Source organism: Lepidochelys kempii, chromosome 2 (genome assembly GCF_965140285.1).
Source record: "Lepidochelys kempii isolate rLepKem1 chromosome 2, rLepKem1.hap1, whole genome shotgun sequence".
NCBI classification, from domain to species: domain Eukaryota; kingdom Metazoa; phylum Chordata; order Testudines; family Cheloniidae; genus Lepidochelys; species Lepidochelys kempii.
The window spans coordinates 185,855,737-187,009,169 of NC_136381.1; the positions used below are offsets into that span (position 1 = coordinate 185,855,737).

Below are 1,153,433 nucleotides of genomic sequence, written 5' to 3' on the forward strand. Positions count from 1 at the left end.
TTCCTGGATTGTCTATGCACCGTTGTATTGCTCTCCCAGCAGATATCAGGAAAATTAAAGTCACCCATGAGAACCACGGCATGCGATCTAGTAGCTTCTGCGAGTTGCTGGAAGAAAGCCTCATCCACCTCATCCCCCTGGTCCGGTGGTCTATAGCAGACTCCCACCACTACATCACTCTTGTTGCTCACACTTCTAAACTTAATCCAGAGACACTCAGGTTTTTCTGCAGTTTTGTACCGGAGCTCTGAACAGTCATACTGCTCCCTTACATACATTGCTACTCCCCCACCTTTTATGCCCTGCCTGTCCTTCCTGAACAGTTTATAACCATCCATGACAATACTCCAGTCATGTGAGTTATCCCACCAAGTCTCTGTTATTCCAATCATGTCATAATTCCTTGACATCACCAGGACCTCCAGTTCTCCCTGCTTGTTTCCAAGGCTTTGTGCATTCGTATATAAGCACTTGAGATAACCTGCTGATCGCCCCTCATTCTCAGTATGAGGCAGGAGCCCTCCCCTCACAGACGTTCCTGCCTGTGCTTCCTCACGGTATCCCGCTTGCCCACTTACCTCAGGGCTTTGGTCTCCTTCCCCCGGTGAACCTAGTTTAAAGCCCTCCTCACTAGGTTAGCCAGCCTGCTTGCAAAGATGCTCTTCCCTCTCTTCGTAAGGTGGAGCCCGTCTCTGCCCAGCACTCCTCCTTCATGGAACACCATCCCATGGTCAAAGAATCCAAAGCCTTCTCTCCAACACCTGCATAGCCATACTTTGACTTCCACAATTCGATGGTCTCTACCCAGGCCTTTTCCTTCCACAGGGAGGATGGAGGAGAACACCACTTGCGCCTCAAACTCCTTTATCTTTCTTCCCAGAGCCACGTAGTCCACAGTGATCCACTCAAGGTCATTCTTGGCAGTATCATTGGTGCCCACGTGGAGAAGCAGGAAGGGGTAGCGATCCGAGGGCTTGATGAGTCTCGGCAGTCTCTCTGTCACATCGTGAATCTTAGCCCCTGGCAAGCAGCAGACTTCTCGGTTTTCCCGGTCAGGGCAGCAGATAGATGACTCAGTCCCCCGGAGGAGAGAGTCCCCGACCACCACCACCCGCCTCCTTCTCTTGGGAGTGGTGGTCGTGGAACCCCCAATCTCAGGACAGTGCATCTCATGCCTTCCAACCAGAGGAGTCTCCTTCTGCTTTCTCCCCCCAGACATATCATCTGGTCCACTCTCCGCAATGGTACCTGTGGAGAGAACATGAAAGTGGTTAGTTACCTGTGCCTGTGTTGCTGGAACCTGGACATTCCCCCTTCTTCTTCTGGAGGTCACATGTTGCCAAGCTTCTTCACTGGCCTCTTGGCTCCGCTGTGCAACTTGCTCTAAATCTTTAGAGCTTTGTGCCCGTAGAAGCATATCCTGACTTTTGTCCAGAAAACCCTCAGATTCTCGTATGCAATGCAGGGTCGTTATCTGTTGCTCCAGACCTTCAATCTTCTCTTCCAATATGGAGACCAGTTTGCACTTTGTACAGACAAAGTTGCTTCTGTCCTGTGGAAGAAAGACAAACATAGCACATCCAGTGCAGGTCACAACAGTTGAACCCCTCCCTTCCATATCACCTTCCTACTATGAGCTTCCTCAGAGAAGTTGGCAAGATGTAAGCCTCAGTGGGCTCACTCCAGGCGAACTCCCAGGCAAACTCCTGCTGTGTGCTGCTTTGCTGGTTCGCTGCCGCTCAGCTGGTTCACGAAGCTCTGGCTATTTTTAAACAGCCAGGCTTCCCTGAGACAAACAAACAGACAGCCCCAATGCCTCCTCCTCCTCCTCCCACATGCTTCCTCTCTTTTTCCTTCTTCTCCAGTTCTTTGGCCCTTGCCTCCATAGCTCTCCTGTGGGCAGCCTCTTGTTTTTTTTCTGCCTCTTTCGCTGCCTCCATTTCTCACCTGTGGGCAGCTTCTAGGGCTTTTTCTGCCTCTTTCTCTGCCTCCAGTCTGGCTAACTCCAATTTGTTTTGTGTCTTGGTTTCTGTCATCTTTGCCTCTCTGTTTTTAACTAACTTTACACCCGAGAGTTAGAAAAAAGACAAACAAACAAACAAAAAACTTGGCTTGTAAAATTTGGCTGTGCTGTAATATGATACCTATATTCTCTGATAGTGATTGTCAGCCTACAGAAAAATCCTAAAAAAACCAACAAAACAAAACAAAAAAAAACCCCAAAACCCCCTAACACCTTTGTCTCCAGGCAAATAGGCAGAAAACCCCTCTAGTTGCTCTTAGGTAAAAAAACTTCTTCAGGTCTGTGAAGACTGGTGAATTTCCCTGCAGGAGGTTAACTACTGTGCCTTTAGGTAGAGAAAACTCCAGCTCACAAAAGACAGTTTCCTTTTGTCTCTTCTCTGGCCCCCAAGCAGAGAAAAAAAAAAACCTCTAACTGCTTTCAGCTTAAAACCTACTTTCCAGCAGCTCAAAGGAAAAAAAATTCCTTTTCAAATCTATGTTTCTGGTTCAAAAAATCTCAAATTGATCTCAAAATTATTTCAAGTTAATCCCATCACTCTGCCACCATGTCAAGGTTCCTTCCCCACTCTGAACGCTAGGGTACAGATGTGGGGACCTGCATGAGAACCTCCTAAGCTTACTTTTACCAGCTTAGGTTAAAACTTCCCCAAGGTACAAACTATTTTACTTTTTGCCCTTGGACTTTATCGCTGCCACCACCAAACGTCTAACAGGTATATAACTGGGAAAGAGCCCATTTGGAAACATCTTTCCCCCCAAAATCCTCCCAAACCTTACATCCCCTTTCCTGGAGAAGGTTTGATAAAAATCCTCACCAATTTGCATAGGTGAACATAGACCCAAACCCTTGGATCTTAAGAATAATGAAAAAGCATTCAGATTCTTAAAAGAAGAATTTTAATAGAAGAAAAAGTAAAAAGAATCACCTCTGTAAAATCAGGATGGTAAATACCTGACAGAGTAATCAGATTCAAAACATAGAGAATCCCTCTAGGCAAAACCTTAAGTTACAAAAAGACACAAAAACAGGAATCTACATTCCATTCAGCACAGCTTATTTTCTCAGCCATTTAAAGAAATCAGAATCTAACGCATATCTAGCTAGATTACTTACTAAGTTCTAAGACTCCATTCCTGTTCTGTCCCCGGCAAAAGCATCACACAGACAGAGAGAGACCTTTGTTTCTCCCTCCCCCCAGCTTTTGAAAGTATCTTGTCTCCTCAATGGTCCTTTTGGTCAGGTGCCAGTGAGGTTATCGTAGCTTCTTAACCCTTTACAGGTGAAAGAGTTTTTCCTCTGGCCAGGAGGGATTTTAAAGGTGTTTACCCTTCTCTTTATATTTATGACACCCTTAATTCTGTATTTACATTTTGTTAATAATTTCGGCCCTGCTCCCATTCTCACTGGCCAATGGCAAAACTCCCATGGCCTTCAGTGGAAGCAGGATCTGCCCCTTGCATCTTAAAGAGTTACAAGATTAAAAAAACCAACAACAAAAAACTACCACCTTATCATTTCACCCGAAACATCTGTTTGTCAAAAGTGCTCAGTGTTGATTTAACTTTGCTCCCACTGAAGTCAGTGGGAGTTTTACTATTTACTTCAATGGCAACAGAGATAGACTCCTACTGAGCACTTTGGAAAATACCATGCTCAAGCTATGATGTACTAAGCAACTCAATTCCCACTGACACCAACAGGAGTTAAAGATACTCAGCATCTCACAGGATGACTGGTATAAAAATCCCCTATTTATCATTCCCCTAACCTCAGTCTACTTGTCTATGTCCTTAGATATGTCCTAAGGTGAGCACCTTAGATGAGGGGCAGTCCTTTCTTAAATGCCTGGGAAGCTCTTAGCACATGGTCGGTGCTATCATAAAAGATGATGATAATAATAGGCTCTTATTGATTAGAAACTCAAAAAGATCCTGGCATGGTGGCTTTCAAAGCTGCTTTCTTATTTTTTATTATATTGTCTTCACAAAGCACTCGACGTGTGTTTTAGCCCCACAGAAGATTAGAAGACCTGTGGTTGTTATTTTGCAGCAGACAGGACTGCTAAGCTTTTTTTCTTCCTCTTTCTTTTTTGGAAGAGATATTTTTGGACGCAGAAGTTGGACTGTCAGTGTGAATCAATGCCATTACTTAAAGCTAAGAGAGATCTCTCAGGCACTGTGGAAGAATCAGCTGGGTTTTAAATTGATAAGTTACCTCTGACATTTATAAACACCCTTTAGAATCAGAACATTATTTTAAAACATTTAGTATCATTTTGTGAGGACGGTTCATCCTTTAAAATCTCTCTTTGCTCCTCCTGAGAACTAATTCAATGTAATAGACTGCAGTTTCAGCTAGATCATTCAAGAGGAAAAAAAACTTTTAAAAAATGATTGACTTAACCTCACTGTAAATATTCTATTGTTATTGGTTCTATTAACCTTTTTGCCCCTTCTCTCTTTCCCACAATGGCTCATAAAAGGCTCCTTTTTCAATGCAGAAAGTGCTTTGCTAATGAGAGCAACCCCTCAAGGCTAAAAATAGACCTAGAGAAAGAAGAGAGGAGGTCCGCAGATTTTAAGGCCAGAAGGGACCATTGTGATCCCTTGCATAAGACAGGCCAAGAAACCTCACCCAGTAATTCCCGCATCAAGGTGTAGGTATTGCTTCCAGCACAGTGAGTGTGGACAGCTCAGGAGAAGAAAAGTCGAACATATCAGCAAAGGCTATCTGCACACACAGAAAGCTGTGGAGACCCATCAGCCCCATCTTACCGAGAGGTGGCATTTAGTGGATACAGAGTGACAACTATTGACCTATATACCAGTTAGAAAGATCAGCCATAGAACTGAGAAAAACTTGTAAAACTTGGCACTAGCTTATTGCTTTAAGAGTAATAGGGGCCTATTGTCTTTCCTCAGATTAGAACAATACTCCAACCTTTTGGAGACTGCAGATATATACTGCACAGGAATCCTCCTAAATGTTTGTTTGTCTTCGACTCTGGCCAGCGAGGAAGGATGGTCCAGTGGTTAGGATACTAGCCTGGGATTTTGGAGAGTATCCAATACTAATAAGGGTATGTATCTCTGCACACTGCAATCAAAGGTGTGATTTGTAGCTCAGGTGGGCATTCCAAAATGAAGTTGCAGCAGCACAGGGTTCAGCATGGCCTGTACAAGGCCACAGGTCCCCCTGAGGATGTATGTGCCTTGCTAGCCCACAATGAAGCCTGTTCCACCACATCTTCACCGCTATTTGTAGCTGTGCTAGCTAAATTAAAGCTAACACAGGTGTACCGACCCAGGCTGCAATCATACCTCCAGTTGCAGTGTAGACATACTTTAAGTCTAAAAAGTCTACCATGGACTGCAAGGGAGATGCCATCTATAATTAATCCTTGGCTATAGTAGTATTACAATAAAGTAGAATTTGGAAGGTATAAGACGTAGTCTATACACCTCTCCCACGCTATCAGCACTTTTTAGACAGCGAGGGCCTTAAGTTTTCTGGATTTGTCATGCAGAGCTAGCTATCCAGTGCAATCAAACTTTTCTTAAGAATCCCAATAAAACTACATTTATCAGAGTCCATTTGATGCCTTCATGGACAGCACTGTGTGCTGTTGCCATGCAAAAGACTAGGGTTTGAGATTCTCACTGCTCTGGGAGTACTATAGTGGTGATGCCTTCTGTCTGTGCTGGAGGGTGAGCCAGTACCCTGCAAAGATCTTCTTTGCATTACACCAGGAGGCACAGACTCACTGACACTATTAAGCAAGCACTCCTAACACGTGGAATGAAAATGTTTGCTTTTTGCGGAGAATCCCAAACCAATCTCTTATTTTCTGTGATAATAAATCTGGCCATCATCTGCTCGAGAAGATCCAAGATGAAAAAGGTATCCAGTGATGTGAACTTTGTAATAGATCCAGCTGTATGAATGTGTAAACTTGCTTTTCTGAAACACAGGCTGACAAAGCCAAGTGACTCACTTCTTCTGGCAAGATGGAATCGGATGTTAAATTTCCTTGCTCCATCTGTGGTGTAATACGGCAAGTAAAATATTTCCATTGCTTCTGATATTAGAATGCTATGTGGATATTCTAGGATGGCTGTGAAGGCCCGTAATTTGTTAACAAGGATGTTTTGGGGAGAACCAAGTACCCGCTTGTTATACAAAAGCCAAATAGTTCAAGGACTGTTGCTGTCAAATCTTTGTATATTTGATAGCGTAATAGTTTCATCCTTCCCATTTTGGGTTCTTCTCTATGAAGGGTTATAATATTACAACTGTTTATACTCTAAAATCAAGTAAATGAGCACTTCTTTTCTTCCTCCTCCATCTTCATAGAGGATGGAATAGATTCATAAATTGCAAGGCCAGAAGGGACCATTTTGATCATCTAATCTGACTTCCTCTATAACAGAACATAGAACTTCCCCAAAATCATTCCTAAAAGAGCAGCTCTCGTAGAAAAACATCCAATCTTGATTTTTAAATGGCAAGTGATGGAGACTCTACCAAGATTCTTGGTAAATTGTTCCAGTGGTTAATAACCCTCACTGTTAAAAAAATTATACCTTATTTCCAGTCGGAATTTGTCTAGTTTCAATTTCCAGCCACTGGATTGTGTTATACCTTCTCTGCTAGATTGAAGAGCTCATTATCAAATATTTGTTCCCCATGTAGTTACTTGTAGACTGTGATCAAGTCACCTCTTTACCTTCTCTTGTCAAGCTAACTAGATGGAACTCCTGGAATCAATAATATTTTCTAATCCTTTAATCATTCTCGTGGTTATTTTCTGAACCATCTCCAATTTATCAACACATTTTCTTGAACTGTGGGCATCAGAACATAAGACTGGCCATACTGGGTCAGATCAAATATCCATCTAGCCCAGTATCCTGTCTTCTGACAGTGGCCAATTCCAGGTGCCCCAGAGGGAATGAAAAGAACAGCTAATAATCAAGTGATCCATCCCCTGTCAAACAAAGGCTAGAGACACCACCCCTGCCCATCCTAGCTAATACCCATTGATGGACCTATCCTCCATGAATTTATCTAGTTCTTTTTTGACCCCTATTAGAGACTTGGCCTTCACAACATCCTCTGGCAAAGAGTTGTACAAGTTGACTGTGCATTGTGTGAAGAAATACTTCCTTTTGTTTGTTTTAAACCTGCTGTCTATTAATTTCATTTGATGATCCCTAGTTCTGGTGTTATGAGGAGGAGTAAATAACACTTCCTTATTTGCTTTCTCCACACCAGTCATGATTTTATAGACCTCTATCATATCCCCCCTTAGTCATCTCTTTTCCAAGCTGAAAAGTCTAGTCTTATTAATCTCTCTTCATATGGAAGCTGTTCCATACCCCTAATAATTTTTGGTGCCCTTTTCTGAACCTTTTCCAATTCCAATATACAATTTCATTACAGAACACAGTATTCCAGCAGTCGTCACACCAGTGTCAAATTCAGAAGTTGTGACGTTATCTGATTAAAATATGACCATGTAGATCATTGTTGCTACCACTGTTATATAATTGCAACAAATCTTGTAGAAAGGCTGTCAAGTAAGATGTCTATGGTAAGGTTATGAATTGCTGAATACGATTATGCTATTTGTATGCATGTATCATTTTTGTATTTGAAGTTATGAGTATTGGCTCTATACCTGGATTTCAAATGTTTGCTCCTATGGTAATGCCCACAAGGTATTTAGCCTGCACATCTTGAAGGGACTATTCAAATTTAGTGGCTCATCACGGAACATTTAACTCACAATGGAAGACCCCCATTTACACTGAACGGACTTTCCTGTGAACATTCTGTCTGGTGTATAGGTAATGGCTTCTCATGTGACTTGCCCGTGTAACTCCAAACTCCATCTTTACCTGTAATTTTCAATGACCTGTGCTGAGAGCTTGAAACAATAGATTTCGCTCCACATGGTAGAAGATATAAAAGGCACTGGAAACATCTCCATTTTGCCTCTTTCTTGCTCCAGCCTCTGCACTATGGACTTATACTAATGGGAGCATTCTAACCAAGGGATTGAGGACCTTCCAATGATTTAGAAACAACCAGAGACTTGACTTAAGCCAGCAGTTTATTCCATCACTGCTTCAAGCCGGATCCAAGAACTTTGCAATTATTGTAGATATTTGATTTCTTTAACCAATTGTAACTCTCATCTTTCTTTTTGTAAATAAACCTTTAGATTTTAGATACTAAAGGATTGGCAACAGCATAATTATTGGGTAAGAGCTGAGTTATACATTGACCTGGGTGTATGGCTGATCCTTTGAGATCAGAAGAATCTTTCATTGGATGAAATTGGTTGCAAAGAACCACTCATCTTAAAGTCTAGTGGTTTTTGTGGCAATACAAGGATTGGAATGCCTAAGGAAACTGCTGTTCTGACTTCTTGTTAGCCAGTGAGGTGAAATAGAAGTTTACTTTTGTTGGTGGTTTAGTAAATCTCATGGGAGAATAACCATCAGTCTTGGGCTTTGTCTGCCCTATTTCTCAGCAGTTTGTCCTAAATTTGGTATTCTCAGTTGTGACCCACTCAGACACAGTTACAGAAGTAAAATAAGCTCTCTACTCCTACTTCAGAATCTCCTGTTTATGCGTCCAAGGATTGAATTAGCCCTTTTGGTCACAGCATCACACTGGGAGCTCATGTTCAGCTGATTATCCACCACTAGCCAAATCATTTTCAGAGTCAATAATTGTGTCTAGGAGGGGTAAAAGACAGAAATATTTCTGTAATTATTTAGGTACTAATTACTTACGAAATTCTATTAAAAATGTCATTGTACTGTCGCTATTTGCTAATATATATTCATAATATATTAATATGCAATATATTTAGGCTTGGACTTTTATCAGTAAATGTCAATTTCAGCATACACACACAAACCAGTAAAGAAATATTTCCATTGATAATAGATAAGCAAAGAAAGAAAAATGCTGCTTGAGAACTTATTCGTTTGATTTCAAGAAGTTTACTTTGTATATTTTGACATGTGAGGTTGTGGTTGTGGCACAATTTGTGGTTTAGTGGTTACCAAGCTTTAACACAATGAATATCAACATCTGTTATTAAATAATTATTGTCTGGCATCTCTCCCCATAATTTACCACAACAGTGAAAAAGTGATTGATAAAAATAGAAAAAATGCTTAAAACATTATTTTTGCAACTGTGAAAATTTAAAATTTCTAAAAAAAATGTTTAAAAACATATCCATTAAAAACATAAAAAAATCTGCCAAGTCTAAATACGTTCAAAGTCCTGAGCAAGGCTTAGGGAGGAAAGCAATAAAAACCAATTAGCAATAACCAGGAGAGACAAACACACAGACAAGGCCAACAACTATTTACTGCAATGTTCATTCAATATCAGGCTCCACAAAGAGAGTGCTAAAGCACTGAAATGGGTAGTTTAAGAGGGAGGAAGTTAATGTCTGAGAGAGGCCTGCTACAAGTGTGTAGACTGGCTGTTAGAACAGAAGACTATGAAGCAGGAGATTCTGAGCCAAGCTCTGACAATGTGGCCTTAACAAGTCACTTAAGAATTCAATTTGTTAGAACTTGGGACGGATTCAGATGAGCACGGCTTGCTGTATTGGGTCCTGAGTCCCGCCGTTTCAGATTCCAACAGATTATAAAATAAGGATAATTAAGCTTACGTACCTCCCAGGGATGTTGTGAATATTAATAAGCTAATGTGTTTAAAGCATTTTGAAGATGAGAAGTTTTCAGTGTTACTGCTTACCACTGTCTTTATACATACCGAAAAAAATGAGAAAGATTAATTTTTAAAGCTATAGGAGGAAAAGATGAGAAATCCCAAGGAAATAAACTTTCTCCTAATGCAGATTTTCAGAATGATATCAAGAAGTTGGGGGTGCAACAACTGTGTATTATTGATGCATTCATTATGAAGAACTGCAATGCTGTAAATCTGAAATGATGTATAGGTAGGGTTGCCAAGCATCCAGTTTTCAACCGGAACACCCCATTGAAAAGGGACCCTGGCAGCTCCAATTGGCACTGTCGGCTGGGCCCTTAAAAGTCCAGTTGGTGGTGCAGCAGGGGCCCAGGGCTAAGGCAGGTTCCCTTCCTGCCCTGGCTCCACATGGCTCCCGGAAGCGGCCGCCACCTCCTAGCAACCCCTAGGTGTATGGTGGGCCAGGGAGGTTCCACGCACTTTCCCCGCCCTAAGTGTTGGCTCCGCAGCTCCCATTGGCCAGGAACTGTGACCAATGGGAGCTGCAGGGGCGGCACCTGTGGGTACGAGGGCAGTGTGTGGAGCCTCCCTGGCTGCCCATGCGCCTAAGGGCTGCCCATGCGCCTAAGGGCTGCCCATGCGCCTAAGGGCTGCCAGGACCTGACAGCTGCTTTCTGGGAGCTGTGGTAAGGACTGCCAGGACCCCACACCCTGAGCCCCCTCCTGCACCCCAACCCCATGCCTCAGCCCAAATTCCCTCCTGGAGCCCGCACCCCAACAACACCCCAACCCTCTGCCCCAGTATGGAGCCCCCTCCTTCACCCCAAACCTCTCATCCCTGGCCCCACCCCAGAGCCCTTAGCCCCAGCCAGAGCCCGCACTGCCTCCTGCACTCCGAACCCCTCGGCCCTAGTCCAGAGCTCCCTTCTGCATCCCAAACCCCTCATTCCCAGCCCCATCCCAGAGCCTGCACCCCCAGCCAGAGTCCTAAGTGCCCACACACCATTCTCTTGCCCCAGCCTGGAGAAAGTGAGTTGGGGGGGGAAGAGTGTGCAATGAAGGGAGGGGGGATGGAGCAAGCGGGGGCGGGGCCTCATGGCAGGGGCAGGGCCTCAGGGCTGGGGTGTTTGGTTTTGTGCAATTAAAAAACTGGCAACCCTATATACAGGAGTTGGTAAAAATAGCAACACAAGTCAAATGAAACTTCAGAGTGATAATCAGCTACAGTTTTTATTCCAGCACAGAAAACCTTCCTTCTCACTTTTCTACCTAGTGTAGTACATGTGATGCTAAAGAAATATCTTTCAAAATATTCAGCTCTAGAGCTGAGCAAATAAGTCACAACAAATATGTATCCAATGATTTAAGTTTATTCTTCTGTGCAAGGAATAGCTACAAGCAGATCATGGTTTCTTTTATTTCATTATTTAAATTATTGTTCAAGAACTCATTAACATTCATAGAGCGTGAACCCAAAAAACCTGGGTTCCTATGCTCCTGAAGTACTCATTTTAAAATGAAAGGAATTGAAGGAAATATTCATGGAATACCTTTGCATTTACTAATTTTGCAGTATTGATTCAGTTCTGCATAGCACTTATATAAGACTTCACAAAGAGTTATTCCATAAAACGTTCATGTGAAGGTGGTGAGTATATTATACATGTATAGGGAAACAGAGTTTAACAACCCATGGTAACATTTTCAAAAGCACCTCAGTGATTTAGTAGGCTAAATCCTATTTCAAAAGTGACTTTGGCCCAGATTTTTAAAGGTATTTGGGTATTGTTGCGCTCAGCGTCACAACACCTAGCTGATTCAGGAGCCTAAATCTCATTTTCAAAAGGAATTTAGCACTTAGGAATCTACATTCCATTGACTCTTGATAGAATTTAGACTCCTAAGTGCATAAATCCCTTTTGAAGATGAGATTTAAGCTCCTAAATCAGTTAGGCATTGCAATGTTGAGCGTAGCAATGCCCAAGAATCTTTAAAAAATCTGGGCTTTAAGCATGGACTTTCAAGGAGACTTAGGCTCTCAAGTGCCTAAATCACTTTTGAAAATGGGACTTAGCCACTTTTTGAAAATTTAACCTGAAATCCTGCAAAATGCTGAGTATCTTATCTGAGTTGCTCAGCATCATCAACTCCCTCTGAAGTCATATGAACTGAAAGCACCTAGCACATTATGGAGCATTCAGCTGCTGGCAGGATTGGCCCTAAAATAATTTGGCCAAAGCCATATTGTGAACCAATAGCCAAGCCAGAATTACAGTTCAGGAGTTCCTGATTCTCAATTCAATATGAAAACGCACCCAATCACACGGCCTTCCTTCAAAGGTCTCTACTGCCTCTTGGCCCTGAAACAGTATCGCACTGCCAGAAAGCATTACTTGAGCTGACCTGCATAAGACAGAACAAAGAACCTCACACAGTAATTTCTGCATCAAGCCCATAATTTCTGTTTGAGCTACAGTATATCTTGTATAGAGACATCTAACCTTGATTTAAAGACTTAAGTGATTGAGACTCCACCATGTCCTAGGTAAGCTGGTCCAATGGTTAATTACTCTCATATTCTAAATTATTCTCTATAACATGTCAATAACATTAGAATTTGTATGCATCTGAACACCTCATTCAGGGCACCAAATGACTACCGCTCTTAGGGAATTCAAGGAGCACTGAGGGGGCTCAGCATTTTGTAGAATTGGACCCAGGGGCCCCTCTACTTGACTTGAAGCACAACCTGAAGCAGTTGAAAAATAAATTTATTTCAGTAAGACCAACGGTAATCCATCACAATAGGCCATTCCTGTACAAAACAGCCAGAAACCTATAAATGCCTGATTGAAACAGGTCATTCTGAAAGGGTTTGATGATTCACAGCATCAAAGGCCTTATTAAGGTCCATAAATAGCCCAAGCAGAGTTTAAAAAAAAAATCTTTATCTAATGGAGCAAGAAAAATATGTCATTATGAGTGTTAATGTCACCAGCAGCACTGTGCACTTAGTAGGAGCCTGATTGGAGAAGGCTCCAAGAAGAAAGCCAGGTTGATTTAATCCTTGTATGCCAGCGCAATATATCCTGTGGGTAACTGCCACAAGGACACTGCCAGCCTCACAGAATTCAATACATTTCAAGTTGTTTTTGTGTCAAAAGCCTGCATTTAGACATGCTGTGTTGACTCAAAATTGGGAAGCTTGGATTGTGTTTTGAGACACTTGAAATTTCTAAATGGATTTTTTTTAAAGCAATGACCCCCTCCTTGAAATAGGATATTCATGAAGCTTCATTAAACTCTTTGCGTGTGGGGGGTGCAGGTGGATGTGGATGTGGGTGGGTGTCAGTTGTGGTGTCTTTATATTAACCTTTCATGATATAAACAATGTTCTAAAATGTTTAACTGTCTTTAGAACTGATCAGGTTGGACTTCTTGCCCAGAAATCATTTTTTTTTAATTTTATGGTAGCATTTAGAGATCCCAACAGAGATTGGGGCCCCATTGTGCGAGGCACCGTACAAATACATTATGAGAGACCGTCGGCACTCCGAAGAGCTTACAGTCTAAACAGACAATAATGCCAACAGGTGGGATGAGAAACAGAGGCGCAGGCAAGTGAATAGACTTGCCCATGGTCACACAGCAGGTCAGAGGCAAATCCAGGAATAGAATCCAAAACTCCGGACTCCCACAACAAGGCCCCCTCCCAATTTTAACTCCCATATCCTGGGTGCTAGAACATGAGGCATTACCACATAGCCTTACCCTTATCTCGTATCTTAAGAGATGAAAATGCAATAAGCTCAATTAAGCCATTATTAATGTGGACTTCATACCAACAGATGGTTTCCAGTACTTTGCAAATTGCCTGATTTGTCTTGTGTCTTAGTGTGAAATTTACAATGTCTCTGGCATCAGCTAGTATGGTGGGAACAATAGAGGTGACGACTGCATAGAATAAAGCTATATATTCTGGCTATGTCCCTGGTCAGTTATTTGTCTAGCAGGACCAAGCCCATAGTAGACCAACAGAGCTGCTTTGCCTAACAGTTGCACAATAGCCAGTTTTAATTTACTTTTATAGAATGAAGTTTCCTCTGAAAATTATGCTCAAAATATAGTTCTGCAGATCATAGACTAGAATCATAGAATATCAGGGTTGGAAGAGACCTCAGCAAGTCATTTAGTCCAACCCCCTGCTCCAAGCAGGACCAATCCCCAACTAAATCATCCCAGCCAGGGTTTTGTCAAGCTGGGGCTTAAAAATCTCTAAGGACGGGAGATAACTCATCGCCAGCGAGGATATAGTCTCAGGGAATGTCGGAGATTAATATTGTAACTGTTGCCACCACTTTATAACCTGTTTTTCTCATCTTCGGCTTGTCTTGCAATACACATGTATCCTTTGTTTATAAAAAGGTGAAATATGCATAAAGAATGTGTACCTTAAATTCTGACTTAAACTTTAATTCTTTGGAAGGGATGAAAGTTATTAACATTCCTGATCTGGAGAGGTACTGAGCCATGTCCAGTTTCTCCTGGGTGACACACATATATAGTTCCAACAGTTCCAACCAACTCTCCATTCCGTGCAGCCAAATCATAGCATCGCTAGTCCCCAGCGTTCACATACCATGAGTCAGTCCTCTAAAAATTGAGATTGACTTAAAAATCATGAGTTTTTAAAATGTTTAATTTTTTTTTGAGGCGTTAGGGTTGTGTTTTCAAACTTTTCTTCACAACTATGAGGACTAGAAACTTCCATTTTTTAAATAAAACCTGGGAGTCTCAAACAATGACATGACTTCAGGGGCTGGAGGTTTCAGAAAAAAAAACAAAAAGGTATCATAAGAATTGGTAACACAGAAATGGTGAGGGGAGGAGGGGTCAGAATTCATGTAGTTCTAATTAGCAGCTTTTTAAGAGTTTCCTCAGTTCCCTTTATAGTCTGCTCATGTCTAAATACGGAACCCTTCAATGCTGTTTTTTTACAATCACTTTTCAGGACAGGACTACAATAAGTTCTGCCAATATCTGAACAGGCACAAAGATACAGAAATAAAGCTCAAACCGTTTTAGGTTCAGAAACCTATATAAAACTGATCTGTCCCAGATTTAGGCCCTGATCCTGCAAGTTGATTCACCTGGGTACAGGGCCATCCCAGGCCTTAGAAACCTTAAACCACTCCACAAGACTGCACCTTTCACTAACACAAAGTAAAACTACTCTGCTCAGTTGGGAGGTGTATGTTAGAACCAAATTTGCAGAACCTTTACAGAAGCTCTCTTGTAATTTTATCACCAATAACTTCTTAAATGAAAACAAAATATTAGAAAAAAAATGTTAATTTCCTTAATGTTTGCATCTCTGATATGGAAGACTGGGGTGCCCAGAGGCACTGCAATGTGCTAGATTTATGAGCCGCTAAAAAGCTTTCTTAGCAGGTTTTTTTTTTTAGCCTCTTTTTCTCACCGCAAGTCTCAGTATATTTTAGAGAAAGTCTGTTACAAAGAAAGCTCTAATGGATTAGTTTGTTTCCTGCAGCGATTAGGCACTTTATTAATATTAAAAGTTGGCTGAGTCAATGAAAGTCTGTCTATAAAACTCAGATCTGTTCCCAGATAAAAAAACTTTAAGGTTATGCACATGTACCACCAAGTTTTTAAAAAGGCATAAACAAGTGTTATAAGTTCCTTTGAAATCCTACATTCTTTAAAAGGATGGAAAGTCAAAGCTAAGGTGCTACGTATAAAAAACAAAACAAAACAAAACAAAAACTGCAATCTCTGGAAATTATGAAAAAGCAAAGTTTGATCCACAATAATTTCCATGTTTCAGAGTAGCAGCCGTGTTAGTCTGTATCTGCAAAAAGAAAAGGAGGACTTGTGGCACTTGAGAGACTAACAAATTTATTTGAGCATAAGTTTTTGTGAGCTACAGCTCCATGTACACTCAATGTCACATACATACACACTTACATGCTCAATCATTTGCATACTTTAATACACAGATTCACAGTCATATACATAGCTATGGCTATTGCTTTTACATGAAAGGCACTCAGATACTACATGATGGGCAGAAGTGTAAAACGCTAATATAGATACATATTCATTGACACACACACAGGCTTATACAAAGGCACACTCACATAACTTTTAGAGATGCAAGCAGTTCGCCCCTATAGCAATTGTTGGAATGAGACATGAGTTTGGATGCTTTGAGCATTTATTTTATTGCATTTTTAGCATTTGAAATGTGGCTAGTGAAAGCTGTCCTGTTAGGAACGGGGACGGGGGGTGACCCTTTATTGTGTTAGAGACAAAGACCTGTGTGTAGAAGATTTTGCTTGTGTGTCCAGAGAGTGGAAGACTCTGCCTGTGTCAGATGCAAATGGGTCAGAATTTGGTTTAATAAACTTATCTGTCCATAAAGCAAGCCTCATTCTTGAAGATACAACATTAGCACTGCACTTTTGAGGGACTGGATGCCTCGGGGCATTGCTCATGAGCTCAGAGTTTTTCACCTGTAGATCACCAGTTTGACTCCAACCCAGCTCAGGGCTTGCCAACACAAAAAAATTGTACTGTTTAACTACAACACCACAGGTAAAGCAGTACAACTCCCTAGTGTGGACTTAGTTATACAGGTAAAGTGCTTAGACCTGTAGAGTTTATTCCTGTATAGGAAGGGGAAGAAGATACAACAACAATGGCACTTTTATACTGGTATAATTGCATCTACACTAGATGATATGCCAATATATGTATGTCAGAAAAATGTACACCCTTAACCAACATATTTATACAAGTATAAGAACTGCCTGCAGACCAGGCCCCAGTAGAGATTAAAAATTGTTTCCATCAAACGCATGTTGGGTAAGCCCTATAGTAGGTGACTTTGTCAGTCCCCATTCCAACTCCCATGTTTTATTGACATACTATACTTTGCACTAGAATGTAAGTCCTTTGGGGCAGGAAAAGTCTCTTACTGTAAGTTTGTACAGTGCATAGTCTAGCCATGATCTCAGCTGGGCCTTCTACCAAGAGCTCTGACAGCACAAAGCAAATACATAGAATCATAGAAATGTAGGGTTGGAAGGAACCTTGAGAGGTCATCTTGTCCAACTCCCAAAATGAGGCAGGACTAAGTATATCTAGACCATCCCTGAGAGGTGCTTTTGTCTAAACGGTTCTTAAAAATTTACACTGATATGGATTCCACAGCCTCCCTTGATAACCTATTCCACTACTTAATTATCTGTGTAGTTGGAAAGTTTTTTCCTAATAACTGAAATCTTCCTTGCTGCAGATTAAACTGATTACTTCGTGTCCTCCCCTCGATGATAATGGAGAACAATTGATTACGGGCCTCTTTATAACTGCCCTTAACATATCTGAAGACTTCTCAGGTTCTTCCCCCACCCCCTGGTCTTCTTTTTCTCAAGACTAAACATGCCCAGTTTTTTTAACCTTTCCACATTGGTGAGGTTCTCTCTTATATTTGGTGCTCTCCTCTGGACTGTCTTCAGTTTATCCACATCTTTCTTTAAGTGTGGCACCCAAAACTGGACACAAAACTCCAGCTGAGGCCTCACCAGTGCCAAGTAGAGCAGGACAATTATCTCCAGAGACTTACACACAACACTCCTGTTAATACACCCCAGAATATTTGCTCTTTTCGCAACTGCATCACACTGTTGACTCATTCAATTTGTGATCCATTCTAACACCCCACATCCTTTTCTGCATTACCACTGTCTAACCAGTTATTCCCCATTTTGTATTTGATTTTTCCTTCCTAAGTACAGCACTTTGCACTTGTCTTTATTGAATTTCATGTTACTGATTTCAGACTAATTCTCCAGGATATGAAGGACCTTTTGAATTCTAATCTTCTCCTCCAAATGCTTGCGAACCATAAATATGTCCTCCCAGTTTGGCAACGAGCCACTGATAATGATTGAGTATGTCGTGAACCCACCTTTTAGTAATTTTATCTAGACCACATTTTCCCAGCTTGCTTATGAGAATGTCACATGGAATTGTGTCAAAAGCCTTACTAAAATCAAGACATATTACTTCTACTTCTATTCACTAGGCCAGTAACCTAGTCAAAGAAGGACGTTGATCAAGACAGATCAAAAAAATATTTTACTCGTTTATTTTTAATCTGATATCTTGGCCACTCATAATTTTTGACCATTCACAGTTGGCAATACTGGAGATATGCATTATGTATCTGAAAGTCCTGGGTTCAAACCCAAGTAATGACCCATGAAAAAGATATAGGTTATCATGTAATTAGAGATTGTAACATGATGCATTTGTGCAAGGTGAAAGAGTTAAGGTTGCATGAATAACCTTATTTCTCGCATTTCCTAACTTTTGAATGTTTGGCTTTGCAACATTAACAGTCCTGAAAGCATATGCAGTAGAGCCTCAGAGTTATGAACACATCAGGAATGGAGATTGTTCATAACTCTGACATGTTTGTAACTCTGAACAAAAGGTTATGGTTGTTCTTTCAAAACTTTACAGCTGAACATTGACTTAATACAGCTTTGAAACTTCGCTATGCAGAAGTAAAATGCTGCTTTCCATTTTCCCCTTTATTTTTGTAGTAGTTTACCTTTAACAGTACTGTACTTGCTGTTGCTGCTTCTTTTTTTTTTTTTATTTTGGTCTCTGCTGCTGCCTGATTGTATACTTCTGGTTCCAAATGAGGTGTGTGGTTGACTGGTCAGTTCGTAACTGAGGTTCTACTCTGTGTGTGTGTGTATATATATATATATAAAATCACACACACACACACAGTTAGAAGAACATTACTGAGCTTGCAAAGTAAAGCACTCAAACTAGGCAATGCCAGGATTAGGGTTGCTTGTGCAGCCTTAATTCAGCTCCCTTCTAGATATGCATTGTGATACAGTCTTTAATTAGACAATCACGTACTATTTTCCACACAAGATCCCTGCCTCATTGATGGACAGTGCTCACTTAATGAGCTGCTATTCAATATTTTATTACCTCCTTATTGTTCAATGTGTGGCCCATGCCTTATTTACTGCACACTATTCAAACCCCGCTCTGAATACAGAATCATTAAATTTCCTCATAGGTTTCCTCTGCAACTCATCAATGTAGTAGCCAACTGCTTATCAAACCTTGATTTATTTTCACAACACCCCAGTGAAGTGAGGTGGTGGTTTAAACCCAATTTTACACCTGGGGAACTGAGGCACAGAGATTAAAGTCAAAAGTGTCTAATTTGGGATGCCCAATTTGAGATAACTAGAGCTTGAGTTTTCAGAGTATCAAGCCTTGTAAAGAACTTTATATATTCAAGCATAGCTCCCACTGATTTTGGTTACAGCTGAGTGCGCTTAGCACTTCTGCAAATCAGATCTGAGGGTCTTAAATTGGACACCCAAAAGATGAGAAATTCACAATCCATGACCACCTGTCAAAAGTTTGGTGCAAATGATTTACCTAGCATCACATAGAAACTCTGTGGAAGAAGCAGGGATAGAATCGAGTTCTCCAGGGCAGCATTCAGCCGTCACAAACATGAGCTCATCCTTTATTTTCCTGCAATCCCCTTCCTCATTCACTACACACCTTCCAACTTCTGCAACAATAAGGCAGGGGTCTCACAGACAAGAATATCCTTCATTACACAACCCTGATTCATTCCCACTGCAGGGTAGAAGTAATAATATTTGACTATGTAATTAAAGACTATCATAATTAGGCTTGGAAGGATTAGATTTGTATTGATAAATGTTGATAATCAATTTCACTGCACACACTCAAACTGACTAAAAATATTTCAATCAACAATAATAAAAAAATGTACATACAGTAAAGTAAGAAAGATGCTACTTGAGAACTTATGAAAATTTTTATTAGAGTTTGATTTAAGGGTATTTACTTTGTATATTTTGATATATGGTGTTGACAATTTATGTTTTAACAGTTAGCAAGTTTCAACTTTTTGAATCTCAACATCTATTGTCATTAAACTACTGTCTGACACTCTCCCCCCCACCCATGATTTCCCACAATTGTGACCATTTAAATAGAGAAAAGTCCAAAAAATGCTTAAAAGTAAACATTGATATTCTCTTTTGAAATGATAAAAAAAATTCTGCCAAGCCTAATCATGATGCATATGGACAAGGGGACCAACTGAGGTACTAAATCCTCACATTTATTTAAAAACGGAAGGAATGTGGTTTAGGTGAAAAAATATTTTACAAATATGCACGCTAGCTCATTCAATAATTTGCATAAAACATCCCCCGTGGAGCCGCACAAAGCTTGGCAGCTATGTAAACAAGCTGGTGGAGCTGCTGTTTCAGGCTTCAAGCTGTGGCTGAGCTGTCCGGTTGCAACACACTGCCTTCTGTGGCTCAGCCCAGCCCATCAGCCATGGCTGCAGCAGCAGCCTAGAGCCCTCAGCTCTGCACTCATGTGATCTCCATCTGTTTGGATAGCACAGAATCTCCCTTGGCTTTGTTGACAGAGACTTTCACAGATTTTTTTAATTCAGCGTAAATAGCTTAAAGATTTTACTACTGCTGCCCTCAAAAACTAGCTCTTGCAATAGCCAGAGCAAAAATCTACCCCCTGTTGTAAAACATGAAACTACCACAGAGAACTCAGAAGAAACCAAAATAAAACAATAGAAGCCACCCAAGAAGATTGGCTGGAACACACCCACAAATAATACTTACCGGGGCATCAGCACCATTATATTTGGCGGGGCCGGGGGGGTTGAATGGCATTACTTAAGCACAGGTTGCAGTGTGTCTGGGATCAGAAGGACTCACATAAGGAGTGTCTAAAATCCAGAGTGATAAAACATGGGAAATAGATTTGATACATAGGGTTCCAGGCAGGCTTCCATATCCACTGTAATCAGGACTCAGTTGCTACAAATGTAATGCTTTGTCTGTTCTTATGTTTGAAGTTAATTTAGCAGTTATGAAACCCTGTGAAAATCATTCAGGTCTATTACCCCTACCCAGGGATCGCATTGGATCCCCAGCACAAACAGTCGGAGGTTGTTTTTAAAAGTTACAGAAAACAGGCTCAGGCTTAGTCATTATTTGGCTCGGAGGTTTCCAAGGAAGACTCACAAGGGCATAATTCTGCACTGCACCTCTGAAAGGCACGGGATAGAATTCACACCCCAGGGAAAAGTAGGTGAAGGCAGTGTACCACCTTTGTGCTTTTCCAATCCTGGGCTGCTCCAGGGACTGCCAAGGTCTGTTATGGCAGCCTCCTGGGGCTGCCCTACAAGCCACAGTGCTGCCCAGAATTTCTGCGAAGCTATAGGCTACCACCACCCAGGATGTTCCCTATGTTAGGGCTTGTGAGAGGCACCTCAGAAGGACTGTCTTACAACTCTCCTCCCCAGTATCTGGGGCTTGGGAAATCCTCTTCCAGACGCAACTGGGGCTTTTAGGACCCCTTTATGCCTCTCCAGCCCTTTAACTCAGCATAAAGGAGATGGCGTGGGGGTGAGGCTCTCATCCAGGACACTGACGAAACAGATGGCAGTAATTCAGCTGGACGCGCTCTTCCCTCTGAGTCAGTGCTGCAAAGGCACAAGACAAAGTCACTGGCAATGCAGTACCTACAGCACAGAGTGGGGGACTCCCTTCTGTGGATCAGTCCTATACCCCTGAGAAGCCCCATTACCTGTGATGGAGGCCTGCTTGTGCCTACAGGATCAAATTTACAGGATCAAATCATGAATTGGGGCCTTTGTGTTGCAGAAAAGAAGTGAGCATATGGCAACACGGTGAGCAAGGGGTTAAATGAACAGAAAATACAATTAAGCTGAAACATTGTTCCAGGAGGCTAAAATACTTATTCTAAAGTCCTTCACGTTGTTCTGTAGCCGCACATCAGAGAGTCACCGTTTCTTTTCTTTTTTTAGTTAGAGATGACAGACAATTAGTTTAACAGACGCTTAAAGTGATTCCTTCAAAGCTTCATTTAATTCTCTATGACTGAACAGTTTCATTGCCCACTTTTTAATTGCTGCTTCTAATGGAGATGGGAAGGTAAATCAAAAATTCTAAGCTGTATGAGACATTAAAGACTGCACAGATAAGTAATTTCTATTGTTTTTCCATTTATTTCCATACTGTGGAAAATTCCATTATTTGTGTATCCCTTTCTGCTACCTGCATTTGGAACCATTTTCTTTAACTGTACTATTGTAATGCCACTAAGAGGACACACTTATATTTTTTAATATTTTGCTCACTGTTGCTTATGATAATAAATCTTGGAATAGTTTGAGACTGAAATCTTTCTCTACAAAATTAGGTCCCAATCCTGAAAATTGTGGACTTTTAAGCTCACAGTGAACCTCACTAAAGCCAACGGACGACCCAAACACAACTTGACCATTTTCAGGATTGGGGCCTTTTATTTCCCATTATGATATACATCTGCGGGTTTGCTCATCATTTTTGATAGCCAGCACCGGTTTTCTTGGAACTGCATGCTGGTTATGTTAACAATTTTTTTTTAAAAAAAAGAGTAATAACAAACATACATTAGGTTAGGGGAATGGCTCTAAAGAATTTTGGGGTTGACAAAAAAGACCCAGGTTTTTCACATGTGGGTGTTTAAATTAGGAATACATGGAGTGGGATTTTCCAAAAGTGCCTAGACCATCTGGGAACCACATGCCATGGAACTTTTAAAAATCCCATCCATCAATTTATGATGAGACTTGGGCTTTTAAGTCATTTAGCGTACTTGGAATTCCACACACCCATATTAGGCACCTAAATAAGTGACCAGAGTTTCCAAAGTGAGGAGTATCTGGCAGTTTCCATTGACTTCTGTATAACCAAGGATTTGACCCTGCGATAATTATGGCTCTAATGGCCCCCTAAATTGGATGATGCTTCCAAACAGCTGGGCATTGGCTTCAGGCAGGTACTAATATATAGAGCTCCACAGCCACAAATCCTTCTGTTTATTCAGCAGGATTGTCTGTTTAGTTTATTGATTGATTCACTCACCAGGGAAGGAAGGATTCCCAGGAAGCTACACAGCTGAGGCAATGGCAGAGTGGCCCATCTTTCCATGTGCTTGACTTTTGTTTGGTCAGGGAACCCAAGAAAGGGAACTCCATTCTTTCTCCTCTTCAAGAGACTGAGGCTGTGTCCTTTTCAGTTTTTTCGTTCCAACAATGCAATGAACATTTATTTTTTCATGCTATATGTGCTATGGGTGCTTTGTTAAAGCTCTTTTGTGCTTTTTTTTTTCTTCCTATCAGCTGTGACATTCTATTTTTCCATCCTTTCTCAGTACAGGAGAGAGTCCAATTGCCTTTATTTCTTGCTTGAACACATTAAGGGTGGAACAGCATGCCTGCAGCTCCACAACAGTTCAGCAAACAATACTAGGTATAAAAAGCAATCCCTTAATCCAGTTTAGCTTGTTTCTCCTTTTCTTCCACAGCACATGATGAAAGCTATCACCTTGGGAAGAGAATAATTAGTTTAATAATCCCAGTTTAGTCCTAGGGAGGAGAATGAGTCTGTAAGCAGCTTCCTGTCAACTGGATGCTATTAGGCCACAGGCAGCCAACCTGGGACTAATGTAAAGAATCACAGGTGTAGCAATCAGCAAGCAGGCACTATGGGTATTCTGCTCTATAAAAGTTCTGCAGCAGATACTTGAATCACTTCAGGTATTTGCTTTTAAGGAGGCAGGATGGTGGAAAGAACGTTCCACAGAAACTAAATCTTCGCAGTCATATCTCACTTATGCCTGGCTGTCTTCTGATCTCTGGGGAGACTATACTCTATGTTTATGGTACTTTCTTTTTTTCTTTTAATAAATACTGCTCGTTCACACATTTGATTTTTTCTGGTCCACAGTTATTGTTTGGGATGCCACTCTGGTCACTCGGTGGCTGATGTGCAGTCTTAGGCCTTGATCCTACCACTGCCTCTGCAGGCTTTACCCACCCAAAACCACACTGGAGTCTGTGGGGTTCCATGTGGGTCCACATCTGCAGAGGAAGCAAAGGGCTCCTGCAGTACCTAATTGAATCATGTCTGCTGAAGTGTTTAGACAAAACCAGACCTGCATACTAGTAGCAGACTGAGTATTGTGCCAAAGCCATGAAGGGACACACTCCAGTCCTCTTATAATTTTTAATGTGTGCATTTTGCCTTCCACCATTTGCAACACCTTTTATGGAACATGAGAATAAATTTCTCCCTTAGTTTCCCCATGCCCTTTCATTTGACAAACACTATTCCAAACCTGCAACCCTCCCCCACAATACACCCCACCATCACCCATTTCTCATTCAGTGCAAGCCAACACAATATTGCTAGCCCCAAGTGTTTAAAAAAAAAAATCACAAGACTGGTTTAAAATTCACGACATTTACAAAATCATCAATAGGGCAGGGGTGGCAAGACTTTTTGCCAGCATGACCCCATTTTAATGAATTACTTCCTTGTAGAACCCCAGACAGCAGGGAGGATGTCATTTTGTAGAGCAAAATGGAGTTCTCTCCACAGCATGACCTTGCACACATGGTACCTATACGGTCATGCCACAGGGAGGAAGCCATTTTGGTCTAAAATGGCCTCCTTCACAATGTGACCTTGTACATATGATGTGTGTGAGATCATGCTGTGCGGTGGACATTTTGTAGAGCAAAATGGCATCCTTCATGCACTGTGACCATGCAGGCACTGTACATGCGAGGTTGCACTGTGTGGAGTGAAATGGTGTCCTCAGCACACTAGGGATCGCTTCTACCCCATCTGCTGATGGTGTGACTCCATTTGGGGTCATGACCCAGAGTTTGGGAACAACTGATATAAGGGGGGGGGGGGTTCTTGTTATTTGCTTCCTGGGTTTTGAGCCTCTAGAGTTTCACATTTTCAAGTTTTTCTCTGCAACTGTAAGAGCTAGGAATGTTGTTGTTTTTAAATCAAAGCTGAGATTTTCACAATCCTCTGGCGCTAGGAGCAGAACCTTTAAGAAAAACCATCATGAGATTTGTGATGAAAATCACAAGCTGACAACATGGCTCCACCCCCTTTGTTCTCATCAGCATCACTAATGAGACGATGGAGTTGGGAGTTACCATCTGTGCAGGCTGGCTTTGCAGATTCTAAGTAAAAACACTGCAGAGTCATAAAGAAACAATGACTGCTGTTTGGAGGAGATTATGGGGTTTCAAGGTTCTTAATGAGAGAATGATACAAGGAAGAAAGAAAGAGCCCTTTTAGGATATTTTCTGCCAGTTTATAACAAATTCACCTTTAATCAAATTGTGTACCTAAGTTACTTGACAGTGTCCCTTTAGCATTATTTAAAAATAGTCATTTTAGCATTTTGTGTATTAATAGTTTGATTTCTCACCAATTATCTCTGTGTAGAAAATTTGCATGTAAATGCTCACAGTAGAGTACCAAAAGTGACTTTTTTAAAATTCACTTAAAGGGATAGCAGAGGGATGTCATTCAAATTGTTGAAAAAGATTGAAAAAAAAAATCACTTTTCTTACCCACAAATAAGTATACATTCGTTTTATTGACTACACTCAAAGGTCACTCTTAAAAATGTTTAAGAAACCAAATAACTAAACTTAGCCAAAATTTATTGTCTAAAGACAAAACAGTACAGTACAAAATGATAATTTACATACCCTCCTTCCAGGAAGCAATTCTTATCTTGCAGCATGTTCACCTTACACAGAAGGCATGCTTCCAAGATACACCAGTGGTGTTTATAATATGCTTTTGCAGGTTACAAAACTTTCTATATCACTACAATAGACCCCATCAATTCATAACAGTTCCTGAACTTGTTTTGTTTTTAATTCTCTCATTTCCATCTTGGATACTACATTCCAAACCAGTTGTTGTAGAGGTACATCCCAGCCATTCATGTGTCTTGGCTTTGACAGGTTTCCTATTTTCTAATGCCAAAGCTGCTTTCAGCTTTGCAAAGTGTTGTGGGATACTTGAAATGGGCGAAAAGAATTGTGTGGAGATTATTATATATTCTGCTAATATAACTTCCTAACACTTATACATTATATATGTAATGTATATTTTATTAACATAATACCCATTAATGTGGTATGCCTAACATATAGGTATTGGCTAACAGTTTTCTGTCAAAAATTGATGCCTTTTTCAAGCTTTGTGCAAAAGTCAGTTTAGGAAAGTGAAACAGTGTTGTCTGCTAATTACAGCAGAGGATCTGCTAGGTTTGCTTCCTGGCTTTTACACTAACTCTGTATAACCTTGGGTAAATCACTTAAGTGCAAAGTATTTTTAATGAAAAGAAGGACTATGATGTTCGGTTTGCTCCAGTTGGGAGGATTAGGTTAGATGCAGAATGTTATACATCAATGCAGAATCTTTTTTTCCCTATCATGTTTTGATGAAGTTTGTACATATGGGAATGTGTAATAAGAAAGCTGTATAGCTGCTTCTATAACTGATGTATAAGCTAGTACGCAGTGATAAAAGTCTTTATTCACATTCATTTCCACTGACAATCAAAAAAAAAAGAGGAAAAATGTTTTTCTTCTGTGAACCAAAGGTCTTTCAAGTCATATTTTCATAACATTTTTCAGGTCTTAAAAAAAAAAAAGAAAACAAAACAAATGATGTCTCTGACTACATTTGGCTCACCAGAGATGAACTTTTGCTGTAAGAGCTTGGAACCAGAGAAGTTGACTAGCTGAGAGTTCTACCTCTCTACCTTGTGACTATCATACCCACTTCTGGGGAAGGGAGTTGAAACTCTAACAATAAAGAGAGACAAATCCCATCACTCTCTTTTTTGGGGGTTGACCATCACAGATTAGGCACTTTAGTCCTTAGAATGCAAATTGAAGCCTTTGTCACCATGGTCTCATCATCACAAAGCCAACTAGGGCTGGCCTTACCATGAGATGAACTGAGGCGACCGCCTCAGGTGCCAGACTGTGGGGGCAGGGGAGGTGCCACTAGGACCCGGAGTGTAGTAAATTGTTTCTGCTGCTGGTGCGTATGTATTCTCTCTGCTCTAGGTGCACAGAGATGGTGGAGTGCTGTGCTGGAGGAAGGAGGGCACAAGAGACATAACAGGCAGGCAGGAGGAAAGGTGAGAGGGGATAACAAAAAGCAGCAGGAGCTGCAGGGAGAGAGAGGAGGAGGAGCCTCTTATGTACCTCTCTATGTACCTCAGGAGCCCGGACTGATTAACACCAGCTTCTCAGGGAGCTTTCTGTTTCCTGCTGCTTCCCTTAACCCACTTGAGGAGAACAGGCAGTCAACTGAAGTAGTAGGAGCCAGTTAGGCCCTTAAGACACTGATATCTTCCCTCACTCAGGCCCTGCTACCAGCCTGCTTATTTGTCCCCTTCAACTGAGTGTTGAGAGCCACTAGAGCTGGCACAGGAGAGCAGTCATGAGTGAAAGAAGAAAACGCCCCTCTGGGACAGCATTCAGAAAAAGAAAGCAAGCAAAGGAAGCTTTTCTATCTAAGCAGGAAGGAGCTCTCCTGAGATACATAGACTCAAATGTTCACGGTGAGCCTTCCGGCCCCAGTGGGGATGTGATCCCTGATCTTCCAGTTAGTCAGAGTGCAGGTGACCTGGCAGCTACTGCCGCATCCATATCTCCATCTCAAATGGATGTAACCATGCCCATTCCTGAAGAAAAGTGTAGATCAGAGAAGAGTGTGGTGGAGGCGCAAGAAACAGCTGCTGCTGAGTTTAGTTCCTTAAGTCTAGATGATCCGGGACTGTGGACCCACTTGAACAGTAGCCTGAGGGACTTTCTTGTACTGCATGGGCTACAGCAAGTGAAAAACTTCATATTCCCCAAAGACAATGACAATAGAAGTTTCCATCCAACACATTACTGGCATGAAATCCCCAATGGTGACAAAGTGGAGAGGCCATGGCTTATGTACTCAAAAAGCCCAGAATGCTGCATACTGTTTTTGTTACAAACTCTCCCAATCTAATGTTCCAGCCACATTGGATTCTACAGAAGCAAAGGACTGGAAAAATCTGGCTAGAAATCAGGTATGCCATGAGAAGGCAGCAAATCACCAGACAGCATTCCATAGGTGGAAAGAGCTTGAGACGAAACTAAAGTTAAAGGCCACCATAGATGATCAGCATCAAGAGAAGATTGCATCAGAGTCTCTTTACCGGCCAAATGTTCTGAAAAGGCTCACTGCCATTGTGAGAATGCTTGCTACCCAAAACTTAGCACTGCATGGCACTTCAGATGAGCTTATGTGCCAAACAATGGAAACTTCCTTAAAATTGTGGAGCTGATGGCTAAGTTTGATGCTGTACTCCAGGAGCATCTAAGAAGAGTCACCATCCAAGAAATATACACACACCACTACCTTGGAAAAACAATTCAAAATGAGATCACACAGTTACTGGCAACAAAAGTCAAGCAGAAGATTGTGGCAGATCTGAAGTCAGCAAGATATTACTCTGTTATTCTGGACTGCACACCTGACATCAGCCGTATGGAACAAATGACTTTAATCGTGCGTTTTGAAACAACAACAACAGAACCTAGTGAAAATGTCCCTGCAATGGTGACTGTTAGAGCATTTTCTAGAATTTATTGACATTGATGATACTACAGGAGCTGGTATGACAAATGTGCTTCTTAAAAAGCTGGAAGATATGGGAATTGCAATAGCTGACATGAGAGGTCAGGGCTACGATAATGGTGCCAACATGAGAGGAAAGAACAGAGGAGTGCAGACACGGATCCAAGAGTTAAACCCTCACATGTTTTTTGTCCCATGCAGTTCTCATTCATTGAACTTGGTGGTCAGTGATGCAACATCAGCTTCTGGTGAGGCTGCTGAATTTTTTAATGTAATTCAAAGCATCTGTGTATTTTTCTCTGCATCAACTCATTGATTGCAAATTTTGAAGCAACACCTGAGAACATCCTCTCTGACACTGAAACCACTGAGTACCACATGATGGGAAAGTCAAGTGGAGGCGATAAAGCCTATCAAACACCAAATTGGGAAGATAGATGATGCCACAGTTGCCATTATGGAGGATAATGCTATGACAGGAACTGTTCGTGGGAGAACAGTGGCAGAGGGAAATGGAATCACCACAAACATATATAACTTCAAATTTCTGTGTGGCTTAGTGTTGTGACATGACATACTGTTTGAAATAAATGTTCAAAGCAAGAGATTCCAAGGTGTTGACCTTGATATATCTGGAGCAATGGAACAAAGCAAAGTCATACCTACAGTCTTACTGGTCAGATGAGGGATTTCAAAACTTTCTGAAGAGTGCACAGAAGTTGACAGAGGAACTTCACACTGAAGCTATTTTCCCACCCATTCAAGAATACAAGAGTCACCAGAGACGACATTTTGATTACAAGGCACGGAATAATCCCGTAAGAGACCCCAAACAACAATTCAAAGTTGAATTCTTTAGCCAAGTGCTAGATTGTGCAATACAGTCAGTTGAAGAATGTTTCATGCAGCTCAGGGAACACAGCAGTATATTTGGGATGTTGTATGATATTCCAAAACTCCTCACTATACCTGAAGACGACCTACATCAGCAATGCAGGGCACTAGAGACCGTGTTGACACATGATGACATGAGCGATATTGATGCAAGTGATTCAGGTGATGAACTGAAAGCCCTTTCAAGATACATTTCAGCAGGATCAACTCCAAAGGCTGTTCTGGAATATATGTGCCCAAATAAGATGACCACCCTCTTTCCAAATGCTTTTGTTGCTCTGCGCATACTTCTAACACTTCCTGTAACCGTTGCCAGTGGAGAATGCAGCTTTGCCAAGCTGAAGTTAATAAACACATCTATGCTCCACAATGAGCTGGTTGGCCTTGCAACCATCTCAGTAGAGCATGAGCTGGCCCAGACTGTGGACCTTCAGCAGGAAGCAGTTCAAATCTTTGCAACCAAGAAGGCACGGAAAGCACCCCTTTGATTATTCAAACAGATAAAAATGCCAGTGTTTACTATGCAGACAAGAAAAGTTAACTTTCAAACACCTGAACAGCAAATGTAAGTGTTACTTAAAATTTTTTAACAAGGCATTTTAAGTTGTTAGTTCTCCTTTATTGGGGTAGGTAGCAGAGCAGTACCATAAGAGGAGTAGAACAGGAAGAAGGAAGAATTGAGACCTTTCAAAATTTTGGGCCAAGCGAGGGGATATGGGGGCGTCATTTGAGCTCCCCGCCTCAGGTGCCAAAATGTTGTGGACCTGCCCTTAAGCCAAATGTTCTTTCAAACTGAAATGCACTACAAGTGTCATGCACTCAGGACCCAAGCTGACTCTCATTGATTTCAATGGCAGCTAGATCAGGCCCTTTATGTTACTGTGTTTTTGTGGGGATGAGAGAGAGAACAAGAGAGAGCATTAATTAAGTTGCAATATTCTTTAGGACGAGGACCCATCTATTCTCTGTTTGTACTGCACCTAGCACAGTTGGATCCTGGTTCATTACTGGGGCCCAAGAGGCACTTTCATTAATGCAAATAAGAAATAAGATTTATGGATAGCAGTAAGCAAAAGCATGAACTTTCAGCTCCACTTGTTTCTGTGACAGAATGTGTAAATTACAATAGGTGACACCAGCCTGAATTTAAGAAAAGGATAATTAGTTTAATTACACTGATATTTTTAAATCCTACTTGAGAACAATTTCACACAATTACTAGCATGACTACAGTATTACTTCATCTCCCCTACAACCATAAATCAGGGTAAAGAATAGTGTAAGACAAAAATGTCAAGATTTTCTTAACTCTATTGTTTTCCAAGCTTCTAATTATATTGGTCCTTTTGCTGACCACGTGTTATCAAATTGGAATAAAGAAAATCTTTTATTTTATATTTCCACTTCGGATCTCTTTTGTGACTTCTTGAAGGAGAGTAAAATATGTTGCTACCTTCTTGCACAAGGAAATGAGAAGTTTGCTGTGTAGACCCTTGTCTCTCCTAATAAAATTTCATGTGCAAAGATCTTAAAAGTGTTTTACACACCAGCTATGCCACACACTAAGTCTCTGAGGCAAGTATTGGCTCTATTTTATACATGAACAAACTGCAGAGCAGGCAGATTAAAGGCCAACATTTTCAAAAGAGGCCTCTGACTTGAAATGCCTTAGTTCTGAGACAACTTGGCCCTATTATCAGTGGTGTTCAGCACCAAAAATCCAGCTGCAGTAAGCTGGAACTGTGGGTGTTCCCTGGAAATCAGGTCTGTGGGCTCTCAAAAACTGTGTCAGTAGCCAGGCTGCCAAAGGGCAGCTGCCTCGTCCTTCATTGAGGTAGCAGCACCTAGACATCCAGAGGCTGGATTCAATGAACACCTCAAAGACTTGTGGTGTAGCGAGGACTCTGTTGGAATTGCAAGCTATCATTTTAAGGCGGCGGGGAGGGGGGAGGGAATTTTCCTGGCTTTGCTTGCAGGCTACAGGGCACTGTAGCAAAGCATGCCAGCGCTGCCAGAAGTCGTCAGTCAGTTGTTTTGCCTTGTTGTTGTAGGGAGCAGCCTGTCTTCCCGGCCCCGTTTTGAGGTTCTTGTTCTGCATCCTAAAAAATAAAGCAGTATTATATTGCAACTTTCCAGCAAGAGCTTTTATCTAATTTCTCTGTGCATATGCTGTGAGCATAACAGATCTCGGTCCTGATGCAGGAATAACAGCCGCTGCCTTGGAAGCAGGGTTACGTGAGTGCTTCAGGTAGGAAGCTAAACCTGCTGAAACCAACAGTGTTGTAGATACCAAATCAAATCCAAATCCCTTCAAGTTCCAGGGGTGGCCTAGCAGATCAGCCTAGAAAGCCCAGCCAGTTTTTAGGGAATGTTGGAAAAGATTTTAGATTCAGAACAGATGCTGAATTCAAGGTCAAGTCTGAAGAGTTCTGGTTGGCTGCCAAACTTGAAGCCAGAGCTACACACATCTCTAGGTCAGCCAGCTGCATGAAAAAAAGCCTATGGGAGTAGGAAAGAGGAGTAAGGAGAGCTGGACGTCGACTTTCATTGGTAAAGATAACTATCTAATGTTAAGACGCTATTTTAATTTATGGAGTTATTATTCACCTTTGGCAAAGAGCTTTTGCCTTTTAAAAAGTCTCCAATATATCTGTCTTGCCCCCGCTTTTTTTATTGTCTTTTCTTCCTGTTAGTATGATGTGACCCTTCAGAGGAGCTACCAGAGTCCAACATGGCACATGAATGGGCCTTTGTATTAAACAAAAGCTTTGCTTTTGAATCTGCCCCTTTTTGTTAGTCAGCAGTGGCCAAACTGCAGCCTTCCAGGTCTTCCAATATGCCCTTGGAAAATGCTTGGCTTTGCAAAAGAAACGCTCACGTATGGCTCCCTCTCTACAACAGCTGTTCCACCATGTGGCAGCCAAGCAGAAAAATGCACCAGCTTCCTTTGGTTTCGGCTTTTGCCACGGGTTAATAGGGACAGAAAGTGGAGAAAAGCCCAGCTCAACGTGGAATTAATGGAGTGTGTTATGCTAAAAAGGATTGCAAGACAAAACTACGGTGGTTGGGCAAGCAAAAGATTCAGCAGGTAAGGGGCCAAGGGAGCTTGCTTGGAGGCTAATCTCTGAGCTAAAACGTAATCTTCAATCATTTTGAAAGGGGAACTAGAAGCCTGGAGGGGCGATTGAGAGAGGAATCTGGCTTTTCGGAGCTATTATTCTTCTGTCTTTTCATGAGGCAAGGGGCCAGATCTTCCGCTAGTGTAAACTGGACTAGCTCCACTAGAGTCAAGGGAGTTATACCAATTTACACCAGGCAAAGATATGGCCTCTCGGTTGTTTCCAGCCTGCCACATCTCTGCCTACAGTAGAGCCTTTATTATGTTCATGATGAATGCACATCACTGTGGTATGGGCAGGAATCCATACATCACCAGCAACACTGGGCAAGGTGGGGGTGGGAAGGAACATTTCAATTCCTCTTATGCCCACTGGTTTTGAAAACATTTGTACTGAAATAATTATTGTTTTATTTAATAACGCACTTAGATAATTACAACTTTGAAAGCAACGCATTTATCCTCCAGTGAGTCAGAAAAACATGTATAAATCCATGTAATATCCAGACATGTCTCCGATGGGACCGAAGAAAGCAGAAGAGGAAAATATCAATGGATTTTTTAACCATTTTGCAAAGGGAGAACAACAACAAAAACCTCTGACGCACAATGAACAGCAATAAAAGTTAGCTCTTCTGGACTGCAACACGATGCCCCCGGATGAGTTATTGGCAATAGGAATTAAACCCAGGCTCTGACTCTGAAAGCATGTGACCCTACTACCTGAGATAATGAACCCTGGCCCCATAGCTTAAAGGCTGTAGACAACTCATAAATCTCCATATGGGGACTAATCAATGGAGGGACACAAAGAGCCATCACATGGGAGCAGTTGATATATGCAAAGAACCGGAATTCATTCATACACACTGTGGTAGTCATGTATTATTAGCCCACCTTATATGCTGCGAAACAAAGTGCAGAGAGTTGTCTTGGGTCACTCAGGCTATGTCTACACCACGGAGCTTACAGCGGCACAGCTGCACCAATGCTTCTGCACCGCTGTAAGCTCTCTAGTGTAGCTGGTGTAAGCAGATGGGAGAGAGCTCTCCTGTGAACTTAATCCACCCCCAACAAGCCGCCAATGTGGCACTGTCCACACTAGCGCGTAGGTCAGTGTAAATCATGTCACTCAGGAGTGACTTATTCACACCCCTGAGCGACATAAGTTATACCAACATAAGTGGTAGTGTAGACACAGCCTAAGTCAGACACAAAGCCAATATTAGAAGTCAGCAGTTTCCTGGCACTCCCCCCAACCCTGTGTCCATCCCCATAAATCACAATCTCCTACTCTACACTCAAGGCCTGATCCAAAGCCCCCTAAAGTCAATAGAAAGACTCCCATCAATTTCAGTGGGCTTTAGATCAGGGCCTTAGTGTTCTGCTGATGTTAAAGGAAGCTCAGATCTATGAAGTGAATGCAGAATCTGTATTAAAGGTCTGCACTGAGAACTGGAGAAGAAATGCTTATGTGATTAGTTAGTTTTGAGATGTAGGTTCTTTGGTGCAGGGAGAAGAACTACTGCACAACAGCTAGAGAGTTTGCTCTCCATCTTATTCTTTCTAAGTAGAGTCAGTTCTTGAGGCAGTTCCTCTCCCTAAGAATTAGGCTTTGATGCTGAACTGAGATACCTGAAAGAGGGGGAGTGGCCTTGATGCTGTTTAACTATCTGTTCCAGGCCTAGCATATATAGAGTAAATAAAGAAAAATACCTACTCTCCATGTCCCAGAATTTCCCTTCAATGGGAAACCAGGCGAGAAGGTTTCTCGGTTACACTTACCTGGACTTAAGAAAATGTCTTCTCGAACTTAGAGTATTATACCTCTACTATAGAATTCTATTTGTTGGCTTTAAAAAATAATGAAAGAGAGTTCATTCTCTATCAAATTCTAAATGTGTTTAGAGTAATGTCTACATAACCCACTATATTTCTGTAAAACCTGCTTGGTTTCCTCCCTATTAAACTTTATAGGACTTTTCCATGAGGGTTGTTTCCCCAAAAGTTCCCTCACTGTCTTCTTTTCATTAGTGACTTCTGCCTTGAAGCCCAGCAGAGGTATTTCTTCCTCCCTCAACTCCATCCCCCCAAAAGGGAAGTATAAACAAAGTCTCTGTTCCTTCCCACGCCTTGCCATCTTTTCACCACACACTCCCTCCCTGAGTCCAGTTGGGCTTTTCCTTTCCCCATATTATTTGAGTGAGGGAGGAGCATTTCTTTTCCTCATGCTTTCCCATTTAAACATGAGGAGCTGTAGCGTATGTCTACACTACAATTAAAATCCATGGCTGGTCAATGCCAGCTGACTCAGGCTCATAGGGCTGTTTAATTGCAGTGTAGACGTTCGGGCTCAGACTAGAGCCTCAACTCTAGGATCCTGTGAGGTAGGAGGGCCCCAGAGCTCAGGCTTGAGCCTGAGCCCAAACATCTACTCAGCCATTAAACAGCCCCTTAGCCCAAATCCCACAAGACTGAGTCAAATGGTACAGGCCAGCCGCAGGTGTCTTAACTGCAGCGTAGACATACCCATAGGAGGCCGGTCTTTCCCTGCCCTCTTCAGACAAAATGGTTGTAGCTGTTTAGTCTGGCAACCAAACTTGGCACAGCTGGGCTAGGCCTGGAAGCAAAAGCACAAATTAGTGCTCTGCGAACTGCGCCTGGCCTTTGGCTGGACAACGTTAGTGGTGCGCGTGTCAGTCATTCCATGCACTCTCAACAGTAGTAGATTCTTGATATAACTGAGGCTGGTGCTGTCAGCTGTGGTTGGGGGCCTGCTCCTAAATTCATCTCTGAGGGTTAAGCAGTGCTGGAAAACTTGAACCAGCTTCATTTCCCCCAGGTACTGCGTCTGACAACAAGAATTGACTTACTCTACTATTGTTATTTCCGTCATTATTGTAAATACATCCGGTCCAGTGACAACACATTCAGTGAACAGATCGATCTTTTCCTTGGATGATTGTGTATAATTGATTCCCTAGTTCAACACCTGTGCCCATGCTTCAGCCCCACCCTCACCCCCAATTCAGAAGGCAAAAGAATATGTGCATGGAGTGGTTATTTAGTCTAGTGTCTGAGGCACCCCAGTTGCTATGGGGGGGATAGGAGAGAGTTGTGCATCGGGAGGTGGTTCGCCGGACTAACTGAAAGCAATCAGGTAGTCAGTGAACCACAGTACACTGTCTGCCAGCTCATGCATACCATAGGTGGTGTCTCAAATTATCCACTACATCTATCCATAGCATCTCTCATTTATACCATCACATCGCATTATGTCAGATTACATCGTGTCAAGTCACTTCATTTTCTCTAAAGGAAACTCATGTCAGACAGACTCGCAGAAGATAGATAAAACACCACAGAAATTATATTTAATATGAACAGCGTGGCTGCTGTGGGATTCCCGCAATAGTATCAGTGATCGCAAAGATCTCTCTTATTTCAAATACTGGATTCAAATGTCTAATTTCTTATGTTAAATGTATGTTGCTGGTTTAATAAAGGCCCCGTTATCTAGTCCCACAGAAAAGGCTGTTTACTTTCAAATCCATAACAATATTTTCTATTCTACAGTGTTTTTCAGCCAAATCTCAAAAGACATCTGTGCAAACATTAACCATTTAAACAATCAATTCTCAATATAGAATCGTAGGAATGGAAAGGACCTTGAAAGGTCAGCTAGTCCAGCTCCCTGCACTCATGGCAGGACTACGTATTATCAAACACCCTGACAGGCGTCTGTCTAACCTGCTCTTAAAAATCTCCAATGATGGAGATTCCACAACCTCCCTAGGCAGTTTATTCCAGTGCTTAACTACCCTGACAGTTAGGAATTTTCCCTAAAGCCCAACTTAAACCGCCCTTACCGTGATTTAAGCCCATTGCTTCTTGTCCTGTCCTCAGGAGGTTAATGAGAACATTTTTTCTCCCTCCTCCTTGTAGCAACCTTTAACGTACCTGAAAGCTGTTATGTCCCATCTCAGTCTTCTCTTCTCCAGACTAAACAAACCCAATTTTTTCAATCTTCCCACATATATCATGTATTCTAGACCTTTAATAATTTTTGTTGCTCTTCTCTGGACTTTCTCCAAATTTGTCCACATCTTTCCTGAAATGTGGTGCCCAGAACTGGATACAATACTCCAGTTGAAGCCTAATCAGCATGGAATAGAGTGAAAAAATTACTTCTCATGTCTTGCTTGTAATACTGCTGCTAATACATCCCAGAATGATGTTCACTTTTTTTGCAACAGCATTACACTTTTGACTCATATTTAGCTTGTGATCCACTATGACCCTCAGATCCCTATCTGCAGTACTCCTTCCTAGGCAGTCATTTCCCATTTTGTATGTGTGCAACTAATTGTTCCTTCCTAAGTGGAGTACTTTGCATTTGTCCTTATTGAATTTCATCCTATTTACTTCAGACCATTTCTCCAGTTTGTCCAGATCAATTTGAATTTTAATCCTATCCTCCAAAGCACTTGCAACCCCTCCCATCTTGGTATCATCCACAAACATTATAAGTGTACTCTCTATGCCATTATCTAAATCATTGATGAAGATATTGAACAGAACTGGACCTGGAACTAATCCCTGAGGGACCCCCACTTGATTTTCCCTTCCAGCTTGACTGTGAACCACTAATTACTCTCTGGGAATGATTTTCCAACCAATTATGCACCTACCTTTTGATAGCCCCTTCTAGGTTTTGTTTCCCTAGTTTGTTTATGAGAAGGTCATGCAAGACAGTATCAAAAACCTTACTAAAGTCAAGATATACCACATCTACTGCTCTCCCCCATCCACAAGGCTTGTTACCCTGTCAAAGAAGGCTATTAGGTTGGTTTGACATGATTTGTTCTTGACAAATCATGCTGACCATTACGTATCACCTCATTATCTTCTAGGTGTTTGCAAATTGATTGCTTAATTATTTTCTCCATTATCTTTCCGGGTACTGAAGTTAAGCTGACTGGTCTGTAATTCCCTGGGTTGCCCTTATTTCCATTTTTATAGATGGGCACTATATTTGCCCCTTTCCAGCCATCTGGAGTCTCTCCCGTCTTCCATGACTTTTTGAAGATAATCACTAACGTCTCATATCTCCTTAGTCAGGTCCTTGAATATTCTAACGTATTTCATCAGACTCTTCATATATATAGTTCATTATATAGTTTAGTTTGAAAATACTTCGGGGCTGCAGCCCTACTTGTTTCCATTGGAACAATGCTGGAAGTATAAATGCTGACCATTAAAGCTACTTGGATGGGCTCGAAGTGTGGGTTGGTTTACTTAGGGACCCAAGAATATTCCACCCCTGCCAACATTTCATTCCACCCTACCTACATTCTGCTATATTTTATTTCTATTTCCCATGTTATGCCCTATGTAGGCTGAAAGTGCTCTCCCTTACTCAGAGACTGTAAGGCTAGAAGGGACCCATCATGATCATCTAGTCTGTCCTCTGCCACATTGCAGGCCACAGAACCTCACCCACCCACTTCTGTGTACACACAGCACAGCAAGCACAATGAGGCTTGATCTCAGCTGGGCAATTAGGGTATGACTACATGGCAAAAAACAAACAAACAAAAAAAAAAAACCAACCCTGCAGCGAGTCTTCAAGTCCAAGACTTGGGCTAGCTAAACATAGCAGTTGACATTCCCACTCAGGCTGGAAAACAGGCTCTGAGACCCACCCCCTTGCTGGGTTTCAGAGCCCAGGCTCCAGCCTGGGTGGGAATGTCTACATTGCTATTTTCAGTGCCTTGGCACAAATCCCCAAGCCCGAGTCTGTAGTCCCAGGCTCTGAGACTCCCTGCCACAGGTGTTTTTGTTAGTGTAGACATACCCTTATGCATCAAATGCAATACAAATAATATGCCATGTCAGACTGTCACAGCTGCAGTGAGGGTAGGAGCTCAGAGTACCAGAGGGGGCTGATGACAGAGCATTCTCTAGGAGGTCGCCTTGATTCTGAAACTTATGCCAAAATAGCCCAGACATGTTAACCTTTTGGGCTTGCTGCAAAAGCCATCTTTTGATAGGGCTTTTGGGGAGGGCTGACGATCTGAAATGTTCGGGGGAGGTGAGATAGGAGCATTTCTGCTGCTTTGATGCACTAATTGCTTATGTTAATCTATTTCTTTGCAAGTTGCTATTGTTATTTTGCTGATTTGTTCTGATGGCTGAACTTAACCTGGATTTAGGTGGTGCATGGGACCAGTGATGACCCTTACCAAAGGAGTCAGTTCCACCCTATGTAAATTCTGAGTTTACTTAATTTGCAGAGCACTCACAGCTGTACACGAGCATTTTTATTGTATTTAAAACTAATCAAATACTATTCTACTTTAATATAATTTTTCAATAATCCACAAATTTCACCCATCATGAAGTGATACTGTGAAGGATTAACCAAAGCCCTAAAAGCAGAAGTTAACTTCTACTTTTATTTAGCTATAATATGATGTAACAATACTCATGTGAAAAACAGATTTTATTCCCTTCAGGATACTGGAGGAATTTAATTTCTCATACCAACTTCATTCTCCAGCTTTAATTAAGGCCCTGTTGTTTATTGATCCAGAAGGTACAATGATTTCTCTTGGAGCACCAAAAAAAAAAAAGAAAAGAAAAGAAAAATCTGATTTGTTGTGCACAATAAGAATCTTTGCTAGTTATAAAGGATCAGAGAAACATGGGATATTTGCTCAAATAGAATATTAGACAGGTAACTTCGCAAAACGAATAGCAGTGACTGTGTCTTTCACTTCCTGGTACTTGTATGTAATAAATTAAAAGCATTTGCTGCCCACAGAAATCACTTTCCATTTCTAAGAAAAATACAAGGCATAAAACATAAAAATGATTTATTTTTAATGTAAACTGTGAGGAGGAATTTTGTATGGTTCCTGCTCCCTCTCCCCCCACACCTCATACGTACACAGCTCTTCTCAATGAAGATTTGAGTTCAAAACCTGTTTGTAAACTATTAAAATCCAGCAGATCAAGATCTAACTTCCATTATACATATGCACATGAAACCCCACTGAAATCAAAAGACATTCACACAAGTATAATGGAGGATATAATCTGGCCCAGAGTCCACATGGACAATTTCACCAATGGGTGTGATTTTGAAATCACACCAAAGCCAAAAAAACAAAAAAAAAACCCTGCTGTGCTTTGCCTCTTACAAGGATTAAATGTCTGCTTAAGAGAACCCAGGAGAACACACTAGGTATAATTTTACAACATTGCTGTGTTCATTTAGTCCTTGTTCCTGCAATGTGCGCTTTGCCATTGACTTCAGTGGCATAAGCAGAATGCTTACAAGATGGCAACGCACAGGATGTTCCTGTGATTTAATAAAATCATCAGTGCATGTTGGCTCCTTAAAAATAACCCAGAGAGAAAAACAACAGCTTCACATGGGAGAATCTCAAAAGGTTCAGATTAAGCACCCAAAATTTGGCTATTTATTACAAGTTTAGATTAATATATTAAACCTTTTAGATCTGCAAATCTGGCCTATTCTGTTGAGATTTCCAGCACCTACTGCTGGAAAGATTGGTCAACAACCCAGAAATATACAAAACTCACTAAATGAAAATAAGGGGAAAAAGTTAACTGAACATTTTCCAGACACAAAAAAATAATACACATGAATACATAAAATTAAATAGAGTTTTGAGTGGAGGTTTGAGGGAGAGTGTTCTTATTTTGTCTAGCCTAAATCATAACAACAATCTCGATAACCCCAAGAAATACTGCTGTTGCAAGTCCTGTTACATATATCATCAACATTCCAAAATCAAGTAAGAATCAGGACTCAGCTATTCACATAATTGGATCTGACTATCCCTTCTTCTGCCATAGAGTTCCTACGTGATGCTGAGTATGTCACTTAAACCAAAATGTTCACAGGTGCCACAGATTGTGTGTTCCTCATTTTCTGAGTGCCAAATGTGAGGGACCTGGAGACAGATTTGCAGAACTCTTGGGCACTCACAGCTACAACTAAAGGTGATTGGAGCTGTGATGGACACAAAGTGCTATAAAAATCAAAAATAAGGCTCTAAATGTTTCAAGTTGGGTATCCAAAGTTAGTGACATTTACCAGTTTTGGCCTCAATCTCTCTGTCCCTCAATTCCACAGCTGCTTAAATGGAGAGAATACCATCTCGTCTCCCAGGAGTGTTGTGAAGATAAATTCACTAATATTTGTGAAACTGTGGTGGAACACCATTGAAATGCCATGAGGAAATTAAGAATTTGGCATTCAGTGCAGGGTTTGGATGGTGTGTGCTAAATAAGGGCTGGGCCACACATTCAGTGTGGAGGATAAAAAGAAATATTGAACAAGTGCCCATGTCAAGGTTCCTCCCCCACTCTGAACTCTAGGGTACAGATGTGGGGACCTGCATGAAAAACCTCCTAAGCTTATCTTTACCAGCTTAGGTCAAAACTTCCCCAAGGTACAAAATATTACACCCGTTATCCTTGGAATGGCCGCTACCACCACCAAACAATTACTGGTTACTGGGGAAGAGCTGTTTGGACACATCTGTCCCCCCAAAATACTTCCCAAAACCTTGCACCCCACTTCCTGGACAAGGTTTGGTAAAAAGCCTCACCAATTTGCCTAGGTGACTACAGACCCAGACCCTTGGATCTTAAGAACAATGAACAATCCTCCCAACACTTGCACCCCCCCTTTCCTGGGAAATGTTGGATAAAAAGCCTCACCAATTTGCATAGGTGACCACAGACCCAAACCCTTGTATCTGAGAACAATGAAAAAGCATTCAGTGTTTTACAAGAAGACTTTTAATAAAAAATAGAAGTAAATAGAAATAAAGAAATCCCCCCTGTAAAATCAGGATGGTATATATCTTACAGGGTAATTAGATTCAAAAACAGAGAACCCCTCTAGGCAAAACCTTAAGTTACAAAAAAGATACACAGACAGAAATAGTTATTCTATTCAGCACAATTCTTTTCTCAGCCATTTAAAGAAATCATAATCTAACACATACCTAGCTAGATTACTTACTAAAAGTTCTAAGACTCCATTCCTGTTCTGTCCCCGGCCAAGACGACTACAGACAGACCCTTTGTTCCTCTCCCTCCTCCCAGCTTTTGAAAGTATCTTGTCTCCTCATTGGTCATTTTGGTCAGGTGCCAGCGAGGTTACCTTTAGCTTCTTAACCCTTTACAGGTGAGAGGAGCTTTCCCCTGGCCAGGAGGGATTTCAAAGGGGTTTACCCTTCCCTTTATATTTATGACACGCCCCCCAAATCTCAGCTAGGGTGAAACACTGGCTGGGATTTCTTCCTGGAGCTCTAGGAAAACAGAGTTAATAAGACACATGCATCTCTAAATATACTACCAAGTACATAAAGACTAACAATATTTTCCACATCTCAAGGACGATTTTAACCAGTTGATTCTGGGAAACTTTCACGGGAGAGTGCATCAGCCACTTTGTTAGAAGCTCCTGAGATGTGTTGGATGTCGAAATCAAAATCTTGGAGAGTTAAACTCCACCGAAGAAGTTTTTTGTTAGTTTCTTTGACAGTGTGAAGCCACTTTAGTGCAGCATGGTCGGTTTGCAGGTGGAAACGCCGTCCCCAAACATATGGGCGTAGCTTTTCCAGAGCGTAGACAATGGCATAACATTCTTTTTCAGTGACTGACCAGTTGCTTTCCCTCTCAGACAGTTTTTTGCTGAGAAACACTACAGGGTGGAATTCTTGATCAGGTCCTTTCTGCATTAAAACTGCTCCCACACCACGCTCGGATGCATCTGTGGTTACTAGGAACGGTTTGTCAAAGTCTGGGGCCCTTAGTACAGGGTCAGACATGAGTGTCGCTTTAAGCTTGTTAAAGGCCTGCTGACACTTTCCGGTCCACTGAACAGCATTTGGCTGTTTCTTTTTGGTTAGGTCTGTCAGTGGGGCAGCGATTTGGCTGTAGTGCGGTACAAATCGTCTGTAATAACCGGCCAAGCCTAAGAAGGATTGAACCTGTTTCTTTGACTTTGGGACAGGCCACTTTTGGATAGCATCCACTTTGGCCTGTAGGGGGCTGATAGTTCCTTGACCCACCTGGTGTCCAAGGTAAGTCACTCTGTTTAGGCCTATTTGACACTTCTTAGCCTTAACAGTTAGTCCTGCCTCCCTTATGCGCTCAAGGACTTTTTGTAGATGTTCCAGGTGGTCTGCCCAGGAATCCGAAAATATGGCCACATCGTCAAGGTAGGCGACTGCATATTCTCCTAATCCCGCTAGGAGACCATCTACAAGTCTTTGGAAAGTGGCGGGTGCATTTCGCAGCCCGAAAGGGAGTACATTAAATTCATACAGCCCGAGATGTGTGATGAAGGCTGACCTTTCCTTGGCAGATTCATCTAGCGGTACCTGCCAGTACCCCTTGGTTAAGTCCAAGGTAGAGATTCATAGATTCATAGATTCATAGATATTTAGGTCAGAAGGGACCATTATGATCATCTAGTCTGACCTCCTGCACAATGCAGGCCACAGAATTTCACCCACCACTCCTAAAAAAGACCTCACACCTATATCTGTGCTATTGAAGTCCTCAAATTGTAGTTTGAAGACCTCAAGGAGCAGAGAATCCTCCAGCAAGTGACCCGTGCCCCATGCTACAGAGGAAGGCGAAAAACCTCCAGGGCCTTCCAATCTGCCCTGGAGGAAAATTCCTTCCCAACCCCAAATATGGCGATCAGCTAAACCCTGAGCATATGGGCAAGATTCATCAGCCAGATACTACAGAAAATTCTTTCCCGGGTAACTTGGATCTTACCCCATCTAAAAACCCATCACAGGCCATTGGGCCTATTTACCATGAATATTTAATTACCAAAACCATGTTATCCCATCATACCATCTCCTCCATAAACTTATCGAGTTTAATCTTAAAGCAAGATAGATCTTTTGCCCCCACTACTTCCCTCGGAAGGCTATTCCAAAACTTCACTCCTCTGATGGTTAGAAACCTTCGTCTAATTTCTAATCTAAATTTCCTAGTGGCCAGTTTATATCCATTTGTTCTTGTGTCCACATTGGTATTGAGTTTAAATAATTCCTCTCCCTCTCTGGTATTTATCCCTCTGATATATTTATAGAGAGCAATCATATCTCCCCTCAACCTTCTTTTAGTTAGGCTAAACAAGCCAAGCTCCCTGAGTCTCCTTTCATAAGACAAGTTTTCCATTCCTCGGATCATCCTAGTAGCCCTTCTCTGTACCTGTTCCAGTTTGAATTCATCCTTCTTAAACATGGGAGACCAGAACTGCACACAGTATTCCAGGTGAGGTCTCACCAGTGCCTTATATAACGGTACTAAAACCTCCTTATCCCTACTGGAAATACCTCTCCTGATGCATCCCAAGACGACATTAGCTTTTTTCACAGCCATATCACATTGGCAGCTCATAGTCAACCTATGATCAACCAATACTCCAAGGTCCTTTTCCTCCTCCGTTACTTCTAGTTGATGCGTCCCTAGCTTATAACTAAAATTCTTGTTATTAATCCCTAAATGCATGACCTTACACTTCTCACTATTAAATTTCATCCTATTCCTATTACTCCAGTTTACAAGGTCATCCAGATCCTCCTGTAGGGTATCCCTGTCCTTCTCTAAATTAGCAATACCTCCCAGCTTTGTATCATCTGCAAACTTTATTAGCACACTCCCACTTTTTGTGCCCAGGTCAGTAATAAAAAGATTAAATAAGATTGGTCCCAAAACTGATCCTTGAGGAACTCCACTGGTAACCTCCCTCCAACTTGACAGTTCACCTTTCAGTAGGACCTGTTGTAGTCTCCCCTTTAACCAATTCCCTATCCACCTTTCAATTTTCCTATTGATGCCCATCTTATCCAATTTAACTAATAATTCCCCATGTGGCACAGTATCAAACGCCTTACTAAAATCTAAATAAATTAGATCCACTGCGTTTCCTTTATCTAAAAAATCTGTTACTCTCTCAAAGAAGGAAATCAGGTTGGTTTGGCACGATCTACCTTTTGTAAAACCATGTTGTATTTTGTCCCATTTACCATTGACTTCAATGTCCTTAACTACCTTCTCCTTCAAAATTTTTTCCAAGACCTTGCATACTACAGATGTCAAACTAACAGGCCTATAATTACTTGGATCACTTTTTTTCCCTTTCTTAAAAATAGGAACTATGTTAGCAATTCTCCAATCATATGGTACAACCCCTGAATTTACAGATTCATTAAAAATTCTTGCTAATGGGCTTGCAATTTCTTGTGCCAATTCTTTTAATATTCTTGGATGAAGATTATCTGGGCCCCCCGATTTAGCCCCATTAAGCTGTTTGAGTTTCGCTTCTACCTCAGATATGGTGATGTCTACCTCCATATCCTCATTCCCATTTATCATGCTACCATTATCCCTAAGATCCTCTTTAGTCTTATTAAAGACTGAGGCAAAGTATTTGTTTAGATATTGGGCCATGCCTAGATTATCCTTGACCTCCACTCCATCCTCAGTTTTTAGCGGTCCCACTTCTTCTTTCTTTGTTTTTTTCCTATTTATATGACTATAGAACCTTTTACTATTGGTTTTAATTCCCTTTGCAAGGTCCAACTCTACTTGACTTTTAGCCTGTCTCACTTTATCCCTACATATTCTGACCTCAATAAGGTAGCTTTCCTTACTGATCCCTCCCTTCTTCCACTCCCTATATGCTTTCTGCTTTTTCTTAATTACCTCTCTAAGATGCTTGCTCATCCAGCTTGGTCTACAACTCCTGCCTATGAATTTTTTCCCCTTTCTTGGGATGCAGGCTTCCGATAGCTTCTGCAGCTTTAATTTAAAATAATCCCAGGCCTCCTCTACCTTTAAACCCATAAATTCTTCAGTCCAATCCACTTCCCTAACTAATTTCCTTAATTTTTGAAAGTCAGCCCTTTTGAAATCAAAAACCCTAGTTGCAGATTTATTTTTGTTAATCCTTCCATTCAGTTTGAACTGAATTAGCTCATGATCACTTGAGCCAAGATTATCCCCTACAACCATTTCCTCTATGAGATCCTCATTACTCGCCAAGACCAGATCTAAAATGGCATCCCCTCTAGTCGGTTCAGCAACTACTTGTTGAAGGAATCCATCAGCTATCGCATCTAGGAAAATCTGAGCCCTATTATTATTACTAGCACTCATCCTCCAGTCTATATCTGGGAAGTTAAAGTCTCCCATGATCACACAGTTTCCATTAGTATTTACTTTATTAAAAACATTAAAAAGGGCTCTATCCATATCCAAATTAGATCCCGGTGGTCTATAGCACACCCCAAGCACTATCCTAGGGGAGGCTCTAATAGTTTTCTTCCCCAATTTAATTATTGCCCAGACAGACTCAGTCATATCCATTTCATCGCTTCTTATTTCTTTACATTCTATCTCATCATTGATATACAGTGCTACTCCACCACCTTTACCTTTATTTCGGTCTTTCCTAAACAGCACATACCCTTCAATACCTGTAGCCCAGTCATGACTACTATTCCACCAGGTCTCTGTTATACCTATAATATCTGGTTTCACTTCCTGCACCAGTAACTCTAGTTCCTCCATTTTGTTACCTAGGCTCCTTGCATTAGTGTACAAACATCTTAATTTTTGCTGTTTGGCCTCACTCACATTCTGTACCCTATTAGGCACGGTTATTTTACTACCAGTATAACCTATTAGACTTGTATCTACACTGCCCTTCCTCCTACCTACAGCTGTATCCACTCTTACTTCATTTTCTTTCCACTCTATGCTAAATTCTGGCGTGGAGATTACCTGGACATCTCCCAACCATCTCCCCCAAATTCCTAGTTTAAAGCTCTCTTAATCAGTTGTGCCAGCCTCCATCCTAGAAGTCTATTTCCTTCCCTACTCAGATGAAGTCCATCCCGAGAGAACTGTCCTCTATCCATGAATGCCTCCCAATGGCCATACATCCCAAAGCCCTCCTTATAGCACCACTGCCTAAGCCATCTATTGATAGTCATAATCTTGTCACACCTTTGTTGCCCTTCTCTAGGAACAGGCAAAATCCCACTAAAGATCACCTGAGCCTCAATTTCCTTAAGCGTCCTCCCCAGCCTAACATAGTCTCCCTTAATACTTTCCAGTGAGAATCTAGCCGTATCATTTGTTCCCACATGAAGGATAATTAGGGGATTCTTTCCCGCTCCCTTTAGAATCCTTTTTAACCTCAGGTCTACATCCCGTATCTTAGCACCTGGAAGACAGCACACCCTCCTATTTTCTGGATCAGCTCTGGTTACAGGCCTATCTATTCTTCTCAATAAAGAGTCCCCAATCACATAGACCTGCCTTTTCCTAGTGACAGTGCTATTCTCCAGTCTATCCCCTGTTCCCTCTGGCTGCAAGTTTTTTCCATTCCCATTCTCCCTTGTAATCCTTTTTAACCCATCCTGTATCCTCCTGGGGCTCATATTTGGTGTAATCTCCATTAACTCTTCCCCTTTTCCTATAGGACTAACCGCTCTTCTCTTCTTCCTTGCCCTGTCACCTTCAGTGACTACCTGCTGAGCCCCTTCTTCATTTTCCAACTCTGCAAACCTATTCTGAAGCTCTATTTCTCCTTCACTAGCCCGTCTTTTCCTCTGCCTAGTTCTTTTAGTCACATGCTTCCACTGACCACTTTCCTCACCCAGTCTCCCCTCAAAATTCCCTAGTCCTGCTTCCATCTGCAAGTCTGAGCTTTTCCCTTCAGATACCTCATGTCTTTGCTCCATAATCTGCTCAAACCCCTTCCTAAACTCTACCAGACTTTCCACCTGCATCTCCAAACCTCTGATCTTTTCCTCCATCAGCTCTATCAGACGGCATTTCATGCAGACAAAACTCTTACCAGGTGCCCCCTCCAGGATCATGTACATACCACAGCTTCCACATCCAGTCATCTTCATTGTGTCATCTGCTACATGGGTCACTCCCACTGCCACCTCTGAATCTGTCATAGCCTTCCCACCTAAATCCTGTTAATCTGGGAAACACAAACCACACCAAAACACCACCACCCACAGCAAAACCAAACCCCACACAAGCACCACAAGACAAACTCCGCTTTCAAACTCCCACTCAAACTCCCCTGTTTACAGCTCTGTTTGCTAGCTCCTGTGCTGCTGCAGCTGTCTGTGCTGCTGCCTGACTGGCTGCTACCTTTATAGGACCCCTAGTCAGTGAAGCCCCGCCCCCTAATCAGGGCTCAGCTTCTCTTCCAGCACAAAGCCCCTACAAGCCTCTACACATACAAATACTACCAATACAAAGCCAAACAAACACAAATACCTTCTCCTCCAACAGAACTCCCACTCAAACTCCCCTGTTTACAGCTCTGTTTGCTAGCTCCTGTGCTGCTGCAGCTGTCTGTGCTGCTGCCTGACTGGCTGCTACCTTTATAGGACCCCTAGTCAGTGAAGCCCCGCCCCCTAATCAGGGCTCAGCTTCTCTTCCAGCACAAAGCCCCTACAAGCCTCTACACATACAAATACTACCAATACAAAGCCAAACAAACACAAATACCTTCTCCTCCAACAGAACTCCCACTCAAACTCCCCTGTTTACAGCTCTGTTTGCTAGCTCCTGTGCTGCTGCAGCTGTCTGTGCTGCTGCCTGACTGGCTGCTACCTTTATAGGACCCCTAGTCAGTGAAGCCCCGCCCCCTAATCAGGGCTCAGCTTCTCTTCCAGCACAAAGCCCCTACAAGCCTCTACACATACAAATACTACCAATACAAAGCCAAACAAACACAAATACCTTCTCCTCCAACAGAACTCCCACTCAAACTCCCCTGTTTACAGCTCTGTTTGCTAGCTCCTGTGCTGCTGCAGCTGTCTGTGCTGCTGCCTGACTGGCTGCTACCTTTATAGGACCCCTAGTCAGTGAAGCCCCGCCCCCTAATCAGGGCTCAGCTTCTCTTCCAGCACAAAGCCCCTACAAGCCTCTACACATACAAATACTACCAATACAAAGCCAAACAAACACAAATACCTTCTCCTCCAACAGAACTCCCACTCAAACTCCCCTGTTTACAGCTCTGTTTGCTAGCTCCTGTGCTGCTGCAGCTGTCTGTGCTGCTGCCTGACTGGCTGCTACCTTTATAGGACCCCTAGTCAGTGAAGCCCCGCCCCCTAATCAGGGCTCAGCTTCTCTTCCAGCACAAAGCCCCTACAAGCCTCTACACATACAAATACTACCAATACAAAGCCAAACAAACACAAATACCTTCTCCTCCAACAGAACTCCCACTCAAACTCCCCTGTTTACAGCTCTGTTTGCTAGCTCCTGTGCTGCTGCAGCTGTCTGTGCTGCTGCCTGACTGGCTGCTACCTTTATAGGACCCCTAGTCAGTGAAGCCCCGCCCCCTAATCAGGGCTCAGCTTCTCTTCCAGCACAAAGCCCCTACAAGCCTCTACACATACAAATACTACCAATACAAAGCCAAACAAACACAAATACCTTCTCCTCCAACAGAACTCCCACTCAAACTCCCCTGTTTACAGCTCTGTTTGCTAGCTCCTGTGCTGCTGCAGCTGTCTGTGCTGCTGCCTGACTGGCTGCTACCTTTATAGGACCCCTAGTCAGTGAAGCCCCGCCCCCTAATCAGGGCTCAGCTTCTCTTCCAGCACAAAGCCCCTACAAGCCTCTACACATACAAATACTACCAATACAAAGCCAAACAAACACAAATACCTTCTCCTCCAACAGAACTCCCACTCAAACTCCCCTGTTTACAGCTCTGTTTGCTAGCTCCTGTGCTGCTGCAGCTGTCTGTGCTGCTGCCTGACTGGCTGCTACCTTTATAGGACCCCTAGTCAGTGAAGCCCCGCCCCCTAATCAGGGCTCAGCTTCTCTTCCAGCACAAAGCCCCTACAAGCCTCTACACATACAAATACTACCAATACAAAGCCAAACAAACACAAATACCTTCTCCTCCAACAGAACTCCCACTCAAACTCCCCTGTTTACAGCTCTGTTTGCTAGCTCCTGTGCTGCTGCAGCTGTCTGTGCTGCTGCCTGACTGGCTGCTACCTTTATAGGACCCCTAGTCAGTGAAGCCCCGCCCCCTAATCAGGGCTCAGCTTCTCTTCCAGCACAAAGCCCCTACAAGCCTCTACACATACAAATACTACCAATACAAAGCCAAACAAACACAAATACCTTCTCCTCCAACAGAACTCCCACTCAAACTCCCCTGTTTACAGCTCTGTTTGCTAGCTCCTGTGCTGCTGCAGCTGTCTGTGCTGCTGCCTGACTGGCTGCTACCTTTATAGGACCCCTAGTCAGTGAAGCCCCGCCCCCTAATCAGGGCTCAGCTTCTCTTCCAGCACAAAGCCCCTACAAGCCTCTACACATACAAATACTACCAATACAAAGCCAAACAAACACAAATACCTTCTCCTCCAACAGAACTCCCACTCAAACTCCCCTGTTTACAGCTCTGTTTGCTAGCTCCTGTGCTGCTGCAGCTGTCTGTGCTGCTGCCTGACTGGCTGCTACCTTTATAGGACCCCTAGTCAGTGAAGCCCCGCCCCCTAATCAGGGCTCAGCTTCTCTTCCAGCACAAAGCCCCTACAAGCCTCTACACATACAAATACTACCAATACAAAGCCAAACAAACACAAATACCTTCTCCTCCAACAGAACTCCCACTCAAACTCCCCTGTTTACAGCTCTGTTTGCTAGCTCCTGTGCTGCTGCAGCTGTCTGTGCTGCTGCCTGACTGGCTGCTACCTTTATAGGACCCCTAGTCAGTGAAGCCCCGCCCCCTAATCAGGGCTCAGCTTCTCTTCCAGCACAAAGCCCCTACAAGCCTCTACACATACAAATACTACCAATACAAAGCCAAACAAACACAAATACCTTCTCCTCCAACAGAACTCCCACTCAAACTCCCCTGTTTACAGCTCTGTTTGCTAGCTCCTGTGCTGCTGCAGCTGTCTGTGCTGCTGCCTGACTGGCTGCTACCTTTATAGGACCCCTAGTCAGTGAAGCCCCGCCCCCTAATCAGGGCTCAGCTTCTCTTCCAGCACAAAGCCCCTACAAGCCTCTACACATACAAATACTACCAATACAAAGCCAAACAAACACAAATACCTTCTCCTCCAACAGAACTCCCACTCAAACTCCCCTGTTTACAGCTCTGTTTGCTAGCTCCTGTGCTGCTGCAGCTGTCTGTGCTGCTGCCTGACTGGCTGCTACCTTTATAGGACCCCTAGTCAGTGAAGCCCCGCCCCCTAATCAGGGCTCAGCTTCTCTTCCAGCACAAAGCCCCTACAAGCCTCTACACATACAAATACTACCAATACAAAGCCAAACAAACACAAATACCTTCTCCTCCAACAGAACTCCCACTCAAACTCCCCTGTTTACAGCTCTGTTTGCTAGCTCCTGTGCTGCTGCAGCTGTCTGTGCTGCTGCCTGACTGGCTGCTACCTTTATAGGACCCCTAGTCAGTGAAGCCCCGCCCCCTAATCAGGGCTCAGCTTCTCTTCCAGCACAAAGCCCCTACAAGCCTCTACACATACAAATACTACCAATACAAAGCCAAACAAACACAAATACCTTCTCCTCCAACAGAACTCCCACTCAAACTCCCCTGTTTACAGCTCTGTTTGCTAGCTCCTGTGCTGCTGCAGCTGCCCTTCCCAGTTTCTCTAATAGTTCATCTGTGCGTGGCATGGGATAGTTGTCTGGGCGAGTTACAGCATTTAGCTTACGGTAGTCCACGCAAAAACGTATTTCCCCATCTGGTTTGGGAACTAGAACCACTGGAGATGCCCATGCACTTTCAGAGGGGCGGATTACACCCATCTGTAACATATCCTGGATCTCCCGTTCTATAGCAGTTTTAGCTTGAGGAGACACCCGGTAAGGTTGGACCCTAATTGGGTGAGCATTACCTGTGTCAATGGAGTGGTATGCCCATTCAGTCAGTCCTGGGGTGGCTGAGAACGTTGGCGCGTAGCTAGTGCACAGCTCCTGGATCTGTCGCTGCATACGCCCAAGGGTCATGGAGAGGTTCACCTTTTCCACACCACCAGCACATTTCCCTTCGTAGTAGACACCTTCAGGCCACTCAGCGTCGTCTCCTCCCTGGGCTGTAAACTGACAAACCTTTAATTCTCTGGAATAAAAGGGCTTTAGAGAATTAATATGATACACCTTAGGCTTTCGGTTGGAGGTGGGGAATGCTATGAGATAATTAACAGCTCCCAGGCGCTCCTGGACCACGAATGGCCCTTCCCACGATGCTTCCATTTTATGGGCCTGGAGCGCCTTTAAGACCATGACCTGGTCTCCTACTTTGAAGGAACGCTCTCTGGCATGTTTATCATACCAGGCTTTTTGCTCTTTTTGAGCATCCTGTAAGTTTTCTCTAGCAAGGGCTAAAGAGGTTCGGAGGGTGTTTTGTAGGTTGGTTACAAAGTCCAGAATGTTAGTTCCTGGAGAAGGTGTAAATCCCTCCCATTGCTGCTTCACCAACTGCAATGGCCCCTTAACCTCACGGCCATATACAAGTTCAAATGGGGAAAACCCTAAACTGGGATGTGGTACAGCTCTGTAGGCAAAGAGCAACTGCTGCAATACTAGGTCCCAATCATTGGAGTGCTCATTTACGAATTTACGTATCATGGCCCCCAAAGTTCCATTAAACTTCTCCACCATGCCATTTGTTTGATGATGGTAAGGAGTGGCAACCAAGTGATTTACCCCATGAGCTTCCCAAAGGTTTTTCATAGTTCCTGCCAGGAAATTAGTCCCTGCATCTGTGAGGATGTCGGAGGGCCAACCTACCCTGGCAAAAATGTCTGCTAGTGCCTGGCACACACTTTTAGCCCTGGTGTTGCTTAGAGCTACTGCTTCCGGCCATCGGGTGGCAAAATCCATGAAAGTCAGTATGTACTGCTTTCCTCTGGGTGTCTTTTTCGGAAAAGGACCCAGAATATCCACAGCTACTCGCTGAAATGGAACTTCAATGATGGGGAGTGGCTGGAGAGGAGCTTTGACCTGGTCTTGGGGTTTTCCCACTCTTTGGCACACCTCACAAGACTGGACATAGGTAGAAACATCCTTGCCCATTCCCTCCCAGTGGAATGACCCCCCCAAACAGTCTTTGGTCCTGTTCACCCCAGCATGGCCACTAGGGTGATCATGGGCTAAGCTCAAGAGCTTGGCCCGGTATTTAGTTGGAACTACCAACTGTCTCTGAGGATGCCAGTCTTCCTGGTGTCCCCCAGAAAGAGTTTCCTTGTATAAAAGTCCTCTTTCTACAACAAACCTGGATCGATTAGAAGAGCTGAGAGGCGGTGGGTTGCTCCGTGCCGCCGTCCAAGCTCTCTGGAGGCTTTCATCTGCTTCCTGTTCGGTCTGGAACTGTTCCCTTGATGCTGGAGACATCAGTTCCTCATGGGATTGTGGACCTAGGCTTGGTCCCTCTGGAAGCGATATAGGGGATGGAGCTGTTTCTGTTGACTGTGAACCGCTCTCCGCTGGTGTACTATGTTGGGATTCAGGCTCCGGCTGAGCCTCTTGTGTAGGGTTATCGGCTGCTGCCAGTTCAGGTTTGGTGGGGCCCTCTGGTGTTGAGGTTGCAAGTACTGGATTCAGTGCTGACACGGGGTCTGGTGTTGGTTGTTTGGCTGGTTCCGGTTCTGGGACTGGTTCCGTCTGGGTCTCTGGGACTGGATCCACTACTGCTGTTGCAGACATTGGCCTGGGGTCCAGGTCCATCACCTCTGACTGGGTCCTGATAGAAGTTTCCGGAACAGAGCTAGGCCTCACGGCTTGTTTAGCCTGGTTGCGGGTGACCGTTCCCACCCTCTTGGCCTGCTTCACATGATTGGCCAAGTCTTCCCCCAACAGCATGGGGATGGGATAATCATCATAGACTGCAAAAGTCCACATTCCTGACCAGCCCTTGTACTGGACAGGCAACTTGGCTGTAGGCAAATTGAAAGAGTTGGACTTGAAGGGTTGAATCGTCACTTGGATCTCTGGGTTGATTAAATTGGGGTCCACTAAGGAAGCATGGATAGCTGACACTTGTGCTCCGGTGTCCCTCCACGCGGTGACCTTCTTCCCACCCACACTCACAGTTTCCCTCCGCTCCAAGGGTATCTGGGAGGTATCTGGGCCTGTGGACCTCTGGTGTGATTCCGGTGCAATGAACTGTAATCTGTTGGGGTTCTTGGGGCATTTGGCCTTCACATGCCCCAGCTCGTTACACTTAAAACATCGTCCAGCTGACGGGTCACTGGGGCGAGGAGGGTTGCTGGAGAACGGGGTGGTGGGACGATAAGGGGTCTGGAGGGTTCTTTGGGAGGTAGGTGGGGCTTTGGGCGGCCCCCGGTAATAGGGTGTGGTCTGGGGTGGTCCCTTCTGGTCTCCGCTCCAACTGCGACCAGTTTTCTTCTTCTCTGCCACCTCCACCCATCTGGCTCCAATCTCTCCTGCCTCAATTACAGTTTTGGGTTTCCCATCTAGGATGTATCTTTCTATTTCCTCAGGAACACCCTCTAAGAATTGTTCCATTTGCATTAGGAAGGGCAAATTTACTGGAGATTCAACACTTGCTCCTGATATCCAGGCATCCCAATGTTTTACAATGTGGTAGGCATGTCGGGTAAATGACATGACATGGTTTCCACCTTAGGGCTCTGAACCTCCGACGAGACTGTTCGGGTGTTATCCCCATTCTGACTCTCGCCTTGGATTTAAACAGTTCATACTTGTTCATGTGTTCTTTAGGCATTTCAGCTGCCACCTCAGCTAAGGGTCCACTGAGCTGCGGCCTCAGCTCTACCATGTATTGGTCAGTAGAGATGTTGTACCCAAGGCAGGCCCTTTCGAAGTTTTCTAAGAAGGCCTCAGTATCATCACCTGCCTTGTAGGTGGGGAACTTTCTGGGATGGGAAGTGGTACCTGGAGAAGGATTGCTAGGGTTTGTTGGTATATTCTGCTGGGCCTTTATCCTCTCCATCTCCTCCACATGCTTCCTCTCTTTTTCCTTCTCCTCCTCCACATGCTTCCTCTCTTTTTCCCTCTCCTCCTCCACATGCTTCCTTGCCTCCATTTCCCTCTTGTGGGCAGCCTCTTGGTGTTGTTCTGCCTCCCTTTCTTGTTCCTTCTTCAGCTGCATGAGTTCTATCTGTCTTTCATGTTCCCTTTGTTTTTCCTCAGCCTGAAATTTGGCTAATTCCAGCTGTAGTCGAGCTGAGGATTTGGCCATTCTAATCTCTCTGTTTTTAACTAACTTTACACCCGAGGTTTAGAAATAAACAAACAAAACTTGGCTGTAAAATTTTGCTGTGCTGGAATAGAATACCTATTCTCTGATAGTGATTGTCAGCCTACAGAAAAAGACAATTCCCTTGTCTCTGCTCTGGGCCCAAATTAAAGCAAAAAACCTCCAACTACTTGGAAACCTGCTTACCCAGCCCAAAGAAGAAAAAAATTTCTTTTCAAACCTGTGCTCCTTGTAAAACAAAAAAAAAAATCAAAATCCTAAAAAAAACCCTGCCACTTTTGTCTCCAGGCAAATGGGTAGAGCACACACCCCCTATTTACTTTTAGGAAGAAAAGAGAAAAAAAAAAAAAACCTCTGGGTTGGAAGACTGTGAATTTCCCTGCAGGAGTTAAGTACCCTGCCTCCAGGCAAAGAAAACCTGCAATTCACAAGATAATCCCCTTTTGTCTCTGCTTGGCCACAAAGCAGAGAGAAACCAAGCTGCTTTCAGTTTCAAAGCTGCCTTCTGGACTTCCTAAAAATTCCTTTTTAAAATCTGTATTTCTAGTTCAAAAAATCTCAACTGGATCTCAAAATGATTTCAGGTTAATCCCACCACTGTGCCACCATGTCAAGGTTCCTCCCCCACTCTGAACTCTAGGGTACAGATGTGGGGACCTGCATGAAAAACCTCCTAAGCTTATCTTTACCAGCTTAGGTCAAAACTTCCCCAAGGTACAAAATATTACACCCGTTATCCTTGGAATGGCCGCTACCACCACCAAACAATTACTGGTTACTGGGGAAGAGCTGTTTGGACACGTCTGTCCCCCCAAAATACTTCCCAAAACCTTGCACCCCACTTCCTGGACAAGGTTTGGTAAAAAGCCTCACCAATTTGCCTAGGTGACTACAGACCCAGACCCTTGGATCTTAAGAACAATGAACAATCCTCCCAACACTTGCACCCCCCCTTTCCTGGGAAATGTTGGATAAAAAGCCTCACCAATTTGCATAGGTGACCACAGACCCAAACCCTTGGATCTGAGAACAATGAAAAAGCATTCAGTGTTTTACAAGAAGACTTTTAATAAAAAATAGAAGTAAATAGAAATAAAGAAATCCCCCCTGTAAAATCAGGATGGTATATATCTTACAGGGTAATTAGATTCAAAAACATAGAGAACCCCTCTAGGCAAAACCTTAAGTTACAAAAAAGATACACAGACAGAAATAGTTATTCTATTCAGCACAATTCTTTTCTCAGCCATTTAAAGAAATCATAATCTAACACATACCTAGCTAGATTACTTACTAAAAGTTCTAAGACTCCATTCCTGTTCTGTCCCCGGCCAAGACGACTACAGACAGACCCTTTGTTCCTCTCCCTCCTCCCAGCTTTTGAAAGTATCTTGTCTCCTCATTGGTCATTTTGGTCAGGTGCCAGCGAGGTTACCTTTAGCTTCTTAACCCTTTACAGGTGAGAGGAGCTTTCCCCTGGCCAGGAGGGATTTCAAAGGGGTTTACCCTTCCCTTTATATTTATGACAGCCCATTAATTGAATGAGGCAGGGGTCCTGTGGAAAAAGTATTCTGTTACAGTAATTAATGTCTCTGTCATAAAGCATATGCACAAGTGAGCTGAATTAAGAGTGTACAGACAATTTTTGGAGGCTTGTAACCTTGCCAAGATTGGACACATTTTCACAGGAAACAGCAAAAGGTAAATCCCTAATAGATGCAGTAGATATTCTCAACAAAACAGTTGTATGAATTGTTTTTTTAACATGAGCAAAACTACGTATTTCCCTCCCCTCCCTACTTGTTCTCAGAAGCAACTGGACCTTTCCAGAAAAATTAAGCCCAAGATTGAGACCTGGCTGACATGAAAAACTTCAGCCCAAATTCTTAAAGTTTGCCAAGGTTATAAACAGGAAAAAGGGTTTTATAATGGAAAATGTTGGATAATATTAACTATAAGCATCACTACTAGCTTCTCCATAGAATATAAAGGCTGGGGAACAAATTCATCTCAGTGTGAAGGGATACACAAAGCCCTAGGCTCTCTTAATTCCCACATAATAACTCACCACAAAGTGCCCTAATGTTAATGTCACACCTGGTGAAACTCCACAAACTTAATGAAGTTACTCCTGATTTGTACCAGTCTAAGCGAGAGAAGAACCAAGCCGTGTATGTCTGGGTTTGTTTATGATTCAGCTATCCCAGGAAATGCATCAAAATGTCAAGAACACATCAGCCTGTCAGCTTTATTTTTTCACAAGCCAAAATGGTGTATTGAACCACAAGGAGCTTACGGCTTAGCAAAGCTCTCTTCTGCCATGCAGGCTTTGATTCCTTCCTAGTCTCCTCATTAGAGTGGAGCGCCTTATTCGTCTGGCTGTTGTTTATACCAATAAGACATGTAATAAAATGTGAGTCCCAGGGTGCCAAGTATTGGAAACAGAGAGAGGAAGAAATATGCAGTGGAGGCTTTTCTCTGTTGTTGCTGGTTTCCCCCTCCCACTCTTCTCCCCTGCTCATCCTACTGAAAATTATTGCTCAGCAGCCCTTTGCATCATGATCTCACTAACAGAAGCCCCAAATTTTCTTATTCAGATAAGTTGTCCAGATGCAAAGGATGTGCTTATCACAAAACAACAATGCGACACTTAGGCTAATAGAACATCTCCCTCACCCACTCCAGAATTCCAACACAAGCTGTTTCCATTCACTGGTAGATTATTTGTGTGCACGCGCATGTGCAAGAGAGAGAGAAAAGGTCACAGACCCACCATTGCATTTATTACAACTTTTCTTTTGGAGCTGGCAAATTTAATTTCAGTTCTAGCCAAGGTGTCTAGAGAGAAGAGTTAATAAGGAAAAATCTGAGTTATGTGAGAAATAGGGGAAGAACCCAGCTTTGAATATATGCCAGGGGAGTTTGTATGTGGATGGGTTTTTTGTTTTTTAATTTTCAGACACATTGACTTTTTATGATATCTCTTGGAAAAGTGTGGTTAAAAAGAAAATTGTAATAAAAAATATAGCTGCATTATCTTCCCAGGAATATATTGGATTTCTTCTGCAACAATGTGTAAATTTCTGTTCCCCAAAATGTAAGATACCATATAATCTTTAAAGATCATTTTTATATCATAATGTGAAAAAATAATACATGGTGAGATTCTCTAACGATGCTTTATATCCATGAGTTCAGGTTTTAACCTCCCCGCACCTCCATTAGAACTCAGTAAAACCTAAATGTGGATATAGGTAAATATACGAGACAGACCCTTAGCTGAAAATCAGCATAGCTCCACTGACTTCAATGGAGCTACACCAATTTATACCTGGTGAGGATCTGGTCCCAAGTTATTAAGTATTTTAAACCATTCAGTATTTTAAACCAATTGGATATGCCCATTCTTGACTAGCCACAGACTTTTCCTTAAATAGCATGACATGGAAAGTTGAATCCCTATTCACCAATGCCCTGTGCTCCTTAGAATCATTAGTAAGCGGAAGTAATGGAACCAGAACAGACCTCTTGGCCTTAGCTTATGCTCACAATTCTAACAGATTGTGCCAGAGCCTACCTAGGTGCGGTGCAAGCTGGAGGGCAGTAGTCGACATCGTCACAACACTAGCCCATGCACACCCAAAGACTTTGCACAACATGGTGGCAAATTCCTCACATAATAGTGCCCAGAGAGATAGCCTGACGTCTTCCAAGCTAGAAGATTGCTCCAAAATTATTGGTTTTTTTTTTACTGTAGCGATCTATTTTATGCCTTAAATATGTATTCTCATAACGATCTAATCCCCCTATCTAGGCATCTATACTGCACTCATCACAATGATATCTGAGCTCTGAGGTTGTTGGGTCTTTTGCACTTGAATATTTATCTGCATAAAGTATTCAGTGCATAAAAAATATCCTAAAGGGTCTGGACAGCCCATTCTTAAGGGAAAGTTAAATTCCAGATACAAACTTCACAGTTAGCCCCTTTCCCAATAAAGGGCTGAATTAAACTGCTGGATCCTAATTACCCATGAATTTGAAAAATTTTGGATTGGTCCAAACTTTATAGCTCAGGCCTATCTCAAACTTTGAGGCAAACTGTCAAAATAAGGAATCTGGGTTATTTAAGCAGCTGAAACATATCCTCCAATTTGAGCCTCTAGACTTGCCCAAACCTCATCTGAGAACACATTGTATGATGGCAGCAAGATCATTTCCCCCACAGTAATATCAGACTGCATTTCAGAGCTAATTTTAGTGCTAAACATCTTTCATGATTGTCCCAGTGCCGTTTTGCTCCTGTGCTAAAAATCAGAGAAACAAATGAACCTCAAACAGAAACAAGACAGGCTTCAACTGAACGAGAAAATTGTATGCGAGTTTGAAATCAGACCTAGGTGGAACTGAGCGCATAAGATTACTTCTCTGACCTGTGTCTGTAATTGGGTAATAGTAACTGTAACTGCTGAGTTTCAGCTCTCCATCCTCATCTAAATTTAATCTCACTCTCCAGGGTGCTTGCTATAGTGCTGAAAATCCATGCTAATGGGAAACTTTACAGACCACACACAATATATTGAATGCTAAAACTGAAAGCAGAAGCACAGAGTGAACTCAAAGAGAGGGAGAGAACAAGGTAGAAGCTGCGTGATGATGGTCAGTTGGCTCACTGAGTTCTGCTAGTTCTAGGGTCAGCCCAGTGAGTTACTGCAATTGCAAAGCATGTTCTCACATACTGCATACTTGCTACTAGAAGTACTGCAGGTGGGCACCTTCACCTGAGCATTGAAGAGTTAAACACACCAGAAGGAAAACACTTTAGAATAGAGCCAGGTGAATACTGAAAAGAGATACTTGGAAAAAATTTCCACTAATTTTATCATGAGCCATTCTCACACCTCTTTAGTTCTTGCACATTCATCCAATTAGGGACCAGAGATAATACAGGCCAGATTCCCTGCTGGATTAAATTGGCACAGCTCTATGGTCTTCCATTTACACCAGCAGATAATTTGGCCCAATGGTTCTTGTCTGCCAACATGGGACTTTTCTGACATACACAGCAAGCCAACACAGTTGGAATACTGTACACTAGCAGAGAACTGTTTATAAAAAATTTACAGTGTTAAAAAGAACTGTAAACAATTTGGTCAAGAATTTCTAATAAATCTGAGGAAACCAAGATCTCTTTGTGAATATCTACAAACAAAATAATGAGACAGAATTTATTGGCTACATTGTGACATTTGTTGTTGTTGTTTTTTTTTTCTTTTTCACTTAGCTCTGCACTGGAATGTGATCCATGCTTACAGCATTTGCAGCTCATAGACTTTAAATCCAGAAGGGACCTTCTGACCTTCTGCACATTACAGGCCACAGAACCTCACCCACCCACTCTTGTAATAGACCCCTAACCTCTGGCTGAGTTACTGAAGTCCTCAAATCATGATTTCAAGGCTTCAAGTTGTAGTGAATCCACCATTTACACTAATTTAAGCCTGCAAGTGACCCAAGTGACTCTGTGCTACAGAGTAAGGTGAAAAAACCCAGGTCTGCCAGTCTGACCCAGGGGAAAATTCTTTCCAACCCCAAATATGGCAGTCAGTTGGACCCTTAGCATGGGGGCAAGATCCAGCAGCCAGACACCAGGGAAAGAATTCTCTGTAGTAACCAATGTTCCCTCTCATTTTTGACAGGCCGTGTGCGCAAAAAATTTCTTCTGTGCAAATTTTTGTGCATGTGGTGTTTCGCTGTGTGCGCGGGGTTTAGGATCTGTGTGTGCTCGCACACACGCACAGCTTAGAGGGAACAGTGGTAGTAACTCAGAGTTACTCTGTAGTAACTCCCCATCTAGTGTCTCATCATTAGCCATTGGAGATATTTGCTATTAGCTTCCTATGCTTCTATTTCACTGAAAATGATAGCTCAGAGGTTCAACACTGAAGGCGTAAGCTACAAGCACAGATTTTTCTCTTCACTGAGGGCCATTTTCTGACACACTTTCTCATGCTGAGTACTCCAACAAGTAGTCCTGTCAAAGTGAATGGGACTACTTGTATGGCCCGGTCCATAGCTCATGTGAATTGGCTTAACTATATTGAAGTCAATGGGTCTATGCAGAGCCCCACCAGCTGAGAACATGGCCCATGGAATAAAATGCTATTTAGTGTGAGTAAAGGAATCATCTGATGACCCTGAATAAGCAGGAGGTTTGTGAAAGATGAAAAAGAGTGGGAGAGGAGTAAGGAAGCTATAAACTCATGTTACCCAGGTAATTTCAGAATTTAAAAATAATTTCCAATCCCATGTAAACCACAAACTGGTTCAAAGAAATTCATATGAAGCTGAGAAGGATGATGATCTTGTGGTTAAGGTACTGGCCTGGATCTTAGGAGATCTATGTTCAATTCCCAGCCCTGACAAAGGCTCTCTGTATGACCTTATGCTTAATTTCTCCATACCTCTTTATAGAGTAGAGATAATGGTACTTTCTTTCTCCCACACTTTCTCTGTCTTGTCTATTTACAGTATTAGATTAGGTATGGACCATCTCTGACTATGTGGATGTACAGTGCCTTGCACACATAGTTTTGTCTGGGTCTTCTGAGCATTGCTGTCATTTAAATAAAGTTTGATCTAGCAATATGAATGAATACATTAATTCCAGCAACTATGGAAATATTAACCCTCATTACTCCAGGTGATAGTTTTCTCTGTGTTTTTCCCACAGTCATTGCATGGAATCTTTAACTTTTTAATCAAGGGCTCTGTAGAAATTTAACACAAAACTGTAAAAATATGATATTTGTAAAAATATAAAGATGTGAGACCCATGCCCTTCATCATCCAACAAACAACAGCTGGACACAAAGTGAAGCTGAGAATTAAAATGCTCTTCTTTTGCCTCTGACGGTGGGAAAATGAGAAAAGGGTGGATGTAGATTTTGCTGTTGGAACAAATCTTCCAGATAGTTATACCTGTTGGCTCTTTTCATCCTACACAACAGCTGTCCTCCCTGTCATCTGTGCTAGTAGTACCATGAGAGATTATATAGATTCATCCTGAATCTTTCCCTCAGAAGTTAGGACCTCTTCATTTGTGACAGAACACAGTCTCTCTCCTTCACACCCACTCTGCCTCTCTGCTCTCTCTCAGACCTCTACTGACTGCGTTCTGCCTCATTTACTGGAGAAACTGACTGTAGGGGAGAACACTGACAAAAAATAATGGTATACATAGGTACTCTACATAGTTCCCAACTTACATAAGCACGATTTCCCCAATAGCAAAGGATAGGCAGGACTGACAGAGTAACAGCCAGAGAGAAAGGTAATTCACTGGAAAAAAAGGAAGTGAGTCTGTGAAATTATATGGAGAGACATTTTTAGTTCTCCACGGGTGCGAACAGGCTAAAAACAAGTTTGGTGGTGGTAGCAGGGTGATTCTGAACTGACCCTTTTTGTGAAGTCTAATAAAGTCTATATAAAATATAGTCTATAAACAGTTTCATAGCAGGAAGCCCTGAAGAGGCCTAGAAGTTTAAACCAGGACCTAATTATAGAACTTATATTGCCCCATGCAAAGGCTTAAGTTCAATATTAATAGAGTAATAATAATGGTTTGCATCAATAGATGCTGCTCCTCACTTATCTCTTATAAAGATCTCAGGATTTGCTCAGCCAGGGTCAAATTACAGTTCTCTCTTGCTCCAAGCTCTTGAACAAACAGTCTCATACAAAAACATAGCAGAAAACATAGTATTGGCATCAGTAGGGTTGAGACCAGACTAGGGGACTCAATGGGAATGGGGTAGGCGTCTATGTGTCAGAGAGATTTTTAAAAAATTGGAGGCCCACACCGTGCCTGGAAAATATGCACATTCATATACAAATAGGAGATTGTGTAGACCAATTGGGCTGCCTATTAATTTCATTAGGTGACTCCTGGTTATAACATTTCCCTATTCATTTTCTCCACACCATTCATGATTTTATAGACCTCTAGTATGTTCCCCTTTAGTTGTCTCTTTTCTAAGATGATCAGTCCAAATCTTTTTAATCTCTCCTTATATGGAAGCTGTTTGATAATCGTAATTTTTTTTTGCCCTTCTCTGTACCTTTTCAAATTATAATTTTTTTAAAAAATGGGACAACAAAAACTACATGCAAGTTGTGGGTGTACCATAGATTTTATATAGTAGCATTATGATATTTTCTGACTTATTTATCCCTGCCACTGCATATTGAGTAAAATGTTTTCAGAGTACTATTCGCAATGACTCCAAGATCTCTTTCTTGGGTGGTAACAACTAAGTTAAACCCCATCATTCTGTATTTTAGCTAGGATTACTTTTTTTCCAATGTGTATTACTTTGCATTTATCAACACCAAATTTCATCTGCCATTTTGTTGCCCAGTCACCTTTGTGAGATTCCTTTGTTACTCTTCACAGTCACCTTTGGACTTATCTCGAGTAATTTAGTGTCATTAGCAAACTTTGCCACCTCACTGTTTACCTCCTTTTCCAGATCATTTTTGAGGATGTTGAATAACAGTCCAGGTACAGATCCTTGGGGGACCCCGCTATTTACCTCTTCCCATTGTGAATACTGACCATTTATTCCTACCCTGTGTCTTTTAACCAGTTACTGATTCAGTTACTGAGAGACTTCTAAGGATACAAAATCCAAATTGACATTTTGTCAAAAAAATAACAAACATCTGAAAACCAAAATTTGTGATTTAGACTTCATTCTCTGGACTTGGTTCCTTATCTGGACTACATTTCCTGTGATGCACAGGAGTAGTTCAGCCAGAGAAGAGTGTGCACCACAGCATGAAAAATGTGGTCCAATCAGAGAGCCTGGACCATAGAGGAGAAGGGGATCACAAGACACCTGGCACTACAATTCCCATGAACCCCATGGCGGTAACTCTGAATTCAAATGTTCAGATATGTTTTAAATTTTTCACCAAAAATTTGACATTTTCCATAAAAAAAATATGCATTTTCTGATCAGCTCTAGTATTGACATCAGAAATTTCCCCTTGATTAATCCTAAACTTAAGACTTTCTTCTTTCCATCCTTTTGCAGTTTTTCTCTGCTGTGGAATACCATTTTTATTTTAATACTGTGATATGATAAGGCATTTTGGGATGCCTCAACATAATAGTGTACTGTACTGGATAAGTTGTTGATACTCTTGTAATTGTGGTGTTAATAAAAGGTAGCTGCACACTGAAAGACCAAATGGACTGAAACAGGACGAAGGATGTAGTTAATGAAGGGTACGTCTTGCATGCACAGGAACAAAGTCACATTTTATATTCTTCACTATTCTTTCAATGGTTTATCTTATTGTTGGGTGGAATCATGCCACAACTGAACTGTGGAAACAAGCAATGGACAATGCTGCAAAAGTCTGAATCTCTGTCATCTCAAATGGATAGATTTAAGGCTGCTACGCTAAGTTTTCTTCTCTGAAGGAACACGTAATAGGTACTTGGATCAGATAATCATAGCGTAAGTTGCCATAACCTACTAACCAACCATAGCAGTGTTAGTAGCACTGATTCTGTCTGAGAGATGTTCAGCTATTTAAGGGTCAGATTCTGATACTTTCAGTATCAATAAGGGTCTTACTCCACATGTGATTCTACTGAAGCACTGAGTAATTTCAGTGGATTAATACTATCCCTCTTTGTAGCATTCTTTCGCTTTACAGTAAGATTTCCTGTAGTGAATTAATAGACTTGTTATGGTTCTACTCTGACACTGTTGCTTCTCATTGCATTTTTAAATTAAAATGACCAAAACGTGTTCTTTGGGAAGAGTCCTTTTGATGTAAATTGGAAAATGGACTTATGTTTGATTTGCCCTTTTGCTGCCACTCTAAAGTATATTTAAATGGTGCCCGCTCATTGCAACAGACAAAGTAATTTTACAGATTTCATCTGAGCTTTTTGACTTTGCTGTTTATACAGCCACAGCATATCCTCCAGAAATACATATCTGTGGAACAGCAAGTTGTTTAGTTGCCCATCCCTGAGAAGCTAGGAACTACAAACAGAAAGAGTTGCAAACTCAGTTTAAAACAGCTGGACACCCTAGATCCGAGTCACACATTCAACAGGTACAAAACTTCTGGCACTGCTTTGGCTCTCAATCTGTCACTCTTTCAAAAATAGTTATTTTTTAAATACTCAGCACAGAATACTCAGGAGACACTGAATTCAAACTTATTAGCAAAATATCTAGAGTCAGATTCAGAATCATACAGACATTCCCAAAAAAAGAGGATACTTTAAAGTTATAAAAGCAGAAGACACTTCTGTCATGGCTTACTCATGCAGAAGCATTAAATTCAGCAATAGGGATAAAAGTAGAACTTTTAAGGGACTTGGTTACAGCAGCAGAAAGAATACTACAGAGAATCTTCTGAGGAAATCAAACCAAGGGAGTAACAAGTTCTAAATGACAATCTTGTTATTAATGATCAACTATGACCCTGATCCAAAGCGCGTTAAAGTTAACTGAAAGACTCACACTGACTTTAGTCTTCAGAGTGGTAGCTGTGTTAGTCTGTGTCAGCAAAAAAAATGAGGAGTACTTGTGGCTTCTTAGAGACTAACAAATTTATTTGGGCATAAACTTTAGTGGGCTAAAACCCACTTCATCGGATGCATGCAGTGGAAAATACAGTAGGAAGATTGTGTGGAGGTATATATATATACACACACACACACACACACACGACATGAAAAAATGGGTGTTACCATACTGTAACGAGAGTGATCAGGTAAGGTGAGCTACTACCAGCAGGAGAGGGGAAAAAAAACCTTTTGTAGTGATAATCAGGATGGCCCATTTCAAACAGTTGACAAGAAAGTGTGAGTAACAGAAGGGGTGAAAAAAATTAGCATGGGGAAATAGTTTTTACTTTGTGTAATGACCCATCCACCCACAGTCTTTATTCAGGCCTAAGTTAATGGTGTCCAGTTTGCAAATTAATTCCGGTTCTGCAGTTTCTCGTTGGAGTCTGTTTTTGACGTTTTTTTGTTGGAGAATTGCAACCTTTAGGTCTGAAATTTCAGACCTAGAAGTCTGAAGCTTTTTTCCCCCCTACAGTTCCTCACACCTTCTTGTCAACTGCTTGAAATGGGCCATCCTGATTATCACTGCAAAAGGGTTTTTTTTCTCCTGCTGATAATAGCCCTCCTTAATTAATTGGTCTCATTACAGTGTGTATGGCAACACCCATTTTTTCATGTTCTCTGTGTGTATATATATACATATATATCTTCCTACTGTATTTTCCACTGCATGCATCCGATAAAGTGGGTTTTAGCCCACTAAAGTTTATGCTCCAGTAAACTTGTTAGTCTCTAAGGTGCCACAAGTAATCCTCGTTTTGTTTTGTTTTTTACTGACTTTAGTGAGATTTGGTCAGGCCCTAAATGCAATTCTCTACTCCCTCCATGGAACCATTCTGTTGGGAAGTGTGGGTGGGGGAAGAGAGGGGAAATACACTGGGGACCCTGAGCCATTGTTGGGGAACCCAGGGGATGCTCCAGGTATGGGGATGAGCTCTGTAGCTCATTCCAATGGAGGGCAAATTTCACCCATCCCTAATGGATCCCACTATTGATGACTCCATGGGTAAAAGAAATTGAGAGTCAGCCACAAAAATCATGAGATGGGCTTGGAAATCATTAGGTTTTAAAACAAATGCTAGGTTATTTTTATTTAGTTCTGGATTCTGAGCATTTGGGGGTCATATTTTCAGGCTTTTTCCACAACCACGAGGGACAGAATCTTGCTTTAAAAAAAATCAAATCTGAGATTATTCCATGATCAGGACTCCAGGAACTGGAGCTTGCTGGAAAACATTAAATATTGTGACAAAAGTCACAAGAGTTGGCAAAACTGGGATCCTCACAGAATCATCCTTTTCCTTTACCCTTTCCTATCCAGGCCTTATATTATTTACATGTAAGGCTTCAGTGTGTACATTTCCTCTTAATTTAGGAACAATAGCTGAAATTTTTCTCTCATGCAGTTGGCGTGATATAATACCTGGAGTTATAGAAATTGCTCCTTTTAGAAGATTAACTCATTTAGAGATTGATCCTCCCACTCTTAGGGTATGTCTACACTACGGAATAAGGTCGAATTTATAGAAGTCGGTTTTTTAGAAATCGGTTTTATATATTCGAGTGTGTGTGTCCCCACAGAAAATGCTCTAAGTGTATTAAGTGCATTAACTTGGCGGAGCGCTTCCACAGTAGAGGCTAGAGTCGACTTCCGGAGTGTTGCACTGTGGGTAGCTATCCCACAGTTCCCGCAGTCTCCGCTGCCCATTGGAATTCTGGGTTGAGATCCCAATGCCTGATGGGGCTAAAACATTGTCACGGGTGGTTCTGGGTACATATCGTCAGGCCCCCGTTCCCTCCCTCCCTCCATGAAAGCAAGGGCAGACAATCGTTTCACGCCTTTTTTCCTGAGTTACCTGTGCAGACGCCATACCACGGCAAGCATGGAGCCCGCTCAGGTAACCGTCACCGTATGTCTCCTGGGTGCTGGCAGACGTGGTACTGCATTGCTACACAGTAGCAGCAACCCCTTGCCTTGTGGCAGCAGACGATACAGTACGACTGGTAGCTGTCATCGTCATGTCCAAGGTGCTCCTGGCCATGTCGGCCACGAGCACCTGGGCAGACATCGGCGCAGGGACTAAATTTGGAGTGACTTAGAATCATAGAATCATAGAATATCAGGGTTGGAAGGGACCCCAGAAGGTCATCTAGTCCAACCCCCTGCTCAAAGCAGGACCAATTCCCAGTTAAATCATCCCAGCCAGGGCTTTGTCAAGCCTGACCTTAAAAACCTCTAAGGAAGGAGATTCTACCACCTCCCTAGGTAACGCATTCCAGTGTTTCACCACCCTCTTAGTGAAAAAGTTTTTCCTAATATCCAATCTAAACCTCCCCCACTGCAACTTGAGACCATTACTCCTCGTTCTGTCATCTGCTACCATTGAGAACAGTCTAGAGCCATCCTCTTTGGAACCCCCTTTCAGGTAGTTGAAAGCAGTTATCAAATCCCCCCTCATTCTTCTCTTCTGCAGGCTAAACAATCCCAGCTCCCTCAGCCTCTCCTCATAACTCATGTGTTCCAGTCCCCTAATCATTTTTGTTGCCCTTCGCTGGACTCTCTCCAATTTATCCACATCCTTCTTGAAGTGTGGGGCCCAAAACTGGACACAGTACTCCAGATGAGGCCTCACCAATGTCGAATAGAGGGGAACGATCACATCCCTCGATCTGCTCGCTATGCCCCTACTTATACATCCCAAAATGCCATTGGCCTTCTTGGCAACAAGGGCACACTGCTGACTCATATCCAGCTTCTCGTCCACTGTCACCCCTAGGTCCTTTTCCGCAGAACTGCTGCCTAGCCATTCGGTCCCTAGTCTGTAGCTGTGCATTGGGTTCTTCCATCCTAAGTGCAGGACCCTGCACTTATCCTTATTGAACCTCATCAGATTTCTTTTGGCCCAATCCTCCAATTTGTCTAGGTCTTTCTGTATTCTATCCCTCCCCTCCAGCGTATCTACCACTCCTCCCAGTTTAGTATCATCCGCAAATTTGCTGAGAGTGCAATCCACACCATCCTCCAGATCATTTATGAAGATATTGAACAAAACTGGCCCCAGGACCTACCCTTGGGGTACTCCACTTGATACCGGCTGCCAACTAGATATGGAGCCATTGATCACTACCCGTTGAGCCCGACAATCTAGCCAGCTTTCTACCCACCTTGTAGTGCATTCATCCAGCCCATACTTCCTTAACTTGCTGACAAGAATACTGTGGGAGACCGTGTCAAAAGCTTTGCTAAAGTCAAGAAACAATACATCCACTGCTTTCCCTTCATCCACAGAACCAGTAATCTCATCATAAAAGGCAATTAGATTAGTCAGGCATGACCTTCCCTTGGTGAATCCATGCTGGCTGTTCCTGATCACTTTCCTCTCATGCACTTTCCTCTCATGACTTGACCAGGTCATTCTCTTTAGTCCTGCAGTCAGTCCTATTGAACCGTCTTATGGTGAGCAGGCAGGCGATACGGAGCAGCCATGAGATGTGGATGGCATGCAGTCCTTCTGCACCGTCTGCTGCCAGCCAAAGGTGTAAAAGATAGATGGAGTGGATCAAAACAAGAAATAGACCAGATTTGTTTTGTATTCATTTGCCTCCTCCCCCATCTAGGGGACTCATTCCTCTAGGCCACACTGCAGTCACTCACAGGGAAGGTGCAGCGAGGTAAATCTAGCCATGTATCAATCAGAGGCCAGGCTAACCTCCTTGTTCCAATAAGAACAATAACTTAGGTGCACCATTTCTTATTGGAACCCTCTGTGAAGTCCTGCCTGAATTACTCCTTGATGTAAAGCCACCCCTTTTGTTGATTTTAGCTCCCTGAAGCCAACCCTGTAAGCCATGTCGTCAGTCGCCCCTCCCTCCGTCAGAGCAACGGCAGACAATCGTTCCGCGCTTTTTTTCTGTGCGGACGCCATACCAAGGCAAGCATGGAGGCCGCTCAGCTCACTTTGGCAATTAGGAGCACATTAAACACCACACGCATTATCCAGCAGTATATGCAGCACCAGAACCTGGCAAAGCGATACCGGGCGAGGAGGCGACGTCAGCGCGGTCACGTGAGTGATCAGGACATGGACACAGATTTCTCTGAAAGCATGGGCCCTGCCAATGCATGCATCATGGTGCTAATGGGGCAGGTTCATGCTGTGGAACGCCAGTTCTGGGCTCGGGAAACAAGCACAGACTGGTGGGACCGCATAGTGTTGCAGGTCTGGGACGATTCCCAGTGGCTGCGAAACTTTCGCATGCGTAAGGGCACTTTCATGGAACTTTGTGACTTGCTTTCCCCTGCCCTGAGGTGCATGAATACCAAGATGAGAGCAGCCCTCACAGTTGAGAAGTGAGTGGCGATAGCCCTGTGGAAGCTTGCAACGCCAGACAGCTACCGGTCATTTGGGAATCAATTTGGAGTGGGCAAATCTACTGTTGAGGCTGCTGTGATGCAAGTAGCCCACGCAATCAAAGATCTGCTGATATCAAGGGTAGTGACCCTGGGAAATGTGCAGGTCATAGTGGATGGCTTTGCTGCAATGGGATTCCCTAACTGTGGTGGGGCCATAGATGGAACCCATATCCCTATCTTGGCACCGGAGCACCAAGCCACCAAGTACATAAACCGCAAGGGGTACTTTTCAATAGTGCTGCAAGCTCTGGTGGATCACAAGGGACGTTTCACCAACATCAAAGTGGGATGGCCGTGAAAAGTACATGACGCTCGCATCTTCAGGAACTCTGATCTGTTTCAAAAGCTGCAGGAAGGGTCTTTATTCCCAGACCAGAAAATAACTGTTGGGGATGTTGAAATGCCTATATGTATCCTTGGGGATCCAGCCTACCCCTTAATGCCATAGCTCATGAAGCCGTACACAGGCAGCCTGGAGAGTAGTCAGGAGCTGTTCAACTACAGGCTGAGCAAGTGCAGAATGGTGGTAGAATGTGCATTTGGACGTTTAAAGGCGCGCTGGTGCAGTTTACTGACTCGCTTAGACCTCAGCGAAGCCAATATTCCCACTGTTATTACTGCTTGCTGTGTGCTCCACAATATCTGTGAAAGTAACGGGGAAGACGTTTATGGCGGGGTGGGAGGTTGAGGCAAATCGCCTTGCTGCTGATTAGACGCAGCCAGACACCAGGGCTGTTAGAAGAGCACAGGAGGGCGCGGTACGCATCAGAGAAGCTTTGAAAACCAGTTTCATGACTGGCCATGCTACGGTGTGAAAGTTCTGTTTGTTTCTCCTTGATGAAACCCCCCGCCCCTTGGTTCACTCTACTTCCCTGTAAGCTAACCACCCTCCCCTCCTCCCTTTATTGCCTCTGCAAGCGGTGATCAAAGTCATTGTTGCTTCACATTCACGCATTCTTTATTCATTCATCACACAAATAGGGGGATGACTACCAAGGTAGCCCAGGAGGGGTGGTGTAGGAGGGAAGGAAAATGCCATACAGCACTTTAAAAGTTTACAACTTTAAAATTTATTGAATGCCAGCCTTCTTTTTTTTGGGCAATCCTCTGTGGCGGAGTGGCTGGTTGGCCGGTGGCCCCCCCACCACGTTCTTGGGCGTCTGGGTGTGGAGGCTATGGAACTTGGGGAGGAGGGCGGTTGGTTACACAGGGGCTGTAGTGGCAGTCTGTGCTCCAGCTGCCTTTGCTGCAGCTCAACCATACACTGGAGCATACTGGTTTGGTCCTCCAGCAGCCTCAGCCTTGAATCCTGCCTCCTCTCATCACACTGCCGCCACATTTGAGCTTCAGCCCTGTCTTCAGCCCACCACCTCTCCTCCTGGTTATTTTGTGCTTTCCTGCACTCTGACATTATTTGCCTCCACGCATTCGTCTGTGCTCTGTCAGTGCGGGAGGACAGCATGAGCTCAGAGAACATTTCATCTCGAGTGCGTTTTTTTCTTTCTAATCTTCACTAGCCTCTGGGAAGGAGAAGATCCTGTGATCCTTGAAACACATGCAGCTGGTGGAGAAAAAAAAAGGGACAGCGGTATTTAAAAAGACACATTTTATAAAACAGTGGCTACACGCTTTCAGGGTAAACCTTGCTGTTAACATTACATACACAGCACATGTGCTTTCGTTACAAGGTCGCATTTTGCCTCCCCCCACTGCGTGGCTACCCCCTCAACCCTCCCCCCTCCCCGTGGCTAACAGCGGGGAACATTTCTGTTTAGCCACAGGCAAACAGCCCAGCAGGAACGGGCTCCTCTGAGTGTCCCCTGAAGAAAAGCACTCTATTTCAACCAGGTGACCATGAATTATATCTCACTCTCCTGAGGATAACACAGAGAGATAAAGAACGGATGTTGTTTGAACACCAGCAAACATACACTGCAATGCTTTGTTGTACAATGATTCCCAAGTATGTGTTACTGGCCTGGAGTGGTAAAGTGTCCTACCATGAAGGACGCAATAAGGCTGCCCTCCCCAGAAACCTTTTGCAAAGGCTTTGGGAGTACATCCAGGAGAGCCGCGAATGCCAGGACAAAGCAATCCTTTCACATGCTTGCTTTTAAACCATGTATAGTATTTTAAAAGGTACACTCACCAGAGGTCCCTTCTCCGCCTGCCGGGTCCAGGAAGCAGCCTTGGGTGGGTTCAGGGGGTACTGGCTCCAGGTCCAGGGTGAGAAACAGTTCCTGGCTTTCGGGAAAACCGGTTTCTCCGCTTGCTTGCTGTGAGCTATTTACAACCTCATCATCATCATCATCTTCTTCATCTCCAAATCCTGCTTCCGTGTTGCCTCCATCTCCATTGAAGGAGTCAAACAACACGGCTGGGGTAGTGGTGGCTGAACCCCCTAAAATGGCATGCAGCTCATCATAGAAGCGGCATGTTTGGGGCTCTGACCCGGAGCAGCCATTCGCCTCTCTGGTTTTCTGGTAGGCTTGCCTCAGCTCCTTCAGTTTCACACGGCACTGCTTCGGGTCCCTGTTATGGCCTCTGTCCTTCATGCCCTGGGAGATTTTCACAAAGGTTTTGGCATTTCGAAAACTGGAACGGAGTTCTGATAGCACGGACTCCTCTCCCCATACAGCGATCAGATCCCGTACCTCCCGTTCGGTCCATGCTGGAGCTCTTTTGCGATTCTGGGACTCCATCATGGTCACCTCTGCTGATGAGCTCTGCATGGTCACCTGCAGCTTGCCACGCTGGCCAAACAGGAAATGAGATTCAAAAGTGCGCAGTTCTTTTCCTGTCTACCTGGCCAGTGCATCTGAGTTGAGAGTGCTCTCCAGAGCGGTCACATTGGAGCACTCTGGGATAGCTCCCGGAGGCCAATACCGTCGAATTGTGTCCACAGTACCCCAAATTTGAGCCAGCAAGACCGATTTAAGCGCTAATCCACTTGTCAGGGGTGGAGTAAGGAAATCGATTTTAAGAGCCCTTTAAGTTGAAATAAAGGGCTTCATGGTGTGGACAGGTGCAGGTTTACATCAATTTAACGCTGCTAAATTCGACCTAAAGTCCTAGTGTTACTCATGAAAGTTAGTCTAACTGAAAATCATCGGGACTATCAGTCTAGACTAGAATAGAGTATATTCCATCTGTCTGTTTATCCGAGGTATTTATAGGGTGCCCAGCCAACACCATTGCATCTAGGTGCCAACTAGTCACATAAGGACTCCAGGATCAGGGTCCTAATTTTGGGAGTGGCATTTAAAAAGTAGGAAGATGCTAGCCAGAGCCTCAGTTTTTCTGTTGCTTTTGTCCAGCAGAACCAGAGAATCACTCAACCCCAGTTTAAATGTGACATTTAAACGGGGTTAGTTTTGACTCAACATCTGGTCCACAGTTACGTGCATGGTTCTTTTAAAATCATTGGCAGATGCAAATCTTCTGTGACACTTCACAACACTATTTCACCACAAATTACCCTAATTCTGAATTTACAACTGCAGGCACAAAGAGGGGAATGTGTTGTGATGATTTCTTCTGTCCTCGGTTAATTGCCACGTGGAAAGATTGTCAACCCTAGGGCGGGATGGCTGGTGTCTGTGAAGCAATCAGATTGTCTAAGCAAGTCCAGCTGCAGATGGGCCAGATTAATTTTTCTTTGACAGCCAATAAAAAGAGGGAGTCAAAGAGCTGCATTGTTTACAGATGGCTCATATGTGAAGGTCTGCAGCACTCACAATAAAGCTGATACAGAACATGTAGCTCATACAGGGCGACAGCTTCTTAATGTCTTTGGACACCATTAATATACACAATTAGCGCTGCTGACAGGCAGCTCCTCCATTACTTCATTAAAAATACCAGGACATGCCAACGTGCAAATTTTATAGCATCACTCTTCTTGACGTGGGCAAGTAGGTACTGAAATAACACCACAAGACTAGGGTGCCACCGAATATCCCACAAGCAGTCAGGTATTCCATGCACCATAGCATGAAATAGGGGGACAATTCAAGAGGGCAAATGCTCCCTTTAACAAATATAAACATGTGGAAGGGAAGCACAAGCATACAGAGAGAGACAGTCCCTTTTGAAATCCACCACATCTCCTCTGGGGGGTGGGGCCTTTGGCAGAGCAGACTGGTCAGAGTGTGGGGGCACTGACTCTTACAAAAATAAGAATCATCCCAAAGGTTTCAGCCTATTTGTGATCTCTTTAGGCTTCCCAGCTGGGGTAATAGCCGCATGGGTTTTATCCCCTGCCATACTGATCTGGTTGGGCCCATGCCATTCAGTCACCCATACTCCCTTGCAGTCTGTTCAGCCTATAGATGGGGAGTTATTGCTACTCATGACAGCAGTAATTTCTGTATTGCTCTTTGCAATCATGAAGCTTCTTTGCCCTGCGAAGTGATCATGCCATGCAAAATGCTCAGACTCGCCTCCATAATGCAAACAACACTGTATCTTGGAATAACACCTACTGAATACACAACATATTAGAGAGCAGGAATGAGCCCTAAGGGACACGTTTTCCAATGTAAATACAACAGCTGGATTTGAAACACACAGACCTTTGCTTGTTTAAGCAACAAGGGTATCTTTAGAATTTGGGAACCCCATCATGGTTATGCTTGGGGACCTTCCATTATGTACACTGGAAATTCTCCCACTCTGTGTTTGTACAGCACCTAGAAAAATGGGACCCTGATCTTATTTGGTATCTAAGTGCTACCATACTAAGAGTAAACAATATAATCCGATCAACCTCTCATTTCTTCCCCCAATCCTCTCAATCTTTCTTCCCTCCTCTACTTTCTCTCTCTGCTAAGAGTACATACAGCCAGCAGACTGCCAATTAATGCATTCCAACATCAGCAGCACCCACAGTCAACAAGCTGAATGTCACAGTCACATGCCATTAACTGAGAAGCCCCCATGGGATTTGGATCTGACCCGTCCCATAAACTGATTCTGACAAATGGATATCAGTATATGCAAACTGGCTAACTGAGCACCTAACTAGCCATTACTGATTTCACTACACTCATTTTTGTGGGTGCTGTCTACTAGAGAGAGTACAGGGCTGGAAGTTGGGAGACCACTTTCTAATCCCAGCTCTGCCACTGAGCTGCTGTAGGATCTTGGGCAAATTCCTTCACCGCTCTGTGGCTGTTTACCCTCTCACCAGAGGTCTTTCTTGTCTATTTAGACTGTAAATGCTTCTGAGCAGGGTTGGTCTTTACAATGTGTTTGTACTGTGCCTAGTATAATGGTCCCACCAGAGTCAGCTGGGGACCCTAGGTGCGAGTGTAATACAAATCCTCGGTAACGATAGTAATAATACACCCATATTTTAAAAAATTGGCCCTGTTGATATGTTACAGGTAACTAGTGTGTATAATTTATTACTTCCAGCAGCGTATCCGTATTTCAAAATATAGCCAAAAAATTACACAATTTGCAGCACTTAATGCAAAGACCTAGTGTATTGGCTTATTTTCCTCTCTTTATACTAATTTTATACTCTGACTTCAAAGGAGTGGTTTTGGATTTACACCAGAGTGAGTGAAAGGAGAATCAGACCCATTGTCTCTAAAAGTGATGCAGCCAGTATAAAATTCTGCAATTTCTATGGCAACAAGAAGGAAACTGCTAGCTGTCTGGGATTTGCTCGCTCACATGCGAGAGAGAGAAAGAATATTTAACATGCATAACCAATTTAGCTTCACCAAGGGACAAATCAGTTGTATAGAAACATCACCTTGGCTTCTTCCATGAATTCTCTTTCTCATGAACTCACAGGGTACCTGCTTGTTTTCTATAACGAATGATTATGTGAGACATCAGTATTCTTCATGTGAATGAATGGTAAAAATGGACTTGCCATTGATTAGATCATTTGGTCACGTTTCCAGATTGCCGTGGCACTGATCCTCACACAACCCTAGCCCAGTACAGTACTAACCTCAGGTCTGAGCCCGCAAACACTTACTGACAAGCATACATTCTGCCTGGCCCTTTATGTGGGTGCACAGGGGCAAGAGCTAGAGGGGGAGGGGAAACAGAGCCGTCTCTGACCTGTACAGCTCACATAAGGTTAGGGCCAAGCAGAATTCCATTCCTACGCTCAGGAGAGTTCCACTGAGTTTGTTTCATCCCGACTCTCCTGTGCGCATGCAGTGCCCCAATGGAGGCAGGGAATGATGAGGGGCGGGCAGGGCCACAGCTCCACCCTCTTATTCAGCCAGCAGAGCCTATTGACCATGTGGATGGAGGAAGATGCCCCTCACAAAGGCATTCCTTGGGGCAGAATGCAACCCAATGCTCCGTCTGGGATGGTGCAGCTCCACGCCACACCCAAACTGAGCCTACCGTGTCCAATCCAAGGCCCACTGAATAGAGAGACTCCCATTGACTTCAATGGGCTGTAGGTCAAGCCCACAGTGTTGTTACTGTAGTACTATTGCTCTGAGTAAGCAGAGCACTTAGGTGTGTGAGAAGACCAATTGACTATTCGTGTGCTTAAAGTTAAGCACAAGCTGAAGAGCCTAAGCACACAGTAAGTGCAGGGTTAGATCCTCACACTGTACAAACTCCTCGTGCAATACAGTCATTACAGTTAAATGACGTGGGTATATGAATAATTTTTTAAAAGGCAGGGAAAGGGCCTGATACTGCAGAACTCATTTGCACAAGTCACTGGAGTTTTGCACAAGTAGAAGCAGTCCAGCTCAAAACTAATCTCTTGACTGAGTCTAATTCATATTGTGTAAAGAAGAAATACTCCCCTTTCCTCAGTCAAGCACCCTGAACACTTAAATGATACGTAATACTCTCTAAACGTGAATGAATTCAGGGCTACTATATAGTACATATCATATAGCATCGTCTTTTAAAACTGCACACTTGCTGGATGAGCAAGATGGCTATTTTACTAGTAGGTATTTTACAATACTACCAGGATGTGAACATAACATAATGTAAATAATTCATCCAAAAACTGAGATAAGGTTTCAGAATTTTGTGGCACATCACTCACATGCTTTAATTTTATTTAATTTTTTTGGCTGCAATGTGCCACCTAGGCGGTGCCACCTGGCAGCAGTTTCAAGGCACAGCCTGCATATTATAAAACTTACCAGAGCCAAAAAACATATGTGTGACAAACATATGTGTGACAATCCATTGTTAAGCAGGCAGCATGCCACAAAATGCTATCATCCCTACAGCACAGTCCTGAAATGCATTGTAGTTGAGTATTTTGGACTATTAGGATATATACACCTGTATGTGGTCAGAAACGTAATTATCTGATGTAACTATCTCTGTGTAAATGAAGTGCTTTACACAATATTCTTAATAAATAATAATAATGCTGAGAATATGGATAGATTGCTATAGGGATAGAGGAAACATCTGACATCCCCACATTTTTACATTACTTTTACCATAATAGTGATGCTGCAAAAGGTGCACTTCCTATTACATTACTGAGTTGGGTACTGAGTGAACACTGACAATATTGGGCCAGACTCTCAACCGGTGTAAATCAGTTTAAAATGGGACCTTCAAGGGAGCTAAAAAGATTTTCTTGGCCATGCTTTTTCCAAAATATAAATAGGCTGCAAATGGTGATGGGTGAATCTCAAAAGCCTTGGAATTCGGAGCAGGCAAACTGCAAGCTTCAGATGTGGAGATATAAAGTGGATGAGTGTATATAGTTCAGTACTACAAATATCTGATCAGGCAGCATGCTCTAACAAACAGAGTGAGATGGAGTCTAGAATTCCTATATTCGAATCCTAGTGCTTCCAGAAGGTCACAGTGTGGGTTTGAGCAACTCATTTAATCACTCTGTAAAATGAGGACGCTAGTTTTATTTATCTCCCTTAAGTAGGTAATTTTTGTACTGTTCTTTGAAGATGCAAAAATATTTGCAACAGGCTGTGATTCTGAAGTCAGGCCTTCAAGATATTTTAGTTTGTGTGTGTACATTTTTGATGCTGGTGCTCTTTATCTGATGTGCCTTACCCTCTAGCAGTAGATGTGTGTTGCACTAGAATCCACTGCAACCAAAAGGTGTCTGTAATCCATATTACTATTATTTATACTGCAATAGCACTGAGAGGCCCCTCTCCAGGCTCTGTAGTGCTAGGCACTGTCCAGACATGCAGTGAAAGGGGGCGTGGTAGGGGAGAGGAGAGAGAAATAAGTTACTGTACATTAAGCAGAGGCCTCAGCTCACTAGCTGCATAGCTGCTGTCAGCTGGTTGTACCTTGTAAGCATTGCAACAATATTGTTTCAGGAGGAACTATTACTATGGTATCTGCACAAGTACTAAGACAGAGGCTGACAAGGGAATAGATAGTGTCGCCTTCCTGTGGGTTCTGCTAGCTTATGCAATGGAAATAGGAAAGAAAAAAAATCAGATTCCCACATTAAGATTCAGAGATGCCAACTCACAGCACAAGCCAGGAATGCACCGTAAAAGTGGCCGGTTTATTGATTGCTGTTCTTTTCATTACCTGGTGTACACAGCTGATTAGATCTCAATAGAATCAAATTTCAGGCTCAAGTTCAGGAAGCAGGTCAGCCTCCTGCACAAAGAGAAAATACAGTGACGGTCTGCTGAAGCTGGGCAAATGGGAAACAGACAAATAGCTGGTGTTATATGAACCAGACTTAAGAGAGCATTATATTTGGAGTCTCATGCAAAGTTAAAGCACTTCTTACACTTGAGCTTTATTAAGGCAGAATTGGGCTTAAGATTTTCAAAAATGGCTGCCTACAGTTGGCCTCCCATGTCAATATTTAAGTGACCTCCTTTTCAGAAGTGCTGAGCATTCAGCACCTCCCCCAGACTCCAACCTGGTTGTGGAAGCTCCACACCTCTGAAAATCATGCCACTTACTAATATGAATATAAATGCCCAAGTTGTAAAGAATTGTATGTTAATTAAATATAACCTTTAGAGTCATTATAACAAAAGCATTTGAAGTGAAGTGTAAGACCCATATTTCCTCTGCCCATCCAGTTCTGTTGCATCATGTGACAAAATGGCCAATCTTGGTATGGTGAGTCCTGTGCTTTTCTTGGCAGGGGAGCTAGGATGCCACCCCTTGCCCCTACTCTTGGGGTGCCAAGGGCCCCACTAGTGGCCCAGGAAGGTGGTAGAGGAGGGAACCAGGGAAGCAGTCTGGGTTTGTACCTCACCCTGAGCCCCAGCCCCTCTCTACCCCTGTGGGTTTCTTACCCTCTTTGGTAGAGTTACCCTTAGTCCTTGACACTGGGGAGGTAGTCTCCCTTCCTCCAGTTCTCTGGACTTTCAATTCTCAGTAATACAGCTCCAATCCTCTCTCCTTCCTCACTCCCCCACTATCTACCTGAGGCAGGAGGTTTTATTAGGTTCCTGACAGGGCCTTAATTGGCTACAGGTGTTCCATTAACCTGTAGTAACCTTCCCTAGTCTACAGGGAACCACACCTTAATTAGCCTAGGGTTTATATATCTCCCCTCTCCCTGGCCCCACTGTATCACAATATGAAATGCACCACTACAGTCCTTCATTGTATAAAAATGATATATGTTAAACCTACTCTTCTCTCCTGTATCAGACAACAGGGATCTCTCAGCTCAGGATTGTGAGTGTAAGATATTGGAATGTTAAGGCCTGCATAGGCTAAACACAAATATTTGGGAGGATGAAAGGTTTCCCCACCCATAGCAGGATGGTGGATGAGGCACAGTATGTGAAGTGTGTAAGCTGCTCTCTCGCCCATTCCAGGTGGCCAGGGAAGGTAGTACTTTGGGCCATAGAAGATGAGATTATAGATTGCAGGTCACTTAATTAGATACCACTTATGGACAGAGGTGGTTTGTGGCAAATATCTGGCTATTAGATGGAGAAATGCAGCCAAGGATAGTGAGGCTGAATGAATGTTTGGTGAAGGCACCTAAATTATGGATTGTGTCGCTTTTAAATATTTGGTGGCTATTTTGTTTGCTTTATGAGAATTTTCAGTTTCTAAAACGGTTACTGTACATTAATAAATAATTACCACCTTAATCAACTCTTAAGTATGCTCATTTGTGAATATCCTTAGGTTATATATTTTCTGATATATAGATTTTTAAAAATACATTTATACTATGAACTATCAGGACATATAGTTACAACCAATCTAAACCTAAAAATCTTCAAAGTGGTTGCATTGGGGAAGATAAAATCCTAAATTACTGCTACAGATCTCAGGGTACATCTATACTTTTCTAGTAGAGTAATTTTCCAGATCAAACGTTGATTGAGCTAGTGCACTAAAATCACCAGCATGGCGCTGCCTACGCGGGTCGTGGCACAGTCTAGCTGCCCCATGTACAATTCCACCCAACTCCCCCGAGTATGTACTCTGGCAGCTAGCCCGTGCTGCCACCCTGGTGGCCATGGCATGCTTGCTCAATCAAAGCTATTGTGAGTACATTTGCCCCAGGGGGAAGTTACACCTCCTGCCGCAGCATAGACCTTAAAAACCACAGTAGCGTCAGTTTAGAGTTTGGTTACTCCAAGCAGTCACCCTGGATCTCCCCATCTTCACTCTGTAGCATTAGGCACAGACTGCCTCTATAAACTTTGTAGTGCATGGTGTGGGCATTTATAGCTCTTGCATATCCCAGACTGTGCTTGCAGGCCTTGTAAACATCATAGTTGTAAGCTTACAAAATATACAGGGTGAAATTCTGCCCCATAGAAATCAATGGAAATTTTGCCATTGACTTCTGTGGGTTCAGGCTTTCACCCTATGTCTCCTAACTACTAGGCTTATGGCTAATACTCCAAGGTGCACGTCAACTCTTCAAGCCTCAGTTTCCCTTTACTATTCCCCCATGTTTACCACTCTTGAACAAATTACTTAGGCCCTGATTCAGAAAAGTAAGTACCTAAGCACATGCCTAACTTTAAGTATATCAATTGTACCATTGACTTCAATGGAACTACTTACATATGTAAAGTTATAGTTAAGGTTGGTGTATAAGTATCTTCTTGAATCAGGGCTAATGTGTGGCCCTGCATAACTCCAGAATCATACACATAAAGAGCAGGATATACAATTTGTACAGTTCCAATGTACTCATAAGCACCATGCACATAACTCTAGTGACCTGACATATCCAAGATTTGTCAGCCCTTTGTTACATTTTAATATATTCAGTAGATTATACCCAGGGACAATTTGTCTATTTCTAATCTGATTGTAAATGTTTTCCTATAAGGAACATTTTAATGTCTGGTTTCAGAGTAGCAGCTGTGTTAGTCTGTGTCTGCAAAAAGAAAAGGAGTACTTGTGGCACCTTAGAGACTAACAAGTTTATTTGAGCATAAGCTTTCGTGAGCTACAGCTCACTTCATTGGATGCATTCAGTGGAAAATACAGCGGCGAGATTTATATACGTAGAGAACATGAAACAATGGTGTTACCATACACACTGTAACGAGAGCAATCAGGTAAGATGATCTATTAACAGCAGGAGAGGAGGGGGGTGAACCATTTGTAATGATAATCAAGGTGGGCCATTTCCAGCAGTTGACAAGAACGTCTGAGGAACAGCGGGGGAGGGGGAGGGAATAAACATGAGGAAATCGTTTTACTTTGTGTAATAACCCATCCACTCCCAGTCTTTATTCAAGTCTAAGTTAATTGTATCCAGTTTGCAAATTAATTCCAATTCAGCAGTCTCTCGGAGTCTATTTTTGAAGTTTTTTTGTTGAAGAATTGCCACTTTTAGGTCTGTAATCGAATGACCAAAGAGATTGAAGTGTTCTCCAACTGGTTTTTGAATGTTATAATTCTTGACATCTGATTTGTGTCCATTTATTCTTTTACGTAGAGACTGTCCAGTTTGACCAATGTACATGGCAGAGGGGCATTGCTGGCACATGATGGCATATATCACACTGGTAGATGTGCAGGTGAACGAGCCTCTGATAGTGTGGCTGATGTGATTAGGCCCTATGATGGTGTCCCCTGAATAGATATGTGGGCACAGTTGGCAACGGGCTTTGTTGCAAGGATAGGTTCCTGGATTAGTGGTTCTGGTGTGTGGTTGCTGGTGAGTATTTGCTTCAGGTTGGGGGGCTGTCTGTAAGCAAGGACTGGCCTTGTCTCCCAAGATCTGTGAGAGTGATGGGTCGTCCTTCAGGATAGGTTGTACATCCTTGATGATGTGCTGGAGAGGATTTAGTTGGGGGCTGAAGGTGATGGTGGCGTTCTGTTATTTTCTTTGTTGGGCCTGTCCTGTAGTAGGTGACTTCTGGGTACTCTTCTGGCTCTGTCAATCTGTTTCTTCACTTCAGCAGGTGGGTATTGTAGTTGTAAGAATGCTTGATAGAGATCTTGTAGGTGTTTGTCTCTGTCTGAGGGGTTGGAGCAAATGTGGTTGTATCGTAGAGCTTGGCTGTAGACGATGGATCGTGTAGTGTGGTCTGGATGAAAGCTGGAGGCATGTAGGTAGGCATAGCGGTCAGTAGGTTTCTGGTGTAGGGTGGTGTTTATGTGACCATTGCTTATTAGCACCATAGTGCCCAGGAAGTGGATCTCTTGTGTGGACTGGTCCAGGCTGAGGTTGATGGTGGGACCTAAAAGTGGCAATTCTTCAACAAAAAACTTCAAAAACAGACTCCAATGAGAGACTGCTGAATTGGAATTAATTTGCAAACTGGATACAATTAACTTAGGCTTGAATAAAGACTGGGAGTGGATGGGTCTTTACACAAAGTAAAACGATTTCCCCATGTTTATTCCCCCACCACTACCACCACCGTTCCTCAGACATTCTTGTCATCTGCTGGAAATTGCCCACCTTGATTATCACTACAAAAGGTCGTCCGTCCCCTGCCCGCTCTCCTGCTGGTAATAGCTCACCTTACCTGATCACTCTTGTTACAGTGTGTATGGTAACACCCATTGTTTCATGTTCTCTATGTATATAAATCTCCCCCACTGTATTTTCTACTGCATGCATCCGATGAAGTGAGTTGTAGCTCACGAAAGCTTATGGTCAAATAAATTTGTTAGTCTCTAAGGTGCCACAAGTCCTCCTTTTCTATTTTGACGGCTGTGTGTCATAATATTTTAGCTGCCAAAAAAGCCATCGCCAGACATCTTCATTCCATACTTACTGTCCCAGTGTCAGTAAATCAGTAGGCTTAGGTCTATGAATGAATGTTTTAGAATTAGACCCAAATGGATTGTACCTAGTTCTCTTCCCCTTATAGACAAGGAGTTGACATGCTGCTTAAATTTTGAATTAAAAAATGAAAACATTCTGTACTTTTGTCAGATGCTTGAGCTATGGACAGCCCTGCTAGGGTTAAAGTCTGAAAAACTAAAACAAAACACACAAATGTTTTCTAAACGTTTTAATTGACTTATTAAGAGCCTTCATAAAAAAAACAATCAAAAACAGACTCCTCCCTTGAACAACAGCTGAACAGATCTCATACACATGAACAGTCATTGACTCAGTATAGTCCACAATAATAATACATTCCAATCTCTGTGCTGAGAGTGCTCCAACTGCTTAGGCCACATGGATTCTTAGCTTTTATCTGCTGTATTTCAGCTTGATTTTGGACAAAATGATACAATAGAAGGATAAGAGACTCCTTCCTCATTGTGGGCTCCACCTGTAAGGTGCTTGAGCACTGTGGCACCAGTCCTGCAAAGCACACGGACACAAATGCTTTGCTGATTGGGACCAGAGCATTTAGTACTCTACAAGATTGACCCCATATTCCCAGTCCTCTTCTCTAGCAGTTGCTATATCTGCCTCTTACCTGTTCTGCCAGTTCCACTTCCTAAACAGGTAACACAAGTGAAAAGTTGGGCTATATTAATAGTGCAGACACTGGCTTCCCACAAGGACGAGAAACCTCACATTAGTGATGCCCTTAATATTTGTCTCAGTCTCCAAGAAAAGGACCTGACCCTGCAAGCTTTATCCCATTGACTTCAAATGAGTTTCTCCTTATTTTACTATTTTACCAGCCTACTCAAAACTGCCAGCACAAACACTGGAGAAGGCTTTACACCTACACATTGAAATTTGCAATGGGAAAGGCTTATTAAATCATCTGGTCCATGCCCATGTCAATGCAGTACTGTCACCAACAATATATTCCAGCTTTAAATAACTACTGTGATTGGGTTTTCTCTGCTTTCTTTTTGAATTTATTCCACAGTCTAACAAACCTCCTTGTTAATCAGTCACTTGATATTCAAGCTACATTTTCCTTTGGTCATTTGCATCATATACCAGTTATATAAGGCCAGAATGTGAAGTTACTGCTTGTCACTGTTAGTAAGATGCCACAGAGCTCAAGCACAGTCTGGCCCTCAATGTTTTGAGCCTGCTGTGCAATTTCTCATGATGCTTCCTACATATTAACTTGCTTGGCCCATCAATCATATTGTCATTAGAGCATCCCCAAGACCTCAATCCTTTTGCCCAGAGCTATGTGAAACAATTCATTTTCACTTTCCGTTATTAGTTATTGAACACTGTGTGTACAAAGTAAGGTTTTTGCACAGAGAGAATTCACAAGCTTGATCAAGCCTACATTTCATCATTACTATTGACACATTTCTTCTCCCTTCAACCAAAATGATGAATATCCAACTATGAAACTCACACGTGCATCACAAGTAAAGGTTGGCCACCGTCACTGAGAAATGTCACCATCTTGTAGCAAGAGACAGGTTTGCACCTGCAGAAAAACCGATAAAACAAAAAACACCTTTCTCCATTGAAATCAGAATAAATAAGTAAATAAAGGCCAATACCACAGTGAAAATAAGATTCTTCATTGGCAGTGCAAATTCTTACTTCACAGCTCTGTTACTATATCTTCTGTTTGAAGGAGAATAAAATAACTCTGACCTGGTTTTTGCCTCTTTTATCTCAGTAGTGCAGCAGGTTATAGAAACATCACTGGAAGCTGTCAAGAGGTCTAAAGAGAAGACTTTAACCTTCTTATTACAAAAAGTGTTCTTTTCCCTGTGCATTCTTGACCTCATGCAGCAAATCATTCCCAAATCAATCTCCCCTTCATGTCAGAAATCATTTGTAGAATTAAGTGTACAGAACTATTGTAGAGGATTCTGAGTCTATCCATCCATCCATCTGCTGCATCCATCCCAAGAGGCAATGGGTATTTAGTTAGTTATCAGTAATTGTTCTAATATTTTAACAGAGCAGCCATGATGATGAAAGCCACAAACAAACAGAGATAGAGGAGGTATAAAAAGGTTACTGAGGTGTGCTTATCCAAAGTCAAAAAGTGATGAACATTATAAAATTCATACAAATCATTTTAGGACTATCCAAAGATTGAGAGGGCTTCCCTCCTCTCCGTTATTTAAAAAATGGTAGATAGAAATGTTCCATCTCAGTTTGTTGCAAATCTAAAAACACAGCAAAGCCTGTACAGATATATATCAACACCAGGTTCAGTGAAAGGTATCACTGCCAGCAGAGATGAATTCAAACTGCAAACTAATAATACTGATCATTCAAACTTTGACTTTTCAATGTAATTTTTCATTGGGAATTCAAATTCCAACAACTGGGGGGGGGGGGGAAAACTCTCCAAAATGTTCATCAATATTTTTGGGTGATGGACCATGTGGTCAATTTTTTTCTAATTTTTGAAAAGTGTCATCAAAAATTAAAAACTAGTAAAAAGATTTCAAGAAGTATTTGAATTATTTTTAAACCAGTTCTACTTTCAGATAACCCTATGTCTGTGATTGTTCAGATCAAGAACATTTGGTTTGGCCCATTAGGATGATAGTGGCTGTTTGCAAAATTTAAATCCACGTTCAGATTTGGATTTTGCTGTTGTCGATAGCTGTTGTGAGTGTTCCTCTGACCTGGATGCTGTGGTTGTGATTGGGGGAAGGCTAGAGTTTTAGCACCCACTGTTCAAAAAAGGATCATTTGCAAAACCCATTTTGTAACAGATAAGGCTCGGGTGAGAACTGTGTCTCGGTCTATATATCGCTAAAGCTAACGTGAGAGAGCTGAAACTTGGCACTGGTGTCAGTGGTTTATTGCTGGCCCACCTGACTGAAGGGGTGAGACAAAAATAAATGCAAAGGAAAGAGCTAGGTGCTAGAGCTAAGAGCTAGGTAGACTTGAACCTACTGGGGAGGGGGTTAATCCCCCTCAACTCATTTTTAAGTTAGTCTCTTGTTACATTTAAGATTCTTTAGTGCCCAGCTCTCTGCACCTCTCTGCTGAGAAAAAGGCACATGACTCACATCCACTGAGGGTGAAATTATCAAAGTAGATTCCTCAGACCACTTAGAAAAATTTTGACCAAATGACACAAGGAACACTACTGTGTGTGTGTGTGTTTGGTGAAGGGGAAGAGGAACTGTGCAAAGGGGATCTGCTTTTTATTATAGTTTAGGAGATTTTTTCCCCCTCCCCTTCTTTTCAGCAGCAGTTAGTTGCTATTTTCACCACCTGCTAATTACTTAGCGCTGGTTTGTGGGAGGATTCTGCTTCGCACAGCATCCCACACAGGTTGTCATTTTGTCAAGAATTCCTTCATTAACGAGCTGTCAATACACTGCCAACAGCCACCATTTGGTTTATTCAGGGAACGGGGGCGCTCTGGGGTGGAGAGTTGGCCCCATGCGGTTTTAAAATAAAATAAAATAAAATAAATAAATAAGGGAAGAGGCAGATGTCTGACAATCTGTTCCTCTGTGACATGTTGCAGCCATTTATTTTAAAGAACCAGGCAGAAGGGGGAGGAGATAATTGTACAGATTGTGCAGGTTGTACATCAAGCCATTCCTTCCCTCTTGCACCGCTTCCGAAAGAATTTCTGGGTACCAGGAGTTCTTCCCACCCATCCTCTAACTTTAAAATAATACTACCAGAGAAAAGCTTCTACAGCAAAAAGGCACAGTTTGCCGGTAACCTTTGAGAGGAGTCATCCAAAATGAAATATGACGAAAGCCTGCCAGTCGCATAGGTGTTTTCAAAGGAGTTTGTCCTTTCCCACTAATTAAATGGATTAACACAGAGGCTGACAGGCTTTGCCATGTCTTCCTATCACCATTCTGTGCAGATACTAATGATTTAGAATGGCTTTCGGGAAGGGAGAGGCACAAAGCCATGCTGTATTTGCACAGTCATCTTTTCTCATCTATTAGCCCGAGATCAAATCCCAGCTTGGTTTTACTGATTAGTTTTTGATTGTACTGTGCCTACTGGGTAGGCTTTTAAGGTTAGCACAGCTGCTGAGAGAATTAGTGCATTTGTCCATTCTATTGGGTATTTCTGAGAACCTGTGATGCTGCTATTAAGATCAAGGTTTGGTTCCAAAATGTCAAGCTGGATCTTAGCTGTGTTGGTATTGATAACTGGAAATGAAAAGGGAAGTGGGGAGAAAGAAAGAGAAATCTATGGAGTTTCCAGCAACCAAGGAAATAAAGCATCATTTGGATTTCCAAGTGTGAAGAACATTGTTTCTTTTCCCAAGAGGCATCTCTGTAAATGCTAGGCAGGTTCTCGAACGGTGAGACTGGCTACTTCAGGAAGGCTTCAGTTATGTCCAGGGAAGATTCAAGACAGCTTAGGGGAAATGAAAGAGAAATGTATTTTGTTCCTGCATAATTATTTTCCCTTAGGCCCCAAGAAAAACAGGCCCCTGTTTTCACCTGTCAAATATGCCCACAAAACCCACATATGAACACACAAAATGGGTAATTGCCCACACAACACTCCTATTTTTATGTATATGCCATTACCATATTTGCATATGCAAATATAGAATTGTAGGCCAATGTAACTGCAAATATTGGACTTATAATGGAAACTCATTTCCAACTTTAAGGTGGATCAAAAATTATTTAGGCAAGTAGATTTCTCTAAGACAAGACCCATGAATCTTTGCTTCATCATTACAAGAACTTTTGCTCTAGGTCCAGCAAATAGAGAAGAAGTCTTCATGTCAAAATGACTGCATGACTGAGGAAGGAGGTAGAATAGGTCACCTGCAATTCTATTACAGAAAGCATGTTTAAACTGATGTCAAAGGCAGCACAACAATTGCTTCAAAACATTCAAGTGCAATTTAAAATGTTGCTGTTTGGATGAAAAAGCCACTTCCCCTCACAATTGGAAATACCTCCCAAAAACTCACTTCCATGAAGCCTTTGTGAGTGGAGTGGAGGACAGATAGCAGTAAGACAAAAATGGAACTGGTACAACATGTCTCAGTTATCCTCCACTTTGCAAATATGTTGCATCTTTTCCTTTCCTTCTTCATTTTTCCCTTATTTTGTTGTTCGTCTACTCAGATTGTAAGCTCTCCGGGACAGAGTTCTTCCTATACAACTGTACTACACCAAGCATATTTTGGGCACTACCATCAGTGCTTAATTTGTCATGAAAGAGGTGCTGGGGCTCAAGCATTTATTTATTTTTTTTACATTCACAACTGATGCACCAAGCCCAGAGGTGCCGGGGCGATGAACTGCCAAGCCTAGAGGTGCTGGGGCTCAACCGTGGCACAAATGAAGCCCTGATTACCATATTACAAATCAAAAACAGCTGTTCCTGACATGCTTAAACTCATCCACACCGAATCCTCCCATTTTTCCATGAAACTTCTCATTCAGAAGTATTCAGGACTAAATGTAGGAGCACCGGAGCTTTTATAAGTGTAGCCATGGAGAGACCCCAGAGTATTTTTTCATTGAAGATAAATTAGGCAAAGGAGTTTAAACACAAGTGATCCTCACCTCTCTTCTCACATTAATCCTTTAAAAAACTGCAGAATAATTCTCAATGAAAAAACTTAAAATGACACATCTGTAATCCGTTTGTTCAAAAAGAAAAGGATAAGTTTGCATTTCAGAACAATTCACAGCATGCAAATGAAAGAATCCCCACTGTTTGCAAACATTTACCTGGCTACTCTCTTCAGGGGGCAAGGTGGAGGAAATATTGTAGGCAGAAAACTCATGAGCAAAGCTAAAGCTTCAAATAAATAACGTTTATAATGATGCTCTGCTATATCTTTACAACGTACAAGGTGACACACTGTTAGAAGAACTTCTCCAGAAGACCCATCTCCACAGTAGTTTGAAATCTAAAACAGTGGGACCAGGATTTGACCCACAATTTGGCCTTGTATATCACTTTTTTCCCCCACAGTAATCTTCATTAGTTAAATGCAGAAATAACCGATTGAGAAGAGGTTTGAAAAAGAAGTACTGAACAGTGTTTTCAGCATCTCTTAGCCTGTTGCCCAAACAATCGTCTACACTTTTAAAGTGGTGCTTAGGGAGGGAGCTGTGTGGTTCCGATCTACTTTCATGGGAGTCACACCGCTAAATCCCTGAGGTAACACTTTGAAAATGTAGGAAAATATGTCAAGCTAACCCGCCCAAACCAGTCGCTGTTCCTGGCTGTAGAGCAGAGAACATTAACATAAACCATTGAATCAAAAGGAAAAACCTACCGGGCTTTAAATTTGACTATTATACAAATATTTCTTCATCAGACTAAATGGGAGAGAGAGAGAGAGAGAGAGAAATCATCAACAGAGGTAGTACCATGACAGAACACAGCAATTACGGATGGCAGATATCATCATTGTTACTTAAACACTGGCGATGTGCGTGGCGTTGCTCACGACAGAATAGTCTGTCCTTACCAAGAAGAGCTTAAAATAGGATAATGAGATGATCCCTCTGGCAGAGGTAAGGGATCAGGAATATTTTTATAACATATTCATCAGGATGAATTTAATGGCATTGGGCTATTGCTTCTATTTTTCAGCTGCTCAGGAAGGGTGCCGGATGGAGTCTAATTACAGCATTCACTTTCTGGTGTGGAAGTCAGGTAAAAGCTATTGTTGCTCCCACGCAATCAGGATCCACTAGAGCTGAAATATTCTGAGATTGGAATGGTGCCAGTGCTGAGTGACACTGCTCTAAGAGCCGGCTCCTCAGCTGGTGTAAAAAAGCTCAGTCCCATTGACTTCTAAATAGCTATGCCAGTTTACAGCAGTTTAGGATATGGCTGTAAGTGTCTATTTCATTAGTACATTGTCTGTTTAAATAATATGGGAACAAAAGCGTCACAGCCAGCTTAGCCCTTGACATAGCAACTGAGTGTCATTTTAAGTTGAAACGTGCACATTTAGGATATTCAAAATGTTTTTTAAATAAATGATAAAAGAGACAGCCTGGTTTCTTGGAAGTGCGATTAAACAGTGAATCGGATGAGATCTGAAACCTATGTAATTAACTTCTGCACACAAGTCTGGAGTTAATTTTCTGTGCATCATATGTTTCTGTAGAGTGGCTCTGTTTTGATGTTTAGCTGTGATGTTTTATTTGTACTGTTTTATTGTTCACAAAATAATAAAATATATTACATAATAAAATATATTACATACATAAAAGGCAGTCAACATAAGGCCATATTATGCCATTGAATCTTAAGCAGTTCTCACCATTTGTTTCAAAGGAGGAGTTTGGCTCAGAAAATTTTGGTACGATAAAATTTATTGGAGACAATCAGGGCCAACTCTCCCCTCACACTGTTTTTAGATTGGTAGGATACCACTGACTTCAGCAGAGATGATTCTGACTTACACTGATGTGAAAAGAGAGTCAGGTTCTCATTTTGCAGCCCTCACAAAGGCAAACTTCTGTTGAAATCCAAGGGGGGATTTACCGGCCTGAGAAGGTCCTATATACACACACATATACATACACACACACACACATATAATTGCATTTGCAATATGACCATAATGAAGAATCATAGTGAGTCACTTTCTTCTTACACTGAATAAGAAGTCTTTATTATCGAGGAAAATGGTATTACCCCATAGATACTTTTGTCTCTTTCTGCCACTGTAAAACTTTGCCAAGCCGTCTCCTTCCTGGCTTCGTACTATAGATTTAAAGAAACAGTGCCTATATATCATCACATCATTTAGTCTAAGGACAAACTAGAAATTTAGGGACAAATAATCAAATACAATGTAAAAATGGTAGGGCTTTTGGTTCTTCAGTAGCAACTCACTCCTTGGAAGTCGGAAGGTTCAGTATTCAGATGATTGTCATTTAGAAACACAGAACAATCCAGGATGTGTGTTTGAAGATAAGAGAGTAAACATAAGTGAATATTCATAACAACAAAAGCACATTCTGGAAGCTATTGCAGCACAGGCTTAGCAAATAGAATCTATTGCAAAACCCTAGGATCTCTGCCCTGCAGCCCAAGCTGTAAATAAGACACTTACAATGGTTCATTAGGTAGGTAGCTGTGTGAATCGTTATTATTCGTGCTGCTGTCAAAACTACAATGGGATGGAGAAAGTTACATTTGTGACAGGTTTTGGAAATCGTGATATGAGTCATTTGCCACAAGAAGCTAAAATAGGATTTTTTTCCACAGAGGACAAAAATGTCATGATGTTATTTGCATAGTCTGCCAATTAACTTTATCCTGGACTATATCGCCTCCTGGCTCCCTTCATAGTTCTTCCAGTGTGCTGCAGTCCTAATCTATAGTGCCTCTTAAAGGTGACCTGCAAACGAAAGGGGAGGGGGGAAGGAGAGCTTTTTGCTTCTTTGACATGGATAGAGGTAGCCCGAAAAGTTTTGATTTTGATTTTTAAAAAGTTGTTTTTCCCTCCAGTTTTTACAATCAAAATTCAGGTCTTGAGTAAAAATTTCAAAAGCAGCTAAGGGTACTGTGACAGCTTTGCCCACCCCATCTCCAGGGTGCCACCTGATGTACTGGGGTACTACTGAGCTCGCCGGTTCCACCACACTGCCCTGCTGAGCCAGGCCTTCAAGCCCCCTCCAGCACACACACAGGTAGGGCCACACCCAGCTGCAGAAAGAAAGACTCAGCTCGGGAATTGCCCAGCACTCAATTACACCCCTCTGGAGCGTAAACTCAAAATTGTATTGTCTTGCATGGCACAGAAATCTATACAGCATAAGCTCATGAAATCCACCCCTTCCCTCAATGTGGAGGAAGATATGCACAGCTTTTTGCCTCTCTCTCCCCATTATGAGTTCCAAAAACTGGTTTTAGAATAAACCAAAACAAGTTTATTAACTACAAATGGTAGTTTTTAAATGATTATAAGGGATAGCAAACAGATCAAAGCAGATTACTGAGCAAACAAAACAAACATGCAAACTAAGCTTAATATATTAAAGAGACTGGTTACAAGTAGTAATTTCTCAACCGTAATGTTGCTTTAGGCAGGATGCAGAGGTTCCTGAAGACAAGCTGCTCTTACCTGAAGCTTAAAACTCCTCGTATTTCTCTCAAAGGCCAGACACCTTTTCCAGCCTGGGCTCAGTCCTTTCCCCCCACCCTCTTTGTCTTTGTTTCTTAGATGTTTCCAGCAGTCATCCTGGGAGGGGATTCAATGAAGATGAACCTTGATTAACTCACTTCCCTGCCTTAAATAAGATTTACACATGGCGGAAATCCTTTGTTTCCCAGTTTGATCCCCACCCCCATTACTGGAAAAATACTAGTAGTCCAAGATGAAGTCCAATACCAAGTGACATGATCACATGACCCTGCAGTGTCAAAGCAGCATCCCAGGAAAGTGGGAAATTAGCATCTTCAAAGTCCTATTGTTCTCCCTAATGGCCCATCCAGGCTGATTGCATTCTGTCTGGTGAGCATTCCCCAGGTGTAAACCCACTTGTCATTATTACATAGTCAATATTCCTAACTTCAGATACAGAAATGATATATGCATACAAATAGGATAACTATATTCAGTGAATCATAACCTTTCCAATGATACCTCACACGACCTATCTTGCACAGAACACATCTTAGTTATGCCATATTCATATCATAATATCTCTATGAAGAATATGGGCCGTAGTGTCACAGGTACCTCTACACTGCAGTAAAAAACCCTGTGTCTCCACATCTCAGGTCAATTGACTCGGGCTTGCAGGGCTAAAAATTGCAGTGTAGATGTTTGGGCTTGGGCTGGAGCCTGGGCTCTAAGACCCTCCCCACTCATGGGGCTTCAGCACCCAGATGCCAGCCTGAACCCGAGCATCTACAGTGCAATTTTTAGCCCTGCAGCCTAAATCCGGCAATCCCAAATCAGATGACTCAGGCCAGCCACAGCTGAGCCTTGGGTCTTTTATTGCAGTATAAATGTACCCTAAGTAACTTACAAGAGGGTAAATTCCATTTTCAAAAATGACAATCTCTAAGGAGCCTAAAGATCATTGAGTTTCAATGGAACTTAGGGCCAGCTTTTCAATGGTATTTAGTCTCCTAAAAATGCACAGAGGCACCTAGTGGGATTTTCAAAAGTATCTGAGCAGGTTAGATGTATAACTCCCATTTATTTCAGTGTTTTAATATTGTATTTGTGTGTGTCAGATTTTCTTTTTTTAGATGAGAGCTTTTGTAACGTGGTCTGGAAAAAAATAACATGGTTAGAAATTGGATTTCTTAGATTTATGCTTTCAATGGGAGTTAGGCTTCTAACCTGATTAGGCACTTGTCAAAATCCCAGCAGGTGCCTATCTGCATCTTTAGGAACCTAAATACATTCCCAAATCTGCCCCGTAGGCACTTGGAAAAATTTTATTCCTTGTCAGCTCTGGAAGATTCAATGGCCAAATGGAGAACTAACCAGATGATGATATAAGAACCATGGACATGAAACCTGATTAATGAGAGGGGAAAGCCATTTTTATTCTGACTGTTAAACACTTTGATTTTTAGCGAGTGGTCTGTTTGTTGTTGTTGTTGTTGTTGTTGTTAACGATATCCCTGTTAACTATCAGAGCTGGGAGAAAATCTCTGCTAAGAATTCACCACCCCAGTGCACATTTGAGTTGTCCAACAAAAAAAGGAAAGCCAAGACTTGGGCTTGCTGATACTTGGAAGGTGAAAAACAAACAGAATTTTAAAAAGAAACAAATCCCCCAACCCTTCAGGCCTTCTTTATACAGTATATAGAATCAAAAGGGCATCCTGCCACAGGGTTTTTTCCCTTTGCAGGTCACATTTAACAACTTAGTCCTCACATAGCTCTGCAAAGCACCTCAATTTCTTGAGCTGCCTATGCACTCTGATGCTGACCTGCTCTTCCAGCTGTGACAGTCACCTGTTGAGCTTAGGCTGCCAGCTGTGCCAAATTGTGTAGTGGGGTGTGAAGTGACATATGGGGACCACGATGAGGCCAGAGTCATTTGGGGCCAGATTTTCAAAGGTATTTAGGTGCCTGAAGATGCAGATAGGTGCCTCGTGGGATTTTGAAAAGCATCAAGGCGCTGAACTCCCATTGATGTCAATGGGACCCACAGACCCAGTTAAACCCTTTATAAACATCCTCAACTTTGGAAAAGAAAGGGTGTAGCAAAAGAAAAAATAAATAAAATTTTATAACATTACCATTCTGTTGCATTTTAAAAGTTACTGAAGTTAATAAAGTTCCAGAGAGAGAAAAGGACACATTTTTAAACAGGAAAAAGCAAAATAAAAGACATGAACCTGGACATTATTCATTTTCTTGCACTCAGTGACAGAAGAGGGAAGACAAATTTTAAAAAAATTACCTTCCAAAAAATATACTTAGTGAAAAGTTTTGAAAAAAACAAAAATTGGTTCCATTTCAAACCCTACAAGATGGAAACAACTTCAAAACACTGAATTTTTTGTAAAAACATTTTTTTCCTTTTCCCACCTGTTCTAGTACTAATATTCTACAATTTCACAGCATAATCAGGGGGATGTCCTTATGCAATCCCACTCATAATCAGACTGCCCCAGTATTTATGAACTTACTTATCCTCACAATACCCCACAGAGGTAGGGAGGTATTGTTCCCATTTTACAGATTGGAAAATGCAGCACAGAAACAGAATGGGACAGTTGCATGGTTTAAGGCTGCAGAACATGTCTCACACTTAGAAAAGGAATTTCTTTACACTCAGGTTTCACAGGAACAGACTGCTTTTTTTGCCTTAGAGAACTGTATTCTTCAGGATCACTGGGACACATCAATAGGACTGTACTGCTTATAAATCAGGTCAGAAGAATGCAAACTCAGCCTCCTTATTTTGTGTGCCATGCTCCCTACTCCTGTTATAGACTGTGTCTTAGCAGTGTACCCTCAGTGGTATCTTACTGTATTTGATAGAGCTGATTACACATATTCCCTTGCAACAATGTAATATAGATCAGATTCTTCAGCTCCAGTAGTCATATATGCTATCCCATGATACGACACTCAATACTTCCATTCACCTACACCTGCCACTAGTAACACCAATCACACAAGTGTAGCACTGGCAGGCCAGATGCCAGCTCTTCCCCAGGCTGCAGGCATTAGCTAAGAACTGACAACCTTATACCTGGAGACCAGACCAGTGCACGTCTATGTCAGTTTTGCTCAAAATACTTTTACACACAAATGAGTTATCACCTTAGTCTTAGTCTTATAAGAATGTATTTAGACTCTATGAAATGCATGTAAATTGCTGCATCCATTAATCTCACTTGTAATGTCGGGATTCCATGCTGTAAGGAAATATGTAAGTTTTGCTTTATAACTTTGAAAACGTTTGCTCAGAATTTGTGAATCCAGGCACGGGAATCGTCCTCCTCACCCATCCAGAAGGAACTATCAAAAATCAGATTGGCCGTCAAGGAACATCGCAATACAAAGGATTGGTTGATGGCCATATTGTACCTTGGACATTCTACATGCCAGGAACCCCGTTCTGTAGACTTGGAAGCTGATTGAAGGAAATAAAACAAAGGGTATGTCTTCACTAGCAACGTTAAAGCGCTGCCATGGGGAGGGGAATAGCTACCAGTGCTAGCAGCGCAGCTCCCAGCATTGTCTACACTGCTACATTACAGTGCTGAAACTTGCAGCGCTCAGGGGGGTGTTTTTTCACACCCCTGAGCGAGAAAGTTGCAGCACTGTAAAGTGGCAGTGTAGACCAGGCTAAAATCACAGGAAAATTTTCCATCTCCCTCTTCAATGTTATAACTCTGACAGGGCCAGCAACTCTAAACTGAGGTAGAAATCCCCAGGGGTTACCCTGTGTTCGCCTTGAAAGATGTTTTGAATTGACAGATCACTACAACTCTGTCACTCTTAGGATTTAGATGATAACTCACTTGTGTGCATATGTTTACTTGCTTTAACCTGTGAATAACTCTATTTCTTTTTCCTAGTTAATAAACCTTTAGATAGTTTATTACAGGATTGGCTACAGGCATTGTCTTTGCTGTAAGATCTAAGGTACCAGTGGATCTGGAGTGAGTAACTGGTCTCTTGGTACTGGAGTGATTTTTGGTGTAACTGACCATTTATCACAAGTCCATTAGCCTGGGTGGCAAGTTAGTCTGGGGAGCCTAAGGAGACTGTTTGTGACTCCATGGTAAGACTGTTACAGTGATCCAGGAGTTCACATTTGTTACTGATTTGGTGAAATCTAAATATAGAACACACCACCAGTTTGTGGTGTCTGCCCTGTTTTTGACAATCTGTCCTGACCCTGATGTAGGCCCTCACAGTTGTGAGCCACTCCAGACACTGTGAACAACAAGAAAGAAAGAGTTACTGTGGAAAGAAAGTGGGGCTTCTCTGTAATAATTTATTAATGCTATACATTGACCAGGTTATTGGAATATGTACTGTATGGCTATACTGGTTTAGTTATCTAGCAGACTGTTGGAAAAACAAGCAAACCGGGACAATGACTCCAGATAAGATATCCCTCAAACACTTGGGAGGATGTTACTAAACTATGGGAGAACTATGGCCCAAAAGAGGTTGACTTAACCTCCAAGGAGTTCGCCAAACTGAATTTGGGAAGTGGATCCAAGCCCAGGAAACAAAGACAAAAGACATCTGGATAAAAGTCTCTCTCTCAACAGGGGAGAAAGCTGTCTGTGGGGAGCAGATTGAAACACACAGACCCAGCTGCAGGGGCTGAAGAAGCTAGACCTTCCTAGGCTCCCTTCACAGACGTGAAAGGGCTTAGGTAGATGGACACATATTTAGACCTGTTCTTGTTTTTAAATCCACTCTCTCTTATGTGATGCTTTGATCCTATAGTTAAGATTAAACAATACTTTGGTTTTAGGAAGAATGGTCACTAAACTTAGCACTGGTCACAGACTCCCAAAGGGAAGAACCACAGGTTCTGAACCCAGGCAGACCTGGTGGGGAAGCATGATCAATACACAGAGTATTGCAACCCAGGACCAGTCTAAGGCCTTGTCTACACTACACAGTTTTATAGAAAAAGTCAGCTGTCGTTGACAAAACAACAAAGGCATACACACTACAATGCTCCTCCTGCTGATGTAACTCTCCTGCTATGCCAACAAAATAAAACCACCTCAACAAGAGGTGTAGAGATTTTTGCAGCAAAGTTAGATTGACACAGTGTCAGTGTAGATACTGCACTTGATTATGCACTAGATTATGTTGCTGTAAATGGCCTCCAGGAGGTGTCCCACAATGCCCATCCTAACCGCTCTGGTCAGCAGTTTGAACTCCAATGCCCTGCACCCAGGTACGCAGGCATCCACCCTTCCGCCTTTAAAGGATCGGGAATTTTTGAATTCCACTTCTTGTTTTCTTGGCATAGGCTGCTCACATCGCATCTTTTAAGCGAACCATGCCGGCTCCAGGCAACAAATTCTGTCCCGTGTGGAGTACACTGGAGTTGGTGAGTCTGCTGGCTCTGTGGGGAGAGGCGGTTGTGTAGTTCCAGCTCCACTCCAGCTGTAGGAACTTCGATACCTACAGGAAGATTTCTCGTGACATGTTGGATAAGGGCTACAAACAGGACGCACATCAGAGCCGTATGAAGATCAAGGAGCTGAGGCAAGCATACTAGAAGGCAAGGGAGTCAAACCGTCGCTCTGGTGCTGCGCCAAATATCTGCCACTTCAAAAAGGAGCTAGACACCATCCTTGGTGGCAATGCCACCTTGGTGCCAAGAGCGCCATGGATACTTTGGGGGGGGGGCTGGAAACAGCAGCCAGCAGACTCAACCCCAAGAACAAAGTGATGGACAAGGAAGTGGAGTCAGATGATGAGCTGGGACAAGCAACAGGGTCATCTGATATCGTGGCTCCTCTTCTTGACTCCGGAGGGTTTAAGCCAGTCCCAGCACTCTGGCTCTGGTGTGCATGATGCAGGAGAGCTCTGGTAAGTGCTCATTTTGAGCAGCTACTGCTAGGTTATATGAGGTAGAGCTGTCCTTTGCTTTGTTACATGCTAGAAGTGGGTTAAGGGATAGAAATGTACAAGTCTAGCTGTGTCTGCTTCACATTACCCCGTGCAGCTACCAGTGGAAAAGTGTGTTAATGCACATCAAGATTTCATGGGAATCCTCGAGGGGCTGAACTCACCATGTTTAGGGCATTCACCGAGTTGTGTGCTTGCCAAGGGACGGTGAGAAAGAGGTCTGTTTTATTATTATGATTCAATGCTGTGCATGCGCTAACAATCATGCCTTTGTTTATTGTTTCTTGTGGTTCTGCAGATGTGGCCTTGAGGGAAACCCCCTACACACCAGCGGAGCATCTCTGCCAGATAAGGAAGTGACCCAGAAGGAGCAAGGATGACATGTTTCAGGAGGTGCTCCAATCCTCTGATGGCAGGCATAGAGAGAGATAATTAATGAAAAATTAAAAATAGATATCCAGGAGAGGAAGCAGATGACAAAAGTGATGGAGGACCAAACAGAGATATTGAAGCCCCTAATCAAGCTACAGGCAGAACACATGCGTGTTCTTCCCCCCACCCCACCCCCCCGCAGCCCATCAGAAATGCTTGCCATACTCTCCCCAACCTCCTCCCACACATTCCTTGCCACAACCTCCTCCCACACATTCGTTGCCTCTTCCCAGCCCATCACAGCACCCCATTCACTCTACCCCTTCGGACAGCTTCCAAAATGACAGCTGGACTCACACACAACTTTGAGAGCCTCCATCAAGAGATTGCTCCACTCAGTGCTATGTCCCTTTCAAGAAAGCATTTTCTGTGTATTGGTTAATGCTGTTTAATTAAAAAAATACTCTCTGAAAGATAATCAATTTTTATTTGCCTCTTGCATGCGGTGCTTGCTGCTGAAATTAATACACAGTGGCAACTGGCACATTTGCAGACTACAAATCACGGTCAGGAAGCAATCATCAAAGCTTCCATGCTAGGCAGCAAGTTAACAAAGCCTGGCAGAATGCTTTATAGAAAGACACATTACTGGTTCTCACTATCAACATGGTGCCTCAAAGCCTCCCTGATTTGACTAGCCCCGCATTGTGCTGCTCTAATAGCCCTGGTATCTGGCTGCTCAAAATCTGTCTCCATGCTCCACCCCAGGGAAACTTTTCACCCTTCGCCTCACAAATGTGATGCAGTGCACAGCAGGCTGCTAAAACCATGGGAATATTTTTCTCATTGGGGTCTAATTTACCATATAGGCAGCACCAGCAAATTTTTAATCTGTGAAACACACATTTAATGGTCATTCTGCAGCTGCTCAGCCTATTGTTGAAGCTGCTGTCCAGGTCCTTGCTGTCATCCAGATTGCTGGTGTATGGTTTCATGAGCCACGGGAGCAAAGGGTATGCTGGGTCTCCTAGGATCACTATGGGCATATCAACATCCCCCACTGGAATCTTCTGGTCTGGAAAGAAATTCCCTGCTTGCAGCTTTCTACATGGGCCAGTGTTCCTGAAGATGCATGCATCATGCACCTTCCCTGGCCATCCCACATTGATATCAGTGAAACAATCCCAGTGACCCACAAGCACCTGCAATACCATAGAGAAGTACCCCTTTCTATTGATGTACTCTGTCACAAGATGGTCTGGGGCCAAAATTGGGATATGCTTGCCATCTACCACCCTGCCACAGTTAGGGAGTCCCATTGCTGCAAATCCGTCCACTATTTCATGCACATTTCTGGAGTTGCCAGCTTCCACACAGTGATCTCCATGCACTTCTCCACTGAAAGGGCAGCTATCATTTTGGTGTCCTTCCAGCGTATTGCTGGGATGAGCGCCGCACACAGTTCCAGGAAGGTGGCTTTCCACAACTGAAAATTCTGCAGCCACTGCTCGTCATCCCAGACCTGCATAAGGATATGATCTGACCACTCAGTGCTTGTTTCACAAGCCCAAAAGTGACAGTCCACCATGTGCAGCTGCTCCATGAATGCCAAAAGTAATCCATGGCACACAACAGGGCCAGTAGCACAGATTCCTGTTCAGATTCAAAGCTCATGAAACACTGCATGATCCACCAGATTATGTTCATAACATTGACCACAAGATTAGAGAGCAGTGAAGGATTCATGCTTTCAGGCAGAGATGGCAGGTGCAAAGTATACAGGGGCTGTTGAAAAATGGTGTGAAACTTCATCTGAAGCCCACGGAATGATGGGACAGAAAAAACTGCATCATGGGACATTGATGAGCCCACACCCACAATACACTGCAATCCACTCCACCTTCCCATAACTCCCAGCTGCAGAAGATGGCAAGTAGCACACTGGGCTAGCTACCCACGGTACACTGCTCTCACTATCTCACCAACTGTGGATGTGCTCCACCGACACAAGGAGCGTCGTGTGAACATGCACAAGCAACATAATTCTAGTAGTTTGCGATCGTTCGCATAACTTGAGTCGGCTTACCTCTGTAGTGTAGACATAGCTGCAGAGTGAGAGAATTATGAGATTCCGCCCCAGGAGATGTAAAAACATGGAGGCCTCAGGGCTGTGGGGCTGCAGTCAGAGAGACTAGAGAAGGGGTCAGAGGTGCAGCTAGCCCTGTACCCAGGACATCTTAGACCAGTCATTTTCCTTGTTTTTCATTCGTTTGATATTTTCTGAAACACAATCATCCCCATGTAGGGCTTCCCCCCCCCCTCCCCTGCAGCTTATTTTATAGATAGAGAACAACATGTCATGAGATTATACGCTCAATTAAAATTTAGAAGAAACATATATTGGAATGGCATAAGATTGATATGAGGTGCCATTCACTTCAGCTGTCTTTGTATCTCTAAGGAGATTGAGTTGTCTATTATAGCCTGTGTTACTATACACCTGTCTACTGTCCAGTGGTATGGGACACTTGGACTTGCCATCTTCCTGTCAGCAAAACTTATTAAAGGTTTAGGGGAAGAGAACTGCTGAGCCCTGCCTTGAAGTTTCTTCAATGCAGGAAATTCTCTTTTTGTATCTGCTTTTTTCAGAGATAAAAGCTTTTAGCTACAAAAGCTGCTCCCTTGAACTAAATGCCCTTTTGCTGTTGGCAATGCCAAAAATAAGACTTTTACATGTAAAAAATATTTTTCAAAGTCCTATCACTCAGATATTATAATTTAATAACTTCAATTAGTTACTTCTCTGCTTATGTGAGTACATAGCCTGCCTTTCTCTTGTTTGAGTTTTGGGAAGTTTCGAATTAGAAGGATCATGCCTTAGAGAATATTGCAGAGAAAAACACAGAGATTGGGGCTTTGAAAGAAATAGGTGTTAAAGAGGATATACAATTGTAGTTGCAGTCATGTCTATAAAAAGGATGTCGAGGGCCCTGCTATGAATGTTCATTTACAAAGTTTCAAGCTGTGAATTTCATTTTACTATTTTCAAAATGCCACATTCATAATCTGTGAGAATGGATGACTAACTACATATGAAGTTACAAGATCATCAGGCTAAATATAATATATATACATTCCTCTCTTATTTCCCTGCAATGCATGACAGGTTATGAAGTACAGAGCTGTGGAAAAAAGTGGAAGTGCCATTATCATGATTTAGAACTGGAACCAGAGTCCTACACCTTGACCTTCTTTGTGCTATTCAAGGAGCTTTTAGCACTGCAGGAAGGCCCTGTTTGCAACATATTACTCAGCAAATACTTTGGGGACTACCAGGTGTTCAGAAGTATCAGCTCATGCAGCTGTATTTGCAATGTATGCTTCCCAGGGGAGCAGAATCACCAACTGGAAGAGAGATTGTGGAAGCTCTTAATAATATCATAGGACATATCATGATGTAACATGACATGACACACAGCATGACAGATTGTAACTTGATAAAATGGCAAATATTTGGAAGGAAAGAAATTTCAACTCACCAAAAACCCAGATTGCAAATATCTGCTATAAATTCCCATAATTTGGTAGAGATGTTGTTGATAAATTTTCATTATCGTCTTATTGCAACAGCTGTGAATCAGTTGCCCTCTAGGCACTACTGTAATACAAATAATATATTATAATAATTTTGACACAGGCTATTTTCAGATGGGCCTTTTTAATAGATGCATCATTAGAGCTCTTCAGACAAGTTATCAGCATGGGTGGTAAATGCAGGTGAAAGATCATGAAGCTATAAATGCCCTTGGTCCCAGGTTTAGCTGGTCCCTTTTCCCTGGGTACGGAAACAGGGGCAGTTCCAGAACAATCAGGAACTTGCTGGAACCAGTTAAGGCAGACAGGCTAATTAGGACACCTGGAGCCAATTAAGAAGCTGCTAGAATCAATTAAGACACGCAGGCTAATCAGGGCACCTGGTTTAAAAAAGACCTCATTTCCCTCAGTGAGGGGTATACAAGGTGTGAGAAGGTGTGCTGCTGGAGGATTGAGAAGTACAAATGCTAGCTGGCGTCAGGAGGCAGGTCCTGTGGTGAAGATCCAGAAGATGTTGGGAGGAGGCTATGGGGAAGTAGCCCAGGGAGTTGTAGCTGTCACACAAGCGTTACATGAAACAGTGTAGACAGCTGTGATCCACAGGACCCTAGGCTGGAACCCGCAGTAGAGGGCGGGCCTGGGTTCCCCCCTTTGCTCCCCCACAACTCCCTATTGGATACAGCAGGTGTTGACCTGGACTGTGGGTCCCACCAGAGGGGAAGGTCCCTGGCCTGTCCCCCAACCCACTAGGTGGACCAGCAGAGACTGTGGGGATTGCTCTCCTTCTTTTTCCCCATGTTGGCTAGTGATGAGGTTAGTTGAGTGAATGGCAAGTTTGAGCCACTAGCAAAAGTGGCCAAACTGAGGGCTGCCGTGAATCTCTGAAGCGAGCAAATCCACCAATAAGCACAGGACCCACCAAGGCAGAGGTAGAACTTTGTCTATATATATATATATAAAAAATAATGCATTTGATTAAGTGTGGCTTGGTTTGTGCACACAAACAGGGTGGGGGAGGGACTATAATGCCACCTGCTACAATGCCACTAACAACAGGACAGTGGGTGTATCATGAAAAGTCATCTGCTTGAAAACACATGGTTTCTTCCCCCAATGCTGCATATACTTCTGCCAAACCTATTTAGCACATGGAGTCAAATGTATCATATACATGAAAAGTATTCCTATTTTAGAGGGCAGCCCCTGGGATTATAGTTACTGAAACCTATTAACATGTACAGTGAAACTATCCTGGCAAGCAGAAATCGTGTCATTTACTTAATTGTTCCATAAAACAATCACATTTCATTGCAAGAATGTGCATGTACTTAATCAGCCTGAGCCACCTCCCACTGAAGTGAATAATTCCCTCTGAAGTCATTGGGAGTATTTCCACTGACTTCATTGGCCTTGGATTAAGCCCTAAAGGATTAGAGAATTTTTAGACCTCAGTATCACTAAGAGTAATGAAGAGCTGCATTTGGCCCCAATCTTGCAATGACTATGTGAGCAGATTCCAGTGCCTGCACAAAGCTCTACTGAAATCAATGCAATAGGATTGCTGGAGTGGGGCCTTATTTGGGACACAAACTGGTCAGTGAAGTTAGGAAGTCACTTGTGCCAGGAATGTGACCATTAAAGAGCTTGACCCTGACGTAGCAGACTCCTGTGTGAAATTATTAGGCAGGTGAAGGATAGGCTGTTCAGGTCACCTTCATAAAAAAAATCTAGTTATTAGTTCTTCCAGCTATGCAGCAGCCAGATCTAGAAGATCCTATGAAACAGCGTGGACTCCCTTTGCTTAGGCTTATGGCTTCATGCAACATTCTTGCAATGATGAAAATAATTAGTTATTGGGAAGATTTTTTTCCCCTAGACATCACAAAGAATTGTCTGGGACAAAAATCAAACAGAACAGTTTTAGAGTTTGCCTTTCCAGAAAAGCCTATGCTCACACTTGGATAGTAAAGTTGCTTTGGGACCACTGATGAATTCTGTTCTTTTATGGGTCATCTAGGAGATCTGTGTGTAAAATCTAGGGCAGGGCTGTACATTAAACAGCACCATTTTCATCCTGCTCCCTCTGTACCTCAGCAGCCACTCTTTTCCTCTTGCTTTAACGAAACAGAGTTAACAAGCCATTCAGAAACTGCTCAGCCACTTCTCTAGACACTTATTTTTTAAACCTCTAATGCTGTACACCTGTATGTAACCCTTCTGCCAGGTGTTGTCAGCAGCACAGACATGTTATCGAGGGGTTCCTTCTGAAAGCTTAATAACACCATCTCGAGTCCTCACCAAGAAACCTGGAAAAATCAAATATCTTCCAGAGTGCAGTACTTCCTCTGAACAACCACTGATGTTGTACCAAGAAAAGTTTATTGGGGGGAAGAGGGTCACAGAATAAATTTTGGAAAGCCAATAATAATTGATCTGTATTTGTCTATTAAGACTCCCCCCCCACTCAAAGCATCTTGCCAATTGTCTTAACTAAGGTCTCCGCTCGGGGTTCTAAGCATCCAACACAGACAATGTGTTCCTGCAGTAGCCACTTCTTCCCTGCTCCCCTTCACCCCTCACTCACTGTTTGCTGTATCATGTGTTTTCAGAGTCCAGAGTTCATGCAGGTCCGTCCCCAGCACCTAAGGGAAGTGCTGCATAGTCTACTACATAGGATCTAACCCAGCTGTAGTGATTACAGCCTTTATTGATTGGAGGAGGGGGGCAGGCACCTCACTGGAATTCTTCAGCTATGCTGCTGCCCTCTGCATCTTCAGCAAAAGTCCCTTTGATCACCACTGCCTGTCTCAAAGCCATCTCGCTCACGAAAGCTGTCTTGTCACAAAATCTTCAGAGGGGGATGGAGCTGACCAGTTCTTGGCACTAGAGATGTACTCCCACCAGGAGATAAACACCCCTTTCCAAACTCTCTCTCACTAGTGCCCAGGCCCACTCAGTGAAATCAATTCCCCTTGCTCATCAACAGCTGCCAGCAAAAAATGTCCTTCCCCTCCATGGAGCCTCTGTCCAGCTGGAGTTCTCAAACGGCTCTAGGCTGCTCTCCTCCCTATTCACCAGCAGGTGTCAATAGTGAGCTCTCTAGTTCCTACTACAGGCACAAGGGATTGTATTATATATGCTTTACATGTCGCTCATTTTCTAGTGTTTTTTTTTCTTTCCCCCCAGTCACTATTAAAGGAATTAATACCTTTAACCCCATTTAACGTTTCTGGATTCCCAATCTGAGAAACTGAAACCTCAGACAGCAGCCTGAACATCATACAAAGTAATCAGACTGGCAGAAAGAAAGCCAGGGGGAGCATCAAGGGTAGTTTTTTATAAGGGACAGAAGCAATAGAAGCAGCATCCGGGTTAATGCATGCAAACTACACCTCAGACCCCTTTTCGTGCCTCTCAAGTAAACCCCTCCGGTGAAAGTGACCTGCCCCTCACTCCAGATGGAACCCGGTGGTCCAACAATTCTGGGAATAGATTTCTGGGCTGCCGCCCACCTGTTTTCCAACTCTGTTTAACATGACACGCCCATCTTCCTTGGGTAGCTGTAAACCCTTTCACTACAGTAGGGTTGCCACCAGTCCAGATTATCCCTTTTTTGAGGTAATTGTCCTGGGAAATCTGTAAGGGGGCTCAGTACACATGTCCAGCTGTACGGTTTTGTGGGCTCAGCATCAACCCGGATGTCCCAGTTTATTGTACATTAGAGGTAATTATAACAGATAGGGCAATTTCCTGAATAAGCCATGTTGTATTAAGTATCTTAGGAGCTCATAATACTTCTCTAGGAGATATAGCTAATGTAACCTTGGGACACATTAGGAGCGTCTAAGGACTCTGAAACAATGTGCTAGGCAAACAAAGTGGCATTGCTAAGAAATACTTGGGAGGAAGTGAAGGCAACTTCTCACCTCCAGACCCCATCCTTTGAAACCTGCACCATGAGGAGAAACCCAGTGTCCGCTGATCACCTGTTACATAAGGCCAAGACCAGACACCCAAACTGGATAAGAGTGTGACTCTCAGATTCATGGGTGTGTTTGTTCTGAGCCCAAGCAGTTGTGAACGCATAACCACAGAAAAACACCATGGGTAAGGTTTAAAGGACTGTTCCACTACAGAAGCCCTCATTGGAGGGGGGATGATCTTTGGTGAGCTTATTAGCATGCATATAGCTTCTTTTATTGTTTTTAAATATGATTTTGCTGTAATGCTACCTTAAGGATAAGTGTGCTTGCCTAGAGACAGCTGGGCGGTAACTTACTGCAGGCCATCATGCTGTTTGCAGTCTCTGAAGAGAAGGGAAAGCAGGCCTGCTGGGGCAGCTTGCCTTTTTAGGGATTCACAGTGTAGGCAAGGAACCGTAAAGCCTGGAAATATGCAGGTCAGAAGGGAGAAACATGTCATCAGGAGGTGACAGCTGGGGAGCTGAAAGCCTCAGAGTGGGTGCCCTTGCAGGACCATAGAGGAGGAATACGGGTGCAGTTGCCCTGAACTGTGACAGCAGCAACCCTACCCTCCAGGGACCTATGACCAGTAAGCTGAGTAAACTGACTCAATAACAGTCTCTCAAAATAAAGCATTATTTATTCAGCGCCCTCAAAAGGTGCACAACAAGTAGGACACATAATAAGAGGCCTATACTCATGAGTCTAACTTATACCTTAATCTTTTGCATCTTATCCTCAGCATAGCCAAGCCCCACCTCTGGCTAGGAGAAACTTACTGTCTTGTTTACAACAGGCTCTCTCTGGGTTTATCTACAACCTTTATTTTTCAGCAAGCTGGGGTGTAAATCTACCCCATACTAGCCTGCAGCATACTAAGCATCCACATGGACCCTGCTGCCACACACTAACAGTTCCATAGTACACTACACTCTGATACTCCCTTTCAAAGCCACAAGGGTCAAAAAGCACTAGGGAGCTGTTACTGAACGGTAGCAGGGTTCCTGGGGATACGGTGCACAGCCAGATAACACAGGGCAGAGTTATACCCAAACTTACCATGAACTAAGTATGTCTGTGTGCCCCCTTCCCGCAGTGAACTTTCACTGACTCTCCCCCGGCTGTGTCTGGCCACAGGGTATGTCTACACTGCAATCGAAAACCCATGGCTGGCTCATGCCAGCTGACACAGTCTCATGGGTGGTTTAAAAGCCATGAGGAGTTGTGGGGGGAGAAAATGATTGACACAAACAAAGGATGTTGTATTGTAGGTAGGAGCTATTGAAAAGGGAGGGGACGTTGTTGCACAAGAATATTAGATAGCAAAATCAAAAAGTGCATCTTATAACTCGCATATATAACTCGCATATTCCTCCCAAAGGTTCAGACACTTGGGCTCTGGGACCCTCCCACCTTGCAGGGTCCTAGAGCCCAGGTGCCAGCCCAAACCCAAATATCTACACTGCAATTAAATAGCCCCTTTGCCCAAGTCAGCTGGCATGGGCCAACCATGGGTTTTTAATTGCAGTGTAGACATACCTTCACTCAACCTCCACCCTTTCCTACATCAAGAGTCCTGTAATGTTTCAGTGCCCCCTTTGAGCTCTCTCTCCCCCTCAGCCTTGGTAAAACAGCTCTGTGAAGAGGTCATCCCCTGGTAATAACTATAAATGATTGCATTTAAACTATTGCAACTGAGTGTGTGTTAGGCTGTACCTTATCCATGCCATTGTTTTGTCTTTTCTGCTTAGGTCCTTTAACAACTCCTTTTGATCTAATTCCATAGCAAGTAACACATAATAAACACACAGACATACACCAGATTAATAAACAATACAGATACCTCTCCATTTGTTTTAGCCAGGTATATTAAAAAAAAAAAACTTATTTAAACATACAGGATTTATTTATTTATTTTGGAAGGATGAGAAAAGTAATAAAGAAAAACTATTCACTGCTGTGTTTAAATGGCCTAACATACATTTGAGGTAGCTAAGTACATTAAATGTACTGATCAAGAATTATTTCTCTATAGCGTGGGCAGGGTCTAAAGCTATTGCCGTTGATGGAAGATTTGCCAGAGTAAGCATTTACCCTAGAGACACCTGCATTTTAGCTTAGTCTGAATGTCTGTGAGTTTAGTGTTAATGGCTTCAGGCTTCCAACATTGAGCTCTTATTACTTTGTGGTTTAAGTGCAATTATTTATACAGAGGAAAATATTGGCTTGTTTAAGTGTCTGTATCAAGAAATACCTTAAGATACCTGCAGAACAGGTTAATAGAGCCCAAATGAGAATTTAGCACAATCACTACTTACCCTACTAAAAAAAATGTCTTCTCCTGAATCAATCATTTCCCCCAGCTCATAGCCCTATCTCCTTTTGTCTCAGGAGGTCTGTAGCTCTTACTGATTTTTGAGCTTTTTTATTCACACCATCTGAGAAATATTATGGCTTTCATGCTAGTCCTACTAGCACAGTATTTAAACATGCACCTAACTTCAAGATAACAGAACTACTCCCATGATTAATGTTAGACGTGGTTAACGATCTTCTGAATCAGGACCTTAATGCTACCTATGGCCAGAGGCAAATAACCCCCCAGCTTACTCCCACCCCCTATAGTATATGATGTTGGTACCATACTATGAAAACAAAAGGCTTTTGTGCTAATAAAATATATGAAGATATATTGGTTTGTTAGTACTGTCTGTTATTCTTGCTGTCTCTACGTATCCACATAATTATATGGCCCTCATCCTCATAATATATGAACACTTGTCTAACTGCTTTTCTTTAAAAAGAAAAGGAGGACTTGTGGCACCTTAGAGACTAACCAGTTTATTAGAGCATAAGCTTTCGTGAGCTACAGCTCACTTCCTCAGATGCATATCTGAGGAAGTGAGCTGTAGCTCACGAAAGCTTATGCTCTAATAAACTGGTTAGTCTCTAAGGTGCCACAAGTCCTCCTTTTCTTTTTGCGAATACAGACTCACACGGCTGCTACTCTGAAACCTGCTTTTCTTTAGAAAATCTTCCGAGGTGAGGAACTATTAGAAGAACACTTGACTTTCTTGTTCAAGGTTAGTTGCAATTATCTTCACTGCCTCATTTTCTTTAATTTAGCCCATTGTTACGGCTCTTCTTCTGGAGGAAGGAATCAGCCAAGCTGATATACCTGCTGCTCTGTGCGGACAGATGTCTCAGCTATTATTATAGGCTTAATCATAATTCAGAAGCATACAGCACGCTACCAACTCTTGTGCTGAAGCTAACGAAGCTGTGGATGTACTGAAAAAAATTAAGTGTTCCACAGGTAGGTAGGTTAGGTATCATAAAATATCCACTGTGGGAGTTTTGGAAACGGATGAGCAAACTATGGAATTATAAAGAAATGCTGAACCATGGTGTGATACATGAAGGAACACCAGAAACACAGAAAGTTAAGAGTGAAATACTTATCTGTACTGTGTGTTAGTTAAGCAGTTGGGCCAGTTTCCTTGAGCTGCTCATTATTAACCTGTTGCCCTGCATGACCTCGTCCAATTCCCATCTAAGCTGAGATGAGAAATGCAACAGAAGGTCAGATTCTGCCTCATCACTCAGCATATAGATGGAGGCTTTCTGCTGCAGAATGCGTCAATTTGGAGGGATGTTTTGTATGTTATAAGGCAATCACTGAGGGGAAATTAAGTGGGTTATGCAATTGTGGAGGGCGTAATGACCTGGATGGATGTAGTAAGGTCTCCAAGCAGCAAAGCTGGAGAAGTTGCTTTTATGGCTCACCTGGGTGGAAATTTAAGGCCACATTGTGGTTGTTAAACCACAGCTTGCAGCGTGCCACTCATTCTAGCTAACTCAGCCAGAATTTCTCTGAGAAACCTGAGGGAATGCACCACTTTTTAAAAAGCCACATGTGTTTCCACCACACACACCATGGCGCACTCTTCTTGTACCCCGGTACAGGACTAGACACAATCTGAAACTTTATATAGCTAGATAAACAGAGGAAGTCATAAAATCCTCCTTTTTTTGCTACTTTCCTGTGGAACATTGCTAACTATGCACTGGAAAATAAAACAAGCTGAAGCTTTATCTGAAACAGTCTCATGAAGAACTTAAAAGCTACATAATAAAACTAAACCACCACAACACAGGGAGTTAAGATATCTTAGGCTATGCAATTAAAAGTTTTTGAACCTCCAAAAGCTATTTATTACTAACCAGAGCAACTGTGCGATATTACCGCTGTAAACCTTGCCCTTCCCTCCTCCTCCTCCTGTGTTCATCATCCTCCTCCGCTCTCATCACATTCTACCTTTCTTCCATTGAAATTAGTGGGAGAGGGAAAGCAATTTCCATTGAAGTTAATGGGCGCTCAGAAAGATTTGGAGCAGGGACCATGGCTGGGATTTCTAAAAGGAACTTGGCACCCAACTCCAATTGATTTACAGTGAGTCAGGTGCCTAACTCCCTTATGACCCTTGTAAAATCCCATCCAGGGGAAAATTGAAACTCTCCCTTATGGACCATGTAGGGGATAGCCTGGGTGATATGTCCCCTGAAACCCTTCCCCAGTACTACATCAGATTGTTCCCTGATCATTTGAGCCTGATTTCAAATAACTTCTGCTGCTGTAAAGGCACGCTTCATTCACTGGGTGGGCAGAGCTAGAATGTTTTCCTTGTACAAAAATGGCGCTAACTGCATCTGTTACCACGCTAATCCCCATGGAGAAACAGATTTGTGTATGTGCCACCATAATGTGATAACATTGCCATGCTATTGACTGATGGAGACATTTTTAGGATGTGTAGTATCAATTTCTCTTTAAGATTGGTGGATTTCAGAGGCCGGAAACATTCATCTCCATCCCTCAAGTCAAAGTTTGCTCAGAAACTAGACTCATCTAACATAATTAACTCCATACAGAGTTAATTGTGATGAAGTTAACATAATAGAGAAAGAATTACTGCAGTTTATGACATACCAAAGCAATTGTGTTGCTAATTTTTTCTTAGTTTGATTATTGATTCTAGCAGAGGCAGCCTGGTAGAGCTCTTTCCCCTTGCTCCCTTCTGCCTTCCCACCCGCCCCCCGCAAAACATTGACTAAAAAGGTGTTTTTAAAAGTCTTATTCTACACTTAAGGAAAGACTGAAGGCAAACTGAAAATAGAACATTGCCAAAAAGAAGGGAAAGTCAATAAATGATACTAAACAAAAGTTAATGCTGTTTTGCAACAAAATGGCCAATCCCAAGTGTTAAAAAAATGCCAGGCACCCCCAAAAACATGCAATTGTTTTACAAGTCATGAGAGCTAAAAAAAAAAATAAACAAACTTTTGGATTCTTTTTACTTGCCTCTTGATTTGAGTCCTTAGGGTTCAAATTTCCAAGCTTTCTACACAACCATGAGGGCTAGAAACTTACTTTTTGAAAGCTTTTTGTTTCTCACTGTAATGGCCTGGAGGCAGGGGTGAAAGTAAGGCAGTACGGGCTGGTACAGTGTACTGGTAAAAAGTGGCTGCCGGTACTGACCCATACTGCTGACTTTAACATTGTTGCCCCTTTTGCCCTCCTCCCGGGCCACCAACAGCAGGGGGCAAAAAGAGCCGCTTCCCCAGGGCCGGTGATTTAAAAGGGCCCGGGGCTCCTAGCCACCACCTCGGCAGCAGCCATAGCCCCGGGCCCTTTAAATCGCCACTGCAGCCCTGGGCAGCACGGGCCAGGCAGTGCGGATGGGCTGGCTAGTGGACGCCCCTTCTGCCTGAGGCTCCGCCCCTTCCGGGGAGGCCCGGAGCCAGCCCCCATACCAGTAAGAGTTCAATTTTACTTTCACCCCTGCCTGGAGGTCTCCCAAGTGCCCCACAAATGAGCCCTGCCTCACTTCCTTCACCCACACAAACCTGTTTATCAAAGAGCACCCCTCTTTCTTAAAGGTCTAATTTGTTAACACCAGCCATAAGTACTGTATAAGTATGAGCCTACTCAGACACACCCAGCAACAGCCACCATCTCAGGCTCAGCCCCACGAGCAATCTCTGGCTCTTTCTTTCAGGAGACTCTTCTTTCTCATGCCCATACACAGTCTCTGCTTTTAAAACCTATCCTGGTTTCTTCTCTGGGCTACTTCTTTTCAGTCCCTCCGTAAGCAGCAGCTCTCCTCTCTGGAGCTGAGATGTTAGTCTGCTCGCTGTCGGGCCTTGCACAGCTTCTCCCTCAGCTACCCCCTCTTTCTTAATTAGCCCTCAGACTTCAGTGTACACAGGAGCCCAGCCTACCCCTACTGACATCTCCTAGTGCCTCCCCACTGTGAGAGAGGAGGCAGCTTTTATGTTGGTCCCCTTCTCCCAGCTCCTCCCCAGTTGGTTGGGGGAAGAGAGACAAGCAAGATGACTGGTACCTGCTGAGAGTGAGAGGCACAATTTAAAGAATTGCGCTCCCCCCCCCCCCAACAGCTTGAGTCACTCTCTCCCAGGCACGGCCCCCTTCTCTGGCCTCAGAAGCCCCTTCCTGCCGCACAGGGAGGGGGCCAGGCTGGCAAACTTTGGCAGAAATCTGGGAGGGCATATTACTCCACATTCCCACCCCCGTGTGTTGCCTCTGCCTACTGCATCCTCACTACAAAGCTCCTGGCCTCAGGCTCTTAAAGAGAGAATGACAGAGTTTCCTCCCAAGCACCACTTATTCCCAGAACCTTTTCCTCTCTATCCATATACCCCTCAGATCCATATATATATATATATATATATATATATATATTGGACCTTTCAGGTCCTTTGAGGGCTATGGCACATGACAGGGTGGGCTAACCATAAGCCCTACTACCCCTAAGGGCAGACTACCCCATCATACTCATATATCATAAAGGAATAAGAGATTTAAGAAAAGCATCTAACTTCAGGAGACTCATGACAGAATCATGAGAGTTGGCCACACTGCTTCAGCTGTTGTGGAAGAAACACATAGCAAGCACTAGTGCCTGCATAGAGGAAGATCTGGTACAAACCCAAATCCGTTTCTGGGCTAGTATGCTCTGCATTTTGAGGGGTCAGAAAGGGTACACCAGCCATGAGGAGTTGTGGGGGGAGAAAATGATTGACACAAACAAAGGATGTTGTATTGTAGGTAGGAGCTATTGAAAAGGGAGGGGACGTTGTTGCACAAGAATATTAGATAGCAAAATCAAAAAGTGCATCTTATAACTCGCATATGTAACGAAATATTCTCAGAATCAGAGACTTTCAGAGCATGAGTGGGGCCCAGGACACCAAGAGATTGGGCCCCAATGCTCAGTGTGTGCTTCTAATGGCCTAGCAGATTAAGATGCATCTAGTTTCCTTACCAGTTAACCCAAATGATTACTGACCTATGTTTACTGCTGTTTACTAACCTTTTCTGTAGACTTTCATCTCAGATGTGCCATTTCCATAAAATTATGGGTTCCATATTTACTGTTTCTTTTTCTACAGTATTTTTCTGAATTATAGTACATGTGAGAAACATTTAATAAAAAAAATCCTCCACTTGGGGGGGAGTGTAGGGCTAGGAGTCTGAACATGGGTGTCAGGCTTTTTACCTCAAAGTTGTTGGTCACAATCCAGACCAGATCTATAATGACTGACAGTTGTTTCCACAGGCTGCCAGATTAGTGGTATATATTAAATAAGTTTACCAATTCAGTCTAGATCATGATGGACAATTGTTCATAACTCAGAAAACAGTACCACAACTGGGAATAATTCTATAGCTTTGGCTCTAAGCAATATAACTTAAACAGAAGTTATGGGCTAGATTCAGTGATTGCTGGGTGAGTTTGTCTGGCCTCTGTTATGCTGGAGCTTAGACTAGCTGATCATATTTTTTCCTTCTGGCCTTAAAATCTATGACTCTAGCATTGGCAGCATTGTTGGCAGTTTCAACAGAGAGGTCTATGAGTGAAGTGAACACTGGTAGAAAAGAAGAATAATTCAGTCATTCAAATATAAAGGCAATCTAGAATCATTGGTGGACACTTTTTCTAAGCCCTGGTCTACCCTAGGACTTTAGGTTGAATTTAGCAGCATTAAATCAATGTGAACCTGCACCTGTCCACACCATGAAGCCCTTTATTTCGACTTAAAGGGCTCTTAAAATCGATTTCCTTATTCCACCCCTGACAAGCGGATTAGCGCTTAAATCGGCCTTGCCGGCTCGAATTTGGGGTACTGTGGACACAATTCGACGGTATTGGCCTCCGGGAGCTATCCCAGAGTGCTCCATTGTGACCGCTCTGGACAGCACTCTCAACTCAGATGCACTGGCCAGGTAAACAGGAAAAGAACCGCAAACTTTTGAATCTCATTTCCTGTTTGGCCAGCGTGGCAAGCTGCAGGTGACCATGCAGAGGTGACCATCAGCAGAGGTGACCATGATGGAGTCCCAGAATCGCAAAAGAGCTCCAGCATGGACCGAACGGGAGGTACGGGATCTGATCGCTGTATGGGGAGAGGAGTCCGTGCTATCAGAACTCCGTTCCAGTTTTCGAAATGCCAAAACCTTTGTGAAAATCTCCCAGGGCATGAAGGACAGAGGCCATAACAGGGACCCGAAGCAGTGCCGTGTGAAACTGAAGGAGCTGAGGCAAGCCTACCAGAAAACCAGAGAGGCGAACGGCCGCTCCGGGTCAGAGCCCCAAACATGCCGCTTCTATGATGAGCTGCATGCCATTTTAGGGGGTCAGCCACCACTACCCCAGCCGTGTTGTTTGACTCCTTCAATGGAGATGGAGGCAACACGGAAGCAGGATTTGGAGATGAAGAAGATGATGATGAGGAGGAGGTTGTAAATAGCTCACAGCAAGCAAGCGGAGAAACCGGTTTTCCTGAAAGCCAGGAACTGTTTCTCACCCTGGGATCTGGAGCCAGTACCCCCCAAACCCACCCAAGGCTGCCTCCTGGACCCAGCAGGCGGAGAAGGGACCTCCGGTGAGTGTACCTTTTAAAATACTATACATGGTTTAAAAGCAAGCATGTGAAAGGATTACTTTGCCCTGGCATTTGCGGCTCTCCTGGATGTACTCCCAAAGCCTTTGCAAAAGGTTTCTGGGGAGGGCAGCCTTATTGCGTCCTTCATGGTAGGACACTTTACCACTCCAGGCCAGTAACACGTACTTGGGAATCATTGTACAACAAAGCATTGCAGTGTATGTTTGCTGGTGTTCAAACAACATCCGTTCTTTATCTCTCTGTGTTATCCTCAGGAGAGTGAGATATAATTCATGGTCACCTGGTTGAAATAGAGTGCTTTTCTTCAGGGGACACTCAGAGGAGCCCATTCCTGCTAGGCTGTTTGCCTGTGGCCAAACAGAAATGTTCCCCGCTGTTAGCCACAGGGAGGGGGGAGGGTTGAGGGGGTAGCCACGTGGTGGGGGAAGGCAAAATGTGACCTTGTAACAAAAGCACATGTGCTATGTATGTAATGTTAACAGCAAGGTTTACCCTGAAAGAGTGTAGCCACTGTTTTATAAAATGTGTCTTTTTAAATACCGCTGTCCCTTTTTTTTTCTCCACCAGCTGCATGTGTTTCAATGATCACAGGATCTTCTCCTTCCCAGAGGCTAGCGAAGCTTAGAAAGAAAAAAAAACGCACTCGAGATGAAATGTGCTCCGAGCTCATGCTGTCCTCCCACACTGACAGAGCACAGACGAATGTGTGGAGGCAAATAATGTCAGAGTGCAGGAAAGCACAAAATGACCGGGAGGAGAGGTGGTGGGCTGAAGAGAGTAAGTGGCGGGCTGAAGACAGGGCTGAAGCTCAAATGTGGCAGCAGTGTGATGAGAGGAGGCAGGATTCAATGCTGAGGCTGCTGGAGGACCAAACCAGTATGCTCCAGTGTATGGTTGAGCTGCAGCAAAGGCAGCTGGAGCACAGACTGCCACTACAGCCCCTGTGTAACCAACCGCCCTCCTCCCCAAGTTCCATAGCCTCCACACCCAGACGCCCAAGAACGCGGTGGGGGGCCACCGGCCAACCAGCCACTCCGCCACAGAGGATTGCCCAAAACAAAGAAGGCTGGCATTCAATAAATTTTAAAGTTGTAAACTTTTAAAGTGCTGTGTGGCATTTTCCTTCCCTCCTCCACCACCCCTCCTGGGCTACCTTGGTAGTCATCCCCCTATTTGTGTGATGAATGAATAAAGAATGCATGAATGTGAAGCAACAATGACTTTATTGCTTCTGCAAGCGGTGATCGAAGGGAGGAGGGGAGGGTGGTTAGCTTACAGGGAAGTAGAGTGAACCAAGGGGCGGGGGGTTTCATCAAGGAGAAACAAACAGAACTTTCACACCGTAGCCTGGCCAGTCATGTAACTGGTTTTCAAAGCTTCTCTGATGCGTACCGTGCCCTCCTGTGCTCTTCTAACCGCCCTAGTGTCTGGCTGCGCGTAACCAGCAGCCAGGCGATTTGCCTCAACCTCCCACCCCGCCATAAACGTCTCCCCCTTACTCTCACAGATATTGTGGAGCACACAGCAAGCAGTAATAACAGTGGGAATATTGGTTTTGCTGAGGTCTAAGCGAGTCAGTAAACTGCGCCAGCGCGCCTTTAAATGTCCAAATGCACATTCTACCACCATTCTGCACTTGCTCAGCCTGTAGTTGAACAGCTCCTGACTACTGTCCAGGCTGCCTGTGTACGGCTTCATGAGCCATGACATTAAGGGGTAGGCTGGGTCCCCAAGGTTACATATAGGCATTTCAACATCCCCAAGAGTTATTTTCTGGTCTGGGAATAAAGTCCCTTCCTGCAGCTTTTGAAACAGACCACAGTTCCTGAAGATGCGAGCGTCATGTACCTCTCCCGGCCATCCCACGTTGATGTTGGTGAAACATCCCTTGTGATCCACCAGAGCTTGCAGCACTATTGAAAAGTACCCCTTGCGGTTTATGTACTCGCCGGCTTGGTGCTCCGGTGCCAAGATAGGGATATGGGTTCCGTCTGTGGCCCCACCACAATTAGGGAATCCCATTGCAGCAAAGCCATCCACTATGACCTGCACATTTCCCAAGGTCACTACCCTTGATATCAGCAGATCTTTGATTGTGTTGGCTACTTGCATCACAGCAGCCCCCACAGTAGATTTGCCCACTCCAAATTGATTCCCAACTGACTGATAGCTGTCTGGCGTTGCAAGCTTCCACAGGGCTATCGCCACTCGCTTCTCAACTGTGAGGGCTGCTCTCATCTTGGTATTCATGCACCTCAGGGCAAGGGAAAGCAAGTCACAAAGTTCCATGAAAGTGCCCTTACGCATGCGAAAGTTTCGTAGCCACTGAGAATCGTCCCAGACCTGCAACACTATGCGGTCCCACCAGTCTGTGCTTGTTTTCTGAGCCCAGAATCGGCGTTCCAGAGCATGAACCTGCCCCATTAGCACCATGATGCATGCATTGGCAGGGCCCATGCTTTCAGAGAAATCTGTGTCCATGTCCTGATCGCTCACGTGACCGCGCTGACGTTGCCTCCTCGCCCGGTATCGCTTTGCCAGGTTCTGGTGCTGCATATACTGCTGGATAATGCGTATGGTGTTTAATGTGCTCCGAATTGCCAAAGTGAGCTGAGCGGCCTCCATGCTTGCCTTGGTATGGCGTCCGCACAGAAAAAAGGCACGAAACGATTGTCTGCCGTTGCTCTGACAGAGGGAGGGGCGACTGACGACACGGCTTACAGGGTTGGCTTCAGGGAGCTAAAATCAACAAAGGGGGTGGCTTTACATCAAGGAGTATTTCAGGAAGGACTTCACGGAGGGTTCCAATAAGAAATGGTGCACTTTAGTTATTGTTCTTATTGGAACAAGAGGTTAGCCTGGCCTCTGATTGATACATGGCTAGATTTACCTCGCTGCACCTTCTCTGTGGGTGACTGCAGTGTGACCTAGAGGAATGAATCCCCTAGATGGGGGAGGAGGCAAATGAGTACAAAACAAATCTGGTCTATTTCTTGTTTTGATCCACTCCATCTATCTTTTACATCTTTGGCTGGCAGCAGATGGTGCAGAAGGACTGCATGCCATCCACATCTCATGGCTGCTCGGCAGAAGATGGTACAGTACGACTGCTAGCCATCCTCATCTCTTGCCTGCCCAGCAGAAGATGGTACAGTACGACTGCTAGCCATCCTCATCTCTTGCCTGCCCGGCAGAAGATGGTACAATATGACTGCTAGCCATCCTCATCTCTTGCCTGCCCGGCAGAAGATGGTACAGTACGACTGCTAGCAATCTGTATCGCCTGCCTGCTCACCATAAGACGGTTCGATAGGACTGACTGCAGGACTAAAGAGAATGACCTGGTCAAGTCACTCCAAATTTAGTCCCTGCGCCCATGTCTGCCTAGGCGCTCCCAGCCGATGTGGCCAGGAGCACCTCGGACATGACGAGGACGGCTACCAGTCGTATTGCACCGTCTGCTGCCAGAAGGCAATGGGTTGCTGCTACTGTGTAGCAATGCCGTACCGCGTCTGCCAGCACCCAGGAGACATACGGTGACGGTTACCTGAGCGGGCTCCATGCTTGCCGTGGTATGGTGTCTGCACAGGTAACTGAGGAAAAAAGGCGCGAAACGATTGTCTGCCCTTGCTTTCACGGAGGGAGGGAGGGAAGGGGGGCCTGACGATATGTACCCAGAACCACCCATGACAATGTTTTAGCCCCATCAGGCATTGGGATCTCAACCCAGAATTCCAATGGGCAGCGGAGACTGCGGGAACTGTGGGATAGCTACCCACAGTGCAACGCTCTGGAAGTCGACTCTAGCCTCAGTTCTGTGGAAGCACTCCACCGAGTTAATGCACTTAGAGCATTTTCTGTGGGGACACACACACTCGAATATATAAAACCGATTTCTAAAAAACCGACTTCTATAAATTCAACCTTATTCCGTAGTGTAGACATACCCTAAGTCAATTAAAGGCTCTAGAACAAAATCAATAACATGTTTGATTACCCCATGGTAATTTTTTCATCTAAAATGTTATCCAAGAAATAATTAACTGAATATTTTTTTCAAAATTTAATCAATATCTCCATGGGGACTGGCTGGCTCAGATCATTTCTGGCAATGGGACACAAAGCCTTTCCAGGTTTGAACTGAGCCCACATCAGTAATGATTGAGAACTGTCATACTCAGAAGCTTGAGTGACCTAAAGCAGATGGAACAAGTCAGTGGTCTCAGTCCAGCCCCTAAGGAACGTGCATCCCCCATGTGCATACACCATGCCCGAGCACTCCGCTGTCGCAGGGTGGAGGAAAGCGTTAGGGCACAGGGAGGTGGTTAAGGCTCCCTGAACCAACTGTGGCTAGTCCCAGCAAAAGCTAGAGGAACTGAAGGGACCTTTCACTAATGGAAGCTAGGCATAGCAGAGTTCTGTTCCATCACTCCTCCGACACAAAGGAAATCTTCTGCTGGCCTCTAATGGTCAGATTCTGACTGGAGCAAAGTGGTTTGATTGCAATTGAGAATCTGGCCTGCTATTCCTGATAGGATAGCACTCAGATACATGATTTTTACTGCTGCTTCGCAACCAATATAGAAACTTACACTAATTGTGTCTGCCTGGCCTTGGCTGCATCTTGTTCACAACAGACATAGCTATCTGTGCTCAAAAGGATTTGATTTGAGGATGGGAGCAGCATTACCATAAAGGGCAACAAGCCTGGGACTCTGCTTCATTGCCTCAAACTGGAGATTACAGCAGATCCACTGCATTGTAGGAAGGATGCATGTAGCTCTCTAGTAACCCCTGCATCTGATTCAAATGCATCATTGGTGATCTCCCTCAGAAGCCATATCCAGCTTTCTTTGGGACAGGAGATCAGACAGTGTGAAGTGCTGTTTAAGGATTGGGGGGAAGGAAAGAAGGGGAGGGGAATGACAGAGCTCCTTGATGCTCTGAATGGCCGGGAGGAAAAATAAAATTATGTGCTCAATGTTGTTTGAATTCCACTATGGTCATCCTTCCATGTATACATTTTCTCACATATACACCCAAACAGCAAAATTACTATAATTAGTTATTATTAATATTGATACACCACCACGAGATGGCATGGTGCTTGACAGACAAATTAAAGATCATTCCCTCCCTGAAGAATTTACAGGCACCAGCCCTGATCCCGCAATTTGTTCCACTCAAGGGGGCCCTCCTGTGCCTGCGCAGAACAAATTGTAGCATCAGGAGCTTAACTTCTGAGATCAAGACAAAATGTGGGTGAAGCCTGTTGTAATGTAACTTGGTAGGAGGCACCAAAAGCTACACAGTATCCAAATATACTAAAATACGGAAATATTTCTGTAATTTGTTGTAATTTCTACGGTCATAAATGACTGGTATTTCTCTGCCTACCATATGCTTAAATGCTGTATCTCTGGCACGCTACATAATGCTCGACACTCACAGAACAGTAGGGGAAAGGAAAAGAATGAGGTTGTACCTAGCAGTAGCATGGTTGTTATTAGTGTTTAAAAAACATTGTTAAATTAATGAGCGCACAGGAGGGAATAAGTGATGCCTGAAGTTATAACAGTGTTGATGCTATACTTTTGTTTTGTTTTCTGTACTAGCTGGGGAGCCTCCCATGGGGAGGGCAACCTGGCACAGCACAGAATGTTTGGGACTGGCAAATAAAACCTCCATGGTCATTCAGGTGAATTTGAGAGTAGGAATAAATTAGCAGGAGGTTTTTGAAGGAGAATTGGATTATTTATTGGTAGTTCTCAATGTGGAAGCCCCATCACTGGGGCTGGGAAAGCAACTCAGACTCAAAGAATAAAAATGAGAGAGAGCTGCCACAAACCCTAGCTCCCCCTCCACCACCAACTCCTCAACCCACCCTGCCAACCAAATCCTTCCTTTAAATGTTATTGGTAACTATCATAATCTCATACAGCTCTAAATTGCACCCAGTCATTTGCCCAGGGGCCAGATCATAACTTGATATAGTGCAGAAGAATACAGTGGAACAAATATGGGGAGAAGAAATACCTATTTCTAGATTGCATAGCCACGATCTAAACTGGTAGCAGGTATCAGAACTGAGGGGTTTTTTTAAATGATTTTTCCCTCCGCCCCCACCCTCCTCCACATTCTTTTCTAGGGATCTGGGTTTTATTCCACAAACAGCTGAGAGAGATGATATTTCACGGCCCACATTTCTCAACAAAGAACCCTGCAACTGTGCATTTAATGAGGAGGAGTTTTATTAAAAGGATAGAGCAGTTATATTGGCTAACATAAAAAAGAAAGAGATAAGAGAATGAGCATGTTTCCATAGAAACAAAGCCGCAGCCTATAATATTCTTGATCATTTTTGTCTATATTGGTTTTTTAAGCTGTAAAAACAGATACTGTTCACAGGATCATATAGGCAAGTATATTCTATTTTTTATTTTTAAATCCTCAGTTGGGGTGAGTCAGGCTCGTTGCACTGATGTCAGCATGGCTGGTGGAACTATGTTGTTCTACACCAGCTGAGAGGATCAACCCAGAATCTTTATGGAGAAATGAAATGTGTGGCCATTGAATGTTTGACAATGTATTAGTTGTTGCGTTACAACAATAAGATATCAAAGACCTGATTGTGCCTTTATGACACGGGCCTGTTTAAAATCATGCAGAGGAACACTGTCACAAGGGGGAGCCCTGGAAAACACATCTTAGAAAGACACCTGTGTGTGCCTAGCCACGCTACTGGTATGTGTAGAATGAGGGAGATGGGACCAAAGACTGCTAGCTGGAATTAGTCCCTGCACTCAAGAGGACTGCAATTGTGTCAATCTGTCACTGATGCTAGATGGTATTTCATCAGGAGCACTGTATAATTTACCCATGCAGTCAATAAAGCATCGCCATAGACCGGCACTGTCTAAATAGACTTTGAAATCTGCTGCAGCCAGATGCTGAGTTAAGCAGGCCTTATTTCCCCCTCCACCAGCACTAGAAAAAAAGAAAACATATCTGCTAGTGTTAGGCTTCCACTAAAAATCTCAGTTCAGAAAACCCCTACAGTTGGGGTGGAGGAAGGGACTTCAAACCCTGGTCTGAGTGGTGCAGCTGACCCCATTTTTCTAGTCAGCCCAAACTAAAACCCCAAAGCCTCTAAGATCCCTGAATTTGGGGTCATTCAAAACCTAGATCCAGCTCTGAATGGTCTGAGGGCTGGCTCTCAGCCTTGTGTGAATGCTTTGACCATGGTGGGTGATGCTGTGCAAAGGACACGAACACTGAGGAGATTTAGGAGGAATCTCTATGAGAGGGAACCCTTCCTCCCACTTCCCCGCGCTTTACATCAGACTTCATCGATTTCTTTGTGTATGGAAAACATATCAAGAACAGGACCCTTATTTAGAGCTTTTCCACCTCCATTTATCTGGCAGAACTAGGAGAGGTGGTGTGATCTGAAAAAGAATATCACACACTTTTGAGTCATCTCTTCATGAAGGAGGAAAAGGGATTTCTAACAGAATGGCAGAATTAGAGATGGATATATGTCCCAATATCATAACTTCAAGACCTAGCTGCTTTCTCCAGTAGCACAATTCATCCTTCCTATAGCAGTGACTGTGTGTCAAGACTGAGGTACTCACTTATAAACGAAGAGTCACTGCAGAACAGACCCTAAAAGAGCATCGGGCCCATTAAACGCCTAGTCATAAAGGTAATGAGTGTGCAGCACCCTGTCATTCAGCCTGTGTGTCCGCTACGGGTTGGTGAAAGAGACCACCCTGACAGCGCAGTTTGCTCAGACAGCAGAGCAAGATGACACACTCTGCTCCTCTCCAAGGAGTGAGCCCACTCCTCCCTCAGATGGCTCTGCTCTCTTTCTGTCCCACATCCCTTTGACAGGGGCTGGTGAGTCTAGCTTTTCCAATAGTAACACTGTTCCACTTCCTTCCCAACAGCCTGGCTATTAGTACCATTCATTTAACAAGCCCCTCCCAGTGCTCCTTGCACTTTACAAACAGATAAGACATGATGCCTGCCCCAGCGAGGCTTCAATCTAGATCAGAGATGGACACAACGGACCGGACATAAATAGCACAAGTTGTGCTGGTATGAGTCAGAGGTGGCATCGGTCAGCTTTAATAGGCTTCTGAAGAAGCACAATGTTTTAAAGTTCCCCCTGGCACCATCCTCACTGCAGGATTCCCATGCTCCTGTGGGCACTCCCTTGAACTCCACTTACCTCTGGCAGGGTTGCAAGGCCCCCTCCATCATAGGTCGATGAAAGCCATAATTGCTAGCTAGGGAGGATGTGGCTCAGAGTTCTACTGTGGAGGGGTCAGTCAGAGAGAGGTTCAGTACTCCTGAGCTAAGAGATCTTCCTTGGCTGCCATGTTATCGGAATGTCATTGTATTTTACCTCTGCCAGATGGCCAAGCAGGCAGGCAACACTACAGGACAGCCTCAGAAAAATAAAAGGAAGAGACAGAGGGCCCTTTGCTATCCTCCTGGGGAAAGGATTTGACGTGCTTCTCACTTCATGAGGATGAAAATGAAAACATCAGTGACTCTGAAAAGGTGGAACCATTCTCCCATACAGAGGAGGAGTTATCAGCCTCACAGAAAGGTCTCAAAGCACATCCCACATCAGGCAGAGCCCCAGGATCTCTTGGGCCCATCTCCATGGATAGCTATCAAAGCCTTTGTCCACGGGTCCTGCCTGCATGGCTCCTTGAGGAGCCATGGGTGCAATGGATGAACACTCCCAGCTATGCAGTAGAAGGAGACACCATGGGAGTCCATGCTGCTTTTATAACTTTGATCATTTTTCATACAGAAATCCATGGGGTCCTGAAGGAAGCATGCTGTAAAGAATTGCTGCCACCTACCTCCACTCATGAGAACCCCCTGGAGAACTGAACATGGAAGAAATTCAGAGGGGCATCTGGGGGCTTAAGAGAAGCAGTAGCAGCGTGCCATGTTGGCTCCTCTCCCTCCAAGCACTTAGAGGCTGGACAGTTTGCCTCTCGATTCCCTGGTCTTTGGGCCATGCATGGGAAGATAGCATAAAACTCAATTGAAAATTTTAAAAAATACTTTGCATTAATGGACCTAAACCTGAGGCCCTCCCTTACTCTAGTGTTCAAAGCCATCACTGTAGAATACTGCGGTATTATTTTATAAAGGAAAAATAATAGGTTTTTATTTCATTTCCCTTTTAGAGCTTGAGTTTTAAGAAACAGTTTCTGATGTAATTTCTTAACTTTCCTTGTGGAGGGCAAAGTCTCTGCCTGTGTCTAGAGTAGCTGCTGCCAAAAGGCAATTTGGTTCTTTGACCAATTTGACACTTCATGCCAGCAAACAAAGGAAAAGGATCCATTTGTTAGGATGTGAAGGTGCATTTTACCACGTATCCCTTCCTTCCCCTCCACAACATTCATTGATTCGCTTGGTATGAATGCAACCCATGCAACCCCTGGGCAGCCGTGATGGACTCGACTTCCTTTATGAGCTTCTAGGTACGTTCACCTGCCTCAGTACAATAGCTCCACAAGCAGCAGTAACAATGAGAACCTAAAATACATAATAGCTGTATATGTGCACCTTGGGGTGAGTGTATTATGGATACAGAGCCATCAGAAAATCCCCGTTTCTCAAAAGCAAATTTGCACCTGTTCATGCAGTGTACATCTGTGGTGCCGTTGGCAGTCAACTTGGGTGCAATATGGGAGACTCCCTGTGTTGAAAGCTGGCCGGCTTGCATCCACTGGCTCCATTTATTATGTGAGTGTAAGTGTGTTTATTCCCCGGTCTCTTCACGGCTCCAGTGTGTAATGCTCTTACTCTTAAGATTTAGACCAGAACGGACATTAAATATTTTCTCCTCCCCCCTTCTTGTGTCTGATGTGCTGAATATTAAATAAGAAAACAAACACATATATCATCTGGAGAAGGGAAGGAAGCACAGGTGCACCTAGCAGGCGATGCGCAAAAACAAAACAATTCATTTCAGAGGCTTGGATTCACTATTGTATCTTGAAGCTTTATCTGACAGCCCAACGTGATACCACTAGCCCACCTACACACGCACACACACACACACACACACACACAGAGCTAGGAACTGAGGCATATTCTTGACTCCTGAACGTTGTGAATTTTCACAACAGCTTGGCTTAAAGTTATGCAGTACATGTGTTTCTTCAAGTGTTTTATTGTGGGGGGCAGGGAGAGGAACTCAGGTCTCAGTGGCCCTCTCCCTCATATTGTACATCCTCGTGCAATGGAGGCGGGGAGGATGATGCTCTGAACATACACAGTGGATCAAGAAGGGCTTCACATTTTATTCCCGCACTCATTGCTTCTTTGCTTATCTAGATGTGTTCCCTTGTTTCTGCAGCCCTTCCTGAAACAAAGACCTGATCAGCTGTGATCCCCTGAACAATGGCTGGAGATGTAATGAACCGCAGCATTGCTCTCGTTCGTTCCCCAGGGGTGTCTCCATCTTTTATTTCATTTGCACATGGCCCAGATGTTGTAACCACAGTTTATGCCTTTCCATTTTACATTGCCTTTCATTTACTTTTCCAGGTCTGTAGGCCTCAGCACAGACAGCTTTTGGGGAATGAGCAACACACCTGTGCACTCATTTTCAAGCATTAGCATGCGTGTTGGCACATGCACAGCAGTGTGGGCTATCGGACAGGGCACAGGAATTAAGATACCTGGGTTCTGCTCCTAGTTTTGCTACAGATCTATTCTGTGACCTTGGCCAAGTCACTTCACCTCTCTGTGCCTCTGTTTCCTGTTGAAATAATTGGGCCTACAAATTTACCCAAATTGTGAGCTCAACTGTGGGAAAGTAGATAAAAGTTTACAAATGCTTTAGACACATATAATGATAATTGTTGAGGGGGAAAGGTGCCAAAGGGAGACAGACAAACAAAAAGCCCTCCTGATATAATTCAAGGACCACGTTAAGATCATGTTGGTAAACAAGGGAAGTGTAGGACTGGAACTAAATGAACAAAAACAAGTGGGTCAGAAATTAGGTTTAATTTATGGACCAAATAATGAGAGGATGACCTATTCCACCCATTACTCTCTTTTGAGGTCCTGAAAAGAAAGGATTTTGGGGGAAAAATAAGAAGGCAAAGTGAATGCAACACTAGCTTACTGAAAGAAAGTGAAGGAGCAGGCTTCATCATCGTAGTTGCCACCCACACCTGAGACCCTGGATTCTAGCACAACACCATTAGGCCTATGTCCTCCTGATCCTGAGAGATGTCCTGACCAGACTGGACCAAGTGAGGGACCAGATGACATCACCACCTCTCCTGGTTGTGGCTAAATCCCAAACACAACCTGGGATGTGAGACTTTGTCTCTACCTCCCATGTCCTTGTCCTTCCTCGCTTTATTTTTTTTATTTCATAAGAGTCTGGCTTAGCCTGCCAAGACTGCCTATTTTGCAACACTGCTGTGAGCCTGTGACCAGAGAGGCACCAAAAGCAATGCCCTAAACCACCCTATGCTGGTACAAGTTTGCCAGGTCTTGGCGTGGCAGATAAGACCGTGTGCCATGCCTGTGTTTTTCCAGCCATGAGATTGCAACACCAGAGACAGAAACTGGATTGTCTGTTTTAGCTGTTATTTTCTTTTCCCTTTTGTGCATGTTTGTCTAGTTTTGTCTTCTAGGAAACTGGAACAGACTTCAACGACAACAACAGCTCCAGCCCAATTCAATTAACTTTTCTCTTTTGCCCCAAAAGGACAGCTATTATTATCTATAATATCATCTAAAAACTGTCATATAGGAGGGTTTCTCCATATAAAGACTTTCTACAACTAACGGGAAAGGGTACAAGGGTTATGGTTAAAGTGAAAGGCTTATTTAGTTTCAAATGCTTCAGCTGTTTTTGCCTTTTATTTCCTCTGTATCTTTAATAAAAGACTAAAAGGATATTTAATGATGTGTTTGCCATAGTACTAAGCAGGCTGAGGTGTCTACACCAAACCCCGAACCTTGTTTAAAACGGTTTAATGTGGGACAGTTTCAGGGTCATGTTAACACCTTTGACTCTTTAGGCTCATATATTCCATCCAGATTAACACACCATTCCCCTCCCAACCTTTCGACTTTGTCTATTTAGAGTGTAAGCTCTTTGGGTCACAAACTGTCTCTTACTAGGTGTTTGTACAGTACCTAGCACAAATGGGGACCTGGTCTCTATTGAGGCCTCTCTAATATAAATAACAACAGCATGAGGGCAGAATCCACAATTAGAATCTATGAGCTACATGCACAGGTGTTTGGAAAAGTGTATGAGCCGATATTTGAGCAGCCAAAGCAGGGAAAGGGAGGGGATGTCTCCTCATGCCCTCACCCACTGTGCACCCATGTAGTGATTCAGCAGATCCTGGTACTTGGCACCATTTCAGCTGAGGCAGCAGGAAGAATAATTCAACTGACATGACAGGAAACGCAATGTATACAAAGAAATAAAACATTCTATCGAGTTAGCTCTGTTTTTTCCATTAGCAGAGGGCCCGATCCTGCTATCTTGACTCAGGTGAAGTAAGTTCCAGTAGAAGCTTTACCTGAGTAGGGACTTCAGGATTTGGCTCACTGAGAAGGACATTAGTAACCTAATAAACTGCACATTGCTTTCAAGAGGGGAATTTTCTTGTTATTATTTTGCCCAAATTAAAATATTCTAGGCAGATTCTTGAAATTATACAAAAGTGAGGCTTTTGACCTCAAACCCCTAAACATTATAACAAATAAAAGGGTAACTAAAATAAAGCAAGGGAAAGACTGATATTAATAGGAAGGGCACAGATGAGTGGCAGATGCGCTTTGAAAACTCTGTAGGACACTAAGTCAAAGACCTAGCCATTGTTTCAAGACTTTGTTTTCATACACACTAAGACTCAAGTTAATTAATCCTTTCACAGCAGGAATCCCTGTAACACATCTAATCCACTACGGGCATGGATTTTTTTTTTAAGAGTTTGAATAAGGGTCTCCCTATTAATATGAAAAGCTCATGATTTATGACTTTCTGTGTGTCCAGACTTAAAGGTGGGAGAGAGGGAGAAGAGAAAGAAAGAACTGAGTAAACTAACTCTGGAGGCTAAATGAATTAGGACAGAGCTGTACTCTAAATGAAATGCTGGCAGTGTTTTTGGACTATATAAAAAGGCATGACGATTTAGAAATAGCAGAATTATCACTGTTCAACTGGGAATGAACTGTAAGTGAAAACTGTGCCCTTCAGCACTATGCCGTGTTAAAATGGAAATTGCTAATTATAAAACTGCTCTCTGGGCTAATTAACCAGAAATACTGTGCAAGCTGGCTAAGGACACTGGGTAAGAGGGCTGCTCTCAGGACACTGGTGGTAGCTGACCTTCAATGTTTTTGTCCATTATACAAGGGAAGCTTTTGTCAGGGAATGATGTTCCAACTTTTGGAGGCTGCCCTCTATTGATATATCATATTCCCCTGGTGCAAAAGTGGCCTTGGAGCTTTTGGTGACCCAAGAAAGATGAGATTACAGTCCAGTAACAAAATATGAGGTCAGAGATGACAGAGTGTGTAGCAAGGATTTTCTCACTAACAAAATGAAAGCTTCAATATTTCAGTTCAGAGAGCAGGGGCCAATAGAAGCACATCCTTTCTTTATCACTTCTGTAGGCAGAGATATTAAGGTCACTCAGGTGTAATGATAGGAAGCTGGAGGCCTGAAACCAGGCCTCTGCATACTTAAAAATGCAACAAGGAGTCCGGTGGCACCTTAAAGACTAACAGATTTATTTGAGCATAAGCTTTCGTGGGTAAAAACCCCACTTCTTCGGATGCAAAAATGCAGGCACTTAAAGCAGCACCAGCAGGTAGCAGCTGTTTTAAATTCAGAAAGGACCGGTGCAAGAAGTGATTATTTAAAGAGAGACATCAGATCAGCCCAGAACAGGAATGCCCCTTCCACCTTGGAACTCCGTGCAAACGTTCGTTTCAAGTGCCCCCAAGTCCGTTCACACCATTACACGGTAATTTGTAAGGAGATCTAAAAATAATTGTTTTGGGTTTGAGAGTGCAGTAGCCTCTGTACTGTCCAGCTGAAACTGCTTGATCTTTCTCTCCCTCTCTGGGTCTATCTGGCTATGTGAGTCAGTTGTTTACATAATACTCTCACTCCAACTATTCTTTTGACTCTCACAGAACGAACAGGCTTACACACAACACTTATGACAAAAACTGTTCAAATCCTGTTGATGGGCTTTTGTTCAAAGGCTATTAATATCTGTCTCACACCATGAATAAATTCTCATCACTTCAACCTTCTTCTAAAACAAAACCAAGCATAAAGTCTAATCTTATTTAAAAAATTGACACATCCAAGAACAGGCAACTTGTTGATGGAGCATGTTACCTTTTTTCTTTTCTTTTTTTTTTTTTTTTTTTTTTTTTTAAGCTAAAGAATCTGCTATTCAGTATTCTGGCAGTTTACGTGATTCATTTGGACAACAAGACTTGGGATAATGGATATGACATTTCAGACATTAGTTGAGGGTGCTGCCTACATGCAGCTGCTGATACTGAAAAGAACAGATGGGACAGTTTCCCGGGCCTTGACTTTCATTGATCCCAAAGTATATGCGATCCTTAGAATGAGACCCTTAAATTCTTGAAACTTCAAAAGACAATAATCCTTTTCTCTGTTTATTTGAAATATTTTTTTCATCCCGTGCTTCTTAGGTAGCAGAGCATCCACCTCTGAGATAGAGTAGACCACAAGGAGGGTAACATAACAAATCTTTCAGTTATGCAGTCACATGCCCTCTCTACTCCTAATGATGGGAATCAGTGGGAAAAGTTTGCAGCATACACTTTTTGTGGCTCCTTTGAAATCGATGACTTAGGAAGGAGATACTGACGACCAGCCAGAGGGCTGCTTTACCTCAGAGTCATTTTAGAAGCCTTCTGTGCCAAGTCAGACTTAGAAAGCTTCATCAGAGGCTAGGAGCAACTTAAGCTTATCCTCTTCCAGGTTTTAGGCACATCTTTCTGTTGTACAAAGAAAACTGCCTTCTTTTTGTCCTTTACACCAGACACCACAGAAAAACACAGCTTTCCACCAGGTAGAATTAAGAATTACTTAGCTCAGTAATCAGGTTCTCTTCCTTTGCTAGGCCACACACTGGTCTCTCGCTCACTCCCCCTTGCTTCCAATATCTGTATGTTTCTGCCACTCCTCCATCTTCCCCTTCATATTTTCCTTCTTTTTCACCTCTTACTTCCTTTTTCTGTCTCCTCACTCTACTCCATTCTTCCCATGATACTGCAGCTGCCAACTCAGCCTATGATGTCAGAGTGCTGCTCATAGAATTTATACCAAAGAGCCTGCTTTTTAATACCTCATTGTGGATCTCAGCTCTGCCTATTTATACTGATTAGAAGTCCCGAGTAAGCAGACTGGGTACATGAGAGTGGCATTAGCAATGCTTCCACAACATTGCATGGGCCCCACTGTGTCCAAACACACCAGAGGACCTCCTTGAAAACTGGAGACTAGAAACCAAAAGACGATGGAACTCTTTAGGTAGGACCCTAAATAAATTCTTGGCGTGACACACCCTGGACCTTACATCATCTCTTTGATAGGCAGTTAATTAGTTACTTTTTGACCTTCATTCTCACCTGAAGAATCTTCTCAAATTAATTCCATCATGAGCTTGTGTAGCTCACATATACATAACCGCTAAATTGTGGAACAGAGCAGAGAGGATCAGGAATAAACTGTTCCAGAGCTGATTTTGTGAACTAGATCAAAACTGCAACAACTTCAAAGACAAGATTTGTCAGAAACTTGTGAATGGATTAACATACTGTAAGAGGGTAAATTAAAGGAACTCAATATGTATAGCTTGGCTGAACAATGACTAAGGTGAGATATAACTACCTACAAAGATCTGAATAAAATTCAGCGATAAAAAGAAATTATTCAGAACCATATCCTGGGTTTTAATATAAAGTTACCCCCCTCATTACCTCCAAACCATTCTACATATCACTCTCACAAGAATTACCTTAGTTAGAGTTTGTAGCCTGTGGACAAATTCTCAGCTGACTTACACACCCAGGTGCCCCTACTGATTTAGTACCATAAATTGTTCTGCACAGTTAATGAGGTTGCAAAGGGCATGCATTAGCAAAGAATTTAATTCACAGGCCACACAGAGTTTCAAGTCTTCTTCACTGATATTCAGAAAATTTATCAAAATAAGTCATTGATGGTGCACAGGGTGCAAATAGTTAGACCCCAGAACATAGTAAGAACTCAGCTTCTATGAAAAAAAAAATAGGCTATGTGTTTTGATCCTCCTTTATCTACAAAAGTTGTTTCAGGGACGGGCAAATGGTTCATTTTAAAACTAGAAACTCCCACCCTTTTATCCTGCAAGGTTCATTGAAAACACATCCAGTGAATCCACCCACTATAATTTGTCCTTACGGATTTTTCCACATAGATGAAAATACTGCAAGAAGCTTGTTTTTACAATGTTTCCAAATATATACTGAAAGAACATGCTGTTCCAACAATATTTCCAATGAGGTTTACCTTGCAAGGGAAAATATTAAGAGAAGAAGCAAAAGTGGAGAGATAAAGGGGCAGAAGGAAAAGGGAGAGGGAGAGAAATCATGGCATTAAACCACTATGTGTGTTGCATTAGCAATGAAATGAATACAATGCAAAATACAAAGAAAATGGTAAGTGCATACAAGATGCATTTAGCCCCATAGGAGCTTAAGAAGCCACCGGCCACAAAGGCCCAGCTTCTCAAAGGTATTTAGGTTCCTAATTCCCATTAGGCATTGAACACTTACATACCTTTGAGGAACTGAGTCAGAATTCTCACACCCTGACAGGGAGGCATGGTCATCTGGAAAGGAGGAGGAGAATGGGCATGCCCTTAGAAACACTGTCAGTCTGGCATTATTCCCCTAGGAAGATGCCTATAAAAGAGACCCCAACGGACACACAAATTAAAGCCACCCCAAATATGTTGAGCTTCAACTTCCAGCCATTGGACCGTGGTGTATCTTTCTCTACAAGGCTGAAGAGCCCATTATTAATTATTTGTTCCCCAGATAGATACTTATAGATTGAATTCAACCTTTGTCTTTGTTAGGTGAAATAGATTGTTAGGTGAGCTCCTGGAGTCTATCACTATAAGACTGTTTTCTAATCCTTTAATCATTCTCATGGCTCTTCTCTGAACTCTTTTGAATTTATAACATCCTTCTTGAATTGCAGAATGCAGAACTGGACACAGTATTCTAGCCACAGTCACACTAATACCAAATGTAAAAGGTAAAATAACCTCTCTACACTTACTTCAGATTCCCCTGTTTATGCACCCCAGGATCTCATTAGCTCTTTTGGCTACCTTGTCACACTGAGAGCTCATGTTCAAGCACCCCAATATTTTTCTGAGTCACTGTTCCTAGAATAGGAATCCCCATCCTATAAGTATGGCCTACATTCTTTGTTCCTATATATTGTGATACAGCATGGCCAAAGGGCAGCAGGAGAGTGTTAGAAGGGAGCTTTTATTCCCTGTAGAGGGAAGAGAGTTTGCTATAGATTAATTAAAGCACCTGAAGCCAGTCACCTGATAAACCCCCCCTGCTTCAATCAGACAGGAGAAGAAGTTGAAGCAGAGTGGATTGGTGTTAGAGTAGAGAGTAGTTTGGAGGAGTTGAAGCAGAGTGGATTGGCGTTGGAGCACAAAGCAGTTTGGAGGGAAGCAGAGGAGAGTTTGGAGAAGTACTGCAGTGGCTTACCAAGGCCAAGACCCTAGGTAAAGGGACACCTGGTTTGTGCAGAGGGAGGGTAGGAAGCCCCACAAGCTGAAGGGCAGGAGAGGGAAGTAGCCCAGGGGAAGGAACTGCTAGTTCAAGCCGTTTACCACTATCCCTAGGGCCCCTGGGCTCGGACCCGGAGTAGAGAGCAGGCCTGGGTCCGTCCCTCCCTCTCCACTCCACTCCTTTAGGACTAGTGGGGAAGTTAATACCCCAGTTCAGGAGCGAGAAATGGTGCCCTGAACGCCCCCCCACCCCCAAGAAGAGAAAGTGTGAGACCCATCAAAGTAGTGCTGGCAATTTGCCACAATATATAGGCATATTAAAATGCATATGGTTTGCTTGAACCCAGTTTACACAGCGATCCAGATTGCTTTGAATTGGTGACCTTTCCACTTAGTTATTTACCACTTCCCCAATTTTTGTGTCATCTGCATACTTTGTCAGTGATAAATATTATTTTGTCCTTGATAAAAATATTAAATGAAACTGATTTCTGTCAGATCCCACTGGAAACACACCTCCTTGATGATGATTCCCTATTTACATCTTGAGAACTATCTGTTAGCCAATTTTTAATCCACTTAATGTGTTCCATGTTAGTTTTATACCATTCTAGTTCTTAATCAAAAGGTCATGCAGTACCAAGTCAAAAGCCTTATAAAAATCTAAGTATATTATATCAGCACTATTACCTTTATCAACCAAACTTGTAATCTCCTCAAAAAATGTATCAGGTTAGTCTGACAGGAGCTATTTTCCATTAACCCATGTTGATTCGCATTAATTATATTACCCTCCTTTAATTTCTTTATTAACTCAGTCCCATATCAGTCACTCCATTATATTTCCTGGGATTAATGTCAGGCTGGCAGGTCTACACATTACTTGGGCCATCCCGTATAACATTTTTAAAACTGGCACAATGTTATCTATCTTCCTGTCTTCTGGAACTTCTCCAGTGCTCCAACACTTATTGAAAATCATCATTAACTGTCCAGTGAGCTCCTCAACTTTAATCCAAGAGTTTTAAAACATCTGGCTATCTGGACCTGCTGATTTTAAAATGTCTACCTTTTAGTAGCTTCAGTTTAATATCCTCTAGAGACACTAGTGGAATGGAAGGAGTGTTATCATCACCATATGATGAGACTATATAATCTGTTTTTCCCCCAAATACAGAATAAAAATATTTATTGAACAATTCTGCCTTTGCATTATTATTGATAATTGTATATTTCCTTCTAGTATTGGACCAGTACCATTGCCAGGATTCTTTTTGTTCTTAATATATTTCAAATATATTTCTTATTACCCTTAATTCTGCTGGTCATAGATTTTTTCCGTGTGTTCCTTTGCTTCCCTTATCAATTTTCTACAATTCCTAACTTCTGACTTATATTTATGATCATTGACTTCCCATTTGTTCTGTTTGTTATATATATATTTTTACTTCACTTCCCCTCTTAACCAGGTTGTTTTTTTAACCAGTATGCCCTTCTTGATTGTGGGATTGTGATTTTGGGGGCATCTAGTAAAGCATTCTTAAACAATTCCCAATTATCATTCACACTTTTCTGATTCCTTAGAGACTAACCAATTTATTTGAGCATAAGCTTTCGTGAGCTACAGCTCACCTCATAGGAAGTGAAGCTCATGCCACAAGTCCTCCTTTTCTTTTTGCGGATACAGACTAACACGGCTGTTACTCTGAAACTTTTCTGATTAAATTCTTTCTCCCAGCTGATTTGCCTCATAACTGTTTTCAGCTTCATGCAATTGGCCCTATTAAAGCCCCAAGTATATATGCCACTGCTCTGTAGTTTATTCTGCTTGCACATTGTAAATGTAATCAAGTCATGATCACTTGTACTTAAGCTCCCATTAATTTTTAGTTCTCTGATCAGTTCCTCTTTATCTGTTAAGACAAGGTCTAAGAAGTCCCTCATATAGGCTGCAACACCTTCTGAATTAAGAAATTGTCATCTACAACATTTAGAAATAGCAAGGATTGTTTAATACTGGCAGCATGAGACCTCCAGGATATGTTACTCAAATTGAAGTCCCCCATGACCAAGCATTTTTTTCCCCTGCAATGTAGGTATATACATAAGGAAGTGGTTATCCTGGTCCCTCGTGTCATTTGGTGGTCTTTATCTGTTAGACATTGATCTATAAGCATTCAAGATCATTTTCTTCTGAGCGATCAGTGATTCAGAGAAGGTAGTGCAATTTTGACATAGATAGCCACCACTCCTCCCTTTTGCCCACTCAATCCTTCCAAAATAGGTTATAAGCACTGATTTTAACATTCCAGTTATGTGACTCATCCCATCAGGTGTCAGTAATACCATCTGAAGCAAATGTATGCTCATAAACGAGCAATTCCCATTCCTCTTGTTTATTACCCAGGGTCCTAGCACCAATGAATAGCAAATTCAGTAATTTCTTCTCTTCATGTCCTTTGGTTCCTGGATTAATTTTGTTCTCAACATCCCTTTTTACCCTCCCATTTTGCTATTAGTTTAATGCTGTCCCATAGGAGATTGGTTCCTCTTCTACTGAGATGGAGGTCATTCAAACTATATAGCCACCATTCCCCATAGAAGGTGGACTAATGTTCCACAAAACCAAAGCCCTGCACCCTACACCACTTACCTAGCCAGCGGTTCACTTCCAGAATCTTCTGCCTGCTGTCTTTTTTTTTTTTTTTAACTCATGGGACAGGAATAATCTCAGAGAAAATCATTTGAACATTATTTTTTTTCAACATACTTCCAAGTTCCCTGAAGTCATTTATTATCTTCAAGATATCCCATGAACAGTGTCATTAGTGCTGACATGAACCATCACCAATGGATCCTTTCCCATTGACTTAAGAAGACTATCCAATCTTAGAGTGACATCTTGTGTCTTGGCTCAAGGAAAGTAGCGCACTGTCCTGTTGTCTGCCTGTCCCTTGCAGAATGTTCTTTCAATTCTTCTGCGTATTGACTCTCCATGTTTGTCATCCTTGGATGGTTAGAGAACTCTTTGTGGGAAAGCTTGATTTTTCTTACAGGTTTGGGCTGAACTGCCATCCAGGTGTCCCCGATACATCTCTCCATTCCCTTGGACCTGCTGGATCTCAAGAGCTATCTTTCATAGTTTTAACACTGAGGACCTGGTATCAATTTGAAACTTCTAGCTGTGTGGTATTCCTCCTGTTTCTCTTCACTCTAGAGACCACATCCTGCCCATCCTAATCTGTCTCCAGCCATGTAAAATGCCACCTTTACCTCTTGCCTCTGGTGGATACAAGCCACCAGTCCTCCTCTCTGACTTCCTTTCTCTTCAATTCCTTGCTGGCCAGTTCCATTTTATCTTGAACCTGGGGTACTGGTGTTTCCCAAACCTGGCTGTCTGGGAACTCCTCAGCTTCTCTGAATGTCAGTTGCATCTCAGCTTGTCCCTCCAATCCATGAATCTTCATGCCCAGGAAATCCCTTCTGGCTGTAGTAGCTTTGCACACTTTCTACAGGCTGTTGGCATTTCATCTAGCAGTTCAACACCAGCAGGCAAACGTTAAAGGGACACTGATGCTGCTGACCAATATTTTTAGTTTTCATTGTTTGTTCTTACTTTTTTCTGTTTGCAGTACCCTATGAAGCCTGGAAATAACACTTCTCCCTTGACAGATTTTGTCCTTTTCCATTTGGCCAGTAATAGTTCTATTCTAAGCCAACTAGTTTTGGTTGCTTCCTTGTTTATGCACTGGTATCACTGATGTCAGCAAGAATGTGCCCACCTCTGCTTGTAATTCAGTTGGTCCACAATGCCAGCAGACAAATATCAGGGGTTAGCTGTGTGTTAGTCTGTATCCACAAAAACAACAAGGAGTCCGGTGGTACCTTAAAGACTATTTGAGCACAACCTTTCGTAGGTAAAAACCCCACTTCTTCAGATACATGGAGTGAAAATTACAGATGCAGACATAAATATTCAGACACGTGAAGAGAAGAGAGTTACCTCACAAGTGGAAAACCAGTGTTGACAGGGCCAATTCGATCAGGGTGGATGTAGTCCATTCCCAGTAATAGATGAGGATGTGTCAATTCCAGGAGAGGCAAAGCTGCTTCTGTAATGAGCCAGCCACTCCCAGTCCCTATTTAAGCCCAAATTAATGGTGTTAAATTTGCAAATGAATTTTAGTTCTGCAGTTTCTCTTTGAAGTCTGTTTCTGAAGGGGGTTTGTTTGTTTGTTTGTTTGTTTTTATTCAAGTATAGCTTCTTTCAAATCTGTTATAGAATATCCAGGAAGATTGAAGTGTTCTCCCCCTGGCTTTTGTGTCTTACCATTCCTGATGTCCGATTTGCGTCCAACACTGGTTCTCCATTTGTGAGGTAACTCCCTTCTCTTCATGTGTCCGAATATTTGTCTGCATCTGTAATTTTCACTCCATGCATCTGAAGAAGTGGGGTTTTTACCCACAAAAGCTTATGCTCAAATAAATCTGTTTGTATTTTTATACTTTCTCTGCTGGCATTATAAACTAAGAGGGACCTTTTTGTGTGCATTTCCCACATACAGTAAAGGGAAATTCTTTACAATTTCTTGGCAATAAAATAATTTGTATAGCTGAGCAAAAGTCTGTTCATAGGTTTCATGACAGCTTCATTGCAAGCACATGTAAACCACCATTGGTGAGTATGTGTGTTACAGGTCCCCCAGTGCCAATCTAGATGATATGCGTAGTTACAACCGCCAGCTACAGAGGTTTGTTTCTTTAGCTCAAGTTGTAACAGCTCGTGCTTTTAGCTCTGGATGTCCCTGGTTCAATCCCTAATGTGCTGGCAAAAGGGTGCCTGTCACACACACAATTAACGTGTGGAAGTCACTGCTGCAAGATGTTATCAACTCAAAGATCTTTGTAGAGCTCAAGCAAGAATTAGAAATTGACATGAATATTAAGAATGCTATCCATAAATTATAAAGGCTATGAATAGTCATGCTTCAGGACACAAGCCAACCATTAACTGCCTGAAGTTAGAAAGGAATTCCCCTCCAGACACATTATTACAAAATTATCCATTATGGAGTTTTTACATCCTCCTCTGAAAGATTTGCTATTGGCTACTATGGAAGACAAGGGTAATGGACTAAATGCATCATTGGTCTGACCCTGTGTGGTGCGCTTTGTATGTTCCCAAAACAACACTGTGAAAAGTTCACCAGTTCAGTCAAGTTTTTTGTTAAATTTGTCTGTTTCATTTATTATAGATCCAAACCTACATCTGGTTAGTTGGTTGGTTGCCTTTTGATATACAGAAGGAGGACTATGGTTTTGGGGGTGATCTAATGCCTAGCGAAGCCAATGGGTGTTTCCATTGATTTCAATGGGCTCTGAGTCAGACCATGAGTTAATAAACTGAGAATCATTCACATCTCCAATTCAAGACACTGAGAGCCTGGGAAAGCAAAAAACTAGTAATATCTCTGATTCTGGAGAAGAATCACCTGTATTCCCCTCTCTAATCTCAACCCTAATCTTCCAACAGGGATTGACTGAAAAAAGACAAGTGACCCAGATCAGTCAGAAACAGAGTGCCCCAAAAACATTTGCAGAGGACATTCAAAGGGCAGGGGGGAGGATTTTCTCCCCCAGGTTCCATAGGGTATACAGTGAGGTCAGATTTAGTAGGCACCATGAGAGTGTTTCTATCCTGGCTTCAATTGTAGGCCTACATCTCAGCTGATGACATGAAATAAATTGAAAAGAAATGAAACTACTGCAAAGGAAGTTAGTCCCCAGCCAGCTTTAGAAGACTCCTTGAGGAGTTATAAACTTTAATTTTTCAAGGAGGGAGAGGAGGGGTTGTTCTCAAACTACAAGAATTAGCATATTTTCTTCAATGAAAAGCTCCTCTTGCAGCATTATAACTTTATACCAAGGCTACATTAAAACTCCATGTAGAATTTATTCACGGTTCACTTTTTTCTGGCTAAAAGTCCTTTTTTTCTTAACGTAATAGAATTTTATAATGAGACCATCACAAGAACTTACTTTTTCATTAATTCATTTTCAGACACCAAAGTCTTTACTTAAAACTAAAAAAGAAGGAATGAAGGTGGTTGAGTCTTTACAATTATAAACTTAGGGTTTGATCCTCCCCTGCCTTGTGCAGTTATTTACATGCATGCAAAGGGGGATGTAAAAAGCCAGGCAAAATGAGAACAGTGCTCCTTTTGCAAAGGTGTGAATGACTACATAAGGGACAAGGCAAAGGAGAATTAAGTCGCTGGGGCTTAAATACCTACAGTTGACTAAGATGGGTTTGAACCAGAACCCCAGATCCAAATACACCTCAGACTTTAAAAATGTTCCGATCTTGAGCCAAACTTTGCCACATAGGTGCATTATTGCAATTTGTCCAAACTCCAACACACACACACAACTGTAAAGAAGATGGCAAGTAACCAATGGACACTATTTTCTTTACATCTTTTTTCTTCTACCCTCCCAAATCAGGCTGGTTATTTTTCATGCTTGTCCACATTGCTTACATTACCTATAATCCAAACAGAATCCCTCGTTTCCCATATATGTAATATCAGTGCATAGCCAGCTCTTTCTTTCCAGCAAACAGCCTACTTCTCTTGTAAAATATAGACAGCTACTGATGGTATTTCATTGCAGCTGGCCCCAGACACAGATTCATTTTCAATTTAGTGAACTGCAAGGATTAGACCTTATGGATTCAATCCAAGGAGAGAACTGGGTAGGTGACTTCATTCCATTACTTTCAGTGGAACTGTGTCTGTCCTGTTCTATAAAACAGCACAAATGTAAACAAGGTGTGAACTGCTTTCACATCTCATTTAGGTAACAGATTAGGCATGAAATGCATTTCACAGCCACAAGTACCAGAGTGGTACTGACTGCTAAGACTTGTAACAATGAAGGACTCCCCACACCCCAGCTCTGGATTAGTTCTGAAAGTGGTTACTATATGGAGGGGGTGAAATACCAACATAAGATGGCATGTTAGCTATTTTTATTAGCTGTCTCAAAATATTTTGATAGTAATCAAAATTCCTAGGGTCTCCTATTGCTCAGAAGATTGATATAATTTCTAGCTCAGACAATAAACCACATCCCAATAGCACCAAACAATGGGAGGGGGGTAGGAGAGGAGGGGAAATGTGTGTGTTTAATAATGAGCATTTGAGCTAACTCTTCAGAGGACTGGATTTGCTTCTCCTGCAAGGAGGAGTATTTAAGGTGTCAGACAAGTTACTGTCCTCTATCGCCCTCCAAAATACTGTACATAGTTGGGTTCTGCATACACTTGCCACTCACAGAATACACTGTAACATCAGCATTCTCCAGTCTTATAAAAAGTACAGATAAATACTGTTATAGAGGACACATTACTGATGTTTAACGATAAATGCACTTGGCTGCAAAACAGGTTGTGTAAATGCAGAATGCAGAAATGCAGTGTTTGTTCATAAATGGAGTTAGGAAATGACTGTCTATTGTGTGGTATCCTAAATAAACAGGAATCCATGGGGAATAACACAGCTCCTCAACACTGTCTCATATTTTAAGGAAATTTGATAGGATGGGGAAAGAGTTAAACTGAATTTTGAAATGTATTTAGATGCCAGTGGCACAGTTGAAAAGTTCAGCAAAGGACAAAATCATGATGACTACTTCGTATGTATAGGACAGTAGAGATTGACACATCCACCTGGAAAGAGGGGAAAAGATGCAGAGGATCTTTATCGTAATACCCAAGAAGTCTGAAGTTTTGCAAGTTGTGATGCAACTCAACAAAAAGTCACTCTGTCTTCTCTTGTGTATCAGTTTGTTAGATCAAAAAGGTTTTAATGTTTGCATTTACATTTATGCATTTTGCATTTATGCATTTTGCATTTATGTTTAATATATAAATAATTAGTATGTACGTCTTACACAGTGCTTTTCATCAGTAAATCTCAAAGTCCTTTGCAAAATTGATCCCGGTGCTGTTGAATGGGCTCTGGTATTACAATTTACTACCCCGTGTCTTTATTTTTTTTAAGTAGGTAGAGCCAAATTCAGGTGCATAGATCAATTATCTGATGGATCTGTAGTACTTAACTAAGTGTAAGTCTACACAGTAATGTAAGCCAGGGGTAGTGGGACTCGAGTCAGCTGACCCGTGTCAGGGAACCTTGAGCATCTACACTGCATTTTAACCCTAGGCTAAGAATGTTCTGACCCTTGCTCAAACTTAGGGTTCTTGCATCCACACTGCAGTGCACAGACCCAAGTGAAAATAACCATATCCTAGCGTGCCTAGCACCCCCTCTCCCCCTGCTAATGTCGACACTCTAGCCTTAGGAACATAGAGCACTGTGGGAAAACTCTACTGCCCACCCTGTTTCCTCACTGTGATGGTGCTAGGCACTCAGGTGCCCATAAGAAGCACATGAAGTGCATTACTAACTCCTTTAGTGGCTGGCTGAGTAGAATGACTTCAGTTGGAAAAGGCTTTACACTGAACTACCATCTAATCTGAGAATTGGGTTCTCCACCTCTAGGCTCAGTTACGTTGGCAGGACATTGTCCATGTGCACCTGTTCTGAGGATAATTAGGACATCAGTCTCCAGGGTTGTCAAACTGTTAAAATGAAACTGCAATTCTGAATTGGTAAACTGGGATGTTCAATGAAGGGGTTTTTAGTTGGTCGGTTTTTCATTTTTTTTTTTCTGTTTTTGAAGTTTGAAATAAATGTAGATTTCAAAGGAAAACCACACCCACCCCAGCCCAGCCGCCTCTGGCAGCAGAGCAGTGAAGTGCATCCCCAGGGCTTGGGGTGCAGTGTGCTCCAGTGCCCCCTGGGGATCCCTTATCTCTGCCCCTACCGCAGCCCAGAAGGCAGGGAGGCAGGGGGAGGTTTTGAGGCTGGCTTCCACTCACCGCCATCACAATGCACACTGCATGAGGCCTCAGAGGGTAGGATTACATGTGAAACTGAAACTTGAAGCCTAAAATGGCAGCTCATATTCTGCATGAGGCTCAGATAACGGCATTCCTCCAGGAAGGTGTAAACACCAACCCTCCTCCTGTCTATGAGTTGCTATTAATTCTACCGGTACTATCATAAACACTCACCAAAAGGCCACGGCCTGAACTGGTAATGTTGTCCTCCAATAGCAAAGTGTAGGAATGATGTTTGAGACTGTCGAATTGGGATATTTGGGAATTAGGCATCCTTCCAATCTACTGATGTCATGAAATCCCCTTTATTGATGCCTGCAAGCCATAGACAGTAGGTCTGAATAATTCTGAATTAGTCATTGTGATGATTGGGGGAATCTTTCTTTATAAGCTGAGAATTCTGATTGATGCTATTAAGTTATTATAAAGCTACTGTATCAGGGAATGTTTCTGTGTGTGTGTGAAATCCACCTTTTGCTAACATGGGCTGAACAACAGCCTGGTGAGTGTCCAGGAGAGGGAGCTAGTTCAGATCTGTGGTATTCATTGTTTTAAAGAAACTTGTTCTAATGAATTTACATAATATACAAAGTATGATGAATACCAATAGATAACAGAGTAAAGAATTAATTCCACAGGACTAGAATATTGTCATAGGATAATGGTTTCCCACTGATAGATAAATTTGCTGCTGCATTTATGGACAAATAAATATTAATGTGAAACAGTGTCATTTATTGTCTTTTATAGTAAAAGCCTCTGTTATTGTGATAATGCTCTGTAACTTCTATTGTACCAAATCCTCAGCATAGACAATTGTTCTGTTTCTAATAGATCTATCGGGGCAGCAGCGTGACAGTTGCTGAATGTACCATTGCTTACCTGTTGTTTTCTTATCATCTTAGTGCCCTTTATGTGAGATGCTGAGCACTTCTTGACTCAGGAAATCAGTGGGAGTGGATGGTGTTTAGCACCTCAAAAGGAATACATCCTTTGAGACAGATCTGTTCTGTGCTTGTCAGAGACCAGTTTATCCATAAAGGTATGGGCAGGAGAGTATTTCAGTTATGTAAATACCTTTTCTGAATACCTGATTTGTCTTTTTAAATGTTATCAGTCAATGATGGTCAGGAATTGTGCTGTTAGATTAGTTACTGATAGCAGTTAGCAGAGCTTAAAACAAAGACTAATGTCTTTGATTCTAGACATCTCCTAATTATTTACTTCATGATAGAAAACAAAAATTAAACAAGAAACAATCACATTATTCTCATTTTATTATCCATCAATGGTATTTCATTCTCCCTAATTCTTGTCTCTCATTTCCCCGCTTTTTTCTCTTCCTTTCCTGCCTTTCCCCCTGAGTCTCTAAAGTTATGTGTCAGTTGTAAAACCAACAAAAGTCTTTAATCACAAAGTCAGATTATATTAAGAGATGCCTATTCTTTCCAAAGATTTATTTCTAGATGTTCAGGGAATGGAGGTGTTCTTTTCATTTCTGTAAGGGTCTTAGTGGACTTTTCTTTTTTTTTTTTTTTGGCTAAGTAAAATAAATAGAGACATCAAAAAACACTTAAGGCCAGAGTTTTCATACTTGGGTGCTTAATAAACTCATAAATGCCTAGCAGCTCCCATTGACTTCCATGTTCATTTTGGTTTCTTCAGCACCACTGAAAATCAGGTCACTTATTTAAAAAAAAAAGGAGGACTTGTGGCACCTTAGAGACTAACAAATTTATTTGAGCATAAGCTTTTGTGAGCTACATGCATCCGATGAAGTGAGCTGTAGCTCACGAAAGCTTATGCTCAAATAAATTTGTTAGTCTCTAAGGTGCCACAAGTCCTCCTTTTCTTTTTGCGGATACAGACTAACACGGCTGCTACTCTGAAACCTGTCACTTATTTAGGAGCAGCTCCTCCAAGACATTTAGGCATCTAATTCCCAAGAAATCAAGGACAATTTTAAGATCTGGGCCTTGGTGCCTATCTTTAGACATCCACATTTTATAGCTTTGGCTTTATGATTAAGATAGTGAGAAACAGCTACATTAATTTAAGAAATGAAAAATGTAAAAAAAAGATTATGGGCTTCATTTACACATACTGGGAGAGACATAAGGAAATTATGTCTGCAATACCTTGTACAGTGCTGAGCATACCAAGATGTGGTATTGCAACACTATGCATACCAGCCCAGGGACTTTAAAAGACAACTAGCCATATTTAATGGAATCTGCCTATATAGACCTTGTATAATTGTTGAAGGCAATAAGGTGGCTGGTGAAGCACTAGAATGGGTTACCTAGGGAGGAGGTGGCATCTCCCTCCTTTGAAGTTTTTAAGGCCTGGCTTGACAAAGCCCTGGCTGGGATGATTTAGCTGGTGTTGGTCCTGCTTTGAGCAGGGGATTGGACTAGAAGACCTCCTGAGGTCTCATCCAATCCTAATATTCTATGATTCTAAGGTTGCTAATGAACGCCGATTATTTCAAACATATCCAGGCCAGCAAATTCTGAGATATCACCTACACATTTTCTCACCCATATGGACACAATAAATCTGTCTGTATACCAAAGCTACAATTAATTTTATTTCAGAGTCATTGGAGGGAATCGTAGGAATGCAGCACATTCAATTGGCCCTGGTTCTGTGACCCTTACTCATGCAAGTAAGTAATCCCTTTACTTCAGTGAGATTATTCACATGAATACAGTTTGAAGGTTCAGTTTCCCTGTATTTGGTTTGTTCATTGCCTTTCAAATGTTTTACACTTTATATAATCTAGCAAAATCTGGGATTAAAATGGAGATGTTGAGACCGAGAATTATAAAAGAAAAATTGTTTCCCCTCTCCCCCTCTCTCCTTCCTCCCACCCACACACACTGCATGGCAGCATCTGGTCATCATTAAAGTCTCAGATCCTGCTCTGATTGATATCAATGGCAAAGCTCCCATTGTGGTCAGTGGTGCAGGATCAGACCCCAGAATAGGAGAACCAGGAGGGAGTCCTACATCTAGAGTTTGTGGGGGCAGGATGGTGGAAAAAAAGGTACCTTGAAAACCTCACATATGTTTTATAAGAGAATTATCACAACAAATGCAAAGATACAGCAATGATGGACCAGTCTGATTACCGTTAACTACCAATTTTACGGAACCGAAGGGGCTGGTGGTTAAAAAATTTCTCAAGTAACTGTAGTATCTTCTGGTTTAAGCTAAATTTAACACTTACAGAGTCGCAAATACAGAACAATGTTTACTCAGGAGTGCTATTAGCCATGGGCTCTCAGCTCTAATTGTTAAACAACATTCATTACCAGAATCTCGTATAAAAATGGCGAGAAGAAAGCATCTATGACTAAACAATGTTCTTGGTGTTTCTTATGTAACTGCCTCTTGGGGCTAATTAGAGCGGCTTTTGTAATTCACAAGCTATAAATTCTTTCAGATGTTTTCCAAAACAGTGTGATCTCCTCGGTGAGATTCTGGTTTGTGCTGATACTGCAAGTCAGCTAAACATCCCAAAGCATGTAACAATCCGTTAGATTAATAGCGAGTGGAAAGCTGAGCAGAAACTGAATAATGGCCACTGATTTGTTAATTTGCTGTTTCTCTTCCTCACTCATTTAAGGTTAATTGTACATCCTGTACAAGGCTGCAGTCTATTGTTTTGCTAGACTTTTTAATTAGCTTGATAAACACTATCTTTTTTTAATGACTGACCATAGCTAAAAAAATGTAACTAACTACTCCAGTACAACAGAGCAGTTTGGTTTTTCTTTCTTTCTGGGGGACATGAGGGAGGAATTGCCTTATTTTTTTAAACTGGTAGGGAAAATAATGAACAGCAGATGCTTTAAGAAATATTCTAGTCTGACAGATCTACAGATTCTCAGATGTGTTCTGAGACTACAAGGATTGGCACCAATATAAAAACCTGGATATACAGACAGGTATTTTCTCTCTTTAAATACTTCCAGTTCTACTGAAGTGTTTGTGGTCCGGTCATGCTGAAAGGAAGAGAGTGGGAAGAGAGGTGCCTCTCAGTAGAGCTGTTCAGAAACTTTTTGACAAAAAACAGGTTTTGTTGGGTTTTTTCCCCCAAAAAAATGCTATTTTTGTCAAAATTAAAATATTTCAGAAAACATACAGATGAAGTTTCATTTACAAAATCTAAACAAAGTGTTTCAATAAAATCCTGTTTCAGAACAGAACATTTATGACTTTTTTTTGGTTCAAAACCATTTTTGGTGTGTATATATAATATATAAAAAACATTTTGTAAAGCTGTCAAGTTTAAAAGGTCAAAATGAGAACAAAAATGTTTTAATTTTATCAAAGCAATATTGGGATCGACCAGGAATTTTTTTCTGAATAACATTTCATGGGACATTTCAAAAAAATTTCATTTTTTTCCATTTCAGAATGTGGCATTTCCCATATAACAGAAAATCCAGTTCCTGGCCAACTCTAGGTCTGAGACACTGTTCTGCTCCCCTAATTCTGGACCAGTTTGGGGCCAAAACAGCCTTTAATGTAACTTAGAGCAAACCAAAGTTTTCCCAGCATAGAAACCTGCATGGGAGAAAGCGGAGAAGATAGTTGTGGCAGGAGTAATGGAACTGCCAACAATGGCAGAACAGAGGGGACAGAGTGGTAATTGCATTAGATACGGTTATGGATAAACGGGGAAGGATAGTGTTCTATAGGACCATGCAGGTGATCACAGAAAATTTGAGCTGGATGAAGTGGAGAAGATGGAGGCAGTATAAGGATTCAAAGAGGGCACTGGTCAGATGGACAGGCAAAGACAACAGTCTTAACAACTTTTGTGTGGACTGGAGGTTGGTGACGTGGGTACCAGGGAGACAAATGAGGAGAATGTTACATTAATCAAAATGGCAGATGATGAAGGCCTTCATGAGAGTTTTAGCTGTATGGCCAGGAGAAAAGGTCAGATCTTAAAGCATTAGAGTGTTTAGCAACTGTTCTAATAATACACAGAATTAAAAGAATGAAAGGATATTAAACTTCTGCTTCCATGCCAGTTCCTGGTTCATGAACAGTGTAACAAACAGTGGTTTTTCTTTGTATCTGATCCAAGTCTGGAAGAAATAAATAAAAAGTTTTAAAAAAATGAAAAAGAAAAATGTTTGGAAGGGAGAATCATTCATTAGAGGATAATGCAAGCAAATTAATAGCAAGATGTCTCCCTCTCCACAGCTACAATAAAAACAAATTGTATTATGCTAACAAAACCAAATTGACAAATATAGAATTACAATTTGGCTTAATATACCATTGCACCTTGTGTACTAAAAGTATTCCAAAGTGCCTTGTAATAGGAAAAAATATTGTATGTGTATTTGTTTTCTTGATCAACTAAACTCTACATGGAACCTTTCTCTCTCTTACACATTTATCCAAGTAGTTTGTTCTTATTTTCCTCCCAGAAAGAGAACACTGGACCCAAATTCTGAAATTCTTACCAAGCTTTGGCTTAGTCCTGATGTAAGCAGAGTCAGGATGAGCTCCACCCTGACACCTGGTGGTGAGGTGTGGCAAGTTGTGGAAAAGAACTTCAGAGGCCTATCTCATTTGCATAGGCACACCCACCCCGCCGAGAATGAGGCCATAGCTGCCCAAATGGTCACTTTGGCTGCTGTGGGATCCCCAGTGTCTCTGTTATTGGGAAAGGCAGAATAAATTGTTATTACCCTGATTATGGGAACTGTGCTTGGAACTGTACTTGGCCTTTTGTTATGATGGAGGGACTCACCATCAACTAAGTAGCACTCGCTAGGCAAGGGTCATGGGTTCCAAAACTCTGTGAATGGAGAAAGGCTGGGAACAGGTATTAATACTTGGTGGTATGGGACCCCTGGTGATTACATGCTAATTGCACTTTCTCCTCTCTCCACTGTGGAATATCAGAGCTAATTTTGATTCCATTAGGAGTTTAGTTAAAGCTGCTGAGCTCACTTTGGGCTAATGGTGCACCAGCACTGAGGCTCCCCTACTACAAGCTGAATTCACAAAAGAGCTGAACTGACTAAGAGCTGAAATCACTGAGTGTTGTGTTAAGTAGTGGGGGAGCCTGAAGATATATTGTGGAGCAGTTCATGGGACGGCAGGAGCTGCTTGTGGGACACGGAGCAGTTCGTGGACCGGCTCGTGGAGGAGTTCATGGGGACAGCGGGAGCTGCTTGTGGGCCCTGGAGCAGAGCTGAGCGAAGCAGTTCGTGGGGGGGCTGGTGGAGCGGCGCAAAGCCCTATGGAGCTGCGGGGCGGTCAGCTTCAGATCATGTAAGGTGCCCCTTACCTCTCTCTTCCCCCCCCGCAATCTCCACCCAGGTTGGGAGGTAAAGCTCTGCAGATAAACTTTTGAACTCTGGGGCTGCCCTGACCAGGGACAGAGACTTTTGGGTTGTTGGACTTCTGGAACTTTGGGTGATTTGGGGTTGCTGGACTCAAGAACCAAAGGAAAAGGGCATGCCCCAATTTGCTTGGAGTGGGTTTTTTGCTCATGGGTCATGTTATGAATCCTGTTGGTGGTGTTTCCCCAACATAATGCCACATTGTTTCTCTCTGTTATTAAAAGGCTTTTTGCTACACTCAGACTCTGTGCTTCCGAGAGGGGAAGTATTGCCTCTTGGAGGCACCCAGTGGGGGTGGTATATATTTGTCCCAGGTCACTGGGTGGGGGCTCGAGCCGGTTTTGCATTGTCTTATTGGAATGGAACCCCTAGATACTGAACCCGGCCCTTGTTGCTGCCAACTCTGACGGGCAGAAGGGTTACACTTACGCTCAGGCTCAGTGCACACTAGAAAATTAGGTCAGTATAACTATGTTGCTCATGGATGTGAAAAACCCACACCCCTGAGCAATGCAGTTAAACAGACTTAAGCCCTGGTGTAGACGGTGCTAGGTTGACAGGAGAATTCTCCCGTTGACCTGGCTGCTGCCTTTCAGGAGGTGGGTTAATTACGCTACCTTGGGAGAATCACTCCCGTCAGCATAGGTGGTGTCTTCACTGAAGTGCTACAGCAGCGCAGCAGCTGCCGTGCACCTGCGCCGCTGTAGCATTTTAAGTGTAGACAAGCCGGCCTTGCTCGAAGTTTGGCCTGAAGAGTCATGACTGAGCAAAAACTGAGTTAGGATTCCCTCTGTATTTTCCATACATTAAAGGCCAGATTTTCATAAGAGCTCAGCTCCCATTTATACACCAAATAAGTAGCCAGATTTTCAGAAGATTCACCGTCTTGCATGCTGAGCAGTTTTGAAAAATCTGGCTTCTTCATTTAGGTGCCTAAATAGGAGCAGAGTTCTTTTGAAAATCTGGCCTCCACATGCGCTAGAGATAACTGCAAGTGGAACAATAAAAAGATTTCATTTGGAGTGGAATATTTATCCAACTTTGACGTGAACTACCTAACCTCTCTCACAATCTGCAAAATGGAGCTCAAAATCTCCCAGGCACAGGCTCTCATAAAAGATTTCTGATACATCCAGCTTCTGGATAAGCTGAAAATACTGTGAGAACCACTTTCCTCATGATATTCAGGATTTCTGATTCTGTTTGCACTGAGATCCAGGAAGCACAGGGGGGTGTGAAAATGCAAAATAGTGGAGAAAGAAATTAACTGTATTTTTTCACACTCCCCAAAATGCTTCATTTTAAGTTTTAATCTATTTTTATTTTATCCAAATCACTTCCTGTCATGCACAGATATAGGGGATGCACTTGAACGCATTCTGGATCTAGAGATATCACCAGTTTCTAGCAATGTTCTCTATTTTAAGCAAAGGAAATAACTCTGCGAACCTGCAGTAGCTGTAACACCAGAATGAATTTTTAAGTGTGCTCACTCGAGGGACAGGTTCAAATTATGGAAGGTCAGTAAGTGTGAACAACACAGCCAAAACATGATCATGGCAGAAACAGCACTGTTTCTAACCATGCTAGCAACAGCTATATAAAAGCAGAGTTGTTTGGCTTGGAATTAACATGGTTACTATAGTCACCCTTACTCTGGGATTAAAATCAAGGGCCTAATCCTGTGAGGTGCTGAGTACCCTCAATTCCATTACTTCATTGGGATCGAAGGGTACACAACATTTTTCAGGATTGGACTCTTAAAGCTCTAATCCTACTAACTAATCGATATGGGCAGACCTCAGTCATTGACTACAACGGGGCAGTGGTCCACATGACAGATCAGTTTATAGGATCAGGGCCTTACTCTGATACTTCTGATGTCCTTTCACTTTCTAAATTTACACACACACTATGGAATTTCAGAGGGAAAACAGCTACCCTCACTTGTGTGCAGTGTACTGACCCAGGGCTGGCTCTAGGCACCAGCTAAGCAAGCTGGGGCCTGGGGCAGCGCTGCTGAAGGGGCGGCACTCCGGCAGCAGCCCCGGAGGCAATTTGGCAGTGACTCTTCTGACTTGGGTCTCGCTGTCGGCAGCAATTCAACCGCAGCTCCCTCCGATGTTCCTGTTCTCTCCGGCGGCAGCATATTTGGCAGGGGTGGTTTTTTTGTTTTTTTTTTTCCCCGCTGTTGCTTGGGGCAGCAAAAAACGGAGAGCCGACCGTGTACTGACCCCAGCACACTCCAGCCCTCAGGACAGAATTTTTCCCAGAGTTTTCACTCCTGCTGTCTTCAGCTTATTCCAAACTAATCATTATGGCACAGAACAGAAAGCTTTTCCTCTAAAGTTCTGACAGATTTCCTCAGAGAGGTTTAAAAGAAAAAAAACACAAGGAAACCAACTCTGGTTCTAAAATCTGTGAGTGCCCTAAATAGAGGTTGGAGAGGGGGTGTTGGGTTTTTATTTCCTTTTGACTCAAAATCAAAATAGGGTTATTTTCTTAATCGCTTGTACCAGCTTGTTTTCTTTTTCTAGCAGCACTTTGAGTTGAGCTCACACTGTAATAATTTCCTTGAGGAGAACAGATGGGGTTGTGGGGGGAGCTTTATATGAGCTTTGACTTTTTTTTCCTTTGTTATTTCATTTGACTATTTAATCAATACAGCCAGCGGTATTTCTTAAAGACAAAAAGGATCTGAAGCTAAAGCTAACATATTGCTTAGCAAACACATTAGGAATAAGCTGAGAAGACATTCCATACGGTGTTTTCTTAATTGAGTCATAGGACCAGATTCTTACTTATAGCCAAAGAGCACAGAGCAAAAGTGGTGGGAAAACTTTTCACGCACAATTCCCCGATTCTGGGCCTTCTGAGTACCCTGGCTGGTCCCCCATATATGATATAGCACCCTGAAGGCTGCTCTTCATTACACTGGCTGCCAACAGCTCCAAGGAGCTGAAACCACAGCCAGAGATTAGAGGGTACAGGGCCACGTCAGCAGAAAAGTAAGGGTACTGTGGAAGCTGATACACTGACTCTGTGCTACTAAAGCATTCTCCCCTACACTGAAGTCCTCGTTTAGCCAGTTATACTTACTCCATAGTCAAATTCTGCCAACAATAGAGTGTAAAGCAGCTGTACAGCACCGAGAGTCCAGACTAGAATTTGTACAGCTTTGTCTTTACGTCTACCTCGCAGTTCTCACCTGCCCTTCTGTAGATTACCAAAAAGTTCCAAACTTTATAGGTTTTGTCTGCTCAGCCACCAGGCATCCTAAGACATAAAATGTATATTCCCTGTCCTTTTGTGTTTTAGGATGCCTTCAAGTTTCTAAAGTTTGAATTTGAAAAAGCGAACCATATATGACTTTTGTATAAGCATAATTCATGGGTGGCAATGGATCAGAGAAAACAATCAGACTAATAAACACAGATATATTCAGCACATTTAAAGTTGGACAGGCTTGTTATATCACAGACACTAACACAACATTATATTTGAGAGCTTGATTCTCTGCTGCCTTGCTCCTTAGGTGATCATTTATCTTTGTGTAAAGTAGATATAAAGAACTGCCTTTCCGATTTGATAGCATTTTACTCCTACTTTGCACTGGTATAAATGATCACACAAGGAGCAAGGCAGTGGAGAGTCAGACCCTGAGATTGCAATGCACAAAGACCAAGAAAATTAGGATTCCCAAGCCAGAAGGTAAACAATACCCCGGTAATGGTGCTAGTTAGAATTGTTAAAAGGCTTCCCAGAAGAAATATGAAGAAAAAGAGGGAAATCATTTGATACATGAACAGATGAAGAAAAATGTTTTCCTCTCTTCTTGTTACATTTCCAGCTTAGCTTTGCAGATGCAAAGGGTTTGGACAAACATATGCATGCAAAGTTTTGGATATTTCTCCAGAATGTATCCAAACTGTGTATCTTCTGAGGTCTGGCCATCCCTGGTGTGTGTATCTGTATGTATCCATCTATATTATCTGTCTTTTATTTTTTGTGTGAGTAAAAACAAAAAAGAAAAAGACTAGCAGAAGAGCATAGTTTCTGGATTTAAAAGCTGCATTTGGTTGTTATGGTAACTTGACTTTTGTAAAGCTGTCTTTGTGACAAAATAGAAGTCCTCTGCTTTAGCAGAGATCCTAGTGAGAAAGGATGCAAAATTATACGTACAAGATATATAATTTTAAAACTTACAAAAATCCACACTGTTTTCTTTCTAATCAAAATAAGCCAGCAGCCAGTTCTTGAGTCGCAGTGACAAAGTAACAAAGCATGTTAGCCTAAAAATTCTTTTCATCTGAACATAGGTTGGAAAGTACAGAGATTTTTGCCTTCAGCACATAAATAAATAAATAAAATGAGCAGCTTAGGTCTTGGGAGATTACATTCTCTCACACACACACACACACCTGCCAGCCTCACTCTTTCATGCTGCCCTTTCTGCACAGTTCTGAGAGGGGAGGGGGAAAAAAAGACTACACATTTTGTCAAAAAGGTTGGTGACAGAGGCCATTGTCCCTTTGGTTACGTTTTCCTTGCAACCTCTCTTTACGAGTTTAGGTGCCTCCTTCACCATCTCTCCCCATTCCCACCATCAGTTACTTACAGATGGGGAAGTTTAACACACCTATGCAGACACATGCACACAGTTGTTAAAGGCCTGTCAACTGCTGACAAAGTGCCAAGTTGCAGACATTAATTTGCACAGTGCACTTTTCTGAGAAGATCAGAGTTTCACACATGTCCTGCTTATTTTTCCTTGACCTTTGAGGGCTGATTCAACATGTAGGTTTGACTAATTTCATTATTCCATCCAATCTGTAGGAAGTGCTGTGTTTGAACATCAGTAATTAGCCATCCTTTCACCATTATATTCATATAGTCTGTCCATAATGAGGTATGTAATGCTTTGCTAATGTGCTACACATCTTACTTTAAAAAAAAAAAAAAAAACCTGTCACATTGAATATACAGTAGCAACAAATCAACAGAAGAATTGATTCATTCTCTCAGCATTCAAGATATTATTCCAGATTCAGTGAAACACACACACATTATGTGTAGCACCAGCCTATAATGCATATGTATCCATAAGTTAAATGTTTTTGCCTACAATGATATTTGTGTTAAAAGCAAGCCAAACTCTTAACTCAAATTTTTATTCCCCAGCCTCTGATTTTGCACACCTCCTTTCATATGCACAACCGTTTGTGTGAGAGTTCCATTTTGAGCCAACACGTTGGGCATTTGGGCATCCTAGTGTATAGCATGCAAAAGCAGATTTTGCCTGAGAAGACTAAATCCCGATTTTTGAGGACTCAGTTAGTTGCACACATACAAAATCACAGGTCAGGACTGAAAATGTGTCATTGGATGGCTTGTCCATAACTGGTTGTCATATTTTCCTCTAGCATGAGATACAGAGCGACAAAGTTCCAGTTTTCAGAGTAACAGCCGTGTTAGTCTGTATTCGCAAAAAGAAAAGGAGTACTTGTGGCACCTTAGAGACTAACCAATTTATTTGAGCATGAGCTTTTGTGAGCTACAGCTCACTTCATCGGATGCATGCCGTGGAAACTGCAGCAGACTTTATATACACACAGAGATCATGAAACAATACCTCCTCCCACCCCACTGTCCTGCAGGTAATAGCTTATCTAAAGTGATCATCAAGTTGGGCCATTTCCAGCACAAATCCAGGTTTTCTCACCCTCCACCCCCCTGACACACAAACTCACTCTCCTGCTGGTAATAGCCCATCCAAAGTGACAACTCTCTACACAATGTGCATGATAATCAAGGTGGGCCATTTCCTGCACAAATCCAGGTTCTCTCACCCCCCCTCCAAAAATCACACACACAAACTCACTATCCTGCTGGTAATAGCTCATCCAAAGTGACCACTCTCCCTACAATGTGCATGGTAATCAAGGTGGGCCATGTCCAGCACAAATCCAGGCTCTCTCACCCCCTGCCCCTTTTTTCCCCGGGGACACACACACACACACACACACACACACACAAACTCACTCTCCTGCTGGCAATAGCTCATCCAAACTGACCACTCTCCAAGTTTAAATCCAAGTTTAACCAGAACGTCTGGCAGGGGGGGTAGGAAAAAACAAGGGGAAATAGGCTACCTTGCATAATGACTCAGCCACTCCCAGTCTCTATTTAAGCCTAAATTAATAGTATCCAATTTGCAAATGAATTCGAATTCAGCAGTTTCTCGCTGGAGTCTGGATTTGAAGTTTTTTTGTTTTAAGATAGCGACCTTCATGTCTGTGATTGCGTGACCAGAGAGATTGAAGTGTTCTCCGACTGGTTTATGAATGTTATAATTCTTGACATCTGATTTGTGTCCATTTATTCTTTTACGTAGAGACTGTCCAGTTTGACCAATGTAAATGGCAGAGGGGCATTGCTGGCATATGATGGCATATATCACATTGGTGGATGTGCAGGTGAATGAGCCTCTGATAGCGTGGCTGATGTTATTAGGCCCTGTGATGGTGTCCCCTGAATAGATATGTGGGCACAGTTGGCAACTGGCTTTGTTGCAAGGATAAGTTCCTGGGTTAGTGGTTCTGTTGTGTGGTATGTGGTTGTTGGTGAGTATTTGCTTCAGGTTGGGGGGCTGTCTGTAGGCAAGGACTGGCCTGTCTCCCAAGATTTGTGAGAGTGTTGGGTCATCCTTTAGGATAGGTTGTACATCCTTAATAATGCGTTGGAGGGGTTTTAGTTGGGGGCTGAAGGTGACGGCTAGTGGCGTTCTGTTATTTTCTTTGTTAGGCCTGTCCTGTAGTAGGTGACTTCTGGGAACTCTTCTGGCTCGATCAATCAGTTTCTTTACTTCTGCAGGTGGGTATTGTAGTTGTAAGAAAGCTTGACAGAGATCTTGTAGGTGTTTGTCTCTGTCTGAGGGGAGAGTTGTCACTTTGGATGGGCTATTACCAGCAGGAGAGTGAGTTTGTGTGTAGGGGGGTGGAGGGTGAGAAAACCTGGATTTGTGCTGGAAATGGCCCAACTTGATGATCACTTTAGATAAGCTATTACCAAGCAGGACAGTGGGGTGGGAGGAGGTATTGTTTCATGATCTCTGTGTGTATATAAAGTCTGCTGCAGTTTCCACGGCATGCATCCGATGAAGTGAGCTGCAGCTCACGAAAGCTCATGCTCAAATAAAGTTCCAGTTGAGGAAAGCTCGGCCCAGCCCCACCTAAATACACCAGACAGAGGCTCCCTTTTGGTTCACATGGTAGAATTCCTGCCTTTGGACAATGGTTCAAATCTCAGTTACAATAATGTGCAGGATGCCCATGCACTGTGAGACCAGTCATCATGTGGGGGATTCTGCACAATGGGGAGATGTGATCATCAGTGATGAGATCTCTTTCCCCCATTCTAACAAGAATCTTGGTTGAAACCTAACAGTGTCAGAGCAGCTAGTAGAACTAAGAGCCCCAGTGACTGTCTGAAGGCCTTGCAGAGGGGAGATAATAGCAGAGCCATGGGAATTCACAACACCGTGCTGAAAGCTAAAGCAAGACTCGCTATAGCAATCCCTGCAAGAGTGGCGACAAGAAATTTAAAATAAATATTTAGCTTTGAAAGGCCCCAGTTTGTCAAGCACTTCTGCAGACGTGAGCTGTCCCGTTCTTTGCATGCTATTCATAACGTTTGTAGAGTCTGCGTCCTACAAACGTTAGGTAAATATTATTATGTCCACTGTAAGGGTCATGAAATTGAGGCACAGACAGGAGTGACTTGCCCAAGATTACCCAGCAGGTCCAGGACAGAGGCAGGACTAGAACACAGATCTCTTAACACTCAGTCCAGTGTGCTAACCACGGGGAGATGCTGCTTCCCATCTGCCTATTTGCATTTAACTGTAAAGACTTTAACTGTACGTAATATTCCCCCATGGCTTATACTGCTGGTGACTGTAATCTTGCTGAAAAGTGACATCATTTGCGACACAGGCAATGCAGGAACTTAATGAAAGAGACTGTAAATAAATTTCCATCCCCTGTACTAATGGTTCAGCAATCAGAAGACAGATGTTCTAGCTTAATATTTAAACAAAATGGTTCATGTTCAATCAATAAAATCCTTTGTCTGATTCTGAAATCAACATCAAAGCAAAGAAAACTGCTGTACAATTCTTTACTCTGAATTCCCACACCGCTTATGTTACTAACAATCTACTCTTCAGCAAAATTAAAACAGAGCAATTGTGTAGTAGTCTGAGCACAGGACTGGGAGCCAGAAACTCCTGTCTCTCTATCTCTGACAAACTCCTTCTGTGATCTTGGGAAAGTCACAACTACTTTGCTTCACTTTAGGCTCTGTAAAATGGTGATTATATTTACTTACCTATCTCACACAGAAGACCAAGAGCTCTGGAGATGTTAAATGCTAAGTTAATGAATTATGGTCATCCCCAACAATAAATGCATAAATGTTGTTTTTCTTTTTAAAAGTCTATTTTCAAATACTTTTCACATTTTGAAGAAAGAAATGCTGATCAGGAGGGCTGGGTAAACTTCATGGATTTTGAAGACTGACAAACTATCTGAAATATGTTTAGGGCTTGCAGTGTGCAAACCTAGATAGTGAACCTTTTACTTCTTTAAATACAAAACCATTTTTTTCCAAAAAAGGTTTAATTTACATAAAAATTCCAGCTAAGTGTCATGCTTTATAGCTAGAACCTCCTCATCTTCAAAAGCCAGGCTGGCACAAGTGGTTTATATACTTGTAACTGACTGTCAGGACACAAAAAGAACGAGGAGTACTTGTGGCACCTTAGAGACTAACAGTACACAAAATCTTGTACAGAGAGGAGAGGGGTTGCAGAGCTATTCTGCTGACTCACCCTGGTAGCTAGACCACGAAGGTCTCATTAGCTCCACTTAAACATGGATGCAAAAAGGAAGTCTCCCTCAGGCAAGAGAGAGCTAGAGGAAAAGGCTAGAGGTCCTACAGGTAGAAATGCTAAATATTCCAAGTCAGAAGGGATATTTTGAATTAAGGCTTATGTTTTTAAATACACTACAGTCCTGCTTCCTTCAGGCTTTGTTATTTTCATTACAAATAAAAGTAAATCCCCAGGAAAAGGTGGGAGGGCAGCATGAGTTTAGCCAACCCCCGCAGTCGATATGCTGTGTTAGAAGAAGGACGGGGACACCACAAATTTACAATACTGTTTATATCTTTCATGAGTTCATGCCTTTCTACACCTTTTTCAGTCTTTGTTTTTACTTTCTCCCCTCCCTACTCCTTTTCGTCTTTCACCTTCGCCATGCTCTTCCTTCCATTCACCCTAGGCACCTCTCACCACATTTGCCTAAGAGAAATGCAAATCCAATAACATCGTTTGAGTGAGTCTGAAATTAGGCAAAATGAGCTTGCCCAGCCCTGCCATTGCCATGTGATCTTTCAGATTTCTGTACTGAGAAGGCAGCGGTAGGATAACTTTAATTCAGCGATGTGCTGTCACTGGGCCGTGCTTCTCCCCAGCTCCAAAGCACGTATTGCCACGTCCAGTCTCAGTCAAGGAGGTTTATTTTCTTAACAGAGGTTAACAAACAAATGAAAAACAGTCTCAACTCCATTCTTAGCCCCAAGCTGCAGGGCTACTCTTCCCAGGGGTCTCCTCCTGGCAGCCTCCCAAGCTCAGTCAGCTCTACTCCCTTCCCTTGCTCCAGGGACCCATCACAGCAGCCAGCTCCATGCCACTGTAGCTTTCCCTCCTCTCAGTCCTTCCTCCCTAGCTGCCTGCGAGCAGCCCTTTATAGGCCCAGGGGTAGCCTAGCCTTTTTAATTAGCTGGATTGGGGCTCACCTGCTCCAGTACAGGGACCCTGGGCTTAATCTATCCCCAGGGACCAGCTACTCTGGGACACGTGGGTAAGTTTAGATGGTCTACAAAAGCACGACCATAGTATAATGGCACCATCATCCTCTACCGTCAGACTGTGGAAAAGAGACCACAAATAATCCTGGTAGATCTAGGTTATATTCAGAGATGTAGATTTGCTGGTTTGCATCTGCAACTTTTAACTCAAGGGCACCCCAAACCCTCTCATTTTAGGACCATATTGGCAAATTCATAAGGAGCCAGACAAATACACCAATTTGCATAAAATGGAACATTTTGAAGCTGCCCTGATCTTAACTAGAGTTAGGCCTGTAATCCACACAACCCTTAAATTTGCAGGCATTTGCATCCAGATTTGCCTCTGGATCTAAACTTTGCAGGCAGCCCATCTCTAAAATGGGCCAAGTCCAAACTCCAGTTTTGACCCCACCACATGCTGGAGAATTTGCATATGGATCTGAGCTTTGCATCTTGGGCCCATCTCTAGGCCAGAATCCCCTTTCATGCTGTTTTTCACTCCAATGCAATTCCATTGACTTTAGTACAGTTACTGCTATTTTACCAGTGTGAGAGCAGAATCAAGCCCACCCTCAGACATGGTGGTGCAGTCCACAGAACTCCAGGTCCCAGCATGCAATGCTCTTTCACGCTCAAAGTGCCCTAGTTGCTGAAGCATGCAGTCTTTGCGGGCCACAGGTAGTCTCATTTGGTTAATCTCTATTTTAGTTAATCTTTTCTATACTAACTGTGCTTGTTTCTGAGACTCTTCAGTTAAGTTCCAGCTATAGAATATTTTCATTTCATAAGCTGATTCCATTTCTTAAGTAAAATTCTTGTTTTCTGGATTTGCGCATGTTGGCTGCTTTATTGCTTTTGTTTGACATTTCCACAAATTCTCTTTTGTATGTGACATGAAATCTGCTTAATTCTCCCTTTGTTTTCTTCTGAGCTATACAAAAAAAAAATACAATGCAAGCTGCTGCATCTCTCTGAACACTTTCTCTCTGTGCAGTGCCAAGGAGACACACTAGAGGGGCAAAAAAAATCCCTTTACAGAACAAGATAGGGCAAGTGAAAAAAGCTGCAACAGTAAATGACACATGCCTGGGCAGCTGGTTTCTTCAGGACCCAGATAAGGACAAAATGTTTTCTTTTGTGAAACCCTGTAAATGTGATTTCACAGCCCCAGAATCGAGTTGTTCACTTTGACACAATGAGAGATGAGGATCCAGAAAAACACCAAAACGAGTATAAAGCATGCAGGGGGGGAAAGTTGGCTCACTCCTTTGCTTTACAAGATACAATAAAGATATCTGAAGCAGAGGTAGATTGTCGTCATCTCAGCAGTGGAACCCAACTTGTGGTCATGCCTTGGGACACCTATTATGAAGTTTATTGAAGAGTATTATCCTAAGGTGGTTGTGACTGTGAGGATGGTGTGACCTCCCATAGGCAAAGTTCACTGCTTGCGATCTGTTGGGAACAGGCTAGTTAGAAAAACAATATTTTTCTGCAGCAAGCATGCTGAACGCCAAGGACTTACAGAGAGAGACCAAGCCCTTTACATATTATGGGATCCGCAAGCCTGAGCTGTGAGGGAAAGAGAGAGATGGAGCACCGTTTGCTTGGGTTCCTGTTTGCACTATCTTGCAGAAGGCAGGAATAGGCATAGTGTGTCTCTGGGTCCCAACACCCCTTCAGTACTCGTTACATGTATTTTTTTTAGATGGAACATGCCCTCCCCTCATCACTTCTCTATGTCAGTGCTGACCAGTTTCCCACTTGCATTCCTCAGCCCTTTGCAACCAAATTCTAAAGTGCTTATTACCATAGCGTGTAGGAACTTCCCAGGGGTTACACAAAACAGTGGAATGTAACCGGAAGGGAAAGCCAGTTCTCTGTCCAACTCTGTTTTAAACACCGGGTTCTAATTTTATGCACACTGCCAAGTTTTCTTCTATTCTGGTACTTTGGGGGAAATTTTAATCGAACAGGACAGTCTTGCAACCAGATCAGAAGGTGCGAAGAGCATAACTCTTTCTGACCTCCATTGGGGGAGTGTTTCAGGGCCTTGGAACTACAGTTGGGAAGATTCTTCTTCTGGCTCCCTCAAGTACATATCTGGGCTCTGATCGTACTTGTACTGGTGGGTTGCAGAAGGAAAGAAAGAGGGTCCCTGCAATAACATGGGCTTGCTTTATTAAAGGCTTTGTAGATTGGCACTGAAGTGGATCTAGTAATGAATAGAGAAAGAGATGAATGCTGGTGTTATGCACAAGCTATAGCTTGTTTTTCAGCTTCTTGTTAGGAGCCAAAGAGAGTGAATTCGGGGAGTGGGGGGCAAAAAGGTAAAAACTACTGTGACCTGGTCATTGTCCAAGAGGAATGGACAGATTCTGCTTGCTAGCTAAAGATGGACGGCATCAAGCTTTGATGGCTGTTGCTGATTGCATACCCAGAGTTAGCAATGAGCCCAGCATGATCAAGGCTACACTGCCTTATCTACCAGAGGATCGATGTTCTTCATTTAGGCTCCAATTTCCTCTTTGCACTGAGATAGCCGAGAAGCAACGCTGTCAGAGCAGGCTGAAAAAAAAAAAAAAAAAAAAAAAGAGAAACCTGTGTGTCACCAGTATATTGCAAGCCATATTGTCCACTATATCCCCTAACACTGATATGGTATAAGATCAATGACTGAAATGAGATGATGTGATGTCCATGCCCTTGGAATGTGTTTCAGGAAATGCTATTTCAAGCTCACTACATCAGCAGTTTCTGCACTGAAACATCATTATTTCAAGCTGTATGGAAAAATGGCAATTGTACATGGACTGAAGAGGAGAATGGTATAATAATATCTGTAAAATTGGGGCCCGAGAAGACAGGTCTCCTACAGTGGTCTTACATTGTTCATTTCCCAGTTAACATCTACTGGATGTTAAAAAGCAGTGCTCAAAAGAATCAGTGGGAGTGGAATGTCGGTCATGCAAGAATTTTACATTCCGAAGTTTACTGTTTACATGGACTGTTGGTACAACCAACACAATTTCAGGAGGAGGAGGAGCTGGTGCATTCCTGTACAAAGGGACTTACGTCTACTAACAATAAGAGCAAAATCATTGCCTTCTCAGTCTTGTTGCTGGAAAAGGAAAGGATTGGATATTTATATTTCGAGTGAAAACATCTACTGTTACATAAGATAGGATAAGCAATGTTTATAAGAAATGTAAATCTTCATGGTCCAGGGCAAAGGACAACCACTAACTGATGGGGGTCAGGAAGAATTGCTCCTATGGACAGGTTATTCCTTAAACTTGCCCACTCCAGCATCTCTTGCTTTTTCCATGGAAGAATCGGGTTTTGTCCACTATCAGATACCACTGGTCTGATCCAGTACAGCAGTTCTTATGTTCCTAAGAATCATTATCTTCTGTATTCCAAGTGACTCAACTAGACCTTTCCTTGATTATATGAAAAGCATTTTCATGTGGTTTCTTATCAACCTGACAAGCACATGGGTCACTGTAGAATAGTCCAAGTCCTGCATTCCTTCTGACATCTGAGCCTTATTTCACAGCAGCAGCTGTCAGCTCCTATGGCAGAGCAGATAAAAACACTTCCACTATTGTGCCAGGCTCAGGAAAATGCCTCGCTCATGCTGCATTTGTTTGCAGAGGTTAATCAGATTCAGAAGGTTTCTAGAATTTTGAAGAGAAAGTGCTGAAGAGCTGAGATGTTTATGCAATGGGTGAAACCCCTAAAGAGCGCAGAGAAACAAGGGGTGAAGCAGAATTACTCTGTGTCCAGGGAATAGTCCCACAACAAGCTTTCAACTACACTTACCTACACTAGACTATCAAGGAACCTGATAACATCTGTATAAAAAGTACATCCTCTGCCTATAGGAAAACAAAGTGTTTTACTTTCCACATCTACAGGAGCAGACAGTCAACACATTCTTCTCACACCCCCATAAGCAATTTCAGGGGCCATTTCCCTATCCCCTACCTTGTGTCAAGCAAGAGGCATCTCTATTCTGTTTCTCTTTCATTCTCCTTCCCCATCTTTCTCTCTCCCTCCCCTTTGTCCCTTCTATCTGCCTTTGAGGTCTCTTTGTTTTGTACCCAAACCCCACCCCACCCCAGTCTTTTACTCTCTGCCATTATTTTCTACCTCCCCAAAAGTCCTGACCCCTCTTGCTCGTCTTCCAAGATCACTAGACAAAGGAAGAATGTGGCTGCCATCACCTCTGGGTGCTGTGTTGCTGTCTCTCAGCTGCTTGCAGCATTCTTTCAGCTCCCCAGCTCCTCTGCTGCAAACACAGCACTGCAGTGAAAGGCAGTGGGGCACAGCCAGGAGGATGAGAAGGAGCTTAGAGACAGAAGGCACTCGGAGTGGTTATGGAGAAAATGTTTGAGCTACTGATCTGCCTCCCACAGGCCCTACAGCAGCTGGGCAAGCAGCCCTCAGTGGCAGGCAAGTGTTGAAGATTTTTTTCTTTTTTGCACGTGCGTGCGTGCACACACACACACACAGATATAGCTATAAACAGCTAACCAGGAAGCCAGATCCAGATTCCAGAGAAAAGGGAGCAAAATGCTTGATCCTTCAGCTAAAAGCTGGAGGTCAGGTAGGTCTGCTTTCAACCTATCAGTTGGGTTACATTTTGAAAACTCCCTCTACAATGGTAAGGGCTAGAAACTCTCTTTTGAAAACAACACTTTGCTCTGTGTTTTTTCTAGATTTCAGAGTAGCAGCTGTGTTAGTCTGTATCCTCAAAAAAGAAAAGGAGGACTTGTGGCACCTTAGAGACTAACAAATTTATTTGAGCATGAGCTTTCATGGGCTACAGCTCACTTCATCGGATGCAGAGAATGGAACATATAGTAAGAAGATATTGTGACAGGCTGGTTAGAACACCTGCAGCCAATCAAGAAGCTGCTAGAATCAATTAAGGCAGGCTAATCAAGGCACCTGGGTTTAAAGAGGAGCTCACTTCAGTTTGTGGTGTGCATGTGAGGAGCTGGGAGCAAGAGGAGCCGAGAGTGAGAACGTGGACTGTTGGAGGACTGAGGTGTACAAGCATTATCAGACACCAGGAGGAAGGTCCTAGAGTGAGGATAAAGAAGGTGTTGGGAGGAGGCCATGGGGAAGTAGCCCAGGGAGTTGTAGCAGTCGCACAGCTGTTCCAGGAGGCACTCTAGACAGCTGCATTCCACAGGGCCCTGGGCTGGAACCCGGAGTAGAGGGCGGGCCCGGGTTCCCCCCAAATCCTCCCAACTCCTGGTTAGACACAGGAGGAGTTGACCTGGACTGTGGGTTCAGAAAAACGGCCAAGCTGAGGGCTGCCATGAAGCTCCAAGGCGAGCAAATCCGCCAATAAGCGCAAGACCCACCAAGGTAGAGGAGGAACTTTGTCACTATATATATATATATATATACACACATATATATATATATACACACACACACACACAGAACATGAAAAGGTGGAACATGAAAATCTTAATTAGCCTCTTACTCAGCCTTTTCACGTTCTCTGTGTGTGTGTGTGTGTGTGTGTGTGTGTGTGTGTATATATATATATATATATATATATATTATATACACAATCTTCTTACTATATGTTCCATTCTATGCATCCGATGAAGTGGACTGTAGCCCATGAAAGCTTATGCTCAAATAAATTTTTTAGTCTCTAAGGTGCCACAAGTACTCCTGTTCTTTTTTTCCTAGAGAGTTTAGCAATGATACTAAAGAAGCCAAAAACTATGGTGGAGGCTGATATCCCTGGAGCAGCCAGGAGGGAGCCAGTGACAGGGGAAATGGCTAGCTCTGAAATTCTGCAGGAGACAACCAGGCATCAGACCAGGAGCCCAGAGCTCCCAACAAATACGAGAGGAGAGCTGCTAACTATTAGGTGCAGTACACCCCTCCTACATTTTATTTTTGCTATGTCTACGATCAGCTAAGGTCTTATGATTTTAAAAGGACTCACCCCTGATACCATTGCTGATTTAAACTTCAGGTGGAGTCAATTAAGAAGAAGCAGAGATTAGAGGGGCTGGACATGCAGGCATGAGATGGAGAAGCAGAACCATAGCCAGCAGTTTTAATTTCACATTTTCAGAGTTTTTAGATTTTTCACTTGATTTTTTTTTGTTTTTGCTTTATACACTGAGTGTTACAAAAAAACACACACACGCTAACTGCACCTTGGCATTTGCTTTGTAGGAACAATTTTTCTGAGCCTAAGTATAGAAAACACCACAGTAAATTCAAATACTGTAGTAAATGTTCAGGTTATCTTTTTTTAAAAAAGAGGCAACCACTGTGTTTAATTCAAGGCTTGGATTTAAACTAACCTTACCCTCCATATACATATTACACAGGGCCAGATTCCAATACCTTTACTCATAAGAAGTCTTATTGACATAAATGGGATTATTCATTTAGGGTCTGATTTAAAGACTATTAAAATCACTGGTGATCTTCCCATTGACTTCAAATGGCTTTGGATCAGGCCCACAGTAAAGTTGTCTTCTGGGTGAGTAAGAATATTAGAATCTGGCCCATAGTGAGATGGTGTTACAGAAGACAGTGTAAAAACAACCGTTAGGGCCTGTCATCCTTCTCAACCTTCAATACCATTGAAGTCAGTGTTGTTACACTGGGGTACAGGCTGTGTGCAGTGAGAATCAAGCCCCGTCTGGGGCTACATATACTTGTCTGAAGCATGGCGGCTCTAAAGTGAATGCTTTGAAATGCTGCAAGTTTTAAGTAGTTTGAAGTGCTTAGTCTGCATTTTCATAGCCTGTGTCAGAGGGAGTTTGTTTTATTTAGTCTAAATGCCAAAATGAAGTGTGGATTAAAAAATAAAACACCTCCAGTCCTCGGAAGTGTTATTATGCATGCCTGCATCTCAACAGCTTTTCACAGTTTTCCAGCATAGGAGGAAAGTGTTTGCCACTAGAGTTCCAAATATGTCTTTTAGAGCCGGCTCCTGCTATTTTTTGGCCTACACACACTTGAGAAACACAGTGAAATGCTCTTGTATTGAATTTATACAAAGGCCTTCTTAAGAATATGAAACAAGAAAGATTGTTAGATTTCAACATCTATAATCCAAATGAACCACTAGAAGTGGCACAGACATGGATTCCCTGCTATCAGCATAAAGGGATGTTTAAACTAGGTGGAAAGACTAAGAGGGTATTAATTCAGAAGAGAAGTAAAAGGAAAAAAAAGTCAAATTTCCATCTACTTTAGCTACAGAAGCACTGCATCGAAACAGCAGCACAAGTTGGTGGATAGAAAGCTGGCTAGATCGTCGGGCTCAATGGGTAGTGATCAATGGCTCCATGTCTAGTTGACAGTCAGTATCAAGCGGAGTGCCCCAAGGGTCAGTCCTGGGGCCGGTTTTGTTCAATAACTTCATTAATGATCTGGAGGATGGTGTGGATTGCACCCTCAGCAAGTTTGCAGATGACACTAAACTGGGAGGAGAGGTAGATATGCTGGAGGGTATGGATAGGATACAGAGGGACCTAGACAAATTGGAGGATTGGGCCAAAAGAAATCTGATGAGGTTCAACAAGGACAAGTGCAGAGTCCTTGCACTCAGGACGGAAGAATCCCATGCACCGCTACAGACTAGGGACCGAATGGCTCGGCAGCAGTTCTGCAGAAAAGGACCTAGGGGTTACAGTGGATGAGAAGCTGGATATGAATCAGTGTGTCCGTGTTGCCAAGAAGGACAACGGCATTTTGGGCTCTATAAGTAGGGACATTGCCAGCAGATCGAGGGACATGATCATTCCCCTCTATTTGACATTGGTGAGGCCTCATCTGGAGTACTGTGTCCCGTTTTGGGCCCCACACTACAAGAAGGATGTGGAAAAATTGGAAAGCGTCCAGCAGAGGGCAACAAAAATGATTAGGGGACTGGAACACATGACTTATGAGGAGAGGATGAGGGAACTGGGATTGTTTAGTCTGCAGAAGAGAAGAATGAGGGGGCATTTGATAGCTGCTTTCAACTACCTGAAAGGGGGTTCCAAAGAGGATGGATCTAGACTGTACTCAGTGGTAGCAGATGACAGAACAAGGAGTAATGGTCTCAAATTGCAGTGGGGGAGGTTTAGGTTGGATATTAGGAAAAACTTTCACTAGGAGGGTGGTGAAGCACTGGAATGCGTTAACTAGGGAGGTGGTGGAATCTTCTTCCTTTGAGGTTTTTAAGGTCAGGCTTGACAAAGCCCTGACTGGAATGGTTTAGTTGGGGATTGGTCCTCCTTTGAGCAGGGGGTTGGACTAGATGACCTCCTGAGGTCCCTTCCAACCCTGATATTCTATGAAATTGTAATTTTGTGTTGTCTTGTATTCCATGCGAAGATTTCAACTGTGGCTGGCTTACAATAAGGAAAAACTGGCAGCAGGTATCATAAGCTGGGGAAGGCTGTGGCTCCCCCTATGTGATGGCCCCAGCTTGGGCTGCACAACCTACTATCCCGGCGCTGGGAGCTGGGGGGCTAGCCTGGGCAGGGGCTGGCGGCCATGGTGTGGGAGCTCGGGGCTCTGGCGGGAGGTGAAAGGGGTGGGGCCTTGGGTGGAAGGGGTGGGGCTGGGGGCTAGCCTTCCCCAGCCAGCAGTTCATATGCCGCCCATAGGAAGAAGGCCTGAAAATATAACTAATTCTTAGAGGGGGTTGCAAAAACGTGTGTGGAAGGTGCCAGTTCAACAGCACTAAAGGCCGAAGTCTTCTGCTCCGCCACATCATAAGGATGGCACAGAGAGGGGCAGCACAAGCCACTCCATTCTGACTCAGTCTTGTCCTGGAGGGAACACTCGCTATGCCCAATAAGTCCTTAGCCTCTCTGCTAGCACTACCAACTAGATGGCTGAGTTTGGGCCTGTCCACTCGGAAGGGGGTTGAGACCACCAGCTCATTTCCTAGAACCCACCAAATAGCCATCACTACCAGCCGTGGCAAGATTCTAACCAGTGGCCTAGAGGTGGAAATCCCATTGTCAATCCCCTGTCCTATCCAATGTATCTTCTTTTAAAAGTTAGTAGCCCCAATCTGCCCTCAACTTCACCTTCAGTTATACAGTATAACCTTATTTAAGTGCATAAAACTGATTGCATGTAACAGAAAGCAGAATATAGCCTGTGTGTCTATGTGACCTACTATTATTCATGTTCGAGGTACAAAGCTTTCAGAGCAAAAATGCTGTTGATAATCTGGAGCTCAGCACAGCCTCAACACTGCAGAATGAATGTGACCTCTCTTCTGCATCAAACCTAATATATTATAAAGGAAAAAGGAGAAATTAGCCAAGTTCTTGAATGTAGGTTTTGTCTTTCATTTTAATTTAAATCTTAATACGTGGTGGGGCTTTTAAAAAAAATAATGTTGAGAGCTCTGTATCACGACTGTGTCATTCTCTTCAATCATTCGGTTTCCTTTTGAGAACAAAATGACACCGAAAAGCATGAGAGCTATGTGGGTAGTGATACTAGTGAAGAACCTGCTGCTTGAGTCTGCCCACTAAGATACCAAAAGAAACTGCCTGCTTCTCACGGAGAGCATCACCTACTACTTCCCTAACACAAAAATGCTGCAGTATTTTACAACAGAGCTCAAGGTTGCTATTACAGGCTGTAACGCTGTAGACAATTACTGTAGAATGCTCAGATGCTCTTAGAAAAGCCTATTTTAACATTTGTAAAATCCTGCATGTAATTTTTCACAACCCAGTCTGCACCCTCAAATCTGGCCCCACCATGAGTAAGAAATAAGACATGGTGAGGCTGATTTATCACCACACATTTTCACATAAAATTAACACAGGCATATTTAGTACATATTATTCTCAAATCTAACACCATGGAATGGTGTCCTAGTACCCATACCTTTGCAGTACAGGGTCCATATCAGAGTTGTTTTCTATGCATGGTTTTTTGTTTAGCTAGAATGTCCCTTTGCTCTTGCATCCACCATATGTTCCCCACATTTTAAAGAAAAGGACAATTGGTTTATCTTTGTTCATTACCACAAGGAGTGACATAAGGCTCTGATTTGGTAAAGAGAACTATGCAAGAGTTCCCTTGTGCCCCCAAACAGCCTCATTGGCTTTGGGGTGCATGGGTCTGTTTACACCGCTCTCTTTGCGGGGCTCATGCCTAAACCAGTAAGTGAGAATCCTAGGACCTCCCAATCTAGTAGTCTCTTAATCTGCATTCTGAGGCATTACCAAGAGCCATAACAGAGTATAATCATATGAGCTGGTGAAAACAACAACATATGATCACCAGAGACTGACGACAAACTATGGCCATATTGTACTTATCCAAATGCACAGATTCAGCAGTTGCAAATACAGGTGTTTTCAATTAGCACTTTTCAAGATACCAAAGGAGGTGAGCCATGTTCTTTCTTAAAACCACACTGGGGGGAGGGGGTGAATTAACAAACTGAGGAACTATGAAGGGGCAGAATTGGGGTGACAAACTCAGCATGAATGAAAGCATTGAGTGTTGTGGGAGGCATATAAATAGAGCGCTTGGGACCCTATTAATGGCCAGCAAGTCTTGTCTCAGGTATATATTGTAGCTGCATCTTTTCATTCTTTTATGTCTGCGATATCCTTAAATGAATTATATAATTGTGGGGGAGGGTAATACAATTTCAAAAATAAAAATTAAAAACCAATGTGGGGAATATTTAAATTTAAATAAAGTGCACAAGGGTATGTTTAGTGATAGTCACTACCATGGTAAAAAAAGGGGGAAGATTTTACAAAATTGGTAATGGACCAGTTAAACATCAGCAAATGAGAACCACAAGCTGCATTCAGTGGCAATTTAGGGTATAGCAGAGCGATAGGATCAAACCTTGAGATGGCACATTTAGCTAATCTGGAGAAAGCCATTTAAAAATAGACATCTGAAAGAATGGATTCTGAGACATGGTCACATTTCCCATCATCCTGTGATGTAGGATTTAAGCTACTGTAGCAGCAGCAATACAGTAGATTCACTAATCTGCAGTTCATTGAACCACCACCTGTGTACTCTGCACAAAATATGAGCATTTTTTCCCCAACCTCACAGCAAAGATGTGATAGCAGATTCTGTAGTGAGGTCTCCTATTACACATCCCTTTTTTAAATTCATCCAGAAAAAGATAAGGGGGAGGGGCAACCAGTCCTCCATCTGACTTTTTTCCCCATCTCAGTTGCACCTTAGGGTTGCACCATATTAGGTTGGCATATTCTCTTTGATGATTAAACTGTACTGTATATACAGTGGAGCTGGACTAATTAATCACGTCTTAGAGAGACCCTGGCTGGTGACACTAGGCAGAACAGGTTTGTCTTATTCTGGAAGCTAGAGCCAGGGAGAATTACAGAGTCTGTCTGTATCGATTGGTCTCAACAAAGAATCCGGTATTTGTTAATTACAACCAAGCTCTCTCTCTGCTCTATCACAAGGGACATTACATTGGCATGGTGGACACGTGTCTCATACATGGAGGCAGCAGCCAGCAGAGCAGAAAATCATCATCAGGTACATCCAGCACAAAAGCTGCCAGAAATGAGGTAAAGGCAAACATGAAATCCAACGTCAATAAGCTGCTGGTTTCCCTCTGTTCTGAAGGGGTTACATCATCCCGCCGACACTTTGCTTCTTTGATCCTGTTACATCAAAGCCCTGCAGGAGAAATCTGAATTGGAGTAACCCCTGCAAAAAAGGGTATTTTCCTGAAGCTGGCACCATCAAATATGTTCCTCTTATCTGCTCTGCCATAGGAGCTGACAGCTGCTGTGAACTAAGGTGCTGCATGGCCCGACAAGGAAGCATGCTAATTGTGGTGTGACAAGGCAGGTAACACAATAAAACTTTATACCTCTGAAGCTGGATGGATTACTGCCAGCTCTTCAAGTACAGCTCAAGAGGTTCACTAATAGGGCTGTTTAGAACTATTTTTCAGAAACACCTCTGCTTTGGCTGAGGTTGTATCCACGAGATTTGCTTTTACGCCATTCCCAGGGTTTGCCTCTTGCCCCAAGCCTTCAATAGATGATTTCTTGCCTTTAGATATGAAGTGTTATTGTCTGTCCAATTAACACTAATAAAAAAAAATCCACACACACGCAAAGCGGAATAGCTACAAGGAAAAATATACAAGGATTCTGAAAGACTTTGGGAAGCATGGTAAGAAACAGAAACCCAAACACTGAACCCCCTGCATGATGGTATAAGTTGCCCATGAGAAATAATCCCTTCAGTAAGTCAACAGTGCCAATTTTCTCTCATTATATAGCATCTGACATGAATTTCTACTCTGAATGCCACCGAAACAGAAAACCTCCAATATATGCAGAGATTAGCTGACATATGCTGCTGGAGATGTGACATACATTAAGCTTGTCCTATGGGCAAGATTCTGGGTTCGCAATGGACAGCTGGATAGCACAGCTCTAGCAGATGAGCAGATGTGGCTTGAAGCATTCTACCTCCACAGGGCAGACTCAGGCAGAATACCTCAGGATGGCACTATGGGAATGAAGCATCAGGAGGTAGCCATGTTAGTCTGTATCCACAAAAACAACAAGGAGTCTGGTGGCACCTTAAAGACTAACAGATTTATTTGGGCATATGCTTTCGTGGGTAAAAACCACTTCTTCAGATGCATGGAGTGAAAATTACAGATGCAGGCATTATATAATGACACATGAAGGGAAGGGAGTTACCTCACACGTAAAGAACCAGTGTTGACAGGGCCAATTGATCAGGGTGGATGTAGTCCACTCCCAATAATAGATGAGGAGGTATCAATTCCAGGAGAGGCAAAGCTGCTTGTGTAATGAGCCAGCCACTCCCAGGCCCTATTCAAGCCCAAATTAATGGTGTTAAATTTGCAAATTAATTTTAGTTCTGCAGTTTCTCTTTGAAGTCTGTTTCTGAAGTTTTTTGTTCAAGTATAGCTACTTTCAAATCGCTTATAAAATGTCCAGGAAGATTGAAGGGTTCTCCTACTGGCTTTTTGTATGTTACATACATACATACTTTCCGCAGTACCCCTTCCTAGGCAGTCATTTCCCATTTTGTATGTGTGCAACTGATTGTTCCTTCCTAAGTGGAGTACTTTGCATTTGTACTTATTGAATTTCATCCTACTTACTTCAGCCCATTTCTCCAGTTTGTCCAGATCAATTTGAATTTTAATCCTATCCTCCAAAGCATTTGCAACCCCTCCCCGCTTGGTATCATCCGCAAACTTTATATCTAAATCATTGATGATGTTCTCTCTGCCACTTTTAGTGTGCCCACCTTTGACCCTATGGTGTATTGAGGACTATGTTGGAATTGCAAGCTACCACTTTAAGGATAGGGGAGTTTTCCTGATCCTTCTTGCAGGCAAGAGGGCTCTGTAGCAAAGTGTGCAATCTGAGTCAGCTAGAAAGAGCCAACCTAAAGCAAGGTGGAATGAGTTTTGCCCCTCTGCCACAGGGAGCAGCCTGTTTTTCCCTCTCTCTGGCTTTGGGTTCTTGTGTGTTACCACTCTGAACGCTAAGAATTAAAGTAGTGCTACATTGCAACCTTCCAGCAAGAGTATTTGTTTTTTCATCTAACTTCTCTTCATATGCCATGAACGTAACATCATTCAATGGTGTTCCCCTCCTGTCCTCCCAATCTGGTGCTGCAAAAAAAAACAACAACAAAAAAAAAACACACAACAGACAACTACTACATAAATTAAGCATACCTGAGATGCCATGGTAGAACCCTGGTCTGTAATAGGATGAGAGGGACTGGAGAAAGAGGGTCAAGTTTCAGGAGGGACATAGTTTGATGGGACAGGAATGCAAGCTGGTGGCTGGATTGCTACCAGACAAACACAGGCTTCCCAGGTTGTTATGCATGCTCTCTATGCATGCTCAACAATAACCTCTTTCTTACAATGCTGCCTGACCACCACATCATTTATTGCTAGTTAAATATGGTCCTTCAGTTGCAAAGATATGGCCTCTTGCACTTAAGCTAAAGGAGAACTTCCTTAGCTAGCAAAAGGGTTCAAAAAGGTGTGAGCAGGAGACAGTTAATCAAATACAGGAAAAGAATTCAAATTGAAGCTAGCTAAAAATAAAGTAAAGAACTCCCTAAAACATTTCAATATTTTGGCCAAAGCAGAGGTTTGGGGATTTTTTTTCCACCTCCTTGTCTTTAAAACTGCTACAAACTTTGCTGGTTCCAATTTGTAAGTTTACCTCTTGAAATCTAGCATGAAAGGGCAACACTCTGCAAAATCTAGCACTAACAATGGTACATGCATGGGAAGGGGGAGTTGGTGCATAAGTCAACCATTATCATGTCAGCACTAATATCATGGCTCACACATCTGAGGGCACACCTGTTGCAACTACCACAAATGTAATCACTTCCTATTATTTTTCTTTCTACATATACTCTCACTGAAAAGCTTATTTTCTTTACAGACAATACACTACTTCACTTAGCCCAGCATATGAAAGGAGAAAAGTGGAGATGATTATTGAGATGACCCTTCCGTCAGTCCTTTGATGATAGCTCCTCAAATCCAGACAAAAAAATAAGGTTACCCAGCAGCTTTAATGAACTAACTATATTTAATTGATGTCTGACATTAACTAACTCTCATGAGAAAGGTTATACTTTTGTCCCAGACAGACATCATTCATATCCTCACATAAATCTAGTGTTTATTGAGTAGGACAATTTATATCATCTTACAAAATGTCAAATAGATTGACTCTTGCTCCAGTTTCTAATTTCCTGATATAATGAATATGTACATTCATTGTTTGCTAGAAAGTGGATCTCAGATAAAGTCTCAGATTATACTTCCTGACTTTAAAATTAATTACTGACAGATTAAAAAATATTAATTAGGAACAGCAAGATCCATCTATTGTCATTTATACAGTAGCAGTCATCATAGTATCTGAACACTAGGATTGCCCAGTGCAGCAGGAGAAGGAAAACATTTGCAAAAGCACGTCTGCAAATTATTTGAGGTCAGGATTTGCAAAGGAGCTTCTGGTAGCAGGGTTCCAATTCCATGTGGACTCTAACTCCCACATGTGCCTTTGAAAATCTCAATACAAAACGCTACATGGAGTAAATTGCCAGCTATTTCTTGTGATTTTTAATCAAATGGCACCTGATTTTCACTCAGTGATAAGCCATTTTAAAATATGATCCAAACTTGGGACAAATTATATGCTCACACAGCCCCATTGACTTAATGTTTTTGAAGTTGTCTAGGCTTTTGTTTGCTCTCAGATCTAGTTTTATTATGTTTGCCTATATCTAGTCTATTTTTATACATGCTTATACAAGGGAGAGCTCACTACCTGTGCAAATCAAGGACTGACTGGAAGGTGCAGCAGGGCTGAAGCACACGAAGGAAAGTGGAAGGGAAGGGAAACTCATCTTTAATTACCAGTGCCTTAAAAGGGCCAAAACACTTAGTGCTATGAAAGTTCTAAAACAAGAGAAGCTGGAAACTCCCCGTCATAACCATACTGCTAAGGGCAGCCTAGAATTCCTCCTTACCTGTAAGGGGTTAAGAAGCTCAAATAACCTTGTTGGCACCTGAACAAAAGGACCAATGGGGAAAGAAGATACTTTCAAATCTGGGGTGGGGGGAAGGCTTTGTTTGTGCTCTTTGTTTTGTGTGTTCTCTGGGGAAGCAGAGAAGCATCAGGTCAGAAAACTCCTTCTCCTAAAATCATCCTAAAATGAGTCTCAATATTGCAAAAAGAGTAAGTAAGTAAGGTGCCAGCTTCAGGAAAACACAGCCACACTCCTGGAGACTAAAGAATACGGGGTTGTCTCCATAGATGTAAATCTTAGTATATGCTACTATTAAAAACGTTTAAAATTTAAGCCACTCCTGGGAGTGGCTTTTCACCATTATTAAACTGGTGAAAAAAAAGCAATTCTCTCTCACATTATTTGCAAAATGAAATTTAAAAAAAACGAAAAAAAACCTTTGAGAGAGATGATGAAATTCTCACTCCATCAACACTAAAAACAATTACTATTAAACTGCATCTCATGAATATGTAATGAAAGCGCAAGATGCATTTCTCTGCTGGTACTGTTTCAAACAGCTGCCTTTTGGTAGTAGGAACACCATTTACACACACATCAAGGTCTCTTGCTGGTAAATGTCTGCCTAAACCAGAACCTTCTCTCGAGAAGGTATCATGATTTACTGCCTGGAAAATGACTGTGTTGTCACAAACACAACTTTGCTTCCATGGGCATGATCAGGATGCAGCAGGTTAGGATAGTCAACGTTTGTCCGTATACCATTCACTCAAACCACTTCAATGCCTAGGAGAAACAGCAACCCAAATATATCTTGGGGACCAGCATTCCTTGTGCACCAACACTGCAGTTCACATGAAGAAGAAAGTTTCCTCTAGCTTTGTACATAAAGGGCCTAGGGACAGAGCACTCAGGGAATGTCTCTTGATTCTGTTTGTTTTCACCAGCAGTCTAACTAGTTTCTTAACCAGGCCCATTTACCACGGTATGTGTGATACATGAAGGGGCGGGGGGATGAAGGGGGAAGTAGCTCCCTTTGATGGGCACCCAGCCAGCCAGTTAGCTGTAAAATCCTTCTTGGTCTGTTCTCTGCTTGCCTTACCTGTAAAAGGTTAACAAGCCCACAGGTAAAAGAAAAGGAATAGACACCTGACCAAAAGAGCCAATGGGAAGGTAGAACTTTTTATAATTGGGAAAGAAACTTTCCCTTTGTCTGTTGTTCTCTGGGCTGCAGGGACACGGAGCAGCAATGCTATCAGCAAAAATGCTGTATAAGGTTTGAACCAGGTATGAAAAAGTATCTTCCATACCTAAAAGAAATAATTTGAATAGGGAATGTTTAGTTAGACGCTATCAGGTTTATTTCTTATTTTGGCTTGTGGATTTCCTCTGTGCTAACCCCTGATTCTTTTGTTTGCTTGTAACCTTTAAGCTGAACCCCCAAGAAAGCTATTTTGGGTGCATAATTTTTGTAATTGTTTCTTTTAAGATCTAGCAAAAAGCCTAAATTCCAGATGTATTTTTTTCCTTTTTGTTTTTAATAAAATTTACCTTTTTTAAGAACATGATTGGATTTTTGGTGTCCTAAGAGGTTTGTGCATGTTGTTTGATTAGCTGGTAGCCACAGCTAATTTTCCTTTGTTTTCTTTTTCAGCTCTTCCCCGGGAAGGGGGCGGTGAAAGGGCTTGAGGGTACCCCACAGGGAGGAATTCCCAACTGCTCCTTCCTGGGTCCAAGGGGTTTTTTTTTGCATTTGGGTAGTGGCAGTGTTTACCAAGCCAAGGTCAGAGAAAAGCTGTAACCTTGGGAGTTTAATACAAGCCTAGAGTGACCAGTATTAATTTTTAGAATCCTTGCGGGCCCTGACCTTCTGCACTCAAAGTAAGGATTCAGCCTTGACAGTATGTGAGTGGCTCCATTCAGAAAGCCAGAGATGGTTGGCCTTCAAGGCACACTGTGTTCTGCATATTTGCTCAGGCTTTTCTCTGAAGGGTAGCTTGAGGAACTGTGGGAGGCTTTCTTGCAGTTTGGGGAGTTCTGACTAACTGACTTTGTGTCTATCTAGTTTGTTCTGAAGCATGTGGTTGAATGTTTTCTGCGCAGGCACCTATCCCTTGCGATGGGGGACGTTTTACTGACAACAGACCCAATCCTACAAAGTGCTGAGCATCTCCTGCAAGGTGCTGAAGGCCTTCAACACTCTTTTACATCAGTGGGAGCTGAGAGACACTCAGCATGCCAGAGGAATCGCTCAGCACTTTGCAGGGTATGATCCTGACAAAATAAATTAAATGAGAGAAATGTGGGAGAGGGAGGCTGAATGTCTTCTCTCTCCTGGGTGGGATTAATCTTCTTTCATCATCCCCTCTTTCATTTTCAAAGCACTAGAGCACACCATTTTTCCAGACTAAAGTGTTTTAATCTGCAGCCAAATAAAAACATTTCCATCATTCATATTCTCTAGGTCTGTAGGGGCCCATACAAAACAGTGAGATATTCCGATCATTAAAAGTGACAATACATATGTGCATTACCATCCATTATGTAGGACCAGAAATATTGTTACAACACTAGCATTATATTAGGGGGGGAAAACTGTAGCCAAAAGCTCATCCACATTTGGATTAATAGTGCAAATATCCAACTGTCTGATTATTGTATATGTCCTTGTGTAGATGTTTTCAAACTCATGCTGTCTCTATAATTGTGACTAAAAAGGCCATCAGATTCAGAACATTGTTTCCCATATTTCTGAGTTACATTTATGGGCTAAGACACGCCAGGGTACACTGTGCTGTTGCCTTGTAGTAATTCAAAACATGACAGGGGAACTGCAATTCTAGACTAAAGATGCATTAGCAGGGCTGTCTGAGGGCAACTTGCACAACACCTGCTCATTCTTAGCTTAGCTCTAGTCTGCTAGGAGACCCTCAATTTCCTGAGCAATACATTTTGCACAGCTATACCAGCAAAAAAAAAAACAAAAAACCACCCTTTGCTGAAGCTGGAATTGTAAACAAATATCAGTAAGTTAAGTTGAAAAAGCCTTAATAGAATGCAACAGTTGAAACGCTGAACGGCCCAAAAGCCCGGGAATTTAAAGTTAAGGTTACACATTAAAAAGACAAAAACAACAAGGAGTCTGGTGGCACCTTCAGAAATTAATCTGTTAGTCTTAAAATGCATCTGAAGTGGTTTTTTACCCATGAAAGTTTATGCCCAAATAAATCTGTTAGTCTTTAAGGTGTCACCGGACTCCTTGTTGTTTTTGTGGACACAGACTAACACACGGCTACCCCTGATATTAAAAAGACAAAAATTCAGGCACAGGAAAATATGGTAATGCCAGTGATGCCAAATCTTAACAACCGGTTCCCTCCTCACCCCATGAGAGGGTTGTGGCCCACCCCCGGCGACTCCTGCCCCATCCAACCCACCGCATTCCTTGACACCCCCCACCACAGACCCCTGCCCCATGCTCCCCTGACCTCTGACTGCCCCCAGAACTGGGCAGGAGGGTCTCATGAGCCACCATAGTGGGTGCCAACCCCACCCCTAAGAGCCAGAGGGACCTGCCGGGGGGCAAGGTGCGGAGTCCTGGTGGTGCTTACCTGGGGCAGCTCCCAGGAGCGGGGGAGCGTAACTGAGAGGAAGCAGGGGGAGCGGCTGCTCCCCCACTGATCACATCAAAAGTGGCGCCTTAGGCGCCGACTCCATGGGTGCTCCGGGGGAAGAGGTGGAGCGGAGTAGAGCGGGAAGCACCCACAGGGAAAATTTGGTGGGTGCAGAGCACCCACCAGCAGCTCCCCGCCCTGCACCCTGCCCCAGCTCGCCTCTATCTCCTCCCCTGAATGCACCACCGCGTTCTGCTTCTCCGCCTTCCCGCGAATCAGCTGTTTGCATGGGAAGCCTGGGAGGGCTGAGAAGCAGGCGGTGGCTTTGCACTCAGGCCCAGGGAGGTGGAGGCGAGCTGGGGCGAGGAGCAGTTCCCCTGCGCCACCCCGGGTTACCTGCTGCGGCACGGGTGGCCCTCCTCGCGCCCCCCCGCCTCAGCTCGCCTCCGCCTCCCTGGGCCTGAGCGCAAAGCCACCGCCTGCTTCTCAGCCCTCCCAGGCTTCCTGCACGAACAGCTGATTCGCGGGAAGCTGGGGGGTGGGGGCGGAGAAGCAGAGTGGGATGACGTGTTCAGGGGCGGAGGTGGAGCGGAAGTGAGCTGGGGCCAGGCACGGGACGGGAAGCTGCTGGTGGGTGCTCTGCACCCATCAAATTTTCCCTGTGGGTGCTCCAGACCCAGAGCACCCATGGAGTCAGTGCCTAAGGTGCCACTTTTGGCCGGTTGTTAAATTTAGAAGCTCTTTTAGAAGCTCTTTTAGAACCGGTTGTCCCATGAGGGACAACCGGTTCTAAAAGGGCTTCTAAATTTAACTGGTTCTAGCGAACCAGTGCGAACCGGCTCCAGCTCACCACTGGGTAATGCTGAGTTAAGATACAGCAAACAGTCATGTTGCTGAGGTGCACAGATACTAGGATATGGTCCATAAAAGCACATAGATATATCAGAAATTTTGCATCTAGTGATGCCCATTTCCTAAAGACCATTAAAACTGGCATATAGAATTCCTAATCCATGGATAAACTCTTCTAATCCCCAAAAGCTAGCCAATGGTACTGTGATAAATGAAGGGGGTGGGTAGCTTCCTTTTATGGGCAGCCAGCCAGCCATAAAATTCCTGTTAGTAGCTGTTCTCTACTTGCTTTACCTTTAAAGGGTTAAAAAAGCCCATAGGTAAAAGGATGGGAGTGGGCATCTGACCGAAAGAGCCAATGGGAGGGCTAGAACTTTTTAAAATTGGGAAAAAACTTTCCCTTTGTGTCTGTCTGTCTATTGTTCTCTGGAGAGAGGAGACACAGAGCAGGAACAGGGCTGAACTATGCTATAGGAAGCTTTAAGACAGGTATGAAAAACCATCAGATCATACCTAGAGACTACTTCTTTGAAACCCCCAGATATACAAGTAGATCAGGGAATGTCTAGGAAGATGCGATTATATTTATCTCTTTTTTTTTCCCTTCTTCTTATTGGCTCGTGGACTCCTCTGTGCTAACCCACAAATGCTTTTGTTTTGCTTGTAACCGTTAAGCTGGATCTCAAGAAAGCCATTCTTGATGCTTAATTATTATATTTGCGCTTTTTAAATCTTGCAATAACCTAAATTTCAGATGTATTTTCTTTCTTTTTGTTTTTAATATTTCCCTTTTTAAGAACAGGATGGGGGTGTGTGTCCTAAGAGGTTTGTGCATATGTTGTTTAATTAGGTGGTGGCAACAGCTGCTTTCCTTTTTTTTTTTCAGCTCTTCCCCAGAGGGGTGTGTGAAAGGGCTTGAGGGTACCCCACAGGGAGGAATTCCCAAGTGCACCTTCCTGGGTCCAAAGGGGTTTTTTGCACTTGGGTGGTGGCAGCATCTACCCATCCAAGATCAGAGAGAAGCTGTGATCTTGGGAGTTTAATACCAGCCCGGAGCGGCCAGTATTAAATTTTCAGAATCCTTGTGGGCCCCCTTGTGGGACCTTCTGCACTCAAACTGCCAGAGTGGGGAATCAGCCTTGACAGGTACCAATCAAATTTTTAGACCAGGAGAGAGTAAAATCCGAAGATGTAGCTATTTCAAGCCATCTGTACATTTTTGGGTTATGACAAGGCAGAAGATGGGAGACTTCTAAAAGCATTCAAACACTTCATTTTGATAACTCGTCATTCACAAATGCCTTATTTGCTTTAGACTTTCCAGAAGAATTCTACATGTAAAATTTCAATGAGATTGGTTTAGTTTTGGTAAATTACAGGAGGTATTAAAAAGGGGGGGTTATTGGGGAAACTTAGCTTCAAGCTTAAATGTGGACAGATTACTATCCTTCAAAATTACATACACTCAGAGGACACTTCTTTACTGTAGTGGAACATAGCATAGCAAAGAAAATGAAAATAGACTACAGAATGCATACAGCAAAGCAAAAGTGATATAAATTATGGTGACAAGAATATAACTGGTAAAAACACTGAAGTAAAGAAACCATATCATGTTAAATGTGAAGTATCCTATCATATATCATACTTCAGCATGAATATATGAACTTACTGGAATGAGTACATCACTCCTGTAGCATGACTAATACAATCAGCTTGTTCATGTGACCCTGATGAGAGCTTCCTGTATGTGAGATTTTAAGGTGAGAATTTAATTATGTCATCTGGCACTTTAAATCTCTCAAATGAAAAGTTATCAGCAGATAAAAACCTTTTGCTGAGTTCAGTCAGTGATTCAGAGAGGTGAGTTTGCAGAAATGGCACAACTAAATCTAAAGGTAATGTTAACATTTATTCTTTTGGAATAAAGAACAAATTTAGGAGCTCATGAAGTATTGTGCTGAGAGCACTCAACAAAGCCAGGCACAGCATGGGGAGACACTGTTAAAACTTGCCCTTTTAGCTCCATAGTTCACTGCTTCAGAATAACCTGCTGCTAGTTCACCACTGGTCTCTGCTACCCAGACACTCCCAGTAATGGCCCCCCCAGTTATCTGGTGGTACTTTGATATAGACAAATATCCATGTGGTACTAGAATAAAATCACCAAACTCACTTCATCTTGTGACTTAAGCAGTGCTTAAACTTCTAGAAATAGAAGAATTGAGCTCTTACCTCCTATGCCACTATTTTTATTCAGAACAGTCATGACCCTGAGTTTTCCCCAAGCCTGCATTTGTTAAAGGGGCTACATGGATTCACCCGCTTGCTGCTAAATCTTCATCAAACTATCAGAAACAGAAGAAAGAAAAACCATTACTAGTACTTCACGACTTAGAGACGGCTCTTTGAAATGAAGGGCTGGAATCTCTTTCCAGGAAACATTCAGATCTGTATCTGATGCCAGCAGCAGTATCCAACTGAGAGGAGCTACAAACCAAGCATGTGTTAGTACCCCAGGGCACAGTTTGGGCAGCAACATAAAATGAACAAGACAAGGTAGTAGCAAGATAAGAATGGACTGAAGGTTCTTTGAAAGGCTTTAAATGATGCTGATATTTTTAACAGCTTTTAAACCCTTTTTAAAGAGCTCCTCTGCTAAATGTTACAACTAATACATTAGAAGGTTTGTTTAGAATTTTTCCCTCCTCTTAAAACCAGTTTTCTTCTCTCCTATTTCCTTCCTATCTTGCATTCCCAAACCAAATAGTAGCATTTAGTCTTTTTTGGTTTTGTGGTGCCGGTGGATGTTTGAATATACAGAGGCACATTTTTAGAAGGGTGGCAGCCTCTCTTTCATATAGGGACTTGCGTGTATGTGTGCGCACGCATGCCCTCACTTATGGCCAGAAAGGCATTTGAGATTATGAATCAGATTGGAAGAAATTGCTTTAATTTTCTTTGATGTTCCAAAGGCAGGAAAGAATTTCACACCTTTGAGAGTGCCTTTCGTCTGCAAGAACATTATAGCTTGTGGGGGTGCCAATCAGAGCCAATTATAACTGGATTGGCCTCTGTTAGCATAAATCTTTCCTTCTCAAACTTGCTTTTGTGGTAAGCTCACAGTTTCTCAGATCTGTATGTAGTGAGATGTATAGAGATGAAACATGCATTTGCACTTTGTATTAACGTTTCAGACATAATGACTAAAAGGAGTAGGAAGGTGTCCAAATCAGCTTTATTACAAATATCCACTTCTTCAAGTAGGAAAAATATTCAGATCTATGAGCAGCAGGCAACATGCTAGGATTCACTAATACATAGCACAAAAAAGATTCCAGTGGTGCAGAATTGTGGGGTCAGGGAGGAGAGGGGCCTGGTCCCCCTCTCACTTACATCATTGAAAAACAGCAGGAACTCCACTAAAGCTAAAGCATGAAAAGAGAATCCAACCCCAGAACTTGGAATTCTACTAGAGTGCAATAAATTGCACACACCTATCACCACACCAAGAGCGTTCCTGAATGCTCAAAACCCTCCCTGAAGAAATGAGGCTTGCAGTGGCACAGAAACTTATTCTACCGGCTCAGTAGCTAGGCTTTAGGCCAGAGGTGGGCAAACTGCGGCCTGCAGGCCACATCCAGCCCGCGGAACCATCCTGCCCAGCCCCTAAGCTCCTTGCCTGGGAGGCTCGCCCCCGCTGTTCCCCCACCCACGCAGGTGTGCCACCGCATGGGCAGCAGGGCTGCGAGCTCCTGCCGCTCTGAACGGCATGGTAAGGGGGTGGTGGCGGCGGCGCCGTGCACAGCACTTAGGGGATTGGGTAGGGGGTCCCGGGGGGCAGTCAGGGGACAAGGAGCAGGGGGGTTGGATGCAGAGCATGCCTCTTCAACATTGTGGTGTCACATCATGGCCGGTTTTGCTTCCCCTTCTATCAATTTTAAATCAGTTTGTGTTTTCATGAATGTTACATGGGAAGAATAAAGACTGTAGGGTACAAGTCACAATGGGGCCTGGAGTGTTGTCCTGCTGAGCACTGGACTGCCTGCTGCCAGGTAGAATTTGCAGCCCTGAGTTAGGTGTCCAGACTCCCTATCCAAGGCATGGGAGCGTGAGGTGCCTAAGAATGGGATTCATAGAAGCTGGTACATTGAGCAGGGAAGATGCCTAACTAGCCAATAGGAAATGCTGAGGAGAGGGATGTGACCTGAGCCCTATTCCTCAGTGGGAGTTAGGTGCCCATCTCCATTTGGGATTCACAGCTATGAGCTCTGTCCTGGAGTTAGGTGCCTAAACCAGCCAGATTAGTCCTTTGTCAAGAAAGACTAAGGCAGACGAGCCTTCCCACTCTCCCCCAACCATTACCCCTGTGGTTAGAGACCCCAGTTCAATTCTCTCCTCCTCCTGTCATGGAACAGAGACTTGAACTTAGGGCTTCCCCCTTTCAGGGGAGGGCCTTAACCACTCGGCAGTGGTCTCTCAAGCTCTCCTTTTGAAGCCATTCTACTGTGTCTAAATAATTAAACATTCATTGAAGGAGGGGGACCAGAACCTGGCTCTCCCACCTCCCAGATGAGCACCTTAACCACTGGGGTTTGGAATCATTCTGAGTCACTCTCTCCAGCCCAATGACTATTCAACTACTTCTACAATGTGGACCAGCTTCAACAGGAGAGATTGAGAGTGCCCTGTTCCAGAGAACCATGCACCCCAGAGGTCACTGCTGGGACATAGCAGACACTTATGCATGTCAAGCAGCGTGGGGGTGGATTAAACCTGGGTTTGCCGCATCCTCAGCGAGTGCTCTAACCACTGGGCTAAAGTTGTGGGTGGGGGCACCTCTCCCATCTGTTTTGTGTGGATGTGGATGTGCTCTGAGCATGTCTACCAGATTGGCCCCAAAAGCAAGATAGGTGGGAGAACACCTAGTCTCTGAATCTTGCAGTGGCTTAGGCGTGAGTTAGATATTGAGCCACCGGTCAGTGTCAGGATTCGGCTGCGCACATGTCCAGCCACAGAAATACAGGCAAGTTGGGAACTTCAACAGCAGAAACCGAAGGGCTTAGGGATTTTGGCACATGCAGGGTTAGGTGACCATTGAGTAGTGGTTTTGTGAATGCCAATGACACTAAATGTTGGACTTAGGCACCTAATGTGTAGTTAGGTGCCTAAATCCCCCTTGTGAATCCCACTCAATGTCCAGAGTTTTTTTATTTAGGGCCTGATCCTGCACCACTGAAGTCAATAGGTAGGTGCAGGATCAAATCCTTAAGGCCAAAAATAGGTTGCTAATTTATACACATATGTAGAAGCATAATCGGGACAGTGTGTTACAAATGGCATAGCTCTTAATTGTTCTTAACTAAACAAAATTCATATTGATGTCCATGGGCTTTTCACAGAGTAAGAACTTTAGGAGCTGGTTTTGTGCATGCAAAGCACATTGGTTGCAACAGCATATTTGGCACATATAGTTATCAAGAAACCACCACCACTTATATTTTGCAAATTAAGGCCCCAAACCCTACAATGAGCTGCAATGGGGCAGACGTCTGTGCCCACACAGTGTTCCATTGAAGTCCATGGCGCCCAGTGTGGGCAGAGGGTCTGACAGGTGCACACATTGCAGGAACTGAGTCTCATTGCCTATTTTTTTTTTTCCAAATTTGACCTACCAAGTACAGATCATACATCTGTGAGGGGTAGGATACGAGAGAATCATTTGTCTCGATATGTCAAAGAGTGAATCATCTACTCCAGGAAGAATGGCGCGTGAACTGGCAAGATGCAATTCATGTTGACAGGACAAACCTACTAGAATAGTTTCTGCATGCTGAAGGATAATAGCATCTATTGTGGGACTCTTGTGTTTCTGAAGGAGATTGTTTGCGGGTGCTAAGTTAAATTTAAGTCTTTATGTTACTGTAACAGACAGAAAAAAACAAAAAGGTAGTTTCTTCCTCTTAAAACCCCCTCAATTCAAGCTTCTGACCCGGATCCTTGGCTCCAGCTGAGGAGTGCCCAGCGCATCTTTACATTATCTTTGTAGTCCCCCACCCAATCCTGGGGCAGTTCTATGTCCAACTGGAGCTCCAGCACAAATGAAAGTAGCCCCCAGACTTTGCTCTATCATCGATACAGGACCAGAGAATGAAAAAAGAATCTGTTAAATCTATTCATTAATCAACATTTCTTGTTTAAAATAAAAACATAAATCAGCATGATACTTTGTGGTTGCAGTCTCCTAGCAACGGAACTTTCTCTTAAGTTGTCCGCTCACGGAGGGGGTGTTTAAGTCTTTAACCACCTTCCTGTACAGCTATACTGAAACCGCTAATCAACTCCTTTCTTAATATCAGTTGGATTTTCCATCAAGAGTGGTTGTTTAGGCTAGTTCTCTAATCTGCCAACTGCACTGGCGGAGGAGTAGCCAGTGCAAGTGCACAGGGTCCCATCTAACTCAGAGGAGCCCAGGAGCGCTGGTGGCTCTAGGCAGGGTTCAGTGGTACAATTGCATCCACAGAAATGAGGCCCAGATGTGCACTGCTCACCTGGATGAGAGATGGCACCCAGGTCCCACTCTGCTGGCCGGGCGCTCCTGCCAGAACCTGCAGCACCTTCTCTCAGCACCAGGGACTTACAGGAAGCCTTGAGCCGGGGAAGGGGGGGGGGAAGTATGCACGCCACCGCCACTGGAACAGGGGCACCTGGTATGTGTGCTCCTGCCCACTGCAGATTGTGATGGCAACTCCCGCCCAGAGACCCCAGGTACAGGAGCGGGAGCTGGGCTGGATTGAGGGTGGGAGTAAGACTGGATGTGGACTGGGGAAGGTGGGCAGCAATCCTGTATGTGGGGCATACAGGACAGGGGAGAGGAGCAGGGCTAGATGGAGGACAGAGAGGAAGAGGGAGAGGAGCAGGACTGGCTATGGGGGTGCAGAGTGTGGGGAATGGAGCAGAATTAAATGTTCTGACATATTGAAAAGTTGAATTAGCACACTTGATGAGTACAAATAAGTGTTACCCTCATCAGAATTTGAGGGAGGGGACCCATCTTTCTGTTCTTCCACCACTGAACACTGTCTCATATAATACAGGTGTCTTCAATCTTCACAGCATTAAGATTTTCAATCAATTTAAACCATACTGTGAAATATCTTTCCTTCATAAATACACCAGAGGCTAGATCGTCAAGGTGATGAGCACTTTAGGCCTCACCCAGCAATGCTCTTAAGAATGCTCTTAACTTTACACATGTGAGTAATGCCCTGAAGGTAATGGGACGTCTCGAATGCTTCATGGTAAGCATGTACTTCGCTGGATCCAGTACACGGTACTCAACACCTCACAGGATAAAGCACCAAGAGGTTGGGGCTAGTAAACTAGAAGTAGTTCAGACTGTTTGAAAGCTCATCTTCTGTGGCCTTCTCTCTACTTCTGGCAGCACGTAGGGTATGTGTAGCTACGCGCCACAGGGAAAAGCAGGCCTCACTCATACTGTAGTGTGTAGCTCCATGCAGCAGTGATGCAGGGAGGAGGCAGTGGAGAGCCAGCAGAGCCTTTTCCCGCTGCCTCCTCCCTGCCAGAGCCCTTCCTCACTGCTGGAGTCTCCCTCTACAGTAGGGAAAGGCTCCAGGAGTGGGGTGACAGCAGGACACTACACTCCTAAAAACAGCAGTGTAGACCCAAGAGACACTGCTTGGGCATGTAGAGAGCTATGTAGGGGACATTCCCTAAGGCTCAGGTGTGTGTCTTAATTCACCTAAGCAGTGCCTCGCTGTTTACAGAGCTATTTATACCGATGATAGGGAGGCATGCATGCAGTGTATGTGCTCTACATACTGCCGTAAGTGTAGACGTAGCCTATGAACCACAGGAACTGCCTCTGTTTGTGTATCAGGGGATCAAGCCTCTATCATCATTAATGATACGTCTAGTGTTATTAACAAAAATCCATACTTTGACTCTCTTGTGCATATGCAATATGCCCAGATTTTAACATTAGATTTGTGTTTTATTTATTTCTTCTATTGAAGATTTCACTTAATCTGTACATGGGTTTTTGTAAGCCCTTCTAATTAGATCAGAAGCATTTCAAAGTCCTGCAATATGTTGCAGTGTTCCTACTGTAAGTGCAGCAGGAAATGGACACAGCAACCTATCTGGCATATGACTAGTACTGCCTAAAAAGAAGGTTTTAATGATGCCTTGAGCCAGATTCCTGATTCCCTACATGTTTTATAGTGCAGCAAAATGAGCAGCCTCTAGGCAACCCCATGACAGGTTAGAAATGAGAAATTTTAAGGGCTATTAAACTTTCTAAAGTGTTCCCAGTGGATCAGCATAAACTCACTTAGTGCCTGTATTTCTGTAATTGTAATACAGTGGGAACATTCACGGTGTTCAATGGCTTATTCAAGGAACTAATACTTCCAGCTCTGTGGTATTGCAGAGGGAGTGGGTTAAAGCTGTGATGCAAGGGGAAAAAAGTGCAGTGGAATGGTAGTTGAAGACATGCTGCAGGTGTTTTACTTATGCATCCTCTTCTTCTTTGGGTCTAGATTCACATGGGGGACTTGGGCACCTACCTGCCACTTCAGGTGTTCCACACCCGCATCTCACCTGCGGTGAGATCCAGTCAGCATGCTCAGAGGCCATCTAAGAACATGCCTCCCAGTTGGGCTGTGCACAAAACACAGTGGTGGTGGTTCTGACCCTTACACCCAATAGCCCTGGGCTGGAGCACATGCCTTAGGATGTGGGAGATCCAGCTCCAAGTCCCTCCTCTACCTGATTCAGAGCAGGGACTTGAACACAGAACACATCCTAGGTGAGCACCCTCTCCACCGAGCGATAGGAGTGACATTCTGAGGTGGAAAGAGAACAGGAGGACTTGTGGCACCTTAGAGACGAACCAATTTATTTGAGCATCAGCATTCGTGAGCTACCGCCCACTTCATCGGATGCATACTGTCATTCGGAGGTGGGAATCTCTCCCGTTGAAGCTGTTTGAGTGTGTAAGAAATGCTTAAATAGTCATTGGGAAAGAGTACGAATGACTATAAAATGAGTGTATTCACCCAGTGGAAAGGAATGAGTGAATGGTGCAAAGACAGGAAATACACAGAATAAGGAATTAGAGCCTCTTCCTAGACCTTTGAGTTTTGTATGAACTTTTGGACAGAGATGACATCCATAAAACATGTCTCAGAGTCTTGGTATATGCGTATAGTCTGAGAGCACAGTCTAGCCCTTTACTGTGAAACAGATTTCTTGAGACATATCCCAGGGTAGCATATAGTGACAGTCTGTATCATAAGAGCGGTTTCGACATTAACATGGATAAGCACTGTACATTAAGTACTATAAATTCATCTGTGTTATGACTATATATGGGTAAAAAGGGGCGAATGACTATGTATGGGTAAAAAGAAAAGGAGTACTTGTGACACCTTAGAGACTAAAATTCATTTGAGCATAAGCTTTCCTGAGCTACAGCACACTTCATCAGGTGCATGCAGTGGAAAATACAGTGGGGAGATTTTATATACACAGAGAACATGAAACAATGGGTGTTACCATACACACTGTAACGAGAGTGATCAGGTAAGATGAGCTATTACCAGCAGGAGAGAGAAAAAAAAAAACAACCTTTTGTAGTGATAATCAAGGTGGGTCATTTCCAGCAGTTGACAAGAATGTGTGAGGAACAGTGGGGGGAGAAGGGAGGGGAACTGGGGGGGAGGGGGAAATAAACATGGGGAAATAGTTTTACTTTGTGTAATGACACATCCACTCCCAGTCCTTATTCAAGCCTAATGTAATGGTGGCCAGTTTGTAAATTAATTCCAATTCAGCAGTATCTCATTGGAGTCTGTTTTTGAAGTTTTTTTTGTTGAAGAATTGCCACTTTTAGGTCTGTAATCGAGTGACCAGAGAGATTGAAATGGATGCCAAGTAAGGTTACGCTGCCAGAGTGGCATGAAGGGGCCTTTGTGTCCAGGAGAATCAGAGCCAGAAGAGTACCCAGAAGTTACCTGCTACAGGACAGGCCCAACAAAGAAAATAACAGAACGCCACTAGCCATCACCTTCAGCCCCCAACTAAATCCTCTCCAGCGCATCATCAAGGATGTACAACCTATCCTGAAGGACGACCCATCACTCTCACAGATCTTGGGAGACAGGCCAGTCCTTGTTTACAGACAGCCCCCCAACCTGAAGCAAATACTCACCAGCAACCACATGCCACACAACAAAAACACTAACCCAGGAACCTATCCTTGCAACAAAGCCCATTGCCAACCGTGTCCACATATCTATTCAGGGGACACCATCATAGGACCTAATCACATCAGCCACACTATCAGAGGCTCGTTCACCTGCACATCCACCAATGTGATATATGCCAACATGTGCCAGCAATGCCCCTCTACCATGTACATTGGCCAAACCGGACAGTCTCTACATAAAAGAATAAATGGACACAAATCAGACGTCAAGAAATATAACATTCAAAAACCAGTCGGAGAACACTTCAGTCTCTCTGGTCACTCGATTACAGACCTACAAGTCGCAATTCTTCATCCAAAAAAACCCTTCAAAAACAGACTCCAACTGGTAATAGCTCACCTTACCTGATCACTCTCGTTACAGTGTGTATGGTAACACCCATTGTTTGATGTTCTCTGTGTATATAAATCTCCCTACTGTATTTTCCACTGAATGCATCCAATGAAGTGAGCTGTAGCGCACGAAAGCTTATGCTCAAATAAATGTGTTAGTCTCTAAGGTGCCACAGGTACTCCTTTTCTTTTTGTGGATACAGACTAACACAGCTGCTACTCTGAGATCTGTATATATGGGTAGTAGTCAATTTTTAATTTAGCATCTCTAACATTTTGCATTAAGAGGAAAACCTAAAAGGCTTGGATCCAGATGTCAGGAAAATCACATACTCCCAGCATCCTCCTGGGCCTAGGTCTGACCATTGTTTTTTTACAGAGAACTCAGATATCAAATCATATCCCAGACTCTTTAGTACTGTATAAGCAGATACTCCAAGCGACTCTTTTGAAAGGGAACTTGGGAGAAGTTTCTCTGTATCCCACCCTCATCTTTTCCTGTTATGGTGGTAGAAGATGCAAAGTTAATGCAGGAGTAGCTGTCTACTGAATGCAGACAAGACTGGAAAAGAACAGAATTAATTTGTTGGTGCCTCTGTAAATAATACAGCTGAGAGTGGATATTGTTTCAACTCAGATTGTGGGCCATATTCTTGGCCACAACCTTATTATCTATTATTATTTCTATTGCCGAAGTGCTTATGAGCCCCCGTCACAAAGGGACCATAAAGCCACCTTAATTGCAAGTTAAAGATTCCCTTACGTGGCAAGGCAGGCAACACCAGCTCTACACCACCCCATCTGTCTGCACAGGAGGTGTAGAGGGAGTGTGGCAGGCAAAGTGGGGAAACAGAGCATCACAGTAATCTCAAGCTGGTGGCACAAACTCTTTGAGTCACTGGCAACCAGGCACAGCTCAGAGCAAGCATGAGATAGCTTTAAATTGTGCCAAAGGCTCTGTCCGGCTCAACCATCAACAGTCTGTAAAGGTGGCATAAAGCTAGTCTTATGCCACTCAAGCCCTGTGCCTGTCAGTTTCCTTTTCTTTTAAAAAAAGAAAAGAATCCCTGCACCTTAAACCCCCTTCAGATTCCCAAGGAAATCCCGGATGCAGGTTAACTTCTCAAGAGGACACCATTATAACGTGATTACAATGGCTACTGCTGAAGATGTGCAATGAACAGGTCTTTCTTGGGAGAGCTATATTTTTCCCGTTACCAGAACTTCAGGCCACCTTCTTATTTCATTGGTAATATAGACATAAATCTTCCAAAGAGACTTCCAGTACTGTGGACACTGTCATTTTATCCAGCTATTGCCCCGGCTTAGTCACAAGTTCATTTGATTTTATTGATGCAGCCTCAAACTCGTCAGTCAAAGGAAACATTTGAGTGAAATCTGTATGTTTTTAATAGGGTAACGATTCTGAAAGCCCTCAGACAGAGCTTTCTTGGGACAAGAGAAAAACAAGAAGCCTACTACAATGAGCCCTTCAATACAGGATTTTTCACTACGAAAGCAGCATTATCTAATTGTTTTAGCATCGGCTTGGAAGTCAAGAGATCACGGTTTTAATAGACTCTATCCGTGCCTCACTTATTAATCTCCCTAGCTATTATTACTCAATAATACATCCTAGCATACCAGGGATGTTGTGAGGCTTAATCATTGAATATACGTGAAGCACTTTAAAATCCTTGGATGCAGGTGCTATTCTGACAGCAGACATTTGGACCAACACACACAGGATCGAACAAGGGACTGCCAGTTCTAAAGCCTGGGCTGCTACAACTTGATCCAAAACTCCACGAGTGGGGTTGTTCACAGACTCATATCTCCTGAGGATCAGGCGCAGAGGGGAACACACATCCGCCAGTGGGTTACACTATATTGGGGTGCTCAATAGTACTATTTTAGTTTTATTTTTACAAGTAGTACCAAGAATGGTGTATTGGCTCTCTGTTTCTTATGAAATTTTATGAAACCTTGGTCCGAAGGTTCCTTGCTTTAAAGTACAGGAATGGTTTGGCTTCTACTGATAGGAAACATTGAAAAGGAAACAGTGCAAATCTCTCCAGAAGAACATGAGATGTGGATGTGTACATGCCTGTCATAAACATACAGCCAAGGGTAGCATAAAATACCTCCTTTACCTGTAAGGGTTAATCAGTTCCATTAACCTAGTTGGCACCTGACCAGAAGGACCAATGGGGAAAGAAGATACTTTCAAATCTGGGGAGGGTTTTTTGTTTGTGCTCTTTGTTCTCTCCAAGACAAAGAGAGAAACCAAACAAGTAATCCAGCTCCTACTGAATGATACATCTAAAATTACAGAAATAGTAATAGCAAGGAAATGCATTAGAGTATCTTTTGTTTTAGCTTGTGAATTTTCCCTATACTAAGAGGAAGGTTTATTCCTATTTTTTGTAACTTTAAAGTTTTGCCTAGAGGGGAATCCTCTGTGTTTTAAATCTTATTACCCTGAAAAATTACCTTCCATCCTGATTTTACAGAGGTGCTTCTTTTAGTTTTTTTCTTTATAATAAAGTTCTGTTTTTAAGAATCTGACTGGGGGTTTTTGTGTCCTAAAAACCCAAGGGTCTGGTCTGTGCTCACCTTGTTTACTCTCAAGCCTCCTCAGGAAAGGGGGTGAAGGGGCTTGGGGGGATATTTTGGGGAAACAGGAACTCCAAGTGCTCCTTTTCCTAAATCTTTGTCTAACTCACTTGGTGGTGGCAGCGATACCGTCCAAGGACAAGGAAGAATTTGTGCCTTGGGGAAGTTTTTAACTTAAGCTGGTAGAAATAAGCTTAGGGGGTCTTTCGTGCAGGTCCCCACGTCTGTACCCTAGAGTTCAGAGTGGGGAGGGAACCCCAACAACCCCCCATACTCTCAGGGAACACAGAACCTTTTTAGTAGCATCCTTTAAACACATGGACAATGACAGCATCTCTGTTTTCCTTTCACACTAGCCTATTTCCATTTAAGAACCACTTAAAAGCTATCCACAGAACATTCTCAGCACAAATAATGAGTCCATGTTTATTAAGTCCTCGATGAAAACAATTAAGAAAGGAGAATTAACTATTTTTCTAGTTTCCTTTGGCTTTCTTTGAGCCATGAATTTGCAGATTCTTACCTGTATGGAGTTATCAAGACTGCATACATGAGATAAGTTACATAGGTGCATTAACATTTATAAAGACAGGGCCTGTCAGGCTGTGTCATCTCTGCCAAAATAAGAAAGCAAAACCCAGCAGGAGCTAAGAACACTTACCATCTGGACAACTGGGAGATGCAGACAACAGCATTCTCTTGCAAAATGGCTACTTCACAGCTGCAGCCTCTTGTCTCTGTCACAGTTAGAGGAACCAGGCCCCAGAAAAGCCTTCTGGGAAATAGTTCCCATAAGAGGCCAACCCCCAGCACAGAGGAAGGCAATTCTAGAGAAGGGGTTGTTTCTGCATCATGATGATTGCCACACTTGCTTAGGACACCTGGAAGAGATCAATAAGGAGATCAGCCTCCCCCCTTTGAAGAGCCCTTATTTAATATATTTGAGGCAGTATATTTATCAACCTCAAACTGTAAATATATGGAAATGTATTACTAACAATGTGTTACAGAAATGCTTAGAGGCCCCAGCTGAGACTGCGCTCCCCCGCCTCATTGTTGTAGGGACTGTGCAAACATATAGTAAATGCAGTCCTTGCCCAAAAGAGTGTACAATCTAAAAGAAAAGATGACCTTTGATAAGTCACTTAATCTCTCCATACCATCTATGAAATTAAGATAAACACTTTTCCCCCCTACCCTTTGTCTGTCTCGTCTATTGGTTTGTAAGCTTTTTGAGGCAGGGTATGTTTCTTACTATGTTTGTATACCCAATGGGGCTCTGGCGTGCTTGGCCTCATGAGACTATGACCATTCAAATGATAAATAATAATACACAAAGTCTGTGGTAGAGCCAGGAAATGAATCTAAATCTCATCAAATCTAGACCAATACATGAACCATAAGACAATCCTTCTTTAAAAAAAAAAGTCTCAAAACAATTAAAATATCCATAAACAACTGGAAATAGCTTGATCTGTAGTAGTAAGGAAAACAGAAAGCAGGCTATTGAATAAGAAAGAGCTTGAGTCTCACAGAAACACATTGAGTGTTTTGAAGTATCCAGTGTGGACTCGGAAAAATGGATTGCAAAAGTCAGAAAATCCTTGACTCAGAAATCTATGTCACTAGCAAATGGGAATTAAATTCTAATTATCAGTCTGACATGTTTCAAAAACTAAAAAACATTCTCTGCAACTGTCACAGAGTCAAAACAATTATTTGCATGCATGAGCAGATGTCAGATATTGTAGGGGCGTATATGTACTTGCAAATTTAAAACAGAAAATTTTCTAAAATTGGAGGTATAATCTGTTACCCTAATTGCAACATATACACAAATCTTGCGTGGAGGGAAAAGTGCTGATTTAGTCTTTCTATTTTTCTCTAACACAGAAGCTGACTTCTGAGCACAAATAAACTGAAGTAGAATAGAGAATCAATCACATCTTTAGACAGATCCAAAAACCTCTCCAGTTTTCCAGCCTCATCTTTGAATTCTGTTGTTTTGCCTTCTGTCCTGTTACTGTTATTTGCAAACTGGAAGAGAAAATTGTATTTTGATTGTATTTGTACTGTATTTAATGGTAATAGTAGCTTGCACTGACAATATACAATGCCTCTTATACCCAACTATATCCAGAGTACTTTACAAATGTAGGCCCAGCATCTGCAAATAATTCTCATGTAAGGATGGTTACTGTTTTTTATTTTTATCCCAGAGCATCCAAAATGTAAAAAGAAAAGGAGGACTTGTGGCACCTTAGAGACTAACACATTTATTTGAGCATAAATTTTCGTGAGCTACAGCTCACTAGTACTTGTGGCACCTTAGAGACTAACCAATTTATTTGAGCAAACTGCTGTAGCGTACGAAAGCTCATGCTCAAATAAATTGGTTAGTCTCTAAGGTGCCACAAGTCCTCCTTTTCTTTTTGTGGATACAGACTAACACGGCTGCTACTCTGAAACCCATCCAAAGTGTGTTTTCCATCCAGAATCCATTATCCCACCCCCAAGATCTGACAGTCTAAAGATTGACATGTATGCAAACCAAGCAGATGGGGGGAGCAAATACATGTGTAAAAATGCTGTAAATTATACCTAGATTGTTCTTTCAGGTGTGACACTATCAATTTTCTTGTAGGCATCATGACAGAAATTGGTCTTCGGGAGAGACTTCAATGTGGAGAAACTTAGGGCCTCACCCCAGATTTGTTCAGGAAAAATTTTCCATGCACCCTCACCCAAGTTCAGGTCATAGAATTAGACCATTAAACTAAATACAAGCGACATACTTTTTCACCAAACATTCACATGTAACCATCTCCAGGGTGGAGTGCAATGACTGCTTAACAGCATCCAGCTACACTACAAGGCTTAAAATTGTAGGGGAAGTTGAGGTAAATAAAACTACGTTCCCATCACCCCATCATACAGAAAACAGGAGAGTTATGTCTGCTTTTATTTATCATAGTTCTTTGCACATCGTAAAGAATAATTGCCATGGTTATGTTAAACAACTAGATTCAAAGGAGTCCAATCTGTTCTCCTCTAGATTCCACTGCGGAGATCCCTAATCTGGTGGTATAACCTGGTGTAGATCCACTGAAGTCAATGGAACTATGCCACTTTCATACCAGTACCTGGCCCGATGCGTGTACTGACCAGTTAATAAGCTGTCAAATAATGATTTGCAGTGAAAGGTTCTGCACTATAATTTTCCTGGTTTGGTATGGTGGCAGCAACCTCTCCAACAAGAGCACACGCATGAGACTCAGGAGTTCCATACATCCCCACGGCAACACATTAGGATGCAATTCAGAAAAGCACTTAAAGCCACGCTTAAATTGGAGATCATATTTAAGTCTCATTGGGACTTAGGCAGATGCTGAAGGGCTTTCTTGAACAGGGTGTTTTCCTGAATTGGAGCCTGTGTTTCTTCCGGTGTTCGTGTCAATGTCTCTGCACTACGAAGCCGTCACTTTTCATGACTGTTTTCTCGGGTTATAGCGACATTTGATTACCTGGCTCTGCTGCCATAGCAGCTTGTCAAAGTTAGACTGAGTATGCGTCTTTGTGATTTAATTAAGTTGAGAAAGAAATCTACTCTTAGAGTTGATCGTTGTTGTTATTATCTGAGTTTGTGTCAGCAAGAAGGATTTTATCATCTAACAGGGAACAAAAACAGTTTTGTCCATAACGCTTATTTAGTATGCATGTAATAACTATATTTTTATTTTGCTATCACATTCAGTTTGAGCAAGATAGGGATGATGCTAATGTCTCCAGGGATTTTCTTGGAAAAAAATGTATTCATAAACAAGTGTGAATGAGTCTAAAGTATATTTTTATTTATTAAGTTCACTGACTGCTTTCCATTCAGAAGATATGGAACTAGAATAAATTAGGACCTTGGGGAATTTGTGCATTCAATGAAGCTAATGACTAACACTTTGGTCATGTTTTCTGTTATGTAATAATATATCCTGTAGCCTTTTGGACTAATCAAGTGAAATAAGGGGATTTATGTACCAATGTGCTTTAAGAAGAGGGCTTAAGCAGATTCCCAAAGTAATTTCATTTGACATTCAAAGCTATTTGATTGCAATATTTGAACACTTCTAGCCACATTTGTATTCAGCATGTGGAAATCCGAGTTTTGTAATGCTTTGAAGTTGACTAATACATGCTGTTGGTTTCTTTTCCTTTTCTGCAGTGCTGATTGATTTCATATCACCCTGGCAAAAACACTGAGAGTACATTCCAAATTGCTAGCGTTATAAAATCCCAGAGTCACTGGCATACTGTGGACTATTATGTGGTATTTGGGGACATGATATTCAAGAGGAAGAAATGGAAGCCTTATTGTATATTAATGACTAACAATTTTTCTCCAGTGTGAATTTTGCTAAGATGGTAGACAATAAAAATCTAATGTAAATATATTTGTAAGAATGTGTTATTTGTGAGAATTTTATTAATATGATATGGTTTCACCTTAACCCAAGGGCTGGGATTCTTGGAAGACACAAAGGCAATGGTGACATGTACACATAATCCTCCTCTTTCCCCATCATTCTTCCTGTTCTTCCTCCTCACTTTTCTGTCCTTTTATACTTACTGTATATAGGTCACATTCTGCTTTAAAACTTGACTGCAGAGGAAGCTAGCAGCTTGGGCTATTTATATTTGAATTATGGGCATTTTTGCAGTAAATTGAGTTAGAATATCAGCTATAAGGATGGAGGAAGACGGGATCTATGACAAAGATAAATACAAGAGTGTGCCACTTGTAGACAGAACATACACTTGGAATGAATCCCCGGGCATGAAGCATCTTAAAGTTCCTATAGCCATTCCACTCATTTTGCTTAGAACACTTTAGTTCTTTGCTGTCCAAAAAAGTTGCCACGTGCCGATTACACGAATGTCACTATGCATGTACACTTTAATATAGAGTTCTCACTTACATTAGGATATTAACAAGAGCATTGAAGATCCCTTTCTTGCAATCACACACACAAATGCCAGTTCTGTTTTTGGTCCACCAATGACTTCCACCTGACATTCAATCCAAACACTGCCCTCAAGTAATTAACATAGTAAAAAGTCAACAAACAAAAAACTCCAGAAGCTGCCTGAAAAGCAGAGTTTATGACCTTTCACTAATAATACCCCCAGCTTGCCACAACCCCAGCTCCACCAGTATTGCTAGTCCTTGCTGCACAAGGGCCCTCGGCAACTAGAAGAGGGTTCTGGCCCTCTTGATGGTATGGATAATAAATTAAATATAGTAATAAGTAAGAATCACATAGTTCTGACCTGATTTGTAGCTATAGGGAACACATGGGAAAGAATTCACCTTTTTTAGGTAAGGGGGAATAAAGACGACACCTAAGAACTAAATCTTGTTTACTCACTTGTGCACTCCTCCTTGGAGTGAGTAGTTCCACTTCAACTGCTCATGTGGGTCTGGTAAGGTTTGCCAGATCCAGTCCTACCAAATAGTGAAAGAACTTGGAGATAAACAGCTCAGTGTTTCTCTATTCTGGCTACCTTTTAAGAAACATGTTCATACAGTCCCCTTAATTTGTATGTTATGCTGCTTTCTCCCTCACCCTTCCAAAATGCAGCACCATGGAGGTTGCTAAGCAACATTCTTGATAAGGTCTCAGCATCCATCAGTGAAATGCTACATTCTTCCACGCTCTGCTCCATCTCAGAACTGAGGAGGGTGTCATTCAAAGAACATCAGTAAATGCTGGCTTCTGAGGTAGGAAACAGAGGCCTTGACAGCTGGAGAAGAAAGAGGCTACTATTTTTAAATAACTAACTGGTTTTGAGAGAGAGAGATTACAGAACTCTGATTTTGCAGTCAGTGAAATAGGAGGTCTTTGGCAGGTCAGAAAGCCTTCTTAATTTAGTATGGATTTTTGGTTTGAACTAAGGGTTTGGTTGTTGTTTTTTTAGCACTCCTCTACCTAGGTACACAGCAGTTTAGTGCTCTCTCTAATGAAGAAAACATTTTAAAGCTATTAAACTAAATGAGGGAGAAAAAGCCAGTATAACCATTTGCTACCACTCATGTTTATCTAGTGGCCAAAACTAAAATGTGGTTAAGAGTTTTCCACGTAGCAGATTCAAACCCATCAGTCTTATGTGAGGCTATAATTAAAATAGGCAGTATTCCCTAAGAAGTGTGCTTGTGATGTATTTCCATGTAGCTGTGTGTGCATGTGTGTGTGTGAGATGCCAGCTACCAGATGGATCAGACCAGCACTTTTCAGAACCTAATTATTTTTCTACCTACTCTGTTATAATTAGAGTTGGGTGAATAATTCATAATGAATAATTTATTTGCTTAATTTCACCTTTTTCCCCCTATCAATAGCTGTCCACAGGCTGTGGAATTCTTGAATTTATTCATAATTCAAAATTTCTTCAGTGATTAATTCTTGGTCTACAGATCAAGTAACAACTGCAAATTGCAAATACTCACAATTCAAAATTCATGCTGGCTACTGGTATGGTTCATAAGTTGCTGGGAATTGCTTCTGTTTCCCTCTTTGGATGATCAGCCAATGAGGCACTGATTGCAATTTGTGGGGGGGTTTACAACTGAATATGCAATTTGATATTTTCCTGTGGTGAATATTAGCTAAAATTCACTTTTTGCAAGTATTTGCACTGGTAAACCAAAATGTTCATGGAAAATGAACATAAAAATGTAGCAAACAGCTGAATCTAAATTTGCTTTCAAATATTTATAAAATAATTTTTTCCTCTACTGTTTGCTCAGATCTAGTTAAAATCACACCAGACATTGTTGATCCAACCCCTTTATTGTCTACCTGAATATGTCAGTCAGACCTCCATCAGAGTTGTCTATTCTGTTATAGCTGGGATCACCAGGTGGTGTTGTTACACATAGTCTTAGCAGTTCTTTTTTTTTTTTTAGCATTTGAGCAAATTTTTAGTCTTGGAAGAAAATGCTGTGTTACTTTTGTTTTCCTTATGTTGTTTTTCTGATGCAGATTCTTTGGGGGAGCTGTGGCAAGCAGCAAGGTAGTTTTCTCTCTGCCCTAATCTCTCTAACTAAAGTCAATTCTTGCAAAGGAGTGCTCCATAGGATCCAAGCATTGGTGTTTCAGTTAAGTTCCTGACAGAAGATATTTCTTGTGCATTCTTTGTGATAACTTCTGTTCTAGAAGAGGTGCATATGTGGAAATAAAACAAAGTCACACTAAGCATATACCCAGACTCTGTGTCACTGATCTCTCCTTCAGCAGGGGGCAACTCTGCAAAGCCCCAGGCATCTACTACTGCTCAGCACAGGGGGTGACAATATCAAGTAAGTAATGACAGCATTACATAATAACTAACATCATGAATACAACAGAGGTTCCCAAACTCTTGTCTATGGATCATTGGTAGTCTACAGAGAGTTGCTTAGTCACACAGGACTTGATCCAAGGCCTATTGGAATCAATGGGAGCATTTTCATAGACTTCAATGGGCTTTGGTGCTGGCACATCGCCTTTTTGCATCAAAGAGAAATAGAAGAGATGGGTGGGAGAGATTAAATGAAAAGCAAAAAGCAAACACAGTGCAACTAATTTTTTTCCAAAAAGCACAACACACTTATCACATTCAAATCAACTAAAAAGGCATTAAATACTCTCCTGTGTAATTACTGAAGTTGCAACAGGGGTCTTGTGTGACGAGGAATGCGAGAGTGTGGGGCCCATGCAGTCACAAAGAAGAGAGGTAGGTGGTCCACAGTACAATCCTTTTAGTCCACCAGACAATCTCTTTAAAATGTGGCCCACAATATGAAAAAACTGGTCTAGATCTAGCATAAACACTTGTCTCAGTATAACAGTTATTCTAAAGCAGGCAAAACTCTGGCCAGCTTGGTGGCCTAGAAGTATGGCTCATCATGACTGTGATGAAGTGAAAATTTTCTGTAACATTTTTATGAACGCTATGCATGGCAATGACTGACTTGACTAGGAATTGCTACCCAGCAAGTGAAAAAGAATTCAAAATCTGCTTTGGGGGTAGAATTGGAAACATGAGGTAATTGTGTTGTGTAACTGTCTGTGGCGGTATGAATGAATCGTTAAAGACCGGCTGAAACCCACCCATATTGATGGAGCAGACAAAACCAATTGGAACCCTAACGACCAAACAACTGACACCTAACAATAGGAAACTTCAGCATATGAACATGTGAATTCAGCAGGGGTCTGCAGGAGGAGGACAAGGGACAGAGAAGTGACAGGCAGCTGGGATAAGACCGGGTCTCTGGAGAGCCAAAGGAATTCAGCTGGGACTGGGAGACAGAGACACAGAGAGGAAGTCAAGATGCTTTCACGGTAGCATGGCTCAGGGAAGCCCTGACTTGGCCAATATGGACTATGTCTTCACCTTTGCTTCTCCGTGCTAACCTAAGGACTTCCCGATGCTGTGTTCCAGTTGGCTAATAAACCCTACTCTTCTTTGAAAAGGCTGCCTGGTGTCACTGCACATACTGGCAGAGATGCATTGATCCCTGAAGAGGGCAAACATTCTCTGAAGAAGAATATCTCAGTTGGACTCATTGGGCAGAGCTCACAGTGTGAAACAGGAGTGCTGGAGTCTAGAGGCTCAGTCTCTGAGGCACTGTGGCCATATGGCCTATGCTTAAAGAAGAGCAGGACCCTTTGGGGGTCTGTCACACTGAAGGGACTCCAAGGACCCATTTAAAAACTGAGGAGTGGCACACAACCTTTGAGTCCATGACATTTACCATACAGGAGATATAGGTTTAGTCTTTGTCTTGGTCTCTTGTCGTATGTGCCAGCCATCTCACGGTGACAGAAGGCCCAGTTCACCATCACCCTGCATTCGCATGACTACAAAGTGGATGTAAAATGCCACCAGATCCATTTCACACACACATTACACTGAAATGGCTCCATTTCACACACACATTACACTGTGAGTACACAAGGTGGAGAGCAGTGATGAGTACACAAGGTGGAGGGCAGTGATGAATCAGGCCCAGCACCTTTATCCCCTTAGAGAGAAGTAGGGCTTTATGTCACTCAAAGCTTGAACCATTTAGATTGTAAATGGAACTGTGCCCATTCCTCTGATCAGAAAGAAGCTTGCTAGTGCCTGTGATGTGGAGACTTGGTGGTGATTAGTGTAAAAACTGTGGGAGGATGGAGGGGACCTTTACAGCACTGAAAGAAATCCAAAAAGTGCCCTGGAAAGAGAATAAGTTCCTGAAAATTGAAACTAGAATTCTGTGCAGACTTGAACCACAAGAGGCCTGAAGACACAATTAGGAGGGGTCTGAGTTTGGAAATATTGGAAAATATTAGCTAGCCACTTGTCTACAGCGATTTGTTTTTCTAAAGACATATTATCCAATAGTCCTACCCTTTAATTTATAGAAAGGTATATTCACTGCCCATTTATATCTGGAAATGGGAACAGAACCATCCTCAATTGTATGTCTCCATCTTAGTCACGGAGGATGAGTGACAATTTTTGTTTCGCTATTGTAACTCACTAATAATATATGGGTTTGTCACCAAAAAAGCCACTACCCTAAAAAAATTTCAAATGAGATAAAAGTTATCCAGTCCCGAGACATAAACCTTATTTTCCTAAGGCTCAATGGACCATCCATACATAGCACTGTCTGTTTGTCTGTCTCCATACTTAGCACTGTCCATTTGTTGGCTGGTAATCTTATCTGTAAAATCTACCACAAATATTAATAAACAGCTGCAGAAGTCTTGCTTGGAAAGAAAATAAAATGTGATTCAAGTAATATTAAATGGTGAAAGATGCTCAGAATTAACATAGTTTTATTTCTTGAAAGAACAAGGAATTTTGGGTGTCTCAGAATTATTTGGAGCTCTTAAAAGAAATTAGTGATTTTAAGGGTAGTACCTCAGTTATGACATGGACTCAGGAGTTAGGAAAGCCAGCTTCTCTTCCTGCCTCTGCCACAGACATGTTGAGTAAACTTGGGCAAGTCACTTAGGCCCTGACCCACAAACATTTAGGCACAGAGAGTATGTCTACACTGCAATAAAATGCCCTTGGCTGGCCCATGTCCACTGACTCAGGCTTGTGGCACTTGGGCTGCTGGGCTATAAAATTGCAGTGTAGATGTTTGGACTCAGGCTGGAGACTGAGCTCTGGACCGCATGAGTGGGGAGGGTCCCAGATACTGTGCCCCTCAAAATCCGTTCATGGAAAGGATCCTCTGTGTGTGAATCTTCCCTCACTACATAATCTCACAGCCACTTCTCCACAGTATCAACTTCTTCTCAAGACCTCATGGAAGGTGTTCCCTGGGGTTGGGATATAAACAGGCAGGACCTGGCAGGCTGCAGTGGGGTGTGGGCAGTATTTGTGTTGGAGGAGATGCTGAGTTTGGACAGTGAAGATTTCCTCTAAGGACGATTCAAAGGGCAATGTTCAAGAGAAGTCTCTGATACAAAACTTCCTTACAGCCCTGTTGCCACAGAGCAGGACAGAGATTGCTGTGGGCCCAAAGTGGCTATGAATGGTCCGGTTCCCCAGTGGATTCCCCCAGGATCTTTGCAGTTTGTTGGCAGCTTCCACAGCTCATCTCCTGAGGAGCAAATCTCCTGACAGAACAATCAGGACGAAACTATGGAAGAGGACCCTCATGAAATTTTCCTCCCACATGGCTCCCTTCCCACAAGTTCCATGAGATGGATTAAAGCTACAACATTTCAATCCCACCCTAATCATTCCCAGAGTTTGAGGGTTGGATCAGCCCACTGTAGCAATAAGGATCTGTTGCAGAGCCAGATCCAAACTTCCCCAAAGTTTGGGAGTGTTCCAATCCAGAGAGTTCTTCAAATACTTCCTAAAATGAAGGTCAATTCCTACCTACCTGTTCTTCTGTAAGCCACCTGACAGATCTCTTGGTCATGTCGAGAGACAACATAGTTGTCCATATTAACCTCTCTGTTCTTCCGGATCAGCCAGGAGGGGGTGCTCATGTAAACAGATGTTGAAATCTCCCCTTTTCCCAGTGAGAGAAATGATAATTATCAGTCCTCCTTATACTAGACCTTGCTTGTCTAGAGCCCTGTAGCCTATATTTTAAGTCACATCTCATGCTAACTAAATCACCTCCCCTGCTACCCACCAACCTTCTTAACCCCATAATCTTTTGAAACTACAACCCAAACAGAAGCAGCAAGCAAAACAATACAAAGAATCCCTTGCATCTGCAGCAAACTGAGTACAGTTTCACTTTCAATAGCTTTCCTTTTTTTTTTTTTTTTTTTATTCCAAATGCCGCTCAAACAAAGGGACATGCTTTTGGGGCTATTTGAGTAATAAAAAAGACCTTAAGATAGCAGTCAAAAATATGTGCAGTAATAATGAAGGAATTTTTCCAGCCCTGCACTTAATTTAAAATTGCCAAGATTAGCATATGCACTTTACTCTGGGCACTCTAGGAGTTCAGACCTCTCTCTCTCTCTCTCTTTCTCTCTGTGCATCTCTTTTTCTGTGCTGCTCTCACACCTGCAGCAGCTGATAATCATATGCAGTTCCAAATGAGCTCAGAAAATGAAAATTACCTTCAAAAGGCAGGAAAGTGCATTTGACATCCCTCTTGTTCCAGCACTTGTGAGACTGATATAATTACCACTGTGAGCATGCAGGCAGATGGCAAACTCGGCAGCACCTTGTATTCAGTCAGCAAGACACTGCAGAAATGTTCTCAGTAACATTTTGTTCAAGATGTCTCAACTCACAAATCTAAACACTGGCAACTAGGATAGAACTACTGATTATTAGTTAGCCTGAAATAATGAGAATATTACACCCCACTGGTCTACATGTCTATACAGCTACAGAGCACTAACTATGGCTTATGGGTCATAGCTGTGTGTGGTCAGCTCTGAGCAACATGTAAACAAACACTAAGGAAAAAAATCAACCTTAAAAATATAACTGCAGTGAATCAAAAGGAAAGGGCTAGATCCTGCTCTGAGTTACACCAGGAAAAATTAGAAGTATCTCCACTGAAGTCACGAGAATGAAGGCTGGCGGAATTTTGAATCTATTAATAGATTTCAAACCATGTAGTGTCACAATCTCACCACACCTGTTGGTTTCCAGCTGTGTGAGCAGTATTGGGAAGCTCATGTAGCACCAGGAGGACGTGGCAAGACTGAATCAAGCAGATACCCACCTGCCTTGGTGATCTGTTTTTATTTTTAAAGAATCTACCTGGATCCTTGCTCTTGAGCTGGGGGGATTGGGACTGTCCCCTAATGAAAGGGGTCTGTTCTTGGGAGCTGTACCAATCAGGAGGAACGGGGCATGCTGCAAGGGAGAAGATGCTCACATGGCCGGGAAGCATTGCAGACCAAGCTCGATGATCCCACTGCAATAATAGAGGCAGTCGGTTAGGAAAGGGCTCGCCACATTCAAGACCAAATCTGATCTCTCTCTCTCCCCTATTACTCCAGAAGAATTCACATATATACAGGAGCTTTCATTTTAAATTTACTTCTTGAAATATGGAAAACTTCAAATATAGATTGTATTTCAACATAGAGTGGGGCTGCTTATATGTATGTACAGCACTTTGAACATGAATGGATGGATTCCCAGTGGGTCAAAATCAACATATCTCCAGTGAAGTCACTGGGGCTGTGTTGATTTACACCAGTTGAGGATTTGGCCCATAAAGTGCTATATAAATGCTATTATTATGTGCAAGGATGGATTGATTAGATGGACCATTTTTCAATACCTTGCCTTGGCTTAGCCTCCGTTTACTGGAATTCTTTAGTCTATACTATTTATGCTGCGTTCTCTATGGGTAATTTAAAAATATAATTGAAGAGTGATATTTTATTATTAAGGTAGACTATTTTGTATTGTTAACTATTTGTGCTCATGTAATGCTAGATCTTTAAAAACCATAACATGAGATTTATTGTTCTATCAATCAATATGTGATACTAGATATAAGAGTTAATGCTTCTGATTCTGATCTCAGTTATGCAATTGTAAATCAGGATTATCTCTACTGAAGTCCATACATTTTCACCAATATAAAACCAATGTAAGTGAAATCAGAATCAGGCCCACTATTTCTGAAAGGTATAATGTAGGATTTTCATAATTCAGCCATCTCATGCGAAAAAAATCATGTTTCCCTCCTATTTTATCGTCTCTTCTGACTTTCAAATGAGAGAAAAATCCTTCAGAATCTCCTAGCATTTTACACACACAGGGCCAGATACTGCTCTCAGTTGCACCAGTCAGGGCCGGCTCTCGGTTTTTCGCAGGGGCTCGTTGGTTGACGGAGTGGGGCTGGAGGGAAAAAAAGGATGGCCGGAATGCCGCCCCTGGAAATGTGCCACTCCAAGCACATGCTTGCTTTGTTGGTGCCTAGAGCCAGTCCTGGTACCAGTGTGAATCCAGAGTAACTATTGTTTTAAATTGATGCTGTCTCAGGTGGAATAACTGAAAACAGAACACAATTCATAGTTCATATACTGAGAGATAAAAGTTCTGTTTCAGTGAACAAAGTTCATGAACTGAGGCGCCTAGCAAGTTAGAAAGTTCTGCTTCCTGCATATTTAACTGGAAAACAGTCAGCACGCTATGTTGACTGTGTTTTTGTTGATGCTGAAATGGAGTTGGCTTTCGTTCTTGAACATTCTTAGTGCTTGTCTCTTTCTCACTCTCTTTCTCAGACTGCTTGGTTGTGAATGAGTTTGTACAGAAATACAGTAGCAATTTAATTTTGATTGACAAGCAATGCTGTACTGTTGAGAAAATACTGAGACAGCGGTAGTAATGATACTGTGTTTGACACCAACACCTTCAACAGTACGCTTTACAGGCAAATGCATCCTTTGCTGCAAATATCAGCTTCAGTGCAGCCATGAAGTGGGGCTGGCAGACAGTAAGGGTATCTACACTAGGCTTTTTTAACTACAGTAGTTGCTGATTAACATGAAGTACTTAACACATCTGTAAAGGCTAGCATGGACACTCACTAAGCGTTTGTTCCAAGATGCAAACATTTATGCTTGTTCCAGGGCTCAGATCTTACTTCACTTTTTAAAAAAAGAGGCATTTTTTACCTCTGGGTAACTAACACACATGAGCTATCCCAAGGTTTAAAAAAACACAGTGAAGAGAAACACTTGAATTTTACTATGAGGTAAACTAGGCAAGGTCAGCACTCTGCCCCTGCCTGGAGTTGATCTTCCCTAGTTTACCCTTAAGGTAAAATTAAAGTGCCTTGTCTTTGCCATGTTTTTACTAAGGCTAGCCAGAAAACAAGAATTCCATTTTGTGAAAAATTTCAAAGTGTTAGCATTTGGTTTTGTTCCCCACACACAGACTGAGACCTTCCAAAATTTTTCATGAAAAATAAGAGAGAGAAACAGACAGACAGACCCCAGAATAGTAATAGACCAGTGGTTAGGGCACTCAGCTGGGATGTGGGAGACACAGGTTACGGAGCATGGACTTGCACCTGACCACTGTTGGTTATTCAGGGCTCTCACAAACATTTTCTCTCTCTTTCTCTGATTTTGATCAGAAATTCCATCCTGGACCCGGGAAACATCCCCAGTGAAAGTTTTATCAAAGTCAATATATTTCCACAAAAAGTTTCAGTTTCAACAAATTGCCATTTGCCAACAAAAAAAATTTGTCAAAAAAATTCTTCACCAGCTCTAGTTTTTATTTCGGGATAGCTCATGCGCATTAGTTACCCAAAGACAAAAAACATACCTTTGTTTGGCAAGGAGAATAATGCCTCAGCTTACCTACTGACACAAAACCTTTGGGAAATGTCCACACAGATATATTAACTATCTTGAGTTAATTGGCATCAAAAAGTCTAGTATAGAGAAACGTATGTGACTCAGCAGGGATGGCTGCCACTATATGAGAATGTCAGTCCCTTGTCCTGACAACTTTGAAAATGTCAAGGGAGAGAAGCTGTTATTAGTTTTCTGTCAGTTCAATATCTGTTTATTCGTGTATATGATGGAAAGGAGAGAAGAAAGAAACAGAGAGTTTCCAATGCTGAATATATATTGCAGTAACCTACATAGATTTATAGTACAGGACAAACCAAAATTTCTGGCATAAACAAAAGCTGATTAGTATATAAGGAATATACAGTCTATATCTCAGCCAGAGGTCACTAGAATAACATAGGAGAAACAGAGGGAAAAAAGTTTCCACATTTTAACAAGCTTTGCATAATACTGTGACAAGAACTACAGTGAACAAAATTCACTGCACATAGATCAAGAACCCACAGGCACCTACACAGCATACAGAACAGAACAAGGATGTTCAACAAGCACAAAAGCTGCTGATCAAAGCCCAACGTCCTCCTCATCACAAACAATATCATTCCCCTGCTAAAAGCCCTTTAACACAATGTAACAGAAAGCCCGCACTTTGAACAGGAATGAACTTAGAAGACAAACAAAAAAAAGCAACACATTTTCGAGCAATTAATACTGAGAAACAAATTCTGCTTCCTGCTCAGCCTTTTTGCCATCAAATATGCAGCCTATAGAGGATCAAGGAAAAAAACTCTGAAAGGTCACAGACCTTTACTATATATACTAACAGACCTGAAGGCAAGAATAAACTTTAACATTATGTATAGACTTTGGACCCAGGTCTGGCCTCACTTTCACCAATGTTACATTAGTGCACCTCGCTGACAATAATAGACTTTTCCCCTGATCCACACCGATATGAAATAAAATCAGACTCTTGGCTTTTCTATTCTTGAAAATATTCATACTCTATGTATTCTCATACTCATCCAAATAATAAGTATGCCTGTTTTGCATTGTTTAAGTACCCACTAGCTTTCATTAAAGAATACTTTAGCCTTCTCAGTTTTGAGGCGTTAATAATGATAATACATTATTTTATATCTTCAAAGTGTGATCAATCCAAGTATTTATATCTCCTTTTTTAAGATGGATAAACTGAGGCGCAGCGTGGTTATGTGGCTTGTCCATGACCCAATGGCAGAGCTGGCAACAAAAGCCAGATTAGAATAAAATTAAGTGAGAATGATTAAAAATTAAACTATGCCCGGAAATGAAGTGGAGGCTGGTGACAGCTCAAGGAGGGTAGGAAAAAATGAGACAAAGGCATCCTCAGAGCCAATTAACAGCACTGAGTAAAAATCATACTGAATCTAACTAAAATACGGTAGGCAAAAAGCTTCCTTGCATACCAATAAAAAGTCACTAAAATAATGTTGAACTGAACAGTCAGCTGGAGACTTATTTTGTGCTAGAGTGTTCCATAATGTGAATCAAAACATCCACAGACACTATAATAGTCCACTATGTGACAAAGAGAGAAAACATTTTTGCTACCACCTTTGTTAAGAGCACTAACTAAAGCAGTGTTTCTCAAATTTCATTGCACAGTGCCTCCCCTTTCTGACAACAAAAATTACTACATGACCCCAGGAAGGAGGACCAAAGCCTGAGCCCCACTACCCCATCAGGAGGGCCAAAGCCCAAGTCCAAGACCAGCCACCTGTGGGGGCAGGCGAAGCCAAAGCTCAAGGGCTTAAGCCATGGACAGGGGGCTGTAACCTGAGCCCTGCTGCGCAGGGCTGAAGCCCTTGGACTTCGGCTTCAGCCCTGAGCAGTGTAGCTCAGACTTTGGCTTCAGAGTTTGGGGTCCCAACCCACAGTCTGAGTACCGCTGATCTAAAGGATATAACTTGCACAGCTCTTATATCTTTATGTTTTAAAAGCAAATCTTGCAAAAATATATTGAAATCTTCCTTCAGTATGTTGCCAACAGAAAATTACATCTGTGGGCCAAAATAATTTTGTGTAGTAGACATATACGCTGTTAGGACACACAGTATATCATTTATATTTCTGGAGATCTTAGTCACTCTGAAAAATAATGTGGCAGTCAGGCTCAGAAATGAATGCACAAGATTACTGCTGCATCTGTCACACAATGCTGCAAAAATCAGAGCCACACATAAACATGGTGTTAAAGACTCTCATATGGAGCCTGATTCTAATTTCCTTTTGCACTGCTGAAACTCTGTTGACTTCAGTAAAGAATCAAGTTGCTTCTGATTTACACTGATAGAAATCAGAACAAAATCAGGTCCATAGGGTCTTGATGCCATAGTAGAATTTGCATTAACTGTGTAATACTGTGCCAGGGGATCCATGAAATATTTGTAATGGTTGTTTACCTGAAGCTGATTCCTCAGCTGAAGTCAACTGATTTACAACAGCTGGTGATCTGTATTTGTATTTAGATGACAAGCAAAAATAAGTTTTCTGGTCTTAGGTTAATATCTATTTGAGCACATCACAAAACGGCCAACCTTTTCTCAAAAAGAATCCATGACTGGAATACCAAGGGATGCTGCAAGTCAGCAACAAGGGACATTGGCAGAGTTGTGCAAGGGAAGATTTCATTTCACAACTTTCATTCTGCCTGGCTCAAGTCAATGTTGTACAGCACGTTCCCTGCATTTTGGAGCACCACGTTTACTCAGAAGCTTGTCCAAGAAAAAAAAAAGGAACTAAAAGTACAAGTTGTGATATATTTCACCTGTATCCTCTAAGAGAGAATTTTATTTATTTATTTTTTTTTAGGTTATATCTGGCAGTTGTATTGCAAAAGTTCCAGATCCAATAACCAGGTAATTTATAGACACACAACTGAAAATGTCAAAGAGAAAAATAAGTGGAAATGAAAATATTATTAAAAAGACCAAACTAGGACTTGAAAATACTTCACAGGGGACAAAAAAAGTAGTTGCTGAACCCACTAGAGGGGATGCCATTTTAGATTTGGTTTTGGTGAGTAGTGAGGACCTCATAGAAGAAATGGTTGTAGGGGATAATCTTGGCTCAAGTGATCATGAGCTAATTCAGTTCAAACTGAATGGAAGGATTAATAAAAATAAATCTGCAGCTAGGGTTTTTGATTTCAAAAGGGCTGACTTTCAAAAATTAAGGAAATTAGTTAGGGAAGTGGATTGGACTGAAGAATTTATGGATCTAAAGGTAGAGGAGGCCTGGGATTATTTTAAATCAAAGCTGCAGAAGCTATCGGAAGCCTGCATCCCAAGTAAGGGGAAAAAAATCATAGGCAGGAGTTGTAGACCAAGCTGGATGAGCAAGCATCTCAGAGAGGTGATTAAGAAAAAGCAGAAAGCATACAGGGAGTGGAAGAAGGGAAGGATCAGCAAGGAAAGCTACCTTATTGAGGTCAGAACATGTAGGGATAAAGTGAGACAGGCTAAAAGTCAAGTAGAGTTGGACCTTGCAAAGGGAATTAAAACCAATAGTAAAAGGTTCTATAGCCATATAAATAAGAAGAAAACAAAGAAAGAAGAAGTGGGACTGCTAAACACTGAGGATGGAGTGGAGGTCAAAGATAATCTAGGCATGGCCCAATATCTAAACAAATACTTTGCCTCAGTCTTTAATAAGACTAAAGAGGATCTTAGGGATAATGGTAGCATGACAAATGGGAATGAGGATATGGAAGTAGACATCACTATGTTTGAGGTACAAGCGAAACTCAAACAGCTTAATGGGACTAAATCGGGGGGCCCAGATAATCTTCATCCAAAAATATTAAAGGAATTGGCACAAGAAATTGCAAGCCCATTAGCAAGAATTTTTAATGAATCTGTAAACTCAGGGGTTGTACCGTATGATTGGAGAATTGCTAACATAGTTCCTATTTTTAAGAAAGGGAAAAAAAGTGATCCGGGTAATTATAGGCCTGTTAGTTTGACATCTGTAGTATGCAATGTCTTGGAAAAAAATTTTGAAGGAGAAGGTAGTTAAGACATTGAAGTCAATGGTAAATGGAACAAAATACAACATGGTTTTACAAAAGATAGACCGTGCCAACCAACCTGATCTCCTTCTTTGAGAAAGTAACGGATTTTTTAGACAAAGGAAACGCAGTGGATCTAATTTACCTGGATTTTAGTAAGGCATTTGATACCGTGCCACATTGGGAATTATTAGTTAAATTGGATAAGATGGGGATCAATAGGAAAATTGAAAGGTGGATAAGGAATTGGTTAAAGGGGAGACTACAACGGGTCCTACTGAAAGGTGAAATGTCAGGCTGGAGGGAGGTTACCAGTGGAGTGCCTCAAGGATCGGTTTTGGGACCAATCTTATTTAATCTTTTTATTACTGACCTTGGCACAAAAAGTGGGAGCGTGCTAATAAAGTCTGCAGATGATACAAAGCTGGGAGGTATTGCCAATTTAGAGAAGGACAGGGATACTCTACAGGAGGAACTGGATGACCTTGTAAACTGGAGTAATAGTAATAGGATGAAATTTAATAGTGAGAAGTGTAATGTCATGCATTTAGGGATTAATAACAAGAATTTTAGTTATAAACTAGGGATGCATCAATTAGAAGTAATGGAGGAGGAAAAGGACTTTGGATTATTGGTTGATCATAGGATGACTATGAGCTGCCAATGTGATATGGCTGTGAAAAAAGCTAATGCAGTCTTTGGATGCATCAGGAGAGGTATTTCCAGTAGGGATAAGGAGGTTTTAGTACCGTTATACAAGGCACTGGTGAGACCTCACCTGGAATACTGTGTGCAGTTCTGGTCTCCCATGTTTAAGAAGGATGAATTCAAACTGGAACAGGTACAGAGAAGGGCTACTAGGATGATCCGAGGAATGGAAAACTTGTCTTATGAAAGGAGACTTAGGGAGCTTGGCTTGTTTAGCCTAACTAAAAGAAGGTTGAGGGGAGATATGATGTCTCTCTATAAATATATCAGAGGGATAAATACCAGAGAGGGAGAGGAATTATTTAAGCTCAGTACCAATGGGACACAAGAACAAATGGATATAAACTGGCCACCAGGAAATTTAGACTAGAAATTAGACAAAGGTTTTTAACCATCAGAGGAGTGAAGTTTTGGAATAGCCTTCCAAGGGAAGCAGTGGGGACAAAAGATCTATCTGGCTTTAAGATTAAACTCGATAAGTTTATGGAGGAGATGGTATGATGGGATAACATGGTTTTGGTAATTAAATATTCATAAATAGGCCCAATGGCCTGTGATGGGCTATTAGATGGGGTGAGATCCGAGTTACCCAGGAAAGCATTTTCTGTAGTATCTGGCTGATGAATCTTGCCCATATGCTCAGGGTTTAGCTGATTTCCATGTTTGGGGTCGGGAAGGAATTTTCCTCCAGGGCAAATTGGAAGAGGCCCTGGAGGTTTTTCGCCTTCCTCTACAGCATGGGGCACGGGTCACTTGCTGGAGGATTCTCTGCTCCTTGAAGTCTTTAAACTGTGATTTGAGGACTTCAATAGCACAGATATAGGTGTGAGGTGGGTTTTTTTGTAGGAGTGGTGGGTGAAATTCTGTGGCCTGCATTATGCAGGAGGTCAGACTAGATGATCATAATGGTCCCCTCTGACCTAAATATCTATCAATCTATGAATCTGTGAAAACTGAAGGTTGCTTGGCTAGGTGGAGGTGTCAGATTAGTAGACAATATGACTTGATGATTACAAGCAAATGGCAGGCCAGAAGGGTTCCATTCACATTTTGGCTGAATTACCGACCCAATGAGAGGCTTTGGCAGAGTAAGTTGATATCCAGGTGCCTCAAGAGGTCAGCCCAGTGTACTAAAAAATGAGTGTGACATTGCACTCTATATGATTTTATGGAAATATGCTTATGAAAGTAAATATAACTGGAACATGTTTTATGCTAGATATGCCATGTAACATATCTCTGCAAAGGTTATGATCTACTGGATATATTCATCCTATTTGTATGCATGTATCATTTTTGTATTCAAAGTTATGAATATTGGCTATGTACTTGTTTAATTTTAAGTAGCCTCAGTGAAGCAGTTGGTCAGCTTCCTGAGAAAAGACTATTCTCAGTAAGTGCCCAATCAAGAAACACTTAAGCTAACAATGAACTTGGAGATGCCAATCCACATCTGAGCTTTCCCGAGAATGTGGCCCTGCTGGTAAGGAACTCAGTCATGCATGGACATGAGACTTGCCCATGTGACCCCAAAACTCCATCTTGGAGCTGGATTCTGGATAGGAGAGAGGAGGGGGGTCTCCACCCACAAGAGAAAGTCTATTTAAGCCCCTGGAAGACCCCTCCATTTTGTCTTCAGCTGGCTCAAGAGATAGCCTCTCCACCCCAAAGGATACCTGAAAGAAACTGGAACAAAGGACAGTAACTGAAGGGGTGTGAGTGATTGCTGGACCCAGACTAGAAGGAGGTTAGTCTGTAAAAGAAGCTTATTGGAACATCTCTGAGGGTGAGATTTCATCTGTAATCATTTTCTTACTGTATTAGGTTTAGACTTGCGTGTTTTATTTTATTTTATTTAATCTTGGTAATTCATTTTGTTCTGTCTGTTATTACTTGGAACCACTTAAATCCTACTTTTTGTATTTAATAAAATCACTTTTTACTTATTAATTAACGCAGAGTGTGTATTAATACCTGGGGGGGGCAAACAGCTGTACATATCTCTCTATCAGTGTTATAGAGGGTGAACAATTTATGAATTTACCCTGTATAAGCTTTATACAGGGTAAAACTGATTTATTTGGGGTTTGGACCCCTATTGGGAGCTGGGTACCTGAGTGTTGGAGACAGGAGCACTTCTTGAGCTGTTTTCAGTTAAGCCTGCAGTTTGTGGGACGTAGTTCAGACCTGGGTCTGTTTTTGAAGCAGGCTAGTGTGTCTGGCTCAAACCAGGCAGGGCACTGAAGTCCCAAGCTGCCAGGGAAAACAGGGTCAGAAGTAGTCTAGGCACATCAGGTGGCATTTCCCAAGGGGGTTTCTATGATCCAACCCATCACAGTGAGGACCTGGAAATTATATTTGAACCCAGCTGCTCTGGGGAAAAATTGTTTTTAAAGGTGTTAAAAATGTACATTATGGTTGCGCTGGGTACCTAAATTTAGGCACCACAGATCAGTACTTAGATGCTTATCACAAGTAATTAAATGCCTATAGATTTAAGGACCAATTTTGAAAATTGAATGCCCCATGCAGATGGGAGAGATGGTTAGGGAGATAGATCATTGCATATGTTCCTATAAATCCAAAACACAGGAAGAAAATTACAGCCATGTTTGATGGGTGGACCGAAGGGTGGGGAATAAACTGGGCAGAGGAAGAGAGATGTGTGGTAAAGAGAAGAAGAAAAGAAAAACAAGGAGGAATGAGTAATAAAGAGTGAGAGGAAACACAGCAAGAGAGAAAGATGAAGCAAAAGCATCAATGAAAGTTATCAGGTTTGCATATATTATCAAATAGGAAAAACTGCAGAATTTTCAAAATGGATCTTGGAGTTCTCACTCAGTCTAAACTCTCAGTGGGAATTTTGACTAAGTAAGCACTTCAGAAATAACTTATGGGCTCTACTTGTTTGCTAACTGCATATCTGGCCAGGTGGTGTAAAATCCATTGACTTTATTAAAAACAGTGAGAGTTGCACCTGTGTAATTGTGAGGAAAATTTGGCTCAGTGTCTTGTTACATTATACCCTGTGTGTGAATTCACTCCATTTCGTTCCTATGGAAAATGCTGAATATGATGGACAACTAACTTCCGCAGATTAGCATATTTCCTATTGGCATCTAAGGTAAAAGATCTTTCAAGCACCTGAATTTTAGATTCTAGTCAGACATTCACCTCCCAACATAGGAGTCATTCTCATTATTATGCAAATGTCATCTTTTACCTGAAGGCAAATTCTTGCTTCTTCATATTTAAATTCCATCTAGTTTTCTTTGATCTCTAAACAACATCACATCTTTGAACTTTTCTTAGGAACATTTTAAGGGACAAAAAGTCTCACTTTTTTCTCCTCTTCTAATAATGGGATTATTGGCTAATTTCACTGGAGCAGAGAATGTTCTTTCTCTCAGTACAGAGAGCTGATGAAATCTCAGTTTAAATGTTAGAGAAATTACAATGTCATTTACATCTAGTTTGCTTTCTTAAACAAAGAAATATTCAATAAAAGACTACTAGCAGATGCAAAAGCAGCAGTAGAAGCACTCTCTTCAGTATTCAATAAAGCCATACAGCAAATGAGTTGAAATTTAAATTTAAATCAACAGTTTTCTGCAGTTGTATGACCAAGAAGGTTATAGATATTTTTTCAGGATAAATGTTTTATTTTGAAGAGAACATGCTAAGCACCCAGAGCTAATTTCACCTTAAACCTATCTACAAACTTCATCCTTGGACTATGTAAACAGTTTCCAAGATAAGGATAATCTTAATTCTTGAGGAAAGCAGATGGAATGTCTCTATCAAGTATCCTTAGATATTGGTCTTTGTCAGGTTGATATATCCCTGCCCAGTGCAAAAGCCATTGGAGTAAATTCCTCCATTAGGGAAAGTTCAGCAGTTGTTGAAAACTTATTGGCAGAGAGTCCTCTGCAGACATTCAGGTTTTAGAACATAGTACTAAAAGCAGCACCGGGCAAGGACTGAGATGTCAAAATCTTTTTCTTTGTTAATTATCTCCTGCACAAATGTATCTGCTGGATATATGGCCCTGAACATCTGCTACCCTTAGGCAGTGCCAAGGATTTAACTTTTCTTTGGGGAAAAATGAGGTTTGTCAAGTGTTTATATTTTTGTCATCTCATCACTTTGGCATTTTTTTCCCTTTTTTTTTCTTTTTTCCTTTTTTTGTGATGCCATTGAAAGGCGTGGCTGTTTTGAAGCTGCCAGAAAAAAATACTAAGACTTCCCTGGCTATTTTGTTTTTGAATCAGAATATGGAAGAACAGGACATAACACAGAGCCATGAGTAATAATTAGGAAGAGCTGGGTAATAAAGCAAGAATAGATAGTTCTTTAAAATGATAATAAAATTTCTTATATGTGCCAGCGCTATTATGCAAGAACTGTCTGTTACAACTGCAGTAATGGGCCAAATTCAGACCTCAGATAAAGGACACAAGCTGCAACTCCCTTTGACTTCAGTTGGGCTCAGTGGGCCATATTCTAGTCTCAGTCACACCTGTATTATCTCCAGATTTACAGATTTGGCCCCCATGAGCTCCATTCTTGATCACACTCTGGTGAAAATCATAATTACATTGGAGTGGTCCACTGATGTAAACAGATGCAGTGCCAGCCTGTGGAGATCCTATGCAGTTATATTTTGGCCTCACACACACACACAACACCTAATAAAAAGCGAATTGGGGTCCCCCCCTTGAACTGCTCAGGGCCCTAAGCAATTGCTCAGTCAGCTTATACCTTGTGCTGGTTCTGGGTGTAAAGCCAATGTAAGTTAGGCCACATCTACACTACCCACCGGATTGGCGGGCAGTGATTGATCTATCGGGGATCGATTTATCACGTCTAGTGTAGACGCGATAAATCGATCCCCGATCGCTCTGCCGTCGACTCTGGAACTCCACCATGGCGAGAGGCAGAAGCGAAGTCGACGGGGGAGCAGTGGCCGTCGATCCCGTGACGCGAGGACACGAAGTAAGTGATTGTAAGTCGATCTAAGATACGTTGACTTCAGCTACGCTATTCTCGTAGCTGAAGTTATGTATCTTAGATCGATCCCCCCCACACACACACAGTGTAGACCAGGCCCATTGTTTCTTTTACTGAGGTTAAATAGAATAACAAACTTCTCCGCAGTGAGACTGAATCAAGAACTGCTGTTGCTACAGTTGGTGGTGCACAGGACACTGCCTTTCAGTAGGGTAGGAGCTGCCAGCTGCATTATCTTTAGAATGATCACTTTAAAAAAGGAGTCCTTTATTGAAATTAATATACAAAGAGTATCAGCAGGGCTTTGATTTTACAAACATAGGAGCCCAGTTCTTCCAGACCAGCTAAGTTGTGCTCAGTGCAAATGTGGATCATGCCACATTTTAAGTCCCCTGATCCTGGGACCACTGGATACTAGACCAGTCTCCAGAACACAGTAGTGCAGCCTCTATTTTACTCCAGCTGCCAACCACTCAGCAGGGTTATTCTAGCATATGGGCACAGGGATACCACAAGTCATTCCCTTTTTGCCATGGTCATGCTCCCTGTGCCAACGACTGTGTGCTACAGTCCGCTAGCCCATTAAACAGAGTTAGACCGCTCTGGACCACCAGTATGGTGCAAGAAGCCATGAGCAACCAGAGAATCCTGTCAGTGGATTACAATGTTTGATGCCATTTTATCTAACAAAAGATTCCATTTTAAAAAAAAAATCTTATTCCTCAACCTATAAACCAGTTTTTCATTGGTGGAACGTTATATGATCCATTCCTGTATCATCTTGTCTTTGACTTTAGGCACGAAAAAGAAAAAATGCAAGTCAGTGGGATCACTCGGGGGGGGTGTATAGATTAGAATTTGCCCCTTAGCTTGATCACTTCCAGAGACAAGAATAACAAAAATTAAAGTTCCTTTTAGATTTTCGTAGTGACTAACACCTTTCTTTCCTTCCAGTTTAATCTTGGAAGCCTCATCTTACCCTATTGGAAACTCTGCTCAGGATTGACCTTTCCTGCCAGGAAATAATGTTTGTGGGAATCTTCAAATGGAAAGAAGCATGTCTGTGCTGTTTAGACTCAAAGTTTTTTTTAAGAGTGGTAGGAAAACTAATTACCAGCAAAATTAGCTCAGATCCACTGAGCAGTTTTAGACTGATATTATGCTCGCTTTATATATACAGAGCTTCCATTGGTATCAATAGGAGTTTTGACAACATTGAGAGCAAAGGAAATCAGTTGAGCTCCATCATGTGGATCTCAGAGAAAAATTTTACCTGTTGTGTGAGGTTTTCAGTTTGTTTTGATTTTAGACCTATGTAAAGAAAGTCCTGACAACATACAGCCAGTAAGGAATAATCTAATTGTTTTTCTTGTGATCAGTTTTTAACCAGCATTCATATTTGGGTAAGTGGGCACTCAGCAAAAATCACACACAGTCATTTAGCAAATCTACATGACTTGGCTACTCCATTGTTTTATCAGCAGCTAAATTACTTCGGCATTTACTGCCAGATATCAGAGCTTCAAGGCAGTTGAAAAAAGGAACAGAACAGTGGGCAAAAACAACTGGTTGAAAATTGGATGATGGAATAGCAAAGAGACACAAATAGAGGGGGAGGAGAGAGTTTATAGAGAAAATTGATAAAAGAGGATTCATTAGACCCTAAAAAATTCTTCCTAGGGAACCCCATACCCTTGGGTTGGGAAAAGTAGATTGGTGAATCCGTCTAGCTCCTGGACATACTATGATAATTCTTCAGTCTTGAAAAGCAGACATGTGGAGAGTAGGCAAGGGGAAAAGTTATTTAAGATATGCCAAGTAGTTCACAGAGATGCCAAGTCACGCCATCTGCGAGCATGACAGAGTATTCTGGGATTTCTCTCAAGATCACAGGCTTAGATGAAGTAATTATGCTGTGACTTGTATGTCATTACACACACCAAAAAAAAAAAAAAAAGCACCTTCACGTTGGGCCCAGTTGTTCTATATCCTTAAGGGAGTAGATCCCAGCTATTACAATTGCCATTCTGACAGTGTTTCTGTTCCTTATTCACCTTCCTTTGCTTCAGACTGTACCTTATCCTGCACTCTTTTCAAACCATTTTTTCTAGGCATTTATTTTCAGGTACACACTCGGAAAAAAGGCCAACAGCAAGTGTATTTTAACTCTCACATTTAAGTGGTTACAAAGTTTCATCACGTTAACAACAATTACTTTGCCCACTACCTAGGAAAATATGCTTCCTAAGCCTAGCATTGTCTCTTAGGTAAGAGACCAACATATCTTTGTCATTTACCTTTGAACTTGAGCAGAATCTAATTGGTATTTCTTTGTCTATCTGTGTGGAGAAAAATATATTCTGCAAACAAAAATACTTGCTCTATTTCATTTCTTGTTTACTTTAGAAAGATCAGATGAGAATCTGCGGCGCCTCACACAACACAGATCTCACAGTCCTGGGGGAGGGAAGGCAAATGTGGCTTTGTGCCATGTTTGCAACCTCCTGATTCCAAGCTACTTTGGAGGCAAAATCAGCCCCAATTGTATCTTAGGCATTAGGGGTCTTTCCTAAATGACAGCAGCCTCCCCAGAATGCCTAATAAGTTCTGGCACCTCTGGGAAGGCCCACAGTCCTATGCATTCCAAGCCCACATCCTCCTGCCCTCTGTCCCAGCCATAGCACACTCCATACAACAGGGCTTGCAGAAGAGAGGGGCCCTTACATGCCTGCACTGGGGAAATTCTCTCCCGGTAGCTCCAAGGCTTTGTTAATGGCCCTGTATGCTGCTGCAGCTTATTCCAGTTGCCCCACAGCTCTGGGGTTTGACAACAGATGCAGAAGAGGGGTTAAAATCCTGCATATCATTTTGACCTGACATAGTTTTTTAAACAATAAAGCAAAATATTAAAGAGTTACCTAACTGACCCAATTTTCAAATATAATTATATTTAACAAGCTGTGAATGTGGTAATCTTTGTGGGCTCAGTCCTGCTCCTACTGAAATCAATGGATTTACCAATGAGTTCAGAATCAGGCCCAATGTAATGTCAACTGTATATGAATATATTATACATGTTGTATGTTCAGGGAACATATGTATTATATCTGTCTATCTCAACTCCCATCACTACAGTATCTGAGCCCTTCACAGACTTTAGTTTATTTATCCCCAGAACATACCTGTGAGGTAGGGAAGTACCATTATTCCCATTTTACAGATGGGGAACTGAGGCACATAAGAAATTTGTGACAGAGCAGGGAACTGAATCCAGGTCTCACAAATCCTAGGCTAGCACAGGACCATCCTTGCTCTCGATGAAGTATTTACCTATAATTTTTTCCCAATCTATAGCTATATTTTTAGGAGAGCTCAACACATGGGATGCTGAGCACTTTAGAAAATCTGAACCCAGCTGTGGATGATGATAGCCTGTAAATCTAGCCCTGATCTCTTTTAAGAATCTGGTCCATTATGTCACATATTGACCTGAGTACCTTCTTCAGTTTTATCTGTGGGGCAGGGTTATAGTGGGGATGCCACAGCGTAAATGAGAACTGAATTTGGCCCCATAGGTATACCAAAAGCTAGGATGATATTCCATACAACAGAGAGGTTTGCAAGGCTTTTACTACCTTTAAAAGTATCCAGTTCTATACTTCCATATTTCAGAAGTATTTGAATGTATGCACTGTACCTACAGTGCATGAAATGTAAACATATATGCAACTAGCAAAACTAAAAGAGATCTGGTTGAAGCGACATAATGCTGTATTTAATTGAAAAACGTTTATTAAAATTATATTTCAGAAATTCCAAGTTCAAAACAGCACTGTTAGAATTGGAGATGGAAGGGCAGATTCTTTGGCCCAAACTGCTCTCCTCCTGTCCCTCAGGCAGCATAAAGCTGCCACATGTCACCAGCTGGGAAACTCTTGGCATGGGCCAGCAGAGCGTCTTCCCATAGTGCCCAGCAAAAGGACATGTTGTCAGCAGGGAAGCCCCCGTGGGGCCTTACCCCAGTTGGTATCATTTAAAGCAGCTCCCAAACTTCTCTAACCTGCACTGCCACTGGGCCAGCGAATCAGGGAGCTGTAACTGGCTCCAACAGGCTGTCTCCCCACTTCACTCCACTGTGCCCAGCACAAGCTGGACATCACAAGAATCTGCCCCAGTCTCTGTAGTTAAAGTCTCTTTGTATGCATTGTTTGTGCTTGTCTGTCCTTCTTAGGGGCAGATTCCTCTATGCCCTTTCTTTACGCTTCCCTCTGGCTCTGACTGTGGGAGTACAGCAGTTCATGCTGGGTAGCCATGAGTTAGGCAAGGAGTCTCTCCTCCTCTTAACATCAATAATTTGTTCCTGTGGTACCTGAGCTTGGGTTTGTTGCGTGTTTGTGGCCTTCATCCCAACAGACTCGAACTACATTATTCAGACTCAGAGATTTCAAGTCTGAGACGTTCAGAGGAGGGGGGTTAGTTCCTCCAGCTACAGCCGCAGGGCAAAATTCAGCCCTTCTTTGGCACCTCTGTTCCACCACATTCCTCCAAAGTTCAAAGCTATTCAGATCTGGGGTCCTGGTTTGGGTCTCCTTTAGTCATAATAAGATAGAGGTTGTAGTGAGGCAAAGTGGGGATTGGGGATTGGTCCTGCTTTGAGCAGGGGGTTGGACTAGATGACCTCCTGAGGTCCCTTTCAACCCTGATATTCTATGATTCTATGAGAGTGGCCTACCTCCGAGGCTGACCAGGAAGAACCACTCCATGCGCCGTGGTGGGTGGAGCCAGGCCAGGCCCATCCCCTGCACTGGAAGCAGGAGGAGCCAGAAAGTATAAGAGGCTGGGCCTTCAGCTTAGCTGGGCTGGAGCCAGTGAAGGAGGCAGACATCCCTGCTCTGCTGCCATCCGCTGAATACCCAGAGGAGCTGCTGGGACTGCCATCCGCCGAGTACCCCAAGAAGATGGAGAACCCAAGAATGAAGGAGCCCTATGAACAGACTGGGGTAGGAAAGAGCCCAAGGAAACCAGACATTAGTCCAGTTGTGGTGCCAGGAGTTGAGTCAGCATGTTGCAGTGGGCTCCCCGTTAACCCAGTGGTGGGATCACTCACCACTGCTAGGTCCCTGGGCTAGAATCCAGAGGAGTAGGGTGAGACTAGGTCTCCCTACCCCTGGCCGCCAACCCCATCCCTGGGGAGCAGCCTACCCACCCGAGGCTGTAAGGCCTGTGTTTGCTGCCTGCCCCAGCTAGGGAGGCTGAGCTAAAGACTGCTAACTGCTCTGCCCCACCCAGAGGGCTAAAGCCTGATGGTGGTTGCCTCTGCCCAAGCAAGGGAGCTGAGGTGCCAGACTGCTAGTTATCAGACCCCATCACAAAGGGCCGGGGCCCTAGACCATTGACTACTAGTCTACCTTGCTAATCCCTTGCCAATTGATTATTGATAGCTTGCTAAGTAATGTAGTGAGACAGAGTGGCCTCCCTCCAAGGCTGACTACTCGAAGCCACTACAGAGGTATAACAGCTTCAGACTGTGCAATTTGTATCTTTATTTTATAAGCAAAAATGCAATGCAAGTTGCATTTATCAACAGAATCTTTTTGATCTACAATTAACATCAGAGTTGTATATAAAACATCTCAGTCTTAAATGTCTCTACTTATCACAGCAGTCTACGCTGTTTATATTTGTGGAGCAATTTGCACAAATGCCTTTCGATTGACGTAGGTTTAGTGTTTCTCTCTTACAAATGATCATATTTATATAATATTTTTTAACCTCTTGGTACCTTGTGCTTTTCTTCCTCTTACACTGCCTCTTTGTCAGGAAATAGCTTCATTCATTTCTCAGACACAATTGCTTTAGAATAGGCAGATGGAGAACATGAAGAGTGAAACAAGAAAACCATCTCTACGTGACATAACAATGTCCCCTGGGTGCTAGTGTGTATAATACTTTAAAAGAGGCGTGTTTTACCTTAGAGATAAAATCAATTACTTTTAATTGTGGTTCTCAGCATGAAAAAGTTAGAAAATCATATGTTTCAGTTATCCACATAGTTACACCAATATGTTCAAAACAGAAAGACACAGATAAATATTTACTAGAAGAAATAGAAACTTATTTCTACTGGGAGCACACTGAAGTGTTTTTTATGCATGTCTGAGTGAAGATGATATGTTACGTCTCAAAGTTGTCTTGGGTCTGTCTCAGTCATGATAGATTTAAAGTGTCCAGAACCAAATCCAAATGCACAGTTTATTTTTTAATTACTCTAAAGCTTGGTGTTTCTCTAAGTCACCAAATCATAGCAGTGTTTCACAAAATGACTATAACTTCATTAATAATCTCTTTCTTATATAGTTGTCAGTGATATAAACAAGTATTAAAATTCCACAGGGATACGACACTTTAAAGATGAATCATACACACACACACACACACACACACACAAACACAAAAGTATTCAGACATTATGTAGGTAACTCATCTGAGACCATGGAATCACTCCTTTGTCCCACAGAACAATTGCAAGGCTTCAATGGACCCTCCAGCCCTGCCACTCCCTTCATATAGGGGGCTCGGGCACTAGGATCACATAAGTACGGATCCAGTAGCCCCTCTTCCAGCTAGTCCCTGTCCTGCCTTAGTGTCCTTGACCTCTACATTGACCTGTTTGGTGCTGGCACACAGCCTCACTGAGTGACATCATACAGACTCTCTTGCATGGCTGCTCCATAACCTCCCTCCCCTCTGTTCAGGCCAATGCAGGCCTAGGCAGCCCCTGGCACATGGTGAATTTCACACTAAAAGAATAACAAGGAGTCCGGGGGCACCTTAAAGACTAACAGATTTATTTGAGCAAAAACTTTCGTGGGTAAAAACCCCACTTCTTCAGATGCATGGAGTGAAAATTACAGATGCAGACATGTATATATATATATATATAGACACATGAAGAGAAGGGAGTTACCTCACAAGTGGAGAACCAGGGTTGACAGGGCCAATTCGATCAGGGTGGATGTGGTCTACTCCCAATAATAGATGAGGAGGTGTCAATTCCAGGAGAGACAAAGCTGCTTCTGTAATGAGCCAGCCACTCCCAGTCCCTATTCAAGCCCAAATTAATGATGTCAAATTTGCAAATGAATTTTAGTTCTGCAGTTTCTCTTTGCCGTCTGTTTCCCCATTAGCTGAAATGGTGCAAAACCCATCTTGACTTTTTTATGCTTATGAGTCAGCACCAGTTCAGCTACACCAAAGGTATTAGAAAGGGAAAATGTAAGCTGAATAACCAAAAATATTTCCTATGGTCAAGTGTATTATGCTGTGGAATAGTTTCCCAACTGAAGTGATGGAAACCTCATTACTGGGGGCATATAAAACTAACTGGCAATACACTAGAAACTGTACTGTAGAGTTGGCAGGGAAATGGACTTGGATGATAGTCTAATAGCTCTTTTCCATCTGTAATGTATCCAGGAGATGCACACATCCCATTCCTTCAGATCACAGTGTTACATTTTTAGTTGGAACTCAGATTGTTGTTGTTATCCTAATACAAGGACAAGGTTGATGTTATGTGGGGCCAGACTCTCAGGGTTGTTATTATGGAACAAATTCTACACATGTAGCACTCACTCTGATTTCAATGGAAAACCTGAACCTGCATACAGACAGAATTTGGCTACACTGGCATTAATGGCTGGCCCCCATCTACCTTGTTATATTCATTTTTTTCTCCTGTAGAGCAATCATTTCCCACTGTGATTCTGACTGAAGAAAAATTTGACACCTAAATTCATAATCCAGTTCACAGAAAGCATATCCTTGGATTACAAAACCTTACTGAAGTCTCCAGCCAGACACCAGAGGCAAACTGCTGCTCTGAAGACCTAGCAGGAGATTTTCCTAAATTTGTCAAACATGACTGGAAAGAAAGAATTATAAAGTCTAATGCTGTCTACCACACTCAGACATGAAAGGCCAGAAGGAAGAAGTTTCTGAATCTAGGACCCAAGAGACTCCGAGATTTTGCTTTTCAAAAAGGATCCAGCTGTTCTAGAATTCAAGTTTACCAAAGCTTGGAGCAAGAGGTAGACAGGGATTCTTAACAGCCAAGGCCAATGCAGTGTCAGAATAATCAGAAATCAGGAATGAGCAGATGCCAGGAACCCCAGCTGTCCTTCTTGGCAAATGATCCATACATCCCCTTCTGCATTTCTGAATCCACAATATTATGGGATTTAATTAAAAAAAAAGATAACCAAGAAGGAAAATAACATCCGTACAGGCACATGTTTTAGTTAAAAGAACACTGGTGTTTAGAAAGAGTCTGAGCTATTGCATCTTTCCTGATGGAAAAACACTGCAGAGCTGGAGTAATTCCCACAGAATACAAGGAACAAAGTCACAGAAAATTATAAAGACTCCTAAGGGCAAGTGCCTACTTGGTTTTGAGTTAGATGTAGTGCCCTAAAGCTCCATTGACTTCCATTAGAATCTGGGGTGTGCAAAGGATGCAGGATCAAAAGCCTAGAGTGGGCTCTTACCTATTGCTGTAAGATAGCCCTGAGTCAGTCTCATGTTTGAAAACCCACTTTCACATGTCACCTGCCTCGACTAGGACCAAGGAGAGGGAGTAATGAATGTGTGGAAGGTAGGTAAGTACATTTGCTTGAGCTCTCTTCCCTTCATCAGCTCTGCTGCTCCCTATTGTACAACATGTCTCATGGCCTGTTATGGCAAATCAAACTGGCACCTGAATAGGAACAAATATCTCTGACCTTCTACATACTCTGCAGCTGGGAACACCACAGAGATATTTGGATTTATTAACTGAATTAACTGAAGCCAAAGAGAATCCCTGAGAAACATTCCCATGATAAAAAATTATAGCCACCAAAGATTATGGACAAAGGCTGCAGCTGCTTGCCTTTGCCAGATCTAAAGGGATAGCACTTCTTAATTTTCAACCATTAACCATTTGAAATTAGCAGCTTATGTTACTTTTCCTAAGTTTTACTGAAGCTTGTCCATTCATCTTTAACAATAGTGAATAATTTACTAACGTGAAATAAAACCAAGATGTTAGCCTGCTTCTCCTCTCTCACAGCGATGCGTATCAGGAGACGTATTGAAATCCAATCCATGGTGTTAAGCAACTGTAAAACAACATTTAATATGCCAATATTAAAAACAAAAAACCACAATCCAATATTTGCCATGTCTTCTTCATAGTTTATTTCATCTGAATGCTGCAGTACGTCACCGGAGTGTGATTTAATGTGTAGATTTAGTACAATTAAGCATCACCCTGGTAGTTCTCTTTCTTTTGTCTCCTGCCCTTGCTACATGTAGTCATCAGGAAGACTAAAGTTTGCTCATGAAGTCAAATAAATTTCCTAGCTTTAGATTTAAGTACAGCAAATGTAAAGTAGCATTTTAAAAACCTGAACCTATTAGCTTTCTATTAATAATTGTTACTCTAAATATATATATCACAAAGAGAGAGAGAGAATATATATATATATAAACACAAGGCCAAATCCTGTTTGCCTGCCTTATGCAAGTAAGCCCAATGAGGTCAATCAGCCAAATTCTGCTTTCATTTACACTGGTGTTAGTCTAAAATAATTCCATTGGTTTCAGTGGGACTTCTCACACAGGAAGGTGAGCAGGATTTGGCTCCCAAGATCGAATTCACATAAACTATCTGACTTTGTGTTTTTCTCATTGAGATGGGTAAGAAATTTTCACTCTGGCCTGAATGTGTCCAACTGTACTTTTTCTTCTTTTGCAAAAGTCCTCTCATATCCACCTTTTCATAGCAGGCACACTGCTCAGCTCAGTGAGAGGCTAATTAAAATACGTTTCTTTTCTTTATTCTGCATAGTGGTATATTAAAATCGTGTATGCATGCGCACATGCCCAGGTGCACATTTCCTTTTTCACTCTAAAGCTCTTTCTTGAAAACGTGCCAGTGCTATGAGCCTTTCTTTCCTGAAGCGTGCATTTGCATCGAGCAGTTGCATATTCTACAGTTGCTGGCATATGCTTGCAACCCCACCACGTGCACTTGTTTTGGGCATTGTTCACATATGCTCTTAAAACTTTGAGAGATTTTCTTTTAAGCCCTGTGATAATGAGGGTAGTTGACACTTCTTGTGCTTAAGGAATTGTGTGCTGTGATGGCTATGCTCATGTATTGTTTTATAATACTCTTCTCTTTCCAATGTGCTGGGCTAACCACAGGCCAAATTCTCAGCTAGTAAAGTAAATCAGCATGGCTCCATTGACTTCAATTAAGCTACCCCATTTTATACCCATTGAAGATCTGGCCCATTTTGTTTTTCCCCCCAGAGACCAGGTGTTTGTTTTTATTGTACTACGGTTCTGTGTATATTTAATGGCATGATCAGAAAGGTTCCCCCAGAATTTACTTATATAGGTGATTTTACTGGAACTCAGCATTAATAGTCTATTGGGAGGGAGGATTTGGGGTAAAAATACACAAGGCAACAAGTCAAGTTATGCATCCCTGAAAATATCATTTATGTGGAAGTGTTTCATTTGACTTCAATGGCACCAGGATCAAAGCTTAAGAATAGTTTCAGAAAACACATTCATATTACAAGGAATGGAAAGAGGGAGGAAGAGGACAGTACTAGTACAGTACTGGTACACCATGAATGAAATCCATCCCAAAGGCCTACACAACACTTAAGTTCCACGTAAGCCTTCAAATTAGAGATGAAGTGGAACATATGTTTTTTCTAAAGGATTGGTGCGGATCCTCTTGCATAGAGGAAAATTATACCACTTGTGAGCACTGTTATGTCACTGCAATTGTATCCCTAGTACCCAGGTTGCAGAGGGGTGACTTCAGTCTGGACATTTCAGATATACAGTTCCTGTTCCAAGGCCTGATCCAAATGCCATTGAAGTCAATGGAAAAACTCATGGACTTCACTGAGAGTTAGGATAGGCCCCAAATGAACAGAAATGGAAAGGGGAAAGGAGATATATAATAGTACCACAATGAAATCACCACAATCATGTGAGATCCAGCATGCTAGGGTTTCCACCTGTGATGGGGTGTGCAACCCACACGAGCCGGAAAAGAGTTAATGAGGCTCAGAGCAGGGTTGAGTAACCTGGTAGGCCACACCTGAAGGAGAGTTAGGCTTGATAGGCAAACACTGATTGAGGGTGGAGCCCAACCAGGTAGGAGCAGGCGGGGCTTATATAAATCCAGGAAATGAGAGCAGAAAGGGCTTTAGTGTGGATGCCTGCAGTCACTCTTTGAGGTTAGAGAGGGAAAGGAGGGAACCTAGAGGGAAATTTGAGCCCCAGGATCCAAGCCCTGAAGGAAGGGTTTGCATAGGGGGGTGGTGGAGAGAGAAGCCTGGTAGAGGTAGAATAGGAAGCAGCCAGGAGAAAGGTGGCAGGGTTTAGGGATGGTGCAGACCTTGGCTGCTGATTGTATGGTTCCTGGGCTGTAGAGTAGAGGGTTGGCCCAGGTTCCCCACCAGACACAAGGAAGTGGCATAGGCTTGAATTAGAGGACTGCTGAGAACAAGACCTCGTCAGCCAGTCTAGTGATCCTTTGATATCGTGAAAGGATAAAATTACAGTGACCTAGCTGGAGGTCCAAGCCATGAAGAAGCACCATGAGCCGCAAAGAAGGAACAATTGAGTCCAGAGAGAGTGACCACAAGGCAAGCAACTGTAGGGGTCGTCAGGCTGGTTGACAACTAATCCCCAGATGAGTAACAAGGAGTCACCCCAGTAGTGAGCAGAAAACCCTGTGACACCACCTGTTGAAGTTTTCCCAGGATTATCCATTTTTTTAGGTAGCTGTCTTGGGAAATCTGTAAAGGTGCTCAGTACACACTCCCATCTGTCCAGTTTTATAGGCTCAGGATCATCCCAGCTGTCCTGGATTTTTGTACCTCAGGGGTTTAAACCCTACAAACGCTGAGCCTCAGATTGGGTGGAAGCAGCAGCTCTCCTCGATCAACTGCTGCCGTTTCTACTACTACTATCCAAAACAACCCTAATATGTTGGTGGTAATGTCTATGATTCACACAGCATGCTATGTGCTTCCACACAGCACTAGTGTGGTTAATATACTAGCCTTTAATCAGCCATAATTTCCCAGACCCATTCTTTATTTAGTCTGTCTAGGGATCTATGGTATGATCTAAGATATATCAGCTCAGGTATAAATGCTACAGGTGGACACAGGCACCTTAAATCTGTTATCAGTACTAGCATGGAAGTAAAGATAAGTGTAATATTTAAATCTAAGTGTCAAACTACTACTATAGTAAATCAAGATGAACACTTCCTTGCAGTCTCTCACGTTATGTCACAAGTTATATCACCTTTTTTCTTAAGCAAGCTGGGCCTCACCAGCAGGAGACTCAGAAACGCCAATTATGATGAGAAAAAGTATGTTAATTTTTTTATTCAAATAAACCTAACAAGGTATGTAATGGAGTGAAATGCTTTCTGGTTTGTGAACTTACAAACTGTCATTCTGAGGAGAGTATTACAGACCAACCTCATTCTAGATTGGCTTGTGACCCCTACCCATCATTTGCATTGAAAAGTCCCCTATTTACCCAAATAAATTGAATATCCCCATTCTAGCCACACACACAGGAATCTGCTGGGATTTTGGTTTGGGTTGGATTCTCTTATGTTGCCCTCATTTATTTTTAAACATCCACAAACCAAAGTGTAGAAGGCTGAAGATCTATGGTATGTGGTAAACTCAACCCTCTAACTCACCAAGCTTAGTTTTGAGTCAAAGAATTTTGAGTCTTAGAAAAGGTTCCTGGTCATAACCTCATGCAAGAGATAAAACAGCTGAGCCTGGATAACAGCACTAATTCCTTCCTCTCCTTTTTCTGCCTTTCAGGTCAGTCAGTATTTCCCATTCCCAGCACAGTCAGCTGTGTTTTTCTGTCTGCTTTAAGCAACATTAGCAGCAGCCACATCAGAAAAAAGAAAACGTCCCTATTAAGGATGTTGGGCCAAAGCTAATCTTGGTCTTCATTTGCTTCTAAAATATGGGGCCAGATTCTATCCTGCACCAAGATCCACTTGGCACAGGAGAGAACATAAGAATAATCATACTGGGTCAGACCAATGGTCCGTCTAGCCCAGTGTCCTGTCTTCTGACACTGGCCAATGCCAGGTGCTTCAGAGGGAATGAACAGAACAAGGCAATGATCAAGTGATCTATCCCGTCATCCAGTTGCAGCATCTGGCAGTCAGAAATTTAAGAATACTCACAGCATGGGGTTGCATCACTGACCATCTTGGCTACTCATTATTAATGGACCTTGCAGCTAGCAAGGGATGTGAAGGGTAACAAGAAGGATTTCTACAGGTATGTTAACAACAAGAAGAAGGTCAGGGAAAGTGTGGGACCCTTACTGAATGGGGGAGGCAACCTAGTGACAGATGATGTGGAAAAAGGTGAAGTACTCAATGCTTTTTTTGCCTCATTCTTCACAGACAAGGTCAGCTCCCAGACTGCTGCACTGGGCAGCACAGTATGGGGAGGAGGTGAGCAGCCCCCAGTGGTGAAAGAACAGGTTAAGGACCATTTAGAAAATCTGGACATGCACAAGTCCATGGGTCTGGATCTAATCCATCAGAGGGTGTTGAGGGAGTTGGCTGATGTGATTGCAGAGCCATTGGCCATTATCTTTGAAAACTCATGGTGACTGAGGGAGGTCCCAAACAATTGGAAAAAGGCAAATATAGTGCCCATCTTTGAAAAAGGGAAGAAGGAGAATCTGGGGAACTACAGACTGGTCAGCCTCACCTCAGTCCAGGAAAAATCATGGAGCAGGTCCTCAAGAATCCATTTTAAAGCACTTGGAGGAGAGGAAAGTGATCAGGAACAGTCAACATGGATTCACCAAGGGCAACTCATGCCTGACCAACTTAATTGCCTTTTATGATGAGATGGGGAAAGCAGTGGAAGTGATTTATCTTGACTTTAGCAAAGCTTTTGATACGGTCTCCCACAGTATTGTTGCCAGCAAGTTAAAAAAGTATGGATTGGATGAATAGACTATAAGGTGGATAGGAAGCTGGCTAGATTGTCGGGCTCAACAGGTAGTGATCAACAGCTCGATTTCTAATTGGCAGCTAGTATCAAGTGGAGTGCCTCAGGGGTTAGTCCTGGGGCCAGTTTTGTTCAATATCTTCATTAATGATCTCAATGATGGGATGGATTGCACCCTCAGCAAGTTCATGGATGACACTAAGATGGGGGGAGAGGTAGATACGCTGGAGCATAGAGATAGGGTCCAGAGTGACCTAGACAAATTGGAGGATTGGGCCAAAAGAAATCTGATGTGGTTCAACAAAGACAAGTGCAGAGTCCTGCACTTAGGACGGAAGAATCCCATGCACCGCTACAGGCTGGGGACCGACTGGCTAAGCAGCAGGTCTGCAGAAAAGCACCTGGGGATTACAGTGGACGAGAACCTGGATATGAGTCAACAGTGTGCCCTTGTTGCCAAGAAGGCCAATGGCATTTTGGGATGTATATGTAGGGGCATTGCCAGCAGATCGAGGGACGTAATCATTCCCCTCTATTCGACATTGGTGAGGCCTCATCTGGAGTACTCTGTCCAGTTTTGGGCCCCACACTACAAGAAGGATGTGGAAAAATTGGAAAGCATCCAGCAGAGGGCAACAAAAATGATTAGGGGACTGGAACACATGACTTATGAGGAGAGGCTGAGGGAACTGGGATTGTTTAGGATGCAGAAGAGAAGAATCAGGGGGCATTTGATAGCTGCTTTCAACTGTCTGAAAGGGGGTTCCAAAGAGGATGGAGCTAGGCTGTCCTCAGTGGTGGCAGATGACAGAACAAAGAGCAATGGTCTCAAGTAAGAATGATGCAAAGAATATATTTAGCTTCTCCTCAATGGCCTTGTCTTCCTTGAATGATCCTTTAGCCCCTCAATTATCCACTGATGGTTTTACAGGCTTCCTGCTTCTGATATACTTTTTAAAAATTGCTGATAATTTTTGAGTCATTTGCTAGTTGCTCTTCAAATTCTTTTTTGTCCATCTAACTATCCATTTACACTTGACTTGCCAGAGTTTATGTTCCTTTCTATTTTCCTCAGGAGGATTTGACTTCCAATTTTTAAAGGATGCCCTTTTGCTTTTAATCACCTCTTTTACAGTGTTGTTTAGCCATGGTTGCATTTTTTATTCCTCTTACTATTTTTTTAATTTGCAGTAAACATTTTAATTTGAGCCTCTGTTATGGTGTGTTTAAATGCCTGCAAGCTGTATGGAAACTTTTTCACTTTTGTGACTATTCCTTTTAACTAGCTTCCTCATTTTTGTGCAGTTCCCCTTTCTGAAGTTAAATACTACTCTGCCAGGCTTCTTTAGTATTTTCCCTCCCCCTGAATGTTAAATTTAATTGATATTATGGTCACTGTACCCAGCAGTTCAGCTATATTCACGTCTTGGACCAGATCCTGTGCACCACGTAGGGCTAAATCAAGAATTGCCTCTCCTCTTGTGGGTTCCAGGACTAGCTGCTACAAGAATCAGTCATTAATGGAGTCTGGAAACGTTATCTCTGCATCCTGTCCTGGGGTGACATGTACCTAGTCAATTTGGGGATAGCTGAAATCCCCCATTATTATTGAGTTTTCTATGTTTATAGCCTCTCTAATCACCCTGAGCATTTCACAGTCACCATCATCACCCTAGTATATTCCTACTGCTATACTCTTATTACTCAAGCATGGAAATTCTATCCACAGAGATTCTATGGTACTATGGTTTGTTTCATTTAAGATTTTTACTGTATTTGACTCTAGGCTTCCTTTTACATACAGTGTCACTCCTCCATCAGCACAAGCTACTCTGTCATCCCTATATATTTTGTAACCTGGTATTAACGTGTTCCAGTGATTGTCATCATCCCACCAAGTTTCTATGATGCCTAGTATATTAATATCCTCATTTGATACCAGGCACTCGAGTTCACCCATCGTAGTATTTAGACTTCTAGCATTTCTACACAAGCACTGATAAAATTTGTTACTTTTTAGTCATCTGCCTTCATGTGAGAGGAGGAGGATTCTCAGAGAGATGGTTACAGCTCCCTGATTTTCAAGCTCCAGCTGCCCCTACTAAGTTAACGTAGCATATGGGCTGATTTAATTTACAACAGCTGGCTATATGCCTAAGGGACCACATGCTAGCTAGGAATTTGTAGTGCACTATCACAGTCCTCCTCACCCTTATATTTCCTCCTCAGCCATACCTCCCGATATACACTCTATGCCAGGGTTTAAGTTGGGGGGGGAGTTGACAAAGGAGCTGGCTCTCCTGGCTTTACACCATATGAGGTTGATTCCATCATCCATACATACCTCATTCACACATCTAAACTACACTAATAAGATTACATCAGGGTTTTGCAAAATGAAGGTTGCAGCAGGGTTTACAAAATGGAGTGAGCATTTTAAAATGGAGTTTTTGAGGTACAATATGGACAAGTGTAAGGCATGGCAAACAGTGAACAGAAGTTACAAAATAGACAAGGATAATGAATGACAAACAGTGAGCAGAAGTTACAATGTTGAAATAATGTAAGTTTCAGTGATTTAAGCAGCAATTGGATTGAAAGTGAAATTTACAAGGGCAGCTGGCTGAACAGCTATGGCTCTTAACAAGCATCTTAATTGTCAATTAGCTAGTTATTGGGGTGACCGGTTTTTATGAATGAATGTTGTTTCCTTCATAAAGCTTTACTTATGAACAATTTCATTTATCAGTTCTACACCAGCATACAATATTATCAAGGATAATGGCTCTATTATTTAAAAAGTGCCATTCACTATTGGTCATTGGTCTATTCATAACTTAAAATAAATAGCAAGAATGTCAGAATGGTTATTCAGAACAGTCCCACTAGGAAGGACAAAGAACAGCAAGAAGAAAATATACAAAACAGGAAGGTTTGCTTTAGTTTAATTGAATCTGAACTGTGTGTAGATGGTGACTGCTTGGGGGAAAAAATAATAAAGTGCATAAGCATCAATGGCATACTCACTTAAGAAGAAGGGACCAAGGTCAAAGTAATTGAATATGAAGTTGGAATGCACTATAGGATGCAAAAGAAGAAAAGCACAATGGAAAAGCCTGGGAGATCTGTCATATCATAACATGACATAATATACCAGAGATGACTCTCAGAAGATAAAAGCCCTACTACTACATATAACAACAAGAACAAATAAAGGAGGATTTTCCTTTAGCATAAATGATAGGGAGGCCTGTATTTTAGGAGATGATCATCTTGGGTTCTATCCCACATGCTGCATGTGAGTAGAATAGCTGATAACCATAATGGCTATACAAGGCAAGTCATAGATTTGTTGCAGTAAGAATGTAGAAGATATTCCTCTGGTGTCAAAGAGACTACACCGCTAAAGATACCAGCCACCACACCAGTTGGAGAGAAGATAGGCCAAAAGCACTGAGATGGCTTCAAGGAAAAATAAAAACCCATCAGGATTGTGCCCAGTGGAATCTTATCAAGGTCTGTAGCAGCACTAAAAATCTCTTCCTGGGAACAGTCAAGAGCAGAAGCCTGACAAATTTTGATGTGCTGGGTCCATTGCAAATGTGGATCTCTGACAGATGGTCAAAATTACAACTACGCTTATGTCAGTTGAGAAGGGCAACATTAGTGGACAGATCAATGTTCAAGTAATGACTCTTTCTTCTTGACAATGTCCACCAGAGATTCCACCTCTTACAGAAATCAAAATCAAATAATATCCTACTACATTAAAATAAAGAGGAAAAAGGAATCCTGAAAATAACATTATCCCATAAGATTTCTCACATGCACAACAGAATTCAGGAAAATAAGACTTGTTAGTATCTTCCTCCTCTGACAAAATAGCCATAGCTACTGCTGCTGCTTCTCTTTGTTCCTGGGGCGCTAGTGAAACTGTGGTTAATTATAGCCACGGCAATCCAAAACTTCTCAGGGTAAAACACTGGAGCTTTTGTACCAATATTGGAAGTCAGATATTAAATCAATTTTTTCCTTCTCTGACTCCACAGTCAAATAGGACACATCAGGAAAATTATGTGTGTGTTTACAAGAGAAGCAAACTTTTTGTTTTTAAGTTTCATTGAAAGCAAAACCTATTCTGTTGTTCGAGTGTAAATGAGATTATGAAAATACTTAAGACTTCCATGGCACTTCACTTCTTCAGAGCACTGTAATTAATTATTATCTTCTGATTTAGGTCGGTGTCATTACACTAGCTGTTTCTCAGTTCTACATAGCAGATCTTAATTCCTTAATTGCAATGGACTAGTTCCTCTGCTGGTCTAAATTGGTGTTGCTCTGTCGCAGTATTTTGTTCTCCCAACATCCACAGGCCTGTTACGGAGTTGTCTGAAAGAAGAATTTTGTCCCCAATTAAAATTGTTCTTTTTATTAATATGTTTAAACATGTTTGATTTTAGATTCCAGAATATATGGGAAGAATAGTCCTGTACAAAACCCTGACAGGACAGAAATGGTGGGTTAGTGACTGGAATTTATTAGTTTGTTTGATTGTTCCCATTGAAAACTTTAGAAAATAAGATTTTTTTTTAAAACGTGATGTTCCAAAGGGAGCCAAACAAAGAAAAACACAGAATAGCTTCTGGACTAATAGCAATGGTGTATGTGGAAATTTCTGCAAATCAACTGCTGATGATTCAAAGATGGCTTTATGAGGAAATCATAAATGTCATCTACATGGACTAATCCTCCAAAGAATATATCAGATAACCACTTCTTATTCTTTTTAATTCAGTGTACGTAAGTCAATAGTCACAAAATCTTCTGTACTAACAAACAATTTCTGTTTCTTATTAAGGTATTAAAACTTAGTTTCAAACTCTATTGAGGGAATTGCGATGTCATATTGTTAGCTATTCATGTGAAACATTAACATTCCAATCTGAAGGGAAACATTAAAATAATTGGATAATCTAAGGTGCTATAGATGATGCCATCTCTACTGTGTGATGGCATCCCAGGCCAACTAGTCACCAAGCCATCCAATTGTTAGGCAATGACCATCCTAGTTAGTTACAGAGCTAGGAAATACTTCAGATTATTCCAGATATCTGCTATATTTCTCTCCCTGTTTTCCCTTCACTAGAGGATATTTCTAAGAAAACAGATTTTTGTATCTGATTCTGATTTCATTTATAGTTGTGTAATTCAATTGTCTTAGTAGAAAGCCCATTGATTTATATCAGGATAAGTGGGATGAGAATCAGGTCCTTTCTTTCTTAAAATACTCATCCACTCCTGCTCTTTCTTCTGGGAATTAAAGGATCAGTTATTGTATTTGGACTTCCATCTCATGCATCCCCTCTGATGTCAATGGTGTAAATCAGGGCAGAATTTGCCTCAGTCCTCAGTGACATATAACTGTGGAAATTATGTCACAGAAAATGTCATAGTGACTTCAGATGGTGATTCCATTTTTACTAGCTGTCCTAATGAAGGAAAAGACATATGGAAATGAGTGTGGCACATATGGAGCATAGTTTCTAAAAAAGAATGTTTTTAAAGGCTAGCATGTCAGCAGACAGCAACTCTTTAAGACAAACCACTTATAGGATCAAGTATAAGTGGTGATAAACAAAAGAAGCTTCCCTAATACAAATAAAGCCTTTTTTAAGATGTACTTGACTGCTCATTGGAAATAAGATTCTCTGTATCTAGCAGGGAAAGAGTAAATTCCCCATAATTGTTACTGTTGTATCTTTTTTTTTTTTGTTGTTCTGTTTTTAGCCACTCTTGACATCTTCTGGCTTAGATGAAAGTTCTCGTCAACTCAACTCAGCCCTCCTCCTATTCTTTATCAGTACTGCAAAGATGGGCCACCTCCTGAGAAAGAAGGTAGGAAAATATATCTGAAAAGTTGCTGAAATACTTATTGGCCCCATGGGAAGGTCCCCAAGCTTGCAACCATCCCAGGCAAAATTATCTCCTTAGGGCTGAAGCTGTCCATTTCACCCCACTTTTAAAGGGCCAGCTGCCAAGGAAGCATACTGAGAAAGGGCTCCTAAAAAATGATAAACCCAAAGTGGGGAGTGCAGTAGTGGTCAGACAGTAAAAATGGCTGGAGCTCTCAGGGAAAAAGGGCTGAATTCTGCCTCTCTAACAACTAATGATCTGGATGAAAGAGAGTCTGAGCTATCCCGAATTGTACCCCGGTGTGCACCATATCTGAGCTAGTGGTGTCTTCTGCTTCTTTTGTGCTGACAGTACAACTCCTCAGGGGACTCAAGACTTGCCTGTGCTGAAGCCCATAATGCCACGTCTTCAGTAATATTTTTATCCATGCTAGCGCAAATAAAGCTAGCATAGGTATACATACCCACGCTACAGTCACACCTTAAATTGCCGTGTAGACCTGTCCTGAGCTCTCCCAGGCAAGAAAATCTTTGGCTGAGTTACAAAATCAGTGCATGAAGCTCCTCTCCTTCCCTTTATATCCTCACAGTTATTGTCATCCCCTCTCTTTTTCCTACTGGCTCCCTCAAAGATTTCCCTTTGAGCCACAGCTTGATAGAGGCACCCTCTGGTTCTGTAGGAGTATGTAAAAGGGATGTCACACCAGAGGCATGCCACAGGCACGTTCCATGTCTCTAAGGGTAGGTCTACATTGTAATTAGACAGCCAGAGCTGGCCTGTGCCAACTGATTTGGGCTCAGGCTGAGGGGCTGTTTAATTGCGCTGTAGACGTTTGGGCTGCAGCCCAGGCTCTGGGTCCCTTCCATCTCATAGGGCCCTAGAGCCCAGGTACCAGCACAAGCCTGAACTTCTACACTGCAGTTAAACAGCCCCTTTAGCCCGAGTCAGCTGGCATGGACCCGGCATGGGCTTTTAATTGCAATGTAGACATACCCGAAGTGAAAGTTCAGAATGCCTTCCACTCCAGGAGGGAACAGGAATATTACCACCTCTGCAGCACCAAGAAATTGGAGAGCAATCATTTTGTGATTATTACTGGGAAAAGTGCTCAGTTAATAGTGAGCTTCAGTCCTCCGTTGGAACTGCACTATTGTGTCTATTGCCATTTCATTTTACCAATGTATAAAAAACACAGACATTCTAATACACATTCTAAAAGGGGAAAGGCTTCCAGAAAAACATACTAAGAGAAGATTGTCCTGAATTTAGTCTCAAGCTGGAAAAATAACACTTCATATTTATATTGTGCTTTGCATTTTAATCCTCAGCCTGCATTAGTCAGAAGTATTATTGTCCTCATTTTACAGATGGGAAAAGCCAACAGAGAGGCTGTATGAGTTGCCCCAGACTAAACACCACACCAGTCATGGAGGCAGAATAAGAACTCAGGAATACCTATCTCTGAGCCCTCAGTTCAGCAGAGCATGCTGGTACTCATCTTTTGTGCATTTGAAATTGCCCAATATTATGGTTTGGCTATAAATTGCAAATCTTCCCAGCTATAGGGCTTGGAGAAGAAGAGCCACTGTTTAATTTCCCTTCCTGTTACTAGATGGCCTTCTTCCCTTAAATACTGTTGTGGACTGAAGTATTAAATGTATCCTGGAATATCAGGCTTATGCTTAAAAAAATAGCCACACATTTTAAATTTTCTACCTCTGGCTACTAGCATTGATTCATAGACTTTAAGGTCCAAAAGGACCATTACATCATCTTGTCTGACCTCCTGTACATCACGGGTGGTTACATTTCACCCAGTTACTCCTATATGGAGATCCATAACTGCCATAGCACTTTTGTTCTGTTATGTTCCTGAGATATATAGATATATATATGTATGTAGAAAGAAACAGAGACCTTGGTCAAAAATTGGAATTGTTACTATGTTTGACAAAAGTAGTATGATTAAAATGCACTGAAGCTGAAATAACAACTGCGCTCTATCAAGATTAACACTTGCCATCCTATACATGCTGCATTTCTAATGAAAGTAATAGCATCTAAAATTCATCCTGCCTCAGAATATGCCTTATACGCAGAAACAAATCCACCCAACTATGGCTCATATGCATGCAGTGGACAGAATGACATATCAATGTATCTTCAGCAACAAGAAGGAATTCCAACCACAACAGCAAAATCAACACACAGTTATTTGTCACCTTGCTGGAGCAACTTTCCCACCAGGCAGGGTCAGAAATTTTCAGAAGGAACAGTTTTCCATCAGGAAATACTGATTCCATGGATCCGAAACATCCTGCAGGCCGTTTGATTCAAAGTGTCAAACTGTGTCATAACAACATCAACCAGAAGACAATTTGAAGAAGAAAATAGAAGATGTTTCACTCAATACTAATCTGAGCAGTTGTTTTTAATCATTTTTTTTAAATTAAATATAAAATGAAATTTAAAAATATGCAGATAAAATACTAAATTCAAAAGTTTCATTTTGAAAAATTTAAACACTTTGTTTTAAACATTTTTCTTCAAAATGAAACTTTTGAATTCAGTATTTTATTTGCATACTTATTTTATATTTCATTTTATTTCCACCAGAAAAATTTCAATTTTTTTGTTCCAATTAGTAACAAAACATTTTTCAAAATCTTGGAATTTCCCAAGAAATGGGTATTCTGAGTTTTGACCAGCTCTATTTCCCACCATCAGTGGGAGGTCTAAAATGCCAGCTAAATTCAGAATTGGCTACAGTGTTTTGCTAATGAAGATAGCAATGATCATTGCCATTTTACAATTACCAATGGTAGTTAAACAAGTGAAAATCTAGGCTGCATATCAGGAAATGTCTCCTAACAGAGAAGTCTATTAGATTTTGAAAGATGTCCCCCAAGGCAAGTAGTGGAAGCTCTGTCACTTGACTCAATTAAACTAGACGAAACACTAGAAAATACATTATAGGAAACAATCATGAACTAGCCAAGCAGATGGACTAGATTACCTAATTGGTCCTTTCCATCACTAAATTCTGTGGGCCAAATCCTGCTCCAGTCAGTGCTGCTAAAGGGAACCAGGATGCCAGCAGATGCATCCTGTGCTCTAGGACTCCTGCCAGAAGAAAATGTTCTGTTGAGTAGGCACTAAGAGTTTTGCAGAGAGATGCAGTTTGGGACTGTTATGAAGTGGAGAAGCATACACCTTCAGCTAGAGCACATGTGACTCACTGGTCAATGTGTGTTACATGTCTTCCCCTGTGACCGATCCACAGAGGATGAGAATACTACCTAGATACTTATAAGTCTGAAGAAGCTGCCTATGCTCTTTCCCCCATGTTTCAGAAGCACAGAGCAAAATCTAGAATCTATGCAATGCATCTGATTCTGTCAATGGTAATTTTGCACTTACCTTAAACAGAGGCAGAATTAGGCCTTATGATGAGGTTGTTCTAGCTATCTAGATTCTAACACAGTGCCCATCCTCATGTTAACCTGAAGCATCTCAAAATCATGGTCTGTGCTCATGAAATATATTTTCAATATAACCTTCCCATGAAACTCTCTCAGGCTATCAGAAATAAAACCCATCATCCCTGTCTTCCAACAACGGAAAGCTTTCAGAACTTTACACAGTTGGTCAGAAATGCCATGTGATCTAATATTTCCCTTACCAATACTATGTACACAGCTGTATTCAAAACCTCCATTTTTTATAATCTACAATAGTATCCATAGAACTGCTAATTGAATGCTGATCTTCATTTATCTTCCACCTCACTCCTTCCAAACACTAGAGCAAATTTCTTGATCAAAAGATAACCTGGATCTTCTTTTATTGCTACAAGGTTCTGAACACCTGCTCTTTATAAAAGCATAGAAATGTAGGGCTAGAAGGGACCTGCACTGAGGCAGGACCAAGTGTTTCAGTTCTTAAAAACCTTCAGTGATGGGGATTCCATAACCTTCCTTGAAAGCCTTTTCCAGAGCTTAACTATCCTGTAGTGGGAGGGCTGCCCCACTCCTGCAGGCAGGGGTTAAAAGTGGTCAAGCTAGGATGAGTGGAGAAGCAGCCACAGCTGGGGCCATGCCCAATCAGGCCACAGCTGGTCCTATAAAAGGGCTGTGAGCCCAGAAGCTGGGGGAAAATCTCACTCTAGCCCTGGAGGTGGAAGGGCTAGCTACCTGAGAGACAGTACCTGAAGTGGAACAGAGCTAGGGAGCTCCCCAGCCTGGTAAACCCTCAGGCTACAGGCCTTGTTAAGGGCCCAAAAGGTACTGGGGCTGTAGAGGGACAGCTTGAGGATAAGCAAAGGCAGCAGGTCCTAATCCATTGCCAATGATGAGTGGCCATTACTGACTGCAGTCTGCTCCAGTGAGTGGGGGCTAGATGATGACTGGCAGTAGCTACTGAGGCAAAGTGGGGATAGAGGCTGGGGGTTCCCCTGGGGAGGGAGACCCAGATTGTGGATTACTGCTGGGGGCAGAACCCTGAGATAAAGGGCACTGGGATCTGGGAGGGACAAGGGTGCCTGAGGCAGATGAATCACTGGCTGGAAGAGGGCACTCCGTATGCTGGAAAAAGAGCTTATTGCCAGCTGACCAGCAGGAGGTGCTGCACCAGTGAGTTGTTGCTTTGCTACATACCCATACAGCTAGAAAGGTTTTTTTTTAATGTCATACGCAAAATATTAGACAATTAAACTTCTAGAGAACTAGATAAAACTAAGCTAGTCTGTACAGAGGAAATTAGACACTATATAGTAATGGCAATCACTACATTGCATCACTGAGTAAGCTATTAATTTGTGTGTGTTCAATGCAAAATTTTTAAGAAAAAATCAAAGTGCTGGGACTTTTAAGTTTAGGATTTAAACCCACGGAGTTGGGATATTCAGAAGAAGCTGCCAATGCAACCTTAGTTCTAGTCACCTTGCCCTGTGATGCAGTGTCCACTACATGATTACATAATCCTGGGCAAGATTAAGTCCCTTCGATGATGTGAAACAAGGTTAAAAGAACTTTTACAGTTAATAAATAGTCATTAAGTAATTGTGTAAAATATCTATTAAAAGTGTCGAAAATCATAGTTTCAAACAACAGATTTCCTCACCTTTTGTTAGTAACATCATTTTAGACGATAATTAAATAATTTTCAGCCTCTCCATTACTCTTTACTAGTCATGGCATTTACTTTTTACACTTCTCTCAATTTGACCAATGAAAATAGATCAGTCAGTTTCACTTTCTGTATCTCCTACTCTAACAGAATGCCACAATACTTGTCTTGCAAATGTTGCAGAGGAATATTCAAAAAGCTAGCTTTTAATGGAATTTGTATTTATTATTTTATTAGGATTACACTAATTTTGTAAAAATTTGATCTGACCGCATCAAACTGCAAATTGCTTGATGTTGTTGAAAAGAAATGGATGAGATGTACTTCATTAACTGTTTTTTTTGTCTAATAAATATTGTGTAGGGTGGTACTGTAGCTGTCATGGTGGCATTCTCCTCAAAGTATAGCTGGGGAAAGTGTCCTGCTGTAACTTCAGTAAAAGTCTCTCTCACTACTGCACTCTACCTCAGAATTATCTTTGTGATATCTCCCAGTGCAAAGTCCTTTGCAACAGTGTAGGATCCACTGCAGATAGGGAACCAATGGTATATAAGACCCTGCAACAGATCCCAATCCACAAGATAGACACTCTCATCCCTTTCTTAATTTGGTTTCTCTACCCAACCAATTCTGAGTTTGTGTATAGTTATGGTGACTCCCAAATTGGGACTGGAGGAATTCTGGGTAGAAAGCTTGTGCAAATAAAACTCTCTCTGTGGTTATATTTCCCCTGTTTACCAATAGCTGGAGCAGAGAATTCCTTCCCCTCTGAAGCTCATGTCCATCTGGAGTTCTGGATAAATAGCTTATGCACATGAAGCAGCCCTGTGGCCATTCTTCCTTGTTCATCAACAGCTGCAAACAGAGAACCCCCTCGAGCTTTTGGCCAGAAGACTTACACACAATGAGTGCCATAAGAGGGCTCTCAAACCATTTAAAGGCATACTACTACACACCTAAAACAGTTCTGTATCTTTCTGCTTCACTGGAGAGTTTCTGCTTGGAACTTTCCTCATCCCTACTCCTGCCTGGCTTCCTGCTATCAGTTTAAAAAAATCGCTCACAGATCCCTATAACCCCCACTGGCACAACTTGCACTAAACCCTACAACAATTATAGTCCTGTGCTCAGAGAAGCCTGGGAACTTCTCCCTCAGTGTTCCCCAAAAGGGACTAGGAGGAGGCAGAGCCATAGCCAATCCTCCTCCTAGAACATTGTCTATAGGGAGCAGGCTGCACCATTCTAAAGAATGGTTCAGCCTGTGCTGTCCCATACACCCAAGACTACTGTGAAGGGATTGACTCGATGCTTTCCTCTACCCCAGCCAGTGGTGAATACCACAGCTTGTCCCAAAATGAGAGAAGCTCTGCTGGAGTCTGTTGCAGTAGAGCAACACCAAGAAACTTTTGGATATGTGTGACAGGAGGATTGCTGGGACCCTACTGGGAATGGAGGCTGCATGAAGTCTAGCGCCTGTCCACGTGTTCATAGGGAGGAAGAGCCACATGTTGCCAGGAGTCTAGGTTGGGTGACTAGAACAACAAATAGGAGAGTTCTCAGAACCAGTTGGGGGGTTAAAGCTAGGGCCACTAAGTGCGGGGACCTTGTGAGAGACCAGAAGGTGAGTCACCAAGTGCCAGGACTGACTCTTGGCAGATCAGTTGGGAAGGCAGGCCACATGGCAGAAGAAGTTGAAAGGAGCATGTAACAGGGGAAATTCAAATTATTTAAATTGGGATAAGCAGCAGAATTGTTCTATGCTTAATTGAATGGAACCCAATCCCCACCTCTTTTGTAGTTTACCCCTCCCTGTCCAGGAGTTCTCTGCCACATACACATTGTCTTTCTCATTGGGGTGTTCAAAGAATTCTGAGCATTCGAGAGGACACATTTTCCATACCAAAATTCAGAAATTATATTGCACCAGATGATACAGAACTCTGAGCACAACTTTCTTTGGATTCTGTACATTAGCAGGTTGTCAGATTCAAAGGGGCAGATTTCACAGTGGTAGCAACATTCCTTCAGCAACAGCCACATTCTTCCGAGACATTTTGTTCTAATTTGAAAAAGGGTCATGCCTCTGGCAGCTTTGATTGGAGCAATGCACTGAGCTGTGTGCACAACACCCACTCTCTCATTTGAGAAGCAGCACTTTCCAAAAACAGCCTATGGAAGGGAAGCTCATGCATCTTCTCCACTAACCATATAGTTGGCCTATAAAACTCAACCACAGCTGTTAGGTTAGCTGCAGCCCATTATTCTAAACTTCTAATAAAGAAAGCATTGCATATTAAGAGAAATGTCCTGCAGATGAGGTAGCTCTGAAGGGGGTCGCCTTGATTAAACTAGGTTGTTCTACTGAGAAATCCTCAATGTGCTCTCTTGGTTATGGCTGTTAGTGCGGCAGCAGGGTGACATGAATTGCCTTTTATCTAATTGGAAAACTCCCACAGAGTTTAGAAGTACTCATTTAGACAGGCAAATCAATAAAGGAAATGGTAAGCATGAGAATATAGAGGGACTATAGAGTCTGTGCTGGGCCTATAGGCATCCACCTAATGAAGATTAACTCTTGCCAGTTTGCTGCGATTCCTGGTTTTGGGTTACAGTGAGAGGCTGTTCCATTTCATCCTGCGATAGCATTTCAGAGGAAAAAGCAAAATGCTGATGTTTGAAGAGATAGTCTAGCCTTAGATATATTTGAGGGAAGAGGCCAAGTAACCAGATCAGAAATTAATCTTCCCTCATTCCATTAAAAGGAAAACAGAGAAAAACTAACTTGAGGAAATAGCATGAGCTGTGGCAGTGTTTCCAGAATGCTGTAATGTTGAAAGTTGGATTGTAATCTAGGGCTCCTTCGGATTTGGAACAACCACTAGGGAGCAATGAAGGGTGCTCATTTCCCGCACCCTCAACTTTTTACAGTCCTTTATGTGTGTGTCATGCCCCCCGCCCATTGTAGTGCTAGGATTCATGTATTTTCTCTCTCTCTCTCACACACACACACACCACTTTTAAAAATGAGATTGCACCACTGCTTCAAAACTGTTAAACAATTCTTGGCTTCAAAAAAAAAATCTAAAAATTCCTATAGTTATTTGGTTTGAGATTGTTTTTTCTCTCTCCTGTTCCTTTTTTGCCATTTCTTCTCCTAAATCTTTAATAATATGCCGTATGCTCACTGACTTCAGGCATCAGAGAGAAAGCCCTGTTTAATAATGTAAATATCTGTTCCCCCAGTGATGCTAATGAGGAGTTCTATGCATAAATCACTGCATGCATTGATGGGAGATGAGATCCTGATGCCTACTTGCTTTCTTTACCCACTGAAATGAGGGCCTGATTTTCCCTCTTGTTTACACCAGCATTACACCCAGGTAATTCCGTTGACCTTAGTGGGGTTACTCCAGATTTGCATTGGCATAAGTCAGAGGAGAACCAGGCCCATTGTGCGAGAATGGGGGACTTTTCACAGTGCTGCTATGATCACAATCATTCTCCAGACTAGCTTTTAGGCCCCTACTGAAATGACTTGTTTCCTTTTTGGGGGCAGGCAGCAGTTTGGTTTGGTTTGTTTTTTTGTTTTGTTTTGTTTTTGTTGGTTGGTTGGTTGGTTTTGGTTTTTTACAGTAACTCTCAGTGAAATTTGGTGGAATATCATTCACCTTTCCAGCCAGGTCAGGATACTGAAGGCTCATTGTTTGTCCATGTAGTTCATGTGAATTTGTATTTTAAGCTAGAAACTTGGGTGGAGCTACACCAGTTGAAAATTTGGCCTTTTTTTTTTTAACCTACTGTCTGCCACGCCAGCAAACTGTAGAGGAATAGCAACTTCAACTCCTATTGAAGTGACTGGGACAATGATTGGAGCTTAGAGATTCAGAATTGCGCCTTCAACATAAAAAGTATCCTTTAAGCTAGCACACAACAAATATAACATTTTAAAATGAGGGAGGGGACCATAATAGAAAGGCCTTGTGTTATTCTCTGCCATGCAGTAGAACTGGGATCAAAAGAGACCTTAGGACTCTCACCCCTTGGGCACATCTGTGACAGTCTTGATCTCCAGGAACATGGCTCCGCGCTGTAACAGAATGGGGAGCCATCTGCCCAGCAAGCCTGTTGCCCATGTTGTTTCCACATTGGCCATTATTGTTGTCATCACAAAAAATCTTTAAGAGGCCTGCACAATCTCCACTCTGTCCGAATGTTCATCTCTCCTTCCTGTTCCCATGTAAGTGTCTAATGCTGCATCTCATCAGCCACCATAACAAATACACATTTGGAGCAGATGCACCAGCAAGGGCAGGTAGGTGAAATTGTACTCCCAACAGAACAGCCCCAGTTTGTTTGATCACAGCTTTCTCGTATTAACTTCAAAACAAAGCAACTGAAAGCAGTCTCGGTGCCCCCTTACAGCCTTGTCTAGTTTTTCTTCCAGAGCTCCACAGTCCTTGCAGCTTTTCTTTCAGAGCTTCACAACCAGCCCTAGCTCAGACGTCCTCCCAGCCAACTGCTATTCCTGCAAGCGTCTCCCTCTTAGGCCTTCCACCGGACAGGTGCAGAGAGAGCCCTTCCCTTCCCTGATCCTGAGTCTCTCTCTACAGAGTGATACGGCTTCTGTTTATAGCAGGTGCTGCTTTCAGCCTGCAGTCACTTTTCAGCCTTAAGAAACCACGCCTTGGAAGAGGGGATTGGAATATGCACTCATGTCCAAGAGCAGCACCACATTACAGGGCCCAACTGTGCAATTCTGACTCTCCGAGAGTAAAATTCACCCCTGTGCAGAGAGCCCATGCAAGGTTTATGCACCATTTAAGTGCCACCTATTTTGAGTACTTAAGTGGGGCATAGTCTTTGCGTGACCCATTTGTGCCAGTGTGAATTTCACGCATTGAATATTTTTTTTTACAAGCAGTCTCATTGACCTTAACAGAACTACTTGTGTGAGTAAGTACAACTCAATAGAAGAAAAAGCTGCACAATCAGGCCCTTAAACAAATTATTGAATAAATCGTTGCTGCATTGCCTTTTAGTTCATATCTCCCACAGCCATCAAAACCAAAGTCTGAACAATCAAAACCAACAAACAAAAGACAAATGATCCTTTAAAGGGGGTACTTTCATTTGCACTAGTGCTAACTTGGAAAGGAGAATGAATAATAAAATTAATGGATTTTTTATGAGTTCCCTTTACTCTTATTGACAAAGTATGTGTTTTAATAAGGACTTTATATCCTCCTGCTTGATCCCACACTGAAGTCATGGTCCTGTGCTTTGGACATCAGTCTGTTGCCATGGAAATGATTGTAATATCACAAATAACACAGCACTATGATTTCACTGAAGGATCAAAGAGGAAGCAAAAGGCAGGCTAGGAGGGAACAAGTCTTTAAATACAAGTAGCTTTGGCTATTAGCAAAGAAAGGAAGAGCAATTATGAAAAATATGTCTAAGGCAAATGAATGTATACCTTACTGAGATAATTATGAATGCTTTCCCTGCAAGGAAAGTCGCTCTAAGTCATGATGTGAAGGATTTCATGTATACCACTGTCTATCCCATCAGTGTGTCAAACCACTCCTCATTTGAAACATTTCCCTCTCCAGGCGTACAGTATTTTTACTGGAGCTGCCCGTTTTGAATTCTGTTTCTCACTCATGCCCCTTAATGAGTTCACGTACAGGATTTGTTTAGACTTAAGTCTGTGGCCGTGTTTAAATTTGAGTTAATGGCCAATTTACTCACTGTAGCTAACGCAATAGTAAATGATGGGCTCGACATTACACAAACGTTTGTACCAGGACACAAACATTAGTGATTTACCCTTAGACTGAGGCCACAGGAGTAGACTCAGCTCACAGGAGAGGACATTCCAGAGAATCACATTTATGTTTACTTTCGGCCATTTTCTCTCTGTACTTCTTGATTTCAATCAGGACCCGGAGTACAGTACATCAGTGCAACAAGAAATTTTGTTGGTGTAGCATTACCAGCCAGCTCATATGAAATTCCTAGGCCAGCTTTAAGAGTTTCACATAAAGTCTAAGAACTTTATCTTAGACTTTTGGGTGCTTATCTGAACCAAAATTCCAAACCTCTTGAGTCACACCTCAGTAAAGACAACTCCTAACACATCTAGTGTCAACAAATGTATTTTGAAATATTCATAAGAAAAGTTGTGACCTCCAGAATTTGCTTTTATGCCTTGCTGTATGTTCTTGTGAGCTCTGCTTCAGGATCTTTGGGGTGGCCTTGAACTAAAGAATGAGAGAGGAGTTAATATTCAGTTCAGTTTTAGACTTGCAGCTTTAATGAGCATGACTTTCTCCTGAAGGCTGCCAGATCTGGCAGGTCTTTACAAGCTCTCTTCCACATATCTCACTGCAAATGGTGTCCACCTGCTACCCTGTCAAGCATTAGGACGAAAAGAGGCTGCATGGTGTTCACAAGACAATACAAAGAGAGTAGGCAGAGTGATTGAGGGGGATACAAAACAAAAGGAGAAATGTCTGCAATGGATCATTAAAACGTAAGTGTGGTTCTTGGTAGACTCTCCACCATCCTTTGAGCTTATAGACTTATGTTTCTTCTGAATGCCAAGACACACACACAATAAACTTGTAATTGCTTTATACGCATTTACCTGTGTACACTCATGTTTCCTAACACTACTATTTCATCTAAGCAAGAGAGCCTAAAGTAGCTGTACTACTTACCAAAAAACTATCCAGAATTTACAGGCTTTTTGCCTCCAGATGTGTTTTAACCTGTTGGGAAGCCTCAGAATTCAGCAGATTAATGTATTTGGAATGTCATTCTTTAAAGGGCATCGCTACCAATGGTTCATTCACACTGCCAAGATTTAATTATCTAAATGAAGCGCCCTCCAAGAAAAGTGTCAGGTATTTTCTTTTTCCAGCTCCACTTCTGTTTGTACTTTTCCCCTTCTAATTGAAATTAATTTCCCTGGCTGTTTTATTTTAGAAAACACCTGGAATGCAGTTATTATTTCAAAGAGGTAATTATGAAATTAGAAAGATAACAATGATATTTGTTTCTTTAATTGCAGATATAAATAGGGACTAGAATGCAGAAATTGCTTACAGAGATCTTGCGGGATTCTGCCACAGGAAAACTGTAGAACTAGCTGCTGTTCTGGCATATTTCATTACAAAGAGACATAGATCAAGAGGTAATGCTTCATGGTAAGCATGGTTTGGTTAAAGTTCAACTCTCTGAACCTAGAATTGAATCAGACCTGAAACTTTGATGAGGCCATTCCACAGCTGAGCCATTTTTGCAATGCCACATCAATGGCACAGTGTGCAGGGTAAGTATGAGAAAACCTTCTGAAGTTTAATATGGCAAATCAGTGGGACCTGGCAGAAGATTACTGGGTCCTGCTGCTGATTAGACTGGATGTCTCTGATAATGACAGAGTAAGCCGGATAGAGCAAGGGATGTCCCAGATGAGGCTGAAAGCACAGGAGCAGAGCTAAGTGGGGAACCCTGGCCATTGCCTGCCAATGCTGTGCTCTGCCCTTGCCAGCAGTGTTTCTCTTATTCTCATGAGCTGTAAAATTTACTCCTAAATTATAATTCACACACACACACACAAAGTCCAAGATGCTGCAACAGCAGTGGCAGCGGTTCAGGTTGCTGCACAAAGATCAAGAGATCAAGGAAGGAAAATACTTAGATTTTTTTTAAGTTCTACAGAACAGGTCATGTCTTTGTTCTATACCGTGCATAATCATAAGGGGCTGGGGCCTCTAGGTGCTGCCACAATACAAATAATGAATAGCAACAACCGGCTGGATACCTACAATAAGAACAAGATGGGATTAGTCACCAACTCTTCCAGAAACACTCCATTATTTTAAATAATTGTAGGCCTTCGTGAAAGCTCTAATTAAGTGCATGTACAGTCTGAGGCTCTTTAGAAAGGCACTTCCTCCTCCTCCTCCTCCTCCTCCCTGGAGATTGAGGCCAAGGGGCAGGTACCACATGAGTTGCCTGCTGATCCTGTTGTTCACATGACTTCATCACTTTCAGGTATTGATCTAAGCCCCTTTACAAGCCATGACTCCTGTGCTTCCGACTGTGTAATAAAAATCTGCATCAAAATGCATGGCACACAGGTCGCAGTGGGCTAGAAACAACATTTTTCTTACAGAACAGGAAACCTGACCGTGTCAATGGAGGCTAGTTATCACAGTGTTGTTTTGATCCCTCTGCTGCAGTTGTAAATAACTTGCATGGGGCTTGTAACAGGGAATCAGCATGAATCCATCGCATTAGCAATAAAAGCAAAGAGCTGTGTGTGCCTCTGTTGGTGGTAGAAGTCAAACAGCCCCTGTACCTTAAAAACTCTATGCCTCCCTAAGTGTAAAAGGCAGGGGGATAAAATGCTGAGTTATTCTAGAATGATCATTAATTATGGCTTTTTTTCTTCTAGTTTTAGTTATCAGTCAAGATTTTTGTTAATGAAGCAAGATAATGATACATCACATTCCTCTTGGGGCCGGCCCCATAAGCTGAGGAATTTATGTGTCCCCACTGCAAATGGCACGATAGGATTTAAGGGGGCTGTGCAAGTGAGCTCACACTCTCTTCCAACTCCTTTGAAATATGGAGCTCAGATTTCACAGCCATGCATGGGATAGACAGGGAAATATATGAATCATGGCTTATGAGTCACCATTCCGTTACACCAGTTTTACATTTAAATCAATGCAGTCACCCTGGCATAATATTGGTTTAAAGGTGATGGGGAATCAGGGACAATATTTATACCCAGGCATTCTGTAAAAGGTATTATGTAATTTACAGCTCTGAATGTGACTTCATTTTTCTTCATATTTAGGTCCATCATTTCCCAGCCTTGGGCACAAAGGAACTAAGAGGAGTCAGAAAAGGATAGGAAAGAGGGGAAAAAATGGATATAAAACAGAGAGAAAATATGACAACAGTTGTGCTTAAGCATGGTACATGAGGTCATAAGAGGTGGTGTTGGTATTATGGTGAGTGGAACTGGAGAAAAAGGCTCAGGCTTCAAGAGGGATCCAGTTTAGTGGGGCACATGAGGCTCTGGGGCTAGTCTGCTATGAGACAAACCCAGGCCTATCAGGATATAATGCTGACCTCTGCATAATCAATAAAGATCTCGTTCCTATAACTCTGCCTGCCTACTGCATCCATTATTGTTAATAAAACGGTATCCCCCCAACATGCCATCTCAAGTGGGGGTGGAAAGCTCCACCAAAAAAATTGTATGGAACAACTGATGATGCCCACTCAGCTGTTGCTGCTTTCCAAAGCAGCAGCGATATTGTGGAACATTTGGTACCTAATTTCCTAAATTAAGAAGGGAGAGGATTTGTCACCTTCACAGAGGTCTGCTGCAATAACTGTAAGGTCAGAGTGTGAAGGACTTTTATGTGTTCCTTTCATTCCTCAAAAAGACATATTAAATTTAGGCAGAGACCATGATTAAATTTTTATTGCAAACACACGGGCTGGCACTGAGGGATTGGTAATAAGATACAGAGACTCTCATCTTGAGTTCACGGGGTTCAAACATGGCCATTGTCGGTAGTCATAAAAGATTACCATCGTTTGAGAGGTTTTTTGAGGTAACCTGCATGAAATGAGCTAGTGGTCTCAATCCAATTCTTTGTATACAAGTGTCCTTACCACAGGAGGCAGACTCAGTCCAGAGGCCAAGACTTGAGAGACAGAATGAACTATTCTTTCATCCTGCGTGGTGGTCCCTCCATGTCAGTGCTGAAGCACATTGATGGAGTCATGTAACAGATGTGCCCAGGCTGTACTTTTTGTATTGATAAATGCAGGATGTCCGTTTCCAGTCCTGTCAACCCAGCACCTTTAGCAAACCTTAAAAACCATTTCTTAAAATAATCTTTGTTCCCGCTATATTGTTCATGGCTCTGTTTCATTAGAACTTCCTATTTATCATCTTCCTTCTAATATGTGCATGGTACATGCACAAATGGTGTTATGTTTCGAGGCAACTCTATACATAATTTCACTCTTAGTTTTGATAGAGGGCACAAAATATATAGCTATTTTAATCAAAAAATGTGCTAGAAAAAATAAAAACAGGCACACAGAGAAGATCTAGCATGCTGCTTTACTGGATCACAGAATAATTTGGTCTGGATTAGAAAGAGCTTCTAACTGATCATCTACACCTTCAATCCTAATGCAGTAGAGACATTACCTTCCAAATGAATATTCTCATACATTTTAGACTTTTCTTACTGAAGTGTTCTGTTTCACTTATTATATCAGTACAACTGCAAATTGTTTTGCAAGGCTAGAGTCAAGGGGCCCAATTCTCCTCTCAGTTACAGAAGTGTAAATCAGGATTAACTCCAATTATAAGAGGTTTATGAAACTGGCTGAATCATACTAAACAAATTCCTAACTTTGGGGCGAAGTTGTTCTTTTTAAAATATTAATAATTTAGTGGGGTTCTTTGTTTGGGGGGGTTGGTTTTGGGAGTGTGTTTATTTTTAAGATCTGGAGATTTCAAAGGGATATTTTACAAGATCATGGTTGGGGGTTTTTTGGGGTTTGGTTGGTTTTTTTTGACCAGAGGGAGTGTTATTTTCATGAAGCAAATTTGTGTAGACATGCAGGATAGATCATTACTATCAGATCTATATGTGATTCAGTCTGAAAAGTTATTTAGGACGACTGAAGTGGGCTGAAATACTCAAATGGTGCATGTTGTTGCAGGGGTGCTGGAACAATGTGTATAATGGGGGTGCTGAGAGCCACTGAACCAAATGTAAACCCTGTATATTATGGAAACCACTTCAAGTCAGGGGATGTAGCAGCACCCCTAGTTCCAGCACCTATGCATTGTTGTACCAACAACACATCTGTAGTGTAGATATTGTATCTAACTTGGTCAGACAGCTACCACAGTTTGTGTTTGTAAGTTTCTTCCTAGGTGGTTCCTGTAGCCTCTGGTCCAGATACGACAATTCCCAGGATGCACCAAGGGAAGAGGTGGTGAGAGAGGAGAAGGAAAAGAAGAGTGTGAGCTGTGTGAAAGACTGAGAGGAATAAGCCTTACCTTTGCTGTTATCAAGCTTCCTGTGTCTTCCTCAAAGGATTCAGATACAAAAGTTATCAGAGGAGAAACTGGGAATGTTAGTAGCTGCTTAGGGGACAATCAGGGCTTTTGGCGTCAGGAAGTTATGAGATGCAGTTAGAGATTGTGAGATAAGCATATCACCTGGATGTTAGTGCTAAAATGATCAGCGGTGACATAATTAACAAGGCTGACATATAAACTGTACTCATGAGGCTTCAGAGTTAATGACCTATGGCTTCCATTCCCCGTCCCCTTCAGTTATAACAGGTGCAGAACTGGCATGGGTGAGGATCTGGCATAAATAATTCCCTATAAACAATGTTTCACTATAGCTTCAACCCAGCTTTTCAATGCTGCATTCTCTCTTCCCTTTCCCACAAGCATCAGGCATAATGGACAGGGTCTCTTCATCTCACCCTCTGACAGTCATGTTCTAAGCTGGAGACTATACTAGTCCCAATAGATGTATGGGGAACCAACATCATGATCTCTTTATCTGTCACAGGCACAGAAAAAAGCCAAGATGTGGCTTCCACTCCACGGGTGGAAGCTGAAAATGTCAACTTTTTGCCCCACCATCTCCAATCCCTGGGGTGTGTGGAGTTGAAGACTAGCAACAACTTGTTGATAAATTGTATAGTTAATTGCTTGCCCACACTTTGGTTCATTATTAAATATACTCAGGGAAGCAAATAACTAATATCAGTCAGGTTCATTGTTCTGAGCCAATAATAATATAGTACAGGACAAAGTTTCTCCACAATACCAGTCTCTGAAAAATGATCTCATGGATTGGTCACCTTACGCAAAAAGTGTGCTCCCAACATTACACATTTCAGCTGCTAGTATTTATAGGATGATTTTACAAGTTACACATTTCTTTACAAGTCACTAAAATTCAACCCATCAGTTTGTCCCAGTTCCTTTACTTGTTGTTCTGTTCCTTTCCTTACCTTTGTTTTGGATATTAACATTCCAGATACAAAGCCATGAAGGCAACTCCCTACCTGTTGCTATGGTAAAAATCTCATATGTCTTGAACCTGACAGCTTTCCTATCTACTTAAGCCAGAGCTTACTTCAGCTAATGCAAGGTGTTATGGGATATTTATCGCAAGTGAACAGGATTGTACTAAAGGTATAGGGCAATCTAGGCTACATAACTGCTATAATATTTGTACTTAATGCTGAGGATAATATATATTATCAGCATATATTGGTCAACAAACTTTTCTTCTCCCACTGTTTTCATTGAGCAAACGAGGAGACCTAACCAGTTTGTAGTGCAGCACTTCACAGTGGAGCCTGCTTATGGCTAAAGAAAATATTTGAGATAAGTAGAGTTTACCTTCATAATACATAGAACGAAAGTCCACTGAAATAAAATGAAGCAATTTGTGACTTTCATTCCATTTCACACTGAGTCCAATCTATATAGTAATGTAAAGTGAACTCTTGAACTATGTATTATATAGTATCAAAGACCATTCTGGTTTCATGAAAGAACTTCTAACTGTCCCATTGTATAAGGTCTACAAATCTTTCAGGTCTGATGTAATTTCAATAGATATCGTTAAGCGTCAAGACAATACAACCTACTACATCTAGACATATTACATGTAAGTGGGGGTACTTTAGTTGGATAACTGTTGCTAGCATACTGATCTTTGTATTTGAAACTATTTCCTATTATCACTCATGCCAAGAAACACCGACACAAAGATAAGAGCTCAAATTCCTTTTGTTCAACTTTTCCTTTTGATGGATCTTGTCATTAGTGCTTATTGTATTTAGTATAGAAATATAGAATGCTACGCACTGACACTTGCATTCAAATTGGACCCCTTAAGAATTCAAAGACATTGTCTCATGTACTACCACAAAGACTGTGAGGCAGATTCAGTACTGTAGCAGTTTTATTAAAATTCTGTCAAGTTCAACAGCGATTCAGAGCCAAGACGATATTAGCAAAAGATTCATTCTCTCTCTCACACACACCTACCACTTCTTTTTAAAACTACTTTTGATTTTTAAAGACATTTTAAAAATCCATTAAATCCCTCTCTTAAAATTTGTAGTTGTGACACAAACTGACAAAAGCAAAAAAAAATAAAGTTAAAGCTGTTGTTCCATCCTTAGTTCACAGCATTGTGACTATAATAATTCACAGGTCAGAAAACTGTGCCTTTGTACCCTTTTGAAGGTCCAGGAAGTAAAGTTGTCAGTTTACCAGCATGCCTCTGTGTCACACCATTCTTGCAGAACTGACAGCCTTATCAGTGAAATTCCTGGAATTTCCAGGTTTGTGTCTGGACATTAATGCTAGTATATTAATATGTTTTTATGTATTTGTTAATTTTAGTGCCCTTCCTTTTTAAACAATGTTTATAATGAAAACCAAGAGGACAAAGTTTTTCTCCTTTAGTGAAACTAACATTGCTTTTTGTGTAATTCAGTAACCCCAGAATTGCTAATTCTGCTGATTTGATTTCCCACAGTAGCTGCCTCCCTATTTACCACACAGCAGAGGTCTGATACCTTCCTACTGAGACAAGTACCTTTGCCTTCTCCTTTGGGCTCCTAGTATTCTTCCAAATTATTCTGATTGATATAGACCTCGATCCATGCTAATTGTGTATCGCTTCTCTTATAAAGTGTGGTTTCCATGGTAACAGCATTGGGAGAACAGGTGCATGGAAAGCTGTGATATATTAAATGACAGTTACCCTCTGCCTCTGCTATGCAGATTGCCGTTCTCAGAGTTTATTTATAGCAGGTAGTAATTAATCTGTGTGAATCTCATTTCATTGAGGAGGAAAAAAACTGCAGAATGATTAACAAGAGGCCTAATTATCCCCATACCTTTGAGTCTGAAAATTTTGTCACCAGCAAATAATTCTAACATAAAATTGTTGAATTATCATTTATATAGAGGTGTCATTATAGGAAACTCTAGGCTAATGTCTGTAACAAATACCCTGCATTCTTCTCAAATTGATTCTACTGAATCTTGCACTAGTGTCACTGCATTTGAGATAGAGCAACAACATATACCCATTGACTCTCAAAAAAGATATAAATAATTTGGGCTTTTCACTGCAACCTAATGTTCATAGCTCTTAATCAGCCAAGGATCAAATGCATGACACTGGCCTTTACAACCTATGACAAAGACTCTTGACTGCTTATTTCAGCTCTCATACTGACTCCCTCTGTGGCCTTGAGAAAGTCACTTAGCCTCTCCATTTCAGTTTCTCAGTCTATTACAGATATAATAATACTTGTTTACCTCCCTCTCTGAAGTGTTATGAGGATTAATAAATGAATGTTTATAAAATACTTAAAGATTAAAAGTACTTATTAAACTCTTGGAAGAGAATTCTCACATAGGCGCTGTTACCTAAGTGAACAGTAAATTCTGTGTAGTAGATTCATGGGAAGTATTCACTACCAGATTAAAAACATTTATGTCCCTAGTTCAACCTTATGGTTTTAGAATTGCTTAAACATAATTGATAGGTTTTTTGATAGTCCAGCCAGAGAAGAAAGAAAAATACTGTAATGTTTTGCTGGTCAGAATCATGATTCACATTGTGATGCAACGCTGATGCCAGATGGAATTTTTAGATATGTCTCCTGGCTGTTATGGTTTTGTTTTCTTTTTGTTGTTGTTTTTGTTTTCTTCTTTTTTTAAAACTAATAAATTTGATCATGCTTGGCAGAGAAAGCTTGCGGAAAAAAACCCAACAACAGAAAATGAACACAAGATCAAAATAGCCTCACAAAAATCAATACACATAACTCAGATGAAAGACTATAGTTTGGAGCATAGTGCAGCTAAAGAAAATATCCTCAGTTGCTTTTACAGATGCCATCTGAAACATTTTGTAAATGCAACTATTAAATTCCTAATTACTGCAAACCATACATATGTTGGAGGACTTTTTACAGCTAGGAAAAGTTAAACAAGGAGAGAAAGTGAGCAACATCATTCAAATACAATATAAACTCCATTTATTCAAAAGCCTCAGGGGCATCAGAAACCTTCCGATAAACAGGGTTACAGAAGTAGTGGCAGGGCAGCCAGTTGGAGGGCACTGAGGGCATGTCTACATTACAGCCCTAAGTCAATGTATGTTAGGTTGATTTACAGCCACTGCAGTAATTACTGCAGTGGCTGATTTCCACACTGCCCTTCTTCTGTGGGTGATGTGTGTCCACACCAGAAGCGCTTTCACTGACTGATGAGGGACAGTGTGGGGGACTGACAGCCAGGGCTCTCAGCTCTGCGCAGGTCCCCTCCTGGAACCCAGCTGTCGGGGTCAGGGGGATGGCCACCAAGACTTTTCGCCTCCCTGAGTGGAGAGGGAGGATCTGGGGGCAGGTGGGCTCTAGCTGCCTAGCTTTCTTGTCAATTTCACGGTGAAATTGACAGGACAGCCAACAGCAGAAGTAAGTAACATCTACACAGACACTGTGTTGCCCTAATTACATCAACATAAGCCCTACACCTCTTGTGGAGGTGGAGTTGTTATGTCAGTGCAGTAGGGCACTTACATTGGTGGGACAAGGCTGTAGTGTGTACACTGACGTAATTAGATTGACATACGCTGCCTTACGTCAATCTAACTGTGTAGTGTAGACCAGGCCTGAAAATGCTTCATTCAGCTCCCCAACCCGGAGTGTAGGCTTTGCAAGCTAAACAGCTTTAAAATGGTAGGGCTTGGAGAGCATCCCTTTCAAAGTTGCTGTTTCATATGCAAAGAGTGAAGATGAGTGCAGGTTAAATTGAACAAGTGGAACTTTATGAAATCCTGTGCACTACTCTGTCCATATTTCTGAGATGTTTCCATCCTATCTCCCTTCCTTCCCTGTTTTCCTTGTGTCCCATCAATAATAGTCCATTCAGCTCCAGGGAACATGGATCATGTTACAGTGGCTACACTGAAAAGGCAGCCAGTGTTTTCATTCCGGGGTATGGTACAACCTGAGGATACATAAATAAATGTCATTTAAGTAGGAGTTCCTTCTAAACAGAGTTCAGACAACCAGGTTTGCACAATAATTGGTTCATTTTTTGTATAAGGGCCTTGCTGCGGTAACTTGCCCCTTCAGACAACTTGCCAGAACCACAGTTTAGGAGCAGTCAGGTCACATTATAAGGTGTATCGGTTTAGGCAAGCTTTTGGATGAACTTTGGACGAATGTGGCTTCGAAAAACTGGTGATTATAGCCACTGAATTAAGTAACCGTGGTAATTTGGTCACCCTGCATGGGTGCCATTGTTTATTTTGAATGTATATTTTAAAAAATGCAAGATCCAATCTGCATCCAAATTCCTATGAAGACCATTTTCTTATTTTGTCACATTTGAAACAGCACATTCCAGACAAAGGAAAAATATGCAAAACTCACACAGAACAAAATTCACAACAACAACAGCATAACAATTATTCATTTCCTGCCCAGACCCAGTTAAATGACTACATGAAAAATGAAGGATGCATATATGCATACACAGGTGGTAAACTGTACTGTGGTGCAATTCCTCAATTTACATGCTATCTCAGAGGTATAAACGTTGCACAATCAGCCTTTGGTCACATATGATTTGTACCTTACTGTAAATCATTGCTTACTCACTGAGACCCAGACTTGATCTCAGTTACACTGGTGTACAGCTGGAGTATGTTCAATGAATTAAACTGAATTATTTCCTATTTACTCCCGCAAATGGACCCTCAGAACATGATATTCAGTGAACAAAGTTTGTTAAATTATTCTTAATAGACCAGATTCAATTCTGCACAAAAGATCTGCTTGGTACAGGAGACAGGGGTGAGGCTGGTCATGGAGCCAATTATGGTTCCTTGATTCCCTGGGCTGATCTGCATCAGCCTTAGCCCCAGAGCTGCTCTAACATACACCAACAGGCAATACCAAGGGATGGCATGCTATCCTGGGATAGCTGGAGCACACTGCATTCTAGCTACACACCCTACTGCACCTGACACACCCCCTATGCCAAGCCAGATGAGGCATGGTTGAGATGTTGGCTACACATCTCTGTGCCAGCTGTCCAGATCATGCTGTTTTCTGGCCTATTTTTTGTGCTATTAGAAGGGCTGGAACGCAGGGACAATCAAGCCCAATGTTAGTTTTACAAACATTTATACTGGAGCTGTTCCCAAACCTAAAAATAAGATCCAAACACCCCCAAACTTTGGGGCTGTTCAAAATCCAAACCCCAAACCAAATTCAAATTTTCTATCTTCATAATAAACCAAACCAAACCAAACCTCCAGTTCTAAACCCCCAGAGTTCCCTCCTGTACCCTGTACTTTGGGATGTTTGGAATTTGAATGCAGATGCAAACTTTGTGTCTAGGGCTCATGTCAACCATACATTAACACGCAAACTAGATCAGATAATTTAAAGTCACAGTCCTATCCTCCTTCAAATTCCTCCTCAAGACTGACTTCTACCTGCCGATGGCTAGATAGAGTCTAGTGGGGACTTCTGATATTTGTCTTATAATGTATTTGTTATTCTTGTTTTTAAAGAAATTGACGCTAAACAATCTAATTGTATGCACAGCTTCACTATGTAAACGCATGTTCTTATTATTGTTATTTTGTCCTCACTCCCCTTAAACCTTCTCATTTTTTGTTACATTCATCTATTGAGTCTTGTCTCAGATTAGACTGTAAACTCTCCAGGGTAGGGACGATCTCTTATTGTGTCTCTGTACACGGCTAGCATGATGCAAGTAATAAATAGTAATAATTTATATCTCTTATATCAAGCATTTTAAGATCTTGGTTAACTCCTATTTACATAAGATCTGCAAATAAAGTGGGCATCTATAAATCATACATAAATCAGTGTAATCGTTAGTTTAAACACACACGCAGAGCAATCCTTTGTGCATGTAATATCAGAAGGTTGGCCAAGGATCCTAGCTAGACCCTCAGTTCCATTAGTAATAGCAATTATAGTTTTTACCCCAGCAACAGTGAAAAAAATTTCAAATGCCATCTACAGCTGCTTCTAATTCAACCTTCCTTTACATTAAGCATACACAAATTTCTAGTTTTTGCAATGATTTTCCAAGTTTTCCTCTCTAAACAACATCAAGTCATACTTCACAAATGAGGATATAATTCCCTTCAGCAACTCACATGATGCATTTAAAAGTCCTTGTTGCTTACTCATGGTTTGTATACACTGTTGCAGAACTTAACAAAACTAAACTAAACTAACAAACAAAACAAAACCAAACTAACAAAATGTTTATTTTTTACCATTCAGCAATTCTTCATCTTTATATTTTAATACCACAATTCAGTATATATGTATCATCATAACCTTTAATTAAGTTACGGAAAAAACCATAACCTTCAATGTCAACATTTCTTTTTGTTCTCCAAACATAGGTTTTCAGGAAACTTTTTATTCAAAGTCCAGCATTATGTTTGTAAAGCATTAAAAAGCCTTGTCAGTAATTTCAATTTTTAAGGGCGTTTTAGTTTAGTTTAAAATATTCAGTTGTAATCAATTGTCCCCCAACGCTGTATATCTTGAACCTCCATCCTAATCCATACCAACCCTGGGAATAAAAGGCAGGGATCAAGAAATTAATTCATATATTGTGCATAGCAACTACTTCCACTGTACATCCCTGGACTGGCTGAACCAACTGAGTCTAGAAGTGACAAATGACAGAAGAATACTAATCATCTCAGCATAAATAACTATTAAAACTTTGGAAAGTCTTAGCTCCACAGTGTAGTAACAGCATGCAATACTTATACCATTATGATTACTGCACAGAAATGGTTGCACTCCCAGTTACATTAAATTGATTTTTAAAGACATATTAGATTTTTTTGGTCATTTGTGTTACTACAGGGTGGAGTCAAAGTTGATTGGGTTCCTTAAATGTGTATTTCCATATCTTTGCATGTTTGGCTTTATTTTATGTTTAACTTTAACTCTTGAATTTCCTGGGTTTGTTATGCTTGGTTTTGGAAAATTACAGCATCCCCGCGTCAGGTTACTGAAATGTACTTTCAACATTAAGTCCTGTTTAACATCCTTTTTATCTAGGAATTTCCTTTTTTTAAAATATGATACATGAGCAGTAAATAAGGAACCCAAATAGAATGTTACCATGTGATATTTCTAATGATTTGATCATATGTAGACTCAATCAGAAATCTTCTTTTAATTTTACCTTTAGGGTCAAATTCAGAAGTACACTCCAGCTGCTTTATCCCACTTTGGGGTAGTGCAAAGCTGACACTGTACTATCTAGTTTCCCCCAGCTTGTGATGTTTACATTCCTAGGCACTCACATACACACCAGTTCTCCCCCTCACTCCCTCATATTCCCTTGCACACATGTACACGTGCACACCTGCACACACTGGTTTCCGGAGTATGCTGTCAGGTGCCACTATCTTCCTTAAGGTAGCTTGGCTTCACTCTAAATGGGAGCAATGGGAGTTGGTGGCCATTTTGAAAGAGAGCATATTTTGCTAAGAGCAGCTTGTAGCCTCCCTACAGTCATTTTGAAAAGCAGTCATTTTTCCTGAAGTTCTCTACAGCAGAATATTATTCATTGGATTCTGCTGAAGAAGAAACTTTCATGTAGGAAACATAGGAGCAAAAATTACCATTAATCTCAAAAATAATTTCTTCAGATGTAGCCAGTGCATAAGTCAGTTAGTATTAACCACATGGGAAATGAAGTATTTGCATTATTCTATTATTAAGATCACTCAAGACAAAATAATGGTCTGACACTTGGGGCTATATTTCTTAAATGACCCATTTTTAACTAGTTTTAACTCATTTACTTGTAAATTCACTGGAAATTCATTCCGTACTCATGCTGTAATCTTGGGGAGAACGTTCTGCATTCTTCGTATGTAATAAAGTAGTTGAATCTCCATTTTACATTCAAAACTCAGACTTAACTATAGAGTCACGAGTGGCACTTTTATACTACTGACTGCCCTCTGTGTAGAGAAATTCTGCCTGAATTCCATATTGCCTCTAAAAAATCCATGGTATACCCACATCTTGAACACTGCATGCACATGTGATCATCCCATCTCAAAAAAGATGTATTGGAATTGGAAAAGGTACCGAAAAGGGCAACAAAAATGATTAGGGGTATGGAACATCTTCCATATGAGGAGAGATTAATAAGACTGAGAATTTTCAGCTTGGAAAAAAGACGAGTAAGAGGGGAAATGATAGAGGTCTATAAAATCATGACTGGTGTAGAGAAAGTAAATAAGGGGGTGTTATTTACTCCTTCTCATAACACAAGAACTAGGCATCACCCAACGAAATTAATAGGCAGCAGGTTTAAAACAAACAAAAGGAAGTATTTTTTCACACAACACATAGTCAACCTGTGGAACTCTTTGTCAGAGGTTGCTGTGAAGGCCAATACTATAACAGGGCTCAAAAAAGAACTAGATAAATTCATGGAGGATAGGTCCATCAGTGGCTATTAGCCAGGATGGGAAGAGATGTAAAACCATGCTCTGAAGAGTCCCTAGCCTCTGTTTGCCAGACACTGGGAATGGGGGACAGGGGACGGATCACTTGATGATGACCTGTTCTGTTCATTCCCTCTGGGACACCTGGCATTGCCCACTGTTGGAAGACAGGATACTGGGCTAGATGGACCTTTTGGTCTGACCTAATATGGTTGAATTTGTGCACTCTAGTTCTTCTATGTGACCTAATCCAAAATAGTTTCTCTTGCGTCCAGCATAGACACTTTTCACTTTATCATCTTCAAAACAGTGTATGCTGTACATTAGAGGTACCTTCTTAGCCACTTCTTTCCCAAAGATCTTGCTTCTGTAGCTTTCTGTTTGGCTAAGTTGCCAATGTTCCTGAATCATTTTGGTTGCATACCACTATATCCATATAGTCACCATCCCTGTAATAATCTATCACTTTCATAACAAAACAACCAGAACCATTCCCTTTAGAGCATAATACAGATGCCCCCAACTACCGCAATTGTTCCGTTCCAGAAAGCCTTGCGTAACTTGAATTTTGCGTAAGTCGGAAACATATACCCGTATGTTACGCAAAAATTTCCGCAACTCGAAAATCCTATTTCTGGCTTATGGAACTTTTTCTGTAAGAGCGAATTTGTGTAAATTGGGTCTTGCATAACCCGGGGAGCATCTGTAATCATTAATCCAATTCCTTTGCCAGTTCATACTCAGGAAAAATCATCATTATAAAATGATCAGAATTGAGCATTATGTCCCAAATGAGGCCTCATTAATTCCTTTACAACAGTATAATCATCAGGTCAAAACCTTTTTCAGTCAAAAATCTCATTTAAATCAATGAGAATTTCACCTGAGTGAGAAGTGAATAAAAACTAATTAAGAACTTTGGGATTTAACATATTATTATTATTTGCCATAATATGTTCTAGTAACTGTGTGATCATGGGAGACTTTAACTTCCCAGATATAGACTGGAGGACAAGTGCTAGTAATAATATGGCTCAGATTTTCCTAGATGCGATAGCTGATGGATTCCTTCATCAAGTAGTTGCTGAACCGACTAGAGGGGATGCCATTTTAGATTTGGTTTTGGTGAGTAGTGAGGACCTCACAGAAGAAATGGTTGTAGGGGATAAACTTAGCTCAAGTGATCATGAGCTAATTCAGTTCAAACCGAACGGAAGGATTAACAAAAATAAATCTGCAATTAGGGGTTTTGATTTCAAAAGGGCTGACTTTCAAAAATTAAGGAAATTAGTTAGGGAAGTGGATTGGACTGAAGAACTTATGAATCTAAAAGTAGAGGAGGCCTGGGATTATTTTAAATCAAAGCTGCAGAAGCTATCGGAAGCCTGCATCCCAAGAAAGGGGAAAAAATTCAGAAGTTGTAGACCAAGCTGGATGAGCAAACATCTCAGAGAGGTGATTAAGAAAAAGCAGAAAGCATACAGGAAGTGGAAAAAGGGAGGGATCAGCAAGTAAAGCTACCTTATTGAGGTCAGAACATGTAGGGATAAAGTGAGACAGGCTAAAAGTCAAGTAGAGTTGGACCTTGCAAAGGGAATTAAAACCAATAGTAAAAGGTTCTATAGCCAGATAAATAAGAAGAAAACAAAGAAAGAAGAAGTGGGACCACTAAACACTGAGGATGGAGTGGAGGTCAAGGATAATCTAGCATGGCCCAATATCTAAACAAATACTTTGCCTCAGTCTTTAATAAGACTAAAGAGGATCTTAGGGATAATGGTAGCATGATAAATGGGAATGAGGATATGGAGGTAGACATTACCATATTTGAGGTAGAAGCGAAACTCAAACAGCTTAATGGGACAAAATCGGGGGGCCCAGATAATCTTCATCCAAGAATATTAAAGAAATTGGCACATGAAATTGCAAACCCATTAGCAAGAATTTTTAATGAATCTGTAAACTCAGGGGTTGTACCGTGTGATTGGAGAATTGCTAACATATTTCCTATTTTTAAGAAAGGGAAAAAAAGTGATCTGGGTAATTATAGGCCTGTTAGTTTGACATCTGTAGTATGCAAGGACTTGGAAAAAAATTTGAAGGAGAAGGTAGTTAAGGACATTGAAGTCAATGGTAAATGGGACAAAATACAACATGGTTTTACAAAAGGTAGATCGTTCCAAACCAACCCGATCTCCTTCTCTGAGAAAGTAACAGATTTTTTAGACAAAGGAAACGCAGTGGATCTAATTTACCTAGATTTCAGTAAGGCATTTGATACCGTGCCACATGGGGAATTATTAGCTAAATTGGATAAGATGGGGATCAATAGGAAAATTGAAAGGTGGATAAGGAATTGGTTAAAGGGGAGACTACAACGGGTCCTACTGAAAGGTGAACTGTCAGGCTGGAGGGAGGTTACCAGTGGAGTTCCTCAAGGATCGGTTTTGGGACCAATCTTATTTAATCTTTTTATTACTGACCTTGGCACAAAAAGTGGGAGTGTGCTAATAAAGTTTGCGGATGATACAAAGCTGGGAGGTATTGCCAATTTAGAGAAGGACAGGGATATCCTACAGGAGGATCTGGATGACCTTGTAAACTGGAGTAATAGCAATAGGATGAAATTTAATAGTGAGAAGTGTAAGGTCATGCATTTAGGGATTAATAACAAGAATTTTAGTTATAAGCTAGGGACGCATCAATTAGAAGTAACGGAGGAGGAGAAGAACCTTGGAGTACTGGTTCATCATGGGATGACTATGAGCTGCCAATGGGATATGGCCGTCAAAAAAGCTAATGCGGTCTTGGGATGCATCAGGAGAGGTATTTCCAGTAGGGATAAGGAGGTTTTAGTACCGTTATACAAGGCACTGGTGAGACCTCACCTGGAATACTGTGTGCAGTTCTGGTCTCCCATGTTTAAGAAGGATGAATTCAAACTGGAACAGGTACAGAGAAGGGCTACTAGGATGATCCGAGGAATGGAAAACTTGTCTTATGAAAGGAGACTCAAGGAGCTTGGCTTGTTTAGTCTAACTAAAAGAAGGTTGAGTGGAGATATGATGTCTCTCTATAAATATATCAGAGGGATAAATGCCAGAGAGGGAGAGGAATTATTTAAGCTCAGTACCAATGTGGACACAAGAACAAAAGGATATAAACTGGCCACCAGGAAATTTAGACTAGAAATTAGACGAAGGTTTCTAACCATCAGAGGAGTGAAGTTTTGGAATAGCCTTCCAAGGGAAGCAGTGGGGGCAAAAGATCTATCTGGCTTTAAGATTAAAGTCGATAAGTTTATGGAGGAGATGGTATGATTGGATAACATGGTTTTGGTAATTAAATATTCATGGTAAATAGGCCCAATGGCCTGTGATGGGATATTAGATGGGGTGGGATCTGAGTTACCCAGGAAAGAATTTTCTGTAGTATCTGGCTGATGAATCTTGCCCATATGCTCAGGGTTTAGCTGCTCGCCATCTTTGGGGTTGGGGAGGAATTTTCCTCCAGGGCAGATTGGAAGAGGCCCTGGAGGTTTTTCACCTTTCTCTGTAGCATGGGGCACGGGTCACTTGCTGGAGGATTCTCTGCTCCTCGAAGTCTTTAAACTACGATCTGAGGACTTCAATAGCACAGATATAGGTGTGAGGTTTTTTGCAGGAGTGGTGGGTGAAATTCTGTGGTCTGTGTTGTGCAGGAGGTCAGACTAGATGATCAAAATGGTCCCTTCTGACCTACGTATCTATGAATCTGTGAACTTTAAGACTCTAAATACCCATTTTCACCCTCATCTCATTGATTAATGCATTTCTTGGCTGACTTTCATAAGGACTGTCGTTGAACTAGTCTCTCCCTGAGCCATTCTAGATTTTGTGTCTGCTGTAACTCAGATTTTCAGACACTTCCTCCCCTTACCAGATTGGTGTCAGGTGCAAATTTTGTCTCCTTACTTCACTTCCCCCCTTTCAGATCACCAATAAAGGGAACTAAATGGTTCCTCCTACTGATGCTTGTGACACTGCATGTCACCTCCATCCAAAAGGAGTCCCTCTCATAAGTCCTGTTGCTGCCCTCAGACTTTGATCCAGTCTCTTATCCATTTAAATAGCTCAACTCCATGTTGATCTCATATATGGGTCCACAAGATCCACTCCTAACAACAGATTACGAAGAGAGAAAATGACACTCTTTAAGGACCCAGTTCTCCACCTATAAAATATGAAAAACTCCCATTATCTTCAGTCCTTAATTCAGATTTTACTAAGGATGGAGGGGATATAAGGGGAGGCACAACCACCAGGAGATCAGGTCCTCCCCGACCTTCTTTTCCCTTGGTGTTGTCCCCAGTGTTCCCCCACCTCCCTCTTGACTCATCTACAGTGCTGCTCCTCCCCACTTAATGCCTCCCACCCTAGCTCTTGTTGGTGCCAGAAGGTTCCTGGATTGCTGCAGCAGGCAGAGCCTGCAGGGGGAGGAGGGAGAACAGATATGATAGTACTTCTTCCTCCTGCCCTGCAATAGGCTCCCTTCATCCACTCAGAGGACCAGCACTGGGGACTAGGGATCCAGAGGGAGTGCTGCTGGAGCGGCCCGGAGCAGCCCTCCAGCACCTGAAATCCAGCATGGAGCTCTGCTCTGGCACTTTGGAAATAAAAATCTGGGTCGATAATGAATGTTTTTCAAATCACAAGGGTCATTGCTCACATGCCCATTGATACAGCCTGGCAGCTGGCTCCACGGCAGTGCAGCACTGCACTGCTCCACTCACTCTCTGTCTCTGCCAGGGCTATCAGTGCTGTGCCTCGGTCACCATCCTGGGCACACAGCTCCCTGAGCACCCTGTCTGCTGGCCAGGGCGGGGGCAGAGTGCCTGGGCCCGGTAGCAGGTTTTGCCGACGCACTAACCATGCGGCTGGCAGATCAATGGGGCGTCTTCACCCTGCCAGGGATCAGGATTGAGCAGGGTGGCAGCAGCTTGCCAGCAATTTGTTCCCCTGCACTCCGGTGGGGAAGCTGGGCTCGGGGAGGGGAACAAGGTCTCCTGGGAGAGAAGATGGGGCTAGAGAAGGGATGGGAGCATTGCTGGGTTGGGGCCACCTCACAGCCAGGCCAGTCCTTGTCTCCTGTAGCTGAGAAGGCTCCCAGAGCCAGGAGCTGGCACTTCCAGACAGACCCCATCGGGCACAGGCTGTGCCCTGAGTTGGGAGCAGGAATGGCAGCTCCTCCAGAGACACTGTGGCTCAGCTGTGCAGCTGGCAGTGAAGCAGGTGCTGCCGACCAAGCTCCTGGACCCACACTGAGTCGTGCTGCTGGAAGGCTTCACCAGCTACCCCCAACTGGCTGCTTTTCGAAGCACTAATGGGCCTGCATGGTCCGGATCCCAGTAACCAAATTGACCACACTTCCATCTCCCACCCACCCCATGGGTCCATCCCCCCATCTATCCGTGACTGGTTAACCCTAAGGGCCCATCCCTGCCCTCTGAACTCATCCAACAGACCTACCCTCTTTCCCACCCCATGTCCCTTCTTCTCTCCTCCCGCAACCCCATGCTTGAATCAGAAGCCATTCCCGCCTCCCTGCAGGTCAGCATTGGCCATGTTCAGCGGAGGAGGGAAGGGAAAAGGTCCCTGAGGGTGCCTGGCACTGTGTCTCCAGCAGGCAACACATGGCACTGTGCCTCGTCTACTCCTTTGAGTGGATTCCCTGTGGGGATGACCTGGCGGACATAATTTCATCTAGAGAAATACAGGCCATAGAATTTCACCCAGTAATTCCTGCATTAGAATCATAGAATATCATGGTTGGGAGGGACCTCAGAAGGTCATCTAGTCCAACCCCCTGCTCAAAGCAGGATCAAACCCCAATTTTTGCCCCAGATCCCTAAATGGCCCCCCCAATGATTGAACTCACAACCCTGGCTTTAGCAGGCCAACGCTCCCGCAAGCTCAACAACCTGTGGTTGAACTGGAGTCTATCTTTTAGATAAACATCCCATCTTAATTCAGAGATCTCAAGTGATGGAGAATCCAGCACATCCTCTTGGTTACTTGTTCTTATGGTTAATAGCTTTCACTAAAACTTGCACCTTTTTTCCAATTTTTCAACATCCTTTCTGAAGTATGAACACCAAAATTGGACTCAGTATTCCAGCAGCGATCTCACAAGTGGCATAAGCACCGTCCTTACTCCTATTTGCACATCCACAGATTGCATTAGCCCTTTTGGGCATAGCATCACACTGGGAGCTCAAGTTCAGATGGTTGTTTAGCTTACCAGCAAATGCAACAGCTGTAACTCCCAGGCCAACTGTCTGTTCTGGCCTGCTGCCTTTCAGGAGAGATCTATCCCAGGCCTTATCTGTGCTGCCATTGTAGTGGTGCTGCCATTGTCCCATGGTGTAAAGCAGCCAGGCAAGCCCCTGGTGTGGTTTGCTACCTCTGCTGCAGGTGAGGGCATTGCTGCTACGGGGTGTTGGGGTGATGGATTGTAAGTGTCCCCCTACCAGTCTGTGGAGTATTACCAGGTGCTGTGAGCCACAGGGATCCCCATGCAATGAATCTCTGCCCCATGCACTGCATGCTGGGCTGCCCCTGCCTTGGACAGGGCACTGCGCCCAAGCAATGATGCGCAGTATGGTGACAAAATTACCAACTTGAGATCATTTTGTCAGGGCTCCGTCACTATAAAATTTAGCGCTATGTCACTGTAGGAATCACCAGGAGATAAAGGGGAAGGGGAGGAGAGAGAAGAAGTCAGAGGAGGAGAAAGAGGGTGCAAGTCTGACTCTGGGGAAGGGAGGGGGGATAGATTCTAGGTAGAGGGAAATGGAGACAGAAGCAGAGTCTGAGGAGAGGATAAAGAAAGAGGGAGAGAGTCTGTGGAGGGGAACAGGAAGAGAAAGTGATGAGAGAGGGCCTGGGGAGAAGGGGAGGAAAAAGAGAGGGGGACAGTGTGTATATATGAGAGTGAGGGGTGTGAAGGGGAAAGAATGAAACCTCTGTGTAGGGGAAGGAGAAAACTAGGGGAGAGAAAGCTGCATATATGCTGGGAGCGAGGGGTAGAGCAGGGGAAACTGCATGGGTCAGGAATGTGAGGGTGTGTGTACACACATGTTGGGACAGGGTAGAGGGAAGGGACAGTGCAGCAAGTCCTCTGTGTGTACAGATTGGGACTGGGGGAGCCTACATGTATGAGTGTGAGTAGATTTGTTTCGGAAGGAACCTGCATGGAGAAGCAGATTCTGCGGGGAGCATCATGTGCTAAAATGATATTGAAGGGGAAATGGTCTAATAAAGACAGTAAAAGATATAGGGTAGAGAAAAGGATTAAAAGAGAATGGAAAAGAACAAATGTAAGGAAGGCAAAGTAAATTTAAAAGTCTTCACTTAATAGAAAGGATATATGCACAATTATAAAATAAATAGCCATTTTTTAACTTTCTTAAAAATAAAATATGTTTTTGGGATAAAGACAGAAACTGACATAGGTCCAGCCCTTGTGAGCTACCCTCATTCTCTCCTGATTAAGTCATTTTTACCTAGAATAAAATTCTCTCTTTTGGTCAACCTATTCCTCACAATTTTCTTCTGTGGTTGCATCTGTTGCCTTTGGCATCGAAATCTCCTAATGGCTTCAATGAGAGTTGCACATGGGCTGAGAGAGGAGAATTGGGACCCTTGAATTTCACACATAAGATGATTAATAGCTTTTGAGACCAGAAGGGACCATTATGATCATCTAGCCTGAGCTCCTGCATAACACAGGCCTCAGAATTTCACTCACTGATTCCTGCTGCAAGCCATCTTCTGGATGAGTTAGAGCGCTGAAGTGGAGCAAAGTTAAAAATCCTGCTGCCTGCAATAAACATTAGAAGAGAAGTATCATTGTTCTTCATCCAAATTTGGGTGAAGACTGAGAAAAAGGAAGAGAAATATGAATATTCGTTATTGTAAAAAAAATGGAATTTTCTCTTAGGAGAAAGAAAAGGAGGACTTGTGGCACCTTAGAGACTAACCAATTTATTTGAGCATAAGCTTTCGTGAGCTACAGCTCACTTCATCAGATGCATCCGATGAAGTGAGCTGTAGCTCACGAAAGCTTATGCTCAAATAAATTGGTTAGTCTCTAAGGTGCCACAAGTCCTCCTTTTCTTTTTGCGAATACAGACTAACACGGCTGCTACTCTGAAACCCATCTTTAGCTCAGACTCCCTGGATGTTCATGCCAAAAAGTTCCTAGCTCATAAATTCCTGAAAGAACAAAGAGATTGGTTTTCTCACTCTATTATTTATATATTACTTTTTTCTATTTAAAAATTGCTAAGTGAATTTAGAGCTCAAAAAATGCTGGACTGACAACCCTGTGGTCTCAAGTCATCTGTATATCCACAGAACAGATACTGCATGGACAACAGCTCAACAGGCTACCCCATCCTGCCTTATGAGCGTACCTCAACACGGTCGTACAGAAACCACCTCCACACATCAGAATGTAGTATAGTCTCCGTACCCATTCATTCCTCGGCCACTCAGCTGAGAGTGCCAAGAACTGCGAGTAGTTTTTGTGATATTGAGAGCTGCGTAAATAAAGGCCCCAAACTGATGCTAAACAGCCATCAGGTGGAAAGGACTTTCCATTACTACCAACTTGATCCAGCTTTGAATTGGTTACCTAAAGATACAAGGGCTCATATCCTATTATTAAGTCCCAGACCCTGCCAATCCCCCATTCCATAGACATAATTTAAAGTTAAGACCATGTCCTAAAGACTGCTTTGTTTTTGCTGGGTAGCTTTTAGTAATGCAGTATTCTACAAAGTTTGAATACTGTATTTTAGTATTAAGGAATTCTGATGTTGAGGCACAAATCTATCTACTCATGGAAGACCCTGAATCTTAGAATTTTATTTATGTAACACGATGTTGAGGGTGTTTTCTATGAGAACTACTTTGTATTGACACCACAAGTGTTTCCTTACGTAACCCAGGGAGGCAATTTCAGAGCAGATTAGAGGCCAGGATGATGTGACTTTCAAAGCCCCTGCTGCATAAGGGAGGGTACAGAAACAACTGCACCAGCAGGACTGGCTGGTGGCATTCTTTCTATGTTTGCCTCATGCTGTCAGATTCTCTGCATGGGTGTACAGAAAAGGAGTAACTGGTACACCTTCCTACAGGCTCCAGTGTTTGCTCCCACAAGTACTCACTGGCTGGTGAACCAGAGAAGAACAGGAAGTGGGATTATGACCCCATGTTAACCTCACCCCCATCAGAATATGCAGTGACACTGCCCATGCTTTACATTCCCATTGGACTGAAGCCTCCACTGTAGATTCAGCTGGGACATATGTTTTCTTGATGTCATGCCTGTTAATTATTGAAAAACACAATAATGTTTGTAAAGTAGCTCAGCGTGTGGATGGAAAGCCTAGAAGTTCACATAAAATCACACTGATTTTTTTATAGTTTCTTTTTTTCTATAAGTGGCCATAAGGAAACATAAATATTCAAAGTTTAAAGGACTGAAAAGGCATTGCAGTGATCTGCTCTTTCACTGGGAAACTGGGGAATATATGCAAGATGTTTTTGTCTATTGGGATCGCAGGTGATAAGAGGAGCATAACTGAGAAGACATTGGAGAGCACTTCCTGGGCAGTAGTCTTTGAAACACTATTGTTGTTATAAATAACAAAACTGTGAAAAAGGAAAGCTATCAAGCCCAGGCACATCCACATGCAGAGGGGTTACCTAACCATCATAACACAATCATAAAGTCAGTCATTTAAATTACAAGATGGGCCTAAAGCAAAAATCCAGAGCCAAACACCTCTGAACTTTGTAGAAATTCAGATCCAGATCCTGATCCCTACATCTGTAACAAACCAAATTAAAAATCAAGATCCAAACACCATCAAATGTTGTGGAAATTCAATCCAGACCTGAATTTTGGAGCTCAGACTCATCTCTAAAAATATAAGGGGGACGGAGAACAAAGATATTAATGAAATCTAATCTGCAGTAAGAAATTTTTCTTGGAAGTTAATTTGCACCACATCAGACCAAACCAAAAGACAAGAAAGAAAGGCAGTGTCAGGAAGATGTGCATGCAGATTAAAGCCTCAGTTCAGCAAAGCAAGTAGTTATATACCATTGACTTCAAAAGGATTTAAGCCAGTATTTAAGTATATTGCTGAATCAGGGCTAAGCTTGAAGCAATGGACTCTCAGCTGCACAATAACAAACAATCATTTGGGTTAATAAATCTGTATCCACTTCACACAAGAAGCAATAACATCTGATTGGAGTCATTTTCAAATTCTCTTTAATTTAGGAGAATTTGATAACCTCTTCAGGTAATACAGTTGTAAAGAGAATAGCCCATGGGTAATCTGGTATTGCAACAATTGAAAAACACCACTGCTTGAAGATACAGTCTTATTCACATTATTCTCTACCGGGTATAAACGGAAATAGTCAGAAGCTTAAACAGAAGCTATTTTGTGTTTCAGTTAAGAAACAATTCAAGTCAAACAAACAGCCAGTTCATTTACTCATAAGAGGATATGTTTTCAGCCAGCCTCCACTTATGCAACCCCAAAATGGGTTTTGTGCATTCAGAGAAGTAGCTGTGCACGTCAAGCAGGTATCTGCATGCTTAAATGCCCAATGTGCATACACAAATACCTATTTTGTGCACACAAACATGGGGCTTGTGCCTGGAAATAACATGCACCTACCAATTTTGCAGAGACTTTTTGAGAATATGCCCCTAGTGATTCACTGTGATGCCAAACTATCAAGGTTTGTTTGCATCCATGTCTCCTTCGTCTCAAGTTTATTCATAGTGAAGGCATAACAATCCTCTGTCTGTTATAAATACAAAAAATATATACCTCACTTTGGAGATTACAAACAAATCCTCTTCTTTATTCACAAGTGCAAGGCAGTTAGAGAAACAACAAATATCTTTTTCCACTGAGCTGAAATAGCAACATTATATAATAAGCAGAGCCAAGGATTGGGAGTGAGGAGAGCTGGAGTCTGTTCACAACTCTGCCACTGATTTGCTCTGGGGAAGCAGGGGAATAGTCCCGCTATTGTGGGGAACTTTCCTGGCTTCTTGCCCTACCCCGGTGGAGTGGGCTAGTGAAAGGATCTGAGTCCTCGCTCCAACTTTCTTTACCCAGTGGCCTCCCTGCCCTTGAGGATGCCCCTTCCACTCTCCTGTCTGGCAGAGTCCTCGTAACCCGAACAAGGCTGGGCCCAGGATTCCTGGGGGGCTCGACCTCCAACCCTGCTGTGGTCACCTAGGACAGGGGCTAGGGTGCCCCACTCCGGGGTACTCTCTCTGCACTGGGCACTTCTCTGACCCACTGACCATTACATACAAGTTAAAGTTATTTAATCAACAATTAATTTTAAAAAGAATAAGGAAAAATGGGAAAGGTTAAAGGAAACACATCAACCCGCTCTGTGGCAGGGAACATCACAAACAGTGTCTCTGGAATGTCAGGGCAGTTCACAGTCTGTTCCTTGTAAGTCCCAGGCCTCCTTCTCAGGCCCTGGCTTTGCTGGAGGGATGCTGTGGGTTGGGCACTTACTCTGATGGTGGCCACACGCTCTTAGGCTCTAAGTGGTAGGACCCTTCTTCCCAGTGTCGCCCCTGCCCTGTCGGGGTTACGATCCAAGCCTGGCCTGCAGAGCCTCTTGGCTGAGGTGTCTCCCTGTGCTGGGCCTGCTGTCCAGGGTCCCCCTCAGTCTCCCCAGCTGCTCACTGCACCCAGCTCCGGACTGCTCCAGCCACAGCTCCACAACTCTGTTTCAGCACTGCTGCTGCTCTGCCTCCAGCTCCCTGGGCTGCTTCTTTGGCCCCTTTGGCTCTGGTTGCTGCAGCTCTGCTCCCAGAACTGGTCTGCTCTTCAGGCTGCTTCTGTGACTCTGCTCCCAGCACTGACCTGCTTCCTGGGCTGCTTTTCTGGACCCCCTGGCTCTGGTTGCTGCAGCTCTGCTCCCAGGACAAGTCTGCTCTCTCTGGGCTGTGCCTCTGGCTTTGGGGCTGCAGCTCTGCTTCCAGGACAGGGTCTGTTCTCTCTGGATCTGGCACAGCTCTGCTCCCCAGCTCAGCTTGGGCCCCTGCTTTCTCCTTAGCTCGGCCCCACTCTGTCTGACCCAGGCAATTCCAGCTCACACGGAGGACAGGACCTCCCTGGCCTCCTGACTCCCTGATTAGCCTGCCCGCCCTGTCATTCAGGCTGACCTGGAGCATTGGCCTCTCCCCATTGTTCCTGGGGTCTATCAGTCTCAGGGTCCTGATTTTCCATAGACCCTTCCCCTTTTAGTACTGGGAGCTAGCCAACCAAACACCCCCACTGAATGTTAGTAAGGGGGCAACAGTCCCCTTACATCTGGAACCTAGACCAGCATTTCTCAAACTGGGGTCCTTAAACGTTTTGTGCCTTAGTTTTCCCATCTGTAAAATGAGGCTAATAATACTTCCATACATTTCTAAGCATTTTGAAATCCTCAGAGAAAGAAATAAGGCCAAAGTATTGTTTTTATGAAAGCTCTATAATAGGTCCTTAGAAAACCTTTAGAATTCAACACATCTACTTGTGTTCATGTACAAACATAAGATACATAAAATATTTATTCCTAGTGAGGAGGGCTTTAAACTAGGTTCACCGGGGGAAGGAGACCAAAGCCCTGAGGTAAGTGGGCAAGCGGGATACCGGGAGGAAGCACAGGCAGGAACGTCTGTGAGGGGAGGGATCCTACCTCATACTGAGAATGAGGGGCGATCAGCAGGTTATCTCAAGTGCCTATATACAAATTCACAAAGCCTTAGAAACAAGCAGGGAGAACTGGAGGTCCTGGTGATGTCAAGGAATTATGACGTGATTGGAATAACAGAGACTTGGTGGGATAACTCACATGACTGGAGTAGTCATGGATGGTTATAAACTGTTCAGGAAGGACAGGCAGGGCAGAAAAGGTGGGGGAGTAGCACTGTATGTAAGGGAGCAGTATGACTGCTCAGAGCTCCGGTATGAAACTGCAGAAAAACCTGAGTGTCTCTGGATTAAGTTTAGAAGTGTGAGCAACAAGAGTGATGTAGTGGTGGGAGTCTGCTATCGACCACCGGATCAGGGGGATGAGGTGGATGAGGCTTTCTTCCGGCAATTCGCAGAAGCTACTAGATCGCACACCCTGGTTCTCATGGGCGACTTTAATCATCCTGATATCTGCTGGGAGAGCACTACAGCGGTGCATAGACAATCCAGGAAGTTTTTGGAAAATGTAGGGGACAATTTCCTGGTGCAAGTGCTGGAGGAGCCAACTAGGGGGGGAGCTTTTCTTGACCTGCTGCTCACAAACCAGGAAGTATTAGTAGGGGAAGCAAAAGTGGATGGGAATCTGGGAGGCAGTGACCATGAGTTGGTCGAGTTCAGGATCCTGACACAGGGAAGAAAGGTAAGCAGCAGAATACGGACCCTGGACTTCAGGAAAGCAGACTTAGACTCCCTCAGGGAACTGATGGGTAGGATCCCCTGGGGGAATAACATGGGGGGGAAAGGAGTCCAGGAGAGCTGGCTGTATTTCAAGGAATCCCTATTGAGGTTACAGGGACAAACCATCCCGATGTGTCGAAAGAATAGTAAATATGGCAGGCGACCAGCTTGGCTTAACAGTGAAATCCTTGCGGATCTTAAACATAAAAAAGAAGCTTACAAGAAGTGGAAGATTGGACAAATGACCAGGGAAGAGTATAAAAATATTGCTCGGACATGTAGGAATGAAATCAGGAAGGCCAAATCACACCTGGAGCTGCAGCTAGTAAGAGATGTTAAGAGTAATAAGAAGGGTTTCTTCAGGTATGTTGGCAACAAGAAGAAAGCCAAGGAAAGTATGGGCCCCTTACTGAATGAGGGAGGCAACCTAGTGACAGAGGATGTGGAAAAAGCTAATGTACTCAATGCTTTCTTTGCCTCTGTCTTCACGACCAAGGTCAGCTCCCAGACTGCTGCGCTGGGCAACATAGCATGGGGAGTAGGTGGCCAGCCCTCTGTGGAGAAAGAGGTGGTTAGGGACTATTTAGAAAAGCTGGACATGCACAAGTCCATGGGGCCAGATGCGTTGCATCCGAGAGTGCTAAAGGAATTGGCGGCTGTGATTGCAGAGCCATTGGCCATTATCTTTGAAAACTCGTGGCGAACGGGGGAAGTCCCAGATGACTGGAAAAAGGCTAATGTAGTGCCAATCTTTAAAAAAGGGAAGAAGGAGGATCCTGGGAACTACAGGCCAGTCAGCCTCACCTCAGTTCCCGGAAAAATCATGGAGCAGGTCCTCAAGGAATCTATCCTGAAGCACTTACATGAGAGGAAAGTGATCAGGAACAGTCAGCATGGATTCACCAAGGGAAGGTCATGCCCGACTAATCTAATCGCCTTCTATGATGAGATTACTGGTTCTGTGGATGAAGGGAAAGCAGTGGATGTATTGTTTCTTGACTTTAGCAAAGCTTTTGACACGGTCTCCCACAGTATTCTTGTCAGCAAGTTAAAGAAGTATGGGCTGGATGAATGCACTATAAGATGGGTAGAAAGTTGGCTAGATTGTCGGGCTTAACGGGTAGTGATCAATGGCTCCATGTCTAGTTGGCAGCCAGCATCAAGTGGAGTGCCCCAAGGGTCGGTCCTGAGGCCGGTTTTGTTCAATATCTTCATAAATGATCTGGAGGATGGTGTGGATTGCACTCTCAGCAAATTTGCGGATGATACTAAACTAGGAGGAGTGGTAGATACGGTGTCAGGTAGGGATAGGATACAGAGGGACTTAGACAAATTGGAGGATTGGGCCAAAAGAAATCTGATGAGGTTCAACAAGGATAAGTGCAGGGTCCTGCACTTAGGATGGAAGAATCCAATGCACCGCTACAGACTAGGGACCTATTGCCAGCAGGAAAGTGAGTTTGTGTGTGTATGGAGGTGTGGGGGGTGAGAAGGCCTGGATTTGTGCTGGGGGTGGCCACCTTGATTATCATGCGCATTGTGGGGAGAGTGGTCACTTTGGATGAGCTATTGCCAGCGGGATAGTGAGTTTGTGTGTGTGGTTTTTGGGAGGGGGGTGGGGGGGTGAGAGAACCTGGATTTGTGTAGGAAATGGCCCAACTTGATTGTCATGCACATTGTGTGGAGAGTTGTCACTTTGGATGGGCTATCACCAGCAGGAGAGTGAATTTGTGTGGGGGGGTGGAGGGCGAGAAAACCTGGATTTGTGCTGGAAATGGCCCAACTTGATGATCACTTTAGATAAGCTATTACCAGCAGGACAGTGGGGTGGGAGGAGGTATTGTTTCATATTCTCTGTGTGTATATAAAGTCTGCTGCAGTTTCCACGGTATGCATCCGATGAAGTGAGCTATAGCTCACGAAAGCTCATGCTCAAATAAATTGGTTAGTCTCTAAGGTGCCACAAGTCCTCCTTTTCTTTTTGCGAATACAGACTAACACGGCTGTTACTCTGAAACCTGTTCCAGGCCTGTGGAGATCAGCATCCAGAGAAGCAGAGACCAGGCCTGCTGCCTGCTAAATACGGTCAGCTGAGACCACCAATCCAGACCAAGGAGCCAGGAGAGGCCCCTGCCCCCCTCAGGGTGCAAACACTCTAAAAGGGGCCCCTTCAATACTCTTTAACCCAACCAACATTTGCAGCACTGCTACACGCCTCTCTGGACTCATCCTAAATATCCCATCTGCCTGGGAATGTGCTAAGGAGGGAGATGGGGGTTGGAGAACTGTTGTGAATCTTGAGAGATAGGCAATTTTATTATTTCATTAATATTTTTAGCATGTCTTAGTTAACCTTAACCCCTTCCTTCCCGATAGCCTCTGTTTCCTGCCCTCCTTTGTTAGCTTGTTGGTTTTAGTTGTGGCATTTCATTTGTTGGGTTTGTATTATTGCATTTTTTTTCTTGTGCACTGGGTTATACTCCTTGTTCAGAGTAGTGGTATTAGTCATTTTCCCAAGGAATGGCAGCCCTTGTGTCCTAGGCACAGAGAGGAACCACCTTGGGTGGAGACGCCAGCCGTTACAACAAAAGAAGCCAGGACTCACCTACCCCATGCAAGGAGCGGGGAGAAGTTGTTCTGATTAGCAAGCTGCAGGGAGGAGCCTTGAGCCATGCCTCAGGGGAGGAGCTACAGACAATATGCTAGAATAAGGAACTATTAAGGTTGTATTCAACCTGGGTTCCATTGGTATATCACAGAGCTGGAGGAGAACATCTGTCTGGAGAGCAGTGAATGGCACAAGGCACCTGCAACTTCCAAATTAATGAAGGGCTCAGAGCCAGCTAGCACAGCCCCAAAGTGGGCAGGCTCTGGCCAGCGACCTAGCACAGTTGACTCATCATACCTTCCAGAAAACCTTCGCCAGTGGTGATCCTATTCGCCCCGTCCCGCCCCCCACACACACACAAATTAAACCTGCCCTTCTCTGGTGAAACCTCCGTGGGAGTTTGACCATGCAAATGCCTCCTGCCCTCCAATCTCCCTGAGTATCTGACTCCCTGAAGCAGGGGTATAATTTGCCAAGTTCCCTCTTTCTCCATACTCGTGAAGGTGAATCTAGCCCCTAATACACAACTTTTGGATTAGGACATGCTTGAGTATATTCAACAAAGTACTGTATGCTAACTTACAGTCTGTGTGTGTTTAACAAAGCATTTTTGTGATTCTATCTCTATTTGTAAGCTTGCTCAACATTTTCAAACTTTATGTATACTATTAGCATCTGAAAAATATGCTCCATAATAAGTATAAAGTAAGGCCATGAACTGCTCTTAAACTGCGCACACCCCTCACTCTGATCTTAAGAATACTGAATGGACCTAAGTCTTCACTTGAAAGCGAAGGTGCGATTGTAGCATGGGTAGCATAGCCATGCTAGCTTTAATTTAGCTGGCATAAGTAATAAATAATAGCAGTGAAGGCATGGCATCATGGGCTAGCCAACCAGGAACCCTAGTTAGGTATTTGGCCATCTAGCGGATGCTAAAGCCCAGGCCACCACATCTACACCACTATTGTTACCTATGCTGCTGGATTAAAGCTAGCAAGGGCATGTCTACCCAGGCTGCAATCACACCTTCACTTTGTAGTGAAGTCAGAACCCTAGAGTCGATCTTGTGTATTGGACCGCAATAATGGGCTTCAAGCCTGCCAGAGCTGCACAGCCCAGGCTGGATCACCCAAACTTGCTGAATGTTAATCAAGTCACAAACAAAAAACTTCATTAGTTAGTTAAGGTTGCACTCATCAATAAACCAAACCATAAAAAATTAGGAAACAGAAAGTTAAAGATTACAAGATTACAAAGTCAAGCACTCTTAGGTTAGGAAATACCAAAATGAATGTTGTCCAGGCAAGCTTAATTCAACCCTCTTGTGCATGTGTACCATGATGCTGTCTTTAATTAGATGCAGAAGCTGTGAAAAGTTGGGTGTAAGTGACTTGGCCAGAATCACATAGAAACTCAGGGGCAGAGACAGGGATAGCATCAAGTTCTCCAGAACAGAATTCAACTCCCCTAACCAGGAGACCATCCTTTCTCTTCCTGGAGTCCACTTCCCCCAGTACTGCAACTAGTACAAGCCCCCCACCCAACCTCTGCAACAAATGAGGCAGAGGTCCTACAGACAGTTGCAGATTAATTCATCGACCCACAGGGCCCTGCAGGAGCACCAGAACTCTGACCCTGCCTCCTGCCTCTCTCCTCCCCCCAGGACCTCACTGCCCTTCTCCTCCTCTTCCCCCCAGGCTCAGCCATGCTCCTCCTCTTCATCCCTGAGACCCCACCCCCGACCAGGTCAAAAGCCAGAGCCCAGCTGTGATACGGTGAACATATTTTTCATGCACACGCAGAGGAGCTGGCCTGAGCCCCTCTTCCTTCCCCGTGTGTGGAGGAGTTGGCCTGATCGTTATGAATTTACTTTGTTTTTAATAAAAAGATAATATTTTATATTGCTATTTAAATAATAAAGCACTTATGCATTTGTTGTCTTCAATGTGTACTTTGTTACCACTGTTATCTTTGTGAAGCTTCATATTTCACCACTCAGTGCCATGTTGATCAATCTACTGAAAATAATTAAACTGTAGTCATACCAAACATTTTTAATGCAACTTCCTCTTAACTGCAAGTTCTAAATGATATTCTCACTTAATGACATTTCCCATTTTTTTAAAAAGGTGAATATTCAGAAAGCAATAGCCCCAAATTTGTAACAATCATTTAAATACCATATATCAAACGGAGCTGGAATTTTGCATCTTATTTTCATGTAACCCTTTTTGAGGAAAGTAACAAACAATTTCCCTTTGACAAGAAGCAGTGTAACCTACCACAGTACAAACCCAGAGAAGCACAACAGGAGCTTATAAAAACCCAGCACAGCTTCCATTGCAATTCCTCATGTGACTTTTGTTTGCAACAATGTGATGGTCCTCTGAGGTAAATCAGTTACCAAAAGCAGCAGTTGCCATGACAACCAGGGTCATAGTGATTCTCCCCAAGTATGCAAATAAACTGGAGGGAGGGAGCACTGAGTGGCTGATTATCACTGATGTGACAATGTTTCTACTCAGGCACCGTGAGGAGGCAGCAAATGTGCACCAAGCGGGAAAAAAATCAGCCTTTTCTAGTGTTCTGGTTTTTCCAAATTTCCTAAACAACCAACAACGTATAAACACAAACTACACAGCGGAGATAATTCCACATAAGTTAATTAGTGGTTGAAATTTGGTTCAAATTCCCCCTGGCCTGTTTACCAGAAAGGCTTCTGAACAAATATGAGACCCTGTGAAACAGAAGTTCTGACACAATCTTACCTAAGGTCTCACTACTGTGAGATCATAAAATAGTGATGTCTCCATCATTCTTAGGGGTAGCTAACTAAAGGTTATGTCTACACTATGAAATTAGGTCAAATTTATAGAAGTCATTTTTTTTTTAGAAATCGTTTTTATATAGTTGATTGTGTGTGTCCCTACACAAAATGCTGTAAGTGCATTAAGTGCATTAACTCGGTGGAGTGCTTCCACAGTACCAAGGCTAGCGTCAACTTCTGGAGCGTTGCACTGTGGGTAGCTATCCCACAGTTCCCGCAGTCTCCGCCACCCTTTGGAATTCTGGGTTGAGATCCCAATGCCTGATGGGGCAAAAACATTGTCACGGGTGGTTCTGGGTTCATGTTGTCAGGCCCTTCCTCCCTCCCTCCCTCCGTGAAAGCAATGGCAGACAATCATTTTGCACCTTTTTTCCTGAGTTACCTGTGCAGACACCATACCATGGCAAGCATGGAGACCGCTCAGCTCACTGTCACCCTACATCTCCTGGGTGCTGGCAGACGCGGTACTGCGTTGCTACACAGCAGCAGCTCATTGCCTTGTGGCAGCAGACAGTGCAATAGGCCTGATAACCATCATCATCATGTCTGAGGTGCTCCTGGCCACCATGGTAAGGTCAGTCAGGAGCACCTGGGCAGACATGGGCACAGGGACTGAAATAGGAGTGACTTGACCAGGTCACTCTCTTTAATCCTGCTGGCAGTCCTATTGCACTGTCTTCTGGTGAGCAGCCAGGAAATAAGGATGGCTAGTAGACCTATTGCATCATCTTCTGCCAAGCAGGCAGGAGATGAGGATGGCTAGCAGTCCTATTGCACTATCTGCTGCCAGCCAAAGATGTAAACAATAGATGGAGTGGATCAAAACAAGAAATAGACCAGATTTGTTTTATATTCATTTGCTCCCCTCTCCCTCTGTGAAATCAACAGCCGACAATCATTTCAGTGAGATCTGTCAGGGGCACCTTGAAAAGTTTAATGGAGATTCAGTCCTGCCTGAAATACCAGGGAAAGGGATAGCTCAGTGGGTTGAACATTGGGTTGAGCATTGACCTGCTAAACCCAGGGTTTTGAGTTCAATCCTTGAGGGGGCCATTCTGTGTGACACTTGCTTTTGTTTCTCCTTGATGTAAAGCCACCCCCTTTGTTGATTTTAATTCCCTGCAAGCCAACCCTGTAAGCCATGTCATCAGTCGCCCCTCCCTCCATCAGAGTAACAGCAGACAATCGTTCTGCACCTTTTTTCTGGGCAGATGCCACACCACGGCAAGCATGGAGCCTGCTCAGATCACTTTGGCAATTAGGAGCACATTAAACACCACGTGCATTATCCAGCAGTATATGTAGCACCAGAACCTGGCAAAGCGAAACTGGGCAAGTAGGTGACGTCAGCGCAGTGACGAGAGTGATGAGGATATGGACACAGACTTCTCTCAAAGCACGGTCCCTGGCAATGTGGGCATCATGGTGCTAATGGGGCAGGTTCATGTGGTGGAACGCCAATTCTGGGCCTGGGAAACGAGCACAGACTGGTGGGACTGCATAGTGTTGCAGGTCTGGGATGATTCCCAGTGGCTGCGAAACTTTCGCATGCATAAGGGCACTTTCATGAAACTTTGTAACTTGCTTTCCCCTACCCTGAGGCGCAAGAATACCAAGATAAGAGCAGCCCTCACAGTTGAGAAGCAAGTGGCAATAGCCCTGTGGAAGCTTGCAATGCCAGACAGCTACCAGTCAGTCAGGAATCAATTTGGAGTGGGCAAATCTACTGTGGGGGCTGCTGTGATGCAAGTAGCCAACGCAATCAAAGATCTGCTGATATCAAGGGTAGCGACCCTGGGAAATGTGCAGGTCATAGTGGACGGCTTTGCTGCAATGGGATTCCCTAACTGTGGTGGGGCCATAGATGGAACCCATATCCCTATCTTGGCACTGGAGCACCAAGCCGGTGAGTACATAAACTGCAAGGGGCACTTTTCAATAGTGCTGCAAGCACTGGTGGATCACAAGGGACGTTTCACCAACATCAACGTGGGATGGCTGGGAAAGGTACATGACGCTCACATCTTCAGGAACTCTGGTCTGTTTCAAAAGCTGCAGGAAGGGACAGAAAATAACTGTTGGGGATGTTGAAATGCCCGTAGTTATCCTTGGGGACCCAGCCTACCTCTTAATGCCATGGCTCATGAAGCCATACATAGGCAACCTGGACAGTAGTCAGGAGCTGTTCAACTACAGGCTGAGCAAGTGCAGAATGGTGGTAGAAGTGCATTTGGAAATTTAAAAGCGCGCTGGCGCAGTTTACTGACTCACTTAGACCTCAGCAAAACCAATATTCCCATTTTTATTACTGCTTGCTGTGTGCTCCACAATATCTGTGAGAGTAAGGGGGAGACATTTATGGCAGGGTGGGAGGTTGAGGCAAATTGCCTGGCCACTGGTTATGTGTAGGGAGGTTAGAAGAGCACAGGAGGGTGCGGTGAGCATCAGAGAAGCTTTGAAAACCAGTTTCATGACTGGCCAGGCTATAGTGTGAAAGTTCTGTTTGTTTCTCTTGATGAAACCCCCCCACCTCCTTAGTTCACTCTACTTCCCTGTAAGCTAATCACCCTACCCTCCCCCCTTCGACCACCATTTGCAGAGGCAATAAAGTCATTGTTGCTTCACATTCATGCATTCTTTATTAATTCATCACACAAATAGGGGGATAACTGCCAAGGTAGCCCGGGAGGGGTGGTGGAGGAGGGAAGCACCGGGTGGGGTGTTGGAGGAGGGAAGGACAAGGCCACACAGCACTTTAAAAGTTTAAAACTTTAAAACTTATTGAATGCCAGCCTTCTGTTGCTTGGGCAATCCTCTGGGGTGGAGTGGCTGGGTGGCAGGAGGCCCCCCACTGCGTTCTTGGGCATCTGGGTGAGGAGGCTATGGAACTTGGGGAGGAGGGTGGCTGGTTACACAGAGGTTGTAGAAGCGGTCTGTTCTCCAGCTGCCTTTCCTGTGGTCAACCATATGCTGGAGCATATTAGTTTGATCCTCCAGCAGCCTCACCATTGAATCCTGCCTCCTCTCATCATGTTGCTGCCACCTATCAGCTTCAGCCCTCTCTTCAGCCCGCCACCTCTCCTCCTGGTCATTTTGTGCTTTCCTGCACTCTGACATTGTCTGCCTCTACACATTCGTCTGTGCTCTGTCAGCGTGGGAGGACAGCATGAGCTCAGAGAACATTTAATCACGAGTGCATTTTTTTCACCTTCTAATCTTCGCTAGCCTCTGGGAAGGAGAAGATCCTGTGATCCTTGAAACACATGCAGCTGGTGGAGAAAAAAAAGGGACAGTGGTATTTAAAAAGACACATTTTATAGAACGATGGGTACACTCATTCACAGTAAACCTTGCTGTTAACATTACATACATAGCACATGTGCTTTCGTTACAAGGTTGCATTTTGCCTCCCCACACCGCATGGTTAACCCCTCCCTCCTCCCCGTGGCTAACAGCAGGGAACATTTCTGTTCAGCCACAGGCAAACGGCCCAGCAGGAACGGGCACCTCTGAATGTCCCCTTAAGAAAAGCACCCTATTTCAACTAGGTGACCATGAATGATATCACTCTCCTGAGGATAACACAGAGAGATAAAGAACGGAAGTTGTTTGAACGCCAGCAAACATACGCTGCAATGCTTTGTTCTGCAATGATTCCTGACTACATGCTACTGGCCTGGCATGGTAAAGTGTCCTACCATGGTGGACGGAATAAGGTTGCTCTCCCCAGAAACCTTTTGCAAAGGCTTTGGGAGTACATCCAGGAGAGCTTTATGGAGATGTCCCTGGAGGATTTCCGCTCCATCCCCAGACACGTTAACAGACTTTTCCAGTAGCTTTACTCGCCGCGAATGCCAGGGCAAATTAATCATTAAACATGCTTGCTTTTAAACCATGTATACTATTTAAAAATGTACACTCACCAGAGGTCCCTTCTCTGCCTGGTGGATCCGGGAGGCAGCCTTGGGTGGGTTCAGGGGGTACTGGCTCCAGGTCCAGGGTGAGAAACAGTTCCTGGCTGTCGGGAAAACCGGTTTCTCTGCTTGCTTGCTGTGAGCTATCTACAACCTCATCATCATCATCATCTTCCTCGTTCCCCAAACCTGCTTCCATGTTGCCTCCCTCTCCATTGAAGGAGTCAAAGCACATGGTTGGGGTAGTGGTGGCTGAACCCCCTAAAATGGCATGCAGCTCATCATAGAAGCAGCATGTTTGGGGCTCTAACCTGGAGTGGCTGTTTGCCTCTCTGGTTTTCTGGTAGGCTTGCCTCAGCTCCTTAAGTTTCATGCAGCACTGCTTCAGGTCCCTGTTATGGCCTCTGTCCTTCATGCCCTGGGAGATTTTGACAAATGTTTTGGCATTTCAAAAACTGGAACGGATTCCTCTCCCCATACAGCGATCAGATCCCATACCTCCCATTCGGTCCATGCTGGAGCTCTTTTGCAATTCTGGGACTCCATCATGGTCACCTCTGCTGATGAGCTCTGCATGGTCACCTGTGCGGATGAGCTCTGCACTCACCTGCAGCTTGCCACGCTGGCCAAACAGGAAATGAAATTCAAAAGTTTGCGGGTCTTTTCCCTGTCTACCTGGCCAGTGATTCTGAGTTGAGAGTGCTGTCCAGAGCGGTCACAATGGAGCACTCTGGGATAGCTCCCGGAGGCCAATACCGTCTAATTGTATCCACAGTTCCCCAAATTCGACCCGGCAAGACCGATTTCAGCGCTAATCCCCTTGTCAGGGGTGGAGTAAGGAAATCGATTTTAAGAGCCCTTTAAGTAAAAAGAAAGGGCTTCGTCGTGTGGACAGGTGCAGGATTAAATCGATTTAACGCTGCTAAATTCGACCTCAACTCCTAGTGTAGACCAAGGCTAATACTTCTAGGGCTGCTCAGCTCCACACAACAGAGAAATCCATGACTCTGTCTCACCCAAGGGAAAAGGAATGATGTCTCTCATGCACTGAGCATGCATGCCCCAGGCCCAGTTCACATACCAGCACTTCCTCAGCTGCCAATCATTCATGGAGACTGAACAAGTCAGGTGGTCAAAGAGAAAGGGCCCATCAGGTTCCAGGGCTATATGGGGGTGGAGAATTCAGCTGCATAAACTCCCCAACTACCTGAAAATTCTGCATGTCCTGAGTGCAGAGCAGGCACAAAGATCCTTCACCCCCTACCGCCACCCTTCTATCCCTCCATCCTTAAGACTGGTCAGGCCAGTGGCCAGTGTAAAACTGGCAAAAGCAGTGGTCAAGAGCTAATATGCCTCCACACTATAACATACAGCTCCACCAGCATTTGGCCCAAAATGTAATTTATCTTTGGCTATAAAATGATCTTAAAGGGCTACTCTTTGCTCTCTGCTGTACCTGTGCAGCCTTAGTGGAGCTACTGCCTCCTTACACTAACGCCGCTTAACATTGCTAGAGTGGTGTAAAGGGGCCTTAATGTAAACTAGTGTCTACCCCCTGGTCATCAGATTTTGCCCATAACTTTTTGTTTTGTTGTATATGTAATCTGATTGCATTACCTAAACAGCTGTTAAACAGCTACTGTGTTCCACCCTATCCATCGCTTAAGTGCTCCTTACATATCCCTTTCCCCTCTTCACTCCAGTGTTGTGAAGTTTAATTTAATCCAGTATAAATTTATAAATATGATATTTTTCTAGACAAAGTATTTGGAATGTCACTGAGACTCTCATTCCTGTACACCAGAATTTGATCTTCCTCTGATTTTAATGTGAGAGATTAAAGATGTATGTTGAAGATAAACTGTAATAAGCTTTTTCCTTCTGAGTGGTTTAATGTAATTCTGAGTGGTTTAGGAAGCAGATTATTGACCTGCCTGCCAGGTCACACACATCAAAGTTTATTATCGTTGCTTGACCAAATACAAAAGAGTTTATTAAGACAATTTATCTTGACTCCATGTGCTCCTACACACTGTACAGTATTTGCCATGTAATACTTAAGCCAGCTAGGGCTACTGCTGCCATAACAACCTGTAGTGCACAAATTATTTTCCTCAAAATCTATTACACTCCATACACTGAATTTCACTACTTCTAAAGGCCAGAATATTCCTGCACATTTTTAAGCAATAATACTAAGTGCTCTAAACAGACAGAGACAAGAGTTTTATATGGGGGAGAGGTGTGGATATGAGACAAAGGAGCTGCAGCTCTGTTCTTCTACACTGTAATTGGAAAAGCTGTATAAATCATTCATAACAAATAACCCCACAAAGGGACCCTGATTGTGACCTGTCTCTGAGCGGGATTAGAAGCAAACACCACCTGCTGTATTCATTATGTAGTGTCCTAAGAAGTTTTTATAGTTCATACAACTTTACTTTAGAGTGATTTCCATTATACAGATTGTATCTGCTAATGTTTCACAGTTAAATTATACAGCTCAGCTAAACAATAAATAACAGCAGAGGACTTGAGCCATAGACAAAGGGAAAAATTCTATGTTTTTAGATGAGATTTGAAAAGAGATTGAAAAAGTCAGTTAGCCAAAGAGTTACATGCAAGCTGTGCCAGATGAAAAAGCTGCAAAGGAGAAGACTCTACTACCCTCTAAAGCTGACCGCTTTAGAGTTCAAAATGTTTCCCATGAATATATGGCTAATAATCCTGCATTTCAATGGATTATCCTATTGTTCGTGGATACTTTATAAGCCTAACAGAAAAATATAGTATCTTGATCACATTACATGCTTCAGTTCTTACAGGATTTGGGGGTAGTTCCAGTTAGATCTTCTCCAATTCCCATGTAGTCAGACCCATCTCCCTAAAGACCTGCTCTGACTGCTACGTAGATGTTTATGTGTAAGTATGTTGTGTACCTAATTATCCTTTCCTGAGAAACAAAGGAGACAAGACAGATTTTAGTGGTCATTTTTTCAAAGGAAAGAACAATTAGTGCACTTGGGAAAATATGCATACTATCATAAAACCCATATAAACCAAAATTTGCAAATGTAAAATAGCATTTGCCCATGCACTAGGTAATTTGTATGGCTAACTACCTATCTGCATATACAATTACTCTGTTTTCCAAAGTTTGGGGGTATTTGGGTCTACAGTTAAGCTCGGCTCCATTTCTGGTTTTAAAGACAAAACCGTTATGAGAAGGTGAATCTATTGTAAAAATAGAGGCACTTTCAAAGTCACATTTAGCTGTTCTGGTTTTGAATGTAATGGTTTTCCACTGCATTACCTTCAAGTCAATTTTCAGGCTCGTGGTGGGATACCTGTAATGCAATATAATCTCTTTATGCATAATCATATCTTTGGATGATATCTTACATGCCACTGACACTTGACAGTCAGTTTGGTCAAAGACAGTTAAAAGGTTGTAAAAGTCAAAATAACATTTTTTAAAAAACCTCTTTAAATTGCAAACACTGTCATACAATCATGGGGCCAGATCCCTCCCCTGCCTTTCACCTTATGTAGTCATTTACACCAGTATAAAATGGGTGTAATACACTACCAGTTTGATAAAGTAGATGCACAGGTGTGAATGACCCACTGATTCTGTCAATGTTCCTAAAGACTTCCAGATTGCTAGGAAAATCTGAGTCTGAGAATGGAGTGTGTCAGGAGTGACAAAGAAGAGTGGAATGGTTTTCACTGAAGGAGAAAAGGATGCAACATACACTTTTCAGAGCACTTCTTTGTTTCCCTGGTAAATGATTTCTAGGACCAAATATGCTTTTAGCACTCATTACACAGAATACTATACTCATCTCACACTTTCCTTCACCCTCTACTTATTTAAAGTACATAATTGTAAGCACACAGTTGATCACAGTTTGTCACTTATAAACATAAACTACACACATGTGAATACAGTATAAGGCCTTAGTAAAGAAAACCAGATATGGATTTAGCACAAGGCCTGGTCTACACTACAAAGTTAGGTCAACGTTAGTCTTGTTGTGTCAACTTCATTGTGTACATGTCTACATTCAAATTTCTCTGTGATAGATGTAAGCACCTCATTAAGGCAACACATAAACCACCCCCCCAAGCAGTACTGAGCCATGATCCACCTACTGAGGTCGACACAGTGCAAGTGTAAACACTGCATGACCTATGTCGACCTTAACAACAGTCCTCCAGCAACTGTTCCACGATGCCGAATGGTGAACACCATACAGGGATCACGGAGACCGGAAGCCACCCAAGCCCCCTTATAACACCCCCATCTTTCTGAAATATCTCTTCTTGATTGCCTATCTTGGCAACCACACCTAGCCGCTCTCCTTTGTTGTGTGCAAACTGCCCAACCCACCATGCTGGCTCCATGCACTAGACATACTCTGGCCTAGAGTAGAGAGGCCATATTGGATTTCCTGGGCCTGTGGAGAGAAAAGACTGCAGGTACAGCTACGGACCACCACAGAAACATGGACACCTATGACAAGACTGCCCAGGGGATGCAGGGGGAAGGGTACAACAGGGATCAGCAGCCGTGCTCCATGAAAGCAAAGGACCTGAGCCAGGCGCATTACAAGGCCATGGAGGTCAACCATGGATCTGGTGCTGCACCGCAGACCTGCCTCTTTTACAATGAGCTGCTGCATGCCACACTTGGTGGATCCCCCTCCAGAACCCCACACAGCACTGTGGGTACCTCAGGAGAGCCCACGACACAGACCCCTGCCATGAACAGTGAGGCAGCAGAGCCGGGGGGGGAGACAAAGTTGGGGGAATGAGCCGCCAGGATCTGTTTGATACTCCACCACAGCTTAGCTAGTCCTGCCAGCCACGCATGGATGAGTCCAATGAAGAGGAAGGAACCTTGGGTACGTGTGCATGTATTTTCCCTTTCAATGCTTAAATGTAAAGATGGTGCCCAACCCGTGCCCAGGTTAACAAGACACAGGCATCAACTTTTCATTGTTTTACTCACTTACACGAAGTAGAGACGGCATCTGCTTTCCATTCCCCTGGGTGTTGGGGAGGGGGGCATGTAGAGCAATTTTTTTAATGTATATCGTTCCTTATATGAACGTTCCTTAATGTTCCTTATATCCTCCTGAGAGATCTCAGTGAACCTTCCATGCAGATACTGGGCAATCCTCTCCCAAAGGTTTCTAGGGATGGCAGCTGTAGTTCTTCTTCCATGGTAGGACATTTCCCCACACCACTCTGCGATGAGTTTGGTTGTCAGCATGGCAGTAAATAGGCTAGCGGCATACGGGACTAGGCAGTTTCAGGATGCTAGTAGCAGCTCAGTGCCATCGCCCTATATTTATAGCCATGGAAATAGGCACCAAAATTTTATTGTTTCATGCAACCAAAAATTTTAATGCCCTCCTCCTTCCACTCCCCACCCCCGCCCCCCTCACCCTCGGCAGGCCACACTCACCATGGCTGGGACTGGAGAGCAGTGCTGACACAGCCAAAGTGTCAATAAGCATGTCTTTTTTAAAAAAAATTATAGGATAAGGGAAGGGAGTTTTGAAACTTTTCCTTCCCTTTCCCTTGTGTCTGTATATCCAATGGTACATCTGTCTGTTTTATCTGTAGCTGCTGCCATTACTTGAGGCAGTACTTGAGGGGTGCCTTCTACACACCAGCAGAATGCCTGACCCTGAGTAGGAGGTGAAAGAAGAGGACTAGGAAGGATAGATTCAGTGAGATCCTGCAAGCCAGCATTGCATCAGACTGCAAACAAAGGGCCTGGTGGGCCAACATGGCAGATGGCATGGAGAGGGACAGTGTGGACAGGAGAAAATGGAGAAAGATCCAGGAATCCCAGCAAGAGAAGAAGGAGAAGGCAAGTGAGATGCACCAGGACAAAATGGGGCTTCTCAGGCAGCAAACACAAAATCTGCACACGCTGGTTGACCTGCAGGTCCAACAGTCTTGGACTCTCCACCCTTTGCAATACCTAGAGAACTCTGTGGTGGTAGCTCCCTACACCCACACAACATTCCACTTGGCATCATAGGTTTCATCCCTTCCCTACCACTCCATGCCAGGAGATAGCAAGGACAACCACAGCTTTATCTACACTGACCTGTGAGAGGCATGGTCAGTGCATCTGTAGCAGTAATAGACCGTGCACTGAAATGGACAGAAAGGTTTGCTGCCTGTCTAATTTTAAAGTTTCATTCCATTTATTTATGTTAGAAGTTTGTATTATATTGTCCTTTTTCACTTGTAACTTTTTGCACTGGTTTTTGTCACTCAATAAAATTCTATTTTTTAAATAAACTCATCCTTATTAGTTCATCACACATGCTACAGAATGTGTCACATACTCAAAAGCTACTTATAAGTGTACAGCACCACAGAACTCATACAGTCAACAGAGCACCCACTCATGTGGACCAACTCAAAATGTACAACTAGCGTCACGTAATTCAGTGTGTCAATTTAAGATAGTAGAATAATTATAAATGTACAGCAAGCACTACACAGTTCCTAACAGACCCCCACCCTGCAGGGCCAGAGTGCAGTCCAGCACAGCACACTAATGTGGCTGACCGTCAAAGTGCTCTTTCCAAGCCTCCCACAACTACATAGATTCACATTGAGCTCTTGTGTCTGGCTGTTCAAACTCAGCAGACAGCTGCTCCACCTCCACCCTGGTGGCAATTTTCCCCCCTTTGCCTCACAGATATTATGCAGGACACAACAAGCAGCTATAACCACTTGGCTCTTTTTCCAACTCTGAGATCCAGTCTGTGAGTAAACACTACCAGCATCGCTATAATCTACCAAAAGCACATTCAAATGTCAATCTGCACCTGCTGAGCCAATAGTTGAATCTTTCCTTGGTGCTTTCCAGGTGGCGTGTGTACAGCTTCATGAGCCAAGGGAGCAAGGCATAGGCCGGGTCTCCCATGGTCACAATTGGCATTTCCGTATCGCCAATGGTAATCTGCTGGTCGGGAAAGAATGTCCCTGCTTGTAACTTTCTGAACAGTTCTGTGTTCTGTGACAGGGTCGGACCAGATGGCTATGGGAGAGTAATAGAAGGCAGATATATTAGCCCCAGGCTAAGTAGGTCCCTTTTCCCTGAGTAAGGTAACAGGGAAGGTTCCAGAACAATCAAGAACCTTCTGGAGACAATTAAGACAGGCTGATTAGAACACCTGCAGCCAATCAAAAAGCTGCTAGAATCAATTAAGGAAGGCTAATCAGGGCACCTGGGTTTTAAAAAGGAGCTCACTTCAGTTTGTGGTGTGCGTGTTCAGAGCTGGGAGCAAGAGGCACATGGAGCTGAGAGAGAGAACACGGACTGTTGGAGGACTGAGGAGTACAAGCATTATCAGACACCAGGAGGAAGGTCCTATGGTGAGGGTAAAGAAGGTGTTGGGAGGAGGCCATGGGGAAGTAGCCCAGGGAGTTGTAGCTGTCGCACAGCTATTCCAGCACACTAGACAGCTGCATTCCACAGGGCCCTGGGCTGGAACCCGGAGTAGAGGGTGGGCCTGGGTTCCCCCCAAATCCTCCCAACTCCTGGTCAGACACAGGAGGAGTCGACCTGGACTGTGGGTTCAGAAAAACAGCCAAGCTGAGGGCTGCCATGAAGCTCCCAGGCGAGCAAATCCTCCAATAAGCGCAAGACCCACCAAGGTAGAGCAGGAACTTTGTCACAGTTCTTAAAGAGGTGAGCATCATGCACCTTCCCTGACCAGCTCACATTGATATCAGTGAATTGTCCCCAGTGACCCACCAACATTTGCATAGCCATAGAAAAAGTAACCCTTTCTGTTGATGTACTCTGTGGCCAGATGGACGGTGCCAAAATTGGGACATGCATGCCATCTGTAGCCCCTTTGCAGTTCAGGAACCCAATAGCTGCAAATCCATCCACTATGTCCTGCACATTGCCGAGAGTCACAGTCCTGCGTCACAGGAGACAATTAATGGCCCTGCACGCTTGCGTGACAACAGCCCCCACTGTGGATTTCCCAACTCCAAAATGATTTCCCACTGATCAGTAGCAATCCAGCATTGCAAGCTTCCAGATTGTGATTGCCACTCGCTTCTCCACTGTCAGTGCGGATCTCATTTGGTGGCCCTGCACTGGAGGGCTGGAACGAGCCAGGCACACAGATGAAGGAATGTGGCCTTTCACACCCAGAAGTTCTGCAGCCACTGCTTATCATCCCAAACTTGCATTGCAATGTGATTCCCACCAGTCAGTGCTTGTTTTGCAGGCCCAGAAGCAGCGCTCCACTTTCTGCAGCTGCTCTGGGAACACCAACAACAACCTTGAATTGTTTTTCATTATGTCCTTTAACAATCTCTCCTCAAAGAAATCATCATGTCCCCCATTGTCGTGATTCCTCCTGCAGGTCTGCAAATACTGGAGGATCATGTGTCCTGTATTTGGAAAGTTCTTGAGAACAGTGCAGAGCTGTGTGGGCTCCATGCTTCTGTCAGAGATGGTGGACACCCAGAAGTGCCTTGTGGGTTTGCGTGATTTTTTTTTAAAATGATGCAAAAATTATGGGCTGTGGATGGCCTTATGGGCTGGGAACTTGACCCCTAGCTCCCAGAGATCCCTGCATGACTCATTTTTGCCCCCCAACACATTACGAAAACTTCCCAAAAGGCATTGTGTCAGACAGCAGCATGTGGCACTTTGGGATACCTACCCATGGTGCACTGTACTTTGCATGGATACAAGCACTCTTGGTGAGTATGTGCAGTACCAATGCTAGCAGCCAAGTATATACATGCACAAGCAATATGCTAACTTTGGCAGCTGAATGCTGACATAACTTGTGTTGACAAAATATTGTAATGAGACATGGCCCAAGTATGCGCATGGGCAAAGAGCACAGATGTCAAAGGTAGAGTTTATGTGGTTTACATGACCTCTGTGTGAATTCTGTATGCGTGGCTTATGTTTCCTCAAAGCATGTAATGGATATGTAAGCCATGCATGTGTCATATCACCACATAACGTCCAATTGAATATCTGTAAAGCAGATGAGCCAAATGAAGAGATTCTGGTTCTCATCAGGCTTAACTGATCCAGTGGTAAAAATGCCAGAGATCACCACCACTTTGCCTATGCTAGAATTAGTGATAAGTAAAATTATCTGGTGTCGACATGGCCTATGATGACTAAAAAACCAGTGACACCAGAAAAGCCAAGAGGAAGTTGAGCAGTTGAGAAGGAAAGGGAGTCTTTGGCCTTGTCTGTACAAGAAAATTGTGTGCATTCCCCTAAGGGGAAGACTCTTCTTTCAATTTAAGAGTGCTTTAGCTCACAATTGTCTAATGCAGACAAGGGCTTAGACTGTTTAAAACTTTGATTTCGAATTTTGTTTGTTGTGTTTGTTAACACTTATCAAATCATACTGCATATAGCTGTTTGGATTCTGACACTGGGTGGTTCATTTGTTTTTTGTGAGTGTGTGAGCTACTCATTCAAGCTTTTTGCAATGCATTTGCTCTGTGTGGATCTCAGCAGACTGTTTGAGGCTGTTGTTCACTGCACATTTCAAATCTGTGCCATGTGCTCAGAAGTCATAGAGCAGGTCACGCTCTATGGTCACTAGTCCTACACAAAAAGAAGCAGTAAACCAGAGAAAACAAGCATGAACCTGAGCCTTGCTCATGTGCTAGCAATGCGATTTGACCGTAAAGAAACAATTTTCTAATCGCAGGGCTTGCAAGCCCTCACTAATTAATTCTGACAAAAAATATCATGAAGCACTTTTGAATCAAACTTTCAACGACTTCTGTAGACTCACTCGTTACTCGTACTCTCCACATCACAGAATGAGATTAACTGATGCACGTTTCACATCAACACCACCAAATTGGGTAATTTGGATGATGACTTTCCTGCTCAATACACACCTGCTTTGTGGAATTAATCACCAACGGACATCAGGAATGTCCTTAACCACCCCGCTGTGTTTCAGTCTAAACTTCAGGTCTTTGTTTTCACCAACTTTTTACTGATTTTAACTGCTAATGCTGTGCAACCCAATGGTCCACATTTATTACGTATCCTCATCCGTTCCCAAACCAGAAAGAATGTGAATCTGTTACATGTCCCCATCAGTTTTGCGGCTTCTTTAGCTCTAGCTGCTGAGACTAATGCTTTTAGTTCCAGAGGTGCCTGGTTCAATTCTGCCAATATGGCAGCCATTACAACTGTGTGATGCATTTGCTTTATATTTCTAAGTTTATTGTTAAATCCCTTCTGATTCGTCACAGTAAGACAACACCAGAAAAGTTTGCATTGTTATACTGAGTCTCTTTTATGAGCTGAGTGGCGCACCAAATTAGTTCATCACCCTGGGATTCAGTGGCAGATTAGCCACTGGGGCCAAAGGGGCCTATGCCTAGGGGCCCCGGCCAATTGGGGGCCCCTGACAAAAAGGGGGTCCCTGTGCCTCTACCTGCTCTGTCCACGCAGTGGTCCTGCTGGAGAGCGGGGTCGGGGTGCAGGGGCTTGCCCCGCTTGGCCTGCCCAGCGCTCCTGCCAGGGAGCAGGTGAAGCCCCTGCGCCCTGACCCACTCCCCAGAAGAAGCACCGGGTGGGCGGAGGGGGCAAGCCCCTGACCCCGCTCTCCGACAGGAGTGCTCAGGGTGGGGGGCCTCCTCTTGCCCTGGCCCAGGGCCCCACGAAACAGTAATCTGCCTCTGCTGGGAATGTATTATTTGAATCTTCTTTTAGGTTACAAATATAGATCAGTTTGTATCCTCAACCTATTCCCTGGTTAGCCATATCACAAGATGATAGTCTCAGGGAAGGCCAATAACGGAAATACTGGGGATATGGCGGATTAGGACTGTGGTACTTAGGCAGAACTCTGGGTAGGAAGCTTGCTTAGTATCTACACCAGCTTAGGTGAAATTCATCCTATGCACAGGGCCTGCCCACACTAGGCTCTATAACACATTAGTCCCAGTTAAGACTTATTTTGAAATCCATTCTGCAGGATAAGAGAAGAAGAGATGCTAAATGATCGATGGGAGTCAGTTAAATTGATTTCTAGGATATATTATGTATTAATAAATCAAAGAGAGCGTTTTCAACAAAAGAGGTGTAGAAGGCATATTAAAAACATGTATAGGAGTAAGGAAAAAAGTTAAACATATTATATTTCAAAAGAACCAACAGGAAGATTAGCACTAAGATTTTTTTTTTTAATGAATACTAATGATTAGCCCTTAGATTAAGATAAAAAATGTAGTCACCTTCCCAGGAACTCTGGTTCACGCTCCTGAAAGTTATTTTGTTTAGAAGGCAAGGCTATTTCTCCCCATACATAACCACCACCCTATGCTATCCCTGCATCACTATTGCCCACCCAGCAGTAAGGCTCTTAGTTCTAATCAGCAATCTCTTATCACACAACCCCAAAATATCTTCTGTTTTTAATGAAAGAACTGAGGGACTTCCAGTAAGTTCTGGCAAACTAGAGAAATTGTGCACTGAAAACAAAGATTTTCAAACTTGGATGCCTAAAGTTAGGCTCCTAAAGGTGGGATTTTCAACAGTCACTTAAGCAATTTAGGATTTGGAGGACCTGGGCTCCTAGATCATTTAGGTGTTGTTGAAAATCCCACTCCTAAATCCACATTTGGACACCTAAATAAAAATTTTCTGTTTTTCCAAGGTGACTTCAATGGGATTTGTGGGTGCTGTGCTCCTTTGAAAACAATCAAGCCACTTTTATTCAGGTACCTGAGTATGGATTTAGGAACCTAACTTTATGCTCCCAAGTTTGAAAATGTTGACTATGTCTTGATTTTGCTGTGAATTTCAATTGAAGCAAAGTGCAGAGTTTTCACAGATCCAGCCAGTATTGAGACCTGCTGTTACTAATACATTGAAAGTCATTGTTATATGTTACAATATCAAATGTATAAGCAGGCCAGAAGACAGCTGTGTGCATGGGAAGCAACATTTCAGCAGATAAAATAAGATTTCAGTGAAGGCTCTGAGCTCAGAGCACTGTTGTATTTATGAACTCTTGCTTCTGTTTTCTCTTTTGTTCCACTTCCAATTCTAATGTAAACTCTTTGAGAAGGTAGATTGTGTTAGAGTGCTCACCTACTGGTAAGCTAAGCTAATTGGGCTCAGTCTGGCTCTATTTCATCCATTCAACCTCAGTGATTTTAGTGGGTTGGAACAAGCACAACCAAGGGCAGAATGTGGCCTGTACATTCATTCAGAACAATGCAACTGCATTTACAATCCATCTTTCATTCAACTAGCTCAAAACATTAGATTAGTTACAACAATGGGCAGGTTACAATATGGAAGAAGACATATTAATAGAATTTATTCTTGCAACAAAGGAATAATGCAACTACAAAAAGAGATTGAAATGACCCTATGTGTTTCAACCAAACCATATGCATTGTTCATACATTCTATAGTACTTAGAAAAAAATATTTCCTAGAATGCAACAAAATAAGGATTTAATCTAAGATGAAGGGCACATTATTCAGTGACCACACAAAAACAGCCATATTATATAACAACAAATTAGGAGGAATGTGGAAATAACTTGTAAGGTGCCTAAATAATTGAAGAGAGACTGTTCCAGGTATTGATGGGTCATAAAAGCTAATTTTAGAAGGTTATGAAATTATTTCAATTAAACTGAATAAATGTCACCACTAAAACCATAAGCATCTTAAAGAGATCATCTGTAACATGGTGATGCATGCTGAGGCAGAAAGCTAACGTGTTAACATATATACATGGATATTTAAAGAGATACATTTGGACAATATTGGAAACTTTTTCCCCCTCAGAGTAGGGAAAACCCTTGAAAGAGGATTGGCAAGAGTCCCTGATACCCCCCTAACATTAGGGCTTGAAGAAGATCAGCATGCAACAAGGGAAGGAAGAAAACTATTTCTTCAAATCTGGGTCCAAACTCAATAAATTAATTTACTCTGGGTAGTTTGAATGGTCTCCTGGGAGAAACAACTCTGATCTGATCCTGATGACATGCAGAGTAGCTTTGCAACAGTAATACTCCACTAATTTACATTAAGTTATTCTTGATTTCCTTCACCAGTGTAAGGGAGAACAGAATTAGGCTGCCTTCATGCAATGTAACCAATTAGTTTTTATGAAATGATGATGGTGAACAAGGTATGTAAAACAATGAATAGAACAGAGAAGGTGAATCAGACACTAAAACTGAGTCTCTCCTAATACACAACAAGGAGCCATTGAACAAAATTGACAGGCAACAAATTTAAAACTGATAGAAGAAAATAGTACTTCACACAATAAATAATTTACCTGTTAAACTCATTGCCACAAAATCCTGGAGGCCAAGCACTAAGTGGGATTCAAAAAAAGTTGATGAGAGCATCCACAGTTACATTGGATAATTTTTTTATAAGGGATAGAGAGCCTCCTCTCTATCCCTTATATACACACCTCAAGCTTCAGAACCTGGGTCAGGAAACAGGAAATCCTCTATGGTTATTTCATTACTGTCCCTTACAAGGTTTATTGTACCTTCCTCTGAAGCATCTGGTGCTGGTCACAGTCAGAGATGGGATATTGAACTAGATCAGGGGTGGGCAAACTTTTTGGCCCGACGGCCACATCTGGAAATAGAAATTGTATGGCGGACCATTAATGCTCACAAAATAGGGGTTGCGGTGCGGGAGGGAGTGAGGGCTCTAGTTGGGGGTGCGGGCTCCAGGGTGGGGCCATAAATGAGGAGTTCAGGGTTTTGGAGGGGGCTCCGGGCTGGGGAGTGGGGTGAAGGGGGGTGAGGGCTCTGGGGTGCAGGAAGGTGCTCTGGGCTGGGACTGAGGGGTTTGGAGGGCAGGAGGGGGATCAGGGCTGGAGCAGGGGGTTGGGGTGCAAGAAGGGGTGCAGGCTCTAGCTGGGGTGCAGGCTCTGGGGTGGGGCTGGGAATGAGGGATTTGGAGAGCAGGAGGGTGCTATGGGCTGGGATCGAGGGGTTCGGAGGGCAGGAGGGGGATCAGGGCTGAGGCAGAGGGTTGGAGCATGGGGTGCAGGCTCAGGGAGGCACTTACCTCAAGCAGCTCCTGGAAGCAGTGGCATGTCCCTTTTCCAGCTCCTATGCAGAGGCAAAGCCAGGTGGCTCTGCACGCTGCTCTGTCCCCAGGCACCACCCCTGCAGCTCGCATTGGAGCACTAGAGAGGGTCATTGGAGCGGGGCCATTGACACACACAGGAGCCAGAGGGGGGCCATGCCACGGCTTCCAGGAGCTGTGTGGAGTGGCCCCGACCCTGCTCCCCGGTTGAAGGACTAGACTGGGGCAAGCCCCAGACCCCACTCCCCAGTGGGAGTTCAAGGGCCGCTTAAAATGGCTGGTGGGCCAGATCCAGCCACGGTTTGTAGTTTGCCCACCCCTAAATGAGATAAACTTTATAAACTTGTCTGATCTAGTATTGTAATTCTATGTTCCTGGGAATATATAACCAATTATTTCAAATAAGACTGATCAAACTGATCAAAAATTCACACTCATGGCACCTAAGAAGAGCATTGAGCTTATGAACAATCCATGCATGTATTGTTCAGGAGCTTGTTCAATCCAAAATTAAAGTTTACAGACCATGTACCTAATGGTATAGTCATTCTGTTCAAGAAAGAAGCAAGCACAGAAGCTAAAGACCCATTACGTGCTAAAGACCCATTACGTTTTATGAAATTTGCTTCTCTTTTTCTCAAAAAGAGTCTTCTGCATGATACCTGCTGTAAGCAGTGTCATGATGAGCCCCACCCTGACATCTGGTGGTGAGGTGTGGCAAGTTGTGGAAAAGAACTTCAGGGGCCGATCTCATTTGCATAGGCACACCCACCCCGCCTAGAATGAGGCCATAGCTGCCCAAATGGTCACTTTGGCTGCTGTGGGATCCCCAGTGTCTCTGTTACTGGGGCAGAAAGAATAAATTGTTATTACCCTGATTATGGGAACTGTGCTTGGAACTGTACTTGACCTTTTGTTATGCTGGAGGGACTCACCATCAACTAAGTAGCACTCGCTAGGCAAGGGTCATGGGTTCCAAAACTCTGTGAATTGAGAGAGGCTGGGGATGAGTATTAACGCTTGGTGGTATGGGCCCCTTGGTGAGGACCTTACATGCTAATTGCACTTCCTCCTCTCTCCACTGTGGAATATCAGAGCTAATTTTGATTTCATTAGGAGTCTAGTTACATGCTGCTGAGCTCACTTTGGGCTAATGGTGCACAAGCACTGAGGCTCCTCTACTACAAGCTGAATTCACCAAAGAGCTGAACTGACTAAGAGCTGAAATCACTGAGCGTTGTGTTAAGTAGTGGGGGAGCCTGAAGATATATTGTGGAGCAGTTTGCGGGACGGCTAGAGTGCCTTGTGGACAGGCTGGTGGAGCAGTTCATGGGACGGCGGGAGCTGCTGGTGGGACACGGAGCGGAGCAGTTCGTGGACCAGCTGGTGGAGCAGTTCGTGGGACCGTAGGAGCTGCTTGTGGGCCGCAAAGTGGAGCGGAGCAGAGCGGAGCTGAGCGAAGCAGTTTGTGGGGTGGCTGGTGGAGTGGAGCGGAGCGAAGGCCTATGGAGCTGTGGGGCGGTCAGCTTCAGATCATGTAAGGTGCCTTTTACCCCCGCCCCCATCTCCACCCAGGTTGGGAGGTAAAGGTCTGCAGATAAACTTTTGAACTCTGGGGCTGCCCTGACCAGGGACAGAGACTTTTGGGTCATTGGACTTTTGGGGATTTGAGTGATTTGGGGTTGCTGGATTCAAGAACCAAAGGGAAAGGGCATACCCCAATTTGCTTGGGGTGGGTTTTTTTTTGTTCATGGGTTGTTGGTGGTGTTTCCCCAACATAATGCCACATTGTTTCTCTCTGTTATTAAAAGGCTTTTTGCTACACTCAGACTAGGTGCTTGCGAGAGGGGAAGTATTGCCTCTGGGAGGCGCCCAGAGGGGGTGGTATATATTTGTCCCAGGTCACTGGGTGGGGGCTCGAGCCGGTTTGCATTGTGTTATTGGAATGGATCCCCTAGATATTGAACCCGGCCCTTGTTGCTGCCAACTCTGACGGGCAGAAGGGTTACACTGCCATTAAGAAACTGCTTTCATGGGCTTGTAAGAAATCCAAATTCTGTTCCACTGTCCTTCAGACACATTGGGAGAGATGAGTGTGAATGACAGCTTTCTGTAAAGCTCTTTTGGCAGGTGCATGATCTACCAAGATGTCATTCTCAGGAAGGCACAAGGGAAGAATTTATAATATGAAATTGTCAGATGAAAGATAGCACATGCTCCCATGTGAGTGGGCATGCTGAGAATGAGCTCTGTCCTTTTCCAGACTTCTCATGGAATGGCTTGAATATCAAAGACTATAAAGTATGAGAAAATTGAATCCAGTGAACAAAGAACAGACAAAAAATGAGGGAATGGTGAGAACTAGTGTGGGGGAGAGGGAAAGAAACACAAAAAGAAAGAAAGACAAGCACTGCCTGGTTATCTGATGATTCATAAGAAATTCTAGGCTCTGCAACTACTTCCACTAAAGAAGGCGAATTTAGACAAAAAGAATTACTGATGGACCTTACAAATTGAAAAGCAAAGTCTTGATTCCAAGATTCAAGTGGTGAATGTATCGGTCAAACCTTTGAGAAAGAAACTAGGAGGTTTCATAGGTGCACAGATGGTGAAACAAACTGGGATATTTAAAAAGCAAGTAGCCATGATGACTGCAGAAAACTGAGACCCCAAAAAAAAGATCTGTGAACAATGAAAGACCAGGCCAAAGAATGAAAAAATGGAATCAGAAAAAATAAAGTAGAGAATATTTATCACAGAAACACAAGTAGCAGGTGGTTGCGTATGTGGAAATAGAACTTCATTCTCCACTCTGTAGCACCTCATGTAGTCATTTACATCTGTGCAAAGAGGATGTAAAATTCTACCAAACCAGAATGGTCATCATTTTACGTGTAGTTTGCACAGATGTAAATGACTACACAAGCTGCAAGATACTCCAGTGTGTTGAGCATAGCATTTAGCCATCCAGAAACCAATTATACAACTCATTGATTTTATTAAAAACGAGATTAATTCATATGCACTTAACAGAACTGATGGGCAAACTGGAGGGGAAGAATTCTATTGGTTTCTTCTTCCACAGGAATTCTGGACAAGTTCTTACCCTAGATAGGATCCCTTTGTATCATCTGAGTTCGTATGAAGGGCCGGAATATCTGGCCCACTGAAAATTTCCCCAGGAGGCTGGAGCTTTTGGTGGGAGTAAAACTCCAATTGCCACCATGACCACCAGTCCCAGAGTAGGGAGTTTGCTGAAGATGAGAGGAACCATGCCCAGAATGCTGCTGCATTCCACCAATTCTCAGATGGTGGGTGGTCCTGTGCAGTTTGGAGTTTCACCAGAACTGAAGCTGTGTAGGTCAGACGATCAGCAAGTCATAATCAGCTCTGGGTTCAAGAGATAGTCTAGACCTCTATAACCAGCACCAAAGCTCTCAGCAAGCATTACATCATATAACAAAATTCTTGATCGTACCCTGAGGAGGTGACACTGTTGCCAGCATCTTTTGGAAGCCTGATAATAAATAATATTAAGTACTTTTTCTCCATTCATCTCAAGGCATTTTATGACGCTGAGCAAGCATTGCATTTCCCATTTTATAGATGGAGAAAGGTACAAACAGATTAACTGACCTCCCCAATGTCACGCAGCAACTCAGTACAAGAGGTCTCACGCCCTATGCACTGGACCATGCTACCTTCCTGCAGATTAACCCTCTGATGAGTATACCAGAGAGCACCCCACAGATAACTAGCAAATATGACATAAATGTAAAACACTTCACTGCTGGTGATAAAAACATCAAAAACAAATACTGAAAATTTGAGTGCCCTAGCAGACACCATACTCTAGTTTTGCTGGTTAACACCTTTGGGACGACTGAAAAATCAGTCAGTGGCATGCAAATCATAGACTCATAGAGCTGGAAGGGACCTCGAGAGGTCATCTAGTTCAGTCCCCTGAGCTCATGGCAGGACTAGCTATTATCTAGACCACTCCTGTCAAGTGTTTGTCTAACCTGCTCTTAAAAATCTCCACTAATGGAGATTCCACAACCTCTCTAGGCAATTTATTCCAGTGCTTAACCGCCCTGACAGTTAGGAAGTTTTTCCTAATGTCCAACCTAAACCACCCTTGCTGTAATTTAAGCCCATTGCTTCTTGTCCTACCCTCAGAGGTTAAGAAGAACAATTTTTCTCCCTCCTCCATGTAACAACCTTTTATGTACTTGAAAACTGTTATCATGTCCCCGCTCAGTCTTCTCTTGTCCAGACTAAACAAACCCAATTTTTTTCAATCTTCCCTCAGAGGTCATGTTTTCTAGACCTTTAATAATTTTTGTTGCTCTTCTCTGGACTTTCTCCAAATTAGTCCACATCTTTCCTGAAATGTGGTGCCCAGAACTGGACACAATACTCCAGTTGAGGCCTAATCAGCGCGGAGTAGAGCGGAAGAATTACTTCTTGTGTCTTGCTTACAACACTCCTGCTAATACCTCCCAGAATGATGTTCGCTTTTTTGCAATAGTGTTACATTGTTGACTCATATTTAGCTTGTGGTCCTCTATGACCCACAGATCCCTTTCCGCAATACTCCTTAGGCAGTCATTTCCCATTTTGTATGTGTGCAACTGATTGTTCCTTCCTAAGTGGAGTACTTTGCATTTGTCCTTATTGAATTTCATCCTATTTACTTCAGACCATTTCTCCAGTTTGTCCAGATCATTTTGAATTATAATCCTACCCTCCAAAGCACTTGCAACCCCTCCCAGCTTGGTATCATCCACAAACTTTATAAGTGTACTCTCTATGCCATTATCTAAATCACTGATGAAGATATTGAACAGAATCTGTTACCTCAATTTCACTAGAAACCAACCCAGGGTTACGCTTATATTGGTTTTATTAAATGCTGCTTTTGGATCAAACAGAAAAGGGACGGAGCTTTACACAACAGAATCGGACCCAGAACTGATCCATGTGGGACCCCACTTATTATGCCTTTCCAGCATGACTGTGAACCACTGATAACTACTCTCTCAGAATGGTTTTCCAACCAGTTATGCACCCACCTTGTAGTAGATCCATCTAGGTTGCATTTCCCTAGCTTGTTTATGAGAAGGTCATGTGAGACCGTATCAAAAGCTTTACTAAAGTCAAGATATATCACATCTACCGCTTCCACCCTATCCCCAAGGCGTGTTACCCTGTCAAAGAAAGCTATCGGGTTGGTTTGACAAGATTTGTTCTTGACAGATCCATGCTGACTGTTACTTATCACTTATTATCTTCTAGATGTTTGCAAATTGATTGCTTTATTATTTGTAAATTATCTTTCTGGGTACAGAAGTTAAGCTGACTGGTCTATAATTTCCCAAGTTGTCTTTATTTCCCTTTTTATAGATTGGCACTATATTTGAAATCTCTCCCATCTTCCATGACTTCCCAAAGATAATCCCTAGTGGCTCAGATATCTCCTCAGTCAGCTCCTTGAGTATTCTAGGATGTATTTCATCAGGTCCTGGTGACTTGAAGACGTCTAACTTGTCTAAGGGCAAGTCTACACTTGCAAAGTTACAGTGCCGGCAGTTACAGCTCAGAGAGCACAGAAGGGAAACCGCTGTTGTGTGTTCACACTGTCAGCTGCCTGCGCAATAGCGTGTTCACACTTGCGGCACTTGTAGCGCTATTCAGAGCGGTGCCCTCTGGGCAGCTACCCCACAGAGCACCTCTTCCTCTTCTTCCTCTACGACTTGTGGGAAGGCAGAGGGGGTTGCAGGGCATCTTGGGTCCAGTCCCAGTGCCCGTGATGCATTGCTTCACACCCCATCAATCCCTGGGCTTCCGTCTGCATTTGGTGCCATCTTTCAACGGTTTGTGTACTGTGCGCCCTGCCTCTTTCGGGCTGCAGGAACAGATCGTGAACTGCTGACCAGTCTGCTTTTCGCTCTGACCAACACATCACGAGGGGCAGTGGAGTTATTCCTTAAACTACAAAGGCAAGAGGAGTGCGATATTGATCTTGCCATGCGTAGTAGCTACGACACGAGATTGCTTGTGGCATTCATGGAGGTGCTGACCACTTTTGGGCTCGGGAAACAAGCACTGGGTGGTGGGATCACATTGTCATGCATGTCTGGGATGGTGAGGAGTGGCTGCAGAACTTTCGCATGAGGAAAGCCACATTCATGGGACGGTGTGATGAGCCTGCCCCAGCCCTGCGGTGCAAGGACATGAGAAGGAGAGCTGCCCTGTCACTGGAGAAGTGTGTGGTGATCGAACTGTGGAAGCTGGCTACTCCAGACTGCTACCAATCAGTCGCTAACCAGTTTGGAGTGGGAAAGTCGACCACTGGATTCGTGTTGACAGAAGTGTGCAGAGCCATTAATCGCACCTGCGCCGAAAGACCATGACTCTGGGCAATGTGCGTGACATTGTGGATGGCTTTGCACAAATGGCTTTCCCTAACTGCAGAAGGGTGATAGATGGTGCACACACTCCAATTCTGGCACCAGACCACCTAGCCACTGAGTACATTAATCACAAGGGGTATTTCTCAATGGTTCTCCAGGCGCTTGTGGATCACCGTGGGCATTTCACAGACATTAACGCAGGCTGGTCCAGAAAGGTGCATGACACATGCATCTTTCAGAACACTGGCCTGTTCAAGAAGCTGCAATCCAGGACTTTCTTCCCAGACCAGAAGATCACCGTAGGGGAAGTCAAAATGCCCACTGTGATCCTGGGAGACCCTGCCTACCCCCTAATGCCGTGGCTCATGAAGCCATACATGGGGCACCTTGACAGCAGCAAGGAGTGGTTCAACAACAGGCTGAGAAAGTGCAGAATGACTGTTGAGTGTGCGTTTGGCCATTTAAAAGCCTGCTGGTGCTGCCTCTATGGGAAGCTGGACAGGGCCGATGACAATATTCCTATGCTTATAGCCGCATGCTGTACGCTCCATAATATTTGTGAAGGGAAGGGTGAAAGCTTCACTTGGAGCTGGACCGCAGAGCCTCAGCACCTGGAGGCTGAACAGCCAGAGACCAGGGCTATTAGAGGGGCACAGCGTGGGGCCATAAGAATCAGGGATGCCTTGAGACAGCAATTTGAAGCTGAAAGCCACTAATATTTGTTGCTATGCTTGGGATTGCAGTGCTTGTAATGCTAGGAGGTGATTGGTGCACAAGATGCATGAAGGGGCCTTAACATTATTGTATGTTGCTTTGCAGTGCTATTTTGCTTTCACTTAATAGAATAGAGATTGCTTCCAAACAAACACAATTCTTTTATTAAAAGAAAAGAACAGGAGGAGAGAATCAAATGAAAAAAATTATCATCAGGGAAGGGGAGGGGCTATGGGGGGAAGGGAAGTTCTCAAGGGGAGGAGGGGTCCCAGGAGAGCTACAGATTTGTGTATGTCCAGGGATCATACCAAACCTTCTCCTTTGGAGTACAATGCACCCGGTGCTGTACTCCAGAGGAGTGGAATACTGTGGGTAGAGAGTGGAGCCAGGAGGTTGATAAGAGTGTGTTGGCGGTGTGCAGGGGGCTCATGGGAAAGTTTTGCGACAGCGGCTGCAGGGGAGGGCGGGCGTGGAGCTGCTCGGTTTGAAGAGCTAGTATCTCCTGGAGCATGTCCACTTGGCACTCCATAACTGTTATGAGCCACTCTGTGGCTTCTTTCTGGTGTGCTGTGTTCTCCTTTCGGTCCTTCTTCTCACTGTCCCACCACTCCTTCAATTCCTGTTTCTCGGAGGCCAAGTACATCATAACCTCACACAGAAAGTCCTCCTTAGTTCTTCCTGGATGCTTTCCAATTCTGCACAGCCATTCTGCCACCAGTATGGGAGGCTGGCCTCCCACAGTCATCTCTGTGAAGTTTAAATGCAGCATTTTACAGAAGCAGTATTGTTTGCAACACAGACAACAGTGATTCGGTGCTTTAAAACAGCCAGTACTCACACACCTGTCACTAACTGGCTAACCCCAGGCAAGCACACGTGAGCCACAAGACCCCCAGAATGGTGAGTAGGGTAAATCACTATTCCCAGACCCTGCTGTACACTTGGCACGAGGCTTTTGGGGAAAGCCAGCACTGTAGGGTGGGCCTGATAATAATTTCTGTCCCCACACTTTCCATAGGAGGTGATCATTATGGAAGATATCTTTCTGCTGAGGGTGAGCAGGGAATCAAGGGAGGGTCTTCTCCAAGACTGCGGCTTACGCCCTGGCACTTATGCAGCTAGCCTGTGTGCAGCAATGGTCCCCCCCGCACATCATGGCAAAGTGGCGCGGGAAAGTAATCATTAATGGAGCAAGAAACAAAGCAGCTCTTCCGAGGAACCTCTGGTAGTGGATTGCCCAGTATCTCCATGAGAGTTTCCTGGAGATCTCTGAGGGAGATTCCTGTGAAGTGAGGGAGTTTATCAACAGCCTGTTCCGCCACTCAGACTAGGCATGCGGTGGGAGACAAGCCACCCAACAACTCGCTTCGTCAGTTCCCAAAATCAGATCCACTTACCGGGGCCTCCTCTCCTGTTTACGCTTCACTAAGCTCTGACTGCTGCGACTGGCTAGGCTCCTCCAGGGTAGAAAAGAGCTCCTGACTGCATGCAACTCTGACATCCGAGTCATCCTTTGCCTCTGGGTCCCCTTCCCCCTCTTCATCCAAGATTTCGTCCTCCTGACTCAGTCCACTCTCGACTGGCATGTGAGCCAACGAAGTATCCACAGGGGCCTTCGCAGTGGAGGTGGGATCGCCACCGCATATCGTGTCCAGCTCTTTGTAGAACCGGCAGCTCGTGGGTGCAGCACAGGAGTGGCGGGTTACCTCCCACACCTTCACTTTTACCCTACACTGCAATGAGTCCCAGTCATGGCCCATTTCTAGCATGCATCATGAAATCTGTCTGTAGGTATCATAATTCCTACGGCTGGAGAGCAGCTGGGACTGCTCAGCCTCCTCTCCCCAAATGCCAATTAGGTCCAGCAGCTTGGCCTGGTGCGTGGAGCAGGCATGGACACTTGGAAAGATGTGATGCAACCACTGCACGCATCAAACAGGAAGGGGACTTTCAAATTTGCAAAGGAATGTACTTGGTGGGGCTGACAGTTGGTCACCTACAGGCAGGGCAGTAGAGTTCAAACCGATGACCAGAGAGGTGAGTACAGGCATTGTGGGATACCTCCTGGAGGCCAATCGCAGCGCTGTAATCGACCAGGGTGTCTACACTGGCACCGTGGTGCTGTAGCCCCAGCGCAGAAAGCCGTACGCCTCTCGTCGGGGTGGTTTTTTTATAGCACAGCAGTTTCTGCGCACTAAGTGACTTGGCAGTGTGTGCACCTCGGGAGTTACAGTGCTCAAAGCTGCTTTAGTGTGCAGAAACTTGCCAGTGTAGATGGGGCCTAAGTAATTTTTAACTTGTTCTTTCCCTATTTTAGCCTCTGATCCTACCTCATTTTCATTGGCATTCACTATGTTAGACATCCAATCAGCTCCACCCTTCTTGGTGAAAACCGAAATAAAGAAGTCACTAAGCACCTCTGCCAATTCCATATTTTCTGTTATTTCCCACCCTCCCCCTCATTACATAATGGGCCTACCCTGTCCTTGGTCTTCCTCTTGTTTCTAATGTATTTGTAGAATGTTTTCTTGTTACCCTTTATGTCTCTGGCTAGTTTGATCTCATTTTGCGCCTTAGCCTTTCTAATTTTGTCCCTACATACTTGTGTTGTTTGTTTATATTCATCCTTTGTAACTGGACCTAGTTTCCACTTTTTGTCGGACTCTTTTTTGAATTTCAGACCACTGAAGATCTCCTGGTTAAGCCAGGGTGGTCTCTTGCCATACTTCCTATCTTTCCTATGCAGTGGGATAGTTTGCTCTTGCGCCCTTAATAATGTCGCTTTGAAAAACTGCCAACTGTCTTCTATTGTTCTAAACTTGCTTCCCATGGGACCTTACTTACTAACTCCCTGAGTTTGCTAAAATCTGCCTTCTTGAAATCCATTGTCTTTATTTTGCTGTTCTCCCTCCTTACCATTTCTTAAAATCATGAACTCTACCATTTCATGATCGCTTTCATCCAGGCTGCCTTCCACTTTCAAAATCTCAATCAGTTCCTCCTTATTTGTCAAAATCACATCTAGAACAACCTCTCCCCTAATAGCTGTCTCCACCTTCTGAGATATAAAATTGTCTCCAATTCATTCCAAGAACTTATTGGATAATCTGTGCCCTGCTGTGTTAGTACAATGTCTTAGTACATATTGATCTGGAATTTCATTAGACAGAGAGAAAAATTATAGAAGAATTTATTAGAGTAAGTGGCAATGGGTAGTGCTGTCTGATTTAACATGAGATACTCTAGAGGTGGTCAGAAGAGGGGAAGTTATTCCATACCAGGCCTGCAATCGTTTTTTTTAAAAAGCCATAAATTGTATAGGTTAATAATATGTACAGAGAAAATGCTCCAGGGGCCACAAAGTATCCTTGCAAAATTCCACTCATCCAAGGGAGAGGGGGTTGTTTGTTTTGGTTTTGCACAGGCAAATGAAATATCATTTGTTTCCTCACTATCCTCATGATAGAGTGAGCAGACTTTATGACCAGGCTGGTAGATTTTCATGACAATTTTGCAATGCTGACTTATAGACATGAAGAAAGAACTGGACTGTGGCATATCTTCTTCCAGTGGAGAATGATGGATATTTTGAAGTTTATATGATTCCCTAAGAGTCTATGTGCCAGATTCTCAGTGTAATATGCCATAGTTCCGTCCAAGTCAGTTAAATCAATTTACACCTCTGAGTACCTGATCCATTGTTTATTACATATGACCCCTCCAATCCATCTAAGAATATGATTTTATGGATTTAGAGTGCTTAGATGTTCCTGTGGGGAAATTAAAAGATCAAGGATCTCTACTAATGTATTACAAGCTGGAAAAGGTAAGACTGGAGTACATGCACCGAATTCTTCTTTATTTTAATGTCACAAACCACACAAAATACCCTGCTGCGCTAAGCCAGCCAAACAAAAGAAGATGAATTAAAAGAGGAAGAAAAAAGAAAGATGAAATATAATCTCCAAACAGAAGAAAACTATAAATATAGTCATGCTGTGGAATACCTCTAAAACAATGTAGCTGCATTTGGATGAGTTCACCTTTTTCATATTGCAATAGAGGTCAAAACCACCACCTTAAGATTAAATACTGTAAACAATATGCCACTGGGGGAATAGTCAGCTGATTAGAAGCAGAAAGGATTATTTACATAAAACAACTACATTTACTGTATGATTTGTATAATACTTTTTGCAAGTCTCAAAGTTAACAAATTATAAACTACTATGTACATTTAGGGTTCATTTTCTTTTTCTACCACTGAAATGTAGCTACCAAGGAACTGCAATGTTGCCTAGTCTCACAATTTTATTGAGAGATTTACAATTTTGTGTGTTTTTCATAAAGTCCCAGCTATCAGATTCAATTATTATGTGAGAATCTCAACTTTCATTTTAATGAAAAGAAGTTTCTATCCTTCATGGTTGCAGGGAAAAGCTTGAAAACAGGGACCCTAAATGCACCAACACCAGCAGCCAAATAAAAAGAATCCCAACATTCTTTTAAATCTCAATCTCATGATTTTGGGGGCTTGGCTCATGTTTTTTTTAATGCTTGCAGTGAGAGGTACTGGCAGCCAGTATTGTTGTACGGTGCCACCAACACAACGGTCTAGGACCTTTTCTTCTTCAGCCCTTTTGTGGAGAACAGGACTGCTAGCAGTTATATTCTTGTGAAATCCTCATTCTTGCTGAGTGCAAGGACCCCCACTCTTGTATCCAGCCCTTTGTGCTCTCTCACGCCCTTTCAGGAGTCTGCCACTATCTAACTCTGTATGTTTATAGCAGAATTTTGAACAAGAAGAAGATTTCTGATACAAACCCTAAAAGACCAAAAAAGGTCCCAGGATAGGACACATACAACATTTAGAGACTTTCAGGTTTTCACTTTTCAAAGGAAATGAGTATGTCTAGTAAACAAATAGTATCAGATTGCTGATAGATTATTTCAAACTGGAACAGGTACAGAGACAGGCTACTAGGACGACTGGAAAAAGGCTAATGTAGTGCCCATCTTTAAAAAAGGGAAGAAGGAGGATCCTGGGAACTACAGGCCGGTCAGCCTCACCTCAGTCCCTGGAAAAATCATGGAGCAGGTCCTCAAGGAATCAATTCTGAAGCACTTAGAGGAGAGGAAAGTGATCAGGAACAGTCAGCATGGATTCACCAAGGGCAAGTCATGCCTGTCTAATCTAATTGCCTTCTATGACGAGATAACTGGCTCTGTGGATGAAGGGAAAGCAGTGGACGTGTTGTTCCTTGATTTTAGCAAAGCTTTTGACATGGTCTCCCACAGTATTCTTGCCAGCAAGTTAAAGAAGTAAGGACTGGATGAATGGACTATAAGGTGGATAGAAAGCTGGCTAGATTGTCGGGCTCAGCAGGTAGTGATCAATGGCTCCATGTCTAGTTGGCAGCCAGCATCAAGTGGAGTGCCCCAAGGGTCGGTCCTGGGGCCGGTTTTTTTCAATATCTTCATAAATGATCTGGAGGATGGTGTGCATTGCACCCTCAGCAAGTTTGCAGATGACACTAAACTGGGAGGAGAGGTAGATACGCTGGAGGGTAGGGATAGGATACAGAGGGACCTAGACAAATTGGAGGATTGGGCCAAAAGAAATCTGATGAGGTTCAACAAGGACAAGTGCAGAGTCCTGCACTTAGGACGGAAGAATCCAATGCACCGCTACAGACTAGGGACCGAATGGCTCGACAGCAGTTCTGCAGAAAAGGACCTAGGGGTTACAGTGGACAAGAAGCTGGATATGAGTCAACAGTGTGACCTTGTTGCCAAGAAGGCCAATGGCATTTTGGGATGTATAAGTAGGGGCATTGCCAGCAGATCGAGGGACATGATCATTCCCCTCTATTCGACACTGGTGAGGCCTCATCTGGGGTACTGTGTCCAGTTTTGGGCCCCACACTACAAGAAGGATGTGGAAAAATTGGAAAGAGTCCAGCAGAGGGCAACAAAAATGATTAGGGGACTGGAACACATGAGTTATGAGGAGAGGCTGAGGGAACTGGGGATGTTTAGTCTACAGAAGAGTAGAATGAGGGGGGATTTGATAGCTGCTTTCAATTACCTGAAAGGGGGTTCCAAAGAGGATGGCTCTAGACTGTTCTCAGTGGTAGCAGATGACAGAACAAGGAGTAATGGTCTCAAGTTGCAATGGGGGAGATTTAGGTTGGATATTAGGAAAAACTTTTTCACTAGGAGGGTGGTGAAACACTGGAAAGCATTACGTAGGGAGGTGGTGGAATCTCCTTCCTTAGAAGTTTTTAAGGTCAGGCTTGACAAAGCCCTGGCTGGGATGATTTAATTGGGGATCGGTCCTGCTTTGAGCAGGGGGTTGGACTAGATGACCTCCTGAGGTCCCTTCCAACCCTGATATTCTATGATTCTATGATCCGAGGAATGGAAAACCTGTCTTATGAAAGGAGACTCAAGGAGCTTGGCTTGTTTAGCCTAACTAAAAGAAGATTGAGGGGAGATATGATTGCTCTCTATAAATATATCAGAGGGATAAATACCGGAGAGGGAGAGGAATTATTTAAGCTCAGTACCAATGTGGACACAAGAAGAAATGGTTATAAACTGGTCATTGGGAAGTTTAGACTTGAAATTAGATGAAGGTTTCTAACCCTCAGAGGAGTGAAGTTTTGGAACTGCCTTCCAAGGGAAGCAGTGGGGGCAAAAGATTGATCTGGCTTTAAGATTAAACTCGATAAGTTTATGGAGGAGATGGTATGATGGGATAACATGATTTTGGTAATTAAATATTCATGGTAAATAGGCCTAATGGCCTGTGATGGGATGTTAGATGGGGTGGGATCTGAGTTACCCAGGAAAGAATTTTCTGTAGTATCTGGCTGGTGAATCTTGCCCATGTGCTCAGGGTTAGCTGATGGCCATATTTGGGGTCAGGAAGGAATTTTCCTCCAGGGCAGATTGGAAGAGGCCCTGGAGGTTTTTCGCCTTCCTCTGTAGCATGGGGCACGGGTCACTTGCTGGAGGATTCTTTGCTCCTTGAAATCTTTAAACCACGATTTGAGGACTTCAATAACTCAGACATAGGTGAGAGGTTTTTCGCAGGAGTGGGTGGGTGAAATTCTGTGGCCTGCGTCGTGCAGGAGGTCAGACTAGATGATCATAATGGTCCCTTCTGTCCTTAGTATCTATGAATCTATGAAAATTGCAACACTGGGCCAACTTTCTGGTTCTAGTTTGGATAGAGATGCCACCCCACAAAATAACCATTCTTGCAAGCATTTAGAAAAGATGATAAAAATGTGTCACTGATCTGACAATTTCTACCAGTCAAAATAACAGAAATCTAGCTGTATCAGCTATTCAAATGATGTTTCCACCCTTTAGGGCAGTGGTTTTCAAACTCTGGGTCACGACCCAGTACTAGGTCATGGAATGTAAGGCACCAGGTTGCGGCAGCTCTGGTCAGCACCACCGACTGGGCCGTTAAAAGTCCCATTGGCGGTGCTGCCTGGCTAAGGCAGACTAGTCCCTACCTGCTCCAACACTATTCTGCGCCCCAGAAGCGGCCAGGAGCAGATCTGGATTCTAGGCAGGGTGGGGCCCCGGGCCTCTGCGTGCTGCCCCGAGCACCAGCTCCTGGCCAATGGGATCGGGGTGGTGGGGGGCGGTGCCCACGGGAGAGATCCACACAGAGCTGCTTGCGTGCCTCCGCCTAGGAGCCGGACCTGCTGCTGGATGCTTCTGGGATGCAGCGCAGTCCATGGTGCCAGGACAGACGGGAAGCCTGCCTCTGCACCCCAGCTGCGCCACTGACCAGGAGCCGCCAGAGGTAAGCCCACACCCCAATTCCCTGCCCCAGCCCAGAGCCCCTTCCTGCACCCCAAACCCCTCATCCCCGGCCCCAGCCCAGAGCCTGCACCCCCAGCCCAGAGCCCTGACTACCTTCCACACCCCAACCCCCTGCCCAACCCCAGAGACCCCTCCCACACCCTGAACTCCTCATTCCCGGCCCCACCCACCGCACCGCAACCCTCTGCCCCAGCCCTGAGCCCCTCCCACACCCCAAGCTCCTCATCCCTAGCTCCATTGGCATCAACAATTTTCTTCAACTGGGTCGCCAGAAAAAAAGTTTGAAAACCACGGCTTTAGGGCAATCATCTCTCAAGAACAGCTTGTGATGATTCAAAGCAATCAGATCCAAACCTAACCTCTACCCCTAATTCCACCTCAAATCCAAACTTTGACTCCCACTAAAAATCTACTCCAAAGAAACATTCCTCAGCCCATCTCTAATTACCATACAGAACTGTTATCGGAAGAGCAAACTAATAGTCAGGTACAGGTGAGTGAAGCCAAAGCATTAGGTTGACTTATCAAGTATTTAACAGAGTATAACATATCTGTAAAACTGACTTATAAGAAATGAGGCCTCTGAAAGAGATTGGAGAGGAAGCATTCTAGAGGGTTCCCTAAAGCACATTAATACTCGGAAATCAGTTCTTAAAATAAATTGGTTCCAGGTTCACATGAAAAGGACTGGGGATTTTCAAGTGGAAAGAGCTCTACTTTATGCGAATCAGTTTTCATTTCAATCACTCCACCCTTCCCCACATCTTTGAGAAATGCCATTTTGACACCAAGCTTCTGACTTAATTCACAGGGTATAGAAGACAAGAGATGGAATGTTGGGCTTTTAGAGAGCTTCTACTAAAGTTGTGAAACTTAGTGAAAAATGGTATGGATTTTCCTTTTTGATAGGTTTGAGGATTATCTTCCATCACTGGAAAAAGTTATAAAATGATATTCTGAGAGAATACCTGGAATTGATTTTTCAAAGGGTTTCTTTTGAAAGGATGATTTATAGATCACAAGACCAATGGGTCTTTTATCAAAGAAAATGGATTCCTTTTCTGCACTATTGAGAAAAGATTGATAGCATCCTATAGCATAGTGCTACTTGTGTAAGTTGTTTAGTGCTGGTAGATTACTACAGTTATATCAACTCACAACCTATTACACTGCACACAATACAATGCACATACTAAATTGCAGATGAAGTAAGTTCTTTCTGGTATATTTCAGGTTCCCTGAATGCAAGATTCTAGTACAATGCTATCTGTCATGATTTATCTTATTCTACTTTAGTCTATTGATCAGAGTCTAATTAGTTGTAGGATATGTGGCATGATAAATTGACACACATGTGTCCCATATATAGTTTTATTTTCTTTCCATGATTAAAAAGATGTGTATATGCAAGTATGTATGTAAATATGTGTGTACACATATATAAATATTAAATATTTGATGCATTATAGTCTGATCCCATTCCCATTCAAGCCCATGATTAAATTCCCATTGACTTTAGTGTGAGCAAAAATGAGTGGGGGATTTGTGTGGGGATACCTTGCAAAACTATATCCAGACAAGGGGAAATAGTTGGTGGTTTGTTTTGTTTTTTTAAGGACAAAAAATATCCCATTAGCTTTTTCATTATCATCATCAACTCTTCAAGGAGACGTTTTCCCCCAAGGGTTAGTCACTAAGATGTTAACAACCAGAAGAGAGTCTTAAACAATCTGACCAAAATTTACTTCCCATCTCAATTAAACCAGTTAATTTTATGTGGCATCTGTGATTTTATATTCCTATCAGACCCCCTGTCATCTAGACACACTTCCAAAATAGATGAATTGAAAAAATAAACAGAACATTTTCTTAATTCTTTTTAATTTGTACATAATAGAGAAACAAAAAATTGTGATTTGTTTGGTCTCTTGTGCAGGTTACCGTTAAATGGTAAGTTGCAATTCTTGCCTAAGATCATCCAAGACTACACAAGAATCTGCCCACTCTTATGCAGAAGTTGGGAAAAGGGGGAAGACAGCCATCTGCTTCTGTACCATTCCCTTCCCTGCACTTCCCTCTCACCCACCCCCCAACACAAACACACACAGGCACGCGCACACACACAAAACTCTGAGGAAGGCATTCCATCAATCTGGGCGTCCACATGGAAGAAGATGGTAGAGACCGGGGAACAGTGTATGAGACAGGGGTGATGCAAATCATTTCCCCGCAACCACCCATTTTATAGAGCCTAAACTAAAAAATCTCAGGCTGTAATAATTCCCCAAAACCCTCCCTCATGGCCAGCAACAGGCAAGGGTGATTCCTGCTAGTGTTGGTCCAATGGGACCATTCTCCTTATGAACACAGAAGAGAGGGGTTTCCAGGGGCCAGAGTCAGCATCAAAACACAGGGTCTCGACAAAAATGGACTCCCACAGCTCTCCTGACCTACTGTCACCTCTTTTTGGACCCAGCAGTTAGTCAACATTTGGTGCCTTGCCAGGTTGTTGCTGTTGGTTAGAGAAATTGATTATAGCATCAGGTATATTCTTATGCAATCCTGTTTATTTACAAAGAAGGTACAGTCGAACCTCAGTGTTACAAACACCTCAGGAATGGAGGTTGTTCATAACTCTGAACAAAACGTTATGGTTGTTCTTTCAAAAGTTTACAACTGAACATTGAATTCATACAGCTTCAAAACTTTACTATGCAGAAGAAAAATGCTGCTCCCCCCCTTTTTTTTTAGTAGTTTACATTTAACACAGTACTGTACTGTATTTGCACAGGGTTGTTTTGTCTCTGCTGCTGCCTGATTGTGTACTTCTGGTTCCAAATGAGGTGTGTGGCTGACTGGTCAGTTCGTAACTCGGTGTTCATAACTCTGAGGTTCTACTGTACAGAGTCCTGTTTCCCTGAGCACAGTAAAACAAACACCAAAAAACAAACAGAAGCAAATAGATTCCTTGTTCACAATTTTCAGTTCTGCTCCTCTGATTAGTTCTGTGCCCCAAGTAGTTCTGTCTCTCTGCTCCCACTCAGGGCTCTCTCAGGGCTCCATTCATGACTGCTTCTCTTTCTGTCTGCAGGCTCTCTCTTTACTTTCTGCTGGCTTCCTTCCTCTCACTCACACACAGCTTGCCAGACAATCCCCAAGCCCTTGTGTTTGCACGCAGGGAATCCCCTCATGCTTAGCTTCTGATCAGGCCTTGCCATACAGCCCATTGCCTTGGGCAGTAGCCTCCTCTTGGTTCCAGCTCTCTTGCTACATAAGGGTGCATTTAATTGCTCTTCCATTGATCCTGAAAGAACAGAGCTTAAACACATCCATTGGCTTTAACTCAGCCTGTGATTGTTTACAGATCAAAGACTTACTTGATGGCAGTCATTAATACCTTCCACCTAATATATTCTATGGGGATTAGCTACAGTATTGCCAACCCCAAGTGTTCAAAAATCATAGCAACACCCCAGAAAAGCACATTTGGCTTAAAAATCATGAGATATTTTAAAAAATACATTTGAACATAAGAACAGCCATACTGGGTCAGATCAATGATCCATCTAGGCCAGTAGCCTGTCTTCCAACAGTGGCCAATGACAGCTGCTTCACAGGGAAGAACAGAACAATTATTAAGTTATCTTTTTATTTGCCTTCTGGTTTCTCAGAAACATGTTTTCAGGCTTTTTCTTCACAAGCATAAAGACTAGAAACTTTTTTTTTTTTAATGAAAACTGAGATTCTCTTGTCATGACTCGACTCCAGGAGCCAGGGACATAAGAACACCAAATATCACAAGTCTGTGAATAAACCTGGGCAGCATTGACACTGTGCCTTCTAAAGGAGAGATAGGAGAGAAACTCCACACGCTGATCACTCTTATGAAAAATATCATGTGTTGTATTGTAATAATGTGTTACAGAGTGGATTGGCATTTTACTTATTTGTGTTTGTTATCCTAAATCAATTGGACACTGTGATAAGGATGAGGATAAAGTCAGAACTAAATCTCCCACAGAAGTTGCTCTTTAATGGAATAGGCTCCTCTCTAATATACTTCAAGGACAGCTCTAGTTTTTTGTGTTTTATATTTCTCTAGTTCCATAGCAGCTAATAAGAGTTTTATTTCTCCAATGTTTTTGCTGTTGTCTATGTGCTTTGTTCTGTTGGGTTAATGTGGCATATCTCCAACACAGCCTTGGAAAATAATAATGTGATTTGGGTTTAGTATGATCATTAAACCTGATTAGCAAACTGTGCTCACAAAAATCCATAATTAGCTTGGAAGACAAGAAGATGGGGTTTTTTTGGCCAAGAAACAGAGAGGACCTTGCCTCAGTTAACTGGATGTTGTTGTTGTTGTAAACATTACTTTACCCTTTGCATTTTCATGCACGCTGTAAACATGTTTTTATAAAATATACCAAATCTGCTAAAACACTAAATTTTCCCTTAAAGTGATCTGTAAGTTTTTTTAAACAATCAATTTTTTTTTATGTTGCTGAACACACAAATAAGTGTAGAGCATCTTAGAGGTGAAGAATGGTTTCATGATTAGGGCACTAACCTAGTACTTAGGCTATCTAACTTCAATTCCCTGTTCTACTTCTTTTGTCCTTATGCACAGTGGTGGATTGCTGCATGGGCCAATGGGCTCTTGGCCGGGGCCTCCAGGAGTGCCAGAACTTTGACCACACACATTGCTCCTCTGCTCCCCTGCCCTGGGAACCCCACTCCCTAGCCAGGCCAGAAGCCAGAGCTGCCCAGGGAGCTCAGGTCACTGTGGGGAGCCCCAGACTCCCCACCTGCCCTTGGCAGGGGGGTGTGGTGCCTGAGAGCAGCTCCCAGCCCATATCCCTACACTTCCCCCCCCACCCCCTCCCAGGGGAAGAGGATAGTCCAGGGGCAAAGGGGTTGGGGGGAGAGCATAGCCCTTTTAATAAAAGAAACCAGCTTTAGGGACAGGTGACAGTGGGGAGCACCTCATCATCAGCACCAGCCCCTGCTCAGCCAGGGCCAGCAGACTTTGTGTGTGGCTGCAGCTCCCAGGCCCGGCTCATAGGTGGCAGGTGAGGCCCGTTCTGGGTAGAGGGAGCCCGACTTAGGGGAGGGGGAGGTTGCAATGTCAGGAGTCGGGGAGGGGACGGGGCAAGGTGTGGAGGATGAACATGGGGTCATGTGTCACTCTCCCTCCCATTTCTGCCTGCGCTGAGCAGCTCTGCTCAGCCTGAGGTTGCCAACTTTCTAATTGCTGAAAACTGGACACCCCTGCCCCGGCCCTTCCCCCAGAGGTCCCACGCCAGCCTTGTCCCTCAGGCCCCACCCCCCGCTCACTCCTCCCCGCAGCTCCCGCCGTCGTTCGCTCCCCCTCCGCCCCATCGCTCGCTCGCTCCCTCCTGTCCCGGGACTCACCTGCCAAGCCAGGCTGGAAGGAGCTGAGGTGGAGCCTGCCTGCCCAATCATGGCATGGCAGGGCAGAGGAGGGGGTCAGTCCCTGAAGCGAGAGGCTGAGGCGGGGACGCAGCAGGGCGGGAGGGGGCAGTTCCCAGAGCAAGGAGCGGGGGCAGGAAGGTGGACAGGATCCCCCCCGACCCAGGCAGTGGCAGCGCGAGTGCTGGCACCTACCTCTGTGCCGGAGAGGCTGGAGCTGGGTCTGGGAGCCAGCCAGCCACTTCTCTCCCCCAGCAGCTGAGCAGGGGGCAGCTCCTCCAGGCTCCAGCAGCAGCTGCTGCTCTTCTGCCCTCTTGGCGAGGAGCTGCTTGAGGTTACTCTGGTAACCAGACTTTTAGTGTCCGCACTGCTGACTGGACACTGCCAGGTCCCCTTTTCAACTGGACTTTCCGGTCCAATGGGGAAGGGAAGGGGAATGGGGGAGGAGGGGATGGGGGGAAGAAGCAGTGGGAAAGTGAGGCGGGGAAGAGGCAGTGGGGAAGGTGGGAGGAGGGGGAAGAGGCAGTGGGGAAGGGAATGGGGTTGGGGGTAGAGAAAAGGAATGGGGAGAGGAGCAGGGCCCCATGGCAAGGGGAGTATAGGGGGGTCCCAAAAATGCTTTCTGCCCAGGGCCCTAAAATCTTAATCCACCTCTACTTATGCATAGCACTTAATCTCTCTGCACCTCAGTTCCCCATCTGTAGAATGGGGATAATAGTACTTCCCTACCTCAGAGGGGTCTTGTGAGGATAGTTGGAGGGGATGGTATGATGGGACAGCCGATGATGGCATGTGGCCCATGGCAACTACCAGTAGCAAATATCCTCAGCTGCTGGAGACAGGACAATAGATGGGGAGGGCTCTGAGTTACTACAGAGAATTATTTCCCAGGTATCTGCCTGGTGAGTCTTGCCCACATGCTCAAGGTCTAACTGATCGCCATATTTGGGGTCAGGAAGGAAATTTTACCCCCATGTCAGACTGGCAGAGACCCTGGAGGGGTTTCGCCTTCCCCGCACCATGGGGCATGGGTCACTTGTAGGTTTAAACTAGCGTAAATGGTGAATTCTCTGTAACTTGAAGTCTTTAAATCATGATTTTAGAACTTCTGTAACTCAGCCAGAAGTTAGGGGTCTATTACAGGAGTGGGTGGGTGAGGTTCTGTGGCCTGCGATGTGCAGAAGGTCAAACTAGATAATCATAATGGTCCCTTCTGACCTTAAAGGCTATGAGTAAAATATACTAGAGAGTCTGGGATGCTCAGATGCTTTGGTAGTGGAAGCTATGCAAATAGCAAAAATCAGTACATTTTCCAATATAAATAATTCGGACTTACCTATTTTTTCTGTTTCTCAGGTACATGCCCCTGTGGCTAACAAACTCTTATTCCATTACATCCCAACATGTGCTGCTCCAGCAAAGTCACCATTACCATTCAGCATTGTTGGGTCATAGAGTCTTCCCATGGGGATTTAGGTCTGTCTGTGGCAGATTAAGTTGGGATCAATGTTTGGATCAATCTGGCCCTGACCTCTGAATAAAGATATTTTCCAGCAACACACCCCTGCCGCCCCCACAACTCCACTCCGCCTCCTGCAAACACAGATGCACACCCCTCTCTACATGGATTTAGGGAGTTTTCAATGGAGATCCCACTTGATTTTTTCCAGTCACATCACCCCAGAGAGTGGTTTTAAGGCCCTGCATTTTTGGATGATGGAGACCATATGTAGCTTTATTTTGTTGTCTTACCAAGAGTTTGAAGATCTGTAACAAAGCCTTTCCCCTCCCCAATGTGGCAGGATAACAGAGCATCAAAGGGTATGTCAAGGCTGATTCCCCACTCTGGGCACTTTGAGTGCAGAAGGTGGGGATCTGCGAGGATTCTAAAAATTAATACTGGCCACTCCAGGCAGGTATTAAATTGCCAAGGTCACAGCTTCTCTCTGACCTTCGATGGGTAGATGCTGCCACCAGCCAAATGCAAAATCCCTTGGAACCCAGGAAGGGACACTTGGGAATTCCTTCCTGTGGGATACCCTCAAGCCCTTTCACACACACACCCCGCCCCTCCAGGAAAGAACGGAGAAAGGAAAACAAAGAAATCAGCTATTGTCACCAGCTAACTAAAAAACCTGTGCACAACCTCTTAAGACACAAAAACCCAAATCCTGATCTTAAAAAAAGGTAAATTTTATTAAAAACAAAAAGAAAATATATCTGAAAACTCAGATTATTGCTAGATTTTTAAAAGAGCAATTCCAAAAATTAAGCACCCAAAATAGTTTTCTGGGGGTTCAGTTTAAAGGTTACAAGCAACGAAAGCATCTGGGGTTAGCACAGAGGAATCCACAAGCCATAAGAAATAAACAAACTAAACCTAATCATGTCTTCCTACACATTTTCTGATCTACTTACATATTTGGGTTCCAAATAAGCAATTCTAGGTATGATTCTGATGATTTTCATACCTGGCCTTCAGCTTCTCACAACATAACTGCTACCCTGCTTCCCTCTTCCCCGGAGAACCACAACACACAACAAAGGGGAGTCTTGTTTCAATTTTAAAAAGTTCTAGCCCTCCCATTGGCTTTTTTGGTCAGGTGCCCACTCCCTTTCCTTTTACCTGTGGACTTGTTAACCCTTTACAGGTAAAGCAAGTAGAGAACTATCAAAAGGGATTCTATAGCTAACTGGCTGGCTGGGTGTCCACAAAAGAGAGATACCCCCCCCCCCCGCCCTTTCATTTATCATAGGGTAAAATTCACCCCTGTGCAGAGGAGTAGAACAACAAAGCCTATGCAACACTTAAGTGCTATTTGTACACTGAACTCAGTTCAGAGACTTGGGTTATATCCTTCATGACTGAATGATGTTAAGGTTTGAAAAGTTGCTGTTTAAATATTGTTGTAATGTGGTGGAAATGTTAAGGAAATTTGCAAATGTGAACGTAAACATATGCTCATTATAAAAATGACACATGCAGGACCATACATCTCTAGGGAGTAAAGATGGAAATAGATGATCCCTACTTAAATATGAGAAATAAAGAGCTCACTTCAAAGAAACCCACACTGGCCTCTTTTGTGCATATGTACAGGCTTAGCACCAGTATATGCATGTGCAATTGATAGAATTTACTTGTGCAAAATCCATTGGGACAGGGTTTTTCCACCCCAGCACCAGGCTTTAATCAGATGGATAAAATAATCTGCATTAACGTATCCTGACATTTTTCACTTGTAGAGTGGAAGGGTAGGTATATCGTCATATAACTGAAGACCATACTATTGGCATTTATATACTCAACAGAGCAGACAAACTGCATGTGTCAAGTGGTGATGGTCTCAAATCATAAGATGCGAAGAATCTATAGGGGGCAGAGTTAAGGTTAGCATATGAAGCCACTATCTGGAGTTTAACAACAGATATTTAGGCCATCAGCTACCTTCCATTGACGTGAATAGAAAGACTCCAAATGATTTGGAGGAGTTGGATCAGGTACTATAAATACCTTATGAAATTTAAATATGTATTGCAAAACTATACAACTACATCATACAAACCAAATCAATGGAAACGTTCTTTACCTTCCTCTTTTCACACTTACATGAATTGCCACTTCCCTGTCATTTAATAGTTTAAAAACAAATGAAAAAAGAGTCAGACACCAAATTAATGATGAACAGAGAGAAGCGATGATTTCCTATTTTAGAAGCAACAAAAAGTTTAGAATAACCTTCAAGTGTCATCAGGAAAGGCAATGCAGAAATTCTCCCTCTTTCATGACACAATTCTGTCAATTAGTTGAATATAGCAATTAACAACCCTTTTCTTTATTATTTGTGAAGAACCAAAACTTTCTAAGGATGATAAATGACTCCTTGGAAAATGCAATGCTGAGTTCTGCTAAATTTGCACTTTTCTTTTCTCCCTCCCACCCCCCACCAATTCTTTCACATAATCAATGGGGGGAAAACATCCCAAGGAAGAAAACACCAAGGAGTGATCTAAATGAAAATAAAGTGCCTTTCCATTCTGCAAATGACCAGTTTGAGGACACATTCCTACCCACAGTAATTAACGGAAAAGCTAACATTGTTAGCAAAATTAGGAACTGAACCTCATTTTAATTGTTTTGAAACTAAATAAAAAATACCCAGTGTATTCAGATTATGACCTTTGAGAATTCTGGCTTCATTAGCATTTCAAACAGCACAGCACAAAATTAAGATAGGAAATAGACTTACAATGTTCCTTCATCTAAAGTGGTATGTATCATTAATGTGCATATAATTAAGAGCTGCCAATGTTTGTCCATTTGTCTCTACTAATAATGGCATATTATGCAAATAGCATTTTTTCCCACTGATATTTATTTGGGGGTTATTCTTTCAGTTTATTTCAAGTGTATTGATTAAGGCAAATTATTCTTCTCCCGCAATCCGGAGCAGAGAGAGAGGGGCATTGCATTGCCCCATCAGCCTGGGATAAAATAATCACACAAGTCAGAGACAGCATGCAGTTATACCACACTGTGCTGTGATCCTTTCAAATCTCACAGGGCTAGGCTAACTGGGAGACCACAAGGAACCATCTAGGTGCTCCAGGCAGTGGTGCTGATGCTTCAGTAGGTGGCACATCTCTCTCTGAGGTATACCTTGTTGCTAGAAGATACTAGCCTGCTGAAGGGGACATCCTTTTTTTGTTGTTTTTCTCTTTTTAATGAGACATGAAAACAACGTTCTGACCATTTGCCATCATTACAGGTACCTAATTGTTATGTACGTTACTAAACAGCTGCCGCATTCCACCCAAGAGAGAGCTGCATTTCAGTGGTGAGTGAAGTTTTTCCTATATACCTCTTACCTAATTCAGAGGAATGCAACTTAATACATACCGAAAAGCACTTCTGAATCTTTAGATGAAAAATGCTATAGAAAAATAAGCCTTTACTGACAGGTCTATTGATCATATCAAATGCAGCCTCCTGCCAGTGCAGGATTTTTCTTTGTAGCATTAGGGGCAATGGGCCTGTTTCACCACTGCATAACTTCAGTTTACACCATGGTAACTCCATTGAAATCAATGGAGTTATGCTGGCATAAAATTGGAGTAAACATTTTAGTGGATCAGGCCCAGTGTCGAGTGGTAAGAACAAAGGCTTAGAAGTCAGGACACCTGGCTTCTATTCCTCAATTCCTTCTAAATTTCCTTGTAGCCTTGGGCAAGTTACAGACTCTGTAAACCTCAGGCTCCTGATCTATCAAATGGTGATAATATCCACCTCTGTAAATATTTTTAGATCCTTCCATGGAAAGTGATAAAACACCTTATCTAAAATATCATTCGTTGGCATGACTCATCAAGACGCTACATCTGCTTTGTGCTGCTCCACTGGCAAAACCAGCAAAGCCAGGGTTACAGCTGCTTTGGGTTGCCAGAGCAGCACAAAGCAGATGGAACATCCTGGTGAATGTGGTCGTTTATCATTACGAAGAATTACATTCTCCAGTACATTCTCTGTTTACATGTCTCGAGCAGTGGCGCTTCCACCACTCTCCCCCGGAGAATATTCCACATTCTAATAGACCTCAATGTTAGGAATTTTTTCCTGATATTCCGCCTAAATTATCCATTACTTAATTTCATCCCATGACTCCTAGACATATACCTCCTTGGATGATCCTGAACTACCCTCTTGATGTTTATAACCTTAAAATACAATACCTGCAGGCAGTTATACTGCCTCTGTCATCAGCTGATTAAGCCCTATGATGTGTTCTTTTTATTCTTTTCTGTTTAGACAGGCCTGACTGACAGCCTCATAAGACTATGCAAGAAACACAGAGGTAAGACGCCATTGGACCAGGAAGTTCATGAACAGTTGATTGGTTGCTTGGTGGTCTTGGCTCCTCCTCCGTATTTCTATATGCTATCCTGCATTAAATGACAGCTAAAGCACACCCATCTACTCTCCTAATGTTACTTTTCCATGTACTTGCCAGAGTGATGTTAAATGACCACAAATGGAGGGGAAAGTGGTCTGCTCTAGGACAAATGGGAGGGGAGGAGTCCACAAGACCACCTTTATATTAAAATGTTGTGCATACTATAAATAAGTTTAAGAACCACTGGAGAAGGTAGACAGACATTTGTCTGGTTGGTTCACATAATGAAACTGAGTAAAAACGAGGATCGTTAGGCTGCTGTGCAATTGTCTCACTATCACAGATTAAAGTATCAACCTCCTAAGGGTTAAAGAAATAATTATTATGGGGCTAGGAGATTTATTAAACAGGAATAGCTCAAAGATTAACCAGATTTGCTGATCCCAGCAGAGAACTAAAATTAAGATATAATATTTTCTTTTTTCCTACCTGTTTATCAATGTTAAAAAAACAATTTATACTTTGAAGTTCTCTAGCTTGGCCAGTGTACTTCACAGCAGGCAGGTAATATTAAACTGTCTATCACAACACACTGCCCTTTCCCAGTTGTTATATTATCAAAGCCTATTGAGATTAGAGCCATGGGAACCTGAAGAAAATTCTTTCATTCCCTTTTTGCTCAGTGGCTGATAAAGTTAGAAGCCTGCGCTCCTGTTGTCATCTTTAATGGGGGAAAGTGAAATCCTAAAGGGTCCCCCAACAATACTCAATGCAATCAAGATTGGGAAATGTTACAAAAGTCCAATGAACTCACGTACACAGGTGTCACACAATATCTTCCTGGGATGCCATAACAAAGTGGGCAAATTAGCCAGGCAGGTACCAAAAGCCATTGTTTCCACTCAAAAACATTGGGGTAATCTGTTCAAAGATTACAGCCATCTATCACTTATGGCATGGATGAGAAAAAGATGTCTGAAGTTAAATCCTAACGAGAAGGAAGGGGAAAAAACTTTGAATAGCTTGCAACCACAGAACTGTCTCCATTAGCCAAAGACTTATGTCCACAAATCATCAAGATGGCCTGCAGTTCAAAGGTGTTTTTTTAGATGCCTTGCTGGCTCTGGACTCACACATACCATCATTCAAGAAAAAATGCATCCTACCACTTCTGGATAGTACACAACAATACATCCTTACTGATCATGACCCGATCTTGATCATACATGCTCCAGTTACTCCTGGATTAGACTTTTGCAGTGCTGTTTATATAGGCTTCAGAGCATCAGCCCAGAGAAAACTGCTACTGGTGCATAATACATCAACATTTCTGCTCCACCTCTTTAGCCTAGAATCACTTGCAAACCACATTCTCCACTCTCCTCACTATCTCCCTGCAGAACACTGCATCAAGTTTAAAGTTAATCTCTAAATTCATATTTTCAAGGCTCTAAATGCTCTGGGACCAGGATACCTAAAAGACCACTTCTCTCTTGACAGCTCCACTCCTCAGAAACCATTTAACTGTCTATTGAAAGAATGAAATTTGTATGTGCAGGTGACAGGTCTTTCTTGGGTGATAGCCCAAGACTGTAGAAGTCACTCGCACAGGAGCTAAGGGTATGTCTATACTAGAGTTTTTAACTCAAGATTTAGTCATCTAACACCTCTGTACACACTAGTCTGGAACTCCACAAACATTTGTTCCAAGACACAAGCATCTGTGGTGTACACTAGGGCTCAACCCAGAGAAAACTGGTACAGCATATCTAGGGTAAACTACTAACAATTCTGTCCTGGGACAAACCATCCAGACAGCACATACAAAAGTGTTAACTGACATGAGTTACTTGGCGGTCAAACAAGTTAAAAATCTCTAATGTAGACAACCCAAAGTATGACAAGGTATCTCACCATACGCTGGCTTCACTTCTCCATCTTTGTTTTTCCATGAAGTAGGGCATGGCACAGTAGATAACATATATTTATTTCAAAGAAAAAGAAAGCATATCCACCTCATCTTTCCCTCTGAGCAGAGGAATGGAGAGAAAACCTCATAACAGAGGCTAGTCTCCATGTTTATTTTAACTCCGGCAGGCATTTGGATGCCATGATGATGGGCACAATCCAAGAAATGGAACAGAATAGAATAAATGTTTTTTCAAAGAAAATTGTATTTCCACTGTATTTCCACGTATCTATAGCTGTGTGAGATCCCAGTTACACTTAACATTATTCTATATGTAGTGTAAATGAGGTATGATTCTTTGACCAGCCACAGCTGCTGATTCTCTCTGTAGCTATGGTCAAAAACAAAAAAGTGGCCCTTCTAAATTAAGAAGAGGACATGAAAAAAAAAAGCGTCTGAGAAGGCCACGTATTTTATTCCAACGGTCTCCAAGGTCCAATTTCTTCCTAGGGATGCCTGTATGTGACTCCCACTGCATTAGCAAACCCCATTAGCACACAATTGAAAACATTTAAAATAGGGGAGATTTCTTCCTAGCTGCTTTCACCAGACTTGTCCTTTATCACGCCTTGTCAAGAACACCTTTCTTCCACTTGCTAAGGCCCCCTGCTACTTAAAAAGGAAAACTGCCTCCGGACAGGCATGTCCCTAAAAAGAAACCACAGAACACAAACTTCCTGTCCATCCTCTGGCTGCCGATTCACATCCTCGGGGATGACAGTCAGTGCAGAAAACTTCAAACGCCTCCACAGTTCAGAGAATGGAAGCGGGGGGGAGGAGGAGGAGGGGCACACACTTCCCACATCGATTGATTTTTTAATCTGTTTTACCCTCAAAAAATGTCAGTATGAAATCCTGCAATATCAAAGCATGCTTTTGATAGGTGTTCATCGTTTATCCCCAAATCACTGTTAAATCCAGAGGAGAGGATACTGTAGAGGGTACCTAGGTATGGGTTCTCTTTCCAGGTCCACCACTGACTCATTGTTTGGCTTTGGGCAAGACATTTAACCTTGCTGTGGCTCAGTTTTCCATTTGTTAAATGGTGATACCATTATTTACACTTTCTTGAAGCCCTCCGAGTTGAACTTTCCCCAAACACCTGACTCACCTCTGGCCACAAGCAGAAGTGTGTCTGTGTCAGCCTCTCTGAAAGCACTATAAACCAGATCTTCCGCTTGCGTAAACCAGCATAGCTCTAGCTGGGGATCTTGTCCTATTTATGCCCCAAGTGCTGTGGTTGTCAGTATTTTTGGGAATAGGGTCTATAGATGGGTCCCCAGGGGCTAAGGTGTGTGTATTTTTAAAATGTTACACACAACAAACGTGAAAGTTCAGGTTTGCCAGTGTGCCCTTCACCCCACAGTGTCTACAGGCAAAGATATGAGTTGCAGGCTTGGAACCCAATTCACATGCAGGCACAAAACACTCTCCATCTTACCCTGAACTCATTATTTTTGTTGTAACACAGACATTTATCCATGAGGGAAAAAAATCCACCCAACAACCACCCTGCAATCCCCAAATACAGCAGTTTCTCTATATTGCGATAAAAACATTCAGTGGATCTTGTAAGATGCTTGGCTACACATCTCCTCCTCCAGGTACCAGCTGCTTTCTTCAGACATTTTGATTCTTTAAAACCTCAGTCAGGAAGATTTGGCCCAGTGGTGCCAAATCACCAGCAGTGATAAAGAAGTTCTGAACTGGAATTGGTTCCACCCAATTGCAGTCACTTTTTCTGAACAGATAACAGTTTTGTCCAGTCCACACTAGCTCAGACTTAAACCAGTTTTCAATACTGGCTCAGCAGGATCCATTTTCCAAAACCATTTTCATCAAAGGTTCCATTTCCTGGAGTAGACAAGTCTGAAATACATAGTAGCCACCCATGTAATGGAAAGCACAAGCAAAGGGAAAAGTATTTTTTCTGGCCTGGGCTAAATGGTCAGCTAGTTGAAATGCTCACACTGCATGCATCCGGCGAAGTGGGTTTTAGCCCACGAAGCTTATGCTCAAATAAATTTGTTAATCTCTAAGGTGCCACAATACTCCTGTTCTTTTCACAGTATAGATGTAATCTCTTATGAAAAGTACAAACAAAACAGCTGATGCAAGGTCATGAAGTCCCAAACAGACCATAACATAAACTAAGCAGGGGACATGTTTGAATTTAAAAGAGAAACCCATTTACTAATACTCTAGCTCATACCTAACAAACAGAAGTAGCTGAACAGTGATAACCCCTATCAAATTGCAATATGCATGTACAGTATTCCAGAGGTTCTGATCACTGACTATGAATGCCAGTCCTCCAGGGCAGAATTTTAGTAATTTGTAAGACCTATCAGTTTGTGCAAATTAATTCTATCTATTTATCTGGGGGTTTTTTCATAGCACCTATCACTATTGTAACTAAGCTTGTCCCCAAAATACCTGCAGAGTAACAGGATGGCCGAAAGAGCTACTTAGCTAGTGAAAAATAGTGTTAAGAAAGCTCAACATAGCAGCAAAGATCTGTATCTAGCCCTGTCGAATCTTAAATACACCAAGCAAAGGACTGTCTTCCCTAGCACAAAGTTAATAGACAGACAAGCTAGGATTTTAATTTCCACTAGACTTCAGTTTCTCAAAGATAATCAAATACCCTACTTACTCAAATAGCTTAAGAAATGGGAAAGAAAAATATTGTATTATTACAGACATTCAAAGTCCCTCGCCAGGCTCACAGCTGGACACAAGTCCACCCAAGGACAGAAGATAACAGCTGGAAGACAGCAAGACTTGTCATCCTACAGCAATGCCGCAATCATCTATTGTGGAAACAGACAGTCTGAGGTACTAGAGAAATCATCAAGATTTACTTGAAACACTTGAGACTTCCCAGATATCTTTTGATACAGTAGAAAAAGCTTGATTTCTCAGATGAAGAACAGCTGGGGATAAAAGAGGATCAGTATGAGCACCTGCAGACTCCACTATCTCCACAGTCACCAGGTCCAAGTAATACTTAGATGAAGCCACAAATTAATCAACTGGGAATGAGTCATCTTAGTGGCTGCATCCTGAGAATATCAGCCAGATATACACAGCATTGAAATACACTATAAATTAACTAAGTAAGGTCCAGATTACACCACCATTACTGGCATTGCCTAGCATCTTACTCTGTGAATGGTCCCATTGATTTCAATTAGTTACTATGGTGATGAGTGCTCATTAGATAGAAGATAATGTGCTCAAACTGGTGGGTCTTAGTGAATTTCTAAAACACTGCCTTACTCTATGAGTATTCCCATTGAAACCCTTTGCTATTTCAAAGTTACAGACTTAAAGTAGCTAACTTCAGCAGTGGGGCATAAATATAGGTATTGAGTTAATAGTCTCAGAGGGCTCATTTGTGCAACACTTACTCATGTGATGACCACATACCCATGTAGTCCTATTGATTTCAGTGGGACTGCTCCTGTGAGTGAATGCTCACCAATGTGTGGCTTGCAAAATCAGACCCATAGTGACTATTCTAATGAAATCATGTAACATTAGTATGGTCGTGACTTTGGGCCAGATTCTGCTCCCTGTACTCATGTTGAGTAGTCCTTACTCCTCAAGTAATCTCATTGATTTAGCTGAAAAATCAAATGTTCATTTTTTCTCCTGCATCAGTTGGATTACTATTCAAGGAGTAAACCCCTACTTGACATGAGTACAAGTAGCAGAATCTAGCCCCATGCTAATACCTGAATTATATGTCTGAGCATGCCCAGTACAAACTAGATGTTTCCAAAAGCCACAGCAGACTCAGACTGAGCTGAATGCTTGTGTAGTTCATAGAAGTGCTGTGCCTTGTCTCTTGACAAGCTCTACTAAAAACAATCATTTCTTCAGATTTGCCAGTATGTGGACAATCTCATTTAAACCTACCAAAGGACCAGCTGCTATCACATATAAACAAACCTGAACCATTACAAATAGGGAAACCGCCAATGCATGCTGAGGAACTATAATAGATTTTTTTTAATATTAACTTTGTATTTATCATTTTAAAATAGAGCGGTATATACAAAAGGGCGAAATACACCTTGGGACAGAGGGGCACCACAGAGCCTGTACAACACCTAAGTCTTACCTGAGCCCTCAAATTATGGATTTAGGTGGTGCATTATTCTTGCATTCGCCCACTGCCCAGGGATGAGTGAATTCCAACCAACAGGCCAAAAAGGTGTGTGATAATTATCAACTATCAATAGGAAACAACTAAGTATACGAATTGACCAATTTTTCACCTGAAAGTCTTCAAATAACTTTGGCAAAGAAATAAACAGGGCAATCTCTGTTTAAGAGCTCGTATAAGCTTATTAAACCTAGGTTGCTGAGTCTGGATTTATCCTCCAGCACTTCTAACCTACAAAACAATATGACACATTTATTTAGGTCCAATTTAATTTGAACTCATTCCTTAACAATAGCAGATTGACTTTAATGCATCAGTTTCATAGAACTTCACATTTTTTTATTTTAGATAAAAGTTTACTAATTTTCTAATCAATTTTTCCCTAATTTGTAGCTATAAAGTATTTGAAGTGACATCTTTCTCTCCCAATGCCAAAGAAGTCAAACCTATAGGATGGAGAGAGTACATCCTAGGAGGTATCAACATCTGAGGAGATTCCACTTTCTTCTCTAGTTTTAAGGTGAATAAATTGATCAAATTGCTTCGGTCACCTCAATTGCTCCAGGGAACTTTGCGTCTTTGGGCCCAGAGGCCCAGATCCACAAAAGTATTTAGACTCCTAACTTCCACTGAAACTACTGTGAGTTAGGCTCCCCAATGCCATCGAGGATCCGGGCCAAAGTGCCGAGAAGAAAAAGTTACACAAGAAGTCAAAGCTAAGCCACAGCAGTAACCACTAATACAGAGATCTTCAAAAGTTGTTCCATGGAGAACTTGCTGGTGATCTGTGGAGAGCAGGCTGATGTCCTGTTGTTAGCTCCTTCTTTTCATCCGCTATGTTGAACTAAAAGAAGCTTAAAAATACACTAAATAGTTTCCTAATATGCTTCCATATGAGTAATTGCTGTAGTTGACACAGAAGGGTATGTGGTCTACATGATTGTCAAAAAAGTATCACATATGACAAATGTCAAATCCTTCTTTCTGATTTTTCAGAGAGAGATGTTGAAAAAAATCACACTGCCTGAAGTTTGTCCATTTAAACTACCACAGGACAAGAAATTAGACCTTGTTTACACTAATGTTTTTTCTTCAGATTCCCACCTTTACAGCTCCACCATTGGTAGCCACAGTAGGATAGCTACTGTAGACAGGCAGCTGGTATTTTAACCACGCTGGCATCTAGACCAGGGGTTCTCAAACTTCTGTACTGGTGACCCTTTTCACACAGAAAGCCTCTGAGTGCGACCCGCCCCTTATAAATTAAAAACATGTTTTTATATATTTAACACCATTATAAATGCTGGAAGCAAAGCAGGCTTTGGGGTGGAGGCTGACCGCTCGCGACCCCCCATGTAATAACCTCATGATCCCCTGAGGGGTCCCGACCCCCAGTTTGAGAACCCCTGATCTAGACCAACTCAGAATAGGATTAGCTGGCATAGAAGTGGAAATGCTGGTGGCCGATATACACTATTATCCTCACCATTGAAACCGCCTGGTGGTAGTGCAACGCAAGGAAATCTAAAGAAAAATGTTAGTATAGCTACAACTACAAAAGATTATCAGAAGCTGATGAAAACACAAAGCTACACTACCTAAATTCATGGAAGGTGACCAAGTACTTGTAAAGCAGCCAATCAATTAAATAAATGCCCATGTTGAAGTCAAGGAGAAGAAAGGAAGTCTTCTTACAGATGAGACTGTAAACCATATAATCACCCAGAACTCATCATTCATCAAAAGCAATTGGCTAGCTCAGTTCCGAGTTGAACTTTCCCCAAACACCTGACTCACCTATGGCCACAAGCAGAAGTGTGTCTGTGTCAGCCTCTCTGAAAGACTTGTTATGTTCATATACACGTATCATGAACAGTATATCACAATTGAGTAGTACAAGTAAAATGTGTTCTCCTTGCGTGTAATGCTTTCTTCCAAGTTTACCTCATGCTTGAAAAGTTGATAAAGCTGGATAAGCACATTAAGTATTTTCCTAATTTATTACAAAATATTAGAAGTCTCAATTACTATTTTTTTTTAAGGAAAAGGGAGTGTTGTTTTATAGATTCACAGATTCCACAGCCAGAAGGGACCACTGTGGTAATCTACTCTGACCTCCTGCATAACACAGGCCTTAGAACTTCCCCACAATAATTCATAGAGCACATTTGTTAGAAAAAAAAATCCAATCTTGATCTAAAAATTGTCAGTGATGGTGAATCCACTGCAACACGTGGAAAAATTGTAATTGTAATGGTAATTACTCTCACCATTAACATTTGTTGTTGTGTTTATAAAAGAGCTGATGTCATTCAAACAGCTCCTAGAAGGACTATACAATCAGCAAGTACACCACTATGTAGAGTATGTTTTCCCACCAGATAGTTCATGATGTATCTGTGCATGCTTAATAAAACTGAAAACATATGCATAGATGTAGGAGGCCAAAATACCAACTCTGGATTTAACAGTTGGAGTTCCCTGTTTATTTTCCTTGCATGCCTGGAACACCCACAAAACACCCCAGAAGGCTTTGAGCAAAGCCTTCTAGGGTTCACTGTCATGGCCTCAGGCTCAGAAGAGAAAATAAATGGCTTCAGATGCTCTGGGAGATTAGTGGTGCTGCAGGCCGTGGAAAATAAATACAGCTAAACAGTAGGATGTAGATTACTTTTGCTCCTTTAAGCTTTACACTGAGGAGGTGGATGGCAAAGGCAAGTCTGGAAAGGGGTTCCCACTGTTAATGATGCCCCTGCCTGAGGAAATGATCACACTGCTTTTTAACTCTGTCAGCCACATTATCCTGAAGAGGAGAAAGTCTTGTGATTGTAAATGGCAATACCACTTCTACCACCCCTACCAGAACTCAAAACTCAAACCAGACCCCTAAAATCGGCGGTCTGGAAAGCTTCTAAAGTTTTGTTTTTAATTCCCATGAACCTTTGCACTCCCTTTTTGAAGAACAAAAAGATTGGAAGAAAAACCTGGTCCAGAGTGAGAAACAAAATTATGAGTCATAACTCACATAGCCAAGTCTAATACCGTTCAGCTTGCAAGGTGAAAAAGCAGCACATGAAGACTTCTGTTTGTGATGTTGACTCTGAGGAGACTTAACTTGCAGTGAGACATGGATGCACTGGTCTTATCCTTCAGAACCACCCAGGCTATCTAATATCCAGCTACTGCAGTTCCATATGGTAGCATGGCAAGCCAACAACGCCTAGAATTTCATCTCTCTTCCACATTGCTTTCCCCCTCATGTTTGGCCTCACGACACTGTTTAGATACAGCAGGGATCGGCAACCTTTGGCATGCGGCTCGTCAGGGAAATCCACTGGCAGGCTGGGATAGTTTGTTCACCAGCATCGTCTGCAGGTTTGGCCACTCGCAGCTCCCACTGGCCACGGTTCGCCGTCCCAGGCCAATGGGGGCTGCGGGAAGGGCAGCCAGCACATCCCTCAGCCCGCACCACTTCCAGCAGCCCCCATTGGGCTGGGACGGCGAACTGTGGCCAGTGGGAGCCACAATCAGCCAAACCTGCGGACGCATCAGCTAAACAAACTGGCCCGGCCCACCAGGGGCTCTCCCTGGCATGCCATGAGCCAAAGGTTGCCGATCCCTGAGATACAGTCTCCATGCTGTATGTATTCGTATCTTCCAAGGGCAGGGATCTTATTAGCTCTCTCTCATTACTACTGGAGTTCTTCCTCAGGGGCTTCAGCTGACAGCTGATTCAGACAGCTTCAGGTAACTTCTTGAAGAGCTCAAAGCAAAGAAGGGGTAAATTAGGGACTACCTAAAGCACCAAAAATAGAAAGCCCTCCTCCACCTGGCAGGTCCTTCCAAGTTATGTTAACTCTAAAAGCCTCACTGGCACTGTATTAGTGTGGAGTGAGATTTCAAAGGCACAAATGGCAGTTTCGGCACCCAACTCCCATTGGCTGTTGGTGATATTCGTAAAAGCTGAACTCCACCTGTCATTCTAACCCCTCTACTCAGTTGCTCATAACTTTCTCAAATTGTGGGAGATTAAATTTATTATATTTGATCTCAAACCATAAGTGCTTTTAAAAAAAAGTTAGAACAAAGTTAGTTCAACCACTTTTCAGTTACAGAAGCATGGGGAAAAAGTCAGGCCCTGATCCTGCAGTCTACTCTTTGCAGGTTCAATGACCTATCCATGTGGATCTGACTGTAGGATCAGGGCCTAAGTTCCCTACATGCTCTGATCAGAATTTTTTTTTTCTCAGATGGCTGAAGCTAGAAACTTCAAACTTGTCTCCTATGAGACTTAAAAATCAAACTGAAAACTGGGTCAGTATTTTTAAACTACTAATGCATAAAGATGGCAATTTCTGCATGTTCACTAGAGCTTTTCTATCTGTATTTCAATTTTTAAATGCATCCTAATGATGTTAAGAATGTTCTCATTCAGTGCACCCTCCTGCACAGACACAGCTGATGGAGTCTGTAAGCTTTACAAACTGAATATTTCCAGTTCAAGGAATGTATTTCACTTAAGGGTAGCTTGTAATTTCTGTAGACTGAATAGCTCCATATCAAAGGACTTGCAACAGCAGTTAAGGATTGCTAAATTAAGAATAGGTTTTAAAAGCCACTAGAACTGTGAAGTCTTCTGAAGATTTTGTGCACTGAAATCCTATCTATCTAAAGTGCCCAATCACTGTGGTATCTATTTGTGAAGTACTTCTATACACAAGGACTTTACCACATAAAGACATCCCTAACAAAAATATTTCTTATCCATACACTATGACATAGGCGCCGACTTCTACTAGCGCCGGTGGGTGCTCGACCCGCCTCTGCCCCCAGCCCTGCCCCTACTCCACCCCTGTGCAGAGGACCAGCAAAAGGATAAGTCACTGCTTAAGCCATATAACTTGTTCTGAAGGTTTAAGTGGTGCCTACATATTGGGCTTCTACACAGGAGCAAATTTCATGCTATTTGAATACACACCCACATGAGATCAAGAAAACACATATATGTACATACATAGCTATAATTTTAAGCTGATGCACTAGTATTTTGCTCAGTAACAATGCATTCTTCTTTCATTTTAGGTGAAGCTGAATTATTTACATATAATATATTGACTCATTTGCAGCTTTTATAACTGGTATTGCTTTTTTTAAAAAGTGTGTTTTTTTATTTAGCTATCCCATTTCATGAGCTGAAAACTCTCATTGTGTTACTGAGTGTCTTGTGGGATTTGGTTTTTTTCTTAGAGCTTCTGGTAGCTGTGAGAATCTCATTTTTTAAAAAATTAGCGAGATTCTAGCCCTCATGGTTGCAGATAAAAGCTTGAAAATAAGGCTCAAGTGAACCTTAAAGACTCAAAATCAGAAGGCAAATAAAAAAACCCATATTTATATATATATTTTTAAATTTCATTATTTCTTGCAGCCCAACTCATGATTTTTGCATGTCTGGAGGTGACAATGTGGATGTGAGTCATTCACTTTTAAGCAATTTGTTGGAAGAAATGTAATTAAATATACCATGTTATTTTAGTCATATGTAAGGTGAACTGTTTCCAATCATTCAGCATAAAATGAACATTTAGTTTGCTGGATTACATTTAGGCAGACATGGGTGAAATTACAGCATCGCAAGGATGTCTTAAACGTTTCACCATGGTGTAAAATATGTATGTCCCCAGGTATCCATGGAAGACATTTAAATGCTGTATAGTAATACAGGGACTATATCTAATTGTAAAAGGAGAGGATTGAAAATCAGGAGTGCTCATATGCTTTTATATTAATTATGTCAACAGATCAGGCATATCTGATTGTCACACAGTCCGTGCATCGGGAAGTTTTTCTGCATTAGTGCTGCTGAAGTAACTGTTAAGGTTTTGCATTAGAGGGCAAGTTTGATGAAGCTGGTGTAGGTATTGCTTTTAGGATTTGTTGGAGATGGAAGTGAAAGCATCAGGGAGCACTGGAGTGTGTTTTCGACAGTATTTTAGGCAATATGAAGAAAAGCAAAAATCTTTCCCCTTACATTATTTCCCTGCATTTAAGGTTTTGGGTGATTGAAGTTGTGCCCACTCATGCTATCACTGTTCCATAATACAGTAGAGCTTACCTATTAAAAATATGGAACACATAATACAGCAGTAAGCTGTATTAATTGTTACAAGTTAATTTTTCATAGATTTTTTTAAAAAGTCAAATGACACAAAATACATTTTTTGCAGTGTTGTTTTAGCCTGGTTGGTCCCAGGATATATGAGAGTCAAGGTGGGTGAGGTTAAATCTGTTATTGGACCATTCACAAACTACTCACCATACAAAGGGCCAGCTTCCTCCAGGACACAACCAACTTCTTCCAGAAACTCCACAATATTAACAACCTCCCTCAGAACACCTTCCTTTCATCACGGGGTGCCACCTCCCTATACAACAACACTCTTCATAATAGTGGCATCTCTGCCTGCCTCAAATATCTACAAGACAATGGACAACACTCAGATGTCCTCCCCAAACACATTGCCAGACTCATCCATTTTATCCTCACCCAAACCAATTTTACATTCAACGATCTCTTTGTCCAAACTATGGGAAAAGCCCTGGGTAGTAGGATGGCTCCCCAATGTCAACCTCTTGAGGAAGAATCTCTGAACAAATGCACCACAAAACCAGTGATATACCAGAGATATGTCAATGCTATTTTCATGCTCTGGACAGATGACCTAACCACCCTCAGAGATTTACACTACAATTTCAATAATGACCATCCATCCATCAAACTCTCTCTACAATACACACACCCCAGCTTCCTGGACACCATGATCAACTTCCAAAAACGGAACGCTACATACAAATATTTACAAGAAACCCACAGATCACCACATTTACCTTCTCGTACCCAGTAACCACCCCAAACATATCAAGAAATCTGTTATCTACAGTAGGCATTCAGAATATGTTCTCAGGAGAAAGTCCAGGATACGCACCATAACACACTTAAAACCGCTTTCATTAAACAAGGACACTCCACAAGAGAAGTAGATTTCATCATGGAACAGGACATGCAAATACCCTGAAAGAACCTGCTTCAATACAGAAATAAAACCCCCTCCAATTACACACCTCTAGTTGTTATCTACCACTCCACACTGGAACCCATAAGAGGTATCATTAAACAATTAAAATCCATGCTCTATGGGCACCACATCCTGAAAAAAAATCTTTCCCAAACCCCTTCTTCTGGCTTTCAAACAACCCCCCAGCCTTGCTACAAGTTCATTATCATAAGCAAACTGCTCACCAGGACACACCAACTCAAAGCAGTACCAGACCCTGCTAGAGCAACAGAAGCAAAACTGCAGACATATCTCCATTGCTGTGATGATCAATACCCTCTCCCTCACCCCGCAACACAACTTTATAGATCCAGGCGTCCTACATATGCCTGTCACAACATGTGGCGTACTTCATCCAATGCACTAAATGCCCCAATAATAACTACGTGGGTGAAACTAGACAATCACTACACTGTTGAATGAACTCACACAGAAAAACACTTTTCACAAAATGATCACTCCATATCTGATCTCTCAATCCTTGTCCTCAAAGGAAATCTGCACAACACCTTCAAAAGATGAGCCTGGAAGCTTAAATTTATAACTTTGCTAGACACTAAAAATCATGGGCTTAATAAAGACACTGGATTTATGGCATATTACAAGAATCTGTAACCCACTCTGACAGGGTGCATCAACCCCACACCGGTGAGGTGAGGGTTAAGGAGCTGGTCTGGACGAGGGAAACTACACCCCCTCACCACTGCTGGGCATGCTTCCTGTGACAGGAGCATTCAAAAGGGAGCAGCTCAGCTCAGTCTGGGCTGACCCAGGAGAAAAGCAGTGGAGTGCAGCAACATCCTGCCAGAAAGCCACCAGGATTCCATGCCACCAAGACCAAGTCTCGCAGCCAAGCCACGGGAGGCCCTTCAGCCATGTGAATGGAGGGTGATGACTCAGTGTTGTCAGCGGAGGAGACTCCAGAGACAGACCAGAGAGAACACAGGAAGGAACCCCCAGTATAACCCATGACAATGCCAGAGGGACCGGAACAAGGGTAGGAAGCAACCTAGGAAACACGCTTAATGGTACCAGACCCTACGCCCAACACAGGGACTACTCTGTTTTGAAGGGCCCTCGGACGGAACCTGGTGGAGTAGGGTGGACCTGGGTTCCCCTACACCTCCCCCTCCCCCCACACATCCAGAACTGTAATCACTAGGTGAAGTGGCTTTTGGACTTTCGCCACTGGCTGACACATCCTGAACTGTACCGGCTAGGTAAAGCAGCCTTTGGACTCTAGCATTACACCCCAGAGTATCACCATTTGGTGGTAATGCTCGCCCAGAGCACACAGTCAGCTCTCCACACCCACTAACAATCTTTTTTGTCTTATGATTGCAGATGTGTTAACAAGCCACTTCATCTTGGGACTTGTCTCTTAGAATATGTGTTAACTATTTATGTTAAACAATCTGTTCCACCTTGTATTTACCTGTGACTGTCTGAGCACCTTTCCCAGACCTGAGGTAGAGCTCTGTATAGTTCAAAAGCTTGTCTCTTTCACCAGCAGAAATTGGTCCAAAAACAGATATTACCTCACCCACAAAATAAGACCATACTTTACAAAAATTCCTTACTGAGTAACAAATTATATTGTTAAAATTGAATGAATGTTAAAACTCCAAATTTACTTTTAATTATTTTTGCTTTGTATTTACTTTTTTGCATTTCTCTGAGCTTGGTGTCGTCCTATGTAGAATACACAGAATCAGTGCAGTGGGAGGATGGCAAAGGCATGGATGGCCATGGCAACGTTCAAATCCATCTGAAGGGGGAAAAAAAGGTTGCACCCTTGTTGACAAGTGCCAATGGTAAATGCACTCCTGGCATCTGCTGTTACCTGTATGACGCTGGCAAGCCAGATGCCATCTCTTGCCAAGACTGCAGGCGTTCGCTAAGAACGAACAAACTGCTAGCTTGAGACCAGACCAGTTCACCTATATGTTAGTTTTGCTCAGAATAAGTATTAGTCTGATAAGAAAGTATTTAATGTTTAGACTCTATGAAATGCTTGTAAGTTGCTGCATGCATTAATCTCATGTGTGATGTTGGTATTCCATGCTATAAGAAAATATGTTAGTTTTGCTTTATAACTTTGGAAATGTTTTCTCTGAACTTTTGAACCCAGACACAGGTATCACCCTCCCACCCCAACCCCCATCCCCACATCCAGAATGACTATCAAAATAAAATGGGCTAATAAGGAAAATTAGAATACAAAGGATTGGTTAATGGCCATATCGCACCTGGGAAATGCTACATGAAAGGAAGCTCGTCCTGTGGACTTGGAAGCTGAATGAAGGAAATAAAGCCACAGAAAAATTTTCCATCTCTTTCTCTTTGCTGTTTGAACTCCGACAGGGCCAGAGACTCTAAACTGAGGCAGAGATCCCCAGGGCTTACCCCTGGGTCTGCCTAGAAAGACACTTTGAATTGACAGAACACTACAACTCTGTCACTCTTAGGATTTAGATGATAACACATTTGTGCGTATATGTTTGCTTGCTTTAACCTGTAAATAACTATTTATTTTTCCTAGTTAATAAACCTTTAGATAGTTTATTATAGGATTCTTCTTAGTATATGCACAACATGCCTCAGGTGGCATTTGATCAGGATTCCTCATCGAATTTGGTCCACTGGTTGGATCATTAGCTTCCCCGGCTTGAGCCAGGTACTGACGGGGAGTGAGACATGAACGCTGATACATGCCCCCCATTACAGGATTGGCTACAGGCATTGTCTTTGGTGTAAGATCTGGGGTACCAGTTGATCTGGGGGTAAGCGACTGGTCTCTTGGGACTGGAAGCAATCTGAATATTGTGTGATTTTCGGGGGGCATAAGTAATCATTTATCACTAAATGCAGTTTGTCTGGGTGGCAAGATAGACTGGAGAGTCTAAGAGGAATGTCTGTGACCGTTAAGACTGTTATAGTGATCCAGGAGTTCACATTTGTTACTGACTTAATGAAATCTAATTACAGAACACAACACCATTTTGGGATGTCTGTCTTGTTCTGACAGGCTGCCCTGAGGTAGGCACTCACAGTTATAAGCCAGAACATCTAAGGCTCCAATCAGACCCTAAGCTGCAAATATGAATGACAAACTGTGGCCATACCACTCTCTCTCTCTCAGTGTCTCTGACTAACTTGCCCAGTTCCTTCCATCTGGGTTGAGAGCCAATTAGCTCTCATCCATGCCCCAACCTTTATTCAGAACTAAGACATTACTAATTTGTACAGGATGAGTTTGATGAGATAGAGATACATAGAGGAATACCACTGAAAACACTGTAGCCCGTACTTCTTCCTAACAGTCTTCCTAACAGCCCTGACCTTGAAAAGAGAGGGTGACCAAACAGAACCCAGTTTGAAAGTGCATTTAGAGCAGATGAGCAATTGCCCAGTATTACCCTTGCAGTTCTCTCAGAATGAAAGGAATAGAGCCCTTCAAGAGTGACTGATGATCTCTACTAGAATCCACAGGTATATTAAAACCAATGTTATCAAAAGGTAGATGACAGATATTAAAGACTCAGCATGGACAGATTTGGCCAGATCTTCAACTGGCATAGCTCACTTTAAATGAATGGCGCTATGCCTGCTTACATGAGCTGAGCCCTAATTTTCTCCTGCCAGGAGATCAGCAATTAACACAACCAGCACCATCTCCATGCTAAAATTAGGTTAAAAAACTGAATTGAATTGGGTCTAAAAGACAGAGGGAATGTCTACACAGCAATGTAAGACCAGGATTAGTGGGATTGAGTCCAGCTGACCCTGGACTAGAGAACCTAGATCTTGAGCGCCTACACTGATTGTTAACCCTACGTTAAGAATTTTCCAGCCTGGGCTCAAATCTGCAGCTCTGGTGTCCACACTGCAACATGCCAACCCAAGTCAAACCAACCATATCCCAGACTCCCTAGTGCCTTCCTTAAATGTGGCCGCTCGAGCCTTCTGACTGTCATGCACTGTGGGAGAACTTGACTGTCCACCTCACATGTCACACGCAGTTTGAACAGCCCTCCAACACATTCTGTGGAGCCATCATTTTGGTCGGTGTGCTACCAACTACCAAAGCTAGCAGTATGGAGGAGACGCTTTCTGAAAAACTTCTCTTACTTGTACTTTCACTCCTATGTCAAGAAATGGGCAGAGCTTCTATGAGATGCTGGTGGATGTTTTGGTGGCATTTTCTGATCCACCAAAGATGGAGCTAGTGATGGAGGAGGCAGAGGAGGACACCGACATGGCAGACTCAAACGGGCTGAGGTGGCTCATGACACTCGGTACAGCCTCCGATGCCCCCTGTGTAGACTGGCACTTCTGGAACAGGGTCACAAGCACAAACAGGTGGGACCACATTGTCATGCAGACCTGGGATGAGCAGCAGTGAGTCCAGAACTTTTGTATGAAAAAAGCTACATTTCTGGAACTCTGTGAGGAGCTTGTCCCAACCCTCCAGCATAAAGACACAACCAAGGGCAACCAGGCCTGTCCTGAAGTAGATTGCTATCACCCTTTGGAAGCCAGCTACTTCTGACTGCAACAGGTCCATTACCAACTAGTTTTGTATTGGAAAGTTGACTGTGGGTAAAGTGGTGGCAGAGGTTTCTGAGGCAATCAGGTGTGTAGTGTACCCCAATCTGGTGAGCATAAAAGCTATTTCAGAAATATTTGCTGGCTTTGAGAGAGCGGGGTTTCCAAACTGTGCTGGGGCCATTGATGGGCCTTACATGCCCCCAGTTTGCCCTCCTCCAGGAGCACTAGAGTACACAAACCGCAAAGGGTACTACCCCATTGTTATGCAGGCCCTCGTGGAACCACAGAGACCAATTTATGAATGTCATTATGGGCTGCACTGAAAAGTTCATGATGGCAAGGTTTTTTGCCAATTGGGAATCTACATTCATGGACAGGCTAGGACATGATTCCCATTAAATGCCATTGTCATAAATGGAATTACTGTCCCCACCATTTTTCTGGAGGACCCCACATACTCCCTTTTGCCTTGATTTATAAAACCATATCCTGATTTCAACGGCCCTGGAAAAAGAAGGTTAAATTACACTCTCAGCAGGTGTGGTCTTAATGCTTGTTGAATGTGCTTTTGGCAGAACGAAATCCCATTGGCGGTATCTACAGACCCGTTTGGATTCCAGTCTTATCAGTGTTGTCCACATTACTAGGGCTTGCTGTGCTCTTCACAATCTTTGTGAAGCCAGAGGTGAGCCATTTCCCTTGGAACGGACGTACGACAGCAAGGGGTTGCTGAATCAGTATCCTCAGCCAGAAAGTGCAGCTCCCGCGGCTGGAGCTGGATGCACTCAGACAACAGAAGTCAGCTTTGTGCTCCCGCCTTATGGACTTGCATAGCCCAATGGAAGAGGGAGAACAATACCTTTACGAATATGCTTGTGGGGGAGGGGAAAGAGGGCTGATTCATTATGGGGCGGGGGGTGTCAGTGCTTGGGGAGTGGAGAGGGGGTTGACTGCCCTGCAATGACTTATGAAAGACTTGACCACTTATCAAATGCTGGCAGGGTTGAATCACAGTATGGATTAACGTACAGAAGCAACTGAAGTATGGACTGATGTAGCTAACTATACTGAGAAATATAGTTTGTATACTAATTCCTAATTGCCCCATATCATGTCTTAGTTTACCTTTGTTATTTTAATTACACATTTTGTATGAGGTGATGCAGTGATAGCAATAAACTTTTTTGATAAAATAAAAGGCTTTATTTATAAACATGTATTGAAAAAGTACAACATTCACCCATTGCCACACAGGCCAGCTGCCATTACCACACAAAAACACCAGTAACAACAGAATCTTAAAAAAAATAAAATAAAAATCAAAGTGCATAAACAAGGGTAAACAGTGATACCATGTACAAGACAGAACCCCACTACTGTTGCATGTTGCCTGGCCCCAGGGGACAGGGATGGAGGAATCCACAGGGGAAGGGATCAATATTGAGAACTGCCTGGGGCAAAGTTGCCCTCTCTCGTCACTCCTGGGGCCTGATTGCATGGGCCACTTAGCCACTGACTTTTCCAAACTGTTTCTCAACTCCATCACAGGGGATGCAGGTTGTGATGTGAGTGATGCAGCAGGAGCCGGTACTCTTGCAGCCATTAGTGTCACCAGCTGCTCATACAGTTCTTTCTGCTGAGCTCTGTCCTCCTCCCATAGCTGTCACTCCTGTTCCAGGAATTATGAAGCAAATGCCTCTTCCCATGTTGAACCTTGTCCTCAAGCTGTTCAGCCAATCTGAGTCTTTCCTCTTGCTATGACTTTCCTCTAGCTGTAAGTCCCCATCTTTGGTCCTCAACCTGCTTGTTGGCCCTGTCCAGAACTTCACCATAAGTTCATCATGGAAACGCTATCTCTTGGAACAGTCCATGAAGGCCGAGTCTTCTGCTGCACTGTGGGCAAGTTGTGGGGGTACTGCAGGCTGTAGAAGTTAAGGGGCCTGGAATAGGACAAGACACAGCGTGTTATTGTCTCAAATAGCTCAGTGCAGGAGCACAGAAAATATCCTTGTGGAATTTCAAGGACATAAAATGTTACTTTTCCAAACTGAACTTCAATATATTGAATATATCTCTATTGAGATGGCCCTGGAGAATATGCCCTTCCCATCCTCCTCAACTTTCTTCTCCCCCAGCACATTGCTGGACAAAATTTCAAACTCCAGTCAAATTTGGGACATATGAATGTGTCACCTATGGACTGCATGGACTACATTTAACTGAAACGAACCCCCTCCCGACCATCACCATTTTGAACTGCACATGGGAGCCAAGCCATTGGGAGACAATCCATCATTAGCAGATACATGCTGCCAGTTAGGGTTTCTAATAACTTTTGCCTTAGTTCACAGAAGGAAAATCCCTCTTGTTCTGAAATTAAAAAACATTAAAATAGAGCCAGAAACTTACCAGGCTCTGGGGCAGCTTCTCTCCCTTCTGTCTCTCCTGCAGGCTCTCCAGCAGGCTGTTCCTCTGAGGGGACACCTAAAAGCTCCTTCAAGTATGACTCCAAAATGTGCTTCTGCGGCTGCTCCTGTGGCAAAACCTCCTCAGGGACCAGTTTCAGCAACAGAGTCACTTTGCGGGACTCATTCAGAGCCTGCTGCTGGTTCCCATCAGTCCCCATGCTGGATTCTGGGGCCAGCAGGGCACCATTCCGGGTGACTGGGTCATCATGCACCACTGTCGGCTCCTTGCTCAGAATAGGACCCAGCACACAGGTCAAACTCCTCATAAAACAGTCTTGATGTCAGCAGGTTACTCAAGGTGCAGTTCTCATCCCTGGTTCTCCTGTATTAAGTCTTGAATTGCTTAAACCGCTCCCTGCACTGGTCACTGGTCCAGCAAATTTGCAATGCTGCCAGCTTCTTCACTATTTGCTGGTATGCATGATCACTCCTGCTACTCTTACTAAAGTCCACTGGTTTACTGGCCTCTCAGCAGACATTTACCAAAATCTGGCTGTGCTCCTGTGACCATGAAGCCGCACTCTTGGCAAAAGACTTCTTCTGTTCAGTCTCCATTGCAAACACCGAAGGTTCTCTGATTATGTGTTTGCAGCTCAGCGGTTAGAAGACAATGGAAGGGTTAAATGCTGACTCACCAAGCTGCTGCATTACTCAAATGGGGGTTGCTTCTGTTTCCCTGCAGTTGATTGATGATTCTTGGCATAGAGAGGACAAAGTTGGCCCATGGGACTGTAGGGCACTTCTGGCAGACTCCCAGGAGTCTGTGTCTACACTTTAAAGCAATAGGGCTCAAACTCTGGGTCCCAGCTTGACTGAGGCTCAAATCTTCCACCCCCTCAGGGTCCTAGGACCCCTAGATCCGAGTCTGAAAGATTTGTGTGCAGATGGAAGGGGATGGGTTGGGCTCAAGCCTGAGTCTGAGCCCAGACGTACACTGCAGTGTAGACATACCTTCACAGACCCCAAATATTTCTGGAATTAACTTACTACACCCACCTCAATAAATTTCCTCCAAACAAGAAGGATCTGAGATAGTCCTGGTAACTAATCCGATTATCCCCCTGAGGAATGATTTCATCAATGAGGGTAACACAACTGTTTCTTTAACAGAAGCTGGCATCTCTTCCTCCACATGGAGGTGTTGATCAGAGTGGCATCTATCAAACTCACATGTTACAGCCCACACATCTCTCCACATTTACAGAACCTCAGTGAGCGACAACACCCCAGCAAAAAAGACTCTGACTCCTCTAGGCACATTTCTGCTAGCAGAGTCTCAGAGTCTGCAAATTCCTCACAGCAATAAATATCCAGCTCTCATCAGATAAAAACTACTGGAACAGTTCCTGCTTATCAGGGCTTTGCTGGTGCTGTGATGGAAGTGAGGAAACCCATCTTTGCTTTTTGCACAGCCATGGCACAAGCTTTCAAAAATGATGTTGCAGCTGGTCAGATAGAGACAAAGACTTCCACCAGTTGGTGCTCTATTGTTCTGCTTCACCTGTCACAGATCATGTGTATATTACAGTGAACTAGAAAGCCACCGATAGAGAAGAGGGCATTTTGGTGCCATTGTACTCATCAAAAATAAGATACAACTTTTGGAACCCATCTGCCATGAGCAAGGGCCAGGTTCAAATAGTTTTAGGAGCGACCCTTAGTTAATAAACATTACCAGCTCGAGCCCCCGCACTCAGAATTTCTGAGAGCACTGCCTGTTCCTTGAGTCATGCAAGGTTTGGTGCCAATATGGAAATAAACTTGTTAAAAAAATACTGTGAATCCATTAAATTAAGTTATGCTGTATATAGTTTAACCCCTCCAAGGCAGGGGGACGTGCCCCACAGTTTGAAAACCAATAGTTTAACTGGTATGTATCTCGACTCCGACCTAATCTGCTCCATACAACTGAAATATATCATGCTAGTTAGTGCAGATTGCTTGTTACTACTATAAGTTAGTACAATAATAAAAGATAGACCCACACCAAAGCACTAAAATACAAATATCCCCAATTTGGGAAAGGTCAGAGGAATCAGAGTCTGGATTTTGCACCTCAGACTCATTTCTAGCAATGATTCACGATCATAAAGAGCCTCATCGAGAACTTAGCAGCTCTTGGAAAACATCCAGCTGATTCAAAAATAATTGTATTGAATCACCTTGTGCAGAGCAAGCGATATGCTGTACTGGTGCATGGTTATACAGCTAGCAGCGCATAAAGAAATGCCTAAAATACCTGTCTTGAGAAGACAGATTTAACAAGTTTCCTGTTTATTGTCTTTATCTTCAGATTTCCCTGAACCATTGTCCTAAATTCTGATAAAGCTGATATATCCAAATTAAGAGGAAAATTGAGATTTCCCACCCTCCCTCCGTTTCTCCAAACTGGCAAAAATTGAACACCTGCAGAGACAATTCTGTCTTCAGAGAAGAGTGCTCACTGACGTGCTCATACAGCACCCCCTACTGACCATACAGTATTTTACTGTAATCGTATTCCCTTTGTTCATGGCTCTTACTCCGCAGGAAACGTCATGCAGAGAAAAATCAAATCTTTCCTTGGACAGCTTATTTAAAAATAAAGTACCTGATTTTTTTCAAGAGAGGACGATATTACAACAATTGATACTACAGTAATTTGAAGTTCTATTGCATTGTGCTGCAGTATGCAGTGTCTTGAGGGTGCATGCTGTATATTTCTCCAAAGATGTATGGTACCAAATATTCAGTACAGACAGCATCGCGTGTACAGGCAGCATCCCTCCCAAGATCTTGAAAAATAAGTGAATGGCCCAAGAGGATTATCATGGCATTAACTACTCTGATTGTATTCCCTACAGTTTAATAACAAGATAACTATTATTGCAGTTGTATCAGCAGAACTGTAGATTCTTGGAGCAAGAAGAATTGGGGATTATTAACAGAATGTGAGAAAAGAAAAGGTCACTTGTTGAACTGTGCATCTAAGGATGCAGTAGACCTAAGTTCTGTGGGGCATAAATAACCTGCTTTCCTAACACAGTTCTCAGGAGATTCATGACACTAACAGTGACTCTCTTGGGGTGGCCCTAGATTTATTTCATCTTATTATGACAGTGTTTTGGCTGAGAGCTTAAAACCATAAGTCTGGCGACAAAAATTTGCAGTATCGGTCTCTTTTAAATATTATACTAATTGCTGGAACATAGTTTGTTAAATTACATTTTATCTGTAGATAGCTGTAACAATTGTACATGGCTCACTCTTTGATGTTTCCAAAACATCAATAACAGAAAGAATAATATATGTTTATGGAAATGAAAATGGGATCTGAGCAAAGTAGTTGCTATTAACTGCATTGTTCTTCCTTCTTTTTAAATGTTTTCCCACAGGAAATGTTCTCTCTCCATAGGAGTTTTTAGGTTTGTAGTATTTTATGCGAGAGAGAGAGAGAGAGAAAAGAGGTAATGGAACAAACTTACAGCTAAAATTACAAGCTACCAATGAGATTAAACATCTCCTTCCTAGGCACATTTACTGAAGATAATACAGAAGTTTCCAGTTCTGTTGTTCCAGCTCCCTGGGCTTGTTAAAGCGCAAAAGACAATCTGTACTTGCTTATTTTGTATCTAAGCAACTGTCAGACTCCATATCTACTAATAAGAAAGGGTATAATTATATGCTGCTACTTTAATTAGTAGCAGATGCCTATGTTTATGAAATAAAATGTAAGATTTTCTGCAGTGCAGAATCTTACTTATATGCAAATTGCAAATGCACTTTTGCAAGTTTTAAAAGCGTTGCATGACCCTGGCTATATGCATCTGTTGTTTATGATAGATTATGGGTTCAATACTCAATTGCACTGAGCAACTGATCGATGGAGCTGAGGGGTGGGACAGGTAAAGGTGGCTCTACATTATTTTTCTTCCTCCCCCAATCCTGGGGCTAGCTGGAGGTCTATGGACTGGCCCCCTAAAGACCATTATGCCAGCAAGGATTGCCAGAGCACACTGCACTCTGGCCCCACCTCCTTTGGTTCCAAAACACTTCCTCTGAGGGCTGGCTGGGGCATGAGGTGTAATGCAGAGCTGATTACACCAGCTTTACACTAATTGAGGATTCTCCCATGCAGAAGGAATCCTTAACTGCCCACTTAGGGAAGTTTTAAGGCTTCTGTGCTGTTCTAGCAGTGCAAAATGATGTTAGCAAGGCTGAAGATTTGGCAAGAGCTCTTTTATAACATTTTTCTTTAGGAGAAATAGCAAAGACAGGGCCTAGTGCAAAGGTTTGTTCTTCGTTTATCAAAGCAAACCATGACTAAATTAAAAATGAAAGCCACAGCCTTCTTCACAAAGCAATGTAAATGTATATACAAAAGATACTGTATGGGGCAATCCGGCACTGGTAGGAGCCTGGAAAGGATAGTCTAAAAAAGTATATTCCACCTCTAACTTCTATGATTCTACACTTTTTTTATTAGAAGACAATATCTAACACCAAAAATGGTATGCCCATTTACTGAGATTTCTAGTTAATAACTGCAAATTGCAAGCCTCCATGCTTGCAAATTAGAGATGCCAACAGAATAATTGATTGTTCTGTCTTTATTGGCTGTCAGTCCTTTTTCTTGTCCTACCCTGACATTTATAACTGCCATTCATACAACTAATCAGGAATTTTGTTAAAACCAAACCAATTAGACTGGTCAGCAAATGTTGTCTTCTTTGCTCTTCCATAATTGGCTACTTGTTACATACTCTATGTCTTAGAATTTATGTGGATTAAGTAATGATTACTGATCAAGATTAGGGATGTCTTACATGAATCCTGAATGTCTCTCTGTTGCTGTACTTCATACTTCCTAGTCCTTTAGCATTTCTTTGCACTCACAAATTGCTCCTCTAGTCCCATTACTCGTTAATCAAATTACAAGAATGAAACTTTGTTACACTGCACCTCAATAGTCTATAATGGCGAGTGACTGTATAATTTTTGCCTTTGTATTCTTTTTACTTCTCCTTTAAATCTGCAGGGAGTGGCAACCATTTTTGTGTTCGCTGCCCTGCAGCCTATCAGAGAAGAGACACATGGAGCACTTTCCCCTGGAGACTTGATTTTCGTTCTTTCTTGTTTTGTGGTTCTCAGTTGAAAGTCAAGGCCATTCTGACTGAAAATACCGGTTTGCATTTTGTGTGTGGAAAACCATGACAACAAAGCATGCACAGTAACACCACCATAATGATTATTTCTAAGAACATGTGTGGAGGCAGAAATGGTCTTGTTGAATGAGACACCTGGTAAGAATTTGGAACACAAGTAGTTAATCAAAACCTTTAGTAACTAGTTTATGAGCTGGGATATTTGCCACCAAGACAGTAATACTTGCTGTATACATACTTCAAAAAGCCAAATGTCTCACTGCCTCTATCACCTAGTTCAGCCATATAAAACCACTACAAGGTGCACGAGCCAGTATTTTAGGAAAGTAAACAGTAACTTTATTTAAACCTATGATAATTTTTAAGTGATTGTCGCTGGTGTTTAGCAATACTTTAAAACTCTCCTCTATGAGAAAAAAGACTTTGTACCTTCTGCTACACACTCAGCCATTTCTTAGGATCCATGCACAAGCAACACTCAATTAGACACTAAGAATTCATGAGTTTATACTAAATATCAGCACATTTTTGCTACATTACAGCTATTATAATACACAGACACTGTCCTCCCTCCCACCCCCCGCCCATGCACAGAAGGTAGATCCCTCAGGTAATCCCAAAATATGCAAAACACAAGTGGTGTTGTGCAAAACTGACATAACCTTTCACTTACATTGCCTTGATCTGATGGCTGCTCTGTACATGCCCTGCTCTATGTTGTATTAGAAAAGCTCTAAATTATACCAGCCTATACTTCAACAAGAGGCCAAATCCTAGGCCAGGATTTGCATCATGTAAATTCACCCTAACCACGTCCCCTCTTCAGTAACCACACCCACTTTCCTGCTACATCACCGAAAAAGATGGAATATAAAAGTCCCAATACCAGCTGAACACTGCTGCAGCAATCAATCAGCTTCCATTGGTGTGATCTTTGTGGGGCCACTTACTTAGGTTTTGTGGACAAAGTTCATTAGTGGAGTGGCACTGTGCCCAAAGAGCTGGCCCACAGGGTATGTAAGAAAGATGGCATAGGGGATAAGACAATTTATATATGAAGAACTGCCTTTTCTATAGAGATTAAGATGAATGCCCTACCCTCTAATATGCAGACTTGTATTAACTGATGCCACAGGAATACTGCTACAGTATATCAGTATTTCAACCTAGCTATAATTCTTCTGCTCTTCTGTGTCAGTTGGTGAGCTATTGGGTTGGGTATTTTTCTCCATTAGATTTTTATATATATAAATTCCCACAGACGTAGCTGCTAACAATCCTGTGGTGAGGTACCACGTATTTAAAATAGCCAGAGGCAAAAAGTAAAACAATTGCCAAAGCCCAAATATCTCATTCTGCAAAACTAGCTTCTATAGATTTATAGGTTGTGTCCAGGTTTTGCTAATATATTCCCAACAATCTCCTTTTATAGCCTTTATTTTTCTTCCTTAAGCCTATATCATTTCATCTTGACCCTTAACAACACTGTTCAAATTTTTCCACACAACCAGTGATGCTACTGAGATAGAGGTTTAACAGCAGTGCAGTATATGCTGGACAACTCGGTATAATAATCAGCCCATTTCTTTCCATATAATGCCACCTAGTGTTAGCAAATTACCAATTACCCATAGGAATGAAAAGGCTCTTTCCTATGTATATAAAAACAGGGGGTCGGGCACTGAAAAAAGTTGTTTTTATTTTACTGAACTGAAAATAATTGGTTAAAGTTGGCAATATGCACACACTGGAAACCAGCACAGCAGTCTGGCAGCTTAGTCACCATGTTCTCATCTGCTAACGAAAACCTTGAGTAGATTCATTTCCCTTTCTGCTTAGGGAACTAAACAATTGCAGGCATCTGCAGACTAATGGAGAATTAATTGACAGATGATGCTGAAGCAGCGTTCTGTGGATTATCAAAAATATAATTAGTAACAATAGGTAGGGTGCATAAAGAAATGTGAAGAAAAATCTCCATCACACTCTTCTTTATGTTGTTGTCATCTACCACCAGTCCCTACGCTCCCCCATTATCACCTGGCTTTTAGATTTTGATATCTGGACACACACACCTCTTTCCCTCTCCTCACAGACTTAAAATTTCATATTGCTCCTAGTCCCTGGCCTCCTTGCCCCCAACTTTACTTACTGATGATGTTCAAGACTGGGTTACTTTCCCCACTCACCATGGTAGCTGACTCCTTGGACATTCCCATTCCTTATTTTCAAACTCTGATTCCCTCCTAAAACCCACCTCCATGCCATTTGTTTCAAATAGAAACTGATGTGATATGTTGTGATCATCTTTCCTTCCAAGACCATTCCTCCTTTGCCTGTCACTAGTTCCAAGGTTTTTTACCACCCATTTGATCCTACCCCTTCAGCTGCTAACTTCCTTTGGCCGTCACTTTCACCCCCCTCCCTCCCCAGTAGCCTCACTTTCTTCTGACTCTTTCACATCAAAATAAAACGGTGTGCCCATTTTCCCTCACCCTCAAAAGGCTACCTGTGAACCCTACCTCTCCAGCTACCGCCCCGTCTCCCTGCTTCCCTGTATCTCTAATTTCACTGAAAGAGCCATTTACAACCATTGCCTCAAATTCCTCTCCTCCAGGTACATCCTTAAACTGGTTGAACCTCGATTCTGCCCTCCTCACACCACTGGAAACTTTCCCAATGTGGTTTCTTATTATGTATTACTATTGGAGAATAAGTCTGAAATCAGCGAGATAAAATTCAATAAAGAAAGGCAGGTGCAATGTACCTGGCAGAAAGAAAGGCAGGTGCAATGTACAGGTTGGGCAAACACCTCTCAGGGATGGTGTAGGTTTACCTCAGTGCCTCATCACAGGGAACTGAACTTCATGACCTCTCAAAGTCCCTTCTAACCCGACATTTCTATGATTCTATTATTCTCCTTGGCCAAATCTCAGGATCCCTACTCCATCCTCATCCTACTCCACCTCTCTGCTACTTCCATACTGTTGATCACACCCTTCGCATCCTGTCCTCCCTCAGCTTTCATGCCATTGCCCTCTCCTGGTTCTCCTCCTATCTCTCTAACCACTCACTCCTTCACTGGGTCTTCCTCTCCCCAGTCTCTGTCCTTAGTCCCATCCTTCTCTCTCTCTTTTCACCCTTTCCCTGTATTGTATCATCTGCTCACATGGTTTGAACTGCCATCTCTACACTGACAACACACTCCTTACTTCTGACAGTCCCACATCTCTGCCGGTCCGCCATCTCCTCCTGGATAGCTCACTAACAACCCAAACATGGCCAAAACTGACCTCCATATCTTTCCTCTGAAACACTCTCCTTTCCCCTCCCTGCCACTGTCAACATTACCACTACTGCATTTCCCATTTTAGCAGTCTCCAGTTTTTTGAGCACTTCAAATCCATCAAATGTTTTGCAAAAGCCTCTTGGTAGTGGGATGCAGAGCTTTTCAAGAGGTTAAGGATGAGCATGAAGACTGATCATTCCTCTCGTCTACAGAGGATAATGCTCCAGGTCAGGCTTCCTGCGCACTGGTAGAGTGGAGCTGGGAAGTTTAAACGGGTTCCTGTGCTGTAGCTGTTCTGTGGATAAACCAGAGGTGAAAGTAAGCTGGTATGCCTGGTACAGCAGAGCAGTGGCTGGAGCCCCAGGCCTTTTAAATTGCCTCCAGAACCCCGCTGCTGGAGCCCTGGGGTAGCAGCTGCGGGGCTCCGGCGGCTATTTAAAGGGCTCAGGGCTCCCCTGCTTCTACCGCCCCGGCCCTTTAAATAGCTGCCGGAGCCCCGCCACCGCTACTCCAGGGCTCCAGGGGCTATTTAAAGGACCAGGGTGGTAGAAGCAGGGGAGCCACAGGCCCTTTAAATAGCCCCCAGAGCCCTGAGGTAGCGGGGGCCCCAGGGGCTATTTAAAAGGCCGGGGCTCCAGCTGCCTCTGCCGCCCTGGTCCTTTAAATAGCCGCTGGAGCCCTGCTGCATCCCCAGGGCTCCAGCGGCTATTTAAAGGACCGGGGCAGTAGAAGCAGGGGAGCCCCGGGCCCTTTAAATAGTCCCCATAGCCCTGGGCTGCTACTGCCGTTGCTACCCCAGTGGGGAAGAAAGGGAGGAGGAGAAGAAGAAGGAGGGGGCACTTACCTTACAGGGTGGGCTGGGGCTGGCTCGGATGCCCTCAGCCCCGCCCCTTCCGCCCTAGGCCCCAACCCTTCCAGGGGCCAGAGCTGGCCCCAACGTACCGGTAAGTCATTCGACTTAACTTGCACCCCTGGGATAAACAGACAATTCTCCAGGGCCATCAATCTGGCAGCTTCCCTGAGCACGACACATTCATTTAAATAAAACTTGGCATTGCTTAATTAAAGGTGATAGTCCCTCCTTTCCACCTCCTTAAATCATACAAAGCTGCCCCTTTTATGCATACATCAAGCCAAAAAGACCAGTTGATAATGTGCAGCAGTTTTCATTGTTAAATGATACCAGACTGCCCTCTACTGTAGATACAGTACTTAGCATCTTTCCAAGTGAAAAACTTCTGTTGTGGTTCATTATCTGTTAAACGCCAAGTATTTGAAAATTTCTAGTAACTATCGAGACTAGCTCTTATCTAACATGTATAAATATGACCCTTCTTCATAGATTTCCAGACAGAAACTTTTGTGGTCGGCATAATTGTAAGACATAATACAGAAATAAATTTCTTTTAGTGAAATGATCTGTTTGCAGACTAAGAAAAACTCCAAAATAGGTTAATTTACACAGATAAAAAAGGTCCTGCATGGCCTGACAACACTGAGACTTAGAAATCCTTTGTGAACACATAACAGAACAACAAATGGGAGCTGTAATGATCCGTAGCCACATCCATAGACTGATAACACAGTCATTAGCTGCCAGGTTATAACAGCACCTTCCATTTATATGGCACTTTCCATCCAAACTGCTTGTATTAGCTTTCAAGGCCCTTTACAATCTATCCCCACCCTTTCATCTCTCATTCACTACCGATGCTCACCTCCAATCAGACATCATGCCAGCCTCCACTGCCTGCTTTTAAAATTTTCAAACAAGCACCATCATTCTTTCTCCTATGCTGCCTCACAAACTTGAAGGCTCTCTGTAAAAATCCACAAAGCTACCTCATTACTTACTTTCAAATCCCTCCTCAAAACTCTTCTTTGCCGTGATGCCTTCAAAACACTTGTATTGTAGGCTGCTGATGGGCAGATACCACTCTGTATCGCAGATACACAGCATGATTGTCTGATTGTTTTCTTGTACTCCTCTGTTTGTGTCTGTCTGTTGCCTCTTGTTTTATAGTTAGATTGTAAGCTCCTTGGGGCAGGGACTGTCTTTTTGTTCTGTATTTGTACAGCACCTAGCACAATGGTGTCCTGCTCCCAGGTGCTATTGTAATACAAACAAACTTTGTATTGTAGCTTTTTTAATTTAAATTGAATTTAGTAATTTTGTACTAAACTACTATGGGTTCAGCTCCTGTTGCTACAGTTTCAAGCTTAACAGAGTGAAAATCACCTCTAGTGCTTTTTTCAAATTTGGAGATGCCAGGAACCCATGAAGACCAAGGTTAGCCACCACAGACACAATCACAAGTGCAAAGTCTTATTTGTACTACAAGTGTTATTAAAGCAATAAGTTACCATTACCCATGCATATATAAATCATACAAAAATCCACACTGGGACTAAGACTGTATTCATACTCCCATCTTCAAAGATATTCAAGGGTCTGATGGATCTCTCAGTAAATGATCAACAGAGGGAAGGTTCCTGCTGGGGTTTCCAGTGGGGTCATTTTTTGGGGTCTTCCACTTTTACCCAATCAGGGAACTTTTCTTATATTGTTGTTCTGATCATACCTCACACCTTATGCATATGCATGAGGTTTTCAACCCTCTTTTCCTTATCTGTTCTTCCACAGCCCATTAATATTGGGGTGTCCCATTTTTATAGCTTGTTTCTTAGTTCCTCTTATTCTCATTAGCATTTACGCACAACATGTAACCTGCGGTCAGGACAGGACAAAGTTCCATGATGTTACAATTAGGTGTCTTGTGATCTTGGACAATACATGAGCTGTAGCTCACGAAAGCTCATGCTCAAATAAATTGGTTAGTCTCTAAGGTGCCACAAGTCCTCCTTTTCTTTTTGCGAATACAGACTAACACGGCTGTTACTCTGAAACCTATTGCAATCTAGTTTCTTATAACATCACCTAAACTGTGACTTTACTGGCATAGGGTTCTTTCTAGGTCACCCACTCAGGTCAAGTATTCTTAAATCTATGGCTTAATATGGATAAGCTAAAATCTTACAGGCCTCAGCATGTGGACTTTGCATTCCAGCCATGGTTTACTTATATTCCTAATACACACTTATCACTCCTAATTTCTTCTCAATCTTATACTTCTTTAATCCTACAATTTAAATCTATTGAGTTTACATTAATTATAAGGATAGGTCCATCAATGGCTATTAGCCAGGGTGGGCAGGAATGGTGTCCCTAGCCTCTGTCTGCCAGAAGCTAGCAATGAATGACAGGGGATGGATCACTTGATGATCACTGTTCATTCCCTCTGGGGCACCTGGCACTGGCCACTGTCAGAAGACAGGATACTGGGCTAGATTGACCTTTGGTCTGACCCAGTAGGGTCATTCTTATGTTTTTATATATGAAATAGCATATGAATTGACAATAACACGATGATAAATGGATGATAAAATGAACTAACTGGCTACAAATCGAACAACTAGGTTTTGCACACAGCAAATCACTTTATCTGCCACTGGAATGCAGGCTCTTAGCATCTTATTAGAATAAACAGAATCTTATTAGAATAAAATAAAAAATAATTAGCACTTTTCTTCCATTCATTTCAAAGTACTTTATAAGGTGCGTGTGCCTTATCCCCGTTTTACAGGTGGGGAAACTGAGACAAATAGGTTGATTGATCACATCAAAACTCAAATTTACTTCCATATATTCCTGCCATTAAATTAATTAAGAGTGTACAGTGATCACACTAGTGCAGGGGTGGGCCAACTTTTTGGCCTGAGGGCAGCATCAGGTTTCAGAAATTGTATGGAGGGCCGGTTAGGGGAGGCTGTGCCTCCCCAAACAGCTAGGCATGGCCCGGCCCCCACCTTCTATCTGACCCCCCCTCCTTCTCGCCCCCTGACACCCCCCCCAGGACCCCTGCCCCATCCACTTCCCCTGCTCTCTGTCCCCTGACCGCCCCCAACTGCCCCCCGCCGCCCCATCGAACCCCCCCCTTCCCGACTGCCCCCCCGGGACCCCTACCCCATCCCAACCACCTCTTCTCCCTGACAGCCCCCAGACCCCACACCCCAAATGTCCCCCACTGCTGCCCCCCACTACCCCATCCAACCACCCCTCCTTCCTGACTGGCCCCCCCAGACGCCTGCCCCATCCAACCACCCCTTCTCCCTGTCCCCTGATCACCCCCAGAGCCCCCACCTGACTGCCCCCTGCTGCCCCATCCAACCCCTTCTCTCATTTCTGACTGCTCCCCCAAGGACCCCTGCCCCATCCACCCGCCCCACTCCTTGACTGCCCCCCGCTGCCCCATCCAACCCCTCCTCTCCTTCCTGACTGCCCCCCGGGACCCCTGCCCCATCCAACCACCCCTTCTCCCTGACCATCCCCAGAACCCCTGCCCCCATTCAACCCCCCTGTTCCACACCCTCTGACCACCCCGACCCCTAGCCACACCCCCAGCCCCTGACCACCCCCCAAACTCCCCTGCCCTCTATCCAACCCCCCTCCCCTGCTCCCTGCCCCCTTACTGCGCTCCCGCGCCAGCCACACCGCCCAGCTGGAACCAGCCATGCACTGCACAGCAGAGCCCCGGGTCAGGCTGGGCTCTGCAGCCCCGCTGCCCACAGCATTGCGCCCGTGGCGCAGTGGGCTGAGGCTGTGGGGGAGGGGCCGGGGGCTAACCTCCCAGGCCAGGAGCTCAGGGGCCAGGCAGGAGGGTCCTGCGGGCCAGATGTGGCCCCACGGGCCGTAGTTTGCCCTCCTCTACACTAGTGCAGAGATTCAGCACATTCATTTCAAAAGGCACTGTGGATAAGAATTGAGTGTGCTATATAAGAGATCTGATTAAATTATTAAATTAAATTATTTTTTAAAAATAGGTGAATGATGCATGCTTCCTAGGATAGCAGTGTGGCACCTTACTAAGTAAGGGCTACGAAGTGCACAGAATTAACACTAGTCAGTAGAAGAGTTGAGATTAGACTTCGTTGCTTCCAGTCCAACACACATTTTTCTAAGTCAAAGGGGGCAGAGACTGTACTTCCGGTCTAGAGTTCTGGTTTTGTGCCTGCCAGGTATGAGAGTCAGTGTGGGTTGAAAGACCATGCACTGCTGTTGACTCATAAGAAGCACTTGGAGGCTGGAGAATGCTCAGTGCAGATGAAATGTTTGGATATTTTAACAGCAAGACTCTAACCAACTACTGAGCATGTACAAGTGACAATTTTCAGAGGCTTATGAATCAACAAAATCTGAGCAGATTTTCACTGGGACAGGCAAAGGTACCCTCCTGTTCACCCAGCCCTACCCATCCTCCAAATTTCATGTTCTCGCTTCAAAGTATGGAGGTGCTAGAGCTCTCCAATGAAACCACTAGGAAAAAATGTTAACATTGGAAAAAATTCTATTTTTCCTTAACCTCATTCTTGAAATTAGCTAAACAATTTTTGCTGATGAAGAGGTACAGAAAACAGCTAAAGTCTGGTAAAGTTATAAGCAATTGAAAAGAGGGGCTTATAATTAAAATTGTTAAGCAACTTTTATGATGGGTATAACTATCTTGCTCTGCCGATAATGCTGATTTAAATAGTTTTTCAGAAAGAGTTTCCCAAATCAGTTATTTCATATCCACAGGAACAGAAGTCTGTAAGGAGTCAATGTGTGATCTCACAGCACCAGAATTCCATAATAACTTTACTTGGGAAAAAGGCCTTAACATTCAAATCTAATGTAACTATTATTGTAAGACTATTTGGAAAAATGTATGTGCGTATGTCACATTACAGTAGCAGCGGTGTCAAATCTTTGTATTTTATGTTCAGAGAAATTCTTTACTAACAGAAACACTAGTTTCCCTTAATTTAGCAATAATACTTCACTTAATAAACAGCACTGACTAAATGGAAATACTACACAGAAGCCTTAGCAATAAATGAACAACATGACTAACTGGTGGAGTTCTTGTTAAAACTATGAAAAAAATCAATTGGCAGTCATACTTAAGGTGACCAGATGACAAGAACAAAATATCGGGACACAAGGGGGAACAGCCACAGGCTCACCCCCCAACCAGGGCCGGTGAAGCAAAAAAAAATAAAAGCCAGAGTGTCGCTGACATCGGTCGGGACGCGGGACAAACAACTAAATATCGGGACAGTCGATTTTATCGCGACGTCTGGTCACCCTAGTCCTACTAGACAGTGGTGACTAATATGTAACAGCTCTGTTTCAGAAGCCTTTTCTAGCTGTACTCTTGTTTGATTCAATGCCATTTTGGGAGGTGAGGGAGAAATCTATGGAAAATTAGTGTGTAAAGAAATATTTTAAGTGATAGTAAGGCAAAACAACCAATGTTAATTATATGGAAAGTAACTTACATATGCATATACACTGTTTGTAGATAGACATACCTTTTTGCTGGTTTTATGAGTGGCAAGATTGTAAGATCTTCGGACAAGGACCATGTTATCCTATGCATTTGTACAAAAGGTTCCATAGCTGACTGGGGCCCCTGGGCACTATCACTATAGCAAACTGAGCAGTTTATAACCCAGAATTAAGTTAATTTCCTTGAGTTTATGGATCAAGACAATTATGTGATGTTGCCTTTCAAAATATTTACCACTAACGAATTGTAAGTATGTAAGTATAAAGTTAATATCACAATGTAAGAATTGAGATAGATGCCGAATTTGAGCATTTATTACTCTTGGTAGAAGACTAATTTCTTTCTCATGACAAACTGTGCTGTTAGACTTCTCAGCAGGAAAATTGAAATGAATGAGACCAAGATATTAATAGTTTTCCCCATGATACCTTGAGATAGCTGTAAATGATAGCTGTGTTGATTAAATTTGTACCCCCAGAATGAACTGAAAGATCACAGAATAAATACTGCAAGTGATTAGTCTCAGCCAACCTTGTACTGACCCTGCTACTGGCAGTAAAGTCTCATCTGTTTCCTTTTCCTTTTGAAACTGCCAGTAAAAGGAACTAACTTTTGCGGACATTTTTCTGACACCCCAGTGACTACTGAACTGTGGAGCAAGTTCACTTCCATGAGATTGTTAGGAAATGTTCTCCCTCTAATCTTCTTACAAGGACTTAAAAACACAGTCCCCTTTTTAATCACTTTTCTCCACTGACATACCACTGGCTAGCAATGAAAAACTATTAAGTGTAGCAATGGTGTCATAATCAGTTTTTTCCAATTCTATTGTAATAGTATTATATCCACTGATTGTAACAAGAAGGTAAACTTTAGGAGCCAAGACCTATCCTGGGAAGCCTGCATGCAGCCACTGATGCCAATAGTATGCACAAACTTGTATCAAACAGTATAATTTGGCCCTAATTATAAAGTTTATGGTGATTATTTTGCCATAAATAAGCTACACCAAGGCACAAAATGAACCATTTAACACAAATGAAAGAGTCTGCTTTAAAACATAAGAAACCACTATCACAGTTAAAGGCAACTGCACTTGTATTCCCCATCTATGGTAACCAGGGGACTGTCAGGTCTCTGGCTCCCCAACTGTCACCTCTCTTGGGTGGAGACACATGTCTCTCTCTCCCTTCTGATCAGGCTGCACAGTTCCCTGTCTTCACTATTATCCCCAGCAGAGCTAGGCCTGCTTGCTTTCTCTTCAGAGATGGTTAACAGTGTGAACCCCCATAGTTATAATTACCACACCGCTCATTTTATGCGCTACAGAGAAAACATAAAAAACAATAAAAACGTATGTGCAATAAGCTTCCCAGACATCACCCCAATCCTAACATGAGCTCTGGCAGTAGCAGTTCTTCAACACCCAACGCAAGGGGTTTCCTTGTAGTTTCAAGTTCATCACAGCTTCAACTCAGAACAAGCATACAGTTTTAGGGGGCCCAGTCCTTCCAATCCTTCCCTAAGGATTGGGGCCCTCTGTGGACCACAGGTCCTGTCCGATTGCTGGATCAGGAAAAAGGCATTTTAAAACCAGGCTATTTATTCAAAATCCTTTCTTTGTCTATGGGTACCTGGAGAATCCAGTCTGAACTACTATATGCAGACCTCACTGGGTGTCGGGGGTGGCTTCAAAGGGACTGATATCCAGAGGAATTACATTAGCATCCCCCTCCTCCATCTCCCTGACCACTGCCACATCAGCATGGTTCAATTTGTGTTCTGAAGGTTAGTATCTGTTGTGATAAGAAAATTCCAGGCTCCCTGTCCGTTCAAGTCTTTGCCCTTTTGCCCAGCTTAACAACATTTCCCTCTATTTACGTCAACACCTGCCCACCAAGAGCTATTGAAACAACTTCATTTTGATAGGACATTTCTACTAGCAATAAAAGGGTCTTACTGGATTTATAAGAGAGAAGTACTTCACAAAATAGCTGAGGGGATATTCCAAATCAACCACTTTGAACTGCAACAAAGTAGCTCTAGGCTGACGCACAAGTACAGATGATAAAAGTATTGGGTTGTTGTTGTTTTTTAAATAAACTACACCGGAGCAAAGTAACATTTAACCAACAAGAAAAGGCGTACTAGTGGCACCTTAGAGACTAACCAATTTATTTGAGCATGAGCTTTCGTGAGCTACAGCTCACTTCATCGGATGCATACTGTGGAAAATACAGTGAGGATATTTATATACACACAGAACATGAAAAAATGGGTGTTTATCATGCACACTGTAAGGAGAGTGATCACTTAAGATGAGCTATTACCAGCAGAAGTGGGGGGGAAACCTTTGTAGTGATAATCAAGATGGGCCATTTCCAGCAGTGAACAAGAATGTCTGAGGAACAGTGTGGGGGGGGATAACAAGGGGAAATAGTTTTACTTTGTGTAATGACTCAACCACTCCCAGTCTCTATTCAAGCCTAAGTTAATTGTATCCAATTTGCAAATTAATTCCAATTCAGCAGTCTCTCCTTGGAGTCTGTTTTTGAAGTTTTTTTGTTGAAGAAGAATAGCCACTTTTAGGTCAGAAATCCTAATTTAGTGACCAGAGAGATTGAAGTGTTCTCCGACTGGTTTATGAATGTTAAAATTCTTGCCATCTGATTTGTGTCCATTTATTCTTTTACGTAGAGACTGTCCAGTTTGACCAACGTACATGGCAGAGGGGCATTGCTGGCACATGATGGCATATATCACATTGGTAGATGTGCAGGTGAACGAGCCTCTGATAGTGTGGCTGATGTGATTAGGCCCTATGATGGTGTCCCCTGAATAGATATGTGGACACAATTGGCAACGGGCTTTGTTGCAAGGATAGGTTCCTGGGTTAGTTGTTCTGTTGTATGCTGTGTGGTTGCTGGTGAGTATTTGCTTCAGGTTGGGGGGCTGTCTGTAGGCAAGGACTGGCCTGTCTCCCAAGATTTGTGAGAGCGATGGGTCGTCCTTCAGCATAGGTTGTAGATCCTTGATGATGAGTTGGAGAGGTTTTAGTTGGGGGCTGAAGGTGACGGCTAGTGGTGTTCTGTTATTTTCTTTGTTGGGCCTGTCCTGTAGTAGGTGACTTCTGGGTACTCTTCTGGCTCTGTCAATCTGTTTCTTCACTTCAGCAGGTGGGTATTGTAGTTGTAAGAATGCTTGACAGAGATCTTGTAGGCGTTTGTCTCTGTCTGAGGGGTTGGACCAAATGCGGTTGTATCGTAGAGCTTGGCTGTAGACGATGGATCGTGTGGTGTGGTCAGGGTGAAAGCTGGAGGCATGTAGGTAGGAATAGCGGTCAGTAGGTTTCCGGTATAGGGTGGTGTTTATGTGACCATCGCTTATTAGCACCATAGTCTCCAGGAAGTGGATCTCTTGTGTGGACTGGTCCAGGCTGAGGTTGATGGTGGGATGGAAATTGTTGAAATCATGGTGGAATTCCTCAAGGGCTTCTTTTCCATGGGTCCAGATGATGAAGATGTCATCAATATAGCGCAAGTAGAGTAGGGGCATTAGGGACGAGAGCTGAGGAAGCGGTGTTCTAAATCAGCCATAAAAATGTTGGCATACTGTGGGGCCATGCGGGTACCCATAGCAGTGCCGCTGATCTGAAGGTATACATTGTCCCCAAATGTGAAATCAACCATTATTTTCTAGTGGAACCAGGATTAGGCCCTAATTGTTGGTTTAAAAATGCAGTTATCTACTCTACTTTTTTCTGGTCTATAAAGAGCCTGTGCCAACCAGATATGAGACATTGCCCTCCCTTTCGCCTTATACTGTATATTCATTAGAAAATCTAAATTCAGGAATCATGTTCCTCTCCATTCAACTGTGTTTGTGGAGAAAAAACACAAAGCGCCCATCTTAAACTCAGGTGTGTGGGAAGTGTGATTTTCACTTATATTCTACTTTTCCTGTTGCCCATCAGCGTCTGAGCATCTGCAAGTGGTGCTTCCTGTAGTTGAAACCCAATTCACATTTAACTTTTACACTTTCCCTTGGTAACAGCTAGGCAAAAAGGACACAGAAATTCAGATTTTCTAGACAGACTCATAGATTTTAAGGCCAGAAGTGACCATCATGATCATCTAGTCTGACCTCCTGCACATTTCAGGCCACAGAACCTCCTCGCCCACCCACTCCTGCAATAGGCTCATAACCTCTGACTGAATTACTAAAGTCCTCAAATCCTGATGTAAAGACTTCAAGTTACAGAGAATCCACCATTTACTCTAGTTCAAACCAGCAAGTTGCCTGTTCCCCATGCTGCAGAGGAAGGCAAAAAACCCAAAGGGGTCCCAGCCAATCCGACCTGGGGGAAAATTCCTTCCCAACCCCAAATATGGTGATCAGTTAGACCCTGAGCATGTAGGTCAGACCCACCAGCCAGATACCTGGGAAAGGTGAAGTAACTCAAAGTCCTCCCCATCTAGCGTCCCATTTCCAGCAGCGAGAGATATTTGCTAATAGCAGTCATGGAACAGACCATGTGCCATTGTAGACAGTATCATCATACCATTCCCTCCATAAACTTATCAAGTTCAGTTTTGAAACAAGTTAGGTTTTTTACCCCCACTACACCCCTTGGAAGGCTGTTCCAGAACTTCACTCCTTTGATGGATAGATGTCTAATTTCTAGCCTAAACTTGTTGATGGCCAGTTTGTATTCATTTGTTCTTGTGCCCTCTCTCTAATGGAAATACTTCACCTCATACGTCCTACGACTGTATCAGCCTTTTTCATGGCCACATCACATTGGCAGCTCATAGGCATCTCATGATCAACCAATACACCTAGCTCTTTTTCCTCTGTTGCTTCCAAATGATACGTCCCCAGTTTATAGTAAAAATTCTTGTTGTGAGTCCCTAAATGCATGCCCTTAACTATTACATTTCATCCCATTTCTATTACTCCAATTTTCAAGGTAATTCAAATCTTCTTGTATGATATTCCTGTCCTCTTCTGTATTGGCAATACCTCCCAATTTTGTCATCTGCAAATTTTATTAGCACACTTCCACTTTTTGTACCAGTCATTTGTTCTCCAATCTATATATGGAAAATTAAAGTCTCCCATAATCACACAATTCCCCATAGTATTTATTTCATTAGTCTCTCTCGAAATCAGATGCTGGGGTTCTGTAGGCAACCCCAAAGCATTTTTCTAGTGGAACCGTTACCTTTCATCCCCCTCAGTAAAACAGATTCCATTTTATCCATTCTGTCACTTCTAATTTTTTTACTCTACCTAGTCATTAATATACAACACTATTCCCCAACCTTTACCTTTATTTCTTTCCTGAACAGCACATACCCTTCAATACCTGTACTCTAGTCATGACTGCTATTCCACCATGTTTTTGTTATCTCTGTAACATCTGGTTTCACTTCCTGCACCACTCATTTTAATTCACCCTTTTTGTTATCCAGGCTCTTTGCATTGGTGTTCAGACATCTTAGTGGTTGCTGATTGGCTTTGCCCAGATTCCTTGATGCAGCATAGTGGGAGCGTTTGCACACAATATATGAACCTTGCAGGGAGAGAGAGAGAGAGCAAGCGCGCGAGCACGGGGTGGGGGGGAAGCATACATGCATATAACAGGGGTGGCCAAACTTAGTAACCCTCTGAGCCACATATGGCAATCTTCAGAAGTTCAAGAGCTGGGGCGTGCCTGCCAGGGCTTCAGCCCTGTTCCTGCTGAAGCCCAAGACCACAGGCACTGATTTTTGTTTTTGCTGGTGGATCCTTTCCACCTTCTAGTTTCACTGTGTGTCATGTACATGCTCCTGCCACCTCCCCGTGGTTTGTGTATGCTGACCATCCTCTACTGTTTTCAGTGGGTGCTTGAGCCCCCAAGCACCCACGGAGTCAGTGCCTATTTCCAAGACCCCCCTCCCCATGGGGCAGAAGCCAGAGGTGATACATGGGGGCAGGACATGTGGCTCTCATGCCCCTCCCCCTGCAGATTTTTGCCAGGGTTTGCTAGTCCTGCTTGGTCACATGGTGCCACTAAGGCCCCTCCCTGCACAGCCACTGCTGGAGCTGGTAAGCTAGGAGCTGCAGCCATGGGGAAAGGAAACTGCAAACAGTTGAGAGCTGGAGGAAGAGCCACTGCTTTTGCTGCTGCCTCTCCCCATGGAGCTAAAGCAGTAGCCCCTCACTGCAGCTTCCAGCTGTTTGCCACTGCTTCTCTACCCAGAGAGAACGCTTGGGAGCTGCAGGGAGGGGCCGCTGAGGTTAAGAGGGAGACATGACTCATTGTGTTGCAAGGTAGAGGAAAGGGAACGAACTTTTAAATTGTGTCCTCCCACTCTCAGCAGGCATCAGTCCTCCCTGGCAGAAGCCCTGAGATGCCTCCCCCCTGCCTGTCTGGTAGGTGGAGAATGGGGGTGAGGAATGTAGGAGGGCGCAGCATGCCACACTAACTGTAGAAGAGCCACATGTGGCTCGCGGTTTGGTCACCCCGGCATATAATTTACTCAGAAAAAAAAAAGTTTAGGAAAGATTTAAGATGTTTGCACTCAGATGGCATGGTGACTGGTACTCTCAAAGGCAATAAGGTTTTAATTAAAACATGCCTTAATATTTTAATCATGTGTTTATATCAGATATTTAATTTGAAAAAGTGGTAAGTTATAAAAAGTGGCAATAGAAAGATCTGCGTTAGAAGGGATACATTGTGTGAGGCAGTTCAGAAAATCTAAAATAAGTTGAGCCATGGCACTATTGCAGGATATTGTCATACTGTGGACTAAACAACAACAATACAGATTATCCAATCCCTTATCAAACATACCTCTAGAAATGCAGGCTGTCCCAAAGACATGGTTAATAGATGTTTCACAAAAACCATGAACCACAATCAACTTCCTCATACAAAATGAAATGTAAGCCTACATATATCATTGCTGGGGAAGGAAACTGAGAGTGCTGCTTCCCTTGTGTGTTCCCGCCTTGCTTCAAAGCCTACAGAAGCCTCTCAGGTCTCAGTTATGTGGCTTTAGACGGGTAGGTGAGAACACTGCAAGTAGGCCAAGCTCTACAGGAATATTCCCTAACCCAAAACCATGAGCCAAGAACAGCACATTACTATAGATTTACACTTGCCCCTTGGGAAGATCATTCCAGGTGCAGATGGCTGGAGAACCTCGAGAGGGAGCAAAGGACTGAAGAAGAATGCAGCTCAGCAGGGAATTGAGGACTGTCAAGCAAGCTCACTTTTTAAAAGTCTCCTCTTTTCTCATGCTAAAACAAGTGTTATAAAAATAATCTGTGGTGACCATTCTTATTTTTAAGATGTCTTAATTTACGAAGTTTTTCCACAAAAACTGCATTGATGACAAGCTCCCATAGGGAACTGTTTAGCCTTTTTCTTTGCTGAGAGACCTCAAAATGTAAATGGTAGAGTCTTTTTATAAAATATGGAAGATGAGTACAGTAGTCATCAGATCCCTATTTTAAGCCTGGAGTAGATGAGCCATGAAACATTGACTATCTTGTTTTGAGAAGTTGATTCTGATCAGCCCATCTTTGGTCCTATGCCCATGCCCCTGACCTTGAATAGGTGAATGCAGTGAGCAGCTAGCTCTCCTGACTTTCTGGAGGTTTAGGGGTGGAGGGGGCAGGAGGGAAGTGAGGAGGCCCTGAAGTGGCAAAAACTTCAATTCAAAAAGTATCTTAAACAACTATTTTGAGTGTGTCCTAACTCAAATCCCTTGCCAATTTCACTTCATGTTTGGTAGACAGATTCTACTAGACTTAGTCTAACCAATGCTGAGCTGGTTGTTCCTTGGTTTGCTGATTAGCAGGTGGAATAAATGGAAACTCAGTTGCAATCTTAACTATGGAACAGCTGCTTCAGTTTCGTAGACCAGCAGAAGTCAAAGGACAAATTCACAACAGTCACACAAAACATCTTTTTTATAGTAATGAGAATAGCAAAATGTTTAACAAATTTTAAACTATTCTTACCTCATTTATTTTTTATTTACTTATATGATTTACAAGGCCTTGATTAGACAAAATAGCAACTTGGTAACTAAACTCAAAACCAAAAAGAGATACAAACCAACAGAATATAGAAGGAAACCCCATGTAGTTCTGTAAAATATATCACACCCAATGCACGCACTGTTCAAATATTCCCATTACTATTGAAATGAAGATTTTTGTAAAGAAACATTTTGGTTTAGTTCAAGTGCAGTTACAGTTGAATTATGCTGTAATTTAATTCTGATCACATCGGGCCTAGTGTTTGGACTGCAGCAGCAGCAAATCTCTCAAGAGGTTTAGTGCAGTCAGAAACTGGAATACAGCTTTGAGTATTTAACAGACAGGAGCTATAGACTGCATTCAGTAGAGTATGATACATTAATTGGAGCTAAAGTTTTAGTATGCTTATTGCAAGTTTCTCTCATTTTTAACGAGCAGAACTTCTTTGCAGACATGTTATTGCTGTGGGTAATAAGGCTGTTGAGGGTAAGGGTATCCAGGTTGCTGAGGTCCTGGGTATGGTACTTGTCCAGGGTTCTGATACATTTGTGGTGCATATGGCAGATTATACTGGCCATAGGTGTAAGGATTGTAGCCCATTGGCATTGGCATCTGGCAATACCTGTGGAAAACAGCACCCATTAATTGCAAAAATTACAAGTTAAATACTGAGGTAGCAATAAAATGCAGCATGAGAGAGAAAGCTAAAAAGGCAAGGAACCCACGGCAGACAGTTGCAACTTGTTTCCCCCTTTACAGCATTTACTACTGCACATAAACCTCTAGGAAGCATGTATTAAACCAGCACAATACCTTGAAGTGAAATTCAGCAAAAGGAGAAAAACAGCAGCTTTTCATAACTAGGAAGACCATGACCCTGCTCTAAACCAATTCCCCCCCCCCCTTCTTAGAAACAATGTTGAATATAATTGTATTTATTAAGTATTTTTAGACTGTGCCAACTCACCTGGTTAAGACAAGGTCTGCCTGGATAGCACTGTGTTCAATCAGGGGCAGTACTCAATGCAACAACAAAGGTGACTAATAGGAAGAGAGTCTGCCTCGGAAAGGGAGATATCCCATTCGATCTACTGGCTACAACAAGGTGGAAGAGAGACAGGAGTGGGAAAAGTCCACAGGGAGATAGGCAGGCATTAGCAGGAGCTGCAGCTGACAAATGACTCCCAATTCTGGCTATGCTCCTAGGGTGCAGGGGAAAAAAGTCTCATCTCGTGAGGTCATCCAGATGTTTGAATAGGATTCCCTTACTAGCCTCTTCTCCCCAGTGTCGGCTCTAGTTGCTACTTAATTCTCCATTCTTCCTTTTACATTTGTGTCTGGGGCAGTTAGAGGATATACAGGACATACATAGCAGCAGGTACCAGAGGAAAGGCTGACAAGAGGTCATATATATATACTGCTGGTGATGACCACAGGAAAAGTAAGGGGTTCTTGGATGATGAAGACTCCTTCCCTTTGCTCTCCTGGCAGCTTTGCAGAGTGCCAGAACAAGCTATCAAAGGCTCCCTCCTGCTCTTGCTAGAGTCTTCACAGTTCTCCCCAACAAGACTCAGTCCCCACCCTGAGAGAGGCCACATGCCATCTTTAAGAAGCAGGATCACAAAGACTCTTCCTGACAGTTGACCCAGAACTGCTAATGCTGCACTCTATAGGCAGACTGTATGTCAACCAGAAAGCCAAGATAGAATCTGAAAAAGCTAAATACAATTGCAAAATTAAAAGAAATTTATGTTTTTTAAAAGAGGCTCTCTGGGATTTTAAGAGTGTAGGGTGTTGCCAATTATATAAGTGTGCTGTCATTAAGGGAGTGGCAATACCAATTCTTCAGTTCTTATGCAAAACGTACTACTTGCAAGAGCTAAATGAAAAGATGATTTTTTCTTCACGAATCTTCCCTTAGCATGTAGCAATACAAAACTCACTACATAGCTCTCATGTCAGGAGGACAGAATTGAAGGCTATAAGCTACATTTATCCATCCTGCACTCAAATCAAGTAAGGGTATTTCAGGAGGTTCCCACAGTATAGCTACTAGTCTTAAAGAGAGAAGGGACATAAGATATAAAAATGAATACCCAATACTAATTATAGAACAAGAAGCCAATATTGCACACGGAAGAGAGATCCGTAAAATTCTATTAATGCTTCTTCAAATAAGCCTTTACAAGAGCATTTCAAACTCTTCCCATCTCCCCCCTCAAAAAGTGCATTAATCAAGTCTAAAGCAGCATCGTAGACCATCATGAGTCCTCACATTTGCAACTACATGACATTGCTCTAGCAATCATTATATGTTTTAGCAGTCTTTAATACGATGCAAGAACTAGAAGCAAGGAGATCAAGCACTTTGTGACTAGTCAGTTAAGCAAGGACCCCACAGCAGTCCACAGACCAGTTTAAGAATTGCTGTCCTATACTAACATGTATCTGAACTGTAGACGTGACAAATCGAAGAAATGTCAGATCTTAACACAGAAAAGGAAACCCCAGTGTCCACTAAAAGCAGCTTATTTAAATTCAATTCACATTTAACAAAATAGGCATTTTTTGGTGTTGTAAATTAGATTATCTATGAAGTACTTAAGCATTCTGATAGTTTACCCTGGGTATCCTGGATAGGTTGGGTAAGGGGGTCCCTGTGCCTGTGATGGTCCAGTGCTAGCTACAGATGAACCAACTGGAGAAGCAGTAGCTCCAGTGGCTGTTGATACAGGAGGGGAGAGAGTATTTGCTGTAGAAATCACTGGTGGTGGAGGGCGTGCTGGTGGTTGTGGTTTACTAGACTTTAAAAAAAAAAAAAAATCAATTAGACCAAGTTTTTCAAGGCAAGCACCAGGTTCAATTCTATAATTTTTTTTTTGGTTTTACACAATGTTATACATTTATGTTGCTGTATAATTGCTTAATTCAAACTTTTTAGAAAGTTTGAGACAAAATGAAAGATGATAAAATGGAAACAAAGTTAACTATAAACCTTATTACTTGCAACCACTGACATTTCCTGAATGCTTTCCCGGCCCCCCCGCCCCTCCTTGATTTGGCAATAGATATTAAAATATAATACAGTAGAACCTCAGAGTTATAGACACCTCGGGAATGGACGTTGTCCATAACTCTGAACAAAGTGCAGTTCAGGCTCCAGATCCAGCAGCTGAGACTCCAGGCCAGGTTTCAACAGCAGCTGAGCTCCCTACTCAGGCCTGGAATGCATGATTGTCTCCATTCAGGCCTGCAGAGCTGTGTGTGTGTGTGGGAGGGGAAATGGGGGGGGGGGGGGAGAGAACAGTGTGTCCCCCTCTCAGTGTGGGGAAGGGTAAAAATGGGGGGGGGGGGGGTGTGTGAGAGAGAGAACCCAGTGCAAACCCCAGCTGCTTCTGCTCTGCTGGCTGGCTCTGGCTGCCTTGGGTTAGCAGCCCCAGCGTCTTGCTGTGAGTGGGTGCCCCGTGCATGTGAGGGTGGGGTCAGGCCCAGATGTGCCTACCTTTAGATGCAATTCAGGCACAGTACAGTAGCGTGTGTGCGCGCTGCCTGAGTGATTACTTCCAGTTTCATTTTGTGTCCAGTTGATCGGGCAGTCCATGACTGGTGTTTCTATCTTTAAGGTTCTACTGTACCCCAATACATTAGAGAGACTGATATGCAAAAGTTCTGATAATCAAATACTGTTACAAACCATGGCCTATCTGTAATCAACTTGTATATAACACAAGCCTTTACTTACCACCATGGTTCTGGGTGCTGGAGTTGGAGTAGTTGATGCAGCAGGTTTACTTCCTCCAGCTGCTGCAGTTTGGTATGCAGGCTGTGAAGGAACAGAGGGAGCACTGGGTTCTCTAGCAATGCTTTGTTGTAAGTCTCTGTTAAAAAGAGTAAAAGTATAGTTTAGATTTTAGCTGATTTTATATTTCTGTTCACTAACAACCTGAGGCAAGACAACTCAGGATCTGGCAGTGTCAATCTTATTTTAAAGCGTAACACTTAATATTGGACCCACTTTTGACTGGAGAACGATCTCACCTTGTTCAGTCCTTCCTCCAGCCAATCCTTTTAACAACTTGCACAGCTATTTCCTCTTCGGGCCCTTACTCAAGCTCCAAATCCACCCAGAATATAGTTTATTAAGTGAGCCAAGCTTTAGGAAAAATATACTCCTAGAAAAATCAGGAACGTTTCAGCAACTTTGAGAGTCTCTGAAAGTATGTCTACAGCCTATCTCCTAGCCCAGGCAGACAGACGCGCACAACCTTGGCTCAAGCTAGCTCATTAAAAACAGCAGTGTGGATTGCAGCAGTGGCTAAGGCTAGCTGCTCAAACTCAGACACCACCACTCCCCACCATCTTCCGTCCAAACTGGGTAGCTAGCCCACCAAGTCCAAAACTCCTATTTTTAAACATACTAGTTCAAGCTAAGCTACTGAGAATCTCTCTACCAGTGTAGATGTACTCTTGGGTTACAAAAGGTACCTCAAGACTAGGACATACTGATAAAAAAAATCTTAAGCTCTTTACTCTGCAAAGTGATTGTTTCACATACAGAGGACAAATAATTTCAGATGACATACATTTTTATTTAATTTAGGGCAAGACCGACCATGTTTCAGGGTACGATGGAAAAGTTAGTCTGCTAGATACTCCAGTGGATATGATCTTCTGCACTAAAATGAACAGTCCAAGGTTCATTGTCTACACTGGTAATTTACAGCACTGCACCTTTCTCGCTCAGGGGTGTGGAAAACACTCTTCTGAGCGCAGCAAGTTTCAGTGCTGTAATGCGCCAGTGTAGACAGTGCACCAGCTGGCAGCTAGATCCAGACAGTGCTGGGTAGCTACACCCCTCGTGGACGTTTCTTTAAAAAAAAAAAAGTCCTGCCACAGCGCTCTGCCATGACGACACAAGCCACGTTAAAGCACTGCCTGTGTAAACTAGCCCTAAGAAAACTGGGGCAGTGGGAAAACACTTGAATAATGCAAACTGCCAGAAACTCGCAGCTCTCAGAACACTTGTTCTCACGTTCTTCAGCATGCAATCTCTATTTCTTGAGTTAAACTTTACTAAGCAAGCATCTTAAAAAGATACATAGAGAGTTCAGAAACTATAACATACTAAAAGAAACACCAAACAACTACCCTTTTCTTAGGATATCAGAGTTCCTGGGAATTCCAGCCAGAAATTTGGGGATTGAAGTCAGGTATTCTAAGAAATGTAGCATATTCAAAGATGTTGGGATAATGCTAAATATTTGAGATTTGGCCAATTCTACTGAGAGACTTTAGGAACCATTTAACATTTAAGGGAAGTCTACTTCACATAAAAGTATGTTAAATTAGGTAAAATCCAAAAGTGTCACAGCTGGAAATTTGTACGTGGCATTTTGAAACAGAAAACTGAAAAAGAAAAATGTATCATTCTCTCCAATCTCGCTAATAATAAACTAGAGTTTCATACTATAACAAATATGAATGTCAACTCAGAAGAGAGATAAAACTGGCCAACTATTGGTCTTGCTGGTTAAGTGAGAAAGAAAATTGTCATTGGAGTTAATGGAATGAGAGATCTCTTGTGAACAAGAGATCAATACTGTCTTGGTGGGTTTTTATAAAAAAAGGTTATATGAACAGCCAAACTCAATTTGCTGCAGACAGTGGAACTACTATTTATTAAATACCACATCCCAAAAGTGTCACAAACAGAATGCAACATCTTAGGTGAAGGGATTTCTAGGGGAGAAATCCAACAACTAACTAGCATTTCTTCTCTAAAGTTAAGCCCTGCACATCTGCAGCTTAACTTTATGCTTAAAAGAATTTAGGATATTTTAGCCATCTTAAAAACAATTTAAAGACTAAAAACTAGCCTTTCAAACTACAAAGTTCTTACAGTGCTAAAAGTAAAATCCATTTTAATGTTCCTCCTATACCCTGATTAACATGAAAATGAAAACTGTCAAATTATGGCTCCAAAGGTTCCAATGCCAAACAAGAAACTACCTGGGGATTTTGCGGGGTGGGTGGTGGTGGTAGGTGTTTTACTGACAACTAGGAATTTAGATTTTGCATAATGCAGAAGAGTTTTTAGTAGAGATGTACTACAAACATCCTGAAAAGTCTGATCATCTTACCCTGTCCTACTACAACTTTCTGATGGCGATCAATTCTTAGTACAAGCAACAACAATGCTAGTGACACTAACCAACTACTGACAGAATGGTAATATTTTGTTTGCACTAATTTTATAGCTTTAACCGTACACTGAGAAAGTGAGACTGTCAGACTTAAGAGGGAATTTGGTAATCCTCACCTCAAATATACCACAGTGGAGAGAGAGACTTTAGGTTTCTCTTTGTTGGCTTGATGGTGTGGGCAGGCAAGCAAACTCCACTATTAAATGTTAAGATTTACTTTACAAGCACAATTTCCACATAAAGCACTTCTTAAAAAAAAGGATAGGATAGGATTTGGGGATTAAGTGTTAACAGGGCATGTGTATTGATTAAAGTAATACATTCCCCAAGTAGTTTCAGTATCAAGCAGCCTTCACCAATGCTTTGGTGAATAAGATGATTTGGTTAGAAAAAGATAGAACATATGTGGCTTTGATAAGCTTTCTTAAGCAAGAAAAAGGCCAAGTGATTATGACCCTCAAAAAGCATATTACTGCACTAGCCTTATCCATGTACATAGCACTGTTGCAGCATGATACTGTCACCCTACATATGAAGGCTGAAAAGCTGTGCTGTTGCCAACTGTTCATGGTGTGCTTGATTAAGCTACATAACATAACTGTCACAAGATCAAACGGCAGTCCACCCTGGTACTTGGGTCTCAAGCACTTGACAATGCTAGCTTATTCACCGGAAGGAGAGAGATTAAGGCAAAGAGTCAGTCAAGGATTCTGTGATTTTTATGAGACCTCTAAAACTTCCTCAAAATTCCATTAATACAAACCTGGGGGGGGGGGGGGGGGGGAGCACTCCTTAGTTTCTGCCCTGGATCCCAGACAGTCTAATGCCTGACCTGGTTGTTGCTTATCCAATAAGGTTTTTTTTAACTGAGCAGTAAATCATGAGGAGCACATGTGTCAAGGTTCCTTCCCCACTCTGAACTCTAGGGTACAGATGTGGGGACCCGCATGAAAGACCCCCTAAACTTATTTTTACCAACTTAGGTTAAAAATTCCCCAAGGCATAAAGTCTTTGCCCTTGGATTAGATAAAACACTGCCACCACCAAATGATTTAAACAAAAAAACAAAACAATCAGGGAAAGGACCACTTGGATTTCCTATTTCCCCAAAATATCCCCACAAGCCGTTATACCGCCTTTCCTGGGGAGGCTTGAGAATAAACAAGGTGAGCACAGACCAGTCGGATTTTTAAGACCCAAAAAACCCAATCAGATTCTTAAAAAACAAAAAACTATTAGAAGAACAAAAAAAAAAAAAAAGATAAGAACTCTAAGATCAGAATGGAAGATAATCTTACAGGCAGTCAGATTCAAAATAGAGAAACCCTCTAGGCAAAACTAAGTTACAAAAAGACAAAACCAGGAATACACATTTCCTCCAGCACAGCGAATTTCACAAGCCAAAACAAAAAAACCCTAATGCATTTTCTAGCTAGATTACTTACTAACTTTACAGAAGTTGGAGGGCTTGCATCCTTGATCTGTTCCCAGGAAAGGTACCACACAAACAGACAAAAGCCTTTCCCCCCCGCTCCAGATTTAGAAGTATCTTGTCCCCTCATTGGTCATTTTGGGTCAGGTGCCAGCCAGGTTACCTGAGCTTCTTAACCCTGAGCTTCTTAACCCTTTACAGGTAAAAGGACTTTGCCTCTGGCCAGGAGGGATTTTATAGCAATGTATACAGAAAGGTGGTTACCCTTCCCTTTATATTTATGACAACATGCGTGAGCTTTAGTTGAGTGAGAGAAAAAATGGCAACGCTAAAGTACACTGAGGAGCAAAATGAACAAAACTGCTAAGCAGAGAAGGAGTAAAATACCCAAATGGAACATTTCATGAAAGTGGCGGATTGATGTTTTGTACCGCATGCAACATTCTTGTAGATTACATGCGAAAAGCAAGCTGTGACAAACATACAGAAAGTGCTTTGCATAAACATACGGTACAAGGCCTTGAATCGGGTCTGGGCAAGAAAGCTCAACTATGAAAAATAACGAGTGACCTGTTTACTGTAAAGACCAAAGAACAGATGCATCGTAGGACAGTTGTTAACAGAGGGTTTCTGCACTGCTAACATTCTGCTACGTGTCTTAGACAACTCTGCTAAGAAAAGCTATCTGGAAAGCTCTATGAAGACTATACCTACCTTGGATCATCTCCAAAAAACATACTTGCCAAAGCTTTTTGAAAGACATGTAAATGACCTGAAAACTGCTGAATCAAAGTTTTGGAATTGGTCTCATAGCAGGTGAAACTACTGATGTAGAAGGGTGCTACATAGCGAATATCCCGGTTTGTCTTTTGCAGACACTTCAAGCCGACAAGGGGAAGGTAGTTTGGAATTGAAGTCTTTACTAATAGGGTGTGTTTGAAGATTTAACTTTAAAACTGAGTCACACAGTGGTGGAAACAGTTCAGAAATATGGAGTTCTTTTTGAAAAAGTCACTGCTTTTTGTCACTGACAATGCTGCATATATGAAGAAAACCTTGGAACAGTCAAAGCACTTTTTCCAAATGCAATGCACGTAACATGCACAGCACATCTTCTCAACTTAGTGGGCAAAACCTAGATAAAATCATTTGGAAAAAGTAAATGAAGTTGTCATTGCCATAAAAAGGGCATTTTATTCCTGCCCTGTGCACAAAACATGGTTCAGTCAATCGTTGCAGCAAAAGGAAAGTGCCTGCAATTCCAACTTCACTGGTAACCATATGGTGGAACAGCTGGTTTGAAGCTGTCCACTTTCATACCAGCCACCTGCAGGATTAGGTGGATTTTTTTTTTTTTTTTTTTTTGGAGGAATAGGAGTGAAGCTGTAATTCATCTGTTGAAGATGTGGTCACGCAGTAAAATCAATGGAAATAAAAGCAGCTATTGTAGCATTAGAACTGTTTGCACCAAGAATAATGGCAACTTGCACTGCTTATGAAAAACCAGAAATCAGATCACGTAAAGTGGCAAATGACTTGGCTGATCTTGCCAGTTGGCAAAGTCCTTCAGTGGCATGACTGACAACCTGTTAGCTAAGAAAGCCTACATGACTGGTACTAAATGGTTTTGTCAACCAGCTGCAGTTTTTTTAAAGCCTGCCGAGTGTTTGACCCCCATCAGACCACACTTCTTGATGTTGCATCACTAAATGTACTTGAGTCTATTCCCATGTTTGAAAACGAGTTGGCAAAAGCAGAGTTTTATAGCTACAGCAGTGCAGTTTCTGAAATGAAGTGCCCTGACGTAAAATTTTGGTGCAACTTAAGATCATTTTCCAAGTTTGGCCATAATAGCTCTGAGAAGTTTGTTGGTGCCCGATAACAGTGCGGACTGCTAGAGATCATTTTTGTCTCAAAGATATCTTGAGAGATGACAGACACTCAAAGATGACAGCCTGGAGAAATACAACAAGCTGTTTCAGAAACATGGAAAGCTCTAACTGTTAGTAAACTACCATTTTACACTAACAATCTTGTCAGTAGTCAAAGTTATATATGGTTTAACAGGAAATTTAAAAGCTTCTGTATTCTTGTAGTGAAAACTGCATTACTGTGTACATATTTGTTTATGGCTGGCATCCTGTCCATGACTTAAAAATACCCATGACAAAATCTTAGCCTTACATAAGATCACCAGAATGAATTAGACTGAATGGGGAGCATTAGGTTTACATTAATGGGCACACAGGGGGCAGGAGGATTTCCTGATGCCAGCTGATGATCACCTTATGACCTGACGCTTTCAGCTTGAATACTTCCCTTCAGAAGCATAGCAAAAATAAAAAGATCCAGAGAAAGGAAGGAAAAACCACTAGAGGCAACAGAGGGGTTGTGGAAGAAGCAGTGTTCTGAAAGTGAACAAAGTTAGTTTAAGAGTATATGGAATAGCAGTGTATCAAGTGACTAGTACAGAGAAGTCCAATTGGGTTATCATAGAACAAAGGTCACTTAAAGTTAAAAGGCAACACGACAGAATTTTCTCAGGGGCTGGTCCAAGATCATGGCATCAACTCCCCAGGAATCCCCTCATCACCTTTTACCCCAAGTGTGAGGGGCATTTCTTTGATCTTGCTTTCTCTAACATAAATACATAGCAACATGCATATTAAAAAATATCTGTAAACAAGACACTCCATTGCACATGCTTCTCACCATGGGGAGAGGATGAGAGCACAAAGATATGACAGAAAGGTAGTCAACGCTTAATGCGCTACTGGAATGTGCACAAACACTATGATGAGGGTGGTAAAAACAATCTATACAAAAGTAGAGCATGAAACAGATTATAGGAAACACTTTTTCATTTTACAAAGTACCGCTTGAGAATTCCCTTCAACAGGATACATTGAGAAAAATTGTTTCGTACAAGTGAACTCCAAATATCTGTCAGAGGACATCCAAAGTATTAGGACAACTGTCGTTTCTGACAAACAAATAATGAATTCTGGGGCAATGATCTTCAGCTTTAAATGGTATTTATCTGAAAATTTTAAAAAAGGGGTGGATACCAATATGAATAAGGCTAAATTATGCAGACAATAGCTAGGATAAAATGATAAACAGCATCTTGTGAAGAGATTTCTGGAAGTTTCATAATTTGTTCAACTGCCCTCCCTTTACCATCCTTTTGATGATCCTTTCAAATAATTTTAATGTGTTAGAAAGGCACAACTTATTCTTGTGAGAACTGTACTTTATCCAGAGAGCCATCCTTCCTTTCTTCCTACTCTCAGTTAAGTACCACAGTAAGCACAACCGTTGTACTTGTTATGACTAATATAGATTATTTTCGTTAATGCTTAAACAAAATACTAGATTCTTACTTTAGAAGTTCATCTCTTTCAGTCTTACGGGCAAAAACGATGTCACTGCATTTGTTTTGGAATTTCAGCAAGATTTCTGTCAATTCATTGTAAAACTATCAAAGAAAAAGTGAACACATTGCAATGAATACAGTCTTAAGAGCTGCATAAGCATAATTCACACCCCATTTAAAAAACAAGTTAATGTTTAACATTATGCATGTTTTTATAAATTGACTCAGTTATGAAGAGACATTTCATAGCCCAATCTTCTGATTCTAGTAAAACGACAACACAGAAATACATCTGCTCTCTGTTTGGAAAGCACTAGATCAATGGTTCTCAATCTACTTGAATACCACTGCAGGCCCTGCCTGAAGGCCCCTATGCCCAGTGCCCTCTCTGAGACCCCTTCAAAGAGTGGGGCCAGGAGAGGACCCCACTGCAGGGTGGGGCAGTTCATGGCAGCCCTGGACCCTGCTGCGCTGGGTGGGGCATGGCAGCCAGGGCCTGGGCTGCACCAGGGGCCCAAGATCCCGCCATGCCAGCTGGGCATCCTGGCAGCGCAGACACCAGCCACGCAGACCCTGCAGCCTTTAGCACACAGCTGGGCCACAGCTGTATGTTAATTGGGCCACGTGTTGAGAACTGCTGCACTAGATTAATCAACTAGTCTCGGCAACTGCAAATATATTATATAAATGGAAGACAAATTTGTTTCCGCTCAGAGATCAGAATATTTAAACAGGAGGTACTAGTTTAATAAAATTTTAAAAGCAGACTATTACATAACACTAGTAGTCAATACTATAGTGTTAATCTCTTACTGGTAAGCAAGCAAGACAAATTGTCCAGGAGACAACTTTCCAGTACCAAAAGTCAATATAAAAGACAATTGAGTATGGCCTTCCTGATCTCTCTCTAGACTACACAGAGAGCAATGCATACAAATAAAAGTTATATAAAGTGACCTGACATCACTTTAGATGGAGGGAAAAAAATGCCCCAAATACTAGGGCTGGTCTACAGTCTTGCACTGAATTAACTAAATCTAACTAAAAAAGATGTAATTCACACCTTTTGTTATTCTGGCACAAGTCTGTGTGTGTTAGTCTTTATACAAACATGACAAAAAAGTTTTACAACTGCAGCAATTCAAAGTTATACAGATACACATTTTAGAGAAAAGACTAAACAGTAAGCCAAAGAAAGGAATGCATCTGACAAAACTGAAAAGTTTGCTGTCATTTATTGCTTAGGTACAGTTTTGCATGGACACAGCAATGTACCCTTTCTGGCTCCGTAAGGGTTACTATACCTTTGTGCCTTCTTTTAAATTAGCTACAAGTTCCACAAAGTTGTCATTTGCTACAGCTAAATTCTTCAGAACTTCTTCTCTTAAATTAGATTCACTGTTTGATTGTTTCATCTTTGAAAATTCCTGATGTGCATTCTGCAAAAAAAGAACGAACAGTTTTGGTCCCACAGGATGCCTAAAATTCCTGAAATTTAAAATCCAAGGCATTCAAACACAGCAGTATCTCTGAGGATTAAAGGCAATTATGTGTGTTGTATTTAAGAGACTTTTGCATTTAAAATATTGGATAAAACGTTTTTGTGGAGAGATGATACAAAGAACATGACAGAGGTTCAAAATGAGGGTCCATTAAGGACATCAGCATTGCACTGAAATCCCATGTAGGAAAGGGCTCTTCAAATTGGGAGAAACAAATGAATTAATCCCTTCAGAAATTTGGAAATGGTTGGGGAGCAGGGAGGTGAGAAGAACCTGAAGGTGACAGAGATAGTGCCAATTGACAGACCCAAATATTGTAGGGACAATAAATAATCCAGAACAGAATACTCCACCAACTGAGTATGACTGATTAGCCCCTAGTGAGGTGGGTTTCCTTTTACCCCCGTGCCAGTCCCATAGCTGGATCAAAAGCTCTTGAGGATTCAGATTAGCCAGATAATTTTCTTGTTGTGAGCTGTGGAGATTTTAGCTCCAGGTGTAGCACCAGGCCTCGGTTCTGTGAAATGATGTCCAGGAGGACTGGAAGCAGACAAGGTTGTCAGATAAGGTGAATTAGGTCAGAGAACGAAAACGGATACGCCCACACAGGTGCTATCAGTGTCATTTGAATCTTGTCTTGACCTATCTTCCTGAAGACTTTGGGACTAAACAGTGTGTGTGGGGGAAGCATAAAGCAGCTTCTAACGCCCACCAGATCAGAAATGCATCTGAAGAGCCCAGACGGACTCTTCATAAAGAACGAAATATGGGACACTTCTTGGTCACATCCGTGGCAAATAGGTCTCATAGGAACCCCCAATCCCAAAATACTTACCCATGAGTTTGGACAAATGAATTCAGTGATTAAGTAAGCCCCTCCTGCTTAGGTGACCCTCTAAATTGTTCTGGACCATGGCAGATAAAGGCCTTGGAGGAACTTCTACCGATAAGTCTAAGCTGCACCTGGTTGAGTGACAAACCAGTCTGAATCATCCCTGAAGAGGGCAGAGGTGCCATCTTGCATATGGAGTCATGGAAGTACAAGTTGTCATGTGAGCCAGAATGCTTAGGCACACTTTCACTGAGGTCTTTCGTTGTGTACATAAGTTTGAAATATGAGTCACAGTGCACAGCCTGTCCTGAGGAAGGTATGTACTGACTGATACAGAATCCAACTCTGCCCTTATAAACTGTAGATTGAGATGGGGGGGGGGGGAATGGACTTCTAGCTGATTAGGAGACCTAGATGGACAGAGAAGTGAACACCACTGTGAATCTCTGACAACTTGCTGAGCAGAGTGATCTCAAAACTCAAGCATCAAAATAGGGGTATTATTTGAAAGTCTTGCCTCTCAGGTAGTAGCAACACTCCTGAGACAACTGGCAACCATCCTTGAGGAAGTTAAGATCAAAAGGTCAAACTCTGAATTGGTAATGATGTCCACTGCGCACAACTGACCTCATTCTTCTTAATGAACCCTTCTGATAACACCTTGATGCAGGCAGAGACAGATTCTCTCCTTCAGCGACTGCAATCAACATGGTGCCTCCAGAGTACTGCAACTGAGGGCTCTATTCCCAATACTTCCTCATTCCAAAAAGGAGAACAGAAGTTGGTGTCCAATACTGGACTTCAGACCTCTCAATATATTCATCCATTGGACAAAGTTTCAGATGTTTACCCTTTCCATCATTAATTCCATCCCTAGAGCCTATGAATTGGTTCACAATTCTTATTACAGGACACTTATTTCCATGGTGCAATCCACTCAAATTCTGGATGTGACTATTTCTTTTTAAACCCCCATAGCGGAATTTGGTGTTTTCAGTTTGCTTTTTTAGAAGTTGCCAAGATCAATGCAGGGCTCTGTCACATATCTTTAGAGGATTTGAGGGCATTCATTGGCACAGCCCAGTGGTCTTATGAGACTAGATGTAAAAATGTCAAAATGTGCAAGATGTTTTTGAGTAACTTCAAAAAGTATCTCCACCATTCGTTTAAGAAAATCCTGAAATGCCTTAAAGTCAACTATTGTGCAAAGAGTAGATGGAATAATTGCTTCATCTATGAATGAAGATGCAACACCCCAGACAATTGACCCAAGGATGCTAAGCCAGTTTCCAAGAAGAATGAAGTGTCTTAAGAGATAGGAGACCTGCTACTTCCCAGAACAGCATTTCTGGTAGCCAGAGCACTGGTAGACATCAGTTTTAAAACAGGTTGTTTCCGATGAGGAACTTGAGAGTCTGACACTCCTCATTGACTTCTCTATCAAGGATACTTTTTAAAACAGGCATCATGAACTTGCTGTGTACATTTAGAGAAAGATTTACAAACTGAACATTTGCCTGCAATATGCGACTACCCTAAACAAAGACATTTAGTATGTCAATCACTTGCAGACAAAGGCGATTTGAAAGTAGGGCATATTTTAAAGCCCAGAGACCAAGACTCAGCCATGACGTACACCTTGGTACCAAGAGGAGAGCCAGAAAACAGGGTGTTTTTTTTTTTTAAACCAACAGGCACAAATAAAATAGAAACACTAACTAGAAAGAAGTATCTTAACACTATTTAAGATACAACAGGGAAATAGATGGACACTATGTAACTCTGTCTCAGTCATGGGCACTAAGATGGAAATGCGTGGCAGCTGGGGCTGCTCTGCCCTTTATGACTTGGGAGTGGAGGTGCGAGGACATACAGGGCATATGCGCTGACTCAACAGACGCTGCTGGCTAAAATATTCTCGACACACATGAGGTATATCCACCTACAACTGGAACCCACGTGGAAAAATGCTCGAAGAACGTAGTTTCTACATGGGACGTAGTCAAGAAAACAACTGTCACGGGCTCGAGAGACATGTTTCCTTCTGCTTGTTTTACCAGTTCTGCTTCCGGCACCACCTGCTTTTTGATGTATGAAACTAGGATGGAATTGTCAGAGTGAATTACAGTTTGAAAGTTATGAACTCTAATTTGCATATGACTGGTGCAACTTTATACCTTGGTGGGCTTCAAGAGTCTGATGATGAAGTGTCTAACTATAGCTGCTGGTTAGAAGGGGTGAGCTGTACCTCAGAGCCCAAATGTGTCTCTCTTACCAGATAGGATGAGACAGTGTAAGTGACAGTAGAGGCAGAACAGCCCTGTTACAGTAGGCTTCTTCCTTTAAGGAGCCATCACAATGCTGCTGAACTGGAGCAAGGGAAGGCCTTGAAGAGTTCGCAACGGAAACCTGTGGCACAGGCTGCTGGAAAACACCTATATTTTTCCCCCATTCTCATTGGGAACTATTTATCAGTCAAAGATCACTTGATCAGCTATTATTCCAGCATAGTGGGAGTCCTGAGCAGGAAAGAGCAAAGAATAAAAGGTTAAGGTATCTGCGGTCCTGCTATCTGAGAAGGTCCTGTGGGTCTGGGAAAGCAAATGAGCTAGTACTGCCAAGTTTATAAAAAAAGTCACACGGAGAAACCTACTGTTAATGTTTTGTACCTGAATGTCTTTGAGAAGTTCATCCTGCTTTTTCAGGGTCTCTTGCACTTTGTGTGTTAAACTTCCATATATCCGGTCCAATTCGGTGACAGAGATGGCTTCCTCATTTATAGCACCATCCTGTGCAAGTGCAGTCAGAAATTTGCTTGTCATGTCAAAATTTACAGATTTTAGGTCGTTCTCAAGTTGTTCTCTCTCCTTCTTCACCTCATCCAGGCGAGCTAGTAGAGATCTTAAGACACTAACAACCTATGAAAAAATTAAATTAAGTTAATATTTGGACTTAGTTTTGAAGCAATTTTGGCAAGCTGTACTCCATTACTCATCTTGCATTTCTCACAGATTATTCAATATTGGTGACCTCTGATATTCAGTTTACATTCTGAAACAACTTTCGCTACTATATCCAGTTAATGGGGGAAGCCAGCTCACTTGTGCAATACTTCATTTTCCTTTAGAAGTCTTCTCCATGATTGACAGGAGTGAGAATTTCAACATGGATCAAATGGCTTGACTAACAACCTTAGTTATTCCATAGCATATTAAATTTAAGTTATGACACTACAGCCACGAGAGTAATATCAGGTTACATGGACATTATGTATTGAATGAGGTTTTACTTTCAAAGCATGAGCTACCAGGATAGAATACTTTAATATTTTTGTTTCTTTGTATATTTAAAGCAACATTCTCCTTTAAACATAAATATCAAAGTACTAGGAAGGATTTTTAAGGATCTATCAAATAGCAGCAAACATTTGCAAAAATGCTGTCACACATACTGCATTCAAACTGCTCCATAGTAGGCAACTGATCATATTGATACAGTTGAAATATGGCTATTCTGGAAATAGAATTAATCCAATTGCTTAATACTTTATGTTGGGGGCTCTCAAGTGTTTCCATACCATGGTCATCTTAATAAACATACTGCGGATCACCTCTGTTCCCACATGCTGTCAAACAGATCACTTTTGGAACTTTTGATTTTAGGTAAACAAAAAAGAGTGAGCAAAATAAAAATGAGATCCGCAGGTTACTAGACGATAATTTCTGTAGTCATTTCTGGGAGCAAAACTTCCTTGATTTTAGTACCAGCTGTTTAACTTCCTTTTACACTCTAGAGAGGAATTAGTCTGGGAAGGAAGCAGGTCAGTTCTAGCAGTCCCTTTTCCTAACCCTTAAGGGGAACCCCAAATACTGTAAAATAGTGCAGTTTCATACACCATACCAGTGTTATCCTGTGCAAGGCAACTTATTCTAAATGTTGTCGAGATAATTGTCGATTTAGTTTCGTATAGATCCACTTTTTTTTTCCCCTTTAAGAAACTATAGACAGTCTCTAAATAACTGTTGTCCCAATGCACTGCCATTCAGTGTAGCCACTAATGTGCAACCTTCAATTTTCTTGCCTTACCTCACTTCCCTGCATCGTTTTTGCTGGATTGGCAGAAGGAATGGCTGCATTCAATTCTGGCTCTGGTTTACAAAGAAGTGAAATTGTATCCCGATGAGTCTGATAGCGTTCTTTAACATGTCCATCTGCCTGTATAGCTTTATCCAAAATATTACTGAAATTGGCTCCCTCTGGCAATAAAACAAAGGAAATATTTAGACTACTACAAAGCCGTGATTTAATCCAAGTCTTATACTACAGCAACATTTGTACCTATCAGCAATTCATTATAAATTTTCACAGAACAACATTCAAACAGAAGTCCTGTTCATGCAATGAACGTTTAAAATATCTAAATTAAAATCCCCATTTGTTGATTATTTAAGGAATTACTAAGAAAGCACATCAAAAAGTTCTGTGGTGTGAATTGCACATCAAATTTTAAACCTTGCATGTCAGTTCAAAGTTCCAAAATAATACAAATCAGGACTCAGAACATGGTGATGGGTGATAAGTGCAGTGTAAGGAACAGCTGTTTAAAAATTGGATTTTTACTGACAAAATTCCTTCAGAAAAGGGCAACAAGTGACTTTTTATAATCCATCCTAAATTTAATAAAAAGCAGCAAACAGTTATTAAAACCTGAAACATGAAGTCCGTTATACTCAAGAGTACAGACTATGTAAGTGACACAATAAGCCAGATATTCTGTCAGAAGGCCAGCCTCTTTTCACACCGCTAGTGGGATCTGGCTATACAACTAGCACATACAGACAGATAATTAATAGTGCCTTGTGTGGATACAAAATTTGCATCAGCATCTGATCCACAAAAATGATCCACGGAGATAAAGTGGATATCCGCAGATTTGCAGGGCTCTATGAATTAACGTTGTGCAAAGAGAGTGGGGGGTGTGAGGAAAATCAATCCTCTGGTGGCACAGAACCAGCAAAGAGGCTCCTATGGCTACACCCCCAATCTTGGTTCTAGTGGAGTAATGAGAGCAGACAGACCTTTCTTCAACTGAATTGATCTTGTTGGAACTAGCAGTCCCAGGACCAGAGAAGTGAAAAGGTGAGATTTACCTGCCCTCAAAGGTTTGTAGAGTTCACTGGATGGTGTTCTTTGCCAACGCTCTTTGAATTTTGTTCTTAGATCATTGTCTGTGGCTTCCTCTTCACCCAATAATCTTAGTGACTTAAAGAATTAAAAATGTGTTACATACAATATAATTTTTCCTAACTATGAAACGGCTTTACAACTATAAATTGTAAAGATAAATTTTAGAACCTAGAATAAAGTTGAAAAAAAGACTTACTAAACCTAACAGTCCAACAGTTATTTCAGTGAATAAAACTGAAAAGAGGTTACTCACCCTGGGCAGTAACTGTGGTTCTTCGAGATGTATCCCACTATGGGTACTCCACTCAAGGTGTACTTCCGCTCCATGTACCTCAGATCAGAGATTTTAGGTAGCAGCGTCCACGTGGCCTGCACATACATCCCCCGCAGTTTCGTGCCCTGCACCAAGGCTATATGCAGCTGCGCAGGCAAACTGCCCTCAGTTCCTTCTCTACTATGGAGCTCGTTGAAGAGCTCTGAAGCAGAGCGGAAGAGGACGGGCAGGGGAGCATCCATGGGGGACATCTCGAATAACTACAGTTACTGCACAGAGTAAGCTTCTTTTCTTCTTCAAGTAGTGTCCCTGTGGGTGCTCCACTCTAAGTGACTATGGAGCAGTACCCTCTGTGGAAGGGTGGGGCTTTCTTCAATCCTAGACTTGACTTCAAAGAATAGTAGAGCCAAATATGGCATCAGAGGATGAGGCATGAGTGACTGCACACTATTCAGCAAAACTATGAATGAATGTACAACTCTACATATTTCTGTGATGGGAACATTCTAAGAACTGCTACTGAAGTAGAGAGAGATCTTGTGGAGTGAGTTAATAATCTAGAGGAAGGTTGAAGATCCTAAGACTGATAGCAGAAGGTAAGGCAGCCAGATATCCATCTAGAGTCTTTGCTTGGAAATTGGAGATCATTTAGTTCCACCCGCAATGGAGACAAATCTGGGAGATTTCCTAAAGGGCTTAATCCTGTCTAAGTAAAAGGCTAATGCCTTCCTGACAGAGTATGTAAATGTCGCATCTCCTTTATATTGGTGTGGCTTAGGGAAGAAAACTGGAAGTTGATGAACAGTTGATTTATGTGGAAGATCAAAGATACCTTCGTCATGAACTTGGGATGCGGCTGCAGTGTGACTTTATTCTGTTGCGGGGGGGGAGGGGGCGGAAATGCCATGAGAGCTCCATCTCACCCATTCTTCAGAAGTCATGGCTACTAGAAATGCAGCTTTCATAAACAGGTGTAAAAGTGAGCAGGTGACCATAAGTTCAAAGGGAGGCCTTATAAGACATCAGAGTGCCAAGTTAGGTTCCATTCCGGTATAGGGCATCTGATTTGTGGGAGAGATTTCCAGTCCCTTAAGAAACCTTGTAGGATAAACGAAGACTGAAAAAACTACCATATGTTGGAAGGTCATAACAGCTGCCAAATGCTATTTTTCAGAGCTTAAAGATAATCCTATCACTTTTAGCTCTGAAATGTAAACTATTACAAAACAATAATGGAAATAATGTAGTTGAAAGATGTTTCAGGTCACACCAGTGTTTGAATATAATCCACTTTTGGTATACATGTCACGTTGTAGATTGTTTGCTGCTATGTAGCAGCACTCTCTTCACCCTCAGAACAGTTTGTTTCTAACCCTGCCCTGCAACCCATCTACAAGCCATGCCTTGAACTGAAGAACTGCAAGGTTGAGCTGACTGATTTGATTGGCATCCTGAGAGAGAAGATGGGAGACGGTCCAGAGAGTGATTAGTTGACAAAAACAACACCACGCTGAGTGAGGTAAGGCAACCACATTTGTCTTGGCCATGTTGGAACTACAAGAATAACCTTGGCTTTGTTTTTCTTTATCTTGAACAGCATGGGAAATGCAAACAGAAGGCCTGTACTCCGAAGAAGAAAGGCATCTCCCAGGAAGTGGTGACCCAGACCATTTCTCAAGCAGAACTGGGAGTACTTCTTGGCTGTGGTGACAAGTTCTATCTGTGGGACACCCCAACATTGAAGTATGCAGGGAAGTATAGTGGGATCCATCTCCCACTTGTAATCTTGCAAGAAGCATCTGCAGTGGTGTTTTGTATATCCAGAATGTAAGCTACTGATATTGATCTGGTTTTGTTTGCACCAATTCCGAAGTCTCACTGTTTCAGTGCAAGGGAATGTGATCTTATTCCCCCTTGGCAGTTTATGTAAAACATGCATTACATGTTGTCTGTCATTATCTTTATGTATTTGCCCCAAATAAGTGTGACGGAATGGATACAGGCCTGCTCTAAAGTTCAAGCAAGCTGATATGTAAGGTGGACTCAAGAGACCACCACCTTCAACAGTGAGTGTGTCTAGGTGAGCCTTCCTCATCGCAGGAGGGATGCATCTGTTATTACTGACTGAAATGGTTGAGCAAAGGGTACCCCTGTGCAAAACAGTGTGTTCTTCCACCAGAAGAGGGATTTTTTTTTTTTTTGACTACCAAAGGCATGGACAGTAGTTTGTTTAAACTTTGTTTGCTTGGTGAGAAAACAGTTCTGAGACTCCCTTGGAGGCAGCGCATGTGAAGTTTCGAGTGATCCATTACCAAGGTGCCAGTTGCTATTTGTCCCAATAATTGAAGACAATTTCTGGCCAACGTCTGAGGGCTAACTTGGACTACAGTGACTAAACTAGGTAGGGTTATGAACCTGTGTGAAGGGAGCAGTGCTTCAGCCACAACTGTATCGAGGTCAACTCTTACGAACTCCAGACTTTGTACTAGGGCTAAGGTGGACTTTTGAATGTTTAACTGTAGTCTGAGAAATAGATGTACTGCCCTCTGGGCGGCCACTAAAGCTCTGTTGAAGGACCATCCTTTGAGCAACCAATTGTCAAGGTATGGGAAAATTAGAGTTCCTTGTTTGTGAAGATGAGCCGCAATCACAGAAAGAACTTCGGAAAACACTTTGGGTGCAGACAAGAGACTGAATGGGAGCATCATGTTTTTAAGTGCTCTTGAAGCGTAGGAGGGATGGATCGCTATATGGAAGTAAACTTCTTGAAGGTCAATGGCTAAGAACCAATCCTCTTCGTCCAATGATGACACTGCTACAAGAGTTACCATTTTGAACCTCTGAATCTTTTATAAATCTGTGAGTAACATTAGATCTAGAATAGTTCTCCAACTGCTATTCTTTTTCGGAACCACAAAGTACCTGGAGTAAAATCCCCTACCTATCTGTTGGCTCTTTGGCACTTAGATTCCGGACAATTGATTTCCTGTTGCAAAAGGCGGTCATGAGAGGGCTCCCTGAAGAGTGATGGGAAAAGGAGAGAGGCAAGGTGAATGGATTATCCTGTTGAAATGATCTCCAACACCCATTTGTCCATAGTGATATGTTCCCAGTTCTGACAGAAATGAGAAAACAGTCTCCAGAGCAAGGGAGACATGCAGACTGTTGCAGCAGATAAGAATGGGTATGGTAACTCAGTACCTCAACTAACCCATCCAAATTGGTGTTTCAGAGTTGTGGGTTGCGAGGTCGATGTTTGACAAGCCACTGGTCTCTTCTTCTGGAGTGTTGTCATTTACACTGGGGTTTGTAATGTCTCTGGGAGGCAGGAAACTGGGTGGGATGAGACCGCTGTGCTGTCTAGGACTCAATGAAATTTTTTGTGCAAGGGTGTACATTCCCAAAAAGCACAAGGTGGCTCTAGAGTCAAAGTATGCAGGGATTCATCTGTTTTTTTTCTGCAAACAACTCTGAACCATCAAAAGAAAGGTCCTCAACTACGTTTTGGACTTTCCTTGAAAAACCCAAGGGCTGAATCTAGAAGGCTCTACCAGTGGTGTCCAAAAAGGCCTGCAGAGATGTTCTTGTGAGCACAGTTGGCCCGCAATGATGATCACCTGAACTACTCCCTCTGCCTGTTATTCAACTTTGAATAGTTAGGATGTCTGCATTTCACCAGGAGGGCTTGATAATTGACAAATCTAAGTTGTTAGGTATCCTATGAGCATGACTTATGGCCAAAAAAAAAATCAAGATACTTTAAAATTTTTATCATATGGAATCGATTTAACATGATTCTGTCTGCCATGTTCGTGCACAACGTCAACCAAAAGGGAGTTGGGGGAATGTATGCAAAAATAAAAATTCGGAGTCCTTGGAGGGGATGCAATATTTTTTGTCCACCTCTTACAGGTCCCTCCTCACTTGGTAGAGGTGGAGCAGTCAGAGATAGGTGGAGATAGGCCTGTCAGAACTAGGCAAATCTCCAGGGAACAAGAGATGGTCAGTACCAAGAACTCATCAGGAGAGATTCAGGCTTTTCTGTTACTGCCAAGTCCACGGAAATCAAAACTGTTGCATATTGGAACAGTGGGTGGTACTGATGAGGCAAGGTGAGTAGCGGTAACAGTGGCAGAAGACACCTACGGTACTGAATGATCAGTAGGCGTCAGTTTGGTCTTTTGCAGAACCAAAGTGCTGGGTACTGAGATCCTTGTAGACTCAGTTGGTACAGATGTAGAAGAGCTGGTCTTCTCTCTATTGCTCTGACTTGATAGTCCTGATCTTCAAGAGCCAGAATCCTTAGTCCCTTGCTGATGGTCATGGTACTTGAGGAACCTGCAGACTCGTGGGTACTGAGTTGGATATCAGTAGGTGGCGAAACAGGTGTTTGAATTGGATACTGTCTTTGAGATAGATTCTCTACCATAGGACTTGAAGATTGCTTTCTAGGGTCTTTTTGAGAGGATTCCAGAGTCTTCCTCTTGATTCTCATGGGGACTGCTGCATCAAGCCGACCTGTTCGGAGACTGTTGTACAGCAGGGGCCGCTGCCTGGGGTCAGAAGCTGGTTGGCACAAACCCTCCATCATAAAACGGCATAGTTTAAGTTCCCAGTTCTTTCTTGTCCTCAACTTTAATTTCAGGCAGAAATTACACTTTGTAGGGAAGTGCGACTCCATAAGGCAGTGGACACACTAGGAGTATCCATCATGGACCAGGATAGCCTCTTGGCAAAAAAGGCAATGTTTAAACCCAGGAGAACTGGGAAGACCCTCCCAGAATTTCAGTTCCCCTGAGGCGAAGAAACACAGAAAAATAGGTGAAGGGACAATGGTCCTTAAGCTAAAAACGTAAGTAAAAAAATTTCTGAAGATTTTTTTTTTAAACGGTAAGAATTACTATAGCTAGCTAACAAAGGAAACTAAGAGCTAACGCTTTAAGAATCAGGAAAATACAGTTGAGTTAAGCTCACCTTTGACTCTGAGGCTCTGTCTCAGGCTGAGGCAGCTGAGAAGGAATGAGGGTGGTTTGCCCACGCAGCTCTATATACCCTTGGTGCAGGGCATGAGGCTCTGGGGAGAGCATGCGTGGGGTTGAACAGACACAGCTACCTAAAATCTCCGATCTGAGGCACACTGGGTGCAAGAGCCCCTAGAATGGAGCACCCATAGAGACACTACTTGAAGTAGCAGTAGTAGTAGTAGTGACTATAATAGGAAACATGTTCTTACTTTTACCAGTTTCCCTCCCCACCATAATCACAAACTGAAAAAAATCTGTCAAGACAATACCACCTTGACACAGGACAATTGCAGATAAAGTGTCTACCAACCTCCAAGCACATCTTTGGACTTCACACTTAACAGATAAAACCTTCACAAAATCAAGCGCTTTTATCATGTCACTAAAGTGACAAATTACTTTAGACAAATGCAAGTTAAAAAAAATTAACTATTAGAACATGCACGCTTTACTATTTAAAGAAGCTGAGTTAGATTCATAAAGTTGCACATTTTAAAGACTATTTCAGTTGTTTCCAAGCTTACTTCATCTAAGATCTCTCTGTTTCTCTGTAGCAGTTCTGGTAGATCTTTGATCAGCTGATCAATGGTCTGGATGCCTCCCTGTTCAACAACAGACTTAGACTTCTGCAGAATAGACTGAGGAACACTATCACCAGACACATCTTCAATGGCAGCAGGCAGATTGAGAGAAGCCAATACTCTGAGAAGGTCCACGTATTGCATTACAATTAGTACACCACAAAAATCACAGCATCAAAAGAATAATTTTGGTATCCAAATTAAACAGGCCATAAGAACAAGAAAATAAAGGAAACAGGGGCATAATGTAATCTTGGATAACAATTTAAAAACTGGAAAAGTTTAAAGATTATTCAAAGAACATACTTACCCAAAAAAAGCAATAGTTTTAACATTTTTAAAAAGGTAACTTAACTTGTCTATCATTTTTCCTTTGTATTTTAGTGCTTATAAAGCCATTTTAAGCAATATACAACAGTTTAGAACACAAACTGTTTATCTACTTTCATCCAGAACCTTGGCTTTATATTTAACTTATATTTACTTTTTAAGGCAAATTCTTGTTTCAAGGCATTGAAACAATATTCAAGGGCTTGAAATATTAATTTATGCAGGGGAATAGTAGGGACTTTTCCTGAGCAAGCAACATCAGCCTCTAAGAACCTAAGTTTAATTTTAAAAAAATGAAATCTTTAGTCTCATGCTTTGTTCACGAAGAAAGCCTTTAAAACCATGAGTTAAATGTAAAACTGCTCTTTTCTTATGTCTGCAGAGAAAAAATGCTAATGACTCTGATGCTTCTCATAGTTTTGCCAAACTACTGCAGAGTGCTTGCCAATCACTACTGTGATTCAGATGCCTGCAGGAAGTAGGGAGACTAAAGAATTAGGTCAATTTCACTTCAACTTTGCTCTGGAAAACAGAAGCAGAGACAGACACATTGGAACTATTTAATGGGGAGGTTTACCAAACACAGATTTGGGAAAGGGATAATGTATTGGAGACTCCCGCCTTGCAGCAATCAGAAAAAGTGGTTCTCTGGTTAATGCAAAAATTAAGGTGTCCCTACTGCTATATCCCTCTTCAGCCAAGCCATATAGCACAGAGCTGCCACTAGGAGTCTTTGAGGTGACAAGGATGAGAGAGAGAGAGAGAATGTTCCTCTTAACAGCCACAGGTGGTGGGTGGGGGCTTCAGTTTACAAGACACCTACTAACAAGACAAATACAAAATCAATGGTGCTCACAAACAGAATGTAAGGACAGCACTATGGAAGGTTACTGAGTTTCTGCCATTTCCCAGAAGCTTAGGAGGGGAAGGAAGTGGCTTCACACTTGGATGTTGCCCCTAAAACAGTGGAGCCCTCAATCTTTTTGTATCCATATGTGGCTAATGGGATTTTAGTACTCCACGCCCTATTGAGTGGCAACCTGGTTTACCTCCTACAACAGAAGAAGTCTAACTATTACAGTATTTACTGGCCCAGTCCTGTCAGATGCTTACTGCGAAGTGCTGAGCCAACAGAAATTAGAAGTGATTAATAACTTTGCGTGACTGGAACTTTATTTTAAATTAGTATTCACATATTCCCCTCCATCACCTAATTTTTGTCTAAACCAGAGATTTAAAAAATCTGAACAAAATACTTAAATAAATCTTCACTGAAGTGGATAAAAGTAAGGTTTTGATTATTACAGACAGACAGACATGATTAAAAAATGTTTTGTAAAAGATTAGAAGTCTGAATAACCAATACTCACCCATTTGCCAGATTGGTGGCTTCTCTCATCTGGGCTATGGATCTATTTACCAAGTCTGCCTTTCTCTGGTTGTAGAGGCTCAGAGACTGCTGCACTGCCAAAGGAACCATCTTCTCAAACAAATCTGTGATTAAGGCAGTATAATTATTTTAATGCAACTATAAAGGTGACCAAAAAACATGCAGCTTCTTTATATCTTTTGCTGTATCCTTAGAGAAATTTCACAAATCCAAGTTTCTAAACTGAGTGGGAAATGTTGGATCATATTAAAGAAGTTCTGTATTAAAATCACAAATGAGTTTGATTCCCCATAGTTCAAATCCCAGGGTATTACTAATTAAGAGGTCTCTTGGTTTTTGGTACTGTTTCTCTCCCTCTATGTGTGAAACTTGCAAGCTGCTAATTGTGTTAGTACATTCTAAGACAGAGTCTGTTCTCAAAGCAATTCACAGAGAGAGAGACTCAAAGCAATACTCTAACAACAGAAACAGCACCCAGAGACTCCCCACCCTTTTGTTGTATTAACAATTGTGATTAAAATAGAGATAGAGGATGTATGTGGATGGATGCTTGGTGTAGATAATAACTGAATGATCAGGGAGGTGCCAGCCTAAGAATCCAGTGTCCATCGGCTGAAGAAGGCGTCAAGTGGAAATAATCAGAGGACCCCCCCCGGAGGGCAGACTGGAATCCACCCAACAGCCTCAAGAATGGGAGAACCAAAGAACAAGATAACATCTTGGAGCCGTCAGGAATGTGCTATCTGCTGATTGATTCAGCAACAGCATGATGAAGCAATTCCCATAGACTGGCATAGGAAGAAATTCCTATAAAAATAGACTCTAAAAAGTGAGAACTTTGGGGTCTGATTCTGCAAACCAACTTCCAGGAGCATCAGATGAGCATCTGACAAGGCCCTGCTCCCTCCTCATATCCAGGCCACCTGGCCAGTGACTTGGCATGAGCAACTCTAAGACTGGTAACTATGATAACAACCTTGCAGAACCTGTGTGTGTGTCTGTGTGTGTTTGTATGAATGAATGTGTGACTAAATATGAGATTGAATGGAATGTTATAGCTATAACTAACTAACTGCTTACTATGATTCTTTCTGTATTCACAATAAATGTGGTATTTTGCCTTTTTCCCTTTAATAAGATCCTGCTGGTTTTTATTTTATTGGTACAACATTTTGGTGGAGAATTGCGAAAGGGGGAATATTGGTAAAAAACCTCAGTTATTGTAAATATTGGTGTGCACACCGCCAGCTCTAGTGAGCTAGGCATTTCTATTAGATTAAACCAGACCTGCTGGCCTCCGGGAAGGTAGCAGGGGACCTGCTGGCCTCCGGGAAGGTAGCAGGGGACCTGCTGGCCTCCGGGAAGGTAGCAGGGGACCTGCTGGCCTCCGGGAAGGTAGCAGGGGACCTGCTGGCCTCCGGGAAGGTAGCAGGGGACCTGCTGGCCTCCGGGAAGGTAGCAGGGGACCTGCTGGCCTCCGGGAAGGTAGCAGGGGACCTGCTGGCCTCCGGGAAGGTAGCAGGGGACCTGCTGGCCTCCGGGAAGGTAGCAGGGGACCTGCTGGCCTCCGGGAAGGTAGCAGGGGACCTGCTGGCCTCCGGGAAGGTAGCAGGGGACCTGCTGGCCTCCGGGAAGGTAGCAGGGGACCTGCTGGCCTCCGGGAAGGTAGCAGGGGACCTGCTGGCCTCCGGGAAGGTAGCAGGGGACCTGCTGGCCTCCGGGAAGGTAGCAGGGGACCTGCTGGCCTCCGGGAAGGTAGCAGGGGACCTGCTGGCCTCCGGGAAGGTAGCAGGGGACCTGCTGGCCTCCGGGAAGGTAGCAGGGGACCTGCTGGCCTCCGGGAAGGTAGCAGGGGACCTGCTGGCCTCCGGGAAGGTAGCAGGGGACCTGCTGGCCTCCGGGAAGGTAGCAGGGGACCTGCTGGCCTCCGGGAAGGTAGCAGGGGACCTGCTGGCCTCCGGGAAGGTAGCAGGGGACCTGCTGGCCTCCGGGAAGGTAGCAGGGGACCTGCTGGCCTCCGGGAAGGTAGCAGGGGACCTGCTGGCCTCCGGGAAGGTAGCAGGGGACCTGCTGGCCTCCGGGAAGGTAGCAGGGGACCTGCTGGCCTCCGGGAAGGTAGCAGGGGACCTGCTGGCCTCCGGGAAGGTAGCAGGGGACCTGCTGGCCTCCGGGAAGGTAGCAGGGGACCTGCTGGCCTCCGGGAAGGTAGCAGGGGACCTGCTGGCCTCCGGGAAGGTAGCAGGGGACCTGCTGGCCTCCGGGAAGGTAGCAGGGGACCTGCTGGCCTCCGGGAAGGTAGCAGGGGACCTGCTGGCCTCCGGGAAGGTAGCAGGGGACCTGCTGGCCTCCGGGAAGGTAGCAGGGGACCTGCTGGCCTCCGGGAAGGTAGCAGGGGACCTGCTGGCCTCCGGGAAGGTAGCAGGGGACCTGCTGGCCTCCGGGAAGGTAGCAGGGGACCTGCTGGCCTCCGGGAAGGTAGCAGGGGACCTGCTGGCCTCCGGGAAGGTAGCAGGGGACCTGCTGGCCTCCGGGAAGGTAGCAGGGGACCTGCTGGCCTCCGGGAAGGTAGCAGGGGACCTGCTGGCCTCCGGGAAGGTAGCAGGGGACCTGCTGGCCTCCGGGAAGGTAGCAGGGGACCTGCTGGCCTCCGGGAAGGTAGCAGGGGACCTGCTGGCCTCCGGGAAGGTAGCAGGGGACCTGCTGGCCTCCGGGAAGGTAGCAGGGGACCTGCTGGCCTCCGGGAAGGTAGCAGGGGACCTGCTGGCCTCCGGGAAGGTAGCAGGGGACCTGCTGGCCTCCGGGAAGGTAGCAGGGGACCTGCTGGCCTCCGGGAAGGTAGCAGGGGACCTGCTGGCCTCCGGGAAGGTAGCAGGGGACCTGCTGGCCTCCGGGAAGGTAGCAGGGGACCTGCTGGCCTCCGGGAAGGTAGCAGGGGACCTGCTGGCCTCCGGGAAGGTAGCAGGGGACCTGCTGGCCTCCGGGAAGGTAGCAGGGGACCTGCTGGCCTCCGGGAAGGTAGCAGGGGACCTGCTGGCCTCCGGGAAGGTAGCAGGGGACCTGCTGGCCTCCGGGAAGGTAGCAGGGGACCTGCTGGCCTCCGGGAAGGTAGCAGGGGACCTGCTGGCCTCCGGGAAGGTAGCAGGGGACCTGCTGGCCTCCGGGAAGGTAGCAGGGGACCTGCTGGCCTCCGGGAAGGTAGCAGGGGACCTGCTGGCCTCCGGGAAGGTAGCAGGGGACCTGCTGGCCTCCGGGAAGGTAGCAGGGGACCTGCTGGCCTCCGGGAAGGTAGCAGGGGACCTGCTGGCCTCCGGGAAGGTAGCAGGGGACCTGCTGGCCTCCGGGAAGGTAGCAGGGGACCTGCTGGCCTCCGGGAAGGTAGCAGGGGACCTGCTGGCCTCCGGGAAGGTAGCAGGGGACCTGCTGGCCTCCGGGAAGGTAGCAGGGGACCTGCTGGCCTCCGGGAAGGTAGCAGGGGACCTGCTGGCCTCCGGGAAGGTAGCAGGGGACCTGCTGGCCTCCGGGAAGGTAGCAGGGGACCTGCTGGCCTCCGGGAAGGTAGCAGGGGACCTGCTGGCCTCCGGGAAGGTAGCAGGGGACCTGCTGGCCTCCGGGAAGGTAGCAGGGGACCTGCTGGCCTCCGGGAAGGTAGCAGGGGACCTGCTGGCCTCCGGGAAGGTAGCAGGGGACCTGCTGGCCTCCGGGAAGGTAGCAGGGGACCTGCTGGCCTCCGGGAAGGTAGCAGGGGACCTGCTGGCCTCCGGGAAGGTAGCAGGGGACCTGCTGGCCTCCGGGAAGGTAGCAGGGGACCTGCTGGCCTCCGGGAAGGTAGCAGGGGACCTGCTGGCCTCCGGGAAGGTAGCAGGGGACCTGCTGGCCTCCGGGAAGGTAGCAGGGGACCTGCTGGCCTCCGGGAAGGTAGCAGGGGACCTGCTGGCCTCCGGGAAGGTAGCAGGGGACCTGCTGGCCTCCGGGAAGGTAGCAGGGGACCTGCTGGCCTCCGGGAAGGTAGCAGGGGACCTGCTGGCCTCCGGGAAGGTAGCAGGGGACCTGCTGGCCTCCGGGAAGGTAGCAGGGGACCTGCTGGCCTCCGGGAAGGTAGCAGGGGACCTGCTGGCCTCCGGGAAGGTAGCAGGGGACCTGCTGGCCTCCGGGAAGGTAGCAGGGGACCTGCTGGCCTCCGGGAAGGTAGCAGGGGACCTGCTGGCCTCCGGGAAGGTAGCAGGGGACCTGCTGGCCTCCGGGAAGGTAGCAGGGGACCTGCTGGCCTCCGGGAAGGTAGCAGGGGACCTGCTGGCCTCCGGGAAGGTAGCAGGGGACCTGCTGGCCTCCGGGAAGGTAGCAGGGGACCTGCTGGCCTCCGGGAAGGTAGCAGGGGACCTGCTGGCCTCCGGGAAGGTAGCAGGGGACCTGCTGGCCTCCGGGAAGGTAGCAGGGGAAAAACGCATAGATTAAGCTATGATTTCAGAATCTAGGCTGTGTCACTTGCTAAGTAAAACCAGCAGTGACAAAGAGATTGAAATATCCATGTTAAGATGTTTAAAAGAAAACAGGGTAAGCCAGTACCAGAGGGAGGAATGGAGTCAGAAGGAACTCCAACCTTACCTTTTGTTAAAGAAATTACACCTTTTAAACAAATCCTTCAAAAATGTGGGCACAGTCCTTGGACTAAACAAGCCCTAGCTGATGTCTGCACTATTTCGGACTTAGAGGATAGATTGGCTCAGTATATCCTCATATACAAACCTTCTAGTGCTGCCAAAAGAGATGCAGCAGCAATTTGGTTGTTGTGGGAGGCATGTAAGGCTTCTTCCCTCCGCTTGTCTTCATGTAAAGAGGAAAAGGCACAAATGGAAAAGGGAGCAGACAATTGGAAGGTGCTGGCTACAAATATCCAAAGCCAGCTGAAAATAGTGAAAGAGGCACTCCAGGAATACAAAAAGAGTGAAAAAGTTAACTCTGCAGAGGCTGGAGGGAGGCAGGTAAAGGGGGAGAAGGTCCTATGTAGGGCACCCCCAGGCATAATTACAAAGAGAAAAGAGAGTAAAAAAAAAAAAAGTTAACTCTGCAGAGGCTGGAGGGAATTAAGCAGTTAAACTTTGTATTTCACCCAAACAACTTTTAACTGAAAATGTTAAAAAGGAAAAGTGTTAGAGCATTCTTGGTTTCTTTGCAGCCATTCTGAAAGAAAAATGGGCCCTTTTCCAAAGGAATGTCTGTAAATTAGCCAGGCAAAAATAAACTGATTAAAATCATTTGACTGGACAATTTAGTCAAATTTGCTAAAAGAACATAAGAGGGTTCTATTGGAACTTAACTGCCTCAAATGTATAAAGGGACTGTAAGATGTAAAAAACAGAGCAGTGTGGAAGGGATGTTAAGGAAAAGAAAATGTGTATGTATCTGTCTGAGTGTGTGTAAATATGTAAAGTTCTAAGGACCAGTTAGTTTTGTTTTTGTTTTAAATAATGCCACTAAAAATCCATTTGACTCTTTAATTCAAAGTTGCAAAACTGACAGACCTTTTTGCTAGACACAGGTAATTAGTGTTGTTTGGCTTTGGGATTTGGCATTTAACCCTTAAAAGGTAACTCAATGCTTTACAAAATTTAAAATGTTTTTAAGTTGTGGCTGCAGCAGGGCAGTCAAAATCCGGAGAATATAAAAAAAAATATTTTGGATTCTTTTTGTTTGTTTTTTGTTTGTTTGTTTTTGTAACAAAATAGCAGATGAGAGTTGTAGTAAAAAAAAAAATTAAAAAAAAGACAGTGCCTCTCTGAAGCAACAGCAGGGGTGAGGTGCACAAAACAAAAAGAAGCAATGTTAGAAACACTGAGTCTTAAAATGGCTCTGAGTAATCAGACTGTCACTTTGATAAAGGTACATGAAAACTCTGTAAGCAAAAAAAAGAAATAGTGACACCTTATGTAAAAATGGATCTGGATAATGTTATAGAAGTTAAACTATGGAAGGAATGTGCATTTGCCCCAGAACATGTGCAGGGTATATTGTAGAAGGGGCAAAAGAAATGCAAACATACCATGCTACTTAATTAAAATGCTATTAGGGCTCCAAAGGGAGCCACAATAGGTTGGGTTTTCTTTTTCAGATTGCTGTGTGTTTTGGAAGCAGAAGTTAAAAGTAATCAAAACTCTGGTGAAAGTTGATTGTGTCCCTTTTAAGATAGACTCTCTGAGCTGCTGATGGCTTTAAATCCAAAAGCAGGAAGTTTCTGTGAAAATGCAAATTACCTAAATGATAAAGGAAGGAAAGAACTAGCAGCACAAAGGAGCTGCAGATAAAGGACATACCTGGTCAGCAAACAAATTGTCTAAATAAAAGGCATGGGATAACAAGATAATTTTAATAAATTTAATGATAATAAGTATCCCTGTAACAACGTATAGTGTGTATGATTTTTGGAAAAATCCTTTAAGGTCGTATGGTAATGATGCTTCTCAGTTATTACCTGTAAATAAAACTTAAAGCTTAACACAGCAGGAAAAACATTATAAACTTGGTCTGCTGTATAAGAAGGAAAACTCAGGGATTTAATGACTAAACAGTGGGATAATTTCCCCATAACCCTTAAAAGATAAAAGCCATTGAAACCTGGCCTGCCTATAGAACAAAAACAGGAAAATATGGGGGCAATTTATCTGTTTTGCCTGCAATCAGCAAGGGTATTTGTAAAAGCCAGGAGCATCAGATGAGCATCTGACAAGGCCCTGCTCCCTCCTCATATCCAGGCCACCTGGCCAGTGACTTGGCATGAGCAACTCTAAGACTGGTAACTATGATAACAACCTTGCAGAACCTGTGTGTGTGTGTGTGTGTGTGTTTGTATGAATGAATGTGTGACTAAATATGAGATTGAATGGAATGTTATAGCTATAACTAACTAACTGCTTACTATGATTCTTTCTGTATTCACAATAAATGTGGTATTTTGCCTTTTTCCCTTTAATAAGATCCTGCTGGTTTTTATTTTATTGGTACAACAGAAATACCACTGAGGAAAGTTAACATCTCCATAGGCCTGGTACCAACATTCAAAACTTGCAACTTCAGATTTATCACTTAAGACTCATGGTAGAGGACTGTATAGGATTTCAACATATTGTGTTAGGCAAGCTGTAAGATTAACAGTAGGGGCTGTCTTCTAGTTAAATCTGTACAAGAGCTCTTCAACAAAACTCCTTCAGAGACCAGATTGTGCTTCATTCAAACATTTTGAGATAGAACTAGCGCAGATTTGAATAACTAAATTGAAATTGCAGATTTACCCTTTACAGGGGCCTGTCAGTAATCTTTTTGACACTAAAACCAATGGCTTAAGGCACAATACAACCTTTGCTTAACTGTTGTTCTTAGAGATGTATTGCTCATGTCCATTCCATTCTAGGTGTGTGCGCCCACGTGCACAGTCGGAGATTTTTGCCTTAGCGGTATCCATAGGGTTGGCTGTTGCACCTTTGAGTGCCACGCTCATGCACTGGTATATTAGGCACTACCGATCCTACGCCCCCTCAGTTCCTTCTTGCCAGCAATTCTGACAAGAGGGGTAGGAGGGCAGGTAATGAAATGGACACGAGCAACGAATCTTGAACAGTTAGAAAAAGCAATTACCTACCTTTTCATTCAAGTGCTTGCTCATGTCGATTCCATTCTAGGAGACTCACAAGCAGTATCCTCAGAGGTGGGCTCGGAGTTCACAGTCTACCGGCTTGCAGTACTGCTCTACCAAAACCAGAATCATCCCGTGCCTGTTGCGTAAGTGCATAATGGGACGTGAACGTGTGGACGGACATCCTGGATAGGCACTTGGGCTAGGAAAGCTGCTAAGGAGGCTTGCGTCCTAGTTGAATGGGTAGTTACAATCACCAGAAGTGGCATCTTTGCCTGCATTCGCTGCTGTTACGATCAGGCAGTGATCCAAGAAGAAATTTGAGCAGGCACTGGACAACTTTTCATCCTGTCGGCCACCACAACGAACAATTGTGTCAACTTGTCTTTGTAGAAGACTGTATAGGGTGGTTCCGAGGTAAGCACCCTAAAATCTCGGAGACCTGGCGGGCGGATATTATTGCAACTAGGAATGCAACCTTTCAGGATAGGAGAAAGAGCAGGAAGCCAGAGGCTCAAAGGGGGGGTCCCGTGAGCTGTGACAGCACAAGATTCAGGTCCCATGATAGAATGGGGCCCCTGATGTGCAAGCGGGGGGCGGGGGTGGAAGGGAGGGTTGGCCATGAACTACAGGATGTAGCCTGAAGATATGTCAAGCACCCAACGGTCCGAGATCAGCCGCAACCAAGCTCACTGGAAGGGGTGCAGGTGATTGAGGAAAGAGCAGGGGAGTGGATCATGGAAAGTGACTGGGGCGCTGTCCTCAAGATGCCTGCTTCTGGCTTTCTTGGCCGCTGGAAGAACCAGACTAGGTGGAGGAATGGGAAGATGAAGGGTGATGCAGTTTAAATCCTGTGTCTCGGTCCTTCTTTCTGTAGGAGCTGTACCAGGGACAAACCCAGGGCCTTGATGAAGGTGGACAGAAAGGCTTTCTAGCCTGCTGAGTGGTGTGAAGGCCCAATGAATGAAGAAGTGTTTAAGACCATGGAGCTGTGCAACAGTCAGCTCTGAAAAGAGCCTTGGTCCCTCAAATGGAAGGTCCTGAAGGGTAGTCTGCATCTCCGGGGACAGCCCAGAGGACAGCGCCTCATGGCCACCACAGAGGCGACTATCCTGGCCGCCAAGTCCGTAGCATCCGAGGCCATCTGGAGGGAGTCTCTCACCACTGCTTTGCCCTTGTCCACCAAGGCGGCAAACTCCTGGCCACAGTCCTGTGGGAGGCCCTCCTTAAAAACTTGCTGATGGAGTTCCACAGGTAGAAGTTGTACCTGCCTAGCAGGGCCTGTTGGTTAGACACCCAAAATTGCAGGCTGGCCAAATAAATTTTCCTGCCAAACAAGTCCAGCCTCTTGGCATCTATTTTTCGGTGTGCTGCTCACCTAGCCCTGCCTGGCCTTTTCACTGATGGTGGACACGACCAGGGATCCCGCTGGAGGGTGACAGGTACTCAAACCCCTTTGCAGGGACACAGTACTTCTCTTCTGCCTTTTAGAGGTAGGCGGAATGGAGGAGGGTGTTTACCACACAGACTTGGCAATTTTAAGGACCTCTGGGTGGATGGGCCCTGTGACCTGGGCTGAGGTGGAGGAGGGAATAACATTAAAGAGGTTGGACTCCTCCGCTAGCTCCTTGACCTCCAAGTCCTCCTTGAGCCTGGCCTGGTGCTCCTTGAAGTTGTCAAGGGAGATGCTCGTTTGCAAGGGGCCTGCCACCACTTCATCCAGAGACAATCAAGATCCTGCACAACAGGGGGAGGGGCGTCTTCCCCTTGCTCACTGGGGACAGCTCCTTGGGCATCAGGGCCTGCTGTGTTGCCCGGCGTGGGTTTCGATACCGTGCTCCAACTTGGATGCCGGCCATGCCAGGGCAGCTTGTCCGATGCGACCTGGGAGGAATGGTGGGAGCACAGGACCAGCATAACAGGTAAACTCCAAGGGTTCCAGTACTGCCACTGAGTGGGCCATTGACCCTGCCTCCACACCGCTGCTGCAGAAGCCACCCCAGTCTCAGAGGCCGGTGGCTATTTGCCTTTTATAGGCGAAGGGCTGAACTCCCCTTCAAGCTTGGACCATTGCCTTTTTGGTGACCAGGGAGGAGCTGTAGATACCCAAGTCTGCTGAATGATGCTCATCAGCAACCAGTAAGGAGAAGGACTGGACTGGTTCTTGCCCGAAGTTTGTACCAGGGAGCCGGAGACTGGTGCTGTGACCAGGAACGATCCTGCACTGGGGCAGAATTGATGCCTGGGAGACCACCTAGGAGATAGTGATCTGCGCTGTGGTGAACTTTGGCGGGAGGCCAGACGGTACCATGGGTACGGGGATCAGCGTCGCGACTCAGGTATCCCATGCCATGTAGGTGAAGACCTTGGCATCAGGGACCTGTGTCTTCTAATCAGGGACCGAGGCCACAGTGATGGAGACCAACACCTGTGGTCTGGAGATCGGGTATGCTCTGCTGTTTTAGGGGGCGGTCCCATAACCGGCTTGCCCGTAGATGCTGGAGCCTTGGTGGAGTCTGTTGCTTGGCTTTGTGTCTGCAGTGCTGGTTGGCCTGCTTGAGGCACAGATGACCCTACTGGGGCCAGTACCCCCTACCACTCCCATGAGTCAGATTCTGACTCTAGTGGTACGCTCAAGGAGCTTCAGTGCGGGCACATGGCTTGACACAGGTCTTTTGCCCGACGTACCCTTTTTCTGCAGTGCCACCGGGCCTGTTGACTTCGACCGCTTCTTCAGCACTGGGGAGGTGGAACGGTACCGGGAGGGTTCTGGTGCTGGTGGTGTGCTGCATGCTGACATACCAGGTGTGGAGTCCAATCGAGAGGGCTCCGAGATAGGACAAAGCACAGCCTCCATAAGGAGAGCCCTCAAGCGGATAACTCGCTCCTTCTAATTTCAAGGGTGAAAGTTTTTGCAGATCCTGCACTTGTCCTTTCTGTGGGATTCCCCCAAACACTTTAAACAGCTCTCCTGGGGGTCACTAATGGGCATTGACCAGCTGCACGATTAACACGGCTTAAAGCCTGAAGAACAGGCTATGCCCCGCTCAGAGTTTAAGTCCCAGCCAGGACTCTTAACTCCTAAACAACTACTCCAACTAAGGTCTAACTAAGTATCTATCAACTAACAACAAAGGAGACAGAACAGTGGACTGTTAGAACCCCTAACCTTCTTGCGATGCAAGACAAGGCACTCCAACCAACCACCATGGGCAGTAAGAAGGAACTGAGAGGGCATAGGGTTGGCAGTGCCTAATATATCAATGCATTAACGCAGCACTAAAGAGGGCTCCACAGCCGACCCTACGGATACCCGCTAAGGCAAAAATCTGACAACTGGGCATGTGGACAAGCACACACCTAGAATGGAATCAACATGAGCAAGCACTTGGAAAAAAAACACTATTGGAAAATGAACATTAACTTTAATATTGTACATCTAAATCACTTAGAGCTACGGTTGAACTTTGGAGCCCATATTAATATGATATACAGGTAAGATACATTTCACCTCTAAATCTTCTCTGAATATTTTGCTTACCAGTGAACTTCTGGCTGATAGGGACAACAACTGAGGTAGATTTCACAAGACTGGCTTTGCCAATGGGATCTAGATCTTTCAAGTCAGGAACCCGGTCATGATAAATGAAGTCATTGTCCTTCTTCGCAGCTGTAAGAGCGCGGTTGATTTTGTCAGACAAATCTTTTACATTTATGTATTCATCATAACGAGATGCCACTGTTTTTACCAAGTCTGATGCATGCTAAAAATCAAAATACACACAATTACAACTCAAATAGTCTCTCCACCGAGCCCTCTTCCCAGCAGCACTCCATGTCTTTAACACAAACAATATATAAGAAAACAGCCAATTGTCTTAGTTAGCCAACTAAGGTTACTGCAAAGGCATAGGATTCAGCATTAGCAGCTCCCTGCCTACTAAGGGAATGTCCCCGTCGAAGGGTTTTGAGAAGGATCAGCACAATTAGTCCTTGCAATAAACTCACTGACCTTATATACAGTACTGTCATTACTGGGATCATGAATCCTCTGCAGTTTATACTAAGGCCTCGTCTACACTGCCACTTTACAGCGCTGCAACTTTCTTGTTCAGGGGCGTGAAAAAAACTTCCAAAGATCTGACTGAAACATATACTTTGGAATACAGACATTTCTCACCATTCCAATATAGAAGTTCAAAGAACTTTTCAAGAAGTATTTAATGTGTGGGGTTTGGGGTTTTTTTTTAGGAAACCTGTCAATCTTAACTATCTGAGTTTTGCAACTCAGAGTATATTAGATTTGTCATAGGTAGAAATTTTAAAAAAAAAGTCTTCCTACATTTAAGAGGTCTGCCCCAACCCACCTGTAGTCTCCCAATTTCTTCACCAAATTTCTTCTGCTGCTTTGCCAGGATAGACTGGTGATACTCTGCATTGGCCTGCATAATGCAGTGCTTTGCAGCCAGAACAGGAAACACCTCCTGGAAATAAAAATACTGACCAGGGGAAAGTCCAACCACATAAACCACCACAGACAACATGGGATGCAGGAAGGAAAAGGAAGAAGAAAAGGAAATTAGAATCACCCAATTAATGGTTTAGATAGGTTAAAACATTAGAAGTAAATGTTAGAGACATGTGACTGCATGGGTTGAATTCAGTCAAAATAAAAATATTGCTCTGGTAAAATTATTTCAATTGTTTAATGTTGATTTGGGGATTGCACTTCATTTAATTAAAGCCATGAAGTCACAACATTTACTTTACAAAGATTAGAAATTCAAATATGCATTAGCAAGAATAGTAGAGAAGACACCAAAGATCCCAAGACAAAGTACTTTCAAAAAGTATGAAAGAATATTTAGACCACTTCATTAACCAAGCCAGCATACTTTAGATGTAGAACTATCACTTCAACATCTACTTTTTACCCCAATGACCATTAATAAGGATAAGAAAACAATTATCCAGCAGAAAACAATGCAATAAGTTTTCATTTACAGTGACCCAAGAGTACTTAAATTATCAGTAGACCCACAAAAATAATAGTTCTTTTAAACCCCATTAGAAAGCATTAGTTTGAAAAACAAATTTAGTAAGATGTTAAACAAGCCATCCCTAAATACGCTGTCACAAGCTAACCCAAAGTAACAGTTTAATAAAATAGTATTTCAAAATAGAGTTATTTTAATACTAAAGTGATTAGCTTTCAATGAAAACTGAAGTGTGCTTCTGACAGCTGACAATACTTGAACTGGAAAGTTTTTTTCCTGGAGTCTTACAGTTACTCAAGAATTCCCAGGGTTTTTTCCCCCCCTCTTGCTACAAAAGTGTGATCATAAAAATGCTTGAGAAACCATCTTAGAGACATTTATAGAATATAATACTCTGAACTAAAGTTATGTTAGTGTATTTTGTATTTTTTTATTAGCATTACTAACCTTGGGCAAAGTGTCCTTATATTGACACTGTTTGAAAGCATCACCATAATAATCTGCAGCTTGATTAGCCAGTTTAGCTATGATAGCATCTTTCATTTTATCTGGAATTAAAAACAACAAAAACACAAAAAACATTAATATCATGAAAGGAAAGGTTACTTACCTGTAAGTGGAGCTCCGGAAGGACTCTGCACATTCACACTCACAGGATGTGGTGGCAGTGCAGCTCTGACAATAAAATACTTCATAGCAATCTCCACTAGGGACAGAAGGGGCATTGCTATGAATACGATTAAGTAGACATGCTCCGGACCAAGTTTTCAAGTTCAGAATATTCAAATAAGTTTAAAATCGCAATTGAAAGAGGCAATATTGCTAGTTTAAATTCCATTTAGTGCTGTGTTGGAAGTGAATGCTACACAGAGGTCTTCTAATGAGATTATTTAGCTAGAACATCTATTTGAACCAATGTTGTATGCAGTGCAGTTATAGCTTTATCAGTCCCAGAATATTAGAGACACAAGGTGGGTGAGGTAATATCTTTTATTGGACCAACTTGTCTCTCTCACCAACAGAAGAGGGTCCAAAAAAAAGCTACTATGTCACTTTGTCGCTTTGTTTTAGAGAAAGCATGAAAGCTTATGCTCAAATAAATTTGTTAGTCACTAAGGTGCCACAAGTACTCCTTTTCTTTTTTGATAATAGAAAGAATGATTGCTTAAATTATAATGATGCATCTTGGATACTTTTCAGACAGTTCTTTGTTAAAATCTCCTTTATGTATGAGGTTGCCGACAAACGCTCTAACTACCATGAAAGACAACATCTTTACTGTACAGAGGTCAGAAAGGAATCCATGCCTGTAAACCAGATTTCTCAGGAAGAAAGTCAGTCTCACCAAGACCTACAAATCCCAATGTGATTTGTCGCTGCCTGTGATCAGGAGGAAGATTATACATGAACATTTTGGTTCAAACGTGGGTCAGGAATATAGGTGGGAAAAATTTTGGGGGGAAAACATTAAATTGCACAAAAATATGCATATTTTCACAGGCTGTATTTGGCAAAGAGACCATTTTGCAACAGCATTTTGTTTCAACTTTTACTTTTGAAACGCATTGTGATTTGAAATTTAGGACACCCAAAAAAAAATTTAACACCTGATGACCCAAAACCAAAAAGGATTTAGTAGTTTCAAAACTTTTTGTTTGACTCAAAACTTAGTTTTTGTTTCAGCAAGAGGAAAACCCAAAAATTCAGTTTGGGTTCAAACCAATTATTCTCTTTCCCCCCCCATTTCGGTCCCCATATTGAAAAAATAATTTGTTCACCTTTAGTGAAGAATGTACTGGTAAGTTTTTGGGTGTATTCTACACAATGCACCCAAGACCCCTAGGTTATACTGTCAGTAGTTATGAGTGTAGCAAGACTGAGAGGCATCCCTACTTATTTTTGGGAAGCACCATTCTGGTCACCCCGCTTCTCACTGCAAGGAAGTGCTGCAGACCCAACGTGAGCAGAGTCTGCTCTAGCAACATACTTTAACACTGTAAATTCTTCATTTGAACATTCCTGACAGATGTTATAAAAACTTAGTTTTGCAGTTTACTAGCTGATACTTACATTATTTTCAGTATCTCATAAGATGTTATTAGTTGTTTTCCTTCAACTCTGCCTCTCTGCAATATCCAGTTTTTTAAAAAAAAGCTAGCACAACGTCATTCCTGTAGATTCAGGGCACTGAAGCATTTTGAGAAGTGAAATGTACCATTTCATCATCCCTTCTTTCTCTTCCTGAGTCTTACCAGGACTGAGCATGCTGCCTGAGAAGTGACCATGTTCATGCTGGAAATCTATCCAAGGTTTTGCATGTGGCATGGAGCACGATTTACTAGATTACTGGATGACTTGAATTCTGTTTTTCAATTTAATTTTCCTTGATAAAAATCACAACCTGACAACTGATATTCACTATGACAAGGGGTATCAGAAGGAGGAAGAATTAAAGAGAAATGTTAAGTTTTCACACAATCAGTATTTCCATTACAGTGAAAAGAACAGTTCAGGGATGAATGAGGAAGTCCTGAAAAGCCCACATAATACTAAACTTCATTTATCAAATTAATAAGTCAAAAATCAAAACATTTGTGGAAGTTGTGAAGAACACTTAAGTACATTTGTAAAATGTAAAGTTATACCTCTTGTTGCTTTTAAGAAAAAAACCTCTTGAGCTTGAGCCAACATAATAAGACTAAGGGTTCCAACTGTATCTGGAGAGATGTCCACTGTAGGCTCTCTATTCAATGCAGACAAGACCGTGTCTTTAATGTGTTGGAAGGCACCACTAGCAAACTGAACCAAAACAAAAACGAACACATTATTCTTTCTGTATTTCAAACAAACTTGTGCTTATAGAAAAGGTACAGCACAAACAGATGTCAGAGAAACAAGCTTACTTTTATAGTTAACAGCAATGTAGAGGCCAGAAAGGACAAAATTTAGAATATGGGTGTTAACTCTTGAGATCCCACCTGTACTAAGACAGCTGAACAAGGCTGACTGAGAGGATATAAACCAAAGCTATAAAGGAGAAGAGTATATAAATATGGAAGATATAATGGACTCAACTGAGGGTATGTCTACATTATAAACTTAAGTCAACCCATGTTGGGTTGACTTACACCGCTGTAATTATTGCGGTGGTTCATGTGCACACTGCCCTTCTTCTGTTGATGGTGTGCACCACCACCAGGAGTGCTTCCACCAACTTAAGAGGGGCAGGGGGTGGGGGGGAAGGGCTGAGAGACAGGGCTCTCAGCTCCATGGGCAGCTCTTCACCAGCAGCTGAGCTCCCCGCCAGCAACAGAGCAGACGCAACGGGCTTCTCGGCTCCTCACTAGGAATGTGGCAGCTGACTGGACACCAGGCATCAATCCCCCTGCCGGGAGCCCAGGTTCCCACCCCAGCCACCCCTGGCTCTCTACTCCTCACTTCTCACCAGAAGCACAGGTGCGCCCGGCGTGGACCAGGGAGCCAAGTGCCTGGGCAGCAGCCATGAAATTGACAAGAATGACAGCCAATAGATATAAGTAATGCAATGTCTAAAGGGACACTGTGTCGCCTTAACTACACAGACATAAACCCTATGCCTCTCGTGGAAGTAAAGTTATGTCAGTGTAGCTGGCCACTTACAGCGGCAGAAGCAAGGCTATAGAGTGTATACTGCCATAATTAGGTCAACGTACGCTGCCCTATGTCGAACTAACGCTGTAGTGTAGACCAGGCCTAAGTCAAATGAAGAGGAAAGTTAGGATTAATATGAATTATATTAAGAGCATGGAGATACTGGCTAAGACACAGACTATTAAACCTCCAGGTGCAGGTTATAAAGGTAAAAGTTTGCTGTCATGGTATTGTATTCCATAGTTATGGGCATTCTATGGACATGAATAACTTCCTCTGAAGCATCTGGTCATGATCAAATAGGATACTGGTGTAAGTGGACTATTGGTCTGTTCTGACACCGCAAAGTCAACGCTTCTAAATGAAACTACTGACATGGAATTAAGGTGGCCTTACAGCAATGCTAGAGATATATGAAATAAGCAGTAAAAACAAAAGGTTCTCATGGTTGTACATAATTGAGTTTGCATTACAGCAGCATGGTATAATAAACCATGACTGAAAAATTACCTAGAGGGCTACCATCAGAAAGGAAATGAGGTGGTATAATAAGAGACAGATGCATGTAAATACTGAAGCAGGAGGGAAGGAAGCATGAAAATTAATGGATTAGCTCTGTTAGAAGTATCAACAACAGTCTGGGGAGAAGAGTTCCAAAATACAAATAACATTAAAACTGGGTTACCTAAACAGACTTTTCTGAATCTATTGTCTCTTAAAATGATTCTATGAATAAGACCATTTAAGACCCAGAAGATATACACTATCCGTAATCATGGTAATAGACAAATTGAAGTGGCTGCAGGGTTTGTTTGTTTTTTGTTGCTGAGGTGATTCAATTGCCAGGTTAACTATTTACAAACTATTGAACATGTATATATCAATTTCAGTACAAGTATAGGTTGACAAAACAGCATATACCTTTTGTCTAATGTGTACATCATCCACAATACATGCACATCTAGAGAAAGCTGTGTACATTTGACATGAATTTCAGAAAAGTTACCTATGCTTTCCACATTATGATAAAGATCTTGAGAAATACAGTTTAAGTGTTATTACACAATTTTTTTTGTACTGACAATACAGCTATAGAAGACAGGAGTACTGAGTAGTTAATGTTTTGCCTGCTGCTTTCCAACATGAAAATTCTTCAGAATTTACATACAAACTTTCAGACCAGTTGTCACCTCTCTCATGTTACTTTAAGTATTCCTCATGCACATTAGAGAAGGCACTTCTCAGTCTAGAGGCAGTGTGGAATTCTAGATATTGGGGTTCTATAGCCCCAAATTGGTCAGGGACCTACTGAGTGACTCTGGACAAGTCATGCCTCCATCTCTGTGCATCTCTTCCTTCTTCCACCCTTAGAATGGTTTTATCTTCTTAGAGAACAAGCTCTTTGGAATTGCAACTGTCTGCTGAGTTTTCACAAATGGGGCCCCGATATCTGGCTGACACGTTAGCAATGGTACTACAAATAAACTTCAAAATCAGAGTTGCACTCCTTTGAAATACTGATGACTGTACTCTGTTATCACTCCATACCTCCCAAAAAAGGGCTGTCTGAACTAAGAATAACTGACGAAACAAGTTATGAAAAATCTAATGTTTTTTTACAGCTGTTATACTTTTAGGAGAATTTTTTTTTTAAATGGGCAGTAAATTGGTATTTTAAGATGTTGGAGAACACAAAACTACATTTTTCTTAACCCTTGCTTCCCAGACACCATTTTTATGCCCCACCTCAGCTTTCTATTATAATTCACCACCTACAGTTCCAGCCCTTTGACAGGTCATTACTGTGTTACAAAACATTCTAAGGCTGACCCTAGCTGGAAGCAACACTGTATTTTTGCTGAAGATATCCTCCAGTATCCCAAACTTCCTTGTTTGACCCAAAACCAGGCAAAGTTTAATAAAGAATTCTCTTACCACAGCCAGCAAACCCAGTATTTTGACAGAACACTTGAGATGGCCCATATATTTTCATAACAGTAAAAGCAAGTCCTCAAAAATACTACTACAGATTCAAAGTTCTGGATGTGGTGGGGAATTAAACATTGTTGCAATAAACAGATTTCTTTGGACTCCTAATTTTGGAGAGGGGAGATGTGACAAACTCAATTTACAGATTTTGAAGAACTTATTACTAAGGACATAGCCAATATAGTTCAAAGGCTTCAGCAAACACAAAGATAGTTTGCCATCTATTTAGGATTCTCAAGGAACTTGCAAACGTAACTTATTCAACATAGCATTAAATCATACTTTAAAAAAAAAAGGAGTAAATATCAGTAAAGATCAGCTGCTCAACAGACCATTTAATGAAAGGCAGGGACTGGGGGTGGGGTAGAGTCATGTTTACAGGTTAAAATAGAAGATGTTTATTTGGGGTGTTCCGAGTTTGGCCAATTACAGTTCTGGTATTCAGTCAGAGGTCAACAGTTTCAAGCTTTTCTTAATGGGAGGTTAAGATATTATTTTCTTACCTGGATATTTTTAATTTTAAACATTTATAGTTACAATGTTTTGAGTCAGTACAGAGAGACTTTCACACCTGATAATGTTTAGCAGCAGTTTTCAATCCTTCATCATTATCCAGATTCTGCTCTGTTGCAATCTGACTAGCTAATGATCCACAGTTGAACAAAACGCAAGTCTTCTCATATCCCAAACTTGCCAGAGCTGAAACCAAAAAAGCCAGAGTGAGCATTCTGTACGGAAAATAAGCTTCAGCATTTTGCCCTCCTAAAGACAAGAAGGCCAACACTTAAAGAGGGTAAGGACCTTCCAAATTTGGAGACACCACCAGTAGTTTCAAACAAGAAGCTAAGGAAGCAACTGTATGGAACTTTTAACACTCAAATCACTCTGATCCTGCATGTTAAAGAGAACCACAATGGAATAAGAGTCCTTGTTTATCCAGAGAAGGCTGAACCTTGCATCTAGCACAGCATTTCCCCAACTTTTGAAAGATAAGCCCACCATTAGGAAAAATGAAGTCACAAATCTTCAGTTCCAGCATGCATTACTGTTGAAGTCCTGCTCAAAGTGAGCAGTTGCTTAAGAGTAGATTGTGTAGCTGTGCATGATACTTCCTCTTGGATGCTTTAAACAATCAGTGAAATAGTCAATTATTAACATTTAAACTATCATCACTGACATTTAAGTTAGCACCTACTGAAATGAATGGAGCATTTCAGACCCAAGAGCTATTGTTTCACGATCACTGCAAATTCTGGCAGATCTCTTTGCATTAGTTGCACTGGTTTCATGTTGTCTAGATTCTCTTTACAACCATAACAGCTAGAGACTTAGGGTATGTCTACACTGCAGCTGAGAGGTATGATTCTCAGCACAGACAGTTACTCGCACTAGCTTTGCTTGAGCTAGAATGATAAAAATGGCAATGTGGACATTGCAGCGCAGGCAGAGGCTTGGGCTGGCCACCTGAGCTCTGACCCAGAGGGTTGGTGAGTTTGTACTTGGGCAGCTAGCTTGAGATGCTGCTTGTGTCACAATATCTACGCTGCCTTTTTTTAGTGCATTAGTTTGAGCAAAACTAGCATGAGGGACACCACGCCCCAAGCGTTCCTAATCTCGAACTGTGAGTGGCTGGGACTGGATGATGGGACACATCACTCCAAATTGCCTTGTTCTATTCATTTCCTCTGAAATATCTGGTCTCTGACAGTGGCCAATGCAAGATGCTGGACTGGATGGACCATTGGTCTGACTCAGTATGGCCACTCATGAGTCAGTCATCGGAGTTGGGTATTGTACCTCCCAGCCACAGGGTAGACACATCCTTATTTAAATTAAACCTTCACTCTGGAGAACTGAGAGGCCTGTCCAACCCCCAGCAGTTCTTCACAGCCCAAGAGGATGTACCTAATCCACACATTGGGAAACACTTGGCTCTGAATATCAAGCAGCCAAGCCCATTAGTAGCCTTGGAGAAGTTATTAGTCATATGCTGCTGCTTTGTGATGTGAGATAGGGTAAACTCACTGCTGCTGGAAGTGCTTTCTCCCACCCACTTGCACTGCGCTCTTCTCTGCTCTGAACAAGACTTTCCCTTTCCCACACAATAGAACATTTTATAAACTGGGGCAGGACGGAGAAGAGGAAAGAAAGGGGAGAGAGGTCCAAAGTGATAAGGTTAGAACAACGCAGCGGCAGGAGGGAGTATATTGTTCCTTTCTTCCCCTCCCTTCTAGTAGTGACCACGAGATTTAAAATGTTTCCTCTCCATCAACTGGTGAAGTATGGCCCACCAGGACACCCCTAACAGTGAGAAGTACTGTAATAACTGCATCTGTAGGGCTTCAGTAATAAACCAAAAGTAACATACTGAGGAAGAGAGGAAGTCAGTCTTATTAATCCAGCTGAACACGGTGACTGCACGTAATGCCAAGTGGAATGGGGAAAACTTTTGTATTTTATGAAAAAATGTGAGACTTGGTTTCACTTTTGTAATATGACCTTCTAGGACTGAAGGGTTTAAATTCTTCTCTAGGACAGGGGAATAAAAGATGGGTGTTGGTCATGTACATACATCTGGGTTGGTAAGAATGGACCCCCAAGAACTGTCAAACACACTGAATTACCTCGAAGAAAAAGTGGAGGGCCAACTGCCAGACAACTTTCAACAACTACCTCCCTTGGCCAGCAGAACACAGGAAAAAAGCAAGAGTAGAGCTGGAAACAAAGAACTGATGTGTCAGGAGCTGTAAAAAGTATTCTGCTGCCCACTGCAGACACACAATCCTGGATAGTGGGGGCCAGAGAGGAAGGTAGTGCTGCCAACATGGTAACACATACAAGCTTGGCTTTTTTTTTTTTTTTAAATGAAAAAAGGACCCCAAAAATACTGTATTCCAATCAGTTAATAAAAGCTGCCTTGTTTTGAAAAGACTGTCCTGCATTGCTGCAAACACCTGCTAGTTGCATAGCTCCAAAGGGATAAAATCTCCAAGGGGAGTTCTAGTGCCTGGACTCACTGAAACAGCCACACAGTGAGAAATGGAGATGTTGAAAAGCAGGACACCATCAATATATGAATATTTTCAAAATTCATTATTAGAATTACCTACCAAGTTTGACAGATCCTCCAAAAAGCGACCCTTTATCAAAGGCATCTTTCCATGTAAAGGTCACACAGATCTGAAAAAAGGGAAGGAGAATGCACTGCATTTCATTTTAGAAAGACTTATTTTAAGAAGACATCCAGCACACAGTTTTATCTGTTTCATTCTAATTAAAGCAATGTTACAAAAATTCTATGAACCTTAAGACAGTCTTAAGTTTCACTTATACATTTTCCTACTCAACTTTCTATCGGAGCTTACAAAAATTTCTTCAATAAGCAAGGTTCACAGATTCTCACAACAGGTTTTAATGCTCACATTTTGGAAGCAGAATTATACCTGTGAATGACAGGGCAGAACCTCCTTCCCCTGAAGAAAGAAAAGGAGTACTTGTGGCACCTTAAGAGACTAACGAATTTATGTGAGCATAAGCTTTCGTGAGCTACAGCTCACTTCATCGGATGCATTCAGTGGAAAATACAGTGGGGAGATTTATATACATAGAGAACACGAAACAATGGGTGTTACCATACACACTGTAACGAGAGTGATCACTTAAAGGTGAGCTATTACCAGCAGGAGAGCGAGAGTGCCAATGTGAGAAATTTCCAAAGCTACAAGGAAACCTAACCATTCTCCAAAGTAAAGTACACTGACTTTTCTTTTTATTTAAAGACCTGTGATGGATTTGAAGATGCTCTACAATAATTTATGAATATCATATCTTGCCTGGATGATTGTGCTGCTTATGCGTGCATACACTGATTTAACTCAATAGTAGGATTGTTTGGAAATGCACCCAGGAAGGAATGTGTATGTGTGAATCCTGATACACGCTTCCCAGCAAACAAACACAAGAGCCATTCACTTTGAATTTCCACTTCTGAAACTCTACTGCACTCAACTGGTTTTGCGAAGCAGATCCAAGATCAAGGAAAAGAAAACTAAAACTATCTGGATTTTAAAAGGACACTCCCTCAACAGCAGGGGGAGAGAGAGTTAGGAGACTGAGATGCAGACACTCAGAGGTTAGGGGCCTGGGGCAAACTAGGCCTGCCTAGGAGTCTGAGTGTAAGAGACCTGTGTCTCGACCGTTTGTTGTTTTAATAAATCCTTTTTTCTTATGTTAATGTTTTGTTCCTACTGTTAAGAACAAAAAATACTTTGTTATAGGAAGGATTGTTGTTTGGATCCCTATTCACAACTGGTCAGACTCCCACAAAGAACCACCACTGGCTGCCAGCTCTGACTGAAGCTATTCTGGGAGATTCCCCCCCCGCAACAGGACATAATTTCATTTTCTTAAAATATCCTATTAAAATCTCCTGGATTGCTTTCAATAGCCACTGGGATATCAGTGCCGATTCCAGGAGACTCCCAGCCAATCCTGGAGGGTTGCCAACTCTACTGGTACCTGTATCTAGTTGGACCTGCCAGGAAAGCAGAGTCAGTACATAGGGCCTATATCCTAGTACCCAGTCTAAAAGAGAGAGAACCATAGGATTCCATCCCAGGAAAGGCCAAGTAGGAAGCCTTAGTCCTAATGGAGGTGCTCTCAGAGAGAGCAGAGAAAGGGTCAGAGGTGTAGCTAGCCTTGTAACCATGACAAAAATTACTAATACAAAATCTTTGAGAATTTCCCACTCTGAGCAAGTACTGAGAGTGTTGGATCATATTAAAGAAGTTCTGTATTAAAATCACAAATGAGTTTGATTCCCCAGAGTTTAAATTCCAGGGTATTACTAATTAAGAGGTCTCTTGGTTTTTGGTACTGTTTCTCTCCCTCTATGTGTGAAACTTGCAAGCTGCTAATTGTGTTAGTACATTCTAAGACAGAGTCTGTTCTCAAAGCAATTCACAAGAGAGAGAGACTCAAAGCAATACTCTAACAACAGAAACAGCACCCAGAGACTCCCCACCCTTTTGTTGTATTAACCATTGTGATTAAAATAGAGATAGAGGATGTATGTGGATGGATGCTTGGTGTGGATAATAACTGAATGATCAGGGAGGTGCCAGCCTAAGAATCCAGTGTCCATCTGCTGAAGAAGGCGTCAAGTGGAAATAACCAGAGGACCCCCCCCCACCCCCGGAGGGCAGACTGGAATCCACCCAACAGCCTCAAGAATGGGAGAACCAAAGAACAAGATAACATCTTGGAGCCGTCAGGAATGTGCTATCTGCTGATTGATTCAGCAACAGCATGATGAAGCAATTCCCATAGACTGGCATAGGAAGAAATTCCTATAAAAATAGACTCTAAAAAGTGAGAACTTTGGGGTCTGATTCTGCAAACCAACTTCCAGGAGCATCAGATGAGCATCTGACAAGGCCCTGCTCCCTCCTCATGTCCAGGCCACCTGGCCAGTGGCTTGGCATGGGCAACTCTAAGGCTGGTAACTATGATAACAACCTTGCAGAACCTGTGTGTGTGTGTGTGTTTGTATGAATGAATCTGAGAATAAATTTGAGATTGAATGGAATGTTATAACTATAACTAACTGCTTACTATGATTCTTTCTGTATTCACAATAAATGTGGTATTTTGCCTTTTTCCCTTTAATAAGATCCTGCTGGTTTTTATTTTATTGGTACAACAAGAGCAGAAAAGGGTACCTGCCATATTTTATCCCCATGGAGTGTGGGATTTGTAGGCCTTGCTTCTTGAAGAGAAGAAGGTTTGAGAAACTCAGATAAAGTTCTTCAATTCTTCAGCATGGCAAAGTGCGAAGATCATCACAACAGAATTTATCATAGAGGGCAGTCCCATGCCAGAAGTTGCACTATATACAAAAATATATTCTCCCCTGGGTTCTCTTTACCATCACTTCCAATTATTTCCCCTTTACTGAGCCATCCTACCTTAGAGCACCCTTTACAGACGTCAGTAGATGCTCTCTTTGAATAAACCTTGTAGAACTTAGAACTTTTAAAAGAAGGATTAAGTTGCTGTCATACAAATCTCTTTGTAAGAAGTATGTCAGTCTTTTTGTCAAAGACATCACTGTCCAAAAGGAGCAGGCCTTGAAAGAAGCAGAAATGGTGACTTTTGCCCTAGACACTGGTACAGCCAACTCGAAATGGAGGACTGATGTCTTCTTACACCTCAAAGACTGATGTAGACCAAACAGAGCTAAAAGAACTCAAGATCTCTTTGCTCATAAAGAAAGAATTTGCAACCCTTATTAAAAATAAATCAGGTTTAAATACAGAATTTAAAATAGCGTACACTAGCAAATAAGGTGATTGCAAATGAACCCTATAGCCCAGGGGTAGGCAACCTATGGCATGCGTTCCAAAGATGGCACACGAGCTGATTTTCATTGGCACTCACACTGCCCGGGTCCTGGCCACTGGTCCAGGGACTCTGCATTTTAATTTAAATTTTAAATGAAGCTTCTTAAACATTTTAAAAACCTTATTTACTTTACATACAACAGTTCAGTTATATATTGAAGACTTATAGAAAGAGACCTTCTAAAAACGTTAAAATGTATTACTGGCCCGTGAAACTTTAAATTAGAGTGAATAAATGAAGACTCAGCACACCACTTCTGAAAGGTTGCTGACCCCTGCTCTAGCTGAATAAGTGCCACTGTTATTGATGGACCAGATCACAGTGACCTCCAGAAAAATCACATTTTTTCTGAGCCTGCATTTGGGCATCTGTAAAATGAGAGCAATGATAGCTACCACAGGTGAAATCTCAAAGTATCAAGATTAAACATATCTACAACCACAAGTAAGGAGACAGAGAGAGAGAGATTAATGTCTTTCCTGGGAGAAGCACTGCCTTAGACATAGGCCTAAAAGGAGTAGAAATAATATTAAAAAAAGAAGACATCCTGGTTTCCATGAACCATTGTCCCAATATAGTATATGTGAAGCCAATGCAAGTCTTTTACACCTTACCTGATTTTCAGAAAATGGAAATTTTGGCTCTATGGAACATAGCTGATCGTAGTATCTAGAGCAACAGACAAAAAAGCTGAGTTAAATACCAGATTAAGAGTTGTACTGGTTTTGTTTACATTGAGGAAGAAGGGAGGGTTGCCTCCATACCTAAATAATGGAACTCCCCCACTAATTCTGCAACATCTTGGGAGAGATAACTAGAACATGCAATGTGCCTCCAATGTGGCAGCAGCCACCATGGATCTAGGAGGGGAGGTGGATGGAAGGCAAGGGATACAGAGGACAATGTGTCTTTTCCATCCCTTCCTACATGTGGTAGGAGGAGGAAAGAGATCCTTATGCAAAGGGTCCACTGTAGGAACATATGACAGATAAGGAAACAAATTTCCCCTTGACATTCATGATCATGTTACAGAGAATTAAATTAAATTTAAAAGATCATAACATTTCATAACCATCACCATGCCGATTCAACTTGTATGTTCTCTCTCTACCTGCAACCATTTGTCTATTTTGATTGCAAGCTCTTTGGTCACTATGTTTGCCTAGCACAACGGAGCCCCATTCTCTGCTGGCCTCCCAGAACTACTTTCGTAATGAAAATAAACTAGAGTGTTGCACACTTCTATACACGGAGCTCACTGGACACACCAAGGGCTCCTTGTTTCCTTCCAGTCACCCCCGCAAGCTCCATGTGTGCCACACTCACATTCTCCTCTACTTAAGGGATTCCTTGAAAAACCCTCCACCTCCTTCCCTCATAACAAGGCCTCTGTCTCTCTCTCCCCGCCCCCTTTTTCTTCCCCTCTAATGTACCCATCTTTTCCTTGAACTGGAAGGGAGGCGCCCTCTCCTTCTCACCCCTCCACTCCAACCGAACAGGGTTTGGTGAGGCAGGGCATTAGAAAAGAAGAAATAAAGACTCTTATTCTCCACTCCCTCTGCTGGCTAAGCATCCACCCCACAGCTGTGCAAGCCTCTTTTCTAGTTTACCCAATTTTCACCAAAATCTATAGGGTTCTGCCCACTCATGCCTAGAACACTCCCTGAAGGAACTAATTTGAAACAGTGTTCAGAAGTTATGTTACACCAACAAACAAATGTCATCACTTTTGAGTAGGGCCTCACTTAGCCAATAAATACTGGATCACGGTATGGGACTTGGTTTATTTAGTACTAAGCTAAAGCAAGGAAGACAATTCTAAAATGAGGGACTCACAAATGTAAGACACTAGATTTCATGATCCACAAATTCTAGAAACACACCTTACACAAGTGGAAAGGGTAGAAATTAGCTTCTCTCTCTCGATATTTCCCTCTTGGCAGGTGACAAAACTTAAAACCAAGTCACTCAGAACAATGGCTTCCTTCTTTCCCTCAGTAACACCTCCATTATTATAGGAATGTAACAGGCTCTCTAAAAGTGCTAGTTAGAGATTAATGCTGTATACCATTTGCAAACTGGACTTCCAGGTGGATTGCAGATGACAAAGCAAGTTATTTCTAGCATTTCAAGATTGCAGTTACTAAAAATATCTTTAAGTCAAAGTAGCTAGTGATGACAGAAGTGATTTTAAAGTTCCAAAATCACACAGCCTGCTGAAGTATTTGTACTTAATTCCTGTTCACTTCTAGGTGCAATTCAAAGCGTTAGCAATTAATTTATATTACATCCTTAAAAAATACAAGCCTAGTCTACACATAAAAATTAGATTGACCTAGCTACATTGCTCAGGGCTGTGAAAAAGTTTGCACCTTCTGTGGAGTAGTTATGACAACCTAAGCCCAGTGCAGACTCAACTGGGCTGTCAGAAAAATTCTTCCCTAGACCGAGCTACCACTTCTCGGAGAGGTGGATTTCCTAAAATAGATGGAAAAACCCCTTCCATCACTGTAGGAAGCAGCTACACTACAGTGGACAGCTGCAGCACTGTAGCTGTGCCACTGCAGGGTTGATATATCACCTAGCTACCCTTATCTTTAAGTCCCTAAATGTCCTACAACCTGGCACCTAAAGTCAACTGGCCAACTCTCACCATCTTTGAATCAAATACTCTGGGAATGGCTGTGGTAGATCTCTCAGTCTATGACCCTTACACTCCCTTTGGAATTCCACAGATATACCCCTTTTTATGGGCTTCTAGAGCCTAAATCTAATCAACTACACAGCGGAGTGGGATGTGAATTTATTTAAATTTAGCAAAAAGAAAAGGAGTACTTGTGGCACCCTTAGAGACTAACAAATTTGAGCATAAGCTTTTGTGAGCTACATCTCACTTCATCGGATGCATTCAGATGAATGCTTCCGATGAACTGAGCTGTAGCTCACGAAAGCTTATGCTCAGATAAATTGGTTAGTCTCTAAGGTGCCACAAGTACTCCTTTTCTTTTTGCGAATACAGACTAACACGGCTGCTACTCTGAAACCTTTAAATTTAGCTTCTGTCAGATAGCCCGCTTTATTTCCCTACAAAATGTTGATGAATATAGTATGAAAATTGTTATATTAAAAAGGGATACAGTCAACTTGATTTTTTAAAATTAACTTAAAGAAATTCCAGTTTGATAGAAATAGGCATGTCCTTTTTTAAAATTCCTATTGAAAGAATTATTCTTTCTGCCTCCATGTTGATGTTTATAAACATTTTTTCAAGCAAAGTCAATGCTATACAGTGAAAACACTATGACTATAGATATACACAAAATCAACTGGAAAAAAAAGATTTCCTTCCCTTTCTATATTCTTCAGTTATAGTAATCGTAAGTGTTACCAAAGTAGGCACAAAATTCTCAGACAAATGAGAATCTCAAATTGTTGTGTCCCTGGCAGAGAGTTGGTGGCTCCTTTAAGGCAAGCATAGGCCCAGGCTACCCTTGCAAGACTCATTCCTCTTAAATTTGCTATTCAATTAACTGCCTAGATAAGCTAACACCAGAGCCTGTTAAAAAGCCATCAGGGCTAAGCTGCAGGATGGTGCTTGTGACACATATTGCCGTGCCATGCAGTATCTCTGGAGACCATGATGTACCAAGTGTGTGTATCACTGTTGGCCAGGAATTGTATGCAACTCCAGAGGATAAGGTTTCACAGCTCCCCGCAAGAACCAAAAGCAACCAAAAGCAGTGTGGGGGGAGGATGATTAATCTGAATCATTTTGATTGTAAACACCTCCAGAGAGATGCCAACCCATAGGGAGGCTTGCATACACTGGCTCAAACTGGGTTTTCCAGAGACCAACACAAAGAAACATGGACTTTTGGGACAAAAAGGCTGCATTGTGGACAGTCTGGAAAAACTCTGGCCTACAAAGGCCCCATAAGACTGATGTGCAACCTCTGGAAAGCTTTTAGCATGCAAATAGGAACTTTTGTTGTTATTATGTTTTCTCTGTTATGTTTTTACCTAAAGAATAAATGTGCTTCCTTAGAGAGAGCTTGTGGTAAGCGGTAACTGCTGATAATACGCAGTTCATAGCCCTTGTAGAGAAAGTTTCCCTTGGTGTGATCTTTGTGGGGTCACTTAGGTTTTGTGGACAAAGTTCATTGGTGGAGTGGCACTGTGCCCAAAGATCTGTAAGAAAGGTGGCACAGGGGATAAGAATTTATATAGGAAGAAATGCCTTTTCTATAGAGATTAAGATGAATGTCCTAAACTTTAATATGCAGGTTTGTATTAACAGATGCCACAGGAATAGTGCTACCGTTTTTCAGTATTTCAACCTAGCTATAATTCTTCTGCTCTTCTATGTGAGTTGGGAAGCTATTGGGTTTTTTTGTGTGGCTAAGTTAAAGCATCAGTGTAGACACTACCATTCATTATATTGCCAGATCTGGCCTCCTCCAGCATCCCACAACACACACCATAACTGCTCTGCTCACTGTTTTGCACTCAGCTGCCCTACAGGCCTGCTGACCTGGGGGTGGGGAGGGGGAAGAATTGCCAAGGGGCCCAGGCCATTTGAAAAGGCCAGAGGGCCCCGAGCCACTGCCACAGTAGCAGCAGGCCCTTCTAAATCGCCCAGCCCGGCTGCCCTAGGAGCTCACGGTGTGGTACCAGCAGCAGTGAAGGCAGCCAGGGCAGACATGTAGAAGCCCAGCCATGCCGGCAGCAGCTTGCTGGGCACCAGCAAGCGCAGGCGGCAGCACCGCCCAAATGTCAGACAGGCTGTTCAGGCCTGGCCCCTCCCCTTTCAAAGCTCTGGGAAGTCCTGACAGCTGAGCATACAATTCAAGCAGCAAACAGCAAATCATTACCATGGAATTTCAGCTCCCCCGCCCACTAGGAACACAACAGCAGGCATTAAGGGGGAAGGTGGGGACTGATGAACTCAGCTGCCCTGCATCTAGCTATGTATACATGCACCCCTCCCCTTTCAAAGCTCTAGGAAGCTCTGACATTTCTCAGAGTGGAGAGCTCACAGAGCTGCTGAGGATGTTGCTCCCAGCAGCTGAGGACACTGTGGGAGAACTCAGAGGGAATCACAGAACCACAGGCAAGCAGGCAGAGAGGGATGCTGCTAGGGGGAGAAGTGTCCACATACTGTTTCTGTCTCTCCCCACACACACCAGTCCCTGTCACACTCTCCCCACATACACTTCAGTTGAAAAGCAGCTGGCAATCTACTAGGATGCCCATGGAAGGATGGGATTGAGAAACCTGCATCATGTGATGCGGTACCTTCCCCAGGAGGCATTGCACACCCTTCCCAAAGCACCCTGCGGCCCCCTTGCACAGTGGGATAACTACCCACAGTGCACCTCTCTTGTGTTAATGCAAAAGCTGTTAGTGGGGATGCACTCTGTGGACACAAGGAACATAGTGTGGACGTGCAACAGTAGTTTAATTCAAGACATTTAATTAAAGCGGTATAACTTTTGTCGACAAACTCTGTAGTGTAGACAAGGCCTAAAAAGTTAGTATCTTCAAATTCTGACCATTTGTGTGGTATGTTTTACTGCGTATACCTGGTTACTTTCAACATTAAAGCATCATGTAGAAGACACTGGTTTTCAAATAATGTTTTCCATTACCACCTTCATGAGAGTCTGGTGAGTTAAAGACTCAGGTTCTTTCATTTACTTCCCTCCCTCTGAGATTTCATAGGGTACTTTCAGAACGAAGTATACAAAACACTTTGGGGTACTGATTTCTCCTTTACTATTTTGTAGTGTAAGCCTTAGGTTGGTCTAATTCACATTTCAGAGGTCTGTACCTCATATAGGCCCTTTTACAATACCTTTCGCCTGTGTAACTAGACTTGCTCTCCTGGCTGTCAAAGGAGCTTACTATTTGTGATATTTCCGAGATCTTAAAACAGGGATTTTGCACCATTAATGCAGTACTAACAATTTGCCAAAGGGCTTCACGCCATTCCTTCAATTTAGCAATACCTGTGTTACAAACTACAAGTCCCAGCATGCATGGTATCATTTGGCACGCTGAAACCTGTAATCAACCCCCACCTCGGTGTTTCCCAAGCAAACTGTGCCTAATCCAGGGGGGGATGGAGCGCTTCCACGGGTAAAGGCGCAGGTGGGCGGCACGGCATCCCCAACAGTTGGCACAGAAGCAACTCAGGTGTACAGCGCTGCAGGGTAGAGGCAGCACCACAACTGCCCACGGTTCCTGTTTCTCCTTCGCCGCTCACCTAGAGTGCAAGAGTCGCGGCACAACAGGGCCAGACTCCCCTCACACCCAGCAGCGCCCACAGGCGCGCGCTGCTTGGGAAGCCGGGAAGGGGCGCAACACACACAAGATAACAACGAAAAGTTAAGAAGCAACAAACGCGACAGAAGCGAGGAGCAGGAAAACAGGAGGCGGCGACGTGAAAACCGCTCAGCTCACGGCACGAGAGGATGCGGGCCGGGGGGGAGCTGCAAGCCACAGGAAGGGGGCAGTAAGGTCCGGGACTACCGCCCGGGGCAACGGGCCGGAGACAGTGGGCGGAGAGCGGCGCCGCCAGCGCCCACGGGCTGCCCCGCTCAGGCCACCGGCGCGACGCGACGCCGCCTCGCCTCCCAGCACGGCCAGGGTGCCCCGGCGAGATGGGCAGGCCCCTGACGTCACGCAGAAGACGCCCAGGCGGCGCGAGCACATCCCAGGTAAGAAACCGCCGCTCTGTGAACGCAGCCGGGGTGGGGGCAGAAACCCCGCCAGCCCACGGCGGGGGGGGGGGGGGGGGGGCGACGCGCGGGGCCTCGCGGGGAAACACCGGGTCCGCTCTGCAAGGGCTTCCCACCGGTAACCCTACCGCCTGCCACCCCCCACCCGTCCCTTGCAGTTCCTGCCCGCCCGGCTGGCGCCCAGCGCCGACCTCTCCGGACGGGGCCGGGCGTCGCTCTCCTCCCCCGCTACAGTGGAGCCCGCGCGCGCTCCCCGCCTCACCGCATCAGCGTCTCGAGCGAGCTCTCGTGCTTGTCGAGCGGGCGGCCGACCGCGCTCTTGCGCAGCTTGTTGAGCTCCTCGGCGGCGCGGCAGTGCTCGGCCTGCGCGTCCCCGGCCGGGTAGGTCTGCTGGATAAACTTGCAGAGCGGCTTGGCCAAGTCCACCTCGGAGGCCTTCTTCGACTGCACCGAGATAAAGGTCGCCATGTTTCCTTCCTGCTGCCTGCGCTTGATGGGCCTGTCTGTCCGCCCGCAGCAGTACAGAGAACTGCCCGCGCCCACCCGCTGCACTTCCGGGATCTGCGCAAACTCTGACCTCAGCACGTCACGTCAGTCACGCGCCTTCCCCCTCCCTAACTCCACCCGGTTCTCCTTAGCCCCGCCCCGCCCCGTCATCGTCGAGCTCTCTCTCCCGGCCCCGCCCACTTCCCCTCCTTGCTCGCCCCGCCCCCGCCCCTCAAATTCTTCTCCCTCCCTCTATAGCCCCGCCTCTCTGTCCTTGCTGGCCTCCCGCCCCAACCACTCAATGGTCATTCAGCGCTAGGTGCCTGCGCAGTGACGCGTCCCTTCTGCTCACCTGTTTTCCGGAAGCCAGGGCGGGCGGAGCTGAGCTGAGCTGAGCAGAGCCACGCAGGCTGCGTAGCTTTTTTGTGAGCCAAAGGAAAGCTGGACCCTGGCATTATTCTTACACGGCTGTTCTCATGCCCTCCCCATGCCCCTATGTTGTTTGTTTCATCTACTTTTATGTTTCTTAAATAAGATTGCAAGCTGAGTGTTTCTTACTAGATGGGCCTTGGTCTGTTGAGTGCTAGTGTAATGCAACTAATAAAACTGAAGGTATTTTTATTTTAAAATTTGTTTTTCTACGTTATTTACTATATTAGAGAAGGAGCTGGTAATGACTTATATTTAGATTGTCTAACATTTTTCATTAAAAATATTCTTGCAATCTTTTTTTGAGACGCTCTAACAACTCCGTCCATTGTTTGCAGTTGGCTTCAAAATTCAGCAGGGAAACAAAGCCTCAAGTTAGAAATGTGCCTTCCCACTACCCCCACCCTTTGAAATTTCATTCTGGTTTGGCTGAGTTATAAACTTTTGAAAATCGCCATTTCACTTCTGTCTTTCAGAACATTTGGACACCACACTAAAATAACAACAGAAACATTTTACCCTGTCTACCCAGCACACTAAACTGTGAACACCTGGAAGCTGCTGGAGCAGCAAATGGTGGGGGAAAGAACCCAAATGGGCTCTCAGAACCCAACCCCAGCCTGTGATTCCAGCATCCCATCACATTCCATCCCCTCCGCTTGAGACACCACATGAATCAATGTCTCCTAGCTCCCATCAGGAGAGACAGCTGGGTCAGGCTCCCCTAACATAACCCCCAGGACCTCGCATGTAGTCCCACCAGTTCATCTCCATTCAGGGAACATCATATGGATCAGGATGTCTCCTATTATTTAGTTGAAGGGAAGGGAAATACTGGGCTGGGTTGGGCTTCCCTTAACCACCACTGAATGGAGTATATGGCACCAGTAGCTCACCCCCAGCTCCCACTGGGATAGTAGTCTTCTTCTGCTCCCAGCTAATAGTCCTGTAGCTTGAGTAGTAGCTATCTGTGCTGAAGGTTCATGGTTTAAATACTGCTGATAGGGGAAGGGGGGAGACTGTTACAGTGATATGTAACATAATTTTTTGTTATATTTTTCTTTTTAAAAAAAACTATAAAATTACATGTAAAATTAAAAGAAAGTTATTTAAAGCTGCAAAGTCAAGCACTCAAAAGATAGGAAATACCAGAATTCCAGTTGCTCATGCAACTTTAATTTGCTTTCCTTGTGCATATGCACTATTATACAATCTTTAACTACATGATCACATGCAGTTTTTTCCACAGGACTCCTGCCTAATTCAGTGCAAAGGTTGGACACATGATGAGGCAGAATTAAGTATGCACAAGCAATCAGAAATCTGGCATTTTCTAATTTAACATCACTTGACTTTACAATCTAAATAACTTTATTTTAACATATGTTTTGTATGCAATTATTATTAGTTATTTATCCAGCACCATAAGTGGGCATGATGCTTTCTTTACAGACAAGTAAAAGACAATGGGCCCAATCCTGCATCTACTGAATTCAGTGTGAACTGTGATACTGATGTGATGCTGGCAGACCAGGTGCCAGTTCATGCCAAGGCCCAGGCATGACAAATGCATAAATGGTTTACCTGTGGGTTAGTATTAGGGCTGTCAAGCGATTAAAAAAATTAATCGTGATTAATCGCACTGTTAAACAATAATAGAATATTATTGGATGTTTTCTACATTTTCAAATATATTGATTTCAATTACAACACAATACAAAAAGAAAAGGAGTACTTGTGGCAGCTTAGAGACTAACCAATTTATCTGAGCATTTAGTCTCTAAGCTGCCACAAGTACTCCTTTTCTTTTTGCGAATACAGACTAACACGGCTGTTACTCTGAAATACAATACAAAGTGTACAATGCTCACTTTGTTTTTTATTACAAATATTTGCACTGTAAAAAACAAAAGAAAGAGTATTTTCAAATCACCTAATATAAGTACTGTAGTGCAATCTTTTTATCATGAAAACTGAACTTACAAATGCTGAATTACACCTCTACCCCGATTATAACGTGGTCTTCGGGAGACAAAACTGACTTTGGCCCCCCCGTTCCTTGTTCCCTGACCGCCCCCTCCAGAGACCCCCATCCCTAATCATCCCCAGGACCCCACCCCATACCCAACCCCCCTGCTCCCTGTCCCCTGACTGCTCTGACCCCTATTCACACCCCCCGTGGTGGAGTGGAGCAGGCTGGGGCTGGGCTGGGCTGCTCTGCTTCCGCTGCTGCCGGTGAGTGTGGGCGGGGATCCCTTCCCCGAAACCCTCTCCCCCGAGCGACACGGCTGGGGCCGGGGCGAGGGAAGAGGAGCGGGCTGCTCCCAGGCCTCCGCTAATCCCCCAGGCCACTCTGGGACTGTGGGGCCCCAAAAGTGCCCCCCCTAGCTTCTGCCTCCCAGACCTTGTGGGGGGGAGCCCCTGACCACTCCCGAGACCCTCTGCCCCTTATCCAACCCCTCACCCCGGCCTGGCACCCTTAACACGCTGCTCAGAGCAGCGTGTCGGAGCTTTACCGCGTTGTATGCGAACCCGCGTTATATCGGGTCATGTTATATAGGGGTAGACGTGTATGTACAAAAAAAAATGCATTAAAAATAAAACAATTTAAAACTTTAGAGACTACAAGTCCACTCAGTCCTACTTCAGCCAATCACTCAGACAAACAAGTTGGTTACATTTCCAGGAGATAATGCTGCCCGCTTCTTGTTTATGTCAACTGAAAGTGAGAACAGACGTTTGCATGGCACTGTTGTAACCGGCGTCACAAGATATTTACATGCCAGATGCATTAAACATTCATATGTCCCTTCATGCTTCAACCACCATTCCAGAGGATATGCATCCATGCTGATGATGGTTTCTGCTTGATAACAATCCAAAGCAGAGCAGACCGATGCATGTTCATTTTCATCCACCACAGAAGGTTGATGCCACCAGCAGAAGGTTGATTTTCTTTTTTGGTGGTTCAGGTTCTGTAGTTTCCACATCTGGGTGTTGCTCTTTTAAGACTTCTGAAAGCATGCTCCACATCTCGTCCCTTTCAGACTTTGGAAGACACTTCAGATTCTTAAACCATGGGTCGAGTGCTGTAGCTACTTTTAGAAATCTCACATTGGTACCTTCTTTGCATTTTGTCAAATCTTCAGTGAAAGTGTTTGTAAATCAAACAACATGTGCTGAGTCATCATCCGAGACTGCTGTAACATAAAATATATGGCAGATTGCAGGTAAAACAGAACAAGGGACATACAATCTCCCCCAAGGAGTTCAGTCACAAATTTAATTAATTTTTTTAACGAACATCAGCATGTCTTCCAAAATGTTGGCTGAGCCATGAAGGGGCATACAAATGTTTAGCATATCTGGAACATAAATAACGTGCAACGCCGGCTACAGAAGTGCCATGTGAATGCCTATTCTCACTTTCAGGTGTCGTAAATAAGAAGCAGGCAGCAGTATCTCCAGTAAACGAACTCGTTTCTCTTTGCAATTGGCTGAACAAGGTGTAGGACTGAGTGGATTTGTAGGCACTAAAGTTTTGCATTGTTTTGTTTTTGAGTGCAGTTATGTAACAAAAAAAATTTACATTTGTAACTTACACTCTCATAATAGAGATTGCCCTATAGTACTTGTATGAGGTGAATTGCAAAATATTATTTATTTTATAATTTTTACAGTGCAAATATTTGTAATAAAAATAATATAAAGTGAGCACTGTACACTTTGTATTCTGTGTTGTAATAGAAATCAATATATTCAAAAATCTATAAAAACATCCAAAAATATTTAATACATTAATACAGGAAAAACAACATTAATTAAGGTAAAGTGCTGGTCCTGCACACAAGATGGACCACTGAAGGCAAATGAGGCATTGTGTAGCATTAAAGGACAGAGACCTTATTGATTGTATTTCCTACTCCCCATGCCATCAGCTTAGATTCTGGGCTGAAGGGGATAAAAATCTCCGACAAGGAGAAACTGGGATCTTTATGCTGTCTGAACTCTGGGGGCAAAGATTCCAAAACGTAAGCAAGAGATCCCCATGGTGCATGGGTCAGCCCTAAAGGACATACAGAGCTGCTTATAAAACAACTTATATTACCTTTTTAAATCTAAGACTACTCATTTGTATGTGTATGGTTCCTGTTTTAACCTTGTAAATAACTTCCTTATTTATTTTCTTATTGTTAATAAATTTTTAGTTAGGTTATTACAGGATTGACTGTAGACATTGTCTTTGGTTTGAGATCTGAGTACAATTGATCTGGGGAAAGTGACTCGTCCTTTGGGACTGGGAGTAACCTGAATATTGTTTTGGTTTGTGGTGTAAAGTGACTGTCTGTCACACAGTCCAGCTTGCTTGGGTGGCAAGATAAACTGGAAAGCCCAAGGGGACTGTCTGTGACCCCATGGTAAGACTGTTATTGGGTTGGTGAAGTCTAATTGTAGAAAGAAGGGACAACTGGTTTGGAGTTTCTGTCCTGCTTTTTGACTGTGTCCCTTGAGGATTGCATTCACAGTCATGAGCCACTCCCGACAGTGTGACAACTGACTTCAGTGGGAGTAGGATTAAGCCAAATGTCCCTGCCTCAAAGAGTTTGCTATCTAAGTCCCCAGTCCTGCAAATGCTCATAATGTGCCTTATTACTGACAGTAGCTTTATTGGAATCAGTGGGACTACTCATGGTAATGTAGCTCTCTACGCTCAGTAGTAAGTTTTTCCAGGACTGGGACTTAAATTAGTATATGCCATGATGAAGAAAAATAAATGTTGAAAGGGCATGGAGGGCAAAGGGCAAAAACTACAGCAATGAGATCATGCATTGCTTTCGAGCCCTAGTGACCTTTTGCTGGACATTGCTTGACTAATCCATTCAGTGGTTAGTATTCCTAAATCCCTCCTGACAGAACCACATAAATTATATTAGATGATAGTATAAATCACTAGAGCTTCAGACAAACCTATATACCGACACATGATTTGCTCCCTTGCCATGGATTTATTAATACTTCTTTACACTTCTGTAGTGCATTCTTTCTCAAAGAATTTCAAAAATCTCAAAGAATTTTACAAACAATTATTTGCCAATTGCCTCCTAACACCCCTGAAACTATAAGTTTCAGAGTAGCAGCCGTGTTAGTCTGTATTTGCAAAAAGAAAAGGAGTACTTGTGGCACCTTAGAGACTAACCAATTTATTTGAGCATAAGCTTTTGTGAGCTACAGCTCACTTCATCGGATGCATTCAGTAGAAAAAAAAAAACGTGTTATATAAGTGTTATTCCCAATTTCCAGATGGTTAAGCAAGACACAGGGGGTACATCTACACAGAAGCTGGGAGGTGTAATTCCTAGCTCAGGTAGACATTCACATGCTAGCTCTGCTTTAGCTAGCACCCTAAAATGGTAATTTGACCATGGAAGTGCAGGCAGCAACTCAGTGTAGCCACGCAAGTACAATCCTGTCTGAGACCGTAGGTATGTACTCAGGCAGCAAGCCTATGCCACCAATCATGCTACCATGGCTGTGCTTTTGCTATTTTTAGGCACTAGTTCAAGCACTAATTACAACTCCCAGCTGCTGGGTAGACATACCCTGGGAGATTAAGAACTTTCCCAAAGCCACTCATTTACAAACAGAATTCAGATCTTCTGACTCAGAGTCTTATGCTTTAAACAATAGACCATATTTCCTTTTTTTAAAAGATTATATGTACTAGAATTAAATGCAAATTTATCATGGGACCTGGTTACAACACAGTCTTTTCCTAAAATAATTAAAAACTGTGCTGGTTTTTTGCAGCACAAACAGGATTTAAACATGTTTTTAGCATTATGCCAGAGCCATGGATACAGTGAATTTTAGTGTAGATCAATCATTAGATGTCCCCAGATCTCCTGTCTTCCTCCCCCAACCTAAATTATGTATAAAGAGACCACAGACCAAAGTGGTCTCAAGTGTTCTGTCCTTTTTGAAAGACAGATTTGGTTCTCATCTGAAGAAGTGTTTTTTTTACCCATGAAAGCTTATGCCCAAATAAATCTGTTAGTCTTTAAGGTGCCACCGGACTCCTTGTTGTTTTTGTGGATACAGACTAACACGGCTACCCCCTGCTACAAGAGAAATAAGGCATCAAGACTGGCACATTTCCACCGTACAAGGGGGTCCTAGCTGCAGACAGGATAGATTGGGGGATTGTGACAAGTCTGTCACGTTAGATTCAGATTCATTCCAGTATCCCAGAATTAATGGGTGCATGAAGCCTTTGGGAGCTTGGTCACAATAACCAAAATGAGCTACCCATAGTCAGACTCTACGCTGAGTATTCTAAAAAGCTGTGAAAATAAATGAAAATAGGGTGGGGTGCTTTTTACATAAGAGTCTTCCTGGTATTTTCTTGCCTTCTCCCAGCAAAGAGCATATGTCTTCTACTGCACATTATTCAATAATTCATGATAGCCTGCCCAGCCGTACTATATTGACAGTTCCTGCATTTAGAGCACATCTCTCTCTTCCTTCTGCTCAGAGTGAAAGAATGTTTAAACCTGTCCCTGACAATCCTAAAATGGCATCTATACATTACATAGGGACCTTGTTCCCCCCTTCTATACTACCATACAACTGGTATTTGAAGGAAGCTGGGTGGATAGGGGAAGGGGATGTGGCTAGTGGAATTGTAACTATGAAGATCTATTGACCAAAACATTTGTGGAAGATGGGTGTGGGGATTGTGTCTGAAGCTGCAGAAGCATAAGAACATAGGAATTGCCATATTGGATCTGACTACCATGGCCCATCTACACCAGATGTTTCAGAGGAAGGTGTAAAATTCTCATAGTGTATGAGTGCAATTTATTTCTAACCCCAGGAGGTTACTGTCCTGTAGCATGAGGGACCTGTAGCCCAGAGGAAGAGTCTATCACTTCTTCTTGCACAAAGCCCGTTTACTTATGGTTTTCACAGAACACAAGATTTGCCCATAAGGAATTATAAATCCTCTTTCACTGCATTTTAATTGATATTTATTATTGTTTTATAGTACTCAAATGTATGCTCAGCACTTAACAGGAGACAATAAGATTGCAAGCTCTTCAAGGCAGGGACCATGCCTACCTGCGTTTGTACAGAACCTAGCATAATGGGTATGTCTACACTGCAATTAAACATCCATGGCTGGCCCGTGTCAGCTGACTCAGGTTCACAGGGCTCAGGCTATGAGGCTGTAAAGTAGTGATCTAGACACACAGGCTCAGGCTGGAGTGGAGACTGAGCTCTGGAACCTCGCAAGGAGGGAGAGTCCTAAAGCCCAGGCTGCAGTCTCAGCCCAAACATCTATAACACAGTTAAACAGCTCCGCAGCCTGAGTCCCGCTAGCCTGAGTCCCGCTAGCCTGAGTCAGCTGACATGAGTCAGCCACAGGTGCTTAATTGCAGTGTAGGTATACCCGATGAGGCCCCAATTCTCCGTACTACCACCATAGAAATGCTAAATAATAAGGCATGTTCCCTTTTCCAAAGGGAAAGGAGTACTTGTGGCACCTTAGAGACTAACCAATTTATTTGAGCATGAGCTTTCGTGAGCTACAGCTCACTTCATCGGATGCATACAATGGAAACTGCAGCAGACTTTATATATACACAGAGATCATGAAACAATACCTCCTCCCACCCCACTGTCCTGCTGGTAATAGCTTATCTAAAGTGATCATCAAGTTGGGCCATTTCCAGCACAAATCCAGGTTTTCTCACCCTCCACCCCCCCACACGCAAACTCACTCTCCTGCTGGTAATAGCCCATCCAAAGTGACAACTCTCTACACAATGTGCATGATAATCCAGGTGGGCCATTTCCTGCACAAATCCAGGTTCTCTCACCCCCTCACCCCCCTCCAAAAAACACACACACACACACAAACTCACTATCCTGCTGGTAATAGCTCATCCAAAGTGACCACTCTCCCTACAATGTGCACGATAATCAAGGTGGGCCATTTCCAGCACAAATCCAGGTTTTCTCACCCCTCCACCCCCATACACACACAAACTCACTCTCCTGCTGGTAATAGCTCATCCAAAGTGACCACTCTCCCTACAATGTGCATGGTAATCAAGGTGGGCCATGTCCTGCACAAATCCAGGCTTTCTCACCCCCCCCCTTTTTTTTTTTTCCCGGGGACACACACACACACACAAACTCACTCTCCTGCTGAGCTATTACCACCAGGATAGTGAGTTTGTGTGTATGTGTTTTTTGGAGGGGGGTGAGGGGATGAGAGAACCTGGATTTGTGCAGGAAATGGCCCACCTTGATTATCATGCACATTGTGTAGAGAGTTGTCACTTTGGATGGGCTATTACCAGCAGGAGAGTGAGTTTGTGTGTCAGGGGGGTGGAGGGTGAGAAAACCTGGATTTGTGCTGGAAATGGCCCAACTTGATGATCACTTTAGATAAGCTATTACCAGCAGGACAGTGGGGTGGGAGGAGGTATTGTTTCATGATCTCTGTGTGTATATAAAGTCTGCTGCAGTTTCCACGGTATGCATCCGATGAAGTGAGCTTTAGCTCACGAAAGCTCATGCTCAAATAAATTGGTTAGTCTCTAAGGTGCCACAAGTACTCCTTTTCTTTTTGCGAATACAGACTAACACGGCTGTTACTCTGAAACTTTTCCAAAGGGTTTCCAGTCTAAATACAGGATGTGATCTGAGTCAGGAAAACAAGTTGGAGAGACAGGGGTGTAGCAAAATAGGGAACAGAGCAGTATGATCACGTGGTTACTTAGGTTAAGCACACATACAACATGGTAGTTCAGATAAGTTTTTCTTTTTTATACGATTCAAAACTAAAAAAGGTAATAAATATTCTTGACATGTTTATTGTGAGCATTGCACAAAAGGCAAATTTTCAGGATAGATTTAAATGAGGAGAGGCTGCTGACTTTGTGAACTGGAATACGAAGGGCATTGCAGGTATAGGGTATGATGTGAAAAAAAGGTGCAGAGATGCTTGTTGGAGATATAAATGAAGGGGAGCAAAGTGGACTGGAGAATGAAGCAATAAAAAACTAGATCAGGTAGGGAGGAAGAGGTGGAGTTATACAGCACCTTAAAAGTCAGGATAAGATGTATATATTTGATACAATGGAGCCATTGGAATAATTCAAAAAACAGGGATGATCTGGTACAGATAGATGGGTTAGGAAAATAATTTTATCTGCTGCATTTTGAATGGAGTGGAGCAGGAATCAAAGAGTCATACATTGACAATGATATTTACATGAAATAATTAAAAAATATTAGCTATAAACAGAATTGTTTCTAAACAGAATGTTGCTCAAAGTGTTCTATGAGGTGTCAGTAGCCTCCAGAGGCAGGCAGTATTACTGATTAGGTTACCGCAATGCCTGCATTTGTTATTCAAATTCGCTATGTACTGCGGATTCAAAAATACAGGAAAAGTAGCTCTTCATTAAATCACAATGCCAGCTGTAATCTTGGGTCTCTGTAAACTAATACAATCTAATTTATTTTTAAAATACTTAAAAAGAACAACCTATTCAAAAGATTTGTAGTGAAACAGTGTCAAACTCAGGTTTTTTTAATTTGTTTTTGTTTTGTTTTGCATACTCTTAAACAGCAACAAAGTAAGTACTGTACTCTTTACTGTTCTGATACAGTATTTCATACAGTCTCCATATTTTCATACAAAATTTACAAACCAAAAACCTGGTGGAGGACAGCAACAGTTTTCAGCTTAATTAGAAATAATTCAGGCAGGTACTGTCAAACACAGCGTAGTTTTTTGCAAATGTCCATATAAAATGCAAATCTGTTTCTTAAAACAAAGGATTTGGATAAACCTATTTGTAATTAGTTGTACTGATCTGATCTGATATTTGCTCCATACTAGTGAAGGATCACATTCTTCTCTCTGATACGCATGTCCAACTTAAATGGAGTCAATGAAGGACTTGTCTACATGGGGAGTATTCAGGAAGTTATACTAGCATAAGGCAAGGTGTGAATCTATACTGCAGGAGTTATACTGGTATAAATTCAAGTTAATTAATTAAACTGTAAAAAGGCCACTTTTATTCCGAAAGAGAGCATCCACATGGGGAGTAGTACACCAATAACTACTGCAGTATAGATTGACTGCTGGCATAACCCCGTAGTGTAGACTGAACCTACAATGATGGAAGGGGTTTTTCCATCACTTGAGAGAAACAAACTCCCCAGGGATAATAGTGTTATTCGACTGACCTAGCCACATCTACACTGGGGATTAGGTTGGCAGAGCTATGGTGCTCAAGGTTGTGGATTTTTCACAGGCCTGAGCATTCTAGCTATTTCAACCTAATTTTTAAGTGTAGACCAGGCCCTTGCCGTATACCAGTATGACTTCCTGATAACTTCCAGTGTAAAGAAGCCTGAAGTCATTCATAAGTATCTGGGCTTGAAATCTCTGCAGTCAACATGTATTTAGGATGTGAGCCCACATTTCTGGTACACCTAATCTCTTACATTAGTGGAAGTTTTGACTGCAAAAGGTTCAGGGCATTGGAATGTAAGTTCCTTAGAGAAGGAAAAAAGTCATCTATGTTTATTGATTGCTGAACATGCTGAAGGCCCTCAATAAACCATGAATGCTGCTACTTTGCATATATAAATTATATGTTTTAAAAAATACAGGTTTACCCATAGGACTAACTGGGAGATAAGAGACCTGTCATATTGCAATGAGGCACATGAAAAGTAAACAAACAAACAAAAACCCAACTTCCTGTGATAGTGTACTCAAAATTGCCTTACAATTCTCTTATTCTTTCTACGAACATTTCCTTGAAATATCACATAATTTCAGCAGCCCCAAACAGGGGATGAATATTATAATCCCTTTGTTATTGTTCAAATGCTATACATCTTCAAGTAAAAGTTACAAAAATAAAAGATTAATGGCACTAAGGAGATGCAACCTTTTTTAGTGTACTGTTTGGAAAATCTAGTTCCTATAATTTTGCTGTATTTTTAGGGTTGATCAATGCATCTGAAAAAATGAAAGACTGCAGTGTTTTAGTACATAGTCATTTATTCATTCAATTAAAGAGATGAATTTTTGATTTTACTAAATGCTCTATCAAACTCAGCTAATACCCCTTGAGATTACCTGTCAAATAGCTACTTTGAAAGTCAGAAAGTGTCCACTTCAAATTCCCTTGTCCATGTTTTTAACAATGCTTATGTATTAATAACTGTAAGTCACTTTTTACAATAATTGCGAAGCAATACCCCTTTGACTCTCTTAATTGTTGCACTATGGGATGTATTTAAAGCAACAGCTACATTGGACACTGTGGGACACATTTAAAGCAACAGAAAGATCCCTTTATAGACCCTATAAGGCATTTGTCAAAATGCACCAGCAATTCAACTCAAATGTTTCCTACTAAAGTTTAGGGTGACCTCCAAAGAGATGGAATGAGTTTGTTCCCTTTTTTCTTTCTTTATGAAATATAAAGAATGTCTGAGGAATTTTTCTTTGTTTGATTTAAGAAAAAAAAATTTCCCCTGTTTATATTAGAATTTCAAGGAGAACTAGGAGGGTTATGACATCAAAGATACCAACAAAATTAAACCTGATTAATAGTGAGAGGTCCTTTACAGGTCACCATTAACCCAAACTCTCATTTTAATAATATTTTACATTTATACATACAGTAATTTTCATCCCAAAATATTTTGCAAGGTATACATATAAGAATCACTTCACCCACACTAAAATACAGCCGGCATGGGGGTCAGCAACCTGCAATCAGCCTTTACATAGCTCACTACTCAATGGTTGGAGAGGAGGAATCTTGGCTAAGGACTCTTCTGAAAAATGGCACATGATGCAGACTGGAGGTCCCAGCAAAAATACCTTCACACATTAAATTACATGGAACTCAGAAGGATCAATCTCAACACTGCATGAGATTCAGTCCTGTGGTTCCAAGGAATCTGTATTGAAAACCAGAGTTTTGGGCAACTAAGCAGTCTGACCATTGGTAGTGAACTATTTCATTTTCAGCATTTTAAATAGAGATGGGTATGAAGTAAACCCCAGCTCCAAATATCCACTGCCTGCCGCTTCACTGCATGAAGCAGTCTTGTGTCCTGAAACCACAGTAATAAACATTGGTCTTCCTGTGGGTTGCACATATTTGCCCTGACTGAAACAAGCATGTTGTTTATGTACACAAGCCAAGAAGCATCTGTCCTGCAGTGGGAGTGGGAGTGCCAATATCCTTGTTTGGTCAAACATACAATCCACATTTTGGCTGTTGCTAGGTTGCCTTCCTCCCAGTCATGATAAACAGTGAAAGACTGTAGTCTGTCCACTCAGTAAGGCATTTTGTAGGGTAAAGGTAGAGTGCTTGAACAGAGAGAGTATTTTCAAAGGCACACAAGCAATTGTCCTTGGAGCACAGTCCTTGGGTCCACCCCCCAACAGCCTCATTTGTGCAAGGTTTGCTTTATGTCCATTGATAACTTAGGTTCACAACTTGACAACCCCACCTCTCAATGAAAAAAGAGAAAAGGAGAGAGAAAGTTGTCATTACAAGTAATTATTTACATGTAAAATCTTTACAATAAAATTAATACGCATTTATAGATGCTTCCCTGCATGTAGCATTTGCTGTCTTTCTCTACAGGTATAACAGGTTGGACTTGGTCTGTAGTTTAGCAAACGTTTTAAACATATGTTTTAGGAAGCAAGAAAAACATCATGACTCAGCCATTAATTGGGGCAAGTTAGAGAGTAACTACATGAGCCATCCAATGCTGTGACATTTCACTGTAGTTAATGACTTCGCAAGATATGTCAGGCCAGAATTTGGCTTATTAGTGTTCACACATGACTCATCCATGTGATGTAGTTGCTAAAAAGGCTACTATCATTCCTGGACGTATTAACAGGAGTGTCAGATGCAAGACACAGGATTTAGTTGTCCTGCTCCACTGAGCACTGGTGAGGCCTCAGCTGGAGTACTGTTTCCAGTTCTGGATGCCAAACTTTAGGAAAAATGTGGACAAATTGGAGAGAGTCCAGAGGAGAGCTACAAAAATGATAAAAGGTTTAGAAAACCTGATCTGTCAAAAAAGGTTAAAATAACTGGGTATATTTAATCATGAGAAAAGAAGGCTGGCGGCGGGGGGTAGGGGTGGGGTGGGGGTGGCCTGGTAACTGTCTTTACATATGTTAAAGGCTAATATAAAGAGGAGAATGATCAATTGTTCTCCATGTCTTCTGAAGATAGGACAAGAAGTAGTGGGCTTAATCTGCAGCAAGGGAGATTTAGGTTAGATGTTAGGAAAAACTTTCTAAACTACAAGGATTGTTAAACTCTGGAATAGGCTTCCAAGGGAGATTGTGGAATCCCTGTCTTTAGAGGTTTTTAAAAATAGGTTAGACAAACAGCTGTCAGGGATGGTTTAGGTATACTTGATCCAGTATGTGTATGTTTGTGTGTGTGTGTTTGGGGAGGGGCTGGACCAAATAACTTATTGAGGTCCTTTCCAGACCTGCATGTCTATGATTCTATGATCCTGGCCTATAAACATCATATGAAACATCTCAATGGGGCTTGGCTAATATTAGCAATGTTAGTGCAAGGAAGCTAGGATGCAAATTGTTCTATGAGCTTGGAAGGCTATGCCTGTACCTACTGCATCTACTCACAGCAGTCTGACCTGCCCTGGTTTTGTTTTGTTTTAAGCTGAACTTTCAGTATGCTACATAGCGTCTTATATGTGCCCTAAGATTTCTTAAATGAGTAACCTTTAAAGGAAAATATTTCAATTTTCTTATCTGAGATGTGAGCTTCTCCTGAATCTAAAGGAGCGACATGATTTGTTTATACAAAGACTTCTTTTGTTTCCAGTGAGTAACATACAAAGCTCCAATATGGCACTCCTTTTAATACGGAACTAGCAATTCTTAGTCAACTGTCACACTCATCTACATTGTCTACACTACATTGGTCTACACTACAAAGTTAGGTCGACATAAGCTGCCTTGCATCGACCTAGTTGTGCGTGTGTCTACTCTTAAATTTGTCTCCTACGTATGTAAGTGCCATGTTACAGCAACTCAGTAATACCACTTCCCTGAGCAGCATTGAGCCATGGTCAATCGACTAAGGTCAATGCAGCACGAATGTAGATGCTACATTACTTATGTCAACCCTAACAGTCCTCCAACAGCTGTCCTGCAATGGCTGATACTGACTACTCTGGTCACATTTGTGAACTCCACTGCCCAGAGGTCACAGAGAGTGGAAGGCACCCTTCCCCTTTAAAGCCCCATAAATTTTTTAAATTCCTTTTTCTGATTGTCCATCTTGGCAAGCACACCAAACAGCTGCCCAGCTGAGCATGCTGGCTATACACTCCACACATGCTCCAGCCTGGAGTGGACAAGAGATATTGTATTTCCTGGGCCTGTGGGGAAAAGAGGCTATTCAAACACAATTACGGACTAGTAACGGAAATGTGGACATCTACAAACAGATTGCCAGGGGGACGCAGGAGAAGGGGACCAGCAGTAGTGCTGCATGAAAGCAAATGAACTGCATTGGGCATATCAGAACTAGGGAAGTCAACAGTGCTGAGCCACAGACTTTTACGAGGAGCTGCATGTCATACTTGGCAGAGACCCCACCACCACCCCTCAGACCACCGTGGCTATCTCTGAGGAGCCCAAGTCACAGGCCTCCGGTGTGAAAAGTGAGGAGGAGAAGGTTGGGGGACATGCAATCAGTGGGTCCAGCTATGCTGCGGACCAGGACATGTTTGAGACTCCATCACAGTGCAGTCAGTCCCAGCAGTCAAGCATGGGTTAGTTGGAGGCAGGGGAAGGAATCTCGACTAAGTGTGTAATTGTATTTCCTGTGACAAAGATGTACAAATGGCACCTCCAGCTTAACAGGACACAGCTATCGACTTTTCATTAATTTACTTGTTCTTGAAGAGGTAGCAGTACAACAAAGAGAGGTGGCTTGTTATCTGCTTTTCATTCCCCTGTAGAGTTAGGCAGGAGGGGGGCATGCAGAGCAGTTTGTTTATGTACACAGCCAGGGCCAGATTAACTTTTTGTTACAACAACAAAACCAAACTCAAGATTTATCAGAGCTGCGTACTTTCAACGCTACTTTTTTATAGTCCAGAATACTGGGAAATGAGAAAGTATGACAAATCCAAACAGTCTACATTCCCTACAACCTGCCTCAGAAAAATCCTCCCTATCTTTTGGCCCAAAACAATCTCAAACCAAGATCTATTCACACAGTGCAGCCAAAAAGATATGGGCACCATCATTGCCAGGAGGCGTTGGAGATGTATTGGCCAACTGGTAAAAGTGCCAGGAACTTCATTTTTTAGCTACAGGATAAAGCTAAAATAATATACTTCATGCTGTGCCTTTGATGTAGTTCCAACTCCAGCTCCGGAGCACGCACAGAGTCGGCGCCTATGTATATATATATTTTAATTTATACTAGTGAACTGACTTGAAGTTTATATGCCATTACTGTATGTAATTGATTCCATTTAACCAATTCTAGCTGTCATCTATATCTTTTTCCTTTTATGAATAAACCTTTAGATTTTAGATTCTAAAGGATTGGCAACAGCATGATTTGTGGGTAAGATCTGATTTGTATATTGACCTGGGTCTGGGGCTTGGTCCTTCGGGATCGAGAGAACCTTTTTTCTTTTACTGGGGTATTGGTTTTCATAACCATTTGTCCCCATAACGAGTGGCACTGGTGGTGATACTGGGAAACTGGAGTGTCTAAGGGAATTGCTTGTGTGACTTGTGGTTAGCCATGGGGGTAAAACCAAAGTCTTCTCTGTTTGGTTGGTTGGTTTGGTTTGCCTTGGTGTGCATAGAAACCCCAGCCTTGGGCTGTAACTGCCTTGCTTTAAGCAATTTGTCCTGAATTGGCACTCTCAGTTGGGTCTCGCCAGAACCAGCATCGTTACAACAGGTTACGTGCAATAAACAATAATTCAAGGAAACCCGTGACCTTGTCCCTGACTTTCACTAAAAATATCCCTGACAAAATGGGGAGGTGGGTTCAGCACTCACTGCTACTGGGGCTCCTGGGTTCCCCACTACTGCGGTGAGTGGGAGCTCTGGGGTCTCCCTGCCGATCAGGGCTGGGCTGCTGTGGGATCCCCTCATACTCCAGGGTAGCTGGGCGCTGAGGGGGGTCCCCCGCCGCTCACTGTGGCTGGTAGCTGCAGGGTTCCCACCTCCGCCTGCCACGGCTGGGCAGCTGCAGGGAGTTCCCCCGCTGCAGCTGGGCATCTGTGGGTGGTTCCCCTGCCGCCTCCCTTGGCTGGGCAGCTGCAGGGTCCCTCCACCAGCATGGGGTCTGGGAGCTGTGGAGGGGCTGGCGGAGAGCTCCAGCCCCCAGGGCAGAAAATTTCATGGAGGTCAATGGAAGTCATGGATTCTGTGACTTCCATGACATAATTGTAACCTTAGGTATGGGCCCATTGTGGTTGGTTTAAACAATTCTATTTGACTAACCATTTAAAAATTTTACTATTACAAAAGCAGCCAATATAAAGCCTAAAACAAACACCATTCATTCAAGTATATATAATTTTAAAAAAACATCTTGGAACCAACAAAATACATGCAAACAGCAATCCCATGATCTTCCATTATAACCTTTGTTACCCCTTCTCATCCCTTTTCCTGATGTTAAAATGATAACTGTGCTATTAATGTTACCAGAGCCGTGCCTTGGGTATGGCGAATCAGGGCGACCGCCCTGGGCCCTGCACTTTGGGGGGCCCTGCACCTCGATAAAATCATGAGAAGGCAGGCAGGGAGGGGTGGCGGGAGGCGGGCGGGTGAGCGGAGTGAGGAGGCGAACTGGGAGGCGAGCGGCAGGTGGGCAGGGGGTGTTTGAAGGAGCCCCCCTACCAGAACCTCCCCCTCCCCCCCCAGCGCCTCCTGCCTGCCAGCGGGCCCCGCAAACCAGCACTTCCACTTCCCCCTCAGTGCCTACCACCTGCCGTGGATCAGATGTTTTGTGGTGTCAGGAGGCGCTGGGGAGATGGGAGAGGAGTGAGGGTGCAGCATGCTCATGGGAGGGGGCGGAACTGGGTGGAGAAGAGGGAGGGTGGAGGTAGGAAGAGGCGGGGCAGGGGTGAGGCCTTGGGGGAAAGGGTGGAGGGGGGGCAGGGCCTGGGCAGAGCTGGGGGGAGCATCCACCGGCAGATTAGAAACTCAGTGCCTATGTCCCTGGCCCTGCACCCTCCTAGGAGTGGCCCTGAATGTTACACTAAACTCTGGGGTCTTTATTTATTTATTTAGCATTTACAGCAATATGCTGGACATTCAAATATCTTATGTTTTAACTTTTATTCCTAATGTTTAAAATTCACCTCGTGGCAGAGGGTCAGCACAGATGCTGTACAATAACTTAAATTTAATCCCTTGGGCCCTGATCCACAAAGGGACTTAGAGAGTGTGACACTGAGCATCTGAGAGCTTAACTTTTAGGGACCTAGAACAGGGGTGGACAAACTACGGCCCGTGGGCCATGTCCAGCCCATCAGCTGTTTTAATCTGGCCCTCAAGCTCCAGCTGGGGAGTGGGGTCAGGGGCTTGCCCTACTCTGTGCATGCTGTGGCTCTGCGCGGCTCCTGGAAGCAGCGGCATGTCCCCCCTCCAGCTCCTACGCGTAGAGGTAGCCAGGGGGCTCCACATGCTGCCCCTGCCCCAAGCGCTGCCCCCGCAGCTCTCATTGGCCAGGAACTGTGGCCAATGGGAGCTGCAGAGGCGGCGCCTGCGGACAGGGCAGTGCGCAGAGCTGCCTGGCTGCACCTCCATGTAGGAGCCGGAGGAGGGACATTCCGCTGCTTCCGTGAGCTGCTTGAAGTAAGTGCCGCCCAGACCCTGCACTCCTGACCCCCTCCCAGGCCCCAACCCCCTGCCCAAGCCCCGATCCCCCTTCTGCACCCCAAACCCCTCATCCCCAGCCCCACCCCAGAGTCTGCACCCCCAGCCAGAGTCCTCCTCCAGACACCCCAACCCCCTGCCCCAGCCCTGATCGCCCTCCTGCCCTCTGAACCCCTCGGTCCCAGCCCAGAGCACCCTCCTGCACCCCAAACCACTCATCCCTGGCCCCACCCCAGAGCCCACACCCCCAGTCAGAGCCCTCATTCCCACACCCACTGCGCCCCAACCCCTGTCCCAGTCCTGTTCCCCCTCCCGCACCTTGAACTCCTCATTTCTCACCGCAACCCCAATTTTGTAAGTATTCATGGCCCACCATACAATTTTCATACCCAGATGTGGCCCTCGGGCCAAAACATTTACCCACCCCTGACCAACTAGATCACAAGAACAACACTCTGATCCACAAAACTTGAGTGAGATGCCTACGCTTCTGTACAATGAATGGGGAAATATATGTGTCTTAGACTGTGATCCACAAAGTTTGAAACCATGTCTCTCTCATCAACAGAAGTTGGTCCAATAAAGGAGATTACCTCACCCACCTTGTCTCTCTAATATCCACAAAGCCAGCATGCTAGGCAGGGGGCTGCCTAAACTAGCCAATAAGCGATGCTGCCCTGGGGGGGAGGGGGTGCTAAGCCACGCCCCTCTCTTAGAGATAGGTACCTAAATCTGGCTGCAGGGAAGCTCTTATCTCTGCTTGCAATCCATTAACTGGGGGAAGGTATGCATTTGGCTGCCTAAGTTGTGGGCAGAGTCTGAAACAAAACAGCCCAGTGTGGAGGGAGGCAGGTCCTCCCTTATAACATCCAGCCTAATGGATAGGGTACTCATTGTGGATGGAGGAGGCATCCAGTTCAAGTTCTGTGCCTCCTAAGAGGGAGAAGGGATTTGTTACCATTCAGGGAGTACCCTAATCACTGGACTACCAGATAGTCTGATATAGATCTCCTGCAATGTCTCCTGTTGAACTTGTTTCACTTTAATTTAACAATTAAATATTAATTGGGCCAGAGAAAGAGTTAGAATGACTCTATAGCCTAGTAGTTAGTGCATTCACCTGTGAGGTAACGATTCTCTTTTCAAATCCCTTGTTCCCCTCAAGAGAAGGGTGGACTTGAACTGAGGGCCTCCAACATGCTGGGTGAGTACCCTATCCACTGGCTAAAGGTTATAAGAAAGGGTCCCTTGCCCCAGGCTGTTTTGTGTGATCTTACCCAAGGGGTCTGATCTGCTACCTACTAGATCAGGCCCCTGCATATGACATATGTCCAAACACCTGTCTTCCCTGGTTTGCGAATTGCTCTGGGGCTTACGGAGGAGGGAGGCAGCAGTAGGCATGCCCAGAGGAGGCAGAAAAATTTAGGCATTCAGTGAATTTAGGTGCTTACAGGTTTAGGTAGCTGCCAAGCAGTTTTGTGGATTGCAGTGGTGCCTAAAAACATGATGTAGGTGCCTAACTACCTTTGTGGATTGAACCTGAGGGCTAAGAGCCTGTGATCCTCCTCCAGCTGCAAAAACTGTCTCTGCACTATCTGACATTGAGTAGAGGGAAGTATAGCAATATGTGTGGGCCAGCGGTGAGGCACGGGATTTTGTGTTCAGGTAAATCCCAGTGCCCCCACTGTGTTACACAAAGGGCTCCCATGAGTTATGGCTGCTACATCAGTCCACCGGCACTGTGGCATCACACTGCTGGCCAGGAGGTGGGAGTGACTCTCACTTCCCCTCCCCATCTGTACTTCTCCCACACAGAGTGAGGTTGCATGGGTAAAGTGGGTTTCACTCAAGCTTAATGTAACTGAATTTTAAATTGAGTTTTTTCCCTGAAAAGTGACTGCAAAAATAGCACTTTCTTACTCAGCAGATCTGCCCCTTGTCTGTATTCAGTCACATCTGCTTATGTGTGAAGGAGCAGAGAGATGGCTGCCAGGCACAGCAGGGGTTAAAGAAAACCTGTGGGTTCAGCTAGCCCCGCCCCATTATACCTGCAGCCAATGCCAGGCCTGGAAGAGGGAGAAAAGAAGGGAGCCCGGGTCAGTCAGGGGTTGGCTGGTGAAGAGGTAGGAGCTCTCTCTGTGTGTGCTGAAGGCAGGGATGCAACCTGCCTACCAATGCAGCCACTGCAAGCAAGCAAGCAAGTCAGTCTTCCTCAGCAAAGGGGAATCTACTGCCAAGCCCCAACTGTGGGGAAACTAGACTATCAGGGCCGTGCCCCAAACTAAAGGACTTATGTAGGGAGCAGCTCAGACAACAGGTCCTGAGTCTCCTCCATGCCCCCCACGATTGGGAGCAAGATCCATCTCCCCTGTCTAGGGGTGAGAGTGGCCCAGGACTCTTGAGCCAGGAGCTAAGGTAAAGGAGGGCAGGTCCCCCCTAACCAGTGATCGAGCCCCTAGGCTGCCCAGGCATTGAAGGCCCTACCACATTATGTCCATGACAAAATAGGTTTTTTACTGCAATTAGCTCCTGTTTGTCCTGCGGAGCCAACCCAGCTGAAAGTGTGAACTGGACACAAAGCTCTTTAGCGCAGAGATTGTTTCATTTACTATGTTTGTGGAGCACCTAGTAAAATGGGTCCATGATCTAGTTGACCTCTAGGGACTAATGCAATGTTTGTATTAAATAATACAATCTTGTGTACAAAGTTGTTGACTAAATTCCCGTTACAAGACTAATTAACTGCACTTTTGTGAAATCTCATTGAATGCCATGGGAGTCCATGTTTATTGTCTGTTTCCATGTCAAATGAGGCATTTACAAGCAAAAAGGTTATTTTTCTTTCAACTGCCAGCCCTGCAAACTCTGACTGGATTCTTTCATTCTCCTACATCAACAGCAGTAATAGACTGCAGGTCAAACTCTGCCCTCATTTTGCCATGCAGGCTGTAAAAGTTGTACAGTTACAGTAGCCAGTAGAGGGAGCTCTCATACAGCCAGATAAATTGAACACGAATGTTGAAAGCGTCAAGGAAAAGAATATAAAAGTTATGTAAGTCCCAAAGAATTCACTGTCAGCTTAAATTCAGTGCAAGATGTTAATGCACATGAAGCTTAAAGCAAAATTCTGCTAAATTTATTATATATATATTGCTTCAACAATAGAATTAGAGCAAAAACCTTTTTCTCTCATTGGGACTCATCCTGCAACCCATGCTCACCTGAGTAATCCTTTCTCAAACAGTACTGTTCCTGTAAAGATTACTCAGGTGAGCAAGGGTTGTAGAATCTGGCCCTGTATAACAAGTAAAGCGATGGTATTGGCCCACGAGACTGATTACACACACACTTCCCCCGCCACTCTTATTTCTCAGCAATGGGGAGACTTGGTCATGTTGGATAAATCTCTCTACTCTGTTTCAAGAACTGCATAAGTATCAGTATCATGCATGCTAATGCACGCTCATTGGTTTCAGAAAACAGCAGATACATAATTAAGAATGTATAATCCCATATCACTTTGTATGTTAGTCATCACATACTGTACAAATGATGTACGCAAGACCTTAAAAACTAACATCCTGAATGTTTTATATAGATCAGAGATTCTCAAACTGAGGTCCGCAAGCTTCATTCAGGTGGTCTCCGGATAGTTCTCTCTAAGGTGCACACCTCGACGGCTACACACAAGAGACTGAAGGGCCGCCCATCTAATTAGTGGCTCCAATCAGATGCCTGGACCCTGGAGAAGATGGACATGTAAGGTGAGGAGGTGACCGGGGGGGCGCAGTGGGTGAGAAGACGGGGTGGGGGGGAATTTAGAATGTGCAGGACTATGGCACCAGAGAAAGAGGCAACTTTCCCCAGCTCTAGGGCTGTGGCTGCCGGGCAGAGACCTGCCCCCTGCTTCCCAGCTTGGGGGCTGCCGCAATGGGGGAGAGAGCCCCATCATCGCATTCGAAAGGTAAGACTACTGGTATTAAAATATGAGTTGTGTGCTTTTATTTATAGAACAAAAAAAGTTAATTATTACTTTTTTTTAATACATGGTGCTTTTATCAAAAGCAGTCCAGGGGTGGGACGGGGGAGTTTGAGAACAACTGATATAGATGTTAAAGATTCCATGATACTTTTTGCAAGCATAGGGGTTTTGCTGGAGTCCTTGATGAAATTTTTAACTTCCCCTAATGCTGTGCCGCATAGTGACTACTGACTGGCTCGTGCCTTTCACCCCTCAGATTGTAGTAGTAGGATTTTATGTTTGTATTTTGTCTAATTTAGAGTGAAGTCTTCTGCATTGTAATTTGATGTTCCTGTTCAAAATGTTCTGTGTAAATTAATTCTGTTTTGTGTGTGAATGAGGAATGGGTGTTAAGAGAAGTGTGAAGGCCATCACTGAACCAGATGTTCTAGGGAGCACTGGAGACAGACGCAAGGGCACCAGGAGGCTGCAACGCACCCCTATAGAAATGTCTGAGGAAGGCAGATTGACGACTCTAAAGATGAGACAGGCACCTATCAATGGGGACAAGATAGCTGTGATCAAAACCAGCCTGGGATAACTCCCTGAGAGACTTGATGAAAGAACAAGATAAACGATGAGAAGGACAATTTAAGAAAACAAGCACTTGTCAAACAACAATTGATTACAGCATAATGGTGCAAAACTCATCAGTCCCAATGAAGGAAAATCACTATATAAACAAAAAGAAAAGGAGTACTTGTGGCACCTTAGAGACTAACCAATTTATTTGAGCATAAGCTTTCGTGAGCTACAGCTCACTTCATTGGATGCATACTGTGGAAAATACAGAAGATGTTTGTTTTTATATACACACAAATCATGAAAAAATGGGTGTTTATCACTACAAAAGGTTTTCTCTCCCCCCACCCCACTCTCCTGCTGGTAATAGCTTATGTAAAGTGATCACTCTCCTTACAATGTGTATGATAATCAAGGTGGGCCATTTCCAGCACAAATCCAGGTTTTCCCCTCCCCCTCCACACACCCACTCTCCTGTTGGTAATAGCTTAACTAAAGTGATCACTCTCCTTACAATGTGTATGATAATCAAGGTGGGCCATTTCCAGCACAAATCCAGGTTTTCTTCCCCCCCCCCCAAACAAACCCACTCTCCTGTGGGTAATAGCTTATCTAAAGTGATCACTCTCCTTACAATGTGTATGGTGTTCTGTTATTTTCTTTGTTAGGCCTGTCCTGTAGTAGGTGACTTCTGGGAACTCTTCTGGCTCTATCAATCTGTTTCTTCACTTCCGCAGGCGGGTATTGTAGTTGTAAGAATGCTTGATAGAGATCTTGTAGGTGTTTGTCTGAGGGGTTGGAGCAAATGCGGTTGTATCGCAGAGCTTGGCTGTAGACAATGGATCGTGTGGTGTGGTCAGGGTGAAAGTTGGAGGCATGTAGGTAGGAATAGCGGTCAGTAGGTTTCCGGTATAGGGTGGTGTTTATGTGGCCATCATTTATTAGCACTGTAGTGTCCAGGAAGTGGATCTCTTGTGTGGACTGGACCAGGCTGAGGTTGATTGTGGGATGGAAATTGTTGAAATCATGGTGGAATTCCTCAAGAGCTTCTTTTCCATGGGTCCAGATGATGAAGATGTCATCAATATAGCGCAAGTCACCGACTACAGGACAGGCCTAACAAAGAAAATAACAGAACGCCACTAGCCGTCACCTTCAGCCCCCAACTAAAACCCCTCCAATGCATTATCAAGGATCTACAACCTATCCTGAAGGACGACCCAACACTCTCACAAATCTTGGGAGACAGGCCAGTCCTTGTCTACAGACAGCCCCCCAGCCTGAAGCAAATACTCACCAGCAACCACATACCACACAACAGAACCACTAACCCAGGAACTTATCCTTGCAACAAAGCCCATTGCCAACTGTGCCCACATATCTATTCAGGGGACACCATCACAGGGCCTAATAACATCAGCCACGCTATCAGAGGCTCGTTCACCTGCACATCTACCAATGTGATATATGCCATCATGTGCCAGCAATGCCCCTCTGCCATGTACATTGGTCAAACTGGACAGTCTCTACGTAAAAGAATAAATGGACACAAATCAGATGGCAAGAATTATAACATTCATAAACCAGTTGGAGAACACTTCAATCTCTCTGGTCACGTGATTACAGACATGAAAGTTGCGATATTACAACAGCAAAACTTCAAATCCAGACTCCAGCGAGAGACTGCTGAATTGGAATTAATTTGCAAATTGGATACAATTAACTTAGGCTTGAATAGAGACTGGGAGTGGCTAAGTCATTATGCAAGGTAAGATGAAGTGAGCTGTAGCTCACAAAAGCTTATGCTCAAATAAATTTGTTAGTCTCTAAGGTGCCACAAGTCCTCCTTTTCTTTTTCTCACAGTAAACTAAGTGATGCACAGCATTATTTACATATACAATACCCTGAACAATGAATATGTAAAGATAGAACAGAGTGAATTCATAAACAAGTAACCACTTGACATTGTTTTCTTTTTGCTCTATATATTTGTGTCTGTAACAAATGTATATTGCTCTTCTTTACCCAGAACTTTGTGATGAGAGTTTCCTGAACCATTGTAAAAAGAATCTGACATGTATATGAGAAATCAGAAAAGCAAATAATTAAAGGTACCTCAAAACCAAGTTTGTATCATTATAATTGTGTACATGTCTAAAAATGTTTGACACTAAGGGCCAAATTCATGCATGAAGTAATCCACTGAAAACAGGGGAGTTATACCAGATATTAATCTGTCCCCAAATATTTAAATTAAATTTATTTAATGCAACAGGGGAAAAATATCAGACTACAAGTTTGAATTTTTGAACATTTCACAAGCAAGCATTCGTGTTCAAAAATGTCAAAACATCTATAATATGAGTTTCAATTCAAGAGACAAAGTGAGTGAGGTAATATCTTTTATTGGACCAATTTCTGTTGGTGGAAGAGACAAGCTTTCAGATTTAATAATTTTATTAAGATAATGTTGAAATAAGAAATGGTACAGAGTTCAAGCATAGAAGTTTCTGGTTGTCAGGGGATAAGGTACAGATTATCAAGGGGTACGAAATTCGATTTAGAAGCTGGTGGAGTAAGGATTACATAATAATCTGCAATCTCCCTGACTGGGGTAAAAGTTTAACCGGTCAGAGTACAGACATTGAGATATGGGGGTAAGTTATCCACATAACGGCTATGTTCAGGTGCGGAGTATAGTGAGTGGATATGATGGTGGGGATGGGTCTACCCTCATTTGGTGGGATTTAATGTTCAGTGGGTTTATGGTTCCAGTTCATACGGTCCAATGGGGAAAGCCTCTCAGTCCCTTTCCCACAGTGGGTACACAATGTCGTACCGGCTCACTCCTCCTGGTACTGTCGGTGGCTGGTGATGTGCTCGATGTAGATGTCCCTGGACCATCGGATGGTGTCCAAGACCATGAGGCGCCGCATGAGCCATGCGTAGCGTCTACCGATCCCGCAGGTCCACAGCACACGCTCGTTGCAGGGGTCCCAAGTGCCCAGGGCTCCGACGATCAGGGCGTCCAGCTGCACCTCGTAGCCCTTCGCTCTCAGGGTGTCGGCCAGAGGGGCGTATTTTTCCAGTTTCCGAGCTTGGGCTTCTCGGAAGGCCGGGATCCTGTTCTCGAAGGGGACTGTGATGTCGACGAGGATGAACTTTTTCTGGGCCTTGTTGGTGACGACCACGTCGGGTCACAGCGGGCTGTCGGTACCGGGGATGGCGCAGTTCACGGCGACCTCCCCCAGGCGCGGTGCGATGGCTTTCACCAGGCGGTTCTGGATGGCATTGTGGCGCAGCTGCCAGGCTCTGGAGTGGGGCTTGCAGCTGCACAGGACGTGGGGCAGGGTCTCGTTGGAGTAGCCACACTTCTTGCAACGCTTGTCTCGGTTCCCGTGGCAGACGGCTCCGTTGAGCGGGACGCAGTTGAGCCAGGCGTGGTGAATGAACCGCCAGTCGGCGAAACGGGTGAAGCCGCCCCCGGCGAGGAAGTAGTTGCTGGTGTCCCACTTGCTGGTCAGTTCGAAGGCTTTTCCCTGGTCTGGCTTACGCTTCACGGCTTCTATGTACAGCGAGTGGATGGCTGCCTTCAGGGTCCTCTCCAGCAGGCCCCTGGCGCTCAGGGTGACGATGGTGTTGTCCTCAGACCTGATCTGCGGCACCAGGACTCCCAGCTCCTGGCGCTCCTCACACCACTCCCAGCGGCAGCCGATGCGCTTCCCTAGGCGGTGCGTGGTATTGTGGGCGTGGGACCACAGTGAAGCGATGTTGCCCCCATCTCGGCCAAATTCACCATCCAGGGAACTGCTCAGGAAGCTGGCGGTGTCTTGGTTGGAGGGGGCTCTACTGATCCGCTTTTGTGTTGCGTCATGGAGGGCTTTTGCTGCGATGCTCCTTACCATGGCGTCGGGACATGTCAGCAGGCGGAAGGCGTGGGTGATCACCGCGATGTCACACAGGTCACCCATGCAGGGGACATTGGCACCGCCATGCCTGTGGGTGATATAGACTAGCTCGTTGCTGGCTCTCTGGGGAAGGAATAACCATTTCTTCACCAGCTGCCGGATGATCTTGTCTGCCTTGTTGAGGGGTACCTTTGCCACAGCGGATCCCCTTAGGACAAACGAGATGCGGGGGATCAGGAAGGTGTTCAGGGCGTTTATCTTTTGCCACGGTGCTAGCAGTGAGGTGTCGATCTTGGAGGCATCCTGTAAGATCTCTTGGATGGTGTCCTCGGGTGTCTGTTGGACACAGAAACCCATCGGTGTGCTGAGATGTCGGTAGGCCTGCCCCTCTGCCAGGGGTTACACAGAGCTCTTCTTCAGATCTGGGAAAGGTACTCAGAGTGTCACAGCTAAATACAAGGTGGAACAGATTGTTTAGCATAAGGAGTTAACACATGTTGCAAGAGACCATTTAAGGGAAGTGGGCAGTTAACACCTCTGCCGTTCTAGGACAAAGGAGTGTTAGTAGGTTACAGATTGTTGTAATAACCCATAAATCCAGTGTCTTTATTGAGTTCATGATTTTTAGTGTCTAGCAAAGTTACGAGAATCTCTCAGGCTCATCTTTTTAAGCTGTTGTGCAGGTTTCCTTCGAAGATGAGGACTGAGAAGTCAGATATCAAGTGCCCATTTTGTGAAAAGTATTCACCCACAGGTGACATGGCATTTTTGTCTTATCATTTTTCTGTGTGATTATATTTTGAGAGCATAGTGATTGCCTTGTTTCACATGGTTGTTATTGGGCATAAAATGCCCCAACTGAGGTACACTACATGTTGTGACAGGCATGTGTAGGATCCATGGATCTTGAAAAATATATTGTGGGAGGTATGGATCATCCTTAAGACTATGATTGTCACGGAAGTCATGGAATCCGTGACTTCCAGAGACCTCTGTGACATTTTTCACTTCAGCCCTGGGGCAACGGGGCTGGAGCTGTCAGCCTCACCCCACCCCCACCGCCGCAGTTCACAGCCACCAGGCAGCAGGAGGACCCCAGCAGCTGCCCAGCCACCAGGGGTGGGGGTCCCCTAGCCGCTGCCCAGCCCCCACTTTGGCAGGGATATTTTGAGTAAAAGTCAGGGACAGGTCACGGGGTTCTGTGAATTTTGGTTTATTGTCTGTGACCTCTCCCTGACTTTAACTAAAAATATCAGTGACAAAATCTTAGCCCTAATCACCGTAGTAGTGGAGATGCATCTACAGATTTTGCATCTGTTTTTCTGACAGGGCCTGGTGCCACTTTGAGTTGGTATGTCCTATTCTGGGGGAGCTTGCTTCTGATGAGCTTGGAGAGGTTCGGGTGTTACTCCCGGAGGAATTCTGCGCATGCGCAGAATTCTTGTCGTCTGCAGATTTCTTTGCTTCCCTGCAGAAAAATGACTTTCTGACAGGGAAGCTGGCAGAGCAGTCACGCACCACTCCTTAGCTGCGCAGGTACATTATTTCAGGCACCTGGAGCAGCCAGTGGAGAGGTAAATCACCATAGAGCTGGGGACACCTCAGCCAGTAGCTCCTACCCTGAGCCGGGATCAGCTGCTAGTCCCAGCTGGGCTGGAGGCAGGAGAGGATGGGACTTTCTCTTCCCCTGCAAGGAAGCTCAGCATCCTGCCCTGCTTCCTGCCCCCACTGCGCCTCAGCTGCGGGGGGAGGGGTCACTGTACAGGGAGCTGCTCCCCCATCTGCCCAATCCCTGTGTACCCAGACACTGGTGCCAAGCCTCACCCCATACACTCAGAAACCCCCTTGCCCTCCACACCTGAACCCCAGCCCCACTGAACCTCAACCCCTTCATCTGGACAGATCCCGTGCCTCCAGACCCCCACTGAGCTCCCTGCACTCAAAACCTGACCCTGATAAGTTCCAGCCCCCTGCACCACCCTGAGCCCCCACTTCCAGACCCCCATGCTACTGACCCCCAACTAGCTGCACCCAAACCCCCACTCCCCCAGCACCCCTGTTGATACCCCCACACCCAGACCCCTCTGCTGAGCCCCAACCACCTTCACCTGGAAGCCCCTGCAGTCCCATTGCACCTAGAACCTCCACACATACACGCACAAGCCTCTGTGCATCCAGATCCCCTCACACCTAGACCCCACACTGCGCTGCCTGCACCCAGATTGTCCCACACAGAATCCTCTCACCCCACACCTGGATCCCCCCACAATGAGCCCCTCTGCACTTGAATCCTGCCGGGTTGAACCTGTCTGCCCCACACCCGGTACACAGAGGGGCAGGCCCAGGCCTTGTGCTGTGTCAGGGTCAGGTGCAACCTCACCACTGAGTCCGTGCCCTGGCAGTGAGGGGTGGAGGGGCTGCAGGGTGATCTCCCACCTTTATGGAGCCAGTGGCCTGTGCTCCCCACTGCCATGCTGAAGCCTCTGCATTAATTTACTGAAAAATAAAACCTGCAGAATTTTCAAGTACGGGGTGCAGAATTTTAATTTTTTGGTGCAGAATGCCCTCAAGAGTAGTTGTTTGAAGGCCAAAAGAGGGAGTTCAGGAAAGATTTCTTTCAGGATATGGTTCCCATCCAGTATGGGTTCCAGTGTGGGATAATAGGGGGCAACTAGGGGTGTGCGGTTGGAGGGTTCTTCTCCTTCCTTCCCCATACTGAAGCAAAAAGAAAAGAAGTACTTGTGGCACCTTAGAGACTAACCAATTTATTTGAGCATGAGCTTTCTACAGCTCATGCTCAAATAAATTGGTTAGTCTCTAAGGTGCCACAAGTACTCCTTTTCTTTTTGCAAATACAGACTAACACGGCTGTTACTCTGAATACTGAAACAGGTGCTTTTGTGATATTTGGGTGGCATGCAGGGTGTAAACCTCTGTTCAGAAGGTGGAGTTAGAAATCAGAGCATGAACCCTTAGTGATGATATATCAACAGCTGAAAACACAATTTCAGCTCAATTCATGCTGAACATTTTGTGAAGGAATTGGCAGTCTTTTAACTAGCTTGAAACACTATCCAAAGAACTTTCCTTGGCACATTGATTTTGAAATTATACTCAAGACAGCATTAACCAATTCTCTATTATGTCCCTCCTCATTTTAAAATGAGAATATCAAACGGTGTTTTTAAACTAAATATCTCCAACACAGATAAAATAGTCTGAAGTCATCCAACTTTATCCTGTTACAAATGATGAAAGAAAAGAGCAACTAGTAGGAAAAGCTGCTAAGTAAGATGGTACTCAATGAGAGAAACACAGATCAAATACAGAGATGAGTAAAAAGTATTACTGAATACATTCAAGCTACCGAGAGAGGCTATCACATGGGCTCATATCATGCTGTCAGTTTTTAAGCAGAACTCTTGACTAATTTCTGCTTAAAACCTAATAGCACAATATTCCCATGGTACTTTACATCATGAAATCAGGGTGAGAAAGGATGCCTGAATTCAGATAGTACTCTTTGCTTTATCTAACTAAAATAATAAAAGAATGTGATAAATGTTTCCAGGATACCATCTGAGATATTAAATAAGCAGTTTGTCACATCATTATGAGTAAGAGACTCTTGTATGTTACCATCACAATTGCTCATGAATCTGAGAGGAAAGTGGGGGAAAAAGAAAACATGCTCATAGATCACTGTAAGCTTAGTGTCAAGTATTGTATCTGCTTAAAATTATGAGAAATTTACGAATACAGTGATTCTAAGTTATCGTCTGTCAGCACCTTCAAATACAGATTATCAGGATTTTAATTTGGTATTACCGAATGAAGACTAAGCTCTTCCTAAATATGACAGAATGATTCTTTCATAGACTGGGTTAGAAGTACTGTAAATGGCTGCTTGTTGGAAGGAATTGCCTGGCTTGTCAAAGGAGACAGGATGTCAATGGAAGTAGTTGGATTGTTGGAAAGATTATGACAGGCCCAATGGAAGGACTGAGTTGAAGTTTAAGAGCTAGTTTGCACAAGGTTTCAGGCTACTTAATCTATTGCTAGTAAGGAAAGTATGATAAAACTGAGTATGAAGTATGAAACACCCTTGACACTGGATGTCATACTGCACCCCAGTGTCAAGGGGTGACACTGCACCCCATATTCTTCACAGTGATATTATATGATTATGGCATGGTTATGATGTATTTTATGCAAGATAAGTTATGTGAGATGTCATTGGAAAGATTATGATTAGCTGAATGATTATTCTATTTGCATGCATGCATACTTTGTATATCCAAAGTTATGAATATTGACTATGTTAGTCTCTAAGGTGCCACAAGAACTCCTTTTCTTTTTACAGATACAGACTAACAGGGCTCCTACTCTGAAACCTATCTTTCACATGTAGCTCCTTCTGGGCAACAGGCTCTGAGTCTAGATGGCTGGCTGGGAAGGGCCCATTGAAGTTAAAGGGCCATTAGGAAAACAATAAGCCTTAGGAGAAGCTTATCTCTCACCTGGGGAGCCTTCCTGAGAAAGCTACAACCAGCCTCCAAGTAATGGCTGCTGTGGCACTACAGGGACATGTGACCAGATCACCTGGTGCTGGACTCCATCTTGGGATATCAGTATTTTTTCACTGGCTGGCATGGGAACCAAGTTCTGAAACAAAGGGTTCCTGCCATATGCAAAAGCTCTAGAAGGCAGGGGAGTGATGTCATTTGGGTTCTTTACTGACTTCCCCCACTCAAGAAGACTCCTGGAAACATCTGAGGAACAAAGACTGAACTGGGGGGAAGTGCTAGACTCAGGCTAAAGGGATTTTTAGCCTGCAAAAGGAACATCTGGAGATTCCAAGCTGTAAACAAATGCAGCGTGCCCCTTAAGAATATACAGCCTGCTTGTATCATCACTGAGGGTGAGAGTTTGCTATTCATATCCAATATATGAAGTATATTAAGCTTAGTTTGGGATTTTTGTTTATTTGCCTTGATCTGTTTGCTATTCCTTATCACTTAATCTATTTTTTTGTAGTTAATAAACTTGGTTTTGTTTTCTCTAAAACCAGTGTGTGGAAGTCATAACTCAGGCAGAAAATTGTTGCATATTCTTCTCCACATTGAGGGAGGGGCGTGAATTTCCTGACTTACGCCGTACAGTTCCCTGTGCTGCGCAAGACTGTATAATTTTGGGTTTACACTCCAGAGGGGGTGCGTGCCTGAGTAGCTGGGAAATACCATAGCTGGAGCCTTCCCATGCAGTAGCTGGTCATAGGGGCTGCATGTAACTGCAGCTGGGTGTGTCCCTACCTGTATGTGTGCTGGTGAAAGTGCAGTCTGGAGCCTGGAAAGAGCTTGGCAGCTTGTCTCAGTGTAAAAGGGAGCTCAGGCTGGGTCAGGGGGGCTCAGAGGTACCCCAGTGCCAGGTGGTACCTCAGGGAGAACCCTCTTGTCCCAAACTAAGAAAGAGTACAAAATTTACTGTTCCCACCCCCAGAATATTTTTCTATACGTTTTCTGCCTTTTTTTAGGACATGCTGTGGTTCTGTAACACACTTGTATGGGATGGGGGTGGGTACAGTAGGAGAATAGATGTGCAATTCAGGTTGGAAATCCACCTCATAGGGTTAGTGTGGTTTACCTAATGATTTTAAACTTCTGGCTGTTGTAGTAATGTTCTTCATCTGTACCTCCAATCCAAAAGAAAGACTGACTGAGAATTTGATCTTGAACTCAGGTGCATGGGACAAGTGTTTTCTAAAAAAGCTATGCTGCATGGATGCATAAATGCATCAGGTTTTACCACAGTTTGCATATCAAAAGGCAGATTCAAGTTCAAAGATGACAATCACCTGACTGAGAATGAGACCCTTTCACAGGGCCCTGAACTGAACAAACTGAACACAGAAGGCTTCTCTTGGGAGGCAAGCTAATACTTTCAGCTATGAAAACAACTTGGCTCCTGTGAGACTATAATGAAAGTTGAGTTTCAAACTCTGCTTTTTCCAAAAATTTGTCTGATGGACTGAAACATTCTACAAGTAGTGGTAGCCCAACAGTGCATTTTTGGAAAATTAAGCAAAATCTAGTCATCTAATCTTTTAAAACATCTGGAAAAAATAAGGAATGTACTATTTTTACTTACTTTATTATGTGTAGCACTATGGAACTTCACAACTCCCAAGTACTGCACTGAGGAATATCCTAGTTCAGGAGCTGTTTTTTTTTTTTCTTGTTTGTATATTTATTTTATCCACTGATAAGATGCACCTATCAATTAGTCTCTCAAGGCTCATTTATAATAAAAGCAATTTAAAAACTGCACCAAAAGTTTTCATAACCTAGTTAATCTTAGCTAATACAAACTCCACAGCTAGGATAGCAAACACCCAGTCACACCAAAATTAGGCGCTACTTAAAACCGCATGAAACTGTGAAGCTATTTTGATGGGGAGATCATAGTCTTCTCAAATTTAGAATTACAATCAGCTTTAATTTAAACAAATGAACTTACCCTATTTTTATTTGTGTTTATGATGATCATGCTTAGCAACCAACCAAGAACAGAGGACCATTATGCTAGGCATTGTACCCTCTGCCCCAAAGAATGTACCATAGAAGTAGACAAGACAGACAAAGGATAGGAATGAACCCATAACCAGAGTGAACTATGTGGTGACAGCAACTGTCATGTTTATTCCTGCTTTTTTTTTGGCGGGAGGGGAGAGTGTCCTTCAATCCTTATGGGTGTAGACAACTCGGGGTTGGGGAGTGACTATGGTTTGCATTAATAAATAAAGGAAACACTGAGTTTGGAACAGAAGTTCATTTATCTCACTTTAATAAAGTGGACAAGTTTAGTCATGGTACAAACTTACTCATTAAAGCAATATGCAACAGCTCTTTTTTTTATTACTTTTTAATGCTCACCCCTCCCACCCAATAAAAAAGTGTCCATGCCCCTGTCTTTCAGTGGGGTTCTACTGGGAGGGAATTAGCTATCGGTTCTCAAACTGTGAGTTGAGACCCTGTTTTAATAGGGTGACCAGGGCTGGTATTAGACTTTCTGGGACCCAGGTTTGCAGCAGAAGCCTGAGCCCCACTGTCCAGAGCTGAAGCCAAAGCCCGGGGGGTTATAGCCCCCCCCCCCAGCCTAGAAATGAAGACAAGCCCTTGGACTTCAGCATCCCCCCCACTGCAGCGGGCCTCCCCTCCTGGGGTCGACAAGGGGGTAGCAGTGCAAGGAAGTTTGAGAACCGCTGGATGGAAAGAACGACAAAAGGAGGGGATGAGAGCCCATCAGCACTGGGGAGAGAGCTCTGCAATCTGTTTGATATAAAACGTCAGTGAGACAAGGTGAGGTAATAGCTTTTCTTGGACTAGTATTACCTCACCCAGCTTGCGTCTCTAATATCCTGGGACTGCCAGGGCGACAACTGCACCGCATCCATAAAACATCAGGGTCACCTCCCCGCTTGCACTGCTCCGGCACCGGGGCTGGCCCAGATTTTTCCTTGTAGCTTCTTTTCCCCCCGCCGGCAATGCTGCTCGTCCCCAGGGTGGCGGTGGTGGAGAGCGGAAATCTCAGCTCTGGGGCCAGGGGACTGTCTGGACCCCATCTGACCCCTGGCCGCGCTCCATGACTTTGGCTTTGCGGCTGGAGAACGTGTCCGCCGAGCCGGCGGTAGGGCCGCCAGAGTGCAGCTCACTCAGCCCGCCTCTCGAGGGACTCTCTGCTCATGCAAACTTATCCCTCGGTCCCCCGCTCGCCCATGGGGGGGTGGGGGAGTAGGGGATTGCTGCTGCTGCTGCTGCTGCTACCGCCCCCCCCCTTTCGCTGGCGTGCGCTGCCCTCTTATCACGCCTCCGCCCGGCCCCAGGGGACTGCAGCAATGAGCGCACAGCTGCCGCAGGGAAGCTAGCTGCGCGCCGGGGCTTTTAAAGCAGCCGCAGGACCCCTCCCCAGGGGTGTCTCCTGCACTGCCTGACAGCCACGGCCGCTTTCAGACCGTTTCATCTCGGTCCGGCCGGCTTTATCCTCCGCGATTTCTCTCTTCCCCGACTCAGCCCGCCCGCTGATTATTGAGGAAAAGGGCGGTACACAGGCCCTGCGGAGGCACGTAACGAAAGGGAAGGACCTTCGCTCCTCTGCCTGGGGAGGTGGTGGCCGAACAGTCGCAAGCTCAGCAGCCCACAAGCGCATGCGCCTGCTGACGGCTGTAAAGGTGGAGCCGCAAGACCACGCGCTCGCCCTGCCGCGCGAGTCGGGGAGAGGGCGGAGCGTGCGCACGCTGCAGCGCGAGGCGGGAAAAGAGGCGGAGGTCAGGCAGGGGACGCTGTATCGCGCGCACGCGGGTTTCTGTGGGTTGGACTTGTGCCAGCGCAGGGCGCGCGGGCGGCCGGCGGCGCGGGGAGCGAGCCGGGCTCGGTACTGGGAGCTGCCGCCGTCGCAGGGGTGCGCGCGGGCGGGTCGCGCGCCCTGAGAGCAGCCCGGCGGCGCGGAGGAGCTGGCGGCGGCTCGGGGAGGAGCGGGGCGGGGCCCGGAGGGTGAGTGACACCCGGAGGCGGGCGCCGGCTGGGCCGGGCCGGGGCGGGGGCCGCAACCTTCCACGGGCCCGAGGAACCGCCGCAGGCAGGAGACGCGACTGAGCGAGCCCGCGGGGTGCCGCGGCTGCCGCCCCCCCACCCTCTCAGCGAAGACCGAGCAGAGGACGCGCCAGGGCCGCTGCGGGGCGAGTCCGGAGCGGCTGAAGTTTAGACCGGGCGCGGAGCCGCATCCATCCTCGGGCCAGGGAGCATGAAAGTTCCGCTCCGGCCCCGCCGCTGCTTCCGGCTGCGATCGGCGACGGGGAGCCGCTGCCCACTGCGCTGAGAAGCGGCGGCGGCGGGTCCGTGCCGGGCCTGCGGGCTGGGGAGAGACGCCAGCAGCTCCACCGCCGGCCTCTGGGGATCTCCTCAGAAAGTGCCCGTGGCGCTGACGCCCCCAGTTGGAACTTCGCAAGAAAGGAAACTTGGGGGGGAAATCGTGAAAAACACTGAAAACTTGAATAAAAAGCAGTTCCCCGAAATCAGAGGATCCTGCAAACATCCCCTCCCCGACTGCGTCACCAGCAGCCTCACAAGGGAATCACTGGAGATTTAATTTAATGCATTTGAAAGGATTTTTGTTTGTGTGTTTCTTGGTTAAGGGCCTTGTCTTCACCTGGCGGGTTTGTCTGCGGAGAAGAACAGGAGAAAACCTCCTTTTTGCTGGGCAGGACTTGGAGGTGAAACGGTGGTGGCTACTTTTCCAGCTGGGCACTTCTCCCCACGCCACTCCTCACTTTGTGTGTGTGTGTCTTGTTTTTGGTATTGAAGCAGTTTGATTCTTCTCCTAATAAACTTTTTCGTTCAAATCCACGATGGAGTCTGGCAATATGGACTATTTCTGTGATCAGGTACAGCAGAAAGATGTGAGCCGCAGGATGCAAATCGGCCAAGAATTGCTGGAGTATCTGGCTGACCCCAGTAGATCCACTGACATAGAGCAGGATCAGCAGCGCCTTGATAAAATGATTGACGAATTAACAGGATGGGTCAACTCTAGTAATTTTAAGGTAAGAATGTTTTGTGCAGTGGTTGTAACAGGATTTTTCATGTTAAAAAGGGTTGGTGCTCTTAATTATCTTTGAATCATAAATGAGCAGAACAGGACCCCAGTTTTTCTTGCCTAACATATCTCGTTTCTTTCTTCCTTCCACACAGAGAGGTTTTTCAGAAAAGTGGATTTTGTTGGTTGGAAAGATTGTTTTACAGCGTATTTCTGGCCTATAAGAGGTGTTCCTATTTTCTGCTTTCATGTTGGATAAAAATAGTACTAGCATTTGTCATTTAAAATATTGCAGTAAGAAAAGTAATTTATGGAGAGATGTTTTGATGCATCTTTTTTTGTGTGTGTGTGGTTCTTGATTATGTTTTTCTCACATTTTATGTCATCCTGTTTTTTGACCCCTCCCATTCCATACGCCCTATATTCACTCAGGTACATATTTTATGGGGTTGCCTTTATTTTTTGTGGGCCATACAAGTGATCTTTCACTAAATGTGTATTTTATAGGGGTTAACTAGTGATTGCTGTTTCAGGGTCCATGTGTAAATTTGAGTTTATCTATGCCATCTTTTGTATAGTTTTCTCAGTATGAATAGTTATGTTGTATCTTTCTGGAGGTCTGTGATGACTCATGTTTCAGATTTTTCTTTATGTATCTTTAGCTAAAGTGTACAAGAAAGTGCTAATTCTGGGTGCATGGAGTGAATGTAGTCAATTCTCTTGCTTTTGGATACCCAGGAGAAACACTGGCAACATCGTCATATTGTCCACTTGGGCGACTATTTAACTGCAGGTTTCAGAGTAGCAGCTGTGTTAGTCTGTATTTGCAAAAAGAAAAGGAGTATTTGTGGCACCTTAGAGACTAACCAATTTATTTGAGTATAAGCTTTCATGAGCTACAGCTCAGTTCATCGGATGCATGAAGTGAGCTGTACTCACGAAAGCTTATGCTCAAATAAATTGGTTAGTCTCTAGTGTGCCACAAATACTCCTTTTCTATTTAACTGCAGTTGCTTTGCGCTTCAACTGGTGGCAGTGTTGGTCTGTAGTGCTGGACTCAAGTCTGTTAAGGGAGCATCAGGATTTTTTGTTTTTGTTTGCAGGGGTAGTTCCATATAAAAAAATTGATTGCTGTGTACTTACGACTTTATCAGTCATTTTGAAGTGCCTCTCAAATTATTTCTGTTGCTTCAATAGTTCTCTGAAGATTACAGCTCAACAGGCAAATATCAGAGCAGTTTGTACAGTATTGTAGTACATGTTTGTGATGGTGGCACAGTAATTAAACTTTTTTTTAGCATTTATGGATGTTACAGATCTGTGAATTATTTTATAACATTTACGCCTGTTTTTTAGGATTGAGCTCTGAACACTATCAGTTTCAGCTATTTTCACAAGCACATCAATTATTACAGGTCATGTTAGTGTAGAGATGGCTCCTTATTAAATATTTAGCATAATTGTGTGTTCTTGGCCTTAAATTGCTTATTTTAGGGTAGAGCTATTTCATATAGGCACATAGCAAAATTGGGTAGGTTTGAAAGAGATAATACTTTCAGTTTGGATGATGAGCAGCTGATAACATTTTTCTTAGCAGGATGGTAGTTTAAAAAAAGTGTACACTTAAGATAGGCAACAAAGACAAGCATCACCTCTGTGTGTTCTATATAAAAGCTCATAAAAGATACCATTAGCTACAGATAAATAATGCTCTTTTCAAAGTGTAATTTCTTTCTCACATCAGAATGTTCTGTTTCCTTTAGATGTAAAGATGACTGGGTGCCTTGTTTAAGACTGGTAGAAAGGCAAGAAATATGTAGTATTTTAAATGATCAAATACTGTACTGTACAAATAGGGCTCTTACAGAGCTTAATAGACTTTAATAATGTAAAAGGCTTGCAAGCTAATTAGAATTCAGTTTTGCTTTCCCTAAGTGCACATTACTCCTATTGACATTGAGTTTTATACACACAAAGGGCAGAATTCCCTCCCCACTCGACCTTTCAGAAACAAAATAAAACAAGTATGCTACATCAACACAAGGGTAGTAGGAATGTAGGAATTGCAATACTGGGCTAGTCCAATTGCTCAGTTAATCCAGTAGCCTCTGTCTATGATGATGGTCACCACAAGATGCTTTAAAGGAAGATTAAGAATTTTCTCCTTGAGCTTGAGGAGTTTGTGTCTTCTATACTTATTTTATCTGATGCAACAGCGGAAGTTATCCATTTAACTGTTTTAAGTTTATTTTAATCATACTAGACTCTTGGCTTGAATGATAGTCCTGTGTTAATGAATTCCACAGGCTAATTGTGTAAGAATATGCTTTTATTCATTTTCCAAGGGACTGTCATCTTGATTCTTTCAATGTTGAATGCATTTAAAAAATCTTAATCCTTCTGTACAAAGTCATTTAAAGTGTGCCCTTCATGACCTTTTGAGCTGTGAACTGAATGTAAACTGATAAGGTGTTGGATTCATGAGACCACAGATACACAATTTCAGTGTGGTTGCTGCTGCATCAGTAGAGTGAATTGCCAAGACACTAGTCATCTTCCTTGCAGCAGTGAAACTGAGGGGAAAAAAAACCTCCTATTTATATTAATTCTTATGGGGAAATTGGATTCGCTTAACATCGTTTCGCTTAAAGTAGCATTTTTCAGGAACATAACTGCAACGTTAAATAAGGAGTTACTGTACCCCGATTTAATTTTTTTGTGGAGAAGCCTGTGGCCTCAGCTGCATGTGTGTGGGGAAGCCCCCGAGCTGCGGCTTCTGCCGTTGCTCCTGGGGCCAGCCGCATTCGCTGCTGCTCGGAGGGTTCCTAGAGCCAGCTGCGCAGTGCAGCTGGCTGAGGGGCTGCCCGAGCAGCTGGCTGCAGAGCCTCTCCCAACAGTGTCTGGTGTGGCTGTCCCCAGGACCAGCTGCTTGGGCTGTCCTCAGGTCAGTCACGCTGGCTGCTGTAGAAGTCACCGAGGGTCGCAGGAAGTCATGGCATCTTTGACTTCCGCAACCTCTGTGGCAAACACGGAGCCCTAATGATGATGCAGAAAAGGCAGAAGTGTTCAGTAAATATCTGTCTTGTATGTGGAAAGAAGCAGGATGAGGTACTCCTATCATATGATAAAGTGCTTTCCAGTCCATTAGTAATTGAGAATGTTAGTTAACATCTAATAGGGATATACATTTTTAAATCAGCAGGGCCAGATAACTTGCACCAAAGAATCCTAAGAGTTGGCTGCAGTCTTTGGTCTGATGATTTTTAATAAATTTTGGAATATGGGGGAAATTTCAGAAGACTGGAAGAATGCTAAATGTTGTGTCAGTATTCAAAAAGGGCAAGTGGGATGACCCAGGAAACTGGAGGCCAGTTAGCCTGACATAAATCCTGGGCAAAATGATGGAAAAGCTGATAACGGATTAAACTGATAAAGTATTCAAGGATAGGAATATAGTTAATGCCAGTCAACAACATAGTTTTACGGAAAATAGGAGTTGTCAAACTTGATTTCATGTTTTGATGAGATGACAAATTTAGTTGAGAAAGGTAGCTGCATGGACGTAATATACTTACTTTTGTAATGCATTTGACTTAGTATCACACGATATTCTAATTAAAATGTTAGGAGAATATCAATAGAGCACAAGTTAAATAGATAAAGAACTGGCCAACTCACATCTCAAAAGTAGTTGTCAAAGGGGAACTATCATTGAATGAGGGTGTTTCTAGTGGGCATCCACAGGGATCTGAAGCTATTCATCATTTACATCTGTGATCTGAAGTAACTATAAAGTTAGTGAAGTTAAAATTTGCAGATTATGTAATGTTGGCAGAATGGTAAATGATGATGCCAGGCAGTCATGCAGAGCTGGAACCATACAGCTGAATGTAAAGTTACACATTTAGGAACAAGAAATGCAGGCCAAACCTACAAAAGGGGGGAATGCATCCTGGTAAGCAAGAACTATGAAAAGGATTTAGGGATCATAGTGAACAAGCAACTGAATGTAAGTTCCCACTCAGATGCTATGGCAAAAAAGGCTAATGCTACATTTGGATGTGTAACAGGGGTGTAGCGAACAGGAATAGGGAGAAGATTTAGTCTTTATGGCATTGGTGAGACAGTTCTGGTATCCATGTTTTAAAAAGCATGTTGACAAATTTGAAGAGGGTGCAGAAAAGAGCCACAAAAGATTTGAGGGCTGGAAAAAATTCCTTAGTTACTTGATTAGTGTGTAGGTACCTTCACGGGGAGAAAATATCAAGCACCAAAGGGCTCTTTAATCTAACAGAGAGAGACAACAAGAACCAATGTCTGGAAGCCATAGTCAGACACATTCTAACTGAAAATAAGGCACAGTTTTGTAGCAATTATGGTAATTGACCATTGGATCAGATTATCAAGGATCTCTTGACGTAGTCATATAAAGATATACTTTAGCCAAACACAAGTTTTTGGGTTCCAATACAGGAGTAACTGGGTGAAATGTAATGGACTGTGTGATATACAGGAGATCAGACTAGATGATCTTATTATCCTTTCTTGTCTTAAACTCTACAGATCTCTGATAAAATAGTTTCCCTTGGTTCTGCCTCATGTCCATTGTATGAAGTGCCTCTTCTGGAACCAGAATAAGCGTTCAATACTGGGGTTACTGAATCATTTGTAGATTCTAGCCTCAATCGAGGGGCAAAAACAAGTAGTCTTTTTGTTTCTGTAAAAGTAATCCTAGAGTTCCTGATACAAGGTTTTTTCACAAAGTCTAAAAAGCTTTACTTCAGTTTGTCTCAGTACCGTATTGTGCCATGCACCCTGTTTTCTCCTATTGCCATGTTCAGTTGTATTTTTCACTCCTTTGTAATTTTGGCTCTTATCTTTCACTAATAGTTGTGGAGTTAGGATGTTCTAAAGTGACACTTCAGGTCTTTAGACCTGCTGTAATAGCTGTCTGGTGTCTTCCCGTTTTCTGACACTCGAGGTAATCTTCCTGCCAGAGTGAAAGCCATGAGAAAGGATTGTAGACTTTCTGTTTCATTGTAGATTCTTATTTTCACTTTTGTAGGTAAAGTGATCTCTACAGACCATTTCTGCACTAAGCCCAGTTTAGAATACTGAACTTTGCAAAAAGCAATTGATCTCTTTTCCTTTATTTGGGTCATAAGCCTTTTGACCAGTGAGAAATATATTTTCATTTTCTGTGAGTAACCTGCACTGTAGCCTTCATATTAACTATGCTAATTTGTGGAAGTTCTGCCTTGTGTTTTAAGCCCCATGGAAGGACCACAAAACGCTTCAACTTCTCTTTTGCCAGGTGGATCAAATTATTCTATTTTTCAGCTAGATAAGTAATCTAGGAATCTGCTTTGAGATTTTGGTACTCATTCTGTCAAAGATAGTGTAATGTTTTGAGGGAGAAATGTCAGCTCTTACGAAAAACTGCAAGGATGTTTCCCGGTGATCAGTGTTTTTTCTAAACATTTAGAAATTTGAGTTGCTATCCTCTTAGGATATAATTTTTGGGTAACAAAGCCTGTTGTCTTTTCTTGCTGTCTGTTGGGATGAAGCTGTACATTGTATATACATTAAAAACAAATCCTTTAATTGTTGAGTTCAAAACAATGTGAGTAGCTTTTGAAGCATCTTTTAAATCTCAGGCTAATTCTAGTATGAGGGGGTTAATCAGTGGATATGTTTTGATCCACAGTTGCTTCTTGACTTCCTGTATTTTTACTGGTTATTTTTGTTTTGACAATTTTGTTATCTTCTCTCTATTGTTGATGGATAAATGGGCACTGCTGATCCAAGACAGGTGAGAATCTAGGGAGAATTCTGTAAGGGGTAGTAGGACAAGACATGATACTCTGAGAGCATTCCTCTTGGTACCCCTCTTATTTGTTCCCCACTTTAGTACTCCTATCCTTAGCAGTGTTGGCCTTACTGGATGCCCTGGGTTGTACAGCCTTATGTACACAATCCTACATCATCTGTTGTCCCCAGGATTAGATCCTCCTCCTCCCCAAAGAGGCAATATAGACCATTCCAGCTAAGTGAATTAGTGTAGTCTCAGATCCTGAAAAGACAGGAGAAAAAGGCATTCCAGGACCTCATCAGATGCCTTGCAGAGGCTGTGTGCGTTTCTTTGCTCAGCAGGTCTGCTATGCCAATAAATGAAGGACTTTTGGAGCCTGCATATAACCTATTGCATATTCCATCATCAATACTGGCCACATGCAAGTGAGTAGACCAAATGTCTCTTCCAAGGGGTTTGAATAGTTTAATTCCCACTCAGTACTAGGTTTGCTTATAGTGGCTGTGGCCAAGGCGTGTTCAAAACAGCAAGGACCTCCCGTGTCCACATCCAGGAAGAAGGACCTGAAGAAACTAGGCCTCTTTAGGAGCAAGGTTTACTCACTGGCCAGCCTCCAGATGTGCATGGATAATTATCGAGCCCTATTCTCCAAGGATACATTTACGTTGCAGCCAGAAGTGTGCATCCCAGGTTGCATAGACAGACAAGCTCACAGCTAGCACAAGATAGTAATAACAGTGTAGCCTTGTGTGGCAGCTTGGGTTAGCCTCCTGTGTACATAATGAGCGGGTCCAGACGGATTCAACTACTTGAACTGGGAAAAGCTGTCTCAATTCATAGACAAGCCACCACAGGAACATTGAGAGGAATTGAAAGCCATTGTAACTGAGGGTCACTTGATAGGCCGCACTTTCCTACGGGCTGTGTTGTATGTGCCTGATATGGTGATACATACTATGACAACATTGGTGGCCATGAGGTCTTCCTCGTTCCAGGTGTCGGGGATCCTCAGCATGGTCCAAATTACAGTCAAGGACTTTCCTTTTGAGGGCAGTGAACCCTGTAACAAATGAGGTCCACTGATCGTTAAAGGACTCCATGGCTACTTCATGTTCACTGACCCTAAATGTTCCAGCGCCAAGGACAGTAATCTTGCTTCAGGCAACGTCCCTCTGCCCAGTACTATTACCAAACCCAGAAGACCTTAGAGCCACCGAGAAAGAAAGTTCAGTGTAGGTGACCCTTTAGTTTATTCCTCTGAAGATGCAGCTCTTCAGCCAGGCAGTAGGTTCGATACCTGTGTTGAGAGTCGAGCAGAATCTCTTGAGGATTGATTCCCTTCTCTCCCCTCCTCACCCAACCAGCAGCTGCCTTTTATTTTTCGGAAGTCTGGACTTGATCATTTATGACCAGTGTGTCCTGGAAATTGTAAACAAGGGCTATTCTATCCAATTTCAGTCCTTTCAAGTCCCTTACCCTCTTCCGCATCCCTTTTCAGGGACTTTTTTCACAGGATACTGTTACAAAAAGAGGTGGACGCCCTTCTTAAACTTAGAGCAGTAAAGGAGGTGCCTTTAGAATTCAGGGGCAAAGGTTTTTATTCCCATTATTTTCTCATCCCAAGAAAAAAAGGGTGGGCAGCGCATTCTGGACCTTTCACATCTCAACAAATTATCCACTGTTTCAAGTTCAGGATTGTGAACTCATTCCCTCATTAGATCCTTATGACTGGCTTGTGGCTCTCAACCCACAAGCTCCTGTTTTTACAACTCCATTCATCCAGCCAAATGGAAATATCTCCAATTATTAGTAAGAACATCTCACTAGCAATACAGTCTCTGATCTTTCCACAGCACAGAGTATTCACCAAGTGCTTGGCAGTCATGGCAGCTTGTCTAAGGAGACAAGAAATCCGGGTCTACCCATGTGTCAACAACTAACTGATTTGAGGAAGACCACCTCAGCAAGTGACCAACTTGATCCAAGAACTCTTAAAACTCCTCACTGCCCTGGGCTTTAAAATCAACAGAGACGTTCATGCTTACTCTGACTCAAAGCATAGTTCATTGGAGCAGTGTTAGATTCCAGATCAGTGAGTTTACCATAAGAAAGATTCCAAATGATGATGAACCTCATCAACCAACTTAAAGATTACCCCAAGACACTAGGAGTAATGCCTCTCTCTTGGGACGCATGGCCTGATACACCTGTGTGATGAGATTTGCCAGACCTCACCTATGCTCCATTCAGGAGCAGTTGAAATCATTGTGTCTGTCCAGCAGGCATCACATGAACAATGATACTCACAGACCAGGAAGAACTCCTCATAAAACTGGTGGAAAGACCTCTTCAGGTGTGGAATGGAATACCTGTACTTACTAAGAAGCTGGTGACACACACTTCCATTTAGGGATAGGGAGTTCCTCTAGATCACCTTCAAACTCAAGATACATAAAGTAAACATAGGTCCTCCCTCTGCTTCTAATCCACCTACAGCTCAGAGCCATCCACCTGGCATGCAAAGCATTCCTATCCGAACTCCATAGATCCATGTAACTTCATTATAACTAGGCATTATGCCAGCTGATGAGACAGCAAGATTGTCTCTACTCTGTTAGGAGGCCATTTTGACTTTGGGATTGGTGCACTCTGAATTGGATCACACCAGTGGCTCTGTACCTTCCCAGTGTTCAGAATATGTTGGCAGATCAGATCATCAGGCAGTTCTCAGGCAACCATGAGTGGCCCCCAAAGACAGTCCTACAGAACATGTTTCATAAGTGGGGGTGTCTATCAATATACCTCTTTGCCCCGTAGACCAGAACAAATGTCACATTTTATTTCAGAGGGCGTGCAAGTCCAGGGCTCCTTGACAGACATTTTCTCATCTCTCAGACATCTAAGCTAATTGTATGCCTTTCCACCAATCCCTATGATACTGAGGGTTCTGAGGAAGATATTACATAGCACAGGAATGATGATTATGATTATAGCCCAAGGTAGTTCTGATATTCAGATCTGACGATCATTTCAATACAGCCCCTCTTCATCTTATCTGCCCTGCCTGTGTCTCACAGAACAATGTTCAGATGAAGTTGGATAGCTGACATGCTGGCTGGATGATGTCCACCACAAGAAGCTGTTGAGCTGAAGGTCAGAACATTTTGCTCCAAAGCAGAAAAGTCTTAGCTGGTGGGAAAGGAATATAGTGGCCCCTTTAAGGGGTCACCCTCTTGGTGTGGCTGCAGACTAGGGATGGTTAGGGCAGGACGTAATCATCTGACTAGGTGGGTAGGCTGGTGGGACTCATGTAACCCATTGGCCCCATTGGGGGAAGGTACATAAACTCTGTTCCTCCATCTTGAACCAATGTCACACCCAAATTAGCAGCACCCACCATCCCACCCTGTTTTTTTGGTCTGGTGAGGAAGTTGTGCTAGTTTCCTTTTTTGGGATTGCGGAGAAGTTTTTCTCACTGCTGGATGGCTGGTTTTCACCTTCCTAGCAGAAGCTCAGTGATCCTATGGTGTACGTCAGAAGGTAATGTTAGTGTTGTCATAGTTTAGCACATGTCAGGTGTCCAGTGCGGGTACTGATTTCATGGGTGGTCTGGTTCCTTGATAAATTGGAAGTGAACTAGAGTGGAAGGCATCCTGCAAAGAGGCTGTGTAATGGATTTGGGGCTCCTAATATCTGGTACTCTGAAGAGACAACTCCCTTTCTCTTGCTTCTTGACCATCGTATTAGAGGAGGGTGTTTTGGGGTCCAAGCAACAGGTTGGGGATCAGTTTTGTGTGTGTCTGAAGGCTGACTGCAGCTCTTCATCTGGAAACGGTTAGAAAGGAATCATGACCCACACTGTGAATTATTGCTGGATAGTTCCCAGAATAGTTAAATTAATAAAGATGCAGCCTAATAAAATATCCCTTACATCTTGACTGTTACATGTCCAGGACAGTATTTTCTTTGTATCTGCGGAAGAGACTACTGATGTCAAAAGCTGGTTTAGCGCTTCAGTAAAATCTGATTCCAGGTGCATAACAAATTACTTACACCAGTTCAGTGCCTTAACTTTTTAAAACTTCAGCAGCAAACATATACCACTTGAATGGTTCAACTCCAACCTTGAAAATAATTATGGGTGATGTGATTTGATAGCTGAGTGTAGATGTCCATGTTATAATAGCATCTTCCTCTTCAGGAGTTAGGCATCTACCCTGGTAATTTGTGTTGAGGATATTGGCAAGAAAATGAGGTGGGTAAGTGCTTGCTCCATTTGCTTCTTCACTGCCTGAAATTTAACTTTGTTTAGTGTTGCTTCCTGCAGCGTTGCTTAAAATTATTTCCAAATTTCAACAGCATCAGCAATAGAGCAGCTATATTTCTGTAGATTGTACAAAGCTTTGGAAACAGGTTTCAGTATATTAAGCTTATCTTCTACATTTCACTTAAGTCCTATGTTGACTACTTTTGCTGTGTGTGATGAGTTCCCCGGAGTGCAACCTGCAACTGGGGTACTGCTGAGCCTTCTGGTGTACCAACCTGGGCGCTCTCTCACACTGTGATGCTGTGACAAGCTGCCAACCTCTCCAGCTACTGTACATACACAGCCATCTAAAGGCAGGGATACACCCAGCTGAGTTAAATGAATGTTTCTCCTACCCGCTCATGAACTAACAATAAAGAGAGTCCAGAGAATTCCCACAGATCCCCAGCCCAGGACCCCAGAGCTGTATCATCCTGCCTTGGTCAGAAGCCTGACCAGTGTAAGTTTGTACCCATTCTGCCCATCCCTCAATGTGGAGAGGATGTGCACCAGCTTTTGCATGCTGCACAGATTTCCCAAGCACTTCAACCAAAACACACTGTTTTAGGTAAAATATTAAACAGATTTAGTAACTACAGAAAGATAATTTTTTTTTTAAGTGATCATAAGTAATAAACATACAGATCAATTGGTTACCTAAGAAATAAAAGTTAAAATTGCAATCTGAGTTCTATAAACTAGACAAGATTTGAATCAAAGAGTGTCTCACCCTGATGGTATAGTGCCTTAATACAAGCTAGGATTCTCCTTTCCAGGCTGGGACCATCTCCGCCATTCCAAATCTTTCTCTACCAGACGTGCTTTCACGGAGTTGGTGGGGGAGAGAGGCCAAATGATGATATCGCTTCTCCTTCTTTATAGGTTCTTCCAGCTTGCTGAAGCAAAGTGATTGTTAGAGAAATATTTTATAATTTGAATGTTTTACCTTACTCCTGGCATCCCTGAGTGTTTGGCTAAATTTTTTTAATTGCATGATTACTCACAATTAATTTTTTTAATTGCGTGATTAATTTTAAGATTGGGAAACAGGAATAGAAATAATCTTAAAAGTACTTGAAAGTTCTGGCAAGTACAATAAGATATTACTAAGTGATCTTCATGGTTAAAGATAGGATGTCCACGTGTGCTTTCAACTGCATAGTGAAATGCCTACGCAGCTGGCCAGAATGCTTTTAAAAATGACCTCTTTAGTCCACAGGTCATGTGACCTAGAGTGATCATAGGGCTGGGAACCTTACATCAATTATGTTTCTACGTCTGCTACTGACTGTATCTGTTGTTCCTTTAGCAAATTAATTTTAAGTAAATCATTGTCAATTACAAATGCAAAAATTAGATGACTCATTTGAGTTTAAATCCATTCTAGGTGAAAATATGAAAATGTTGCATTCCTAAAAATTGCTCCCTTTTGGCTGAAGAATGCAAAAGGTACTGAAAAATCCAAAGTGCAGCATATTATGTAAACATACTAGATCGAGCCTAAATATAGTATTAAAATTATTCACCTTATATAAAACCTTTAGAAAGTAATTGTCAGCTCTCTAATTCGAATATTGATCTGATGATTCAACATGGGTGACTACATCAGTTGCCAGTTAAGGTATTTATAGACAGATTAGAATATATTTTAAAGAACTGTCTAGTGATATACTATATATATCTAATACTTTCTTTTATTTTCTACAGGTGGCGTTAGTTGGATTAGATGTCCTAGGTGCCTTTGTTGACAGACTATCAGGACACTTTAAATCCTATGTACCAACTGGTGAGTGAAGTACCAGTCAATTCTCCTTTTCCTTCAAAGAAAAATGTAGGAAAAAAGTGTTGTTTTCTTAGTAAACATTCTTATTTCAGTAACTATGTCTGACACATGGCTGAGAACTTTTGGAGGTAACTATCACACTAATCAGGTAAACACACACTCACACTAAAAAGCATATATCTGCAGGATGAGGGCCTATATGCCCCATTAGGGGTTGACTTATACATACATAATATTGACAAGTTAATATAAGTATGTACTTTACCTTAATATTTTAAGACAGCTATATCGTGATTCTTCAAGATTCCAAGAATTTTTTGGCATCAATTTCTTGCTACACAGTTGTTTACTCTTCTCCATTATCTAAAGTTGTGTAACAACTTGATTGTATTACTTTAAAATTGCATTAATAAATTGCAGTTTCTATTTGTACAAGCCTGTGTATGGCTTCATGAGCCATGGCATTAAGGGGTAGGCTGGGTCCCCAAGGATAACTATAGGCATTTCAACATCCCCAGCAGTTATTTACTGGTCTGGGAAGTAAGTCCCTTCCTGCAGCTGTTCAAACAGACCAGAGTTCTAAAGATGCGAGCGTCATGTACCTTTCCCGGCCATCCCACGTTGATGTCGGTGAAACGTCCCTTGTGATCCACCAGTGCTTGCAGCACCATTGAAAAGTACCCCTTGTGGTTTACGTACTGGCTGCCAGGGTGGTCCAGTCCCAAGATAGGGATATGCGTTCTATCGCCCCACGACAGTTAGGGAATCCCATTGCAGCAAAGCCATCTACTATGACCTGCACCAGAGTCACCACCCTTGATAGCAGCAGCTCAGTGATTGCATCAGCTACTTGCATCACAGCAACCCCCACAGTAGATTTGCCCACTCCAAATTGATTTCCCGCTGACCGGTAGCTGTCTGGCGTTGCAAGCTTCCAGAGGGCTATCGCCACTTGCTTCTGAACTCTGAGGGCTGCTCTCATCTTGGTATTCTTGTGCTTCAGGGCAGGGGAAAGCAAGTCACAGAGTTCCATGAAAGTGCCCTTACGCATGTGAAAGTTTCGCAGCCACTGGGAATCATCCCAGACCCACAACACTGTGCGGTCCCACCAGTCTGTGCTTGTTTCCCGAGCCCAGAATCGGCATTCCACAGCATGAGCCTGCCCCATTGCCACCAGGATGTCCAAATTGCTGGGGCTCGTGCTTTGAGAGAAGTCTGTATCCATGTCCTCATCGCTCTCGTCATCGCGGTGCCGTCTCCTCCTCGCCTGCTTTTTCAGGTTCTGGTTCTGTACATGCTGCAGGATAATGCGTGAGGTGTTTACAATGCTCATAACTGCTGTGGTGATCTGAGCGGGCTCCATGCTTGCCGTGGTATGACTTCTGCGGGAGAGCAGAGTTGCAGTGGAAGTGGTGGCTAAAGACGGATGCCACGAGAATAGATATTTATAGAGAACGACGAGAGGACCTGCGAGGTGGATTCATGAGAGCAGAGTTTCAGTGGAAGAGGTGGAGGATGACATTTCCAGAGGAAGAACACATGTACCCGGGAGCCCATGACAGACAACACGGAGAAATTCACTATTGAGACAATAGCAGGAGAGCAGAGTTGCAGCGGAAGCGGTGTATGACGATGATTAGCAGCACCCGGGAGGATCAGAATGGATCCCCTGAGCTGCAGGAGAGCAGAGTTGCAGGGGAAGTGGTGGATGACAGTGGTTAGCAGACCTACTGTACCGTCTGCTGCCAGCAGCACCCAGGACACAACAGCGGTGGTGTCGGTGAGCTGAGCTGAGCAGGCTGCACGCTTGCCGTGGTATGGCATCTGCTCGGAAAAAAGGCGCGAAACAATTGTCTGCCTCTCCTTTCACGGAGGGAGGGGTGACTAATGACATGTACCCAACACCATCCACAACAATGTGTTTGCCCCATCAGGCACTGGGAGCTTAACCCAGAATTCCAGTGGGTGGCAGAGTCTGCGGGAACTGTGGGATAGCTACCCACAGTGCACCTCTCCATCAGTCGATGCTAGCCACGGTAGTGAGGACGCACTCCGCCGACTTAATGTGCTTAGTGTGGACATACGCAATCAACTGTATAAAATCGTTTTCTAAAAATCAACTTCTATAATATCGACCTAATTTCATAGTGTAGACATACCCTTAGTTGGTAGCTCTCATCTCTGGGCCAGAAGGTCAGGAGCTCAATGTCGCACTAAGATTTTGAGTCGTTGCCGATTTTGACAATGCAGAACAGTAAATAGTATAAATATTAATTTGTAGATGCCTATAAGTACATGCATCTGGGAGCTTTAAAATATAATTGAAAACATGATAAAAAGGCAGCTTTCTAAATCCTAGAGCATGAACACCTTCCATCATACAATAAGACAACACACAATATACTTAATATAAGAAACATGCTTAATGTAAGAAATGAGTATCAGATGTATTTGTCTTACATTTAGGGAGCGTTCTGGAGTTATGCAATAAATCTTCATTGGAGAAGGCCTTGCTTTCCATCATCTCAGGATTAAACCTGGGCTTTAATGTGATTTTTATTTTTTTTATTTATTTTTATATCCTACTTTTGGTGTGCACAGTTGAACAGATATGTAAGTCAAGTCTTTGCTCAGAAGAGTTTACAATTTAAATATTTTACTATGTTGGTGTTGGAATAAAAATAATGCCACTCTACCCTAAGCTGTGAACCCTGCATATCTGCTCGGTGCAAACAGCATAAGTAGATGCTGATAAGTTTTCCCCAGCCCACCTGTGATGCATTTTATCCAAGTTGAGCATGAGAGCTTGTCTAAACTTAACTTTCACCGGTTTAATTCCACTTAAAATGGCAGCTTCAGTTAAACCGCTTCTACTTTATGTAGAGCAGGTCTTAAATTGCCAAGTGAAATCTGCTTTGGGAGAACCATGGGAATTCCAGGAGAGGACAGAACTTTTGCCTTTATGTGTATTCACTGTTTATATGCCAGGTTGATGAGAAATAAGTTTAACCAAGAGCCAGTTTTTCTCCAGTCCATCCATGTGCAAAATCACTTCTGTGGTTGTTAATGAAGAAGGAAAGAGACCTGAATTACATGACCCTAGTAACAGGTTTCAGAGTATCAGTAGTAGTTTCTCTTTTCAGCCATCTCTCTGTAAAACACTGCTATGTTGTTGCACTGTATATTCAGTGTTAAAAGCTTCTTGCACACTTGTGCATAACTAAGCCTGAACTAGTCAAATAATGCTCTCTTGGGTGTGACCATACTGTGTTTAAACAGTCTGGGTTATAGAAGAAAATATTTCAAATCCATATCTCGGCTCTATGAATAGCAGTACTGCTTATTTGAGAGGGTGTAGGACTAGGAAATCATCCTATAAACTTTGTGGCTGAACCCAAAGCTCCCATGGTCAAGCAGTGGGAAAGAATCAAAATTATGATTCTTTGCAAACTCCAGCTGTGACATTTTAACAGATATGGCACTGCCTGTTATGGTCATAGTTCATGATGTGTGCTGATGGCCAGTTGTGTATTGCAGATTTACACTTCAGGCTGGCAGTGTGATATGGGGAGTGAGGAAGGGCTTCTATTACTAGACAGGAGAATATTAAGGGAGAGAGAAGAGCATAAGATCTCCAAATAGAAGACAAGATGGCTATAGCAACATTGAGTCTTTTTCTTAGCAAATGTGTATGTTCTCTAATATGCCTCTTTCAGTCTATGACTTTGCTGGATCTCATCATACATATAGATTAGAGATGGAGAGAGCTTTTCCAATCAACTCTTAAATATTACTTTGAAAATTGAAAATGCTGATGCAAACCATTAACTTCCCCCTCTCCTTTTTCTTCATATATATACTCCAGGACGTAGTCTTTGTGGTTTGCCATTCTTACTCGAAAACAGTGTCACGGTCTTAATGTACTCAAGTATGATCACTTATTATATTAAGCACCATTCTGTCCCATTATTGTGAGATTAAATTGGTACTATTTTTTATATAATAGTGTTGGGTATTTTTTTAAATCCACCTTATCCCAACTGGAAATTTCAGTCTGCTTTTTTGGTGTATATTATTTTGTTTAATGAAATAAGAAATTGAAGGGTTTGTCATCTGCCAAAAAAAAAAAAAAAAATCCTGCATTTTCTCACTTCATGCCTTGTGTTTTTGAGATATTGGAATGTTCCTATGCATGATACTTACACTCCCAGTAATAACTGACCTAACGCATTACCTAAGCATAACCTGTCAAAACATGGGCCTGCAGTTACATTGGAATGTAGTTCTTTAAAGGTGGGGCAAGGGGAATAACTGTCATTTAAGACATTTGCTCACTTAAGAATAAACAAGGGTTTTGCTGAGGAGTGAAAGCAAAACAAATGCATTGTTACCTATATAGCTTTATGAACTACCTATATCCCATAAATTAGTTTTAGCCAGGGTCACTAACATAGGCATTTTAATATGACCTGAATTGCACATTAGTAACCTTTGTATGGAGTTATACCATAGGGTAAAGGAGAATGAATTCAGTTTCCTAGGCAACAATCTTGCATTGTAGAGAGTGTGTTTTACCCTTTCTTTTCAGATTAACCATATTACACATTCTTTGCAGCTATCATTAATATTGATATTTCTGGGAGTTTTGAGAGAGATGAAATGCTGAAATGATTTTTATAAATACCTTCATTGAAGGTGATTGAACTGTTTCACTACCAAAGAAATTATTGTAGAAGTCTAAGGATACCTGGTAATAAGAACAGAGAGGTATGTTCTGGAGAAATGAAGCAAATTAAGCAGCATTTTTTAAGAAGTGTCTGTCTTTGAAACAGTGTAGGGCTCTATTGTAATTTAACAACTACTTCATGAAGATGTGATTAAAACAAAATGCAGAGATTACATAAACATGCATTTCTGTTTTTTCCACCACATTCCATGGCTTGCAAAAATGATTGAAGTATTTTTAAAGGAGTGGTACATAAGAGGACAAAAAATAAGAATAAATGTATGGAGAAATGTCACAAAAATAGTGCTTTGAAACTCTGTATAAGTCCTCGTTCACCAGAGTTAACTCTGTTTTTTCTATGCTGCACTGCTCACAGCCAAAGATCAAATAAGAGTCCCAACATCTGTGAACTGCTGAGATTCTTCAGTACAGTGATTATGGTTAGAGGAAGGGGTAAGAATTAATTTGAGGGATGAGGTTAACGGTTTTGCCTCCTTTTGGGGGGAAAAAAATGTTCTTCTGAGAGTACTTAATGAAGACTATAGCTTTCTAACATACCGTCAAAGTTAAGACTAAGGTGTGCAGAAGTGACTAGTGATTCTGGGTGCCTCAATTTTTCTGTAACCAACTTGAGACGTATGAAAGGGGCCTGATTTTCAGAGAGAAGGTTCTCAGAAAATTGAGGCTTCCAGAATTGCTAGCCATTTTTTAAAATCTTGGCCTAAATCATATCCTGCTTGAATGTCGCTTTTCCTCACCTAGTAGTTCAATATTTGTTAATATGGAACCAACGTAACATCAAAATATAGTTAGGAAACAATTTCTGGTTAGGAATTCTTTTGTTGTTGCCACAGATAATGGAGAGAGTAAAGAATAACAATAGAGGACTAATTAATATATCCAACCTTTCTTAGTAAATATGAAACCCTGCCTTGAACAAACTTCTTCACTTGCATTCCAGAATCTGTTAGATTATTTCAGCTTTAATTTACAAGAGACTTTTCTGTGTTTATTAAATTGTTCTTGAGGCTGTGATATGATATTTCCTGTTAAATTCCATGTGCAGCCTTACAAGACTTGTCATGAAATACGTCTTAAGAATCTGCAAACTGAGTAAGGGAGAAACAGAATGAACCAGAAATCATTTTAAGCACTGTGTAAAAACCTCATTTTATTATAACAGCTTGAAAATTTATATATTTTACCATCCCAGGTACCATATCTACTTGTTAACATTTTACTTATAATTCTGATTAAAAAAAAAGTCTTAATACTTTTTAATGAAAAGGAAATGTTTAATATGGGCTAGTAGATGAGAATAATCCTTTTAGGTTATATATAATTGTTGCTTGCTTCAGAGTGAGACAGCAGATGCTGGATATTTAAGTTTTCTGTAACATGTTGTAGGATAAGCAGTCATTGGATAAGAGGGAAGGTCCTCCCACGTATTGATAACTGGTTAAAAGATAGAAAACAAAGCGTAAGAATAAATGGACAGTTCTCAGAATGGAGAGAGGTAAATTTTGGTGTCCCCCAGGAGTCTGTACTGGGACCAGTGCTGTTCAACATATTTATGAATGATGTGGAAAAAGGGGTAAATGGTAAGGTGGAAAATTTGCAGATGGTACAAAATTACTCAAGATAGTGGAGTCCAAAGCAGACTGTGAAGAATTACAAAGGGATCTCACAACACAGCGGCAGATGAAATTCAGTGTGGATAAAGGCAAAGTAATGCACCTTAGAAAACATAATCCGAACTATCCGTACAAAATGGTGGGGTATAAATTAGCTGTTACCACTCAAGAAAGAGATCTTGCAGTCACTGGATAGTTCTCTGAAAACATCTACTCAACATGCAGCAACGGTCAAAAGTAACAATGTTAGGAACTGTTAAGAAAGGGATAGATAAAACAGAAATATCATAATGCCACTGTATAAATCCATGGTATGCCCAAATCTTGAATATTGCATGTAGATCTGGTCTCCCCAACTCAAAAAAGATGTATTAGAATTGGAAAAGGTACAGAGAAGAGCAACAAAAATTATTAGAGGTATGGAACGGCTTCCATATGAGGAGAGATTAAAAAGACTGGGACTTTTCATCTTGGAAAAGAGATGAATCAGAGAAGATATCATAGAGGTCTATAAATTCTTGACTGGTGCAGAGAAAGTGAATAAGGAAATGTTATTTACTCCTTCACATAACACAAGAACTAGGGGTCACTTAATGAAATTAATAGGCAGCAGGTTTAAAACATACGAAAGGAAGTATTTCACACCACATAGTCAACTTGTGGAACTTGTTGTTGGAGATGTTATGAAGGCCAAAACTGTAACAGAATTCAAAAAGGTTTCAGAGTAGCAGCCATGTTAGTCTATATTCTCAAAAAGAAAAGGAGTACTTGTGGCACCTTAGAGACTAACAATTAAGGTGCCACAAGTACTCCTTTTCTTTTTGAGAATTCAAAAAAGAACTAGATAAGTTCATGGAGGATCAGTAGAGCCCTGCACAGATACAAAATTTATATCTGCAGATATAAATTTTGTATCTGTGTGGCGCTGTAGGGATCTACTGGGAACCACAGTGGCGAAAGCAGCAGCCTATCAGGCTAACAATTAAGGTGCCACAAGTACTCCTTTTCTTTTTGAGAATTCAAAAAAGAACTAGATAAGTTCATGGAGGATCAGTAGAGCCCTGCACAGATACAAAATTTATATCTGCAGATATAAATTTTGTATCTGTGTGGCGCTGTAGGGATCTACTGGGAACCACAGTGGCGAAAGCAGCAGCCTATCAGGCCGCCACTCCCAGGAGCCAGCGCCCCGAGCCGGCAGCTCCTCCGGCATGGCTGTACTGGCCCCAACCCTGCTCACTGGCAGCTGTCCCTGGTTGTGTTAGTGCATTGGGTCGGGCTGGGGGCAGTATAGCCATGCTGGAGGAGCTGCTGGCATGGGGTGCTGAGTCCTGGGTGTGGCAGCAGGCTGCTACTTTGGAAATTGTGGTTCCCAGTACAGCCCTGCAACTCCAGGGATGCTGATTTATATCTGCGGATATCTGCATCTGTGGACATAAATTTTGTATCCGTGCAGGGCTCTAAGGATAAGTCCATCAGTGGCTGTTAGGCTAAGATTTAGTCAGGGTATTTATAGTACAAATCATGGACAGATAATGGGAAATAAAACAAAAATTCACATCCTGTGACCTGTCCATGACTTGTACTAAAAATACCTGTGGCTAAATCTTAGGTGGTCTGGGGGGGCCCTTTATGGTTGATGCTGCTCCGGGGCAGGAGGGGAGCAGCCTGGGGGACTGCTGCTGCTTTCTATTTTTTACTGTGTTGTTTTAAAGCTCTTAGAGTCCTACACTTGCCAGTCAGGTGTCTCTTACTGTTGAGAATCAGTTTTTCTTGAAATGCTTCCTTCCAGAATGATAGGTTCTCAGCTAACTTCATCTGCTTTTAGATCTGTTGTGGATGAACAGCTCAGTGAAGACATCTGCCCAAATGATGTAGTGATAATTAAAAAAACAAATATGATGCATAAAAACGTATGACATCAAATAAAATGTTCTTAAATGACTTTCTTGATTTTGATTTGATTCTAAACACCATTATTGCTTGAAATATTTCTGCAATAGTTTAAGGGCTTGTCTATACTACCGCACAGGGTTAATCTAAGATATGCAGCTTCAGCTACATGAATAGCCTAGCTTACGTGATGTACTTAGATCTGCTTACCACGGTGTTTTCACTGCGGTAAGTCGACAGCTGATACTCTCCCGTCGACTCTGCTTGCCCTTTTCATTCTGGTGGAGTACTGGAGTCAACGGGAGAGCGCTCAGCGGTCAATTTCTTGCATCTATACTAGACATGATAAATCGACCCCTGGTGGATCGATCACTGCCCGCTGATCTGGCTAGTAGTGTAGACAAGCCCTAAGCCTAGTCAAAAAGCTGACATTTACTTGTGCCCTGCGCTGTGTCCCCCTTCTTTCTAGTCTCCTGCTGGTAAGATACATGCTCATCAACTTTATGGTTGAAGACCTTGCTCTTGTGCTGGCTAACCCTGTGTCTTCCCAAAGGCCACACATCCATTACTTAATACATTAATCCTCCCTTCCCCCCAAATAGTGCTAGGCAGTGTCCTCCCCAAAAATGGATTTATGCTTATACCACAGAGTCTGCTGCTGCAATGGAAGGAGGCCTTATGCACATAGTACCCTCTGCTGAGGTGTCATGAAGCTGAGATTTCAGTCTTCCGGTCCCAGCCCCTATTTTCCAAAAGAAGAGCAGTGGGCTAAGGAGCAGTTATGTCCTGGGCAGTCTGAAGACCTGTGAGAAGCTCCCTGCTACGTTGTTGGTCTTTTGTATTGGGTGGCCTTGCCAAGATCAGTCTGCCAAGCAGAAGGTTAAGTGTATTGGCCCCTGCCATCAGCCACCCCAGCAGACCCTGTGGTGGGGTAGTGGGATCTTTGCAGTACAGAGCCCTCTGTGAGCCCTCCCCTCTTCCCATGCATCTTACTCAGAATAGCAGTAGCTGCTCAAGGTGAAGAGGCAGCTGGCAATCTCCCCTCTTTCTAGTAATAACAGTCATCTCCCACTGTTGTATGCAGCATTGTTGTAACCCTCTTGGTCCCAGGATGTTAGAGAGACCAGCTTCTGTTGGTCATAGAGATAAACTTGGGCTTGCACAGAGCTCTCTTTCAGGTCTGGGCTGAAGAACAACTCTGGGTGAGGTTCTGTGGCCTGAATTATGCAAAAGGTAAGGCTAGATCATAATGGTTTCTTTTAGCCTCATCTATTCTTTAGCTCAGAAACTGAAGTTGGCACAGAAGCAGCAGTATAACTCGCCAGGTACCCATAGTAGATTTTAGATCACAGTGACTTCCAGGTGGAGTTCCAGGAGTTGGATATGAACTAAAAAGCACTAGATGACTTGGTAGCTGCTTAACTGAGAGACTGGCTCTCTCTCAATCATACCACCACAGCTGTGATCAGCACTCTTGAGAGAGAGCTGCAGGCAGAGCCTTCTATGTGTTAGCCCCTTTGACTTTGAAGAAGTTGCTGAGACCATTGGATAGGAGAAAATGAGTCTGCTACAGAACACATTTAGGTTATGAACAGAGTACTGGGAATCGGCATAGCAAGATAACTTGCATAGTTTTGGTCTAGCAGTTCACCCAGGAGGTTGCTGCATAATCTTAAAACTCTGTTGTGTTGCTGCCTTTTAATCAAGTGTAAGTTGCAATTTGGTAACACAGCTAATCAAAGATTTTACAGGTCTGATATTTATTTCCATTACAGCTTGTTGAATTTAGGACTTGAAGATAGTCACATTAGTTCAATTAAATAGTAGTAAGGATGCTTGTGCTTAATATTGTGCCTTCTTGTACCCTGATTCTTGTGGGAGATAGAACCTTATTTCAATAATACATTTTGTCATTCTGTATAGATTTTAGAATTACTGAAAATGGCATGCATAATTAGAAGAAAACCGCATCTAAAAACAATTTCCAAGCTAGCTTTTTGAGGTCTGGCAAAGTGTTCTATTTCTGAAGCGTTACCTGCACACCTTAGGGCACCCCACCTCTTCCCAGTCTGTAGGGCTCCAGTCAAAAAGCACCTACCCTTACCCAATTCATAGGGCTCAGGGTGTAACTAACTTGGTCAATTTTAAGTACCCACACCCTTTCCCAATACGTTGAGCTCTGGGTGTATACTACTTCTCCAGGTGTGCAGGACCTTTTACCAGTGAAAGAGCCTTACCCAGTAATATGCTACATAACCTCTCTATATTAACAGTCACCAAAACAGACTGCACACGCTACATACACAATTCTCACCACTCCCAATAAGACAGATGAACTTTTCTTGATGGTCAGTCAGGATCAGGTCCATCTGGGGGACTCCAGTTTCTGCACGCTGTCATTGGCAGATTGTTGAGGTCTGGCAGTTCTGATCTTTGGGGCTGTGTCCTGGAGTTGGTGTCTCGGGTTTGGTCACAGAGACTCCCTGCGGACTGTCACCTGATGTGCTGAGACTACCTCTAAGCCCCTTTTCTCTGCCTGTTTGGGCCTCCAGAACCCTGTCTTGTTGAGCTAGATAAGTTAATCTGCTGCAACACAGACTCAGACAAGCTGCAGACTTAACTGAAAACGGCTTAGCAAGTGCTCGTGTTTCCAGCACCAAGACACCCAGCTCCCAATGGGATCCGAACCCCAAATGAATCCGTTTTACTGTGTATAAATCTTATACAGGGTAAATTCGTAAATTGTCCGCCCTCTATAACACTGATAGAGATATGCACAGCTGTTTGCTCCCCCAGGTATTAATTACTCACTGTGGGTTAATTTAATAAGCAAAAGTGATTTTATTAAACATAAAAAGTAGGATTTAAGTGGTTCCAAGTAATAACAGACAGAACAAAGGAAGTTCCCAAGCAAAATTAAAACAAAACATGCAAGTCTAAGCCTAATACATTAAGAAACTGATTACAGAGAAAATCTCACACTCAGAGGTGTTCCAATAAGCTTCTTTCACAGACTGGAATCCTTCCTAGTCTGGGCCCAATCCTTTCCCCGGTACGGTTCTTGTTAGCCTCACCTCAGGTGGTAACTAGGGGATTTCCCATGACTGGAACTTCCTTTTTTCTGTTCCACCTGCTTATATAGCTTTGGCACAAGGCGGGAATCTTTTTTGTGTCTCTGGATCCCCATCTCTCCTTCTAAATGGAAAAGCACCAGGTTTAAGATGAATTCCAGTACCAGGTGCCATAGTCACATCCTAGAATCATAGAATATCAGGGTTGGAAGGGACCTCAGGAGGTCTTCTAGTCCAACCCCCTGCTCAAAAGCAGGACCCATACCCAATTAAATCATCCCAGCCAGGGCTTTGTCAAGCCTGACCTTAAAAACTTCTAAGGAAGGAGATTCCACCACCTCCCTAGGCAACGCATTCCAGTGTTTCACCACCTTCCTAGTGAAAAAGTTTTTCCTAATATCCAACCTAAACCTCCCACACTGCAACTTGAGACCATTACTCCTTGTCCTGTCCTCTTCCACCACTGAGAATAGTCTAGAACCATCCTCTCTGGAACTACCTCTCAGGTAGTTGAAAGCAGCTATCAAATCCCCCCTCATTCTTCTCTTCTGCAGACTAAACAATCCCAGTTCCCTCAGCCTCTCCTCATAAGTCATGTGTTCCAGACCCCTAATCATTTTTGTTGCCCTTCGCTGGACTCTCTCCAATTTATCCACATCCTTCTTGTAGTGTGGGGCCCAAAACTGGACACAGTACTCCAGATGAGTCCTCACCAATGTCGAATAGAGGGGAACGATCACGTCCCTCGATCTGCTCGCTATGCCCCTACTTATACATCCCAAAATGCCATTGGCCTTCTTGGCAACAAGGGCACACTGCTGACTCATATCCAGCTTCTCGTCCACTGTCACCCCTAGGTCCTTTTCCGCAGAACTGCTGCCTAGCCATTCGGTCCCTAGTCTGTAGCGGTGCATTGGATTCTTCCATCCTAAGTGCAGGACCCTGCACTTATCCTTATGGAACCTCATCAGATTTCTTTTGGCCCAATCCTCCAATTTGTCTAGGTCCCTCTGTATCCTATCCCTGCTCTCCAGCGTATCTACCACTCCTCTCAGTTTAGTATCATCCACAAATTTGCTGAGAGTGCAATCCACACCATCCTCCAGATCATTTATGAAGATATTGAACAAAACCGGCCCCAGGACCGACCCCTGGGGCACTCCACTTGACACCGGCTGCCAACTAGACATGAGACATGACATCCTATGAGACCCAAAGCCTTCATTCTTTCTGGCCTGACTCACAGGAAGTCTTGCAAGTAAACAGTCATTTACAACCAGTTGCCGTAGTTGCTGGGAGCCATCAAGATTCCAGACCACCATTAATGACCCACACTTTGGATAATTACAATAGGACCTCAGAGTTATATTTCATATTTCTAGTTTCAGATACAAGAATGATACATTTATACAAATAGGATGACCACACTCAGTAGATAAGATTTGTAGTGATAACTTATAAGAGAGATTTTGCATGAAGCATATTCCAGTTACATTATATTCACACTCATTATCATGTTTTCATAAAATCATATGGAGTCCAACATCACAGTTGGTTCCCAAAGAACTTCCTTTTGGACCCCAGTTTAAATAGTGAAATTTGAGTCCTTTTTAGCTGTACCTTAACCAATCATTATACTACAATTTTACTAACCAGTTCTAACATAGTGTAACAAAATTCTCTAACCAATCCTACCCCACCACCGTAATTAATTTACACCTAGCAAAAATGATTATGTAACAGACAGAAACAATTAAAGAACCAGACACATACCATACAGATAAACAATAGGGGAGTAGGGACCATAATGACAAAACAATAAAGAAATGAGGATTTCACAACCACAACTATTGATAAAAGAAAAGGAGGACTTGTGGCTCCTGAGCATAAGCTTTCGTGAGCTACAGCTCTCATCAGATGAAGTGAGCTGTAGCTCACGAAAGCTTATGCTCAAATAAATTTGTTAGTCTCGAAGGTGCCACAAGTCCTCCTTTTCTTTTTGCAGACACAGACTAACACGGCTGCTACTCTGAAAACTATTGATAAGTGATTTCTTGACAGGATGCTATCAGACTAAGTTTTCTTTAACCATCTTAAGATCTGTTTCTTTATCTGGTGATAGTGGGTGCTACTAGGACAGGGTCTCCTTCTTAACAGCCTGATATCACATTGCTTTAATGTAATATAGATGTAATGTGAGGATGTGACTTCCTACTTCTCAGCTAATGACTGCTGCTTGGCTGCTCTTTTAATCTGGTTGCAGACGGATACCTTTGGCACCAGGCCTTACAATATGGCTGCAGACAAAGGCCTTATCCTTATAAAGTAATATCGGCTGAGAAGCCTTTGTCTGACATTCTTTTTGAAGATCAAACTGAAGTAATGTATATAGTTGGCAAGAAGGGAAATATTATCTGTGGCTTAGTTATTTTGATAGCATTCTGCTTCTTAATTCCAGTCCAACTCATTGTTCTTAAACATGTGACAGAAAACTGATTAGCGACTCATTTAAATAATTTTTTTTTAAAAATCTTTCTTTAAAATATTTTGGACTTGTTTTGGACTTGTTTTCAGTCGTGTCTTGATTTTTGAACTAGAAAAATCTTAATTGTTCTCTAAGAAACATTTCTTAGAAACTTGTTAGTCTTAAATTGATTAATACATATTTTGTTAATCCTTTTTTTGGTCCTCTAGTTCTTCTAGCATTGATTGATCGAATGGGAGATGCCAAAGACCAAGTTCGAGAGCAAGCACAGACGCTTATATTGAAATTAATGGACCAGGCAGCACCACCAATGGTATGAACACTTCTGGAAATTCAGAGTTAGGCTCTGATCTTACAAACATTTACATGTGATCTTAACTTGAAACACAAGTCATTCCAATGAAGTCAGTTGTTAAGTGTGTGTGCAAGTTTTAGCTGGATCATTGTTTTAATGTGTAAACAATATTGGATTGTTTTGCATTAACTGAATATACAACTCTGACACTAAACATACTGTTTTTACGTTATATAAATCAAAAGCAGATGTTTTCGTACTAGGATGGCAGAAGTATTTTAATTAAACATGTTTGAAACTTCCAGATGGGCTTGAATTTTAATTAATACAATGGAAATAAGCTTGACCGTCAACTTTCCCAAAATCAAATTAATTAAAAGCCTATAGGGTGAATAATACATCCACATAAGGATAGTCTTGTGGTTAAGACGCTGGATTACAGCTCAGAAAATCTGGGTTCCTGGATCTGCCACATACTTCCTGCCTGACCTTGGGCAAAGCAGTTAATCTCCCTGAGCTTCAGTTCCCCACGTATAAAATGGGCTAAAAATACTTTCCATCTTTTGTCTGTCTTGTGTACTTAAGCTATGTCTACACTGTGCACCTTACAGTGGCATGGCTGTGCTGCTACAGCCGTGCCTCTGTAAGGTACACAGTATGGCTGCTCTTTGTCAGCAGGAGAACTCTTGCCTGCCGACAAAATAAAACGACCCCCAACAAGGATAAGTAGTTTTGTCGGCAGGAGAGCATCACCTGCCAACAAAGCACTGTCTACACAGGTGATTTTTGTCAGTCAAACTTTTGTTGGTCGGGGGTGTTTTTTCACACCCCTTAGTGACAAAAAGCTTTACAGATGAAGGTGCAGTGTAGACATAGCCATAGACTGTAAGTTCCTTGAGTCAGAAACTGTCTTTTACTATGTGTTTATGCAGTGCCTTGCACAATGGGACTCTGTTTATGGTTGGGTTTCTGGGTGGTTCTGTAAGACTCCTATTAATGTAAGTCTGAAAAATGAAAGATTGCCTAATAGGATTTATCACTTAAGCAGTATTATTGTGGAGTCTTGGAACAGGGGTCATCAATAGGAATGCTATTGTTACTCAACTACTACTAATTCCCTCTTAAGGAAATCCTCTTTATAAGTTTAGATATGGAGATGAATAGGGAGACTCGTTTAGTTTTGCAAACCAGAGCAAGGTACTTTAAACCTCTAAAACTGGCATATGTTTGTTCAGAGATGTGGGGATGAATGTGCAGGGAACTTGGATCTACAAATCGCATCCACAACTAGAGATAATGTTTGAAAATTTGTGAGACAAAAAGTATTCTGGTGTAATTTAAGCAACCTTAAAAATGCATAGTTCTCTCCTGCACTCCTCCTGTCCCTTTTCCTCAACCAAAAAAGACTTAGTCGCATGTGTTTCTTACTGAGCATTTAATCACTTCTATAATAGCCTGTTCCCAAGGATCTGTTGAGTTGCTTGCTGGTAAACTTCCTTTTCTTACATTGAGATGTTGAGGATGCTTATTTCTGAAAAGTAAATAAAATACAAAAAACCCAAAAGCAATAAAACACAGAACAAAACATGGGAAGATATAGTAGCATAATTTTAAAAATACAGCAAGTAAATGCATGGGTTTGGTAAACCAAATACGAGAAGGAGATGTTAACTATTGCTAGAGAGCAGATTTCTCAGAGACCTATGTGATTAAGTCCCTTTTTGGAGGGATGAGTGGTAGTGGAGGGGGTAGCCTAAATAATCCTAAATTTCTGTTTGAAGATGTTTGTTTTACTACCCTACAATGTCTTGCAGTTACTTCTCTGCCTATTTCTTGTCTGTCTGTCTGTCTGGCAAGAAGACTTCCTTATTTTCTCTCTTACCTCAGAAGATGGGCTAGTTGGAGATGGATGTTTTCTTTCTTGCCAGCGTATGCTTTATTGTTCACCTGTGCTATTTTGGCAAGGAAGTAGTGCTTGTCTTCTCTAGTTTGTTCTCTTTACAATTTATACAAGGTAAAATGTAAAATTTGTCAAGTGAAAATTTATTTAAAAATTTTGATTACTGTAACCTTCTTATAGCTATTTTAAAATGTGCTACATAATAATGAAAAAGGATGTTATCTAGTGTTTAGTACTTCTTACACTACCTCTTTTTGATTAGCATTGTTGCTTTCAGTAACATGAATGCAATTTGAATAGTTTACATAGGTATGCCACAGTGTGCTGTTTGGTGCAACTATGCTACATCAGAATTGTGGTACTTGGAGAGGCTTAATTATAGAATGCTGCATACACTGAAAAATATGCTATTCCTCAGGCAGTGTGCAGTCGTTGCTAGGCGACATTCTCAGATGCCTGCTCAAAGATGGCAGCATTGCAGCTGAAGGGGCTTGCAGTTTGTGTCTATGCACTTGCTTTTAAATATCACTGGAATTCCAGAGTTTTGTAAGCTCCAAGTTGCAGCATTAACAGATGATGTAGAGCTCCAGAACTCCTGGAAAATGGAGAATTAAAAAAGATAAAACGAGAAGGGAATTAATAAAGACAGATAAGACACTGAAAAATAACATGCAGGAGAGCAGATGAGGGATTGTTTAGTGTAAGAAATTCAGTGTAAGAAATTCAGTGTAAGAAAGTAAAAGAAATGGCAAGAGATCAACGCAAAGCATACTGAGAAGAAGAGACAAATGGAATTGGAGAGAAAAATAGAACCAAGATAAATGAATGGGGAAAAAATTAAAATATAAAATGAAGAAATGCAGAAGAAATTTAATGCAAGTGTAGAAGAATGAGTACTGGAAGAGACTAAAAACTGGGAATGGGAGGAGATTTTGATCGGGAAATAAGTAAACTATTGGACAAAATAAATAAAGAAAAACCTTTGCTTTAAGCCACAGTAGTAAGTTTTAAAGTTTTGCGTTGGCTTTGCAGTTGAGTTACAAAAGGAAAAATATTTCAAAATATATAGAATTAGGGGAATGAAATATTGGGAGTGTATAAAGACAAACCATTTTAGAAATGTTTCTGGTGTGAGATATTTTCTGTTGCTTATTGTAAATAATCCAATGATTGGGAGAGGAGGCGGAGTTGGTTAGTGTTCCATGTTGTAAAGCCTGTTTTAAAAAAACCCCCAAAACCTCATTTTTGTTCAAAACTTTCCTCTACTTTACAAAACAAAACTTCAGAATATTATCATCATATCAATAGTTTCTGATGAAGTTTCGATTTAAACATTATAGACGGTGAACAGGTTGTATTGTGCTACTAGTGATTCAAAGCAATTGTTTTTGTTTTAATAGTGTATTTGGGACCGTCTTGCTGTTGGTTTTAAACACAAGAACTACCGATCCCGAGAAGGAGTGTGTTTGTGTCTTGTTGCAACCTTAAATATGTAAGTTTTTTGTTTTTATGGAGACATAAAATATTAAAATTAGCATTCTATCCTGTTTTGTTTCTGAATGACTTTTCCATCTGACTGTATACTGTAAGGTGCCTAATGCATTTAAAAAATGCTCTTACTAAATTGGATGATCTGAGCAATTGACTCGTCCAAGCTTTCTGGAGTTAGCTGAAAGAATGTTCTTTTGGCGCGTGCGTGCATATGTGTATGTATACTGTGACAAAGTTCCTGCTCTACCTTGGTGGGTCTTGCACTTATTGGCGGATTTGGTCGCCTGGGAGCTTCACAGCAGCCCTCAGCTTGGCCGTTTTTCTGAACCCACAGTCCAGGTCGACTCCTCCTGTGTCTGACCAGGAGTTGGGAGGATTTGGGGGGAACCCGGGCCCGCCCTCTACTCCGGGTTCCAGCCCAGAGCCCTGTGGAATGCAGCTGTCTAGAGTGCCTCCTGGAGCAGCTGTGCGACAGCTACAACTCCCTGGGCTACTTCCCCATGGCCTCCTTCCAATACCTTCTTTATCCTCACCCTAGGACCTTCCTCCTGGTGTCTGATAATGCTTGTACTCCTCAGTCCTCCAACAGTCCGTGTTCTCACTCTCAGTACTTAGTGCCTCTTGCTCCCAGCTCCTCACATGCACACCGCAAACTGAAGTGCGCCCCTTTTTAAAACCCAGGTGCCTTGATTAGCCTGCCTTAATTGATTCTAGCAGCTTCTTGATTGGCTGCAGGTGTTCTAATCAGCCTGTCTTAATTGTCTCCAGAAGGTTTGTGATGGTTCTGGATCCTTCCCTGTTACCTTACTCAGGGAAAAGGGACCTACTTAGCCTGGGGCTAATATATCTGCCTACTGTTACTCTCCTGTAGCCATCTGGCCTGACCCTGTCACAATACATCTATCTATCTATCTATCTATAATACACACACACACAGTGTGTGTGTATAAATATATATACACACTCTGTGTGTGTGTGTGTGTATATATATATATATATATATATGCGCACCAAGAGCTGGCGATCCATGAAAATGTTTACTTTAGCAATGCTAAGCTACAAAGTAAAACTTCTGTTTTGGTGTGTAAAAAGTGTTTTTCTCTTTCTTAATTGATTTATTTCATTTTTAGTTATGGTGCACAACCACTAATCCTCAGTAAGTTGGTACCACACTTATGCATCTTGTCTGGAGACTCCAATAGTCAGGTAAGGATTTTATTGCTATATATTACTTGTACAGTGTGCATTTTGATATTAAAAAAACATGGTAAATTGATGTTATGTCCTGAAAGAAAAATCTTTATGGATCTTTTTTATGCTGTCTTTTAATTCCACCTATTCAAGCCTTACCTGTTGGCTTTTTCTCCCTGAGCCTTATGTGTTGCCAGATGGACACAGTGTTGTGGGAGAACCGTTACGGTGTGCCTGCCTCCGTGGGGCCTGTTGGCTCTCTCATCTCATTTGTTTCCTGTCTCCAGTAGCTTAAATCAAATCACTGTTCGATAGTCATTTTCTGTAGAACATATTCAGAGAAAAGCAACAAAAATAATTGAATGACAGGAAGGATTAACCTCAGATGGAAGATTAAAATGAAATTTGTATAGCTTGACTAAGGAAACATAACAAGTACAAAGTGAACACATCTTGCAGAATGCAGACAGGTGAGGCGAGATATTTAGGGAGGTATAAGGACTATAGCCAAGGCTAAGATTTTGTCAGGGTTATTTTTAATAAAAGTCATGGACATGTTGCAGGTAATAAACAAAAATTTGCAGAAGCCATGACCTGTCTGTGACTTTTGCTGCTGCGGCTCAGTGGTTTCCCCCCTGGAAGCTTCAGGGAGTCCCCTCTCCACCTACTGCGGCTGGAAGCTGCAGGGGTGACCATATTTCCCAAAGAGAAAACTGGACACCCCCAGCTGCTCGCCCGAGACGTTCCCCCTCCCTGTGCTAGGCTCTCGCTCGTTGCTGGAACCCTGAGGAGGGCCCCCTCAGGTGCATGTCACCTGTTGCTGGAACCTTGAAGGGGGCCCTGTTGCCTGTCGTTGGTGTTGTCTGTCCTGGAGCCCTGCCAGGGCATCGCTGGCTACCAGCTCTAGAATCCTGCAGCCCCAGAGAATGTCACAGAGATTTCTGAAGTCACGGATTTCATGACCTCCATGACATAAACATAGCTTTAACTACAGCTAGTAAGGAGATGAAATTAAGCAAAGAGATCGCTAAAATGAAAATGAGGAGAAAAGTTCTGAATAGTGACATCTGCACTATTGAATAGCCTTCAGATTGAAGTGGTTGAAGCCTCACTTGTGGTTTGTTTAAAATAGGACTTGAGAAAGCACTAGAAAATACAGTAAGAAAAAAAGTTTTGATAGGGTACCGACTAGATTAGAGGTGGGCAAACTACAGCCTGCGGGCCACATCCGGCCAGTGGGACCGTTCTGCCTGGCCCCTGAGCTCCTGGCCTGGGAGGCTAGCCCCCGGCCCCTCCCCCACACAGCATCAGCTCACTGCGCCAATGCTGTGGGCAGCAGGGCTGTGAGCTCCTGGGGCAGCGCAGCTGCAGAGCCTGGCCTGACCCGGTGCTCTGTGCTGTGCGGTGCGTGGCTGGCTCCAGTTGGGCGACGCAGCTGCCTGTCCTGGTGTAGCCGTGCCGCCAGCCACCAGTGCTCCAGGCAGCGTGGTGAGGGGGGTTGGATAGAGGGCAGGGGAGTTTGGGGGGTGGTCAGGAGCTGGGGACGGTCAGGGAGAAGGGGTGGTTGGATGGGGCAGGGGTCCCTGGAGGGGGTGCAGTGAGGAAGGATGGAGGTTGGATGGGGAGGCAGGGGGCAGTTAGAGAGAAGAGGTGGTTGGATGGGGCGGGGGGGGGGCAGTTAGGAGTGGGGGGTCCAGGGGCAGTCAGGGGGACAGAGAGCAGGGGGTGTGGATGGGGCAGGGGTCCCGGGTGGGCTGTCGGGGTGAAAAGCATGGGGGGGGGGGGCTGGGCTACGCCTGGCTGTTAGCGGAGGCACAGCCTCCTCTAACCTGCCCTCCATACAATTTCTGAAACCCAATGCAGCCCTAAGGCCAAAAAGTTTGCCCTCCCCTGGACTAGGTAATGGGTCTTCCATCTAATTTATATGCTTTTGCTTTCAATTAGGCTGGATTCCTGTCTCCTAATAGCATAGGGAGTTGTTTTGAAGTCTGAAAGAAGCTCTGGCATTTTGTGGCTCCTTTTTTTTTTTTTAAACAAGTCATGGTATGGGATATATCTTAATAAAGTGAGTGTGTTGTGGACCGCCTGCTTTTCTGTTCACCGATCAATAGGGTTCCTGAACCAAGTACATTAAAACTTTACATGGAATAGTAATACAGTATTAAGGAATTGTTTGTTTTTAGCTATCTTTAATATGATAGGTATGATGTAGTTTTTGGAGATACTCTTTCTTCTTTCTCTTCCCCCACTCCTTCTCTGCATATATTTCTCTACTAGCTGGTCCCCTTATTCTTTCCCTACCTGTGATTCTTTGTGGTGGTGCTATTAGTGGAGGCAGGAAGGCTGGCTCTTGCTTGTTTCTGGCTGCTTTTTCAGGCAATCAGGTTCTTATTTATGGTGAAAAGCAAAACTGGATTAGAAGCAGCTGGCAACAGAGGAACCAGCACTATTTGATCAGAATATATGGAATAATGTTTGGGATTGTTGATCTAGTGTAATAGGACTTTGAAGAAATTACTTCCCCCACCCCGCCCGTTTGATATCTGTGTCATCCCCTCCAGTGTTTCTGTTTGTAGTGTCACTGGGATGGCCACCTCCCCAGTGCCCCCTCTTGGCTAGAGGTCACTCTGCAGGTGGGCCTGCCTCAGTCTCCTCCTTCCCCTTCCCCCTTTCAAGGGGGTTTCTTGGCTTTTTGAGAGTCCAGTGAAACAACCCTGCTTAGGGTATGGGTTTATTAACTTAGAGTTCAAAACTGAACACAAAAGCCTTCCCCCAGCTTTAAGCTGGCCACAGCCTCAAACTCCCCTGGTGTCTCAGTGTCATTCCTTCCTTAGCAGGCTACTTCCAGCCTTCCTGCCCCCATAACTGAAGCGACTTCCCTGGTCTCAAGATCTTCTCTGCAGAAGCCTTTCTCACTCTTTTTGTAGTCTTTCTAAGCATTCCCCCATCTTTGCTGCTTCCTGCTGCTCTTTATAGGAGAATCAACTTCTTCATAGCCAGTTGGTTCTACTAATTAACCCCAGGCCGCATTCCAGGTGTGGTAGGCTAATTGAATGGGGAATGGCTGGAAAGGTCCTTGAAATAGCTTTTTGTTAGCCACCTCTTCCATCCTCATGCGTCCAACTATTTGTGGGGCAAACCTGCATGTTTGGTTGTCATAGGGGCTCTGGAAGATTGCTTATTCATTGTGTTACATCAAATATGATCTTCTATAATTTTTTAAAAATCTTAATTAAATATGCATTCACAGGTGAGAGATGCTGCATTATTGGCAATTGTGGAGATTTATAGACATGTAGGAGAGAAAGTAAGAGCAGACCTTAATAAGAGGGGAATTCCCTCTGCAAGGTAAGTAATTTTTTTTAATTTTGACCACTTAATTATTTTGATCAGTGCCTAGAATGCATTAAAATCCTGCTGCTGTTAAATATGCAGTGCCATTTTTTACACTGTCTGACAATTCCTTTTGTTTATATTATAACATCATTGCTGTTCCTAATTCTGCTTGTTATGTAACAAATTATATGTAACCAGAATTGAAAACTCCTTACTTACTTTTCTGCTGGAAGATGCATGGCCTATATGATGCAAACAGCTTTACATCCAACAATCAAATCAGATTTTTTTTAAAGTAGACCTGGGCAAATAATGGGGAAAAATCCTTTAATGTAATAAAAAAAATCATAATGAACTTTGAACAAATTATTCAAATATATTGTGTCCAACTGTAAATTTGGGTGAATAGTTGTGTGAGAAATTATTCATTGGAAAATATTTGGAAATCATCCAGTAACCTATTCTACAAATATTATTTAACCTGTTCTAATTCTAACATATTAGCAGAAGGATTTCTTTCTTAAGGATTAAGAGTACAAAAACTGGAGAGATTTGAAAGAGTTGCTTAATTCATATTCCCAAACAGTTCAAAAGTTGATATTTAACTATCCAAAGTCACAGCTTGTCCGCACCAGGTAATTGGAATAGGTAGGAGCAAGACATGGCTCAACTAAACCCCTTCCTGTGTCAAGACAGGATTCAAGGCATCCCCATTCTGATAGAAAGGATAAGCATAAGCTAATAGGTGACAGTTAAGACCATGCTGCAAATGGTGGATCTGATGACTGCAGCTATATTCCTAGTACCCGTCTCCTCCACATTTTCATGAGAGGCAACCTAAGTGGACCTTAAGTTCCAAGTGGAAGCAAACATCAAAGGGACTTACGTTTTATCTGGGTGATAAATTATCTTTTGGTCTCTCTATCCTGGTGACAGTCCAGGGACAAACTGCAATTAGGAACGTATTTCCGAATTCCTACCTTTTAAATTGTAGTGACTATGGATGTGTCCATTTTGAAATGGGTAAACCACACACAAATATTCCACTCTCAGGGAACTTGGTTTCTCCAGGAGCAGCATCTGCATGTAAATGTACCTGAGATGAGTGGATGCACATAGGACCAATAGCTTCCTGTTTTCCCAAAAGGTTTTCCTGGTTCAAACGGGCAGTTGGACCATCATGTTTTGCAAAAACTAGCAGAGAAGTACTGGTGCTTCTTATGAAGCCCTTCAGGGGAGGGGAGTTGGCTCTGTTCCACAAAACATTTTACAGCCATTCTGTATCTGGCATGCAAGGAGAATACAGTAGTAGCTCTTGCAAGTGGTCGCTGGATCAAAGAGGGGTAGATGAAATCATTCCCCTCAACATAAAGCTATCATTTTCTGCTCTGGTACTGACAAAAAGCAAAACTTCTGTGTGCCTGTCTATTCCAGTAGCAAAACTCAGGAAAGACAAACGTTAAATAATCCTGGTAAGTTCTATGCTGGTTTAGACTGACATGGTTCTCGGTTCTGTTTGTAAATGGTGAAGGCCGATCTTCATCATATTGAGAGTCTGACAGCTGATCATTACTCTTATAGAAACTTATTTTTACTGCTGTGTGGATGATTAACTTTCATTATTTTAAAGTACTATAGATGGTCTACAGTTTGAATACAACTACTTTAAATTGACTCATTCAGAGCTTCTCAACTATTCCTTTATGACAGTGACTTACAAAGTGGATCATGAAGTTGTAAAGTTAATACGTAACTGAAAATGTTTCCCTTTAGTATTTGTACACATATATAGTTTAGAATGTCCGTATTGTTTTAGTGTGTGTGTGTACCTGCTTAGTTTGCATAAAAAATTATTCATGTAAAATCTTACAGATGATGCTTCAGTTCACTCTGCTCTAAAGCACTGGCAAAGCAATGCTTGCGTCCTAAGTTGAGGAAGGCAGAAAAGTTAATTAAGCGCAGTTTGTAAGAAATTTTGTGTAACTTCATTAATATACGGGGCATATCACATGTAGATAATGCCAAACAAAGTTTGTAACACTTCTAATTAAGATTCCACTAGGTTTAAAAGGTCCAGTAATCTGTGTTTTGGGGTTTGTTTTATGTCTGTCTGGTGGTTCATTTTTGCATTAAATATGGAGGGGCTTTATAAAAACTTAAAAATTTTCACGTAAAGTACAGCTCTCGGTTGTTGCAGGGTAATTTGTATACAAGGTTGTTTGCACCTTCTGCCAGGCTGGATCTAAATTCTGTGTTAAGACTCTGGTTTCTAAGGCAAATGGGAAAGTCTGCAACGTTTTCATTGAAATGAAGTAATGGAGATTTTTATTGAATTAAACCTGAAGACCAATACAGTCAGTACAGTACACCTTCTTGTGTTTGTTGTAATACGAAATGCAGTTTATTGTACTAATCCATCACAGATTTCTGCATGCCACAGATTTTTGTATTGGCAACTCATAATTGTATCCAAGAAGTTGAAGGGAAGCTGGGAATTTTGACAGATGTGTTGAGGGCATTGTTGGGGCTTTTGACACACACAAAAAAAAGGCTTGGGTGGTTTCAGTTATGAGGTAAACACATAGGTTGGGTACTTTGCTGAAATAATTTTGTTTTTAAATTTCCACCATTCAGGCTTCAGAGATTACCCCACTGAAATAAATGACACAGCTTAAACCTTTCAGAGCTCTGTTTCAGGCCGTCTGCATACTTGGGAGGACAGCTCAGTATAAGTTTGCATTGAGAGTTATCTTCTCACCCATGAATGAAAGAGAGCCACTTTTTAAAAATGAAGGCTGTAAATTGTGGCGCAAGCTTAATTGTGGAATATAGTGTCCTGTTCATGTATAGAATTGGTCAGGGTGGATTTGATTTAAATCACTAGTCAGAAAGACTCAATTTAATCATGGATTTCTACATAAAAGTGCATTCTTGTTGGTTGTTATAACCTTAATACATATTCTTCACAACTCCGAGATAGATGTAGGTTTCATTTTTAGAAGGTACTCATTATATATTTTTTAAGTGATTTATTCTGAAAACTTTTCAGATTGGTTTTACAGCTATATCAGAAAATGAATGATTGTTTGGTTATTTCATTTACCAAATGTAATTGAAGCAGATATTTATGAAGTCATTGGGAGGTGAACTATCTCCAATTCAACAGGTTAATCATTAATATTTGGAGGATTTTCTTGCCATGCTGTATTAGGAGGAGAACATCACCAGACAGACATTTAAATTTGTTTAACTAAAACAACAAAGTTATGTATTCTGGATTTTTTTCTTCAACAGCAAACCTTAAAATATTAACCAAAGAAGCATATGAATTTTTGAATTTAGTTAAACATTCACGTTTTTTAAAATCAGGTTTGTTTTTGTTAAAATTCTTTTAAACTAAAATAGTTAAATGAAATTTAAAAAACAAAAATCAACATCAGCCAGGTCAACATAAGAAACTTAAAATATTGGCTTCTGCAGCTAACTCAGTCATCTTCACCTTCATTTTCTTGTTTGTTCATAATCTGGAAAGAAAATCAAGATTTCCTGCTTTTTCAGGTTCCCAGTGATTTCTGAATTTGGCATGAATTAGTCCAAAGGAAGAAAATATTCTTTCTACATCAGCAGAAGAAACTACTGCTGTTAAAAGTGAGATTATCACTTCAGCGGTCTCTAAATCCAAGTGCTTAAGTGAATTCCACCAGTTCACTGGTGTGACTTCCTTTAAAACATCAGCAAACATATATTTCTTGAATGGTTCACCCTTAGCTCTGAAGTTTATTATAGTTTGCATTATGGAGGGATGACGGCAGTTAAGGTTTGACCCTGGTACCAAGTGTTGAGAATATTTGTAAGACAATGAGCTGGAGATAGTGCTTGTCCCATTTGTTTTTTTAATACTTGTAATTTAACTCTGTCATTGCATATTTCTCTTTTTAAGATCTCACTCAGTGCCTTCCAAATTTCAACAGCATCAGTAATAAAACAGCTATTTCCCTGCATTTTGTTCAAGGCTCCGGAAATAGGCTTCAGGTTACTCAGCATGTGTTCAGCATTTCTCTTAAGCCCAATGTTGAGAACTTTGGGTGTGACCGTGCCATCTGTTTTTTCACAATTTTGTTCGCAAACTGTCATCAGATTAGGCCAGTTCTTGATCTAGTGCTCAAAGCAGTCCACTGCTGAGTTCCATCTCACATCTTGTGGGAGAGTTAGCTTCGTTCTTTCCACTTTTTTCAGAACAGCTGCTGCAAAGTAGTTGTTGTGGAAGTATTTTGCAATTTTAACGTTAGCCTTTATTTCTGGAACACTGAAGTCTTTGGTTAGGAGGTGCATCAAATGAGCACTGCAACCATATGTTAGCTTGGGACTCTCTTCTAAATAATTTCTTCTCATCTTGGATACATTTGTAGCATTGTCTGTGACCAAGCTGTGTACTAGACATTTGAATTTTTTTTTCACAGTTTGTTATAGCTCTTACTGCTGCTACTTGTAAGTATTCTGCTTTGTGAGCATTTCCTGACATATTGATGTTTCTGTAAGGAAGACATTCCCTTCTTCTGTGGTCACACAAGCACATACAACTGGATCATTGTGGACGTTGCTCCACCCATCAAGACTCAGGTTAACAATTTTACCCTCTAGACCTTTTGCACACTGCTCAATTTCTCTTTCATACACTTTATCCAGCAATTTGCCTGTGACATCTGTTCTGTTGGATGGCCTGTATCCTGGTTTTCATGACTGAATCATGTTAATGAAGTGTGGGTTATCAATCATCTGGAAAGGAGAGTTTGTAGCATAAACAAACCGGGCAATTTTTTCATCAATTACCTCTTTTAGTAGTCTGCGGTTCTTGTCACAAACTTATCTGTGGTTGTTTCTGAATGATGGAGATTTTTTTTTTTTTTTTTTTTTTGCTACAGGTGATACACTGTGGCTATGTGACATACATGATGTGACTGAAACACTATCATTGGTAGATAACTCTGAAACTGTAGAAAATGATGGTGATCTTGAAGGTGGATAGTCTTCAGAATCCTGTATGTTGAGGATGGATTCTCTTAAACAAAATAAGTCAATGCAGTTATTTAATTATTATTCCCATACTGCTCATTTAGTATTACTCAGTACTACTTTAAAGGTGAAATTATAAAAGGAAGATTTGCCTATTTCAGCTATTTTTTTATCACAACTGCATCTAAAATGATAGTACCATAGAGTAACAACTATATTTTTTGCTCAAACATGAGAATTCAAGAGTAGTCCAGAAGGAAGACAGCCAGTCCTTAAGGAAGAAGTATGGAATAAAAAAGTTTACCAACCTGAAGATCCTGCATGTTCAGACATGTTCCTTTCATCATCTTCAACACAGCTTCCTCCTGAGAAGGAACGCTTCTCATGATGTTTCATTCGGGCAACCAGGCCTTGCATTTCTTTGTTGCACTGTTTGCATTTTGCACGCATGCCTGTCTCATCCACAGGTAGAGGAACTTCATTAAAATATTCCCAAACTGGGTCTCTTTTACGGTAGGCTACCATTATAGGTTTTCCCTTCTGGTGAGAAAAGGGTATGGTAGATCTCAAATCCAATGAAGGCTACATTCAGAAAGACCTCAAGACTTCTGAAATATGCTGCTCAAACAGTGTCACTTTTGTTTATACTGCCTGTCCCTCCGTTCTCACTTTTATCTCCAGACTTCTCATTGTCCAGATCTCTTTCACCCCAACAATCTTCTATTCATTGAACTTTTTGAAACTTTGCACTTTTAGGGAGAGGTAAGGGATTGACTCTGTGTACACAAATTTGCAGAGGGACAGTAGGGTTGAGGTCTGTTATTTCTTACCTCTAGCTAGTTATTTATTTATTTATTTTAAAACTTTTTTTTGCTGTAAACAAGCATGTTATGTCGGGAGACACAAATCCACAGTTTGAAAACTGCAAAACTAAACATCTCTGATGGTATCTTCCAGACTGAGCACTGAGTCCCATTGGGTAGATAGAAAGATTAACCTAAATAATCTATACAGAAGCCTCTGGAACCCGATAAGATTGGTTCCTAATCCATAAACTATTGGAACTCATTTACAAAACTTTTCGTCAACATTACATGAATATATTGTCTCATACTATAGAATTAGAATTTATAATCCCTATTCCATGATGATATATCTTTGAGCTATAATGTATCTTAATTGAAACTATCTTTAGATTGGATTTTTTTGATAAAACGCTTTTTGACGAAAAAACCTATTTTAAATAAAAAAAAATTGATTTTTATCCACCCTGGAATGGGTTATAGTAACATTAGCATGTGAACTTTCTGTGCTAGAAATATAGACAAAAAAAATAACCAGCACGTACATGATGAAGGGAAAGACCGATGTAAAATGCAAGAGGTGGCAATAATTGACCCTTCAGCACTGAAGTATTAAATTACATCTTTCTTAGCAAGAGTTGCTGCCAAATCTAGGATAAATTTTCATTCCAGTATAGCCTGCCAGAGGTGAGATTAGGGATATTTCAGGGTTTATCTATCTGGGGATATTAATCAACAGAATTCTAGCAATATAATTATTACTCTAGCTATGTTGGTGTAACTCCCCATGTAGACACTCTTCTTAAACCCAAAAGAAAATAGAATAGTTGTGTCAGTGCATGTATGTAAAGAGAATCTTGGAAAAAACACTTGCTTAAAAATTATTGCATAGGTGGTTGAACCAACATGAAAAGAATTGAATGTAGTTATTCTGTATAGTGTATTAATTTTTTTATGAACTTGCAGCTTGAAATGCTTTCGTAAAAATTTCTTTGAGGTCACACTGTGACCTAATTAAAAATGTGAGGTTCAAAATTAAAACAGCATAATGTATGGTTTTTGTGAATTACTGTTGTCTCAAACATATTGTTCTTGTTCTGATGATTACAGTGAAGTGACTGTTCCAAAATGAAGAGTTGTGCGAATAAATCAGAAAAACTGTGCAAACCTACTGCAAAAGAAAAATTAGATAAAATTTTGGATGAGGTGGAGTTAAGGTCGTAAAACACACACAACCTTTCCCGCCCCCCAAGAATATTGGATATGGAACACTGCCTAATATAATATAATATAATATAATTAATATACGTGAAGAACTGTATGAAATGTGGCAGGTCTCTACCTCATTCTGTGTAATCTTATATTGTGCCTTCTCAGTGAGTACACATGGAGAGCAGGACAGAGTGGAGCATTCCACTGCTGTATAGTAAATAGTTCAATATAAAAATATTAATAGTTATTTGATTTTTTTTAAAAGGTTTATTCTAGGTTAAAAAAACGTTAAGATTGCAAAGTCAGAAAATGCTGAAGTTAAGGTTTTCCACGTGCTGATAACTTTGTCCTTGGTTCTTTATACACCATGAATATGTTCTTTGAGTATATGAATACTTTTTTTAACCACGTGATTTATTCATTATTCAGTGTGCAGGTTGGATGGTGAATGAAATGGGTATGCGATGAATGAGGTGAGGGTCGAAAGGCAACTTTCGTCATGAATTACAGAGGTTGAATTGTGTACAGTGAATGGGCCCACATGTTGAACAGTGAGGAAAAGTGATGCATTCATAAGTCAGGAAATGCCAAGTTAAGTTTGCTCCTGCAGTGTTAATTCTGCCTTCATGTGTGTATGCAAGGTAATAGTTTTCAATTACATGATAAAATACTGTTTTTTAAATAAGACTGCCTCATTCAATGCACAAATGGATTGATGACTAGGAAGTATTTATTCTTTTAACATACGTTTTGTATGAAGTAATATGTTGTTGGGAACTGTTGACATTTGGCCGTAACTGAGTTGTGCAAATGTACAGCTGCACAAGGTGTCATGTAAGTTGTGGTTGTGCTTAAAACTAGGATTCAAGGTAACCAGTATTACATCTAAAATTGAGGCTTATGTTAGACTCAGTTACCATATTGAGACTAGACCATTGATCCATTTAGTTGGGTATACTGTGTCTAACAGTGGCTATCAGTATGAAGAATGATTCAGAGAAAGGCATAAAAATCAGTCTCCAGTTGTGCAATGTTATTCCATGGAGGCAGATTTCTTCCGAAACCCATCTAGCCATCAGTTTCTGTCCTGAAGTATAAGGACTAATAAACCATTGAAGTTTTATTCTAGAATAGATATACAAGTCTCTTCTGTTTTGCATAAACATCTCACCCTTATTTAATCTTAGTAAGTTTTAGAGGGTGAGTAATACCGTGTGGCATTAAATTTCACAAGAAGGTTGCCAGCATTTCCGTAGGGATATCTAAATTTACTAATTGCTAGTAAGGTCAAATGGTACATGTGAAAATTCCATAAAAGGTATGATACTATCATGGGTAGTAACTCAGGGTTTTGTCTCATTCTTTCATATATACCTGACATTTGTCACTGCTATACTTTTAGTAATGTCACTTAAGTGTATATGTAGTCTGAGATTTATGTGCATAACAGGGTAGATGACCATGTACACACCCATACGTGTTCTTCATACCCACACCAAATGTCCACGTATGCTGTGCTGGATATGGGCAGAATGCTTTCTAAACACATATTCCCACATTCACACTGCTGCTTTCGCTAGCCAATGTTAGCGCTGTCATTTCAGGGCCAGTATTCCGGGATACTGTGCATCGCAGGAGATGCTCTAGGAACCACATGGCTGTGTGGTCTTGGTACTGGCTACCTCCTTCACACATTGGCCAGTGGCAATTCCTGCTCACCTTTCCCTCCTGCCAAACTATATGGAAGAGATGGAGCAACTGAATGATCATCTGGCTCTACTCTTGCTCCTTATTGTGGGACTAATGTTTATGCAACAGCATAGGTGACCAGCAAGATGCTGGGTGGAATCTAGGCAGAACTTTCTGACACGCCAAAGATGGGAGGCCATGAAGTTGAGTGACATTCCGTTCAGGTCCCTTGAAACAGATATGGTGATTTCCAGTATTTCCCACAGATTGCTTCTGGTACAGGAGAATCACCACAGTGTAATAGGATCAAATTGTTTTGGAAACCTGGGATGACAAGCAGTGGCTTCAGAACTTCTGAATGAGGAAACAGACCTTCGTGGAGCTGTGTGAGGAGCTTGTACCACACTTCCAGTGCTAGAACATTTGATTGAGGAAAGCCATACCAGTGCAGACAGGCTGGGAAGTCCACTGTTGGGGTCGTGATTGTGCAGGTTTGCAAGGCTAGTAATGGTGTGATCCCATGAGTGGCTCCCATAAGCAGAGTTCTTCCAGTGATTGCACATGTGCATTCTTCTCTAGGTGTGCGCATGCCCACCCACAGTTACCGTAATTTTTCCCTCTGTGGTACCGGTCTCGGTGGTTCAAGTGTCCTCTGTTGCCATGCAACTTTAGTACCGGTATAAAGCACCCAGCTGACCCCGCATCCTCTCAGTTCCTTCTTACTGCCTGTGATGGTCACTGGAACTACTCTCCTTGCATTCACAAGTTCTTTCAGTGGACTTCCTTTGTTGTACATAGTTTTAGTGAAGTTTAATAAATTAGTTACCATGTTTTTCGGGGTTTTTTTGTCTGTTTCCTGGTGCTAGAGAATGCCTTGGTCACCAGGAGTCAAGCTCTGCACCTCTTGCAACAAGGCTATGCCCCTGTGTGACCCACACTCAAGCTATTTGAAGTGCCTGGGGGAAGGTCATATTGGGGACTATTGCCAGATTTGCAAGGACTTTAAGCCTTGCACAAAGGAGGATTGGGAGGCCAGGCTGATGTTCCTGCTCTTTGAGGTGGCACTGAGACCTCCATCTGAGCCAGGCCAGTCAGACTCGGCACCAAGTGCCTCTGTGCTAGTCAGAAGTGCTGCTTCTATTGTACCGGAGTCCTGTCACTGATCACCATGCATAGTGCCTGAAAAAGGCATAAGAAACAGCCTGCCAAAAGGCGGCGATTCCTGGCACCAAATATTGCCAGTTACAGGGGTCAGAGTAGAATAATATCTAAGCCAAAGCACTTCTTTGCCTTGGTACTACAGAAGCAGAAATGGAGAAAGAGCACCCACATCTAGTGCTGGCCTCCTCCTAACAAGACAGTCTCCTCGGATGACTAAAGGGCGTACCAACAGTTAGAGAGTGGCCTTAGATCTGGGCATACAGATGGAGGTAGTGAGAGTGTCTGTCTTCCCGGAGCCTGGTTGACATGTTAGCCACTGTGGGCCCTTCAAAAGTGAGGGTGTTGTAGATTCAATTAAGTCTCTTGCATCCCTTTCCCCTACTTCAAAAAGGGCTGAACAAAAATACTATGTTCCCCAAGGTTGAGTTCCTTTACACCTCCTCTTCCCTCCCTCCCCCCCGAGATCCCTGTTGGCATCGGCTGTCAGTGAGAGAGGGTCCTTAGGGTACCACCACGAACTCAACAAATTAGACTTGTTCAATAGGAAAGTTTATTCTATCATGGGGTTATAACTCAAAATTACAAACCAGCAGTAGCTGCTGGGCAGGTACGATTTTAATGTGGGACTCCATGCAAAACTTCAAAGACTTGCTCCCACAAGAGGCCAGGCAAGAGTCCTCCTCACTAGTGGACAAGGAACAATCATGGCGAGGGCCTCATAGCTGGTCCAACAAGACTATTCAGGATCCGCCTTTCGAAGGAGCTTTGCACTTTTTGTAGCAGACGGATTTGAAGCTTCATGGACAAAGACTCAAGAGCAACCGTTAAGTCCCTTGGGTTGTATACCAAGCACAGTAGAAGTGGGATACACCCTCCAGTTTATTTCTAATCCTCCTTCCACTCTCCCTCATCGTTCATCTTCAGGGACCCCTCTCATGAAGAACTTTTGGTCCAGGAGGTTCAGTCTCTTCTTTGGGTGGGAGCCATGGAAGAGGTGCTGTGGAATTTGAGGAAGGGGGTTCTACTCCCATTATTTCCTAATTCCGAAAGACAAGACCTATATTATACCTTCAGCAAGTCAACCACTATGTTAACAAGCTAAAGTTCCACATGGTCACCCTGGCATACATTATCCCCGCTCAGGATCTCGGAGGCTGGTTTGCCACCCTCAGTTTGAGATGTTAATTTTCATGTGTCGATATACCATAGTGAACCACTCACACTGCCAATTCATGGTACCCCTGTTCGGCCTGTCTGCAGCTCCTTGGGTGTTCACAAAATGTATGGCAGTAGTGGTAGCTTTCTTGAGGACCTTAAGGGTGCAGGTCTACCCTTATCTACGTGACTGGCTAGTCAAGGGCTGCTCCAGGGCTTAGGTAGGGTCCAACGTTCGACTTATCCAGTTGACATTCAAGGTAATAGGCCTTCTGATAATTGAAGTCTACCCTCTTTCCAGTGCAAAGGATAGAGTTTGTTTGGGCTGTGCTGTGCTGTACTCTACCCAGGCCAGGGCCTACCTCCCAGAGATTCAATTCCAACCAATCCAATCCTTGGTAGCGCATCTCAAATGTCATCCAATCACAATAGCCTGAAATTGTATTAGGCTCCTAGGTCATATGGCCTTGTGCACATATGTGGTACAATATGCAAGGCTGCATCCCAGATCCCTCCGGATCAGTGTATTCACCAAGCTATAGCCATCTGGACAGTGTACTTGCATACCTCCACATGTTCTCCTGTCCCTAAATTGATGGTTGGATCATCTTCTAGTTTGTGTGGACATTCCCTTTATACGCCCAAAACTGTCAATGAGTTTGGTCTCAGATGTGTCAGTGTTAGGATGGGGAGCTCACCTACAGCCCCTCGGAACTCAGGGCCTTTGGTCTTTGTTAGAACTTTCCCTTCACATAAACATCAGGGAACTCGGAGAGGTTTGCCTTGCCAGACAGGCCTTTCTGCCCCACATTAGGGGTAGAAACTTTTGTCTCACAGACAACACTGCAGCCATGTTTTATGTCAACAGGCAAGGAGGCGCTTGCTCTTCCCTCCTTTATCAGGAAGCAGTGCAGCTATGGGAATTTTGCATAGCCTATTCAATCAATCTTGAGACCTCTTATCTTTCAGAGGCACAGACTGAGCTAGCAGATCACCTCAGCAGGTATTTCTCCGGTAACAATGAGTGTTCTGTTTTTCCGGATGTGGCGAGAGTCATTTTCCAGCAGTGGGACACTCCCCAAATAGACTTATTTGCAAACAGATACAACAGAAAGTGTCAGCAATTCTGCTCCCTACAAGGCCACAGTATGGGTTCCATCACAGATGTGTTCCTGCAACCTTGGATGGGGCAATTTTGATTTGCTTTTCCACCTGTCTTACTCATGCACAGAGTACCGCTAAAGATCAAGCGGGACCAGGCCTGGGGTATTTTGATTAGTTCCAGCATGGCCCCACCAACACTGATATGCCACTCTGCTAGACCTCTCAGTGGCGACTCCATTCCCATTTCTGTTGCACCCAGACCTGATCTCCCAGGACTATGGTCAGCTGCTCTACTCGAACCTGAGCTCCTTTCATATGAGGGCCTGGAAGCTTCATGGCTCAGTCTCAGAGAGCAAGCTTGATCAGAGCAAGTTTATAAGGTTCTTTTAGGCAGTAGAAAGCCCTCCACCAGAGCTACTTACCTCTTGAAATGAAAGCGGTTCTCTGTCTGGGCATCCCAGTGTTGAGTCTCGCTTATGCGTTAAGCCATATAAGACATACATAAATATTTATTGCACCTGAAACAGCAAGACTTAGCAGTCTCTTCTGTCAAGATTATTCTGGCAGCAATATCCACTTTCCACCCTCAGATGGATAACCAAGCTGTTTTTTCAAATGACTGATTCCTCGAAGGCTTAGAAAGGTTTTTACCTTCAAGTAAGGAAGCTGGTTCCTCCTTGGGACCTGATCCTGGCCTTGTCAAAACTTGTGGGACCACTGTTTGGGCCTTTAGCAACATGCTTCTTCTTATGCCTCTCCTGGAAGGTGGTGTTCTTTGTTGCTATCGCTTTGGCCAGAAGAGTGTCAGAACTTCGTGTTCTGACATCAGAGTCACCGTACACAGTCTTCTTTAAAGATAAGATGTATTTACGTCCTCACCCCAATTTTCTCCTGAAAATGGTTTTACATTTTCAAAGCAATCAGGCAATTTACCTATGTGTCTTTTACATGAAACCCCATGCAAATAGGAGTGAATAATGTCTTCACTCATTGGATGTTAGACAGATTCTAACTTTCTACATAAAAAGAACTAAACCATTCTGGAGGTCCACCCAACTGTTTGTGGTCATAGAAGACAGGATGAAAGGTCTCCCAATATCTTCACAGACAGTTTTGTCCTGGATAATTTCATGCGTTTTTTATGTTCAGGCAGGTGTTTTGCTGCCAACTAACCTGACTGATCATTCCACAAGATTGCAAGCATCCTTGGAAGCATTTTTTAGTGCAGAGCTCTATTCAGGAAATGTGTAAAACAGCAACCTGTCTTTAGTGCACACCCTCTCATTACGCCATCAGTCAGCATTCAAGAGATGAAGCCAGATTTGGTCGAGCTGTACTGCTGTCTTTGTGTATGTGAATTCTGATTCCTCCGCCTGTTTAACTGCTTGGAAGTCACCTAGAGTGGAATGCGATTATTAACCTTTTGTAACGGTTGTGCTTCAAGATGTGTTCCACTTGTTCATTTCACAACCCACCCTCCTACCCCTGTACATAGAATCATAGGACTGGAAAGGACCTCAAGAGGTCATCTAGTCCAGTTCCTTGCACTCATAACAAGACTAAAGATTAGTCGCATAACACTCATCTAGACCATCCATGACAGGTGTTTGTCTAGCCTGCTCGTAAAAATCTCCAATGATGGAGATTCCACAATCTCCCTACGCAATTTATTCCAGTGCTTACCTACCCTGACAGGAAGTGTTTTCCTGATGTCCAACCTTAACCTCCTTTGCTGCAATTTAAGCCCATTGCTTCTTGTCCTATCCTCAGAGGTTAAGAGAACAATTTTTCTCTCTCCTCCTTGTAACAACCTTTTATATACTTGAAAACAGTTATCATGTCCCCTCTCAGTCTTCTCTTTTCCAGACTAAACAAACCCAGTTTTTTTTCAGTCTTCCCTCATAGGTCATGTTTTCTAGACTTTTAATCATTTTTGTCGCTCTTCTCTGGACTCTCTCCAATTTGTCCACATCCTTCTTGAAATGTGGCTCCCAGAACAGGACACACTACTCCAGTTGAGGCCTAATCAGTGTGGACTAGAGCAGAAGAATTACTTCTCGTGTCTTGCTTACAACACTCCTACTAATACATTCCAGAACGATGTTTGCTTTTTTTTGCAACAGCATTACAGTGTTGACTCATATTTAGCTTGTGGTCTAGTATGACCCCCAGATCCCTTTCCACAGTACTCCTTCCTAGGCAGTCATTTCCCATTTTGTATGTGTGCAACTGATTGTTCCTTCCTAAGTGGAGTACTTTGCATTTGTCCTTCTTGAATTTCATCTCATTTACTTCAGACCATTTCTCCAGTTTGTCCAGATCATTTTGAATGATAATCCTATCCTCCAAAACACTTGCAAGTCTTCCCAACTTGGTGTCATCCGCAGACTTTATAAGTGTACTCTCTATGCCATAATCTAAATCATTAATGAAAATATTGAACAGAACTGGACCCAGAACTGATCCCTGAGGGATCCCGCTTGTTACGTCCTTCCAGCATGACTGTGAACCACTGATAACTTTCTGGGAACAGTTTTTCCAACCAGTTTTGCTCTCACCTTATAGTAGCTCCATCTAGCTTACATTTCCCTAGTTTGTTTGAGAAGATCATGTGAGACTTAACTGAAGTCAAGATATACCACGTCTACTGCTTCCCCCCATCCACAAGGCTTGTTTCCCGTCAAAGAAAACTTATCAGGTTGGTTTGACACGATTTGTTCTTGACAAATCCATGCTGACTGTTACTTATGTTATCTTCTAGACATTTGCACATCGATTGTTTAATTATTTGCTCCATTATCTTTCCAGGTACAGAAGTTAAGCTGACTGGTCTGTAATTTCCTGGGTTGTCCTTTTTCCCCTTTTTATAGATTGGCACTATATTTGCCCTTTTCCAGTCTTCCATGACTTTTCAAAGATGATCGCTTATGGCTCAGATATCCCCTCAGTCAGCTCCTTAAGTATACTAGGGTGCATTTCATCAGGCCCTGGTGACTTGAAGACATCTAATTTGTCCAAGTAATTTTTAACTTGTTCTTCCCCTATTTTAGCCTCTGATCTACCTCATTTTGACTGGCATTCACTGTTACATGTCCAGTCACCAGCAACCTTCTTGGTGAAATCTGAAACAAAGAAGTCATTAAGCACTTCTGCCATTTCCACATTTTCTGTTATTGTTTCCCTCCCCCCCTCGCCCCATTGAGTAATGGTCCTCCTCTGTCTTTGGTCCTCCTCTTGCTTCTAATGTATTTGTAGAATGTTTTCTTGTTACCCTTTACGACTCTCACAGCCAAGGCATGTACTTACCCCTCAGGTGTACTAGTTTACTGTCCTCTACTCCCCTTGCTCCCTTCTACTTACATGATTCTGGGGTTGAGATGTGACCGTAAGGGGATTATGACACAGCTAGGTGTATGGATAAGTGTACAGTCACTAGTTTAGATGTACCTAATTATTCTGTGCTCTATTCTTTTTGTAAAAGGTTGACATATTATACTGATATATTCCAAGCCTGGAAAATGTAAATATGATTTTAATTATTTTATATTAAACTGCAATTGCCATCCATTGCGTTCACGTTTGTCTGTTTCAGTAATACATAGATACAAGTACATTTTATCTCATAGCACTTTGGACTAAATGAGGAATATGGACGATACTAACTGAATAGAGTAAAAATTTTGTTATCCGGCATGTTGCAGAAATGGGGGTGCCGATAAGTCAGAAATTCCAGTTAGTTACTAGGGAAGGAATTTGGGCCTGGGCGGGAGCTCTGGGCTGGGGGCTGGGGCACGGGAGGGGCTGTGAGGTGCTAGATCTGGGTGGCGCTCGCTGCAAACGGCGACATGTCCCTGCTGCTCTTAGTCGGAGGTGCAGCTAGGCTGCTTTGCTTGCTGCTTCCACCTGCAGGCGCTGCCCCCGCAGCTCCCGCTGGCCTTAGTTCCCGGCCAATGGGAGCTGTGGAGCCACTGCTTGGGACTGGGGCAGTCCCAGGAGCAGTAGGGACACGTTGCTGCATGCGGGGAGTTGCCGAAGGTGAGCACCACCCGGTCCAGCACCCCGAAACCCCTCCTGCGCACCAGCCCCCTGCCCTGAGCCCCCCTCCTGCACCCAAACTCCCTCCCAAAATGCACGCCCCTTCTCACCCCCTACCCCCCCGTGAACCCCTCGTGGCCGTTCCTCCACCTAGGAGCAGCAGGGACATGTCTCTGCTTTTGAGGAACCACATGGAGCCAGACAGGGAGCCTTCTGGCCCCACGCCAACTGGACTATAAACTGGGGTTTCAATGAAGATCAGAAATGCTCGTTTATAGAGCTTTCCGGTTGGTAAAGTGCCGGATAACAGAGCTTTTACTGTAGTTTCTTTTACTGTCTATTTACATGCACTTAGAGCACTCAGCATATTTCTGTTATTTTTGTAATCCTACATAAAATATTGTTACCTTTTACTTTAATAAGAGTAAAATGTTTAGTATGTTTTGAATGTGAAATATAACTACTTTTTTCCTACTACTGGAAAGCAAAACTACTCTTACGAACAATAGTTTTATTAAAATAAAACAGATTTTTGAGAAATCTGTTAATTGCCTCCAAATAAATTCAATCTTATCCTTAATTTTTACAGTATACCCCCTACTTTAAAATAATTACTTTTTAGAGCTTTACATAAATATGCTAGTATGTTCACATAAAGCCTAATGTATGCCATTAATATAAATGTAATGTAGTAATAGACTTCTATTTTTTTTAATCATGTTATTTGGAATATACAATGTTAATTGCTAAGTGAATTTTGTTTTTGTTTGAATATGTTGAATTTATTCAAGAGGAAAAGTTGTTCAGATGTTGTTTCCATAGATTTCTGCTGGCTGGAATGATAAACAGCTTTAGTTTTAACCATTCATCTATAAATCTGCTCATGAAGAAAACACAGTTAGAGCTGAGTTGGAGTTTTTAGTTTTTATTTTTCATTTTGGGGGTTGGGGAAATATCCCTACTTCATTCACATAGACGTTAAAATTGATCTTTTCCCTTATTTCCAGATTACAAACAATATTTGCAAAATTTGATGAAGTGAGAGACTCTGGAAATATGATTTTAAGTAACATCAGTGGTAAGTATGCACCTATATATTGCTATTCAAAGTCGTAGGTTAATGTAACTCAGATTTAACCTTTGTTAAGCACTGTAATCTGTTTTGTGGAACAACTAGCATTATAAAAGTGAAGTTCAGGTTAATCTGTTGTAGAAATATGCGTTTAAGCCACAATCTTAAAGTTAGACATTAGTGTAATTCTAACAAATGCTTACTCTCTCATACTGATGGTCTTTTCTTGAAGTCATTGTTTAATATCTTTTTCTGCACAGCACTCTTGTACCCCACTATGTGAATGGTTAAAATGTCTGGCAGTGGTAGCAATAATTTCATTACTTACTTCTCTGCACCATTGCAGTGTGAAGTTGGTAAAAATGGTTAATTTGCAGCACCACTAAAAGCAATTTATGTCCTCAAAATATGTTCAGAATAATTACTTTTGTGCTCAGTAAGGGGTAATGAGAAGATTTCAGAATAGCGATCTAAATAAGTGTGTGTAATTCCTTATTACATTTTCATACATTACATATATTTAACTTAGATCATGTCTCTCTCCAGGAATTAAACATAAATGTATGGACAGTTTTTTTTTCTTTAAAAGAAAAATATTTCAGTGTCTATAAACAATTGTAAGAGCATTTTGAAACTGTTGTAGCTATTAGAAAACTTGGCGTGTGTTGAAGTAAGGACTCTGTGATGTTACTCAAGTTCACTGTACTAGCAATTTACTTCACTACTTCACTGTTAGTTTTGATTCAGTTCAGTGAAGCAAACTGGTGTGCATTGAATTCCAGTTGTAAATTCCACATTGTGGTTCTAGTATAGTGTTTGGTTGTAGTGAAAGAACAGAAGCATCACTCATTGTTTTAATTAACAAATTACTTTGAGCTTTGTGTTTTAAGTGAAAGCCAATTTATAAAAATTAATACTGCAACTAAAAAGGTGCTGCATCAGTGGCTTCAATAAAACTGTTTTTTGTAGCTTTTAACATTCTTGTTGTGTCTCATATGAAAGAAAATCCTGATTTATATTTATAGGATTTTTCTGATCGTTTTTTGTGACAAACCTAGATTGCTTTAAGAGGGCATTCTAATATAATTTTAAAAAGTAAAGAAATTAGAGTTAATTTCACCCTGTTTTATTATATATAAATACATTTTCCAAAAAGTAGTATTGTGATACAGCAGGGCCAGGGAGCAGTGAGAGAGTGGTAGACGGGAGATAAATAAGCTGTAGGCTAATTAAGGTGTGGTTCCCTGTGGACTAGGAAAGGTTACTACAGGCTAATTGGAGCACCTGTAGTCAATTAAGGTCCTGTCAGGAACCTAATAAAAAAAACCCTGCTTCAGGCAGTCAGGGTTGGTACAAGGAAGGAGAAAGGATCCAGGGTAACCCTACCCAAGGGGGCAGAGGGTAAGAAACCCGTAGGGGTTGAGAGGGGCTGGGCTCAGAGTGAGGAGCAAACCCAGACCCCTTCCCCGCTTCCCTTCTCTACCACCTTCCCGGGTCACTAGCAGGGCCTTAGGCGCCCAAAGACCAGGGACAAGGCGTGGCGTCCTAGCCCCCCACCAAGAAAAGCGCACGACTCCTCATACCAACATTGGCCATTTTGCCACACGATGTATTCACTTCTGAAATTACCGTATCTAGTCTAAATGAAAGCAGAAGACTTCAGAAAACCTGCCTCCCTATGAATTGTATCTACATCTTTTCCCTCTGCCCCTTATTCTCTATTGCCCAGGGGTTTAGGTGTGCTACATCATGAGATGAACCTAAATCTTAAAGGTCTTGTAGAACAGTAAAAGATATTCTCTAGAGAGGAATCACTTAATTTGTTTTCAACAAATCCCTGTTGGAAAACTTCTTTTCCATAAACTGTATTGTAAAAGCAGGCCTATAAATGACCACTAATGTGGTAAACAAATTTATTTTGCTATGAAATAGATACCGCTTGAGAAGTTTTCAGAGTTACATTTTGCATATCTTTTTTTTAATATATATGGAGAAAATGTCAACCTTTCTGAGGAGAGCTGTAGTCTAGTAGATTGAGCACTTGAGTGAGACTGATATATATATCAATACATTTAGGATATGTCTACACTGCAGTGTAAGCCTAGCATTCAAACGAAGCTCCAGTCTTCACCAGCCTTCTGTCGACATACAAATCGCGCTGACCCATGGTCGTCCCCCCCACCTTCCCCAGGGGCCACAGGGATGTGGTGCCAGCCGCTTCCGGGAGTGGCAGGGCCAGGACAAGCAGGGAGCCCTCCTTAGCCCTGCTGTGCGCCGCTGCCACCCCGGAGCCTCCACCCTGAACCCATCCTGCACCCCAACCCCCTGCCCTGAGTCCCCTGCTGCACCCTGCAGCTTCCTGCACTCCAACCCCTTGCCCTGAGCCCCCTGCTCTGAGCACCCTCCTGCACCCCAACCTCCTTCTCTGAGCCCCTTCGTACACCCCACACCCCTCTTGCTCTCCAACCCCTTGCCCTGAGCCCCTTCCTGCATACTGCACCCCCTCTCACACCCCACACTCCCTTCCCCACCCCAGCCCTCTGCCCCAGTCCTACATTCATGACCCTGCATGCAATTTCCCCACCCAGATGTGGCCCTCGGGCCAAAAAGTTTGCCCACTCCTGGTTTAACAGTTCCTAACCTGGAGTTAGAAATAAGTCTAGATGCCGAAGCCCCAGGTTAACAAAACCCATGGTCTGCTAATTTGAGTTCTTCTAACCCTGGGCTTACATTGCAGCGTATACATAACCTTAGGGCTCAGACGCCTCCTGGGGTCATGCCTTTACAGCGCCGGTTATAGGGCCTTGCTGACCCGCCACGCCCTCATTTCCTTCTTACCTCCCATGATGGTTAGCCGGAATGCTTGCTCTTACTTTGGTAGGCATCTCTCTAGTAGTTGAAGTTTCATTCTTGTATATAGTTAGTTGATATAGTAGAGGGTAGTTTTACATACAAGTTTCATTTGGAGGTTTGCCTCCACTTTCTTCCTGGTACCAGGGCATGCCTCGGTCTCTGGGTTGTAAACCCTGCGAAGCCAGTGGCCAGCTTATGCCCAAGAGGGACCCCCCGTTCTTCTTGTTTAAAGTGTTTCGGGGAAGCTCATCAAAAAGAATGCTGCAAAATTTGCAGAAGTTTCTGTCCAAGGACACGGAAGGGGAGAGATCAGTGTCTCAAGTTAATCCTCACGGAGGCAGCTCTCCGTCTGCAATTGGAGCCAACCCCGAGCATCTCATCATCTGTGTGGAGCGCACTGGCCCTGCTGACGTGTGAATCGGTGCCGAGGAAGGACTCGAGTAGAGACCCTCGGCACCGACAGGACAGGAGCTAGCACTGCTCACATTCACCGGTGCCTCATAAGAAAAATAGACCTGAAAGGGGTTGCTGCCCTATGCCCAGACGGGCGCAAAAGGAGCCCGCCGCCCTGAGACCCATGTCGGGCTGCACGACTTCGGTCTCGGCTTCAAGGGTCACGTCGACTCCTGCCCCTACGTGGGACCAGTCGAGTCCAGGCCCCCAATCTTTCACTGGTCAGTGAGGGCTGTGATCTATGGATACTATACATGCCGGAGGCATTCAAGGTGGCAAGAGACCTTATCGCCCTCACGGTGCTGCCCTCCTCCCCTTCCTGGTCTGAAATGGGACAGGGCGTGAGGTCCCCGGTGCCCTCCAGGGGTAAACCCACAACGATTCTGCGCCAGTTGCCATTCCCTCGGCCCCAGTCTCCGGTGCCATTGACGAGCACATGCACGGCAGAGCCTCATCGGTCACCTAACCCTAGATGACGTTTTCCGGAACGGAGTGGCACCGCTCCTCCCTGGTCCTCCTGTACAGAGTCCTCACAACTGGAAGTGGAGTCCTTTCAATCCATATCCAGGAGAAGCAGGAGCTCCAGATTGGACAGGCGGAGATGACACCAGCTGGCTCCGTGGCCGAATCAGTGGTAGCCCCCTGCTCAGTGGCCTTTTTGGACCCCCGGGGCTTTCCGCCAGAGCCAACAGTCCTACTTCAAGTCGGCTTCCGTTGCGTCAGCTGCTTTTTCTGCTCCACCATCCCGGCGCGACCAGGATATTACTGCACTGGCACCAACGCAGTTGGCAACGCCTACATTGATACCAGCGTCCCCATCAACCAAGCTGGCTCGGACGTCGTTGCCATCAACTGCGCCAGCTCTGGCACGAGGGGCCGCACCGGAACACTGAGTGCCCCGAGATCCCCTCGGTGCCTAGGGCAGGGAACAGGACCCGCTTGTAGCCAGCGCCTCGTCCTCTCCCGATGAGGCAGTTGCAGGAATGTCAACGGCCCCTGCTCTGGAGGATAGCAGAGTGCTCCAGCAACTTCTCAGGAGGGTGGCACAGAACCTGGCAATGCAGGCTGAGGAAGTGGTGGAGGCATCGGACACTGTGGTCGACAAACTGGCCTTTTTGGGTCCCTCCTGTTATGAAAACAATTAGTGACAGCACTAAAACTCTCTGGCAGACTCCTGCCTCTTTGCAAAGAGAAATGAGTGAAAGTACTTTGTTCCCTCTAGAGCAGTGGTCGCCAACCCTTCAAGTGCGACCAGCTGGTCTTTCATGGGGAGTCTCCCAGTTGATCGTGATCTCTGGCTGCGGCAGTGCAGTGGGGCTGCCAGTAAGGCAGGCTCCGTGCCTGCCATGGCCCTACGCTGCTCCTGGAAGCAGCCAGCACACCCCATGGCAGGGGTCTCCCTACGCTGCTCCTGCATGCAAGCACTAACCCCGCAGCTCCCGTTGGCTGGGAATGGGGAACTGTGGCCAATGGGAGCTTTGGGGGCGGTGCCTGCAAAGAGGGGCAGTGCGCAGAGCCCCTTGTCCCCCACTCTTCTCTCCCCCGGGACCTCAGGGGCGCGTTGGCCTCTTCCGGGAGCAGTGTGGGGCCGGGGCAGGCAGGGAGCCTGCCTTAGCCTCACTGCGCTGCTGACAGGGAACTGCCCGAGGTAAGTGCCGCCCGGCGGGAGGCTGCACCCCAACCCTGAGCGCCCTCCCAGATCCAGCACCCCATACCCCCTTTTGTACTCTGAACCCCCTCCTGCACCTTGAGCCTCCTCCCAGAGCCAGCACATCTCCTGCACCCTGACCTCACTGCCCCAGCCTTGACCCCATACCTCCTCCTGCACCCTGACCTTGCTGCCCCAGCCTTGACCCTTCTTCACCTTTGCCCCAGCACCCCCTCCTGCACCCAAACACCCTCCCAGAGTTTGCACCCCATACCCCCTTCTGCACCCAGAACCCCCTCCCATACTGCAAACCCCTAGGGCCCCAGCCCAGAGCCCACGACGCCTCCCAAACTCCACCCCCCTGCCCCAGCCTGGTGAAAGTGAGTGAGGGTGGGGGTGAGCGAGCGATGGGAAGAGGGAAGGATTGAATGGGCGGGGCCTCAGGGAAGGGGAAGGGTAGATCCTGGGTTGCCCTTAAATTGAAAAAGCGATCTGGGGCGTAAAAAGGTTGGAGACCACTGTTCTAGAGGCTGTGAGTACCTTTATACCCACCTACCCTGCCGGCGATGTTCCCTCTAATTTTTTCCATCCATGTGTGGAATACATTTTATGTGCATCAAGGTATGTCCAGATGTGCGACACCAGTAGAAACAAAAACCCTAGAATTAATGTATATTTTAAAAAAGTTGCCATTGGGATAATTACTCTAGCCAGGACAGGTTAGGTATTTTAGAACTTACTACTGAAAATTAAATTTAAGTGTAAAAGAAATAAAAATTATGAAATGCATAGACCAGTCAAAACACGGAAGTAACACACTTCGAAAGAATAAAATTACAAAGAATATTTGTGCATTGCAGGAAGTACCGAGAAGTAACAACGATAATAATACAAGTATGTGGTTGGAGGTGAGTGTGAAAGAAACTCTGTGTGGTGGGTGTGTATGTGCGTGTGGTGGGTGTGTATGTGCAGAGACCCTGTGTGCGTGCGTGACCCAGAGACTGTGTGGGCACGCTACTGGGGAAATCTCAAACAGTGCACTGCCTCTTTAAGAAAGGCGCTCAGTCACTCAGCATTCACCACAGCAGCTCTGAGTCTTGAGCCAGGCTGTCCCCTCTCCCTGCCCTGCAGAGATAGGGTGCAGGGGTGGGGGAAGAAGGACACACTGACATCAGTGCCTCCCCTCTACTTCCCCCACTGTGCACAGCCAGCAGGAAGGTCCTGGGAGCAGCTGCAGGACAGAGGAATGTGGGGGGAAGAAGCACCTGAACACATGGTGCCAGCTGTGTGTGCTCTGCTAATCAGCTGGGCGGCATTTGACTCTCTCATGGGCAGCGGCCCAAGCATGCAGCTTACAGGGAACACAACCGGCCGGACTCCCTAGTGGTGACTGCGGCAAATGAGAGGGAGTGCGAACACCTGTCCACAAAAAATTGGGAAGCAAAAAAATTGGACCTCTTTGGGACGAAAATGTATCCAGCTCCATATATCTAACCGCCGCGCTGTCCTCAGCAGGTACACCTACAACACCTGCAGAGCGATGGCCAAGTTTGCGGAGCTGTTACCAGAGGACTCTAGGGTGGAGTTTTCCTCACTCGTGGAGGAAGGGTAACTGGTTGCCCATGCTTTGCTGCAGGCAGCCCTTGATGTGGCTGACTCAGCATCCCACACTGTGGCCTCAGGGATAGCCATGAAAAGGAGCTCCTGTCTCCAGGTCTCTAGTCTCCCTTACGAGGTCCAGCAGACAATACAGGACCTCCTCTTTGGGGGTTCGGCCCTGATTTCAGAGAAAACAGACTCCTGGCTCCATAACCTGAAGGACTTGGGTCACCCTCAAGTTCCTCGGCCTTCATACTCCGGCTAATCAAAGGAAACACTTTAAGCCGCAGTCCCTGCCTCATTTTTACCAGCAGCAAAATAGGCAAGACTTCTTCCACAGGAGGAATAGAAACAATAGAAGGAGGCCTCATCCTTTGTCAGGCCAGGGCTCTGGTCAGACAAAGCAGTCCTCTGGCCAGAAGCAGAACTTTTGAAGATGTGCCCAGGGGCGACGTGCCAGTCTGGATACTGGATCCATCCCGCCTTACCTTTTTGTGCCAGCTGTCCCCTTTCTACCCTGCGTGGGCCCGTATTACATCAGATCGCTGGGTACTCTGCACAGTAGAAAGGGAATAGTCCCTCCAATTCTATACCCTTCTGCCCTTCCACCCCTACTTCCCCGTCCCTCTTCAGGGACCCTTCTCACGAGCAACTCCTTGCGCAGGAGGTGCACTCACTTCCAATGCTGGGGGCAGTGGCAGAGTTTCCTCAGGCGCTAAGGGGCAAGGGCTTCTATTCCCAGTTTTTCTTAATACCGAAAGCCAAAGGCAGCCTCAGGCCCATCCTAGACGTGCAACATCTCAACAGGTTCATGGAGAAACTGAAGTTCCGCATGGTTTCTTTGGTCTCCATTATCCCTTCCTTGGATCCAGGGACTGGTATGCTGCCCTCGACTTGAAGGATGCTTACTTTCATATTTCAATCATGCCGTCCCACAGAAGGTACCTTAGGTTCATGGTGAACCACAATCATTACCAGTTCAGTCATCCCTTTCAGCCTGTTGGTGGCTCCTCAAGTATTTATCAAGTGCATGGCAGTTGTGGCTGTGTTCCTGTACAAGCGTTGTGTGGAAATCTTCCGTACCTCAATGACTGGTTAATCAAGGGCCGCTCCAGGGCATAAGTGCAGGCACAAGTCAGCTTCATAAGGGCTACTTTCTATGACTTGTGCCGCCTTCTGAATGTACAAAAATCAACCCTATACCCTGTGCAGCAGATAGAGTTTATAGGGGCCGTATTGGACTTTACACAGGCCGTGGGGTACCTCCCGGAATTGTGATTCCCATCCCTGGGTGACATCATTCAAAGCCTCAGGCAGTTCTCTACCACCACAGGAAGGAATTGCCTAAAGCTTCTGGGTCACATGGCTGCTTATAGCTATGTAGTAGAACACGCCAGGCTGAGATTCCGGCCTCTTCAGGCGTGGCTGGTCTCGGTGTATTGCCTGGTTCGGGATGGTCTAGACGAGGCTGTCACTCTACCATGTCCTGTCCTCGAATCCCTCCTGCAGTGGCTTGAATCACAAGCCATGTGCGCCTGGGTTCCCTTCACCAGACCACAACCAGCCCTCTCACTGGTGATGGACGTGTCAGCGTTGGGGTGGGATGCACTCTTGGGAGACCTCAGGACACAGGGCCTCTGGTCTCAGGCAGAGCTCTCACTTCACATCAACATCAGGGAGCTGAGAGCGGTCCACCTAGCATGCCAAACATTCCAAGTTCATCTGGAAGGGAAGTGTGTATCGGTTATGACAAACAATACAACAGCAATTTTTTATATAAACAGACTGGAATGCACGTTCCTCTCCCCTGTGCTAGGAAGCCCTCAGACTGTGGGACTTTTGTATAACTCACTCAATACACCTGGAGGCATTGTACCTCCCCGAAGTACAGAACGAGTTGGCGGACTGTCTCAGCAGGTCCTTTCATGGCCACAAATCTGTCCTTACGCCTGGATGTCGTGAACACTGTCTTCCAAGAGTGGGGGTTTCCCCAGATAGACTTGTTTGCCATGCAACGCAACAGGAAGGTCCTGAAGTTTTGCTCCTTCTTGAATGACAGCCCAAGCTCCATCATGGACACGTTCCTCCTTCTCTGGAACGGACATCTCTTGTACACGTTTCCTCCCCAATTTCTGGTTCGCAAAGTGCTCCTCAAGGTTTGGAGGGACAAGGCCTCGGTGATATTAATAGCTCCATCCTGGGCCCGTCAACACTGGTACATGTCTTTCCTGGAAATGTCCATGGAAGCCCCAATCACCTTGCCATTCTTCCCGGATTTGATAAGTCAGGATCATGGCTGTCTCCAGCACCTGAACCTTGAATTGCTGCACCTAATGGCTTGGAAGCTCCATTGCTGAATCCAACGAAGCTTGTATGTTCGGACCCAGCCAAACAAGTCCTCCTTGGTAGTAGGAAACCTGGCCAAGTGGAAGAGATTCTCAGTTTGGTCTTCACAATACCTTCCATCTTCAATTCTAGCATCTATACCTATCATTAGATTACCTTCTCCACCTCAAACAGAAAGGGCTTACCCTGTCATTATTAAAGGTACACTTGCCCGCTACCTCGGCCTTCCATTCAGGCGTGGAGGGTCGGTCGGACTTTGTCAACCCGATGGTGAGTTGTTTCCTAACGTTTCCTACTCTCATGCACAACAGCCTGTCCCAGCCTGGGACCTTAACCTGGTCCTTTCCAGACTGATGGGGCTGCCCTTTGAACCGCTGGAGCCATGTTCCTTGCTGTATCTCTCATACAAGATGACATTCCTGGTAGCGATAACATCAGTCAGCAGAGTGTTGGAGCTCAAGGCACTAACTTCTGAGCTTCTGTACACGGTGTTCTATAAGGACTAGGTTAAGCTCAGACCTTATCCGGCAGAGTACTGAATCCTGCTAAACTGAGAAGAAAACATTTGGGCATGACCAGAAATATGCTGAAGTACATATTTAATGCAGAGATTTTGCCTCCATGATGACAGAGTTGAAAGGAATGTAATAATTTGCACTCATATAGCATTTGCTATCCATAGGATCTCAAAATCCTTCACCAAGGTGCATAAGCATTAAAAAACGGTTACTTACCTTCTCGTAACTGTTCTTTGAGTGTTCATGTGGTGGTCATGTACATTCCAATTAGGTATGCATGCACCACGTGCACAGCAGCCAGAAAGTTTTTCCCCTAGCACTATACATTGGCTCAGGCACCCCCTGGGGTTGCGCCTTTATGGCGCTGGATATAGGACCCTGTCAACCCGCCATCCCCTCAGTTCCTTCTTGCTGGCTGCTCCAACAGGGGGGTAGAAGGATGGGTATTGGAATGACATGAACACCACATCTTAAAGAACAAAGTAGAATTAAATTTGCTTTAAGAACCTCTGAACTTTTTTTCAAAAATGTTACAGGCCTTCTTTATCAAACCGTAAACAAGCCAAATAAATAACCCCAGTCTTTTCCCTTTTAAAACCTTAGGGGCTGTGTTTCTACCAAATAACATCTCTGTTGCATTGAATAAGAAAAAACAGAGTTAGAGCTGACATAAAATAATTTTGCTGTGGATGTGAACTCTCTTTCATCTCCTGCCCTATCACGTTGTTTCCCTGTCCTTCCAAAAAAAGAACAAAAAACAAAGCAAAAATCTGATAACATCAGTTTCAACCACCCTAACCCAAATACTAGCCTAAAAAAGTAATCTGAGGCCTGGTCTACACAAAAATTTGCACCAGAATAACAAAAGGTGTGAAATTACTTAGTTATTTCAGTACTAGTCTGTGTTGACACGAGCCACTCTGATTCCAGCATAAGTGTTCTCACATGCCCTTGCACTGAATAACCTATATAATTTCAATCCACATCTTTTCTACTTCAAGGATGGGTGTTGTGGTGAAGTCAATGGTAAAGAGAGGCAGAGAGAGTTTTGTGGATAAATGAAGTTCTGGTTTTGTCAACTTTAAATTGATGCTATGATTCAGAAGAATTATATAGAAGCCAAGACAGGGGCTTTTGGAAAGAGAGAGTTAGGAGGATGATGACAAGTTTAATGACATAAAGGCAACAATCAGACATGTGACGAGGTGAAATCACTAAGGGAAAGGATGTAGCAGGAGAAGAGGAGTGGACCACGGACAGAATTATGTGGCATCCTCGTGAGGTGAGAGAGCTGAGGAGGACCCACTGAAATGGGAAGTGAAGCAGCAATAATTGGAACGGAGTCTCAAAAGCCAAGGGAAGGAAGGGAAGAATGAAAGGTCTTGCATAGGCAAGAGAGCCAAGGCAGAGATATATAGTGTTTTTGCTTTTATCAAGGGTCTTGATCCCACTTGTCTCCAACCTTAACTGATGTTGTACCATTCATTCTGTCTTCAACTGAGCTTTTCTTTTCCTGGCTATGCCTCCAGTAGTACTGCAATCATTCAGTGGTTTCTTTCCTGTCTTCTGTCAGTCAGCTATTTGGTAGGTGATAGAAATAGGCATCTTTTCTGCAGCATGTATAATAAGGATGAATTAGCTACTATGAAAACCTTTACCTTTGTGATTTGGGTTTTTGTTTACATTTGTAGTATTAATATTGCAGTTTTGTGCTTAATACTATGGTGGTATAAATTTTTGTCAGTTATACCAACTCATAGGTTTACTGCCAGCTTTTACTCTCCTTCATTCCCATGGAAATCGATGTTGTATCGCTTCAAGCTGGAGAAGGTGATTTAAAGCACCTCCCCATTTTCAGCGAATAATTGACCATTTCCATGGAAACAGGAGCGACAGCCAACACTAGAGCTGTTAGAACACTTGTTCTGCTGGCTTAGGTTTGTAAATGTGATTTCTTTGAGGATCTGACAGACTTCTAGTTGGGAAATGTAAATGCTGAGAAGAGGGAATTAAAGTAAAAGTAATTTAAAAAAAAACAACCCCAAACTTAACGTTCTTTATTTCTTTCTCCTCTTCAGTGGGCGAAAAGATTTGAGGGTAATCTGAATTGGCTGTCTAGACACAATCTTTGCAGTTATCCCACTTAAGAGCATGTCTCCACTCATAATGCCCATTTTATAAAAATAAAATGTGATAGTATGAGGTGGTGTGTTTAAAGCTTTCTGTATTACAATTTTAGGACAGATATGAGTGGAGAGGCGATGGATGAGTTTATATAGGTTTTTCCAAACAAGTGTCAATAAAAACTTTATAGTATCCCACATCACAAATATGTTTGTTTTGCCACTTATTTTGATTATTTTTAATCTTTTCCTGTGTTTCTCTCTATTGTCTCCATGTAAGTATAGTTGCTGTGGAAGCATTGATGTTACTGATATTTGCAAAGCTCCCAAATGTGGTACAAAATGCATTTATATAAAGGTTTGGGAAATATAGGCATTTGCTGAGACTGCCATGGCTATATGTGTGGTATAAATTATTACATTCATTTTATGACTAGCAAACACAATCCAAGTGGCCAAGAGGTAGTCATGTGATTTTTAGTATTCATTGTTGTTGTCCTAGCTAGCTAATAGTTTTAGGCATCAAAAACTATTGATCAGCAAGACATTAGCTGAGACAGGTTAATGTAACCCTGTGACAAAATATAAAAAAAGACTCTTGGTCTGAATTTTTTTTCTTCCAGAGTTGCTGAATACCTGCATCTCTCACTGATGTAATTTTAATTAAAATTGTTCAGAACTGTCCTTAGTAAATCAGTGCCCCTCCCTTCATATTTGAGATATTTAAAATTATTCCACAGTTAAATGCATATTACACTTGAAGCACCTCTTCTTTCAGGTTTGTCTGCCATGCCATAGGAAACAAATTGGGTGTTGGGGTCAGTTTTTGTTTAAAAAAATATAGGGAATGTACCTTTTAACTACTTACACATTTATTACTTTTTTACAATATTACACTCTTTATACCTGTATTCTTATATTATGTAATATGGAATGTAAGAATATTAAAAAATAACTAAGGACAATAAGTGGAAATAACTCACTTTTCCAGTAGACTTCTTTGGTAGATACGACACCGTTGTAGTCTATATGTATCAAGTGGGAGCGAGCAATCTGTTGCAGGTCTCATTTGAAAAGAAAGGGAAAGATTTTCTTAAGTTTCAAGTAGATTTGAATGCCCCAAATTAAATTATTGTGCATATATCTCTTAAAGCAGTTTGCTTTAAAAAAAAAAAAAAAAAGTTTGCAAGTTGTCATCTTAAAAATGCCTATTTTAATAAAGGGACTTCAATATCAAATTAGAAGAACCTTGTATCACTTTTTTGGGCACAAATTTTATATAAAAATCAGATTGTTTTTTCTTTGTATGTAGTTGAGTAGCATGAAGTGGCGTCCTTGTAAATAAGGAAACAAATAGCTATGTTCTTCCTGCATGGAGGCAGATTTGTATGCATTTTTGATCTTTTCTGCTACGAAGCACTTGTCTGTCTGTATGGTACTGGAAAATAAAACTGTTTTGTTTCTTTTTGACAAAAGGTATATTACAGACTCTCTGCAGCTGCATGGTTAATTGAATTTCTGTCTGTCTCCACCAGAAGCAATTCTTGCTTAATGTGACACAGCTTTTGTGCACACAGAAAAGCCTTTGACAAACTGCCTTTGACGTGATTTGTTTACAGCAACCAAAATATTTTTACACAATAAGAGGTTAATTGAGAAGATTTGGAATATTATTTGTGTGCTTCTTGTTTTCTATTTGTAAATAGTAAAAAATAATTATAAAGGCATAAGAATGCCTTTTAAAAGCTGCAAATCAGATAATCCATCAGATCATGTGATGGTCATTGACTGCAAAGGCATCTTTAGGGAGTAGATGCAGAAAGTGATTACTGAACACATGCCTTGTGTTTTGATGATTGCATTAAATGCTTTCTATGGGACAACGTTCATTGGCTATGAGAGATTTATTTAAATAAAAAACAGGCCAGACCCTTCGTATAGTGGAGGAAAAAAAGAACCGAAATCTACCAGTCTGTGCACCATTATTGTTTAAGATAGAATGATAGTGGATATGCTAGTTTGAAAGCGGTTTTCTGCAAGAGATAGGACTTGTATTTTGAAATGGTGTAGCAGCTGTTGGCTATTGCAGCATAGAGCTGCAGATCTGACAGGGTCACACAGTACTCTGTCTTTATGCTGCACTGGATTGAGGGTGGCGCAGGCACCTACAGTCACTCAGATAGTTGCCGTTACCTGATCTGTTGGTTCATTCAGAAAGCTCCAAGTAGCATCTAAATTGTATAATGGCTGTTGGGGATGGTGAGTAAGATTTTATGGTTATACATGTCCACTTTTTGTGTATGCTTATGTGAGCTGAAACCACCTTTTAATCTTTAAAATATTTTGGACAAATACTAATGTATGTTTTCTGTGGACTGATTGTTTTTTGTAGCTTTGCCATTTTTAGTATATTTAAACTGATAAAATAGAGAATAACCATTTGATTTGCAAGCCAAATACTTAAGTATGTCATTATTTTGTGTGGTGGTTGGGGGGAATGGGGCTGAAGAGGATGTGTTGTGTGTATGTAAATGATGGGGAAATATCCAAATGCTTTATAGTGAGAAGACAGCTTCTGAAGCAAAACCCGATTCTTTTGAAGCAAGGTTTGACCGTATTAAGTGCATCAAAGTCTTCAGTATGCAGGTTGACATCTTATCCTGATGTGCTTAGCATCAGCTGAAGTCCCATCATGCAGGATAATACAAACACCTAAAGGGTTTCTTTAGACACTAAAAATTTTAACCTTAATAAAATATTTTGGTAAATTCTTATTGTAAAATCAGGTCTTTGGACTTTTGTGGCATTTTCTGTAATTGGAATAGTTATTTTAAATAGGTTAAATGTTTCCCATGTGCATTTTGTGTTGACAGTTCTGTTCAACAAATAGAAAAAATGCTACTACCTAAGTGTTTATCTTAACAGAACTGGGTGACATCTGCTGAATCTACTGTGTTAATAAAAAACATGTAAAAGGAGAAGAAAAAAACGTAACCAAACCAATGGTTTACTTTTAGAGCTAAGATATAAATACAGGAAATAAGTGGCAAGGGCTGCTGTATTTTCTTCAGCTACAATAGCATTGTTACATAAACCATTATGAATGGACCAGTATTACAAGAAAGATGCAATAAGTTGGTTATACTTTGATTTGATATAGTGCATGTGGATAAAAATGTGGCATTGCTTGGCTTTGTTTACTTTTGCAGTTTTTCCTCAGGTGCTTGTATAATTGGATAGCCTTGGTAACCTTCTTCTGATTGTTCAGACAGACTTTTAAAAGGCTTATCTGACTTACAATAGATTTTTATATCTCAATACTCAAATTTAATTTAATTTAAATATTTATGTGCTTCTATGTGTGAATATGCATATGTATACTTTTAAAAAATCGTCTTAGAAGACAAGCTTATACTTTAACCTTGCTAAAACATCTACATGTGAATCCTGAAAGAGATGTTCTCCTTTTCTAAGTCACCCTGAAAGTTTTCTGTAGAATTTGAGCTTTTTGATATTCACCTTTTCAGCTAGTACAGTATTGCAATCAGAATAGTAATTAAAATGGCTGTATTATATTTCTAGAAATATTGTCTATTACTTATTAACATAAAAGAAAAACTATTCCAGTTACACTTGTTAGATTTTTTTTTCTTGAGCATGAGGGACACTTCCTCTCCCTCGGTCCCCACACCATTGATTCAAATTGATTTTGACCTTTAAACACTGTTGTTTTACTTCTTCTCTGTAACACCGGCAAGCTCCATTATTTTCCTCAGAAAAAGACCATGGTTTTATTTATGGAACTCAGATTGTAAACAGTTTCACTCAGGTTTTTATATGATGTACCTTTAATTATATTTGTTTTTCATGTAAGGTATCTCTCATGCATATTATAAAAATGGTTTGTGGTAACTTATAGTTCAAGGGCACAAGCCGGAGCATGTTAACAAATAACCATATTCCCTCAACAAGGCTACAGGATTTTTGCAGCTCTATGATGAATGCAGGTTTATAGAGTTGGGGGTTGTTGTGGAGCTCTTTTCTGTATAAATTCATTAGTCATTAACACAAGAACTAAGAACAAAGTACTGTTCAAGCAGGCAGCTGACATTCTGTGTAGGAGCTTTGAACAATAATGTCAGATACAATTAACAATGTGTAGGATGATTATGTAGCAGTTTGTCTTGCTTAAATCTACTGCTTCATACGTTTATGAGGAATTCAGTCTTCTGATATTGCATAGTGGAATGATTAGGATAAAGAAAACATTAGTAACTGTGCAGTCAACTTGATCCTTTTTAATAATTTAAATTTAGATTTTGCCATGTTGATTTTGTGTGTTCTAGATAACTTGTGCCTACGGGCTAGTAAACACTTCGAATATATTTTTAAGAAACTAAATGTAATCCTGGTTTTAAATCCTCATGCTACAGAATATAAACTTTTTTTCTTTTGCAAGAAAGAGAAGGAAATATATTTCACTAAGTCAGTTGGAATATTGATTTTGTTTATTTGAAATTTGTGAAGATCTATGTTAAAATTCTGGAAAATGTTCTACAAATACAGAGAATATTTATTAAATTCACTGTCCTGAATTTGTACTGTTGAATCAGCTTCAAATTGGATTAAAAGCAAACCCTGCGATATCTGATATTAAAGTTCAGCTATAGATACATTGTAAAGATAAGGTGATTATCTTACAAATTTTATTTGGGATACTGGTATTTCAGAAATGAATCTTTGGTGGGCAGTCTGGCTTATTGCAGTAGGTTTTTGGCAATTCTGCAGTTTTGCCCAGAATACAGACAGAAAGGTATATTTAAAATATGTGATTACTAAATTTTGAGCTATAATCTTATTTGCATTTACAGTTTTAATCACCGTAATGGATGTGGGGGAGAGTTAGGGGTTTTTATTTATTTTCAAGTCAGTTGTCTCAAGCTCTCCAGTGTTTTGTTTGTATGCAAATCTAAAAAAAAAAATTACAGTATATCTCAGACAACATAAATGTTTCAATTTTCAGTGTATGGAAAGAGTGCCAACATGACAATAACGTGTCTTATTTCTGAAGGCATTTCACATATTTAGGTGATTGTAGGTGCATGATTGCTTTGCAAATCAGATTCTGAGGCTGCTGAGGAGAATAAGTCAAGAACTGTTTTTGGCACTGGATTTCTTGTGAGCTGTTGCTTGAAGAGGATAATACAGCTGTCTTTATCTGCTGGTAACCAGATTAGGGCTTTTAGTATGTAGCTAATATACTTGTTGTGTACTACATCATCAATTTAGGGTGGTACACACCCTTCTTCCTAGTTTGTACTTCAGTGGTTTCGTCAAGATTTTGTCACAATATTGGCTGCTAATTAGTGCAGTAGTTTTTGTCATTTCAAAGGCACTGGGCTGCCTTGCTCAGATTTGAACAGAAAAATTGGGATATGGATAAAAATTCATTCACAGATAAAATTAGATCTGTGAAAGCGGGGAGGGGATTAGAGCCACACTCTGATTTTCCTCAGATAATAGGTCAAACATATTGTACTGACAGACCTAGGGCATTGAGGACTATCTAAAAACATAATCAGATTTGTGAGAGAACGCATTTGTCCACTCTAATGTATTTTTATTATACTTTACTTTTGTTGTGCTACACAACAGAATTAAAATATAAGGGGAAATGTATCTGCTGATCAATGGGATTTCTTAGTAGAATTCCATCTTACTTACAAGATACTTCAGTGTTAACTTTTGTCAGTTGTCACATGCCAGAATGTATGAACTCTGAGTATAAAGTAAGTTCATGCACAATTGGTTTGGGGAATATGGAAATTTACCTTTAAATCTAACTAAATATACTTGAAATATATGTAACAATTTATGCTTTCCCCTACTTTCAAAAATATTATTGTATTAATACATACGTAATCCTAGAGCACAAGTGCACTTACCTCTTATCTTACTGTATCCTGATATTCTTTCTTAAACAGCAGTGACTTTAGTAAGTCCTTAATCTTATTTACTGCTTTCTGTAAAACTTGGATGCTGTACAGTTTAATGATATTTTATTTCTGGTTGTAAATATTTTACATTAAAGATTTATGTAGCTTTACATATATTTGAAGATTTTATTGGAATTTTTAAAAAGCATCCAATGGGAATGCACATCAAAAATGGACATAGCCTAGAAGTTATTTCATTGGGAGAGAAGTCAGTTCCCAGACAACGGAGTTCACTTTATGTGAAAGAGGGGTGTAATAATCTCTTCTTCATGCTTGTACTAAAGTATATTTATGGGACATAGCTATGTTGCTAAGGACCAGCCCCAGCTCACTTTCTAAAAAAAATATTGCAGATAATGGAAATAAATCAGAAAATTCCCACTTCAGTTCAGTTCTTTTATAAACATGATGTTCCCTACCCCGCTCTCCGCCGCCACCCCGCCCCACACGTGTTAATTGTGCTTACACACTAGTATTTTCCCTAAAATATCCTTCCATTGCTACCACTGCTGCAGCTCCCTCAGTGTTAGCAATGCTGGAAGCACTAACGTTGTAAAAGGCTCCAAGGTGGCTGGCATTTTAACCATCCTGTCTGGAGCTGCAGGGCAAGTCTGGATGACATCAGGTTTGATCCTGCTCGAGTACAAGTTAGAAGAAAAACTCCCATTGACTCTAATGGAACAAGGATCTTATGATGATTGGAATGCTGGTTGCTGCTGGCACCTTGACTATACTAGGGCACCTACAATTGCTGCCAGCAATGTAGCTGCACAGGGGTTAGCAACAGTGTAAGAACTTGAAGGAAAAAAGTGTGGTGTAAACGAGACCAAAGGGAGTATGAAGATTTATTGAGCTAAAATTTTAGTTAGAAATAATTATTGAACAAATAAGCATATCCATTTACAAATATTAATATGAATGTAACTTCTTCCTTTTTCTAATTTTTTATGTGTAATTAATAATTATACCCTGAGTAGCAAAGTAACTGGAAGAAAAAGGAAAATGTATTCTGACAAGTTCCCATAGCTCCAGGCTTAAAACATTTGTATTTCATGATACAGTGAGGGAAATTATTCAGAATATTATAAAAGTGTAAACAATCTTTGTGGAATTAGACTAATTCAAAATTATTGATTTTGGTGTGTATATGTAATGTTTTAAATATAAGATTTCTTGATGAGTGAATTAAACGCTTAATTCTTTATCACAAATTCTACTTATTCCTATCTATGGAAACACTAAGTTGCACAGGAATTGTACTTAAATAAATAAAAAGGATAAAAATAGGGGGGAAATCCCTCAGTTAATTCTGTGGCTTTGTTGGAAAATTTCCCCTATTCTCAAGTCCTTAACTGTCTCATTCAGAGGGTAAATTTACAAGTTGTGTAGCAAGAAGAACACTTACCAGTATGTATGTTGAGAGAAAGGCCGGTGGGACAGAACGGCATGTGCTGAGGAACCTCTCTTCTAGAAATGTTGCAAAGAGCACAGGGCTAGAATATAAGAGTAGTCAGCATCTTTCTTATTCCTAAGTGTTTTGTTTTGTTTTTTTAAACACAGTGGAACCTGACCGAACTAGAGGTTTCTAAAATACTCTGGCAAATCCTTGTTTCTGCTGTCAGTTTTCTAGTCTGCCTTTTCATTGCGCTGAACACTCATCCTCTGAAAATCAGGCCACATTAAGGTGAGTCTAGTTGGGCATTGAAAAGTACTAGTCACTTCTGAAAATTTAGGCCAAATTATATGGGGAGAAAATTTTTTAATTTCTGCCTCACCTTATTTAGCATCTTTTCTAGCCTTAAAACATCCATGTTTATTTCAAAGCTTTAATTTTCAAAAACTTTGAAAAAATCTGTTTCGCTCTGCATCTCACTCTTTTAATTAAAAAAAAAATAGTTGAGGATATTAGAGCAGAATAGGAAATGGTTCACACAAAATACATCTCCTATAGGTAGGGCCTACTTAATTTTTAAGCTTTTATCTATTATAATTGGAGCCGTTTAATTATTCTCTCTAGTACAGTATGTAAGGGGTGATATAAAACTAGGGCAACTGGAATTGGGTGAAATCTGCAGCATTTTTAAAGCGAATTAACTCAAAGCACATACGAAAAACTACTTCCTTCAAAAACTATGTATTTGAATAACTTCTAAATAAAATTTATATATTTTGATCTTGTCGTTTTTTAAAAAAACAAACAACCTCAACCCTGACAGCTTTTGTTTTCCTCCTCAAAATTTTCCTGCAGAGACCTTGTAATTCCTGTACCTCTTTCCATCCCCTCCTTCTGGCAAGTTTATAGTGCTCTTAGATGATCATCTTCCTTTCCAGAGTACTTGGGGGGAATGGGGATTGAGGGCACACCATGTACATGTTACAGCATTCTCTATATTTGTATTTTAAAATTTACCTTATTCCAGAGAAACATTTTTTTCAATTAATTTAGCCACACTGATGCATACCATCTAGATACCTCTAGCAGAGATTACCAGCAGTGAAATAGCTAATTTTGAGTTTTAAATGGTTATTATGAGGTAACAAAGTCAACACTCATTATGTAAAATGGGGCAGTTCAGACTTTTCTAGAGCTAGTGTTTCTACCTGCAATCTCACCAAGGCAGAATGTAAATCCTGTTTAATAGTCCTTTTTAGGACTGACAAGAAACTTAGATTTTAAGTGCAAAATAACAGTCAAAATGGTGTTTGGGGCATTGCTGTTTCTTTTAGTGACTTTCATATGAAATTTACTCTGTTTTCAAAATATAATCTGATTATTTTGAATAGCTAACCCTGCAAACTCAATATGAGATCTGAAAGTTGACAGCTATTGTTTGATGCATGTATAATCTACAGCAATTGTTTCTATGAGCCATGTTCTGCCCTCAAAAAGAAAAGGAGTACTTGTGGCACCTTAGAGACTAACCAATTTATTTGAGCATGAGCTTTCGTGAGCTACAGCTCACTTCATCGGATTATATTTGTGGAACCCCAATGGGATGAGAGAAGTCTGGCCCAGCTCAGTCTCCAATAGCTTTCTAGCTGTACAGAACTAAGGAGCAAATCTGTTGAGGAAGAAATTGCTGTTGATATTAAATAACATTTTAGGATAGGAACATAGGTTAAATTTTGAAGAAAACATGGGGAATTCCACAAATCTATGGAGAGAGAACCCACATCCACACGCTAGCATGGATTTTCTGTGACACTTGTTTCAAGTGGCCTTGCTTCTGACCAGCTGTGTAGTTGCTGTGTAAAGGCAAGGCTGGTCGTTTATGATCTAAGAAATAAGAGTAGCTCACAAGCCTCCCCATTATTATACAGTGTCCCAGTTATCGAATAATCAGATGGTAAGACCCCTTAGTCCTTATTGATATAGGTCAATTTAGAATACCTTGTTTAGGTGTGAAAGTTCTTTACAACTTTGCCTGTCTGAGCCATAAACTCCACTGAACATACCACATGATTACTTTAGAAGTATTTTAGCTTTAAAGGATTGAGTACAGGATTTTGTATGGCTTTTATAGAATATCCCCACCACCCCCAAACAGACAAAATAGCATACAAGTTGCTATGGGGAAAGCAAAAATGGTCCATTCTGTAATAGCTTCCTTTGAAGAACAAGTCCTTGTAGTCTCTTAAGACACATTTTTTAAAAAAGACTGTGTGTGTGTCTAAAACAAGTATTTGTAATTTGTGAACCAATAAATATTTAAATAGTCTCAAGTTTGCAACACGTATGGTGGCATTTTTGCGGCCATTGGCATGTTTTCTTCTGTCTGTTAGCTTTCATTTTTAAAAATAATGGTAATATGTGTTAACCAAAAAAGTCTTTACAAATAATTAAAAAATTACACATTTAAAATGTTTTCTATTCATTTAAACAAACAAACCCAGAGAAGCTTAGACTATTGATGGTTTTTGGGAAGAGGGACTGGGTTTGGGAATAGTTAACTAGAGCCTGAACTGTTCGGCATCTTTCAGTGGGAATTGTACTGGTGTGCATTAGGCCAGGTCTAGACTAGAAACTTTTGCTGGCATAACAATGTTAGCTAGAGGTGTGAGGGTTTTTTGCAAAATTTGTATGTTGGCAAAAGCCTTCGTGTAGATGCAGATATACTGGTTTAAAGGTGCTTTAGTCGGCGTAGTTTATTTTGCTTACCAAACTGGTATAATCTGTATTGGCAAAAACACTTTTTTTTTTTTTTGGCCAGTATCAGCTTTACCTACACTTGGAGGGTTTTGCCAGATATCCATAAGGCCAAACTTTTTAGTGTAGATTAGGCCTGAGTCTGAAAACCCCTGTATATAGAGTGGTATAAGAAAGATAAGGTATGAAACAAACCTTCATTAAGCAACTGCTTAACTGATGGCCCATATCACCTTTCTTACGGGTCTTTTAATTTTGACTGCTTAACTCCTGGGAAAAAAAGGAGTTGAAAATTTAATTTAGTTCTATAGTTTTATGTTTTGTGTTTACAAAGGTGAAGTTTTATCCTTAACAGAGCTAATAGTATAGGATGTATAAGAAGACAAAAATAGTATTGGTCTATGATTCAGTAAACAGAAAAGCAGAACAGTTGGTCATATTAGCCATTCAGGTTTTCAGAATTAAATTACACAACCACAATAGAAAATAACACTTATACTCAGTTGCTGTCTGGGGAAGGTGACTTTGTTTAGATTTTTGACCAAGAGTTCCTCAGAATAGGGGCTCACTTGTGCCAACTGATCATCATCTCTGGTGGTGTTAACACAACAGAGAAAAAACAATTCAGGCCAGCTCACAAGACGGTTTGGTTAATTACTTACATGCCAATTTACCAAGGTCTCCTTCCCAATGGATTTATAATAGTCAAACCTTTTAACTTATTTTCCAATTATATTAGCCCCAGGATTAGATTAAAACTAACTACCGGAGACACACTCCTGCATTTGACAGACTGCATAGACTGAGGACAGTTCAAGAAGCTTACACACTTGGTGTCCTCTTATATTTGTATACACCTACACCTTGAAAGGAAGCTTGAAATCATTAACTATGATACACATGTACAGTGTTCTAAAATCTTAGTTAACAATAACCTGTTCTGCTTCATAGCTACAATCTTGATTGGAACCTGTTACAAAACAAGGTCATACACTGTAACTCTTTGACAGTCTTTAAAACACAAGCATGTGTGCTTCCTTACTAGTTAAGAACCCAGTTTCAGGGAGTAATCAGTTGACTGATTTGGGTCATTACTCAAGAGAAGGTCTCTGTGTTACTTATTGCCAGAACTTTCTCCAGCCATCAGCTTTTAGCTCAGTTGTTGTTCACAGCAGGAGTTGATACTGCAGACACGGGTGGAGCAACGGATGGACACGACTGTAGTCTTTTTCTTGTGCACTAGCCGGCAATGTGAATTGCTGGAAAATAGAAAGAGCCAGTTAAAGGTGTCTGTCTGAGATAGGTACTTGGTGTCGCAAGGAGGACTCCCAGGTGGCCACCCAGGACTGTAGTCTTCTCCTTTCCAGGTGTCTTCAGCTTTTGGAAAGTGATCTGCTGAAGGAGACAGGTTGTTTTATCCTATTTCGTTTTGGTGGTTTCATAGTTGTTCCTTTTCTTGGAGGTGCTGGTGTGAACCGGTGAGATGGTGATCCATACTTACAAAGGTTTAAGATGTCTAGCTAAAATGAGTCATCCTCTCTCACTATCCAGTCAGGGAATGAGACATTAATTTTTGGGTTCTTGCAGCTGGGACTGGAATTTTCCAGTGTCTGTGCAATACATCTTTTCACACTAGCTTGTGTAAGGCAAATTAGGCCATAACTGTTGGTACAGCCATATTGTAATATATCTTGAACACCATAGCAATCTGCCCTTCCCTCTATATGATATTCATATTTTGGTATTCCAATACTGAATAAAAATATTTATCCCATCCCTAAGTTAAAGTGAATTAAAACGAATAAAAATAAATTGGCTTCCTTCCTTCTCCTCTTCCCAACTATCTGCCACATTGATCAAAGGAAGTTAACAATTTTTAACATGTACATGACTGTTCATTGTGGCATGACTTCAAACTGCCAATTAGATTACTCTTCAAGCTTGTTCGTTCTTCTTCTTTTTTTTTTAGCATGCCGTGTATGTTAAAAAATCTCATACTATAATATCCCTTTAAAATAAGGGAAACAAAAACATTCATTTTGTTACTAGAGGAATGCTTTTACTCATAAATTGATATGCTAGTTCACACTTTCAGCATCTGTGCAAACTTGAGTTTGATTTTATTTAACTTCTCCTTTGAAATGGTCCATAATTACTCTATTAATTGAGGCTGTGAAAGATCAATTTAGCCTGTCTGCACAGATATTGTTGAAAACATCTTGTAATTTTAGTAATAAAAAAAATGATTTATGGAAGCTGTGTTTGTAAATATTAACACTGATTTTATCATGAGATATTTTGTCAGGGTAACAAGCCAGAAAGATTCTTAGCAGTGTTTTGAATAAAGTTGCTGTGGCTGGATTGCATTTGGCAAAGCAAGAGAGGAGGAGATCACATTGGTCAAGATGCAAAAGGAATTTTAGCTTTGGGGACTGAGGAAAGGCAGGACTGTAAAGATGTTTTGTGGAAGGATTTGGAGACAAGGTAGGTGTGTGTGTGTGTGTGTGTGTTGAAAGTGCTGAGTGAAAGAACCCCCAGATTAGACCGAATGAAAGTAATAGTATTGTCTATTGTGATGAAGAAAGGAGAACACAGTACATAACTGTTTTGTCATAAAATTGCAGTGGGTTTAACTTTTTGTTGCTTGGGAATGTAGTGCACGTGCTTCACTCTCTTTACCAGGCTTAATAATTGGGGTTGTAGGTGTGTGGTAAACTTGTAAGCAATGACATGGAGAAAGACTTCTTTGGTAGGAATAGAGAGGAAAGGTTATCTTTTTGCCAGGGTTATAGAGGGAAAAGTGATGGAATGTTGAAGCTTGGATGTGTAGGAGGAAGAAGAGATGATGTGTTTAATGCTAATAAGCATGTGGTACTGGTAAGGTGCTTATGAGTTTGGGAGGAAGATGCGATTCAGCATGCCAGGTCCTGTTATTGACACTTGGATTTAATCTCACCAAGTTCCTGTTGTCTGTGTAACTACTCTGTGGCAACCACTTCTCCAAATTTGCATCCTGGTTATCAGGCAAAGCATATTTTTACTGCATTCCGTCAAAATCAACTGAAGTATGGTGAAAGAGGCATGTGTCAGCCATGCTTATCTTTATGTGAAATCTGAATCCAGGTTTATCAGAGTAGTTTGGAATATGGCAAAGAAATACTCGAGGAGGAGATGGGGATATATTTATTAAAGATATACTGTGGGAGGGGGGAGAGAACATATTTACTATAGTGTGTTACCAAATCTATTACAAACCAACCAAAGTAAAGTTGCCCCAAAGAACTGGGTTAAGAATCTTTGATAAACTGTGTTTCCAGCAGTGGTATTGTAATTTGTCATTCTCCCTCAAGAACTCCAAGCAAGAATGAACATGGCAAGGTGAAGTTCAGGAAAAATGTACATTGTATTTCATCAGCAATTTCCCAGAGCCTGTAATTAACAATGGGTGAAAAATCCATTTGTGCATTGAACTCCAGATCTGCAGCACATAGACAGTCAAAGCCATACTTTAACTCCCCCCTCCATTTTTGATATGATTTTTCAGTAGGCCATGCTGAGACAGATATTGTGCTCAATGCATCAAATGAAAAGGATAGTAACCTCTCTTCAGTGCCTTGTACTGGACCAAGGCAAAACAGGGCAGAGCCCTTTAACTACTGTAGGAATATGCCATAGGAAAAATATTCATTAAACTATCCAGGGGAAGAGAAACTGACAATGAAGATGCAGTTGGAAAACAGAGAGAATGCAGGAATATTATATTGAGACAACTCCTTTGTGTTCTCAGCCTACTCATGGTCCCCCATGCACATGCTTCCTATTCCAATCGTCCTCATATTGTTAGGACCCCACAGACCTCCGTGACGTTTATGTAATAGAATATTTCTTCTGTTAAACCCACTGTGATTTTTCTTCTTTACTGGGATTGTTACAAAATTGTGTAATTTTGACAGATCAACAGAAAATGCTTTCATACATGAAATGTTTTTATAACTGTCAAAGCAGTGCAAGAATTATACCATTCTCTTGCTCCCACACTCTTCTTCATATGAGAATTAAACATAATCAGGAAGCTGGTGATAAATTAATACAGACACCTGCTTAACTTATGTCCCACAACAGCTATGGCTTGCAATGGATATCAGTTTTTCTTCTTTGAGGAGTGTCCTTGTGGGTGCTCCATTTTAGGTGTCTTGACGCCCTGCACTCGTAATCGTAGATTTGTAGTAGCAGTGCCCGGTTGGGTCGCGCACATGGTGTAGCCATCTCGCGCCACTCAGAGCGGTTACATAGTGGTGCGCAGCCAGCCGTCCCCCAGTTCCTTCTCTACTGTCTTTGGCTTGAGTTGGAGCGATTAGCAGAGCCCTCTCTTAACCTCTGATAAGATTTATAATAGGTGGTTCATACTGATAGTTTTAGCTTAGTTGTAGTTAGTTTCGCTATCCACTTGCCTTACCATAATTTCTTTAAAAAATTTTTTTTAAAAAAAATCCCTTTACAATCCCTATCTACCCCTACCTCTCTAGCAGGTGTACATCCTTAGCCTCAAACAGAGTTTATCCCTTTTTCTCCTCTGAGACTGACTCTCTCATGCACGGTCGGCTCACCTGGCTTTAAATGCTGCCTGACTTGCAGACTCTCCATACCAGTCTCTGACAGTCACACTCAGTGTCTGCTGCCTTGGCGAGACGCACGTTACTCAAAAGTGCCCACACTGCAGAAAACTAACAGCTAGGACAAGAAAAGCCAGGGATCTCCAAGTGAAGCTCCTCATGCTGGGGAAATCCCTCAGACCAGCCTCTGACCCAAAGTTTGAGTCACCCCCTGGCCAATGGTCACCAGCAGCAGACTCTGACAGGGGTGTTTCACTTGAACAATGGCTGCCAAAGAGCCTACTTCTAGAAAAGCTACCAAAAGTGGTCGCAGACATCCCTGCACTGAGAATCGCCTAAAAGAAAGTGATCTCCAACTGAAAAATCTGCCCTGGTACTGACCGCTCCGAGAGCTTGACTGTGAGGCACTGTGAACGTCCGATGCTGACAGTTCCCAAAAAGCTAAAGACCCTATGCAGGCAAGCTCTAATGAAGGTTCACACACTAAAGTTAAATCTTCCAGCTTGGCACCCAAGGAGCTGAAGAAGATCTTGGCACGGAGCACTACAATGGCACCACCTGCTGTACCTATGCCTCACAGCTTCAACTGATGCTCCTGGTCTGTCCACAAAGCTGTATCTGGCACTGAGCTTCATGGTTCTGCAGCAATTCATGAGGCATGCGGACCTGATAATGGCCTCAACACCTGAATCTCCTTTACTCAGCATGGAGGATACCCCATCCAGATCAGTACCAACCCAGATGACTGCTCCCCTTTCATTACTGCAGATCAGCCCCCCCCAATCTCCAGCGATGAGGAAGAGGATGATGATGCAGTAATATATACTCCTCACCTCTCTTCACCCAAGCCAGGACCATCTCATCACCAACCATCTGCAGATATACGACGATGATATGATCACCCCGAGGCACCGTCCCCCATACTATTCCCACCTAACTGGTCATACTGGGATACATGGGCAATATATAGGGCCCAAAACTGCAGGCTCCCTAACCCACCTAAGTCCAGAACATCCCCGTCCCCTTCGCTAACTGTCCCGGCACCCTCAGAAACACAAGAGGAAGACGCTGAGGAACCTGACGCCACAGCTGAACATGAGACTTTGTCACCTACTCACCTCTCATCTTTGTCACCGGACAAAACCACAATGCGACCACCATGGGGGATGATTTCAAATCCTTTCAGGACCTCTTCAAAAGGGTTGCTGAATCCATGGACGTTTTGTTGGCTCAGCTACCAGAAGCTCAGTACAAGCTCACAGACATACTCCAGACATCCCCATCGGCAAAGATAGCTCTGCCAATTAATGATGCAATCATGGAACCTGCAAAAATAATCTGGCAGACACTTGCTACAGTACCACCCTCATGTAAAAGATACGACAAAAATTGTTACATGCCCGCAAAAGGGGCTGAGTTCCTATTTACACACCCTGCACCAAACTCTTTAGTAGTAGAGGTGGTCAATCAAAGGGGGAAACAACACCACTCTCGAATGACCCCATATAAGGAGGACTGGAAAAAGCGACACGTTTTCGGGCAGATAGCTTACTCCTCTGCTATACTTCAGTTCCGCATAGCCAACTATGTGGCCCTTCTAGCCAAATATACACACAATCTGTACTCCAAAATGTCAACTTTCATTGAAAATTTACCAGATGTCAAAAAAGAAAAGTGCAAACCTTTCCGAAGGGGGTCTCATCAACAGGATGGCCCTCCAGGCCTTCCTTGACTCCGCAGACATGGCAGCACAATCCATTGCGACATCTGTGGTCACGTGCCATGCATCGTGGCTCCACCTCTCACCCCAAGGGAGGTCCAGGCAACAGTCAAGGACTTACCCTTCGAGGGGAAGAAAGTATTTCCAGATAAAAACTGATGTCTTGTTACACACCCTAAAAGACTCAAGGGTGACCTTAAAAACCCTTGGGATTTACCTACTTGCAAACAAAGAAACAGAGGAGCTTTTACAATCAGAGATTCCGGTGTATGCCATACTCTCAGCCCCAAAGACAGTACAACCTATGGTGTAAACAAAGACCGAACAGACACTGGCAGAACCAAGATCAGACTTTGATGTGTCAACTATCCACTTCTAGACAATCATTTTGAAGCGTGGTCGAGGGCATGAGACCTCCACACTCTCCTACTCCAGAACCAGAAACGGTCCCCCGCCCATTTGGAGATGGTCTTTCACCATACTATCCAGTCTGGCACACCATCGTGACAGACAAGTGGGTTTTAGAGATTATCCAGAAGGGCTACTCCATCCCCTTTATTTCTGTCCCACCTACCCACCCACATGCCGCGTCCATCTTCAGGGACCCATCTCATGAGTACCTGTTACAACAGGAAATAAATGACTTCATACAATTAATTGCCGTGGAACCCGTACCATCACAACACAGGGGGAGAGGTTTTTATTCACATTACTTTCTAATGCAGAAAAAGACTGGCAGGTGGAGACCCATCCTGGATTTAAGAAAATTCAGCAGATTCATGAGAACACATTTCAAAATGGTGACTCTAACCACAATAATTCCGGCATTAGAGAAGGGAGATTGGCTCTCAGCCCTTGACCTTCAGGACTCTTATTTTCATCTTACCATCCAACCGTCTCACAAGATTCCTGAGATTCACCCTAGGGAAACAGCATTTCCAATACAGAGTACTACCTTTCAGCCTATCCACTGCCCCAAGGGTTTTTTCCAAGGTTCTCGCTGCTGTTGCAGTTCACCTACGCAGTCAGAGTAATGATATTTCCATACTTGGCCAACTGCCTCATACAAACACCAACATGGCAAGAAGCTATAAACGCCACGCAGAGCACAATAACCCTTTTCACAAACCTAGGGTTGCAAATAAATGTGCAAATGTCCACACTGGTTCCTGTCCAAAAGTTGGAAGGCATAGGAGCCTGTCTCAACTGTCTAACAGGAACACTACCCCAACAGCACATCCTCACCCTAGTCAGCCTAATTTCAAAAGTGAGGAATAGCCAACAAACATCCGTCAGAGCATGTTTACAGCTCTTGGGGCACATGTAGGCAACTACGTTTGTTGTCAAACATGCCAGATTCCACATGAGATGCTTGCAGGCCTGGCTTTGAACAGTGTATATACCTCACAGACACACACTCACCAGACGCCTCACAATGCCACGCAGAGTAAAAGACTCATTAACATGGTGGACAAAACCAAAGAATGTCTGCTCAGGAGTCCCTTTCCAACAAAGAACTTCAACCATGACAATCACAAAGGTGCTTCTCTAATAGGTTGGAGGGTGGGGGGGGTGCACATCTACTCAACAATACGGTCAAGCGGAGTCCAACCTGCATGTAAACTTACTGGAACTAAGGGAAGTTCGAAATGGATGTGAGCACTTTTGCCGTCTAATCAAGAACAATGCCATTAAGATCTTCATGGACAATATAGCATGTATGTTTTATATAAACTACCAATGGGGAGTACGATCATACTCCGTATGTACAGAGGCACTATGCTTTTGGAATTGGTGCATCACCAACAATATACAGATATCAGCATCCTATCTGCCCGGAAGCCAGAATACAACAGTAGATGTACTAAGCAGGGATTTCTCAAAAACCCACAAGTGGGAGATGGATCCCGGAATTCTCAAATTCATATCCAAACTATGGGGGTTGCCCAACATAGGTCTATTTGCAACTCAGAACGCCAGTTGCCCACAGTATTGCTCCAGAGCGGGATTGGGACACCACTCCCTAGGCGACACCCTCCTCATAAAATAGGAGGCGCTACTGATGTATGCATTTCCTCTGACCCCACTCCTAAGACGAATCATTCACAAGATTATGCAGGACAAATCCAAGGTTACTCTCATAGCGCCCACATGGCACAGACAAACATGGTTCCCATACTTGCATCACATGGCAGTGAAACTGCCTCAAACCCTTCTCTTAGTACCTCACCTTCTATCACAAGATGCGGGACGTGTCCGTCACCCAAACCTCGCAGTACTGCACCTCAAGGCCTGGTTACTCCATGGTTGACTTGGGTCGAGAAGGCCTGTTTTGAGGAAGTAAAAGATATATTACTTAGCGGTCGGAAACTAAGTACAAGTAAGACACATATCTATAAGTGGAAATGATTCTGCACCTGGTGCCAAGATAAACAGATCTTGCCACAATCATCCCCCCTACCACAGATCCTGGACTATGTACAAGGACTTAAAAAAGTGGGGCTATCCACAAGCTCCATCAGAGTACACTTGGCTGCTGTTATCTCCTTCCATGACAAGATGGACGGGGTCACTGTTTGCTCACCCGATGATTAAATGCTTCTTTAAAGGCATTGAATACACTTATCCCACAATAAGAAACCCTACACCCATGTGGGACTTCAACCTTGTTCTACGTAGACTCATGGGAAAGCTATTTGAACACCTTGCAACCTGCTTTTTGTTGCACTTAACCATGAAGGTGGCTTTCCTCATTGCCATCACATCTGCCAGACGGGAGGGAGAATTAGGTGCCCTAATGGCACACCCACCTTATATAACATTCTTTAAAAATAAAGTAATCCTATGACTGCATCCTAACTTCATACCCAAAGTCGCCTCCCCCTTTCATTTAAACCAACCTATTTTACTTACCGGTATTTTTTCCTAAGCCACATGTGGATGGGAAAGAGGCCTCACTCCACACATTAGATGTTCGCAGAGCATTGAAAGAACAAAAACATTTAGAAAATCACCTAGACCAAACCATCTCAAAACAGAAACTATCCAAATGGATATCAGGATACCAAAACAACGATAAAGGGTGGGGTGGACTGACTGCATCCCCAGTTCCTTCTCACAGCTGCATGGTCTGGTTGGAACTTTCAGTGATCATGTCTGTGACACATTTCAAAAAGATCATAGTTGTCGTTAGTTTTACCAGTTTTATCTGCAGTTTTTTACTAGTTTGTCTTTCCTAGTTAATAGTTACGTTAGTTTTAAAATAGCTTTGGGTTTTTTCCCCTACACTGAACCTGAGTGTGGGTGCTGGACTATGCCCAGTATCCCAGGCTTGAAACTTTGTGCCTCATGCCCACCATCTTTTTTGGTCAGCGACAAGCATCAGCGCTGCCTCTACCGCCTGGGAGAAGCTCACATCGTGGCTAGGGGTAGTATTTGCTAATCCTTTCCGAGACGAACCCGAGAAGGCTGAGACCTTCATCTCTGAAGAGCTGGCCATGAGACTGCATGTGGACTTAGACCAGGGAACCCCTTGCGTACATCGGCTTGATTCAGTGAGGAGCTTGCTTCCTGCTACTACATCCAATTCCAGTGCTGGTAAGATCACCCCCACTGACCCCAGGGTGGGGGCTTAATCAGGAAGTTTGAAAGCACTCCTACAAGCATGTAGCTACATCTTCATCTAAGTCCAAGAAAATGGACATTCCCTCCACTAGCTCAGGGATTGAGCTCATTCCAACTGCCACAGGCATGAGAAGAAGACTCAGAAACTATGGGAGCCAACTGTCCCAGGCATTGAACCGCCAGTACTGCCATCACTGGCACCCCACAAGGCATGAGAACTTCAGGGAAAGTCATTAGTGCCAGTACTAATGTCTGGGAAGGAAAGAGTGCCCCTCACACTGGGAAGATCCTGATCCATGGCTGAATCCCAAGAGGTCTTTGCCTTATCTGACCCAGTGTCCCTCCTTTGTTGGCTCCCTCCCTTCCAAGGAGATCATATCTCCTCCATGGGATGTGCCTGGGGCAGGAGTGGGAAAACTATGGCCCACGGGCCAGATCTGTCTTGCCAGCCATTTTAATCTGGTCCGCAAGCTCCCCCTGGAGAGCGGGATCTGGTGCTTGCCCCGCTCTGGCACTTCAGCTGTGGAGCAGGGTTGGGGGCTGCTCCATGCGGCTCCTGGAAGCAGAGGCATGGCCCCGCTCCACCTCCTATGCATAGGAGCAGCCAGGGGGCTCTGCTCTGCACATTGCACAGCCAGTGGGAGCTGCAGGGGCGGTGCCTGCAGACAGGGCAGCATGCAGAGCCGCCTGGCTGCGCTTCCGCATAGGAGCCAGAAAAGGGACATGCCACTGCTTCCGGGAGCCACTTGAGGTAAGCACTGCCCGGAACCTGCACCCCACGCCCCAACCCCTTGCCCCAGCCCTGATCCTCCTCCTGACTTCTGAACCCCTCGATCCCAGCTCGGAGCACTCTCCTGCATGCCAGAGCCTGCACCCCTTCCTGCTCCCCAGCCCCTTCCCCAGCCCTGATCCCCTCCCACCTGCTGAAATCCTTGGTCCCAGCCCAAAGCCCCCTCCTATACCCCAAACTCCTCATCCCCAGAGCCTGCATCCCCAGCTGGAACCTGCACCCACCCTGAACCTCACTCCCCCACCCCAGCGCCCCCTTCTGCACCCTGAACTCCTAATTTATGGCCCCACCCTGGAGCCTGCACCCCCAACCAGAGCCCTTATCCCCTTCTGCACCTGAACCCCAATTTTGTGAGCATTCATGGCCCGCCATACAATTTCTATTCCCAGATGTGGCCTTTGGGCCACAAAGTTTGCCCACCACTAGCCCAGGATATAGCATCTCTTGCCCTCCTCACAGGTACTATATTCGGTTCCATCGGCTCCAACAGCGCCGCCATTAGAACCAGAGTCCGCCTTCTCCCCTTCTGATGAATCAGAACCAGGAGAAGAACAACCTCTTCCATACTGCTCCTATACGCCATCACTGAGACATGCACATCCGAGGGAACTGCTACCCCCATATCCTCCTCGGAACCACTGTTACCCCATGCCATGGGGCCCTCTGCAACCTCTGGTGGATCTGGTTTACTGACCATATTAGGGGCACTGGGCACAGTATCCTCTCTCAGAACCTGCCTGACCTGCAAGAGAATCATTTCCTGCTTCCCCCCCCAAAGGGAACTATCAGACAGGTTCATAAATCCAATAGCGGAGGAAGAATTTTACACCCTGGCCTGGCAGTTCTACTGGAGCCGACTAGGGTTCCCATCCTCCTCACCGGATGAAACGGTAACTACATTATCTCCCTCCCCACCAGGTGACTTCCTAGAGTTCCAGGAGCTTCTAAGGAGAGTTGAGGGAGAATTACACATCCCACTGGAGGACATTCAAGACTCTGTGTAAGCTCCTGGATATCCTACACACCTCAGCACCTGCAAGAATAGTGCTCCCAACTAACAATGCCATATTGGTTCCAGCCAGAGCTGGATGGCATACTCTAGCCACATGTTCTAGCCTAAAGGAACTAAGAAATGTTACTGTTACCAACCAAGGGGTCAGAATTCCTCTTCTCTCACCTTGCTCTGAACTTGCGGATGGTTCAGACTGCTTCAGAGAGGACCAAGCAGCAACACCCTCCATCTACTGGGGGCAAGGAATGGAAGTGCCTCAATCTTCTGGGGAGGAAAATCTTCTCTTCCTCCAGTTTGCAATTCTTGATTGGCAATTATCAAGCACTATAGGCTAATATGCCCTAGTATAACCTGCTTCCAAACCCTTGTCAAGGAAGGGAAACTCAAAGCTAGAACTGCCCTCCATTCGACAATAGTCACTGCTGATACCTCCTCTGGGGCCATGGCCACAGCTGTCATGATGCATAGGGAATCCTGGCTTCATGCTTCTGGTTTTCCTAGGGAGATCCAGAACACCATCAAGTACCTCCCCTTTGAGAAATCCCATCTTTACAACCACAAGACAGATGAGTCTTTACATACATTGAAAGATTCTCTGGCTGCCCTCTGCTGGTTGGGCATATGCACTCATGCCCCAAAAAGGAAGTTCCACTCCCCGTCATCCACACACAGGTACAGGTCTCCTCAGTTCTATCACTAGAGGCCTTACAAACCACCACAAAAATGCCATCTTGCCTCGTTGGCTTCCTCGTCTCAAACCCAGCCTGAGGCCAAGAAGTATTTTTGATACAAGCTCAAGAGCTGCCAGCCACAGACCTAACACCTTGTGACCCCTCTCTCTTTTATCACTCGTGGAGTGCAATACTAATGGACAGATGGGTGCTTAATGTCATCCGCCACGGCCATACAATCAAGTTTGTCACACTATCTCCTCCAAACCCTCCCTCCCTCATCCCCCTTTGGGGACCACTGTCATGACAGTATTCTCGCCCAAGAAGTGCATTGGGGAGCAATTGCATTAGGGAGCAATAGAGCACATTGCTCTGGAATTTCAAGGAACAGGGTTCTACTCCACTTACTTCCTGCCCCCCTCCCCCCCCAAAAGGGCAGTTGGAGACCAATCACCAACCTCTGCCACCTCAATTGCTTCATCTGCAAACTCAGGTTTCACATGGTACTGCTGGCAGTTATAATTCCATTCCTAGAAAAAGGCATGTGGTTTACGGCTCTCGATATGAAGGACACTTACTTCCATGTTGACATTCATCCCACCCACAGACGTTTTCTCAGATTTATGGCGTGTGCTGATTTCCAGTACTGAGTACTTTCCTTCGGAATAATTACCGCTCCCAGAGTCTTCACCAAAGTATTTTCCATAGCAGCAGCTCACATCAGGTGTTATGGTTTTCTTGTTTTTCCATACCCCGACAACTGGCTCCTGTCAGCCAAGCCCTGCCGGGAAGCCCTTGTATCAACCTCCAAACTACTCGACTTCCTCGCTTCACTTGGAGTCAGCGTCAACATTGAAAAATTGATCCTTAACACTATGCAGTCACTAGACTTGATTAGGGCTACCATAAATTCTATCATGGCGCTGGCGTACCTGCCCACAGACAGGTTTGGGGTGATGAACACCATCATATCTCACATCATGAACAACCTACATATACCAGTCAGGACTTGCCTGTCTCTTTTGGGCTACGTGGCTTGCACCTACATGATTCCTTTTTGCAAGACTTCATTTTTGCTGCCTTCAGACGTGGCTCCAGTCTGTGCACTTGCTGAACTGCCACTCTGTGGACCTCAGGCTTGACATTTCTGGCCAAGGTACTGTCATCCCTTCTGTCATGGACAGACCCACATCACATGCTCCTGGGAGTTCCCTTTCTTTCCTTCTCTCAGAGCAGAATTATCACCAACATGACCCTGGTAGGCTGGGGAGCTTGTATGGACAACCACACGGGGCAAGGCATGTGAATGCATTGTGAATCCAGGATGCACATCAATATCCTGAATCTTTGAGCAGTGTGAAAGGCATGCAAATCCTCTCTCCCACTCATTCACTCTCATCATGTCCTCATCTTGTCAGACACCACCACCACGATTTTCTATATCAAGAAACAAGAGGGAAGGGAGATCTTCGGCTCTCTGCACAGAAGAGATCAATCTCTGCAAAGCTATAGTGATTGTTACAAGATATATCAAATAATATGAATTTAAGGCCAACTAGAATAGTTTATATTTTGGTAACAGCTGAGTAGCCCTGTCGTCCTTGTCCGTTCCCTTTGACAAAACAGTGTTGATACTTTATTCTGTTATTAAAAGATTTCATTATTCTGCTGTCCCCAGACTTCTACATATCCCTCATCGTTTTATAATGAAAACATCATCTTGCTCTGTGTAATAATGTTACTTTGAAAACAATAGATTTTGGAAAAGATCTTGAATTATTTGTGAATATCAAGGTCAATTGTAGCTGCTTATTTTCTGGTATATCTGAATGCCTTTTAAATCACATGTTGCATGTTCAAAATTTGGCAGTTTAAAAGCTCACAAGTACCACTACCTCAAGATTACAGCATATTAGTCTTATTTTAAAAACTTTCCATTGATTTCTATCAGTCACATTGATTTTTTTTTTAAATTTGAATTGGTGTTTAAGACTTCATATGGACTTGGTCTGTAACATTTGCTCTGATCTTTTTTCAGTTTATTTTCAAAATTGGCCTGTAAGATCCAACTTGACCAATGACCGCAACACACCTTAAGTGGGGGAAGGGCATTGTCTGACTTGCTGGGGAAAGGGGTATACCTCTTTAAGGGCAGGGGCATAAATGTTGCTTGAGGATGCTGACTCATCCCTCCCAGCTGACTGAAAGAGGGCGGAGAGTACTAGGTGCAAGCAGGGCAGGGGAAGCCCTCTTTTACTTGGACCAAGCAGAGCAGCACCCATCCTCTGAACCTTGAAAGTGGTAAAATACCAGATTTGGTCAGGATCTGCTGTAGGCACTCTGCTACCTACTCCTTTCTTGTGGGGGCTAGGAAGGAATTTTTCCCTCACCGCCAGGTTGGCTAAGGAAAAATGGGGGGATTATTTTCCCCACTGTGAGTTTGGGTGGGGCTTATTTGTGGCGAGCATGGAATGGAGGTCAGACTATGATGTCGCAACTCATTCTGTAAACGAGGGGCAGATATCCAGTGCAGGTGCTCCGTAGGGAAGGGAAACAGTGATCAGATAAATGGTTTGGTGAAGGATTTAAAGGAGGTGTTTGTTAAAGGGGCAGAAACATGGAGGTTTGTGGCTTCTATAACTGGAACGGCAGGGAGACTACCTTCCCCTCCTCCTTTATAGCCCACCTTACCCTTCATTTGAAGGGGTGGGAATGGTAAGGGCCCAGCAGTGTGTTGGGTGGGACCAGGTTGGAAAAAAGGGGGGCACTGATGGAAGCCCCCCGGGTAGATATTGAAATGATCATGGAGTTACTGACACTGTGTGTACACTCTTTATCTGCCAGGTACTCCCAGACAGTTGTTAATAATGTTGCAGCCTCATTAAACCACATCTAGTGTCTCCTGGCCTTCTTTCGGTATAGTCAGACAATTGCCTATTTACTTTGCCCTGAATTTAATCTCATGATGATAGAAGCTAGTGTTCTGTGATTATGTGCTTGATCTGTGGCATACTCTTCTTCCAGCTATTAGAAACTGTCAAACTCATTCTGTGCTTGTTGTTGCTTTCAGTTGTTCAGCCTGTATTGTAGAAATATACAGGACTTCACAGGTGCCAGGTGACTCATTACATACTGTGTATGGTATAATAGTCATGGGCAGCAAGAACAACTCAGGACAGTCAGTCCATGCTAATTGCCATGTCTGGATTTTAATTAGGTACCCAACTGTCACTGAATTTCAATGGGGTGTTGGGTGCCTAAAGGCTTGTCTACATGATGGGGTAATGCACTGTATGGGAATGTAATTTCTAAAGCGTACTAACACGTTGCCCATGAATTGATCCATGTCGATACTGCTAGTGTGCTTTAATGTGGTGTTTGAAGTAGTACGTTAATGCACTGTAATGAACCTTTAGTGCACACCAGCAGGGTCTACATTAACCTACTCTGCATAACACATTATTGCGCTTTAGAAATCATACCTTCCTAGAGTGCATTACCCCACTGTATAGACAAGCCTTGACTCCCTTTCTCTTTAAATAGCTCACCTGTATTGATTTAAAATAAAGTTGCTGAGTCACCAAACTGCAGTGAGAGAAATGACTGAAATTTGAATTCTTTCAACCCATTAATTCTCCATTTCCTTTGCAACTTAATTCTATTCATTGCTTGCTTCCTGAAAATTTGATACCTTGTACAAATGAATTGAACATGTGTATTATTATAGAATATCAGGGTTGGAAGGGACCTCAGGAGGTCATCTAGTCCAACCCCCTGATCAAAGCAGAACCAATCCCCATTTTTTTTTTGCCCCAGATCTTTAAATGGATCACTCAAGGATTGAACTCACAACCCTGGGTTTAGCAGGCCAATGCTCAAAACCACTGAGCTATCCCTCTGTACGCTACTCTATGTTATGGCAACATTCTCTATTTAAAGTTATGGATCAGCTTGCATAACTCCTGCTTTCAGTAACCTCCAAGTTTCTGGAAAAAATATTATTTAGGGTTCTGGTTTCTTGGTCCCAAAATGAATTGTGTGTGTGTGGTATTTTGTGTGTGAAAATTGTTTGGCTGTTTTGTGGTATCCCAGAATGGAAGAGCTGTTTTTGTTTTGTCCGTTGTCCACCTCCCCCCCTTCACATCCTGAGGTAATTTTTCAAACAATTTAACTTTAAAACTTCATATATACTTTAGATATTATCCCCAGTTATTGCAAGTTCCTATACTTAGTGAAGAAATTTTACTTGGAAATAGTGAAATTAATTTAAAAATGAAAAATAATAAAATAAATTTGAAAACTGCATGCATAGACATGACTCCACCAGGGCTGCTAATCTCAAGATGACCAGATGCAGTGTTTCAGCTGTACGCAGTAGGCTAAATTATGGCCAGGAGTAAGTGGATTCAACTCAGCTGATTTTTGTGGAATTATACCCTGCTGAAAAAGGTGCCCAAATCCAGAGTGTTGCAGATGGAAATATATACAGGTGTATTTATTTTCATGATTCGGTACTCAAATGTCTGTGTATATATACGTGTGAAAAATGTGAATTTTACATAATACTTGAAGTAAATGTAATACATTTATAGAAGCCTTGACAATTTCTGTAAACACAGATTTGAAGCTTTGGATATATGCAAATGCTGTTGTATGTCTTTCTAGAACTGGAGCCTCCCTAAAGATCAGTGGGGGTTATATTGTTAATAAATTCCAAAGACACAAAAGCATAAATACACAAAAGGCTGGGGGAAAGTTGCAATTCCTATAAAAAACTATAATTAAATTTTGACTTCATATATTATAAAATCTTAAATGTAATTATTTTATCTGAGATTTAAAATTTCTTATTAAACTAGGTATTGTTTCATATTCAGTTTATGTATTTGTAAGATTATAGAGTAATTTGTGTGCATTTTTAGTAGAAATCTGTCCAATATTCTTTTTAAAGTCCTTGCAGCTTCATATATACCCTGGAATAAGAACCTTTACAAATGTAAAATCTTACTATTACTTTTTAATTGCACTGGAAACAGTTTTATTTTTTATAAAAATTGCTTTCTCATACAATATTTGCAACTCAGACTGCAGTATTGTTCTTTTGACTGACAATATGAAAGTCTAGCCTGTTTTCACAGTCAAAGCTGAAAAAAATGCAGTCTGTATGTATTAACAGTGGAAAATTTAGAGTTAAATTTTAATAATCAGCTACTTCTGGTATCATAATTTAAGAAATTTTAGGTGGCTATTCATCGTATTGTTTTAAAAAAGACGTTAAAAATTGGCTTCATCTACAGCCTGTTTTTAATACTATTTTGAAGTTACGTTGTTTCCCTGAGTCAGAATCCTCAGTGTTAATCGCTACCATTAACATTTATTTCATGCAGCATTAAGTTTATAAAACTTAATCATGTGATTAGATTAATGGATGTAAAAGGTTTTTTTTTTAAATGGTGATGTTTACAATTACATTTTTAAGACACTAAGAGTTAAATCAGTGTCTTTTCTTAGTTAGAACTGAAGTGTATTCTCCCAGTTCTTGTGTGAGGACTGAGTACTGTTTCCATGGAAACTCCTGGAATAGTGTGTGTTTCTTCACTGCCCTTCCTCTTGCATTCTGATTTGCTTACATATCCATACACAGAAGTATTCTTAATCACATTCTCTTAAATGGTGGTTGAAAGGAAACAAGCATGTTGGAGAAAATTTTCAGATACACAGTTACTGATATTTTCTAGGTTTTTGATTGTAAATGAAAGTAGAGGTTTAATAGTGCTATAAGTTGTTTTGGTTAAACAAAAATATTTCTGAAGTCATACTGTTGTTAGGAAACTAAAGTAAACCCCAGAATGTTCAGTGTTTTTACATCAGCTGTCGCTATAAATGCCATTTGGAAAAACATGTTTGCTTTGATATGATAGTGAATGTGTCTTCCCCCAGGAGATTCTTTTTAAATATAGTTCATTTTATAGGGAACAGTTTGCCATTCAGTGTACACCAAGGTTAAATAAACATTAAAATTCCTGAAATAAAAGCAGTGCTGTGATATTTTTTAGAAATGGCAGATTACAGTGAAGAAATATTTGCTAAATTGGCTTATATCATTGTTATGCAGCTGCGTGTCAGCCTCACCCATCTTGTTTATGATATGAACTACAGGTTTGTTTTTACGTGCATTGCAGGGCTCTAGATAAATCCAACTTTTTCTACTAAATTAATTACAAAATGGTCCCAGTTTGCTTCTGGAATTCTTTTTTATTAAAAAATTAATTTAAAAACCAAGTGCAGCACATCCTTTTGAGAATATTTTAACTGTTAGCTGGAGATGAGTTTCTGACTTGACTGAACAAAAGACAAGCCCTTGTATTTTTGGGGTACGTGTGAAAACCCTTGAGCAAAGTATGGGTATGAAATTTTTAAAGGGTTGAAATTGTGGCTGCAAATATTGTGTGTGGGGGAATGAATTTATATGTATGAAGAATTTTCACCTTTTCATCTGGCAGTGGCTACCAGAAAATGATGTCACCTTGAAGCTGATTGGTTGTTTCAGCACCTAGTGCAGGGAAGAGAGAGGAAGATGCCGGCACAAATCTCAGTGGTGGAGCTATGGTGTTTTCTGACAGTTTTGGATAGAATCTTTGATTGGTATTGAGAATCTATTGTGTGTGGCCATGTGAGGTATTGGGAGCATCCTGGTGTGAGGGGAATTAAGAGCTATCAGAGGAATGAGGCGGTTGATCTGCAAGCGGATCTGTGATTGTAAGTTGCAAGATCTGGGTGGAAGGAATAAGACGGAGTGTTGGTAGACACATTATGGGAGGATGTGTAGCAGAAAATGCATGCATGAGTAGAGGAAAAGGGAGAAGCATTGCTCTTGGATAGCCTGGAATGAACTGAAAATTATATTCATTTTTGGGAAGATGATGGACAGGACACATTTAAACTGTGCAGAGAATTTTTCTTTTTGTGATGTTGAATATGTAGGATTCATTTTTGTGTTTAATACTGTAATAATTGCGAATCCAAAGGCAGTATTGTATAAAATCTTGTGGTGTTAAAATGCTTTTTATTTTTCTTTGTCATCTGTTTCCCATGCCATAGACAAAGGGCAAAATAATTAGTATTAAATTTTATTTGATCTTTTGGTAAATTTCTGTGAAAAGTGCAGCAGAGCAATTTTTAAAAAAAACCCTCTGTTCTCCTAAGTAAATTTCTTTTATGCATCCTTTTGTAGATAAAAGCTTTGATGATGAGGAGTCAGTGGATGGAAATAGGCCATCGTCAGCTGCTTCAGCTTTCAAGGTTCCTGCACCTAAAAAACTCGGGAATCCTTCAAACAGTGCAAGAAAACCAGGTTCAGCTGGTGGGCCTAAGGTTGGAGGTAATATAAATCTACTCACACTCTGATATGCTTTTCCTCCAATCCTGACATAGCGAGCACAAATCAAATAACTTTGGAGGGTGATTGTTTATATACAATTAACAAAGCTTTATTAATGAATTCTTGGTTTTGCTTATTCAATGGATGCAGTACTTTAGCTGCTATATATGTGGGTATATAAGCATACAGTTAACACATAAAGGGCTACAAATGTTTATCTGTCATAGAATGGGTGTCATAAATCAAATGAACATGTTGAAGGTGGAAATCAGATTGATGAAAGCTCTGAATAGATGTGTGGGTCTCTGTTAACTCCCAGGACAACCAATTATTGCAAAAAACATGCTTATAAAATCTGCAATAGATTTGTAGAATTCAAGTTGTAATGGAGGCCCACACCTTTTTCAAATGGTTGAAGAACCTTCATGTACCTCAACAAAACAGAGGGGCGTGTGTATCTAGTACACCTTTAGAGTTTTTTGCCTTCTTAAACTGGCTACGATAACTATGAAGTATATTGAAAAACAGAAAAAGCTGGGCAATATACAAAACTGTTATCATGATTTATGTGTAATAGAAGTAAGCAGTACATAGCTTGTTCTTATTATGTATGGAAGTTAATCATTTTGGTTAGAGAAATGTGTTTGTGATCTGTGGTATCAGACTCATTGCATGGAGTTCATTCCAATTCTGTATCTAAGATCTAACCAGAAACATAATTATTACTTTTTTTCAACCATTTTACGTAAGAATAAAAGTGAATATTTACTGCTAGAAGGATGACAGTTGTCATATTTGCCCACTCATGTATTCAGTAAATGATATAGTTTGGGAAAACATTTTCCATTTCTGCTTTGAAGTACCTGAAAATTAAAAGGATCTGATTTCAGCCTGCTGAGAGTGAAATTTTTTAATATGCCAGTTTTTAGATATTAAAAGCTATGAATAGCTAATTATTTTTAAGTGTTGGTTTTTTCAGATAAGCATCACTGTTTTGTTTGCTACAACCTGTCTGCAAGATTTTTTTTCAATTCTAGGTTGCTCATCTAACATTGTTAAATGTGAACTGCCCAGTGAAAATGAATTAGCACTGATATATGATTTACATGTACTCACCAACCAAGTTGTGAGGTTCATTAGCATACCAATAAGATACAACTAATGTATATATTTTCTCCCTTCCAATATAATCTTAGTACTTTCTTGTTCACTGAAGATATTCCCAAAAGATGACCTCATATGTACTGGCATAACAGTTCAATTTACGATGATGTCAGAGTGAACCAGGAAGTACGTAAACAAAAGGATTTCACACTTGTTTTATTTTTTAAAGTTGCTTAATATTTACCTTTTTTTGCTGAATACCTTTCTCATGCTGGTTCTTGTGGACATTTCGTATGGGTATCTAGACTTAATTAAAAATTTAGTTTTTTAGGTCCTTTATAGGTCCTTTTTATGATAAACTGATTTTTAAAAGGAACAGGTTTGTACATTAAGAGCATTGGACTATTTTTTTTTCTTTTCAAATGTTACACAGATGTGGTACTAGAACTGAAGTTTTAAGATCCAAATTCCCTCCGTTGCAAAGTTCTTACCAAGCTTTTAAAACTGTAATTCTATTAACTATAGCCACTCTACTAGTATAGTAAACAGTTAACCACTCTACTAAACTATCTAAAACTTCATCACAGAAGAAATATTAACTATAAAATAATAAATTTTAAATCGCTGAAACTTTATTTTGCTTTCTTCCTTTTCCTGATTGACTGCCACACTTTAAAAAACAAGTTACAGGAAATTAGACTGTACAAAAGTAATAGCACTAATTTATCAAAATTGAGACATGTCAAAAATAAATGTAACAGTTACTTTGCTTTATATATTTGCCTTTTCTATTGGTCTTCCTTTTTCAGTTCTGGGAACCGTAAAGGTGTTTCTTCTCTCTCTTTCTGTATAGAATCATAGAATAGAATAGAATATCAGGGTTGGAAAGGACCTCAGGAGGTCATCTAGTCTAACCCCCTGCTCAAAGCAGGACCAGTCCCCAATTTTTGCCCCATCCCTAAATGGCCCCCTTGAGGATTGAACTCTCAAACCTGGGTTGAGCAGGCCACTGCTCAAATCACTGAGCTATCCCCCCTCCGAGCTATCCCCCTCATACCTATAGTCAAGGTTTTGAATATGTTTTTAAAAAACTGTAGGCTGGCATATCTGATGGAATAACTTAGTCTTCTCTCAGAGAAAGATTATACAGTTACTGGTTTCAGAGTAGCAGCCGTGTTAGTCTGTATCCGCAAAAATTAAAGGAGGACATGTGGCACCTTACAGACTAACAAATCTATTTGAGCATAAGCTTTCGTGAGCTACAGCTTCATGGATGAAGTGAGCTGTAGCTCACGAAAGCTTATGCTCAAATAGATTTGTTAGTCTCTAAGGTGCCACAAGTCCTCCTTTTCTTTATACAATTACTGTGAATGCAAAAATATTCCTAGTACACACATACTGTTCCCATTCATTTCAGGCTGCTAAAGATGACAGAGGTTCTTGGCTTTTTTTGGTTTTGTTTTGGTTGTGTCTTTTTTACTGTAATCAGGCTAAGGATTTTTTGTCACCTTGGTCATGCGAAAAGGAAGTGTTGCCTCTAAAAGAAGAAAATTAGCCCTGGTCTACACTACAGAATTAGATTGATGCAAGGCAGTTTACATCAACCTATGTCTGTAAGCGTCTACACTAAAATGTTGCTCCCGCCAATGTAACTCAACCATTATGCCGACTTAATAACTTGACCTCCACAAGAGGCGTAGCACTTAGGTCGATGTAGTTAAATTCCATTACCTGTTTGCACTGCGTGGAGAGCTCACATAGCAACTGCCCAGCTGACCATGCCAGCGCCACGTAGCAAACGCCCTCCTACCTGGAGTACACAGAGGTAGTGGATCTCCTGGGTTTGTGGGGAAAAAGACTGTGCAGGCATAGCTCTGATCCAGCAGTAGAAATGCCAATATCTACGAGCAGATCGCTCAGGATATGGGGAGAATGGCTACAACAGGGATATGCAGCAGTGCACATGAAAATCAAAGAGCTGCAGCAGGTGTACCAGAAGGCAAAGGAGGCTAACAGTCACTCTGGAGCAGAGCTGAAAACATGTTGCTTCTACAAGAGACTGCATACCATCCTTTGGGGAGGCCCAACTGCCAAGAGCCCTTGGATACTTCGGGGGGGCCCCTGTATTGCACAGTGACGAGGAGGTATTGGATGAGGAAACGGAGGAGGAGTATGGGGAACAGGTGACTGGAGGATTCAGTGGTGTGGCAAGCCAGGAACTCTTTCTGATGCTGGAGCACTCGAGCCAGTCCCTACCGTACAGCACTGGCAAGCCTGATGTAGGGGAAGGAACTTCTGGTAAGCATGCAGTTTGCTTTGATATTGCAGTTCATTTACTACTTTTTAATCAGGGTAGAAGATGTAGTGAAATAATCAATAGAGGTAGACTTGCTATCTGCTTCTCGTTCTCCGATATAGTGAGGTAGAGGGGGTCCTGGAAAATAGTTTGTTTATGCGCACCAGGATGTCCCATGAATCCTCAAGGAAACTTTCCTGGAGGTAGTCTGCAATCCTCTGCTGAAGGTTTTGGGGAGGGCTGTCTTATTTTTTCCACCATGGTAGGACACTTTCCCAAGCCAGTCAGTAATTACTTCAGCTAGCACCATTTCAGCACACAGGCTAGCAGCATATGGACCCGGTCTGCGGCCAGATGCGTGCAGGGGGTGTTCCCTTTCAGGAGTTACCCTTAGGAGTGAGATACCAGCTAAAATCACCACCACCTGTGGAAAACGGTGCCAGGATTCAGTTCAGTTGCCCTATTCCACATATGCTGGTGCCCATGTGCTCCCCCACACTTACTGTCCCAAATTGCCCCCTTCTCCCTGAGCTGTACTCACTATGGCTGCAGCTGCCACCGTGCTCTATGAATCCCAAGTGCAAGTGAGACTGTAGTACTTGTAACTTTTGTGGATCAAGGGGAGTGAAAACACTCTAAATAGTACCTCTGTGCATTGTGTCTTTTTTAGCTGGAAATGTGGCTTTGAGGGGTCTCGCCATCCACACCAGTGGAGTGGTTCAGCCAGATAAGGAGGAAAAGAAAGAGAGCATGGGATGATATGTTCCAAGAGATCCTGCTTGGAGGAGCACCCTTCTGGACAGAATGGGAAAGGAGAGTGCGGAGAGGAGAAACGTGCTGCAAAAGGACAGATGCAGCAAGATGTGACAGTGCTTCTCAAGACCGGACGGACATGCTGGAGACTCTTACAGACCTTCTGGTCTAAGTGACCTGTGGTGGTCATCTCCCACTGCAGCCTATCGATAACTGCATTCTGGGACCTCCCTATCCATCCCACCCGCCCCATATGTTCCAGGGCCGCTGCAGTACCACTACCCCTCCATCCTGAGGAAAGAGTACAGACAATCACAGCCACACGTACTCTGACCTGAGAGAGAGACTGTTGGTGTATTGTTTGAAATGAGAACGAATGTTCTTTCCCTTTCAAAGGTTCTTTTCCCTGTATTTACATAGTTTCGTTCAGTTACAATTGTTTTTGTTTGCATATGTTTGGAATAAAAGTTGGTTTATGGAAAATTAATTCATCTTTATTAGTTGACAGCATAAGGTGGCGGGGGCTGACCTCATTAAAAGATAATAGCAATAGGTGCATTCACAATATTATGTTATCACACACAGAGCACTTTTTACAAGGTTTGTACCAGGGTTCTAAAAAACAATGCCCAGCAAAGCACACTACAACAACAACACATTACTGTGGCTCACTATTGAAATCATCTTTCAAAGCCTCCCTGAGCTTTATAGCTCCCTGTTGAGCTCCTCTTATAACCCTAATATCTGGCTGCTCAAAATCAGCAGCCAGGCATTCCACGTCTGTGCTCCACCCTGGTGGAAACATTGCTTCACAGTTATTATGACACACACAGCAGGCAGCTATAACCATGGGGATATTTTTTTCACTAAAGTCTAATAGCGTGAGTAGACAGTGCCAGTGCCCTTAAAAACGGCCAAAGGCACATTCAACAGCCATTCTGTACCTGCTGAGCGTGTAGTTGAAGCGTTCCTTGCTGCTGTCGAGGTGGCTGGTGTACGGCTTTGTGAGCCACGGGAATGAGGGGTAGGTTGGATCTCCAAGGATCACTATTGGTGTTTCCATATCCCCAATGGAAATCCGCCAGTCTGGAAAGAAAGTCTCTGGTTGCATCTTTCTGAATAGCCCTATGTTTTTAAAAATCATGTGTAATGCACCATCCCTGCCCATCCCACATTGGTGCTGGTAAAACATCTCTGGTGATCCACCAGTGCTTGCAATGCCATAGAAAAGTTGCTCTTTCTGTTGATGTACTCGTTGGCAAGGTTGTCTGATGCCAAAATAGGGATAAACATGCCATCTATCGCCCCATCACAGTTCAGAAACCCCATTGCTGCAGAACCACTCAGAATGTACTACACTTTAAGTGTTACAGTCCTTTGCAGCAAGACCCAATTAATGGGCCTGCACATTTGCATCACAGCAACCCCCACGATGGATTTCCCAACTCCAAATTGATTCCGGACTGATCGTTAGCTATCTTGCGTGGCCAGCTTTCACACAGCGATTGCTTCTTCACCGTGAGTGCAGCTCTTTTTGGTATCTCTGTGCCGGAGGGTGGGGGCAAGCTCTGCACACAGTTCCTTAATGTGTCCTTGTGCATCCAAAAGTTCTGCAGCCACTACTCGTCATCCCAGACCTGCATAATGATGCGATCGCACCAGTCTGTGCTTATTTCTCGGGCCCAGAACCAGTGCTCCACCATCTGCAACTGCTCCAAATGCCAACAACAACCTTGAATTGTTTCTTTCTATATCTGTCAGCAAGGCAGCCTGCAAGGCATTGTCATAGCCCTCGCGGCTTCTCTGGCAACTCTTAAAATGCTGAAGGACCAGGCGTGTTGTGTTCGTAACGGTCAACAAACCACTGAAGAGCAGTGCTGGATCCATGCTTCTCACAGAGATGGCAGATGCATGGGTTTGTGGGGCTTTTGAAAGAAGATGCAAAACATTATGGGATGCAGATAATATGGGATGGAGAAAACAGCAACATTGGCTGTTGAAACCGAGTTCCTAGTCACCCTTGCGTGACTCATTTGCCACCATGAGGCTTTGCAAACCATTCTCAAAGCAGCCTATGCCAGATAGTGGCAACTTGCATAGTGGGATAGCTACCCATGGTGCACTGCTCTCTGCTTCGCTGCAAGTGCTGCTTGTGAGGATGCACACGACCGGCAAAAGGACCTTAGCATGGATATGCAAAAGCAATTTAATTATTGCGGTGGCTGTGTGTCGACGCAGCTTAGGGTGACTTAATTTTGTCGTGCAGACTTACCCTTAGTAATAGTAGAAGATTTAATCTGAGGATATGTGTAACTGTCTCCTTTTTCTTTATTCTTTGGTGACATGAAAAAGAGCTAAATTTGTCACACAATATCTGAGCAGTAGCCATAGTCTCTTTTCTGCAGCCCACTCTCTCCCACAATTTTGAGACATATGAGCTGTTGCCCTCCTTTCTACAGTTTGTAATGTTCTAATGTACCCCATGTCGGCTGCGCCTCCTCCTCCAGCTTGCCATCAAATCTTCTGCCTTTATGGCAGTAGTTAGTGTTGGTTTGCTTTGCTTCTGACCACTTCTTTTGCGAGCTTACTTCTATATTCATTTTTGCTTCTCATCCTCCTCTCCTGGATGGGGTAATTAGCAGTGTGGGGGTTGTCAGCCCACTGATTCTGGCACGGCAACCCCTCCCTTTCAAGATTCTTCAGCCCGTCCCCCTTCAGCATGGCTGAGCTCTCCTGCGAACACCAAGCTAAATCAAAGTGGTGGTCCGTATGTGAGGCAGCATTCACCAGCTCTTCAGTAGGCAAACTATGTCCTATCTGTTCACAGAAGAGCCCTGCAACAGGACTGGGATCCCGCAGGAACCACTACCATAACAATGGGAGCGGGTAAAATCTACTTTGTTGCAGGTGGGATAGGGTAGAAAAAATAGACTGAGGTAATTTGCGGGAAAACACCTTAAAACTTTGTAATACTTAAATTCAGATGAGGGCTAAAAAGAAATTTTATGTCTATTATAACAGGAGTTATATTTTTTACATAGTTTTTTTTACATAGTTTAAACACGATTTGTTTCATTTTTTAGTGGTAAAAATTGTGTCTGAATTCAGTGTGTGTGTGCGCGCGTATGTATGTGTAATTATATATATAAAAATAAAAAGACTCCTGGGATTTTTTTTTAGCAACCTCTAGCAAGAGCACTTGAGTTTTTATGCCCGTGACCTGACTCTTGTCCCAGCAAGTTATGTCTTTTATTGGAACCAGTGGCAATAGGTTTCTTTACTACTTCCAATTGATTCATTTTGTGTCTTCACTTGGTTGTAATCAAAGGCTGCATGTCTAATGCCCCATAAGTAACTTGTTTTTCATGTGGTAAAGCTGTGAGATCTCTTGGACCCAAGTCATCTCTCTGTGCCTTAGTTTTTCTACTAAGAAAATGAAGTTCATACACTTACTCACTGTGCTTGACTTTCCAACCTTAACATTCTTATAATGTAGCTTTTTAATGTGATCACGTGCAGTACTTGAGTTTTACACTACTTAATTTCTAATCTTAAACTGGATGGGATCAGCTGAATACCAGTGGGGGCATTCAGAGCACAGGATAGACAGAGCCCCTGCTCTCAGGTTCTGTGCCCAGTGCCACAGCTTCCTGCAGCAGCTGGGATGAACAGTTGCAGGAAAAGTCCTACTCAGCCTCTGCTGCCCTGGGATTCAAGATGCTCAGTCACTTGGTGGGGATGGTGCATGCACAGTGTGGTTGGCACATGGGAACTGTGAGGGAACAGGGCATGTCCAGTGCAAGCGGAGTCTTTAGAGAAGTTAGTTGACAACCTCTAAAGTCTCTGCACAGCATGAGTGAAATCAGATTTTTCAGAGGCTTATATTTGAGAGGCATTTCACAGGAACAGCAAAAAGCACACCTCTGTCACAAAGGCAGCCAATTACCTGCCAAATTTTCAAGTCTATGCTTCAAAGCATGAAAGTGCGTGAGCTTCTCAGTAAAAATGTAAGATTTTTTTTTTAACATGGAGAAAATATATTTGTCTACAATCTTATTCTCAGAAACAGCTGAACCATTTTAGCTGAAACCTATATCAGCCGTAGGCAGACATCCAGCATGGTAAATCTCAGCCCAAATGGTTCAAATTTGGCAAAGTTATAAGGAACTGAAAATAGTCTTACAGTGAGCAGTGTTGGGCAACCTTAATAGGTGTTGCTACCTGCATTGCCTATAGTAATCAAGATTACAAAATTGGGGAAGAAATGCGTATAAACTCAGCTCAACAAGTTCTTGCTATTTAATTTTATTTCACTTAAGTTTAAGGGTGGTTGATTTTAGTTAAGTTTGATTTTTTCTTAGAGAATTAAACCAGAGTGTAAAAAGTGTTTTACACAACACTTTAACAACATTGATTTAAAACTGTACCTTTAGCTAATCCAGTGCTAGCTTGTTCTTAAGCAAGGCTTTAGACAAACATAAAGGCTAGTCTACCAGTGTAACTTTCTTGGGTATAAATTGAACTGGCTTTTAAACCAATACAAAAGATTCTCTGGACACTCCTGTATCAGTCTGAATGACTTACTAGGTTTATCTTAAAACCATTCCTTACTGACTTATACTAAACTGAAGTAATGGCAGGTTTCAGAGTAGCAGCCGTGTTAGTCTGTATCCGCAAAAAGAAAAGGAGTACTTGTGGCACCTTAGAGACTAACCAATTTATTTGAGCATAAGCTTTCGTGAGCTACAGCTCACTTCATCGGATGCATGCAGTGGAAAATACAGTGGGGAGATTTTGTATACACAGAGAACATGGAACAATGGGTGTTACCATACACACTGTGACGAGAGTGATGAGGTAAGGGGAGCTATTACCAGCAGGAAAGAAAAAAAACCTTTTGTAGTGATAATCAAGGTGGGTCATTTCCAGCAGTTGACAAGAACGTCTGAGGAACAGTGGAGGGGGAAGGGGGAATAAATATGGGGAAATAGTTTTACTTTGTGTAATGACACATCCACTCCCAGTCTTTATTCAAGCCTAATGTAATGGTGTCCAGTTTGCAAATTAATTCCAATTCAGCAGTCTCTCATTGGAGTCTGTTTTTGAAGTTTTTTTGTTGAAGAATTGCCACTTTTAGGTCTGTAATCGAGTGACCAGGGAGATTGAAGTGTTCTCCGATGGTTTTTGAATGTTATAATGCTTGAGGTCTGATTTGTGTCCCTTTATTCTTTTACGTAGAGACTGTCCAGTTTGTCCAATGTACATGGCAGAGGGGCATTGCTGGCACACGATGGCATATATCACATTGGTAGATGTGCAGGTGAACAAGCCTCTGATAGTGTGGCTGATGTGATTAGGCCCACCTATGATGGTGTCCCCTGAATAGATATGTGGACATAGTTGGAAACAGGCTTTGTTGCAATCCACAGCCTCAGAAACAACTCTGACATCATAATCAAAAAGGCTGACAAAGGAGGTGCTGTCGTCATCATCATGAATAGGTCAGAATATTAATAAGAGGCTGCTAGGCAACTCTCCAACACCACATTCTACAAGCCATTACCTTCTGATCCCACTGAGGGTTACCAAAAGAAACTACAACATCTGCTCAAGAAACTCCCTGAAAAAGCACAAGAACAAATCCACACAGACACACCCCTAGAACCTGAGACTGAAGCACATTTGTTGTTTTTGTCATGTATCCTGTCATTAATGCCATATTCTGCCATTTTATGTTTTTAAATGCAGGGCCACAGATCATCTTTAAGTACATTTTACAACAGTATGTCAGATGTGGTGGCTACGTACTTCTCCTTCTGGTGGGCCTGGTAACATCATCTCCGTCTTTTAAGATTGCAAGACACTTCCCATTATAAGACCCCATATTCAGTTGCTTATAACTTTGCCAAACTTCAATAATTTGGGCTGAAATTTTCTATGCCAGTTGCCTGCTTCAGGCTGATTGGTTTTTTGTTTTTTTTTGCGGGGAGGGGGGGTCAGCCAGAATGGTTCAGCTGCTTCCGAGAATGATGGTGGGGTAAAAACAATAGGGAAAACTTTTGTTTTTTTAAAATATTTTTTTAAAAGATCTGGTGTCTGCCTTTGGAAAGCTCCAGGGCCCCCATGCTTTGGAACAGGAGCTTGAAATTTGGCATTGGGGTGGCCTCTGTCAGGGTTGTATGATTTACCATCCCTGTGAAATCTACCCAGACCTGGCCAAATTACAAGCCTTTGAAAAATTGCAGTTAGCATTTGCTCAGTAGATATTTTCTAGAGCTTAAAAGTAAAAATCTCTGTAGAGTCTAGCCTCATTGAGCATGCTTCATCCCCTCACTGCTCCTAGTGTGAACCGGACAGTGCATGCAACACCCCCCTGGATAGAGTAAGTGAGCATGCTTTAGCCCAGGGCTACAGGGGTAAAGCCTTACTTCTAAGTAATGGCTGCTCTCTGCTGGATTGGGGCCAGACACCAGAATTGAGAGCAGGGAGCTTTTATCTCACAGAAGCACCCCAGTTGTTGGGATCCTACCTTGTTTGTGGAGTCAGCAGGCATCCATCACTGTGCTGTCAGTGATCCCCACTGTTGGTAACCAGGCAGTGTGGAAGAGGAAGCAGTCTGATTCAAATGCTAAAGAGACAAGAGCTCGACATAAGGCATTATAAGGAAGGGCCGGGGAGTAGATTGGAATAAGGTGCCCGGGGGCAGGGGTGAAAACTGGGACTGGAAGCTGGTGGGGGGCAGATTCTAGGTCTGGAGGCCAGGGAGGGAAATGAGGGGAGACAATGTGTGGAAGGGGAAAATTAATTGAGAGCAGCTGAGGAGCTAGGGAGGAAACTGGGACTGGGAACCAGTATTGGGAGGGAGGGAGACTGATCTGACAAGGAGCCATGGTCCAAGGGGGAACTGGGACTGGCAGGGAAAAGAGACAAGGAGCTGGGGGAGGTGAAGAGACAGAGATTGGATGAGAAGCCCTCAGAGGGAGACTGAGAGAGTGCGTGTCCTTAATTACATGTTCACATGCTATTTTTTCTACCCTGCTTTGGGGATGAATCACAGTAGTGTACTGAAAGAGACTGTTGTCTGTAGGATCCCTGCCTCAGTTGTTGCAGAAGTTGGAAGATGTAAGGTGAATGAGGCACAGGATTGCATGAAAAGAAGGGATGGTCTTATAGCTTTGTCAGTTGAATACCATCCTGGAGAATGTAATTCTATTCCTGCCTCTGCCACATATAACTTTTGTGATTCTGGGCAAGTCACTTAAAGCGAACTTCTCACAAGTGATCGCTAATTGCATGATAATTTTTAATTGCTCAACTTAGGACTCTAGGGTCTGATTTGCAGACATGTTGATCATTCACAGCTGCAGTTGAAGTCAATGGAAGCTGTACTTTGAATATATTAAGGTCCTAAGTGTCTGAAGTTGTGCACCCAAAATTAATAGATACTTTTGACACTGATCTTTGTGTGTCTCAGTTTGCCATCTGTAAAATGGAGCTAATACCCAGTCATCTCACAGGTGAGTTGTGAAGATAAATTAATGTTTGGGAAGCACTCAAATACTGTGGTGATGAGAACTGTAGCAAAAGCCTATTAAGAAATTAATAGATCTGTTTACAGCCCACCGTTAGTTACTGCACGCTATTCAAAGGCATTGAGCCACATATGGAATGTCGAAGATGAAGCAAAATATTGAACAACTTCTCATTAAATGGGCACTGTCTGTTTTGAGGACTGAAGGAGGCAGGGGTTCTATTGAAAAAATAGTATGTAATGATGTAATTAGACTATATAAAAATGCATATGTACAAGAGTACTAAATTAAGGTTGCACAGGTAACCTTAATTCTGGCATTTCTCAATTTTTGAGTGCTTAACTGTCATAAATATAAAGGGAAGGGTAAACCCCTTTAAAATCCCTTCTGGCCAGAGGAAAAATCCTCTTACCTGTAAAGGGTTAAGAAGCTAAAGGTAACCTCAATGGCACCTGACCAAAATGACCAATGAGGAGCCAAGATACTTTCAAAAGCTGGGAGGAGGGAGAAAAACAAAGGGTCTGTATCTGTCTGTATGCTGCTTTTGACGGGGACAGAACAGGAATGGAGTCGTAGAACTTTTAGTAAGTAATCTAGCTAGGTATGTGTTAGATTATGATTTCTTTAAATAGCTGAATAGAATGACTATTGCTGTCTGTGTGTCTTTTTGTAACTTAAGGTTTTGCCTAGAAGGATTCTCTGTTTTGAATCTAATTACCCTGTAAGGAATCTACCATTCTGATTTTACAGAGGTGATTCCTTTACTTCTATTAAAAGTCGTCTTGTAAGAAAACTGAATGCTTTTTCATTGTTCTAAGATCCAAGGGTTTGGGTCTGTGGTCACCTATGCAAATTGGTGAGGATTTTTACCAAACCTTCCCCAGGAAGTGGGGTGCAAGGGCTGGGAGGATTTTGGGGGGGAAGACGTGTCCAAACTACGTTTTCCCAGTAAACCCAGATAAAGTTTGGTGGTGGCAGTGGAAATCCAAGGGTAAAATAATTTTGTACCTTGGGGAAGTTTTAACCTAAGCTGGTAAAAGTAAGCTTAGGAGGTTTTCATGCAGGTCCCCACATCTCTACCCTAGAGTTCAGAGTGGGGAAGGAACCTTGACATTAACTTTGCAACTTCAATAATGTTCTTTGAAAGTTGTGTTCTTGCATGTAATTTATGTGAATATGCCAAGCCCTTTACGTATATCAAGTTGATTTAGCTGATTCAGTGGTTATTTAAGAGAAGACTGAAAAGTTTTGAAAATATGAAATCTGTGTTCAGTATAAACTTTACTCCATACTTCCCAAAAGCCTGTGAAATAGGCTTGCAGTTTGTTCTAAAAGTCTACAAATTTGGTGTATTTCAGACCAATGGAGAATGTAACTCCAGAGCCTCCATTAATTGTATCTGTGGTGGTTTGGCATCTGGAAATGGGAGTTTCTCTCGAGCAGGCAAAACTTAAGCCATTTAGAACTTTATAGGCCAAAACCAACATCTTAACTTCCACTCTGGAATCAAAAGGCAGCCAGTTCAGATCATGAGAAACTTGTGATGTATGTTAGAATCATAGAAGATGAGGATTGGAAGAGACCTCAGAAGGTCATCTAGTTCAACCCCCTGCTCAAAGCAGGATCAACCCCAACTAAATCATCCCAGCCAGGGCTTTGTCAAGCCAGGCCTTAAAAACCTCTAGTGCTGGAGATTCCATCACCTCCTAGGGTAACCCATTCCAGTGCTTCATCACCCTCCTAGTGAAATAGATTTTCCTAATATCCAACATAGACCTACCCCACTACAACTTGAGGCCATTGCTCCTTGTTCTGTTATCTGCCACCACTGAGAACAGCCAAGCTCCATCCTCTTTGGAACCCCCCTTCAGGTAGTTGAAGGCTGCTATAAAATCCCCCCTCACTCTTCTCTTCTGCAGACTAAATAAGCCCAGTTCCCTTCGCCTCTCCTCATAAGTCATGTGCCTCAGCCCCCTAATCATTTTTGTTGCCCTCCACTGGACACTCTCCAATTTTTCCACATCCTTTCTGTAGTGGGGGCCCCAAAACTGGATACAGTACTCTAGATGTGGACTCACAAGTGCCGAATAGAGGGGAATAATCACTTCCCTGGATCCACTGGCAGTGCTCCTACGAGTGCAGCCCAATATGCCATTAGCCTTCTTGGCAACAAGGGCACACTGTTGACTCATATCGAGCTTCTCATCCACTGTAATCCCCAGATCCTTTTCTGCAGAACTATCACTGAGCCAGTCGGTTCCCAGCCTGTAGCAGTGCATGGGATTCTTCCATCCTAAGTGCAGGTCTCTGCACTTGTCCTTGTTGAACCTCAACAGATTTCTTTTTGGCCCAATCCTCCAATTTGTCTAGGTCACCCTGGACCCTATCCCTACCCTTCAGCGTATCTACCTCTCCCCCCAGCTTAGTGTCATCTGCAAACTTGCTGAGGGTGAAATCCATACCATCATCCAGGTCATTAATGAAAATGTGGAACAAAACTGACCCCTGGGGCACGCCGCTTGATTCTGGCTGCCAGCTAGACATCGAGCCGTTGCAACTGACAGAAACTATTTAATACGTTGGCTGTTGTGTTCTTCAACCAGTTTTTAAGTGTATTTAAGGTGTGTTATTTAGAGTGTATTGCGGTTCTAGTGAGATGAGGAAGGCATGAATTCCAGTAGCAAGGTCTCCATATGAAAGAAATAGGTACAATTTCCAAGTCAGACAAGATGGAAAAAAACATTCTTGTCATTGCTTCTGTGTGATTGTCTAATGGCAGCTAGGAATGAAGTAATTCCTAAACTGCAAACTACTGACAAATGGCAGGCACATAAATTCAGTCAGAAGATTAGATATGCTCTTTGCCATATCTTCCTGTTGCTTCATCCCAACTGCTAGTATCACCACAGTCTTGGCCAGATGGAGCTTCAGACAGACAAAGCCTTCACTCCCATTCCAGTCTCTGGGCCAGATGTTTGACAGCAGTTGTTCAGTTAGGTGAGATACAGTTAGAGAGCTGGGTGTTTTCAAGGGTACTGAAAACACTGGAGCCCACACCTTACTAACCTTCTCCAAGTACATGTTGAAGAAAGGGGGCAAAATAAGATGTGGAACTACGGAACCTTTAGGGATGAAGAGCTATTGTCCAATACCACTCTCTGGCAAAGTTCATTGGCATATTTATCTCTGCATTTGGGAATTACATTTTGGATTGAACATATTTCTGATTCCGGGAACTCTGTTTTTTAGGGTGACCATTTAAGAGGGAAAAAATGAGTTAGAAGTAGTTTAAAGGACTACAGCTGCCCTAAATTCCGCTACCAATTTTTGTGTGTTTTTTCAGTGACATTTTCCTATTTTAAAAAAATGATTTTTTCACGGATGCATCCATTCAAAGAGGAGATATTGAAGAAAGGGGATACTGTGAAACTAATATCCAGTGGTGGTATATATGCAAATTAAAAACAACTTTTTTCTCACTTTTATTACAGTACTCATAGGTATTGTAACAATAGTAAACTATTTTCAGTCAGAAGTGTGGTTTTAAATTGACTCTATGCATTTATTCAAAACAAAAATGTTACCAAAAAAGTCATTTATGGATTGACATGTCCACTGACCTTTTCTCATGTATTGAGCTCCATTTCTGAAGTCTTTAGAAGCAGCTAGAGCTATGAAGACATGATGGCAAAAATAATAGAACTCATTCCAGTACTTAGTAATCAGAGGTTCCTTTCTCTGCAGGAACTGGGGATAGCAACTCTAGAACTCCAATTTTATTTGGACTGTATTTGCTTTTGGAAGAACTCAAGAGACTCCTTCCCACTTCTTTTCTCCTTCTCCTCCTCTGTACTGTTGTCTTCTTCCCTCTCTTTCACTTCACAGCAGGGAGTCTCTGTCTGGGGAAGCTGTATAGCCAGCATCAGGTTGGTAGAGAATGGACAGTCTTATCAAAGGCAGCTTTTATATAACAGAAGCACCCAATTTGTTGAGATCCTACCTTGTTTGTGGAGTCAGCAGGCATCCTTCTCACAAAAGGTTCAGAAATTCCTGCATAACACTTGGCACATTTTTGTACACTGAGTCTTTGAAAAATAGTATGTAAACTCAGAGCCTTCCATGTTGATGGCAGAACACGTGAAACATACTTCAAAGGAAGAGTCCTAGAGACACACAGAAGGCAAGAAATCTGGTAACTTGAAGATTGCTCTTCTAGTACTGTCCAGGAAGTAAGACTTGTTTTCCTCGGCCCTGTGTCAGATCCCAAGCACCTCAGGAGCCATCTTCATTCCTAAACGACAGCCTAAATTATGCTGTCAAACCTTTATGGCAAAAGCAGGATTTGTTCCTGGTGCTTCAGCCTGCTCTTCAAATGCTACCAATATGTAATTTGGGTTAGAGTTGATCCATCATTACTAGGGCTAATGAATTCCTTAAAATACCAAATGCTAAAACCCCCTTAGAGCTAGTCTACACTGGCAACGCTGAAGCGCTGCCATGGCAGTGCTTTAATGTGGCTTGTGTGGTCACGGCTCTCTCCCAGTGCTCTTAAAAAACCACCTCCATGAGGGGTGACGCTACCAGAACTAGGAGCTTGGCTCCCAGCGCTGGTGCTCTGTCTACATTGGTGCTTTACAGCACTGAAACTTGCTGTGCTCAGGGGGGTGTTTTTTCACACCCTTAAGCAAGAAAGTTGCAGTGCTGTAAATTGCCATTGTAGACAAGCCCTTAAAGGCAAGGGATTCTTATTCTGAATAAACTTATTTTCCTAAATCTAAAAAAACCCAACCTCCATACACACATGAAGTGCAGCAAGAAATTCAAGATGCATAGGACCTCCATCTCTAGTTCTTCACTTCTGAATTAAAGAAATTGTCCATTTTCAGGCACTGAATAATCTGGAGCTAATGCTTAGAACAGGCATTCTCGTTCCCCAGTAAGAATGAAGATGACCAGCCAAGTCGCCCTGGTCTTGGGTGTGAACCAACCGCTGAGCAAAATTCAAACAAATTCCTCCAACCAGGATTACTTTCCCTGAAGGAACAAGAATGATCCAAGGAAAGCAATCAAATCAGAATGGGAGCAACCAGCAAAGGGTAGGCAAATGAATAAAGTAGTGATGAAGTTTTACTCAAATATAGCACTGTCCCTGACCTAACTTACAAAATTACATGTTGCTCTGGCAGCATCAAGCATGGAAATTGTTACTCTTGGGAGGAGAATTCTTGCCAAAATAGTTTTGACTTGGTTTTCTTTTATGAGGCACCTGCTAAGTGTGTGCAAGCCTCATCAGATATTTTCTAAGTAGGGGTAATCATGATCTAGTTTGAGAATCTAAAAGAACTATTGCTGCCCAAGGACAAGCTTTTAGGCCATCCTTAATAAAATCTCAATCACAGCATAATATGTAATGAATGCCACAATGGATTCTGTCAGGTTTTCCTCCATGGTTTTGGTTTTTAACACACTAACTAGGAGATGCTTGTGGCTCCAGGCATGAAAGAGAAACTACTTGTCTGGATAATTAGTGAGCTCCACTCCATTTCTGGGAGGGACTCTTCTTGGGAGTCCTTCTTAGACAAAGTGGTAAGGGGGAAATTCAGGAAAAAATATTTGATATGATGTCCCCTATTACCAATACTGAACAAGGAAGAGTACAGTTCATGAATAAGAACTGTTATAATTTTCTGCCTGCACATTCTCAGGATTCAACAGAAAGACTAGACTCCCACTGGAGGAAGATCAGGAAATGTGGATATTATTAGAGGAAGGCTGAAGACAATCAGTTTTCACCCTCAATAGCCTCCAACCATTTGGCATAGCTACTGTGCTCTTAGTAAGGACCCTTCTCACAGTTGGTCCAGCATACCAGCTATTGTTATCCAGAAAAATTAAAGTGGAAATAAGAATCACAGTCATTAACCAGTCTCCAACTCTCTTCTTAAGCTAGTAGAAAATTGTTCATCCCATTTAAAGAAAGGTGAAACTTCTTGTATCTTAATGCAGTTCTGCCAAACACTTAATTGCAACTCATGCTAAATACAGTGATCTGATGCTTTTGTCAGCCAATAACATCATCACACCAATATTGGTCAGTAGGGTAGGACCAAGGGAACCACACTGCACCAATAAAGTATGTACATTTTCCAAAGGGCCTTTGACTGCCTGGCTGAAAAAGGGATGGCGCAATTTCAGTATCTCTATTGCTTTTCAGTTACAAGTAGCAAAATAATAATACTTACTTTTTATGTGTAAACTATTGAGTCTATGCTGCTTTTCTGCTCGATATCAGATATTGTCTCTGCTGTTAAAACAATATTTGTTGCATAATTCTGAAAAAGAATGTTGATAGGAACCTTATAGAGTTACTGTTTGAAAGTGTTACTGAATAATTTTATTTTGGTAACAAACTACAGAAGCCCTCTATAAACTATGGTACCATGTGATCTTTAAAATTTTATTTCAGAAGTACAAGTAGATAAGCTCAGACAGCCTTTTGAGCACATGGTTAGATTGTTAGTTTTAGCTTGTTTCTTAAACTTTTTTTGTTTGTTTTCACTTGTGTGTGTTATTGCTGTGTATTGAAATGATCACAATTAGTCTAGTCTTTCTACATGCAGCTTTCCCTTGACTTCAGTGGGCATTGTGGAATGGCTGCAAGATCGGCCCTATATTTTGAATCTTCATAACAGGGGAATTACTTAAAATGAAAAGTTTCAGAGTAGCAGCCGTGTTAGTCTGTATTCGCATAAAGAAAAGGAGTACTTGTGGCACCTTAGAGACTAACCAATTTATTTGAGCATAAGCTTTCGTGAGCTACAGCTCACTTCATCAGATGCATACTGTGGAAAATACGGAAGATGTTTTTATACACACAGACCATGAAAAATTGGGTGTTTATCACTACAAAAGGTTTACTCTTCCTCCACCCCACTCTCCTGCTGGTAATAGCTTATCTAAAGCGATCACTCTCCTTACAATATGTATGATAATCAAGGTAGGCCATTTCCAGCACAAATCCAGTGTTTAACAAGAATGTATGAGGAACAGTGGGGGGTGGAGGGAGGTGAAGGAATAAACAAGGGGAAATAGATTACTTTTTATAATGAATCAACCATTCCCAGTCTCTATTCAAGCCTAAGTTAATTGTATCCAATTTACAAATTAATTCCAATTCAACAGTCTCTTGCTGGAGTCTGTTTTCGAAGTTTTTTTGTTGAAGGATAGTCACTTTGAGATCAGAAATCAAGTGACCCCAGAGATTGAGGTGTTTTCCGACTGGTTTATGAATGTTATAATTCTTGCCATCTGATTTGTGTCCATTTATTCTTTTACGTAGAGACTGTCCAGTTTGTCCAATGTACATGGCAGAGGGGCATTGCTGGCACATGATGGCATATATCACATTGGTGGATGTGCAGGTGAACGAGCCTCTGATAGTGTGGCTGATGTTATTAGGCCCTGTGATGGTGTCCCCTGAATAGATATGTGGGCACAGTTGGCAACGGGCTTTGTTGCAAGGATAGGTTCCTGGGTTAGTGGTTCTGTTGTGTGGTATGTGGTTGCTGGTGAGTATTCACTTCAGGCTGGGGGGCTGTCTGTAGGCAAGGACTGGCCTGTCTCCCAGGATATGTGTGCCCACATATCTATTCAGGGGACACCATCACAGGGCCTAATAACATCAGCCACGCTATCAGAGGCTCGTTCACCTGCACATCTACCAATGTGATATATGCCATCATGTGCCAGCAAGGCCCCTCTGCCATGTACATTGGGCAAACTGGACAGTCTCTGCGTAAAAGAATAAATGGACACAAATCAGATGTCAAGAATTATAACATTCATAAACCAGTTGGAGAACACTTCAGTCTCTGTGGTCACTCTATTTCTGATCTCAAAGTGACTATCCTTCAACAAAAAAACTTCAGACTCCAGCGAGAGACTGCTGAATTGGAATTAATTTGTAAATTGGATACAATTAACTTAGGCTTGAATAGAGACTGGGAATGGTTGATTCATTATAAAAAGTAACCTATTTCCCCTTGTTTATTCCTTCACCCCCCCCCCCACTGTTCCTCATACGTTCTTGTTAAACCCTGGATTTGTGCTGGAAATGGCCCACCTTGATTATCATACACATTGTAAGGAGAGTGATCACTTTAGATAAGCTATTGCCAGCAGGAGGGTGGGGTGGAGGGGAGAGAAAACCTTTTGTAGTGATAAACACCCAATTTTTCATGGTCTGTGTGTATAAAAATATCTTCTGTATTTTCCACAGTATGCATCTGATGAAGTGAGCTGTAGCTCACGAAAGCTTATGCTCAAATAAATTGGTTAGTTTCTAAGGTGCCACAAGTACTCCTTTTCTTAGAGACTAACAAATTTAAATAGGATTTTTAAATCCACTGTTAGTTTATTGTGTGATACATGTTCAAGGAAAACCTCTTTTATTTCAGTAGATAGTGGAGGCATTCTGTACAAGCATGTTGTATGGTGATGGGTGTTCTAGGGATTAAATATTAGAGCAGGTTGGAAATGTTCAGGGGAATTTTTTGGCAGAAAATGTGGTTTCAGCAAAAATGAACGTTTTCACTGTAAAATGTTGACTTTTGTGGGGAAATTTTTTTCTATGGTAAAATGGAAAAAATATTTTATATTCGGTTAACAAATCTAAATGTCTCAGTTTGAGGATGTTGAAATATTTTGTTTTGGTTGAAAATGTCAGAAATTTGACATTCCCACATCAAAATGTTTTTTAACTTAGTATTTTATGAAAAGTTTTGGTATTTTGATTCTGTCCAGATTAAAGATGAAAACAGATGTTAGAATATTAAAATTTCCTATATAGTAGAAATTCCGTGTTTATCAGTTCTATGAAATTTTTCACCTTGCCTTACCAGGTACTAAAGATTACACTATAACTAAAGTTAAATATAAATTGAATATATTTGAACTGGAAAATCTTTGTAAATTTGAAATGTATTAGACAATATTAAGCAGTTTTTTGTTTTAAAACTTACATAGGTGCATCTAAAGAAGGAGGAGCTGGAGCCGTCGATGAGGATGATTTTATTAGGGCATTTACAGATGTTCCTTCTGTACAGGTAAGACATTGTCATTCGTACTCAATTTTATTTTCAGAAGAAATGTCTTATTTTTATGTGTTTTGATTTGCAATACTGTATGTCAAAAAGCCTCTTTAATCGTTAATTTTTTTCTAATTATGCTTTGTTGTCATGAAATGATCCGCCTTAGCTGGGTATTGTTAACATTTCCCCTTCAAATTATTGCAAGTGCCTGCACATACATACTAAAAATGGGTGTTGGCTTCCATTATATTTTTAGGCTAGAATTAGAAGTTAGCTATAAGATTTGTTCTGCACTGAACTTTGGTATATTGGTCTGGTCTAGGGAATTAATATTATTTCTAACATAGGCACAGGACAGTTTGTCCTGAGTGTATTAAAAAACCTAAAATAGGTTTGTTTGTATTTTTGTTAACAGCTTTCTTGTGTAATTTGAGTCATGGAGGGTTTGATTTTTAAAATAAGTTGACAAGAGGTTTGATTCACATTGCTAGTTTCCTTTCTGTTCTTCGTGAATAGTGGATTACAATTTACCCAGACATTAACTTTAGGAATTGTTTAATACACTCATACAATGCCTGTGTTTACATATGTCTGTCATTACTTGCATTCAAAATGAACATGTAAACGTTCTGTGTCACGATCCCTATCATATGAATACAGGTACCCTCTTTTTTTAAAAAAAAAAGTGAAAATATGTATTTTTTGGATACAGCAGCTAATCATGGAAATATTCGCTTTGGGAATAAGTGCAGATGTATAATTGAGTCCAGTTTTGCGTCCTAGTAGGATCGATTCCATCATCATTGCATTGTTCCTCGTAAATAGTGTCAAATTAGTCCTTAAGTTTTCCATTGATGGTTATTTCCTAGCCTCTCTTGGAAACTGTTTGTTTCAACTATTAGTTACTAATTAACCTTTATTTTTCCTTTTCAGGTTCAAGCCCATTGTTGTTTTACTAATCTTTTCCCAGTAACTGCTGAGAGAAGTGACCTTGTTCTCATTGAAGTGTTACTTTACATGTTTAATGCCGATACATGATGTGAATGAAAGACAGACATGATTTTATGGAAAACCTAGGGTTGTAACTTTATTAAATGCTGAACTAGACAAATGGTTTAAAAAAGCAAGGCTAATGTTTTCCAAGTTGGGTGTCTAAAATTTGGGACCTGAATCTAGCACACACAGACAGATTGTCAAAAGTGCTCATCTCTAACAGAACTCTTTTGAAAAGTCTAGCCTCTTACCTGAGTGCCTAAATTAGGGGTACTGAGTTCTTTCTAATATCTGACCTTTAATTAAGTGTTCTGAATTATCAGAGTGCTGAACTATGGGTATTTGGTGCTTTTTGTGGTTGGGCCATTTGTTAAGTGCACTCTTGTTGGAAAAAAATTATCTAAACCCCCAACGTATAGTAGAACACTGAGAACTCATTGCTGGTTGTGTCCACCGTAAAGGATCCTCTGTATGACCGACCCACAGTGGTGTACAGTGTTCCTTCCATATGACAACACAGCTGTTTGTTAGGTATGCTTCTGGGAATATCTGTAGGCAAAGATGCAGCTGCCCATTTTTGTGAAGGGAATAGTTTATTGCAGGTATCTCCATAACACTCTGACCCCACCCGTAAGCAAATCTTTGCAGAATTTCAACCCTTATGCTGCAAGAGTGTTTTGTTTTTGTATCTCCCCCCTGCCTCCCCCATTTACATCTTGCTACTGCATGGATGATTTTGAATGCAAATACACCACTCTTTCTTACTAGCATTTATCCCCACTGTGTTGGAAAGGGCCATGCTCTGCAGCACAGGGTTTGGTCAGTCTGTATTGGTTCTATAACACTTACTATCCTAGACAGATTCTTCTAATGACTCAAGAGTATCCAAATGGTAAATATCAGAATCTAATTGAAACAGATCATCCTCTCTGGGTTGTATAGGTCGGGATAGCGGTTCATGATGTTAGCATGGCAAATGAGATGGTCTCCCTGCCAAAAGACAAAGTGTCATGTGTATTGACCATTTCCCACAACTGCATAGTGTGACTGGAATGAGGATGCCTCTCTAAATGTAATATGGTAGCAGGCAGACTAAATAAGAATATTTTCTCCTGCAAGTGCTTGTTGGAGAGTTTTAGGGTTTATCTACACTGCAGCTGGGAGTGAGCATCCTGGCTGAGGTAGAAAGACTCCGGTTAGTGGAGCTTGTTCTAGCGTGCTAAAAATAGCTGTGTGGACATTCCAACACTGGCAGAGGCTCTGGCTAGCCACCCAAGCATGGATCCATGAGGTAAGGTAGGCTTGGTTTGAGTTCGGGTGGCTAGCCAGTCTCGTCCAGTTCCATCATATCCTCAGCTATTTTTAGTGCATTAGAGTGAACCCCGCTAACACTAGTCTGTCTGCCTCAGCTGGGCGGCTCACTCCCACCTGCAGCATAGACATACCTTTAGCAAGCAGTACATGTTGGGACGGTAGTGTTAAACAAGGTTTGATATACATAGACCTCAGCCTGTTTAGTACCATTGCAAACACTCCGTTAAAAATCCTTTTAACCTTTTATTAAATATACAGAAAAGAAGGAAAAATAGTTAAAGCATTTGAAATGTAAAGCATTAAATAAAGCTATAATTTTAACAACATGCCCTGTTCCCTTTCCCATTAGCTGGAGATAGTCTTCAGAAGGAAAAACCCTGTTTGACAGTCTCTTCGATCAGGGGTGGGCAGAATACGGCTCCGGGCCGGATCCGGCCTGTCGAACATTTCTCTCCGGCCCGCCAGCTCTTTGGCTGCCCCCTTGTGATCTCCATGCTGCTATAAGTCCCACGGCGCAGTGGGGCGCTCAGGCAGGCTGCCACACCATTCCCAGAAGTGGCAAGCTGCTGCTGATGGCATGTCTTTGCGGGCCCCTGGTGGGAGGCAGGGAGGGGAGGTGGCTCTGTGCTCTGTGCCAGCTCCCAGCACTGTCCTCACAAAAGTGGCCAATGGGAGCTGCGGGGGCATTGCTTGTGGGCGCAGGCAGCTCACGGAGACCCGCTGCTCCCCTTCCCCCAAGGGACGCACAGAGACGTGACATGGTGCTAGCAACCGGCCGCTTCCAGGAGTGGCATGGGGCCACGGCAGGCACTTAAGCGGCTGCCGGCTGGGAGCTGCCTGTGGTAAGTGCCTCCCCGCCAGAGCCTGCACCTCGCACCCCCTCTTGCACCACAGACCCCTGCCCCTGGTCAGAACCCCCTCCTGCATCCCAAGCCCCTGCCTCAGCCTGGAGCCCCCTCCTGCACCAAACTCCCTCCCAGAGCCCACACCCCTCACTCTCTCCTGCACCCCAACACTCTGCACCAGCCTGGAGCTCCCTCCTGTACCCAAACTCCCTCCCAGACCCCACACTCCCTCCATTAATATAGTAGAAATGTGCGGCCCATGACGACTTCGTGGAGTGGTCCCTCTGCAAAATTTATTGCCCACCCATGTCTCAGCTGGTATTAAAGATGGTAGTAATAACTGTCCTTTTGGAGAAAGGAGAAGTTGAGTGAGAGAGACTGGAGCTGTTGCTGCTTTTCTAAAAGTCCAACCCTGTTTCCTAAAACACAGAACAAGACAAATGCACACAAAACGTAAGAGAAATGAACAGCAAAGCTAGACAATGCAGCCTCTGTCTCTGGTGTAGGCTCACGGCTTGATCTCTCCACTAGACTTTACTGACCTTGGGCCAGGCTGTTTTGGTTCATCCTTATCCAAAGGTTGACTCCCCTTTCAGATTTGTCCACAATGTCAGCCTCCATCACCCGTTGGTTAGTTTTTGAAACAAGCACCTTTCTCCCATCCTGCCTCTTGTGCCTGGGAAATGCTTCCCATAAGAATCTGCTAAACTTACTCATTATCTTTCATGAAAATACTTGTTAAAATTCTCCTTTGCTGAGAGGCCTACAAAAAACTTGACAACAGTTAGGTGCTGAGACCACATGATGCTGACCAATATTGTCTCATTGTTTCGTTGTACTTTTCCGTTGGTCTGTCTGTATCTCGTGTCTTATGCTTAAAACATCAGCTCTTTGGGGCAGGAACTGTTTTTTTCATTCTGTGTTGTACAGTGCTTAGCACAGTGGGATCCTGGTCCATGACTAGGGCTCCTCAGTGCTACAGTAATACAAATAATAATGTTGATCACTCTATATTTCTGTTCTCTAGAAGAAATTAGCTTTGTTTTTTGTTCCGTATCTCACCTAAAGAACAGTTGTAAACTCATGTATGCTTCTGTGTGAATTTTGCTGATTTTTTTTTTTTTTTTACAGTGAAGCCAGGTTGACTATGTTGTTAGAGCCAGTTGGAAAACAGTGATTTCATTTCACAAAGGATTTTGAAATTTTTTGTTTCAATATGGAACAAAACCAAGGCACTTTGAACTTTTTCATGAAGAAACTTGAGAGAGCACCCATCCCTCCCTAACATCGCCTGTAGCCACCCAGGTGGTTAGGACACTCATTTTGGATGCGAATGACCCATGTTCAGGTCCCTTCCCTTTCTGATTTGAGGCAGGGACTGGAATCTGGGGCTCGCAAATGCAGTTTCTGCCACTCCTTCACTCCTTGAACTCGTGAGAGACAAGAGCTCCATATATGGAAGCACCTCGTGGAGCAGGCTATGAGGCTGTATTCGTATCTGGGCCAGTAGACCTCCTGTATAGTGGCCTTAGATTGCAAGCAGTGCTGCTCCGAGCATGATCTCTGGAGTAGACAGTAAGACTGTTAAGCCTAGAAATCCTCACGTGAGAGCAGGCAACATGACCATAGATATAAGGACAGATCCCCATCCAGATCTGCCTCTTAAGAAAAAGGATCCTTCCCCATCTCAGTCCAAGGTTGAGTCCTCGTGCGCAGCTCCTAGGGAGTTAGGTCTGCATAAACCTGCCATTCAGGTTTGCCTAAGAAGGCGAAGTGCGAAGGAAGAAAGATCTGACCGTCCCAGTTTTGGCTTCTTCCCACAAGCCAAAAGGCGGGTACCAACCAGACCCATCTGGGAGTTCCACCTTGGGACTCCATTCAATGGTTCCGACATACTCTGTGTGGGATCCTTTGAGTACTAGACCTGGATCTCCCAATCCACTTCTCAGGGGTTCCCCAGACATCAGGGAGGACCAAAACCTTTACCTCATTTGAGGATATTTTCACTCTGTTGTATCCACAATATCCTCTTTTGTTGGTCCTGGATCTCCTTGGAGAGATCCCTACACCTGAAGAAATCACCTTGAGAGGAAGAGGCTCCTTTCCTAATGTGTCCACAACTCACATTTTCCTCCCATTGGTATCGATGTCACCTCCAGTAGAGCAGGAGCCTATTATTTCATCAAGAAAATCTGTCGTTCCAGATGATGCTTCCCTCCCACTCTGAGGAAAACAACCATAGATAGAACCCACAAGAGGTATTAGATCAGTCTGCCTCCTTCAGAATACAGCTACCCAGAGAACCACTTCCCAGCAGGGAAGTCTGGCCGGCAACTCTATTCCGATTCAGTCTTCTTGCTTCCTGAACCTGTTGTCAATCACAAAAAGTCTACTTTAATGCCCACAAGATCCATAGATTTATTAGGAGCCACCTAGACTCGACTACAGTAAGAGCCTATTTCCCCCTTGGGAGATTTGATGCCATTAATGATCTGATAAAGCAGGTCACTGGAGAAATTCAGGTAGGAGTTCCTTTCCTCACACCTTCACCTGAGAAGACTGTTGTTACCCCTGGGAAGCCCAGATGAACAATCATACTGCAGAAGGCAGGTGGACTCTTCAGGAGACCAGGGTGCATATTAATTTACTAGAATTCAGAGCGGTCCATTGGGCCAGCAACACTTTGGATGTCACTCATCCAATCCTGGCATATCCAAGTAATGCTGGATAATATGATGGCTGTCTTCTACATAAACAAACAAGGGAGAGCAAGATCCCTCTGTGTGTAGAGATTGACTATCGGAAGCCACATAACCCTCTCAGCAGTATACCTATCATGTGCATGGAACTCACTAGCACTCAGTCTCAGTAGGCATTTTTTCACAGGCCACAAATGGGAGATTCATGATTCTGTTCTGAACAAGATCCCCAACCAGTGGGAAACACCATTTTGGGATCTTTTCGTCTTGCAAAAGTACAAGGAACTGCTCCTGTATTGCGCTAGAGCAACTCTGGGCTGCAGCTCAAAGGACGATGCCCTGTCACTACCCTGGACAGACCACCTCTGATACTTTTCCTCCCATCCCCCTAATATAGGAAGCCCTGTAGAAGAACTGGGCTTGGGTAAGCCTCGTTGTGCCCAATTGGCCAAGACAGTTCTGGTTCTTGGAACTCCTGAGATTTTCACCCCCATCCTCCCATTAACATCTGACCACTTCCAGGTCTGCTGACACAACGACAATGCTATAGTCAGGCACCTCAGCCCAGTACACTACATCTCAAGGCGTAGTCTTTGAATAGGGATCAGATGCAGAGCATACATGTTCAGTGGCAGTTCAATCCATTCTTAACCAGAGGAAGGTCTCTACCAAGAGAAGTTCTTTGACCAAATGGAAGTACTTCTCTTCTTCGTTACAACAACACCAGCCATCTCCAGATCCTCTGGAATCCCTGTTTTTGTAAAATACCTACTTACCTGTAAGACATCAGACCTCTCTATCAGTTCCCTTCAGGTACACCTGCAGCAATCAGAGCTTTTCATCCTCTAATTGAGGATTATCTGTACTCAGCCCATGATGACTAGATTCCTGAAGAGACTTATTAGAACTTTTCCAGCAATGGTGAAACCAACACTTCTGTGGGACCTCAACCTCATCTTTCTGGTTCTCATCAAATCTCACTTCGAACCATTAGCCACCTGTTCTTTGTCCCATCTCTGGATGAAAGTTGTCTTCCTAGTCACCATCACATCAGCCAGGAGGATGAGCAAGCTGGGAGCACTCATGATAGATCCACCATAGACCATCTTCCATAAAGTCTTTCTTTGCCTCCATTCCTAAAGTCATTTCAAAGTTTCACATGTATCAGACTATTCACTTATCAGAATTTTTTCCCCAAACCACATGCCTCTGATGCAGAGAGAAGGCTTCAATCCCTAGATGTCTGATGGCCTTTTATCTGCAAAGAACAAAAGAAATTAGAAAAACACCTAGGCTTTTTATTACCGTAGTAGAGTGATCGAGGTGTAAAGGTCTGTCTGTGCAGAGACTCTTTAAATGGATCTCAGGCTGCATGGAGGAGGTGAAAGTCCATTCAATTAGCGCTCAAGCAACCTCTGCAGCATCTCTGTAAGACGTACTTTTACTAGATGTATGTAGGGATGTAACCTGGAGCTCCATACATGCCTTTACAAGACATTATGCATTAGTCTAGACCGGGGTGGCCAAACTGGCTCGTGAGCTGCGTACGGCTCTTTTACAGTTAGTGTGGCTCCTCCTCTCTCCGCCCTCCCCCCCCCCCCCGCCTTTTCTGCCTACCAGACTGAGGGGGTGGGGGGAGCTTGGGGCTTCTGACAGAAATGACTGGTGCCTGTTGGGGGGAGGGCACAATTAAAAGGTTTGGCCCTCCCAATATCTTGAGTCACACACCCCCAGTTTCACCTTCCTCTTTCGCTCAGCGTCCCTTCCCTTCCGCTCCCAGATGTTAGCTCTGTGTGGAAAGGTAGCGGCAAACAGCTGGGAGCTGCACGGAGGGGCCTCTGCTTTAGCTCCTTGGGGAGAGGCAGCAGCAAAAGAAGCATCTCTCTCTGCAGCTCCCAGCTGTTTCCCGTTACCTCTACCCAAGGCAAAGCCCCCAGCTTGCCAGCTCCAGTAGCTGCAGTGCAGGGAGGGGGCCTGGCAGCACATGACCCCACATGTCCTCCTCACACATCTCCAGAGGCGGGCCTCAGCTCTCAAACTTCTGAAGATGGTCATATGCGGCTCGGAGGGTCAGTAAATTTGGCCATCCCGGTCTAGACTTTTACTACAGTAAACGACCTCAGTTTTCAACATACTACCACTTTCCAGCAACAACAAAATTTGTCAAAAAATTATTGCAAGTTGCTTAAGAGGAACTTACTCAGAGCTCTGTCTCTGACCTACTTCCCTCTGTTGTCTGGAGAAAAACCTGAACTTCAATTTAGCATGTTTCATGAAGGTAGAAAGCAGCATGTTCTGGTTAGATCTGGGGAGCAGAGAAGGGTATGTGAGTGTAGGGGATGGAGTAGAGCAGCGTTTCCCAAACTTTTTTGGCCATGGAACACTTTTTAGCCTATTACGGAACACTTATTATTTTGTAGTCTTTTTTCAAATAAATTGCGTTATTTATGCTCAAATATATTTTATTTTATAAAACAAAGCAAAAATACAAATTTAAAATAACTTGAACTAACAATTTCTAACTGGAAAGCACATATAAAGTAGTACAAAAGTGCAAGAGTCAAAATTAAATTCTAGATTCTTTCGCGGAATACCTATTCACATCGTGTGGAACACCAGTGTTCTGTGGAACACAGTTTGGGAACAGCTGGAGTAGAGAAATCAGAAGGACTTCGTTAACTTGGTTGTATATGAAAGTGGGTGCTTTCATCACAAAAATTTTCTTAAGCTTCTAATTTTCCTCCTTGTGAAATCTTCCTTATACGTGAACTCTGGAATTGACAGCGTTAATTAACAAGTTGATTTTTGTTTTGTCGAGTTGTTGATTTGTTGGTCAGTCAAACCTTTTTTTTTTAAAGGTGAAAAGGTAACCCAAACTGAAAATAGAGGCCTTCTTCAAAATGTATTTTTAAAAAATGTAATACATGTACTAAATGCATTTATTAAAGGAATGTACAAAAGGAACATTGAAAAAAACCCAATTCTAGCTAAGCATCACTAATATACATATTCCTCACATAGATGTGACTGAGATTCTTAAAGTATTTTTCAAACAAATTGTTGGTTTTATTTGTGTCGTAGAGTGCCTAACAATTCAGTCAGGGCTCTATATGTGTACTATATACACATAATGACAGGTTTCAGAGTAACAGCCATGTTAGTCTGTATTCGGAAAAAGAAAAGGAGTACTTGTGGCATCTTAGAGACTAACCAATTTATTTGAGCATAAGCGTTCGTGAGCTACAGCTCACTTCATCGGATGCAAACTGTGGAAAGTGTAGAAGATCTTTTATACACACAAAGCATGAAAAAAAACCTCCCCCCACCCCACTCTCCTGCTGGCAATAGCTTATCTAAAGTGATCACTCTGCTTACAGTGTGAATGATAATCAAGTTGGGCTGTATCCAGCCCAAATCCAGGTTTTCTCACCCCTCCTCCCCCCAACACACACACACAAACCCACTCTCCTGCTGGTAATAGCTTATCTAAAGTGACCACTCTCCTTACAATGTGTATGATAATCAAGGTGGGCCATTTCCAGCACAAATCCAGGGTTTAACAAGAACGTCTTGGGGGGGGGGGGGGTTAGGAAAAAACAAGGGGAAATAGGTTACCTTGCATAATGACTTAGCCACTCCCAGTCTCTATTCAAGCCTAAGTTAATTGTATCCAATTTGCAAATGAATTCCAATTCAACAGTTTCTCGCTAGAGTCTAGATTTGAAGTTTTTTTGTTGAAGAATTGCAACTTTCATGTCTGTAATCGCGTGACCAGAGAGATTGAAGTGTTCTCCGACTGGTTTATGAATGTTGTTATTCTTGACATCTGATTTGTGTCCATTTATTCTTTTACGTAGAGACTGTCCAGTTTGACCAATGTACATGGCAGAGGGGCACTGCTGGCACATGATGGCATATATCACATTGGTGGATGTGCAGGTGAACGAGCCTCTGATAGTGTGGCTGATGTTATTAGGCCCTGTGATGGTGTCCCCTGAATAGATATGTGGGCACAGTTGGCAACGGGCTTTGTTGCAAGGATAGGTTCCTGGGTTAGTGGTTCTGTTGTGTGGTATGTGGTTGCTGGTGAGTATTCACTTCAGGCTGGGGGCCTGTCTGTAGGCAAGGACTGGCCTGTCTCCCAGGATTTGTGAGAGTGTTGGGTCATCCTTCAGGATAGGTTGTAGATCCTTAATAATGCGTTGGAGGGGTTTTAGTTGGGGGTTGAAGGTGACGGCTAGTGGCGTTCTGTTATTTTCTTTGTTGGGCCTGTCCTGTAGTAGGTGACTTCTGGGAACTCTTCTGGCTCTATCAATCTGTTTCTTCACTTCCGCAGGTGGGTATCGTAGTTGTAAGAATACTTGATAGAGATCTTGTAGGTGTTTGTCTTTGTCTGAGGGGTTGGAGCAAATGCGGTTGTATCGCAGAGCTTGGCTGTAGACGATGGATCGTGTGGTGTGGTCAGGGTGAAAGCTGGAGGCATGTAGGTAGGAATAGCGGTCAGTAGGTTTCCGGTATAGGGTGGTGTTTATGTGACCATCGTTTATTAGCACTGTAGTGTCCAGGAAGTGGATCTCTTGTGTGGACTGGACCAGGCTGAGGTTGATGGTGGGATGGAAATTGTTGAAATCATGGTGGAATTCCTCAAGGGCTTCTTTTCCATGGGTCCAGATGATGAAGATGTCATCAGTGTAGCGCAAGTAGAGTAGGGGCGTTAGGGGACGAGAGCTGAGGAAGCGTTGTTCTAAGTCAGCCATAAAAATTTTGGCATACTGTGGGGCCATGTGGGTACCCATAGCAGTGCCACTGATCTGAAGGTATACATTGTCCCCAAATGTAAAATAGTTATGGGTAAGGACAAAGTCACAAAGTTCAGCCACCAGGTTAGCCGTGACATTATCGGGGATAGTGTTCTTGATGGCTTGTAGTCCATCTTTGTGTGGAATGATGGTGTAGGGGCTTCTGCATCCATAGTGGCCAGGATGGTGTTATCAGGAAGATCACCGATGGATTGAAGTTTCCTCAGGAATTCAGTGGTGTCTCGAAGGTAGCTGGGAGTGCTGGTAGCGTAGGGCCTGAGGAGGGAGTCCACATAGCCAGACAATCCTGCTGTCAGGGTGCCAATGCCTGAGATGATGGGGTGCCCAGGATTTCCAGGTTTATGGATCTTGGGTAGTAGATAGAATATCCCAGGTCGGGGCTCCAGGGGTGTGTCTGTGCGGATTTGATCTTGTGCTTTTTCAGGGAGTTTCTTGAGCAAATGCTGTAGTTTCTTTTGGTAACTCTCAGTGGGATCAGAGGGTAATGGCTTGTAGAAAGTGGTGTTGGAGAGCTGCCGAGCAGCCTCTTGTTCGTATTCCGACCTATTCATGATGACAACAGCACCTCCTTTGTCAGCCTTTTTGATTATGATGTCAGAGTTGTTTCTGAGGCTGTGGATGGCATTGTGTTCCGCACGGCTGAGGTTATGGGGCAAGTGATGCGGCTTTTCCACAATTTCAGCCCGTGCACATCAGCGGAAGCACTCTATTTAGAAGTCCAGTCTGCTGTTTCGACCTTCCTCAGACATTCTTGTTAAACCCTGGATTTGTGCTGGAAATGGCCCACCTTGATTATCATACACATTGTAAGGAGAGTGGTCACTTTAGATAAGCTATTACTAGCAGGAGAGTGGGTTTGTGTGTGTGTGTTAACCTGGATTTGGGCTGGAAATGGCCCAACTTGATTATCATTCACACTGTAAGGAGAGTGATCACTTTAGATAAGCTATTGCCAGCAGGAGAGTGGTGTGGGGGGAAGTATTTTTTCATGCTTTGTGTGTATAAAAGATCTTCTATACTTTCCACAGTATGCATCCGATGAAGTGAGCTGGAGCTCAGAAAGCTTATGCTCAAATAAATTGGTTAGTCTCTAAGATGCCACAAGTACTCCTTTTCTTTTTGTATATACACATAAGAAAAAGAAGTCCCTGCCCCAATATTATTTCCATAGTAGAACAATTTTATATTCATACTGGGAAATTAGATTGAAATTTAAACACAATATCATATTGACCTACTGCCTAAACATTTCACTCATGTTGAATTGTAGCTGAATCAAAAAATTAAATTACTAAAATTAGTAAGTCACTGGGGTTGGTGATTTACTTGTTCTATAGACTGAGACTGAAATCTTTCCTGAGATAAAATGTTTATTACAAAATCAATGTTAAACGTTTGTATTAGAAGGCCTTGAATTACAGTTATGTATATAAATAAAAATTTGTGCTAAAATGGACACTGCATTACAAGCTGCCTATGTGAAATTTTGTCCTTAATGTTTTCAAAATTATAGTTCAATTGTTGTCTCTCTCCTCAGGTAAACATGGAAATATTAAGTATCAGGGGATAGCTGATACAGTGTTAGTCTGTATCCACAAAAACAACAAGGAGTCCGGTGGCACCTTAAAGTCTAACAGATTTATTTGAGCGTAAGCTTTCATGGGTAAAAACCCCACTTCTTCAGATGCATGGAGTGAAAATTACAGATGCAGACATAAATATACTGACACATGAAGAGATGAGGAGGTGTCAATTCCAGGAGAGGCAAAACTGTTTTTGTAATGAGCCAGCCACTCCCAGTCCCTATTCCGGCCCAAATTAATGGTGTTAAATTTGCAAATGAATTTTAGTTCTTCTGTTTCTCTTTGAAGTCTGTTTTGTTCAAGTGTAGCTACTTTCAAATCTGTTATAGAATGTCCAGGAAGATTGAAGTGTTCTCCCCCTGGCTTTTGTATGTTACCATTCCTGATGTCTGATTTGTGTCCATTTATTTTTTTACGCAGGGACTGTCATTTGCAAATTTAACACCATTAATTTGGGCTTGAATAGGGACTGGGAGTGGCTGGCTCATTTCAAAAGCAGTTTTGCCTCTTCTGGAATTGACACCTCCTCATCTGTTATTGGGAGTGGATTACATCCACCCTGATCAAATTGGACCTGTCAGCACTGGTTCTCCACTCGTGAGGTAACTCCCTTTTCTTCATGTGTCAGTGTATTTATGTCTGCATCTGTATTTTTCACTCCATGCTTCTGAAGAAGTGGGGTTTTTAGCCATGAAAGCTTATGCTCAAATAAATCTGTTAGTCTTTAAGGTGCCACTGGACTCCTTGTTGTTTTTATGGAAATATTAAGTCTACACTTTATTTGTTTTTAAACAGATCTATTCTAGTCGGGAGCTTGAAGAAACATTAAACAAAATCAGGGAAATTCTCTCAGATGATAAACATGACTGGGATCAGCGAGCCAGTGCGGTATGTTTTTTATCCAAATAGATTGTCCAAACATTGTTCTAAAAAAGCTTTCACAAAATGGTGAAGTATTGACAATTAAGATTAATTCAAGAATTTTTCATGTTAGATACACTTTTAAAGATTGAATTGTTTCTCATATTTTTAAATGGTGTTTGTGTATTCTTACAATATCAGTTTGAAAAAAATAGCCAGACTATATATAGAAATATATTTCTAATGGTGTTTAAGTGGTAATTTTTCCAAAGGACCTCTTCTGAGTCTGTGTGTGTATGCACAAAATTATGTGCACACACATATGTATATGTGCCTTGCAGGTAGCGACACTTGCCTGTAGGCTTTACATATTTTAAAACCTCTGTGTCTGTGCAGTCAGGATAACTGTCTTAATTTTGTTGTAGCTCAAGAAGGTTCGGTCGCTGCTTGTTGCTGGAGCTGCACAGTATGACTGCTTTTTCCAGCATCTACGGTTGTTGGATGGAGCTTTTAAATTATCAGCTAAGGATCTCAGATCCCAGGTGGTTAGAGAAGCATGCATTACTGTAGCGTAAGTACTTGCTTAGTTTTGTATGACCTCAGTTTCAAATGGCACTAGATCTAAATAAGGTATATGGTTAATAACATCAAGATTTAAAAAAAAAAAAAAGTCTCAGCTGTGCCAATGCACCATCAGCTAAATATCTGTGTTGAGTTCCTGTGTACAATACCTGTTTGGAGAGTGAAGTCAGGATCTGAAGCTGTAGAAAAATGCATATAATCTAAAGCAGCACTCTTCATTGTAACTGTGGGTATATTCCATGATGTAGAAGATATGCTATACCGTGGCTGAATAAGACATCAGCTTGAAAGGAGAGGGTTTATATAGAAGAGCAGGGGAATATTTTAGTAAATGAAATATTTTTACACTTAGTAATTTACTAAAGCTGTTCTGAAAAGGTGCATGAATGTATTGTGAATTAAGCATATTAATAGTCATGTTAGCGTTTCATTTGAATTTTCTATTGAGAATAATTCATGTGCTTTATATTTGGATAATGCCTTGTCAAAATGATTTTTTTTGAACAGCAGATGAAGTGTTGCGTGACCTTCAGTGTATATTCACTTAGGTTGGGACAAAGTTTATGTTCTCTTTAGATCATAAGTGCAATTCTTTCATAGAAAAGAAAATCACTTATACCAAAACAAATGAGCCATCATTTGAGTTATGCATTTCAGTCCTTTTGATAACCAAAGTGGATGTGTTTACACATTACAGTCATCACTGTTTACTCATAAAGTTGGGTTCCAAGCCTGAAAACACTTACTCCTGCGTGCTTGTTACCATGACTTCAGTGCGACCTCTCATGGTAACAAGCACTATGCCCAGTAGCATTTTCAGGAGCAGGCTCTTACATTTAATAGTCTAGTCAATTGATTGAAAATAGAAGTAAAATGAGGAACTTCAATATCATATCATATACATGTAAGTGGTCAAATATATTTAATGTAGAGCTGTCAGTTAATCACAGTTAACTCACACCATTAACTCAAAAAATTAATCGCAATTTAAAAAATTAATCACAATTAATCGCACTAAATAGAATACCAATTGAAATGTATTAAATATTTTTGGATGTTTTTCTACATTTTCAATATTGATTTCAGTTACAACACCAAATACAAAGTGCACAGTGCTCACTTTATATTATGATTTTTTTAATTACAAATATATGCACTGTAAAAATGATAAACCAAAGAAATAGTATTTTTCAATTCACCTCATACAAGTACTGAAATACAATCTCTTTATTGTGAAAGTGTAACTTACAAATGCAGATTTTTTTTATTATATAACTGCACTCAAAAACAAAATAGTGTAAAACTTTAGAGCCTACAAGTCCATTCAGTGCTGCTACTTGTTCTGCCAATCACAAAAACAAACAAGTTTGTTTACATTGACGGGAGATACTGCTGCCTATTTCTTATTTACAGTGTCACCTGAAAGTGAGAACAGGCGTTTGCATGGCACTTTCATAGCCAGCGTCACAAGGTATTTACATGTCAGATATGCTAAACATTTGTATGCCCCTTCCATGCTTCGGCCTCCATTCCAGAGGACATGCTTCCTTGTTGATGATGCTCATTAAAAAAATACTGCATGAATTAAATTTGTGACTGTACTGCTTGGGAGGAGAATTATATGTCTCCTGCTCTGTTTTACCCGCATTCTGCATATATTTCATGGTATAGCAGTCTCGGATGATGACCCAGCACGTTATTCATTTTAAGAACACTTTCACAGCAGATTTGACAAAACATGAAGAAGGTACCAATGTGAGATTTCTAAAAATAACTACAGCACTCAACCCAAGGTTTAAGAGTCTGAAGTGCCTTCCAAAATCTGAGCGGGATGAGGTGTGGAGCATGCTTTTAGAAGTCTTTAAAAAGAAAAAAGAAAAAGAGTACTTGTGGCACCTTAGAGACTAACCAATTTATTTGAGCATAAGCTTTCGTGAGCTACAGCTCACTTCATCGGATGCATACTGTGGAAACTGCAGAAGACATTATATACACAGAGACCATGAAACAATACCTCCTCCCACCCCACTCTCCTGCTGGTAATAGCTTATCTAAAGTGATCACTCTCCTTACAATGTGTATGATACACATACAGTCATACACACTGTAAGCTATTACCAGCAGGAGAGTAGGGTGGGAGGAGGTATTGTTTCATGGTCTCTGTGTATATAATGTCTTCTGCAGTTTCCACAGTATGCATCCGATGAAGTGAGCTGTAGCTCACGAAAGCTTATGCTCAGATAAATTGGTTAGTCTCTAAGGTGCCACAAGTACTCCTTTAAAAAGCAACACTCTGATGCGGAAACTACAGAACCCAACCACCAACAAAGAAAATCAACCTTCTGCTGGTGGCATCTGACTCAGATGATGAAAATGAACATGCGTCAGTCCGTACTGCTTTGGATCATTATCAAGCAGAACCCATCATCGGCATGGAAACATGTCCTATGGAATGATGGTTGAAGCATGAAAGGACATATGAATCTTTAGTGCATCTGGCATGTAAATATCTTGCAACGCCAGCTACAACACTGCCATGCGAATGCCTGTTCTCACTTTCAGGTGACATTGTAAACAAGAAGCAGGCAGCATTATCTCCTGCAAATTGTAACCAACCTTGTTTGTCTTAGTGATTGGCTGACCAAGAAGTAGGACTGAGTGGACTTGTAGGCTCTAAAGTTTTACATTGTTTTATTTTTGAATGCAGTTATTTTTTGGTACATAAGTCTACATCTGTAAGTTTAACTTTCATGGTAAAGAGATTGCACTACAGTACTTGTATGCGGTGAATTGAAAAATTTCTGTTTTTTTTACAGTGCAAATATTTGTATTCAAAAATAAAGTGAGCACTGTACACTTTGTTTTGTGTTGTAATTGAGATTAATATATTTGAAGATGTAGTAAACATCCGAAAATATTTAAAATAAATATTGTTGTTTAATAGTGCGATTAATCACAATTAATTTTTTTAATTGCTTGACAGCCCTAATTTAATGTTCATGGTATTCTCAGAGATGCACAAACAGAAATAAACATTTTTTTCTATGGTGCTGGGGGCTTTCCCTCAACAAATTAAGAAAAAAAAATCCATATTTTACCACAGAGTAGACAGACACACTTCCTTTTAAATGCGTCTTCACAAAATACATTATTTAACCCTTTGGTACTCAGCATGTCACTTGCTTCTGATTACAAGCGCATCTTGCATTTGCTCTGCACTGGTGAAACCTTTGCTCTGAGCAGTGGAGAGTTAAATTGCTATGAGTATGGAAATCATCATCTACTCTGAACTTATGGCCACAACCCTTGAATAAATGAGATGGGGAGGGACTGCAGATTTCATGCATGGGTAACTATGACACATTTTATAGTTTGCCTGTGGCAGGATAAATTATTATGTGAACTCAAAATGTCACTTAATGTCATTAGAATAAATACTGTGTTAAATTACTTTTAGATTTCAATTTTAATATATTGCATTTACAATGAATGCTTTATGTCCTTGAGAATAGTCACATGAATGTTTTGTTTTCCAAGTTATACTGTCATGGTATGGTGAGAAACAAAAATAACACTGTAAGTCCTAAGTAACTGTACACATTTAAACTTCAAGTTTTTAAAATGTGATATTTTATATGTAATCTTAATTGTGAGGAAGCCTAAGTCTGAGAGAGAAAATTACTTATTAATGTTTAAACTTTCAAGTTGTCTGCAAGGTAAACAATGTGGTGTTCATGAATTCCATTGTTTGGAAAAATCAGTCTTTAAAATGTGTGATTAACTTTCCATTTCTTATTTTGAGGCCATAAAATTATTTTTATTAACTAATTTTATTTCATTTCCTGAACAGTCATCTTTCAACAGTTTTGGGAAACAAGTTTGACCATGGGGCTGAAGCCATTGTGCCTACTCTTTTTAATCTGGTCCCTAACAGCGCCAAAGTTATGGCAACTTCTGGCTGTGCTGCAATCAGATTTGTCATTCGTGTAGGTATTCCTCTGATGGTATTTTATGGATTTGTTTGATAAAAAGTAACTCTACTCAGCTAGTCACTCCTAGCAAAAATCTGTTGCCAGTTTAATATATATTCCATATTTACATAGTCATTGTTTTAAAGACTGAACTGTAAGTTTTGCCCTGGACAAGTAATTTTTTTGACAGATGAACAAAATGTCTTTATTCATCATCCATCACCACCATCATGGTAAAGGGAGGGCGAGGAGATATTGTGAAGGGCAAGTGCATTTTCATGACTGTTTTGCGAGGCTGGGCTATCTGTTAAGTGTATACCAAGAAATAACATTATCTTGAGGGAATGGCAAAGTGAATTAAACTGTGGATTCGCTAGTAATCAAAACATCCATTTTATTTAAATAAAAAAAATCGGACTGTCTGTAGTTTATATATAAAAAGCTCTGACCCTCTTTAGCTTTTACAAGTAGTACTTACTATTTTACACTGAGCTTATCCACACTACAGCTGGAGCTGGGGTTGTTTGTTTTTGTAAACTGTTAGAGATCCACTCAGCTTAACTAGCTACAAGTGCTTCTGTGGCATCCACACCTAGTACTCTTCCTAACCATGGAGTATTCTGGGACATCCTGGGCAGCTGTCTGTTAGAACCCAAGGAACAACTGCTTGTGCTAAGGACCATGGGTGGTGGTCTTCCAGAGCATTCTGGGATGTCTAACTGCACAATTGGGAGAGGAGGAGGGAGTAGTTTTTCCAGTTACAATGGCATGAGTTGGGGTGTCTGTACACCCCAAAATAATTATTTCTGGTTGCTCACAGAAGCCAAACTATATATCAGGCTAGTTAGGTGTCAGGGGGTAAGATACAAAAAGTGAATATAACCAATGATTTGCTTATAGCAATTTAATGGGGGAAAAAGCTTATGACCGTGCTTAAACTTACGTCCACATAAGAATAACAGATGATAACATACCAGGTAATAAATTTGACAGTCAGATAATTCCCATCCCAGTGTGCCCCTAAGCCTTATCAAACAGATAGCTTTTGCAGTGTGCCTTTAAGGTCAGCAAATTTGAGCTCTTTTGTACCAGACACTGGAAATGAGCCAAAGGACCCTCACAGAAAACACCCTACCCTCTGGCTTGTCTCTGTAATCACGAAGGGTCAAGCACCTTGACTGATATTATTCATGGCGGTAGGGTACGGGGGGGTGGGGGGAGGTGATCTGTCGGGGCAGGTCCCAGGCTATTTTGGACTTAATAGGTCAAAGCTAACACTTCGAACACCTCCTAAAAACCAGCTGGCTGCCAGCGTAGATGCTGGGGTACTGGTGTCTTGTGCTGTTAGTGAGAGATCCCACTTATTCTGCAGCAGCTTCAGTCACTGAATGGGCTTAAGGAGATTTACTCCCACCTCCAGTCTTGTTTGCCCTTTCATTGTGTTTCCTGTTCTCTGCCTTGTCAGTGCTTAGTGTAGTCTGTTTTCCCTTTGAAAACCAGTAGAAGCAGATCATGGCAAGAGTGGACATCAGGGTGAGGAATCTTTTCCACCACCAGAGAGGTGGGACTTAGCTCAGGCAGTTGAGCACTGGCTCCAGTGTTTAAGCTGTTGAAGTGGGATTCTGTTAAAAATAAATGTATCTGTGGACAACATTAAAGTTGTCTTATTAATGCAATCTTGAAGTCCAATTTAAAGGAAGCCCTAGGCCAATGTTCCATGTATTTCAGAAATATTTGATTACCTAAATAATTTTGTGCATTTTTCTAATTCCTCTGTAATGCATTTTTCTGAAAGGCCTGTGTCATGATGTAAATAGCTCTAGAGACCAAATATTGTAAAACAAGGTTGTTGCCTCTATTTAAAACATCGTGTTCCTTCCCCAGTAGGGTCTCATTACCACATGCCTTATATGTTGATCACATGCCCTTATTCATTGATGAAAACAGTACAAAGTACTAATGAATTGATATTAATTTTTAAAAGTCAATGTTAAGTGAAAAATACAACAAATCAGTTGCTGTTCTGGAATTTTCTATGTCTGTGTAATTTTCTATATTTTTAATGTTGAAAGTAGGCAGTGCATTGAAAACTGAGAAGAATCCTGCTGTTATGAGAGGTTCACATGGTCATGTGTCACATTCACAAGCTATGGGGAAAAAAATACCATGCACTGAATGGGTTGCTGATAATACAGTTTAAAAAAGGCCATGCAGTCTTTATATTATTTATAACAGTTTACTTTTTATGCTACACTTCTGCATGCTTTACTAGGCACTGCCTTGAATATTTTCATATGCATTTAATAGGTTAATTTACTTTTACATAGGATGTATTTACAACCCTACCAAATTCATGGTCCATTCTGATCAGTTTCATGGGCAGAGGGTTTTAAATTGTTCAGTTTCACGTTTTCACTGTTTACATCTGAAATGTCATGGTGTTGTAACTGGGGTGTCCCGACCCAAAAGAGGGTTGTGTGTGTGTGTGGGGGGGGGTCGCAAAGCTGATGTAGGGGGATCATCGGATTGCCACCATCACTTCTGCCCTTCTTTCAAAACTGGTCTCTGAAGGCAGCAGCCATGCAGCTTGCTGCAGCTGGGGGAGATTCCTGGACGTCGAGGTGGTGCTGGGAGCACCCATGCTGTGGGCTCCTAGCTGCTAGACCTGGCCAGGCTGGAGAGGACTTCCTCTAGCTCTGCACAGCTGCTCTAGGGGGGAGATCAGACCCACCTTTGGGTTACCTCCCCCAGCTGCAGGAAGCTCCACGACTGCGCTGCTTTCAGAGTCCAGCTCTGAAGGCAGCAGCCACCTAGCTTTCTGCAGCTGGGGGAAATTTGTGGAGGTGGGTCTGATCTGCCCTGTGCTGCTGGCAGCAGCCACAGAGCTTCCTACAGCTGGGTAAGATACCGGAAGGTGTGTCTGATCTCCCCCCGAGAGCGGCCATGCAGGCGAAGAGGAAGTCCCGTGCCCTCCCTGGCTTGGTGGACTAGCAGCTGGAGCCTGGTGAATGGTAGGAGCTCCCGGCTGGGGCACCCCTAGCCCTGCCATTCCCCCACCCCCTCCAATAGCTAGATTTCACAGGGGAGGGTCTGATTTCATGGTCCTTGACATGTTTTTCACAGCCATGAATTTGGTAGGGCTCTAGATATATTACATGTAGTTATTACTTCAGTTATATATTTGGCAATGAGGTAAATTCAATCTTTTAACAGAATGACCTCTCTTGATTCTAGCAAAATGATACCCATAAAACGTTCCAAAGTACCTTCATTTACTTTTCTGCTTTAATGTTTTACTTGTATACCTCACTGTCGTATCTGTTGCTGTTTCATTAAAGGTGTTGATTAGAATAATATCTGAAATTGTATGGAAGCAACATCAATTTAGATTTTCTCTGGAGAAACAGATATGGTACATTTGAGCCTTTAAAGGTTTCTTTTGGTGGCTAAATGTTACATAAATGAGAAAATTGGGTTATGGTCAAAAATGTTTTTCCTTAGATTTTTTTTATATCTTAATTTTACATATGTTCATGACCTAGTTAGGAAAGTGTACTTTTACAGACATTCTAAATTTGGATTAAACAATTAACATTTAAAATCCTATATTTTATTATCATTATTTTATCTGTTGCTGAAAAACTATTTACTATGTTCATTTGAAATTTAGCACTCTGATTTCAGGAATGTTTTTGGCATTGGCTATGTTGTGTTATAACATTTATGGATTTTTTTCAGCATACCCATGTGCCCAGACTCATACCTTTAATAACGAGCAACTGTACTTCAAAATCAGTTGCTGTCAGGAGGTAAGTATTTTATAAATAACAAATTGTTAAAACTGTTAGTTTGTATTCCTTAATTTTATAATAGACTACTAGCAAAATTATCTTCAAAATGGTATATTTTTATTGCAGTCACTGTAGATATAATGTGAAAATCTGTTATCTAATATGCTACCACGCACTACAGATAATTGAGATTCAACAAAGTAAGCCACTTGTCCACATGCTGATAATGAGTGAAAAACTTTCCCTAGCAAATATGTGAGGGGGCCTCAACTTTCAATTTCTGCAGAATTGAAGCTTTCATTTTTTTTTTTAAGTTTCAAGCTTATTTTACGCAAAAGTAACCTTCCAAATGGAACCTAAATGTAAATAAATAAAGTTTTTTCCAAAACTGCAGAGCTCCAGTGCTTTTGCTGCCATAGATTTCCTAAGCAGCAGTAGACTGAAATTAACATTACTCTGGTCAGTTTTGCTGCTGCGGTTCAGAACCCACTGAGCAACCGTGAATGTGTCAAATTTATGTCACTTTTGTGCTAATGCCACTACTTTCTAAATCTGTGAACAGCAGCAGAGGCAGACACAGAGGTTATTCATGGGGGAAGGGACAGCTTAGAAGCATTATAGATTTTTGCCTCCCACTCTTACAGCTCCCTGAAGGGCTTCAATGGAGTAGTGAGACCTGCCCTTCTGTGGAACAGGGGAGGGATAGAGTAGCAGAGACCCTCCTCCACTTGAAGCAGTCAGAAGTTTATGCAGGGGGACAAAAAGATGGAAAGTTCCTTGCATCTTTCAGTGCGTTGGTGATTGGACTTTTAAATTTATAAGACACCAGCTAGCTACAGACTGTTACAAAAGATGATCCTACCAAGCAAGGAACAGGACTTGCTGTCTTGTCAAAAACCCACCAACCTCCTTCTCCTCAACAGGTTTGGTGTGGTTGATTTTTCTCACTGGGGAATTGCCATTTGACTTAGCTGGTGGGCCTTTTGTGCTAAACATGTTAAAGCAGATGTATTTGTAGTAACGCCTGTTGAACGTCAAGTGGTCATATGAACCATTTCTGCTTTTTAAAATGTAATGTGATTGCATATAAAGTGGTAAAATATAAACAGTGTGCAAAGTAATAACATTTTCTACCATTACAACATAAGAAGCCAAACAATTTCCTAGTATGCTAAGTGTGAGATATTTTATTATATGCAGTTATTATTTTCCAGGAGGAAAAAGAACAAAGCTATCACCTATTATTTCAGCAAAGTAGAGAACTGCAGGTTTAAAAAAAATTTTTTTTCTATTTTGTTTTAGACGCTCCTTCGAATTTTTAGACCTGTTACTGCAGGAGTGGCAAACTCATTCACTGGAAAGGTAGGAGCAGAGTGTTCCTTTTTGTCATCTAGAAAAGTTTTCAATGAATTTCAAAAGAAAAATCCCTTCATTTGAATCCTACAACTAGACCACTTAACTAATTTGTGAAATAGTATAGTTATACAGAGTAAAAGTCTATTTGCTCTTATGAGTTGTCCTATCAGTGTTTTATTGCTGCTGTTTAAACTTACCTTGGGATTTAGAACTGGTATACAAATACTTACCTGAAATTAAAAGGTTTGTTTAAATTTTGTATTCATAGATTCATAGATACTAAGGTCAGAAGGGACCATTATGATCATCTAGTCCAACCTCCTGCACAATGCAGGCCACAGAATCTCACCCACCCACTCCTGCGAAAAACCTCTCACCTATGTCCCGGCTATTGTTTCTCTTAGCATTAATGTGATGAAAACATCAATTTATGCTCCAGTAAAACAACTGTATTTTGAAGAGAACCTATTTTTCTTCAAGTTATTGTCCCTAGAGGTGTTGTATGTCATATGTGTGCACACCCATGCACTTTACATCAAATTTTTTGTCAGCATGCCCTCATGACCATGCCTTTGACCTACTCATCTGTATGCTCCATTACAAGTATATATAGGGAGTGATGGTCCTCCTCAACTGCTTGCAGCTTGAGACAGTGTTGTGGTATCTGCTATATAGCTACACAGCTTGTTTATTATTTTATGAAGTATTTCTTTTTGTTAGTTAGCTTTTCATTTATTTTATAGTCCAAACGTGTGCTTGGCGGGTGGGGGGTGTTCCCTCTTCCTTTTTTGTGGTCGGGGCCTCTGTTGCCCTCAGCCCATGTTTTTTTGTAGCCTTTCCTACACGGATTATGAAAACTCAGGACGTCCATTAGTGTTTGTATTAATCAGTGTTCTAGTGATTTTAATTGTAATTTGGTTGTTGAGATGTTAGCTATGTTTTTTTTTTTTGGGGGGGGGGGGGGAGGGGGGATGCAAGAAGGACCTGTAATCTCTTTAAAACATTATTACTATTCCTTCAATAAATAATGGTTACAAATTAAGTTCTGATGATACAGTGTCTCTGGAATTTTAATCCTAACCTTAGAAAGAAAAGAAAATAATACAAAATTCAATCTTGTTATTACCAGAAGTGCTTTCCAGATTGGTATTGTTGTACAATCTGTGTGTTTGGCTGCATAGATGCAAGATTGTTCTATCTTCTCTCCCAATAAACTAAACAGTTACACAACTTTTTTGTATAGAGCGCAAAATAGGATCATGATGTTGGAAATACTGTGACTGAATATTTTTTCTAAGGAAAAGTATGTTACGCACCAGTGGCCTAGATTAGTCTACAGTAAAATGAGCTGGAAAATATTTTACACTTTACTCAGTGATACACAATAGACTATGTATTGCTAGCATGTTGAATCAGAGAGGTAAAAATATATCTCAGTTCCCTAAGAAAAGACAAAATCACTATTTTGCTGTGACAGTATTTGATAGGTATTATACTGACTGACAATATTCAGTGATTTTAAATCCAGTCAGAAAAGGATGTAAATAAAACATATTAAGCTAGGTACTTAATCACCATAATCACAGTAGTATCTGAGCATCTACAGACTTAAATGTATTTAACCTCATTAACACTCTGGTGAGGTAGGAAAAGTAGTATTTGTCACAGATGGGGAGCTGAGGTACAGAGCGATTAAATGATTTGCCTAAGGTCACATAGGAAGTCTGTAGCAGAGCTGGGAACTGAACCTAACCTCCTAAATCCTTGTCCAATAACTTAAATGCAAGATCATCCTTTCCTAATACTGTGGTGATAACTTATAAGTAATGAGAATTCTTTGCTTTCAACTAGTAGTACAGTATTTTTGAGTAAATAATCATTTTCAATCCAGTAGTATGGTATTTTTATTCTGCAGTAATTGATTGATTGATTCAAAAGACTGATTATTCAAAAACTAATTTTTAGGGAATACAATGGACAGACACTTTATCTTTGTACTTATTCAAGATAAGAGAAGGGTTTATTAGCCTATTTTCTATCACTGTTCAATATATTGACTTCTTTACTATACATGCATCTCCTTAAAATTGAAAGGTACTTTCAAGCATACCTGTCTTTAACAATGAGCCCTAGTCAGCAAGCAGGCACAGATTCCATCTTCCGAAGCAGGAATAGCTGGGGCCTGACAGCCTACCTGTGCATCTTAAAAAGGGATTGTTATGTCATTATGGCTCTGATGCCTTTCGTGACTTGCATCTGCGAGAAGGAAGGTCCAGGCCCAATATCAGGATCACTGTGGGTTGGTCTACAGTATAATAAAAGACCTTTGGCACAGCCGCAGCAGGTCCAGGTCAGTTGACTCATGCTGTGGGGCTAAAAATTGCAGTGTAGATGTTTGGGCTTAGGCTGGAGCCTGGGCTCTGAGTCCCCGCGAGGGGGACAGGTCTCAGAGCTCAGACTCTAGCCCGAGCCTAAATGTCTATACTGCAATTTTTAGCCCTACAGCTTGAGCCCCTTCAGCCTAAGTTATTTGACCCAGCTCCGAAACTTGGTGCTGTGTGTTTTTAATTGCAATGTATATGTACTCTGTATGACTTAGAGAAAATGAATTTACAAGTATGTAATTACTTTGATATAATTAAATTTGTAATAGTAAAAACTAGTATGAGATATGTTTGTCTTCTAGGCATGCAACTGTCTTGGTTGAAACCATCAAGAAGGGCATTCATGATGCTGATGCTGAGGCAAGAGTGGAGGCAAGAAAGTAAGAATTTTGAGTGAACTTGTAACCTTGGTTGAAAGATTCGACATTTTATGCCAAGGGGACGGAAGTCTATGTATTGTAGTATTCTTAAGGTATTTAACTGTTAATCTCTGAATAATCTGGTTGAAATTGATCATTTAATATAATACCAAAATGAACATTTGTTTCCATGCAAAGCTCCCTACCTAATTTAGTAAAGCTTAGAACAGTTACTGGTTTTTGTTTTCGAAAATCTGATGACTTCAGTAAAATAGGAGTATTGTGGATCAGTATTTCTGCCTAATCGGTCCCTTACATCCATTAGTACAAAAAATCATTGAACAACTAACAGTTCTTCTGTTAAAACAGAAAATAATTCTGCTCATCCTCCTATGCCTGTTTTCTGCAGGGACAAGAAAATAAAATAAATTATACCCATCTATATTTTGTCAATAAAGGTAACGAACAGTTCTTTGAAATATAATAAGGAAGCATATAAGTAGCATGAAAATGACCATTTAACATTGGTACCTTTTTTCATGCAAGGTTTTAACTTGGAATCTGCCCTTCTTTGTGACAAGAATGCTTTTTATTTTCTGTTATAAAAGATGCTTTTTTCTATAGGTGGTTCACTGCTTGTCACATATGGAGTCATACAGTTACACAAGAATAAAACACAAGTATAAGAAGTAAAACTGAAAATTAATGGATAAGGCTAGTGTTCAACCCCTACTCTTTTCATAATCTGTTTCAAATACATTAAAACCAAATGCACAAAAATACCCTTCATCAGATACTAAATTTACAGATTTAAATGCTCAAAGTTTAGTAAGTGAAAAAGTTAAAATCCTTATTGCAGCACTACCTCACATAGCACACACTTTTAATTTCTAGTTACTGTTAAATATAAACTGAAAAATGTACGGTGTGTGCAATGTGAGAGTTTCTTAAAGAACCATAAGTTTATTTTCTTTTGGTAGATTAAATCTGTGAACATAATGTGTATCAACATAGCTTTGTGACATTTAATTTCCTTGCTTTCATTTCAAGAACACTGAGCAGGGAAGACAAAATTACTCCTACTTTGCCTGTCAGCCGGTGGTGGTACAGACCCATGGAACATGTGTGATTGGCACAATTTTCACAAACTAGCTGGCCAGGCCTGACAGACCATTTGGTTTGAAATCAGAGTTTTCCTTCTCCTAGGTGAACTGCCTGTGCTGGGGGATGAGCTCCATCTGCCTGATAGAGGCACAGAGAGGTGAAGTGACTTGCCCAAGGTTACCCATCAGGTCAGTGGCAGAGCCAGGAATAGAACCCAGGTGTCCTGAGTGCAGTCCTGTAGCCTCTCCACTGTACCACCTTGCCTAGCAGTGAAAATAAAACTTCCAGTACTTATTGTTAGCATTCAAATGGTCCCAGTTAGGATTTGAAATCCTCACCTGATTGTGATAAATGGAACTGGGGATGGCTAAATTCACTTCTGATGGCTGCTTTAGTTTGGCTGTAGACCGTTAAGGCAGACCACTGCTGCAATGCCACGAGGCCAGTCTTTTACATTTGGGTAATGTGCAATGAATTCTGAATTACATGAAAAGTACATCTGTTTAAAATGCAGAATCAATATCTAGTATTTCTCAATGTTATTTCTCAAGCAGCTTCTGTTTTCCAAAATAATAATTTACTTCAAAGGCAAACTCTGAAGCAAAATTAAATCACCATAAATCTTAACTAACATTTAAAAAAAAATTCCCTTTTGAGAAAAGCCCTTTATATTCTGCTGGTTCACTGAAAGTTTCTTAAACTGGATCATTCTGTGACATCATAGATACTATTGACTGCTAATATTTGATGGTGTATTCTGGGGTATCTTCAGTGAGCAGGAAATATCAAAAGAGTTTCACAGAGAATGTGATGGGAGGACAGAAGTTATTTTGGAAAGATTAGTTCAGACTTTCGTGCTAGATGCCTCCATAACCTGGCTAGTGGGGAAGCATTCAGCACATATTTCAGTGCTGGTGTGACTGGGGTCCCGGGGGAGCCACTCTGAGATTGCTCAATTAGGGCAAACTGCAAAGAATGGGGCAGAGAATCCCCAAGACTGGTGGTTATTCTGATACTTAGATTTACCAACCCAACAACAGAACAGCTTCTGCAGTACCTTACTGGTTACCCAGAAGCCAAAAACAGTTCCCTAAAAGCAACCCAGTCTTTGGGCTCCCAACCAGACAGCCAAGTCAAATATGATGAGGTGTATTGAAAATCTTGTACATCATCTGAAAAGTTCTACGATTCCCAAAAGATCGGACACATTACCCACCAAGTTAATGAATATTTCAGATCTTACCCAAATACATGCTTGTAGCCCATTTCTTATTAACTAAACTAAAATTTACTAACAAAGAAAAGAGAGACTACTGATTTAAAAGATCATTATACATACAGACATGAATGTTGTTGTTAGGTCAATTTCGTAGTGGAGATGGTGAGCTTTAGAGTTGTACAGAGTTCTTTTAGAATTAGTCCATAGGTTCAGTCCAATGTTCAACGTCAGGGTGATCCAGATTGCACTGGAGATCTCAGTCTTGTGGTCCAAACTCCCCCAATGAAGCATAAGCAAATTTGAGATGAAAGGATCAGGTCCCAAGAGTTTTTATAGAGATTTTTTGCAGCCTCTTGCCAGCCTGCAGTCCTTGTGTGAACAACAGTCTTTTGAAGTAACCTTCTCTTTCCTAAGCATCACTGGTTGTTGGCTACATTGATTAGTATAAGATAATTATTAATTAAGCAGTTCATAGAAGGTTTACTACTAACTTCAAAGTGAAATATAGGCAATGACGTTGTCACATCCAAGTTTCATCTAAATGTTAATACTCCCTTTTGATCTCTGAATCAATAGAAACTGTCTGTTTACATGGTTAACATTAGCAAGATATAAGTAAACACATTCAATTAGTATTACCTCTAATTCTCTAACAATACAGGTTTCCATTTCAAAGCTCTAGTCTATATAACATGAAATGGCCCTAATTACCATTTACATACTTTTTTAATGTGTTTCTAAAGGTTGAATTTGGGTCAGTTAGCCTACTAGTTGTGTAACCCTTTCTAGCCTGTGTCACAGCTGGATTTTCATTTTTTCTTAGTAGTTTAAAAAAAAAATTAACAAACAAAAAACAAACCCTGTAACAATTCTACCTGGCTATTCTTTTATTTTGTAGGACTTACCTGGGTCTTAGAAGTCACTTTCCTGGTGAAGCAGAGGCCCTGTACAATAACCTTGAGCCATCATATCAAAGAAGTCTCCAGACTTACTTGAAGAATTCTGGCAGTGTAGCATCTCTCCCTCAGTCAGACAGGTCATCTTCAAGTTCACAGGAGAGCCTCAAGTAAGTGTCAAATGATTCCCAGTTTGAAAGAATAAAAATTGTCTGGTTCTAATGTGCCTACACTTCATCTGAACAGTGGAGTAGTGAGAGTTCCATGATGAACAAAAATGAGTTAATTTTATCTTCTCAAGTACTGCTTCAGTTTTCTTTTTCAGTATTGTTCTAATTGCCAAAATGAAGTTGAAATTGGCACTTAGCTGAAATTGACACAGTACTGCTATCCTCAATAGGTACACCTTCTCTTCATTTAGAAGCCTCATGGGAAAAGGACTGGCCTTGCTTCATAAATAGAAGCTGCATGTGGTGATGGAAAGAGTAGTATGTGGTGGTTCTATCCTTCAAATTATGGAAGACATCCCGAACATATGAGGTTCTGTTCTTAGATCACATCTTCTATAGGCTACAAAAGAAATCTGTATGGAAAACAAATATACCATTTCAGTTCTCAGAACCAATCTGCTAATGGTGCCAAATTTTGGGAAAACGAAACTGTCAAGACCTTAGTCTAGATAAGTGATTTCCTAAATGAGTTAACTTGATTTCACTGATTTTGTTTGTGGGCCAAAGGGGAGTAGAAAACATGCCCACCCAAACACTGAAACGTTAATTTTTTGGCAGCAATACTTTTGACTGGTAGCCTTAAAAATTGAGTTCCTTCCCTTTATCCATTCCAAATTTTAGCTGCAATATGTCATTTGTAATTATCTAAACATTTTTAAATAGAAATTTATAGGAAATGGTGTTGGCAACACTGTATCTTCAACAATGAATATGTACATTCACAGATGGTTTGCTTACCCTTTGCTTAAGCTAATGCATAATCACTACTAGGAACTTCATTAGTAATTAGTTCATGAAACTTGAAGGGTTGCATGTGGACTGAATATTAAATTATGGATAAGATGGAATCTTATCAAAGGACTTACCCTTGCTGGGTAGTAGCTTTACATCTGTGTTTTGGAAGCCATGTAACTCCCAAACTATTTAAGGTAAATTGTGTAGGAATGTTGGGAGCTGGAGGAGGAAATACGAATATTAAAAGCAGTTGAAATAAAAACAAATGAGTGATTTTTTTACCTTTTTACCCTGAAGTTACTACTCTGGCTTTTATTGTGATTGTTCACTTCCCTCTTCCCTACACTGAGCTTGGGAGTCTGCCAAATCAGTATGTCACCTTTTACCAGTATATGTGATTCTCTGTGGTTTTCAACATTATTAACTTACAAGAATCTTAAATAAATATAAATCTTACAGATCCTTTGGGCCCAAGATTAATTGTACAGTATACTGTGGGCACTATTGTTCTGTGAATAAGTGATATTACTTCTGCCAGCATCCTTACTAAAATAGATTCGCAAGATTGTAAAGTAAATTTTTGATGTGAAATTTTGATTACCTACAAAAGGAGAATTTTAAAAGTTAGAAGGATTTTTAGTTTTAAATGTCACATTTCTCCCCGCCCGCCCCATTTAATTAATAGCCTCTAGTATTAATGTTATAATTTTTTGTCATGGAAAAAATGTCCTGTGTAGTTCATCCAGTAGCCAAAGGAGTTGAGAACTAAATATTTTCTTTTTTTCAGTTATCATGTCTCTTATTATAGAAGCTTTACAAAGCTTGGTAAATGGATTCCTTCAATCTTACAAGGAAACTGATTTGAATTAAATTAATTAGATCACTTCAGAAAGGGAAGATCTGCAACATACTAATCAAGCTACTCCGAGACCAGCACTTACCTAGATTACCTTCCTGACTATGCTGTTTTAACTTTTATGATCGTGGCAGTTAGGGGTAGAATTGTGTGGGGAGTTGCAGAGAGTACTCTTCTGAGTTCTGCTCACAAAATAAGCTTCACCCATGTGAGTCATTTAAAAAAAAAAAAGACATTAAATTAGATTGTGCAAGTGTTCAAAATAAAATTGGGCCTCCTGACTAAACTCCACTGGGCTTCCTGAGCTTGGCTCCCCCTCACTGGGGCTGAATATGCCCATATGCTCTGCTTGGCTCCTTAAGTTTAGTTGGCTAAAATAAATGGCAGTATCTTCCAAACACCACCTAGCTATGTCACAAAAATGAGATGTCACTTCCAGTAAATTGTGCAGATCTGCGATCTCCATTTCCTTTCTCACATGAGGAATGAAATAGTTAATTCTGACATTTAAATTATCACTGGACATCTGAATTATCTCCTGAATCAAATGTATGGGTCAATTCACAACCTTTCAGAGCTATTATTCCAGGCTCTGCGCACTTGCATAGAAATCTCTGCATCACTTTAAATACTTGCATATTTGAGGTTTTCTTTGCAACCAAAACAGTTAAAGATTTTCTTATAAAAGCAATATAGCAACTTTACACAGGTGTCAGTACACCATACTGTCATGTACCAGCACAATACAAGCCCTACCATACTGCCAGCCAGCTTAAAGCTTAGGAGCTGTATATATTTGTCTTGAGTAATAGAATATTCATAGAATCATAGAATATCAGGGTTGGAAGGGACCTCAGGAGGTCATCTAGTCCAAACCCCTGCTCAAAGCAGGACCAATCCCCAATTAAATCATCCCAGCCAGGGCTTTGTCAAGCCTGACCTTAAAAACTTCTAAGGATGGAGATTCTACCACCTCCCTAGGTAACGCATTCCAGTGTTTCACCACCCTCCTACTGAAAAAGTTTTTCCTAATATCCAACCTAAACCTCCCCCACTGCAACTTGAGACCATTACTCCTCGTTCTGTCATCTTCTACCACTGAGAATAGTCTAGAACCATCCTCTTTGGAACCACCTCTCAGGTAGTTGAAAGCAGCTATCAAATCCCCCCTCATTCTTCTCTTCTGCAGATTAAACAATCCCAGTTCCCTCAGCCTCTCCTCATAAGTCATGTGTTCCAGACCCCTAATCATTTTTGTTGCCCTTCGCTGGACTCTCTCCAATTTTTCCACATCCTTCTTGTAGTGTGGGGCCCAAAACTGGACACAGTACTCCAGATGAGGCCTCACCAATGTCGAATAGAGGGGGACGATCACGTCCCTCGATCTGCTGGCAGTGCCCCTACTTATACATCCCAAAATGCCATTGGCCTTCTTGGCAACAAGGTCACGCTGTTGACTCATATCCAGCTTCTCGTCCACTGTCACCCCTAGGTCCTTTTCCGCAGAACTGCTGCCTAGCCATTCGGTCCCTAGTCTGTAGCGGTGCATTGGATTCTTCCGTCCTAAGTGCAGGACCCTGCACTTATCCTTGTTGAACCTCATCAGATTATTGTTTGTGTTTTTCTCCGCCAAGCTGTGTCCTAACATAGAAATGGTTATAGATGAATCAATGAACAAATATCCTGCCATCAGATGTCGTCTCATTTTGTTAGTGTTCTACTAGTCTCCTTTTGTCTTTTAGTCTCTCCTTTTCTCACTTGTGAAGCATATAGCCAGAACTGGAGGCTGAGCACTAATAAAGGGAGTGTTCCTTGCTCTTGAGAACAAGAGAACTGGTTTTTGGCTCCTTACTCTGTGCCTGTGTGCCTCAGGGAGAGGAGAGAGTTGACAATTAGTGATTGAGGGAGAGGAGTGCACCAGAAAATTTTGTTTGTGCAGAACTACTCACCAAGGCAGGATTGGAAGAAAATGTGGAACAAGAGTTGGAGCAGGGAGTAGGTTCAGAAGAGATTTTTTTTTTTAAAAAAAAGTGGGGTTTATGTGTGAGGAGGTGTGGAAAGCAAAGCAAGAGAAACCGAATCGAGCCACCTTCAGCACCCAACATATTTTCCTCAAGCTTCTGGATGGATCTTGATAGTTCTGTATGCCTGCCGTTTATATTAAAGGGTTTATATTATGTCTGCAGTCACCAAAGTATTAAATAATACTATAGCAAGGAATTAATTTTGTAATGTGCAAAAGCAGATGATGTATTAGGATGAGCATGCTTTATGCGTCGTTCTATATAGTATGTGTGTTACACGAAAACACTCCAGAAAGTAGAAACAGAAAATGGAGGTAAAAAGATGAAGGACTGAAAAGTGTTTTCGTAATTTTCATTTCTTACTAATATAGTTATTGTTTGCTTTTCTTTCAGTCGTCCTTTATCTTCTAAATGGTCCACAGCCAGCCCAGCAAGTATAGCTGGCAGAGGTATGCTCTCATTGCTATACAATTCACACAAATAGACTTGTCTTATAAATTGACCATCTAGAAAGTTATGTTCCTATTTTAAATTAGACTTAGCTGTAATTTAAGATTTTTTTTGTATTTTTCTGTTTATTCGAATACAGAATTGCATTATTATATGCATTGATGCCAGTTCCACCTGTAGTTTAGACTGCTATCATTTTTCGTAAGACTCTATTTTTTCTGTAATAGAAAAATGAACACATCAATTATCTATGTACCCAGCAAAAATAGACCCTTAGATATGTGGCTACCATATTCAATGCTTAAAGTATGTTTGCCTGCCAAAAAAATGCACACCTGCCAATTGTCTTAATATTAATGTTTGATAGACATGCCTGATTTGATAAATATGAGCAATTGGTAGTTTCGCTCAGTTTAATAAAGTTACCAGAAATATCACATCCTGGATTGTGTAAGGAGGCTCACTCTGTAATAAGGTAACATTCTGTTAGTGAGATTTGAGGATTATATTGCTGCGTAATTTTTCTCTAAACAAAAAAAATAAACTCACTGTTGTAATTATCCATTTGTTTCTGATATTTGCATGACTGTGATTTGTAAACCTGTTAAACTTTCTAAATAAATAAATAGATTTAAAAAAAACCACCACCCCCCCATATTAGGTTGAAACTGTAAAGTTCAAAGGGTGGTTAAATGCAAGAATTTAAGTTACCTCTGCTACCTTAGTTTACCATCTTGTGTGTATGCGTTGATAAGAATCTCATACTATTCTTTTATGCAGGACCACTGCGTCATTCAGTGAGCAAGATGGACCTGATCAGGGAATGAGTCAGGGTTGTGTAGTGAATGAGACTGTTGTTGTCTGTAGGACTTTTGCTTAATCTAATGCAGAAATTGGAAGAGTGTTTTGAGTGAGGCAGGAGACTACAGGAAGAGAAAGGATAGTCTCATAGGCAAGGTAGTTGAATTGTGCCCTAGAAAATCAAATTCTATCCCTGTTTCTGTCACAGAGATCCTATTTGATGCTGTCTAAGTTACTTAAACCACACTTTTTTACCGGTGGCCATTATGTCTCTCATTTTCTGGATGCCAAACTTGAGACCCAGTGGTCTGATTTGCAGAAATGCTGAACACTCACAGCCATACCTGAAGTGAACTAGAGCTGTGCTGTGAATATATAAAGTGCTAGAAAAATGCTAAGTACTCTTAAAAATCTGGTCCTAGTTGTATCAAGTTGCGCGTTTTAAATCAGTGGACAAATTTGTCCTTCTCTCTTTGCCTCAGTTCTTCAGTTGGAAACTGGAGATGATAATATCACCTAATCTCACAGATAATGTGAAGATAAATTAATGTTTATGAAGCACTTGGATACTATGATGAATGGACCACAGAACTGCTTATGTGGAAATTAGTGCTTTTGTACTTCGTGCACAGGGCAGGAAGATGGAATGGTGTGTATTAAATAAGGCCTGTGACAGTGCATTGAATGAGGAAGATAAAATAAATGAATGATCCCCCTTCCGTGAGCACTGTCTATTCTATGCACTGAATAAGGCAGGGATCCTACTGGAAAAAATAGTATGTGATTCTGTAATTAAAGATTATATCGTAATACAGGCACACAGAGGGGCCGAATTAAGGGTGCACAGGCAACCACAATTCTGTCATTTTAGTACCTTTTGTGGGCTTGATTTTGCAACCTTAGCCTTCTCTTAATATAGTTACTTTTTATATTATTTAGGATTGTATTGAATGTATTGAATCAAGTTAACCGTATGGTTTATAAGACCATATACTGGATAGAGATGGAAAATCTTAACCTAACTTTTGATAATAAGTGGGCTTAATTTAGATTTAATTTTACCATCTTTACCCTTTTTAGTTTCAGGAAGTAGCAGCAAGACTGCTCCAAGTCCAGGAACACTGCAGAGGTCCCGCAGTGACATTGATGTTAATGCTGCTGCAGGTGCAAAGGCACGCCATGCTGCTGGACAGCCAACAGGAGCTGGGCGCTTGTCTGCTGCTGGTCTACCTCCTGGATCCTATGCTTCACTAGGTGAGAGATTCTGTTTTACTGTAAACTATTTCTTGGAGTTCATAGAAAGCAAATGGTAATGAAAAAATACTTCCGTTATTGGAAAGTACTGTGTATGGATATTTGGTGCACGCATAATAGTAGTACCTAGGCACCAAGTGCTTGAATTAAGAGACATCAATATTGTCTGACTAGGAGTTATTGTCTTGGCTCCATTTTTTGATTAAACTGGGTTTCTATGGATGATTTTAAGGGAGAGCTAATTTTGAGGCATGGAAGTGTTCTTGATGCTTTAGAGCAGTGTTTCCCAAACTTGGGACGCCACTTGTACAGGTAAAGACCCTGGCGCGTCGGGCTGGTTTGTTTACCTGCCACGTCCGCAAGTTTGGCAGATCGCGGCTCCCACTGGCCATGGTTCGCTGCAGCAGGCCAATGAGGGCTGCAGGAAGCAGCGTGGGCCGAGGGACATCCCAGCCACCGCTTCCTGCAGCCCCCATTGGCCTGGAGCAGCGAACCACGGCCAGTGGGAGCTGCGATCGGCTGAACCTGCTGACACGGCAAGTAAACAAACTGGCCGGCCTGCCAGGGGCTTTCCCTGAACAAACAGTGTCCCAAGTTTGGGAAACACTGCTTTAGAGCTTCCATTATCGAAGAAGGTCAGTGCAAAGAGTGTTTTCATTATGTTCTTAAAGTATATGAGACACTCTCATTCTGATCTCCAGCGACAGATAAATGGACTGCAAAAGCTTTCAGTAGAAGGGAGCAGTCATGGTTTCTGTCAAATTTTAGAGGCAATATATCAATCACTGTTAGAAATCTCAAATTCCCATTTTATTTAAAAAAAAAATCTAAAATACTTTTGTAACTAAGGCATGGTGAAATGTTTCAAGCTGTATTCCATATTTTTCACTGTTCTGTACAATTGTGTACAGTGTTGGTTTGGAAGAGTTGGTTTTCCAGCACTTCTGTGTATATTTTCACCTAAGTTGCATTTTTGTCAATGAGTAACACTACTTCTGTCTGTTAGACGTAAGAAGTGCTACCATGATATCTTTCTGAGGAGAGGTCTATCACTGATAGCACTTCTGGTGTTGGATGCTAGAAGTGTTGCGAACTCCAAACATGAACTCTGAGTCATAATCTGTCCATGATCTGCTCCTGGATGCAACAACAACACATTCTTCTTCAGGGCTCAAGGCAAGGCCGAGATTTAGCCTTACTCTACAAGCATTGTGGGAGGGAAGAGCAAAGGAAAGAGGCATGGTAGAGACAGAAGAAAGAAAAAGAAAAGGTCAAATTAAAATAGTGTTGGAGGAAGAGATACAGAAGAATGACGTTATCCTGCCTATGATAAAGTGAAAGGATTACTTTGGTCTTTTGCTAAATTAAATAGAAAAAATAAATTTTTTGGTTAGAACAGTGTTGTGCTTTCAGAACATATAAAGGACTACATTTTTCATTCCCAACACCACCTAGATAGGAGTTTAAAAGAACACACAAATTTTCAAGAGGGTAAATGCTGGAAGTTGTATGCAGGGGAATGACTAGGAGGAGGATTTACTCGTGCTGTTAGTTTCATAGCTATTCTTTTAGTGGATATATTCGGGATCCGTTCTAACATATTCTTTAAATCTTGCTTTGATTAGCTGGAAAGTATTGTCTCGCTGGCAACTGTCATTTGGAGTCTTTTTAGAAAAACAAACCAACCTATCCCTTTGTGACACACCTGGGGCACATTCCAGACTAATGAGTAGCTGTGTTACCCTCTAACCTGGGGTGCCCTTTACAATGGTTTGCTGCTGTAGCCTCCAGCTTAGAGACTGCTCACAATCAGCCTCCAGCATGTAAGTCACTCCCAGCTATGTCTGTCTGTCTACTGCAGCCAGTCTGCCACACCTTGGCTCTTACCAGCCTGGGTTATACTGCAGGGTTTCCCCAACACACTCCTAGTCTTAGATTTCCCCCCAGAAATGTATGCCCTGAACTGCCCAGTCTTCTCCTGGACCATACATATTTATATAAAGTCCATTATTTCTTTAATAGAAATAATATGCACAAAACCTGCCACCCCAAATGGAATTTCCCAGACACTTCATTTTAAACACATTGGATTAGATTAAAAAAAAAACAACCCCACAAGTTTATTAAGTACAAAGATAGAGATTTTAAGTGAGTACAAGTAATGAAGCATAAAAGTCAGAAATGTTTACAAGAAAAATAAGATAAAATGCAACTAGTGCCTAACTTAACAAACTATGTTAAATTCAAAGCCAAGTTTTCTCACCACATGCCTTCAGCAGTCTCACTGACAAAACTTCTTAGGTCAGCATCCCATCTCCCAGTGTCCAACAAATGCTTCTTTCGTCACTTCTGGTGCTGTGAATGTGATGGGCAGGGAGAGAAAGAGGGGTGCCTGGGGGTGTTTGTCCCTCCTTTTTGGAGTTGCGGTTCCCCTCTTGAAAACCATTTTTCGCTGGGTAACAGGAGACAAAAGACTATGGGGAAGCTTTTCAGTTTCCTTTGTTTCACTTCCTGCTTGATGGCTCTGTTTACTGCGTAAATGAAAATTAAGTAGAGCACACGTTCCTTTGTTTGAGACAGACCTGTTTGCCAACCTTAGTTTGGAACATGTTAATAACACCACACGGTGGAATCTTATAACTTCACATGCAGTGTTGCCACAAACATTTTATGATAATAATGACCACCAAATTGAGTTTTCAAATGATACTTCACAAGGCGTACATTCTACAAAGATTATTACAATGGTGTGTAGGGTGTGGACACGAGTACATTCTGTCACACCTTCTTAGATTAAAATGGAAAAAATGAACATTGAGATGTATGTTTGATGGAAGAATTCCGATAATACTGTTCGTGACATTGGTCTAGGGGGTTAAAGGTAAAACAGAATATGAATGTACATTAGTCCAAATGGAATAGCTATTATTTTGTCTTATTCTCTTTCTCTGAATGATTAGTGTTAACTAGTAATGCAAATTAGAAAGTGTTCTTATAATCAAGCAATAATTGTAAAAAGGTTGTTTCAGCCCTTTCTTTGTGTTCTGGTAGTGCCAAACAATAGATTCAATTAATAGAGAAATCTTACACAAGAAATATAATTTAAAATTCTACATATTTTTATTTTTGTCTATGGTATGACATTCTTATTTATGGTGTGTCTGAATCTGTGTAGTATCGTAATAGCACTAATAGGCTGAGGTATTTGAGTTTATTATGGTATCCTTGTACTTTTAAAAATATAGTGTTTATAAACTGAAAATGTAGAAGTCTTAGAATTGTGAAGGAAAGAAGGGATGAGGGGAGAGTAAGAAAAATGTACCACATACTGCAAAATATTTTTTCTTTATTGTTCTCAGCATATAATTACGATTATACATTTTTTTTATTTTCCTTGCCACATGTGGGTTCCTTGTAAATAGGTCTTAAACTATGTTCAGAATAGCTGGCAGCTTCTCATAGAGAGAATATTAAATGCATAATGCCAACTATACTGATGTGAAGGAAAGATAGGAATAATAATGAGAGGCCAGTATGGCTCCATCAGGAGCTCTTTAATGACTTGAAAACTAAAAGGAATCCTTCAATAAATGGATTTGTCAAGAACAAATCATGCCAAACCAATGTAATTTCCTTGTTTGACAGGGTTACTGGTGTAGCTGATAAGCAGGAAGCAGTAGACAAGATCTTGATTTTAGTAAGGCTTTTGATACAGTCCCACATGATGGTCTCATAAGCAGACTAGGGAAATGTGATCTAGATGAGGGTAGGTGCACAGGCTGGTGAATAAACCATATTCAAAATATAGTTCTCAATGGTTCTCAGTCAAATTGGGGAGGATGTATCTAGTGGTGTCCCGCAGGGATAGTCCTGCATCTGGTCCTATTCAATATTTTCACTAATGACCGTGATAATGTTATGGAGTGTGTGCTTATAGAATTTGTAGGTGACACAAGGCTGGGAGGGGTTGCAAGCACTTTGAAGGAAAGGATTAGAATTCAAAGTAACCTTGACAAATTAGAGAATTGGCCTAAAATCAGCAAGATGAAATTCAGTAAAGTCAAGTGCTGAGTATTACACTTGAGAGCTCTGGGATCCTTCCAGACCACAGGGTCCAGCCTGAGCCTGACAGTCCACATAGCAGTTAAATAGGTCCGCATCCTAAGCTCCATGAGCCTGAGTTGGCTAGCATGGTCCAGCCCTGGGTGTCTAGTTGCTGTGTAGATGTATCATATAAGGGTAGTTAAACCCTGGAATTAGGTTTCTAAGGGTGGTTGTGGAAGCCATGCCTTTGGAGGTTTTTAAGAACAGGTTGGTCAGGGACACCTGTCAGGGATGGTCTAGGTTTACTTAGGCCTTCCTCAGTGCAGGGGATGGATTTGATAGCCTCTCAAAATCCCCTTTTCTATGTTTCTGTAAAATATTAAGAGAATACTGTCTACTTTTTATGTTTTAAATTTATTTCATCGTACTTTTTTTTTTTTTTTTTACAATAACCTCTTAAAATAAAATGTTTTTCAAGAAATTACCATTTCTGGGTCTATGCTTGCAGCATGACTGATAGGAATTTCTGAAGATTCAGAATTCTAAAACTTAGTAAACTACTGCAACAGTGGGTGGTATGTGCCTGCCCCTTCTAAAGATGTGTGACCTGGGATCCATATATTTGCTGGCTGTGGATTCACCGTAGGATCTGCCTTGCAGGAAGGTGCTCCAGAGTCTCAGCTCTTGAAAATAAATAAATAATTTAGTACTCTTAGTTAAGAAGATACCCTTGAAAATATGAACTGAGTGTAAACTGAAGCAATGTAGCATGCCAGAATGTGCTGGAAGCATGAAACAGTACTGAGTAAACTGTCCCTTTCATCTCAGTGGGGTGGTTGAAACCTAAAATGACTGTTTAAATGGGCAAATTTGTTAATTATTTCATTGCTGAGCATCTTACCAGAAATGTCCTACAAATGTGCTTATCCTGCTTCCAGTTTGGTTTCTGTGTCTTTCCATGTGGAGAGTTTAATATAAAAATAAATACCAGGGCCACTGTACTGACAGTGTTGTTCGTGTACATATTTAATTATTTAATTAGAATCTTTTTTTAAAATTTAAAGTAGCTGTAGAAATCAGGACCAACTTACCGGAGCACACAGGTCTCTACTTACCTCTACCTGTCATTGCTTGTTGATTATTGATGAAAAAGGATCTCCCCTGTGCTGTTACTGCATTAGAACATATGTTTGTTTTTGTAGCTGTAGAATCAGGAAGACATTCTCTGCCAGACTTTAGCCATTTTGAGGTTAGTTCTGCTGTGAGGCCTGAAATTACTAGCATCCTTATAAGCAACATTTAGCGGATTATACATATCTCACTTGTACAGGGGTTCTCACAACAAATTTTTTGGCAGCCTCTGAGTGCAGCCACCAACTCTGGTTGGTGGACAGTCTGACAATTTATTTCCTAAAATACTTAAGTAACTTCAGGAAAAACAAATAAATATGCATATTTATGTGTCCAAATCATTGTAATTGATTGTTGTAGGGTTTTTTGTAGACTCAATAGTAAAAATAATTTACAGTTATAATTTGGTGCCCCTGGCCCCCTGCTGCCTTCCTGGCCCCATTGCTTCCCCCCCTCCCGCATTGCCTTAGGCTCCCTTCCATGGTCTCAGACCCCAGGCTCACCCCATTTTTTGCCTCTGGACCACAGCGCCCGGTAAGGCCGGCCCTGCAGAAGCCCAGAGCCAGAGCCCCATGGGTGGAGTCGGGGATGGGCTGAAGCTCCAAACCCACGGGCAGAGCCCTGCTACTGTGGGGAGGCTGAAACCCAAAGCCCTGAAGTTGGTGGGGGGGGGGGGCGCTGAAGCCCACCTCAGGAGGCCTGCAGCTGAAGCCCGCTGCCAGAGTCCTACCCTGTAGCCAGGTGACGGGGGACTATGGCCTGTCGCCCGAGCCTCTGGCTGAACCGGGGGGGAGGCTGAATTCCACCCCTGAGCACTTCAGGGTGGGGCTACTGCTTTTCCTCCTCCCCCATCTCTTCACAAGAGGCTGTTGTGGCCGCAGGAAAAAAACTCTGGTGGCTGCATGCAGTCATAGTGACCACATTTGAGAAACACTGCACTAGTAAGTATTGTAGTGGTACTCAGCCTTTATTTTGCTTATATTATACTCAAAATCTGGGTGCTCCTTTTTTGCAATACACCACACTCCATGCCAAATGAGTAGAAAAATCTTTAATTGCTTTTAAGCTGTATGTACTAGTCGACCTTCCTTTTTTTCTTCCTTTACTGTGCTGGCCTGTTTTTTCTTAAATTTCTACTGCCTCCCCTTCTGAGGTTTCAAGTTAAGTGGCAGAATTTCAGAAGTGGGGTCACTGTGGTTCAGTAACACTATAAATGTATGTAAATTTGAATTCTCATTGACTGTTGAGCACCAAGCAGTTGATGTATCCTGAAAAAGTTCATAAAATTTGCTTCCAGAGTTTGCTCAAATCTAGATAATGCAAATAGGTTCCACATCTTTTTGAGGGGGTCTTGTACCCTATCTTATATTTTTGCATACATTAGGTTGGGAACCACTGACTTTTCTAGAGTTTACACACATGAATTAGATCTACAGATGTTCGCAGTGTTTACTATTAATATAGTTTCTTTAATGAATGTTTTATGACTCTGTGTTATGAAAGTCTTCATTCTAACACACTAAGTTTTCCCTGTTTCTTTGCCTGCTCTATCAACAAAGAGGATACTTCTGACAAGATGGATGGTAAGAACTTGTTTTGTCTGCCCTCTTCTAATGCTACTAAAACATTTTTGGAAATTGCATTTAATGTAAAGTTCTTGATGTTTGTACTGCACAGCTCTATTGATTAATATGCAAAATGTCTTCATTAACCCCTCTGTACACTAATTTTAGTCTTAAGGTGGTTGTCTTTCGTATTATTACTGTATTTGTCAATATATCTTGACGTTATGGATGTCAGGTGTCCAGCTTTAAAAGAAACTTCGTTTATCTTAAATCTGATGTTATTTCTGTAATGACCAATCATTGTGAATAGAAGCTTTTGTCCTTCTTTATTTAGATGCTGACTTTACCAGCTAGGGTACCATCAACTTGAAAACTTAATCTTTAAAGTTTTGTATATGGTACTGTGAAAAGTTTGTGTATTTGGCAGTACCTTGTGTTTCAGAGGTTCAGGGGTTTCACAATTTCTCCTGTATTGTCAGTCAGTTTCTTTTTTGTGAAGAAGACCTTTATAAACATCAATAAGGGAGCAGAAAATTATTGTAAAATATTTTAGATCTTTTAAAAATCAGATGTATTATGTAAAGAATGCTCTGTCCATACCTATATTTTAAAATAATCAAATTAGGAGACGTTTAACAAGACACTGTCAACTTTAATTAAATTAATTCTTTTTAAAGATAATTATTGCTGAGTAGGCCTACATTCATGGATTACGTAGCCTCCAGCATGTTTAACAGAATGTTTTAAAGGTTTATAGACTTTCCCTCAAATTGCATTTTAGTATTTATTTGTTCTAGCTATGTATTAAACCGTCTTTAGCTAGTTGTCCGCTATATCTCCTGTCATAATTGAAAAGGCCTTCTGAGAAGCAGAATTCTTCTAGCAATTGTTACTATGCTACAGCTAGATGCTTCCAATAAGTAGCTAGAACTAGTGCTTCATCTGTTTCCTGCCTTGCCATAATAGCTGAGTTTGATATTTGTTCAAGGATGTTACCATTGGCCATGTTGGCTTGAAAGATGCTGAAAACTCTTTATATAAACTTTTGCCACATGTATTGTAACTATATCCCAGTGTTTAGAAAAATGAGGAACAATAGCTACTATCAACAAAGCAGGCACCATTCCCTACCGTCATCCCTATCTTTTCATCCATTATTGAGTCAGATGAGCAAATAATCATATTAAATACACACTCATTTTGAACCACATCGTAAAGGCCATCAGAGTCTAGCAGACTTCAAGAGGGATTGAATTCCAGAACCAAGGTCTCCATTGAAAATGCAGTTAGGTGGCACACAGGAGAAGAGATTAGTAAAATACCAGAATCCCAAACCATTTGAAGAATTATGGATAACGAGCATGGTGAATTGCACTTTGCAGCTAATTGTAAGCCAGTAAAGATCATGGAGTACAAATGATGTTCTTCAAGTGGCTTTGCATATTCCTATTTACGGGTGTTGCACCCATTTGTGTTGCCTTGCGGTAGAATCCACCTGCAGAAATATCAGCTAGAGTGCTCTTGCACCCCATCCCTCCACTTGGCATCCTGATGCACCGAAGGTGGAGGCTATAAAAGGGGTGGAATGCCCTTCTCGCCTCTGTTCCTTCCAATTACATGCCAGGATGGATGTGAACTCTCCAGTTCCTTGAAGCCAAGAGTTTTCTCCTCAAAATTAGTTAGTGTTAGCTTTCAGTTAGCTACTAACAGTTAGGGTACTTCCCCAGTTCTGAATAATGGTGGAATCGAGGAAGCCAAAGGAACCTGATTTAAGAGATACGCTTTCTGTCCAGCCATTTTCCTGGTATCAGATGATGACATGTCCCTAAAGTGTCTATGTGAAGGTCACTCGCCATCTGGGTGTTTTGATTTGCTGGACCCTTACCCCCAGAGCCCTCCAGGATGGAACGATTCATCTCCAACTACTGCTTTAAGGAGGCCCTTAAGGTTAGACCCTCTTAAGGTCAGACTTTGCTTCCAAGGACTACCAACCTCTGTGCTGGTGGTCTCTGGAGGTTCCAGCAGACTGCAGGGTTTCAAAAAGCCACGTCATCTGACAGGGCTGGATTGGTTCCTGTGCCTCTCCCCTTCAAACCTTCAAGGACATGTGTGTCCAAATCAAGGCCTATGTGATCACATCCCTCCACCTCGGTTATAGAGAAAATGTCAAGGACCAGTCTGGCCGCCCTCACCAGTGCAGTATTTCATGTCTTACAATGGTCCAACTCTGACTGGGCCCCCACAGCTGCAGAATTGGCTCCGACTGCATCCTCCAGGATCTGGAAGATGGACATGAGTGGTACCTCTGAACAAGGATCGTCAGCCTGAGATGCTGTGGCACTGAGGAAAAAGAAGCACAGGACAAAGACTGCCAATGTTAGCAGTGCCAGTTCCCATGCATCAGAGTTATTGGTTCTGCTTATTTCAGCTAGCACTGCTATGGTTCCTAAGTGGAGATCAGCCCCATCCCCAGTCACAGCAGTGAGGGAGATTAGCCCATGTGGACCATTGGATTCAGTGTCACAGCCAGATCTTGCTCCTGTCTTGACCCCAAGTACCTTCCTAGTTCCAAAGAGTTCCGCCACGGTGATGGCCCTAGTCCACCCTCTAGCTCCGGAGCAGGTCTCGGATTTTTGAAGTGCATGGCACGCAAGAGGGGAGGCATGTGCCTTCAGTTCATGGATCCTCCCCTTCATCCCCAGTTATGAATTTGAGAAATTAGGCAGGGTAGCTCCAGCAGCTTGCAAACTGCCCCAAGTAAGTGCAGGTGCCATTGCTGCAGAGTTGATTGCCAGCTCCCATGTGCCGATGGATAAAGACATAAGGCAGCAAGTCCACAAACAACTTTACTGCTCAATAAAGTAGTGCCAGTTGTATTCACCCCTTTCTGCCCCTTAACAGTAGATTAAACGGACAAAGGTCTCTTCAACACTAAGCCCAGGAAAGCAGTAGGTTTGGATGGATTCCTGAAGAACCTGGGCCGGGTACTGGCCTTAACCAGCTGCATAGAATCTGTGAAATCTATCAGTTAAAATTAAAAACAGCTGCAGGATTAATTGACCTTTCTTCCGCAAATAATACTGTATGGCTCAAAGGTCTCTGGCTGAAGTTGGCATGAGAAAGCTAATGATAATCAACAATACTCTCCTCATTAAGATGCCGAGTAATAGAAGATTCACTGTACATGTTGGTGAATCTGCTAGCAAATCACAGAGATTGAACAGTGGCCTTCCACAAGGATCTGTTTTAGCACCTGCACTATTCAGTCTCTATACCAGCGACATTCTGGTCACATAATCCTGTAAATTCATCTATGCAGATGATATTGCACATTGCTCATGATGCCCCAGAACATTATAACCTCACTAGACTGGTTGTCAGACAGGACCAACGAGCTCAAAGGTATACAGTTCAATCCCTCGGATCCATCCCAGACAGTGATTTCATATGGATCATCCAAAAGTTATGGGGACATAGAACCACTTAATGGTTTAAGGACATTTGTCTTCTCAAGAACGTTTCACATCAACGTACTGGAACTAAGAGCTGTTCATCTGACCCTCAGATTGTTCCTCCCTCACTTTCAAGGGAAGGTCACGCAAGTAGTAGCGGACAATATGTCAGCAGTGTATTATATCGTCAGACAGGTGGGTGCTCACACCACCCCTTCTGCGTGGGCGGTAAAACTATGGAATTGGTGCATCCGCCATGACGTTTGCGTAGCAATACATTTGTCCGGGAAAGACACTGTAAAGTCAGGCCTCGATTTACACTGTGGTTATGTTCTTAAAAAAACAGCGTGCAAATAGAAATCATGTAAAAAAGATACCAAGGGTCTATGGGAAATAAGGGTTTAGGTTTTAGGCTCACAAGATGACCTCCCTAATTTATACAATACAGTACAGTACTACAGGTTTTATTTAAAAAATTTAATGAAATTCAAACTTACTACAGTACAGGTACTAACCTTTATTCATGTTGAGGATGAACTTGATACAGTATCAGCATTATCATCATGTTATTGAAGTCAGAACTCTGAGGGTTCATCTGGGAAGGTTGGGGAGTGTGGCGCATTGGGATGGGCAATGACGGGATGGAGGAGGGGAGGCAGGAAGGATCGGGGATGCCTCCACTCACCACCTCCAGGCAGCTGTGTGGGGGGCCATGGACACTCTGGCAAGGAACCCCCCAGGCATGCTCCTGGGGCAGAGGGTTGGAGCGCAGGGGTTTGCACTGCTCTGCCCAACCGACTGGCTCTCCTGCCAGAGAGTGGGGTTGGGGGCTTGCCCCACTCCTCCTGTCCACCTGGCGCTCCAGCCAGGGAGTGGGGTTGGAGGCTTACACTGCTCCACCCGGTGTTCTAGCTGGGGAGTGGGCTCAAGGGCTTGCCCCTCTCCACCTGTCTGGCGCTCCAGCCAGGGAGTAGGCTTGGGGCGTGGAGTCTTGTCTGCTTCCCAGCTGGAAGGCCAGGCGGATGGAATGGGGTAAGGCCCCCGAACCTGCTCCCCAGCTAGAGCGCCGGGCAGGCAGACTGGGGCAAGCTCCCAACCCCGCTCCCTGGCAGATGTGCTGGGCAGAGTGGGGCAAGCCCTGGACTCCACTCCTTGGCTGGAGCGCCAGGTGAGTGGAGCGGTTCAAGCCCCTGCACCTTGACCCCACACCTGGGGCCCCAGGCCAGCATTTCAATGGCCCCCACAAGGCTGGCTGAAGAGGGGGAGGGGGAGGTGCCCCATCCCTCCTGCCTTCCCTCCCCCACCCCCATCATTGCCCACCCACCCGAAGTTGGGGCCCACCCGGTGTAGGGTCCTGGCTAGGCCACTGATTTGTGCATCTTGGTAACAGCACTGCACCATGTAAACGTGAATCTCTACTGTGTACATATATAAAGGGTCACAATTAATTGACCGTGCGTAAATGAAACCTTGCCAAAACAAAACAAAAAAAATATGTAAATCGCGGCCTGACTGTAGTTGCAGATTGCTTCAGCAGGAATGCCTTCCTGAAGGACCAGTTAGTTCAGACCCTTTTTTCCAGATGGTGTCAACCAATTGTGTATCGGTTCATGACAAGATTAATCAGAAAAAGTGTCATCTTTTCTGTTCTTGAGTAATTAGGGATAGTCTGTCTTTCTTGGGTGCTTTTCTTCTGCACTGTTGGAGGGGTTTGATATATGCCTCCTTTTCCCGGATACAAAAGGTGACAAGGAAGATACATCTGGACAGAGCAAGGAATAATACTGATTGCCCTGGCTTGGCCACATCTGCAGTGGTCCACAGCTGTCCGGCAAAGTCTTTATACGTCTCCCCCTGTCTCCAGATCTTCTGTGCAAGAAAGGGAGCAGGATTTTTCACCTGGACCTGCAGACCCTTCATCCGATGGGATGGGTGAACAGACTTTGACTCTGTCTGCACTTGAGCAGTCGTGTTCTTCATCTGTGCAGTATATAGTGGTTAAATCCAGGAAACAGTCTACAGGAAACTGACTGTCCCAAATGGTCTAGATTTCAGGCATGGATGAAGAGGAAGCCTGATCCTATCTAATTCACTGATAAAGGTTCCTTTGGCGTCCATCTCCACATATCATATTTGAGCTGATGATAGATTGCTGTTTGTTCATGCTTCACGTAAAAAGGTTTGTCAAATGTGTACCCTTCTGCTAAAAAACGCATCCCTTCTTGGGACCTCGGTTTGGTCTTCACCACTTCGATGAAATCCCTCTTTGAGCCCATAGCTGAAGTATTCGTTGCATCATTTATTCCTGAAAGCTGCTTTAATTATTGCCTTTACATCAGCCAGTAGAGTGAGTGAACTGAATGCACTCATGTCTGATCCACCTTTTACTCTAGTTTCAGAAGGAAAAGGTAGTCTTTAGACATGGTCCTTAGTTCTTGCATAAGCTGGTAGCTGATTTCCACATTTAAAACTTCTAGACTGTTCTTCTCAATATTATGAGGCATTATGAGTTCTTCCCAGACTATTTCATGGTGAATCAAGCTTCTGTATCTTTTAGTGATATGCTAGTGAGAGTTCCCGTGCCTGTTTCAATCAGAAGACATTATGCTACAGCTGTGGCTACTTCCTTTGCTTGACTGAGGCTGATGCCAGTTGCTGAAATCTTCAGAGCTGCAACCCAGATATTTGTACACACCTTCACCAAGCATTGGCCTCTGAATTTAGTTTCTAGAGCGGATGCTGGGTTTGGCAAGGTGATACTTCAGTCTTTATTCAACTAGGACTCTGTTCCCATCTCCAGACTCTGCGCGGGTCTCAGCACTGCTTATCAATCTATCCTATAAGTTGGAATATGCGGAGCCACTCAAAGAAGAAATGAAGGTTACTTACCTGTCACTGGAGTTCTTTGAGATGGCGCTGCATATTCACAATTCCCACCCTCTTTCCCCTCTCTGTCAGAGTTCTTGTAATTATCTTCTCTGGCTGTATGGTGGAAGGAACTAAGGAGCAAAGGGTGCTCTGTCCCCTTTATAGCCTTTCCCTCTGTCCTTTGGGACGCCAAGTGGAGGGGGGATGCGAGAACACTCTAGCTGATACAGCTGAAAAAGGCTGCCGCCGCAAGGTGGTTCAATACCTATAACTGGGAATATGTAGAGCCCACTTGAACTCCAGTTACAGGTAAGTAACTGTCACTTTTTGCTTATAGCAGTCCAAATTCCATAAGGTATTGGTCTGCCCTATTAAACAATATTGGACGGTTCTGTATTCTTTTCTCTGATTTCCAAATCAAAATTTGATTAGGTTGCATATAACTTTTATAATTAGCAGCATCCCATATTCACCCTGAACTCTTGCGGTCAAGCTGTTTTTTTTGTTTGTTTGTTTTTTCCATTTTGTGTATCATCACAAGTAATCTGGGCTCTGCAGGCCAAGTTCTGCTGTCAGGTAGACCTGTGCAACCCTTTGGTCTTTAGTGGATTTTCAAAGGTGTCTGGAAGAGAATGGGACTTCAGATATATCTGAAGACATAATGTGCTCTTCAGGACTTCTGTTACTTGTGATGATTTGCAAGATGGAATAAACACAACTTGATAAAAGTCCAGGATGAATTTGCAGCACTGGCAATTTTTTTAAAAAATATTTATATGCAAACTGGGCAGACTTGATTTGGAAAACTGAGAGACACTCCCAAAACTCGATTTAAAAAAAGTCATTATTAGGATAGGGTGGCACTTTAAAAGACCAGGAGGGTTGCAGTTTGTACTAGCTGTAGCTTCTGAGGCTTCAGTGGTGATCCTGCTGTGAATAAAGTGTATAGAGTAGCTCAGTCTAGAAACAGCAAAAGCATGCACAGTCCTAGCAAGGTTTGCAGAGAGGGTTAACCTCCCACAACCTCTAGATGAGGTGAAGATGCTGAATGGCTTTTTTGATTACTATAGTCATCTCAGTATTCAGAAACAGCATTGGATTAGAAAAAAATTACCAACCAATAGCGGGAATATTTTTACAAATCCTGTCACTTCCCGAATATATTCACCCAGAATCTGCAGACCATGGTTTCAAGGGAGCCTCAGTGCAGGGTGGAGAAATGGTGCTTCCACAGCTTTTCTCCTCTTCCCACGCTTTGGTTTTTAGGGCATTGATGTGTGTTTTACCTCAGATTTTGTCTTAACTGTCATGTATGGGTATACTTTGCCTCATTAAACTAGCATACACACTCCAACTGTGACCCATTTTCAGTAACCTTGTTTTTCTCACAGCTCACTCTTCCAGGCAGGACTTGGTCTAAAAGGGTGTACATTTTTTGAGGCATCAGATTGAATTTTGTTGGAATGAATCTTCCTTTCTAACATCTTCCATCAGCTTCTCTCTGCCCAATGTTTAATGCACTGGGTCTGTATTGCTTACTTCAACCTGGAGCTTGTATTGGAATTCTATATGCAAATGTGCACCATGTGCATATGTCACCGACTTTCCTTAGCAGTTGCTTATGATAGTATGCTTGATATCAAAGTCTGTTCTTGATATGCTACTTAATTGTCTTAAACTCATATGCATGATTAAAACTTCAATTTTTCTTCAATATTCCATGTTTTTTCAAAGAAAGTTTGGCGTCTAGCAGTGCATTATGTATTTCTACAATCAGCTCACAATGTAGCCTTTGGCTTTCCATTGTAGTTTAATGATGGAGTTGTAGTGCAAGAGAGCAGAGGTTAAGATCCATTCTTACATAAACATATTTTGTCAAGGTACTCTAATTTCATATAAGTAGGAATGAAAAGGAATTGAATCAAAGAATAGTGCTGTTTGGAATATCATTGTTTTATTATTTTTTCTATTAGGAACAGCTTCTGAAGATGGTAAGAAAAATTAATCTTTTGTTAGAATAGCAAATACTTTCATCTTCATGCTTTCATTTATACGAACTAAGTTCTAGAAGTAGAATTAGCTCATTGTGGTGGTTGGGGGTCATTCCATTTGGCTTACACATCTAATATTTGGTTATTGAAGTATATTTTTGTAAATTCTTTTACATTGTGATTTTGGTTCTCAGGCAATCATTTTCAATAAAAATGTCATTGCTTAACATTTTACTATAAAATTACAGGAGTATTATGTTTTGATCTTTTAAATTATAAGCTAATTAGGAAAAACTCATCTGTTGAACAGATGTGCTCACACTCAGGAAGCAGGTGCTATTATTAATTATCTATTTGGAACATGGAAGAACATATTAAAATGTATTGTTAAAACCCTTCTAAGCTAGCGCCAGAAAACATTGCCTCATAACATTCAAAAAGATTTTTGTTTTTTATTTTAATGGAAATTACATCAGGCCTTTAGTGATAATTCAGCATCAACCAAATTGGTGGTGCACTATATTCCTAAACTCTCTGGGCCAGATTCTGCACAGAAACCCTGAAACCTCATTACAATTAGTGGGGAAAATATTGTCAATGCATGGGGTGACTGAGGGTAGAGTTTGTCTCAGTCAATTTAACCAGTAATGGTAATACATTGCTTTCTAGTAGCTAAGTGAATAACCTCCTTTATCCTGGCTCTCTTCCCATAGACTTTCTTCTGTGGACTGTTCCCTCTACTTGGATGAATAATATTAACTTGGCTGGTCTTGAAATCCTGCTGTGGAAAGCCTAAAGGGGCTGGAAACTAGATATAATGAGCCTGTGTGCCTAATTCTTCTGGGTCAAGGATTGACCCTATATGTCTGCAAAACTTTTTTATTGTTAAAGTTAATGCAGTCTTAAAGTGAATAAATTGTTGTGCTAGAATGTCACTTCTCAAGCAGTTTCCTCTTGCAACCTTCCAAAATTGTGTCCAACTTGTTGTTTCTAGGTTTTGTTTTTGTGTAGCGCTGTCATGTTGGTTTAGGACCTGTATACAGAATTCTGGCTATTCACTTTTAAGAGTAATCTGCCTAATAACTGTCATTCATACTGTTGGAATCCTCCCTTCTTTGGTAATTTCATTGTGTTGTCTAAACGTTGAGGAGTAGAGATGATGTCACACAAAAGATGATCTTATCGGTTGGCAGTCTGGAGAGAGCTGAATTCTATTTGAGTTCTGCCATAGACTTCCTGAGTAACTTCAGACAAGTCCTTAAAATCTCTGGGTCTCAGTTCTTCGTTCTGTAAAACAAGGGTAGTATTTCTCTACCTCATATGGATGTTGAGACTTATTCATTAGTCTTTGCAAAGTTCTTTTGAAAACCTTGTATGGAAGGTGCTATAAAGTATAAAGAATTACTTTTGTGTCCACATCCATGGCCATGAGTATAGTGGTATCCTGAGGTACAGAGAAATTAGATGGCAGGTCTCTGAAAAACGGAGCAGTGCTGCTCAGAATTGTTGGCAAGAATCCTCAGTGGCTTGTTCAAAAGATAGCCAGGGATGGTTTTGTTACCTAGAGGACGAAAAAGGAAAGTTAGTAAAATTATAGCTTTCAAGTAGTAGTGAGTAGAGTTTGATATTTGTTACATTAGGTACTTCTCTCCTCTTAAATTATAAAATATTTTCCTTGACTCTCACTTCATAAGCTTTACTTTTAAAAAATATAAAATCAGTGTATTTCTGGAGAAAACTAGAGTTATCTAATTTGGTGTTGATGAAGACGAATTAGTTTTAATTTTAAAAATTGATTGTATATAAATTCTTTATTGAAGTACTTACAGTCAAAAAGAAAAGTGTTCGTTTCTTAACTTGCAGTTAAATCTATTGCGGTATTTAATTTTCTACTCTGAATTGTTTTTTTTCAAGTGAGGTTTGGATAATTGAGTTTTCCAGTATGTAAATCTTCAGTTTTCAACTACAGCAACGTAATAAAATATTCATTTACACTATGAGGTCTCTGTTCATGACGAAGACTATTTTCTTAATGTCATTTTTACTTTATAGGTCGTATACGAACAAAGCTTTCAACACCTTCTGTTGGAATTGGAAATTCAAAGACCGATTCTAGAGGACGTAGTCGAACGAAAGTGGTCTCTCAGTCTCAGCGTATGTATTGTTCATTTGTCAGTAATATTTGATCAAAAGATAGGCCATATGCTTAGCATACATTCATTGACCAATGGCTATGGTCAAAGCTTATTTAAAAAACATAAGCCGCATACTGAGTTGTTGTTCTGTGCCTTAGGTTCATCATCGCCAGACAAAAATGAAGGTATTTTTTTTTTCGGTGTTTTGGGTCAGTAGTATTTGCATGCTTTTGAAATAAATCTTTGATGATTTGTGTTGTCATACTCTTTTGGAGAAAAATTAGGGCTAATGGGAAATAGGTTGTGTAACAGGAAATTAAATCTACCACTGAGGCCAGTTTGTAGTCTTAAAAAATCCTCAACAAAATCTTCTGTACTAACTATCTACAAATCTTAGAAATGTAATATCAGAAATTAGGTAAAGTGGGGGGTGTCTTTTTGTACTTATAGATGACCTGAAAATCCTAGTTCTTCGGTACCCAAATCCTCTTTTTTTTTAGTTAATAATAGTCTAAAAGTATAATTCAGTAATTGTGTTTTCCCCTCCACCTTTCACGATAAAGTAGACACTGCCATTCTCACATGAGTGCACTCTAGTTTCCCAAGTATCGCCAGTATCTTTACTCCTCAAATTTCCTGTTGTTTTGCATTTAATATTTCTTTTTAAATTCTTCACTGAGGGTTTTTCACTGGGACTTTTTTCTACCTCAGCAGCAATAGAAATAGTTTAATTTTGGAGCGAAGATGCTGGTTGTTTAAAATATACAATGTTTAAAAGTGATTTATGCTATCTAGGCTTTAAATGATTTCTAAAATTGTGAAATGACAGTGCATTCTTCAGGTTTGAAACTGACAATATGTGTAGGTTTGGAAGGATTAGATATTTATCAGTAAATGTCTATTTCGCTGTATACATATAAACCAATGAAAAAATATTTCTACTGATGATGATTAAAACTTACAGACAGACACTAAGAAAAATGCTATTTGAGAATTTATTAGTGTTTGACTTAAGGATATTTACTTTGCATATTTTGACATGTGATGTTGACAGTTTGTTTTTTAACAGTTATAAATATTTAACTTCTTCGAGTGATGGTCTCTGTTGTATTCCACTGAGGGTTTACGCATGCATCCAGAGCCAGAGAATTTGAAAGTAGTGTCCATTGGTCCATGCGTGAACCCTGGTTTGCCTCATGGTTTTGTCAGAGGTGATAAAAGGCGAGGCGGAGCAACTTCGTCTTCAGTTCCTTCTCATCACCACCTGATCCAGATCAGAACTTTCAGTGTCCTTGTCTCTGAAGCACCTTTAAAAATATTGTTGTACGTAGTTTTAGAATTTTACAATTTATAGTGTTTTTAGCTGTTTTGTCATAGTTTATCGTAATGTTTGTGATTAGGATAGATAGTTTAGGGGGGTGTTTTCCCTACCGTCCCTCCTGCTCTTCCCTGTACTCTCACGCAGGTACAATGCCTAAGATGCTGGGCTTCAAATTCTGTGCCTCCTGCCCATGTTCCTTCTCAGCCAGTGACAAACACCAGTGCTGCCTCTACTGCTTGGGAGAAGCTCACATTGCATCACGGTGCAATATTTGCCAGTCTTTCTGCAGCTGTACCCGAAAAGGTTGGGGCCTTTTCCTCTGGAAGCACCTTATGGAAGTCTCCATGAGGCCTCGCTTGGACTCTGGCTGGGGAAATCTGCCCCGCCCCACCCTAGTGCATCGGCCTGAAACAGCTAGGGGTGCATCTCCTGCTACTGAGTCCAGATCCGCCACTATGGACCCCACACCAGGGACTAGTCTGGAGGTAAGGAAGCATTCCCATAAGCGTGGCGTTAAGTCTTCCTTGAAAACAAAGAAAGGGGATGCTGCTTCCATGAGCTTGAGTCATGGAGAGGGCGCGCATTCTAAAGTGCATAAACAAGAAAAGAAGTCCCAGAATCAAGGGGATCAGATGGTCTCAGGTATCAAACTGCAGGTACTGTCAACATTGGCACCCCATAAAGTGTGGGACCCGTTCAGTCCAGGGAAGTCCACTACTCCACCACCACTTACCCCGAACATCAGGGAGATTGGGAAGAGCACGCGAGCCCCAGGATATCTTTATTTTAGAGGAACCGAGATTGCCTTGCATGATGGGACCCTCAACCTCTAGGGAGACTCTTTCTCCCCCTCATGACATGCCACCCCTTGCCTCCTGCTCCAACGGTCTACACACGTCTGCCGACTCCGATGGTATCACTGAAGAAACTGTAGTCCACCTTCTCATCTTTGGAAGAGTTGGATGATGGAAAGGGACCATCAATCCCCTATAGCAGTACGGGTATTCGAGAAGGCAGTCTGGATCGTGCAATACCATACAATGCAACCACCATGGACCCACTGGTTACCCATGCCAGGGGATCTGCCTCAATTCCCTCCAGACTGAGCATACTGGCCTTATTGGGGGCCATGATCCCAATACTTCCCTCTCAGAACTCACCTGGTCCACAAGGGAGACTTTACCTGTCTCCCTGTTAAAGGGGCCGTTGAGTAGAAGCTCAGATCCAATCTTGGAAGAGAAGCCCTTCAGCCCGGTTCCGACAGTGCCACTGGAATCAGAGAGATTCCCTTCCTCTTCCTGAGACAAGGCAATGACTTCAGCGTCCCCTTTGCCTTTAGGTAATTCCGGGATCTCCTGGTGGGGGAGCTTCACATCACCTTGGAGGAAATCCAGCATATACAGCATAAACTCCTGGATATTCTCCATTCATCTGCACCAACTAGTGTCACACTGCCCATCGATGCCGTCCTTGAACCCTTTAGGATGGTATGGCACACAATAGCCACATGCACACCTACCTCCAAGGGGGCAGAAAACCAATGTTATGTTCCAGCGAAGGGGTCTTAGTTTCTTTTCTCACCCACCCCCCCCAAACCCATTTGTGGTTCAAGCAGCAACTGAACAATCCAGGCAACAACACCCACCTTCCACATCATCCATCAGAGAGGGCAAGCAATTGGACCTTTTGGGCTGTAAGGTCTTTTCCTTTGTCAGTCTCCAATTCAGGATTTTGAACTATCAAGTATTACTAGCCAAATATGTTTTCCCGAATTATGGCAAACTGGAGGCATTTGCTGACAAACATCCTCCGCAAGACTGGGCTCATTTCCAGGTGATCATAGAGAAAGGGAAGCGGGTGGCAAGAACAATGCTCCAGTCAGTGGTGGTTGTGGCAGATACTACTACTAGGACTATTGCTGCTAGCATAGTCATGTGGAGGGGATCTTGGCTCCACTCCTGTGTTTTCCCTCAGGAGGTACAGAACACTATAGAAGACTTCCCTTTTAATGAATCCCATCTTTTTAATCAAAAGACAGATGATTCCCTTCATACTCTCAAAGACTCCAGAACAACACTATGTTCACTGGCTATGTTTATGTCTGCTCTGAAGTATAAGCTCCACTGCCTGCCACCCGCACAATGCTACAGGTTCTCCCAGTTTTTCCACCAGAGGCCTTATGGGCCTCCACTGACAAGACAAAAGACAGAGATCCCACCCTCTGGGACCACCTTCACAGGAGATGCAACCCCCAGCTAAAAGGTATTTCTAAGATATTCTAGAGAGCCGTCAGCCATTTTGCGTACTGCCATGCAACCATCTTACCCCCTTCAGAGGCACTCTTTTTCTAAGCTTGGAGTGCAATAACAGACATGGGTGCTAAATGTCGTCCACCATGGCTGTATGATCGAATTCATCATGCTACCTCCTCCACAGCCCCCCAATCCCTCCTTGGGGACTACTCTTACAACAGCATCCTCACCCAAGAAGTGAACTTCTTTCTACAACGGGGAGTGATAGATTGTGTTTCCCTGGAATATCACAGGACCGTATTCTATTCAGTTTACTTCCTGATACCCGAGAAGAAAGGCGGACAGAGACTAATTCTAGACCTCCAGCTTTTCAGTCACTTCATTCGCAAGCCCAAGTTTTGTATGGCCACACTAGCAGCAATCATCCCATCTCTGGAAAAAGGCACGTGGGCTCTCAGTATGCAAGACACTCTCACATAGACATCCATCCAGCCCAGAGATGATTCCTGATGTTCACGGTCTGTTCTATTTCCAAAACAGGGTTCTCCCTTTCATGCTAACGACTGCTTCCAGCATTGTCGTCAAGGTTTTTGCAGTCATGGTGGCCTACATCAGACGTCATGGAGTCCTGGTAGTCCCATATTTCAACAACTGGCTCCTGGCTGCTCAGTCCAGATGCAAAGCCTAAGTTTGAACCTCCATGTTGTTCAGCCTTCTTTCGTCCCTTGGGGTCAGTCTCAATGTTGAAAAATCAATCTTGGACCCCACACAATCCCCAGATTTTATAGAGGTCCCATCAACTCAGCCATAGCACAGGCCTACCTATCAAAGGGTAGGTTCCATACACTGAGAGAACTCATAACTTGCATCGCTAACAATCCTTATGTCCCTGCCAGGACTCGTTTGTCTCTCCTTGGCCACATGGCTTCTTGTACATATGTCACCGCCTTCACTCAACTCCACCTTCGCTGCCTCCAGATTTGGCTTCAGACTGTTTACTTGCCCAGCCATGACGCCATGGACCTCGTGCTGACAGTTCCTCCAGGATACTCTCAGCCCTCCAGTGGTGGATGGAACCACATCGTGTCTGCATAGCTGTTCCCCTCCTTCCCAGACAAGATGATCATCACCAATGCATCCCTCATAGACTGGGGAGCACACACCCAGGCTGTAAGAAAAGCCTTTCTCCCTTTTATCTGTTCCCATCATGTTCTTATCATGTCGGACAACACTGCCACTGTTTTCCACATCAACAAACGGAGGCAAAGGTCAGCTGTTCTACGTGTAGAAGCAGTCAACCTCTGGAATTGGTGCATCACCCTCTTGTCTGTAGACTCTTTTCCAGGGACACACAACATGATTGCGGACTTGATTATCAGGCAGTTTGCAATCGACCACAAGTGGGAACGCCACATCTGCATAACTCACTACATCTTCAACCAATGAGGGATGCTGACCAGAGACCTCTTCACCTCTCACATAAACAGCAAATGCAACATGTATTGCTCTGGGGAGGTCTCAGTCACCATTCTCAGTGCAATGCTCTCATACTGTCCTGGTCAGACCAAAATAACTGTTCCTCACCTCCTCTATTGCTCCTACCACAAGTGTTCCACAAGATCAGACAAGACAGAGCAACAGTCATTCTGATAGCCCCCTGCTGACCCAGGCAATTCTAGTTTCCCAACCACCCATCCATCAATTCCCATCCCCACCGTCCCTGATCTGCTGATGCACTACAACAGCTAGATAGACATCCCAATCCATAGGTGCTCCACCTCACAGCGTTTTATTTGATTGGGCATCTTCTCTAGAACCGGCCTGTTCCGCAGACGTGCAAAACATCCTCTCCAGCAGCAGGAAAGAATGCAGTAGACACTGTTACTGGGCCAAGCAGAAATGTTTTGCCTGCTGGGCCTAGCAAAAGGAACTTCCCCCAGAATTGGTGGAGATCCCCCTCCTCCTGGATTACCTCCTGTCCTTGAAGGCATCGGATCTCACCCTCATCTCTCTAGAAGTCCACCTAGCTGCGATTAGCACCTTCCACTCTCCTCCCTCCCCCAATGGAAGGGCACTCCGTCATTACACACCCGTTAGCTGTTAGTTTCTGGAAGGGCCTCATCAGAACCTTCCCGTCCATCAAACCCTTCGCTCCCCAGTGGGATCTTAACCTAGTTCTATTTGTACAACAAAACCACCCTTTGAACCGTTGGCATCGTGTTCTGTGGTCCTCCTTTCAATGAAAGTCGCCTTTCTTGTTGCTATCACTTTTGCGAAAAGGGTCAGTGAACTTGGGTCCACGATTGTGGAACCCCCTTTCATGATTTTCCATAAAGATGGAGTCTCCCTGCATCCCAAATTTCTACCAATGGTCGTCTCCCAGTTTCGCATTAATCCATTCACTTACCTGTTTTCTTCCCGAAGCCACACACATCTGCAGAGGAAGGATGATTCTACTCCCTAGACATCCAATGGGTCTTGGCCTTCTACCTACAGAGGACAAGCCTCATCAGGAAGTCCCCCAGACTGTTGGTGGCAGTAGCAGAAAAACTCAAGGTCAGGACTTGACAGCAGATTCCTCCTTCAGCACAGCAATCCTCTGCTCAACAGTTCTATCTTCATCCTTGCATCCTCCTCCGATTTAGGTCCTCCTTATTATTCACCCTCAGTTGAATACAATAGGGACCATCACTCAAAGAAGAGGAGGAAGTTATTTACTTGTAACTGGCGGTTCTTTGAGATGTGTGGTCCCTATCTGTATTCCACTTTCCACCCTCCTTCCCCTCTGCTATGTATCTGTTGGATTCGTGGTGGAGAAGGAATTGGAGCTGCTGTAGATCCACCTTACCCTTTTATCACCTTGGATGAAACTATGAGGTGAACCAAGGCACATGCGCGGACCAACGGATACTACTTCCAAAGTCTTCGGCTCCAGACACATGGTGCACATGCAAAACCCTCAGTGGAGTACAGATAGAGAACACACATCTCGAAGCCCGTCCAGTTACAGGTAAGTAACCATCTCTTTTTGGAATCTCAGCGTCTGTTGTAGTTAAATTATTGTCTGACTCCCCATTGTCTTACACACCCCCCCTTAATTTCCCACAATTGTAAACATTTAAAATTGATAAAAAATAAAAAATGCTTGAAACCCATATTTATGCACAACTATGAAAACATAATTTGATAAAATAATGCTTAAAAATAAACAATATTATCCATGAAAATTATTAAAAAAATCAGATTCTGCCACACCTAAATATATGTGGTCATTAAATGGGCGGGGGGTCTTTTTACATTATCAGTTTTGATTTAAAAAATGTTATCCCATTCCACTCCATATGCATTTTTGTACTAAACATTTTTTTAAATTAACAATTTGGGGCCTGATTTTCAAACATGCACCTGCACTTATATATGGCTAATTACTATGCAGTAATCAGGACAGCAAAAACAAATACTGGTCAGGTGTCAGTAGTCAGTATGTAAACTTTTTGTGAGTAAAGTTGGCAAGCTTGTTATGAAAATGGTGAGACGTACGACATCCCCCCATATACTTTTAACCACTTCTCAGAGTAGAAGGATGCTTTAAAATGCACAGAAAGTGTAGTAACTTTGAAAGGTCATTAGTCCATAACATACCCTTCTTTAGATAGTTATGGAATAGACTAAATTAAAAGCGAACAAATTCATTTGATTATCAAATCTTCCTTACTATAAGTTTGCATTAATTTTTCAGTAACAATTTCCTGAAGGCCTTTTTATTTTCAAAGGGATGCTGGTCAAACTTGGCCCAGAATTTGCAGATTCTGTGAAAACAAGCTTTTACAAAATCTAAAGACCAACAGACATATGCATTATACTTCTAATAAATTCCCATAATAGAGCTTTATTAATTAAGAAATTTTGATGGGAAATTACTCAAAATAAATGGCAAAAAAGGGTTATGCCTAAATCATTGATGGATATTCAGTTTCTACAGAGGTGGTCACTGTTAAGAGGTTTGTATTCTAATTCAGTTTTAGATAATTAATTCTTCACGTTCAATAAAATGTAAACTTAAGCATTTAAATTGTATTTTACTGGTGATAGTGGTGGTATGCAAAAGAACTCACTTTCTGTCTGGATCAGAGCCTGAAGGGATGAGTTGGGTAGAACTCCCTGATGTTCTACTGAAATAATTGGATGGTTTTACATATGGTGGTATAGAAAAGTAAATCCCCCCCCCGACTGGCAGCCGTCCTTCCACTCGGAGCTTAATCCTTCAGCAGAGCTCATTGTTTACAAATCTCAGGAGTGTGACAAATAAGAATTCCTAGACAATGTAAAAGAGGACTAGTAAAGCAAATAAACATAAGAACATAACTTAAGAACGGCCATACTGGGTCAGACCAAAGGTCCATCCAGCCCAATATCCTGTCTTTCGACAGTGGCCAATGCCAGGTGCCCCAGAGGGAATGAATAGAACAGCTCATCATCAAATGATCCATTCCCATTGTTGCCCATTCTTCACTTCTGGCAAACAGAGGCTAGGGACACCATCCCTGCCCATCCTGGCTAATAGCCATTGATGGACCTATCCTCCATGAATTTCTCGTTCTTTTTTGAACCCTGTTATAGTCTTGGCCGTCACAACATCCTCTGGCAAAGAGTTCCACAAGTTGACTGTACTTTGTGTGAAGAAATACTTCCTTTTGTTTGTTTTAAACCTGCTGCCTATTCATTTAATTTGGTGACCCCTAATTCTTGTGTTATGAGAAGGAGTAAATAATTCTTTCTTATTTACTTTGTTCACACCAGTCATGATTTTATAGACCTCTATCATATCCCCCCTGCTTTGTCGTCGTCTTTTCCAAGCTGAAAAATCCCAGACTTATTAATCTCTCCTCATATGAAAGCCGTTACAGACCCCTAATAATTTTTGTTGTCCTTTTCTGAACCTTTTCCAATTCCAATATAAATAAAAGTTCACAGGAGAGGGGCAACTGAAGCACAAGTGTGCCTGATGTTTTGTGGCATAATTTTTCTAAAATTCTAATTTAAATGAGAATTATTGACATGAAACTGTGAGTGAAAAGTTCCAGACTAGTCAGACCATTTTATAATGGGTTACATATTAGACTTAGATTCCCACCTTTTACAAACAATTGTAGTACAGCGTTCCCCTTCTGTTGTCTTAGACCAAGTGTCCATATTTTAAAAATAGGTCATTTTAAAACAATACATTGTCTCATCTGGCGGGATAAGTTTTTTTGAAACCAAAACCATTGTGCAAATTTAGGGGTAGAGATGTACTTCAAGTTTCAAGGATATGGGTTTAAAGGCTACGATATTTGACTCATACTTGCACTCGCAAGGTTGGGTAGTTTTGGGGGGGAGGGCAATACATAATTGTAACTAGGGATTTTGGAGGAACTTTCCTCCTACTCCCACCCTCAGAGTTATTTGTAAATAGACAGTCGTATTAAATACATGTATACAGATCTGTACTGCGGTTAAGTCATGAATAGAAAAGTGGCTACTCTTGTTTTCAGTTTGGTTCCGGCTAATTTATGAGGGTTTGCATGGTGTTACTATGTTTATCTCTATTAGAGAAAAAGAATAAATTTTCTGATTTGAAAAATTGCTTTTAACCCTCAGACGGATTATCATAAAGGAAATAATAGAAAGTTAGAATGACAACATTTAGTTAAGTTTAAACTTTTTGACTTATTTTATAATTATCTGAAAGTGTCTTGTCAGATTACAAATGTGTACCTGTGCTTCCCCTTTTGGAGCACCCCACTCCCAGCCAAATTTTCCATCACTGTTTTTGTCTTGAATAAGAAAATATTTGTGGCCTTTCATGAAAATTGCTTTCTTCAGTTTTTAAATCTTTATTTTTTTTTGCTGTCTAATAATACTTGAAAATATTCTGAAAGTTGAGTTCATATTTAATTGAAAATAATGTAATTCTTTAGTATTATGCAGTTAGAAAGATGGAAACTTGTAATTTGCTTTTGCAGCTTTGCTTCATCTGATTTATACACAAGCATCTGAACCTAATTCTTTAGTTATGGAAGCTACTAAAATGCCTTGCTTTTTGCATAACACTTTTGTGGCTTTTTTCTCCTGTGTGAACTGACTAAAGCTTTCTTGTTTCCATTTGCCATCCATTTTTAATCTGCTCTGCTCCCTCCCTCTTCATGGATTATAAACCTTTACCCTAATCCTGCCTTTTACACTTGTTCAGGATCACAGTCTGCTAACCCCATTGGTGGTAAGACTCAAAATTTGTGTGTGCATTGTTGTTTGATCATTTGTCTACATATCCTTAACATAGAACCCTATTCAGCAGAAATTCCAGCTCACTTTCCATGGTCCTACGACTACTTAATTTAATGTAATTCTTAGAAGGAAAAAACATTTCTTCTTTGTAACTGTGGAGTATCATCTTTGTAACTTTTTTCTTCCACTATCAAAATAGCACTGATTGCTTAAATCTGCAACTGCTCATGCTACTGTGTGTAAGGTGGACAGTTCTGAAGATACCAGACTTCGCTGAACATGTTAGGAGAGTCCAGTGTACCACACAGTAGTGGTCAAGCAGATGTAACAAACATCTATACACAGCAGAGTGATGTATATAACTTTATATTGATCGAGCACATTTTTTGCATTTAGCGAAGGGGAAGGGTAAAGGATTATCAGGTTTTGCAAGCTACTTCAGGGAATCTGCTGGAAATTCTCTAGTACAGAAGACCGTTATTCTGTATTCTGCCAGGTCTTTCTGAATCAATTGGGATGGTCTGAATGATATGCAGAGGCTCTGCATGAGCTCTTAATTCTCACAAAACTACACAAAGCTGGTAGAAATGTCGTCTGTTCATCTCAGTAACAGAAGCTAGAAATATCATCTGTTCATCTCAGTAACAGAAGCTAGGTTCGTGACTTCGTGCTGCACAATATTGCATGTCTCATTTTTGCTGAATAGGCCCATAGATAGAAAAGGGCATTTTGCTAAATAATCATTTCAAGTCTCAATTCAACCAACAAATCATATAGTTTATGCATGGTGCATTGTTTTCAGTCCCCTCCCCCCGCCACACACATTTTTTCAGTCATTTCTTGCTATCAAGCTTTAATCATCTTGTGGTCCTAAAATATGCCTGTGGACTTTTTATTGTTATAGCATCTTTGCTTTTTGGTTGACACTGGTAGTCCTTGTAATGTAAGAGTACTATGAAACGTACTTAAGCTAATAGACATCTTATAGCGTTCCTATGCTTACACTGTTTTCTTCTTTTAAACAGGGCTAGAAAAATTATTATAGGCTTCATTTCACTAAGCTAATTTTGGTTAAAAATAGCTTTGCTTTTTAATTAAGATTTTTAGGTGAAATTGTTTTTATTCTGCATTTGGCAACAATGACATATAATTAAACTGATTATTGCTATAAAATACAGTTTTAATTAGAGTATCAGTAAGGGATATGAATGGACCATTTGTTAGGTATTAAAATGTAAGTTCCCCACAGCTGAAACTTCGAAGGATGAAGATAGTCTAGGTAAAAGTGACCAATTTCTTCCAGTGGATGCAATATGTTAAAATCAAAGATCAAATTTCTAATAAATGTATAATTTTTATGAATAACGTTTGCTAAGACACTTCAACAAAGAATTTTAACATCTTGATCAGGTGTGTTTTTTCATAATGTGTTCCAAAGGTTGAAAATCTTAGTTTTAAAAAAGCTTTCTAAATTAAATTTTTAGAATAACTTCCATGGAAGTCAGTGGGATTCTTTCCATTGTCTACAGTCAGTGTTAGATGATTGGGCTCCAAGAGAGTAGGATTTGAAGAAATACCAGGGCCTACTTCATCTTTTACATGTTTAAAAAATACAATAGTTATTCGTTGTGTTGTGAAAACCAAGGTGATCAGTCCAGGGATGTTACAGAACAAAATTATCTATTTGGTTTAACTGTTGGTAGTTCAGAAAACAGCAATATGTGACCAACCATCCCATATAATTTTAAAAATGAACACACAGTTGTTGTTCTACTATATGATCCCTCTGGGTGCCCCACCATAGGATGGGCATATGCCTGTGCACTCTCAGTCAAAGACTGTGAAGCGTCCATGGGCATGCGCAGAGAGATGCCTCGTGCTTTAAACAGGGAACGTAAGGAGTTGCAAGCCTGCCACCACAAAGTTCCTTTTCAGCCACTTGTGACTCAAAAGAGTCTGCTGTATTCAGCTTCCTACCTTCACTTTGTGAATTCTTTACTTTGTTTATTTGTTTCAGTAATTCCTTTTAGTTATCTATTTTCATTGTTACCTTTATTTTGCATAGCAACTGTTGCGTTGGTTGGGGGCAGGAGAACTTCTTCCCCTCTTCTTCCATCTTCTGTTTTGTGTTGGAGCACAATTTGTTATGCCCCAAACCCCAGGGGTTGAGACTTGCCACAAGCCCTTTCCCCATATTGATGGACACTTGAGCTGCCTGCGGTGTTTGGGGGGACTCTCACAAGTCACAACCCTTCTAAATGCAAGGTTTGTCTGGATTTCAAAGGCAGATCCAAGAGGACAGGAAGACTAGACTAGGACTAGACTTAAGCTCCTGTTAGTAGGACTTGCCCTAGCTCTGGAGGTGTATGCTTCTCCCCCTCCAAGTCCCAGTACCTTAGCTTCTATGTTGCAGACTGCCTCAGTCACAGTTGCTTTACAGCCCTGGACAATAAAAAAAGTGTACAGGAGGAGCAAGAGTCTCAGGCTGAGGAGATCTCACCTCCATCTCCAAAGTCCTCTTCATCTCCAAATGAGGTGCTGTTGCCACCACTGCCCTCCTATGCTGATGATTTTGGCTTTCCTGGATCTCATGAAAAGGCTAGTGGATTCACTTCAAATCCCACTAGAGGAAGTCTAAGAATTGGTGAACAGAGGTCCAGGCAGCAATGTCCAGTCCATTAAACACTATTCCCATCTTTGGGACTCCGCATCAACCACAAAAAATACACACTATCTGCAGTACAGAGAGGAGACTTTATAGGAGTTACTCTGGACTTCACAACAGCAAGATCCTACCTACTGAGGAGAGATTCTTCACCCTATCCAACCAAATCTCAACATTGCAGTGTAGCCTGCAAACAACAGTGAGAATTTGTCTGTAGGTCTTAGGCCACATGTCAGCCCCCAGGCATGTGACACCCCATGTGAGGATGCACCTCAGGTTGCTTCTATACATGGATAAGGACAGCATATATTCCAGACTGACATAGCCTTTCCTAAAGTATCACAATGTCTTAGAAGGTGTTGGACTGTCTTACATGATGGAGGGTCTGTATTGGAACCCCATTCTTTGTATCCAGCACCTTTGAAGACCCTCACAATATATGTATCTTTGGGATGGGAGCTCATCTACAGGGAGACTTAGCACAGAAATCAGTGCTCCAAATCAGTGTTCTGGAGTTAAAAACTGATCGATATGCTTGCCAACATTTCTCTCTCACCATACAAAGTCACTCAGTCATGCTGGAGTAATGCTGGACAAAGGGGCACCGATGTATTATGTCAATTGCCAGGGCAGAGCAAGACCCCAGTCCTTATGTGCATAGTCATTATGGCTGGAATCTGGTCTCTCTCTCATCAGATAGAAATATCGGCAGCCTGTTTACCAGGTCTGCACAATACAATCGCAGACTCCTTGAGCAGCCACTTCTGGCAAGATCATGAATGGAAACTCAAGGACTCTGTCTTCCACAGGATCTGCCAGACCTGAGGTATACCGGTCGGTAGACCTCTTTGCTACCCTGAACAAAATGAAATGTTTCCTGTTCTACTCCAATGGAAGTTACAGCCATGACTCTCTGGGGAGTTATGATAACAACATGGCCTTGTTCCCTTCTTCGTGCTTCCTACCTATATCATTAATCCTCAAGACTCCTCTCAAGGAGTGAGAGCTAGCTTCGTATTATCTGCTTGGCTGAGACAGGTGTGGTACTCAAACCTCATCCACCTCTTGGAGGTAACATTGCTCAGATTTCCTATTACAAAAGACCTATTGACAGAGGTCTTCATCCATCCCATCCCCTTCTCCCTGAATCTGAAAACCTGGCTGCTCAGTGACTCTCAAGTATGGAATTGACCTTTTTGGATAGAGTTTAGTCAGTTTTCTTATCTAGTAGAAAGCCTAATACTCATAAAACTTGCTTGCAAAGGTGCAAGCACTTCCAATCATTGTGCTCCCTCATATCTTCTAAAGCCTAGAAAGTTCTGCTTTCTAAAATGCTGGGCTACCTATTTGAATTAAAAACATAGGGTTTCTCAATGAGCTCTATCAGAGTACATCTGTCATCATCACAGCCTTCCACTCACCTATTCAGGGCTTCTCAGTCTTTGGCCCACCCTACAGAAACCAGATTTCTTCAAGGCATATACAGCTTGTTTCTGCCCATTCGACACCAGGCTCCCAAGTGGGATTTCAACCTGATTTTGAGTGCCCTAAAAAAATCCCCCTTCAAACCAATGGCAGCCTGCTCTCTCACCCCAAAATTTTGTACCTAATTGCCTTCACCTCAGGAAGGTGAATGGGTGAGTGGGAAGATCTCCTGGTGGACCCACCATATACCACCTTCTACAAAGACAAGATTATATTACATCCCCATCCTTGCTTCCTCCCAGACGTTATATTCCTCCCTTGGAATATGACATTAACCAGGAAATTCGCCTACCAGTTTTCTGCTCAAACCTTGTGCCTCCAGAGAAGAATCAAGCCTTTGTCTGCTGAATGTCAGGAGGGCCCTTTCTTTCTATCTAAACCATTCCGGGTATCTCCCAGACTATTTGTATCAATTGCAGATAGGATGAAGGGTCAACCGATTTCCACACAGACTGTCTAAGTGGGTTTTGAATGCATCCTGACCTGCTCTGAAAATGCTGGTGTTCACAGAGTAACAGCACATTCCATTAGTGCTCAGTCCAGATCTGTAACTCCACTGAAGGATGTTGCCAGAGCAGAAATCTGCAGGACTGCTATTTGGTCTTCTGTACATGGCTTTACCAAACACTACTTCATCTTATCTGCTTCCCGAGATAACTCATTCAGTAATGCAGTTTTTTTGTATGTCCTGGACCTACCTCTTCACTGAGCTTCTGCTTGGGTGTCTCCTACAATGGAGCACCCATAGGGACATATTCTCGAAGAAGGAAAGGTTACTTCCTTACAGTAACTTGAGTTCTTTGGGATATTTTGTCCTTAAATGTGCTCCACCTCTGGTCTTCCTTCCCCTCTGCTGTGGAATTCAGCTTCGCTTTCAAGGTAACTGAGTGGTGGCAGGCTGACGTCTCCCTAAATGCACTTGTTCAGAGCAGGAGGAAACACTCTGTAGAGGCGGGGTTCACAGACACTACTTTGCAGTCTCCAATCGAGAGTGCATGGGCTTGCATATGTCCTAGGGTGGAGCACCCATAGGGACAAAACTTCTTGAACTCAAATTGCTGTAAGGTAGGTAACCTCTCAATCTTCGGATTCAGGAATATTGGATGCTTTTGAAAATACTAGTGAAAAGAATAATTTTTTTTTTTTTTTTTGGTGTGCGGTTACAATTGCTTGCTATGGTGCTCATATAGTCCTAAATACCGTGATAAAGTTTTCAGACTTGCACAGATATTTTTATCTATACCTTGTGAGAGGTGCTTTATTTTTAAGACTAGATGTAGATCTTACAGATTTTCTCAAATTTTACATTTTATCTTGGAAGTTCTTCCAAACTCTTTTTTCGAACCATTTCAAACATGTTGTTTTTCTGTCTTTTTATCCTTGCTATTTATCTGAAGTTATTTATTTTTACTTATTTTGCCTTCAGCTGGTAGTCGATCTGGATCTCCTGGAAGAGTTTTGACTACAACTGCACTTTCAACTATGAACACAGGGGTTCAGAGAGTGTTAGTCAATCCAGCAACAGCACAAAAACGGAGCAAGATCCCACGAAGCCAAGGATGCAGTAGAGAAGCAAGTCCTTCTAGATTGTCAGTAGGTAAGAACGATCAAGTAACATTCTTTACAGATGATGTTACTTTATGCATTTAGTGCCTAGTTACAGATGGTGGGGCTGGAAAACCCATAATTGAAACTCTAAAATCTGACTGGGGACCTGCAGAGCCAACTCCCAAGGGAGGCCTACGATTTGCAACACACTTCATATTTAAGGTGGGACTATGAAGTTTGCTGTTCTCGAAATGCACTGATCTATGCCTCCATGCTTACTCTTAAACTCCTCCCAAAAAGAGGAAGGAGCAAGTGAATCGGGCCCCTATAAATATTCAGCATTGTTGGGAACCCTCAAAATCTTTATGGCAGCCTGGAAACACTGAAAACTGGGAAGAAGACATCAAGACAGTTAGCATCCTTGAAATACTTGTTTTATATTGTGTGTGTGGTGTAAAAATGAATGTATTATGCTTAATATTTCCCCCAAGTACAGCCTCATGGTATAACTCAATTATCTATACTCTCTTGAAATATGTCAATAAATAAAACTGAGGTTACTGCTATCCGTAACCTGATTTTCTGTAGTATTTTTATTTAATTTTACCTTACCTTTACCTTAAACTGAATTATTTTCCCCTTTTTAAATAGATTGTTGTACTGTACTTTAGTGTAGCAAAAGCAATATTTATTTCCACATTAAAAAAGAAAGATTAGCTGGAACTAAACTGAGTAAGTTCTGAATGAACTACTGTTTGTATGCTCTTCACAGGCTGTACTGATCAATGTTTCAACTATAATCTGAAAAAAGTTACCATTCTTTTAAAGCATTTTTCAATTTTCTTTAGAGAGATTCCAAATTCATGTTAGTTTATGTTGTGGAGAAGATACTTTCATCTGAACTGGCTTCATTTAGTGCAATTTGTCAAATTCATAGAATGTCAGAAGATAATACTGTAATGCTACATGAATAGAGGCAACGTCTGTTCTTAGAAATACATAATTGATCTGATTTATTGCACAAACAAAATTACATTAAAACTACAACTTTTCTTGTGTCTTCTCCCTTTCTGTGCTGCTGTTTCTCTGTACACTGAATCATACTAGCACGAGGCAGCCGCATTCCTCGACCTAGTGTGAGTCAGGGGTGCAGTCGGGAGGCCAGCCGTGAAAGTAGCAGGGACACAAGCCCTGTCCGCTCTTTTCCACCCCTTGGTAAGTACTTGGAGACTTTGTTGTGCCTATTTATGCCTTTCATTATCTGCATCTAATGAACCCATGCCTTCTTCGTTTAGCTTATAGTAGGTAACCATTATTTTCCCTTCCTTTGGACTCATTTGCCATTTACTTTGCTAGAGTATCAATCAACACGTGAATGAAATGCACATTAAAAAAGTAAATGTCACACTGGTGTTAGTCTTATCCTTTACACCAAGAACCCGGGAAGATAACCTCGCCACACAGTTCCTAGATTGAGACTTTAGAAAGAGCAGTTCTGCTCAGAAAAGTGACAGTAAAAATGGCATTGTAAGATTATAGGTTTTTGTCTTGATTTCAATATCAAATGCTTACATATAAATAAAAACCTTACTGTGACTCTGTTTTCTTGTGCTCAAAACCTGGGGTTTTCTTCCTGGTCCCTGGATCAGATAGAGTGGATTGATAACTGGTTTTATATTACAGGAATAATAGGAATTATAGTGCAGTTACTAAACAATTCTGTTGATGGAAAAGAAAAAAATATTGCTATATTGTCACTCTAGTGCTAATAGAAATAAAACAAAAAAATTAAAATTCTATTTTTTGTCACTAAAGTAAGTCAGTATGAATCTCTGTGCAAATTGGTAACAGATCCATTGAGTTAGAAGATGCCAGTTTCATGCAATCATTTTTCAAAACAGACTTTTACTGTAAGAATAGTCTCTACATTTTTTGGAAATAAATGGAAGCAAATAGTAAGGGCTCTTGCCAGAGTGGGTGAACCTAAATCCAGTTTTGAAACCTACCTTCAGCGTCTCAAAAACAGCATAATGCACAATTAACATAGGTCGCTACATGGGGGAGAGGAGGCTGGCAACTTCTTTACATTTCAGATTTGCACAACCACAGATACTTCAGACTTCTTTCCTAGAGCTACTGTAAACAATGACACAGCTTTCACATGTAATACTGCAATTTACTGGCCTGACACTTAAAATATTTGCAAGTGTCAAACTGACATCTCTTTACAAAACCCAAATGGAAGTACGGGAAGCACATAGTTGGCTTTAAAAAAAAAATCAGTAGATTCTAATCATAAATCATTACATCTGGATGAAAGTTGCTATGATTTAGGTAGCAAAATTTTCTTCAAAAGATTATTTTAGTTGGTTTTGGGCTCCTTCTGTAAGGTAGAAAATGTATCACTTGAAGGTTCTATTTGAAATTTACCTACTTTGTATGAATTTATAATAGATTTTTAGTTCCTTTTTAATTTCTTCCCAGTTCAGTATAGTCTATAGCAAAGATACCTTGCTTCCAATTCCTCAGCTCACTCCCAAAATAAGATCTTTACTCTATTTTCAACCTCAAATTGAGGCACCCCAGTATGTTCCTTATTAGCATCTGAAAGTCTGATCCTTATTTTGGGCTGTTAAGGCAATTTGCTCCTGTCAGCTGTATTTTTACTGGCAAAGAGTTGGGTAAATAAATGGAAGCTGTCTCAGTATCTGATGCTAATTTAACCAGATGCTATTTAATCAGGAAACCTAATGAATGGCAAGTTATATAGGATCCACTAGTCAACTCTTCATTAAAATGCAACTGATAGGTTCTGTGGTGCATTACATATATGTTTTCAAAAAGCAGAGTGTTTTCAGATACTTCTGTGCTGCTTTTGCTACTCCGCAGCTTGAATTTGAACAGTTTAATTGCTTGCATGTTGTATATAATTGACATGTTATGCCAAGCCAAATACTCCATATTTTTAAGACATCGTTATTAAAATAACTCCATAATGTTGTTAGACATTGGGTTACTGGGAGAGCTGTTACTTGAAATGTTATTTCTGTTGTTGTTAATGAAGTTTTTAACCTCTGTGTTCAGATGCCAAATACCACGAGTAGGTTGTATCTATTGCTTGTATCAAGAATGTAGAATAACCTCTATGGAAATCAAGATTTAGTAAAAATGTCTGTTCCTGAAATAAATATCACAGGACTTCTTACCTTTCTATTTCCTGATTTTTGTTTTCAAATTTCCCTAGTGATTAGTTAAGCCAGTTTGTCTTCTTCCATATAATTAGTCTGTTGTCAAAAATGTATTTCTTTAAATAATTCTGCAGACCTTAGTCTCTCGAAGTTTCCACTGATTCCAATGGAACGTAGATTTAAGTAATCAATTGTCTCAGTGATTAGTTTTCTTTTATAATGTATGTGACAGTTTTACATATAACCCTTCTACAACTGTACAGTGTTGTTAATGGCTCCCAAAAAAGAATATTTTGTTTGTGTAATGTCCCAAGTTTATGCCATCTCTATGTATAAACCTTTTTGTAATCCCACATCACGGTGGGATTACAGATGCTGATATCAAAGAAGTGAGGGGGGGCACCTATTTTAATTCACTGCTCTGAGAAACAAGTGATTATTGATTTATTATATACAGTTAATTTTAAAGGTTTATGTTTTTCAAGATTGCCTTCTAACTTCTTTTGACCAGAAAGTACATTATTTTTTAGTCCTTTTCAACATTTATCATTATAACAAATCTTTAAAAATTTGGTAGAATAATAACCAAATTGAGTAATTCGAGATGGTCCATTATAATATCAGGAGTACAAAGAACACTCTTGAAGAAGAGATCGTGGAATAAAGTCACCTTTACCTGTTATAATAGGTTACAGCCATATTTTAGCATATTTTTGGCTTGCTTGTTTGATGTATTTGTGGAGAGAGAGGTTGTTTTAAATAGAATTCCTAGTGATATTACGAACTCTTAATTCATATCCTGAGTGGAAGAATTGAATTTTCAGTGGAAGATTGTAGAGAAATTGGTCCCAATATTGCATGTGTTCAAAGCCCTGCAGATAGCATGTGTCGCTGCCATTGATTTTTTGTTGTCTTTTGTACTGCTGAGTGTCTAGTCAAGTATGCTGGCATATGATTGCCAAAGAACCAAGCATACAATAATATAGTTAGTGGGGGAGAAGAAACCATACTTCATAGTTAAATAACATAAGCATATTTATGTTGATGCAAAATATATTAATCATTGCTTAGTGGATTACAAAAAATATAATGAAAAAATGTCATCTATTGCATACTAAGGAGGCTTGTCTTCACTGTAAAGTTATAAGTGGAATGTTACCCATAACTCGAGTCCTGTCCATACCAGGACTGATTGATTTAAATAACAGATTTTATTCATTATTTAAATCAGCGAGCAGGGAGGGAGGGGCGCCTGTGAGGGGATGTGGATAGGGGTTGGGGCAGTCGGGGGAGAGGGTGGTTGGATTGGGGTGGGAGTCCCAGGGAGGTTGTTGGGGATGGACAGGGGTCGGGGCAGTCAGGGGACAGGGAGCAGGGGGGGTTGGATAGGGGGTGGCATTCCGGGGCGGGGGCAGTCAGGGGATAAGGAGCAGGGGGGGTTGGATGAGTTGGGTTTCTGAAGGGGGCAGTTAGGGGGCAGGAAGTGGGAGGGGTGGATAGGGGGCGGGGGCCAGGCTGTTTGGAGAGGCACAGCCTTCCCTACCCTGCCCTCCATACAGTTTCACAACCCCAATGTGGCCCTTGGGCCAAAAAGTTTGCCCACCCCATCCCAGCCCCTAGCCCCTCGCCCGGGGTCCTAGTCTCCGACCCCAGGTCCTCCCCATCCTTCCTGAAGCTTGAACGTTCTGAATCAGCTGTTTGTGGCATTCCGTCAGCACTGGGAGGGAGGAGGAGGAGGAGTTGGTAAGGGTGGGGCCACCAGCATGCAAGAGGGGAGCGGGGGAGCTTGGCGCTTGGCATTGATGAATGCTCCGCTCCCACTAATTTTTCCTTGTGGGTGCTCCAGCCCCGGAGCACCCATGGAGTTGGTGCCTTTGCCGGACCACGGATGTTGCTGGACCAGGGAGTGCCGGATTAGAGAGGTTCAACCTGTACCAATATGCACTCCATTGTAAAGACTGAAAATAATACAGATCCTTAATGTAATACGTGACATTGTGACGTATTTATAAAACTTGAGTTGACTTCAGAAATTAAAGAAATTTTCACCTGATTCTAAATGTAATTTAAAAAGCAGCACTCTTTAATCTCATTAAAGTTTGAAGAGACTAATTGATTTAGCATATATTTATTTATTTAAGTAGAATAATTGTAAATTTAGGCCTTAATAGAGGTTTTATTTTCAAATTTAATTTTAGAAAGGTTTATTTTTAATACTTTATTTTTTAAAATTAAATTAAAAGTGATTTATTAAAAAAAACCCCACAACACTTTTTAAATCATTTTTTTTATCCAGGCACCAAAAAAACATTAATTTGAGCCTAGTGGTAATTTTAACTTGAGTTAGCTAGCCTTTTCAGGGTATAGGCTACAGCTCAAGCTAGCACAACTTGTCAGCTGTTAATACAATAACTCTGTGCAGTAATCTAATTAATCTGTGCAGCTCTAGTATTATTTTGCAGTGTGGCTGCTGTCATTCAAGCTAGGCCCTCCAGGGTAGACAAGTCAAGTTAACTTTGCAGTTAAGATACAGACTTAGTGAGCTGTTTTGAAAGGTTCGTATGGGGTGTATATGTGCGTTTTGCTTTGAATTAAAAAAAGGAATGTTGGCTTTTAATTTTCTTCAGCATGAATTGGCTTCTGTACAATAAGCCACTGTTATGTAGTTGAAGGACTTGTTTTCTGAAACTTTATTTCATGTTTTCTCTGTTAATTTGTTCTATTTCATGCACTATTGCTACATCTGTTTCCTAAAAAGTATTCTCTTTTATCTATACAGTTATCACTGTATCTTGCTTCCATAATAATAGATAGGGTTTATATGATCCTGTTATTGCAGCTTCCAGGCATCACTCCAGATCTACTGGTGCCCTCTACACTCCAGAAGTATATGGGGCTACAGGTGAAGGATGAGTACACTTTGCTGTCATCTGTGCAGTCATCCTGGATATTTTTTCCCATTTGGTTTTCCTTACAATCCATTTTTAAAAACCATTATTTACATTAATTTGAGTTCTGTGTTTTTGATAATGAAGGTAGATGTGTACGTATTGCAAGTTTTTCTTTCCCAAGGTCAACCCTCCGCGCCCCCCACCCCCCCAACTCCCCACAATAATGTATTTATAGTTATTTTTACTGGCAGATGTATTTTATTTTAGTTTCTTATTATTTGGTATTTGTAGCACTTTTTATGCATGTAGTTCTCTAACATAGCACTGTTGGTAGACCTCCTTTTATATTTGCTTTTTATTTAAAAAAATAATTAAAAAAACCCAAAATGATTAATATATTTTGACAGGTGCTCTTCAAAAGAAAAATAGCTCTGTAGTGCAGTCCCGACACCTCAGTTGAGTCTCTTGATTCCTTTCTCTCATAGTACAAATATTTATCAAATATTCTATTTAATCATTGATTAATTTTAGTTTATTTTTCCCATTCTTTTGCTGCAGAAATACAAATCAAGTAATTGCCACATAATTTCATTTAACTGAAAATTTAAAAAAAGAATTGAAGTAGATCAGAGCACTTGTCATTTACTATCCTTCTGGTTGGGTTTTTTTAAGTGACTAAAATTCTATTTTCCATGTTGCTTTTCAGATTGAAATTTTTATTATTTTCTTATTCTGTTATGACAGGTACAGGTTTTGGGATCAGTCAGTCAAGTAGATTGTCATCATCGGTTAGTGCTATGAGAGTTCTGAACACAGGTTCTGATGTAGAAGAAGCAGTAGCAGATGCATTGGTAAGAATCCTCCATTTATCATTTTAAGTAGACTATAAACTTTGAATTATGTGATCACTTATGTAGATATATATATAATATACAATTTATAGTGTTTATATGCATTCTGAACTGTGAAGCAGGTTTAGTTCCTTAGGTTTGAAATTACATTTGTTTACCTGAGCTAGCTCATTGAAGTGGAATTTTGATTAAATGATAGCATGAACAGCTAGTGTAATAAAAGACGAGTGATTGAAATTTGTTTCTCGTTGAATAAAAACTAAAGCTCTGAACAAGCAAATTAGTGATGTGTCCAAAATCTGAAACTGTTCCAATATCTTCTCTAGATTGTAGATTCTTTGGGTCTGGTTTCCATTTTCTGTGTCTTGGCTCAGAATTATGTTAACTACAGAAATTTAAAAAATAAAAACAAATGTTGAAAGTTAAGTTGCTCTGCCATTGTAACTCTGTAGAACAAAAGGCAGACTTGTTATTCGAAGACAGACTTGGCTATAGTTTGATATCCCAGCTATTGTCAAGTTTACCGATCCACATGGTACTCAGTCTGCAAGGAGATCCGTTTGGAATTTGCCATGATAATGACTGTCAAATTGATACCACAACTTTAAACTTATTAAAACATGGATAATAGGACACCTGTTTACCTTGTAGATCAGCACAATACAACCGGAAAATAAATATATATGCATATAAATTTGGTAACGTCATATTTATCGTATGCTTTCTAGTATCTAAATGTATTTTGCCTGTTATACAAAAAATGAAGAACCTGTTTACTGGAGCTAAGCAGCATTGAGATTTTTGTTCCATGAAGAATTCTAGATTTTGAAAAAATTTCCATTCTGTAGCAGAATCGAGTAAAAAAACTTAAAATATTTTGTGGGGAGCTGGCCAGGGGGTGAATCAGTCAGACAGGGAACTGGCAGCTCACCTCCTCAAGAGGCCCCAGCTCTGCAGTGCCCGATTAGGCAAGCTAGCGGGAGCTGCCAAAGAGCTGCAAGCCTGGGAGCCAGGGGCATGGAAGTCTGGGCTCCACAATTATCTCCAGCTGGGCTGCCAAGGAGCCCAGCAAACAAGCTGGCAGAAAAACAGGTAGGTGGGTTTCTGTTGGAAACGTGCCTGATTTTCCATCGGAATGTTAACAAAATGGACACAGTCCCACAGATGTCTCAATTTCAACTAATTGACGCTTTCTGATGAAAGAAGTTCCATTAGTGAATTTCCAACTAGTCCTACTTATTTACCTTTCTTCGATATCTTTAACCACCCAAAAATAAGAAGTTGATTTAATATTTTGAAGGGATTTTCTTTACTTTCTTCCTCTGTTAAATCAAGTCAGGTCTAGGCATATTTTACTTTTTTGTTGTTTCTGTATTTTGTTAGCCTTAATTTCACATTAGCAAATGTTCAAATTCAGATTAACCTGAAATCAAAGGAGGTCTACTGTGTTTTGTCTCAAGTTGGTATTTAGCATGTTACGTATTTAAGGCACCTGTTGCCAAGGTATCTAACTGCTGTGTGGAACTTCCACAGTTTTATGGCAGACAGATTGGTGTTGTTTTTTTTAAATAGTGTTTTAAACAATGTGCAAACAAACTGCAAGCATTTAAATACTGTTGGATCCAGTTTTGAGTTCTCAAAGGAAAAGTAATTTGCATTGAAATCCCATTCTGTCGAGGGCCTGTAGTACGCCACTTATATTCATAAAATCATCAGTTAAATGACTCCTTGCTTTGTTTCTTTCCTATCCATTACTTTCATCGGTCATTGTGCTTTATAGATTAAATGTTTGGAGGACATAGGTTGGCAGAAACCACTCTGAGTCAAAGTTATTGTATCATAGCTTTTTAAAACTCCTATACCTGTACCTTGGCTGAGATAGAAGTCAAGAAAATTTTCTCCCCTTCCTCCATTGCATCTGAAATCCTGTCAAGCAAAACTGTTCAGAGTGTGACTGACAGTTTGGTAAATCCTGGCTACCTGCACTCAGAAACTGTCCAGTACCTCTGATAGTGCAGAACTTTCTGTCAGCTTCATGGATAAGAACAATTAAGATTCGGTTTGTCCGTGTGTGTGATGGGAGGGTGGTGTCTTGCAGGGAGTCAGGTTTATGAATGTCTGTTCCTGAATTTTGTCTTCTGCTACTGTTTCACTCACTGAGGTTTTAGAAGGCTGCCCACCTGAATGAGAAACTTCCAGTTTTGTGCTTCTGGTACTAGGAGATCACACTAATAAGGAATGCCTCTCCAGCCACTGGAGAAGGAAATGTCATCTGTACGTCTATCCACCATAACTTCTTGTAGCAATGCCCCGGTATGGGTGGTCCCCAGTCTTGCTCTGATTGGTAGTGACTATCCATTTGGATGAGAATCTGGCTTTGAGTTTATTTTGCTCTGATGCAGTACAGGAGTCTATCCCTCTTCAGGTTCTTGAAAAGGTAGAACTCCAATGTCATGACATCTATTTGTAAATATAAAATATTTGTAATGTAAATGGACCTAATTCACTCCCCCACCCCACAGAACTGCTACACTACCATTTCAATTGCGAGGCAGATTTATTGCATTGCCGTTTATTTGGCAACTTTTTTGGGCTATCATGGATCAGTTGAATTTAAAGAAGTATCTCTGCAGAGCTTGATCATGTGATTCACGTGGCTCTTTAACAAGTTATTTCTAACATGTAATTAATAAGCCCCCCTCCCCCCCCAAAAAAAATACCAGGTTTCTTTTGCAGAGGTGTGGTTTTTTTCCTCTAGGGTGATAAGTCTGTTTTTCTTAATCCCTTGGCCTGTTTGGGTTTCATGTTTTTGGTTATTTTTGGGGGGGAGGAGGGTGTTTATTGTTTTTTGTTTTTGTTTTTTTGTATTTTAAAATTACTTCTTATAAGGCATTCTAGTAATTTGCTTCTATAGGGAGTCTTTGCAATTCCAGAATTGGGTGGAAGTTTCCAGATGCTGAGAGCAGAGCTGGTCAGAAAACTTCCACAATAAAAAAAAGGGGGGAAAACATTTTGACAAAAAATTCCAAAACCAGGAACATTGGTTTTGTTGGTGCTGAGATAGTTGACTGTACATAACAGGGTCCTCAAGATGAATTACCATTTTATAAGAGAGCCAGAAAGCTTTAAGCAGGGAAGTTTGTGTCTTATCTTGGTTTGTGAAGACCTAAAAAATTATATTATGATGTATTTTTCTGGAAAAGTATACATGGGGTAAAATTTCTTATTGGTAATGCATGATATGGCAGTGTTACATATTTTATATCAGCGATAGTGAGGACAAAGAATAAATAAAGTTGCATGCTAATAGCCATTGTCTTCAATATATTTAAAAAAAAAAACTGTTTCTACTGACAGGTGATACCATAATGAAAATTAGTTATAGTTCTAATACATGGCAATTATCCTCAATGTTCTCAATTTCTCTGTTTCTCTTTAATAATTTACTGCTATCAGCTCTTAGGAGACATACGGACTAAGGTATAGAAATCCACTGTTTTCCCCTTACTTCTGATAGTTTAACATTTTAATATAGTATGTACTAAGATTGTACAAAACTAAATATAAATAAAGAAGTAATAGAAAATGTCATTTTAAACTCAATATTGTTTGAAGTTGTGTAAGGTTGAGTGACATGACTAAATTTCAATATCTCTGTTCTCCCTCTATTATGATAAATATTCGTATTTTTCACAAGTAAAACTTATGCAGAAGAAAATTGATTAGGTGGATAACCTGTCATGTGCTATTTGCTTCATTTTTACTTTTGGAATTCTATATAATCAATCTGGCGTTAAGATATTAATGTTGCTTGACTTGTAGAACAATGAAATTGGAGCCATAACGTCAATGCAGGTGATCAGTGAAGGTGTTAGCCTTTGTATAGATCTAAGTTTGTGCAAATACAAAGTTTGACACCTCTTTGTGATCATTGCTAATCTGGGAGTCTGTATGTGATAGAAAAAGCCTGTACGAAGGAGGTACGAGTCGTATGGAATGTACTCCGATGATGATGCCAACAGTGATGCATCCAGTGCCTGTTCAGAAAGATCATACAGCTCTCGCAATGGCAGCATACCTACATATATGCGGCAGACAGAAGATGTGGCAGAGGTCCTCAATCGCTGTGCTAGTTCCAACTGGTCAGAAAGAAAAGAAGGTCTTTTAGGTCTACAGAATTTATTAAAAAATCAGAGGACTTTAAGGTAAGAAAATGTCTTTTACACAAGAACAGTTTTCCTGCGGGGGCGGGGAGGAGCAGGGCCACTGTTTTGCAGCTGACGCTCATTTTCTCAGTCAGCTTTGTGTTGATGTAGCCTTCATTGTATTACAAGTAGAATTGGAATTTCAAATTACTGAAATAAGCAAAGTAGTATATTCTTCTGAATAAATAATGCAGATTGCAGTGTTTCTGTGAGATCTCTTTGCATTATCCTGTAAATGGACAAAAATGATTATGATCAGTTTCTTGGCATGTATTATAAGATTAGGTGCATCACTTATCACCATGTAAAAAAAAGTATCTAATTTCTTGCTTTCTTGGGACAATTTTTCAGAAACACAGCTAAAAACCTAAAGTTTTTACTTGCTGAAAATGTTGACTTTATCCAAAGTAAGGTTTCCTTAGCTGTTACTTTCCTGGCATACACATTTGTGGATGCCCAGAGCAAGGTCCATGTCTTTCATTGACGTAGCCTGGAGGAACCTGTGAATGTAGATCTAGATATTAGATTCACACAAATCAAACTGTATGAACTGTGTAAAATTCACCAGTGACAAATTCTTTTAGCAAGGAGGAGGACAAGGTACTTGCAGACACAGAAGAAACTGCAAAAACTGGCCTCAAACCAGGGAGGAAACATGCTTAAACCCTTTTACCTGTACAATAAGTACCAGAGATCCTTGTCCCTCATCCCAATACTCTTAGGCTATCGAGAGTTGAAATTCTGGAAATTACCATCATCTCCCATTGCTCAGAATGGAGAGTTAAGCCAAGCTACCCTCACAGAAGAGTGAGGATTCTTATGTGTTGGGATTCCCTCTGAAAGTGTTTCCACTTGGCTTATCCAGAACACCTTGTCTAGTTCTGGGAGAACACTTCATCCAGTTCTCTGGGATCCAAATCACTCAGTTTGACACCAGATTTTGTCGTTCAGGTTCCTGTATTTGTCATACAGCAAAGCTACACCGCGTTAATCAGACTCAAACATAGGGCTTGGATTTAGGGCGTACCACACATCCAGAGTTGCACAGAAAACCTCTTTTTATATACATTTACACGTTACATTGCATTTTCTATACATTACATCACATCACATATTTTTGGATTGGCTTGGTTATTTTGCAGGAACCAATCCCTGTGCAGCATGTTCTGTCCATGTGCTGTTCATGCAGAACATGATCTTCACATTCCAGGTTTATCTTGTCCATTGTCACTATCATTAAGGTTTTGCTGCTTATTTTAGCTAGTACAGACATCCCGACTCCAGCATACTGCTTGTCAAGCCTCTGTTTACAACTTAACTTTCCATTCACCTTCCCAATCATGCCCAGTAAGAAATGAGGCAAGTTACTTCTGTCAAGCTAGGCCTACACTATACTATTTTCAGGGAGCTAGTGGTTACTTCAAAAAGGCAGCTTAGGACAGCTGTGGCTGTTGTTTCATTGAGTCCAATAGAAGATGGGAGCCATTTTGAAAAGGGCATATCTTGAAGAAATTATTTGTAGAAGAACACTATTCTTTAGCTCCTGTTAAAGAAGAAATGCTCAGTTATGAAAAATAATGGCAAAAGTGACTGTTAGTCTTAAAAAAAAATTTTTTTAAGTACCCTTGTACCAGATTTACTCAACAAGGAGAGCAGGAGGGGAAGTATTGAGGGGCGATGTGCAGGGGAATTTGGAGCATAGGAGAAAGGGGAAATTGGGGAAGGGACAGGAAGGAGGGAAAAGCTGGTATGTATGTTCTGTCTGTTTTGTGCTCCTCCAAAGTGAGTAAGTCATCCAGCGCATGCTGGTTAATCTGGTCAGAAAAGTTTAAATAAAATATAGATCTTGGGGTTATGCTGCAGATCTTCAAATCAATAGAAATACCACATGGTTAACACTATTCGTGGGATTTTTTGTTTAGTGAGCAAGTATGAAGGTTTTTTTTAAAAGTGAATCATAGATAAGAACTTAGATTAAATTGTAGTTAAGTTTGACTGTATATTAGTAAGGTGAGGAAAAACATTACATGTAAGTATCCCAGAAAACAAGCAGTAGAAACATAAGAGATTCAGATTTAAGATTAAATTTAAAAAAAATCCAAACATGTTAAAATATGTAAATACAAAGTTAAGGCACCCAAAGAACCTTATCTCTGCCTTGTAATGACACCATGATGGAAACATTTAAAAAAAATGATCAGATGTCTTTAAAAATCAGTTTAGTTTAATCTGGGACTGTAATGCAGTATTCATAATTGTTAGTCATCACAATGATATCTTTACAAAGCAGAGTTAAGGTTTTTTTGTTTACTTAACAGCATTCCCATACCTTAACATGTTTCGATTTCTTTTAAATTTACTCTTCACTCTTATTTTTCTGGGTTTGTATTGCTTATATGGGGGATAATTACAACATCCCGGTAATATTTTTATCTTTAAGTTACTGATATATGTTCTAGTTTAACATAATTTTTATCTGGGAACCTTGTACGGTGTTGAAATTATTGGTGGCACTAAAGAAATAATAAATAGGGGTAGAAGTCCTTATTTAATAGCATTAGAGACCAAATTTAAACCAAGAGCTCCACAAGACAGAAAAATTCCTAATCTGTGGAGTCCTAATTTGTGTCAACTGGAGATGCAATCCTGTGTTCAGCAGAAACTATTTGATACTTCTAGGGTATATCTACACAGCTGCTGAGAGGGTGCTTCCCAGCACAGGTAGACAGACATACACCAGCTCCGCTCAAGGTAGAGCACTAAAAATAGCAGTGTGGTCACAGCGGGCCAGGCTGTGGCTTGGACTCGCCACTTGAGTACAGTACAATGCCACCTGTCCCTCTGGGTGTGTAGAATGGATAGCCTGAGCCTCCACCAATTGCTTTCATGGCTACACTGCTATTTTTAGCATGCTAGCTCAAGCAGAACTAGTTCATGTCTGTCTACTTGCTTTGGGAAGCACCTTCCTAGCTGCTTTGTAGACATATCCCTAAAGACTAAGAATGTCTCTAAATATACCCTGTTTCATATTTTAGTTGTCATAAGTGGAAATTTAAACAATGTTTTGGTTATATAACGTTTTATAAGTGTTACTATAAAGGGACATTATTGGATTGTCATATTTAAAAATAAATTTTATCTGTATTAACATTAGATTATTAAAACTGAAAATTTTAAAATGACCTGTATTATTTGAGATGTTTAATAGCTACCACTTTCACTTGGGCTTGTAGTCCGTTTCACTGGTTGTTCTGTGCTAGTACAATGCTGTGTTGTTTTGGTTGCAAATAGTGCTTAAGAATATTTAAACTGAAGTTAAACTTCATATTAGATTTTAAGCAAAAATGAAATATTTCTATTGAAAAGGTATTTTTCAAAACCTCTTAACCTGAACTTTGGGCTTGAAGTATCCAGTCTGTGTCCTTTTAAAAGAATTCCTTACAGTAGCCCATAGTTGACTAATTGTTACATCATTTTAACAGTCGCGTTGAATTGAAAAGATTGTGTGAAATCTTCACAAGGATGTTTGCTGACCCTCATAGCAAGGTATGTTTTATTTTTTTCTTTTGATATTCCTCTGTTTACTTGTAGTCAGCACATTGAAATCTCGTAGATTAATACTACAGAACAATTTCTGTAAATGATATTAGTAAGTATTCATTTGCACACTTAAAATATTTGCCATAAAGGTATATTATAAGCATTGAATTGTGAGAGGTAGTCATATGAGTTATTTAGGAGCTCTTTGCAAACAGGTGGTGAGGCATAGGTATGTGTTCTTAATTTTCACTGATAGTGTTAATTGGTAGAATGTAAGGAAACTGGTGCTTTGATCCACTTAATTTGAGATTTGAAACAAGTTCTTTTTCTTTTATTGATACAGGATAATTGAGATAAAGTAAATACTAATTTATTGTATGTAAATAGAAATTTATTCAACATTTAGAGAGTGTTCAACATTCTTAAATATTCTTATAAGCTCATAGTGTTTCTTGCAAAGGTAAAATGAAAAGTGATTCTCACTCAGGTATATATTGAGTTGATCTGATGCAAGAAATATTTCAGTTAAATTGTACAAAATGAGGCAGATTAGGAACCCCAAGTGTATATTTCAGATGCTTTCTAGCTTATATGTTTTTGAGTGATAATGCATTATAGTGTGTGTCTTCCTTTATTCTCATTGATAAATGACTGGTTGGAAATTAAGGCTCTACAGATAGTTTATATGGTTATTAATATTTAGTAAAATACACGTAAAGAATATATTGCTATCAATAATAAAACAATATCATGTTTTGTTCACATTATATGACTTTTTACCAGGCAAATATGAACCAGTACCTCATAAATCAGGATGACATTGTAACAATTATAATATTCTTTTGGGTTTCTAAGAGCAATTTTAACTAGCTTATTTTACTGAATCTCCACTTGTGCGTTATATTTTCAGTTTTGGTTGTTTGCCCTCTCTCTCTCTCTTTCTTTCTCTCTCTCTGTCTCTCAAGTAGATGGACCACTGTGCCTTATTTAATGCTCCATTAAAGAACTTAAAGTGAAATGTCTCAGACAACTGGGCACAGCAGTACAGTTGCTGATATGAAATAAATATAAAACATTTTTAAAACTTCATGTTTATTTATAATTTAGGGCTTATCTTGAATTGTAGGTATTCTGCCTATTGAAAGTAATAGGTACTCATTTTGTCTGAGATAACTTCTGTCAATCTGTCAGTATTGATTAAGTGATAGCAAAACACTCATAAAGTTTCACAGCAAAACAGAAAGTAGTTCATCTCAGTATTTTACAACTCTACTATAAATGTGTCAACTGATGGCTGCTGCTAATAGAATACTGAAAAATGCCCATAAAAATGTTAATGTACACTTGATAAACCTTCAGAACTGGGTGATATGTTAACTGTACTGAAATCCTGACTAATTTAAAGTAACAGTAAAGCACCAAATTAACTTGTCAAATTTTGTCTGCTGTTTGCCCTTTTTACGGATAAGGCAGAGTAGTAGCCACCTGTGGCAAGATTAGAAATTTGGGAGTTTTGGGGTACACATGAGAACAGAGGCCTGAACATGAAGCGTAAAGGCCTTGAGGATCATAGGAAGTCAAGAGAGGAGGAAGCAGTGAAAAGGGAAAAAGTTGAAGAACAGATGCCCCAGAGAGATCAGGTGAACAGCCGGAAGTAGAAGAGGGGAGAAAGAGAGAATGACCCCCCCAAAAAAGTACTGAAAAATATAGAATTCCAGGAGATGGATAATGGTGGTGGGTACTGCTGAAGCAAAGCAGTAAATGTATGAGATAAGCATCTTGTGTAAACTTAAGCATTATTTTGCTTGGTCATGCATATACAGTTTTCTTTTAGCAATATCGATCTCTAGAGCATTTATGTAGATTCCATAAATATACCAATGTTGATGAAATGGCATATTGCTGATTTTTTGTCACTATTTGACTTGGAAGCTAGTTAATAAGAGTTTGGATTCTGGATTACAAACATTACATCAGTTCGTATATTGAACTAATGTGTGAAAATTTTCTTTATATTAAAAACTTTCTTTCCTTTGCAAAATATGCAGAATTAAAAGTATTCCAGCTTGAAATTGTATATGCGAAATATAGCATTTAAATTATTTCATGACAAGAATGTACAAAAAAACCAGAAGTGACATTATAAGCATGCATGACATCTTTTTTGGAATGAAGATTACTTTAAAATAGACACTGAGATGTCATAAAGAATTATCGCATTCCATATGTATATAATATGTCTCTTCTTTTCATGTTTACTGGACACATTGATATAACACGTTTTGTTTTGTAAACTGAGGTATCATCCATATTATAACTAAACCAAAGTTTGTAACTGTACAGTAGTGATTTTAAAATATTTACAATTAGCTCCTAGTTCCAGTCACTGACTGTGTTGCCACCACTGGATATTACCAACCATTAATTGTCCAGCAGCGCATTTCACAGCAGGATACCCCAACTTTAAGCATCAAAGAGTTAATGGACAATTAGGTTTTTATATTTATGTGTGAGGTGACCATATAAAATCTTTTCCAAGAGTTTTTCTCCCAGCTTCTACAGGAATTATTATGACTACAGTATGTAAAGGTGTGAATGTCTAATTTTTTTTAATGTGTTCCAGTACGTCTTTAACCTAAGTACAGTAACTCCTCGTTTAACATTGTAGTTATGTTCCTGAAAAAGGCGACTTTAAGCGAAACGATGTTAAGCGAATCCAGTTTCCCCATAAGAATTAATGTCAATAGGAGGGGTTACGTTCCAGGGAAATTTTTTCACCAGACAAAAAACTACACACAGTATAAGTTTTAAACAAACAATTTAATACTGTACACAGCAATGATGATTGTGCAGCTTGGTTGAGGTGGTGAATTTAGAGGGTGGTATATTTCCCAGCGAATGCCTTACTACTAAATGAAGAACTAGCAATCAGCTGAGTCCTCAAGGGTTAATACATTGTTGTTAATGTAGCCTCACACTCTACAACAGGGGTCTCAAACCCGCGGGCTGGGCTATTTTCTCCGGTCCGCCAGCTCCCCATGGCCCCCCCACCCCCTCCAGCATTTACCTAGAGTGGCTCCGGCTCGGCGCACACCGGGGACAGGGCAGGCTCCCTCCCTCCCTGCCTGCCTGCCCTGCCTCTGTCCTGCTCCAGGAAGCGACCGGGACCTGGGAGGGTGGAGGGGGGGGCACAGGGGTCTGTGTGTTACCCTGGCTGCTCTTCCAGGTACTTCCCCCGAAGCTCCCATTGGCCACGGTTCCCTGTTCCTGGCCAATGGGAGCTTATGGGGAGGTACTTGAAGGAGCTGCCAGGGCGACACACAGACCCCTGTGGCACCCCCTCCCCCAGGTCCCGGCTGCTTCCCAGAGTGGCTGGCCCGCACCCGCCCCCCAAACTCCTCCTGTAGCTGAGCCCCCTGCTGCACCCCACACCCCGACCCCCTTCCCTGAGCCCCCTGCCACACCCTGCACCCCTCCTGCACCCCAACCCCCTGCCCTGAGCCTCCTGCTGCATCCTGCACCCCTCCTGCACCCCCTGGGGGCAGGGAGGGGATGGAGTTGGGGTGGGGATTTCAGGGAAGGGGTTGGAATGGGGGCAGGGAAGAGGTGGGGAAGGAGTGGAGTGGGGGCAGGGCCAGGGCAGCAGGGGGGTGTGGTCAGTGGCACGGCCCTTGGGCCAGTGTGGCCCTCGTGGTCATTTGAGTTTGAGACCGCTGCTCTACAAGGCAGCACGAATGGAGGGAGGAGAGATAGCATGGCGGACAGAGATACACACCCTGAGTGTGGGAGAGAGAGATGCGCATTGCCCCTTTAAGTATGCTGACCCGACTCTAAGTACATTCCCTTTAAAAAGATCCGAAAGTTGAGACAGCAGATGCGGTCCTTCCATCCTGAGCCCTGTCCTGTCCCCACCCTGCTCCATATGGAGAAGGGGTAAGCGGGGGGCAGGAGTAGGGGGAAGAGGGACTCCCTGACATTAGCCCCCCTCTGCACAGCAAGCAGGAGGCTCCCAGGAGCAGCACATGGCAGTGGCGGGGGGGGGGGGGAGGGAGGGAGGGACAGCTGAACTGCTGGCAATTGGTAGCCTGCTGAGCAGCTGCTGCACAGAGAACTTAGGGGAGTGGTGAGCTGATAAGGGGGCTGCCAGTCCACCCTGGTTCCAGGCCCCACTAGCTAGCTGCAACTGGCTTGCTCTTCCTGCAAGCAGTGGACAAATCAGGCAACTGTCAAACAACATTGTAAGGGAGCATTGTACAGTTTTAAATGAGCATATTCCCTAATTGATCAGCAGGTAACAACGTTAACCGGGACGACTTTAAGTGAGGAGTTACTGTACAAGGAATTGCATAGGGAAAAATTAATGTTGTGGTGTTCTTCTGGAAAAAAAAATTGGTTTTAAGGAGAAAAATAAACGGGAGCAAACCAACTACTTATTTCCAAACTATTCTAAGAACAGTTAGAAACATAATTTTAAATTTACTGTGCAAGTTTGAAATACCTTTTTTATTTTTTGTGTTTTTTTCTTCCATACAGGAACTTTGCATTGATGGCAACTAATTTGTGTGTTTTTATCTTTTTCCCCCTTTTTTCTTTTTGCATGCTGTCCCCTGTGTTGGAACTCTCTTTAGAGAGTAAGTTGGATCAATATTTGCTGGAAACCTAACCTTATTGCATGATTGTGAAATTAACGCTTTTTCTCTATTTTTTTCCTCCCCCAAAGAGTTCATGCAGTGTCAAGCCTTTCGCAATTCATATAGAATTATGCGTGGTAATGTTTTGAGATGTGTTTTTTCTACTAATGAACTGACCTTATTTGGTTATGCACTCCTGTTCTACATTGTGGTGATTGGCGCATCTGAAACTTAATTCATTTTAAAGAAAGATCTCAATTATACTTATTTTTTCTTACAGTATCTGTTTATTTCTCCACTATCAACATGTGATTAAGATGACTGATTTCAGAATTTAAAATTGAATCATGAAAACAAAGACTGTATCTAGAGAAACTATAGCATGTGTGGATTGTTCCCACTATAATTAAAGTTTGAATTCTAGCTTCCACTCTAATCTCACTCTTTTGTTTTGATGCTCATAAAAGTTTCTCAAACAAATTGTCCATGCTTTGTCTCAGATTCAGAGGTGTGTGGGTTTTTAGTTTTAGGGTTTTTTGGGAGCCTTGGGGGGGAGACTTAGACAAGACAAGGTTTGAAGATAATTCATTAAATTTAATATGAACATTTATTTTGGGCAATCTGAGGTGCTCTATGAGCATATAAATGTTTAACCAACTTATTCAGCCTGCAGATTTCAGTATAAGAGGTACCAAACCAAATAACTCCAGATCAAGAAATTTATGAACTCCTGTGACAAAGAAGGCAGAGTTTGTCAGCTCCTGGCTCAATTTCTTAATCTTTAAAAACCACAAAAAAAAAATCCACAATTAATTGTTATGATGGAGTATCAAGCACTCAGAAGTTAAGGTTTCCCATAATAGTTGTCTGTGCTTTATATGTGTTGTGTTTCATATTTCTGTTTGCATTGTTAAATGTAAATATTAGAATATTATTCTTATTAACAACTACTATTCTATAGGGAGATCTGGTAGTGACCGCTGTATTTAATTTGCGTTAAACTTCTCATTATAATAGATACTTGTGACCTTTTTGTTAAGAAGCTCATAACACTTCCATTGTTTGCTGCAGGCCTTTGAAAGCCTTTGTGTAGAGAAGTCTGGCTTTGGCCCTGCACCTGCCTCAGTTTTCCCTTCTGTCATGTGTCAAACAAAACACCGTATCTCATGTTTTCACAATACTGCTTCCTCTTCTGGGTGTGGCTTAGTACCATAAAATAATATACACAATCTTCTAGCCTTCTTTTATGGGTTCATTTAGTCCATTCAGTTTATAATGGGCTTTGAGATCCACATAACCCTCCATCTTGGCTTAAAAGTTCTTCCTGTCCTTTACCCGGGCTTCCCCTTCCTAACAGACCTCAACGTTCTAAATCCTTTACATTTCTTTCTCCCTGCAGGTCCCTCAGCTGACGCTTGTCCCTCAACAAGCTGGTACTGTTCTTGCAGTTCTCTCTTCTAGGCCTTTTGTCTGGGAGCTCTGAAGAGTTGTCACCTCCCCAGCAAGCTTTTTTTCCATACTCTGACTGAATTCAGGCTGCCCTGATATTCCCCAGAAAACCTAGTTTCTAGTCAGATTCTCCCCTAATGGTGACCCCTTATGCCTTTCTCTTAGGGGAGGTAACCTAAGCCTAGCACAGTTGAGGCTGAGTCAGAATCCTCTTAAAGGGCCAGCGTACCCTGTGACAGTATTATAGTATGCAAATTTAGATTCTGCTAACTGGTAGCAAAAGAGGTATCTACCAAAACAGTAATTTTGACTTTTTTCCAGTAGTCCCTTATAAAATTAATTTCTTACTTTTCTATGACGTCCAACAAACTGAAATATGCATCTTGTCCTTATGAAAGGACATTTGATGTAACAGTGTGCTTGATTTTAAACTTAATTGTGTGTGTACATATATGTATTTACAAGTAGTAAGACAGAGCAAATAATTTTGTGACTATCTTTACATTATTTCTTCAACTTCAGAATAACTGAACTTGAAAATTCACATGCACTGTACGACATGGATCTTGCTTCACAAAGATCAGTCACAATTTTCTTTGAGTTTTCCCCCCCAACCAAGCTTCTTCTTTTTTTTTTTTTTTTTTAAGGAAGGAAACTCAGACAAAACACTTAATGTAATGTCATGGTTGAGAATTGAAAATGTACAAAAGCCAAGAAATTGAAAGCTATAATTTCCCCAGCAATTCTAACTCTATCACACTGCATGTATATAATGGTATAGATGTGTACACAGCAGTACAAAATATTAAGTATGTGCTGGTGTCAGATTTATAGTTGATGTGGAAACCATAACTTCATAAACTCCTTTTGTACATTTAATTCTCAAGCATGACATTAGCAGAGTTTTCCCCTTCCCTCACATTTAATAAATTGGGCTAGATGAATTCTCCATTGGTAAAAGGAGAGGTAAATTTCACCTCCCTTCATCATGAAGGGCCATACCAGCAACAGGAAAATTCATCCCCTTGGAAAGGACATAAGAATTGCCATACTGCATTAGACCTGAGGTCCATTTAGTCCAGAAACCTTTCTATGAGGGTGATCAATGAGCTTCAGAGGAAGGTATTAGAACCATGCAGTGGGCAGATGTGTGGTAATCTTTCTCCAACATTAGGTTTCATCCTTTTCTATAGTTAGATACTGGCTTAAGTCCTGAAAAATGTTATTTAATATCCCTTCTGTAATTTATCATAAACTATGACAATTCCAGATATTCTTGCTGTCTGTAGCAATGTCCAGTATCCTTTCCTTTTTTCAGTCTTGCTAAATTCTTGCCCTCAACAGTTTTGTGTGGCAATGAGGAAAGGCAGGCAGTGTTTCCATGGAAGCACTCCCTCCTTTAGGGAACAATAGTTTTAACCTGTGCTGTGTTCCTTATTTATTCCCCTGGCTATAGTGGGAATGCACCAAATCAATAAATGCCCAAATCATAGTGTCTAATACCTGGTCTACAACGTCAACACACCTTTTTGGGGTTGGCTGTGTTTCCCCTAGCAAAAAAAAAGTTGTGTTCAACCATTGCTGTTAAACCATTTTCTGAGACCAATGGAAGCTGGTGTAGACTAATGAATTTCTACAATGCAAAACAAAAAAAAAGGTAGTGTTAACATACGGTTAAGTTTGAGAAACAAACATTCAGAAGTCAGGTAGTTCCAAATATTACAGCTGAGAGAACAATCTTAATTCAGCCATGTTGCACATCCTATCTATATATAGATATTTATATTTACAAACAGAAATGCTACTTTAAGGGTGTTATTTAGATTCCAAAGTTAAATGCTCAAAAGTTAGGAAATGCCTGATGTAAGGTTAACCATAACCCCTTAATTTTTCCTCCTTGGGCATCCATCCTGTGCACTGAGGCAGGGGTCCTGGGGGTCGGGGGAGTGGAGTATGGGATCAAGTAATAAAGGACTGTGGATAAAATTTTCAAAAGCACCCGAGTCCCATTTTCTAGAGTTTTTATAAGTCTATGTAGAAATTTAAGGCCCATGGATTATCAAAATTTCAAATTACAATTTTACCCTTACTATAATGTACATGTACAGGGAGCAGAATTCCCCAATTGATGTTAAATATCACATTTCTGAACTTTTGCATGCTCAACTTTGCAGTTGAAGTAACACTCTTTAAAATAGTTTTTTGTAGTAATTTTCTAGGTTTGTTGTTTTGTGTTTAAAGAGGAAAAAGGTAAAGATGGGCAACTGGAGCTCTGTGTTGGGCCTGGGGGGAGACCAGCTTGGCCCTCTTACCACCCTTTTCCCCACTATAGCTATTTTGACAGCTATTTTGGTATTCCCAGGGATGTGTGCACTGCTGCAGTGGTAGCATGGGTCCAGCTCTTTAGAATGCTCATGTTCTGTTATTTTGACATGTTGCCAAAATATTCCTGAAGAATGCAAGTGACAGCAGGGAAATAGTGATATTTTAACGGTTGGTATTTCAGCCAAATCTAATGGAGTTTCTGGGACAAAGAAAAGGCACTTGGAAAGCCCTGTTACAAATCCAGTTTGCTTATAGTTATATGTAACTCAGACAGATTAATTGACATAATTTGATCATTTGACTTTCCAGTACTACTGTTTGGAGATTTGTATATCCAGATACAATAATTCTACAAAACACATTTAGAATGGCCTACACAGAAATCTGTGTGCTATTGCTTATGTGGAATCAGAGTTAAAGTCTTGAGCTTGATAGCTTATTTTCTTGTTTTCAGAGCCCTGGAATTATCAGTGGGTAGGAGTGCTGGGTGTGGGGATCTTCTAATGTGGTTCTTGAGTAACTGCCCGACCAGGAGCAGCACTGGAGTAATGTTCAGCCTTCACCCAGTGAGAGAAACATCAAGGACAATAGATGGAAGGGAGGAGAATATACCCTACAATATTTCATTTTAGAGTGGGAAGAAAATGTTTTCTCTTGAGGAACCTTTTACCTATTTGGGACAGGAAGATGGTTTTTAATAGTTAAAATATTTAAAGTAGTCCTGAAGATTATACTGTTTGGTGTCTGTAGGATCCTGAGAGAATTTGAATGTATATGGCATCCAGTGCCTATTAATCAAGTGCCAGCCTCAAATACCTAATAACGGACACTTGTAAACTAATCATATGGATTTGCACCTTTAGTGTGTTGGGCATATTTACCTTAATGACCTTATGACATCGGTGTTAAAAGTAATTTTAGTGAACTTATGCAGCAGTATGTGTTATGGCCTAGATTAGGCTGGAATTCTGGCAGAATACATACCTTTGAAATTGTATATCTAGAATATGTATGTTCCACTCCAGCATAAGCACACACAAATCCAAAAGCTAGTGAAAGATCCTAAAAAGAAAAATAATGCCACCTAGCGGTAAATTTTATATACAGACACTTAAAAAAAAACAAAAAAACCCAACCCTAAAATACTTCTTGATCTTAAGGTTGTACTATAAGTTTAGAAATTTGTAAAAAAAAAAAAAAAAAAAAAATTGTCATCCACACTCACATTTGGTGCAGTTTGCAATGTACAAATTGACAGAGGGTACATCTACACTGGATAAAAAAGTGCAGCAGCAATTCTCAGCCCGGGTCAACTGACTTAGGCTCATAGGTCTTGGGCTAGTAGAGCTGAAAATAGTGTAGATGTTCCCACTCAGTCTGGAGCCCAGGCTCTGAGATCCTGGCTGAGTTTCAGAGCCCAGGCCCCAGCCCAAGTGGGAACATCTGTGCTGCTATTTTTAGACTCAGAGCATGAGCCCCACAAGCCCAAGTCAGTTGACCTGGACTCTGAGAATTGCTGCTATGGGGGGGTGGGAGGGGCACCATGCAGCATAAATGTACTCATAGATCATTTTCATGAATATTTGCTTCCCAACACCACTCTTCCAAAATGTCATAGATAGTAGCTAATATGTTTTTAGAAAGATTAACATTCCATATATTTCCAAAGGACATCATAATCAGAAATGTACTGCCGTTTTTCCTCTACTGGTGTGAATAATTTGTTTCAGAATGCTGCAAGAACAGAGGAGCCTGTTCCATTCTCCAAATCTTCTGTGGAAAGGAACAAGCATTCTCTTGATGCAGATCTCCACAGCTCATATTTTAATTAAGCTTTCTGTGGCCTCTTTGCTTTTTTTAAAAAGAGAAGCCAATTTTATTGTCAACGTAGAACTGACTTAATTACATAAAGCTTGAAGTGGAAAGAATTTTAAAATTAAAAAATAAAGTTGTGCCAGCCATCACAGTAAACATTTCTTTACCCAATGATACTGCATGGAATAGCTAATTGTCAAACTTCAGCTGAAGTTGAATAGCAATATTCTCTTGTATCACGGAGACCAATGAAAAGCAAGACAGATTGTTTTCCTGCTTGGCTGCAAATCACTGCCTCTGTTTGCCTTTGATTCCCCTACTGCTTTCTTCATCATTTGTGAGTTCAACACAGGTCAATGTCATTTCCTTTTCTTCCCCCCACCCCTCTCTCTTTTTTCCCTTCTCTGCCTCCTTTAGGTGTTCAGCATGTTTTTGGAGACCTTGGTCGACTTCATCCAGGTCCATAAAGAAGATCTACAGGATTGGCTGTTTGTGTTGTTGACACAGCTGTTGAAGAAAATGGGTGCTGATTTGCTTGGGTCTGTACAAGCAAAAGTTCAAAAGGCACTTGATGTCACAAGGTAATACATTGCTGACAAAAATGTGCATGCAATTTTGATTGGCACCAGAGTATATTCCCACACCTCTCTTACTGTACTGTAAGGATATTGGCCCCAAAACAGAATCTGTTGATGGCTTTAAAATGTAACAAATGTAATAATGGTGGTTTTCTAAATATCAGCTAATTTAAAGAATTCAGATTGTCCCGGCCGTTTTGAATGCTCAACATTGAAAGATGAATACAGAATCAGTTTTGTAGATTATGAAATGCACATCCTAGCAGGATTGGATTTAATAAGCCATACTCTCTTCAGAGAGTTTTAGTTTGTCTTACATGTTATCACATGTAATTGCTTGAAAGAAGTAGGATCTTTTGATATATGTTCTTTCTACGTTAGCTGAATATTTCTGAAAGTATGATATAGCATATCTACCCAGTGATTAAAACAAGTAGGCGTATATTGTAGTTTGAAAGGGAGATGAAGTTTTGATTAGTTAATATAGAGAGAGCCTTTAAGTTAGAGCGACCACCTCTACAGTTACTAAATGCATGCCCTGTGCAAGTAATGCATTTTGCCTGATTTCTTTATTTTGCAGGGAATCTTTTCCAAACGATCTCCAATTCAGTATTTTAATGAGATTCACTGTCGACCAGACCCAAACACCCAGCTTGAAGGTAAGAATTTACAAGTCTAAATTGCAAATGAAATATTTGTTGATAGAAATTTGCTTTCTCTTACTATTTGAATTTGTATTGTAAAAAAGGTTTTCACTTGGTGGATTTTGTTTTTATAAACTTTCAGACAGTCAAGCCAGTGCTGCAGGACCAGCTTCGCTCTTTTTGGAGCTCCAAGGTTTTTTGTCTGCATTATTGCCTTTTTTAACCCTATGTAAAAACTTTACAATGTTTGATAATTTTTATTTGTATGCATCTGTCTATGGCTACTAACCTTTGCAAGAAACTTTAAGCATGCAGATATTCAAGTTCAAATGATATACTAGTGTCAGAGCATTTGTTGCAAAAACAGCCCTGATAAGACCACACTTCAGTGAATACAGAAGCAACAAAAATATGGCCGCCTAACACCAAGCTGGTTATGCGAACTCACTCTATCAAGTCTTTTCTCATTTTATGTTTGTGATTTCCCAATCTTCTTTTCTGGATGTAGTTCTGACAATGAAGGTTTTTCCCTAAACTACTTTCATCTTGTAGGTTATGGGCATATTTAAAATTTAAATGTTAATATTAACACATGTACCTAAATTTTCATTCAAAACATATTACTTTTATATTTAGTGCATTATTTTATTTGTTAAGCTTTTCTAAAAGTAATGTGTTGCATTATATATGCACGCATTTTCACAGCTTAAGAATATGTTGACATAGAAATGGTGGTACAACCTAAAATTAACTGATTTCTGTAGGACGTGTACAATTAGAGAAAAGGTTGACTTTGGTATAAATGCTGTAAATCCTAATAAGATTTACAAATAAGGCAAATTGGGGAAATAACAAGCATATACGAAACTGGAATTTTCTGCTCTATCCTGCACGAAATTTTTTTACACAATTTGGAATGTTATGCAACATAACAATGCACAAGATTACACTTTTTTCCTGTACACAGTGGGGCTGAAGTCACATGCAAATACCTCATTTTTTTGTTTTTGTTTTTGTTTTTTGTTTGCAGCACAGTAAAATGTATACTATTACTCACTCTGAGGACAGTTCATACTTTGACTACTATTACTTTGTGGTGGTGTATTAAACAGCGGGTGCTATCTCATGATCTGATTAGAGTTGTTGAAGAAAACAGATGAAGTAGTAATGAAATCACACAATTTGTTCTGTAACATGTCCTTAAGACAGAGGTTTATTGCAAGAAGATTAATGCGTCGATTGCTGAGAGTTACTTTCTCCATAAAATTCTGATGTAATTACTAAAGCACGATATGCTCCCTTTTGTGAAGCTTATGCTGTAGATTTGAAAGAAAGCATGGACTTCCGGTATGAGGATGAGGTCCAAAGAGTGGAATTCCTTAAAGAATTGGAGCCAGAGCTTAAGACTGAGGAAGCCAAGGCCAAGACCATTCTCCTGATGACAGAGAAGAAAGTTTAAAAAAAAAGACTGATTTAGGGAACCAATATTGAGCAGTTATCATAAAGATTCATCAGTGTTAGAGAAATCTTATATTTCTCTAATAGAAGTTGGCTGGAGAAGCCACCTCTTTCTTAGAGCTGTGGCTTCAAATGATTGTCTCAATAGGAGTAGTTTCAAACAGATTTTTAAAGAATTTTTTAAATATTGCCTTTTTTGTAAAGTGTGCCATTAACAGGCAATAATCTTGTCTTCAAAAATCCAAGAACTTATCATACCCCATTCCCTACCCCTCAACTTCTTCCTAAAACTTACTACTATCACTGAAGAGCCAGAGAACATACTTATTAGAAGTAATCAAAAATGTAATATAGTAATAGTGTTAAGGATTCTACCTACCTGTGTTAGTATTTTGTACTGGTACCGATCCCCATAGTACCAGAGTGCTTCCTAGGGTTAACTGGATTGGCATAGCAAGATTCCTTTTGAACTTGATGGAGTCCAGCTCTTCTCCCTTCTCTGGTTTTCAGAAACTCTTCTTGAAGGGATGGTTATGTACCGGTGAGAGGGAGTGGACTTTGTTGGAAATATCATTCTTGTTATGATGGCAAAACTATATCCAAGAGGAAAGTCTTTTAGCATGACCTACTTGTGATCAGATTCTGGATAGCTCATCTCTTCTGGAATTTGTTTTACAGCCATATCTCCCTGAGCCAAGAGTGCCTTGACTGGCTCACACACCGTGTGTCCTGGACTTTGTGTTCTGTGTTTTGTTCAAAGGAGCACAGCTGTCTCCATGGTTCATAGCTATATGGTTTCTGTTGAAGCTGGGACATGACCCATTAATGGCTTTGAAAATTAGAAGCAGGACCTTGAACTGGCCTCAGAGGTAGACTTGGCAGCCAGTGGGAGATCCAGAAAACAGGAATGATGTGCTTCTGCAGACTCAGTCCAAGTAGGAGGCAAACAGCCAGGTTTTGTACCAGCTAGTGTCTTTACAGTATTTTCACATTCAGCTTCACATACAATGAATTAAAGAAATACAGTTTGAAGGTGACAGATACATAAAAAATACTGGCCAGGTCTGGAAGGAAAAAATTAAGGTTTTTAGCAAATATTACTTGATCAGGGACAGTGATAAATCATGTAGGACCATTTTGGCAAATGCATCATGCTTATGTAGTAGTTTGAATAGGATTTTAATCAAATAAATAAAATGCATGACCAGGACTACTCAGTGTATTTACTTTACCTCTAAGTAAGTTGTTTTCCCAGATTGAAGTTTTGAGAGAGGAGCCATTCTAGTATGCTTTTATGGATTTATTACAAAAATAAGAAAACAAATACAAATAAGTGATATATGTTACTAATTAATTTACTTCCTATTTCTCTAAACTAATCTAATCTAACACAGTGCAATGATCAGCTCAAGATTACAATTGAAATACAGTCAATAAATCAGTGGTTCAATTTATCTGGCTCCTCCCCAGTTACTATAATGATTAATTAAATCAATGTATAAGATTAATAAAAGAATAACTTCAGTACTTCACAAGAAAATTAAAGACAAAAACCTTTCTTAAATCCAATCAATTGAGCTAAGAGCTTGCTAAAGACAGAGGCGGACTCTTGTTTTAAGGAAGTATAGCACTTAGAATGATTTCTGTGTAGTTTCCCACTTTAGTGTTCCACCTTAAGTTTCTCTGAACGTACAACCTGTGTTAAAAACTATTTACTTAGCTTATTCCCCTTTCTACACTAATAGTGTCTGTTGTCTTCCTGACACTGTTACATAAATGCAAAAGTGATTCTTAAATCAAGCACTTAGCAGTTTTGGAGCTTGTAACCCAAACTAACTTTTTGTACTAATAAGATTTGTGTTTTTTAGTGTCTACCTGTAGAAACTGCTAGTGACACACACATACAACCCTGTCTTTACTGGAAAGTTGGAGAATTCAGACATTTCTAAAAATCTAAACGAAAACACTTTCACATCATTGGCGTCTTAGAGTCTCTAAATCATGTGGTTGATTTTAGTTGAGAATTAGTTGTTGCAAATAACTTCAGCTTGTTTTGCATGTGGGGAAGTAACTTCAGGCTTTGTTTAACTCAGGGGTCTTAAAGACGTGGCTGCCCGCAGAGTTATTTCCTGCGGCCTGCCATAGGCACCGACTCCACCGGCAGCCAAGCTCTCCTCCCTGCCCCCTGTTTGGCAGCACTTAAGACTTTCCAGGAGGGAGGAGCGGGGATTCGGCACACTCAGGGGAGGAGACAGGGCTGGGGTGGAGATTTGGGGAAGGGGTTGGAATGGGGGTGGGAAAAGGTGGGTCAGGGGCAGGGCCTCATAGACTAGATGAGCAGTCTGAGGTATGAAGTTCAGCATGTTTGATTCTTTGCTGTGAGTAGTTGGGAAGAATGTTCGTTAAAAGTGGCAACGTATTTTATATGAAAAGTTACTTTAAAAAGTTCCTGCCATTACAGCTATGTTGATAGACTGTTAGTGTAGATCATCATCAGTGTTACAGACCACATAAGGAATAGTTACAGCTGTTTATATTTTATTAAAACCCCTCTTCGCATTACAGTTTTAAAAAAATTAATACAGTGACTTTTAATAACATACTATATTATTCTTCATTTTTTTCATTTTTGACTATACTTTTGTATCGTTGTATGAAGAGGTTTCAGTGATGCAGCCCTCGGGTCAATATACTCGTCCTCATGTGACCCTCATGGTGATTTGAGTTTGAGAACCCTGGTTTAACTGATTATTAGGGTCTTTCTCTTCCCCTTGTCTGGTCCAAGGAAGAGAGCAGGATACAACTTCAGGTGTCGTTCGTGTGAGAGCCTCCACCCCTCCCTTTCTTTCCATATTCTTAGTCTTTTGAGGGTTCAATGTCCGCTTGCTTCGCCTCAGGGACAATCCATGTTCAGTTAGAGATTTTAACATGTTGGCTGTACTCATCATGGACCAATAATTTTTCTCAATCGGAGGTCAGAGTACAAGATTCCAGTCTGAGGTGAATGCTTTCTTGCAAAATTTCTTGGTGACCACAATCAGATGTCCTCTTCGTGAGCAGGACATGTAGAGGACCACATGAGAAGGGATTGGTAACATATTTCCACTTAAGCCAGACATAAGTGTGTTAATTGTTTAAAAATAAGTAATGGCTAGTCAGCATTACACATTCCCACATATTGTCATTATAGTAAGCATAGTGAGGGGAAAGGGGCTCTGAGAGGTAGGGGCTCAGTCTAGGGTTGAGTTTCAGCCAGCTACTCTTTATCCAAGAACTGATCTCTTGTGTAGGTATTGTGACATATAAATAATGGCATTTTTTGAATCTGTAGAAAGAGATACACAACTTAGTGCTGCCAGTATTTAGTTGGCAACAGAGCCAATGACATCTCATCTGTGGCCTCATGTGGAACGCTATTTGTTAAATGCTCTACAATAGTTTAAAATGCAGCTTGTTTATGTATGAGTAATTACAATATTATGGAGGTGCTGGTAACAGCTTCCTGATTATTATTATTTATTTGTATTACCATAGTGCCTAGGAGCATTAGTCATGGGCCAGGATCCCATTGTGCTAGATTCTGTACAAAGAACAAGAATATGGTCTCTGCCCTAATGAGCTTACAATCCAAATATAAGACAGGAGACAACAGATGGATACGGACAGATCATGGGGGAGCACAAGGAAACAATAAGACAATATTGGTCATTGTGATAGGCGGTGGTCTTAGAATACCAGTAATAGTTGTCAAGTTTTTTGTAGGCATCACATCAAAGGAGAGTTTTAAGGGGGAATTTGAAGGAAGATAATGAGGCAGCTTTGCATACAGGGAGTGTCTACCACAATTGAGAGGTGGCATGGTAAAAAGCATGAAGGTACTTGTTCGGGGGGGCGGGGGAAGTATTTAAATTTGAGTTGAGCTTTGTACTTAAAGCAAGCATGTGAGGAATACACTGTCTTCCCCAAACCTACAGTATATAATTCTTTCAATACTGAATGAATTATCTGAGAATAAAATTTAATTTGAAATTGGGTTCTTTACAAAATGTAGCACTCTTATATACGTGTGCATACATTTTTTGGGAGGGGTGGGGGGGGTCCAGAATGATCTCATGTCAGGAGTTGTATGTCTATCAAAAATTGGAAGAGAGGTGAATATTGCATAGATATGGTACAATGGGTAGTATGTTTTTTTTTCTTCAATAAAATTTTAGATTCTTCTTCAGGTGATGTCCCTATGGGTGCTCCACTTCAGATTCATATGCCTGAACATGGAGCCCCTGTGCTGATGAGTGAGAAAAGACTCTTGGTACAAGAACCTTGCCTGTCTCTAGTATCACATCACCCCTTGGTAATGGGACGTTCTCTGGTACACTCTAGGGCAGACATACTCCATATTTCAATGCCCCGTCTTCTTCCTCCCCTCTAGAGCAGCAGTTCTTAACCGGGGGTCCATGGCCCCCTTCGGGGGCTGTGAGCAGGGCCACATGAGACTGGTTCGGCCCAGGGCAGAAAGCCAAAGCCTGAGCCTTGCTGCAGTGGGGCTGAAAAATAGTTGTGACGCAGGTGGGCCCTGGAGTTTTTATACCATGTTAGGGAAGGGGCTCAGAAAGAAAAAGGTTGAGAACCCCTTCTCTAGTAAATGACGAGGGCAGCTCCTCTGACCCTCCAATTACTGTCCAGTGTTTGCTCAGTTATCAACCTAGAGCTCAGTCTCTTGACACTTGGTCTGTGAGGGAAACTTCAAGGCATGGGTCACCTTGCACTCTTCCTGGTTTGAACAACCATGAGTTACTCTCCCTGCCCCCTCCCTTTCCTATATAGGGAAATAGTCGTTTTAGGATCTGTGGGCAGCCTATATGGAGCAACTCTCCAGAGCACCCAGTCCCACTTGTGGGGAGCATCAGAGAAGACATCATGTATTCTTCTCTGTCAGCCTCTCCAGGAATAATCCTTTGAGGATCAGGAAAAAAGGGCTAATGAGGAAGCTGCAGTACAGACTAACATCTCTTCCTCTCCACCCTGTGATGCAATAATGCTTTCACCGGCATCGTATGCAGATAATGTCAAGCAGTTCCAGGAACTGATGGGGAAAAAATTCATATCCCTTTGGACTCGTGAGATCGAACACAAACTAAGAGTTGTTCTCCATACTGCCTCCTCTGGTAGGTTAGCCTTATCTGTAAACATGGCTTTGCTGGAACCAGCCAAAATCACTTGGTAAACCCCAGCTATTGTACTCCCAACTTGTAAGAGGACAGATGAGAAATACTATGTTCCTGCCAAGGGTTATGCGCTCCTGTTCATGCACCCAGCCCTGAACTCACTGGTGATCGATGGTGTGAACGAATGAAATAGACAGCACTGCTCTAGATCCACACCACAGGACAAGGATCAATAACAGCTAGACTTGTTTGGCTCCAAATGTTGCTCTTCTGTGTTGTTACAATTTAGAATAGTCAATTATCAAGCCATACTCACAAAATATAATTACATTAATTATGGAAAGATCAATTTTTTTATTGACCACTTACCACAGAAGCAGTGAGAGCAATTTCAAGTGATCATCACAGAGGTACAACTGTTGGCAAGGACTTCGTTGCAAGCCTCCCTGGATACATCTGGTATCTCGATACATAGTGCCTCGATCTAGATGTATGGTGATTATAGATACTCACGGTATCTCGCATCAAGCTAGCTCAAGTATAAATAGTAGTATAGCCACGATAGCATGGGCAGTGGAAACAGAAGCACAGCTAAGCCATGCCAAGTACAAACCCATCTAAAAAAAGTGGATATGTACTTGGCAGGGCTCAGCCATGCATCTCCTGTTGCTACCCGTGCTGCCGCGGGTACACTAATGTTTATACTTGCACTATCTCAGTGAGAGCTAGCTTAAATACGTGTACACAAGCAGGGGAATCACTCCCCTAGCCTTAGCATCGATCCCTTGAAAGGACTTAAAACCACTAGATTGGTGGAAAGTTCCATACGTGGTCTGCACAGGAGTCCCCTTCACACTGCCTCCCCCCACAGTGACCATAGAAATAGATGCACACACTAATAGGATGGGCAGCGCATCTTCATTCATACCATTGAAGACAAATATACTGCTTAGGAATCTACTCTCCATATCAACTTGGTGAAGCTCAAAGCAGTCAAATATGCATGCAAATATTATCCAGCTATGATCAAGAGGCAATCCATCAGAATTATGACAGACCAACAGGACCAGCATTGACTACATAAGTCACCAGGGAGGAGCAAGATCCTCTTTTTATGTAGAAGCTCTAAAGCTGTGGAACTGGTGGGAACTGGTGCATTGCCCATCAAATCTTCATCTCAGCCATACTTACCAGGTCTCCAGAATACTATAACAGACAAACTGAGCAGGTACTTCTGCCAGGATCACAAATGGGAACTCACTTAAGGGGGAGATAACTTATTTGGGGCTATCTGGGAATAGATCTCTTCACCACTGCCACCAACAGAAAATGTTTGCATCATCATGGCCAAGACAAATATTGTTCCTGTACTTTGGTTCCCTTCCTCTCTCATCCACCATTACACTTAATAATGACTTGCTGGCTCAAGACTTGGGGAAAATTAATCTCAACCTCGCAGCACTCACCTTAAGGGCTGGCTTCTAAATGGCTCTTACCTTTTTGAAAGAAGTACAGGAGGTGTTGCTGAACAGTAGGAGGGCTCGTACTAGGAAAACATACCTGCAGAAATGGAAGAGATTCCACCAGTGGCATACCCAGTGGCATCTGTCCCCTGTTGACTATTCCCTATTACACATTCTGGATTATCTTTTGCTTTGAAGAACTCGGGTGTCTCTCTGAGTTCCATCCATTTAACAGTTGTCACAGCTTTCCATTGCCCAGTTGAAGGGTTTTCAACATTTGCTCACCATACCACATCTTGATTCATCAGAGGGTTAATGAACCTTTTTCCCCATGTCACTGAACCCACCCAAATATGGGATTTGAATCAGTTCTCTAATGAAACCACCCTTTGAGTCACTAGCTAGGTGTTCCTTTCACCACTTGTCCATGAAGAGTGCCATTTTGGTGGCTATTACCTCGTTTGGCAGAATCGAGCTAGGGACTCGTATGTCTGAGCCCGCCACACCATTTTTTGTTTTTATAAAGAAAAGGTACTTCTCTGGCCACAGCCTTAGTTTTTACCTATGGTAACCTTGGATTTCCATATCAGTCAGGATGTTTAGCTGCCACTTTTTATGCTAAGCCTCACCAGACTAGAGAATAAGGCACGCTTTACACCTTAGATGTCAAGAGAACATATAGTTTTTTTTATTTGGACAGGACTAAACCCTTTAGGGTCTCCCCAAGATTATTTGTCTCTTTCATGGACAGAGTTAAAGGGACCCCACTCTCACCCCAAAGACTGAGTGGTTTCTGGTTGAATTCTTTCTTTCTATGAGGTGACTAATGTCTGTCCTCCTCCTCAGATTATAGTCCTTTCTACAAAATCAGTGTTTGTCGCTATCTCTATTAAATGTTCCCATTGCAGAAATCTGCAAAGCTGCCATATGGGCTTTGATTCGCACCTTCTCAAAACATTACACTTTCATGCATGCCTTTAGGGCAGATGCTGCTTTTGGTACTGCTGTTCTTCAGCAGTTGTTGACTGCACTCCAAAGCACCCATCTCCTTTAGGGAGTACTGCTCAGGAATCACCTAAAGTGGAGCACCCATAGGGACATTACTCAAGGAAGAAGTTACTTACCTTACACAGTAACTGGAGTTCAAGTCATTTGTCTTTTGTCCTCGACTACCTGCCATATTTCCCCTCTGCTTTGGAGTCTTTGCTTTTGCGGGACTTTGTGGTAGAGAAGGAATTGAGGGTAGCTCGTCTGACACTGTCCTATATACCCTCAATAGAGGGCACAAGGTTAGCTAGGGCACATGTGCGGACTGAATTGGCACTACCAAAAGTCCCCAATCAAAAGGCTCAAAGGGAGCATGCCTGCCTGAAGTGGAGCACCCATAGAGACAAACATCTTGAAGAACTCCAGTCACTGTACAATGTAAGTAACTTATCTCTAATGGTCATCTTTTCTTGTTCTTCAACATAGAAAGTTTCCAGACACCAAAGAATAATGTTCTCTTTCAAAAAAAAAATTCATGAAGAACTAACCTCTTTCAAAATGACTGCCATCTTTTATTGTTCATAATGGGACTGAGGTCACAAGCTGCCCTTTCGATGGTTCCTACTTCTGCTCACCTGCTATTCAGTACTCCTCCCGGTCTGTAGACCACATAGGGGCCACCATCTTTCCTGGAGACAGTTTGACTCTACTTCCATTGGGAGTGCTTTTCTTCACAGTTTTTAACTGTTAGTAAACCTTATATCTTGTTCTTAGGAATTTTTGTGTACAGATAGCTGGGTGCATTTTTGCACCGTGTTATCATTGGTTTCTAATTGCAGCATCTGGTTTTAAAGGTATATATACATTTAAGATATCATTAGCAGATGGACACAGCAATGTCACAAAAATGCTCATTAGCCTTGTGGGGGAGGAAACAGTATATGCACACAATTATATTTGATTGGATATTAGAACGGAGATGTTTTGTTTTTAGTATGTGTTTTGAAATCTACATTTTGCAAAATATAAGTAGTTTTAAGATTTGTATCTCAAAAGGAAAAAATTTTAGCTGCCAGGTTCTCAACAGTATTTTCCTTTGATTTATGTATCAGAAAAAGCTTCAATTCTTGGGTTATGTGTAACTTCAAAGAAGGCAAGACTTAACAGCCAGCATGAGGGAGAAAAAATTAATATGGCTAAATTACATCTAGTTTCATTGCCTGCCACTAACATATTTGTCACTCAGTGCATTGACACACTTTATTTTTTATATATCTGAAATATTAGGATGACCAAGGGAAGCTTTTAAATGATCCAAGTTTATTCAGAACAGTTATCAGTGCAAGCCATAAACACATTTTTTAAAAAAATCTTTCAGATTTTACTGTGCACAATCTCAGATCTAGCACCAGAATTAATGGAGATAGAAACAGCTAAAAAGTTAAACCAGATCATCCAAATAATCACCCACCCCGTTTCCTTGTCTCATTTTTGCCTATTCATAAACACACTGGCATTCATTAATGTAATGAATTCCGTCAAAGAAAAGTGTGTGTACTGATTGCCATGTGTATTGTTGCTTGCTTACTGGCACTGCTTTATTGTAACAGTTATATTTCCCTTATGGTTTATTTTTAATAGGAAGATGTTTTACAAAATTTATCCCCTAACAAAGATGTTTAATGCTCAGCATAGATTTCTGCTGCTAAAGGGACTGCCAGGGGATTCTGAGTGCAAATTATATACCGTTTACTGGAGGAAGCCAATTACATCTGTATATATCCTCTCCAATTCATCAGGTGGTGCTCCCTATGCCAAATATAAACAAACTAAATACAAAGTGAATGGCTAAACACTTGCACATGCAGTATGCTAGTATTTTTATTTAATGTTAGTGAGAATTAAGATGTCTGTTAGTACAGAAGACTCGTTTACAGATTATAGATATGATATGGATATTAAACAAAAACATTGACTCCAGGTAATTGGTTTTAAAATCAGCTAAAAGACTTCTGATAAAATTGCCAATATTTAATTCACTTTAAAAAAGTATCTCATTTTGTCCCATTATATTAGCCATTCTGGATTATTTGTTCTAAATAACTAGAACCCTGTTTCTTGAGTACACTCACATTTGCAGCATACTTTTGTTTTTATCTATTTACCTGACTCTGCTTACCGTTGCAGGTTAAAGTTGCAATTCTTAAATACATAGAGACTCTTGCACAGCAGATGGACCCAGGGGATTTCGTAAATTCAAGTGAAACTAGGCTGGCGGTATCTCGGATCATCACCTGGACAACAGAACCGAAAAGTTCAGATGTTAGGAAGGTATGTCCATTCATGCTAAAATATGTAGTTAGTCTTTCACAGTTTTTCTTCAGTAGTTTTTAAAGCTGAAACTTATTCTGATTGTCCTATCAGAGTTAGGAGGTATTTGTATGTGGGTTGTTACCATATTCTTAACTAATGCTTTAACAAAAAAAATTTCTTAGGGTTTTGTAGTTTGACAATTTTTCCAACAAAAGACTCCTACAAAAAATTCTTTGTAGGTTCATTCTTCAAAAGTATGGAGAACCTACTCCATTTCACGATACACAGATTACATTAAAGCATGTCGTGTCAAAATAGATAAATTAAAGCCATGTCTAGACTAAGATAAAGGTGTGGTTTTTAAAATATTTGAGCTTAAATGTCATACAGTTTAAAGCTCTAGACAGTACTAGTTATATTTTAGGTGGTTGGGAGGAACCTATCTTAGGGTAAAAGGAATACTATTGTTTAAAACACTTTGTATGACAGTTAAATTTACTTAAGTGGCCGTCTCTAGACAGCTTTAACTAATATTACTGCAACAAAGGCCACCTTCTAGCCCGGTAATAATACATTGATCACAGGAGGGGTGAGTAAGAAACTAAAATTATAGTTCATCTGGTTGAATGTTTGCATCTGGTTTTGCACATTCTTTGTATTTGACAAAAGGATCTAAGGAGTAATTGTTGAGTTGGTGACAATAGGAAGCTGACATTTTAATAAAACTACTACTTTGGCATCAAAGAACTCTTCATACAAAAGCTACTGTTGGTAACATTTGCTGTGGAAAACTAAAATACACATTCTACAGAGATTTTTTGCAGGAAGTGAGAGGGGGTTGTGTTTCCCAGTAAAAAATTGATTAAAAAGAAGAGATTTGGTTTTCACTAACAGATTATTCTGTGTTGTTTATCTTTTTGGGTGACCCCTTTCTTCTTGAGATTTTATGCCAACTTCCCACCACCAGACTTCAGAGACTTCTCTGACTGCTCCTTTGACAGTTTCTCCATCCCTTAGAGCTTGGCACCTCTCTCTCTTTTTTTTTTTTTTTGTCTTTTGCTGGGGAGACATAATCTGATCACATGATTACAATTATCTGGTCTTTGCTGATCATTTGTAGATCTACCTCTGCTCTTTCTCGCTTTTTCTTCATGGCGGACCTATTACTAACCTACATTAAAATAATTTCTCCTCAACCTACCCTTTTCTATTCCTGTTAGAAACTCCACTATCATCGTTGTCCCTCTGGCGCTGACTGTCTTAGTATCATTTTTCTCCCATAAGCATGTAAAAGTATACAAATTTACAAAAAGAGCAGATTTCACAAAGTCTGTAAAAAGAGACTTCATTCGTTGTGTGCAAACAAAAATTGGTGCTGAACTTTAGGAAACTTGGTACATTTCTCTGTGAACTAGATCATCATTTAGCAAGAAAATGGAAAGTAACTTTTTTAAAAGGCGAGTATTGTATTAGCGTATAGGTTTATGATATTCAATTATGTTCTTAATTTCGGTGTCCTCTTTCAATCATTTTTTCCACTTCTTCCCCCCTTTCCACTTACAGTAACTGTTGAATCCTATTTTTCCTCAACTGCTCAAAAAAGTCCATCATTCCGTGCCATTCCCATTGTTGAGTCTTGTCCAAGGCTTTATCACCTCAACTGAACAATCCCTACTTGCCTAACTCTAGCCTTATTGTCCATCAGTCCATCCAAAACACTGCTCCCAAAATCATGTACTTTGCCTGTTGCACCAGCTCTGTCCAGACTCTTCTTCAGATCCCTTTTCTTAGCTTTCCTTGTCCTCCCAGGTCATGCTGAAACTCCTAGTCTGTTAAGCTACTGAGAATCTGGAGATATTGAAAACAAAGGATGTGGGGGAGTCTAACAAAATGCTCCTGCTTACTGGACAATCAGCTGAATTAAACTGCTCATTAAAATAGTGAGGAGGATCTCATCAGTCTACTCAGTCATCAAAATATATAGCAGTATATGGCAAAAAGTTGGTCAAGCAGGCGTTCTCCAGACAAGCATAATATTCTTTAACCATTAAGACTTCATTGAAGTTGCTTATCACTCCCCCCACCTTTTTTTAACTAACTTTATAAAAGGGGAGGGAGTCATTTTAGTAAAAGATGAGGTATTTGAATCCTTTTCTAATTTTGTATGATATATGCTGATATCCAGCAGTTGTTTTTAAATGAACTACATGTAAACCCTTTTTGTCTGTTACAGTTTTAAATCTTTTTTCAAACATTTTCAGAAATTTATTCTCCTGTAACTTGGTTGCATAATAACACTAGCTAGAGCCCATTAAAGAACACTAATAATAAATAACAATCAGTTTGAAAACTTAACCCAAACCTACAAGTCCAAGGATGAAACATACTAACCATGTGAAAAATACTTATGCTACCATACCTCCTGAAATTTAAAAGAAATAAAAGTTTGTTTTGTCCTTCGTTTAATTGTAATGGATTGTCGGTCAACTTTCTTATTTATATAGACTTTCAAGAAATCTTTGGCAAGGTTTCTCACAAGAGGCTACCAAAAAACTAACTAGTCTTGGGATGAGAGGCTAAACAGTACCATGGTCAAAAATTATCTAAGAGACAGGGAAAAAATTATAGGAATAGATGGTCAGTTTTCTTCATGGTAAAAAGTTAACAATGGGCCTCAAGATTCCATATTAGTTTCAGTGTTTTAATATGTTTAGTAATGACTTAGAAAGAGTGTATTTAAAAAAAAAATGAGGTGACACAAAGTTAATCAGTTATTCAAGTCTAGAGAAGGTTGAAGAACTTCAGAGTGTGACTTAACCAAGTTTGATGAATGGTCAACATGATGGCAAATGAAGTTCAGTGTTAACAAATGCAAAGCAGTGCACACTGGCGGGAAGACGTAAACTACTTTTACACCTCACAAGGTTCTCAATTAACAGTATCAACTCAAGAAAGGGACTGGCAATCATTATGTAAAGCTTAACGAAGACTTCTGTTTAATGTGTAGCTGTGGTCAAAAAAGCAAGCATTATGTTAGGGTGCATAAGAAATGGCATGTTGAATAATGTGGAAAATATTGTAATGCCATGATACAAATCAGTGGTACAGCCTCATCTGGAATACTGTGTGCCATTCTGGTCACCCCTTCTCATAAAGGATATTGCAGAATTATAAGTGGTTCAGAGAATAACAAATAGTTAGAGGTATGGATAAATTCCTATGAAGAAAATGAAAAAAATTGGGATTGTTTACCTTAAAAGAAAGAGATTATTAGGGGGGAATATGATAAAAGTAGCTGGAAACAAATTCTGTTATTAAAGATTCCTAACATTTCCTGCCCCAGCGCCCTGTTTTAAGTTGCTTATAAATTTGCCAAGCTTTGAGTTTTTGGACTGAAATTTTACATGCTGGGTGTCTTCCTCAGGCTGAATATTTTTGGAAAAATTCAGCCAAAACTGTTCAGCCATTTCCAAGAATGAGGTAATGCAGAAATACATTTTGCCCATGTTAAAAATTTCTGGTGACCATTTCCTTGAACAACATTAGTGTCCATGGGCTTTGGAGCAGGGGCTTGAAATTTGGCAGAGGCGTTTGTTTGTGTCAGGGATATGCCTTTCGCTGTCCCTGTGAAAATCTGCCCAAATTTGGCCAAGTTATAAGCCTTTGAAAATTGTAGTTTGCACATGGCTGATTTTGGCAGCTAAAATCTCCAAAGATTCCATCCTCGCTGAGCATGCTTAAGCAGCTCACAGCTCCTCGTGCTCACCAGACTGAGCATGCACCATCCTCACAGAAAGAGAATGTGCTCCAGCCCAGGGCTGTGGGGATTTAAAAGGACTTTTCTTGTAATTGCTATTCCCAGGTGGTCCATTCCAGGGTGGTGTTGGGCATTAGAATCAAGAGCAGAGATGTCACAGCTTGGTTGGATGCCCAGCTTGAGACTCTGTGATCTGATATGCTGAAGTGTTGAGCACTAACAGCAATGTTTAATTCTGTGGAAAGCTGTGTTTTGACCATATAAAGTGCTTAATACTGTGAAAAATCAGGGTCCAATCTTCTCAGATTAGTGGTAACTTTTTACCTTAATCTTGCTGCCTTAGTTCCCCATCTGTAAAATGGGAGTAATACCCCCTCATCTCAACGGAGTGTTGTGAAGTTAAAATTAATGTTTATGTGAAGCACTCATCACTATAGTGTCTAAGTGCCATAGAAAAGCTCATGAGGAAATTAATAATTCTGTCTTGAGAGCAGTTCGAATAGTGTGCAGTAAAAGCATGGGGCCACACATTGAGCAATGACTAGAAAGCAAAATACTGAATAGCTCCTCATTAAGTGAACACTATCCATCATGTGTACTGAATGAGGCATGGGCCTTGTGGAAAAAATAGTATGTGACCATGTAATTAAAGATTGTGTCATAATACATGTGCACTGGGGGGCAGAATTAAGATTGTGCTGGCATTTCCTTACTTTTGAGTACTTGACTTTGTAACACTGATGTTCTTTTAACATAGTTTTTTGTGTGTAACATATAATAAGAAATGGCATAGAGAAAGTAGGTTGGGAGCTTCTGCTCTCTGTCTCATAACACAAGAATAAAAGGACATTCAATTAAACTAAAAAGTACGAAATTTAAAAAATGCTAAAAGTAAATGCTTTTTCATTCAGCATGTAGTAAGACAGTAATACTCATTACCACAAGATGTTGTTAGGCCTGATATTAGAGAGTTTCAAAGAGTTTAAAAAGTATGGATTGGATGAATGGACTGTAAGGTGGATAGAAAGCTGGCTAGATCATCGGGCTCAACGGGTAGTTATCAACGGCTCACTGTCAAAGTTGGCAGCCGGTATCAAGCAGAGTACCCCAGGGGTCAGTCCTTTGGCCGGTTTTGTCAAACATCGTCATTAATGATCTGGATGATGGGATGGATTGCACCCTCAGCATGTTCATGGATGACACTAAACTGGGGGGAGAGGTAGATATGCTGGAGGGTAGGGATCGGGTCCAGTGTGACCTAGACAAATTGGAGGATTGGGCCAAAAGAAATCTGATGAGGTTCAACAAGGACAAGTGCAGAGTCCTGCATTTAGGATGGAAGAATTCCATGCACTGCTACCGGCTGGGGACCGACTGGCTCAGCGGCAGTTCTGCAGAAAAGCACCTGGGGATTACTGTGGACGAGAAGCTGGATATGAGTCAACAATGTGCCCTTGTTGCCAAGAAGGCTAACAACATATTGGGCTGCATTAGTAGGAGCATTGCCAGCAGATTGAGGGAAGTGATTATTCCCCTCTATTCGGCACTGGTGAGGCCACATCTGGAGTATTGCGTCCAGTTTTGGGTCCCCCACTCCAGAAAGGATGTGGACAAATTGGAGAGTCCAGCAGCGGACAAGGAAAATGATTAGGGGGCTGGGGCACATGACTTATGAGGAGAGGCTGAGGGATCTGGGCTTATTTAGTCTGCAGAAGAGAAGAATGAGGGGGGATTTGATAACTGCTTTCAACTACCTGAAGGGCATTCCAAAGAGGATGGAGCTTGGCTGTTCTCACTGGTGACAGATGACAGAACAAGGAGCAATGATCTCAAGTTGCAGTGGGGAAAGTCTAGGTTGGATATTAGGGAAAACTATTTCACTAAGAGGGTGGTGAACCACTGGAATGGGTTACTTAGGGAGGTGGTGGAATCTCCATCCTTAGAAATTTTTAAGGCCTGGCTTGACAAAGCCCTGGCTGGGATGATTTAGTTGGGGTTGGTCCTGCTTTAAGAAGGGGGTTGGACTAGATGACCTCCTGAGGTCTCTTCCAACCCTGATATTCTATGATTCTATGACTTGGGCATTTATATGGATAACAAGAATATCCAGAATTATTACATTTAATGCTAACACATTTTGGAAGGAATACAATTAATAGAAAAACATTTTTAAACAATGTTTGGCAAGTTTCAGTGGTATTTTTCAAAGACTATATTTGCAAGAGTAGTTTGACACACAGTATATTTGTCAAATAAATTATTTGGCAAATACTAGTGAAATGCAAATACAGTAATATAATCTCCAAGTATTCAGCAAGTCTACTTTTTTCGTCTCACTTGTTTTGGTTCCTGTCTTATTTCCATTCCTGGTTAAACTTCGCTTTTTCTTACTATAGTAGATCATACTGTTTCTAATCTTGCGTTATCTTTATTGTTTACTTTTTTTGTCCTCCGCAACTGTCTCTCTCCCTTTACCTCCTCTTCAGTATTTTTCTCTCACCACGTTTCTTCTGCTTCTCTCTCTCTCTCCAGAATCTTGCTGCAGTATTTCTCTGTTCTGATTTCTCATGTTTGAAAATGTCAGATATCTACTAGCCACAAACTAATGTAAAACACTGGGGGTCTTACTGCCCATAGGCAGTGCCCAAATGAGAAACCAGTCCCTCTAGCATCTTGGAAGGGGGAAGTTGAGGATTGTATTCCTCCTGGGTGGTGTCTCATAATGCTAATTATTGTTCAGATTTGCCTCTGTTTAGGTGTTAGAGCTGCTTAGGTTTTCAGTCATTGAACACCGCAGGCTGCTGGAAGGGAAGAGGAGACATGCGTACTCTGGTTCTCTTCCCCCACGCTGTCCTTCCTCCCCAAAACCTTAGTTGTTACAAGGCTAGGTGGGATTCTGCAGTACTTGACTCCATCTCAGTCTCCTTTTTTGATTCCTCGCCTGCATCAGCTAGCTCCAGTGCTTGCCTCTGCTTCTGCTCAGAGCTTTCAAGCACCAGCAGAATGAAGTATGACCCTATGCTTGTAGATCTCAGAGCTGCACACAGGACTCTTAATAACATTAATGAAAACTGATCAGACTCTGGTCAATTTTCATTCTGCTTTCGCTTGGCAAAGTTTTAAGCATGGGAGGTACAGGAGCAGACTGCTGACTAAGGGAGACAGCATTAATTCACTTTGCGCTTGGTTTGCATTTGGGATTTTAACTTCAAAACCGCCGAAGCCTAGAAACATAAGCCAATCATTTCAGAATCGGGTGCCTGAAGTTAGGTTCCTATGTTCATATTTTAGGCACCTAAAGTGCCTGATTTTTTTGAGGAGTAGTGACCATCCAGTAGATCCATAAATAATTATTTAGAAACCTAACTTTAGGCATCATTTTTGAAAAACCTGGACTTTATCTTTTTTTAAATGAAAGCTTAAGATTCTGTAGGGTTTGGTGGCACTTGCCCAGAGAAGTTTCATATTCACCCTGAGCTAGTGAATTTTTCACGACCTGATAACACTTTTCTAGAGCTTTATATTCAGGGGTCTCTTTCACCTAAATCAGTAAAGTTTAAGTCGTAAGGCACGTGGCATTCTATCTGATCTGATGATTAAAATCTCTCGTATGGGTTCTTATGTCAATAGTTAACTGAATCATGGAGGAGCTGCCAATGAGCTTTATCATCTGGAACACTACCTAGTTTTTGTTACCATCAGAGAGCCACTTGCAATAGCCAGTTGCCCTGAGCTTCAAGATTACACCAATAAATATTTGAAAGTGATATCCTGACATTATTAAACTATGGTTTTTAAATGCTTTTCACTTAAATAGATTTGAATGAAAAATTAGATATATCATATCATAAACATTCACAGCAACTTTCTCTATTTTTAATAGGTGGTAACTTTTTTAATGAACTTTTCTATTATATTAAAACAAAGCAGCTTTTTTTCCACCTACTTTGTACAAATGACCTTTTCCCAGTGTGAGCATTTCCAAAGGACCATTTGCTATTGGTCGTTGAACTGGGACTTTTCTCTGGAGGCTAGCATTCAGTGCTCCAGAATCTCAGTTGTGTTTTGAGTTTTATTTTGGGTTTGTTTTTGTTTTTTTTAATGAAAAGTCTCTAGCAACCTAGTTTCTAAGGTCAAATTTTTAAGGGCTATAGTACATAAACCAAAGCAGTGATATGTGCATCAATATACAGCCAGCCTGAAACAATAGTTGCGAGAGGGGTGGTTTACTATGAAGCAAAATAATGATTAATTAAACATCAAAATTGATAACTCTTTGATTGGTGGTCAAAGCATGTAAGAAAAAAAACAGACAATCACATTATGAAAATCTGCTGTGAATGTAGCTCCACTTGAGACACCAAAATAAAACTTCATTTGTGGGGAGACCTTGGGAATATCATTTTTATTTCCCAATTTGACCCCCGATTATAGGAACATGTTGACACATGCTACTTCTCAAAGTCGCCTTCAGTAGCCAAATGTGCATAATTAGAAGCCACACTACCTCGAGATGGCAGGATATGAGCCTTATAGTGATGGGCTCTGTACAAGTACAAAATACAGTTCTACCCCAGAAAGCTAAAATTCTAAATCATTTTGAATGATGCCTGGGGGTAAGGGCTTAGAATACAACAGAGAAGAGAGAGAAGATAAGAGTGACAGTGATAACACAAGGTTACATATAAGATTAGCAACAGGTACAATCTGGAAACTTTAAAGTTCTGGGGGGATTTATGTCTCAACTGGCAGAGAGATCAGTGAATCACTTCTATTCTAACCAGTTAGGAGTTGATGAATCTGTCAGTTTCCCTTTGTTTTTTATTAACTCAAATTGCATTGAAGTGAAGAGACTAGGACAGGAATGAGAAAGAGATTTAAACATGTAGCAATTCACCAGTGAAGAGCAGTTGTTCACAGCAAATTTATGTTTAAGATTTTAATGTTTTACTTAATTATATTTAAACACAACCATGAATATGTGCTGATGTATGTTTTCAATGTTAGCTTTCCACTTAATTTAAAGTTACTACAGTTCATTACTCTGGAGAGAAAAAGAGAGAAATAAATATCTGAAAGAATTTTCTAAATTACTTGTTTAAATATTTTGGTACTTAAGCAAGTTGTCTATCATTTTTTCAAACATTAGGCGCTTGTTCTGTCCAGTGCATGGCAGACCTTGTTGGTGAGCTGATAGATTTAAGTAGTTAATCTGGAATCAGCTTCATACCAGAATTAAAATATTAAATAAGTCTGTGTAATTCAACAATATCCTGCCTTTCATTGATATGTGACTGGCCTCTTGCCACACTGACAAACCTTTTGGCCTCTCTAATCAGCACTGACTAAATTGTGTAAATGACACTAAATCAGCTAAAAAAAAGTTAGCTAAAAATACACTGCATAACTAATTACATTCTACTGTCATTAAAGAGATGTGCTTTTGATACAAGACAAGGAAAACAATTTTAAAACACCAGTTTAAAACCAAGTATTTACTCTCTAAATGGGGGGAGGATCTATAAATTGCCTAACTAATAAAAACTTAAAATCAGAAAAATTATGCAGCAAGGCAGATGCTCTAATATTAATATTTCAAATTTTACTTTTAATCTTCAAAGTGTTTTCCAATTTGCTAAATTAATTCTAATGACATTTACCTCACAAGGTTATTGTTCATTTTTTATAGATAAGGGAAACTGAGGAAGAAAGAGTTTAAATGACTCCCCATGTGATCTTGGGGGAGTCTGTGTAAGTTAAAGACCTATGATCAGACCACAGAACTATGCCTACTGTACTCCAGGTTAACACATCTATTTGCTAAATTTTAAAATAAAAAATAAGGATTCTCAGTTGATAAACTTGTGGGTCACAACCACTTGAGAGCTCACCAGAAAGTTTCTGGGGAAGAGGCAGATATAGCAAGCTGGCTCCCATCATGTCTGAGGTATACTGCTAAATATGAGTCTTCTGTCATTTGGAAATGATTCTGTTTTAATGCCAAAATCACTTATAAGTCATTATGCCATTTTCTTTGTCATTTCATTTGTCTGTTGTTACGAGCACAAAGCACTCTGGGAGAATATCTCAAAATGACTTGTTGCTAGGAGGATCATGGGAAGTAAAAGGCTGAGGATTCCTGACCAGAATCATCAGTGTGTGACCAGCAAATGTCCATTGTTGGTTTTTTAATCCTGTCTGCCGATACCTTTATTCTTGAAGTTTTTATCTAATTAAAATAGGTAATCAACATTGCATTTCTTCCATCATTTTTGATTACTCCTTTCTCTGGAATCCATACTGGTCAAATAAAGCAATTTTCAATATCTAACATTTTTAAAACAAAAATTCACATATAGTTTTCATTAATATTTTTTTGCTCTAGGCTGCACAGTCAGTGCTGATTGCCCTATTTGAACTCAATACCCCAGAGTTCACAATGTTACTGGGTGCTTTACCAAAAACATTTCAGGATGGAGCAACAAAGCTTCTCCACAACCATCTCCGGAATACGGGCAATGGTGGTCAGGTATTTACACTTTTTTTTTTTTGGCTCTGAAGTTACTAATACATACTTTCATCTTCGTCTTAATATAGGTTGTTCTTCTTCCTGGGCTTGCTCATATCAATTCCAAGTAGGTGTGCGTGCGCTGCGTAGAGTCATCAGAAGACTTTCCTCTAGCCATACCCGTTGGGTCGGCTGTGGAGCCCCCTGGAGTTGTGCCTTCGTGGTGGTGTATATAGGTCCCTGCCAACCCGCCGTCTCTTCAGTTCCTTCTTACCGCCCATGACAGTCTTTGGAGCTGCGTTTTTCTCAATCCTCTAGTGGTCTTTCTCTTTGTATCTGTAAATAGTTAACTTAGTGTTAGTGTTTCAAGTAGTTTTTATAGTTAGATATGTTTCTGTTGGGGTTTCCCCTACTCCAGGTCCTGCCAGAAGCCTATGCCCATGGTGACCCCAACAACTCTTGCTTAAAGTGCTTGGGGAAGGCCCAACAGACCAACAGGTACAAGATTTGCGAAGATTTCTGCCCAAGAACCAAAAAGGAGAGAGACTTTAGGTTAAAACTACTCCTCATAGAGTCATCTCTCCATCCTCAGCCGGCACAGCCCACATCGGACTCAAAATCTAAGGAGGCAAAGAAGCTGAACCTCTTTGGCTAAAAGGTCTACTCTAACAGAGGGCTCCAGCTTCAGATTTCCAGCCAGCCACTACAATTTCAATTCTTGGAACACTCTCTGACTAAGTTTAAAGAGTTGCTTCCAGCTGAATCCCGGTCAGAGTTTAGGGTCATCATCAAAGAGGGCAAGGTTATAGCAAGGACCTCATTGCAAGCCACACTTGACTCAGCAGACTCGGCAACCCGCACGAAGTCAACCAGTATAGCCATGTGAAGGAGCTCGTGGCTGCATAGTTCAGGCCTCCCACATGAGGTCCAAAAAACAATTCAGGACTTGCCCTTCAATGGATCAGGGCTGTTCTTGGAGCAAATGGACTCTAAGCTCCAGTCTCAGACTTGCAAGTGACATTAAAATCTCTTGGCACCATACACTAGCCCCACAAAGGAAGCATTTCAAACCTCAGCGTCCCCTATGCTTCTGCCCAACTCATCCTAGACAGGATTACAACAGGAGGCAGGGCAGAAATAATAGGAGGAGGCCACCTCAGCCCTCTTCCACCCAGAGCCAGGGCTCGGTGAGGCAGTCTTCTGACCCCAAGCAAAACTTTTGAAGGCGCACCTGGGGGCGACCAGGCAAAATCCCGGATACTTTCCTCCATTTCATGAACTGTCTATCCCATTTCTACCATGCCTGGGCCCAGATCACCTTGGATCAATCTGTCGTATGCATGGTCGAATTGGGATATTCTCTCAAATTCTGTTCCATCCCTCCCACCCATTCCCCTTCCCTCTTCAGAGACCCTTCTCACAAGCAACTTTTCATACAGGAATTACAAACGCTCCTATAAGCTGGAACAGTAGAGGAGGTCCCTCAGAATTTCTGGGGCAAGGGGTTTTATTCCCAATATTTCCTAATCCCGAAAGCAAGGGCAGGCTCAGGCCTATTCTAGACCTGTGAAACCTCAACAGATTCATGAAAAAGTTAGTTTTTCATGGTCTCCCTGGCTTCCATTATCTCCTCCCTGGATCTGGAGGACTGGTACACCCCCCCTCAACTTGAAGGACACATACTTTCATGTGTCGATATTCCTGTCCCACAGGCGGTTCCTCCAGTTTGTGGTCAACACCACCCATTATTTGTTTATGGTTCTCCCCTTCGAGCTATTGGCGGCCCGTTGGGTGTTCACCAAATGCATGTAGGTCGTAGATGCCTTCTTGAGGAGGCAACAGATACAAGTATTCCCATACCTAGATGACCTGCTAATCAAGTGCCGCACCAGAGCTCAGGTGGAGGAGCATGTGAACCTCGTACGGTTAACTTTTGACAGGCTCTGGCTGATCCTGAATGTGACCCAGTCAACTCTAACCCACACTCAGAGGATAGAGTTCATTGGAGCTCTCCTAGACTCGGGTCAAGCCACAGCAGTCCTTCCGGAATTACGTTTTCTGACCATGGGTGCCATTAGGGGGCTTACAATGATACCCCACTACTATGGCAAGAAATTGCCTGAAGCTGCTCGGTCATGTGGCTGCTTGTACGTATGTAGTTCAGCACGCAAGAAGACACTGGCTCTACAGGCCTGGCTGGCCTCAGTATACAGGCCAAACCGAGACCACCTAGATACAATAGTCAGCATTCCTCCTTCAGTTATTGAGTCCCTCCTGTGGTGGCTCAACCCGCAAGCGGTGTGTGCAGGAGTACCCTTCTCCAGGCTCCAACCCTTGCTGTCTCTAGTCATGGAGGCATCAGCAATGGGATCGGGGGGCGGGGGGGGGGGCAATACACTCCAGGCTCTCGGAACAAGCTGGCTGATCATCTCAGCAGGTCCCTTCATAATCATGAATAGTCTGTCCTTCCAAATGTCGTGATCAACATCTTCCAACGATGGGGGTTTCCCCAGATAGACTTGTTCTCAACAAGGCACAACAGAAAGTGTCAGCAGTTTTTTTCCTACCTGAATCACACCCAGGGCTCACTCACGGACGCTTTTCCCCTCACTTAGAAGGATCACCTGCTGTATGCATTCCCACCCTTCCCACTTGTATACAAGGTCCTGCAAAAGGTCAATGATCTTAATAGCACCAGCATGGCCACATCAACACTGGTTCACCTTGCTCCTAGGCCTGTCAGTGGACACGCCCATAACCTTGCCCCTGGTCCCAGTCTTGATCACGCAGGACCACAGCCGCCTCCAGCATCCCAATCTAGAGTCTCTCCATCTCATGGCTTGGAAACTCCGTGGCTAAACCCCTGGGAGCTCACATGTTCAGACCTTGTTGGGGAGGTTCTCTTTGCTAGTAGGAAACCATCCACTAGAGCCACTTATTTGGCTAAGTGGAAGAGATTATCTATTTGGTCATTACAAAAGGAAACTCCGCCTTTACAGTCATCAGTTCCCTTTATCCTGGACTATTTACTACATTCGAAACAGCAGAGCCTGTCAGTATCGTCAATAAAGGTGCACCTGGCCGCTATCTCGGTTTTCCATCCCGATTTGGCTGGCCGGTCGGTTTTCGCTAATCCTATGGTTGGCTGCTTCCTCAAAGGACTAGATAGACTGTACCCTCCAGACAGCCAATCTCACCATGGGATCTCAACCTGGTACTCTCAAGACTGATGGGTCCTCCTTTGAGCCCCTAGCAACGTGATCTCTTCTCTACCTTTCCTGGAAAGTAGTGTTCTTGGTGGCTATAACTTCAGCTAGGAGAGTTTCTGAGCTTAAGACCTTAACTTCTGAGCTCCCATATACTGTCTTCTATAAGGACAAGCTGCAGTTGCACCCCACCCACCTTTTCTCCCAAAGTTAGTTTCACAATTCCACATGAACCAGGATATATTTCTTCCAGTGTTCTTTCCTAAGCCACATGCTAGCAACTGGGAGTGAATGTTTCACTCCCTGGATGTCAGACAAGTGTTAGCCTTTTACATCAAAAGAATGAAACCATTTGGGAAATCAAGATAACTCTTCATTGAGATTGTAAAGCAAATGAAGGGGCTTCCAGTGTCTTCCCAAAGAATCTCTTCATGAATCACGGCCTGCATCAGGGCATGCTACGACCTGGCAAAGATACCTGCCCCCGCGCTGATGGCATATTCCACATGGGCCAGGCATCCTCAGTGGCGTTCCTAGCACAAGTCCCTATTCAAGATATCTGCAGGGCAGCGACGTGGTTATCGATCCACACCTTTACATTGCACTGCGCCATGACGCAGCAGGCCAGAGACAATGCCGCATTTGGCAGAGCAGTCCTGCAGTCTGCAATCTGCTAAACTCTGCCCCCTTCTCCTAGGAGATGCTTGGGAGTCACCTATTTGGAATCGACATGAGCGAGCACTTGAAGAAGAAAAAACAGTTAGCTACCTTCTCGTAACTGTTGTTCTTTGAGATGTTGCTCATGTCCGTTCCAAGGAGCACCTGCCTGCCCCTCTATCAGAGTACTCCGAAGAAACTGAAGAGGCGATGGATTCACAGGGACCTATATATACCGCCCTGAAAGCACAACTCCAGCAAGCTTCACAGCCAACCCGATGGGTACTGCTAGGGGAAACTCCTTCTGTCAACTGTGCACATGGCATGCGCACACCTCCTTGGAATGAACAAGAGCAACGCATCTCGAAGAACAGTTATGCAAAGGTAGGTAACTAGTTTTTTTTATTATAATAATAATAATAATTATTATTTTGTTAAGTTTGGTTTTATTTATTTGCAAGTGGCTTCTAATTTGGAGTCTCCTTTAATTTATAGTTAACAATGTTATTTTAAAAAGAGGTGTGTATATATATATTTCAAAAAGTTGAGAATTCTCAGCATTATTACTTTTAAGTAAACTGATCATGTTAGCTCTTGGTGCTCTTAACTTTCACAAACAGTAATATATCTCATGCCTATTTCTTTAGTTACTGAAATTACTTATATCTCGCTAGGTTTCAGGGTGGTATCCATGTTAGTCTCTACCAGCAAAAACGAGGAGTCCTTGTGGCACCTTAGAGACTAACAAATTTATTTGGGCAGAAGCTTTCATGGGTTAAAACCCACTTCATCAGATGCATGGAGTGGAAAATACAGTAGAGAAGTATAAATACACAGCATAGGAAAAGATGGGAGTTGCCTTACCAAGTGAGGGATCAGTGCTAGGGAGAAAATTCAATTGAGGTGGAAGTGGGCTATTCTCAACTGTTGACAAGAAGGGGTGGAAATCGCTTTTGTAGTGCTAATGAGGCCAGTGTAATCAAGGTGGCCCATTTTAACAGTTAACAAGAAGGTATGAGTATCAGCAGGGAGAAATTAGTTTTTGTAGTGACCAATCCACTCCCAGTCTTTACTCAGGCCTAATTTGATAGTGTCCAATTTGCAAATTAATTCCAGTTCTGCAGTTTCTCGTTGGAGTCTGTTTTTGAAGTTTTTTTGTTGAAGAATTGCCACTTTTAAGTCTGCTATTGAGTGTCCAGGGAGACTGAAGTGTTCTCCTACTGGTTTTTTAATGTTATAATTCTTGATGTCAGATTTGTGTCCATTTATTCTTTTGCATAGAGACTGTCCGATTTGGGCAATGTACATGGCAGAGGGGCATTGCTGGCACATGATGGCATATATCCCTGGACACTCAATAACAAACTTGCTGATACTAACACCTTCTTGTTAACTGTTTGAAATGGGCCACCTTGATTACATTGGCCTCATTAGCACTACAGAAGTGATTTCCACCTCTTCTTGTTAACTTTTGAGAATAGCCCACTTCCAACTTATTTGAATTGGCTCGTTAGCACTGACCCCTCCACATGGTAAGGCAACTCCCATCTTTTCATATGCTGTATATTTATACCTCTCTACTGTATTTTCCACTCCATGCATCTGATGAAGTGGGTTTTAGCCCACGAAAGCTTATGTCCAAATAAATTTGTTAGTCTCTAAGGTGCCACAAGGGCTCCTCGTTGTTTTTATATCTAGCTAGCTAATCTCAGAACTTTTCTGGTGTTAAAAATTAAATATAACATAAATTTAAAAGGAAATATTATTTTTTACTAGAATACCATTTTTTCATAGGGGTCAATGGGAAGTCCTTTAACAAGACCTACGCCACGTTCACCAGCCAGTTGGTCCAGTCCTCTCACTTCCCCAACCAATACATCACAGAATACTTTGTCACCAAGGTAATATAAAGCTACGTTATAACTTTACATGATAACTTGGTGTTATGGGTTTTTTGTGTGTTCTCCTGAATTCCAAACCCATCAAAAAGTGCAGAAAGACTTTTACCCAGTTAAATCAACCACTGGATACTTAGAATAATCACTTATTAAAAACTATTAACTCGGACTAATCACCAGACAACTTAAAATTCTGGAGGGTAAAAGGCACTAACCAATGAAATGCTCTACAGCTTAACTGCCATTTCTACCAGTCTAGAGGATTTCATAGGTCATGTTTTTGATGGTGATGGATTTAGTAGTTTGACGTTTTAAATGTTAAAATTGTAGGCAAGTTCACTATAGTAGTTTATACTTTATATTTAATAGAGAAACTCTGCAGAAGCTCAAGGCATTAATACTTTCAGCAGTAGAGAATGGAGCAACAGTCTGCTTCCTCCTGCTGTTGTTCCTAAATAAGCAGACCCCTTGTTGGCCATTCAGTTCCACCACTTGAAGAAGTCCCAAGTATCAGTCATTGGTGATCTCCTTGTCAAAGGAGGGGAGGGGTGCCATTGAGAGGCAGCCACCACAGATCACACAGGAGTGTGGTTCCACTCCTGTGGCCTCACTCTCAGTAAAATACCAGAAAATAAATTGAACCTTTTATCCCCTTCTTCCATGTTTCCCTGGATCTACAGTGCATTCGATTATGACACAGAAAACATGAATTCTGAAGATATTTATAGTTCTCTTCGTGGAGTCACTGAAGCCATTCAGAACTTCAGTTTCCGTAGTCAGGAAGATATGAATGAGCCTGTGAAACGGGATTCCAAAAAGGACGATGGTGATTCAGTGAGTGTTTGAATGACAGCCAACGCGAGGAGCTGATTTAGTACAGCTGAATTATCTTTTTAAATGGATTTGTATATCAAGGGTAGAATTTTCAGAGCACCTAAGTACCATTTTCAAAAGTGCCGTAGGCCTTTAGGATCCTAAATCCTGTTGACTTTCAGTGAGACTCAAGCTCTTAAATGCCTATCCATGCTTATCAACCTTTTGAAAATGGGACTAAGGCTACTTAAGTGACTTAGGTGCTTTTGAAAATTGTGCTCCTGGTCTTAAAGTAAAGTAACCTGTTTATGTTAGAGATGTCAAATTTTAATTACAAAAAGCCATGCTGCTAATCAAGTCTATGTAGAATGCCAGCACTTTAAAGCCTGTTGGACTATGGCTTTAGTTTTAACTTGCAGCTGCTTATTAGTGTTACCTGTTTTAGACAGAACGGTCTGCTTTATATTCTTGCTGTTGTACTGGAAGGAGACTGTATGATTTCTGTCCCTGAATAATGTCATTTGAATAAAATATGTCTTCATTAAATCTCTTCCAGAGAGCAAAACTTTGAGGAAAAAGAATTCTAGACACCTTTTGATGTGTGTCCCTCAAAAGGAGCAAGTCCAAACAAATGCTTTATAGTGTCTAAAAGCTGTGGGCAAAATTTTCAAACTTGGATGTCTATGGTTCTGAAACTCAGGCTCAATAGAACTGAAAATCAGGCTAATTATTTAGGTGCTTAAATATGGATTTAAGTCCCTAACTTTAGGCTTCCGCTATGAAAATGTTGCTGTTTTTGTGTTCAGTTCAAACACCTAAGTCCGTTTTAGGCAATGTTCATACTCACCATTTGAGACAAAAGCTAAGCTTTCTGAGAATGAACACTTATTCTCATTTCTCAGTTCACAGCAAAGTAGCATTTAAAGCTATCCTGCACTAGCGTGCTGTGGATCTAGGAGTTTGTTTGGACCCTACTTCTGTGCACTAAAAGTTCCCTAGGGCAGTGGTTCTCAAACTTTTTTTTTTTGTGGATCACTTGAAAATTGCTGAGGGTCTCGGCAGACCACTTAATGATCTTTCCAAATGTTGTTTGTACCAATAGCTAACTATTGTAAAGAGCTTTGGATAAAAGCACTATATAAGAAAAAAACTTAATAATAATTAGCCATTTACTGTTCTACAAATAAAAGCACACAACTCATATTTTAATATCAGTAGTCTTACCTTTCTAATGTGATGAATGTGCCCTCTCTCCCCTGCTGTGGCAGCCCCCGAGCAGGGGCTGGGAAGGAGTGGGGGGGTCTCTCCCCCACCACAGCAGCCCCCAAGCAGGGGCTGGGAAGGAGGGCTGTCTCTCCCCGACAGCCGCAGCCCTGGAGCTGGGGAAAGTCACCTCTTTCTCTGGCCGCTGCAGCTCTGCACATCCCAAATTCCCCTCACCCCTTCTTCTCACCCCACTTCCCCCTCCCACCTATGCCAGATTCCCCCCCCCCAAAGCCACCACTTCACCAAACGTGCATCTTCTCCAGGGTCCAAGCACCTAATTAGCGGAGCCATGCCTGAGCGGCTCCACTAATTTGGTAGATGGCTCTTCATTCTCTTGTGTGCGGCCGCCCAGGCATGCATCTTAGAGGGAACTATCCACGGACCACCTGAATGGAGCTTGCGGACCACTGGTGGTCCATGGACCACAGGTTGAGAACCTCTGCCCTAGGGTGCTCAATGCATGGCAACAGGGTTCAGATGGACACTTAGTGAACGGCAAAGTAGTATAGGGTAGGTTTACAACTCAACCTGCTGCAATCTAAGTGTTCATTTACATAAGCCATAAGTGTTGAGAAACAATGAGCCAATTTGAGATGTATGTTAGTACTCTGTGGCACCAGTGGAACCTTGCAAACTTTGTAGCTTGTCTTTGATATTGTCTACATGAGAACTTAGCACACAGCAATTTTAGGGTGTGCATTTACAGCACACTGCCTACTCTGTACAACCCCCACATGTGGACACTGTTACTGTGTGCTAAGAGGGCCATCAAGCGCTTTAGCTTACTACCGTTTAGTGTACTGGATTTTAAAGTATAAAGAGCACTTTTAGTGCACAATAGGAGTCTCCACAAAAGAATTAGTGTAGAGTAGCCAGAGTGTGGTAAATTGACACCCAGCTTGCTGCACACTAACTTCCCTATGTAGAGAAGACTATTATTTGCTACTGTTAACCTAAGAGGAACAGTGAACTACAAAGTGAGTGAGATATTAAATATGTTTATGGGGAGGGGTGTTTTTATTTTTTCCTGGCAGATTTGCAGTGGCTCTGGAATAGCGGATCTAAGAGCAGGAGGTGGTGCAATTGATACAGGCCGAACAGCTCTTGATAACAAAACATCATTACTTAACACAATGCCTCCCCACTCTTCTCCACGTTCACGAGATTATAACCCGTACAATTACTCGGATAATATCAGTTCTTTTAACAAATCTGCTTTGAAAGAAGCTATGTTTGATGATGATGCAGAGCAATTTCCTGATGGTAAGTTCTAGATTACATTCTTTGTTAGAGGGAAAATCATAAGATTTGTCTACATTTGTTGCGTATAGTCTTTAAGGTTTTTATGTAGTAAATAGAGGCTGAGCTAAATTAGCTATACATAAAAGTATCTGAAGGAACCAGACTGCTGATGCAGTAAATCATGTTTTTCGGACTAGGTTTATTGAATTGCAAATCCTATCTGAATATTGTGAAAAGCAAGCAGTGTTACAAAAGCTATCAGACAGAATTGCAATGTAATGGAATATTCCAGCATTAATGTTCTTCCTCATAAATACAAAATTATAGGAAAAGTAAGGGACTGGAATAAGAGAATTGCTAACTGTAGCGTATACTGTATATTTGGACTTAAGTTGTAGTAAGTATATTTTAGTGTATGACAGTCCAAAAAGAAAAAAAAAATTTGTAGATATGTTGCTTTATCTAATTTTTTTCAGTTTGTCAAGGGAAGAAAAGATCTTTGTGATTACCCAGTTTCTTTTTTCATTATGTAAAACTAGTTTTGGCTACAGATGAAAGATTAACAGCACAGAGTTTTGGTGGTGAAATATTTTTATTTGAAACACAAGTCTGGGATATTTTGTGTTGACTAAACATTTTTTTAAATGCAAATGCTGAAAAAGGAGGCTGTAGTCAGACCATTTTGACATAGTTATTCAACTTGCTGCTTTATAAGCTTGTTAAGCTAAATTTTAATCTTTTCCAGTGTATTTTCTTGTAATGTTTATAACCAAATGTTTTATTTTGCATTTGTTTCCTTCACTTATTCTTTCTTGCTCATTTTTCTTCTCCAATTCTGTAGCTTATAATAACGTTTTCTAGAGATATGGTACTGGCTGTGAACTTTATGTTCCCAATTATTAACTAGTCTGAATTGAGGCAAAACACTGATGACCAGCTGAGGATCTGGCCCCACATTCTTGAAACAAAAAGATGATGACCATTAAGTTATCATCCTATTGAGAGTTTGGTTTGAAGCATGTCCATATGTCCCCAGGATTATGCAGCACTGCTTTGTCTACCTTGCCTTCTCTTAATCACTACTTTTTCATCCATGTCAATCAGTACAGTATCCTCTGTTATTTATTTATATTGATATTATATTCAATTTATTTTACATTACCCCCAGATATTCAGTGTGCCCATTTTTGTATTGAAGTTGCTTGGGTTGGGGGGAATGGTGGTTTAACAACTGGATAGGGAACAGTTGTGGCTTTTGGTATTCCGTTCCAGTGTAGAATATGCACAGCTCAATGGTAGATGGGCGATAGCAGTGGATTGTGGACCAGTGGAGAGATTCCTCTTTAAGTAAAGGAGAAGGAAGCTTGTAGTACATGTACAAGTTTACTAGTGGCTGGCAAACAATCTTTACTGTCCTACCAAGTAGACCTGAGACACTTAAGTAAAATTATAAATGATTTGAATTACTCTTTCCTTTTGATCAATACCTCATGTTCATTAAAAATAAATTTATAAAAGCTTTAAAAGTCTAATTCTAATGGTGTTTACCTTATAAACTGCTATCCATGCTCAGAAACAAATTCAAGTAGGTAGAAAAGTTATTTTGTGAAATTTGTTCATGATGAAATTATTTCATATTAAGTTGAATACACAGATTTGTAATGAAGTCATAACTTTTCACTTTTCTTTAACGTTGAGCATACACCAGCAAAAGTCCGCTGGCCTCTTGACACTCCCAGTTGTACATGCTGTACACCTTACTGAAAATCTCAAGGAAACCTTGAAAAAGGTGATGGCAATGCAGAAAAACTGGTAGGGGGGATTGTTACTGTATTGCTTCAGAGATAGCGAATATTTTGAAATGAGTATTCAGTTATAGTCTAATCTTTATTATGTTGTTAGAGCCTGGTGAGAAGGGAATTCTTGCTTCTGTCTCAACTGTAGTTCTGTTATTAAGCAATGATTTGCCATAGGAACTACCTGAAAGAAAACAATACACTCTCTGGCATTGTTTGTATGCAGATTTAGTAATTGCACTCAGAGTGAGATTTACGAGATTCTCTACTTGAAAAATTTACTCTTATTCAGCTTTATTTTCTTGAAACGTCACCATTTATATAGCTAGTTGTCAGCATTAAGAGCCACTGTCAGTCTTCAATTATATTTTATGTAAGATAAAAAGATATGATATGTACTGGATCTAACCTAAGTGCAGTTCTACTTATTGACATAGCTTTTTGCCAAGTGATGTTTGGGGTAAGTAAATGGCCAATGTTCATGTTTTACTATTTACATGGCCAAATACAATTTTATTAATTATGGGAAACCCAGTATGTTTCTGGAACATTACTGGAAATACAAAAAGAACAGATTCAGACCATTCTTAGAGACAGTCAATTAATGGCCAGACTGATCCTAGAGACACCACTGGATGTAGCTGTTACAGCTGCCCGCCCGGTCTCCATGACAGTGGTACTGAGGTGGATTGTGGGGTTTTTTTTGTTGGCTACGCCTCTCTAGATTGCCCAAAGAGCTACAGACTTCCAGTTTGAAGGGCCATAGTCTTTGCGGAAAAGATAGATTTTTCTCTCCACATCCTGAAGGATTCTCGGACCATGTTATGCTCCTTAGGAATCTACACTATGGGACAGAAGAGAAGATGTACCTCTCAACCACACCACAGGTCACAATCTTCTCAATACCCACCATCTCAGTGCTGTTATGAGCCACAGTGTAAGAGGCCCAGGGCTCAAAAGTAGGAACAGTCTGCACCCCAGTCCATGACCTCTCAAACTGCCTCTTATAAGCACTTCTGATGAGCTGGTTGAGGTCCTGAACAATGATACCTTACGGCATCAGCTGCTATCTATACACCTGTCACGCCACTCAGTGCAATCTATAGAGCAACGACTTGGGCCTCTGCCCATACTTTCGCAGAACATTATGCGATCACTGAAGATTTGGCCGCTGACATCATCTTCAACTCCACAGTACTCTCTGTAGTAAAAGATTCCACTTCAAAGTTCCAGCCTCCAGTGGTGGGTACTGCTTGGGAGTCCCCTAATGTGGAGCACCCATTGGGACACTACTCAAAGAAGAAACAACGCAACTTGTGCAGTAACAATGGTTCTTAGAGATGTGTGTCCCTATGGGTGCTCCACAGCCCACCCTCCTCTCCTCTACTTCGGAGTTCTCTATAGGGGTGTGTGGTAGAGAAGGAAGTGAGGGGGGTTCGCCCATGCAGTGCTAAATAGCCTTAAGGCAGACCATGAGGGAGGAAGAGCACATGTGCGGGATCAACAGGACACTGCTGCCAAAAATCTCGATTAGAGGTGCAAGGGCACACAGGCACCTAAAGTGAAGAACCATCGTTACTGCACAAGGGAGTAACTTCCTCTTCTGATTGTCCTGACATTTTATTGACTGCTTGGTAAACATTTTATTTGTCCTCAAAGTCCTTTTTTTTTCTTTTTTTTTTTTTTTTTTGTGGGTAAGTAAAATATATCCTGAGCTGTAATCTAATCCCATTGTGCCACTTTGGCACAGGAAAAATGTGAGAAGGCACATAGATCTTCCTAGCTGATTCCCTTACTGTCATTTATAAGGCTTTACATCACTGTGGCAATGTAAGGTCCTTAAAACATTTACAGGTTTTATGCTCCTGGAGGAATGGACTAAGAATGGGAACAGTTAACGAACAATCGGAACATTAACAGTGTTACTATGCAGGCAGGCTGCTACATTTCTGACTCAGAGAATGAGATCTGTTAACTAGCAGGCAGGCTGCTATTTTCTGGCTCGGGGAAAGAGCCTTCCTCCTCCATAATAAAAAGACCTACCCCTGCACACCCCTGGTGAGCCGCAGTAGCTAGCAAGAGGGACAGAGTCTATCTCGTTTGTTGGCAGGCATGCACGCCCAGCTCTGCCCCCGACAGATATCATCTTCCCCACAGGGACGCACGCCCAGCCCCTCTCCCCCTGCAGTGATTTGCATCTCTGAGGCTGCTCTGGGTACTCTGGAACAGAAGTGCTGCCTGGGCTGCTGGGGAAGAGGCGCGTATCCCACCGCAGATTTGCATTTTTCTGCACGGGGGGCACAGAAATATGCGGGCCATACGAATTCTGCACCCCCACAGGGGCACGGAATTCTGTCAGAAGTAAAAATCATCAAATCTCTCTGTTTAGCAGGATGTTACCGTATTACAGAGTGAGCCTCTTTCACCACTCAGGACATGGTGTTTCTGGTAATTTTAGTAAATTGAATGAAACTACTGACTTGACTTGCATTGATCATTCCAGGCTTTACTTGTATTGATCATTCCATCATAGTAACATTGTTAATGTTCCTAATGTCTGTCAAACATTAGTATTCCAAAAAATTGGACAGGCATGCTGGATTTTTTTTAGCATAACATAAGAATGGCCATACTGGTATGGTGGCAGGGAGGAGAGGAGGCATTGGTAGGATAAGACTGAACTCTTTTCAGGGGATGGGAGATTGATTACATTTGCCTGGTGGCCAGTTTCTCATGAGAATGGGACTGGGGATTTGGTTCCTTCACCCCTGGGGATATAGGATCTGCTGGTCTGGTCCATACATCTGGCACCACCATGCTGCCTCAGTAGGACTTTTTGCCGCTTTGGTTCTGTGAGCTAAGCGGGTTTTATTGTTTTTAAAGTAGCAGTGAGCTTTTACTTTACTTCCAGGATTCATCTCTAGCTGCAGCAGCCACTCCTCTTGGCAGTTCTTATTCATTGCCTGAGGTGCTTACTGCTGTTTAAACAATAAACATAGGAACTGCTCAAACTTGTTTGTGTGAAGAAGTGAAAATGGGGTGGCAGATTTTGCAGTCTGATTCCTGCCATTTTCTTCCTGTCAGGGTGAAAAAGCCAACTGAGAGTCAGGACTGACACCTTGTTTTATTGTGTGAAAAAAGGACAGAGATTTCTCAATTAGCTTTAACTGCTGCTTGCCATTATATGTTTTCCAGGATCCATGAGGGGGTCAGGGCACTTGAAAAGGCCGTTTTGCGGGCTGCCTGCATGTCAGCTATCAGGGTATATCAAAAAACCTGTGACTGACATTTTTTATTCCCAAGTTTAATGATTTTAATTAGGTACCGTTTGCATGTTCAAACACCATCTGGCACACAGTGGAAAACATGCTCCATTTTCTTTAGAAAGAAATTGCAGAAAAGTGAAGGGCTTTTTTCAAATACGTTGTTTTTTTCATTTGCTTGGTTTCAGGGATTTGGCTGGAAGGGGATGCGTGCGTGGTGAGCAGGGAGGGTGAGGGAAGAGAGGAGAGAGACAGTGGGGAGGGGGTGGGGCTTGGGGGAGAGCAGGGGTGGAGTATGGGTGGGGCCACAGGCAGAAGAGGCTGTCTGGGGAGCTACTGCCTCTCCAAGTGGAAGCTTCACCCACCGCCCATGTTCTTTACTATAGTTTCAACCATTTTGCCTGGTACTGAAGTTATGCTTAGCGCCCTGTAATTTGCATGATCGCCTCTGGAGCCTTTTAAAAAAATTAGCGTTGCATTAGCTACCAATTCATACTATGCATTTAATTTATTTGTTTGGTACCCAGAGCAGTATTATACAATGTCAGTCCTTCAAAAACTGCTAAATTTTTTAGGACATGAACTTATGCAATAACCTTTGAATGTGTGACATCAGCAAGGTTGATGAGAATATCATGCTGATGAAATTTATACTGTGGAATTAACCTGTCAGGGCAGAGTATATGCCTCATTTCCCTAATATAATGTCAATATGTTTTCCCAGTAATAAAATTTATCATGGGAACTTATCTTCAGTGTGTGTGGTAGGACTTGCTGTAGCTCACGAAAGCTTATGCTCAAATAAATTGGTTAGTCTCTAAGGTGCCACAAGTACTCCTTTTCTTTTTGCGAATACAGACTAACACGGCTGTTACTCTGAAAAATGTAATAATAAACTCAGACTGATTAACATGTGATTTATCTGTATGTGATGTCATAACAAATTTTGTTGCAGAAATATTTCACTTGTAGCTTAGTGTCAACATAAAATAGTCCTAGAGAAAGGTACAAGACTGTCTCTGCTTAATCGCCATGTTTTGCAGATGTGAGAAAATTTGACTCCTTCCATTATGTGCCTTGTAAAATAGAAGTTTATTTGAGAGAGAGATTTTTTTGTTTGTATCTTTTACCTTTTTTCCTTCAAAAGTACTGTGAGGTTCTTAATCTTCTACCTGGACAGCAAGACACAGGCAGAAGAGTTCCCTTTTCAAAGGCCAGAGATGTTTTACTATTTGGTAACGAAGTAAAGACAACAACTTGATGTTTGAATTTACATTGGAGACCAGGTTTTATTGAAGTTTTGCAGGCATCTTGGGTTGACTGCCCAGTCTGTATAAGTATCAATCTAGTTATTCATGCCTTGCTCATCATTATGGTATCCCTCCCGTATATTTTTTAGATTCTCCTACACAGAGAGAGCTTGTCCTAGGGTCAGCAGCGGCAGCCCTGTGGAATTCTTAGTCTAATCAGCTTCACGTACCTGTTCAGTCATTGGAAGATTCAAGCTGCAGTCAGTTCATTTACAAGTTGTTTTTTGCCATGATGCCAGACATTTGTTGCTCAGGAATGCTGACCACACTGAAAATACAGTATTTGTGTTCATTTTGAGAGTAAAAATGTCCTTGCAGACAGAGCTGAGAAAAAGAAAATAGTTTTAAGGCCTGTCAGCCTAGAAAGTATCACTGCATTATGTGATAGGAGTTACTTTTTATCAACTCTACAGTTTGAGGAATATGTCCATTTATTCCTTTTTAATAGAGCCTCCCATGGACCATTCTGATCTGGTTGCAGAGTTACTGAAGGAATTGTCAAACCATAATGAGAGAGTTGAAGAAAGAAAGGCTGCTTTGTATGAGCTTATGAAATTGACTCAAGAAGAGTCCTTTGGTGTTTGGGATGAGCACTTCAAAACGATACTACTTCTGTTACTTGAAACTCTTGGGGACAAAGAGGTAAGTTCAGACTAACCCAAAGTTGACCATGCACGGAAATTGCTTTTGACATTAGGATCCATTCTTCAATAACACTTCACATGGATGAAATTCATATTGCGTTTAAATGGTATCTCTAGGAGGGGATAGACAAGTATCAGGTAGCAGTAAAATGCTTTTTAATGACAATCTACAAATGGCACTAAGAAAATGCCATTAAATTTCAAATAATCTCAGTGCCCCAAAAAGTAAAAAGAGGCAGTCCTCATGTTTACTTTACAGGGTTTTTTTGTCTTTTGGGTTCTCCCAGTGTCCAGTCTTGTTGACTCCAACTCTGTCCAGTGTTCTGTGCATTAGGCATATACAATCTAGCATCTGGTAATGGACTGGATAGGGGTCAGGTACATGGCTTTTTCTCCATACTACATATTTATGTTGAGCTAGCAATTTAAAAAAATAAAATAAAAAATAACTGAAAAATATACACCCTTTCGTATCAAAAGGGCATTTCTCTGGTTCTCCCTCCCCTGCTTCCTATACTGGCTTCATGTTTCAGGTGATTTTTGTGGTGGATGACAGTATAATGCATATTATGCACAGTGGGTACTATTCATTTGAACTGTGGGATGGGAGTTATGGAAGCTTAAAATTGGTTGCTCATCCTTTTTTTACCTTAGGGTTGGGGATATTCAGCTAATTACTATGAAATTCAAAGTATTCTTATTTGTAGATCACCTTCTAAGTGGGCCATGCAAAGCTTGCCTTTAAAGAATGTCTAAATAAGAAGTGTGTGTATAATACGGACGTAAATATCGTTTAGAAAGATCACCATTTAAACTATAAAATTATATTGTTTAACCGGATAGCCAATTAAAAGGAGAGGGGACCAGGTACCTAGTTTGTCCCGATGCAGCCAACACAGTCACTCCATGCCACCCCAGCAGCAGCTTTCCTTCCCTTCACTGACCAGTGCGCCATCCGCCTCCGCAGCCGAACCCTTCCAGTGGCACTGGGAGGCCGGGGACTACTTTACACACCCCTTCTTCCCCCCCCCCCCCCGACTGGGCTGGGGGCCGCTGCTGCCAGCACAGCTGGGGCTTGGGTCAGTCTCTGTTGCAGGAGAATTGGTTGAAGACCTGCACGAAGCGGATTAACGGTTACGGTGGGTTAATGGTAAGACTAACACTTACCAGTTAACCATTTAACCATTGAATATTTTACATCCCTAGTGTATACATCTCCCTCCTATCCCATATTCTCCTCTTTTGGAAAGGAGGTTTCCCTAGCTTTCTGGGAGGATACGAAACAGCTTTTGCTGGCCCCTGCTATGTTCCAAGGTATAAAATCCTAAAACACGTACAACATTATGTATAGAAAATAAATTTTAAGTACTTTTGGAGGTTTCTAAAATGTAGTTGTTATAATTGGCAAGTCCCTTTCAGTCTTGTATAATTAGACTTACTATAATTAGTATGCCATAGTTAGACTTGTAAGTAGACATGTCTTCTCAATCAGAGGTACTCAAAAATTGCAATAACATTTTTGAAAACTAAAATATTTCTAAGCCATTTTTTGGTAAAATAAGTGGTTTAGACAAAATATGGCGGTAATGTTGTGTAAAGGTTTTATTAGCACTCGCTTGGGATGATCTGCATATGTTGCTTGTGATTTTGCAGGCATGCATTGTATCTACATATATTGCTTAGTAAAAACTTCATAACTCCATGTAAGATATATGTATAGAGAGGGGGTGAGAATATGGGTTGGGATGCTGTAAAGATTTTTCTGAGAGTTCCATGTGCTTCGAGCTTGAATGAATAGGCTTGTACTGTATGCATTTGGGGGGAGCTTATTATAATTTACATTATATTTCCACTATCAAACATGTTTGTGTCCAATTGCTGAGCTAATATTAAAAGCACATTGTCTGTTCAAAGAGAAATAACTCAATTATATACAATATTTAACCTTTAGCATGCAATCAGAGCTTTGGCATTGAAAGTTTTAAGAGAAATTCTAAGGAACCAACCAGCAAGATTTAAAAATTATGCAGAGCTTACAATTATGAAGACACTAGAAGCTCATAAGGATCCTCATAAGGAGGTTAGTAAGTGGCTCTGTGTGTTTTGTGTATTTGAGGATATGACACATGTCAAAGCACAAATCAAATGTAATGTTCAAAGAATATGCTTGATAAATGATTCAAATGCCAGTGGGGAAGTAATTGGTTTGATAGTCAAGGATTCAGTAAATATTGGTTAATAAAGGCATGTTATAGTAGGAAGAATTACTGATTTATGGACCCTGAAATGCACAATTTCAACCCAAATAAAATGGATACCTACTTAGCTATTGTCCCCAAATGAGAGACACATGCACCCAACTCTGAGCATCAGATGGATCACTTTCAGGACTACTAGAAGGATAAAGAAGATTACCTTCCTTTTAAGCTATAGGTCCTGGAAGAAATGTGTACACAGGGAAACATTTTTATATTGTATCATCACCATCATGTTTTTGCTTTTCAAAGTGTATTTCTCAGAAAAGCAGAAGCATTAAATGTATGCTACATCTAGTTCAACAGAGGGAAAGGTGAAAAAAGATACATCTTGATATAATTTTTGTAAACAGAAGAAAAGGAGTAAATATCATGGTTGTCATCATTTTGGTATGTCTCTAAAACAACTAAATTAATCTGACAGCAAGTTGTGTCTAATATGCCACCTGGAGATGTAACTGCTCTTTAAAAGTAAATGAAAGGTGTCAATGGAAAACCCTATGAGAATCTACTTGTATGGCATGGTGTTGTTGCAAACATCATATATGATGATCAGAGATAGAAGAATTACCAGGTTCTATGTCCATTGATGAATTCTAAAATGTTTTGTAGCAACATGGTTAATCCAGAGCCTGGTAATCCATTGATAATCCGTTTTAATAATATACAGAAATGCTCTCAATTATGCATAAAAATACCAACACTTTAGAAATTCCTTGACATGTTGTTTGCTGTAACATAGTGCTGTGAATAGTGCAACTTCATAGTTTTAAACTGTTTGTGCAGTCCCGGGGGTCATGCAGCTTTAAACATGCCCCTTCAAACAGAAGAACGCTGCCCTGCCACTGGAATCAGTGCGGCATGGGACCTCAGCTTTTTCCCTACCTAGTATCTTTGGCCAATTAGTGGCTGGGTAGAGTGTTGGGGGAGACAAGTAATTTCAGGGGGACTCTGCACGCTGCCCCGGCCCTGAGCGCTGGCTCCACAGCTTCCACTGGCCGGGAACCGCAGCCAATGGGAGAGGCGGGGGAGGCCCCAGTGGGCAGAGGTAGTGCACAGAGCCACCTGTGCCTAGGAGCTGAGGGACATGTCACCACTTCTGGGGAGTCGCCTGAGGTAAGCGCCACCCGGAGCCTGCACCCTGAACCTGCTGCCCAAACACTGAGGCCTCCCCCACATCCAAACTCCCTCCTGGAGCCCGCACCCTGGCCCCACCCAAGAACCCTCACCTCAACCCATTGCTCCAGCCCGGTGAAAGTGAGCAAGGGTGGGTGAGAGCAAGCGACAGAGGGATGGGGATGAAGTGAGTGGGGAGGATGGCCTCAGAGAAGGGGTGGGGCCTCGGGATGGGGGCAGGGCAAGGGTGTTCAGTTTTGTGTGATTAGAAAGTTGGCAACCCTACATAAAATTAAGCAATTCACATAAATATTGCTTTTGAGGTCGGCAGACAAAGAAAGAAGTAAACATTCCTCTCATTTTTTAAAACTTAACTTTCACCAGTGTTTTTTTTCCAAATTTTTTTTACACTGTGTGGAACTAATTGATTGCCTGAGCTCAAGTTTTTGAAACTTGTGACTGCAATCTCTCCCACGCCCCTGCCCTCTCACATTAGTCTCTCATTGTTTCCTCTTTTTCTTCCCTCCCCATTTATTCCATACAGTATATTCATTATTACATTCTCTCCATCACTTGTTTTCACTTCCCCATTCCACACCCTTTCCCTAGCTGTGTTCATGAAAGAGAGAAACAAAGGGAGAAAGGGGGCAGAGTTGGGGACAGAACGAGAGCTTTGTAGACTCTTCCTCCTCACCACTCCCGTGAGTCCCCGCACACAATCGCCAGAAGTGGCAGGGAGAGTATTGGTGCATTCACCCCTCCTACTTCCCTGGAAGTGGACAGGGAAAGTGCAAGCCCTGGCATGTGAGTTCAAACTCACCCTACCCCCTCCCAGAAGCAACCAGTGAAGGGGGACGTTCTAGAGCTTCACGTAGCAAGCAGCACTCTGTACATCACAAACCTGGCTGTGTGTAGTGCCATCCAGCAGGGAGCACAGTTGCAGAAGCATGCCTTTTAGGGTAGAAACCTGTCCAATATCCACATTTGTATCCACATCCTCTTGATCTGCAAGCTGTTAGCACACAACTAATTACTGTTTTGTTCCCTTACTAAATCCTCTATTAGTTGAAGATTCTGGTGCTAATTTTTGCTATTTTTTTCTAACTTTTATGCCTAACTTCTAGACTTAATTTCTAACTTTTATGCGTAACTTCTAGACTTCTAGCCAACGTAAAAATATATGTGCTGTTATCTAAAATAATTTTCTTGAATGAATGGAAAATCTGTCTCTCTGATCAGCAAGGACCTACAAGAAGTAGAGACTAGCAGCTGTGTTAGTCTGTATCCGCAAAAAGAAAAGGAGTACTTGTGGCACCTTAGAGACTAAGCTTATGCTTAAATAAATTAGTTAGTCTCTAAGGCCATGTCTACACTACGAAATAAGGTCGAATTTATAGAATTCGGTTTTGTAGAAAGCGTTTTTATACAGTCGATTGTGTGTGACCCCACACAAATGCTCTAAGTGCATTTAGTCGGCAGAGTGCTTCCACAGTACTGAGGCAACCGTCGACTTCCAGAGTGTTGCACTGTGGGTAGCTATCCCACAGTTCCCACTGCCCATTTGAATTCTGGGTAGAAATCGCAATGCCTGATGGGGCAAAAACATTGTCGCGGGTGGTTCTAGGTACATATCATCAGGCCCCCCCTTCCCTCCCTTCCTCCATCTGTGAAAGCAATGGCAGACAATCGTTTCGCGCCTTTTTTCCTGGGTTACCTGTGCAGACGCCATACCACGGCAAGCATGGAGCCCACTCAGCTCACAGTCACCGTATGTCTCCTGGGTGCTGGCAGACGCGGTACTGCATTGCTACACAGTAGCAGCTCATTGCCTTTTGGCAGCAGACAGTGCAGTATGACTGGTAGCCATCGTTGCCATACTCCAGGGTGCTCTTTTAGCCGACCTCAGTGAGGTCGGTCAGGGGCGACTGGGCAAACATGGGAGTGACTCAGCCGGCCATTTCCCTTTTAAGTTTCGTCTCATGGCAATTCAGTTCTGCCGGCCGTCCTACTGCACCGTCTTCTAATGAGCAGCCAGGAGATGACCGATGGCTAGCAGTTGTACTGCACCGTCTGCTGCCAGCAAGATGTATAAAGATAGATGAAGTGGATCAAAACAAGAAATAGACCAGATTTGTTTTGTATTCATTTTCTCCTCCCTTTCTTCCTCCTTCCGTGAAATCAACGGCCTGCTAAACCCAGGGTTTTGAGTTCTATCCTTGAGGGGGCCATTCTGTTTCTCCTTGATGCAAAGCCACCGCCTTTGTTGATTTGAATTCCCTGTAAGCCATGTTGTCAGTTGCCCCTCCCTCCGTCAGAGCAACAGCAGACAATTGTTTTGCTCCCTTTTCCCTGGATTGCCCAAGCAGACGCCATAGCACAGCAAGCATGGAGCCCGTTCAGCTCACCGCAGCAGTTATGACCATTGTAAACACCTCGCGCATTATCATGCAGTTGTGCGGAACCAGCACCTGAAAAACCAGGCGAGAAGGCAACGGCAGCGCAGTGATGAGGACATGAACACAGATTTCTCTAAAACAGCGGTCCCCAGCAATTTGGAGATCATGGTGTTACTGGGGCAGGCTCATGCCGTGGAACGCTGATTTTGGGCCTGGGAAACAAGCACAGAGTGGTGGGACCGCATAGGGTTGCAGGTATGGGATGATTCCCAGTGGCTGCGAAACTTTTGCATGTGTAAGGGCACTTCCTTGGAACTTTGTGACCTGCTTTCCCCTACCCTGAAGCGCAAGAATACCGAGATGGGAGCAGCCCGCACAGTTCACAAGCGAGTGGTAATAGCCCTGTGGAAGCTTGCAACGCCAGACGGCTACCGGTCAGTTGGTAATCAATTTGGAGTGGACAAATCTACTGTGGGGGTTGCTGTGATGCAAGTAGCTAACGCAATCATTGAGCTGCTGCTATCAAAGGTAGTGACTCTGGGAAATGTGCAGGTCATACTAGATGGCTTTGTTGCAATGGGATTCCCTAACTGTGGTGGGGTTATAGATGGAATGCATATTCCTATCTTGGGACCAGACCACCAGGGCAGCCAGTACATAAACCGCAAGAGGTATTTTTCAATGGTGCTGCAAGCACTGCTGGATCACAAGGGACGTTTCACCGACATCAACATGGGATGGCCGGGAAAGGTTCATGATGCTCGTGTCTTCAGGAACTCTGGTCTGTTTAAATGGCTGCAGGAAGGGATTTACTTCCCAGACCAGAAAATAACTCTTGGGGATGTTGAAATGCCTGTAGTTATCCTTGGGGACCCAGCCTACCCCTTAATGCCCTGGCTCATGAAGCCGTACACAGGCACGCTGGACAGTAGTAAGGAGCTGTTCAACTATAGGCTGAGCAAGTGCAGAATGGTGGTAGAGTGTGCATTTGGACGTTTAAAGGCGCGCTGGCGCAGTTTACTGACTCGCTCAGACCTCAGCGAAACCAGTATTCCCATTGTTATTGCTGCTTGCTGTGTGCTCCACAATCTCTGTGAGAGTAAGGGGGAGACGTTTATGGCGGGATGGGAGGTTGATGCAAATTGCCTGGCTCCTGAATACGCGCAGCCAGACACCAGGGCGGTTAGAAGAGCACAGCAGGAAGCGCTGTGCATCAGAGAAGCTTTGAAAACCCAGTTGCATGACTGGCCAAGGTACTGTGTGACACTTCTGTTTGTTTCTCCTTGATGAAAACCCGCCCCCTTGGTTGCCTCTAAATTCTCTGTAAGCCACCCACCCTCTCCGCTTCGATCACAGCTTGCTTGCAAAGGAAATAAAGTCACTATAGTTTAAAAAACATGTATTCTTTATTAATTGATTATAAAAATAGGGAGATAACTCACAGGGTAGCCCAGGTGGGGTGTGGGAGGAGGGAAGGAAAAGGCCACTTTAAAACTTGTTGAATGCCAGCCTTCTGTTGCTTGGGCTGTCCACTGGGGTGGAGTGGTTGGGTGCCCGGAGCCTCCACCCCCGCGTTCTTGGGCGTCTGGGTGAGGAGGCTATGGAACTTGGGGAGGAGGGAGGTCGGTTAAACAGGGGTTGCAGCGGCAGTCTGTGATCCTGCTGCCGTTCATGAACCTCCACCAGATGCTGGAGCATGTCCGTTTGATCCCACAGTAGCCCCAGCGTTACCTCATGCCACCACCTCTCCTCACGTTCATCGGCCACTTTCCTGTACTCTGCTATTGTGTACCTCCACACATTCTGCTGAGCTCTGTCAGTGCCAGATGACTGCATGAGCTCAGAGAACATTTAATCACACTTGCGTTTTTTTTCACCGCCTGATCTGAGATAGCCTTTGGGACAGAGGAGGGAGGCTTGAAACATTTGCAGCTGCTGGAGGAAAAAAGGGGAGTGAAGTATTTTAAAAGATACATTTTACAGAACAATGGGTATACTCTTTCACGGTGAACAACACTATTCACATTACGTAGCACATGTGATTTTTGGTACAAGGTCGCATTTTGCATCTTATATTGAGTGCCTGCGGCTTTGGTGTTAGAGATCTCACACACACAGTGCTAGGCAACAGAATTCGACTTGCAGGCGGCCAGGGTAAGCCATAGTCTTTCGGCTTCTGTAACCTTCATAACAGGAGCGCCCTCCTCTCCCATACCAAGCAAAGCACGTTGAGTTGGCCATTTAGTGCTGCAGTTTTCCTGTTAACGTGCAGCAGCAGAAACCAAACTAACCCCCCCCACCCATCCAACTTTCTGGGATGATCGCTTTACCCCTCCCCCCACCGCGTGGCTGGTATCAGGGAAGATCCCTGCTAGCCAAATGCGAACAGCTCAGCGCCAGTGCCACGCCCCCGCCCCCCCGGCGTGGCTGACTGCGGGGAGGATTTCTTTTCAGCCACAGGCCACCTCTGAATGTTCCCTTAATTCCCCTATTTCAACCAGGTTAACATGAACGATATCACTCTCCTGAGGATAATACAGACAGATAAAGAACGGATGTTGCTTGAATGCCAGCTAACACCGGGACCATACGCTGCCAGGCTCTGTCATGCAATGATACCAGATTACTTGCTACTAGCATGATGTGGTAAAGTGTCCTACCATGGAGGACGGAAGAAGGCTGCTCTCTCCAGAAACCTTCTGCAAAGGCTTGTAGAGTACCTCCAGGAGAGCTTCATGGAGATGTCCCTAGAGGATTTCCGCTCCCTCCCCAGACACGTTAACTGACTTTTCCAGTAGCTGTACTGGCCACGAATGCATCCCAAGTCCTCAGGACTACTTAATCATTAAAAAACGCTTGCTTTTATAACATGTATTATATTTAAAAAGGTACACTCACCAGAGGTCCCTTCTCCAGCTTCGTTGGGTTGGGAGGGTATTTCAGTCAGGGTGAGAAAAAGATCCTGGCTGTTGGGGAGAATGGTGTGCAGTGTGCTCTCCTCAAGCTCGTCCTCCTCCTCATCTTCCCCATCGCAAAGTCCTCAGGCATGGCGGAGAGAACCCCATCATCAGAATCCACGGACAGGGGTGGGGTAGTGGTGGTGGCCCCCCTAGAATTGCATGCAGCTCAGCGTAGAAGTGGCATGTCTGGGGCTCTGTCCCAGAGCATCTGTTTGATTCTTTGGTTTTCTGCTAGGTTTGTTTGAGCTCCTTAAGTTTCACGCAGCACTGTGTTGCGTCCCTGCTGTAGCCTCTGTCCCTCATGGCCTCGGAGGTTTTTTTAAATGTTTTGGCATTTCGTCTTTTGGAACGTAGTCCTGATAGCACGGATTTCTCTCCCCATACAGTGATCAGATCCAGTACATCCCGTTCGGTCCATGCTGGGGCTCTTTTTCGTTTCTGGGACTGTATGGTCACCTGTACTGATGAGCTCGCCTGGCCAAACAGGAAATGAGAGTCAAAAGTTCTCGGGGCTTTTCCTGTACACCTGGCCAGTGCATCCAAGTTCAGAGCGCTGTCCAGAGTGGTCACAATGGTGCACTGTGGGATAGCTCCCAGAGGCCAATACCTTCGAATTGCGTCCACACTAACCCTAATTCGAAACGGCGATTTCAGCGCTAATCCCCTCGTTGGGGAGGAGTATGGAAATCAGTTTTAAGAGCCCTTTATGTCGAAAAAAATGGCTTTGTTGTGTGGATGAGTGCAGGGTTAATTTGATGTAATGCTGCTAAATCCGACATAAACTCGAAGTTTAGACCAGGCCTAAGGTGCCACAAGTACTTCTTTTCTTTTTGAAGAAGTAGAGAGTTACAGTAGGGAAATTGTGTGTTAAAAATATTAACTGAGACTTCAGCAGTCTGTCAAGGGTGAATGTGGAATAGCAATCACTAAAGAGATTCCAGGCTTGACTCAGCACCTATTGCCAGGGAGACGTGGGGAATGTTGATGTCTGTATTGCCACAATGCAGAAGTTAGGCCTAGATTATTACCCACATTTTCAGAAGAGCTGCTTCCATTTAGGAACTGCTGGGTGCTGAGGATTTTTGAAAATTTGTTTCCAATGGTCTCTTCCAGTCCAGATCATTTTACAGTACTGTAGAGCTGTAAATAAAACTAAATAAAAATATATTGATTTCACTGCAAGGTTCAAGAGCAGAACTGTCAGAATTTAGACTGCACAAGCTTTTTTTAAAACTATTTTCTCCATTGTTTTATTTAATCTTTTTTTAGGTGGTGAGATCTGCTGAAGAAGCTGCTTCAATGCTGGCGACTTCCATTAGCCCAGATCAGTGCATCAAAGTACTTTGTCCTATTATCCAAACTGCAGATTACCCCATTAATCTGGCTGCAATCAAAATGCAGACAAAAGTGATAGAGAGAGTATCTAAAGAAACGCTTGCTCAGCTTTTACCAGAGATTGTGCCAGGTCTAATACAGGTAAGAAACCATAGCAGATGTAAAGAATTAAGCAGAAGTTTAAATCTCTTTAGCATATCACTTAGCTCTCATGGAAAACTTTGATCCGATGAAGTGAGCTGTAGCTCACGAAAGCTTATGCTCAGATAAATTTGTTAGTCTCTAAGATGCCACAAGTACTCCTTTTCTTTTTGATTTGGGTAGTAGATGGTTGCATTTGTGGCCCTGTGATGGGGTATACAAAGCCCACGCTGGCCCAGGAATGGTTAGAGAGAGCTTGAGAGCTCCATCTGGTATACCTGGAGAGGGTGTAGTCAGGTTGAGGGAGGAACTCGAAAGAGTGTGACACAATCTCGTGGGAGGAGAGGCTGTATAAGGAAGGGTGGGGAGTGGGAGAAAGGTATAGTTGCAGGAGACAGCATTAGCTATGTAGTGAGCCCAGTGAAGGGGTAGTACTCGCAGGAAGTTTCTCTCAGGAGATTGAGTCACAGGGAAGAACAGAGAAATGGAGAGGCAGAAACTTCAAGCCCAGCAGAGGTGAGACAGGTCCAGTGGTATTTATAGTGTAGACTCTATTTTTGTTGGAAAGGCGGACCAAAGGGAAGCCTTTGGGGTTTGCTGTATTTGTTTCAATGCTGGTGTAGGACATTATTGCCCTGGCAAAAGCAGCACTTTAGAGGAATCTGCCAGAAGCCCAGGTCCCAAACACAGGAGACCCTCAGAAAAAAAACCACAATGGGGTGCTCAGAGATAGGTCCAAAATATCTTTGTTGTTTGGAGCAACGTCATTCTGATTCTCAGTCAGCTAAAATTAATGATAACTGTCTAGGATTTTAAGAAGATACATTAAAATTTAATGTGTTCCTAAAGAATAAAACTATTAAATTAAATTTCAGCTTTTGGGGCTGCTATTAGATTACTTTTAAGTAGTGGTTCTCTTTGTGTTTCAAAACTGCCCTGTAAAGCTCTCGCTTCATTTCTTAAAATTAAATATTTTAAGAACGAGGGGGGCAGGATTCGGTTTTTGGAAAGAGAGTCTACTAGGTGACTTTTTTTGTGTAAAGTTGACCAAAGAATGAAAACATTGGAGAATCTGTTTTGGGGCAACTGAAGTCTGGTTTTGTATTGATGTGCAGAATAATCTAGCAGTCATTTTACCAAATTTAGTTATTTGCAGTTTTTAATTGTGCCGTTGATTAGAAATGGCTCTCATTTACTTCAACAGACCACAATGCATGGAAGCCCTAAGATCTTAGAAACATTAAAAAACATTTATCTAGATGCAACACGTTTTCAGCCTTTAGAATAGATTAGATGATTTGAAACCGTTTTAGTGATACTTTATTTTCAGGAAGATTTCACATTTCTTAATCTAGTGGCCGGTGATGATATACATTGAAATTAACATTTGAGAAGTCCTGGTTCATGTTAAATAAATAATATTATGCAGTCATCATATTTATGGTTCACATGCTGATCTCTGCTAAATCATTAAGAATCTTGATCCAGTGAGGTTCTGAGTATCACCTATTAGATGCTCAGCACATTGCAGGATCTTATCCTACATTTGGGTGACTTAAATTGGCTCTACTAATTCAGTTTAAATGCTTTGTATATTTAAATACCATGTAATATTTTTCCCTGTTCCTTTAAAATAATTTTTATTTTCTTTTTTATAAAATCCACTGTTTTAAAAATGAGAAAGAAAAGAGAAGACAGGGCCCCAAAGCATGTGTCTACACTGCAATAAAACATCTGTGGCTGGCCTGTGTCACCTGACTCAGGCTCTGAGATCCCATGACGGGGAGGGGCCCAGACTCCAGCCTGAGCCCAAACATCTATACAGCAATTTTATAGCCCTCCCAGCCCAAGCCCCTGTGAGTCCCAAGTCAGCTGACACAGGCCAGCCATGGATATTTTATTGCACTGTAGACATACCCAAATGGTCTCATAGCCGAGCTGAGGTTTGGATAGGGCAGAGCTGAGGTTTGGATAGGGCAGACTGAAGTATAGCTTAAATGTTTTTAAACTTTGCTTTATGTTAACCTGTGTATTAAAATGGAAAATATTGTACCAGTTCAGCTGTGCTTCTTTCCAATATTACTTTTTTGGCACAAAAGATACTTTTACAGTGCCATCATAACCCTCCTTATAGGAAGTGCAGAAAATGTTGCCACAGGTAAGGTTGCCAGATACTTTCCATTATAAGAACCTGTTTTCAGTTACTTATAATTTTGCTAAACTTAAAAGTTTGGACTGAAATTTTCCGTGCTAAGTGTCTCAGGCATGTGTGTGTGTTTGTTTTTTGTCTTTGTTTTTTTGGTCAGGGAGGGGAGTTTTAGTAAAAATGATTCAGCGGTTTCCAAGAAATAGATTAGGGAAAAGTGCATTGTTTTGCCCATTTAAAAAAAAAATCCTGTAACTGTTTTGCTCCATGCTTTGGACCAAGGACTTTAAATTTGGTCCTGTTGAGACGGGAGGAGTCGCCCTCTTGTGAGGGATCCTTTTTTTGCTATCCCCATAAAAACTTGCCCATATATGGACAGGTTCTGAACCTCAGAACACTTCTATTTGCTCATGATCTGGAGAAGCTTGTTAGACTTTAGCTAAATTCTCCAAAGATTCCACCAATACTCGGTATATTCTAGCCCAGCTCCGCAGGAAGATAGAAGTGAAGAGCGGGATACAGACAGCGGGAGCTGGGGAAGGGCAGGAATAGAGGAATGGGGGTAAGAGCAGGAGCCAGGGAAGGAATAAGAGCAGAATTGGGGGATAGGAGCCAGATGGGGATGGGGGGGAAGAAGCTGGAGAAGAGAGGCTAAGAACAGAAGAGGACAGGGAGAGGCTGAGTGAAACGGGGAAAAGGGTCTCTAACCACTAGCAAACACTCCCTTCAGAACCTGGAACTTAATCTGGTAGTCCTGAGTCTGCATTCTTCTGCTGTCAGCTGTGAAACCTACTGGCAAAGTGTGTGTGTCATCCTACTCTAGTGTTGGTCCACATGGAGGATGTCAACCTGCTGCTGCTGCCAGTTACTCCGTGAGCTCAAGTAGTAGATATCTGTGGACCAAATGGTCCAAACTCTGTTGATGAGTTAAGTTGGGGGTCAGTCTGATTCCACAATATTTGGTGGGGAGTGTTTAAAAGAATTAGAAAGTTACATTTTAAAGAAACATACATTTAAATGGGCATTACAGTTAATAGATTCATAGATATTAAGGTCAGAAGGGACCATTATGATCATCTAGTCTGACCTCCTGCACAATGCAGGCCACAGAATCTCACCCACCCACTCCTGCAATAAACCTCTCACCTATGTCTGAGCTATTGAAGTCCTTCCTTACTCTTTTCATCCCCCTTCTACTGAATATTTGCATTTAACTCATTGCTTATATGTAATACCAATTATTTTAGTATCAGGAATGAAGACTGATCTTTACACAGGCAAATATAAATGTCAGAACAGTAAGCCATAGCATCAATCTTCTAACTTTTGAGTGCAAGATTTTACCACCTTAAAAATGTGGAGGTTTTTTTATATATATAATACCACTTTTTATTAATGTGCCTATTCTCCAATAGAGAAAATCAGAATGGCTGAGCTCCAAAGAGCTTGAATATTTGCTTCAAGCAAACAATGCCCAACTTTATGCTTCAGACAATTTTGTCTTCACATCCTTCCCACAGTGACCTCTATCTTCTTCTATGCCAGCCCTACACCTGGAAACGTCTTCCTTGCGTGGTCCACAAGGTCATCTCCCTTTCCAAATACAAATCCCTTCTGAACTACTTCCTCTGTGAAGAAAACAACTGTCTGCCAAGGCCACAGAGCAGTTGGGGAGTTGTCATATTTATATAAACAAAAAATCATTTTATCAAGAATTTTATCATCAAAAGTGACTCTTTATAGCTGACCACTCTTAATTTTGTGTTTTAGATCAAACCATCTTTTCAAGCATCACTTTTTATGTAGTATGCAGTGCATTGATATCCAGCTTGTAGTCCAGAGGTCACTTGTGGCCTTTGGGGCTCTAAATTGTGACTTCTGAGGGTGAATGTATGTATTAATGAGTATTTGATAAGGTAAAACTTGTGCTCCCACAGCCAAGCTCTGCAATGTTAAAATAGTTGTGACGTCAAGCTCTCAAAGGTTAGGAAATTCCAGAAGTAGGGTTGCACAAGCAACCATGTGGTTACCTCCCTCTTTGGGGACCTCTCATAGGAGAGAATCCCTTTGTAAGATGCTGATTCCCTTCTTAAGAAGAGAGCCAAAGTTGAGGTTCCTTCATAACACCAAGGGAAAGGATTTTACATCTATTTCCTGATCCCCAAGAAGAATGACCGTCTGACACCCATTCTGGACCTCAGAAACCTCAACAAGTACATAAGAAAATTCAAGCTCATGACGCTAACTCCAGGGGACGCTATCCTTTCCTTGTTCCAGGGAGATTAGTGTGTGACTGTCAACTTAAAGAGTGCTTACTTTCATGTGGCAGACAACATTTGCTTCAAGGGCCTGAGGCACTGTGTGGAGATGTGATTTATTAGTTCAGTCTTTCCTGTTGGCTTGTCCACAACACTGAAAGTCTTCACGAAGCACCTTCTGGTAGTTGATGTGCTCCTCAGACATCAGGGGAAATTGTGGTCTGTACCAGTTGTTTTCTGAGAGTAGTCACTGAGGAAAAGCCCTGTTGTGAGCGGTGCTTAGCAGCCAGTTGTCCCAATATAGGTAGACAAATATTCCGAAGGCTATTAGAGCTGATAGCCTTTTTGACCAACATCTCATTCTTTGCTTGCGTGAATATGAACAGATCATTACACACCAAATATACATGACCTTTGAAGGAGACTGTTCCTCCTAGAGTGCTCAACAGCTTGATTGATGAGAAAACAAGGACAACAGCCACTGGGGGCGGGGGAGAGGTATCCTTTGCTCCCCACATCAGTCGCCATCATTGCCTCCAGCCTAGACTGGTGTGTGCATTTTGCCAAAACCAGAAGTTCTCAAACTTCATGGCACCGCGACCCCCTTTGGACAATGAAAATTACTCCCCCCTGGTTGAAGCCTGAGCCAGCCCAAGCTCCCAGATGGGCGGGGAGGGCAAAGCCCAAAGACTTCAGCCCCAGGCAGGGGGCCTGTAACTTGAGTCCTGATGCCCAGGGCTGAAGCCCTCAGGCTTTGGTTCTGGGCCCCAGAAAGTCTAAGTCAGCCCTGGCAACCCCAATAAAATGGGGTCCCGACCCACAATTTGAGAACTGCTGGCCTAGACCATCAGGTATGTGGCCTTTAGAACACCTGGGAGTCCAGACTTCATATGAGTGTACTGGAACTCAGTGCACTGCAGTGATCCCTCAAAGCTTTTCAGCTATCTCTGCATCATCATGTAGTACAGGTGCTTACAGACAACACCACGGCCACATACTTCAGCAATAAACAGGGAAGAATGCATTCTTAGTGGAGGTAAGAAAATTTTGGATGTGGTGCATGCAGGTCCAAATCCACCCAGTAGCTCTTGCATCTTGCTGGGCAGAACACGAAGGCAGACTTCCTCAGCAGGAGGTCTCAGGATCAACTTGAGTGGTCCTTGAAACCACCACTAACCAGTGCCATATTTTGCAGAAGGAGCTACAGGGTAATAGTCCGGTATGCTTGCAAACAGAACAAATGGCAAGCATATTGCACAAATGCACACAGATAAGTGCTGTCTCTGAAATGTTTCCGCTGGACAGCACCAACTTCCTATTAATAGCCCCAAAAGGTATGTCTACACTGCAATTAAAAACCCACGACTGGCCCAGGTTTGGGCTTTGGGGCTGTTTAATTGCAGTGTAGCCTTCTGGGCTTGGGCTGGAGCCCAGGCTCTAGGACCCAGAGTGGTGGGAGGGTCTCAGAGCTTGGGTTGCAGCCTGAGCCCCACAAGCCTGAGTCAGCTGGCATAGGCCTCACAATGGGGCCTTGTGATCGCTAGTATTCTGATCCCCTGAAGCTAGTCAGAGAAACCCTGTACTTATTGCCTCTGTCTTCAGCCCTCCTGTCTCAACCGCAAGAAAGGATTGTGCAAGCCAACCCAGACACTCCCCTTACAGTGTGGAGGATAACCTGTTGACTTATGTGGATCATTTCTCCTCTTGGAGGATGCAGGCCATCCTCCTACAATCCATGAACGGTTCTACCATAAAATGCTGTAAACAAAAATGGAAAAGGTTTAGAATCTGGGCCACTGGTAGAGGACTCACGCCATCCTGAGCTGGAGTTCCTGCACAGCTAGAGTTCTGTACCTGATGTCTCAGGGCTTATCCTTAGCCTCTTTAAGGTATCTGCTTGCCGCGATTACGTTAAGGATAAACATCTTCTTTCATCTTGTTGTCGCTAATTTACTTATGAGCATGGTAAATGCATTTGCCCCCATTAGGCAGCCCCCACCTTCATGGAACATAAATCTTGCCTTAACAGAACTGATGGTTTGACCCTCTTGCTTAAGCGTCTCTTGAACATTTATTGATCAAAATGGCCTTTCTTACAGCAATTACATCTGCTCGGAAGGGGACTGAGCTTAGTGCTTTTGTGTCTGCTACATAATGAAGCCCCATCCAAGTTTTGTGCCTAAAGTGGTCTCAGATTGCCACCAATCTCAGTATATTTCTCTCACTGCGTTCTTCCCCATTTCCACCCTGGGAAAACTTTTTCTCCATACCCTAGATGTAAAGAGGGTGCTCTGTTTTTTACCTGTAAAAGATCAAGCCCTTTAGAAAATCCAGTAGGTTATGGGTAGCATATGGGAAGAAATGTCAGGAAGTACTCATTACCAAACAGACTTTCACATTGGATTCGGAGATGTAAGGAACACTGCTACATTTTATCTGGAAAATCAGTATCCTGTGGTTTTAAGTCCCTGTCCATGAGAACCAACACAGCTTCTATGGCGTGCCTTAGTAAGGATCCCCTCATGGAGACTTGTAAAGCAGCAAGTTGGAGTTGAGTGCACACTTTCACAAAGCACTGCTCCTCAGGCTTAGGCCTGGTCTACACTGTGGGGGCGTGAGCTAAATCGGTCTAAGTTACACAACTTCAGCTACGAAAATAGCATAGCTGAAGTCGACGTACTTAGAGCTACTTACCGCGGTGTCTTCACTGCAGTAGGTCGACTGCTGCCGCTCCCCCGTCGACTCTGCCTATGCGTCTCACTCTGGTGGAGTACCGGAGTCGACGGGAGAGCGCTCGGCGGTTGATTTATTGCGTCTTCACTGGACACGATAAATTGACCCCCGCTGGATCGTTCACTCCAGAGGTAAGTGTAGACATGCCCTTAGAGTTGCATTCAGATGCTCAGTTTGGGAGAGTAGCACAACAGTCCATATTTAACTAAGAACTCCTCACCCACCAACATCCTGCTGATATCCCACAAGTGGGAGTTTACAGAGACTCTTGATGAAGAAAGAGATTACTAACCAGTAACTATTGTTCTTCAGAAGTCACCTCTGTATATTTATACTACGTACTCCCTTCCTCTCTACCTCAGAGTTCTATATAACATCCAGACTCAACAGTTAGAGAGAAGGAATTGAGGTGGTTGGTGGACGCATTCTTGTCGAGTAGGGAGATGATGTTGCACGCATGCAAGATCTCTCATGCTTCTCAATGGACAAGAAGAAAAGGAGTACTTGTGGCACCTTAGAGGCTAACAAATTTATTTGAGCATAAGCTTCCATGAGCTATAGCTCACTTCATCGGATGCGCTCACGAAAGGTTATGCTCAAATAAATTTGTTAGTCTCTAAGGTGCCACAAGAACGCCTTTTCTTTTTGCGGTTACAGACTAACACGGCTGCTACTCTGAAACCTGTCAATGGACAAGGATTTTCAAGGCAGTTCCACAGTTCTATGCTTGGGGCACCATATTCCACAAGTGTAAATGCACGGAGGTGACTCTCAAAGAACAACAGTTACTGATAAATAACCTCTCTTTATCTGGGCAAGTTTAATTTTGGCATTTTCTAACTTTGGAGTGCTTCTCTTAGTAACCTTACCGTTCATTTAGTGTGATTTATTTTTTGGGGGGAATGTATCTATAAAAAGAAACCTCTCTTGGAATTTTAATCATATGCTAGCTATTAATGTTAATTTTCTTGCTTTCCAGGGTTATGATAATTCGGAGAGCAGTGTTCGTAAGGCTTGTGTTTTCTGCCTTGTAGCTATTCATGCAGTAATTGGTGATGAACTAAAACCACATCTCAGTCAACTCACAGGCAGTAAAGTAAGTGGAGGATGCCATTTACAGAAATCCTAGTCCCTAATTGCATGTATATGTTTACAGTGTGAGCAACTATTAAAATATTTAATATTTAATATTTAAATAACAACTAAGAAAATATATATCTGAAGGAATAATAACCCAGGTTGCTGAAGCTACAAGCAAGCAGAGAGGATCAAGGTGACTTTCATACGTGAGACTTAAAAATATGCGAGACTCAAAAATATGCAAACCATAAATCCAGTCTTCATGCAAGTGAAGTTCTCATTGATTTATAAGAAATGCTGAATTAGGTCCCATGTTTTGCTGTGTTAGATTAGATTTGGTTATATTATAAATTAGCTCAAAAGCACAACTGTGCCTCAAAATATAAAAAAAAAAAATCTCCTTGAAAAATTAGATTAAGGAACCTTTGCATAAACATCCTTAAGATGGTTGAGAGTACACCTTCAAAATCAGTGTATTGACTTAATGTTGTGTATATATTATACGAGATGGTAGGTAATTCCACAGTGAACATAATCAGTGTGCTGACTTTCATCTCCACCATTGCTCCATATGGTGGTTTGCCTTTTGAAAATTTCATTGTTTAGTGGGAGATAAATACACATTAGAAGTAAATAAACCAATTATGCTTCTCTCTGTTCTCCTTAATTAATTTGCATGCCACAACCTTTTTAGTACATTTTATTTTTGTATTACTTGAAAAACAGAAAATTTTTACTGCATCTTTTTGGATGGCTGCACATTTGCAGAAAATTTTAATTTAAAAAGAGACAATGGAACATTAATTATATATGATCTTGTCCTCAGAAATACATAAGATGACTCACTTTTATGCATTATGATGCATGATAAGATCCAAAACTTCAACTGTGTGGATATTGCCTGCTTTTATTTTACATGGTTTTACCTAGGGTGACCCAAAACAGAGGATTTTTTAGGGAATAGAAAACCCCACTTACCCTGAGCATTAAGGGCTCCCAACACCCTACCAGTGACTAGAATCAAAATGGGTTTTCTCCGATACAGATAACACCAACTTATTCACAGTGCCTCTAAAATTGAGGAATAAACAACATTAACCCCAGCTCAACTACTTCAGCTCCCCTTTTTTGTGTGCGTTTAATATAACTTGAGCAATATAACTCCTTGTGAAGAATGTTGGTCTGTTTTGAGGTTTTCATTTGCAGGTACATAAAAAGATACTTCTTCCTTTATTTTAAATTCACCACCTAAAGATGTTTACTTTCAGTGAAGGGAAAACAGCTCAGTTATTAAAGTTGGATGAATATTTTTGGTTACTTAGACCTCCCTTATAATCTTTAGCTTAATGGTTTAGGGTACTGTGCTGAGTGTGGGAAACTCAGGTTCAATTCCCTCTACCTCATGAGGATCAGTGACTTGTACTTGGATCTCTCACATCCTAGGTTGGGTGCCCTAACCACCACACAAGAGTCGTTCTCACGCTCTTTCCCTGGCAAAATGACTATCTATTGTCATAAATGACCATGAATATCTATTATAAATGACAATGGGTAATCATTGGGCCAGGGAGAGAGTGTGAGAATTACTCTATAGCCAGGTAGTTAGGTCATCCACCTTGGATGTGGGAGACCCCCAGTTCAAGTTCCTGTTCCACATCAGGAGAATTGAACCTGGGTCTCCCATGTCTCAGGAGAGACCCTAACCACTCCGCTACTCCTGGGGGAATTCTGTGCCACTGTGCAACGCAGAATGTTGCAGAAAATAATGTTGTGGACACAGAATTTCCTTCCGCCCCCCACAGAAATAGGCTCAGAGCTGTTGGCCACCACTAGGGGCTGCTGGACCGGGCAGAGCCCAGCTCACAAATAGAAGACAAGGCTGGGGGAGAGGGAGGAAGAGGGAATTGGAGGGTTACCAGCAGCTGCAGTTCCCAGAACACCCTGAAGGAAAGAAGTAGTGGCGCGTGGAAAACTCCATCCAAGCCTAGGACCCAGCATCAGGCTGTTTCTCCCTCTGGATTCCTGGACTCTAGGGGGTAGGGGGTGTGAGTGTCATGGGGGGGGGGGGGGCTCAAGGTGGAGGAAGTATGGGTGTCTTGGCTGGTAGGAGGCATGGCTGGGCTCTGGGGGACGGGGGAAGTTGTGAGTGTCTGGCCCCCCGGCTGGGCTCTGGAGGGAGGAGGGGGCAGAGGAACTGGGTTATTGTAGGGTGTCTTGGCTGGGAGGAGGCATGGCTGGGCTCTGGGGGGCGGGGGAAGGTGTGAGTGTCTGGCCCCCCGGCTGGGCTCTGGAGGGAGGAGAGGGCAGAGAAACTGGAATTGGGTTATTGTAGGGTGTCTTGGCTGGGAGGAGGCATGGCTGGGCTCTGTGGGGGAGGAGGTGTGAGTGTCTGGCCCCCGGCTGGGCCTGGGAGGGAGGAGGGGGTGGAGAAACAGGAAGTGGGTTATTGTAGGGGTTTCTTGAACACTCTACTTCTGGGGGAAATTTTGTGTGTGTCTGTATTGTTACACACATACTTGCTGACAGCTGTTCTGAAACAAATTACCAGTTGAAACTGGCATGATTATATAGTGTTGTTCTGAAAAATAAAATTTGCAGAATTTTAAAATATTGTGGGCAGAATTTTTTGGTGCAGAACTCCCCAAGGAGTACACTGGGCTAGAGGTTATAAAAGAGGTCCTCTTCTCCCCTCTCCTCTCCCCCAGGCATTTTGTGATTCTAGTCCTTTATTTTTGTAAAACTGCCCAAAACTGAAATGAAAAATGTTGGGTTAAACTGAAACGTTTTGTTTCAACTTTACTCTAAATTTTTCAGACTTTTTGATTCGCCAAAAAAATTCATTTTCAGTTTGACCTGAAACAAAATTTTTTTGGGTGTTTCAGAATTACCAGCGAAGCAAAAAGGCCATTATTCACTCAGCTTTAGTTAGAACTTTCTTCACTGTATTCTTACCCATGCTGATAGACTGTTTTAGAATTTTTACTATTAAACTGTTTCTGATAAATGTTAAACGAATGCATTTCTGAATTAAATCTGCAGATGAAATTATTGAACCTTTACATCAAACGTGCACAAACAGGCTCTGGAGCAGGTGACACAGTAGCAGATGTTTCTGGACAAAGCTAATGAAACTGACGACAGTGAACCAGGTCTCCTAAAGAAAGGACAGGCACTCTGATATCAGTGAAAGGAAAATTCTCACACACGTCTTTGGAACTCTTTTTTTTTTTTTTTTCCCCCCTTCCCAGTTTGTTTTTTGTTTTGTTTTGGGTTGTTTTTTTTTTTTTAAACTGATGGCTACCCCTCAGCCTGCATGCAACTGTTGCAGTAGAATGATTCAAATCCAAAGAGAAAACAGTATTAATATCAGCTGGTCAAAACACAATAAATTTTAAAAATCTAATCCATCACTTTTCCTGTTCGCACTCCTCTGTGTGTCTTCCCATTAACTTTTACCAGTGTTATGACTGTATTTAAAAAGAATTTTTAAAAATGCTAATTAAACAGGAATGCTTTAAGCTTTAAAAGTTAAAATCTAAATTCTTTTGCTTTTTTATTTTTGGCTGCAGAATAACATGCCATTTTTATTGCAGTTTTGTTTAAATATCCTATCCTTTCCTAGAAAGCAGAAATTATATGAAACAAGGCAGGACTAGTCTGAACTGGAACTAGACTCAGTCACTCTGTGGGTGGTACATTATCATATTTGCATCTTGTTTGGGATATTCTGGAATATGAGAATTATACCCATAAAAAAACTGGATTGATCCAGTTCTTTGAAAGTGATATTGTTCATTGGTTGTATGTTCGTCCCATAAATAAGAATTTAGTGTGAGCAATAGAGGACTAGTACAGCTAGCACATCCTAATGTGGAAGACAGCCCAGTTCAGGGTCCAGTGTTGCAGAACTGGTGATAGTGTGACAACCTGCTTTCTAGCAGCAGAGAAAACAATTACTTGATGGACCTGAAGCATCCTTGTCACCATCCTTTCTTTAAGCAGGATGCCTCAGAGTGGAGTGCTCTGCCCAAGCATGCTCAGTATGTATTTATCTTTATCACTAGAATGTTTCCTCTCAACCTAGTTGCTGGAACCAGTAGTGTTGTATTGTAACTCACATGGGGGGGTATATGACAACAGTGCAGTTCATTGGTTGTCTTTTTAAAAGCACTACAACATTCTGCACTGAATTTTTAGGGTTGGGGGAGAATCACAAGCACTATGAATCTTGCCACTTTTTCAAAAAAAAAAAAAAATGTTTTGGATGAATTGGGAAAGATGCACCAAATTATTTGCATGGTTTTCTTGAATAGCATCATCAAGACCCATCTGGATTTAAGGCGTGAAAATGTTTTCAAGTTGTTGTTTTATTTTTCAAATTTTAGTTTATTGTTAATAATGCTTCTTTGTATTTATAATAACGGAAAGAGAGAACAAAAATCAAGTAAATATATGTCCTTGAATGTCTTCTGTTTCTCAGATGTAATCAACAAGCTACTTAGCTGAGAGATGGGGTAAAACAGCACCCTGTCCAGGAATGATGGAACCTGGGTTTTTTTACTATGGTATGGTCTAGTTTTAGGAAATGTGTCCTGGTAAGAGAGAAAATAGCAGTGCCAAGGATGATGTTCTGTGCTAGACTAAAATTCTCTCTACTTCTTCAGGGTGATTACTTTTGACTGAGCTGCTGCCCATAGTGTCTTGTGGAAAAACTGTCTATAGAAATCTTTTTTTAATTATTTTTTCAAATCACCATTTGCTACTGTGTATTCGAAGCCCTGTTCTTTATCATGTAGCCAAATATAAGGAACTGCTAGTGTACTTCAATTGCTAGTTACCTTGAAAGACAAAACTGAATAAAAGTGGAGCTGGATACTTGCAATTACATTCTTTGAGAGGTCATTTTCACTTAATCAGAAGTGAAACTGACAGAGAAAGTTGAGACATGGTTATTAAAGAAGCAGTTTGCTGTTGTTGCAGAGATTTGTTTTCTTTGGGCAGGGGGAAATGTAGAAATGTATGTAAAAACTTTAAAAAAGGAAAATTCTCATGATTTGTCACTGGCCCTTTTTTTTAGCAGCTGCATCAGGAAAGTAGTGTCTCCCCTTTCTCTCCTCCCTTGTGTGCAACATTCTCTTTGTTTTCTACTGTTTAACTACATTGTGTATTTATAGTTCTTTGCTTACCATTGTGCATATACTGGCAATAAAATGTACATAACATTACTTGAAAAAAAATTAACAATGTATACGGGCTATTTTTCTGTTTTATTTAATCATGTTATATGAAAGATTATAGATGTCATAGGCACCAATATTGGTTTCAAAAGATTCTGCATAATTGCTGTGTGTGCGGAATGCTGCTTTTTTAGACATTCTAAGTATCCCATTTTTTATAAAGGATTTTGCTATCTTTATTTCAGTGGTACAGAAAACCCCTCTTTTTTAAAATTGTCACTCAGATTACAGTTTAACAGCTCTACTTTAACCCTTCTTCATAAGTGTGCATGTATAAGGTCTTAATTCTGTTTGTTCTGAAGATTGTTCTTTTAAGGCTTGACCTCAGGAGGACTTTGCTGTTTCCATTCTTTCCGAACATGGAGTCTGTCCTATTTACACTACAAAAATAACCCTCTTTAAATATGTTTATGGCCTAATGTTATAACTCTTTTTTTCCTTAATGGTGTGGACAGGGAAAAAAAAATAAAAATCAGTCCCTTTGAGAGAGAGAGAGAGATGTTATCTTCGGTACACAGATAGCAAGGCTAAAAGTTGGTTCTTTACTTTTTTGGCGGTGGGGAGGAATTGTTTATCTTCACAGAGACAAAGAAATCTTGTTTTTATAAGAAGCTTGGACCACAGTCATGTGTCACACCATATTTAAACATCCCATGTCCTAAAAAAACTAAACATAAATTTAAAATTTTTTAAACATTTTAAATTTATCAATAGTGACCTGATATCAACTTGACCATATCTGCTAATCACAGGGAACAGATTGCTGAGCATGCACTTTCCTGTGAAAAGCATTTTTTATATTCATTTAATCATAGGATAGGAGTGTGGAAGTTTACAATAAAAATGCATGCTGCTCCCATTAACATTGGACAAACTACAATAATCCTTTACTTGGGCTTTATTTCCTATATTGTAAATAAAAGCTAGCTTGGTTTAATTGCAACTGTAATCAATGGTGTCTTATACATGTTAAACTGGAGATCTTTAATGAATGCACATAAAGATGTAGTGCAGTGAAAAGAAATTTTACAGTGTTGTTGGTCAGCAAAAAGTTCAGATAGTTCTAAGGATGATGTCATCTCTTAATAGCCTTTCTTTCCTTGTAAGGTGATAATGCAAAACTTTTAAGCTGGAAGACATTGTATTGTACCTGTGGTTCTTAAAAAGTTTGATTTTGGGGGTAGAATATCTATATTTTGCAGTTGAATGTAAAAATGAAACCACAATATATCCAGAGTCAGAATAATAAATGTAAAGGTCATTTGACATGCCAATTGTCTTAAAATAAAATTTGATTGTTGTGTTGTGCTCAACCTAAGCCCCAGCCAGGAAGTTGGGGTAATTAGTTGAAGGCACACTGTAAACTTAAATTGTGTTGATTTTTAATTTTGTTTATAATGTTCCTTTAAAAACTACAGACTACAGATTTGTTTTCAGTGTTTTAAGGGCTGAGTCCTAGGATAAGGATTAAATACTTGTGTTCTGGGAAAAAATATTTCAGGAATATCCATGCTAGCCTTTACACACGTGTTAGTTACCTTGAATTAATTGGCAATAAATTAATTCAAGGTAAAAAGTCTATTGAAGACAAACCCCAACTGTCAATTTTCAGTAAAGGAAGCATTTTAAAAGAATTCTCAATTATAAATTTCAAATATAATGTTTTCCTTTTGAAAACAAATACATGCAAGGCAAAGCCAGACTGAGGAGTAAGTCTGGTGAATTACGCAGCAATAATTGTATTTGATGCTTAATGGTAACAGGAATTTTCTGTTTGTTGTGGTAATGTTGTTGTGGCGAGGTCAAATCTTTTGAGCCATAGACTTAGAATATGGTAAACATTAAACTAAGCAAGAAGGAAATAAAGTGGGGAATTTGTGACCAGCAAGGTTATCAGGAGAATGAAAACTAGTGTTTTTCCATTTTAGCAAACTCTTACCAGTTTTGCAATTGCAACTATCATAAAATAGTCTAGTGCCACTGAATTTTTAATTAGTTTGTTTTCATAAAAATTTTCTTCTAAATAAATTGTAAATAAATACCTTTCTAATTGTCCAGTGTAAATTTTGCCCCCAACCTTTCCAGGCATGCAACTTTGTAGACTGAAAAGATGTACCTCATTGATCAAAAATGTTCTCTTAAAATTCATTGAATGATATATAATTTTAAAAAGTTTGTCTACCTAAATACAGGGAAGATTTTCAGAAGGACTTATAGGATATACAAGCCCCATTTGAATCTTTATGCTTCTTAATACCTTATACACTGAATATTTCACTACACACCTTTAATAAATGTTTGTCATTTACAAATGCCCCAAATACATGTTTCTGGACTGTTTCAGTCTCATGTAAACCTTCCAAAACTATGGAAGTTAATGTTGAGTTCAGGATGAACTCAGCCTAAAACTGTTGAAAATAGCCAAAACATCACTGTTTCATAGATTAGGGGACTGGTAATGCAATACAGAGCCTAGGTTGCCAGTCAAAGTCCACTCCAGGTTAATGATGAGAGATTGATAGAAATAAATTAATAGTCTATCTCCTACATATAAATATTTATATTTCAAAAAATGCTGTCTGCATCACATTGAGCTCCTGTGCTGATAATTTCTGTACACATGCCATGGACTGAATGGGTAGAAATTGCAATATCCTCTCACCATTAGAGATCATTTCTTCAAGTCAGTCTGAGGCATTTTGATGTAGTCATGTGGGAACATTTGAGGCTGCCCAGGCCTTATTTGTTTTATAGATTAACAGAGCATTTCACATTGGCTTCTTTCCCTGACACAAGCTCTAATTTGGTACCCACGTTAACAAGTGCCATTTTTCTCCACAAGTCCTTTTCGCCAGGTTTGTCTCCCTCTGCAGTGGATTAGGAGATAGCACAGCCAGTCTCTTCCTCTTACCATCCATACCTCTTCTGGAGACCCCATCCTGAATTTGGAAAGATGGAACAGATAATTGACAGGCAAGCAAGAAGAAATCCTTTTCCTCTTACTTTTGTTATAAGTATAAAGCATTTCTGTATGTATATTTGTGAAAACACTGTCCCAAAGAAAGTTTTACATGTTGGCTAACCTCAGCTATGTAAACAGTTTCAGAAGAATGATTGGGACAGTAATGCTTACTCCCTGTTAAGTACTGAAGCAAATTTCCAGGTGGGAAACTTCCAAGTTTATTAAGACTGTGACTGCCACATTATTTAACTACCGTAAGACAAAGCTGAACAATTATTTTAATACTGTCAGATTTCAAAGAGGTTTGTAATCAAGCTAGATCCTCTGAGAAACTATTGCAAGAGTATACACTTTTTATAACTAGTTTTAGAGTTCTTAAATGATTAATTCTGAAACTTTGATCAGAGACCACCGTCAAAAAATCACCAGTGAAAATTGATTGTATTCACAAGTTTTAGTAAAATATATATTATGGGATGATTTAGTTGGAAAATTCCTATAGTGATATTTACAAAAGCATTCTTTAAAAAACTATCAGTGGTCTGTTACTGTTAAGCAGTAGTGACTGATAAGAACATAAGAATGGCCGTGGTGGGTAAGACCAATGGTCCATCTAGCCCAGTATCCCAGCTTCCAACAGTGGCCGATGCTAGATGCTTCAGAGGGCGTGAACAGAACAGGGCAATTACCAAGTGATCCATCCCCTGTTGTCCAGTCTCAGCATCTAGTAGGCAGAGGTTTAGGGACACAGAGAGCATGGGGTTTTGTCCATGATGACCATCTTGGCTAAGAGCCTTTGATGGACCTATTCTCCATGAACTTCTTGTTCTTTTCTGAACCCAGTTATATTTGTGGGCTTCACAACATCCCCTGGCAACAAGTTCCACAGGTTGACTGTGCATTGTGTGAAGAAGTACTTCCTTATGTTTGTTTTAAATCTGCTACCTATTAATTTCATTGGGAGACTCCTGGTTTATGTGAAGTGGTAATTAACACTTTCTAATCACTTTCTCCGCACCATTATTTTATAGACCTTTATCATACCCACTCTTAATCTCTTTTCTAAGATGAATAGTTCCAGTCTTTTTAATCTCTCCTCATATGGAAGCTGTTCCATACTCCTAATAATTTTTATTGGCCCTCTGTATTTTTTCCAATTCTAATAGATTTTTAAGATGGACCAACCAGAACTGCACACAGTATTCAAAAAGTGGGTGTACTATGGATTTATATAGTAGCATTATGGTATATTCTGTCTTACTTTCTATCCCCTTCCTAATAGTTCCTCACAGTCCTAGCTTTTTTGACTTCCGCTGCACATTGAGCAGATATTTTCAGAGAACCATCCATGACGACCTGAAGATCTTTCTGGAGTAGTAACTGCTAATTTGTAACGCTTCGCAGTCAGCTGTGGACTTAACTATCTTGAGTAGGTTAGAACTGTCTGCAAAATTTGCCACCTCACTGTTTACCTTTTTTTCCAGATAATTTAAGAGTATGTTGAATAGCACTTGTCCCAGTACAGATCCTTGTGGGACCCCAATCTTTATCTCTCTCCTCTGTGAAAACTGACCATTTATTCATGCCCTTTGTTTTCCTACCGTAACCAGTTACTGATCCATGAGAGGAGCTGCCCTATTATCCCATAATTGCTTACGAGCCTTTGGTGTGGGACCTTGTCCAAAGACTTTCTGAAAGTCCAAGTACAGTATATCCACTGGATCACCTTTGTCCACGTTTGTTGACATCCTCAAAGAATTCTAATAGATTAGTGATGCATGATTTCCCTTAACAAAAGCTGTGTTGACTCTTCACCGACATCGTGTTCATCTGTGTGTCTGATAATTCTGTTCTTTACTATAGTTTCAGCCAGTTTGCGTGGTACTGAAGTTAGGCTTACTAGTCTGTAATTGCCAGGTTCACCTCTGGAGCCTTTTTTAAACATGAGTGTTATATTAGCTATTCTCCAGTCATCTGGTACAGAGGCTGATTTAAGCAATAGGCTACATACCATAGTTAGTAGTTCTACAATTGCATATTTGAGCTCTTTCAGAATGTTTGGGTGAATACCATCACCTCCTGGTGACTTATTACTGTTTAATTTATCAATTTGTTCCAAAAACTCCTCTATCAACACCTTAATCTGGGACAGTTCTCAGATTTGTCACCTAAAAAGAATGGCTCAGGTGTGGGAATCTCCCTCACATCCTCTGCAGTGAAGACTGATGCAAAAAATTCATTTAGCATCTTTGCAAGGCCTTGTCTTCCTTGAGTGCTCCTTTAGCACCTCAATTGTCCAGCGGCTCCACTGATGGTTTGGCAGACTTCCTTCTTCTGTTGTACTTTAAAAAAAATTTTCAGTTAGTTTTTGTGTCTTTTGCTAGTTGCTCTTCAAATACTTTGAGAAAATATTATAAAAGGTATAGTATGCTAAATGTGCTAATGTTTAGAGGCACAGAGATAAAGTATTAAACACTTGTGTAATTTCCATCAAGTATAAAGTTTCTGCAGATCTTAGTGTGTTTAGAAACCTTTGTATCTGTGTTTGAACTGAGCCTGTTTCAGGGAAGTGGCAATGGAATAAATAAAGGGAATGTAGAGAGTTCTGGGGAATATCCTTCTGGAGGGGAAAAAAGTAAAATACGTGCCACTTTTGGTGCAAATTGGCATGTTCTACATACAAAAAATTTGCTTATCAAATGTACCCTTATAATCTAAGAATGAGTCCTCACTGGCAAGGGATTAGAAAGGCAACTGAAGTCCATCAGAGACTTAGAAAGTTCCTACGTACTCCATCTGCTTCATTTTGAACATTGCTTTGTAAATAAGCACTATGTACAGTTGATTGTTTTATGTTCTTATGTATCCAGTTATTATTCGAGTGCTTGCTCATGTTGATTTCATTCTAGGTGTGCGCCCGCCCACATGCACGGCCGTCAGCTTGCCTCAGCATGACCCATAGGGCCGACTGTAGTGCCCTCTACAGTGCTGTGCTCATGCCGCGGTATCCAGATGCTGCCAGCCCACGCACTCTCAGTTCCTTCTTACAGTCCATGGTGTCAGTCAGAGCGCCTCTCTTGCTTGTCAAGAGCTAGCGGTTTCTCCTATTGGACTTCAGGCCTTTGTTCGATTGTAGTTAGTGTTAAGTAGTTGTTAAGTGCATAGTTAGCTGATAGTTAAGGTCCCAGCGGGCACTTTGCCCCAAGCTCCCGAATTTAAGCCCTGCTCAGTCTGTGGCAGGCCTATGCCTGTGAGTGACCCCCAAAATAGCTGCTTTAAGTGCTTGGGGGAATCACAAATCAAGGAGCGTTGCCAGATCTGGAAGAACTTTCGGTGTCTCATCCAGAAGAAGAGGGACATTTGCCTCAGGGATCTCCTGGTGAAATCTGCTCTCCTCCTAGCTTCCGAGCCCTCTATGCAGGCTGCACCGAGTACTTTGGCCTCCGTGTGCAGTGCACCATGGCACCCGCACCTCTTGGTGCCAGCACCAGTGCTGAAGAAGAAGGCGAAGAAGTACTTGCCAGCACCAGGCAAGAAGGACGCTGGGGTCATCCAGTAGAGGGATTGGGCCTGTCCACCAACCTTCTCCAGAGTATGCCTCCCTGGCTGGGGCTCTTAGCACTCTTAAAGGTCTGTCACTGATTCTGGTGAGCAGTATGGGACCCACCATCCTGCCTGCACCATCGTCCTCGCAAGCCCAGGCGCAGGAGCACAGGTCTCCATCATCTCCTGTGATGTCTCCGTTGCCACAGGACCAAGCTAAGGCGCCCTGAGAAGGCAAGCCAGCTGTTAAGACCCCTCTAGGGGTGGGGGAGCGCTGTAGGTCGCTGGACAAGCAATCCTGTGGCAGGTTGCAACCGTGCCACCAGTCGCCCAAACTCTCCCACCCCGGATGCCGAGACGTTATTCCCCAGTGCGAAGTTGATGCTCCCCATATTATGATGGGCACCGTTCGCCTTCTCACGGATCCACATCTAGAGGTTGGTCTCGATCGCCAACACCGTGGAACAACTCGCCCCTCATGTTACCGGTCTCCGCAGCACCGTTCCCACTGATGCCGATGTCCCTGGCACGGGGACCGTTCTCCCCAGAATAGCCACTGATCACACCTGGTCAGCGCTCACCACTAGCCACAACCAGTAAGCAGACCCAGGCGTCGATGGCTCCTCCCTGGTCACTGGAGAGTGGTTCCTCTGAGGCAGAGGCCCAGTTCAGCCCATCGCTCTGGTCTCTGTGATCGGACTGGGCACCAGAAATTATTCTGCCATCCACAGTACCGCAGTGGCAGCAAGGCCAGTGGCCAACACCATGGCTGTATTGAGGCGCATGGGGCGTTCCGGTGTGCCAGCCAAAGGTTTTGAGTACTTGTATACCCACACTCCCTCGGGCTCGCTGGTTGCGTTGGCAGCCAACAAGAAGGATAAGCAGGTCCCCACCGCCTCTACCCCCAAGTACAAAGAAGCCGAGAAACTTAATTTATTTGGCAGAAAAATGTATTCAACAGCCAGCTTACGATTCTGGGTGGCGAATCATCAGGCCCTGCTGGGCCAATACAATTTTAACCTCTGGGACAGCCTCCAGAAGTTCCAGGACTCCCTCCCTCAGGGTCAGGCTCAGAAGTGTGGTACCCTGTGTGACAGGGTCAGGCCAGATGGCTACAGGAGAGTGATAGAAGGCAGATATATTAGCCCCAGGTTAAGTAGGTCCCTTTTCCCTGGGTAAGGTAGCAGGGAAGGAGCCAGAACAATCAGGAACTTTCTGGAAAAAATTAAGGCAGACAGGCTGATTAGAGCACCTGCAGCCAATCAAGAAGCTGTAAGAATCAATTAAGACAGGCAGGATAATCAGGGCACCTGGGTTTTAAAAAGGAGCTCACTTCAGTTTGTGGTGTGCATGTGAGGAGCTGAGAGCAAGAGGTGCAAGAAGCTGAGAGTGCGAAAGCATACTACTGGAAGACTGAGAAGTACAAGCATTATCAGACATCAGGAGGAAGGTCCTGTGGTGAGAATAAAGAAGGTGTTGGGAGGAGGCCAGGAGCTGTAGCTGTCACGCAGCTGTTACAGGAGCCACTGTAGACAGCTGCAATCCACAGGGCCCTGGGCTGGAACCCGGAGTAGAGGGCGGGCCCGGGTTCCCCCCATCCCTCCGACTCCCTATTTGATACCGGAGGAGTTGAACTGGACTGTGGGTTCCACCAGAGGGGAAGATCTCTGGCCTGTTCCCCGATTCACTAGGTCCACAGCAGAGACTGCGGGGATTGTTCTTCCTTTTCCCCATGCTGGCCAGCGATGAGGCTAAGTGAGTGAACAGCAGTTTTGAGCCATGAAAGTGGCCAAACTGAGGGCTGCCGCGAACCTCTGAGGCAAGCAAATCCGCCAATAAGCACAGGACCCACCAAGGCAGAGGAAGAACTTTGTCACACCTGGTAGAGGAAGGGACCTCGGCAGCCATATGTTCCCTGCAAATGGCTTGGGACTCGGCAATGAGGGCGGTCACATTGGCAGTGGTTATGCGACGAAGCTCCTGGCTCCAAGCAGCGGGCCTTTACCAGGAGGTGAAGGCCTCAATTCAGGACCTTGCCTTTGACAGAGTTGGGCTCTTCTCCAATCAAACGGATGCCAGGCTACACAGGTTGAAGGACACTAGAGCTATGTTTTGCTCATTGGGCATGCATACCCTGCAGTCTGCCAGAAAGCCATTCTGGCTTCCACCACCATCGAGGCCTTGGCAAGCACATCAGGTATCTGCAAGGAGAAGGGACACCAGGTTTAGCAGTCACTGCCCTTCCTTCTCTTGCTTGCCAACCCAGCCTGGACCCGCTAAGCACCCAGGGGGCCAAAAGAGATTGTTTTGAGGGTGCGCTTGAGAGCCCCAGTCAGCTGGCCAGATCCTTCCCATCCTTTCCTCAACTGCCTTTCTCTCTACTGCTTGGCCTGGTTGTGGGTTACCTCAGACCCCTGGGTCCTGGACACAGTAGCTTGGGGCTATACCCTACAGTTTGTGGATACCCCACCTTTCTGCTCCCCTGCTTCCCTGTCCCTCTTCAGAGACCCTTCTCACAAGCAACTCCTGGTTCAGGAGGTCAACAGGCTCCTGCAGTTGGGGGTTGTGAAGCCAGTTCCTTGGGACATGGAAGAGGATTCTACTCCCAATACTTCCTAATCCCAAAGACCAAGTGGGGCCTCAGACCCATCCTGGACTTGCGTGGCCTCAACAAATCTCCCAAGAAGTTGAAGTTCCACATGATCTCCTGGCTCTATTATCCCTTCCCTGGATCCAGGGGACTTGTACATCACTCTCGACTTAAAGGACGCTTACTTCCATGTTTCCATATTTCCAGAACACAGATGGTTCTTGCGTTTCTTCGTGACAGGGCGCCACTTCCAGTTCATGGCACTACCCTTTGGCCTCGGCCCCCAAGGCATTAAAAAAATGCATGGCGCCTGTAACGGCTTACCTCAGACGCCGGGGGGGGGTCCAGATCTTTCCGTACCTTGGGGAAAGATACCGGAGACCTGGTTCATCAAGGGCAGGTCTCCGGTACAGGTGCAGAGAAACCTCGATATGGTACGCTCCCTTTGCAATGACCTGGGCCTGTTGATAAGCACGGAAAAATCCACGTTAACGCCGGTCCAGCGCATAGAGTTTATCAAAGTGGTTCTCGATTCCACGTGAGCCAGGGCCTATCTTCCGGAAGCACGCTTTCAGGCCATGGTGTATCTCATTGCCCACGTGAGGAGACATCCGATCACTGTAGCCCACACTTGCCTATGGCTGATGGGCCACATGGCAGTGTGAACGTACATGGTCAGGCACGCCCGGCTTCATCAAATGGTTCAGGACTGTTTAGAAAAGCTGGATGAGCACAAGTCCATGGAGCTGGATGCACTGCATCTGAGGGTGCTAAAGGACTTGGCGGATGTGATTGCAGAGCCATTGGCCATTATCTTTGAAAACTCATGGCGATCGGGGAGGTCCCAGATGACCGGAAAAACGCTAATATAGTGCCCATGTTTAAAAAAGGGAAGAAGGAGGATCCGGGAAACTACAGGCCAGTCAGCCTCACCTCAGACCCTGGAAAAATAATGGAGCAGGTCCTCAACGAATCAATTTTGAAGCACTTCAAGTTGAGGAAAGTGATCAGGAACAGTCAGCATGGATTCACCAAGACCAAGTCATGCCTGACTAACCTAATTGCCTTCTATGATAAGATAACTGGCTCTGTGGATGAGGAGAAAGCAGTGGACTTGTTATTCCTTGACTTTAGCAAAGCTTTTGATATGTTCTCCCACAGTATTCTTGCCAGCAAGTTAAAGTAGTATGGGCTGGATGAATGGACTATAAGGTGGATAGAAAGCTAGCTAGAAAGATGGCTAGATCATCGGGCTCAATGGGTAGTGATCAATGGCTCCATGTCTAGTTGGCAGCCAGTATCAAGCGGAGTGCCCCAAGGGTTGGTCCTGGGACCAGTTTTGTTCAATATCTTCATTAATGATCTGGAGGATGGCGTGGATTGCACCCTCAGCAAGTTTGCAGATGACACTAAACTGGGAGGAGTGGTAGATATGCTGGAGGGTAGGGATAGGATACAGAAGGACCTAGACAAATCAGAGGATTGGGCCAAAAGAAATCTGATGAGGTTCAACAAGGACAAGTGCAGAGTCCTGCACTTAGGATGGAAGAACCCCGTGCACCGCTACAGACTAGGGACCGAATGGGTCTGCTGCAGTTCTGCAGAAAAGGATCTAGGGGTTACAGTGGACGAGAAGCTGGATATGAGTCCACAGTGTGCCCTTGTTGCCAAGAAGGCTAACAGCATTTGGGGCTGTATAAGTAGGAGCACTGCCAGCAGATCGAGGGATGTGATCATTCCCCTTTATTCGTCATTGGTGAGGACTCATCTGGAGTACTGTGTCCAGTTGTGGGCTCCACACTGCAAGAAGGATGTGGAAAAATTGGAAAGAGTCCAGCGGAGGGCAACAAAAATGATTAGTGGGCTGGAGCATATGACTTGAGAGGCTGAGGGAACTAGGATTATCTAGTCTGCAGAAGAGAAGAATGAGGAGGGATTTGATAGTTGCTTTCAACTTCCTGAAAGGGGGTTCCAAAGAGGATGGCTCTAGACTGTTCTCAGTGGTAGCAGATGATAGAACAAGGAGTAATGGTCTCAAGTTGCAGTGGGGGAGGTTTAGGTTGGATATTAGGAAAAACTTTTTCACTAGGAGGCTGGTGAAGCACTGGAATGGGTTACCTAGGGATGTGGTGGAATCTCCTTCCTTAGAGGTTTTTAAGGTCAGGCTTGGCAAAACCCTGGCTGGGATGAGTTAGTTTGGGATTGGTCCTGCTTTGAGCAGGGGCTTGGACTAGATGACCTCTTGAGGTCCCTTCCAACCCTGATATTCTGTGATTCTATGATCTGCGACCCCTGCAAACGTGGCTAGCAACGGTCTACTTTCCCAGTGGGCACCCCCTAGACTGAGCGGTTATGGTGCTGACCTCGTCCTCTTGTCCTTGAACTGGTGGCTAGACCCCAAGTCAGTGCTGTGGGGAGTTCCTTTTGTGTCCCCCATCTCCATCACTCACCCTGGTCTCGGACATGTCCAATCTGGGCTGGGGAGGCCACCTGGGTGAGCTCAGCATCCAAGGTTGCTGGATGGAGCATGACCTAGCTCTTCATATGAACGTCAGGGAGCTCAAGGCAGTGCACCTGGCCTGTCAGGCGTTTTTGCCCCACCTGAAAGGCAAGGTGGTGCAGGTCCTCACAGATAACACGGTCACAATATATTACATCAACAGACAGGGCAGCGCTTGATCCTTGGCCCTGTGTCAAGGGGCACTCAGCCTCTGGGACCTTTGTGTGCAGAATGCCATCCACCTCGTGCCACTTACTTACCTGGAACCAGGAACGTCCTGGCAGATCACCTCAGCAGGACTTTCTTCTCTCATCACGAGTGGTCACTCCATCCAGAGATGGCCAACCTGATCTTCCGATGGCAGAACAAGGAAGTGCCACATGTTCTGCTTCCTATACAGCAAGGACAAGGGTTCCCTGTCGGATGCCTTCCCGCTCCCATGGTTGGAAGCGCTGATGTATGCCTTTCTGCCAGTGCCACTTATCCACAGAGTCCTGCTAAAGGTGAAGCAAGACACAGCGAGGGTCATTCTCATTGCCCCAGCGTGGCCTTACCAGTACTGGTTCAGCATGCTGCTGAGTCTTTCCGTGGCCAACCCACTGCAGTTACCCTCTCCAACCTGATCTGCTGTCCCAGAACCACAGCAATCTGCTGCACCTGAACCTGGCATCACTGCACCTAACAGCATGGCTGCTCCACGGCTAAGCACGGACAAGCAAGAGTGCTCCACGGTGGTCCAACAGGTCCTGCTGGGCGGCAGGAAGCCTTCCACCAGGGCTACCTATGTGGCCAAGTGGAAACGCTTTGCATGTTGGACCTTCAACAAGGTTCGTCCTGAGGACATTGCCCGACATCCTGGACTATTTGCTGCATCTAAAGCTCCAGGGCTTGTCGCTGTCTTCGGTCAAGGTGCACCTGGCGGCCATTTCTGCATTTTATCCGCCGCTTCAGGGCCGGTCTGTCTTTGCCCATCCCATGATGGCATGATTCCTGAAAGGTCTATAGCACCTATACCCGCATGTCCGAGACCTGGTTCCCGCGTGGGACCTGAATCTGGTGTTCTCAAAGCTCATCGTCCCTCCTTTTGAATTCCTGCTCCCTCCTGCTCCTTTCCTGGAAGGTGTTCTTCTTGGTCACTGTAACATCAGCACAGCAGGTGTCCAAGATCAGGGCATTCACCTGAAGCTCTATATTGTCTTCCATAGGGACAAGGTCCAGCTGCGCCCGCATCTGGCTTTTCTGCCCAAGGTTGTTTCCCAGTTCCACACAGGCCTGGACATTTACTTACCAGTTCTGTGTCTGAAGCCTCACGCATCAGATGAGGAGCTCAGGTTCTATATGCTGGACATCAGATGGGCGCTGGCCTTCTACATTAATAGAATGCGACTATTCAGTAAGTCAACATAGTTCCCCGCCCTCCTGCCCCTCTGTTGGAGCTGTCAGCAAAAAGGAACTGAGAGAGTGTAGGGCCGGCAGTGCCTGATATACCGTTGCATGAGTGCAGCACTCTGGAGGGTGCTACAGCCGGCCCTACAGGTACCGCTAGGGCAAAACTCTTGATGGCTGTGCACGTGCGTGTGCGCACACCTAGAATGGAATTGACATGAGCAAGCACTCAAAGAATAACTGGATACATAAGAACATAAAATAATCAATTGTACATAGTGCTTATTCACAAAGCAGTGTTCAAAATGAAGGAGATGGAGTGCATGGGAACTTTCTAATCCCTTGCCAGATAAAGATATGTTTGAGAAGCAAATTTTTTCTCTGTAGGATGTGCCAATTTGTACCAAAAGAGGCATGTATTTTATTTTTTTCCCTCCAGGATATTCCCCAGAACGCTCTACATAGCCTTTATTTATTCCATTGCCACTTCTCTGAAACAGGCTCAGTTCATACACAGATACAAAGGTTTCTAAACACACTAACATCTGCAGAAACTTTATACTTGATGGAAATTACACAAGTGTTTAGAACACAGTGTCCAATACTTTCTCTCTGTGCCGCTAAAGATTAACATACCTAGAATGGAATGGACATGAGCAACAAATCTCAAAGAACAATTACGAAAGGTAGGTAACCGTTTTTTTAAATTGTTCATTTCCTAAATGGATATAGCATAATTAGGGTCACAGATTTATTTTCTTAGCTCTCAGTCTTGTATTGGGATCCACAAGCATGGACCCCTGTACATGCATGAAGTCCTACTGAAGTTAGGGTTCTGTGGTGGTAGATCCTGACACATGGCTGGGGACTTAGGGCTTGTCTACACAGGAAAATTAAACTAGTATAACCTAAGGTGTGAATTTAAACTGATATAGTTATGCTTGTATAATACCCCCTGTGGACACTTATTCTGGTATAAGTGGACCTTTATTCCAGTATAAGAGGGGCTTTTCCAATTGAGCCTATGCCACTTGGGAAGGGTTTTAGCAAAACTGAAAAAATTCACTCTTACAGCAGGTTATAACTTTCCTATATAGACAAGCCCTTAGTTTCTTCATCCCTCAAATAACAAATGTAACCATACCTGAAACCATTAAGTGAAACCTTTTTGAACCCACCAATCCTAATTGTTCCCTTAAAGGAGGTTCCATAAAACACTATATACCCTATATTACCATGAGAGAGAAAGAGAGGGGGAAAATGTTATCAACTGTTATATGGAGTTTAATTGTTAAACTTGAATTTTTTTAAACATTTTATTCAGACCCTAATGAATCTCATTAAGTTTATTATCCTTTTGATAGGTACCTAACATTCCTACTTGGGGGAAATAGACCCCACATCTTGAAAGAACCAAAATTTGACATTTTATATGCACTATTCATTGTCTTATAATTCTGCTTGAGAACTAAGTACTTTTATGCTGCAAAAATGTACTTCTGTCCAAGTCAGAAACTAAACTAAACTATCATTCTAAGTTGGTATTGTAAAAAGCAAATTATAGATGTTACGTAGCTATTTCACATTTGTATAGTTCATAATGTATTTTTTCATATCTTTTTTTCAATATAAATTAAGTCAAGGTACAAATATTGTTTCTATGTACTTAAATTTTCACTTCTGCATTTACAGGCTGTGTTGTACTCATTTATGTTTTGTATTTGGCATTGTTAATTTTGCACTTTCTAATTTTCTTTGGAAACAGTATTGCTGCAAATGATTTCAGTCAGTATTCTGTTTTGAAAATAGCTTATTATTATTTTTTTATTAGTTACTACTGTAGGAATTTTCTCCATTGTTTCCTTAAAATATCATTAAATGGAAGAAGGGAGGGCAGGAGAAATGGGGATAGAGTTCTCTTCTATCTCATCATTCTGTGTTTTTCCCCTTCACCTGCCCCTATCCTCCTCCATGCAATATTCAGCCCTTCTTTGACACAGAGCAATCGCTTGGTGGCTTGTTGCAGTCTAAGGGTATGTCTACATGACAACTACTTTCCCAAATTCTCTCAACACGTAATTTCAATTAACGCTATTATCAAGGATCTGTATAGATTTCTTATTAAATTGTTGCTGATAATAAACAGAGATCCACCTACAAGTAACAGTGTAACATAGAACCTAAACATTCACCTCTGTAAGTGAATCATGGTACTTGTGTAATCTGTAATTAATGTGTCTGCCAATTCCATCTAAATTCTGGAAATGTTTTGCCTACAAACAGGAATTTTGCCTCACTTCTTGCTGGAAACCTCCTCTCTTGGTCATGATCTGTCTGTCAGACTTTTTCAGCTGCACCTCTTTTCCTGAAAATACTGCAGGCAGTCCAGACTTGTCCATGAGCCTCCAGCAATACAAACAGCAATGGTTCGGAGCTCTTGCCTTATCCATTGCAAATCTTACTTAAAACAAGCAGAACCTCTCCTCTTCTCTCTCACCCTCGCTCTGAATAAGTTTCCTGGCTGAACACCTCTCTGTTCACCCCCTGCCCCATGCTCCTCTCAGCAACAGAAACAGAGCAAGCTAAAAGTCAAAAGATGCTCCAGTTGCAAAGAGACCTTTCAGGAGCCAAAGAAATGGAGTTGTGTCATAACTGCTCCCAGCCCATGAGCACTTGCTGTGCCATGGGAAGGTGCTCAGATGGCTCATTGTAGCTTCTGCTTCCCCCAACTGACACACACTCCCCCCCAGAGGGGAGTCTGTCAGTCATCTTCAGTGATTAAGACTCAGAAAGTAGGACCATCTTCACTAACTGGTAGGACATATCAGGGGTAAATCCCAAACTCCCTCTGAATCCTCAAATCCAATAAAAGCCAGTTTCCTATGCTAGGTTATTAAATGGATAATTGAGTTACCTGGAGCAGGATCTGACATAAAGGACTGAGTGGCCCAATTGCCACTCAGTTCCTTCACTATTGCAGAATCTGGAATTATAGGACTCCAAAGTAGCAGGGAAGGAGAGCAGGTTGTAGGATACACAGACAACACATCTTAAAAGAACTCCAGTTACTGTAAGTGAAGTAACTTTTTTCTCTTCATTTCATGCTTGTCTGTAAATTCTCCATTCTTGCAGAATCCTAGAAAGGATGGAAAGGAGGGTGATGGAAAGGAGGGTGGGTTGGGGTGCTTGGAGTCCACTTAGATCGTGGCACAGTTCTGGCAAAAGAAGCATCAGGCCTCAATGATTCTACCCAGGAGCAGTGTTTTAGTAAAAGTGTGTATTGAACTGCAAGCGGATGTCTGATAGGTATGCTTGTCAAGGAAGCCACAGAAAATGCCTGGGACCTACTGGAGTAAGCCCTAAACTGATCTGGGAATCTAAACAAGCTAATTTTTAGCAGATTTTAATGCATCCCAAAACCCATTTGGGTGACCCCTGGGCTAATGTCATTTGACCCTTCATTTTGTCCACAAATGTTACAAATAGTTTAAGTGAAGAGCTAAAGGATTTGATCCACAGAGCCCTATGAACATCCGAAGCATGCCGTCTAACCTCCCCTGGGTGAGAGTGCAGGTTAGGGAAGAATATCGGTAGAGCAATCATTTTGATTTAAATGACAGTCCATAACTACCTGACGTAAGAACTTGGGATAGAGTCTGAGTAATAATTCAACCCTGTGAAATATAGTATAGGGAGGCCTGCCAAAAGATCTGTAGCTTTCAGCAGGAGAGGATGATATGCCGAAATGGCTGCTAGGTGCACTCTCTTAGAGCTAACTGATAGTCCAGAGCTTTTTAGTGACCATAAATAGTCCAAGACAGCAAGATTTTGAGAGTCATCCCATGGTAGTTGATACTGACCACACCAGATCCCAAATTATATCCAATTGGCAACATAGACTTGTCTAGTTTGAATCTTTTCTACTTTGCAGTGGAATGTTTTGGACATCACCTTAATACAATCTCTCTGTCTGACATCCATCCAGTAACCAGGCCATGAGATGGAGGGAGAATGCAAGATATTCCCATGGCCATTAGATGTTAAGTCTGGCGGAAGGAGTAATGGGTTCAGTGGACAACTTGATAAGATCATCAACTCCAGGTACCACAAGGGGCTCAACCAGGCAGGAGCTATCATGACCCTGCCAGCATTTTTTCTGACCTTTCTGAGTACTTTGGAGAATTAAGAATTGGAGGGACACATGCTTCCTCTAAACAAAAGAGGCATTTAGTGTGCCTCTCATTTACTGGAATCGCCACCTCATAGGCGTGTATCAATACTTAAATCCAGGAGACTTAAGGTGGGGCATTAATAAATCCCAGTACCAGAAAACTCCATCAGAAAACAAACAAAATAAAATAAGGAAGTAAAAACTTCCAAAAGTAGTGAGAAAAAAACATCTGCCATTGGGCAGTTATGGCTCAATATATTCACAGTTATTTACAGGTAAGAACAAATAGGAATGTGAGAAGATGCAGACCCTGAGGAGCCCCATCTTGCTGCCACAGGCAGTGAGAAGAGACTGATTGGTGGTTGGGCCACTTTGGCCATTGTACCCGCAATATAGGAGCATGAGGACACTGTGTGCATGTGTGCACCCCCAACAGACACTGCTGGCCAAATGACTGATCTCAGGCACATGTGGTGCGTGGAATACATATGGACAAGCACTTGGAGAAGAAGCCACTCTTACACGAGATATCTGAATCTTCTTCAGCAGCCCTTAGAGTCTCCCTGGCTGTCACATGCTTTGCGTAGGCCATAATGTTGTGATGCAATTACCTAAAAAGCATTGACCTCCAGAACCATGATGAATTCAAGTTTGTAGTAAATCAGATGTCCCTAAGCACTGTATTAGTGGCTGGTTGATCTGTGGATTTCAGGAGGCTGGCAGCAAGAGCCAAGGCAGCTAATTCAATGGCTGGGCACCAGCTCTGGCTTTCACCCTAGACAACAGTTAATTCTTCAGAGAAATCATGTATGTCTCAAAATTCTCTTGTAAAAAATTAAGGGGGAAACATGATTACACATGAACAGAGACAAGCCAAAGCATTTGTTCCTCACTCTAACAAAGCTGCAGTCCATCCAAGAAAGCTTCTATTCTTAGTGGACCTGGCAGAAGCTTATTAGTGGGTTTTATGCAAGCTATGTCAGTGGGTGAATCTTTGGTTCACTAATGCAGTGGTTCTCAAATATATTTGATCGCGGCCCCTTTCTTTGTATCTGTAATTCTTTATGCCCCTAGTGCCTGGCCGGCAGCCGCTGCTCTCTGACTGCCCAGCACTGAAGGCAGAGTGGAGAGTAGTGGGTGCTCCGGGGCTGGAGCACCCACGGGGAAAAATTAGTGGGTGCTCTGCAGCCACCGGCAGCTTGCCCCCGTGCCCCAGCTCACCTCTGCCTCCGCTCCACTCCACCGCCTCCTTCCCTGAGCACGCCACTGGGTCCTGCTCCTCCCCCCTCCCTCCCCGCGCTTGCACCACGAAATAGTTGTTTCATGTGGCAAGCCTGGGAGGGAGCGGGGAGGAGGGGAAATGCGGTGTGCTTGGGGGAGGAGGCAGGGATTTGGGGAGGGATCCAGTGGGGCAGGTGGGGGTCAGGGGGTGAGCACCCACAAGTGCTGCCAAAAGTTGCCACCTGTGGCTGCCTTCAGAGGTGAGCGCCCTGCCAGCAGCCGCTGCTCTTCAGCCGCCCAGTTCTGAATGTGCACAGTAAGTTATTTTTTTTCCTAATGCATCTCACACCCCTTTCCCCCCCAAAATATATGTTGAACCCCCCAATTTGAGAACCTCTGCGCTAATGGAAATCACCCCTTTAAAAATATTACTTCTGAGTTTGTCCCGACTTATATGTTCACAAAAGAGAAATGTTTTAAAGCTTTCTTGAACTTTGAACCCTTATGGCTAAAGATTCAGAATCCTCCATATGAAAAGAGAAATGGGAGCTCTGTTTATAAAGACATACATCTTCCAGATGGACTTTCTGCATTTTTCAGTAGTGAAGAACAGAGTACCATCTAACTACATTAGCAAAATGTTATGTGGTAGAGACATTTCAGTTACTGAGAAAGGACTACATCATTCACATATCCAGAAATACATTAATTGAGGGACTGGATGTTTCAGGCCACTAGGAATAAGCTACAATCCCATTTACTTCTGTGTATTCCCAATTCAAATCCAGTCTAGGCTAATGCCTAATATCATGATTACCTGATGGTTATTCAGTAGCATATGTGAAATTAGACCATAGTCTCAAACCAGTGCCTAACTGATAGGTATCTCCATCCCAAAACTGCCATCATAATTGGCAGTAGTTTCGGACAATTTCAAGAAAAAGCCCAAAGACTGAATGGGGACAGACAGAAATAGAACTACTTCCTCACCTCCAGGCCTGGTCCACCCCACATTACAGTTGAAGAACTGTGCCACACTGCTGTTGCCCGTGCATACCAGTTCTGTGTTTAAATAGAACTGAAGTTTCTAGGACTGTCAGTCCAACATCTTTCCATTGCAGTAAAAGTTGCTTAAATTACAATTAAGTAAATTGTAAAAATAAGCTTCAAAATGTCTGCATCATCCAGCCACAGCTAGATGGATTATAAACTGCTCTTGACTGGTTTAATGATGGAAATTTACATAATTTCCTAAGCTCTTCAATGTGGTGTGAATATAGTAATTGTTATAAATATTCAGTTTTAAATCTCAGTGAGTATTTAGTGTCCAAACCTCCAACTGCCAGAAGCTGGATCACTCAAAATTGCCCTGTTGTTTTCGTTCCCTCTGAAGGATCTGGTGCTGGCCACTGTTGGAAGACAAGATACTGGGCTAGATGGACCATTGGTCTGACCCAGTATGGCTGTTCTTATGTTCTAACTGTCGTTTCATAAAAAAGAGCAATCTAATAATCAGCTGAAGACTGTGATCAGTCTACTGGTTCCACATACAAATGGATTCCACAGACTCAGTATGACACATAGGTACGGCTACAGTTCTGTCAAAGTGGTCACGGATTCCATGACTTTCCAGGATCTCCATGAGTTCTTCTGGGGCAGGGCTGGAGCAACTGTCAGCCCTGGGGGCTGCTGGAGCAGCAGCTGACTGAACAGCTGACTGGCGGCCAGCGTCAGGGCTGCCGGAATAGCAGTCCACGGCCAGCAGGAGCAGCAGCTGAGGTTGGATGAGTGCTCCTGGGGCTGGAAAAGCTGCTGTCAGCCCCTGCCACAGGAGCAGCTGCAAACCCCGGCGGCACTGTTTGTCCCCCATCACTCCCACCCAGGGTATTTTTAGTAAAAGTCCGGGATAGGTGAATATTTTTCTGTGAATTTTTGTTTGTTGCCTCTGACCTGTCCCTAACTTTTACTAAAAATAACTGACAAAATCTTAGCCTTACACATAAGTAGACAGCAACACATTTGAGTCAAACTCCTGGGGAAAAATCCAGCCATTAAAACTTTCATACACTGTCACTGAAGCACGTACAGAACTACATGTCCACCTATTCACAAAACATTCTCACATCTTGGATCTGAATCTTTGTTTACAAAACATAAGCTTTATAGTTAAAGGTGTTTTAAATAAACAATGCTTCGTTGTTGATGTATACAGTGCTCCTTTGAAGAAATGTATGTGGTTTATAGCCTTCCCAAGAAGTGCTATAAAACAAGAAAAGTCCTCAAACAGTAAACAGGACAAAGCTAAGAACTTACTGTATGTTCATTCTTATTTGTCTCCAAACATCAGGACAGGCAAGAATGAAAGTTGTTAAAAAAAAAAAAAAATAGCAGCTTTCCTTTATGTTTAGAGGTTAGTCGAGCAATAGGAAGTGTGTGCAGTTTTTCATACCGCAGTACTCCAAAGAGGAGTAAATAAATTAAAGTTGGAGGCAGAATAGTTTATCCCAATACAAAGTAACTAACATTTTGTTGGCGATAAGTGCTGATATATTGTTATGCTATTTTGCTATAACAATGAGTCAAAACAGAGGAATTTTAATTAGAAGAAAGTATTGAAATAGTAACCACTGATCAGCTAGACTGTTCCATATGCTATTGCTCAGTGTTCTGTTGTACCACAATAGCATTTTACTTTGCAGTTTTTATAGTACCTTTCCTCTGAGGATCTTAATACACTATGAACAATGAATCAATACTCTCAACACCCCTGTGAGCTAAAGAAGAATTATTCCCATTTTACAAAGGATTACACAGGCTGGGAATTGGAAACTAAATATTCTGAGTCCCAGGTTTCATACTATAATCTCTAGACAATACTCCTCTAATTTTAGACCATCATATTATGTATCAATGGTACTCTTTAGGTTTTCATGTGTATTTTAAAAAGACTAAACATATAATGGTTCACTGAATTGTAATATACGTAAATAATACAGTCTGAAGCATCTATTCCTTTATTGACTTGAATGGGAGTTGGGGTCATAGTATTTGAAATTTTTACCTACACTGGCTCATTGCCCCCCCCCCTTGTAATATACATGCACACTGCTACATATCGTGTAACCACAGAGGCCCTGATGCAACCAAACATTTAAGTGCCAGCATATTAGCAGTCTCATTGAAGTATGTTGTTTTACCACATGGTTAAAGTTGGCATGTGCATAAATGCTTGCCTATGACATGATTATATGAAGTGCTGATGAGCACCTCTGAGTTCTGTTGAAGTCAGAATCAAGGTCTTACACAGTGGTGCAGATAGATCTAGCCTGGTATTAATACAGGGCTCAATTAATATCTGCGGGCAGTTAAAACTGTACATCATGGTTAGGCTTGGGAAGGATTAGATTTTTATTGGTAAATGCTGATAAATTTTGAATTCACCAGACACACACAAACTGATGAAAAAATAGTTCCATCAGTAATAATTGAAATGTATACATAAGAAATGAAAGAAAAATGCTGCTTGAGAGCTTATTAGATTTTGATTTAAGGTTGGTTTCTTTGTATATTTTGACATGTGATGTTGACAATTTGTGTTTTTGATGGCTTATAAAGCTTTAGCTTTTTTACTCTCAACATCTACTGTCATTAAATAATTGTCGGACACCCCCACAGTTGCCTGACCTCCCCCCATAATTTCCTGTAACTGTGAAGGAGGGAAGAAGACGAAATGCTTAATTTCCATAATTTTGTGCAAATTTGAACATTTAAATCGATAAAAATAAAAAGCTTAAAAATAAGCATCATATATATTGGTCAAACTTATTAAAAATAAAAATTGAATTCTGCCAAGCCTCATCGTGGTGCTTGGCTGTCTACACCTTTGGCTAGAATATTTTGCGTCTAATACAGGAGTTCTAAACTATATTTGTGAAAAAGAGGAATAAGAAAAAGGCATTAGAGGTAGAGACTAGCAATGTAGATCCAAAGAGAGGGAGAACCACTAAAATCAATGCATAAAGAGATTGAAACAAGAGACTTTTCATGTTCCAAATAGGAACTATTTTGTTAAATAATCAGAAATAATAACTTTTGATTAAAAAAAAATATGCTTAACCCTAGGGGAGAGGAAAGAGATGGTAGAATTGTGTTACACTATGTAGTAGCCTGCCATTGAAACATGTAGACAGTGAATAGATACAAGGGATAAAGTATCAAACACTATAGAGAAGGCAGATCCTAGGCAAATATTCGGTGCATTCTATCTGCCTCAGATACCTAAGGCTTCCCATTTCTCTCATTTCAGCAGTATTTTTGTTGCTTATGTTGATCAAGTATTTTTAGTGGACTGCACAAAGGGAGAGCTGCAGCTATAACACTGGGGTCTGCAGCTTCCCATGCCTTGTTGGGGAGAGATCAAAAGCTACTTTCATTTTTCCTTTATCCTCATCCGTAGTGAAGTGGCAGCAACTTTGCACAGGGAAGCACTGAGAGTGAGGAATAGAGGGGAGGAGATCAGTAGCTGGATGCTGCTGACGTCTGGGCTGCACCTGATGACAGCATAGCTAGTAATAAAACGTGGCAGCTGAGAGCAAAACAAACTGGTGGAGAGCGGGGGGGAGGGGGGGGGTAGAAGGGTAGAGGGAGAAACGGCTGTCGCACTACTGCTGCCTGCCTTCCTGCCCCAGAGACAGTGACCCCTGGCAAACTCACTAGCAACAGCTGAATTTAACAGTGTAAGAGGAAATCAGCCAACAGCTTTAATCTGAATTTATTTCTGACTTTGCTTTTCTTCTTCCTCATCACAGCAGTGACCATCTCTTAGTAGAGCACAGTGCATCATCTCATCCTAAAATGCTTTTCTGGCACAACCAGCCTGAACACTATCATCATCACCAGTATCCCACCAGTAACAGCAACTCTCTGTGGTAAGGAAACAATGGACAGGGGTTCTTCATTTTTAAAAAATGAGGGTTTTTTTTCCAAAAAAGTACATGTATAGAAGAAAGTGAAATATATACTAAAAGAACCCTCCAAATCCAGTAATTCATATAAGAAATCAGGTGGCTTTATTCCATTTACCAGAAAAGATTTAATAGCAGTCTTTGTAGTGGAGTCTTTCATTACTAGAACTTCATTGTTTTTGCAAACCATACCACAATACATATGCTAGTAACAGGAATATCGATATTTTGCCACTAAATATATTTATAAATATTTATGTGTGTGTGTGTATATATATATATAACTAATCGTAAAATTTAATTTACAACAATTGAAACATACAATATGGGCTAATTCCATATCCAGTTTATATGAAGTGTGTGGGTTTTTATGTATATGGAATAACCCTATAAATTCATAAAAACACTGAGATTTCATGTGTACTGTGGAAGTGCATATTATTTATTGAAATTCAATTGATCTGCAGCAAAAGTATGTGTGGGAGGGTATAATGTAAAGTTCAACACATGCCAATGGAAATTGTACATAGTGAAATTCTGATGCAATATATAGCCAGTTTCATCAGAATCCTTCCACAGGCTATGAATTTGCTTTACCTGTTCAGAAATTAAATATTTTCTGGTATTCAAGCTGTTTAAAACTAAAAATTAATATTTCTAATAAAAGGAGTAAAAGCTTTTAGAAGAACTCAGATAAGTTCCTTTTTATGCAACAGACTTCCTGTGTGATTGTGGGAAAATCCCTTTGCTCATCTGTAAAATGGGGATAATATTCCTATTCTCTTCCACCTTTGCCTGTCATGTCTATTTAAATTGTAAGCTCTTTGGGGCCATGAGTGTGTCTTACTATGTGTATGTAAAGCATCTTGCACTGTGAGTCCTCGTTCTTGGTTGGGGCCTCTAGATGCCACTCGAATACAAACAGCTTGTATTAGACAGGCAGTGGAGAGCTCATGCTGCCCAAAGACTTGTATTGGGCTAGTTTGGCAAGGAACAGATGGTAGAATTGAAAAGAAACAAGGAGGTGGAATAAATGCTGAAAGGCGCCCTGAAAACTAATTCTGTTTTAGTTCGTGTAATGGCGATGATGGTGACAACATATCTGGTTGCTCCATTCTTGTTATGTAATACATACGGTATGTGGAACAGATCACCTGTATGTGAGGTTCTCCTTCTCGTATGTTTCAGTCTGGATCCTACTGCAGGTGCACATATGCCTCGTGCCCGTGAGATTGGATTTTTTTTTAATAGCAGTATTCATTGGGGCGGCTTAGGCACCTCGTGTCACCTCGTGCTCCTGTGTGAGGGCGTAAAGGACAGAGCAGGTGAAACTGTCCCTCAGTTCCCTCTTGCCACCCATGGCAGCGAGATGGAACCCACCGAGTGTCCCACCCTCCTATTTTTCTCGGAGGTTCAAACTCGTCTTCTAGATTAAAGGGGAAGGGAGGACTTGTGGCACCTTGGAGACGGGCCAATTTGTTTGAGCGTGGGCTTTCGTGGGCTACAGCATCCGATGAAGTGCGCTGTGGCTCGCGAAAGCTCATGCTCAGGTGGATTGGTTGGTCTCTTGGGGTGCCACGGGTCCTCCTTTTCTTTTTGCGAATACAGACTAACACGGCTGCTACTCTGAAACCTGTCTTCTAGATTAGTTTGTGAAGAAATACTTCACCCATCATACCTTTGTTAATTTTTAAAATTTGGATTCCTTAAAAGAGCCATCTAAACAGAAATATATCTCCCTGTGAAACGGGGCAAGGTGCCTTGTGCCAACCTCCATGGTGGATTCTAAATCAGACCCAGAGGAGACATGCACCTCCAAGGAACCAAAAGGGTTGTCTGTGAGGATGACCCCATAGGGTGCTGGTCTAGTTAGGGTCCAGCAGCAGAAGGAAGTCAGGGAAGAAAACACAGTTGAAATTGATTTCTGGTCACATTGATGCTGATCACCCTGGCACCAGGGCATTCAGCACTAGTGCTGGCAACCACTTCAGTACCAGAACTAGAACACTTGGCACTGACCATGTGTCATTGGAGCCAGCACCACCACCCCAATCTTGGGGCAATGCCAAGAGGAAGGGCTGAATGAAGACCAGAGATGGCTCTGAGCATAGAAAGGCACCGCCTCTGAGAGAGGAAAAGAGGCATCACTCCTCTAACGATAGGTGTCTACATCCAGTGCCAAAGGAGTGGTGCAAAGTATGCTGACACTGCTGGCATCAGCACTTGTAAAGACATCAGCACCAACCTTCAGCTTGCTCCAATTATGGGACCAAGGTATGCCTTAACAAAACTGTCAAGATCCCCGCTGGGGACAGCATTGGCATGGGAACTGGAGCAAAGATATTATTGAGACATCATGCTCAAGGAGACACACATCATCTATTTCCTGTGTCATCCATGCTTGACTGTCATCCAGTTGGGAGCCAGTCTTTGGTAGCTACCTTGCCCCTTTCCATCAGGCTTGGTCCGATATCTCCTCAAACAAATGATGGTTTGAATGTAGTTGCCCATGGATGTTCCAGTCATTTCCACAACCTTCTTCCTGCCTAATCCCTTTCCCTATCTCTTCAGAAACCCTTCTTACAAGAAACTCTTACAAAAAGAAGTGGCCTTGTCACTTCATCTAGGATGTTCCTCAGGAGTACAGGGAAGAGGCTTCCACTCCTAATATTTTTTTTTTCCTGAAGATGAAAGGAGATCTTCATCCTATCCTAGACCTGCGAAGACCAAACAAATATATACACCACCGCAGATTCAGTGCTTGCCTCCCTCATTGCATCTCTGCAGGCTGAAGACTGGTTTGTGTCATTTGACTTACAATATATATATCTTCATATAGTCATCCACCTGGCCTACAGGAAATACTTGATATTCATGATGGGATCAAATCATTACCAGTATAAGGTACTGCCATTTGGACTCTTCATGGCACCAAGGGTTTTTATGAAATGCCTAGCAGTGGTGGCAGCCCTCCTGAGAAGGCAGGGCATTCATCATACTTGGCTGTTGAGGGCAGATTGTAGTGGGAAATGGTGGCAAGCTGGAATGTACGCTAGTCTTATTCACCCATCTGGGCCTAGTGAACTACAAAAAATTGTCACTCACACCATTCAAGATGATAGAGTTCATAGGTACTGTGATTGACTGGAAATTGGAAAAGGCACACCTTCCCAATTTAGTGCTTCTGAGGCTCATGGAGCCTGTCTTCGAACCACTCTCAAAATGTTCTTTTCATCACCTTCCTCAGAAGTCAGTCTTCTTAGTGACTATCACTTCAGCAAGGAGAGTGAGTGAGCTTCAGGCATTTATAGCCTGAAAGACAGAGTAGTGCTGCAGCCCCACCCAAAGTTCGTTCCTAAAGAGGTCTCTGATTTTCATCAGAACCAGTCAAATCGCCCGACTTTCCTTTTCCCCAGAGACACAGTCAGCATAAGGAAAAAAGAAATTACACACATTAAATATATCCAGGACTTTGCTTTATTATAGTGACAGGGCCAAACCATTCAGTGTGTTGCCTTGTCTGTTTATAGCTATAGCCAGACAAAGCCCTGGCTGGGATGATTTAATTGGGGATTGGTCCTGCTTTGAGCAGGGGGTTGGACTAGATGACCTCCTGAGGTCCCTTCCAACCCTGATATTCTATGATTCTATGATTCTAAGTACAGTGTCTCAGGATAGTCTTGCCTATTGTATTTGAATCACAATTTATAACTTGGTTTACTTTTATTCGGAATAAACTTTAATTTACAGTGGTGTTGAATATAGTGTTCCTTTACTAAAGGTTTATATTATATACATATCTTAAAATATGTTTCTGAAAATTCTCAGACCATGTAAAATGCTATTTTATATCACAACAATTTTACCCTTATCCTTTTTGGACTATTGAATAAGATGTTTCTATTAGAAATGTGTTTATAAATTTACATGATTAGAAATGTAAAAAAGAAACCCATATTTGGATCCTGATAACAAAAAAGTGGAATTCAGATGGTCTGTTACAGAATCACCAGAATCATTCAGTGAGATTTTATATAATCAAAATTCATTTCAATACAAAAATTTCAGGGGATCTGAAATTCAGGTAATAGGAATTTGGCTAATAAGAGTTTTCCTGTACTATATTAATAAACATACAATGTAATGGGTGAGGAGGTCCTGTACAGAAGGGCTACTCACATGTGTTAAAGAAAGCACATGCATAGATCTTTTCAGAAACAGGGCCTAAGCTGCAGCGTTAAGTACTCAAAATAGTCCGGAAATGAAAAAGTCAAGGCAGCCTGCTCAAATTTAGGTTACAGTCCTGCAAGTTGCTCTGCACTGGCAGGCCCCTGCTGAATTGTTGGGCCCCAGTCCTGGAACTGGAAGTCAACAGGGTTCCCTGAGGAAGCAGCGGTGCAGCTACACAGACTCGATTGAAAGTTCAGGCTGCTCCCATGTGAGAATGCATTATGAAAGTCTGTAACTACATGATCCACATTATTTCTCAATTATATTTCATAAAATCTTTTCTTTGACCTTAGGGATACATATGTAGCAATCTGTTATATTACTAAACTCTGTGCGGGTGGGTGGTGATGGTGTTGTATACTTATGCTATCTACTTTATCAGTATATCTTAAATTATTACTACTTTTTATATAAATAGTCCTCTCTCTTATGTTAATAATCAGTGGTCTGATCCTGAAACCAGTGGCAATAGGATCAGGCCTTTAGGCAACAACCAGATACTCTCTACATTTTCTTTTCATGCAGGAGCAGAGCACAGCTTTCCTTAGGGCAACTGATGAGCTGAAGTAGTTAATTATACAGCTATCAGACCTTGACTAGATGGCAGCGGTATGTAGGGTTTGTGTAGCTACCTGTCACACTGCAAGGAAAAGCTGCATCCGTGCTCACTGTGCTACATAGCTACACGTGGCAGTGAAAGGCTCCGGCAGTGGGGAGGCAGCAGGATACTACACTGCTAAAAATAGCACTTAGACGTGGGAGGCCCTGCTTGGCTGTGTAGAGAGCCATGTAGTGTGTATACTCTAGAGTTCAGGCATGTAGGACACTCTACTTCACTTGCCTAAGCCATGCCTCACTATCAAAGCTGCTATTTATACCCAGGCTAGCTGAGCGTGCAGGTCTGTACTCTACATGCTGCTGTAAGTGTAGACGTACCTTTAGATGTAAACTCAGATGGCCTATGTATACTAGCAATTTTTCACTATTACTCTTGATTGTTACCCTTAATCTGTATATTACTGACCTCAGTTTGGTGGGGAGCAGGGTATGAATCCTGCACCTTCACAATAAAAAGCATGAGCCTCTGGCACTTAAGCTAAAGGACTAAGTCCTGTAGTGGAAAGCTCATAAACCTCTTATATAGGCAAACCATTAGAGTGGGACAAAGACCCGTGTTCTCCTAGTATGTGTTTTATGTAATAAGTGATGTAGGTAGTGTTCGCTGTGTGCTGTTCCTAAATATTTTTTACTGATTCACTGGCATACACATTACATCTAAAGTTGTAGGGGAAAAAAGTATGTTTGAGAAATAGTATGTGATCATGTAATTAAAGACTGAATTGTAATGGCTATGCATAAGGAGGCAGAGTTCAGCTTGAGTGTGCAATTTCCCAACTCCATGCTTAATTGTGCAACCTCAATGCTCTCTTAATCATAGAAGCATAGGACTGGAAGGGACCTCAGCAGATCATCTAGTCCAGTCCCCTGCACTCAAGGCAGGACTAAGTAATAACTAAACCATTCCTGTTTGTCTAACCTGTTCTTAAAACCCTCTAATGACAGAGAGTCCACAACCTCCCTAGGCAATTTATTCTAGTGCTTAACCCCACACTGACGGGAAGTTTTTCCTAATGTCCAACCTAAACTTCCTTTACTGTAATTTAAGCCCATTGCTTCTTGTCCTATTCTCAGAGGTTAACAAGAAAATGTTTTCACCCTCCTCCTTGTAACAACCTTTTATGTACTTGAAAACTGTTACCATGTCACCCCCTCAATCTTCTCTTCTCCAGACTAAACAAACCCAGTTTTTTTCAATCTTTCCTCATAGGTCATGTTTTCTAGACCTTTACTCATTTTTGTTGCTCTCCTCTGGATTTTCTCCAGTTTGTCCACATCTCTCCTTAAATGTGGTGCCCAGAATTGGACACACTACTCCAGTTGAGGCCTAATCAGCATGGAGTAGAGCGGAAGAATTACTTCTCGTGCCTTGCTTATAACACTCTTGCTAATACATCCCAGAATGATGTTCGCATTTTTTGCAGTGGTGTTACACTGTTGACTCATATTTAACTTCTGATCCACTATAACCCCCAGATCCCTTTCTGCAGTACTCCTTCCCAGGCAGTCATTTCCCATTTTGTATGTGTGCAATGGATTAAGTGGAGTACTTTCCATTTGTCCATACTCAATGTCATTCTGTTCACTTCAGACCATTTCTCCAGTTTGTCCAGATCATTTTGAATTTTGTTCCTATCCTCCAAAGTACTTGCAACCCCTCCCAGCTTGGTATCGTCCGCAAACTTTATAAGTGTACTCTCTATACTATTACCTAAATCATTTATGAAGATGTTGAACAGAACTGGGCCCAGGACCAATCCCTGTGTTTTTCCATGTGGAATTTATTATTTTTTTTTTTAAGAAATGAGATGTGGGGCAAATATAAACATATAAAGGAATTTCGTTCTTACACATTTTTTTTCATAATGTGAATAAATTCTGGTCTGGTACTGCTAAACTGTCATCACCAGAACACCCTGATTCCTGGGCCACAGGAGGTCTGGAAGAGAGAGCTCCTCTCCTGTGAATTGTAGGTGCTGCAGAGTTCTAAAGATGTATCCAAGAGTGGAGTTCCCTCCTGCGCACCTTATAAAGTACATAGAACCCTCCCTCGACCCCTTTGTTCCTGTTCTTAGCCTCACTGAGTACTTTGAGTTTAGACTCCAATCGTGCAATATGATTTAGTTCAGACCCCTCCTGTGTCACAAATTTAGTGGGACTCTGTCTCGGTATAAGAGTTAGATTGTAGGACTGAGATCTTATGAGGAAATGCACACAAAATGTGCTACATGTGCACAGTATATGATTTCCTAAATTTTGTAATTTAGTTAAATCAAATCCAGTTTTCATTGGAACACTCAGTCACTTCTAAATTATGACTATTTACATACTAAGCTTAAACTTTCTACTCCATCCCCCCATTCTAGCTGCAGAGCCAGTCCCCTGTTAACCAGTGTGCACTCAGTGCACTTGCACAAGATCCCCCTCTCAGTCCGTTTGTGTCTGAGCCTGCGGAGCCACATGTCCACTTGCACACAAGAGGTCAAGTTCACCAGGTTGCGCGTGCGCCTTCTTGAGATGTGGCTCAGGATGGTTTACTCCTCTGCCCTGCATTACCTGGACAGATTGATTCACCTTCCTCAACCAGTCCTAAATTCCTTGTGCTGGTGGGAGTCCCCATGCAATGTGTGCCAAGGAGTCCCCTTCACTCTGCCCTCTCTGACTAAGTCAGTGGTTACTGATATTTCCCTTCTGGGTTAGCGGGCGCATCTGGACTCATGGAGGGTGCAGGGCTTGTGGCTGGAAGAGGAAGCCTCACTTCATATCAATATGCTGGAACTTCGGGCCATCCACAATGCATGTTGTGCCTTCCAGGACCGCATCAGACACTCATTGGTTCACATACTCACTGACAATACTACCATGATGTACTATGTGAACAAGCAAGAGGCGGTGCATTCCAGGTTACTCTGCCTGAAGGTGATCAACCTGTTGAAATTTTGCATCAAAGAAGACATCATCCCAATAGCAATCCATTTTCCAGGGGTTCAAAATAGTCTCATGGACCATCTCAGCAGGGTTTTCTCCCTGTGCCACGAGTAAAGGACAGTATTCTCCAGGTCATCTTTGCAACATGGGGCAGCCTCACAATCAATCTGTTTGTGACGAGGGAAAACAGGAAACGTCGACTATTCTGCTCTCAAGAGGGCCTCAGCTGGGGCTCCCTCTCAGATACCTTTCACTGCAGCTGGTTGTCTGAATCTTTTGTATGCCTTTCCACTTTCTCCAGTCATTCCTGAGGTCGTCCTAAAGCTCAAAGCAGATTGGGTCAAGCTCATCCTCATTGCTCCAGCATGGCGAAGACAGTGCTGGTTCTCAGATCTCCTTCCTCTGTCAATTCAGCCTCCCATATTGCTTCCTCTCCATCCCTATCTGCTCACTCAGAACCACTGCTGCACCCTCCATCCTGCAATCAGCTCCCTGCACCTCACAGTATGGCTGCTGCATGGCTAAATGAAGAGGAAGAACAGTGCTCGGGGACTGTCCAAAAAGTCCTACTCAACAGTAGGAAGTCCTTCACTAGCACGGTCCAGTTAGCAAAATGGAAGAGGTTTTTGGTGTGGTCATTGGCCCATGGGACCCAACCAACAGACGGTTCCATCCAGGACATCTTGGAGTACCTGTAACATCTTCAGAAATCAGGCCTTGTGCTCACTGAAGGTGCATTTGGCAGCAATATCAGTGTTCCATCCGCTGATACAAGGGAAGTCAGTTTTTTCCAATGCCATGGTGATCAGATTTCTGAAAGGGCTTCTCCACTTACATCCTCCGGTCCAAAAACATGGTTCTGTTTTGGGACCTATACAAAGTTCTTGCAGCTCTGATGGGCCCTCTGTTAGAGCCCCTTGCATCCTACCCACTGCCCCTCCTGTCTCAGAAAATCATGTTCCCGATAGCCATCATATCAGCAAGAAGAGTATGAGAGTTGCAGGCCCTAATGGCTGAGCCACCTTACACTCAGTTCTCCAAGGATAAGCAATGCTGTGATCACACCCACAGCTTGTGTTCGTGTCTTATGCGGACCGCATAAAGGGACCAAGAGGTCTCTGCACAGACCATCTCTAGAGGGATAACATCCTGTATCAAAGCTGTGTATGAGATAGCTTTGGCTACGCCTCCTTGGTGGATACGGGCTCTCTCCACGAGGGCAGAAGCAACATCAACAGTGACATCCTCGGTGACATTTCCATATTGGACATATGCAGGGCAGCCATGTGGTTGTCCATACATACATTTACAGACCATTATGCTATTACCGCATCTTCCAGAGCGGACACAGACCTTGGAAGGGTGGTCCTGTGATCCCTATTGCAGTAGACTCCAAGCCCTGCCTCCAGACTGGGGAATCCTCATGAGTCACTTGACTACACAGCTAAGTGGACTACACATCTGCATCGACTCAAAGAAGAAACCATTACTTACTGTAACTGTAGCTCTTTGAGATGTGATGCAAATGTGTATTCCATGACACATCCTCTGTCCTCTCCGCATCAGAGTCTCCTCTCAGGGGCTTTTGTTGCAGAGGAACTGAGTGGGGTCGGGATGGTGCTGCCTCATATATAGTCAGGGGAAGGGAGACGGCCATGAGGCGCAAGTGCCATAAGTGCTGACTCTGTGGGTACTCTGGGGCTGGAGCTGGTGAAAATTAGCTGGTGCCCCGCACCCACCGGCAGCCAAGCTCCCCCCTCGCCGCCTCCTCCCCCACTGAATGCACCGTGTCCCTGCTCCTCCCCCTCCTTTCCACCCACGCCACCAAACAGCTCTGTGGCGGCACTTAGGATTTTCTGGAAGGGAGGGGGAAGAGCAGGGATGCGGCACGCTCAGGGGAGGAGTCGGGGCAGGGGATGGGAACTTTGGGGAAGGGGTGGAATGGGGTTAGGGCGAGTCAAGCACCCACCGGGCAGAGGGGAAGTCGGCGCCTACGGCAAGTGCCACCCCTCTGTAGGTATTGCTCAGCAAAAGTCTCTGGCTCTGGCACACTGGGCGCACGCACACCTAAGTGGAGTATGTGTCTGCATCACATCTTGAAGAAGCACAGTTACAGTGAGTAACAATTTCTTTGTCTGAATGCTGTTTATTTTTGCAGTAAGAAAACAATAATAGTATTGCCAATCCCAGGCATTCATAAATCATGCATCAGGCCCCCAAAAATCATGAGATGGGTTTACAAATTCTAGATTTTTTTTAATGGGTTATTTTTATTTGCCTTTTGAACCATTAGAGTTCATGTTTTCAAACTTTTCTCCACAACAAGGGCTAGAAACTTATTTTTTCTTTGTGAGAATCTCAGCTTTCTTTAAAATCATATAATTTGAGTAGCTAAGGATTTAAGAAACACACCAGGTATCATAAGCATTACAGTAACATTACAAGAATTGGCCACATTGAAATACAATATGTGAGAGAACAGAAGTAAAGTCTCCAGGAGAAAGACCACAGTGTGTCTTGTTTGAAAGTCTGGTCTGAGCTCTAAAAAACAAAACGGCTGCTGCTCACTATTCTCAGAGCGGGGATGATATACACATAGGCGCCAACTTCCTCTCTTTCCCGTGGGTGCTCAATGCCTCCTCTTCCCCAGGCACTGCCTCCACTCCACCCTTTCCATGAGGCCCCGCCTCTTCCTGCCCCGCCCCCATTCCAACCCTGTCCCCAAATCCCTGCCCCGGCCCTGCCTCCTCCCCAAGTGTGCCACTCCTTCCCCACCCTCCCAGAGCTTGCTAATGCTGCCAAACAGCTGTTTGGCAGTGGCCGGGCAGGAAACTCTGGGAGCGGGAGGTAGGCGGAGGAGCGGGGATGCGGCATGCTCAGGGGAGGAGGAGGTGGGGGTGGGGTTGAAGGTGAGGGGAGCTTGGCTGCCAGGGGGTGCAGAGCACCCACTAATTTTTCCCTTTTGGTACTCCAGCCCCGGAGCACCCACGGAGTCTGTGTCTATGGATATACATTTAAATTAGCAATACACAGAAAACAAAAGGCATCACAGTTTCATAGCTACATACATCACATAGGTAACCAACCATTAGGGATGCACGAGGAGTCACTAGGGTCCCTAAGCTGTGTCAGCCACATGCCTTTAACGGTTGGGAAAAAATTAATGTTGGTATCAGAAGGTTTCATAGATGACATCTGGAACTGAGCAGTTGGTGAGTGAGAAATCTAAAGTATAGTGATAGCTGCAGGACCTCCCTGAGAAGGAGAGTCAGGAAAGTGTAAATGCAGTGAAAGTGAAAAATAAAGACTGAGTGAGCAAAAGAAGAAACTAAGAGAATAATAGAGGGAAAAGCAAGATGAGAAATTCTCCTGACAGGATACAGTGAATGAGCTCCTGGTGTGTGTGCTTGCTCTTGTTGCCCTGAATTAAGAGTTTGAGTTATATAATGAATTAATGAGGTGAATCTGCTAATGTCAGACAAGATTCTGCAACTGCCCCTGACCTCCTGACCAAGGGATGATGGATCACCAGCGAGGAAGAGCTCCATGGTAGTTGGGAGAGGGCGGTCACAGAGGCAGACAGTCTGGAGCCCTGCAGAGAGCCCCTGAAAGCAACTGGGGAAGGGCATATTTGGACCCACTAGGTGTTCAGGCCAATGAAGCCTTAGCTGCTTAAGCACCCCTACAAGACTTCCTCAGCTGTGGTACACTTGGCTTTCAAGACAAGACCCGGTGTGTATCCGGGCTCTTGAGACCCTGCAAGAGGCCGACGCTTACAGCTGTTTGACCCATCTTTTGTGTAAATTTTGAAATGAAAACTACTTTGTTTACTGTAGTGAGTAAATGCTTACAAGTGCCTTCTGTAAGGCTGTAATTCTGCTGAGAGGGGTCAAGAGGTTGAGGGGATAAAACTATTAGTACTGAGGTACTGATACATTATGGTTTGGGATAAAGAGTTGCAGCCCTAACTACCAAAATCGAGTACTCCTCCTCATATATGTTGAGTTACAACTTGGTGTAGTGCTCTTGGTGATATCTGGACTTAGGGACTGAAATTGATGTGGGGATAGGAGAGGAACAAGTTTCTGCAACCTGAAGAGAGAAACCCACAGTACATCTGAATGCATGTCCCTCTCCCATTCCCACCCTCCTTCCCCATCCCTCTTCAGGGACTCTTCTCACAAGAACTGACTTCACCAGGAAACAGATCATCTGTTATGCCTACTGGCCATAGAACCAGTCCCTGCACAACTCAGGGGCAAAGGGTTTTACTCCTGTTATTTCCTGATTCCCAAGGCAAAGGAAGGCTGGAGGCCCATTCTAGATTTAAAAGCATTAAATAAATATGTGAAGGTGCAGAAGTTCAAGATGGTCATGCAGCAGCCATTATTCCAGCTCTAGAGCAAGATTGGTTTTTGGCCCTCAACCTACAAGATGGCTACTTCCACATTTTGATATGACCATAGCACAGGAGATTCCTGTGGTTTACCTTTGGGCAGGACCATTGTCAGTACAGAGTGCTCCCATTCAACCTCTCGTCTGCATCCAGAGCATTCTCCAAGGTTCTCTCTGTTGTAGCTGCACACCTGAAAACATTGGTCATTGTGATTTTCCCGTGCTTAGATGACTGCCTCCTCAGGCCTCCCTCATCTCAGGATGCCATATGAGCCACTCAGGTGACCACGCACACATTTGTGCAGCTGGGTCTACAGCTCAACTTACAGAAATCAACACTGACCCCAGTACAGTGACTGGAGTTTATCAGAACTGACCTCGACGTTGTACAAGTGAGAGCATTCCTCCCACTACACAGACTAACCGCCCTTACGAGTCCCATCCAGGTTGGCCCTCAAACATCAGCCAGGAACTGCCTGCAGCTGCTAGGTCATATGGAAGCATGCAACTTCATCACCCCAAATGCCCGGATGTTCATGAGGTGTGTTCAGATGTGGCTCACTTCTCTCTATTCCCCAAATAGGGACAGACTAACCAGACTGCTATCACTGCACTCCACAGTAAGGCACTCCCTGGACTGCTGGAAAGACCCATCCAATGTTAGAGCAGGCGTTCCATTCGTGCAGCCATCACCGACGCGGACTCTGAGGGATGCCTCTCTAAAAGGATGGGAAGCTGACCTACACGACTGCAAGGTTCAAGGCAAGTGGACTCCCACAAAATCAACCCTCCACATCAATCTTTTGGAGCTAAGGGCCATCAGAAACATCTTTGCACACTTTCTGCCTTTCATCAAGAACACCCACACAAAGTTCATGATAAATAATATGCTCTTTATGTTTTATATAAATTGCCATGAGGGTGTCTGACAATGTTCTCTCTAATTTTTTACATCCATGCGTGGAATGAATTTTGTTATGTACACAGATATGGAGGTAATGTGTGGCGGTGTTGGGGCTGAGGGGTTTGGGGAGCAGGAGGGGGCTCAGGGCTGGGGCAGAGGGTTGGGATGTGGGGGGATGAGGGCTCTGGCTGGGGCACGGGTTTGGGGTGTGGGAGGGGGCTGGGGCAGGGGTTTGGGGTGCAGCAGGTGAGGGCTCCGGCTGGGGATGAAGGCTCTGGGGTGGGGCCAGGGATGAGGGGTTCAGGGTGTGGGATGGGGCTCAGGACTGGGGCAGAGGGTTAGGGTGCAGGGGCGTGGGGGGTGAGGGCTCTGGCTGGGGAGTCCAGGGATGAGAGGTTTGGGGTGCAGGCTGCCCCAGGGCTGTGGCAGGGAGAGAGGACTCCCCCCAGCCCTCTCTTGCTGCAGCAGCCTGGGGCCGGGGGAGCGGCGCCTCTCCCCACCTGTGCGGCCCTTGATTGCCGGCTGCACAGCTTAGAGGGAACTTAGGTAGCTGATGTCCTTCCCTCTGCGAAGAAGCATTCAAACTTTGGAATTGGTGCAACCATCGCAATGTGCTCATCTCAGCTGTCTGTCTACTAGGAATACAGAAGATGACAGCCAACAGTCTCAGTTGGAACTTTTCTCATGACTACAAATAGGAACTGGACTCAGAGGTGCTTCAAGACATATTTGCCATTTGGGGAACCCCAACTACAGATCTCTTTGCTATTTACCGGAACAAGAAATGTCCTCATTACTGTTCCAGGGCCAGCCTGGGGAAACATTCACTGGGTGACGCTCTCATCTTCCTATGGAACAGGGACCTCTTGTGTGTCTTTCTTCCATTTCCTCTTCTATCCAAGATCCTGTTGAAAATTTGACGAGCCAAAGTGAGAGTTATTCTGATAGCCCCCTTCTGGCCAAGACATGTCTGGTTCCTTTAACTGACACAGATAGCAATATGTCCTCTGGTTCCTCTTTGGCACATTCCCGACATGCACTTTCAAAGTGACGGGCTGATCCTTCACCCCTGTCTGCATCCTCCATCTCTAAGCCTGGCTCCTTCTTTGTTCCAAGACTTAGAGATAGAATGCTCTGATGAGGAGAAAGACGTGTTGCTGTACAGACTAAAGTTGATCACTGATGTACTTATCTACAAAAATGGGAATGATTAAAAGTTTGGTGTCATTCTAAGCATCCAACCTCATCTTCCCTCCCTCTTACTTTACACTACATTTTAGACCTCAAAAGGTCAGAACTCTCACTCAGCACCTTTACAGTACATCTTGTGGCCATAATGGCTTTCCACCATCAGATAGACGGATACTCTGTTGTTTGCTTACCCGCTGATGCGTAGATTCCTTAAGGGCATTGGAAATCTCTTCCTGCACATGAGACCACCTGCTCCAACCTATGATCTTAACCTAGTTCTCAGAGTTTTGACTAGACCTCCGTTTGAGCCCATGGCAACTTTCTCTCTCTTACACCTGTCCGTTAAGACAGCATTTCTAATTGCCATCACCTCAGATAGGTGCATAGGAAAAATGGGGGCCCTAATGGCACACCCACCATACATGGTCTTTTTTAAAGAAAAAGTAACCGAGGCTGCATCCCAAGTTTCTCCCTAAAGTTGCCTCCACTTTCTATATGAATCAACAGAAGCATCTTCCTGTTTTTTTTTCCCCTAAAGCCACATCGTGACAACAGGGAGGCAATTCTGCATATGCTAGATGTTAGAAGAGCACTAGCATTCTACGTGGACAGGACTAAGAACTTCAGGAAGTCCCCATAACTCTTCCTTTTGTTCACAGAAAGATCCAAAAGCTCTGCAATATCAGCTCAAAAACTATCCAAATGGGTCTCTGTGACGTTCCTCTCTGCTGTTATCTGGACCGGTGATCTGCTAGGTCACGCCAATCCTCAACTCTGGAAGCCAGCCTTACCTTACTCTGCTTTGAGAACCCCCACTGCTGGGCTGTTCACACACAGCCTCTGGCATGTAAACTGCTCCCAGCTACTTGCAACCGAAAGACACTAGCCGATATCTCCGGTCCCAGACACAACCTTAGGAACCTCCGTCTTGCAGTGTCCAGTTATGCCTGCTGGACTCTGCAAGTTTATATTAGATCGTAAATTTAACAAAGAAATTGATACGTAGCAGGCTTGTTACACAGTTCTTTCTCAAAACTTGGGTCACAGGCTGAGTGCCTGGGTGCACAGATGCTGACTCAGCCATCCTCACAGTGTCCTGGGCATCCTGCCCCAAGTGACTAGTGAGGAGACATTCCTGTACCCCCATTATTCCTTCCCCAGTTTCCTCCTCTGGGCCACCTCCTAAGACACATTTCTCTGTGCTCCCTTGGAAGGGTTCTGTCTCTTGTTCATCTGCAAAACTCTGCCAGCTAAGAACTGGGACAGTTTCCTTAATCACTGACAACACCTCTCCTGCCCCTGTGCCTAAGGGCACGTTGGCTTCTGCTAGAAAGAAGCTGGTCTCAGCCCCTCCCATACTTGGAAGCACACTGCTTCCCTGTGGTACAGAGTCGCAGGAATCCTCACCCACCTCAGTTATTTCTGAGATCCCCTGCCCCTTCTCTGGGTTCTCCTCTGGGACACATTTCTCTATGCTCCCTAGAGCTGGGTTTATCTCCAGTTCAGCTGTGACCTGCGGGCAGCCAATAACCTGGACACTTCCCTCCCTGGCAGACATTACACCCCCGTCCCTTCCTGAGGTGGTGTTGCCTCAAGCTTATATTAGTTTGTCAATTTAACAAAGAAATTAATATATACCAGGCTTGTTATGGACACTGCAAGTCTCTGACACTCCTCAAACCAAACGCACTGCTTCAGGTAGAATAAACAAATTTATTAAGTAAAAAGATAGATCTTAAGTGATTATAAGTTAAAGCCCAACGAGTCAGATTTGGTCAGATCAGCATTCTAAACTGATCTCAACACTTTCAGTGCCCTTTACAAACTTAAAGATGCTTCTCACAACCTGTCTGAAGGGCTGGCTGGTTTGATCAGTGCTTCAATCGCTTTGGTTGTGATGTCTGTAGATGGAGGTGGGAGAGAGAGGAAGAGCATGGCAAATGTCTCTGCCTTTTATCATGTCCTTTCTTCCCTCTTGGCTTTGCCCCCCCTTCAGAGTCAGGTGAGCATTACCTCATCGCAGCCCCAAACTGACCAAAGGGATGGGGGTGACTCACTTGAGAGCCCAACAGATCCTTTGTTTCTCTGAGGCTGGACTGGGTTTGTCCCATACATGCCCTGATGAGGTGTGAACTTCCCCTCTGCTCTTGGAGAGTTTTTGCTTGGGCTTGCTTTAAGCCATGAGGACACATTTTCAGCCTCATAATTATATACATGAAATTACAACCTATAACATTACTATAACAACTATTACTATGACAACAATGCTCAGTGCATTATGAGCCTTCCGAAGACACCCGACATGACAAACTTTGCATTGAATACTACACAATCATATTATAAGGATGAACACGGGGGTGTTCGGTGTTCCCCCGAGGTACAGAGCATGTCAGTCTCAGTTTGCATTAATCAGTGTTATGAAGGGCACAAACCTGTTGCCTCCATCTGGAATCTGTACACATTGCACAAGGTTAATTTCTACTTCTGTTGCATTCCTTAAACCTGTCCCTATCTTGGAAATCTGCAGAGCAGCGACGTGGGCCTCTGCCCACACTTTCGCAGAACATTATGCGATCACTGGAGATTCGGCCTCTGATGTCATCTTTGGCTCCCTAGTACTCTCTCTAGTAACAGACTCCACTCCCAAGCCCCAGCCCTCCATGGGTAATACTGCTGTGAAATCACCTACAGTAAAGCACCCATAGGGATACTACTTGAAGAAGAGGAATTTACCTTGTGTAGTAATAATGGTTCTTAGAGATGTCCCCCTATGGGTGCTCCACAACCTGTCCTACTCCCCTCTACTTCAGAGTTCTCCATAAGGGGTTTTGCAGTAGAGAAGGAACTGAGGGGGGTTTGCCTGTGCACTGCTAGATAGCCTCAAGGCAGATCATGAGAGAGGAGAACACGAGTGGGCTGAAGGGACACTGCTACCTAAAATCTACTGTGGCGCTTCCTAAGGAGGACACATCTCAAAGAACCATTGTTACTGCATGAGGTAAGTAACTTTCTCTTGTGTCATACTACAGAGTCGGCAATGAATTATCCGCCGGTGATCATGCCTGAATGTGGCAAGATGCCTCTAGCAGAGGAACTGGAACCATAGAGATATAACTTGAACAAAATAGTGGCAGAGCATGTAGACCAACTCGAGTTACAGACTTTACTTTTCAAGCATGCGGATGCCTTTGCCAAACACAAACTTGACTGTGGATGTATGACCGTCATTATTGTTGTGGAAGGAGGAAATGTACCAGTCCCAAAACAATATCTTTACCAGATCAAGCCAACGATACATAGACAAGACTATTAAGTCCTTTCTGACCCAGCAAGTTCTACATCGATGTACTTACTCTGCCAATTCCCCTATTTGGCCTGTTAAGAAACCAGATGGTTCCTGGCATCTAACCATTGATTAGGGATGCCTAAATCAGGTCACCTACTTGTGCCCCTACGGTGGGCAAGCTGCCAGATCTCATTAAGTCCTTTGATCCAGAGGCCACAGCGTTTACTTTCCTCAACATCAGCAATAACTTTTGGATGTTATACTGGCCAACGTTTCCTAGTACTGGTTTGTGTTTAGTTTTCAGGGGGTCCAATATTCCTGGAACCATTTATACCAGGGGTACAAAAATTCCCCTGCGTTATTTCATGCTCAAATTAGGCAGGTACTGTCACAATTTTCTAAACCAATAATGGTTCTATTCTAGTACGTAGATTCTGTCTAGTGACCCATCCCAAGAAGTAGTATCTGGAAAGGCTTGAGGAGCTGTTGCGGATCATAAAGAAAGTAGGCTTGAAGTGCAATCCTGCTAAGGCACAGTTAGTGGCCTCTCGTGTCTCTTTCTTAGGTCTCACCCTGACAAAATGGGGTAGAACCTCAGTGCAACAGAAAGTGGACACAATCCAAAAATTGCCTCAACTGAAGGATCCAGTGGCTTTAAGATCCTTTCTGGGTTTGACTGGGTACCACAGAGATTTCATTCCCAATTTTGCTTCCACTTAGGTACCTTGTACCAAGTGCTGCAGAAGTGTGTTCAATGGGAATGGACTGAGCAATGCACAGAAGCAGTGTCCCCGTTGAAACAGGCCATTGTTGTGGCTCCAGTGTTGATCACTCCAAATCCTCACACTTTATCAGCTGGAGCTGGCGGTGAATGTTAATGGGTTGGCAGTTGTGGCTTCACAAGAGAGAGGCATGGGAAAATCAGACCTGTGGCCTATGCCTCACAGTTAATGTCACTAGTAGAGCTCAATATGACAATTGTGAAAAGTTACTTACTGGCCACTAATTGGGTCATACAACATTTTTCTTTCCTGATTAACCTCAGCCCAATCCTATTACACTCATCACACACTCCCTGTTAGAACACCATAGGTGTTACCAACTGACCTTCTGCACCAAGGACAGCCACGTATGTCTGGATACTGACCAATTGAGTTTAAGGGGGAAGGCGAAAAGGAAGCTTTTTCTACCATTGATTCAGTAGAAAGATTCCTTCAAAAGGTATCATTTCTTTGTAGATGGCTCTAGTTATTACAATCAAGAGAAACCTTATTTTGGGTTTGGGATCTATACCGTTCCACCTGAGGGAAAAAGGAGAGCCTTAATGTAATGTAATTATATATTTTTTTTCTTTCTAGACGAACACACATTTACAGAGTTATCTGGAAAATGAATATTGTATCCCAAGCCATCACAACCTCTCTCCCTCGATAAAAATTTGCATTTTCTGTTTTATTTCTGTTCTCTTCAAGGATTCTGAATCTGGTATCTGTGTAAGGCCTCATGACTTCAGTATACTGTGATATTTTAACATTCCTACCTCTTTTGCCATGTTTCTCTGTCCTTACTATTTTTAGAAGTCATTCCTTAAACCCAGCACAATATTCCAAAGCTCTCCAAAGGCTTGCTGTCAGTTCAGCTTCTTTTTACAGCTTATGTATTAGTTGGCTTTAGAACTACCCTTTCTCTTGATTGTTGAATAGTATTTTATCCAGTATATTTTAGTAGTACCTCAGCAGTAGGCTGTCAGTGGTTTTCAGTAAACTAATACGTAGTGAGCTGACCTAGCTCTAAATAAGCATTTGTTTCTTATTGTTAATTTGCTTCCTTTTATTTATATATATATATAAAACTGTTTACACTTTTTATTCTAGAGTGGATAATAGCTGCCTGTACCTAGTTGACCATTGCCGGAGATGAAGATGCCCAGACGTTCTGATTTTACAGGGACAGTTCAATATTTGGTGCTTTGTCTTTTTAGGTGCCTATTGTCCGCCCGCCCGGCTCTTTGGTCATCCTAGGGGAGACGAGGAGGAGGCGGCACATCCCTGCACCAGACCCAAGGCACAGCCCTCCCTGCGGGGGGGAGAATGACACGCTGCCTCCCCCGTGCACTGAACTGGACGCGCTCTCAGCCCCGCCCTTGCTGTAGCCCACAGGCGCCCTGGTTGCCAGGCCCTGCCCCACGCAATGACTTACCCAAGCTGCTCTGCGGAGCTTCCTTTGCACGTCGCCCTACTGCCGCCCGTTTCTTTTCCAGCATGGATTGGTTTCTGCAGCGGTCAGTCTTAGGCTCCAACCAATAGCGAGGGCAGGGTTAACGCAAGCGCTGTCCGTGCATATACGTCACAAATCAGCGTCGTCAATGAGGGCGGGCTGTAATACTGGTCACCATGGCGACAACAGTTCCCTGCACGCCCCGAAGGCTTATCGCGAGGCGTGGGGCACTGCCTTTTGATTGGCTACCGTCAAGTTTGCCTTTCTTGGAGGTCCCAATTGGACAGTCCTGCTGCCCGCCAACAAGCTCTAGCCAATCTTCCCTCTCGCTATGGCTAAGCCCCGCCCGGGGACCTGAACGGGGAAGGGGAAGTAGCCAACCGCCATGTTAGTATAGGTTCTGTAGCCGCGCTGGAGCGGAGACCCCAGAAGAGCCCAGTCCCCCGAGCGCCTGACAGGGAGCAGGGCCGCCTCTCGGAGCCCGGCCCGGGACGCGGGGACAGCGGCAGCGGGGCCGGGTCCCCGCAAGGGCTGTAGCCGGCGGCGGGTCCCCGGGCGGGGGGCGGTGCTGCTGCCTCTTCTCCCGTGAACGATGCGGCACCAGCCGCTGGGCTGGGTCGGAGCTCGGCCGGCGGCGGCCCCTTGCTGTGTCCGGGCCGAGGCCGCTGGGCCTTGGGCCCCACGCGGCGGCCGGGCGAGCGCAGGATGCTGAGAGCGGCCCCGCGCCCTGGTGCTGCTGCCGCGGGGAAAGGGCCCCCGCGGGGCTGAACGCGGACTCTCCCCTTCCTCTCCCGGGCTCTCGGCGCCTCCCCCGGGCCCTACCCGCCCCCGCCGAGTCACCGCCTCCCACAGGAGTAACAGCGGCGGTGGGTCTGCTCCTCCCCTCCGGCCGCGCCGAGCGGCGGAAGATGGCGTGGGTGCTGAAGATGGATGAAGTGATCGAGTCCGGGCTGGCGCACGACTTCGATGCCAGCCTCTCCGGCATTGGGCAGGAGCTGGGAGCCAGCGCCTACAGCATGAGGTACCCGCCCCGCTGCGCTCCCCGGCCCGTCGCGGCCAGGCAGGCCCCGCTCCGCAGTCAGTGTTGTACCTACCGCTGCTGCGGCGCTCCCGGTGACTGGCCACATGTTAGCGTATGCTGGGGTGGGGACGCGGACGGGCAGATGGCACCTTCTAGAGTAGCCCATGTTTGCAGAGACTAGTATAGGGTTGCTCTTGTGCAGCTTAGCTTTAAACGTTTCCAGGGATGGGACTTCTGTAACCTGGGAACATTTCCTATTAAGAAGTCTTTCCAAAGTGAAGTTTTAGATCTGTGGTCTACCGTAAATCTACCTTTCTTGGTTTTTTGCATCCTTCAGAGTGGTAGTCCGTCATGTTTCCCAGAATAGGTGTTACTCAGTTAAGCTGTTGTTTAGTGTTTCATTAACTGTCTTTTCCAGTTCCCTAATAACTTTTATTGCTCTTCAATGAGCTCTGTAATAGCATTTTTTTCAGCATAGTATCTAGTTGTACTTTTATTAGGTAGCTCATCTTTTACTTGATGATAGTGACTGTCTCTGTGCAACCTAAAATAGTGATGGCTTTTATTGTTTGTTTTTTCTACCAAGTCACTTTTCCAATTCATACCCAGTTTTACAGTCTGTTCTCATTAGGTATATTTCCCCATTATGGGCTTCTAGGTGTTGTTTTCCTCTGAAAGTGTTTAAGGTGCCCATCACGATGGCATCTGGGTGCACTTCAAATTTAAATGTTTATTTAGAATAAATAGGTTATATTCCATCTTCCCTCCTTTACTAGTAACACCAATCTAGCCAACCTTGAAGGGCAAAGATGGAGTAGTGGAAAACCAAGCCATAGGCTCAGTGCCAAGAGGTTCCAGAACTTGGTTGGGAAAGCTTAGACAGAGACAGATCTCATATTGGTCAGTAAAGGCAACCAGGCGTGGACATGTATCCAATAAGACCTAATTTCAGAGCTGAGGGCCTCCTGTTGAGAATGCTGTCCTCCTGTGCATATCATCTTTGGACCAGACAAAGTATTTTGATAAAAACAGATTACGTACTGGTGCATATGTGATAACTGGATTTTATTCAGTTTAAGGTTTTGTCAAGTAACAAGTACCTTGAATTTAATCTACGATAGAATTGGTATCGAATACAGTATGTAAAGCACAGGTGTTTATATACTCTTGGTAGCTTACCCTAATCAGAAGGTGTGTGGCAAAACTGAACATTAGCTGAAGCTTCTGAGTGGTCTTCAAAGTCCAGGTATTCTAGTGTGTATACCTTTTAAGGTGATTTTCATTTAACTCACTTATCTGCACTTTTAAATAGCAATTTTTGTTAAAGGTCTGCCAATCTGAAAAATTAGATACTTTTTTTTTTTTATCATCAAATTCACAGGTAGCTCCTTTCCACTTGAGGTTGTTGGTATTTATTCACTCAGCTCTCCTGTGTAGTAGCCCATTTTTCTGTCAAGATCTGAGATGTTTCATTTCATGGGGATGAAGTTGTGTGCCAAGTGGTGCAGGGCCTGCAGCGCTTGCCTGAGCTGTTTTTGTAATAAATTATTTCTGTGAGGTCTATTTTCTTATTGTCCATCTGTTTATTTTTCTTAGTTAAATTATTTTTTTTAATCATTTATTTCCTGAAGCTTATTAGTTGTTTGGTTGCTCTTCTCTCAGGTATGTTTTTAAACACTTCTTATTCCCTGTAACCAGTCTGGCTAGCATTAACTCATTCTCCTTTTTCTTTATTTTTTAAGATTATTGTTCATGCTTCCTCTCAAATGTCAGCTGATTTTATATGCCCATTTTTTGGTGCATTTTCTTGTTTTGTTTGAAAGAAAAGGTGTGTTATAGGTTTAAAAAACAGACTTTTGAGTAGTCATGTTAAAATGCGTTCTCTTCTGGTTCTTTGTATTATCTTTCTGAGGAATTCTGATCTGAGCGTTGTTTATGATGCCTCTCCTTCCATGCTTATAGATTTTAATACTTCATATTGAATGGTATTGTTTTTTAGCTCCAGTACTGCTGCATCCTGTGAATCTATTCCTTACTATGCTAATGCTCCTCTTTTCCCAGCCACATCTTCCTTAAATTATTTAATAAATTATTTCTGTGAGGTCTATTTTCTTATTGTCCATCTGTTTATTTTTCTTAGTTAAATTATTTTTTTTAATCATTTATTTCCTGAAGCTTATTAGTTGTTTGGTTGCTCTTCTCTCAGGTATGTTTTTAAACACTTCTTATTCCCTGTAACCAGTCTGGCTAGCATTAACTCATTCTCCTTTTTCTTTATTTTTTAAGATTATTGTTCATGCTTCCTCTCAAATGTCAGCTGATTTTATATGCCCATTTTTTGGTGCATTTTCTTGTTTTGTTTGAAAGAAAAGGTGTGTTATAGGTTTAAAAAACAGACTTTTGAGTAGTCATGTTAAAATGCGTTCTCTTCTGGTTCTTTGTATTATCTTTCTGAGGAATTCTGATCTGAGCGTTGTTTATGATGCCTCTCCTTCCATGCTTATAGATTTTAATACTTCATATTGAATGGTATTGTTTTTTAGCTCCAGTACTGCTGCATCCTGTGAATCTATTCCTTACTATGCTAATGCTCCTCTTTTCCCAGCCACATCTTCCTTTGTGTTGGGTACCCATCCTTAGATTTTGCTGTTTATAGATGATATAAATCATGATCTCATAAGAAGTTATCACTCAAATAGTAGCCATAGCAGCAGCACTTAAAACATTTTAAAATTAAAAATGTGTGAGTTGTATGTAAGAATTTAAAGTCAATATTGCATATATTTTTAGGGTTTCAATAAAGCACAAACTAAGTATTTTTGGATAACCTATGGGCAAAAATATTAGCATTATTTTGCAATTTTCATCCGTAAGCATATGATCAAAGGAATTATCTAATTGTATTATTCTTTGGGTAAAGTTCAGAGTCAGTTACCCAAATATGCTGGGTTTTTAGGTACCAACAACAGATATGTTAGGTGTTGTACCTGCAGTAGGACATAGGGTATGATTTGGGTTAATGATGGTGACATAAATGGAAAAATAAAAGCAAGTGATGGAATGTAAAGAATGTGACCATATGAGTCTCATTCTGTTGTGCCTGTTTTCTTATGAGAAGTCCAATATTTCCTGTAATCTCCGGAAGGAAGTGACAAAAGAATGTATTCATCTTCTGAAAAATAGGCTTGCTATATAGAAGTAAGCCTCTAGATCATATGTCCATGCTCTGCACCTCTAAAGGAAGACTAGCATGGGCTTCCTGCCCCATTGCCAGTCTTCATTATATATTTGGTTTCAGAGTAACAGCCGTGTTAGTCTGTATTCGCAAAAAGAGAAGGAGTACTTGTGGCACCTTAGAGACTAACAAATCTATTTGAGCATAAGCTTTCGTGAGCTACAGCTTATGCTCAAATAGATTTGTTAGTCTCTAAGGTGCCACAAGTACTCCTTTTCTTTTTGCGAATACAAACTAACACGGCTGTTACTCTGAAACCTGTCATTATGCAAGGCACTGCATTTAGCCGTATGGAGTGGAAATCTATCAACCGCATGAAAAAGCTTGTACAGATATAGACAGACATCTTCCTTTCCAGCAAACAGATAGACATCGTACCAAAAGGACTGAAGGTAAAAAATCCATTACAACCTGTATACCACACAGACTATGCTGACAGCTTGTGCCACCGCTCTCAAAGAAACTGCGGAACCACCTGATCAACATCCTCTATAGCAAACAGGGAAAGATAAAGAATGAGCTCTCAAAAATGGATACTCTCATAAAAAAACAACCTTCCACACAAACTTCCTCATGGCTGGACATTATATATTTGGTCAACTGAACACTATTTTTCTGTGTGGGGATTCTCACCCAAGTTGATGGTCAGTTTATGTCCATAAGTATAAGTTGTCAGCCAGTCCAGCATTTATCCAAATATAATAAATGTGGATGTCTATTGATCAATGACAGTAGGTTTTAAAGAGATGTTGTCAACCTGAAATTGACTAATTTTAAGAATTTCCAGGTTTTAATGATACTCTTTAAATAGTAGATCATGAAATTTAAAAATATATTTAAATATCTTTTTCTGATCATCTGTTTAAGCATCTTTTATGCTACAGAGAAACTGACTCTACATATGAAACAGTGACACTTGATATGTACCTAGTGCTGTTAAATGTGCGCGCGCACGCGCACACACGCGCACACACACCCTACCCCTGAACTGGGGGACGGAATCAAATATTTTTTGCTAAGTTCTTTCAGTGATGATAATTTTGCCTGTTACAAGTAACTATACTAGGTATGATACTCTCACAGAAACATGACTTAACTGATTTTAAAGCAGGTCCTGTCAAAGTTCATGACCAAAACCAGTATAGTTCTGCAGCCCTATGAAAACTGTATAACCTCTGTAAATGCTTAATAATCTGAAAGAGGGATAATGTAATCCAGATGTAAAAAATTTGGTTCTTTTGGGGTAAATGAGGTATTTTTTTGTTGTTGGGTTTTTCTGTTTTGTTTTTTTTTTTAATAAGGTATCAGGTAGTGAAGGCTGTGTCAAGAGAGAAAATGTTTATCTAAGAAACTACTCACTGTTTCTGTGGTGGAATGAGAATTTTTTTCTTTCCATATCATAAGAGCCTTGAGCCTTCATTTAAATTAAATCAGAGTGCTAATATAGTTTTTTTTTTTTTTTTCATGTTTTATACTTAGTTTTTTCATAACTGGCTAATTCTGTTTAAAAACTACAGTTTTCAGTATTCATAACTTACCTGCCAAAATATGGCCTACCATTTGGGGATTTGTATATTTAAATGCTTTAACTGAGAGCCAACTATAGCCATTAACAGTGGGCTAGAAAAAGAAATCACGTAAATTCATGTGGGAAGTGTAATGCTTGTCAGTTAAATTGCTACTATTCAAAACTTTGTGTGTGGTAGAGAAACTAAGGTTTTGTCTACCTTTGGAAATTTACCAGAACAGATATTCTGAAATAGTTACTTTGCTATAAACCCCATGTGCAGATCTTTATTCTAGAAATGGATTATGCTAAATCAGGAAAAAGTACTCTTACTCTGGAACAAGAGTCTTCCCACCAGAGTTTATACCAAAATAACTATTCTGGTACAGCTATTTCAGTGTATTTCCAATTGTAGACAAGCCCTTAAAGGATCTGTTCATCTTGACTTTGCTGCAGCTTGGGAAAGTTAGGAGTGGCCTTGGGGTTGGAACTGGGTCTCTTCTTGGGAATAAGAACCAAAACAAAGAATGGAGGTTGAGGAGCTTAAATTAACAGTCACTCTTTCACCCTGACAGTATCTGAGGGAGCTCCTTACAGCCTGGGGTGTTGGAGATTTGTGGAACTTCAAAAATAATCTATTCCCTTGCTAAGCAGAGGCCTTGCAATTGAACAAGATCCATGGACGCTAGCTGGCTAGGACTCCCAGTCCAATTCCCCACTAATAGTGTGTGTGTGTGTGTTTGGATCTCACAGTTGGGGGTCCACCCTCCCCTTGTCGGTTATGTTGGTGCCTGATAAACTTTTCAAGCTCTGCACTAACAAAATAAAAAATATAGGCAAGTGATTCAGTCCACTCTTCTCCTATGTATTTGCAGGCACTGTTACTTTTGACAGATCAAATTACTGTTTAATATAGTTCCTATAACATTACATCTCTTTCTAAACAATCTTGAATCTTTGTCCAGACTTGTATAGTTACTCACACCAAATTTTCTAAGTCAGCAATTCTCAAGCTTTAGCAACCCGAGGACCCCCATTTTGATTTTAAATTTTTCGAGGACCCTCAAGCCCCTCACTAATCCCCAGGCCCCGCCCCCATTCTGCCCCTTCCCCCAAGGCTCCACCCCATCTGTCCCTCTTCCCCTTTCTTTCCGCCCCCTTGCCCAGTGCACCCTGTCCCCACTTCTCCCCCTCCCACCCGGCGCCTCCTGCATGCCTCTGAACAGCTGTTCCCCAGCATGCAGGAGGCGTGGGGGTGGGGGTGGGGGTGGGGGGAGTTGATCAGTGTGGCCCACGGACCCCAGTTTGAGAAACAACTTTTGCACTTCTTTTCTTTAAATATTATTTTTTGTGTTTGGCTATTTTCTTCCACATACAAATGTAAAGCACAATTTATATGAATATAACCTTATTTTTATTGTGGTAGAGCCAAAAAGTCCTGCTCCAATTAGGATTGCAGTTTCGTTATACTGGGTGCTGGCAAAACATAGACACAATCCATGTCCTGAAGAACTTACGATCTAAAAATGTATAGTATAAAAATGTCATACATAAAACAATATTCATTACATATTACAAATACCTTTTTTATAGAATGATAAATTTGTTTACATCTTTTGTTCTGTTGTACATTTTTATTTATGGTAAAGACACCTGTGTTCTAGATCAGTGGTGTCCAACCTTTTCAGCCTGATGGCTGAACACATTTCTAAAAGGCTCAGGAGACACAGCTAGTACTTTAAGACAGATTCTGTTGAGCTTGCCTAGCTAGCTCCTATGCCTCCCTCCTTACAACCCCTGATGAAAGGTGTGTGTGGGGAGCAGAGTGGCTGTTGCATACTGCTTTTCAGTATCCCCAGATGGCATTGATCCCATGACCATAACCAGCTGGCACAAGTTGGGGCAGCCAACTGGTTTCTCTAACCTGTGCTGAGATGGGCAGAGAACAAGGGAGATTTAACTGGTGGCTGATTCTCAAATTCTCCTTGCTCCTTTTCTTGGGTTGCTATGGGTTGTATGAGAAAGGGGAGCCATCCTTTGCTAGGTGCTCTCCTTGGCTCAGGCTCATAGCCAGTTGAGTTTCCATCCTGCTGTCTCTGAAGCTCCCGCAGCCTGTCAGGGAAGAAGGCAGTGGAGTAGCCAGTGTTATTGTCCTCTCCTCTATAATGCAGCAGGGGACTTTCTCAGCAGCTGCTACAGGGAAGGGCTAGGGGCTGCTTACTCTGAGTGCTCCCAACTCTCATCAGAGCTGTTCCTTGGGCTGCAGGGAAAGAAGCTTTGGGAGGATTTGGGGATGTGATGCTTTCTACCTCCTTCTCGTAGTTATGTGGCTGATTCAAGCACTTATTTTAACATTGCAGAGCTTGGCTGTGGGAGCACAAGTTTTACCTTATCAAATACTCATTAATACATACATTCACCCTCAGAAGTCACAATTTAGAGCCCCAAAGGCCACAAGTGACCTCTGGACTACAAGCTGGATATCAATGCACTGCATACTACATAAAAAGTGATGCTTGAAAAGATGGTTTGATCTAAAACACAAAATTAAGAGTGGTCAGCTATAAAGAGTCACTTTTGATGATAAAATTCTTGATAAAATGATTTTTTGTTTATATAAATATGACAACTCCCCAACTGCTCTGTGGCCTTGGCAGACAGTTGTTTTCTTCACAGAGGAAGTAGTTCAGAAGGGATTTGTATTTGGAAAGGGAGATGACCTTGTGGACCACGCAAGGAAGACGTTTCCAGGTGTAGGGCTGGCATAGAAGAAGATAGAGGTCACTGTGGGAAGGATGTGAAGACAAAATTGTCTGAAGCATAAAGTTGGGCATTGTTTGCTTGAAGCAAATATTCAAGCTCTTTGGAGCTCAGCCATTCTGATTTTCTCTATTGGAGAATAGGCACATTAATAAAAAGTGGTATTATATATATAAAAAAACCTCCACATTTTTAAGGTGGTAAAATCTTGCACTCAAAAGTTAGAAGATTGATGCTATGGCTTACTGTTCTGACATTTATATTTGCCTGTGTAAAGATCAGTCTTCATTCCTGATACTAAAATAATTGGTATTACATATAAGCAATGAGTTAAATGCAAATATTCAGTAGAAGGGGGATGAAAAGAGTAAGGAAGGACTTCAATAGCTCAGACATAGGTGAGAGGTTTATTGCAGGAGTGGGTGGGTGAGATTCTGTGGCCTGCATTGTGCAGGAGGTCAGACTAGATGATCATAATGGTCCCTTCTGACCTTAATATCTATGAATCTATGTCAGAATTAAGGTTGCCTGTAAAATGAGAGTTTTCTTGGCAAAAAGTAGAGATTATGACTGCCACCTGTGTGAAAAGTGTAGAGTGTCCAGAGTGGTTAAAAAAACCTATGCTTTTTATTGAAATCAGATTTTTTTGTTTTATTTTCTTTAAAAAAATAAGCTTGTTTAAAATTAAATTTGAAATTTTGACTTAGGTGCTAAGCTTATGGTAATGTATAAATAAAAATATGTTGAATTAAGGTAAGAAACCTAGAAGAGGATAATAAAGTGAACCTGAAACCTGTAATAGATGGGTGTAGGGTCAAACATGTACATAGTCCAGGAATAAAACAAATTTTTGAAATTGTAAAATACTTCTGCAAGTCACTTTGCTTCTGCTTCACTGAAGACAGGAGGAGGATCAAAACTAATTCTCCCCAATGATGCAAGATGGAATTCAGAGGTTGACTATTTTGAGCTGTTTATTAAAAACTTGCCTATGCAGATGAAAATTTGTGAAGAAAAGCAGGGCAAAATAGACGGAACTATAGCAGCCAAAAGTAATCAACGTAAGACTGAACATAAGACTACAGAGAAATGTAGAAGATATGCTAAATATACTGAAACCTGTTTCTGTAGCCTTGGACAAATTGCAGAAAGATAGTTGATCTATTGCTGATGCTGTTGAAATTTGGAAAGACCTTCAAGCAACACTGCAGGATATCCAACAACAAATTTAAATTTTGTAGTCAGTGAGCAAGCAGATGGAGCAAGCATTTATTCCACCTAATTTTCTTGCTAGTATGCACAACACAAAGTACCAGGGTAGATGCCTAACAGCCAAAGAGGAAGATACTGTCATAGATCTGAGCATCTTATAGTCATCCATCCATCCATCTTGCCATCCATAATAAATACCAGGGGTGGAAGGGACCAGTGTTCAAGCAGTACATGTATACTACTGAAGTTCTAAATTGTATTTAGAAATACATTGTATCCTGGTTAGCAAAAAGCATAAAACTTAGTGTGAAGTTAGTTAAATTTAATTGCAAAGCAAGGTTTTAATGATTAACAAATGAGAATGAACTTTTCTTTAGAAAAATTAAAAAGTGCAAATGTAAAAAGAGATTAAAAATGAAGGCTTATATCAAGGTTTCTGCTTGCCGGTTTAAATCATTATTATAATTGGCAATTTAAATCACTTTGATTTAAACCAGTCCATTCTAAAAGCTTTAGCAATTTTTTTTTTTTTTTTTAGCCAGACTCTTACAAATTGTAACTGAGGTTTACTGGTCTATGAAGTTATGGATTCTTTCCATGTGGGCATGGTTTCCAACCCCGTCTCTGCGTTAAATAAAACCTGTGGGAATATTCAGTCATAAAAACTGTGAGTAGTAAATAGCATTGCTTCCTCAATTATTGTGGAGAAAAATTTGAATAGCAGCTAGCCTTAAAGGCGATTTGTAAAGCTAAAACAAAAACAATTCATGCATGGATGCATACTGAATGCCATCACTAACCAGAGTATGGAAGGCTTATATAAGGACATTAATTTAATTTACCTTGGGGGGGTGGGAGAAGGAGCTTCCTTCTAAGTATCTTCTGTGTTTTGTTTTTAAAGCTAAGCTATTAACCTACATCTGTACTGTCTGGCTGCTGGAGGCATTCAGTTTGTATTTTCTGGGCTTAACTAAATTTTCATTGGATTTATCCAGTTCACCTTTAATTATTGACAAGCTCTTTGCCACTGATAAGCATTAGTCCCTGGATTCTGACATTGTCAGCACCAAATGCCAGATTCTCGGCTTCTGATAATTCCTCAGCACAAAAAACAATGTAGTACATATTAAATGAATTTTAAAAAGTTGCTAACTGATAGATCTCAAACAGTAATTGTATATTGTTAATCGCCATCTCTTGGAGGTAGAAAAAAAGACATGTTTAAGTGATGGTAATTATCTATTTGAACAAATAACTGAAAGTGTAGTGGATTCTCCGTCACTTGAAGTCTTTAAAATGAAATTGTCTTTTTAAAAAAGAAACTGTGGCTTAATCAGAAGTTATGGCTTTGTTGCAAGAATTATGGAGTAAATTTCTGAGACCTGTGTTGTGCAGCAGATCAGAGTAGAGTATCATAAATGGGCCCTTCTGGCCTTCAACATATTTGAATTAATACATCTTTTCCTAAAAGGTGCTTTCCACTATATGTAGACCATGTGTATGTAAGCAATATTTTAACAATGGCACAAGTTGCTACCTTGCAACAATAATTTTTTTTAATATGGCACCTCTAGATTCTAAAATTATCTGAACTTTTTTCAGTTCTGAGTGTGAGGTTACTGTTACCTGGGTATTGTTGTTTTTGCCTTCCATTTCCCCTCAAAAGGATTGTATGCCTTATGGGATATCCTTGTGGATTGTGGGGCAGATGGCATTTCTCCATCTGTCTTCAGCTTTTAAACTAATGGTCTAAAGATATCTTGAGTTAAACACTTTCCATTACAGTAGAACCTCAAAGTTATGAACACCTCAGATATGGAGGTTGTTCACAACTCTGAACAAAATGTTGTGGCTTTTCTTTCAAAAACTTTTACAACTGAACATTGATTTAATACAGCTTTGAAACTCTACTATGCAGAAGAAAATGCTGCTTTCCTTTTTTAGTAGTTCACGTTTAACACAGTACTGTACTGTATTTGCCTTTTTTTTTTTTTTTTGGTCCCTGCTGCTTGATTATATACTTCTGGTTCCAAATGAGGTGTGTGATTGACTGGTCAGTTTGCAGTTCTGGTGTTTGTAATTCTGAGGTTCTAATGTATTTTCTTTCATCACTTCCTGTTCCTTTTCTTGATCTGGGAAAGCCTTTATATACCTAGAGTTGACTGTTTTAGACAAGAATCAGCAGAATTTACTAAACACTTAAATGAAAATACATGCTTGGTAGCTGCATCCATATTGAAGGTGGCCTGAGTAGGAAGATTCACCTAGATGTGTGTAAGTGACTGCCATCAACCTTTGTTCAAAATTATGGGCGGAAAAGGAGCCTTCAGTTGGATTCTTTTGTATTTTCTGAGCCGTATTGTCTGTGATTGCCACACTGGCAAGGTAAATCATCTTACCAATTTAGTGTATGTACAGTAAAGCAGGCCACAAACTTCTTTCTTTCTTGATGTTCACTTTGAAGCTTGGCGTCCTAACTTCCTCCAGTAATCCTTCTTACTGTCTTTGGCTGCTGAAGTTTCACTCATTACTTGTCCCTTTAAACCTTGTCTATGCTGTACTTCTAATAGAACCTCCAGGAACTTGGTTACAGCCTGTTTCCAATTTATAATGTAGATAGTTTCTGTTTGTCTCTGTCTGTTTGGCAGTAATTTCACTAGGAAAGGGACTGTTGGTTTAGGTGCTTGAGATAACAAGTTGCATTGTAGGCGCTGTGACAACACTCTTCTTATTGCAACTATAATGGCTTTAGAAATTTGAACTTAGAGTTTTTTCACCTAGGAGTGTGAACCCATAAGCAGTATATCTTATAGAACCATTCAAGTAGGCATAATCTCTTAACCTTGCTTCCCAGATGGAGAAACTGAAGCAGAGCAGTCCAGTGACTTCAGAAGGCCAAAGTATATTAGTGGCAGATGAAAGAATAGAAACCATGTCTCGTGACTCCCTCCCCAGTTCTAGACCTAGTCTTATCTGCATTGGTAGTTTTGGGGAAAGCTTCCTGTGTCTCACTTCCATCTGTCCAGCTCCACCAGAGTCTAAAACTAGCAGATCTCATTCTTCTATACACCTCAGTTTTATTCATACATTGGAAGGGGAAAACAAGTTTTTCCACTGGATCAGCTCTCTTTAGTTTCTTAACTTTGAATGATCCTAGTCCAGGGGTGGCCAACCTGAGGCTGAGAAGGAGCCAGAATTTACCAATGTACATTGCCGAAGAGCCACAATAATACGTCAGCAGCCCCACATCAGCTCCACCCCCTCCCCCCCCATGCCTCCTGCCTGCTGTGATCAGCTATTTTGCATGCGCAGGAGGCCCTGGAGGGTATAGCGGAGGAGGGAGAGTACAGCATGTTTGGGGGAAGGGGCGGGGGCGTTGGAGGAAGGGGTAGAGTGGGGGCAAGGCCTGGGGCAGAGCAGGGAGTTGAACAGTGAGCACTCCCAGGCACACTGGAAAGTTGGTGTCTGTAGCTCCAGTCCCGGAGTCAGCGCCTATGCAAGCAGCCGCATAATTAACCTCTGAAGAACCACATGTAGCTCCGGAGCCACAGGTTGGCCACCCCGATCTAGTCAGTGACTAGTTAAATGAACTGCAATGAAGAATGACAGGTTTCAGAGTAACAGCCGTGTTAGTCTGTATTCGCAAAAAGAAAAGGAGTACTTGTGGCTGTTTCATATTCTCTGTGTATATATAAAGCCTGCTGCAGTTTCCACGATATGCATCTGAGGAAGTGAGCTGTAGCTCACGAAAGCTCATGCTCAAATAAATTGGTTAGTCTCTAAGGTGCCACAAGTACTCCTTTTCTTTTTGCAATGAAGAAAACATTCTCACTAAACCTGCACAAGAGGCTACTGCTATCAAAAGCTGATTTAGCACTTCAGCAAACTCTGGTTCCTGGGGCTTGGCCAGTAACTTCAATCAGTTGAGTGGTTTGACTTTCTTTAAAACTTTGCAGCAGACATGTATGGCTTAATATTTTTTAATTTTAATTTAAATTATTAGATTATGCTAAATGTGGGCCTCATAATAGATTATCATTTAAATAGATTTATTTTTAAAAATTTAATCTCTATTTAATTTTTAAAAAATCTGATTTAAGTATATTTCTGATTTTTTTAATTGATTTTTATCCACTCAGCTTTTTGAAAATATTTTTCCTAAGGTGGTGGTGGTTCTAATTTTGCCTTTGTTTTGTAAGATAAATGCTTCTTTCAGACTGACATTGTCGGGTTTTTGTTTCAGTGATGTTTTGGCACTGCCAATTTTCAAGCAGGAAGATTCCAGCCTTCCACCAGACAGTGAGACCAAACATCCACCGTTTCAATATGTTATGTGTGCTGCAACATCTCCAGCAGTAAAATTGCATGATGAAACTCTTACTTACTTGAACCAAGGTTAGTATGCGTCTTCTGCATATGTTTACCGTGGATGTAGCTTGATGAATGTTGGGATGCTGGAAAGTATAGGGATGGTATCTTCATCTTTAGAATTTCCATGTGAAAATGAAAGACCAAGAGTGCTGGGGGAGGTTTCTGCTTACAGCTTATAGCTTTGGCTGTCAATTTCAGTGACATCTAGCAGTGCTCATGGTATTCCTCTTATGTCTTTCCTGACTGGCATGCATGCCAGTATGTCCGACCCTTGTGACATAGGTCCATTTCAGCAACTTACCATGGTCTAAGGGCAATATGTAAATATGCATTTTTTTAATTAAAAAAATAAATGTGCATTGCATCATATTTGCTTTTATCTACATATTCCTTGATAGTTTAATACAAATTGCTTGAATTTACCAACAATAAAAACGTACAGTTGGATCATTTCTTTGGTCTGCAGTTATATGATGAAAGTGGCCTGCGGCTGTATTCCATCACTTTTGTTATGACATTACTAAAAAGTTACAGCATGTCTAATGTTCAAGTTGACTTCAATGGGAGCTGCTTGGTGCTTCACACTGTAGAAAATGAGGTAGGTAGGCAGGCATCTAACTACAGGCACCCAATTATGAAAATCTTGATATTGATGTCACAGATATCTGATTCGTCATTCTGCGTTTCTGCTTGTGGAGGGATACATAAGCAAATCCTCATTAGATGAGTAACTCTCAAGACTGCACAGGATGCTACTAAAATAAGGCTTTCGCAACCGCTACATAGGGATCAGATAGGACTTGCCACTACCGATCGTATTTTAATGTTCTGTTCCCCATTGGCTTCCTAGGAAGTCTCCTTCTACCTTAAACTTAAAGCCCAAGCACTAGACCACTGGGACAATCTAAGAACAGGTAAGAAGAGGTGGTAACAAAATGCATCATGAAATTTCAGGGTTGGGGGCAGAGGAGTTGGAGAAGCCAGCATATATGCAGAGGGTAGTAACTAAACGTCCAGAAGGTTAAAAGTGCACCCAAAACAGTAAAGTAATCTTTTAGGTATTACTCTACAAAAGTATTTTGGTAGCTACAAAGCAGTAGGAGCACCTAAAACCAGAGAAATCTAAAAATTTAATATTAATTTAAGTTTAAAGGCGGAGGGAATCCTTCTGGGAGGGGAATGTGTAGGGATAGAAGAAATACCACTACTAAGAGGAGACTCTGCAAGTTATTGGAAAAAGATACTGAAATTATTTTGCTTCATGGAAAACAAAGGTCAAGCTTACTTATATGTAATGAACTAGATAATCAAGCTTAAAAGACCTGCTACCGTACTAATATGACAGTGAAGTGTTATTTCACATTTTAAAAGATACTGTGAATTTTTTTGTACCTGCAGGTAGCACTCAAAATGAATATAAATAGAAAGATTTGGTATAGGTGGGATACTTCACAATTTTTTTTAACTTCATTCATTTGACAACATTTTATATATAATAGGTTTACTTGTCTCCCCTTTTTAGCTGATCAGTTTCTCTTTGTGTGGTTTTTCACCCAACAATAAAGGAAAGAGACATCATTTTTAAGAGTATGAAAATGTGATTTGTAAATGCCCTCAAATGGGGAAGGAGACATAGGGACAGATGTTACTATCTGAAACTAATTTTAATTAAAATTGAAAAAATTGACTAGACTTTAAGGTGGTGTCCTTTTTTATATACGGTTGGTTAGGTTAGTTACTTGGCTTTTTGTATTGAGTGTTTGTTTTTTGAGATACTTCAAAAGTTAAAATCATTGTGATCTTAAATGGCAGTTAGCCAGGGCTCAAACATCTGTGTAACAATGTAGGTTACTGTCAAGTCTTGGAAAGCTATTTATGTCTAACGTATATTTGAAAGGTAAATGCAGAATGTTCTATCTGGGCAAATGTTTACACAATAACACCAAAATAAAGTACTTTACTGTCTGTCTCACTTATAGGAAGCCAGTTAGATTATTTGTCATGCGAGTCTCGCCATTTTATCTAGTAGCCTATGATAGAAAGATCTGGGGAAGGCCTTTCCACTAAACTTCACCAGTGAGTAGACAAATTTGGGAAGTTTTTCTCTTGCTGAGCTTAAGGGAAGAAATGCTGCCATAGTGGGTAAGTTAAAAATAAAACCTATAAGCCAGAGGTTCTCAAACTGTGGTCCGTGAGCTCCATTCCCTCTAAGGTGCGTGTCTGGGCGGCTGCACATAAGAGAATGAAGGGCCACCCACTTAATTAGTGGAGCTGCACAGACATGGCTCCACTAATCAGGTGCCTGGACCCTGGAGAAGAGACACGTGTAAGGTGAGGTGGTGGCCTTGGAGGGCAATAAAGGGCAGGTGGGAGGGGGCAGTGGGGTGAGAAGAGGGGGGGGGGGAAATTTGGGACATGCAGGGCTGTGGCGGCCAGAGAAAGAGGCAACTTTCCCCAGCTCCAGGGCTGTGGTGCCAGGGAGAGACTGTCTCCTTCCCAGCCCCAGCTCAGGGGCTGCTGCAGTGGGGGAGAGCGGGCACATCCGTTGCATTAGAAAGGTAAGACTACTGATAATAAAATATGAGTTGTGTGCTTTTATTTGTAGAACAAAAAAGTTGTTTATTATAAAGTTGTTTTATATATATATATATATATATATATATATATATATATATATATATATATATATATATATATATATAGCGCTTTTATCCAAAGCGCTTTACAATAGTTAGCCAACATTATAAACAGCATTTGGAAAGATCAGTAGGTGGTCCGCCGAGACCCTCGGCAATTTTCAAGTGGTCCGTGAAAAAAAAGTTTGAGAACCACTGATATAAGCCATTAGCAGTCTACTAATACCTTATGCTTTTTGCTGCAAGAAGGTAGCCTTTTGCATTTTGTTATTTCCACGTCATATGATGGTTTGGTGCTTATTGTTTTGATTAAAAGAAAAGGCAAGGAGAATTAGATTTCTTTCCAGTGATATTCCCATTTTTTTGCTGTTTGTTGGTTTTGCAGTTTTGGTCCAATATTCTGCGTGAATACAGGTACAGGCTTTAAATCTGTGAACAAATTGTCAGAGTTCAGCATTTCTATATAAATAAAATGTCTTGACTTTTTTTTTGGCCATTCACTGATACCAGCCTTCTGTGTTTGATTGTGAGACAGTTTTACTGTTACTAAATTCTTCTGTGTAGTCAGTTTATCTTTGTATGCTATCTATTAAAATTTAAAAAGGGTAATAGAACAACCAAGCAGGGTTAGGAAGTTTCCTTTGGTGTGAGGTCTAAGTAAACTGTTGGTTTTACTCTTGCAGTTTTCGGAAAGGGTGAAGGTAAATTTTTCTGAGTGGTGGTTCACCTTCACAATATCTTGTAAGTTCCAAGGTTATTCCCTTTCCTCCCCTCAAGTTCGTCTCTTCAGGAACCCTTTTTAGTGTACCTAAAGTTATCCTTTCATGATCTTTCTAGTAGGCTATTAAAAGACCTTGATAAATGCAGTAAACTTATTTTGAAACCTTATTTGAAGTGAATGACTGATACAACCACCACTGTGCTCCTCCGTGTTCTCCTTTTTTTGATATTTGCCTTCATCCCCTGCTCCAGTTCTTCTTATTCCTGCTATGTCTGTTAGTTGATCTTAGTGCTTGTGTTAGGACATGTTTAAGTAGCATGAGACTGTGCTGTTGAAATTCAAGTTAGTAGATGGAAATGTTTTTAACTGTCTGAGGCCCAGAATCTATGTATGCAGACTGTACCTACATTTAATACTGGCATGATGACAGATGATATCTTCGGATTTCCACATGAATAAGGTCACTGTGGATCTCATCTTGTGGTGTTTATATTTATAACCTACTTTCTCTGTATTTGTTTTAAGCACCTTGAGAGTAATAGCAGTTTTTACGTGATTTGAATACAAGACCATAATATATTCTCTGTGTTATGTAAGAGGTCTGATTAGATCATAATGCTCCCTTCTGACCTTACAATATTTGGAGTGGGGTATGTGTGTACTGCATGTATTTGTTTTGGATCTTCCAAGATGGAAGGGGCCACATATAATCAAGAAGGATTTAACTGAAATAAATGCTTCTAAGAAAATATTTTACATGTAAGTACATTGTTTGGGTTCTAAGTACAGAATGTGAAAGGGAATTTGTGTGGGACTATCCTGTCTGGGTCTTTCAGATTGCATTTCCATCACTGGTATCTCAATGAAGAATATATGTAATTTTTTTATGAATAGTTCAGGAAAATACCTAAATTTATTATAAAAGCAATGGGCAATATTATGAAGGGGCTGTGTTGTGCTAGGTGTTGCACAAGGTTAGTAGATATGAGGTCCTTGCCCTAAAGAGCTTAGTCTAAAAGAAATATAAATTGTTACAGCTTTGTGTAGTTTTGTAAATAGCTTTGTTGGCTAGTCATACATTTCTTTTGATCCTCTAAGCTAGTGTTTTGGAATCCAAATGTTTAAAGTTATTTGTCTTTATAAATACTTGATTAAAGTTTCTGGGATAGACCAACCACTAATTGAAAGGGTTCAGAGAAAACTTCCTCCGTAATTGTCCATTGCAATGTTCTTACATTTTCCTTTGAAGCGTCTGGTACTGGCCACAGTCAGTGTCTCAGTATTTGATAACATGGTCTGATTTTCTGTGTAACAACATTCAAGCACTAAAAGCTTTGCTCCTGGACTTCTTTGGAGTAAATGTAGTAACGTTTAATGTTTGATTAGATTACTGGGTGTGAGTATACATTAAAACTTTCAGTGATTTTAATCTAAGTGAATTCTATGCATCTTGGGTATTAATATGGTACCAGTCACTGTAGTATCTAAGCAAAGGAACTGAGCTGTGAATTTAGCTGATTGTCAGTTATGTCTTAGTTTCATACATCACTGGTTGTCCTGAATATGTGGTTAGGAAATGCCAAAGCATGGTAAGTTTTTTGCCCTGAATCTGCTAGATATGGCATCTGCTAACGTAATCCTTAGATAAACCCAGACTTTACTCTTAATTACATAATGCTTCATCCAACCCGACCAGCTGACAAGGTGATATAGGCAAGTCTGATTCTCAGTTGGTGCTGACTGAAACCTCTCCGGGCTTGCCTACACTGCAAAGTTAAGGCAACGTAAGGCAGCCTACGTCGACATAACTATGGAGTTGTACAAACTGCTATGTTCCTCCCGCTATTTTTACTGTTCTACTGTGCCGACATAATAAAACCACCTTGACAAGAGGCGAAGCACTTAGGATGACATAGTGTCAGTGTAGACACTGCGTTGCTTATGTCACCCTATGTGGCCTCCAGGAGGTGTCCCACAATGCTCACTGTGACCGTTCTGGTCACCATTTTGAACTCCGCTGCTCTGCAGCCAGTATACAGGCATGCACCCCTATCCTTTTAAAGCCACAGGAAGCTTTGAAATTGCTCTCTTTGCTTGGTGTGGAGAGCTCATATAGCTACTGCCCAGCTAAGCATGCCAGCTCCACACAGCAAATGTGCTCCTGCCAGGAGTATACAGGAGGTGCTGGATCCCCTGGGTCTGTGGGGAGAGGCGGCGCTGCAGGCAGAGCTCCGCTCCAGCCGCAGGAACTTGTTCGGGGACTGGAGGAGAAGCCCTACAATCGGGACATGCAGCGGTGCTGTGTAAAAAGTCAGAGCTGCAGCAGGCATAGCAGAAGGCAAATAGTCACTGTGGTGCAGAGCTGCAGACGTGCCGCTTCTACAAGGAGGGGTCTGGGATCAGGATTGTGGAGTTGATGGGAGGAGCAGTCGGGGTGCTTAACCTCTGCCTCTGGGAAAAGAGGCATGGTTTTAAGGAAGAATGAAAAGAAACAGAATTAACATTCCCTGGACAAGTAAAAACAGACATCACTGGCATTCACGTTTTCAAACAGATGTCAATTGCATAGGGTTAACTTTCTGATGGATGGAGGAGGTAACACAATGCAAACAAACAATACCAGACTCAGCACCCTACAGCAACACACATTACTGTGGTTCATTGTTAAAATGCTCCTTCAAAACCTCCCTCAGCCAAATAGGTCCCTGCTGAGCTCCTCTTTTATAGCCTGGTGTTCATAACACTCAACAAAATACTTAAGAACAGTGCAGGATCCATACTTTCTGGCAGAGATGGCTGGCCCGCAGGTTACCAGAGCAGTTGAAAATCAGCTGGAAACCTAGTAGGATGCCCATGGAATGATGGGATTGAGAAACCTGCATCATGTGACATTGAGCCTGTCCCCATGAGGCATTGCAAACCCTTCCCAAAACAACCTGCGGCCAGTTGCACAGTGGGATAGCTACCCACGGTGCACTGCTCTGTGTCAGTGCAAGAGTTGCTACTGTGGATGCGCTTCACTGACATAAGGAGCATAGTGTGGACATGCAACAGCAGTTTAATTACAGCGGTGGCTGTACGTCAACATAACTAAGGTCAACTTAACTTTGTATTGTAGACATAACCTCAGATATTGAAACAGTCCTGGTTATTGCCTCCTGGGATTTTGAAAGGCTCAGATGAAAGAGGTAAAATTAAGATCTACTGAGTAAATCTGTTAGGGTAGTGGCTTAGAGGTGTAGGTGGGAATTTTCTGAGTTGTGTGCTTTGCAATAGGATGTGGGCTGGATGGATAGACTCCAGAATGTTGTTTGATCCACAGATTTCATGTGAATGCTATGAAGGGTAAGCATACTGCATGAACACAAAGTTCTTTGGCTTCCTTAACACTGCTTGCCTAATAGCTTCTGTGAAGGCAAAGGAAGGTTTGATTTTTGTGTGTTTATGATAGACCCAGGGACTTCTTGTTATGTTGCCTTTACTCTGGTGGTATGAAGAGTGGAGATGGAGTACAGGGAGGGGCAGCCAGTAAGACCAGTGCTCCTCCCAGTGCCCTTCTAACTATACGAGTGGATGTGTGCCCAAAACACTCTATATAAAATTCCCCCAGTATAGGTACAGCTGCACCATTGCAGTGCTGTATGTGTAGACGTGGCCTTAAATTTTGTTAGAACAAAGTAAAAGATACATTTGACTTCGATTTCAACAAAAAATAGACTACTAGGTGTGATTGAAAGAAGAGGTAGCAAAGGGTATTTAAGAAAGAAAGGAAATTGTTTTTAGGAATAGTATGGATTCATTTTCCAATTTACTGAATACTGTAACATTTTAAACTACTAGATTTACTGTAACAAATGCTTGATCTGCTTCTCTGGTACACATAACATCATAAAGTGCTTACAATGTGAAAGACCACCAGTGTGTGTGTGTGTAGAATATATATATAAAATAAAAAAAAATACAGGGTTCTGGTGTACACTAAGTGTCACGCTTTTTTAACTGGAAACTCATAGTGGGGAGTAATTTCTTCCTAAAAGTTACGGAGCAGCGGCATGAGTGTGGGATGAGGAATTGATTCTCGAATTACTTGTTCTGCTCTTTCACTGTTTATGAAGGATGTAAAGCTGATGCTTTTCGCTTATAGCCTTTGCTGGTGGTATCTGGTAAAACAAGCCAGTAAATATGATGTTTGTGCAGTTGATGTTGGGGAATAAAGAAAGTTTAGGAGAACTCAAAATGGTGGAATAAATCCAGTGCATCCAAGTGAACCTTTTAAGATCTCTGTTTACTCCTGCCTCCTTGAATAGGAACAAATTTAGCCTTGCCAAATATGTAGTGTTTCAGTCTAGGAGGAAAAATGCTCCTTATCAGTTTTAGATAAATTGCTCCTAGCTTCTTTTGTACTGAGAAAAACTCAGTAAAGCACAGCATGACTCATCAAGCTCTTGCTTATTGAAATAACTCTTTTAAAGACTGCCACTTTTAGAAAGTTATAGGAAGGGATTTTACCCCATAGGCAGCATGTGTTTAAGGCAAGTTAAAATACAGGCAATCAGTACATAAATGCAGCTGTAAACAGTATACATGGTACTTGTGAGAATATTCTATTTTGTGATCAACATACTGCCTTTCAGCTATTTCAGATAAAAAGGAATTCAGCTTTCGGTGTGGTCTATGTTCTTTTCTTCCAAATAGGAATAAACACTTGCACTAGACATAAAGTAGGATACCTAGGGTTTGGAAGTATCAGTAGTTTCAGCAATATTGTAAAAGTTTCACTTTATTCTTATGCAACCAGCTAGAAACTGAAAACTCCCTATGAGAGTTCCTTAACCTTATGTTACTACAACATGCTGAATATAAACCAAATGTTCTCTGCGTTAAACAGAGAGAGAAGCTTTGTATGTCACCATATCATTGATACAAACTTTTTTCTCTAAAGGTCAGTCCTATGAAATACGGATGCTAGATAATCGGAAGATTGGAGACATGCCGGAGACCAGTGGAAAGCTAGTGAAGGTGAAGTAGAGTTGTTCTCTAGATAATAGTAATGAGATTGCTGCTGGTTGCCAAGTTAGTCCATGGTTTTCAACTTTTTTTCTACTCTTACTCCACATTGCAACAGGAAAAAAATTTGGAACCCTTTCTCCCCCAAACCTCTTAACCTAACCATAAAGAAAGTAGAAGCAGTCACAACCTGCAGGTTGAAAACCTCATAGCTTACTCTGGTTGGGAGCCAGGGAATATTAAAGGAAAATTAAGTATTTTCCTTCTAGTTAACATGGCTGGATAAAATCAAATCTGAGTGACTTGACATAACAACACTTAAGTGGTATCTTAAATCCATGGTGTGCACGCATGTTTCATACTCTGTCCACTTATAGTCGCCCCATCTCAAAGGATATAGTGGAACTGGAAAAGGTTCAGAGAAGAGCAACAAAGATGATCAGGGTTATGGAAGCTGTTCCGTTGTGGGAAAGGGAAAATAACATTTGTCTATTCACTTTTTCCACTCTAGTCATATTTGTTTAGACTGCTATCATATCCCATTTTAGTTGCCTGTCTTTTTTTCTAAACTAAACAGTCCTAATCTTTGTAGTCTCCCCTGGTATGGAAGCTGTTCATATTTTGAAGGAATGCTATCAAGATGGTGGTTCTAAAAATCAGATATTCTTTTGGTCTGCATATTTGGTTTTTACCTTCAACTGACCTGCCCTGCTGACAGAAGAGAAGAACATCCTATATGTATATAGGAAGGCCCATAAGAAGGCAGTTTTAAAAAACCCTAAATGGTGTCTCACCTCTTAGATTTCCATTGCAACCCATCTTCTATCTTGCAGGATTCAGTCTCTTTGGGATAGAGACTTCATTATTTTGATTACTGTGATCGTGACTGTACATTGTCTGCTCTGAATAACAAATAATTTTTTTAATCACAGTTGAGCATTATTAGGGAGAACGGTAGCTGCTCCATAGTTAAGATTGAAGACTTGTTTTCTATTATAAGCCAGTTAAAGGGCTTTGGAATTTGCAAAGTGCAAGGTAGCAGGCATCAGCAGGAGCCCAGCATAGGTAGCTTACAGAGCTCTGCATACTTTTTCTGGCACCAGAGGATCAATCAGTCGTGCAGGTCTCTGGACCTAATTCCCAGATGGCTTCCATGAGCCCCTACTTCCCTTTTACTTAGAAGCTTTGCAGGGTGTTCTCCTCCTTACCTCCCTGTAGCTGTCATAAATATTTAAAAAGAAAACAATGAGGAAACCAGACACAATCATTGTTTGTTTAAAATTAATATTGAGAGTATGTCATAACATACTGTTTTGGTTTTTTTTATGTACAAGACTGTTGTAGTTTAAACAAAAAAACAGACAAAAGCCCTTTGGAATTCAGAACTGAAGTTAAACTTCAAGAAACCTAAACGTCTGAAAGTATGAAATTAGCACTTTGACTCTGTCCCGTATAAAGCTTTGTGTTTTGCTGTCAGTTATCGCATTTTGCAGATAGAGGAAGCTGAAGCACAAAGATTTATGGGCTTGATTTTTTTCAGAAGTGCTAAACACCTGCAACTTCAGTTGAAGTCAGTTGGAAGCTGTGAGTACTCATCACCTTAGAAAAACAGATCCTAAGTGTCTTGCCGAAGGTAACGCAAGGCAAGGATATGAATTAAACCAAAACACCGTATTTGAGTGCTTTGTGCATTTGGCAGCCCTTTGTGAACCGGCAATTTCTCTTTCCCCCGTATAGTAACTTTCCCTGTTCCTGTACATGTTCACACAACTGGGTAGAGAGAGACTTTTGTATTTTTTGAGAGAGAGAAGATGTGGTTGTAAAACCACAGAATTTAGCAGGGCTACTCAGGGGCATGCATAGTATTTGAAACCTATTTTTAACTTCTTAAAAAATTGTCTAGATTTCAAAGTCATGGTGTCCTTTTGTAATCTTTTAGGTGAATATTGTATCTAGAAGAGTGGGAATAGTTCTAGAATTGGCAGTTTGTCAGTGCTAACTATAAATTGAAGTCCTCCTTGTGTAGTACAAGGTCTTAATGTTTATCTAGTAATACATCTTTTTTACACAAACACATTGATTTATCCATTTATTAATTTTCTGAACTGTTGGAGTCACAATTATACTTTAAATATTTCAACTAATGCACTCCTGTTTAGAAATTGTACAAAACACTTCTTTGCAGATTTTTAGGTGACTCATTTAAGTTTAAATATTGAATTTTGTGGATTACTGCAGGATTTTACCTTTATTTCTGATTTTTCCAGCAAATTCTTCTATAAATTTGGTTCAAACCATAGATTAGTGCTATTCAGAGTGAGTGAGTGAAACTGAAGTTATAACCTTTCTGGTTGACCTGTTCTATGATTTTCCTAATGCTTGCCTCACTCTATCCATGTAATTTGGCCACTGCGCTGTGTGAGAGCCTTATCCTCTGCAGTTCACATAATCTGTAACAGCCTTTTCGGGCAGTGTCTGCCTCAGCTCTCCATTTCACTTTATATTGCAGCTGAACCATACTCTGTTTCTTGTCCCTTCTTTACACCTTTTGTTTCTGTATTACTTAGTCTAAAGTGTTCTGAGACTTTATACTAAATAAAGTTGGATTAGGTGCTTCCCATGGATTTTGTTCTACAAGTGTGTGGTATTTATCACTGGTACGTATTTCAATCTCCTCTTTAATGTGTACAGATTCTAAGACTAATCTTTAACTTTCTTCCTCTGACTAGAGTATCATAAGAGTTGTGTTCCATGACAGAAGGTTGCAATATACAGAGCACCAGCAACTGGAAGGTTGGAAGTGGAATCGCCCTGGGGACAGACTTCTTGACTTAGGTACGTCTCTCAGTTCCCTTATTATCTAGGGTTAAAATAAGAGACTCAGTCTTTATATGAATAGCATCAATTTATATATCAACAGTGGGGATAGCAAAAGCATACATACCAATGTCTGTATGCTGCTTGTTGTGTTAGGATACTTGAGATTTATATAAATGTTTTCAATAATGTTACATTGTGAATTTTCCATGAAAACCTCTAATGGCCTTCATCTAACATTACAGAAAACAACAGCAACACTAAATAATTCAATTAATAACCCTTTTGTTCTTTGAGAGCAAAATGTGTTCTGGTAGTCAGGGGAACACGAGAAAAATCTCTTTATTGCTAATATACTGTAAAAATGTAATTATTGTAATTTCATAAGATTTACAGTAAAACCCATGAGACCACCTCACATTATTCCCCAGAAATTAAGTACACATCTCCATCTTTATCAGAAAATCACTGTCATTAAACAACCAATTTTTGTCATCCCTTGTGTGGTAATTTACAGTACATTTCACTGTAGATGAGTTTGCAGATTAATGGGTTTTTATTCGAAACAAACCATTCAAATCCTCGCTGTGTTCCTATAGCATATACTTTCATTTTTATGTAGATATTCCAATGTCTGTTGGAGTAATTGATCTAAAGACAAATCCAAGCCAGCTCAATGCAGTCGAATTTCTGTGGGATCCTGGAAAGCGTACATCTGCCTTTATTCAGGTTTGAGATTTTGCTTTACTGGATGTGTACTGATTTGGTCTTTGTCAGGTCATGAATGTGATGGTAGTTGTGCTATGTGATTCTTTCCTTTATAGATCCATCATTTTTGGAAACTTAGATCCATGCAACTGCTTCTTCTGTAGGTGATGCTAGCTGAGTTTTCATCTTGATATGAGAGTTTTAAACATAGCTTAGAACAGAAGCAGCTTTTTAAAACCGATCAATAAAATGAATATGAAAGTGTGTTTTAACTGAAAATTAATGATTAGCTCTTGCATCTTGTATGGATAAATATTTAGGGAGGTGTATTTTCAAAGCAGTTTTTGTAAATAACTGTTGTTACTTCAGTTCCAGTTAATAGGGCTCCTGTATGAGGACACAAACAGAACTGAATCTGCTTTAACAATAGAGAAAGCATTTGAAATCACTGGATTTCAAAGCAGATTTTCAGTTCTCTTATTTACCTGATTGATAAGATGTTAGCTTCTTGACAGATTGTTTATTATATTCAAGACAGGTTTTTTTTCTAAGTGATTTATTCCATGGAATTAGATTTCATTAGAATCCTTTGTATTATGCTATAGTCTTCCTTCTGGATAATTTTATCTCAAAAATCAGGCATTGGTATGAAGAAAAGTACAAAGCGAGAGGTGGCAATATTCCTTAGCCTGCTAAATCAGGTAGATTGTTTCCACGTTGGCAGTAGATAATGTTGTGCTACTGTACCTTGACAGTAATAATTCTTCCTTTTGTCAAGGAATTACACAATTGTTACAATGTCTGCTTCCATGTCAGGCTTTGCTGCAAGGGAGTAAAGAGTGTGTAATGAGCCATCCATTTTATGTTTGTTTGTACAGTTATATTTTCAACCATTCAGGATGTGCTAACAGCATGAAGAAAAGCTTAGTCAACTCTTACTGTTTGGAAGGTGGGAGTGCGCAGTGTGGTGGCATTGGTGATATACTAAGTATTTAATGCCCTACAACATTGTAACTGTTGTATTGTTTCCTAGTATAGCACTCTGTTCTTATTGGACCTTTTTACTGCCATGGTATTCACATGTCTCATTAAACCCAATGCCTTTATTCTGGTATTTTCAAAAAGCTGTAGGGAGTTGGGTATCAATTCCCACTGCCATTCATTGACACTTGGGCACCTACCTCCATTAGCATCCTTTTTGAAAATCCCAGCCTCAAATCAGATTTAAAAATCGTTCCAGTAAATGGTTTTGATAGAAATTGCAAGACATTATATTAAAGAAAATATACTTACTGTTCAGGCTAGCTAAATTATACCATTGTATACTGGAAAAATCTTTGAATTTATTCATCATGATTCATGTAGTTGTTCTGCTCTTATATTTGTCTTAAAATCTTGTATGAGAACTTGAGAGGGATTATTTTAGTTACATTTGATGAGGATCCACAACAGTTCTTTAATTTTGTGAAAGATATAGGAGTTAAAGTATTACTTTTTTGGGATTATATAGGTGATGTATTGATAGGTTTAAACCTGTCCCTATTTACTGACTTCCAAGCCTGTGCGGCTGGCAAAGATACAGGAATTTGTTCTTACCTGCCTTGGATTTCCAGTTTCATTTCCTGGATAAGCCATAAATTGTTGCTCACCCTGTCAGAGAAATTTATATAATGATGGTGGCAAAAGAATTAAGAATATGCCCAGAATGGAATACAGGTTCACTTTGTTTTTCAGGTACATTGCATCAGCACTGAATTTACCCCACGTAAACATGGAGGTGAAAAAGGAGTTCCTTTTAGGATTCAGGTTGACACTTTTAAGCAGACTGAAAATGGAGAATACACAGATCATTTGCATTCAGCCAGCTGCCAAATTAAAGTTTTTAAGGTAATAGTTGTAAATAATGGTCCCAAATAAATTTTTTGTTTACATTATAATGGCTGATTTTTAGGCCCATATTTCAGTTGCAAAGCTGTTTTCTGTCTGCTTGCTCATGTAACTATTCATTTTTAGCCAAAAGGAGCAGACAGGAAACAGAAAACAGACAGAGAAAAGATGGAGAAGCGAACTGCACATGAAAAAGAAAAGTATCAACCTTCGTATGACACCACAATCCTCACAGAGGTAACAAGATGGAACTGCATGTATTTATGAAGAAAATTTATCTAGATACAATATAAGAAATATTAGCAGTAAATTATATTCTTAAAAAGGGGGGAGAATTACAGCATAAACATATAGACAGAGGTAGGCTTTTTAATATAACAAACTTGTCCCAAAGAAAAACACAAGTAACCTTTAAGATTCTGCTGATAAATTTCACTTGGCTGTATAGCAGATATGGTACTCAAATACCCTTGGCTAGAGCACTGTTTGTGCTAAATTCTAAAACAAGTCTCATGTACAGATCTAAAAACCTTGCAGCTAAAAAACAAAACCTGGGGTTTAGGATTTATTTATACATGTCAAATCTGAGCTCAAAACCCTACTTTTAGAGACTACTGAGTTTATGGCTAGAGCCTCACTGGGTTTTTGCATTTTCTTTTTATTTAAACACCAGTGAGTTCTATACAGTTTTCTAAAGATTGCAAAAGTTTTTAAAAGGCTTTTAGATCTTTCCTCACTGTATAATGAAAAGAAATTGATCCAAATCTTTGGTGTTTGTCCAGATGAGGCTTGAGCCTATAATTGAAGATGCAGTTGAACATGAGCAGAAAAAGTCCAGCAAGCGGACTTTGCCAGCAGACTGCGGTGATTCTCTGGCAAAGCGAGGCACTGTAAGGGACTTCTGCTTACCTTTTCATTGTGCAAGATACCTTGTGCAGTGTTAGATATAGGAGAAACTTCCATGATCAAAAATAAAAACATATTTTGACTGCCTTGGCTTAATTTCATTCACTCTCGTTTACACCAATTACTCTGTTTCAGTGAGGAATGCTTCCTAAATCTAACACTTAAGACAAATTGTTGCAGAGGGACTGCGTGACTCTTTTTAAAAAAACCCAAGAGCTTTCAGTTTACACCTGCATTTCTTTATTGAAATAGCTAGATGTTTTTTAAAAGCTATTTGCTTTCTTTATATATATGTAATCAGTGAAAGTAAAGGTAATAGCAAAATTTAGTTAAAGCATGTATGTTTTGTCCCATATTTCCACCTGTGTTTAATGTAAGTTTCCATATACATCTGTACTTTTAAAGCCCTATGTATTGTTGCAGAGAGGTTGTCTATAGTGATATTACTTTGTTTCCTTTGGCCATTTGCATCTTGTTCTCCTCATGCTTAAGTCAGATACAGCGAGGCTTAATGTTATTGAGCACTACTTTTCTCACAGAATGTGGACCCTCTGTTTAATCCTGTATCTATCTGCTTTAAAGAGGCAAATATGTATATTTTACACCTTCCCTATCAAGTTTTAACCTGCCAGGTGTTTAAAATGACACTTATGGTGAAAGATAAATATTTTCCGATATCTTTATTTCTAAGGTAGATCTTAGCAACTTATTTGTTTGGGCAAGTCATGGTCCTGCATCTGCCTCTTGGTGAATTTGGTCATATGTTAATGTCCACCCGTGAAAGTCAATTATTTGACTTAATTCACTGAACAAGCAAGTTTTGTTCGTATTTCCTTGACCCCTCTTCTTCAAAATCACTTATGTGACAATTAGCTGACTTTTGTCTATCAGTATTCCCTTCCCCACTTTGTCATCCCTTTGTGTGCTATTCAGAATTCAGCTTGTACATTTCTCAAGGCAAGGGACCTGTTCATTCTTTCATTATGAAATGCCACTCACAACTGAGGCACTATAATAAAGCGAACACTGTAAACAGTAGGATGAATTCTTTGGAGAATTTTGTTTTACTTGATGCTGTAGTAAACACTGGGCTGTCTGGAATTACTTAAAGTTCATAGTAAAATACTGGCAACCTGGAATATGTAGTTCCTTAGCTGAAACTGTTACATTTCTTCTGCAGTATCCTTGTCAACCCAGACATTCTTCTGCTGTTGGGCAGGATGTCCATCAGCAGATGTATATAGGGAAAAAAAAATTGGTGCTCAACATGTGTCTCTCCTTATAAAGCATGTTAACATTTCTAATTAGGTGGAGGCAGCTCTTCAGATGGCAAGGCTCAACTTCCAGTGTGTGTTTGTTTTTCATCTTTTTCCTTTCTGACTAAATTAGGCATTTTAGAGTATGGTAATGCCCAGGGAGTTTTTTCTGCCTGTACTCAGCAGGTGCTAAGTGCATGTTGCTGCTGCTGCTAGTTGTCAGGCAGGTGTCGTCCTGTGGGAAGGAGCTCTCCAGTTTGCATCCCTCTTAAGTGTTGGAAAGCCAGAGCTTAGTCTCTAGAAGAGAAAGACAGAACTTTCCTTACATTTGGCAAGAATAGACCTAGCCCTTTTCATAATGATTTCATTAGGTCTTCACTGCCCTCTTTCTTCCCTTGTAGTCAACACTCTTTAAGCCCAGGAGACACTTCTTGTTTTAATCCTTCAACTCATGTCCTCTCTGTCTCAAGGGAGGTCATGTAGAACTACGGGCTGAAGGCTTTCAATGATTAAAGGGCTCTATATTATGAGCCATACTCCTCGAACTTTATAATCTTTGCAAATGTGGAGTTTATAATATGCTGAACGTTAAGTTTTGCAGGTGTAAGGCTTGTACTGTACAGAGCTTAATTCTTTTAAACAAAAGTTAATTGAAATACAAAATTAGACTACAAAAACTTCAGTTCATAGTACGCTTCACTTTTTGACTTGGTGTTTATGTAATGGGGAACATGGGCTGCTCATGCAATATTGTGTCTAACTATACTGCACCTCAGCTTAGCTCTTTGCTGAAGCCCAGGCTAGAGTTCTGTCTTTTAATGACTTCAAAAAACATGACTGTTAAAATTCAGGGCTATTTTATGTAAACCTTGATAAATGGATGCGAATAGTTCCCAGTCAGCTTCAGAGAGAGCACCATACCTTTTCTTAGTAAAACAAACATTTAATGTGCATAACATGGTAAATAGTATTTGGAATGCTGTGAATAATTTTTAAATAAAAGCTATTAAACCGTAGTCTGCTGGTGTTCCTTATACAGACTTCCCCCTTTTATTTCTGTTACAAACATTCAAATACAAGGTTTTAACATAATGTTTTCTGTACATTAGTGCACCTATCAAAACACATTCCCCTCTGATCTTCAAACAGGTGCTTTCTCGCTCTTTGTAGTGTGACCACAGTATGTCACCTGGACTCTTCAGAGCTTGAGAAATGGCAGCATTTCAGTCCTTTCAAACACTTCAGAACCCTGTCAGCAAACAGTGGGGGCCTCAACAGCTAGCAGCATTGTAAGCCTTGGGTTAATAGCTGACAGGTGCTCTCAGTTGTGAGGAAACGGAAATCTGCAGCCCATGTCCAAAGTGGATCAGGGCTTGGGACCTAGCCCTCACAGCAGATAGTCTCTTGGTTCTGTGTCAGTCACCTGTTGAGTCCATGGGGCCACTTTTAGCACCTCTGTTTATGACCACCTCATCTAATGCTTTATGATTGGCTCAGCTCTCCAAGGGTGACTAAAGTATGATTGCTGGTGAGTAGCCCACAGTGAAAACTTCCTATACAGCCTCAGAACAGCAACCGAGTGTCTGATATCTACTACTCTGTTCTGGAAGTTTCTGGGTCTTTCTGAGTTACTATGCCGTACTCTCTGCACATGTGCAGACACTCAGTATCCAAGTAAGATCCTCCATGTTACCATATCTCCTTCCTCCACACTGCTGCATTCTCTTCTGCTCCTCTGGAGAAACAAAGCCAAATGATGCAGTATAAAGCATATGTGTGGGTTACACTTAATTTTAAGGTTATCATAGTAACCTTTGGTTGGCTCTATCGCATGTACCTCGTACTTCTTTGTGTTTGTTTCTTCTTAAATGTATCTTTTAATATATCCAAGTTAAATGCCAAAAGTACAGGATGTGCAGCATAGCTGATTTAGCATTATGGGGACAGTAACTTCCTCATTTTCTGGCTCTGTGTTTAAAGTAACTTACAACACAAACAGAATTTTTACTTTTATATGGTCATGTTAGACTAAAAGCTATTTGGGACAGGAACCCTATATTTTTATATGTTCTTTGACATGCCATTATGGGGGCTCTATAAATAGTCATGCTGATCAAGCAGCACACACTCTTAAATCTGAAAAGTGACTTTGTTCCTGAGAATAAGGATCTTATTTAGGGTAGTCATAAAAAGGCCTCTAATTCTTTTTTCATTCATTGCTGTAGTTATGATACTTCGGATAGGGAGTGGACTTCTCCCAGGACCCACAATCTTTGACTTTTTAGGTAACTTTGTACCTTCTCAAAACACAAATTCAGAGTGAATTTCAGTGTTTTGGGAGTAGGGAGAAAACAGCTCTGGGAAGTGGCTCCAAAGGACCTGATGAACTAGAAGGTATCTGCAGTGCTTAAGAGTTTGTGTTCAGGGGCATCTGTGTGCAAATGGCTCTCTGACACATCCTGGACCTTTAAAAAGGTAGTTACAAACCTTGGAAGATGATGTTGAGCCTTCTTTCTCCAAGGCTGTCTTCATTTTAGATCAGATGGCAACTTCTCAAGACCCTAACTGAGGTATTTGGGGCTTCCCACTGTAGTATGGCAGCATCTCTAAGTACTTACTGTTTGTTTGTTTTTCTGACAATGGATTTGGTCCAGATTTTGTCAAGAGCAGTCTTTCTATTTTCTCTGAGCAGAATACTACTTTTGGGGAATTACTTAGCTCAGATTATGAAATTTAAGAATCTGAGCATGGGCTTTTAGGTCCTCTTAAGGTTAATCCTTTTGTCCATGGTCTGAGCCATGATATAATGAAGGGAACCAGAGTCTTAGTCATGTTCCTTCTCATTTGCAAATGTATCTTTGTGCATTGCCTAAGTCAAAGGGGAATTCCAGCATCCTTATTCCAAGGCTGCAATAAATCCATCAGAATATGATCTCCAAATTTGTACAGCAGTATCCTCTCTGTAATCCTGAGTTCAGACAGCACTGCTGTCAGGGTCACTTCAGTGCTGCTTGCTTTTTATTTTTTTTTTTTTTTTTTTTAGAAATTTCACTTTCTATAGCATGGAGGCGTTTCATTTGGCAAAAACCTCAGTTCTTAACCAAAACATTTGAAACGTTTATTCTTTTGATATAATACGAAAGGTGCCTTCTTACTTGGCATCCCTTTGAGTCTCATCTTGTAAGTTGGTCTCCAAGCACCTGGGACTTCAGATCTTGGTTAACTATTTCATCATGTTCCTGCCAAAGCTGTTCAGCTAACTTCAGTTTCAGTTAATATTTCAGAATGCCCGTGTAGTTCTGAATTTGCATAATTCTGTAATGCAAGCAAATGGTAAGAAAATGACCGAAGAAAGCTGTGAACCCATCACCCCAGGTCTTTAGGAAACTGAAGGACTGATTAATCTGGAAGACCTCAGGGGGGCCCTCCAGCTGCAGTGGGAAGCCCTTACTGACCAATATTCTCCTCCTATTACCTTACCTTATCTATTGTGGAGGGCAGCCTGCTATGGCACAAGGGTTTATCTGTTGAAGGGTTAAATAAACAAACTATGTCTGTATTACGATCCCTTTGAGTTGAACATTCCAAGGAAGGTTAGGAAAAGAGAACCTACCTTCAGGGTGCACGCTACAGAGTTGGTTTTTCTTGTCCATTCAGTTGCCCTTATTTTAGAGATCTGAGCATTCTTTTAAGTGTTGATTAAAAGAGGGGGAGGGATAGCTCAGTGGTTTGAGCATTGGCCTGCTAAACCCAGGGTTGAGAGTTCAATCCTTGAGCGGGCCATTTAGGGATCTGGGGCAAAAATTGGGGACTGGCCCTGCTTTGAGCAGGGGGTTGGACTAGATCTCCTGAGGTACCTTCCAAACCTGATATTGTATGATTCTATTTGTATAGTATTATCTGGTAACAGGAACGAAGGCAGCTCTGCAGCTGCCCATTGGAAGACTGGAAAATAGTTAAATTGTCTAATTCTGGCTTTTAGTTATTTGCTGATGGTTAATTGGTGGCACCTTTATTCATGGTATGGGCAGTAAGGTGTGTTAATTAGGGGCGGAGCAAAGGGAGGAAATGTATACATAAGAGAAGCTGCGGGGGGCGGGGGAGGGCGGGTGCTTACACTTGGTTGGAATATTCTGCCCTCTCCCAGGAGTGAATTTAAAAGGTTTGCAGTCAGACCTCTAGCTGGGACCGAGCAACATTTGAATGCAACTGGTGCCTTGGAGTGGTTCAGAAGTTTATTAAGACAAGACCAGGCACAGGACAAGTTCAGGTTCTGCCAAATTACCTCTTAAAGTACCTTTTAAAATCTACATTTATTCTTCAATATGTAGATTGTCTTCTTTAACCTACTAGAGAAAATGAAAGAGGCAGAACATGCTAATGCCGCATTCCATGCAACTCTCGAAAATTTTTGTGCAATAGCTGGGAATAAACAGAAAACATACTCCACACTGCTTCTAGAAGCCCTCATTATGAATGGGAATTATGAATGGTCACTTAATAGACCACAATTCCCAAGAGAAAAAACAGAGCTCTTAGCAAAGGGCAACAGAGAAGATGAGAGTTCGATCATTTGCAAAATTATGCAATTATCACCGTATGTGTATCTCAACAATTTTCATCCCTCAGAATGATGAGCTGCTGAAGCTTCAGACTGCAAAAACTTGAACAAAATTTCACTAGCAACTTTAGTTGCTGAGATTAACTATATGGAGCAGAATTTGGGTTTGATTGCTGGAATGAGACTCCAAACTAGAGATTTACAACAAACTACTGCTTGGGTGGGAAAAGAACTCAAAATGACTAATGGTCTTTCTCTCCTTGCACAGACTGGATCACTATAACAGAATATCTTTTCTGTTTGGGGAGAATTCTTATCAACATCCCAACCCTGTAATTTGTAAAATTCTCTGTAATGCTGCTTGGTTATCATGTCCTTTGATATTTAAACTGTATTTAAAAGAAATACGGTCAACCAAGCAGCTTTATTTCTGATAGCCTTATTCAACAGGACCTGATGTTCTTGTGAAGGAAATTGAGGCTCTTTGGTCAGGCATACTTGGACCCCAGAATCTCAAAAATTAAAGCATGCTCTTGCAATTCTATTTCCAAGCAACTGAGAATGAGTCTTAACAGGGTGGATTTGATTTAAATCCTGATTTAAATCACTAGTCAGGAAGACTCGATTGAATCATGGATTTCCACATAAAAGTACATTCTTGTTGGTTGTTATACATACCTTAATACATATTTTTCACAACTCAGAGATAGATGTAGGTCTCATTTTTAGAAGGTACACACTATACATTTTTAAGTGATTTATTTTGAAAACTTTTCAGATTAGTTTTACAGCTATATCAGAAAATGATTGTTTATTTCATTTACCAAAAGTAATTGATGCAGATAGTTCACCTCCCAATGACTTCATAAATATCTCCAATTCAACAGGTTAATCATTAATATTTGGAGGATTTTCTTGCCATGTTGTATTAGGAGGAGAACATCACCAGACAGACATTTAAATTGTTTTCTTTAACTAAAACAATAGTGTTATGTATTCTGCATTTTTTTCTTCAACATCAAACCTATAATATTTTAACAAAACAAGCATATGAATTTTTGAATTTTAGTTAAACATTCAAGTTTTTTTAAAGTCAGGTTTGTTTTTGTTAAAATTGTTTTTAACTAAAATAGTTAAATGAAATATTTTAAAAAAAAAATTAAATAGACTGTCAGCCAGGTCAACATGAGAAAATATTGACTTCTGCAGCTGACTCAGTTGCCTTCACCCTCATTTTCCTGTTTGTTCATAATCTGGAAAAGTAAAGCAAGCTTTCCTGCTTTTTCAGTTCCCAAACGATTTCTCAATTTGGAATGAATTAGTCCAAAGGAAGAAAAGTATTCTTTCTACACTGGCAGAAGAAGCTACAGCTGTTAAAAGTGAGATGATCACTTCAACAGTCTCTGAATCCAAGTGCTTAAGTTATTTCCACCAGTTCACTGGTGTGACTGTCTTTAAAACGTCATCAGCAAACCTATATTTCTTGAATGGTTCACCCTTAGCTCTGAAATTTATTATTGTTGGCATTATGGAGGGATGATGGCTGGATGTCCATGTCAGAGCCAACTCCTCTTCTTCAGCAGTTAAGGTTTGACCCTGGTACCGAATATTGAGAATATTTACAAGAAAATGAGCTGGAGATAGTGCTTGTCCCATTTGTTTTTTTAATGCATGTAATTTAACTCTATCATTGCATATTTCTCTTTTTAAGATCTCACTCAGTGCCTTCCAAATTTCAACAGCATCAGCAATAAAACAGCTATTTCCCTGCAATTTGTTCAAGGCTTCAGAAAAAGTTTTCAGGGTACTCGGCATGTGTTCAGCATTTCTCTGAAGCCTAATGTTGAGAACTTTGGCTGTGAGAGTGCCATCTTATTTTTTCCCGTTTTTGTTCACAAACTCTCATCAGATTAGGCCATTCTTGATATAGTGCTCAAAACAGTCCCCTACTAAGTTCCAGCACATGTCTTGTGGGAGAGTTAGCTTGGTTCCTCCCACTTTTTTCAGAGCGGCTGCTGTAAAGTGGTTGTTAAGGAAGTATTTTGCAATTTCAACAACATTAGCCTTCATTTCTGGAACACTGAAGTCTTTGGCTAGGAGGTGTATCAAATGAGCACTGCAACCGTATGTTGTTAGCTTGGGACTCCCTTCTAAATTTCTTCTCATATTGGATATATTTGCAGCCTTGTCTGTGACCAAGCTGCGTACTAGACATTTTGAGGTTTTTTTCCACAGTTTGTTACAGCTTTTACTGCTACTTCTTGTAAGTATTCTGCTGTGTGTGCATTTCCTGATGTATCAGTTGTTTGGAAGGAAGACATTCCCTTCTTCTGTTGTCACACAAGCACATACAACTGGATCATGGTGGACATTGCTCCACCCATCAAGACTCAGGTTAACAATTTCACCCTCTAGACCTTTTGCACACTGATCTATTTCTCTTTCATACACTTTATCCAGCAATTTGCCTGTGACATCTGTTCTGTTGGGTGGCTTATATCCTGGTCTTGATGACTGAACCATGTTAATGAAGTGTGGGTTCTCAATCATACAGAAAGGAGAGTTTGTTGCATAAACAAACCGGGCAATTTTTTCATCAATTACCTCTTTTTGTAATCTGCTGGTTCTTATCACAAACTTATCTATGGTTGTTTCTGGATGATGGAGATTTTTTGCTACAAGTGATATACTGTGGCTGTGTGACATATATGATGTGACTGAAACACTATCATTGGCAGATAACTCTGAAACTATAGAAAATGGTGGTGATCGTGAAGGTGGATAGTCTTCAGAATCCTGTATGTTGAGGATAGATTCTCCTAAACAAAATAAGTCAATGCAGTTATTTAATTATTATTCCCATACTGCTCATTTAGTATTACTCATTGCACTGACACTCAGTACTACTTTAAAGGTGAGATAGGCAGATCTTCCTTTTACAATGTCCGCTTTTTATTTTTTATCACAACTGCATCTAACTGTACTGTAGAGTAACAACTATATATTTTGCACAAACATGAGAATTCAAGAATAGTCCAGAAGGAAGACAGCCAGTCCTTAGGAAAGAAGTATGAAATAAAAGTTTACCAACCTGAAGATCCTGCATGTTCAGACATGTTCCTTTCATCATCTTCAACGCAGCTTCCTCCTGAGAAGGAACGCTTCTCATGATGTTGTTTCATTCGGGCAACCAGGCCTTGCATTTCTTTGTTGCACTGTTTGCATTTTGCACGCATGCCTGTCTCATCCACAGGTAGAGGAACTTCATTAAAATATTCCCAAACTGGGTCTCTTTTTCGGCAGGCTACCATTATAGGTTTTCCCTTCTGGATCTCAAATCCAATGAAGGCTATACTCGGAAAGACCTCAAGACTTCTGGTATATGCTGCTCAAACAGTTTCACTTTTGTTTTTACTGCCTGTCCCTCCGTCCTCACATTTCTCTCCAGACTTCTCATTGTTCAGATCTCTTTTGCCCCAATAATCTTCTATTCATTGAACTTTTTGAAGCTTTGCACTTTTAGGGAGAGGTAAGGGATTGACTCTGTGTACACAAATTTGCAGAGGGACAATAGGGTTGAGGTCTGTTATTTCTCACCTCTAGTTATTTATTTATTTTAAAACATTTTTTGCTGTTAACAAGCGTGTTGTCTCTGGAGACACAAATCCACAGTTTGAAAACTGCAAAACTAAGCATCTCTGATGGTATCTTCCAGACTGAGCACTGAGTCCCATTGGGTAGATAGAAAGATTACCCTAAATAATCTATACAGACCCGATAAGATTGGGTCCCTAATCCATGAACTATCGGAACTCATTTACAAAACTTTTCTTCAACATTACATGAATATATCTCATACTATAGAATTAGAATTTATAATCCCTATACCATGACGAGATATCTTTGAGCTATAATGTATCTTAGTTAAAACTATCTTTAGATGCTTTTTGAGGGGGAAAAAACTATTTTATCCAAAAAATTCGATTTTTCTTTTAATAATTGATTTTTATCCACCCTGGGATATTACAAAATGGAATAATGAAGGATTGTTCCATGGATAACATTTTTAGTTATTGCAGATATGATTAAAGCAACTCTGACTTGTTGGAAAATATTTCTGGTTCTTCTGCAAGACGACACAGTTGTATATAACAATGCTGACCTCTATCTTGCTGTTGTCATGTAATATTAATCCATTCTGATACAAAAAAAACTTTCTATAAACAAGGCTTTTTAAAGAGAAATGAAGTTCATGTGAGACTCTATAGTCTGAAGTCAGTGGCTTAAGAGAAAGTAAGGGTGAATAAATATTAGGCCACTGAAAGGTTGAGAATGTTTAATTGGTTGAAATTAGGGATATCATTTGTTTTACTATTTTGATATCAAATAGAAGATGTTTAATAAGTAGCAACCACTTTACTGTGCAGTGGTGGACACAAATATCCTTGTCTTGCCTCTGACTGGCTGTCTCATTTATTCATTTTCTTGATCATCTTAATATATTATGAACAGTAATTGCAGCATGGCTTAATGTAAAGTGCTACAGTGAGAGCAGCATACAACTCTTAATGTGCATATTGTGTAACTATTAGGGCTGTCAATCACAGTTAACTCATGCAATTAACTCAAAAAAATTAATCTTGATGAATCGCACTGTTAAACAATAGAATACTAATTGAAATTTATTAAATATTTTTGGACGTTTTTCTACATTTTCAGATATATTGATTTCTATTAGAACAGAATGCAAAGTATACAATGCTCACTTCATATTTTTTATTACAAATATTTGCACTGTAAAAATGATAAACAATAGTATATTTCAATTCACCTAATACAAGTACTAATGCAGTCTCTTTATCATGAAAGTTGAACTTACAAATGAAGAATTATGTACAAAAAATAACAATGTAAGACTTCAGAGCCTACAAGTCCACTCAGTCCTACATCAGCAAATCGCTCAGACAAACAAGTTTGGTTACAATTTGCAGGAGATAATGCTGCCCACTTCTTGTTTACAATGTCACTTGAAAGTGAGAACAGCATGGTGCAGTTGTAGCCGGCGTCACAAGATATTTATATGCCAAATGCACTAAAGATTCATGTCCCTTCCTGCTACAACCACCATTCCAGAAAACATATGTCCATGCTGATGACGGGTTTTGTTCAATAACGATCCAAAACAGAGCAGACCAATGCATGTTCATTTTCATCATCTGAGTCAAATGTCACCAGCAGAAGGTTGATTTTTCTTTTTCGATGGTTCGGGTTCTGTAGTTTCTGTATCTGAGTGTTGCTCTTTTCAGACTTCTGAAAGCATGCTCCACACCTCGTCCTGCTCAGATTTTGGAAGGCACTTCAGATTCTGAAACCTTGGATCGAGTGCTGGATCTATCCTTAGAAATCTCACATTGGTACCTTCTTTGGATTTTGTCAAATCTGCTGTGAAAGTGTTCTTAAAGCAAACATATGCTTGATCATCATCTGAGACAACTATAATGTGGCAGAATGTGGGTAAAACAGAACAGGAGGCATACAATTCTCCCCCAAGGAGTTCAGTCAAAAATTTAATTAACACTTTTTTTTTTTTAAGGAACATCATCAGTATGGAAGCATGTCCTCTGGAATGGTGGCCGAAGCATGAAGGGGCATATGAATGTTTAGCATATCTGGCACTGTCCTTGCAACGCTGGCTACAAAAGAGCCACGCGAACACCTGTTCTTACTTTCAGGTGACATTGTCAATAAGAAGCAGTCAACAGTATCTTCCGTAAATGTAAACAAACTTGTTTCTCTAAGCGATTGGCTGAGCAAGAAATAGGACTGAGTGGACTTGCAGGTTCTAAAGTTTTACATTGTTTTGTTTTTGAGTGCAATTATGTAACATAAAAAAAAATCTACATTTGTAAGTTGTGCTTTCACGATAGAGATTGCACTACAGTACTTGTATGTGGTGAATTGAAAAATGCTATTTCTTTTCATTTTTACAATGCATATATCTAATAAAATAATATAAAGTGAGCACTGTACACTTTGTATTCTGTGTAATAGAAATCAATATATTTGAAAATGTAGAAAACATCCAAAAATATTTAAATAAACGTTATTTTATTGTTTAACAGTGCGATTAATCGAGCGATTAATTTTTTTTAATCACTTGACTAAATATTCCTCATTTTGTGGGGGGAACCTTGAAAATTTAAGCAAAACAAATATGTTGTAACTATGTTCAGAGTACTGGAAAAAGACTGAGTAAGCATTATCACTAGTGCCCTACCAAATTCACAGCTGCGAAAACATGTCACAGACCCTGAAATCTGGTGTTTTGTGCACTTTTACCCTATACTATACAGATTTCACAGGGGAGGCCAGCATTTCTCAGATTGGGGGTCCTGACCCAAAAGCGAGTTGCAGCAGGGTTACAAGGTTATTTTAGGGGGGGTCCTGGCATTGCCACCCTTGTGCACTGCCTTCAGAGCTGGGTAGCTGGAGAGCAGTGGCTGTTGGCTGGGCACCCAGCTCTAAAGGCAGCGCCCTGCCAGCAGCAGCGCAGAAGTAAGTGTGGCAATACCATACATATAATCTTTACTTCTGTGCTACTGCCTTCAGAGCTGAGTGGCTGGAGAGTGGCAACTGCTGACTGAGGACCCAACTCTGAAGGTAGCACCGCCGCCAGCAGCAGCACAGAAGTAAGGGTGGCAGTACTGCAATCCCCCCTACAATACTTTGCAACACCCCCCCACCACCACCACCACCCTGCCTCCATAACTCCTTTTTGGGTCAGGATCCCTACAATTACCACACTATGAAATTTCAGATTTAAAGAGCTGAAATCATGAAATTTTAGATTTTTAAAATCCTGTGGCCCTGAAATTGACCAAAATGGACCACGAATTTGGTAGGGCCCTATCATATAGTATTTTATCACAAATTATGGTGTCAGAAAATTCAGGTTTTTTGAACAATAACTCTTCAGGAAAGCAGCCAAAGAGTAAGACAGATGTAATTCTTGTCTTATTTGTAGTGGAGTCTCTTGGACTTTGGAGGTTGAGAATTTGAGAATCTTCAAAGGAAATTACCCCACTGTCCCAACTGAACTGAGTGGTTTTTTTATTTCTCCTTAAAGTTAGTCAAAAGCCCACTGTGCAGTGTTACTTCCAGAACTCCAGAGTCTCAGGGTATTCTGATTTGGTGTAAATGCTAAAAAGTTAAAATTAAAAAATCTTTGGCAGCTTTAACTGAAGAAATTCACTATAAGCTGTATTAAAATCAAAACCGTTCAAAAGACAATGTCCCAGTGGTAAGTATATACAGAAAATTGCCTCACTAGAGCACAGGCAGGAGGTAGTATCCTGGCCGTGTGATGTTTTAGGGATGTCAGAAACCTTCCACCCTCTAAACTTTCCTCTTAGTGCTAGAGAAATAGATGGCTCGTTAGTTTTATTATTTGTATTGTGGTCGTACCTAGAGCTCACCATTAGAGATCAAAGCCCCATTGTGTTAGGTACTGTACACGCATATAATGGAGTCCTTGTCCCTGAGAGCTTAGAGTCTTAGTTTATGATGAGAGGCGTCAGGTAGATATGACAGAATGGGTGGGGGAGTACTGGGTAACAGTGAACGATCATGTTTAGTATGAGTGAAGTCGCAGTCTAGTATGCCAGCATTGGCTATATCTGTACACGGTAACAATGTGACATTCTTTGTATTAATAAAATGATAAGATCACAAATCCACCTCTAGAGTGAGTCCACTTTATATGCGATTTCCAAGTTTTCCAGCTTTTGAGGCCCCAAGCCAGTGTCTCTAGGAACGTTAACCGGTTTTAGGATTTTTGGTGTACCCATTGCTGGCAAGTGAAAGCCAGACTTCTCGTACAAAACCATTAATAAGCATGTCAAAAAAATGTGCAGGCAGCATAAGATTTTTCTCATGTTATTGTGGTTCCTAGTCGATAAAAGGACCTTTCAGTACTCAAACCTATGAGGCATTTCAAGTTCACTGAATCTTCCATTTTGAAGTGTAGACTCCTGTTAAATTCTGGGACTCACTGTTTAGCTCTTGCTTCTCAACAAATAGCTTTAAAAACTGCCTTAGAGAAACTTTAGCTGATATTTGGGTTAACAGACAATCTTGGAGAGTGTATCAGAAACCTGTGTTGGCATGTCTAGCATGGTCTTGACCTTCAGTTCATTTAATCTCTCTTTGGCTGCTTGTTTTAGAGTTTATCCATTTGTCCTTGCACGTTTCTTTATTAAAACCTAAATCTTTTTTAAAAATTAATTTAATTTTTAATAGATTATGATAAAGCATTTGGAGCACTAAAACCAGTGTAATTTTAAAGGGCCTTTATCCTGGCTGGTAGATTTTTTTAAAAAATTGACCTAACTTGACAGTGGGTTTATCAGTAAATGCTTGTGATGAGTTACTTCATGAATGAAACTCCCAGCTTAGCATGAAACTTAAGAGAAAGCAAAACTGCATGGGGGCATCAATTTAGTCATATACTAAATAACTTTTAAATTTCAGTCCAAAGAATGATAGTCTGAAAAAGAAATACTGCTAGACATCTCAGAGTAACAGCTGATGTAAGCACTGTCAGGGTAGGCACATTTTAAGCTTATTGACTGAGTGCCATTTTGAAATCTAGTTTCTCCGCTTTGCTTATACTCACTATTCCTGAACCTTCTGTAGCCATTTGCAGCCGACTGGGGTTGTTTTGTGCAGATTTCAGATGTGTTCATTTTTAAAAAATTTTTTTATTAACTGAATAATCTCTGCAGTCCTTCCATCAGCTCCATCATCACCACCTTCATTGTGTCATTAGAAAGCAATAATCAAGTTGTTAATAAATAGGAATTTCCTTCATGGAACAAGGAAAAAAAAAAAAAAGCTTTGTTTTAGTTAAAATTCCTGGTCAGGATCAGATAGATGCATGGAACAAGTGGGGTGGAGGAAACTTAATTAAAATTAAGGTTAAAATTCTACAAGAGTGAATTTAGGGCTTTTGAGTGTAAGACTACATGCCAAAGTGACATAGGTTTTAGGATAAATGTATTGTTTAATTCTTTTCTGTATCATCAGTGCTCACCATGGCCTGATACTCCTACAGCATTTGTAAACAACAGCCCTACCCCAACACCAACTTTTACCTCTGCTCAACATAGTACCTACAGTGTCCCAGACAGGTAAGTTTCTTTTCTGTAGTTTAATCTGAGGTATTTTTAAAAAAATCAATCTTATGCTTAAAGCATTTTCCTTTAATTTGAATGTAGATCATATATAAATATGAAAGCTTGACTACCAGTCCCCAAAATTAAGCTGCAAGGGGGGGGGGGGGGAATGTAAAACTGTGGCCAACATTTTTCAGAACTCCGATACTTTTGGCATTTTTTTTCAATTGTAAAATTATTCCTCCAACCCCAGGAATCATATTTTCCCTCCTCAGTATCCACTGCTGGAAACTTTAATTTATTGACCCTAGCACAATTAATAGTAAATATCCCAGTTAAAAGGAAAAGTACTTGCTAAGGCCTTATCTACATGAAAGTCGGACCACTTAAACTGTATCAGTGAAGTTATAGCAGTACAACCCCCTCTCGTGTGGACAGTAATATTGGTATAAAAGTGCTTGTACCACTATAACTAATTCCTGTAAGAGAAGGGGGATATTACAGTAAATCTAATCTAAGAAATTCAAAGTGAAATACCAGGAATAGCTGCTAAGTAGTTAATCAATCTTCCTTCCTTCATTTAAACCAAGGGGAGTCAGGTGAGATAGCACAACTAAAGATGAGGGACCTAGGGGAAGATTTATGATCAAGAGTGTTGTCTTTCTCTCCATGTTTTTCTTTTGTCTTTCTACTTTTTTATCTTCAAGGGTGGTGGCTTACTGGTAGTAGGTGCTGTAGTTGAAGCACTTACAGAAAACATTTAATATGCATCTCTTTGCTTATGATGGTATTTGGGAAGGAGACGCCATGACAGTGACAGATTACAGATTTTACCCTTCAGACCTGGCCTAATGGGGGTGTTGGGGGGGGAGAAGAATGTTTGACAGAAGCATTTTCTGCAGAGAAAAGCTTTAAAAAGTACACAGGTTAGCTCTGAAACCTATAGGCTCTGCTGGAAACGATTGCTTAGTAATCTAAATATCAGGTTTTAAATATTTCATTTGTCTTGTAGACATGTGTTTCACATTTTGGTATGGTTGGCACATCCTTAAGTCTAAGCCTCAGAATAGAACTCCAGGCCAGTATCTATATCAGTCTTTCAGATTAGACTTTAAAAACGGAACCTATCTGAGCTGAATGTTATGTAAGAGTAGAGGTTAGCCTACTATTCTATCTCATGTTTTGCTCTGGTTGACTGATGCCCTCCTTGTCAGAGGCCTCTGCAGTGGTGCCATATGTATAAAATACAAGCAACTGGGTTGAAAGGTGCTATATAAATGTAAAGTATTGGTGTAATTTACTGTCACTAATGCAACATTCAGGAGAACCACTAATTTTTTTCAGGGTGTTCAGAAAGCTGATCCTGGCATCTCTACCTTTTTTGTGACTGACCTGTGCATCAGAGGATGGACAGCACCTCTCTTACCTCTTCAATCCTGTGACCACTATTCATTTCTTCCTTTTAAGATAGATGGTTGGATGTGTGAGTTTATTATGGGTGCTGCTTTTTCAGTTGACTAGCAGGGATTAGATTAGGAACCAAGTGATTTGCACAGTCTAAGTGATGATATTCCTCTTTCTTACAGCATATCTCCACCAGACCAGTTTATTCCCTAAGTGGTCTTTAACCTAGGAATCATGCTGCTGCCATAAAATAGGGATTTTTTTTTATCATTTTGGAAATTGAAGGTTACTTTTATCAATAATGCTTGAATGGTTTTATTCTCTTAACTTTTAAAAATCCAGTAATATCATTATTTTTGTTCCACCTCTCCACCATAGCAATTCTTCCTCCCCAAATCATCAAGGAGATGGAACTTCTCAAGGGTCTGGAGATGTGAGTATCTAGTTTCCTGTTCGGTCTTCATTACACAATGCAAACCTTGTACCTAATTGCTGAATAATCGGTGAAGTGGAGGCGATTCATACTGATTTAATTATTGCTGTGTTCTGATGAAAGGAAATTAGATACTTAATTGTTTTTAATAATGTAAAAAAGTAGTTGATTTTATTTGTTTTATTAAAAAAAAATTAACGTCAAAATTGTCGTCTTCAACCCTGTTTCTCACAGCAACTTCATCCTTCAGCCACAATCCAGGAAACTCAGCAGTGGTTACTCAAACATAGGTTCTCTACCTATACAAGGCTTTTTTCAAATTTCTCAGGTATTTTTTTTTAATGTCTATTTAGAGTTTTCCCTCAAGTTTTGAGTGAGAGTCTTCTCTGAAAAATTACTCTGTAAAAATGGGGTTGAATAGTTACTGTCTTTCTGATTTCTAGGCCAAACATTCAGTTTACAGGGGAAAAACTGCCTTTAACTGCCAGCTCTACAAACTCAACCTGACACTGAAAGTGAAACTGGGTTCTTTCTTCTGCATTACCACCAGTAATAATGGTTCACAGACTCAATTAAATGATGATTCACTCCTTATTTAGGAAGAAAATGAATTGACACACTGGATTAGATCCGTGGTCTGTCTAGTTCAGTGTCCTGTCTCTAACATTGGTCAGCACCATGTTCTTCAGAGGAAGGTGCAAGATAATGTAGGCCCTTCTTCTCCCCAGTTAGGTCTCTTCCTAATTCCTAGTAGTTACAGATTGGTTTAAGCCCTAAAGCATGAGGCTTAATCTCTTCCCAAAATTTGTTAGCATTAACTAAAACAACTCTGGATATTATTATTCTTCATATGTATAGCTGATCACTTTTTGAATGTTAATATTTTTGGCTTCAACAACACAATGTAGCAGTGAGTTCTAGTTTCATATGGTGTGTGAAGAAGTATTTTTTTTTATTGCTTTTGAATTTCCTACTTCTCCATTTTATTGAAATCTCCCTTGTTCTTAGAGCATGTGTCAGTGTAGATCCCACTGTAGACATGCATGTGACTGGAATTTCTTGAGTAGCAGTGTCTGTTGGGGCTTCATGTACACCCTGTGCCACACCATGCTCCCATCTGAGCGCATAAAGAATGGAATAGCCAGTCCGTTCTTACCACCCGTGGCAGCAAAATGGAACATGGTGAATGTCTGACCATAGATGTGGCTCAGCCTTCTTCAAATCTTGTGAACTTCTTCAGAACTCCTTTGATTATCTTCCTCTTCAACTGCTGGGATATTGGAGATTATTGGAGGTCAACCCGCCCTCTAAAGAGCTCCTTAACATGACAGACTTGAAACCTGCAGGCTTCAAGCCCTGTTCATGCTGCGCTGGACTAGTCCCCCTAAAAGATTTAATGCAGTAGGTGTCTCTTCTGCCTTGGAGAATCACACATACCAAGAAGATGTTCAATGTGCCTGATGTTTCTTGCTAGATTATGTTAAGTCATAAAACACAAGGTTCAAATGCCACTTTCCAGAACAATCCATAAAGGTCTGTCTTAGGGCCTGAGGAGACGAGTTCCAAATCCTGCTAGAGGACAAACCAGGCTCATTCAGCACCCTCTGCAGCAGACAAGATACCAGTGTGAACAAAACAGCACCACAAAAGAAACAGGGCACAGCTGCTATGGCACCAAAGCACATATCAGCATCAAAACAGGGACCACCAACTACAGCGTCAAAGTCTAGCACCAACAGGTTGCTTAAACCATAGTGGTAGAGACTCCAGACAGAACTTTTGGTGTCCTCCCATAAAGACAGTAATGCAAAGCCTCTGCAGAGAAATCCACCAGGTCTTGCATTGCATTGAGGGCTAGGGAAATGGAGCAGCCTATGGCACCCAAGACCACACCAGCACTGACCCTGGCTCCAGGACCTACCCCCTCAGCATCAACACCAACCACGGTGAACGAGCCCAAGGTAGACTTGGAAAAACCACCAGTGCCGAAGCACCTGCTGCTACTGGTACAGACCGTGGTACTGAGAGTGCCATGTAAGTCGTTGTTGCTCGTAGAGGAGGTCGTCTCCTCCTCACTATAACCTGAGCATACATTCTCCCCATCTTCAAGCTGAGAACCCCTTCTCCTCAGAATGGAGGTCAATACCATGGAGTGGCTTGCCAAAATCCCCTACAGGGATCAGCCACCACCACAAGACTGGCAGTGGACTGGTCAATGCCCAAGAGTCAACAGTAATGCCACCATCTCAGGCATTGGGGAACCGGTCTTCACTGTAATAGAGGAAGAGGTCATGTTCCCAGTCAGCATCTCTGGCTAGACCATGTATGCTGGAATATTGGGAGGAACCAGATCCTAGGGTAGAGCAACACCAGCACCCCATATTGCCACCTACGGAACCTCTTAGCTTCATCTCCTGAAAAGGCAGTATCCTTGGCATTGGTACCAATGCCTGATGACTTTAAAGCGTTCTAGGCACTCCCTCTGGAGATAGAGACAGCAGTGGTAGAAGAGAAATACCAAATTATATGACATCTTATCAGTTCTTGGCCTGGATAATATTACCATCCCAAGAAAGAAGGGGCTGCTTGATCCAACCAGGCCCTGTGGCAGGTGCCAGCCACAATAATGCCCACCATGAAACAGGTTGAGAAGAGGTACCAAATACCTTTAACAAGGTTTGAGTATTTCTGTACTCACCCCAACCCAGGCTTCTTAGTTCTGTTCGTGGTACAGGAAAAAATCTGAGTTGAGCAAGAGTACCATCCAAGACCTGGACTTGAAAAGGCTTGACCTCTTTGGGAGAAAGTCTCACTTTTCTGCCTCTCTCTACAATTGCATGCAGCCAACTGCCAGGTCTTACTGGCCTAATATAACTTCTTAACGTAGTACAAGGTGACCCCCCCGCCCTTCTTCCAGTGCTCCACAAGATGCCAGAGAGGTGGTAAGAAACATAATCAAGGGTTGAGGTTGTGTCAACTGGTAGCCTGGATGACACACCAAGTAACAATGAACATCTCCAGCACTGTGGTGAGATCTGTGGTAACCACAGTGATGTGCAGAACTTTGTGGCTCCAAGTATTGGGTATCCCGAGAGAGGTAAAAGTCACAATGAAGGCTTAACCTTTGTGGGCACAGAGCCCGTTAGCCAGCAGACTGCTCTGTACTCATTAAGACTCAAAGGCCACCTTAAATTCCCTGGGGAATATCACAAGCCATACATCCCCATATCACAAGCCATACAGTCCTCACCTGCAGATGAGGCCTTGGATGCCTGCATACCAGCACAGGCATCCTGAATACCAGGCACAGAAAATACCACGGTATGACAGAGGGGGGCGCCAACCTTCTTCCTCTTCAGCAATGCACACCACTCCCATGACATGCCAGCAAATTTGATTGCACAACTGGGAACCACATCAGAACTGGTCAAATGAAGGTCAAACTACCTTCCAAAGCCACCGTCCCTGTTCCACTGGGCATGGTCTGCCATTATATCGGACAGATGGGTGTCAGAGATCCTTTCCATGGCTACCCCATCTAATTCCACTCTTGACTCCACCCACCACTTCTCTGCCCCTCTCATGCAATCAGAGGTGGCCTCATTGCTTTTAGGAACCATAGAGGAGGTTCCAAAGGAATGCAAGGGAAGAGGCTTCTACTCTCAGTATTTCCTAATTCCAAAGAGGATGAAGACCTTCCCCTTCTTACCTTAGACCTGAGGAGACTCAACAAATACAGACACCATGGCCCTTCAGTGTCTTCGTGGCAGCTAGAGTGCAAGGCAGTAGTAGGAACATATTTGAGGCGAGGGAATCCATGTCTATCCTTACTTGGATGTCAGGCTGATCAGATGCAGATCCCAACAGGAGAGTGCAACAGCCTTGGATAAGTTTTCTCTCTGTTCCCCCAACTAGAACTCCACATGAGTAATGAGAAATAATCCCCAACAACATCTCAGATGAGAGGGTTTATAGGAGCTGTGATCAACTCCCTATTAGTCAGTCTACCTGCCATAGAGCAGAGTCCAGTGTCACCAGTTGATGGTAAACTACCTGTAGTCAAACCCAACTATGATTGTGTGTGCATGTCTGGAGATCTTAGGCCATATGTTGCCAGGTATATATGTAACACTGCATGCCAGAATTCATCTTCAGCCCTTACAACTGTGCCTAAGGTCTGTGTATGCCCTGTCTGGACACTACATGAACAAAAAAGTCACAGTCCTGTCCCACATCCTACAAGAGCTGATGTGGCTGGATCCAGTGAACATACAAAAAAGGATCTGACTCTGTCCCCTCCCTGACTGACATTTATCACAAACAATCCAGGGACAGGGTGGGATGGCCTCATGAACCACCTGCAGGTCCAAGACACACGGGTCCAGGATCTGTGATTATATTTGACCATCTTGAAGCTGAGGGCCATCAGTCTAGCCTGCATAGTGTTCCTGTCCTCCTTTGGAATTCCATGGTACCAATCCTCACAGACATGTCTGCTATGCACTATATTAAAAACAGGGAGGAATGTGGTAATCCCCTCTCTACCAGGAAGCCATCAGGCTCTAGAAACAGTGCCATCACCACAGAATTATCCCATTGTCTATACACCTCCCAGAGGTCGTCCTCAACCTGGGAGACATTTTATGGAGGCATGCAGTGGTCAGATATGAGTGCTAGCTGAAGTATGTTTTAGATCTCATATTCCATCAATTAAGAACCCCTCATTGTTCACAGAAGACAATACCAAATGCACGAACTTCTATTCCAGAGAAAAAATTAACCCAGGCTTGTTGCTGGATGCCTTTCTTCTCTGGTGGTCTCTGACTCGTATATGCCTTCTTGTTCCCTTTAGTCTGTAGTGATCTAGCAGACCTCACTGATTCTTTTGCAATCTTTCTGCTTCTGATGTACTAAACTTTGTGTTTGTTTTTACATATTTAGCTATTTGCTCTTTGAAATCCATTTTGGCTCTTCTTGCCTGCTATAATTTATGCTGCTGTCTGACTAGTGTCAAATTTCCAAATTTTGAAGGATAGCTGTTTTGGTTCAAGTAACTTCATTAACCTTATCATTTCACCATGCTGCTTTACACTTTACTGCCTGAGTTCCCTTTTTGTTCAGTGGCATGCAGGTCGTCCGAGTCTATTGTTTTCTTTAGTATGCATGCCACTTCTAAGGATTTTACTTTCTTTAAGTTTTGCCTTTAGGGACTTTTTGACTACTCTCAGTCTATTAAAATCGGTCTTTCTGAAACTGTCAGTGTGTCACTTTTTGGTATCTTGCATCCCCCTAGAATTTTGACTCTAATTCTATTGTGATCACTCTATTACTTAGCAGCACAGCTAATGACACTTTCGAACTAACTCTTGTGTGTTGTTTGAGAGTAAATTGAGAATAGCGTCTCCTCTTGCGTTCCAGAAATAAGCAATCGCTTAAAATGTTGAAAGTGTTTCTCTAAACTTTGCCCCATTGTGCCATTTAGTTTATATGTGAATAGCTGAACTCTCACTTTATTATTTTTTTAGGTTTTGCTGCCTCTGTGTTCTCTCAACATTCTGCATTAGGTTTCCTTTTTTGATCCAGAGGCCAGTAACATAGCTGTACTAATTTATTTACATTCTTAAAGCTTAGGATTTCATATCAATACAAATTCAAATGCATGGTCCTCTCACTTAGAATGATTATCTCACTAGACTCTATGGAATCCTTAAGATGCAAGACTACTACTCTACCTAATTGGCCTAGTCTGTCTTACATAGTTTATAGCCAGGTATTACAGTATTCCACTAACTTTTGTCATTCCACATCCCTAATATCTATTATATCAGAATCGTCTTTTGTTCTGAGGAATTCTAGGTGACTTACTTTTGCTTTTTTAGCTTCTCATTTGTACATAAACACTTGTAAGGTGGTTGTGGGTTTTTGGGTTTTTTGACATTTTGTTTTTATTATTATTCTATTATTATTTCTCCAAAGTTTCCTCTGGTTTTCCTGTCCCTCTTCTAGATCAGTTGCATTTTGTGCTACCCTTTATTGGCTACATAGTACTATTCCTTATAATTACTGATATCTTTGAAAGATGTCCCTGTACTGCTCGGCTCCTGTCCTCTTCCCCCAAGCTCCTAGTTTAAAAACTCAGTCAAAACCTCATTTATTTTGTGCCATCAGTCTGGTTCCATTTTGATTACAGAAGGAGTGGCTCCATCTTATAGCTTCCCTTGGCTAAAAAAATCCCCAGTGTCTAATAAATGTAGACCTTTCTGCACCATCTTCTCCACTACACATCAAGACCCTGAAGTACCTCTGCCAAGCTGGAGCTGAATTTTCAGACTATGCCCTCAGTGACATTTGTGTAACCTCTTCTTCAGTAGATTTGCAGAGAGACCTAGGCCTTAAAATCAAATTCAATACACAGTTCTGTTGCCCAAGAAAGAAATGGAATTGAACATGTTATGTTACTGCTGTGTTGGCTCTGCAAGGCTAATAGGATTAAAAAATGGTGAGGGGGGGGAATTGTCATGTAAGATGATCTGACTCTGAATACACCCTAGGATGCAGCTGTGTCTATTAGGAAGGTGTCATTTTTGCATAATCATTTTTCAGAGTAGAACTGCACTTAACATTGTGGTCTTTTTATTGGTTGGCAGATGGTAGAAATAGTTATTCCTCTGTAAATGTGGATTCTTGATACCATTTGTGAGACTGTTCTTTGGTAACTGACTCAAATTAGAAAAGGTTGGAGGTAAAGTAGACAGCAGCTGATCTTGTGATATAGCATTCATTACATGTTGCCAGAATTTGGTAAATATATGCTGAAGCCCTACTCTCTGAGGTTCTTGATACAGTTAACATATGGACATCTAGCGACTGTGGTGGGTGTCAGAGGAACTTCTTTTTCATCCAAATTTTCTGATATGCATAATGTTTCTAGTGAACAGCAATGTAACCAGAGCATTTTCAGTGCACACAGTCTAAAATAAATGGTATCACAAAAGCTATACTACAATACAAGGATCAGCAGGCCGCGATAAAACAATACTTCTACTGGTGTATTTTTTCCTCCATTTTGCATCTGACTGAAACATTAGCCCAGGTGTAAATCTCTTAACCTTTTCTTAAGCCAGTTAAACTATGATTTATCTATAGAGCAGTCTAGTATTTTAAAACCATTTTTACTAAAACCGGTGACGTTTTGCAGTCATATTACCTGATTTTCAAGGGTGCTGAATTAAGCTGGAGCTAGGGGTGCTACTTTCTCTGAAAATCAGGTAATTATTTGTTGTGTGTTTTGCAGTGTTATCAAAATCATCTTAGTCTTTACTGTTGATGTTTATCTTTCAGTGTTGCATTGTTTTTCAAGGGCCAATTTTGTAACTTGTTTTTAATGAATATTGGATTCTTTTGAGCTTCCTTGTCCTAAAAGAAACTAGCTAAATCCTGCTCTTCTGAATTTCTCCAGGTGCTGATTTATTAAAGCTGACAAGAGAGGACCTGGTACAAATTTGTGGTCCAGCCGATGGTATTCGGCTATATAATGCACTGAAATCCAGGTAAAATGCCAAGTTTACATTTAAGTGTTTTTGTCCAATCACAGTAATGTGCCTTTCTTAGAATAGGGATTTGGGAGATATGAATTGAGAATTAGGGTGGCATATGCCTGTTTAGCTGTCTCAGGAGTTGGCAGTAATGTGCTCAAAAGAAGACTGTTTTGTGTACACCTTCAGGGCAGGCTACAGATATGATGCAGGCACTGATGAGTTCAAAGGTAGACTGTAAGACTGGTAGCAATGCAGTTGGGCAGTACTGATTTCTTGAAGACGGATGGGTTTGTTGCCAAGAGACAAAACTTCTCATTTAGGTGAGCTATAAAGAACCTAAATTTTTTGAGGTCATGGCTGCTAAATAATTAACAAATACAGAATTCTAATGACAAACGAAACTGATAATACATATTTAGTAACATACTGTCTTTATAAGAGCTGTAATTATTGCTATTCAGTAGCTGTGTTCCAGGATTCTGTTGTAAGCAAGTCTTGTGTCTGATTTTAAATTGTTGAATTAATTTTTAAAATTAAATTTACCAGCATCTGGCATCTCAATGGTTCTGAGACTAGACCATTAGATTAAGCCACTGGTGACAGTTTGTATGAGGTGTTTTTTGTTTGTTTTTAAATAGCTTGTAAAGCGGCGAAATTTTAAATACATTGTTAATGCAAGGAAACTGAAATAAGATGGATATAAATCTTCATACCGTTTTTGGGCAAGTGTGTTTGTTTTTAAAATTATATGTATCCTTTGTAAATTGCAGGTCCGTTAGGCCCCGTTTAACAATCTATGTCTGCCAGGAGCCACTGAGGAGCATACAACTGGAAAGGCAGCAAGATGCAGCCAATGGTGATAACAGCAATGGTGCAATATATGGTATGATCATACAGTGCTCTTTTTATAACTTACTAAGCAATGAAAAGGTTTGAAATAAACACGAGGAGAGGAAAAAGAGGAGCTGAGAATAGATTTTCAATGAAATATAATAGTTTAGACTAATTTATAAACTGCTAGAATTATGGCTTTACTCATGTGCATAGCATCAATAAAAATGTATCCAGAAAGTGAATATGCAGAGGAAAGTGGATTAATGGTGACGCACAGTTTTAGCATTGCAGAGATGACTACACTCCTAAGACTTTAAGCCAGAAGTAGTAGATGTGCTTCTATGGTGGTACACATCACACCTTCAAGAACAGAAAATTCAATATAAACTAGGCTTTTAAGTGGCTTGAAAAAAAATTTTAGGTTTTGTTTTTGTTGCATGGATAATGTAGTTAATGAGCATTCAGATGATCCATGGTGGTCTGCCAAGAAATTCACTTTAGGTGAATGTACAACTGTAATTGAAGGAACTTATGTTCATATCCATTTCAAACTGATAGGACTTTATATACTTGAAATGAAACTAGTGTGGTTTGGATAAGGAAAAATAGCTGAGGAGTATATTAAAGCATGTGATCTTGCTAGTGTTTGTCTGGCAGGTAACGGCTCTGTTTCCACCACTACTGAGAATGTAACTGAGTACGTTACAGAGCAATCACATTAAAGAACAAGTAAATCCACATTGCTTCTATTATTAGTCACTGGAACTACCTGAAGCTACGCTTCTCTTTCACTTATATCAACTTTTTGGAGAGAGTGGAGACTTTCCACAGAAAATCTGATTGGGGGTGAGGCTGGGGGGGGAGGGGGAGGAGGAGGTGGTATGACTGACTGAAGATCGTATACCAGCACTTAAACGTTTCCCAGTCAGGAAACTGGGACAGAGAGAGGCAGTATCTGTATGGAGTACAGTAGAACCTCAGAGTTACGAACTACCTAATCAACCACATCTCATTTGGAACCAGAAGTACGCTATCAGGCAGCAGCAGACACCACCCACACCCAAAAAAGCAGCGAGTACAGTACTGTGTTAAACATAAATTACTAAAAAAATAAAGGGAAAGCAGCATTTTTTCTGCATAGTAAAGTTTCAAAGCTGTATGAAGTCACTGTTCAGTTGTGAAACTTTTGAAAGAACCACCATAACATTTTGTTTAGAGTTACAAACAACCTCCGTTCCCGAGGTGTTTGTAACTTTGAGGTTCTACTGTATGTCCTATGTTAAATAAGCTAGAACTTCCTCTTGGATAAGTGTAGTTCCTCATTAAATTTGATAATGGCTAACACATCCAAGGTTCAAAATTGCTGTGAAAAAAGGAGGGGGGGGAAGGCATAGCCAAATATGTAACTGCTAGACACTTCTGCCTCTTTTCATTTATTAGAGCATTCCCAGCAACATGTACAACAAATCTGACCAAAGATTGATATCAGTTGTTAAGTGACATTGGAATAAAGTTTTTTTTTTTTTTTTAATTTTCATCTCTGGGAACCCACAATTGTATAAATCTGTAACATTCAAAACCAAGCATTAAACTGCCCACAGCCATGCTGCTGTTTGGAAAATAAGAAACTTTGACCATGGTTTATTTTGCTGTACACCCTCACTTTTACCATATCAAGTTATATAAAATTGAAGGGGGAAATCATCTGGGTGGACTCGGTAGAGAGCTTTCTTTGCAAGAAAACTCATGAAGCAAAGTGATTACAGTCTTGTAGCTCAGGCCAAATTTATTATCTGCCTTAAAAATAGAATATGGTAGATAATGTGATGGTTTAAAAGTTTTCCAGTAATTTTTGTAGCAGAACTAAAATGGATTTTTTAAAGGTAATTTTATACATGATACTGTAAAATTTGTCCTACGGATGCTTTGAAGGTGGTTTCAGTATCAAAACAAACGCAAACTAGCCCTATTCATAGAACTGTGCTGAAAATTGATCACTCTGACGAGATTAAAGGAAAAGTCATGGTTGTTTGTGCACATGAATGAACTAGAGAATGGGAAGAATCAGTGTTTGCCAAACAAAGGACAGCACTGTAGAAAAAGGTATTCAAGTTTCTAAGAAGGTATTGCAGACCAAGAACAGTTTAAAACCAACCCAAAAAAGGTGAACTTTAAAGTGGGGGGATGTAAATTTTACAACCCTACAGGAATGTGTTTTCACCTAAATGATTATCAATGACAGTATAATTCTTATTAAAAGTAAAAAGCTTTTTTCTTCTAGTTTATCATGCAATCTACTTAGAAGAAATGGCAGCCTCAGAAGTCACTCGCAAGCTTGCTTTGGTGTTTAATATTCCTTTGCATCAGATTAATCAGGTTTACAGACAGGGTCCTACTGGTATCCACATCCTCGTTAGTGATCAGGTAACGAAATTTTTTTGTTTTTAAAAACTTTTCCATTGTTTCATTTGTTTCTTAAAATAAATTGTTATTTCAAAACTGACAAGTTTACAAATTAAAAGTTGGTAAGTTTTAAGAGTTGTGGTTTATTTTAAAACACATTTGTATCCACACTTTCTTTAGGCAGGTTTCTCTGAGCAGCACTGCTTTTTTCTCTTGCAGAGTATGTAGCACACCCTTAATGTCTTCTGATACTTAGACCTTGTGTTTTTCATAGCAACAGTGTGACTGGAACGAAAGATTGAAGTTCTCCTTTCTTCACTCCCAAAGGTCAAAAAGACATTCCATAAAACTCAGAGTAGAATGTGGCTTAACCAGATTATGGTGTGAGTGGTTATCCTAGTACAGAATTCATTACTGGCAGTATAGTAATGACTAGGGCACAAGGGATCTGAGAGAAGGTCCCAGTAGTATATAATATTTGAACATTAATATTTTCATGATGTTGCATGTACATCAATTGTAATAATATGAAGTCTTTACCTTGCAACAGTAAAAAAAAAAAAAAAAAAAAAAATCGAAGAGTTAACTGACACTTTGGTTTGTGTAATTTATCTCTTCCTCACAATTAGTAATTTAAGAACTGAAAGATTATGGGAATGAGATTTACTATGTAGGCAGTTAATTATGAGATGCAATTTGTCGTCTTGTCTAGATACGTATTGAAGAAACATAGTATGCAAGTAGCAAGGTTTATTGTTAGCTGCAAATTACTTAAGCAGTTCATGCAGACAAAGATCCTAGCCACATAATGCTGGAGCCCTTTAAGTAGTGATGTTGTAAATGAAATATCAATAAATTATGCTTGTACTTAGACATTTTAGTAGCTCCTTTTGGGGAAATCTAGTACGTTGTACTAGTATGTTTTGTCTATAACTACATATACTGAGAAAAATATTATGAAAATAGTTGCATAGAGTGCCTGTTTAGAAATATTTATGGATCACTTTGGCATTCAAATTGCTTAACTGGCTTGCTGGCCTCCTAGATCAGGGGTGGGCAAACTATGGCCTGCAGGCTGGATGCGGCCTATCAGGGCTTTGGATGCCCTGGTGGGATTGCCATCCCAGTGGCACCGCGGGCTCTACACTGCTCCCAGAAGTGGCCGGCACCATGTCCCTGCAGCCCCTGGGGGGGCAGAGGGCATTGTGTGTTGCTCTTGCCTGTAGGCACAGCCCCTGGCAGCTCCCATTGGCTGGGAAGGGGGAACTGCGGCCAATGAGAGCTTTGGGGAGGTACCTGCAGGCAATGGTAGTGGGTGGAGCCCTCGGTCTCCACCCTGCCCCTCTTCCTGCGAGGTGGCAGGGATGTGGTGTGGGCAGTTCCTGGGAGCAGCGCAGGGCCAGGGCAGGCAGGGAGCCTGCCTTAGCCCTGCTGCACACCGCTGCCACCCTGGAGCTGCTCCAGGTAAGCGCCTGAACCCCCTGCACTAAGCCCCATGCTGCACCCCTCCTGCACCCCAACCCCGTGGCCTGAGCCCATTCCTGCACACTGTACTCCCTCCCTGCCCCAGTCCTACATTCATGGAATTGCCCCACCCATATATGGCCTTCAGGCCAAAAAGTTTGCCCACTCCTGTCCTAGATGGTACAAAATTGGGATTTTAATATCTCCTTTTTCTTTCTAGATGGTTCAGAACTTTCAAGATGAGAGTTGCTTCTTAGTCACTGCAATAAAAGGTATATTATTGTTTGTAATAATGGAGATAACTGGTCTAAATAGCTTCTAGATTTTAACTAAGAGGCAGAGTTTTGCTCATAGACATGCCAGCAGTGTTGTTTCTACAGACAAGTAACAGTGCAGCCAAGTAAAGTAACTTGAGGGAAAGAGGTGGAAACTATTGCTTTCAACTCCAAATTAAGAGATTTTATAATATGAAAGGTCTAATGCTTTTTCTTTTAGATAAACCTTCATCTAGAGATTGTTACTTATTAGATATAAATTCATGCCAGTACAGCTGTCTTGAAAATTTGAGTGAAGTAACCTGATCCAAATCTAATCCCCAAATGTCACTTTAAAACTAACAGTTCACAGGATTTAAGTGTGATTCTAAAGCACTGTTGTATCAGTGCTCACTAGTGTTCGAGATACTCCAACAGTACTTTAAGTTATATAGGGATATATTTTAAAGTTTCAAAGATAGAAATATGCCACAGTGGGTAATAAAAATTGAAGGTTGCAGCCTGATGCAGGACAAATTTACAACGGTTAGAGAGCCAACAGATGGTACATTATTTTAGGTAGGGTTGCTACAAATCCCTCTTGTGATCTTGGTGTATATGCTACTCTAGCTGGCTGTCCCAATTCACATCTGTATAAAACTAAAAAAAAAAAAAAATCATTTAGTGGCTGCACATGCTTAGGCTGGCATTACATGCATACTTCTTCCTGCTTTCCAGCTTGCTTCATCACTATCCCTAGTCTGGTCTCCTCACACTTCCTGGTGTTGCTTACATGCCTCAGATGTGTTTTCCAGCCCCCATTCCTTCCATATTTGCGCACTATATATCATGTCTTACAGCTAATACATAACACATCCAAATGCCTTGGATTCATCACTTTTACATCTACAAGGTGTTAAAATTTATTTGTAGGGGGTCTCTTAACATCATACCAGGAGGTTTGTGTCTGTGGCTTGTCATTAATCAGATCTCTCTTACATTCAGATCTTCTGGCTAAAAATAAAAAATAGCAGCAGGTATCTGTCATAAATCCAGCTTTTCCCCCAAAATTTTGTGGTGTTGTGTCTGTAAATATATTCAGTCACTAATTTCTACTCCTAGTGAATCTGCGCTCTTCTACGGATATTAACATTGTTTTGAAAAATATTTTTCAGAAGTTCAGTAACTATCTACTGCATTTGTTTCAACAGGCCCACTGCTTTATCTGCATCCTGATGTTCTGGGCTACAGGGCAAATGGGCTTCTTCCTATTCTATATATTCACACACTTGTTTTGCTAATTTACCTGCTTTATTTTAGGATAACTAACCCAGAACTGATGAGAGAGATCAAAAACAGGAAAGAAGGAGGACTGCGTGCATTGAAATGGGAATAAAAGTTGTAGAAACAAAAGTAGCAAAGCAAGTGTCTAGATATTTAAAATTACATTCAAGATAATTTGAGCTCAAGTTATTAGTGTGTCAATATTGTTGGAAAGTGGTGCAGAATGTGTTCTGCTGGGAAAGTTTGCTGTTTTTATTCCCAAAATGGTCTGGTCATACGATAACACAGTATCAAATTAGTAGTTAGAAGTTTGCTTTTCAATATGAGTGTCAATAACTTACATGAATTTTAGACTGTTTTAATACACTGGTTAGTATCTGGGGTCTTGGGTAAAGGGATGCCATTCTTTCATCTAAACCTGTGCTTTTTCTTCTCTGCAGCTGAAAATGGTGAAGGTTTCCATATAATTCTGAAATGATGTCATATATATATAGAGAGAGAGAGAGAGGATATATACTGGACTGATATTCCAATGCAGAATGAAGTTATGCTTAATGACGATGAAGAACATCCAAAAACTCTTAGGATTGGACTTCACCATATAAAATGTTTCATATTGAAAACACAAGACCTTTCTAATGAGCTGTTTGATAGGTGAACTTTCTTATCACTGCCATAGCTAAGTGTCCTCATAAGAGGTATAATGCCATGACAGCCTATGTACAGGCATGGAAGACAATATAAGCAAAGGTGCTTGCCCTTTACCGAAATAAGGCAAATTATGGCCAGTAGATACAGTTTCTAGAAGCAGTATTGCTTTCCTATTATACTGTGTCCAGTTTGGAGATGAATGTAAACTTATTCTGGGGCATTTACCTTTCTGTGCCAGTTTGTCTATTACTTGCTTGTATCTTGCTGATTTTATTTTTTGATGTTAGCAGAGCACATAGTAATCTGTGTGGAGATGAGTAGTTAAGATGATAGTGATCAGGTTGTTGGGTCTTTGAGAGGGAAATTGTCAAAACAGCTTCCCTGTGTAAATTGTGTATGTAAGAAATGTAAATGCCAGAATAGGATTTTAATAAGTCCTAGCCAGATGCAATATATGCATGCAGCAAACTGCATTATTGACAGTACCTTGTTGAAAGGATTAACATAAATCCTGTGGGGTACGAAGTAATTGTTTTGCTTTTAACAAATTTAATGGAAACATAATTGCCTATGCATCCTTAATTTTTAGTTTCCAGTTTCTCTAAGAAGCACTGCTGCAGGGTGGTTGTTTTTTGTTTGTTTGTTTTTTTTTTTTCTTTTTAAAATGGTGGATTTAAAAACAACAAACTGCCAGTAATGATGGGGGGTGGGGGGGAGGTTGGTTTTTGGGGGGGAAATGTGACCCACTGGCACCAAGGGGCTACAACACAGCTTTAAGTACTGTCAATTACATTGCTCAAGAAACACTAAATATACACCACTTAATCTCTTTAGTAGCAGGTATGTCTTGCTATAATTACTCTTTATGGGCAGGTATCTTGACCTTTTCTGTGATTTCTTTATTCTCAGATTGATACTGTAAATTTTTTTCTTACAGTGCCTCTTCCATATGACCAAATAATTATTTTTGAAATAGGCAATGTGCTTTTCAAAATTGAGTTTTTCCTTGAAATTGTCCAATGTATGGCACTGCTATTCAAACATTTAATATTAATGTCCACTTATGAGTATGTATTATTATTTTGGTACTTTGGGGAAGATTTTTCAAAGGCAGAAAAATCCCCCTTTTACTCACAGTATCCCCCCTCCCTTTAAATCAATTTGAAAGTTTTGAATGCTGTAGTGCAAAATCATTTATAGAGAACAAAAACTACTACAGCATGCAAAATGCTACTTTGATATTATTTAATTCCTTCTTTAGCTGGGTTAAGTGCTTACCAAGAAAACCTTTTTAAAGCTGTAGTAATTCTGCAAATTTAAATGTTTTTCTACACTGATAAAATGGAATTTTGTGGACTTAAGTTCAAGTTTCTTCTGCCTATAAATTGTTCATCTTTGGGTACTGGTAGTTTATTGAACTGACAGTTGTCATTTCACCTCAGCACCATTTTCAAATCCCAAATGTTTTATAAGAGTGGAAAAATCCTTGATTGGAAAGTATCCAACTAAATTTAAAGGAAGTGTATAGTAGTTTGTCCAGCTCACTTGAAATTGGAATTAAATTATGGCACCAGCAAATTGCTTTTATTTTAAGATGTACACATTTCAATTTAAGTATAATAAATGTTTTTCAATAATTTTGTAAATGTGCTTATTTTTCTGTTAAGATAGAATTAACATTGTTAGTAGGAGCAATGCACTTCAGAGCAGGTAATTCAGCTCCCCAGCAATATTTTAGAAAACAAATTGAAAGAACTCATTAATTTCAGCTTGACCAAAATCACACTCTTTTTTTTTTAAAAAGAGTAAAATATTAATGGCTTTCAGTGAAACAGAAGTTCAAGTAAATTATCAGCTGATTGTTTATTTGTTTCCTATATCATTTTTCTTAGTGTAAGCATATGTTAAATTTTGGTTTTTGTACAACTTTAATGCCCTCACAGTAAGATCCATAAAAATGAGCCAAACCTAAGGCAACACACAACTACTCATTCTGACAAGTTGCACTGAGTTCACATTTAATTTTGGTCTTCCCCCAATGTTCTGCTAAGAAAATTCCATAAATGAGAACCTTGATAATACAAGTATATACATAATATGAAAACTAATCCAGGAATTTTTGCTGTTGCTGCAAAGCTGAACCCCCCAAAGTTTAATACTAGGTCTTTATACCATATTCATATAGATTTTCAGCTATGTCAGTATCTTAAGTTCACAGATCTGCATACAACAGAAGTGCAGCTGTCAAAAGCTGCCTTAAATTTTCACATAAACGTTTTAAAACATAGTTCTAAACATTCCAGATTAAGATCAGTTTTAAGGGTGAGGTGTAAACGTACATACTGCATTCAGCTATGTTTTGCCAATAACTTAGGCTACACATACTGGAAATATTGCCTTACCATTAAGGGGGGGAATGTCTATTAGTTTTTGTCAAATTACATTACATCATTTTCAGGACTTATACACTATATCAGTTGACCAGTCTTTTTTAAGCCCAAGATATTTTCCTTTCAGGGGCTAATGTTGAGCTTGGGTGCCTAAGTGAGTATACAGAGAAAGTCCGTGCACACTAAAAAATGTAGCTTCCCCCTTAGACTTGTAGTTTTACATTCAGATTTCACTCTCCTTTGTAGAAGGCTTAAATCTACAGCTGAAATTCTGGCCTGCTGATGTCAATGAGGCCTTGATGTCACCCTACCAGATTAAAAAAAAGGTTAAAGGTATTAATGTAATTGTCATGTTGAACGCTCTCTGTTTCTGAAAAGTCTGGCTTCAAAACTTTCCTTCTTTAAGGAAACAAAAACCACTGCTTGTTTGGGCTCTCAATCTGCTCAGCCATGTCAACTACATTAAATTACTTAACCCAGTGATTTTCAACCTTTTTTCAGTTGCAGACCCCTTTGGAAATCTGAATAGTCTATGGCCCCCAAAGGGGGTCCATAGACCACAGGTTGATAACCACTCAGCTCATTGGTTAGGGTACAGGCCTGGGATGCAGGAGCCTAGCATTCAGTTCCTTGCTTTGTCACAGATTTAGGATATGACCTAGGGCAAATTAAGTTAACTCTGTAAAAAAGGTAGTAATCCCCCCCCCCCCCCCCCCACAAACTGCTGTTTAGGACTAAATATATTAAATGGGGAGATGCAATGCAGGAAGTATAAGTACCATACACAAATATTCTTTCAGCCACTATTAGTGTAAACAGCTCTACCTACTCAGCTAGAGCATATAAAAAGACCTGTGAACAGGGCACAAACTGCCATACCTTTCTTAGCCTAACCTACTTGGTAACACTTAAGACTCTTTAGAGAAATATTCAACAATTTGAGGAGTGCTCTTTCGTATAAAACAAAGTTTAAATTAAATTAAATAGTTTTCTGGAGGTTTACTACCTCTTAACATGGTGGGGAGTTTTTGTAGAAATTAAAAACTGTAGCAAAATAGGAAGCTATTTTTCATGATTACTTTCCCTTTTTTGGTCAACTTCTGCTAAAGCTGATTTGTCCTTAAACCTGATGATGTAATTGGTTGTGTGTATTGTACAACAGCAGTTTGGACTCTCATGCTGGATTGAGACCCTGAATTATGCTTACAAATAGGAACTAATATTCCAGTTTAGTGAGGCGTACAGGGTTGGGGCTTTCACTGAGTATCTACAACTCTGCAATACCCCACTCTACATTAGCAAATGGTACTCGGATTGTCCTATCAACAGCAGGGATGGTGGAGTAGATGTAATTAAAAAAAAGAGAGAGAGCATCAGTTACTCCACATCCGCATGTAACATTAAGACTTTTTACCTGTGAAAACACCTTTGAGTCAGTACCAGCACAAAATTGGATGACGGCAACATCACTCCTACGGCAGTTAAGAAACTGACACTCTGCAAGCCATTTGCAGTCTGATTTTGTTTCCACAATCTTCCTTTGCTGATGCTCCTACTGTCAAAGAATAATACAGCACCTGCAGAGTCGCTGTCGACTACCTCCTACAGAAGGAGGAGGGGTGACTGGAGCAAAGTAGGCGTGAACTTTCACATCAGGTAAATGAGCCTGTAGATGAAAATTCAAATGAAAAATGTAACCACAAAGTATGAAGGGCAAAACCAAACTATTGCTGACAGATCACACTACTGTCAAAGCTTTTCTTCCTGCTCATATCTACAGATAGTGCATCCAGGCAAGCCATGTTTTAAAAAATGGTTTACCCTGCATTACGTGGATGCCAAGTCCCAGTGCTTACGTCCAGTAAAACTGGACAAGTTAAGGCACTGTAATAATCCAGAACCTGGCCATTCACTCATCCAAAAGCTATCATCTTAAATCTCAGTGTATCAGCGACGGTTGAACTGGTATTTACACTGCAGATGTGGGCTGGCTAACTTTCATTCTGCTGTTAATCACTAGAGGGTGGATTTCTTGTCAGTGAAGAAATAGAAGCAAGACTTTTAATTATATGTCTCCCCTACAACCATGCGTGCCTCAGCCCAGAAATCAGCAGGGCAGGGAGTGTTGGTACCTTTAGCAGCTCCTGCAAGGGCAAGAGGCAGACTTCATCGGTGCAAACTGATTAATTTGAAAGTGAATTAGCACAGCATTACTGTGTCCATGGATCAGTACTATGCCCTAAATATTGCCACATGCTCAGCAGAAAAATTCCTGTGCTTAAAACACAGGGAGTTACATAGAGGAGGGGAGACAGATACTACAAGGGCAGGGGATGTTAGGTCTGCTGTTACTAGGTAGATCCACAGGCCTAACTGCCCCTACTACCCAAATGTCCTATGCTTCATTATATCTGCATTGTAATGAGTATGCATGGTTGGTAGAATTTAAAGAATTCTACAGTCCTACAAAAACACAACTGTCACTTAACAAAACCCTGAGGGAATGGGAAACAAACATTAGAAAATAAACGAAGAGCTACAGCTGGACTTTACATCAGTGGGAGAAAAGATCAGCATGGACAATTATTCTGATACCAACAGTAGCTTGGACTAAAACTGGAATTAGGCACCACATGGTGATTTTTCATCATATACCCATGGTACTTCTAATGCCTAAAGTTGGGGATCTTATAAAGTATGTTAATCAACATCCTTAGTCCAAAGCAAGGGAAGGTACGATGAAAACTCTGTTAAGCTACTGTAAGTGTATCCGATAGGATCAGGCTCCCTTGACTGCACAAATAACTGTCTCTCCCAAAGCTGAACCTTTAAAAACACAACACATACTCTTATTCTTTTGATTCCTGCTCGTGTGACTTGCTGACAGTCATATAACTCAATTCTCTCCAAACTGTGGCAGTTCTCCAGGTGCTCTAGGGTCACATCGGTGATAAGAAGACAATTGTCTAACTCGAGGACCTGGAGCCTTTCATGACCACAGGTACTGTTGCTCAGATGCAGAATCCCATCATCTGTGATCAGCTCACAGTGAGATAAGCTCTACAAGACAAAAGGACAATGTAATGTTTCAGTCCACACTCTTTTTTTAATTATTATATCTAATGGAAATGATCAGGACTAGGAACAACCTCAAGCGACTCTGTATTTTTGGATTACCCTGTTCAAAATACTTGTACTGTTAGCTTCTGCAAAAGGATTAGTAATGAAATGGCACTAAGAGGCATATTTAAAATGCTATCTCCTTAAACCTGAAGAGCAGGAGAAGCAGTTGCCAAAATGAGCCGCTTAGGGTTGCAGCAGTCAGAAAGGCGCACTTAAATCATAATTTGACTTCATCATTCCAGACCCAGGGAAGGCACTTTGTAGCAACGGCCAAACTCAGCACTCCCCCTTTGCTCTCTAGAGATGTAGAAATTCTGTTTAGGTTGTTGCACAGTTGGGTGTCTGTGATAAGCCACATGAACACTGCATGCATGTATTCGTGCATACTCTGTGTATCCATGCAAACAATCACCTCAAAGACCCAGTTACTATGCTGAAGTAAAAGACAGTTACCTGTTCCGTAACTGGTGTTCTTCGAGACATGTTGCTCATGTCTATTCCACTGCAGGTGTCTGTGCACGCCATGTGCACCAGTGCCGGAAGTTTTTCCCTTAGCAGTACCCGGGGAGGGGGGGAAGCACCGCTGCTACCCCTGGAGTGGCGCCTCTATATCATGCTATAAGGAGAGTGGGGAGCTACAAGATTTACAGAACAGTTTAATCCGATCCACGTAGAAGGCCAGTGCCCTGCGCACATTGAGTGTGTGGAGGCAGCGTTCCTCATTGAAGGAATGGGGCTTGGGACTGAGCATGGGAAGGAAGATGTCCTGTTCCATATGGAAGGCGGAGACTACCTTTGGGAGGAATGCAGGGTGTGGGCGAAGTTAGACCTTATCCTTTTGGAAGACTGTACGTGGAGGTTCCAAGGTCAAGGCCCTGAGCTCTGAGACACGTTGGGCCAACGTGATTGCTACAGGGAAGGCTACCTTCTCGGAGAGGTGAGACCAGGAACACATGGCTCAGGATTCAAAGGGAGGCCCCGTGAGGCAGGACACCACCAGGTTTAGGTCCCATTGCAGTACAGGGGATCTAGCATACAGGAATGAATGGTCAACCTCTCAGGTAGCGGGAGGTCATAGTATGGGAGAAGACAGAGTGCCCTTGCACCGGTGGGTGGAAGGCCGATATGGCTGCCAAGTGTACTGATAGAGGCAGGAGCCAGCCCTTGGGTCCTAAGGGACAGGAGGTACTCAAGGATAAGCTGGAGTGGTGTGGACAATGGGGAGACTCCTCGCTCCCTCGCCCACCTGGAAAATCTGGACCACTTCGCCAGGTACGTCCAGCATGTGGACGGCATCCTACTTTCCAGGAGGACCCGCCTGACTTTCTCAGAACTCCTCCTCATCTAGCCACTGAGCAGCCACACTGTCAGGTGAAGAGTGGCCAGATTGGGATGAAGGAGGCGGCCCCCGTTCTGGGAGAGGAGGTCTGGGCGAAGCGGCAACCTCCTCGGAGGGGCCGCCAACAGGTCCAGTAGGGTCCAGTACCAGTGTTGATGGGGCCAGGATGATACGTGCCTTGTCTGTTTTCACTTTTCTAGAACCTTGCCTATAAGGGGAAATGGTGGAAAAGCATAGAAAAGCTGGTCTGACCACTGCAGGAGGAAGACATCTGAGATCGCGTCCCTTCCCAACCCCACCCCGGAACAAAACAGGGGGCAACGCCGGTTCCGGCAGGTTGCAAAGAGGTTCACGTGGGGAATTCCCCACTCTCGGAAGAGCCGGTGAGTGACCTCCGAGTGGAGCGACCACTTGTAATGGAGGGAGAAAACCCTGTTGAGGCAATCGGGCTGTGCATTGCGGGCGCCCAGTAGGTGGAAAGCCCTCAGAGAGATGTCATGGACTATACAGAACTCCCATAAGCTCAGGGCTTCCCAGTTGCCCTACGTTGCCTATTGATGTAGAACATCGCAGCAGTGTTGTCCGTAAGGACTCTGACCACCTTGCCGTGAAGCTGCGTGATGAAAGCCACACATGCGAACCGTATCGCCCTGAGCTCCCTGACACTTATATGGAAGGACACGTCCGAGGTTGACCACATCCCTTGGGTTTGCATGTTCCCTATGTGGGCTCCCCAGCCCATGTCCGACACATCAGACACCAGGTCTACTGACGGGGCCGTCTCCCAAAAAGGAACCCCTTGAAGCATGTTGCCCAGGGAGGACTACCATTGTAGGGAGGCAATTACCAGGACCATGAGGACCTTGTCCAGGCCGTCCTGTGCTTGGGAGAAGTGGGAGGCTAGCCATAGCCGGAGGGGCCTCATTCGGAGCCTGGCATGCTGGACCACATACGTGCATGCTGCCATGTGTCCCAGGATCTGAAGGCATGCCTTGCTGTTGTCATCGGAAAAGCCGTGACTGAGGCGATGAGACCTTTCAGGATTTCAAACCTGCCCACTGGGAGAGAGGCTGTGGTCCTTAAGGAGTCCAGTAGTGCCCATATGAATTCTATGCGCTGCACCGGGACCAGCATTATTTGGTCTCGTTTACCAACAGGCCGAGATTGGCGCATGTAGACAGGAGCAGATCCACACGGGCCCTCACCTGAGACAGTGAGTTGCCCTTGAGAAGCCAATCGTCCAGATATGGGAACATCTGTACCCCTTCTCGTCTGAGGTAGGCTGCCGCCACCACCATACACTTTGTGAATACCCTGTGCACCGTGGATAGGCTAACCGGGAGAGCCGTGAACTGGTAATGATCGGGCCCCACCAGGAAACGGAGGAACCGCCTGTGCCCTTCAAAAACATGGATCTGGAAATACACGTCCTGAAGGTCCAGGACCGTGTACCAGTCCCCCGAGTCCAGGGAGGGGATAATAGAAGCCAGGGACACCATGCGGAACTTGGACTGGACCATAAACCAATTGAGATTCCGCAGATCTAGGATGGGCCTGAGACCCCCTTTCGCCTTTGGGATCAGGAAATATTGGGAGTAGAAGCCCCTGCCCTGGAACTCTACTAGCACTCTCTCCTCTGCCCCCAGGCGTAGTAGTGGTTCCACCTCCTGACCTAAGAGGTGAATGTGCTCTGGGTCCCCTGAGCCCGCCAGGGACGGGGGGTGGTTGAGCAGGGGTGAACTGAACTGCAACATGTAGCCCTTGGAAATGGTGTTGAGGACCCAGCAGTCCGAGATTATTCGTGACCATTCCCCATGGAAGGCAGAAAATCGGTTGCTGAACACAAACTTTATTAGTAGGGGGATTTCCATGGCAACTACCCTGGTGCCCCCCTGCAAATAGTCAAAACCGCTTCTTTTCCTGCCTCTTGCCCTTAGAAAGCCCAGGCTGTGGGGCAGAACGGGACTGTCACTGAAGCCAGCACTTTTGGTCTCTTGGCCTCTTGTAAGGGGGCTCATATCTGCTCTGTAAAGAGCTGACGTCTGTGGTTTGGCATTGTCCTTAGCCGGAGGGACGTATAGGCCCAAGGTCTGCAGGGTGGTGCGAGAGTCTTTCATCCTATGCAGCCTAACATCCATCTGTTCGGCGAACAGGGCTTTCCCGTCTAACAGCAGGTCCTGCATGAGGGACTGGGCCTCTGCCGAAAACCTGGACAGGAGGAGCCATGATGTCTTGCGCATGGAGATCGGGGAGGCCATCGAGTGAGTTGCTGTATCCGCCGCGTCCGATGCTGCCTGCAGGGCAGCTTTGGCTGTCATCGCCCCCTTGTCCACCAATGCCTTAAAGTCCTTCCTATCCCGCTCTGGGAGGAGTGGCTCGAACTTTGGCAGGGACTCCCATAAATTAAAATCATATCGGCTCAGTAAGGCCTGATGGTTGGCCACCCTGAGCTGGAACTCGAAGAAGAGTAAAGTTTTCTACCAAAAGAGTCTAGTCTCCTGGTGTCTTTATTCTTGGGGGTGGGTGCAGGCTGGCCCTGCTGCTCCCGGTGGTTCACAGATTCCACCATCAGAGAGTTAGGTGCTGGGTGGAAGTAGAGGTATTCATGGTTCTTGGCCGGCACAAAATACTTCCTCTCAGCCTTCTTGGAAATCGGGGCCAGAGAGGCAAGAGTTAGCCACAAGGCGTTGGAGATGTTGGCTACTCCTTGGTAAAGGGGTAAAGCCACACAGCCAGGCACCAAGGGGGACAGTACATTAAAGAGGGAATCAGACGGGCCCTCCATCTCCTTGGCCTGCAGCTGGAGGCTTGACGCCACCCGCTTTAGCAGGTCTTGATGCGCCCTGAAGTCTTCATGTGGAGCAGAGGGCAGCGGTAATGTGATGGTGTCATCCAGTGCAGGAGAGGAGGCTGGCACGGGGTTGTGGGCCTCAGCTGGTGCCGGGGGATCAACCCCCAGGTCGGAGTCCAGGCACGGAGCCAATGACTCATGACCTGTCCACTTGTCCCTCTGCCTAGATAGCGAGGCCAACAGGGCCTCGGACGCCCTTGGGTTCCTGCCTGGGTGGGCATCAGCAGCCACGGTGCCCATTGACACCACTGTCCCTGCCATGGGGCTCCTTGCCACTGACCATGCTGTGGGCCCGGTAGCGCTATCTGCTCCGGCTGAGCGGTATGGCCCAGTGAGGGGCGGCTGGGTGCCGAGGCAGAGGTCACCACCGACCGAACAGTACCATAGGAGTGGCGGTGCCTACGATGCTGTCTTCCATGGGACCGGGACCTCGACATCGAGGACTGGTACTCGCTGCAAGTACTGTCCCAAGACTCGCTTTGGCGCCTGGAGCTGCGATGCCAGTGACGCGCGGCAGGAGCCCCGTGTGCGACGCCTGACAGAGCGGGAGCTTAAGCAGGAGCGTTTACGCTGGTCACGCTGATACCAGCTACGATAGCTGCATCGTGAAGAGGAGCGCCTTCGACACCTATCCCAGTGCCTGCATCCGCTGCTGTATAGCATGGAGGGACCCGGGGACTCCTGCCCGGATGGAACCCTGGTTGGCATCGAGGGTGGTGGACGTGAGCTGCGTGTGGACCAGTTGCTGCGTACTGAACAAGGCAGAGAGTGGTCTTCAGAGTGAGAGCTGCACTGTGCTGGGGAGGCCTGTCGAGCGCCCAGCGGTGGTTTGCCTCGGGACCAGGGGCCTGCCACCAGCAGCGACCGGCAAGCTCAGAATGTCTCGTATGGCCTGTAGAGCCTCCAGCGTCTATGGCATCCTGACCGCAGGAGAGGCGGGTGTCGGCGCTGCTGGGCTACTCCGCTCAGAACGAGTCAGAGATTTCAAGCCTGGGGACTGGGGGGTGGGGGGGGACAGGGACGGACCGAGGGCTGCCCAACCTGGGACCAGCCTCTTCCCCCTTCCTTCTCTTGGCGCCGCTGCGAAGTCTAGCTCTTCCTTTGTTTCTTGGAAGGGGAACGGTGCCGACTGGTGGAGCGGGCTTCGCTGCGCACCGACCATGTGGTGCCCGGTGTCGAGTCTGCACAGTGTACCGGAGTTGGAGTGAGCACTGATTCCATGAGGAGAGCGCGAAGCCTGATGTCTCTCTCCTTCTTAGTTCGCAGCTTGAAAGATCTGCAGATCTTACAGCGTTCACTCACGTGAGTTTCACCCAAGCAGTGAATCACTCCTTGGCATGGAACAGCAATAGGAGTCGTATGCCTTGAAGCTAAGAACTGAGAAACTACTTTCCACGAGTTACTAACAACTAGCTAAAGGTACCACTAAGATCAACTGGAAAGGCTGCAGCAATTTTGGAGCAAGATGTGCCTTCACTGGCAGCAAGAAGGAACTGAAGGTGGGGGGACCTCGCGGCTCCCCTTATAGCATGATATAGAGGCGCCACTCCAGGGGTCGCAGCGGTGCTCCCCCTCACCCCCACGGGTACTGCTAAGGGAAAAACTTCCGGCACCAGTGCACATGGCACGCATGCACGCCTACTGTGGAATACACTTGAGCAAGCATTCGAAGAACTACTGCTCTTTTGGGAGAGTTTTCTCCTCAGCCTTTTGTTTTAGCTTTCATTTACTTATAAAACTCTAGTTTTTTCACCAAGGACTTACTGACACAGGCCTTATACTGAAGGTGGTAAGAGTAGGTTTAAGAATTGTATTTCAAGCATTCAAAGCACGGGCATTCCCTTAAAAGATGCCAGCTTGCATATGTTTACCTCTCATGTTTGAAGAGAATGGAAAAAGCCTCAAGTCCCCCACTCCAGAAAACCATTTCAAGCTGAGCTGGCTCCTGCCTCTTTCAGAGGATTCATGACCTTCACAGAAGCATTGTCAGGATAACAAGACACCCTTGAATTTTCACTGCAGATACTTTGAGGCCATTGTCAGCTACCTATAAAACAAATGCTCTGCACTGTCATCACCTCTGCAGAAAGTCTTGATGTGTTGAGTTGATTCCATCTTTCACTCTGGGCTCTGACCCAGCTCAGCACCATGAATTGTCCAGAGCTACCTGCTCTGTGTGCCTTTTTCCTTGTCTAGAGAGAACTTCTGTCAGAGCAACTCTGGTGTGGAGACAGTGAATGGAAAGTGAATGGAAAGCACTGGCAGGACTTGGCAGTGAATGGAAAGTGGGTACACTTTCAAAATCCTCACCAAAGGCAAACAGCAGCTCTTAACAGTCCTTTAGATCCAGCCACCTCCCACTGAAAGTTCAGATCCAACAATTGGGAGAGCTATGGGCTACCTGTATCCTTACCTCAGCCTGTAGCACGTTAGACCTTTTACTCCAGCAGGACAACAAATTTTGAGGACTACTAGTCTGGCACTGGCTGGATAAAAATGTATTTAAAAAATAAAAATGGGATTTTATTAATTTAAATTAAATACAAGGTTATTTAAAATAAACCTATTAAAAATCCACTTTGAAATGACAACCTATTGTAAGCACTAAATTTACTATAATCTTAAAATCATTTAAATTAAATAAAAATAATATTAAGCAGTATGTTTTCTGCCAAGATTTAAAGAAAGTCAAACCACTGAACTGGGGGAAATCTCTGGCTAAGCACCTGGAACCAGAGTTTATTAAAGTGCTAGTCAACTTTTGACAGCAATTAGTCTCTTCTGCAGATACAGAGAGTATATTTGCTTCATTTCAGTTTATTCAACAAGTTCAGTTCAATGGCTAGTTCATTCAAAGTTAAGAAACCAACTGAGAGTTGAAAAAGCAGAACAGCTTGTTTTCCTCTTCTAATCAATGAATAAAAATTAGGTGTGAAAGAATGAGATCTATCAGTTCTAAAATCTGAAGGACATAATGAATTGAACTGCTTGTTTCTAGTTACTAACTACAGATATTTTCTTTGTTTAATCAGTTTTAAATGGAAAACGTGTTTTGATAAACTGATTTTCTTACGTATTCAGCGCTTTTAAGGTAGTTTTATTTATTAAAAAAATTAAATGGTATATTTTAACTGAAGTTGAGTTTCCATCCAAATAGAGCTTGACAAGGTGGGTGAAGTAATATCTTTCTTTCATTGTGGCTTGAAAACTTGTCTCTCTCACCAGCAGAAGTTGGTCCACTGAAAGATATTACCTCAACCACACCTTGTCTCTCTAATATCCTTGAACCAACATGGCTGAAACTATACTGCATCCACCAATCATCATTTTCTGTAAAAATTAAGAATCTGAATAAAGGTAAATTAAGCTATATAATTGCTTAAATAAAGGCATATAGATAAATTGTATCCTCCTGATTAACAAAAAGAAGTACCTAATTTTAGTGTGAAGTTTATAGTTGCAAACATATTTTAATGGTTACCAACCTTTATTGGTAATGAACCTTTGCTTAGCAAAATAACTTTAATTTATTTTAATTGTGATTTGTAGTTGTACTTTTTAAAGTTGCTTATTTAAATCATGATTTACAGTGATAATTTGAAACTTTTTGATTTAAATCAGTGGTTCTCAAACTGATTTGATTGTTTCCCCCTTCTTTGTGTCTGAGTAGTTTAGGCTCCCCCCACCACACAAGTACATAGACAGTTTTTAAAAAAATTCAACATGCAGCTCTCACTAAATATTAAAAACAGTAAGGCATTGATTCAAACAGAGCCACCGATCCACTGTAATAAGAGCAAAAGCAAAACTGTGATTGTGGTCAATGCTTACAATTAAATGTGCTCACTGCGTCATAGCAAATGAGGACCTGATATGTCTGGAAGAATCAGCTTTGCTAGTTGTTCATTGCTGTGGGTAAAATGTGCAAAATATGTTTGTTTTTCCCCCCTAAAGCTTCTTCCCCCTTGCCCCCCAGTTTGACCACCTCTGATTTAAATCAATCCGTCCTGCTGTGGCAAACCCTTATGTACTTGCTTTGGTTTATGAGGGATTCTTGGCTATTAACAGGCAGACACTAGCCTGTATATCAGGGGTGGGCAAACTTTTTGGCCTGAGGGCCACATCAGGGTTCTGAGACTGTATGGAGAGTAGTACCCCATAAGTAGCACATTCCTAAGGGGAGCAATTTAATACACTACACCTGGGTAGGGAAGGCTGTATCTCCCCAAACAGCCTGTCCCCTGTCCCCATCCATCCCCTCCCACTTCTCACCCCCTGACTGCCCCCCCTGAGAACCCCCGACCCATCCAACCCCCACTGCTCCTTGTTCGCTGACCGCCCCCTCCCAGGACCACCTGCCCCTAACCACTGCCCCCCTGGGAGCCCACCTCCTATCCAACCCCTCCTGTCCCCTGAGTGCCCTATCCCCACCCCTGCCCCCTGACAGGCCCCCCCAGATTCCCATGCCTATCCAACCCCCCTGTCCCCTGAGTGCCCCCCTCCCCAAACCTCCGCCCCTTGCTCCCTGTCCCCTGACTGTTCCCTGGGACTCCCTGCCCCTTATCCAATCCCCCCGCTCCCCACCCCCTTATGCTGCTTAGAGCACCAGGACTGGCAGCTGTTAAGTAGTACACCATAAGTAGCACATTCCTACAGAGAGCAATTTAATACACTACACCTGGCTTCTCTCACAGCCATGCTGCCTGGCAGGAGCAGGCAGCCCTGCTGCCTAGAGCCCTGGTAGCATGGCGAGCTGAGGCTGCAGGGGAAGGACTGGGAGCTTGCCCACCTCTGGTGTGAGTAGCATCCTCCTCATCTGTTTTTCCCCTTTACTCAAAGTTGCAAAGGAAGAACAGAAACCAGAAAGAGAGGGAGGACTCAGAACTCTCCAGCTCTAGAACTTTCACTGAATCAGTCTGATGGAGCGAAGGGGGATTTCATCCACTTCTCCAGAGGAACCATCTCAGCATTTCCTCTTCAATTCCAGCTGCTCTGTGTTGTATTTTCATTTTCTTCACCCAACAAGGTGCAGCATTATTAATGTGTTGTGTATTAGCACATCATGTAATGTATGCATATATTATTATTTTTTAAAAGTCACAAAATGAAAGTGCTTACTCCTGTCAACTCTCTCTTATCTTAAGGTCTGCGTTTACATTCTTATCTCCGGTTCAGTCTTTGGATGTTTTGGATCTCATATTTGCCTTCTCTCTGTATATACTTGTATACAAATCCTCCTGAGCACTTATTTGGCTGGCAACCTGGAAATTATCAGGCATCTAAGGGTTAAAAGCACGGGGGTTTGTGTCCTCCACGGCAAAGTCTATTTAAAATAGACCTGTGGTTTCAAGGAAGGAGGGAAGGTTATATGAAGACAAATGTGACCTTTTGGCTATGGCAACAATCTACTGCCTAATTAAGAGAGTTTCACATCCTATGAAATAAGCAGCTTATAAAATTCAGGTTTCCTGAGAGATTGTACTCCAGTGACTTGAAACTGAATAAGACAATCAAGATAGACAGCTGAATTTATGAGGCAAACATACAATAAATTGGTTAGTCTCTAAGATGCCACAAGTACTCCTTTTCTTTTTGCAAATACAGACTAACACGGCTGCTACTCTGATACCTAATGTAATATTCTGTATTAAAGCACAAGATCCTTCAGACTTGATAAATCTGGTGGACATAGTTAACAAGGTAGAAAGTGTCAGGTTTACAGTTTTAAAATCTGACCAGCCTTCTTTATTCTATGTACAAATTAAATTAAGACAAAATTTGTTGAGCTAGCTGAACAATGAATTATTAACAAACAGTATAAACAAAATAACTGATGAGATAAGATTATTTTTCTGCTGATGGAATATCCATAGGCCAATTACAATTTCTCTAGTGTATTTATTTGTTTAAAAAAAATCACATAAAACTGTCAAATGCTTCTGAACGTCTACGAATTGATTAGATAAAGTATTGGAGTGTTTGAATTCTGCCAAGTAAGTGTGTGTCTCTGTTCCCTGATTTGCTCTGTAAGGAAACACTTCCAATATAAATACTGGTGAATTTAAAATTTGATTTCTGCAACTTGGAAATGCACTTTTGTAAATATTTGTGCCACTAACGTTCAATTGGATACATGTTCACAGAAAGCAATCACAAAGAGTTCACAGCATAGTTAAAGTGAATTAATTTAAAACTTTAAATTCAGATTACTGAGCTTCCCCCCACTCCCAATTCACCTGGTGGTGTTCGCTACACAATCTGCCTGAACATTTTGTAATGTTCTCTGCTACACACAGGATAGCACTGGGCAGGAAACTGAATTTTTATTACTAAACAATCACAGAATACATGCTTTCTGTACTATAAAGATGCCAAAATATATATTAACATTGTACCGGTTCTCAGCCAATGGACTGTGACCTCCAAGTAGGTCAGCAGCGGTTGTCTGAGGCACAGGATATCACAATGGATATCACAATCCTATTACCTGTGAAGTAGATTGTTAAAGGAGGAATAACATCCAGAAACCATGACTGCTAATTCCTATGACATCTCCTTTGAAGTACTGGGAGAGGCACCAAAAAATCCTGTATGTACCTAAGGAGGACTGGTTATAAATGGGATTATGATATAAAGAAGAATACAATGCTGTGATTTCTATAGTAATTGCTCCTCTCCATTCATTTTGATCCCTAAACTGCGTTTTATTTCTAAACTTCCTTTTCCATTTCAAGTAAGTGATGCTATAGCATATCGTTCCCAGCCACAGGGACAGATGGCTTTATCAAGAGTTCTTTATAAAATGCTATCTCTAGTCATACCAAATAGATAATTTGATACAGTCTAAGTAAGGCTACAATGAGACTATCAAATGGAACAGTAATTCTTTAAAAAGTAGATTCCCTCTACTGAATGTGATTTCTAAATTACAATATATGTTCAAGTCCACTATTTAATAGGAAGCCAATGAATATTTTGGATTGACTGACCAAGATTTGTGCAGTTTAAAATATATATTTGGATATAAATGATCCTATGAAGATTCAGAGATGGGACTGAAGCCATTTTCAATACCGTGGCGCACACAGGCAAAATATTCTTATAAAGGCTCACATGTAAACAGTTCCTTGTCTGATTGGTAGACTACTTAATTCACTGAACTAAAGCGTACGGTATGTGGAATTATGACCTAGGAATGGGATTGGATGATTAATCTGCATATAGTAGTAAATTCGGTTCCTTTTTAAAGCCAAATCTCTTCCTGAGCCTGCTGCTGCCTTAGTAACACACTTCCTCGAGCTGAGGGTGCGGAGGAAGTCAATGACATGGCCACACAATTAATGAAGAAGTAAACATTTCCTTAATCCCTTCTAAGCATAGATTATAAAGTAGATCTATTTTCTTCAGGTAGATTTAAGGCAGTATATCATAGTGAACAGTGACCTGCCACACATGAAATACAACACCCTTCCTTATGCCAAATGGTAGTGTGACAGTTGGCTCCAAATGCCTAGGCCTAAATTTTCAAAACCCACTAGTGATTTGGGGTACCTCAATTTCAAAGTGGCCAATCTGAGTCACTTTAAGTGGCCTGATTTTCAGAAAATGAGCACCCACCCTATGAAAATCAGATCCATTAAAATATCTCAAGTTGGATTCTTTAAAAATGAGGTACACAAAATCCCTAGTCACTTTTGAAAATGTAGGCAACAAAAACTGACATTAGATACTATAAACCCACTGCTGCAAAAATCACACACATGACCATTTACAGGATTGGGCCATATCTGTATACACTTTTGCTAAGCAATTATCCTTTTTTTAATTAATCATTTGATCTGTTTCAAAATATACTGTATATTAAAATTTCATGATTTCCTAGAAAAATCTTTAGAGGTAAAATATGTAAGACAGCATCTTTAAATATTTTTAAACTGTCTCATGTAGCTTTTTATTCTGACTAATTGCTCACAAGTAAAGGACGGTTACAGGTTCCTTATAACATTTAAGCCATTTTTCTGATTATGTTGGGATTCATAGGTTGCTTTGAGACAACCTACTTACAGTACTTGATGCCATATTTAAAACAGTCTTAGAAATAAGCTTCATATAAAACATATTTTGTAAAAAAGTATAAATTGTACAGTGTTGCAACACAACAAAAAACTAGTAGCTACAGGCTGAGAGCTAATCCTTATTTTGTATGTTTTTTTAAAAATATTTCATTAATAGATACATTATAAGAGTTAAACTCACCAATGCTTGCAGTTTAGGACAGTGAACAGAAAGTTGTATCAATGTGTTATCGGTTATCTAGAGAAGAAACCAAACAATTGGCTACATAAATGCAAAGTTATAGACTGGCTTATACATAATAATAGAGCTGACTAGCTGAAAAAAATCCACTTTGTTCAAGTAGCTTAACTTGTACACTGGGGTTTAATTTTATTCCATTCATACCCTTCTGATCTATAAACCCATAAAGAGGATAAAAAATAAAGTCTTCCCCTTTTCCCAAATTTTATCTGAACAGATGGATGAAGAGCTTAAAACATGGTAGCTTTCAGGAAAACAGTCACTACATGCTGAATTGAACTGAGTCTACCACCAAGCTATCTGGATAGATTTAGTTCACCTTGCCAATTGTCAGAGAAGACGTGAGATGAAAAAAAACCCGCCACCCTTTTTCCAACAAAGTGAGTTTTGTAGACCTTCTTAAAGGTCCAGTACACTCTGCCACGTTTTGTTCCTTTGCTCATTTTTATCATTTGATACCATAAACAACAGATTTGTAACCCAATCCCTACATCAAAGTTAGGCATTTCTCTCTGCCAGATGAAGGTTCTGAAATAAACTCGTTTATTAGACACTTCTCTGGGAAATGGATAAATGTTTGTAATCACCTTTTTTTGAATTCCCCTTTATACAGACCTCCCAATAATTATCTGCATTTACTATCAGAAACAAAAAACAAAAAAATCCACAAAGCACTGATGTTCTGAATGGCATTACAGGTTCTTATAATGGACTTATGATGAATACTCCTTGTAAAACTGATTCTCACCAGAATGCACTCTTCTAAGTCCATCTTTTCCAGTTCATGGCAATTCTAAAAAATTAAAATAAAACAAAAAAATACCACAAGTAAGAGGAAGGGTGGCAGTTTGATCTTGAATTCTAACAGATGGTCCTAACCGCATCACCATTAATACTGGGGCACAGACAAAGGGAGAAAGAACATTTGATTATTACAGTGTTTCAGGCATCCATGCATGCTTTTGCCATTATAAAAATGGTTACATACCTATTCGGTAATTGTTGTTCTTTAAGATGCATTGTACATGTCCATACCACTTTAGGCAAAACTTGTTAGGGCAGCACATGTGACCTCTGCACGCTTCTGCTGCTAGCTGAAAGTATAACAATATGGAGCTGCCCTGACTCCTCCCTCAGTTCCTTCACACTGGAAGCAAGTAATTGCTGTACCTCCAATGTACAAGGGAAGGAGGAAAGGTCGTGGAAAGAACACATGAACAATAGTTCTCAAAGAACAATAGTTACTGAACAAGTACGGAACCGTGTTTTCTTCTTTGCGTGATTGCACATGTCCATTTCACTTTAGGTGGCTAACAGGAGTCTGATGGAGGAGTGTATCAGAGTCTACTTAAACAAGGACTGCAGCACCACTCTCCCAAACTTAGCATTGTACCTAGAGGCCTGGAAGAGAGCATACTGAGCAACGAACATATGAGCAGATGACCAAGAGACAGTCTTGCAAATGTCACTGATGGGAACATGACCCAGGAAAGCAGCCAAAGCTGCTTGACCTCTTGTAGAGCGTGCTAAAACACTTTGAGGTCGTGGACCATTGGCAATATCATTACAAGGATGGGGGAGGGAGGAGATCCAGGAAGAGATCTTCTGTGATGTAACGGGCTATCCTTTCACCCTATCAGCAGAGGCGGCTAATAACTGCAGTGTCCTAAACTCTTTAGTCCTGTCCAGGCAGGAAGCCACAGCTCTGCAAACATCTAAGTATGGAGCTTTTCCTCAACTTTGCATGAGTGAGGTTTGGAGGGAAAAAGTTGATAAGTAAAGTCTGATGCATATGAAAATCCAAAAGCACTTTCGAGAGAAATTTAGGGTGTTGATGCAAACCAACTTTGTCCTTGTAAAATAATATCTAAGGAAGGTCAGCCATCAAAGCCTAAAGTTCTCCTGGCCAAAGTAATAGCTACCTGGCATGCTACATTCATCAAGAGGTGAAACAATGAGCATGTAGCAATAGGTTCAAAGGGGGCCCCATTAAAACTGAGAGAACCAAATTTAGCTTCCAGGATGGAGTTGGGTCTCAAATACATGGGAAAAGCCTACCCAAACCTTTCAAGAACTTTATAGTTATAGGGTTGAAGAAAACAGCATTCCACTATCCTATAGATGAAAGGGTTAAGATAGCAGCCAGATTAACCCGCAGGGCACTGACAGAAAGACATTTCTCCTTTACGTGAAGCAGGTAATGAAGAATAAACTGAATGGGAACCCATAAATGAAAGGTATCTTTCTGCTGGGACCACACAGAAAACATCTTCCATTTTATGAAGTGTACCTAGTGGAGGGCTTTCCGCTATCAAAAGAATGTTTCAAATTGCAATAGAACAAGTAGTTAACTACTGAGTAGTTAACCACTGAACATAACCAATCAGGTTCAGGCTAAGAGGGTTGGGATGCAGTTTGGCCATGGTTCTGGGACACTATGTCTGGGACCCGAGGAAGGATTATGGCAAGGGTGGCCAACCTGTGGCTCTGGGGCCACATGCAGCTCTTCAGAAGTTAATATGCAGCTCCTTATATAGGCACCTACTCTGGGGGTGGAGCTACAGGTGTGCTCACTGCTCAACCCCTGGCTCTGCCCCCACTCCACCCCTTCTTGCCCCATCCCCTGAGCCTGCAGTGCCCTCACTCCTACCTCTCCTCACCAAAGCCTCCTGCCCCCCACAAAACAGCTGATCAGGAGGTGCGGGGAGGGTGGGGGAGGCACTGATCAGCGGGACTGCCGGTAGGCGGGAGGTGCTGGGAGTGGGGGGCGGGAGCTGATGGGGTGCTGCTGATGTATTACTGTGGCTCTTTGGCAATGTACATTGGTAAATTCTGGCTCCTTCTCAGGCTCAGGTTGGCCATCCCTGGATTATGGGATTTCAAACTGAAAGGTTTAACAGGTCTGAAAACCAATGCTATCAAGGCCAGGCTGCTGCTATCAGAATTAAACAGCATGATCTTGCCTGAGTTTGCCCACCACTCTCAGCACCACAGGGACTTGGGGGTGTGGGAGGGAAGCATTAAAAAGTTTCCCCTTTCAGGATAGTAGAAAGGCATCTGATACACACCTTGAACCAACACTCATCCTGAAACAGAACTGGTGACATTTCCTGTTCTGTCAGGTAATAACCATGTCCATTTCTGGCATTCCCCATATCTGAAAAATGGACTCTGCTATGTCAGGTCTGAGGGGACCATTTGTAATCTCTTCTGAACAATCTCCTGAAATGGTGCACTAGACAGTTCTGAGACCCAGGAAGGTGAGCTGTTTTGAGCATAATTGTGTTCTTGATGCAAAAAGACCAGAGGTTCATTGCTTCTTGGCAAAAGAGGTCTGATCTGGTACCTACATGCTTGTTAAGGCAGAACATAGCAGCAGTGTTGTCTGAGTACTTGTATGGAACAAGCCACAATGTGGGAAAGAAAAGGAGAAAAATGCATCCGATGAAGTGAGCTGTAGCTCACGAAAGCTTATGCTCAAATAAATTTGTTAGTCTCTGAGGTGCCACAAGTACTCCTTTTCTTTTTGCGAATACAGACTAACACAGCCGCTACTCTGAAATGTGGGAAAGAAATACTTAACAGGCCCCAAAATTACTGCAATAAAATCAAATAACCCAGAGACAACATAAATACAACAAGAACTAACTGACCTCCCCATATAGATCATATAGCACTATTATCCAGCCCTACCAAACCCTGCACATGCTAACAAATTCGGGATATTACAGCCCTGATAAGGAAGCATGTTCCAAAGGTCTAGAGAGTACCCTGCCAGCTGCCCCCTATGCCCATGGAACTAAAATAGCTCTTGTTCATATCAAATGTTTGTTACACGACTCCTATTTAAATAAAACCATTTTTGTGCTTCGTTATATTTAAAAATAAACCTTACAAATGTTATAAAAGAGTGAAACAAAAATTAGATCCATTAAAATAGAAACCTTTTTCCTTTAAATATTCAGTTCCATCCAGTCCCTAAATCAACACAGTAAGTCTGCATCTAACTTTAAGTGCTATAGAAGTGTCACTGAAGTCAATAGGCATGAGTTAAGGCTTAACTGAAAATATTATCTAGATATATTTTGCAGCAATAACTGATACACAGAACAATCTGCTATAAGGAGACTTTCTGTACTTAGGAAGCCTGCTTGCATTATATTTTATAGCTTTCGGCTTTAAAATTATTGTTCTATGTATGAAAAATACAGGTGACTATATTTAAATGCATTTTTAGAAAAAAATTAGAAGAGCAGGGGCGGGGAAGGGAGAAAGCCACTCTAAAAAATATTCCAAGCTCCAGTTATTTGTAATTACGTTCCAGAAATAAAATCAATTATTTTGGTTCTTTTCTGGCCACCTCCTGTAAGGAGCCTCCCTTCTACTCTACTTTCTTCTCATCCTCCCCAGCATGACTGGATAAATTCAGATATGTACAGTAGCAGTGAAAATTAGGTAAACTGTACATTTTTAAAATAATCCTTACCCGTGCTAAAAGTGTAAAACCTGCATCCGTCAGGTGGGAACATCTTGCAGCTTCCAAAATCCTGAAAAAATAATTGTTTTCAACATAAAAATATTACTGATACAGTAATGAAAAGCAATTATTTCTTTTTATTTCAATATATTGTCAATATATTGTAACATAAAACTGATTTAGAACCAAAGTCGTAAGTCCATTTTCATAGTATTTTGCAATTTTAAAAAAGGCAGGACTAATTTTTGATTTAGCTAATCAGAAAGATGTTCAGGCTACATAGCACAATTAAATTATGTACAATTAAAAATTATACCTATGGACATCTGTAAAGAAAAAAATTTACAGTGAATTCTTGTACTTCTAAGGCTATGTATATACTTATTGTAATTCTAAAACTGTATTTGGAAAAATACCATTTTCACTGCATATCTTATTCCCGATACACAAAGAAATAAATGCATTAGACAGTTTGTTGAGTTTGTATATTGTGGAAGAGTACAGAAAGAGTATAGGGAGGAATTTAGGAAAGTGCAGGTCAAGCCTTCACAATATGCCTCCAATGTTCTATTTATTGTCAAGTTCTTATATTAAGCATTTTGGCTTCAGGTATCAGAAAGCAAGGAGACAAACAGCTGTCAAAACCAAAACGTAAAGCCAAACCTACCTGATTCAATCTTCCAGAAACAGATATAGAAATATATTGGGAAAAAACTCATTACCTGAGAAGCAGTCCCTTAGGAGAGGTGTGAGTGAAGTAAGATAAGAGAAAAAAGGAAACTATAACAATACCAGTACGTATAGTTTTCATTGTAGTACTTCCGCTCTTCCCTTGTTCAAGTTTACACTAAGCAGATGGTAGTGAGTAGCGAGACTAACAAGGAGAGAATGTCACAGAGTAACCACGTGCACAAACTCTCCCATTCAACACAACAGCCATTTCCTTTATGTTTGACACACAAATTCATAAAGGAGAGATAAAGGAAATAGACTAAGAGACTGCTGATTTAGATTTCTCAGTATAAACTAGCATAGGTATCAAAGCTTAGAGGTAGGCTATCAAAATGTGCCTTTCTACCATAATGCATTACACATCTAGTTTTCAAAGTGCTAACCATAAAGCACTATTCAGAAATGCCTCAAAATCTCATCTCCCTCTCAGTAGGGTCACTGAGTAAATACTCTCTTAGTACAGAAACCCTCTTCTGTCAGTAGGGTTATATTGAACATCCATATGACCTTCATAGGCTTCTCAGGCCCACATTCTTCTTCAAGTGATGGTCCTTACATGATTCCAAACATGGGTGCGCAGTTTTTGTAGTAGTTTGCGTTGACCTGCACATCAATGTGGGTCATCCACATGCTCGCATCTGAGGCGATCAGAGGCCGTGAAGGTTGACACCGCTCCAGTTCCCTCTTATCGTCGCATGGCCAGAGTCAGAATCCCTGTTCCTCAGTGCTCCTAGCCTTGCTAAAAGACACGCTTGGCTGTTTTTCCAGTAGCTAGAGTTGTATATAGTTGTTTATAGTGTAGATATTATTGTTTAGATTCCTAGGTGATTAGTATCCTCATTGAACCCTTCCCCCATCAGGGAGATCCTCCCTCCAGGGATTATGCCCTGGCAACCAGCTTCAAAACCTGTGCTTCTTGCCTGCATTCCTTCTCTGTGAGTGACAAGCACCAACGGTGCCTCTACTGCCTCAGCAAAGCTCAAGTCATCACCTGCTGCTCCATCTGCTGCTCATTTCTGCTCAGAATGAGAGAAGTGAGAGAACTTCGCCTTCATAGCTTTCTAATGGAGGAGCTTATGTGCGCACATGCACAGTCAGATCCAGACTGGCAGATCTGCTGGAATGACTCCCATCACCACCAATGAGTGCCTCTCCATCTTCGTCCAAGGCACCAAACCCAGGGGTACCGCCGCAGCAGCCCACTGTGAGCTTAAGAAACACGGACATGGGCATAAAGTTGGCTCCCCAACAGGGACTGCCCCTAACCACAGTGTTGCCTTCCTGAGCCATGCCAAGTCGGGTGAGAAGTCATGCACCGACCCAAACTGCTCCAGCTCCCAAGAAACCCCAGAGAGAGCATAAGTTGAAGTACCGATCCGATCTGCTGGTGTCGCCTCCAGCCGTGGTCACTGGTCCGGCTTCCTCATCACTTCTGGCACCATTGATGATGCCAGGCCCCTCCAGGCCACCATGCATAGGTCCCTGCGCACCTGGAACCACTGATGCCTACTGCGGAGCTGTTGCTCCCATATGTTCCCAGGTTCCCCGCTACTGTCTGGTCCCCCAACCACCACCGAGCTCCCTTCTCTGGTGGATGAACCCCTCCTTCTTTTCCCAGCACAATGCATATCTTCCACCCACCTTGCACTGGCGGCTCTGCCCCATTGGACCCGTCCTCCAACTCAGAGGACTTTTCAGAGCTGGATTCCCTCATTCTCACCTGCACATATCCCAGGCACCGACCATCCTATCTACTGGTGTATGACCTTACTTCCAACACATGGCTCCACTATCCCTGGTGCCTGCCAATGCCCGACAACCTGTACACTTGGCCTCACTGGCCTTCTTGGGACTGTTACCAGGACTGTGGACTACCACTGGTAGCCTCTTAACAACCTTCCCCGGCCACACACCAGGCTTTTCTCAGTTGACAACAAACCAGAGGATGCTACAGTACAGCCGGTACTATCCGTACCACCGGTCCCACTGTAGCCTCGTTGTCACCGGACGAGGCACTAATTCTGCCTTCCCTTTCCCCACTGGATGACCATAAACAATACCACAACGTGCTTCAGCAGCTCTTGGCCTCCTAGTGGAGGAAGATCAAGACACATTAAACCAGGTCCAGAATATCCTGAAACTGCCGGGACCCTCCCGCACTGCCCTCCACATCCATGAAGCCATGCTGCAACCAGCACAGTTGGTCTGGCATACACTGGTATACACCCTACTCCTTTAAGCAGCAGAGTGATGCTACTTCGTCTCATCGAAAGGAACAGACTTCCTTTTCACTCCCCCACCCCCAACTCACTGGCGGTTCACGTGGCGATGGAATGCACTCACCAACACCACCTGAAGTCCACCCTTACACACACTCACAAAACCCCAGACAGAGCGGCGAAGAAGCTGGACCAGTCCTGCATCACCAATTACGAGGCCATGTTGGCAAAGTACAACTTTCTCACGTACTCCAAACTTTCATAGTTTCAGGGTTTTCTTCTGCCAGACAAACAACATGAGTTCCAGACACTATTTGATGAGGGCAAACTGGTTACTAAGGTGAGCCTCCAGGCAGTGGGTGATGCTGCTGACATCACCTCACGCTCCCTGGTGACCGGAGTCATACTCCGATATGAATCCTTGCTCCAATTGTCCAGACCTCTCTTGAGGACCTCCCCTTCAATAACCAGAAACTTTTTAGTGACAGGACGGAAGAGTCCCTGCACTCACTCAAAGGCTCTCATGCCCCTCTGCAGTCACTTGGCATTTACACCCCAGACTCTTCCCTCTCTACTTCCAAAGACAACAAGTGCTATCATGACATCAGCAGCATGCTCAATAGCCCCATTACTCTGCCACTACAACCTCTGCTCTCTCAACCGTCCTGCTATGTCAGTCTAAGCAACAATTTTGACACTCTCACCAAGATCCGTAAATGTCTCCCTACCCCTCCGTCTTGCCCTCTTTCCCCACAATTGGGGCAAGACCATCACAGACCACTGGGTACTGGACATCATTCACCAGGGGTACTCTATAGAATTCCTCTTTCCCCTCCCCCCCCCCGCTGGCTGTGGAGATCTTCTCTGAGAGGAAGCAGATGCCCTTCTCATTGGAAGCTTCTCCACTTTATGGTTGGTCACTCCCACTGTCAGTTCCATGACCTTCCCTTCGGTATCACCACCAATCCATATGTATTCACAAAAGTCTTCCCCATTGTCACAGCCCACATGCTATGCCTCCGCCACTCCGGGTTTCCCTGCCTAGACGACTGGCTCCTACTGGCCAGGTGGTTAGGTGGTATAGGTGGTTAACAACCATTAATGAAAGGTCTAAGTGTGTGACAGAGAGCACTATATGGCTACACCTGCCATTATCATATGCAGTTGAACAGGAAACACAAACTATTCCCCCCTTTTCAGCTAAAGTATAGTAGATCACTGAGGCAACCACCTCCTCTGAGCTATACAGACTCTTTGCGATATTTATTTATTTATTGGGGCATGCCTGGACACTCTGGTGGGCCAGGCTTTCCTCCTGGCAGATCGGTTTACCATCTTTACTTCTCGCATCACTTTACGCCACAAACCACACACCTGCATCCACGAATGCCTCTCTCTCCTCGATCACATGGCAGCCTGCACCTCTATAATTCCCTATGCCCACCTCCATATGCACTGCCTTCAACTATAGATCAGATCAACCTACAAACCGCAGACAGACCCCTTGGACAAGTCCGTCCCTCTCCTCTGTTTCATCCTGGCCTCCCTCACCTGGCAGACTGACTTGCCCAAGGTACTGATAGGCACCCTGTTACACCTCCTGCCTCCTGCACCACTCTAACTATGGACACCCCCTTACAGGTTGGGGTGCCCACCTGGATGCTCATACGGCCCAGGGCCTCTGGACACTAAGAGTGGCCAGGATGCATATCAACATCCTGGTTTTGCGAGCTGTCCATTTTGCCTGTCAGGCATTCCTTCCTCTTACACAATCACATCACATTCAACTGCTATCCGACAACATGGTGGCAATTTTATATATCAACAAGCAAGGCAGTGCCAGATTGCCCCCTCTGTGTGTGGAGGCCATCCAACTCTGGAACTGATGTATCAGATAAAATGTCATGATACAGGCCATGTACTTTCCAGGCGCCAGCAACTCCCTCGCGGACATGCTCGGCAGGTCATGCTCAGCGGGTCCTTCTATGCTAACCACGAGTGGGAACTACACAATCCCACACTATGCTCAGAATTCCACTGCTGGGGCACCTGGCGTCGGGACCTGTTTGTGACCAACAAGAACCAAAACCTCCCCCTCTTTTGTTCCAGAGCAACACTTGGGATAGACTCACAGGGCAATGACTTTCTCCTGCCCCCCAGTGAAGTCCACTATGCCTTTCTACCCATTCCCCTCCTGCACAAGATTCGATAGGAACAAGTGACGTTCATACAGATAGTCCTCTTTTGGCCTTGCCAAGATTGGTTCATGGACCTCCTCCACCTCTCTGCTCATCACCGGATCCACCTCTGCCCTCACCCAGATCTCCTCACACAGACGCTAGGCCAACTCTGACATCGCAACCTGAGCCTGGTCCATCCCACGGTATTTGGATGGAGCTCGCAAGCAAACAGAGCATGCTCCACCCCAGTGCATGACATTCTCAAGCACAGCAGGAAGCCACCCACCAGGGTCTGCTATCAGGTGAAACAGAAGTGTTTCACCACATGGGCACGCTGACAACATCAGCCACTAGACTCCATCTCCATTCCTATCCTCCTGGACTACCTTCTCCAACTTGAGATGTCGGGCCTATTTGGCTTCCAATACCCACCCTCCATTGCCTCTGCTATGGCCTACTTTGCTTACCGGTAAGAGGGATACTGGAGCAGCAGCAACCCACATGGCCTCTTATAGCCTCGGATGCGAGCTTGCGGACAATGTGCTTGTGGGTTAATGGACACTACTAAAAAAACTGTTCCGGCTCCAGCACAGGGCACACACGCACACCAACGTTTGGAATCCAAATAGGGACCACACATCTCAAAGAAAGCTCCAGTTACAGTAAATAACCTCCTCTTCTGTAGTTTTGAGCAGCTCATCATAGGTGATTAGCAATCCTTAATGAAAGCCTGGATAGAGCAAACACATAACTGGTGCGAAAATTATTTAGAATGTCAAGCATAAGGGGAAACATGTTTTAGGATCACCCATGTGTTATCCCTTTCTTTGTCTGCATACCACTTATCTTTTTTTTCAATTCTAATTATGTGTGTTACCTCTGCCTCTCACCAACCCTGCAAACCTCTTCTCTAATGCTCCATAACATAAAAACATGCAAAGTGATGGGATATGCTTTAAAAAGAAAGAGCAATCACGCAACTTACTTGCTACACATCTGGTTGAAAAGCACTGAACACTGGTGCACGGGCAGCAGTGGGTGAGAAAGGAAAAGAATGGCAATTCCACCTTCAGATTTGTTGTCCCTGGATCTAATGACGGGGTGTGGAGAGGTGAGCTAACAGCTGTCCTACTGTGTCATTCAGCTAGGGAGCCATGATGCAGACTAGGTTGGGCAATAATACTGGGGCATACTGATCACAGACATTGCACTGATAAGCATAAGGGTGAGTGAGGTTCTGATGTTGGTCTGTTTTGCTGATTGCACCAGATTTGATGCGGCGGTCTAGTGAAATCCTTTCTAGGCAGTGGCTGACATTTTCTCTGTTTATTTCTTTATACTGTGACTAGTTTTGGAGGGGGATGCAGGTGAGTGGCCATCTTAACTGGCAATGGTGTGTGACAGATACATAGATACTGGAACTGAGTTATGGTGCACTCTTGGTGAAGATCTGAGGACACTGTTTTTAGGAAACTACAATTACAGTTAAGTAATTTTCTCTTTCTTCCAAGGTAAGCATCCTCAGAATAGTCATACTCTTTGGAAACTACAGAGGTAAAGTGAGGTACCTCTGCTAAGGAAATAGAAGAAGAAAAACCAGGACAGACAGACACAGTGAGAGATTCCAAGCTATGTAAGACAAACCAGAGGGAGGAAAGAGTTGTAACTAAACTTGGAAATAAATATTATAGATTAAATTTTAATTCATTCATGACACCTGAATAGCAGTGCATAGGGAGCAGCCATGACTGCCTTGTAAGAGTAGAGCTATCACTGAAGGCTGCCTAATGTCACGTGTGTGTCAGAATGCATTTATGATTAATACAATTCTTGACTGAGATCATTCTAAATAATCCTTACACAGGTAAGGTTTAAGTAGTTGTGTGTTTCAAAGTGCTAACCATAAAGCACTACTCAGAAATGCCTCAGAATCTCATCTCCTTCCCAAGTCTACCCAGTGTAGGGTCACTGAGTAAATACTCTCTGTAATACAGGAACCCTCTTCTCTCAAAAGGGCTATATTGAACATCCATGAGCAATCCTTTATAGGCTTGTTAAGTCCATGTTCTGTGATCTTGAGCAGCTCATCATAGGTGGTTAACAACCGTTAATGCAAGGTCTAAGTGTGTGAGAGAGAGCACTATATGGCTACACCTGCCATTGTCATATGCAGTTGAACAGGAAACACAAACTATTCCCCCCTTTTCAGCTAAAGTATAGTAGATCATTGAATGCTGATTTTACTCTATTAAGTACATAGGATATTTTCTACTTAGAAGTATTGCAGAGTTGGTAATACTTGAACTGTTTTCTTCCCTTTCTCCTCAAGAGAGGGTGCATGCATTGCCAAAGCACCTTTCTGATTCATTGGATTCCTTACTCTTTCCTAAAGTAGAGAGAGAAATAGATGCTAAGAGCGTGAATAAGAAGCAAGGCACTGGCAATCATGATCTGAGTTTAATCACCATAGTACATTTTTGTTCCCAGCCTCTTGAGGTGGTCCCAGCAACTAGATTAATTGCAAACAGAGAGGAGTTGGAAAGAGCTGAGATCCAGGACATCCTGGCACACAGGCATCAAGCGGATTTAAATGTGCCTCCCCACCAAGACATATGACTCTATCTCTGCTTCCAAGATGCTTCAATGCCTCAGTCTCTGAACTGGAGTTAAACATCACCAGGGCCCTTCAGCTCATCATAGCTCTGCTTTGATGTACCAGTCTTATATGCAGTCACACTCAACTCTGCTCTCCTTGAGAATTTCTTCCATCAGACTTTACAAACCAAACTAGTTTCAGACATCTGGGGAACCCTGAAGGAGACTGTAGCGGGGTGGCCACCCGCTCCTGCCTGGAAGGGCCTAAAACAGCCCTGGGAGAAGGCTGGGGCAGGGGAAAAGCTGGGCTGATTGGCAGAGCAGCCGTAGCTGGGTGCCACGCCCCAAATGGACCAGCGGGCCTTATAAAAGTCAGGGAAGCCAGGAGCAGAGGAACTCCCTCTCTAGCCCTGAGAGGGAGGGACCTGGCTGCAGAGACCTGAATAGAGGACCTAGTTTGGAGCAGGGCTGGGGAAAGGCCAAGGGAGCCGGGGAGCTCTGGCCTAGGAAAGCCCCAGGCTGCAGGCCTGGGAAGGCCTATTAGGTACCTATTAGGGAGTTGCAAGGGCAGCCACAGGTAGGCAGAGGCAGCAGGTCCAAACCCCTCGCCTGTGATGAGTGGCTTATACTGCAGTCTGCCCCAGGAAGCAGGGGCTAGTTGGTGACTGGCAGTAGCCTAAGACTGAGGCAAGATGGGGATAGTGGAGGGGGTTCCCCTGGGAGGGGGAGACCCAGAACTGTGGGGGTACTGCCAGGGAGCAGCAGGTAAGGGGGCACCGGGATCCTGAGAGGGACATGGGGGCCAGCAGTGGTGGTGAGACACCGGCCTGAAAAGGGCGCTCCGGAGGCTGGAATGTTAATTCCCTGAGATGACCAGCAGGAGGCGCTGCCGGTGACTCTGAGCCCGAGCCCGGTTACAGAGACCAAAGCACTTGTCAGAGGATCTGACGGCTCAAAGTGATAACCTACAGCAGATCCCACACCTCATGCAAGTCATGATCATCCCTCAGGCAGTACAAAGACCAGACATGTTCACTGTTGGCAGGCATTTTGTCTGTTGAGGCATCTCTGGAAGTCAGTGTGGAGTTTCTCCATTCCTGTTAAGACAACTTGAACTAGAGGGAAAAAACCCACTAACAATAATCTGAACTGTCACCTTGGATAAGCCAAGCCAAACAAAGGCATTATGGAAGACTAGTGCAGGGTCACATCAGCAAACCAGCTGAACTTAGACAAATACCAACATTTTCTTTAAAAGAAAATAGAAAAAAATACAAAAAAATTGAATATCAGCACTTAGCTGAGGGAAGAGAGGTGGAAAGGGATATCTAACCAGGTTAGCACTAAATATAGAGCAGCTGCTCAGTGGAGTTCTGAACCATTATATGGAAAGAAAGGAAACTGGCTAGAAGTTATTGGCCACTGGATTGGGCAGGAAGTTATGTGGCACCAGCTGGTAAGGTGGAGCTTTGAACTTCTAACATCTGATCTGTCATGTGCCAGAGACGAGATCCACACAGTGGGGAGAGGGGAGCACTAACAAATGGTAATTCTGCAGAAAGCCTGAGAACAGCATGCGGAGTTGTAAGACTGATCTCTGGATAGCAAATATTCTTATAAGGCCTGCCCCTAAATTGGCCAGTGAGTAGATCAGCTGATCCAATTTTGGGAAGAGAGTTAGAAAGTTTCTGCAGGTTTTCTAGTTCTTGAAAAGATGTCATTTAGGAGGTACAAAGAAGAAGGGAGTTGTATCTCCAGTTGATTCCCCAACATGAAAATTTTAATACAGTACAATTTTAGTACATAGTCTTGAAGCTCAGTCTATGGCAATTTGCATTATCCTTACTTTGGATGAGAGACGGATCTATGGGGTTCATTTTGTCAGATTCATTTTCCTTGCTAATATCTTGTTACTGTATGAGAAATGGCTGAAGCCTGTCCCCTTGTGGCACTGAGGGAGACTAACAAGCTACAGGATAGTAAATCAAGCTTGCTTAGCTAGCAGTACATTTTATGGTGCCCCACGTTAGATGCTTCCTTACATTTTTCTTGAGAGATTTCTCATGAGAGTTGTCTTTCCCTTGAAAGGAGGAGTGTGGGACTGATAGGTATTTTAGGCCTCTTTCTTTGCCTTAGAAAGTGAGCCAGGAATGATTTCAAAGTACCTATATTTTTCTGACATCAGTTAGAGAGAGAGAGACTCAGATTTGTCCTAACTAGTGGCAATGGGTTTAGATTTTTTAAGGAGTGTGACAAACCAGTTTGAAAATACTCTTGTGACTGAAGCAAGAGCATGCATAAGCACTCATAGCTATTTGCATAAGCAGTCAAATTTGGATCAGATACAGACATTGACTTGAGGAGAGTCTTTGTAAATTAAACAAAAGCTCTTTTTTTTTCCTACCGATCACGTTAAAAATGAACTTGGCAGAATGTGCATGGTAATTACACACAATACTGGCATCCAAATATAGTTTGTCAGAATTCTTTTTGATACAAAGTTTACTGATATATATATTTTCCCTAATGGTCCACAATTAAAGTTTAATTGGTCAGCATCCCTAAGAACTGTTATGACTCTTGAATCTGTTTCTGTCATAATTAAGGTTTTAACTTCATCTTAAGAAGCTTAATATTTTTGTATTAAAAAATCAACCTTTAATTAAAAGTGTAAGATATTTTCCTTTTGAGTTGCCCCATAACAGAAATCTTCTTCATGACTAGGGTGGAGGCAGATATCCATTTCTGCGTTAAACAGATTCTTCAAAATATTGAGAAATGAGGATTAACTGTGCAGTGTTACCATACACTATCAAATAGCTATATTTCACTCCTGAGACGGCTGCATTTTCGTGGTTCGTGAAATAAAATCTATGTTGGAACTGCCCATAATTGCAGCACCTAACATGCACATAGAGGTTTGTGGCTTGAGATTACTCTTAATACCATTTATCACTTTAAGAAAAGTAGGGAACCCAAGGAAAGGAAACTATAGTGAATACTTACCCTTTAGAGAAAGTTTCCTTAGCATTAAGAGTTACATGAAATTATTTTGGTTCATATAGTGGGCAAAGTGCAGCTAATACCACTATAATATAAAAAGTTAACAGCAAATTTATATTGTTTCTGAATTGGCAGATAATTTACTTATAGTAATAACATTATGAAGATAAATTCAGATATACTGAACCAGATTATTTTCCTTGTTCCAGACCCTCTGTGTTGCTCTGGTGGTGTAAAGGGGCCAAAAGCAAAAACATCTCTAGAGCTGAGCATTGTCCCATTGTGGGAGAATCACCAGCTGGCTTTAGGGCAGGCACGGCCAACACCTGTGCCATTCCCACTGCAACCCTCAGCGTAAGGGCATTACAATCTGAAGGAGGGAGAGGTGTAGCCCAAGTGCTACTATACTGTAGCTATTCTTGGCTGGCATATTGGACCTAAAGGCTGTTCTAAGTACACTAGTGCCAGGAAAGAACAAGACAGAGGATCAGGGAGTTGCAACTAGCTTCATTTTGAGCCACCCCACCTCAGCTGTGCCCATCAGATACTGGGTATAGATGACAATTTAGCCCATTGTGCATTTAAGTCTAACAGTGCTGGGCAGCATAGCATACTAATGGCAAAACACACCTAAAATGTCACCTTAGTGTAGTTCTAGTTAAGTATTTCAGGTATGATTAACAGTACTATTTGTAAGGCAAAAGAAGAAGATACCGAGCCATAAAATGTAGTATCTATTGGACAGATCCTCAGCTCATGGAAATTGTCATATGACAACTCACAGCAGCTGAGGATCCTTTGTATGTATCTATGAAGTAATATAGAGTCAGTTAGTAACTGTGACTTAATTCTTTTTCCTCTTTTCACATGATATGCAGGGGTTGGGGTTTTGCCCTGATGCTGAACACCCTTAACTCCAATGGAAATCAATGGAAGTTGAAGGTGCTCAGAATTTCATAGGAGAAACTTAATCTCCCAGGATCAGGCCAATGAGGAATACAAAAATTGTGACATACTCACTTCAATCTCGGACAGTTTAGACCAAGGGCTGTGAGAGAAGCATCTGTAAGGTTGCTACAACCAGAAATACACAGTGACTGAAGTCTGTGGCATCCTCTACAAATTTTTACAATGCCTTCATCTGAAATTTGCTGCAACAAATAAAAAAGGTTGAAGTTTATCCTGCTATCAAGTAATTTGTCTAGGAATAAAAATAGAGCCATGCAATATGACATCAGATCAACAGTGTGCAACCATGATAAGTTGTCTATTTTCATCCACAAAACATCAGCAGGAAATCACACACCAGGAAAGCACACACTGCTTCTTTGAGACAACCACCACACAGGATTCCTGCTCACCCACATCTTTTTGTAGATTTGAGATTCTGTTCTAAGGCAGTGTGAAGCTAGGTTTTCTCCCATCGTTGGCATGGTTTTCATATGGTAAATATTTTAATTTACAATCACATGCAGTTTGTATTTTTAGGGGAGCTTTTCCTTCCCACAAATTTAGGGATTAACTAAGAAATGTCTAGAGGGAGTTGAGGCACTAGCAGTTAGAATGAAAGATGAGGGAGGGGCTCATGCCCAATGCCACAGACTGCCAAAAACTAACAGCGATTACCACCTGTCTTGCACTGGGGATGCAAAACCCAAGAGTGGGAATCCTATAGTATGGTATCTTCAAAGAAACAGAATTACAGGTCAGCAGCTATTCCTTATCCCCATTTTACAGAAGGTATGTTGAAATACAGAGATTTGCCCCAAATTACCCAGGAAGCCTGCAGCAGACCCAGGAAAAGAACCTAGACCTCTCATTTCCCTGTCCTTTGAGTTAATCTTTCATTATAGTGTTCTGGTTTAGCCACTCTGATAGAGAGAACTAACTTATGTTCTGAATTGCCTGCTGTTGAATTTGCATGGTCATTTTCTGAAACAGGCATAATTGAAAACAGCTCCTCAATACTAGTTGCATGCATGATATGAATAGTCTTCTAGGACACAATGAAAGATTATAATATTTAGAAACAAGATGAATTGTGTCAGTTCTTCTGGATCCTCCTGTCTGAAAGAAGTGTTTTTCCTACTTTGGTAACTTAACATCTTCCAAATAAATTATCCTTTGTGTTAATACAAGCTCATTCCTCTTTTGATTGTCATTCCCATGTGATGAAAACAGTGATTTCTCCTGCCTTTTGAGATGACTGTGTTTATTGTTTTTATGAGCCTATCATCTAGATATGTTTATATGACCTTATTTCTGAAGCTAACCACTACCACAAACATTACTTTAGGTAGCAAAAAAAAACCCAAAACCAAAAACACCCCAAAAAACAGTCTTGGAACTTAGATTAGCACAGCCCAGAAAGATATGCATTGGTAATATACTATATTTTCCCATCTGAAAACCTGAAGCAGTTTTCATGATTCCAGAATACTAGCAGATTAAAAAACAGGTACACCTCATAGCTACACCTGATGTAAATCCCCCTGGATCCACAGACAGGAGAATAGATTTTAGAGTTTCCATCTTGAACCATTTTAATTTGATAAACATATTGAACCATTTTAGACTTAATATTGGTCCTGCACCTTCTGGCATTGTGGCAAGAGTGTATATCTTAAATTCTTGACTGAATGGCTCCTACTATTTTACTTGGCGCCAACGATCTAGAATTTTTCTTATTTTTGTCTTTGAAAATGATATTATTGTGACAGTAGTAAGAAGATAATTGAACTTGATTCGGTGACCACTGGAGAAGGATACATTAATCCTACATTAATTTGTAAACCAAACCCCCTCTCTCTGAAATTATCCAAGATTTCACAGCACCTAGTTCCTTTTCATGAAAGAGCATAATTAAATCCACAGTGCTCATAAAGATGTTTGCAATCCACAGACCATATAAATTCTAAATACAATACCTCTTGAATATGAGGTATAATAATAATCTCCATGGGCAATGCCAGTTCACTTTATTACCAAGTCAATGCCATGCTAACTTCCAAGAACCACAAAAATGAACCTGCAATCTTGTTAGGGATGGATCGCACTTCTGAGTTTAGTAAGCTCCATAGTGCTAACCTGTGAACCATGTAAGCAACAGGCTGCACCAGTACCTCTGAAAACATGCTTCATAGCAGTAAGCTATTGAGCCAGATTCTTCAAAGCAGTGCAAAACCACCAGTCCAATATGCCCCAAAATTGACAACCAGCTTACGGAGAATTACCCTACTGTAAAGGTAATCTTCCAGTGACAGAGTCAACGTAGGGGCTCTTATAAAACTCATACTTTCAAGTACTAATACAGCAGAGAAGATGAGCGGGCATGGAATGTCATGCACTACACTGGATCTTCAGCAGCACTTTGGGGCCCCCTGTGGCTGTTGTAACCTAGTGTAAGTTAGCACAGAATTCAGACAAGTCCAGTTGTCACCAACCAGTCGATCACAATCTACTGGTACATCCTGGAGACTCTCCCAGTCAATCACGATCTCTGGCCACTAAAAGTCCGGCAGTGCAGCGGAGCTGTCTCTACGGCAGGCTCCCTGCCTGCCCCAGCCCCATGCCCTTGCGGCCCCAGGGGAGAGAGGGGACAGGGGAATCTGTGTGCTGTTCCTGCCTGCAAGCACCACCCCCGCAGCTCCCATTGGCCGTGAACGGGGAACTATGAGCAATGGGAGCTGCGGGGATGGTGCCTGCAGAGAGGGGCAGTGTGCAGAGCCATGTACCTCTTCCTGAAACCAAACTCCTTTCCAGAGCTTGCACCCCTCATCCCCTCCTGCACACCAACCCCCTGCCCCAGGCTCAGCCTAGAGCCCCCCCCACATGCCGAAGCCCTTGACCCCAGGGCAGAGCCCACACCCCCTCCTGAACCCCAACCCCCTGCCCCAGCCCACTGAAAGTGAGTGAGGGTTGGGGGAGAGTGAGTGACGGAGAGGGAAAGGATGGAGTGAGTGGGGCAGGGCCTCAGGGAAGGGGCGGGGTAGATCCTGGGTTGCACTTAAATTCAAAAAGTGATCTTGTGAGTAGAAAGGTTGGAGACCACTGAGCTAGTCTAACAGTTGCTGAGGGACCAGCCTGCACAGAGCTACATCAAGACCAGGTAAGGCCCCCAAACTGGTGCTCCATGTAGGCTAGCCACATCCCAGGATCTGGCCCATTGTTTTGTGAAGCTTCTTAATTCCTTGAATCAGAATATTTGTCTTACTGAGGTTTACAATCTCTGCGGATGTATTATGCTACTTGAACTAAAGATATTTGATTTATGAAGCTTAGAAACTATTCCATGAAGCTTCTAAACACTTGTGGTGAATGCATATTCATTCAATCAAATTTAGTTTTATAAATTTTATTTATTCTGCTTTTGAATGCAAAGCTTTTAAGTTCTTTGAAGCGTACCTCTTGGATTAGAAAGGTTATCCCAACTCTTCAAGCAGCAATTGAAGAATCTCTACATTCTGCAGAACTCCAGAAGTTCAAATAGTCAAATTAGCCACCCAATCTTAAAAAAATAGTCCTATGCATTAAATCTTACAGAGGACAAAAAAATCAATTATGAGGGTCCCATTTTAGAAGCCAGATTGCCAAAGAATACTGAATTATTTTTGAGTTTGAATTCAGATCCCATATAGGCTGAAGAAATAGTGGAACGGTGATATCACAAAAGTTTAGACACTGAATGTTTAGCAGCTGAGCAACTGAGAGGGACAGATTCTTAGTCAGACTTCTTGGGTTTTGTTGTAGTAACATCTAATTATGTGACTAACATTTTAGATGCAGAAAGATTGTTAAAAGCTTCTATACCCTTGTCCCTTCAGTTAAGATGTTAGAGTTCACAATAAACAACCATGAGACCTCCCAGAGGTCCTGCAGCAAAATCAGATTCAAACAGAAAAAAAAAGTTCAGACCTCCTTTATATGGCAAATAAAAAAGGAGAAAAGCTCCATTTCCAACCTGAACCTTTAAAGAAAATAAGCATGCAAAACTTCAAGAAGAAATGGATAAGTTGTTTTTGCTGTTTTTTAAGAAAGTTAGAGACTGAAAGAAGTAAGGATTGTAATGGAAATTGCCTCACCGTCACAACCTAGACATTCATCTCATGGAAGGCACAAGCTCTGCATTCACAAAGTTTTTAACTACTGCAAGACTTCTAATATAGCTTATAATGTTTGCAGTGTTCTAAGATATTTAAGACTTTAGCATCTAATAAGTCCACAATTTCCCATCAAACCTTAATACAAATGGTCCCATGCTGGAGTACTCATTGAGGAATAATGAATAAAACAGATTTGAAGGTTTCAGACCAAGTAGTTTTTGTGATATGCTCTTGCAATAAACAGCAGAAAACTTTTTCAAAAGTAAAAAACTACAGTTTTTCATAGTTCTGTAACCAAAGAACGGATGGGCCAATTCACCTCCCGTTTCTCTCTCTCTTTTTTTTTTTTTTTTTTCAGTTCTCTTCTCTGAAAGTAACCATTAGAAATTTCAGGCAAAAAGGAGACTTCCCCCATCTTACAGAGTTAGATTGGAGTAAATCAGGCTTATAAAATGATACCATCAAACAAATATATTTTCAGTGCAGTGTGGGATGCACTGAATTAGATAAACAGCAGCAATTTCCATTCATAGGTAAATGAGCAACATTATGTTGAGAATATATGCTTTTCTCTCCTGCTATCAAGGACTGTCCTGACATAATCTAGCAACTGTAATGCTACTAGATATTTTTTTTTAAACTATCCAGCACACAAGAATGTGTTTAGCACCTCATAGACATGGTCTCTGCCCAAAGAACTTACAATTAAAAATGGACCACAGATGACAGACTTTGGGGCTTGGGGCCTGGAAGAACAGGATAACATAACATCAGTAAGACTGCATGGTTACTTTGATTGTATACAGTCCATGGTAGTTGACTGATTCCAGTTACTAGTTAAAAGCTAAAGCTATCTACAACTAAAAATAATGGAATGCCAAAGGTTCCAAATCTTCATTCAGCTGTGGAAATATTCAGCTGGTTTATGGCCTCCAGGCAGCACAGGCCATGTTCCACTCAGCTATTTTATCAACACTGTGACTGAAATATTCTGTGACTTGTAGAAACGTGCTGTCCCAACTATGCAAAAGCATAAGACTTGAATTCATCAATGTCTGAAAAACATTTTGAGATCCTTAGATAAAAGGTGCTATAAAAGTAGAATGGACTCTTTCAAAGCTTAAAATACATACTGTGCATGACTGCAAGTTCAGGATTATAAGTTCACGACAGTGATTTTGAATGTGTTTCAGTGCTTCGTCTTCCAACTGTATTAATGAAAAAAAATAGCAAGAAAGGCATTAAAAGTTAAAAGCACTACAAATGTACACACCTTATAGTGTTAAAAACAAAAAGACACTAAAACAAAAACATCATCATCTAAATTCAGGGAGGTTTTCAAAATACCAAAATATAAAGTGTACTCCTAAAGGATTATCTTGACACGCAAGCAGTTATGTACCTGTGTGCAACCTCTAAGAAACAGTGCTTTTAGTCCACTGCACCCTTTCACCAGTGCTTCAATACCATCCTTCGTAATCTGATCACACCAGGAAAGATTCAAATGTTCCAGATTTCTGCAACCCTCACTGGGAGAATTTAAAAAAATGCATAAAGTTAAATCCAACCTTAGAATGGTGATAACAGTGAAAAACCCAAATGAAACACGGTGTTACAAATTCATGATGGAGAACTGTGCCAGGGCTCTACAGAAAAGACATGGGAAAAGACCACACATAAGCACTATACATTACACCTTTAGAAATGCTAGGTATAGTGCATATATGAGGCTGATACATAGTATTAAGTTTCAAGACATATTGAGAAATTTGTGATTTCAGTAAAATGTTCTTCAAAATAGTTTTTTAACATGAATAAATATTCTTACCTTAAACCTTTCAAAGAGCTGTTTGTAATAGATACACACGATGTCAGATCCAGATGTTTCAGCTTGGAACAGAATTTGCTAAGGCTATAACACGTGCTGCAAAACAGCAGACACTCTAAAAATATCTTCAGCTACTTCTCTTTTCAAATTTCACTATCACATGAAAAAAGCTTTTCACCTACCTGTCAGTAATTTTTGTACATCCGTTTAGATTTAAATGTTCAATGTTTCTACAGTTCTGTGCAAATGTCCTAAAACAGCAATAAAAAGTTAATGAAATTTTATATGGAGTAAGTTATAATTGAGCCACTAGAGCGCACTCTCCCCTCAACCTCTTCTAAAATACAGAAACAGCCAACAACCTTGAGATGTGGGCCACAAAGTAAATTTCAGATCAAATTGTCACAGGGGCTGCTTCTTTCTTTTGCCAGAGTTCTTTTGTAAGTTTTTGTCTCTGTTAACTGGCAAAACCAATGTAGTTCCTATCATTTTCCCTCAAACTTGATTTTAGGGAGAAGTCTACTTCTGTTGTCTCCTAGATCTGTCCTGCTTTACACCTATTAACTCAAAACATTAACAGGAATAGGAGAGAGCAAGTATCACCACATTTGGATATTTGACTCTAGTTAAGCCGCTGGGCAGAGGATCACTCATTTTTCTGTTGTATTACTGAATCCTCAAATGGGTCACATTAGGGGCCGATCCTTCCTAAGTCAAAGGGAAGTGAAGATGCCCAGCAGTCTACAGGATGAGGCCCTGAAGCTACTGGATTATCCATGTAGGTCCCCTAGACCTATACTTTGGTCATTCATAAACTATAATATATGCAACTGGATGAAGTACTACCATCAGCTGGGTCTGAATTGTAAAGATGATTGTTGTCACTATCGTGTTAAAAACCTGTATAGAACATTACCCTAATTACCTGGAGGAAATACATAAATATCAGACTGCACAGATGAAAAGAAAATTTACAGCTACACAGCCTTTGAGAACAGTATTTTTATATCTAGGTTTCCTCCAACTTTATTAATTTTATGGGCACAGTTGGAGGCACACACACAAGAACAGCTCTGCCTGGAGTTTTGCCTTGGTTAACAGATGCAACTACACACACCGCTGGTAATAGTTGCTGGCTCTCCAATGTGGATTGAAAACAAGGGGGTTGGGGGAGAGAAGAAACAGCTGGTAGTTATATGGTTGATAGTTTCCACTTGAATCGTCAAAACGGCTATTCCAAAGTTTAAGTATTTACTGGAGGGAAACTTACATTTATGAGACAAACGAGACTTCTGTAGATTACTCTCAACATTTTCTCCAGTCTGCAATAAACTGTAGGAATAGTAAACCTATTGGGAAAATTGTGTCCTGCAAAACCCATGTGTGGATACAGGTACCTCAACTAAGCAATATTTATGCATCTGACACCTCTTTCAGTGACTGGGAATTATTTTTAACATAAGCATGGTAAAACAAAAGGGGTGAGAAAGCAGATCTGAAAACAGAACAGCACTTCCTAACTATTTCCCTAAAGAAAGCTTAGATCACTTACTATTTACTGGATTTTCTCTGACTTAGAGTGTATACAGACTACTCCTTTTCCCACTAGTTGCTGTCACCAGTGCAGCTCCACCAATGGTAGTCACTGTGGAAACACTAGGGTACGCGGGCCACCAGCATGTAAACCATGTCATCTAACTCTCTGTTATTTCCTGTTTGCATCATTTACTTGAATGAGCTCATGAATATTCTGTGTACTTCTTTAATTTATCTGTATAACCTCATACATCTTTTCAGCACCTGCCTGTAATCTGAACCACAAATAAACAGTTATAAATGTCAACACTGTTAGTATTCATAACAGGGAAGGGGCGGGGATGGTAGGGAACCTGATTCTCTCAACAAATCCCAACATTTGAAAAAAGACTAAACCAGCCTCAGGATTTGAAGAGACTCAGTGAGGTTATTTAAGTACTCTTAAATGAAATTATGGCCCATCTCACTTCTCTGCTATGGGCCTCACGGCTCATCCAAATGGAAGCACACTAAGATGTCAAAGTTACAGTGCAGATAATTGACATAAAGTAAGTTATTCCAGAAGGATAAGAGCTTCTCACTGGAAAAAAAAAATAAGGAAAAACTAAGGTTTCCTCTTGAGAATATTTTAGTAAATTATAAAGTTATTCAGTTTTTAAAACAGTTGCAAAGGTTGAAAAAGTTTCCAGACATCTTCATAGAGAATATTAATGTTAGGTTTAACTGGTCTTTTCCTTTCCTTTTTATGCTCTGGAAAACAAGCTTTCCTTTTATAAAACATGGCTTTTTTCCTTAAAAGACGTTGTTTTGTTCCTACATGATTTTTGTTGTAAGTTTTATATTTTTATTGATTCCAACATAATTTTTCATTTTAAATAGGAAATTTTTGACTGATTCCAGCAATAACTTTGTTTTACAAAGCAGAGCATGTTCTATTTGAAACAGAAAATTTGGTTGCTTCTTGTTTTTTCCCCTACTCTTTATAAAGAAATTCTGTTACTAGTATGGGTTTTTCATTTTGAAAAGAATGCATTGTTTCTTGCCAACTCTTTTTTTTATGTTGAAAAGAAAATTTGGTTGGTTCTATATATGGCTTAGCTATTTAAAAGCAACAAGGCTTCTATTGAGAAAACACAGTTTATCTTTTAAGACTAGTCATGAAAAGGAAAGAAATAAACTGTTCACCACGAATTTGTTGAATACTTACTCCAGAAAACTTTTTTTTTCCAGGTGCAAACAACTAGTCAGCAGAAATATGTTCCATTGTTAAGCATTTAAAATATTCAAAATCAGTAATAGCTGGGAAAACTAAAAATGATCTCTCACTCTTCTCGTTACTTAATTCATTTCAAGAAAATATTAACTATTCTCTGCCCAAACTGGAATTCACATTGAGTGATTACATTAAGTCAGAAAGATTTGTACAAAGATGTCTAAATCAAGTTGTGGATAGATTACTTACTTCAAAGCGGAGTCTCCAACACCAAGACATCCTCTCAAACTAAGCTGTCTCAGGAACCCACCACACCTTTTGGAAATATTTTCCACCACACGACCCTTAAACCATATAAAAGTAAAGTTTTAATAAATGCTGTTTTGACACACCTAATATTATAAACAAATATGAAATCTCAATGCTGAGTTCCCACCCCTGCCATCCTCCTCCAGAAGGAGATTTCTAAAGTATGTAAGGAAAAAAGTACTTCTCACTAAAGATCTGTACCAACTCCAATTGAAGTAAATGGCCAAACTCCTGCTCACTTCAGTGGTTTTGGACTGAGACTTCAGGCAATCTGGTGAAAAGAACTACTATTTGCTTCAGCAAAACTCAATGGTAATATATTGCTGAAACAGTTTTTTGAAACAGATACTTGTACACTTAGGCCCCAATCCTGCAAACACTAATGCACATTAGTCATCTCATTGAGTTATTATATATTTAAGACCTTGTCTACACTACAGCACTGCAGCTGTGCTCCTGTAATGCCACATGGTAAACATTTCCTACAGCAACAGAAGGGATTTTTTCACTGTAGCTAATCCGCCTCTCCAAGCGGCAGTTCCTAGGTCGACAGAAGAATCCTTCCTTTGACCTAGCCGCATCTACTGCGGGAGTTAGGTCAGCTTAACTATGGGGCTCACACCTGTGTTTACAAAATCTGATTATTACTGCTAAGCTTAGGTTTAAGTCCTCAAAGATACACATACTTTATACACCTCTCTGCATTTCTAAACTTACAGGCATTTGCTCCAGAACACTATTTATTCATGTCTCTCTACTGAATGGCATGATTCAACATGCAGACTGAAAATAGCATTACCGTTAAAAAATGCCCCTTAAAGAGAATTATGGTATTACACCCCTCTCTTCCACCCTGATTTTTTTTTTTTAGTGGGGAGGAGGGTGATACATTAGTTCAGCGGTTCTCAAACTGTGGTTTGGGATCCCAAAGTGGGTCTCAACCCTGTTTTAATGGGCATGGGCTGCTGTTAGACTTGCTGGGGTCCAGGGCTGAAGCCCAAGCCCAAGCCCCACCACCTGTGGCTGAAGTCCAAGCCCCACTGCCTAGGGCCAAAGCCCAAGGGCTTCAGCCCTGGATGGCGGGGCTCAGGTTACAGGCCCCCTGCCTGCCTAGGGCTGCAGCCCTAGAGCTTCAGCTTTGGCCCCCAGCCTGGGGTGCTGGGACTCGGGTGGGCTCAGGCTTCGGTCCCCCCCTCCTGGGGTCGTGTAGTAATTTTTATTGTCAGAAGGGGGTCGCGGTGCAATGAAGTTTGAGAACCCTACATTAGTTTATACCAAAAGGCAGAAGCATTATATATTGTTGACCACACCACCACTTTGCTAAGTACTTACTAAGTGGAATAATTTTAAGGGAGCAATTAAAACTTTAATAACTATAGAAGCCAAAATAAATATAATTACAAAATTGATCATTTTATTTATTAAACAAATGTATATTTAAGTGCACAAGAAAAGCAAGCATTTTTAAAAACAAAACATTTAAAAATTAGAGCAGATCAAATACACAAAGGTTTTATGTTCCTTCTCTATCTTGAAAGGAAGTTATACTGAAATACGGGCAAACAGACAACTTCCCCAAATACAGTATTTTTAATATTTTATTATTCACTGCTAATCCAAAAGTACTGGCTAACATTATGTGAAAACATTTTACTCTATTATGAGGCATCATTTCTCATTGTTAAGCAACAGAATGTTTAAATTCTATACGATTTCTAGAGTAAAGACGACAAACTAAATTTGATAATACACTTCCTGAGATGCTCTGATTTTTTAATCTAGGCTCAGATTAGTCACAACTGCTTCCTAACTGAAGCTAATTACCTCTAATGAAAAGAAGAAAAAACATCACCAAAATAAACGGAATATAGTGTAGATACATAAACCACGAAAATGCACAAATGCCAACTGTAACATGTAATTATTGAAGAAAAAGCTCCAGAACAATAATATTTCAGATTTAATCTAAAGTTAAAAGATGCACAAATAAAAATATATTTTAAATTTTCCAAACCCAACTGTTTTAGGAATGTTCAAAATATTACCAACTAAGTTGTATATGGTTGGCCACAGAGTTGTGAACCAATAGGTCATAATGACATGGCCCCAGAGTGCTCATTGTGTACAATGCTTAAATTGAATTATAAACCTCATACTAAAAGTTGCCTCATGATGAAAGTTATTAAAAATATGTTGCATCAGTTATTGATTCTGTATTGAAAATATCTTTCAGATAAGAGAAAGGCAACATATAGTTCTTCTTGAAATACAGTCCCACTTCATTAGTGGCCTCAAAGTATAGATTATGGATCTACAAATTTAAATATATCCACATGATTTTTAACACGACTAGCTATAATTACTGCCTTGTGGGACAAACTTTCAAAAATATATTCTAAAGACTTACCTGAAATTTTGCACACGAATTTTCATGACTAAACTTGCATATGTAAAAACCATATTTGTCTGCACAAACCTGGTATGTCTAACTACCCAATCTGGATACACAAAAGCTTAGACAAGAAAACATCGGAATGGCCATACTGGGTCAGACCACTAATTGATCTAGTGGACTATCCTGTTTTTTAACAGTGGCCAACGCCCAGATGCTTCAGAAGGAACGAACAGAACAGGGCAATTATTTAGTGATTCCATCCCTTGTTGACCACTCCCACCTTCTGGCTGTCAAGAGGTTTAGGGACACCCACAACATGGGGTTGCATCCCTGACCATCTTGGCTAATAGCTGTTGATTGGACATACCCTTCATGAACTTCTCTAATTCTTTTTTGAATCCAGTTAAACTTGACCGTCACAATATCCTCTGGAAACGAGTTCAACAGATTGACTGTGCAGTGTGTGAAGTACTTCCTTATGTATATGAATTTTATTGGGGGACCCCTGTTTTTTGGGGGGGAGGTATTTAAAGGGATAACAACACTTCCTCCACACCATTTCTAATTTTATAGACCTCTAGCAAATCCCCTCTTAGTCTCTTTTCTAAGGTGAACAGTTCAGAAGAGGGGGTTCAGGGAAAATTTTCTTTCAGGATGGGGTCTGCATCAAGTATGGCCTTCAAACAACCCCTAATCTCTCCAAGCTCATCATCAGAAGCAAGCTCCACCCAGAGAGGGACACATCAACTCAAAGTGGCACCACACCCTGCCAGAACAACAGATGCAAACCCTGCAGACATATCTCCACAGCTACAACGATCAACAGCCCCCCCTCGCCCCCCCCCCACACCTTTCAAGATCCATGGGTCCGACACATCCTTATCAAAGCATTTGGTGTACCTCATCCAGGGCTCTAACTGCCCCAATAGCAACTATGTGGGTGAGACCAGACAATCACTATGCTCTCAAATGAACTCACACAGAAAATTGATAAAAGACAAAAACACTGTCACTTGTGGGTGAACACTTTTCATAAAGTGATCACTCTGTACCTGATCTATCAGTCCTCATCCTAAAAGAAAACCTGCACAACACTTTCAAAAGATGAGCCTGAAAGCTTAAATTCATAACTTTGCTAGACACTAAAAATCATAGACGGAATAGAGACACTGGGTTTATGACTTACTACAACAAACTGTAACCCACCAACAACTCCCACCCCCAGTTATGTCTCTCCTCTCCCCTTCCCTTTCCTCCCTATAAATGGAGGAGTGTTAACAGGCCTCTTCACCTTGAATAATCCCTTGAAATGTGAGTTATCTGCTTATGCTAAACAGTCTGTTCAAATACTTGTATTTGGCAGTGACACTTTGAGTCAGTTTCCCAGACCTGAAGAAGAGTTCTCTGTAAGCTTGAAAGCTTGTTTCTCTCACCAACAGAAGTTGGTCCAATAAAATATATTACCTCACCCATCTTCCCTTTCCAATATCCTGGGATCAATACAGCTACACCACCACTGCATTATGTGGAGTAATTTTGTACTGTCTTCAAACTTCGTCACCTCCCTATTTATGCCCTTTTCCAGAACATTTATGAGGAAGGCTGCGTGTCTGTCACGGAAGTCACGGATTCCATGACCTCTGTGACTTCTGCAGCAGCCAGTGTGACTGGCTCTGGGGCTCAGGCAGCCCCTGGGCCAGCAGCAGCAGTTTGGCTGTGGGAGGGGGCTCAGGGCAGGGGCAGGGGCTTGAGATTCGGGGCAATGCTTACCTCGGGGAGGGGCTCCCCAGAAGTGGCCAGCATGTCCCTGCAGCTCCTAGGCGGAGGGGTCAGGGGGCTCTGCATGTTGCCCCTGCCTGCAGGCACCGCCCCTGCAGCTCCCCTTGGCTGCAGTTCCCAGCCAACGGGAGCTGCGGAGACGGCACTTGTGGCGGGGCCAGCACATGGAGCTCCCCTAGCCTTCCCTCCCCCTAGGAGCTGCAGGGACATGCTGTCTGCTTCCAGGGAGCTGCATGGAGCCGGGCAGGGAACCTGCCAGCCCTGCCAACCATGCCTCCCAGCACCAGCAGGGGTCCCAGCCTGCATGCCGCAGCCTGCCCCCGCCCCCAGCACCAGCAGGTGGTTCCGGGCAACCTCCTCCAAAACGTGCGGAGCTCCTGGATGCTCTCCCAGAGCACCCGCAGCCCCCTAGCCCAAGTTTTAGTTAGGGGTATACAGTACAAGTCATGGACAGGTCATGGTCCATGAATTTTTGTTTCCTGCCCGTGACCTGTCCATGACTTCTACTAAAAATATCTGTGACTAAAATGTATCCTTATTTATGACTAAGGCTTAGTTTTTGTCATGCATATTTTTAGTAAAAGTAACGGACAGGTCACAGGCAATAAAGAAAAATTCATGGAAGCCCGTGGCCTATCTGTGACTTTTACTAAAAACATGCATGACAAAATGGGGAGTTGGGGGGGTCCCCACACCACCTCGGGGGGGTCCCCCACTGCTTGTGGCTCCAAACTCGGGACACCCCCGCCGTCCACGGTGGCTGGGAACTCTGGGGCAATCCCGCCACATGCAGCAGCGTGGAGCTTGGGGCCCGCACAGTTCCCAGGCACCACGGGCAGCGGGGGGCCTTGTAGCTCCCATACGCCGCAGGCTCAAGTCACAGAGGTCAAAGAATTCTAATAGATTGGTGAGGCATGATTTCCCTTTACAAAAGCCGTGCTGACTCTTCCCCAACATATCGTGTTCAGCTGCGTGTCTGATAATTCTATTCTTTTCCACAGTTTTAGTCAATTTGCTTGGCACAAGCTTAGAGGATGAATTAAGGCCCCTTTGAAAGACTATGCTGCAGTGATGATCTGTAAACAGGTGAATTAAGCTTTTGTGGGGCCCAGGGACAGAGCAAGTGGCGGCCCCTCCCCACCCCTTCTGCCTGCAGTCCCCCCACCAGGGAAATAGGGTTGGGGCACGGGGACTTGCCCTGCTCCGCCCAACCAATGCTCCTGCCGAGGAGTGGGGTTGGGGCGCGGGGACTTCCCCCACCTGCACTGCGCTCTTGTCAGGGAGCAGGGTTGGGGCACAGGGGGCTTACCCCCACTTCCCGGCAGGAGCGCCAGACAGGCTGAGTGGGTTGGGGTGCAGGTGAGCCCATTTTTCCGGAGCCCCCAATTGGCCGGGGCCCCTGGGAACAGGCCCTGTTGACCCAGTAGCTAATCCGTCACTGTCTTCAAATGTATTTAAAAACAGACAGGCAGTTTCAGTATTAAGAATTAAACGCCCTGAATAAAACATGAGGTATTTTGGCGCATTATTTTAAATTTACTTTTTTCCTGATGTTTGTTTATGAGACCAGCAAAGTGCAATTCCCTCACCATCGCCAGCTAGCATTCAGCACCACACCCCAGCACACACTCTTTGGCATAAGATTGATAAATCCTTAAGACAGACGCTTATAAAGGTAAGGTAGTCTATTTTTTTTTCCTCTGGTATTATGTATACAAGACCAATATGTATATTTGTTTTATACATTAAAAAACAGTGTACTATCTTAACCCAATGGCAGACTCAAGTCTTTGATATTGTTCGATGGTGTATATGATGCCAACAAGGGCATATTGTGAAGTTATGCTGAGCAAAAAGATCGTGTGTACAGGGACTTTGCAATTTGTGGTCCTCAAACACAGTAATCCAAACAGATGCTGTTTTGAGATGGAAAGACATCAAAAGAGCTGTATTTCTTCTTCTGAGATCACTGGCCCTGGGTGGGTGTCTGTTTAATATTCTATTAAAACTACTTTTAAAAAGTTTTTTTAGTGTGCCTTAGATAAACAGTGAATAAATGAATTAAAAGGTAAATTTAAATTACTATTGAGCTGAAATTCAAAGTATAGCAGCCACTGTATTGTTCTAAATCTAAATGATAAAGGGATAATCTATACTGAAAATCAACTACATCCTGCGACCAGGTTATAACATGGTTGTCCCAGGACACATCAAGAACACAATACTGACTTGTAGCACATAGGTTATGGTACAAATCCATTATATATATAATCAAGGAATTAGAAAAACTATAGCATATGAAAAAAGTATGTCCCAAACCAAAAGCATAATAATCCAGTACTATCCTTCTAAAAAACAGAATCTGCAAGCATCATATACGTTTATCAGATAGAAAGTTCATAGTTCTAAAATACATTTATTACTGCTCAGCAAATAAGAAACAAAAATATTTTCAGCCTTCTATGTGCAAATAAACAGGAGTAGCAGTTAATCCCTCCCAACCTGTACAGATATGTTTAAATGTTTGCAGGCTCTGGAATCTGTTCTCCACTTCAGTACAGATCCTCTTAATAAGCAACATCTATTGTTGGCTTTTAAAGTACCAAAAAGAAGCTGACAATGAAGTTTCAAAGTGCTGTTGACAGAATTTACCTCTAAGTTAAATTAGTGAATTTCTATGCTTTGTATGTTTGGACAATGTTTAGCAAAATTTATCCAATGATTACCATATAGATTTTATTCATATAAGACGAATTTAAATATGGGGCAAGAATGCCAGAGGAGAATGAGACTATTTTCTTCTAGGTTTTAATTCCTAATATGACTCAGTAAATATACCATTAATGTGTCAGTGAAGTAATTTTCCACAGGATTGGTTCCTAAATTTCTCTCAACACTAAAAACATTCAGAAGAGGTCTTTTTTTGTTACATACATTAGAAAATTTTAAGGGGAGGCCTAATATAATGGCAGAGGGCAAGCATCAGCGTTCCTACACTGTAGAAGAAAAGCTAGCTGCAATAGATCAAGTAAATAGCGGAGAAACCCAGGTCAAAGTTTCAAAAGATATTGAGATTGCCGAATCTACTCTCCGAGGATGGCTAAAAAACTAATCTAAACTGAATGGCTTTGTACAAAATATCGATTCTGCCACGGGGCTTAAGCAAAAATGTGCGCACTATTCAGCAAAACCCACAATAGACAAAGCCATGCACACGTGGTTTGCTCAGAAAAGGCTGAAAGGAATGCCGCTAAGTGGGCCAATTCTTCAAGCCCAAGCAACAAAATTTGGAAATTTAACGGGGGATGAATCATTCCAAGCCACCAAGGGGTTTATAATTTGTTTTAAAAAGCATCATGGTATAGTGCAGGTATCGATTTCTGGAGAAAGCCGATCAGCCAATGAATCGGCCACGAACGCATTTCCTGTTGAGTTAAAATCTATTTTACAAAATGAAGACTACCATGAAGAAGAACTTTATAATTGTGATGAAACAGCTTTATTTGCAAAACTGCTACCTGATAAAACTTTAGCCTTTAATTACGAGACACAGAAAACAGCTGGATTTAAGAAGATAAAAGATCGTGTGACTCTTTCTTTTTTGTAGTAATAAGATGGGCAGCCATACGCTTGCCCCTCTTCTCGTTGGCCGCTGTCATAACCCTTGCTGCTTTAATCACCTCAACAGAGCCAAACTGCCAGTAATATATGCTAACAGCAAAAATGCTTGGATGACAAGACACATTTTCGAAGACTGGTTCCACAACAGCTTTGTTCCAGCTGTTTGTAAGCATCTGCAATCGAAGAAACTCGAAGCCAAAGCACTTTTGCATTTGACAATTGTCCAGCCCATCCTCCAGCCAAATCACTGGTATCGAGTGATGGAAAAATTTGAGTGCTATACCTACCATTCAACACAACATCAAAAATTCAACCTTTAGACCAGGGCATTATTCAGAATTTTAAAAACAATTATCGACAGGAACTGATTTTGGCGATCGTGTCATGCACATCTTCAGGCATTTCTGAATTCCTGAAACAGTTAAACATGAAAGAAATTATTTATTTAGTTAAAAAAGTTTGGGACAATGAAGGCTCTCAGTGATGCCTTTTCTGTCAAAGATGGCTCAGACTCGGAAAACTCCAGCAGTGGCATTGATTCAGAGCCAGACTTTGAAGGATTTTTGGAAGAAGACGTCCTACAAACATGCACACAGACAAAAGAGGATAACGGTAAACTTCTCTTTCAAATGATAAAAGATTTTAGTTTGGATACGTTGCTGAAAATCATTACTGAGTGGCTGGAGATGGATGAAGATTGCACAACTTCAGAATTTCTGTCCGAGGAAGAAATATTAACGGGCTGCGAGACTACGTCAGACCACGAAAGTGATGGCGAGGATGTCGTTGAAAAGGTCAGAATTTCGCCCACAGAAGCCCTTAGTGCTGTAGAAACTGTTGTAAGATTTATGGAGGCACAAAATGTGGAAAATATCTAAATCATTCATCTGCGGCGAATGACAGACTTCATAAGAAAGAAAAAAAGTGCGAGCCAGAAAGAGCAGAAAATAACAGCGTTTTTTTCTAGGTGAATCAGAGACACTTTTTTCAGCATGGCCCTCTTAACCCACAGTCTGTTAACATGCGGTCATGATGGCTTGACTCCCGACATCCGCGCGTAAACGGGTCTGTACTGTAAATGGCGCTCTCAGCTGAGAGGCCAGAGAGCCAACAGACATGGAAATTAAACTACCCTCTCACTCCCAGAAGTAATTCTGAGAGTCTCAGTCAAGACTGAGGAACCTTAGAGGGACATTTTCACTGTCCGTATGATACCTGTTTTATGAACAGAAGTCTTGAGTCTCCGGAACAGTCAATCCCATACCTTTTGTGAACAATGTGTGCACATGAATTACTTAAACCAAAATAAATAAATTATTTGTCACTTAGCTGAAAATCAAAACTCAGATACAATTCCAAGGTAAAAAGTGAGCCAAATACAATTATCTGCTTTTTCTACCTGTTCCTTCACAGCATTACCATCTTGTATTTTAAGACTGAGATATTTGTACTGTGAATAAGGTCTCTGGGATAATTAAGACAGTTTATCCTTTTAACATCCAATGTAAAGACAAAAAAAAAAAACTATAGTACTAACCTCTATATCTGTCTGAAAGTTAAAAAGATCTATTCTTTGCCAGTTACTTCCATCCAGAGCCAAGACATTCCATGCCTAGAAAAAACATACATATGTTTAATAAATCTTCTCTATCAGGTACTTAATAGCCCTCCCCTCATCACTATAGTATGAGTGTCTTGAAATCACAGACATGACACAAGTATTCCTTCAGAATGCATTATTTTGTATGTAAATCAAAAGTAATTTAGGCATTGAGGCTTATGAAAAAGTAGATTGCTAAAAACAGATTTTGCTGGACTGATTCTTTTAAATCCTGGGATTGCATGTTTTCAGACTGTAAGGGCCAAATTCTGCCCATGGATACGTGCATGAACATTGACTTAAATGCAAGCCACACGCATACACAGTATAATGGCAGAATTTTAACCTCATCATTTAAAGCAATTTTAGTAAGTTCATTGTTCAATAAATTATTTTTATTAGAGCTGTATGTAAAGAAGAAGAATTTAAAACTTAGCTGCTTCTAGTCAAAGAATAAAAAGGAAGAGCTGGGAATGCTGAAATAAATGTATTTATATAGAGGTTTTCAACTCCAAAATTCTTTATAACCTTTACAAACTATTGGCTCAGTCCTGAGAGGAGCAGAATGCCTTCTGCAAGATGCTGGCTTCTGAACCCCCCTATTTTCATGGGAATGGAGGCATTCAGCCCCTCTCAGGATTGGACCATATTTCATTATATAGTACGCACATGCACACAAATTTCTTCATCACCACTGGGATGAAACATGGCAGCTGTTAAACAGCACACATCATCTCTACACAACAGTTCCGGCTAGAAAGTGAAAAGGCGTTCCTTATTCAATAGAAACTGCTGGGACATGTGGTTACCCAACCAGTTCAATACTGACTCAGAGGGAAGAATACCACCTACTGATTCATCAGCATTATTTTCTGCCGCACCCTAGGTTTTAGCTGGAGCTATTGACCAAGATTGATGCTGCTTAGCTTATTAAATCACAGTTTAGGGTGGGATGGAAGCAGGAATAAAAGAGTTATGTTCTGAATTAGAAAAAAAAAATTTGAATTTCACTGAAAAAAAAAGTGAAGTGAAGATTTAAAAGCCTGCCTTTTGAAATAATACAGAAAAAAGTTCACTATGGTAGTTTGGTTGCATATAAGGTTTGTTTTTGTACACACTTCATGTAAGAATAAAATCTATTTTATTTTAATTCAAGCAAAACCACCCAGATGAACATAAAGATGTATTTAGATATGCCTTTTCAATTGTCTTCACATGAGTGCCGTTTTCTCTATTAGTAGTAGATTTACTTAATACCTTCAGCATTTGGCAAACACCATGGATACACTTCTTAAACATATGTTGAATATTAACAGAGCTACATGGACTTTTAAGCACAAAATACTTCTGAAAAATAGTGTTATAAAGTCACAAACTTTAAATAGCAAATGCCACTATGCCAAAAAAGGCCTAATTCTTTCTGCAGATACAAAGCATGTATCATTGTACATCTCTTGCCCCGACCCCGCCACCCCTTAAGAGAAAACTCCAGACACACAGTGATTCATTCTGCATATCTGATTGCAGGATTGGGAGCTCAGTTTCTTATCCAATGCTCAAAGTCAACGGTAAGATTCCCTTTGATTTCTAAGAGCCTAATCTAAAGCTCATTTTTTGCTGGTAATTAATAAAATAGTCCTTCCCAATGCACAAAATGACCCAAGTAAAGCAAATACTGTACCTTAGAAACTTGCGCACATCGGCACAAAGTAACAATATCCAAGAAGGAAAATATTCTAGGAAGAAAAGGAACAGAATCAAATTATGCTGATGTTTTATTACTAATCCAGTCTAATATACAGGTTCACAGTTTCATAATCATAGGAAAAAATTCAAGTTACATAAAAAGCTAAATTACATTTAACTCTGCAATACTACAAAATTGTACTGGATAGGCTGACAACAGTTATATATACACTGACTAAGAACCATCATTTGGAAATAGGATACATATGCTATTTTTGATCAGCCCCCAGTTGAAAAATCTAAATACTATTGAAGAAAAACAGTCCAGTTTTCTAATAAGTCACATACTGCTCACTAAGCCTGTGAAATTCAATCATTTAAAAAAATTAGATTTACTCTATAAGAAAGAATGACACAGGAGTTCAGTATTCACCATTACTATCTAAACACGATACCATTTCTGTAAACCTGCGTACTCTAACTGTTCAGTTCTGAAGGAGATTTGCATTGGCAAGATGAACACAAGTTCCAAATATCAATAAAGACAGCTCAGGGGATGTTCTCAGGGGAGGAAAGGATATTGGTGTAAGCACAAAAATGCAGATTCTTTTCCAAAACTATTTTCTACAACAATCACTCACAAGAATATATACTAAAGTTAAAAAACATTACCTGCTCACAAGGCCATCAACCTTTTTTATGCTCAAAATTATGAAAATCTTAACTTGCTATCAGTATCATCTTGTACTAAAATCTTAACACCGATGAGTAAATACAGCTGATTTGTTGGTGAAGAGATAATGATTAATAAAAATGATCTAAAAAAATCTGACCAACATTTTCAAACTTCGAAGCTTAAATCAAGGCACCTAAACCCATAATTAGGAACCTAAATAAGTTGCCAAATGTTCAGTTCAGTACCCATGGAAGTTGACAGGATCTACAAATGCCACTTGGATGCCTAATTTTAGACACCCAGGTTTCAAAATGGTCCTGATATTCAATGATATTCTATTATCACATTTGAACACATTCTATTTTTCAATACATAAAAATATACATGAATTAAAATAGATCCATTTACCATGCAAACTCAGAAGAATGAGCACCCTTGTAAGGTATGAATTGCATTTTACAAAAAAGCATTTTTGACAATATTTATTGTGATTGGAACACCCATTTGAAGCTCAAGGCACTTTATAAAACTAAATACCAACACCATGTGAATGGATTTCGAAGGTCTCAGATTTATACATTCGCATTTCAAAACAGTTTTCCAAATTATTTCAGTAAATTTGCCTTCACATTCTATCTAGTCAAAAAATAAAGGGCGGTGACAAACCATTTTGGGGCACTCTTGTTTTGAAGGGAGAGGAGGAGGACTGTTTTGGCTTTCATATTAGCCTTATTCATTTTGTCATAGGTAACATTATACAGAGATCTGGGAACAGGAGAAGGGGAAAGGAGTTTGTAGATCCCATTACTTTGAATTGTCTAATAGTTTGTCCTAATGATAATCACTATTTATGATGGTGCACATTAATATATCGATATTCTCTTTTAAAAGAAGGAAAGAACACAAAGGGCAAACATACAGTTAGGCTTTTATTTCTTTTTCCTCTGGCAGTTGGCCATTACTTTAGCGGAGAAAACTTTCTACAGGGAGTTGCTTTGCATTACAAGGAGATTCTCTTTGATTTAACCTTCAATTGGAGAAGTTTTTAGTTTTATCTGATGAAGTCAACTTTTCTTCCATCCTTGGAAGTCAGTCAAGTTGTCCCCATGAAACAGACAACTTAAATAATGGCAACAACAGAATATATGCATCATACCTCATCTTTTCTTTACAGGCATTAATGCTTGTCAGCACTCTGAAGATGTAAAATGCTATGCAATTGTTATGTATTATAGCTGATAGCATGAGATACCATTGACATGTTCAGCTATAATTGCTATGAGTCATTCCACCAATGCCATAATTTATCCACTGCCATTCTTTTTGCTTGAAATATTAAGCGAAAAGATTTCAATTCTTCTTGCTTATTTCATTCATATCATCTTGAAAAGTCAATTATCTGCCTTCCGTATTATTGACCAATCTAACAGAAATTTGTTTCTGCAGATACTGCTATAAATGTCTGATTCAGAGTTCATTGAAGTCAATGAAAAAGCCCTCAGTAACTTCAAGTAGGCTTCTGACCAGGTTCCAGGCCTCCTGGAGTTGGCTAATCTCTATCCTAAATAGGGACTCCCTTCTCCCACTGTGTTTGCGGAATGAATGCCAAATTAGGCAATTAATGCCATCTCCTTCTCAACAACAGAATCTAAGTAATTTCTCACCTAGCTCAAGTGCAAAATATAGCAAATAAAGTCTTGGGAATGACAGCAAGAGACTCCGTGAAATGAACAGAATCCAATGTGCTCAAAGTCAACAGTCAACCATGGCAAAAGCTACTCTCATTTCTGCCTATTCTCCTATTTTTCCTCCTTCCCTCTGTCCAGTTCTCTCTAACCTCTCCATTTGTCTCTACCACACTGCAGTTTTAAAATGATTTTAAAGACCCTTTTGACTAGAAGAGCTTTATAATTCCTAACACCAAGCCCTGGTCTACACTAGGACTTTAGGTCGAATTTAGCAACGTTAAATCGATTTAAACCTGCACCCGTCCACACAGTGAAGCCCTTTATTTCGACTTAAAGGGCTCTTAAAATCGATTTCCTTACTCCACCCCTGACAAGTGGATTAGCGCTTAAATCGACGTTCCCAGCTCGAATTTGGGGTACTGTGGACACAATTAGATGGTATTGGCCTCCGGGAGCTATCCCAGAGTGCTCCATTCTGACCGCTCTGGACAGCACTCTCAACTCAGATGCACTGGCCAGGTAGACAGGAAAAGAACCGCAAACTTTTGAATCTCATTTCCTGTTTGGCCAGCGTGGCAAGCTGCAGGTGACCATGCAGAGCTCATCAGCACAGGTGACCATGATGGAGTCCCAGAATCGCAAAAGAGCTCCAGCATGGACCGAACGGGAGGTACGGGATCTGATCGCTGTTTGGGGAGAGGAATCCGTGCTATCAGAACTCCGTTCCAGTTTTCGAAATGCCAAAACCTTTGTGAAAATCTCCCAGGGCATGAAGGACAGAGGCCATAACAGGGACCCGAAGCAGTGCCGCGTGAAACTGAAGGAGCTGAGGCAAGCCTACCAGAAAACCAGAGAGGCGAACAGCCGCTCTGGGTCAGAGCCCCAAACATGCCGCTTCTATGATGAGCTGCATGCCATTTTAGGGGGTTCAGCCACCACTACCCCAGCCGTGTTGTTTGACTCCTTCAATGGAGATGGAGGCAATACGGAAGCAGGTTTTGGGGACGAAGAAGATGAGGAGGAGGAGGAGGTTGTAGATAGCTCACAGCAAGCAAGCGGAGAAACCGGTTTTCCCGACAGCCAGGAACTGTTTCTCACCCTAGACCTGGAGCCAGTACCCCCCGAACCCACCCAAGGCTGCCTCCTGGACCCAGCAGGCGGAGAAGGGACCTCTGGTGAGTGTACCTTTTAAAATGCTATACATGGTTTAAAAGCAAGCATGTGAAAGGATTACTTTGCCCTGGCATTTGCGGTTCTCCTAGATGTAGTCCTAAAGCCTTTGCAAAAGGTTTCTGGGGAGGGCAGCCTTATTTCGTCCTTCATGGTAGGACACTTTATCACTCCAGGCCAGTAACACATACTCGGGAATCACTGTAGAACAAAGCATTGCAGTGTATGTTTGCTGGCATTCAACCAAAATCCGTTCTTTCTCTCTCTGTGTTATCCTCAGGAGAGTGAGATATAATTCATGGTCACCTGGTTGAAATAGGGTGCTTTTCTTCAGGGACACTCAGTATAGCCCATTCCTGCTGGGCTGTTTGCCTGTGGCTGAACAAAAATGTTCCCCGCTGTTAGCCACAGGGAGGGGGGAAGGTTGAGGGGGTAGTCACGCGGTGGGAGGAGGCAAAATGCGACCTTGTAACGAAAGCACATGTGCTATGTATGTAATGTTAACAGCAAGGTTTACCCTGAAAGAGTGTAGCGACTGTTTTATAAAATGTGTCTTTTTAAATACCGCTGTCCCTTTTTTTTTCTCCACCAGCTGCATGTGTTTCAATGATCACAGGATCTTCTCCTTCCCAGAGGCTAGTGAAGCCTAGAAAGAAAAAAAAACGCACTCGCGATGAAATGTTCTCCGAGCTCATGCTGTCCTCCCACACTGACAGAGCACAGACGAATGCGTGGAGGCAAATAATGTCAGAGTGCAGGAAAGCACAAAATGACCGGGAGGAGAGGTGGAGGGCTGAAGAGAGTAAGTGGCGGGCTGAAGACAGGGCTGAAGCTCAAATGTGGCAGCAGCGTGATGAGAGGAGGCAGGATTCAATGCTGAGGCTGCTGCAGGACCAAACCAGAATGCTCCAGTGTATGGTTGAGCTGCAGCAAAGGCAGCTGGAGCACAGACTGCCACTGCTGCCCCTCTGTAACCAACCGCCCTCCTCCCCAAGTTCCATAGCCTCCACACCCAGACGCCCAAGAACGCGGTGGGGGGGCCTCCGGCCAACCAGCCACTCCACAACAGAGGATTGCCCAAAAAAAAGAAGGCTGTCATTCAATAAATTTTAAAGTTGTAAACTTTTAAAGTGCTGTGCTTAAAGTGCTGTGTGGCATTTTCCTTCCCTCCTCCACCACCCCTCCTGGGATACCTTGGTAGTCATCTCCCTATTTGTGTGATGAATGAATAACGAATGCATGACTGTGAAGCAGCAATGACTTTATTGCCTCTGCAAGCGGTGATTAAAGGGAGGAGGGGAGGGTGGTTAGCTTACAGGGAAGTAGAGTGAACCAAGGGGCGGGGGGTTTCATCAAGGAGAAACAAACAGAACTTTCACACTGTAGCCTGGCCAGTCATGAAACTGGTTTTCAAAGCTTCTCTGATGCGTACCGCGCCCTCCTGAGCTCTTCTAACCGCCCTGGTGTCTGGCTGCGCGTAACCAGCAGCTAGGCGATTTGCCTCAACCTCGCACCCCGCCATAAACGTCTCCCCCTTACTCTCACAGATATTGTGGAGCACACAGCAAGCAGTAATAACAGTGGGAATATTGGTTTCGCTGAGGTCTAAGCGAGTCAGTAAACTGCGCCAGCGCGCCTTTAAACGTCCAAATGCACATTCTACCACCATTCTGCACTTGCTCAGCCTGTAGTTGAACAGCTCCTGACCACTGTCCAGGCTGCCTGTGTACGGCTTCATGAGCTATGGCATTAAGGGGCAGGCTGGGTCCCCAAGGATACATATAGGCATTTCAACATCCCCAACAGTTATTTTCTGGTCTGGGAAGAAAGTCCCTTCCTGCAGCTTTTGAAACAGACCAGAGTTCCTGAAGATGCGAGCATCATGCACCTTTCCCGGCCATCCCACGTTGATGTTGGTGAAACGTCCCTTGTGATCCACCAGAGCTTGCAGCACTATCGAAAAGTACCCCTTGCGGTTTATGTACTCGCCGGCTTGGTGCTCTGGTGCCAAGATAGGGATATGGGTTCCGTCTATAGCCCCACCACAGTTAGGGAATCCCATTGCAGCAAAGCCATCCACTATGACCTGCACATTTCCCAGGGTCACTACCCTTGATATCAGCAGATCTTTGATTGCGTGAGCTACTTGCATCACAGCAGCCCCCACAGTAGATTTGCCCACTCCAAATTGATTCCCAACTGACCGGTAGCTGTCTGGCGTTGCAAGCTTCCACAGGGCTATCGCCACTCGCTTCTCAACTGTGAGGGCTGCTCTCATCCTGGTATTCATGCGCTTCAGGGCAGGGGAAAGCAAGTCACAAAGTTCCATGAAAGTGCCCTTACGCATGCGAAAGTTTCGCAGCCACTAGGAATCGTCCCAGACCTGCAACACTATGCGGTCCCACCAGTCTGTGCTTGTTTCCCGAGCCCAGAATCGGCGTTCCACAGCATGAACCTGCCCCATTAGCACCATGATGCATGCATTGGCAGGGCCCATGCTTTCAGAGAAATCTGTGTCCATGTCCTGATCACTCACGGGACCGCGCTGACGTCGCCTCCTTGCCCGGTATCGCGTTGCCATGTTCTGGTGCTGCATATACTGCTGGATAATGCGTGTGGTGGTTGATGTGCTCCTAATTGCCAAAATGAGCTGAGCGGCCTCCATGCTTGCCTTGGTATGGCGTCCGCACAGAAAAAAGGCGCGGAACGATTGTCTGCCGTTGCTCTGACGGAGGGAGGGGCGACTGACAACACGGCTTACAGGGTTGGCTTCAGGGAGCTAAAATCAACAAAGGGTGTGCCTGTACATCAAGGAGTATTTCAGGCAGGACTGCACGGAGGGTTCCAATAAGAAATGGTGCACCAAAGTTATCGTTGTTATTGGAACAAGGAGGTTAGCCTGGCCTCTGATTGATACATGGCTAGATTAACCTCGCTGCGCCTTCTCTGTGACTGACTGCAGTGTGATCTAGACAGGGGAGGAGGAAAATGAGTACAAAACAAATCTGGTCTATTTCTTGTTCTGACCCACTCCATCTATCCTTTACATCTTTGGCTGGCAGCAGACAAAAAAGGCGCGAAATGATTGTCTGCCCTTGCTTTCATGGGGGGAGGGAGGGTGGGAACGGGGTCCTGACGATATGTACCCAGAACCACCCGCGACAATGTTTTAGCCCCATCAGGCATTGGGATATCAACCCAGAATTCCAATGGGCAGCGGAGACTGCGGGAACTGTGGGATAGCTACCCACAGTGCAACGCTCCGGAAGTCGACGCTTGCCTCGGTACTGTGGAAGCGCTCCGCCGAGTTAATGCACTTAATGCACTTAGAGCATTTTCTGTGGGGACACACACACTCGAATATATAAAACCGATTTCAAAAAAAACGACTTCTATAAATTCGACCTAATTTCGTAGTGTAGACATACCCCAAGTAATTTCTTTTGTAGCCTTCTAATCCTGCCATAAAAATCTACATCATTCATGAAGCCTCACAAATCTGATGCAATCACTAACAAAGTTTACATGCCATCTTGCATCTGAATTTAATACATATTAAATTTGTTCAAGTTCGATTTGAGTTCCTCAGAGTAAGGGCTTTGTCCTTTATGCACTTGCAAAACACTGTGTGCTTTCACACTGACTCTTCCTTAGCGGACAATTCCTTACCAGAATTAACCAGAGACAGCCAGAAAAAGGACTTCGGCATCTGAATGAAAAAAAGATTGAGAAGTACAGACTCTCTCTGCACTTAAGTGTTTTTTTGTTTGTTTTAAATGTAAAATATACACAATAGGACAGCTGATAGACCTGCAGCACACCTGTCCTTCACAACCAGAGCTATGCAGAAGTTAATGCAGCCAGCAGGAAGATTAATTTCCTCTTAGTACTTGGACACGGATTAGCACAGGGGTGCTGGAAATGAAGTTCATGTTGCATAGATTCTCCTTTCTCCTGGACAGCTCCATATCTGAACCAATGGGCAGATCTGGGTGGATAGTTCTTTACATTACTTCAACACATCAAACTGTGTAAGGTATGGAGTGAGAAGCTGAGTTGAACATAGGCAAAACAGCCTCTCCTCCCAGGCCCCTGAGGACTCCTCTCAACTTGGGGCCACCTGAAATCAAAGTTTCTGCAACTTGTCAAAACCAGCCCTGCATACAGTAATTATTCATTCTCTACAAAAATAGATTTTCTAGTGCTAACTTGTGCTATGCATAGGTGCACCATTTGCCTTAAAAACAAAATAAACAAAAGTATCAAACATGTACATGCATACACCACCGACCCAAATTTTGGTCTAAAAGAGCCCAAATTTGACATCTTTCTGGGCACAATGCAAGAACTATTTACTTTGTTTTGTTCTAAAGAAGTGGTCTGAATTGGGACAGTACCAGTTTTCTCTTTTCTTTGGCTGATTTGGGAGTAGTTTTTCCCCCCATATTAATTTGGATTATTATTTTTGAATGCATGTGAAAATCTGTATTGTTCTTACGCCTGGAGTGATGGCACAAACTATAAATCCAAATATCAAGACGCAGCAATGGTGAGATGTGACTGACTTAGTCAAAACACAAATATTCATAGTATATTTCAATGATATCTCTTAGGAGTACCTCTTCACTCCATTCACTAACTAATCGAACTCTGGACTGTGGATGATGAGAAATATCAAAGTTGAAAGTGTATGGATATTTGAAACCAAAAATTGCCATTCACCTTTTAAGGTTTAATTTTTATAATGTTTACCCTGGTTACGTCATTTTCAGTACAGATGCATCTGAAAAAGCTGACATCAGCCTTGAGTCTTAAACTGTATACTCAATTTTTCCTGATAGGTGAAAATAAATATCCATTTTTATAGGGCACTGTGGATACTGTGTAGTTTGTGCCTAGTAAGCATCAAAGGCAGCTACTGTTGCTGTGCAGTGTTGACGGGGGTCCAGCTCCCTCTTCCCTTTTAGTTTTTAGTTTGCCGGAAAATAACAGTTCAGAGTTCAGTTTGCAGGCAATTGATGGGTTTATTGGGGCTAAACAAGCAAGCATATTTTGAAGCCCTTTACATTGACTGGGCTATTTTTATACGCCGATAGAGTTTAACCATACTTCGAACCCCTTCACACCAGTTGGGTTTATTTGTATATGCCAAAAGAGTTTTCCTCTTCCCCTCCCACAACTACAGTTCTATACGCCGATAAAACCCCCTTCTTTTCCTAACCCCTAGCTCCATACGCCAACGGAGCTCCCTCTTCCCCTCCCTTTTCTTGGCAAACTTAATTATACTTGTACTTGTAGTGTCCCTTCCCTGGTACCATCCCTTTCAATATATGAATCATAGAATCATAGAATATCAGGATTGGAAGGGACCTCAGGAGGTCAGCTAGTCCAACCCCCTGCTCAAAGCAGGACCAATCCCCAACATATGGTTCTGTTCTGTTCTCGGGGGATCTTTTTAATTCTACCTTTAAACTACGGATGCTGACCTTTTTAGTGTATCCAAGAAATAGGCCTGTTTATAACAAGCATGATGCAATGACATGATCTCATAAGAATGGCCATACTGGGTCAGACCAATGTTCCATCTAGCCCAATATCTTGCCTTCTGACAGTAGCTAATACCAGGGGTTTCACATGGAATGAACAGAACATGCAATCATTGAGCGATCCATCACCCATTGTCCACTCCTAGCTTCTGGCAGTCAGGAGCTAGGGACACTCAGAGCATTGAGTTGCATCCCTGCCCATCTTGGCAAACAGCCATTGATGGACCTATCCTCCATGAAATTATCTAATTCTCTTTTGAACCCCATTATGCTTTTGGCTGTCACAACATCCCCTGACAACGAGTTACACAGGTTGACTGTGAGTTGTGTGAAGGAGTTCACAGTCATACAGCTTGCAATACTGCATTACCAAAGCCAGCATCGTCTCGAGCTTGCTGGATAAGCGCATAATACGATGTAAACGTGTGGACGGACGACTAGGTGGCAGCCTTGCAGATATCCTGGATCAGCACTTGGGCTAGGAAAGCTGCCGAAGAGGCTTCTGCCCTGGTTGATTGGGCAGTTACAATCGCCGGAGGGGGCACCTTGGCCTGGTTGTAGCAGTAGCAGTTACAGGCAGTAATCCAAATTGAGATCCTCTGGACCGACTCTGGATGATCTTTCATCCTGTCAGCCACTGCGACAAATAACTGCAGCGACTTATGAAAAGAATTGGTCCTCTCAATGTAGAAGGCTAGCACCCTTCTGACATCGAGCGAGTGCAATCTGCGCTCCTCCGCCAACTTATGAGGTTGAGGAAAGAATACAGATGAGAATATGTCCTAAGTCATATAAAAAAACGAAACAACCTTGGGTAGAAAGGCCGGATGTGGTCGAAGTTGGACCTTGTCCTTGTAAAACAGTGTGTAGGGTGGCTCCGAGGTAAGTGCCTTAAACTCGAAGACCCTGCGGGAAGATGTTATTGCCACCAAGAAAGCGACCTTCCAGGAGAGGAGGAGGAGGGATCAGGAAGCCAGAGGGTCGAAGGGTGCTCCCGTGAGTCGCGACAGCACAAGATTTAGGTCCCACAGAGGGTATAGGTACACTAGGTGCTTGAGGAACCTGACCGTCATGTTGTGGGTGAAAACTGACCTGCTCTCGAGTGGAGGATGAAAGGCCGAAATAGAGGCCAAGTGGACCTTAACAGATGAAAGAGACAGACCCTGGAGTTGAAGATGCAGGAGGTAATCCAGGATTAAATGCATTGAGGGCCTCTCAGATCAAATGCCTTTATCTGAAGTCGGGCATATAAACTGTTTCCATTTGGCCAGGAAGGTTGCTCCAGTAGAGGGTTTTCTGTTGCCCCGCAGGACCTGGACACCAGCTGAGCACAGCCGCTCAACCACATTCAACCATGCAGCAGCCAGGACATCAGGTGCAACGCTGTCAGGTTCGGATGTAACAGTCTGCCATTGTCTTGAGACTATAGGTCTGGCCAGAGTGGTAGCTGTAACGAGGCCAGCTGTAATGAGCTGTAGAGGTCCAGCAATGTGCCAAACAAGTGCTGGCGCAGCCAAGCCGGCACAATGAGGATTACTTTTGCTCTGTCCTGCTTGATCTTCATGAGAACTCTGTGAATTAATGACACTGGAAGGAAGGTATACACCATAGTCCCCGACCACAGGAGCAGGAAAACGTTCAACAGGGTGCCTCTGTCAGCTCCCCCGAATCAAACAGAAAGCATGGCACTTTCTGTTGTGCCTGGATGCAAACAAGTCCACCTGGGGAGTCCTCCACCTTTGGAAAATGATGCTGACTAACTCAAGATGGAGCAACCACTTGTGGCAAGACAAGATGGTCCTGCTGAGGTGATCTGCCAGAGTGTTCCTGTCCCTGGGAGGTGAGTGGCCACAAGATGAATAGCGTGCTGAACACAGAAAATTCCAGAGCCTGATGGCTTCTTGGCAAAGGGCTGAGGACCAGGCTCCGCCTTGCTTTTTGGTATAGAACATAGTGGCAATATTGGCCATCAGAACTTGAACCACTCTTTTATATGAGGCAGGAAATCTTAACAGGCCAGGCTTACCACTTTGAGCTCCTTGACATTTATGTGTAAAAAGTGATCATGACTCAACCAACAACCTTGCATGCCGAGGTCATCCAGATGGAATTCCCACCCCAGATCCAAAGCATCGGAAACCAGGGTGACCGACGGGGTTGGGTCCACAAAGGGGACTCCCTCCAACACCAATGCAGGTCTAATCACCAAGCGAGTGACGACAGTATGTGGTCCGGAACCTTGACTAACTGGTCTATGTTGTTTTTGTTGGGGACATAGACCAATGCCAACCACGCCTGTAGGGGCCTGAGATGGAGCTGTGCATGCCGAATCATGTAAGTGCAGGCCACCAAGTGGCCCAACAGCCTCAAACACATGTGAGCGGTGGTGAGAGAGTGGGTTTGCATATGTGAGATTAGGTCTGACATCACGCGGAATTGGGCTTCAGGGAGGAAGGCCCTGGCCCGAGTAGAGTCAAGAACCGCTCCTATGAACTCTATGCATTACACCAGAACTAACTTTGATTTTTTCTCATTTATCAATAGACCTAGATCGCAACATATGGAGCAAACCAGCCCAAGGTGCCGCCTCACCTGATGCCAAGACCGACCCTTGATCAGCCAGTTGTTGAGGTACGGGTAAATTTGAACACCCCGACACCTCAGGTAAGCATCCACTGGTGCCATGCACTTTGTGAACACTCTCGGGGCTGACGAGAGACCAAAGAGCAGCGCCGTGAATTGGAAATGGCACTGGCCAAACACAAAACAGGAACCAGCTGCGTCCTGGGAAAATGGAAAAATGCATCATTCAAATTGAGGGCAGCGTTCCAGTCTCCTGGAATATGCGAAACTTCAAGTTCTTGAAATGCTTGTTGAGGCAACGCAGATCCAGGATGGGTCTTAAGCCCCCTTTTGCTTTCGGGATTAGGAAATACCAGGAGTAGAATCCTTTTCCCTTCATATCAGGAGGGACCTCCTCCACCGCGCGCAGCCTTAGGAGGTTTTCCACCTCCTGAGCAAATTGCACTTGAGAAGGGTCTCTGAAGAGGGAGAGGAAAGGGAGGGACAGTTGAGAACTGTAGGGTGTAGCCCAAGGATATTGTGTTGAGCACCCAACGGTCTGATGTCACTTATAACCATGCCAATTGGAAGGGGAGTAGGCGGTTGAGGAAAGAACAGGAGGGTGGATCCAGGTACTTGACTGGGGCACTGTCCCCAGTCACACCTTCAAAACACTGTCTCTGGCACCCGTGGTGTTTCAAAGGGCCAGGTTGAGCTGGTGAGCAAGAATACGAAGGGCAGCGGCGCTTAAATCCTTTTCCTTTGCGCTTTCTCCTGTAGGACACCTGCTGGGAAGATCCCCAGGACCAAGATGGAGGAGGAGGAGGCCAGAACTGCTTTCTGGCCTACTGTGTAGCGTGGAGGCCCAGCGAATGCAGGCTTTCAGGCCATACAGCCTTGCATCAGTGAGCTCAAAGAGCCCCGCGCCCTCAGACGGGAGGTCCTGGATTGTGGCCTGCATCTATTGGGATAACCCAAAGACTGCAGCCAAGAGCTGCACCTCATGGCCACTACCGAGGCAACCACCCTGGTGGCTGAGTCTGTAGTGTCCCAGGCCATCTGGAGGGCACCCTTCACCACTGCTTTGCCCTCCTCCAGGATCATGGCAAACTTGAGGGCTAGTTCCTGTGGAAGGGCCTCCCTGAACTTCATAAGGGAGTCCCATAAATTAAAATTGTACCTGCCCAACAGGACTTGGTGGTTGGATACCCGGAATTGTAGGCTGGCCATCGACTAAACCTTTCTGCCAAAGAGATCTAGTTGTTTGGCATCTTTATTTTTTGATGTTCCACTCACCTGGCCCTGCCTGGCCCTCTCGTTAACAGCGGACATGACCAATGACGCCGCTGGTGGGTGCATATAGAGATCTTCAAACCCCTTTGCAGGGACAAAATACTTCTTTTCCACTCTTTTGAACGTGGGTGGAATTGAAGATGGGGTCTGACACAGTGGTCTAACAATCTTTAGGACCCCTGGGTGGACAGGTAGTGCAATGTGGGTCAGGGTGGAGGACAATATGACATTGAACAAGTCGTCTGATTGTTCCTCCAGCTCTTTGATTTCAAGGTTCAAGTTGGCAGCCGTCCTTTTAAGGAGAGCCTGGTGCTCCTTAAAGTCGTCGGGGGGACTGCCAGACCGGGACGGCCCGGCCACCGTTTCATCTGTCAATGAAGATGATGAGGGCAACACGGGGGAGGGAGGGTTCCCCCTACCTTTCTGGAGACAGGTCTTTGGGCGTTTGCACCTGTTGAGTTGTCCCCACAGTGGATTCCTCACCGTGTTCCGAACCTGGTGCTGGCGGTTTGTTCGAGGCGGCCACAGAAGAGCGATGAGAATATAGAACTGGCATCACCGGTACTCCCCTCCTCCCCGCCCCCCGAAGGCTTCCAAGACAGCCATTGAGCAGGCTACTGTCCCTGCTGCCACGCCGCCGGCGTCATGCTGGTCTCATGGGCTGACAGGGATTTGTACTCCACTTGGCAAAGGGCTGAACCCCGGCTCCAACTCAGACCAGTCCCCTTCCAGTGACAACGGTGGGGCTGTGGAGGCCTGCATGTGCCAACTAACTCTTGCCAGAGACCAATGTCTAGAGGGCGGGGATTGCAGCCTGTTCCTCAAGTGGTAACGAGGCAGTAGAGATCGGTGCCACAATGGTGAGTAGTCCCACAACGGTGGTGATCAGCACCTACGAGACCTCCTGGGTGATAGATCTGCACCAAGGTGTTCTTAGGTAGGAGGCTGGTTGTTATCAGGACTGTGAGGACTAGTGCCTTGATTCCAGCGATCCATACCTCATGGAAGGAGAGTGCAGTGCCGGAAACCTATGCCATATAGCCAGTGACCAGGGTTATGGGACCGGTGTCCTAGGCTATGGGGACAGGGATGAATGCCTGCGATCCAGGGACCAATGGTACTTCCCTGCCCTTTGGCGAGGTCCCATGACCGGCTTGCCCTTGGGCTGCAGGGCCTTAGCCATTTCTGGCACCTGGCACAACATTTGCAGTACCGTTAGGACCACCAGGTCTTTGGCCGCTTGGGCCGTCCCAGACAACGAAGGTCTCTATGGAAGCCAGGATATCCCCTACCACTCCCAGGAGTCAGAGGCAGATCCTTGGCTAGGCAAGGGGGTCCGATCTTAACGGTACTCCCTTGTAGCTCTGGGGAGGGCATGTGGCCTGAACTGGGTCCTTTGCCCAAAGTTCCCTTCCCCTCTTTGGACGGTGCCAGGGAGCCTTTTTTCTTCGGCTGCTTCTTGGGCATTGGCAAGGGGGGGCGGTGCCAGCAGGATCCTGGTGCCGGTGGGGTGCTCTGCACCAATGCTGAGGTGCTACGAGCAGAATCCAGTCAGGAAGGCTCCGACACTGGGCACAGCACAGCCTCCATCAGGAGGGAGGGTTCCCCCTTCCGTTCTGGAGATGGCTCTTTGGGCATTTGTGCCTGTTGAGTTGTCCCCACGGTGGATTCCTCACCGTGTTCCGAGTCCAGTGCTGGCGGTTTGTCCGAGTCGGCCACAGGGAGTATGGAACTGGCATCATCAGTATTTCACAAGGCTTCCAAGACAGCTCTCAGGAGGGTTCTCAAGCGGATGTCCCTTTCCTTTTGGGTTCTGGGATGAAAGTTTTTACAAATCCTGCACTTATCTTTTACGTGGGATTCCCCCAAGCACTTCGACAGCTGTTGTGAGGGTCACTGATAGGCATCGGCCTGTTGCAGGACGAACACAGCCTGGAGAACGGGGCATGCTCCACTCCAGAGCGAAGTCCCAGGCAGGTCTCTAACCACTAAACTAACAACTACTTAAAATGCTAATCACTTACTTAAAATGCTAATTAAGTACCTAAAACTAAACAGAAAGGGAACAACAATGGGCTGTTAAGAACCGCTAACTCTTTTGCTATGCAAGACCAGGCACTCCAACCAACTGTCACAAGTGGTAAGAAGGAACTGAGAGAGCATAGGACCGGTGGCGCATAATATACCGACGCATGGGCACAGAACTCCAGTGGGCATCACAGCTGACACTATTGATACCATTAAGCCTTTGTTTTAATCAACTTTTCCTTATACTGTAAGACCGATGTCTCTATTGATAGTTCAGACACTGCTTTTAAAGAGTACAGAGCTCCACATTACAATGCCCTAAAATAATGTTTTTGCTTATAAAATTAATGTATACTGTAATATTAAACCTCAATATGTACAGTAACTACAGCTTTAACATCTAAAGTTCCAAAAGCTCTAACAATATATTTGAGAAAAGGATTTAATACTCCATCTGGTCAGTCCATCTTATGACCAAGTACAGAGTATCAGAAATGCTGTATATATATATATGAAATGAATGCAGTATCAATTCTACACACAATGGAAACCCACTAAGTTAAGCAGATCAAAGCTGAAGTGCAGCTGTAGTCTGAAAGCTGAGCACAAAAGGCATTATAATAGGTTCCATCTCCACTGACTTTTAATGGCTTTTCAAATTCGTTCAGTTCACAAGTAAAAACACACTGGAATACAACTAAAAAGCAATACTTAATCCAACTTCAGACAGGTCAGAAAAACTGAGCGGCAAAAATTAGGTACACTTGATTTCTTACTGCTCAAAGGTAGTGATTTTAGAAAAGAACCTCAAATATATTTCAAACTAAAAAATTTAGAAGTTTCCAACAGGAGTACTGGAACAATTTTTATAGTGGGGGTGCTCAGAGTTATTGAACCAAACTGTAAACCCTGAATACAGTGGAAACCACTTCAAGTCAGAGGGTGCAGCAACACCCCCAGCTCCAGTACCTATGGCCTCCAGTGATATTGGTTGGGAAGCTCATGGGAGTGTTTCCAAGAGGGAAACTCATTAGTTAGTACTGCCTCTAGAAAAAAAAGGGTTCAAAGGAACACATTAAGGCAGAAATAAAAAACTGAAAATTCCCACAAATGCATTCTAAAAATATAGTCATGGAACTTATTATTAGATGCCATCCATTTAAGTGTTACTTTTCAAAAAGGCATAGGGTGTGATCCTGTGCTGTGCCTCTAAGAGGAGCAGCCCAGGACTCACAGCCCAAGGGTAGAGGAGCTAAGGTGACTTCAAACCACCTTTGTGTCCTCACGATCCTGGGCTGTGGTGAGGGCTGGAAAGGCCCACAGTGTAACTTTGATAACCCTGAGGGCCTGTAAATTTACAGCAGTCTCCCTGGGCAGTGCTATGAGCCTACTGTGGCTCACAGAACAGCTACAGCAAGCCTGTAATTTCCACAACATTGCATGTTTCAACTAATTTCATTCTTAACTTGGATGATAAGATTTTTGCCAAAGTTCCAGCTACGAGGATAGAACCTATCTTACCTAGATTGGTGAACAGAGATCAGACCTGTTCTTTTCAAGGCATCAACTGGCACACAATGTAAGAGGTCGGCCGGAATGATCCATTGAGCTCAGTTGTAGGTCCCTAATATGAAGAAAAGTCTTTAATCAAGTTGTTGAATTATTTAAAGAGGGAAATTCAAAGCATAAATCTGGGGGATATAATGCACCAGACTAAGTTACTACACAACACTCCACAGGCAAGGTTATAGTTTGGGCACTAAAACAAATTAATTGTTTGCACAGTGGAACTGGGCAAGAGTATCCTTTGTCACTTCTTTTTGCTGTATTGACAGAACTCTTTGCACAGATAACTAGGAACAAGAGTGGCATTCCTGGCACATAAACTAGAGGCTCAGAGAATAAATTAGCTTTATATGCTAATAATGTTTTATTGGAGACACCTGAAACCTCAGTTTTGATACCTGCTGTTAAGCAGAAATTGTGGAGTTTTAAGGTGGTTTCCAGTTTCAAGGTAAATTATTAAGGCTCCAAAGTGATGGAACTAGGCCTTGACTAGTGAACTCAAAGATTCTTCAGTTTAAATTTAAATGGGCAAAGTAAAACATAAAACACCTAAATATAGAGCTTATGTACCTGGCAGTGATCTATTTGATATCAATTTTTCTACCCCTTATAATACAGTTTAAAAGTATCTCATCAACTGTAACTTTCTCTCCAGTATTTGTAGGATCACAGCAATCAAAATGCTTACAGCTAGACACTAGAAATCCTGTCACCTATGGTCTGTTTTCTCTTTCACGCAAAATTCCCATAAAAGTACTCTGAGAGTTTCCCTCTATAGTAATACAAAATTGGCGAAAAAATAAGCTTGCAGTTACCTCATCTACGCTGAATATGTGTTGCCATTAAAAAAAAGGTGACGTTTCAGTGGTATCTTTCTTGCTCTCAAATTAAAAAAAACATGTATTAAAGTTCCTATGATGCCTGTTAGAAACTGCATGAGAAAATATACCTTTCTCCATACCTGGTGGGAAGGTTCAAAGATGGCCAATTTCTCGTGTATCTTAGATTAAATTTCTGAAACCACTTGATCTAGACTGCCCAACTAGTTCTCTTTCAAACTCCGGTAGGAAAAGAGCTGACCTACTGAAAAACTACTCCAGACTAATTTCTTATCTTCTGGTTGGGGAAAGATTATCTTTAACTGAATACTGAAAAAAAAGGAAACCGCCACCTAATATTAATTGAGTTAAAAGAGTCTGAGGCACATGGAGAAACTCAGATATGAAAATAACTAGGATTTTTTTAAAAATCAGGCTTCTGTTAGACTATGAATAAAATAATTTCTCAAACATCCATGAGGACAAATACAAATGCTTCACTTTATTAGGATATATACATTAGGGCTGTCCAGCAATAAAAAAAATTAACCATAATTAATCGTGCTGTTAAACAATAATAGAATACCATTTATTTATATATTTTTGGATGTTTTCTACATTTTCAAATATATCGATTTCAATATCAGAATACAAAGTGTACAGTGCTCACTTTATATTTACTTTTGATAACAAATACTTGCATTGTAAAAAACAAAAGAAATAGTATTTTTCAATTCACCTAATACAAGTACAATAGTGCAATCTCTTTGTCATGAAAGTTGAACTTACAAATGTAGAATTATGTACAAAAAAAACCTGCATTCAAAAATAAAACAATGTAAAACTTCAGAGCCTACAAGTCCAATTAGTCCTACTTCTTTTCAGCCAATCGCTCAGTGACACAAAAGTTTTTTTTACATTTTCAGAAGATAATGCTGCCTACTTCTTGTTTACAATGTCACCTGAAGGTGAGAATAGGCATTTGCATGGCACTGTTGTAGCCGGCATCACAAGGTATTTACATGCCAGATGCACTAAAGATTCATATGTCCCTTGATGCTTCAACCACCATTCCAGGGGACATGAGTCCATACTGATAATGGGTTCTGCTCAATAAAAATCCAAAGTAGTGCAGATAGGCGCATGTTCATTTTCATCATCTGAGTTAAATGCCACCAGAAGAAAGTTGATTTTCTTTTTTGGTGGTTCAGGTTCTGTAGTTTCCACATCAGAGTGTTGCTCTTTTCAGACTTCTGAAAGCATGCTCCACACCCAGTCTAGATCAGATTTTGGAAGGCACTTCAGATTCTTAAATCTTGGGTTGAGTGCTGTAACTATCTTTAGAAACCTCACATTAGTACCTTCTTTGTGTTTTGTCAAATCTGCAGTGAAAGTGTTCTTAAAACAAACATGTGCTGGGTCATCATCCAAGACTGCTATAACATGAAATATATGGCAGAATGCAGGTAAAACAGAACAGGAGACATACAATTCTCCACCAAGAAGTTCAGTCACAAATTTAATTAATGCATTATTTTTTTAATGAGTGTCATCAGCATGGAAGCATGCCCTCTGGAACGATAGCCGAAGCATAAAGAGGCATATGAATCTTTAGCGTATCTGGAACGTAAATATCTTGCAACGCCAGCTGTAACAATGCCAGGTGAATGCCTGTTCTCACTTTCAGGTGACATTGTAATTAAGAAGTGGGCAGCATTATCTCCCGTAAATGTAAACAAACTTGTTTCTCTTAGAGATTGGCTGAAGAAGAAGTAGGACTGAGTGGACTTGTAGGCTCTAAAGTTTTATATTGTTTTGGTTTTGAGTGGAGTTCTGTAACAAAAAACCCTACATTTGTAAGTTGCACTTTCATGATAAAGAGACGGCACTAGAGTACTTGTATGAAATGAATTGAAAAATACTATTTATTTTGTTTATCATTTTTACTGTGCAAATGTTTGTAATAAAAAATAATATAAAGTGAGCCACTGTACATTTTGTATTCTGTGTTGTAATTGAAATCAATATATTTGAAAATACAGAGAAACATCCAAAAATATTTAATAAATTTCAATGGGTATTATATTGTTTAACAGTGCAATTAATTGCGATTAATTTTTTTATCGTGATTAATTTTTTTGAGTCAATCGCGTGAGTTAACTGTGATTAATCGACAGCCCTAATATATATACACATACACATATGTTATGCAGACAACACTACACAGGATCATTTCAGGGGACAAGACAAGATGTCACGTTTATTATAACACAATTTGATTTAAGACCAATAACTAATATCTAATACCTATGTATATATATATACACACACACACACACACACACACACCCCAAATGTTCTGCAGCTGCTGTATAGTTATCAGTCCTAAATGTAGCTTGAGTTCGTGGCTTGGGTTCGTAGCTTGTGGCTGCTAACTGGCCAGGAAAGCCAGGCACAAGGAAGAACTGGGTCTCTGTTGGGCATGCACTGATGCCCTTCCATGTTGGCAGCAGAATGTTACCCTCCAAAATCTTCCATCTCACCCATCCTTTTTGTAGGCTTTAGTTTGAATCCAGAGCCTATAGGTCTTGCTGTGTCACGCTGCCTCTGGGTTCGGTGTGATTGATCACCCGTGAATTGCAGACATGACTTTCAGCCTAGGACCTGGCTTTGATGTTTCTTCAATTGTACTTTTGTTCTTTTCTTTTTAGCGTGGACTCTTCTTGCTTTGTCAGGGCTGTTGTCTGCATCTTCAGCCGTTGGTGTTTACACTTTATTTCATCAGGACAGGCTGGGGCTTGAGGCTGATTCCATCAACCATACATTTCATTCACACATCTAAACTAAACTAATAAGATTACAGCAGGGTTTAGCAAAAATGAAGTGAGCATTTTAAAACGGAGTTTGGGACAAGTTAAAATGGAGTTTGAGTTACAATATGGACAAGTGTAAGGAATGCAAACAGGGAACAGAAGTTCCAATATAGACAAATATAATAAATGACAAACAGTGAACAGAAGTTACAATGTTGAAGCAGTGCAAGTTTTAGCGATTTAAGCAGCAATTGGATTGAAAGTGAAACTCAATTAGCCAGTTATTAGGGTAACCGGTTTTATGAATTAATGTTGTTTCATTCATAAAACTTTGCTTATGAAGTTACATTATTAAAGTGAACAATTAAAAACAATTTCATTGATCATTTCTACACATACACCCATGCATATACACATTTCTCCTGTTAAGTTAGGAGATTCCACATTTGTATTTGATTTCTCTTGTTTTCATACCTGTTACATTTTATAGATCTGTATTGTGTCTCCCATTCTGCTCCAGCATGTTCTTTCTTTAAAAAACTAAAAATAAAAGGAATAAAAAGCTTCTCACTTGCTTAAATGACCAAAAAACGCTTATACCGCTTTTTATTCCTGTTAGGCCTGTAGAGCCAACTAAGATAAGAAAGCGAGCTGCATCATCAACAGAATTGTAAAGTAGGGTCTGCTTTACCCCGCAGAACCTTTACCATCAGTGATAAAAAAAAACCCAGGTTGATTCATGGAGCCCAGGTAGAATTTTCAAGGCTGGCAGTTAGAAAAAAAAACTTTACTTGTTAACTGAGCATATTTAACCAAAATAACAGAAAATAAATATAGGTTTCAGAGTAGCAGCCGTGTTAGTCTGTATCTGCAAAAAGAAAAGGAGTACTTGTGGCACCTTAGAGACTAACCAATTTATTTGAGCATAAGCTTTCGTGAGCTACAGCTCACTTCATCGGATGCATTCAGTGGAAAATAAATATGGATCTCTACAATTTCAGTTCTACTTTTCAGAATAGAAAGACATAGGATTAAACATAGGATTTTGAGTAAATCAATGTTTTTTCAATACCTAATGTATCAGCTTGTCATTTACGTATATTCCTTTTTATTCATTTTGATTTGTTTTAATATCAAGATTTGTTAGTACCGTGCGTGAAGTGTTTTTACAATAAGAATTAACAATAACAACAACAACAACAACAACAACAAAGGACATGAATTGCTAAGCACTAATTGATCAACTTGCAACTGAAAATAAGACCAACACAGACAAGCTCCATATAAAGGTGGCAGGAATTCCAGCATGGAGACAATTCATAGATTTTTGCATTAGAAAATCTATTCTCTTATAAAAAAAATTAAATAGAGGGTCTAAACTAAGACAGATGATAGGGTTCAACAGCAATGGAGAAAATCTGCAAAAGAAATTGACCTGGAATTCTTGTTCTTTACATTATATTCCTACGTTGACCCAATCCTGACAATCAGAAGCTCACTGGCTAAACTGTAGATAATCACTCCTACTGTCAGGTCAGATAATCACTCTTGCTGGCAGTCCACCTGAGGCCAAGTATGGTGTCCTTCAGAGCATAGATGAAGAACACACAGAAAACATGACGTCTTTGTTTAGTGCAGCTTTTGGTTGCATTAATTTTGGTTTTGGTTTTGCTAGATTTCGTCAGAGTAACACTACCAGTTTATTTGTGGCCAGTGGTCTGCTCTGGTTTCCAGCTGCCAGTTAACTTTCTATGACGTTTCAGTTAAAAACAACTCAAATGGTGCAGGATCATGCCTTTGAAGTTAATGAGTTTTATCACTAACTTCAGTGGGAGCAGACTGAATCCCAAGGGAACAGAATAGGCAAGTGAGGATTATGTAAGTAGGAACCAGTGTCTTTTGCAAATAATCACCATGGGTATAAAGTTCTTTTTATTCCAAAAAAAGGTGAGAGACAATGGATCATTGCTTTTTAGCAACTGATAAGCTACAGAAGTTTCTCCATAGCCATTTGGCATTATTTACATATTATGTATTAATAAGAGTTTATCTGAAATATGTACATTTGACCAAAAAAAGATGATGGGATGGCAATGGAAGGGAAAAGAGTAATGAGCTTTTAAAAACAAAGCTATAAAACCTCATATCAAAATAAGTTAATTATGCGAATTGTCTTCATCAGGACGAGTCACAGAAAAGTCTGAAAAGTCAATATTTGTCATGTTATTTAAAAGCCGTTTAATTTACTCTACAATGTTACACAGTAAACAGGGCTTCAATAAAACTGAGTGAAAAAATCTGGGAAATATTAGTGCATTTGGGCACTAAAACAAAATAAATTCTCACTGACCACACAAGATGGAGGAAGGAGTGGTTAAGAGACTAGCATTTTACCACTTTCGAAGACTCTCAATATATGGATTAACAGATAAAAAAGCACATCATACAAAACAATATGTAGTGCCTGAATTTCATAGATAAACCAATCATATTCTGAGAAGCATCCCATATGCCAATGTGACTAAAGTGATATTTTCAGCTATGCATTTTGTAAGATAATCTATGCACACAGTCTTTCAGCATTGTAAGTATTAGACAAGTAAGTTTCAGACCACGCATACAGTTATATTTATCATAGCAGTTTGTGCTAATTTAAAAATGTTTAAAATAGGTGTTTGACATCTAGACAATCCTACAATGTTCCTACAAAGATGATTTACTTGTCAACCACTTATGCTGTTTCATTTTCCTACTTCAATAGACTCAAATAACACAAGGCACTGTTTCATGTTCTGGTCTGAATGGTGAACAGAGCTATGGGAATGCTGAAGTCCCAACAAAGCCATTTTTAATTCTCATGAAAAGACTGGTTATGTTTTAGAATATATATACATGCATAAAACCAAATCACAGAAAGACCCTACCTAATAGTGTGGTGTATATGGCTTGTCTACACAGTTTTTGTACTGATTTAACAACTATCAGTTCTAAACACATGTAAAGTTGGTTCAATTCCCCAGTGAGAGTGCAGTTATACCAGCACAAAAGGTGCTTATATCACTAAATAGTATTTCCATTAAATGGATACAAAAATTATGTGAAGACCAGGCTTAAGATAACAGCTTAAAATGCTTTTCCTGCATTAAGAATTAAGCCAGACAACAATGATAGGATGCACATAAGTATATTAGGACTATTAAAGGTATATCAACTTCAATTTCACTTCTCCTGTACACTCAGCCCTGGTCTACACGACGAGGTTAGGTAGAATTTAGCCATGTTAGGTCGATTTTATAAGCAATGCAACTACACAACCAACCCCGTTCCATCGACCTAAAAGGCTCTTAAAATCGACTGCTGTACTCCTCCACAACGAGGGAAGTAGCACTAAAATCGACCTTCTTGGGTCAAATTTGGGGTAGTGCAGATGCAGCGTTGTGCAATTCGACGGTATTGGCCTCCGGGAGCTATCCCAGAGTGATCCAGCATGACCACTCTGGACAGTACTTTCAACTCCGATGCACTAGCCAGGTACACAGGAAAAGCCCCGGGAACTTTTAAATTTAATTTCCTGTTTGGTCAGCGTGACAAGCTCAGCAGCACAGGTGACCAGGCACTCCCAGAATCGCAAATGAGCTCCACCATGGAGCAAACGGGAGACACTGGATCTGATTGCTGTATGGGGAGAAGAATCTGTGCAGGCAGAACTCCAATCAAAAAGAAGAAATGCTAATATATATGCCAAAAACGCACAGGACATGGTGGAGAGAGGCTACACGAGGGACACACAGCAGTGCCATGTAAAAGTTAAGGAGCTCAGGCAAGCCTACTACAAGACAAAGAAGGCATACGGTCTCTCTGGGTCAGAGCCCCATATATGCCGCTTCTATGATCAGCAGCATGCCATTCTAGGGGGGACCCTACCAGTACCCCATCACTGTCCGTGGACACCTGCAAGGGAGGAGTCTCACGCAACACGGAAGAGGATTTTGTGGATGAGGAGGAGGAGGAGAATGCGCTGCAGGCAAGCGGAGAATCCATTCTTCCTGGCAGCCAGGATCTTTTCATCACCCTGGAACCAATATCCTCCCAAGGCAGGTTCCTGGACCCTGAAGGCGGAGAAGGCACCTCTGGTGAGTGCACATTTGTAACTACACTACAGGGGTTAAAAGTAATTGTGTTTCATGTCTGATTTGCCCTGAAGAATTGGGATGCATTCGCGGCCAGTACAGCTACTGGAAAAGTCTGTTAACATGCCCGGGGATGAAGAGGGAATCCTCCAGGGACATCTCCATGAAGCTCTCCTGGAAGTACTCTGAGAGCCTTTGCAGAGGTTTCTGGGGAGGGCTGCCTTATTTCATCCTCCACGGTAGGACACTTTACCACGCCAAGCCAATAGCAAGTAGTCTGGAATCATTGCAGCACAAAGCATGGCAGTGAATGGTCCTGGGTTTTGGTCACATTCATGTAACATTCGGTCTTTATCTTTCTGTGTCAGTCTCAGGAGAGTGATATCATTCATGGTCACCAGGTTGAAATAGGGGAATTTTTGTAAGGGAACAGTAAAGGACCCCGTTCATGCTGGGCTGTTTGGGCTTGGCTAAAGATGATTCTCCAGATCATCCAGGAGAATAGCCATGCAGTGGGAGGAGGGGTGTGCTGCGCATCCAACCCAAATCCGCAGCCCCTCCTTTTAAATGGCAAACCCAATCGGCATTGCTTGCTATGGCAAAGGAGGGTGTTGCAGTTTAAAACCATTCCCATATGTTATGAAGGCGGAAGAAGCCAACCCTGCGTACCCTTTGGCTTACCATGGCTGCCTGGAAAGGGAATTCTGTTGCCCAGCCATGTGTGATGTGTCACCATACCGGCAGGCACTCAATATAAGAAGCAAAATGCGACCTTGTAACTAAAGCACATGTGCTGTCTGCTGTGAATTGCTTGTTTCACTGTGAAAGTCTCCCTTTTGTTCTCAGAAATTTATATTCTTAAATTTTACTCTCCCTTTTTATCCCCCTGCAGGTGCAAATGCTTCTATACTCCCCGTATCAACTCCGTCCCTGAGGTTATCACAGATTGGAAGGCAAAAAAAAAAATGCACTTGCAATGACATGTTTTCCGAGCTCATGCAGTCCTCCCGCACTGATAGGACACAGCTGAATGCATGGAGACATTTGGTGGCAGAGACCAGGAAAGCATTCAGTGAGCATGATCAGAACACGCAGGAGGAGATGCTGAGGCTAATTGGGGAGCAAACTGTCATGATCAGGCATCTGGTGGAGCTGCAGGAAAGGCAACAAGAGCACAGACCGCCCCTGCATCCATTGTATAACCCCACCTGTCCTCCTCGCCAAGTTCATATCCTCCTCACCCAGACGCCCAAGAACGCAAGGGGGAGGCTCCAGGCACCCAGCCACTCCACTCCAGAGAATGGCCCAAGCAACAGAAGGCTGTGATTCGAACAGCTTTGATTTGTCGTGTGGCTACAATAAGCAATGCAGCCTTGTCCTTCCCTCCTCCCCCATCCCACCCGGGTTACCTTGCCAGTGATCTCCCTTTTTAAAAATAATTAATAAAGAATGGATGGATTCAAAACAATAGGGACTTTATTTCCTTTGCCAACTGTGGTCGAAGGAGGGAGGGGGATTGGCTTACAGGGAAGTAAATTCCACGAAGGGGCGGTTTTGCGTCAAGGAGAAACACACACAAATGTCACACTGTAGCCTGGCCATTCATTAAACTGTTTTTCAAAGCCTTTCTGATGTCAGCACACCTACCTGTGCTCTTCTAATCGCTCTGGTGTCTGGCTGTTCAAAATTGGCCGACAGGCAATTTGCCTCAACCTCCCACCCCGCCATAAATGTCTCCCCCTTACTCTCTCAGATATTATGGAGCACACAGCAAGCAGCAACAACAATGGGAATATTGGTTGCGCTGAGGTCTAACCTAGTCATTAAACAGCACCACTGAGCTTTTAAACATCCAAAGGCACATTCTACCACCATTCTGGACTTGCTCAACCTACAGTTGAACTGCTCCTTAATACTGTCCAGGCTGCCTGTGTACGGATTCATGAGCCATGAGAGCAAGGAGTAGGCTGGGTCCCCAAAGATAACTATTGGCATTTCAACATCCCCAAAGGTAATTTTCTGGTCTGGGAAGTAAGTTCCTTCTTGCAGCTATGCGAACAGCCCAGAGTTCCTAAAGATGCGAGCGTCATGCACCTTTCCCAGCCATCCCACGTTGATGTCAGTGAAACGTCCATTGTGATCCACCAGTGCTTGCAGTACCATTGAGAAGTACCCCTTGCGGTTTATGTACTGGTTGGCAAGGTGGTCCGGTGCCAAGATAGGGATATCAGTTCCGTCTATCGCCCCACCACAGTTAGGGAAACTCATTGCAGCAAAGTCATCCACTATGACCTGCACATTTCCCAGAGTCACTACCCTTGTTAGCAGAAGGTCACTGATTGCTTTGGCTACTTGGATCACAGCAGCCCCCACGGTAGATTTGCCCACTCCAAATTGATTCTCGATTGACCAGTAGCAGTCAGGCTTTACAAGCTTCCACAGGGCCATCGCCACTCGCTTCTCAACTGTCAGGGCAGGTCTCATCTTGGTATTCCTGCGCTTCAGGGCAGGGGAAAGCAACTCACAAAGTTCCATGAAAGTGGCCTTATGCATGCGAAAGTTTCGCAGCCACTGGGAATCATCCCATACCTGCAACAGTATGCGGTCCCACCAGTCTGTGCTCATTTGCCGGGCCCAGAATTGGCGTTCCACTATATCAACCTGCCCCACTGCCACCATGATGTCCCAATTGCCACAACCTGAGCTTTCAGGAATGTCTGTGTCCATGTCCTCTTCACAATTGTCCTCACAGGCGTCTCCTAGCAAGGCTCTGCACATACTGCAGGATAATGCACAAGGTGTTTACAATGCTCACAACAGCACCGCTGAACTGAGCAGGCTCCATGTTGCCGTGCTATGGCGTCTGCACAGGTAACCCAGGAAAAAAGGTGCGAAATGACCGTTTGCCGTTGCTTTCAAGGAGGGAGGGAGGGGAGACTGACGACATGTACCCAAAACCACCTGCGACAATGTTTTTGCCCCATCAGGCATTGGGAGCTTAACCCAAAATTCCAATGGGCAGCGGGGACTGTGGGATAGCTACCCACAGTGCACCACTCCGTGAGTCGATGCTAGCTACGGTATTGAGGATGCATTTCACTGACCTACTGCACTTAGTGGGGACATACACAATCGACTGTATAAAATTGCTTTCTAAAGATCAACTTTTATAAAATCGACCTAATTTCGTAGTGTAGACATACCCTCAGTTACTTAGTCCTTCTGTTTGCATGGGTCTTTCAGACTGCACCAAGGAAGTGTGAGATGGTTTTGTTTGCAGGTGGGGGTAATGTTTTTTTTTTTAAAGGAAAACATGGTTATAAAATGACAAAAACTGGCAAGCTAACATACAGGTAAAGCTTCTGAAACTACTCTTAACTAAATATATTGAAATTACTATATTAAATCCACAGTGTCCCTTTATTATTGTTTATACAGCACCCTAGAAAACATACTACGTGCTTTATAGAACAAATAGGTGTTTTACACAGTAAATACCCTAATGGGATTAACAATAAGGATGATACCATGAGGAAGCACCAGGGTTACATATTCAGTTCCATTAACTATTTAAACTATTTATTCTTTAACACAGAACTATTTATTCTTTAACACAGTTTTTGAAAGTGACAAGGAAGAACTGTTATTAGGTTGGATATGAATGAAGAGAGCATAATGGCTTAGTGAACTGGAACTTGTATGGTGTTTCAGACATGAGAGGAGGGAACAAGAAACACAGATAGGAGTAGCAAAAGATGAAGGGATGCTCTGGCTAACATCACAAGGAGAGCAGAGACAGCAAAGGAAATACAATAGACAAGGTCAGAGTTGCATTTGGGGCCTTGAGAACAAGAAATTTGATTGGACAAATGAATTTAGCAAACTGATCATGAAAGTCAGATCTTGCGAAGGCCTTTAGAATTTAATTTAATGTTTTATTCCTAAGAGTTTCTCTTCTGGCTACAGCACTGGAGTGCATAAACCTATAAAATAATCACTTAAGTTCAGAGATCTGACTAACTTCTATTTCTGTGCAAGGAATAAAACAAGAGAGGATCACAGGAGAGGCAGAATGCTCTAGCAGTTCAAGCACTTGTGAAACCTGGGTTCAATAACCTGCTCCAGAGACTTCTTGTGTGACCTTGGGTATGCCACTTATCCTCTCTGTGCCTCAGTTCCCCATCAGTAAAATGAGGGTAAAAGCACTCCTCTATCTTAAAGGAGTGTTGTGAGGATAAATACATTAAAGATAATGAGGCACTCAGAGATACTAAAGTGATGGGGGCCATATAAGTAACTAAGATAGATAAGAAACACTAAGTGCATTATGACATTTCTTACTGTATCCTGCCCCAGAGATCACTCTGAAAAGAGACAGGAAACAATTTAAAATGATTAACATCAGTATGATAATATACCACTTAAATACAAATTGTAACACTACACTTTAGCTCACTTTATGCCTCTATCAATTTTTCCTCTTTCCAATAACAGAAGTAATAAGGAAAAACTGAACAGAATGGCAAGTTGAAGTAATGAGAGTATGAACAGGAACAGAACATGGAAGCATATGTACCATTTAGTAAGGCACTTCAAGAGCAGTATACTCTCACATACAAGAAAAATCACTAGCAGTTGTCAAAAGGAGAGTCCATCTACCCACTTGGGTCCCATGGATGTATTTCTTTTGCGGATTGTAAACCTTTAGCTGGATAGGCCAATTTTGACTCTGATGTCTAAGGTATGAGACCCAAGCATAAGTATCTGTTTTGGATTGCTTACCTTTGGATAGCCCAATGTTTTGTAGGGCATGTAGCTGAATCTATGTTTTTGCAGAGTTTATAAAGATCGATAACTTGGAGTCATGAAGGAACTGAAAAGCACAATTCAAGTAACAAAGGAAGAGCTGTTTCCTACAGATATTGACTCTGGTTTTCCCTTCTTGACTCTCAAGCTTTCATGTCAAAATAAAAAAATAAATTGTGAAAACTAGGAAAACTGAGGGAGACTACCTCAGGATAGTTTAGGCTTTATTAGTAAACCCTTGACCTTTGATCAGTGCCTTGCTAAAGGCCATGAGACTCTAGCCCCTGGACCTTTCATCAGCCCAGCTGTTTGAAGTCTGTGTGGTTAATCACTACTTGGTGGTCAGGGTCGGAGCCTACCTAAGCAAGGGAAACTTGGTATAAAAAGTGATGGAATGGTGGTGACCCACAACAGATGTCCCATGTTCTCTTTTCTGCTTGAAGACAGAAGCATTTCCTGTGCATAAAGTGTGAGTTGGGGCTGTGCTGAAAGAAAAGATTCATGGATTGGAGGGACAAGTTGCAAAACTGCTAAGAATCAAAGAAGCTGAAGAGTTCCTAGACAACCAAGTTCATGAAACACCAATACCTCAGATTCAAGAAAGAATGGAGCTGGCCACAAAGGAATCAGCGAGAGAGGAAGTCAGAGAGGAGGCCTGGTAATTTGTAACCACCAGAGGCAAGAAGTCATGGCAGCACTCTACATGGTTGGAGACAGATGAGGTTAGGCAGACTATGGCCAACAGAGGACAGGGAATTCTACACAGTTAGAAGTTTTAAATCAATATCAGGTCCTGAGCATGGAAACTATGGATGATAACTCAAGATCCAACAGGTCTAAGGGAACATAAAATGTAGAGGATACGTGTGGATGGCAGCTCAGACCAACCTGTATGAAAATCAAGCTTACCTGCAAAGAGTTTTCCAATCATCCAAGACAGACTATTCTTGTTGGAGAATCAATAGTCAAAAGAATCGAAAGAAAATTCTGCAAGGGACAGGTGGACAACAGGACAATGTGCTGCCTTCCTGGAGCTAAGACACAAGATGTCACTCTAAGATTGGATAAGCTTCTGAAATCTATAAGCAAGGATCCACTGGTGATGGTTCATATCAGCACTAATGACACTATGTTGCAGGATATCTCACAGATGACTTCAGGGAACTCAAAAACATGTTGAAGGAGGATATCTAAGCAATCTTTTCTGAGATCCCTCCTGTCCCACAAGAAAAAGATGACAGAAGGCGGAAGATTCTGAAAGTTACTCCTGGGGGAATTCTGTGCCACTATGCAATGCAGAATTTTGCAGAAATTAATGTTGTGCACACAGAATTTCCTTTTCCCCCACAGAAATGGGCTCCAGTGCTGCTGGCCGTCACTAGGGGTTGCTGGACCTGACAGAGTCCAACTTACACATAAAAGACACCGCCGGGGGCAGGGGAGGGAGCTAGAGGGAAGGAGACAGCAGCATGCAGGAAACTCCACACAAGTCTGAGACCCAAAGCTCTGAGGGGTAGAGAGCGGATGTCTGGGCTGGGGTACACGGCTGGGCTCTGGGCGGGAAGGGGAACCCTGCAGCTGGTCTCTGCGGGGAGGGGGTGTGGGTATCTGGGCAAAGGGGGCCCTGCAGTTGGGCTCTGGGAGGAAGAGGATGGTGTCTGGGCTGGGGAGGGGGCCCTACAGTTGGGATTGGGTGGGGAGGACTGTGGTATCTGGGCTAGGGGGACCCTGCGGCTGGGCTCTTGGGGGGTAGGGGGTGCGGGTATTTGGGCTAAGGGACCCTATGGTTGGGCTCTGGAGGGAGGAATTGCAGTTATCTGGGCTGGGGGGACCCCCAGGGCTGTGTTCTGAGGGGAAGGGGTTGTGGGTGTCTGGCCCCCTAGTTGGGCTCTGGGGGGGCATGGGGGGAGAAGGGGGCAGAGAAACAGGAACTGGGTTGTCATAGGGGTTTAACTCTCTACTCCTGGGGGGATTTTTGTGTGGGTCTGTATTGTTACAGACATACTTGGTGACAGGTATTTTGAAATAAATTACCAAAATAATTGAAACTGGTGTGATTATGTAGTGTTGTTTTGACAAATAAAACTTGCAGAATTTTGCAGTATTTTAAAATACAGAATGTTTTATTTTGTGGCACAGAATGCCCCCAGAAGTAGAAAGTTCATCACTGGCTAGGTAAGTGGTGTAGGGTGCAGGGCTTTGGTTTTGTGGAACATTGATCTACCTACTATGGAGAGAGAAGGCTGTATGGCTGTCACCTCAGTAGAAGGGGGACCAATCTCCTTGGGGAGAGGCTGGCCAGAGTAGTCAGGAGTGGGTTAAACTAATAGCAACAGAAGAGGGTAAAAAAAAGGAAAGATATGAGCACTCAGCACAAAACAGATCTTGAGAACAAAATTTAAAAAAGGACATGAAGAGAAGAAATTCCTGAATTGCCTATATGCTAATACTATGAACATGGATAACAAACAGAAGGAATGGGAATTGCTCATTCATGAGCATAAATTTGATCTAGCTGGTATTACTGAAACCAGGTGGGGTGATTCACACAACTGAAAAGTTAAAATCAATGGTTATAACCTATTTAGAAAGGACCGAGTGGGCAAAAGAGGAGGAGAAGTTGCACTCTACATCAAAAATGGCCTTACTTGTTTGTGAGTCACAGATAACTCAGAAGAAAATCATCTTGAATGCTTACGGATCCATGTCCTAACAAATAAACCAGAAGAAGGGGTACTAGTTGGTGTCTACTACAGACCATCAAATCACATTTGGAAACAAGATGAACACTTCCTATCTACAATGTGTACAAAAAAATCTGAGATCATGTGGAACTTCAATTTGAGTGACATATGCTGGAGGTCTCATGCTGCCAGTACTAAAACACCCTTGGAATTTCTAAACATGATAGATGATAATTTCCTAACTCAAAAAGAGTTGCCTTCCCAACTCAAAGTGTTGCAGCCGACACAGGGGAATTCTACATTAGACCTTGTCCTAACACACAAAGAGGAATTGATCACAGAACTAAAACTGAATGACAGGTTTCAGAGTAACAGCCGTGTTAGTCTGTATTCGCAAAAAGAAAAGGAGTACTTGTGGCACCTTAGAGACTAACCAATTTATTTGAGCATGAGCTTTCGTGAGCTACAGCTCACTTCATGGGATGCATACCATGGAAACTGCAGCAGACTTTATATATACACAGAGAATATGAAACAATACCTCCTCCCACCCCACTGTCCTGCTGGTAATAGCTTATCTAAAGTGATCATCAGGTTGGGCCATTTCCAGCACAAATCCAGGTTTTCTCACCCTCCACCCGCCCCCACACACAAATTCACTCTCCTGCTGGTGATAGCCCATCCAAAGTGACAATTCTTTACACAATGTGCATGATAATCAAGTTGGGCTATTTCCTGCACAAATCCAGGTTCTCTCACATCCCCCTCACCCCCATACACACACAAACTCCGTCACAGCACGTTTCACGCTCGGTGGCAATTCGGCGGCAGGGACACAACTCTTCTTCGGTCGCCGGCAGCAATTCAGCAGCCACACCATCACTCCGCCTCTGTGTTCGGCAGCAAGGTTTTTTGTTTTCTCTTTTTGTCACTTGGGGCGGCAAAAACGCTGGAGCCGGCCCTGGCCAGGGATCAATACCGGAGAGACAGAAGCTGAATGCCAGAATTAGAGGGTAAGAATCGTAAGCCAGAAGCAGAGCTGGGGATTGAAGCCAGAAGTCTGAGGCCAGAGGGGAGCAGGGACTGGAATAAGGAGTGGAACAAAGCAGGCGCAGGGACTAAAATAAGCAGGAGCAGGGACCGAACAAGGGCAAGAACAGCTGTGGGCCTGGTATGTGTTCAGCAGCTGCTGGTCTGCTGTGGGGGCTAGGCTTCTAAGCAGGGCTGATAAACCAGCAACTAATGGGGGTTAAGGCCACTGTCAGGTCCAAAGCAGCAAAGGGCTCACTAACTGCGCTGCTAGACAATCAGTCAGGGAGCAGGCCAGCAGCTGGCCCTAGCTGGTCTGGTCCCCAACAATACAATAGCACAAGGAAAAGAATGTCCCTGGCCAAGTGGCAAACTAACAACACAACAGCTGACAAATATGGTAATTTTTCTTTTGGCTTGGACAATGGCATTAAGCAGCAATTAACAATTATAAAAGCAGCTTGTTTTCTTTGCAGAATAAGTCTACCCAAATATCGGTTTAAGATCATAATATCATTAAACAAGAAAAGGTACACAAAGTAGACCACTTTCCACATAGATCAGCCTCCTTCCCACCTGGAATTGAAACAATGATATCCCTTGTCACGGTTCCTTCCCCACTCTGAACTCTAGGGTACAGATGTGGGTACCTGCATGAAAGACCCCTAAGCTTATTCTTACCATCTTAGGTTAAAATTTCCCCAAGGCACAGATTTCTTTCTTGCCTTGGGAACCAGCTTAGGTTAAAAACCTGATACGCTGCCAACACCAAGAGATTTAAACAAAGAACAGGGAAAGAGACCACTTGGAGACGTCTTCCCCCAAAATATCCCCCCCTCCCCCAAGCCCTACACCCCCTTTCCTGGGGAAGGCTTGATAATAATATCCTCACCAATTGCTTCAGGTGAACACAGACCCAAACCCTTGGATCTTAAGAACAATGAAAAATCAAGCAGGTTCTTAAAAGACGAATTTTATTTAAAGAAAAGAATCACCTCTGTAAAATCAGGACGGTAAATACTTTACAGGGTAATCAGATTCAAAACATAGAGAATTCCTCTAGGCAAAACCTTAAGTTACAAAAAGACACAAAAACAGGAATATACATTCCCTCCAGCACAGCGAATTTTACAAGCCAAAAAATTTTCTAGCTAGATTACTTACTAACTTTACAGGAGTTGGAAGGCTTGCATCCTTGATCTGTTCCCAGCAAAGGTATCACACAGCCAGACAAAACCCTTTGTCCCCCCTCTAGATTTGAAAGTATCTTGTCCCCTCATTGGTCATTTTGGGTCAGGTGCCAGTGAGGTTACCTTAGCTTCTTAACCCTTTACAGGTGAAAGGAAAGGATTTTATAGCACTGTATACAGAAAGGTGGTTACCCTTCCCGTTATATTTATGACATCCCTCCATACAAAGAATGTCTTCTTGGAGACACTCATTCCCTCCACATGTCTTCTTGTTGCCCTGCCCAATCCTCTGTGTCTGCATCCAATGACTTGAAGAGGTCTGTTTGATTTCCACCTCAGACAGACCTTCCCCCCACTCAGTACGGCTGAACTTTTCTGTTATTTACAATAAAGTGTGCTAGGTACTTTGTAAATCAAATATAAAGACAGTCCTTACCCTGAAAAGATTACAGTCTAATTTCAGATGCGACACAAGTGAGGGGAGCATGGTAATGAAGCACAACATATCCGGTAAGAAGATCGCTTGGTTACTCTGTCGTAGCTGAACATCTTAGAAGCTATTTTTTTTAACTGGCACCTGCTTCTCCTAAATACTATGTTAGAAGTGGAGTTTTAGGTGAAATTTTCATGAGGAGAGGGAGATAAGTAGTTTCATGAAACAAGCTAAGTTTAAAGAAAAAAGAATTCAATATGAATAAAAACAAGATTTTGATTGTCTTCTGTTTATACAGTCCAAATATATCAATATTGTAAGAAAATACAATAGCTTTTATTTTTAAACATTACTTTTTTTTGGACATGTGGAAAATAGAGAACGGTCAATATCATATTGTTATAAATAACTATAAATGGGAGAATAACTAATTTTGTTATGACAACTAGCAATAGAGCATTTGATATCACTTTACTTTCAGCAGTACTCACTGTCTAATTCCTAAACAGTGAGCAAAGTCTTTCTACTAAGATTGAATTACTCCTTAATTAAAGGAGGTGATATAGAATTAATTTAGTGAAAAATAATGAGGATGTTAATTATAGTCTGTAGAGCAATTTGGAGTCTCTGATGGTGTAGTAATACCGAAAAACAATAAAAAAATTTAACACTACACACAGACACAACCTGTGCCTTTGGTTTTTCAGACTGTGTATATTTTGGAGAACGTTAGTTATCTTAACTGAACTTTCTGAATGCTGCTGGTTGATGTCAATATTAATTACACTATTTTTGGTTCATAAATTTATAAGACTTCAAATAAATGCTTATTCTTGGTTAAACCGATAATTATATACATTTTAGAAGGTATGATCTTTACCAGATCATCAAAACAGTTCTTTAAGAACAGTATATGTTGACCATGTTAGTAGTTGACACACCCCATAGAAAAAAAAATTAAACCCTATAAATAAGACACACTTCTTTATACCCAACAGTCAAAATCTGTTTTCGAAATCGGAAATTCTCAGATTGACATGGGAGACCATTTTCTGTAGTTTCACTGGCATTATATAATTTTGGGAAGTGGAACAGAAGATTAATGACCTTAAAATCAAAAAGGAATCCTACAATATGTGGATACATGGACAAATTGCTAAAGATAAGTATAAAAGAATAGTGCAAGCATGTAAGGATAAAATCAGGAAGGTTAAGGCACAAAATGAACTATGCCTAACAAGGGACATAAAAGGCAATAAGAAGAGTTTCTATATATACACGTTAGCAACCAGAGAAAGCCAAAGGAAAGTGTACATCCACTCCTAAGCAGAGAAGGAGAGCTAACAATAGATGACACCAAAAAGGCAGAGGTGTTTAATGCCTATTTTGCTTCAATCTTCACTAAAAAGAGTAATGATGACCAGATACTCGACAATTAGTATTAATAACAAGGGGAAGGAACACAAGACAGAATAGGGGAAAACAGGTTAAAAATATTTAGATAAGTTAGATGTATTCAATTTGGCAGACAAAATTCACCCCAGAGTACTTAAGGAACTAGCTGAAGCAATAGTTTTGAAATTACCTTCAAAAACTCATGAAAGATGGGTGAGGTCCCAGTGGATTGGAGAAGGGCAAATATACTACCTACCTTTAAAACAGAGAACAAACACAACCTGGGAAGTTATAGACAAATCAGCCTAATTTTAATACCTGGAAAGATACCGGAACAAATTATTGAGCAATCAATTTGTAAGCACCTACAGGATAATACATTATAAGCAGTAGTCCACACAGATTTGCGAAGAACAAATCATGCCAAACCAACCTAATTTTGTCTTTGACAGGGTTACTGGCCTAGTGGATGGGGGGGAAGTTGTAGATGTGAGACATCTTGATTTTACTAAGGCTTTCAACACAGTCTAACAGGACATTCTCATCAGCAAACTAGGTAAATGTGGTTTAGATGAAAATACTATAAGATGCATGCATAACTGATTGAAAGCCCATACTCAAAGAGTAGTTATCAATGATTTGCTGTCAAACTGGTAGGAGTTTCTTGCAGGGTCCCACAGGTGTCTGTTGTGGGTCTGTTACTATTTGATATTGTCATTAGTGACTTAGAAAATATACTTATAAAATTTGTGGATGACACCAAACCAGGAGGATTGCTAGTACACTGGAGGACAAGAATAAGCTTGCTGTGCCACTGAAGTTGCTGACATCTCTTTCCCTGTCTCCCTTCGATTTCAGCACCGGAAATCTGGTCTTCTCTTATTGCTTGTGGTACTTCTGCTTAGGAACCGGGGACGGTGATCAGCACGGAGAGTCCTGGATCACTGGAGGAGCACTCCGCACCGAAGCTGAGGTACTTAGTGTTCAGTCCAAGCGCAGCTCCGAAGCCGGTCTTAAGGCTGCATCCATGTGGAGGACCTTCAGTCAGGCTTCTTGGTCATTTTTGGTCTGGAACCTGAAGTCCCAGCAGATTTGGCAATGGTCTTTCCCATGAGCTTTCCCCCAGGCACTTGAGACAGTTCGAGTGAGGGTCGCTCAAAGGCACAGGCTTACCACAAGCAGTGCAGGGCCTGAAACCTGGCAACCAAGGCATGCCCCAGCACCAGGAAGGCAGACAAGCCTGCAAGTTAAGTGCGGAGGCGTCCAAGCTATCTAAAACCTAGAACTACTAAAAACTACTCTAACCACTAACTATAACAATTATTTACATTAAAACTGGTATGAAAAACCACTAGGAGAGAATTGCCTAAGCAATGAAGGATTCCAGCCAACATCACGTGCAATAAGAAGGGACTGAATGGGAACGGGGTCAGGACAGCCCTTCATAGAGGGCACTAGAGCCGACCCGATGAATACAAAAAAATTTCTGTCAACTGTGCTCAAGGTGCAAACAAACCTATGTGGGTAAAGACATGTGCAAGCACTCAAAGAAGAATGTGGTAGCACTGCCTGGTTAGCAAGCAGCTCCCTCCCCTACTCCTATTTCTTGCCTTGGGCTCACCCTGGTGGGCCTGCCCTGTACCCTTGGTGCTACAAGCCCCAGCCCACAGCCACCTCTCCCCAAGGCTCGCCCTGCTCTCTGCACTGCCTGCCAGGCTCCAGAGGAAGCATGCAGCAGGGAGTGGCCAAGAGTCTGCCACTAGTGCCCATTCCTTCCCCACCCCTCAAACTCAGGAGCACAGCTGTGGACAAAGCTTGAGTCACTTCAGTGGGCACACGGTGCAGGCTGCAGCTCTTTAAAACTGAGATGCTCCTCCAGAGTGCAGCGTGCCAGCAGCAGCTCAGGCCCCGACCACACGTGCTGACTTTCCAAAGTGCCAGGAAGTGCTTGACCCCCAGCTCTGCCCCAGGCCCTGCCCCTATTCCACACCTTCTCCCAAGGCCCCACCCTGCACCACTCTGCCTCTTCCTGCCCAGTTCCATCCCCTCCCCTGAGTGCGTCATGCCCTTGCTCCTCCCCCATCCCCCCAAACCTCCTGCCTGCACGCCACAAAACAGCTGATCATGGTGAGTGGGAGGCGTGGGTAGAGTGGGGTTGCACTGATCCACAGGGCCCGCAGGCAAGCAGGAGGCACTGGGTGGGGTGGCGGGAGAGCTGATCGGGGGGCTACCCATTTTTTTCCTGTGGGTGCTCCAGCCCCAGAGCACCCACAGAGTCAGCACCTATGGCTCCAGCAGCTCAAGCTCCAGGCCAGGTTCTGCTCCAGCTGCAAGAGCAGCAGCTCCCGCCCCTTGCCGCCTCAGCAGCTCGGTCTGTGCCAGCTTCTTTCCCGGGCTTGGAGTGACCTGTGCAAGCTTGTTCCCCTCCGGGCCGAAGGGGGGCGGGGGTGGAAACAGTGCCCACAGATTACAGGAAAGTGGTGCAGACCACAGTGCTGCTCCTGCTCTCCCTGCTCAGGCTGCCTTCGGCTGGCAGTGGGGGCTCAGCGAGGCCTGCTAGAAGGTGGCAGAGGAACTGCCGCCCCTGTGTCACTGTGAGTAGGACAGGATGCTCCTCAGAGCAGACTGCGTGGACTGGGGGGCTCACAGGCAGCTGGTTTTAGCCCCCGAGGCTGATAGTGCACCTGGAGAGACTGCAGGCGACAATCTCAGAGCCAGTTTCTTAACAAGAGTGCCGTGAAAACCCAGATGTGCCTACCTTTAAGATGCAATAGAGGTACAGTACAGTACCTGGTTGTATTTTTCTCCGCTGCTGCCTGATTGTTTACTTCCAGTTGCTCACTTCCGGTTCCAAATGAGGTGTGTGACTGACCAGTCAGTTTGTAACTCTGGTGTCCATATCTTTGAGGTTCTCCTACTGACCTAGGCTTCAAAGGGAGATTGTGGAATCCCCGTCATTGGAGTTTAAGAACAGCCAAAAACCTGTCCAGAAATGTCCATGCTTACTTTGTCCTGTCTTAGCACAGTGAGCTGGATTATATGACCTCTTGAGGTGCCTTCCAGCACTACATTTGTATGACTGACTGCACATCAAATCAATATCTATACTGTAAAACAGGCAGACTACACACTGGAAATGATTGATTGGTTGTTAGGTGATTAGCTAAGAAAATATTATTTCGGAAGGGAATAGTGGCTGCAAGGAAAAAGGTGCAGGAAAGAAATTTTGATAAGTGGGGTGTGACCAGGCATGAAAGTAACATTCAACACTTAACGGTATGGGGGGCAGCTCCAGCCCTTGGAAGGGGCGGGGCCTCGGGAAGAAGGGGCAGGACTGGGGGCTAGCTTCCCCCAGCCAGCCCATCCACACTGCCTGGCCCGCACCGCCCGGGGCTCCAACGGCGAATTAAAGGGCCCGGGACTCTGGCAGCTGCTGCTGTAGCAGCCGCCGGCCCAGAGCTGCAGGCCCTTTTAAATCGCAGCCCCAGGGCAGCTGCTCCTTTTGCCCCCACCCCATCGGCAGCCCAAGGGGGGTGCAAAAGGGTTAACGACATTAAAGCATGGTCCTTTGCTGCCACAGCACTTTAATGTCGCTGCCCCTTTTGTGCCACCCCTGGGGCAGGGCCACTGATTGGGATAGGGGGGCACAAAAGGGGCAGCGCTTTAACCAGGACCTTAAAGCCCTGCCGCGGCAGCACTTTAACATCAGCTGAGTACAGACCGGTACCACCAGCCACTTTTTACCTATACACCGTACCAGCTTACCTTCCCCCCAGGTGTGACAGCAGTGGTCTTGAGGCATCAGGAAAGATACCTGGTACAGTGATGTGTTTGGTTATTGCTATAATAAAGGCAAATATATTTGGAATGCAGAACTGAAAAAGGAAATGGGAAATCATGAGACTCATAATCTTACTCTGAAGATACAATTGGCACATGGACTATTCAAAGATCACTGTATCAACTTTATAAATGTTATGTGTATCTTTATGAACGGGCTCATAATTGCATTGCTGGCTCAATGAATAAGCTAAAAATTAGTTTCTGAATGAAATAAAATCACTGGAGTGGTAATTAATGCAAATCCCTTATGCAGGTAACAAATCTGTAGAAGTCTTTTTCCCTGGGAAAATAGCATATACTGGTATGACCTGGTTCAAGAAGCCTCGCAGATAGAGAAACTGAAGCCATATAAAGTTACTGCCCTGACCTAGGGAGAGAAGTCACTCACCACTCTATCCAAGAACTGATAGAAAACTGTACAAGAGACAGGCCCTACAGAACGGGCCTGAAATACATGAATTCTATCAGGGTCTCCATGTGGAAAATGGATGACTGCCTGGTAAGCTAGACCTACATGTAAACTGTTTATTGTTTGTATTACATGATTTCTCTGTAATGTTTTTGTTCTCAACAAACAGTACTTTGCTTAGTGAACAATGGCTAATTACCGGACTGCGGGTGTTAATTAAAGTCAGACCTGCTGAGATAATCATAATGAATTGCAGAAGTCTGCTGCTTAAGTCCCTGGTCTGGAGGCAGAGACTTGTGAGATCCTACCATAAGAAAGATGAGGCCTGAGACTTACGTGGATGCCCTCAAGGAGGGCATGAGAGGGTCAGATGTGCAGGTATCTCAGGAACATGACAAATCTTAAGATGTAAGTATCTGCTAGAAGGAGGACAGGACAAATTATATTTTAACAAGTAGTCCATATACAGTTATGATGCTTTCTTGGGGTGCCTAAGAGAGTCACCTTGTTACCCTCCTGCCTTCAGTGAGAGACAGGCTCGCTCATGCTTAAATGTGTGCCAGCATCCTGACACCACCAAACTGCTAGCCATGGACAGAATCTCTTTGGGGCAATGATAGCCCTCACTTTGCTTTGCAGGTCAGCAATAGGTATACCCCAACCCCCAAACCCCTTTGAAGCATTCCCCTGTGATATCCAACCCATCACTGGCTACTCACAGAAATACCAAGTTTGCTATCCCCAAGAGAATAGTGTACACACCAGCTTGTTTGACTCAACTGAAGATAAGCTCCTATATAATATCACAGCACTGAGCTACATTTATAGTGAAAGCAAATCATAAGTAAGACTCTACTTAACTTGCTATACTGCAGAAATTGTGGATTCCACAATATTAGGCTTCCATAGCAATTCTGACAGTGGGAGCCCCCACTCTCAGCCCCTGGGCGGCCAACAGTGGAAACCTGTGGAAAAGTAATAATGGACTTTACTATCACAAATAATAAGGTCCATTGTTACTTATCCACAGCTCAGCCTCAATTTTTTTGGCAATCATCCTGCAATTCAAGTAGGGCCCTAATCATAAAGTTTGTCATCAAAGGTTAAGACTTAAGAGATCGTGAGTATAGATAATGGAAACAGAAAGTTACATATAAAACAAAATCAGTGTATACTTTCTCAACATTAAACTTAACAGGCTAACTTTCTGCCTAAAGAAGTTTCTCTCACGTCAGAAGTCTTTCACAGTGCTTTCAAACAGTGCAGGTTGGGATCCGGTTATCATGAATGTGATCGTACTCCCTGATTACTTCCTCAGGTGCAGGATAAAGAGGTGTCTTTTTGCCTTACCCTTACATTTCTCAAAATCATTGTTTGTCCCCAGAGTTAAGAAGACCCCCCCTATTCCCTGGTGTGCTGTCTCCAGGAGGACTTCATATTCTCATGTTGACTTTGTATGCTAACAAGGCTTGGCTTCCATGGCGTTGGCTTATGATGTTTAATTTACACGTGAACCAAGGCAGAAAGGTGAATATACATCCTTTGTTTTGCAGAAACCCCTTTGTCAACTCTGCCTTGGATATAGACTTTAAACTGTATTTTCAGTACATACACACAACTCCTTAAATATCATCTGTAAATACATGTCACAATCATTCTGAGGATCAGTATGAGAAACTTTTATTAGAGACTTCACATGACATAATTTATGGATAAATACCATGAAAGCAGTATGCTAGCTATAGTGAATTTGTCAGGCCTGTTAGGAATTGCTGTTACAGAACTTTGAACCTTCTGACAGCTGGCACTAATGGGCCTCTGGGTCACAAGTTTGGAATGCAACAATACAAAATGAAATTGTTGGAAATTTGTTCTCATATCAAATCTCTGCAATTTCAAGATGTGAAAAATATTTATGACAATAAAAAATGTTGACAAATTGAAAGTTCATATGCAGACGTGAAATATTTTAAAATGTATTAATATAGCACACTGTGAAATGTGCTGTGTGTTAATATAACAGCCAGAGATTTTCTAACAAGTCTGTAGATGCAAGCTACACCACGTTCACTGTGAAGAATTAATTTTTCCCTTAAAGAAAATTCAAGCTTACTTGAAAAAAATTAGTCTAATTTCTTTAAACATAAATTAGTTTCTTTGTTGCCACAAGAATAGCAGTGTTCTAGCCAATGGACACATTTGAAGCATGCATAATATTTTGGGAACAGTCCTTTTAAAACAAGATAGAAAATACAAAGCATTGCAAGCATTCTTCCACTTAAAATTCGGAAGGACGTGAGGACACATTGGTTAACCTATGCCTCTCTTCAATGTATGAAGGCTGTAGTGTGAACTCAGTGCTAGTGACACCGCCACAAAGAATGGCAACTGCACCAAAGTATATATTGACAAGTTAGCATAAAGGAAGTGCTGTAATGAGAACTACAACCATGTCAAGCAAACTACTGAGCTGTCTGTTTCAGGCCAGGTTTGGCTTCATACAAAAATGGAATGTCTTCAGATATTTCAGCACTGGATGTTGTCATTATAGGTGGTTAAAGTTTTATTTGAAATAAAGTTCAATTCAGGTGTGAGAGCTGGGACATCCATCAATTCTTTAACCACATATTGTATTTTTTGAGTATACACTGTAGCTAACTCCTGTCCAGAAGAGACAACGACACTCCAGCAAGTCTAAGGCTGGCTGAATTAGCATGAATAAAATCTCAGTCTGCTTGTTCTCTCTTTTCATTCCCAGTCTGCTTGAACTATATGTAGCACACAGCAACAAAAAAACAGTTACAGGAGGTGTCTCATTAAAAGAACTTTTTGAAAGCTTTCATGTTTTCATTTATTTTTAATAACAAAAGAGATTTTATAACAAAAAGCCCAAACAGCCACTGGAATAATTGCATTAAGGACAGAATGCTATTCATATAGAATATGAAGGTAATACTGTGTGACAAGGAAAAGTTTTTAGTCTATTCAATATGCAGTTAACAGAGCAGACAAACAATATCTGCACTTTTGTTAGATCCCCAAAAGTTTGGGTTTTTTTGTTTTTTTTAAGAATCCTGTATCAACCAAAGCTTTCCAAATATAGTCTCTTACTGCTTTATCTGATAATACGACCAGATTACCAATGCATAAATTGGCACTTAACAGTATAATGTAATTACCATACTTTAAAACAGATTTCCGGAGCAAAGCCATATATTTTGCTACATTCTCCATTCAGAATAAAATGTAAGTTCAAGGACTGTCAAAAAATAAAATCAGATGAACTATTTATTTTGAATCATAGACTTACATAAGAACAGTATATTTCATTTCACTAAGCCATACAAATCTAAGCATCACATTCAAATTGTAACTCTTTATGCACAAGTTAACTAGAATTACCTTAACAGAAGTTCTTTGGGTAACTTTTTGTTAATGAGGGCTTCATCATTGTTTGAGAAAACCTGAAAAAAGAAACAAAGTACATTATGAAAAAAACACTAGTTCATTAGGCCAAGAAGAAAATTCATGCATTGTGTCTCTCTTTTTTTTTTTTAAACTCAACAAATTCTGCAAGTTTAGGCGACATCACTATACCTAGTATCTAATAGCCTCCTTTTGATACCCATAATTAAGGCTAAGATTTTGTCACAGTTATTTTTAATAAAAAAGTCACAGACAGGTCACAGGCAATAAACAGGTTTCAGAGTAGCAGCCTTGTTAGTCTGTATTCGCGAAAAGAAAAGGCGTACTAGTGGCACCTTAGAGACTAACAAATTTATTTGAGCATAAGCTTTCGTGAGCTACAGCTCACTTCATCGGATGCGTTCAGTGGAAAATACAGTGGGGAGATTTATATACATAGAGAACATGAAACAATGGGTGTTACCATACACACTGTAAGGAGAGTGAACACTTAAGGTGAGCTATTACCAGCAGGAGATCGGGGGAGGGCGGAGGAACTGGTGAGTCACTGACATCACAGTGTGTCCTCGGATTTCCTTTTTCCTGGTCACTTGTGTTTTCAGCCTGGGTATGGAAACAATGCTATACTCTTGTGGCTGTCCTGTCAGTGGATAACTGTCACTGGTTCACCATGATTCTTTCAGGTGTGTTGTCCCCCTTCAGTAGCCCTCAGAGATGTTTCAATAAGCTTCTATCACAGACTGGACTCCTTCCTAGCTTGGGTCGAATCCTTTCCCCTGGTACAGTTCTTGTTCCAGCTCAGGTGGTAGCTAGGGGATTTCTCATGACTGCAGTTATATATACATTATGCATCCGATGAAGTGAGCTGTAGCTCACGAAAGCTTACGCTCAAATAAATTTGTTAGTCTCTAAGGTGCCACTAGTACTCCTTTTCTTTTTAGGCAATAAACAAAAATTCATGGACGCCCATGACTTGTCCCTGACTTTTACTAAAAATAACTGTGACAAAATGGAGATGGAAGGGGGTCCAGCACCCACCACTGCTGTGGCTCCAGGGTCCGTGTCCCCCCCCACCTGCTGGGAGCAGTGGAGTCCCCCCCGGCTGACAGCTCTGTTATACCAATAAAATAAAAATCAGCAGGATCTTATTAAAGGGAAAAAGGCAAAATACCACATTTATTGTGAATACAGAAAGAATCATAGTAAGCAGTTAGTTATAGCATTCCATTCAATCTCATATTTATTGACACATTCATTCATACAAACACACACACACAGGTTCTGCAAGGTTGTTATCATAGTTACTAGCCTTAGAGTTGCTCATGCCAAGCCACTGGCCAGGTGGCCTGGACATGAGGAGGGAGCAGGGCCTTGTCAGATGCTCATCTGATGGTCCTGGAAGTTGGTTTGCAGAATCAGACCGCAAAGTTCTCACTTTTTAGAGTCTATTTTTATAGGAATTTCTTCCTATGCCAGTCTATGAGAATTGCTTCATCATGCTGTTGCTGAATCAATCAGCAGATAGCACATTCCTGACGGCTCCGTGCTGCTAGATGTTATCTTGTTCTTTGGTTCTCCCATTCTTGAGGCTGTTGGATGGATTCCAGTCAGCCCTCCGGGGGGTCCTCTGGTTATTTCCACTTGACGCCTTCTTCAGCCAATGGACACTGGATTCTTAGGCTGGCACCTCCCTGATCATTCAGTTATTCATACACCAAGCATCCATCCACATACATCCTCTAACTCTATTTTAATCACAATTGTTAATACAACAAAAGGGCGGCGAGTCTCTGGGTGCTGTTTCTGTTGTTAGAGTATTGCTTTGAGTCTCTCTCTCTGTGAATTGCTTTGAGAACAGACTCTGTCTTAGAATGTACTAACACAATTAGCAGCATGCAAGTTTCACACATAGAGGGAGAGAAACAGTACCAAAAACCAAGAGACCTCTTAATTAGTAATACCCTGGAATTTAAACTATGGGGAATCAAACTCATTTGTGATTTTAATACAGAACTTCTTTAATATGATCCAACAGCTCCAGCTCTGCTGCCCCAGGACTGAAGTGGAAAACGTCACATAGGTCTCTGGAAGTCACGGATTCTATGTCTTACGAGACCTCTGTTACATAATCTTAGCCTTACCCATAACACACACACACACTACTAGGTCTGAATAAGGCTGCTACAACTCCTGATTCCATCATGGATTGTTACCCAGATCTCTGAGACCTAGCTAGATAATGTTGCCAGCCCAATTTTGGCACACACAGGCCAGGTAAGCATTGTATCATCCACCACTCTTATAAAAATGAAGAGTATGATTTTTTTCTGTTCTTGCTTGCAATGTGTACTGGGGCAAACAGCAGATGCAAGTTTATTTAAGCATCCATTCCATTTCTTGTGGCTCTGGAGCAGGGGTAGCCAAACTGTGGCTCAGGAGCCACATGCAGCTCTTTAGAAGTTAATATGCTGCTCCTTGTATACATACCAACTCCAGGGCTGGAGCTTCAGGCGTCAACTTTCCAATGTGCCAGGGGGTGCTCACTGCTCAACCCCTGGCTCTGCCACAGGCCCTGCCCCCACTCCACCCCTTTCCGCCCCCTCCCCTGAGCCTGCCCTCACTCCTCCCCCCCACCCGCCCCAGAGCCTCCTGAATGCCACAAAACAGCTGATAGGGCGGTGCGGGGAGGGGAAGACACTGACTGGCGGGGCTGCTGGTGGGTGGGAGACGCTGGGAGAGGGTGGGGAAAGCTGCTGGGGGGCTGCTGACGTATTACTCTGGCTCTTTGGCAACGTACATTGGTAAATTCTGGCTCCTTCTCAGGCTCAGGTTAGACACCCCTGCTCTGGAGAAAGACTCTGTGGGTGTACACAGACTAAAACGTCACATGGAAGATTTCCAGTTCTGAGATGCTGTTGGAATTATTATGAATTACTGTCCTTTCAGATGTCAGACTGCACATTGATCACGGTTCCAGTGGGCCAGCCCCTGCTACCCAGGAAATGATGGACTGTAGATTTTACTCTCAGGGCTGAGAGCAACTCCAGCAGGACTGACCATACACTCACCCTAATCTTTGATTATTTCTAACCATCAGGTCACTGCTGTTGGGTGGTTATTTTCAGCTCCTTGCACTGAAACACTATAGACCTCAGATATCAGTGCCTAAGCTGCTTTATTGCTTCAGAAGCCTTGAGATTAAATACACATATGTCAGTGTCATTTTTAGCCGCTAACGTGGTAAGTAGCCCATAACACATAATCATCTACTAATTTGTATTATAGCAGCATTTAAAAGAACCAAACAAGACTCAGGCCCTATTAGGCTAGGTGTAGTTCATACAGATAGTAAAAAATAATCCTTGCAGCAAAGAACTTAATATAAATAGACAAGACAGTCAAAGAGTGAGAGAAAGAAAGTACTATTCCTGTCTTACAGATGGGGAAATGAAGCATAGAGAAAACCTGAGAACTGAACCCAGATCGCCTGATTTACAGTCTGGGGCCTTAACTACACCACCACTTCATAATTCTATATCTGCAAAATTCTTCCAGAAGAACTGTAACACCAAAGAAGAATGAGGCTGAAAGAATGACACTTCTTGTTATGTAGGATAGAACCACCAATTTACATATATGTGCCACTATTTTGTTGTATGCAAACGCTGACATTTATTTACCATTTAACCTAATAATTCCACACATGTCCATTAATATGGGCACACACTTCTTTTATGCAAATGCATGGCATTTAAGTAAATAAGGCATCAGAATATTAATACATATTTAAAGCAGCTAAAACACATGGCTCAGTACTTCAGCAATTTTTAATTCTCCATCACTTTCTGTATCAAAAAGCCATATCATTATTAAAGACATACTACAAATTTGGGGAACTAAGCAATTCCTCTTTTAGATCTTAAAAATCTAAAACTGCATTCAAAATTTCTGGCAACGCTGCAAGGAAAAAATACTTATAAGATGGATTTTTTAAAATTTACAGCTAGATTGACAAATTGTACATCACATTTCAGCCCAAAGTCATCTATGGGGGCCAAGACATTAATCTTCAGGAATCCTGGTTTATAATGGAAAAAATGTTCAACTTTTAGTATTGCACATAAGAAAGTTAACCTCCATGAGTGGTTCAACTACAAGTGAAGTATCCACTTATATAGTACATCTGTTAATGAAAAGTAAGTCATACCTCAGTCATTCTGTTACAAAGTTTTCTTTACATAGTAACAGGTTTCAGAGTAACAGCCGTGTTTGTCTGTATTCGCAAAAAGAAAAGGAGGACTTGTGGCACCTTAGAGACTAACCAATTTATTTGAGCATGAGCTTTCGTGAGCTACAGCTCACTTCATCATGCACCTTAGAGACTAACCAATTTATTTGAGCATGAGCTTTCGTGAGCTACAGCTCACTTCATGATGAAGTGAGCTGTAGCTCACGAAAGCTCATGCTCAAATAAATTGGTTAGTCTCTAAGGTGCCACAAGTACTCCTTTTCTCTTTACATAATATGTATTCTTGTGTGCCTCAGTTGCAAATGTCATATAATATAGTATTGTTTTTGTGGATGCAGAATATGTAGCTGAATGAAAATAAACACTTAAAGTGCTCTTTTACTCTGAAAAATATATTTTAAAAGATCTACAAAAATGGTATTATGCAGGGCTCCACATTTGTGATTCAGGGACACCAAGATCAAATCTGCTCACTTTGCAAGCAAAAAAACTTTTTAAAACCTCAAGTTCCCGATATCCAAAAGTCAAGTTACGCTCTCTTGCTCATCCATTGACCAGTAATCCTACCCCAACTAATACATACTACAGGTGTAGTCATGGGACAAATGAGGTAGAATTCTTTAACTAGAATTTAATTAACTTATTGATGTGAAAGCCTGAAGAAGGAAAAAAAAAGTATATTGCCTCTGTAAACATGTCCTGCAAACCTAATAAAATCAATTAAGTCAAAGCAGCTATTTTCTTACTGAAATAAACAAATACAGTATACGTGCATGATTATTTCTGACTTGGAACAGATGCAATCTGTTAAAATAAGAGATTAAGAATGGAAACTATACCCAAGTAAGAAAATGTTGGCCTACAGGCCTCAAGTACTTAGAGCACCAGTTTTCTTTAAAAGACAGTTTTTTAAAGAAAGCCAAAACTACCTACAAAATTATTCTTGCAGTTTGTGGTGTCAGGATCGTGCAGCGTCACCTTTAATGTTTCAAAATTTTCATATGTAATAGTTAACTGTTGTATAACAGGAATACAAAAAAATTAAGTAAGAAAAAAAGTAACTTTTACAAACCTCAGCTGATATAGATCCCTCAGTCTTCTTCATTCTGTATACAGACATTAAAAACCATGGACTAAATAGAGGCACCACTTGTTTCATGGCTCATTACAACCATTTGCAATGTGCACTACTGCCTGATAACCATTAATTGCCCAGTTCATTTTAAGTGGTCACCTACAGTATGCATGATCCCCCTGCACTTAACAATCTGTCCCAACTTTAATTTAGCTTAACCACTCTGGTTAACTTCCCCAGACCTGAAGAAGAGCTCTGTGAAGCTCGAATTCCTAAGAGCCTTTGGATGAATAACATCTGGTCCTGCCAAACTGATAAATAAACTGTAATCAATTTGAATCAGAGATAACCCTGCTGATATGACCAGGTAAAGAGTGGAGTTGTCAATTGTGATAGAGAAAGTATGGAGAAGAGAAGGGGCACTGAGTCACTGATATTGAGATGACATTAGACTACAGGAGCAGAAGTCACCCACCGGGCGGGGCATATAGGGAAGGAGACTGATCAGTTGTGGTGGGTGGGAGAGAGATAGGGAAGGAGGGGCAAAAGGATCTATCCAAGGCATGGCTGAAAGAGCAGTTGTGAAGTTACGAACAAAACTAGGGAAGGGTCAGTGTAGTAGAAACCAAAGGAGACAGGATATTGAAATTAAATGCATAAACTTCCCTTCCCCTGCTATTGACATAACAGCAAAGTTGATAGCAAATCACTTAAATGTTAAATATTCCAGTATGTTAACAGCATCAAATCTATGAGGTAGTCACAAGTAGGATAAGCATTGCAATGCAATAAGCTGTTTGTATTTTGAGTGTCCCGACAACTGCCTATTTTAGTAGAAGGGTATATTATTTAATATTTGTAGGGACACTATCATACTGAATTTTTAAAAATAAGTATTTAAATAGAGCACCCTATAAATAGTATGTACTGAAAATCCTCTTTAAAATGGTTAAGTATTCTTTTGTTGATGTTCAGAACTGCAACAAACATGATGCAGAACCTCTCTCTGCTCTCTCCCCTCCATTTCTGTGCACTTGTCAGATTGCTGCCTATTCTAATTGTGCTTTGCTGCTGGTGAATTACCACTTTTAGACACTGACAAGAGAGTAGATTAGCTCCCCCAAAGTCAGTTCATGAGAGTGATTAAATTAACCAATAATAGCATAGTGAAACCGTCTATACACAAAGTTGGCAAACAGATAAAAAAAGAAAGCATTTTTCTTTACTATACATTAGAAATCAGACACCATGGATCCCCACTTGAACCTGACAAGTAAATGATGCAGCAGATTTAGGCAGAGAAGCAGAATCATTTACTGCCATTCTGAATAATATTAATAAATAGATTCATAGATATTAAGGTCAGAAGGGACCATTATGATCATCTAGTCCGACCTTCTGCACAACGCAGGCCACAGAATCTCTCCTGCGAAAAACCTCTCACCTATGTCTGAGCTATTGAAGTCCTCAAATCGTGGTTTAAAGACTTCAAGGAGCAGAGAATCCTGCAGCAAGTGACCCGTGCCCCATTCTACAGAGGAAGGCGAAAAACCTCCAGGGCCTCTTCCAGTCTGCCCTGGAGGAAAATTCCTTCCCGACCCCAAATATGGCGATCAGCTAAACCCTGATCATATGGGCAAGATTCACTAGCCAGATACCCAGGAAAGAATTTTCTGTAGTAACTCAGATCCCACCCCATCTAACATCCCATCACAGGCCATTTGGCCTATTTACCATGAATATTTAAAGATCAATTAATTACCAAAATCATGTTATCCCATCATACCATCTCCTCCATAAACTTATCGAGTTTAATCTTAAAGCCAGATAGGTCTTTTGCCCCCACTGCTTCCCTTGGAAGGCTATTCCAAAATAAATGTAACAGCATCCAGGCTTCAACAGGAGTGCTGGTCAAGAGAACAGACATATAATCTGATTGCTTATACTGAAAACAGAATTGTAGTAATTTATACCAAACCCGAACAGTTGAGAGCATGATGAAATCTCATTACAACTAAATGAGAATATATGATAAAAGCTTCTTGCATAAACAATAAGAAAAAAATATGGAAAACAAGACAACCTCTAACACCAGCACCATGTGAAAAAAATTCAGGCTGATAGCCTTTCAAAGATAGTGGAGTCAAATAACTTGTCATTTTTAAAAAAAGAAAAGGAGTACTTGTGGCACTGTAGAGACTAACAAATTTATTTGAGCATAAGCTTTCGTGAACTACAGCTCCTTTTCTTTTTGCGAATACAGACTAACACGGCTGCTACTCTGAAACTTGTCATTTTTAGTGGAATGGGTACCACAGCTCTTTAAGTTAAACATTATGGAGAACAGTATATAATATATAAGAGAGCCAGCAAGTGGATGAGTATGCATCGTATGTCAAAGGAAGGTGCACAGGTAAGATAAGGACCTGGACATCAGCCTATTGTTTTCACACACTGAAATTTACATAAAAAATGGTGGTTGGCTGCAGCTGAAAACCTCCAAGGCACTGTCTACTTCTACAACCAACACAAAAGACAAAAATATTAATTCCTGAATCATAGTTCTAGCAACCAAGTAAAAACAAAGCATCACGCACACTTTCTTATTCATTTATAAGAATCTCCCAAGCCCTACAAACCCATTCCCTGCCAGACTCATTAGTTTGGGGAACATTGGGGAAAAGGAGCCTGCCACTAAATTGCTGATTAAACAATTCCAGCTTCAAAATAAGTTTGACACGTCTAGTCTTACCCTTAGGCCATGTCTACACTACAAAGTTAAGTCAACTGCATGTAAGTCGACATCAAGCCTCCAATTTAAGCAAGTCGATTTTGCATGTCAACACTACTCATTGTGTCCGCAAAGTGCATCCTCACTACCAGGGCTTGCATCGACGCACGGAGCACTGCACTGTGGGTAGCTATCCCATAGTGTACGTAGCCAAGTGGAATTTTGGGTTGGGCTTGCAATGCCTTATGGGACCAAAACATAGGCACGGGTGGTTATGGGAACATGGCGTTAGCCTCCCATGATGCACTTACCTCCCTCCCTGAAATCAACGGCAAACAAACCAAGCCTTTTTCACACCTTTTTTTGTAAGCCTGGATTATCCGTGTGGACACCATAGCATGAAAAGCATGGACCCTGCTCAGTTGTACGCTGTTGTTGTGAGCATTACAAACACCTCGAGCCTTATCCTGCAGTATTTACACAGCTAATACAGGAGCCACCACACGGAACTATGTGATGCCACGCAAGCAGCCCTCCTGGAAGACAGAGCAGAGCAATTCACAGTTGCTGGTGACATCACCTTGACATGGTTGAGTGCCATTTCTGGGCCCATGAAACAAGCACTGACTGGTGGGACCGCATCGTTATGCAGCTATGGGATGACAAGCAGGGGCTGCAGACCTTTCGAATACATAAGGCCACTTTCCAGGAACTATGTGAAGGGCTTTCCCCAGCCCTGAAGTGCAGCTATACTAAAATGAGAGCTGCTCTGACAGTGGAAAAGCGAGTGGTGATAGCTCTGTGGAAGCTTCCAGACTGCTACCCATCAGTGGGGCATCAATTTGGAGTGGGTAAATCTACTATGGGATCTGTTGTGATCCAAGTTTTCATGGCCATCAACAGACTTCTGCAAAGAGGGTAGTGATGCAGGACATAGGGAACCCATCACAGCAAAAACATCCACTAACTGTGGTGGGGCGATAGATGGAATACATATCCCTGTCTTGGCACCAGACCACTTTGTTAAAGAGCATATAAACCGAAAGGGGTACTTCTCAATGGTATTGCAAGCACTGGTGGATCACAGGGGCATTTCACCAACATCAATATTGGATGGTCAGAAAAGGTGCATGACGAGTGCATTTTTAGGAACAAAGATCTTCAGAAAGCTGCAACCAGGGACTTTCTTTTTCAGACTGCAAAATAACCATTGGTGACATTGAAATGCCAATCATGATCCCCAGGGACCCAGCCCAACCCTTGCTCTGATGGTTCATGAAGCTGTACAAAGGCAGCCTGGACAGCAGTAAGGACCCGTTCAACCATAGGCCGAGCAAGTGCAGCATGATAGTGGAATGTGCCTTTGGACATTTAAAAGGTTGCTGGCATTGTTTGCTTTCTCAGTTAGACTTCAATGAAAGCAATATCCCCATTGTTATTGCTACCTGCTGCGTGCTCCATAACATCTATCAGGCAAAGGGAGAAAAGTTTCTGCCAGGGTGGGTGGTTGAGGCAGATTGCCTGGCAGCCAATTTTGAGCAGCCAGACACCAGGGCAATAAGAAGAGCACATCGAGGGGCTCTGCGTCTCCATGTGGCTTTGAAAAACAGTTTCAGCAAAGAGCCAGAGTAATGTGATACTTATCTGTGTTGTTCCGTACCAAACTGTCCCCTCTATTGCATTTTCCTCCCTGTAAACTCCACCCCGATCAACCACTGTGTGTTCAATTAATAAAGAGCCTTTTCTCCTCAATCCATTAGGATTTACTATGCACACAAACACACAGAGACAGCAAAGAAGACTAAAATAACCTGGGGCAAAAGGACTGATAATACTGGGGGGGAAGGAAGGACAAGGACAGCTTGCTTACAGATGCACTGCAATAACAAAGGTGTGGGAATAGGCACCTTCTGGTCCTTGGACCCTCCCCTGCTATTGAGTGCAAGGGATAGCGAACTTTCCCCCCACCTCACAGAATGTTTCAGGGAGGAGAATGTAGAACTGGGTGATGATGGCATCAGGTCCAGCATAGGCTGCAGAGGGACTCTAGCATCCAGCAGCTGCCTTTCTTGAACCTCAAGCAGATCCCTCAACATGTCTGATTGCTCCTTCATAATGTGCAGAATCTCTTCCCATGTGGCATGCTCTTGTTCCCTGCATGTTCTCCTGTCCCTGTCCACGTCCAGGTTGTCGGATAGTGTAATCCTCCATACTCTGAGCTCCATCTTGTCACTCTCGAAGGCGCGCATTAACTCATTGAACATGTCCTCCCAAGTCTTCTTTTTCTGCCTTCTAATCTCAAAAAGTCTCTGTCCCAGTGTGGAGGATGCATCAACGGACAAGGTTTCAGCTGCAAGGAATGCAACTCACAAGGGTAGCATTGACAGCGCATACATTGTTTCTGATGCACAGTTAATATTTTTAATTAAAAAAAACACCCCTCAGTACACTTCACTGCAAGCCACAGCGTAATCACAACTGCTGGTTATTGGAAGAGTCAGTTTGCTGCTCTAGCCATGGTGAGTAAGGCAATGAGGCATGGGCAAGAGGTCTTCTGCTGCTGCTTTTGTGAAAACATCCTTGCAATCAAAGGCTGGAACTTGAGAAAAGCCCCCTTTCCCCTGGATGGTGCTTGAGGACAGGCACCAGCATAAAGCCCCCCAAACAGTTCATTTTTTACAGAAGCAGCACTGGGTTTGGGGGGGGTGGGGACGGAGACAAACAGGAAGCCGCTACCACAGCCCCCCCCCCTTTTTTTAAATGCTGCTTGCAATACGCAGTGATCCCTTCCAACCACAACCATGGCATATTTGGGAAAGCGTGATTGTGTGACCCAGATTTCACCAAACGGGGCCAATTACTTGTTGAATTGTTTGTGGTTTAAGGGCTAGCAATGAAGACTTTCCCCGTTTCCCCTAGGTGATTCTGTGTGATATCACTCTCCTGAGGGTAACAGAAGCTGCAAGGGAGCAGATGCTGCAAGCGTCTGGGTACAGACCTGGTCCTTATCCTGCAATAGTGTGTGTTGCAATGATGCCAACAGAATTAATACTGGAGTGGCGTGGGAAAGTGTCCTACCATGGTGGACGAAATAAGGCAGCCCTTCATGAAATCTTCCTAGAGATCTCCAAGGAGGATTCCTGGGTCATCTCTGTGCACATAAACAGTCTTTTTTGAAGAGCACCCTCTGCGTAGCTGGAGTGCCAACAATACCCACTACACCTACTTTTTTGTTCAGATTTAACATAAAAAATAATAGCACATAACCCCTACAGCTTGATTGGAAATGTGTATTCATCAGATGTGCCTTCCCGGGCATCACGCTCCGCTGCCAACTGCTCCTGTGAAGGGATGGGCTCCAGGGTTAAAAACAGTTCTTGCCTGTCGAGGAGGATCGATCCTCCATCTACCTGCCTCAGATTCTCCTCCTCCTCTTCCTTGTCAACAATGTCCTCATTGTTGCTCAAGATTGCCTGGGGTTCTTAGGAGGTATCCACAGATCATTTTGGGGTAGTGGTAAGGTCGTTGCCAAGAATCGCATGCAGCTCCTCATAAAAGCAGCACGTCTGTGGGGCAGAACCAGAATGACTGTTGACCTTTGTTGTCTTCTGGTACGCTTGCCAAAGCTCCTTTATTTTCATGAGGCACTGCTGAGTCTCCCTAGTGTAGCCCTTCTCCCCCTTGCCCTGTGCAATCTTGGCATAGATATCAGCGTTTCTTCTGCTGGATCGGAGCTCTCCCTGCATAGACTCTTCTCCCCACACAGCAATAAGTTCCACTATCTCCTGTGTACTCCATGCTGGAGCGTGTTTGCGGCCTTAAGTCTCCATGATCAGCTGTGCTGGCGAGCTCTCCACACTGATCAAACAGGAAATGAAAATTCAAAAGTTCCTGGGTCTTTAATGGGGGAGCTACTATTTCCTGTGTACCTGGCTGACGTGCAGTGGAGTTCAAAGTGCTCTCCAGAGCAGTCACAGCGGAACACTATGGAACACCTCCTGGAGGCCAATTTCATTCAAATTACACAACACAGTGTTTACACTATCCCCATATCAACCCATGGGTGTCAAATCAAGCACTATGCCTCTTGCACAGGTGGCGTACAGAAGTCGACTTTACAGGCCACTTAGGTCGGCGGAAAGGACTCAGTAGTGTAGATACATAAATTATTAGATCGATTTAACGCGGCTTATGTCGACATAAGTTTTTAGTGTAGACCTGGACTTAGACTCAGATTAGTTGCCTTGTAAGCCATAAACATTTAGTTAGTCAGATTTACAAATATCTCCTTTTTCGTACCCCTGTTGTGACAATGTTTTATATAGTTTTTATTTTTTTTCATGATGTCAGGGCTCCCTCCCCACTCTGAACTCTGGGGTACAGATGTGGGGACCCACATGAAAGACCCCCTAAGCTTATTTCTACCAGCTTAGGTTAAAAACTTCCCCAAGGCACAAATCCTTCCTTGTCCTTGGATGGTACTGCTGCCACCACCAAGTGAGCAAGACAAAGATTCAGGAAAAGGACCACTTGGAGTTCCTGTTTCCCCAAAATATCCCCCCCAAGTCCCTTCACCCCCTTTCCTGGGGAGGCTGGAGAATCATATACCAACCAAATAGGTAAACAAGGGGAGCACAGACCAGATCCTTGGGTTTTTAGGACACTAAAAACCAATCAGGTTCTTAAAAGCAGAACTTTATTATAAAGAAAAAAGTAAAAGAAGCACCTCTGTAAAATCAGGATGGAAGGTAATTTTACAGGGTAATAAGATTTAGAACACAGAGGATTCCCCTCTAGGCAAAACTTCAAAGTTACAAAAAACAAGAATAAACCTCCTTCTTAGCACAGGGAAAATTCACAAGCTAAAACAAAAGATAATCTAACGCATTTCCTGGCCATTGCTTACAATTACCGCAATTTTAGATGTATCATTTCAGTAGAAGCTGGATTACTTGCTTGGTCTCTCTCTTTGTCTCGAGAGGGAACACACAGAAAGCAAACAAAACCTCCGCTCCCCCCCTCCCAGATTTGAAAGTATCGTCCTTCCCCATTGGTCCTTCTGGTCAGGTGCCAACTAGGTTAATGGAACTGATTAACCCTTACAGGTAAGTGATTCTGTACCTCTGGCCAGGAGGGATGTGATGTTACTGCATATATAAAGGTTGTTACCCTTCCCTTTATATGTATGACACATGGCATCAGTATTATTGTTTAAATCAGGTGTTCAGATACTCTGGTGATGAATACAGTATAAATACCTAACAGTAACCACAATTATCTACTGCTACCAGAGCTCAAGAAAGCTCTTTCTTCAGTTCTACTCAAAATGCATACCACTCAGATTATCAAATTATTTTAGAACATGTAAAACACCCACAGTAAACAAGACCAGATGTCCCCCTAGACTCTCTTTTCCTGTATAGTGGAAAGAAGGTTATTGTACTTATAATACCAGATTATCCAAATGTATTGGGAGGAGGCGGCAATCAGAAACTATTGATAATCAGAATTTCAGATAAATTTAAACATTCTGTGGGGAGGGGGTCCGAGTGTTAGGAAAGGGGGGCCCACACCTGGCGTCTGGCGGAGGTGGGGATGCGAGTGTCTGGGCTAGGGGGTACCCCGTGGCTGGAATCTGAGGGGCAGGGGTAGGGAGTACATGAGAGTGTCTGGACTGGGGGGGCCCCACGGCTGGGATCTGGAGGGTAGGGGGTGCATGCGAGTGTCTGGACTGGAGGGCGCCAAGCAGCTGGGCTCTGGGGGGAGGGGAAGGGGTGTCCGGCCCCCTACTGGTCTCTAGGTGGGGTTGGGGACAGAGATACAGGAACTGGGTTGTCGTGGGGTTTTCCTTAACTTTCTATTCCTGGAGGAATTATTTTGTATCTGTACTGTTACAGACATAGTTGTTGGGACATATTTTGAAATAAATTACCAAAATAATTGAAACTGGTGTGAATATACAGTTATTTTGACAAATAAAATATGCAGAATTTTAAAATACTGTGCGCATAATTTTTTGGCGCAGAATTCCCCTAGTAGTATATGTATACATCTTTGCAGACAAGAGCTGCTGCAGATATATACCAAACTGTGGACAATGAGGGATAATTGAATCTTCATGACTGCTCGACAAATATGCTAAGAGAATTTGTTGGGAGAAGACACTTCCTCCTCTGGTCTTGGGTGAGAGAGGAGAGGAGAGCTGGCAGAGTGGAAAGTTACTGAAACACAGAACAAAGAAAGCTAGGTGTTGGAAGGAAGTTTGGGCAGGAGGAAGGGAAGGAAGAGCACGCACAGACAGCCAAAGTGAGAGGAAGTGAGCTGGGGGAGAAGAATCCATGTTTCAACACACAAACCATGCTCTGCAGCAGAAGGATCTGAACAACCCAGAGGATCGAGCCTCCATCCCAAAGCATGCTCTGGAATGGTGTGAAAACAGGTAGGGAAGTGTGTATAGGGTTTATTATTTTGTATGGACCTGTGTATATCTCAGCCTACTAAAGAGCAATAATGTGTTAGACTCTGGGCAAAGAATGTGCTGTATGCTTTACACTTACCACAGGCCTCCTAAGAGTGTTAAAAGTTAACCCAGAATGTTCACACCTTTAGGTGGAGTTCTGGGAGAGGGTGTGTTTAGGCTACAAGGGAGTCAGGCTAGGGAGCAGGACCATTGGTTCCAGCACTCAGGAACAGATGCTTTAACAGAGTAATCTTGGTGCAGAGAGGGAAGAACTACTAGATATAGCAGTCATCTTAACTTGCTCTAGATATCTAATATACTTTCACAAAGTTATTTAAACAGCACCATAATTCATTTAAACTGCAAAGGAAGGGCTTATTTAGCACGTTAGTCTTGTACACATTGATATAAGCTGAAGAGGCATGAAACAATCATACTGAAAGTTATATACATTTTTCACCATTACTGTGTTAACTTTTCAGGAGAGAGCTGTGAATAATTAGGTGACTGATTCAAAAGCAGTCTAGGTCAGTAATAACCAATATTTAGTACCATTTGACTGTTTGGTGGCCTACGAGTTTCAGTTGTGGACCTCAGACCTGTTCCTAGTACTACAGAATCCACATCAGTACTGTGTTACCAATATTTTAAACAACGGGCTCTCAAAAAATTTTCCCGTAACCTATAAATCTACTCTCTCTCTCATAAACAAGGAGGGAGGCAAAATAAGTGGGCATATGTTTAATATAGGACATAGCATACTGGATCAGACCAGTGGCCCATCTCATCCAGTATCCTGTCTCCAGAGACCAGCATAATAACTCTGCAGTCGGCATATGTGAAATAATCTGTCCCCATACAAAGATTTCAACTTGATGTCTAATAATTAGGGATTTGTTTAAGCCCTAAAGCACAAGTTTTAAAGTTACTGTCATTACTTATGATTGTCATAGTTTCAGGGTTAAGTGCATCTTTGACACAAACACCCCAGGTCTTCCTTGAAGGCACCCACTTAAGGTTTTGGGCTTCCCAGCCATCACCTCTCTGGGGACAGAAACCCATTTCTTTCCTCCTTCAGACCAGGGGTTTAGGCTTGCAATCCTTCTGCACTTCAATACGAGTTTGAAGCAGGTCTGACCTGGTATCAGCACCTGTGGTTATCTCTTTCTCCAAGGGCTAGCATAGTGTACACCAATTACCAACCAGTCTTCAAAGCATATTACATGTATTCTTAGGGCAAAAGCATTACAAAGAAAACACCTAAAAACCTACATGCATGCTGAAAGATTACCAGAGGTCATCTCTAAGTCCAGTGTAGGACTCTAGTAGATATCAGTCTTTCAAATCCCAAAACTGAGTTTGCCCCCTTGATTACAAGTTCATATCAGTGTTTAGATCAGGAACCAGACACCAACTGGACAGTTCAGCTATTTCTTTATACAGTTCAGGCTGCTGATGTCCAGTCTCAAGGAACAGGTAATCACTAGTCAATGGCCCTATCCTCAGGATGGAGCTTCAAGATGCTGGGTTTTTGCATAACTGCAGTTGTGTAATTTGCATAAACTAGTCCCTAGGGATTTCCCAGAAAACCCATTTTATACTTATTACTCCGGAAGTCCATGCTTCTCTTGCACATTTAAATATAGTAGTTGAACTTACACTCTGAGTTCTCACATCTGTTGCAATGTGATTTTTGGATATTTTTAATATCTATGTAAATATCCAATTGTTTTTGAATGGTGTTAAGTTCTTGGTTTCAATGACTTCCTCTGGCATTGAGAGCCACAGTTTAATTACATGTTTGTGGGAAAGTATTTTGTATTATCTGTTTTGAATTTCCCACTTTTTAATTTAATCCAATGTCCCCTTGTTCTTGCATTACTCTTCTACTCTTGTCATTGCTCGTGTTTAATACTTGCTGAAATGTTTACACATTATTCCTGAAAAACAACAAGTACAAATTTCAATACAAGTAATCTGCTCTGTGCTGGCAGAGATTAAAGGGACATTTGAACCTGGAAAGTTTATTTACATGTTTTGTTTTGCTTTAAACAAATGACCCTTAAGATTATGACTGAAAAAATAGACTAAAAATAACTTCAATTTTTTTTTGTTTACACAAAGTGCTGTTAAGTGCAGGAGTTTTGTTGATGGTCAGTTGTACCCATCTCATGTAAACAGCATGCCTCCATACATTTCTAATGCACAGCTCTGGGGATGAGACAGCTCACATGCAATTCAACTTGACAGTCCCTATAAGGTCAAGGCAGCAATAGGGAAGGGGCAGAATCCCTCCCACAGAAGATTTTTTGAAAAATAGCTTATTACATTTCAGAAGCAAAGAGCATATATTCTTCAAAAATATTTTTTCTGAGCCCCAAATATAAAAGTGTCATTCGTTACAGGGATGATTCTGCACTATCCAGAGAATGACTGAACCCCAGAAGCAGACAAGTCATCCCAACTGTCCCTTAGGTTTCAGAAGAAGCTTCTCTGACCACACTCTAAAACATCACTGATCCACTTTACAAACTCACCACTGTAACTCACATCCTTGTTGATACTGAAAGCAAGGATTGAACTGGTAGTGTCCTATTACTCTTACCCCTTGTCATAAATATAAAGGGAAGGGTAAACCCCTTTGAAATCCCTCCTGGCCAGGGGAAAGCTCCTCTCACCTGTAAAGGGTTAAGAAGCTAAAGGTAACCTCGCTGGCACCTGACCAAAATGACCAATGAGGAGACAAGATACTTTCAAAAGCTGGGAGGAGGGAGAGAAACAAAGGGTCTGTGTGTCTGTCTATATGCTGGTTTCTGCCGGGGATAGACCAGGAATGGAGTCTTAGAACTTTTAGTAAGTAATCTAGCTAGGTATGTGTTAGATTATGATTTCTTTAAATGGCTGAGAAAAGGATTGTGCTGAATAGAATAACTATTTCTGTCTGTGTATCTTTTTTGTAACTTAAGGTTTTGCCTAGAGAGGTTCTCTATGTTTTTGAATCTAATTACCCTGTAAGATATCTACCATCCTGATTTTACAGGGGGGATTTCTTCATTTCTATTTACTTCTATTTTTATTAAAAGTCTTCTTGTAAGAAACTGAATGCTTTTTCATTGTTCTCAGATCCAAGGGTTTGGGTCTGTGGTCACCTATGCAAATTGGTGAGGCTTTTTATCCAACATTTCCCAGGAAAGGGGGGGTGCAAGTGTTGGGAGGATTGTTCATTGTTCTTAAGATCCAAGGGTCTGGGTCTGTAGTCACCTAGGCAAATTGGTGAGGCTTTTTACCAAATCTTGTCCAGGAAGTGGGGTGCAAGGTTTTGGGAAGTATTTTGGGGGGGAAGGACGCATCCAAACAGCTCTTCCCCAGTAACTAGTATTAGTTTGGTGGTGGTAGCGGCCAGTCCAAGGACAACGGGTGGAATATTTTGTACCTTGGGGAAGTTTTGACCTAAGCTGGTAAAGATAAGCTTAGGAGGTTTTTCATGCAGGTCCCCACATCTATACCCTAGAGTTCAGAGTGGGGGAGGAACCTTGACACCCCTAGAGGTGGTCCTTTCAGAACAGGAATCTGAATGAGCAGGGTAGTGTGAACCTTGCACTCCCACAACCCATGGTTGTGACATTATCTGATTAAAATATGACCATGTAGATCATTATATGATCATTGTTATATAATTGCAACATCTCTTGTACAAAGTATGTCATGTAAGGTGTCGATGAAAACTTATGATTTGCTGAATGATTGTATGCATGTATCATTTTTGTATCTGAAGTTATGAATATTGACTATGTACCTGCATTTCAAATATGTTTGTTCCTGTGGTAATACCCACAAGGTAATTTACACACAGTCTAGGCAGCACATTGTGAATGGAGTATTCAAGTTAATGGCCCATCAACAAACGCAATGGGCCATAGTAGACGCCTATCCCCACCTAATGGGCTTTCCTGTGGAGGATTCTAGCTAAAATATGGGTAATGGCTCTGCTATGACTCATTGAAGCATGCAAGGACATGTGACTAGATCATGTGATACTGAACTCCATCTCATGCCTGTACTTTTCCACAAACTGTGCTGAGGGCTTTGCTTGGAACAATGAGTTTCCCTCCAAATGGCAAAAGCTAAAAGGCACGGGAAACAACTCCATTTTGCCTCTTTCCTGTTCTGATCTCTGGACTATGGACTCATACTAATGGGAGCATTCTAACCAAATGACTGAGGACCTTCCACTCATCTGAAGCAACCAGAGACTTAACTTGAGCCAGCAGTTTATGCATCACTGCTTCAATCCTGATCTAATAACTTTGCAATTGTTGTATGTATTTGAGTCCCTTAACCAATTTTAGCTCTCACTTCTTTCTTCTTATAAATAAACCTTTAGATATTAGATACTAAAGGATTGGCATCAGCATGATTATTGGGTCAGATCTGAGTTATATACTGACCTGGGTATGTGGCTGCTCCTCTGAGAGCAGAACCCCCCCTTGGTTGATGAAATTGGTTTTAAATAACCACCCATCATTAAGTCATATCTCTAAGGAGGCTGGCTAACAAGTCAGAAATTCAATGTGGTGAGATAGAAGTTTACTTTTGTTGCTGGTTTAGTATACCATATGGAAGAATAACCACCAGTTTTGGGTTGTGCCTGCCCTCTTTCTTAGCAGTTTGTCCTGAATTTGGTATTCTCAGTTGTGACCCACTGAAGCACAGTCACAACGGTATACTCATTCTGCCTATAATATAATGGCCCTCAGTTACAAGGGCACCTTTTCATAATCACAGAGAAATCACAAAATAGAAATTCTGACTGACATCACTGGGAGCAGGATCAGACTCAAGCTTTCAAAAAATATTTTTAAAACACTCCAACAAAGGTAAGAAATTGAGAATTGGAGGAAATGCACAACTTTTATGTAACTTTTTACACAGTTGACCTTTGTCTAAATTCCAAGGCTCTGAATGGTAGAAATAAAAGATCCTAGTTATTCTTGCCCTAACCCCAATATAAATAGAGACAAGTTTCAGAATTGCAAGCACACTAAAATATTATATCCCTTTACATTTGACTAGCATTCCTATTCCACAGCAAACTGAAGTCATAAAATGGAAGGAGATTTTTTCCTTAGTGAAGCTCTGACCTCAGTTATCAGCCTCTAAGGATATCTACACTACAGAGTTTTTTTTGACAAAAGTTATGTCGACTATCAAAAAGCGCTATAATTTTATCATTGTATGTTCACATTACGCTCTCTGTTGGCAGAGCACGTCCACACTTGGTGCTCTAGCATCGATAGTGAGAGCAGTGCACTGTGGGTACCTATCCCAGTGTGCTACTTGCCACCTTCTGCAGCTAGGACTTGTGGGAAGACAGAGTGGATTGCATGACATTATGGATGTTGAGTCAACGTCCCATGATGCATATTTTCTGTCCCAGCATTCCAGTCTTCTGACTTTTTTTAAAGCATTTTTCAATGGCCCCTGTTTATGGTGTGCCCGCCATCTCTGTATGAAAGGATGGATCCTGCACTGCTCTCTACTGTTGTGGTCACTGTTATTAACACATCACAGATGGTAATGCAGTTAATCATGAGCTACCAATCTTACCAGGAATCAGAGTTGCCTGACCTGCTTTGTGCGATGGAAAGAAGCAACACCAGATTACTTTTAGCATTCATGGAGCAGCTGCACACAGTGGACATCGCTTTTGGGCTCAGGAAACAAGCACTGAGTGGTGGGACTGCATTGCTATGCAGGTCTGGGATGATGAGCAGTGGCTTCAGAACTTTTGAATGCAGAAAGCCACCTTCCTGGAACTGTGTGTGGAACTCACCCCAGCCCTGAGGCACAAGGACACCAAAATGAGAGCTGCCCTTTCAATGAAGAGGCATATAGAGATCACTGTGTGGAAGCTGGCAACCCCAGACTGCTACCAGTCAGTCACGAATCAGTTTGGAGTCAGGAAGTCAACTGTGGGGGCTGCATTAACACAAGAGTGCAGCACCATTAATCACATTCTGCTAATCACATGACTCTCTGCAAAGTGCTCTGAAACAGTGGATGGCTTTGCAGAAATGGGATTCCGTCACTGCAGCAGGGCAACATATGGAATGCATAGTCCAATTTTGGCCCTGGACCATTTTGTGACAGAATATGTCAATAGAAAGGGGCACTTCTCCATGGTATTGTAGGTGCTTGTGGATCACACGGGTGTTTCACGGATATCAATGTGGGGTGGTCTGTGAAGGTGCATGATGCACACGTCTTCAAGAACATTGGCCTCTACAGAAAGCTGCAAGCAAGGGACTTTCTTTCCAGACCAAAAGATTACACTGGGGGGGGATGTTGAAATGTCCATAGTGATCTTGGGATACGCAGCATACCCCTTACTCCCACAGCTCATGAAGTCTTACAGGGAAACCTGGACAGTAGCAAGGAGTGCTTCAACAACAGGTTGAGTAGGTGCAGAATGACTGTGGAATGTGCCTTTGGCAGATTAAAAATGTGCTGGTGCTGCCTTCATGCGGGTTAGATCTAAGTGAGGAAAACACTTGAATGGTCATAGCTGCATGCTCCATAATCTTTAGGAGGCTAAGGGTGAAAAGTTTGCCCTGAGTGGAGCTCCAAGGCGTATCACCTGGCTGCTGATTTCGAGCAGCCTAATACAAGGGCTATTAGGGCGGCACAAGGAGGAGCAATTCGAATCAGGGAGGCTTTGAGGCAACATTCTTACAATGAGCACCAGTACTCTGCTTTTTCTATACAGCAGTCTGCCATGCATCATTAAGCTCAGTCATCTTATTTGGCCTAGCACTTGTGATGATTCCTGACTGGGATTTGTAGTAAGCAAATTATTAGAATCCATGTATATGTTACCAGCAGCAGCAATCACTACATGTAGGACACAAATAAAGATTGGTTATCTTTCAGAGAGTTTGTTTTTATTAAACACCAATTAACTCACACGAAAGGGTTGGTGGGAATGGAGGTAAGAGTGCTGAGCAGTGGAGGCTCTCATAGCTGTGCATAAATCCAGCTATCATTTTGGAAGGTGTCTCAAGGGCTGGAGTGAACAGGATATCGAGATGTTCGGGGAAGTTGCAAGGAATGTATGGGAGGAGTTTGGGGAGGGTGTGGAAAACAGTTCTGTATAGGCTGAAGGGGGGAGGAGGGGTGAGCATGCATCTATTCTGCCTGGAGTGTGATTAGGGACTTCAACATCTCTGTTTGCTCCTCTATCTCTTATCTGCTCATGGGCCTTTCAAATGCACTCCTCACTATACTTTCTATCCCGTCTTTCCATTTCTCTCAATTCCATGGTGCTCTCTTTTTTCTAACTCGGAGGATTGGAACACCTTTCTGAACATGTCCTCCTTGCTCTGTCTTGGTTGCTTCCTTATCTGGCAGAGGCGCTCTGCCAGTGTGCAGGGGGTTCCCTTGAAGGCCACATCTGCAGAAGCACAAGAAAATTCACAGAAGCATGATTGTTAGTTCACTCACAGCACTGAATCATTACAGTAAAATACACCTCTTAACTTATCACTTTCTCTCCGTCCCTTGGCATGCACACATCTCAACGAACACCCTAAACTCTCACAGCTCTTCGGAGACAGACCAGTCCTCGCTTACAGACAGCCCCCACAACCTGAAGCAAATACTCACTAGAAACCACACACCACACAACAAACACACTAACCAAGGAACCTATCCTTGCAACAAAGCCCGATGCCAACTCTGTCCACATATTTATTCAAGTGACATCATCATAGGACCTAACCACATTAGCCACGCCATCATGGGGCTCGTTCACCTGCACATCTACCAACGTGATATATGCCATCATGTGCCAGCAATGCCCCTCTGCCATGTACACTGGCCAAACCGGATGTCTCTACGCAAAAGAATAAATGGACACAAATGTGACATCAGAAATCATAACATTCAAAAACCGGTAGGAGAACACTTCAACCTCTCTGACCACTCAAGAAAAGATTTAAGGGTGGCAATTTTGCAACAGAAAAGCTTCAAAAACAGACTCCAACAAGAAACTGCTGATCTTGAATTAATATGCAAACTGATACCATTAACTTGCGTTTGAATAGAGACTGGGAGTGGCTGGGTCATTACACATATTGAATCTATTTCCTTAAGTTAAGTATCCTCACACCTTCTTGTCAACTGTCTAAATGGGCCATCTTGATTATCACTACAAAAGGTTTTTTCTCCTACTGATAATAGCTCATCTTAACTAATTAGCCTCTCAGTTTGTACGGTAACTTCCAACTTATCTGTATGTATGTATGTGTATATCTTACTATATGTTCCATTCTATGCATCCGATGAAGAGGGCTGTAGCCCATGAAAGCTTATACTCTAATAAATTTGTTAGTCTCTAAGGTGCCACAAGTACTCCTGTCCTTTTTGCGGATACAGACTAACACGGCTTCTACTCTGAACCCTAAACATGGTGAGTTTGGCCTGGGTGGACATTCAAAATGGGGCAAGGGTGTTAGTGATGCTTTCAGGGGATCAGTAAAAGCGACTGGGGACAATATTTTAAATTCTGCCACCATTTTCCACAGGCAGGGGTCACTGAAGCTGATCTCACTCCCGAGGGTGAGCAAAGATACATCTACCGCACGTGTCTGGGTTCAGACCCAGTCCCTATGCTGCTCACCTGTGTGCTGCTTTGGTCCCTGCACAAGCAATTGCAGAGTGGCACAGGAAAGTTTCCTACAATGGGGGAAGGAGCAAAGCAGCTTTCCCACGGAACCTTCAGCAAAGGATCACCAAGTACCCCCAGAAAAGTTTCCTAGAGATCTCTCTGGAGGGTTCCCGTGAAATCTCAGTGTGTATCAATACACAGTTCACCACACTGCTTAGCTGCGCAGGGAAATGTGGAGCACACTGAAACACAGCTAGTCTTGTAAATTTCTATCCCTTCCTTCACCCACTTCTACAGTATTCAGAGCAAAGGACAGCTGTACGCCATGTAACCAAACAGCATCAACTCAAAAAGATTACTTACCAGGGTCTCCGCTCCTGCATCATGCTTGCCGGAGACTGAGTGCTGGGACTGGCTACACCCCTCCGGAGTAGGAGAGTTCCTGACCCACGTGGTACCGGACCACCCTGCAGTGGGCTCCACAACGTCCTCCAACTCCATCTCCTTGTCCACAACTTCATCCTCGGGGTTAGGTCCACTGACCTCTGTCTCCAATCCCACCAAAGTGTCCATGGGCCTCTTGGAGGTAGAGGTGGGATCATTGCAGAGGATGGCGTCCAGCTCCTTGTTGAAGCGGCAGCTCTTGGGTGCAGCAGCGGAGTGAAGGTTTGCCTCTCTTGCCTTCTGGTATGCCTGGCTCAGCTCCTTTATCTTTGCTATACACTGCACCGTGTCCCAATCATAGCCCTTCTCACACAAGCCACAAGAAATCTGCCCATAGGTATTGAAGTTCCTACAGCTGGAGCGGAGCTGGGACTGGACAGCCTCCTTTTCCCATATACCCAGCAGATCCAACAACTCTGCAGTGGTCTAAGTGGGAGAGCGTTTGCCACATGGAGCTGCCGTGGCCAGCTGGGAAGATACGACATGAGCTCTCCAGGCCAAGCAAACAGGAAGTGAAATTTCAAAAATTCCCAAGCCTTTAAAGGGGGGAGCGGTGGATGCTTGTTTGCCCAGCTGCAGGGCAGCAGAGTTCAAACTGCTGACCAGAGTGGTCAGGATGGGCATTGTGGGACACCTCCTGGAGCTATTTACAGCGACAAAACCATGCACGGTGTCTACACTGGCACTTTGTGGACAAAACTTTGTTGCAAAAAGCTCTCTCTCTCTCATTGAGGTAGTTTTATTTTGTTGGCAAAACAGGAGAGTTTTGTCACCAAAAGTGGCATTGCAGCTTGTACACCTCCACTGTTCTGGCATCAAAGCTTTCTTTTGTCAAAAAATCTCTAGTGTAGACAAAGCCTAAGGCCATGTCTACATTACAGTAGCAGCACTATGGTGCTGCAGCAGTGCTGCTGTAGCATAGATGCTTTCTACATCGAGAGAAAATGTTTTCCATTGATGTAGGCAATCCACCTCCCAAAGAAGCAGTAGCTATGTTGGCGGAAGACTCTTAATCAATCTAGCTGCATCTATAGTGGGGTTATATCCACCTAACTATATCACATGGGGCATAAACTTTTCACAGCCCTGACTCATGTAGCTAAGTTGATCTACTTTTCAGGTGTAAACCAGACCTTAGAGACAGAAGTCTGGAATACTGACTGAGTTTAGCAATTATGCAGAGCTCCTGATGGCTGCTTATTGATTTAGATTTTCAGGACAGAACTGGTTAGCCAGTTTATCACTAATAAAATCCAACAGAGAAAAAAACTTCTTGTTTCAGTCTGAAACAGGATAGGAAAAAAAAAACACACTGGGGCAGGAAATATTTTTCCCCAATCAAGAAGCATCTTTTCACAGAAATTCAGAAAGTGATATTTAAAGCCTTGTGTACTCCCACACAGTTTTTTTCCTAAAGGCAAGTATACTGTAGACAACGATGGGAGATGACGTAACCACATGAGGAGTCAAGGTGACAATAAAAAACAAGTTGCACCCTGAACCTTAAGAAGTGTTCAAAAAATTAAAAAGTAATATAAATTCAAAGTGGCACTTGGCAACTGTTGGATTACTCTATTGTAAAGCAGAACACCACACAAAACTGTCCTTTGTAAATGTTGGTCCTTATCTGTGTCTTGATTGGGCTTTTACCTTTCCTTGTGCTCCAAAGAAAGAATGGAGGAATCTGACTTTAGCCCCTCTCTAGTAATGGCCAGAACTCTGCTGGGAGCATTATTATCTAGAATCAGGAACAGTAGAGCTCCAATAAACATACTGAAAACCTGTGTTTTCTTTTAAAGGGATTATGCTGATCTGACATTGTCAATCAACTCCTGAGAAACCATACCCATGAAGTAAGTTAGTACTCAGAGCAGCATTCAGTATTTAACTTATAACAGCATGTTATTCAAGTGAGCGGTCTTCCACACTGGAGCACCTTCATGCCTCCCAATAAGGTGACGTAGGTTAAGGTCAAACTCCATGTATAAAAATGATAACTTTTATTCCAGATTTAGGGTTAGATTCCACAGCCACTGAACTCTGGAAGCCATTGAAATAATTTTGTTATTGATTTAAAAGCAGCAATTCTGGCAGAGAAGTCATAGTCACTAAGAGAGAGAATGTATATATAAACTCACACACTTGCTATGCATATATTCTAATATATTCCCCCCCAAAACAAAACATAAATCGTATCTTTAAAGCACATATCTAATGGCAAAAAATTTAGTCCCAATGTACAAACACACTCAACTGTTTTATAGTTCTTTAAATCAAAGATAGCCCATTAAGATATGTTTGTTTTATTTGGGGAATGACAAGTAATCTACCAAAAACGAGTCGTAAATTACAAATCTGTTTTAATTTCCTATTTCAGCTTTTAAAATGGGATATTATTCTCAAATTATAACAAAACCTCAACAATTTCCCATTTTACAGTATTTGGTTTGATTTTAGCAACAGCAATTTGTTAATGTTTTGAATCTTTTTAGATTCAGCTGATTAAATTGAAGTCACACTAACTGCAATTAATAATTTTGATCATCTAATAGTCAAGCAAGGGTTGCATGATTCTAGAACCTCTCTTGCATCTGTTATCAGATTCCATTAGTTTGATTTTCTATTCTGACCAATAATGATAAATTGAGTAGACTAAAATTAAAAACTTATGTACACCTGAATCTGGATTTCAAATATTTGAAGATATTTCCATTGACCGTTCAAGAAACTTTATAAGTACAAAATGAATACTTGTTATGGTATCCAGTTTCAGAAGCAATCTGCACCAGAATGCTGTTCAAAGGGACTATAATAATCAAATCCCAAGGATCAAAAATAGTCTAACATCAACTTCAGCTGCATGAAAACATGCCATTTGCACATCCTCTCACATTCATAGCATTTTACAATACTGAGCAATGGATCAGAGAGCATGCTTTGTTCTTCATAAGCAATCAATAAAATATTGCACTCTTTAAAAGAGAACTTTTTAAAATATCACTAAACTCCAACTTTGCATGAGTTAAAACAGGAAAGCTGGATTACGTCACTATTTCAGATGACAACTGGAAAAATCAGTTTTACAAAATGCATAAGTACTCTCAGAACAGGGAAAGTAATTTTAAATAGGAAATAAAAAGGTTATTAGAAACAAACAGATGTGGCATTTCACTAGAGAATGAAATTAGAAATCTATGAGAAATATGTATTGTAAGGAATGTACATGAACTGAGTGGCTAATTGGCTGCAAGAGCTCCAAGATGAATCATTATGAAAAAACTCACTAATTATGAAATCCATCTCACTCAACTCTTTGTTATCTTCCTTTTCTGTATCCAAAAACTCACATGAACAAGGGCAGAATTATTGTACATCTAGTTAACAAGTTATACCAAGTTATTGACTTTTAGTTCACAAAGCACCTGAAAGACTGCTAATATTCACCACTTGAGTGATCTAAGATTACCATTCAAAACAACACTGCTATAATTCTGAAATTAGTGTTGCTTTTCTAGACCAAGCTAAAAGAGCTGCTGTGTATCAGTGGAAATCTGACTCTGGCTCTCATTTAAAAAAAAACACACACACAGCTTTCCACATTTAGCAGCCCTACCTTATCTCAGACTAACTCTAAAGGCACTTCTATAGCCCTAATTTACTTCCCTTTTACTATTTTGCAGGGAACATCATTGTTTCATCATTTTAACACCTGGTGTTAACTGGTCAACATAATTTCTTGCTCATTCGATTTAACAGCAAACTATTGAAATTATGCAGATCTGAAAGAAAGTGGGGAAACAACAGCCTTACTTGTTATAATCTTTATAAAGAGAATGGTCCATGTAAAGGTGTTCACACAGTGACTACTGGAAAATTAAAAACAATATATTCCATTCATTAATAGACCTTTTTCATTAGCCTTCCAATTAAAAGTATGGGGCTGCCCAACAACTAGACTCAAATTAGAACAGCAAGAGGGCTTATCTAGCATCATTAACTTGATTTCACCTGTGAACTACATTGCCTGTTTACTTTCCAAATCACATGTCTGTTGCAATGAGACTGCAAAAAACTTTTAATTAGAACCTCTACCACCAGCAAAGAGGGAAAATCCCTTACGACATTCTTCAAAGAAAGTCTATAATTGAATCTCAGTAGCTAGAAGGCATCTACTTACACAATACATTCATTTATACGTTAACGTTTTATTTTCAAAATCTTAGTTTTCCCTACATTTAGAAGATGAGTTGTGCCTATTTTAGACTTATTTGGAAGCACTCCATCAATGCAGCTCCTCTGTTGGAAGTGATAATGAAACACCAGTGTAGACAGGACACATTTTTCGAGGGGGAAGTGGAAGGGGTGCACATCAGGTCATCGAATACTGCTCTTAGCAGCACTACATGAAATGGTAGGAAAAGTGTCAGCAAACATCTGAAGTCTGTCTGGTAGTGGTGTAATGGAGATTTCCAAATCAAACCTAGCGTAAAGAAGGCCTCCACAATTAACTGTTTTCCTCCCAGAAACAAAAATGATTACACAGAACAGTGTACTGCAGCCAAAGGAAATCTCCTTTTTTCCCCCCCAATAGCTTTTTATTTTTTGTTTCTTTTAAATGAATACACATTTAAAATGTACAGACTAGTAGCAGGGTTGGAGAGAAGGAAGAGAGGATGGAAATGCTTGGGTGTGGAGGAAAAGGAAAGAAACCTTTCACCAGTTATCACTAACTAAAAGCCCTATAGAGAATCAAAGGCAACAACATACAAGATACATCCACACCTCTCTTCTTCCTAGAGCTCCTCCTACCATTTAGATTTTTCACACATATGAGGACATTACAGGATTATATACAACCTCTGTGTATATACCACATTTGATTAAACCTGTACAGATCTCTCGTTATGCAACCTTCTGCCTTAGAAGACAAGAGTATCCTCAAGTATATCAAAGAATGGCAGAGTTTTGCTCCCCTTCAACAGGAAGCAACCACAGTGAAAACAACTGAGGTTCAGGATCCCTTCCAGGAGTCAGTAGAAAAGGGCTTCATATTCACACCTTCCTCCTCAAACACAGAGATACATACCACAGTGCACACAGCCCTCCCAGGACATAAACATACTCCCATTCCCTTCCCTCCTACTCACTTACCGCAACCCCTTCTCACTCACCCCTGGCTCCTCCCCTCCCCCCCAACACCCCTCAGCCTTCCCCGCCACACCCCTCAGCCTTCCCCCCCTGCACTGTACCCCTCCCCCCACCTCCCCTCAGCTTTCCCCTCCCACTTCCCCCACACGCCTCAGCCTTCCCCCCTGCACTGTACCCCTCCCCCCTCAGCCTTCCCCTTCGCACCACCCCCCACACGCCTCAGCCTTCCCCCTCGCACCGCACCCCCCACCCTTCAGCCTTCCCCACCCTTCAGCCTTCCCCCTCGCACCGCACCCCTCCCCCCAACACTGTGCCTTCCCCCCAGCCAGGGCGCTCGAGCCGCGGAGTGGGGGGAGGGAAGACACTCACCATGGCAGACGCACTACGGCGGGGCCGGTTGTCCTGGTGACAACGAGCCCAAAGCAGCCACTGCCAGGTGCAGCGTCTGCGCGCGCAGCCGAACCCAGTGGGCGAGCCTCGTGGGGCACGTGACCGGGAACACCCCTGCTGATTCGGCCCATCCCCTTCACGTGACCCGAAGGGGCGGAGAGGGGAAGGGAGAGAGGGGTGGGGTCGGGGTGTCACGTGCCCACATCAGAGGTCACGTATCCGCGGGGAGGCGGAGCCCGAGGGAGTTGGGCGGGGCGGGAGAGGACACGCGGCTTGAATGCAGGGTGGCCGGCGGGGCAGGCACTCTGCTGGCCGCAGCGCCCCCTAGAGGTCTCTGCCGCTCGCCACAATGAGCCGCTGCGGGAGGGGACGCGCCACGTCTCATAGGCGCTAGGCAAAGGAGGCGCGGGAGTCCCAGAGGCGAGCGCGTTCCCGGGCCAGGCGCACGGGCGGTTTCTCCCTGTCCCCGTGAACCTGGCACCTTGTGCCCGTGTAATCCTGTACCAAAGATGTGTAACAGCAGGGGGCCTGTTGGGACCTCCTTTGTGCCTCGCCAGGATTTCCAGGCGCCTGCCCTCCAAGGGTTTTCACTCTCAGGATTTGAAAGAGACCCTCTAATAAGCAATGTAGGGGTCTCCCCCACGGTAGGAAAGATGGGGGCTGGGGGGAGGGAATATCTTTTATTGGACCAACTTCTATTAGAGAGAGAGAGGGAGAAGCTTTTGAGCCAAAAACATCACTTCACCGACCCTCAGCACCTTAAGATGGCTCAAGGGCTAAGTAATGACAGGATAGTGTGGGTACCCTATGCATAAAACTAGCATTAAAGCCTATGATAACATTCCCGTAGGACCCTTGCACCTTACATCCATTTGGTGTCCTTGCAGGCATCTTGCTAGGGCCTAAAGTCTGAAATCTGGGAGATGAGGCTGGTAGAGACAATAGGTCTTAGCAGGTGTTGGTCCATCTTGACCTTTACATTTTTAAGAAACAAAAGACCACAAAAGAAATACACGAACTCACTATTCCCACTTAGGAATGGATTTTTATTCATTCCCTTTACATTAATTAACAATACAAATAGTTTTGTATACACTAGGCCAGAGTCCATAGGGAAGTAGCCTGTGTAACCTTTGGATGGGCTAGAGTTCATTTCATTGCCCTTCTCTAGAGCTTAAAAATTCCAGCTAGGGTTGCTAATTTTCTAATTACACAAACCCAAACATCCTTGCCCTTCCTAAGGCCCTGCCCCACCCCTTCTCTGAGGCCCTGCCCGCATTCACTCCCCCTGCCCTGTCGCTTGCTCTACCCCACCATCACTCACTTTCACTATGCTGGGGCTGGGGGGCAGGAGAGGGCTCTGGGCTGAGGCCGAGGGGTTTAGAGTGTGGGAGGGGGTTGGGGTGCAAGAGGAGGTGAGGGCTCTGGCTGGGCAGCGCTTACCTCAAGTGGCTCCCAGAAAAAAACGGCATGTCCAGCTCCTAGGTTCGTGGGCAGCCAGGCAGCTCTGCATGCTGCCCCTGCCTCCAGGCATCACCCCCGCAGCTCCCCGGCCAATGGGAACTGCAGAGTCAGCGCTCCAGACAGCACACAGAGACCCCCTAGCCACCACTTGCCTAGGAGTCCAAGGGACGTGTCGGTCGCTTCCAGGAGTCGCACGGAACCAGGACAGGTAGGGAGCTTGTCTTGGCCCCGCTGCGCCACAGACCAGACTTTTAGCAGCTTATTAAAATCTCCTGGATTGCTTTCAATAGCCACAGGGAGATCAATGCTGATTCCGATAGACTCCTGGCCAGTCCAGGAGGGTTGGCTACCCTAAATCCAACTCCCATAGAAAAGCAGCTGCAGACCCAGAATTTAGCCTAAAGAAAAGGAGTACTTGTGGCACCTTAGAGACTAACCAATTTATTTGAGCATAAGCTTTCGTGAGTTACAGCTCACTTCATCGGATGCATACTGTGGAAAGTGTAGATCTTTTTATATACACACAAAGCATGAACAAATACCTCCTCCCACCCCACTCTCCTGCTGCTAATAGCTTATCTAAAGTGATCACTCTCCTTACAGTGTGTATGATAATCATGGTGGGCCATTTCCAGCACAAATCCAGGGTTTAACAAGAACGTCTGAGGGGGAGAGGGAGTTGGAAAAAACAAGGGGAAATAGGTTACCTTGCATAATGACTTAGCCACTCCCAGTCTCTATTCAAGCCTAAGTTAATTGTATCAAATTTGCAAATGAATTCCAATTCAACAGTTTCTCGCTGGAGTCTGGATTTGAAGTTTTTTTGTTGTAATATCACAACTTTCATGTCTGTAATCGCATGACCAGAGAGATTGAAGTGTTCTCCGACTGGTTTATGAATGTTGTAATTCTTGACATCTGATTTGTGTCCATTTATTCTTTTACGTAGAGACTGTCCAGTTTGACCAATGTACATGGCAGAGGGGCATTGCTGGCACATGATGGCATATATCACATTGGTGGATGTGCAGGTGAACAAACCTCTGATAGTGTGGCTGATGTTATTAGGCCCTGTGATGGTGTCCCCTGAATAGATATGTGGGCACAGTTGGCAACGGGCTTTGTTGCAAGGATAGGTTCCTGGGTTAGTGGTTCTGTTGTGTGGTATGTGGTTGCTGGTGAGTATTTGCTTCAGGTTGGGGGGCTGTCTGTAGGCAAGGACTGGCCTGTCTCCCAAGATTTGTGAGAGTGTTGGGTCATCCTTCAGGATAGGTTGTAGATCTTTAATAATGCATTGGAGGGGTTTTAGTTGGGGGATGAAGGTGACGGCTAGTGGCGTTCTGTTATTTTCTTTGTTAGGAGACTTCTGGGAACTCTTCTGGCTCTATCAATCTGTTTCTTCACTTCCACAGGTGGGTATTGTAGTTGTAAGAATGCTTGATAGAGCTCTTGTAGGTGTTTGTCTCTGTCTGAGGGGTTGGAGCAAATGCGGTTGTATCGCAGAGCTTGGCTGTAGACGATGGATCGTGTGGTGTGGTCAGGGTGAAAGCTGGAGGCATGTAGGTAGGAATAGCAGTCAGTAGGTTTCCGGTATAGGGTGGTGTTTATGTGACCATCATTTATTAGCACTGTAGTGTCCAGGAAGTGGATCTCTTGTGTGGACTGGACCAGGCTGAGGTTGATGGTGGGATGGAAATTGTTGAAATCATGGTGGAATTCCTCAAGGGCTTCTTTTCCATGGGTCCAGATGATGAAGATGTTATCAATATAGCACAAGTAGAGTTAGGGGCGTTAGGGGACGAGAGCTGAGGAAGTGAAAGAATTCAGCCTAAGAATTTTCAGCAAGGATTGCACAGGGTCAACCTCCCTCCCCACATTCAAATCTCCAAAAGAACAAAAAGAATTAAGTATCAACATTATAAATCTTAACATAAAGAAAAAAACAAATAATAATAACAATGTTTACAACATATCATGGCTATTATCTTCAGTTATACATAAACTTAAAGAAAACTAAATATAAACAGGTCAGTCCCCACAGAAACACAGTGAGAAGAAACTCAGAGTTCCCAAAAGTTTTTGTTGAGCTCACTTGAGTCTCAGTTAGAGTCTTTGATCACCAAATCTATACAATCTGCTGAGTCAAAAGAAAAATCTTCCCTCCATTTGCTTGTAGGAATCTTCAGCTGCAATCCAAGCAGACTCTTCCACTTCCTCTGCTGAAATCACTGTTAGCCAGTCAGCTAACTGATTATCAACCACTCAGTTATGTGTATATATATATATATTTTTAAACACCTGTTACAAGAAAATACAAAACTGAGAGTAGCAAAATATAAATGACTCTGTTGCCGGCACCCAGTGCCGAGAGGCAAAACAACAGCAGGGGTTGGTTCGCTACCCGGTGTGCTTCACCCAATAATCACAACGGGGTGGAGAAGCAGAAAAGTTTATTTGACGCTTCAAAAAGGTACAGGGAGAATAGAATCTCAAATCCTGCACACAGAGCAAGAAGTTACACAGGCTTTTATACATCCTTTCTTCAGCATACTTTTCCAATAGCAAGCTGCCCTAAGTATCCATATAGCCAGCCAATCCAGTTACCAGCTAGTTCCCTTGTTTTTTGTATAATTTGTTAAACTATACATAAAGCTGCTTTATTCAGCATTGTTCTTCCATATCTGCCCTGTTTGGCCTTGTTTAGTTTTGTTGCAGATCCTCAGCATAACTGCTGTGAGTGCCTCCCAGGCGGGGGGGCCAAGGACACTTGGACCTAGTACACAGAGCTGCTGCGAGTGCCTCCAGGCGGGAGGGGGTGGGCCAAGGACACTTGGGCCTAGTGCGAGGGGGCTTCATCGACACTCGTGGTCTTCCATCCCCTTGAGTTACCTAGTGGCCATGCCCCAGTGTCCCCACCAACTCTTTCCTTATTATCATATTAAAGAGAAGTTGGTGAATCAGACTAGCTGAGACAATTTAACTAAAACAGTTTGGCTAAAATCAAACAACATTCAAAGTGTACAATTAAAATAAAAAATGAATTTTCCCTCCCAGTTTCCCCTTTCTATAATTAACATTGCCCATGCTTTCCTGTTGGAGGGTTAACAATAATCACTAACCTACTTCAAAATGCATCAGAGTTAAGGTAAACAGCCTGCTTTCTACTCCTGGGTTCAGCTTCTCTCAACTCGCACAGGGCACATGGCCTTTTGCAAAGTAGCTGCCTTGATTACTTGCCCTCATAGAGTCTGATCCCAGCAACAGGGAACCTAGTGGAGCATATCCAAAACCACCATACCCAATTCCAGCAACTTCTGGGTGTGGAGTCCTAAGTCTGCCTAGCAACAAAGACCCAGACACAACTCAGTCCTACCCAGCCTCCCACCATAGATATCTTAAAGAGATATCTCCCTATTAAGCACGTGGGTTACACATGCACACACCATACAGCTACCTTTCTAAAGCCAATCTCTTGTTTTCCAGAATCTGAATTTTCATTTAATAGATTCATAGATTCCAAGATCAGAAGGGACCATTGTGATCATCTAGTCTGTCCTCCTGTATAGCACAGGCCATAGACCTTCCCTAAAATAATTCCTAGAGCAGATCTTTTAAAAAAAGATCCAGTATTGATTTAAAAATTGTGAGTGATGAAGAATCCACCATAATCCTTGGTAAACTGTTCCAATGATTTACTATCCTCACTGTTAAAAATGTACCTTATTTCCAGTCTGAATTTGTCTAGCTTCAACTTCCAGCCATTGGACTGAGTTATACCATTGTCTGTGACTGCTAGATTGAAGAACATATTATTAAAGTTTTGTTCTTCATGTAGATAGTTATAGACTATGCTGAAGTCACCCCTTAACTGTCTCTTTGCTAAACTTAATAGAATGAGCTCACTATAAGGCATATTGTCTAATTCTTTAATCATTCTCATGGATCTCCTCTGAACACTCTCCAATTTATTAACATTCTTTTCTAAGTGTGGACAACACAATTGGACACAGTATCCCAGCAGTCACACCAATGCCAAATACAGATGTAAAATAACCTCTCTGCTCCTACTCAAGATTCCCTTTTATACACCCAAGGATCACATTAGCTGTTTTGGCCACAGCGTCGCACAGCGAGCTCATGTTCGACTGATTATCCCCCATAATCCCCAAGTCTTTTTCAGAGTCACTGCTTCCCAGTATAGAATCCCCCATGTTGTAAGATTGGCCTGCATTCTTTGTTCATAGGTGTATACATTTAGCCACATTAAAATGCATAGTGTTTGTGTGCAATCAGTTTACCAAGTGATCCAGATCCAGTGAACTCCCCTCTTCATTATTTATCACTCCTCCAATTTTTCTCTCATCTGCAAATTCATCAGTGATGATTTTGTTTTCTTAAAGGTCACTAATAACAATGTTAAATAGCATTCCTGTGGCACCCCACTAGAAACACACCTGCTTGATTATCATTCCCTGTTTACAGTATTATTTTGAAACCTATCAGTTAGCCATCTTTTAATCCATTTAATATATGCCATGTTCATTTTGTATGGTTCAAATTTTTTTTAAAAGTCTCTAGCTCTTATAGTTGGGAGAAAACCTCAGAAATGTGAACCAAGTAGAAATAATGCGGAGATATTTAGGAGACCTTAGACCAATAGCTCTGATGTGTGAACTGCTCCATTCATCTCAGTGAGGTGTTAAGTCAGACACACAGTGATAATTTAGATGTCAAAATTGTTAACTATTTCATTCCTCCTGTAAGAAAGACCTGCACAGTTGACTAAGGCCTTGTCGACACTATACAGTTTTGTCAACAAAAGTAAATTTTCATTGACAAAACAGTGGAGGTGTACACACTGAAATGCTCCTCCCACCGATGTAATTCCCCTACTACACCGACATAATAAAACCACCTCAATGAGAGGCGTAGAGATTTTTGCAACTAAGCCCTGGTCTACACTGCGGGGGGAGGGGGTGGTATCGATTTAAGTTACGCAACTTCAGCTATGTGAATAGCAATGTACTTAGATGGACTTACCATGGTGTCTCCACCACGGTGAGTCAACTGCTGCCACTCCCCCGTCGATTCTGCCTGCGCCTCTTGTGGTGCTGGAGTACAGGAGTCAACAGGAGAGTGCTTGGGGGTCAATTTATCACGTCTAGACTAGACGCAATAAATCTATCCCTGCTGGATCGATCACTGCCCGCCGATGCGGTGGGTTGTGAAGACATACCCATAGTTAGAGCGACACAGCGTCAGTGTCAACAGTGCACTTGCTTAGGTTGGCCTCCAGGAGGTGTCCCACAATGCTCATCATGACCGGTCTTGTCAGGAGTTTGAACTCCACTGCTGTGAAGTTACACAGATATGCACTCCTCCCCCGTGTAAAGGTCCGGGAATTTTTGAAATTCCTCTTCCTGTTTGCTTGGCCTGGACAGTTCACACATCATCTTCCCAACTGACCATGCTGGCTTTCTGCCGCAGAGACACTTCAGCGTGGAGTACAGCAGAGCTGTTGGATCTGTGGGGAGAGGAAACTTCGCTTCAGCCTTAGGAACTTTGATACTTACAGGTGAATTGCTAGTGGCATGCAGGAGAAGGGGCGTGAAAAGAACACGCAGCAGTGCCGTACGAAGATCAAGGAGCTGAGGCAGGCATACCACAAAGCAAAGGAGGCCAACCATCGCTCTGGTGCGGCACTGAAGACATGCCATCCTTTGCAGCGATCCCACCTCCACTGCCAAGAGCCCCATGGATACTTCAAGGGGATTGGAGGCAGCAGCCAGCAGAGTCAACCCTGAGGACAAAGTGTTAGACGAGGGAGTGGAGTTGGAGGAGGATGTGAACACACGTCAGAGTCGTCTTGTGGTGCAGTGTGTCAGGACCTCTTTTTGACTCCAAAGGGGTCTAACCACTCCAACTCTGGTGCACATGAAGCAGGGGACACAAGCTCTGGTAAGCACACATTTTGCTTTGATACTGCATAGTGAGAAGAGATTGAGCTGTCATGTACTTTGTTATATGGTAAAAGAGGGATAAGGAACAGAAATTAAAAATAGAGCCTATGCAGCGGGGGCCCGGTGGAACAGTTTGTTAATGTACACCGGGATGTCTTAGGAATCCTCCATAGAGAACTCTAAGAAACTTTCCTGTAGGTATTCTGCAATCCTCTGCTGCAGGTTCCTTGGCAGAACTGCCTTGTTTATTCCCGGCTGTAGGAAACTTTGCTGCACCAACCAGGATTATTTCTGCAGGGACCAGAGCGGCACACTGGCAAGCAGCATATGGAGCTGGCCTAAAGCCACATGCATGCAGGAGACGTACCCTTCCATTCTGCGTTACCCTCAGGAGTGAGATATTGGGTTCAACTACCCCAGCTGTGGAAAAAGATTCCAATATTCAGAATAATGTCTCTAGGGGCTTGTAGGAACCTCCTTTGCAAACCACCCAGACGCTTTGTCCCTTCTTGCCCATTTCCCCTTCTCACCCACTCCCCCAGTGAACTCACCATATTTGGGACTCATGCTGACTCTTACCATTTTTCATTTCCTGGACTGCATTTCTCACCACCTCCTCTTATCTTATGTTCAGGCACCACATTAGGATCACAAGTTGGCAACTCCACCCTAAAGGGATTTATCTCATTTAAGAGACTCTCAAAGTATTGTTTCCATCTCTCCTTCACTTGTTTAGGTGTTACCAGCAGTCTCCCTGATCATCATTTATATTTCCATACTTCTCTTTGCATCTCATTTTTGCAATGCTGTGTATCTTTTTGCCAGCCAACTGTGTGTTGTTTAAAAGCTTGGCATACTAATTCTCTAGGGCACTCTTCAGCCTCCTTCACTGCCTGCCTGGCAGCTCACTTTGCTTCTTTGTATTTGTTTACACTTGTTTACAGTCTCAGTATATAAGCAAGCTGATGTTTAACAAGGTGCTTAAATACGTAGACTGATTTCACTTGGAATACTCTCATAAAGTTGGTTTTACTCCTGGAAAGAAAAAATCTCTCTTAACATAAGCATTGGTCAAATAAACTAAAAATCAAGCTGTGTTGGGCATCAAAGGTAAACCATGATGAAACTTTCCTGGATAGAAGTGGAAGAGAAGAAAAATGTTAGACTTTTGAGAGGGCAATGAACTATATTATGTATGAATGCGTCAGCAAAACCTCTATGCTTGAAATACCTGCCATTACATTGGTAGGACAGACATTTTTATCCTTCTACCATTTCCATTATTATTTCTTAAGCACCTTTACAAGACACAAAGGTCCTGATCCAAAGCCCATTGAAACCATTACGCTTTGGATAAGGCAAAGGCCAGACAACACAGAAAAGACAGGACATACTGGAGAGCCTAGAGGAAGGAATAACCTGGAGGTTGTTTGTTACGTTGCTTTGACTGGTTCAGAAACATTGCTCATTTCAATAATGTTTGCTTCCCAAATTAATAATTTCCATTGGGTGTGGAAATGCTTTACTTTCTTTTTTTAAATCTCCTTGCATATTTCATCAAGTTTAATTATTCTTAAAGTTCCATAACAGAGATCCCAAGGGCCTCTTACATAATTTCTGAATAGGGCTACATCACAAAACTCACTGTAACTTCTACTATGTAGCATAAGCAACTAGATAAACAGGTTGTTTTGTATTATTTATTGTGGTATGATAGTGTGTTCTGTACAATTGGCTTTTGGTGATTGAAATATTAAGTAAATAAATAAAGATTCTTTGCATTGATTGGGCCTAATTTTCAAAACATAATTTGTATGTGTGTGCAAACAACTTTGAACACTCAATCACTTGGACACAATTTCTGTACACTAACACTTTTGCACACAAATGAAAAAAATGTACACACACAAACCCACGTTATGTGGACAAATGAAGCACAAATGGATTTTACATATAAAAATGCTATGACGTATATGCAAGTTATAGTATATGCTCCTTAGGATAGGGGCCATCTTTTGTTACACATTATGTTCAGTATAATGAGAACCTGACTGGGGCCTCTAGCAACTTCTGTAATGCAAATAAAAATACTTACGAGTGCAAATATTGTGCATGCATAAATGAAGGCTAGGCTAAGGTTTCTGAAAATTTTACCTTTAAAATAGTGCTTTTCAATCCAAGGATCTCAAAGCATTTTGTCAAAAGATAATTAATCAATCCTCACAATACCCCAGTGAAGTATGCAATTTATATCTGTTTTACACCAGGGTAAAATGACGGAAAAGAGATTATGTGACTTGTAACAGCAGGTCAGAGGCAGTGTAATAAGCCCTGGTCTACACTAGGACTTTAGGTCGAATTTAGCAACGTTAAATCGATTTAAACCTGCACCCGTCCACACAGTGAAGCCCTTTATTTCGACTTAAAGGGCTCTTAAAATCGATTTCCTTACTCCACCCCTGACAAGTGGATTAGCGCTTAAATCGACGTTCCCAGCTCGAATTTGGGGTACTGTGGACACAATTCGATGGTATTGGCCTCCGGGAGCTATCCCAGAGTGCTCCATTCTGACCGCTCTGGACAGCACTCTCAACTCAGATGCACTGGCCAGGTAGACAGGAAAAGAACCGCAAACTTTTGAATCTCATTTCCTGTTTGGCCAGCGTGGCAAGCTGCAGGTGACCATGCAGAGCTCATCAGCACAGGTGACCATGATGGAGTCCCAGAATCGCAAAAGAGCTCCAGCATGGACCGAACGGGAGGTACGGGATCTGATCGCTGTTTGGGGAGAGGAATCCGTGCTATCAGAACTCCGTTCCAGTTTTCGAAATGCCAAAACCTTTGTGAAAATCTCCCAGGGCATGAAGGACAGAGGCTATAACAGGGACCCGAAGCAGTGCCGCGTGAAACTGAAGGAGCTGAGGCAAGCCTACCAGAAAACCAGAGAGGCGAACAGCCGCTCTGGGTCAGAGCCCCAAACATGCCGCTTCTATGATGAGCTGCATGCCATTTTAGGGGGTTCAGCCACCACTACCCCAGCCGTGTTGTTTGACTCCTTCAATGGAGATGGAGGCAATACAGAAGCAGGTTTTGGGGACGAAGAAGATGAGGAGGAGGAGGAGGTTGTAGATAGCTCACAGCAAGCAAGCGGAGAAACCGGTTTTCCCGACAGCCAGGAACTGTTTCTCACCCTAGACCTGGAGCCAGTACCCCCCGAACCCACCCAAGGCTGCCTCCTGGACCCAGCAGGCGGAGAAGGGACCTCTGGCGAGTGTACCTTTTAAAATGCTATACATGGTTTAAAAGCAAGCATGTGAAAGGATTACTTTGCCCTGGCATTTGCGGTTCTCCTAGATGTAGTCCTAAAGCCTTTGCAAAAGGTTTCTGGGGAGGGCAGCCTTATTTCGTCCTTCATGGTAGGACACTTTACCACTCCAGGCCAGTAACACGTACTCGGGAATCACTGTAGAACAAAGCATTGCAGTGTATGTTTGCTGGCATTCAACCAAAATCCGTTCTTTATCTCTCTGTGTTATCCTCAGGAGAGTGAGATATAATTCATGGTCACCTGGTTGAAATAGAGTGCTTTTCTTCAGGGACACTCAGAGGTGCCCGTTCCTGCTGGGCTGTTTGCCTGTGGCTGAACAGAAATGTTCCCCGCTGTTAGCCACAGGGAGGGGGGAAGGTTGAGGGGGTAGTCACGCGGTGGGAGGAGGCAAAATGCGACCTTGTAACGAAAGCACATGTGCTATGTATGTAATGTTAACAGCAAGGTTTACCCTGAAAGAGTGTAGCGACTGTTTTATAAAATGTGTCTTTTTAAATACCGCTGTCCCTTTTTTTTTCTCCACCAGCTGCATGTGTTTCAATGATCACAGGATCTTCTCCTTCCCAGAGGCTAGTGAAGCTTAGAAAGAAAAAAAAACGCACTCGCGATGAAATGTTCTCCGAGCTCATGCTGTCCTCCCACACTGACAGAGCACAGACGAATGCGTGGAGGCAAATAATGTCAGAGTGCAGGAAAGCACAAAATGACCGGGAGGAGAGGTGGAGGGCTGAAGAGAGTAAGTGGCGGGCTGAAGAGAGTAAGTGGCGGGCTGAAGACAGGGCTGAAGCTCAAATGTGGCGGCAGCGTGATGAGAGGAGGCAGGATTCAATGCTGAGGCTGCTGCAGGACCAAACCAGAATGCTCCAGTGTATGGTTGAGCTGCAGCAAAGGCAGCTGGAGCACAGACTGCCACTGCTGCCCCTCTGTAACCAACCGCCCTCCTCCCCAAGTTCCATAGCCTCCACACCCAGACGCCCAAGAACGCGGTGGGGGGGCCTCCGGCCAACCAGCCACTCCACCACAGAGGATTGCCCAAAAAAAAGAAGGCTGGCATTCAATAAATTTTAAAGTTGTAAACTTTTAAAGTGCTGTGCTTAAAGTGCTGTGTGGCATTTTCCTTCCCTCCTCCACCACCCCTCCTGGGATACCTTGGTAGTCATCTCCCTATTTGTGTGATGAATGAATAACGAATGCATGACTGTGAAGCAGCAATGACTTTATTGCCTCTGCAAGCGGTGATTAAAGGGAGGAGGGGAGGGTGGTTAGCTTACAGGGAAGTAGAGTGAACCAAGGGGCGGGGGGTTTCATTAAGGAGAAACAAACAGAACTTTCACAGCGTAGCCTGGCCAGTCATGAAACTGGTTTTCAAAGCTTCTCTGATGCGTACCGCGCCCTCCTGTGCTCTTCTAACCGCCCTGGTGTCTGTCTGCGCGTAACCAGCAGCTAGGCGATTTGCCTCAGCCTCCCACCCCGCCATAAACGTCTCCCCCTTACTCTCACAGATATTGTGGAGCACACAGCAAGCAGTAATAACAGTGGGAATATTGGTTTCGCTGAGGTCTAAGTGAGTCAGTAAACTGCGCCAGCGCGCCTTTAAACGTCCAAATGCACATTCTACCACCATTCTGCACTTGCTCAGCCTGTAGTTGAACAGCTCCTGACTACTGTCCAGGCTGCCTGTGTACGGCTTCATGAGCCATGGCATTAAGGGGTAGGCTGGGTCCCCAAGGATACATATAGGCATTTCAACATCCCCAACAGTTATTTTCTGGTCTGGGAATAAAGTCCCTTCCTGCAGCTTTTGAAACAGACCAGAGTTCCTGAAGATGCGAGCGTCATGCACCTTTCCCGGCCATCCCACGTTGATGTTGGTGAAACGTCCCTTGTGATCCACCAGAGCTTGCAGCACTATCGAAAAGTACCCCTTGCGGTTTATGTACTCGGCGGCTTGGTGCTCCGGTGCCAAGATAGGGATATGGGTTCCGTCTATAGCCCCACCACAGTTAGGGAATCCCATTGCAGCAAAGCCATCCACTATGACCTGCACATTTCCCAGGGTCACTACCCTTGATATCAGCAGATCTTTGATTGCGTGAGCTACTTGCATCACAGCAGCCCCCACAGTAGATTTGCCCACTCCAAATTGATTCCCAACTGACCGGTAGCTGTCTGGCATTGCAAGCTTCCACAGGGCTATCGCCACTCGCTTCTCAACTGTGAGGGCTGCTCTCATCCTGGTATTCATGTGCTTCAGGGCAGGGGAAAGCAAGTCACAAAGTTCCATGAAAGTGCCCTTACGCATGCGAAAGTTTCGCAGCCACTGGGAATCGTCCCAGACCTGCAACACTATGCGGTCCCACCAGTCTGTGCTTGTTTCCCGAGCCCAGAATCGGCGTTCCACAGCATGAACCTGCCCCATTAGCACCATGATGCATGCATTGGCAGGGCCCATGCTTTCAGAGAAATCTGTGTCCATGTCCTGATCACTCACGGGACCGCGCTGACGTCGCCTCCTTGCCCGGTATCGCGTTGCCATGTTCTGGTGCTGCATATACTGCTGGATAATGCGTGTGGTGGTTGATGTGCTCCTAATTGCCAAAATGAGCTCAGCGGCCTCCATGCTTGCCTTGGTATGGCGTCCGCACAGAAAAAAGGCGCGGAACGATTGTCTGCCGTTGCTCTGACGGAGGGAGGGGCGACTGATGACACGGCTTACAGGGTTGGCTTCAGGGAGCTAAAATCAACAAAGGGTGTGCCTGTACATCAAGGAGTATTTCAGGCAGGACTTCACGGAGGGTTCCAATAAGAAATGGTGCACCAAAGTTATCGTTGTTATTGGAACAAGGAGGTTAGCCTGGCCTCTGATTGATACATGGCTAGATTTACCTCGCTGCGCTTTCTCTGTGAGTGACTGCAGTGTGATCTAGACAGGGGAGGAGGAAAATGAGTACAAAACAAATCTGGTCTATTTCTTGTTCTGACCCACTCCATCTATCCTTTACATCTTTGGCTGGCAGCAGACGGTGCAGAAGGACTGCATGCCATCCACATCTCATGGCTGCTTGGCAGAAGATGGTACAGTACGACTGCTAGCCATCTTCATCTCTTGCCTGCCTGGCATAAGATGGTACAATACGACTGCTAGCAATCCTCATCTCTTGCCTGCCTGGCAGAAGATGGTACAGTACGACTGCTAGCAGTCCGTATCGCCTGCCCGCTCACCATAAGACGGTTCAATAGGACTGCAGGACTAAAGAGAATGACCTGCTCAAGTCACTCCAAATTTAGTCCCTGCGCCCATGTCTGCCCAGGCGCTCCCAGCCGACGTGGCCAGGAGCACCTCGGACACGACGAGGACGACTACCAGTCGTATTGCACCGTCTGCTGCCAGAAGGCAATGGGTTGCTGCTACTGTGCAGCAAAGCCGTACCGCGTCTGCCAGCACCCAGGAGACATAGGGTGACGGTTACCTGAGCTGGCTCCATGCTTGCCGTGGTATGGTGTCTGCACAGGTAACTCATGAAAAAAGGCGCGAAACGATTGTCTGCCCTTGCTTTCACGGAGGGAGGGAGGGAACGGGGGCCTGACGACACGTACCCAGAACCACCCGCGACAATGTTTTAGCCCCATCAGAGTGCTCCATTGTGAGTGCTCTGGACAGCACTCTCAGATGCCCGATTGTTTGCCATTGCTCTGACGCTGGGAGGGGCGCTTACAGGGTTGGCTTCAGGGAACTAAAATCAACAAAGGGGGTGGCTTTACATCAAGGAGTATTTCAGGCAGGACTTCACGGAGGGTTCCAATAAGAAATGGTGCACCTAAGTTATCGTTGTTATTGGAACAAGGAGGTTAGCCTGGCCTCTGATTGATTCATGGCTAGATTTACCTCGCTGCACCTTCTCTGTAAGTGACTGCAGTGTGATCTAGAAGAATGAGTCCCCTAGACAGGGGAGGGGGGGAAGCAAATCTGGTCTATTTCTTGTTTTGATCCACTCCATCTATCTTTTACATCTTTGGCTGGCAGCAGACGGTGCAGAAGGACTGCATGCCATCCACATCTCATGGCTGCTCGGCAGAAGATGGTACAGTACGACTGCTAGCAGTCCGTATCGACTGCCCGCTCACCATAAGACGGTTCAATAGGACTGCAGGACTAAAGAGAATGACCTGCTCAAGTCACTCCAAATTTAGTCCCTGCGCCCATGTCTGCCCAGGCGTTCCTGATCGACCTCACAGAGGCGACCAGGAGCACCTCAGACATGACGATGACGGCTACCAGTCGTACTGTACCGTCTGCTGCCACAAGGCAAGGGGTTGCTGCTACTGTGTAGCAATGCCGTACCGCGTCTGCCAGCATCCAGGAGACATAGGGTGACGGTTACCTGAGCGGGCTCCATGCTTGCCATGGTATGGCGTCTGCACAGGTAACTCAGGAAAAAAGGCGCGAAATGATTGTCTGCCCTTGCTTTCACGGGGGGAGGGAGGGTGGGAACGGGGGCCTGACGATATGTACCCAGAACCACCCGCGACAATGTTTTAGCCCCATCAGGCATTGGGATATCAACCCAGAATTCCAATGGGCAGCGGAGACTGCGGGAACTGTGGGATAGCTACCCACAGTGCAACGCTCCGGAAGTCGCCGCTTGCCTCGGTACTGTGGAAGCGCTCCGCCGAGTTAATGCACTTAATGCACTTAGAGCATTTTCTGTGGGGACACACACACTCGAACATATAAAACCGATTTCAAAAAAACCGACTTCTATAAATTCGACCTAATTTCGTAGTGTAGACATACCCTAAGAAATAGAACACAGAAACCTAGAATGTGGTATAGACTTGTAGCGCAAAACTATGTAATGTCAGAATGTCTTCCCCAAAATCAAACAAATGCTTGCAACCTCCTGCAGACTTTTATAACCAGGTAAAGTGCCTTCAGGAGGACTATGGTAATAAGCACTGCACACAGTAGCAAGTGTTTTCAGGATGGGTCTCTAAATTATTTCTGATGGCATACAAACAGAACAAGAATTATGAAGACAAACAACTGCTAAATCTGTTACTAATGGCTGACTGGAAACATTGCAACATATCAAAAAATGCTTGCAACATAGAAAAATATGCAACATGAAAGCCAAGACGGTATTTTTAAACAATTCCCATAATCTACAAATCTTTATGGAACAAAGTACATTTGAAATATTGAATAAATGGGATCTAAAAATAATTTTTATTTTCTGTTAAGTTAAATCTTGGTAAAGTCCTAATAACAAGTTCTTCAGATGTCTGCCCTAAAATACTTATTAATAAAGAGTATAATAAATTATACAAGGGGAATCACATTAATTTCAGATTGGATACATTGTTAGGACAATTTATGGATCCCTACAGAATATATTGTTGCATCTTGCAGACAGTGGTATTGTAATCTATTCAAAAGAATAATGAAGATATGCCAATATATCCATATTGTGCTTTACCAGCTTCTTTCTTGGACAGTCACAGAGATAAATTAATCCCTGTTATAACTCCATTGACGTCAATGGAGTTAGTTCAGGGATGAATTTGGCCCATGAATTTCCAAAAAATTCTCTTAGTTACATTTTATGTGGAAAACACTGACAACCAATCAATCATAAGTGATTTCTTAGCACAATCATGGAGGTTTCAGCTTACCTACTAACTTGCTCAGGAAACAGATCCAGCAGAAGCTATTCCTTACTTGTCTGGCACATGTCTAAAGAATATGTGGTTGTAAGAGGATGGCCTTTTAAAATGAATTGGGAAAATGTAGATGATTTACATGAATAAGGCCTCTTCTGAAATACAACAAATATACAGTATGTAAAAATATAATGAACCCTTAAAATGTATACCTGAAAGGGCCTGATACTGTAACTTCTCTGCAGGCAAAATCATGATCCCATGAAGCCAATTAGCAAAACTACATTGATTTCAATGAAACCAGCATTTGGCTCTGTGTGTGGAACTCTCATAGAAGTTCATGGTCATTATGCATATGGTGTTGCAGAACCAGATCCCTTTCTGCAGTACTCCTTCCTAGGCAGTCATTTCCCATTTTATATTTATGCAATTGATTATTCCTTCCCAAGTGGAGAACTTTGCATTTGTCCTCATTGAATTTCATCCTATTCATTTCAGACCATTTCTCCAGTTTGTCAAGCTCATTTTGAAGTATAATCCTGTCCTTCAAAGTGCTTGCAGCCCCTCTCAGCTTGGTGTTATCTGCAAACTTTAGAGAGTACAGTTATATGACATTATCCAAATCATTTATGAAGATATTGAAAAGAATCAGACCTTAGACAGATCCCTGTGGGACCCCACTTGATATGCCCTTCTAGCTTGCCTATGAACTATTGAAAAGTACTCTAAGTTTGCTTTTCCAACCAGTTGTGCACCCACTTTTAGTAGGTTCATACAGGCTATATTTCCCTAATTTGATTAAGAAAAGATCATGTGAGAGAGCACCAAAAGCTTTATTAAAGTTGAGATATATCACATCTACTGGTTCCTCCTATCCACAAAACTTATTACCCTGTCAAAGAAGGATATTAAGTTGGTTTGACATTATTTGTTCTTGATAAATCCATGCTGACTATTACTTATCACCTTATTATATTCTAAGTGCTTACAAATTGATTGTTTGATGATTTCCTCCATTATATTTTTGGGTACCACAGTTAAGCTGACTGGTCTATCGTCTACAATCAGCACTAGTTAATATCATGACTATGCAAAACTCCTGAGATCCATTCACTGGAGACCCCATCTTGTATCATTTCTGGCAGTATTACTGTTGACTTCAGTAGGATCAGGACTGGGGCCAAACATAGTAATTTCCTTACTATACATTAATGTATACTTTGATTTTATGTGATAAGAAAACAATTAATTTTATGCCCTGTTCTATAAATCCTTAAAAGATGGCAAACAGGATGATTTTATTTGATGGAGGAAAAAGTACTGTATTTCATTGAAATTACATCATCATTTACAAAACATTACTTTTTATAGAGTTCCACCTTATCTACTCTTTATGATGTATTCACCATGATTTTATACAATTGTTCAGGGGTAATCCACTGTGATCCCTTTTCTGCATTCCTGACGCTCATTGACTGCAATACAAGAGTACAGGGTGGGACTGCAGGAGTGGGGGCAATGGGGAAAGAAGGTGAAAGGGTCACAGAGCTTTATAACTTTCTCAAGAGGACCATTTATGTACCTTTATCAACTAGAAAGATAGCCCTGATTTTACATGATTCCTGTCATCCTTTTCCAGATGTTCACCAACTCCAAGCTTGCAAAATTAGCTTGGGGTACCTGAGAATTTGGGGACATCAGAATACTAGTTTAAAATAATTTAAATGAAAGCACCACATTAAGCAACTTTAAGGAACATTGAAATGCAAAATTGCCCTGCATTTAAACAAAATTCACAAAGTTTCCAAAAACTAGTGTAAGCAGTGTCAGGGTGAGCTCCACCCTGACATCTGGTGGTGAGGTGTGGCAAGTTGTGGAAAAGAACTTCAGGGGCTGATCTCATTTGCATAGGCACACCCACCCCACCTAGAATGAGGCCATAGCTGCCCAAATGGTCACTTTGGCTGCTGTGGGATCCCCAGTGTCTCTGTTATTGGGGCAGGAAGAATAAATTATTACCCTGATTATAGGACCTGTGCTTGGAACTGTACTTGGCCTTTTGTTATGATGGAGGGACTCACCATCAACTAAGTGGCACTCGCTAGGCAAGGGTCATAGGTTCCAAAACTCTGTGAATGGAGAGAGGTTGGGGACAAGTACTAATACTTGGTGGCATGGGCCCCTTGGTGAGGGCCTTACATGCTAATTGCACTTCCTCCTCTCTCCACTGTGGAATATCAGAGCTAATTTTGATTCTATTAGGAGTCTAGTTACAGACTGCTGAGCTCACTTTGGGCTAATAGTGCACCAGCACTGAGGCTTCCCTACTGCAAGCTGAATTCACCTAAGAGCTAAACTGACTAAGAGCTGAAATCCCTGAGCATTGTGTTAAGTAGTGGGGGAGCCTGAAGATATATTGTGGAGCAGTTTGTGGGACAGCTGGAGTGCCTCGTGGACAGGCTGGTGGAGCAGTTCGTAGGATGACGGGAGCTGCTTGTGGGCCGCGGAGCGAAGGAGTTTGTGGGGCAGCTGGGGGAGCGGAGCGAAGGCCTATGGAGCTGTGGGGCGGTCAGCTTCAGATCATGTAAGGTGCCTCTTACCCCCGTCCCATCTCCACCCAGGTTGGGAGGTAAAGCTCCGCAGATAAACTTTCAAACTCTGGGGCTGCCCTGACCAGGGACAGAGACTTTTGGGTCATTGGACTTTTGGGACTTTGGGTGATTTGGGGTTGCTGGACTCAAGAACCAAAGGAAAAGGGGCATACCCCAATTTGCTTGGGGTGGGGTTTTTTGCTCATGGGTTGTGTTATGAATCCTGTTGGTGATGTTTCCCCAACATAATGCCACATTGTTTCTCTCTGTTATTAAAAGGCCTTTTGCTACACTCAGACTATGTGCTTGCGAGAGGGGAAGTATTGCCTCTTGGAGGTGCCCAGCAGGGATGGTATATATTTGTCCCAGGTCACTGGGTGGGGGCTCGAGCCAGTTTGCATTGTGTTATTGGAATGGATCCCCTAGATATTGAACCCGGCCCTTGTTGCTGCCAACTCTGATGGGCAGAAGGGTTACACTAGATTCTAGGTGTTCACCAAAAGCTGTATGTAATAATTTACATGAGCATTAACTGTATCTGTCATGCAAACATCTGTTTGTATACACAAATCAGAGAGGTGCCCATCTATCCAGTTTCTACATGTAAAGCACTATTTGTGTAGACAAATGAAGTAGTTACACATACAAATAATTGTACACATAACATTTGTGGATGGACATTTAAATCAAGGTTTTAAAAACAGGAATAAATAAATTAGGCTCCTAAATCCATATTGAGGCACCTAAGTAGCCTGAATTTCAGAACTGCTGAATACCCAGGAGCTTCCATTGATTTTACCACAGTGGAAGACTCTGCTTAACATCTTAGATAGCTTTATACAAATGCAAGGAGAATGGGAAATAAACAGGAAGAACTGGAAGTCTTAGTACACAGAGTAGATTATGACTTAATTGGCATCACTCAGACTTGATGGGATAAATCTCATGACTGAAATATTGGTATAGAGGATTATAGCTTGTTCAAGAAGGACAGGCAGGGGAAAAGGCAGATGGTGTTGCATTATTCATCATCAAGAATATATTTCCTTGTTTTGAGGTCCAGAAGGAGGTGAGAGGCAGATCAGATGAAAGTCTCCGGGTGAAGATAAAGGGGGGAAAAAACAGGGGTGACATCATGGTAGGGGAGTCCAATAGACCATCAACTCGGGACGAGAAGGTGGATGATCCTTTTCTAGAACAAATAACAGAAATATCCAAATCACAATTACTGGTAGTAATGGGGGACTTTAACTACCCAGACATCTGTTGGAAATATAACACGGCAAAACACAAAATCTATAATAAGTTCTTGGAATATATTGAGGACAACTTCTTGTCTCAGAAGGTGGAGCAAGTAATGGGGGTCAGCCATTTTAGGCTTGATTCTGTCTAACGGAGAAGAATTGGTTGTGACTCTGAGGCCTGGTCTACAGTACGCGATTATATTGAAATTAGCCATGTTATATCGAATTAAAACTAAATCAGTCCACACAACCAACTCGGTTTTGTCGACTTTTAGGTCTCTTAAAACCGATTTCTGTACTCCACCTTGGCAAGGGGAGTAGCACTAAAATCGACATCGCTGTTCCATATTTGAAGTACTGTGGACGCAATTCAACGGTATAGGCCTCCAGGAGCTATCCTAGAATGGTCCATGGTGACCACTCTGCACAACACTTTCAACTCAGATGCACTAGCCAGGTAGTCAGGAAAAGCCCCGGGAACTTTTGAATTTCATTTCCTGTTTGGCCAGCATGGTGACCTGATTAGCACAGGTGATCATGCAGAGCTCACCAGCGCAGGTGACCATGCAGTTCCAGATGCGCAAACGAGCTCCAGCATGGACCAAGCGGGAGGTACTGGATCTCATTGCTGTTTGGGGAGAAGAATCTGTTCAGGCAGAACTCCATTCCAAAAAAAGGAACGCAAACATATTTGTGAAAATCTCCCGGGGCCTGATGGACAGAGGCTACACCAGGGACACACAGCAATGCCATGTGAAAATCAAGGAGCTCAGGCAAGCCTACCAAAAGACTAGAGAGGCAAACGGGCGCTCCGGGTCACAGCCCCATACATGCCGCTTCTACGATGAGCTGCATGCAATTCTCGGGGGGATGCCACCACTAGCCCACCACTGTCCATGGACACCTGCAAGAGGGGACTCTCACGGAGTAGGGAGGATGATTTTTTGGAGGAGGAAGAGGAGGACAGTGCACAGGCAGTAAGCAGTGAATCCGTTCTCCCCGTCAGCCAGGAACTGTTCATCAACCTGGAGCGAATCCTCCACCCCCTCCCAAGGTGGGCTCCGGGACCATGACACTGGAGAAGGCACTTCTGGTGAGGGTACCTTTGTAAATATGATACACGGTTTAAAAGAAAGTGTGTTTACGGATTCATTTGCCCTGAAGACTTGGGATGCATTCATGTCCAGTACAGCTACAGGAAAAGTCTGTTTGCGTTTGGCTTAAAGGGTCAGAGCCCCGCAGTGCGGGGAAACCTGTCCACGCTGACCTGTTGGTGTTTGGCCTAAAAGGCATGTGGTGGTGTGTGTGTGTGTGAAGCGATCATCCCAGAGAGATGGCAGGCCCTCCTTTTAAATGGCCAACCCACCAGGCATTGCTTGGTATGGGAAAGGAGGGTGCCGCAGTTTGAAAGCATGGCAGTGAATGCGGAAGAAGCAGAACCCCGCATGCCCCTTGGGTTTACCATGGCTGCCTGCAAGCTGAATGCTGTTGCCCAGCCGCGTGTGATGCAGTCACACCAAATTGGCAGGCACTCAGTATAAAAGGCAAAATGCGACCTTGTACAGAAATAACGTGCTCTGTACTATGAATTGCTTGTTTCACTGAGAAACAGTCTCCCCTTTGTTCTCTAAAATGTATCTTTTAAACTTCTGCCCTCCCTTTTTCTCCTCCCACAGGTGCAAATGTTTCAACGCCCCCCATCAACTCCGTCCCAGAGGCTGGCCCAGATTAGAAGGCAGAAAAAATGCACTTGGGATGACATGTTTGCTGAGCTCATTCAGTCCTCCTGCACTGATAGAGCCCAGCTGAATGCGTGGAGGGAAACCATGGCAGAGTCCCGGCAAACAATCAATGACCACAATGAGAGGAAGGAAGTGCGCGATGAGAGCAGGCAGGATGCCATGCTCAAGCTGATGGGGGAGCAAACTGACGTGCTCCGCTGTCTGGTGGATCTTATGAGGGAAAGGCAGCAAGAGCACAGACAGCCGCTGCAACCCCCATATAACAGCCCTCCCTCCTCCCCAGGTTCAATAGCCTCCTCACCCAGACGCCCAAGAACTCGTGGGGGTAGAGGCTTCGGGGACCACCCACTCCACCCCAGAGGATTGCCAAAGCAGCAGAAGGCTGGCATATCCTAAATTTTAATTTGTAGTGTGGCCTTGTCCTTCCCTCCTCCCCCCCACCCCACCCGGGCTACCTTGTGATTTATCTCCCTGTGTTTTTAATCAACTAATAAAGAATGCATGGTTTTGAAATAATTTATTTTTTCCTGTAAATTGGCTTACAGGCAATTAGAGTCAAGAAAGGGGGCGGGTAACATCAAGGAGAAACAAACAGAACTGTCACACCGTAGCCTGGGCAGTCATGAAACTGGTTTTCAAAGCTTCTCTGATGCACAGCACACCCTGCTGTGCTCTTCTAATCGCCCTGGTGTCTGGCTGTGCGTAATCTGCCGCCAGGCAATTTGCCTCAGTCTCCCACCCTGCCATAAATTTCTCCCCCTTACTCACAGATATTGTGGAGCACACAGCAAGCAGCAATTACAATTTGAATACTGGTTTTGCTGAGATCTAACCTAGTCAGTAAACTACGCTAGCGCGCTTTTAAATGGTCAAATGCACATTCTACCACCATTCTGCACTTGCTCAGCCTATAGTTGAACTGCTCCTTACTACTGTCCAGGCTGCCTGTGTACTGCTTCATGAGCCATGGCATTAAGGGGTAGGCTGGGTCCCCGAGGATAACTATAGGCATTTCAACATCCCCAACAGTAATTTTCTGGTCTGGGAAGTAAGTTCCTTCCTGCAGCTGTTCAAACAGACCAGAGTTCCTGAAGACACAAGTGTCATGCGTGGAGCCCGTTCAGCTCACCGCTGCAGTTGTGACCGTTGTAAATACCTCACACATTATCCAGCAGTATGTGCAGAACCTGCAAAACCGGGCGAGGAAGCAACGACAGCACGATTATGATAGTGATAAGGACATGGACACAGACATTCCTAGAAGCATGGCATGTGGTGATTGGGACATCATGGTGGCGTTGGGCAAGGTTCATGCCGTGGAACACCAATTCTGGGCCCGGGAAACAAGCACAGACTGGTGGGACCGTATAGTGTTGCAGGTCTGGGATGATTCCCAGTGGCTGCGAAACTTTTGCATGCGTAAGGCCACTTTCATGAAACTTTGTGACTCGCTGTCCCCTGCCCTGAAGCACAAAGATACCAAAACGAGAGCAGCCCTCACAGCTGAGAAGCGAGTGGCGATAGCCCTCTGGAAGCTTGCAATTCCCGACAGCTACCGGTCAGTTGCGAATCAATTTGGGGTGGGCAAATCTACTGTGGGGGCTGCTGTGATCCAAGTAGCCAATGCAATCATTGACCAGCTGCTATCAAGGGTAGTGACTCCGGGAAATGTGCAGGCCATTGTGGATGGCTTTGCTGTGATGGGATTCCCTAACTGCAGTGGGGTGATAGATGGAACGCATATCCCTATCTTGGCACCGGACCACCTTGGCAGCCAGTACGTAAACCGCAAGGGGTACCTTTTCAATGGTGCTGCAAGCACTGGTCGATCACAAGGGACGTTTCACCGACATCAACGTGGGATGGCCGGGAAAGGTGCATTGCCGTGCTATGGCGACTGCATGGGTAATCCACGAAAAAAGGTGTGAAACAAAGGAGAGCAGAGTTGCCACAGAAGTGGCGGCGTACAGTTTACGATGGCTTTCAGGCCTTCTGTACGAGTTGCAGGACAGCAGAGCTTTGCAGACCTACTGCACTGTCTGCTGCAGGAAAGCAGGAGAGCAGAGTGGCAGCGGAAGTGGTGGTGTACAGTTGACAATGGCAGAAAAAAGGCGCAAAACGATTGTCTGCCATAGCTTGCACAGAGGGAGGGGTGACCGATGACATGCACCCAGAAACACCCGTGAGACTGTTTTTGCCCCATCATGGATTGGGAGCTTAACCCAGAATTCCAATGGGCGGTGGAGACTGCGGGAACTGTGGGATAGCTTCCCACAGTGCACCGCTCCAAGAGTCGATGCTAGCCTTGGTATTGTGGATGCACTCTGCCAACTTCATGCACTTATTGGGGACACACACGATCGACTGAATAAAATCTCTTCCGAAAAAATCAACTTACATAAATTCAATATAATTTCGTACTGTAGATGTACCCTGAGAGTAGAAGGCAATCGGAGTGAAAGTGACCATGAAATGATAGATTTCATGATTCTATGCAAAGGAAGGAGAGAGAACACCAGAATAAGAACAATGGACTTCAAAAACACAGATTTACAAACTCAGAGAACTAGTAGGTAAGGTCCCATAGGAAGAAAATCTAAGGGAAATAGGAGTTCAGGAGAGCTAGGAGTTTCTCAGAGACAATATTAAAGGCTATCTTTATGTAAAGGATAGATAGAAAGAATACTAAGAGGCCAATAGTTCTCCATCAGGAGCTCTTTAGTGACCTGAAAATCAAAAAGAAATCCTACAAAAAAATGGAAACACAGAAAAGAATAGTGCAAACATATAGGAACAAAATCAGAAAGGCTAAGGCACAAAATGAGTTATACCTAGCAAAGGACAAAAGGCAATAAGAAGAGGTTCTATAAATACATTAGCAGACAAAAAAAGATGAAGGGAAGTGTAAGTACACTACTTAGTGCAGAAGAAGAGCTAATAATGGATGACATCAAAAAGGCTGAGGTGTTTAATGCTTATTTTGCTTCAGTCTTCCCTAAATAGGTTAATTGTGATCAGATTCTTAACACAATTAATATTAACAAGGGGAAAAAACACAAAACAGAATAGGAAAGAACAAGTTAAAGAATATTTTGATAAGTTAGGTTGATTTAATTTTGTAGTGTAGACTTGCCCTTAGGGTGAATTTTGTCAGGCCCTACCAATCTGAATACACCTAAGTTACGTTGACATACAGCCACCTCAGTTATTGAATCAGTTTTACACATCCACACTATGCTTCTTGTGTTGGTGGTGCATGTCCACACCAGAAGCACTTGCACCAAGTTAACTGCCAGTGTGGAGCATCGTGGGATGGTTTCTGAAAGGCAGCAACAATCAATGTAAGCAACACAGTATTTACATTGACACTGCGTCAACCTAACTACATCAATTTAAATGCTATGCCTCTCAGGGCAGTGGAGTTAAGTCGGTGTCGTGGGCAAGTTACATTAGTGGGAGTTACATTTTAGTGTAGATGCTTACAGAGCTAGATCAATGTAAGCTGCTTTATACTGACCTAAGGGTATGTCTACACTACGAAATTAGGTTGAATTTATAGAAGTTGATTTTTAGGAAGCGATTTTATACAGTCGATTGGGCGTGTCCCCACTAAGCGCATCAAGTCGGCGGAGTGCGTCCACAGTACTGTGGCTAGCATCAACTTTTGGAACATTGCACTGTGGGTAGCTATCCCACAGTTCCCACAGTCTCCGCTGCCCATTGGAATTCTGGGTTGAGCTCCCAATGCCTGATGGGGCAAAAACATTGCTGCGGGTGGTTTTGGGTACGTCGTCAGTCACCCCTCTGTGAAAGCAATGGCAGACAATCATTTTGTGCCTTTTCTCCCGTGCAGATACCATATTGCTGTCAGCAGACGGTGCAGTAGGACTGCTAACCGTCATCATCCACTGCGTCTGCTGCAGCTCTGCTCTCCTGGTGCCATGAATCCACCTTGCAGGTCCTCTCGTCGTTCTGTATAAATATCTATTTTCATGGCATCCGTCGTCATCCACCGCTTCCGTTGCAACTCTGTTCTCCTGCTCTCCTGCAGACGACATACCACGGCAAGCATGGAGCCTGCTCAGCTCACCGCTGCTGTTGTGAGCATTATAAACACCTTGCACATTATCCTGCAGTATGTGCAGAACCTGCAAAAGCAGGCGAGGAGGCGATGACAGCGCGATCACGATAGTGATCAGGACATGGACATAGACTTCTCTCAAAGCACGGGCCTTGGCAATTTGGACATCATGGTGGTAATGGGGCAGGTTCATGCCATGGAACGCCAATTCTGGGCCCGGGAAACAAGCACAGACTGGTGGGACCGTATAGTGTTGCAGGTCTGGGATGATTCCCAGTGGCTGCGAAACTTTTGCATGCGTAAGGCCACTTTCATGAAGCTTTGTGACTTGCTGTCCCCTGCCCTGAAGCACAAAGATACCAAAATGAGAGCAGCCCTCACAGCTGAGAAGCGAGTGGCGATAGCCCTCTGGAAGCTTGCAATGCCTGACAGCTACTGGTCAGTTGCGAATCAATTTGGGGTGGGCAAATCTACTGTGGGGGCTGCTGTGATCCAAGTAGCCAATGCAATCATTGACCAGCTGCTATCAAGGGTAGTGACTCCAGGAAATATGCAGGCCATTGTGGATGGCTTTGCTGTGATGGGGTTCCCTAACTGCGGTGGGGCAATAGACGGAACGCATAACCCTATCTTGGCACCGGACCACCTTGGCAGCCAGTACGTAAACCACAAGGGGTACCTTTTCAATGGTGCTGCAAGCACTGGTGGATCACAAGGAACGTTTCACCGACATCAACGTGGGATGGCCGGGAAAGGTGCATGACACTTGTGTCTTCAGGAACTCTGGTCTGTTTGAACAGCTGCAGGAAGGAACTTACTTCCCAGACCAGAAAATTACCGTTGGGGATGTTAAAATGCCTATAGTTATCCTCGGGAACCCAGCCTACCCCTTAATGCCTCGGCTCTTGAAGCAGTACACAGGCAGCCTGGACAGTAGTAAGGAGCAATTCAACTATAGGCTGAGCAAGTGCAGAATGGTGGTAGATTGTGCATTTGGAGGTTTAAAAGCACGCTGGCACAGTTTACTGACTAGGTTAGATCTCAGTGAAACCAATATTCCCATTGTTATTGCTGCTTGCTGTGTGCTCCACAATATCTGTGAGAGTAAGGGGGAGACATTTATGGCAGGGTGGGAGGTTGAGGCAAATTGCCTGGCGGCAGATTACGCACAGCCAGACACCAGGGCGATTAGAAGAGCACAGCTGGGTGCGCTGTGCATCAGAGAAGCTTTGAAAATCAGTTTCATGACTGGCCAGGCTATGATGTGACAGTTCTGTTTGTTTCTCCTTGATGAAAACCCACCCCCTTGGTTGACTCTACTTCCCTGTAAGCCAACCAACCTCCCCCTTTCAATCACCGCTTTCAGAGGCAATAAAGTCATTATTGTTTCAAAATCATGCATTCTTTATTATTTCATCACACAAATAGGGGGAAAACTTGCAAGGTAGCCCAGGAGGGGTGCATGAGGAGGGAAGCACCGGGTGGGGTGGTGGATGAGGGGAGGAGGGAAGGACAACGTCACACTACAATTCAAAACTTATTGAATACCAGCCTTCTGTTGCTTGGGCAATCCTCTGGGGTGGAGTGGCTGCCTGTAGCCTCCCACCGCGTTCTTGGGTGTCTGGGTGAAGAGGATATGGAACTTGGAGAGGAGGACAGGCGTTATTCGGGGGCTGCAGCGGCGGTCTGTGCTCCTGCTGCTTTTCCTGCAGCTCCACTAGACGCCAGAGCATGTCAGTTTGCTCCCCCATTAGGCTCAGCACTGCATCCTTCCTCCTCTCAGCATGTTCCTCCCTCCTCTCATCGTGTTCATTAATGCTTTTTTGGACTCTGCCATTGTTTGCCTCCATGCATTCTGCTGAGCTCTTTCAGTGTGGGAGGACTGCATGAGCTATGAGAACATGTCATCACAAGTGCATTTTTATTGCCTTCTAATCTGCACTAGCCTCTGGGACGGAGATGATAGTGGAGCATAGAAACATTTGCAGCTGTGGAAGGAAAAAAAGGGAGAGTAGTATTTAAAAAGATACATTTTGGAGAACAAAAGGAAGACTATTTCACACTGAATCAAGCGATTCACATTACATAACACATGTGCTTCACCCCCTCCCCTCCACCGCCTGCCTAGTGTCAGGGAAGATCCCTCTCAGCCAAACGCAAACAGCTCAGCATGAACGGGCCTCCCCCACCGCATGACAAAGGCTTTTAGAGTACCTCAAGGAGAGCTTCATGAAGCTGTCTCTGGAGGATTTCCGCTCCATCCCCAGACACGTTAACAGACTTTTCTAGTAGCTATACTGGCCACAAAAGCATCCCAAGTCTTCAGGGCAAATTAATCATTAAACATTCTTGCTTTTAAACCCTGTATTCTATTTACAAAGGTACACTCACCAGAGGTGCCTTCTCTGGCTTCATGGTCAAGGAGCCTGCCTTGGAAGGGTTGGGAGGGTATTGGCTCCAGGGTGATGAACAGTTCCTGGCTGCTGGAGAGAAGGGATTCTCCGCTTGCCTGCTGTGCGCTATCCTCAACCTCCTCCTCCTCATTTTCCTCATCCACAAAATCCTCATCTCTGTTGCGTGAGACTCCCCCCTTGCAGGTGTCCATGGACAGTGGTGGGGTAGTGGTAGGGGCCCCCCCTAGAATTGCATGCAGCTCATTATAGAAGCGGCATGTATGGGGCTCTGACCCGGAGCAACTGTTTGCATCCTTTGTTTTTTGGTAGGCTTGTCTCAGCTCCTTAACTTTCACACGGCACTGCTGTGTGTTCCTGTTGTAGCCTCTGTCCATCATGCCCTTGGAGATTTTGGCAAAATATGTTGGCATTTCATCTTTGGAACGGAGTTCTGCCTGCATGGATTCTTCTTCCCATACAGCAATCAGATCCAGTACCTCCTGTTTGGTCCATGCTGGAGCTCTTTTGTGATTCTGGGACTCCATGGTCACCTGTGCTGATCAGCTCGCCACGCTGGCCAAACAGGAAATGAAATTCAAAAGTTCCTGGGGCTTTTCCTGTCTACCTGGCCAGTGCATCTGAGTTGAGAGTGCTGTCCAGAGTGGTCACAATGAAGCACTCTGGGATAGCTCCCAGAGGTCAATACCATCGAATTGCATCTACACTACCCCAAATTTGACCCAGCAAGGTAGATTTTAGCGCTAAACCCCTCACCGGCGAGGAGTACAGAAATCGATTTTAAGAGCTCTTTAAGTCGAGAAAACAGGCTTGGTCGTGTGGATGGGTGCAGGGTTAAATCGACTTAACACTGCTAAATTTGACCTAAACTCGTAGTGTAGAGCAGGGCTAATTCTGTAGCATAGACCAGGCTTAGGACATGTAAGGAACTAGCTGATCCATTCTTGGAATTGTTAGTGATTATCTCTGAAGCTCATGGAGGATGGGTGAGGGTCCAGAGGACTGGAAAAGGGTAGACACAGAACCTGTCTTTAAAAAGTGGAACAAAGAGAACTTATAGACCAGTTAGGAATTATAGACCAGGGGAATTATAGACCAGTTAGCCTAACTTCAATACCTGGAAAGATACTGGTACAAAATATTAATCAATCAATTTGTAAGCACCTTGAAAATAATAGGGTTATAAGTAATAGTCAACATGGATTTTTCATGAATAAATCATGCCAAACCAACCTTATTCCCTTCTTTGATAGGGCTATTGGCCTAATGGGTGGTGGGGAGCTATTGACTTGATATATCTAGATTTTAGTAAGGCTTTTGACACAATCCCACAGGACAATTTCATAAGCAAACTAAGGAAATATAGTCTAGATCAGTGGTCCCCAAACATTTTACCTCATGACCTCCTTACCCCACTCCACACCCCTCTACTCCCAGCCCCTGAGCTGGGGTTAGGAACCAGGCCACGGTTGTGGCTGGAGCCATGGCTGGGAGCTGGGCCACAATTGGGGCCAGGGGCTGAGGCTGGAGCTGTGGCTGGGCTAGGAGCCAGAGCCACAGCTGGGAACAGGGCTGGGGCTGCGGCTGGGCTGCAGTTGGGGCCCAAGGCTGGTGGCAGGGCTGGAGCTGTGGCTATGGCCAGGAGTGAAGGCACAGCCAGGCCAGCAGGCAGGACCACACCCAGGTACAGAGCTGTGGCCAGGCCGGGAGCCAGGGGATGAGGCAGGGGCCGCAGCTTGGGGTGGGGCAAGGAGTGGAGCAGGAGGAGAGCTAGGGGATAGAGCAGGATTGGATGGTGTCCTCTTTCCCCTTGGGGGCTAGCCTGGGCCTTGCCACACGCTCCCGAATGTTCCTCCATTACCCACTAGGGGGCATGACCCACAGTTTGGGAACTACTGGTCTAGATAAAACTACCATAAGGTGGATTGAAAGCCCATATTCAAAAAGTAGTTAATGGTTTTCATTCAAACTGGGAGGACATATCTAGGGCGTCTCCCAGGGAGTCTGTCCTGAGTCCAGTACTATTCAACATTTTCATTAATGACTTTTACAATGGAGTGGAAGTATGCTTATCAAATTTGTGGAGGATACCAATTTGTAGGTTGCAAACACTTCGGAGGACAGGATTCAAAATAACCTTGACAAATTGGTCTAAAACTAACAAGATGAAATTCAATCAAGACAAGTGCAAAGCATTACACTTAAGAAGGAAAAAAAATCAAATGCACAAATATAAAATGGGGGATAGCTGGTTAGGCTGTAGTAGTGTGTCATGGGCCAGCCCCTCTTCTTCTGGGCCTGACTGCCCTCACAAATAAGTCCAGGGGGACTTCAGCTCTGTGCAACACTTGTGTCCTTTATTCTTTAAGCTTTTTCCCCACCACCAGCGTCTAACTATATACAATCCTTATATGTTTCTCACCTACCATAGGCTGGGCAGTAACCAACTCGAGGACTTCTGCTTGCTTTTGCTTTTTCCCTCCCTCTCCTTCCCAGCCTTTGTAGCTCCTGGCCTATCAGGCTGGCAGGTGTTGCATCGTCCCTTGTCTGTTGGGTAATGGCATAGTGTGACGTGAAGGTGTGGATGGAAGACCATGTTGCTGCCTTGCCTACGTCCTGGATAGGGACCTCCACCAGGAATGCTGTAGATGAGACCTGCATTCTCATGGAGTGTGCCGTAAGCAGAAGGGCTGGAATTTTTGCCAGGTTGTAGCAAGTCCTGATACAGGATGTGATCCATGATGAAATGCACTGGGATGAGATCGGGAGCCTCCTCATCCTTTCTGCAATTGCAATAAAGAGCTGTGGTGACTTACGAAATGGCTTTGTGTGCCCAATGTAGAATGCTAGGGCACGCCTAACATCTAGGGAATGGAACATGCATTCTGTTATTGGCATGGGGCTTAGAGAAGAACACAGGTAAAACTATGTCTTGGTTCACATGAAACTGGGAGACTACCTTTGGCAGAAATGCAGGGTGAGGGCATAGCTGCACCTTGTCTTTATAAAAGACCATATAGAGGGGCTTGGAAGTCAGCACTCTGAGCTCGAATACCCTTCTGGCCAAGGTTATGGCCACCAGAAAGACCACCTTCCAGGAAAGGTAAGAAAGAGGGCAGGTTGCCATGGGCTCAAAAGGGGGCCCCATGAATGCAGACAGGACCTGGCTGAGATCCCACTGGAGAACGGGCCGTTGTACCTGGGGATAAAATCTGTCCAAGCCCTTGAGAAACCTGCCCACCATGGGATTACCGAAGACTGACCTACCTGCTGCCCCTGGGTGAAAGGCCGAAATGGCAGCCAGGTGTACCCTGAGAGATGATATTGCCAGCCCCTGCTGCTTAAGGTATAACAGGTAGTCCAAAATAAGGAGAATTGGCACTAGCTGCAGTTCAGTTCCCCTCTGCAGAGACCAGATGGAAAAACGCTTCCACTTTGCCAGGTACCTGGCATGAGTGGAGGGTTTCCTACTTCCCAATAGGACCTCTCTCACTGGGTCTGAACACTGAAGCTCAAGAGGGGTCAGCCATCGAGTTTCCACGCCATGAGGAGGAGGGACTCCAGATTGGGGTGTTGCAGACGGCCATGGTCCTGTGTGATTAGGGTCGGGCACACAGGAAGTGCTACTGGTCTCTCCACTGAGAGGTTCCTCAACATGGTGAACCAGTGCTGGCAGGGCCACGCTGGTGCTATGAGGATCAAGGAAGCCCTGTCCCAGCGAGTCTTGAAGAGGACTTTGTGTATGAGAGGGAAGGGCGGGAACGTGTACAATGGGTGACTCGTCCATGAAAGCTGAAAGGCGTCCGCAATGGAGCCTGGGCTGTGGTTCAGGAAAGAGCAGAATCGCTAGCACTTCCAGTTGCTCTGTGTGGAGAACAGGTCTATGTAGGGAGAGCCCCACCTCTGGAAAATCGAGTGCACTATGTCCGGCCTGAGGGACCATTCATGACCATAAAACGAGCGGCTGAGACGATCAGCTAGCTTGTTTTGGGCTCCTGGAAGATGCGATGCCTCTAGGTGTATCGAGTGGGCAATGCAAAAATCCCACAGCTCGAGGGCTTCCTGGTACAGGGGAAAGGAGCGAGCACCACGCTGTTTGTTTATATAGAACATCACTGCAGTGTTATCCGTCAGTAGCACCGACACACATGCATAGGTGCCAACTTTTTCCTGCGCCGGTGGGTGCTTGCTTCCTGCCCTGCCCCCCAGCCCTGCCCCGACTCCACCCCCCGCCCCACCCCCTCCTGCCCCTGCCCCGACCCCATTCAACCCCTTCCCCAAAGTCCCTGCCCAAACTCCTCCCCTTCCCTGCCCCTTTTGGACTCCTTCCTCAAATCTCTGCCCCAGCCCAGTCTCCTCCCTGGAGTGCGCCGCGTTCCTCCTCCTCCCCCTTCCCTCCCAGCATTTGCTGCCGCTAAATAGCTGTTTCATGATGCAAGCGCTGGGAGCTAGGGGGAAAAGCGGGATATGGTGCATTCAGGGGAGGAGGCGGAGGTGAGCTGGGGGGCGGGGGGCGAGCTGCCGGTGTGTGCAGAGCACCCACCAATTTTCCCGTGGGTGCTCCAACCGTGGAGCACCCATGGAGTTGGCGCCTATGCACACATGCACCCTGCAGGAGGGCTGGAATGCTTGCCAGGCCAGACGAACTGCCCTCAGCTCCCTTACGCTGATATGCAGCAATAGTTCTGTGTGGGACCATAGGCCTTGGGTTCTGCTATTGCCCAGATGCGCTCCCCAACCGCGAGCCGAGGCATCCGTGACTAGGGATAACGTAGGTTGGGGTTTGGCAAAGGGTATTCCCACACAGACAACTTGCAGTTGCAGCCACCAATTGAGAGACTCGAGGATGGGAGGGGGGAGGGTAACTATCGTGTCCAGCGGGTCCCTACCCGGCCTGTGCACCCGAACCAACCACGCCTGGAGGGGCCGAAGGCATAACCTGGCATGCTGGACCATGTATGTGCAGGCTGCCATACGCCCCAATAGTTTCATACAATTTCTGGCCATGGTTGTGGGAAATCGGCGAAAGTTTTCGATAATGTCCATCAGTGCTTGGAAGCGCAGCTCGGGCAGGAATGCCCTGCCCTGTGTGGAGTCCAAGAGAGCCCCTATGAATTCTATTCTCTGCATTGGGGCTAGTGTGGATTTGGGCACATTCAATGTGAGGCCTAGCTTGCGGAATGTGGCCCAGGCCAGGGACACATGCTCTGAGGCCCATGCTTGTGACTCGGCCTTGACGAGCCAGTCGCCTAGGTACGAGAATACTTGCAACCGTCATTTGCGGAGGAAGGCTGCCACAACCACCATATACTTGGTGAATACCTGGGGAGCCACTGACAGCCCAGACGGGGGCACCCTAAACTGATACTCCTGGCCACTGACCACGAATCTCTGGAATCGTCTGTGGGCCAGGATAATGGATATATGGAAGTATGCATCTTTCAAGTCGAGGGCAGCATACCAGTCCCCTGGATCCAGGGAAGGAATGATGGCGGCCAGAGAGATCATGCAAAACTTCACTTTCCTTATGAATATGTTGACATCTTGCAGATCCAGGATAGGCCAGAGCCCACCCTTGACCTTGGGGATGAGGAAATAGTGGGAGTAGAACCCCTTGCCCCTGAACTCCTGAGGAACCTCCTCTATTGCCCCTAGAGCGAGAATGATTGCACCTCCTGCAAGAAGAGTTGTTCATGAGAAGGGTCCCTGAAGAGGGATGGGGAAGGGGGGTGGGAGGGAACAGAACTGGATAGAATATCCCACCCCTACTGTGCTGATGACCCAGTGATCTGATGTGATCTGGGACCAAGCATGGTAGAAGTGGGAGAGTTGATTCACAAAGGGAGGATAAGGATCTGAGACTGAAACTGATGCTCCATCCTCAGGCGTATCTTCAAAAGTTTGGCTTTGGGACAGGGGGCTGTTTGGCTGAATCCTGGCCTTGGCCTGAGGAGCACTGTGGTGGGCGCCTCTTATTATTTCTGCCCTATCTCCTTGACGAGTCTTGCCTAGGAGGCCCAGAATAGGAGCAGGGTAGAAGCAGGACGGGGGCTGAGGCTTAAAAAGCTTTCTTTGAGGTGCAGGAGTATGGATCCCCAAAGATTTCAAAGTTCCCCGCGAGTCCTTAAGGCTGTGCAGGCGAGAGTCTGTATTTTGGGCGAACAGGCCCGCACAGTCAAGGGGAGGTCCTGGACTGTGTTCTGGACCTCAGGTGGTATCCCAGAGACCTGGAGCCATGCACTGCACCTCACTGTGATAGCAGTGGCCATGGTCCGAGCCCCCCAGTCCGCCACGTCTAACGCGGCCTGGAGGGAGGTTCTGGAGACCACCCTCCCCTCCTCAAGGAGTGCACTAAACTCCTTGCGCGAGTCAACCGGGAGCAACTCCTGGAACTTGCCAGCAAGCTCCAAGAGTTGAAAGCATAGCAGCTGAGTACCGCTTTCTGGTTGGCCACTCAAAGCTGGAGCCCCCGAGTCAAGTAGACCTTTCCGCCGAAAAGGTCCAGCTTCTTAGCGTACCGTGACTTAGGTGTGGGACCTGGCTGTCTTTGCCACTCTTTGTGATTTGCCACATCGACCACCAGAGTCCCCAGTTAGGGGTGGGTGAAAAGGTGTTTGTACCCTTTCTGCGGCACAAAATAGAGTCTTTCCACCCCTTTAGTGGTGGGCGGTATAGAGGTCAGAGTTAGTGATGTTTTGGATTGTTCTTATTAGGGGCAAGGCCATCCTAGAAGGACCCCCCGGGGCAAGGACCCACCATTAGGTCAGACTCCTCCATGACCTCTTCTGCCTGGAGATTGAGGTTTAGGGCCACCCTCCTAAGAAGGTCCTGGTGTCCCTCGGTGTTCATCACTGGTAGGGTGGTGGTGGTGCCTGCCACCGCCTCGTCTGGCGAGGAGGAGGCTGGTGGGACAGGGTCTTCCTGCCCTTCTGGATCTCTGGAGGCTGGATCAGGAACCTCGGAGCCTCCCATGACTGGAGGTGGCTCTAGTGTCACTGAAGGCCCTGATTTGGGTGCTGCACCTGAGCGTGATAGCCCAGAGTCCCTGTCTCGTGCAGGGTCCTCAAAAGCCCTGGGAGTGTGGCAAGCCAGTGACGTTGCTGAGGGCGGGACACGGGGTGCAGATGCCACTGATGCCAGCCTGGAGCCCTGACCCTGAGCCTGAGCCTGATGGTAGGCCCAAGGGGTCCAAAAGGACCATTTGACTGGGCCCTGCCACTGGGGCAGCCAGGCAACTGCTGGTGCCAATGGTTCCACTGGTCTGCGATGCCGGGACCAGTGCCAGGACCAGGAGTGGCAGTGGCTGCGTCGAGAGACAGAAGATTCGGTGTCTGACTTGGACGAGTAGTCTGTGCCTGACCACAGGGCAGCGGAGCCTGACAGTGCAGGGAAGCAGTACTAGGGAGATGGTGAGCGGCGTCATAACATCATAGGCTCGCCACAATGATGAAACAGAGGTGCCGCAAAGGGTGGCGGAGCCACATGCAGTGCTGGGACAGACGCTGCAGCCGGTATTGCTGCCAGTGCCTTGGCTTGCGGTGCTGGGGCCCGCACCTGCGGGGCCAGGACGGAGCCGTCATGGCAACGAGGTCCCGTGCTGCCTCGTAGATGTCTGGAATGGAGGGAAGGTCGAGCTTTTCATCCAAATCCTCCCAAGCTGGGGAGTCCACCAGCACCAGACTCAACGGGCCTCCTGTTGGGGCCAGAGTCAACGGCGCCGGGTCTTGAGGCCCAGACCTTGGGTGTCCCGCCAGAGGACGCACCCTGTTGGAGTCCCCTTATGGCTTCTTGACAGAGGAACATCCCCTGTCTGCCTTCTTTTTCTTATGCGGCACCGTGGAATGTAAGCGGTGCCACCTGGTGGCACTGGCCTTACGAGTCGGGGAGCGGCACTGGTGCTCCTTGGAGGAGTCCTTCCTCGGTGCCGGGGTGCTGTGCACCGATGATGCTGGTGCTGCTTCCCATGCCAGCTGTGGGCGGAGGGCCGACTCCATCCGGAGGAGCTTCAAATGATAGTCCTGCTCTCTCTTAGTTCTGGGTCTGAAGCTCCTGCAAATTGGGCACTTATCTGTCTGATGGCCCTCTCCTAAACACTTGAGACAGGCAGCATGTGGATCGCCTGTGGGCACAGGTTTTGCACACCTCTTACACACCTTAAATCCCTGTGACCGAGGCATGCCCTGATGCCTGGGGAAACTAGGGCATGGGGGAAGCCCCCCGAAGTAAGTCCAACTAGCCACAAACTACTATATAACGAACTAACAACTATGTGGAATGAAGAACAACAACAATGAAGAAAAGGGAACCACTAGGTAAGCAGTGAATGCAAGAGACTGAACTTGTGAATGCAAGAGACTGAACTGCTCCAATGACCATCACTGGCAGTAAGAAGGAACTGAGCAGGCAGCAGGTCGGCCGGTACCTATATACACTACCATAAAGGCGCCGCTCCAGGGGTCTCCACAGCTGACCTGATAGGTACCGCTAGGGGAAAAACCTTCCAACGATCATGCACATGGCGCATGCCTACCTATTGGAACCTATTGGAATGCACATGAGCAATCACTCGAAGAAGAACTTATGCTGCTCAGGAGTGTGAAAAAAACACCCTCCCAAGCGACATAAATTACACCGACACAAGCGCCGGTGTGGACAGCGCTATGCTGGTGGAAAACGCTCTCCCACCAACATAGCTACCACCACTCGTTGTGGTATTTTAATTACGTCGACAGGAGAGCTCTCTCCTGTTGGCATAGAGTGGTTACATGGGAGATCTTACAGAGGGGCAGCTACATCGATACAGCTGTGCCACTGTAAACTCTGTAGTGTAACACTGAGATAAATCCCAAGAAGCCGATTAGTTTGGAGAGAATCAGAGCCATAATTTGAGTCCCAGGTGTGCACAAAATCATGTTATATAAATCAGGTGATTTTGTAAAGTGCTAATTTGTGGCGGGGGAGCTGTATCTCAAGAACCACTTATACAAATGACCACACATTTGAACTATTAATCCTACCCCACATCCCATAAGACACAGTAAATCTCAAGACAAATAAAGCATGTGGTTTGTAGAACACTTAGAACTAGGGGTGACCAGATAGCATGTGTGAAAAATCAGGACAGGGTGGGGGGATTAAGAGGCGCCTATATAAGACAAAGCCCATAATATCGGGACTGTCCCTATAAAATAGGGACATCTGGTCACCCTACTTAGAACAGTTGTCTTTTAAACAGTAAATGAATCTTAATATTAACTATAGCCAACTGCCACTCTGCTATTATGACAGGTTTCAGCGTAGCAGCCGTGTTAGTCTGTATCCACAAAAAAAAAAGGAGTACTTGTGGCACCTTGACAATGCATGGATCGAATGAAGTGAGCTGTAGCTCATGAAAGCTTATGCTCAAATAAATTTGTTAGTCTCTAAGGTGCCACAAGTCCTCCTTTTCTTTCTGCTATAATACAGGCCCGGTTCCTAGTGCTCTGTGCAGCACTAGAGGGCAGCATTAACTCTGCTAATGAGAAGTAAAGGATTCCTTAAAGTAAACCACTACACCTGAAAGAACATTTGTTACTCTAGTTTCATTGCCCATGCTGAGTGAAATGCAAAAAAGAAATCAACGGATGAAAATAAATTAGATTTTTAAAAAACTTTCAGTTTTCATAATTTAAGGATTTATTATAAAAGCGCAAAATAGTGTTCTTATTAATACCTTTCTTCAAATGATTTCAAAACAATTTACAAATATCAAGCCTCCTCATCACATCCCACTGAGGCAGGCAAGGGTCTGTGCACTCTGTGGCACAATGAGACCGTTTGGCCCCCTGATTATTACAGGTCGAGCCCGACTGGGCAGAGGGTGTAGGCGGGTGGCTTGGGAGGCGCTTGTAGCCCTTGGCTCATTTATGGGGCTGGTCCTGTCGAGGCTGACTCCCTTGGCCCCGTGGCTGCTGCAGTTTGAACCGCTTACGCACCAGGCTGGGACGTAGAGACCCAGGGTTTTTAGGGTGGTGCCAGAGTCCATGAGGCCATGCGATTTGCTGTCTGTTTTTTCTGCAAATAGGGCCCAGCCATCGAAGGGCAGGTCCTGCAATGACTGCTGAGCCTCGGTAGACAACCCAGAGAGAGCAGCCAAGAGGCTCGTCACATGGAGATAGTGGAAGCCATGGTGCGGGCAGCAGCATTCACAGCATCTGACGCCGCTTGAAGGGCCGTCCTGGCCAAGGTCATGCCCTCATTGAGGATCACTCTGAACTCCTTCTTGGAAGACTCAGGGAGCGCCCCTTCGAACTTGGCCATGGCTTCACTGACATATTGAAGTCATATCGGCCAAGGAGGGATTGGTGGTTGGCCACTCTCAGCTAAAGGCTGGAAGACGAATAAAACTTTCATCCAAAAAGATCCATCCTCCTCAAGTCTTTATTTTTGGGGGTGGCCCCAGGTTGTCCCTGCCTCTCCTTGTGGTTAACTGCCTCAGCTACAAGGGAATTGGGGGCTGGGTGGGAGTATAAGTTCTCATGCCCTTTGGTTGGCACAAAGTACTTGCATTCGGCCCTTTTAGAGATGGGGCCAAGGAAGAGGGGTTCTGCCACAGGGCATTAATGATCTTAGAAACCCCTTCATGAAGGGGTAGAGCCACCCTGGCAGGAGCCGAGGAGCAGAGGACGTCGAACAGAGAGTCAGGGAGCGTGCACTATGATTCGGTTAACTCCCCTTCATAGGAAAAGCTAGAGAGCAAGAGGCTGCTGCAGGAAGGTCCAGCAAGGCAGGAGCACAAAGAAACAAAATGTCAGGTGTTTGGGGAGGCATATATCACAAATTCTTAGAAAAATCACAGATTCCACAAGCGGAGCATTGCAGAGTCCACAGAGCCCTGATTGGGGCAGCTCACAGCTGTGGAGCTGTTGTTCCAGGCTGTGTGCAGACTTTGGTGAGCATCACTGCACTGGTTACGCTTTGTTTGCATTTTCAAAGTTCTGTATGCAACCAAAAGGACTAAAACCATTATTTAAAAAAATGAAACCTGAGATTCTGGAGCACAATTCTGGTGCATGAGGTGAACTCCCTGGCAAATGCAACAGAATCCATGAGGTTCTAAGGTGAGTAGTATTATATTCATAGAATCATAGAATATCAGGGTTGGAAGGGACCTCAGGAGGTCATCTAGTCCAACCCCCTGCTCAAAGCAGGACCAATCCCCAACTAAATCATCCCAGCCAAGGCTTTGTCAAGCCTGACCTTAAAAATATCTAAGGAAGGAGATTCCACCACCTCCCTAGGTAACGCATTCCAGTGCTTCACCACCCTCCTAGTGAAAAAGTTTTTCCTAATATCCAACCTAAACCTCCCCCACTACAACTTGAGACCATTACTCCTTGTTCTGTCATCAGGTACCACTGAGAACAGTCTAGATCCATCCTCTTTGGAACCCCCTTTCAGGTAGTTGAAAGCAGCTATCAAATCCCCCCTCATTCTTTTCTTCCGCAGACTAAACAATCCCAGTTCCCTCAGCATGTCCTCATAAGTCATGTGTTCCAGTCCCCTAATAATTTTTGTTGTCCTCCGCTGGACGTTTTCCAATTTTTTCACATCCTTCTTGTAGTGTGGGGCCCAAAACTGGACACAGTACTCCAGATGAGGCCTCACCCATGTTGAATAGAGGGGAACGATCACGTCCCTCGATCTGCTGGCAATGCCCCTACGTATACATCCCAAAATGCCATTGGCGTTCTTGGCAACAAGGGCACACTGTTGACTCATATCCAGCTTCTCGTCCACTGTAACCCCTAGGTCCTTTTCTGCAAAACTGCTGCCGAGTCATTCGGTCCCTAGTCTGTAGTGGTGCATGGGGTTCTTCCATCCTAAGTGCAGGACTCTGCACTTGTCCTTGTTGAACCTCATCAGATTTCTTTTGGCCCAATCCTCTAATTTGTCTAGGGCCCTCTGTATCCTATCCCTTCCCTCCAGCGTATCTACCTCTCCTCCCAGTTTAGTGTCATCTGCAAACTTGCTGAGGGTGCAATCCACACCATCCTCCAGATCATTTATGAAGATACTGAACAAAACCAGCCCGAGGACTGACCCTTGGGGCACTCCACTTGATACCGGCTGCCAACTAGACATGGAGCCATTGATCACTACCCGTTGAGCCCGACAATCTAGCCAACTTTCTATCCACCTTATAGTCCATTCATCCACCCCATACTTCTTTAACTTGCTGGCAAGAATACTGTGGGAGACCGTGTCAAAAGCTTTGCTAAAGTCAACGAACAACACGTCCACCGCTTTCCCCTCATCCACAGAGCCAGTTATCTTGTCATAGAAGGCAATTAGATTAGTCAGGCATGACTTGCCCTTGGTGAATCCATGCTGACTGTTCCTGATCACTTTCCTCTCCTCTAAGTGCTTCAGAATTGATTCCTTGAGGACCTGCTCCATGATTTTTCCAGGGACTGAGGTGAGGCTGACTGGCCTGTAGTTCCCAGGATCCTCCTTCTTCCCTTTTTTAAAGATGGGCACTACATTAGCCTTTTTCCAGTCGTCCGGGACTTCCCCGGATCGCCATGAGTTTTCAAAGATAATGGCCAATGGCTCTGCAATCACATCCGCCAACTCCTTTAGCACTCTCGGATGCAGTGCATCCGGCCCCATGGACTTGTGCTCGTCCAGCTTTTCTAAATAGTCCCAAACCACTTCTTTCTCCATGGAGGGCTCGTCACCTCCTCCCCATGCTGTGCTGCCCAGTGCAGTAGTCTGGGAGCTGACCTTGTTCGTGAAGACAGAGGCTAAAAAAGCATTAAGTACATTAGCTTTTTCCACATCCTCTGTCACTAGGTTGCCTCCATCATTCAGTAAGGGGCCCACACTTTCCTTGACTTTCTTCTTGTTGCTAACATACCTGAAGAAACCCTTCTTGTTACTCTTAACATCTCTTGCTAGCTGCAACTCCATGTGTGATTTGGCCTTCCTGATTTCAACTCCTGCATCCCCGAGCAATATTTTTATACTCTTCCCTGGTCATTTGTCCAATCTTCCACTTCTTGTAAGCTTCTTTTTTGTGTTCAAGATCAGCAAGGATTTCACTTTAAGCCAAGCTGGTCACCTGCCATATTTACTATTCTTTCTACACATCGGGATGGTTTGTCCCTATAACCTCCATAAAGATTCTTTAAAATACAGCCAGCTCCCCTGGATTCCTTTCCCCCTCATGTTATTCTCCCAGGGGATTCTGCCCATCAGTTCCCTGAGGGAGTCAAAGTCTGCTTTTCTGAAGTCCAGAGTCCGTATTCTGCTGCTCTCCTTTCTTCCCTGTGTCAGGATCCTGAACTCAACCATCTCATGGTCACTGCCTCCCAGGTTCCCATCCACTTTAGCTTCCCCTACTAATTCTTCCTGGTTTGTGAGCAGCAGGTCAAGAAGAGCTCTGCCCCTACTTGGTTCCTCCAGCACTTGAACCAGGAAATTGTCCCCTACCCTTTCCAAAAACTTCTTGGATTGTCTGTGCACCGCTGTATTGCTCACCCAGCAGATATCAGGGTGATTGAAGTCTCCCATGAGAACCAGGGCTTGCGATCTAGTAACTTCCGTGAGTTGCAGGAAGAAAGCCTGGTCCACTTCATCCCCTGGTCCAGTGGTCTATAGCAGACTCCCACCATGACATCACCCTTGTTGCTCACACTTCTAAACTTAATCCAGAGACACTCAGGTTTTTCTGCAGTTTCATACTTGAGCTCTGAGCAGTCATACTGCTCCCTTACATACAGTGCAACTCCCCCACCTTTTCTGCCCTGCCTGTCCTTCCTGAACAGTTTATATCCATTCATGACAGTACTCATATTCAGTTTGCTGAATGAGAAACTGAGGGCAAAAATCCATCCCATTGCAGAAGACCTGCACGTGCTTTATGCCCCAAGACTCCTAGTCCTATTTTCTAACCACTAGAGCATGCAACTTCCAAATTTGTAACAGAGGCCCTCATAGCTTCCTCTTGCAAGAAAGCCTGTAGCTGCAGGGAGCTAAACTGGAAATACTTTGTTTGAGAGTTTCCTCCCAGATATTTCTCCCCAATTGTTTAGGGAGGAAGGTGTGGCTTCATGCTGGCTCTGGGTCTCTAGTCAATTCCGCATCTCTGTGCCGCAGCAAGGGTGCTATGTAGACAGACTACTGCAATCAAAAACTATGCCCACGTATCCCACACCGCACAGATCCTTTAAAGGGATTCCCAGCAAGGCTTGGACTAGAGCTGGGTAAAAAATGGTTTTCTCTATATTTTTTTTGCCATTTTGCATCAGGATGAAACTGAGACCTTTCAAAAATTTTCTCAGTGAGTGCCCTAACCACTGGGTTATTGGCTGTTCTGATCTCTCTCTCACACTTGGTCCTTGTGACAAGAAATTCAATTCTGGAGCTGAGGAACCCTCCCAGAGAAACTGATATATTGCCACAAAAAGTTTTGGTTTTGATGAATCAGCATCTTCCAACAAAACAACATTTTGTTAGAAAATTCCCGACCAGCTCTAGTTGGAACCTGCCCAAAACTGTATTACCTTTTTGCCCTGACTGTTACAAAGGGGAAGTGGGAGGATGCAATGCATCCCCTTGACTTGCCCACTCCTCGTCTGACTCACTTGCTGCCTCCGCTCATCCCCAGAAGCCAATGAATTCCTTTCCAGGGCCTAGGGAAGGGGGAAACAATGAAATAGAGGTAGCTGACCCCTCCAACCTCCACAGAGGAGGAGGAAATTCATGTGCAGAAGGTGCACAGAACTAGGGGATACAATTGGGTTAAATAAAGTACCTTTTAAAACGCTGCATGATTTTCATCTCTTTTAACCTTCTAAGAGGATATTACAAACAATGGAGAGGAAAGCAAAGTAAAAATCTAATAACAAACAAACAAAATAACCCTGATAGTGTCTTGTACATTTATGTTCTTCAGCAGATTAAACTGATCTCAATAAAAAACATGTGAACTTTATATTTTTAGTAATTATAGATTATTATTAATATTATTGCTTACTGGCCTGGCATCCTCTGCTTTCTCTCCCTGAGTCTGCTCAGTCTTCCAGGAATGAAGTGTGATTTTTACAGTTTACATTGCATTGCAATGATTTATATGTGGGTCCTGGCCTGTCACATGATGTCCTTTGACCTGTACAACATGATGTAAGTGTAAGAATCACACCCATTCTCACAGAACCAAAACACAGTTTTCACCACACCACCCACAAACTGGGGTACATGCCTTTTTATTTTATTTTTGGCAGCTCCCTGAATTACTTTTAGGTACCTCTGCACGTTCCTACTTTTCATTTAACGAGGTGCAAACACTCTGTATAAATAAAATAAAAAGCTCCCTGTGGCTAACAGACTGCTGCTGACTGCCACACACTGAAAAATGTTTGTCTCCATTGCTGTTGCTTAATAATTCAAATTTTATAAACAAAGAAATCATTCTCTCTTTCTCTCCCCCTCATCCCTCTCATCTGGTTTTGGGGGTTAGAAGCTTGGATATAGCTGCAAAAAAACCTTCAGCTGACAGTATACAGTGCTATCAATGCATACAATAGTTGTACAGTACTACCAGAGTTTTCCGAGTACCTCAGGCACACAGGCTCCACATCCCTTAGGATCCATATGTCCACCATTGCAGTGCTTGTATGTTAATGCTGCATTGTCTGTCGGATATTTCAGTTCCCTTTACATAAGATTTGCCATCCAAGGCCAGGCACTTTCATTATTGTCTCATATCCTGTTTCTGGCATCAGCTGATGCTGGAGGCTTCAGAAGGTAAAAATTTGCCACAATAACAATGTAATATTACTGAGTTATCGATTAAGATGCCCAGACAGGTTACATGAAGTTACACTGAGAGTCAGTGACACAATCAAGAATAGAATCCAGCTCTTCCGGGCTTCTATTCCTCTAACTACTAAAAACTACTATTTCTCAAATCTCCTCATAGGTGATTAGGGGGACCAGATGTCCTGATTTTTTAGGGACAGTCCAAAATTTTTTTTTCTTATATAGGCTCCTATTACCCCTGTCAGGGTTCCCTCCCCACTCTGAACTCGAGGGTACAGATGTGGGGACCCACATGAAAGACCCCCTAAGCTTATTTCTACCAGCTTAGGTTAAAACTTCCCCAAGGCACAAATTCTTTGCCCTTGGAGGGTACACTGCCACCACCAAGTGATTTAACAAAGAATCAGGGAAAGGACCACTTGGTGTTCCTATTCCCCCAAAATATCCCCCCAAGCCCTTCCATCCCCTTTCCTGGGGAGGCCTGAGAATAATATCCTAACCAATTGGTTACAAAGTGATCACAGACCCAAACCCCTGGGTCTTAGGACAATAGAGAAATCAGTCAGGTTCTTAAAAGAAGGATTTTATTTTAAAAAAAGGTAAAAATCACTTCTGTAAAATCAGGATGGAAAATAACTTTACAGGGTAACAAAAGATTTGAAAACACAGCAGGACTTCCTCTAGGCATAGTTTCAAAGTTACAAAAATGGGAATAAACCTCCCTCCAGCAAAGGAAAAATTCACAAGCAAAACAAAAGATAATCTAACACGCCTTGCCTGGCTTTTACTTACATTTTTTGTAATATGAGAGACTTTTAGGATGGTTTATAGAAGGAGTTTTCTGACCTGATGTTTCTCTGCTTCCCAAGAGAACACACAAAACAACCCCCCCCCCCCCGCCCACAAGATTTGAAAGTATCTTCTTTCCCCATTGGTCCTTTTGGTCAGGTGCCAACCAGGTTATCTGAGCTTCTTAACCCCTTACAGGTAAGGAGGAATTCTAGGCTACCCTTAGCTGTATGGTTATGACAACCCCCTATTCCCATCCTGATTTTTCACACTTGCTGTCTGGTCACCCTATTGGTTATCAAATCTCTCCATCCAAGGACTAGAATCTTTCACAGGCCCTTGTTTTCAAAGGCATCTATTTTCTAGATAACATTTTAATAGGTCTTCAGCTCTTGCTACCATATGTTAGCACTGAGATTGCATTCCAGTTGAAAATTCTGTTTTGTTTTGGTACTGTGTATCTTTCATGTCCATATGTTGTTGAATTTACTGGATGCTGTGGATGCCTTTCCTATTCTTAATGTCACTTCTTTCTTGAGGTCTCCATTCACTAATATAGTAATGACCAAGTAAATGAACTGTTTCAGCCTTCTTGATGTTTTTGCCTTCTATCTTCCCTTTTTGAGAAAGGTTATTCAGAAGATGGTGATTGAGCAGCTTCAGTCCCATCTGGAAACAATTATATTTTCTGACACCTTTCATTCTGGATTAGATCATCCTACACCATGTAGAAAGACCTTAACATGATGGATCACCTTCTCCTAGCAATGGACAAAACAGATATGTCTTTGCTACTAATGCTATATACAGGCTTCCACGGGAGGTTGTGGAATCCTGTCACTGGAGGTTTTTAAGAACAGGTTGTTAGACAAACACCTGCCAGGGATGATCTAGATATATTTGGTCCTGCCTCAGCACAGGGGCCTGGACTTGATGACTTCTTGAGGTCCCTTCCAGCCCTACATTTCTATGATTCTATACCAGCAAGAGAGAAAATCATAGGGTTTTGATATATAAAGGCTGCCCAATAAGGGGGAGAGAAGGGCTAGAAGGTACAAGTTATGACATGCCCTAACACAGTGGCTCTTAACCTTTCCAGACTACTGTACCCCTTTCAGGAGGCTGATTTGTCTTATGTACCCCAGGTTTCACCTCACTTAAAAACTACTTGCTTACAAAATCAGACATAAAAATACAAAAGTATCACAGCACAGTATGATTGAAAAAAATGCTTATTTTCCCATTTTTATCATATAATTATAAAATAAATCAACTGGAATATAAATATTGTACTTACTTTTCCATGTGTAGTATATAGAATAGTATAAACAAGTCATTTTCTGTATAGAATTTTAGTTTGTACTGACTTCGCTAGTCCTTTTTATGTAGCCTGTTGTAAAACTAGGCAAATATCTAGATGAGTTGGTGTACCTCCTGGAAGACTTCTGCATACTCCCAAGTGTACATGTAACACTGGCTGAGAACCACTGCCCTAACAGATGTGTGCTGGAGATAAAATTTCTTGACAATAAAACAATATGCATGTGTTAGGACATAGTGAAGCCTAGCTTCTTGTTTCCTCCAGATGTGATATGACTCTTTGCATTGCCCAGAGACAAGCCAGGGCCCCTTACCAATGGGACATCCTTAACATTATTATTATTACTAATAATAATACCTAGTTCTTATATACCACTTAAGCACTGTATATTTGCATGTAGCTATATATGTGAATCATCACTGTCGGTATACTGTTCTGGAATATTTAAAAGGTTAACAGCACACTAAACAAGTAACACCTCAATTCTGCAGGTCTGATGGATGATCTTCAATTTAGCATTTTAAAAGAGTAGCAAACTCCTCTTTTGGAGGCAGGAGCCAGGAAGGAATTTTTTACTGATCTTGTTTTTACCCACCCACAGACTGGCGTGCTTATTCTCCTTTGGCACAAAAAGATTTTAGAAGTTTAATAGAATGTTTGTTAAGGACTTAAAGATTTTAAAATTAAAAATGTACAGGATACCATTTAATTACTATCTCATGCAGATGTAAAATTTAATACTTTCTAATGAATTTTTTAAAAATTCCAGGCTGCGAAACTAGTCCCCAAGAAGGCAAATATACATATACACGCTCCCCCCTGAAATAATTTAAATAGTTTATACCTAAACATTGGTGGTCTGTCTTAAGACAGATGGCCAAATCCTGCACACTGTAGTTATGCATGTATTTTGGGGCCAATAGGATTTTTTTTTTTGCATGAGTAAGACTACCAAAATATAGGCTCCTTTAGAAGGTTAACAAATAGCAAATATCAGGTTTGTTTTATTTCAGTAGCTACATCATTAGTAAAAGAATCAAATGAATAAATCCAAAGAACTCCAAAAGGTTCTTTTTCCCCTTGCTATCATGTTGTACATTAATATCTGTTATATTTAGCACACATTTGCTGTAATAAATAAAGTTATCAAATAATGACATTAGGCCAAGGACTGAATGGGCAGGAAACTGACCTAACTTCTAACCCCTAGTAGTGGTTGTCCTTCCAGGTTAGGTTTGAGACAGCTTGGCAGAGCAATGTAGAGAAGCTCCCTTCTATGTGTTTTCTGTGCATAAATAGAAGACTTCAAAGCTATCAATCAAAACCCTTTGCAAGGATAAATTCACACAAGCCAGAGAGAGAGAGAGAGAATGCTGAGGGAGAGCATTATGTATCTAGATTAATCAAATCCATTCTATTTAAGATATTTCTAGGGCATCCAGCACCAAAGTCTCCTTTGAAGCTCACACACAGAGACTCTTGAGCTTGAGCCATTCCAACTAGACTGTGAAAATAACTTGCTGCAGGTTCAACACAGTAGCAACGTAGTCTGCACTGCAGCTAGGTATCAGCCCCCTTTCATTTACTACACTGGGGGAGGGGGAAGGCAGCGCTGGCCTCCGCTTGCTGTTTCCTCTCTCGATGGCTCTCCGTTTCTCCAGCAGGCTGGCGCGTTCCTGCCCAACCTCACATGTCTGGGGGGGGAGGGGGGATCTTAAGAAGCCGAAAAAAACCCATCCCCAAACGAGACTATGAAAAACAACATTTCTGAGCTCTGCTCAGTTCCAATAGCAACACGAAACTATGTGCCGTTTATGTATTTCACGAAATGGCTCCTGGCACAACTGTCAGTCCCTTTCGGTCTGCATCCATTCCTGGGGGCTTCCTTTTAGTCTTATTTGGGCACGTGCTAGGGTGCGGGAGAATAAGGGACCGAGGAGTGCTGACAGAAGCTGCAATCTTCCCACACAAAGCTCTGTGAGTGCCCTTCATTCCCCAGCGGCCCTAACCCGTTAGTCTGTGCATAGCTGGCTGATATACTTCTATCTTGATCTGCAGCCCTCACCCCAACCTCCCCTCCAGACCTCCAGCCAATGCACCTGGCTCCTGACCTGCACTAGCCTCTGCTCTGCCCTTTCAGTCCTGGGTTCCCACACAATTTAATCAATTCACCTCAGCCTGACCTGCAGCATCCCTCCTGCTATTCCAGCCCTAGGAATCCACGGTGCTCAGCCCAGGCACTCAGCCCTGATAACAGCACCCCTTGCTATCCCAGACCTGGACCTCTTCTGAGCTGAGGCTGCCAAACTGCGTGGTGATGATTATGCGGTGCCGACCACACAATCTCCATACATTTGAACCCAAATCTCCAGAGATGAAAGGCCCCTCCGTGAACTCACCACTCACAGCACCACCCGCTATCTAACTCCCCTTCTCCTTTCAGGCAGGGATTTCGCCCGCTTGATGCTTGCAGCTTCCCCCTTTCTCTCCCTCTGGGCTTTTATATTTCTTCCACTCTGACCCATTAAGTATTTACTGACAGCGCCATGTGACTTTTAACACCGGTCCTCCATGTGCACTGCCCTGCAGAATTGGGCCAGATAAAACCGCTCCCCAAACCCAGCTGGCGGGACATTTTCCTCCCCCTCCACTCTCTCACTGTAGCAGCCAAGCGAAGGATTCCTCTTTCTTTCCCTCTTTCTTTTCCCATCCCTCCCTCCTTTCGTGCAAGCCCAACACGCAGGATCCTGCCGAGGAAAAGTGCCCATTGAAATCATCACCACCACCGATCCTGCGCCTGAGGCTCATAGAAGAAATAAAACCCCTTTATAGCCAACCTCCTGCGGCTGAGGACTTAATAGCATGGCAATGGCTCCAGGCTCTAAGAGATTCACACTCACCTTTGTCCAGTACATGGGATCTGTCTGTTTCCTCCTCCAGATCGTCTCTGTTGAGGCTGATGGTGAGTTCAATGCAGTTCGGGCTGAGTTAGTATTAGTGGAATCCGATTGGTATGCTGTTATTGAAACAAACAAAAAAACAACTTAAATATACGCCCCATTCCGGGTTAAGGAACGTCTGATTCTATTTTTTGAAACTCTCCAAATATCCTGGGGTTAAACAGAGAAAGGAATTAAGATCTCATAAAGATGAGATTATGGTATTAGAACAAAATTATGTGACAGGGAACTTGTCCGGGGGAAATAATAATAAAAAGGCAGGATAAGAAGAAGAAGAAGAATTAGTTAAATTTTAGAGAGCTTCTCCCACAACCAGTAATGTCTCCCCAAATACCGAACTTGACATCTCAGTACAGGTCCCTCTGGGTTGTAAGCATCAGGTACCTGAAAAACAGGAAGACGAAAGTCAAAGACTTTCCCCTGTACCGTCTTCTCTCCGTTACTACACACGCTCACGACATCTGCCAACCTTACTGCATGAGCGTAAATTGCTTCATTTCACTGCGAGGTGATTTCAATGGAACATGAATTTGGCTGAAAGCACCAGCTACTAGCTACCCTGAAATGATCCGTTTTGCTGTCTGACAATAATCTGAATGGACTGTACGCTTTTCCTTCCTAAAAGCCTGTACAGTTTTAACTATTTCACCTTAATTAATGGTGATCAAACTGCCTTAACAAGAACATGATTTATTTTAAAAACAAGTCTGTTTTCCTGGGAGAGAGCAGTGCTGAATGGCTACGCTTGTTTCTTCATGCTCAAAATCAGGGTAGAGTTATGCCTGATTTCAGTTTTTTAAGTACACTAACCTCATTCCACTGATGTTTGCTATGTGATTACAGAGGATGTTAAGACAAACATTATTGAATAACAAGAATGTTTTCATTTTGCTCCGAGAATATTTCGTCTCAGTTTTTTGTCTTCGATTTTCATTTATTTCATTTGATAATCGAAATAAGAGAAGGAAGAAAAAATGGAGACAAACTTTCCTTGCATGTGTACGTTTATTGCATGCGGTGTATAATAAAGGTTTATGTAGCAGAACCCACTGTCATAAATTTGGTGACAATGAAATTGAGTTAAGAATGAAGAAGGAAAGGTCACATCCTTTCAAAGCACTGCAGCTTGCAAAACTGCAATTCCAGTTTTAGTGAAGGAACCTCTTATAGCAAAACTGCTTTGTGGGGAGAAAAAATACTTCACTATATTTGGAAACATGGAGACAGAGAAAAGAATAATTATTTTGCTTGGTTAAGAAAGCTTTTTCTTAAGTATCCGTCAGTGGTAGCTATCCCAGAGACCTTCTGGTTCCATCCTAAACTGACCTCCTCTGAGATAGCCAAGAGAAAAGGTGGGTGAGATAATATCTTGTATTGGACCAACTTTTACTGGTGAGAGAGACAAGCTTCGGAGCTTTTACACAGAGGAAAAAATGTTGTTGAACAGTATTTCAGTGACCATTTCTAAAGGCTTACTTAAGGGAGTTCATGACATATTTTAATGGGCATTCAATAGTTTGTCACATTCATCTTACACATGAAATGTACACAGATATGGTAAAATAATTAAAAATTACAGGGAAGAAGATGTAAAGAACAATATAAGTGCAAAGCATTATTATAAAATGATAAATAGTCTCCATTTTTATTTAACTTCTTCTAAATGACATTCTGGAAAACTTGTTGGTTCATTATTACCAAGCTATTCAAAGTGTTTTCTTAATATCGTGATTTAAGCCAACTCCTGTAATGCTGAGAAATCACTTTATGTGAAGTTATGTCACTATGTAGAATTGCCAGGTTTAAATAAATCTGAGAGTATAAACCAGGAACAATATTTCCTTTCATAATAGATTCTGAACTGGCCTGAACAGGAAACCATCTTCTCATTTGTGAAAATTATAGATGAAAATTTAATTTTGCAGACAATTCCTGCTCTGTAAGGTTTGCAGATGTGAGTGGTGACATGACAAGGAACAATTCTGGATAATATATATATTTGTTACTTTTAACAAAAAATAACAATGTTTTGCAAACTGCTCAGGGGATTTAGAGTATACTTTGTAAAAACCTCATGAAACCAAGCCTGGTCTCTGTATAGGCAAACCTCAGAAACTTGTTACAATATATTACCCTAAGGGAGACGCTGGCTTTATTCTCTGACATGTAAATAATGACATAGTGTAGACAATATAACTAGAGATCATACAGGCCTGGTAGAGGTGTAAAGCCTCAAGCATTTTTTGATCTCTTTTGACTAATAGTTTTCCACAACACACATGGACGTGGTGTAGCTAGAATCCATGAAGATGTAGGTAGAAGCTAAAATAAAATATAATTTAGGATTTCTGTGTGACTTTTATAAGTTGAGGCTATGTCTACACTGGCAACTGAACAACAAAACTTTTGTCTTTCAGAGGTTTTAAATACCTCCACCTCCAGAAAGACAAAAGTTTTGCTGACAAAAAGCACCAGTGTGAACAGCTCTTTGTCAGCAGGAGCACTCTCGTTGGGGATGGAAGTTTTTTGTCGGCAGGAGAGTGACAAACAGCGGCTACACTGTGTGCCATTTAGCGACACGGCTTCAGTGACACAGCCCTGTTGCTAAAAGCTGTGTAGTGTAGACATAACCTAAATGTGTCTGCTAATGGCACCTGGACTGAGGTCAATCAGCTAGAAGCTTCCCTAAGACCATTTATCCTTTAATTTACACTGGTGTAAATCAGGAGTATTTTAACTCCATTAGAGTCAGTGGAGTTACTACAGAATAAAACAAGGGTAAATAGAGAACTAAGCCCTAAGGCTGTTCATCCATGACAATCACAGGTAGATTCCAGATTTGTACATGGAGGGAACGTATATTCACAAGGATTTACATGGATAGCTTGCATTAGTACAACTACCTGCACATCAAAATAAACTCTAACCCTCACCCTTGTAAAGACGGAGATTCTAGCTATGTCATTATGATCATGACTGGCCTCAGCTATACCAGTATAAATGGGGAGTAACTGGAGTTTGCATTTACACTGAGTTAAATGAATCAGGCCCTGTGGAAGCTGTATAAGAATTAACACTTTTACTCTGTTTTACCTTTTTCAGAGCTGCCAAAATGTCCATATGTACCAACAGTAGTTTTCCATAGAACATTGGTCAGATGAACAAAATGTTGTAACAGTGTGACAATAATTAATCAGTACAATTAATATAATATTGAAGTGAACATCAGTAGTTTACTTTTGGCAAAAGCTTGCAAAATTGCTCCAGCAAGAAATAATTTTATTTTTTAAGTTTTGTGTTACATGCAAAACATTTTGCCCACTCCACTAATTGGGTCAGTACATAGACTGCAAGTGGAAGAAATTCCAGGAATTCTGAATCCATAAAGTTAGACACAATTAGACACTGGCCTGAGCTACAAAATTCTGACCTCAAACCATATCTAATGTTTCTAAAATTAGGCTTTGTGGGACTCAAATATGGGGTTTTGGTTCATTTCTCAAATACAATTGAGAGTATTCTCATCTCAATATGTGCTTACAAAACTGTCATTAATGTTCACACACACACAGAGAGACAGAGTGCAGGTTAGACCCCACTATTTCAAATGTCAGGTTTCTTCTTATGGAACCATCAGTAAACAAAAAAGCCAGAGGAACTAATGGACAGATGAAAAACTGATACATTTCAAAGAATAAGGGGAAAGTAATAAGAAGCAACTTCCTGTACTGAAAATGGATTAAGAAAGCTGTGACAAAGGCAGCTTCCAGTTCCCTCCTGAGCACTTGGTTCCTGTTGCTTTTATCTATTTAGATGGAAGGGGAAATTATTTTTAAAAAAGGTAAAATAATAATAATAAAAAAAGTGACACTGATTCTTTACATTTAGGGTGTAAATCAAACCCAAGAGAATGAATGGGAATTTTCCTTTATCCTATTCTAGATGGTTTAGTGGTCTCTTCTGGCCTCAAACTCTATGATTCTATTTTTGTTTTATTATCTCCAGGCACTTGTGCATGAGCAGCACATGCAAGCAATTCAGGTTTCCATTTACAAAGCACAGAAAATAAGTTTGTCAGCTGCATCAATAAATAAATAAAAATCCAGCCCTTATTATGGTAAAACAGAAGGTAAAATTGAATTTACCTGAGTAAGAATTGCAGAGTTGGTCTCCCACTTTGCTATTTCTCCAATTATGCAATATTTTAAGCAGTTTGAATTAAATAAGAAGCAATCAATCCTTTTAGATCCTTACAGAAATAAACTCTCCATTCATGAACAAGCACAGCTGATAATTGCCAAAATCTTGCTGTCTGTATTTGAACGCTCCACCCTTGCTATTACAGCCAAGGCCATTGTACTCCATAGCCATAGAAACAGCAATAAAATTGCTTTCTCACTACAGATGGAATAATGACCCCCACAAAATGTACCTCTCTCCATTTCCAAATGGTCACCACCTCTGGTTTGGTATATAACTTTAGGGGACCAGTCTGCCGGCATCAGGTCATGGGGTCAGCAAACTAGGTGGGCATTTTTGGGGAGTCAGCAGGTCTGCATTGGATAGGCACAAACTGGGGGTGGGATTGGAGGAATCCATACCACTGGCCTACTGGTTTTTGGAGATTAAGCAGGAAAGGGGCTGTATTATTGTTCAATGGAACTGCTCTATGGTTGGGAACCCTCTATAAAAATGAGCTGCAAAGGATTTTTTGAATGCTAAGTTTTCGGCTTTTCTTGCTTTGCTTTTCTCTAATGCATAAAGAAAGCCTGAAAAGTGTTGGTCAAAGAAACAGGGTTTTTAATTGTTGTTGTTTTATTTTTGGCTTTTTTTATCTTGGAAATGTTAGGAATGTAAAGTCTGTTCTGGCCTTAAGTCATACCCAAAAGAGCTCAATCTATTTAGCTCATCAAAGAGAAGGTAAGGGCAATTTGATCATGTCTGTAATCACCGGCAGAGGGAGAAGATGTCTGGAAGTAGAGAGCTCTTTAATCTATCAGACAGAGGCATAAAAAGGTTCAGTGACTAGAAGTTAAAGTCAGCAAATTTCAAATGGAAATAAGGTACAGTGCATGTAAGGACCATTGGAACAGATTACTAAGGAATGAGGTGTAAATTCTTCATTTCTTGGAGCTTTGAATCAAGGTTGGATGTCTTTCTAGCTGACATATTCTAGTTCAGCCACAAATTATTGGTCTGGAGACAGGAGTCACAGGATGAAAGCTACATTTTGTTACACAGGAGGACAGATTAGATTATCATAATGGTCTCTTCTGGCCTTAAAATCTATATATCTCTGGATACTCCAAGGCATCTTGTCTTCTATATATCAGAATGCATTATTTTTATTGTAAACTATTTGGGGCAGATATTATCTTTACATTTGTGTGCTACAGGGTGTTGAATATATTATTCATGCTAATCAAATAATAAATAATAACTTTCATAAGAACATACATAAGAATGGCCATACTGGATCAGAACAATGGTCTATCTAGCCCAGTATCCTGTTTTCTGATAATGGCCAGTGCCAAATGCTTCAGTGGGAATGAACAGGGCAATTCTGAGCGATCCTCCATTCCCTGTTGTCCAGTCCCAGCTTCTGGCAAAGCTTTTCTTTTTCCAACAGATCAAAAGCTAAAAACAGAATAGTGTAATAATATCAGTACATTTACAGTAGAGGCTAAAAAACCAATGCAATGACTGTGAAAACGACTCACTTACCTTTGCTTTATAAGATGCAAAGTGCAGCAAATTAATCAAGCATCAAGAACACTACAATTGTCAAAAACAAAGGCCATTTAAAATACTTAATAATTTTGATACATATGCTCGTGTTTTTGTGAACTGTGTTGTCTTATGCATTAGGACAGAGAAAACAAAAAATCTGAAGCAGAAATCAGCATCTACTACAATGGGATTTGTTATGTTTTACATACACAAAGAGAGACGTACATCACAGAATCCAACAATACCTGCTATCAGGATAGACCTTTACGTGCTGTGAAATTCTAAAGGTCCTAGACATAACACCTTTTCTTATAAAATGCTCCCAACTATATCTAACTGGCTGCTCTTACTATAGAAAAATATTGCCTGTAAATGGAAAGTCATTAAATATTAATGTCTTGCACTGTTTACTAAGGCTAGACTCCTACTGGCTTCAAGAAGGAATCTTGCCTGAGTACTAAAGCACTGAGCCCATTACTACTGATTAGTGATTGGAAGAAGAGACCCAAATTTTTGCCCAAAACTTGAAATCAGCTTTTTGAGGTTAGAAAAAGGTTGGTTTATGTCTCTACTCCTACTGGTTTCAGCTGGGACCTGAAGAGGAAGTACCAAAATACTGCAAGAAAGACTATTCTCACGGTATTTCTGAACTTGCCAGAACCAAGAAGTACATGAAATCTCTTGAGAAAGTCTCACAAGAATTCCAGATCAATTTCTAGGCCAAAGAGGGGTGACTAGTTTGAACAGGCTAAAAATAAGCATGCAAAATTTAGGGAGGGATTCTGTCTCCACACTAGTCCCCCTGGCTAGCCCTGGTGTGGGAGCATGGTGGGACAGAGATCAGATGTGAGGAAGCATGTTAGGGGTAAGAAAGAGTGGGGGAATAGCACCAGAATGCTAAGAGGAGTTCTGGGCTGCTCTAAGTGCACAGAACACCTTGTGGCTAACTAACTGATGCCAGAGCCATATTGATGGCTTAAAGCCACCTTTGCCTCCTCAGCCCATGGGCTATGCCTTTTGTGCTGTACCTCCAGGAGGCTATCTAAAGCAGAATGAACATGTGAACCTCCTGAGGTTATCAATTCAAAAGGATTAACTCCATCTATCTAGTACTTCTGTCACAATATTTTAAGCTCTCAGCCCTAATGTCAGTATTCGTGCCCCCAGAACATTAATGTTTTCCTCATTTACATTTTATGTGCATATGAATTTGCCCCTGATAAAAGTGAAGGGCTCATAAGCAGTTACTACACTGGTGTAAAAATCCTCAATGTAGATAAGCCTTTTCAACCAGCAACCTGAAAAAATCAAAATTTTATTAATTATTAATTATTATTATTACTCTAGTGCCCAGTAGCCAGAGCCCCGCTGTGCTAGGTGCTGTATAAACATATAACAAAAAGGCAGGCCACGCCTTAAAGAGCTTGCAGTTTCAACAGGTGAAGATGCACTTGAAATTCTATTCATATATATTTTGCAAGCCCTCCATTAGAAATGTTTCTAGGCCAGATTCTGTCTTGGGATATGTGCAAAAGCCATCCACTGATTTAAGAGCTGCAATTTTGTACTTGAGGGCTGAATTTGACCAAAAGCTACTTTTACAATTTTGATTATTCATTTCAGTTATCAAATGACGAGGCTCCCAAGAATGCCCACCTATAAAATAAAATTATATGTTGATAGCCCCAAAAATTTTTGTAACACCATTATAAGATGTGGAATTCAAAATCAATATCGTAGTTTTGATTTATATAAGGGAACTTACCAAGTAGGTGTACTAGTATATTTTTTCTTTCATTCCCCAAAACACTGCTCTAATGTGACACTACTGTGAATGATGTAGACACATTGGAAATGCCAACTGTCTTGCAAGTCAAATACCAGAGGATTAAAGCTTATTCATTTTATTTCATTTTAAATGAGAAAGCAAATAAAACTGAGAACGCTTGTTGCAAATTAGGCAGATAGCCATAATGTTCTTGAAAACTTTAGAAAAAGTATATAGGTCAATCTGGTATCCAGGTCAGTCTTGTTTATTTGTACCCCATCTAACCAAAGCTTCCTAGTAACTTTCCCCAACACAATGGATCAGTCCCATGTCCCCCATAAATCTATTTATCCAAATATTTTGGACATCCACAAAACCTTTCAGACAGGTAGGACTGTATTATATTTAAAAAAAAACAAAAAAACTAAATAGGCTGTCAGAATCTTCAGAATTTTCAATAAAGCCTCATTGAAGAGCAGTGCTTGATTAGCCATAATTACCAGCACACTAATAACAATAAATAAGGAAAGTTGTCCTTTAGCTCTCAGTCTTGGTTGGCGGAAAAGGAAACAACCTTTGCTGCAATCCTGCAAAGCTGCAATTGATAGGGACGGCTGGTAAAAAAATTAACGATGAGCGGCACTACCTCAGATTACATTTTGATGGAGCCTGATCACTTACCAACTTAGTCTTTTCCCTTATTCATTTAATTAAAATGTTTGTGGATGAAAGTAGTGCTTATTAAGGAGGAGGACTAACACTTAGTGCTCAAGCCAGATGCTGCATATGATTGCTCCAGACAACTCTGCTGGTGTACCTCAGTCCTGAACAGAGACCTTCAACTATGCTGACCTGTGTGATGGCTTGTAATGTGGACAAATTCCCTGCTGGAGGAGAGATCCCCGATGGTGAAAACATGCTCTTCTTCCCTTTGGAGGTCTCACTGGAGACATTATCACTGCTAGATTTTCAGGTGGCAGCTGTGGCACCTTTTTTTCAGGCCATAGTTGGTCGCAGGTCTGCCAATGTCTCCTCTGACCAAGACCGTGACACAGTCATCTGCATATTTGTGACCATCAGGCTACATTACTGCCATGCATTCTATCTGTTGCCTTTGAAAAGTATTCAGAAGTTTCAGTAGTAGAAAATATAGAGGCTTGCTGCCATCTCTGCTCTGCCCTGGCTCCAGCTCATTTCTGATGGGAATTCAAGGTGTATATACAGTGCCTATCACATTAGAGACCAAATCTTTGATTGGGGTCTCTGTGTGTTACCTGAAACATAACTCAACATTTCTCATTGCAGGAACTGTGATCCTGTTGATTGATCTCATTGTCAGTTACTGAGTTAAAATCTCTGCTGCTGATGGCAGGATGTTGTCAGTCATACAGCCACATCTCTGGAAGTTATTCCCGCCAGCAGTCTGCTAGAGCCAAAGTTTCGTTAGATCCAGGTTGGGGTTATCTGTTTGCTAAAGCCAGAAGTGCTTGAGGAAGGTGATGGGCCTGGCATACAATGTAGGATGGATCACCTGAAGGATTCCTGATTTAGTTTAGTCAGGGCCCATGTAATCTGGGATGAGGGAATTTGCTACCTAATGCCCCAATTGCTGTCGAATTGTGCAGCAGAATCTAAGATTTTATTTAAATAAAATGTTACTTACGATAACAAAGAAGCCCTTCCTGACATAAACTGTTGTAATCTGATGTACTGCTGTCTTCCTGGGTCTGCCGACATCCAAAAACAAATGCTCCGAGACTTGCGTTAACTCAGTGGGGTGTTAACTTCAAAACCTAATTATGAAAATGTAAATGTCAACATTGTTAATTATTTTGCTGCTTATCATTTTTTGCGGAATCATCTAGCAAATATGCTTATTCTACAAATCAGTCATGACCTAGGCTGCCTTTGATGCAAAACCCTACCTGCCCTCTGCCCAACTGCTACAACCTCCAGCTACTACCCCGATAAAGTCCACAATGCAGGAGTGAGTTGTAAGAACAAAAATCTACAGTGCACTGAAAATTTAAAGTCAGGGTAAAATAAACTGAGTTTAAAACAAAATCAAACAGTAAGGAATACTCTGCTGATTCTATTAGTCATTTTCATATTTCATTCAATAAAAGCCTTCCACTTTTTAAAAATGTACTTGAAAGTTCTGCATAATTTCCAGTCTGCAGCTCCAGTATGATATGAAAACCATGGTGATTTGCAGCAGAATTTAGGTCCAGGTTATTGCAAAGTATATGAAACCTTTCCTTTCCTAGCAGAGACTGGGAATTAATTTGTTGCTGATATGGAAGAGCGAGTTACATTGCTAGCTTTTTAAACTGGTATTTGTTATTTTATAAATTTGATTGATTTTATAAATTAAGTGTAAGGCATCCAGGTGCCTTTGTAATGGTTTCCGTTACCAGTTCCTATGGGATAGATTCTGACTCTGACTATACACCCATATAAGGGATTAAGAACCCCTATTTACACTTCAAGAGCTGTACAGACTTTGGATCCAGGCATGTAGGAGTAAGGGGAGCCACTCACCTGGATCAGAAATATGTGGAAACTTAGCCCCACTTCTCTAATTACTGACCAAGGTAGCTAAACCAAGCTATGTGTATGTGTGCGTGCACACGCTTGTATACAGGAGTAGTAATTTACTAGTGGTACAGGCCAGAAGCAAGGACCAGATCCTTGAAGGTGTTTAGATGCCCAGTTCCCATTGATTTCAATAGACATTAGGCACTTAAATATCTTTGAAGATCTAGGCCTAAGTTACTAGCTCCCAAGATCAAGGAGCTCAGTTAAAATTAAACTGAGATCATAAAAGAAAATAAGTTTAATTTTGCAGTTGATAGGTTTGTCACAATCCACAATATATTTGTGTATTTATTTAATACAACACTGTGACATGTGACACATTTTGTTGTTATGTATGTCTGTCTTTGGTGCTGCAGGGAAGTTGTTCACAGTTGAATCCAGAAACAGCTCTCAGGGTCTGGACCTAACCGCAGCTCAGAAATTGTGTGCTGACCTGGGCGCTCGCTTAGCCACTGCAGAGGAACTGAGACGGGCTGTAGTGGACTGTTCTTTTGCCGCATGCACCAGAGGTTGGCTGGCCGACGGTACCATTGGGTAAGGAGAATGGAAGCAGCAAAATCCACCCTAACCAGCATGAATGATTGCTCTCAAACAAGCTTTCCCACTTTGGGTAATATTATTACCGAGAAACACTGGGCACAAAGAAATGCTTATGTAACCAAGTCTCGGGTGTTTCATTCAGATAAGCTAACTATGCTGTTACCTTGCACAAAATCAGTCACGTACAGCTGATGCTGCAGAGATGTGAGTGTACATAGATCACCTAATACACAGTTCTAAAATATATTCATCTTCCTTTTAATCTTAGAAATACATTGTTTCAATCAAATTCCCTGTGGCCCACAAAATATCTTGTTTAAATCCAGAAAATATTGAGTAGCTAGCTGTCAATATCTTGGATGTTGTCATTCGCTATTATTTGTTGAATACCAACAGTGTACCAAGCTCTAAAGGAATGTAGGCCCAGATCCTCAATTTAACTCCCATTCTGAGAGTTAGGTTAGGTACCTAAATGCTTTAGAGGATATGAGCCTTACACTTTACAGGCCCAATCCTGCGGCCACTGAAGTCAATGGAAAAGCTCTCATTGACTTCAGTAGTGCAGGGTCGGGCACCCTGTGGACAAAATAAATAACAAACACAGGGTCTGATCCAAAGCCCATTGAAGTCAATGGGGGCCATGCAGCGTAAATTTATTAGTTATTATTAATTTTTATAGTGCCCAAAGGAGTGTTAGGTTCTTCACAAAAACAAATTGAAAGACATGTTCCCGTCATAGGGAACTTACACTTAGAGCTGACGTGATGAGTGCGGTTAACAAACCGGAGGGAATTGGATGAAAAAGGACATTGCTTCAGCTATATGATCACACAGTGACTCAGTTTAGGCATCTTGATGGTTTAGATAACTGTGATAATTGATGGACTTCTTGTGGGCACTGGGAAGAACTACACAATTTTTGATCAGTGGACCAAAATTTACAGGTGTAATTTATCTAGATGGTAAAATTGTTGGGGCAAGGGTGCCAAACTATTGGGCCTAACATAACGGGGACATTATCTCACTTGAGGTCTCTGGGTGTTCATGTTTAAATGGAGTCACTGTGTGATCATACTGCTGAAGCAATGTTCTTTCTCATCCTATCCCCTCCTGTTTGTTACCCTCACTGGTCACATGATATCTAAGTGTAAGTTCCCTATGACAGGACCATGTCTTTTTATTCATTTCTGTGAAGAACCCTAGTACACCTTTGGGCACTATGAAAATAACAAAACAAATAATAAATATTAAGAAGGGTGTATTAGGGAGAGACTCTCAGAAGAATGTTGAATGCATGGTGGATGAGGTCAGGGAGCTGGTCCCAGACATGGGAAAGCCATATGGAAAAAAAAGCACAAAGACAAAAATGGAAGAAGGGGAAAGACTGGATAGTTATGTCAGGGACAGGCAAGCTGATAAAAATAAAATAGAGTTCTCAAGTGTCAAATAAGTTTCTTCAGGAAACAAGAGAGCAGTAAGTTAACACTTCAAAGCCTTTGAATTTCAAGGTGCTTTGCAAACATTCAGGAACCTTCCCAACACATGATGTGAGGTAAGGAAGTATAGTTACCCTCATTTTATAGTTAAGAAAACTGAGACATAGAGACTTATTTAATGGTACATATCTATGTAGTCATTAGCGACATGGGAACAGAGGCCAGGTTTTTTGGCTCCAAATCATGTGCGTTAAGCACAAAGTCATTCTTTCCTTCCCTCATCTAGTAAACCATCTGGCCTTCATTTTCAGAGGTCCTGAGCACTCAACAGTTCCCATGGACTTCAACAGGAGTTGTAGGTGCTCAGCACTTCTGAAAGCTAGACTTTGAGTGTTTACCATCTTCACAACAAGCAAAAAAGTGTATTTTCCTGTATGATGTATGGATTGGGACACTTTAAATTAGGTTTGGTTTAATCTAGAGTGTTTTACTATAGTTCTATTGTATACAAAAATAACTAAAATTGACACATGGGAACAGGGACCGATGTACCTGACTGAATAAAACAGGCTGGTGTACAGCCAAGGTCTGCATGGTGGAGGCTCCCTAACAATCCCTCCCTACCCCAAAAAAACCCTGATCCATCCTTCACTCACCCACACCCAACAACCTTCAAGTTCACACCCAGGCTCTTTCGCAGCAATTACTTCCCTCTCCCTCAGCTCCTCCATTACCCCTGTCTCCCCTAAGCCTTTGCACTGCTTCTGAGGGGTGCAGGAAATATATTTCTGTATTGTAGTTTAAATGAATTATTACTCAAAGTTCTGTATTAATATGCCTAGGTTGGAATCTATTTGTCAAAAAATATTTCCTGAATCTTTTTTGTTGTCTGTATTGTTACAGACATAGTTGCTGACGGGTATTTTGAAATAAATCACCAAAATGATTGAAACTGGCATAATTATATTGTGCTATTTTGACAAATGAAATATGCAGTATTTTAAAATATTGTGCACAGAATTTTTAATGTTTTGGTGCAGAATTCCCCCAGGAGAAGATATAGGTTAGTCTTATCCCTATTTTACAGATGCAGAAACTGAAGCACAGCAACATCAACATGATAATCCCACTTAAGAAAATGGAAGAGTGCAAAATTCTGTCCTCCTGGACAGAAACATAGCCACATTTATTTTTGCATGTGGCACATATCAGTAGATACAATACTATGGCCAGTGGTGCATTATAACAACATAGGAAAGAAACAGTGACTTGCTCAAAGTCACACAGCAATTCCATAGCAAAGCCAGGAACAGAATCCAGGTCATCTGATTCCTAGTTTTGAGAGTTAACCACAAGAACATCTTTCCAACTTGTGAACTCTGCCTTCAGCTGGTTTCTCACCTCTTTAACCTTGCTCTACTCTACTGCTTCCTTCAATTTGTATTTGCAAAGTTCACTTGAATAAAGTACATTAGCCCATTTACTGTCAGTGTCTAGTGTTGACAAAGTTATGTTTTTCCACAGAATACTGTCCCCTTAAAAATTCTTAAACTTTAGGGAATTATTAGCTTTGGTGACTGTTATTAGTTATTTTAGATAGCATTGGGCTATATGCATTTTTAATGATAAAATACAGTTTCCAATTATTTTTTTCCAAAGGATAGAAAATTTTACTATAAATGAAAAAAACTTCAAATGAAAGTAATTATTTCCGGCACTCTGTTTTGTCCAAATGAAAGTATTTAAAATTAATTTTAAAGTACTTTTGAAATTAAAAAAAAATCCAGTTTAAAAAAAAAAGGAATAAGATAGGTTCCGTCACTCAAACTTTCTCTTTTTTTCTCTTACCAACCCAGTCCCTGAAATAGGTTGCAGGCCTGAAAGCCAAGAAAACTATTTTCATCCCGACAATGTACATGGCAGGATTATTAAACGGGTCCTTTTATACAACTTTTCAGTAGTATTAAATGAGGAAGTGGGGTGCGTGGGGTGGGTGAGACAAGAAGTGTCCCCATTCTTCCCTCTAAGCACTGTCAGCATTTTAAAGGTGCAAGAAGACAAAAATATTTTCTATTTTCTGAGCCACAATAGGCTGACAGGCTGATCTCAACTGCTCATTGAAGACAATGGTGCTATGACAATTTACACCAGTTGGGGATTTGCCCTGAGTACGTGATTATGAAGAATGCTAAACTATTCATAATTAACAGCAGTTTGCTGCAGCACATCAGAATGCAATAGCTCTGTAGGACTGAATACCAGCAGCTCCCATTAAAATTACTAGGAACTGCTGGATCCTCAGCACTTTTGAAAAATTAGGCCACCTGTTTAGATGTTTAAATAATTTAGGCACCAAACCTTGGTCTCACTATGTAAAATATTAAGAATACAAAGAACCCCCAAAACAACAAAAGCATGTCTTGAAGCATATGGAATACATGTAACTCTTATTTTATGAGGGAAAATAGGACACTAGGGTCATATGGCAAACCCTGACAGAAAAGTACAATTAAGATGTGTTTCTTAAGAATTAGAGAAAAGAAAACAAAAAATGCAAGTCCCAATGAAGTAAATGGTCGCTCTTAAAACCATTACTCTGCTTTATACCTGAGGGGGGCTCTTTTTTGGTGAGGACTCCCACTGTGTTAGACACTGTATAAAGACATAGTAAAAGACTGCCCCTACCTCAAAGAGCTGATAAGAAAGGGGAAAGAGAGACCCAGAGAGGTGAAGTAACTTGTCCAAGCTCACCCAGCTAGTGAGTGGCAGAGCCAGGAACAGAACCGAGGTCTTCTGCATAGGGCTAGGTGGAGTGGAAAGGGTCTCATTCTCTTCAAGAAGACAATGAAAATTAGGGAAGGAGATGACAGCTGTGGTGGGGATGAAAGGCAGCTGTGGAGAGGGGCTGGGAATGAGTATATTTGCCCTGAGAACTTCAGTACAGAACACCGAGAATGATTATAGGGTTTTCACTATAAAGAATAGCTATTTTATAATATACTGTATGTGAGCCCCACCATGCTTGATCATCAGAGATTCGAGGAAGACAGAATAATCTGTGGGATGTTCATTTTCCAACTTTCAGAAACCTAAAAATAAACACAAAGAAGAGGCTGGAATGAAAACCTAAAGAACATACTGTACCGTGCTGGAGGGCTTCACACAGGGCTTTCAGATTGAATGTTTAAATCCAAAAAGTAGTTGCAAAAGATCATCATGCCTTCAGAAAGCATTGCACCTCTTTCTTCCTTTCATTCACTGGCAGCTCACTTACTGCTTTTATTGGGTCATTAATCTGACAAGCAAATATGTCACAAGAGTGTCATTTTGTTGCAAATAGCTATTAGCACTTATTCCAAGATGACAAATGAGAATTACAGCAGGGAGGCTGGAAAACTTAACACCACTTCACTTCCTAAAATATAAAAATGTATACTACCTTATTTCCAGAAGGTGCTAAATATTTTAGAATTCATTTTAGAAATGTTTGTGAGCTTTTTCTTTGAACCCACCAAACACCACTCTAAATCTTCACATGTGAAAAACGGATTTTCAAAAATTAAACTGACAGTAACCTGAAAAGCATCGGCTTGATCTCTCTTAAAACCAAAGTCCTCTATTTATCCACACAACAGGTAAAAGGCAATGGCAGTGCAAGCTCCCCAATGCTGCCCTGCTGATGTGCCCCAGTCCTAAAAAGAGCCAATTTTGGGAGTGAGAGGGTTTCTGTGAGCTTTGAATCCTTGATACATATCTGCTGAAATTACCAATTTCAATTGTGGACATCAATTTACTCGGAACTGAACTGTGACCACCCATTAAGATTGCAGCATTGCTATCAGATGGCAACAACTTTTGGTCACTACCAACCTGGGCTAAATTTGAAATAGTGATCTGGAGATGAAAGGATCCACATAATATTGCTTGATGTAATGTTCTGGTATGTGTGTGTGTGTGGTAGAAGGAGAGAAGGATGTGTCACGAAACCAATGACTTTTTTATTTAAAATGAAATCAGTCATTCAGACTGTTTCTTTTCTGCTCTGGCTGCCAATATCTAATCTAAGTATTTCCCAAAGGAGCACTAGGCACCAAATAAATATGTAAAAATATTTTCTTTCCAAAAATAGGACCTAGACTTTTCACTCTGCCCTCACATCATGTTCATTGTTGTTGTCTAGAAGGCTAAACCATTTTGTATAGCTCCACTACTGGAAGGCTTGACTATACAGAAGGGTCTTAAAAGTAGTAAGGTTTGGGATCGTCCAGATCTTTGTTGGCAGGGAACACTGCAGCTCGGGCTCCCCCTCGAGAACACCCTGCCTCCAGCATTTGAATTTCATCTCTGGGACTCCCAGCTGCAGTACCTTTCGTGATCAGAGTTATCCCGTGTCACAGAATCAGTGCTGATCTCTGAGACAGATCAGACCTAGACCCACCAGGGATTTAAAGATTAGGACAATACCTTGAATAGAATATTGAACTGGCAGTTAAGAGGGCAGAATGTGTGAAGCAGAAGATCCTCCCGAGGCAGGATTTTACAAAGTTGGTCAGCAATAGATTGAGGTGTTCCCTACTGGCTTTCACTATCAAGAAGGACATGGCTCTTTTTGACCATGATGGCACAGTTTGTCAGGAAATTCACATCATCCAGGTGCCCTGTTCCCACACCCCACCACCAGGGAATTCAGTCTTTTTTTTTTAATCCGAGGTGAAGGGATCATGGTTGTTGACACTTCTCTCTGGTTGAATTTCCCAACTTGGAGTGGTCTGTGGGAGAAACAGGACAGTCAATGTGGTGCTCCTCGTCTGATAGATCAAGGAGTGTTCTGTCAGAAGTTTGGACAGGACCAGCCATCACAATTTCTGAGGTCAGGGTCATATCAGCAGATGGTACATGCTGCATCCTCTGACTAGCAAATGAGGATGGCTCCATTCAGATATCCTCACTCTGTCCCCATCTTGGATGTCAAAAAATGTATTTCTCAATATAAGAGTGAGAGCATAACAGGAATAACTGGCAAATAGGTAGTACTCCATCTGATCACCTGCATTTCAACATCATCAAAACTATTCATGGCATCCTACATACTGAAGTCCTCCTCTTGCAACAAGCTCATGCCTGTTCATGTTAGGGTATATGTACACTGCAATTAAAAACCGAGGGCTGGCCCATGCCAGCTGACTCAGGTTTGCGGGACTCGGGCAAAGCGGCTATTTAATTATGGAGTAGACCATCAGGCTCAGGCTGGAGCCTGGGCTCTAGGACCCTGCAAGATGGGAGGGTCCCAGAGCTAGGGCTGCAGCCCAAGCCCGAACATCTACACTGCAATTAAACAGCCCCTTAGCTCGAGTCCTGCAAGCCCCTGTCAGATGGAATGGGCCAGCTGTGGCTTTTTAATTGCAGTGTAGACATACTCTTAGTGTCTCAGACCTACCCATTGCTAAACCCTAGCCTCCTCCAGTAAAAGCTGCAAGATTAAATGGGCATTATTTGGCTACACATAATCTTGTTTCAGGGTTAAACCCACTTCCACATGCTTCCTTCTACAGTCATTGATATTACAATACTGTATCTTGTATATTGCATACAACTTAAAAGATTAGATTTCTTTAAATATATAATAAAACAAAGATGAAGTATAATTATACTGCAATATAACATTAAAATAATCATTATTACGTTAATCAAACATTCTTAACTATTCCCAGACAAAAAGCTAAGGCAAGACAGAATGAAGCTTGAGGGTAGTTTGAAGGTAAAAAGATCACCACAGGAAGTTTTCAATTATCCTAAAAGCAAGCATTACTAACCCAGTGAATTCAAAGGTAAGGTTAAACTATTAAAGATTCCAAACATGTTAAAGTATGGAAATACAAAATTAAGATCCTCAAACAATTCTGATTCTCCCCTATAGTGATACTATGAAGGGAAAATATGGTGAAAAAAATCTGTACTATCTTTAAAAATAAGTTATGTCTAATTTGAGGCCACAAACACTAAAATGTCTTAATCATAATAGTATGATTATTGAATGGCATCAAAACTTACTAGCATTGCTCTTGGGACATTATTTCCACCGGGTTGATCATTTGATACTTTTATGATATACACTACAACACAACCACAATAAAGTTAACATTTAACAAGTAAAAGAGGAGTAGAAAATACATATGTGCAATTTAGCTGAGTTAATACAGCAGAAGCAGCCTTAACTTTTCAATTTCTTGACTTGGGCGTGCTTGATTTCTCAAGCTTAACAATGAAGTATTTTTATATTTAGTTATCTTGTTTCCTTAAAGGAAAAATGAAAAAAGAAATCTGGAGCTATTTGGCATGGGGAGATTACAAGCTGCACTTGATTCACTTCAACATTCCTTGAATAGGGCAAGAACTATAGTTAGCACCACTGCCACTAAAACGTCTTCATCTCATATGCATGTCTCAGCTAAACTCTCAGTTTAAGGGCACCACTAGAGCTGAAGGGCTGATTGGCAGAACCAACATTTTAAAAGCTCCATGACAAACCTTAAATAAAAATTCTAATGCCTACGTGTGAAACCGGCATCTCTAAATGCTCGTAACTGTAAAACCACAGAACCATATTTTGTCTTCAAATTTGGCTTGATTTTTTTACTTTAATTGAGATGTACAAGACAACCACAGAGTGAACCTTCTACTTGAAACTATTTTGTTATTTATATAAGTGAGTTAATTATAACATATAGGAAAAATATATTTTTCACATTCGGGTAACTAAGGAACAATTAAAACAACTTTCCTTTGCAACCCAAAAAAGAATTTGTTTGAGAGAGTCATGAGCAACGGAAGAAAGTGGAATGTACATATGGAATCTGGATTTAATCCAATATGTTATTAGTGCCCTCCAGTGATGAGCTGCCAAAATCTGAAGAACCGGTTCCTTCAGTCACTCTGGGTCTTCGGCGGCACTTCAGCAGCATGTTCTTTGCTTTCTCTGGGTCTTTGGCAGCACTGAAGCACCCACTGCCAAAGTGCCGCCGAAGACCCGGAGCGTGGCCGGGTGAGTAAAAATTAAAAAGGGATTCTCAGCCAGGGAAGCCTCCCCAGCCAGGAGCTCAGGCGGGCTGGACAGGACGGTTCTGTGGGCCAGATGTAACCTGCGGGCTGGAGTTTGCCCACCCTTTAACAACCGGTTCTAAACCGGCTTCAAAATTTAACAACCGGTTCGCGCAAACTGGTGCGAACCGGCTCCAGCTCACCACTGGCGCCCTCTATATAATAATTGTATGGATGTTTTTTTCCCCTAATGATGATTGGAGGAACAGTTTTTCTGTATTCATGGTATAGTAAGAGGTTTTCAGAAATAGCTGACATCCAGGTCAGATGTTTACCAAAACACATAATTATTACAGCTGATCAGTATTCTCACTCATTCTGTTCCTTTTATGTATATCTAAGTGTTACACAGACCTCTGCAGAGAGAAGAAAAATTGTACCTACTTGTGAAATAAATGGGTACAATCACACAACAGACTGAACTAAGAAACAGACTAAAGGACATGCTAAAAAGATGTAGAATTCCACATACATCTGGGCTCAAATCAGAACTGAAATAATCCACTCAAATTCAAATCCCACAGGGTATGTCTACACTGCAATAAAACACCTGTGGCTGGCCTCAGTGAGCTGACTCGGGCTCATGGGGCTCAGGCTGAGGGGCTATAATATTGCAGTGTAGACTTTCAGGCTTGGGTTGGATGCTGGCCTCTGGGACCCACCCCCCCTCACGAGGTCTCAGAACCTGGGCTCCAGTATGAACTCAGATGTCTACGCTGCAATTTTATAGCCCCCCAGCCCGAGCCCTGCAAGCTGGAGTCAGCTGACCCGGGCCAGCTATGGGTTTTATTGCAGTGTAGACATATGCAGAGTGACCCCCCTCTTCCATTCTATTCCGTATTCAGAGTGTGGCATGCATTCGATGAAGTGAGCTGTAGCTCACGAAAGCTTATGCTGAAATAAGTTAGTCTCTCAGGTGCCACAAGTACTCCTTTTCTTTTTGTGGATACAGACTAACACAGCTGCTACGCTGAAACCTCTTAACCATTGTGACTCTTAAGCAGCAATAGTTCTAGGACTGGGAACGGTAAATAAAAAACATACTGTGTTTCAAGTTTTACCATCTCCTATGAAAGTGCTGGAGCTAGTCCAAAAAAGTGGCAAACAATTAATGGGAAAAGTATATGATTTTCACACTTTCTGGCTCTGATTTCAGCAAAGCTTTGCTGTTTTTGCACAAACCCTTTAAAATAAATTCATATATTTTAGTCCCAAAGGGAAAAGTTTAACAAAGGTACAAGCATCTGAAAATGACCCTTTAGAATTGAGATACATGTACAGCTTTTGTTATCAGCTCTGCTACATGCTTCACCAATAACTGTTTCTATAGCAGTTGGCACTTTACAGACATGTAGAAAGACATATACCCATCTGTGACAGGCGTCGGTCGGTCCTCCGAGCCCCTAGGGGCGATGGAGAGCAATGGTCTCCGTGGCAGGCCTCGGCCCCACCTCCCGGGCATTGGGGAATTAGCGGGAAGGTGTGCCGGCCGAAGTCAGTAGCACGCCCCTCCGGCAGGGGCGTGCCGGCAAGAGTCAGTAGCGCGCCCCTCCGGCAGGGGAACGCTGGGGTAGGGGAACGCAGGCCCACCCAACTCCACTGTGTTCCAGCCCAGGGCCCTGACAGTGGCGGGAGGTGAAGGTCCCGCCGCTGGGTCAGCGGGGCAATCCGCACCCGCTGACCAAACACACCCACCCCACGGTGTAGTTGGGTCACTGGGCTACTTCCTACCCGGTCTCTCTCAGGCGGGTCGCTCCGGTCCCTCCATCTCCTCCGGGTATTCCGCTGCGGGCAGCTCCGGATCATCCATCTCCTCCGGGTAATCCGCTGCGGGCAGCTCCGGTTCCTCCGGGTATTCCGTTGCGGGCCACCCCCACTCCCCCTCGGTATCAGACTCACGCTGGCCCGGGCTGCAGTCAGGCCCCTCCAGGTCCTCTGGGTATTCAGCGGCCGGCAGCCCTGGTTGCCACAGGCCTTCCCCCCGGTCAGGCTCCTCCTTGCCCAGGGCTTCGCCTGGGTCAGCAGCAGGATCGCAAGGGAGGAGCCAGCAGCCTGTGTCTGTCTCCCTCTCTGGTGCTCTCCTCATTGGGCAGAGGGCCCCGCCCTTTGTACTTCCTGTCCCACTCTTCCCCTTCCGGGGATTGGCGGAAGCTTAGCCTGGCCCCGCCTGCTCAGACTCAGAGGGTGGCTCTTTACGCTCTGGTTCGGAGGGGAGCCACCCTGGCTCCCTACACCATCCCAAAGAATTTACAGAAAAGGCCCTGATTTTGCTACTCTCACACAAGTAGGCCTATTGACTTCAAACAGTCAAGTAAGGCTTTATAGGCCAGCTGGATCCTTAAACCCAGTGGTATAAGGTGCTGAGCCCTCTCATTTGAAGGGCTCAGTGGGGGTTGAGTGCAGTCAACACCTCACAGGAAATGCTCAGCACCTTGCAGGATTGGGCTCTAGGCAGGAAGCATACAGACAGAGAATGTGGAGTTGGAAGAATCAAATAGGCTTTTGTTATTTCCCTATTTACATGAGACAGGATTTCTTCATTCCCAGAGAAATTGTATCTGGATGTTTTCAATTTTAATCAAAACAAATTCATAATTCTAATTTTATAATATACAGTACCAAGTTAAACTCTTAAGTGCAGTGTCACTTAAAATCTTGTTTGAAGCAGGAATGAATTAATCTACAGGAAGAGCATTTCATTTTTTAAATGTAATGAAGGAACATGGTTTAGCTATAAATCCAACCGTTTGGATCTTTTTGTAAGGGATTCAAAAGGTCAAACACACTGGAGTCTTACTTTGTGTATAATGGTAAAAATTACTTACTTCATAGCCTTTTTATTAAGTCTTATTTCTATCAACAGTAACTAATAAATGCTATTCTAAGAATTAACAAGTCAATGTACTATATTAGATTTCCATCACCTATATCCTTGCAATAGCAAACCACACAGGAACTTTATATGGCATCTGAAAAAAATTAAAAAGCACTTTGTTTTTTAAACACACAATCCTACATATGATTCACAGCATCCTATTTTGGACATGATAGCAAAATTCCAAGGATCCATCAGCCAAAGAGAAATTTTTAGTCTATCCCAGAAATAGCACACTGACTAGTAGTGCTTTGGGCTGCAGTAGTGGATAATAGCTAGAACAGAGGATTAAAAGTCAGAAAATGCAGGCTCAAATTTTCAGAACTGGATGCCTAAGATCAGGCATTGAGTCCTTACTTAGGCACACACAGAGTACGCCTACACTGGAGATGTAAGGTGTAATTTCCAGCTGGAGCAGACATATCCGTGCTAACCAGAGTGGTGCAAGTGGCACTAATCACGTGAATATATATCTAGGGTCTTGGATGAGACTGTATTCCGGGCAGTGCCCATCCTGCCACTTGCACCACCACACCTACCTTCTGTTTTTAGTGCTCTAGCTTGATCAGAGCAAGCGCAGGTATGTCTCCTTGAGCTGGAAATTACACCTTCCAGCTCCAGTGCTGTCAGAGCCAAAGGGACATGGATTGATTTTCAGAGATCAGGAGTGACCAAAATTCCCACTAAATTTACTGTGGGGCAAATTTTCACTCTCTAATTCTGATTGCCTCAGATTTTGGGCACTAAACTTTAGACACATAGATCCAGACTTTTAAAGATATTTAGACGTTTCGCTGCTCAGCATTGCAAAGCCTAAGTGATTTAGGCAGTTAAATCTAATTTTCGTCCCATTGACTTTCAGTGAGACTCTGTTTGCATATAAAATGATGCAAACAAATTGTTACAGTTGAAAGGAGCAAACAGCTAGGCACAGACGTTGCAAGACTAATTTATTACCATGAGTAATTCCATTTATTTCAATAGTAAAGTTAAGCATGGGCATAAGTCTTGGCAGGACCATGTCCTTATACAGTAGGAGGGAAAATCTAAAGATTTCCTTCCTACTCACACATGCATGTGTGAATGCACATGCACACGCACACATATGAATGCTTTTTATGTAAAATGAGCCCATTAAGTGCAGTATTGTTTCTCCAGGAGGAAAAAATGCATCAGAAGGGTGGGATGTGGGGTGTGTGTGAGGGGGACTTTCTGATGAGGTTTTCCAAGTTTTCATTTTTTTGAACTTCTGTATGATGAAATATTTACATGAACATAACTTGTATTTTGTTTATGGTGCCAGAAATTAGATTCTGATATCAACTCGTAAATGACATTTTTAACTATTCTAGAAAGTTAAAAGGAAGTAATGAGACCATCAATTTTTGTGATGTAGTATATTTGAATAGTTCATTAATATTGTTTTAAGTTTGTAAGCATTCAAAACAATTTTTAAGAATAACAATATTTTGAACACGTAAAAACATATACACATATAAGTATGATAGGAAGACTTATCAGTCTCCCCTCAGGCTTCCTTTCTCAAGAATAAATATAGCCAGTTTTCTTTTTAACCTATCCTCATAGGTCAGGTTTTCTAAACCTTTTAGCATTTTTATTGCTCTCCTCTGGTCTTTCTCTAATTTATCCACATCTTTCTTAAAGTGTTGTGCCTAAAACTGGACACAATACCGCAGCTGAGGTCTCACTAGTGCCAAGTAGAGTGGTACAATTGCATAGCCCCTGCATCTTTGGGATGGAGCATACTCAGTGAAGATGGAGTCTTTGGAGAACTTAGCTGCCAAAGTCTAACAAGTCTCTGCTAAGCATATGGGAAAAGATTTTTCAGAGGCTTTCAACTTGGCCAAATTCAAGCAGATTTTCAAAAGAACGGCAAAAAACAGAAAACAAAACCGACCCCTGCCATCTAGTGTATCCTTGCCAAAATGTCATGTCCCTTCTCTAAAGCATGAAGGTGCTACAGTTTCTCAATGATTTTTTTTAGCTTGGGCAAAACAGTGTATTTTTCCCTAATCTAATCCTTGGAAATGTCTGAACCAATTTTTGCTGAAATTTTCCAAAAAAATTCAGCCTAAGGTAGACACCAGCATGGGAAGTTTCAGCCTGAACAGGTAAAGTTAATCAAAATTATAAGCAACTCAAAATAGGATCTTATAATGGTAAGTGTTGGGTAGCCATAAGTATAGGCAGTGCTAACAGCTTCATCTATAATATACTACTGATTGCTCCTCTTAGTTCTGTAGAGACACCATATCTAAGAGGGAGAGAGATGGATTCTATGCCCTTTTTTGTTCAACATCAACATAATTGTATACTTAGTTCGAATTTGTCACTTTTGTTAAAACTCATTTAAGGCAATAGGATGGAATAGGTGTTACTGAGGGCCTAACTGGAAGATGGTGGGATTGCATAAGTGCCAATGAGGACATAATTTGTTCTACAGAACCTTAATTGTTGGTGAGGAAGATGTATAAGGAAAAAAAGAGATTAGCTTGACTACAGGGTCTCGAGCTGAGTTTTCAAGGCTTGCAGGGAGGGAAAAACAAAACACATATTCTGCTTGTAAATGGAGCATATTTGATCTGAAATCACAGACACTAAAAATGTGGGTGTCAGTTTTCAAGAGTCACTTTTCACAGTAGAAGTGCACTTTGTACCATTTTTGTGCCTATCCACTCACCCAGTAATGGCCCCTAAGCACGTCTTGTATCAGTCTTAGAAAGGTTTATATTGTTTCCCAGATTCACAGCTGCAGTACAATAACAACTACTTGTCTTTACTTTTAAGACCCTCCTTTGACTATTCACCCTATTTATCATTTTTCATATTCTATCAGATGTATATTCCCATCTCCACTGTCTGATGCCAGACTTTATTGCCTAATTGTCTAATTTTCCACTAAGCACCTTCATGCTCTTCTGTCCCCCATTACACTTAGAAAGAGCACCCTGTAAAAATCTGCAAAACCACCACGTTGCTTCCTTCAAATTGCTTCCTAAAACTCACCTCCGCTTCAACACCTACAAAAAACTCAACAATGGTTAGCTGGTGTGCTCTGACTGCTGCTTATCACGTTGATCATAATTGTCTCATTGTTACCTTTTATTCCTCTATTTGTTTGCTTTCTCCCCCTACTGTAGGATAATCCAATAGTTAAAGCATTGCTCTAGGACTCAGGAGATGTGGATTTAATTTTCTACTCTGCCACAGACTTCTTGTGTGACCTTGGGCAAGTCACTTAGCCTCTCTGTGCTTCAGTTCCTCTTCTATAAAATGGGGATAATGGCACTGCCCTACCTCACAAGGGAGTTGTGAGGTGGTCAGATACTACAGTGAGGAAGGCCAGATCTACTTAAGATAGATTTTGACCATCAGCTTTTCGGGGCAGAGATCACATTTTTGTTATGGAGCTGATGCCTTTAGACATTAGAGATTAATTAATCCTCACAACACTTCTGGGATATAGGTAGGTGAGTAAATATTATTGCCATTCTATAGGTGTAGTAACTAAGGTACATATATGCTGCAGCTGGAGGTGTAATCTCCAGTTTGGGTATACAAAAACACACTAGCTATAATCCAGGTAGTGCATTAAAAACAGCAGCTTAGCCAAGGCTGCACAGCTGGTGGCATGGAGCAACCTTGTGAGTATACACAAAGGATCTTGGAGGAGATTATACTTGGGCAGCTAGCCCATGCTGCTGCTTGCGCCACTGTGACTACATTGCTATTGATAGCATGCTGGCTTGATCAAAGCTAGTGTATATACATCCACTTGAGCTGAAAACTGCACAGTGTAGATATACCCTGAGACAGAAAATTGAAGTGACTTGCCTACAATGTTGCAAATCAGTGGCAAACAGGGATTAACTGAACAAACATGATAAAATCCTAAAGGTATTATTTTAATAAATTATTTTGAATTATTGGTGATAATAGGAAATCCTGGAATCTTTACCTAATTTGTACTCAGACAAAACTCCTATTAAAGCCTATTAAACTCCCACTTTAATAGGTGTTTACTTGAGTAAAGAACTAAAAAAGACAGAAGGCCAAATTCTGCTCTGATTTAAACTGTTTTCAATCTGGAGCACACTGTGGAAGCCAACATTGTTGCTGTGGATTTACACTGTTGTAAGTGAAGCAAAATATGGTCCTTAGGCAGGACTTGGGATTTGTCCCAATGTTTAGACATACTGTGCACAAACTGAAATGTGCTATCACTCTTTCAAATGCCAGTCCTAAACTTTTAGTGCTTCCTGTGGCCTTGAATTAATATATGACCCGGCATTTTAAAAAATTACTTGTCTCTCTTATCTATTCTTTCCCAGAATGGTCTTTTCCACATTAGTACCCCAGTGCAAGCCCCTCAGAAGTTCAGTGCTGACAATATAAAGACGGATGCAATGCTATTCCCTGACTGAAGTGATATAAGGCCAACCAATTTCACCTATATGTGCAGTACACTTCCTGCAGAACTTCTGATTTTTTTCTCCTTCTTCTCTATTTTAGGACAATGGTGTGCAGTAAGACAGGCAGCAACCAGCAGAGTGTGAAAGCTATCGATGTTAACATTGAAAATGATCCCTCTCCAGGTGGCAGATACAATGCACTTTGTGTGAAAGATCAAGGTCAGCACTAATATGTCATTGAAACAATGTACTGTCACCAGTAAAAAGGACTTTTTTCTTAAATTTTCCTATTAGTGGGAGCAATGATGGGAAATTTTACAAAATAAATCCTTACAGTGTGTCTCCATTAAGTGAGGAATCTGTTGCAAGGACATGAGTTGCATGACATGATGGTCAAACTTATTCTTGCAGGAATTTAGCAGGTTCACACAGCAACAAAGCTTCTGACAGAACCATTTTGGTGTTCACATAACACATCTTACAACCTGAGCTGGGCTAGTTCTTTCTGTCCAAAACTTTTTTCTGCCAAAAAAATTCAGATTCAGCAACACAAACACTTTGCAAAGTAGTTTGCTAAATTGTTCATGTCAAAAAACAAACAAAATCTCAAGAATCTGAACATTTATTTACATTTGCAAAATTAAATGTTTTGATTTTTTGGTTCCTTTAGAAATTGCCTTCCAACTTATTTTTAAAACACTCAAAATTGAAATTACACTTTTCTTTTCAGTATGAACAAAATACCTCCCCCACTTTTTTCTTCTTACTTTTTGATTTACTGAAAATTTCAAAACATTTTTTCTGTTTGACCCAAAATGATTTCCCCCCCCCCATTTTTTTGGAATTACCCATGAACAAGGGCTGGCTCCAGGCACCAGCATTCCAAGCAGGTGCTTGGGGCGGTAGTGCAGCAATTCGGCGGCAGCTTCTCCTCTTTGCCGGCTGTGGTGGCAAATCGGTGGCAACTTCTTCCTTTTGCCATCCGCGGCAGCAGTTTTTTTCAGTGCTTGGGGCGGCAAAAACTGTAGAGCCGGCCCTGCCATGAACCAAAACAAATAATTATTCACACAGCTCTACTTACAAGCATGGTTGTACCAATACGTTCTGGGATTCCTGAAGCACTAGTAGTGCTCAGCTGTGTTGTTGGCAGCAGAGGTTTTTGGATAATTTCCCAACACAAAACATTGCATTGTTGGTTGGAGTTAGTCTAGGAAGAAATCATCCAATACTACACAGCTAAAGACCTCATCTCAGGTATAGCAACAAACCAGTACAACTAATATTTGTGAAACACTTATGATGGCTATTATGTGTTGGCATGAGGTGCTGCACGCATGTTATGATTACAAGGTATGCCAGTCAGTTGGTATAGACCAGGCCTGCTTTGGGGACTCTGGATGTCATGGTTCATGCTGAATGTGAAACTAAAGTACTGTGCTAGAGGTTAACCTCAGTTGTAGATACTCAGATCCCAGGGCCCACCAGTAAAGATGTATTATGAGAAAAATATTTTTATTGATAGTAAACTTATCATACTTTCAAAAACCAGTTTCCAGAATGGAAATTCAGTCTAATTCAGCAGTACACGGAACTGGATAAACTCAGGAATTCAAATTCTGTGCAGTTGGGAGTCACACTGGCCCTTATAGCTACTGGAAGACTTTGGAAGCTAGGGAGTCAATATTCTGAACTCAGCATGTGGAATTAAATCTAAAATCTGTGTTCCTCATTCAGACAAAAAACTGAGGGACAAATTGTGCTCTCAGATACACCCTGTACATCCAAACTAACTCCATGGATATTAGTGGATTTTCTCTATACATATGCTTGTGTAACAGAATAATTTGGACCAGAGAATTCTTATGTAAAATATAGACTGTACAGTTGAGATGACGGAATAGTGGGGATGACCTGTTAAGCCCACAATGAGGTTTTGTGTGCCACTTCAAAGAAGGACAGAGCTAGGCAGATGGCATTGACTGACACAGTACTTGAAAAACAGTAAACTCACACAGCACTTAGGGTGTTTTAACAAATCTTTAGTAGGGCTATTGATTAATCGCAGTTAACTCACACAATTAACTCAAAAAAATTAATTGCGATTAATCGCACTGTTAAACAATAGAATACCAATTGAAATTTATTAAATATTTTGGATGTTTTTCTACATTTTCAAATATATTGATTTCTATTACAACACAGAATGCAAAGTGTACGGTGCTCACTTTATATTATTTTTATTACAAATATTTGCACTGTAAAAATGATAAACAAAAGAAATAGTATTTTTCAATTCACCTCATACAAATACCGTAGTGCAATCTCTATCGTGAAAGCGCAATTTACAAATGTAGATTTTTTTTGTTACATAACTGCACTCAAAACCAAAATAATGTAAAACTTTAGCGGCCACAAGTCCACTCAGTCCTACTTCTTGTTCAGCCAATCGCTAAGACAAACAAGTTTGTTTACATTTATGGGAGATAATGCTGCCTGCTTCTTATTTACAATGTCACCTGAAAGTGAGAACAGGCATTCACATGGGACTTTTGTAGCTGGCGTTGCAAAGTATTTATGTGCCAGATATGCTAAACATTCATATGCCCCTTCCTGCATCAGCCACCATTCCAGAGGACATGCTTCCATGCTGATGATGCTCATTAAAAAAATAATGCGTTCATTAAATGTGTGACTGAACTCCTTGTGGGAGAATTGTATGTCTCCTGTTCTGTCTTACCCACATTTCATGTTATAGCAGTCTTGGATGATGACGCAGCACATGTTCGTTTTAAGAACGCTTTCACAGCAGATTTGACAAAATGCAAAGAAGGTACCAATGTGAGATTTCTAAAAATAGCTACAGCATTTGACCCAAGGTTGGACTTCAGTACAAAATCTGAGAGGGATGAGTGTGGAGCATGGTTTCAGAAGTCTTAAAAGAGCAACACTCCGATGCGGAAACTACAGAACCCGGACCACCAAAAAAGAAAATCAGCTTCCTGCTGGTGGCATCTGACTCAGATGATGAAAATGAACAGGCATCAGTCCGCTCCGCTTTGGATCGTTATTGACCAGAACCCATCATCAGCATGGACACGTCCTCTGAAATGGTGGTTGAAGCATGAAGGGACATATGAATCTTTCACGCATCTGGCACGTAAATATCTTGCTATGCCGGCTACAACAGTGCCATGTAAACTCCTGTTCTCACTTCCAAGTTACATTGTAAACAAGAACCAGGCAGCATTATCTCCTGCAAATTGTAACCAACTTTTTGTACATAATTCTACACTTGTAAGTTCAACTTTCATGCTAAAGAGATTGTACTACAGTACTCGTATTAGGTGAATTGAAATATACTATTTCTTTTGGTTTTTACAGTGCAAATATTTGTAATAAAAATAAATATAAAGTGAGCACTTTACTCTTTGTATTCTGTGTTGTAATTGAAATCAATATATTTGAAAATGTAGAAAACATCTAAAAATATTTAAATAAATGGTATTCTATTATTTTTTTAATTGCTTGACAGCCCTAATCTTTAATCAAGCCTGTGAATATAATGACATGACAATATCATGCTGAAGTGACAAAAGGTGTGCAGCATATCTGATCTATTGTTAGACAATAATATATTGCAACATTTGACTTGAAAAGGGTCCAGTTTTCTATCTATTCAATAACTTCTGCAAAGATCATTGTGTACTTCATCACTTTGACCATGTCAATCCTGTCTTTGAATCCTTCCACTGGCTCCCCCTTCTCAATGGCACCAAACACAAACTACATGTCTTCACTTTCAAGGCTCTTCACAGCCTATCCCCAACCTTTCCTATGATTTGTCATGGATTATCACAATGTCAACTTTCACCTGCCGCTCATTGATGCCATTTTCCTCACCCAATTGTTGCATTTTGAAACAAGCACCTTTCTCCCATGCTGCCTGTCACACAGAGAAGCTCTCATAAATATCCACCCAACCATCTCATCTTCCTTCTTCAAATCCCTCCTTAAAACTCTCCCTTGCTGTGTGGCCTATAAAAACTGGGCAATGGTTAAGTAGTTGGGGTACTGATACCACTGCCTGTCATGCTGGCCAATACTGTCTTATTGTTTCATTGTGCTCTGCCTGCCTGTCTCCACCTGTTGTCCCTTGTCTATAGTAAGGTCTGTGGGGCAGGGAGGGACTCTGTTTTGTGTTTGTAGAGTGCCTAGCCTAATGGGGTCCTGGCCTGTGACTGGGGCTCCTAGGCCCTACTGCAATACAAATACATCATAAAAACGATTTTTCAAAACATGGAAGAAATTGTTTTAGGACACTGTGGAATTGCACAATGAAAACTGAGGGAAATGAAATATTTATACAGAAGAGACCATTTCTGAGCAGCTCATTTGTGCGGGGCAGGGAGGCTCCTGATGAGAGAAAGGAGGACTATAACAACACACTCATCTAACAGTGTTTAATTCAACAATATTTCCAGATGACCACAAGGTGCCCTCATGCTTGAATATTCAACAGATATTGGATAAACAGTTTATGTTTTAACAAGCACTCTTAAGTAAAGGTTGGCTGGCCTGAGACCTAAGCCTCTTCATAACAAATTGTTCCACTTGGCTGGTTGCCTGTGAAGTTCTTTTCAAAAAGTTGAAGCCTTTTCACACACAATACCCTTTGTGAAGTATATTAATTAGCATAAAACAGGGCTGCTCACTATATTTCTGCATAACAGCTGTATGGAGCCAATCACTGTTTCAGTCTGTTGCTAATTGTCTGAAATGTAATATCAACATTCTAATGCTTATATGATTTTTACCTCTTTTTGAAAAAATGATTTTAATATATGTTTGCTATGGGAGAGTTACAAAAAAGTACTAAAAGACAAATCCTGATCCTATTAAAATAGGGCAAAAGCCCACTGGCTTCAATGGCTTTAATAATTTAGCTCTAACCTGTGGAGCCCTCTTTTTAATCTCCTATCCTGAATATACTAGATGCACAGAGTTGCCCAGAGCTGGGTTTAGTGTTCGTATAGTTTTTTGTGGATTGACGCCCATCAATCCTCATCCCTGTGCTATTTCATGTTTTATCTAACCCTAGGCCCAAACGTATATACTCCGATTCTTTTCTCACTTATGCTGGTGTAACTCAGAAGTAACTCCACTGAATTCACTGGAGTTAGAATGGTGTATAACTGGTGTAAAATGAGAGAAGAATGATGCCTGTAGGATATGGGACCTGAGTACTCACTGACATCAATGAAAGTTGAGCACCTTCTGTCCTCCCAGGAGGCGCTCAGCACTTTGTAGGACTGGACACCTACAATGTAAGATGGGACTGTATCTTTTATTTGCATATAAAGCATTATGCACATCTGTGACACTGTATAAATAATAATGATAGTAGTATTAAGTAACTGAATTATTGCTAAAAGAATATCCTAGATTTCAGAAGCAGCAGTTTCACCCCAGGAGAGTAAAAACACTATATTTATTATATTATTAATTATTATTATTATTATTATTATTAAGCTCCTACAAATATGCTAGGTACCTCACAGTAACAACTACAGACATGGCCCAAGACCAACCTGTTTTGCAGTTTTGTCAAAAAGACTAACTACAGGTCTAAATGTTTCAATTATTTTACTTTTCACTGAAACCTATTAACTAAGGTTTTGTCTACCCTAACACTTTTGTCGGTCAGAGATGTGAAAAAAACCACATCACTGACTGACAAAAGTTTCACCAACAAAAGCACTGGTGTGGATAGCACTATGCCAGTGGGAGACGCTTTCCTGCAGACATAGCTACCCCCACTCACTGGAGGTGGTTTAATTATGCTGGTGGGAGAGCTCTCTCTCACTGGCATAGAGCAGCTACATGGGAGACCTTACATCGGTGAGCTGCATCAGTACAACTGTGCCGCTCTAAGGTCTGTAGTATAGACATAGCCTCACTTGTTAGAGAAATATCATCATCACCTTTAATCAACAGGATTTTAATAGTGTTGAGGCAATATAATCATTAATGTTAAATGAATAAAGCTGGCAGACTTTTAAGCAGAGTTCAACCTTTATGGATTAAAATAAAATCTTTAAAAATAAGGCATTTTCCAACCCTTAATGCTATATAAAACGCATTTGAGAGAGTCACAACAGATTCCAGTGTAAACCATTCCAAAATTTTCTTCTAAGACCCTGATCCTGCATTCACTTATACATGTGCTTAACTTTAAGCACGTGACTAAGTTCAGTAGGACTGCTCACATGCATGAAGTTTGGCCCATGTATAAGTATGTATTTGCAGGATTGAGGCCTACGGACCATAATGCTCCATTCCTCGCACACTCAACGCTCATTAATGAACTCAGTAACAGTGTTCTCTAAAATTGAAGAGGAGTTTTGAGTGTAGAAGGAATGCAGAATCAATTACTAAAATTTTCTGAATCAGAACCTTTCCCTCTGCACTTCTAGAATTCAGATCTATTAAATTGCACAAAGTCAGGTGGCAGTCTTTGACACTGAAGGTTATGTTTTACCAGTGAGAGATGTAGCTGAAATATTTTAAGAATGCTGTTTTCACAGCAAAGTGAGGTATATCTCATCATTGTGGCATTTGCTGTCAAAAAGACCCCTGTATGGAATGAAAAAGACAAACGTAATAGTTTGAGGTTTACTGCAGCTCTGAACACAAAATATGTTTATGTGTATCTGCAGACAGCCCCAAAAGTAAATTTTAAATAAGTACAAAAAATAGGTGTTAATGCAAGAAAAAATAATATATTGTAATGGCTAGAATGGGAAAGAAAAGAAAAGCCAAGAAGAAACAGAAGAGGAAAAAATTACCACCCTCGTGTTATATTTCTTTATATGTACTTAGGGTCTTGTCTATACTGGCAAGTTTCTGCGCAGTGAAGCAGCTTTCTGTGGTGTAACTCCCGAGGTGCACACACTGCCAAGCCACTTAGTGCGCAGAAACTGTGCAGTTGCAGCGCTGTAAAAAAACCACCCCGACGAGAGGCGTACGGCTTTCTGCGCCGGGCCTTCAGCACCACGGTGCCAGTGTAGACACCCTGGTCGATTACAGCGCTGCGATTGGCCTCCAGGAGGTGTCCCACAATGCCTGTTCTCACCTCTCTGGTCATCAGTTTGAACTCTATTGCTCTGCCCTCAGGTAACCAACCATGAGCCCCACCTCTTAAATTCCTTGGGAATTTTGAAAGTCCCCTTCCTGTTTGCTCGGTGACGCATGCAGCGGTCTCAGCGCATCGTTCCAGGTGGCCATGCCTGTTCCACGCACCAGGCGATCCCCCACTTGGAGTAATGCCGAGCTGCTGGACCTCATCAGCATTTGGGGAGAGGAGGCTGTCCAGTCCCAGCTGCACTCCAGCCGTAGGAATTATGATAGCTATGGACAGATTTCACGATGCATGACAGAAAGGGGCCATGACCGGGACACACTGCAGTCCAGGGTCAAAGTGAAGGAGCTGTGGAATGCCTACCACAAGGTGTGGTAGGCAAATGGCCATCCAGTGCTGAGCCCACAAGCTGCTGGTTCTACTAAGAGCTGGACACAATACTCGGTGGCAACCCACCTCCACTGCAAAGGCCACTGGATACTTCAGTGGCTCACGGGCCAGTCAAGGGTTGACTGAGCCAGGAGGAGGAAATCTTGGACGAGGATGTGGAGGGGGACCCAGAGTCAGAGGACAACTCAGAGGTCAGAGATGCATGCAGCCAGGAGCTCTTCTCTACCCTGGAGGAGGTTAGCCAGTCACAGCAGTTGGAGCTTGGTGAAGCGCAAACAGGAGAGGAGGCCCCTGGTAAGTGGCTTTGATTTTAGGAATCGTTGAAGCAAGTTGTTGGAGGCAGGAGGGTTGCAGAAAGCAGGCTTGTGTCTGTATGATGCGCATACCACCACATGCCTAGTTGGAGCGGCGGAACAGGGTGTTGGTTGACTCACTCACTTCACAGGAATCTGCCTCAGAGATCTCCACGAAACTCTCATGGAGATACTGGGCAATCCGCTGCTGCAGGTTCTTTGGCAGAGCTGCTTTGTTTCTTGCCCCATTAAGAGTAACTTTCCCACGCCACTCTGCCGTCACAGGGGTGGACGGTCCATTGCTGCACATAGGCGAGCTGCATAAGGGCCAGGGTGGAAGCCGCAGTCTTGGAGAAGACCCTCCCTTGATTCCCTGCTCACCCTCAGCAGCGAGATATCTTCCATAATGAACACAGCCTGTGGAAAATGTGGGGACAGGAATGATTATAAGGCCCCACCCTACAGTGCTGGCTCTCCCCAAGAGCCATGTGCCCAGTGTACAGTTCGGTCCTGGAACTCTGAGTTCCCCTGCCCCTGCAGTTACTCACCATTTTCGGGGTCTTGTGGCTCATGTGTGCTTGCCTGGGTCAGCCAGTTAGTGACAAGTATGTAAATAGTGGCTGTGTTTTAAATCACTGAATCAGCAGTCTGCTTCTGTAAAATGTTGCATTTTGGCTTCACAGAGAGGACCTTGGGAGCCCAGCCTCCCATTTTGTTATCGCTGGCTGAATGGCTGCGTAGAATTAGAAAGAGGCCACAAAAAACTAAAGAGGACTTTCTGCGTGATGTCATGCTGCATTCTGTGGCCGAAAAACAAGAATCAAAGGAGTGGAGGGACAGCGAGAAGAGAACGCGGCACACCAGAATGAAGCCACGGAGCGGCTTTTAAACGTTATGGAGCCCCAAGCGGACACACTCCAGGCACTACTAGCACTGCAAACCAAGCAGCTCCGCACCCACCCTCCCCTGCAGCCACCGTTGCAAAACTCTTTCCCATGCGCCCCCCAGACCCCGCCAACACACTCTTATCAACCTCCTGGCTCCAGTCTGTACCCGCTGCATTCCACTCCTCCCCCATCACAGTCCAGCCCTGCGGACTCCCAGTACCTACTGCACTCAACACTCGTCCCTCTGCAGTTTAGCCCTGCTGAAGTACAGTACCTGCTGCACTCCAAAGGACAAGATTGAATATGATCCCTGGACATACATAAATCTTTAACCGTCCCGGGACTCCACCTCTGCCTGGGACCCTCCCTTCCCCCATTCCCCATAGTGCTGATGTGTTTTTTTATTTGTCTCTGTGCTCCGGTTGTTGTTTTTTAATAAAAGAATTGTTTTGGTTTGAAAGCAACCTTTATTCCATTAATTGAAAGCAAACAGAGACCTGCAAAGCAACAGGCAATTTTCTTACACCTTCATAGTGCATCATCTTCACCAATCACAGTCACCTCCTAGCATTACAAGTACTGCACTCCCGAGCAGAGCAACAAATATTAGTGGCTTTCAGCTTCAGATTGCTGCCTCAAGGCATCCCTGATCCTTATGGCCCCACCCCGCGCCCCTCTAATAGCTCTGGTCTCTGGCTGTTCAAATTCAGCCTCCAGGCACTGAGCCTCAGCAGTCCAGCCCTGAGTGAAGCTTTCAGCCTTCCCTTCACAAATATTATGGCGTGTACAGCACGCGGCTATAAGCAAAGGAATATTATCATTGGCCAGGTCCAGCCTCCCATATAGGCAGCGCCAGTGGCCCTTTAAATGGCCAAACGCACACTCAACAGTCATTCTGCACTTGCTCAGCCTGTTGTTGAACTGCTCCTTGCTACTGTCAAGGTTCCCCATGTATGGCTTCATAAGCCACGGCATTAAGGGGTAGGCAAGGTCTCCCAAGATCACAATGGGCATTTCAACTTCCCCTACAGTAATCTTCTGGTCCGGGAAGAAGGTCCCTGCTTGCAGCTTCTTGAACAGGCCAGTGTTCCGAAAGATGCGTTTGTCATGCACCTTTCCAGACCAGCCTGCGTTAACGTCCATGAAATGCCCACGGTGATCCACAAGCACCTGGAGAACCATACAGAAATACCCCTTCCGATTAATGTGCTAGGTGGTCTGGTGCCAGAATTGGAATATGCGTGCCATCTATCACCCCTCCGCAGTTAGGGAAGCCCATTTGTGCAAAGCCATCCACAATGTCACGCACATTATCCAGAGTCATGTTCTTTTGGAGCAGGATGCGATTAATGTTCCTGAACACTTCCATCAACATGAGTCCAACGGTCGACTTTCCCACTCCGAACTGGTTAGCGACTGATAAATAGCAGTCTGGAGTAGCCAGCTTCCACATTGTAATCGCCACGCGCTTCTCCAACGACAGGGCAGCTCTCATTCTCGTGTCCTTCCACCGCAGGGCTGGGGCAGGCTCATCACACAGTCCCATGAATGTGGCTTTCCTCATCCAAAAGTTCTGCATCCACTGCTCATCATCCCAGACATGCATGATGATATGATCCCACCACTCAGTGCTTGGTTCCCAAGCAGAAAAGCAGCGTTCCACTGTGGTCAGCACCTCCGTGAATGCCACAAGCAATCTCGTGCTGTAGCTACTACATGTGGCGAGATGAATGTCAAACTCCTCTCTTGCCTTTGTAGTTTGAGGAATAGCTCCACTGTCACTCGTGATGTGTTAGTGAGAGCGAGCAGCATGTTGGTCAACAGTGCGGGATCCATTTCTGCAGACCAAAGAGGCAGAGTGCACAGTACACAAACCATTGAAAGATGGCGCCAAATGTGGACGGAAGCACAGGGATCGCTCGGATGCGAAGCAATGTATCACGGGGCATTGGGAAAGGACCCAGGATGCCACGCAACCCCCTCCGTCTTCCCACAACTCTTAGCGGCAGAAGAGGAAGAGATGCTCTGTGGGATAGCTGCCCAGAGTGCACTGCTCCGAATACCGCTGCAAGTGGTACAAGTGTGAACACACTATTGCGCAGGCAGCTGACAGTGTGAAAACACAACAGCGGTTTCCCTTCAGCACTCTCTGAGAGGTGATGTAACTGCCAGCGATGTAACTATGCCAGTGTAGACATACCCTTAGAGTACTATTCAGGGTGCTTAGTTTAGTAAGGGTATCTGAATTACATTATTTACATCACTGCAGGTTGCTGGTATTTTTAAAGCTTCAAGGGTCAAATCAAGCTCACACCTCAGTCACTGTTTCACGCTGTCTGCAGACTCAGGATGGCAGCTCATTGATTTATATTCAATTCACATTTGAAAGGTTATCTTCTCAACACTTAGGGATAGAAACTTCTTTATTTTTTTTTAAAAAGAGATTACATTCTGCGGGTTCCAGATATGCCATGTGATCCTCATGCAGGCCAGATCTGGCCCAGAGGCTGTATGTTAACACAATCTGTTTTAAGCCATTCCACAGCAAAGTTCACAAGAATACACATAAATACAGAAGAAATAAATAAAACAGGAATAATCATCGTAGGGTTCTGCTATCAAGAGGACTTTTCCCCAGGGAAACATAACATGAATTTTCAATATCATATTTAAATAACAGTTTTGGTTCACTCTAACTTTCCTGTGTAATTAAAAAACAACAAACAACAACAACAATAGAAAGACACCACCACCTCCACTACCTCCTATCAATAGTTCCTGAGCTTTACTGGTTCCTTCCTTGTTTGAATCATTGATTTTATAAGCAATGAGTGAGATCTCTGTAGTGTTCCACTGCAGACATGCAAATGAAATTTTGTTAGGCATAACCTCTGACTCCAAATATTCATCAAAAGTTGATGGATTATGTAGTTATTTCAATTTGTTTTTTCTTCTGCAATAAAGGGAAAATGAAGTTTTGGTTGGAATGTTCTAAGGCAAACATTTTAAAGTTTACTTTAAAAGAGTAAACTGTAGATTGCTGTGTGTTCATGCTATTTCATTTTATTTTCTATGCTTTACCGTGAATATGGAGGTTTTTAAATTTCTGTAGTTTTCTTTTCCAAAGCTTTGCATTTAGCTGCCAGTGAATTTCTAGCTACCTGGTGATATCATTTAAACTAATAAATGAAGTTATTTTTACCAGCCATTCTCTGATGAAAGAGGTATTGGCATCCCAACAGCAGTAGCTTACAAGGAACACTTATATTGGTTGTGTTTCGGTTCTTTGCATTTCATTTTATCTCAGTGTTTATCTGGAAAAAGGAAAATTCTCCATTCTTAAGTATCTCCAAGATCAAGAAGGAAAGTAAAGCAGCCACCCTCATCTTTCAAAGAGATTTGGCATCAAGAGTGAGCTCTTCTAAACTCTTAATGATAGGACAACTCATCACAAACCCCAGAGAGCTCTCTGGGAAAATTCTCCTGGCTGATCTTCAAAGAAACCAGAAGACAGATGTTTCATGGTAGCCTCCAGAATCTGGGAATCAGTGAAACATATGGAATGGTAACTGGAAAGATTACTAATCCTCCCAAAAGGAGATTTACTTGTACGAGGAAACTGAGGTTTGTGTCTTTATTGAGTTATTTGTTTGTTTATTTCAGATTGTTCTTTATTTGCATATTTAAGTTTAGTCAAGATGTCTCAGAAAACCTTTACAGATTCAACAGTTGCATCTAATTTAAGTCAAGAAAGTTTCTTCACTCGAAACTTGGGATTTCTTTTACCCTATAGAGACTTACATGAATGCTACTGAAAAATCACCTGCCACTAACCTCTTCCCAGGAATGGTTTGGGGTTAACTTTCTTCAGATGGTCATTACTCCTGAGGTGCAAGTCAAGACTGAGTATGCAGTCTGAAGTAATTCAGGTCTCTTAAACCTCTTTGTAAAGAAAAGGCTACTGAATCTATTGCGTTCTGTAACCAGAGCTATCACTGGCCTTAACTGATTTGTTGGTGCCAAACAAACACTCTTAGGGTATGTCTACACTACGAAATTAGGTCGAATTTATAGAAGTCGGTTTTTTAGAAATCGGTTTTATATATTCGAGTGTGTGTGTCCCCACAGAAAATGCTCTAAGTGCATTAAGTGAATTAACTTGGTGGAGCGCTTCCACAGTACTGAGGCTAGAGTCGACTTCCGGAGTGTTGCACTGTGGGTAGCTATCCCACAGTTCCTGCAGTCTCCGCTGCCCATTGGAATTCTGGGTTGAGATCCCAATCCCTGGTGGGGCTAAAACATTGCCACGGATGGGTCTGGGTACATATCCTCAGGCCCCCGTTCCCTCCCTCCCTCCGTGAAAGCAAGGGCAGACATTCGTTTCGCGGCTTTTTTCCTGAGTTACCTGTGCAGACGCCATACCACGGCAAGCATGGAGCCCGCTCAGGTAACCGTCACCATATGTCTCCTGGGTGCTGGCAGACGCGGTACTGCATTGCTATACAGTAGCAGCAACCCATTGCCTTGTGGCAGCAGACGGTACAATAGGACTGGTAGCCATCATCGTCATGTCCGAGTTGCTCCTGGCCGTGTCAGCCGGGAGCGCCTGGACAGACATGGGCGCAGGGACTAAATTTGGAGTGACTTGATCAAGTCATTCTCTTTAGTCCTGCAGTCAGTCCTATTGAACCATCTTATGGTGAGCAGGCAGGCGATATGGATTGCTAGCAGTCGTATTGTACCATCTTCTGCCAGGCAGGCAAGAGATGAGGATGGGTAGCAGTCGTATTGTACCATCTTCTGCCGAGCAGCCCTGAGATGTGGATGGCATGCAGTCCTTCTGCACCGTCTGCTGCCAGCCAAAGATGTAAAAGATAGATGGAGTGTATCAAAACAAGAAATAGACCAGATTTGTTTTGTACTCATTTGCTTCCTCCCCCTCCCCCGTCTAGGGGACTCATTCCTCTAGGTCACACTGCAGTCACTCACAGGGAAGATGCAGCAAGGTAAATCTAGCCATGTATCAATCAGAGGCCAGACTAACCTCCTTGTTCCAATAAGAACAATAACTTAGGTGCACCATTTCTTATTGGAAGCCTCCGTGAAGTCCTGCCTGAAATACTCCTTGATGTAAAGCCACCCCCTTTGTTGATTTTAGCTCCCTGAAGCCAACCCTGTAAGCCGTGTCGTCAGTCGCCCTTCCCTCCGTCAGAGCAACGGCAGACAATCGTTCCGCGCCTTTTTTCTGAGCGGACGCCATACCAAGGCAAGCATGGAGGCCGCTCAGCTCACTTTGGCAATTAGGAGCACATTAAACACCACATGCATTATCCAGCAGTATATGCAGCGCTAAAACCTGGCAGAGTGATACCGGGCGAGTAGGCGACGTCAGTGCGGTCGCGTGAGTGATCAGGACATGGACACAGATTTCTCTGAAAGCATGGGCCCTGCCAATGCATGCATCATGGTGCTAATGAGGCAGGTTCATGCTGTGGAACGTCGATTCTGGGCTTGGGAAACAAACACAGACTGGTGGGACCGCATAGTGTTGCAAGTCTGGGACGATTCCCAGTGGTTGTGAAACTTTCGCATGCGTAAGGGCACTTTCATGGAACTTTCTGACTTGCTTTCCCCTGCCCCGAAGCGCATGAATACCAAGATGAGAACAGCCCTCACAGTTGAGAAGTGAATGGCGATAGACCTGTGGAAGCTTGCAACGCCAGACAGCTACCGGTCAGTTGGGAATCAGTTTGGAGTGGGCAAATCTACTGTAGGGGCTGCTGTGATGCAAGTAGCCAACGCAATCAAAGATCTGCTGATATCAAGGGTAGTGACCCTGGGAAATGTGCAGGTCATAGTGGATGGCTTTGCTGCAATGGGATTCCCTAACTGTGGTGGGGCCATAGACGGAACCCATATCCCTATCTTGGCACCGGAGCACCAAGCCACCAAGTACATAAACCGCAAGGGGTACTTTTCAATAGTGCTGCAAACTCTGGTGGATCACAAGGGACGTTTCACCAACATCAACGTGGGATGGCCGGGAAAGGTACATGACGCTTGCATCGTCAGGAACTCTGGTCTGTTTCAAAAGCTGCAGGAAGGGACTTTATTCCCAGACCAGAAAATAACTGTTGGGGATGTTGAAATGCCTGTATGTATCCTTGGGGACCCAGCCTACCCCTTAATGCCATGGCTCATGAAGCCGTACACAGGCAGCCTGGACAGTAGTCAGGAGCTGTTCAGCTACAGGCTGAGCAAGTGCAGAATGGTGGTAGAATGTGCATTTGGACGTTTAAAGACGCGCTGGCACAGTTTACTGACTCGCTTAGACCTCAGTGAAACCAATATTCCCACTGTTATTACTGCTTGCTGTGTGCTCCACAATATCTGTGAGAGTAAGGGGAAGACGTTTATGGCGGGGTGGGAGGTTGAGGTAAATCGCCTTGCTGCTGGTTACGAGCAGCCAGACACCAGTGTGGTTAGGAGAGTACAGGAGGGTGTGGTACGCATCAGAGAAGCTTTGAAAACCAGTTTCATGACTGGACAGGATACGGTGTGAAAGTTCTATTTGTTTCTCCCTGATGAAAACCCCCGCCCCTTGGTTCACTCTACTTCCCTGTAAGCTAACCACCCTCCCCTCCTCCCTTCGATCACCGCTTGCAGAGGCAATAAAGTCATTGTTGCTTCACATTCATGCATTCTTTATTCATTCATCACACAAATAGGGGGGTGACTACCAAGGTAGCCCAGGAGGGGTGGTGGAGGAGGGAAGGAAAATGCCACACAGCACTTTAAAAGTTTACAACTTTAAAATTTATTGAATGCCAGCCTTCTTTTTTTTGGGCAATCCTCTGTGGCGGAGTGGCTGGTTGGCCGGTGCCCCCCCACCATGTTCTTGGGCGTCTGGTGTAGAGGCTATGGAACTTGGGGAGGAGGGTGGTTGGTTACACAGGGGCTGTAGCGGCGGTCTGTGCTCCAGCTGCCTTTGCTGCAGCTCAACCATACACTGGAGCATACTGGTTTGATCCTCCAGCAGCCTCAGCATTGAATCCTGCCTCCTCTCATCACGGTGCCGCCACATTTGAGCTTCAGCCCTGTCTTCAGCCCACCACTTACTCTCTTCAGCGCGCCACCTCTCCTCCCGGTCATTTTGTGCTTTCCTGCACTCTGACATTATTTGCCTCCACGCATTCGTCTGTGCTCTGTCAGTGTGGGAGGACAGCATGAGCTCAGAGAACATTTCATCATGAGTGCGTTTTTTTTTCTTTCTAATCTTCACTAGCCTCTGGGAAGGAGAAGATCCTGTGATCATTGAAACACATGCAGCTGGTGGAGAAAAAAAAAGGGACAGCGGTATTTAAAAAGACACATTTTATAAAACAGTGGCTACAGTCTTTCAGGGTAAACCTTGCTGTTAACATTACATACATAGCACATGTGCTTTCGTTACAAGGTCGCATTTTGCCTCCCCCCACCGCGTGGCTACCTCCTCAACCCTCCCCCCTCCCTGTGGCTAACAGCAGGGAACATTTCTGTTCAGCCGCAGGCGAACAGCCCAGCAGGAACGGACTCCTCTGAGTGTCCCCTGAAGAAAAGCACCCTATTTCAACCAGGTGACCATGAAATGATATCTCACTCTCCTGAGGATAACACAGAGAGATAAAGAATGGATGTTGTTTGAACGCCAGCAAACATACACTGCAATGCTTTGTTGTACAATGATTCCCGAGTACGTGTTACTGGCCCGGAGTGGTAAAGTGTCCTACCATGAAGGACGCAATAAGGCTGCCCTCCCCAGAAACCTTTTGCAAAGGCTTTGGGAGTACATCCAGGAGAGCCGCGAATGCCAGGGCAAAGTAATCCTTTCACATGCTTGCTTTTAAACCATGTATAGTATTTTAAAGGTACACTCACCAGAGGTCCCTTCTCAGCCTGCCGGGTCCAGGAGGCAGCCTTGGGTGGGTTCGGGGGGTACTGGCTCCAGGTCCAGGGTGAGAAACAGTTCCTGGCTGTCGGGAAAACCGGTTTCTCCGCTTGCTTGCTGTGAGCTATCTACAACCTCATCATCATCATCATCTTCTTCGTCCCCAAAACCTGCTTCCGTATTGCCTCCATCTCCATTGAAGGAGTCAAACAACACGGCTGGGGTAGTGGTGGCTGAACCCCCTAAAATGGCATGCAGCTCATCATAGAAGCGGCATGTTTGGGGCTCTGACCTGGAGCGGCCGTTCACGCCTCTGGTTTTCTGGTAGGCTTGCCTCAGCTCCTTAAGTTTCAAGCGGCACTGCTTCGGGTCCCTGTTATGGCCTCTGTCCTTCATGCCCTGGGAGATTTTGAGAAAGGTTTTGGCATTTCGAAAATGGGAACGGAATCCTGATAGCACGGATTCCTCTCCCCATGCAGCAATCAGATCCCGTACCTCCCGTTTAGTCCATGCTGGAGCTCTTTTGCGATTCTGGGACTCCATCATGGTCACCTGTGCTGATGAGCTCTGCATGGTCACCTGCAGGTTGCCACGCTGGCCAAACAGGAAATGAGATTCAAAAGTTCGCAGTTCTTTTCCTGTCTACCTGGCCAGTGCATCTGAGTTGAGAGTGCTGTACAGAGTGGTCACAATGGAGCACTCTGGGATAGCTCCCGGAGGCCAATACCGATGAATTGTGTCCACAGTACCCCAAATTCGACCCGGCAAGGCTGATTTAAGCGCTAATCCACTTGTCAGGGGTGGAGTATGGAAATCGATTTTAAGAGCCCTTTAAGTTGAAATAAAGGGCTTCATCGTGTGGACAGGTGCAGGTTTACATCGATTTAAGGCTGATAAATTCGACCTAAAGTCCTAGTGTAGACCAGGGCCTAGGCCTTGTCTTTGATGCACAGTTGACTGGAGTTGACACTTGACTGGTGCCTCTGACCCAAGTTCCGTCCATACACAAAAACCTCTTGTTCAAGCATGATAGTACTTTTCACTGAACATCAGCTGGCCCAAGAGGCAGTATAGGCTCTAGTACTGCTAACACTTGAGCTATGAACATAACCACTCTGCAGTGTGAACATGGGCCTAAGCCCTCGAGTGCTGTTAGTTCTCCAACGTCTTCCCACAATTCCACCTGAGTTTAGGGTTGCCAATTTTAGTTGGATGTATTCCTGGAGATTTAATCACATGACATAATCTTTAGTTAAGGATTAATCTTTAATTCCTGGAGACTCCAGACCAATCCTGGAGGGTTGGCAACCCTATCTGAGCTGCATTTTCTTGCCAGATATTCACTCCCTACCTGTGCACCAGAAGTCACCTACCAACGTATTTAGCCTGGTTTGGTGTTTGACCCCCACATTCACAGGCAACTCACTGCACCAGTACCATTGCTTGTACAGGAAATGGTGTCCAGGAGGTTGTCTTCCAGCGTGCTGCCAGCTGGTGACATGGGGGTTCTTGTGGATCTCTGGTGGGAGGCCCGCAAAGGCTATGAATTCAGGACCAGTACTTGAAATTCACAGTTCGATTATGTGCTTTCTAGGAAGCTGGCAGAGCAAGGGATCCACCAGACAGGACCTCAGGACAGAAGGGAAATAAATATCAAGTCCATAAAGATCACATATGGGAAGACCAGGGACCACAGTGCTCAGTAACTCACTGAGAACAGGCCAGTTCTATGAGGAGATGGACTAGGTGATCAGCAATGTCCCAAGCACACAGTCCTATTTCAGAACTGCCAGTCAGCATAGGGAGATTCATCGGCTATTAAAATCTGCAACAGCTGTCCCCACTCCTCTATTTCTACATCCATCTTCCATGATCTCCTTAGTAAGGCATATTGCTGCTTTCTCCTAGTGACCCCCATTCTCTCACTGAGACAAGCTGCTGCAGAAACACCCTCTACCGGCTTTCATGCCCTATACCTGCGTCCTCTTTCCAAAATGAAATTTGCATTAATGCCAACATTTGGTACAGACCATTGTTCCAAGTTGAACCCAGGCCTTCCCACCCGCTGGAACAGTGGCCACAGAGAGAAGTCTGAAGCATGCCAAGCTGCAGTGGTTTACTTTAATGAGTTGCTAGCCAAGACCACTTCTGCACAGGTGCCCAGAAAGGACAGACAAGTTATCTCACAATACAATGAAAGAATTCAGAGGAAGCAGCTCAGATTAGTGCAGCTAGAAGTCCTGCTACCTCACACAAATGAGTGCAGCACCTTTATGGATGCAGTAATTCAAGTTTGTCTTTGCAGCATTGGCTCTCTCACTCAAGCTAAGCGAATTTGAGTGGTCACACTCAGATGCCCCATCACTCGAGTGAACTGGCCAGTGAAGGCAAGACCATGGAGCACAGTCTCATTCCAAGGGTTCACATATTCCACATCCAGGGTTTGTGCATCAACATCACCAAGATCTGCCCCTTTTCTTTCCATTCCTACAGCCAATTCTTTCATGCAGGCCCTCATTATACTCCACGTTGACTACTGCCGCCTCCTTTGAGGTCTGGAAACCCTGCTTTACAGTGAGAGATTAAGGGCATGGCTACACTGGAAACTTTCAAAGCACTGCGGCGGGAGCGCTCCCGCGGCAGCACTTTGAAGTGAGAGTGTGGTCGCGCGCGAGCACTGGGAGAGAGCTCTTCCAGTGCTCCTGGTAATCCACCTCCATGAGGGGATTAGCTCAGAGTGCTGGGAGCGCAGGTCCCAGTGCTCGGAGCCTGTCCACACTAGCTCTTTAAAGTGCTCAGACTTGCTGCACTCAGGGGGGTGATTTTTCACTCTCCTGAGCCAGCAAGTTAGAGTGCTATAAAATGTAAGTGTAGACAAGCCCTAAGAAGCTCAATCAATTTAGTTTAACAAAGAGAAGATTAAGAGGTAACTTGATCATGGTCTCTAAGTACGCACACAAGGAGAAGATTTCTGACAGCAGAGGGATTTTTAACTAGCAGACAAAGACATAGCAAGATCCAATGGCTAGAAACTGAAGCTAGACAAATTCAAACTAAAAATAAGGAACAACGTTTTACAGTAAGAGTAATTAACCACTGGAATTACTGACCTAGGGATGTGGTAGATTTTCCCTCACTTGAAATCTTTAAATCATGATTGATGTCTTTCTAAAAGATATGCTCTGACTCAAATCAGAAATCATGGGCTTGATGCAGGAACTACTTGGTGAAATTCTATGGTCTTTTTTTATACCAGAGGTCAGACTAGGTAATCATAAGGGTCCCTTCTGACCTTAAGATCTTGAATCTATTAAGCTTGACCCCCCGTTCTTAAACAAAGAAAGGTGTTTTTGCTGGTGTTAATGTGCTTTAACATCTTGAAAGGCTGGTAGAACTCTCTCTAACTTTACTCTTCAGGAGCAAGGTAAAGTATAGAAAATTTCCCCATAATAAAAAGAGTTACTGACCTGTATTTAAAAAGGTCTTTTAAAGTTATGAATGATTGCTGGATGTACACTCACTTGCATTATCCTTTTCTTTGGGAGTTGGTTACCAACTGCTTAAGGTAGGATGTAGAGTGACATCTCAGTGCATCTATCTTAGGTATTTCTAGGGCACCCATCACTATAGTAATTTACTTTTACATAGCATTGCACTTGGACGATATCACAGCTGACTGTGCTCTTCAAGAACCTTGCCCAGGTTCTTGAAAATTCTCTCCTTTTTTTTTCCTTTTAAATTGAGTGTCGACTAATTCTTTGTTTACGGTAGACAGGTTACGGGAAACAAGCAGACTTTGCAGCATGCTCTGAAGAAGGACAGGCTCCATTTTATCTCCTCCATTAGGCTGTTCTGTAGCTAGGGCTGTTTTTAGGGTTGCCAAACTTCCAGGATTGGCCTGGAGTCTCCAGGAATTAAAGATTAATCTTTAATTAAAATTATGTCATGTGATGAAATCTCCAGGAATACATCCAACCAAAATTGGCAACTCTAGCCCTTCAACTCTATCTCCTGGAAGGATATAGTGTGCATATCAAATATGTTAAGCATAAGGTATATTTAAAGTATGGAGATGCTAATTCTCCCTCCGCCCCATGCCCCTAAATTAAGCAACATGACTGTAGGTTAGGATACCTTCAAATAAGTAACTCTATTACTAGAATGCTTTGGGATCAATTCTTTTCTCAGTGCAAACACATAACTCTCTTCAACATTAATTAATGTAACTACACAAATAGAGTACACCTATTCCAGTGGTCTGTAGCTTTCCCATATGGCAGCCAAATATTTTTTATTCCTTTCATCCATGTCAATCTAATCACTCTTATCAGTTCACAGGAAACACATTAGCTGCTAACGGCTCTGTACTTCCTCAGGCGCTAAGCCTAAATGACACAGAGCATAAACTGAGCCTTGTGTGGCTCAAAGAGGTAGGTGTTCCTATCAATAGATGTATATATAATTCCCACTAACTTCTGAAACTTGAATGCTGTATGTGTGTATTATAAGGGAGAATAAATTCCAAAGCTTTAACCTTGCTCATGTCTCCTCTAAATTAGTGGCTGATGGTCTTGCAGCACACCTGATTCAGAAAGATTTAGTGAGGGCCATAAAGCATCCCCATACTGAAAGAAAATGCTGTCAAAGGAGTATCCCTCCACTGAATGCATCTTCATGTAGCAATAGTATTTTCTGTATGACATTAAGTTCCACAATAAGGCTAATAATTCTCAACATAAAAATTATATATCATTAATAACAATGTATTTCCCTATAGCCTGTATCATAACCTGGATAGCCAGTAGAAATACCCATGGGAGTGGATCTAGGGGCAGGAAAACTCAACAAGGATCTTGTGGGATTTTCCTAGGATTGTTGAGGTGTCTTCTCCTGCAGGATAACCAGTGGTCCTGGCCCCACAGGCTACAGGTCCCATAAGATCCTCAAGAACAGTGCCATCTGCACCAGCTCCTTGATAATGTGGTTTCAGAGTAACAGCCGTGTTAGTCTGTATTCGCAAAAAGAAAAGGAATATAATGAGGGCCTGCATGAAAGAATTGGCTGTAGGAATGGAAAGAAAAGGGGCAGATCTTGGTGATGTTGATGCACAAACCCTGGATGTGGAATATGTGAACCCTTGGAATGAGACTGTGCTCCATGGTCTTGCCTTCATTCCACACAAAGATGGACTACAAGCCGTCAAGAACACTATCCCCGATAATGTCACGACTAACCTGGTGGCTGAACTTTGTGACTTTGTCCTTACCCATAACTATTTTACATTTGGGGACAATGTATACCTTCAGATCAGCAGCACTGCTATGGGTACCCGCATGGCCCCACAGTATGCCAACATTTTTACGGCTGATTTAGAACAACGCTTCCTCAGCTCTCGTCCCCTAAAGCCCTTACTCTTCTTGCGCTATATTGATGACAACTTCATCATCTGGACCCATGGAAAAGAAGCCCTTGAGGAATTCCACCATGATTTCAACAATTTCCATCCCACCATCAACCTCAGCCTGGTCCAGTCCACACAAGAGATCCACTTCCTGGACACTACAGTGCTAATAAACAATGGTCACATAAACACCACCCTATACCGGAAACCTACTGACTGCTATTCCTACCTACGTGCCTCCAGCTTTCACCCTGACCACACCACACAATCCATCGTCTACAGCCAAGCTCTGTGATACAACCGCATTTGCTCCAACCCCTCAGACAGAGACAAACAGCTACAAGATCTCTGTCAAGCTTTCTTACAACTACAATACCCACCTGCGGAAGTGAAGAAACAGATTGATAGAGCCAGAAGAGTTCCCAGAAGTCACCTACTACAGGACAGGCCTAACAAAGAAAATAACAGAATGCCACTAGCCGTCACCTTCAGCCCCCAACTAAAATCCCTCCAACGCATTATTAAAGATCTACAACCTATCCTGAAGGATGACCCAACACTCTCACAAATCTTGGGAGACAGGCCAGTCCTTGCCTACAGACAGCCCCGCAACCTGAAGCAAATACTCACCAACAACCACATACCACACAACAGAACCACTAACCCAGAAACCTATCCTTGCAACAAAGTCCGTTGCCAACTGTGCCCACATATCTATTCAGGGGACACCATCACAGGGCCTAATAACATCAGCCACACTATCAGAGGCTCGTTCACCTGCACATCCACCAATGCCATCATGTGCCAGCAATGCCCCTCTGCCATTTACATTGGTCAAACTGGACAGTCTCTACGTAAAAGAATAAATGGACACAAATCAGTTGTCAAGAATTATAACATTCATAAACCAGTCGGAGAACACTTCAATCTCTCTGGTCACGCAATCACAGACATGAAGGTCGCTATCTTACAACAAAAAGCTTCAAATCCAGACTCCAGCGAGAAACTGCTGAATTGGAATTCATTTGCAAATTGGATACTATTAATTTAGGCTTAAATAGAGACTAGGAGTGGCTAAGTCATTATGCAAGGTAGCCTATTTCCCCTTGTTTTTTCCTACCCTCCCCCCCCCCGACGTTCTGGTTAAACTTGGATTTAAACTTGGAGAGTGGTCAGTTTGGATGAGCTATTGCCAGCAGGAGAGTGAGTTTGTGTGTGTGTGTGTGTGTGTGTGTTCCCCCGGGGGGGGGGGGCGTGAGAAAGCCTGGATTTGTGCAGGAAATGGCCCAGCTTGATTACCATGCACATTGTAGGGAGATTTCAGAGTAACAGCCGTGTTAGTCTGTATTCACAAAAAGAAAAGGAGTACTTGTGGCACCTTAGAGACTAACCAATTTATTTGAGCATGAGCTTTTGTGAGCTACAGCTCACTTCATCGGATGCATACCGTGGAAACTGCAGCAGACATTATATACACACAGAGGTCATGAAACAATACCTCCTCCCACCCCACTGTCCTGCTGGTAATAGCTTATCTAAAGTGATCATCAAGTTGGGCCATTTCCAGCACAAATCCAGGTTTTCTCACCCTCCACCCCCCACACAAATTCACTCTCCTGCTGGTAATAGCCCATCCAAAGTGACAACTCTCTTCACAATGTGCATGATAATCAAGGTGGGCCATTTCCTGCACAAATCCAGGTTCTCTCACCCCCTCACCCCCTTCCAAAAACCACACACACAAACTCACTATCCTGCTGGTAATAGCTCATCCAAAGTGACCACTCTCCCTACAATGTGCATGATAATCAAGGTGGGCCATTTCCAGCACAAATCCAGGTTTTCTCACATCCCCCCCACCCCCATACACACACAAACTCACTCTCCTGCTGGTAATAGCTCATCCAAAGTGACCACTCTCCCTACAATGTGCATGGTAATCAAGGTGGGCCATGTCCAGCACAAATCCAGGCTTTCTCAACCCCTCCCCCCTTTTTTTTTTCCCGGGGACACACACACACACACAAACTCACTCTCCTGCTGGCAATAGCTCATCCAAACTGACCACTCTCCAAGTTTAAATCCAAGTTAAACTTGGTCACTTTTTAACAATGTGGCTTCGTTGAAGCTATTCTGTCAGCGGTATCCCTGAAGCCATCAATGCCTCTGGAGTGAGTGAAGGGAAGTGTGGAAGGGGCTATGGAAGAGTTAATATGTCCTGCGGCTGTATTCACTGTCCATTGTGGTTTTGGTAGGGCTTGGCCCGACACTTTTGGCCTTCCAAGGGGGGCCTATGGAATCTGAAGCAAGAAGGGATGGTGACATGGATGTGACTAATCCTTCTCTTACAGGATGTTCGTGAGGAGGGGAGAATCTGCAAGGAAAGGACACTCTGTGTTCTTATTACTACCTGAATAGTCTGGCCCTATGCTATTGACACCTTCTTAGATTATTAAAACTGTATAAATTTTTAAAATGCAGTTTGCTTTTCACTATGGCTGTTGTTTATTTACTGTTTGCATTTCTCTCAGGTAGAAAAAATAAATTAAGTCAATTTCATGTATGTTTATACTGTATTCATTTTCACTTTCAGGTTCTCAGTGCTGCATACACAAGTACTGTCAAATGAGTTATCCAATTAAATGCATTTTATATTTTATTTCCTGACAAACATGTTGATTTAGCATCTCAGCTTTCTCACAGGAGAGTTCAGCGCTTTTTTAACCCAAACTGTCTTTGTGAATTTGAGAACACAGGTCACTGCTTCACAGGTTAGGTTTCCCCTTTGGAAGCCAATTTGAGATTGTAAATGAGTTCCCGTTATGAGAAGGAAAAGGTTAATGAGAATCCTGTAGATTATGTATGCTGTTTGGTAGGGGACTGGATGGCTCAGAAGACTGCAAGCGGCCTATTGAGCTTGTCATTGCAGGTTTTAACTTGGCTCAAGTCAGATCTCACCAACTGACAACTCTTTAGAGGACTATATAGAATGAGCTGGAAGTCTCAGTCCATTTCCAAGACTTTGTCTTGACTCAGAAAAAAATGGTTGAGTTTATGTCAGGCTTAACTAACATGCTATCTAGGCCTGACCAAAATTAGTGTTGATACAGGATAAGACTTTGTAACCTTGATTTAGTTGGTTGATTTATAGTGTAGGCAAAAGCCCTACTAGATATGGGTCCACACACATCGCCATCCCAACAGGTACTGACACGTCCCCAGCAAAGAACCCAAAATTGCATGGACATGAAGATCAGACTACTCTTTTAACTCTACATATGCCTGTCCAGGGCATGACTGAAGCATAATTATGAAGTACTGTGGGGAGCGTGTACCATATGTGGTGAACAGTGTATGTGTTCTGTGGATATACAGGCGATGGTATCTAGACTTACCAATCTAACACCATTCTTAGCAACATACTTCAATATATTACATTTTCTCCTAACGATACTTGTTTCTTTTTCTTCTCAGACAAACCATGTGGAGACCCCCCATCCTTTCCTCACACGATCCTGCATGGTCACACTGGGTTTGAAATGGGGGATGAGCTGCTTTATGTTTGTGCTCAGGGCTACGTCATGGGCAACAAAGAGGCTGCTTTTACGCTGCTCTGTGACAGCTGTGGGGAATGGTATGGGCAAGTTCAGGCCTGTGTCAAAGGTAAGCTTATCTAGCATACACACCAAGACTCCTCTCAACCAAAGCTGTCAGCAAGTCCTGGTCTGGCTGATAGTATCCCAAATGGTACCAGACATTTTCAGTCCCCAGGACTTGACTTCAACTGTTGAAGGTGTCTATAGCACTGCTGTGTAACAGTGCTTCTCCAGCTGCTTATGCACCAGGTGATCCTCCACAACTTGCTCTCCCAGTGGCCCTCAGAGCCTTTAACCATACAGTAAAACCTCAGAGTTACAAACACCAGAGTTACGAACTGACTAGTCAATCACACATCTCATTTGAAACCAGAAGTACACAAATCAGGCAGCAGCAGAGACCAAAAAAAGCAAATACAGTACAGTACTGTGTTCAATGTAAACTACTAAAAAATAAAGGGAAAGTTTAAAAAGAAGATTTGACAAGGCAAGGAAACTGTTTCTATGCTTGTTTCAGTTAAATAAAGATGGCTAAAAGCAGCATTTTTCTTCTGCATAGTAAAGTTTCAAAGCTGCATTAAGTCAATGTAAACTTTTGAAAGAACAACTATTACGTGTTGTTCAGAGTTACGAACATTTCAGAGTTATGAACAACCTCCATTCCCGAGGTGTTTGTAACTCTGAGGTTCTACTGTACCAAGCCAGTCACCTCTTGGATATTTTCAGGGGGAGCTCAGGGCAACTGCTTTCACTGAAGCTGTGCAGCATAATGTAGGTGCTGGGCTGGAGTGGGGAATATACACTCTATACTAATATCAGAAGGCTGGGCTCAGAGCTACATTAGGCAGCAATAGGATACTCCTCCAGAGAGGAAACAAGGGTGTGGGGAGCACAAAGTAAGGGCTAGTGAGAAAACAAATTGAGCACAGCAGGGGTGCTGTGTGGAGGGGAGCACAGAGGAGTGCTATGAGAGAAAGTATGGGAAGCATTTGAAATAATCAAGGGACAGTTTGTCAAATAACCTGGTGGTCTGGAAGGTCACCTCAGCATTCCACAACACATTGGTTGTTTTCTCTGCCTCTATCACCCTTATACAAGGAATAATTAGGAAAAATGATATAAAATTCCCCAGGATGCACACAAAGGTCTACAGCAACTCCCAGACCCTACCTACCTACCTCAAGACCTCCACCGTATCACTTTATCATCAGACCATAATAAAATGCATCATATAAGCAAGATAAATGGAAAAATGGACTAGTGGATGCACTCAAACTTAACAACATAAAGTATAAGCAGCTAAATAACTTAATTTTCCCAGGCAACACTTTAAACACAGAGTTCCATATCACTTTATAATATGTCAAAAGTTCCAGGGTGACCATGTCTTCTAGTGTTTGTTCAACAACCAGGCACTGTGGGGCCCCCAGTCATTATTAGGGCCTGTGGGAACTACTGTTACACAATTAATAGATAATAACAGTAACAAGGCAGAGTGTTAAATATACTAGTACCAGTATGCTCTGAAGTCATCAGCAGAAGCTTCCTTTATGGGAAGCAAAGACTAATTAAAATTAAATATTTTAATCTTTAGTGCTATGTTTATCCCCGGTGCATAGCCTTTAAAACCAATGGAGCTACACCAATGGTGAATTTGGCCCTACAACTTACCATCTATGTATTTTTTGCAAAAGAGTCTGGATCAAACTCTTCATGCTGTTGCACAGCGAGGTGGAATGGGTGTAACTAAGTGCAGGATTTGGCCCTACATATTGTTGGGATTCCCTCCAAGACATCTTTCCATTCCGCTTCCAAAGAACTCAGTTTGACTCCACCCTTTGTCACTCAGGTATCTTTATTTGGCATACAGCAATGCTACGTTGAGTTGATCAGACTCAAACACAGGGGGGAGGGAGGGTGGCAGTGGATGGATGCAGGGTACATCACAGCTCCAAAGTTACAGAGAAACCTTTTCCCTTTTTATACATTACACATCTCGTTGTATTTACAATACATTGCATCACACATTTTTGGCTTGGCTTGGTTACTTTGCAGGAACCAATCCCTGTGCAGCACATACTGACCATTATTCAACTTCCTCTTTACCTCATCTCTACATTCCTTGTCCCTTGTTATCTAGTTCATAGTAAATAGTTCCCTGCATGTTCTCCCTCTTATCTTAGGCTATGTTTACACTACAAACCTTACAGTGCACAGTTGTACCTCTGCAGCTGGGCTGCTGTAAGGTCTCCAGGGTAGCCGCTCTATGCCAGCAGGAGAGAACTCTCCCGCCAGCATAATTAAACCACCCCCAACGAGCGGCGGTAACTATGCTGGCAGGAGAGCACATCCCACTGACATAGCGCTGTCCACACGGGCACTTTTCTTGGTGAATCTTATGTCAGTCAGGGGTGTGTTTTTTGATGTTAGAACCAGCCCCTTAGTAGTGATCTGCTGTTTATTATTTTGTATTTGCTACTTCTGATGTGGGACGTGACTCATAGGTCTTTAACATACTTGTTTTATTTACTTAAGGAAGGGAATTAACTGCTGATGTTATAACAAAATCAGAGGTTCATTTTTCAAAGCAGTTCAAGGTAGTTAAGCCCAGAGACTGTTAGTGAGCCAAATACATTGTTTACCAGATACAGTGCACAAGATGTGAATGCAGTATTTTGTATGTCTTGTGCTATGTTTATTTTCCACACTGAGCACCAGAGTTGCTACAGCCTGGGGTACTGGAATGAAAAACTGGATTTTGCATGTGCCTTTGGATACTTAAAGGAAGTGTACAGTACATATCTGAAAACCCTATATCCTTTCATAGTAAAGTTGCAAGAGTTGCATATATAAAACATGGTTCTCTCAACTATAGATATCGCTGTGTTATCCATACCATTATTATGTTGTCACTGTTCTAATATGACTCCATCTTGAAGCCTGTCAGAAATTTGTGCAGAATTTGTGTGAAATTTGTGCAGAATGCACCTGTCTGCTAATTTTTTTGGCCCAATCCTGCAAAGTGTTCAGTTTCTTCTATAAAGAGCTTAGTGCCTTAGCTCCCATTAATTTTAGAGAGACTTGGGGCCTGATCCTGTGAAGTGTTTATTACCTTTTTATTACTCTCTAGAAAGACCTGGGCAAACTGGAGGGAATTCAGAGATGCTCAGAATTAAATCCTACAGTCTAGGTTTGGAATCGCCAAAGTTGAGCAGATTCTCTCTTTGAATACATCCCAAAACCACATCCATCACATTTGTGGTGTTATATTACATTGCAATTTTATTTTAAATTTGTTGTCCAGTATCACCTCTAGGTTTCTTTCAGGATTACTGATTTCCAAGTATCAACCTTCTAATAAATCTGTGTTCCATATTGTTTTTTTCAAGATTAGCTTGCTTGCATTTGTCCAAGTAAAATCTCATTTTGTTATTTCTTTCCTGTACTTTTACCTCATCTGTGACACTTCACATAATTTCTCTGTCCTCATCTTCCAAATGAGTCTTCACTGCAAAGCTAATTAATACACTTTACTCCTTCTTCCAGTGCATTAATGAAGATGCTAAATGAGACCAGACCTAAAATTGATGCATATCACCCCTCTTTAGACATCTCTCCTGCAAAAACAAAGAGCTCACAGTTAGACCTGGTCTACACTAGGATATTTGATCTAAAGTTTCTCAGGCTTTGTTTACACTGGCAACTGAACAACAAAACTTTTGTCTTTCAGAGGTGTTAAAAAAACATCCCCCTGAAAGACAAAAGTTTTGCTGACAACAACCACTGGTGTGAACAGCGCTTCGTGGGCAGGAGTGCTTTCCTGACGACAAAGCTAAGGCTTCTCGTTGAGGGTGGAAGTTTTTTGTCAGCAGGAGAGCCGACAAACAGCAGCTACACTGTGCACCTTTTAGTGGCATGGCTGTAGCGACACAGCCGTGTCACTAAAAGCTGTGTCATGTATACATATTCTCAGATATTCAGCTCCACCAATGATAGGAGCACTAGTGTAGACAATGCACCATTGACATCTTAAGCATTTTGTCACATATTTCTGCTTCCAGCAGGCTTAGACAACACAGTTCTTAAAATGCTTGCAGCCCTTTCTACTCTAATGCTTTCATTATTGCCATTGCCAGTGGGAAATTTTGGGGCAATATACACACCTGTAGACAGCCAACCAAAGCTGGGGAAACTGAATTAGTGTTTGGGAAGGCTGAGAAAGAAAGGAGGGTAGAGGCGCAGAGAGAGAAGAACCAGGCATCTTCCACCAATAGATTTTGAATAAAGTTTGCACAATTTTCTGAATTTTAGAAAAGTTATAAAAACTTTAAAACTTGGAACCAAAAAAAGTAAGCTTATCTATATCTGTACTTCAATAAATTGCCACGTGGCCAAAATTTGTTCCTTTAAAATGCTAATTTTCCTGCACCAGAACTAGCACACCCACAGGGTTCTTAATACTATCATACATTTCTCATCAGATGCACACAGAAACACAGAAAAATATACTGAAGAAGTCAGCATCATTGTTAACAACAAAACAAAGCATGTTACCCCCATACATAGGATACTGGGGTTCTAATACCCATAGAACCAGACCAACCAAACACCCCTGCTTCCGTACAATCATATCACGTGAGGGTTCCTGCTATATAAAAATCAAAGTGTTTTCAGGTAATCTTCTGGCACTAAGCTTTCTTTAAACTTATAGTAATAAATCCAAACAAAACGTCAATTGTATTGGTTTTCGTCACTACTTATTTTCCTTCAATTATACATTGCCTGTGTAGTCTGTGAGGTCTTTAGGGCAGGCACCTTCAATTTACACCAGTCTGTAAAGTGCCTTGCAACTATTGGTGCTAGCCAGATAAGAATAATAACTTACTGTGTCTCCTATGATTTATCTTCTATTCCTTTTCAACTGTCATTCAACATTTTTATTTCCTTCTGTCTCTTCATCTGTCTCTTTCTTTCTGTTATTTTCAGCATTTGTTTTTCTGCTGATTAATTTTTCTGTCCTTCCCTCCATCCCTCCTCTCTCTTGCTGCCCTATTCTCTTCCCTCCCACTAGGTTGCATCACTGTGGTCTCACTCCATCTCTTTCCTCCTGGAATCTCTCTCTTCACTGACAGCCTCTTACTGGAGTGTCTCCTCTTCTAGGGGTCTGCCCTAAGTCCCCTTCCCCCACCCACTCGGTTTCATTCCTCTCTCCCTCCTTGGGTACTTTTCACCATTTGATCATCTGCTTCACTGCCTCATCCTTGTGGGTCTCTCCACTTCCCTCTCCCATTGGGTGGTGGCTCTCACCTCTCTTTTCCCCCTTGGGGCTCTTTTTGCAGTTGCTCTCTTCCTCCCTTTGTAAGTGTCTCTCCTTAGGTCTGATTAGAGGTTCCTGTCCCGCTCTGGGGTCTCTCTCCACTGTCTTCATACTTGGCTCTCCTCATGGCATTCCCCACTGGGGGCAGGGTCTCTCTTTTCTTCAGTGGAATCTTTTTCCACCCTGTTCCACACACTTGGCGGTCTCCATTTCCCTCTCCTGCCCCCCTATTCTCCTTAGAAGTTTGTTTTATTAGCAGTCTCATGACTCATTCACAGGTGCGGGGAGGGTCTCTATTCCCCTTTCTTTTGCTCCTGAGGGAGGTGTCTTATTCCGCTTCACTGCCTCCACTTGAGAGGCACTAATGCCCCATCAGAGGGTACCCAGCTTCACCTCCACCCCATGGGTCATGTTCCTCAGCTGCTCCCTTGTTGGAGAAGATGGAGAGAATTTCTGCATTTTTCCTCCCTGTTCTCCCTTCCCTCTGGCACTCCCCTACATTTAGCACCCTTTTACTGTGGGATAGGGAGCCTCCCTCAGTCTCTTATTCCTGGGGGTGGGCTCTCAGATGTACCCCAGACTGTCCCTCTTTGCCGGGGGGGGTCACTAGGTCCTCTCGTCCCATCCATTCTTCTCTAGCTGGGAGCAGGTGGTCACCTTGTGGTGCTGGGTTGCCCTTCTCTGCTTTTCACTGACAGGAAGCAGAGGGAAGAGTCCAGGAAGGAGCAGCACCACAATGCCCCCTGTTGCTAGGAGGCCGAGGAGCCGCATGCTCAGTGCTATCTGCAGGACCAAGGCAGCTAAGTGCGGTTACAAAGCGAAGCAGCAATGGCCAGACTACACCCCTAGAGCTTCTGTCATAGGAACAACCGTGCACCCACCTCAGTTTCCCCTCTCAGGTAACCCAAGAGTTCTACACCAGGCTCTCTTGCCTCCACTGAACACACCAGTGCATGTAGTCATGAAAATCCCAAAACATCTCACCCTTTGATGCCTCACGTACCACACATCAGTGCCTCCTACCACACCTGGACTCTTTTTCAGTCCTCTTCTGTCTTTCTGCTAGGGTAGCCTCCCCCCAGCCCTTCCAAATGGAGCACAACCCCACTGGGAACCACCATAGCCTCTCTGCTGGGAGATCATCCTAACCAGGGGAGCATCCCCCACTCCTCCAGCCCTCTTACTGTTACTCTGGGCCCAGCTCTCTGGTGTGAGACATCAGCAGGTAAGCCCCTCCACTGCCCCTCTGCGTTAAGTCCTTTCTGGCCCTCACCTTCAGCCTCGGTATATACGGTAGCTACGCTTAAAATGCATCAGTGCCACAGCTGTAGCACTTCAGCGTAGGAACTTACTACAGTGACCGGAGGGATTCTCCCATTGTTGAAGGTAATCCTCCTCCTCCTCCTCCTCCCTGAGAAGTGGTAGCTAGGTCAACAGAATGGCTAAACTCGAGGTTAGGTCATCTTAATGATCTCTCTCAGGGGTGTGGATGTTTCCATGTTTCTCAAAATAAATGAGTTTTCAAATAATAATAATTTGCAATTATTCAGCACCTTAGATTGGAGGAGCTCAAGTATTAGTCATGCCAAATATTCCTGTGGATAGGCTTTATTCCAATTTTATAGGTTGGGAAAGCTAAGACACGGATAACTTAACCTATGTGCCCAGGTCTCACAGGAAGTCTGGGGCAGAGTCTACAGTAAAACCATTCCTATAATACCAGGCCTAGAGAAAAGGGGGGAAAGGGGTGAAGAAACCCTAGAGCCACCTCCTCCCAGGCCTGGGAAAGGGGAGAAAAGCACCTGCAGTGTCCCCCCCTCTCCCTGGACTGGGAAGGGGGTGAAGGACCCCAGAGCTGGTGTGGGGCCTGGGGGGACAGGCAGATGTGGGGGCTAGAAGTGTGTAATTAATTACTGGGCAGATGGACAGATGTGGAGATGACGGGGTATGGACTTAACTAGAATGTTGGGGTTTGAGGAGAAGCTGGAAGCTCTGTGCCATCAGGCAAATAGGGATTGGTCCTGAAGTGGGAGCCAAAGTCACTTTACTCAATACATTTGAGAGAGTGGGCAACACTAATTCTCTCTCTCAGATATAGTGGGTATGGGTATGGGGAGTTCAGAAATCAACAGACACCCCTCATAAAAAAGACAACAGTCTTTTTTTAAAAAAGTCTTGTGATTTTTGGGGTCTGGCTCATGATGTTTTAACTTTTAGGGTTGACAATGCTGCACTAGTAAAAATCTTGTCTTAAGTAGGAGCAGAATTAGGCCAACACTCATCCCTCTTGGAAATCCCATCCTACACATCCTTGCCCCATTAAAGTCATTGGGAGATATGCCATTTACTAGAATGGAGCCAAGATTACACTGTTGGCTTTTAACCTTTAGAAAATGTATGGTGTCTCGTAACTAATACTTTCAACTAGTCTACATAGTATCTTATCTCAACCCCTCCACCATTCCAACATGAAGTTAACATACCCCCACCTGCAAAAATCATGAAATTAGTGCAAAAATCATGAACTTTTTTAAAATTAGGATTCTTTTTATTTTCCTATTTTCTTAAACATTTAGAATAGACTTGGGACATGTTTTCAAAGCTTTTCTGTGCAACCACAAAGGCTAGATATTTCCTTTTTTTCAAAGTGAAAGCGGAGATTCTCACTAAGTGACATTACTCCAGGAATTAGTGCTTTAAGAAAACAAATGAAACATTGTAAAACTCATGATAAAATTATAAGAAGTGCTACTGATTTAATTTATTCTAGCTGAGGATCTGTCCCCGCAACCAGCTTTATTTCTAATTTAGATAAAAATAACTCAGCCAAAGTGACCCACTGCATACAGTTTCTGACATAATTTTCAAATGAGTTCCTTTGCTTTTTTTCTCTACTTTTGTACATAATTCCATTCAATAACTAAAGCTTGGGACTGGAACAGTATTCAGAATTTCCTTGTCAACATTTCACTGCTTGTTCAGAGAAGTATCAAACTTCTAAGAAATTATTTCTGGCAGAACTTTCCACTTCTTTAAAAAAGGATTGGGCAGTCATGACACAACTGGGACCAGACAAGTAAAACAGAAAGAGCCTCTCAAAATTCCAAATGGAATGAAAATGGTCTACACTGATTGGCATTACTGTCCCCATTTCAGAATACACATGCCTGGAATGTTTGGGATCTGCTCCGTTATTTAATGTCATGAATAGACACCAGCAAATACTGGGTAAAAAGGAGGAAAAGTCAAAGCAGTTTTCCGTAAAAGTGAGTCATCACTAGTACTACAGCCGTTACATTTTTGAAAGTGCCCAAGTGATTTGGGAACCCAAGGCCTTGTTTACGTGAGGAAACTTTAGTGAAATAAACTAGGATGTGATTGTAAAGTGCAATAGCTATTCCTCACTAGCTCTGCATGTAGACACTCTTATTCTGGACTGAGTGCTTTCTTGTGGATTAACTTAATTCACAAAGGCTCTTTTACTGTGGAATAAGAATGTCCACATGAGGAGATAGTGAGGAACAGCTATTGTGCTTTACATTCACATATTACCTTTTTTCACAATAGCTTCCTGTGTAGACAAGCCCTTAGGCTCCTATATGCATAAGTCACTTTTGAAATGTAATTTAGGCTTCTGGGATGCCTGTTTTGCAACCTTAGAATTAACTATAAAAAAATTGAGAATTTAGTATAAAGAATTAATCAAAAGAATTGAATTAGAATTAAAAGGAAGCTGGGTTATATGTGGTTGTTGATATTTTCTGGTACAGCAGAGAAAAATAATCACTAAATGTTTTTGGGGAACATGTTCCAGCGGAGGACCATGAACAGAGCTTTTCAGATGCTTTGATGCTGGAAAGTGATTCTATTTCAGTGAAGGTTTACTTTTGGAAACATGTATCACAACTTTTATTGCACCTGATTCCTGTCAGAGACAGGAACCACAAAAAAGATACTGTAATGCATATCTAATTCCTGTGTGGAAAAACTGTTACATTAAAATGACATTTCCCAAACAACTGGCTTGATTCTGAAACTGCTCTGAGTGACTAGATACATAATCAGCCTTAATGCTTTTACACATAGAGGCCACATAGACCAATAGGGAGGACACAGGTCTGATAATCAAAAAAACAGGTTGTTAGTCCCAATTCTGCCAATGACTCACTCTGTGAGTTTGGGTAAATGACTTCACCTCCTTGTGCCCTTTTTTTGCCTCCATCTGTAAAATGAGAATAAATTATTCTCACCCAGCTTTGCAAAACATTTTGAGATTTCTAGACAAAAAGTGCCATGTAAGAGCTACATAATATTATGATTACTCTACAAGCTTTGTTTGTCATATATTACTATTGCCCAGCTTAAAAATAATTAATTAATAAGGGTACAATCTGAAAGATTTTGGAAGAATTAGCACAAGCGCATTGAACAAAATAATCTTAAAGTTTGACATTTGGTTGTCGTCAATGGATTATGGATACAATGAAGTACATCAAAAATTAATAAAGAATATGCTGCAAGAGGCCTAAAATGTTTTACACACTTGAGGTAATGCACTATACTTTTTAATCAAGATATTCTTGAGGGAAAAAATGCTTCTATATAGTTACTGTTTCTTGCCATTTCCCACTATGAAAGGGCACTGTGTTAAAACTGAAAACACAGGAATTTCAACCCAAACAAAGCAACCTTAGGCAGAGAACAGGAAAATACATTTTTGCAGTTTATTATTTTTTCTTCTGCAGTGAAGAGAATGTATTTGTTTCAGAAAATATATCCTGAAGCTTGGGATTGTAATAAGGATCTGAAAGCTGGTATTGTGTGACATACTCTGGCTGTCTTAAAGGGGGAAAAGGAAACCACCACTTGCTAAGTGACAATGTTCCTTTTTTCTGCCCTAAACCATTGGTTTATTATAGACCAGTGGTTCTCAAACTGAGAGTTGGGACCCCAAAGTGGGTCACGACCCTGTTTTAATGGGGTTGCCAGGGTTGGCGTTCGACTTGCTGGGGCCCAGGGCCAAAGCCCGAGCCTATTACCGGGGGTCAAAGCTGAAGCCCAAAGGCTTCAACCCTGGGTGGTGGGGCTCAGGTTACAGGTCCCCTGCTTGAGACTGAAGCCCCAGGCTTTGGCCACCCAAGCCACAGGCAGTGGGGCTCAGGCTTTGGCTCCCCAAACAGGGTGGTTGGGCTTGGGCTTTGGTCCCTCCACCCGGGGCAGCAGGATCTCAGGCGGGCTCAGGCTTTAGTTACTCCTGCTGGGGTCATGTAGTAATTTTTGTTGTCAGAAGGGAGTCACGGTACAATGAAGTTTGAGAACGCCTGTATACACACAAAACTGATACGAGCATTAACATTTACATTGTGAAAGCTCCTAGAGGCCTCATTGTACCTGGCACTGGTCAAACAGAATAAATACCTCCAAAAGCTTATGTTCTAAAAAACAAGTCATAACAGATATATGAGAAATCATATCAATTCCCTGTCCCCAAATTTGAACTAAAATGATGCTTGCCAGCCTTTACTTTTATCCTTTTGCTTGTATATTTTATTGCTTTCCCTGGTCTGTTTTTTTGTCCTTTTAGACTGTTAGCTCGTGAGAGCAGAGATCACATCACCTCTGCTTGAAAAGGACCCATGCTGGGCACTAAAAGAAACATACAAGGTGGGGTTTTCAAAAGCATTCATCTTTGACCTGGCTTTGTTCCCTTTGGAGTAAATTTTACCATTGACTTCAGTGGAAGCCGAATGAGGCCAACACTAAGGGTATGTCTTCACTACCTGCCGGATTGTCAGGTAGTGATCGATCCAGTGGGGATCGATTTATCGTGTCTAGTCTAGATGTGATAAATCGACCCCTGAGCGCTCTCCCATCGACTCCTGTACTCCAGCGCCACGAGAGGTACAGGCAGAGTTGACGGGGGAGCGGCAGCAGTCGACTCACCATGGTGAAGACACCACGGTAAGTCGATCTAAGTACATCAACTTCAGCTACATTATTCACGTAGCTGAAGTTGCGTAACTTAGATCGATCCCCCCCTCTAGTGTAGACCAGGGCTAAGTGTTTTTGAAAATTCCACTCATAATAAATATCTGTAACAGCTTTCATCCCAAAGCACTATGGGCCAGATTCTACAACCTCACCCTTTCTAGCATAGTCCCACTACAATCATTTTTAAAAACTAAGATTGTTATCAATTCACATTAAGGCAGAATAGGATGATGAATAAAAGTCAGTACACTTTTTTATTACTATTATTTTGGGACATGTTGGGACAAAAGTCTATTCCTTTGTGGGGGGGGGTGCGTAGGGGGAACAGGGTGGTATAATCTCACAGGCAAAATATTTCACAGGCCTGTCAAAAAATATTGTTATCCATGGTTCCTGTTTTCAGCTCTGCACTCACTCACTTTGTGGCCTTAGACAAATCACTTCACAGCTCTATACCACAGCATGATCACCTGTCAAACAGATATCACTATACCCATTTCAGAAGGATTGTAAGAGACTTAATTCATTAATGTTTGGAAATCAATTTGGGATTTAGATTAAAGGTACCGTATAGAAATGGAAGGTATTAATTATTATGATTTCCATAGGGTGAGATTCTGCTATCCTTAGTCACATTAAGTAGTCCCTTACTCTCATTAGTCCCTGAGTCCCCAGCAGTAATGTGGGGGGCAGGCGTTTGGGACTCTGAATAAAAAAAGACTTGGATCTTGGACCAATGCTTTTCAATACGAGCATTTTTAAAGCCAAGTCTGCCTAAAAGGAAAGGTACAGCCACTTTAAAACCAGCTGGTAATTGGTTTAAATGCAAGTAAATAAAGGCTACAGCTGTTTAAATAAGGGGTGGACTTTGGTCACTACTCTTCAGTTATGATCCTATAACCAGGAAGGTAGAAAGCTCCAAAAAGTGTTTAGGTAGTGGGCAAAACTGAGTGTAAAAAGTAAGCTCCAGTGCCGGCAACATAGGGCCCACAGCTGCTAAAAAGGCTGTCCTCATAACATTAACTTGCTAAATACCAAATGCAGGCCTCATCTAGAGGTCTAAAACCAAGAAGAAAGAATGGGCTACTACTACTACTACTACGGGAAGCAATCCAGGACTATATGAGGCCAAAGCTTCAGGGCAATGCTTCCTTTGATGTTTAAAGAGATTAATAGATCCTTTCATTCTGGCATCCCCTAAGCTAACATTAGTTATGTATATAGTCTTCTTTGCTATAAACTGTACAAACACCAGACACTGCATATGAGAATATGCTATAGCAGCTTTACAACCTGGACCACAATGATTATCTAAGGGCTTGTCTACACTGGCAATTTACAGTGCTGCAACTGGGCCCAAAGAGAACAAATTCTGGGTCCTTGATAGGAGACCAACATTTTATCAAGAGCTCATGCTATTACTTGGCTTAGATATTTCAGTAGGAAAATCCTTCTAAAGAACAGAAAATGTATTTCAAAAGAGATTCTGAAAAGACAGAATTTCACTTTATGTAGCAAGGCCATTTATTACTATTATTTAGCATTGACAAAGTGATCTGTCAATACACAAAATAAAGCTGTTCAATACACAAAATAAAGCTCCTGGCCTGAAGAACTTCCTATCTGAAAAACAGATAATGATGCTACACCACCCACAGAAAAAGAGAGAGAGAGAGAGAGTACGGAGAGGGTGGCAGATGGGTTGGTTAAACACCAACATATAAAATCAATGTTACACCCTCACCTCACCTGGATTACTGTGGTCCCCCTATCTCAAAAGGGATATTTTAGAAATAGAAGGCTTTCAGAGCCAGGTGTGAAGACTGATTAGACACTTGTAAAAATTTCCATATGAAGAGAGATTGGGACTGTTTAGAGAAGAGATGAGTGAGAGGGAATACAGGCTTCCAAAATAAATAATGGCAGACAAGGTAAACTGTGTGCTCCTATTTGCCCTGTTTCATATCACAAGAACACGGGGACATAAAGCGATCAAGCATGCCAGTGGAGCACACTGCAGAAAGAGACAGATTGTGTGGAAGTGCTTCTCTCTCTGTGTGAATCAGAGCCATCTATCTCCACGGGCCAGCAGACTGGGCTGGAAAGAGAGAGAGAAGGCAGGAGGGACTCTGCCTAGCCTGAAACACTGACAGGACCTGCTCTGCCTCACAGAATGGGTGAGATCAGACCGGGGTGGAGCAGGAGCTGCATCTCAGGACTTTTATTTTGCAAAAATCTGTTAATCTCTAGTGCTTTTTAAGAACAGGTTAAGAAATTCCCTTATAAATTTGTTAGTCTCTAAGGTGCCACAAGTATTCCTGTTCTTTTTGTGGATACAGACTAACATGGCTGCTACTCTGAAACCTAATAAATTCTGTGTTCCTTGCCTTCCTACCACACTTTCCCCAAAAGAATTAAACTAGAAGTCAGAGTGGATCTCTGGGGTGGTGGGGGAGCATGTGCAGGCAAAAAGGAGGAAGTCTATACAGCGTTTTGGACCCCCTGGGAGCAAACCTGAGAACCTGCATTGACAGACTCAGATAAGCGGGCCTCTAAAAGTAGTTGCACAGACAACGTTTTGAAGTTTAGTGTTGGGGTAGAGCTTAGACTCTAAAGCCCACACCCTTCCCTATGCTTAAGGGTTGCCAACCCTCCAGGATTGTCCTGGAGTCTCCAAGAATTAAAGATTATGTCATGTGATGAAATTTCCAGGAATACATCCAACCAAAACTGGTAACCCTGCTAGGCTTCAGAACTCCATCCCAACCTGCAACTTCAAAGTGCCGTCAATGCAGCTACTTTTAGAGCACCCAGCATGAGTCTCTGGGCTAGGAGGCGCATTCCCACATGCTCCAAAACGCTGTGTAGACAGGCCTAGGGGGCTCAGAAGGTCTGAGGTCCTGGTTCCAGGGTCTGGGGCATGTAGGGTTGCCAAATTTCTGACTGAACAAAACCAAACACCCTTGCCCTGCCCCTTCTCCGAGGCCCCAGCCCACTCACTCCATCTTCCTGCCTCCCTCTGTCGCTCGCTGCCCCTCATCCTCACTGCAGTTGGATTGTGTAGTCTACAGTGGCTTAGAAGCATGTTGGGTCTACTTACAGAGGATGACTGGGCCAGGTTGTAACAGGCATCACACAGAGATTTTTTAGGAGGGATTTGAATAAGTAGGAGGTGGTGACTTGGCAAGCTGGCGTGAGGCATTCTTTCCAGAGGGCACTGTGGTAAAATTCATGAGTGGGAGAAGGGAATTAAGGCATCGAGGCTGGCATGTTGTAGCTGTTTTATATTTTGTTGACAGTTTATATGTGATTTTATTTTACAAACCTGTTGATTAAATATTCTGGTAATCTTCCAAATACCAGTTAAGATATGAAAGATTGCACGAGCACATTTTTATGAATAGTTAGAAGAATTTGTGTCCTACCAGAAATGTTTGTGCTTCAAAGGGCTGAATTCTCCTGTCTGCTAAATCCACTCTGCATCGCATGGAAGTTTTCCCATGTTTTCAACTGACCAGAGAGGGCCATTGGAGAAGTTTCTCTGTCTGGGGAAAATTCTCTGCTGGTGTATCGGCTTCCTACACCAGACACATCCTAACCCTTTGTTATGAGGGGAAGCAGGGAGCGTGTTGGGGGAAGGGGTTCGGGAGAGTGAAGCTACACATTACCCTCATAGTGTAAGTCAGCACAAGGGTGCAGCTCTCTTACATGCTTTGGGTCCAGGGATGGAGCCCATGGAGATTCTGTCACTCAGAATCTGAGAGAGGCCCCAGTCAAGAATCTCACCCGAAATTGTTAGCCTATAACAAGACAGTAAAAACACAAGACTTTGTACATTATAGACTGATGCATTGAAAGTTTCCTGTTATTGATTTCTTTCCTGCCTCTCGCTAGGCTCAGGTTCATTGCTTCAGTATCTCCACTGAAGGTTAAACAGTCTCTGGTTTTTCTGCTTCAGTTTAGTTTCCAGGCTTGTATGCCAGCACGAACCAGGAGCAATTGCATCTACTTTCAGTTGAGTAAAACTGATGTGAGCTCAAAATCAGGCATCCTGCCTAGATAGCAAAATTTTCATTGGACTGTAATTATTTCTCAAATAACAGCAGAAATATAAATAGTAATGCAGTCTTCTATTTTTTGTCTTTAATTGAAACTTTTGTTTAGTGTTGTAAGCCTTGATTATTTCAGGCTGTTGTGCAATGAGTAGTGGGGATGAAAGGGCTGGGGGAGTGTCTCTGTATCAAACTCAAAAATGATGTTATTTCCTCCATACTGCACTTGATTGTTCTTTGGTAACCATAGGTGCTGGAACTAGGAGTGCTGGGGGTGCTGCAGCACCTCCTGGATTGAAGTGGTTTCCATTATGTACAAGCTTTAGTCTGGTTCAATGGCTCTCAGCACCCCCACAGTAAAAATTGTTCCAGCAGCCCTCTTGGTAACAATCTATTTATTGAAATAGATGTGTAGTCCAAATGGTGATGGCTGAGGGTATTATTCTGAATTCTAGGTATCAGTATTTAAATACCTGGCACCATAGTTTTACATCCCAGCAGGCAAGCCTTTCATTCTTCTGAGGTGCATAAATACAGCTCCATATCACATACAGTGAGTGTTTTCCAGATGAGGTCCTGTCTGCTCTGTATTGGACAAAGTCCCATGGCACATATCAGAAGATCAAAGGTTTCTCTGTGTATCCCTAGCCAGAATTTCCCCTACTCTGTTATTGTGCAGAATGCAAAGGGCCCCAGGGCTGCTACCCTTCCACTAAAGAGCTGACTGTATTTCAGTGGCAATATCGTTCCTCTGTGTTTATAGGGCCTAATCTGATAGTCCTTTTTGAGGCACACTCCCATTGACTTCAATAGTCAAGACTTAGTTTGACTCTTCAGGTCAAATACATCAAATACTACACCTCTTCAAAAGTAGATTTTTAGCAATGTATTCTAGAAATTGTTTTAGTCTTTCCTTGAAGGATACCTTGATAGGAGCAAGCTGTTTTTATACAATCAGCAGTTATATACTTTTTGTTGCATACGGTGGTCTAGCATTAGAGATTCAGAGTGAAATCCTGACCCTTTAGAAGTCAATGGCAAAACTCCGATTGACTTCAACAGGCCCAGGATTTCAACACCATCCCTTTGTCTTGTTGATATTTGGTATAAAAACAGCATCAGGTTTGACTTTTATAAATTTGGCAGTGCTAATCATTGGGAAGCAGTTTCTGACAATGGAATATAGTTCCCAGAAAAAAGCTTTAAAGAGGTATTATGGTTGGTAATATTAAATCCCAACACTAAGAGAACATTTAATTGAAATATCAGTGTTGGCAGTGTAAGGCTTCAAAGTAAAACACTCAGGGATCAGGAAATGCCTGTAAACCTTAACTTTACCTCTTTGCATGTATACATCAGTCAATTTCCAGATCACATATGGATGAGAAATTCCTACCAATTCACATATGCACAAGCACAGTGTCAGTGGAACACTGGGACGTCATTAAAAAAAATGATAAAAATTGTGCATAATAGACGACATTATACACACACATATATTTAAACCTTCATAAATTGGGCAAATAAAAATTAATTTTCACCAGACCACTGGAAGGCATGTGTCCCAGGGAATATTTTCCTGTAAATATTTAGGACTATTTTTAAAAATTTGAAACTTTTGAAACAAAAGCAGAACAGTCTCTTTTCCTCCCATTTTCCCCTCTGCTTGAAAATGGCTGAACTGTTTTGCTCAAATTTTTAAAAATGTTGCCCTCAGGGAGCAGAGTTGGAAAACAGTCCAAAAGGTGAACACTTGATAAAATTATAAGCAACTGAAAAGGCTCTTTAGAGTGGAAACATGTATGCAACTTTAACTGGGGGCATAATAAATTGTGTGTGTTTTTTTAAGAGTGTTGGAAAGTCAGTAAATTTAAAGTTAAAATTGTAGCAACTTTATCCACACTGTATATAACTTGCTATAATATATCAGAGTTGTGGTGATCACTTATATTTCAAGGAAAGGCAGAACTACATGTAAAATATGGTAAGCCATGTTTTAAAGGACACCACTGCACAACACTTAATTCAAAGCATAACAACAAGTCCTCATTCCAGGAGCCCAGTGTTTTTTCTACCAAATTAAACTTTTTTAAAAAACTTTTTCAGATGAAACTGAGGCACACATTGACTATGAAGATAATTTTCCTGATGACAGATCGATGCCTGTGGCTGAGCATGAGGAAGAGCATGGCGAAGAGGAAGGGGTGGAGGAACAAGAGCAGGAGTTTTCCCACCCTAAAGATACAGAGGCAGAAAGAGTTGGAAGCAGCAAAGATGTTACTCAGGATATAGATTCTACTGAGAAAGGAAGCAAGGCATCAACTGAATCACCTGTGTCACTGCTGAGCCAAAAACACTTGTTTTGGTTCCCTGCAGAGTCTTTCAATGAGCCTGAATCTGACAAAGACACAAACGATGCCACTAAAACACAATTTTCTGATGGCAACAACCACATTGTAGTGAAAACCATCTATAATGAACCTGGCAACAAAATGATTTATGACAGCAAGGATTTCCCCATTGGACCTGTTCTTGTGAACAATGATACAAAGGCAATGAAAGATACAGTCACCAATACTGATGAATCCTGGTTAGATGGTTACCCTGTAACTCAGGAAGCAGTGGAGGATGACGAAGAGGAGGATAAGGTTGATGGATCGATGGGAACAGAAGATGACATTATCCTTACAACTGATCAACCAAATCATGTTGAAGTTAGAAAAGCAGGCAACAGTAATCCAGCTCCAGACAAGGACTTAACACAGATCATGGCAGCCCCAAAAAGGATACGTGATTATGGGATCAAAGAAGTACCGTTAGTACTAACACCAACAAGTGCTCCCGAGAACGTGAGTGCTAGCAAGGGCTCTGAGGATGTGATCAGGTATCACCCAACTACATCTTTGGGATTTGTGACTCAGGAGTCTACTACAACAACTACACAGCATGACTACCCCACCTTGAAAACTGCTACATTGAAAACCTCTACAACAGTCAGTCCCATTGACCACATTCCATATCCAGAGGCAGAAAAAACAACAGCATACCCAACACAAGCAGCAACCACTACACCAACTCGGGATGTCTTTTCTGACTCATTGTCTAATGAATTACTTGAGCAAGAAAATCTCACTTATGGCACAGGAGAAAAACTTCTCCCCACTTCTGAACCTTGTGTAGGAGAGGATTGTCCTAGCCCAAGTAAAGGTCCCATGATAGCTATCACTGTGATTGTTCTATGTTTATTACTGTTTGCATGTATACTGGCAGTGTGGTGTTTCAAAAAACGGCAACAGAAGAGTTCTGTATATAAATTGAATGGAAAAGGTCAGGCTAGACATCCCCATCACCACCAACAGATTGAAATGCAGAAAGTCTAACCTGCTACCTGTTTTTGGGCAGACACTACAAAGCAAGAAAAAAAGTCACATGAATGGTGGACACTAAAATCCATCAGTGCAGGAAACAGGGGGCAAAAAAAACCCAAACAAAAAAACCTGTGTGGGACATAAGGAAGTTCAGCTGTTCGAAATAACAACTTAATATATCTTGACATTTCAGTGTTAAAGAAACTGTACATTTTTACCACAAGGGTCTTTTTGGAGATCTCAGCAAAAAAGAATGTGTTTGGTAGCGCAACTGGAGATCATTCAACATTTACATTTTGCTCATATTAATTAATAAAAGCAAATTCTTTGTCTATGACATTGTCTGGTTACAAGCCAATGGCGTGACTGGTCAGACCTTTCTGCTTTACTCTCAATGAAACAAAAGAGATGGGGGGCAAAAGTCTCTCTTTGAGCTACCACATATGTTGGCATTTGTTATTTCTTTTAGAACTAACCAAATTTGTCAGGGTAGACCAAAACCAATGATTACATGGCATATCATGTGAGGAAAAATATTTGGTACAGTATGTTAATGTAATGGGTGATATTGCATTTGGAGAGATGATCACTAAGGTACTTTTCTTCAATGTTGTGAAATTTTCTTGAAGCACATTAACCAAACATGTAGGACATTAGGATACTTTGGGGTTGGTGGGTGTTGTTTTAACCTTAGGAAAGAAGTGCCTTTTTTTATATTAATCTTTTTTTGTGGAAGTAATGCTTTCTCACTGGAATTGAGATAATACAAATACTAGAAAACTCCATTCTTCCTTTAAAATAAGTAAGCACTGTGATAGTCAGTGCACTCCTCCTTTCAGGTGCTATGAGTAGCCCCTTACTCATCAAGGAGTCAGACAGGAATAAAGCCCTTGGCAGGAAAATACATCAAAAGTAATTTGTTCTTCTGAGTAATAGTGCTTTAAGACCAACTGATCCAGATGTTGAATTTAAATACACAGTCTATAACGTATGAATTAAAAATGTTATGTAGAATATATTTGCCACATTATTCTGTGGGATGACTGAAGTACACTTGTATATTCAAATATGGTAAAAAAAAAAAAAGATCTTGGGGTCATCACGGATGGTCCTCTGAAAAACTTCTGTTCAATGTGCAGCAGCAGTCAAAAAACCTAACAATATTAGGTACCATTAGGAAAGGGATAGATAATAAGACAGAAAAATAATGTCATGATATAAATCTATGGTACTCCAATACCTAGAATACTGTGTGCAGTTCTGGGCATCCCATCTCAAAAAAAATATTACAATTGGAAAAAGCATGGAGAAGGGCAACAAAAATTATTAGGAGTATGGAACAGCTTCCAGATGAGGAGAGATTAAAAAGACGAGGACTAGTCATCTTAGAAAAGAGAGGAGTAAGGTGGGAGATGTTAGAGGTCAATAAAATCCTGAACGGTGTGGAGAAAGTAAGTGTTATTTACCCCCTTTACCTAATACGAAAACCAGGGATCTCCCAATGAAATTACGAGACAGCAGAGTACTTCTTTGCACAATGCACAGTCAACCTATGGAACTCATTGCTAGGTGATATTGTGGAGACCAAAAGAATAACTGTTCAACAAAGAATGAGATAAGTTCATGGAGAAAAGGTCCATCAGTGGCTATTAGCCAAGATGGTCAGGGAGGCAACCCTGTGCTTTAGGTGTCCCTAAACCCCTGACTGCCGGTAGCTAGCACTGGACAATTCAATAATTGCCCTGTTCTGTTCATTCCCTCTGAAGTATCCAGCACTGGCCACTGACAGAAGACAGGATGCTGGGCTAGACGGACCACTGGTCTGACCCAGTATGGCCATTCTTATGCTTTTATTCTCTGATGAACTGAAGGGGAGTAGAAAGTGGTCAAAGAGATTATGTGGAACAGTGGGAGATACATACGTTCATAAAAACTGCTTATTTGGTTTGAAATATAAAAACAAACCTAGGCAAGAAAGATCTTGCCTAATTGTTACAATGAAAACTCTTGCCTTTTAGATTCAATGTTGTTTCAGTTATTGCAAACATGGAGGCTCTTCCAACATAACATCCTATTTAGAATTGTTAAGAATAAATATGGGAGTGAGAGAGATAGAATATGGTTTCTATCATCCCTGGAATAATTTTGCTTATTTAGGAATGAAAAAAATTTTACTGTTTGTTCTTACTTGTCCTAATGACAAAAGTAGTACTTGTAACTATGAATAATCTGCAGGTAAGAAATGAGCTTGTCTTCTACTCCTTACAGTGCAGTCTCAGCCAAAATACTCAAGTTATTAAATAGATCAAAGCATGAAGGGGGAAAAAGGTGAAATATTGAAAGATTAATCAGTGGAGATCATATAGGACCAAATTCTGTCTTCAGTTACAGTGGTGTATATTCTGAGTAATTTTGGCCCCATGTTGGGTAACTCAACCCCTATATACTGGTAACAAAAATTAAAAACAGGATTTTAAAAATATAGCTACACATTTTGTGAAAGAATATGACTTTATAGAGAGCAAGAGGAGTTGAGTATTGTTGCCTGGATATAGACAGCAAGAACAGAAACTGTGTAAATAGTGTGTTTCCTGTTATACTGCATGATTTTAATGTGTTCTAGAATATAAAATAAACTAGGATTACAGTTGTAAAATATTTTTATGAGGTAACTTTTTTTAAACAATGGATTTAGCACTAAGTAACTTTATGGAGTCTGTTAACTCAACTAAAACATACTGTGTTATCTGTGTGGAAATATACTGCAAAATAAATGCAAAAAACATAAATTTTTAAACTTTTTTTAATCTTAAATTACCAAATCAGTGTTACAGTTTTGCATAGTGTTATTTGAATGAAGTACAGCTCAACAAGCTAAGTAACAAAGTCAATACTGTTAGTGTCAGGAAACGTACATGATGTAAAAATCATACACAAATAAAGTTACAAACACAAACTGCATGGGGCTCTTGTGAGACTCTCAGATGCTTGTTATTCATGAAAAGGAACAAAATGTACATTAACATAGTACTCTGAGGTATCTACAAAGGCAGGGAGGAGAAGGATGGCAGTGTGTGGTGTTGTTCAAATAACTGACTAAACAAATTTGTTTGTAGAGGAAATACTGGTCTATCTATCAAGGATTTCTTGGAGCAGATATTTTGATATTAGAATTAGTCAAAAAGTGTTAAGTCCAGGTCATCAGCCCAATTCTATTCAGCAAAATGGCTTTTCCTCCTGAAATTTACATCCTGAACTAGAATGCTGTTTGCACTTGTGGGTACTTAATTACCAGAGAGATACTGACCAAAATAATGGGGGGCGGGGAGTAGGGGAAGGGGAGGAGAAGAGGAAATCAAACTTTCCTCTCATGTGTAGCTTGGCTGATCAACTAAGGCAGGGTGTGGAGAGCATAATAAATACAAATACTGGAAGGATGAAAAGGCAAAAGTGAGGGGAGAAATTACTTAGCATAGTAAAAGTGTATAACTAGCAGCAATGGGCTGAAATTAAGACAGGGAAAATTGAGGTGGAATATCAGGAAAAACAATGACAGTGATATCTGGTAGCTGGCAGAGCAGTCTGTCTTCTTATGTGACCATCGCTGTAGTGTTTTCCTTAAAGGAAGCTCTACAATTTGACATTTTAAAACTAGATTGGACAAAACACTAGAAGATTTACACAAGGGAAACTGGGAGGGAAACTGAATAGATGGCCTATAAATCAATCTCCCGCCCTCCCTTATCTTTAGACTCTATAAGGGTATGTCCACACTGCAAAGAAAAACCTGCAGCAACAAGTCTCAGAGCTTGGGTCAATTCATCGGGGCTCAGGGTTAAGTGCAGACGTTCCCACTTGGGCTGGAGCCTGGGCTCTGAAACCTGGTGAGGGGGGAGGGTCTCAGAGCCTGGGCTCCAGCCCGAGTTGGAACATCTACCCTGCTATTTTTAACCCCGCAGACCAAGCTCCGTGAAGACGAGTAAATTGACCTGGGCTCTGAGACTCAAGACTCTGAGACTTTTCTTTGCAGTGTAGACATAGCCTCTGACTATGGACTCTGGACTCTGAGACTTTTCTTTGCAGTGTAGACATAGCCTCTGAGATCTACTTCTTGTCCTCCATTCTATAAAAAACAACTCCCAAACAGTAGAGGCAAGCTATCCTGAAAATATTTACCACCACGAAGAGAGGTTAATACTTTGAGGTGTTCCACTGAAATTAATGAGGTTCCTCACAGGAGCAAACCCTAGTTCTGGTAAGGTTTGTGGGATCAGTCTCTTTAGTAGAAAGGGTCATGCTCTCTCCTCCCCTAAACAAACATATAAAAAAACCCCGATCTCTGGACTCTCTCTCTGTAGTTGTCTTAACATTTACTGACCATGTCACAACACATTATTTACCTCATTGCACAGCTTCATGAAGTAGTAGGAATCCCCCAATATGTACCCATATCTACAGAGAGATTTTTATGGGCTTCTTGCTAGGGATGATGGATTGATAAACTGCATCAGTTTTTAAACTGTATAGACCTGGATTTACATATTCACTAATTTGTAATGCTAAGAAACAACATGGTGCTATCAATGGAAGATCATGTTAAAATAGTTAAGACAAAAACTGATGAGGCAAATATATGACTCGTCATTTTACAGGATTATGCTCCAGACTGCAAATAAATGTCCCAACACTTTTTGCAGATAAATGGTAGAGAGACTGACACATAGGAACAAAGCCAATTTTAAAACAGTAGTTAACAGTTATATGCAGTTACAGCTCTGACTCCCATAATCCCATTATTTTAAAATAAGTAAAAATTCCATGGCTTTCCAAATGTAAAAATTAATCATATTAATCACTTAATGCCATTTAAACAGACCAATCCAAAAGCTATATTAAAGGGGGTAGGGAGGAGGTCAAAAATAATCAAAGAAACTTCTACCCAAAGGTTAGCATTTATAAGCTTTAAAAACCAAGAACTCAACAGAATTTTGTTTCCATATATCACCAAACGCTTTTAGAGAGGAGAGGGGGAGGAGAGTCTAAGCAATTTAATATCTCCTTTAAAAAAAAGTCTCCATTTATTACATTTTTCTGTAGGCACTGAAGAGGAGTTAAGATACAAAAACCCGATCTGCTGGTGTGTGTAGTCTGATTTACAAAACTTTTGGCTATTTCTTACTAACATCTCTTTTTGTATGTAGCTTAAACTCTCCACACTAGGTCATTCACGCATTGAGTCACCAGAAAAAAGAAGTCGCTGTTTAAAGGATGGCAGACAACCAAAAGTTCAGACAGCAGCAATGAAGGATTAGTTGTGGGTTTTTCTCACTGCCCTGCTGCAAACTGCATCACAGCTCTATGTTCAAACATTATTAAATGAGTATGTTTTCTCTGGCATCAGCTACTTCTCTCCACAGTTTAAGTATTGAATTTTTTTCTGAACTGAAGTAGTTTTGGTTTACAGCCCACATTAGAACTTAAAAAACATATTTCCATAGTAGCTGGCATATGCAGGCAACTGTTTACCCTCAATTGCAGCCATCATAAACATGAGTACATTTACAGTCCAACACATCTTTGTCTGTTTGTAACTCAGTATTTAGAGCTGTAAGAAGTGCAGGTTATTAAAAATCACTTTTTAATGTAACCCCTTTAAAGGGACAGATTTCCTGTGTTCGCCTTTGCTGTCAATATCCACCAATATTAACTTTCTTGAATGCAGGGATATGCAATGGAGGTTAGTTACAGCAATGGGGTAAGCCATTTAAAGCAGAATGTTCTAATATGGTTTTAGACGGAATAAAGGAATAGTTTGTTTGTGAGGCACATCTTTAGTTATATCTGTGAGTGTGGGTCTATTCTGTAAAACATGAATGTAAAAATGGCACTCTCTTAGTCAGAAGTATTTCCCCAGAGATATTCAGAATCACATCTGCTTTAATTATTAATTAATTTTTTAGTCTTGGTAGCATTGCAAAGCAATACAGCTCAGGGGGAGAGAGAAAGGGAGAGAACTGGATTCTGTTTTGCCTCTGAATTGCCCAACAGAATCATTAATTAAGGTTTCATGGCAGAATCTTTATTGCTGGCAGTGTGAGAGAAAGAACCCAGCTTAACTTTCAGATTCCAGGTTGAATTTGCAGGAACTGACAGTTAGAAAAAGGTTTTTTCCTTCTAAACTGAACATATTTAATACAGAAATCATTGAGACACAGTAAATATGAAATCCATTATGCCATTGTATAGTAGCTTTTCAGAACATAACTACTCTAATGTTTGAACAATACAAGAAACCACCACCACCATTATCTATTTTATTTGAATGAATGTTGAAGCTTATGAAAGTAAGTTACTTAGAAGCAAGTGAGGCACTGTAGTAGCTAGAAAGAGTCCATGCTAGAATACTCATTACAGCTCTGCCAAATAAACTCACTCCCAACTTGCAATACTGCTAATAGTCCAGTCCTGATTCACAGTCTACAGATTAATAGAGATTGTCACTATACCCAACTGTCTGATAGTTTAGACATGTGGACAAATACCCATTGGGAACTAGACTGTGAAAGCCAAAGTCTGTGACCCAATTTGAGCTAAAACTTCCAGGAAACTCACTATCCTGCAAAAGGCCTGTGCAAAGCCCTCTGTCCAACATAAGATCTTAACATAGAGCTTAAGTGGGGCAGAAGGCCTGGTGCTAACCATACCCTCTGGGATCAGTTTCATTCAGCGTTCACCAGTAAATGCTGACTACATTATTATTTGTGTAATCCGCAACAGGCTATTACATAACTGCTTGTGGGCAGCAGGAGGCGGCTCAGAGAGACTAAGAGCAATCATCCAAATATCTTGCTGGCTTATTAGAAAAAGCAAGCAATTATAAAAGGCTTGATACTACAGTTCTGTCACAGGCAAGACCACCACAGAGGTCAGTTGAGTTATGCCCACATATGGGTGGTAAGATGAGGTGCAAGATGGCTATATGCACCAATGCCACATGTTAAAGTGATATGGAACACACTTCTGTCAAAACTCCCACATGTACACAGTAGCTTGAATGAGATGCAGTCCAAGAGAAGGAATGGAGCATAAAATAAGCCTTGAATAAATATTAAAAGAAAATGAAGATAAAACACCAAAATCTCACCAACTAGGCAGAAGCTGCTAGGACAAAGGCACTTGCAGGAATTTTTTGTTGTTGTTGTTGAGAGCAGGAGTGGAGGGAGGGGGCACTGCCCTGCCCACCTCCTGACCCCAAGAAGAAATGCACAGATTTATTGCAGTAACACAGTGTTGGCATTTACCAATAGAAGCAGAGGAAAAATCACTTGAAAGAACATGAGAATGCTGAAAAAAGCTGCATTAAGTACTAAAGGACTGGAAGAGCAGCTATTTCTCATTAGAAAAGAGCTGGAGCTTGAGAACTCCCTGTACTTGTTAAAATTGAACTGGCTTGAGACCATATGTAGTGGAAATTACTAAAGTCATAAAAATGCACATGAACGAAATGAAAACAGATCATTGCCATTTTAGAAGGGTACATGCATTTTTACATACCTAGTTTACAGTATAGAACAACACTCATAGATAAGGCTCAGATTTTGTCATGGATATTTTTAGTAAAAATCAGGGACAGGTCACAAGCTTCCATGAATTGTTGTTTATTGCCCGTGACCTGTGATTTTTACTAAAAGTATTAAGGACAAAATGGGGAGGGAGGAGGGTCTAATCCCCACCTGCGCGGCTGGGCTGCTGTGGAGGAGTCCCCCACTGTGGCTGGACTGCTGCAGGGTTCCCTGCTGCCCGCCATGAGTGGGCAGCTGCATGGGAGCTCCTGCCTCCTGCTGTGGCTGGGCAGCTGCGGCAAGCCCAGCCTCCCGCAGCAAGTGGGAACTGCTGGGGGCCTCTGAGAGAGAGAGCTGTTGCCTGCCGACAGCAGTCTAGCCCCGGGGCAGAAAATGCCACAGAGGTCTCTGGAAGTCACGGATTCCGTGACATAATCGTAGCCCTACTCATAGATAGAACTAAAGATGTACATCATAAACAAATAAATTGTGGGGAAAGCTAAAGGGAAAAAGACCAAAATGATCACTTAGATGCAAATAAAATTGGAAAAATCAGTCCCAATAAGTCAAATTGTGGGCATCCATTCCTGAAGAGGTCTTTAAGGCACTTTATTATTTATTTATTTTTGTATTACAATAGCACCTAGAGGCTCCACTCAAAGATTAAGGCTCACTGTGCCAGGCATCATACAAACAAGTAACAGGAAGACAGTTCATGCTCCACTGACCTCACAATGTAGGTTTACGAAAAGACAACAACAAGAGGGAGAGAAGAACTGAAAACATAATTAACAAGAACAAGACAACATGCATGGAAGTATCTATCCCAGAACAGCCCCATATGACTCACATGTGATTTCTGAAGGAGAGGCTGAGAATCTCACTGAGGAGAAGGTATTTGGGCAGATGACTTTAACCTTGGATGTCAAGTTTCTAATAGGAGAGATTGGAAACTCTCCTTCCATACATCTTTGAGAGTCAGAGGATACGAGATAACTCCAGAGTAGCAGCCTCTCCTCAAGATCTTGTACTAAGCATACATAAATTTTCTAGGAGATAAAATATCCCAGTAGGGTACAGGCACTCATATACCATGAGGGGTATATTTTAGTGTGGAATGAAAACTAGCTTATAATAAGCTGCTACATATTTTAAAAGCAGAGTTAAATTCATGCATAAACATACAATAAATAAACCCTAACATTGTGAAGCACAAGAAGAAGTGTATGGAAATCTGAAACATTCCACATATGCTAAAGCACCCAGGCAAAGAGTGGGCCAAATTCTGCTCTCTTTACAAGGGTAGCTGCACTGAAATTAATGGGGCTATTACGCTGGATATACAACTGTGTAACACAAAAGAGAACTTGGTCCATTGACTTCAGTGGATTAAATTGGGAATAAGGGATTGCTTAAAAGAACATTCAGCAACAAACTGGGGTATGAATCTACTTCACCAGCCTGCTGTGAACTAACTGTTCATGTGGACCCTGCTGAAAAACTTTGATTGAGTCCTCTTTGAAATGAGACTATATCAAAGTGCATTAACTAACTGTTAATACAGGTCAGCAGGGTCCAAACAACAATTAACCTGCAGCAGATTAGTATGAGGATTCACTCCCCAGATTGCAGCAAACTAAATGTGCTTCTAGAAAAGCAAGAGAAACAGCAGACAGAATCTGACCCTATACATCTTTGGTTATATTTTAAGGGTTTGGTTTTTTTGTTTTTGTTTTTTTTATGACTAGGGATTGCCGGACAATCTAAAATGATTCCTCAACTGTGGATTTCCTTTTTTATTCCTGATACAGCTTGGAGCTAGCGTATAGCTGGTAAATGTGCAGTAATGACTGTTCAGCTAAATAGCAGGGTTCAAGTTATTTTTACTGACCATGCTTCTCCAAATTTACTAGCACATACTGGAACTCCATAGCTGAGTTAGGGCTCAGCCATAAAAGGGGCTGAATGCCCATGCCTCCCATTGAAGTGAGTAGATCTCAAGCACTTGCAGGTTCTAGCCCTTAAAGAAAGACCTGATATCCTGGCTTCACTGAAGTCAATAGGACTTTTGCCATTGACTTCAATGGGGCCAGGATTTCACCTATTATCTTTAAATACAATATTTTTCATGGTCTTCAAAATATTTATTTATAGGGCAGGATCATATACATAACAAGGAAAATACACTAGTGAAAAAGATAGGAGTTCAGTTTCCCAAATAGTCGTCACACCTATGGTCAAAAGTTGGTATAGATGTATTCTTCATGATCACATCCCATCTACCATCAACAATGGGTACAGAGATTATGATTACATCTCAAGTTTGCTCTTAATAAAGATAAATGGTTCTTCAAACAGATACCTTTATCTCTACTTCCTTTTGGGTATGAAAATATGCACATTGCCAATCAAACTACAGAGCATGAAAACCCTTATCTAGATGAGAGAATACAAAAACCATATTTTTTTACCTGATTAGCTCTTACTCACACAAGAAGAACCATTTTAATTCAGTGAAACTACTCACATGGACAAGGACTACTTGTGAGAGCAGAGGTATGCAGGATTGGGCCCTAAAGGAGCAAAAATTGAGAAAGAGAAATTTAACTACTTATTGCATTAATTCTGACTGATCTCCTGCTTCATACCATCGAACCTAGTGCAATTTTCAAGACAGATCAAAACTGCTGACAGAAGGAACTTCTCAGAACAGTTTTTAAAAGGCCATTAGTTAAGTCAGTGTAGTTGTAGCCCAGTCAGTCCCAGGATATTACAGACAAGGTGGGTGAGGTAATATATTTTATTAAAATAAAAAAAATACTACCTCACCCACCTTGTCTCTCTAACTAGCTAAGTCAGTTAAACAAAGCACATTTCAGTTATTTTTTTATTATTATCATATTGCCTGGGAACGCTAGGTATGATCCAAGACCCCACTCTACTAGGGATTGTACAAACAGAACAAAAGGAGAGTCTTTGCCCAAAAAGTTTACAATCTAAATTATGGAGTAGTCTGTTTGATGCATTAGCATCTTCTGATTCACTGAAATTTAGTGTAAGTTTGTTACTCATCATGGGGAAAGCCATATACAAAATACCATTACATGCCTCAGAAAAATCTGGAGAGTTGGTATGCCCTATTCAATTGCTTGGTCCATATTCTGGCAAAACCTCTTCAGAATTTAGCCAAGCTGTTACAATTTAGCTGAGCAGACTGAAGGAGGCTCAGTGACAGGTGAGAGCATCTGAATAGCTCTCTTTTTTTAAAGTACCATTTTAAAGAAATCAAACACAAGATTATACCACATATGGCTCAACTTTGAGAGCATACAATGAAAAACCACACTCATGAAAAGATCAGTGCAGTGTAGCAGTGATCTCACAGGAAAGACTCATGACATTTGACTGAGGTTAAAGATACAGATTTGAGGTATCTCTAACCTGAGCTACAAATGATTATATGAAGGCACAACAGTGGGTCTTTATTTTTTAAAAACTATGCCTTGTTTTTGTTCATCAGGATTCACTGTTTTCATCCACTTCAAGGAGTTCATCAAGGAATTCCACAACTTCACCCTAAGAGAGATTAAAAGATAGCAGGACACATGTTAATTACTTACAGTGGAATGGATGGAAAAGGCTTTACATCTTATCCTAGAATTAGATTGTAGCAGAAATTGTCAAGAACAGACTGATTTTATATAGTACCTTTCATTTGCTTAAGATAGTGCAAAGAGCCTTCAAAAGTAATGAGATAGCCTATTTAAGTGTAGAGCACATGGCTGTAGTAATGACTCCATAGTTATGTGCCAGATTTTACAAACTCAGGACCCTGAGTAGTCCACTGACAGATCCAGATTAGTTTACTCATTAAGGTCCTGATTGAGCAAAATACTTAAGCATAAACTTAATTTTAAATATGAGTAATTCCACTGACTTCAACAGAACTACTTGCATGACTAAAGTTAGGCATGTGCTTAATAGTTTTTGGAAAGATGGGTAGTTAATTTTACAGTTATATCAATCTTTGGACTTTAGAAAAATACCTCAGATCTTAGCAGAGGTAACAAATTTCAAAAGCCTAGTGGAATTAGAAGCTCTGCCAACCAGACCACTTGGGTTCAGAAAGGTTACAAACCCCTCCGCGCTAAATCATTGATTAGAATACTGTGCCGTCTTGTTTTTCATTTAACATATGTTGTTTTTACACTTGGTCTATAATTACAGCAAAATATAGACCTTATCAGAAGAAAATATTACAGTTCACAGCAAGTTTTCATAAATAGTTTTCTGTAGTTAAACACACCTGGGATACGTCTACACAGCTGCTGAGAGGGTGCTTCCCAACACAGGCTGACAGTCAGGCACTAGCTCTGCTCACACTAGCATACTAAAAATAGCAGTGAAGGCAGTGTAGCATGGGTGGCGGTTTGGACTAGCTGCCTGAGTGGGTACTCAAGGGGTCCAGGTGGGTTTCTACTCAGATGTCTACTCCAAGCTGCTGATGGACTGCTATTTTTAGTGCACTACCTTGAGTGGAGCTAGTCTGTCTGTCTCTACGTGCACTGGAAAGCATCCTCCCAGCAGCAGTGCAGACACACCCTTAGGAAACTCAGATTAAAAATGCAGCAGAATGTTCTTTAAGGATGCATTAAAATATCCATTAAATTTGGACGGACGCATCAAGGATTCTCATATGCTGCTCCTCCTCCCCACCTCTCTTGCCTTGTTTTCCACCACTGACCTTTGTTCCTGCACGACCTACTCTTCTTTTTACCTACCTGCTAGAGCTGGTCCAATATTGGAATTTCTGTTAGGTGTGAAATTCCAACTTATTTTGAGAAAAAAATATTCCGAATCAGAATGAAAAAGTTGAAATTTCCCATAAAATGAAATTTCCAATAAATAAATAAAAACATAATTTTGGGACAATCAAAACATTTTGATTTTGACTTATTTAAAATTTTAAATACAAAATAAAAAATAAAATAACTTTCTAAACAAAATGTTGTTTTGAAATGAAAAATCTGAACACTTTGTTCTGATCAGGTTGAAACATTTAGTTTCAATTTCCACCTTCTCCCCCAAAAATGAAATTTTGTTGAAATTTACACATTCCTGTGGAACATGGTTTTGATTAATGACATTTTCCAACAGAAAAACAATGAACTGGAAAAAATTCTGACCGGCTGTGCCTCGTTCTCAGTTTTTAAAAATCAGAATTTATAAGATTTGTTTTCAACACATTTATTTGAATTCTCCTCTCTCTTTTTTGTATTCCCATTCTTTGTTCACTATGTTCATTTTCTAGTTTGTCAGATGTAAACTTTAAACTGTTTGGGGCAGGGACTGTTTTTCCTTCTCTCTGTGAAGTGTCATGCTAAATTATGGTACTACAAAATAATAGTTTAAAACCTTAACTAGATTTTAACCAAGTTTCTGTCTGGGAATTTATGCATTGGGCACACAGCACACCCAAGTTTGTTTCTCAGCCTGGATATTGCTGCAATCTTCTGTACAGATGGGAAAAGGGCATTATATCCTCTGTGGTCAGTGAAAGGAATTTAAAGCAGAAAGAGGCTCTGTTTATTTTTAATGCAATAGTCACTGTGGCCAGGATTAAAAAAATATCAAGTTCTTCAGAAGTGTGAATTACTAAGGACAAAAAAACCTCCAAAAGTGGGATGACAGCTAGCTGGAATAACTGCTGCTCCTATTCCCAAATTCACAGTTCCTTCTTACAGCTGTGTTGGCGTTCAAGCAAACTGTGAAGTGATTTCAGCAGCTTCTGAAGGAAGACAGTTTATTTTGCATTTCGCTCACTTGAAACATAAGTATCCAAGTCAATAAAGGTGCAAGAAACAAACATTGCCAGTTCTTTTATATTCTCTATTTGTCTTTCTGTAGGCAAGCAGTTTGGAGTTATGGAAAAGGGCATTAAAAACATCTCTGCATAGCAAGGAACTAGTTATTCTTTGTTAAAAATAATAATTTGCACTTCTGTAGAGCCTACCATTTGTGGACCTCAAGATACTTTATAAATGTGAATGAATAAAGCCCCACAACACCCTTATGGCGTGAGCATTATCATCTTCAATATGGAAACTGAGGCACAGAGAAGTTAAGGCCCAAATCTTTAGGAATGACAACACTACATAATGTATTTGTATCTTTACTGTGGAAAACTCAATAATAATATATAATAAGTAATCTTTTTTAAAGAAAAGAAAGTACTTTGTAGCAAGTTGGCGTTAATATTTTCTGTCACTCCAAGTACATAAAATATTTGAAACAGAGGTTTTCATTTCCTTGTGTAAAAGCATTAAAAAAGTAACATGAATGAGGCAGTATTTCTTGTAGTGACATATGCAAAAATTATTAGTGCATATTCAGGCCTCTAACTATTGCATTATATTGTTAAACAAAACAACATGTTTGCACTTGCTTTACTACTAGGATTTAAGACGTGCTTTGTTTTGGACAGGAGAGCACTGCAGAATCTAAATAAAGAGCTAAACGATTTGAGAGAAAGAGCACAGTCCATCTAGGAAGAGGCCTACACCCTATTAATCCCTTTGGCTGGGAATCATTCACTCAAGGACTGATGAAGTGGTTTTCTTCCAAGGTTACAGTAGGGGGTTGGTGGCTTATAGCTCACTATAAAGACAGCAAGCTTGGTCCAGTACACTTCACAGAGATGTGGTCCATGTCATAAGACACTTGCAGATGAAACAGATGGACAAGCGCAAAAGGAAGATTCGTTCCCCCAGCTCAATTTTTAATATAACGATTTTTCCTGTAACATATCCCTATTTAATGTTGTCTTCTACTTTACAATGTTTGTATAGAATAAACTGTCCTGTCAATACCGGGTGAAGTTTTTGAATTTTCCCAGCCTGCTTGTTTCCAAGTTCTCTTTTTTTTAAGGACTTCCTCACTCCCATCCCAGCCATCCTTAATCAGGTGGGCAAGACATGGAGCACCAGAGGCCTTGCATCTGTCCTGACCAGCTATTTTCTTTAAAAACAGACTGTTTGCAAACAAACTCTTTGGCCTGGATCCTCCCAGAGACCTGTGCACAGAGGGGACTCCCCACATGCAAATCAACTCCTCCTGGCATGGAAGGTGGATTCAGTCACCTGTACCGCACCATCTCCCTTTCTCTAGACCTTGCAGCCTCTGTCCTAGAATCTGTGTAGGTGGAGAAGTGGTGACTGGAGGGGTTGGAAGAAAACATAACCCTCCCCTTGACAAGCAGAAATGCTGTTTTATCTTTTCCATATGATCTCTTCTGGGGATCTCAGAAGCAGCAGTGACCAGGGAGAGCTCCTGGTAGCCAAGGACATAAGGGGTAAACCAGTAGAGGCCAGAACCAATGCAAAAGCAAATGGACTTCATGTGGATGGCCTTGGCCCCCTGTCGGTTCCTCAAAATCTGTAAGGGAAAAAACTGAAGGGTTTCCCGGTCAACCATGGAAGGAAGGGAATGATGGCCCATATTGTACAATGAGGATGTATTCATTTATTTGGGGATAGTGGAGGAAGACATCTTTGAAGTGATCTTCAGAGATCACATGGCCCTTGATGGTGCTGGTTTTTACCCAAAATGTAATGCCCACTAAGAGTTTAAACTAAGGTCCTACTGCACCTGCCAACAAAGATTGGCCTGACCACCTCCTACAGAACCCAAATGCAACCAGAAAAAGGTCATTCACTGTTTTTGGATTCATAGATGTCAGGGGCAGAAGGGACCATTTTGATCATCAGCACAAGCAACAGAACTTCCCAAAGTAAGTTCCTAGAGCAGATCTTTTAGAAAAACATCCAATCTTGATTTTAAAATTGCCAGTGATGAAGAATCCACCATGACCCTTGATAAGTTGTTCCAATGGTTAATTACCTTTACTGTTAAAAATGTACCCATTATTTCCAGTCTGAATTTATCTACTTCAACTGTTGGTACATGGGATCTGTGATCAAGTCGCCCCTTAACTTTTTCTTTAAGATAAATAGATTGAGCTCCTCGAGTCTATCACTATAAGGCATGTTTTATAATCCTTCAATCATTCTTCTGGCTCTTCTCTGAAACCTCTCCAATTTATCAATGTCCCTCTTGAACTGTGGGCACCAGAACTGTACACAGTATTTCAGCAGCGGTTTAACCAGTGCCAAATACAGAGGGGTAAAATAACCTACCTACTCCTACTCAAGATTCCCCTGTTTATGCATCCTGGGGTTGCATTAGCCCTTTTGGCCATAGCGTCACATGTTCAGCTGATTATCCATCATGACCCTCAAATCTTTTTCAGAGTCCAGCTTCCCAGGAGTCCCCTATCCTGTAGTATGACCTACATCCTTTGTTCCCAAATGTATACATTTACATTTAGTGACATCAAAACACCATTTGCTTCTGCCCAGCTTCTCAAGAGATCCATATCCCTTGAATCAGTGACCTGTCCTCTATGTTACTTACCACTCCCCCAGTTTTTTGTCACCTGACAAACTTTATCTGTGATTATTTTTATGTTTTCTTCTGGACATTGATAAAAATGTTAAATAGTGTAGGGCTGATCCATATTGGACCCCACTAGAAATGCACCTGTTTGATGACGATTTCCTGTTTATAATTACATTTTGAAAACTATCAACCATCTTTTAATCCATGTACTGTATGCCACGTTAATTTTATACTGTTCTAGGTTTTTTAATCAAAATATTGTGCGATACGAAGTCAAATGCCTTACCGAAGTCTAAGGACATTAAATCAACACTTGCCTTTATCAACCAAACTTGCAATCTCAGATTTCAAATTAGTTTGACAAGATGCATTTTCCATAAACCCATATTGATGGACATTAATTATATTACCCTTCTTTAATTCTTAATTAATCGATTCCCATAACAGCTGCTCCATTTTCCTGCCCAGGATCAATGTCAGACTGACACGCCCATAATTACCAGGGTCTACCCTTTTTAAAATACTGGCACAACATTAGCGTTTTTCGTCTTCTGGATCTTCCCCAATGTCCAAGACTTATTGAAAATCAACATTAATGATCCAGCGAGCTCCTCAGTCAGCTCTTTTAAAACTCTTGGATGCAAGTTATATGAACCTGCTGATTTTAAAATGTCTAAGTTTATTGGTTGCTGTTCAACATCTTTCTGAATGGAAAGAGTGTTACTATCATCAGTCATATAAACTGCATCATCTATTTTTTTCCCAAATAGAAAAATATTTATTGAACACTTCTGCCTTTTCTGCATTATTATTGATAATTCTACCATTTCCATCTAGCAATGGTCAATACTACTCTGCAGATTCTTTTTGTTCCTGATATACTTTAAAAACTTCTCCTTATTGTCTTTAACTCTGTTGGCCGTAGATTTCTCCTTGTGTCCTTTTGTATCCATTATCAATTTTCTAAAATTCCTAGCCTGATTTCTATTCGTTACTGTCAACTTCCCCTTTCTTCCATTTTTTTTTTTTTTTTAATAGCTGCCTTCACTTCTCCTCTAAACAAGGCTGGTTTTCTAATATGGCCTTCTTCCTTTATTGAAGCTTTTTGAGCATCTAGTAAAGTGCTCTTAATCAATTTCCAATTATCACTCACATTTTTCAGCTCATATTCTTCCTCCCAGCTGATTTACCTCACAATTGTTTATCCAGCTTTGTGAAATTGGCCCTTTTAAAGCATAAAGTTTTAGGGGAAAATTTAATGAATATATTACATTACTGAATGAATTCAAGGAACAACAGTCAACAACTATTCACTCCCATTTATTCTATGTACTGTGCCTAGGGTGATAGTTTGTCTCCATAATTTCTGCTCTAAAAACACACCTTGAAGACCATCATGGAGGAATGCTTCTCCACCTCCTTCATTACCCTTCCTTTCAGTTATAGTAGCAGATGCAAAGTGAGAGAGAAATTACAAAAGAAATTTATTTTTATGTCCAACATTAAACTTTATGGGCTAAGTACAGTATTTTACGAGTCAGCTGGGAAACATAAAAAGTGCCCAAATGTTTGCAATCTCTGAGAAAACCAAAAACACTCTACAGATACAGGAAAAATACCTTTTGAAATAATATATTAACCAAGCAAGATCTCTAAATCTTACCTAAACTTAACCCTATAGAGAGCCTTACCAAGAACACATCACAGAGATAGATCACAATAGAACAGTGGTTCTCAAACTTTTGTACTGGTGACCCCTTTCACATAGCAAGCCCCTAAGTGCTTATAAATTAAAAACACTTTTTTATATATTTAATACCATTATAAATGCTGGAGGAAAAGTGGGGTTTGGGGTAGAGACTGACAACTCACAACCCCACATGTAATAACCTCGCAATCACCTGAGGGGTCGTGACCCCCAGTTTGAGAACCCCTGCAATAGACATCTTCTGGGCAGTCTTTTCAAGCTTTCTACAGTCCAATCTTGGAATGGAGCTTTACTTCTAGTACAGGTTTTTAGGTCACTCATATAGGTGGCATTGCTTCTAAGATGTAAAATATTTATCCTTTCCTTTGTGTCACACACAGTCAAAATCACAAGGTAACAATTTCATTTTATAAAATGGTACACCTTCCCTCCATTTTCAGTTCTAATGAGGGCACACCCTAACAGTGGTCATTGCAAGGAATATTTATCCTAGTTATATGATAGGTTTCAACCTAGTCCTAGGCCAAATATTTTATACACTGCATTTATTTTGATGCCATCAGTGGGCCGTTCCCTAACTTTAACAGAAAATTAAAACAAACATATCCTTTCTGCCTGAAGGGTATCTTCTTTAAACACATGATTTATACTTTAATTCCAGCAGTGGGGAAGAAAAAATTGGTCTCTCAACAATTTAGCCATTTTTCCTGCACTGAAGAAAATACATAAATAATTTCATACCTCATAGTAGTCAATTATGTATCATTTGTTCATGAACTCTAAGCAATTAAGAAATAAGACTTGATGACCAAAATTTAATGGTGTAATAAGAATTAGCAAAGATAACAGGACTATCTGCTGAAGAAGAGTTAAATTTTAAAAAGTGGTTATTTCTAGACAAAAATTAGAATAATAATTTTTAAATCTAGTTTTAAGTAGATTAAAAAAGACTAAGAAAATGTCAAGTTTAGATATACAAGCACCAGCGGCGTATTAATGCCTAGGCCAACAAGGCCTTGGCCTAGGGTGGTAAATTTGTAAGAGCAGCCAGAGGCACCAACTTCCCCTGGCAGTGGTGGGTGCTCATGCCCCCCCGGCCCAGCCCCAACTCCACCCCTTCCCTGCCCCTATTGGTCCCCTTCCTCAAATCCCCGCTCCGGCCCCACCTCCTCCCCTGAGTATGCCACGTTCCCGCCTCTTCCCCCCTCCCTCCCAGCTATGCAAAGCTGTTTTGCGCACAAGTGCTGGTAGAGAGCATGGAGAAGCAGGACCCGGCGGCGTGCTCAGGAGAGAAGGCAGAGGCAAGCTGGGGTGGGGAACTGCCGGGAGGTGGGCGGCAATTATTTCAGGGCCTAGAGGCGGCAAAATCATTAATCTGCCGCTGACAAGCACCACTTTTGTGCCCCCTGGTGCTCCTGTTTTGAAGAGCAGAAAATCTTAAAGTCATTTTTGTCTGCTGAACATATATAACTTCTACATTTGTGTCAACAGTGTTACTTTCCCATATTATTTAAAAAGATACATATATACACTAGATTTTCTGGGTCTTTTTCTATTTTCACTTGTCAAAGAACACTATGATAATCTGGATAATTACTTTCTTTACAAAAGAGCATTTTGTCATATCCTATGCATGCCACAGAATTATATCTATGATACCTTATAAATATGTCACATATCACATTTATTTTAGTGTCACTAGTGGTATATATTACTATACCGTCAGTGCTCAAACACTCACCTCATCATCATCCATTATATGCCGCTTTGCAAATTCGTACATTTCTGTCTGAAGTGTGGTTATGTTATAATATCGAACTGCTTCCTATCAGAACAAAATGTCCAGATTATTTTTTAGGGCAATAAGACATTGTGAACTTATTTCTGAATTTCTCCCAAGGCATCAGACATCACCTGTGACTCTTCCAGCAAAGCCAGTTCCAAACTCAGCACTATTCTGGATTAATTTCAAGATTGCCCCATGTTTGTGAAAGAAAGATGGAAGTAATGAATGAACAAATATGCTAAGCAGAATATATAATATTTTCTGTGAATCCTTCAAATTGTGTCATCCTTTTGAATCTTCTTGCTGTCTTAAAAATTGGCCAGTTTGAAACTAAATGAATGAGATCTCAAAGTAAGCAGCTATAGGGTCAGAACATACCTGGCCTTAGTGTACGTGTTCATGAAGAGACACAAAGTGAGTGGTCAGTGCGCTTGACGAAGCCCAGGTCTCCTTCCACATCATTCTATATAAAAAAGAAAAGGAGTACTAGTGGCACCTTAGAGACTAACCAATTTATCTGAGCATAAGCTTTCGTGAGCTACAGCTCAGTTCATCGGATGCATTCAGTGGAAAATACAGTGAGGAGATTTATATACACACAGAACAAGAAAAAATGGGTGTTATCATACCCCGGGGAGGGGGGGAGAAGAAAACCTTTTGTAGTGATAATCAAGGTGGGCCATTTCCAGCAGTTAACAAGAATATCTGAGGAACAGTGTGGCCCACCTTGCTTATCACTACAAAAGGTTTTCTTCTCCCCCCTCCCCGCTCTCCTGCTGGTAATAGCTCATCTTAAGTGATCACTCTCCTTACAGTGTGTATGATAACACCCATTTTTTCTTGTTCTGTGTGTATATAAATCTCCTCACTGTATTTTCCACTGAATGCATCCGATGAAATGAGCTGTAGCTCACGAAAGCTTATGCTCAAATAAATGTGTTAGTCTCTAAGGTGCCACAAGTACTCCTTTTCTTTTTGTGAATACAGACTAACACGGCTGCTACTCTGAAACTTATCATTCTATGGAGTTGGCCAACCATGGAGAGAGATGCATGCTGACAGTGGCTCTGGAACACTTTTTATAGTTGGCGTACCGAAAGCCAGCTAATGAAGCTGCAAACCATGTGTGTTCAAAAGCAACTTGAAAAGCGCAATTCCTGCTCATACCACACGGGTGCAGCACAGCTCTGGGATTCTCAAGAATCACAAAATAATAGTAGCTTTGTTCTGACAGCACCAGCAAACTTTTCACAGTGAAACCTGGGGGTGCTGCAGCACCTGCCACACCCCTAGTTCTCACGCCTCTGCATGTTGAGGTATAGTGCACTGCCCTCTACTCAGAGTGGTGGCTGAACATCACAATCTATCTTATAGTAAACAGTTGCTATGTTTGGTGGTATTACCAGCATCTGCAATGTTTGGTCCATATAACTCTTTCAGGCAGGGTAACAGGAGAAAGGATTCCTCCTCCTTCACAAGGGTGTCCAAAGCATAGCGTAAGGTCAAAATGCAGCCCCAGGCCAACTTAACCCTGTGCAACTCCTAGGGGAATGCAAAGCAGGTCAACTGTGGGATTTTCTGCTGGGCAATTCAAACAAAAAGCAATTTCTAATAATTTTTGGAGGATCAAAGTACAAGCACAATGTAGTGGTATACATTTAAAATAGTACATAAACATAGAGGTGCTGCAGGATTTGAGCTCCTGGAAAGCAGTCAATGAATCCTACAGTCTCAAAGTATGGGTGTCTGTGCTTCTTTCTCTGCATTCCACATCCTAAATGCATTTGCAGGTGGCTAATTTCTTAGAAATTTTACTTTTATGGCCATTACATAAGTCACTCCCTATGGATCTCGCAGCCATGTTGAAGACCAATGCTGAAGTTCACGTCTACTTTGAAACGGGACTACATAAAAATGGCACCTTCTCACTCACCAGATCTGTTCCCTGTGTGAGCTGAGACTCATATTTGCTGACTGTAGAGACAATGAGATTTTACTGCATTTTGCTCCTGTTAGCCCTGCAAAGCCAGCACAGTTCAGGGCTTGTCTTAACTACAAAGTTAAGTCGAGGAATAACTCGCGTGTTGTTCCAACTCAAGTCTCATCCACACACAAAACCCTTAAACTCGAGTGGTCATGCTTTTAACTTGAGTTTGTTGACCTGAGAGGAGATATAAGCTCAAAGTTCAAGTGAACACAACTTGTCAGCTGCTAACATGATCACTCTACAGTGTGGATACAGGCTAGTGTCATTTGAATACCGCTTTTCCTCCAATGCCTTCCCACAATTCTCCCCTATGTGCCCAGAAAGGACAGACAAATTCTCCTACAATTCATGGAGCGGTTCAGGTTATTGCAGTACTAAGAATCATATGACATGCACCTAGATGTCTAAGTGACACACATGAATGAGAGCAGCACCAGTGTGGATGCAGCACCTTGATTGTTGTTTCAGTGTGGCTGCTCTCACTCCAACTAGACTAACCCAAAGTAACTGCAATGAAGACAGACCCTAAGTGAGTGTGAGCCAGATTCTATTCTGGATCATGCATCATCAACAGAAATGTTAACTGAATTCCAGTCAGTTATACATATGCAAACCCACTGAAACTGATGTGGTTGTGCACGTGTCACTAATGATGTATTTTGCATGCAGAACCATTGTACTGGCAAGAAGGCACAAGAAAGAACCAAGCTTCATTCTTGGTTCCCAGGCTGAGTTTGCAGAGCAAACAGTCTACAAGTAAAAAAAAAAACACAACAACAAAGTTTTTTACTTGTAAATTGGGAACATTGGATCTGGAAGTTAAGCTGAAGCTAACAACACAGAGCCCCATTATACCATTTTTACAGAGTCACTTTTCAAAGTATTGCTGCACTTTATCTTGGTTCCTTGCTAAACTGAATTATAACATGGCTTGGCTGCCCTGTTTGGAGGAAAGCCACGTTAAAAGGTTTTTCAGAAGGCATTCTAGGTTAGGTGGCTAGGTGTAATACACCATAGGTATATCCCAGCCACCCTGGCTATAAAACTGCTTTCTGAAAAACCTTTTTAATGTGGTTGTTCCTGTCCACAGCAACCAGACAAATGTGTTCTGAAATGGTTTGTGGAAAATGGTGTAAATATGGTTATTAAATATAGCTACATTCCAGTGCTTACAGAACTTAGAAGAAAAACAGGCAGCCTTCATGACCTGGGAGTGATCTGTTGACAAGCAGTAAGTGACCAACAAGAGTCCCAATGCTGTTGTGGTGCCACTTAGTTTGGAAGTCTCCAGATCTTCAGTGACTGGTTAGGTAGCCCTCGCAGGCAGATAAAATAAACAAGTGTAGATAAGGTGGTAAACATGCATGTTTGATATCTCAGTGAATTAATGTGTACCTCACTATACTCCAGCAGAGAGGGAAGAATTGTAAAATCCCTTCTCTACACAATATACAGATATTTTTACAACTCTCTGATTCTAGTAAGTGAATTGTGTTCGACACAAAAATCTCTAAACAATCCTTCTCTGCCATAACTTCCACTCTGTTGGATTCTGGGGTAACATTAGGAGACATCTTGCAAGCAATTTACCCACTCAACTTACTGGTCTGGGCTGGAAATCTTCCTCTGTGAGTCCCCATTTGTCTTTATGGTATTGATAATAGACCATGTTCTGTTTCATCACTTCATCTTTCTGGTCGAAGAGCATGTAGCTAGCAACACAAGGGGCTGCATTCTTCATGTCATTCACTGAATTAATAAAACAAACATAAGCCTGCAGAGAAGGTAAATGAGCAACAGCCCACATTTCCCTTTATTATCCAAACTCAGGAAATTCAGGTGACAACAGGTGCAGTATTTCTCCCAAATCTTCCTTCTCAACTGTATAAAATAAACAACCCCCCATAAAGGACTTAAAACACAAAAACAAAAAAATCCCCATCCTGGCTGACTCTGAAAAGCTTTCACAGAACATTACCTGGCTACAACTTTGCCCAGTAACAGGATGAATGATGTGTACCACTCAGAGGTTATTTCATGAGATGACAATATGCAAGGCATGCTCCAAAGAGCCCACTTCTTAACTCTGGAGATTGTTTGAAAGATTTACAATTCTCTCACCATAAAAATACAAGAGATAATCTTAAATCAAAAGTCTACGATCAACACAGAAAAAACTCTGCCATGATTTGATTTTTATTTTTTAATATTATATAACAACCAAAAACTCTTCCCTGCATTCCAACAACCAGGGCAGTATTGACCTGTATTGGTCATCTTCCCCATTTTGTGGCATTCTTTATGGTAAAACTGAGTTAAGAGGGTGAGGGAAGAGGAAACAGGAAGGTGGATAATCAAATGGCAAAAGACCTCAACTCAAGCTGAATTTTACCCTCTGACGGGAGTCAGCAGAAGCTAAGCATGCATCCAAAGGCAGAATTTGGCTCTTAAAATGCAGGTCTTTGCCTAAAAAGAGACTGTAAAATTCTCAGTGATCTTCTTACTAAATGTGTTCCTTCTAACTACCAGCCCTCAATGTGGTCTTGGAAAGTCAAGCCAGGCTCTTTCCTTTTGTCATGGGGTGCGTAGCCCATGCAGATAAGGAATAGATTAATGTGGGCCTGCAAAGCCAATTATACTACCTGTTTGCACCCAGAGGATGGGCCTGTCTTAATTAAAGCTGAAGCTCAGCTGGGGAAGGAGCTGGTCACGGTGATTATAAAGAGTGGAAGCATATCTTAAAAGGAGACTTTCTTGGTGTTAGAGAATGGAGAGACCAGCAAGGTCACAGGTGAAGGCCAAGGGAAGAGTTAGCCCAGGGGATCCTCTCCTGAGTAGTAAAGTCTAGCAAGAGGCCAGGAAACATACAGAGCAGCCATCAGGCTGGCACAAGCTCTGGTGAAGAGGTCTGATAATAAGGCAGGATCTGGACTTCCACACAGAGAGCCCTACAAGGTATCCCACTGAGGAACAAAGAGGGATGGAAAGTCACACCTGAAGAGGGCAGAAGGCGATTTAAGTTGGTACTTTTAGCTTGGGGATTTTGTTGTGGGATTCTGGGGTGGGAGAAAGAGTCCTGCAAGTCCTGGTCCTGAGAGAAGGGTAAACCTGGAGAAGCCTGCTGACAGGCTATGGTAAGAAGAAGTCTAATGAGGCAGCATGAAAGGAATTGGATAGAGCAGACCTTGGCTGCTGGTTACAGGGTCCCTGGAATGAAACTCACAGTAGTGGGAAGGCCTGGGTTCCTCTACCAGGTCCTGGGGAGGATAGTGACAGGCACCTGACAACCCCAAGAGAAGGGTGGTGAGGACTACCAGGGCCCACTGGGGCCAAAGCCCTTTTGTAAGGATGCTGAACTTTTTCCATTGGACTTTGTTACTCTGGAAATGGTGAAACTAAAGCATGACCTGGCTGGAGGGCTGAGTCACAAGAAGAGGCAGACTACTACAAGGCCAGAGTGGCTGTCAGCAATGAGCACAAGAGGAGGAGTCTGCTGTGCCATATCCAGCCATGACTGGGTGCACAGTATGTCAACCCTTCTACACCTTTTCACATATCCACAGCAATAAAAGTTCAGCTGGTCAAATTAGGATTTTGTTACACCTGCCTTCAGAGGGCTGCAAAGGTGTAATTGACTGGAAATTAGTAAACAATAATTTTCTGAACAAAGAACAGAACCTAGCTCAGTCTCTCAGCTGCATTGTCTCTGCAGAGTTGGCAGAAATTTAAAAAAAAAAAAAGGCAAGGAAAATTCTTCTAGTCACTGAGTCAGCAGATGTGATTCTGAATACATGCAAGGAGAACATCTGCTGAGAAAGCAGGGGCAATGTTTACAAAATCACTTTTCAGAATACAACTGCACTTTAATAATTGAGGAGTATTCACAGAGTCCTCCAAAGACAAATGAAAAAATATCCATCATAGAAAGTGTGCAGGGAAGCTTCCATACACAATTGCGGCCATATCAGCAGTTCCCATACCAAGTACACCATATGAATACCTCATTTACCCAAATGCCTTTATAAGAACTATCATTTCTGATACACAGTTTTCAATAATAGGTTTCCTCTTTATGCATGTCCCCAGTTCTAGTCAGATGAATGAGGTCCTACTATGAAAAGAAAAATGTATGGAACAGTTTACAGTCCCTTGTGATGGAAAAAATACTACTTGTATAATTAATTTTCAATGGTTTGCATTATATTTGATGCACTGCCTCTAGGTCATAATTTCTCTTCTTCCTAGCTGTAATAGTTGGAAGTCCCTATATAACAAAAAAAGCTCTCTTGTCTTGGTAAAACAGCACATCTCTCTATTTAAAAAGGCTTTGCGAGCCACAGTGTGGGACTGAAGGCGTGTCTGTACTGTATAACTATAATAATCTAGCTGTACCAAGGCAAATGCCTACTGTACATGCGCTGCACCTGTGTAAATAATAGACTGCACTGAGGCAGTTTAACCCAGAATGCACCAATGCCAGCCACTGTACATTAGAGAAGCTTGTCTACAATAGGGGGAGAGGAAAGAAAGGATAGTGAAGTGGTCGGGACAGTGGCTTGACTACTCAGAAGACCTGAGCTCAACTCCCGCTTCCCCATACACTGCCCATACTACCTTGGGAAAGTCGCTTGGTGTCTCTGTGACTCAGTTCCCTATCTGTAAAATAAGGATAACACTATTTCCCCACCTCACAGGGGTACTGAGAATAAATACATTAATGATTGTGAGCTGTTTACGCACATCAGTAATGAGGGCCATATAAGTACCTAAGATAGATTGGTACAGAAGTCCGCAGTGTAGATAAGTGCTGAGAAGGACCAGTAGATTGTACCAACAGGAGTCAAAGGGCTTGTCTACACTGGCACTTTACAGCACTGCAACGTTCTTGCTCAGGGGGGTGAACCCCCTACCCAAGCGCAGCGAGTTTCAGCATTATAAAGCACCCGTGTAGACTGTGCTGGGAGCCGCTGGGAGCTCGTCAAGGTGGATTTTTTACTTTCTCCCAGCGCTCTGCTGCAGCCACACAAGTCACATTACAGCGCTGTCACAGCAGTACTTTAGTGTTGCCAGTGCAGACTAGCCCAAAGGACTGCAGCAGAATGTGACAAATCAAGTCATGCTTATTCTGTAATTGTCTAAGATGCAAGTCTTCATTTCTCTAATAGAAACCTGATTAGAGACCATTAACAGCCAAGCACCTCCTACAATTTCTGTCACTTCAGTGGGAGTGGAGCGGGCTCCGCACTTGACAGGATCAGGCCATAAAATGCTTTTCTCCCAAATCAATTTCATATGGGGGCTATTCACCTCTCCTCACATAGGTTTGTCTCGCATAGATATCAATGGCACTTACACATGCCCGGGGAGAAAGAGGAGACTAGAGGTCTCTGACTTTTAGGTTCAAAATAGATTAATTGCAATTTCAAGATGCTATAAATAAAATATTCTAAACCATTGTCACTGGAGGAGGCTTGCCAGTACCATCCTAAGCTTATTTTTTAAAAAGACCCAAAACACTACTTACATTTATAATAGGCAAACTGTAAGTAATGGTACATGGTTGCCACAAACTTCTCTACAACAAAGCCTCCTATGACCGGAGTCAGGCTACTTTCACACTGCAGTTTGCACTCAAGGACTTCAGTGTAGTGATCTAAAGGAAAACAGAGATAGAACACAGTTAGCTGTTTCAGAAGCACTCCTGCAGCCAGCTCCCCTATACATCATGGCTCCATATCACTCCCCTGGGTCCTGGACACCAAGATCCTGATGTTCAGAGATCCTGAGCCCTCACAATTCCAGCTGAAGTCAATGAGAAGTGTTTGTGCTCAGCACTTCTGGAATGCAGGCCCCAATGACTTCAGACCAAAAGCTTCAGTCAAAGTAAACAGCTATGTTATGTTTTACAGACACATACAGGCAGCCTGTGTTGACACATTTTATATACAATGATATTTATATCTATTAAATTATTGAAATGGAGTACTGCTGTATTTCTACCTGTGACCTTAATAGTGATTTTTTAAAGTAGTTGATACCTTTGCAGTCTTATTTAATTGTTTTGTCACAAAATAAAAGCTGATACTACTGGATATTGTCATGCCAAGGAGAAAGGTAAAAGGTATTCCAAAACAACCTTACAGTTTGTAGCTTTTTGCCTTTCTCCGGTATTTGGTCTCAAGAAAATAGATGCAAATATGCTAACTTATTCACAGAACATCTTTCATCCTATAAGATCCTAAATTCAAGTTCACAAACTCAATTACAAACCACTCAACAGCTCAAAACAGGTTAGAACCAGAAGTAATAAATCATGTTGAGATATACTTCTTACAGAGCCTTTTAAAGGATCTCAAAGTCCCAAACATTAATAACTCTTTAAAACTCAACACCTAGGTAAAGTAGATATTAGCACTTCAGTTCCTTTGTCAGCAAAATGGAAGTGACAGGTAATACAGTGAGTCAATGACAGACGGTAAAAGATCAAGAACTTGGCCCCTCAGTTCCTTTTCTCTATCCGCTAAGCCCCCTTTCCTCCCAGAAGTGAAGACTACTGTATCCATTGAAAATACAGGATGAACATGGGAAGGCAGAATGTAATTACCCACATCAGAAATTGATTAGGACATCAGGGCTTATCACTCCTACTTTCACAAGAGATATGGTATCTCTGAACGCAGTGGTTAGCAATTTGGTGTTATGTCTTATCTAAACGACTTGAGGCAATCAGCAAATTGATTTCTGGGGCGCATATCTGTATACAACATATCTGTATGCACATTCATGCATCCGATGAAATGAGCTGTAGCTCACTAAAGCTTATGCTCAAATAAATTTGTTAGTCTCTAAGGTGTCACTAGTACTCCTTTTCTTTTTGTATACAACTATTATCCATAATTCAGGACCCCCCAATATAAAAGTGTTACTAATAAAATTAGGAACCCACTTTCCCATACTTGTTGTCAATTATAATTCAATTAAAAACGTTATCTTCACTGGTGGTGCTGAGACATTTCAGGATACAAGGTCAAGCTAGCAATCCTTTTGGCAATTTAGAAATTCTGCTGCATTTCTAGTGCTGTTATCAGACACCCACCTTTAAAAAGAAGCATGTCTGCAACCACTTTACTGAGGTTCACATAGTTCTGGGGATGGTATTTATTGCCATTGTTACTGAGAAGCAAGGGAAACTTACATATGCCATTTTGATAACACAAAAACTGTGGCTTTTCTAATTATATCCTGTGAGATGCAGCATTTTAATTTTTTTTCAAAATTATATGAGGAAAAATATTCCTCCTCAATGAACAGTCCATATCTCTACTGCAGAGCATGCAACAGAGATTCACAATACAAACTCGAGAGGAGAAATTTTCCAGGTCAAATGTTGAGGCTGTGATGTTGTCTAGCAGGTTTCCAGCTCAAATCAGAGCTAAAGGTCAATTCACTTGTGTTAGCTGAGTTGAAAGGGAATGTTAATGGCATTGTCTTCACTCATCTATAAGTGGTTGATTGCAATCGCATTACATTATGTATGTCCCTGTAATTAAATAACCCCAGATTAAAGTGTATGTATATTCAAGTGTCAGAACTTCCTGAATGCTAATAAACACTTGTATTGTTTCATTTATCTATCCCTATTATAATGTAATGGCAGGCAACTGCATTATGTATATCACTGTATGGCTTTGTCTATCCTTAAAACTTTTGTCAATCAGGGGTGGGAAAAATACACACCCCGACCAACATAAATTCCACTTACAAAAGTGCTGCTGTGGACAGCGCTATCCTGCCAACATAGCGAATGCCACTTGTTGGGGTGGTTTAATTAAAGAGCGGCTACATGGGAGACCTTACAGTGGCATAGCTGTAGCGGTACAGCTGTGCTGCTGAAAGGTCCGTAGTACAGACACAACCTGACTAAATTACTTGTGAATGTCAGGAAACAGAATGTTGACTTGAACACAATGACCCTTGCTTTGAATAATGGAAATTCAATCTGCAATTGCTACTCATCAAAACCCACTTGGGTGAGGACACTGTTCAGGTGGTCTTCTGTGAGCAGAATCTATAAATACTGGTTAAAGGGAATGATACTGCATCTCTGGATTGATGGATTCTGACAGGGTGGAATACTGAGTGACTGGACAGAGATCCCCAAAGTTATTTTGGGTAACCCTGAGAAACTTATAGAAAATTAGCAGATTACTACTTCTCTGCTATCACCTTGAACTTACAAACTTGGACTCACCTATAATGTATTTTATCTGCTTTAACCTCTCAATAATTCTAATTTCTTTTCCTTAGCTAATACATCTTTAGCTGGTTTACTAGAGAAATTAGCTGTCGGTGTTGTCTTTGGTGTGAGATCCAGAGTATCCACTGACCTGGGGTAAGTGACCAACCCCTTGGAGTTAGAAGTAACCAAAATTGAGGTGACTTTTTTTCATTTCAACACAAAGTCTAGTTTGCCTGGGTGGTAAGGGGACTGTCTGTGGTTCCATGGTAAAACTAATATAGTGATCCAGGAGTGCACATTTGTTACCGGCTTGGTGAAATCTAATGATAGAATATACTACCAGTTTGAGGTGTCTGCCCTGTTTCTTGACAGTCTGACCTGAGACTGGCACTCTGAGTTGTAAGCCATACCAGGCAGGGTGACAGAGGCTCAACAGCAAACAAAGTTACTGGTGAGAAATGGGTCTGGATTAATACTGCTAATTAAACAGAGAAATTCCTACCATTTCCTAGAAGGCTACTCAGATATTTAGAAACATCAACACATTTCACTTTAATATTTTTCTCTATATTAACGCCGTCCATTATGGATTTCCTATAGTACCTATGTTTTCCAAGGACAAGATAGCCTATTGATGAGGCCAACTATAACTCTTCTTTAACATAGGCCACAATCTAGCATTGATGAGGCATCATGTTGTGTATGTCACCATGCAGAACAAGGAGCATGAAAAGCAACACCAACGACACTCATTTAGAAACTAAAATACGTATTCAAGACTCCTTGTCTGAGAGCAGGGGTGAACAAACTATGGCCCGTGGGCCAGATCCGGTCCGCAAGCTCCTGCTCCAGTGCTCCAACCGGGGAGCAGGGTTGGGGCTGCTCCACGTGGCTCCTGGAAGCAGCGGCATGGCCCCCCTCTGGCTCCTATGCCTAGGAGCAGCCAGGGGGCTCCGCTCTGCATGCTGCCCCTCCCCCAAGTGCTGCCCCTGCAGCTCCCACTGGCTGGGAACCATGGCCAATGGGAGCTGCAAGGGCAGTGTTTGTGGACGGAGCAGTGTGCAGAGCTGCCTGGCCATACCTCCGCGTAGGAGCCGGAGAAGGGACATGCCGCTGCTTCCGGGAGCCGCTTGAGGTAAATGCCACCTGGAGCCTGCACCTCTGAGCCTCCCCCCTGCCCCAGCCCTGATCCCCTCCTGCCCTCCAAACCCCTCGATCCAAGGCCAGAGCACCCTCCTGCACCCGAAACCCCTCATCCCCAGCCTCACCCCAGAGCCCGCACCCCCAGCCAGAGCCTGCACCCCTTCCTGCACTCCACCCACCCCTGCCCTGTCCCTGCACCCTGAACTCCTCATTTCTGGCCCCACCACGGAGCCCGCACCCCCAGCCACAGCCCTCACCCCCTCCTGCACCCGAACCCCAATTTTGTGAGTATTCATGGCCTGCCATACAATTTCTATTCCCAGATGTGGCCCTTGGGCCAAAAAGTTTGCCCACCCCTGTCCTAGAACTAAGGTGCTGCCGAACACGAACCTGCTATTGAAAGATAAAAGTCTTTAAAATCTTTGATCTCCCGGGAGCCTTCACAGGCTGCAAGGCAGTCTTCATAGGCTTTGAAGAAATCAGGAAGTGCCAGCTCCATATCGGAGATGGAGGTCCTCCAGTTATCCCCATTGTATGCCCTCACAGCCCTGACAAAGAGAGTCTGAAAAACAAGCAGGAGTGAGAAGTAGCAGTTTTTAACCTGTGGAAAAAGTAGTTGCACTATGGGCTCCAGTGAATAAAAAGAAAATGTTGAATTATGGGGATTCAAATACAATGAATGCCACTTATTTCTCAATCTTAATACAATCTCATTTATCCAAGTAACACGTGGGAATAAGTAAGTAAATGTAGATAATCAAGAGAGATTTCAAGGTATTTACTAGAGTGAGGGACATGATCCTATTTCAGATAGCTGATAGATAAGTTTGTGGAAGAGAGATTTCAGTGTGACCCTGATGTTAGAATACAGATCTTTAAGCCTGTTTGTAAAGGCCTATACTTTAAGAATTTAGGTATATGTTTATTATTTAGCTAGTTATAGAGGTATAAAATAGAGAATTTGTGTAAGGGCCTTTTTTTACTGTGACAGTTTGAGGCCCCGTTTTTAGACCCTGTTAGGCTAATGCCTTTGGCCAAGCAGCAGAGGCAGCCATAAGCTGGGAAGTGTATAGTTACATTTTTACATTTTAAACTAGTTATATTGAAATAAGGCAATCTGGGGTTGTTAGGAAGGTGATTTGATTTATTACCTTTAGAGAAAGGGAAGAGCCTAGAAGATGTAAAAGGAAATTTAGTTTGATAGTTTTTTTATTTGGTAAGAACTTACTTATTAATAGACACAGCTGGGAAACCCTATGTCTTTATAGATGTAGTTGTGAAATTTTTACTTTTGTATTGTTTTGTTATTATAGTTTTTACTTTTCTATGTTTATAGTTTTTCTCTGGTTTTGTGATTGTTTTTGTTTGCTGTATAATTAATTTTGCTGGGTGTAAACTAATTAAGGTGGTGGGATATAATTGGTTAGCTAATTATGTTATAATATGTTAGGATTGGTTAGGTAAATTCAGTAGAATGATTGGTTAAGGTATAGCTAAGAATATTACTATATAAATTAGGGGCAAACAGGAAGTAAATTGGGATTTGAAAATAAAGAAAAAGGAACTTGGATTTAAGCTTGCTGGAAGTTTACCCCAATAAACATTGAATTGTTTGCACCTTTGGACTTCAGGTATTGTTGCTTTTTGTTTAAGTGAGAAGGACCAGGGAAGTGGGAGAATGAAAGTATAAGTTCTCTAACACCTGAGCCACAATCAAATTTTAAAAATATATTTTTTCAGCAGGGTCCAAATGACCTAACGAGAGTTCTAGGATATGTCTACAGTGCAAAGAAAAACCTGTGTCATTGTGTCTCAGAGCCCAGGTCAACTGACTCCTACTTGCAGGGCTCAGACGGCAGGGGTAAAAACACCAATATGGAGTTCCTACTTGGGCTGGAACTTGGACTCTGAAACCTGGCAAGGGGGGGAGGGTCTTGGAGCCCCAGGTTCAGCCCAAGCGAGACCATCTACACCGCTGTTTTTAGCCCCACAACCCATGCCCAAATCAATTGACCTGCGCTTTGAGACTCGGTGCTGCAGGTTTTCTTTGCAGCATAGATATATTTCCTAATTGTTTTAGGCCCTGATCCTGCACTTACACACCTGAATAACTTTGCATACTTGCCTAGTCCTGTTGAGTTCACTACTCACATGCACAAAATTAAATGGTGGTTAAATCTTAGCAGGATCTGGCCCTCAGCTTGCACACTATTATATAAAGGCTGCTTTGACTTCATGGTTTACTATAAGAGAGTTGGATGACACTCCTACGGGCATAAAGTTCCAGGTCAAAAGGAGCAAGCTTTCAAATCAATGTACTAGTGTTGTAGCTACATTAACTGTAATGAGGTGAGGGTACGAGACAGCATGCTTGAGATAAGTTATAAAAAGGGATTTGACAGAGGAGAAAGGAGATTTTTGGCAGATGAAAAAAAGGAGACTGCCCCAGACACAAAGGATAATATAACAGGATGTGAGGAACAGAAAGTAGCAAACGGGTGACTGGGAAGATGAGAGGGAATGGGATGGAAAATAGAGATAGAGTTCAGAGCAAGATTATATAGAAGAACGAGAACCTTGAATCTAATGCAATGAGAGAGAAAGTCAGTGGAGGTATTCAAGGAGAGCGGACTGCAGGTAGAGAACTTACTTCATATGGCTTTGTCTCCAAGTCTTTAATATGCTCCTCGGCATCAGGCATGCTCTTGTAATAAGCCATATTCCTCTGCATCATCTCGTCATTTGGGTGCTTCAGCAGAAATGTATGAGCTGCTGCAATGGCTTTTGGAAAGTTATTAGCCTAAACAGGAAGAACAACACACAACAAGCTGCTTTTTTAAGTTATTTGATTTTTGCCAGCAAACTTTCCTTCCATCTCATTGTACATATATTTATTTCCACTTTGCAGAATCGATGAATGACCCCTGGAGACTTTTCACTCTGCATGCAAAGCAATACAACTCCAGAATCAGCAAGTTCATATAACTGACTGGCTACGAGAACCAGAAGGTAGATTTAGTGGTAAATACCGAACAAAAAGATGTATTTATTTAAATAAAGAGAACCAACTTCAACTCTGAAGGAGAATAACACACACATTAAACATTTTCTTTGCAGGTCTGAAGAGGAATTGTACCCAATGTTCTTTTTCAACAAAACTGTGTGGTGTGGAGTTACACTATTTAAAAAAAAAAAAAAAAGTGACTGATTCCTGGCATAAACTGGAGGAAAAAAAATGTGCATTTACCATGTGTATTTACCATGAATTCACACCCTAAGTGTTGCAAGGCACTAGAACATGCCATATTGCTCAATTACAATAAATCACTCCACTGTTTGACTGCTTAAAAGCCACATACTCCAGATCATTAGATTTCTGGATGCTATTTTGTAATTCAAGTTTTACATTTGCTCTGGTGTCTTACTTTTTATTTCTTAAACACCGATAATCTGCTCTACAATCTACTGTACAAAACCCAGAAAAAAAAAAACCACTGTCTATGAGCTAAGGAGCTCACAATCTAAATAAACTGCAGTAAGGTGTTACATTGTAGAACATGAAGAATTTAATCAGACACCCACTATGCAGAGAACAAAAGATAATGGTGGGAAAGGAGGGCAATTAGTGAGGCCACAGCTCCAGTGGGTCTGCTCTGCTACTCGAAAGCATTGCCAAGCATCAGCAGAGTAAAGGTGACATGATTCTGGTGAGTTTTACTGCTACCAACACAGTTCTGAACTGTTCATTCTGTCTTAATGGTTACTACCTATTGTTACAAGTAGCAGCTATGATTATTATAAATCAAAGAGACCGGCAATTTAAAAAAAAAATGTTTTCTCCCAATTCATATAACGGTCAATGCATAACATTAACAGTTTCCTTTGCATAGGGCTTAATCCTGCACCACATTTGTGCATAAATGGATGCTGAATTGGGCTCAGTCTGCCAGCTTCCTTGGCTGTTTGTGTAATCATTCACACAGCAACAGGGGACAGAAAAATATTAAAAAACAAACAAAAAAAAGCACCTAGGAAAATCCTGTTATAAACCCACAACAATTGGGTAGTGGACTGATAGGCCAATACACTACCTGGTCATTTCTTTAATTGACCAGATTTCAAACTGACATTGTCCCTTTGAGCCACATCAGAGATATTTAGCTGGAAATGGCCCACCTTGATTATCACTACAAAAGGTCCCCCCCCCACCCACCGCCCGCCCAGCTGGTAATAGCTCACCTTACCTGATCACTCTCATTACAGTCCGATGAAGTGAGCTGTAGCTCACGAAAGCTTATGCTCAAATAAATTTGTTAGTCTCTCAGGTACTGCAAGTACTCTTTTTCTTTTTGTGGATACAGACTAACATGGCTGCTACTCTGAAAACTCTCGTTACAGTGTGTATGGTAACACCCATTGGTTCATGTTCTCTGTGTATATAAAATCTCCCCACTGTATTTTCTACTGCATGCATCCGATGAAGTGAGCTGTAGCTCATGAAAGCTTATGCTCAAATAAATGTGTTAGTCTCTAAGGTGCCACAAGTACTCCTTTTCTTTTAGCAAAATATGCATTTGGTACCTAGAACAATTTATATGCCAAGTTAGCTGGAGGCGGGGTGCGGGGGAGGGAATCATCTCACATTTCTGGAAGTGCTAAACCATTTTCTCCCCATCCCATGCTATGATAAGCTAAGATCCTGGCCAGCACAATCCAGTGGGCTCTTCACAATGTCTGAAGTAGCTTATGCAAATATACTTATGAAAAAAAAACCCAAAACAAACATGCACAAAACCCCAACATTTTTGCTTATAGGAAGAAAAATTTCATTCCTACTGACTAAAACAAGAGGAGAAAGGGCACAAAATTGCCAGTCCCACCGTTAAGTATATCCTGGCTGCTGTGAAGCTATAACTGTCAAGGAGCTGGAATGTTGCCAGTAGCATTTATTAGCCTTCTCCACATATTATATGTGTAATCAGGCCAGACATAGCAAAGGCCAAGAATAAACTCAGCTGCACTTTCGTCAAATGTCCAGTTCTGCTTTGTTTCTTGTGCTTTACTCTTCAAACCTGTTTGGTGGTTAGGCTGATCTTTATTTCTCTTTTGCTTAGTCCATGATTTATTTGTAATCTCAGTGTGCTTCATTTAAAAATAAAGTTATATACATATTGAAGAAAGTAAACTCAGCAGAAATGAGAAAGACAAACCTGACCCTTCAAAGGAGCAAATGCGGGAATAAGAATATCTGCTCCCAGGAGCTGAGACGTGGCAAAGTTTCTTTTCTACACTCACATGAATAAATACTAAGTCACCTGAAAAATTTCATCCAAAGTTTCCCGTCAGTGGTGTTATGGAGAAAATAAATGACAAACATTCCTTCCTTAACAATCAGTCAAGAAATGGCTTGTGGGGCCTTCAGTGATCTTTAGCTGCAAGATGCCTAGAATGTAGAAGCCACGTAAAGCTCTTAAAGCTGATGACTGAATCAAATTGCAAATTATAATATATTCTGCAAATGATCTCTCATATACTTTTGTTGTTGTTTGAGTTAAGGCACTGACGTTCTCTAGGAATTTACTGAATACTTTATGCATAAACATTTTATGAATCAGGCATGCTTGCTATCGTGATCAAAAGCACTTTGTAAAGACTGCATGCTCTGTAAAGGGAATGGGTGGTGAAGACAGGTTGGGGGGACAGGTGGATAAATTAGGCCTGGTATGGTCAGGTATATATTGGTTTGGGAATTAGGAGTGTGAATATGAGTTGAGGGAAGAAGAAAAGGAGTACTTGTGGCACCTTAGAGACTAACAAATTTATCTGAGCATAAGCTTTCGTGAGCTACAGCTCAGTTCACTCCCCATTCATTTTTAAAGAAATGTATTCGGTACCTCATGTCCTGCAACTTGTATCTAATAAGGAGTTACTACGTTACTTCTCTACACTTGAATTTCTGTTTGTTTGTATTAGGTATGAATTTAAATCAACCTAGTTATGTCGAAATAGCTCCCCACCCCTGCATGAACACTCTTATTCTGACATAAGCGTTTTGTTTTTTGCCAGTTTATTTCATGACAATTCGGAAGATTTCTGGTTTAGGTTGTTACTTCACAAGGGGTTTAGCTTATACTAGAAGAAGCCATTCTTATAATGGAATAAGAGTGTGCACACAGGGTGTTATGCTGGTGTAAATGGTAGAAATTTCCCATGCAGACGAATCCTAAAAAGCACTTTATCAGATAAAGAATATGCTTTCAAGCAGCAACCACCAAAAAAAAAAAAAAAATCATATCATGTACTACAAGTGATCCTCCTGAATAAAACATTATAGGGCAGGGGTTCTCAAACTGGGGGTCGGGACCCCTCAGGGGGTTGCAAGCTGTCAATCTCCATCCCAAACCCCGCTTTGCCTCCAGCATTTATAATGGTGTTAAATATATAAAAAAGTGTTTTTAATTCATAAGGGGGGTCGCACTCAGAGACTTGCTATGTGAAAGGGGTCACCACTAAAAAAGTTTGAGAGCCACTGTTATAGGGTGATGTCTCTGAAAAATAAGCTCCTCTTTTTGATATTGTTGTCCTATTTCCTTGAAATAGGAAACGTGAAATAGCCGCATCTTGCCCAGCACAGGACAGAATGTGAGCATCCTGGCTCTCGCTGTATTTGGCCAAGGGAATGAGAACTTGGAAATCCACTCCCCTGCCCCCACCCCCTCCTCCCTTGGGCCCTGCAGCCAGGCCTGGGTCTGCTGTGCTGCCTAGCTTGGGGTGAAGAGTGGCGGGGACAGGGATGCCCAAGGGGGTGGGAAATCAAAAATTCTTCAAGAAAAAATAAAATTCTGCGAGGAACATGAATTTTGCACAAAGTCTGCATTGCGCAGTGGTGCAGAATTCCAGCAGGAGTAAGGCAGTTGGTGAGAGAAGACCTGAGTGGTGTAATGCAGGTGGGGTGATTTGGGGGAAGACTGAGAAAATATGGGGTTGTGATGAGAGCTGCATTATATTATAGGGGCATGAGATGGGAGCATATGGGAGTAGTGGGCTACAGGATTTGAGGGTGAGATGGCACAGGGAAGTCAGAGAGTGGGGACAAGGGATAGGATGGCCTGGGGAGCCAGTAGGGAGATAACATGTAGGTAAGGCAGTGAGAAATGGAGCAGGATAACCTGTGGGAGAAGAGAATTGTGGGGACTGGGGTGGGATAATCTGAAATGGTGGGGGGGAGGGGGGAAATGTATGAGAGAGTAGACTAGGTTATTTGAAGTTCAGCTGGCCTGGGGGAGGCAGTGCAAATTGGAATGGGATGGCCTGGGTGAAGGCAGCGAAGAATGAGATGATGCAATAGACGGTAGGATGGGATGGCCTGGCAAAGGCAGTTGGCTGAGATTGAGGTGTAACTGGTAGGATATTGGGTACACATACTTGGCATTGGGGTGTACAAGAAGCCAGTAGTAGGATATATATGGGGAGATAATGGGCAGGGGTGCAGTATTACCTTCAAGAAGGTGATTGGGTGAGGGGGACAGGCAATAGGTAGGAAGCAACCCAAGTACAGGGAGGGGTGTGTGGGGGTGTGCATCCAGGGGCACATTGAGGTGTGCAATGAGGCGGTTGGACATCCTGGGAGAGGGAATGTACAGAGGGCGGGTGCAGCATTACACTGAAATACAGAGTGGAGTACATGAGATAGGAAATGGGAAGGGAGGAATGTGAGTTCAGGCAGAGTGTGCGTGTTTGGAGGAGGGTGTAGAAGACATTACACTGCAAAATGAGACTGTGGTATAGGGCTGGGGGAGGTAGTGGGGTGCAGGGCCAGGGAGCACTGGGGTGTATGACAGGGTGGGGAGGCAATGGGCACAAAGTGGGGTGAGGGCAGTGGGGACACTAGCTGGATGGTAGGGCAGTAAGTGCATGACACAGCAGCGACCATGGTGTGTGTATTGTGGCAGTATAAGGTGGTAAGCAGCACTGAAAATATGATGGGGCAGTGGTCATGGGCGGTAGTGAGTCTGTGACGGGTGGGAGGCAGTGCAGGCACTGTGGGTGAGATGGGCACTCAGGTGGGGGCACAGTATCTGTGATGGGGCAGAGGGGGCAGTAAGTGTGTTGGGACACTGGGTGTGTAATGGGGCAGTGAGGGACAGAGGGAACACTGGAGTGTCATGGGGCAGCAGGTGTGGGGGCAAAGGAGGGGCCATGGAGGTGCAACAGGGATGGTGGGTGTATGATAGGGCAGTGGGCACTCCAGGTGCACAGGGTTGTAAAGGGGGCAGAAAGTGTGTGGGGCACTGGGTTTATTCTAGGGCAATGGGGCATGGGTGGGCAGTGGGGCACTGGGTGTATGACAGGGCAGTGGGGCACTGGGTGGCAGTGAGGCAATGGGTGTATGATGGGGCAATGGGACACTGGGTGGCAGTAGGGCACTGGGGTATGACGGGGCACAGAGCACTATGGGGTAGGGTAAGGCAGTGAGGCACTGGGTGTATGACAGGGCAGTGGGTCACTGGGGCACTATAGGGTAGGGTAAGGCAGTGAGGCACTGGGGGTATGACAGGGCAGTGGGTCACTGGGGCACTATAGGGTAGGGTAAGACAGTGAGGCACTGGGGGTATGACAGGGCAGTGATGCATTGGGGAGCAGGGGGCAGTGAGGGTACGAGAGGGCAGTGGGGCACTGGGGGGCAGTGAGGGTATGACAGGGCAGTGGGGCACTGGGGGAGCCCCGGGGCGGCCTCACCTTGTAGTAGGCGTACTGCAGGAACTTGTAGGGCTCTCGCCTCTGGAACTCGTCGAGCACCTCGCGGCTGGGCTGGGACTGGCGGAAGGCGGGCAGCCCCTGCTTGCAGCGCTTGAGGCACTGCGCCCGATGCAGCACGTCTGCGAAGAGGCGCAGCTCCGGGAAGCCGTCGAAGCGGGCCGGGGAGCCGCGTGGCGGCAGGCGGGCGGCGCTGCAGTTGAGGTGGCAGAAGGCCTCGCTGTCCCGCAGCAGGCGGTGCAGCCGCATGCTCACCTCCAGGTAGCTGACGCTCTCGGGCCAGTTCTCGCTGCTGTACTGGTCCAGGCCGTAGCGGTACGCGGACTCCAGCGGCATCAGCTCGTCCCGGGGAAAGCTCTTGAAGCTGTAGCGCTCGTACTGCGCCCGCGCCCCGGCCAGCAGCAGCCCCAGCAGCAGCCCCAACCCCATTGCTCCCGGCCGCTCGCAGCCCATCCTGCCCGCCGCCAGCACTGCACCCCGACCCGGCACCACAGGACAGCGACCAGCCCGGGCGACGCTCGGAGAGCGGGCGAGGCGGAGCCTAGGAAAAATGGACAATAGGCCGTCCGCCCGCTTTGCACGGGGGGAGGAGACGGGCCGGTAGGCAGCAGGGGAGGGGAAAGAAGCACTGCGCCTGCCCGTCCAGCAGATGAGGTGTCAGAGCCAAATATGGGAAGGGAGAAGAACCGTCAGGCACCCTACTGCTGATCCTACACAGCAAGAGACACCTTAGCAGTACCAGGTTTACAATGGCACCAGTGGCTCTATGGAGCCTTGCCCATGCTCAGAAAAAGCCCTGGTCTGCTCCACTTATACTGCACCCTGAGACCCCGCTGGCTCCCCACCCTACTTGCTCCTCTGAGCCTGGCCGCCAGCTGGTCAAGGCCTCCTAATCTCTGCCCCCCTGGCCTCACGCCGCTGCTCCTCTCTGCCCCCTCGCCGGACCCCAGTGAACCTCTGGCTCCAAACAGTCACTGCTACCTACCACTTGTGGGACAAACCTGTCTGCCTGGAGCTGAGCCACCTCGGACTGCTGCAGACGCCTGGCCAGTCTCAGCCAGGTAGCGGGTGGGGGGCCAGTGGACAGTGTGGGGGGCTTGGCTAGGCACCTCCAGGTAAGAGCGTCTTGAGGGAGCTGAGCCCAAAGCAGACCCACGCTCAGACCGCTACCCGGCTGCAGGTCTCCCTCCGGTCACAGGCTTTTGCCGCCTGGTCCTCGCTTACTTGCGCAGAGGTCTCGCAGGCCGTAGCCACCTCGCCCGCCGCAGCCCAGGGCGAGGGCTTGGGGCGCCCGGCCCCGTGGCGTCTTTGTTTTTCTTACCAGGCAGCGCTCTTGCCCCCTTGGCAGCAGGTGTGGGAGGCCAGGTGGCCGAAGCGGCGGCAGGCGCCCCAAGGCCTGTCTGCCCTCACGCTCCCTGCCCGCCTCTGGAGGCTGGGAGAAAGGAAAGCCAGAAGCCTTGCCGTGCGGCGCAGCCCGGGCCTTTGGGCTGGCTGGTTGAGGGAAGCCCTTTGCCAGCCTGCCTCCTTGGCAGCTGGCCCTTTGAAAGTGAGGGGAGGGAGGCAGCCGCTGTCCTTTTGGCCGGGAAGGCTGCCTGCGGGCCTGGAGCAGTCCCTGCCTCGGCTTCGAGGCCGGTAAGTGGGAAAGGTGGGTGCTGGTCGCCTCTGGGCTGGTCTCCCTGAGGAGGCGGCGGTGGCCCATCCTGCCTCCCCCGGGGCCTTGCGAAGCGGGAGACGGGTCAGGGGGAGGCCCCCGGGGGGCGCGTCCCGGGTTTCCCGGAGCGAGCAAAAGGCAGGCCAAGTGCGGGAGGGCGTCCCCAGGGAGGCGTGAGAGCTGTGTCGAGGACCGGGAGCTGTGAGGAAAGGCGAGCGGGCTGTGCGGGAGCTGCCCCTGCGAGGTGCGTGCAGGTGAGGGGCGGGAGCGGGCGTGCGGGCGGCAGCCCCGTCCCGGGCGGTGCGCTTCCCCTGGGGGTTTTGTGTCGGGGTGTGTGCGTGCGTGTGTGTGCGTGCAGTTTGTGAGGGCGTCATGTGAGGAGGGAGTGCGTGGTGAGAGGGGAGCGGGGGTGTATTTGTGGGGGGTGGGGAGGAGGGTTCGTCGCGGTGCGTGTGGGCCGGGGGTCGTGGGGTGCGTATGGTGCTGCGGGGCGTGAGCCTGGGTGTGTGGAGGCTGGGGTGCGAGGCCGGTGTTGCGTGCGTGCGTGCGTGCGTGAGTGAGCGCGTTGCGGAGCCGGTGTGGGGGCAGGGGGTGAAGGCGTGGAGCAGGCAGGGCGGTGTGTGTGGGCCCGCTTAAAGGCAGGCAAAGCGGCAGGCAGCAGCGTCTACGGCCATACCACCCTGAACACGCCCGATCTCGTCTGATCTCGGAAGCTAAGCAGGGTCGGGCCTGGTTAGTACTTGGATGGGAGACCTCCTGGGAATACTGGGTGCTGTAGGCTTTTGCCGGCCCCTGCCGCTGCCCGGATGCAGGTCTCCCTCCGGCACAGGCTTTTGCCGCCTGGTCCTCGCTTGCTTGCGCAGAGGTCTCGCAGGCCGTAGCCACCTCGCCCGCCGCAGCCCAGGGCGAGGGCTTGGGGCGCCCGGCCCCGTGGCGTCTTTGTTTTTCTTACCAGGCGGCGCTCTTGCCCCCTTGGCAGCAGGTGTGGGAGGCCAGGTGGCCGAAGCGGCGGCAGGCGCCCCAAGGCCTGTCTGCCCTCGCGCTCCCTGCCCGCCTCTGGAGGCTGGGAGAAAGGAAAGCCAGAAGCCTTGCCGTGCGGCGCAGCCCGGGCCTTTGGGCTGGCTGGTTGAGGGAAGCCCTTTGCCAGCCTGCCTCCTTGGCAGCTGGCCCTTTGAAAGTGAGGGGAGGGAGGCAGCCGCTGTCCTTTTGGCCGGGAAGGCTGCCTGCGGGCCTGGAGCAGTCCCTGCCTCGGCTTCGGGGCCGGTAAGTGGGAAAGGTGGGTGCTGGTCGCCTCTGGGCTGGTCTCCCTGAGGAGGCGGCGGTGGCCCATCCTGCCTCCCCCGGGGCCTTGCGAAGCGGGAGACGGGTCAGGGGGAGGCCCCCGGGGGGCGCGTCCCGGGTTTCCCGGAGCGAGCAAAAGGCAGGCCAAGTGCGGGAGGGCGTCCCCAGGGAGGCGTGAGAGCTGTGTCGAGGACCGGGAGCTGTGAGGAAAGGCGAGCGGGCTGTGCGGGAGCTGCCCCTGCGAGGTGCGTGCAGGTGAGGGGCGGGAGCGGGCGTGCGGGCGGCAGCCCCGTCCCGGGCGGTGCGCTTCCCCTGGGGGTTTTGTGTCGGGGTGTGTGCGTGCGTGTGTGTGCGTGCAGTTTGTGAGGGCGTCATGTGAGGAGGGAGTGCGTGGTGAGAGGGGAGCGGGGGTGTATTTGTGGGGGGTGGGGAGGAGGGTTCGTCGCGGTGCGTGTGGGCCGGGGGTCGTGGGGTGCGTATGGTGCTGCGGGGCGTGAGCCTGGGTGTGTGGAGGCTGGGGTGCGAGGCCGGTGTTGCGTGCGTGCGTGCGTGAGCGCGTTGCGGAGCCGGTGTGGGGGTAGGGGGTGAAGGCGTGGAGCAGGCAGGGTGGTGTGTGTGGGCTCGCTTAAAGGCAGGCAAAGCGGCAGGCAGCAGCGTCTACGGCCATACCACCCTGAACACGCCCGATCTCGTCTGATCTCGGAAGCTAAGCAGGGTCGGGCCTGGTTAGTACTTGGATGGGAGACCTCCTGGGAATACTGGGTGCTGTAGGCTTTTGCCGGCCCCCGCCACGCTCCCTGCCGCTGCCCGGCTGCAGGTCTCCCTCCGGCACAGGCTTTTGCCGCCTGGTCCTCGCTTGCTTGCGCAGAGGTCTCGCAGGCCGTAGCCACCTCGCCCGCCGCAGCCCAGGGCGAGGGCTTGGGGCGCCCGGCCCCGTGGCGTCTTTGTTTTTCTTACCAGGCGGCGCTCTTGCCCCCTTGGCAGCAGGTGTGGGAGGCCAGGTGGCCGAAGCGGCGGCAGGCGCCCCAAGGCCTGTCTGCCCTCGCGCTCCCTGCCCGCCTCTGGAGGCTGGGAGAAAGGAAAGCCAGAAGCCTTGCCGTGCGGCGCAGCCCGGGCCTTTGGGCTGGCTGGTTGAGGGAAGCCCTTTGCCAGCCTGCCTCCTTGGCAGCTGGCCCTTTGAAAGTGAGGGGAGGGAGGCAGCCGCTGTCCTTTTGGCCGGGAAGGCTGCCTGCGGGCCTGGAGCAGTCCCTGCCTCGGCTTCGGGGCCGGTAAGTGGGAAAGGTGGGTGCTGGTCGCCTCTGGGCTGGTCTCCCTGAGGAGGCGGCGGTGGCCCATCCTGCCTCCCCCGGGGCCTTGCGAAGCGGGAGACGGGTCAGGGGGAGGCCCCCGGGGGGCGCGTCCCGGGTTTCCCGGAGCGAGCAAAAGGCAGGCCAAGTGCGGGAGGGCGTCCCCAGGGAGGCGTGAGAGCTGTGTCGAGGACCGGGAGCTGTGAGGAAAGGCGAGCGGGCTGTGCGGGAGCTGCCCCTGCGAGGTGCGTGCAGGTGAGGGGCGGGAGCGGGCGTGCGGGCGGCAGCCCCGTCCCGGGCGGTGCGCTTCCCCTGGGGGTTTTGTGTCGGGGTGTGTGCGTGCGTGTGTGTGCGTGCAGTTTGTGAGGGCGTCATGTGAGGAGGGAGTGCGTGGTGAGAGGGGAGCGGGGGTGTATTTGTGGGGGGTGGGGAGGAGGGTTCGTCGCGGTGCGTGTGGGCCGGGGGTCGTGGGGTGCGTATGGTGCTGCGGGGCGTGAGCCTGGGTGTGTGGAGGCTGGGGTGCGAGGCCGGTGTTGCGTGCGTGCGTGAGCGCGTTGCGGAGCCGGTGTGGGGGCGGGGGGTGAAGGCGTGGAGCAGGCAGGGCGGTGTGTGTGGGCTCGCTTAAAGGCAGGCAAAGCGGCAGGCAGCAGCGTCTACGGCCATACCACCCTGAACACGCCCGATCTCGTCTGATCTCGGAAGCTAAGCAGGGTCGGGCCTGGTTAGTACTTGGATGGGAGACCTCCTGGGAATACTGGGTGCTGTAGGCTTTTGCCGGCCCCGGCTGCAGGTCTCCCTCCGGCACAGGCTTTTGCCGCCTGGTCCTCGCTTGCTTGCGCAGAGGTCTCGCAGGCCGTAGCCACCTCGCCCGCCGCAGCCCAGGGCGAGGGCTTGGGGCGCCCGGCCCCGTGGCGTCTTTGTTTTTCTTACCAGGCGGCGCTCTTGCCCCCTTGGCAGCAGGTGTGGGAGGCCAGGTGGCCGAAGCGGCGGCAGGCGCCCCAAGGCCTGTCTGCCCTCGCGCTCCCTGCCCGCCTCTGGAGGCTGGGAGAAAGGAAAGCCAGAAGCCTTGCCGTGCGGCGCAGCCCGGGCCTTTGGGCTGGCTGGTTGAGGGAAGCCCTTTGCCAGCCTGCCTCCTTGGCAGCTGGCCCTTTGAAAGTGAGGGGAGGGAGGCAGCCGCTGTCCTTTTGGCCGGGAAGGCTGCCTGCGGGCCTGGAGCAGTCCCTGCCTCGGCTTCGGGGCCGGTAAGTGGGAAAGGTGGGTGCTGGTCGCCTCTGGGCTGGTCTCCCTGAGGAGGCGGCGGTGGCCCATCCTGCCTCCCCCGGGGCCTTGCGAAGCGGGAGACGGGTCAGGGGGAGGCCCCCGGGGGGCGCGTCCCGGGTTTCCCGGAGCGAGCAAAAGGCAGGCCAAGTGCGGGAGGGCGTCCCCAGGGAGGCGTGAGAGCTGTGTCGAGGACCGGGAGCTGTGAGGAAAGGCGAGCGGGCTGTGCGGGAGCTGCCCCTGCGAGGTGCGTGCAGGTGAGGGGCGGGAGCGGGCGTGCGGGCGGCAGCCCCGTCCCGGGCGGTGCGCTTCCCCTGGGGGTTTTGTGTCGGGGTGTGTGCGTGCGTGTGTGTGCGTGCAGTTTGTGAGGGCGTCATGTGAGGAGGGAGTGCGTGGTGAGAGGGGAGCGGGGGTGTATTTGTGGGGGGTGGGGAGGAGGGTTCGTCGCGGTGCGTGTGGGCCGGGGGTCGTGGGGTGCGTATGGTGCTGCGGGGCGTGAGCCTGGGTGTGTGGAGGCTGGGGTGCGAGGCCGGTGTTGCGTGCGTGCGTGAGCGCGTTGCGGAGCCGGTGTGGGGGCGGGGGGTGAAGGCGTGGAGCAGGCAGGGCGGTGTGTGTGGGCTCGCTTAAAGGCAGGCAAAGCGGCAGGCAGCAGCGTCTACGGCCATACCACCCTGAACACGCCCGATCTCGTCTGATCTCGGAAGCTAAGCAGGGTCGGGCCTGGTTAGTACTTGGATGGGAGACCTCCTGGGAATACTGGGTGCTGTAGGCTTTTGCCGGCCCCCGCCACGCTCCCTGCCGCTGCCCGGCTGCAGGTCTCCCTCCGGCACAGGCTTTTGCCGCCTGGTCCTCGCTTGCTTGCGCAGAGGTCTCGCAGGCCGTAGCCACCTCGCCCGCCGCAGCCCAGGGCGAGGGCTTGGGGCGCCCGGCCCCGTGGCGTCTTTGTTTTTCTTACCAGGCGGCGCTCTTGCCCCCTTGGCAGCAGGTGTGGGAGGCCAGGTGGCCGAAGCGGCGGCAGGCGCCCCAAGGCCTGTCTGCCCTCGCGCTCCCTGCCCGCCTCTGGAGGCTGGGAGAAAGGAAAGCCAGAAGCCTTGCCGTGCGGCGCAGCCCGGGCCTTTGGGCTGGCTGGTTGAGGGAAGCCCTTTGCCAGCCTGCCTCCTTGGCAGCTGGCCCTTTGAAAGTGAGGGGAGGGAGGCAGCCGCTGTCCTTTTGGCCGGGAAGGCTGCCTGCGGGCCTGGAGCAGTCCCTGCCTCGGCTTCGGGGCCGGTAAGTGGGAAAGGTGGGTGCTGGTCGCCTCTGGGCTGGTCTCCCTGAGGAGGCGGCGGTGGCCCATCCTGCCTCCCCCGGGGCCTTGCGAAGCGGGAGACGGGTCAGGGGGAGGCCCCCGGGGGGCGCGTCCCGGGTTTCCCGGAGCGAGCAAAAGGCAGGCCAAGTGCGGGAGGGCGTCCCCAGGGAGGCGTGAGAGCTGTGTCGAGGACCGGGAGCTGTGAGGAAAGGCGAGCGGGCTGTGCGGGAGCTGCCCCTGCGAGGTGCGTGCAGGTGAGGGGCGGGAGCGGGCGTGCGGGCGGCAGCCCCGTCCCGGGCGGTGCGCTTCCCCTGGGGGTTTTGTGTCGGGGTGTGTGCGTGCGTGTGTGTGCGTGCAGTTTGTGAGGGCGTCATGTGAGGAGGGAGTGCGTGGTGAGAGGGGAGCGGGGGTGTATTTGTGGGGGGTGGGGAGGAGGGTTCGTCGCGGTGCGTGTGGGCCGGGGGTCGTGGGGTGCGTATGGTGCTGCGGGGCGTGAGCCTGGGTGTGTGGAGGCTGGGGTGCGAGGCCGGTGTTGCGTGCGTGCGTGCGTGAGCGCGTTGCGGAGCCGGTGTGGGGGTAGGGGGTGAAGGCGTGGAGCAGGCAGGGTGGTGTGTGTGGGCTCGCTTAAAGGCAGGCAAAGCGGCAGGCAGCAGCGTCTACGGCCATACCACCCTGAACACGCCCGATCTCGTCTGATCTCGGAAGCTAAGCAGGGTCGGGCCTGGTTAGTACTTGGATGGGAGACCTCCTGGGAATACTGGGTGCTGTAGGCTTTTGCCGGCCCCCGCCACGCTCCCTGCCGCTGCCCGGCTGCAGGTCTCCCTCCGGCACAGGCTTTTGCCGCCTGGTCCTCGCTTGCTTGCGCAGAGGTCTCGCAGGCCGTAGCCACCTCGCCCGCCGCAGCCCAGGGCGAGGGCTTGGGGCGCCCGGCCCCGTGGCGTCTTTGTTTTTCTTACCAGGCGGCGCTCTTGCCCCCTTGGCAGCAGGTGTGGGAGGCCAGGTGGCCGAAGCGGCGGCAGGCGCCCCAAGGCCTGTCTGCCCTCGCGCTCCCTGCCCGCCTCTGGAGGCTGGGAGAAAGGAAAGCCAGAAGCCTTGCCGTGCGGCGCAGCCCGGGCCTTTGGGCTGGCTGGTTGAGGGAAGCCCTTTGCCAGCCTGCCTCCTTGGCAGCTGGCCCTTTGAAAGTGAGGGGAGGGAGGCAGCCGCTGTCCTTTTGGCCGGGAAGGCTGCCTGCGGGCCTGGAGCAGTCCCTGCCTCGGCTTCGGGGCCGGTAAGTGGGAAAGGTGGGTGCTGGTCGCCTCTGGGCTGGTCTCCCTGAGGAGGCGGCGGTGGCCCATCCTGCCTCCCCCGGGGCCTTGCGAAGCGGGAGACGGGTCAGGGGGAGGCCCCCGGGGGGCGCGTCCCGGGTTTCCCGGAGCGAGCAAAAGGCAGGCCAAGTGCGGGAGGGCGTCCCCAGGGAGGCGTGAGAGCTGTGTCGAGGACCGGGAGCTGTGAGGAAAGGCGAGCGGGCTGTGCGGGAGCTGCCCCTGCGAGGTGCGTGCAGGTGAGGGGCGGGAGCGGGCGTGCGGGCGGCAGCCCCGTCCCGGGCGGTGCGCTTCCCCTGGGGGTTTTGTGTCGGGGTGTGTGCGTGCGTGTGTGTGCGTGCAGTTTGTGAGGGCGTCATGTGAGGAGGGAGTGCGTGGTGAGAGGGGAGCGGGGGTGTATTTGTGGGGGGTGGGGAGGAGGGTTCGTCGCGGTGCGTGTGGGCCGGGGGTCGTGGGGTGCGTATGGTGCTGCGGGGCGTGAGCCTGGGTGTGTGGAGGCTGGGGTGCGAGGCCGGTGTTGCGTGCGTGCGTGAGCGCGTTGCGGAGCCGGTGTGGGGGCGGGGGGTGAAGGCGTGGAGCAGGCAGGGCGGTGTGTGTGGGCTCGCTTAAAGGCAGGCAAAGCGGCAGGCAGCAGCGTCTACGGCCATACCACCCTGAACACGCCCGATCTCGTCTGATCTCGGAAGCTAAGCAGGGTCGGGCCTGGTTAGTACTTGGATGGGAGACCTCCTGGGAATACTGGGTGCTGTAGGCTTTTGCCGGCCCCGGCTGCAGGTCTCCCTCCGGCACAGGCTTTTGCCGCCTGGTCCTCGCTTGCTTGCGCAGAGGTCTCGCAGGCCGTAGCCACCTCGCCCGCCGCAGCCCAGGGCGAGGGCTTGGGGCGCCCGGCCCCGTGGCGTCTTTGTTTTTCTTACCAGGCGGCGCTCTTGCCCCGTGGCAGCAGGTGTGGGAGGCCAGGTGGCCGAAGCGGCGGCAGGCGCCCCAAGGCCTGTCTGCCCTCGCGCTCCCTGCCCGCCTCTGGAGGCTGGGAGAAAGGAAAGCCAGAAGCCTTGCCGTGCGGCGCAGCCCGGGCCTTTGGGCTGGCTGGTTGAGGGAAGCCCTTTGCCAGCCTGCCTCCTTGGCAGCTGGCCCTTTGAAAGTGAGGGGAGGGAGGCAGCCGCTGTCCTTTTGGCCGGGAAGGCTGCCTGCGGGCCTGGAGCAGTCCCTGCCTCGGCTTCGGGGCCGGTAAGTGGGAAAGGTGGGTGCTGGTCGCCTCTGGGCTGGTCTCCCTGAGGAGGCGGCGGTGGCCCATCCTGCCTCCCCCGGGGCCTTGCGAAGCGGGAGACAGGTCAGGGGGAGGCCCCCGGGGGGCGCGTCCCGGGTTTCCCGGAGCGAGCAAAAGGCAGGCCAAGTGCGGGAGGGCGTCCCCAGGGAGGCGTGAGAGCTGTGTCGAGGACCGGGAGCTGTGAGGAAAGGCGAGCGGGCTGTGCGGGAGCTGCCCCTGCGAGGTGCGTGCAGGTGAGGGGCGGGAGCGGGCGTGCGGGCGGCAGCCCCGTCCCGGGCGGTGCGCTTCCCCTGGGGGTTTTGTGTCGGGGTGTGTGCGTGCGTGTGTGTGCGTGCAGTTTGTGAGGGCGTCATGTGAGGAGGGAGTGCGTGGTGAGAGGGGAGCGGGGGTGTATTTGTGGGGGGTGGGGAGGAGGGTTCGTCGCGGTGCGTGTGGGCCGGGGGTCGTGGGGTGCGTATGGTGCTGCGGGGCGTGAGCCTGGGTGTGTGGAGGCTGGGGTGCGAGGCCGGTGTTGCGTGCGTGCGTGCGTGCGTGCGTGAGCGCGTTGCGGAGCCGGTGTGGGGGCGGGGGGTGAAGGCATGGAGCAGGCAGGGCGGTGTGTGTGGGCTCGCTTAAAGGCAGGCAAAGCGGCAGGCAGCAGCGTCTACGGCCATACCACCCTGAACACGCCCGATCTCGTCTGATCTCGGAAGCTAAGCAGGGTCGGGCCTGGTTAGTACTTGGATGGGAGACCTCCTGGGAATACTGGGTGCTGTAGGCTTTTGCCGGCCCCTGCCGCTGCCCGGCTGCAGGTCTCCCTCCGGCACAGGCTTTTGCCGCCTGGTCCTCGCTTGCTTGCGCAGAGGTCTCGCAGGCCGTAGCCACCTCGCCCGCCGCAGCCCAGGGCGAGGGCTTGGGGCGCCCGGCCCCGTGGCGTCTTTGTTTTTCTTACCAGGCGGCGCTCTTGCCCCCTTGGCAGCAGGTGTGGGAGGCCAGGTGGCCGAAGCGGCGGCAGGCGCCCCAAGGCCTGTCTGCCCTCGCGCTCCCTGCCCGCCTCTGGAGGCTGGGAGAAAGGAAAGCCAGAAGCCTTGCCGTGCGGCGCAGCCCGGGCCTTTGGGCTGGCTGGTTGAGGGAAGCCCTTTGCCAGCCTGCCTCCTTGGCAGCTGGCCCTTTGAAAGTGAGGGGAGGGAGGCAGCCGCTGTCCTTTTGGCCGGGAAGGCTGCCTGCGGGCCTGGAGCAGTCCCTGCCTCGGCTTCGGGGCCGGTAAGTGGGAAAGGTGGGTGCTGGTCGCCTCTGGGCTGGTCTCCCTGAGGAGGCGGCGGTGGCCCATCCTGCCTCCCCCGGGGCCTTGCGAAGCGGGAGACGGGTCAGGGGGAGGCCCCCGGGGGGCGCGTCCCGGGTTTCCCGGAGCGAGCAAAAGGCAGGCCAAGTGTGGGAGGGCGTCCCCAGGGAGGCGTGAGAGCTGTGTCGAGGACCGGGAGCTGTGAGGAAAGGCGAGCGGGCTGTGCGGGAGCTGCCCCTGCGAGGTGCGTGCAGGTGAGGGGCGGGAGCGGGCGTGCGGGCGGCAGCCCCGTCCCGGGCGGTGCGCTTCCCCTGGGGGTTTTGTGTCGGGGTGTGTGCGTGCGTGTGTGTGCGTGCAGTTTGTGAGGGCGTCATGTGAGGAGGGAGTGCGTGGTGAGAGGGGAGCGGGGGTGTATTTGTGGGGGGTGGGGAGGAGGGTTCGTCGCGGTGCGTGTGGGCCGGGGGTCGTGGGGTGCGTATGGTGCTGCGGGGCGTGAGCCTGGGTGTGTGGAGGCTGGGGTGCGAGGCCGGTGTTGCGTGCGTGCGTGAGCGCGTTGCGGAGCCGGTGTGGGGGCGGGGGGTGAAGGCGTGGAGCAGGCAGGGCGGTGTGTGTGGGCTCGCTTAAAGGCAGGCAAAGCGGCAGGCAGCAGCGTCTACGGCCATACCACCCTGAACACGCCCGATCTCGTCTGATCTCGGAAGCTAAGCAGGGTCGGGCCTGGTTAGTACTTGGATGGGAGACCTCCTGGGAATACTGGGTGCTGTAGGCTTTTGCCGGCCCCGGCTGCAGGTCTCCCTCCGGCACAGGCTTTTGCCGCCTGGTCCTCGCTTGCTTGCGCAGAGGTCTCGCAGGCCGTAGCCACCTCGCCCGCCGCAGCCCAGGGCGAGGGCTTGGGGCGCCCGGCCCCGTGGCGTCTTTGTTTTTCTTACCAGGCGGCGCTCTTGCCCCCTTGGCAGCAGGTGTGGGAGGCCAGGTGGCCGAAGCGGCGGCAGGCGCCCCAAGGCCTGTCTGCCCTCGCGCTCCCTGCCCGCCTCTGGAGGCTGGGAGAAAGGAAAGCCAGAAGCCTTGCCGTGCGGCGCAGCCCGGGCCTTTGGGCTGGCTGGTTGAGGGAAGCCCTTTGCCAGCCTGCCTCCTTGGCAGCTGGCCCTTTGAAAGTGAGGGGAGGGAGGCAGCCGCTGTCCTTTTGGCCGGGAAGGCTGCCTGCGGGCCTGGAGCAGTCCCTGCCTCGGCTTCGGGGCCGGTAAGTGGGAAAGGTGGGTGCTGGTCGCCTCTGGGCTGGTCTCCCTGAGGAGGCGGCGGTGGCCCATCCTGCCTCCCCCGGGGCCTTGCGAAGCGGGAGACGGGTCAGGGGGAGGCCCCCGGGGGGCGCGTCCCGGGTTTCCCGGAGCGAGCAAAAGGCAGGCCAAGTGCGGGAGGGCGTCCCCAGGGAGGCGTGAGAGCTGTGTCGAGGACCGGGAGCTGTGAGGAAAGGCGAGCGGGCTGTGCGGGAGCTGCCCCTGCGAGGTGCGTGCAGGTGAGGGGCGGGAGCGGGCGTGCGGGCGGCAGCCCCGTCCCGGGCGGTGCGCTTCCCCTGGGGGTTTTGTGTCGGGGTGTGTGCGTGCGTGTGTGTGCGTGCAGTTTGTGAGGGCGTCATGTGAGGAGGGAGTGCGTGGTGAGAGGGGAGCGGGGGTGTATTTGTGGGGGGTGGGGAGGAGGGTTCGTCGCGGTGCGTGTGGGCCGGGGGTCGTGGGGTGCGTATGGTGCTGCGGGGCGTGAGCCTGGGTGTGTGGAGGCTGGGGTGCGAGGCCGGTGTTGCGTGCGTGCGTGCGTGCGTGAGTGAGCGCGTTGCGGAGCCGGTGTGGGGGCAGGGGGTGAAGGCGTGGAGCAGGCAGGGCGGTGTGTGTGGGCCCGCTTAAAGGCAGGCAAAGCGGCAGGCAGCAGCGTCTACGGCCATACCACCCTGAACACGCCCGATCTCGTCTGATCTCGGAAGCTAAGCAGGGTCGGGCCTGGTTAGTACTTGGATGGGAGACCTCCTGGGAATACTGGGTGCTGTAGGCTTTTGCCGGCCCCTGCCGCTGCCCGGATGCAGGTCTCCCTCCGGCACAGGCTTTTGCCGCCTGGTCCTCGCTTGCTTGCGCAGAGGTCTCGCAGGCCGTAGCCACCTCGCCCGCCGCAGCCCAGGGCGAGGGCTTGGGGCGCCCGGCCCCGTGGCGTCTTTGTTTTTCTTACCAGGCGGCGCTCTTGCCCCCTTGGCAGCAGGTGTGGGAGGCCAGGTGGCCGAAGCGGCGGCAGGCGCCCCAAGGCCTGTCTGCCCTCGCGCTCCCTGCCCGCCTCTGGAGGCTGGGAGAAAGGAAAGCCAGAAGCCTTGCCGTGCGGCGCAGCCCGGGCCTTTGGGCTGGCTGGTTGAGGGAAGCCCTTTGCCAGCCTGCCTCCTTGGCAGCTGGCCCTTTGAAAGTGAGGGGAGGGAGGCAGCCGCTGTCCTTTTGGCCGGGAAGGCTGCCTGCGGGCCTGGAGCAGTCCCTGCCTCGGCTTCGGGGCCGGTAAGTGGGAAAGGTGGGTGCTGGTCGCCTCTGGGCTGGTCTCCCTGAGGAGGCGGCGGTGGCCCATCCTGCCTCCCCCGGGGCCTTGCGAAGCGGGAGACGGGTCAGGGGGAGGCCCCCGGGGGGCGCGTCCCGGGTTTCCCGGAGCGAGCAAAAGGCAGGCCAAGTGCGGGAGGGCGTCCCCAGGGAGGCGTGAGAGCTGTGTCGAGGACCGGGAGCTGTGAGGAAAGGCGAGCGGGCTGTGCGGGAGCTGCCCCTGCGAGGTGCGTGCAGGTGAGGGGCGGGAGCGGGCGTGCGGGCGGCAGCCCCGTCCCGGGCGGTGCGCTTCCCCTGGGGGTTTTGTGTCGGGGTGTGTGCGTGCGTGTGTGTGCGTGCAGTTTGTGAGGGCGTCATGTGAGGAGGGAGTGCGTGGTGAGAGGGGAGCGGGGGTGTATTTGTGGGGGGTGGGGAGGAGGGTTCGTCGCGGTGCGTGTGGGCCGGGGGTCGTGGGGTGCGTATGGTGCTGCGGGGCGTGAGCCTGGGTGTGTGGAGGCTGGGGTGCGAGGCCGGTGTTGCGTGCGTGCGTGCGTGAGCGCGTTGCGGAGCCGGTGTGGGGGTAGGGGGTGAAGGCGTGGAGCAGGCAGGGTGGTGTGTGTGGGCTCGCTTAAAGGCAGGCAAAGCGGCAGGCAGCAGCGTCTACGGCCATACCACCCTGAACACGCCCGATCTCGTCTGATCTCGGAAGCTAAGCAGGGTCGGGCCTGGTTAGTACTTGGATGGGAGACCTCCTGGGAATACTGGGTGCTGTAGGCTTTTGCCGGCCCCGGCTGCAGGTCTCCCTCCGGCACAGGCTTTTGCCGCCTGGTCCTCGCTTGCTTGCGCAGAGGTCTCGCAGGCCGTAGCCACCTCGCCCGCCGCAGCCCAGGGCGAGGGCTTGGGGCGCCCGGCCCCGTGGCGTCTTTGTTTTTCTTACCAGGCGGCGCTCTTGCCCCCTTGGCAGCAGGTGTGGGAGGCCAGGTGGCCGAAGCGGCGGCAGGCGCCCCAAGGCCTGTCTGCCCTCGCGCTCCCTGCCCGCCTCTGGAGGCTGGGAGAAAGGAAAGCCAGAAGCCTTGCCGTGCGGCGCAGCCCGGGCCTTTGGGCTGGCTGGTTGAGGGAAGCCCTTTGCCAGCCTGCCTCCTTGGCAGCTGGCCCTTTGAAAGTGAGGGGAGGGAGGCAGCCGCTGTCCTTTTGGCCGGGAAGGCTGCCTGCGGGCCTGGAGCAGTCCCTGCCTCGGCTTCGGGGCCGGTAAGTGGGAAAGGTGGGTGCTGGTCGCCTCTGGGCTGGTCTCCCTGAGGAGGCGGCGGTGGCCCATCCTGCCTCCCCCGGGGCCTTGCGAAGCGGGAGACGGGTCAGGGGGAGGCCCCCGGGGGGCGCGTCCCGGGTTTCCCGGAGCGAGCAAAAGGCAGGCCAAGTGCGGGAGGGCGTCCCCAGGGAGGCGTGAGAGCTGTGTCGAGGACCGGGAGCTGTGAGGAAAGGCGAGCGGGCTGTGCGGGAGCTGCCCCTGCGAGGTGCGTGCAGGTGAGGGGCGGGAGCGGGCGTGCGGGCGGCAGCCCCGTCCCGGGCGGTGCGCTTCCCCTGGGGGTTTTGTGTCGGGGTGTGTGCGTGCGTGTGTGTGCGTGCAGTTTGTGAGGGCGTCATGTGAGGAGGGAGTGCGTGGTGAGAGGGGAGCGGGGGTGTATTTGTGGGGGGTGGGGAGGAGGGTTCGTCGCGGTGCGTGTGGGCCGGGGGTCGTGGGGTGCGTATGGTGCTGCGGGGCGTGAGCCTGGGTGTGTGGAGGCTGGGGTGCGAGGCCGGTGTTGCGTGCGTGCGTGCGTGAGCGCGTTGCGGAGCCGGTGTGGGGGTAGGGGGTGAAGGCGTGGAGCAGGCAGGGTGGTGTGTGTGGGCTCGCTTAAAGGCAGGCAAAGCGGCAGGCAGCAGCGTCTACGGCCATACCACCCTGAACACGCCCGATCTCGTCTGATCTCGGAAGCTAAGCAGGGTCGGGCCTGGTTAGTACTTGGATGGGAGACCTCCTGGGAATACTGGGTGCTGTAGGCTTTTGCCGGCCCCGGCTGCAGGTCTCCCTCCGGCACAGGCTTTTGCCGCCTGGTCCTCGCTTGCTTGCGCAGAGGTCTCGCAGGCCGTAGCCACCTCGCCCGCCGCAGCCCAGGGCGAGGGCTTGGGGCGCCCGGCCCCGTGGCGTCTTTGTTTTTCTTACCAGGCGGCGCTCTTGCCCCCTTGGCAGCAGGTGTGGGAGGCCAGGTGGCCGAAGCGGCGGCAGGCGCCCCAAGGCCTGTCTGCCCTCGCGCTCCCTGCCCGCCTCTGGAGGCTGGGAGAAAGGAAAGCCAGAAGCCTTGCCGTGCGGCGCAGCCCGGGCCTTTGGGCTGGCTGGTTGAGGGAAGCCCTTTGCCAGCCTGCCTCCTTGGCAGCTGGCCCTTTGAAAGTGAGGGGAGGGAGGCAGCCGCTGTCCTTTTGGCCGGGAAGGCTGCCTGCGGGCCTGGAGCAGTCCCTGCCTCGGCTTCGGGGCCGGTAAGTGGGAAAGGTGGGTGCTGGTCGCCTCTGGGCTGGTCTCCCTGAGGAGGCGGCGGTGGCCCATCCTGCCTCCCCCGGGGCCTTGCGAAGCGGGAGACGGGTCAGGGGGAGGCCCCCGGGGGGCGCGTCCCGGGTTTCCCGGAGCGAGCAAAAGGCAGGCCAAGTGCGGGAGGGCGTCCCCAGGGAGGCGTGAGAGCTGTGTCGAGGACCGGGAGCTGTGAGGAAAGGCGAGCGGGCTGTGCGGGAGCTGCCCCTGCGAGGTGCGTGCAGGTGAGGGGCGGGAGCGGGCGTGCGGGCGGCAGCCCCGTCCCGGGCGGTGCGCTTCCCCTGGGGGTTTTGTGTCGGGGTGTGTGCGTGCGTGTGTGTGCGTGCAGTTTGTGAGGGCGTCATGTGAGGAGGGAGTGCGTGGTGAGAGGGGAGCGGGGGTGTATTTGTGGGGGGTGGGGAGGAGGGTTCGTCGCGGTGCGTGTGGGCCGGGGGCCGTGGGGTGCGTATGGTGCTGCGGGGCGTGAGCCTGGGTGTGTGGAGGCTGGGGTGCGAGGCCGGTGTTGCGTGCGTGCGTGCGTGAGCGCGTTGCGGAGCCGGTGTGGGGGCGGGGGTGAAGGCGTGGAGCAGGCAGGGCGGTGTGTGTGGGCTCGCTTAAAGGCAGGCAAAGCGGCAGGCAGCAGCGTCTACGGCCATACCACCCTGAACACGCCCGATCTCGTCTGATCTCGGAAGCTAAGCAGGGTCGGGCCTGGTTAGTACTTGGATGGGAGACCTCCTGGGAATACTGGGTGCTGTAGGCTTTTGCCGGCCCCGGCTGCAGGTCTCCCTCCGGCACAGGCTTTTGCCGCCTGGTCCTCGCTTGCTTGCGCAGAGGTCTCGCAGGCCGTAGCCACCTCGCCCGCCGCAGCCCAGGGCGAGGGCTTGGGGCGCCCGGCCCCGTGGCGTCTTTGTTTTTCTTACCAGGCGGCGCTCTTGCCCCCTTGGCAGCAGGTGTGGGAGGCCAGGTGGCCGAAGCGGCGGCAGGCGCCCCAAGGCCTGTCTGCCCTCGCGCTCCCTGCCCGCCTCTGGAGGCTGGGAGAAAGGAAAGCCAGAAGCCTTGCCGTGCGGCGCAGCCCGGGCCTTTGGGCTGGCTGGTTGAGGGAAGCCCTTTGCCAGCCTGCCTCCTTGGCAGCTGGCCCTTTGAAAGTGAGGGGAGGGAGGCAGCCGCTGTCCTTTTGGCCGGGAAGGCTGCCTGCGGGCCTGGAGCAGTCCCTGCCTCGGCTTCGGGGCCGGTAAGTGGGAAAGGTGGGTGCTGGTCGCCTCTGGGCTGGTCTCCCTGAGGAGGCGGCGGTGGCCCATCCTGCCTCCCCCGGGGCCTTGCGAAGCGGGAGACGGGTCAGGGGGAGGCCCCCGGGGGGCGCGTCCCGGGTTTCCCGGAGCGAGCAAAAGGCAGGCCAAGTGCGGGAGGGCGTCCCCAGGGAGGCGTGAGAGCTGTGTCGAGGACCGGGAGCTGTGAGGAAAGGCGAGCGGGCTGTGCGGGAGCTGCCCCTGCGAGGTGCGTGCAGGTGAGGGGCGGGAGCGGGCGTGCGGGCGGCAGCCCCGTCCCGGGCGGTGCGCTTCCCCTGGGGGTTTTGTGTCGGGGTGTGTGCGTGCGTGTGTGTGCGTGCAGTTTGTGAGGGCGTCATGTGAGGAGGGAGTGCGTGGTGAGAGGGGAGCGGGGGTGTATTTGTGGGGGGTGGGGAGGAGGGTTCGTCGCGGTGCGTGTGGGCCGGGGGTCGTGGGGTGCGTATGGTGCTGCGGGGCGTGAGCCTGGGTGTGTGGAGGCTGGGGTGCGAGGCCGGTGTTGCGTGCGTGCGTGCGTGCGTGCGTGAGCGCGTTGCGGAGCCGGTGTGGGGGCGGGGGGTGAAGGCGTGGAGCAGGCAGGGCGGTGTGTGTGGGCTCGCTTAAAGGCAGGCAAAGCGGCAGGCAGCAGCGTCTACGGCCATACCACCCTGAACACGCCCGATCTCGTCTGATCTCGGAAGCTAAGCAGGGTCGGGCCTGGTTAGTACTTGGATGGGAGACCTCCTGGGAATACTGGGTGCTGTAGGCTTTTGCCGGCCCCGGCTGCAGGTCTCCCTCCGGCACAGGCTTTTGCCGCCTGGTCCTCGCTTGCTTGCGCAGAGGTCTCGCAGGCCGTAGCCACCTCGCCCGCCGCAGCCCAGGGCGAGGGCTTGGGGCGCCCGGCCCCGTGGCGTCTTTGTTTTTCTTACCAGGCGGCGCTCTTGCCCCCTTGGCAGCAGGTGTGGGAGGCCAGGTGGCCGAAGCGGCGGCAGGCGCCCCAAGGCCTGTCTGCCCTCGCGCTCCCTGCCCGCCTCTGGAGGCTGGGAGAAAGGAAAGCCAGAAGCCTTGCCGTGCGGCGCAGCCCGGGCCTTTGGGCTGGCTGGTTGAGGGAAGCCCTTTGCCAGCCTGCCTCCTTGGCAGCTGGCCCTTTGAAAGTGAGGGGAGGGAGGCAGCCGCTGTCCTTTTGGCCGGGAAGGCTGCCTGCGGGCCTGGAGCAGTCCCTGCCTCGGCTTCGGGGCCGGTAAGTGGGAAAGGTGGGTGCTGGTCGCCTCTGGGCTGGTCTCCCTGAGGAGGCGGCGGTGGCCCATCCTGCCTCCCCCGGGGCCTTGCGAAGCGGGAGACGGGTCAGGGGGAGGCCCCCGGGGGGCGCGTCCCGGGTTTCCCGGAGCGAGCAAAAGGCAGGCCAAGTGCGGGAGGGCGTCCCCAGGGAGGCGTGAGAGCTGTGTCGAGGACCGGGAGCTGTGAGGAAAGGCGAGCGGGCTGTGCGGGAGCTGCCCCTGCGAGGTGCGTGCAGGTGAGGGGCGGGAGCGGGCGTGCGGGCGGCAGCCCCGTCCCGGGCGGTGCGCTTCCCCTGGGGGTTTTGTGTCGGGGTGTGTGCGTGCGTGTGTGTGCGTGCAGTTTGTGAGGGCGTCATGTGAGGAGGGAGTGCGTGGTGAGAGGGGAGCGGGGGTGTATTTGTGGGGGGTGGGGAGGAGGGTTCGTCGCGGTGCGTGTGGGCCGGGGGTCGTGGGGTGCGTATGGTGCTGCGGGGCGTGAGCCTGGGTGTGTGGAGGCTGGGGTGCGAGGCCGGTGTTGCGTGCGTGCGTGCGTGAGCGCGTTGCGGAGCCGGTGTGGGGGCGGGGGGTGAAGGCGTGGAGCAGGCAGGGCGGTGTGTGTGGGCTCGCTTAAAGGCAGGCAAAGCGGCAGGCAGCAGCGTCTACGGCCATACCACCCTGAACACGCCCGATCTCGTCTGATCTCGGAAGCTAAGCAGGGTCGGGCCTGGTTAGTACTTGGATGGGAGACCTCCTGGGAATACTGGGTGCTGTAGGCTTTTGCCGGCCCCGGCTGCAGGTCTCCCTCCGGCACAGGCTTTTGCCGCCTGGTCCTCGCTTGCTTGCGCAGAGGTCTCGCAGGCCGTAGCCACCTCGCCCGCCGCAGCCCAGGGCGAGGGCTTGGGGCGCCCGGCCCCGTGGCGTCTTTGTTTTTCTTACCAGGCGGCGCTCTTGCCCCCTTGGCAGCAGGTGTGGGAGGCCAGGTGGCCGAAGCGGCGGCAGGCGCCCCAAGGCCTGTCTGCCCTCGCGCTCCCTGCCCGCCTCTGGAGGCTGGGAGAAAGGAAAGCCAGAAGCCTTGCCGTGCGGCGCAGCCCGGGCCTTTGGGCTGGCTGGTTGAGGGAAGCCCTTTGCCAGCCTGCCTCCTTGGCAGCTGGCCCTTTGAAAGTGAGGGGAGGGAGGCAGCCGCTGTCCTTTTGGCCGGGAAGGCTGCCTGCGGGCCTGGAGCAGTCCCTGCCTCGGCTTCGGGGCCGGTAAGTGGGAAAGGTGGGTGCTGGTCGCCTCTGGGCTGGTCTCCCTGAGGAGGCGGCGGTGGCCCATCCTGCCTCCCCCGGGGCCTTGCGAAGCGGGAGACGGGTCAGGGGGAGGCCCCCGGGGGGCGCGTCCCGGGTTTCCCGGAGCGAGCAAAAGGCAGGCCAAGTGCGGGAGGGCGTCCCCAGGGAGGCGTGAGAGCTGTGTCGAGGACCGGGAGCTGTGAGGAAAGGCGAGCGGGCTGTGCGGGAGCTGCCCCTGCGAGGTGCGTGCAGGTGAGGGGCGGGAGCGGGCGTGCGGGCGGCAGCCCCGTCCCGGGCGGTGCGCTTCCCCTGGGGGTTTTGTGTCGGGGTGTGTGCGTGCGTGTGTGTGCGTGCAGTTTGTGAGGGCGTCATGTGAGGAGGGAGTGCGTGGTGAGAGGGGAGCGGGGGTGTATTTGTGGGGGGTGGGGAGGAGGGTTCGTCGCGGTGCGTGTGGGCCGGGGGTCGTGGGGTGCGTATGGTGCTGCGGGGCGTGAGCCTGGGTGTGTGGAGGCTGGGGTGCGAGGCCGGTGTTGCGTGCGTGCGTGCGTGAGCGCGTTGCGGAGCCGGTGTGGGGGTAGGGGGTGAAGGCGTGGAGCAGGCAGGGTGGTGTGTGTGGGCTCGCTTAAAGGCAGGCAAAGCGGCAGGCAGCAGCGTCTACGGCCATACCACCCTGAACACGCCCGATCTCGTCTGATCTCGGAAGCTAAGCAGGGTCGGGCCTGGTTAGTACTTGGATGGGAGACCTCCTGGGAATACTGGGTGCTGTAGGCTTTTGCCGGCCCCCGCCACGCTCCCTGCCGCTGCCCGGCTGCAGGTCTCCCTCCGGCACAGGCTTTTGCCGCCTGGTCCTCGCTTGCTTGCGCAGAGGTCTCGCAGGCCGTAGCCACCTCGCCCGCCGCAGCCCAGGGCGAGGGCTTGGGGCGCCCGGCCCCGTGGCGTCTTTGTTTTTCTTACCAGGCGGCGCTCTTGCCCCCTTGGCAGCAGGTGTGGGAGGCCAGGTGGCCGAAGCGGCGGCAGGCGCCCCAAGGCCTGTCTGCCCTCGCGCTCCCTGCCCGCCTCTGGAGGCTGGGAGAAAGGAAAGCCAGAAGCCTTGCCGTGCGGCGCAGCCCGGGCCTTTGGGCTGGCTGGTTGAGGGAAGCCCTTTGCCAGCCTGCCTCCTTGGCAGCTGGCCCTTTGAAAGTGAGGGGAGGGAGGCAGCCGCTGTCCTTTTGGCCGGGAAGGCTGCCTGCGGGCCTGGAGCAGTCCCTGCCTCGGCTTCGGGGCCGGTAAGTGGGAAAGGTGGGTGCTGGTCGCCTCTGGGCTGGTCTCCCTGAGGAGGCGGCGGTGGCCCATCCTGCCTCCCCCGGGGCCTTGCGAAGCGGGAGACGGGTCAGGGGGAGGCCCCCGGGGGGCGCGTCCCGGGTTTCCCGGAGCGAGCAAAAGGCAGGCCAAGTGCGGGAGGGCGTCCCCAGGGAGGCGTGAGAGCTGTGTCGAGGACCGGGAGCTGTGAGGAAAGGCGAGCGGGCTGTGCGGGAGCTGCCCCTGCGAGGTGCGTGCAGGTGAGGGGCGGGAGCGGGCGTGCGGGCGGCAGCCCCGTCCCGGGCGGTGCGCTTCCCCTGGGGGTTTTGTGTCGGGGTGTGTGCGTGCGTGTGTGTGCGTGCAGTTTGTGAGGGCGTCATGTGAGGAGGGAGTGCGTGGTGAGAGGGGAGCGGGGGTGTATTTGTGGGGGGTGGGGAGGAGGGTTCGTCGCGGTGCGTGTGGGCCGGGGGTCGTGGGGTGCGTATGGTGCTGCGGGGCGTGAGCCTGGGTGTGTGGAGGCTGGGGTGCGAGGCCGGTGTTGCGTGCGTGCGTGCGTGCGTGCGTGAGCGCGTTGCGGAGCCGGTGTGGGGGCGGGGGGTGAAGGCGTGGAGCAGGCAGGGCGGTGTGTGTGGGCTCGCTTAAAGGCAGGCAAAGCGGCAGGCAGCAGCGTCTACGGCCATACCACCCTGAACACGCCCGATCTCGTCTGATCTCGGAAGCTAAGCAGGGTCGGGCCTGGTTAGTACTTGGATGGGAGACCTCCTGGGTGCTGTAGGCTTTTGCCGGCCCCGGCTGCAGGTCTCCCTCCGGCACAGGCTTTTGCCGCCTGGTCCTCGCTTGCTTGCGCAGAGGTCTCGCAGGCCGTAGCCACCTCGCCCGCCGCAGCCCAGGGCGAGGGCTTGGGGCGCCCGGCCCCGTGGCGTCTTTGTTTTTCTTACCAGGCGGCGCTCTTGCCCCCTTGGCAGCAGGTGTGGGAGGCCAGGTGGCCGAAGCGGCGGCAGGCGCCCCAAGGCCTGTCTGCCCTCGCGCTCCCTGCCCGCCTCTGGAGGCTGGGAGAAAGGAAAGCCAGAAGCCTTGCCGTGCGGCGCAGCCCGGGCCTTTGGGCTGGCTGGTTGAGGGAAGCCCTTTGCCAGCCTGCCTCCTTGGCAGCTGGCCCTTTGAAAGTGAGGGGAGGGAGGCAGCCGCTGTCCTTTTGGCCGGGAAGGCTGCCTGCGGGCCTGGAGCAGTCCCTGCCTCGGCTTCGGGGCCGGTAAGTGGGAAAGGTGGGTGCTGGTCGCCTCTGGGCTGGTCTCCCTGAGGAGGCGGCGGTGGCCCATCCTGCCTCCCCCGGGGCCTTGCGAAGCGGGAGACGGGTCAGGGGGAGGCCCCCGGGGGGCGCGTCCCGGGTTTCCCGGAGCGAGCAAAAGGCAGGCCAAGTGCGGGAGGGCGTCCCCAGGGAGGCGTGAGAGCTGTGTCGAGGACCGGGAGCTGTGAGGAAAGGCGAGCGGGCTGTGCGGGAGCTGCCCCTGCGAGGTGCGTGCAGGTGAGGGGCGGGAGCGGGCGTGCGGGCGGCAGCCCCGTCCCGGGCGGTGCGCTTCCCCTGGGGGTTTTGTGTCGGGGTGTGTGCGTGCGTGTGTGTGCGTGCAGTTTGTGAGGGCGTCATGTGAGGAGGGAGTGCGTGGTGAGAGGGGAGCGGGGGTGTATTTGTGGGGGGTGGGGAGGAGGGTTCGTCGCGGTGCGTGTGGGCCGGGGGCCGTGGGGTGCGTATGGTGCTGCGGGGCGTGAGCCTGGGTGTGTGGAGGCTGGGGTGCGAGGCCGGTGTTGCGTGCGTGCGTGCGTGAGCGCGTTGCGGAGCCGGTGTGGGGGCGGGGGGTGAAGGCGTGGAGCAGGCAGGGCGGTGTGTGTGGGCTCGCTTAAAGGCAGGCAAAGCGGCAGGCAGCAGCGTCTACGGCCATACCACCCTGAACACGCCCGATCTCGTCTGATCTCGGAAGCTAAGCAGGGTCGGGCCTGGTTAGTACTTGGATGGGAGACCTCCTGGGAATACTGGGTGCTGTAGGCTTTTGCCGGCCCCGGCTGCAGGTCTCCCTCCGGCACAGGCTTTTGCCGCCTGGTCCTCGCTTGCTTGCGCAGAGGTCTCGCAGGCCGTAGCCACCTCGCCCGCCGCAGCCCAGGGCGAGGGCTTGGGGCGCCCGGCCCCGTGGCGTCTTTGTTTTTCTTACCAGGCGGCGCTCTTGCCCCCTTGGCAGCAGGTGTGGGAGGCCAGGTGGCCGAAGCGGCGGCAGGCGCCCCAAGGCCTGTCTGCCCTCGCGCTCCCTGCCCGCCTCTGGAGGCTGGGAGAAAGGAAAGCCAGAAGCCTTGCCGTGCGGCGCAGCCCGGGCCTTTGGGCTGGCTGGTTGAGGGAAGCCCTTTGCCAGCCTGCCTCCTTGGCAGCTGGCCCTTTGAAAGTGAGGGGAGGGAGGCAGCCGCTGTCCTTTTGGCCGGGAAGGCTGCCTGCGGGCCTGGAGCAGTCCCTGCCTCGGCTTCGGGGCCGGTAAGTGGGAAAGGTGGGTGCTGGTCGCCTCTGGGCTGGTCTCCCTGAGGAGGCGGCGGTGGCCCATCCTGCCTCCCCCGGGGCCTTGCGAAGCGGGAGACGGGTCAGGGGGAGGCCCCCGGGGGGCGCGTCCCGGGTTTCCCGGAGCGAGCAAAAGGCAGGCCAAGTGCGGGAGGGCGTCCCCAGGGAGGCGTGAGAGCTGTGTCGAGGACCGGGAGCTGTGAGGAAAGGCGAGCGGGCTGTGCGGGAGCTGCCCCTGCGAGGTGCGTGCAGGTGAGGGGCGGGAGCGGGCGTGCGGGCGGCAGCCCCGTCCCGGGCGGTGCGCTTCCCCTGGGGGTTTTGTGTCGGGGTGTGTGCGTGCGTGTGTGTGCGTGCAGTTTGTGAGGGCGTCATGTGAGGAGGGAGTGCGTGGTGAGAGGGGAGCGGGGGTGTATTTGTGGGGGGTGGGGAGGAGGGTTCGTCGCGGTGCGTGTGGGCCGGGGGTCGTGGGGTGCGTATGGTGCTGCGGGGCGTGAGCCTGGGTGTGTGGAGGCTGGGGTGCGAGGCCGGTGTTGCGTGCGTGCGTGCGTGCGTGCGTGAGCGCGTTGCGGAGCCGGTGTGGGGGCGGGGGGTGAAGGCGTGGAGCAGGCAGGGCGGTGTGTGTGGGCTCGCTTAAAGGCAGGCAAAGCGGCAGGCAGCAGCGTCTACGGCCATACCACCCTGAACACGCCCGATCTCGTCTGATCTCGGAAGCTAAGCAGGGTCGGGCCTGGTTAGTACTTGGATGGGAGACCTCCTGGGAATACTGGGTGCTGTAGGCTTTTGCCGGCCCCGGCTGCAGGTCTCCCTCCGGCACAGGCTTTTGCCGCCTGGTCCTCGCTTGCTTGCGCAGAGGTCTCGCAGGCCGTAGCCACCTCGCCCGCCGCAGCCCAGGGCGAGGGCTTGGGGCGCCCGGCCCCGTGGCGTCTTTGTTTTTCTTACCAGGCGGCGCTCTTGCCCCCTTGGCAGCAGGTGTGGGAGGCCAGGTGGCCGAAGCGGCGGCAGGCGCCCCAAGGCCTGTCTGCCCTCGCGCTCCCTGCCCGCCTCTGGAGGCTGGGAGAAAGGAAAGCCAGAAGCCTTGCCGTGCGGCGCAGCCCGGGCCTTTGGGCTGGCTGGTTGAGGGAAGCCCTTTGCCAGCCTGCCTCCTTGGCAGCTGGCCCTTTGAAAGTGAGGGGAGGGAGGCAGCCGCTGTCCTTTTGGCCGGGAAGGCTGCCTGCGGGCCTGGAGCAGTCCCTGCCTCGGCTTCGGGGCCGGTAAGTGGGAAAGGTGGGTGCTGGTCGCCTCTGGGCTGGTCTCCCTGAGGAGGCGGCGGTGGCCCATCCTGCCTCCCCCGGGGCCTTGCGAAGCGGGAGACGGGTCAGGGGGAGGCCCCCGGGGGGCGCGTCCCGGGTTTCCCGGAGCGAGCAAAAGGCAGGCCAAGTGCGGGAGGGCGTCCCCAGGGAGGCGTGAGAGCTGTGTCGAGGACCGGGAGCTGTGAGGAAAGGCGAGCGGGCTGTGCGGGAGCTGCCCCTGCGAGGTGCGTGCAGGTGAGGGGCGGGAGCGGGCGTGCGGGCGGCAGCCCCGTCCCGGGCGGTGCGCTTCCCCTGGGGGTTTTGTGTCGGGGTGTGTGCGTGCGTGTGTGTGCGTGCAGTTTGTGAGGGCGTCATGTGAGGAGGGAGTGCGTGGTGAGAGGGGAGCGGGGGTGTATTTGTGGGGGGTGGGGAGGAGGGTTCGTCGCGGTGCGTGTGGGCCGGGGGTCGTGGGGTGCGTATGGTGCTGCGGGGCGTGAGCCTGGGTGTGTGGAGGCTGGGGTGCGAGGCCGGTGTTGCGTGCATGCGTGCGTGAGCGCGTTGCGGAGCCGGTGTGGGGGCGGGGGGTGAAGGCGTGGAGCAGGCAGGGCGGTGTGTGTGGGCTCGCTTAAAGGCAGGCAAAGCGGCAGGCAGCAGCGTCTACGGCCATACCACCCTGAACACGCCCGATCTCGTCTGATCTCGGAAGCTAAGCAGGGTCGGGCCTGGTTAGTACTTGGATGGGAGACCTCCTGGGAATACTGGGTGCTGTAGGCTTTTGCCGGCCCCGGCTGCAGGTCTCCCTCCGGCACAGGCTTTTGCCGCCTGGTCCTCGCTTGCTTGCGCAGAGGTCTCGCAGGCCGTAGCCACCTCGCCCGCCGCAGCCCAGGGCGAGGGCTTGGGGCGCCCGGCCCCGTGGCGTCTTTGTTTTTCTTACCAGGCGGCGCTCTTGCCCCCTTGGCAGCAGGTGTGGGAGGCCAGGTGGCCGAAGCGGCGGCAGGCGCCCCAAGGCCTGTCTGCCCTCGCGCTCCCTGCCCGCCTCTGGAGGCTGGGAGAAAGGAAAGCCAGAAGCCTTGCCGTGCGGCGCAGCCCGGGCCTTTGGGCTGGCTGGTTGAGGGAAGCCCTTTGCCAGCCTGCCTCCTTGGCAGCTGGCCCTTTGAAAGTGAGGGGAGGGAGGCAGCCGCTGTCCTTTTGGCCGGGAAGGCTGCCTGCGGGCCTGGAGCAGTCCCTGCCTCGGCTTCGGGGCCGGTAAGTGGGAAAGGTGGGTGCTGGTCGCCTCTGGGCTGGTCTCCCTGAGGAGGCGGCGGTGGCCCATCCTGCCTCCCCCGGGGCCTTGCGAAGCGGGAGACGGGTCAGGGGGAGGCCCCCGGGGGGCGCGTCCCGGGTTTCCCGGAGCGAGCAAAAGGCAGGCCAAGTGCGGGAGGGCGTCCCCAGGGAGGCGTGAGAGCTGTGTCGAGGACCGGGAGCTGTGAGGAAAGGCGAGCGGGCTGTGCGGGAGCTGCCCCTGCGAGGTGCGTGCAGGTGAGGGGCGGGAGCGGGCGTGCGGGCGGCAGCCCCGTCCCGGGCGGTGCGCTTCCCCTGGGGGTTTTGTGTCGGGGTGTGTGCGTGCGTGTGTGTGCGTGCAGTTTGTGAGGGCGTCATGTGAGGAGGGAGTGCGTGGTGAGAGGGGAGCGGGGGTGTATTTGTGGGGGGTGGGGAGGAGGGTTCGTCGCGGTGCGTGTGGGCCGGGGGTCGTGGGGTGCGTATGGTGCTGCGGGGCGTGAGCCTGGGTGTGTGGAGGCTGGGGTGCGAGGCCGGTGTTGCGTGCGTGCGTGCGTGCGTGCGTGAGCGCGTTGCGGAGCCGGTGTGGGGGCGGGGGGTGAAGGCGTGGAGCAGGCAGGGCGGTGTGTGTGGGCTCGCTTAAAGGCAGGCAAAGCGGCAGGCAGCAGCGTCTACGGCCATACCACCCTGAACACGCCCGATCTCGTCTGATCTCGGAAGCTAAGCAGGGTCGGGCCTGGTTAGTACTTGGAATGGAGACCTCCTGGGTGCTGTAGGCTTTTGCCGGCCCCGGCTGCAGGTCTCCCTCCGGCACAGGCTTTTGCCGCCTGGTCCTCGCTTGCTTGCGCAGAGGTCTCGCAGGCCGTAGCCACCTCGCCCGCCGCAGCCCAGGGCGAGGGCTTGGGGCGCCCGGCCCCGTGGCGTCTTTGTTTTTCTTACCAGGCGGCGCTCTTGCCCCCTTGGCAGCAGGTGTGGGAGGCCAGGTGGCCGAAGCGGCGGCAGGCGCCCCAAGGCCTGTCTGCCCTCGCGCTCCCTGCCCGCCTCTGGAGGCTGGGAGAAAGGAAAGCCAGAAGCCTTGCCGTGCGGCGCAGCCCGGGCCTTTGGGCTGGCTGGTTGAGGGAAGCCCTTTGCCAGCCTGCCTCCTTGGCAGCTGGCCCTTTGAAAGTGAGGGGAGGGAGGCAGCCGCTGTCCTTTTGGCCGGGAAGGCTGCCTGCGGGCCTGGAGCAGTCCCTGCCTCGGCTTCGGGGCCGGTAAGTGGGAAAGGTGGGTGCTGGTCGCCTCTGGGCTGGTCTCCCTGAGGAGGCGGCGGTGGCCCATCCTGCCTCCCCCGGGGCCTTGCGAAGCGGGAGACGGGTCAGGGGGAGGCCCCCGGGGGGCGCGTCCCGGGTTTCCCGGAGCGAGCAAAAGGCAGGCCAAGTGCGGGAGGGCGTCCCCAGGGAGGCGTGAGAGCTGTGTCGAGGACCGGGAGCTGTGAGGAAAGGCGAGCGGGCTGTGCGGGAGCTGCCCCTGCGAGGTGCGTGCAGGTGAGGGGCGGGAGCGGGCGTGCGGGCGGCAGCCCCGTCCCGGGCGGTGCGCTTCCCCTGGGGGTTTTGTGTCGGGGTGTGTGCGTGCGTGTGTGTGCGTGCAGTTTGTGAGGGCGTCATGTGAGGAGGGAGTGCGTGGTGAGAGGGGAGCGGGGGTGTATTTGTGGGGGGTGGGGAGGAGGGTTCGTCGCGGTGCGTGTGGGCCGGGGGCCGTGGGGTGCGTATGGTGCTGCGGGGCGTGAGCCTGGGTGTGTGGAGGCTGGGGTGCGAGGCCGGTGTTGCGTGCGTGCGTGCATGAGCGCGTTGCGGAGCCGGTGTGGGGGCGGGGGGTGAAGGCGTGGAGCAGGCAGGGCGGTGTGTGTGGGCTCGCTTAAAGGCAGGCAAAGCGGCAGGCAGCAGCGTCTACGGCCATACCACCCTGAACACGCCCGATCTCGTCTGATCTCGGAAGCTAAGCAGGGTCGGGCCTGGTTAGTACTTGGATGGGAGACCTCCTGGGAATACTGGGTGCTGTAGGCTTTTGCCGGCCCCGGCTGCAGGTCTCCCTCCGGCACAGGCTTTTGCCGCCTGGTCCTCGCTTGCTTGCGCAGAGGTCTCGCAGGCCGTAGCCACCTCGCCCGCCGCAGCCCAGGGCGAGGGCTTGGGGCGCCCGGCCCCGTGGCGTCTTTGTTTTTCTTACCAGGCGGCGCTCTTGCCCCCTTGGCAGCAGGTGTGGGAGGCCAGGTGGCCGAAGCGGCGGCAGGCGCCCCAAGGCCTGTCTGCCCTCGCGCTCCCTGCCCGCCTCTGGAGGCTGGGAGAAAGGAAAGCCAGAAGCCTTGCCGTGCGGCGCAGCCCGGGCCTTTGGGCTGGCTGGTTGAGGGAAGCCCTTTGCCAGCCTGCCTCCTTGGCAGCTGGCCCTTTGAAAGTGAGGGGAGGGAGGCAGCCGCTGTCCTTTTGGCCGGGAAGGCTGCCTGCGGGCCTGGAGCAGTCCCTGCCTCGGCTTCGGGGCCGGTAAGTGGGAAAGGTGGGTGCTGGTCGCCTCTGGGCTGGTCTCCCTGAGGAGGCGGCGGTGGCCCATCCTGCCTCCCCCGGGGCCTTGCGAAGCGGGAGACGGGTCAGGGGGAGGCCCCCGGGGGGCGCGTCCCGGGTTTCCCGGAGCGAGCAAAAGGCAGGCCAAGTGCGGGAGGGCGTCCCCAGGGAGGCGTGAGAGCTGTGTCGAGGACCGGGAGCTGTGAGGAAAGGCGAGCGGGCTGTGCGGGAGCTGCCCCTGCGAGGTGCGTGCAGGTGAGGGGCGGGAGCGGGCGTGCGGGCGGCAGCCCCGTCCCGGGCGGTGCGCTTCCCCTGGGGGTTTTGTGTCGGGGTGTGTGCGTGCGTGTGTGTGCGTGCAGTTTGTGAGGGCGTCATGTGAGGAGGGAGTGCGTGGTGAGAGGGGAGCGGGGGTGTATTTGTGGGGGGTGGGGAGGAGGGTTCGTCGCGGTGCGTGTGGGCCGGGGGTCGTGGGGTGCGTATGGTGCTGCGGGGCGTGAGCCTGGGTGTGTGGAGGCTGGGGTGCGAGGCCGGTGTTGCGTGCGTGCGTGCGTGCGTGCGTGAGCGCGTTGCGGAGCCGGTGTGGGGGCGGGGGGTGAAGGCGTGGAGCAGGCAGGGCGGTGTGTGTGGGCTCGCTTAAAGGCAGGCAAAGCGGCAGGCAGCAGCGTCTACGGCCATACCACCCTGAACACGCCCGATCTCGTCTGATCTCGGAAGCTAAGCAGGGTCGGGCCTGGTTAGTACTTGGATGGGAGACCTCCTGGGAATACTGGGTGCTGTAGGCTTTTGCCGGCCCCGGCTGCAGGTCTCCCTCCGGCACAGGCTTTTGCCGCCTGGTCCTCGCTTGCTTGCGCAGAGGTCTCGCAGGCCGTAGCCACCTCGCCCGCCGCAGCCCAGGGCGAGGGCTTGGGGCGCCCGGCCCCGTGGCGTCTTTGTTTTTCTTACCAGGCGGCGCTCTTGCCCCCTTGGCAGCAGGTGTGGGAGGCCAGGTGGCCGAAGCGGCGGCAGGCGCCCCAAGGCCTGTCTGCCCTCGCGCTCCCTGCCCGCCTCTGGAGGCTGGGAGAAAGGAAAGCCAGAAGCCTTGCCGTGCGGCGCAGCCCGGGCCTTTGGGCTGGCTGGTTGAGGGAAGCCCTTTGCCAGCCTGCCTCCTTGGCAGCTGGCCCTTTGAAAGTGAGGGGAGGGAGGCAGCCGCTGTCCTTTTGGCCGGGAAGGCTGCCTGCGGGCCTGGAGCAGTCCCTGCCTCGGCTTCGGGGCCGGTAAGTGGGAAAGGTGGGTGCTGGTCGCCTCTGGGCTGGTCTCCCTGAGGAGGCGGCGGTGGCCCATCCTGCCTCCCCCGGGGCCTTGCGAAGCGGGAGACGGGTCAGGGGGAGGCCCCCGGGGGGCGCGTCCCGGGTTTCCCGGAGCGAGCAAAAGGCAGGCCAAGTGCGGGAGGGCGTCCCCAGGGAGGCGTGAGAGCTGTGTCGAGGACCGGGAGCTGTGAGGAAAGGCGAGCGGGCTGTGCGGGAGCTGCCCCTGCGAGGTGCGTGCAGGTGAGGGGCGGGAGCGGGCGTGCGGGCGGCAGCCCCGTCCCGGGCGGTGCGCTTCCCCTGGGGGTTTTGTGTCGGGGTGTGTGCGTGCGTGTGTGTGCGTGCAGTTTGTGAGGGCGTCATGTGAGGAGGGAGTGCGTGGTGAGAGGGGAGCGGGGGTGTATTTGTGGGGGGTGGGGAGGAGGGTTCGTCGCGGTGCGTGTGGGCCGGGGGTCGTGGGGTGCGTATGGTGCTGCGGGGCGTGAGCCTGGGTGTGTGGAGGCTGGGGTGCGAGGCCGGTGTTGCGTGCGTGCGTGCGTGAGCGCGTTGCGGAGCCGGTGTGGGGGCGGGGGGTGAAGGCGTGGAGCAGGCAGGGCGGTGTGTGTGGGCTCGCTTAAAGGCAGGCAAAGCGGCAGGCAGCAGCGTCTACGGCCATACCACCCTGAGCACGCCCGATCTCGTCTGATCTCGGAAGCTAAGCAGGGTCGGGCCTGGTTAGTACTTGGATGGGAGACCTCCTGGGAATACTGGGTGCTGTAGGCTTTTGCCGGCCCCGGCTGCAGGTCTCCCTCCGGCACAGGCTTTTGCCGCCTGGTCCTCGCTTGCTTGCGCAGAGGTCTCGCAGGCCGTAGCCACCTCGCCCGCCGCAGCCCAGGGCGAGGGCTTGGGGCGCCCGGCCCCGTGGCGTCTTTGTTTTTCTTACCAGGCGGCGCTCTTGCCCCCTTGGCAGCAGGTGTGGGAGGCCAGGTGGCCGAAGCGGCGGCAGGCGCCCCAAGGCCTGTCTGCCCTCGCGCTCCCTGCCCGCCTCTGGAGGCTGGGAGAAAGGAAAGCCAGAAGCCTTGCCGTGCGGCGCAGCCCGGGCCTTTGGGCTGGCTGGTTGAGGGAAGCCCTTTGCCAGCCTGCCTCCTTGGCAGCTGGCCCTTTGAAAGTGAGGGGAGGGAGGCAGCCGCTGTCCTTTTGGCCGGGAAGGCTGCCTGCGGGCCTGGAGCAGTCCCTGCCTCGGCTTCGGGGCCGGTAAGTGGGAAAGGTGGGTGCTGGTCGCCTCTGGGCTGGTCTCCCTGAGGAGGCGGCGGTGGCCCATCCTGCCTCCCCCGGGGCCTTGCGAAGCGGGAGACGGGTCAGGGGGAGGCCCCCGGGGGGCGCGTCCCGGGTTTCCCGGAGCGAGCAAAAGGCAGGCCAAGTGCGGGAGGGCGTCCCCAGGGAGGCGTGAGAGCTGTGTCGAGGACCGGGAGCTGTGAGGAAAGGCGAGCGGGCTGTGCGGGAGCTGCCCCTGCGAGGTGCGTGCAGGTGAGGGGCGGGAGCGGGCGTGCGGGCGGCAGCCCCGTCCCGGGCGGTGCGCTTCCCCTGGGGGTTTTGTGTCGGGGTGTGTGCGTGCGTGTGTGTGCGTGCAGTTTGTGAGGGCGTCATGTGAGGAGGGAGTGCGTGGTGAGAGGGGAGCGGGGGTGTATTTGTGGGGGGTGGGGAGGAGGGTTCGTCGCGGTGCGTGTGGGCCGGGGGCCGTGGGGTGCGTATGGTGCTGCGGGGCGTGAGCCTGGGTGTGTGGAGGCTGGGGTGCGAGGCCGGTGTTGCGTGCGTGCGTGCGTGAGCGCGTTGCGGAGCCGGTGTGGGGGCGGGGGGTGAAGGCGTGGAGCAGGCAGGGCGGTGTGTGTGGGCTCGCTTAAAGGCAGGCAAAGCGGCAGGCAGCAGCGTCTACGGCCATACCACCCTGAACACGCCCGATCTCGTCTGATCTCGGAAGCTAAGCAGGGTCGGGCCTGGTTAGTACTTGGATGGGAGACCTCCTGGGAATACTGGGTGCTGTAGGCTTTTGCCGGCCCCGGCTGCAGGTCTCCCTCCGGCACAGGCTTTTGCCGCCTGGTCCTCGCTTGCTTGCGCAGAGGTCTCGCAGGCCGTAGCCACCTCGCCCGCCGCAGCCCAGGGCGAGGGCTTGGGGCGCCCGGCCCCGTGGCGTCTTTGTTTTTCTTACCAGGCGGCGCTCTTGCCCCCTTGGCAGCAGGTGTGGGAGGCCAGGTGGCCGAAGCGGCGGCAGGCGCCCCAAGGCCTGTCTGCCCTCGCGCTCCCTGCCCGCCTCTGGAGGCTGGGAGAAAGGAAAGCCAGAAGCCTTGCCGTGCGGCGCAGCCCGGGCCTTTGGGCTGGC

General features: G+C 43.2%; 9 protein-coding genes, 3 long non-coding RNA genes, 22 other non-coding genes and 2 pseudogenes across 94 annotated transcripts; 29 read left to right on the top strand and 7 right to left on the bottom strand.

Moving 5' to 3' along the window:
- Window positions 1-31,003: 31,003 nt before the first annotated feature.
- On the bottom strand, window positions 31,004-203,158 carry LOC140906153 (uncharacterized). The gene is made up of 4 exons (XM_073329656.1): window positions 203,104-203,158; window positions 202,407-202,538; window positions 192,141-192,360; window positions 31,004-31,406 (listed from the first exon to the last, which is right to left on the bottom strand). Exons 2-4 carry the CDS (start codon window positions 202,513-202,515, stop codon window positions 31,004-31,006), a joined length of 732 nt encoding a protein of 243 aa, XP_073185757.1. The 5' UTR covers window positions 202,516-202,538; window positions 203,104-203,158.
- Window positions 46,315-51,153, bottom strand: LOC140907333 (uncharacterized). The gene is made up of 2 exons (XM_073333021.2): window positions 51,080-51,153; window positions 46,315-47,483 (listed from the first exon to the last, which is right to left on the bottom strand). The coding sequence occupies exon 2, from the start codon at window positions 47,470-47,472 to the stop codon at window positions 46,315-46,317; it is 1,158 nt and encodes a 385-aa protein (XP_073189122.1). The 5' UTR covers window positions 47,473-47,483; window positions 51,080-51,153.
- A 165,040-nt stretch (window positions 203,159-368,198) lies between the features above and the next one.
- On the bottom strand, window positions 368,199-426,387 carry PDCD6IP (programmed cell death 6 interacting protein). Of its 2 annotated transcripts, none has more exons than XM_073333071.2 (18): window positions 426,064-426,387; window positions 419,676-419,730; window positions 415,770-415,839; window positions 413,231-413,358; window positions 409,686-409,839; window positions 407,488-407,588; window positions 406,411-406,527; window positions 405,585-405,807; window positions 394,400-394,523; window positions 392,643-392,820; window positions 386,784-386,895; window positions 385,720-385,889; window positions 384,303-384,551; window positions 380,604-380,738; window positions 379,307-379,401; window positions 372,031-372,166; window positions 370,911-371,092; window positions 368,199-368,910 (listed from the first exon to the last, which is right to left on the bottom strand). In XM_073333071.2, the coding sequence occupies exons 1-18, from the start codon at window positions 426,267-426,269 to the stop codon at window positions 368,745-368,747; spliced, it is 2,601 nt and encodes an 866-aa protein (XP_073189172.1). In that variant the 5' UTR covers window positions 426,270-426,387; the 3' UTR covers window positions 368,199-368,744. The 2 variants fall into 2 exon arrangements, with proteins under 2 accessions (XP_073189172.1, XP_073189171.1); XM_073333070.2 differs by having other exon boundaries at window positions 406,411-406,542.
- LOC140907342 (uncharacterized) lies at window positions 425,233-449,405 on the top strand. Its single transcript, XR_012157466.1, has 3 exons — window positions 425,233-425,780; window positions 448,283-448,448; window positions 449,047-449,405. It is a non-coding gene; the product is annotated as an uncharacterized LOC140907342 (long non-coding RNA).
- Window positions 449,406-461,436: 12,031 nt separating this feature from the next.
- CLASP2 (cytoplasmic linker associated protein 2) lies at window positions 461,437-732,903 on the top strand. Of its 46 annotated transcripts, XM_073333022.2 has the most exons (43): window positions 461,445-462,734; window positions 474,553-474,631; window positions 488,647-488,750; window positions 492,033-492,124; window positions 493,254-493,329; window positions 496,565-496,662; window positions 513,830-513,900; window positions 555,242-555,388; window positions 576,098-576,177; window positions 589,212-589,304; window positions 589,703-589,848; window positions 593,710-593,845; window positions 597,569-597,639; window positions 598,924-598,983; window positions 601,664-601,741; window positions 604,942-605,109; window positions 609,178-609,233; window positions 611,116-611,289; window positions 618,024-618,047; window positions 626,323-626,340; window positions 628,393-628,494; window positions 628,634-628,660; window positions 638,281-638,307; window positions 643,892-644,062; window positions 645,121-645,228; window positions 650,041-650,103; window positions 650,837-650,943; window positions 654,400-654,423; window positions 654,904-655,148; window positions 658,631-658,694; window positions 669,326-669,489; window positions 670,067-670,145; window positions 670,273-670,323; window positions 681,391-681,534; window positions 691,659-691,802; window positions 697,439-697,545; window positions 698,223-698,376; window positions 700,656-700,884; window positions 707,681-707,874; window positions 709,828-709,956; window positions 717,873-718,079; window positions 726,196-726,312; window positions 729,336-732,903. In XM_073333022.2, the coding sequence occupies exons 1-43, from the start codon at window positions 462,540-462,542 to the stop codon at window positions 729,420-729,422; spliced, it is 4,710 nt and encodes a 1,569-aa protein (XP_073189123.1). In that variant the 5' UTR covers window positions 461,445-462,539; the 3' UTR covers window positions 729,423-732,903. The 46 variants fall into 46 exon arrangements, 44 of the variants coding, with proteins under 44 accessions (XP_073189156.1, XP_073189142.1, XP_073189123.1 ...); XR_012157456.2 differs by lacking the exons at window positions 726,196-726,312; window positions 729,336-732,903 and adding an exon at window positions 716,145-716,531 and having other exon boundaries at window positions 461,437-462,734; window positions 717,873-717,946; XM_073333041.2 differs by lacking the exon at window positions 709,828-709,956 and having other exon boundaries at window positions 461,442-462,734.
- A 611-nt stretch (window positions 732,904-733,514) lies between these two features.
- LOC140907341 (uncharacterized) lies at window positions 733,515-775,733 on the bottom strand. Of its 2 annotated transcripts, XR_012157464.1 has the most exons (4): window positions 774,622-775,733; window positions 768,719-769,137; window positions 767,136-767,232; window positions 733,515-734,472 (listed from the first exon to the last, which is right to left on the bottom strand). It is a non-coding gene; the product is annotated as an uncharacterized LOC140907341 (long non-coding RNA). The 2 variants fall into 2 exon arrangements; XR_012157465.1 differs by lacking the exon at window positions 767,136-767,232 and having other exon boundaries at window positions 774,622-775,732.
- On the top strand, window positions 774,991-835,389 carry UBP1 (upstream binding protein 1). 8 transcript variants are annotated; one of them, XM_073333080.2, is made up of 17 exons: window positions 774,992-775,660; window positions 788,618-788,769; window positions 797,045-797,121; window positions 799,839-799,944; window positions 800,549-800,655; window positions 802,369-802,521; window positions 802,648-802,758; window positions 803,304-803,411; window positions 818,329-818,432; window positions 820,200-820,254; window positions 820,489-820,582; window positions 827,714-827,804; window positions 828,563-828,675; window positions 830,908-831,050; window positions 831,304-831,356; window positions 832,714-832,765; window positions 834,472-835,389. In XM_073333080.2, exons 1-16 carry the CDS (start codon window positions 775,548-775,550, stop codon window positions 832,748-832,750), a joined length of 1,617 nt encoding a protein of 538 aa, XP_073189181.1. In that variant the 5' UTR covers window positions 774,992-775,547; the 3' UTR covers window positions 832,751-832,765; window positions 834,472-835,389. The 8 variants fall into 8 exon arrangements, 7 of the variants coding, with proteins under 7 accessions (XP_073189179.1, XP_073189181.1, XP_073189185.1 ...); XM_073333082.2 differs by lacking the exon at window positions 831,304-831,356 and adding an exon at window positions 784,913-785,041 and having other exon boundaries at window positions 775,572-775,660; XR_012157460.2 differs by lacking the exon at window positions 834,472-835,389 and having other exon boundaries at window positions 774,993-775,660; window positions 831,249-831,356; window positions 832,714-832,756.
- Window positions 835,390-836,530: 1,141 nt separating this feature from the next.
- Window positions 836,531-961,733, bottom strand: FBXL2 (F-box and leucine rich repeat protein 2). 4 transcript variants are annotated; one of them, XM_073333073.2, is made up of 16 exons: window positions 961,623-961,733; window positions 956,025-956,531; window positions 932,458-932,519; window positions 888,972-889,026; window positions 887,228-887,302; window positions 877,836-877,930; window positions 875,020-875,088; window positions 874,838-874,933; window positions 874,412-874,538; window positions 874,143-874,217; window positions 868,928-869,058; window positions 857,188-857,248; window positions 853,450-853,494; window positions 852,642-852,698; window positions 839,920-840,132; window positions 836,531-838,738 (listed from the first exon to the last, which is right to left on the bottom strand). In XM_073333073.2, exons 1-16 carry the CDS (start codon window positions 961,623-961,625, stop codon window positions 838,631-838,633), a joined length of 1,779 nt encoding a protein of 592 aa, XP_073189174.2. In that variant the 5' UTR covers window positions 961,626-961,733; the 3' UTR covers window positions 836,531-838,630. The 4 variants fall into 4 exon arrangements, 3 of the variants coding, with proteins under 3 accessions (XP_073189174.2, XP_073189178.1, XP_073189175.2); XR_012157459.2 differs by lacking the exon at window positions 836,531-838,738 and adding an exon at window positions 846,257-846,432 and having other exon boundaries at window positions 840,057-840,132; XM_073333077.2 differs by lacking the exon at window positions 956,025-956,531.
- Window positions 891,835-973,681, top strand: LOC140907935 (uncharacterized). Its single transcript, XM_073335027.2, has 3 exons — window positions 891,835-892,515; window positions 893,103-893,312; window positions 972,922-973,681. The coding sequence occupies exons 1-3, from the start codon at window positions 891,933-891,935 to the stop codon at window positions 973,461-973,463; spliced, it is 1,335 nt and encodes a 444-aa protein (XP_073191128.2). The 5' UTR covers window positions 891,835-891,932; the 3' UTR covers window positions 973,464-973,681.
- Window positions 973,682-979,352: 5,671 nt separating this feature from the next.
- LOC144930227 (uncharacterized) lies at window positions 979,353-1,012,500 on the bottom strand. The gene is made up of 3 exons (XR_013635381.1): window positions 1,010,940-1,012,500; window positions 992,552-992,908; window positions 979,353-981,839 (listed from the first exon to the last, which is right to left on the bottom strand). It is a non-coding gene; the product is annotated as an uncharacterized LOC144930227 (long non-coding RNA).
- On the top strand, window positions 1,010,902-1,081,868 carry SUSD5 (sushi domain containing 5). Its single transcript, XM_073333072.1, has 5 exons — window positions 1,010,902-1,011,001; window positions 1,021,452-1,021,629; window positions 1,037,578-1,037,696; window positions 1,062,988-1,063,176; window positions 1,080,576-1,081,868. Exons 1-5 carry the CDS (start codon window positions 1,010,902-1,010,904, stop codon window positions 1,081,847-1,081,849), a joined length of 1,860 nt encoding a protein of 619 aa, XP_073189173.1. The 3' UTR covers window positions 1,081,850-1,081,868.
- Window positions 1,016,443-1,122,010, bottom strand: CRTAP (cartilage associated protein). 4 transcript variants are annotated; one of them, XR_012157463.2, is made up of 10 exons: window positions 1,121,459-1,122,010; window positions 1,115,370-1,115,519; window positions 1,113,110-1,113,281; window positions 1,108,862-1,108,990; window positions 1,104,941-1,105,086; window positions 1,101,306-1,101,389; window positions 1,092,902-1,092,975; window positions 1,038,326-1,038,513; window positions 1,020,161-1,020,290; window positions 1,016,443-1,016,636 (listed from the first exon to the last, which is right to left on the bottom strand). XR_012157463.2 is itself a non-coding variant. In XM_078851726.1 (8 exons), exons 1-7 carry the CDS (start codon window positions 1,121,927-1,121,929, stop codon window positions 1,092,916-1,092,918), a joined length of 1,212 nt encoding a protein of 403 aa, XP_078707852.1. In that variant the 5' UTR covers window positions 1,121,930-1,122,010; the 3' UTR covers window positions 1,038,144-1,038,513; window positions 1,092,902-1,092,915. The 4 variants fall into 4 exon arrangements, 2 of the variants coding, with proteins under 2 accessions (XP_078707852.1, XP_073189187.1); XM_078851726.1 differs by lacking the exons at window positions 1,016,443-1,016,636; window positions 1,020,161-1,020,290 and having other exon boundaries at window positions 1,038,144-1,038,513; XR_012157461.1 differs by lacking the exons at window positions 1,016,443-1,016,636; window positions 1,020,161-1,020,290; window positions 1,038,326-1,038,513 and adding an exon at window positions 1,084,623-1,085,704 and having other exon boundaries at window positions 1,085,769-1,092,975.
- A 1,779-nt stretch (window positions 1,122,011-1,123,789) lies between these two features.
- LOC140907968 (5S ribosomal RNA) lies at window positions 1,123,790-1,123,908 on the top strand. The gene has a single exon (XR_012157683.1). It is a non-coding gene; the product is annotated as a 5S ribosomal RNA (ribosomal RNA).
- Window positions 1,123,909-1,125,063: 1,155 nt separating this feature from the next.
- Window positions 1,125,064-1,125,182, top strand: LOC140908016 (5S ribosomal RNA). Its single transcript, XR_012157726.1, has one exon. It is a non-coding gene; the product is annotated as a 5S ribosomal RNA (ribosomal RNA).
- A 1,163-nt stretch (window positions 1,125,183-1,126,345) lies between these two features.
- LOC140908018 (5S ribosomal RNA) lies at window positions 1,126,346-1,126,464 on the top strand. The gene has a single exon (XR_012157728.2). It is a non-coding gene; the product is annotated as a 5S ribosomal RNA (ribosomal RNA).
- Window positions 1,126,465-1,127,604: 1,140 nt separating this feature from the next.
- LOC140908019 (5S ribosomal RNA) lies at window positions 1,127,605-1,127,723 on the top strand. Its single transcript, XR_012157729.2, has one exon. It is a non-coding gene; the product is annotated as a 5S ribosomal RNA (ribosomal RNA).
- A 1,167-nt stretch (window positions 1,127,724-1,128,890) lies between these two features.
- LOC144930315 (5S ribosomal RNA) lies at window positions 1,128,891-1,129,009 on the top strand. The gene has a single exon (XR_013635497.1). It is a non-coding gene; the product is annotated as a 5S ribosomal RNA (ribosomal RNA).
- Window positions 1,129,010-1,130,172: 1,163 nt separating this feature from the next.
- On the top strand, window positions 1,130,173-1,130,291 carry LOC140908012 (5S ribosomal RNA). Its single transcript, XR_012157722.2, has one exon. It is a non-coding gene; the product is annotated as a 5S ribosomal RNA (ribosomal RNA).
- A 1,151-nt stretch (window positions 1,130,292-1,131,442) lies between these two features.
- LOC140908030 (5S ribosomal RNA) lies at window positions 1,131,443-1,131,561 on the top strand. The gene has a single exon (XR_012157736.1). It is a non-coding gene; the product is annotated as a 5S ribosomal RNA (ribosomal RNA).
- A 1,151-nt stretch (window positions 1,131,562-1,132,712) lies between these two features.
- Window positions 1,132,713-1,132,831, top strand: LOC140908042 (5S ribosomal RNA). Its single transcript, XR_012157744.1, has one exon. It is a non-coding gene; the product is annotated as a 5S ribosomal RNA (ribosomal RNA).
- A 1,152-nt stretch (window positions 1,132,832-1,133,983) lies between these two features.
- Window positions 1,133,984-1,134,102, top strand: LOC144930278 (5S ribosomal RNA). Its single transcript, XR_013635464.1, has one exon. It is a non-coding gene; the product is annotated as a 5S ribosomal RNA (ribosomal RNA).
- Window positions 1,134,103-1,135,257: 1,155 nt separating this feature from the next.
- LOC140908011 (5S ribosomal RNA) lies at window positions 1,135,258-1,135,376 on the top strand. The gene has a single exon (XR_012157721.2). It is a non-coding gene; the product is annotated as a 5S ribosomal RNA (ribosomal RNA).
- Window positions 1,135,377-1,136,520: 1,144 nt separating this feature from the next.
- LOC144930280 (5S ribosomal RNA) lies at window positions 1,136,521-1,136,639 on the top strand. The gene has a single exon (XR_013635465.1). It is a non-coding gene; the product is annotated as a 5S ribosomal RNA (ribosomal RNA).
- A 1,143-nt stretch (window positions 1,136,640-1,137,782) lies between these two features.
- Window positions 1,137,783-1,137,901, top strand: LOC144930281 (5S ribosomal RNA). The gene has a single exon (XR_013635466.1). It is a non-coding gene; the product is annotated as a 5S ribosomal RNA (ribosomal RNA).
- A 1,152-nt stretch (window positions 1,137,902-1,139,053) lies between these two features.
- On the top strand, window positions 1,139,054-1,139,172 carry LOC144930282 (5S ribosomal RNA). Its single transcript, XR_013635467.1, has one exon. It is a non-coding gene; the product is annotated as a 5S ribosomal RNA (ribosomal RNA).
- Window positions 1,139,173-1,140,316: 1,144 nt separating this feature from the next.
- Window positions 1,140,317-1,140,435, top strand: LOC140907985 (5S ribosomal RNA). Its single transcript, XR_012157696.1, has one exon. It is a non-coding gene; the product is annotated as a 5S ribosomal RNA (ribosomal RNA).
- Window positions 1,140,436-1,141,579: 1,144 nt separating this feature from the next.
- Window positions 1,141,580-1,141,698, top strand: LOC144930286 (5S ribosomal RNA). Its single transcript, XR_013635468.1, has one exon. It is a non-coding gene; the product is annotated as a 5S ribosomal RNA (ribosomal RNA).
- Window positions 1,141,699-1,142,873: 1,175 nt separating this feature from the next.
- Window positions 1,142,874-1,142,993, top strand: LOC144930273 (5S ribosomal RNA; annotated as a pseudogene).
- A 1,134-nt stretch (window positions 1,142,994-1,144,127) lies between these two features.
- LOC144930287 (5S ribosomal RNA) lies at window positions 1,144,128-1,144,246 on the top strand. The gene has a single exon (XR_013635469.1). It is a non-coding gene; the product is annotated as a 5S ribosomal RNA (ribosomal RNA).
- A 1,152-nt stretch (window positions 1,144,247-1,145,398) lies between these two features.
- Window positions 1,145,399-1,145,517, top strand: LOC144930288 (5S ribosomal RNA). The gene has a single exon (XR_013635470.1). It is a non-coding gene; the product is annotated as a 5S ribosomal RNA (ribosomal RNA).
- A 1,144-nt stretch (window positions 1,145,518-1,146,661) lies between these two features.
- LOC144930289 (5S ribosomal RNA) lies at window positions 1,146,662-1,146,780 on the top strand. Its single transcript, XR_013635471.1, has one exon. It is a non-coding gene; the product is annotated as a 5S ribosomal RNA (ribosomal RNA).
- A 1,152-nt stretch (window positions 1,146,781-1,147,932) lies between these two features.
- Window positions 1,147,933-1,148,042, top strand: LOC144930274 (5S ribosomal RNA; annotated as a pseudogene).
- Window positions 1,148,043-1,149,186: 1,144 nt separating this feature from the next.
- LOC144930290 (5S ribosomal RNA) lies at window positions 1,149,187-1,149,305 on the top strand. Its single transcript, XR_013635472.1, has one exon. It is a non-coding gene; the product is annotated as a 5S ribosomal RNA (ribosomal RNA).
- Window positions 1,149,306-1,150,457: 1,152 nt separating this feature from the next.
- On the top strand, window positions 1,150,458-1,150,576 carry LOC144930291 (5S ribosomal RNA). Its single transcript, XR_013635473.1, has one exon. It is a non-coding gene; the product is annotated as a 5S ribosomal RNA (ribosomal RNA).
- Window positions 1,150,577-1,151,720: 1,144 nt separating this feature from the next.
- Window positions 1,151,721-1,151,839, top strand: LOC144930271 (5S ribosomal RNA). The gene has a single exon (XR_013635459.1). It is a non-coding gene; the product is annotated as a 5S ribosomal RNA (ribosomal RNA).
- Window positions 1,151,840-1,152,983: 1,144 nt separating this feature from the next.
- LOC144930292 (5S ribosomal RNA) lies at window positions 1,152,984-1,153,102 on the top strand. The gene has a single exon (XR_013635474.1). It is a non-coding gene; the product is annotated as a 5S ribosomal RNA (ribosomal RNA).
- The last annotated feature ends 331 nt before the right edge of the window (window positions 1,153,103-1,153,433 follow it).

Excerpts from the sequence above, each read along its gene's own strand:
- PDCD6IP (XM_073333070.2), bottom strand. The coding sequence starts at position 426,269 with ATGGCGACCTTTATCTCGGTGCAGTCGAAGAAGGCCTCCGAGGTGGAC. Across the intron at positions 386,896-392,642 it reads ACAGAGAGATCTTAGATGAA|TCACTAAGATTATTGGGTGA; the intron begins GTAAGCTTGGAA and ends TAATTCTTTAAG. Across the intron at positions 379,402-380,603 it reads ATTTAAAAGAAGGCACAAAG|TTTTACAATGAATTGACAGA; the intron begins GTATAGTAACCC and ends TTTCTTTGATAG.
- SUSD5 (XM_073333072.1), top strand. The coding sequence starts at position 1,010,902 with ATGGCAATGGCTCCAGGCTCTAAGAGATTCACACTCACCTTTGTCCAG. Across the intron at positions 1,011,002-1,021,451 it reads CGTCTCTGTTGAGGCTGATG|GGAAGTTGTTCACAGTTGAA; the intron begins GTGAGTTCAATG and ends TTGGTGCTGCAG. Across the intron at positions 1,037,697-1,062,987 it reads ACTTTGTGTGAAAGATCAAG|ACAAACCATGTGGAGACCCC; the intron begins GTCAGCACTAAT and ends TTTTCTTCTCAG.
- UBP1 (XM_073333078.2), top strand. The coding sequence starts at position 775,548 with ATGGCGTGGGTGCTGAAGATGGATGAAGTGATCGAGTCCGGGCTGGCG. Across the intron at positions 803,412-818,328 it reads CTCTGGCAAAGCGAGGCACT|TGCTCACCATGGCCTGATAC; the intron begins GTAAGGGACTTC and ends CTGTATCATCAG. Across the intron at positions 820,255-820,488 it reads CTTCTCAAGGGTCTGGAGAT|CAACTTCATCCTTCAGCCAC; the intron begins GTGAGTATCTAG and ends TGTTTCTCACAG.
- CLASP2 (XM_073333022.2), top strand. The coding sequence starts at position 462,540 with ATGGAGTCTGGCAATATGGACTATTTCTGTGATCAGGTACAGCAGAAA. Across the intron at positions 589,305-589,702 it reads GGGATCAGCGAGCCAGTGCG|CTCAAGAAGGTTCGGTCGCT; the intron begins GTATGTTTTTTA and ends ATTTTGTTGTAG. Across the intron at positions 589,849-593,709 it reads GAAGCATGCATTACTGTAGC|TCATCTTTCAACAGTTTTGG; the intron begins GTAAGTACTTGC and ends TTTCCTGAACAG.
- LOC140906153 (XM_073329656.1), bottom strand. The coding sequence starts at position 202,515 with ATGAGCACCCCCTCCTGGCTGATCCGGAAGAACAGAGAGGTTAATATG. Across the intron at positions 192,361-202,406 it reads GGTGGCTTACAGAAGAACAG|GTGTCCTAAGCAAGTGTGGC; the intron begins GTAGGTAGGAAT and ends GATCTCTTCCAG. Across the intron at positions 31,407-192,140 it reads ATCTCCCAGTTGTCCAGATG|GATGCAGAACAAGAACCTCA; the intron begins GTAAGTGTTCTT and ends TTTATTTTTTAG.
- CRTAP (XM_078851726.1), bottom strand. The coding sequence starts at position 1,121,929 with ATGGGCTGCGAGCGGCCGGGAGCAATGGGGTTGGGGCTGCTGCTGGGG. Across the intron at positions 1,105,087-1,108,861 it reads ACAGTTTGCCTATTATAAAT|TGAATGACATGAAGAATGCA; the intron begins GTAAGTAGTGTT and ends TTATTAATTCAG. Across the intron at positions 1,092,976-1,101,305 it reads ATATAATGGATGATGATGAG|GGTGAAGTTGTGGAATTCCT; the intron begins GTGAGTGTTTGA and ends AATCTCTCTTAG.
- LOC140907333 (XM_073333021.2), bottom strand. The coding sequence starts at position 47,472 with ATGACAGATTCAGAGGTGGCAGTGGGAGTGACCCATGTAGCAGATGAC.
- LOC140907935 (XM_073335027.2), top strand. The coding sequence starts at position 891,933 with ATGCAGAGCTCATCAGCACAGGTGACCATGATGGAGTCCCAGAATCGC. Across the intron at positions 892,516-893,102 it reads AGGCGGAGAAGGGACCTCTG|CTGCATGTGTTTCAATGATC; the intron begins GTGAGTGTACCT and ends TTTCTCCACCAG. Across the intron at positions 893,313-972,921 it reads GAGGTGGAGGGCTGAAGAGA|CTGCATGTGTTTCAATGATC; the intron begins GTAAGTGGCGGG and ends TTTCTCCACCAG.
- FBXL2 (XM_073333073.2), bottom strand. Across the intron at positions 932,520-956,024 it reads ATGCAGGAGCGGAGACCCTG|GTTTTCTCAAACAATGATGA; the intron begins GTAAGTAATCTT and ends TTCTTTTTTCAG. Across the intron at positions 853,495-857,187 it reads GTTTTACACTTTTAGCACGG|AATTGCCATGAACTGGAAAA; the intron begins GTAAGGATTATT and ends TTAATTTTTTAG.